The sequence below is a fragment of the Grampus griseus genome, assembly GCF_964374135.1.
Source record: "Grampus griseus genome assembly, chromosome: 2".
Taxonomy (NCBI): Eukaryota; Metazoa; Chordata; class Mammalia; order Artiodactyla; family Delphinidae; genus Grampus; species Grampus griseus.
This window is the reverse complement of record NC_139018.1, coordinates 147,119,984-147,932,915: the sequence shown is the minus strand read 5'-3', so window position 1 is coordinate 147,932,915 and position 812,932 is coordinate 147,119,984. Positions and strand designations below refer to the sequence as shown.

Genomic DNA, 812,932 nt, shown 5'->3' with positions numbered 1-812,932 from the left:
AGGCAGCAGTGGGGCTTGAAGCTGGGTGGCCTGGCCCAGCATCTCTGCTGTCCACCAGCAGCTGCTCTGCTTCTCAAGCATCTCGACTTCTCAATCATCTCGACTTCTCAGATCTTTTTAACAAGTCTTCCCATTCTTAACGTGAAAATGCCTCATAAACCCCCCAAATTCCAACACCAAAAATAATTTTGAGTCACGATTCTCTCATCTGTTATTAACTGTACTACCCGTTTTTGTGTCATGGGTTAGAAAAGCATGCCGCCTGTGTCTCTGTGGCACTTCTGAAGGAAGCCTCTGGGGTAATTAGGATTTGCTAGAATCATTTGCTAAACCGCAGACAGCTCTGCGCACCATTCCTGAGATGCACGGAACCGTGCTCACACCCCTCTGTCTTCCTCAGGTACCTGCATGTCCCTCAACCTCTCCCCCTCCCCTCACTCTTATATGGCCCGTTCATCCTTAAAAAATACAGTATTTAGATAAGTTCAACCAATCCTTTGCTTCGGGCAAGCAACTATCCTTTCTTTAGCTTTTAACTCTAGGCAATAATGAACAATTTCTTACATTTGCGTAGAACTTTAACATTTACAAAGTGCTTTACTTTTTAATATCAATAATATTCTCAACAACTTTGTGGTGCAGCGCTAAACCAAGACCAGAGGCTTGCTTCTCCCCAAGGATGCTCCAAGTGGCAAACAGGACCCCAGGCTCTGCTGAGGACCAGTATCTTTTCAGCTGTCCCGTAAACACAATCATGTATATAGGCAGTGTATGGAGTGGACAGAATTTTTTTAAATGATGGTAATAATATAAGATGTCAAATATGTGATTTTCTTGGTTTTACAAAGAACAGTTGAAGTCTGCTTGTTCAATAGAACAGAAGAGAAACCATTCGTTAACCAAAAAGAGGACCCTTGACAAAGAGGAAGTGCATTAACATTCCTGTCAGAGAATAACGTCAGGACTTTATACGTCCTGTCAATGAAAAACGGACAGGTCTTTGGTATTTTTACTATTCACCCATGAATTTGAAATTGTGTTTGCCTAAAAACACTTAATAAACACTTGCCCTGGTGAAAAGCTCTGCACCTTACAGATTTGTGAGCCATGGCGAGTGACAAGTCCTCATAGCCCTGGTTCCTCTTTCACAAAATGGGGGAAATAAAGCCCCCCTCCAGAGGATTGTTTATGGAGGCTAGTTAAGATGTGTGCAAAAGCATAAGGTGTGTGCAAAAACATAAGGTGTAAAGTAAGAGGTACTAGTATAATGACCACCATGAATCAGTTTTATATGAAAACCTTATCGGGGCAGCAGAAGGTCATGCTCTGAGCATTGCCATGAAATGTATCAAATGTCTAATTTCTCTCCAGGGATTCTCGGTTCCCACATGTGGCAATAAAATCACCCCTTAGAGAGCACGGTCGTGCAGAAACTGAGCTATTTGCCAGCCTTCAAAGGAAAAGAACTAGCACATGAAAAGAAGAGACTAGAAACACCTCCCCTCACTGTGTGTCTGTGTGACAAGTCCACCGGCGGGAGCTCTGTGCTCGGCCACCAGGCCTGTCTGAACGAACACACAAGCGTCATGACTTGTGGCTCCTAGAGCTGCACGCCCGGGGCGAGGAACGGAGCACCACACACCACCTCCTACCTTCTCTGCTCCTCTACCCTCACTCTGCCTGCCTGAGTGCGGCTTCCTGGGGGCAGGTGCGCGTCCCAGACCCCACGTCCTTGGACACACTGCCGGGCTCCTCAGAAGAGCTGGGAAGGCAGATGGCCAGTTCTGGAGCCGATGGTGACAGTGCGGTGGGATGTTCAGTTACCAGGACTTCTCAGACCGTGAGCCTGGTGACGGGGACAGGCAAGCCTCGGCTGTGGTGAAGGACACTCTCGAGGGCGCCCTGCAGTGCTTTCTGGCAACTTCTGTCAGGGCACTTCACAGCCAAAGGGCTTGTTGCTCAGACCTCTATATTTTGTGGAATTGGTCTCCTCCGCTTTACTTTCTTGTTACTATAATTCTGATTGGTGAAAAGTACATCTTGCATCAGAATCCGTCCCAGGAACTGTGACCAAACTTCTTGTCTAAAAGGAGCCTTTGTGTGGGGATTAGTACTTGGCTGTAGGTCACTCAGGGCACGGAATTAGCAGTTGTCAGGACCTGTGCATCCAGTCATTTCCCTGCATCCCCAGAAACTGTGTTCTGGGAACTCATTCAGCATGAATCGTGTGTCCCCCTGGGTCCAGCTTACTTCCCGAGGAGGTGGGCCCTCCAAGGGCAGGACCGTCTTGTCCTCCTGACGTTTCCCTCGTCAGAACTCAGCTGACTGAAAGCCTGTGCAGCTGGACGGTGACATTTGCTCTCTGGCTTCTGTGGTGCTCGGGGTCCCACCTCTTTCACAGCTCCATCTGTGGTACCGGGCCTCCAGCTAACAACAGCTGGGGAGGGGCCTCGGGAGGCGCCCAGACGCCTGTCCCCTGGAGCCGCAAGGGACGCAGCGGGCCTCGGGCTCTGAGGCTGTGCCCCCGATCCTGACAGGCAAACTCTCCCCCGAGAAGCTGCAGCCAGCAAACCATGGGACTGCTGCTCCGGCCCGTCCCACGGTGGAGGGAGACCTGCTGCTGAGGACCCCACGGAGCAGGGTTGAGGAGGGACACCCTGAGCCCAGTCCCGCCCCTCGGCCTCCTGGCCTGAATCAATGGTGCCTCAATGCTGGACTGGGGGACCTAAGCCAGGTCCACACAGCAGAGGTCTGCAAATGTGTGTGTCTTTCAGTTGTTGAAGTGATTGGTTATGAAAAGAACTCACTGAAGGATAAAGACGTGAAAGGTTTACTCATTATGGTTTTCCTTTAATATGACACTGAAAACTCAAGAGAAGAGGAATTTTACTTTAATGACATTACTTGGTGACTTAGCTCAGGCTGCTGTAACAAAATACCACAGACGGGTGGTTTAAACAACAGATGTTTATTTCCCACAGTTCTGGAGGCTGGCATCCCAAGATCAAGGTGCTGTCATGGTCACATTCTGCTGAGTTCGCAGACAGCACCTTCTTGCTGTGTCCTCACTTGGTGGTGCGAGGAAACTTTGGTGTCTTCCTCTTCCTATAAGGACACTAATCCCATAATGGAGGTGCCACCCTCCTGACCTCAACTAATCCTAATCACCTCCCAAAGGCCCCACATCCTAACTCCATGAGATTGGGGATTGCAGCTTCAACATATGAATTCTGGGGGGACACAAACATTTGGTCCATAACACTTAGCAAGTGGATTTTACTAATTTAACAGTGTCTGTCAACCCAACTCTGTCAGTCTTGTGGAATCTTAAATGTAGCTATGGGACAGATGTCATCTTAATTTCACAGAGATATGACTCCAACAAGGATATGCCCTCATTCCATGGAGGGCAGTAGCAGCATTAGAGACATCCTCAAAAGTAGCAACTGGGAGCAACTGGGAGCAACTGGCGCAGTGGTTGAGAGTCCACCTGCCGATGCAGGGGACACGGGTTCGTGCCCCGGTCTGGGAAGATCCCACATGCCGTGGAGCGGCTAGGCCTGTGAGCCACGGCCGCTGAGCCTGCGCGTCCGGAGCCTGTGCTCCGCAACGGGAGAGGCCACGACAGTGAGAGGCCCGCGTACCGCAAAAAAAAAAAAAAAAAAAAAGTAGCAACTGGGCATCTCTTCAGAGCTACATAATAGTGCAAGAGTGGGCTTTTTTTCGAGACCTTTCTCTGCCCCATGTGATCTTGGGAAAATCTCTTTATTTCACTAAGCCTTAGTGTCCTCCTTTGTAAATTGGGGGTAATAATAATGCCCACAGAATAGGGTTAGTGTGAAGACGATAAGTGTAGAATGTTTATCATAGAGCCTGGGACCCAGCAACTATGCGGAAAGATCCTCTATCATTAGTAGTAGTGTTTTTTTGTTTTGTTTTGTTCTGGTTTTTGGCCGCACTGCGAGGCTTACTGGATCTTAGTTCCCCGACCAAGGATTGAATCTGGACCATAGCAGTGAAAGCGCCGAGTCCTAGTAGTAGTGTTCTTTACGTACTTACTAAATGCTTAGTTACGATAATAGCCCCTAAATTTTGGTTCTGTTCATAAGTGCTCACTGGACCTGACGTAATAACTACGGTGCAGGGAACCTCTGCTACATGCCAGGTGACTGTTTATTTCTCACAGTAGCTCAATTAGGTGGCCACGACTGTCTCTGTTTGACAGATGAGAACACTGCTTTTGGAGAAGTGAAGGAGTTTGCTCCTTGTCACACAGCTGCCGGATGGCACAGTTGGAAGTGGAGCCCAGGGCAGTTGAACTCCAAAGCCACTTTTCCTATTGCATTACCTTCTAAGGGTAACTTTGCTCTTCACTTCCTCAGAGTTCTTACTTTTTTGGGTTTCAACTGGAGGTGCATGATGGAATGTGCTGGAAATAATCCCCCAGAAGCACTAATCGTGCGTGTACATGGGTAGGGTTTCTTCTGCAAAATTGTGCTGCTCCTGTCACTTGAACACAACAGACAGGCAGGACATTTGCTGCTGTGCTGATGAGCTGACACCCTTGCTCACGCTAGCAGCCGTTGATAAGGGACAGTTCCATGCATTAATTACAGCACCAGTATATGAATCATCCTATTGCATGAACACACTGCTGAAAACACTTTTTCCATTTTACAGGTCCCAAAAGGACCTTTAGGTTTGATGAAAATCTTGCAACCTGTTTTCTAAGAGCAAATAAAGGGTGATAATAAAAGGTTTGTAATCTGTGTACTTATGTTTCTATGATGAGTTTGCCAATGATTCTAAATATCTACAGGCAGAATCTCTTAAGATGAACATAGTGTGCGACACCCAAAAAGACTCACAAGGCTCATGTTGCAACAGGCACCTGACTTCTTGGTGTTCAGGAAAGCTGGCTGAGCAGCTGGCTGTGCTGGCCACCCCTCAGGGTAAAAGCAGCAAGAATATAGATTCTGACAATGTTATGGTCCTGTCAGCAGTTTAATTATTGACTATGAAGTTCTGCATGAGGAAAGCATGATGTTCTAACAATCTCAGTTTTCCAGAGAGAGGAAGTTTAAAGTGCCCATGCTGGCCCTGTGACTAACTTTTGTAGTGATAGCAAGCTACCTGCCTTCACCACTATTTGAGTTAAAAGCATAATATTAACTTATCAGTCTGTATAGTCTAGGTGATGCTGTGGTAACAAACAGCCCCGAATCTCAGCATCACATTGTTTTTCTCTTGTGAACCATGCCCACCCTAAGTCACAGGGGACTGTGTCCTGGATGGTCACTGTGGGAGCCAGCCTTCCCCAGCAAATAGTGCCAGCTGCTACGCTGGGGAAAAGAGAGAGTATGACAACGACATGTTTCAGCCTCAATTCATCGACTGGAAAGAGTCACATGGGACAGGATGTACAAGAAAGTGGGAAGAAACAGAGTTATTTGCAAACGGTACTGATGTCCACCCCGTGAGCCTCTGAAGCAGTTTCCCCGTAAGTGTATGTTCAATCAGTAATTCAGACATTGCACATAAGATAATTTCAAAATACTATATGAACAAGAAAACTTGAACTTCTAACCAAACATTTAAGGAACCAGCAACAAGCCCTTTTCTGATCATCCGTCTTAGGCAGTGATGCCCAAACCTCAGGCTGGAGGGCAGGTGAGGGAAAAAGGTACAAGGGCAGCCTCTCCTGCTCACGGCTGCTGGGCCCTCCCTTTGACCTTTGACCTAGCCCAGTGGCCAGAGTGCAGCAGAGCCGAGGTGACCAGCCTGTAGGGTCACTTCCTGGACACCGTGTGGGGCAGAGAAAGAACATGGGGGGATCTGGGGCAGATGGGAGTACATGACACAGAGGCCAAGAGATATGAAGGAGGTGGACTGAGGAGACCAGGATGGCTGTCTAACAGGAGCTCCAGGAGGACCTGTGAAGGAGCAAGGGGAGGAGGCATGACAACCAGGACTGCCCCAGAGCTGACAGAAGGTAGCAGCCCACAGATTCCAGAGAACCAACAAGCACCAGGAGATTAAACAATAAGAAATGTACTCTGACTATGTACACATAGTCAGAGTGTACATAGCAGAGACAAGAACAATCTATTAAAAGCAACCCAAAGGAAAAACCTGGTAACCTTGAAAAACCAACAGCTGGTGAGATAGTAACGTTGAAAGACAGGAGACAGTGAAATAATATCTTCAATATGATGAGGGAAAAAAACAGTATCAGCAAACTGGAATATGGTGACCAAAGAAAATTTCCTTTAAGGACCAGAAGAAGAAAAACTAGGAAATCCGACCCTAAGTAGATGACCCTCTCTAAGGGCAAGTCCACAAAACATACTTGAGGCAGGAGCAGTGACCAGAATGAAGAGCAAGAAAATGTATAAACAACAACAACGATATTATTTTACTGAATTTTAACACATAATAAAGTATATGAATTTAAAAAGTGATAGATTTCTAGGTCCTATTTTCAGAATTAGGGTAAAAAAGTACCGATGAGCGCCAGACTTTGATGAACTAAGTTTTCATGTTATAATTTTTTAGGGTAATGATTTAAACTCCAGAAATAGAATGTATAACTTCCAAATTATTAGGAAAAAAGCAGAATGCTTAATAAAAGCTAATAAAATGAGGGCAAGGAGGGAAAAGAAAAAGGAAAAGCACAACAAATGGAAAATCACAAATAATATAGTAGATTTAAATCCAAATATATCAGTAATTACAATGGTTCAATTCACAAAAAATGTAATTTCAGAATATGAACCTAGTAACATTACCTTGAAATACAGAACCCAAAATTGATGGAACTACAAAGAGAAGTTCATGTCTCTCAGTAACTGATAAATAACGCACACATGAGAAGATTAAGGATATAGAAGATGTGAACAAAACAATAAAATTAACTTAGTGGAGATATATATGTTACTGCATCCAAGATTGGGAGAATATGCCCTCTTTTCAAGCACACTCTGAAATATTTATGAAATTGAGCACATGTAAATCATGTCAACAAATTTCTATGGATCTATATCATAAATTGGATTATTTGAACACAGAAAAATTAACTAGAAATTATGACGAAATCCTAGAAATATACAAAGGCTTGGAAATTATAAGAATACATCTCCAAATATAGTATAGACCAAAGAAGAAATTACAATGAAAATTAGGAAATACTTTTAACTGAATGATAAAAATTCTACATGAGGGACTTCCCTGGTGGCGCAGTGGATAAGACTCTGAGCTCCCAATGCAGAGGGCCCAGGTTCAATCCCTGGTCAGAGAACTAGATCCCACATGCATGCTGCAACTAAGAGTTCACATGCCACAACTAAGGAGCCCGTATACCGTGACTAAGGAGCCAGCGAGCCACAACTAAGGAGCCCTGGAGCTACAACTAGGGAGCCTGCCTGCACAACTAAGACCTGGTGCAAACAAATAAATATTTTTTTAAAAAATTCTACATGAAAGACTGAAAATTGATGACCTAAGCATCCATTGTAACAAACTAAAAAACAACAGCAAAAAGTAAAAGAACAAATAAGGTGGAGAAATTAGTGATGTATAAAACAAAAATTGGTAATGAAAAGACTATAAAATGTCAAACCTGGGGCAAGGCTATCAAGAAAAGCAAGAAAAGGTACACATAAAACAGTGTTAGGATTAAAGACCTAGTATCATTTACTTTAGCACCAAAAAAACTGACATATTGGGGGATAAATCTAACAAAATTTGTACAAGATGTACATGTTGTTCAGGCATAAAGCTCGAGAGGGAGGTCCAGGGCTTGTGAGGCATAGCTGAGAGTCAAGAGCGTCCTGGTGGTAGAGAGGGGATGAGAGGAGTGGGCTGAACAGAGAACCCTGGAAACACGGAGGGAAGAAGGGTGGCCGAGGAGGAGGACCCCATCAGCGGCGAAGAGGGAGGCCAGGGAGCAGACGGTGGTGCACCTGCTGCGGCCTCGGGGGAAGCAAGGACTCAAAGTGGCCCGATCATCTCGGTATTTTTTCGGCGTGTTTTACCTTTTCTCTCTCTCTTTTTTTTTTTTTTCTTTTTTTTTTTTTTTGGTTTTGCTTGTTTGTTTTTGGCTGCGCCGTGGGGCATGCTGGATCTTAGTTCCCCGAGCAGGGAACCCGCGCCCCAGCGATGGAAGCGCGGAGTCTTCACCACTGGACCGCCAGGGAAGTCCCCATCTTGGTGTTGGAACTCTGCTCCGTGAAGTGGTGTCGGCCGTGCGCCCACGCCCCCCAGGGCTGCGCCCCCGCTCTGGGGGGCATGCGGCCGTCTGTTTGGGGGCCAAGACATCGAACCACTGGGGGCCGCCCTTCCTACCAATGGGTCTGGGGGCACCCCGAGGAGAGCAGAGCGCGGCCTGAGGGTGGTGAGCGGTGAGAGGCCGAGATCAATCCCAACCCCCCCATCTGGGAGCGTGATCCTGCCGACGCGGACGCTGACCGTCCCCTCTGCGTCAGGACGCAGGGAGGGAGGGACCGTGACAGCGTGCCCACTCGACCCCTTTCTGGGGGTGGGTCCTCACCTCCTGCGATTGCAGACGAGGTCCTCCTCGGTGTGACCTGATCTCCGTCACCAAATCCGCGCGGACGCCTATCGGGTGTGTGTGCTCCTAGCAGCCCGCGCAGAGCGAGCCCGGAGGCTCGACGTCTCGGTGCCAGCGGCCCACCCGGCAGACTCGTCAGTGGGGCCGCTTGCGCCAGACGCGATCTGCAAACATAAGCGGAGAGATCCAGCTGAGAGTCAGGCCCAGGTCCACATCTCTAGAGAGCGGTTCTGAGCACACCCAGCGACCAGCGATGCTGCTGCTGGTTCCCAGATTCTCGGCCCTGAGTGCTGCCCAGGCGCAGGGTGGGGGTCGGGGTCGTAGGGTTTGCATTCTGGCTGTGTGGCCTGGGGTAAGTTACTTAGCCTCTCTGAGCATCAGTTTCCGCCTCTCATCACAACCATGAGCTAAAACAGCGTGTGCATGGTTCCTGGCACACGGAAGATGCTCCGTACGCGCAGGCGTACCGTTCAGTCCCGGCTCGGTTCTGATTCCTCCCTCTCACCTTCCAGGTGCCGGCGCTGCGCTCTCCTGCACCCGGCTCGCGGCGTGGAGGAAGCGCTGTTCACTGGGCACCTGAGGTGCCGTCGACATGAGGCAAGTCCTAGAGAGGCTTTTCTTCCCCGGTGCGTACAGCAGACACCCGCCGTCAACTCCCCACTACGAAGGGCGCCTTGTGTATCTTACCTATCTTTCTCTAACCCAGCGGTCAGGCCCCCACCGGGCACATGCTAGCACGCCACAGCGCCCCGCAGGGTCCGATACAGCCGCACCCCACAAGAGACACCATTTGGTTTTGCCCTTGTCAGGCCCAGCCCCATCTCCCAAGCTGGGCGTGGACTCAGAATCAGGCTGCGTAAGTGGAAGTGGACACGAGCCCTCAGGACCTCTAGCCCCTGAAGCCACGGCCTTCCCCGCTGCTGTGTCATCGTGCTGACACTAACAGCGCATTGTGGAGTCGTTCTCCAGGCTGCTGCCAGGGAGACACAATAATTCCTATTGTCCAGGAAGCAGTACATTTGGAAACTCTAGTAACTGAAATGATGATTTAGTTTAGAGGGTGAGGGAAAAGTGGTGGTATAAACAGAAAATGACACAATTGCTAACAAGACAATATGGTAAAAGTTAGATTGATTAAAGGGAGTTTCGATATCAAGGTGTACGTATTTACATTGTTATTTAAGGAAACTGCACTGCCTGCGGAGCACCTTGGTGGGTGTGGTGTGCCAGCTCCTGGGCACTCATGGTCACATGACCCTGAGGGGAATTAGGTGGAAGATGGGAGGGAGGGAGGAAGGGAGGGAGGGAGGCGGCCCTACCAACCACGGAATACACAGATCCGTCTTGTTGTAGCCAGTGGCCTTCCCTCTGCCTCTTGTCCCACCTCCCCAGCCAACCAGAGCTCAGGACTGTTGGGGAATACACCGTCTGGAGATGCTGGCGAGTCCACTACACAGAGCAGGAGGGCTGCTCTCCAGCGAGTCAGCCCTAACCTGCACCTGGAGGGCCTACTTAGTGCAGGACATGCCCCCAAGACCCTCCAAACCCCTTGTCCTGCAGGCACCTCGAATCCCTGACTCCACCCAGGGCTTGCGGCTGCGGAGTCAGACTTGGAACCCGCTGGGCTCTTTAGCGGCTCTCAGAACAAGGCTGAGTCTGAGTGAGCTTGGGGGCTTCCCCTTCTGAGGGTCCCTCGCCCACCCCTCCAAGCTAGCACGGGCCTGTGGGCAGGACAGGGATGGCAAAGGGCAGTTCCCCTGCCCTGTGGATCGTCCTACACGTTCCTGGGACCTGCTCTCCTTGCCAACAGAAGTGCAGTTAGAGGGGACACCCCTGGTGACTACAAAGAAGGAAAACAGTGCCAGCATCCGGGCAGGGGCTCCAGGAGGGGAAGGAACTGGGCCTTTTCATGATGTAAGGGGTGGAGGCCAGAGCAGAAGACGGAGGCTCAGGCCTTGGCCAAAGCATACCTGACCGTTCCTGTTGGTTCACTTACGGCAAAGCCATAAGGGGAGATGGGAAGCAAAGTGTGTTTGTTGGGGGAGTGGGGGGAGACAGAGGTCCCAGCACCTCCGTCAGGGGTTAGGGCAGCACTGAGGGTCCACAGGAGAATCTGCGTCTTCGGGACAGGTGCAGGAGGTCTCCCCCTGGCCCCAGACACCACCATGAGCACATTCTGTTAAAGAAGCAACATGGGGACTTCCCTGGTGGTGCAGTGGTTAAGAATCCACCTGCCAATGCAGGGGACACCGGTTCGATCCCTCGGTCCAGGAAGATCCCACATGCCATGGAGCAGCTAAGCCCGTACGCCACAACTACTGAGCCTGTGCTCTAGAGTCTGCGAGCCACAACTACTGAGCCAACATGCCACAACTACTGAAGCCGGCACGCCTAGAGCCTTGTGCTCCGCGACAAGAGAAGCCACCACAGTGAGAAGACCGCTCACCGCAACGAAGAGTAGCCCCCGCTCACAGCAACTAGAGAAAGCCCGCGCCCAGCAAGGAAGACCAGACGCAGCCAAAAAAAAAAAAAAAAAAAAATCAACGTGGCCTCACAGGCCGCTGCTGCCAGAAGCAGGGGGAGTGGGGGGGGGGCGGGGGTAGGGCAGAGAGGAGACTGGAGACTCGCGCATCCCCAGCCCCTGCCCCAGCCCCCAGCAACTGTTTAACTTCTGACTCACGTTTCCACCCAGAAATCACTCAGTGCAGGTGCGACTTGGGGGCTGCTCTCCGTTTGGTGTGCTCATCTCTCCGCTGGCGGGCTGATCCCAGCCAAAGGGCTGGATTCAGACCCTGCTCCCCACTCAGTGGCTGCCGAGCCTCGGGTGAGCTGTTTGCTTCTCTGTACCTCAACTTCCTCTTGATAGTAACAACACCTACTGTGGTAGGAAGAATGGTGGCACCTGAAGATTTCCACATCCTAATCCTGGGAACCACTGTGGAAAGGGCTTTGCAGGTGTGACTGTGGTTACAGGACCTTGGGATGGGATGATTATTCTCAATTGTCTGGGCCCAATCTAATCACACAAGTCCTCAAAAGCAGGGAATCTTTCACCACTGTGTTCAGAGAGAGATGTCCCCATGGGAGGCAGGCCAACAAATGAGGTCGCCACTGAGAAAGGTGTGGCAGGTGTGGTGACCAAAGCCATCTCCAGACATTGCCAGACGTTCCCTGGGGGGACCCCCACGGCTGAGAACCACTGACGTGTACGTCAGCTGTTGTCTGCAATGCCAGCAACACAAGACACCGTGCTGGGTGATTAATTTGATTTCTCTTGCGAGCAGCCGTGACTTAGGTAAGAATGTGTGGGGGAGAGTTTACAATTAGAAATGCCCAGAATTCAGTCATGTTAACCACCGTCTGATTGCAGCCTGGGTTGTGATCACCAAGTAAGTCAGATTATAAACCCAGGGGCTATGTCCATGCTTTGTGATTTGTCGAACCCTCAGTGCCTAGAGCATGTTGGGTCCACAAAATAAGAGAATTCTAGAGCTGGAAAGGGTCTTTCTGGTGGGTTTGTTCTACCATAATAAACAATCACCAGACACTTGATGGAAGGGTGGGTAGGTGGCTATTTAAGGAACTCGAAGGACCTATGACATCATGGAGTTTACGTATAACTGACCACTTAGATGTTCTAGTCTCATACAACACAAAGTTCTCAAACTCAGTATTTAACTCAGGCAGGACCTTTGTTATTTTTAGAATTACAGCCAACTTTTTGATTATCTATGGCTTGTACAAAGACAGGGAAAGAGAAATGGAAGAGAGAGATTGAACTCTAGTGAAAGGACTGAAATTATAGATTAAAAAAATCACACAAATATCACTAAACCTCATTTTAGGCTATCTATTCTGTCCATGCATGCATCCATCCATCCATCTATCCATCCGGCCTGGGAATGCACAGGTCCATCCAGACCCTCAAAGGGGAGGGTGGGGAATTCCACAGGTTCACCTGTAACTCATCTGTCAAACCAAATGATGGTGACAATGGGGTGGAGGGATTGAGAACCCTTGGGTGGTTCAAGACTAATTCACAGGGTTGACATACTAGAAGAAACGACAGTCGAAAATATTGCCGCCAAAATACAAAATGGCAAGGATTCTGAAAAGAGTGGCAATGGAATCATTCATACTGAAGACAACCAAACTATCCTGATTTCTGTTACTGCTGTGTTGTTACCACACCTCTGCGCCACCCTGCCTGTTCCTAAAGTGGGTCGCCAGGAACCCCAGTCATGGCTGTGACTCTCTTGAGCATCTCGGTAAGCGGCGCCCTCTTCAGAAAGGGCTCTGAACACGCCGCGCCCACGGGACAGGAACCCCTCCGCGGTCACGGTCTCCTAGCAGCCCTGCCACGGGCTCGCCTCTTCCGTGAGCGCAGCCGCCTCCCAACGAGTGTTGTTCAGTTAACTCACCTTGTGGGGAGAGGAGCTCAACTACAGCTACTCCAGAAGTGAAGGTGGAGAAAAAAAAGGGGGCTCAAACGCCAGCGATTAGCAGACATTTCCATGGAGCATGTATATTACATGTGAGGCCGTAAGGTAGATGTTTGTCAGAAAAGCAAAAGTCCTGGAGGCTTTGTTCTGTCAGTGCTAAGAGAAATCACGGCGCTGGACACGCTGGCGTGGCCCCAGCAGGATGTGATCTCTCCCTAAGGGCCGACTGGCATCTAACCATGAGCACATTGGCTATACAGTGCCACTTAAACGCGGCCTCCTTTCTCAGTCGAGGAAATACGATACAGACGTTCACAGCCCTCTACTCGTGAATGCCGGGAAGCATCTACCCACAGCCCACACTCCCTCACTGCTGTGCAGAAGGGTTGTCATCGTGTCTGGAGTGACAGCAGGGATTTCCCATGCGTTTGCTCCTCGCTGGCGGAGCGCATTGGAGGGAGGAGGCCAGCAATGAAGATGATGATGACCAATGAGCATTTCTGTATATCTTTACGGCCTGCCTCCTGGAACCGGGAACTGGCTTGCTGGCCCTGGCAGGCTCCTGCTTTCTGCATTTCTGGGGCACTTTCTGCCTTTCCGGGCCGTGGTGGGAGAGGCAGCATGGCTGACCTCCGAGGCTCCTGACAGCTCTGCTGTTCCACTCTGTAGAATCCTCCTCCTTCACTCTGTCTGTCTCTGGTGCCTCTGGTTCCAGCTGGCAGAGTTGCTGCTGGTTCAGTCCTGTCTCTGTCCCTGTCTTTGTTGGGGATGGCAGAGACCTTTTCAAATCTTCAAGTTCTGGTTCCTTTTTGCTGAACAATTCCTTCTGCAAGTCCTCTCTCTCCTCTCGCATCTTACTCTAGCAGCCAGGAGAAACCAGCCTGTTCCCTCAACACTTTGCTCAGAAATCAACTCTTCTGTAGACCTCGAGGGCAGTAAGTCAGACAGCGAAAGACAAATACCGTACGATCTCACTTACATGTGGAATCTAAAAAACAAAACAAAACGGAACAAAACACCAAGCTCATAGTTACAGAGAACAGATTGGTGGTTGCCAGATGTGGGTGAAATGGGTGAAGGGGGTCAAAAAGGACAAACTTCCAGTTATAAAATAAATGTCATGGGGAAGTGGTGTACAGCGTGCTGACTATAGTTAATTATACTATATATGCATATTTGAAAATATGCATTCCAAGGTATGACATATTTGAAAGTTGCTAAGAGAGTAAGTCTTAAAAATTCTCATCACGTGAAAAAAAAGGAACTATGTGTGGTGATGGATGTTAACTAGACGTGCTGAGGTGATGATTTCACAATATATACAAATATTGAATTATTATGTTGTACACCTGAAACTATTATAATGTTGTATGTCAATTATACCTCAATTAAAAAAAATGAAATCTCCTCTGCTAAGTATACAAGTTTGTTACTCACAAGTTCATGGCTCACAAAACACCAGAGCACAACCAGCCGAGTGCTTTGCCGCTTTATAACAAGGTTGCTTTCCAATAACCTGTTCCTCTTTCGTGTCTGAGTTCTCACCAGAAGTCCCTTTAACGCCCACATTCCCACAACAGTCTCTTCACGGTCCTCCGGGCTTTTTCTAACAGGCTCCTCAAGACGTTTCAGCCCCAGCCCTCACCCAGTGCCAAGGACACTTCCGCCTTTTGGGGTGTTTGTTCCAGCAGAACCCGTGCTCCTTGGTACCAAATCTGTAGTCAGAGTTTTTCAGAGAAACAGAAGCCGTGGGATGTGCATACACTGAGGGAGAGACTTAGGGAACCGGCTCACGGGATCATGGAGGCTGGCGAGTCCAGTCTGCAGGTGGAGCCCACAGCACCTGCTGGCAGAGCTCCCTCTTGCGCAGGGGAGGCTGGTTTTTCTGTTCTATCCATGCCTTCAACTGGTTGGATGAGGCCCACCCACACCCACACCTTGACGGTCACCTGCTTCACTCAAAGTCCACCGACCTCAATGTTAATCTCCTGCAAAAACTGCCTCACAGAAACATCCAGGATATTGTCTGAACACATATCTGGGCACCGTGGCCTAGCCAAGGGGACACATAAAATTAGCCATCACATCCACCAAGCCTCCCTTTCATTTCTTTTTCTTCTTTTTTTTTTTTTTAGAAATAAATTTATTTACTTTTTCTTTATTTACTTTTGGCTTCATTGGGTCTTTGTTGCTGTGCAAGGGCTTTTTCTAGTTGCGGCGAGCTGGGGCTACTCTTCATTGTGGTGCGCGGGCTTCTCATTGCGGTGGCTTCGCTTGTTGCAGAGCACGGGCTCTAGGCGCGCGGACTTCTGTGGTTGCGGCATGCAGGCTCAGTAGTTGTGTCTCGCGGGCCTAGTTGCTCCGCGGCGTGTGGGATCTTCCCTGACTAGAGTCGAACCTGTGTCCCCTGCATTGGCAGGCGGATTCTTAACCACTGCGCCACCAGGGAAGTCCCACCTCCCTTTCATTTCTTTGTTTTCTTTTTCACCATTATCATAGCCATTTTCTTGTTAGCACAAAAGAGAAGTAGAAAGCCAGCCGGGGGACTGGCAGTGCCGGCCCCCAAATGAGGCAGCTCAGCTGCCGGGACAGACAGGAGCATGGTGGCGTGATGCAGCTGGGGTGCCTGCTCCTCGGGGCTGCACACGTCTCTTCCCAGAGATCAAAGGAGACTTTGGGGGTCCGGAGAGAATACTTCCGCCACCACCAAGGCTTTATGACATGGCAATGACTACTGCGTGTAAAACCTGTGGAATTCATTCAGCTTCCCTTAGGTGAAATCTGAGAGTGGCGTCAACAGCTGATCAAACGACTTTATCAGGCAAACAAGCCAACACCCGTGGTGCTGGGGGCAAGGTTCTGCCTGCCCTGCAGAGTCCAAGAGCTCCAGGAAGTCCGGAGACCTGGCGCCTGTGGTGTGTGGACTGCAGCTCCACACTCCAGAGTGTGCTCCGTCCACTGTGTCGTCAGTCACCTACATGCCCAGTGAGTGTGGCACGTTTGCGAGCATACTACCAAGTCACTTCTCAGCCACTGAAGAGTGAATCAGGGGTGAGCTAACTAGTTAACTGGTTTACTCCAGGCAAAGATAAACATAAAGCAATTTTTAAATGTTATTAATATGGCTTTGCTGAATGAAGATTAATATTGAAACTGTCTAATCTGTCTTAACCTTAAAAAACGAAATACTCAGGGTTGAGACATTAGCAGGAAGGTAACTGGTTGCGTCGGTCCTGACCCCAGTCTCCTGGCCTGCGACCACTGGGCTTGCATCAGGAGACTCCTAGTTGCAGACGACCTTGACTGGAGTCTGCTAACAGGGGCACCCTCCTGCCGGCACACTCGGAGCCACCTAGAAGGCCTTTGTCCCAAGGGATTAGCCTAGGCGCTGCTGCACCGGGCAGTCAGTGCGACCACTGACCTGGTTAAGCCACTAGACTGTTACGTTGTCAGCCTCTAGCACTTCGCTTGCCCATAATCCAGGCTCAATGAGTACTGGTCGAATGAATAAATGTATTCAACTACGTTTAGACAGCAATGTCTGTGCACCGGGCACTGTTTTAACTGCTTTACAAATTGTTAATAGTTTGATTCTCATAACAACTCTATGTACAGGTACCATTACTAACTCCTTTTTACGAAAGGGAAAATTGAGGCACAGAGCACTTGAGTCAGCTGCCTACAGTCACACAGCTCGTCAGACTCAGAGGTGGAGTTCAGACCTGACTGTCCAACTCCAAAGTCCAGCCCTTAATCACTATGGATGAATGAACAGGGAATGAATGGTCTTTCCAGAGCCAGGCTGAGCCTCCCAGGTGATCTGCAGCCCTGTTACTGGGCAGAAGCTTCCCTGCCCCAGAAGATATCCTTGGTTGTGGAGTGGACCGGGGTCTTGGGCAAGCAGCCCCCAGATGACTGGCTGCCGGCAGGTGCAGGCTCACGGCTGCACCACAGTGTGGGGGAGCAAGGAGGACTAGGGGAGCGGCACCCAGCTTTCTGGCTGAAATACACAGGCCACCCCCCAACGGCGCTGTCCCTCGGACCCAGTGTCCGCTTGCAGCTTGTTAAAATCAACACTTCACGGAGACCAGCACTGACAGCTCCCCAAGCAGACAAAACCAGTGAAGTCACACAGGCAAAGCTTAATTCTGTTTTTGCGAGAGTAACTTCACTCCTTGTTTCTGCCTCTGGAATCATGAGCGAAACTTAAACTGCTTCCTGAGGTTGCTAGGAGGTCACCTCTGGCCAATAACCTATTATTTAGGAAAATTCTAACCAGTCACTATGAAGAATACAGTCACCACTTTCTCACTAGATAAGCTGCGTTATAAAAACACACCCCTGAGCCTCACCCCATTTGGTTGGAGAGCTCCCAGTTTTTTTCTTTTTTTTTTAAACATCTTTATTGGAGTATAATTGCTTTACAATGGTGTGTTAGTTTCTGCTTTATAACAAAGTGAATCAGCTGTACATATACATATGTTCCCATATCTCTTCCCTCTTGTGTCTCCCTCCCTCCCACCCTCCCTAACCCACCCCTCTAGGTTTGCCAACCATTTGGTGTGAGCACAACAAACGTTCACTGATCACTACTTCCCTGATCACGGAACACCGCTCCCCACTGCACCCTCTGCTTCAACTGCCCCCCATCCCCGACCCCACCAAAGTCAGCAGGTGGCAGGATGAAGCAGGACACCCCTCAGGGGACGTGCACCACAGACGGTTCTGCCAGAGTGGCCTCAGGAGCAGGTCGGGGAGACACGCGCAAAGGGCAGATTAGAGCTTCCAGGACATCACAAGTGACGTTAGAAACCCAAGAAGCAGCCAGGAGCTACTCGCTCATTAGTGGGCGAGCCTCCTCTCTAGAGCCCTCCGGTTTGAAAGCTCTGATAGTTTTAGATGTTACCTTTCCTCTTCCCGAGCCCAAATCTGGCCCAGTCTTCAAGGAAAGGTACTCAGTGACTGTGGAAGCAGGACTCTCGGCAAGAACGTGCCAGTGGGCTTCCTAATGCGTGTCCACTCCTAGCTAAAGCCCTCACCACTGTGGCTCTTTTCAAAATAGAATCAGAACTAAAATACAGTCACTTAAAAATAGCAATTTTGATAGATACTTTTAAGTAGTTGAAAGATATTTTGATATGTTTGACAGATAAATACTTTTAAAAGATATGGATCTTAAATAATTATCTCCAAATCCTAGTGTTAACTACATCCTGATGCTCCAAACTTTCTTCCAGAAATTTATGAAAATGTGTTTTTCCTTTGAGAGTAAATAGTTCTTTTAAAGGACTTTGTGGAGAAGCCCTTTATCTTATTCTTAACACTCATCAAGCTATTAGTTACCTGTCCTTACAATACCACCAAACAGGAAGTAAGAAGAATTTAACCCAGAGAATGGGACAAGCCTCTTTTATGGTCTCAAACAAGGAATCAGGCAGTGGAGGGAGAGGTGGACACATCAGAGCCCGCTGAGCCCCATTGGTGATGCACTCACTCAATCAGCTAGACGGTGGCCTTAGAGGATAAGGCACCTGCCAGCTGAGAACTGCACAGCGGGTCCGGAGGGCTGCTCAGAGGAGGGACGCGGCTCAGCCCGGGAGGGGAGCCGGGGAGGGAGCCAGGGAGAACCCCGCTGGAGCCCTGCCAGCCCGGCTGCGGGTGACAGTGGAGGAAGTGCAGTGAGAGCAGCGAGAGGTGAGAGGTGCGGAGTCGGGGGAGTCCGAGGTGAACAGAAAGTTTTGCTAGGTCTGGACTGGGGTGTCTGAAAAAAAGAGGAGTGGAGGTGACCCTGGGCCTGAGCCACTGATTCACTGAGAGCATCAGGTGGACCCGGCACAAAGACAAGATCGGGAGCTCGGCCTGGACGCGGTAAGTTTGAGAGCAGATCAGACGCCCGCCCCAGCGAGGCATGAAGGAGGCCGCTGAACAGGAAAGTCTGGGACTCGGTGCAAAGGCCCGGGCCAAAGGTGGACATGTGGGAATCAAGGATGCAGATGACATTAAAGCTCTGAGACTGGATGAGACAACCACAGAAATGAGCAAGGAGAGTGGGAGGAGGAGGAGAGAAGGGAGGCCCGTGCGGGGGTGGGGAGGGGATGTCAGGGAGAGCGAGGATGGAGCGAGGTTCGCCCTGTACCCCACACTCCGGTCTGGGACCCCCGCCCTGCTGCCCTGGCCTGGTCTCAGGAAGTGCGAGCCCTAATCTGGTTTTCCTGCCCCACGCTCTGACTCCTGCCCAGGGTTGACGTTTGGTCTTAACCCCCAGCCTGTTGGGCTGGAGTCCTGAGATCTGCCTTGGTCCAGCCTTGCCCCCAGAGGCCTGGAATCTAGCTGGTTCTGAGAAGAGGAAATGGACTCTCCAGGACGTTGAGGAGACCCACTGTGAACACACCTGGCTGCCCGGGAGTCTTCCCTGCGCTGATGTTCTGAGGTGCATCCTTCCCGCCTCTCACTCTGCATGAGGATAACCTCTGGATCTTTGGGCCCAGGACCCATTTACAAAGCTGACGTGATGACAGCTCTGTGGCCCAAAGTCCCCTGGTGTCTGTAAGAGGGAGACTTGTGGCTGAGGTGCTGGGGTCTAAGTGTGAACCCCGGTAATGCTGTGGTGGAAGGAAGGAAGAAGATCCTAGGACTGAGCACTTGGTACACCCAGCACTTTGCTAAATGTTTTTCTGATCTTCTCTAACTTAATGCCCACAAAATCCTATGACATAAGTTGTATTCCTATTTAACAGATGAAACCTGGCTTCACAGAGGCTGAGCAGCTCACACAGTCCCCTGCCAGCGAGTGAAGAGCTCAGGCTTAAACCCACCCCCACGGCCTCAGGAGGCCTGGTTTACACTGACAATGACAGCCATACTGCAACCTGCCCTCATGACACCTTCCACCCTGCCCGATGGTGTACATGCACTTGAACTCTAGTCTCTCCTTTAATCCTCGTGTCAATCCTATGATTATTCCCTTTCATAAATCAGGGAACTGAGGCACAAAGCGATTATATAACTTGCCTAGGGTCCCCCAGTGAGCAGGTGCTGGAATCCCACTCCAGAAGAATACCAGTGACACCATCAGCCTTATTTAATTTTCTTACGTATCGATGTCTAGATGTATAGCCTGTCCTGTTCTTAAGAAACATAAGGAAAGTTATGGAAAATATGCTCTACCATAAAATGAGAAATATATGAAATATGAAAAATCCAGGACAAAGGTAAAGTAAGAAGAGAACAGGAGACCAGAGAAAAGTTATGGCCGAAGGTGTGCTGTGAGGTCTCAGTGACCAACCTGGGCTGGGGGGGAGGGGAGGGATCCTGCAGGACAAGAGCCGTGTCAGGTAAGCACGAGCAGCTCCAGCACATAAGGGCTCCAATCCAGCTCCCAGTGCCACTGTGCTAAGTACTCAGTAAACCGCCTCCGGCTGCTGAGCCTCCAGGACAAAGGCCAGAGGACGCTGAAGGAAGAAACTCTGCTTCTCTAGTTGCCACACCCCCCAGAGTCCAGACAAGGCGAGAAGTGGCAACCTTCTCCCCTGGAGTCAAACCACTTCCTTAAGTCTGGGAAATAACAATGGCTTCCAAGGAGCATCCCATGAACCATCCTTCTTCCAGCAGCAAGTGGGAACAGAATGGCTTCTTGTGCTACTACCTGGATTTGGCCAAATTTCCAATGTTTCAACAGTGAATCGGTGGGCTCAGCGGCTGGCAATGGGACCAACTCTATGGTGGAGGAGACAAGACATTTACTGAGAGCACAGGTGGCCTTCTGGTCTCTGGAAGGCTGGATATTTGAGTTTGAGTGAACCATGCGGAAGGTCCCACACCTTGAGTGCGGCCTAGATGAACTAGACACACGTGCCCCCAGGACCACCACCTCATAACAGCCCCTCTACCCCGATACCAACTCCTGTCTCACGTTCTGAGCCCAAAGTGTCTCATGGGGCATGCCCAGGTCAGGGGGGCTGCTCCAGCTGCAATAGAGGCTGAGGAGGGATGTACCTGGACCTTGGGTCTAAAGCAGGAAGAAGGCTCCACCCCCATGGACACCTGTGTCACTGTTTCCATACTGACACTTTGAATCTAGACAACACTTCCTGTGACATGGAGCACAGTCAGCTCTGAACTGAGCAGGGGCTCCCTCATTTGTCCGTTTTCCCCTCCCTCTCATATTCATCTCTGTTAGGAAAGTGGTTCTCAGCTGATAGCTGAGGCAATGACTTTCTAAATTTAATCTAAACCCTGTCTGTAAAAGGCAGACTTAATTTTCAAAGGTGCTGGTGTATAGACTTGGGATGTAGATGATCCAGTGAGTCTCTAAGTAGATGTTATGTGACACAGATACATCCTCCCATCATACTCCCTTCCAGTCGCCTCTTATAATAGGAATATTGAGTGTTTCCATCATCAAAGGGCACTGAATTTTGTCAAATGTTTTTCTGCATCAATTGAGATGATCATGTGTGTTTTTTCCTTCATCATATGAATGTGTGATACTATGTAACTAATTTTTGTATGTTGAACCATTTTTGCATTCTAGGAATAAATGCTACTTGGTAATGGTGTATGATCTTTCTAATATGTTGCTGAATACAGTTTGCTAGTATTTTCATATTTATAACAGTTGTTTTAAAGTCTTCATCTGCTAATTCCAACATCCGGGCCATCTGTTGATCTGCTTCTATTAACTGATTCTCTTCTTGATTATGGTTCACGTGTTTTGGCATATCTAGTAGTTTTTCACTGTATACTTGACATTGTGAATGATACCTTGTACAGACTCTGGAACACATTATCCTCCTCTACAAAGAACTGACATTTACTTGTTGTTTTTCTCAAAGGCAGTTAAACTACTGGCAGATTACCTTGATCTTGTGAGGTTAGCTTTAAACTCTGTGAGGACAGGTCTGCTTTGGTTTTCTTCTTTGCTCTAGAGTATACCCTTTTCTATTGTTTCTATTTTTAATTTTTTGTATATTATGATGTTTTGACACCTTTAAAACCTTTCTGGCTGGGCAGAGACTGCCCCTCCCAGGGCTAGCCAATTCTTTTTTTTTTTTTAATTTTCAGTAGGCAGGCCTCTCACTGTTGTGGCCTCTCCCGTTGTGGAGCACAGGCTCCGGCCGCGCAGGCTCAGCGGCCATGGCTCACGGGCCCAGCTGCTCCGCGGCATGTGGGATCTTCCCGGACCGGGGCACGAACCCGTGTCCCCTGCATCGGCAGGCGGACTCTCAACCACCGCACCACCAGGGAAGCCCTAGCCAATTCTTAAAGATACTAAAAGGCTCAGCTGGAAGCATGCCTCTGATCTGCAAACTAACCAATCTAGAGCCAGACCTCCTCTATCTGGGTCATGTACCCCAGGAGGCAATATTCCTCTGCCTTCATCAGATCAGAGCCAGGAACCACCACGACAGCTTAGAGCCTGCTGGAATTATTCAAACCAGCCAATCCTTAACTGTTTACCCCGTTGTCTTGCCTTTCTCTCCCACAGAAAACCCAGTAAAGGTGCTAGCCTTGGCTGTCCCCTCACTCCTGACCTCCCTGGTGTCTTCCCCATGTGGCGCCGCATGGAATGACATGCCTCTCATTTCTAGGACCATAATAATAAATTTTGTTCTTTCCCAAGCTTCTCCTGCATCTTCTCTTGTGACTGCACCTGACTATTACATAAAAGAACACAGAACACCCTCAGTCCTAGAATGTGACCAATATCCCAAAAGGTGTCCCTTCTGGGAAAGCCATGGTGTCCACTGAGCCCTTCCAATGTGATGACACTGGACTCCACACTGTGTCTCTTGCACTGGGCAGCCCAGTGCCCCTCAGCCCTTTAATTTTCCCGCTGCTGATTTCTTGGTTGGGGGGAGGTTCCTTGGAGTCTCACCCACACGTGTAGTTAGGAGCCAGTCAAGATTGCAACACATGTTCTTACACAAATTCAGGAGATGCCCAAAATATTTTCCCAATGTGCAAGTGTGTTCAGATCATTGAATAATGTGAAATCAAGATCAGACATTGTTACAAATTGAGAAAAAATTATTTTCCCAACTGTTGTTACAAAATAATTTTGGTCATCTGTACATCCAATTTTTTGTATTATGTAATTTAGGGACACATTCTATACTTAAAGAGCAATAAAATAGAGTAATTTCTTCCTCATTTACATCTTCTCTTTTCCTGTGTTTAATATCTGTGACATTACATAGAACTTGCTAAGAGTTCACTCAGAGGGCTTCCCCGGGCTTCCCCGGGCTTCCCCGGTGGCGCAGTGGTTGAGAATCCGCCTGCCAATGCAGGGGACACAGGTTCGATCCCTGGTCCGGGAAGATCCCACATGCCATGGAGCAACTAAGCTCGTGTGCCACAACTACTGAGCCTGTGCCCTAGAGCCTGTAAGCCACAACTACTGAACCCGCATGCCGCAACTACTGAAGCCCACGCGCCTAGAACCCGTGCTCCACAATGAGAGAAGCCACCGCGATGAGAAGCCCACGCACTGCAACAAAGAGTAGCCCCCGCTAGCCGCAACTAGAGAAAGCCCGCGTGCAGCAACGAAGACCCAACACAGCCAAAAATAAATAAATTAATTTAAAATAAATTAATAAAAAAAGAGTTCATTCAGAGTGGCAAAAATAATTTTTATAAGCCTGTTAAAAATAGAAAGGAAAAGTTATTTTTCTACAGTTTGAACCAATATTTGAACTGATAGAATTCTTGAAGTTTTCAATAAAATAAAAAATAATTAAAATGAAAGACAAATTTCTGTTTCCAAAGCTTGCTCAAATAACTCTTTTCTAAATGATAGTTTGGGCTTGAATACCTGCCAAGGAACTGGGCATGAACACTGTGTGGGCAGCTTAGCACATGCGTGTGTGTGCGTGTGCACTAATGCCACTTTAATTGGTTTTGCAAACACTGACAACTTCGTCTGACACACAGCACAGCGATCACCGGAGGACAGTCGAGCCAAGCCCAACATTTGGAGCGCTAAGACAGCCTGTAATAAAACTTCTAGCCTGGATTGGAAATGACACTTGCAACATTTCCGTTCTTTCTTCTCAATCGCTATCTTTCATTTCCTTCGCCCCTAATTTTTCCTGTTGAGCTTCCAGTTTTTACTTCAAATTTCTTCTCTCTTGATGCTCAGTGTAGTCTTATAGTTACCATTAAAATAAAGAAAGGAAAACACATTCCTTAGACATCATGGAAGAGAAAGATACACCCCAACCTTGAGGAGAAAAGCTGACACAGCTGTCTTTTCCCTCTATGCCTGTTCTAGGAGCCAGAGTAAAATTAGCACTTGAGCTGTTCTTCAGTGCAAGTGTTCTGACGCAGAAGTCCCAATCACTGCTTTCAAAGGACTCCCGTGTAAATATTTACCAGCTACTTAGAATCTCAATCCTGCTCCCACATTTGAGCCAAGGATTCCAATGACTCATAGAACCACAGAACTCCAGATGTGGAAGGCATGGCAGAGATCACAATCCAATTTACACCACCCATCATGACATTTTTCTTTAAAACACCCCTGAAGGATAGACATCAAATTAAGTTTCCACTTATGAGCAGAGCTCGTGGTTTCTCAAATAAGTCCATCCTACTGCCAGGCAGTGTCAATGGTTATAAATGTCTTTCCTGAATTAACTAAAATCCTCTTTCCAGAACCTTCGATTCATTGGTCCTTGCTTTGCCATGGAGCTATACAAATGTAGAGTTATCTAGTCCATAAATACAAACATGCCAGACACTGTAATTCCTTTCTTTAAGTCAACTTACATCCACACCCGAGCCTCCTTCTGGCAGTGTTGGTGGTAGTAGAGTAGACAGTATTTAATCACAGTGAGTATAGAGTTCACAGCCACTACCCAATAAACCCGGCCAATGAAAAGGTCCGAGGGGACGATGCACAGGCATATGTTCAGGACTTTCCTGTTTTGACCAGCCCATGCTCATCACCACTGGGATGCTCATGGTCCCTTAACTTCCATGTCCCATTTGGGGCTGTTGTTGGGGAGTGTAGCCCCTGGCACGCCATTCAGCGTCCCTGAGGTCCTCCCACCTCCCTGGAAAGGGAGTCAGGTGCCTCTAACTGAATCTCTCTTTTTCTCCTAACTCTTAGAAGCATCACTCCTTTCTCTATCCTACCACTTGAAACTGTGTGTTTGATTTCTTCCACACTTTTATCATAGTCGAGAAGAGTCCTTGTCATCAAGTTTCCCCACAAATACCCCCGCCAACAAAACTCAGCCAGAACACTTACCTGAAATGTGTGGTGTGGCAGAGAAGACAAACAAGGAAGGTAAATGCACATTGTAACGGCCACACTTGGTAAAAATGAATCATTTTCTTAACCTCCTTCCAAATATTTGAAAATATCTGTCATCTTTGCCTAAAACCCCATTCAATTCAGAAACTACTCTTGTTTCCTCCAATTATTCCCCATAAAACAGAGTTTCTGGGTTTTTTAGCCTCATCTTAACCTGCTGTTATTTGCCCAAGTCTTTCCTAAAATACGGTGCTGAGACCTAGTGCCGAGACCTAATGCCCAGACGCGGTCTGCGCTAGGCAGAGAAGCAGAGTCAGGAGACCCTTGCTCTGGGCATTAAGATAATGTCAGTCTCCTCCCCAGACACACCACCCTGTTGGCCTGCCCTGAACATGCAGCCAAGACAGGACTGCATGGTCTCTTCCTAGCACTATCTCCAGAATGTGTACCCTGACTTGGAAACAGCCCACAGGTCAAGGAGCTCACTTCCATTGCTTTCTCCACAATTTCTCCAAACGTTTCCACCATTTTCAGTTCATCAGCCAGGCTCTTCTTTGTGGTTCAAAGGGATTTCCGCTTTCTGAGAGATCATCGGCAAAGCAAGTGAAACTGTGAGATACTGGGCTTTTAGGAGAATCAGATTTACAACTAGCTAGGAATCAAAGTCTCCATCCTCGGTGACTTGCCTTTATAAAGTGTGTTTGATAAGAGGAGCCTCATTAAAATCTCCTATCTGCATCTATAGTTCAGATGCCCACATGGATCACAACCCTATCAACTTAGGCTAATTGGAGGAAAGGCCAATGGACTTAGTGAAAAGTCAAGTACATTTAGTAACCAAAAATACGGTAATAAAGGGCTGCTAAGTAGAAAAAAGTCCTTTGGAAACTATCTCTAAGAATCCCTTTAATTAGCATACAAATTGTATGGTACATCTATAATGTTTGACCTCAATTTGCTCTCAAGTAACATTACTTGCTTTAAAGAGCCTTTTATGAGCTCAAAGGTAAACCACAGTTTGAGTCCAGTGAGATTATTACAAATTACCAGGTTCCAATTTAATGAGGTTTTTATGCTGTAAGGCTTATAGGGTCTGGGAGATAGAACCTCAGCGGGATATTGAATCTAAATTTCTATTCATTGCTAAAAGCCCCTGCTTGAATATTTTTCCTGAACAAGGACTGTGTGATAGAATATGTTACATAATATATGGGGAGAGGGAGAGCAGAGAGGGAGAAGGAAGACGGGAAAAAAATGCATTAGTTTTAGCGGAGCCAAAACCTTTGCAGGTTAATTTCCACCCCCGTCCCCCCACCCCCGCCTCTTGTGATTTGCTTTCTGAAACAATGTGCTAGAAGGCTGCAACACTCCCCTCTGATGATTTTTTTTTCACCACAGGCTAGATAACATTAGTCGCCTGGACCAGGGGTGGGGTCCCAGACCTGCCCAGCCCTCTCACTCCTTATGCATCCTCCCCACGGTGGCACCCCACCCATGCAGCACACCGTGGCACGATGCGTATCTTCTGAGTTGGGCGACTAGAGCTTTGATCACCTGACCTTGAACCAGCCTCTCAGCAACCTGATCCTTACTTTTCTTATCTGTGTGCAAAGTACCTAATACCGTGCTTGGCACATAAAGGTGATCAGTAACTACTGATTATCCCTTCCCCTTCCTTTCCCAGTCAACAGAAAGGACAGTGGGATGCCTACACCCAAGAGCCAGACATTCTGCCTCTCCTAGAAGGAGCTTAAGAGGGAAGTTCAGTGCAGCGCTGAGCTGGTAGCCCAGATTGACTGCAGCCTCGTGGGCCCACCGGCAATCTCTCTTCAGGGGTTCTGAATTTGAGCTGCACATCGAATCACCTGAGAGCTTTAGAAACCATGATTTGCAGGCCACACCCAGACCAATAAATCCAACTCACCGGATTTATCTTGGAAAAAATGGTCCATAATGCTACCTCTTGCTCCTTTTGTTTTAGTCATTATCCATTGACTTTCATCTTGTGTGCTGGGGTTTCAGCTACTCACTGCAGGATGCTGCTCACCACCAAATACACACGTGCACATGCACACACACATCCCACACGTGCACACACACATCCCACACACACACACGCACCCACACACTCCAGACACCATATTCTCAACATGCTCTATCATAAATATTTGGTTATTTGACTTGTATGCAAGTAAACATTATTCACATGGAAAACTATGATTCTGTTTCCTTTCTTCCACACTCTTCCCCGCTAAAGTGAATAAATTGCCTGGGTCTTTCTTCCAATTGTTTAACTTTCTATGTGCCTGCTATGAATTCAGCCCCAAACTCTCCCATGAACATAAATCTCCTCTCAACACCAACAGCACATCCGGCATCCCGTCTGTCTCTTCTGGGTGTCGACCTCCTGGAGGCCTCGGTCTTCCTCTCCAGTCTGCACTGGTTTTGCTCGGGATCCATACAAGGGATCCTGAGGATTTTTCCCTTTTTCCTCTGCTGGGTTTTCTTTCCTAGATCCTGTGTGTGTGTTTCTTGTTTACTCCCTTATTGAAGAGGACACATCCTCCACTGGCTTCCCGAGGAAGAGTGCATGAGAGCTAAATGCTTTCAGACCCTACAGGCATGAAAATCTTCACTCTCCTTGGGACCTTGTTAGATAATTGGGTAGGTGGAGAACTCTGGAGGGAAATGATACGCCCTAAGAGTGCTTGAACTCCACCAGCTCCTCAAGTCCGGCACTGCTTTCAAGTCCGGTGGAATTCGTTCCCAACTCTGACTCAAAAGTGGGAGGAGGATTGAGATTCTAAGTAGCTGGTAATTAGTTACACGGGAGTCCTTTGAAAGCAATGATTGGGACTTCTGCGTCAGAACACTTGCACTGAAGAACAACTCAAGTGCTAATTTTACTCTGGCTCCTTAGAATGGGCACTGAACTCCTTTTACAGAGGAAAAGACACCTATGTCAGCTTTGATTCTTCTCAAGGTTGGGGTATATCTTTTTCTTCCTTGATGTGTAAGGAGTGTGTTTTCCCTTTCTTCTTCATTTTTTTTTTTTTTTTTTTTTTTTGCAGTACGCGGGCCTCTCACTGTTGTGGCCTCTCCCTCTGCGGAGCACAGGCTCCGGACACACAGGATCAGTGGCCATGGCTCACGGGCCTAGCTGCTCCGCGGCATGTGGGATCTTCCTGGACTGGGGCACGAACCCACGCCCCTGCATCGGCAGGCGGACTCTCAACCACTGCGCCACCAGGGAAACCCTTTTTTTTTTCTTTTACTGATAACTATAAGACTGTACTGAGCATCAGATACCAGAGGATTTATTAAATATTCATGCATCCAAGAATCACCTGGTGAACCTGTAGAATACGTAAAAACCCCGGCTCCTGTGCAGGTAATTCTGATTCTGTACGTCTGAGGCAGGGCCTAGCGATGGCCATTTTACCAAGATGGGTGGTCCTCAGAGCACACACTGAGAAATAAAAACCTGGGGAATAAAGAAGGAATATGAGGCAAGTAAGAAATCCAGGGTCATCTCTGAATTCACGGTCTGGAAATCAAGTTTCATGGACTTGACCTGCCCCACTTAGAACATTCATGTGCATTTCACTTTACAAGATTGAAATGGCACCTATGGGGTCCTCTCGGTCTGCAGAGCTCAGATGTGTCTTGCTGGAGAGGAAAAACTCTTCCTCTGCCCCCTTAGCTCCAGTAACTGTGAATTAAATGACAAGAGACAGAGTTTATCTACTCATGCACAGTGCATACACACAGAGATTCAGGGATGAATAACTCAAAGCGGTGGTTAGAACTTGGGGCTTACGTACCCACCTTAGTAGGGGAAGGGAGAGTGGAGAAAAGGTTCCTATGGGAAGAATAAGCACATTTCTTTAGGAAAGACAAATGGGTTTTTAGGAAAACAAATGGGAGATAAGAAAGTTTTGATAATGTTTGTTTCTGCAGGTGCAAGTGGTCTTGCTGTCTTCTTCATGGCCATTGGGCTCCCCCAGAGAGGGGGCTTATGGTAGGTTTACTCTTAGTATTTCTGCTGGGAGTAGAAGCTGCCCCAATGAGGGAGCTTATGGCGATTCTCATTGCCCTGAGGTAGCTGCCTTTAGTTAGGTAAGGGGAGCTTTGAGAAGGCTTCTTTCTATACCTGTTGAATGAAATGTTGTGAGTCTAAAGTAATCTGCATACCAACTCTGGGGTTCTGAGTGGATTCCCAACAGTCTTAAACTCTTTCTTGGTTTAAAAATAAAGGCAAAAATTTGAAGCCTGTCAAGAGTACAGTTATTTTCCAATGACAGCTCAGTGGCTGCTCCCTAGAAAAAGATACTTATTTATTTCAAGTCATGTGACTGAGAAAGCTCTAAAGCAACATGGAGCACTGCTATCTCACTGCAGATAAATGGATGGCAAAAGCTATCATACAACAATTGAAAGTATGTGAGAAAATGAGCTCACCGTGTGAGCAAGGGCATTCATTTCTTGATAGGAAAATTGTTATCATCCTACAAGATGAGAATTAGGTATTTAAAATGCCAGTTTTCTGCCTTAGAAGGGGAAGTTTCCTTATGATTGCCTGGGTGGGGTCAGTTTCCCCATCTACCTTATCTTCAGCATCTTCCTAGCACCATCCATGCAGAAATACACACAAGGCTTTCAGACAAATGTACATCAAACAGTCCAGAAACCCCTCTGTTGGGCAGGTACAACTTATCTCCCTATGGGGGGGCCTGGAAATGGAAGATAAACTTCTCTTTATCGTTAATGAACAGAAGGCCCCAATCCTGTTTGAACTCTGACTCTACCTGTGGTTCTCAAAGTTCTGCTATGTTAGGGCTACATCTTTGATCAGCATCAACCAAGGTGATCACGTGACTATTGCTGGCTTTGTTGGGTCTGCTGTAAACAAAGTATTTTAATACAGAAATGAGAGATCTTGCAAAGCCACAGGGTGCCAAGGAGAGAACAGCAGTTAAAGTCAGAAAGGAAAGAGGCAAAGCTTGTGCACTGCTGAAGATAAAAGGAGCAAATCCACTCCATCATGAGACAAACCTGAAATGACGTCAGGGACAGAAGACGTGGCTTCAGAAGGAAAGCCACCCTGTTGGCATGAGGACGCCTGTGTGAAGGGGCACAGCACTGTCTGCTCTCAAGTCTTCGCCTTTTTTCCCCATCAGCAACCGGAATGCTCAGTACTGGACCTCAAAACCTATCCGACCACTTCTCTGACAGCTGGTTACTTGGCAGGTAATCCAAGCATACAGCTAAAGCATACCTTTCCTTTAGTGAAGGAGAGGAAAGGAAATAAGATGGAGAGAGGGTAGCCCTTCTCTTTCCCCTCGGCCTCCAGGAGCAGGTGAAGCATATGTGTCCAGAAGGAGCAAGAAACGAAGCACGAATACATTCCCCATTGTGGAGCATTAAGAAAATCTAAGGAAGAAGCAAATTAGGAGAAAACAAATGGTATCACAGCCGTGGAAATGCCATGCTAACACATGCAGAAGTCGAGAAAGTGAAAAATACATTTTGAAAGAGGGTAAGTTAGCTCATGGAAAGTATTGTTTATGCCCCACAAATAAAGAAATTAACTGCAGATGAGAAGCAAATGTTTTCCTAATCCTCTTAAGCATCAAAGTTCTAACTCCTTGTAACTTGGGGTTTTTTTTTTAACACCTTGATCTTATTATGTTTTTGATCCTTTGATTCCTTTATCTCTTCTCAACTTATAATCAGACCTGTACAAAAACTGTCCTCACTGAACACTCCCTTTTTACTATTTTTTAAAATTTTGAAGTACAACATACATATGAACAATGAATAATTAGGAACATCCATGTAACAAGCCCTCAAGGCAAGAAATAGAACATTAGCAACAATTCCTGGGTGCCCTCCTTTTATATATTCCATCTTTTATCTTCACTTTTCACTTTACTTTTGGGTGCTTTGTTGTTGAATCTACACCGTGTTTGGAAACTTCACCTCTCACCAGAGGGGCAGTAGCAGTTAAGAGCTGGTCTTTGAAATTGGATTGACCAGATATCAAACTGAGACTCAATGACTTACCAACTTGTAACTCTCGGCAATTTACTTTCCTCTGAGCCTCAGTTTCCTCACACATAAAATGGAAGAAAGAATGCCTATCTCCTGAGCTTGTTTGCTGATTACGTAAATTGGAACCCAGCTTCTGAGCCTGAGCAGTAGGCCTGAGATACAGAGTAGAATTCATGATTTTTAAACACTCTAAGTAATGCTTTTGTTGAAATGTCTTACCTTCTCCATCCCCTTACTTACTATCAAAACTGAAACTAAATTATTATAGAAAGATAGTCCAAAGATTTTTGATAAGGAAGTGTTTTGTAAAAAGGTGGAAGGGTTTTGGTTGTCATAATAACCGGAAGCAGTACTGACTTTAATAGAAAGGGAACAGGGTTGCAAAACATCATGCAACATGCAGCACAGCTCCGCATGGAGGAAAAGTGTCGCATCCAAAATGCCACTAGTATTCCCTTTGTGAAACAAAGCTGTGTCTTAGAATCCAGAAGGAAAGAAGGAAGGATTGAACAAGTTTCTGAAACAAGTCTATCCATGTTTATACTCTTTATAGGTAGTTTCCCCAATGTCTAAATTATACCACTTTTGTTACACTTTAAGACCATCTTTTTTTAATCCTATTTGCAGAAGGAAAAAGAACAGCTGATCCTCAGTTTTTGTGTTTGTAGAAAAACAAAAGTATATATAAAATAAGTTTGCTTAGTGAAAAATTAGAGTGGGAGAGGTCCAAAAATAGAGTATTGGTTTAATAAATTGGGGTACTCATTCTTAAAGAGCCTATTAAAATCTATATACAGCCATAAAAATAATATCATAGGATAATCTTTTATTGACATGGGAAAATATTAATGTTATGTTGCTAAATGAAAAAATAAAGCAGAATAAAAACCAGACATTGCAGCTACAAGACATGCAAAGGAAAGTATAACCCAGACACCAGAATAAAAGAAAACACAAGCAACAAAAAGTGCCAGTGAGAGTGACCTGATGTTAACTATGACTTCAAAACAGCCATTATAAATAATGTTCAAAGAACTAAAGAAAACCATAAAGAAGTAAAAAAAAAAAAGCTATGATGACAATGTCACATCAAATATATTATACCAAAAAAGAGACAGAAATGATAAAAAAAAAGAACCAAATCAAAATTCTGAAGTTGAAATATAAATAACTAAAATGAAAAATTCACTAGAAGGGCTTAATAGTAAATTAGAACTGGCATTAGAAAGAATTAGCAAACTCGAAGCTAGAACAATAGAGATTATAAAATCTAAAGAACAATAAAGAAAAATTAATTAAGAAAAATTAAAAGAACCTTGGAAAATTTGTGGGCCACCATTGAGGGCACCAACACACTTGTAATGGAAATAGCAGCAGGAGAAGATAGAAAGGAGCAGGGAAAAGTACTCAAAAAAACTAATGGCTGGGACTTCCCTGGTAGCACAGTGGTTAAGAATCCACCTGCTAATGCAGGGGACATGGGTTCGATCCCTGGTCTGGGAAGATCCCACATGCCATGGAGCAACTAAGCCTGTGTACCACAACTACTGAGCCTGCGCTCTAGAGCCCGAGAGCCACAACTACTGAGCCCACATGCCACAATTACTGAAGCCCGTGCACCTAGAGCCCAGGCTCTGCAACAAGAGAAGCCACGGCAATGAGCAGCCTGTACACTGCAATGAAGAGTAGCCCCTGCTCACCACAACTAGAGAAAGCCCATGCGCAGCAGCAAAGACCCAATGCAGCCAAAAACAGAAAAACAAAACAAGCAAACAAAAAACTAATGGCTGAAAACTTCCCAAAGTAATTGAAAAACATTAATCTCTACATCCAGGAAGCTCAATTACCTTCAAGTAGGATAAATACAAAGAGTTCCACAACAAATACAACATAATAAAAATGCTGAAAGCCAAAGACAAGGAGAAAATCTTGAAAGCAGAAAACAACTCATCATGTACAAGGGAACTCCAACAAGACCGACAGCTAACTTCTCATCAGAAGAAGGGTGAGGGACTTCCCAGTGGCACAGTGAGTTAAGACTCAGCACTCCCAATGCAGGGGGCCTGGGTTTGATCCTTGGTCAGGGAACTAGATCCCACATGCATGCTGCAACTAAGAGTTTGCATGCCACAACAAAGAAGCCCACCTGCTGCAACTAAGGAGCCCACGTGCCTCAACTAAGGAGCGGGTGAGCCACAACTAAGGAGCCTGCCTGCCACAACTAAGACCCAGTGCAACCAAATAAATAAATAAATAAATATTTTTTAAAAAGAGAAGAAGCTATGGAGACCAGAAGAAGATTTTCAAAGTGCTCAAAGAAAAAAATGTCAACCAAGTTTCCTCTATCCAGTAAAGCTATCTTTCATAAATGAAGGTGAAATAAAGACCTGCCAAAATAAACAAAGCTGAGAATATATTGTCAGTGGACCACCTTACAAGAAATACTAAGGGAAGTCCTTTAGGTTCAAAGCAAGTGACCCCAGATGGTAATTTAAATCCACACACATACACACAAACAAATAGTACTAATAAAGATAATTATGTAATTGTAATAGGCAGTATAAATGCATATTTCCCCCTTTCTTTTCTTGATTTAAAAAGCAATTGTATAAAACAGTATGTATGTAATGTATTGTTGCGCCTATACCATATTAGAAATGTTATATATATGCCAACAAAAGAGATGGGTTGCAGCAAAGCTGTATTGTACTAAGGAAATGATTCCATATGGTAACCGGAATTCATAGAAACAAATAGAGATAATCAGAAATGATAAGTAAGAAGCTAATATAACAAAAGCTATAAATATATATTCATTCTCTTATTTAAGCTTTTTAATAAGACATAAAATTATATAAAGAAATAATTTTAGGGACTTCCCTGGTGGCGCAGTTGTTAAGAATCCGCCTGCCAATGCAGGGGACACAGGTTCGAGCCCTGGTCCAGGAAGACCCCTCATGCCACGGAGCAGCTAAGCCCATGCGCCACAACTACTGAGTCTGCACTCTAGAGCCCGCGAGCCACAACTAATGAGCCCGTGTGCCAAAACTACTGAAGCCCGTGCACCTAGAGCCCGTGCTCCACGACAAGAGAAGCCACTGCAATGAGAAGCCCGCACACCACAACTAGAGAAAGCGCACGCGCAGCAACAAAGACCCAATGCGGCCAAAAATAAATAAATAAATTTATTTTTTAAAAAAGAAAGAGTTATAACAATGTCTTGTTGGGTTTGCAGGATTTATAGAAGTAACATGTATATCAATAATACCACAAAAGGGACTTCTGTGGTGGTCCAGTGGTTAAGACTCCACGCTCCCAATGCAGGGGGCCGGAGTTCAATCCCTGGTCAGGGAACTAGATCCCGCATACCACAACTAAGACACAGTGCAGCCAAATAAATAAACAAATATTAAAAAATAATAATACTACAAAAAGGAGGAAAAGAAAATATAACTATATATGAGGAAAATTTCTGTTTGTCACTGGAATTAAGTATAAATCTAAAGCTAACTCTGATAAGATGTATATGGTAAGTCCCTTTTCACCAGAAAAGAAGTGCAAACTAGTCTAAGGCAGGCATAAAGAAGGAAATAATAAAGATAAGAGTGAAAATGAATGAAATAGAAACTAGAAAAACATCAATAAAATCAATGAAAACAAAAACTGGTTCTTTGAAAAGATCAACAAAATTGACAAGCCTTTGTCTAGATTTAACAACAACACATGAAATACTCAAATTAGGGAGGCTATTATGACTGACTTTACAGAAATAAAGAAGATTGTAAATGAGTACTCTGAGTGATTGTATGCCAATAAATTAGATAACTTAACTAAAATAGACAAATTTCTAAAAGATACAAACTACCAAAACTGACTCAAGAAGAAACAGACAATCTGAATATACCTATAACAAGAGATTGAATCAGTATTCAAAAACTACCCCCAAAGAAAAACCCAGGCCCAAATGGCTTCACTAGTGAATTTTACTAAATACCTGAGGAAGGATTAATACCAGTTCTTCAAAAATTCTTCCAAAAAATAGAAAAGGAAGGAACACTTCTCAACTCAATCTGTGAGGGGAATTCTACCCTGGTACCAAAATCAGACTAAGACAGCATGAGAAAAGAAAACTACAAATCAATATCTCTTATGAATATGTCAAAAATTCTCAACAAAGCACTACTTTTTAGTAAATGGAATACAAAAACACATACAAAGAATTACGCACCACGATCAAGTGGGATTTATTCCAGAAATGTAAGGTTGATTTAACGTCTGAAAATCTATTAATAAAGATTTTTTTAATTAATTAATTAATTTATTTATTTTTGAGCCGCACCTCGCCGCAGGCAGGATCCTAGTTCCCCAACCAGGGACTGAACTCGTGCCCCCTGCAGTGGAAGCTTGGAGTCTTAACCACTGGACCACCAGGGAAGTCCCGAGGATGTCCACTTTTGCCACTGTTATTCAACACTATACTACAGGTCCTAGCCTAAGGGCAATTAGAAAAGAAAAAAAAAAAGCCATCCGGTTTGGAAAAGAAGAAGTAAAACTATCTCTATTCACAGATTACATGATATGGTATACAGAAAATCTTAAGGAACCCATTAGAAATAATAAGCGAATTCAAGGTGCAGGATGTAAGGTCAATATACAAAAATGAATCATATTTCTATATACTTGCATGGAACAATAAAAAAGTGAAGTTAAGAAAATTCTATTTACAATAGCATCAGAAAGAATAAAATAGTTAGGAATAACATAAGAAGTTCGAAACTTATACTCTGAAAATTATAAAACCTTGTTGACAGAAATTGAATAAGATCTAAATGGAAAACTATCCTAAGTCCATGAATGGGAAGACTTAATATTGCTAAGACAGCAATACTCCCCAAATTGATCAATAGGCTCAATGCAATCTTTATCAGCATCTCAGCTGGCTTTTCTTTTTTCTTAAAAAAACCCCTCATTTTTAAAAAAATCTTACATTACTCCATAAATCAATTAACAAGAATCTCCTGGCTGCTAAACCCAGAGGACGTTTCTGCCTCTATCTTCGTTGCTTACTTACATTGAACACTGCTGACCATTCCCTCCTTCTTGAACCTCACCAGGCACAGTGTTTGGCACATTGTAGATGCTCAGAAGGTACTTACTGAATAACTGAAGTTTGAGTGCTTACTGGATTGAGGATTTAAGACTAAGGCATATGGAAAAAGTAAGAGAACAAAGAATATAATTTAGTGCTGTATTTTCTGGTTTGTAGCACCAAGTGCTGTTTCATAAGTGAGAAAGATTAAGGGGAGAAAAGCAGTCAGTATCACTTATGCCAAATACACTTCACGGATGGAGAGATGCAGGGGAGGAAGGTTCAAGAGGAAAGAGGATTTCGCTTGCCAGACATTTTTCACTCCTTCCTGGAAAGAGTCTGTGTTCTAGCCAGAGTGGTCCAGCAGGTTCCCCAGAGTGGTCTCTGCTTTCTTTCACTCATGCCAACCCTCCTCTTTACATCACTGCTGACGAGTGAAATATCCTTTTTTCTGATGTCCACCTGTCAAGACCTGATTCTTAGCACTGATGGCGTCATCCCATCTGTCCCGTGTTGTGGTCCTTTTTCTCCTCTAAGCAGACTTCTCCCTTCCCTGAAGCCCTCAGCTCTACCCTGACTCTGTTCTTTCCTCTCCACCCCACCCACTGCTGGGCTCATGCCTGGAAGGCCTCTGATTAGCCCTTGTTGGCTCCAGTTTGTGTGCTCCAGGTGGAAAACCACATCATTGGTGAAGAAACAGCGTTTGTGAGAGTCTGAAGTTGAGCTATGGTGTGCCCGCTCGAGAAAAGGAGAAGTGTGACATTCAGGAGAAAAATGGGTAGTAGTGAGTGTGAAAAGGGAAACGGAGTCAGACCAGGAGGGGCTTTGGGTGCCCTGGGAAGGAGTCTGGATGCCTCAGACGGGCAGCAGTAAGCACATTTGTGTAACATTTCCCCTCACTGCTGAGTGACAGAGCATTGGGATGTGACAAGAAGGGGTGTTGGTAGATTACATAGGAGATGAGTGTAGTGACCAGGTGAGGGGTAAATGGACTAGCAACAACCAGTACAGTGTCCAGTGGAGAGAACTGGTGGGACTGAGCATAGGGGCAGAATTGGTTGCTAGTGCCTCTCACATAGGCAGGTCAAAAAAAAGGAGCAGGGACTTCCCTGGTGGTGCAGTGGTTAAGAATCTGCCTGCCAATGCAGGGGACATGGGTTCAATCCCTGGCCCGGGAAGATTCCACATGCCACGGAGCAACTAAGCTCGTGTGCCACAATTACTGAACTGGCATGCCACATCTACTGAAGCCCGTGTGCCTAGAGCCTGTGCTCTGCAACAAGAGAAGTCACCACAATGAGAAACACGTGCACCACAACGAAGAGTAGCCCCTGCTCACCACAAATTGAGAAAGCCCGCGCGCAGCAACGAAAACCCAACACAGCCAAAAATAAATAAAATTAATTAATTTTTTTTAAAAAAAGGAGTAACCTGAATGTTAACCTGAGCGAGAGTTTTTCTTCAGCCTTCTGGGAAGTGTTGTGTAGGTAGCTGGGTTCACAGAAGTTAAGTTCGGGATATATACAAAGGCTGGAAATTTGGTTTGGGTGTAATTGGCACAGAGAAGATGATGGAAGGCCCCAGATGAGGTGGGGAGAGTGAGGATTCACAGCAGAAACCTAGGACATACCACAAGTTAGGGAAGAAAGGAAGAGGACCCTAAAAAGGAAACAAAAAAGGATCTGCGGAGAGAGAGGAGACCAGAAGTCAAGGGAAGACACTGCTCAGAAAGGAGGGTGTGGCCGACAGGGATGCCATGGCTTGAGCACTGAAAGCTGTCTAACAGCTTTGTCCTTTGGGAGGCTGTCAGTGACCCAGCAGGAGCAGTCTGCACAGGTAGAGGGCAGCTTAGGCCAACTGGCAATGGGCTAAGAGGATGACGAGAAAGAAAGGAACCGGGGGTGCTAAGTACAGAAAACTCAGCCTTTACCCAGGAAGACCTCGCCTATTCCTACGAAACAAGAGGCTCAAATGCAGGTGAATGTGTAGATTCTGTGCCAGGGATCAGAGGGAGTTCTTGTGTGGTAGCTTTTATTTTCTCTGTAATTGAAGGCAAGGTTGTCTGCCAAGGGACTTCCCTGGTGGTCTAGCGGTTAATACTCTGTGCTCCCAATGCAGGGGGCCCGGGTTCAATCCCTGGTCAGGGAACTAGATCTCACATGCATGCCACAACTAAGAGTTTGTATGCTGCAACTAAGGACCCAGTAAGTTGCAACTAAGGAGCCTGCGTGCCTCAACTAAGGAGCTTGCCTGCCACAACTAAGACCCGGCGCAACCAAATAAATAAATAATTTAAAAAAAAAAAAAAGATTGTCTGCCAAGAGTGATGAAGGGGAGGAAGCTCAGTGGTTTGAGGAGGATGGAGAAGACCTGAACCAGCATCATGGAGAACGGGGGAGAGCGGCAGGCTGTGGAGCACAGCTGAATGGACCCTAGAGTCTGTGCTTCTGGTCTCTGAGTTCACCAGCTCCCACTAGCAACATATTCAGCAGCCCTGGAGGAGGGGGCAGGGAAGCAGTGGGTTTAGTCCTGGGCTGAGATCTTTCCAAACAGTGGTGACACAAGAATGCAAGGGCAGGGGAGCAGAAGGTCCTGTAAGAAGAGCTGAGACAATGTAGCTTTAACATGGCTTTGGTAGAGAGGAAGTTCTTCATTTTCTACTGCTGCACAGCAATTCACCACACACTTCGTGTTGAAAACAAATCCATGAATTATCTCAGCTTTGAGCGTGGCTTAGCTTGGTCCTCTTCTCAGGGTCTCACGAGGCTTCAGCCAAGTTGTCAGCAAAGCCTACAGCCTCACCCGAGTTCACTCAAGTTGCTGGTAGAATTCGGTTCCTTGAGGTTGTATGAGTGAGGTGCCAGGGTTTTGCTGGCTGTTGGCCAGTGGACACTCTAAGCTCCTAGAAGCCACCCCTCTCAACAGACAGGTACCTCCTGACACAGGTTTTTGCTGTCTTCCTCTGAGGCCAGCCAGGAATAAAACCTCTGCTTTAAAAGAGCTCACCTGACTAGGTCAGGCTCACCCAAGACAATCTTTCTTTTGAGGAACTGATTTGGAACCTTGATCACATCTATAAAATCCCTTTTACCATATGAGGTGGTCCATAGCATAAGAGTTACATCACATCATAGGTACAGATCCTCCCACACTTAATGGGAAGGGATTATACAGGGGGCGGGGGTCATTGGGTAAAGTCATCTATGTGCAAAAGAAACCTAGATTTGCATCTCAAACCCTGACCACTCCACTCTTTTATGGGCTGAACTGTGTCTCCCCAAATTCATACGTATAAGCCCCCACCCCAGTATAACTGTATTTGGAAATGGGACTCTAAGGAGGTAATTAAGGTTAAATGAGGTCATAAGGGTGGAGTCCTAATCTGATAGTGCTGGTGTCCTTATAGAAAGAGGAAGGGACACCAGACACCTCCCTTCTCTCTCCACATGCACAGAGGAAGCACCGCGTGAAGATATAGTGAGAAGGTGTCCTCTATAAGCCCTCTATAAGGGAGGTCTCTCCAGAAACAAACCCTGGAAACTTGATCATGGACTTTCAACCTCCAGACATTTGGGGAAATAAATACGTGTTATTTATTTATTAACCAACCCAAGAGTATTGGTTTGTAGCTGAGAGAGGAGAAGGGATATTTTCAGATCCACTAAAACAACCAGTGTTTACTCTCCCATTGTCAAAAATGTTTACAAACAGTCTGGGGGGTTGTTAGACTTGGGACTTTAGGTTTAGTTGTATTTTGATTTGGAGTTTATTCCATTCACAGAATGACAGACTCTAAAGGAATAAAACATGGATTACAGCTCAAGCTACAGATGAGGCCAGAAATGTAAATACCAGGATCTTGAAAATGTTAAGCTCTTCTTTCAGTATTTTTCTACATAATAGGTCCATTCTAACACTTTCCGTGATAAAGAATTTGTAGAATTTCCATTTCTCTCAGTGCCTAGCTCCAGGCCACACTCCCCAGGCCTAGGTGCAACTTTCCTGTTGGCTACAAGGGGCTGGGGTTCTACCAAAAGCTCTGGGAGGCAGCATGCTTACCTGCTGCCCACAGCCCACCACCAATAGGGAAGTAGTCCAGTTGGAACCTGCTTAGTTTTTGTCATTTTAGGCTGAACAAAATAATAAGTTAAAGATTTTCTGCCTTAGACTATGCACCTTAGTGTCTCTTAGATGTAGGGGTAGTCTTGGGCATGTAGACAGGAGCCCGATAAGTACTCTGGTAACATAACTACATAGTTGTGGTGCAAATCAAACTCCAAGCTGCTATTACATTTCGCTGTAGGGGTTGGTGCATGTATAATTTGCTTGAATCTCTCAGGGTTCATGGGGTCAGCAGTTTAAGAGCACAAAGTTGGTCTGAGTCAGCTCCCAGGACAGCCGTAAAAAGAAGCCTCTGGTTTGATGGGTACACCAGAAACCTAGCCTGGAGCCTCTTTTCCTGCAGAGTGGTGTGTGTGACGCCCCTTCTATGTAGGGCTGCTGGGCAGGCACAGTGTGTACATGAAGTGGGAGAAGCATAATGTGGGGACCAGAGTGGGGAGGGAGTGATTTCTCAGCCAGCCAGGAACCGTCTGCATCAGACAGGATTAAGAAGGAGAAATTAAGACCCAAGGTTCTAAACACCCTCACACATTTCCTTCTTGCCAGGGTTTCCAAAGTATTTTATATATATATATATAAATTTATTATATATATAATTATATATAAAATTATATATATATATATATAAATAAAATTACCAGTGCAGTTTCAAGTTATTCCAGCTAAGAGAACAGTGTTTACTTTGCTTATTTCCTGCTACAACTTAAAGCAGAAGAGTATTAATCTCTTCAGATTTTGCAGTATGTCTTGCAGGATGGAAAGGCTCTTTTAAATTCATGGAGTAGGGAACATAAGCTACACATTCTAGGCAACAGGTAAAGATATATGTTGCCTAGACAACAAAATATTTCATTGAAAAGACAATGACCTGAGTAGAACCTTAAAGGTTTATCAGTCATCAGTATTGTTTAGTCAGCATCAAAACCACAGAAAAAGGAGTCAGCTCAGGGAACACAGAAGTGCTTGAAACACATTTCTTATCTCATGAGGGGTTGGAGCTCAGAGAAGAAAAACCTGGCAGTGTATTTAGGTACCTGCCTAACCTTCCATCACACAGCACACCTGGCGCCTGTGGTGTGGGACTCCCCCACTGGCTACAGTACTAGCGGGTTGATGTAAGAGTAGGGATGCAGGTGATGTCAGCAAGATGGTGGGCTAGGAGGGTCTCAGCCCTTGTCCCTCCACAAAAACAACAATTTAACAACTATCCACAGATGATAATATCCTTGGAAGAGCTCTGGAGTACAATTAAGAAATTGTAGCAACCCAGTGGAGCAGAAAAACTGAGGATGGCCACATAGGAAAGGCACAGAAACGTTTTACCTTTGTCACCCTATTCCCCAGACTGGCACATCTCAGTGCCAAAAGGAGTTCCCTGTGAGTTCCCTCACAGGGAAAAAAAAAGAGCAGGAGGACCTCAGCAGCCTTCTTCATTGAGGATCCTGCAGCCCTTGCTAGAGACAACCAGAGCCCACACCATTGTGCCCCTTTGGAGATGGACCACTGCTCATCCCCCAGAGATGGCACTGTATCAAACCAAATTCAACAGCACATGAAAAGGGCTATACACCATGACCAAGTGGGATTTATCCCTGGGATGCAAGGATGGTTTAACATATACAAATTAATCAGTGTGATACACCACACTAACAGAATGAAAGATAAAAACCATACGATCATCTCAATAGATGCAGAAAAGGCATTTGACAAAATCCAACTTCCATTCATGGTAAAACATCTCCAAATAGGTATTGAAGGAACTTACCTCAACATAATGAAAATCATAAATACAAAATCCACAGTTAACATCATAATTAATGTGGAAATACTGAAAGCTTTTCCTCTAAGATCTGGTACAAGGCAACTTCTATTCAACATAGAACTGAAAGTCTGAGCCAGAGCAATTAGACAAGAAAAAGAAATAAAAGGCATCCAAATTGGAAAGGAATAGGTAAACATTTCTCTGTTTGTAAATGACATGATCATATAGGAGATAACTCTAAGACTCCACAAAATATTATTAAAACTGATAAATTCAGTAAAGTTGCAGGATGTAAAACTAACGTACACCCCTGTGGTTGCCCTGCTGGCCGAAAAGTTTCTCTAGGTGTGGAATTCTGGACTTCGCCACAACCAGCACAGAGTGTGCAGTGTGCACACCAGTCGGGAGCCAGCCCGCCCAATGGCCCGGGGCAACAGATATGTCAGAAACTGAAGCAAGAAAGTACTCAGCAGAGGGCAGAGTCAAGATGGCAGAGTAGGAGGATGCAGAAAATGTGTCTTCACACAACTAGGACACCTACCAGGCACCGGTAGGGGACCACTGACAATTAAGGGGATGGGAGGAACACCCAGTGACCAGCTTGCAGGATCTTGGCTCCCAGGCCAGAGGTCAGGGCCAAGCTCCTGTGGTGGGAGCTCTGAGTCCAAACTGCTGGACTAACAGAGAACCTCAGACTCCAGGGAATATTAATCAGAGTGAGGCCTCCTGGAGGTCCTAATCTCAGCACAAGGACCTGGCTCTATCCAACTGCCTGCAAACTCCAGTGCTGGATGCCTCAGGCCAAACAACCAGTAAGACAGGAATACAGCCCCACCCAACAACAACAACAAAAACAAATGAAACGACAAAAAAATATGTTACAGTTGAAGGAGCAAGGTAAAAACCTACAACACCAAATGAATGAAGACGAAATAGACAACCTACCTGAAAAAGAATTCAGAGTAATGATGGTAAAGATGATCCAAAATCTCAGAAACAGAATGAAGAAAATACAAGAAACATTTAACAAGGATCTAGAAGAACTAAAGAGCAAACAAACAGTGATGAACAACACAATAACTGAAATTTAAAATACTCTAGAAGGAATCGATAGCAGAATAACTGAGGCAGAAGAATGGATAAGTGACCTGGAAGATAAAGTGGTGGGAATAACTGCCAGGGAGCAGAATAAAGTAAAAAGAATGAAAAGAATTGAGGACAGTCTCAGAGACCTCTGTCCTGCGGCCCCAGAGAGGACAGGGATCCAGCGTGAGGGCTGCAGAGGTTCTGGGCCACCCGACGCCACACAGCCGGGATGCGGTCTCTGCAGTGCTGACTTGCTCCCAGCCTTGGGGTTCAGCTCCGAGACAGTCCACAGATGGCTACACCCAGGCAGTCCTGGGCCCCTTGCTCCCGGGTCAAAGCCAGCTCCACCTTCTCAGCCCCCTCTTCCCCATCGCAAGCACGGAAGAGCTGAAGCAAATTCCCATCTTTCCCCGGATTTTGGTTAGTCCTTATATGTTTTCCAGAAGATCTTTAATATGCTGCCTCTTCAGGTGTTTTCAGGGAGGTCTGGGCAGATTTACCCATTCCACCATTAATGGAAGCAGAAATCCTCTCATCCTGTCTCTGTGTTTTTACTGCATGTTCTAGATTTCCTCAAACACACCCTGTACCTGTCGTTTATATACTTGAGTCCATTTTGTTATTAGGTTGGCCCTTTGTATTTTGTAACTTCTTCTAAAAATTACATTTTATCCCCACTCCCCATGTTGAATATAAAGTATATAATAGAGGATTTTTGTTGTGTTTTTCAAACCAAGAGTTGATTAGCTAATTTTGAAGGCTGCAAAAATAACCCATAAAACCTATTTGTTTAAAAAATAAACAAAATTTATAATAAAAAAATTAACAAAATGAACACACACAAAATAAAAATTATATTTAAAATTCCCTACAACTCTTTCTTGTACTGGTGTTCCTCCTGGCAATCTATTCTTGTTTCACATATACAATACTGTCCTGAAAGTCTCTGAAAGTTCTATTAGTTTAATATTTTTTAAGTTCTTTTCTATTTCTGACTTTAGCACCACTGCATCTGGGGCTGATTATTCCAGTTCTACCTGTGGTCCTTCTGTCCTTACATGTCTTAGGAGCCTTGGAGGCCCCTGGAGGTCTGTCCAAGTTTTTAAGTGAAGAGCAAGGTTTATGAGTATTTGTTGCTGACATGGATTCTTCTGCAGTCGTGTGGCTCTGTTGTACCTGCTATCTTCGTTCTCCTTCATTCTGGTCTAAAGGGTAGTGTTATCTTCAGTTTTGAGGGTCACTTTCCGTTGGTCCTACAAATCAACTACAGGCAAAGGTGAAAATATAAATAGATGAAAAAACCCGAAGATAAAGCTAGAGGTCAGGGTATTAATGAGGTAAGTGTTTCTGGATCATGAACGAGTCAGTGTTTATGTTTCAATTCCATATTCTTTCTCACTGGGCTAACTCTTCCTCTCTTTAGGTGGAATTCTAGAAAAAAACCAGTCATAGCTAGCAGGCATAAAGATGAAGGGGAGGCTCTTCCTTTCCATCACCATCCACACAGCCTGCTGCAGCACACAGTTCTCTGCAGATACAATCGTGTTCTGGGTAGAGGGATGTGCACTGGCAGAAAATCGCCCCAGAGGAGCTAAACAGCAGTGCTGTGTATCTGTAGCTGCAAGAACACGGTAAGCAAATACCACATATTTTCTTCAAGGAGCTCCCACTGACAACAAAAATATAAATGCGTCTGCTCAGTGCAGTTTACTATTATGCTATAATTAAATGAAAAGCTGCAGTTTACTATTATGCTATAATTAAATGAAACGGCCCTGCAGGAAGGCACAAAAATCCAGTCGCAATATTTTCGGCAGCTGGTGAGTCACTATTCTCCAGGAATAAACATGGCCCAAGGCAGAAGATTGTGCACGACCACTTCACGCAGAACTCTTTGCAGCGGTGCTGAATGCAGTCTCTTACGAATAGGAGGGAGCTAGGTTACTCTTTGAGGCTTTCTATCTCTGAAGGTGGCATTTCCTGACACACTGCTCCGGGGGTCCTCAAGTTACAGGTAAGTCATAGTCCCAAAGCTAATCCACATATGATGTTTGGAATAATGTCACCAATGGTAGTTCGATTCTCAGCTGACTCACCAAACACAACTGAGGGCAAATCCAGTATCTTTTCAAAATACCTCTGTGTGCATAAGTTATACCAAGTATCTAACATACGGTGATGCTGAATTAGATAATAACAGTGTCGGTTTGGGGTGAATAAACAAGAGCTACTATTTACTGAGTGACTGCATAGGTCAGCTGTCTAACTCTGAACAGCCCTGTGAGGCAGATGGTATGATCCCCATTTTACAGATGAGTAAATTGAGGTCTGCAAAGGGCGAGAACTCAAGAGTTCACATTCGAGGTCAGTAGCTGAGGCAGGGCAGTGTAACCTGCCACACCAGGCCCTCCCATGGGGCCTGGTTGCTCATCCGTTTGTAAAGCTCTCTGATGCCCCAGCCCAACGTTGGGTCCCGTGGGTGGGGCTTTGCAGCTCAGGGAAGTGGTGGCCGAGGGAGAGTTCCTCTGCCCCCTTTATGCAGAGCTGGGCTTGAGCACAGTATTGTGACCCAACCTTCTTTCGTGCACATCTTGCATGGGTGCCGTGCCGAGGCCCCTCCCACAGTGGCCATGCTTGTCCCCACCCCAAAGCGCTCCGTTTTCCTTCTCCCCAGCTGTCTCCTACCCCCGCAGCTGCCAGCTCGCCAGGCTCGACTGGACCTTCCTAGAAGCGTGGCCACGTGGTAACAGTGTCTGAACCTCTACAGTCGCTGGCCGCGCACCTGGTGAAGTGGCACAGGGGCCGGGGTGAGCAGTGGAAGAGTCGCTTCGAAGTATTTTGCATGTGTTTTTCTCTGAAACCACCGGCTCTCCTAACATTCCACATTTGTCCAAGACTGTGGCAGCTCTGAGGCAGCCCCAGCACCGCGTCCTCCGCTGGCTCCCGGGCCGGGGGCTCACTGTCTATCATCACAGCAGAAACTGGAGTCCTGGTGGTCCACGAGCCGGAGCAGCGGGGCCAGCCCGGAGGAGACACTGATTCCCCACAAGTCTACTGAGATGTTTTGTAACTAGAGACCCTGGAGTCTCTAAACCAGGTTGTGGTGTGTGTTCCCTGTGGAATTCTAAGCAGAAATGCTTCCACTCCCCACACAGGGGCCCTCTCTGCCCTTTTCTAGAGCAGGGCAGGGTCCTCGGTTCCATTTTGTGGTGGTTCTTTATGATAATGTTTGGGTTTTAGTAGGTAGATCATTCTGTAATGGAGTTACTTGCTTTTACTACCTTGAAAGCCTGTACTTTTTAGGCAAATGTAAGAGTCTGAGGTTTTCATAACCAGAATCTTCAGATCAACAAGGTAAAGCTACATGTTCACATAGGATATTTACGTATACAGCTATTCAGAATGGACGTTAAACACGCCACGCACCAGATTTCTGCTGAGCGCTGGTGTGTCCAGCATCACGGACCCACAGCAGGAGCAGAAGCCTTTTGTGACTCCAGTTGGCTGAGGCCACAGCCTAGACTCCAACCCCGCCGTGTTGACTCAGAAACCTGCCGCCCACCCCGGCCTGGTCCACATTCCACCCAGGCCATGTATCCTACAGGCTGTTGGAGTGGGAATCCCCCGATTAGTCTAACAAAAATGTCAGTATTTCCGATGTTAGAAATGGGGTGAAGAGGATCAAAATGCGGCTTTTAAAAAGAATAATATTTTAAAATCAAAATAAAGATTAGATTGTAATGCAGTAAATACCAACTTCTGTGAACTTCGAGGATTTCAGTTTCAAGAGATTTTCTGGTTATTATCAATTCAAAAAGGAACTTCTAGTGACTATTAATGAGCCTACTACAATAGGAGTACTTCAGGCCTTCATCCTGTGTCTTTTTGGTTTTCTTCTTCTAAGCTCCCTAAGCAACTGCATCAGTCTCGATGGTTCCAAAACCACGTATATACTGAAGACGCCAACATTTTTATTTTTTAATTAATTTTTATTGGAGTATAGTTTCTTTACAATGTTGTTTCTACTGTACAGCAAAGTGAATCTGCTATACGTACACATATATCCCCTCTTTTTTGGATTTCCTTCCCATTTGGGTTCCCACAGAGCACTGAGTAGAGTTCCCCATGCTATACAGTAGGTTCCCATTAGTTATTTATTTTATACATAGAAGACTCGAACTCAGTCCTGACATTTCCTTTGAGCTTCAGACAGCTGACCTGACATCTGCACGTAGGTGTCTCATGCTTTTCTTGAACCAAACGCATCCAGACATAAATCTCGACTTGCCCATCCCAAACAGTTTCCCAGTTTTCTCCACCTGGATAAGTAACACCACTGTCAACATGGTGACTCAGAAACCTGGGACTCCTGCTCGATTTCTGCCTCCATTCCAGACATGCATGATCCCATCAGCAAGTCCTGCTCTCTACGCTCCTGATGTATTTGGAAGATGTCCACCCTCCTCTGGCTCCAGCTGCCAGCTCCGTCCACATCCCCCCAGACAGCTGTGGTAGGTCCCTGCCGCACCCACTCTGTTCCCGCAGCAGCACAGCTGGCATTTGGGCCGGATGATTCTCTGTCACTGAGCAGAGCTATCCTGTGCACTGTAAGGTGTGAGCAACATTCCCGGCCTCCACCCGCTCCAGACCCACAGCTCCCTCCCCACCCTCCCCTTACCAGTTGTGATAACCAAAAACATCTCCAGACACTGCCAAATATTTACTGGGATAAAAATCTTCATGGATTGAGAACCACTGCTCTATTCCAATCCATTTTCTGCCCAGAAGAAATATGAAGTAATGATGTTCTTCAATCCTAAACAGATACTTTTACGCTTTTGATTTAAAACACTCAGTGATTCCTTACTGGATGCAGAATCAACTCCAAATTCTCCACCATGAAATGTTTCAGGCCTTGTATAATCCAACAAGGGTGGGTAAAGGTGACCCACCATCCCCAACCTGTCCCCCTCACTCACACCTTCAGCTAGTGCTATGGGCCAAATATTTGTGTCCCCCCCGACCAACTTTATATGTTGAGTCCTAATCCCCAAGGTAATGGTATTATGTGGGGGCTTTGGGAGGTGATTGGGTCATGAGGGTGGAGCCCCCAAGAATGGGATTAGTGACCTTATAAAAGAGACCCCACAGAGCCCCCTCCCCTCTTACTCCACGTGAGGACATGGAAGACGTAGTCTATGAACCAGGAGGGGGGTTCTCACCAGACACAGAATCTGCCAGCACATAAAACCCCTGACCCCTTGAACTAAGATCAAAATACGACAAATAAATGGGAAGAAAAGGAAAATGTTTCTGGGATTTTGAATGTCAACTGGACAAGGACGATGAATAAAGCACCTCATTTTGCTCTGTTATTGCTGAGTGGGTGTCAGTGTTGACTTTGTCAAGGGCTTTTTTGGGGTGTGGGTAAGAGAGGCCACAGTCCAAGCTCTAAGTGGGGATTCACACCGTGGTTCCGCCGAAGGGCCTTCAGGTCTGTGTTGTGCAAAATAACAAAAAATCATGGGTATTTTTCTAGGGAGAGTGTCCATCACTTCCCTCAGATTTTGAAAGAGGGCTGAGTCCTCAACCATTTGCTGAGACCCCCCCTAAAGTGGGCACAACCCAGAGAATGAAACACGCTTTGCCTCACCCTAAATGTCGCCAATGTAGTCAGAAGGCTGCAGTCCATCTGTGTTAAAGTGTGTTCTTCAGACTCACACTCATTAGAACTGTAGGTAGAACCCAAAGGCCCTCCAAAGTGCCAGACCCGGAGGCCATGGTGCCTGGAGACCAGGCTGCTAGTGTCAGCAGGGCCCTGGGATAATCTCACAGTCCAGACCCTGCAGTTTCTGAGGTCGTGGTGCTTGGAGACCAGGCCTCTCATGTCAGCAGGTCTCTGGGATAATCACTCAGTTCACACCCTGCAGTTTCTGATGTTCTATGTGTTGACCTCCCAGAAGGACTGAATCTGAGTATTTTACTTGAAGGTTAGAAAAGAAAAAGGAGAATATGTAATTGAAGAATAGTCCAGACATTGGGCAACAGTAGAGGCAGAGAGGTGTTTTCAAGCCAAGAAATAGAAAGGGTTTTATTGTTTTTAAAGAAAGGAGCGATAGGAAGTAAGAATGCTTATCTTACAAATAAGATAAATAAGCAAACAGGAGCAGGCTTTCTCTGGGCACCTGCGCAAAGTACACAAGGGCAAAACCCTGCAAGTTATGTAGGCCATGTACTTGCTGTCAGCTTTCCCAGTGATTTTCTAAGTAACAACATTCTTGAACTTTCCTAAATGTGGAAAGAATGGTGGCATCAGCCAATTGACATATCTTGCTGGAACTATTTGATTTCCAAGAAGGAATATCAAAATAAACAATGGTCTTACTTTAAGACTTTTCTCATCGGATGTTCCATTTTTATTTCTCTCTTGATTACTTTTAGGAAATGTTTGTGAAAATATTTACCACACACCACATTTTCTTACTTAAAAAGCTGGCTTCTCTCTGCAAAAATTAAAAGTTGAAGTTTCCCATCATCCAGGCCAATGTGAGGAGAGGATGTCCCCTTTGCCCAGAGGGAACCAAAAGATAAGATTTGGGGCAAAGGGGAAAGAGCCAAAGATGAGATGTTATTATTTGTCAGTCTCCTTGCCTATCAAACATCCTGTGTACTGCTAACAAGAAAAACTGTCATCGTACTATGCTTGTCCAGAACCCTTCCTGAAAGGCCCCTCACTCCGCCTCTGCATGCACGTCATCCATCCAACACAGCCTCTCACCTTCCCCAACTGACCCTCGCCTCACCAGCCTCATCTCCGGTCCCCACCAAACACAGCGGCATTCACACGCACGCAGACGTGTCTATTCCTCTGTTGGCAGGAAGCTTCTCTCTCCTTCTCCTTTTGCTCTCAGAGCCTTCTACCTTCCTTCTCAATATGACCATCCCCCTCTTTAAATTCAGATCACCACAACACCTTCAACTCTTTCTAAGTTCACTCCACCACAATTATTCTTTCCTTTAGTCAGTAAATTCATTCAATAAATTCAGGAAATACATGACCACTTTTTCAAATGCAGGACATTATGAGGGGTATAAAACACATAAGACATTGTCTATGCCACTTACAGATTAAAATCTGGTAAGGAAAAATAAGATGTTTTTGATAACTGCAATTCAAAGAGACAGAGCTAGGGCCATATTAACGATGTTTCCAGCAACTTAAAGGAATGAGATGACTTTTACACTAGCAAAACCCGTGTTGGCTCAGTTTCTACACACGTTGGGACCGTGGAGTCACTGGCCTTGGGGAAGTGAGGAAGAGGAGGAAACAAGGATCTAGGAGGAGGTTTTGACCCAGAGGACAGTCCAATATGCAGTATTCAGACTTGATCTAGACAGAAACTCACTTCCTGGAAGAGTGTGACAAGAATATGGGCCATACAGCAAAAATAAATAGTGGGTGATACTCAAAACTGCAGGGAGGCAACAGCATAGTTCCAGGAAAAGAAGGAAAGGGGAAGAAGGACCCAGAAGGGGGAGGAAAACTGGCACAGGTGTCAAGGTTTTGGCCAAACAGGCCAGGTTTCTGGGCAAGACTGATTTCAGCAGGAAGCTAAGATAGAAGCCAGCCTAAAGTGAGGCAGCAAACATTAGGCAGAAGAAGGCTGCAGCCCAAGAGGAAGGCCCTTCGCTTAGCCACCCAAAGGTCCCAGGCTTGGACCTGGACTCCGGACCAAATGACTTTTTATACAAATACTTTAATTTGTGCTAATTTATTAATGGAAAAAAGAACTGTGCATATAAGCTAAAGTAAATACAAGCTATTCAAAATAGTATATAATAAAATATTAACAGTTGAACGTGGGTGGTGGCTATATGGATGTCGCAGAGACCATTCCTTCAATATTTCAATATATTTGCAAATGTTCATATCAAGTGATGGGGAAGGAATAAATCAAACCCCCTCAAAGCCCCACTGCCAACTCATCTCCTACCCTCTTTCCTGCCAGGGACGATCATTGTTTAGGCACAGCTGATGCTTGCTCCCCTCATTAGAATGACTCAAGGACAAAGTTGGTAGAAGGGAAGAGGACTTTCTAGGCAGAGGTGAGAGCCAGGTTCTGAACGGTTGCGAGAAGCACGAGGCACGCACAGGGCACAGCAAGGAGACCGCTTGGCCTAATCCTGGCCTGTGCATTTCCTGCAACTGACACACAGAGTTGGGAAGTGAATAAACTTGTAAAGGATGGGATCCCAGAACCCAAGAGTTTACTGTCTACTCAGAGTCAAAATGTGTGCAGCAGCACAAAGCAGTGCTAATGATACTGTTCAGAGGCAGGAGGTATGTCGTGTGTAGGGGGCTTCCGGAGGAGAGAAGATTTGAGCAGTATTTGCAGGATGGGTAAGCGTCAAATAATCTGAAAAAAGCAAGTAGAGCCTTCTGAGTGTGTATGTGTGTGTGTGTGTGTGTGTGTGTGTGTGTGTGTGTGTGTGTGTAGTGGAGGGTAAGATGCTGTCAGGTAGTATTTCCTGGCTTTCCCTCTCATTTTGTGGAGCATAAATAGCACTACTGACTACTTGCTAATCTTCCTCATTATCTATATCTCTGGGCAGTGGCAAGGAAGGCAGATATTGGGGTGAGGAGAGGCTGTATGTGGAGGGAATAAATGGAAAACCTGAAGCTCTCTTCTCCTACTTCCTGCCCACCTCCAAGGACCCTCTCTACTTATTAGACATAGTAGGATGCCATGGTTACAGGTGGAGTAAAAACCATCCAGATCTCCTTTCACAATATATTTTTTAAAACCTGCCTGTTGAAGCATTAAGTGCCTTAAGAACCTCACACCTTTTGGAATGGCCATCGTCAAAAAGACAAGAAGTGGACTTCCCTGGTGGCGCAGTGGTTGAGAGTCTGCCTGTCGATGCAGGGGACACAGGTTCGTGCCCCAGTCCGGGAGGATCCCACATGCCGCGGAGTGGCTGGGCCTGTGAGCCATGGCCGCTGAGCCTGCGCGTCCGGAGCCTGTGCTCCGCAACGGGAGAGGCCACAACAGTGAGAGGCCTGTGTACTGCAAAAAAAAAAAAAAAAAAAAAAAAAGACAAGAAGTAGTAAGTGTCAGTGAGGGTGTGGCAAAAAGGGAAGCCTCATACACTGTTGGTGAGAATGTAAATTGGTGCAATCACTATGGGAAACAGTATGGAGGTTCCTCACAAAACTAAAATAGCACTACCATATGATCCAGCAATTCCACGCCTGGGTATTTATCTGAAGAAAACTAAAACACTAATTTGAAAAGATATCTGCACCCCAATGTTCTTAGCAGCATTATTCACAGTAGTCAAGATACGGAAGCAACCTAAGTGTCCATCAACAGGTAAATGGATAAAGAAGATGTGGTATATACATATACACACACACACGCATGCACACACACACATACATAAATACATACATACATACAATAGAATACTACTCAGCCACAAACAAGAATGAAATTTTGCCATTTACATGGATGGACCTAGAGGGTATTACACTTGGTGAAATAAGACAGAGAAAGACAAATAACTGTATGTTATCACACATATGGAATCTAAAAAATAAATGAACAAATATAACACACAGACTCACAGATATAGAGACAAACAGGTGGTTGCTGGTGGGGCGGGCAAAATAGGTGAAGGGGATTAAGAGGTACAAACTACTAGGTATAACGTAAATAAGTTACAAGGATGTAATGTACAGCCCAGGGAATATAGTCAATATTTTATAATAACTTTGTATTCAGTATAATCTATAAAAATATTGAATTACTATGTTGTATACCTGAAACTAATATAATAGTGTGAGTCAACTATACTTCAGTTTTTAAAGTGCCTTGAGAATTTGCTTCTATAAAGTAACAACTAGGAAAATTGGCTTTCACAATCATACTTTTTTATGTTCATTTGCCTTTTCTCGGATAGCTTAGTTTATTTTTTAAAATTCTAATCTAATATAATCTCACATTTCCCATCATGAAAAAATCTGAGCACCAAGCTTTTCTTTGCTCTTTCTTAGCTTATTAAGTATACTTGGATGAGTCATTCAAATTTTGAGCCTGTTTCTTTAACTGAAATAAAATAAAAAGGTGAGAGTAATCCTGCCCCATTGAATTCACAGCATTGATATGATGATCTAATGGAACACGCATACATAAACAATAACTCACTGTATAAACTGTTAAGAATTATTAAGTTAATACGTGTCAACTTTATATGATTCATTTTTTATGAGTGTTTTTCACTGACGTATCATCAAATCATACACAGAAAGCAAGTACTTTGTCCAAAGTACTAAAATCTCCAGACCCAGATAATTTCACTGCAGCATTCTACCAAACATTTAAAGAATTGACGCCAATTCTACATAATCTCTTCCTGGAAACAGAATAGGAGATGACACTTGTCAATTCACTTCATGAAGCTGATACCAAAACAAAAGATGGTACGAAAAAAGAAACCTACAGACCAACATCCTCATAAATATAGATACAGAAATTTGTAACAAAATAGCAAAAAGAATTCAGCATATATGAAAAGAATTCTACACCATGACCTAGTTTATTATAGAGATAAATAGAGCTGGCTCAACATTCAATTGTCAATCAATGTAATCTACCACATTAACATGTTAAAGAAGAAAAGTCACATGATCTTATCAATGGATGCAGAAAAGGCATTTGACAAAATTAACATCTATTCATGATTAAAAAAAGGAACTTTCAGAAAAAAAAATAAAAGGGATCTTCCTCAACTTAATAAAACACATCTACAAAAAACCCTACAGCTAATAATATATCTACTAGTAAAAGATAATGTTTTCCCCCTAAGATCAGGAACAAGGCAAAGGGGTCTGTTCTCCCCATTGTTATTCAACATGGTGCTGGAAGTCCTAGCCATTGCAACAAGGAAAGAAAAGGTAATAAAAGGCATAACTATAAGAAAGAAAGAAAACTGTCCCTATTTGCAGATGAAATGATTGTCTACAGAGAAAATCCCAAAGAATTTACCAAAAAACCCCTAAAACTAATAAATGGATTCAGCAGGATCACAGGATACACAGTAAACATACAAAAGTTAATAGTATTTATATATACTAGCAATGAATACACTTCAAGTTAAAAATACAATGCAATTTACAATCACTCAAAAAGAAAAAAAAAAGAAATACGTAAATGTAAATCTAACAGAACATGTACAGGATTTGTATGCTGAAAACTACAAAATGTCAATGGAAGAACTCAAAGAGGATCTAAATAAATGGAGAAATATAGGGTGTTCATGGATTGGAAGACTCAACTCAGTAAAGATACCAATTGTCCCCACACTGATATAATACAGATATACAGATTTAATGCAATTCTTGTCAAAATGCCAGCAAGATATTTAGTATAGAGAATTTTAGAATTTATATGGAAAGACAAAGCAACTAGAATAGCTAAACCATTTTGAAAAAGAAGAATAAAGCAATGGACTCGCTCTACTCTATTTCAAGATGGATTACAGACTTAAATATAAAACACAAAACCACAAAACTTTTAGGAAAAAAAAAGGAAATCTTTGGGATCTATGGCTACGCAAACATTTCTTAGACTTCAGACCATCAATATGACACATGAAAGGAAAAAATGATAAATTGGATTTCATCAAAAATAAAACCTTTTGGATAGTTTTGCAAAAAAACATGTTAAGAAGATAAAAAGACAAATGACAGACTGGGAGAAAATGTTCACAAACTACATATCCAACAAAGGACTAGTATCTCAACTACATAAAGAACATTCAAAACTCAACTCAACAGTAAAAAACAAATAATCCAATTATAAAATGGGAGAAAGATATGAAAAGACATTTCACCAAAGAGGATATACAGATGGCAAATAAGCACAGGAAAAGATGTTCAACAAAATGATATTCAGCATAATGAACTATTAGGGAAATACAAGTTAAAACCACAATGAGTTATCACTGTATACCTACCAGAATGGCTAAAATAAAAAATAGTGGCAACGTCCAATGCTGGTAAGGATGGGGAGAAACCTGGCCACTCATATCCTGCTGGTGGGGATGTAAAATGGTGCAAACACTCTGGAAAACAGTCTAACAGTTTCTTAACAACTAATCATACAACTAACCGTGCAACCCAGTAATTGTACTCCTGGGCATTTATCCAACAGAAATGATGTCTTATGTTCACACAAAAACCTGTACACAAATGTTCACAGCAGCTTTATCTGTAATGGCCCAAACTGGAAACAACTCAGATGTCTTCCATGAGTGAATGGTTAAACTGTGGTCCATCCATACCACTCTGCAAATGTCCAGAGTGGAGGCCTGCCAGTTGAAACAGTAAACATACTGTCACAGACCCTGTCCTCAAGATGTCTTTCTGTCCTTCTCCAGTCACCATAACACTGCCAGCCGTCTGACCATGCCAAGATTGAAGACATTTTTGTTTGATTTATTAGCTTTTAAAAATTGTATAATTAAGTTCATGATTTGGGAGCTTTGCGGTATGCGGGCCTCTCACTGCTGTGGCCTCTCCCGTTGTGGAGCACAGGCTCCGGACCCGCAGACTCAGCGGCCATGGCTCACAGGCGCAGCTACTCCGCGGCATGTGGGATCTTCCTGGACCAGGGCATGAACCCGCATCCCCTGCATCGGCAGTCGGACTCTCAACCACTGCGCTACCAGGCAAGCCCTCATGATCTGGGAGCTTTTTACATTTAAAGAAGAAACCACTATTCCTCAGTCAATCAAGAAAATCTGAGACTTCTTAACCTCTCCAAGCCCACAGCCTACTTCCTTCTTGGGTCTACCGAGTCACAGACTTCCTCCCCAGCTCCTGGTATCTCAGTGTGCACCACCACTAACCATGGCCGAGGTCTAACACCCTCTGATTGGAACGTGTGGGTCACTCACAGACCATCTGCTACGCAGAGAACCACAGAGCCTCTGCCTCTTGTACTGCGGATAGAACTGAGTCATATTTTTTCCATGCCTGAAAGAAGCAGAACAAAACGTTTTTTTGTTTGCTTGTTGGCAAAAATTGGCAAGATACACTGGTTTTGATGATGAAATGCTGGTTCTTGCTTCCTTTTCACCCCAAAGTATGTTTACTTCTGGAGCTCAGCAGATAAAAGTATATCAGAGTCAAAATTATGGCAGTTTTCATTTCCAGTTAGCTTTGACTGAAGTCATTACCCCTAATTTTTTTTTATGAAGAGTATTTTTTGAGTGCCTTCTTTTAATCTAATGTAGCTGCTTTGTTTAGTTATAGTATAGCTTCTCGTTCAATCCTTTGATTAAGCAAATGGGGGAAATGAACCCCAAAGGGCTGAAATAACTTGTTGGATGTTACTTAGAACTGGGGTCCACAGTCCTGCACTCCCTACACTCACACCACCTTCCCTTATGCCACCACATGTCATTAGAAGACAAACCTTACAGGAAATGTTTATTTCCCTGGCTTTTTAAGATTCTTTTAATAACTGGAGGAACGTATGCTAATTGCCCTAAAAGTTATCAGAAAAGCAATTGGGACAAATGTGTATTTATTTATAAAAATAACAAATATTCCCTAATTTAACTAATTAAAAATCTTTATAAATCTTTATATTTTCATTTAAAAACCAGTCTATGTAATTAAGAGCTGATATAAAACACACAATCAGTGAGGAGGGTAAGGGATGTAAAGACCTTTTGAGAAATATTCATACAGAATGTAGAAATTAAAAGTTTATTTTTAGTAGTTGATTTTCAGTATTCTATAATGTGATGTTAACTGAGAACAGATAAATTGGGAAAAGTACCAGGAAGCAAGTAATATTTATGGAGAGACTTTTCCCCTAGGGATCAATTCTTTCATAATTGCATTATTCCTGGCCTTAAGTACCATAGACTGGGTGGATTCAACAGTAGAAATTAGTTTACTCACAGTTCTGGAGGCTAGCAGTCCAAGATCAAGGTTCTAGCCAATTCAGTTTCCAGTGAAGCCCTCTTCCTGGCCGCCTTCTTGCCCTGTCTTTACTTGGCCTTTCCTCAGTCATACCTGAGGAGAGAGGGTGCCCCAGAACTCTCTGGTGTCTCTTCTTACAAGGACACTAATCCTAGTAGATCAGGGCCCCACCCTTATGGCTGCTTTGAACCTTAATCATTTCCTTAGACACCTCATTTCCAAATACAGCCATACTGGGGGTTAGGGCTTCAACATATAAATTTTGGGTAAACATTCAATCCATAATAGATAGTAATGCTAAAATGTCTTCACGTTCAAGAATATAATCAATAAAATATGAATTATAACCATAGTTAATATACACTTACTTTTATTTTTATAATACACGAAAAATTGGAAACATTTAAGAATCTAGAAACATAAGAATCAACAATACTTAGTGAATTTCAAATTCTGTCACATATTATCAACAATTTACTATCCACTAACTATGCATACAACTTGGACTATGATGTAACCTCCTGCAGCTTAAAGCGTCAGAAAAGCAACCTTCAGATACTAACTTTTAGGAAACTGATTATGGGTTGATTTCAATTAGACATCAAGGAAGAGCACCAGAAACAGAATCTAGAACAGAACAAAGCACTTCAAAATCAGACACAGGACTCAGAGTCAGAACGTATGCAGCCGTGGCCAGCAGGGCAAACTGAGTGGAAAGCAGTACAGGGGCAGGGCAGGGTCAACACACACAGGAAGGGCCAAGAATAAACGTCCAAAGCACAAGTGTTACCAGGAAGGGAAATTCATTTTTTCCCTGAAACTGACTGAATGACACTCGTCCATTGAACTGTTATGGGATTAAGGCTTTTGGGGCAGGGACCAGCGTGGAAGTTGAGATTCAAATCCAAATCCATTCATTCCAAGACCCATGCCCCCTCCCCAGTTTTCTAAGAGATGTAACCTCAGGCCAATGATGCCGAACAAGATTTCCACGTTCACCCTGTAGTGAAAAGAAATTGGCCAAGCTCTGATATAATTGTATTAATATGAAAATTTTGATTTCCCTTCTTATGATGAGGCAACCTGTCCAATCACTATTCATGCCACTCTTCACAAATTGGTAACAAATCAATTTTGAAGTTTAGTCTTTAGTGACATAATGATAAGTGTGTAAACAATGAGTTCTTCCAATGTTCAGAACTTTATTGAGAATTCTAAGGAGATGCAACCATGCAACCATGTTGGTGGAAAAGGTGGACTTCAGAATTTAATGTCCTTCTGGCTCATCTTCTCCTAACTCACATCTGTCCTATACCAGTAGGACTGACTTTGGGGTCATGTACCGTCCTCACCACCAGCCCTCCCTTCCTTTCTCCTCTGTTTGCCCTACTTCCCAACTCTAGATGCTCTCCTCCTCCACCAGGAACGTCAAGTGACTAACTTTTACTAGTGCCTTAAACTAACAGTGCCTCTTCAAATAAAGAAAATCCTCTTGCCATTTCCTGCATCGTGAATCTCTTCAGTCCTTCAGTTACTTCTTCTTCCTCTTGTCACTCCACTGTCTCAATTATTTTCACTTTTTGTTTCCATCATTATCACTTGGCGCTTCCTAGCAGAACCAGCTATATCACCGCTGCTTTTACACTTGCTTCTGGACATGCTGGGCTTGAAATAAAGGCACTGTACTACTATACTCTATACAGTACTGTACAGTAAAGTACACAAAAGCACAACCACTTGTAGAGGATGCATGCACGTGACAATGTACACCAGACACGTGAACTAACTTACGTGATTGTATGTGCGAACACACGTTTGCGTCTTTGAAAGTTTGTAACTTGAAGGTTCATGTGTAAGGGACTTACTGTATCAACTCGTTTTAGATTCTTTTCCCATATAGGTCATTACAGAGTATCGGGTAGAGTTCCCTGTGCTATACAGTAGGACCTAAAAATATGGAATGCTTCATGAATTTGTGTGTCATCCTTGAGCAAATCTTTTCTGTATCGTTCCAATTTTAGTATATGTACTGCCGAAGCGAGCACAAGTCTGATTAATTCTTTATATAGAAAGTTATTTGTCTTCCACTTTGCCATGTTAAGCAAGGTGTAACAAAAAAAAATTCCACCTAGTGAAATGTGAGATTTCCATGATGGGACCTCCATTCTGCTGACAGAGAACACAGTACACGTTATGGGATAGTGGAAATTGCACAGAATCTGGAGTTCTAGTCTGGCTTTCTACTCACTAGCAGATTATTTTACATCTCTGAGTTCACTTTCCTTATCTTTAAAGTGGAAATGGTGATAATTTACATTCCAGTGTCATTTTAGGGATATGAGATTGTGCATGTGAAAAACATCTTATAAATTCAAAGTGGTAAAGAAATGAGAGTCATAATTATTAATATTATATAAAAGCACTTTGGAGTGCTGGATAAAATTCTATAATACGATAAGAACTACAAATAACATCTTCATCAATATTAATATTATAGATCCAAAAGCAGGATCGCAGCAGTTCTGTATACTGCTGTGATGTTTTCCATGCTCTCATTCTGTACATTCAAGTCTTTCCCATCTTAAAAATCTCTCCTGTCACTCCATGGTTCCTTCTTGAACCTACTATTTCTTTTTCCTTTGTGGCCTTTATGGTCAAACTACCTGAAACAACTGTCTGTAACCAAGATCTCAAACACAGGCTCCGGATCACTCCTTTGTGGACACAGCAGTTTGAGTGTTTGTTTTTAACAGAATGTGAGTGCCTCCAGGTTGGGCAAACTCCCTTTTATCACTCCAGCCAGTTCACACATTTATGTGAAATGTCTGGTCCCTAAAGTCATTTGCATTTATAACCTCTAGCACTAAAGATAAAAATAATAATCAACAGAATCACATACCTACAATGTCAAACTAAGGAAGGGAAGATTTGCAAATTAAGATATAATTTACAGTTATACAATTAAGTCATATTTTCTAAATATGGTCCCAAGCTCGGCCTTCAAAAATAGTGACTTATACACACATATTTAGGGAATTATTAGCTTGCTTTTACTCGTTCTTTTTTTTTGCGGTACACGGGCCTCTCACTGTTGTGGCCTCTCCCGTTGCGGAGCACAGGTGCCGGACGCACAGGGTCCACGGCCATGGCTCACCGGCCCAGCTGCTCCGTGGCATGTGGGATCTTCCCGGACCGGGGCACGAACCCGTGTCCCCTGCATCGACAGGCGGACTCTCAACCACTGCACCACCAAGGAAGCTCTACTTGTTCTTTTTAATTATGCTGTTTCAAATGCTTTGGAAAAGCAAAGTGCCCAGTAAACTGTGAAAATGGAGTGAATAAGTTTCAGCTTCCTGGCCCTCAAGTCAGCATTTCAGCAGGCAGGTTGTGACCACAGTGAGTCATAAATCAATTAAAAGGGTTACAACTAGAATTAACAAAAATAAAACAGAAGAGATCAGAGAAAATCTCACAAAGTAAGGGTAAATATTATCTCATGAAACTTTAAAAAACTGTGGTAAAATATACATAACAAAATTTACCATTTTAATCATTTTTAAGCACAGATCTGTGACATTAAGCACATTCACAAAGTTGTACCACCATCAACAACATTTCATGAAACTTTTGCTTTGTGTGTGTATGTGTGTGTGTGTGTGTGTGTACTGAGCTGTAATATAAAATGTATTTCTTACTATGGGTCTTGGCTTTTTCAAAAAAGCATGAAAACCCTGCATTAACTCACTTTTCCCATATGTAAGACAATGGATATTCCACTAACTGTGACTTTGATGGAACTTGGGTGTGAGAGAAATACTCTAACCCTGCATGTGAGGAGATACTTCCAAAGAAAAAGATAAATTCAAACATTTGACAAAATGAAAAATTTGAAATGCGTATTTTTTATGTGTGTGTTACATATTTGCTCACATGACAAATGTGTGCAGATGGTATGTTCAAACAGGGTAACACCCCCAGAGTTAGGGGATAAAGTCAGAAGATGTAACCCTTTGAAGGTAAAAAAGAATGGACATGCACTGGTTTAGATTCACTTTCTCGGTGGTGACTCCACCCGTGGTGACTGCTGTGTTTCTGATGAGACTTAAGTGTTGCGCTAACTGGATGAAGGAAACAGTGTCTCCTAAGTCTAATCAAAGTGACTAAAATATATCCAGAGCAAACATGATTGTAAAAATGCTGATGTATGGAAAATTATCACTCACTCAACTTCGGTATATGGTATCTAAGGTTATAATGTCAAAAAAAATAAACAAGGAAACAAAAATAGCTATCACCATGAAATCTAGGAAAAAAAACAAAACACCAAGTGCAAATGATAAGAATTCCAAGTCTACTAGATTCACTATAGTGAATGGTGTCAAAAATGAAAGCAGCTCACTAAGAATTGACAGAAACCTCTCAGAAGCTGGTGGGTGAGCTAGCAAAGTTGGGATGATTTCAGTTCAGCAAACATCTACTAATGACCAGTCACTGTGAAAAATGATGAGGATAAATAAAGTTTCTGCCTTTGCAAAGTTCATAATGAGCAGGAGATAAACAACAACACAAACTGGCACTCCTACTCAACTCAGTAAGAACTGTGATAAAGGTACACCCTGGATGGGCCCTGATCCCGCCGGGGATGGGTAAGGGGGCAGGTATTCAGAGAAGGCTTCCTGGAGGAGGTCAAAGTGTCTGAGTTAGGCTGTGGAAACTGTGGAAGACAACTGGCCAGAAAGAAGAGGGGAGAGACAGAGGGGGAGAAACACAGAGGTGGAGTGGCTTAGTGTGCTCAGGAAACTCCAGTCAGTTCCAGGATCAGGGAGGGAAATTTCAAGCCCCTTCAGGCGGTTGTAGTTAGGGTTCAAAAACAGAGCATGTTGTTGTTCAGGGGCTCCTTTCCTTGACCTTGACAGCTCATCACCGGTAGGGAGCAACAGGAGCTGCCCATCTTGGATTACTGGGTGGGTGTGCCCGTTTCTTAAAGTAATGAGGTGGAGAGTCCTCATCAGAGGAGCCTGGGGGAGAGAAGCACACTTCTCAGGAGACGCCTGTGAGCCTACCAAAGGGCACCTGGCACTAGCGCTCCATCCTAGAGCGTCTGGGACCAACTCCAGCTTGGAGAAGAGGGGCCAGGAAAGCAAGGAGTGACTGCATGGAAGAAAACAGGAGAGTGTCTGGCAGTTGCCATGCATAGTCTAGAACTTTGAAGAAAGGCAATGATGTCTAGCCATCGACCTTCCCTCCCATTAGAGGAATGTACATGGATGTTGGACTAAAAAGAATGTCCACTTTGCCAGATCTCCAGGAAGTTAATTTTTCTCAATCTAATAAAAACAACATGCTTATTAAGTCTGGTTCTCTGCCTGAAACATCCAAACTGGGAAGTCTCTCCAAAATGTCTCTTATGACTCATCAACTCATCCTTCTTTCTATGAGAGCTACAGGGAGGCAGCAATCATGGTGAAAATGCAATCTTTTTTGAGGCCTAGAGTAATACATTTGCCTCATTGCAGAGGTACTATGTAGGTCAACTACCCCAGAAGATATCTGCCAGCAATAGTACAAATTTAAGCTGCCATCCCAGGCAGCACCCGCCGCCAAGAAAGGAGCTACTTTCAAAGGAAACACGATCCAACTACAGAAGCCTTGAAGGACTGGCCAGGGTCTTTACTAGGAACTAGCCCTGGGGTATTACAAAGCACACTACACAAAAAAGTTTCTCAGAAACTCTCTCTAGATATGGTTCCTGTTTCCAACATTCATGCAAACCCTGCATCTCCCCTACAGGCCCTCAGGCCTCCTCCGCCTGGGCTGGCACCTGCCAACACAAATTTGCCCCCCTGTCCTGGTCTCTCAGCTTTGAGACCCAGAGGTTTTGCCCCTTTGTTTCTCCAGCAGGAAGGCTGTGGAGTATCCTGGGAAATGTAGTCCTCCTCTGTGACTGCTTTTTGAGCAATACATGTTCATGGAATATCTTTAATGAATTAAAACCCTCCACTTCATCACTGTATTTCTATTATCATGAGGAATTTAAGACATATAGAAAAGCAGGGAGAAGAGTTTCTTGAACCCCCATGTATCCATCATCCAGCTTCAACAATTTTCAACACACCAGCTTGTCCCATTATTTCTTCTGTATTCCAACTGACCACCTTCCTTTAGATTGTTTTGAATCAAATGTAAAACATACATAATATCATGTCATTCATAAACACTTCAGTATGTATCTCTAAAAGATAATTCTCCATTTGAAGAGCTTCGTATTTACAGGCAAGTTGCAAACACTTAACATATCCCACACCTATATTCACCGATTAATGTTCTGTTACATTCTCTTTCTGTATAAGTATGTGTGTGTGTATTTCACTAAACTATTTGAAAGAAACTTGCAGATATCTTGATTCCCTCACCTCTAAATACTTCAGTTTATATCTTCTAAGATCAAAGACATTTTCTTACAGAGCCATAAAACAATTTATAAATAAATCCAATTTGGGAAATTTAACCTTGATTATAAGACTGGAATAGAGTCCATATTGAAATTCTAATTATGACCCATATAGCAAATTTTACTCCAATCAAGAATCTAGTCTAGGATTACATATTGCATTTAGTTGTCATGTTTCCTTAGTCTCCTTAAATCTGGAAAAGTTCCTTAACCTTTCACTGTCTTTTATGGCCATGCCGTGCGGCTTGTGAGATCTTAGTTCCTCAACCAGGGATTGAACCCAGGCCCTCAGCAATGAAAGCACCGAGTCCTAACCACTGGACTACCAGGGAATTCCCAAGCCTTGATATTTTTGAAGAGTACGGGTTTTTGAAGAGTCAGAGTTTTTGTAGAACGTCCTCAGTTTGTGATTATTCCTCATGGTTAGTTTGTGGCTTGACAGGAACCCGACATAACTGACATCACGTGATGTCAGCAGGCCACCATTATTGGGGATGCCAACTTTCACCTCTCAGTTAAGATGGGGTCCACCATATTTATCCACTGTAAAAATACCTTTCCCCTCTTTGAAATTAATAAGGAATAAGCAATTAATAAGCTGTGAAATGGCATTCACAACTTTTTACTCAACAACTTTTATCCAATGATTTTTAGCATACATTGATGACTCTTGCCAGAATAAATGCTATGATAGTTGCAACATGGTAATTTAAAAAACAATTCTTTCTCATTCATTAGTCAGCCTTCTACTGTAAAGAATAGCTTTCCCTTTTCCTTCCTCATCTCTATTATTTTTTTTTACTCACACATTTGTTTATATTTAGTAAGAACTCATGGATTCTTTTATTTTCCAATGTATTCTCATGTATTACTGTCATTTTCATTTTGATACTTCCACCTAATTTGACTAAGTTAGTTCTTTATTGCATTTCTATTTGGATGGCTTTTGGGGGCCAGAGATTCTCTATCAGCTTAATACCTTTTATGAGCCCTCTCTTACCTTCTAATACAAATCTTGACTCACTATCGAATTCAAACATCATAAGCGCTCGGAAGACCTTTGGGATTCTTGCCTTGCTTACCCCTCCAGGCTCTCATGCCCTCCACTCACCTTACCACATTGGTTTTACGATCTGTCATGTTCAAATATTTCCTTCTCTGACCAGGACTGGCCTCTCCCTCCCTGCTGGAAGGTGTGTTGGCAGCCCCTCCACTCTGGTGTCTTTGGCCTTGGCTCGGTCATCTCTTTCTTTGATTCCTTCCCAAGCTGGCTTCAGACCCTCCCATGTGCTTGCTACCTGGGCAATCTGCACACACTCCATAGCAAACCTTACTCCTCTTTATCCCCCACTACCTGTTCACCTGTCTTTTGGTCGGTACTGCTCTGTGCCATCTCCCCAGCACTTAGCACCGCCCCTAAAGCGGAGCAGGGACTTGGTGAGTGCTACGAGTACCCAGAAGGGAAACCGATTGTCTGAAAGGAAAAGATGTAAATGGCTGACACTTGAGCTGTAACTGGAAAAATAAGCCAGATTTTGCCAGAAGTGGAAGCAGAGGACGACCCTTCTGGCAGAAGGAAGAGCACAGATGAAGGACACTAGAGGACCAAAGTGTTCAGAAACGAAGACACTCCACACACAACTTCATGCGCAGCAAACATTTGGGAACCAATGCTTCTCTCTTTGTTTTGTTCTCTAACAGGAATTATAACACTGTGGTGACTGCCAGTTGATTGGCCTTTCAGTAAACAGTAGGGTCATAGAGTGTAAAGCCTGCGTGTCATTCACATCCACACCCAGAGACTACCCCAAGGTCTTCAAAAATGCATGTTAAGAGAATGTGATTGGAAGGTTAGGTTGTCTAACCCTGGGGCAGGAAAGGAGATGTGAGAGGCCCATGAGCCAGTTTGTGAAGGGCCTGCTAGTCCATGAAAAACAACTTGGACTTCAACAAGTCTTGACTCAGAGTGGAATGGTGAGGAGGCTTTTAAAGGAAATGTAAGCTGGCATGGTGAAAGGTGGGGAGGCAGAGACCAGCTGTGATGCTACTGAAACAAACTGGGAGAGAAGTAACAGCAGGCAAATCCATCATAAGCAGAAGGAAAGCTTTTAGATAGAATAGGTAGGACTTGTAACTGCTTGAGATGAGAAGTGGTTTTTAAAAACTGATCTTATTTTTCTAAGTAGAAATGCCATAAAAATTCATTTTGTTATAATCTCACATCCCAAGGTGAAAATGGGTGCTTCTTTTGAAGCACAGGTTAAAAAAAAAGCACAGACGAATAAAAAGCCAGTTTTGATTGTTTAGGAAGGATCACCCAACACAAATAGAAAGTGAGAGATGTCATTTCAATATAAACTATTCTCATATCATTTAGTCTCTTTTGTAATATGGGAACTTATCTGTATATCAAAAAGTCTGCCAGAATGTAAACACCAGCAAAAAAGATGGAAATCTAACCTAATAACTTTGGAGAATTCCTGACCTTTCAGAGGTGGACCACATCACTGGGCCCGGCCTAGGGATGACTTCCTGGGCCTCAGTCTAAAACGTTCCAAGCGGAGGTACCTGAGAAGGGCTCTGCAACATATCCAACAGGTTCTCTTGGAAAGTGAACTCTAAACGCGACTTTTTTTCCAGAAATATGTACTTGCTTTGAATATTACAGGAAATCTCAGTCTTACGTGATTATGTTTAAAGACATTGCTATGAATAGCATTATTGAACTTCCAAGTTTTTTAGAGCGAGGATGTTACAACGTATGCCAAAGCAGAAGGCGCCCAGCACCGATGTGATCTTCCCAGTCAATACACGGAAGTCCAGAGCGCATCCTGTCGGCGTTCGGACCCGCAGAAGGAACAGGTAAGAAGCACCGGTGCACGGATAAGGCTGGACAGAGTGACCCAGAGAAGCCTTTCCAGGTCACATGTATGTCTACATAATCAACAGCCGAGCGGAGCAGGCACACAGGAAATCAGGCAGCAAGATTAAAGCCGGTGAACATACTTTACTTTTGTTTTTCCTCCCCATAGAATGGGTCGGGTGGGTGGCACATGCTCGGGTTTGGGAAGACATCCCGAGTCTTCAGCATTTCCCCTGAAACCGCGGAGAACGGAGTTGGCCGACGAGCGGCCCAGGGCACCCGCTCCACGGACAGGCGACGCCGCCTTCTCCCTTTTCCCGGGCGCGCTCAGGGGGCTCTCCTGACCCGACCACCCGGATGGCCAGACGGCCTCGGGGAGGGTCCGGTCCCGGGATGAGGGGAGGGAGGGGTCGGGGTCTTGGGCCGAGGGAGACGGGGGTCGCGATCCCGGGGTGACGGGGTCAGGGTCCCGGGATGAGGCCGGGGGCGGGAGTCTCGGTCCCCGGCTAAAGTGGGCAGTGGTCGCGGTCCCAGCCGACAGCACCTCCTCCTCAGGTCGCGGCGGGGGCGGTACGGAGAGCGTGCGCGGGGTGGGGCTGCGTGCGCGCCCCCACCAATCACAGGCGTCGCCGGGAGGGGCACGAGCACCGAGAGGCCAGGAGGAGGGGGCGGGCCCGGCGCTGCGCGAGGCCAATCAGGGCGCCGTGCCGTCATGACGTAAGGGCGCCGAGCGCCAGTCGGCGGACCAGGCGGTGAGTACGCGGGCGCGCGGGCGCGGGAGCGCGCTGGGCGGGACTTCCGGCGGGGCCCGGAAGCGGGAGCTGTGTGTTCTCATGCGAACGGGAAGGAGCGTTGGGGTGCTGGAGTCGCGAGGTTGAGATATTTTTCGGCCCGAAACGGGAAAGAGTTGCCGCCGCCCCGCCGCCAGTCCGCGCCGCGCCGACCCCCGCCGCTCGTCCGGGCCGGCCGCGCCCCTGCTTCCGCCCCTCCCTCACGGCCCGTCCGCGTGTGGCGCGGTTGCCGGGCACCGGGGCTGCGGCGGTCGGCGGCCGGGCGGCGGCGGTGCTGACAGGTGAGCGCGGCGGCGGGCGGGCTGCTCTGCTCCGCTCCCGACGCGTCGCGCCCGGCCTCCGCCTCGGACCCGCGCCGCGCCCGCCTGTCATGGGCCGCCATCTTCCCGGAGGACGCGGCCGGGCAGGGCCCAGCGAGTGTAGCCGGGCCGGGGCGCGGGCAGAGGGGTCTGGGTGCGGACCGGGGCGGCGGGCAGGGCTGGGGCCGGCCAGGGCCGGGCCGAGGTCTCGGGGGCCGGGGCAGGGGTAGGGTACGGGCAGCACCGCCGTCCGGCCCGCACTGCGGCGGCCTCGCCCTGCCCTCCGCCCGGGCCCGGGACCGCGGCCGGCCGGGCGGGGAGGGCCCGGGTCACTCGGACCAGGAAGTAGGATCCTGTTGCTCCGGGTATGCTTGGGACGGTCCCGCTCTCCTCAGAGAGGTTTGAGCAGAGGCAGATTCTGGAAGAATTAAGAAAAAATTCTAAAGACGCCTTGTGTTCGAGAAAGGGGCAGGTCAGGAATCTCTTACCACCTGCTTCTCAGTCGTGTCCAATCAGAACGTAAAACTTAAGACTTGTTCAGACTTCACTGTAATTTTGTATTGCAACTTTCCGTGCAGGTCATCTTGTCTTCCCCCTCATTTCTACATAAAACGGTCTTTAATTTAGGCTGAGGTGAAACTTGAGAAGATTATCTGTAGGGTAGCTATCCTGTGCGTTTGAGACCCTCTCTTTGGCTGCTCAGTAACTTGCCCTAAATGTTAAGTGGAAGTTTGACGTTTTGGATAACTGAAGGAATGGGAAGAGTTCCCTGGACTCTTCAGGGAAATCAGGTTGTGTGAGGGTTTTTAGAAAAAGATAATATCAACTTGAATATTGTAAGCATACAAGTTATTTTCTTGTTTTTAAAGTTTTTCTCATGACATTTAGCTGGTCTCTTATTTTGTATTAAGTATCTAAAATGCTTTTGAAATAGGTTCTGAGTTGTAGTTTGCAAAGACCACAGTGGGGAAGAGTGACGTTCATTTCTTTGGAGGTCAGATAATATGTGCAGTGTGCAATTTCCATACTTCCCCACCTGCCTGGCTCCCTCTAATTTACAGTCAGGGTAATTTACAGAAGTTGAAATGGTTGTGGCTTGTCAACTTTTCTCTGTATTTAATATTCTGAAGGGCAGTTTTATAATCAGGCTCTACGAAATCGCTTGATGTAAGTTTGCTTGAGTTGCTAAGGTGGAATACTTTATGAAAGGCATCAGGTTAGCAAGTTTATTATTCAACCATAAGTTTGATTTGTGTACTTCGTTTTGAAACTTGTGTTTAGTTAGAAATAAATTTCATCCTGTATTTTGAAAAGTTGATGTGTGTTGCCTTTGTAAGATGAAGAAGTGGGTGTGTGAAGAGAGACATGGCTTCTTATTGATTAGAAATTACCCTCTGGGGCTTCACTTTTTTATCTCTAAAAGGAGGATTATAATAACATCAGCCTCATTGGACTGTTTGTAACATATTGATGTTGGCTGTTTTTGCTCTTTTTTTTTATTACTCAGATTCTTATTCAGAATTTTGAAAATGGTGTTTACCTTATTACTGTTTTCAATATTCTTTTAGTGAGTGCCAGTTTAAATTTATTAACAGATTTTTTTTTTCTTTATCACATGTATCTGGGCAGAGAAAGCAGGTCTGAGGACAGAATGTGTAGTTGGAGAAAGGATTTATACTATATTTGAGTAGGAGCCAGAGAGAAAATGGATGATAATATGAGAACAGAAGTTTCTTGGCATTTATTTTAACGTGTTTTGTTGAAGAGTAGCCAAAATTAAATGGCAACATGTTCAGGGAAGATTTTGATTTTATTTAAGTTTCCTAGGAATTGCACTTTAAAAAAAATTGAGATTTGGAGAACTTATTGATATTAATATGGTTTTCACAGATAAGCACATGTTTAGACAAATACGTATTTAAAATCTGTGGAAACAAATATTTTACTTAATCACTTGTTTTTAATGAAGCAGTTTTCATATATCTATCATAAAACAGTTCCAAAATACTTAAGTGCAAGGTGGGAACATCATGTTTTTAATGTTAATAACAATAAACAGTGCTTTAAAGTAGCCCCACTACTTAACATAGATTTGCAACAATATTACAAGTTTTTGCAATGATAGAGCTGTAGTTGATGTTACCAACCAAGTGGCTGACAAACTCCTTTCACTGTTAATTTCAGTGTCCTGCTGCTGGAATTCATACTTTCTGTAGTGATAACTAGGATTATAACCTAGGTCTTCTAATTTTAGTAACTTGTGTTTTCTTTATGATTGTCCCTTGAGATTGCAAAAAGCTCTGTAGCTATATTACTTTAAATTCCATTTGTTTTCGTCTTAATATTTAAGGCACAAGTTTCAAATAGGCTTTCATAACACATGCTGTACTCTTGCAGGGTTCTCTCATATTTAAGGATTTTTTTTTCCCGATTGGTAAATGCAAGAAAATCATGTATATTCTTGTAATTCCTCCTATAAGACCATTGACTCAACCTTTTAATAATGGAGAGAAGAAAACAAGCACTGAAGTTGTGTTTATGGAAAGTGCATTGTTAAAAGAAACAGACACTGCTACAGGGTTTGGTCGCTTATGCTCCTTTGTAAAACTTTATTCCTGTAAAGAGTTCTCCTTTTTCTGTAAGAGCTAATTTTAGAGTACCTAGTAAAGGAGGCACTGCCTTCTGAGAGGGCTAAACTCACCAGACCTGATTTTAATTTAGTTCAGTTTGAACTTTTTGCTCCTAATTGTTGCACTTGTTGGTATCTTTGGAGCTACTCTACTTCTGGAGTTATCTTGATTAGAAAATGAATTTCTTTATTAGAATGTGGAATTGTAAGGTAGATAACCATTAGGTTCTCTTACTGAAAGGAGGAGGATATTTCCAACATGGAAATTTTTTTCCCTAATGTTCTAGCGCTTTATTTTTCCCACATGTAAATGTCTTCCTTATGATCAGGCAAAATGATTAAGTCAGCTTATGTTTCCTTCCTTCTCACCTCCCCCACCCCAAACCTTTTGTTCCTTCAGTGCTTTATAAACTTTTTCATCATTTTTTTGGAGAAGCAGTCATGGTTCCTGTGTAATCATGAAGGGCTGCAGGTGAGTGATGCCACCCCTTTTGTGCCTTCTGTCATGGTCTGGTTTCCTCTTTAGTGTCAGACCTACTTCCCTACTATAGTGAGACCTGGGCCACAGAGTGCATTCTGTAACATGGTGGACATTTCCTATTTAACTTAAATTTTATAATCCTTGAGGTGAGACTTAGTCTTCACTGAAAATGTTATTTATGAAATCTGATATGCAAAAGTTTTGGCTTAAAAATTGATAAATTAGGGTGATATTTATTTGTGTGATAAAAATAAAATGCTCTTTTATTTATACACACCATTTTTGTTACACTGTAGTGAGAGGTTGCTTTAAAGGCATATCCTGATTGTTAGGCCCTTTGTAAAAACTCCTCAGTGACTGTCCCCTGCCTAACTAAGAAGTGCCCAGGGGCCTTGCCACTTCTGCCTTCTCCTTGCCGGCTGGGCCACCTTTGGTTGGCCTGCTCTGGCCACAGTCCTCTCCCCAAAACCATGGCCTTGTCTTTGCTCTTTCTTTCCTTTGCCTGGAATTGAAGGTCTTTTCTTCTTTTTTTTTGACTTAGCTCCTTAACCCATCCTTAAAAAGGTATTTCAGGAATGCTTGCCTTAATTTTTAATGTCATGCTGAGTGCTTCTCTGTTTCCATAGCACCCCAAGGCATTGCACTAATTAATTAATGTAAGCTTCTTGTGGGCAAGATCCTTTTATGTCCCTAATCTCTTTGCCCAGCCCGGGGCCAAGTGTTGCACTACAGATGTTGAGGAAACTTTGTTTCACTAGAGGGATAAGGTACCTCCCACCTCAGTTTTAGAGGAATTATTTGCATGCTTTCATAAACAAACATGCAAATTTTTACTTGAAAAGAATGCAATAGAAAATGCATAAAAATTCTACTTACAAAATGTTAACTGACTTGATAGCTACATCTAGCACGTACACTATTTTAGGTGGAGTGATTTAACTACGTGACCTCTAGATGATATTCTTTCTCAGTCTTTAAAAATGTGCCCCTTTTGATAACAATATTTCTTACCTTCTTTATTTTGCTTTGAAATGAAAACAAATTATATTAGCCAAAAACAAAGCAATTACAATAGTGAAAATGTATTTTTAAACTTCAGTGGATTTTTCAATTTTTTATTCCCTTTTGAGAATCATTGCTCCATGACCTGGTGCAGAGCAGGGCCACTGAGAGGAAAGAGGAGAGTTCATTCATTCCTTTTTTGAGCGGGTATTTTTGATCAACCACACATTAGCAGTACAAAGATGAATGATACCAGAACTTTTCTCTAAGGCTTGTGGTCTAGAAGGAATTAAGACAGTGAATTGTTTTATTTAAAGTAAAGTAGACCAGCATTTTTGGAATCTTGAACCCTCTGTACGTGAAACTTCTTTAGGACTCTCCACTCCACGCTTCCTTGAGCAGTCCCGTTAGGACAGTCGAGTTTATTGTAGTGTGGTGTGTGGTGGACATCCCTCATCTCCCTTCCCTGCTTTATTTTTGTTTGTAGCACTTACTACTACGTTATAACATGCCATGTAATTCCTGTATTTTACGTACCTTGTGTCTTCTTGTACTTGAATGTAAACCCTATGAAGTTGAGGGTTTCTGTCTCTTCTGTTCATTGGTATGAACCCAGACCTTAGAAGACAGTATGCACTAAATAATTGAGTAAATCCCAGGGTTGTAATGGTGAACAAAAGAGAAAATTGCCCTCCTCTCTGGAACTTTCTGTCCACTGAGGCAGGGAGACAAACAGATAATGTTGTGCTGGGAGGTTGTCATGTAGACCTTGAGGGATTGGGCAAGGGGAGGGAGCCTTCTAGGCAGAGGATAATGGTGCAAAAACTCTGAGCTAGGAACTGATTCGGAGAGGCTGGCGACAGGGATGGGGTGGGCAAGGCAGCAGCGGGGTCCTGCAGGGTCTGGAGCTCCTGGCATGGGTGAGAATTGTGCTTTCTATCCTAAGAACAGTGAGAAGCAGTCAGAGGGTTTGAAACAGGAGTATTCCAAGACCAGAATTGCCTTTTTAAGCAATCCTTCTGCTTTACAGAGACTTGTGTCGAAGGGGAGGAATGGATGCATACAGACTGGTTTTACTTGGCCCCAGGGTGGCAAGCTCTCTTGCTTACACTTGTGTTTGTCACAGTGGAACAGTCCAAGCCCTGGTCTAAATGAAGAATAGGTTGCTTAGAACCCCTTTCATTTGTCTTACACATAATCATGTGTGTTTAAAAAATACTTTAAAAATAGGCCTCAAACCTGCTAGCATTTGTCACTTGTTTAAAGTATACTTGTTTAAAGTATAAAGTATATTTGTTATTTCAGCTTTTATTAAGGCAGACTAATTAACAGATTCCTTTTTTAGAAACATCTCTGAAAAATGAGAACATTTTGTTTTCAGATTTCAAAAAGCTTTGTTTTATTGTCAAAGCTTGAAAATATAGGGATTAAAAACATAGTGACCAGTTGGATATAGATTTACAAGTTGCCTCGATTATTATCTCTTTCTGAATATATTAAACATTCCCTTTTCAAATATTTTTTTCTGGAAATAAGTCCTTTAAAACCTCTTCTTTAAATACTTAATACTTTCTGAACATTTTTATTTCTGTTTGTTGATTACATATGTCTCTGTATTTCATTGTTGAGATTCTACCATCTGTATAATTTCTGCCTTGCCATGTACAGGTGACCCTTGAACAACGGAGGGGTTGGGGAGCCAGTCCTCTGCACAGTTGAAAATAAGAATAGAACTTTCCAGTTGGCTCTCTGTATCTGTGGTCCCACACCCGTGGACTCAACCAACCTTGGGTCGTGTAGTACTGTAGTACATATTTATTGAAAAAAATCTGTGTATAAGTGGACCCACACAGTTCTGTGTTGTTGAGTCAACTGTGTGTGTCTGTGTGTGTGTGTCAGTCAGTCATAAGCACACTGCATATAGTATGTACTGTAATCCATTGCTGCCTGGCTTCTCACAACTCCCATGGTCAGGGAATAACAGCAGCCTTTAAAAGCAGACTTGAAGTCCCCATGGAGAGAGTTGCCTTTTAAAAATCTGGGTATTTAGAAGGCAAAAGCATTTGATCTTTGCTTGTACTTTTATGGTATGCTGGTTGTCATTTAGTGCAGAAGCTCAGTGTGGAAACCTTTTGGGATAAACCTTTCTCTGGCATTATTGTAAGGTCCATGTTCCTTTTGGATTCATATCTGTATCTCCAGTGATGTTTGGTGTCAGACTAGAATGCTATTTCTAGTTTCCCTTCGTACAGACCATTTCCCTTGGAGTACAGACCATTGTACAAGTGAGTAACTATGAGTCAGCAGTGTTTGCTTCTTCACACCTTAAATATCTAGGCAGGGGAAGGGCAGCTGGTGAGGACAGAAGGATGCAGTGATTAAAGCAGCTCATACGTAGTACTTGCTGTCTGTGTGTGTGGCCCTTAGTTTTTCACAGCTCTTCCTATTTCTTTGTATACATTGACAAATTTTCCTTTATTCTGCTGAAATCATTATCTTTCAGGGCTCAGTGCAGGAGAGCTAATCCTAAACATGAAAGGACCGGAAGTAGAAAATAGGATCACCAAATAAAATTGCAGAAGCATTCAGGCACACAGATAGAATTTGAAAGTCTCTGTGACCTGGCGAAACTTTCAGTTTAGAGTGAAATGTTTTCCTACAAAAGAGTGGCTTGGGATCCTAAAATGACCATAAATTTTAGTATTTTCAGTCATGGACACTCTTAGCATACTGTTCTTTGAAGTTTAGAATGTTGAGAGTGTGTTTGATTGTCATTGTGGAGGTTTTTAATCTGTTAATGTAGTTATAAGTTTTTCGTGAAATCGCAAGATTACAGCTCAAGATAAAAAACCATAGATCAGGTGTTTTCCCAAATTCACTGTATGGCCACAAGTCATATTACAGCGGTCCTCTCTTGTCTGTGGGGGATACATTCCCACAGTGGATGCCTGAAGCTGCGGATAGTGCCATAACTCCTATATAATTTTTTCCTATACATACATACCTAGGATAAAGTTTATACATTAGGCACAGTAAGACATTAACAATAATAATAAGATATGACAATTATAACCATATACCATAATAGGAGTTATGTGAATGTGGTCTCAAAGTACCTTATTGTACAAATTTAATGCCTTTTCCATCTTAACTAATCGTTTATCAAACACTGTGGCTATAACTTTTGCACTTTGAGGTGCGACAGAAAAACTAGCACGAATTTCTTTTTCCTTCACAATTTTCAGTGTTCGTACTATAGATCTTAACCTTAGCACACAATTTTTATCCTTATTAAGTCAGGAATTTTTACCTTTTCACTTAAAGGAAGCACTTCACAGCTTCTCTTTGGCATATCTAAATTGCCAGCATCACTACTCTTGTACTTTGGGGCAATTATTAAATAAAATAAGGGTCCCTTGAACTCCAGCACTGCCAGACTGTGATAGCTGATCTGATAGCCAGCTGGCTGCTGAGTGACTAATGGGCGGGATACGAGCTGCACAAAGGGTTGAGTCATGTCCCGGGTGGGACAGTGCAAGATTGGGCTGTGCTACTCAGATGGCGCGCAATTGAAAACCTATGAATTGTTTATTTCTGGGATTTTCCACTTGATATTTTTGGACCATGGTTGACCCTGGGTAACCAAAAGCATGGAAAGCAAACCACGGATAGGGAGGGACTACTATGTTAGGTAATATTCTGAGTGGGGCAAATGAAAGCTAGATCATTAACTTCCAATTTACAGTTTGGTGCGTGGGGGTGAGGTTAGGTAGGTTTATTGATAATTGGTGAAGAGTAAGTGTACTAAGTGTTTAATAATTAACAATACACGTAATCAGCCTTAATCCAGTTACATGGAGTAGTTTGGTTTTTTGGTTTTTGTTTTTGCCGTACGCGGGCCTCTCACTGCTGCGGCCTCTCCCGTTGCGGAGCACAGGCTCTGGACGCGCAGGCTCTGCGGCCATGGCTCACGGGCCCAGCCGCTCTGCGGCATGCGGGATCCTCCCGGACCGGGACACGAACCCGTGTCCCCTGCATCGGCAGGCGGACCCTCAACCACTGCGCCACCAGGGAAGCCCGAGTAGTTTGTTTTTATCAGTGCCGTTGTTACCTGCCTGGAATTATAAGACTGAGAGGGAAACCTTTTATCCTTTTTGACTATTCATGTAATGTTTGGTGTGAATGAAATAACACTTTGAAGTAAGTCATTTTCTGAGACTTTGAGTTTTGGTCTACATTATTTTATTAACTGAGATTTGATAATAGTTTCTGAAAATAACTGCCAGAAAAATTGTGTAGTATTACAGTTGTAGTGTGAGGGTTTTAGAGCTCTAAAGATTCAGAGACTGAAACCCACAGTAGTAAAATTAATTAGAAATACAGCTAGTTGGCTGGTGGCAGAGTGAGGACTATAACTTCGGTCCACTATTAATAGAACTCAGTAGGATACTTTTCAAGTTATACCCTTAACAGTGGAATTTCAAAAGAAAAATTGAAATTGGTGAAAGTGTTAGTTTTATGTATCCTATAGAATTTTAAGTCAGCATTTTATTGTTATGTTTTTAAAGCAGATTTGTAAAGCAGCCATTAAACTGTGCTTTTTAAAACATTGAATTAATGTTTTTACTCCAGGAAAATTAAGGGTTTTGTTTGCCATTTTAGATAATTTAACCTATTAGCTTTAATCCATTTAAAATCCTTCCTGTTAGGAAGGCGCTAACAGGTCTTTTGTCTGTATCATATATTCAGACTCGTCTTTGAGAAATAGTCTAAGGAAAATTCATTTAAATTCAGTGGTTTCCTTCCTAAAGCATTTAGACCTTAACATCCGCACCCCGGTGCAGGGCTCTGCCTTCAGGCTTTGGAAGCAGCAGCCCCTGTATTCACACCCACCACCTTTCTGTGAAGAGGAGGGCGGGCTCCAGAGCTCTGAGCACCTCTCCAGGCCTTCAGTTCGACCTTGTCTATTTGTGTTCCTTCCTGCCGTGTGCCCAGTGATTTCACACCTCCATAGCCTGCAGCTTTCCTAAACGGAGACCTGAGCGCAGGTCATCCTCCGCAGTGTATTGGACTTGTAATTCAGGTGACCCAAAGCCCTTGCTGCTTTTTTCCCCATTTGTTCTTTGGAACATCTGTTTTACTGTTTAGGAACATCTGTTTTACTGTTTAGGAAACTGAGGCCTGGAGACAGGTACCTTATATCACACAGGAGAGAAGAGCAGAAAATGGGATTTGCCTAACTTCTTGTTTCCAAGTCCACTGCAAATAGTGCCCAATTCTCAGAAAGCATAGGTGTCTTGCATAAAGGTGTCTTAGGTCCAGTAACCTGATAGATTTGAGAGCAATAAACACAGCATAGCTAATCATCAGAAATGCTGGCTTTAATTAAAAAGTTTTAATAGTTGTTTTATAGTGATGATTGTTTAGGTCAGGGGTAGCCCACAACAGAAGTCTGAGAGAAGGTCATTTACCTTGCTGAGCAGTAATTCAAAATTATTGGAGCTGATTCTGATCCTCATAGTTGGCTTGGAACTTTTATGGTGATGTTATTAGTTTCATCGTCTGTTGAACTGTAATCCTAAGTGGGCTAGGACTTGTGATCCAGTTACTTACAAAATGGAGATGGTATTATGTTGGAATATCAAATTGAAAGATTATCCAAAGTAGTACATGCTTTTGAATTATAACTGTGGAACATAAATTCTTTTTTCAAACATGGTATCATTTTTGTAAGGAATGCTTCATGTTAGGGGGTATTTGATGTATTTTAATATTAACTGATTTGCACAGTCATTTTGGAAAACATGAAAGCGTGTTCAATTGTCAAACCTAATCTTTGAGGATCGTGATTAGGTTCTGTGCTTGGACTCAGTGGCTGTTACTTTCTGAGTACAATGTGGTATGGGTGTCCCTGCTGTCCTATTCGGAAGTGGAGCACTCCTCTGGAACCTTCCATAAGCCAAAATGGTATAAAGCAAAGAAGCAGTTACCTTAGGACACATCTTGTTAAGGGAGGCAGAGAATAGATGGAGGTAAAGCCCAGATGCTCACAGACGCAGCTCGCAGCCAGGTGGCTGGGTGCTGAGATGCTGAGTGTGGCGGGGGAAGAAGCTCAGCGAGGCTGCTCTCACTGCTCTAGTGAGCGATGCCTCTGTAACTGCTGCAAAACGAACGCAGAAAGCTGCCAAGCCGCCATTTTTGATTTTCGCAAAAGCAAAAGTTCTCTTCAGGTCTCTTGGTTAGCAAAAACGGGTACTAACATAGGCCTTTCGTACAAGCAAACTTTGGCAAAGTGGGAGATCTCTGTGTTTCATAGCTCCCTGGAGCCGGTGCCTGGTTGTTTGCTGGCACTTGTTTGAGCACATGCTCTGTGCTGACAGGCCCTAAATATGCTCACCACCTGCTGGGTGGGGGTCACTGCTCTTACTGTCCTCATCCCACGCCCAGCCTGATGTCATAGGTGGACTTGGGGTGAGGAGGGAATCCTTGAGCTCCTGGGTTTGTGTTTAACATTTCTAGTGTATGTCCATTTTTCCAGTGAAAGGAGTCATAACTTTCAGCATACTTTCAGAAGGATCTTTGACCTCTACTTTCTTTTTTTTTTTTTTTTTTAAATTTATTTATTTTTGGCTGTGTTGGGTCTTCATTGCTGCATGCAGGCTTTCTTTAGTTGCAGCGAACGGGGGCTACTCTTCTTGGAGGTGCACAGGCTTCTCATTGAGGTGGCTTCTTTTGTTGCAGAGCACAGGCTCTAGGCACGTGGGCTTCAGTAGTTGTGGCGTGCGGGCTCAGTAGTTGTGGCTCACAGGCTCTAGAGCGCAGGTTTAGTAGTTGTGGCACATGGGCTTAGTTGTTCCGTGGCATGTGGGATCTTCCTGGACCAGGGATCGAACCTGTGTCCCCTGCATTGACAGGCGGATTCTTAACTACTGAGCCACCAGGGAAGTCCTGACCTCTACTTTCAATACAAATAATAGGTTTTGTGTGTTTGCCGCTTAGGAGTTTCTTCTGTGAGTTGTCATTTTGATAATTAAATGTAATTTTTTATTGCCAACATCACTTTGTATTTAACTCTTCTGTATGTTCAGATCCCAAGTGTACACTTACATGTATGTACACACATGTACACACATATACAAAACCTAGAGAGTATCTAAAATAAAATGAAAGTGAACTCAAAGTAATTTTACTGTGATCTAAGAATGTTGCCTTTTCCCACATTAACACATCATTTGGAATATTCAGCAACAGAAGCTTTCACTTGGAGTCATCTCATTTTCTGAGCTTTATATTTTAAATACTAGGAATTTCCTCCCACATGTTTAGTGCATGAAAGATGAGATGATTAAACACATTTCCTGAGATTATGCTCTGTTGGGTACTGTATCAGGATACAGCGGTCAAGAAAGTAGATACTTTCCCACCCTCCCAGTACTGGAGAGATGGCTGCCTCGCTGCGTGTAAAGGGTTTGCAACTCAGGCTTTGTGGAGAGCATGGGGAGTGACATTTCCAGCTGGGCTGTCTGGTTGGTGTCCCAGTGTCCTGAGTGCCTGCGTGGTGGGTGTATGCTGAGGGTGGGATGCAGGTCTCCTGTTTCAGGAGTGTCATTCTGCGGAAGGATTGGTGGGACGGGGAAGACCTAGGAGGTTGAGGTAGTCATTCTGTGCAAAGATCATGGTTACTGGAACAGTTTAGTGACAGTAGAGGTGAGGAGGTATAAGCTTATGTGAGAGAAGGGGTTAGAAATTTATTTGCAGGTTTCTGGTTAGAGCAGCAGGGTAGATGATGTACTGTCTTTCCTTGAGATTGAGGAATTGTCAGTTTTTGTTTGTTTGTTTTATATGAGAATGGATTTTTTTAAATGGTTGATTTTGAGGAATCCATAGGTCAAAAAATGTTTGCCAGATATTTGCTTAGATGCACTGAAATTTAACACATGGTGTTAACTGAAATCAGGAAAAGCTGAGAGCAGAAGGCCCAGTGAGGTAGAAGCTCCAGGTGATGACCTCCTGGTGAAACCAGCTACATGTGGGCAGCAAAGTGCTGGGGCTGGTGGGCTGCTCTTTGTTTTCTCTCTGTTCCTCTTCCTACCAGTTGAGTTGTTTGCTTACACGAGCCAATTAAGTTTGTCCCCGAGTTTGTTCAGGGCAGTTGTACTCATTAGTAGATGATTTAACTAATATAAACTGATAAAAATAGTACAAAACAGTTATCATAGGAAAACTAATTTGAAAACTTTGGAGTGTCTCAATAAAAACAAATCACCAAAACTGCTATTAAATTAGGTAGATGGATATGACAACTATAAAAAATTGGGGAATAATTATTCTAGAAGCATTGCACCATTCAGATTATTTTTTAAGTATCTAAGTTGTACTTTAAGGAAACAAGTGAAAGTCTTAGGTGATTCATTAGGATGTGGTTTAGGTGAGAAAGAAATAAAAGAACGTCCAATAGACTAACTCAGTCTAAGAAAAAGGCCCAAGTGATGAGTATATACAAGTTCAGGTGGCTCAGGATTCATGTATCAGGTTTCAGAATCGCCTCCCTTACTATACAGTTACTTCCTGTCACATAGGATTAGAGAGCATCCAGGGAGGGTCAGAGAGGAGGAGCAGAAAAGCAGGCACATGAGGAAGAGAGCGCTTGCAGAGGCTGCCTTCTGGTCCATCTAGTGTCAGGCAGGCGAGTGGCCGTCTTGGAAGGAACAGTGTCCTTGGAGAGGCTGCATCTGGTCCAGGACCCCCCCAGTCACTTGGTTTTGTTCTGCTTCTCTTGTCTCCACTCTCCCTCCCTTGTGCTCTGCCTTTGGAGACAGCACGGGCTGGGCATGTTTAGACAGGGACAGGAGGAGGAGGTTGAAGATATAGGAAAAGAGAAGGGAATGGGATCCAGACCACGGATAAATGACCAGCGCTCTTACAATTAACAGGTAGTTTTTTCTCTAAACCTTCTCTGATATAGAAACTGCAGAGAAAAACTCATTCATTTTCATGAAGTTTTTAAAAGTTGTCTTAGGTGCAGGTTGTATGTATTTGGGTTCCTTGCCTTGACTTTCGAGGTCTAGTTTTCAAGAGCTATATAAGATTATAGTTGTTATGGAATATTTCCCTTTCACCAAAGTGCTAAGAAATATAGGTCTATTAGAAATACTAAATTCAGGAAAGGAAAGATGCACATTAACGTAGATCTTGAAATAAGTCATATTTTATCACTACTTATAAAGCTGTTAAGTGGCTTTTAATTTTTAAGGAAGATGATTTGCATGTCAGGTAACAAGATTTTAGGGAAGACCCATAGGGCTGTACATGGGGCTTGAGGAAGATAGGTTGCGCTATTTATTATGGCCATCTGTTGCATCAAATACAGCTATTTACTGCTTTGGAGCTCTGCAGACCCTGTGGGAATTTCATTGTCCTTCCTTTGGAGAAACATTACATATTCAAGATGTTCTTGCTTTGTTTTGGTTTATTGCTTAGTTGATTAATGTAGATCAGAAGTACCTTTTCCCCACAGCAAAGCTTTTCTTTTTTTTGGGGGGGTACGCGGGCCTCTCACTGTTGTGGCATCTCCCGTTGCGGAGCACAGGCTCCGGACGCGCAGGCTCAGCGGCCATGGCTCACGGGCCCAGCCGCTTTGCGGCATGTGGGATCTTCCCGGACCAGAGCACGAACCCGTGTCCCCTGCATCGGCAGGCGAACTCTCAACCACTGCACCACCAGGGAAGCCCCAAAGCTTTTCTTTTAATTTAACATACTTGAAAATTACATGTTGATAGTACTTTAAGAAATTGGTCTGTTACAGGATGAAGAAGTGAAAATATTCTGTCAGTATCAGGTGTACAGTTTTTTTAAATCACTGAATTTGTATATGGTTCCAGAACTTCGAACAATCGTGCCACCTCTAGTTCTGGTTTTGTGGCGCCCTCCTAGGAATAATAAACATGTCCCAGTTTGAGCAGCACAGGGTTAAAGCAGCTCTAAGATGTTCCCAGCTCTGACGTTCTGTCATTCTTTAAAATGTTGAGTTCTAAGTTTGCTCACCACCCCCCACCCGTCTTCCTCTTCAGGTTAAAGAGTATTGTGCTCTTTCAACTGAAAAACTGTAGTTATGTGATTATAAATTGGAAAGCACAATAGAACGTGATAGGCAGTCCTTGAAAAAATGCAAGATTCATTAAAAGGGTGAGGTGAATAGAGACTTTTTCCCATAAAAAGAGTTGAAGAAATGTACTGTCTAGAGTTTATTTTTGAAGAGGGCTTCTGGGTCTCTTGAAAGACACTTTTGTGGTATTGGTTCAGACTTTAGGTACAGGTGTATACTATTGGTATATTTGGCTATCAGCATTTTTTGTTTTCAAATGTAAATGAGAGAAAGTGATTTTTGTGGAGAGTTTCAATAATCTCAAGAAAGTGATCACATGTTCAAAATGAAAGTAACAAAGCTGTATAGTTTAGGGGAAAAAAACCTATATATGCTCAGTCCCCTAAGGTAAAAATAAATTATGAAAGATACTGAATGAAGCAGTTCTGCTCTTTGTCCAAAGGGTGATATTATGCATGAAAGGTCAGCAGTGATTGTTTTTTCCTGCTCTGGACTATAGACACGTTCAGCTTTCTATCAGCAAGGTTAGTGTGTGTCTGAGAACAGAGACACGTGAATAAGAGGCGCAGGCGCTCATGCTGGAAGGGCCTTTGCAGCAGGTGAGCAGACTGATGTGCTGCTGATGTGAGAAGGACTTGGGGGTGGAAGTGAGGGGGCCTGAGTGAGGCAGGAGAGGTATAGGGGGGCTCTCAGCCCGGCAGACTGCTGGCCAGACCCTGTGCACCTGGCACGTGGGGGGGGGGCCCTCACTTTCAACCTGGGAAGTAGTTCTTACTGAAAAAATGCTGATAAACAGATGAATGGAGGTCAGAATACATTCTAAACAGGCTGGACTCAGGACCATTAGCTCAGGACCATTAGCATCCAACTATGAAGTTGAATATCTTTGTTAAAATAAAAGTATTTCTTGGCATATGTACTCCTTCCACATTAGGCTGAGTGGTGTGGACGTGCTGCCTTGTGTCCTGTGCAGGCTGCCAGTTTGGCCCTGGCACTTCCTGGTCGTGTCCAGAAAGATGTGTCAATTAGCAAAGCTTGCACTGGTGAAAAAATACGTGGCTGTTTCAGGAGATGCTCTTCTGTTGGAAAAGGAGCAACTCATGATAAGAGCAAGAGGTTATACTTTGAGGGCAGAAAGGCTATATCTCTAAGGATGTGATTCTCTGCTTCACCTTTGCACTCACATTTACCAAAATTTTACAAAACAGCCATTACGACCACTTGCAAAGTAAGAGAAGGATTTTAAAATCTTTTTCATATTGCTTTACTTGTTTCAAATAATAGTTTATTTAGGGTTCCTTATAACCTAGTAAAATAATCTTCTCAAATATTTGTCTTCTCCAGGGCAAGATAATATGTCATAAACCAATTATAAGTCTTAAAGCTGCAAGGGACCTTTTTCACTTTTTTGTGTGGAATTATCTAGTAAAGATCTAAATTGGAAGCAGTAGAAAAAAATTATAATGTAATTTTTATGGTATATGTGTCATGTAGATACTTTCCCATTCCTGTTTGGCTAAGAAATAAGTTTTTGCATGTTGTGTTTGATTTTATGCCCTCCCTAGGAGCAGAACCAGATCAAACTATGAAAAAGAGTTACCTTTTCCTCCTACTGTCTTTTTCAGTAGAAGCACAGGTATGCATGTATAAAAGGAAATTTAAAAAATTAATATCAGTTTATTGGCAGCATCTGCTTAGGAATACGTATTTCCATACTGGGTGCCAGTTTGAAAGCGTAATTAAACAACTACTCCACTGAGATTGGATTGCTCTTTTCATTCATCATCACTGTAGGAAGACTCAGTGGAAAGAATGGACTGTCATAGAGATATTGAATCTTAAAAAGCAAAAGAGCTAGAGTAACAGCTTTCCTGGAGACAGCCGTCTATTGCTCTGTAAATGTTCCCACTATTCAGGCCTACAGATTCAGTTGAGGATATAATCTGTGGAAGGTGCTGTGGAAGGTGCATAAGCTGATCTGCCCCAATATGAATTATTCTGCTGTGAGACAGGAATATGCACTTCAGATACTGTAGGGTGATGCAGACAGCTGTGAGGTAAACAGTACAGCCCAGCCGGCAGTAGGAGACAAGTATTTGATAACTGTCATTCCCATTGTGGTGTTTGATTTTCTTACACCTCTTTATCTAGAGTTGGGCATATTGAGTTCATAAAATATTTAAGGTACAATTCTTAACACACATCCTTACAGTCCCAAAATTTTAGAATTGTGCTTTGATGATTTGATATAGCTTCTTTGACCATTTTTGTCTTTTTCTAATGAGATTATTTAGTTTCACATGTCTGGGAGGTAAACTGTCTTTCTAAAAAGTATGGTTAGACATTGAAAGTAACAGATTTTAACTTTTCTAATTGATTGTCAAAGGGGTCACACACTACTTAATTAAGACAACCTCTGAAGTTACTAATAATCCATTTTTCATATATAGATAAAATTGTGTTTACTTTTCTAGTTGAATATTTACTGTTTTTTTGTAAAATGATTCCAGTTGTTAGGCTGGAGTTCTTAGAACATATGTCTGTGTGATAGCATCGTGGATCGTCCATCTCCTCTGCTTGTGCTGTGTTCCTTAACTCATTGCTCTTGATCACACACAGTTATTAGGCGTTAGAAGAGACCTTAGCATATGTGGCTGCAAATGCAGAAAGAGTATTTAGGCAACGGGATAGTAAAACCATATGTATTTGAGTGTTACTGACAAAACGAAGCTCTTTGGGGTAAATTGTAATATATCACTGGTGGGATATATTTTCCTGTTGTGTCCTATACATACTAAGAAGAAGCACATGGATACCTTTGAGAAACTAAGGATGGTAAGGGAGAGGTACACGTATGGTCACTGCTGTAAAGAGCAGAGAGGCTGTGGTGTGTGAGGAAGGGAATGAGAAGGGGAATCTAAGGTTGCCTTCAGGAAGGAGGGAGGAGCGTTCCAGGCCAGGAGAACAGAATGCAAAGAAAGGTCTGGAAGTATTCAAGGGTTCAGTGAATACGGAGCGTGGGGGGAAGTCTGTCCAGACTTCCTGACTTCAGAATGTTTTTAGATTCAGAAAAGAGGCTTTGTATTTGGCACCCATATAGTGGAGAGTTGTCTTATGTGAAATGTGTACCTTTTAAGGTCAACTCATAAAGCAAAAATTGTCTCTACCCTTGAAAATTCCCCAGGAAGGTGCAGTGTATCATCTCTCCACACTCTACTTTTTATTCTGACATTGAATCAGATCACTTTTTGTTGTAAAGAAAGATGAAGTATTTGGCTTATATTTAGGCACCATGTTTTTTCTTTTTTTTAAACTGCTTATTTTAAGTGCCAAAATCATAATCTGCACATTGGTAGAAAATGAATATTACCATAAAAGGGAAGAAGGAACGAAGAGCAGCTAAGGAAACTATAGGTACGTCTGAGGCCCCGTCACAGTGGGACGTGTGCCCGTTAGTGTGGACTGACAGGGTGAGCTACCTGCACAGGTGCCTGTGACCCAGCTCACTGGACCTACTAGCCTTGTGGCCTTGACTGCGTGTCCTCTGAACTCAGTTTCCCAGTCTGCTAGGTGGCCGTGAGACCTAACAGAATTAAGGTTAATTTAGTACTATGTAAAGTACTTAGAATAATCGTTGCACAACAGAGATCCAGATGCTGATTCTAATCTAGAGACAAATCATCCATGTTTCCACGTTACCTTTTTGTACTAAGAAAAAGAATTTCATGCTGTTTTAGGAGAATGATATCTTTTTTTTTTTTTTTGGCTGTGTTGGGTCTTTGTTGCTCTGCATGGGCTTTCTTTAGTTGAGGCTAGCCGGGACTACTCTTCGTTGTGACACACGGGCTTCTGATTACAGTGGCTTGTCTTGTTGCTGAGCGCAGGCTCTAGGCACACGGGCTTCAGCAGTTGCAGCACGCGGGCTCAGTAGTTGTGGCTCGTGGGCTCTAGAGCGCAGGGTCAGTAATTGTGGTGCACGGGCTTAGTTGCTCCGGGACATGTGGAATCTTCCCAGACAAGGGATCGAACCCGTGTCCCCTGCATTGGCAGGCGGATTCTTAACCACTGCGCCACCAGGGAAGTCCCGAGAATGATATCTTTATTTTGACTGTTTTAGAAATTATCAAATTCTCTGTCCTTATTATTTGAAAACCCATTGAAGTGCGCCAGGCATGTGTTTGAAAATAAGGCTCTTAACCTCTAATTGTTTACTATTTGGGTTGTTTCCACTTTTTGGCTATTATAAATAATGTTGCTATGAATATTTATGTACAAGTTGTGGTGGGGAAATATGTTTTCAATTCTCTTGGGTGTATACCTAGGGATGCAATTGCTGAGTCATAATGGTAACTCTTTGTTTAACATTTTGAAGCTGCTTACCAAAGCGGCTGTACCCTTTTAAATTCCCACCAGCAATGTATGAAGATTCTCATTTCTACACATCCTTGTCAGCGCTTTTTTTTTTTGTCATTTTGATTGTAGCCACCCCAGTGAGTGTAGAGTGGTATCTCATGTTTCAATTTGCATTTCCCTAATGATTAATGATGTTAAGCATCTTTTCACCTGCTTATTGGCCATTTGTATATCTTCTTTGGGGAAATGTCAATTCAGACTCTGCCCATTTTTAACTTACTTGTGTCTCAGTTTTGGGAATTCTTTATTCTAGATATGTGTCCCTTATGAGATATATAACTTGCAAATATTTTCTCCCGTTCTCCATATTATCTTTTCACTTTCTTGATGGTGTGCTTTGAAGCACAGAAGTTTTAAATTTTGATGAAGACCAGTTTATTTTTTCTTTTGTTGTTTCTGCTTTTGGTGTCCCAGCTAAGAAGCCATTGCCTAGCCCATGCTCATGAAGCTTCACTCTATTTTCTTCTGAGTTTTATAGTTTTAACTCTTATAGGCAGGTGTTTGCTTCATTTTGAGTTAATTTTTATAGAGAGAGTAAGTTTAGAGGTCCAGCTCCATCCTTTTGCATGTGGACAGTCAGTTGTCCCAGAGTCATTTGTTGAAAGGAGTATTTTTTCCCCATTGAATGGTCCTGGCACTCTTTCGAAACTCAGTTGCCCATAAATATAAGGGTTTATTTCTGGATTCTTAATTCTGTTCCATTGATTTGTATGTCTGTCTTTTGGCCAGCACCATACTGTTTTGATTTTTATAGCTTTGTAGTAACTTTTGAAATCAGGAAGTATCAGTCTTCCAACTTTGTTCTTTTTTTTTTTTTTTTTTAAATTTATGTGGTTGCACCGGGTCTTAGTTGCAGCAGGTCAGGCTCCTCAGTTGCAGCTCGTGGGCTTTTTAGCTCCAGCTCGCTGGCTCCTTAGTTGCAGCATGGGAACTCTCAGGATTGGTATCAGTATGCATGTGGGATCTAGTTCCCTGACCAGGGATCGAACCCAGACCCCTACATCGGGAGCACGGAGTCTCAACCGCTGTGCCACCAGGGAAGTCCCTCCAACTATGTTCTTTCCAAGATTGTTTTGGCTATCGTGCATCCCTTGCATTTCCATAGGAATTTTAGGATCAGTTCATCAGTCTCTGCAAAAAAGGCAGGTGGGATTTTGATAGGGATTGCATTGATTCTGTGGATTGATTTGGGGAGTGTTGGCCATAAGAGTAGCACGTCATCCCATCCATGAACACCAGGCACTTGTCCGTGAGAACTAGTTATGTCTTTTATCAGTGGTTCTCAAACCTTGTGGGCTCAGGACCTCATTACACTTTTAAACATTGAAGGTCCCTAAGAGCTTTTCTTTACATGACTTATTTCTATCTATATTTATATTAAAAATTAAGACTTCAAAATTTTAAAAATGTATTTTTCTTTAAAAATAACAAACTCCTTGCATGTAATATAAATAACATTGCCTGTGAAAAAACAGCAGTCTTTTCCAAAAACAAAAAGTAATTTAATGAGGAAAGTGGCATCATTTTCTGTTTTTGTGAATCTCTTTAATGTCTGATTTAATAGAATCTCGGCTGTAATCTCATCTGCTTCTGCATTTCCTCTGTTAGTGATGGGTTATTTTGGTTGAAGTGTAAGAGGGAAAACCTGGCCTTACACAAATATGTGGTTGGGAAGGTGAGTTTTTTTTTTTTTTTTTTTTTTTTTTTACATCTTTATTGGAGTATAATTGCTTTACAGTGGTGTGTTAGTTTCTGCTTTATAACAAAGTGAATCTGTTTGTTTCTGCTTTATAACAAAGTGAATCATATACATATGTCCCATATCTCTTCCCTCTTGCGTCTCCCTCCCTCTCACCCTCCCTATCCCACCCCTCCAGGCGGTCACAAAGCACCAAGCTGATCTCCCTGTGCTATGCGGCTGCTTCCCACTAGCTATCTACCTTACGTTTGGTAGTGTATATATGTCCATGTCTCTCTCTTGCTTTGTCACAGCTTACCCTTCCCACTCCCCATATCCTCAAGTCCATTCTCTAGTAGGTCTGTGTCTTTATTCCTGTCTTACCCCTAGGTTCTTCATGACTTTTTTTTTCCTTAAATTCCATATATATGTGTTAGAATACGGTATTTGTCTTTCTCTTTCTGACTTACTTCACTCTGTATGATAGACTCTAGGTCCATCCACCTCACTACAAATAGCTCAATTTCGTTTCTTTTTATGGCTGAGTAATATTCCATTGTATATATGTGCCACATCTTCTTTATAAATTCATCTGATGATGGACACTTAGGTTGTTTCCATCTCTGGGCTATTGTAAATAGAGCTGCAATGAACATTTTGGTACATGACTCTTTTTGAATTATGGTTTTCTCAGGGTATATGCCCAGTAGTGGGATTGCTGGGTCATATGGTAGTTCTATTTGTAGTTTTTTAAGGAACCTCCTTAACGTTCTCCATAGTGGCTGTACCAATTCACATTCCCACCAGCAGTGCAAGAGGGTTCCCTTTCCTCCACACCCTCTCCAGCATTTATTGTTTCTAGATTTTTTGATGATAGCCATTCTGACTGGTGTGAGATGATATATCATTGTAGTTTTGATTTGCATTTCTCTAATGATTAATGATGTTGAGCATTCTTTCATGTGTTTGTTGGCAGTCTGTATATCTTCTTTGGAGAAATGTCTATTTAGGTCTTCGGCCCATTTTTGGATTGGGTTGTTTGTTTTTTTGTTACTGAGCTGCATGAGCTGCTTATAAATTTTGGAGATTAATCCTTTGTCAGTTGCTTCATTTGCAAATATTTTCTCCCATTCTGAGGGTTTTCTTTTCGTCTTGTTTATGGTTTCCTTTGCTGTGCAAAAGCTTTGAAGTTTCATTTGGTCCCATTTGTTTATTTTTGTTTTTTATTTCCATTTCTCTAGGAAGTGGGTCAAAAAGGATCTTGCTGTGATTTATGTCATAGAGTATTCTGCCTATGTTTTCCTCTAAGAGTTTGATAGTTTCTGGCCTTACATTTAGGTCTTTAATCCATTTTGAGCTTATTTTTGTGTATGCTGTTAGGGAGTGATCTAATCTCATACTTTTACATGTAGCTGTCCAGTTTTCCCAGCACCACTTATTGAAGAGGCTGTCCTTTCTCCACTGTACATCCTGCCTCCTTTATCAAAGATAAGGTGACCATATGTGCGTGGGTTTATCTCTGGGCTTTCTATCTTGTTCCATTGATCTATCTTTCTGTTTTTGTGCCAGTACCATACTGTCTTGATTACTGTAGCTTTGTAGTATAGTCTGAAGTCAGGGAGCCTGATTCCTCCAGCTCCGTTTTTTGTTCTCAAGATTGCTTTGGCTGTTCGGGGTCTTTTGTGTTTCCATACGAATTGTGAAATTTTTTGTTCTAGTTCTGTGAAAAATGCCAGTGGTAGTTTGATAGGGATTGCATTGAATCTGTAGATTGCTTTGGGTAGTAGAGTCATTTTCACAATATTGATTCTTCCAATCCAAGAACATGGTATATCTCTCCACTATTTGTATCATCTTTAATTTCTTTCATCAGTGTCTTATAATCTTCTGCATACAAGTCTTTTGTCTCCTTAGGTAAGTTTATTCCTAGATATTTTATTCTTTTTGTTGCAGTGGTAAATGGGAGTGTTTTCTTGATTTCACTTTCAGATTTTTCATCATTAGTGTATGGGAATGCCAGAGATTTCTGTGCATTAATTTTGTATCCTGCTACTTTACCAAATTCATTGATTAGCTCTAGTAGTTTTCTGGTAGCATCTTTAGGATTCCCTATGTATAGTATCATGTCATCTGCAAACAGTGACAGCTTTACTTCTTCTTTTCCAATTTGGATTCCTTTTATTTCCTTTTCTTCTCTGAATGCTATGGCTAAAACTTCCAAAACTATGTTGAATAAGAGTAGTGAGTGTGGGCAACCTTGTCTTGTTCCTGATCTTAGTGGAAATGCTTTCAGTTTGGGAAGGTGAGTTTTTAATAGTCTTTTCATGTAACCTTGAACTTTGATCTTACACCAGAACTCCACTGAGCTTCTGTGAGGAGAGAATGAGGGTGGAAAAGACATGTCAGCATTCGTTTCAACCTCGTTGCCCCAGAAAGGGCCTTTGGGACCCCTGATGGAGCCCAGACCACACTTTGAGACCCCCTGTCTCAGAGAACAAGACTGATAGTATAACTTCATGAGAAAATGTCGTGATAACTGAATGACAGTTTTATTACCCATATTGACAGACAGCTGGGTCAGTACCTGCCCTTTCTGCAGGAGAGACTTTTCTCAACCCTAAAGGATTAGGTGGGTGGTTTGTGAACGTGGAATCAGCCAGCCGGTGAGTTTTATTAAGTATGTGTGATATATAAATCATAAGTTATTCCAAAAAATTGAGCCTACAGGAATGAAACAAAGTGGAACATGATCCTTGAGTTTTAATCTTAATCACACATTGTTACTCATCTGGTGTCCTTTCCTTCTAGTTTCATTTGTTTCATTTTTAAATATTCACAAAGCTCTGTGAATTGTAAAAACATAGTTGTAATTATACTGTCCACAGTTTTATATCTTGCTTTTTTACTTTATGTAATCTTTGTGAATATTTTTTAATACTTGTAATATATTGCTTTTTTTTTTGCTTTTCTGTAGTTTTTATTTCCCCTTTTTTGACTAAAGCTTCCATGAACATTTTTTATAAAATGGTTTACATATTTTTGAATTGTTTCATTAGTACGGATTTTAAATAGAAGTAAGTATGGGAAGTTTTGGATGTGTATTTATACTATATCCTAGTTAGAGTTTTATTTTTGGTTTTTATTATGGAAATTTTAACTACACAAGTAGGGAGGACATTATAGCAGTCCTCCACGTACTGTACCCATCATCTAGTTTCAGCTACCATTAACTTGCTGCATTCTTGTATTTCTGTTTCTTCTCTTTCCTTAAACTTACAAAAAAGTTATTAGCATATTTCAAAGCAAATTCCAGATGTGTAATTTCATCTGTGGTCTTTTAGTTTATGTCTCTTAAAAATAAGACATTTAGGAGTAAACAGCCACAGCACCTTCATTGCACTCAACAAAATTAATAATCACCTTTTATCAGCTAGGCAGCGTTCAATTATTCCTGTGAAAAATGTCATTTTAACTTAATTTATTCAAATCTGGATCCAGATACAGTTCTCACATTACATAAGGTTATTTTGGTTAAAGCTTTTGTATTTTGTAGCAATAAAAGTCTCCCTTTTTTTTTTTTCATGTCGTAGATTTGCTGTAGAAATGAGGGCATCTGTTTGTAGTATGCCCCACGTTTTGGGTTTAGCTAGTGGCTTTGTGTTGGTGTTATTTAACACATAGTGTTCCCAGAATTTCCTTGAAATTCGGAGTTGGATATAGAGGTTTGATTGAATACAGGTTCTTTTTTTTTTTTTGGCAAGAATACTTCATAGATCTGATACTCTTCGTCCCATTAAGAGTGTGATACCTACTTGTTGCACGTTAGTGATAAGATTGAAAAGTAGCTTCAGTCCCTCTGAGCCAATCATTATAAGTTCCCCATCAGCTCTTCCCCTAGTTTTAGCAGACATCAACCATCATTTCATTAGATGTTGCAACATTTTGATTTTCTAATGCTGTTATTCACTATGAGTTTTTAATTGTGGTTCCTGTATAGTGAACTGTGTGCCCTGATCTTTGGTTTTGCTGAAATAGTCATCCAGGAAAGGCAGGCTGATGCTTGTTTCCTAGAGTAATCTTCAGAAAAAGAAGTTGGTATCATAACAGCATCCAGAAGTGACTAGTATAGTGGTGGCGTTTGAACTGTTGTGGATTTTTATATGTTTGTTTCCATTCTTTCTTTGTGCCCCTCACATTCTCTGTCTTTGGCCATCTGGAGCCCCTCCCTTCCTTTCCTGTTGCTGCTGTGATGTGACCACAGGAGTCTTGGAGCACTTCCTTGCTGTCATGATAAGGTGTGCCAGGTTCATCTCAAATTGAGCAACGTTCTGCAAAAGTGTGGCTGAATGAGGAGGCAAGACTGAGGGGCTGTCACAGGTTGGAGGAGACTGGAGAGAAGTGACAGCTCAGTGCCGTGTGGGATCCTAGAGTGGGTTCTGGTGTAGAAGGAGGATACTAGTAGAAAAACTAGTGAAAGCCAAAGAAAATCTATACAGTTGACCCTTGAACAACGTAGGAGTTAGGGGCGCTGACTCCCATGCAGTCGAAAACCAGCATGTAACTTGGCATGCAGCCCTCCATATCCACAGTTTTGTACCCTGGTATCCTTGGTTCTGCATTTTGGATTCAACCAACCACAGATCCAGATCGTGTAGTCCTCTGGTATTTTTTATTGAAAAAAGTCTGCATATAAGTGAACCCACACACCTCAACCCCCGTGGTTCAAGGGCCAACTGTAGTTTAAAAAGTTACATTTACAATAAATAAAAAAAGATTATGTAGATCTTACCTAGCTTATTTGATTTTATGTTTGTATTTCCTTTTATGCTAAAAATGAATACTTAATATTAATGTAATTCTTACTTACCTTATCATATTACAGTGTGTGTATGTGTGTATATAATATGTAAAATAGTTTCAAAATAATACCAACATTTACCCCAAAGAACAAGCCTACTGGGTGCATTTTAAGATTTCTTGGTGAGTTTTTAGGATTTTGTGTGCAAATACTATCTTTTAATATCACTTAGAATAATTCTTCTCTGGATATTTATGCCACCTTGATATACAGTTATGTTTATTTGAAACTGATTTATATTTTTTTAAGGATTTCTTTGTCCCAAAAGACCTAAATAAATATTTAATTATGAAACAAACATTTCAGGTATATGTGAAAAGAATTGTTTAGAAACAGAACTAAGAGAACTATACTCTCCCAAGTAGTTAATAAGATTAATAAAAGTTTTTGAGGTGGAGCTTTGACAGATGGAATTAACCAGGTCTGCTAGCAGAAAGACCACTAAGTAGGCAGGTGGGCCCTCTGATTTCATCTCTTTGTTTTTTCATGTAAAGAGAAAATGAAATCAAATCAGGAAAATGACTCCTTTTGTTCAGCTCGTTAAAGCTTTGTGAAAGCTGCCTCTGACCACTATCAGGTTGTCACATTACTAGGTCTTATGCCAGGAAATATTTTGCTTTGACAGTAGATCTATTCCCCCCTTGCCTATTTGTCTTCACACCTAGAGACCTACTTTTATGCCAAGAAACAATAGTTTGTATAGTGGTAAGTCTTAAAGTAGTTTTGGTTTCTTGAACAAGTAATGAAAAAGTTATTTTGTTATTTATTGGAACTGTTGTCAATCATACTCATATTCATCATCATACTCATCATACTCTTAGTCTTATTTCAGATTCAGATATTTGATAATAAGGTTAATTTTAATGCAAATTTTAATGCTGTGTATCTCTGTACAGCTTGCTTAATGAGGTGCATATCAGTAACCCCTTCTGTTGGCAACTTTTCCAGTTGTTGGACTTTTTTTTTCTTATTAGTTATCTGTTTTATACATATTAATGTATATATGTCAATCCTGATCTCCCAATTCATCCCACCTCCACCCCACCACCACTCCCTGCTTCCCCCCTTGGTGTCCATACGTTTGTTCTCTACATCTTTGTCTCTACTTCTGCCTTGCACACTGGTTCATCTGTACCATTTTTCTAGATTCCATATATATATGTTAATATACGATATTTGTTTTTCTCTTTCTGACTTAGTTCACTCTGTATGACCGTCTCTAGGTCCATCCACATCTCTACAAATGACCCAGTTTCGTTCCTTTTTATGGCTGAGTAATATTCCATTGTATATGTATACCACATCTTCTTTATTCATTCGTCTGTCGATGGGCATTTAGGTTGCTTCCATGACCTGGTTATTGTAAATAGTGCTGCAGTTAGCATTAGGGTGCATGTGTCTTTTTGAATTATGGTTTTTTTCTGGCAACTTTTCCAGTTGTTGGACTTTTAAAAAAAAAAAAAACGTGTGTCAGGTCAGTAATAAAGAGATATAGTCGTGTGATGTAAAGATTACTTGTTTATAGATAGGATGCATGGGTCAGATCAGGACCACTGTTCTGTTATACAAGCTACTGCCATGGCTACCTTTTTAACCTTTTATTATACAACATTTCAAACATACAAAAGTAGATGGGGTCGAATCATGAACCCTCATTCACCTCTTCTGGGAAGAACAGTTGTGAACCCCCATGTCTCTGCCCCACATCATGGTGTTTCCCCTGTAAGTACTTAAATATGCAGCTCTGAAAGGTAGGCTCACTTTTATTATTAAACATAACCACAATATCATGACATCTAAGAAAATACAGGAATTCTTTAATACTGTCAAATATCCCATCACTATTGCTTCCCTGATTGTCTTTGGTTTCAGTTTATTTGCATCAGATAAAGCCATATAAACAAAATAAAACCATAGTTTGGCCAGTATGTGTATCTTGTCTCCTTTTGTGTTGAAGAAGCCAAGGGTACTCATCCAGGAATTGCGAGCTTCGCTGAACCCCTTGGCATTCCTCTGTGCTTGTGCTTGCTGCAAGTTTGTAATAAGATCACGTCCTGGATTTGTTGTTTGTTTTGCAAGACTACTTCCTATCTGGTAGTGATGCTGTTTCTATTATAAGGTACATAATTTCTGACTGTCTGAAAAAATATAGGTAGTATATATAATAAAGGACTATTGATTTTTTTTCTCTTTTGGGTATCATATCTTGTTTTCAACCAAACTTTTTTTCCTTTGGTAATCTTAAAAATCAAGTTAATAGTGGTAAAATGCATCTACACCCCATTCTGTGACTGTCAGTCTGGGTACCAATCTATATTTTCAGGATTTTACAATTTAACACATTGCAAATAATTACAGTTTAACATATTTGTCATTCATCCTACATTGTGGAAAACATTGATCTCTGTGAAACTGATTTAATTTGTTTCAAGCATTTCTCCTCTGTTAGTAGTTTACATTTCCAAACGTGTCTTATAGCATTTCAGTGATTTTGTGCTTTTGTGGTTGATGATATTATACATTTGACAAAGGATGAGATCACCTTTGACCATCAGACTATTATCAAGGGTTTTGAGAATTTATCACAAGCAGGTTATTGAGAATAAGGAGTGCCATAATAGAAACTAAAAACCTACATGGTGGGCTTCCCTGGTGGTGCAGTGGTTGAGAGTCCTCCTGCCGATGCAGGGGACACGGGTTCGTGCCCCGGTCCGGGAAGATCCCACATGCTGCGGAGCGGCTGGGCCCGTGTGCGAGCCATGGCCGCTGAGCCTGCGAGTCCAGAGCCTGTGCTCCGCAGCGGGAGAGGCCACAGCAGTGAGAGGCCCGCGTACCGCAAAAAAAAACCCTACATGGTTACCTGGTGAGACAAGAACAGTTAGCTTTTAAATTTCTTTATCTGCCACTTGGATACTATGTGTTTTCAGAAGCAGCCTGAAAAATCTGGGTTAAATCAACTTCTTTATCTTGTGAAGCAGTGTAGTTTACAGTGAAGAGAGGGAGTGCCTGAAGCCACACCTGGATGTCTGAGAATCTTGGTTCCGATACTCATAATATGAAATTATGCAAACTATTATCCCTTCTGAGCCAGAGTTACTTCATAAGCCATTTGGGAAAATCAAATGAGATACTGTATGTGAAGTTCAGTGTCCAGCTTCTGAGCTGAGTGAATGCTTTGCAGAGGCTGCTTTGCATACTCGTGCCCTGTTTAGACTGTTTTTGGTTTCTTTGGTTCAGAAATTGTGAAGGGATTCCTTTTAAATGAATTATTGTTTATTTCTCCTGACAGCTGTTTTCCTGGAACAGAATGAAATTAATGGGGCTGGTCAAAAACCGTGTGTGTGTGTGTGTGTGTGTGTGTGTGTGTGTGTGTGTGTGTGTGTGTGTGTGTGTGTGTGTGTGTGTGTGTGTGTGTATTTGGGATTCATCAATCCCAAATTGGAGTTCTATTAATTTTGTAATTTTCTGTTTTTAAAAAATAACTTTCTGAACATGAGTGGGCTTGGATATGTTAGCATTTAGTTTCTAAGTCTTAGGATATTATCATGGTTACCAAATCAGTGTGAAGAAGAAACTTATTAAAAAACAAGTATTATTTCTTGGGTGCATAAGGTGGAAATTATGGGCAAATTTCTTTAAACTACTTAGACTCCAGAGGGATAAACATATGTCCTGGAAAACTTGAAGATTTTAAAACTGCTTAGTAATATCATTTTAGAATTAATTACACTCTGCACCTCAAGTTACCAATTTACTGTCTCTTGTTTTACAGCATCCTACGGCTAGCATTAAACTTCTCCCAGTGGAGCCACAAAGTAAACAGCTCATGACTTCTGATCAGGACGCTAAGGTCGTGGCTGAACCTCAGGGCCAGCGAGTCCAGGAAGGCAAAGACAGCGCTCATCTGGTGAGTGGGCATCCAAGGCCAACACTGGCCTGGTGTACCTCTCTTCTCTTCTGATGACAGATCCTACAGTACACTTGGAACACTAGCATATCTCATGCTGAAATATAGGTGTTATATTCTGAGTAAATTTAGGGGTTGCTTAGTAGAGGAAATTAGCAGTTTCAAAGTGATAGAGAAAACAGATGTCATTTATAGCTCTGAATACTTAAAGCTTTGGATTTAAAATCACCAAGAAAAATGCAGTGATTTGTAAATAGTTTAATAACATTATAGTCATTGTAGTGGTATTTATTTAAAGAGTTAATTAGAATTATGTAAGTTTTTAATTTTGAGTCCATTTGTTTATTGTAAGATTTTATCATGTCAAGCAATAATATTTAAAGTTTCTAAATGACATTGGGAAAAGTAGGTTTTCTTAATTTTCCCTGTGGAAACTACAAGGAATTTTACTTAATGGTGTTCAGTCAAAATTTCAAAATATTTTAAATTTCAAGACTCCTACATCATTTTGAATATCTCATTGAATTTCTTTGTCATGTAAAAATTTGCTTTTCTCAGTGGGTTTTGTTTTGCTAAATTACTATGGTTTGAAAATATGTTTCTTTACACTGTTGTGATGGTGTGTTTGGTGTTTTCAATTTTACAGATGAATGGTCCCATATCTCAAACCACTTCTCAGACAAGCTCCATCCCAGCTTTGAGTCAGGTAATTCAGTTCAGAGATTAATCACAGCTGAGGCTCACAGATATTGCCTAACAACAAATATTAATTATAAAAAAAATTAGAAAATGTCAGTGTTCCCCAAAAAGAGAGTGGGGGGAACCACCACCTGGGTACACTATATGTCAGTACTGTATATCCTTTTCTGGCTTGTGTGTGTGTGTATGTGTATAGTTCTACAGACAGCAGTGTGCCATGTGTATTAATTTAATTTCATGTATTCCTCACAGTGTTTTTAATGGTTCACTGATCATCTATTGTATGTATATGATTAACTTTACGTTTTAGTAGCCTGTGTTCCTTAAAGCACAAAAGTGATAGTAAGCTTTTAGTAAGAAAATTGATTTCACATTTTAGCTGTGATTAATGAAAGAATAAGGAAATAGAGATCCTCTGGTTTTTAAATCCTGCTTTACACCGTTTGCATTTGCGTATGTCAGGTGCATTTGGAGTCAGGCGCATTTAGCTTGGCAGTCCTCTAAGTGATCTCATAAATCCTACAAAATTTTAAAAGTAAGTCTTTTTTTTAAAGTAAAAGTAAATTTTTAAGAGTAATCTTACTAAATTTATAGTCAACCTCATCTACACCCCGAAAATATAAGCAGCTCATGTAGAAACTAAAGGCGGGGATTGGATTGTTGATCTTTTAAAAAAAATAATAAATTTATTTATTTATTTATTTTTGGCTGCATTGGGTCTTCATTGCTGCACGCAGGCTTTCTCTAGTTGTGGCGAGCGGGGGCTACTCTTTGTTGCGGTGAGCGGGCTTCTCACTGCGGTGGCTTCTCTTGTTGTGGAGCACAGGCTCCAGGCACGTGGGCTTCAGTAGTTGTGGCACGTGGGCTCAGTAGTTGTGGCTCACGGGCTCTAGAGCACAGGCTCAGTAGTTGTGGTGCGGACTTAGTTGCTCCGCAGCATGTGAAATCTTCCCAGACCAGGGCTCAAACCCGTGTCCCCTGCATTGGCAGGCAGATTCTTAACCACTGCACCACCAGGGAAGTCCCTGTTGATCTATTTTTAGTAAGGCAGAATTTTAAAAAATGAGGGATCCGCTCCAAACTACTTTGTTTCATTGTTGTTATTCTATTATGTATGTAGGGTTTTTTGCATATTGTACTTTACATTGATTTTTTAAGTGAATTTTATAATATCTTAAGTACTTCAAAATCCAAATATAAGACTTATACAGAAATCATTGATGGATTAAAATAATTGTTTTCAGATCAAATCTCCCTCTTCCTCTTGGTTGATTTGCGGTCCAATATAATATTCAAACATCTTTAAAACATATTTCAGGGCATAAAACTAGATATTTGGATTCTGTGGGTGGGTTTTGGTTTGGTGTTTCTTTGCTTGCTTTTTAAAATTACTTCGTGGAAAATAACTGAGAGAGACCTATGTGGAAAAGAAGTGTAACACTTTAGCCAGAATTCAATCTTTCATTTCTGTGGCGAAATAATTTGCAACTAGTACTGCCTACACATGCTTTGTCATTTTAAAGGGTCAAGGTACTACAATAGAATATTATATGACTAGTTCTTGGTCCAGTCCTGCAACCCAGTACCCCTGGAGTCTCTTGGGTAGAGCACATCTCTGACACCTGATATTGTAACGTGCATATACTATTTATCAGTTTTTCAACGTATTGCACACTTGAGGTTTTCATAGGATCATTAAATACTAGAGCTGGAAGGGACCATAAGAGACCGTCTGGGCTCACAACATGTATGTTCTTTAAAACTTTAAAACAAACTTGCATTTTATAGAAAATAAAAGAAATCCATTACAACTTTTATGAAGTTGTAATCAATATATATATATTTCACCTCATGTTTTCCCCCATAGCAGATTTCATCTGTATATCGCCTTGTACTTGCCCTGTAGTATTTTCTTTATGTTGATTTGCCGTCACTTCTTTAGCTGTTGGGTTTTTGGGTACGTTTACTTAACTTGTTTCTCTTTTTCCTGCTATTATAAATGGCATTGCTTTGAACATTCTTCTAACCAGCGTTATCATGGTGCACCTAAGTGTGTGGATAGCATAGTTGGTGTGGTGGCTCTGAGTGCTGATCCTCAGTGGTCTGCAGTTGTATGACTGGAAGGTGAATGTGCTTAGCAGTCTAATTTAGGAACCATTTTCTTTAAGGTTTAGTGTTCCCCCCAAAGTTGGATGCAGTGTTAAGTAGGAGGAGAATGGCCATAGTGATCCCGAAATAAATGTCTGGATAATTAAGGAGCAGGTTTGCATTTATCCATTGGTAATACCAATTGTTTATTATACAGCTCCCTGCTCCCTCCCCCTATAAAATACTACCCTTATTGAGTAGTAACTATTTACAAGTTTAGCCAATCAGCCAAAAAGTGATCTTAGCTAGGGGAAACTGAGACCCAGAGAGGCTTAAGTAATTTCCCCAAGATTGCTCAGCTGTCCAGGATTTGAACCTAGGCAACCTGGCTTCAGAGCCAACTCGAGAAGAGAACTTCCTCTTTGGCATCTGTTATTTCCTTTAGAAAGAGAAACAACAAGTAGAAAGTAATACGAGAGACAAAACCTCGCTCTTGTCAACCATTTGGGAACTATTTGCATTGGCTCTAAGTGGTTGAAATTAATTTGGGATAGAGCTAGAGGATTTTAGGTGGGGAATAGCATGACTTATATTTTAAGAAGATTATTTTGACCATTATTTTGACCTTATTATATTAATAGAATGTATTGTAGTGAGCCAAGTATAGAAGTATGGAAACCAAATTAAAAAGCTGTTAAGTAAGGTGAGAAATGATGGTGGCTTAGACTAAGAATGAATGGATTTCAGATTTACTCTGGAGGTGGATTCAATGGCACCATTTATGGATTGGATTTAGGGGTTAGGGTGAGGGAAAAGTAAATCAAGGATGGTTGAGCAACTTAGTGGATGGTGGTTTCATTTATTTTGAGATGGAAGAAACTGGAGAAGGAAAGGTTTGTGGAGGGAAAATCCACCTGGTATAAATTTAAGTGAGCAGTGAATTGGGTCATCAGTGCCAGTTGGACCTGATTAGAGAGGTTAGGCCCTGAGATGTAAATCTGGAATAAACAAATAGATTTTTTTTATTGTTTTTATTACAGAGAAAAGAATATTAAAGCTACTATTGTTTATGTGGATTAGGTAACTGAGTTACCTAAAATTAAAAATTACAATTTTTTTTTTTGCACTTTTATTTTAAAAATTTATTTAGTTATTTATTTTAAATTTATTTATTTATGGCTGCGTTGGGTCTTCGTTGCTGTGCGCAGGCTTTCTCTAGTTGCGGCGAGCGGGGTCTACTCTTTGTTGCAGTGCACAGGCTTCTCATTGCAGTGGCTTCTCTTGTTGTGGAGCATGGGCTCTAGGCACACGGGCTTCAGTAGTTGTGGCACGTGGGCTCAGTAGTTGTGGTTCGTGTGCTCTAGAGCTCAGGCTCAGTAGTTGTGGTGCACGGGCTTAGTTGCTCCGCGGCATGTGGGATCTTCCCAGACCAGGGCTCAAACCCGCGTCCCCTGCATTGATCTTTGCTATTGTTTCCTTCATTTCTTTTTCATTTATTTCTGATCTGATTTTTGTGATTTCTTTCCTTCTGCTAGCTTTGGGGTTTTTTTGTTCTTCTTTCTCTAATTGCTTGAGGTGCAAGGTTAGGTTGTTTATTCGACATGTTTCCTGCTTCTTAAGGTGGGCTTGTATTGCTATAAACTTCCCCTTCAGAACTGCTTTTGCTGCATCCCACAGGTTTTGGGTTGTTGTGTCTCCATTGTCATTTGTTTCTAGGTATTTTTTGATTTCCTCTTTGATTTCTTCAGTGATCACTTCATTATTAAGTAGTGTATTGTTTAGCCTCCATGTGTTTGTATTTTTTACAGATCTTTTCCTGTAATTGATATCTAGTCTCATGGCGTTGTGGTCAGAAAAGATACTTGATACAATTTCAATTTTCTTAAATTTACCAAGGCTTGATTTGTGACCCAAGATATGATCTATCCTGGAGAATGTTCCATGAGCACTTGAGAAAAATGTGTATTCTGTTGTTTTTGGATGGAATGTCCTATAAATATCAATTAAGTCCATCTCGTTTAATGTATCATTTAAAGCTTGTGTTTCCTTATTTATTTTCATTTTGGATGATCTGTCCATTGGTGAAAGTGGGGTGTTAAAGTCCCCTACTATGAATGTGTTACTGTCGATTTCCCCTTTTATGGTTGTCAGTATTTGCCTTATGTATTGAGGTGCACCTATGTTGGGTGCATAAATATTTACAATTGTTATATCTTCCTCTTGGATCGATCCCTTGATCATTATGTAGTGTCCTTCTTTGTCTCTTCTAATAGTCTTTGTTTTAAAGTCTATTTTGTCTGATATGAGAATTGCTACTCCAGCTTTCTTTTGGTTTCCATTTGCATGAAACACCTTTTTCCATCCCCTTACTTTCAGTCTGTATGTGTCCCTAGGTCTGAAGTGGGTCTCTTGTAGACAGCAAATATATGGGTCTTGTTTTTGTATCCATTCAGCCAATCTGTGTCTTTTGGTGGGAGCATTTAGTCCATTTACATTTAAGGTAATTATCGATATGTGTGTTCCTATTCCCATTTTCTTAATTGTTTTGGGTTCGTTATTGTAGGTCCTTTCCTTCTTTTGTGTTTCTTGCCTAGAGAAGTTCCTTTAGCAGTTGTTGTAGAGCTGGTTTGGTGGTGCTGAACTCTCTCAGCTTTTGCTTGTCTGTAAAGGTTTTAATTTCTCCATCAAATCTGAATGAGATCCTTGCTGGGTAGAGTAATCTTGGTTGTAGGTTTTTCTCCTTCAACACTTTCAATATGTCCTGCCACTCCCTTCTGGCTTGCAGAGTTTCTGCTGAAAGATCAGCTGTTAACCTTATGGGGATTCCCTTGTGTGTTATTTGTTGTTTTTCCCTTGCTGCTTTTAATATGTTTTCTTTGTATTTAATTTTTGACAGTTTGATTAATATGTGTCTTGGCGTATTTCTCCTTGGATTTATCCTGTATGGGACTCTCTGTGCTTCCTGGACTTGATTAACTATTTCCTTTCACATATTAGGGAAGTTTTCAACTATAATCTCTTCAAATATTTTCTCAGTCCCTTTCTTTTTCTCTTCTTCTTCTGGAACCCCTATAATTCGAATGTTGGTGCGTTTAATGTTGTCCCAGAGGTCTCTGAGACTGTCCTCAGTTCTTTTCATTCTTTTTTCTTTATTCTGCTCTGCAGTAGTTATTTCCACTATTTTATCTTCCAGGTCACTTATCCGTTCTTCTGCCTCAGTTATTCTGCTATTGATCCCATCTAGAGTACTTTTAATTTCATTTATTGTGTTGTTCATCGTTGCTTGTTTCATCTTTAGTTCTTCTAGGTCCTTGTTAACTGATTCTTGCAATTTGTCCATTCTATCTCCAAGATTTCGGATCAACCTTACTATCATTATTCTGAATTCTCTTTCAGGTAGACTGCCTATTTCCTCTTCATTTGTTAGGTCTGGTGGGTTTTTATCTTGCTCCTTCATCTGCTGTGTGTTTTTCTGTCTTTTCATTTTGCTTATCTTACTGTGTTTGGGGTCTCCTTTTTTGCAGGCTGAAAGTTCGTAGTTCCTGTTGTTTTTTGTGTCTGTCCCCAGTGGCTAAGGTTGGTTCAGTGGGTTGTGTAGGCTTCCTGGTGGAGGGTACTAGTGCCTGTGTTCTGGTGGATGAGGCTGGATCTTGTCTTTCTGGTGGGCAGGTCCACGTCTGGTGGTGTGTTTTGGGGTGTCTGTAGACTTATTATGATTTTGGGCAGCCTCTCTGCTAATGGGTGGGGTTGTGTTCCTTTCTTGCTAGTTGTTTGGCATAGGATGTCCAGCACTGTAGCTTGCTGGTCGTTGAGTGAAGCTGGGTGCTGGCGTTGAGATGGAGATCTCTCGGAGATTTTTGTTGTTTGATATTATGTGCAGCTGGGAGGCCTCTTGTGGACCAGTGTCCTGAAGTCGGCTCTCCCACCTCAGAGGCACAGCACTGACTCCTGGCTGCAGCACCAAGAGCCTTTCATCCACACCGCTCCTTAATTTGGGATGATTCGTTGTCTATTCAGGTATTCCACAGATGCAGGGTATATCAAGTTGATTGTGGAGCTTTAATCCGCTGCTTCTGAGGCTGCTGGGAGAGATTTCCCTTTCTCTTCTTTGTTCTCACAGTTCCCAGGGGCTCAGCTTTGGATTTGGCCCCGCCTGTGCGTGTAGGTCGCCGGAGGGCGTCTGTTCTTTGCTCAGACAGGACGGGGTTAAAGGAGCCGCTGATTCGGAGGCTCTGGCTCACCCAGGCCGGGGGGTAGGGAGGGTCACGGAGTGCGGGGCGGGCCTGCAGCGGCAGAGGCCGGCGTGACGTTGCAGCCTGAGGCGCACCGTGCGTTCTCCCGGGGAAGTTGTCCCTGGATCCCGGGACCCTGGCAGTGGCGGGCTGCACAGGCTCCCCGGAAGGGCGTGTGGCTAGTGACCTGTGTTCGCACACAGGCCTCCCGGCGGCGGCAGCAGCGGCCTTAGCGTCCCATGTCCGTCTCTGGGCTCCGCACTCCCAGCCGCGGCTCGCGCCCGTCCCCGGAGCTCTCTCAAGCAGCGTTCTTAATCCCCTCTCCTCGTGCACCAGGAAACAAAGAGGGACGTAAAAGTCTCTTGCCTCTTTGGCAGGTCCAGACCCCTCCCCGGACTCTCTCCCGGGCAGCCGCGGCGCACCAACGCCCTGCAGGCTGTGTTTACGCCGCCAACCTCAGTCCTCTCCCTGCGCTCGACAAAAGCCGGAGCCTCAGCTCCCAGTCCCGCCCGCCCCAGCGGGCGAGCAGACAAGCCTCTCGGCTGGTGAGTGCCGGTCGGCCCGATCCTCTGCGCTGGAATCTGTCCGCTTTGCCCTCCGCACCCCTGTTGCTGTGCTCTCCTCCGCGGCTCCCAAGCTCCCCCACTCCGCCTCCCGAAGTCTCCACCCGCGAAGGGGCTTCCTAGTGTGTGGACACTTTTCCTCCTTCACAGCTCTCTCCCGCTGGTGCAGGACCCGTCCCTATCCTTTTGTCTCTGTTTAGTTTTTTCTTTTGCCCTAACCAGGTACATGGGGGGTTCCTTGCCTTTTGGGAGGTCTGAGGTCTTCTGCCAGCGTTCAGTAGGTGCTCCGTAGGAGTTGTTCCACGCGTAGATGTATTTCTGGTGTATCTGTGGAGAGGAAGGTGATCTCCGCGTCTTACTCTTCCGCCATCTTCCCGGAAGCCCCAAAAATTACAATTAAGAAGTAACTGAGCTGCCATTTAGAATAAAATCAACTCTAATACTTTTTTTTCCTTCTGTAATATTTTTGCCCATCTTAGAAGTTTTATGTCCTTCAAGGGCATTCTCAGTTATAACTGTTAGCTTCACTGATTCATCTTTTTCATAGTCACCTGTATTACTTCCTTATATGTATATTTGATTAAAATTTATTTAATAAATTATGTTCTGTGTTATTTTTTAAATGTTTCAAATGTGTTTGCTTTGTCATGGGAGTTTTAAGACCCATTCGGGCAGGAACTATGTAATGTAGCTCGTTGATAGTTCTCTGCAAGTCATACTTTATTTAAATTGAAAAGAAATTTTGTTAACATCAACATGGCATAATTGATAATTTAGTCATTCATCCTAAAAACTTATCTTTGTGTATATCATATATATATCTTTGTGGTACCATGGGGATTACATATAACATCCAGAAGTTATAACTATCAAATTTTAAGTTGCCTACTTAATAACCTCAGTAGCATGCAGAAACTCTTCTCTTATAAAGTTCTAACTCCCCACCCCCATTTCTGGTGTCACAAATTATATCTTATGTGCCCAATACCATAGATTTATGCTTGTTTTTATGCATTTGCCTTTTAAATTCTTTGGCTTTTGTTTATCTGCTAATGTCCTTTACCAGGGAATGTCCCTCCTTTAACATTCCAGGGAATGTCCAAAATGAAGTGAATGCTCTTCATTTTTTTTTTTTTTTTTTTTGCGGTACGCGGGCCTCTCACTGTTGTGGCTTCTCCCATTGCGGAGCACAGGCTCGGGACGCACAGGCTCAGCGGCCACGGCTAACGGGCCCAGTCGCTCCGCGGCATGTGGGATCCTCCCAGACCGGGGCACGAACCCATGTCCCCTGCATCAGCAGGCGGACTCTCAACCACTGTGCCACCAGGGAAGCCCCTGTCCTTCATTTTTGAAGGACAGTTTTGGTGGATAAAGAATTCTCAGTTTTTTTCTTTCAGCACTTTTCCTTCATCTCGCTGCCTTCTAGCCTGCAAGGTTTCTAATGATAAATTGGTTGATAATCTTATTGAGGATCTCTTGTACTTGATGAGTCACTTTTCTCTTGCTGCTTTTAAGCTTCTTTCTTTGTCTTTTGACAGTTTAATCGTAATGTGTCTTGGTATAGGTCTCTGGGTTTATCCTACCTGAAGTTTGTGGAGATTTGTAAATTCATGGATTTCATTAAATTTGGGAAATTTTTGGCCATTATTTCTTCAAATATTCTCTCTTACCCTTCCTCTCTTCTCATCCTGGGACTCCCACAATGTGTATGTTAATTGTCCTGTCTTCAAATTTGCTGATTCTTTCTTCTGCCTGTCCAAGTCTGCTATTGAGCCCCTCTAGTGAAATTTTCAATTCAGTTATTGTACTTCTCAGCTCTGAAATATTTGTTTGGTTCTTTTTTACAGTTCCTATCTCTTTGTTGATATTCTCATTTCGTTCACATTTTGTTTTCCTGATTAACTTATTTCCTTGTTCATGTCTTTTCCTTAGCTCTTTGAGCATAGTTAGGATGATTGTTTAAAGTCTTCATCTAGTAAGTTCCACGTCTGATTTTCTCAGGGACAGTTGATTTTGTTCCTTTGAATGAGCTGTGTTTTCCTGTTTCTTTGTGTGCCTTGTGATTTTGTTGTTGTTGAAAACTGGGCATTTGATTACATTTGTAATGTGTTAACTTTGGACGTCAGATTCGCTTCTTACCCAGGGTTTGCTGTTTGTTGTCACTGTTGTTGAAGGCTATAGTAGTCTCATGGTTTTGAGACTTTTCCAAACTATTTTTGTAAAGACCATTCCTTGTCATGTGTATTCAGTGATGTCTCTGTTCCTTTTGCTTGTGTTCAACTGATATTTTCACAGAGATTCCTTGAATGTCGTGAGTTGAAGCAGACAGTCAGTCCAGCACTGCCCTGCCTGGTGGCCCCCTCCTGCCCCACCCCCCCCAACCCTCCCCCCAGTGAGAGGGAGTAGAGCTGCCTCTCCCAGTCTTTGTAGACTGGCTTTGTGCTGGGACAGTCCCTCACTGAGTAGCTCAACTTCCTTGGAGACTAGGGATCAGCCTGAAGTGAAAGCTGAAGGTCTTCTCAGGATGTTTTTGAGCACACATCTTGCCTGGTTGTAGCTTTCTGAATTCCCCATATACATGGCTGCTTTTGAGTGTCCTAATTTCCTGGAGTTACACTCCAGCCTCTTCTAGGGGCTTTAGGTGGTTCTTGCATGTCTCTGCGTGTCATCTTCTGCCCTGGCATGTGTGGGTTTGTAGTCACCTTATAGCTTTTATGAGCAGTGCCTGACACTTTGCCCCCGCCTTTTTTTTTTTTGACTGCACTGTGCAGTTTGCAGGATCATAGTTCCCTGACCAGGGATCGAAGCTGGACCCCAGCAGTGAAAGCATTGAGTCCTAACCACTGGTCTGTCAGGGAATTCCCCACTTTTCCCATTTGTGTTCTGAGTTATGTGAGATAGGAGGGGCAAGTCAGTCCTTTAGGTAGCCTCCAGCTAAGACAGAACAGATGGACACACTAATTTGCAAGTAAGGTTTACCCTGCTCCCTCTGGCTCCTGGAGGGGATCTGGGACCTGGGCTGCTGCCACCCCAGACCAAGGTCACACCACACCACAAAACGTTCCTGCCATGTCGAGCACAGCCTTTTCGTGATTGTTTTTTTGCTTAGTTGCTGTAAACTGTGATTGTTTTTCAGAGCTCCTACCAAGTGTGTTCAGAAACTTCTGTTTTTTTCATGATATTTCTGTGAAGGAATGAGAGCCTGGAGCTTCCTAGTTCACCAGTTTGCTTGACCTCTCATAACCTTTTTTTTTGCTTTTCTCAATCCTACACTTGCGTAATTCATTTTTTATGTTTATTTATTTTATTGAAGTACAGTTGATTTACAATATTGTGTTTGTTTCAGATGTATAGCAAAGTGATTCAGTTATACATATGTATGTATATATCTATATTCTTCTTTCTATCCTTTTCCATTATAGTTTATTACGAGATATTGAATATAGTTCCCTATGCTATACAGTAAAACCTGTTGTTTATCTATTTGATATATGGCAATGTGCATCTGTTAATCGCATACTCCCAATTTATCCCTCCCCACCTTTCCCCTTTGGTAACCATAAGTTTGTTTTCTATGTCTGTGAGTCTATTTCTGTTTTGTAAAATAAGTTCATTTGTATCATATTTTGGATCCCACATATAAATGATATATTTGTCTCTCTCTGACCTCTTCACTTCGTATGGTAATCTCTAGGTCCATCCATGTTGCTGCACATGGCATTATTCCATTCTTTTTTGTGGCTGGGTAGTATTCCATTATATATATATATATATATATATGTACCACATCTTCTTATTAGTCATCTGTCAGTAGATATTTAGGTTGATTCCATATCTTGGCTGTTGTAAATAGTGCCGCTTGGGGTGTGTGTGTCTTTTCGAATTAGAGCTTTTATCTTTTCCAGTTATATGCCCAGGAGTGAGATTACTGGATCATATGGTAACTCTATTTTTAGTTTTTTGAGAAACCTCCATACTGTTTTCCACAGTGGTTGCTCCAATTTACATTCCCACCAACAATGTAGGAGCATTCCCTTTTTTCCACCCCCTCTCCAGCATTTATTATTTGTAGGCTTTTTGATGGTGGCCATTTTGACCGGTGTGAGGTGATACCTCATTGTAGTTTTGCATGTTCCTGTTGGCCATCTGTATGTCTTCTTTGGAGAAATGTCTATTTAGATCTTCTGCCCATTTTTTGATTGGCCTGTTTGTTTTTTTGTTACTGAGGTGTAGGAGCTGTTTCTGTATTTTGGAAATTAAGCCCTTGTCAGTTGCATCATTTGCAAATATTTTCTCCCAGTCTGTAGGTTGTGTTTTTGTTTTGTTTATGGTTTCCTTTGCTGTGCAAAAACTTTTAAGTTTGATTAGGTCCCATTTGTTTGTTTTTGCTTTTATTTCTTTTGCCTTGGGAGACCAACCTAAGAAAACTGTTATGATTGATGTCAGAGAATATTTTGCTTATGCTCTCTTCTGGGAGTTTTATGTTGTCATGTTTTACATTTAAGTCTTTAAGCCGTTTTGAGTTTTTTTGTGTGTATGGTGTGAGGGAGTGTTCTACCTTCATTAATTTAGGTGTGGCTGTCCAGCTTTCCCAACACTACTTGCTGAAGAGACTGTCTTTTCTCCACTGTATATTCTGACTCCTTTGTTGAACATTAATTGTCCATAGGTGTGTGGGTTTATTTCTGGGTTCTCTGTTCTGTTACATTGATCTGTACGTCTGTTTTTGTGCCAATAGTATGCTGTTTTGATTACTGTAGCTTTGTAGTATTGTGTGAAGTCTGGAAGGGTTATGCCTACAGCTTTGTACTTTGTTCCTTTTTCCTCTGTACTTTCCAGAATTGCTTTGGCAATTCTGGGTTATTCATAGTTCCACATAGATTTTAGGATTATTTGTTCTAGTTCTGTGAAAAATGTCATGAGTAATCCAATAGGGATCACATTAAATCTGTAGATTGCTTTGGTTAGTATGGCCATTTTAACTGTATTAATTCTTCCAATCCAAGAGCATGGCATATCTTTCCATTTCCTCGAATCATTTTTGATTTCCTTTATCAGTGTTTTATAGGTCTCAGTGCATAAATCTTTCACCTCCTTGTTTAGGTTTATTCCTAGGTTTTTTTCTTTTTCTTTTTTCTTTATTTTTTGTATGCAGTTTTAAACGAGATTGCTTTTTTACTTTCTGTTTCTGATATTTCATTGTTAGTGTAAAGAAGTGCAACAGATTTCTGCATATTAATCTTGTATCCTGTTACCTTGCTCAGTTCATTGATCACTTCTAATAGTTTTTGTGTGGAGTCTTTAGGGTTTTCTATATAGAGTATCATGTCATCTGCATATAATGATAACTTTACCTCTTCCCTTCTGGTCTGGATACTTTTTATTTTTCTTGTCTAATTGCTATGGTGAGGAATTCCAATACTATGTTGAATAGAAGTGGTGATAGTGGGCATCCTCGGCTTGTTTGAGAATTTAATGGGAAGACTTTCAGCTTTTCTTTCTTTTTTAAAAAAAATTATTTATTTTTGGCTGTGCTGGGTCTTCATTGCTACGTGGGCTTTCTCTAGTTGTGAGCTGGGGTCACTCTTCGTTGCGGTTCACGGGCTTCTCATTGCCATGGCTTCTCTTGTTGTGGAGCATGGGCTCTAGGCACATGGGCTCAGTAGTTGTGCCTCGTGGGCTCTGTAGAGTGCAGGCTCAGTAGTTGTGGCGCACAGGCTTAGTTGCTCTGCAGCATGTGGGATCTTCCCAGACCAGGGCTCAAACCCATGTCCCCTGCATTGGCAGGTGGATTCCTAACCGCTGTGCCACAAGGGAAGTCCCGCTTTCAGCTTTTCATTGTTTAGTGTTATGTTGGCTATGGGTTTGTCATGTGACTTTTATTATGTTGAGATATGTTCCTTCTGTACCCACTTTGGGAAGAGTTTTTATCCCGAGTGGATGTTGAATTTTATCAAATGCTTTTCCTGTACCTATTGAGATGATCATGTGTTTTTTGTCTTTTGTTGATGTGGTGTATCACATTGATTGATTTGTATGTGTTGGACCATCCATGTGACCTTGGAATGAATTCAACTTGATCATGGTGTGTAATCCTTTTTATGTGCTGTTTTATTTGGTTTGCTAATATTTTGTTGAGGATTTTTGCATCTTTATTTATGAAAGATGTTGGCCTGTAATTTTCTTTTTTTGGTATGGTTCTATTATCAGCGTGATGGTGGCTTCATAAAATGACTTTGGGAGTGTTCCCTTCTTTTCAGTCTTTTGGAAGAGTTTGAGAAGTTAGGTATAAGTTCTTCTTTGTACGTTTGGTAGAATTCTCCAGAGAAGCCATCCAGTCCTGGACTTTTGTTTGCAGGGAATTTTTTTTTTATTACAGATTCTGTTTCACATCTAGTGATTGGTCTGTTCAAATTATGTTTCTTCTTGATTCAGTTTTGGTGGGCTGTATGTTTCTAGAAACTTGTCCATTTCTTCTGAGTTGTCCATTTTGTTGGCGTATAACTGTTAATAGTATTTTTTATGGTATTTTGTTAAAATACCATAAAAATCTGTGGTGTTGGTTGTTGTTTCTCCTCTTTCAGTTCTTATTTTGTTTATTTGGATCCCTTCTCTTTTCTTCTTGGTGAGCTTGGCCAGAGGTTTGTTGCTTTTGTTTAACCTATCAAAAAACCAGCTCTGGGCTTCCCTGGTGGCGCAGTGGTTGAGAGTCAGCCTGCTGATGCAGGGGACACGGGTTCGTGCCCTGGTCCAGGAGGATCCCACATGCCGCGGAGCGGCTGGGCCCGGGGGCCGTGGCCACTGGGCCTGCACGTCCGGAGCCTGTGCTCCACAGCAGGAGAGGCCGTAGCAGTGAGGGGCCCACGTACCACAAAAAAACCCCCAACAAACCAGCTCTTGGTTTTATTGATTTTTTTTCTGTTTTTTTTCTTCTTACTCTCTATTTATTTCCTTTCTGATCTTTATTATTTCCTCCCTCCTGCCAGCACTAGGTTCCACCTGTTCTTTTTCTGATTCTTTAGGTGGTAGGTTAGGTTGTTTATTTGAGATTTTTCTTGTTTTTTTTTTGAGGAAGTCCTGTATCGCTATGAACTTCCCTCTTAGAACTGCTTTTTCTGCATCCCATAGATTTTGTACGGTTGTGTTTTCATTGTCATTTGTCTCGAGGTATGTTTTAAATTTTCTCTTTGATTTCATTGTTGACCCATTGGTTTCTTAGTAGCATGTTGTTTAGTCTCCCTGTAATCGTTTTTTTTCTTGTTTCTCTTTCTGTGGTGAATTTCTAGTTTCATGCCGTTGTGATCAGCAAAGATGCTTGAAGTAATTTTTATACTGTTAAATTTGTTGAGGTTTGTTTTGTACCCTAGAGAATGTTCTATGCATACTTAAAAAGAATGTGTATTCTGGGGTTTTTTTGGATGCAGTGTCCTGGAAATATCAACTAAATCTAACTATTCTGATGTGTCATTCAGAATCTTCATTGCCTTATTTATCTTCTATCTAGAAGATCTATCCATTGATGTCAGTGGAGTGTCAAAGTCTACTTTTATTATATTCCCATCGAATTTTCCCTTTATGTCTGTTGTATTTGTTTTATGTATTTAGGTGCTCCTATGTTGGGTGCATATATCCACTCCTTCTGTTGATGGTTTTATCATTATATAGTGTCCAGCTTTGTCCTTCTTTATGGCTTTTGTTTTAAAGTCTATTTTGTGTGATATGAGTATTGCTACCCCCACTTTCTTGTCATTTCCATTTGCATGAAATGACTTTTTCTGTCTCCTCACTTCCAGTCCATATGTGACTTTTGCCCTAAAGTGATCTGTAGGCAGCATATTGTAGGTCCTTATTTTATTATTCAATCTGCCACTCTGTCTTTATTTATTTTTTTTGTGGTACGCGGGCCTCTCACTGTTGTGGCCTCTCCTGTTGCAGAGCACAGGCTCCAGACGCGCAGGCTCAGCGGCCATGGCTCACGGGCCCAGCCATTCCGCGGCACGTGGGATCTTCCCGGACCGGGGCACGAACCCGCGTCCCCTGCATCGGCAGGCAGACTCTCAACCACTGTGCCACCAGGGAAGCCCTGCCACTCTGTCTTTTGATTGGAACATTTAGTCCATTGACATTTAAAGTAATCATTGATTAGTATGTATTTATTGCCACTTTAAATCTTGTTTTCCAGTTAATTTTGTATTTCTTCTTTTTCCTTTTGTCGTTTGTTGGTTTTCTTTTGTATTATGCTCGAGTTCCTTTCTTTTTGGTTTTTGTGAATCTGTTTTATGTTTCTGATTTGTGGTTACCCTGGTTTTCAAGTATGTTAACGCATAACTGTATCTACTTGCTTTAGACTGGTCGTCATATAAGCTCAAACACATTCTAAAAGATCTGTATTTTCTTACTCCCCTTTCCCACATTTTCTCATAACCTTTTATGTGAGAACTTTTTCCAGGTTGTCATTGATTTAAATTGTCTTTTTAATAACATAGAACTACTGATAAATTCTTATTGCATGTAATAAGAATTCTTATACAAATATAAAACTTGATTGTTCAAACCTATAAAATGCAAATTAATGACATTCATTTCGTCTGGCAGGTGATGTTTTGCTGAAACTAAAAGCTGTTTCACCAAGTACTTGTGGTACTAGTTTACCCAGAATTTCTTTGAGTTTACCACAACCTAAACTGCAGAATTTCGAGTGAATAACTTCTTACTGCTTTTGTTGATTCGTTTCTTTGGTGCACCTTGGTGTCACCTGGCCTTCACTGGGCTTGAATGAATTTATAACGTTTTAGATCCAGTTCTTTTCTCAGTAAATTAGGTTAATTTAGGTGTTGTCACATAGCACCACTGCACTCTTAAACCTACATGCAAACATGGACATATCTTTAAAATTTTGTATTTGCATCTTTTTTTTTTTTTTTTTTTTTTGGTGGTACGCGGGCCTCTCACTGCTGTGGCCTCTCCCGTTGCGGAACACAGGCTCCGGACGCGCAGGCTCAGCGGCCATGGCTCACGGGCCCAGCCGCTCCACGGCATGTGGGATCTTCCCGGACCGGGGCACGAACCTGCGTCCCCTGCATCGGCAGGCGGACTCTCAACCACTGCGCCACCGGGGAAGCCCTGCATCCTTTAATTCTTTTAGAGAGCCTGTAGATTCCCCCACTTTGAGTCGATGGTGCAGACACTGACTTGCTATTAGGATGCTTTCCCAGGGGCTTGAAGAATGGGGCAGTGTGTGGGGATAGGAGAGAGTCGTTTTGCAAAATTGAGAGGGGTGGCCTTATAAAGGACGGTGCGATCTGGAAATTGGGGGGAGGAGACCTGATAAACGGTTTGAGCAAAGATAGGATATGCCAGGGTTATTCAGTTGGGGTTTTTTAATTTATTTATTTATATTTTATTTTATTTTTTGGCTGTGCTGCGAGGCTTGCCAAACTAACATATCTTAGTTCCCCAACCAGGGATTGAACCCAGGCCCTCAGCAGTGAAAGCACCGAGTCCTAACCATTGGACCACCAGGGAGTTCCCAGTTGGGTTTTTTTTAGATGAAATAGAGGAGCTGAGGGGGATGGCATCTTAGAATGAGAGGCAATTATAGAGGTGGGCTGGGGTCAGATTATGAGGAGTTTGAAGTGATGTTGGGGTTTGATTCTAAGTATTTTACTTAATAGCATCACGACAACTCATTTTACAAGTGAGAAGACTGAGAAAAAGAGACTAAATAATTTGCCAAAGCTTATACACATGGTAAAAGCTAACCGGCACATACCTAGGCAGATAAGCTTATGAATTTGCCCCTGTAACTCCTGCTCCATTTAACTCCATGTCACAGATATGAAGGGTTTGTGTCTTCCTGGGTGAAGAATCCATTTTTTGTAGGGATATTTAACTCTATAGTGATAGAGACAGACCTCTTTATCGGTAGAATGGGGTTAATACATCTACCCCAGGTTGTTGGGAGTGTGAATTCAAATAAATGTGTGACAAAATGAAAATATTTGTGTGCTTAGATTCTTATAGCACATAAGTGCTACCATTATCATCATCATCATCATCACCATCATCTGCTGTGGTTTCAGTCCTTGAGTTTATGTACATTTAGAAGTGTCCCTGTTATCTTCATGTTTAAGTAGAACTCCTAAACTTTTTTCGTCAAAGATATCAGCATTGGGACTTCCCTGGTGGCGCGGTGGTTGGGAATCTGCCTGCCAATGCAGGGGACACGGGTCGAGCCCTGGTCCAGGAGGATCCCACGTGCCACGGAGCAACTAAGCCCGTGCGCCACAACTACTGAGCTTGCGCTCTTAAGAGCCCATGAGCCACAGCTGCTGAGGCCCCTGCACCTAGAGCCCATGCTCCGCAATAAAAAAAAAGCCACCACAGTGAGAAACCTGCACACCGCAATGAAGAGTGGCCCCCGCTCGGCGCAACTAGAGAAAGCCCACACACAGCAACGAAGACCCCAACATAGCCAAAAATAAATAAATAAAATAAATAAATTTATTTTAAAAAATAAAAGATATCAGCGTTTTGTAAAATGTTAGTAGTACACCAGCCATAACTTGTAGATTAAAGTAGAAAAATCTCCTTGCAGAGGAGTTAACAGAATTATTTTGTTTTCAGAGTAGCATATCTGAATCATAATAAGAAAAAGAATCTCTTATACTGAGAACAAAGCTTACAGATGTTGAAGAAGGTTCGGACCCATTGTATGTGTCAGCGGTCCTGGACCACAGGGTGCAGGGTGGCGGTGCTCCTACTGCTCGAAGAAGGGCTTCGTTTGGGAGCTTTCAAGGGGATTCCTGTATTGGATTGGCAGGTGCAGATTTTCTTTCTTTCTCTTTTTCTCTTGCTCTTTCTGTTTTCTTAACTAGAACTTTCAGACATCTGTAGAAGTAGAGTAATAAAATGAACCTCAGTGTGCCCATTCTGACTTGAACAGTTCCCACCCTCACATTTTGCTTTTATTTTGTTTTTTCCTCCCCTCTGCACACACAGTTTTAAAAAGTGTTATGTCTGTATGTATTTACTTATTTATTTTCAGGCCAGGTGTGATTTAACAGCGTGCCATTTGCCGTAAACATTTCAACATGCATCTGTAACAGACACCATTCCAGTTTCTTGCCTAGCACGATCATTCCCAAACACTCACAGACTTTATTTCTTTAAGGCAGAAAATTAGATTCAACTATAAGTACCTAAGAATTTTAAAAAACAAATTTTTACACTTGTTTCCCTTTGGGGAATATACATGTTAACTCCTTTGGTTGCCACCATTCCATGAAATATAATTCAGAGAATGCTGAAACACTGTAGAAAAAGCAAAAGTCTGAAATTCCTTGTTCTGTCTGGGATAATAATTTTAGTTATTTTTTTATTGAGTTTATGAGAATAAGAAAAATAATACGAAAATCTTTTTGCTGTGTTCTCAGTCTTTGGATTCCGTGTGCCATTTGGGTTTTAATGTGTGGAATAGAATGGCTGTTGGACAGGGTCTGTTGTGATTAGGATTTTGGACTTGAGTGGCAGGGACATGTGACTGCTGTGCGAGGGTTATTTTTGGGATCTGGGTGTCGGCTTCTCATCAGAAACTATAGAAAGTTAGTGGGAGATGCACTTGCGGAGGCTCAGAAAGCGACAAGCATTTTTATGTGAGCTTTTGAACTTTCGAACATGGGTTGTTGCTTCAGCAAAGAATTAAGTAGTGATAATGACAGTGAAAAAACTGGCCTGTTAGAAAAATCTGTGGAGGAGAAGGAACCAGAGAACAAGATAAGTAAAACTTTATCTTCATTATTCGGTACCTTTGGAGGTGAGGAACTTCATGGAGTGGGACGCAGGGCCGGTGTGTGGGCCGGGGTTTTTGTGAGGCCGGTGCACAGACAGGGTACAATGCCAGGGCAGCCACTTAACTCGGTCTCCTCTCCCACATCTGGGTTCTTAACTGGGTCTGAAAGTGTGGGTGAGGCTGACAAGAACCCCGACGTCTCTGCTGTCGGGTGGGGTGGTGAAGGTGCCTGCGCCCCTCTGAGCGGGGGCCTCCCTGAGGGCGAGGGACCCCGCTCACGTGCCCGGGTGCCCTCCCACCGGGGCCTTGGCAGTCACCCTCCCTGCTGTCACCCAACCACCTGGGAAAGCTCTGCAGTAGAGAATGAGGTAGCGGTAACTGTTCAGATTGGCAGCGCTGCTAACTCTGCAGGTTTGAATCGTGGGGAGAGGGAGGGTGGAGATCCTATTTGTGGTGACCACAAACGATGTAGGAATTCACGAGAGAGCGGGTTTTACAGTATTTGTGTTATTGACCCTGACGGCCCGGACGTTGGAGATGAGCTGTGTGCTCATGTGCATGGAACAGCTGCGGCTCCAGAGAGTCGTCCAGCTGTCACCTCCAAGGGGGTCTGCGGAGGGGCCTGGCCACCAGACAATGCTGCCCAAGGGCCAGGGGAGTCAGAGGCACCGCGGGCAGAGCCATCCCTGCAGGGCAGGCCACTCCCAGGGGAAAGGAAGGAAGCTTTTAACGAGAAAACTGAACCTAGTTCTGAACTTTTGAGTGATGGTGACCCACCCTGTAAAGTAAACATCGGTGACCTGCAGGCAAAGACTTCCACCAGGTTTCCTGAAGATTACACAGAAAGGAGTGTATTATGTAATGTTGGCACACTCCCCACATTAAATATCAGCACAGACATTGACTCGCTACTGTGTGTGTGCACTGTTCCAGAAGGGAGAGAGCACTGCAGTTCAGGACCGGGAGGTCAGGTGGCTGATTCACATGTTAATTTAATTAATGGCACTTCAAACGTTGAAAGAAACGGTGATTCTGGTGCTATAACAGCTACTGTACATCAGAGTTTAAACTCTGAAAAGGAAGGAGAAAATAACTCTATAAAACCACTAAAAGACAATGATTGTTCCAGTTTAGACGTTAGCAGATCAGACAGTCTCCTTTCCATAAGTCTAGATAGAATCAATTTAAGTTCAGAAAGATGTATCACTTCACTGAGCTTTGGAAATGAGTGTCTTCCTATTCATGCAATCCAAGAATCAGCCCCTAACAGATGTGATGATCCAGGCCCTGAGTTCCTCCTGGGGCCAGTGATGCTTGAGGAGCAGCACCAGGGTGACTACAGCTTGGAAGTGGGAAGCAGCCAGCTTGCAAACAAAGCAGAATTGTCTTTGCAGTCTCAAAATAGTTCATCTTATCAACATGAGGATGAAATTAGCATTTTTGAAGATGAGGGTTGTGCTTCGAGGGCTTTTGAATGGAGAGCTGCCTGTCAGGTACATCTGAGTGCAGACATTAGGGCCAGCAAGGCCCAGATCAGTGATGTAACGTGTGCAGTGCAGGCAGCAGACGTGGAGGGAGTGTTCCGAAACTCACAGGAAGTGCCCCGAAACGGCGAGTCTCTCTGTGGCTCCAGGTGGCTCAAGAGTTACTTCATTTCCTCTGCATGTATTTCCACCTGCGCTGAAGAGGAATGTGAAACAGAGGATGAAACGTGTGTGAAGAGCTCAGGGAGTCACCCTCACAGACTAGAAAGTGCTGAACAAGAATCATTGAGAGCCAATCACAGAGAAACCAGTAAAATTGACATAGGAAGTGTCCAGTCAGACCCTAAAACAGCCTTTGACTGGGAAACAAATGCACAAAAATGCAAGGTGGTGCACAGTCAGGATGTGCTGGCTTGTGTTAGTTCTAGTGTAGCAAAAAACCCTGACTTTGAAACAAATGAAGTAGAAAAAAATGATGAAACTTGTAGAGTGAATGACGATAGATATGAAGATCTTAGCCTTGTGCCAGCTTTAAACCAGAGTTCGAGTCCAGGTGCGCGGGAGTCAGAAGTAGTGCAGATGAACTCTGTGGACAATGGTGGGAGCCCGCAACTGCAGCAGGTTTTCTCCGAGTCAGCTGAAGAAGTTTTTTATGCCTCCGGTGGACGTGCATTGGGGGTGGGAAAACCAGAGCTGCTCGGTGGAGAAGAGGAGGAGATGCTTTGTCTGAAGGAAGGCGGCAGTGGTCCCGGCATCATCAGCTGTGTGGGTCTGCGCGGGACAAGTAGACATGCACGCCGTTTCAGACAAAGGGGTGCCAGGCCCACTGTGCAGGGACCTGGGTTACATAGGGAAGTGGGTTTGGTGGGAAGTTCAAAGGTGATCTTTGGAAGAATGGAGTTAGGGGGCGCTCGTGCGGGGTGCTCCTGCTTGGCTGGTGTTGACCCTGCCGAAGTGGACGGATACTCAGCTGCTCCTCTCGATGGTCCGCAGGTGATTCCCGTCATCCCAGGTGACAGCAAGGAAATAACAGTACCAGGTTGCAAGGACACTGTTCTACCACTCATATCTGAAAAGCCCTCAAAGGGGGATTTGCAGAGCTTCCCAGAGGAACTGTACTCCCAGTTTTTGAATGAACTTTCCTGTTACCCGATGGCAGAGTTGGCAAGACAGATGTTTTCTGAAGGGCTGGCAGACGGTTGTGGATATCAAGTGGGCTGCCCGTGGACTAATACAGCTGCGAAAGACACATTAAAAGAGCAGATATTTAGTGAGGACCTGCACAATAAGCCACAGGACCTAGAGATCTCTTTGTTTTGGATGGAAAAGCCCCCTTATCAGCTACCAGTGGCAGAAGATGGTGTTATTTGGGGATGGCAAGAGAGAGGTGGACAGTTAGTAAGTATGCTGTACCAGTTCTTATTATTGTGCAGTGATGTGTTAATCTTTCATTTTGATTGCTTTTAACTCAGATTAACAAAGATTTATTCTAAATAATTGGCAGTCGTTTGAATGTTATTGTAAAGCTATAAGTTAGTATAACATCAATTTAACCATTTCCAAAGTGAAGAACGTGAATTTGGTTCACTGGTTAGTATATTTAAGCCAGAATCTACGTGTCAACTCTCGTTAGCACTAACCCCTGCATGCTGGTCATCAGATGCATGTGCCCCCAGAGGCTGCTCCCCTCAGTCTTCATCCATCCTGTCCTCACCACCAGCCCCTCGTTGGAGCGGAACAAACTTTTGGCCCATTGGGTGTTTAAAGTCACTTCTAAGAAGTTTACACTTGCAGAATGTAGAGGCATTAAAATCTGTGCTTTCCACTGTTTTTGTATGGTAACCATCTAAGGGAGGTAGAACTTGATGCTTTTAACTGGCTCCAAAATCTTGGTTCTGTCTTCTTTTAGTCAGAAGCACCTGCAGAGCTTTTTGGACCTCAGTGCTCAGGCCCCACTGGTTTGGGAGAACCTTCACAAATGATCCTGCAACGGGCAGCTAGTTTGAGCATCTTCCTAGAATTTCTGTAATAAGTGAAACATTCAACAAACAGGAAGTTAGTCTTGCTCTTAAAGCTGTCCTTTGGACCTGCATACTTGTAATAGCAAAATCTCATTCAGTCAGTAGTTTATTTTTAGTGATTATTGCATTAGGCAAGAAAAATGGTAATAGTAAGGAGATAGATGTGGCTCCAGTGTTATGCCTATTATATGGAAATAAACAAGTAGAAATTAAATCCTATAATTTATCCATTAACCTCCTTTCTTTCCTTTCCATGCCCACATTTGGGATTTTTACCAGAAACAGTTCCATTCAAGTTAATCAGTTTTGTTCCTTAAGTAGTTATGGAGGCAAAACACTACCTAATCATTTCCATCAGTGGATGTGGTTGACACCTGGCTGCGAGAGTCCGTGCCTGTACCTCAAGTAGAGTGCCCATGGGTCTTGCTCTTACACACGTGGGTGAGGTACGTGTGCACTGTTCTGAATTAGCTTTTCAATTGTGAGATGTGCCCAACAGTATTCTAATTTGACAGACTACATTTAATGAGAGTGCTCTTTGTTCAGAACTCCAGTTCTCAAAGTGCTTGTACAGACATCTTTTTAAACTAGTCTTAAGTAGCCACTGTTATTCCATTTTACAAATAAAAAGCCAGAGTTACAGATGTCATGACTGTAAAACCTTACTAAACTTAGTGGCAAATCCAGGAGTAGTCCATGCTAACTTAAAATAGAAAACGAGTGCTTCTTTTCCTCCATTATCTCACCTATTTTATGTTCTCCATGTGCCTTTCCCTTCCTCTGGTGTTAGTTACTCTAGTTCCTACTCAGTTACTTGTCAGTGGGACCATTCTGTTTCCTGGCCAGAAAATGTAAGTTTCTGAGTTGGTAGGTTATTTATTTTTGTTAATGGAGCGTAGCATTTAGAGGCTTAGAAAGTTTCTTTGGAGTGTCAAGAATTTGGGGATACTGTACTCTTCAAAGAGTAACATTGGTCATTTGTATAGGATGGCTTCAGCATGTAGCCTTTAAGGTCAGCTCACCGCTGGTTCTAATAACCATTGCTTAGCCATGATTTTTCAGTGGAAAAATAAGACTTAGGAAGCTGTGCAGATGAAACTTGAGTTGTTGATAATCAGTTGGAGGTCCCTGTGACTGCAAGAGAGTAGCTACATTTTTAAAGAAATATTTTTAGTACAAGTTGTTTCTCATGTGAGTTACATGAAGTTAATGAACTCTTGATAAATGTTTTGTTTTTCCTGATATTAGAATACAGTTTTCTAATTACCATAATTTTTGTTGGCAAGTTACTTAACCTTTCTCTGCCTTGGTTTTCTTCCTTGTGGAATGGGGTGTGATGACCACTGCCTCCTAGGGTGTTAGGATTAAACGCAGGTATGTGCGTGGTGTGCGCCTGTCACCCAGCAGGCCCTCGTGCTAGCTGTCATGTTGTTCCCCCTTAATCATGTCTCTGTTCTTGCATCCCATGTCACACCTCAGAGTACCTCTTGAATACTTGTTAACTGCTCAAAACTGGTAAATCCCTAATACTTGATTTACTGCTTTAGAAGTAGTAAATTGTGTACAGATATGGTTCCATTCAGCTGTGGCATAAAACCTGCACAAGTTGTCAAATAGTGGAAAGTAGAATTTTCTGTTATTACGTTATTAAACATTCATTCCTTCTGCATGTTTCTCAGGCAGCTCCATGCTGAGCTCAGGACTGCCAGGTGTCAGCCGTGAAGTGTGCCCAGGGTGGACGTCCGGGAACCCTCGGGCCGCAGAGAGGACAGGACATGTCCTTGCGGTGCGAGCAGAGGGGGAGGAGCACGCGGCCCTGGGATGCTGCTTGCAGGCAGGGTGCTCCTAGGACCGTGTGTGTGTGTGTGTGTGTGTGTGTGTGTGTGTTAGTGAGCTAAAAAATGTGTGTCGGTGATGCAGTGTAGCCAACTGAAGATGGTGCTAAAAATGGAAAAGACCAGTGTGGGTTGGTGTTGGGAATTTAGAGAATGTATAGCATGTCCATGAGGTCAGGGGAGTATGTTCCGTGGGTGGGAAACTTGATGTGTGTTGTGTGGTAGAACGAGACTGGGTCTAACCAGAAAAGGTGATTTACGCTAGTATTAGAATAGGAAAGAAAATAAAGATTTGAGTTAAAAAAAAGAGAGAACAGATTGAAAAAGTGTAACTGCTGAGAAGGGCAGTGGTGTCTGTGAGGTGCGGAGCATCTTCTGCGTTGCTGTGCTCAAGGCAGCAGTTGTTTCTGCCTGTTCCCCATGATACTCTGATCGCCTCGTGCTGTACCGGGCACTTAGTGAGAATTTCAGAATTTGTTGGAGAGATGAATGGATGTGCAGAAGCAGAGACCAGAAATGAGCTGGAAGTTTAGATGTCATTTAAGAAGGGAGCTTGAAGAGTAAGTGCTTCTTGAGAATGATATTCTTGAAGGAGAAGGGGGACCCTATTCTTTGCCCTATCCAGTACTTTACTTAAAAGGACTCCAGATAGGCCCTCACTTAGGTCCCTGGTTTTGTGGGCATGAAGTTTATTGCCCATGCCTCCTAGGTATGAACAGAATATATTCTGTAGTTTTAATCCACATCAGTCTCTATGCTCAATTTCAGAAAAACTTTCACTACAAACTTTAATCGCCCCAGCTAGGGTGAATTTATTTTTTAGGATTGTTAACCCACATGTTCTTTCCTTCTTGGCTCATCATGGTGCCCCTGACCTTGGAGACGGCATCTCTGGGGTCATGCAGTGAGGCTGCTCCCAGTTTGGAGCTCCTGTCTGGCACTACCTGGGGGCTTCTGGGACCTGGAACCTTGTCTCCCTCCCTTTGGAAGCTCTGGCCCCTGCACAGAGGTGTTAAGGCTTATGGTGTCTGGGAAAAGGCAGATCGTTTGGCTAGGTTTTGCTCAGGAATCATGGCAGTAGAACTGGAGTTAGTTTGGGGGGCAGCTGTCCCCGGGACATCAACTTTCTTTTAGATTTTGGGAGCCACTCAAGGTTTGTAAGCAGGAGAGGAAAAATCCAGGGTGGTTGTGGGTTTAGTAGGGTGTGCCAGGGAAGACCTCAGCAATCCCCAAGGGGTGTGAAGGCGTGAGCCAGCCGTGCGGACGTCTGGGAGTGTTCTGGTCAAATGGAGCCGGGCAAGCAGAAGGGCCCGGTGTGTCCAGAACAGCGAGGAGGCCGAGTAACTGGAAATGAGCACAAAGAGTGGCCGCACCAGGCACCTCTCCGACAGACTTTCATTTTCTGCAGCCTTTACTTCTGTGAGTGTTCGAGCTTTATTTTAACATTTTATCCATTGATATTCAGATTTCTAAATCTGTGAATTGTGTTGGGAATCTGGAACAGAAATGATAATTGGATCACCAGTTATTTATCAGTTACACAGTTGATCAGATATCTCCATGAAGGCAGGGACTCTTTCATTCCTGTTTCTAGAGAGCCTTCTACTTAGTAAGAACTTAAAATCTATTGGTGAGTTGAGTTCTGAGTACATCAACTTTTATTACTTTTTCACTTGATTTCATCCTAAACGTACGTGTAAATAGGTTCAGCCTTTTTCCCATAAATTCTCTAAGATGGATGTGTTTTAACTCTGAATTAGTAAGTAAAATTGCATTTGATTGAAATTTGGATACAAATGAATATATCACATTTTTTCTTAGGTACCAACGGCCAAGGTTTCAGAGCTAAACCCTAATGCAAAAGTATGGGGGACTCCTGTGTTACACTTGGAAGCAAGTAGTGCAGCGGATGGCAGTGTGAGCGGAGCCTGGGAGGCGACGCCCGGCCGCGGCCAGGAGGGTGAGTGGGTGGGGGCGAGGGGCATCTTTCCTCTTGGCTTTGGCTTTGTTTCCTTGTAGTTCATCTTTGGGAAAGTGTTTGTTAAGATCTGTGTCATGGTTAGTGACAGTATTTAAGAGCAATGAGGTTTCTCACAGTCAAGTTAAAAAGGTCAGGTAACTGCAGGTATAAGTCTTTTGTTTTGTTTTGTTTTAAGAGAAGGCTGTTCTTCTAACCCTGCCTTTTGGGGTGAAATTCTTAATTACAGGATTGGACACCAATGGTGATGGTGACAAAAGTCATGAGAATGCTGCACTGTCAGATTTACAGGAGTCAGACCAGACAGCCATGAGCACTTTGGGTCTGGACCACTCAGAGTATGAATCACCGCCTGAAAATAGCGAGACGGGTAACGCTGTTTTATGAATTCATTTTCATATAGAGTATGGGCTTCTTTATGTTACATTTTTAATTCTTTGTTCATTTCTTTTTTGTTTCTTCCCTTGTGGTTTGATGATTTCTTTAGTGTCATGCTTGTGTTCTTTTCTCTGTAGCTTTTGTGTATCTATTGTAGGTTTTTGATTTGTGGTTACCATGGGGTTCCTTGTAGATGTTAACCTATAACTATATCTACTTGTTTTAGACTGATAGTCATTTAAGTTCAAACACATTCTAAAAGATCCTTCTTTTTTTACTCCCCTCCCCCACATTTTGTTTTTGATGTCATTTTGTATATTCTTGTTTCTCCCTTAACTGTGTATTGTAGTTATAGTTGCTTTTACAGTTTGTATCCTTATCTACATACTGACTTACTTAAGTAATCTTCATTCCTTGCTATATGTCTGCCTTTCCTAGTGGAATTTTCCCTTTCCAATAGATTCTTAGTTCTTTTCCACTTCGAGAAGACCCTTCAACATTTCTTTTAGTGTAGGTTTAAGTATTGAATTATTTTAGTTTTTTGCTTGTCTGAGACGTTCTTTAATCTCTTCTTCAATTCCGAAGGAGGATAATCTTGCTATATAGAGTATCCTAGGTTGCAGGTTTTTCCCTTTCAGCACTTTAAGTATATCATGTCACTCCCTTCTGGCCTGCAGAGTTTAAGCAGGAAAATCAGCTGATAGCCTTATGGGGGTTCTCTTGTATGTGACTCTTTGTTTTTCTCTTGTTGTCTTTAAAATTCTCTCTGTAACCTTTACCATTTTAATTATAATATGTTGTGGTGTGGGTCCCTGGATTCATCTTGTTTGGGACCCTCTGTGCTTCCTGTACCTGGATATCTGTTTACTTCTTCAGCTTTGGGAAGTTTCCAGCCATAATTTCATCAGATACATTTTCTACCCCCTTCTCTCTCTCTCCTCCTTCTGGAACCCCTATAATGTGATTGTTAGTATGCTTGATGTTGTCCCAGAGGTCCCTTAAACTATCCTCATTTCATTTTACTTATTTATTTTTTTGGCTGTGTTGGGTCTTTGTTGGTGCACGCGGGCTTTCTCTAGCTGCGGCGAGCGGGGGCTACTCGTTGTTGTGGTGCTCGGGCTTCTCATTGTGGTGGCTTCTCTTGTTGCAGAGCACAAGCTCTAGGCACGCGGGCTTCAGTAGTTGTGGTGCACAGGCTTAGTTGCTCCACAGCATGTGGGATCTTCCTGGACCAGGGCTCGAACCCGTGTCCCCAGCATTGGCAGGTGGATTCTTAACCACTGTGCCACCAAGGAAGTCCCAAACTATCCTCATTTTAAAAAATTTTTCTCTTTGCTGTTCTTATTGGGTGATTTCCATTATTCTATCTTCTAGATCACTTATGTGTTCTTCTGTGTCGCCTAGTCTGCTTTCATTCCCTGTACTGTCTTTCTCATTTCAGGTATTGTATTCTTCAGTTCCGACTGGTTCTTTTTTATATTTCCTAGTTTCTCGTTAAAATTCTCACTGTGTTCATCTGTTCCTTTCCCTAGTTCAGTTAGCATTCTTATTACTAATGCTTTGAATTTTTTATCTGATAAGTTATCTGTTTCATTAGGGATTTTTACAGGGTTTTTTCCTTTTCTTTCATTTGAAACATATTCCTCTGTCTTCTCATTTTGTTTAACTTTCTCTGTCTCTATGAAATTAGATAAAACAGGTAACTATCATGGCTGGGGGGGGTTGGGGGGCCCATGGTGCTGGAACAGAAGCCTTGAGGGTTGGGTTTGAGCTGGTTCCATTCCCTCTAAATGTGTGCAGACCCCCCCGACCCCGCAGTGGTTCCTCCACCCTAGTGGAGAGCGGGCCAGAGCCAGAGGGGCTGGAGTGAGCTGGGGTGCACACTAGGTGGTCTCAACACGCTGTCAGAGCCCCAGGCCATTTCTAGTCCAATATCTCTGTGCACACATGTACCGACAATGGCCACCCTTGCCCTGTTCAGAGGTTTGTGTGCTTTTAAAAATTCAGCTTGTTAAATCTTTCCCTAAACAATGTGCCTTTCACTGCTTCCTTTGCTTCTCCTTTAAACTGACTCTTCTGTTGATGCAGAGGTGAGAGGTTCTGGTCCAGAGGCCTCACAGGGAATGTAAGACCTGAATAGTTCCTGAACGGCAAATCAGATTTAAATAGGAGAAGCGGAAAACTGACTGTAGGGCAAAACGTCGATAAAAGTACAGAGAGGGAACGTTAATGTTGAAATTGAGAGTCAAACCCAAAAGGAGTTGGCTTTCTATAAAAGGGATATTTAAAGCTTTTCAGAAGAAGGAAAAGAGGAAGAGAGCAGTTCTCTTTTGGGGTCCAGGGTGTGGACCAGCATAGAAATGGCTGTAGGTAATGGGACACCAATTGCTCACCTCCGATTTTGTTTCTGCCTTGATCTAAAAGAACCAAACAGTTTTTAAAACCCCAACAGACCTTAGGGGTAGACTACACTCTCATTATTGCCAGTTGGATGGGAAAGCTTGAGTGGAAAGAAATAACTCCCTGAAACTGGCTGCCAGCAGTTGAGCAGAGCAGCTGCCTGTGCAGCATGTTCAGGACCCTGTGTGACTGTCTAGAGACATGCTTGGGTTAGAGAAGGTTACATGACTGAGAAAGCCTGTCCTCCCTTTCTCACCACCAGCTGTGATGTTATGTACGAGAGGTATGTAATAAGCACCGTGTAAGTGTTTGGCATTAAATATTTGTTTATTTTCCCCTTGAAGGGGCCCCACGAAGACCTCATCCACACGGTTTCTGCTTCGGTTGGCACTGACTGACCTTTGTGGTCACATGCCTGCCTGGACCCTCGCTTCCCTCCTCACTCTGCCTGGATTACACAGACCATCATTTCAGTTACTTCCTTGCATCTAACTTCTTCACAGTTGCTTAGCAAATGCCTCCATCTTGTTTAAATATAATTCTCTACCTACTCTGTGTCTGTTCCTGAGCAGATAGACAGATGTGGGTGAAGAAAAGGATTATAGCAGTGTGGAATGGTCTCATTTTCCATTCACGGTCTCGGACTAGAGGGGCTGCGTGGCCCCGTGCAGCCCAGCTTCTGGATGGCTATTTCACATCTACCAACCTTGGGGTATAGAGCATTAATGAAGCATAATTGATGTACCATAAACATCACATGTTTGGAATACCCTAACCTTTCTATAAGTTTTATTTTCCGTAGTTTAAAGTACAGTATTCAGTGCATTCTAGAATTGACTTGCTGACTCTTCCCTTCCTCACTGATTTCTCTACTGAATTTGATGAGGTGTGTGTACACATGAAAAACCGTGACCCAGTCAAGATAACGAAGCTACCTGTGCCCTTCCTCCTGCCCGCTCCCTGTCCCTGCCAACTGCTCATCTGCTTCCTGTCACTGTAGATTAGTTTGGGGTTTTCTAGAATTTTATGTAAACGGAGTTTTGTAGTATGTGCTTTTTTTTAGGCTTTTTTTACTTACTAATTTTGAGATTCATTCATGTAATAACATTTATGGGCCTTTCCTTTTTATTGCCAAATAGTATTCCAGTTCATCATATACCACTGTTTGTTTTTCTGTTCACCTGCTGATGAATATTTGGATTGTTTCCAGTTTGAGGCTCTTACAAATAAGGCTGCTATGGACATTTATAAACAAGGGTTTGTATGTACATATGTTTTCATTTCTCTTGGGTAAATACATAGGAGTGGAGTAGATGCATCATCTATTAGGCATAGGTTTATCTTCACCCTTTGCACTCCCACCTGCAGTGGATCAGAGCTCCAGCAGCTCCACGTCCTCACCGGCACTTGATACGGTCAATCTTTTAATGTTAGCCATTCTAAAAGGTAGGCAGTGGAATCTTATTGTGGTTTTACTTTGTATTTTCCTAATGACTAACGGTGCAAAACATCTTTTCATCTGTGTATGTTTTCTTTGGTGAAGGGTCTGTCCAAGTCTTTTGCCCATGTTTTTACTGGGTTGATTTATTATTGAGTTGAGAGTTCTTTGGACACAAGTCTTTACCAGATATATAACTTGCAAATACATCCTTCCAGTCTGTGGCTTGTCTTTTTGTTCTCCTAACAATATCTTTTGAAAAGCAAAAGTTTAAAATCTTTTATATCGTCCAATTATGGATCTTGCTTTTGGTGTTTTTCCTGCGAAATCCTTATTTAATCCAAGGTTGCAAAGCTTTTCTACTATAAGTTGTATGGTTTTAAATTTTACATTTTTTAGGTCTGTGGCCCATTTTAAGTTAATTTTTGTATGTGGTCTGAGGTGTGAAGCAAAGTTCTTTTTTGTTTTTTTCTCACATGTAGATATGCCACTGTTCCAGTACCATTCGTCAGAAAGACTCTCCTTTCCCCACTGCACTGCCTTTGTGCCTCTGTCAGAATCATTTGTCCCTGAGTATGTCGGTTTGTCTCTGGACTGTCTCTTCTCCATCCATCTCTTGGGACAACAAAACCACGCTGTTTTGCTTACTGTAAATAATTCTTAAAAACAGGTAGTATTAGTCTTCCAGATTTTTTCTTTTTCAGAGTTATTTTGGCTATTCTAGGTCCTTTTCATTTCCATGCAAATTAGAATGAGCCAGTCAATTTCTGTAGAATGCTGAGATTTTTATTGGGATTTCATTGACTCTGTAGATCAGCTGGAGAAGATTGACATCTTGGCTAGATGTTTGTGACATGGTGTATGTCTCCACTTGTTCAGATCTTCTTTAATCTCTCTTGACTGTATTTTTCAGTTTTCAGCCTACTGGCTTTTCACATCTTTTGTCCAATTTATCCTTAAGTATCTCATATTTTTTGGTGCTATTGTAAGTCATTTTTAAAAATTCAATCTGCAACTGTTTGTTACTAGTAGATAGAAATATAATTAATTTTTATAAATTGATATCATACCCTGAAAACTTGTTAAGCTCACTTATTAAATGAAAATAGTTTTAGAAACTATTAGATAGTATTTAGAAACTATTTTGTAGATTCTGTTGCATGTTCTATATAGGCTATCGTGTTATCTATGAATAAATTCAGTTTTATTTCCTATCCAATTTGGTGCCTTTTATTCCTTTATCTTGCCTGGTTGCGCTGATTAGATCCTTCCTTACAAAGGTGAACAGATGTGGTGAGAGCAAATATCTGACTGATCTTAGGGGGGAAAACATTGTCTTTCACCATTATGTATAATGTTAGTTGTAGTTCTGCGTATATGACCTTTATCGGTTGACAGGTACCCTTCTGTTAGGATTTGCTGAGAGTTTTAAAGAGAAATGGTTGAAGAGGAGTTTGTGATACTTTTTTCTTCATCTATGGCAATGACCAAATATTTTTTTTCTTTTTTAGTGTGTTAAGATGAATTACATTGATTTTTTTTTTTTTTTTTTTTTTTTTTAATGTTTAACCAACCTTAAATTCCTGGGGTAAGCCTCACTGGGTCAGGATGTAATACACTTCTGATATATATTTGGATTAGACTGGCCATAATTTTGCTTAGAATTTGTACACTTGTGTTCATGAGGAATATTGCTCTGTAGCTGTATTTTTGATGTTTTCCCTCCTATTAAATTTTTGGGAAGAGTTTATTTCTTCCTTAAATGAAGAATGAAGCCATCTGAGCCTAGAGTATTGATTGTGGGAAAGTTGTCAGCTACAGTTTGTTTTTTTATATAGGGCTACTCAGGTTTATTTCTTCTTGAGAAAGCTTTGGTTACTTATGTACTTTGTCCATTTCATCTAAATTTTCAGTTATTGCATAGAATTGCTCATAATACTCTGTTTATACTTCTAATATCTGTAGAATCTGTAGTCATGTCACATCACTCATTCCTGTTATTGGTAATTTATGTCTTTTCTCCCCTCCTCCCCCTAGTCAATCTGGGTAGAGGTTTGTCGATTATATTCATATCAGAGAACCAGTATTTGGATCATAAGTCAGATCCTATGGTCTCTACCTTTAATTTAAATGTTTAGAACATAAATGTTTACTGTGGTAATTGATATGTTTAGGTTTGAGTCTCTCACCTTGCTATTTGTTTTAGAATAGCTTTAGACTTACAGAAAAATTGAGAAGATTGAGTACAGAGAGTTCCCATAGACGCAGCATTCATTTTCTCCTGTTAACATTTTACATTCGTATGATATATTTGCCACAGTTACTGAACCAATGTTGGTACATTTTACCTAATGTCCTTTTTCTGTCCCAGGACACCGTGTTACATTTAGTTGATATGTGTTCTTAAGGCTCCTCTTGGCTGTAACAGTTTCTCAGATTTTACTTGTTTTTGATAACCTTGATAGTTTTGAGCAGTACTGGTCATTTATTTTGTATGGTACTGGAATTCATTTGATGTTTTTCTCATCATGATGGATTTGAGGGAAGGAATACCACAGAGGTCAAGAGCAGTTTTCATCCCATCATTTTAAGGGTACATACTATCAGCATGATTTATTACGGTTGATGTTGACCTTGACCAGTTGGCTGAAGTAGGTTTGTTATTAGCTTTCTCAACTGTGAAGTTACTCTCTTTTTCCTACCTCTTTCCATGTGGTGCTCTTTGGAAGGAAGTCACTGACTGTACCCAACCTACACTTAAGGAATGTCCCCTTCATGAGGGCAGAGAATCTCCATAAATAACTTGGAACTCTTATGCATAGGGATTTGTCTCTTCCCTCTCATTTATTTATTTGTTCAGCCATTGACTTGCATCAGTGTGGACTCATGGGTGTTATTGTATCCATGTGTAAAAATCATCACTTCTTTATTTGATTGCTCCGATGCTCTACCTTTGGCCATTGGAAGCTCTTCTAGTTGGCTCCTCCATCTGACCTATCCCATCAGTGAAGGGTTTGTTGTTTTGTTCTCATTCTGGCTGCTCTGGTCCTAGAATCAGCCATTTCTCCAAGGAACCTTGGTTCCTTGTACTGGAAAATGGTATTTTATAAGAAAGCAAGCTTCCATACTTAGCCATGCAGTTAGCATTTCTGGTATTCTTTATTCCTACGTGTAAATCCTGATCTCCCTCTCTTGGCCTTAAAGATACTGTGGTGCTCTCTTTTTACCTGCATTATTTCTGATAACTGTATCATCCTTAACTTTGTTCCACTGTTTAAAAGCTTGCTGCTTTTAGGGCTTCCCTGGTGGTGCAGTGGTTGAGAGTCCGCCTGCCAATGCAGGGGACACAGGTTTGTGCCCCGGTCCAGGAAGATCCCACATGCCGCGGAGCGGCTGGGCCCGTGAGCCATGGTCGCTGAGCCGGCGTGTCTGGAGCCTGTGCTCCGCAACGGGAGAGGCCACAACAGTGAGAGGCCCGCGTACTGGAAAAAAAAAATTCTTGCTGCTTTTAAGATTTTTCTCATTATAGTAGTTTTGAGTATTTTGATTATGATGTATCTTAGTCTTAAAGGTAATCTTGTTTCTTGTGGTTGGGCTTTGTTGAGCTTCTTGATCTGTGATTTATAAATGTTTTCATCAAACTTGGAATATCTTGGCTGTAATATCTTCAAATGCTCCTCCCCCACCTTGCCATTTCTTCTCCTACATGATCTCTAGTTATACCTATATTAAGTCCCTCGAAGTGATCCTCTGTCCTTTTTAAAAAAAATCTTATTTCTCTGTTTCATTTTGGAAAGTTTCTCATATCTTCAAGTTCACTAGTCTTCTATACTATCTGATCAGTTGTTAATTTCACAAACTATATTTTTGATATCAGACATTGTAGTTTTCATCTGTACAAATTCTATTTGGGTCTTTTTTTATATTTTTCATGTTTCTACCTAACCTTTGGAGCATGTGGGGTACAGGTAGGATAACCATTACAATGTCTTTGTCAGTTAATGTTAACATCTGTGTGGGATAGGTTTCTTTACACTCACTGTAATTTTTTGTTGGACTGGATTTGACTTTGTTAGGTACTTAATATTTTTATATTTCTATAGATATTTTGGTTCTTGTTCCAGGATGCCACAAAGTTACTTGGAAACAAATAGATCCTTTCATATCTTGTTTTATGATTTGTTAGGCATGAGTGGAGCAGTGCTCAGTCTGGGGCTCATTATTTCCCACTTCTGAGGCCAGACCCTTCTCTCCTCTTGCCAGTGTGTTTGGGGCTCTGTGAGCGTGAGGTCTTCCAGGCCAGCTGGTGGAGCAGGCACTGTGCAGCAGGATATGTGAGCTCCCTTCTTCCTTTCAAGTGGTTCTTTCCTGGCCTCAGGGAGTCCATCATACCTGTGATGTGCATAGAACACGCACCTGCCTCCGGGGGTTCCCCGCGCCTCTGGGCGCCCTCCCAGTGCACTCTGTCCCACGCCCTGAACTCATTGAGCCTGCTGGCTTCCATCTGCTTCCCGCTTCCTGAGCCCAGGCCCACGACCGTTGTGTGTCTTTATCGCTCAGGAGCCGATGCTCTACATCTGGAAAACTTGCTTCACTTATTGTTTTGTTTCGTTTTTTTAAATAAAAAAAATACTCATTCGGGCTTCCCTGGTGGCGCAGTGGTTGGGAGTCTGCCTGCCGATGCAGGGGATGCGGGTTTGTGCCCCGGTCTGGGAGGATCCCATGTGCCGCGGAGCGGCTGGGCCCGTGGGCCATGGCCGCTGGGCCTGCGCGTCTGGAGCCTGTGGCGGTGAGAGGCCCGCGTACCGCAAAAAAAAAAAAAAAAAAAAAAAAAACAAACTCATTCAAAACCCACCACATGCCAGATTTACTTAGGACACATCAGTGAATATGATCAATGAAAGCCTTTGCCCTACTGTGCTTACATCTTATCGGGCAGAGACAGACTATTCATAATACACATAATAAATAAGTTCATGTTATATAATGTAAGGGTGATAAAACACAGTGGAAAAGACAAAGCATGGTAGGGTAGGTTACAGTTTTTTCTAGCTTTATTTAGGTGTAATTGACACGTAAAAATTAATTATACTTAAGGTATACAGCAACATGATGGTTTGATATCCACCACTTCACATACTTACCTTTTTTTTTTTTGGTATGCTGAGAACACAAGATCTACTCTCTTAGCATATTTCAAGTATACAATACAGTATTATTAATTATAATCACCACGGTGTACATTAGGTCCCCAGAACTTATTCATCTTATAACTGAAAGTTTGTATCCTTGGATCAACATCTTTCCATTTTCCCACCTCCAGCCCCTGGCAGCCATGGTTCTACCCTCTGGTTCCATGTGTTCAGTTTTTTTAGATTCCACATATAAGTGACATTGTGTAGTTTTTTTGGGTTCTGTCTGACTTATTTCACTTAGCATAATATTCTCCAGATTCATTCATGTTGTTGCAAATGGCAGGATTTCCTTCTTTCTTGTGGAATAATATTCCATTTGTGTGTGTGTGTGTGTGTATGTATGTGTGTGTATACCACATTTTTTTTACCCATTCATCAGTAGACACGTAGGTTATTTCCACGTCTTGGCTATTGTAAATAATAATCGAGTGAACATGGAGGTGCAGACATATCTTTGAGATCCTGACTTCCTTTCCTTTGTATATATGCCCAGTAGTGGGATTGCTGGATCATGTGGTAGTGGGTGCTATTTTTAATTTTATGAGGAACCTCCACACTTTTGCATAGTGTTCCATTGGCTGCACCAATTTACATTCCTACCAATAATACAAAGGGGGTCCCTTTTCTTCACATCCTTGCCAACACTTGTTATTAGTTACCTGTTTTTGATAATAACAATTCTAACAGGTGTGAGGTGATCCTCATTGTGGTTTTTGACTTGCACATCCCTAGTGATGAGAGATATTGAACATCTTCTCACGTGCCACTTGGCCATCTGTATGTCTTCTTTGGAAAAATGTCTATTTAGGTCTTTTACCCATTTTTTAATCAGAGTTTTTTTTGCTACTGAGTTGTGTGAGTTCCTTATGTTTTGGATATTAACCCTTTATCGGGTACATGATTTGTAAATATTTTCTCCTGTTCAGTAGGTTGCTTTTTCATTTTGTTGATGCTTTCCTTGGCTGTGCAAAAGCTTTTAAATAGAATGTAGTGTCCCACTTGTTTATTTTTGATTTTCTTGCCTGTGCTTTTAGTGTCATATCCAAAAAAATTGTTGCCAAGACCGATGTTTAGGACATTTTTTCCTACATGTTTTTCGGTGGTTTTACGGTTTCAGGTCTTACGTTTAAGTCTTTAATTCATTTTGAGTTGGTTTTTGTATATGATGTAAGATAAGGGTTCCATTTAATTCTTTTGCATGTGGCCATCAGCTTTCCCCACACTTTTTATTAAAGAGACTGTCCTTTTCCCCCTTAAGTATCCTTGGCAGCATTGTTGAAAATCAGTTGATCATAAATATACGGGTTTATTTCTGGGCTCTCAATTCTGTTCCATTGGTCTATATGTCTGTTTTTATGCCAGTACCATACTTTTTTGATTACTATAGCTTTTTTTAAAGTAGTTTGAAATCAGGAAGTATGATGCTTCCACCTTTGTTCTTCGTTCTCAAGATTGCTTTTGCTATTCAGTGTCTTTGTGTTTCCATACAAATTTTAGGATTGTTTGATGTATTTATGTGAAAAATGCCATTGGAATTTTGATAGGAATTGATTGCATTGAATCTGTAGATTGCTTTGGAAATTTTTACATGGAGATTTTCACAGTATTAATTATTCCAATCCAGGAACATGGGGTAGCTTTTCATTTGTCTTTAATTTCTTTCATCAATATCTTAAAGTTTTCAGCTTACAGATCTTTCTCCTCCTTGGTTGGATTTATTCCTAGGTATTTAATTCTTTTGGATTCAATGGTGAATGGGATTGTTTTCTTAATTTCTTTTTCGGGTAGTTTGTTGTTAGTGTATAGAAGTACAGTTGGTGGTATGTCACAAGTCATGTAGGCTTTCTTCCTTGTCCTGCATCCTTTTTTCTCTTTGTTCCTGTAACTGGCTAATTTCACGTGACCTGTCTTCGAGCTTGCTGATTCTTCCTTCTGCACAATTAGGTCTGCCCGCGCCCTGTGGTTTTCTCCATTGTGTCACATTCTACCTGTTTACTGTTGACTTGTTTGACTATTGATTGCCTCCCAATAAGAGCAGAGACTGCCTCATTGAGGCTGAGTAAGCAGTTCCACAGCAGTGCCCGGCATGCAGGAGATAGCTAAAGGAGAGACAGGACATAGCTGTTCAATGTGAATTTAAATGGTGCTCAGGAGAGGCCTTTCTGGATGAAGGAATGAAATGAGATTGTGGTTTCAACGGCCGTTTCTGATTTTGTCTCATTTGCTCCATTGGTTTTGTTTGTTTTGTTTTGTTTTTTGCTGGTGGGGGATGGATTTTGTTAAAGCTCTTTACATAAAACACACACAAGCTCTCTGTCCTTATTTGTCATCAGTGTTCCCACTTTGTCTTTGCTTTTTTGATGGTCTTTAACTTTGACTTTTAAAATACAAGTGTCTCTTGTTAGAAAGTTCTTCATGTATTATTATGCCATGCAAATCTATATAGTAGTGTGCAAAAAAACTTTTAGTTATTTTGATTATTTCCTGTATATTTTATTATATGTTTAGTATCTCGTGTGCTTCTAGGTTACTTGAAAATCCTTTTTGAATTGAGACAAAGCATTAAATAAGCTTATACTTATTTTGTAATAAAAAGCACCTGCTAAACTTTGCTAATAAATCTTACTCCTCAGGGTTTTTTTGCATTGGGTCTTCGCTGTTGCATGTGAGCTTTCTCTGGTTGCGGCGCATGGGGGCTACTCTACCTTGCAGTGCACAGGCTTCTCATCGTGGTGGCTTCTCTTGTTGTGGAGCACGGGCCCTAGGTGCTTGGACTTCAGTAGTTGTGGCTCGCAGGCTCAGTAGTTGTGGCTCACGGGCTCTAGAGTTGTGGTGCATGGGCTTAGTTGCTCCGCGGCATGTGGGATCTTCCCGGACCAGGGATCGAACCCATGTCCCCTGCATTGGCAGGTGGATTCCTAACCACTGCACCACCAAGGAAGCCCTCAGGTTATTTTTTGAAACTGTGTTTTTGTTTGGGGGAGAGTGTTTTTTTTGTTTTGTTTTTTTGCCTCTGATTGCCTTGTAAAATATCATTTTTCTTATATTCTCTATACATTATGTAGATAAATTACTATGTATATTGAAAACATTAGAATTGCTATACTGAATCATGTGCTTGGTAAATTTAAGCCGTTTTTCCATTGCTTCTCTGTAGGAGGAAATGAATCTCAACCAGAAAGCCAGGAAGACCCCCGGGAAGTACTTAAAAAAACATTGGAATTCTGCTTGTCTAGGTGAGGATGGTAGTGTTTTTCTAGTATCTGATATCTAAGGTGTTGTGCACTGCTACTATGTACAGATGTCATGCTTTACGCAGAAGGAGTATCTGTTAACATCTGTGTCTGTACGTCCATCTGTAGGAAGTCGAGATCCCCCCTACCCCCATCCCCTGCCCACGGACTTGGACTCTGATGGTGGAGCCATAGGTGGTCAGCCTCACAGGTTTTAGTCCTGGGTCGTGCTGTTGGTCACTCACTTTACTGCTTTTCCGTCCTCTGCTGCAGAGGGCTGTTGAGGCCAGAGTTGGAGTCACAGCCCCTCTGACAAGTGTTCAGCCTGAACTGCAAGCACTCTGGGCACCAGCCTTTCTTGGCCTTATCACATTTTTCTTACTTTTTCATTCTCTTAGCTGTGTTTCCTTACTTTAAGAAGTTGTGTTTCGGGGCTTCCCTGGTGGCGCAGTGGTTCAGAGTCCACCTGCTGATGCAGGCAACACGGGTTCGTGCCCTGGTCCGGGAAGATCCCACATGCCGCAGAGCGACTGGGCCTGTGATCCATGGCCGCTGGGCTTGCGCGTCCGGAGCCTGTGCTCTGCAACGGGAGAGGCCACAACAGTGAGAGGCCCGCGTACCGCAATAAATGAATGAATGAATGAATGAATGAATAAATAAATATCAATGTAAAAAAAAAGAAGTTGTGTTTCTATTTTTTTGTTTGTTTTTGTTATGTTTTTTTTGTTTTGCGGTACTCGGGCCTCTCACTGTTGTGGCCTCTCCCGTTGCGGAGCATAGGCTCCGGACACGCAGGCTCAGCGGCCATGGCTCACGGGCCCAGCCGCTCTGCGGCAGGTGGGATCCTCCTGGACCGGGGCACGAACCCGTGTACCCTACATCGGCAGGCGGACTCTCAACCACTGTGCCACCAGGGAAGCCCTGTGTTTCTATTTTTAAAAAGCTACTCAAAACACTTTTTAGAACAAAGATGAGCTATAAATACATTTTTTTAAAGATTTACCTGCTCATTAATTTTGATCATATAAAGTGCAGTACACTTTTACTTTTGCTCTCTCTGCCTCCCCAGATGTCTTTGACAAAATCGACGTAAGGTCAGAGAGATGGCAAATCGCGGCGGCGGGGTGGGGGTTGAACTCAGCTCTCACTCCAGGGCAGTACCGTACCACACTCGTGCCTCTTGTGAAGGTTCCTTTTAAAGAAGTTGTGAATTAAGACAGATTGTCTTCTTTCTCCAGGGAGAACCTTGCTAGTGACATGTACCTTATATCGCAGATGGACAGTGATCAGTACGTGCCAATCACCACGGTAGCTAACCTGGACCACATCAAGAAGCTCAGCACCGACATAGACCTGATTGTCGAAGTGCTGAGATGTAAGTAGACTGCAGCCCAGGCTGCATCGTACGTGGTCTTGACAGCATTTTTCTTGCCAGTGTGATGCTTAGATTCACAGCCATTCGTGCTAAGGTACCCAGGCCTGGCGTCACAGATGGGCCACTGTAGGTTTTCTAGCAGGTGGGCGGTGGTATCTCATTGTAGTTTTAATTTCTGTTTCTTTAGTGCCTGATGACACTGGGCAGTCTTTTCATGTGCTGCCTTTCTGAGCTGTCTGTGCAGATGCCCCACCCCCACCACTTTTTTTTAAATTAGTTTTATTACAGGTGAGATTTAAGGAGTGTGTATTTGTGTGCAATTTGAGATGCACATATCTGTATTTGTCCTTATTGGAGATGTGATTTGCAAATACATTCTCCCAGTCTGTGGCTTCTCTTTTTGTTCTAATGTCTTTTGAAAAGCAGAGTTTTCAGTTTTTTTATATAGTCCAATTTGTTAATTTTTTTCTTTTATGGATCTTGCTTTTGGTATTGTGCCTAAGAAATCTTTGCTTAATTCAGGGTCACAAGGATTTTCTCCTAGAAGTTTTAGTTTTAGGGTTTACATTTTTAGGTCTGTGATCTGTTGTCAGCTGATTTTTGTATGTGGTATGAGCTCTCTACCCCCTTGCATGTGAATGTGCTGCTCTTCCAGCCCGTTTGTTGAAAACACTCTACTTCTCCACTGTACTGCCTTTGTGCCATCGTGAGAATCATGTATCCCTGTATGTGTGGGTTTCTCTCTGGGCCGTATGTCTGTCCTCAATCTATTTTGTCTGTTTTGATGCCATTGCTGCAGTGTCTGGATGGTACTGGCTCTTATAGTACATCTTAGAGTAGTTGCAAAATCTCCAGCTTTGTTTTGGCTCTTCCAAATGCTTGGCATTTCCTTGTGAATTTTAGAATCGACATTTTGTTCTTTCAGAAGGTCCTATTGGTATTTTTACTGGGATTACATTAAATCTATAAATCAGTTTGGGGACTATTGACATTTTAACAGTATTGGGTTTTCTAATTCATGAACATAGGATATCTCTCCATTCATTTAGAAAAATCTTAAAAATTTTTCTCTTGGCAATGTTTTGCAGTTTTCATAGTGCAGGTATTTCATATCTTACCAGATTTATAACTAAGTATTTCATATTTGGGCATAAATATTTTTATTTCAATTTCTAGGTGTTCGGTGCTAGTATGTAGGAATAAAATTTATTTTTGAATATTAATCTTGTATACTTAAACCTTTTGAAACTCACAATCCTAGTTTTTTATGGAAATTGTATCAGATTTTCTACATAGAGCTCAACTTGAATGAAAGTGAATGAAAAGGTTACCTTCTTACACCCAGTCTGGGTGTATGTAATTTCTATTTCTTGTGTTATTGCCCTGGCTTAAGCCTCCAGTGCTGTGTTGAATAGAAGTGGGGAGAGTCAGCATCCTTGCCTTGGCCCATCTTCTAGTAAGAAAGATGCTAGACGTTGGTTTTTTTTGTAGGTGAGGAGGTTTCCCTTCTATTCCTAGTTATCTGAGAATTTTTATCAGGAATGAATGTTGGATTTTGTCAAATGCTTCTGCATCTATGAGATAGTTGTGTGGGGTTTTTTTTTGTTTTTTAGTCCATTAATATGGTGAATTATATTGCTTATTTCTTTTGGTAAACCAACCTTGCATTACTGAGAAAAATCCACTTGTCATTCATTTTGTATTCCCATCTTTATATATTGTTAGATTCAATTTGGCAATATTTGGTAAGAATTTTTATTGTTCATGGGAGATATTGGTCTATAGTTTTTTTGTTTTGTAATGCCTTTGTTTAGTTTGGGTATCAAAGAACTGCTGGCTTCATAGGTTGAATTGGAAAGTACTTTCTTAAGTTCAGAAGAGTTTGTACTACAGAATTGTTATTTTTTTTCTTGACATTTGGTAGGATTCTCCAGAAACCACATGGGCCTTGAGTTTTCTTTTCTCTCATGGATCCTACTTCCCAAAAGTTAGCTTTGGTACTAAGGGATGTTTCCATTTCTGATGTTGGTAATATATGTCTTCGTGGTGGTACACAGCTCTGAGCCCTGATTTTGATCCTGGTGTGCTATGACCTGAGTCTGCATGTGATAGAATTTCATAGAGTGACACCAAAAAACAAAACCTAACAAAAGGAGATAAGGCAAAAGCTGGTGAAACCTGAATTGGGCCTGTCCCCGTGCTGGCAGCATTGACCCTTGTTTCAATGGTGGATTGTGGTCATGTAAGATCCATCGTTAGGGAAGGCTGAGTGAAGGGTGCTTGACAACTTCTGTGAGTTCAAAATTAAGTCGTAAGGAGACAGGAAGGTGTCTTGTTTTGGGGACTTGTAGAAAGAGAAAGTCTCTAGCCCTGCATTGTGACCGACTTGGAGTTGTTTGAGCTATGGAGAACCTGTGTCATAGCGTTACCTCTGTTACAGCTCCCACAGGGCTCCCCAGAGCCCCTAATTGTAATGTGCAAGATTGGTCTAAAACCTTTTGATAGCTTGTGTTAAGCTATCAAGACTTTTGATAGTTTTCCCGTTGTATACGGCTTTCTTTAACGCGTCTGGCGATGTAGTCTAACATGTCCCGCTAGAGTATCTACGTTAGGTCCCGATGTAGTGCAAATGGTTGCTTTGTTTTAATATTTGTGTATCATCCATTTCTCTTCTCTTTACAGCTTTACCTTTAGTCCAAGTGGATGAGAAGGGAGAAAAAGTAAGGCCAAATCAGAATCGTTGCATAGTAATATTACGTGAAATACCTGAATCCACCCCTGTAGAAGTAAGTCATTTCTCCTCTGAAGGAAACTTGGACTTTTTTGGGTGGGTTTTTTGTTTGTTTCTGTGGTTTTTGGAAGATGTATTTTAAAGCAGAAATATGTACAGTAACACTTTTTTCCCAAGATTTTACACACTCTGATAGTTACAGTGTGATTCATTTGTAAGAGTGGTTCTCAAACTTTTTGGTCTCAGGACTCCATTACACATTTCACGCTGAAAAAAGTAGTGAGAGTTTATGGTAACTTCAGTATTTCGAAGTTAGAAAGAGAAAAGGTTTAAATATTTATTCATTTAAAAATAAGAATAGTAAACCAACAAGTTGAGACAGAGAACATATTTTTATGTTAAATCACTTTCCAAAACAAATTTTCACGATGAGAAGGATGCAATGAACACCAGTGTGGCCTGTGCTTGATTTGAGCCGACGTGCCAGTATCGGTGCATTTCTGGGTTTAATTTGACTGGTTGATTTTTTCATTATAAGTCATATTTTTCTATTTCTTTGTGTGCCTTGCAAATTTTGAATGGATGCCAGCCAGGCATTTTGGATTTTATTTCATTGGGTACAGAGTGTTTTTGTACTCCTTTCTGTACATGTTCTTGAGCTCTGTTACGAGGCTCAGTTAAGTGACTTGGAACTGGTGGAAGCAGACTGGCCTCCCCCTGGGGCAGTGCTTCCTGAGAGCTCCACCTGATGTCCTGAGTTAGGATTGTTTTCCACTCAGGCTGGTGGAGATACTCCTCGATCCCAGAGAGCTCTAGGGGAAACCTCTCATCACTTCAGGTTGCTATTTCTGCAGCTTTGGGCTGGGCCTGTGCCCACCCTCCTGGCACCACGGCCTGGAAGCCCCATATGTGAGTCAGGCACTCGAGGACCTGTCTGTACCTGTCCCTCTCAGGGATTGCTGTCCTGCATGGCCCGAGGTCCACTGTCTGAAAAATGCTATTTCATATATTTTGTCTTTTGTTTGTAATTATTTCATATGGGAGGGTAAATGTAGTCCATCTTGGCTGGAAGCAAAAGGCCAGCTAATTTTTAGATTTCTTAAATTACCTTTCTCTGGCTCCAAATTGTGTAGTTATTGGCTACTGGTAAAATAAAATATTTTCCTATTAATTTAGTTTCGGGTCTCTTAGGGATCAGGAAAGCTGTCAGTGGGTTGTGAATTTTATTTCCTGTGACAATGGGATCCTAATTCTGGAAGCCACACTGAACTCCTCAGCCACCTTGAGAGAGGGCCCTGGACTTCGGTGTGCTGGGGTTGTCTTCTAGGCATCTGTCCTTAAGAGTGGGCACCGTGTTTCTTTGGTGAGGACAAACAGTGGCGTAGTTGAGAATTAATTCCTAACCTCTCTGTTTCCTGTAGGAAGTAGAAGCACTATTTAAAGGAGATAACTTACCGAGATTTATAAACTGTGAATTTGCCTATAATGATAATTGGTTTATTACATTTGAAACAGAAGCAGATGCACAACAGGTAAGTTCTTCCTCCCCTTACCCCCCACCCTGTTCTGCCACAAAGGACAGAGTTTACCAGTACTTAGCAGTCAGTACATTGTGGGACTAAACGTGGGCACGGAGATTACGATCACATGTGGTGTTGAGTGTGAACATAAGGTGCAGGGAAATCAGGTTGAAGAAACCTAAAAAGGTGTATGTGTAGACAGTTTTGTAGCGATGTGAAAAGCATAGACGTTATTTTCTAAGGACATGTAAGACAGGCAGCCTAGGAAAACTAGTTCTTTTCTTATCTCTGTACAGATAAAGGTTTTAATATTTGGAAAAGTGTTTGGGAAGTTTGAACCTAATTCTAACTTTCCCTGGGCAGCCTTGTATTACAAGGTGCTTGAAAAGGCATTGAGAAGCTCTGTGAGAGGCATGGAGCTCAGACGTCTCCCTGCCCTTGAAGGAAGCATCATATTCAGGGGAAACTCTAGCCTGCGTAAAGGAATGGCAGTAGAGTGTGAGGCGTTAACACATTTGAGGCTGCTGTGGGTTCAGAAGAGAGAAACAAGAATCTGAAAGATGGGTCTTAACTGGATGGAAGGGAAAGAAGGACTAGGAGGAGCAAGGTGATGGGAGGTGAGAAAAGGCAGGTCTGTGGGGCAGGTGCAAGCCCCCCTTACCTGCGTGGGGAATATGGCCTGAGGCTGAGTCACATGGGTCAGAGCCTTCGGAGTTATGTAGGAGAATTTGGAGCAGAATCAGGAGCTTCACAAATAATGACTTTTGAATATTGCGATCGTAATCCTTTCATTTCCTAAACTGTAATTCCAAGTTCATATTGGGGTTATTACTAGGACCTTGGTATCCATTGTTTTCCCAGGTAAGGATTCTTAGCCTATGATCTGTGAGATGCTTTTATGGTTTCTATTAACACTTACAAAATTGTATACAAATACTGTTCATAAGAACTTTTTTCCTTTTTTTCTTTTTTATTGACGTATAGTCAATTTACAGTATTACATTAATGAGAATTTTGGATAGGGGCTCCATAGCTCTTATCAGGATCTTTTAAGGAATCTGTGACCCAAAAAGGTTAAGAATCACTGTGCTAGGTCCTATCCACCATATTTTAACTATATAATTGCTTATTTGAGGTGCTGAATTAATTATAGGTTCATCTTATTTATAAAATTAACACAATGGTGTTATGAATGATTTTGTCTTCAGGCTTACAAATATCTGCGAGAAGAAGTCAAAACTTTTCAAGGAAAACCAATTAAGGTAAGCAAGATCATTGGTTATACTTTATCTGCAAACCAGTGTCCTTAAGTGTTCTAAGAGAAACTTACATGTTTTCAAACAGGCACGGATAAAAGCGAAGGCAATAGCTATAAACACATTTTTGCCAAAGAATGGCTTTAGACCTCTGGACATGAGCCTCTACACACAGCAGCGCTACACCGCATCGTTTTACTTACCTCCAGTCTACAGCCCCCAGCAGCAGTTTCCTCTCTACAGCCTGATCGCCCCCCAGACATGGTCAGCGACACATAGCTATCTTGATCCGCCCTTGGTGAGTCCTGGCTTCACTGGAGCTTCTATGGCAGACAACCCTGTGGCAGACACTGGGTGCTTTAGAGAATAAGATCTTCCTCTAACCGGGGAAACCAGTACGGATGCCGTTTGCCATAGTAAAACAGGCCTTCAGGTTCTCTGGTGGATTTTCAGTTTAATTGAGAGATAAATATGGAACTGTGTAAATTTTTAAAAACCTTTCCAATAATGAGATCCCGATCCTTTGCCTGGTTTGCCTCCCCTCCTGTCTAGCATTTCCTTTCCTAAGCTGTGTAATCCCTAGAAAAACACAAAATGTGATTACGAGTTGTAGGCTAGCCGGGGTCCTTCTGAGCACAGAGGGGAACCCAACGGGACATGGTTTGAAGGAGAAAAGGGTGTTTAATAGGCTTCTAACAATCCAGGACAAGTGGAAGACATATAGACAGGCCTCGTTTTATTGCGCTTTGCAGGTACTCCGTTTTTTTGGTTTTCTTTTTTTTTTACAAATTGCAGGTTTTGGCAACCCTGCATTGAGCAAGTCTTTTGGTGCCATTTTTCCAACAGTGCGCACTTTGTGCCTCTGTGTCACATTTGGTAATTCTCACAGTATTTCAAACTTTTTCATTATAATTATATTTGTCATGGTAATCTGTCATCAGTGATCTTAGACTCACTGAAGGCTCAGAGGATGATTAGCAGTTTTTAGCAATAAAGTATTTTTTCATTAAGGTGTGTACATTGTTTTTGTAAGGTATAATACTTTTGTACACTTAGACAATAGGATAGTGTAAACATAATTTTCATGCTCACTGGGAAACCAAAAAATTTGTGTGACTTGCTTTATTGTGACATTTGCTTTATTGCTGGAACTGAACCCATGGTATCTCTGAGGTCTGCCTGTACTGTCTTATAAGCTTTATTTCTCACACCAGCCCTACAGCTGGCTGGAGTGATTAATTTTTACAGATTTTGGCCTGTTTAAGGCCTGTGGTTAGACTCGATAGATGTGTAATGGATCCATCACTTTTCTCCAGCTGTGCTGCTCTAGATGTTAGCGTGATTGGCGGGCCATGTCTGGCGATTGCAGGAGTCTGATGGAGCGGGATGTGAGAATCAGGGCTGCTCTGCGGAGGGTGGGCCATGGGGAGAGTTGTGGTCAAAGAGCAGGAACTGAGTAACCCTGAAGGTATGGCTGTGGCCAAGTCTGGGGATAGTCGGGACCACTGATGGTGAGAGGGCAGGCGTGGGGGAGGGAGCATTGGTGCACCTGGGTACCTGGTGCCTGTTTTGCACAGAATGTCAAGATGCGTGTCCAGGAAAGGCACATGTCGGACAGGCGACAGTTGTGTGAATCTCTGAGTATTTCTGAGCTAAAGCAGAGGCTGAAGCAGTGACTGGGAGGGGAGGTTGGTAAGGTCTGTCAGGGCCAGACTGTCCAGGCCTTGAGTGTGTCCTGAGGCATGAGGGCCGGGAGGATGGATGGGGATGAGGGACAGCCCTCAGGAGCCCAGGGCCAGCGTGGGACGAGAGCAGTGAGCACACAAGGTAGCGCTCCGTCTCTGTTGAGTGAATCCTTATGGTAAGAAAACACACTGCTGTTTTGAAATCCTCACCGCGTTCCATGGAAGTGTACCGAGAGCCATGCAGTTAATGTATCGTGAGCAAGGAAATCTTCAAGGGGAATAGCATCCGTCAATTCTTGGTTGAATGATTCCTCCAAAGGAGTCTCACTGCTGTGCTTGTTTTTCTAATCTCTCTTAATCGTATTTGTCCCTGTCCCAAGTGGGGGCCCTCGCTTCCTGGGTGGTAGTCTGGCCGTGCAGCTGGTTCCTTTGATCTGGCTGGGCCACGTGAGGCCCGTTGTAAAACAGACTGCGTCATTTTGAGCAGAAGTGACAAGATGAGGCCTGTTAATTCTCAGCAAGTTGTGTTAAATTACTGCGTTAGCAACCAATTTATTTTTAAACTCTTGAGAAAAATTACTTAAATACCAGGGTTTTATATGTAAAATTACAGGTATGAAATGATTCGTCTCAATTGTTCTTATCATGATTTACAATCTTCAAACTCTGGTTCTGGTGTGATAGATGTATTTCTGAATATATGGTAGTTCCTCAGAAGAGCTTTGGAGATCTTAACACAGTTTTTTGGAGGTTTTTTCTTGTTGCTTTTTAATTTATTTTTGGCTGCGTTGGGTCTTCATTGCTGCACACGGGCTTTCCCTAGTTGTGGCGAGCAGGGGCTACTCTTCATTGCTGTGTGCAGGCTTCTCATTCTGGTGGCTTCTCTTGTTACTGAGCACAGGCTCTAGGTGCATGGGCTTCAGTAGTTGCGGCTCACGGGCTTAGTTACTCCGCGGCATGTGGGATCTTCCCGGACCAGGGATCAAACCCGTGTCCCCTGCATTGGCAGGCAGATTCTTAAGCACTGTGCCACCAGGGAAATCCCTAACACGGTTTTTTTAAAAATAAATTTATTTATTTACGTATTTATTTATTAATTTTTGGCTGCATTGGGTCTTCGTTGCTGTGCTTGGGCTTTCTCTAGTTGCAGCGAGCGGGAGCTACTCTTCGTTGCAGTGCTCAGGCTTCTCATTGTGGTGGCTTCTCTTGTTGCGGAGCACAGGCTCTAGGCGTGCAAGCTTCAGTAATTGTGCCACGCAGGCTCAGTGGTTGTGGCTTGTGGGCTCTGGAGCACAGACTCAGTAGTTGTGGTACGCAGGCTTAGTTGCTCTGTGGCATGTGAGATCTTCCTGGACCAGGGCTCAAACCTTTGTCCCCTGCATTGGCAGGTGGATTCTTAACGACTGCACCACCAGGGAAGTCCCCTAACACAGTTTTAACTGCATCTTTCTCCCTCAGCATTTCCCTTTTATTGCTTTCATTTTCTTTTTCAAAATTTGGAATGATTTGTTTTGGTCTTAAGCTGTTTTTAATCATCCTATTACAGCTTTTGGTTAGCTCTAGTTAAGAGGAATTGCCGGCTTTTTGTCTTTTCCTTTTCCCCAAACAAGGAGTGGCCTATTTGTATCTCTCAATTTAGTGAAAACGTGAGGTCAGAACTGGATGGCACCAAGGAGTTAAATGCCTTTCAATCCATCAGGGAATGTTGTTTATACAGAAATTGTGTGAAACCACATGTTCAGAATCCAGAAAACAGGAGTGATCGCTCTTTTCATGATTTTTAAAAACTATTTCAACACTAAGTTCGATCTTATTTTTGTTGTGACTAGATTTTTTAGTAGTTGGCTGATATTTAAAATTCTGTACTTAATTTTTTTAATGTTTTAAGATTATGTTTAGGATTGTATCTTTTAAGGGCACTGTGACCCTGTTTAATTTTCTTCTGACATATATGTCAGTATATGTTTATGAAGTATATCGCCATAAATTGTGACTTGGGGCATAATTGTTAATGACCTGAAAATATCGTGATACTCAGCAAGACTTGCATGCAGGTGAGGCTAAAAGGGCATTCTCAAAGGCAGTGATTGTGAAATAGATCCCTAAATGCCCCCAAGATTGAGAGCTTTGATGGATTTTATTAAAGTCATCAGGAATGAAGAGTTGTTGACTTGATGTCGGCACATCGTGGGTGTCAGTCCGGGCACTGGGCTGAGAGTGTGGGATCACGTGCTCAGCCTGTGCTCAGCACCGGGCGAGGCGGGGTGGGGGCAGACGCTTCCCTCCACACGTGTGAGGCGGCTTCCTCGTGGGGCTGTTGTGAGGTCTCGGCCCCAGCCTGGATCAAGAAGTCTTGGCCATTAGCAGTAGTCCTACCCAGTGCTCTTCTCCACGGTGAGCACTCCAAGTATGACATGGAACGTCAGCGACCAGTGTTAACCAGCCTGAAGTCTGTTTGTTTTTAATGAATCTAGGTAACGCCATTTCCAAATACTGGATTTATAAATGGGTTCACGTCTCCAACCTTCAAACCTGCAGCATCTCCTCTGACTTCACTCAGACAATACCCTCCAAGGAGCAGGCAAGTCCCGTGAGGGGTTGAAAGGCTGCTATTTCCCCAGGGTTTGTAACAAGAGGTCACTGCCACATTGTATATTTTCAAAGCAAAGCAAAAGCAAATGTGTTAAACCTCCGTCATTCTCACCATTTGGGTGAGTCACACTAAGTGAAGAGGCTGTTCTGTGCTGGCTAATGGTAGATTTGACCACCAGTAATGTCCACCAGGAGTAAAACGACTCAAGGCGTGGAATTCCATTCTGTGAGCATTAAACCCTGAAATGCGTGTTGCAACGCCTACGTAGAGGGTAGACTCGTGAGACAAAGGCTTCTGGGACAGCTTGCATCTGCATGCGCCTGCTTTTAATTTAGACCTGGGCTACAGCCCAGCAGAACGTCCATACTGCATTTAGATTTGCATTATCAGACATATTATGAACTAACTAAGTAACATTTTTAATATTTTTCCTAAAAAGAAAGCACATTTTAGCTTAGCCATTTCTGCATTAGCACGCTTTTTTCATAATGCCATGATCATTTTAGAACTGAGCGTATACAAACATTTTATTTACAGGAATCCTAGTAAATCTCATCTGCGCCATGCCATTCCCAGTGCAGAGAGAGGGCCCGGGCTGTTAGAAAGTCCTTCGATATTTAACTTCACTGCGGACCGGTTGATGAACGGTGTGCGGAGCCCACAAACGAGGCAGACGGGTCAGCCTCGAGCTCGGCTACAGAACCCTCCAGTCTACGCCAAGAGAGACGCGGGGCCCGGGCGGCTGGAACAGAGCAGCCTCGAGTCCTCTCCGGGCTTAGGTAGAGGGAGGTGAGTGTTCACAATTTCATTTGGACAGGTACTGTGTACTTAGAAACTATTCGTAGTGTCAGATTCCATTAATTCAGATGTGTTTTATAATCATTATTTTCAAGTCCATCACAGAAAATCAAATGGAAGGCTGTAACCATCCAAGGTTTTATATAATTACTCAGGGGTGTTACTTTTAGAGCAGAGACTTGACCAGTTCCATCTTTGTGGTAACAGGACACTGTTCAGTGGGAACTGAGGGTGGGCCAGGCTGCCTTGGGTCACAGTCATTATGTGTGGAGAACTGAACGGACAGACCGCCCCCGCCCCCCCCGCCCCCCCCCGCCCCCCGCGGCATGTCAGGAAGGACATGCGCTCCAGCACACATCTAGCGTATCTAGCGTGGGCTCAGCCTCCATAAGCTTTTCCTGTTGTAAACCCACTTTGAAACCTGTAAGTAAAGACTACTTTTCTGAGTATTATGTACGGAGGACGTGGTCTGCCTCCAGGAGCTCCTTCTGGCGGGGGGTGTGTGCTCCCGGTGCTGTGGGAGCGGGAGGGACCCCAGGCGGCTCCGTCTTCGCAGTCAGGCCTTGCTGGGCCCATCAGGGGTGGAATTGGTCAAGATTATTTCTAAATTCCTTTTCAACTTACATAATACGGGCCCTTAGGGAGTCTTTGCGTTCAGCTGAAATGACAAAGGGTAAATAAATAAAAATGAAATTATAAATGGGAATTAATGTGTGAACTGTTAGGCCACGGAAGCCCGTCCGGGCAGTGAAGTGTCTTGGTGCCTTTGGGCCTGCCGTGACATCCACTCAGTAGGTGGGGTTGTTGCTGCGGTTTAAGCTGCTGTGCAGGGAACGGCGCCAATGCTGGCGGGTCAGACTCTGGATGTTGGAAATGTGCCTCAGGAACTGTGGAGTGGAAGGCTGGCAGATGGGGAGAGGAAGTGCTTGGAGCTCAGAAACCCCATGTGGTTCACTGGAGTGAGGGCCAGGGGTGCAGGAGTGGACTAGGCTACTTGGGAGCTTTTCCTTTTGATGATAAATTGGATAGATTGTCATTACCATTTTTTAACAATTCACCTTTATAGCTCAGTGTCACACTTTACATATCTTGCCACTCCAACTGAATGGATATTCAGATGTTCATATCATAACAAAAATTCTAAATGGGAAAATTCCTTCAATAAATATTTTCTTTTATTTACCTATCTAGACCTCAATTTTACTTCTTTACTATAAATTTTTTTTTGTTTTGCTTACACTTCTTAAGGTTGGGATTTTAAAATCAAAAGTCATCTATAAAAGATTACAAAGTCATGAAGACTGAATGTGTCTGCACATACTGTGCTCAGTGAAATTGTTTCAAATGGGAAAAGTTAACAGTCTTCTGCTTTCCTCTCCTCTAGGAAAAATTCCTTTGGTTACCGGAAGAAACGGGAGGAGAAGTTCACAGTGAGTACATCAGGCCTGTGCCACTTTCACAAGATGCTTAAACCTAGCTTACACTAAACAAACCTGAGATTTAATTAAGATGTGAGAAAGAGCTTTTCAAAAGAGATTTTCTCGTAATGTGGTGTCCGCTAGGTGATAATAGACCTTTTTTTGATGCTCTAAAGAGGAGGTGGTGGTGGCTGGTTTCCTGAGGAACTGCTGGCACCTGCGTGTCCTATGCGGCACATAGGTGCACCCAGGAGTGCATCATGCACATATGTGGTCTGTTTACACTTGTCCAGATGAGTGCTTTCTGTGTGGGTGACCAGGTAGTGTACTTTGAAATCACCGGAATCACGAGTTTGGGCAAGCAGAATAAACTTCTCTCACGTAGGAATTAGCTCATCAGTATTTTTCATTCAAAATATTTTACTCTGTATCCACTGTGTAGAAAGCATTGTTGATTTTTGCTGCATGTAACTTAGGGTCAGGACAAACCCAAAATAAGTGATGGGTTTATGTGAGTGGTAAGTACAGGAGACGTGGTTGTGTCTGCTTAGGGTGATTGACCAGCTCCCCCTCTGGGTGGTGCTCTGCAGGGGAGAGCGTGGGCGGTGTGCATGTAGACGTGGGCTCTCGTAGAGCTCCACATTCAGGGCCTGGAAAAGGCCTTGAGACAGTTCTTGGTCTGGACCCCAAGCCATTGAGTGTGTACATTCTCATTACTGTATTTGCCTAGAACTTAGAAAGTGCAAATTCGTAGTAAATGAACACCCTAATTTTACCATGTTGGTCAGTTCAGTCTAGTTTTTGGTGACCCTGTGGTAAGGCAGTTTATATCGGTTGGTTCCAGTTGGAATGCATGAATTCCTGTTACATTTGGACTAACAAGACAGGCATCTGACTATCTCTTCAGGTACTAGTTACCCTGCAGGAATCATTGCCCCTGGTCACTGCATTACCTGCAAAGGTGAAATGTTTTTCTATTGCCATTTCCATTTCATTCTGTTTTGTGTTCCTGATCTGCGTGTTCATACCTGGAACCACTCAGATGCCCACACATGTGGCTCAGGTGTGTGTACTCGACAGTGAGCCCATTGCTGCACTGGGTGTTCTGAACACCTGAGAAGCTTGGGGGCAGGTTGCAGATGTGTGAGCAGGTGGCCTGGCCACGCCCTCGGGACCAGGGGTTGACATTCATGCCTTGCCTTAAGCCATTCAGACCCTAAAAACGTTAAACATTGCCTCTTTTCTTCCTGAAAGTTGATACTTAGTCAATTTTTTCTCAGGTCTTTCTTCCTAGAAACGCTCATCTTCTGAAAAGCTGGGTTCACCTCAGAAACATGCAGATGTTTAAAATAAAGCCTCTAAAAATTGCTTTGAGATGAGCATAACCTAGAGCATGCTGAACTACAGGGCACGCTGTAGCCACACGGTTACCCGTGCAGCCTGGTTCAGAGGGCACACACGCGAGCAAGGTAGGCAGCCCTCAGACACCTACGCCAAGGAGGAGACATGCAGCAGGAGGCCCAAAGGAGAGGTGGGCTGTGCTCAGCGTGGATCCGATTTCATCCTTAACCTGCTCTCACTTGAGCTGTAACAGATCTTCTGTAGATTTTACTTCTGTAGGGATAATCTTCCAGTTGGTATAAGTTTCTGGGAAATCTTGGCCTTTCAAGTTAAGTGAGCCCCACGAGAGCATTGCTTCCAGTCCAAGTAGCCCACCATTCAACTAAAAATGCCTGTGTTCTACCTAATACAAACTCATTTCCCCGTTCTGTTCCTTGTCTGTTTCAGCCAAGGAACTGGATGTTACAGAATGACTCCTACCTAGCAGGTTGACTAAGAGTGTTTCAATAAAAGTATATCACTGCCTTTCTTCTGAGACTCCTGCCTTTCTCTTTGGCTTATAAGTTTTACTTGGGTATTATTTTGCTGAGTTCACTTACTTTCTTGAAGTCAGGGAATGTGATAACAGTCTCATATTAAATACCATGCTTTTACATACTGATCTAAAAATATAAGGTGTTTTAGTAAGTTAATTTTCAGGTAACTGAAGCCCCCTCCCTTTTAAAAATATAAGGAGTTTCAGTAAGTTAATTTTCAGATAACTGAAGCTCCCTCCCTTTTTTGTTAAACTTTTTTTAATGGAAATCTTTGTGAAATTTTTTACATAAGTTGTACAGAGTTGAGAGAGTGGCTTTTGTTTTCTTTTACTTTCTCTTTTATGACTTAGATCACAGACTCTGCTGCGATAACACAAAACTTGTCTGGAGGTGAATAAGTTTAATGTCGAGACTTAGGCTCTTGTGCCTCTGTCACTTTGCTGTGCCCCACTGGTCTCTGTCGGCTGCCGGGGGTCTGGGTGTCGTACACACACAGCTCTTACCGGCGTGTTTGACCGTGGCCGGGAGCAGCCCTGAGGTTTCGTCTTTTCAGCTCTGCTCTCATGGTCGAAGTTGCCTGACAGATGACCTTTGATAGGTGACCAAGTCGGCGGGGTTGGATTGGCCATCCGTTTCTCCAGACAGGTGTGGACCTTCGAAGACTAGGGAGCGAGTGTTTGCATCGCTCACCTGCGGTATTTCTGAGCCCCTCCTACCCAGCCGCCCCAGGGCGACTCCACGGTGTTCTTCTCTTTCAGAGGAGTCAGACTCAGTCTCCAACACCGCCCAGGCCGCCCTCCCCGAGCTTTGAATTAGGCCTCTCCAGCTTCCCCCCACTGCCTGGGGCGGCGGGGCATTTGAAGACGGAGGACTTGTTTGAGAACAGGCTGTCTGGCTTGCTCACAGGATCGTCCAAAGAAAGGGTAAGCTATCCCAAGCCTGATGCTCACTCACCGCTGGCGTCCCGCTCTTTACATGTGTGCTTTTTTCACATGCGGAAGAGGTTTATGAGGATAAGTGATTGCAGAGGCCACATAGGTTTTGAGCGGTAGGGTCAGAGGTGGAGCCCTGCACTGGTGTACTGTACAGACACTCACTCACCCAGAAACTCAGGTTGCATTTTTATTCTTGCTATTCACGATTTGCTTTTATTTTACAAGTCAGCAGAATAAAAAAGAAAAATCTGAATTATACCAGAAGTAACACGTTTTTAATAATCTACATGAATAACCAGAAGCCCAGGGCAACTTTACTGTAATACGGGTGGCTGTCGGCGAGCTCTGTGGTATTCATGCCTCTGCAGCGATTACATCCCGGGAATCAGCAAGTGCTGCAAGAGCCCGGGGGCTCCCCGTGGCCCTGCTGCAGTCGACAAGCAGACCAGGGCAGAGGTGGCCAGAATGCCTCATCCAGCGCCTGCTGAGTTCTCAGCCTGGCGCTCCACCACAGCCACCCACCATGTCTTTCTCCAGTGGGAACCCACCCACCAGCACCCTGTACTGTCCGAAGACCTAAGGAGTCAGAACCCCTGGCCTCTGGGTTGGGGAAGGCACTGCCCTGCAGACCGTGTCCAGACCGTCTACACCTGCAGAGCCCCCACAGGGGTGGGGTCGCCTCTCAGTACCAGGCGGGGTCATGGTGGGATTTATAAAGCCAGGTCTTTAGTTGTCTTCATACTAGTGTGTGGTTACTGCTCCCATTTTTAGCCTTCAAGGTTGAGAGGATTCCAAGACCCTGTATTTTGGAGAGAGAAGCACTTATTAAATGTGACATGTCTTGTGCGTTATTGTCAGTCTTAAATTCTGAGTTATCAGTGCCCCATGGAATGATGTTAGAGACCCTGAGTCCTGGCTTCACCCTGACCTTACTCCCCTTGGGGATGGGCAGGGGAAGAGAACAAGCAGGCCTCCACCCCATTTCAAAAACAGTATTTTGTTGTTGGTTTTTTTTTTAATTTTTACTGTTTTTACATTGTGAGTTTGTGTAAAATTTATTTTGAAGAGAGAATTGCTCCTCTTTTTTTTTTTTTTTTTTTTTTTGCGGTATGCGGGCCTCTCACCGTTGTGGCCTCTCCCGTTGAGGAGCACAGGCTCCGGACGCGCAGGCTCAGCGGCCGTGGCTCACACGGGCCCAGGCGCTCCGCGGCATGTGGGAGCTTCCCGGACTGGGGCACGAACCCGTGTCCCCTGCATCGGCAGCCGGACTCTCAACCACTGCGCCACCAGGGAAGCCCGAGAATTGCTACTTTTAAGAAGCCTGAGCCCAATTCTAGGTGGAAGAGACTGTGTCCCTGCTTCTTGGTGAAGTGCTCGGCGGCTCTGCGGGGCCCTGGGAGGCCTCCGACGGGAGGGGGGAGGTCTCGGGCGTGCTCTGGACTTGAGGGAGCTTTTACAAGAAGGAGGCGTTTTCCATGCCTGTGTTTCCACCAGCCTTGAGCACAAAATCGTGAGAGGTGGTGGTTCTCAGGGGCCCCATGTCTCCATCACCACCACCCTCGCCCCATGGTGGGGGGCAGTGCTATTCCCTCCATCTCACTCCCTCCAGAACCTCTCACTTCTGAACTTTTTATCTGCTTTGAAAAGTGAGATTTTGAGAAAACGCTTGTTTGCAGTTAGTCTCCCTTCCAGTTCTTTATTTGCTCTGCTGCCTTTTTTTTTTGTTAATTAACAGAAGGCTACATGTGTGAGTGGTTACTGCTCATGGGGCTGGCATTCTCCAGGTGTTTGCCTTAAACAGACTAAGCCTCAGTTTCGTTCCCTGTTAAATCAGGAGAGTTAACACACTGCTTTCAGGTGGGAACTGATGTCAGCACCTGCACCCCTCAAGGCACTCAGGTTTATTGGGATGGAGCTGTAACCTTGTTGGTTTTCCCTGTAAAAACGGGTGAGCCGTACTGGATTGTGCTGGGGACTCTACATTCACAGATCACGTGCCAGGCGGTGCTGGGCACTGGGGTGTCAGATGGGTGGAGGTTTCAGTACCTGTTCAGGTAGGAAAGCAGGCTTGCAGGCAATCGTGCTCATGCACAGAGGGAGGCCTCAGATCGGTGAGACGTCTGCCAAGAGGAAGGGGAGACCGGGGGCTGCTTCCTGGCCACAGTGTGTCCAGTTGTACTCCGGGCTGGCCCACCCGTGCTCCCGGGAGGACGGCGAAGCCGGTACCATTGTTGTGTGTTTAAGATCATTGAGAAAGATCTGACGGACGTGCTTCTGTGCAGTGATAAACTGTTTTTGATGGTTTCAGAGCCTGAACGCAGACGCAAGCACGAACACTCTCCCCGCGGTGCCCCCCCGAGAGCCCTCAGTGCCCTGTGCCGTGTCCACAGCCTGCGAGCGTGCCCCCTCCCCTGCCCACCCGCCCGAGTAAGTCCACCTGCACCTGATGCCCGTGCCCCGTGCTGTGCTCACTGTGGGGCTGCCCGTGGGGCCCGGATGTTCACGTGTCTGCCTGGTGGCGTCTTTCCAGGGATCCCAAGGTGGTGGAGAAGCAGAAGGAAACCCCAAGTGTGGACAGACCTCCTCCCACCCTGAGCACGACTGCAAGTAAATCGGTGCAGGTGGACGGCGCCGTCTCGGTATGTCGGGGGCAAGGATGTGGAGGGGCTCCCTGGAGCGGTGGCCGCCTGTGTGCACACTGAGCTCGCTTTCTGTGCAGGGTACCCTGGGCATTTGCTAATGATTGTAACTAACCGATCTGGCTGTTCGTTGTCCCTGCAGCCGTGGGTCATCTTGTTCAGGGTCAGTAGAGTGAGGCTGTCGCCCGAGGAGCCACAGCTTCCAGTTCCTATGCCCCTAGGACTTAGGGTGGTCCAAGGGCGGATCAGAGGGACGCCCACCTCCCACCCCGCCCGGGTCCACACAGGCCTAGCGCCAGCTCCTCTTCCTCTCTCCTCCCCTGGGTGCTCAGTCCAGCTTTTTAAATTCTGATTTGTGTTGTCCCTAGTTTGATCTTGGGTGGGCCTTTATCGTTTAGATTTGGGAGTTAAACCCTTTATTGTCTGCTAGGTTGAATCTTTAAAGAAAACTTTTTTATAGGTTAAAATTATTTTTTTTTAATTATTTTTAAGTTACAAATGGTTGATGGAGGTGACAGACTTCTAAATGTTCTCATCTGTCATTTAGCCTTCATGCTTCCACTTACCTGAAAACCCTACTTTTTTGTTGTTGTTACCTCTGACTTTCCTGCAACCACACCTCCAGCCCTCTGTAGTTTGCAGTGTGTACAAATGCTTTGCAGAGACAGCTGTTGAAGGTCACCCATAAGTGACAGCCGGACCTCTTCCTGGGTCCAGGAGACCTGCTCTGTGCCGAGGCAGATTGTCTGGCAGGGAGAGCAGATGCTGCTTCTGTGTTTTTCTAGGGTGTCTGCTGTCTGCCGCCTTTCAGGCTCGTATGTGGCTCAGAAGTGATTACAGGCCAGAGGCTGGAAAGAGTTCAGTCGGCACTTTTCATCTCCATGCCTTTTCTAGTTTTAACCATTTTTACAATATATTTCTAGAGTATCTTGGAGGGAAAGTTGTGCTGCAGGGGAACCTCAGTTGTTAAAATGTAGGAATTCTTTATTTAAAATAATTTTGAATGTGGTTACAGTTGAAACCTTTTTTTACGTCTACCTCAAGTGAACCTTATTTTCGCATGTTGTCATATAATCCCAGAGCTGTGTCTGTTTCCCAGGAATTGCGAAAACCCAGCTACGCAGAGATTTGTCAGAGGACGAATAGAGAGCCACCATCTTCCCCGTTGCAGCCCCAGAAAGAACAAAAGCCAAACACTGTTGGTTGTGGGAAGGAAGAAAAGAAGCTCGCCGAGAGAGAGCCCTCTGCCCCCAAGTCCAGCCCAGGACCACCCAAAGACCAGAGGAGACCGCCAGGCCGCCGGCCCTCTCCCCCAGCCTCGGGGCGGCGTCTGCACAGAGAACAGAGCCCCCCACCCAGGTCCCCTCAGTGAGCGCCGAGGTCTGGGAGGGCTTCAAGGAGCTGAGGTCGCCACAACTAAGCACTGTCCTGCTCGGGATGTGAGTGAGCCGCTGGTTAGGAGCTTGCAGTGTAGATGAGGCCTACAAGGTGCCTGCAAGTTATTTTTCTTCTATGAGTCGGATTTCCCCCCTCTTGAAAAAAATCTATTTTTCAGGATTTAATTAATATAAACCTTATTTTAGGTTGGTGCTTAACTGGAGGTGATGCATAAGTCTGATTTTTTTCAGGATAGAAAATGCATTTATCCTAACAAATTGATATTTTTTATTAAGCCTCCATGTGGCTATGAATGCAAGCTATATATATATATAGTGAGTTTTTCTAAATTAAGCGGAACTATGCTACTTCATTTTTTAAAATAACTGGTTAGCAAGTGTGTATCTCTGAGATGTCCAGACTGCCGGGTGAGGCTGAGGACCGTGGAATTGAGGGCATGAGGCGATGCTGTGAGTGTATCCTGGGGAAGGGACGGGGTCCAATGGCGCCACACGCTGGCCTGGGAGTTGTCCTTTCATTCAGAAGCCTAACAAGTGGTTCTAGCATTTTTTAAGTAGAGCCCATTTTTGGTCCACTGGGCAGAGTAACCCTGCAGAGCACCGAGAGTCCTGATGTCCTGCCAGCAAGTAACCAGCTCCTCACTCCAGTCTCAAGTGGCTGTTATGTAAGATAAACTCAAAGCACATTGTGAATAGAACTTAAATGGAACATAAACTTTGTTGCCCACTGTCATGTTACCACGAAATTGTACCCTGATGTTTTGCTCCCGAGAGCAGGTGGGGAGGACATGGAGCCCGGCTCCCTCGTCTGCCCCAGTCTGCCCCACCTTACCCCTCCTGGGGTGCCTTTCCGAACCTCTGCACATGGCACACAGATCGTGGGAGAAGGTGTTTGTGGTGCCCTCTAGTGTTGGAGGATCCAAGTTCCTCTCTCTTTACCTCCAAGACAGGGTCTGTGATCCCTTCTCTAAGTGCTGCTCTCCAAGAACACGCATGCACTAAAGCTAGCAGTTGATAATAAACATAAATTATTTTGTTTTAAAATGCCTAAATTTTTTCTTTAAGTATTCTAAGCAGCAGACATTAAAATAAGAATATTTCCTGCTAAATGTAACCATACAGTTTATTCCACAAAATGTTATTTAACAAGACTAAGGTTTTTTCTTTTTAAAAAAGAGATTATTTCCATCCAATATTTAAAGACTTGAATTTTATTTAAACTTGAAAATGACTTTGCCTTAACTTTTGTATATGACAGCTTAGAGTTCCTGAGACCGGCCTGTGTTGGCGTGAGTGGGGTCTGCTGTCACGGTGTTACTGGGTAAGCACTGTAGGAAGAGCGAGCAGTCATGTTTGTAATTTACCTGGAAGATCTTACACAGTTGATCTTTTTTCAGACTGTTGAAAAATCCTGTAAATGCAAATAGTCGATACTGTATTAAATATGTGCACTTGGGCGTGTGTGCTTTGCTTGTACAGTTGTAAATAATCAGAACATATTAAAAAGGTACCCTAAAGAGAAAAAGCTGATAAAAATTGATATATTATAAATGTTGCTATTGACCTGGATGTAGATAAACTCAGTGTTGTGGTTTGAATATTATTTTAATTTGTTGAGGTTTTTTCTTTTTCTCTTATACTGGTGTGCTGAACTGATTCTGCCTCTTTGCTGCTGTGAAAGGGAGATGGAAAGTTTTACTAAAATGTTCGAATATTTTCATGCTCTTCTTAAACATATGTAAGTATGTACTAATCACAGCTAATGTTGAAAGGGTTTTTGAGGTATAATCTGGAAAGTGGAAACTGGCAGGGTCTTCAAGTGAAAGTAAAAAATAATCTACTTAAAATTACAAATAGCTAATAGGCATGATCTGCCTGCCAGAGGAAAACAAGCCCATCTCCTTCAGAGCAGCGTCTTTATTCAAATACCTAGACACCCACACAGCGCTCCTATTTGCAAATGCCTGTTAAAAGGAACAGGGGAATTAATTTCTTTGTAGTTTTGAAATTGCTGACTGAAAAAATCAGAAATAATTGACCTCTTACACCCAAACTAATGAGTACTGTAGAAAGAGCTGGAAAGGCCAGCTCTGAGCCCCCGGGATCCCATGACATGGCGGTCTCTGCTGGAGGAGGGAGCGATGCTGTCAGCACCATCCCCGAATCCTAAACCCTGTGCAGCCCAGACACTGGTTTTTAATAGTGGCAGATCCTTTCCCTGGAGGCAGGTGTGGGGGGCCAGCTGTGCTGTCCGCCCTTTGTGTGACCAGGGTGGAGCTGTGCGTGCAGCTGGGATGAAGGTGACCGTGACAGCAGCCGGGCCCAGCCAGGTGGCATGGCCGGCCGGGCACATGAGGGCTATGCTCCCTCAGCCGAGTTAAGACTTCACTCTGATGTGATTTTTATAGCATTTTTTTTAATTAAGCAAGGGCGATATGCCAAAGAGCTATATAATGTCCCCCAACCTCCACCTTTCTGATATTCCTGAGGTTTTCCACTCACAGAAAAGCACAGGGGGTGCACAGTGGGAAGCTGTGGCGCCAGCCCACGGGCAGCCCCGCCATGCACAGCTGGTGTCTGGCTTCGTCCGTGTAAAATATAACTCTTTCCTTTCCCCTGGCAGTACCTCAAGGTACAGAGTCAGAGACACAGCATCACAAATGGCATTTTAACTTGGACAATTGTGTGATGATACTTGTCATTTGGAGAGATAAGAATGAGAACCCAGCCCCGTTTCACCAGACATGAATTCAAGAAGAGTCGTTGATTTTTAAGAGTCCGTGTCATCATGTTTCTGATCAGGCCCTCTTGTAACTGCATCACTGGTTGTCACTAGTGGTGGCAAGAAACCTGTCAAGTTGCCACGTGGTCAGGGCCACCACGGTGCCGTGTGGAGGCCAGTCTGGGGCCTCGCGGGCCTCGGGGGCAGGTACAACCCGTGTCTGCATCTGCGTCCGCGGGGAGCGGCGGACAATCGGCCTGAAGGAGCGGCCACGGCACCAGCTCGCAGGAGGGCAGTGACGCGGACGCCTCGCCAGGGCTTTTGTTTCTGTTCTATTTCTTTTCATTAAGACTGGAATCAAGCTTATGTGTAAACTATTGGTAATTTAAGTTTCCTTTGTGTCATTCAGTGTAAAACTGTCTAATTTGAAAAAATGTAGGTTATGAAAAATAAAGATTTAGGCACTGTTTGGGTTTTCTTTTCATTTTTTTTTAATTAAAATTTTCTTCAAGAATGCACCTTTTTAAAAAATAGTATTTTGTTTGAACCCATCTGTGTCGTGAGAATGAAATGCGGGTTCCGTCCACCCATGTTCGGATCGTAGCCCGAGTCGTCGCAGCAGGGGCACCATGCCCAGCAGCTCAGTTGTGGGCCTCCAGGGTTGGCCCTCAAGCCAGTGTTCGTGAGGGCACATTTTGTTAAATTTGAGGTTTACCACAGAAATAAGTATCCCTGTGTCGGGCTCTTGTTTCTCGTGTTAAATGGCAACGTCTCAGGAGACATCCCCATAAAGTCACCTGGGGTGGAGGTGGGGCCATCGTGTTCAGATCCTAAGTGAGCCTCAGAAACGGTGATGGACTTCACCCTAAATCAGGGTGACGCCAGCAGCGGTGGTTGGGCCTCCAGCATGTGTTACGTGTGATGGCTGGTCTGCCAGCTGGTGACTGACCTGCGCACCCCCTCCCCCGTGTTTCTACTTGGTTATCCTTCCCTTGTTGATGTGGGCTTCTTTGTCTCTGGCTGTTCATTCTTTGTTACGTGTTGCAGATATTTCCTCTCAATCCCTACCAGCTGTCTAAACTCTATTTAGAGTAGCTTTTATCTTACAGTTTTTAATTATGTAGTAAAATTGACCCATCTTCTCCTTTATGGTTGAGTGTCTTGGTCTTGTTTATGAAGTCTCCCTACTCCAGAGCCATGAAGACAATCTCCCTTGATGAATACACGTGTCTTCAGCCCATGTGGAATTGATTGATGTGTGTGTGTGTGTGTGTGTTGTGTGTGTAGTCTGAGGTGAGAACCCAGTTTTACTTTTTGCCATGTGGAAACTTGCCTATTGAGTAGCTCATTACTCCTCCACTGATCCGTGTGCCACTCTTGTTACTTGGTGTTCCCTCCCACCTGCACAGGCAGCTTTTTCTAGCCTCTCTAGTCTGTGCCTCTGGGCTCATTTCTCTGCGGACACCGTGGAATTCCACTCACCCACCATTCTGCCTTCCTAGGAATTTCCTTCGTAGGACTCATCGCAAAAATAATTCGATGTGCTCCCTGAAGGTGGGAATCAAGCCCGTCTCTGTCACCCTTGTATCCCCTTGGTCTCAGTACACTGTCTGCAACATAGTAGAAGCTCAATAAATACCTGTAAAGTTGATGAAGTATCTGCTGACTATGTTCTTCATGCACAGCCCTGGCATAGGAAATTGGGGGAGAAATGGGGTGATGTGTTGATTTGCCTTTTCCAGATAACTCTTCGCAAACTCAGTGGCTTGAAATGACAAGTCATACATCGGGACTGGCAGATGTACGCCCAGCTTGGCAGCTCTGCCAGCCCTCGACCCCTCTTGCTCCCAGGTGCGCGTCAGCCGCTCTGGGCCTGGCCAGGGACACACAGCTCGTGGCCATGTGTGTCGTCCGCGGGCCAGCCGAGGCGTGTTCTGTTGTGGCCGTGGAGTGGCACAGAGCTGAACCCCGAAGGACCCCAGATGTTTGCACCTCCCCCTCCACCAAGAAGTTGCAGTCGTTGCATTCCGTTCCTTGGCATGTGCATGTTTTTTTTTACTAACGTTAAAGCCCTCTGTTTATCTAAATCACTGGGTAAAACCAGCAGTCAGAGGAGCACCCCCAGCACCGAGGCAGCTGGGCCTGGCGGGCCACTAGCGCTTCCTGATCCGGATGAAGTGCTGGGCCATCTAGATTGAGGTGTGGGGGGCTCTTCCCCTTTACATACTGTGTTCCCAGTTCACCATGGGTGGTGGGTGGGGGAGATATGAGAAAGACGGTACTGCAGGAAGGTTTGGGGGTCTTAACAAGACTTCCCACAGTTCTCAGAGCTCGAGCGCCATGGAGCGTGGCCAGCGTGGGTGCCCAGCTCAGTGGGCCTGGTCCGTGTCTTCCATGTCGGGGCTATGCCATCTGTGGGTCCCACTGAAGCTGAGGGAAAGGATGGTCAGCAGGACCCACTAGGTTCAGGATGGTGTTACGGAGGAGGCCGTCTGGTACCGACCAGGGGAAGGGCTGTCATGGCAGGGGAGCCATGGGGCAGGGACGCAGCCATGGGCTGGATCCCCTGCGAGACCAGGGTCCACTGTGGTCAGACAACACGCGCTGTGTGATCAGTCCACTTACGTGTTAGGGCTTGTCTGTGACCCTGGATGTGGTCACCCTGGTGACTGTTCCACGGGTGCTTGAAAAGAACATGCACCAGATGCAGAGCTTGCTTGAGTGTGTAACGTGGGCCCAATCCTGGGGGGTGAGGTGCCGTCAAGTCCATACCCCGGCTGACATTCTGCCTGGTTCTCTCAGTCACATCCCTAACGAAAGTGACAGATTTGTCTTCCTGTGTTTCACTGTTTCTCATTCCCCTCAGGTTTTGCTTCATGTATTTTGAAGCTGTGTTGGGTGCCTGCACTCTTAGGATGGCTGTGTCTTCTTGGGGGTGTATCCTTTAATGTCAGTAATCTCCCTCTTGGTCCCCAGTAACTGTCTTTGCCCTCAAGTTCTCCTGTATCTGACATTAATATACCCATTCCTGCTTTTCTTTTCCTTTATGTTTGGAGATGCACCTTTTCGCATCTTTACTTTCAACCTGCCTCTGCCGTCATATTTAGAGCGAGTCCCTTGTAAGCAGCATATAGTTGGGTCTTGTTCTTCAATCCACTCGGCCAATCTCTCTCTGCTCACTAGTGTGTGCAGACCATTTACACGTAAAGTAACTATTGACTGGCCTACGCCGGCCAGTTTGTTTATTTTCCACTTGCTCCCTCTGTTTCTTTCTTTCTTGCGTTCCTGGGAGTTATAATTTGCTGATTCTTAACTCCCAGATCAGGAATTATTTTAAAAAAGACATTCTATGCCTGAAGATGTGTTTGCCAGAGTGGGCTCTGCAGGAGGTCAGTCTCTCCTCCAGGGAATCCTCTCCTTACAGATAACTTGAGCGAGTTATGTAGTGTTGCTAAGCCTGGACCTTTATTTTTTAGTGGGACTCGCACAGTGCCTACCTCCTCTGGTTGTTATGAAGACACAGCGAACATTGAAAGTGCCACCCCCTGCACCTGAACGCATGCCCTGCGCAGCCAGGGCCCAGGAGTTTGAGAAACTGTCCCTCCTCCGTTCTCAGAGGCTTGGGTGGTATGATTCCCAAGTCTGGGTACTGGCATGTCCCCCTGTTGGCTAAACGAGAGAGGGCATACCACACCCCTGGCCATGGAGATTGGCTTAGGGTGGACGTGTGACCAAGTGCAGGTGAGTGAGACCCTAGGAACTCCTGTGATAACCTGAAATTCCTCCTCTGCCTCTGGGTGCTCTGGGCTGAGGACGTGATGAGGGAGCTGACGGGAGGACGATGCACGAGGGGTAGCGGAGCCTGGAGGACCCGTATCCTTGACATCACCCTCTTCTGCCACATCGGGGTCAGTGTCTTCCTTGGACAGAGAGCAAGAATGCTGTGGGCAGACCCATTAGCATCTGGGGGGATGTGTGGCCTTTAGGAATAATGTCAAAGCTGCCAGTAAATTTCACGTCTCAGCCAGAGCTGGGACCCATTACTATTCTTGACCCAGTGACTATCAAGGGAAATGGGCTTCCAGACCAGTTAGGTCACCCTTGGGGCTCTGGGGTGGGGCCCTGGACACACCCAAACTCTGTTAGGAAAGACGGAGTGGCAGCCAGCTGCACCCACTGTTGACCCTGGAATGTACCCCAACCCCACTGCCCCTCAGACTCCAGGCTTGTGGCGGGGAGTCAATATCCGAATTCAGTCAACATCTCAGACTTGATATGCCCAAAGTAGGTCCAAAATAGGGCCCTTGTTACCTCCACAAAACACCATCTCAACTGGTACCACCATCCACCCAGTTACTCCAGTCAGAAAGGTGAGCCACGCTCCGTCCCCCATTTTCTCTCTCCCAGATCTAACCCATCAACGATGCTGCCAGCCCTGCCTCCACGTGCTCCCCAGCCCTCGCGCGCCCTGTCCAGCCACAGTTCTCTCTTACCAGGGCCTTGTAGGGGGCCTCCTCTGGTCCCCCATGCCCAGCTCTGGAGCCTTTCGTGGTTCCCTGGCTCAGAACCCCGTGATTGTTCCTCGGGAGGCCGAATAAAGCCCGAGCACCAGTGTGGCCTCCAGGCCCCTCTCCAGGCGCTGTCCACCCCACCTGAGCACACCAGACACTCCGCACACCCGGCTCGCACTCAGCATCTCCTGCGCTGGGAATCTCTTCCTCGTTTTTCCCGAGCTTCAGTTCAGATCTTGACCCCTCGCAGGGCATATGCTGAGCACCCTCTCCGATACCCCCACCCGGGGCCCCCTCTTATCTGGTCCCTCTTATTTTATTCCTATTCCCGTCTTTGGCGCCAATTCTTCAGACCTTGTCCGCGTCTACACCTCTGTCTCCCCAGGGCCGGGAGCACCGCCGGGCCCTGGAGGGATGGATCACAAACCCACTCACGTGTTGACTCAGCAGCCACGTAAGAAGACCTGCTTTGTCCCAATCACTGTCACCCACGGGGCCCCCCAGACCTCTCCCTCTAACTGCCCGCTCGCCGGCACAGCTGCGGTTCGCATTTCTGTGAAACCCTCAATGCTTACATTTCAGATTTTTACTCTTTTTTTGCTTTTTGGTCCTGTACTGCGGAGCCCGCAGACCTGGGACGGGGTCGGAGTTTCGGAGATTGCAGGGGTGACCGCGGTGGGAACGCGCCCCGCGGGGACCCCCAGACACACCCCCGCCAAGTCTCCCGTAAGGAATCTTGTGGGCGCTTCAGTCGCGCGTCCAGAGCATCCTGGGCAGAGGGAGGAGGGGGAGCCCCGCCGCGGCCACGAGCTTTGGGGGCGCTCTTGGCCTCTGCGCACAGGAGCCGAGGTCACAGTCCTGGGACCCGGAGACCTGACCTCTTGGGACCTCCTTGGGCCGGACACCAGCCTGCGGGGTCGCCCCTGGAAGGTGGACCAGCCGGGGCGCTAGCCTCTGCGGACCCAGCCCGCGCCGCGCGTGTCGGCGGGGGCCTCTCGGCGGGTCCGGATAGTGCTGCGGCGCAGGTGCGGAGGCGTGGGGGAGAGACTGGGGCGGGGCCCGCAGGTGCCCTCGCCTCCCGGAGGCGGTGTCGGCGTCTGGAGGAGTCATGCGGTGTGTGGGGGGCGGAGGCGTGGGGGGGAGGGGCGAGTCCTCCCCGAGAGGAGCGGGGATCCCGGTGCCGTGAGTGTCGCGCACGGGTCGCCTCCTTCCTCCCCCTGGGCCCCTTGTCTGCGGCGGCACCCGAGGTCCTGAAACAAAATGGGCTCCGCCCGGCTGGCTGGGCGCTCGCGGCTCGACACAAAGGGCACCTTTGAAGCCCCTTTCGGGTCAGAGCCCCTAGACCGGAGTCAGGGTCGGGGTGGGGGCACTTGTGCAGACGGGGCACCTGAGCAGGATCTGGGCGCCTCTGTCCGCGCCCCCCAGGATGGACACCTCGGAGCAGTGCTCGCGCCTCCGCGGCTGCGCCCCGGGAGTATGTGGGTATGTGTTGGTGAGAGTGTGTGTGAAGGAGGCAGGGGGAGGCGGCTTCTCTCGGCCTTTTCTACAGACCCTGACCAGGCTTTTCGCCAGCTCCATAGGCCCAGCTCAGAGCCCCAGTGGAAGTGCCACGTGAGCCCCCCCGTGTTGTTTTTTGTGTGTTTGTGTGTGGAGTGGATGTGAACATTTATTTCTTCCGGTTCTGGAGGCTGGACGTCCAAGATCAAGGTGCCGGCGGATTCAGTGTCTGGTGAGGACCCTCTTCCTGGTTCACAGACGGGGTCTTCCTGCTGTGTCGTCACCTGGAGGAAGGGCTGGGAGCAGCCCCTGTAGGCCTTGACACCAGAGGCCCCCACCAGATGGGGGTGGGAGAGGCGTTGACAACCGCAAGCCCCAGGCCTGAGCTGCAGCCTTCGCTCCTGTGGACCCTGAGTCTGTCTGTGTTCTGGGTTCCGACCCTCTGCTGGATGGACCCACTGCGAATACTTCTCCGGCTGTCATCTGCCTTTTGAATCCTGGGTCTCTAAGAGTAGAACTTTGCCAAACCCAAGATCACAAAGATTTCCTCCATGTTTTTCCTGAAAGTTCTACAGTGTTAGGTCTGTGACCCACTGTTTTTACTTTTTGCATAAGGTGTGAGTATGCAGTGGGTACTCCTGTGGACCCAGCATCAGTTCTTAAAAACATCTTTTTTGGGGTTTCTTTGGCACCTTTGTTGAAAGTCTGCTGTTGGGGTCTGTTTGGATCTGTTATGGACCGTTTGCGTCCCGTGGGTCCATATTTCCATCTTCACGCCCTCTCGTTTACCATAGCTTTGAAACACATCTTGGAATCAGGTAGTGTTCGTCCTCCAACGGCATCCTTCATTTCCAAGGTTATTTCGGCTATTTGAGGCTCTTTGTATCTCCATGTAAATTTTAGGACCAGCTTGTCACTTTCTACAGAAAGCCCTGCTGGGATTTTGATTGGGATTCTGTTGGAGCTGTCAATCTCAACCATGTCAGGTCTCCTGACCCTTTACTGAATTCTTCTTGACTTCCCTCCGCGATGCTTTGTAACTATGATGCACAGGTCCTGTACGTCTCTCGTTAAGTTTCTGTCTCTATATTTCCTATTTCGATGCTATTGTAAATGGTATTTTTCCAGTTTCTTATTGTTCGTCAATAGCACACAAAACTACAACTACTACATATTTTCCTTCGACTGTTAGAGCTGATTCAAAGCCTAGCCCCACTACTTCCTGTCGCCCATTTTGACACTTGGGACAAATGTAATCTCGCTGAGCCCTTATGAATCTGTCTTTGAACTGAACATAAGTGGCCACCCCTGCCCATTTTACAGAATCAAATAAGCCCCCTGAAGAATGGACATGTCCCCAGAGACTGATGGATTAAACTGTGCACACACACAGCTGCGGACACCGCCCTGCCGTGAGCAGCCTGCCCGCAGCCCTCTCCTGTATCCCTCAGGAGCCTCCCCCTCAGCCCAGCTCAGGGATTTGAATATTAAAAATATTCAACAACACTGTTTAAGGTCTGAATAATGTGGCTTTCCCCAGTTTTCCCTCAGACTCATCCACTTTGAGGGAATGAAAGTGGAGCCAAATGAGAGCCAGTGAGGCCAAGCAGAAACACCAAAGAGAAACCAGTTTTAGCTCAGTTTCTGAACATCTGGGTCCCACCATCTCCTCCCATCCCAGCCCCATCGCATCCCATTTGTGTGTTTCTCTGGAGTGTGTTGACGCACCAGAAATCCGTGAAAACACAGGCTGCCACTGTGCAGAGACCCCGCTCAACAGAGCGGCCTGGAGGCCAGGCTTTGGTGCGGCTCCCTCAACAGTCACCATGAAAAGAAACAGAGAGGTTTTTAGACTTTTAAAATGGAGTTTCAAATATGGAAAACATACTTTTACTTTTTCATACATATTCCGGGTGTGGATGGGCCACACCTGCCTTCCAAGGGCCGCCCACAGGTTCCTGCCCAGCCAGCTTGAGGACCACTCATGTTTCCTCCCCCTGGGTAGGGCTGCAGAGGCCAGGCTCAGGCCAGCCCACAGCCAGCCAGCCTTGTGGAGTCAGCCAGCACCTGCTGGAGCACAGGCTCCTGGGCCTCACCCCGGAGGTCTGGCGCCACCAAACACAGGAATCCAGGTTTGTTGTTGTTTAGCGTGGTAGGTGTTGCCCACGGTAGGTGTGTCCCCACCGAATTTGCCTGAGACGGCTGTGGAGCCTGCACACACACACGTGTGCACATGGGATGAACACAAATGCACACCTGCAGAATTCCAACGCCCTCCTCAGCAGCATCACCTGATTTCAAGCAGCTCAACATTCTCAGAAGCACCTGGGACTACTTTGAAGCTCCGCCCCACCCTGCGGAGTCTGATTTAATTGGTTCAGTGGGGCCAGATGGGTGAGGCTGTCTCCACACCTTCTCTTTGGTCTGTGCCTGTCTACTGACCAGGTGAGCTCAGGGCTCTGGTCAGGATGGACGTGCCTGCCTCTAGCCCTTCATCTTTCTCTTCCTACCGTGAAATGCTCACGTCCTTCTCAAAGTGAGGTCCCCAGGCTGGCTCCCCTGGAACCTGTAGAAATGCAAGTTCCCTGACCTGCTGGGTAGGACCTGTGGGCAGGCCCAGCAACCTGCAGGGTTGCCAGACCCACGGGCCAAAGGGCGACTGCTCAGGGCATAACGCCTGAGCCTAGAGAGAAGGGCATCCAGGAACACAGCTCCCAGCACCCACCAAGCGACGATGCTGGCAGGTAAGGAGCTATTTTTGGGCAAATGGTTCTTGTGGGGACTTCTCAGATGGCCCCCAGGGCAGCTGTGCACTCTGCCCCTGCGGTGGGCAGGCCTCGGGGACAGGATGCCCTAGGTCGTGGGCAGCTGGAGGAGACCCAGCCCAGGTTCCCGAAATCACACCTCCCCAAAAGTGGGTGGAGGGTCCCGAGAGCCAGAACAGAGAATACCAACGATGGGGAGTAAAGAGGGCTGGCGTCGTGTTTGTGCCGCGTGAGAAGGGGACAGGCTTCGTGCCTCTCGGGGAGAAGCGTGAGGCCTCTGGTCTCCAGCCTCTTTGCTGACTCATATCGATGCCACGGCCAACGTCGGGTGTTTCCCCGGAGGTTTACATTTCCTAAGAGGTGGTACTAAATGATTTTTAAATTATTGAGATGTAATTGACAGTTAACATTATATTAGTGTCAGGCTTACGACATAGTGATTAGATACATGTGTGTATTGTGAAATGCTCACAGTGTCTCGTCAACATCCATCACCTCAAATTGGTTCAACTTTTATATCTTTGTGATTAGAATATCTAATACTTACTCTCTTAGTAGCTTTCAAATACACAATACAGTATTGTTAACTATTGTCACCATGCTGTACGTTACATCCCCAGGACTTAATTATTTTATTTTAACCTCCTTCACCCATTTCACCCACCCCTCACCCCCGCCTCTTACAACCACCAATCTGTTCATTGTATCTATGAGCTTGCTTGTTTTGTTTTGTTTTGTTTTGAGATTCCACATATAAGTGAGATCATATGGTATTTGTCTTTCTCTGACTGACTTATTTCACTTAGTACAATGCCCTCAAGTTCCATCCATGTTGTCTCAATTGGCAAGATTTCATTCTTTTTTATGGCTGAATAATATTATCTTTATCCATTCACCCAATTTCTTTATCCATTTATCCATCAATGGCCACTTATGTTGCTTCCATAACTTGGCTATTATAATTAATGCTGCAGTGAACATGGGGGTGCAGATATCTTTTCGAGTTAGTGTTTTCATTTTCCTCAGATAAATACCCAGAAGTGGGATTGCTGGATCATATGGTAGTTCTGTTTTAACTTTTTGTTTCCCATAGTAATTGCACCAGTTTACATTCCCACAAACAGTGTATGAGGCTTCCCTTTCCTCCACATCCTCACTAGCCCTTGTTATTTGTTATCTTTTTGATGATGGCCATCCCAGCAGGCGTGGGGTGATGTCTCACTGTGGTTTTGATTTGCATTTACCCAATGCTAAGTGATGTTGAGCATCTTTTCTTAGACGTGTTGGCCATCTATGTGTCTTCTTTGGAAAAATGTCTATTCAGATTCTTTGCTCAATTTTAAATTGGATTATTTGGGGTTTTTTGCTATTGAGTTGGATGAGTTACTTTATATTTTGGACATTAACCTCTTATCAGATATATGATTTGCAAATATTTTCCCCCATTCGGTAGGTTGCTGTTTCATTTTATTGATGGCTTACTTTTCTGTGCAGAAGCTTTTTAGTTTGATTTTGTCTTACTTTCGATGTCAGACCCATAAAATCATCATCAAGACTGATGTGAAGGCGCCTACTACTTATGTTTTCTTCTAGGAGTTTTATTGTTTCAGATCCTATGTTCAAGTCTTTAATCCATTTTTTTTTTCTTTGCGGTACGTGGGCCTCTCACCGCTGGGGCCCCTCCCGCTGCGGAGCATGGGCTCCGGACGCGCAGGCTCAGCGGCCATGGCTCACCGGCCCAGCCGCTCCGCGGCATGTGGGATCCTCCCAGACTGGGGCACGAACCCGCATCCCCTGCATCGGCAGGCGGACTCCCAACCACTGCGCCACCAGGGAAGCCCCTTTCATACATTTTGAGTTGATTTTTGTCTATGGTAAAAGAAAGTGGTCAAGTTTCATTCTTTTGCATGTAGCTGTCCAGTTTTCCCAACACCATTTACTGAAGAGACTGTCTGTTCCCCATTGTATTTTCTTGGCTCCTTTGTCATAGATTAATTGGCCATGTATGCGTGGTTTACCTCTGGGCTATTCTGTTTCATTGATCTGTATGTCTGTTTTTATGCCAATACTATACTGTTTTGATTACTGTAGCTTTGTAATATCAGGGAGCATGATGTCTCCAGCTTTGTTCTTTTTTCTCAAGATGGCCTTGGATATCTGGGGTCTGGTGGTTCCGTACAAATTTTAGGATTGTTTGTTCTACTTTAGTAAAAAATGCTATTGGTATTTTAATAGGGATTGCACTGAATCTGTAGATTGCTTTGGATAGTACGGACATTTTAACAATATTAATTCTTCCATCCATGAACACGGAATATCTTTGCATTTATTTGTGTCATCTTCAATTTTTTTCATCCGTGTTTTATAGTTTTCAGTGTACGGGTCTTTCACCTTGATTAAATTTATTCCTAGGTAATTTAGTCTTTTTGATGCAATTGTAAGTGAATTGTTTTCTTAATTTCTAATTCTGATAGTTTTTTTTAATTAGTGTATATAGTATACTCCTGATTTTGTATGTTGATTTTGTATAAACTTTACTGAATTTGGTTATTAATTCTAACAGTTTTTCTGGTGGAGTCTTTAAGGTTTTCTAAATATAAAATCATGTCATCTGCAAATAGAGACAGTCTTACTTCTTTTCTGATTTAGATGCCTTTCATGTCTTTTTCTTGTCTAATCATTCTGCCTGGGACTTTCAATACTATCTTGAATAGGAGTGATAAGAGTGGGCACCCTTGTCTGTTCCTGATCTTAGAGGAAGGGCTTTCATCTTTTCACCATTGAGTATGTTAGCTGTGGGCTTGTCATATATGGTCTTTATTATGTTGAGGTATGTTTCCTCTGTACCCACTCTGTTGGAAGTTTTTATCATAAATGGATATTGAACTTTGTCAAATGCTTTCTGCATCTATTGAAATGATGATGATTGATTTTTATCCTTCATTTTCACATTCATTGTGTATCACTGATTGATTTGTTGATGTTGAGCCATCCTTGCATCCCAGGAATAAATCCCACTTGATCATGGTATATGATCCTTTTAAAGTATTGTTGAATTTGGTTTGCTAGTGTGTGTGTATATATATATATATATATAGAGAGAGAGAGAGAGAGAGAGAGAGAGGCTGCTTTGGGTCTTTGTTACTGTGTGCGGGCTTTCTCTAGTTGCGGCAATTGGGGGCTACTCTTTGTTGCATTGCACGGGCTTCTCATTGTGGTGGCTTCTCTTGTTGCAGAGCACGGGCTCTAGGCGCGCGGGCTTCAGTAGTTGTGGCACGCGGGCTCAGTAGTTGTGGCGCATGGGCTTAGTTGCTCCACAGCATGTGGGATCTTCCTGGACCAGGGCTTGAACCCACGTCCCCTGCATTAGCAGGTGGATTCTTAACCACTGTGCCACCAGGGAAGTCTGGTTTGCTAATATTTTATTGAGGATTTTTGCATCTATGTTCATCTGGGATATTGGCCTGTAATTTTCTTTTCTTGTTATGTTGTTGTTTGGTTTTGGTATCAGGGTAATGCCGGCCTTGTAAAATAAGCTTGGAAATGTTCCTTCCTCTTCCATCCTGCCCCCCCGCCAAATTCAGGTCCTTTTCAAATGCAAAATATGTTCACCCCATCCCAACATCCCCCAAATCTTAACTGGTTCCAGCACCAACTCTAAAGTCCACAGTCTCATAGAAACACCATCCATGTCGGGTCTGAGTGAGACTCCAGGTACCCTACATCCAGACGCAAGATTCCTCTCCAGCTGTGAATATATTTAACCCAGTGAACTGTGTGCTTTTGAATTAGGATGATGGGCCAGACGTAGAATAGATGTTCCCATCAAGAAGGGAGAGATCAGAGGAAGGAAGGAAGGGAGACAGGTACCAAGCAAGTCCCACGCGAAGCAAAGAAATTCCATCAGATCTCAGAAATGGAGAATGCTCTGCCCTCCAGGCTGCTGGGGTACACCAGCCCCCTCAGCCCTGGGCAGTGGCATCCTGGCCTGTGAAACCAAGGATGAGGCAGCCTCGCCCCGTGCAACACTCTGGGCCTGTGGTACCTGTCCCTGAACCGCCAGGGGTCACTCTCTTCTGGAAGGATGGAGCGTGTTTGTGGCTGTCTGGTCCTGGAGAATCTGAGAGCCTGCCTTGATCTTGTCCTGTCTTTGTCCCCTGGAGCTAAATCTGTCAGGGTCTCTGCTGGGCGGGGGCGGGTGGGGGGCACGCTCAGCTCCTATCCTGGCTCCCTCTGGGGCATGGTTCACACTCAAAATCTCTGACGGTCCAGCCACACCCTGGCTTCCCTCCACAACACACACTCTCATTTTTCGCAATGCAGACAGGTTGAGAATTTTCCAAATCTCCGAGTTCTGATTCCTTTTTGCTGAGCACTCCCTTCAGTTCAGCCTCCTCACGTTTTACCACCACCAGGAGAAGAGTCTGCCCCTCCCCGACCCGGGGAAACGCCCAGTCTCATCTCTGCGGGTCCACCTCCCACGAAGCTCTGGGGGGCCCAGCGGAGCTCTCTGCTGCTTCCTGACGAGGACTGCCGTCCCTGGCTCCATGCGGCCTCCCCACTGCACCCGCCAGCATTCCCTCGTCCCCGTCCCCCTCGTGGTGACACGTGCTCCCTAAGTGACAGACGCTACCTCTCCCCCTCCTCTGCTCTCCTGAGCTCCCACCTGAGTCACCATTATTTCCACCAACAGTCTATTCTTGCCATCTGGGCTTCTCCTCACGAGCTCCCCAAGCTTCCAGCCTCCACACTCACCCAGGCCACAGCCACTTCCTTGTGTTGAGGTGTTTGTTACACAGCATCCACTTCACGGCTCCAGAGTGTCTCAGGCAGCTCAGCTGCTGCAACAAAACACCACAGACACTGGCCTAAACAACAGATGTTTATTTCTCACAGTTCTGGAGGCTGGACTCTGAGACCTCGGTGCTGGCTGGGCTGCTTCCTGTTCCACTGTCTCCCCAGCCTAAAGACGGTGCCTTTGTGCCGTGTCCCCCACTGCAGACAGCACGCAGCCCGTGGGACCTCAGAGTGCACGTGGCGGGGGGGTGTCACCATCCAGCAGGTCATGTGGGGAGCCACCCCAGTCCTGGTCCCGGTGCAGTCGCTCAGGGAGATGGAAGCTGGCCAAAGACCAGCCCAGGCAGGTGCAGGCGGAGGGCCTGCGTGGACAAGAACATTCTGCACCCAGCAAGGTCTTGTGCTCGCTGGGAGAAAAGGAAGCCTCTCCTTCCTTCCACACCACGGGAGATGGAGCAGGACAGCAGAAACTGGCCCTGTGGTGGCTTTTGGGGAGGGGGCTGGAGGGCAGGGAGGGAGGGGTCCCCCCTCTACCTGGGGTCCTTGGCACCTGCACGCTTTTTCGTCTGTGAAAAGTAATTATGTTCTGTCTCAGTTTGTACAGGGAAGAGCCTGAGGACTGAGTTTTCACATTGAATCATTCTAATCTGTGCTTTGAATTGAAAGCTCTTAAGTGCCACCCTCTGTGTTCCTCCGACCTCTGACCTCAACCACACCACACGATGCCCCGAGGCCCTGGATGGAGCTGGGAGCTCTGTCCCCCCATCTCTGGCTCCATGGGTGTCTCTGAACTGGGCATTAGCTCTCTGCCCTGGTCAGGATCCACTGCCCGTTTGCTATAAAGGCGCCCACAGTGTCCCCGATTACTCAAAGCCTATCCCGATGTTCTGCATGTCCTCTGTGGGGAAAACCCTGACTTCTGTCTCCTCTCTATCCTCCTTCTACGCTGTCCCCAGGCCTGGACCCGCGGCATCCCTGCTCCGCAAAGTGCGCGTGGCAGGCTGGTGGCTGCCGCTCGCCCTCCTTCCAGGTCAGCCCCGGGAGAACCCCCGCCCCGGCGCCCTTTGACCAGCATGAGGGAGCTGGGCGACGTTTCCCCAAGGGGGGTGTCTAAGAGCTGTATCCTGATTCTCAGGCTCCTCCTTGGCCCATGTGTGCACGTGCAGCCTCGGAGGTAAGACAGGTGAGCTCAGCTGCCCTGGAGTGCCACCCGTGGGAGCCAGCGGGAGAGCGGCCCAGTCCGGGGTGCTTGTGACGCAGCATAGCCGGCCGTCCTGGCAGCACACGCTGGCTCCCCCCTTCTCCCCACTCCCCCAGCGGCTCTGTCACACCGGGACCCTCCTGCCTCCTTCTGGAGAGACTCAGAAATGATGCTTGTGCAGGCGGAGGGCGGGCGGGGACCAGTGACGACACGGCCCTCCTCTGGACGGGAAGCCGTGTGCTGGGCGTGGGGCTGGGCTGGGAGCTACCCGTGCACTTGGGAATGCCGCTCTCGGGAGCCTCGGCTGACCACGCTGACAGCAGAAAGGACGCCCGGGAGCAGGTGCCGCAGCGGCAGGTCCTCGCGGAGCTGGAAGGGGTTCTGGTTTCTATAATTGGGAGAAAGCAGGAGCTGACGGGAAACAATCGGTTGTCAGGATGAGGAGCCTGCACATTCCATCCGGTTTCAACCGGGTCGTGCGCTCAGAAGCGTCAGGTGCATTTCCTGGACGAGCGCCACCTGAACGCAACCGCTTCCAAGCATAGACAGCGTCATTCCCCCATTTATGGGTGACGAATTCCTCTAATGTTTTGCCAGTTACTTTCTGGTGCTCATTAGAGCTAATCAGCTGAGTACATAATATAGAAGGAGAAAGGAGATCAGCAATGAAATACTAAAAAATAACTGCTTTGGTGCAGTGTTATAATTGCTTTATCTGCTTTTTGAACACCCGCATTAGCTCTGGGGGAAGAAAACAGCCTGGTTCCATAAGTCAAACGATTTACTGCCAACCTGAAATGATTCAGGATTGGCTTCCAAAAGGTGGAAAGCAGCACAGCTGTGTACACAGCGTTGCAAGGTGAGTGGAGCTACAAGAGCGGCGAGGATGCGAAGGCAGGTGATTTCAGCCCCTGATCCTGCAGCAGAAGCTGACAAATGAAAATGCAGGAGCAGTGTCTCTGGAAGCGCAGAGGAACGCTACTCGGAGGCGCAGCGCTCCGGAGAGGAGGGGAGCCGAGCCGAGCCGCGGTGTAGAGGTCACGTGGGGCGGGCAGGAGGGGCTGGACCCTCGCTCGCTGCAGGAGGCTGCTCCCGGCGCCCCGGGGCCGCAGCCCTTCTCTCTGCAGCGCCGGCGCCTTGGGAGTCGTGGGGGTGGGGGGGCGCTGGGTGACTCCGTGACTCAGCGCCTTCCGCGCACCTCTGGCTGAGGGCGGCTTCCCTCTGGAGGCATCTGCGTTCGGCGCCTGGCGACCGAGGAGGGCCGTGGGCTGGCTTTCGGGGGCCATGAGGGCAGCAGCGGCCGCCTCCCACTTTCTAAACGAGAGAGGGTCGGCCCACCGCCCAGCCCCTGCATCTCGGCGCTGCTGAGGTTCTTTTCAGCCTCAACGATCGGCTCTGATTCTCGTCTGAGAAGCAGGGACAGGCTGACCGAGCGTGACGCCCACTGTGGATCTGGGCAGGGGGCGGGCAGGGAGGGCAGAGGGCGCCACGCCGCCCCATCCTGGGGCCCCGCTTCCTGCACAGACGCACCCGAAGTGGCTGCAGCAAGTCCTCCCGCCAATCCCACGTCGGAGAGCTATTTCTGGAGCCTGGGCCCGCGCCCCCCGCGTAGAAATGTAGTGCGAGGCATTGGTGTGGCTATAACTTGCCTCGAAGCCAGGCTACGCTGATTTTAATGAATTTTATTTACTCAGTACGCCCCAAACACCATCACTTCAACAGGTAGTGAGTATCAGACACTATCCACGGGGGCTCACACTTACCTTGGGGAGCAGCTGTGTTGCACAACCGCCGGCCCCACCTTTTCTCAAGAGCCAGCAGCCCAGGGCCAGTGGCCACCCCTGGGCAGCGCTGGTCTTGCTGGCCCTGAGATTGTCTAAAACCACAGGTCAGGCAGCTCACGGAGGTGCCCCTCCCCGCCACAGCCAGGCGTGGCTCCACCCAGAGCGGGGCTGCGGTAGTGGGGCAGGGAGAGGCCAGTGCGGCCACCTGGGCTTTCAACGGAGCAGGGCCAGCCCACGAAGAAATACCCGAGGAGGAAGTAAAAAGCAAGCCTGAGCAGGCAACAGGCAAGTTATGGGCACAAATGGTTTTCTTTGTAGGTAAAGCTGTGTGTGTGCATGAGTGTGTATGTGTGTGTGTGCGTGTGTGCCTGTGTGCCTGGGTGCGTGAGACAGAACAGGAGGTGAAGTGTGAGGGACTCGTGTTTGTTGCACTGTCTAATGATTTCTTCAAGGAGCTGCTTTGGGAGAAGGTGCTGCACTGGGTGGAGCTGCTTTGGGAGGGGGCACTGGAATGACAACTCCCCGGGGAGCCTGTCCCCCTCCCTGGAGGATCTCTGGGGCTTGTCTGCACAGCGAGACCACTTTGTCTCTGTGGGTTCAGGCCAAATGCCCCATTGTGCTGCGGGCCCTCTGCGAGACCCCTACCTGGGCTCCCTCCATCCAGACAGCCCGAGGTGCAGAGGGCTCGCAGCCACAGGCTGAGTCGCTCCCCTGAGCCGCGTTTCTCTGCTGAGGCAGGGACAGCGCAGCTTTGGATGCATCAGCCGCCCTCCCACAAGAGAGAGGCCCTGGACAGTGCCGGTGCTGGGGCACAGGTGCCCTGCCAGCTCCCGAGCAGCCCGAGGAGGCCAAGGGGATGCATCCGGGGTCCAAGTTCTCCATCATTTAATAGCTGTGTGACCTTTGGCATGTCACCTAACCTCTCTGAGCCCCAGTTTACACACCTGACGAATGGGGGAAATAGAACCGACCTTCAGGGTCTTTGGAGAGGATTGAAGGAGATCACATGAAAATGCTGAGACCAGGACCGAGGAGGACTCCAGTTCACCCCCTCCCTGCATGTGGGGCAGCAAGCCCCCTCCCTCAACTCAGCACAGGGAGCTGCACCCACGAGGACCACCTGTTCCCCCAGGACCACCCAGCCCCAGGCCCAGCCACCCTTCCTGCGCCGTGTCCCATCAGCCTCAACCCACCTCCCACACAGACCAATTATCTGAGAGAGACAGAGAGAGAGACGAGAGACTCTGGGAACGTGCTGGGCGGGGAGTCTGGCCTGGGTCCAGCCCCCGCGTGAGGCCCGGTGGCACCTCCTACCTAGCATTCATGAGATGCTCCTGCCTGAGTAGGTGTAGATGGCCCACGGTCCTCTGCAAGCCCTGAGACTGCACAAGCATGGGTGAGACAGGGTGACAGCCCAAGGTGCTGTCCCACCATGGAGGGGGACCCAATGGGGCCCCTATGCTGTGCTGGCCGTGGTGCCCGGGCCTGGCCCGGGGACCCACAGCTGTCCCTGCAGCCTGGGGTACATGGGGCTCCCTCCCTGGGGCCACAGTCTTGCTCCTGGTATGGTGGGGAGCCCACCTCCCACCTCCACCCAGCACTCTGGGTCCTCCTGCCCATCCCACAGGGACCCCAGGTGGTACCACCCACATGCCCTGCTCCACTTGACTCTGGCCATCCCATCCTCCCGTCCAGGCTCAGCACACTTGTCTGTCTGCGGTGGGAAGGCTGTGGCTGGCCCTCCTCAATCTGGGGGCTTCCCTGCCAGCAGGATGCTGGCCGAGCATCTGAGTGGGGAAGTGAGGCCCCTCAGCATCGTGAGGAGCCTGTGCTGGTGCCGGGGAATGTAGTTCTGCTGCTGTGTTCTGTGCTGTGGCCCTGCTCCGGGCATGGGCTGGACCCAGCACAACTCTTCCATATCCTGAGGAGAAAGTCAATGTGCGAAATGAGCTGGAATGTCACTTCCAAGATCAGGTCACAGAGGGATGGTGTCCCTCAACCTCGCAGCCCTGGCTGATGCCCAGCTAAGCCACCCCAGGACTCCAGAGCCAGACACTGAGATTACAACCGTCAGTGCCTTTGAGCTGCTGAGCAAGGCCCATTTGTTACACAGCCGTGGATAGCCATTACAACCATTACTGTGTTTGTTCTTGTCTGAGTGTAACTTCCAAGTGCAGCCTGTTCTACTGGACTCTCACCCTGGGCTTGACCCTTGGCGTTACTCCCAGGATGGTGATAAATACTCTCCCTGCCCAGCCATGGCCACAGCCCCGCAAAGCAACAGAGAACAGAGCAGGCGGCGTACCTGCCCTTAGCAGGAGGGGCGGAGCCGGGGCAGGGGGTGCTGTCCGTCCACTGGGGTGGTCAGGGCTGGCGCACAGGGCAGTGGCTGCCTGTGGCCAGCCCGCTCCACCCACCACAGTCTGGCAGGCCTAGCACGTGGCTTCCCTCAGGCGCCACAAAAGCCCATGGCCTATGCGCGGCAGTGCTTTGTCCTGGCGGTGTGGACGGGAGGGCTCTGCACTTCTCTGAGCTCTCCTGGGCCAAAGACGGGGTCATCCAGGGGTACGAGCCCCTTCAAGGCGTGTGTGTCTCCAGTGCCCACAGGGCCCCACTCTGATTTATGACCCCAGGGGCAGCCTTGACCGTCCCCTGCGTGATGGGACATTTCCCTGGGAGGCCGAGTGCTTCAGGATGACAGAGGGAGCCCCAGCCTTTGTCCAGAGATTGCCCTGAGTCACCAGGCCACCACGACCAACCTCGGACACCCGGCCAGTCCTTAGTGTGTCCTGGAGGGGACTCCCACTGAGACCCTGTCAAAGTTCAGTAACACTTCTCTTGGGAACTCAAGCCTCACGCTGTGGAGAGCACCCCTCTAAGTCCAGGTGTCACTTGGAGCCGTGTGAGTGCAGTGTGAGCTGCAGACGTGCCATGTCCCCTCCAGCCCGCTGACCAGGGCAGCAGGGCCTGGCTCCAAGTTCTCACCTGGCCTCACCCAGAAGACTTTGGTTGTTGGGGTCAATAGTCACCCACCAGTGTGCACACAGACACAGCTCAGACCGGGCTCTGCAGACCTGAGTCCCATCCCCATGTGCACCCTCTGTGGAGACCTGGGTCCCGTCCCCATGTGGACCCTCCTTCCACATGCCGGATCTAGTTGCAGGGCCGCAGGGCCTGACCCCCTTGGAAGAGACTGGGTCCCAGGACCTGTGTGGGAGTCTTCATTCATTGCGTGGGCTCCTTCCCTTCCTGCTCTGCCTGCTGGGAAATAGCACTTCTGCAAATTCTATTTCAATAGTGGAAATTCTGATTCACTGGCACTGAGCCCTCAGTGAGGCTCTAAAAACGGCATTTCCGAGCACTGACTCAGTGGTTAGGAGGCATTTGCCGTGAAGGAAGGAATGACTCATCCTCCCTGCATGGGGATTGGGAGGGTCTTTTGACCCAACTCAGGAGTCTGATGCCAAGTCTGGGCTGGTTCCCACCAGGTGAGGGCAGAGGAAACCCCACCACAGATCCGAGTGTGCAACAGGGCGTCCCTGCCCCCAGGAGGGTTGGGATCCCTTCACTTCTCCCAGGTAGAAGGCAACCTTCCCCCAGAGGGGGTGACAGCGGGCCAGCATCTGCAGGAGGTGCTCCTGGCCTCGGGGGCTGTGATGTGTCAGGATGGATGCAGAGAGAGGGCAAATCCTGGGCCCAAAACAAAACATGCTTAGGTTCTGGTGTCCAGCTTGACTCTCATTTGCTCTCTTGTCTTTTCTCCCCACGGCATTCGGACAACAGAGTCACAACTTCCCGAAAAAGTCTACTTAAGGTGAAGACCCTCCCATCCCCCAGGCCTCAGCCCACGTGGATCCCTGATTAACCCCGTTCCCCCACTGCTGGCCCTCCCTGCTGCCCAGGCCTGGGGTGGGGCGGGGAGCCAGGGGGACTTGAAATAACCCACTTCTGTTGGGAGCCCATGTGCACGTGACTCGGGCTGCGACTTCCCCGAAGAAGAGCCGAGGCTGGTGTTTGGGGGCCCGTAGTTTATTTGGGAGGTGGTCACAGAAGAGCCAGTCGGGGAGACGGGGAGGGGGACAGCAGAGCCCGGGAGCCTTGTCCAGCCTCTGGACAGTCATGGGCAGGCCTGGGGTCCCTGGAAGAGGAATCTAGGATATTACCTCCACCTCCACACAGGAGCCCCTCCTACAGCCCAGGAAAGCCGGGCTGGGTCTCGGGTGATCAGAGGGGGATGCTGGCCAGCAGGTGCGACCCAGGTGGCCACAAAGCATTCAGCCTGTGCCTTCCAGCCGTCTCAAGAGCCTCACGTCAGACGGTCCTCCTTTTCCCATCGAGGCAACGAGAGGGTGAGCAGACAAGTCTTCTCAACACACTTGGCAAATGTCAAGGGCCCATCACTGCAGGATAAATAGGACAAACATCAGCGGGACGGTGAAGGGGGGGAAGCACGTCTCTGAAACCCTCCGGCCGCAGGTCTGCCCGAGGATGCTGGGGAGGCGGGCTCCATGGGTCACCCGCCTTCCACGAGGACAAAGTGCTCCCAGCTTCCAGCCTCCCAGGAAACGGTGGCCATGGCCTGAGTGTTTCCCTGGCCGCCTGCCAGGCGCTGGAGAGGAGCTGCTGAGGGCTTAGCCTGGGGTCTGCACCTGACATCAATAACCCAGGAGAGCGAGCCGTCTCCGCAGGGCTGCCAGCAGCCTGGCCCAGGGCGGAGCTCTGCGGACTCTGGGCTTTGTCCTCAGAGAACAGGGCAAGCCTTCCCAGCTTCAGGGAAGGCGTCCTCGGCCAGGTGTGGATTTACAGCAGCTGCCTTGGAATTAGGTTGAAGGCAGAAAGCTGGTTTCAGACCAGGGCTTCTCACTGATGACGCATTAGAATCTCCTGGAAGCTCTCTGCTCTGCGGCTCCTGGGCCTGGCCCTACAGGCCGAATGGAGCCCAGGGCACCTGGACCTGGGGCCATGGGCTGCCCTCCCAGAAGCTGTGGAGCGGCCAAGCTGTCAGGGAGGAGGCAGGGCTCATGTGCAGGAAGTAGGGCCCTGGGGCCCCGGCCCGGCTCGTGGGGTGGCCTCCCCAGGTGAGCGCTGGGTCTCCCATGAGCCTCCAGGTCAGGGTCAGGGTCAGGGAGGCTTGGGGAACGTCCTGCAGCATCGCCCCCTCTAGCACATCCTGTGAGGGGCTGTGAGCTGCTCGCCTCCCTCGAAGCCCCTGGACACCCCCACCCCACCCGCCGGCCACCCAGGGGCCTCGCCGTGGCCCGGCTGCCCCTCCTGAGGCCCGAGCCAGGTGGGCCTCATCAGGCTCCCCCGGGTTCTCTCCCGGAAGCCTCACCAGGCCCGGGTTGCAGGTGGGCGGGAGCAGACACAGGTGGGAGGGAAATTAAAGCCTCGCCCGCTGCCCTTCTAAGCCCGCCTCCAACGCCAGCCCTCACAGGCCTGACCGGCTCCAGGGGGGTCGGAGGAGACGCCACTGCTCTGGAGACTGTCCTGTGGTCGCACCGCAGGTAGGGAGCTGTCACGGCATTGGGTGGGGCGGGGGGTTGCTGACACGACAGCCTCTGCGGTGCGGGGGTCCCGGCGTGTAGGGGTGGCGCTGGCGGGGCAATGGAGAGGGGAGTGTCCCACGAGCCACCCTCCTTTACACCGACCAACCGACCGACTGACCGACTGACCGCAGGCCCAGGGGACGTGTCTTGCCCCAGGGAATTGGAGAGGGGGCTTATGGGCCCAGGCGCTGCTGTGTGTGGGTTTCATTTCAGCAGCTCTTGTCCCAAGAGGCCCCACCAGCTGCTAAGATCTGAGGCCCCCCCACTCCCACCAAACCTGATGCTGTCACCTCCCTGTTTAGCGCCCTGAGGGCCTCCCAGTGCACCACCCCCCTCTCGGCTCCACCTCAGACAACAGCCCCCTCTCCCTGCCCTCTGCGTCTGGGCTTATGGAGCTCTCTGACCTCAGAGCCTTTCCACCTGCTGTTTCCTCCGCTTTCAACCCTCTTCGCTGGTTTTGGATTTCATCTCAAATGCTGCTTCTTTCAGGAAGCCTTCCCTGACCTCTCTGACTGGGGAAATCTCTATTTCCTGTGCTGAGAGAGCCGTCTTCTGCTCTTTCACAGGATTAGTGCCACCACCTTTTACATGTGCTTGTGTGACTAGTTACTGTTTATTCATCACCCTCAGACTTGCTTCGGTCACCAGTCACGGCAACACATTCACCTTCAAAACTCGTTTTAATCCGCCCGTGATTCTGTGGGTCAGGAATGCAGGCAGAGCAGAGGTGTCTTAGCGGGGGTAGCTTGGTCCTTGGGGCCAGCTGTCTGCCGGGTCCCTCCATCTTCTCCGTGTCACCTGTGCCGGGGCCCCCCTGTGTCCACACTGCCTCCACGCAGCCAGCCTGGGTTTCCTCCCTGCCTGGGGCAGGCAGACTCGGGGTGGTGTCTGCCTTCCCCGGAGCAGGATGGCAGCTGCAGGGCTTCCAACCCAACTGGAAGTTTCCATTGTCTTCTGCTGGCCTCAGGGGGCTGGCCCAGTGTCAAGGGGAGGGACCACTTGGGGCACGTCCATCGGGGACATCTTTGCAGTCCAGCTGCCAAAAAGCTCCGCGTGAGCACTGAGCTTCTCACTGTTAACTTTGCTTTTGTGGGAGTCCTTCCTGCCTGTGGATTAGGGTCGGTGACTTGGGAAAACCACACAGGGATGAGACGCGAGTCCTCCCGAAAGTGCTCGGCCGTCACTGGCCCACTGCTGCCATCCTCCCAAGCAGCGCATGGATTCAGATTTGGGCCCCAGGCAAACATCTAGAAAGGCCACTCAAACCTCCTGTCAGAGCCAGAATTTTTGAGGGCGCCCTGGGGCTGCACAAAGTATCCCGAGGAGAAGAATACTACTACTCTGAAAAGATTGCACAATGTTCAGCCTCCTCGCTCTTCACAGGCGCTCTCTAGGCCTCCCCTCCAGCTGCTGGACGACACAGAGTCCAGGTCACGTTGTTCTGCTCAGTTTGACCCACTCTGCAGCACAGGCATTGCCTGGGGCAGGGGGTGGTGGCGGGTGTCAGAAATGCAGACTCTCAGGCCCCACGACCAGCTGGTCCACTACCACCTGGGCCAGGTCTCGTAGGGATGGGCCAGCACAGTGAAGTTTGAGGCAGGCTGGCCGGGTCTGGGCTGGTTCCCCTCCCTCCTCCTCCCCTCCCCTTCTCCTCCTCTCCCCCCACCTCCCCCCCACCTCCCCTCTCCTCCCCTCCTCCTCCCCTCCCTCCTCCTCCCCTCCCTCCTCCTCCCCTCCCCTCCTCCCCTCCCTCCTCCTCCCCTCCACTCCTCCTCCCCTCCACTCCTCCTCCCCTCCCTCCTCCTCCCCTCCCTCCTCCTCCCCTCCTCTTCCCCTCTCCTCCCCTCTCCTCCCCTCCTCCTCCCCTCCCTCCTCCTCCCCTCCCCTCCTCCTCCCCTCCCCTCCCCTCCTCCTCCTCCTCCCCTCTCTCCTCCTCCCCTCCCTCCTCCTCCCCTCTTCTCCTCTGGGGCAGGGACCAGCACTCTGAGGTCAGAGGGACTGAAGTGCAACGTGCCAGCTGTTCATGGGGATGCAGGCCCCTCGGTGCCGCCTGGAGAACTTGCCCGGCCCTGCTCTTAGCCTCCATCCACCTCCCTCTTCTCAGAAACACTGACTCTTGGGGTCAGGAGGGTTGCTCTGAGCCAAGCTGACGTCCACCTGCTCAGCCCACCGCCCAGCAGCTCCTTCACTGAAGAGCAAGGGTGTCCCCTCCCCGGGAGCTCCCTTCCAGTCTGCCTCCTGCCCTTGAAGACAGTTCCATGTCCCTAGTTCTGCAGAGAAGGCCCCAGTGTGATGCTCTGACTGGTGGCTGGCCTCCTCCTGCAGCTTTGCCCAAATCCAGCCCCTTCTCAACACTCCACTTCAAGGCTCGTGTCCCCAGGGCCACCGGAAAGTGTGAATCCACCACCTCACCCATAGCACTTTGATCAAACCCAAAGTTCCCAGCGCCTTCTAGAAGGTTCCTGACACCTAGCACCCAGCCCCTGCCCCCTCAGCCCCAGCACACCCCAGGCCGCGTCTGGTCCCACTTCAGAAGCCACCCCCCAACTCCTCATCCCTCTCCGTCCCCTCCAGCTCCACTCTCCTGGCCTCTCCCATGGGCTGTGTCCTTGCCTGTGTGCTAGGCCAGCCCATCACTCCTGACCCCTGGGCGTAGGCGGGGGTCCAGCACCTGGTGGTCGAATGAGGGAACGAACAGCAAATATACTTCAGCTACTGCCAAGGTGATTGGACTCTGGTCAAAACGACCCTCCCCTCCCTGCACAATAAGACCCCCAGCTTCTTGTCCATCGCCAGGAGCTGCGTCTCCTCCATCACCCACACCCGTGCTGTCTGGGGTTGGCTCAGTGCTGAGACTTGCCTGTGTCTCTTGAAATTAAATCTCTCCAGATTCAGGATCTTTTCAGAGATTGTGTCACCCGAGCAGGCTGACCCCGCCTCCGTTTCTGCCCTGACAGGTCCCAGGGGGTGTTCTCGTGTCACCTGGCTCCGACACAGTCACCTGAACTCTTGGCACGGGGCCCAGGTGACAGCAGCCTTTAATCAACGGGTAGCCGGCCGGGAAGCCTGGCGTGTGCAATGGTGACAGGACGCTTGCCCTCCGGACATTTAATGTTCCCTACTGGTCACATTTAAGAAGTAAAAAACAGGTAAAATTAATAAAATATTTTAGTTAAACATCATATCCATTATATTGTTTCAACATGAAATCAATATAAAAATTATTGTTGAGACAGTTCATGTTGTCTTTCTTGCGTGTCTGTGTGAGCCTGTCTCACCTGTCTTTTGCGGTGCTTTCTTCAGCCCTGGGTCCCAGTCTGTCACACCCAACCTCTCCTCTCCCACAACGTGGCTGCAGTCCTGGGGCTCTGTCTCTGCTCCACCCCGCCCAGCCCTCCAGCACATCCTCCCCCACCCACATGCCTGGTGGGAACCGCCAGCACCTGAGGCCAGAGCCTCACGCAGCTTCGCCTGACCCGAGGGGTGGCGTCTGGGGGGCCCCGGCCCTGTAGGCGGCGGGTACCAGAGTGACAGTCGGTCCTCCTGTCCGCAGCAGAGCCACAGGGCTACCGGTCCCTGGCACCTGGGCAGAGCACGCCCCGAGTGGCCGAGGGCCTGTGCGCTGCCGGGGGACTTGTGTCCTGTGGGGACGGGCGGCCGAGGTCCTGGGACAGCCCCGCCCCCATTTCTCCACCTTTTCTCCTTCCACAGCTGCCCTCCCACCATTGCTGCCAGCCTCCAGGAACTGTTTAAAATGCACCCGCACATAGTAGAGGGGGCCTTCCACGTTGAGGGAGTTTGATTGGTTTCCAGATCCATTCAGATGATAAGAAATGCCAACCATTTGCATTGCCAGCCCCAGTGTCCAGGGCTCCAATCCCCCACAGGCTGTACCACACGTGTAACAGCCTGGGGTTGGCACCTAAAATCTAAGAGGACAGATCTTGTGTTAAGTGCTCTTACTACAGTAACATTTTTTTCAATAAAATTTTAAAAGATGCCCATGTTACAGGGAAAGGAAGGGAGGTACCAAAATCTTAGATGAAATTCCAACTTTTGACTTTTAGGTGGTTACAAAATTGTCTCGAAATTCTCCTTGTGCTTCTCACTGCAAGCGGGTGTCAAGACTTGGAAGAGTGCGTCGTTAGAAGGTCTCGGTAAGGACTTCCGTGTGGCCGTTTCGAGGCTAAATCCTGCTGTGAGGAGGTTATGTTTTTCTAAATCAAGTTTTACAAGGTTTTTTTTTTTTTTTTTTTTTTTTTTTTTGCGGTACATGGGCCTCTCACTGTTGTGGCCTCTCCCGTTGCGGAGCACAGGCTCCGGACGCGCAGGGTCAGTGGCCATGGCTCACGGGCCCAGCCGCTCCGCGGCATGTGGGATCTTCCCGGATTGGGGCACGAACCCGCGTCCCCTGCATCGGCAGGCGGACTCTCAACCACTGCGCCACCAGGGAAGCCCCTACAAGGTTTTTTGAAACGATTTCATTTGGAAGTTTTATGCAAAGTCAATATTTTTTCTTGTCACGTCTACATAATTACAAAGAAAATGCAGTGTATTTTTTTTTTGCCAAGCTTCATATCATGACGCCAAAGTCCCCGATTCACCCCAGTTTGCCCCAAGTCACCTTGCCAACAATGCCATTGTCCACATCTGAAAATCGCTGGGCAGTGTTGTGCCAGGCCCAGGTTGGTACCTGTCCCTCAGGATCTTGAATCTGCCTTTTCACCCCTTCTGTCATGAATGCGCTGTTTGAACAAGTGCACTTTCCTCTCTGTCTGCCACGCAGCCAGGGGGCTTTAGAAACCACCCAGCCAACATTCCTCTACCCTCTCCTGTTTGTTTCCCAAAACAGCCAGTACAGGGGAGACCCCGGGAAAGCCTGGCAGGGCTGTGATTTGCTCTGCCTCTTAAGGGGAAGAGCCCAGGAAGTGTGAAATGGCCCTTCAGAGAGCCCACCAAGTGGGGCTACAGCAAGGCAGGGAAGAGAACTTTCCATTTATTTGGGGGTGCTGTGAGCTTTGCAGTTGGGTGGTTACCGAGAGCACATGGCCCTCTGAATCTCCTGGGAAGCACTGGGAGGGGCTGACACGCCGAGATTGCTCAGGTCAGAGTTTCAAAGTTTGTCCGGTATCTCATTGCGCATACAGACAAACGCTGCTACAGTGTGAAATTTAAAATACGTAAAGATGAAAAGAGGGAATCAAAGCCAAAATGAATTTCTGGGTGTAAAAATAGGAAAAGTGTTGGATGTGGGATGTCCTCTCTGAGCCACCAGGTTGATTTCACCAGAGTCTACCGTACTGTTAGCTGCGGTTTTTAAAGCTAATGATGAAATCAGAGATTTTACCAGTATCCACATTGTACAGAAAGTAATTTCCTTTTTGCAGGAAATTCAAGAGAGAATACCAGTTAAACTTCTAGTGGAAAGATGCTTCTGGGGGTGGTTCCAGATACCCAGGGCAAGCAGCTGCCTCAAGTCCTTTTTTGGAAAGAGGCAGAGGAGAAATGCGTGAAGCACAGGACACATACGGGGCTCAACCAGGGAAGGGAAGGGAACTTGGACGGCACCCGGGCCAGAGCTGTAACTGATAGAAGCTCTCGCTCAGCACCTGCACCTTCCTGTAGATAACGATGAAGGCTTCCTTTAGTCTAACACTGGGCAGAGGAGGGGGCTGATGGTGGGTGTCCTGGTGCCCTGCATGCTCTGTCCACTGGGGCTGCTCCCTGAGTTCTCATCTTGACCCCACCTGGCCAAGCTGACCGGCCCCTGGGGACTCCAAAGGGGTCCTGGGAGGACCCTGGGAGAGAGAGGCCCGGGTGTTAGCTGGAGGGTCAAGGGCGTGACCCCTGCTGCTGGGCAGAGGCCCCAGGTGAGCTGTTCATCCCTTGGGAGGAGCCGTCTGTGCGAGGGCTGGATGGCTGATGGACACTGGCTGCCTGGGCCAGGGACTGTGTCTCCAGCTTCTCAATGACCCTGTCTTCTGACCTGTGCTTGTGTGTGCGGGGCCTGGAGCCACCTGCCCCTCTGCCCCCTTCCTGCATCCTCCCCGCCCACCCTGCTGGCGCCTCCGCCTGGCTGGAGCTGGGTCACACTGACCCCTGGTGTTGCTGTCTGCCGTGTGCAGGGGCCCTTTTCTCCTTCCAGCCCTGCCCCATCTGGCCTGTTTTGTCTCTGCTGGTGGATGGAGACATCGTCCAGGGTCGAGCCAACAAACAGAATTGGTGTCATTTCAGTGATTCTGCATACAAGTTAAACGCTCTGATGTTTGCATTTAAAACTGTATTGCACAACATAAAGAATAGTAAAATTCATGCTAATAATTTAAATTCTTAGATTTTCTTAGAACAATGATGAATAGCAAATAAAAAATATAATAAGTCAAGAGAACAACCTTGGAAGAAAGAAAAGCCTTTAAATGTAGCTCTCACAGCACTTTCCCCCTCTGTTTTGGATGAGAGGCCTGTGTTTTCACCCTGGCCGAGGACGTTGTAACACAGAGACCTGGCCTGTGTGTCTGTGATGGAGACACACACACAGCACACACTCACGCACGTGTGAAAGAGAGTGAAGACCCTTTTCCAGAGCTGCACGTTAGTAAGAGCAGACACACAGAGAGAAAGCTCTCCAGGTGTCATCTCAAGCTTCCCAGCACCGAAGGCAAGAATCGGAAGCATTTCAGAGCTCAGCGCTTGACGCCATCAGAGCTAAAGGAATTTCTGAGAGATGAGATTAATGTTGTTTTCAACACTTAATGTTTTTTTGATTCAAGAAGAAACGTATCCCAAGTATCCACTGACGGATGAAGGAGTAGACAGAATGTGGCCCATCCATACAGGGAATATTATTCAGCCTTAAAAGGCCGCAACATGGATGAATCTTGAGGCTTTATTCTAAGTGAAATAAGCCAGTCACAAAAGATAAATACTGTATAATTCCACTTCTATGAGATATCTAGGGCAAATCCATAAGGATAGAAAGTAGGATGGTGGGTGACAGGGGCCAAGGGAAGGGGGAATGGTGAGTTAGTGTTTAATGGGGACAGAGTTTGTCTGGGAAGATGAGAAAGGTCTGTAGATGGATGGCAGTGATGTACTTAATGCCATTGAACTGTGCACTTAAAATGATTAATATGGGACTTCCCTGGTGGTCCAGTGGGTATGACTCCAGCAGGGGGCCCAGGTTCGACCCCTGGTCAGGGAACTAGATCCCACATGCTGCAGCTGAGAGTTCACGTGCTGCAACTAAGACGTCCACATGCCACAACTAGGAAGTCTGCATGCCGCAACTACAGATCCCGCATGCTGCAACAAAGATCTCGTGTGCCACAACTAAGATCCGGTGCAGCCAAAATAAATAAATAAATATTAAAAAAACAACAAAAAAAAAGGTTAAGATGGCAAATTTTATGGTATGTGTATTTTACCACTATAGAAAACAGTACCACATACTCATTGGAAGAATCAAAAGCAGACACCATAGGAGAAGCTGCAAGTGGAGGGCACAGGTGGGAAGGATGGACAGGAAGGACCCACCCAAACACATCCCATGTCTGGCTCACCAGGTCCCACCTGGACAAGCCAAGGCCCTGGACTCCATAGAACACAGATCTGTCAGCCTTCATGGCTCGGGTCACTGCTCAGGAATAATGTACACAAGTCCATGAGCAAAGAAAAGTCCTGCTTCCAGCTTTGAGATTTCTTGAAAGGTGATTTCCTCACAGCCACTCTCTTTGGAAGGCAGCTTCCAGAAGACTTGGAAATTGGAGAAATGAGGGTCTTCAGAGAACAAGAGGAGAGCACGGCTAAGGTAATGTGCTGTGATATCCCAACCCCTCCTCTGGTCTCACAGTTTAACTTTATAGGAAACTGACAAATTGATTTCTAAAGTGTCTGCACCATTTTATTTCCCCACCAGCAACATACAAATTGTTCTGCATTCTAATTGTTCTGCATTCTCATCAACACTTGATGTTGTCAGCTTTTAAATTTTAGACAATTAGTGGACATGTAGTAGCATCTCATTGTGGGTTTGACTTGCATGTGTTTAATTTGCACAGTGTTAAGCATATTTTCTGGTACTTATTGGCAATTTGCATACTTTATTTTATGGACTGTCTGTCCAAACATTTTTCCCCATTTAAAAAATTGAGTTGGGGCTTCCCTGGTGGCGCAGTGGTTGAGAGTCCACCTGCCGATGCAGGGGACACGGGTTCGTGCCCCGGTCCGGGAAGATCCCACATGCTGCAGAGCGGCTGGGCCCGTGAGCCATGGCCACTGACCCTGCGCGTCCAGAGCCTGTGCTCTGCAACGGGAGAGGACACAACAGTGAGAGGACCGCGTACCGCAAAAAAAAAAAAAAAAAAAAAAAATAATTGAGTTGTCTTATGAAACTGTAAGAGTTGTTTACATATTTAGGTGCAATTCCTTTGAAAGGTATATGTATTAAATATTTTCTCCCAGTCTGAGGCTTGCTTTTTCATTTTCTTTTTAAATATATTTATTTATTTATATTTTTGGCCGCGTTGGGTGTTTGTTGCTGCGCGCAGGCTTTTCTCTAGTTGTGGCGAGCAGGGGCTACTCTTCATTGCGGTGCGCGGGCTTCTCATTGGGTGGCTTCTCATTGCAGAGCATGGGCTCTAGACACGCGGGCTTCACTAGTTGTGGCATTTGGGCTCAGTAGCCGTGGCTCACGGACTCTAGAGTGCAGGCTCAGTAGTTGTGGCACACGGGCTTAGTTGCTCTGCAGCACGTGGGATCTTCCTGGACCAGGGTTCGAACCTGTATCCCCTGCATTGGCAGGCGGATTCTTAACCACTGTGCCACCAGGAGTCTTTCAAAGTACAGAGGTTTTCATTTTGAAGACCTTTTTTTTTTTGCGGTACGTGGGTCTCTCACTGTTGTGGCCTCTCCCGTTGTGGAGCACAGTCTCTGGACGCGCAGGCTCAGCGGCCATGGCTCACGGGCCCAGCCGCTCCGCGGCATGTGGGATCCTCCCGGACCAGGGCACAAACCCATGTCCCCTGCATCGGCAGGCAGACTCTCAACCACTGCACCACCAGGGAAGCCCCCTGAAGACCTTTTTTAAAAATTGCCTTTCTGTATCTATTTTCTTTGGTTACTTTTAAGATTTATTGGTTTTAAGTATTTTCATTGTGATATGTCTCATGGTTTTCTTTGTGTTTATCCTTCTTGGGGATTCATTGAGTTTCTTGGATCTATAGGTTTATATATTTTATCAGATTTGGAAAGTTGCATCATTGAATAATTTCTATGTCCCCCACCTTTTCACTGGGCTTCCAGCTGCACACGTTAGACCACTGGATGTTGCCCTTGGTGCACTAGGCTTATGCTCACGGTTTTTCAGTGTTTTTCTCTGTACTTTGTTTTGGGTAGTTTTATTTGCTACATATTCAAGCTCACTGACTTTTTTTCTTCAGTGTCTAATCAGGTGTTAATGTCACTTAATAAAATTTTTATTTTAGCTTTTGTATTTTTCATCTCTAGAATTTCCATTTGGTTCTTTTTCTATCTTTTATATCTTCCATTTCCCTCCTCACTAGGTTCATGTGTTCCATTACATTCTTGATCATATTGAATGTATTTATATTAACTTTTATGCTTCTGTGTGAAAATTCCATCACCTCTGTCATTTCTAGGTCTGTTTCTATTGACTAATTTTTCTTCTGATAATGTTTCACATTTTCTTGCATTAGTGCATGTCTAGTAATTTTTTTATTGCATGCCAGTCATTGTGAATTTTAGATTGTAGATACCACATTTTGCTGTATTCTTTAAAAAAGTATTGAAACTATTTTCAGTCCTGCTTTATTCTTTTAAGGCTTTTTTTTTTTTTGAGGCTATTTTAAGATGGGTATAGGTGGGTCTTTTCTATAGGGCTAGTTTAGCCTCACTACTAAGGCACTTACTGAATGCCCATGCACTCAACAAGGTCTGGCTGTAGGGGATATGAACAATTCCTTGCCCTGTATGAGCTCTGGAAATTGCTCTGCTTGTAGCTCCCCAACACCTCTTCTTTCCCTGGGATTTGCTCTTCGTAAACCAAGGAGTTTTACCTTGATCGTGGGCAGATGATTTCCAACTGAAGACTCAGAGAACCCCCGTGCAGATTTCTGAGCTCTTTGCCTACAACCCTTCCTCCTCTTTAGTATTCTGCCTCACATATTTTAGCTACTTCTTCCTCATCTGGCTCCCAGCTCTGCCTCCTCAACTCAGTGAAACCGCCTGGCCCTATTTTCCCTACCAGTGCCAAGATCACAAATTGCCTTCAGGCAGAAATCTAGGTTGCTTGAGGGGCTCATCCCCATTGGTTTCCCTCTCTTAGGGATCCCAGTCCTGCACTGTCTGTTGTTTAACATCTAAAAACAATTTTACGAACCCCGGCGATTTTGCAGATTGTTTGTTTAGCATATCATGTCTGTGTTTCAACAGAAAGACAAGTCTGGACACTGTTACTCCCTTATAGCCAGAAGTAAAAAAGTTGGTTTTATATTTTTTAATATTTTTTTCTTAATTATAAAAATAACACATGCTCATTTGAGAAAATTTGAAGTTACAAGTAGACACAAAAATGAAAATAGAAATCACACACACCACAAAAAATAACCACTAATGTTGTGGTATATATCTTTCTGATAGGGTCCCTGTGAGTGTATGTGTGAGTGTGTATATGTACGTAATATTTTTTTTACAAAAATAGGATGATATTGCACATACTATTTTATAATCTGATTTTTTTCATTTAATATTATGTCATAGATATTTCCACTTTATTACAGTCCTGAGACTCTCATCTCCTTACTTATGAATACCCCTCTTCATCTACCTTCCTTCCCTACTTCTGTCCTTTCCTCCAACTCTAATTCTTCCTCAAAATTCTATAGAGTCTATTCCAGTTAATACCATCCTAAACATTGCAGTGTACCCAAAAAATAGACATCATGGTCTCTGTGCTTAAGGAATTTAATATCGCACTGGTAAGAGAGATAAATGCTGTGTCTATTTGGAAAGCAGTAGCAAATCAATGTATAGACAAGTACCTTATAGACTGGGGTTAGCTGTGTAAATGTAGAATGAACAGAAATGGAAAAGATTTTTTTTTAAAAGAATCACAGACAAAAAAGAAATTAACTCTGAGCTCTCACAGAATTTACCTCTAGAAATTTTACAGTACTGGAGTGATGTACTGAGTCATCAGTTTTGTGGGGACTGGTTTGCAGGATAGTTTGTAAAAAAGAGTGTTTTGTAAAAACAAAAAATCTTTGTAAAAAAGATTGTTTTGCCAAGCCTGAGTATCAAAATCTGCCATGATCCTGTTGATAAAACTAGCCGAAACAAGTTCAAAATCCTACTAATAATTCATTCACTTAAAACAGAAGGCAGAAGACAGCCTATCCTGCTGCTGTAGTATTTTGATAACACAGTTATTAGGACTCCTAGAAGTGTGAATGTGAGAATTTTATTTATGGGTTGGTAATAACAAAGGGTAAATTAATTATAAAAAGCAACCACCGAATTATGTGGGAGGTAAGGTAAGGTGAAAGGCTAATATGTGGATGTCTTCTTTCCTTGGGGTATATTCTTTAATGTGCCAATTAAATTAAATTTCTGTTTTTTATGAGCCAGATAATTTTATATTTTTATCCTATTCAGCAATAGGTATTTGTATTTACAAATTATAAAAATTCAAATTTGCAAATATGCACATGTCTATTTCTGAACCATTGGTCCATCCATGAACCAGTATCACCGCACTGGGTTGATTACTAAAACTACATAAGTCTTGGTATTGGGCAAATCCCCCACTGTATTCCCTTCAGGAACATCTTAGTTATACTTGGCTCTTTGCCCCTCCATAGAAATTTTATAATTAGCTCATCAAGTTCCACAAAATCCCTCTAGGGCTTTCTATTAAAATCACATTGGATCTATATATCAATTGGGGGAAAAATAAAATCTTTATGATCTTGGGCCTTTCTATTCATAAATATATTTCTTTATTTTAAGGTCTTCTTTAATGGTTTTCAGATAAATTTCAACATTTTCTCCATAATAGCCTTGCAAATAATTTTTTTACATATATTCAGAGTTGCTAGAGGCGCATCAAATACATTTTTGCCAAATAGCCAAATGCCAAAGCAGATATTTGGCCAAAGCCATGGCAAAAACTGATTTCAGAAAACTAAATAAATGTCTGAATACATCCATAAATACAAAATTTTATCAGGAAATTTATGTTATGAAAAATATTGCAATTTTTAAGTAAAATTTTTGTTTGAAAAGTTTGATATTGTGATGCAGAAGCAATCAGTTCTCAGAACCAACAGCGGTTAGATTGCTCCCACAGCTACTAAATGGCACGTCAACAGCACTCTTGCCCTCAAATGAGGTGAAGGGAAAAGCAAGATGTTTTTGAGGAATATCTTTTTCTTCTCTAAAAGTTTTATCTTCATATTTTTTGTGTGTTTTATTGGCTAGATCTTTTCTTCCTAGGAAAATTTGAAGTGGCAAACATAACAATATACTTTTAATTTATCTTCATGAGATGTGAGAGATTGCCAAACAATAATTTTTCTCAAAGATCTCATGGTTTAAATGAAATTAAGTAACTGAAAATGAAATGCAGGTTTTAAAGATTATTTTATTTAATATAATGAGTGCCAGTATGCCAAACAATTCTATGATGACTAGAACAATTACATAATCTAATTCTTAGTACTGTGCTTGTATAATTACATAAAGTTTTAGGAACACTTCTTAGTTCAAAAATGATATAATGTTCACTCTAAATTTATCTAGCTAATACATTCTCTTAATATTCATATTAATCTGCAGTCTTTCCCCTTATTTATTTAGCTATTTGGAAGCTCTTGATTGTTGTTTTTCCACATAAAATTAACTGCTTTTACAACCATCATTAATTACTGTGGAATTTTACTCCTGCAATAATAAATACACAGTTATACTACAACCAGCATTTCAACATGGAAAGAACCTACGATTTCCCCTCTAAGTTAGTTACATGTAGAATGTTTACCTATATTTATAAAGATTTAGATATTAGCAAAAAAATCTAATAGCAGGCTTTGTATTACTAATACAGAGTCTATGATCACACACAGATTCAGGGATACAAGAAATGACATTAAAGTAGACATTTGACCTTCTTGCATCCAAACCTTACACCAAATACCAGATTTGGGCCAAAAACAGAGGTTGAAGACCAACTTCATTGATAGTAGTTCTAGATAACTTCTTCTTAATTGCTATTATAAATGGCATTTTAAATATGTTTCCTATATATTATTAGTATATAGAAATGCAGTTGAGATTTGCATATTGATTTTAAAATTTTTATTTATTTTATTTATTTTTGACTGTGTGGGGTCTTCGTTGCTGCGTCGGGCTTTCTCTTTTTGTGAGAAGCGGGGGCTACTCTGTTGCGGAGTGCGGGCTTCCCATTGCAGTGGCTTTTGTTGTGGAGCACGGGCTCTAGGCGTGTGGGCTTTAGTAGTTGCTGCACACGGGCTCAGTAGTTGTGGCACACAGGCTTAGCTGCTCGGTGGCATGTGGGATCTTCCTGGACCAGGGCTCGAACCCGTGTCCCCTGCATTGGCAGATGGATTCTTACCCACTGCACCACCAGGGAAGTCCCTGCATATTGATTTTATATCCAGCAACTTTGTCCAAATTTCCCATTAATTTTAATACTTTGTGTATTTTGGGGGTCATTTTTAAAACCACCTTAACAGCTGTGAATAGTGACAATTGGTCTTTTACAATGGTAAAGCGTTCTTCATAATGCTTTTTCTTTAGTGTAAGAGCCTCAACAATGTTGAATAGAAGCAGAACTAGCAGGTATCTACTTGTTTCTGATTTTTAAAGAGAACTCTTTTCAACACTACTTCATTCATAATGAAGGTTGCTGAGTTTTTTCAGAGATACTATGGAAACAAAATTTTAAACCCTGTATTCTTTGATTCAAATCACATATTCAGCAAGTTCCATAAACTGAGATTCAGCCTGGCTTAAAAAAATCAAGCCTATGCCAGAGATTAGGAGCCTCTTATTAGCATTTATTAGCAAGAACCTTGGGAAGATGAGGACTATTGACTCAGAGAGGAGAAGAAATCAAAGATAAAGTTTTCAAATACTTGCAAGACATTTAAAGATGCCAAGAATGTAAAACTTTGTTTTTTAAAAAATTGTGGTGAAATATACATAAGGTAAAATTTACCATCTTAACTATTTTAAACTGCACAGTTCATTCACATTAAATGCGTTCACATAGTCATACAACCATCACTACCATCCACATCTCGAACTCTTTTCATCTGAAGCTGTCCTCATTAAACAGTAACTCCTCATTCTCCCCTGGCCTCAGGCCCTGGCAATTACCATTCTACGGTCTCCAAGAATTTGACCACCCTAGGTACCTCATATAAGTGGAAACTTACAACATCTGCCCTTTTGTGACTGACTTATTTCACTTTGCATAACATCATCAAGGTTCATCCATGTCATAGCATGTATCATAATTTCATTCCTTTTTAAGACTGAGTAATATTCCAGTTTATATATAATACCACATTTTGTTTATCCATTCATCCATTGAAGGACACTTGGGTTGCTTTCAACTTCTGGCTATAGTGAATAATGTTGTTATAAACTTGAGTGCACAAATATCTGTTTGAATCCCTGCTTTCAATTCTTTTGGGTGCATATCCAAAACTGGAATCTCTGGATCATATGCTAATTCTAAATGTTTTATTTTTTGAGGAACCATCATACTGTTTTCCACAGCAGCTGTGTCATTTTACATTCCCATCAAGAGTGCACAAGGATTCCAATTTCTCTGCATCCTTTTCAACATTAGTTATTTTGTTTTTGTGATGGTAGTCATCCTAATGGGTGTAAGGTGGTATTTTATTGTGGTTTTGATTTGCATTCACCTAATAATTAGTAACACTGAGCATCTTTTAATGTGCTTTTTGGCCATTTATATATCTTCTTTGGGGAAGTGCCTTTTCAAGTCTTTGCGCATTTTTTAATTGGGTTGTTTTTTGTTGTTGTTACTGAGTTGTAGGAGTTCTTTATGCATCCTGGATATTAACCCCTTATCCGATATGTAATCTCCAAATATTTTCTTCCATTCCAGGTATTACCTTTTTCACCCTGTTGATTGTGTCTTTTGATGTACAGAAGTTTTAAATTGTGATGTAGTCCAGTTTATCTATTTTTCCTTTTGTTGCCTTTTGGTGTCATATCCAGAAATCATTGCCAAATTAAAAATTGAAAATTTCCTCTATTTTTTCTTCTAAGAGTTTTATAGTTTTAACTCCTCCATTTGGGTCTTTCTTTGATTCATTTTGAGTTAATTTTGTATGTAATATATGTTAGGGTCCAATATCATTCTTTCATTTGTGGACATCCAGTTTTCCCAACACCATTTGTTGAAAATATTGTTCTTTCCCTTATTTAATGGTCTTGGCATCCTTGTTGAAAATCATTTGACTCTATATGCAAGGGTTTATTTCTGGGCTGTCTATTCTATTCCACTGTTTTATTCGTCTTTCTGCCAGTACCACATTGTTTTGATTACTGTAGCTTTGCAGTAAGTTTTGAAATCAGGAAGTTTGAGACCATCAGCTTTGTTCTTTTTCAAGATTGTTTTGACTATCAGGGGTCCCTTGACATTCCATATAAATTTTAGGTTGGATTTCTCTACTTCTGCAAAAAGATGTCATGGAGATTTTGACAGAAATTGCATTGAATCTGTAAGAAAATAAATCTTAACTCAAGTTGTGTCAAGGTCTTTTTTTTTTAACATCTTTATTGGGGTATAATTGCTTTACAATGGTGTGTTCGTTTCTGCTTTATAACAAAGTGAATCAGTTATACATATACATATGTTCCCATATCTCTTCCCTCTTGCGTCTCCCTCCCTCCCCCCCTCCCTATCCCACCCCTCCAGGTGGTCACAAAGCACCGAGCTGATCTCCTTGTGCTATGCGGCTGCTTCCCACTAGCTATCTACCTTACGTTTGTTAGTGTATATATGTCCATGCCTCTCTCTCGCTTTGTCACAGCTCACCCTTCCCCCTCCCCATATCTTCAAGTCCATGCTCCAGTAGGTCTGTGTCTTTATTCCTGTCTTACCCCTAGGTTCTTCATGACATTTTTTTTTCTTAAACTCCATATATATGTGTTAGCATACAGTATTTCTCTTTCTGACTTACTTCACTCTGTATGACAGACGCTAGGTCTATCCACCTCATTACAAATAGCTCAATTTCGTTTCTTTTTATGGCTGAGTAATATTCCATTGTATATATGTGCCACATCTTCTTTATCCATTCATCCAATGATGGGCACTTAGGTTGTTTCCATCTCCGGGCTATTGTAAATAGAGCTGCAATGAACATTTTGGTACATGACTCTTTTTGAATTTTGGTTTTCTCAGGGTATATGTCCAGTAGTGGGATTGCTGGGTCATATGGTATTTCTATTTGCAGTTTTTTAAGGAACCTCCATACTGTTCTCCACAGTGGCTGAACCAATTCACATTCCCACCAGCAGTGCAAGAGTGTTCCCTTTTCGCCACACCCTCTCCAGAATTTATTGTTTCTAGATTTTTTGATGATGGCCATTCTGACTGGTGTAAGATGATATCTCATTGTAGTTTTGATTTCCATTTCTCTAATGATTAATGATGTTGAGCATTCTTTCATGTGCTTGCTGGCAGTCTATATATCTTCTTTGGAGAAATGTCTATTTAGGTCTTCTGCCCATTTTTGGATTGGGTTGTTTGTTTTTTTGTTATTGAGCTGCATGAGCTGCTTGTAAAATTTAGAGATGAATCCTTTGTCAGTTGCTTCATTAGCAAATATTTTCTCCCATTCTGAGGGTTGTCTTTTGGTCTTGTTTATGGTTTCCTTTGCTGTGCAAAAGCTTTGAAGTTTCATTAGGTCCCATTTGTTTATTTTTGTTTTTATTTCCATTTCTCTAGGAGCTGGGTCAAAAAGGATCTTGCTGTGATTTATGTCATAAAGTGTTCTGCCTATGTTTTCCTCTAAGAGTTTGATAGTTTCTGGCCTTATATTTAGGTCTTTAATCCATTTTGAGCTTATTTTTGTGTATGGTGTTAGGGAGTGATCTAATCTCATACTTTTATGTGTACCTGTCCAGTTTTCCCAGCACCACTTATTGAAGAGGCTGTCCTTTCTCCACTGTACATTCCTGCCTCCTTTATCAAAGATAAGGTGACCATATGTGCGTGGGTTTATCTCTGGGTTTTCTATCCTGTTCCATTGATGTATCTGTCTGTTTTTGTGCCAGTACCATACTGTCTTGATTACTGTAGCTTTGTAGTATAGTCTGAAGTCAGGGAGCCTGATTCCTCCAGCTCCGTTTTTCGTTCTCAAGATTGCTTTGGCTATTTGGGGTCTTTTGTGTTTCCATACAAATTGTGAAATTTTTTGTTCTAGTTCTGTGAAAAATGCCAGTGGTAGTTTGATAGGGATTGCATTGAATTTCTAGATTGCTTAGTGTAGTGGAGTCATTTTCACAATGTTGATTCTTCCAATCCAAGAACATGGTGTATCTCTCCATCTATTTGTATCATCTTTAATTTCTTTCATCAGTGTCTTATAATTTTCTGCATACAGGTCTTTTGTCCCCTTAGGTAGATTTATTCCTAGATATTTTATTCTTTCTGTTGCAATGGTAAATGGGAGTGTTTTCTTTGTGAGGATTTCACTTTCAGATTTTTCATCATTAGTGTATAGGAGTGCCAGAGGTTTCTGTGCATTAATTTTGTATCCTGCTACTTTACCAAATTCATTGATTAGCTCTAGTAGTTTTCTGGTAGCATCTTTAGGGTTCTCTATGTATAGTATCATGTCATCTGCAAACAGTGACAGCTTTACTTCTTCTTTTCTGATATGGATTCCTTTTATTTCCTTTTCTTCTCTGATTGCTGTGGCTAAAACTTCCAAAACTATGTTGAATAAGAATGGTGAGAGTGGGCAACCTTGTCTTGTTCCTGATCTTAGTGGAAATGCTTTCAGTTTTCACCACTGAGGACGATGTTGGCTATGGGTTTGTCATATATGACCTTTATTATGTTGAGGAAAGTTCCCTCTATGCCTACTTTCTGCAGGGTTTTTATCATAAATGAGTGTTGAATTTTGTCAAAAGCTTTCTCTGCATCTATTGAGATGATCATATGGTTTTTCTCCTTCAATTTTTTAATATGGTTTATCACATTGATTGATTTGCATATATTGAAGAATCCTTGCATTCCTGAGATAAACCCCACTTGATCATGGTGTATGATCCTTTTAATGTGCAGTTAGATTCTGTTTGCTAGTATTTTGTTGAGGATTTTTGCATCTATGTTCATCAGTGATATTGGCCTGTAGTTTTTTTTCTTTGTGACATCCTTGTCTGGTTTTGGTATCAAGGTGATGGTGGCCTTGTAGAATGAGTTTGGGAGTGTTCCTCCCTCTGCTATATTTTGGAAGAGTTTGAGAAGGATAGGTGTTAGCTCTTCTCTGAATGTTTGATAGAATTCGCCTGTGAAGCCATCTGGTCCTGGGCTTTTGTTTGTTGGAAGATTTTTAATCACAGTTTCAATTTCAGTGCTTGTGACTGATCTGTTCATATTTTCTATTTCTTCCTGATTCAGTCTTAGCAGGTTGTGCATTTCTAAGAATTTGTCCATTTCTTCCAGGTTGTCCATTTTATTGGCATAGGGTTGCTTGTAGTAATCTCTCATGATCTTTTGTTTTTCTGCAGTGTCAGTTGTTACTTCTCCTTTTTCATTTCTAATTGTATTGATTTGAGCCTTCTCCCTTTTTTTCTTGATGAGTCTGGCTAGTGGTTTATCAATTTTGTTTATCTTCTCAAAGAACCAGCTTTTAGTTTTATTTATCTTTGCTATCGTTTCCTTCATTTCTTTTTCATTTATTTCTGATCTGACTTTTATGATTTCTTTCCTGCTGCTAACTTTGGGGTTTTTGTGTTCTTGTTTCTCTAATTGCTTTAGGTGCAAGGTTAGGTTGTTTATTCGAGATGTTTCCTGTTTCTTGAGGTAGGATTGTATTGCTATAAACTTCCCTCTTAGAACTGCTTTTGCTGCATCCCATAGGTTTTGGGTCGTCGTGTCTCCACTGTCATTTGTTTCTAGGTATTTTTTGATTTCCTCTTTGATTTCTTCAGTGAGCACTTCGTTATTAAGTAGTGTATTGTTTAGCCCCCATGTGTTTGTATGTTTTACAGATCTTTTCCTGTAATTAATATCTAGTCTCATAGCATTGTTGTCACAAAAGGTACTTGATATAATTTCAATTTTCTTAAATTTACCAAGGCTTGATGTGTGACCCAGGATATGATCTATGCTGGAGAATGTTCCATGAGCACTTGAGAAAAATGTGTATTCTGTTGTTTTTGGATGGAATGTCCTATAAAGATCAATTAAGTCCATCTTGTTTAATGTATCATTTAAAGCTTGTGTTTCCTTATTTATTTTCATTTTGGATCATCTGTCCATTGGTGAAAGTGGGGTGTTAAAGTCCCCTACTATGAATGTGTTACTGTCAATTTCTCCTTTTATGGCTGTTAGTATTTGCCTTATGTGTTGAGGTGCTCCTGTGTTGGGTGCATAAATATTTACAATTGTTATATCTTCTTCTTGGATCGATCCCTTGATCATTATGTAGTGTCCTTCTTTGTCTCTTCTAATAGTCTTTATTTTAAAGTCTATTTTGTCTGATATGAGAATTGCTACTCCAGCTTTCTTTTGGTTTCCATTTGCATGGTATATCTTTTTCCATCCCCTTACTTTCAGTCTGTATGTGTCTCTAGGTCTGAAGTGGCTCTCTTGTAGACAGCATATATATGGGTCTTGTTTTTGTATCCATTCAGCCAATCTGTGTATTTTGGTGGGAGCATTTAGTCCATTTACATTTAAGGTAATTATTGATATGTATGTTCCTAATCCCATTTTCTTAATTGTTTTGGGTTCGTTATTGTAGTTCTTTTCCTGCTCTTGTGTTTCTTGCCTAGAGAATTTCTTTTAGCGTTTGTTGTAAAGCTGGTTTGGTGGTGCTGAACTCTATCAGCTTTTGCTTGTCTGTAAAGGTTTTAATTTCTCCATCAAATCTGAATGAGATCCTTGCTGGGTAGAGTAATCTTGGTTGCAGGTTTTTCTCCTTCATCACTTTAAATATGACCTGCCAGTCCCTTCTGGCTTGCAGAGTTTCTGCTGAAAGATCAGCGGTTAACCTTATGGGGATTCCCTTGTGTGTTATTTGTTGTTTTTCCCTTGCTGCTTTTAATATGTTTTCTTTGTATTTAAATTTTGATAGTTTGATTAGTATGTGTCTTGGCATGTTTCTCCTTGGATTTATCCTGTATGGGACTCTCTGTGCTTCCTGGACTTGATTAACTGTTTCCTTTCCCATATTAGGGAAGTTTTCAACTATAATCTCTTCAAATATTTTCTCAGTCCCTTTCTTTTTCTCTTCTTCTTTGGAACACCTATAATTTGAATTTTGGTGTGTTTAATGTTGTCCCATAGGTCTCTGAGACTGTCCTCATTTCTTTTCATTCTTTTTTCTTTATTCTGCTCTGCAGTAGTTATTTCCACTATTTTATCTTCCAGGTCAGTTATCCATTCTTCTGCCTCAGTTATTCCACTATTGATCCCATCTAGAGTGTTTTTAATTTCATTTATTGTGTTGTTCATCATTGTTTGTTTCATCTTTAGTTCTTCTAGGTCCTTGTTAAATGTTTCTTGCATTTTGTCTATTCTATTTCCAAGATTTTGGATCATCTTTACTATCATTATTCTGAATTATTTTTCAGGTAGACTGCCTATTTCCTCCTCATTTGTTAGGTCTGGTGGGTTTTTATCTTGCTCCTTCATCTGCTGTGTGTTTTTCTGTCTTTTCATTTTGCTTATCTTACTGTGTTTGGGGTCTCCTCTTTGCAGGCTGCAGGTTCATAGTTCCCGCTGTTCTTGGTGTCTGTCCCCAGTGGCTAAGTTTGGTTCAGTGGGTTGTGTAGACTTCCTGGTGGAGGGGTCTAGTGCCTGTTGACTAACCAGGGCCCAGGCTGATAGAAGAGCATCTCCCATGCTCACACTCAAAGAAGTCAAAGAAAAGGCAACAATAGACTTCTGCAGCAGTCTGGTCTCGTGCACTGGAGAGATATCTGTTTGACCAGGTGATCACCCCACTGCTAGTGTTGGAGGGTCTCCTGCAGAGGTGGGGGTGGTTGTGCCTTACCATGAGGACAAGGAACCTGGCAACAGAAGTTCTTGGAAGTACTCCTTGGTGTGAGCCCTCCCAGAGTCCACCATAAGCTCCACCAAAGAGAGTATGTTCAGTTTTTTAAGAAACTGCCACATTGTCTTCCAAAGTGCCTATATGAGTTTTGTCAACTATGAATAAAGCTGCTATAAATCCATGTGCAGGTTTTTGTGAGGACATAAGTTTTCGACTCATTTGGGTAAATACCAAGGAGCACAGTTGCTGGATTGTATGGTAAGAGTACGTTTAGTTTTGTAAGAAACCGCCAAATTGTCTTCCAAAGAGGCTGCACCATTTTGCATTCTCACCAGCAGTGAGTGAGGGCTTGTGTTGCTCCACATACTAGTCAGCATTTGGTGTTGTCAGTGTTCTGGATTTTGGCCATTCTAATAGGTATATAGTGTTATATCATTGTTGTTTTAATTTGCATTTCTCTGATGACATATGATGTGGAGCATATTTTCATGTGCTTATTTGCCATCTGTGTATCTTCTTTGGTGAGGTGTCCAGGTCTTTGCCCCATTTTTTAATCAGGTTGTTTGCTTTCTTACTGTTAAGTTTTAAGTGTTCTTGTATGTTTTGGATAACACTCTTTTATTAGATGCATCTTTCACAAATATTTTCTCCCAGTCTGTGGCTTGTCTTCTAATTTTCTTGACATTGTCTTTCACAAAGCAGAAGTTTTTAATTTCAGTGAAGTCCAGCTTATCAATTCTTTCTTTGATGGATCATGTTTTGGTGGTGTTGTATCAAAAAAGGCATCACCATGCTTCCCAGGTGGCGCTGTGGTTAAGAATCTGCCTGCCAGTGCAGGGGACGCGGGTTTGAGCCCTGGTCCGGAAAGATCCCACATGCCGCAGAGTAACTAAGTCTGTGCGCCACAACTACTGAGCCTGCACTCTAGAGCCCAGGCACCACAACTACTGAGCCCACGTGCCACAACTACTGAAGCCTACGTGCCTAGGGCCCATGCTCCTCAACAAGAGAAGCCACGGCAATGAGAAGCCTGCACACCACAACGAAGAGTAGCCCCCACTTGCCACAACTAGGGAAAGCCCACGCACAGCAACGAAGACCCAGTGCAGCCAAAAATAAATAAATAAAATAAATAAATTTATTTTTTTAAAAAATTCATCACCATACCCAAGGTCTTCTAGGTTTTCTCATATGTTACCTTCTAGGAATTTTATAGTTTTACCATTTGCATTTAAGTCTATGATCCTGAGTTTTTTTTTATGAAAGGTGTAAGATCTGTGTCTGGATTAAATTTCTTTGCATGTGTATGTCCAGTTGTTTTAGCACCATTTGTTGAAGATGCTGTGTTCACTGCATTGCATTGCCTTGCTCCTTTGTCAAACATCAGTTGACTATATTTATGTGGGTCTACTTCTGGACTCTCTGTTCTGTTCCACTGATCAATTTGTCCGTTCCTTCACCAATACACACTGTTTTGTAGTCTTGAGGTCTGGTAACATCAGCCCTATAACCTTTTTCTTCTTCTTCAATATTGTGTTGGCCTTTCTGGGTCTTTTTGCCACTTCAGGTACAATTTAGAATCAGTTTGTTGATATCCACAAAATAACTTGCTGGTATTTTGATTGGGATTGATTGAATCTGTAGATCAAGTTGGGAAGGACAGACATCTTGACAATATTGAATCTTCCTGTCCATGAATATGGAATATCTATTTAGTTCTTCTTTGATTTAGTTCATCAGAGTTTTATAGTTTTCTTCATGCAAAATTCTTGTTATATTTATACCGAAGTATTTCAGTTTTGGTGGTACTAATGTAAATGATATTATTGTTTAAATTTCAATTTCCACTTTTTCATTGTTGGTACATAGGTAAGCAACTGACTTTTGTATATTAACCTTGTATCCTACAACCTTGCTATAATCACTTATTAGTTCCAGGAGATTTTTGTTGATTATTTTGGATTTTCTACATAGACAATCATGCCATCTGCAAACAAAGACAGTTTTGTTTCTTCCTTCTTAATCTGTATACCTTTTATTTTCTCTTTTTGATTTATTACATTTGCTTTCTATGAGGTGGCAAAGGAGTGGTGGTGACAGGGGGGAGGTCCTGTTTTGTACCTGATCTTAGTGGGAAAGCTTCAAGTTTCTCACCATTAAGTATGATGTTAGCTATAGGTCTTTGGTAGATAGTCTTTATCAAGTTAAGAAAGTTTCCCTCTATTTCTAGTTTACTGAGAGTTTTTATCATGAATGGGTGTTGGATTGTGTCAAATTCTTTTTCTGTACCTATTGATCTGATCAATGATTTTTCTTTTTTAAACTATTCATGTGATGGATTACATTAATTGATTTTTGAATGCTGAACCAGCCTTGCATACCTGAGATAAATCCCACTTGGTTATGGTGTAAATAGTTTAAATAGATTTTTTGATTCAACTTGCTAAAATTTTATTGAGGATTTTTACATCACACATACACATACACACACACACACATACACACACACACACTAATGAGACTATCAAAGGCATTCTTCATTTCTGTTACAGTGTTTTTGATCTCTAGCATTTCTTCTTGGTTCTTTCTTAGGATTTACATCTCTCTGCTTATATTGCCCATCTGTTCTTGCATGCTGTCTACTTTATCCATTAGAGCACTTAGCATACTAATCATAGTTGTTTTAAATTCCCAGTCTGATAGTTACAGCATTCTGCCATGTCTGGTTCTGATGCTTCCTCTATCTCTTCAAATTGTGTGTGTGTGTGTGTGCGCGCGCGCGCGCCTTTTGGTATGCCTTGTGGTTTTTTTCTTGGTATTTGGACGTAATGTCCTGAGCAAGAGGAACTACTATAAATAGGTCACTAGTGATGTGATGGTGAGGTGTGGAGGGAGAGGAAGTGTTTGATAGTCCTATCATTGGGTCTAGGTCCTTTAGTGAAGCCTGTTCCTCTGGACAAGTGCGTCTAAGTTTTGTCCTCCCTTAGGAGGCACAGGATGGGTAGTGTAGACTGGAGTGGGTTTTCCTGCCCCCTGGGCCAGTTAGGCTCTGATAACGCCAGCAGGTTAGGCTCAGGTTAGCTAGTCTCCCTTGAGGCAGGCCTTGTTAAGAGGAACAGAGTGCTATAGAGTGTTTTTATTTAAAAAAATTTTTTAAAAGCTTGCAGATCACTTTTATTTCTTATTTTATTTTATTGAGGTATAATTGACATGTAACATTATATTAGTTTCAGGTGTACAATATAATGATTTTTTTTGTTAGTTTGTATTTTGACTGCACTGCACAACATGCGGGATCTTGGTTCCAAAACCAGGGATCGAACTTGCACCCCCTCAATTGGAAGCGAGGCATCTTAACCATTGGACCACCAGGGAATTCCCTCTAGAGTTTTTAAAAATGGTTCTTTTCCTCTTTCTCTGCTGGAGACCTGAGGGGACTTTCCTCTGCTCCCTATTCACTGTGGGAACCTGGTAGTGCTCTTGGAGGTAGATTTCATGAATTATGGAGCCCCTATGATTGGATCCCCTGGAGTTTTTAGCTCTCAGAGTTGTCCCGACAGAGCCTCCAGCAATCCATCAATTACATTTAGGCTTTCCTACCCAGCAGTGGTCCCTACATGGTGTCTGCCCCTGGGTTCCTGCTCCAGTAAGTTGCAATCTTTTGTATTCAGTGTCTGTCAGTCTCTCCCATCTTGGGGGCAGCGGTTTGCCCTGTGTTATTCCCTCTCTTATGGATCCAAGAAGAGTTGTTGATTTTTTATTCTGTTCAGTTTTATACTTTTTGTTAAGACAGTATGGCAAATTTGAAGCAGAATTGGAAATCAGAAGTTCCCAGCTGCCTTTTTGCAAAAACAAACTTAACTTTGCCTTGATTTTTGAAGGTTATTTTCACTGGAGAATTCTGGGTCAACAGCTTCCTTTTCTCCAGCCTCATTCATATCTGATGAAACATCATCCAATAATTGAATTATCATCCCCATATTTAACACATTGCGTTTCTCCTTAGTTTCACTATTTAGTCTCCACATTTAGCTTCAGTAATTTGACTGTGATGTGCCTCTTCATATTTGTCCAGCTTGGTTTTTATTGAATGTCTTAAATCTACAAAGCTATGTCTTTTATAAGATGGAAACGTTCAGCCATTATTTCTTCAAACACTTTTTCTGTCCCATTCTTTCTCCTCTCCTTCTAGGTCTTCAGTTATTCATACGTTAAGATTGTTTGATCTTCCCTAATAGGTCCCTCAAGATTCCATCTTCTTTATCAACCCGTATGCTCTTGGTTCTTCACACTGTGTCATTTCTATTTATTGACTAGGTTTAGTTATTGTTCTGTCATCTCCATTTGGCTTTTAAGTCCATCCAGTGAATTTTTTGAGATATTAAGTTTTTTCAGTTCTAGAAATTTTCTTTTGGTTCTTTTTTGCTCATTTCTATTTCTCTGTGAACATATTTTATCTCACTGAGGTTAGATATAACATCCACTTTAAAATCTTTCCTGTTATTTCCGAATCCAAATCATCTCAGTCTTTATGTCAATTTATTTTCTTTTCTCTGGAGGGTGAGTTCCATTTCCCTGGGTTTTTCGTTTGTCTATATGGTAATTTTGGAAATCCTGGACATTCAAAACATTAAGCTGGGAAGACTCAGGATTCTGTTCATTTCTTCTGGGGAGTGTTGTTTCTTGGTTTTAGAAGACAATTATCTTGTTGGGCTTCAGAACCAGCCTCAGCTCAGATCTTCTCTCTTGAGCAGGTATTCTCAGAGTCTGTGCAACACATGTGTAGTTCAGAGACAGAGAGATAGGATTTGGGGATCCCCCCTCTGGATTTCCCTTCTTGGATTCTCTCTCTCTCTCTCCCTCAGGAGGTCACAGTCTCCCTGGATTCTGCTGTCTAGTTCTCCAAGACTAAAGAGTGGGGTTTTCCCACCAGCACCCTCAGGGCCCTGGGCACAGTGCTCATTGTGTCTGGCCCTGCCAAAGAGCTACAGAGACAGGCACTGACTCATACAAATGTATGTGGACTCCGGCAGAACCTACATGCTTCTCTGGTCCTTCAGGCAGCTGATATCTGAATGTTATAGTTGTTTCCTGCGAGCATGTGGTCCAGTAGTTATTATCACTATTAGTATTATTATTAGTCGTTATTAAAAACAGGAGTCTTTTCTTTTTTTTTTTTTGTGGCTGAACCGCATGGCTTGTGGGAACTTAGTTCCCCAACCAGGGATTGAACCTGGGCCCTCAGCAGTGAGAGCGTGGAGTCCTAACTACTGGACCACCAGAGAATTCCCAGAAGGCCTTCCTTATCTCATAAAAATACTGTGTAGTTTCTGTCACATATGCTCTTCACCTTTTTCTTTAAACTTTTAAAATATATTTATATTTTTAGATCCTGTCAAGAATGGTAGCATGTGCGTGCATTCTCTCTTTCTAATTAGTCATTGCTGTTAGTGTATATAGGTGTGCTATTGAAATTTAAAAATTAAATTTACATGCAGCCACTTTTCCAAAAATTTAATTTAAATTTTATTTCCTTTTTATTTCCATAGGGAAAATTTTAGCTCCTGTAAATAAGAATTGTATCTTTATTATTTTTATTTCTCTTCTTATTGGAATAATCTGTCTTTTTGCTTTTTACCCTTGACTGGCATCCCACTGCCACCATCCCCCACTCCTGACCTCTCCCAGGGTCATGCCTGACCCCCCAGGAGATGAGATAATGGTTTGGAGGAGGTGGAACACAGCTGAATTTAGACCCATCTTTTCTTCCACAACTTGACTCACTAGTTCAACCAAAATGGCCCAAAAGAATATGCCCAATTCAAAGCTTTAGAAGATTTTAGGTAAAAACAGTAAGAAAGGCTTTGTTAAAAACACCTACTGGGGCTTCCCTGGTGGCGCAGTGGTTGAGAGTCCGCCTGCCGATGCAGGGGACACGGGTTCGTGCCCCGGTCCGGGAAGATCCCACATGCCGCGGAGCGGCTGGGCCCGTGAGCCATGGCCGCTGAGCCTGCGCGTCCGGAGCCTGTGCTCCGCAGCGGGAGAGGCCACAACAGTGAGAGGCCCAAGTACCGCAAAAAAAAAAAAAAAAAAAAACACCTACTGAAAATAGAAAGGTGGAATTGATTTCTAGTGTTAGATTGTTGTTTTGTTAAGGACAAAGTGGAGCCATATTTCATTTTTAAATTCTTCAAAGTACAGTGGAAAGAATCTAATTTTTCCTGGTTAAACTGCAAAGTAAAGCAGAGAACTCAAGAAATTATAGAGATAATTCACATCAAAATTTGCCCTTGGAATATCCAGATAATTGAGCGCAAAGTACAGATTTTATTTGGTTAAATTACCTGCAAAGTTGTTTTATCCTCCATTTCACCTTTATGAATAAAAGAGCAGTCTAGGGAAGGAAAATTGAGACCTTGCTTGTTTGAAAAAATATTTAAACATTATCTTAAAAAGAAACCAAGAGAGAAATAGAAAAACTATAAGAAGAGGCAATTCACAGAAGAAATACAAATAGCCAGTATACACATGGAAATAAGATACACCTCACTAGCAGTGCAGGAAATAAAAATGAAAGCCATGATTAATATAATTTTTTTGCCTACCAGATAGCATAAAGTTTCAAAATTGATAATATCCAGTGTTAGTAAGCCTTTGGTAAAACAAAGGTTCTTATCTGATATAGGTGTAACAAAAGTTCTTATCTGATATTGGAAGGACTGTGGACGAACACCCTACTTGGAGGCGCAATAGCTCAGGTGTCCTCAGTTCTACACCCTCCGTAAACTGACGCCCCTTTCCTCCTGGCTTCATGGTACTCGCCCATTTGGGTCCAGGCTCAGCTGTGAGACTTGCAGCAGCCCACGGGGTGATCGCAGAATGCAGGGACTGAAAAGGCGTGTGACTGGAGTTGGCCTCTCTCTTTGCACCTCTCTCTTTGCACCAGGAGAACGTGCCCTGGCTACCCTGTTGGAGGGCAAGATACGTGTGAGCAGAGCAGAGTGTGTGGCATCCCAGCCAGGGCCACCCAACCTGTCCGCAGTCACGCAGGCGAGCCAGCCAAGACCAGTGAAGCAAGAGGTGATCACACGAGCAGGAGGTGCTTATTATTAGATCTTTAAATGTAAGGTTTGTGGTTATTTGTTATGTAGCATTATTGGGGAATGAGATAACTGAATCAGGAAATAGTAGGCTTAATATATCAAGATTTTAAAGTGCATAATCCTCAACCCAGCAATTATATTTCTGGGAAAAAAACAGATGAACTGAAAGCCTTGCAAGAGGATGTCCATGAAGGTATTATTTATTATACAAAAATTGTTTAAATATTCTAAATTCTATCAGTAGGGAATGGTTAAATAAAGTAGGACATGTCTTATTAAGAGAATATTATGTAGCTATTCAAAAGAATAAAGTAGATTTATATAAATTGGTGTGGAAAATGTTTATAATATCTTAAGCCAAAAAAAGTTACCAAGCAATAAGTATAATAACATATGGAAAATTATAAATGTAAAAGCATAGAAAGAGAAATGGACAGGAAAAAATTTATAATTTCTGAGAAGTTGCATTTAGGGGAGTGACTTTATCTGTATGTACAATTAGCATTTTTATAATGACCATGTATTACTATTATATTTCCAAACAAGTGGGAAAGATATCTATTAGATTTTTTTCAGTTTATTTTTAATTTTAGTTTTTTTCAATCTTACTGAAATATAATAGACATACAGCACTGTCTAAGTTTAAGGTGTACAGCATAATGACTTGACGTACATATATTGCAAAATGATTATCACAGTTAATTTAGTTAACATCCATTATCTCGTATAATTACACAATTTTTTTCTTTGTGATGAGAACTTTTAGAATCTACTCTCAACGAGTTCCATGATAACATACTGCAGCGTTAATTATATTAATCATGTTGTACCTTACATCCCTAGTATTTATTTATCTTATAGCTGGAAGTTTGTACCTTTTGACAACCTTCTTCCAAATCCCCCTCCCCTCCCCTCCACCTCTGGTAACCACAGATCTGATCTCTTTTTCTGTGAGTTTGGGATTTTTATTTAATTACACATATAAGTGAGATCATACAGTATTTGTCTTTCTCTATCTAACTTATTTCACTTACCATAATATCTTCAATGTCCATCTGTGTTGTTGCAAATGGCAAGATTTCATTCCACTCCTTCTTATGACCGAACCGTATTCCCCTTTATATATATACCACATCTTCTCGTTTCCATATCTTGGCTATTGTGAATAATATGAACATGGGGGTGCAGGTATCTCTTCAACATTGTGGTTTAGTTTCCTTTGGATAAATACCCAGAAGTAGAATTACTGGATTATATGGTAGTTCTATTTTTAAATTTTTGAGGAACCTGCATACTGTTTTCCATAGTGGCAGCACCAATTTACATTCCCACAAACAGTCACAAGGGTTCCCTTTTCTCTACATCCTCACAAGCACTTTTTATCTCTTGTCTTTAATGATGGCCATTCTGACAGGTGTGAGGTGATAGCTTATTGATTTTGATTTGCATTTCCCTGATGATTAGCGATGTTGAGCATCTTTTCATGTGCCTGTTAGTCATCCGTATGTCTTCTTTGGAAAAATGTCTATTCAGGTCCTTTGCACATTTAAAATTGGATTATTTGTTTTTTTTTTTTGCTTTTGAGTTGTATGAGTTTTTATATATTTTGGATATTAACCCCTTATTAGATATATGATTTGCAAATATTTTCTCCCATTCCCTAGGTTGCCTTTTCATTTTGGTGATGGTTTCCTTTAATGTGCAAAAGCTTTTAGTGTGTTGTACTCCCACTTTATGTTTTGTTTTTGTTGCTTGTGCTTTAGGTATCACATCTAAAAAAACATTGCCAAGACCCAGGTCAAGGAGCTTTTTCCTGTTTTCTTCTAGCAGTTTTATGGTTTGAGGTCTTATTTTTAAGTCTTTAATCCCTTTTGAGTTAATTTTTGTGAATGGTGTAAGATAGGGGTCTAGTTTCATTCTTTTGCATGTGAATATTCATTTTCCTCAGCAGTATTACTGAAGAGCCTGTCTTTTCTCCATTGAGTATTGTTTGTTTCCTTTTTAAGTATTAGTTGAGCATATATGTGTGGGTTTATTTCTGGGCTATTCTGTTCCCTTAATCTATGTATCTGTTTTTATGCCAGTATCATACTGTTTTGATTACTATAGTTTGCATACAGGAAGAGTGATGCCTCTTGCTTTGTTCTTCTTTCTCTGGATGGCTTTGGTTATTCAAGGTCTTTTGTGATTCCATATAAGTTTTAGGATTATACTTTATACTTCTGTAAAAAATGCCATTGGGACCAGAGGGCAAACAGCAGAAGCAAGAAGAACTACAATCCTGCAGCCTGTGGAACAAAAACCACATTCACAGAAAGATAGACAAGATGAAAAGGCAGAGGGCTATGTACCAGATGAAGGAACAAGCTAAAACCCCAGAAAACAACTAAATGAAGTGGAGATAGGAAACCTTCCAGAAAAAGAATTCAGAATAATGATAGTGAAGATGATCCAGGACCTCAGAAAGAAAATGGAGGCAAAGATCAAAAAGATGCAAGAAATGTTTTAAAAAGACCTAGAAGAATTAAAGAACAAACAAACAGAGATGAACAATACAATAGCTGAAATGAAAAATACACTAAAAGGAATCAGTAGCAGAATAACTGAGGCAGAAGAATGGATAAGTAACCTGGAAGACAGAATGGTGGAATTCACTGCCGTGGAACAGAATAAAGAAAAAAGAAAGAAAAGAAATGAAGGCAGTCTAAGAGACCTCTGGGACAACATTAAACACAACAACATTCACATTATAGGGGTCCCAGAAGGAGAAGAGAGAGAGAAAGGATCCGAGAAAATTTGAAGAGATTATAGTCGAAAACTTCCATAACATGGGAAAGGAAATAGCCACCCAAGTCCAGGAAGCACAGAGAGTCCCAGGCAGGATAAACCCAAGGAGAAACACACCCAGACGCATAGTAATCAAATTGACAAAAATTAAAGACAAAGAAAAATTACTGAAAGCAACAAGGGAAAAACAACAAGTAACATACAACAGAACTCCCATAAAGTTAACAGCTGATTTCTCAGCAGAAAGTCTACAAGCCAGAAGGGAGTGGCATGATATATTTAAAGTGATGAAAGGGAACAACTTACAACCAAGATTACTCTACCCAGCAAGGATTGCATTCAGATTCGATGGAGAAATCAAAAGCTTTAGAGACAAGCAAAAGCTAAGAGAATTCAGCACCACCAAACCAGCTCTACAACAAATGCTAAAGGAACTTCTCTAAGTGGGAAACACAAGACAAGAAAAGGACCTACAAAAGCAAACCCATCGGGCTTCCCTGGTAGCGCAGTGGTTGAGGGTCTGCCCGCCGATGCAGGGGACACGGGTTCGTGCCCCGGTCTGGGAGGATCCCACATGCCGCGGAGCAACTAGGCCCATGAGCCATGGCTGCTGGGCCTGCGCATCCGGAGCCAGTGCTCCACAGCAGGAGAGGCCACAACAGTGAGAGAGCCGCGTACCACAAAAAAACAAATGAACAAACAAAAAAAATAATAATTAAGAAAATGGTAATAGGAACATACATATTGATAATTACCTTAATGTGAGTGGATTAAATGCTCCAACCAAAAGACACAGGCTTGCTGAATGGATACAAAAACAAGACCCATATATATGCTGTCTACAAGAGAACCACTTCAGACCTAGGGACACATACAGACTGAAAGTGAGGGGATGAAAGAAGATATTCCATGCAAATGGAAATCAAAAGAAAGCTGGAGTAGCAATACTCATATCAGATAAATAGAGTTTAAGATAAAGAATGTTACAAGAGGGCTTCCCTGGTGGTGCAGTGGTTGAGAGTCTGCCTGCCGATGCAGAGGACACAGGTTCTTGCCCTGGTTGGGGAAGATCCCACATGCCATGGAGCAGCTAGGCCCGTGAGCCATGGCCACTGAGCCTGCATGTCCGGAGCCTGTGCTCTGCAACGGGAGAGGCCACAACAGTGAGAGGCCCGCGTACCACAAAACAAAACAAAACAAAAAAATCTTCCAACAAACAAAAGTCCAGAACCAGATGGCTTCACAGGTGAATTCTATCAAACATTTAGAGAAGCGCTAACAGCCATCCTTCTCAAACTCTTCCAAAAAATTGCAGAGGAAGGAACACTCTCAAACTCATTCTATGAGGCCACCATCGCCTGATACCAAAACCAGACAAAGATACTACAAAAAAAGAAAATTACAGACCAATATCACTGATGAATATAGATGCAAAAATCCTCAACAAAATACTAGCAAACAGAATCCAACAACACATTAAAAGGATCATACACTATGATCAAGTGGGATTTATCCCAGGGATGCAAGGATTCTTCAATATATGCAAATCAATCAATGTGATACACCATATTAACAAACTGAAGAATAAAAACCATATGATCATCTCAATAGATGCAGGAAAAGCTTTTGACAAAATTCAACACCCATTTATGATAAAAACTCTCCAGAAAGTGGGCATAGAGGGAACCTACCTCAGCATAATGAAGGCCATATATGACAAATGCACAGCAAACATCATTCTCAATGGTGAAAAACTGAAAGCATTTCCTCTAAGATCAGGAACAAGACAAGGATATCCAATCTCACCACTGTTATTCAACATAGTTTTGGAAGTCCTAGCCACAGCAATCAGAGAAGAAAAAGAAATAAAAGGAATACAAATTGGAAAAGAAGAAGTAAAACTGTCATTGTTTGCAGGTGACATGATACTATACATAGAGAATCCTAAAGATGCTACCAGAAAACTACTAGAGCTAATCAATGAATTTGGTAAAGTTGCAGGATACAAAATTAATGCACAGAAATCTCTTTCATTGCTATACACTAATGATGAAAAATCTGAAAGAGAAATTAAGGAAACACTCCCATTTACCATTGCAACAAAAAGAATAAAATACCTAGGAAAAAACCTACCTATGGAGACAAAAGACCTGTATGCATAAAGCTATAAGACACTGATGAAAGAAATTAAAGTTTATAGAAACAGATGGAGAGATATACCATGTTCTTGTATTAGAAGAATCAATATTGTGAAAATGACTATACTACTCAAAGCAATCTACAGATTCAATGCAATCTCTATCAAATTATCAATGGCATTTTTTACAGGACTAGATCAAAAAATCTTAAAATTTGTTTGGAGACACAAAAGACCCCGAATAGCCAAAGCAGTCTTGAGGGAAAAAAACGGAGCTGGAGAATCAGACTCCCTGACTTCAGACTATACTACAAAGCTACAGTAATCAAGGCAATATGGTACTGGCACAAAAACAGAAATATAGATCAATGGAACAGGATAGAAAGCCCAGAGATAAACCCACGCACCTATGGTCAACTAATCTATGACAAAGGAGGCAAGGATATACAATGGAGAAAAGACAGTCTCTTCAATAAGTGGTGCTGGCAAAACTGGGCAGCTACATGTAAAAGAATGAAATTAGAACAATCCCTAACACCATACACAAAAATAAACTCAAAATGGATTAGAGACCTAAATGTAAGACGAGATACTATAAAACTCTTAAAGGAAAACATAGGAAGAACACTCTTTGATATAAATTGCAGCAAGATCTTTTTTGACCCACCTCCTAGAGTAATGGAAATAAAAACAAAAATAAACAAATGGGACCTAATGAAACTTAAAAGCTTTTGCATGCAAAGGAAACTACAAACAAGATGAAAAGACAACCCTCAGAGTGGGAGAAAATATTTGCAAATGAATCAACGGACAAAGGATTAATTTCCAAAATATATAAACAGCTCATGCAGCTCAATATTAAAAAACAAACAACCCAATCCAAAAATGGGCAGAAGAACTAAATAGACATTTCTCCAAAGAAGACATATAGATGGCCAAGAAGCACAAGAAAAGATACTCAACATCACTAATTATTAGAGAAATGCAAATCAAAACTACAATGAGGTATCACCTCACACCAGTCAGAATGAGCATCATCAAAAAATCTAGAAACAACTAATGCTGGAGAGGGTGTGGAGAAAAGGGAACCCTCTAGCACTGTTGGTGGGAATTGATACAGCTACTATGTAGAACAGTATGGAGGTTCCTTAAAAAACTAAAAATAGAATTACCATATGACCCAGCAATCCCACTACTGGGTATATACCCAGAGAAAACCATAATTCAAAAAGACACATGCACTCCAATGTTCATTGCAGCACTCTTTACAATAGCCAGGTCATGGAAGCACCTAAATGCCCATTGACAGATGAATGGATAAAGAAGATGTGGTACATATAGACAATGGAATATTACTCAGCCATAAAAAGGAATGAAATTGGGTCATTTGTAGAGACATGGATGGATCTAGAGACTGTCATACAGAATGAAGTAAGTCAGAAAGAAAAACAAATATCGTATATTAATGCATATATGTGGAACCTAGAAAATTGGTACAGATGAACTGGTTTGAAGGGCAGAAATAGTGACACAGATGTAGAGGACAAATGTATGGACACCAAGGGGGGGAAAGTGGTAGGGGTGGTGGTGGTGTGATGAATTGGGAGATTGGGATTGACATATATATACTAATATGTATAAAATGGATAACTAATAAGAACCTGCTGTATAAAAAAATAAATAAAATTCAAAAGTTAAAAAAACCTCATAGGTTATCAATTATTTAGTTAAATTGTCTATTAAGTAGACAAAGTAATATAGAAAGAAAATGCCATCAGAATTTTGATCAGCATTGCATCAAATCTATGGATGGCTTTGGTTAATACAAGTATTTTAACAATATTAATACTTCCAATCTGTGAACATGAAATATCTTTCCATTTATTTGTGCATTTTTTAATTTCTTTCATCAGTGTCTTGTCGTTTCCAGTGTAGAGATATTTCACCTTCTTGGTTAAATTTATTCATAAGTGTTTTATTGTTTTTGATACTATTCTAAATGGGATTGTTTTATTTCTTTTTCAGATAATTTGTTATTGGTATATAGAAATGCTACTAATTTTTGTATGTTAATTTTATATCTTGCAGTCTTACTGAATTCATTAATTATATCTAACAGTTTTTTTGGTGGAATCTTTAGGATTTTCTCTATATAAAATCATGTCATTTGCAAACTGAGACCATTTAACTTCTTCCTTTCCAGTTTAGATGCCTTTTATTTCTTTTTCTTGCCTTGTTGTTCTGGCTAGGACTTTCATTACTATGTTGAATAAGGGTGGTGAGAGTGGGTACCCTTTTCTTAGTGGAAAAGGTTTCAGTTTTTCCTCTTTGAGTATAATATTAGCTGTGGGCCTGGCATATATGGACTTTATTATGATGGGGTACTTTCCTTTTGTAAGTAATTTGTTGAGAGTTTTTATCATGAATGGATATTGAATTTTGTCAAGTGCTTTTCCTGCATCAACTGAGATGATCATGTGATGTTTGTATTTCATTCTATTAATTGGTGTATCACATTTATTGATTTGCATATATTGAACCACCTTGCATCTCAGGGATAAATCCCATTTGATCATGGTGAATGATCCTTTTAGTGTGCTGCTGAATTTCAGTTGCTAGTATTTTGTTGAGAATTTTTGTATCTATATTCATCATGGATATTAGTCTGTGGTGTCCTTTTCTGGCTTGGGTATTGGGGTAATGCTGGCCTAGTAAAATGAGTTTGGGAATGTTCTTGCTCTTCAATTTTTGGGAAGAATTTGAGAAGTATTGACATTAACTCTCTTCTAAATGTTTGATAAGCTTCATCAGTGAAGCCATCTTGTCCTGAGCTTTGCTTTGTTGGGAGATTTTTTATTACTGATTCAGTGTTCTTAGTCCTTATTGATCTGTTCAGATTTTCTGTTTCTTTCTGATTCAGTCTTGCTAAGTTTTATGTTTCTAAGAATTTATCCATTTCTTCTAGGTTGTCCAATCTGTTGGCATGCAGTTGTTCATAGTAGCCTCTTATGATCCTTTGTATTTCTGTGTTATCAGTTGTAATCTCTCCTCTTTCATTTATAATTTTGTTGATTTGGGTCCTCTCTCTTTTTCCTTGGTAGTGTAGCTAAAAGTTTGTAAACTTTGTTTATCTTTTCAAAGATCCACCTTTTAGTTTTGTTGACCTTTTCTATTGTTTCCTGTTCTCTACTTTATTTATTTTTGCTCTAATCTTTATAATTTCTTTCTTTCTGCTAACATTGGGCTCAATTTGTTCTTCTTTTTCGAGTTCCTTGAGGTATAGACTTTTTAGAGCATAAGAAACTTACAAATTATAAAAGTAGTAGATACCATACACCCAAGTAGATGGCTACTATTTAAACACACACACACACACACACACACACACACACACACTGTTTGTTTTACAAAAATGAAGTTACATTAGCTATTATTTTACCAATTTGTTTTTACATAAAATACCATAACTATTTTCTGTCTTAGGCTAGCTCTCATTTAAAATTGTTTCCTTAACAGGTATCTAGTAGGGCCTAATCCCCAAATGCATCTCCTCAGAGCCTAGCACGGTGCCTGGCACACAATAGGTGGTGGGGAAGCTGGATGAATGAGTGAATGTCAATTATAACAAAGGCGTCAAAGTGACTTTGTGTTAATTACTGTTTATAAATCACACAGTCCAACCACAGTGCTAGAGTATCCTTAGTGGAATAATTGAAACCCTGGTGTATTTCAGGTACTTTTAAATTTTTTTCTAAAAAGCTTAATTTAAAAGTATTCACTTAAAACCTATGGTTCATGCACGTGGCGTTTAGACTCTGAATGTACAATTCAATCTTATTTGGAAGGACTCACTGTGGTCTCCCCTTCCCGTCAGAACCCCAGAGCCCTCCTTTTGTTGGTCTGTGGATATTAAGAGAGAAAGTGACAACAGTGACCTAAAATCTGGGATCCTCGTTCTGTTCTGGGTCTGACTGCCGACAAGGTTTTCAACTTTGGGGAAGTTGCCATGGCCCTGTTTGTCTCCTCTTTTTCCATTTAATGGTGGATGATGTGGATTCTCTCTGAAGAGCTCTGAGGTCCTGGGATTGAAGGGGAAGCCACCTCTGGTCTGGGGCACGTCCCAGCTCCTTGGAGACTTGGAGCCCTAGGTACCGCATCCCCTGGGCTCTGCCCTCTGCTCCCCCTCCCTCTCCTGGGCTCCTCCTCTCTCCAGCTCCCTCTTTTCCTCCCTCCACCTGTGTCCCTTACTTTCTCCCTCTCTGTCTCTCTTTCCAGACAGTGGACACAATGTCCCTAGCAGGGTCCTGGGAGTCTCATACTCCCAGGAGCTCATGCTCCATCTTGGACTTCTGGAGTTCAGACATATGGGAAGAAGCCCAGGCTGGCCTTCTAGAGACACGTGGTCCCCCCGACAGCCAGAGCCAACTTCCAGCCAGGAACAAAGACCATGCAGCCACATCTCTGCCTGATGTCCAAATTACTGGTCATGAAATCGGGGCAAAGAAAGAGGCTGCTCAGCTCTGGGGTGATGGGGTAGTTTCTGTGCAACAGCAGACAGGGACTCAGGTATATTCCTCTAATTTGCATGTAGGTACTAATCGGGCTATACTTTAACATTCTCTGTATTTCCATCTCTGTCTCTCTTTTCTTTTAAATTTATTTATTTATTTTATTTTTGGTTGCGTTGAGTGTTCGTTGCTGCATGTGGGTTTTCTCTAGTCGCGGCAAGTGTGGGCTACTCTTTGTTGTGGTGCGGGCTTCTCGTTGCAGTGCCTTCTCTTGTTGCAGAGCATGGGCTCTAGGCGCGTGGGCTTCAGTAGTTGTGGCACGCAGGCTCTAGAGCGCAGGCTCAGTAGTTGTGGCACATGGGCGCAGTTGCTCAGCGGCCTGTGGGATCTTCCTGGACCAGGGCTCGAACCCGTGTCCCCTGCATTGGCAGGCGGATTCTCAACCACTGCGCCACCAGGGAAGCCCCTCTGTCTCTTTTTATTTACACAAAATGCCATTTCATCACTTAAGTGGTACCGAGAATGAAATATTTAAAAGAATGTACTTCTGATCACACTAGAAAGGCTTTTTCCTTTTTTTTTTTTAGTATAAAAATGATTATGATCTTTGAGTAGAAATTTATAGAATTAGTTCAAGACTCCCTAAGTTTATCAGTAAAGATCATCTCTTTCAGTGGCTGTGGATACTGGTGCAGTGGGCAGAGAGACAGTCGAGCCCATGTCTTCTTGAGTCACCAGACATCATCCTCTGAGCAACTTCATAGCTTCTCCACGTAGACCTGCATGTCTGCTCATCACTGACAAAAGAAAAGGTAAATTCCAAATTTCATTCCTACTCATTGGTCCATTTGTCCTTTGCTCCCCAAGTATCTACCAGAAAACCAGGGCATGTGAACTGATCTTTGCAACAGCTTCTGGAAGTGGAATTAACAGTTACGGTGAATGTCAAAGCTGTCAGATGCTCTGGAATCTAGCCCGTTGACTTACTGGGAAGTTTAGAAACTGAAACTCATCTTCTAGGCAGGACCACCGGCTAGTGGACGACAGGGCCCCTGGGCGTGGGTGCCTCCTGTTGGACCTGCTGCGCTCTAACCCTCCTCCTTGCGGCTGCCCCTTCGATCGTGTAACTCAGCCCATCACTCACAGCGAGCCGCCCTTGCTGGTGCTGGGGGAACAGGGCACTCTCCTGCCCAGGTGAGTGTAGCCAACATGCTCCGACGGTCACCGGCCTCTTCCCTGTAGACCTGAGGATAGCAAAACAGCAATTCACCTTCTGAAAGGTTCTTTTCCATGATACCAAGTCCTTAATGTTTACAAGCTGCCTTTTTCCTGGACACTCTTTCCTTAAGCTCATTTACAATAAGCACCCACCAAATGGGGCAATGTTCTCTGCAAACATCACCTGCTGTGAGGTAATCCCCGTAGGAGAATGTCTGTGTGAGCAGTTTACACACCCAGACAACCTGCCTGTCCACCTACTCTGCACCCACACTTAACAGGAGTAGGATTTTGATTTACAAAATCCACTGCATATACTTTAGAGAATCTCTTTCCTCTCTCTCTCTCTCCTTTTTAAAAAGTAATAATGACTTTGGATCTAGACTGAGGAAAGTCTGTATTCCTTTGTAGTGGTAAAAAAAAATGATACCTACTCTTGTTGATCTATGCAGTGTTCCCACAGCAAAAAGCAACAGGATTCAGAAACATCATCAGATTGTCTTTCTTTATTCAAAGAACATTGAAAATTGTGTATATTTACAGACACCAAACCCTAGAAATTGGAAAGAGATAAAATTTACTGGCATATTGTTGAAAGCCAAGCATAGCTGGAATTTTCCTTTCTTCTTGCAAGCATGTAAGCATACATACAATCATAGATTTTGTTGATGCTTCTGATTTATTCAACAGTGTTCCTGATTCCTATTCTATTACTCTTAGATGTGCATCTTGAAGACATTCATTATAAGACTTTCCTCAGATCAGAGATGAAAAACTGTTTCCATTTTTAGTCATTTAAAAAGGACACCAAGACGTGTGCTCACTCAAAAAATGTTTAAGTCTGAGCTTGTGTTAGTTTCGCAGCTGGGGCCCATCTGACTGGAATTTGTGATTGATTGCGAAGCCGCACCTCCCTCTAAGGCACTGCTGATGCTTTTCTGTAGAAAAGGAAGAAAGTTCCCGCCCACCTCCGTCGCGTCAGTGGTGAAAGCAGATGGCTTGGCTTTGCGGACGTGTCATCTGACGTGGCCAACAAGAGTGTCTGACGTGCTGGTGTCTGTGATGTCAGTAGGCTAGACCATCCTGCCGAAGTGCAGTGACACGAGAAAACTGCACTTAGGGAAAGAAAATGCCACGAAAGCACTAAAGATCTGAAGCAGGGGGGCCTCTGGGGGTCAGTGACAGGGTGGAGACAGAGAGGCACAAGGAAGCCAGCACGACACAGCTGTCCTGTCCCCAAGCAGCGAGTGCAGCGTCCCCCGTGGTGGGAAGGCTTGTGAGGGCCACACCGTGTGAAGACAGGCCCTTCGCCTGCTGAAGCCCTGGGGACGCCCAGAGAGGTGCCCTGGCACTGCATGGAGCAGAGAGGAACCGGAAGACGGGTCCTCCCTGAGAGCCGGCCTCAGGACATGCTCGGTGGAGTGCCGGCAGGTGGTGATCCTGGTGAGGTCTCAGAGGCCTTTCAAGAGTAACACTGGTCTTACATAAGTGATTTCAGAAAACAGGAAAGAAAGAAACACATCCCAACTTGTTGTATGAGACTGGCAGAACCTTGATACGAAAACCAGATAAGGACATCACCAGAAAGGAAAATCACACGATGAACATGGATGCAGAAATCCTAGACAAAATATTAGCAAACTGAAATCAGTAAAAGGAGAAGGAAAAATACCTCATTGTCAAGGTGGATGTGTTTTAGAAATAGATTATCATTAGAAAGTCAATCAGTAAAATTCAATGTATTGACATGTTAAATGAGAAAAATAATATGCTTACCTAAGTAGACTTATAAAATGCATTGGATGGAGTTCAGTATGCATTCATAATTTAAAACAAAGCACACCTCGGGCTCCCCTGGTGGCGCAGTGGTTGAGAGTCCGCCTGCCGATGCAGGAGACACGGGTTCGTGCCCCAGTCCAGGAAGATCCTACATGCCTTGGAGTGGCTGGGCCCGTGAGCCGTGGCCACTGAGCCTGCGCATCCGGAGCCTGTGCTCCGCAACGGGAGAGGCCACAGCAGTGAGAAGCCCGCGTACCGCAAAAAAAAAAAAAAAAGCACACCTCTTACTTAGCAAACTAAAAATAGACAGAGACTCCCTTAATCTGATAAAGGATAGACCTGCAGCAAACACCGTACTCAATGGTGAAATGCAGAGAATTTGCAGAGGACAGAGCTGTCAGCTAACACCACTTCTATCCAACTCTGTGTTGGATGGCTCCTCCAGAGTAATAAGGACTAAAATAGTTAAAGTTATAAAGACTGTGAAGGAATAAATAAAATTGTCATTACTCACAGATGAATGTGCACATAGAAAAACCAAAGTAAATCTATAGATAAGTTACTAGAATTAATAAGTGAGCTTTGCACTGTTCAATATACTAAAAATTGCATATTATATTGCATTGTATTTCTTTTTCTCCCCTTTTTATTTTTGAAAATTTTTTCTGAGTTTTTTAAAAATAAATTTATTTATTTTATTTATTTATTATTTTTGGCTGCGTTGGGTCTTTGCTTCTGTGCATGGGTTTTCTCTAGTCGCACGAGCAGGGGCTACTCTTCGTTGCAGTGTGCAGGCTTCTCATTGTGGTGGATTCTATTGTTGCAGAGCACAGGCTCTAGCGCGCAGACTCAGTAGTTGTGGCACATGGGCTTAGTTGCTTTGCGGCATCTTCCCAGACCAGGGCTTGAACCCGTGTCCCCTGCATTGGCAGGCGGATTCTAACCACTGTGCCACCAGGGAAGCCCTTTTTCAGTTTTTTACATTAATTTGTTTTATTGGAGTATAATTGCTTTACAATGTTGTGTTAGTTTCTACTGTACAGTGAAGTGAATCAGCTATATGTATACATATGTCCCCTCCCTTTTGGACCTACCTCCATCCCACCCATCTAGGTCATCACCGAGCACCAAGGTGAGCTTCCTGTGCTTTATAGCATGTTCTCCCTAACTACCTGTTTTACACATGGTAGTGTATATATGTCAATCCTGATCTCCCAATTCGTCCCACCCTCCCCTTCCCCTCCCTGTGTCCACATGTCCATTCTCTATATCTACATCTCTATTCCTGCCCTGCAAATAAGTTCATCTGTACCATTTTTCTAGATTCCCCATATATGTGTTTTTTTTTTTTTTTTTTTTTTTTTTTAATTTTTTTTTTTTTGCAGTACGCGGGCCTCTCACTGTTGTGGCCTCTCCCGCTGCAGAGCACAGGCTCCGGACGCGCAGGCCCAGCGGCCATGGCTCACGGGCCCAGCTGCTCCGCGGCATGTGGGATCTTCCCAGACCGGGGCACGAATCCGTGTCTCCTGCATCGGCAGGCAGACTCTCAACCACTGCACCACCAGGGAAGCCCCCCATATATGTGTTTATATATGATATTTGTTTTTCTCTTTTTGGCTTACTTCACTCTGTATGACAGACTCTAGGTCCATCCACATCTCTACAAATGACCCAATTTCATTCCTTTTTATGGCTGAGTAATATTCCATTATATATATGTACCACATCTTCTTTATCCGTTCATCTGTTGTTGGACATTTAGGTTGTTTCCATGTCCTGGCAACTGTAAATAGTGCTGCAGTGAACATTGGGGTACATGTGTCCTTTTGAATTATGGTTTTCTCAGGGTATATACCCAGTAGTGGGATTGCTGGGTCATATGGTAGTTCTATTTTTAGTTTTTTAAGGAACCTCCATACTGTTTTACATAGTGGCTGTATCAATTTACATTCCCACCAACAGTGCTAGAGGGTTCTCTTTTCTCCACACCCTCTCCAGCATTTATTGTTTGTAGATTTTTTGATGATGGTCATTCTGACTGGTGTGAGGTGATACCTCATTGTCATTTTGATTTGCATTTCTTTAATAATTAGTGATGTTGAGTATCTTTTCATGTGCCTCTTGGCCATCTGTATGTCTTCTTTGGTGAAATGTCTATGCATTGTATTCCTACAGTCAAGAAAGAAACAAAAAATAAACATTTGTAAAATATACCATTAAAGTAGCATCAAAAAGTGTCAAACTCTCAGAAATCTAACAAAAGACCTCTTCAGGCAAAATTATAAAACTTCATTGTGAGACACTGAAAGAACCTAAACCAATGGCAAGCTAGGGAGGCCCATGAATTGGTAGATGCAACACTGTGATATAAAGTCTTCCTGGGCTTCCCTGGTGGCACAGTGGTTAAGAATCTGCCTGCCAATGCAGGGGGCACGGGTTTGAGCCCTGATCTGGGAAGATCCCACATGCCGCGGAGCAACTAAGCCCACGCGCCACAACTACTGAGCCTGCGCTCTAGAGCCCGCGAGCCACAACTACTGAAGCCTGTGCGCCTAGAGCCCGTGCTCCGTAACAAGGGAAGCCACTGCAATGAGAAGCCCGTGCACCGCAATGAAGAGTAGCCCCCACTCGCAACAACAAGAGAAAAGCCCGCACAGCAACGAAGACCCAACGCAGCCAAAAATAAATAAATAAAATAAATAAAGTTATAAAAAAAAAAGTCTTCCCAAATTGCTGAGTGTTTCCAAGTAGACTCAATAACACTTCCAACAGGTTTTCGTTCATTGTATTCTTTTAGTGTAACTGGATACGTTGCCTCTAGAATGTAGGTGGAGTTGCAGAATGAGGTGGGAAGGTTGCTGTGTCAGTGGTGCTGGGGGACAGGTGAGCCCACCAAGCAGAAGGCTGGAATGTAAATTCCAACATCTGGAACCAAACTTGGAGTCAGACTCGATGGATTTCTTGTCACTTGAGAATGTGTCCTATTGTCCTGGTTCTTCATGGGCTGGGTGGTTTGGGATTGTATCCTGGTCGTGTGGAAAGGAAGCTGCGCAGGTCAAAATTCTGCCATTTTTCTCCATGGGATTGTTTCCTTTGCTTGGTAGGTGTTTTCTTGGCTGGGCTGGAGCTGCAAACAGTTTCTTGGGTGGTGGATTCAGTCCATTCAGATCTCTTGTCTTCAGCGGACTTTGAGCTGTCGCACGTATGTGAGGTTTCTCTGCAGAGAAACGATATTGTATAAGTTTTCTCCACAAACTTGATGAATGATCTGTTACATGCAGCTGTTAGGAGACAATGGCCTGGATGGAGAGGACCAGGCTCTCTTGAAGCTTTACAGTTTACCATTGCAGCCACGGGACTTCCCTGGTGGTCCAGTAGTTAAGACTTCGCCTTCCAATGCAGGGGGTGCGGGTTCGATCCCTGGTCGGGGAGCTAAGATCCCACATGCCTTGCGGCCAAAACACCAAAATATAAAACAGAAGCAGTATTGTAATAAATTCAGTAAAGACTTAAAAAAAAAATGGTCCTCATCAAAAATACTAAAAGAAAAAAGAAAAACCCTAAGGGTCCTTCCAGCTGGAGTCTCTGATTGCACAGAGGTTCACATTTCCACGTTCAACGTGAAGATGCTGTGCGGCAGCTGAAGAGGTTTAGTGAAATCCAACTTAGTGACTGTTCCGTCTAAACTTGTATTATCCTCATTCCATGAACTATTTAAAAATAGAGTAGTAAAAAATGCCAACTAGGATCTGGAGGCCTATTAAACAATACTTTTCACTTTTCTAACAGCGTTTATTCAAAGAGAAGAATATATTTTAATAGCTGTTGAACTGGGTTCTTGCAGACCTCAACCTTTTCTCCTGGAATAAGTTAGGCATTTTAAGAACCTGCATTAACTCCCACAGTCCATAATCCAGAGCAAACAGAAGTGGTAATGCAGACCTTCTGCGGTGTCGAACATGGGGTTTTCTTTCCTCTTCTTCTCACCACACATTGAGTGTTGGCCTCCAGGTTCATTCCTGGATCATTGATCTCACTCTACCTGATTTAGCAGACCAACCTCATCCTTTCCCAAGGTCTCAATTAGGTGCTAATTACTCTTAAGTCTTTATCTCTAGTTCTACGTACCCTTCTAGTGCTGGACTTAGGTATCCAAGAACCTACTGAAAATTTCAGTTTCTCAAACTCTACGTGCTTCATATTTAACTTATCATCTTCTCTCACAAACTGCTTCTCCTCCTTTCTCTGGATCTTGGCGATTAGCACCACTGGTTGTCACAGGAGGGGCCATAGTGATGCAGTATGGTTGGCATCAGGGCTTTAAATTTAGTTTGAAAACCAACTAAGGGAATCAGGACCAGAAAGAGCCAGAGGGTGAGTGAAAATCATGAGAGGTTCAGGATTGGTGCAGGAAAATGACTTCTCCCATCAAATCTGATGAGCAGGGGCAGGGCTGAAACTGGGAAATAAAGTCAAGAGTCAGGTCAGTCAGAGGTAAGGAGGAAGTGACTTTAATAGGATGAAGGAGAGAGTGAGGTTGGAAGGTCACCAGTGCTGCGGTGTGGGCATCTTGCCCTCTGGGCTGTTGGCTGCATGGTGACAGCCACACTGTGACACTTCCCTGAACACGCCGTGCTCTCTCACTCCTCTTGCTCTTGTACTTGCTGCTTACATTTCCCGATGTGCCCACATTTTTGTCTTTGTCCGAACTTTTCTTCTAATTGTTCAAGACTCAGCTGAAGTCTCTTCTGTGTGAAACCTTACCTCAAACTCTAGACTGAGTCACTCTCTGCTCTGTGTCCATCTCGTACGTAGCTGTTTTTCTGCAGTCCCCACATTTTTGATGTCTGTTTATGTTTTTCTTTTACTTTACTTTTATTTTAATAAAAGTAATATGTAAAAATATTTTGAAGTTAGTGGTTTCTGATTTCCAGAAACAGCAGACTGGATTAGTCAGATTAACTCTCCGTCTAAAGACAATGAAAAGTATTATATAACATAGCTTTATATAATAAAAAATAACTTTAAAAGTATCAGAAATCTGAAAAGACAGTAGGAACTCCAAATTATTGTATGAGAGTCTGCAAAGAGGGTTATAAGCAGACAAATATACTGTACATGAAAGTATACATGCTCATCAAACATGTTCATGCCCTGAGGGCATTTCCTATAGGACCGGAGAGTTTTGGCTCTACATCCACAAAAGAGAAGAGGAACAGGGGCTTCCCTGGTGGCACAGTGGTTAGGAATCCACCTGCCAATGCAGGGGACATGGGTTCAAGCCCTGGTCCAAGAAGGTCCCACATGTTGCGAAGCAACTAAGCTCATGCACCACAACTACTGAGCCCGCATGCCACAGCTACTGAAGCCCATGCACCTAGAGCCTATGCTCCACAACGAGAAGCCACTGCAATGAGAAGCCCGTGGCAATGAAGACTAGCCCCTGCTTGCCGCAAGTGGAGAAAGCCCACGTGCAGCAACAAAGACCCAACGCAGCTAAAAATAAGTAAATTAATTAAATTAAATTAAAAAATAAAAAGAGAAGAGGAACAGAAGTCAATCCCAGTATCCGAGGTCTTAAAGGAGGCAGTCCTGACATTAAGCTGGTTCCTGGAAAGGGAATCACACTCAGAGTAAGGGTGAATCATACCTAAATCCACCCTCTACCCCAACCATGGGAGATTTTAAAGAAAGCTGCCTTGGAAAAAAAAAAAACAGAACAGGAGAAAAAAAAGAAAGAAAAAATTCCAGAGATTTTGGGACCACAGATCAACTCTTACAAAGATTTGCACCTGGGTACACACAATCTAGAACTCAGAGGCCAAGGAAGATCAAGCTATGGAATTGGTTTGAGATGTTTGCACCTGTTAGTATGCCCTAACATTTTTAGAAAGGAATACAAATGCTCTCTGAAGGAGGGCATATCCATCCTAGACTTTGGTTAACCAACAAGTTCAAGTAATTTTCAAGGACAGTGACAAGCAGGAAGTCAGAGATAACAAGGCACCAAAGTGAAAGTGGTGGAGGTTGGTAGGGAGACAACATGAATGAGAATTAGGAGAACACAAAAATAACAGAAACATAACTGTACAGATGTCAAAGAATGAAATTATCAAACACACATTTTGAAACAACTAAATATATCATGTTTAAAGAAATAAAATGAAAACTGGAAATATATCCAGGAACCATGAAACTATGAAAATAGAACTTCCAGAAATAAATACAATAACCAAAATTTAAAACTCAATGGGTATCTTATAAGACAAAGAGAAAATTTTCAAATCAGCTAAAGAAAATGGACAGATCACCTTCAAATGATTGACAGTTACTCACATCTGGATTCTCAATTGCAACCTTGAAAGCAGAAAACAGTTTACTGATATCTGCAACTGCCAACCTAGAATTCTATATTTAGTGAATCTGTATTTCATGAATGAGAGTGGAGTAAAGGCATTATCAGAAGTAAAAGCTGAAATAATCACCAGTGAATTCCTCACTATAGGGAATTCTAAAGGAGATACTCAGGCAGAAGATAAGTGATCCCAAACGCAAGTTCTGAGATACAAAAATAGAATAACAGAGAAATGAACAAACAGGTAAATGTAAATGAACATTGACTGAATGCAATGTTAATAATAATATTTAGTGGGGCCTAAAAAGGAGAGATAAATTATGGGGTATAAATGGAGTTAAAGTGTTCTAAAATCCTTGTATTATCCAAGAAAATAATGAAGATTTTATTTTATTTTTTTGATAATCTAATCGTTGGTGCTATAATTTCTAGAGTAAGATAATTAGAATGCATAACTTCCAAACTAATAGAGGGAAAAATTGAATAAGAAGGAATTCTTAGCCAATCAAAACACTACAGAAAAGGAGAGGAAAAAAATAGAAGACGTGGAACAAGTAGAAATCACAAAATAAGATGGCAGATTTTAAAATATTATCTTAATAATTACATTAAACATAATTCAATTCTATGGTTTAAAAAAAGACAAATAGTGCTATACTGGATTTTTAAAAATTGAACTCTGTATATCATGAGAATAAAGGGAGAATAATAGTAAAAGGATGGGAAAATATATCATTTGTATTTGCAAAGATATTTGGTATAAATAGATTAATACCAGACAAAACAGATTGTATCAGGCAAAAAGCATTGTGAGAGATAAAGAAGGATACTTCATGATGATAAAAAGTTAGATAGGATTATCTAAATTTGTAGGTACCTCATAAAAATATATAAAGCAAAAATTTAATAGAGCTATAAGGAGAAATAGACAAATTCACAATTATAGAGGGAAAATTTATTCTTCTCAGGGATTGATAGATATAATGAGACCAAATAAATAAATAAATAACCTGTTGGTTAAGATACAAAAGACTGAACAATGTAATTAACAAACTAGATTTATGGCATCTATTAAACATTATAACCAACCACAAACCCCCTCATATTATTTAAAAACACACACAAATAATTTACAAATAATGAAAAAAGGCAAGAATTAAAACATTGCAAAGGATTGAAAGAATCTTCAAATATTTTCTGGTCATAACATTAGGGAGAAATCAACAACAAAGAGCAGGTAGAAATTCGCATGTCGTTGGGAATGAGGAACAACATTCTGAAGTCATATGTCAAGTAAGAAATTACAATGAAAATTAAATTTTGAACTGAATAATGAAAATGCTACATATTACAACTACAGATGAAGTCAAATAGAGAAAAATTTATAGGTTTGTATCCACATGTTAGAAAGGAAGACAGGTTGAAAATTAATGAGGTTAGTATGCATCAAAAAAATTTTTAAAGCAACTACAAAATTAACACCAAAAAAGGAAGAATAAAGTAAATAATAAAGATAGAAGCAGTAATTAAATGAAACTAAAACAAACATACAATAGGAAGGCTCTAGATGGCTAAAAGTTAGTTCTTTCATAAAACCAATAAAGTTCATAAAACCTCTTGTGAAATTGATCAAAAATAGAGAAGGTACAAATAAACAATACTGGAGTAAGAAAGAGAATATAACTACAGATGCCAGACATCTTAGAAAGGAGATATTATTATCAACTTTATACCAATACATTTGAAAATATAGATGAAGAAGATGAATTTTAGGGGAAGGATACCAAGACTGCTGGAGAAGAAACAGAAAACTGCAACAGTCCCAAATCTTTAAAGAATTAAATCAGTAGTACGTGTGTAACCTGAAAGGAAAGCCCCAGGCCAGCTGGCTTCACTAGGCAGTTTTTCCAGACATTCAAGGAAGAAACAGTTTCATTCTTACAACACACCTCCAGACAACAAAAGAAGAAGAAACACTTATTTTATGATAGAGCAAAACTTGAGACCAAGGACAAATAGGTCAGAAATATTTCCAGGCTAATTTCACTCATGGACATAGATGTAAAATTTTTCAAAATGTAGTAAAGCCCCATCATAATACGATAATGAGATTCAAATAAAATCAGTTGTGTAAACACAGGTCCCATGATTGTGAAGTTCATGAGTGGCCACATCAGACTTGCACACAAGCCTCAGCCCCTGATGTTGTTTTATATGTGTGTGCTGTGTGTGTGTGTGGGGGGTCATATTTTTCCTTTATTTTTTAAAATATTTTTTTGATGTAGACCATTTTTAAAGTCTTTATTGAATTTGTTACAATATTGCTTCTTATTTTTATGTTTTGGTTTTTCGGCCGTGAGGCATGTGGGATCCTAGCTCCCCAACCAGGTATCGAACCCTCACCCCCTGCATTGGAAGGTCAAGTCCCAGCCACTGGACCACCGGGGAAGTGCCCCCCCCCCACTTTTGTCTTTTATCTTTCCCCCTTCACCTTTGTTTCTGGTCTTTGTTTGTCAAACTTTGGCTTCAATATCAGTGGAGAAAATTTTGATTTTTGTGGTGACTGGGCTGTCAAAGACACTGACATAAATCTCAGAAACCCACTGATAGGCTGGAAGAATACTGGGGTTGCAGGGACCTGCCCTCTACTCCTCCATCTCCCAGGAAATAAATGATTACCTGCAGCTGCCCTAGCCCCCTACACAACCCCTGAGGAGGTTAAGAACTTTAATCAGCCTCTGTTTGAGAAAAGGAAGGAAAATTGCCAATGTATTACTCTCAATTTCAGATTATTTGGGGGAAAATATTGATGAGTTTTACATAAAACTAATTCAGCAGTAAAAAGGATAATACATTTTGACTAAGTCAGATTCATTCAAGGAATGCAAGGTTGGTTTAACATTTTTAAAAAATCAGTTAATTATTTTCCATATTAGCTAGCTAATACAGGAAAAATTATATGATCATCCCAGTAGGTGCAAGAAAAACACTTGATAAAATTCAGTATCAGATTAAAAACTGAGTAAACTAGGGCTTTCTTAATCAGATAAAGAGAAGGTGCAAAAATCTACAATAAACACCATATTTAACAAATACGTTTTTAAAAAGTGTGAAAAATTTCCGTCTGAGATGATGAACAAGAAAAGGACACCTCCTATCACCACTATCGTCACCGTTGCTCAATACTGAACAGGAGGTCCTGGATGTACAATATGACAAGAAAAAAAATCAAGACTAGTAACTTTAGAAAAGCAGAAACCAAGCTATAATTGTTTTCAGATAAAATGATTCTATATGTATTAAATAAAACATTTTTACATATAAAATATTAGAACTAATAAGAAAGTTTATGGCAAGGTCACCAAAAAATGAAATCAATATAAAAATTCCATTATATTTCTATATAAGAGCAACAAATAGAAAATGTTAATTTTAAAATATGCTACTTACAGAGCATCCAAAAATAGCAACTAGGATAAATATAAAAGAATGATGTGAAAGACTTTTATGAGGAAAATTATACAACTTTACGGAAAGACATTATGTGTAAATGGAGAAATAGGCCATGTTTACAGAATGGAAGATTCAAAATGCAGAGGTTATTCATCTCTGAATTGACCTCTGTATTCAGTGCACTCCCACTCCAAATCCCAATAGGTATTTTGCGAAAATGACACGTGACAACATAATTCAAAATGTGAAACAATTCCAGGGAGAAAAATAGCTGAGGCAGTGAAGAAGAAGGAGGAGAAGGAAGGATGGGAGGGAAGAGGTCAAAGAGGGAATGAAAAACCTTAGTTTGTCAAGTGTTCAGATATTGTAAAGCTATGTTAATCAATACCATGCTGTATTGGTGTAGAAATAGACAAACAGACGAGTGAAACATACAGCCTGTATGTGCGTAGTCATATTTGGCATAGGGAGCAATTCAGAGCAGTGGGGGGGAAAGTTTCACTTATGTTCACCAAGATATCATATATGAGAATGTATCAGATATATATGAGATATAATCATATAATACTAAATTATAATATTGTATTTTCCCCATAATAACCCAAGTCTGGAAATAACTCAAATGTCCGTCAACAGTGGAATGGTAGAATGGATCAATAAACTTTTGGATATAGTCATTCAGAAAATATTTACTTAGAACCAAAAGAGAAGTAGGTTACATGAAACAATATGAATGAATCTATAAACCTAAAGCTGAATGAATCAAAAATAAAACAAAAATTATACTTACAGTATAATGCTAATTATATAAAGTTCAAAAGTAAGCAAAATTAAAATACATTTTAGAAGGATGCATTCAAGGATGCTTAAGAAAAGCAAGGCTAGAATTACCATAAGAGACAGGAGGATGGTCTGCCTTGGTGGGAATGAGTGTATTGTAGTCAGAAAGGACCTTTGGGCTATAAATAATGTTCAGTTCCTTGACTTGGTTCATAGTTACTTGGCCTTATAACTGTTTGTTATGCACCTTTTGTATATCATAGTTTGCAATAGACATGTTTAAAATTAGAAAAATTAGACTTCCAATGAAAATTAATTTTCTGACATAGTTGAGAGTTAGTTGGCTTTCTACATATTTGTCAAATGCTGAAACATTTATGCACATTCCTGTACGTGTTATCTTTCACAATAAAAGTATATCCTTGTATAATTAGGCTTCTAATGAAAAATAACAGTGGTCAGACCTAGCCCATCTTACTACCTAGAGGCAAGCACGGTCAGGTTTTCTGGTGTTTCTTTTGGTGTTTACCTCTATATTTCTAAATATAAGCTTACAGTTCTGTATCTTTAATTTTCATCTTTAGATACTATTTATTGGCTGTCTACATGATAAGATGTGGACATGGATTTCTTATCTACCGTTTTCTCTCTAGGCTCACACACACGTTTCTTATTTTCTTCCTCCCCAACTATATTGTTTTTCATTTATGTCAATATCCAGAATTTACCTTATTATGACTATGTAAATATCATTCATCACCAAAATAATTCAACTCCAAACTCCTCTCAGTGTGTTCATTCTATTAGTTTCATTTTTTTTCTTGGAGACATCCCCCAGAAGTCCTCATTTTTCTCCAATTTGGGCTACTCTTTACATTATCATGCTTGTGAAATAGCTTTCAGAGACTTCTACCACCAGCCATGAGAGAGTAAATGCTCTCCATTGCCAACAACTACAGTACTGGACAGTACATGGTATGATTCTTTTCAGGCTTTGAAAAATGAGCATCACAGGAGAAGAGACACCCCTGAGGAGAGCACAGTGTTGCCCCATGACTGTTGTACCCATCAACCTGGAGGTGGTCTCTCTGAACTGAGCAGGAAGATGCTGAAGTTCAGATCTTTGAAGTGGTTGGAATCTGTCTGGCAGGGTTTCTGAGGAATGAATGCTTCACAGAGAAGTGCTCCAAGAAGTCTGCATGGGGATTCTTTGTGAGTCCTTAGCTTAGGACTGGGGTGCACAGGCAAAAGGCGAAAATCCATGAGGCTTAATAGAGATCAGCTGCAGGCTGAGAGCAAGACAGTGACAGCAGACAGCACGCGGTTCTGGGAGACATTCACACACCAGCCGAGGCAGTGGAGAGACGTCATTGAAAAGTTTGGAGCAGAACTGAGATTCCGGAAAGGCCAAAATGTAAGAGTAAGCTTCACACTCTACAGTATGGGATACTTCCTAAACATGAGTTCTAAACCAAAGTAGGCCCACTCCAAGAAAGAATAAAACCAAGGCTGACAAGACCATAAGTAGGTACCAATGATTTCACTGTCTGCCTGAATAAACTGAACACCTATAAAGGAAGAAGACATGACTTTCACTCTCTCCAACACATCATACACAATGTCCAGCATACAATAAAAAAAAATTACTGCATATGCAAAGAAATGGGAAAATAGGACCCATAGCTAAGAGAATATGCAGTTTTTGGAAACTCATTCTTGGTTTCCCAGATGTTGGAATTAGCAAGCTAGAACTTTCAAGCAGCGAACACAAATGTACACGTTTCTAACAGCTGTTTGAATAAATGGCAATGATTAGTGAACAAATGGGGACTCTCAACAGAGAAATGTAAATTATAAAAAAAAAAGAATCAGAGGGAAATTAGAAAAGTGCAATATATGAAATGAAAAAGTAATAAGATGAGCTTAACAGTGGACTGCAGGAGTTACAAGGAAGTGTCAATGAGCAGCTCAATCTGAAAAACAGAAAGAAAAAATATTGGGGGAAAAAAAAGAAACATGGACAGAGTCACACTGACCTGCAGGACCATATCAATCCATACAGCATAAGTGCAGAGGAACCCAGGAGAAGAGGACAGCAAGAAGGAGCAGGAACAATATGTTGGAAGAATAGCTGAGGATCACCCAAATTGTGTGAAATGTATAAACTTAGCGGTCAAAAAACTCAGCAAACTCTATGCAGGATGAGTACAAGGAAAACAAGGCACATTATGGTCAAAATGTTGAAACCAAAGATAAAGATCTTGAAAGCAGACAGAGGAAAATGACAATTATATACAAGTGAGTGATGATAGGAACTATGGCTGATTTCTCATCGGAAGCAGTGGAGGCCAGAAGACGATAGAATAAGATTGTGAAATGCCAAAAGAAAAAAGCTGTCAACCCAAGATTCTAACTCCAGCAGGTTTTCGAACATCATTCAAAATGGAAGATGCAGTGAAGATAATTTGTTGCCAGCATTATCACACTATAGGAATTCTAAAGGAAGTTCTTCACGACCCTAGATAGAAATTCAGATCTGCAAGAATAAATAAAGAGCATCAAAACTGGTAAATAGAAAAGACTACACACCTTTTAATTTTCTTCTCTTAAGAAGACATATAGGGGCTTCCCTGGTGGCGCAGTGGTTGAGAGTCCGCCTGCCGATGCAGGGGACACGGGTTCGTGCCCCGGTCCAGGAAGATTCCACATGCCGTGGAGCGGCTGGGCCCGTGAGCCATGGCCGCTGAGCCTGTGCGTCCGGAGCCTGTGCTCCGCAACGGGAGAGGCCACAACAGTGAGAGGCCCGCATACCGAAAAAAAAAAGAAAAAAGACATATAACTGGCAAAGCAAATATTGTCCCACTGCTTTGTGGCATTTGTAGTATATGTATATGTAATGTGTGTATATGGCAACAATACACAAAACAATGAAAAGATGTACAGGAAAGTGTGAAGGAGTTCAAACGGAATACTAAGAAAATATTTGGTTAATCCAAAATAAATCAGGAAAGGAGGAACAAAGGAATGAAAGACAGAAAACTAATTGCAAAATGATCGATCAAGTCCAACCGCCCTAACATTCTATTATAAGCAGATATTGCCCACAATTCATCCTTATGGGGTACTGTGAACCTGGATCCTTTCTTTTTGTTTTTCCTAAAAATAACTGCCTTATTTCTTCTATCAGATTAGCTTTTTGGAGTAATCACTGGTAATTTTCCCCATCCCTTACAATAGTCTCTCACTAAAATTTTTTTGTACGCGGGCCTCTCACTGTTGTGGCCTCTCCCGTGGCGGAGCACAGGCTCCGGATGCACAGGCTCAGCGGCCATGGCTCACGGGTCCAGCGGCTCCGCGGCATGTGAGATCTTCCCCGACCGGGTCACGAACCCGCGTCCCCTGCATTGGCAGGCGGACTCTCAACCACTGCGCCACCAGGGAAGCCCTCTCTCACTAAAATTTTATGCAAGATCAATCACAGCAATTAATCTATCAATTCCATTTTTAACTTTTTTGCAGGGAAGACCTCTCCACAAATCTTGTGTTTCCTCCATGTGGTGTGGCTCTGTTCGTGTAACATTCCTAGGCTTCCTGTATTTATAAACAGAAACACACACAGGTGGACACCCATGTGCACACATGCATGCACACTCTGCGCCAGAGAGCGAAGTATCTTACCTGACTGGTGAGAAAGAAGAAGACACAGCACAGCCCGGATGCTGGCTTCTGTTCCTCTTGTGGGTGAGCTCTGTGTGGAGGACACACATTGCATGCTGGTCAGCAAGGGCGGACTCTGCCTGCAGGAGGAGGCTGCCAGCCCCAGGCGGCTATAGGAGGACATTTCCAGGGCCCAGTACTGGGGAGCCCGTTTGCCGGCAGGTGTAAGACACATTCACCAGCAACAGTATTATTATAATAAAAGTGAATATTTGGTCTCCTAAAAGATTATAGAATCAGAGGCCCTATCAGAACAGGTGTTCATCTACTAATGTGATTTGAAACATGCTGATATTAAAATGAAACTATTTTAGGTGACAAAGAAAAGTAGCTTATCAGTCAACTGAGTCAATTACTGAGCGCTACCCATTTCTCTTGTGCGAGACATAAAGCTAATCTCTTTCGTAATCATCTTTTATTGCTTTTGTTTTAGTTTAGTATTTTTTGTTATCCAAAAAATATTTGAAGTTGTATATATATCCGTGCAGCTAATGATTTATTCTGCTGCTTCAATCCCAGTTCATGATTCTGATCTGTTCGTTTCATAATTTTCTCTTTAGTACTTAGTCCTTTGTAATTTCTTGGTGTTCGATTTCTTGGTAAGTTTTTATCTAGATTGTTTTTATTCCCATATCAACAGCTATTATGTTCAGTTGAGTTGTGTCCCTCAAAAGAAGGTATGTTGACGTCCTGGCCCCCAGTTCCTCAGAATGTGGCTTCATTTGGAAATAAGTTCTTTGCAGAGTCAACCAAGTGAAGGTGAGGTCACGACGGTGGCCCTGATCTAGTGGCTGGTGTCCTTATTAAGTGGGAAATTTGGAGACAGACACAGACGGAAGATGATGTACAGAGGCCAGTGTGACAACGGAATCAGAGCCTGCAGTGATGCAGGACAAGCCAAGAACCGCCAGGCACCAGGAAGAGGCAAGGACGGGTGCGTCCCCAGCCGACACCCTGATTTCAGACTTACAGCCTCCAAATGTTGAGACAGCATGTTTCTCTGGCTTAAAGCCTCCCAGTTTGTGCCATGTTGTTACAGCAGCCCTAGGAATCCAAGGTCTAATTTCCACAACAACATTTCAAAGTACCATTTTGCTTCCCTATTTTTAAAATTTATATCTGGTTTATTATATCTTAAAAATTTCTAGTTTTCATTTGCCTGTATTTGTGTTTTGTTGCATGAGGCCTCTTTCCTGTTTTAACACAGTTCTTCTTCCTTGAATGTATGTTCCTTGAAACATTAACTTGTCTGTGTGTGCACCTTCCTCCTTCCTTGCTTGCAGCCTCCGTCTCTTTCTCGTACTCTTCCTCTGCTCATTATCTTTCTCTTTCCATCTTCAATCTTTCTTGTGCTTAAGAGGATTTTCCTCTAGTTTTGTGGGGAATCGGAGTCAGAGAGAAAAGACCACGTTGCATCTGAACGAGAGCAGAGCAGCTCTTGTTAGACACAGCTTCCACAGTTAGAGATCAAAGCCTCACCTGAAGATTTAGTGAATTTTTCTAAATTAACTTCCTCATTCTTTACCTTCTTCAGAAACACACTGCCCGTGTGGCACTCATTAAATTCTTCTTTGTTCTACTGTGATTTGCACCCACATCCTCTTCTTCCCAAGGTCTGAAACCACTGTGAGAATTTGTGGAGCCCTTGGGGAGGATGCCTGCTTGCATAGAGAGGATGCTACGAGGGACCACAGGTTTGGGAAGTCAGGTGGGTGAGAGAGCCACTCCAGCCCCTGTCCCTGCCCCTGCCAGCCTGGGTGTTTGGAGGTGGCTGGGGGCAAACATTTGGTCTAGAAGTTAGATTCTCAAGAGGGCTGAGGCCTCCATGCTGCTATTGTGTGAGGGCTGAGCGGTGAGGCTTTCCCTGTTCATGCGTCGGGAACTGGGGTCTCTGAGGGGATCCCAGCTGGGGCCAGGGTGGCGGGCCGAGAGAGACTCGAAGAAGACAGATCTCAGGAACCTGTCCAGAGTGCGTGACACCCCAGGGTCCCGTTCCCCTCCACCTGGGGTCTTCCCACGCCGACGCCCGAGGTCAACGAGGTGGGGAAATGCCAGCTGCACAACATCTGGGGAGGGAATTGGGGCAGCTGGACGTGCAGCTGCCGGAGAGAGGCCTGCCTGTGCTTTGAAGGCTGAGGGAACTCGAGGTACAGCTGGGCAAGGTGCTTGGGAATCAGATCTTTGGAAGATATGGGATACTTCGTAAACTCTGTCAGGTGCTCCAGACCAGGACGGCCTGTGGAGACAGCTCCCGCCTGCTCCGTTCACACCTGTGTCTCACTTGGCCCCGAGCCAGCCGGACAGTAAGTTCCTGGAAGTACGAGCAGCATCGTACATGGTGCCCGGCAGGGGTTTCATGCCCGTCGCTTTGTAAAACTTTCCATGAATGACGGGCATCGTCTGAAATCCTTCATGACCCCATGCAAAGCAAATACAGTCATTTTGAATGATTCTTTGTCTTATTAAAAAAAAAAAAACCCAAAGAATATTAACATACAGAATAAACCCAATCGCCCAAGTCCAATTTTCCCCCCGAGATTCTCCGGGTTCTTGACTTTCTATCATCTGTCCTCCCAGACCAGCTTCAGGGTGGATGTAGCCACTATGGCTGAATCAGTGGTAACCCAAATGTCTGCCCCACAGATGTGCAGGAGGGGACATGGTGCCGACCTGGAGCCCTTTACAGGCTGGGTGCGCCAGCCCTTCGGGGCCGTAAGTGTTTGTGCTAATGGATCACAGCTACTCACTTTCCTGATGGGATAAACTGTTGGTGGGTCCCCAGTGGGGACCAGCGACTGAGTGACACAGCTGTACAAAGGCTGGCCACCAGTTCTGTGGTGCTCCTGCCCCATCCATCTGTGGACCGGGCCACTGAGGCCTGCTCTTTCCCTCCTGCCCCGATGTGCTCACTTCCAAAAGGCTCCATTTTTAAGAGGATGCCCTCAATAAAGCATGTGCCCTGAACTCTCGTCTCAGGCTCTGCTTCTTAGGAACCCACCCCGCATCACCCGGTCCATTTACACAACTGTGAGCATTGCAAGGAGCTGAAGCCCCAGTCCCGGCTAAGGTAAAACCTCCCGGCAACGGGGATCTGGCTGTGCTGTGCTGGTCCATCCTCTCCTGTTCTGCCCTGTCCCACAGTCAAAGCACGAGGTTTATCTTCTGATTCGGGGGAGGGTGCTGGCTGGGATGCCGAGGCCCTGGAGTGGTTGGGACCTTCTCAGCCCAGCTTGTGGTCAGTGGTGGGCAGTGTCAACGGCTCAATCTTTATTTTTATTTACTTTCATTGAGTGTGTGCGTGAGCTCATACAGACTGACTGCAAAGCACTGCTTTTAATTAACTTCACAACAAGATTCTGCGTTTTACACAATTAAATTTTTTAGACTCCACTTATGAACCTTGTGGTGGAGTTTTTCTTGGCAGAACAGATGCCCTTCAGGAATGTGCCTGACTCTCTCTCTCTATGTATTGATATATGTTTCCATTTTGAAGGGATGAGGTCCATTTTATAACTTTCTTTTATGATGCTATTCCACTTTGTGGACTTTTGATGGCAAAATTTTAGTCCTCAACCACTCCCTTCTTTTCTACTTCAGAAGCGTATGTTTTAACATCCAATAAAGTCTTATATCTTAGAATATTTGGTAAAATGTTTTTTAAAAACCTATGTGTCACTTGTCTCAGCCATTAATTGATATGAGTTCTGGGAATGACAATTAATTTTAACATTACCTTAATTAAGCCAGAGTGTAGTCAATCATACTTGGCAAAGGAAATATACTGTAAAAATATGATGCAATCTAAGACCAAACAGGAGTAATTTTTGGCTAATTGGTTGTTTTGTGCTATTCACATCACCATTAGCATGAGTGATTAGAATTCACTAAAATGATCAGAAGTAATTACATTATTGATAATTGTGTATTGATTTGTAATTACATATACAAGGAGACACTCAGACTATTTGTCCAAGATAAATTTCACACACTTGTTTTTCCATCAAGACACCTTTGACTCACAGTTGAATTCTCAGCACTTCCAGTTATGGTCTGGAAAATTAGACTAATTTTGCCGTGGGAATTCTGTCTTTATATATATATAAATTTATTTGTTTTATTTTTGGCTGCATTGGGTCTTTGTTGCTGCATGTGGGCTTCCTCTAGTTGCGGCGAGTAGGGGCTACTCTTTGTTGCGGTGTGCAGGCTTCTCACTGTGGTGGCTTCTCTTGTTGCAGAGCACAGGCTCTAGGAGCGTAGGCTTCAGTAGTTGTGGCTCACGGGCTCTAGAGCGCGGGCTCAGTGGTTGTGGTGCATGGGCTTAGTTGCTCCTCGGCATGTGGGATCTTCCCGGACCAGGTCTCGAACCCATGTTCCCTGCATTGGCAGGCAGATTCTTAAGCACTGCACCACTAGGGTCGCCCTCTGTGGGATTACTTCTTACTCCTCTTTTGTGGGTACACTTGTTCTTAGGTGAATAGGTTGGATAGCTCTTACTTCTAGAGGAAGACAGTAGCCATAACAGAAATGCAAACACATGTGTGGTTCAGTGAATTCAGTCACATACACATTGTTTAGTTAATTCTATAGTGATGTGAAAAAATGTCACAAAAATGTTAACGATCTCTTTCATGCATAGAGTAGTTTCATTCAAGGGTTCACGCTGCTTTCTAAGTACTAATTCATTAAACCCAAACTTTCTGTGTCACATTGCTCACTTTTGCTCTTTCTTTAAACCTAACACTCTACCCAAGCTGAATTCCTGATAATATGGTAAGACCGAAATGAAACAGAACTAAAACATGAATGGCCAGGCATAGTTCTGTAGGGAAATTCCAGTTTAAGAAGGTTCTGTTGTAACAGGGGCGTGAGCCCCCACTCCCTGGATTTATGATGTGCTCGGAGAATCCGAACAGAGTATTTGACAACCAGCTCTTCCTGCTCACTTCGGAAAAGGTAAAAATTTCTCGGAACTGGGATCCGTAGGAGAGAGCACGGCATGAACAAATTCTGCAGGAATCTGACTAGGAGTGAGAGGATCAACTCTCATCAGCAACAAGGCTTCGGGACAACACCGGCGAGTTACCTGATTAATCAGCACCCCTTTACTACCCTCTTCCACCCCAACCAGGTTTTCTCAAGTCTAGAGCCCCAATACATGTGAGTAATGAAGTTTTCATTCAGAATTCGCTTGGAATTCGGTGAGACAGAACAAAATAGAGGTGAGGTACTGCAGGTTGGCAGAGGGGTAACAAATCCCCCACAGCAGACAGTCAAGACAGCGACAGAGGCCCCCCAGTGCTGGCTGTCATGGGGTTAATTACTCAATTACTGTTCTGTCCCTGCCCCTCTGTGGAACTCAAAACCGTGGAGGAGCAGAGGTAGCTCACGTGTCCCGTGTCAGCGTCCCTCCAGTCCTGAGGCCTTGGGCTGGCTACCTCTCCAGCTTTTCTCTCCTAGACACCTACAGGTTTTGTACATGTCTCAGACCCTCTGGGATTTGTTATGTAAAAGCTGGCTTATTTCGCAAATTAAACCATGCTAGTGTGTTGATAAGTGCTAATGATGCCTAGCTCTTCCCAAGTAGCAGTCATGAGATGTCACAGTGGCTTTCTGAAGATAAGTGACCATAGTTCACAGGTGTAGCTCTGAGGATGGAATTTCAGGGCTTTCGGAGAGCTTTGGAAGCAAATAGCCCTTAGCAGGTATTCAATTCATTCTAATAAACCTCTGTTGGGTATTGTTATGCCCACCTTGACCTCCACTTGAACCAGGTTTTTATACATGGAAACACACAAAGCATAACTGGGTTTTCACTAAGCGCCACTTTCATTGAGACTGGCCAGGACTGGAGCAGAAGGAGATGAAGGGAAATAGTCTTTCCCCTTTTCCAAGGCTGGATTGTACTTTGAGAAACAGTGTGCTGTTTATACGTCATTCAACACAGCGGGGGAATCACAGGTGGACTAGCTGCCCAGTAAGATGCACATGTTAAATACAAGCACCAGGAAGACCAGGTGGGAAGAGAGGTGTGTAGTTCCAGGTGGGAGATTAGGAAGGAAGGCTTCATGGAAGAGGTGGCATTTGACCCTGGACTTGGATGGGTGAAATCCGACGTGTGGCCATGACTTGGGTGGGGGAATAGGAAGAGGAGAGGCACACGTCAGCAAAAGAGATACAAGAAGGGGAGATGCCCCACAGGCAAGTGAGAACTCCTCAGGTGACCACAGGTGCATGCAGGGAGCGCAGGATAGAAAGTAGGGAAGGAAACTTTGTGTCTGTGAAGCCTTCAGCGTCAGATCAAGGAGTTCTTTGGTTTGTAGGCAGAGAACCATTGTAGATGGTAGAGCAAGGGGACTGTAACCCATGGCAGCCACAGTAGGAAGATCAGAAGGGGAAAAACAGGGTAGGGACTCTGAGTGCCTGAACTAGGCAGTGGCAGTGGGCCTGTGGGGTGGATGTTACTGAAGCTTGACAACGGGCATGACTCAAAGCACGGAAACCAGGAGAAATGGGGGCTGCTCTCGAGTAAGAACACAGTAAGGGTGGGAGGCAAGTGGAGTTTGATTTCAGACATAACGTGTTTTGAAGACGTGGAAGGACTTCCAGATAAAGATGTGTCTCAGGACATTGGAAATGCCACGAACACTCTCCCAAGTGTACTTAGTAGTCATACAGAGACCTGCCCCAATGAAGACGCATCTGCTTGGAATCCAAGTTGACATTTGATGTGTTTAGTGTAACATAGTGGTTTTCTTTGGAACTAACCTCAGTTACAGCATCAGACATGGATGACCAAGACCCACCCACGAATTAAAGCAGAATACATAATTTTATTCTGATACCATCTGGACCTAGACTGACTTGACACACTCGATGTGTGGAATGCACAGGCCCACTTTGCTGTGAAGAAATGAGCGCAGAGATTTGCTCTGGAGACTGGGGTTTGAATCCTGGTTCTGCTGCATTTTATTTCTCTAAGGCCTTCACCTGTAGCCCCAAAGCCTCTCGAGGGCTCTCTGCCTCAGTGGTCTGTTTATCCTGAAAGGGGGAGAGACTGTGGTGGAGCATACCTGTGTGGCCCCCCACGTCCACTGGCTTTACGTCCAAGACCATAAAGCAGAGGTGTTTGGGGTTCTCCCGTTTTAAGCTCATCATTGATCTGTATTAGATCAGTGAGACCTATGTAAGAAATGCCCACAGCTCTCTAGTGGTCACTGAGGAAGAAGGCTTGGTCGTTGTCCCCAGAGCTGTCACTCAGACTAATGAGAAAGATAAAGGCCAAGGATATAAGGGCAGAAACAAGTAGATAAGATAGTGGGAGCACAGTAAGGGGGAGGAGAGATTTTTCTGGAGTTGATGTCAGGGACGCTGTGGGAGCGTGTGGGCAGAGAAGGGGGGCACCCAGGGTGAAGGCCACTAGGTCTTCAGGAACCAGCTTGTGGGGGGCGCATGGTGTGACTGCAGATAGGGGCCAAGTGGTGGAGGGTCTGGAGTCTCCCATTAAGAGGGTGGACTTGTATTCAGTAGACAATGCAGGAAGTATTAAATTGCCTATTTTTGAAAGGGGAATAAATGCCACTGTGTTTCCGGAGCCACCTTCGGCCCCTCCTGCCACAGGGTCAAGCAGATGGTGGTGGTGGGGCCACCAGGAGGTCTGCGATAGGGGCTGAACTGGGAGGAGTGGGTCCGGAATGAAAATGACACGCGAGAGCCTTGAGGGGACAGGGAAGCAGAGGGTGTGTGAAGACTGAGGAAGACAGACAAACACTCCCGGGACTCTCCCCAGCCTGGATCATTAAGAAAATGGTGGAAGTTATTAGAAGCCAGGAGGAGGGGCTGGTTTGTGCAGTTCGGGGTTTGGGGGCATCTGGGTGACGTTATTCAGTTGGACAGTCGGAGGGGTGAGCTAGCCTCCCCAAACGGTCAGGACTGGAGGCCCAGGTTTGGTGATGCCCCCAGAGATGACACCGGTGCGGTGGGGGCGGAAGAGAGAAGCGCGGAGGACGAGCCGTAGGGCCCTCGGGCGAGGGCGCGGGAAGACCTGCTGAGGACACGGAGCCCCGGGCTGAGGACGGGCCGGGGTATCAGGGCGAGCGTGCTCGGGCTGACCGGGAACGTGGAGATTCGGTGACCCATCTCTTCTCTAGCCGCCTTCATGGTGGGGAGACGGAGCCGAGGGAGAGGCACTGATTGTAGCCTCCGGGCCAGGCTGGCAGGTCCTAAATCAACGCGAATTAGGAACTTCCAGCCTACTCCTCTTTCCACAGCCCACGCTGTCTTTTACACCTCCCGCCCCCAACACACAACGTATTTATTAAAAAAAAAAAAAAAATTCAGCCCGCAAAGACCCGGAACGCCGAGGCCGGGGGCTCCAGCAGGTATTTTTCTGCCTTAGGCCTGGGTAGGCGAGGGCCGTGCCGGGGTGGGGGAGGCCCCGCTGTGCCGGTGTGCGAGCCCCGCGCCCCCGGGAGCGCGCGCTGCGCCGGCCCGCCCTCCGTCCCCGGTGCGCGTCCCCGCCCGGCCCAGCCCCGGAGCGCGTGCCCCCGCCGCCCCCGCCCCGTGCGCGCTCTTCGCCGTCACGCGCGCGCCGCGGAGCCGCCCGGTGGAGCGGCGGTGGGCGCGCTCCGGGCGGGACGGGGGCGCGGGCGCGGGCGCGAGGCCTTCGTGCCGGGGCCGCGCGGAGGAGGCACCGGGGAGGAGCGCGCTGCGCCGCCGCCCGGCCTGCCGCCGCTCGGTGCGGGTCCGCGGGGCGCGAGGAGCGGCGAGACCGCGGCCTGGAACAAAGGGAGGCCGGCTGGGGCGGGGGCGTCGCGAGCATGGCGGACCGCAGCCTGGAAGGCATGGCGCTGCCCCTGGAGGTGCGGGCCCGGCTGGCCGAGCTGGAGCTGGAGCTGTCGGAAGGTAACAGGCCCCGCGCTCAGCCGGCCGCGCTGTCACGGGGGCCGGGGCGCGGGCGGGCGGGCGGGGGTCTCGGGGCGGTGCGAGCGCGGCCCCCGCCCTGCGGCTCCGCGTCGTCGGCCGCGGCCCCGGCGCCGGGGCCCTGGGGAGCCGGACGGGGCCGCGGGGCCGGGGGCGCAGGACGGGGCCGCGGGGCTCGGGGCGCAGCCGGGGCGCAGGACGGGGCCGCGGGGCCCGGGGCGCAGCCGGGACGCAGGACGGGCCGCGGGGCCGAGGCGGCCTCGCGCGCGGCCTGGCGGACGGGGCCGTGTCCTTGGTGCGCGTCCGAGCGCTGCCCACCGCGGCCGGGCCGGGGGCGGTTCCGCGTTGCGCGGCCTGAGGCTCCGCGGGCCTCGTTCTAATGCGAAACTTGTCTTTGGACTTGAGGTTTGACCGCCGGTGTCCGAGGCATCCTGGCTGAACCGGGATAGTACTACTATTGTTCCCGTCCGCTGGGATGCGAAGGTTGGGTGAAATTGGAAAGCCTCCTCCCTCAGGCCAGGGTCTGTGGCGCGTTCCCATCGTCCCATACTTAGAATTTGTGACAGATTTGCCACAGTGATTTCATGGAGTGTTATATACGGTTTCTTATTTGCTCTTAATGGTGGGATCATGTGCTCAGCTGTCATAAGTTTCAGATCGGATTTTGCTATGTCTTAAAAAAAAACAACCCACTGAAGTTCCGAAATGTTGAATGTTTAATATAGATTTAGAATTCACCCACCTCACCCTGGGAAGGCCACTAATACACTGAGGGGTGGGGATAGGCCGGCTTGTCTCGAATTTATATTTGGAGCAGTTTAGTGGTGAACTTGTATGTGTGTGTGTGTAACGGTTTTGTGGGGCTGGCAGCCAGAAAGTAAATTCATTCGTGCCAGTTTTCATCAGCAGGGAGAAGCTGGTGTTGACCGTATGGTTTCCTTTTTAACACTTTCAGGGCGAAGAAGGGGGTACAGGTGGGGGCCTGGGGTGAAGTGTCTTTTCAGATGTCACAGACTGGAGATGTTTCTGTTTCACATTTGGGGTTCTGCAGGGTTCTGTAATGCTCAACTGTCCCATAGGAGGAGACCGTTTCCTGGACTCTGTGCTCAACAGACACTGTTCTGAAGGGTTGTAGATGATGAGGGTGTTGCTGGTACCTCAGTGCAGTGCCCAGCTGGGCGAACAGTACTTAGGTTTACACTGGTGGATAAGGTGTGCAGTGTGGACAGATTGCTTGGAGGGATGAAGTGCCCATTGGAAAATATTTGCCCAAGTTCTTTGATTTTGTCAATGTTCACATGGGTTTTTCTCCCTCACTTTACAGGCCCCCGTAGCTGTGCACCACAGTTGTGTTATTTACAACACCGTATCATTCATGCATTCTCTCCAGACAAGCACCTCTGCTATGTCTGTATTATACTGGTGTTAAGTGTCAGTACCCTACCTGTGTTGGCAAAGCGGGAAGCTGTCTGAACTCACCAGGAGCCCTCCACCTCCCCCATCGGTCTGGGATGGGCTCACATTTGCTTCTGCACATCTGGGACAGTGCGTGGTCCCTGGTGGGAGTGCCTGCTTGTGGACGTGGACACTCACCTGCTAGATTGCACTCACCTGTCACCATCAGTCACTCCTAGAATGTGTCCCTGTTGTCCAGGGGATGGCAAACCACTTTAGACCAAGGTGTGCTTAGCCTAGTTCTCTGTGAATTTCTTGTGTCCCTACAGATTTTTAAAAAGGGTTTAATGAGTTTCTTATTGAGTGTCTGGGCAGAGAAAGGGGTGTGTGTTTGCATATGGGAATCACATTATTGTTTTTCTCTCTCTCTAAACTCTGCTAGGCCTGGCTGCCTCACCCAAGAGTAAGAGTCAGAGGGTTGTTGCTTTGGCCACCCAGCCTCAGCCCACATCTCCCCGCTTTAGCTGTGTCATCTTTGACTTGCTTTGTCCATGCTGAGTCGATTGGGTCTCTCTTTCAGGTCATTTGGAATTTTGTGTCTTGTGACTACGTAGAGTCGTTTTACTGTCTTAAATTAGATGAATCAACTTGTTTTCCAGTATTGCTTAATAGCAACCAAAGAATGGAGGGATCAGAAATCTGTGCCTCTTTACATTTTAGAACTTAAAATCCCCCAACATAGCCACTTTCAAAGTGAAAAGTTAAAACAGCTTTTAATGCCCAGTTATTTAAGCATATTGCTTTCATATTTTATCTTCAATCAGGATTCATGTGGAGAGAATTCTTTAAATTAGTCTTCATCGTTTTATTAAAATATCAGAACATACTGTGGAAACGTGTGGACGTTCCAGTGCTCACTTCCTACAAAGGAGCATGGGAAAACAATTCCATTTTAAGCACATAATGTAGGTTGAAAAAAGAGTAGACTCCTCTTTCAAAGTTCCTGTATGGCCTGCCAGCTGTTAATGGTTGTATATCTTATCTAGATTAGTAGATGCCGGTCCAGTTTTGGTTTGCACTGTCTGCTCGTGCTGCTACAGACACTTAGGTTATTTTATTTTATGGGTCACTGTTTGGTAGAGGGTTGCAGATTGACTTCTTGGCTGCAGAAGTCAGATTTTCACTTTCCTGCCCTGCTGGTTGCCTCCTCTTTTCTTTCCACTGTCTGTTGCTACCCAATGCTTCCCTCTTGGGGGAAAACTGGGCTGCTCTCCCTGCAGATCTGGTGCCAGCAAAGAACAGGAGATTTCTGTGGGGAGATGTGGTGGCTGCCCCTCCTGTGGGCAGTAATGGCCTCCAATCCACGGGTCCGGGTAAAGTCTTTGGTGTGGAGCCAGGGGTTGTCGGTCTGGTGAATTCTTGGGACTCAACGTGAAATGGAGAGGAAGCCAGTGAGCTGGCTGGTTGCTGGGTGCCAGGTGGGGTAGCGGTGGCTCTTTTCTTCACACACTTTTCCCTGAATCATTTTTTTCTTCCCTTCCCTTCCCTTCATTCTTGCCTTTTGGAATCATGCATTTTTCTATTTGGCTTTCAGAGGGCCCCCAAGTAGTTTCATTAATATGTAAATAGACATTATTTGGCTTAAGGAAAAACTTTAAATGGAAACACTGGCAAAGCAGAGAGGAAACAAAATTTCTCAATAAAGACAGACTCATGTCTTATTTAAAAAAAAATCAGTTGTTGATTGAACTTCAGCAATAAGTTTCTGTGTTAACTGACAGCTTGTGTCCTGGGCTGTACACACCCTGGACTTGCACCTGTAGACGATAGCATCCCACTGTTTCAGGAGTGGTTGAATTCTTATTTTGGTAGGACTTTGGGAAATTGCCTCGTGATGTAGGTAGCCTGTGAAAACTGTTTGGTGTTTGCAGAAGAGAAGCCCGTTAGCTTTCTACTTTGTGGCTTTTGAATTGTGAGTGTGTTTACTAACTTCCTAACTCTTGCTTATGGGAGTTACTCAGTTTGTAAGGTACAGAATTACTGCAACTATTAGTTATGTTCTGTACTCGAGTCCAACTTAACATTTTCTAGTAAGTGTGAAACTACTCAAGGAAGGAGGTGCATGCTGTCGTTCTTTGTGTTGATCAAGGAACCAGTGATTTTTTAAATTGCAGGTGAGCAATTCACATGCAGCTGGCATAATCCTGTCACCAGAGTAAAATCTTAAAGAGATGGCCAGTTGGAAGGTTTGTAGATTTGGGTGTGTGTGGCATTTTCAGGGCTTCCAGCACAATATAGCAGATACGCTTAGCTCTAGAACGTCAGTTCTGTCCCCATCAGCCCCTGTGGCTTTTCTTGGAGGTCCCTGTGGCTGCAGAGGTGGCCGCCCAAACTGAAGCCTGGGACCACCTTCCAGGGTCCGGGAGAGGAGACCTGCTGTCTCTAATGCAACCCAAATGTTCTCATTGAAAGGAAATAGTGGACTCTGGAAAGCAAATGTGTGAAAAAATACTTTCTTCTAGAGTCTTGTTGATAATTTGTTGTCATTGGGAGGGGAGGAGGGAAGGGGTCAGCAGATTCAGGGAATAGCTGAACCACTCCACCGGGGATCAGACCTCACCGTTGTTAAGAAAACCTGTTCGCTCTGTCACATCGTCTCAACGCTGCCCCCAGTAGCTGTACATCCTGTTCACTCTGTCACATCGTCTCAAAGCTGCCCCCAGTAGCTGTACGTATTGTGGTGAATGAAATGGACTACTTGGCTTGATAAATCTAAAAGATTGTTATCTGAATTAAAAATATGTACAAAATGGCAGCATTGATATGTGTGGGATGTGAAATGTGTGGACTTGAATTTTAAGAGTTATTCAGAGTTATGAAAATAGTTAAATTTGAATGTTCTTTTCTTGATGAATAAATATAGATGTCAAATTTAGCCAGGAAATTAAAGGCACACATTAGAGGCACTGATGTGTAAGGTTGCTCCCAATGCTCAAAAGATCTTTGTGGTGCTGTAGTCATGCTCAGAGCTGAATGCTGTGAGGTCACAGCTGTAACAACGACTCTATTTTGTTTCATTCTGGGCCCACTGGCTTTATATTCTTGTTATGGTTTGGAGGCTACAAGCTGTTGGATGATATGAGTCACTTTTTGCCTTCCTCCTCCCAGCCTTTTTCACATGGGTTGTCTCTTTTTTTAGAGCTGATTTTTTTCTTTTAAAGCAGTGATTTATGGGATGAGTTGTAGCGTTCTTCTGAATTGCAAAGAGAATGTATTGGATAATCTTCATTTTGATGTCATGTATATAGACTGACTCACCAGTTCAAATCCTAGTCATATTAAGATTCTCATAATTACTCAGGTACCTGACTAAAAGCAGATGCTCACCTGCAGTTATTGGCTTGGTTTCGCACATCATTGTTTATCCTGGTACACGGAAGGCACCTCAGGGGATGCGATGGGCTCTGGCCACTGTTTACTGTTCCTGTTCTCCGGTCTCTCCGTTTGTATGCCTCTACTTTCAAGGTTGCCCGTGTTCATTTTCCTTCTTTCACGAGCTTTTCGTGTGCCCTACGAAAGTTACCTACTATCATTGCCAGTGCTGTGTTCTGCTGAGGGGGTCAAAACCTTGTCACGTCTCAAAAGAAGCAGTTGCATCCGTTTGTTCTTGATAATAAATAATGCTCTCAAAGGGGAGGATCTAATTGAGAACCCCAGCTGGGGGGGGAAGAACATAGGCGTCAGGTTTGTACGTATATGGCACTTTCTTCAGGACCCAGCAGGGTGTTAATGTTCATAAGCCCTTAAGACAAATAAAGTGGGAAAGGCTAAGATATTGAGCTGTAAAAGTCAACATGACAAGCAGCCTTCTTTTGTGGGGTGGGGGGCTGGGGAGGTTGCTCTTTAGTTCTGTTGCTGTTGAATGTCCTGGAGAATGAAATGTGCTCTCTGTGCTGAGAATCACAAATTGAGGTGGTTCTTTACCAAATGCTTCGTGCAGTAGGTTTAAAAAATCCGGGAAAAAACGACCAAAGATAGCGAGGACTGAGAGATTCTGTGATTGATAGTGGGTTAAATAGATCTTTTTCTTCTGGGCTGCTGGTTTTAAATATTTTTTTTTTTTTTGCTTATTAAGTTGGAAACTCTTTCTGTGTCCTCATGAAAAGATTGAAGACTGCGGGTCAGATCCAAACTAGTTCTGTCGGCACCAGCGAGAGCAATTCCTTAGATATTTGTCTGCAATTATGCACAATTAATTTTTTTTTTTTACTGAATTATCTGGTTAGTCAAGTCACATATTCTATTTTTTTAATTAGAGGAATACTCTAACATTTTAAAATTATGAAGTTAAAAAACTCATATGTAAATATGTCCCCTCTTTGTTGTGGGCGGCTTCACACCCACCAGCCTCAGGTCTGAGCCTCTGGCCAAGGAGGAAGGCAGTTCCCTGCTGGACACTCGGTCCTGAGTGTCTAATTAAAACCAGAAAAGTGAGTCTCTCATGTTCTGACCATGTGTCTTACCAGTGCAGCTTGCCATGTGTCAGGAGTTTATAAAACATGTTAAGCTTTAGTGGGGAGAGGCCCACACATCTCAGTTTCCACGCGGCAGGTCTTAATCCGCCGTCGTGGCTTTGTTCCTGCCACTCCCTCGAGTTGGCAGAGCCACATGTCCAGACCGCTTCACTCTCGGGAAGAACACAGACCTCCACATCGAGCCCTGTCCCCTTCCTGGCCAAGCCCAGAGTCATGTCCCTGTGAAGATGCAGGTGGCGTGGGTCTAGCTGACTAGCTCTCTAAGGAAGCGCTTCCTGGCCAGTTTACCTGAAATGAAAACAGAAATGTAAACTGTGTTGTTACTAATTAACCTTATCAGGAGATTCTGGGTCTTTATGAATAAAGTAGATAAATGGAGATTACATGCTTTATTGCAAATAGAGCACATCCAGTTATGTCAGTGTCACAATACCTGACAAAATATAGCTTATAAACCTTCACAGAAGGATAAGAGCAGTCGCAGAGCCTGATGCTGTCAGGGGACAGGAAGGGGTGAAATCTGGAGTTGGCCAGTTGCTTTAGGAAGGACAGGTTCACTCTGGAGCCATCGGTCTGAGGGGCTGGATTTGGTGCAGTGGGCACTGAAAGCACAAAAATCCGTGTTTAACTTGTGCGTGACCTTCTTCTGTGCTTCTTGAACCTCTTTGGGTCTTTTTCTAAATCCTGTTTGGAGATTTGTGTGAAGATCTTGAGATTCTCATGTGAGTGTCCACTGAGAAGTCTTTCTATGGATTTTCCTACGTTGGGAGGGCCTGTCCGGGGCTCTGCAGTCGTGGCATCACCCCGGATAAGGCTCTCCCAGTTTTGGTGTCCTCGGCTGTCAGATAGGGTTAAGAACTCTGCCTTTGGGATGGTAGTGGGGGTCAGCGAGGCAGAGTCACAGTATCTGCTCCGTAAACATCCAGCCCTGCAGTTTCCCTCTGAGGTGCTGTCACTGGGACAGAGTTCCCTGCCCTCCCGCCGCCTCCCCAGTTTATCCAGGTGATTTGAGTTACAGTGGCCTTCGGAGAAAAGCAGTGGAGAGGCGGCATAGGCCCGGGTGCGGGAAAGCACTTTCACTTTCCTGTGCTTGGAGGGTGCATCTCTTAATAGATGCTATCTGGGCACTTACCCTGTGCTAGGATAGCTTCAGAGCTGCAATGCCTCTTTTTTTTTTTTTTTTTAAAGATAAAACTTCCTTTCTGGTGGACTCTTTGTGTCAGTATTCCTGGAATCCCTTTTTCAGCCCCTTTACTTTTCAAGAGAATAGTTGGGGAAAGGTGTCCTAGGTCAGATTCAAGTCCAGGTGTGTCCGGAAGGACGTCCTTTTAGGCTGTAATCATCGAATCTCAGGACCATGTGTGGACCTCCAATCAGAGTTGTTCCAGAGCTTCATGGAGGAAGGGCCTGACCATCTCCTGCAGTCCCCTCACCACAGTGCCCCCAGGATGAAACACAGAGCTCCACCGCTGTGACTGTGGGAATTGTCCTCCTGGAGGTGTGTGTCCCCCTGCCCTCAGTGTGTGTGGAGAGGGACTGAGCTGGCTCCCCTCTCGTCATGCCCCCGTGTCCTGTCCTGAGACAAGTGCACGTAGATGCTACCCAACAGGCCACATAGGTGGGATTGCGTGAGGCTGGGCAGCTCTGAGAGGCCAGGTCAGAGCCAGGGCTCACCGTGGCAGTGGGCCCGGGACTCTGTGCCCCCCCGCCCAACACCTGTAACAGATCCTGGGCTTTTATCGTTTACGATCACCCTGGCAGTTATGTCAGTTGAGTGCCGTGTGGGTTTGTGAGTGAGTGGGATCTTTTTCTTATCGACTTTCATAAGCTGCTTCTTTTAAAATAAAAACCAGAGATAGTTTGAAGCCCCCCCTGCCCCCGCTGTGAATTTAATGGTATCACAGAAGTTATGGCTTCAGTTACGTGTAAAAACAACTTAAGAGTAACACCAAGTACTAAGGTGGAGCTGTACTTCAGGATAGCTTAAGTGAGCATCATTGGGCTTCGAAACATCTTTTGTTTTTTCTTGTTTTGATGAACGTGATGGATGCTTGAAGGCTGTTGAGATTTAGTAATATAAAGCAGTCTTTAAGGAGCTCTTTAAGCAAGGGTGCAATTCCATTAAGCTTAAGTCATTAAAATACACCTATTTAGGGACTTCTCTGGCGGTGCAGTGGTTAAGACTTAGCCTTCCAGTGCAGGGGGTGCGGGTTCAATCCCTGGTCAGGGAGCTAAGATCCCACATGCCTCCCGGCCAAAAACCAAAACATAAACAGAAACAATGTTGTAACAAGTTCAATAAAGACTTTAAAAATGGTCCACATCAAAAAATATCTTAAAAAAAACCCCCAAAACCCAACCACCTACTTAAACCCAAGGAAATAGTGTATCAACTTGCCAGGGTGGAAACTTTGTTACTAATGTTACTAAGGTACATTAGAATGTACCTCATGCTTACAAGTTACTGTTGCAGTGCCTGTCCTGTAGGGAAATTCTGTCAACCTGAGACTTGGTGTCTGGGTGGGTTTTGTTGTTTCATTTTGCTTTTAGCTCAAGTGAATATAGTCTTATTGCAAATGGTGGGGCTAGGCTTCCCCCACCAAGCACAACATTGACCTGGGCCAAATGAGAAATAGCGCTTGGGGTTATTTTGCTGTTGATATCAGAGTTCAGACTTCGAGAATTTCTGTTACTTGTACATAAATTAATACGAAAAGGAAGTAGAATTCTGCCTCCCTGTTTTAGATGTTGGCGAATTATTATTTAGCTACCATACCAGTAAAGGATTTTCTAATGGCTGTTGGTATTTTAGAATTTCTTTCCTGTTATTAGGAAGATCTGGCCTGGGACACGGGGAAGAACGTAGCCTTGATTTTGCTGTTTCCTTCATGACATGTTGAATTTGACACAAATAGGATTCTGGATGAAATCTGCCCTTTATGGAAAGTGTCTAAGTAAAACAGGCTCTCTGAAAGTGTTGTACAATATTCTGTCTCCCGTGGATACAGAGGAGCAGAGCCATGGGGAAGGAACGTGGGCAGAGGTTCCTTGGATGGGCTGCCATTCCTCGGGTGATGGGCATCTGCTGTGGGGGTGCCTACCACAGATGGAAAGCTCACAGGCTGACTGTGTCATTGGGGTCATAGGGCAGGTTTGATCACTATCACTAATTCTTGAAAGATGATGTGGGGTGGGGAGCAGTATTTAGAACACTAGCATTCCTTGAAACAAAGATATGAAATAAAGCTTATACATCTCATGGTGCCTTATAGCTTTTAGCTGCTTTCATATTGACCTTTTTTTAGTCCTTTGAAAATATTTTCTAAGGAAATGACATTAGCTTCTCTGTATAGATGAGGAGACTTCAAATGATCAGAAACTCATCACGAGCCTAGAATCTTGGCTTCCCGACACATTTTCACCATCACGAGTGAACTGAACCACCGAGCTGCTTTCTTTTGAAGCATGATGGGGATCCTGTCTTCTCCTGTGAGATCAGCAGCAGGAGTTCTGTGGAGTCTTGGGTGCTCTCGGGAGTGTGGGCCGTGGGCAGCGCCCTCCCCAGCAGCCTGTTCCAAGTCAGTGAGGAAATCAGACGAATTTCCCTTGCATGTGGTTGTAACGGGTGGAGGCTTATGCTGCACGTTTTCTTAGCTGGCTGCCCCTAAACTTTGCATTTAAGATCGAATCTGTCATCTAGGGGATGAATATATGGGTGTTCTCTGTACAACTCTGTTTTCTGTATGTTTGAAATTTTTTTGTTTCTCATGGAAGATGAACATCCTTTATTTATGAAAAAAATTTTTTTTTTTGGCTGAGTTGTGTCTTCGTTGCTGCGCGCGGGCTTTCTCTAGTTGTGGCGAGTGAGGGCTACTCTTCGTTGCGGTGCGCGGGCTTCTCATTGCAGTGGCTTCTCTTGTTGGGGAGCACGGGCTCGAGGTGTGAGAGCTCAGTAGTTGTGGCTCGCGGGCTCTAGAGTTGTGGCGCATGGGCTTAGTTGCCCCGCGGCATGTGGGATCTTCCTGGACCAAGGCTCAAAGCCGTGTCCCCTGCATTGGCAGGCGGATTCTTAACCACTGCGCCACCAGGGAAGCCCCGGAACAGCATCCTTTAGAATCAGGAGGCTGGATATGATATGGCTTATCTGAAATCTTAATCGTTTTGGTCAAGAGACGATGCTGTTAGTTCTTGTGTTGTTTCTGGGAAAAATATTCTACATGAGGTTCCAGGAATAACCTCTTCAGTGTCTCTGCAAGAGTGACCTCTCTCAAAGCTCCCTGTTACTAACCAGGATGATGGCGATCATGGTTAAGCCGCCACCAATCACTTACAAGACAATCAATCTTAGGTCTTTTATGTAGAGTGCTTTTATTCCAAGTGGAGTGCCTGTCTGACCTTCTCCAGGCCTTGCAGGGATGCAGACCACGTCTAATGGATGTGATCCACCCTCATCTCTGGTCCCCAGAGAACCGGAGTCGTGTCAGTAGGAGCGGACAGTGCATAACTCAGATTTTTAAATCAGATGTTGCAAATTGATGTCTTTTTTGGCGTGAACAAAGTCTGTTATCTCTGTTTATGGGGGAGGACGCTTACATGTCTCAGGCCACCACTCACTGATTGTTCACGTGTGCTAAGCACTGCATTAGGTGTCTTACATAGATTACCTTTTTTTTTTTTTTTTTCTGCGGTACGCGGGCCTCTCACTGTTGTGGCCTCTCCCGTTGCTGAGCACAGGCTCCAGACATGCAGGCTCAGCGGCCGTGGCTCACGGGCCCAGCTGCTCCGCAGCATGTGGGATCTTCCCGGACCGGGGCACGAACCCGTGTCCCCTGCATCGGCAGGTGGACTCTCAACCACTGCGCCACCAGGGAAGCCCTGTTATTTTATTTTTTGTTCCTTGAGTGGAAGCTATTTAGTGATTACTCATAATTGTGAAAATAATCTAGTGATTAGAGGATCTTTTTAGGACAAATCTATGTCTCCTTTCTTTTATGTAAATAAAAAAATCTTGATTCAGGTAAGTGTTGGCAGGAATGACCATGTATAAAGTGGATAAGATTTTTGTGTGACGTGGTCACCCTGGGATATTGTCTCAGGAATTTTCTAGAGCATCCATCTTTATTCTCACTAGTTTACACCCTCCCCGTTCCCTGATTATTTCCATTTGCACCAGAAATTTGAATACAAGTGTGTCCAAGATGGTACTTGTATGTGTGTGCATGTATCATGCCTTTTTGCTATAAGATGGACTGTTTAAATAGTGCTTTTGGACACTGACAACTTGGTCAGAAGACCGGTAGCTCCTCATTAATAAAGGTAGATGTTCTAGTATCAGGAAGCCCTGAATACATTCTGTGTTATATTAAATAAATAAATCCCAGAACAAAGATGGTTTTGTGTACTATGTATTTGCCATGATTTTCTTGTAAGAAGTGTGAATGTTTCACCCACTTATCGGAAATCCTATGACTAGCTTAAACAGAGAACATGGATTATTCTGTCTCCAGATCATTTTCATGTATTTATGATCACACCTGTTCTATTAGCTGTGAAAGCCATCAGTCTTGGCCTAGCTGGGCCTATGCTGATAGAATTAAGGGAAACAAGATCATTTCCAGCTTGTTTTAAACCTAAAGCTGCCCGTTATCTGCATAATAGCCCAATCTTTTTTTTTTTTTTTGTGGTACGTGGGCCTCTCACTGTTGTGGCCTCTCCCGTTGCAGAGCACAGGCTCCAGATGCGCAGGCTCAGCAGCCATGGCTCACGGGCCCAGCCGCTCCACGGCATGTGGGATCTTCCCGGACCGGGGCACGAACCCGTGTCCCCTGCATCGGCAGGCGGACTCTCAACCACTGCGCCACCAGGGAAGCCCTAGCCCAATCTTTAAAAATGATACAATTTGACTTTTAGTGGATTATAATTAATTTGGTTATCTATGGCTGAATCATTTCACTGCATTGTGAATTAACTATTTTTTGATTTTTTCATAATATGGATCCGATCCAGAAGATGGGCTGTAGGCTCGGAGTGATAACGTTGTAACTTACACCTCTAAATGAACTTTCTATTGCCTAAATATCACCCGTTTTGTGGACTGTCTGTGGAAATTTTAATTGTTTTTTGTGGGGTTGGGCTGACCTTTCTCTGCCCCACCAATTACTCCACCCAGCCCATGTGTACTCGAACTCTGCAGGCCTGGTTCAACACTGCTTATATGCAAAATAATTAACAGAGCTCTATAAATAAGAAATCACATGTTGCCACATAAATAGTTTCCCTGTCATTTGAGTGTGGATTGATTTTGCTCCTGTGGTGGCCCTGAGAATTCTGGCCTTTGTTTGGAAGTACCTCACATTGAGGTGGGTATGAAATGTAAAACTGATTACAGTATTATTATCACTCACAAGCGGACAACAAAGATGCTTTCATCTGAACAGCAGCTGAAAATTAGGGTGTGTTCGGTTTGGATGTTTGATGACCTTTTTGAAAAAAGCATCTGGTTTTTGTCATACTTTGAAAGCTGTGCTTATACTGTTTTCTGTGTTTTACTTAGAGTGTCTACAGTTCCTAAAGGAGATACTTGCTTATTTTAAGAGGATAAATTACTTTACAATAAAAATACTCTCTGGGGATTTAGATGGAATAGCTTTTCCATATTATTTGTTGTTCACTATTTAACACCAAATATAGTGGACTTTTAAGTGGCTGACATGCCCCACCCCCTTGCTGGTGTGTATTTAGGTGGAAGAGTGTGTGTGCGTGTGTGTGTGTGTGTAGGTGCAAACATACACACATATATCTAACTGATTCAGTCACATTTGATTCCAAAGTTAGGGAATGTTTTTGCCACATGAGAGCTTTTGAATTGTTCTGTTCCTTAAGCATTTATTTAATTTGCAATTTATTGAGCGAGGGTCTCTTGGGAACTATGGGAGTGGCGACAGCTGTTTTTATAATCCAGGAGATAGGATGGAAGCCAGTGGGAAGCTCAGTATCGATAGACAAATAATTGAGAAGGATTTACTTCGAGGCCGTGTGCACTCAGACACCCAGTGAGTGGTCTCAGCAAGGAGGGTTCTGAGTGCCGAAGAGGGAGCGGCTGGATGCTGGGGGGCGGCCCTTCCCTCGTTGTGCCTGGAGCACCTGTGTTTGGGGTGGGCCATTCCGACCCTGCTCGCAGCCTGGCTACTCCCGGCCTGACTGCTCTGGCTGAGCTGTGGGGCTGGGGCCAGGGGCTCGGGCACTGAGCCTAGTGGAATGATGGCACCGGGACCTTTCCTGCTTCTCAAAGGCACATGTGAGTGATTGTTTTTATTTCTGCGTGTGTCCTGTCCCCCTCCCCATTTTTCCTTTGGGACCGTAGCCCGCGGCCTGGGAGCGAGCCCCCTGGCTGTTTCCAATGTGGGGAGCACAGTGCTTCTCAGGCAGACATGACTGCAGGGGTGGTTCCTGGCTGGGGGCTTCCCCTTGTCTTGTGGGCCTGGGGGAGCATGATGGGTCTGACCACGTGCCTTAGCCTAGGCACCTTCCCCCAGCCCCCCTGCCCAGACCGCAGCCAGACGGTGTCCTGGCACCCGAGGCCATGGCCCTCGCACAGCCCGGCAGCCACCCGAGGAAAGCCAGTTCAGCTTGCGACTGTCACTGCCCTTGATACTTGCACAGGTGTGGCCAGCACGCGGATGGCCAGGCTCTGTTTTACCATCTGTTGGTTCTTTCCTGCGGAAAACAGGCAGTTTACTGCAGTCACCTGGGAGGCTGACTCCCTGCCCCAGCTCCCACCTTTTGCATGACTGACGGTCTTGGGCGGGGCAGGGGTGTGGGTCTCCAGGCAAGTCCAGGGCAGCTGGCCAACCTGTGGGACCCTGGGGCCTCTCCACCCACTTGAAGGTTATCGTACATTTCTTGGTACAAGGGTATCAGAGTGGAAGGAAAAGAAGTAGATGGTAGGAAATTCTGGTTTAGTCTTGACTCTGGGAGCATTTGGGGGTAGGAAATTGTGTCCTAGGCTTTATTTTCAACTTTCCCAGTAGGTACAAAAAGAATAATTGCGCACAGGTGGCCGGTTTGAAGAAAAATGAAATCCAGAATTGTGTTATGTGAACTTTTATTTTAAATGCATATTACCCGCCCCCCCCCCGCCCCATTAATGCAGAGGAGGAAGGATGCTAAGAGCTAGGCTTACCTCCCGCATCCCGCCTGGAGTTGGGGTGCACAGCAGCGATGGGGGCGGTGATGCCAGATGTCTGCCAGCCTCAGGTGGTAACTGCGGGTCCTTAAAAGTTCAAGCCCTGCGTCAAAGCTGAGGTGGAGCCCGAGCCTCTGCGGAGGGAGGAAAGCGGCTTCTGTGAGGGATTTGCATCCCACTGCTGACCTGTACCAGCAGATTGTGTTCAGGGACCAGGGATGCTGAGTCCAGGGTCAGCTTTATGGACTCTTCCTGGCATTAGATCCTGTAAGAGAGAAGCTCAGCTCTTGTTTTTATTTGACTCTCACACATTTTACCCGGTTCCCGTGGTTGACGGTTTTCCAGGGAAGTGGTGTGAGGCCTGCTCAGGGCTTCCTTGAGGGAGAGGCAGAGTTTCATGGGTGGTGGGCCATCATCCCACGCCTTATCACACAGGGGTCAAGATGTAGATTCTACAGATTTTTTAGGGAAAACTCAGAATCTTTTGAACAGCTGTGTTATGTTTTTCTTCTCAAAAGCTTACTCATATACTGTAAAGTTTTCTGGAAGTTTAGAAAATATTTTCTGTACTAGATGGTATCATTAGTGGACTTGTACAATTCAAAATCTTGTTCTAGGTTACATAGTTACCATTTATCCCCTTCCCACTTTTTTTTCCCATGAAAAAAGTACCATTTAGCTTTGGAATTAATAATGAAATAAAGGTCACAGATATGTAACATTATGTATTAAAATATGTTAAAATATATATGTATACTTTATATAAGTCATCAAAAGAAAAAAGCAAAAATAAAGATTGAGAGGACCCACTGGTACAGAAACGTTACAATGATTTTCTGTTGTATCCAGGAAACGTAACTCTTCAAAGCTCTGTGTTTACTTTTTCAACGTCAACTTCCCAGGCAGATCTGTCTTCACCAGCCCCAGAGTAAAGAGTGAAAGATGGAAAGATGATTTTGGCATTTGCCAGTCATAATTCAACAGACATTTTCTTATTAGTTGATAATTTAAAGCGTTTCACAGTTATAAAAGTTTGCTAACATACTTTTTTGGAGTTTATTACTATATGTTTCTTCAGGAGTCTGTGAGAACTGTGTAACTTTTCTGCTATTCTGAATTATAATATGTTGAATTAGGAGTTGTAATTCCTCTGCCATAATGTTTATTAAAAAGTTCCCTATGTGTTTTTAGATGTATATTTGGAACAGTTTAAAATGCTTGATACACTACAGTTTTAACACATCACAAATATTATTTTAGAATATAAATTGATATTTTAAAAAATCTGTAAGTAACACTATAAAAATTGGGACAAAGATTTTAAAAAATCTGTAATTTTACAATTCAACGTAACAACAATACATTTTATGTCTCCATGTCATTTTAATTAGTCCAGAAGTATAACAGTGGTGAAACGATGTTGGTGCTGTCTAGTTTATAACAGTGTTTCACATGTATTGTTGTATTACTTTATGGGGGGGGGAATCCATTAACCACATGAAACAGGTTTTTGTTCTTTCTCAGTAAAAACAAGGTTCGAGGTTAAACATCTTGTCCGGGGCTCACAGTGGGTGAAGGTGGGCTAGGACCCACACTCAGGATTGCCGACTGGATAATTTCTAGTCAAGAAGTCACAGAAGTTCAGTGGACTTTCCCAAGGCGGTCCTCCCTTTCTCCCTCCTGGAGCAAAATAAACTTGCTAGGTCCTTATGTTGCGTCATATAAAGGTTTGTCTATTACAAGGCACCATACTTTGTTAAAGAAAAAAAAGGTAGAAGAAAGTTTACATGTTAAGATGCCTCAGAATTGAACTATGTTGAAAACACAAAACTTAATCCTTTCTATTTTGGATATTAACCCCTTATCAGATAAAAGGATTGCAAATATTTTCTCTCACTCTGTAGGTTGCCTTTTTAATTCACTCATGGTTTTCCCTTGCTGTGCAGAAGCTCTTTAGATTGATGTATTCCCACTTGATTTTTGCTTATGTTGCCTGTGCTTTTGGTGTCTTATGCAAGAAATCATTGCCAAGACCTATGTCAAGGATCTTTTTTCCTCTGTCTCTTTTAGGAGTTTTATACTTTCAGGTCTTTAATCCATTTCAGGTTAATTTTTGTGAGTCGTGTAAAATGAGGTCCAGTCCATTCTTCTGCTTCAGTAAGTGGTGTTGGGAAAACTGATGGTTTTCCAGTTTTCCCAACACACTTATTGCAGAAACTGTTTTTTTTCCCCTATTGTCCTCATATAACTCAATAGCAAAACAGCAAATAATCCAATTAAAAAATGGACAAAGGACCTGAATAGACATTTTTTCAAAGAAAACATACAAAGGGCCAATGGGTACATGAAAAGGTACTCAACATGACTAATCATCAGGGAAATGCAAATCAAACCACAATGAGATATCACCTCACACCTGCCAGAATGGCCATCATCAAAAAGACAACAAATAACAAGTGTTGGTGAGGATGTGGAGAAAAGGGAACCCTCCTACACTGTTGGTGGGAATGTAAATTGGTGCAGCCACGATGGAAAACAGTATGAAGGTTCCACAAAACGTTAAAAATAGAACTAGCATACCATCCAGCAGTTCCACTTCTGGGTATTTATCTGAAGAAAATGAAAACACTAACTTGAAAATGTATATACCGCCATGTTCATAGCAGCGTTATTTACAATAGTCAAGATATGGAAGCAACGTAAGTGTCCAATGACGGATACATGGATAAAGAAGATGTGGTGTGTATGTGTATACACACACACACACACACACACACACACACACACACACAATGGACTATTACTCAGCTATAAAAAGAATAGAATCCTGCTCTCTGTGACAACATGGATGGGCATTACACTAAGTGAAATTAGCCAAAAACAAATGTTGCATGGTATCATTGATAATGTGGGATCTTACCAAAAAAAGCTGATTTTATAGAAACAAAGTGGAATGGGTGGTTGCTGGGGGTGGGGAAATGGGGAGGTGCTGGTCAAAGGATACAAACTTCCAGTTTTAAGATGAGTAAGGATCTGATGTACAGTGTGGCAACTGTACTTAACAATTAGGTATCATGTACTTGAAAGTTCCTGAGAGGAGATCTTAAACTTTCTCACCACAGACACACACACACCCAGAGTTAACAACGTGAGGTGAGGGATGTGTTAATTATCTTGATCTCGGTAGTTATTCCTCAATGTATATGTATAACAAATCATCGCATGTACACTTTAAATATAGATAATTATATTTGTCAGTTACACCTCGTGAAGTTGGGGCAAGGAACTTGATTCTTCGGGTCGGGCTTCTCAGCCTCGGTACAGTTGAGTTCTTTGTGTGCATCTTAAGACACTTAGTATCATCACTGCCTTCTACCCGTCTGATGCCACTAGCACCCTCACGCCCAGCAACGTTGCCCCCTGTGGAGAATCGCTGCTTTTGATGGCAGAGTGAGACATGCACTTTGCATTACTTGATTAGTAGCTGTTTCTAGTTTTTGAAAATCTAGTTGTGTGACAGACCTGGTTGAATATCGGTGTTTGGTTAGACACACATATACACCTCACTGTCCAGACCTCAGTTGGGGCACGGGTTTGTTTCACAGGAATGTGGCCCGTCTGATGCCTGGATCCTGAGGTGTTTGTGTGGCAGTGGACGTGTGTGCTTCTGTGCTTTTGCCTCATGTGTGTTGGAGCACATCTGACATTCCTGTTGCCCAGGATGCAGGATGCAGGGCTCTGGGGATTTCTGCTGTGTTCCGTGGGGGGAGTTCTGGGCTCGGAGATTCCAATCCCTCTGTAAAGACTCTTCTCACCTTTCGGTTATGGTAGAGGGTGACACCCCCCACCCCCCACCGTGTTCCTGGTCCCGTTGGCCTTTGCTGTCCCAAACCAGGTCCAGTCTGTGGATGGTGACCCTTCAGGCCTTTCTATTCGTTTATCAGTTCAGTTGCCTTCCTTTACCATACCTGAGTTTCCCACAATTTATTTAAGCTGGATGTGGAATTACAGCAGAAACACGGCCCATGCCAGGGCAGTGAGGGGGTCACCCCCAAGTTCCCCCCCGCCCCGCCGGAGGGCAGTGCTGCCTAGTCGTGGTCATCGTCCATCCTGATAGGGCCCAAGGTGTTTAAAAATCTTCCCTAGCCAGGAGAAACCCATTTTTCTGATGGGATCACAGTCTCCATTCAGTTCACTGAGGAACTCTGAACCGGGACTCCTGGTGACAGTGTGTGGAGACGCGGACGCTCCCATCTCTGGACGTTGGGCGGGTCCTCGGAGTTGGTTCCCTGGTTTCGGGCGACTGTCTTGCCCAAACCACAGCCGTGACATGGTGCCTCTCACTGCCGAGTTTCGATTTCTCAGAAAGAGAGCAAGCCGACATTTGAGAGACAATCTCAGTTTAGAGTCTCAGATTTAAAACATTTATTATTTCCTATAATATTTTTATCGTTGCTTCACCCACACCTAATTTGAAGGCAACATTTTGGTTTTCTATATCAAGTCTTTGTAAAACATTCCACTTAGTTTTCATGGAACCAGTTCTTCTCAGAGTCCCATTTTATTTTTGGGGTGGAGTAACCTGTAACGGGTACACCGGCAGGGACAGATGGAGGGACAGATGCACCTGTTTTGTGATCTGCGGCCGCTCGGCTGGCGAACAGGAGCAGGGTGGCTTCGGCGGCCGTGGCCTCGTGAGCCTGTGGCGGGGACGGTGGGACGTAGCTCGTGGGGGGACAATGCCGGTCACGGTGGACCTTCACGCTCGTGGGCCTGAGCTCTTGTTTGGCAGCCGTGCATTGTGTCTTGCAATGTCACCAAATTATCAGGAAAGGTTTTTTTAAGAGCACATGTTCACTTAAAATGTGAAAGTTTTAGGTATTCTACACAGAGTTTGTAGGAGGAGCTGGGGCCTAAGATGAACGTAGGTCTGATGCTTACAGCTTCATGGGAGATAAAACGTGTGTGAGCACCACTGGGGCCAGAATGTGCAGTCCTCACCTGTCGGGTTACTGCCGAGCCAGGAAGGGTTCTGGGGGCATCATGGCTGATCCCAGCGGTGCGTCTGACGGGGCAGCACGTGCAGGAGGGGGGCACGGCCTGGGTGGTGACGCTCCGGCTGGCGGAGTGCATGCCAACAAGTGAACCGACAGCCTGACAACTGAGTTGGGGGAGGAAGGAGGAGAGGGAGGGGGAGCGGGGTTTGAAGCTGGGGTTGGTGGTACTTGTGGGAAACAGGAGCAGGTCTGGGAGGAGGGTGACAAGTTCATTTCAGACTGGACTTTGAGATGTTCTGGACACCACGTGAGCTGAGAGTTTGGAAATGGGGAGCGAGGCCTGGGGAGGCACTTGGCCGGAGGCAGGGTCGGTGGTCCCCCAGTGGGGGTGCAGTCAGTAGTGAGTGGAGGAGGGTGCAGGTGGGAAGCAGGGAGGCTGAGGAGGGTGCACGGCTGGTCGTTTAGAAGGAGAGTCGGGAGCAATAGGGGCCATGGCCCCGGGGTGAGCCAGTCACAGCCCCGGGGAGACGGTGCCCCAGTGCTGCTGGAGCAGGAGGCCAGGCCTTGGGCCATCGGTACCGAGAAGAGCGGTCAGGATGGGAGGTGGGTCTGAGGGTGACAGCACTTCCCTGGGGAGGACATGCCTGCAGACTAGGGGGGCTGTGGAGGGAGAGGCCGAGACCACCAGGAAGGCGCCCAGTGGAGCCGGGTGTCCATGGAGGGCGCGGCCCCGGCCTTGTGGATGTTGTCTGTACCCGGTTCCCGGGGTGACCGCCTTACACAGAACATGGTCGGTTCCAGGGCCTCTGGCGGCATCTCATGCTCTGGGACCCTGTGTGCTGAGGTCTGGCGCCCTTGGGATGCCTGAGCCCTCAGTCTCCGTTGGGAGCATGGTCCCCAAGTTGTACAGTTCCATTTCCGAGGCAACCACATCCAGTGGGGGGCAGGTGCATGGCTCCCCTGGCCCTCCTTCAGTCCTGTGTGTCCCTTCCTCTCTGGTGACAAGTGACGAGTGGGAGTTAGTCGTGGAATCTGCAGAGCCTGCCCAGTCACACACGGCACCTGGATGAGAACTGGAGTCAGAGGTCGGGGGAGGGATGATGGGAGAAACATGGAATTTTCACAGTGTGGACAGTGGGTCTTCATGGGAGAGAAGATCGTGGGATCTTTGCCAAATTATTTAAATATTCTGACTCGGATCATTTTCGTCATCATTATATGGGAGCTGGGGGTGAATATAGCTGAAGGAAGAAAAAAGGTTTAGGAGAAATTCAAGATAGAACTTGCATTCTTCTGATTCTGGGGTTTTGTCTGAAAATGCCACTTTTATTTTTGGTTGGATGCTTTTTAGCACTTGTGTTGCAGCATTTGGAACACTGTATTTTTGTGATATGTTCGCTGGGAGGTGTTTAAAATTAGATTCCTAGAAATTGGCTGTGGAACTCATGGCCACACCTCGCGGGTCGTGTTCCGAGCACCTGGTGGTGAACCTGGCCGTGCGACTGTTTCTAGTGTTTTCAGGACACCTGGCGCATGGGGTCTTCTCCCCGGGTCTAAGGACTTTGTAGCATCCTTACAGCTCCTCTCTGTCAAGCGTGAGCCTCACTGTCCTCATGGCCCTGTAAGGCAGACGTGCATTTTAAATGTCATCCTGCTTCCTCTCTCTGTCCGTTGAGCCTTCCCTGTAGCTGCGTCAATAGGAAGGTAGGAAGGTGGGATCTTCATGTAGACGCCAGGCTCCGAGCTGAATGTTCCCGGTCACATCTGTGCGTTTCTGGCGTGAGAGGGACCCAGGCCTTGGGTTCGGTTTTGTGCATTTTCCCCTCTGGTTCACTTTGCTGTGGTGTTATTTCTGAAGGCTGTTTCTTTGCCTTCAGTTTTGACAACTGTGATTTAATGCCTGAGATGATGAAGGGTAGTGAACAGGGCGTGGAAAGAAGGAGCAGGAAGGGCAGGAATTCTCTCATGATTTTGGTCAGAAGGAAATCAGTCCGACAGAGAAAACATCGTAAGTGGGTCAGGTCCCAGGAAGTCCTGGGAGTAAGTGGCCCCACCTTCCACTGCTCCTTCCTACAGGCCTTGTCACCAGGGGCCCAAGAATGAGCACACTCAGTCTGAGGCCGAAGTCACATCTCTGCTGCCTCTGATCATAACCTGCAGCTTAGCTCAGTTCAGGTTTGAGGTCACGGCAGGGCACGGGGCACGGTGAGGCTGTGTCATTCCAGGTGAGAGACATGCAGTAAAGGGGACTCATTAGCTTCAAGAAGGTGCATTTGGGGGATGGGAGTGAATGATCGGGCCCCCTGAGTGTGTGCATGTGTGTATGATTGTGTGCACATGTGTGTTTCTGTGTGTATGTGTCTGTAGGCGTGAACGTGTGCTGATGCATGTGTATGTGTTTCTGCGTATAGCGTGTGTGGTGTGTGTGCTTGTGTGTGAGCGTGCGTGTGCGTGTGCTCATTCTGTGCGTGTCGCGGGACTGGGATTCCCTCTCTGGGGGCCGCATCACTGGACAGCCTCTCCCCTGATGCTGCAGCCCTCTCTCCGGTCGTCGGGCAGAAGCGCCTGAAGGTATAGAGACTTTGTCTACGCCCTTCGTGGGAGTAAACTCTTTAAATGGGGGCAGCGGTTGAAATACAAATACCATCAGGACCTGCTGGTTGTAACCTTTGTGGAGAATTTCCTGGACACGACAGAAGACAAACATGGGCCTGTTGATAGTGGTGTTTGGTTAATGGGGGGGGGGGGATTGGTTAGCATTTCTGTAACAGAGGCCGTGTGGACTTTTGTAGGATGTGGGAGAGGCGCCCGCCCCCTGCCGGTTTAGTGACACCAGGGCTCGGTTTCTCCTGGTGACTTTGGCCAGAGCTGGGACAGCTGCTCTCAGACCCGCTTTACTTTCTCCATGAACTTGAATGTGTCACTTAAAGACCAGTGGAGGTGGAGTCCCCTCCACGTGACCACGTGGGAGCCTGACTCCTCCCTCTTTAAAGCCACGGCTGTCAGGAGTGCAACTGTGTCAGCAAGGCTCCAGGTTCCTTAGGATGGGTCAGCTCTGTGCCCTTCTGCCTGAGGTGCCAGGCATCCCCCCGCCTCAGTTCTGCCATCCTGGAGTCTGCTGTGTGCTTCATGCCCGCTGTCCCCTGATGGGAGTCCGGGGAGCCTCCTGCTATGCCCGTGACGTGAGGCCGGCAGGTGTGCTGGATGATGATTCTGTGTCGATGTCGGTGTCCCAGGATCCTGCTGTGGACCTCGCTTTTGTCTTCATAGGAAACCAGAGACTCCAAAAGAAAAAGCCCAGAGAGGCCTGGCTGTAAGATATGGTTAATTACGTAGAAGAGGTAATAGCACTGGTTATAGTGAAATGTGCGTTCACATACAGATACACATTATTACTTTAAAACGCGATGTTTATAAAATCACATTGGAGTATTGCACTCGAGAAGAGCTTGGAGAAGAGCTGCCGTGAAGTGTAACCGGCTTCTCTCTGGGGCGGTGTCTGGTGGGACAGCGCGTTTAGCAGGCCGGGCGGAGCACCCACCGCGGGCCCTTGATGGTTCTTCTTTGCGTTACGACGAGAATCAGGACTGAGCCCCATGAGAGGGTGGAAAGGCGGTTTTCTCTTACTTCTCGGGCCCTTTATCCTCAGGACTGTTTGATGGCCTCTATTTGCTTTGTAGTATCTGTGGTGCTCTGTGCATTCTGTGTAGTAGGAAATGGATGTTTTGTGTAAACAGGTGCATCATGCCTGGCCCATGTCAGCTGCTCGGTGGCTTTTAGCTGTTGTTAATATTCCAGTTATGTCTCTAAAGTACTTTCCCTCATTCGAAAAGAGACACATATGTGTAATACATACCAAACAATGTGGAAAAATCAGAGCCTTTTCATGAAGCGAGGTTTCATTTTAACAAAAGCAGAAATGCCTTGGGAAAACCCCCCTAGGACTCAGGATGCAGGGCCCTCTGGACGTTTCGTACTGTGGATGGTTTTACGTGTCCAGCTGCTGTGGAAAGGACTTCTGATTGTTATGCCTTTTCTCCCTTCTTCCATCTGCGGTCTTTTCAGAGAAACCCATTAGTTGTCAGAGAGCACCAATGAGTTTGTGATGAAAGGCAGCTGTGATGAGGCAGCATCGGGGAGGTGCTGTGCTCTGCCAGCCCTGGGGCTGCTTTGGGCACCACGCGGGGGCTGTGCTCATCCCTGGCCTGTCCCTCGGCTGTGGGCCTCCTTCGTGGGACCCTGGCCGGACCCCTCCTTGCGGAAGAGTGAGTGGCACAGCCAGTGCTGGGTCTTCCCGAGGAGCGTGTGACGTGTGGCTGGCAGCTGTACCCGGTCCAGAGAGACATGTCTGCAGGCGTCTGCGAGCCCAGACACACCAGCAGGAGCCCTTCCAGGAGGAGCCAGGACCTTCTCTGCTGAGCTGTTCTGGTCTCATCCTTTCGGAAGTCCTTCACAAAGAGAACTTGGGTTTCTCAAGCTTAAGAATTAGTCACAGGACAGTTAATGTCCTTTTGGAGTTGCTGGCCTTGCTGGGAACCCCATCCAGCTGTTGACCATTAGAGACCTGTGGTCTCCATCCCAGTGGAGGACTCTTAGCATTTCTGAGAGAATGCTGACTCTCATTTTAATTCATAACAGATGATCACTCTAGCAAGCTCCAGAGTCAGAGCTGTGACACGACGGGTATAAACCCCGAGCGTAAGCAGAGGACCGGGAGTGTATATACTTTGCCTTAAATTCCACTTGCCCCTCAAAGGCCCACCTCCCTTGCCAAGTCCTCTCTGACTGAGATGCTCCAGGTCACAGGATGTCCTGGAGTTTTCGATGACTTTTGTCCTCACACAGTTTAGATGGTGGTGCAGGAGCTGGACCCACTAGAGGTGGAAATCCCATCTCCTCTGTCGGGGGCCCAGGGCGACTGTCCACCCCGGGGGCATGTTTGCTGATTTGGGGATTTCTTTAGGATTTCGTGCAGCTGTCTTTGTGGGAAGCCCTGTTGCTTCTGCCCGGCCTGGAATGAAGAGGGACCAGGAGAGGGAGTGGCTGGGGCTCCGTGGAATTTCTCAGAGGCCTTTGGCTAAAAGGATGTACTTCAGTCAGAAGCTCGACTCGACACCCCAGTCTTAGTGTCCCCCCAGTAAAACAGTGGTTTAATGTAGCTTCTCTCCTGTCTCCTCGATTACGGCGTCCCTCGTGTTTTACACGCTACCTTGCTCTTCTGTTAACTAACTAGTCGGTAGGGAGATTCCTGCTCACAGTGGTCTGGTGACTGATCTCTCGAACTGTTCCTGGAAAGATTGTGGATTCAACCGCAGCAGCGCCCTGGAGAGAGTGTCGTCCCAGGAGCAGTTCTCAGGCCGTGGAGAGGCGGTGTTTGTGCACAGGGTGGCCAGGCCGGGGAGGATGCTGTCCAAGGACCCCGAGGCTTATCAGTGAGCCTTTAAGGGGATTGTTGATTTGCTAAGTGCACTGAGGATTTCTCAGCCATCAGGGTGTTTTAGGGGATTTCGGTGGGGATGCTGGTGGAGGCCCCCAGGCCGGCCAGCATGTATGTGTTTGTGGCTGAGAGCAGTGGGCCAGTCACATGCACTCAGGTGTGTCTCTTTCTCCACAAACACTGTCCAGCCTGAGTCCCTGTCCTTCCAAGTCCTCTGCAGGACATTCCTTCTCTCAGGAAATGTACCCCTTTCCAGCGGTACCCTGGGAGGGTGTGGGCATGGCCAGAGGGGACTCAGGGCTGCCTCGTGGCTGAGGGAGGGTGTCTCCTGACCTCCAGCCCCGACAGCTGGGCGGGCAGTGGGAAGCGGGATGGGGTCACGGAGGGCAGCCTCTGCCTCTTTTCCTTCTTTATATGCTGCAGGCCCAGGGAGGTGGTGTCACGCCTGTCGGAGGTGGAGGGGAACCAGCGTCTCTGATGTGCATGCGCACGGGGACCCCGCCCCAGGGCAGCACTCTGCCCTCATCCCTGCCCCCACCCCCACTGGTAACCAGCCCCACCAGTGGCCGCACAGCCTGGCCAAGCTGGTGGCATAAAACTGAGGAACCGTGGTACATCAGCCGTGTTCCCTACAGGGCTGCCCCACAAAACCATGGGATCGGGCGCGGTCCTCAGCCTCCAGCGTGACTGTTGGCATTTTGGGTCTTAGCAACATTTTTCTTGGAAAATTTCAGTCTCTAGACATCCAGATGTTGTCTTCTAACCAGAAATGAGTGGTTTTCAGTAGGAGGAAACATGAACGATGGTTCTCAGTGACGTGCTTACACCCCGAATCTGGAAACACTTAGTATTGAACGGAGATGCCAGGGCCATCCTCCCACACGCCGGGAGACATCCCGCCGCAGTGTACTGAGTCTCGTGGCCCTGGGTTTTGGGTATTCCGCTCACACCCTGTGCAGGAGAGTAGGATGAACCGTTTGTGCTAGCAGACAAATGCATGGCTCCAGAGTGTGAGTGACTGACTGTGACCACAGCTGGAAGACCCCCCTCCCACGTGTGATTGTCCATTTTACCACCTGAGGTTAAGGCGGGGTGGCTGGTAGATCTCCTCCTGCCCCACGTCAACCGCCCCCTCGGGCTCCACGCCGCCTGCCACTCACGGATGCACAGTGACAGATGAAGGCACCCTGTGGGCGAGGAAGTGGTGACCGTAACGTCAAATGTGTGCCTTTTTGTTCCTCACTGTCCAGGCTGTGCCGGGCTCTGGGGGACCTCCAGGTTGCCCCTGCTTGGCCGAGAGAGGTCTGGCTGTCCCGGCTTGTGGCGGGGGCCCCCCGGAGTCATGACCTCCTGTTACATGGCAAGGGTTTGAGGCGTCTAGGGAAATACCCACAGTTTAGCAGGATGGAAATTACAGTGCAGCCTGCACCGCACTGTAGCTGCTAAGAAAGAAGGAGCAGGATCTGTGTTTGCTGGCTGGGAAAAGTGCCCAAGAAAGCAGAGAAACGGGACAAAAAGGGTCATCTCCCATGATCCCATTTCTGTTAAAAAAAAAAAAAAAGATGCAATCTTTATGAGTTCATGTGAGTAGGGAAAATGTGCATAAAGATGCTTGGAAGTGGGGAGGGGCTTGGGAGTGGGTGCGAAGGAGTGCCTACCTGTTACTTTTATGTGATTTTATTTTTCAAAGCAAGTGATTGAAGTGGGATTTGAGTGGTGGGTCGGCCTGGCTGCGGTGACGAGTGGATGTGAGCGTGGAGCAGCTTCAACCGATGACAGTTTCTTGGTCACGAGAGGTTGGGGTCCCAGGTCTTGGGCAGAGGTGGCCGGGGCTCCTGGTGTGCCTCCTGCACAGCAGATGTGGCTTCCCGAGGGGAGGCGCTGCTCTGGGCTGAGGGGCCACAGCTCCCGGGGCCCCACCAGGGCTCACCCTGCGTGAGGAGGCAGATGAGCAGTCCAGGGCGGCGGTGGAAGTGGGGTGGTTGGCTGCGGCCTTTCCCTGGGGGGGTCCCCCGGGGATGTGCAGCAGTCATTGAGATGCACCCCATTCCAGTTCTGGGGTCTTGTTCATGTTATTATGGTGCCAGCTCTTGGAAAGTAGGGTTCATTGTGTATTTCAGGACTGTTAATATGGTGTTCCTCAGGAATGTCCTAATGTTTCCTTTTATTTTGTACCCTTGAGTTCTAGAGATTCCTTCCTTTCTGTAGTTTCCTTCATAAGTTACTTTTCACTCGTCCCTTCACCGTGGTGACAGATCTCGGGTGGGGATTGCTGTACTGCTTGTCTAGCAGCTACACGCCCCACGATGCTTAAATGGAGAGATTTTTTCTGTGCCAAGGATGGTATTTGGAAACCCCCCAGAATTTTGGATAAGGAAAAACTTTGAGGATGTGAATTCATTTAAATAAATGTTCCACGTTGCTTTCAGGGGCATATATTCTTATAGTATAAAAGATGTACCTTTTTGGGGAAATATTTTTTAAAAATATATTTTATTGGAAAGGCATAGAAACACAGTTAAAGAAAAATGTAACTCTTTTCCATACTACCTTTCATGTGGATCCTTATTGTATAATTGTAATGTTCACATACATTCTACCATGTCTTCTGTTTTTTACCGACCATTTTTATTTATTCAGTCCATCATTCCGTCATTCCAGAGTTTTGTGGTGCAGTTCCTTGAGCTGAGTGCTGGGCCAGAGATAGAAATGAGAGACAGATGTGGCCCCTGATATAGTAGGGGATGGCGTGCCTGGGATGAAAGGGGCTGGTGGTGCTTGGGGGGCTGGGGCCTAGAGCCGGGCGGGGCAGAGGCGAAGGCTTCCAGTGTCTGGTGCCGAGCGGTAGGGCCTCTGGGTGGACCTGGAGGCGGCACGCCCCCTCCCACATGGAGGGTGAGGGCTCTGCCCGTGAGGAAACCGTGTGCCCTGCTAGACGGCTGGGGTGGACCCGTGCTCGGGACCACAGGTGCCATCTCCACCCCCTCCCATGTGGCTGTGTTACTGGGGTGTGACAGGGCAGTGACACACTGGAATGTTGGTGGCAAATGGTCACCTACGGGGGCCGTGAGCGTGTTCGGTGTAAGCAGGGCATTCTCTTACCTCACATAAAAAGTTTAATGATTTTCTGCCAGAAAAAACCTGTTTTTTATTTAAAATAGAGGATCATTTGGCAAGTGATTTGGGATTTTGGTTTAAACTAAAAGTAAATTAATTTCATCTTATGGCCCTCTGAACATGATCTTTGACTTAATTATTCATGGAGAATTCAAATAACACTCACATGCTGTGTTCTCTGACTTCTGATTTCCCTCTAATTCATGGCATTTGCTCTAACATGACAAAACTCTAAATCTGAGAATTATTGGATAATGTGAGAAAAGAAAAAGTTGGTTCTCTGGTGTTTTGCTTTAAGTGAGTTGCATTATATTACATTTATTTAATTTTCTCCTTTTCCAGTAGGAAGAATTATTTCCTTATCAGATATAAACTTATCTGAAAATTAATAAAAATAAAGGTAACACACTTGGAAGTGCAGTATTTAAATTTTTTTTTTTTTTTTTTTTGCGGTACGTGGGCCTCTCACTGTTGTGGCCTCTCCCGTTGTGGAGCACAGGCTCCGGATGCGCAGGCTCCGCGGCCATGGCTCACGGGCCCAGCCGCTCTGTGGCATGTGGGATCTTCCTGGACCGGGGCACGAACCTGTGTCCCCTGCAATGGCAGGCGGACTCTCAACCACTGCGCCACCAGGGAAGCCCCAGTATTTTAATTTAAAAGTATTTTTACTCACCTTTTTCCTGTCCTTCCCCACCTCTGGCCTCATCGCTTATGTTCAAGCTTGCTTATGAAAAACAAATATTATTATTCATAAGCATTAATAAAGTGGTTTTTCAACCCAAGGAGTCGGATGTAATTCCAGCAATGGAAGTTCTCAACCAAGAGGGTCTGTGGGAAGTTCGGAAGTAAAAAAAAAGATACCTTAAACTTCTCCCTTGTGTTTGCGCCCACCTCGAGAATCAGACAAGAATCAGATTTAATGAGCTGAATTTCCAATTTAAAATAATTGGATAGTCTAACGTACACTATTACAAACATATAAAATTCTACTTGTGCGTTTTGGTTTTTTCAGTTGCTTGGCTTACTATGGCAAATGCATCATGAATCATTTTAGTAATTACTATAAAAATTAATGTGCGTTATAATCAAGCATTATAAAATTAGACAGCAAAGATAAAATTGCACTTATTTCTTTTGTAACGAGGTTGTCTTTTCTTAGAATGTCTTTGTGTGCTTAGAGAGTGGACAGACCACCCTTCCCTCGGGGCTCCGGTGCCTTCTGGTGCTGGGGGTCCTCATCCCTCCCGGGTGTAGAGGTGGGTGTGGGTGATTTGGGTTCCTCGCGATTATCAGCGGTCGAGTGGCTCCCAGGTGTCTGTAGGTGGCTGGCGTTCTGCTCTGTTCCGGGGTCCCCGTCAGGGCTGGGGAGGGTGCAGACGGGGGCTCCTCTCCCTCATGGGCATCCAGCCCACACAGGGCCAGTGTCTCCTGGAGAACAAAACGAGTGTCACCCCAGCTTTTACACATCCCCTTTCCAGAATGTATTTGAGTGAGCATGAATGTTAATTCACTTTAATTTAAAAAATAATTATACTATGTGCTACTTTCTAGGAAAAAAGTCCAGTTGATTTAAAACGTGAAATCAGAGTGACAGGTGGGATAGCATTTTGAAGGAGGAGGGCTTACGTGCTGATTGACAGTGTTTCCTAAACTGGAGTTTGTTTTACTTTGCATTTCAAAAGTAGCACACTTGTTAATATAAGAAAATAGAGGGGAAAACAGCCCCCCGCCCTCCCTCCATTGAGAGAGAAACATCATCAGTATGTTGATGTCCTGGTGTTTGCTGTTTATTTTTTATTGTACGGTGATCATACTGCATATATGTTGCTGTCCATGATGACTTAAAAAACACTTTTACTGTTAAAAGTAGTATATGTTTTATCGTAGAAAATTGAGATGTTTTTGTTTAAAAATTACTCGTAATCCCACCAAGTCATTCATGCCCTATAATTTTTTTGGTTTTCTTATATACTTAAATATAAATTTTTGTAAAGAGTAAATAATTTCCTAAACACTTCTTGGATGTGGGGGTGGGGCAGACAGGAGGCACGCCAGGGAGCGACCTGGGGTCAGAGTCTGTCTGAGCTAATTCCTGAGTTTGGGGTCCCCCCGGGGAAAGGAGACCCCACAGTCATTTCTGAGCTTTGATTTCCATTTTGATGAGAGCGTGTCCTTGGGTCAGTGTGGCAGGAAGGGAGCTCGGGTGACACGGGGCCGCTTTGCCAGCCCTCGCCCGTCAGAGCCTGTGTCTGCCACTTCTCTGGGGACTCAGTGTCGTGGAGGCGAAATATGAGGCGGCTCGACTCTTGTATCGTGTTTTCCTCCTGACTGTTTTCAGTCTTTTCTCCCTTTGTCTTCATGATGACAGTGACATTCGGCTCCGTCTTTCTGGATTGTGTTTCTCACCAGTCCTGAAGCCCTTCCATCTCCATCCCTGCCGTCAATCCGTCCCTACCATCACTTCACTGTCGCTCACGTTTCCAGGTGCATTTGGCCCTTGTCCCACGGACGCTGGGTCTTGCGATGCCGGGTTTCGCAGCTTAACTGTGTCTGAGGCGTCGGTGGCCGCGTTAGTTTACTTCCCTGTCTCCATCAGGACTTTTGAGAAGCAGCGGAGCTTATAGCGAAGCTGCCGCCTGGATGCCGTTTCTACCGAGCCGCCCGACTCCCAGAAGCGAGGGGTCCTGCGTGCGGTGCCCCTGCGGGGGTGGGGTGGCTGATGCCCGGGCAGGAGCCGGTTCCGGTCCACCCTCTGGAGGTGAGTCTGCAGATCGTGTTCTTCACTAACACGTCTGGAACGCTGTCTGGAGGAGTAGGGTTTCACCAGTGAGTCTCACTCTTTTTAGAGCCCAGGACACAGGTAACTTAATTAAGACGGAATCGCTGTCAGTGTCTGGTTGTTAGGAACGTCGGGGAAAAGCTGCTGGATGCCTGCCTTCCCAGCACCCCTGCTGCTGCTCCTCTCCCTGGACCAAGTTTCCCCATCCTGTCCCTGCGGGTGGCACGTCCTTTGTCCTCTGGGGTGTGCTGAGGACTTCTTACTACAGTGTCTTTTCTCATTTTAAATAACAAGTCAGGGCTTCCCTGGTGGCGCAGTGGTCGAGAGTCCGCCTGCCGATGCAGGGGACACGTGCCCTTGTCTGGGAAGATCCCACATGCCGCGGAGCGGCTGGGCCCGTGAGCCATGGCCGCTGAGCCTGCGCATCCGGAGCCTGTGCTCTGTAGCGGGAGGGGCCGTGGCAGTGAGAGGCCCGCGTACTGCAAAAAAACAAAAACAAAAAACAAAAAAATCAAAAACAAAAACAAAACAAAAAAATAAATAACAAGTCAGCTTACATAGTCACAGTCTTTTAAATTGTTTTATCGTTTAAGACAGCGTCCTGCGCTGTCTTGTGCCTCCGCGCTGTGTGAATTGCTTGTCCTTCTCCACTGTGAGTGGAGTTGGAGTCGTTGGATCCAGGTGGAGAGAGCGGTACAGCTGTTTCCCTGTTGCACGTCCTCCTTGTGTTTCTCTCAAGTAACACATGTGCTTCGGCACGTATCTCTCCAGTTCTGTGACCTTGCTCCACCCTCAAGTGAGCCTTCTACTTCTTATATTTCCCCCTGACTTAAAAGCATGAAGTAAGATTTAATAAAGCAAGTGCATCAAATGAGAGTTCTTTTGAAAACTGGGGGGATAAATGGTAAAAAGTATTGATACGTGTAACATCACAGAGCGGCCAGAATTCAGTACGGAATGGGTAGCATTGGGTGGCCAGAAGGGATTCCCTGTGCATCATCGGTGCCTAATGGGTATTTATTGATGAAAATGGACTTGGTGGAAGCGTCACGATGAAGACACATCCCTTCCAGTTCGAATGGTCTGTGATCAGAATGATGAGTCTGGTGAATTAGGTCTGAGACCGTGACCTCGGCGCTCTGCTGTGACATGTCGTGTGGGATGGCAGGCGGTTTATTCCATGGGCTCCCGTGTTGGGTGGTTAGATCTGTTTTTACTTTCCTCCGTGGAGTCCGTGCAGAGTGTGGGGAAAGTGGAGTTCACACGTGTCTGTATTATGTTCCTTTCCTAAATTAGCCTCTGGGGAACACCAGCTGTGGTTTAAAGTAAAGGCAGAAGCGACTGTCCTGTCTCATGGAGACTTGGGAGGCCCTGCAGACCCCACCCTGCGACGGTGCCGGGCCTGAGGCTGTTACTTTGGACAAAGAGAGAAGCTGTTCTAGAAGGAGCTGGTTCCGACATGTCGTTAGGGACACAACCTGTTCAGGGAAACCTGCTTCTTACTTTGGTGTAAATTGGCACCCGGTGGACGTGGTCTGTGGACATTTGCCCTGTAAACGTGCCCACCTGCCGTGGTTCCAGGGCTCTTGTTAGAAATGCAAACTCTCTGGTCCCTCCCAGACCTTCAGAATCAGAGATTCGGGGGAGGGAGCCCCCTCCCGCCTTTGATACGCCCTTTGCCCTCTGGGCAATTCCAGTGAAGCTCAGGGTTCAGAAGCTCTGGTTTACTGGCTGCGGAGAACCAGGCTTCTGCTGAATTTCCAACATAAAGAGGCCAGGTTCTGAAACAGCTAGTTACAGTATTGTGCGGCAGAAAAATAGAAACGTTTTCTTAAAACGGGTATGGTAAGAAAAATGATTTCTTTCATCGTGTTTAGAAAAGATTTCAAATTGGTAGGCACTGTTTAGAATTATAGTGAGCTCTGTACTTCCTGTCTTTGCATATTGGAGCAGGATATGAAACCATTCACCCTGGTCAGTTAGAATACAAGCGGTCTAGCAGGACTACACCCGTAGCCCGCCGAGTGTCGACCAACTGACATTTTCTCGGGAGCCCAGCAGGAGAGAAGGGTGTTTCTGTGAGCTGGCAGGAGGGTCCTGGGGTCTGGATTACTGAACAAAAGCCACAAGTACGGTGACGCAGTGAGCAGGACAGACTGAGTTGCCCGGCTGTGCTTTGGTTAGAGTTACTGTGTGGTTGGCCTGCCCGTAGGTCCCAACGCCCCAGCTCCGGTGACCTCAGAGCACAAATGGGCCTCAGGGGTTTGCCCTGTAAACCATCCTCAGGAGCGAATCCTCTGAGATCACACAGGCCGTGGGGTAGGTGAAGGCATGTCTCAGGTCTGACCTAGAGGAATGTGGTGTGACCTTGAGATCCTTTTAGATTAGAACAGATTTTTCACTTCAACTATCAATAATTTGTCGGGAATGACCTTGGACCTATTCCCCACACCCCCTTTTTTGATAGGAAGCGTGGAAGAATCTGTATCTTAAGAAAGTCTCAGTATGCCAACTGGGATGTAACAAAGTCACAGAAGAGAAACGCGGCCATGTGATCCTGTGATAGTGCGTGTTCACACACGTGCTATGCATGTGCACGCACCCGGCCCCTTTTGGTCACGTGCTCTCCGTTGCCTTGACACAGGCCCTTCAGGGTCAGGGCATCTCTGTCTCCATGGCCTGTGGCTGGCGGGGCTGCTGTCTGAGGCAGGCCTTGCCGTTTCTCTGTCCTCTTCCCACCAGCCCCTCCTGGCAGCATGGAATTTGAGGTCCACCTGCTATGCTGGTTTCAGGGCAGCCTGGCTCTCAGTGCCGCGTGCCAGGGTTGTTTTTACCGCGAGCTGATTTCCCGAGGTGAGGCTCCCAGGCCAGAGCTGCAGCTGTGGCTGTCCTGTCACCAGTGCTCGGGACCCTGCCGTCTGGGAGTGTTGTGTCTGTGGACGTTACTTTTAAAGGCTGCTTTTTGCTACTGTGTGGATGCACTTCTCCGTCTATGGAGACCAGGAAGCAAATTGGGGACCAGGCAAGGCCTCTGGCAGCCTGGGCAGGAGGCGGCAGCCTGTCTGGGCACGGTCACCCATGTCACCTGGGTGCCCTCTGCACGTGGCCTGGGCCCTCCGTCTGGGGAACAGTCAGGCAGGGTCGGGCCCTGTGGGGGAGGGCAGACCTCTGGCTGCGGAGCCTGTGGGTTTGTGGCAGGTGGGATGGGGGGCTCAGGCATGGAGGGGGTGGCGGCCCGGCAGCCAAGCTTCCTGCCTACGTCAGGATGAGATCTAGTGAGTCTACTCCTGTGTGTGGCCTGGACAAGGATTCCAGCTTATCAGGCCTCAGCCTCGTCGACAGTGGGCACACTGCCTGCTCCAAAGGGCAGAGGACCAGGAAGCATGCTGTCCGGGGCGCCAGGACCCCGGCTGCTGTTAGCAGAGCGTCCAGATGTGGGCAAGAGGCTGCCTGGCTCTGGAACGTTTATCACCACGATGGGAGGTAGCCTCTGCCTGGAACTCGCAATACAGCCCTGTCACCTCCCAGGAGAAGCCTATGTTTTCTTGTATTGCTAAAGGTGATGTATTTATTCATGTTAATGTCTTGTTTTGCAAGAACTGTGCTTTGGGAATTTAAATATTTGGGCTAAATTATCATGCACGATTGGATTGCACCATGATATTACTCTTTGTAAAGACTTCTGGTTTCTCATTAGAAGTATTTACCTTTTCTTCAGTTAACTGAAGCAAAACCTGCTCTCAGTATGAAGGAGCAGCTGTATAGTTAGGATGTCAAATTATATAGCATTTTCCTAAATAGCATGTACTCTTCTCAACATTTTTGAAATTCATTTATTCATCAATCATGGATTGGATGCTTCTGTCCTAGTTCCCTAGTCACTGTTCATATATATTTTTAAACAGTTACTTCTCTCTGTCTCTGGAATAAGAATGCACTTAGAATTTGGTTTAGAGATAATTAAGCAAGATGCTTTGGCACAGTAGTTGTGTTTTATTTTTACTAGAAAATGTTTTCTCAGACTCGGCACACAGGTGATGGCAGGCCCTTCTTGCCCGATGCTCACACATGTTCTGCGTGAGTCGGGGCCATGTGCCCGCAGTTTCTCAGAATGAAGGAAGGGTCAGGAGATATTCACATTCTGTTTTGGAGGTAGTCCTTGGGCAAGAGATTTGGATATTTCCTACCAGATTAGTTATCTCTTTTAGTTAAATCTCCCTTGTTAAACTTTGGAAAAGAGAGAAAATGAATTTAATGGTGATTTTGGCCTTCTGAGCAGTGAAAACACGGGAGATCTTGGAATTTACAATCACCTACCAGAACAAGGAACACTGGGCAGTCTTGGATGGAAGTGGTGGGTATGGGTCGTTGGCCCTTTGGGAAGATGCTTGCGTTCACGTGTCTGAAGCCTCTTTCTTTCCACGTCATCCTGAGCTGTCTCAGAAGCACAAGCACTGTCTTCTGCGAATTGGTGGCCTTTTTCGTCAGGTGATGCCTTTGCTCTCACGTCTTGTTGTCTCAAACATCCAGGAGGACTATGCCACTTCCTTCCCTGTTTGGGAACCGTCTAGAATCTGACGTAACAGTATGATCTGACCTGGTTCTTGCCCCGTCTTTGAAACTTGACACTTATTCCGATGGGCATCGTGTAATTTGTCATGGAGGAAAATTAAGGTAATATTGTATGAGGAATATAGAAGTATTTGGAGAAAAAAACATGTGGATGAAATCTGTGATCTTAGCCATTGAAGAATACTGAGAAGGTTGGAAGGAAATCTCGCAAATATCTGTGGGGGGAAAAAACCTTGTGGAGAATGAAGACCCACACTGCTTGTGTCTCTTCCATGTCAGCATCTGTGGTTGAGTGTCCTACAGACGCAGGTGAGGGGCCCTGCAACCTTGGCTGTGCTCTCTTTTCAGGAGAGTTTTATAGCACGAGGGGAACGTTTACCAAATACTCAGATAAATGCCTTCCCCACGGACCTTGGCGTGTTAGTGGTGTAGGAAATGGGTCTGGAAAAAACAGCCCTAAGTCCTGGAGAAATGCAGATTAGGATCACTTGAATCATCTTGTGATACATAAAGCCTTGTAAGTATGCCTTGTAAAAATAATGTGAATATCACCTTATTACGTGTTATGTTTTCACAGCAATACTTACACAAGAGCAGAAGTTAATGCCAAATTTTGTGTGTCAAAACAGTGATTATTACTCACCACATGGCACTGAGGAAATAAAAGTTCACAAGTTAGAAAAAAACAAATAAAAGTCCACGTGTAAAGCAAAAGGGAAGGGGTGAGCTGGGAAAGGATCTCTTGTTTACTGAGGCTGGTCCAGGAGGAAGTGATGGAAGTGGTCAGTCAGCATCTTTAAGCCCAGCATGGTGGCTGATTCTGGTGAGGGTCTTCCCTGGATGCTGGAAGTGTGTGTGTGTGTGTGGGGGGGGGGTGGATAGGGGTGGTAGCTGGGAACTAACTGAAAAGAGGGAAATGCTCTTCTCGGTGAAGAGGCTGCTGACTACTGAGCAGGCAGCCCTGGTGCCCTGACAGGGCAGCGCCCGTCTCCGGTGGGATGCAGCGTGAAGCGCGCCTGAGCTTTTCAGACTTTGTGGGCAAGACACCCACCCAGCATCCCTCGAAAGCTATTTGTGATTTATCAGGGTGGGGTGGCCGTGATTGTGCACTGTGGTAGGCAGTACGTGACCCTAGTCAGCCAGGTTGCTCTGAAGAGTTTACCTGGATTCTTGTGAGCGGGAGGTGTGGGTGGGGAGAGGAACAGCGTGGTGACTGCTGAGGAAGAGACCGTCTAGAGGAGTGACCTTCTTCGAGACAGCTGCCTGGGACTCGTGAAAAAGTGAGGACCATGGGAAATAGAGAGTGTGGGGTGGGGTACGGGGAGGGGCGGGGACTGTTACCAGTGAAAAGAGAATAACCAAATGCAGCTGTGACCTGGGTTGGATTGGTTTGGAGAAGAAACAGCTGTAAGAGACATTTTTGGGTTAATTGAGCTAATTTGATTATAAACTGGACAATGATAATATGAAATTATTGTTAATTGTCTTATGTGTGATGCTGGTTTGTGGTTGTGTAGTATCCTACTTCTTAGGAAATGTCTGGCTGAGGAGTTAGGGGTGAGCCGTTAGAAGTCTCCCACTTACCCTTCAGTGGGCCTGGGGGAAGGGGGATGCTGCTTGGATGGCGGGTGGGTGGGTGGGTCAGTAGGTGACAAAGTAAACATAACTAAATATTAACAGTTGTTGGATCCATGTGGAGAAAGGTTGGGTACTTTCATTGTAGCCTCGTTTCAATTTTTTAGTGTTTAAAAGTAGGAGAAAATAAGAAATCTGGCAATTAAGAGAAAATACCAAGCTGCACTTTTGGATTGAGATACAGGGTATGTCTGTGTAAGTATTTGTGATGTGATTCTCATGATTCATTGTAGGATTTCTTCCCTTTGGGTTTCCCACGTAGTTTTCCTTTCTCATAAAGTTATTTTGTGCATAGTTAAAAGTGTAAATGATACTAAACATATCTATTTAGTGTGGATTGTCTTAAAAATTGGAGAATTGGTTAGAGAAACGATTTATAAAAATTTAAGCACTGCCTGTTTTAATGTCTATATTAACAGTTTCCCTCAGATACAGACATCTTGTTTGAGTTGGTCTGTGTCGACGGTCATCTTTACACCCTGGGCGAGAAACGACTGTGCTCGACCCCTGAGGGTGGCGCTCTGTGTGCCCTTCCTGTGCCCTTCACGGCGCGGGTGTCTGTGCCTCGCTCCCCACTGGACTGTGCTTTCCTCAGGGTCAGCCAGAGCTGGGGTCACCCAGCTAGAGCACTGGCTGCAGTGGGTGCCCTGTAACCGTGTCCTGGACGGGTGACCGAAGGAACTGTCTGTCTCCTCCCCCAGGAGGCTCAGGACCCCCTCTCCCTGGGGGCTCGGAACCCCTCCTGGGCATGACTCTCAGGACCCACTGGTTTGTGGAGCCCCCAAGGTGGCCTTGGCTCCAGACTCCAGGGAGGCAGAGGGTGATCCTGCTTGGTCTGTCTCTGTGCCTTTCCTGACAGCGGCAGGCCTGTGTCCTGCGGTCATTTCCTCCCTGTTTGGAAGAACAGGAGATGCACGGGGCAGACATCTCCGTTCCAGCTCAGCTCACTCAGTGCTACAAGTGCTCCTTGCCTATTCACCGTGACCCTGCCACTCCGCTGCTGCTTGTTTTTGTCTGAGATGAACCACCGGCCCCTCTCCTCTGCCTGAGCCCTGGGTCTTCGTTCAGTGTCCGACTTGGACATCGGTCCAACCGTCCTAGACATGCTGCCCCGACGCTGGTGATGTTTTCTGTCTGTCAGGAAGAACAGAGTCCATTTAGCCACCTAAGTGGGCCTTTGGGACAGGGTTTGTACCTGTAGAAAATCAGTCCCATAGCTGTAGTTCCTTTACATCAACAGCCTGTTTATAGACAGACAGGAAATTGTCAGACCTACTCCTGGTGTGTGTATATGGTTTTTTTTTGGGGGGGGGGTGAAGAGTAACCTCTGTTTATTACGTTAAATCAGGAACACTCAGCAATTTATATTGTGAGTTTCTTCAGCATTAGTGATGATAAAAATCTGTGACATTCTCCCCGTCTCCCTGTTTCTCTCAGGTTGGAAAGGGGGATGTCTGCTACCACCGTTTGTAAACTCCTCTTCGTGTGTTTTGTGCGTCAAGGGGACCACTCTTCTCAAGGTGAATGCCTGAGCTAGATTCAGTGAAACTGGAAAGTTTGCTTAAATCTTACGTGTTTATGATTGCTCCTAGACACCATCATCGCAGGCTGTTTGAATCTTGAAGAGTTTGGGGCCAGTTTGAAATAAAGATTTACGTAGGTGGATTGTTGAGGACGGACTTTTGATCAAACTTGCTTTACATTTTACGCAATACTTCTGTGCTACTTTCAGAAGAGTTTAGGATGTTGACAGTTTCATGAGCATCTTTTCCTAAGGAACTTTAGTTTTTTGGTGGTTCATCATTTCTACATGAATATTAAGCAGTGGCCTGGGCTAGATCGAAGGTTAGTTCAGTGCCAACACCCTCAACCACTGAAGAGGCTCACTTGGCATCCCTGGAAGAAAGGGAGGGGGGACATTTCCAACTAGGACCTTCCTACTCTCTGGTGTCACTTTGAATTTTCATGAGCTGCTACCATTGTGAGTAGAGGCTGGTTAGTGCAGCTGGTTCATACAGGCAGGTGGAAAATGACACATTGTGAAGCTCAGAGATACGATGTCAGGAGAGGTTAGAAGTGAAGGGGACAAGGCAATTCCCCCGGCTGTGCTGTGAGTGTGAGGTCTGAGTGTCTAGAAGGAGGCATTATGTAGACGCTGATATTTTTGTTGGTGTTTCTGCCAATGAAATGCTGCTAATTTGGTTACTAAAAAAAGACTGCCCAGATGGGAAGGCTTCATGTTCTTTGATTACTAGGGTTTATAAATGTAAGCCTCATCACCAGTGGAACTCAGGCCAGGCTAACCCGAGACAGTTTGAGATAGTGGAGACTATCTGGGGGGACCTTCTGGGAGGAGGTTGGGCTGCTGGGACCGTAGAATCGTCCTTACAAGGGGCGAAGCCAGGAGAGAGACAAGGGTTTAAGGAGAAGAGCTGTGTACGTGCCTCTCTTTGGGGATTTGAACACGTTTCTTCACATTGATTCACAGGTACCCTTTGTGGCTCCCTCCCCGTGTGCCAGCCACCTGCTTTGGGTAGGGTTTCCCAATGAGTAAGTCACAGTAAAATGTCCTGGTGGTGATGGAGGCATGGTTGTCAGTCAGAACATCAACTCTTTTCATTTTACCAAGTGTCGAGAGAGACGCTGTCCCCCGGTGTCCCTCCTCCTGCCCAGTGTCTGCATCCCAGAGCACACATGGACCCAGGTCTCCCTTGAAAAGGCACCCAGGACTGGGATGTGACGTGTGCCCAAACATTGAAGTAACGCGAAGGAATGTAGAGTCATTTTAGGATAAAGTATTTTATTAAAAGTGTCTTAAAAACAGAGCCATCACCAGCTACATCTCCACCGAAATGGAAGGACTGGGTGCTTGTCCCCTTGAAGGCACTTCTGCAAAAACAGTTTTGAGTTCAGTGTGATGATGGGTGACTAGGTTGAGCGGCTCCCAGGCAGAAGCCACCCAGCTGAGCTCTGGTCCTGCCCTGGGTGGTCCTGCCCCGGGTGGTCCTGCCCCCGGTGGTGCCGAAGTTAGTGGACTGGTCCTCACTACCTTTCTGAGATAAGAGTTATAACATTCTATATAACATTCTTCATCTTAATAGTTTATCTCATCTCAGACCTCAATAGAAAAGGGACTCTCTGTGTTTTTATGACCTCAGTCTGCCTTTTCTGAAACCTGCTTCAATGTTGCTTTATAGAATTACACCATCTCTTTTATTAATTCCATTATTTTAATTTACTCATGTGCTCTCTATTCTCCCCAACCCCAAAATTAAAAATAACATTTGATCCTACTTACTTAGTTTCTAAAGGTTTCAGAAGTCCTTTGGAATGTTGGTTATGGAATATTGGTGGTTTACTTATTGGAAAATTACATTTTAAGTAGAGTATTCGAGTGGAAGTGATGCTTTGTTTTCTATCCTGGACCTGTATAAAAATATTAAAATGCCTTCACCGAACTTCATACTTAATGATGTGGAGGTGAAAAGCCCTCTGCCTCGGAATACATCACTGAAGTATATATTGAAAAGGTTACTCCTTTCCTGAATTTTAGATGCCTCTTAAGGGGTGGCTGGAGAAGGGGGTGTTTAGCATTGAGTGAACGAACGTTTGATAAAGATTTGTCTCAATGTAAAATTAGTTTGAAAAACTCCTTAGTGTTCCCTCTAAAGGTCCACTCGTTAAGGAAGGACCTGCTGTGGACTGTTCTGCTCCTGGTGTGGCTGCTGCTTGTCACAAAGTGACACATTAAAACAGTATTAACATTGATAGTTAACTGTGTTTCAAATGTGATCATGGGTGTCACTGTTCTTGAATCAAAATGGAGTCCCTGCTGATGATATATTCTTATGCAGATTAAATTAAAATGGAGATTGCTACAAAGCTATAAATCCCCAAGGGACAGACAAAAGCCTGGGAAAATAAGATTCCAGAATACTCACTATGCTTCCCCTAGAAGATGTGAAATGCAACAAATAGAAAGTTCCAAAGAAAATGGTACTTTAAAAAATTGACTTATTTTACTACATTAATTAAATAATTGAAACAATTTGCATTAATTTTAATTACTTAAAATTAAATTAAATTCATAATTGAAATAATTTTAATAATGTGAATTGTTTGAATTAATTTGTTACTTTAATTATATTAATAATATATGAAATAATTTTAATTATTGATTTGAGTTACGTGAATTAATTATTTTACCCACTAAGAAGTCTTAATGTTCTTTGAGGGCAAGGTCCCTCCTTGCTGCTACTTTCGTGTTTACCACATTGTCTATTTCCTGAAGGTTTTCATGTCATGTGACGAGCCTATAACACAGTCTAGCAGGATGTAGAAGGGAATCCTAGAACATCTGCCACAAATATATTGTCTTTGTTCTGTACCACAAGGTACGTTAGTCACCATGCCTCACTGTTGGGATATCTGTTTAAGTATGAAACAAATCAGAACTTCTTACCTTTATTTTTAAGGCAAGGTTAAATGCTTATTATGAACTCCTGCTTTTGGTACCAGATACTTGATTTATGTAGTGAGATTGTCCCCATACCAAAGAGACAGACGGAGCCTGTTAGCTCTGCAACCCTGGTCTGAACCAGATCAAAGAGGTCTTATTAATTATTCATTATGACATTTTATATGTTATTTTACTTTTCATAATTACCACAGTCTGTATAATTAACCTCTCATTTAGTTGAAGTGCTTCACATGAAATAGAGCTATAATTACAACTATTAAAGAAAGTATATGGGAGAATTTAAAAATCTTTAATTAGAAAGAAAATTGTTTTTTTTTTTTGTTCAGCTCCATAGTGCAGTTTTTCCTTGTGTACAAGTATCTTTGATTATTTAAACAAAGAGAAACACCAGAAAAGCAAAGCAGTCAGTTCCGTTCTGATTGGTGCTGATTGTGTGGTTTCATTAACCTCATGTTGTGTTTCTTGGGATAGAGATGTGGGCCGAGTCTGTGAGCACCTTTGATTTTACAGCACAGATTTTTACAGTGACAGGACAGCTGGGTCCAGCTTTGCTGTTTTATGGACGAGAAAGCGAACGCTCTTCAGCAGCCCCTTGGGGAGCAGGTGCCACCCCTGGAGAAGGACGTGCCAGGGTCCACTTCCCAGCGTGGAACCTGTCTCTTGCCCTCAGCTCGGAGTACCAAAACTTGGGAAGAATTTAGTGCAGATCTAGTTAGAACGAACTTAACACAGAACTGGTGGTTAGCTTTCCATAAAGCGCTCTAGTCTCAGCCTCTCCTTGAGGACACCTCCTGTGACTCACGTTTGGTGACCCCGCAGGTGGCAGCCCAGCAACGACATTGAGTCTGATGCACAGGAACAGTGGACCTATTTTCCACATAGTCAGGCCTTAGCGTCGTCCTTCAAGCCCAGATCCATCTATGAAGTGTCTGATTGGCGGTGTCTGTGTGGGTGGCCACCCTCGACCTGGCCTCTGGCAGGTGGAGGGGGGTTGGATCTTGGGCTCCCCACCTCCATTCTTGCAGCGCCAGGGGCGGGTCTGTGTCCAGGGTGGCCCTGATGCCCAGGAGGGACCCAGGCTTTGAGATGAACCCGTATCCTTGTGTTGATTTTGGACCAATTTCTTCCTCTAGAGAAAGGGACAGTCACAGCCACCTCTCAGGGTCACTGTAAGAATCCCCATACCAGGTGACCGAGGGCCCCTGGCATGCGCAGACCTGAGGGTCAGGCATGGTGGCTCCCCACTGCCACCATGTGTCGAGCCTCTGCCTCCTTCTCCGTGGATCCAGGCGATGAGGATCCAGATGGGTCGTCTCTTCTGTAATGTCTTCCACCTGCTGTCCTAAGGAGAGCGGTGATCATGCCAGTCCTGGGAGCAAAACCCACAGAAACAAAAAACACATTTCCTCTTAAGCTGCTCAGAGCCCTCCAAGCCCACGCTCCACGAATCCGCCTTGTCCACCTGCTGGGCCCAGTGGTTCCTGGCCTCAGCGCCCAGGGCAGGGGACATGGGATGTTTCTGGAGGTATCTTTTTAAAAAATTTATTTATTTAATTAATTTATTTTTGGCTGCATTGGGTCTTCGTTGCCACGTGCAGGCTTTCTTTAGTTGCAGGGAGCGGGGGCTACTCTTCGTTGTGGTGCGCGGGCTTCTAGTTGTGGTGGCTTCACTTGTTGTGGAGCATGGGCTCTAGGTGCTCAGGCTTCAGTAGTTGTGGCACGTGGGCTCAGTAGTTGTGGCTTGCGGGCTCTACAGCATGCTCAGTAGTTATGGCACACGGGCTTAGCTGCTTCTTTGCATGTGGGATCTTCCCGGACCAGGGCTTGAACCCATGCCCCCTGCATCGGCAGGCGTATTCTTAACCACTGCGCCACCAGGGAAGCCCTGGAGGTATTTTTGATTGTTGGGGCTGCGGTTGGGGTGACGCTGGCACCTGTGGGGAGAGAGAGGGAAGCTGCTACACACCCTGCGGAGGACGTCCCCATGGCAGGTGACCAGGTGTCTGTAGCCCTGAGGCTGAGGAACCCTGCAGGTTTGGCTGAAGGAAACTGTTGGTGGTTCTTGGAGACTCAGGATGCTCCCTTCCCCTCTCTTTAATCAGGCCCTTCCTTTTCTCTGACAGGGTCCCTGCTGCGCCCATTTTTGCTGGGTAACATTTTTCGACCCTGCAGGGCTCCTGCAGGGTGGCTGTGTGCCGTGGCCTATCTGACCCTCCGGTTTGGACCTGCCCTGGACGAAGGGTGTGGTCCCCGTCTGCACCTCCCTCCCGTCCCCACCTGGCACAGAGCCCATTGCTGGGCAGAGCGGCAGGCTCTCAGTGGCTAGGATATGCTTGTTTGGGCTATTTAAACATTATCGGATGTGTGAAAAGTTTGAGTTTGGTGCCGGCAGACTTTTGAGCTAATGGGTCTCAGCCTGCAGTAAAGAAATAAGCCACCCAGGGCTGTACTTAGAGGCCACCTTTGCTTTGTTTACGTAGTGATATTTTATCTTGTAAATTCTGGATGTTATTTCAGCGTAGAGGACGAGGTCGGCATGTGGTTAACATTGTCTTGAACCCCAGTTCTGCTACTTAGCAGTAGTGTAATTTCCTGCAGTTACCAAACCTTTTTGTGCCTTGGTTTCCTTGTTGATTAAGTAGCAATAAGTTATTACACGTGAGGCACTCAGAGCTATGCCTGGAATGTGGTTGAGGACGATGTTAACAACCTTTCAGATTCTGCATGTTAGTATCTGAGTAAACCCCTAAGTCATGGGAAAAAACTGTGTGTGCAACAAAGCTCCAGTCAGGTGGGGATGAAGCAGTGAGGTGGACCTGGTGGGCTCGGCCTGCGGTGCATCTGTGCACACAAGCGTTGCCCAGGAGGTGCTTCTGTGCCAGGTGCAAACGGTTGTGGCCGAGAGATGCTGTCTTGTTTGTGCCCGGCAGGGGTGGACCAGGCTGGCGTTGCAGGCATCTTTGTTGGTGACCTTACTCTCTGTTCACCTGGCCTTAACGGAGGCTAAGGATTTCCCATAGACCATGGCTGATAGGTGAGGCAAACCCACCTTCCTCGGGGGCTGTGGAAGAGGAGGCAGCCGGTGACCTCGGTTGGGGGGAAGATGAGATTCCTCGCAGGGGCTTCTCGGCTGCTGGCCGCCAAGAAGATGCCCATTTTCCCTTCTTCCTATGAACAAATCCCTGGTTTTGTTCGGGAAAGCTGTGGGCTCAGCTTAAAACTCATTTTTGCAACGAGCAGTGGCTGGGAGACAGGTTCTAGGGAATGAGGAGTTGGCAAGGTTCCTGGGGAGGGTGTCCCTTTTGGGATAAAAAACCAAACAACCCCCAGGCCTCTCACCCTCTCTTCTTGCCCGGGACACGCCCGTGATGCTCAGTGGCAAAGCAGCTTCTTGGGGTGTAGGAGGAAAGCCACGTGAAGGCAGGTGGGTGACAGCATGGCCCGTGAGGGTGTTGTGTGCGCTGCTCCCCGAGGCCCGCTCCCTCGTACCACAAGGCGAGGGCCCTTGTTACGTGAGCCACTGCCGGGTTTCCTCTTGAGCCAGAAGAACTCCCGCCTCAGCGAGTGACGTGATGAGATCTGCCTTCGTGACAGGAGGACAGAGAGATGAGTTTTGTATGATATAGAAGGCTTTTGGAATAAAAAGGCTTTTGATCTTATCAGTAACTCATAGGAGAATGCTGTCTGTAGCCAAAGAATAAATGCTAACGGTTATTGGGGGAAAATTAACAGATTGGCTCATGAATGATCTAAAATGGGAGTTCTAGCGAAAAAGCAAAAACAGGTTTTAGTTCGACTCACGGTCTGTGGCCTTGGCTGTTCTCCGCTGAGTTGGGCTCAGTAGGCGGTCTCAGGCTCTTGTTCTGTGCCGGGACTCCCCCCTCTCTCCTGTCCTGTCCCAAATAGGCCAGAGCATCTTTGGGGGCAGCGCTGAGACTCTTGAAAGCGGTGGAGCCACTTCAGGGGCTCTGGGTACAAAGGAGCAGAAAAGTGAAGTGTGCGGGGAGGAGAAAGAGACCAGAAGCGGAGGTGAGGTGGAGAGAGGAGGTGGCCCTGTGACTGTTCCTCCAGGGGCTGCTGGTCAGGTGGCGTCCCCCGCACCCACTCCAGCCCCCTGTGTGGATGCACTTGATGGCAAGTGGACACAACTGAGTTCCGTCGGGGGCGGCGGGTGGTTGGTTTAAAGGGATGCATGGGCCCAGGTCCTGGCAGCCGTTGTGGCTGCTCTTTACCAGCTGTGTGGCTGTGGCAGGTTCCGTGACCTGTCCTTACCTCTGTTTTCCCATCTGTGAAATGGGGTCATAGTTCTACCTCAGTGATATGGTGGCTGTGAAGATCACAGGTACGCACGTCACAGGTTCTCAACTAGTGTGGCCGTTATTTTTGTTTTTTGGCCACACCGTGCGGCTCTTAGGATCTCAGTTCCCCAATCAGGGATTGACCCCAGGCCCCAGCAGCGAAAACCCGGAATCCTAACCACTAGGCCACCAGGGGACTCCCCATGGCCGTTTTTAATGAATGTTTATGGTGACAGGATTGAGGGTTAATTGAAATTTGGAAGCAGCATCCCATCAAAATCCTGGTTCCTTATTTGTTTTCATTTATTCACAGTGTATCAACTTGCTTTACTTTTGAGTACAATTTGAGTAGTTTGTTAGTTTGGGATGAACCCAGCAGCTCATCATGTGTTTCATTAGATGCAGCTCTTCTCGAGTCCAGTTTGTGGAAATCTTGGCATGTTGCTTAGAGGCCCTTTTCTGGGGGCTTCTATGGTAATTCATCTTCACTGTTTTATTCTATTGCTGTCTAATGCAGTATACTTCAGTATTTAATTCTTTTAAGCTGAAGGGTTGTCATTTTAAAATAAATTTTATTATATACAATTTCAGGTTAACTTTAATTCTGGGGGGAGGATTTTAGGCAACTGTTTGCCATTTGTAAGTAATAAAAAATTCGGTGCAATTTGGAAAGGTGGTCTCTGTATTTATTTGGACACATTAGGAGCTACTGATGTCCCTGACCCGATGGAGACAGCAGGGTGTCTGGCAGGTGTGTGTGAGGCCGTGCGCGGCTTCACATCTTCTGTCAATTCAGGAGCGCTTTTTCCTATTTCCCCCCCGAACCACCTCTTCCTGTTCATAGCTCCCATGTCCTTCGCCAGCCCTCGGAAGCTGTGGAAAGCTTTGTCTTGTCGGCTGCTGGTGGCTCAGCCTACAGGTCCAGGTGGAGCCCAGCTACGTTTCCTTCCCCACGGAGCCACGCCGGCCAGGGAAGCGCTCTGAGCCACATTTTTTTTTTTAATTTTATTTTTATTTATTTTATTTTTGGCTGCGTTGGGTCTTCGTTGCTGCGCACAGGCTTTCTCTAGTTGCGGCGAGCGGGGGCTGCTCTTCGTTGCAGTGCGCGGGCTTCTCACTGCGGTGGCTTCTCTTGTTGCGGAGCATGGGATCTAGGCACCTGGGCTTCAGTAGTTGTGGCTCGCAGACTCTAGGGTGCAGGCTCAGTAGTTGTGGCGCACGGGCTTAGTAGCTCCGTGGCATGTGGGATCTTCCCAGACCAGGGCTCGAACCCATGTCCCCTGCATTGGCAGGCAGATTCTTAACCACTGCACCACCAGGGAAGCCCCTGAGCCACATTTAATCCAGGAATTGGCTGCAGCCAGCTGCCTTTTTTAAAGATGTATTTAACTGTTTACATGGTGTTTCCTCTGGGCTGAAGCTGGTGTGTGACTGTCTGTTAGTCATCGTCATGGGACTTCATGTCAGTCTGACCAGCACGGGCAGATGGAGGGATGCCGGGCAGGTCCACCAGGCTGCTGAGCCAGTGGATCATAGAAGGCTTGTTGTCCACCAGCTGCAGTGGAGTTCAGGTTGTTTTGTAATTATTAGTATAAATAATGGCCAGCTGAAAAAACGCCTGTAAATTAGGTTGACGTATCTTTGTTTTCAGAGTTGCCATCTGGAGCCTGGATCTAAAATGCAGGAGATTATCTAGCAAAAGTACAGTTTGAGGTGATCTTTCCTGGGTGTCTGCTTTAAGATAGACAGTGAGTCCTCGTGGTGTTGGTTGTGCGGTTAGAAACCTCAGTGGGTGAAGGTGGGGGCTGCTGACCAGGCCTGCGGGGGGGGTGGGTGCAGCCTAGTGCACCCAGAGAACATCGGAGGCTGGAGGGTCTTAGGGTTCTCTGGGCTCCTTGGGACCCAACTCTCTGGCTCAAGTACAGTTGTTTCCCTCTCTGTGTTGTCATGGTGACGCATGTGCATCTCCATCTTAGCACTGTTAACGTTATTTTGTCATTTTCTTTGTGCCCACTGGGGCGAACGCTTGCTTAGGGTTTGCTCAGTAAATCCTTCCTGAATTAGTAAGTTACTTAGTTATGTATCTTGGATATTTAGTGTTTATAAATGGGCTTTGTCAAGGCTTACGGCTGACTTTGGAAGGCAGTCCTGCACTAGGCTGGGTGCAGAGCTGCGTTGCTTTGCTCTTTGCTAGCAGGCAGGAACCGCATGCCTGCCTGGTGTTGGTTGGAGTGGATTCCAAATCACTCAAGGGTGTACTCCTTTTGCATTCATATACTGTGGAAATGCAACTATATTAAAATTTAATACAGCATTTTCTGTGCCTTTTGGGTGAGGTACACATTAAGTGGGGAAGCTTCCGAGCTTCCAAGAGGAGCTGAGGAGCCAAATCTGTCTCTGTCTTTATGTCACGTTAGTGCTTTGAGGCCTCGGGAAGCTCCTCATGTGTGGTTTCATATGGTCTTCATGGCCCATTGGAGTAGAAAGGGGAGATGCTATCTCCATTTTACAGATGTGAAGCCAGGACTAGGTTTTTGGACTCAAAAGATACACTTTCCCACTGTGTCACACTGACTCTGGGATAAATGAGAACGAGCATAATCAATAAAAAATATCTGATCAAGAAGCGTTAGGAAAGCATACATTTCCTAAAACATTTTCAAACAAACCAAAAACAACTGATTTTTTCCTGTTACTAAGTAGTATTAATTGAAAATTATTTGACAAAAAACACAAATAATCTCACCGCCAGGAATAACCTCTTTTAATATTGTATCTCCTTCCAGGGATTTCTCAGGATCCACCTATCTACCCATCCACCCACCACCCACCCATCCATCCATCCATCCACTCACTCACCCAACTACCCATCTACCCTCTCACCCACCCACCCTCCCACCCACCCATCCATCCATCCATCCATCCATCCATCCATCCATCCATCCATCCATCCATCCATCCATCCATCCATCCACTCACCCACCCACCCATCCAACTACCCATCCTTCCATCCCCTCACCCATCCAACTATCCATCCATCCACCCACTCACCCACCCACCCATCCACCCACTCACCCACCCACCCAACTATCCATCCATCCACCCACTCACCCACCCACCCAACTACGCATCCATCCATCCACTCACCCATCCAGCTACCCGTCCAACTACCTATCCATCCAGCCACCCATTTATCCATCCAACTACCCATCCATCCACCTATCTATATTTAAACCAATACTTCTGTATTCTGAAATAATAATTTAAATAATAAACTTTATTACTTGCTGTTTTTTCTACTAGTATCATATCATGAAAAATTTCCATGTTAACAAACATTCTTAACAAATGTCACTTTTAATGGCTGCATGCTATGTAGCAAACCCGAATCATGAGAGTATCTATGTTAGATCAGGTAGGTGGGACTTCGTTGTTGGAAAGTGTGAGGGAGCCTCATCACACAGTTGGTACTACCTGTGCAAACTCAGGAGGGCATGAGAAAGAGCAGGAAGTAGCCGAACTAAAGCTGCAGTTTCATTCCTTGATGTCCTGCCAAGGGAGGGAATACCCCAGGAAGGTGGTTTGGAGACCAGCAGCGTCACTGTCACCTGGGAACTTGTCAGAAATCCTGATGCTGGACCCCACCGTAACCCTGTTGAATCAGAAACTCTGGGGTGGGAGGAACCCTCTCTATCTGTGCTTCATTGAGCCTTCTTGGGGGTTCTGTGCAGGATGAAGTTTGAGAACCACTGCTGTAGGATTAGGCCAGTCAGGTTCAGACCTACCTGAGAATACCAGCTTGAGGTAGAAGGTTCCTGGACATCTTGCCATATCTGTAAAGCCTGCTGTAAGGAGCTCTGGCAGCCACAGTGGCCCCCAACTGTTTCAGAGAGCTAGCTGCATGGTTGGGAAAGTGGGGAACATAGGACGTGAACCCAGAAAGGTAGATGTCGGTAAATGGAACCATGCACGAGCTTGAACAGGGCCAGATGTCCACTGAGAGGGCTTATGGGCTTTGGGTCCAGATCTACCAGCCAAATGAACCAAGATTCAATTACTGCCTGCTATGTTGTGGGTACTATGCTAGAAATTTAGACTAAAATAATTTGAATGGATTTTAAGGCTTTAATAATTAAAGAAGAATGTGTCAACTTCGATCTATTTCCTCGGGAGGTATTTCACCAATACCTTTATGTTTTGGGATAAATACTGTGATGTCAACCAGGATTATGAGAGATTTGCCCTTCTATGGAGTGATTGCATCCTTTCACTCACTGACGCAGGCAGGCAAATGCAAACCATGGGGTTTCAGACCTAGAGTCAGTCCTGGGTTTTATCTCATCAGCATGGGATTTTATAAGAAACTCATACAACTAAAGAGGAAAAAAATGAAAGAAAAAAGAAAACACAAACAATCCATTTTAAAAAACGAGCAGAGGATCTGAATAAACATTTTTCCAAAGAAGACATACAAATGGCCATCAGGTACATGAAAATATGCTCAACATTTCTAATCGTCAGGGAAATGCAAATCAAACCACAGTGGGATATCACCTCACACCTGCAGGAATGGCCATCATCAAAAAGAAAAGCTAACAAGGTTGCTGAGGATGTGGAGAAAAGGGAACCCTTGTGCCCTGTTGCTGGGAATGTAAACTGGTGCAGCCACGATGGAAAACAGTATGGAGGTTCCTCAAAAAAGTAAAAATAGGGCTACCATATGACCTAGCAATTTCGCTTCTGGGTATTTTTCCAAAGGAAATGAAATAAAAATCTCAAAGATATCTGCGCCCTCGTGTACATTGCTGCGTTATTTGCAATAGTCAAGACATGGAAGCAAGCTAAGTGTGAAATCAATGGATGAATGGATAAAGAAACTGTGAGGTATATATTATTATTTAACCATAAAAAGAAGGAAATCCTGCCATTTGCAACATGGATGAACCTGAAGGACATATTGCTAAATGGAATAGGTCAGAGAACGGTAAATACTGCATGGTACGAACTGTTATATATAGGATGGATAAACAACAGGGACCTACTTTATAGCACCTGGAACTATATTCAATATTCTGTGATAAACCATAATGGAAAAGAACATGAAAAAATATATATATGCATAACCGAGTCACTTTGCTGTACAGCAGAAATTAACACTGTAAATCAACTATACTTGAAGAAAATAAATTTTAAAAAGACAAATACTGCATAATCCCTCTTATATGTGGAATTTAAAAATGCCAAACTCATAGAAGCAGAGAGTAGAATGGTGGTGCCAGAGGCTGAGGGAGGAGAAACGGGAGATGCTGGTCAAAGGGCACAGGCTTCCATCGTAAGATGAGTAAGTTCTGGGGATGGAATGCAGTGACCATAGTTAACAACTTTCAAGTACTGTATTATGTACTTGAGAGTTGCTGAGAGAGTAGATCTTAAATGCTCTCATGGCAAAAAAAGACAAAGTGAGACTGTGCGGTGGTAGAGGTCTTCAGCTGCCCAACTGCGGTGTCAACGCGTTATGCTGTTTAAATGTATCAGATTGTGAGGTCACCCTAAACTGACACGGCCTCACACCTCAGTTACATCTCAATAAAGGAGGGAAAAGAACTTTTGTATTTGTGTCCTAAGAAGGGCACCCAAATTCCAGTTTCCCATTTACCCACCTGCTGCTCCTGAAGGCATCGATTTGATGCCTTGTTCAGGCCCCTGGACGCCTGTTCCCGAGACCTGTCCCCATGGTGAACTGCTACGTCACAGGAGGGACATCCCACTGGCTGTGTATCCACTCTGGCCGGCTCAGCACTGCATCCTTCATGTGCGTGGTCACGTCAATCCCCTGAGGGGCACCGCACGGGTGGGGAACCTCGGAGAGGTTGTTTCTGTGCCTCAGGCTTGATTCCAGGCCTGTCCCTTGGTCCCGTGTGTGGTTTTCTGTGCTGCGTCACTCTGGTGGGTGGGCTCGCCAGTGGGAGGCTTAGGAGAGTCTCACTGTGCCGCCTTCTGAGAAAGAAGGACACAGACCTAGGCAGGAGGAATGCAGATTTATGGCATTTCCTCCTATGACCATAGGTTTAAAAATCCATACTGGCAAAGAAAAAGATCTTTTATAAGGGAAGCAAATTAATTTGCATTTGACTGAAGGCACTCTCTTTGCTTGAATAGCTGGTTTGTTTATGAAATTGGTCCCACAAACAATATATACAGATTAGTTGAAGTGTTCATCTGTGTTCATCTGTAATGTAAATAGGAGCTGTTATTGCAGCCCAAATTACTTGTGAATTTTGCATCAGCTTGTGGTCCAGATTACAAACTGCTGCTTGACAATTTAATTGATAGAATTGTTAGAAATTATGTACTTGTTTTGGAGCCCAAAGTAAAAAGAACTGATTTTTTTCCCCACAAAAGCCTATAATCGAGGGGTAGACAGAGTCGGGGTGGGGGGGACGTAAGCCTGAGTTGTTATACTGAAGAGGGGGAAGGGCCCTATGCCATTTCTCAGCGGTCTTCAGGATGGCTCTGGAAGAAAAGGGCACTCGGTGTGCAAGAGTTCCACCAGGAGTTTCTTCCCTCAGATCCTGAACCTCTCATGTGCTCATAAAATCTGACTCAGTTGGTCAGTGCAGCCTACTGGCAGACAAAAAGCAATTAGTTTGGAAGTAGGATATGTGGTGGCATTTGGTAGGGTTTCATTCCAAGAGCCCTTTTGGATCATCTGATGTGAGCCACAGTTCCTACTGTTTGAGTGCTGTTGTAATCCAATGTGAGATTTTCAACACCATAGCCCAGGAACTCTTCCAAGTGGATGTTTGCTCCATTGGTAAAATCTGTCAGTGACATTGTTTCAGGTGAGTCAAGAGTTCCAGCGAAGAAAGAGCTCAGGACAACTGCCATTAGCCGTCTCTTCCAGAATCCCAAGAAAGTGGACATTTTATAAACATTTATACGTTGGATAGGGGGTGTGTCTTAGAGAACTGAAGTTTGGTAATGCAGTGTCCTTACTTCCCTTCTGTAGTTGCAGGTAAATGACTATAAATGACCTTGAGGTCTCAGTGGTGAAATCTCGATGAGCTGAATGTATCCGAGGAGACAAAACCCTGTTAACAGGCACAGTAACCTGTTCCCTGTTATATACACCCGGCCCCAATGAGAATATCTGCAAGTTTCTGGGCCCTGCAGAAGGGACCGTGTGGTCCGTGGGGTTAGATCGAACACATACACCATTTGATATCGTCTTAACGGCTGTGCAAATGACTTCTCCTGAAAGACAAAGCAAGTGGCGTACACACAATTTCTATTTTTGTCACTTGAACGTTGGCAGAAGTGGCTGCTCAGACCTGACACCCTCCACGGTAGGATTTCCACTCACGTCCCCTCGAGGAGCATGAGATGTGTTGTAGGAAGTGTCTCCTCATTACTCCTTTGTGGGAGGGCCCTCTTTCCAAAGGGTGACACCTGGCTGGCTGGGCCATCCCGTCTTCCCTGTCTTGCTACCTGTGCAGGTGGGTGTGATCACCACTTTCAGAAGAGGAGACAGATGCTGGGGGGCAAAGCCAGGTCTCTCTGACTCCAGAGACCGAGTTCTTCTCATGGCCTCTGTTGTCCAGGTCACTGAGGAGATTTTCTTTATGATCACCTCTTGAATTACTTTGAAGAACCGTAAGAGCTTGTGGGCACGCTGACTCCCTCAAGCTGTGACGTACACTCTGGTAGCCAGTAGCCACAGCTATTAGTCACATGAATTAAAGAAATACATTTGGAAAAGAAGTTTATGAATTGAAAGTTCTGTCCTTGAGTCACACTTGCAGCCTCTCAGGTGTTCAGCAGCCCCACATGAGCGTTGGCTTCTGTTTGGACTGAGCGGATCTGGGACGTTTCCATTTCCATGGAAGTTCTGCTGGCCAGGGCCGTCCCAGCGGGAGCACCTGGACAGGAGGGCCACGTGGGGTCCTGAGGTCTCTTTTGTCCATGGACCTCAAGGTTCGTGCAGGCCAGGGCAGCTGCCTGCTGCCTGGGCCGCTTTCTTAGTTGGTACAGGGATCTGGTGGGGGCCACGGGCCGTGCCTGTGCTTCCCTGGCCAGGCCCCGTCTCAGTGAGTCCTTGGGAATACTGTGGCAGGTCCCACCATACACGCAGAGGGCAAACAGCGGAGTTCCCGGTCGTGTGATCTCGAATTGTGGGCACAGGTGGGGCTGAGCATGGATTTCTGGCCAGGTACAGAAGCTACATCGTCGTTTGTGTTATTCGTGTGGCAAAAAGATGTGGTTGCTAATGTGAATACAGACATACGTGCATCCTGAAACGAGAGAGCCTGGGAACGGCTGCTGAGTTAGCTTTCCTGGTCCTCAGCAGCTGTCAGAGTGCTGTGGGCTGGTTTGAATGCAGTGGCTGGTTTGGATAACCCAGGCTCCCTGGCCATCTATGCAGAAGAAAAATCCCTGAGTCTCTTAGGCTGGAGGAAGGTGGGGGGCAGGGGACTGGTTTGGATGGGCGAAGGTCAGACATCAACGCATCACAGAGTGGTGGTCCGGGCCTCTCCCCTCCAGGGGCTGCAACCCGGGAGCCACAGGGAAGAGCCTCTTGGCCCCCATTTCCAGGCCACAGTTCCTGGTATAAAGTCCACTTTTATTAGAAATGTGTGGCATGGTAATTCAGGAGCAGATGGTACAGTGGCTTTAATTACCTGCTGTTAAATTCCCCTTTCAATTATCATGAATTAGAAACAATAGTAGTTATTAAAAGGAGTTGGAATCAGAGCCATCCAGGGTGGATGCTGACATGGTGTTTGCCTGGCCCGGCCTTGCCAAGAATGTAAACCCGTGGAACCCTTTGGTGCCTTAATTCTCCTCCTAGTCGGTTCCTGGGCCGCTGGTGCCGGCCCCTCCAGGTCTGGCAGGCACATAACTCAAGTGCCAGGACAAGCGATTATTTATGGAAGTAACACCACATTATCTTATCAGTCGGGCTGGCATTTTATAGGTGTGGACACTGAGGCCGAGGGGAATTACATCTTCGGTTGTTTTTAATCTCTTCTGAGTGAGTGGTAAACACCTCCCACGGGAGCAGAGTGCACAGACCTCGAACAAGTCACGGGGGGTCCCTTCTTGAACCCTCTCCCACGCAAGATAAGCTGGCAGCCTCTGTGCTCACTGATGTGTGGGCCTCGCCAGGAGAAGAGTCCAGGAGGCTGTGGGTTCCCACGGATGCTCTTTCCTGACACTCTAAAGTGTGGAGATGTTGGCACTGGGCAGTCGCGGGCCATCTGGGGGATGGATGGCGGCCTTTACCGGAGGCCTTCCAGAGCTGTGCTTGGCAGGGGAGCTAAGGTTTCTTGCTGGTTTTCCAGTAGGTCCCACGCTGGGATGCGCCCTGTCCGGGGAGAGGGTTTCTGGAACTGAGTGTCCACTCTGGGCTCAGCTGGAGCAGAACGGTGGCGAGAGGTGTTAAAAGGCGTCGTTTTCTCGTTATTGGCTTCTGGGGATCCATTGGCCCTGATGCTTGTCGGTCTTACACTTGAATGAGTTTGAGGATCGCCCCGGGCCCAGCTCCAAAGGTTCTGCGTCCCTGGATTTGGGTGGGGCTCAAGCGTGTGCCAGTTTCCAGCTCGGAGACGCTGGTGCCCTGCCTGCCTTTCCTGGCTCTGGCCCCCACCCCCACCCCACCCTCTCAGGGACTTGCCAAGAGCAGGGGTACTTCATTTCCTGCACACCTGCTCTGTAAAGTTCTTATGGAACGGAATTAGAAATCTCCTGTGAACTCTTAACTCATTTGTTATACATTTTTGCAGCCATTTCCTTAGAAACAGGAGCAATGTTCTTGCACATCTGAGACAGTCGGCACACAATTCTGCTGTCGACCCTATGAAGCCACAGGCGCTCCTGTCCTTTGACCCCCATTTCACATGTGTGGGATGTTTCGTTTTAGGCAAGATGAGGGAAGCATGTGGCTGAACCTTATCCCTACGGCAACCAACGCCAAGTGCATGCCTGCTGAGAAGGGCCGTCCTTTAAACTTCTGAGTTTATTTAAGTATGAAACCAGAACGTAAGCATGTCTTTCGGTAACTAAAACGGCCCTTTTTGACTTGGAAGAGTGGACACTGGCTCCGTGGAGCACCAGGATCCGTTTCGTTTCTGGAAGCTGCGCCTGTGCTAAAGCAGTGAGCAGACGTGTAAATCACGGTTCTTTCAATGGAGGACGTGCGTGGTCCCTCCGTAGGGCTGTTGGTGTGAAGGAGTCAGGCTGAGAAGGGTGCTGCCTGAGCTCACATTTTAGGTGTCTCTGCCCTTTTGAAATCAAATTCAAAGCAAAAATGTTACCTAGAGGTCTTTCCTCATCCTTCTTCATTCTTTCTCCTTGAGGTTTTTAGATTATCTAATAACTGAAGTTTCCCCATCCTAGGAGAACTTTCCATCTTCATATCCTCATTTAAAGATATGGCTAAACACGCTGTATTGGATTTATTAATTTATTTTTTTAATTAATTAATTTATTTATTTTTGGCTGCATTTGGGTCTTTGTTGCGCGTGGGCTTTCTCTAGTTGCAGTGAGCAGCGGCAACTCTGTTGTGGCACACGGGCTTCTCATTGCGGTGGCTTCTCTTGTTGCAGAACACAGGCTCTAGGCATGAGGACTTCAGTAGTTGTGGCATGTGGGCTCAAAAGTTGTGGCACACAGGCTCAGTAGTTGTGGCTCACGGGCTTAGTTGCTCCGCGGCATGTGGGATCTTCCCAGACCAGGGATCGAACCTGTGTCCCCTGCAATGGCAGGCGGATTCTTAACCCTGCACCACCAGGGAAGCCCCATGGATTAAATCATAACTTTCCTATGATTTTTCATCTTCTTTTAACATATATTTGACATTCTATTTGCAAAAGTTAATTGGGTGAATTAGTTTATTCTTAGTTGTAACTGATGTAATAGATCCCCTAAAAAATAATAAAATACAGAAAAGGCAGCTGTGTCTGAAAAGTGCTGAAAATAAATGAATCACTTGGACAGGGATTTGGATGCCAGTTTCAAGTGGTTCCAGTACAAATGCCAGTTGAGTGGGCCACCTGGAGGATCCAGCGGGGTTGAAGTCATAGAGATGCTTCTATTTCAACCTCTCAACGTAATGCCAGTCATATTAATTCAACTACTGTGTGTTGAGTGAGGAGGGACCAGGCCCTGTTCTAGGAGATGGGGATTTAGTCATGAATAAGAAACGGTCCCTGCCCTCAGGGGCCTTGCTTTTTTCTTTCTTTCTTTCTTTTCATTGACTAGAAAGCATAAAATCTTTTCTCATCCAGAATAAGTGAAGTCAAAGGACATGCTTAGTTAGCTTTTCTAGTGCTAAATCCAAAAAGACTTTGTGGAGGGAAATATTAGAAATTGTTGGTGAGAGGGACGGCATTCCAGGCCCTGGGGCCTCTGGGAAAAGCTGTAGTGGACGAATAAGTTGGACAGACTGCCTGAGGTGGGACAGTAGGAAGACTGGGGGGTGGACTCAGGAATTCTGGCCGAGGGCTTAAAAACTAGGCAAAACGTATTGAGCTGACATTCGTTGGATGGTCCTGGGCCTTTGTGCCACCTCCTCCTGCACGGCGGCCTGTCTGGTTAGTTTTAGGCTCTCCACAGGAGCTCAGAGCGCCATGCACACGAGTTCCATGGGAAGTGAGGTGGTGGGGGGGAGCTGCAGGACACGCACTTTGGTTTCTGTCTTTCACTTGGGTGCCGGCTGGATCTGACCTGGGGGCAGATGAGGCGGAAACTGCACAGACAGAGCTACATGTCAGCCCCAAATACGCAGGTAGATTTTTGCTCCCTTTAAAGTGTCTTCAGACCTGGCTAAACTGTGGGATTATCTGTTAAGGTTTTGGTCGTGGAGATATTTTATTTTCTAAGAAGTCAAGGAACTTGAGAGTATCCTGGTAAATACTCTCAATCTTAGATTAAACTAAATCATTTGAAAGAAAGGGAAACTATTTTGGGGAAAAATCATCCTCTTATTTCAAAGATGAAAAGGTGACTTATGTTGTTTCTGAATTGAGTTAATTATTTGGTCGTATGAAATAGTTTTGAAAAGACCTATGGTGCTTCATTCCTTAAAGAAACTGCTTTGATACAATATGCTGCTGGTATTTACACTCAGCATTGCTTGCTGGACTGGAAGTGAACATAAAGAGCGCGGGATGCTTCTCCCTCTGTGGTAGTTTGCAAAAGAAAAGTTCCTGACAGCTGACAGAACAGCCTTCCAATTTCTTCCTGACTCCACCACCAGAAAAAGTTGTCATCTTGTTAATTCTGGAGTTTACTTTTGGAAAGTTCGTATAACGAGAGAAAAGGTCAAGTGCTTGAACAGAGACCTGAAGTTAGGGAGAGGTTGTTAAATATGTTCTAATCGTTATTTGTCTCTTGATATTTTTAGCTGTTGTACATTAAATTCAGAGCAGTGAGTCAGAACAGCTGGATGTGTCCTTACCTTTTCCCTTTGTGATACAGTATTCCTTTGTTTATGTGACTCTAACGGCAGAAAAATGATGATGGAGGAGTTACGCTCGTGACATAGGAGTTGGCTTTCTGCTGCGAATGTGTTAGGATTTTTAGGGGCACAAGTCAGTCATACTTTCAATGTTGTGCTGTGCATTGGGGAAACCAGTGCATTAATTGTTCCCGTAATGAAACGATTCTGTTTTGATCCAAAATCTTCTGTATGTTGAACCCTTTGTGTTGTGTCACATGAGAATATGCAGCAGTTGGAGGAGAGGTTTATCTCCAGAAAGTCTGTCCTGAATGGGCAGAGTTGAAGGCAGTGTTAATAGCGTTTTGAGATGATCTGTGTTTGTATGTAACGGGTTCTTTTTCAGGCCGTGGTAGGGAGATCTGGGAGGCCTCTGTCAGATCTGCTGATGAGCATTCGTGTGTGTTCCAGTGAGACTCTGAGGATTTGGGTTTGCGCCCTGCAGGGGTGTCTGCGAGCCCAGCCTTTTCCTTTGGACCACTCACCCCACGGGATTGCATGAGAGTCACTGTCATCACCATAGATTCCTGTGTCTTAATGAGAATGGCACCAGTGGCTGACTAAACCTAGTTTGGTTTTGGTTTGGTTTTGTCTGACCCTGTAGAATGCTAAGAATCTTATCCCTTTTGAGGATTGTAGATTGCGATTCTTGTCTGAGAAGAGGTTACCCGAGTCTCTGTTGAAGACAGCAGCCATACTATTATTGTAAAATGGTACCACAGGGTGTGTGACCTGAAAAGTCACCTTCAAGCTGAGCTGAACCAGAAGGGGATTGATGTGGCCGGCGGCTCTTGAACGTGTCCTTGGAGTAATCGCATCTACGTTTTTATCTTAGCTCAGTGAATTATTAACTGCTTGCAAGGGGCAAAATGGTCACACAGGTTAGAGGTGAAGTCTTGCTGTGTCTGCGAGTCATGCTTGACTGTCTACAAGAGGCGGGTTGGCCCTGACACTGGTATCTTTAAGGCCTCCTGGTGCAGAGCCAAGTTCCAGAACTTTAAGTCTTAGGCTTGAGGCCCTCTTCCCTGGGGCGGAAGAGCCCATGTAGAGTAAAGAGGCCATTGTAGGGCCTGCTCCGTGCTTGGCTCCACACTGGGTCGGTCATCTCTCCATGCACAGCGCGCGCGCGCGCGTGTGTGCGTGTGTGCGTGTGTGTGTGTGTGTGTGTGTGTGTGTGTGTGTGTGTGTTAGTGGCCCTGGCATGTCCCTGAATATGGAAGGTGGTGGTTTGGGCTTTTTTTGGTGCGTTCTGGCTGCCTGTCCAATAATTGCTAGAAACACCTCTTCAAACTCCAGTCTGACTCCCTGTGATAAAGCCCTTTCAGCTTTACGCCCCCAAACGGAGCAGACTGTGAGGATTTGACATGATTGACAGGTCAGGGATCCTACAAATGTGCCTCATGCGTCTCCCAGGCTTCAGGGTGGGTCTGGTTTCTGAGATGGCAGAAACATTGTTCTTTAAGAGGGGTTTTGGGTGGAGTCCTTAGGCAGTGGGACCCTCGTCCTAATTAAGGAGAACTCCAGATCCCAGAAGAGAAGTGTGGAGGGTGGTGGCTGCTGGGAGGTCCCCTCCGCTCCCCCCAGACAGGGGTGGAGCCCGAGGATGCTGGGCGTGAGGTTCATTGGCCGAGTCCTTAATGCTGAGGCTGCGATAGAGTGGGTCTGACTTCCTTACTTAAATGGAATTTATTCTGAAGAGACGCTTAGGAGTCGGAGTGAAGCAGAGGGAAGGAAGGGGTTGTTGTTCGTGTACTTTCACCCCACATTCATCCGTGCCTCCCAGACCCTGCGGCAGCTCGGGGCCTGACAACCCTGTCCCGGGATGCAGCCTCAGAGCGTGCCCTGGGGACCAGAAGTGGGGAGTTGATTTTTCGTGGTGGGGGGAGTTTCACAAATGGAGACCCTCTAGAAAGACCCGTAGATGGTGCGTTCTTGGGGAGGGGGGTGGCGCGAGGGACTGTGTGTGGGCTCCGCGCCTTCCAGCGACTCACCTGTTTTCTTGGGTTTTGATTGGTGTGATGGAGGACCTTTCCCCTTTGCTAGCCTCATAGAGCGTCCTCAGCTTCCTCGTTTAGTTACCATTGTGTCAGCATGAGAGTAGTTCCCGAGAAGGCATTTTTAGTGCATAGCTGTTGTTATTTTGTGGCTGGAGAAATGACCTGCTAGTATCAGTGACCTGTTGTTCGTAGTTTTGAGGGGGATCAGTACCCCCAAACAGGTGGACGGGGAAGTGAAACACGTTCTACTTTAGAAACGTGAGGCCTGGTTCAGTGCAACCTGCACGTTCATTCCAAAATGGGGGTAATGAAGCTTCATGGTTTCTAGTTTCTGCTGAGAAGAGCAGTCTTGTATAAATTCACTTTCTGTATTTAGACCAGTGTATCAGTTGATCTTGTTCTCTGTGGCGTTTATGTTTTTTGGTAGGAAATTTAGACCTTATCAGATCCCTGAGTACAAATTGAAAGAATGTTTCAGGAAATGCTGGAATCTATTGTGATTTTAATAGATTGGGATTCTCATGATTTCCTAAGATCCCCCAAAAGCCAGTAGTTGAGATAGTTGTAGAAATCCAGTTGTGCTGCCCCAAATCCAATTCCCCATCTTAAGAGGAAACACGGCTTGAATCTAAAATGTTCCACGTTGAAGCCCTGATGACTGATGCACCAGTGGCGGAGGTTGTGATTCCCAGGGAACATCACGAGGAGGGTCCTGGCCAGAAGGAGAGAGCGAAGACCCCGCCCCATGCCAGGTGTAGGCAGTCCTCGCTGTTTTTTGTAAGCCTCAGGTGTGCAGCTTAAACCTTCCGAGTTATCTTAAACAATCTCATTGTTCATGGTCTTTGATTCACCTTGTAGTTTGTAGATTTTTCAGATGTTGATGGCCTTTTCTGCTTCCTTGAACTCTAGTTTTTGTAAGAGGCTAGCATTGAGAATGTGTAGGAGAAGCAGCAAGCCAACATTTTGAGGAGAAAACCTGGAATATATGGCCTGATCCCAAGTGAAGATTCACATTTTTCTCTCCCCCCAAATTTTAGTGCTGCTGTTCCCTAAATGGCCAGGAGTAAATCATGCTTGGCCAAGGCATAGGCAGCTCCCCTAATGAGCTAAATAGTTCTTGTCTTTTTTCTTTAGTGCACCTTTTTGTGGAGGAAATTCATTTCTGTAATTATGGAGATATCTTTTTATCGGGGGGGGGATAGTTACTTTGAAAAGAAACATGGAACCCCACACTATAAAAATTTATGTAGTCAAGAGGCTGTTTTATTGTAATAAGATTTAGTTAGAATACCAAAGTTGAAAGCTCCTTATATTTGACTTTAAACTTTTGTGGGTGTGCACATGGGTCTGTGGGTTTCTGTGTGTGTGTGTGTCTGTGTGCATGTATGTGTGTGTCTGGGTGCATGTCTTTTTGTGTGCATGTGTGTGTGTCTGTGTGTGTGTTCCTGTGTGTGTGGGTCTGTGTGTGTGAACATGCACATATTCTCCATCACACCATGCAGCTCTGGAAATACGTTGGCCCCTCAGTACTTGTTGGTCGGCTGATTTTTTTTGAAGTCATGTTGGTTGACATCCCATGACTGTGTGGTTAGTGATTAATATGATTGTTGTGTGATGTAATACTTGGGTCCTAAATTTAAGAGTTAAATAGAAAATTAACCACAGACATTCTCTAAGTAATTTTTTTTTTTTTTTTTTTGCGGTACGCGGGCCTCTCACTGTTGTGGCCTCTCCCGTTGTGGAGCACAGGCTCCGAACGCGCAGGCCCAGCGGCCATGGCCCACGGGCCCAGTCGCTCCGCGACACGTGGGATCCTGGACCAGGGCACGAACCCACGTCCCCTGCATCGGCAGGCGGACTCTCAACCACTGCGCCACCAGGGAAGCCCTCTCTAAGTAATTTTTACTTGTCAGCATTTGTGGTTGGCAGAATAATGGCCCCCCAAAGATGTCCACATCCTGATCCCTAGTGAGAATGTGTCACCTTCCATGGCAGAGGGGACCTTACAGATGTGACTAAATTAAGGATCTCAAAATGGCGAGATGATCCGGGTTATTGGGGTGGACCAGTGTCATCACAAGGGTCCTTATGGGAGGGAGGAGGGTCAGAGTCAGAAAAGGCGATATGATGGGGTCAGAGGTTGGGGTGGTGATGCGGTGCCTCCAGAAGCTGGAAGAGGATGAGGGACGGACTCTCCCCGGAGCCTCAGGAGGAGCCAGACCTGCCCACACCTCAAGGTTCGCCCGGTAAGACTTCTGACCTCCAGAACCTTAGGAGATGAATTTGTGGTGTCAGAAGCCACTAAATTTGTGATAATTTGTTACAGCAGGAGTAGGAAATTAAAACAGTGCTTCTGTTCATTGCCTCTGAATGTTTTAGAAATGACCAGGTTGAATCAGCCTTTCAATGTGCCTTAAATTATAGTGAGAGGTGGTTTCTAGGAGATAATAGGTATTTAAAGTACAGTAGAAAAGAAAATTGGACAGAAATAGTTATCTTCTCTGAATCTATTATTTGGGCCTTTAAAAATGACATTAGGATCACATAGTTTGGTCTTGTTAATAACATTGTGTTGGAAACACTTGTTCAGATCTCACTGGGGAATTACTATGCATTGCTTGTGAGAATAAGGAAGGAAAGTAATATGAGAGGTAGAAAAACGTTGTGGATCAGCATTAACCCGTGTTTGAGGACTGGGACACAGTGAAACTGCATACTTCGCTGAACATTCTCACTCTGCTATTTTGTGTACTTTGTAATAAATAATGTTCACATAGATTTCATGTACTGATTGACACGTTGGAACTTCAGTGTGAACATGGGACGTTTTCCCAAGCACAGTGGTGTGGTAGGGCATTCCTGGGGCAGGTTTGTTTGTTTTGTTTTGTGGGGTGTGGGGCAAGTTCTTGGCCATTTGCCCCTGAGCAAACCATCCTTAGTGTGAGCACAGTGAGCTCTCCTGCAGCCCGTCTGGTGGGTTGTATCGCCACTGCTGTCACTGGGGGCTTAGGAAGGCGGGCAGTGCCCCCACTTAGGAAGTGAGGGAATGCCTGGTTTGGGTGGGGGTCATCTTTGCTTACCCGTCCCACCCACCAAGGAGCTCTGCGAGCCTCTCTGTGGGGTTTCCGCTGGGGCCCATGGAGAGGCAGCGATTAGTGGTGTGCTGACCCGGGCTGCAGCGTCAGGGCTGCTGTGGTCGTGTGTCTGTGCAGAACCGAGCCCTTTGCCTTGCGTGTGCTGTGAGGACTCGTGTGGGCCGCGGGTTAGTGCAGAAACCCTCTGGGAGCTTCGGTGGAAGGAGTGGAGCCAGGACTGTTGGGCTGTCCTCCAGGCCGTGGAGACCTCGGCTGACACCTGAGTACTCCTGAGCCTTGCGTCTTGCCAGGCAGGGTGGCTGAGAGGTCCCCCTGCCCCTTCACTTACCGCAAAGAACGCCCTTCCGATGAGACCTGGATGAGACTCCGATGCCCCCCCCGCCCCCACCACCGTGAGCCTGGAACAAGCCCTTGCATACCGTCCCAGATCCCACCTTTGTCTGCTAAACCACAAGCTGGGCTGCTCCCACCACTGATCAGTGAGAGCAAAGTGTTAGCTCTCTCCGTCCCCAGGTCCTCGAACCCGAGCCCCTCCTCAGGGTCCCCCAGCGCAGCTGGCCTCAGTGAAACCCTCTCTGACCTGAGTCTGACCAGGCCCTCTCCATCCCATTCCCCACACTCATCCTTCCTGGCCTTGCTAACTCCTCCCTATAAAGGAAACACCCTTCCTGCCTCACCCTTTAGGTGCTGGCCGATCTCTCGGGGTCGCAGTGTTCTGCCCCCTGTTGTAGGAGCCTCCTCTTCCCACTGCAATAATCCCTTTGAATAAAGTCTCTCCTCCCCAAGTTCAGATTTGTTTTTCACCTGCCATGCGGCTTCAGCAGAGAATGGCTAGAGTGGGCGGGAAGGAATCCTCTGCCGTCTGCATTCCAGGCGTGTTTGAGCACATGGGGAACCCTTGTGTCTGGAAAACCTATTTTTAGTTTTCCAGCTTCAGATGGAATTGAAATTGAGTAAGCCAATCCTCAGCATCTGTCTGGAACCATGAATTATTGTAGTTATAAAAGGAGTTGTTTCTTAAAAGAAAAAAAATTTTAAATAATAAAAGTGGTCATTTCTATGTAAGATTTTAAAAATATTGAGGGTGTTTCTATCTCTCTCGTAAGCATTTTGGCATCTAAAATAGGAATGGTGATTTTCGAAGCACAGGTGTGTCTTTAAACTATTGTTGAGTGTTATAAGCCTTAATATGGTTTTATTTTTGATTTTTGCCTCATTATCTGTGAAGCAGTCAAAGTGTTATAACTTAAAGTAGGTGACTGCCTGAAAGAAGCCATCTTTTTGGTTTTCTTTCCTTTGTAACCACGCGAGGAAATACAGCGAGTGTAGACGGAGTGGTGACTTTATTTCAAGGCATGTGAGCAGACTGGAAGGGTGCAGAGGCTTCCAGGAGTGCACTGTTTCACATGTTAATCTGAAACACACCCTGCATTTTGGCAAAGCTGGTTACTGAGATGCTGTTTGTCGTCACACGTTGGAGAGAGATTTTAATGAGCCTTAGAAAACCTTGGTTCATTCCCCACCTTTGCTGTAGGAAGGGCTACGAGGAGGAGCTCAAAGCCTGGATCCTGTTGTGTCTTGACTCAGTTAGGGAACCACTTTCCTGTGTGCTGTCAGAGTCTGTACTAGTTTTTATTCTTCAGACTTCACTGAGTAGTTGCAGGAACAGAGGGACACCAGGTCTGTGCTCCCCGGACACACGGCTTACTCCACGTGATCAAATGGTTCCCCATTCAGTTCCAGGAACCTCCTCTAGTCCTGCACCTGCACCGAGGCTGACTGTGTCCTCAGACAATCTTCTGGTGGTGATGGCGCCATGGCCCCCGTGCGGCCTGCAGTGGAGCATAGACTGCATCTTGCCCCTTCACTGGAACACCTTAGTTTTTATTTCAACTAAGGTGGTGGGGGTTATTCAATAATAACTTTTATTCATTATAATAAAAAGTTAAATTAAAAAAAGAAAATTCTGGAAAGGTTTAGAGAACTCATTCATAATAATTAAAGGCGTTTTTTTCTATCAGAGCCCACACTTGGATTCTAAAAATACTCAAACCATTTCTAAGTTTATAAACTCTTCAGCCTAATTTCAGTGGAATCAAAGGCTGAATGTGTTGAAATGATCTTGCAGGCTTCATTGGTCAACGGCAGTAAGAGGGAAGCAGTTAAAAATAACTGCTCATCTGAGGGACACTTTTCTTTGTTTTTGGTGGACATGGCGGGGCATTTACTTGGCTTTTTCGCAGGATGAAGACAAAGAATCTTTAGGTGATCCACACCACTGTATCTTTTCCTCTTGCTGTTACAATGTGTTCTGCGGGTTCTAAGAGCTCAGACCAAGTGTTTCATGATGTCCTCGTGTCTGTTCGCATAAATGCTGTTTAACAAAAACCGTATTGTACACGCCTAAAGCTGAATACCCCTTTTATTATAAAACAGAGAGAGATGAACAATCAGCGTTTTATGGGACGGACTTTAAGAATGATTTTAGCCTTTTCCCTGAAATGAAATAACTTTTTCTTGGATTATTCATGTATTAAAAGGGAAGAAGGAACTAGATCACTCCAGATTCTCAGTGAAATTTAAAAAGTACTTAAATTCATCTGATCTCCTTTTGGAAGATGTTTTGAGTTTGTATATTCAGTAAACTGTATTGAGGTTAATTTCCAAAGTTTCCTACCATTCACCTTTATGTTTTTAGCTCGCATTTTTTGCTCAGAATCTAAATGTTTTATTTGGAAACTCGTGACTTTCATATTTCTTCAGTAAACACCATGAGATATGAAAGGACAGATGGGAGGGGGTGGTGAGCAGTTGGGACACATGAGTTACAGGGCTCGGTTTGCCCCAGTTCACACTGAGCTCTGAGCTTTACGGGTCTGCAGTGTCAGCTGTGGCGGCTGGATGAGATGAGCTGGGAGGTTCCTTCAGCCCTTTTTAGGTGAGTACCTCGAGGTGGCCCTGGGTGACCCAAGGATGAGCAGCGCGCTGGTGGACGGCAGCTGCACTGCCCTCCCTTCAGCCGGAAAGCGGGTGGTCAGACTGTGCCTTGCTGTGATTTTGTCTGTTCCTGACCTGTTGAGCCTTCCCTTTTCTCTCTGGTCTTTATCATTCTGCAGTTTGGGAAGTGCCTTGTGATTCCAGGAGCTGCCTCACCAGATATGTTGCTAAATATCACACAGATAGTAGGAGTGGAATCACACTCAGATTAAGTTGACACTTCTGTGAATTCCTTTAACTTTTGTTTTTGCTGGGTATTATGTTCAAATGGACGTCTTGGTTAAGTCTTTACCTGTTCCGTGTGCGTGGTTGACTACTTCTAACCCTTTCAGGGAAGTCTCACTTCTGCTGGAATCTGAGGAAGGGAGAGGCTGCCGTCTCCCCAGAACGAGGGAACATGACCTTCATCTGTCCTCCTACGGAGCGGAGTCCAGATTCTGCTCTCCGAACCCGGTTCACAGCCAGGAGAGCTCGTGGTCTGTGGAGCCCAATTAGGGCTGACTTGTCCTTTCTTCGCTTACTTTGTTTCCGAGGTCCCGGTTTCACAGAGCCTTTGTTAGTTCAGTTTGTGAAGCAGGATGAGGGTCCACATTTGTCTCTGAGGCAGAAACTTTCAGGGTATGGGAAGGTGCCCGTGGGGGTGGCCTGTGGTGAAGTTTTCCCTGCTTTTGACAGAAAGACAAACATCCATGGGCTTTTCTTTTGCCAGTGACAGTTTAAAATAAAACAAACCGCAAATTCACCAATGGTGCCGGGGTGCCTGCAGCCACTCCCTGCCTGGCTTCAGGTAGTTCACTCTGCTTCACATGCTGTCATGTTCGGGCAGCAGTGAAGGTTCTCACTTTGTTATTCTTACGCTTAAGAAAATAAACCCTCACGCCCTTCATGCTTTGGATTTGAGGAGCAAGTGCTTGGGACAGGTGGAGTCTTTGGCACACCAGGGGGCAGGAGGGGATGAGGAGTCCAGGGCCAGCATTCCGGTGACTGTGTCCCCATGGTGCCCGAGTGGGGTTTGGACTGTTTCCCATGGGAAATGCATGTCCTAATTGTATGTGTGCTTTGTGAGGGTGACCTTTTGGATCAAGGGAGAGGAAATCCATATTGTGATTCTTTGTTGATTTAAATCCTGAATTTATGATTTTTTATGTATAGTATCATGTCATCTGCAAACAGTGACAGTTTTACTTCTTCTTTTCCAATTTGGATTCCCTTTATTTCTTTTTCTTCACTGATTGCTATGGCTAGGACTTCCAAAACTATGTTGAATAAAAGTGGCGAGAGTCGACATCCATGTCTTGTTCCTGATTTTAGAGGAAATGCTTTCAGCTTTTCACTGTTGAGTATGATCATGTATGGCCTTTATTATGTTGAGGTATGTTCCCTCTCTGCCCACTTTTTGGAGAGTTTTTAATCATAAATGAGTGTTGAATTTTGTCAAAAGCTTTTTTTGCATCTACTGAGGTGATGATATGGTTTTTATTCTTCAATTTCTTGATGTGGTGTATCACACTGATTTACGGATATTGAAAACCCTGCATCTCTGGGATAAATCCCACTTGATCATGGTGTATGATTCTTTTAATGTATTGTTGGATTCAGTTTGCTAGTATTTTGTTGAGGATATTTGCATCTACGTTCATCAATGATATTGGCCTCTAATTTTCACTCTTTGTGGTATCTTTGTCTGGTTTTGGTATCAGGGTGATGGTGGCCTCATAGAATTGAGTTTGGGAGTGTTCCTTACTCTGCCATTTTTTGGAATAATTTCAGAAGATATGTGTTAACTCTTCTTTAAATGTTTGATAGAATCCACCTGTGAAGCATCTGGTCCTGGACTTTTGTTTGTTGGGAGTTTCTAAATCACAGTTGCAATTTCAGTACTCGTGATTGGTCTGTTCATATTTTCTATTTCTTCTTGGTTCAGTCTTGGGAGATTGTACCTTTCTAAGAATTTGTCCATTTATTCTAGGTTGTTCATTTTGCTGGTGTATAGTTGCTTATAGCAGTCTCTTACAATCCTTTGTATTTCTGTGGTGTCCTTTGTAACTTCTCCTTTTTCATTTCTAATGTTATTGATTGGGGCCCTCTTTGTCTTGATGAGTCTGGCTAAAGGTTTAGCAATTTTGTTTATCTTTTCAAGGATCCAGCTCTTTGAGTTTCATTGATCTTCTCTATTATTTTCTTTGTCTCTATTTCATTTATTTCTGCTCTGATCTTTATGATTTCTGTCCTTCTACTAACCTTGGGTTTTGATTGTTCTTTCTGTAGTTGCTTTAAGCCTAAGGTTAGGTTGTTTATTTGAGATTTTTCTTGTTTCCTGAGGTAATATTTTATTGCTATAAACTTCCCTCTTAGAACTGCTTTTGCTGTATCCCATAGGTTTTGGATCATTGTGCTTTCGTTTTCATTTGTGTCTAGGTATTTTTTTATATCCTCTTTGATTTCTTCAGTGATCAATTGGTTGTTTAGTAGCATATTGTTTAGTCTCCTTAGTTCTCTAAGTCTCTAAGCCTCACAGACTTAGAGAATGAACTTATGGCTACGGGGGGGGGGGGGGAAGGGTGGGGGGGGGAGGATAGATTGGGAGTTTGGGATTGACATGTATCACTGCTATATTTAAAATAGATAACTGGCAAGAATTTACTATATAACACAGGGAACTCTGCTCAATACTGTGTGATAACCTCAATGGGGAAAGAATTTGAAAAAGAATAGATACATGTATATGTATAACTGAATCACTCTACTGTACACTTGAAACTAACACACATTGTTAATCAACTATACTGCAATATAAAATAAAAATTAAAAAAAAGAATAGGCTGAATTCTTCTACTTCAAGAAAACTATTTGCCCATAAAACTCAACTATGAAAATTTATAATTGGCAGTCCCTCAGATAGTATCCTATTTACCGTTAAAAATTATAACAATATAGTGTCCCAAATATTATATATTTCAAACTATTTACTAATGTAGACTAAGCTTTCTTCAAATTAGTTAGAATTAATGACCTTTGCTTATGAAGTCAAGAATATCTTTTATTTGAAGAAATAAGTTGAAATCTTGTGATTCAGGGAAATTAAAAATTTCGTGCTTAGCTAAACACATAGAAGTTAATTTTTAAAATTGTAAAGTTTAGCAGTAGAAAAGGTTGAGTCCTTTTTTTAAAAAAAAAAAAATAAAGCCTGAATTTCTGCTCGATTTAGGAACCTTGCAAAGCAGGGATGAGACGGGAGGCCGCCCACGAGTGTCCTCAAGTAAATGCTGCTCTAATAACATTTTCTTTTTTGTGTAAGGACTTCACCCCTGTGGCGATTCACTGGGCACCCTTGGTGTCTTGTCTGGAAAGACACGTGGAGTTTTCCTTGGGGATGACTGGTTATCCATCAGCTTCTTCCAGTGTTGACTTGACTGCGGCACTGATGGGGTCCAGGGCGGCTGCCTGCTGGGGCCCTAGGTGGTGACGTCCAGCCCCCCGCTGCTGCGGGGTGAGGGCCGAAAGGAGGTCACACCTGCCCTGTAGGGCGTGTGCAGGGGAGGCAGCAGTGATGCCTGGGGACGTGGGGCGGGGGCAAGCCCAGTCCTGACTGATAGTTTCTTCTGTATGTTTATAAACAGAAAGGAGAGAAATTGGGGTCAGTCAGTACCTGTGGGTGTAAGTTCTGCCCTTGTGACGTCCCAGCTGTTGTCAGTAATATTATTTATACTCCTCTAACCTTAGGCTTCTTTGGTATAAAAATATGAGGGGACAGAAGTAGTTCACGGGCATATAAAGACTTACATAATCATCAATAGGCCTCATTTTATCACGAATCATGTATTATGAGCAAATCATGAAACAAATTCATTTAAATTTAAAAATATATTTATATTTTTAAATTTAAAAATATATATTTACTGTTCTCATTTTGTGGCAAACATTGATTATTGGTTGATACTCGGTAAAATGTTTCACATTTTTGTAACTAGGGCCCTTCTGTCTCTGTGTGTCCTGGTCACTAGGTGTGTATGCTCAAATTCTGCCTGTGGACCAGGAAGGGTAGAGGGTGTTGGGTCTCAGGGCTGGGAGGAAACCTACAGGTCACTTCAAGGAAATAACCTGCGGTTATGGAATAGCTTCCAAGTGTTGTTTGCTGTCCTTTCCCTCTGCATGTTTGTTCACCTGCTTCACTCTCATCTCTTCTCTTAGGTTGTGAACTTGTCTGAGTGGTTGCTTTGTGTCTTTATCAAGTGCTGGTAATGGTGGCTCATGAGCAGGAGCTGGCAGGGCTGTAGGTGGAGGCTGTCACCAAGGAGCTCAGACAGGGTAGCTGTCACCCCGCTGACAACTCTGCCGGGATCCCTTATGCTAGTTCAGTTCCCGGTGTGTCCTTTCCGCCTGGACTCCCGTCTTTCTTCAAGGTGAAATGGCTTACTTGTCTTTGTCTCCTGAAGTATAATTTTTAAAAATAGTTGAATAAATATATACAGAATAAATGGGTGAATAAATGATATGTCTCATGAGGAGGAAACTTAATATCAAGTATTACATGACTATCATGGACTAATTAAATATTTACATTAATATAATGAATTTCATTTTTAAAAAATGAGGGTATTTTGTTTATGAGATCTTTCTGTTTTCCATCATGCTTATTGCTTGTGTCTCCCCCGTGCTCTTTGGAGTAGGGAAGGTATTATCGTGCCTTTGACAGGTAGGGAAACTGAGGAATAGACCGTAACTGCACATCCAAGCAATTCGGCAGCCAGTGTAGGGCCTGTGACCCTCGGTTCTTGGAGTTTGTATTTGTGCCCCTTTTAACACAACAGGTCCAAATGTGTCAGGGTCCCCTTCTGATCAGGGGAGGATAGTCAGTTAATTTGTTTAGGTGTCAAAAATGATTGCTTTCAGACTTAATGATGTTCATAATGCAAACAGTAAATAGTTATATGAGAGTTAATATCCTGCTTGCAGGATGGTCCCAAATAGTAGTTTCCTAAAATAAACTAGGCGAGAGATGATGAAACCACTAGTTTGGAGGGCAGGGGATGAGCTGAGAGATACTTAGGAGGTGAAATTAATGGCAGTCAGTGGTGACTTGAGGGTCTTAGAAATGAACGGTGGAGAATCAATTTTCCGATTTGGGACAGTTGGTTAGATGATAGGTATCATTTTCCAACAAGGAAGATAGGAGGAAATGGGGATGGGTTAGGTAGTGAAGGAGGCAGTGAGTTTTGTTTGGGGGAAGCTGTGTTTGCAGTTGGGGGGCATCCTCAGTAGGAATGTCCAGTGGGATGTGGGCAGAGTGACCAGAGTGGAAGAGGGTGCCATTGAAATCATCTGGGGACACAACATAAATCAGGACACTGGGCAGACACGTTCTTACTGTCACCCTAGGTGTGGGCATCTTGGGGTCTGAAGATGGACATTTATGAATCCTTAGGGTGGCGTTGGGCCAAGACAAGGGTAAGACACCGAAGTGGAGTTGTCTACTGAGGGAGGGCAAGGGATAGAAACCTGGATGAACATTATGGGCAAAGAAGGAAAATCGGCAGAGGAGACAGAACCCCTTAAAGACCCCAGTAACTATGGGATTCAAAGGCTAAACAGCATAATTCAAAGTTGCTCTTAGATGTTTACAGGATTTATAGATACACACAGAGGCAAGAAGAGCTAGTCGGTTTATCACAACTTGGAAACTATAAGTTTTAAATCACAGGGTTAGCAATACTCTTTGTAAGCAAACATTTATGATAGATGCATTCCATCTAGTAATTTCCCTTAATGAACTTAAAACATGTTTTTCTTTATTCCAGTTAATATGATAGCTCTAGTTTGTTTGGCTTTCACTGCTGTAGAAAATTCCATTGTTTGAACGTAATTCATCCATTTTCCTGTTGATGGGCATTTGGACTATTTGGTGTGTGTGGGTCTCTTCAGAACTTCAGGATTTCCTTGTAGACGCTAAGAATGTTATAATGTGATAACATTATGTGCCTTTTAACCAGCGTGAACTCTGATTGCAGCCATACAGAAAGACAGTTCTAGTTTATTGATAATACGTAGAACCATTTTATATTCAAGTACACACAAATGTGGAGTCTAACGTCATCCAAATGGCTCCTCAGATCTTAAGTTTGTTTATTTTGTTATTAAAAATTTCTGCTAATTCAGCAAATGTATTAATTATACAAAAATCTGAGAATGTGAAGTTATATATTTAGAACTGAAATAAACTGCATTTTGATTAATAATCCCAAATATATGGCCATGATGTTTTTTCTTTTTACATGACCAGTGTTCTTCAATTGAAAAGTGAAATTATATTTTAATGTATGTTTTCTATCTCCACACTTAGAATGGCACATAGTTGTTTAATGAAATGTAAAAATTGTTTGCACAAGAATATTCCCATTTGTGGAACATAAATTCCCAATAACCAACTTGCTATATAGATCTACCTTAGATGCTTCAACTGTCATTGGATGACTTACCATTCACCTCACCTTTAACACGTCGGGATTATTAAACAGAGTGGGTTTCTGACAAAGGTCCCTGTTTCATTGTCTTGAAGTCTTTGTGTGTTTGTGGGGAGGGGGTATGTAGGATATTGTAGCGTCTTTATGTTTACATCTGAAGTTTTTATTTGAAAGTTTTTTTTGCCTGATATTTCCCTTATTTCTATTTCATGGACTTCATGCTTTCGTCTAACTCATAAAGTAAATAAATGAAAAGGAAAATTTCATTTGGTCACCAGCATGACTTTATTTGCAAGGCTCAAAGCAACTGGGTATTTGGAAGCTTCTGTGCAGATTGATAGTATTTTTTTGTTTTAAAAAATAAGTGTGGTTATTTGTCCTCCAAATGAGCAACTGTCTGGTGGTTCTGCTGAGAAAAACGCAGCCATGAAACTGGTTTTAAAAGATGCGGGAGTGGGTGTGAGAGGTCAGCTTACAAATTATACCAGGAATGGAAAAGCTCCTGCATCATCTGTGGTAAATGGAGACAATTATTTCACTTCTAGTGGTGATGTGCACGGAATCCCTGTTGCAGCATTGATCTTGACAAGTGAAAGGTAAGAACGGACACTTTGTTCAGCTTGAGCCTTACTGCTTGTAGATGGTTTTCATGGGTCCCTTTGAGGACAGAGTAGGGATTCCGTGACTGAGGCGTAATTAGCGGGCAGTGAAGAGGGGACAACGGCTGCAGGTCCTGGTGGATCCAGCTGATCGAGAGCCGTTTCCCTCGGGCTCCTCAGGTCCTGTGTATGCGCTGACCCTCCTCACATGCCTGCAGATGACCTCGAGAGTGGGGGTGACTTGAGGGGAGAGAGCAGGGGGCTCATTCTGGTCACTTGAGACCCCAGAATAGGACAGACAAGGTCTGGGGCCCTGAAAGCAACCCCTTTGCTGCCGAGAATAGGGGAGTTTCCAGAAGAGTGCACTGTCCAAATGAGGCTGAGCAAGAGGAGGGGTGGGTTGGCATTGGTTTCCCAGCACCTCCCATCTTCCACGGTCCAGAGGGGTGACGAGGAGCCCCTCCCTGCAAAGATTGTCCCTCGGGCATCGGGTTTGCACTCCCAGCCCTCAGGAGGATGGGCACTGCTGGCCGAGCTCAGCCCCTTCCATGACACCCAACGTTTGCTCCATTTTTTTTTTTTTTTTTTTCGGTATGTGGGCCTCTCACTGCTGTGGCCTCTCCCTTTGCGGAGCACAGGCTCCAGACGTGCAGGCTCAACGGCCATGGCTCACGGGCCCAGCCGCTCTGCGGCATGTGGGATCTTCCCGGACCGGGGCACGAACCCGTGTCCCTTGCATCAGCAGGCGGACTCTCAACCACTGCGCCACCAGGGAAGCCCTTTGCTCCATTTTTAAGTCCAGTTTCCCAAAGGCGTCAGATTCTTGTGTCACAGGACTCAATTTCTTCCTGTCTGTCATCCCTTTCATTCAGTTTATCCACCATATGTGAAGAGCCAAACACATTAATTTGTATTCATACCTGGTGTTTAATTCACCAGAAATAGTTATCTCTCACTCTGGACTATTTACAAAAATTTAATCCTTCATAGAATGAGGATTGCCATTACTAGACACAAGATACAACACGTCATAAGACAACTGGTTTGGGAATCATTTACTTTACCTCATACCTGAGCAGAGTATTTATGGTTAAATAAGGAGATCTCTGAAGTCCTTGCCAGCTCAAAGAATTTTATGAATTTTGTTAGACCACTTCAGACAGAAGGAAATGTTGCATGAAGAACAGTCCAGAACTGTTTGGTGCCGTGCCATTAATTCATTGGAATCAATGTATAATTTTCTGTGGAGCCCTTTTGAAAGGGACAACACTTTGAATATGTACCTTCCGGTATGTTTGTTACCGAAACGTGACCATCCCGTGGGGTTTTGCACTGTATGGTCGGCATACATTCTGCACTATTTTGTGATGGTGGGGTGAGGAGGGTTTAGCAGACTACAGTTAGTTGGTGTGGGTTGATGTGTGTGTATATTTCTGTCTTAAGGTGGGAATATTTCCCACCATCTGCCAGACATCTGATTCTTATTTCGTAGAGTTTCTAGGTTCCTTCTCCTTCTATTTTTAATTTGATTTCTAGTACTCTGAAGGCAAAGAAATGGAAGATAAGAACCGTCTAACTCACAGGGACCGAACCCTATTTAGGAATAGACAGTAGCTTCTTTCTGGCTCTGTGTCTGTTTAAAGACTGCAGTAAACTCTTCTGTTCACCACTCAGGGCATGAGTTGTCTTGTTTAACCTAGATGTGAATGAATCAAAGCTGTCATGTGCCTTGTTTATGATGTCCCAGTTAAAGGAGCGTGTGCTGCCAAAGGGGTCAGCATCCAAGTTCTTCACTGAACCTCTTGGGTTAAAAGGAGCTGTGGGGCCTTGAGTCACGCGAGGGTCATCACCAAGAGAAGATGATCAGTGTGGGAGTTAATAATTCCAGCCTTTCCAGGGCTGAATAACAGAGCTTACGTGGGTAAGGACCTTGTGTCACGGTGTATTCCACTTGAGGCACTGTACTATTTTAACTCCTTATTTTGCACCATGCACAAACTATGCTTTCTTCCAATAATTACTTACCCTTTGCTCTTGTCCCAACATCGGGCCCTCTTGTTAATGGACCCGAGAGGCCATCTGGTCCGAGGCCTCCACGGGGCAGGCCCTGGGCTGCCAGTCTGGTCCCCAGTTTAGTGCATCTCAGTATGGTTGTGGCCTTGTTCTCAGGACCTGCCATTCAGAGAGAGTGTGTCTGTCTTTCCTGCAGGTTAGATAGCTGTGTAGGGCCACTCTACTGGAAACCACCTACAGTTTTTCACCTGTTTGTGCAGCACCTTGAAGGTACTTATTATCTAGTCAATGTTGATCCAACCATCTTAATGTGAGGATGTATTCATATTATACTTTTAATTAAAATATTTTCAGTAGTGTTTTATGAATGTCATTCTGTTGTTAAATTGTTGGAGTTTTTATGGAGAAATTGGTGCCATGTTGATAGCCTTTGGAAACTGTTTTGAAATGAATTGCTTTCTCCCTAAATGTATTCAAGTTTTACATGTATATTTGCCTGGAAGCTGTTAAAGCATTGATCTGTTTACAGCTGTGCTGCCTCATACCTTCCTTACAAGAAGAATAACATCATATAGAGCATTATTAGTTTGTTTTGCTTCCAGACAAATTTCTTTTTCCGCAAAGAAACATTTACTAAAGTAAGTAGTAAATTATAATATGCTCAGGATACAACATGGATCAATAGACAGAACAGAGGGTCTACAACTAGAACCACACAAATATGGCCATTGATTTTTGACAAGGTGTGCAAAACCAATTCAATGGAAAATGGATAATAGTCTTTTCAACAGATGGTGCTGGAAGCACTGAGCATCCATATGCAAAATAAATGAAAAACACCTTATACAAAAGGTAACTTTAAGTGGATTCAAGCTCTAAATGTAAAACTCTGAAACTTCTAGAACTAAACATAGGAGAAACTCTTCTTGACCTGAAGTTAGACAAAGAGTTCTTAGACGTAATACTATGATTCCTAAAAGAAAAACGTAAGTGGAATTCATCAAAATGAAAAACTTCTGCTTTGTGAAAGATACTGTTAAGGAAAATGCAGAGACATTACACATTGGGAGAAAATATTTACAAATCACGTATTCTACAAAGGACTTGTATCCAGAATATATAAAGGACTCCTCAAATTCAGTACTAAGAAATCAAACAATTTAAGTGGACAGAAGACCTGAACAGATATTTCATTGCAAAGGATATAAGGAAGGCAAATAAGCACATGAAATGGTCAGTGTGACTAATCCTATTGAAAGGCAAATTATTATACAACCATGATGAGGTGCCCTAATAGAATGGCTAACATAAAAAACATTGACAACACCAAGTGCTGGTGAGGATGGGAGACTGCAGCTCTCGTGCATTGCTGGTAGGTGTGGAATGCTCCACTCTGGAAAACAGCTTGGCGGTTTCTTACAAAAATAAACATACACTTAACACTTGACCCAGCAGTCCCACTCTGGATAGTTACCCGAGAAAATCAAAAGCTGAAGATCAACAAAAACTTGACCTTGAATGTTTATAGCAGCTCTATTCATAGTTCCCCCAAACAGATGAATAGTTAAACTGTGGTATATCCATAGCGTGGAATGCTACTCAGCAGTAAAAATAAGCAAATTGTTGATCCACACGGCAACTTGGATGATCCTCCAGGGCCTTTTGCTGAGTAAAAGCAGCCAGTCTCAGGATATTACATTCTGTAAAATGCCATCTACATGATGTTCTGGAAAAGAGAAAACCATAGGAATGGAGAGCAGATCAGTGGTTGCCTCTGGCAATCATCATTCTACTCTATTTCTATGTGTTTTGCTTTTTTAGACTCCATATATAAGTGAGAATATACAGTATTTGCCTTCCTCTGTTGGCTTGTTTCACTTGGCATAATGCTCTCAAGGTCCATCCATGTTGTTGCAAAAGACAGGATTTCCTTCTTTGCTATAACTAAAATTCCATTGTGTGTATATACCACATCTTCAGCTGTCAGTGAACATTTAGGTTATTTCCATGTCTTGGCTATTTTAAATAATGCAGTAATGAACATGGGGTTGCAGATATTTCTTTGAGAAAGTGATTTCATTTTCTTTAGCTAAATACCAGCAGTGAAATTGCTGGATCATATGGTAGCTCTATTTTTAATTTTTTGAGGAGCCTCCATACTGTTTCCATAGTGGCTGCACCAACTTACATTCCCACCAACAGTGCATAAGAGTTCTTTTTTGTCCACATCCTCACCAACATTTGTTTTACATAGATCTATAGATATATATTTTTTGAGGATAGGCATTCTAACAGGTGTGAGGTGATAGCTCATTGTGGCTTTAATTGGCGTTTTCCTCATGATTAGTGATGTGGAACACCTTTTCATGTACCTGTTGGCTATTTGTTCTCTTTGAAAAATGTCTCTTCAGGTCCTTTGTCCATTTAATTGGCTTATTTGCTAGTTTGCTATTGAGTTGTATGAGTTCCTTACGTATTTTGGATATTAGTTCTTTATCAGATAGATGGTTTGCAAATATTTTCTCCCATTCCATAGGTTACCTTTTCATTTTGCTGATTGTGTCTTTTGCTGTGCAGAAGACTTTTAGTTTGATATACTCCTACTTGTTTATTTTTGCTTTTGTTGCTTGTGTTTTTGGTGTCTTATCCAAAAATTTGTTGCCAAGAACAACATCAAGAAACTTTTCCCCTGTGTTTTCTTCTAAGAGTTTTACAGTTTCCAGCCTTACATTTAAGTCTTTAATCCGTTGGAGTTGATTTTTATGAGTGGTGTAAGATAGGGGGCCAATTTCATTACTCTGTGTGTGGTTATCCAGCTTTCCCAGCACCATTTGTTCCCAGCATACATTTCCCAGCACCATCTGTCTTTTCCCCATTTAGTGTTCTTGGCTCCCTTGTCAAATATTAGTTGACCATATATGCATTCATTACCCTTCTCGGTTTTGAGGGCGTTATCTCTTTGGGGCCTTCTGGGTCTCTTAAAGAGCTATGTTTCCTGGTTGAGCAAATTGCTTTTCCCTTTTATATGGCAGTTAGGAATGTTTAATGCAAACAAGAACTCCCTCCCCCAACGTTTTTGTGTGGTGATTAGTGTATTCAGGTGTAGATCAAGTTCATTCTTTAAGGGCCACAAGTTTTGCAGTTAGTGTTATTTTAATTATCCTTCACTTTTGAATGGGATTCTTCCAGGTGTGCCTTGAAAGGCATTGCAAGCCCAGAGGGAAGTTAGGGTATTGCTGGTTTAGAAGCATCTAGTTCAGCCAGTTTTCCTGTATCCCTGTGAACTACACCAGATTTTCGCTGGCTCCACTTTAGCAAACAGTTTTAGGATGTGCATCATCTCAGCTGAAGCCCTGGTTTGTGGTTCTTGGTTTTATACAATTATTCACTCAAGTATTATTAAAAATAACAGTGCCTGAGAGACATTTGAATGCTATTTGCTGAACACAATCTATGTTCATTTCTTCAGGAACATTTCTAAGGTGATGTATTAACCTGCCATTTTCTGCATATGTGCTATTTAGTTCCCTCTACATTTAGATTGGAAATTTCTAAGATGGTCTTGTCAGCCTTCTCCCAAGTTCTTTTATTGTCTGAAGCCAGAAGAAGATTTATTTTCATCCTCCCACTTCTCAGGCTCTCTATTTTCTCAGTCTGTTTGGGCTGCTGTAACAGAACACCATAGACTGGGGGCTTAAACAACAGACATTGATTTCTCAGGGTTCTAGAGGCTGGAAGTCCAAGATCGAGGCACTGGTAGATTCCGTCTGACGAGGACCCACTTCTGGTTCGTAGGCGGCGTCTTCTGTGCCCTCATAAGTGGAGGGAGGTCTGTGGGGTCTGTTCTATAAGGGCACTAGTCCCATCATGGGGCTCCACCCTCATTACCTCATCATCTCCAAAGGTCCCGCCTCCTAATACCTTAAGAATTAGGGGTCAACCTATGCGTTTGAGGGACGCACATTCAGTCCACAACAACTATAATGCATGAGGCCTTTCCTTATCTGCGCTGGACCCCATACACCTGAAAGCCTGCAGAATTTCCTATCCAACCACCCACTTCTCAGGTGCTCCCTCCACTCTCCGGGGCATGCCCTCTGTTTCTCACGTGCGCCTTGTATTACCCCAAGCATGCGCTCTGGGGCTCTCCCGGCATGCCCTCCGCCACTCAGGTGCGCCTTGTATTCTCTGAGCATGCGCACTGGGGCTCACGTGCCCACCTATTCTCAGTCTGCGTTGTGCGTCCCTGCTGTGTGAACTGGCGGGATTGCTTGCTCCGCCATCGCAGCGCGGTACTCTGAGAGAAAGTAGGTTCTTAACCCCCTGTGAGGACGTGTGGTGAGCCTTCTGGCCTCCCTGGAGGTGAAAGAACAAGGCCCACGCCTAAACCTTTCCTCAGAGTGGTCGGTGTCCGCGGGCCTCAGCCGTCTGCTGGGACCACCGTCCGTCAGCAGTCTTCTGGCGCCCAGCTCCTCTCCCCCCCCGGGACATGGCCGGCTGAGGTCCGCAGACCCAGTGAGCCATGAGGAGACCCACCGTCAGGTCCCTGCGTAGGGACCTCCTTGGACGTGGGCTTAGGTGTCTGCCCTCCGGCGTGAGGGAGCCCAGTGGAGAGTCGGCGTCGTCGCCAGGTGAGCACCTGCCCTGCGTCCCACCTTCCGCTTCTGCTTTCCTGGGGGGCACGGTGTGTGTGTGGGTGCGGGCCGTGGGGGGCGCGTGAGAGGGCCCGGCGCGCGGGCAGCGCCAGGTGTGTGTGTGGGGCGCCGGCGCTGGCGTCTGGGCGGCCCACACGAGGTGCTCTCGCATCTCCTGCTGATTCCAAGCCGAGAAAGGAGCCGGCAGCTTTGGGGGAAGGAATTTTGAGCGTTATTTGACCTGGGTAATCAGAGGATAGCCTTTTGTGCTGCACCTGCCTCTGCCACCGGAGGCTGCATGCCTTTTTCAGGTTTGGGAACGCAACTTCATTCGTCTTAAAGTGTGTTATTAAATTTTAATGTCTAAATTGCGGGGTGTGTTTTATGGCCTTTGTTTGATCTCTCTCTCAGTTGATTTTTCTTTTCGCAGTAAGACAGGAGGCGTTTTGAGGGAGATAGCTAGATGTAGTCCCCATTCTGAAGATTTAAAGTAAATTCTGAAAGTACTTTGTATAGGTCGTTAAAATAATTAGCCGTGCCTGTGAACATAAGGTGTATGTGACTCCTGAGCAGAAAAAGAGCCCAGCCCTGGAGGGAAAGTAGATGTTTAGTGCCGTTTCTGCTTCCTCTTAGCCAAGAAGCTGGGCAGGAGGGAGTTACAGGTCAGTAAGCTTTTCATAATCCTGCACGCCTCTTCCTCTGCATTTAATGCCCGGTGGTTCTGTCCTCTGGTTCTAAGTGGCCAGGATGGTTGTCACTGACCTCGTGTTCCCAGACCGAAGACTCGGGGTGTTGAGGCGGGAAGTATCTAGCAGGCCCTCAAGACCTGGTCCGTTATGAGCTGATTCAGCGGAAATAAGCCAGGGAACCTTTCTTGTCTTGCCTCTGATGGGCCTGGAGACTAGATCCTGATACACGCATGCGTGTACACACTGCCTTCAATGGAATTTAAACAATAGCATTAAGTATAGAAAACATTAAATGGGTCAAACTTTGTTCTCACTTTGCACTAAGTGTTGTGGGTGTTTTGCTTTCTCCCTAGAAAATCATCATCAGGGGCACCAGGTCCCCCTGCCGTGGTAGACAGGGGTGGTCTTGGTGGAGGAGAGAGAAGGGTTTGCATAGAGCTGAGAACTGCAAACAAATCTCCTTCTCTCAAATCTTTGAGGTGTGCTCCTGTCTTTAACAGTACATTAAAACTGTGAAGTTGTAGAGGAGGAATTATCACCACTGTTGAATGTTTGAGGTCTCGCCCCCAGGTTGAAGGGGCAATGAATGGTTTGCAAGTCTTCTTGTCAGCTCTGGCACAACCCGTCACATGCAGCGTCGTTGGGTTCTTAGATACGTGTGGCTCAAGTTTTGGTTTAGATGGCAATGTCTCTGACACATTTTAAAGTGCTCAAAAACAAAACAAAACAAACAAAAAGTGCTCAGAGCATTCCAACAGATAATCCTTTGCCTATGGAGACACCTGTTTATGCCAGACAGGAAATAAAGAACATTGTTCTATAGCTTTATTACTTCCAGGAGATGGTAACCCTCTCCTTCATTTTTGTGCTTTTTAACTAGGCTGTAGTGGAGCAAGACACTGGCAGGAAGACTTTTCAGTTTAAAAAGTTCCCCTGTGTGACTCTTGAAAGTCAGGGCAAAACAAATCCTCGCTCCTGTTCTGTTAATTCTGTTGATGTTTGGAATTGGTTAGGGTCTCTTGGAGAGGGAAAGAAAGCAGTGTCATATGCCCCTTCCTGAATTGGGCCAGAACTAGAAGTCAGTTGATAAATATAACAGTAAGATTTTTAGCTATTTTTTCACCCTGTAATAGAACATAATGAAAAGGCAGAACGGAGCACCCTTTAAGATGTAATCTGTTGCTCAGAATTGGTGGGGATGAAATAGGAGCATAGGGTCCAGAGACCTATTCTGCCCATATGTGGAGGGAACTCAGGCAAGGGAGTTTCTCTTCTGAGCCTCAGTTTACTCATATGTAAATGAGGATGATGATGATGCTCACCTGTTGTGAGGAGTAAATGAGATAACACAGGTGAAGTTCTTAGCCCAGTTTAGTCAGATAATAAACACTCAACACTTAAGTTTCTGCACAGCCATGACCCTCGTCATCATCCTAGTAGATGCAGCATTTTGTGACTTAGGACCAGAAAAATCACATTTCCCCCAAATGAAAAATATTTGTTTTAAGGGCTCTGGTGTCTACCAGTATGGAAACCAAAAATAAAGGTGCCAAGAAATAACATTTTTCTAAATTCGTGTACATTGGTTTGAAATAGCCATTATAGATATTAAGTTCCAGGAGGACTAGGGGAAAAAACTGTCGTCTGTCTTCAAATCAGTGTTTTAACAGAAAATATTTCTCTGTGTTTTCTCTCTTATCAGAAGGAGATGGATGATGAATCCAGCAAGTTTCTTTTATTCACAGGGAAAAAAACAGTTTGTTTTTCTCAGATGGTTTGTGTATGTGTGTGCTTTTTCAGCCTGAAATGTAACTCATTAAACAGGCACGTTTCTGAGAAATGACTATTTGTTTAAATTACAGGTAGGAACTTGCAGTTAAATTTTGTACAGTTTGTGCGGGTGTCCAGACTTCCTTCTTTGGTTGTATTGGCGCCTACATGACTTGTGGGTATTCCTGAATTAAGGAAATGGGACGTTCCCAGAGAGTGGGTTTTAGGATCGTGAAGCAGAGTTCAGGGTGGTGACTGTTTCGGAAGAGCATTTGTCATTGTGTCTCTGGTGCAGACAGCCGCCTGGGTTGATTTCATTGTGATGTCCATAGAGACCAGAGAGAAGGAGAAGGAAAGGACGCTAACCAGTGCTTGTCCTGCGGCAGCAGGTGGGCAGGAGCATGCCTCCAACCCCCATCGCCATGTGACTGCTGACTCTGCTGGCAGCCACTGAGGACAGTGGGCCTTGGGAGTTGGGGCAGTTAAGGGTTGAGGAGGAGAAGGAAGTGGTACTTTTTCTGTTTTGGAGAGGCTGGCTGGTTAATTCACATGGGTCAGTTCAGGGAGCCCTGACTGTGGGAGTGAGGGGTCCCTGTTTGCTGGTCTGCAGTGAGTACCTGACCCCTAGTCCTCGAGGCAGATCCCATTGTTCTCCACTGGAAAATGGGTTGAAGTAGTTTTATAGAAATGCATTTACCACCGTTTGGCTGCACTGTCTCTTTCCTGACAGAGCCTGGTGTGCTTATACTCACCACCAATGGGAGAGACTATGACAGAGGCTCTTCCTTGCAGAGTGAAATCAGTTTCTGCAGGTTTCAAAGCAGGTGATTTTAAAAATATGAAGGGTGCTGGTGCTTAGGATGCTTCCTCCTAAATTGTAGCACAGCAACAGGTGCTCGCACCACATGGCTAGCACTGCCTCAGTTTATGGGAAGCCAGGCTGCCCCAGCTCTCGGAGTCCCTTCATTTAAACGTATCTGTTAGCATCTAGTCTGATCAGCTTTGTACTTTGCTTATTCTCTGTTTTCTTTCCTACTGGTGCCTTTACATAGAACACTAGAATGAACTCCACTTCACATTCTTTGTGGAGATGGAGCAGTCTTTCTGGAAGCTCTTTATTACACAATGAAAAATAAACTTAGGTGAAATACTTCTTTATAAAACCCTCTGTGCATACCGGTTTCCCGCCCTCACCGCAGGCTTGTTTCCACAGTGATAATTCGTTGGGTCTCTACCAGAAAACTGCAAAAGAGCAGTTGGTGTGACTATTTTATTTTTAAAAACTAGAGTAAACATAATGAAGGAACCATAACCTGTTGGACCCCTTTGTGAGATCTGATTTGAGCTATATCAGCTTTTTTTCTGTGCTGTGGTAATAACCTTGCTTTTTTCATCTGAAGTGGTGCAGAGCTAGTGGGACAAATTTATTCTTATTTGAACTCCTAGGAAGTACTTAAATAAAATAGTTAACTAATTGTTACCATTTTCTTATCACATCAACATACTGCCTCATCAAGTTTATCCTTATAAATTATTCCCTCTACTTTTCTGAGTACTGGCATATTAGAGAATTCAGAAGAAAAATCTCCAGAAATATGTATGCTGTCATTTTATCTATTTCTTTTTTAATAATTTAAATAAACTGTAACTGACAGAAGACTCTTTTGTTGCATTGTATCCTTCCTTTTGAATATTTGCAGTGTTCTATTCATGATCTTCTCCTACTGTCATTTCCTTGTTGCAGAGCAGCAGTAGCTTGTACTCAGGTTGGTAATGTTTTTCTGTGCATTGCACCTTGCAAAACATGCTCCAGTAAACTTCTAGCCAGAATCGTGCAGTGTTGTAAGTCCCAATTAAAATCATCTCCAGAGATGCCTTTGTTTCTTCCTACTGTAGCAGGAGAACTCTCAAGTTGGTGTTTCAGCTGTAGGACGTAGCTACCAGCATCCACTTCATTGGGCTGTTGTGGAAATCAGGCGGCTATGTGCCCATGCTAGCTGTCTCTGGCCACCAATGTTAGGTTTCTTTTATTTCATTCGGAAGGTAAGATTTCAAGTGCTTTGCCTTCTGATGGCAAGATGTTTTGCCTCCCAGAAATTTCCAGCTGCTGCTTTCTACCTCATGATAGGTGGCATTATGGAAATAAGAGAAACGCACATTCCACGTGTCCTGAGCAGCCCTCCTGTTTTCTTCTGCAGCTTTGAGACCTGTTAGTTTTACTGGATTGCGAAACTTTGTCAGTGTAGACTGATGCACCTTGAGGCAAAGACTGGCATTTAGGAGATTGTGAGGAACATCTAAATGAAACCAACTTGGGACTGCAGTTCTGCTTAAGAGATGGAGGCTTCCCTGGGTGTCAGACATTACCACGTTAGATGTCTCTCAGTGTTGATGTAACACGACAAGAGAAGTGACGTGAGAAAAACGCAAAGCTTGTGGTTGAAGGTTGACAATTTCTAGGCTGGTGTGTGTCTAGGTTATGCGTGTGTGCATGTACTTGAAGGTGTGCAAGTGATGTGTGTCTGGGGTGAGTGAGGGAATGTGCACATGTGGGGTTAGCACACACATGCATGCAGGAACCCCTCTGATGGTTTTCTGAGACACACATGTGCTGCCCGTGGCGGCTATCTGACTGGCACCCTGGTGCCTCGGTGTCTGTGTGGCCAGTTGGCAGCTTTCTTCCTCAGCTCAGCCTCTACCTCATATTTGCCCCACTTCTGTTGTACTGGCTTCTTGACAGCTTGATGTATTCTTGACTCTGAAAAAATCCTGAATCGGGGCCCTGAAGCAGTTATTATGGAACCTTGCAGACCTGGAACAAGACTTGTTTGTGTCCTTTGGAGAAATGGGCTCCAGGGAGGTGGCATATGTTAGGGGAACAGTCGGCGGTGTTCAGCCACCCCCACGGATGGTCACTTGGATGGGTTCTCCTGAGACGGCTCCTCACTGCCCAAGAGCAGCACACGTCCAGTGGCCTGGTCAGTGGATGCTGAGCTCCGGGAGGGTCATCTTGCCTCCCCAGCTCCTTTCTTGACCTTCCTCCCATTTTTCACGTTTGGGACCCCTCCGAGAAGCAGAGCACAGGACAAGACCTTCCCCCCAGCTTCCTACTGGTGAACCACCAAGTGTGGTGGACAGGCTGGAGGAGTCCAGCGCTTGTCATTGGCTTATGACGGGCAGCCACCTCCAGCTGAAGTTCCTTCATTCCTCTGAAGTTTTGTTTTTTGTTTTGTTTGGTTTGTTTTTTGATTACATAGTGCTTCGTCCTAGAGTCATAGACATGGTTTCTCGGCACAGTCCTCTCCCCACTATGAAAGTATATCCATGGGCTCTTCTTCCACTTCTCTGCTGTTAAAAAAGTAACAGTACTTCTCAATACTACAGTGAGTTTTTTGCTTATATTAACCTGTAATCAAATATGCTTTTTTCCTATATTGCAGATGATTTCTTTGATAAAAATGATAGTATAATTACTGGTATGGAAAGTATGCAGATTTTCGGGGCTCTTGGTACAGATATTTAATTCCTCCCCAGAGGAAGATATTTACTTCCTCACCTTCCACGGGTTCCTAATGAATCCTTTGTTGCTCCTTGTATCATGGGGGAAGCTGGATGTGTAAAACAGCCTCTAAAAAAGTCTGAAAGGGTCTAGAGGAAGTGTGTTTTGCCCATACCTGGCTTTTCAGAAGCAAATAAGTAGTAGGTTTGTGATACACTTTTTTTTAATAACCATTTTTAAAAATTGAAGTAAAGATAATTTGCAATGTTGTGTTTGTTTCAGATTACAGTAACGTGATTCATGTATGTGTGTGTGTGTGTGTGTATGTATGTATACACACACATACGTGTATTCTTTTTCAGGTTCTTTTCCATTATAGGTTATTACAAGATATTGAATATAGTTCCCTGTGCTATACAGTAGTGCCTTGTTGTTTATTTTATATACAGCAGTGTGTATATGTTAGTCCCAAACTCCTAATTTATCTCCCCCCGCCCACCGCTATCCCCTTTGGTAACTATAAATTTGTTTTCTATGTCTGTGAGTCTATTTCTGTTTTGTAAATAAGTTCATTTGTATCATTTTTTTTTAAGATTCCACATATAAGTGATGTTATGTTATATTTGTCTTTCTCTGTCTGACTAAATATAATCTCTAGGTCCATCCATGTTGCTACAAATGGCATTATTTCATTCTTTTTTATGGCTGAGAAATATTCCATTGTGTGTGTGTGTGTGTGTGTGTGTGTGTGTGTGTGTGTGTGTGTGTGTGTGTGTGTGTTTATCCTCTTTACCCATTCATCTGTCAGTGGACATTTAGGTTGCTTCCATGTCTTGGCTATTGTAAATAGTGCTGCAGTGAACTTTGGGGTATGTGTATCTTTTTAAATTAGAGTTTTCATCTTTTCCAGATATGTGCCCGGGAGTGAGATTGCAGGATCATATGGTAACTCTATTTTTAGTTTTTTAAGGAACCTTCGTACTGTTTTCCATAGTGGCTGCACCAATTTACATTCCCACCAACAGTGTAGGAAGGTTCCTTTTTCTCCACACCCTCTCCAGCATTTATTATTGTAGACTTTTTCATGATGGCCATTCTGACTGTGAGGTGTGAGGTGATTCCTCACTGTAGTTTTGGTTTGCATTTCTCTAATAATTAGCAATGTTGAGCATCTTTTCATGTGTCTGTTGGCCATCTGTATGTCTTCTTTGGAGAAATGTCTATTTAGGTCTTCTGCCCATTTTTTGATTGGGTTTTTTTTTTGATATTAAGCTGTATGAGCTGTGTGTATATTTTGGAAATTAATCCCTTGTCAGTTGCATCATTTGCAAATATTTTCTCCCAGTCATTAAGTTGTCTCTTTGTTTTGTTTATGGTTTCTTTTGCTCTGCAAAAGCTTAATGTTTAATTAAGTCCCATTTGTTTATTTTTGTATTTATTTCCATTATTCTAGGAGACAGATCCAAAAAGATATTGCTGTGATTTATGTCAAAGGGTGTTCGGCCCACGTTTTCCTGTAGGAGTTTTATGGTATCCAATCTTACATTTAGGTCTTTAATCCATATTGAGTGTATTTTTGTATGTGGTGTTAAGAGAATGTTCTAATTTCATTCTTTTACACATAGCTATCTAGTTTTCCCAGTACCGCTTATTGAAGAGACTGTCTTTTCTCCATTGTATATTCTTGCCTCCTTTTTCATAGATAATTGACTATAAGTGTGTGGATTTATTTCTGGACTTTCTATCCTGTTCCATTGATCTGTATATCTGTTTTTGTGCCAGTACCATACTGGTTTTTTTTTTTGTGGTACGCGGGCCTCTCACTGTTGTGGCCTCTCCCGTTGCGGAGCACAGGCTCCGGACGCGGAGGCTCAGCGGCCATGGCTCACGGGCCCAGCCGCTCCGCGGCATGTGGGATCTTCCCGGACCAGGGCACAAACCTGTGTCCCCTGCATCGGCAGGCGGACTCTCAACCACTGCACCACCAGGGAAGCCCTACCATACTGTTTTGGCTATTTATGGTCTTTTGTGTTTCCATTCAAATTAAAAAACAAATTTTGTTCTAGTTCTGTGAAAAATGCCATTGGCAGTTTGATGGGGATTGCATTGAATCTATAGATTGCCTTGGTTAGTATGGTCATTTTAACAGTATTAATTCTTCCAATCAAGAACACAGTATATCTTTCCATCTGTTTGCATCATCGATTTCTTTCATCAGTGTCTTATAGTTTTCAGAGTAGAGGTTTTTTACCTCCTTAGATAGGTTTATTCCTAGATCTTTTATTCTTTTTGATGAAATAGTAAATGGAATTTTCCCTTAATTTCTTTTTCTGATATTTTGTTGTTAGTGTATAGAAATGCAACAGATTTCTGTATATTGTATCCAGCAACTTTACCGAATTCATTGATGATCTCTAGTAGTTTTCTGGTAGTGTTTTTAGGATTTTCTATGTATAGCATCATGTCATCTGTAAACAGTGACAGTTTTATGTCTTCTTTTCCAATTTGCATTCCTTACATTTCTTTTTCTTCGATTGCTGTGGCTAGGACTTCCAAAACTATGCTGAATGAAAGTGGTGAGAGTGGGCATCCTTGTCTTTTTCCTGATTTTAGAGGAAATGCTTTCAGCTTTTCACCGTGAATTATGTTAGCTGTGAGTTTGTCATGTATGGCCTTTATTATGTTGAGGTATGTTCCTTCTATGCCCACTTTCCGAAGAGTTTTTTTTAAATCATAAATGGATGTTGAATTTTATCAAAACTTTTTCTGTATCTGTTGAGATGATCATAAGGTTTTTATTCTTCAATTTTTTAATGTGATGTATCACATTGATTGATTTGCAGACATTGAAAAATCCTTGCATCCCTGGGATAAATCCCACTTGATCATGGTGTATGATTCTTGTAATGTATTGTTGGAGTCAGTTTGCTAGTATTTTATTGAGGATTTTTGTATCTATGTTCATCAGTGATATTGGCCTATCATTTTCTTTTTTTGGTGATAGCTTTGTCTGGTTTTGGTGTCAGGGTGATGGTGGCCTCATAGAATGGGTTCATAATGTTACTTCCTATGCGGTGTTTTTGGAATAGTTTCGGATGGATAGGTGTTAACTCTTCTTTAAATGTTTGGTAGAATTCACCTGTGAAGCCATCTGGTCTTGGACTTTTGTTTGTTGGGAGTTTTTAAAATTACTGATTCAATTTCAGTACTAGTAATTGGGCTGTTCATATTTTCTGTTTTTTTCTGGTTCAGTCTTGGGAGATTGTACCTTTCTAAGAATTTGTTCACTTCTTCTAGGTTGTTCATTTTGCTGGTGTATAGTTCCTTGTAGTACTCTCTTATGATCCTTTGTATTTCTGTGGTGTCCGTTGTAACTTCTCCTATTTTTATTTCTGATTTTATCGATTGATTTGGGCCTTTCCAGCCCTATTTTTTTGATGAGTCTGGCTAAAGGTTTATCATTTTCGTTTATGTTTTCAAAGAACCAGACTTTAGTTTCACTGATCTTTTCTATTATTATTATTTTTTTAGTCTCTATTTCATTTATTTCTGCTCTGATCTTTATGACTTCTTTCCTTCTACTAACTTTGGGTTTTGTTTGTTCTTTCTCTAGTTGCTTCAGGTGTAAGTTTGGGTTGTTTGTTTGAGATTTTTCTTGTTTCCTGAGGTAAGCTTGTATCACTGTAAACTTCCCTCTTAGAAATGCTTTTACTGCATCCCATAGGTTTTGGATTGTTGTGTTTCGTTTTCATTTGTCACTAGGTATTTTTTGATTTCCTCTTTGATTTCTTCAGTGATCAATTGGTTGTTTAGTAGCATGTTTAGCCTCTGCATGTTTGTATTTTTTGCAGTTTTTTTCTTATGTTGATTTCTAGTATCATAGTATTGTGGTTGGAAAAGATGCTTGATATGACTTCAGTTTTCTTAAATTTATGGAGGCTGGCTTTGTGGCCCAGCATGTGATCTATCCTGGAGAATGTTCCATGTGCACTTGAAAAGAATGTGTATTCTGCTGCCTTCAGATGGAATGCTCTATAAGTATCCATTAAGTCCATCTGATCTAATGTGTCATTTAAGGCCTGTGTTTCCATATTGATTTTTCTCTCTGGATGATCTGTGCATTGATATAAGTAGGGTGTTGAAGTCTCCTACTGTTACTGTGTTACTGTCACATGTTAACAGACATAAAAGGAGAAATTGACAGTAACACAATAACAGTACCTGGAAGGCAGGAGTTTGTTTTATACTTTTTGTAGCTACAGGGCTAATGGCTGTAAACCCTTTCAGTGGCCATTTATTCCTTGACAGACTTTCACAGAGTTTTGTCCCAAGCACAGTGTTAACAAAGATGAATCCAAGCTTCTTTAATTTGTGAAACTCTCACCACATTTGGAGAACACATTGGCAACTGGTGTGACAAAGTGTAAAAAACAGGTGTACAGACTGTTAAGGGCACATAGAAAATGGAATTGACGTGATAAATTTTTCAAATTTACTTTTGCGTTTATTAATTTCTACTTATAATCCTGATTTTTTTTTTACCTTAAAAATATCATTGCTAATCCTGATGAATTGGTGAGAAACTCTGTATGTGTTCTAAATCTAGTGATGTATTCGTTTAACTGGAGACCATTCTCCTTGATAGGTACCAGTAATATGTCAAAAGATGGTTCAGTTTCACATCATCAAAGGATTCTTAAATACTACTGGGTGCATCCTTACTGAAATTTGCTTATCTATGAAATGTAAGTATTTCGTCTTTTGCTGATAGGTGCACCCAGGGCACAGGAGTGATTTGTTCAACTTTAAAATTTTGAGCAGTTTCAGAAGCATATACAATATCACAATCAATGAAAAAATATATAGATTATATATAGATCAAGTACCATTTAACAGTTTTTAAAATCTTACATAAATGGAACATAGGCTTTAACTGGAAGTGGATCTCTATTTGTGATACTCTGTTCCATCATATTTGTTATTATTTAGTCTCAATAATAGCATCTGGTTTTACTAAACTGGAAAGAAAGTAAAATGAAACAAACACTTATCTGGTACATTCTGTTGGGTAATTTACATGCTAGCTCATTTAATTCTCATGGCGGCCTTATGAGGTAGAAGCATTATTATTGAAGAAACTAGAGATGAGAAAACTGGGGTTAAAGAGAGTAGAAATTTGTGGACAGTCCCAGCCACTTCTTAACATTGCCTTTCAGCACATGAATAAACAGTCTTCAAAGTCATTTATGATTAAATACAGTTAGTACTGAAACACGATTTAATCTGTGGTGAATCAGCATCTGCTTTACAACCCTGTCATGGTTAATGATGGTAATTATGAATAAATGCCTTCATAGTGTAGTGTATGGAGTCCATTTCACAAACTTATTGGATAAAACAAATGTTGAACACTGTTAGGTGCTAGCATATTTGGAATAGAATAACATAGTTAGACTGGACCAACAAATGTATATGGCAATTAAATTTTAAAAATCTCCATTACTTTTGTATTAGACAAATGTGCATTCTGAAGTTGTCACAGCTGGGCACATGGCTTGTGAGCCGTGTTGGGAATGAGCACATCTGCTTCCAGAAATAACATCCGTGTTAGGGGAGGGGAATGCTTGAAAGGACAAAAATGCAAAATCGTTCAGAGTCTGATAAAGTGTGCCTGATAAAAATGCTAACTCAGCTTTTACTGCAGTAGAGACGAGGAATGGGTAGGAGAAGACTGTATTGTACTGTCGTGTATTTCTGAAAATGGCACTGGAAGTTGGTGCGTTTGTGCCCCAATTGAGTTCTCCCAGTACCAAGAACCTGCTGGGTGTACATTCTGAGTCTGTCATCAGGTTGGAGGGAAATGTGCCCTGCAGTGCCTTTGCCCCTGAGCCTCCCCTCAGCCTGGAGAGGGCGTGGCCTCCACGTGGCAGTGCTTATGGGTAGAAAAGGATAAGTGTGCCCTTCATTCCATGTTCTGACAGCTGGTCTTTCCCACCCTCATGGATTGCCCCTCGTGCATCATCCCTCTGGGACCGTCCTCCTCCTCTCAGATTTCAGGGCTCTAAGGCATATGCTCTTCTCTCCTTTCTGAAGATGCACACCTGTGTCATTGCAAGGTTCACATGTGCCCATGGGAAAGAGCATTGACCTTCTGAGACCCCTGCTGCTGTCTGTTAAAGAGAGGTTACTGTTTAAATCACCATAGTCCTCTCTCTGTTTTGCAAACAGATTGACCTGGAGTCCTAGAAGAGTCTTAAGCACAAGTAGTTGCTGGTCCCAGTTCCCTTCCTTATGGCCACCTTCCTTTTTTTGTGGTAAAGAACACATATCATAAAATTCACCATTCCCTTCCTTTTTTAAAAAAAGTCTGTCTTGATCAGGCCAAGAAGTTTGTACAGTTTGAGTTAGTGCTAATTATTGCTGGTATCTGGAAACAGCAGTTAATATATGTGACCCTCAAATGAGAATTTTATTTACTTTTTATAGAAGCAATCACAGACTTGCTAATCGCTTTATATATAATATGAATTGTACTCACTCAAACCTTGATGCCATCTAAGTAATTCTGAGTTTCAAATTAGCATTTGCAACATTATGCTCTGGTGTTTTTTACAAGATAAAGTTGAGAACATGACAGTGTTAGATGGAGTGAGTCCCTTTAGTTCCATTCTCATGTCTATTTTCTCTAAGCCAGGCCTGGCAAACAGATAATGTCGGGTTCTGAGCACCAGCAACAGACCAACTCTCCTGAATCTTCCCTCCCTGTTCCGTATATGGGTGCCATTCCCACCATGATGGTGAAAGCAAGGAATTGGCATATTGAATTAAATGAATCTTTTCTGTGACAAATGGAATCATATCAAACAAATAAGATTTAGTAGCAGACTTTGCATGTATAAAGCATCAAATACTGAGAGAGGTCACTGAGCAGTGACGCTTCCACTTTGTCTGCATGAAACGAAACCTCAGTATCGGAGCAACTTCAAGATACCTGGCTTTTGAGTGTTTCAAGAATTGTACATAGAACACACTCCATGATTTTTGAGAGCCTGCATAAAAACCTCGGTGGTTATGCCAGATTTGTGTGTGTGTTTGTTAATAGGAGCCTAATAACGTTCATATTCGGGCAGATTTTGTGTTTTTTAATTAGCATTCCTTGAAAAGAATATATTGCTTATCCCATCAAGAAGATGAAACAAATGTCAGCTGTACTTTCCTGATGACAACTTAAGATGGCCGGTGCTTTTTTCCTATTTTTCAGTTAACGAGCTTGGCTTTGAGACAGAGAAATTTAGATTGTCAGATGCTGTGTGAAGCTGTCACCTAAGGAATTATTTTCTATTTCACTGTTATTATTTGAAATATTGTTTTCCAGAGCATCGTCTACTAAATTTTTTCATTTGATTTTATGTGTACATAAAACAACAGAATAGTTATTTTTAATAAACAGTATGCACTTCCCAACTTATTCTTGGCTGTTTAGTTGTAGGAAGATAATAGTTGGTACCTTTTATTTATGGGTTGATTGTACCATTTTCTGAAAACATTTCTGTCTACTTTTTCAATATTTGGACAGAATGGCCTATTTGTAGAAAATCCAGGGAGATAGGACATCTGGACTCCAGTGCTTTTTCTGCTCTTAGAGACCTCAGTCTCTTGGTTACTTATTTAGTCTTAATGTGATCGGCTGTTATTTAGTCTAACATTGGGGAGAGTAATTTCCTGACTACACTGGTCTTTGAGAGGGTAGCTCTCCAGATGTTTACCTGTGGAGCCTGAGGGAGCCGTTTTTTTTTGTTTGTTTGTTTTTTTAATCTGAATTCACACATTTAACTCTCACCTACAGCCCTTTTGGAGTTTTATGGAAGAAAAAGTATATCTGTACCTATTAGATGAGTAGAAGTTATACTAAAAAGAGTGCTCATCTATGATCTATCTTGGGGATTATTGGGAAGTTTTGTCCCTGGTAAGCTGTGAATCACTATGGTAAAATTTGATTTACAAAGTGTTCACTGTGTCAAAGTGTGATACTGTATACATTTAAACTCATATTCTTCACTGTTGTGATACTCGAAAAAGTGGCAAATAATGGAAAAACAGCTTTTCCTTCATTGAATTCTCAGTAAGAATCTGGCAGTACTCACTTTGGGCAGGAGAGTGTGGAAGAAATACTATAAAAGTGTTCCCAATTTGACTTGCCAAACTGTCATGAAAATGATGCCACCTTTCTTGTCTAATCATTTGACTATCTAAGAAAAAGCCATTGTTTGTTCTTGCCAGTCTGAGCTAGTGTGGTATGGGCTATTATGGTCATCACTGGAAGGCATGCCTTCCAGAAAGAGCTGATCCCAGACAGTGTAAAAGCAGGGCAGATCCACTACTCTGAAACAGTCATTCCTGAGTGCCCTTGCCATGCAGAGCCCCAAGCTGGCTGGAATGGGAACCCTTGCCCTGATGGAGTTTGGGAATTTTAGTGGAGGAAAGGATGCATAGTTAGCTGTGGTGTAGAGGCAGGGCGTGATATGCTGTGAAGTGTATTATAATGTTGCTGATAACACTGTGAACATGGAACCAAATGTGTATCCCGTAATGCTTGTAGCTCCTCTGTAACTATATATCCAAAGGAAATTACAAGTTAGTAACAAAATTATGTAATCTGTGAATTTAAATGACATGTTGTGGAAAAAATGTGCTGCCTACACCTTGAATATCCCCTATGCCTCGCTCCCCACCCGCCTTGGCAGGTGAAGCTGCTTGTGCAATTGTGCACACCTGATGTGGAAATCACAGGGCAGGAGATGGTTACAAGGCGGCCATCCAGGTGGACTGGAACATAGTTATATTAATGTTAGAAATAATCATTGCAATGAAAACACAGAAGGAAAAAATTCCTCAGTGAACCTAATGGGCCCTGAAGATAAGTTGGCTAACTTGGACTGAGAAACCCCATCCCAGGACAGAAGATGAGAGAGAATGGTGAGGGACAGGGGAGCAGAGAGAGGAGGACAGGAAAAGAGGAAGGGGGAGAACAACTGGGAGAGGAGGGAGGGAGACTAAAGAGTTACTTCTATTGGGCAGTGATAAGCGCTGATTATAGCAGGTCTGTGGGAGCCCCCCTTCCAGCAGAGGCCAGCTTGAAATGACAGGCTGCCAGGGGAGGTGAAGGGAGGCATGCGACGATCATCTCCCCTTTGTCAGTGGGTCACTGATACAGATATTCAATGAGTATAAATCTTCACCAAAGAGATTATTGTCGCAGTTGTTATTTATTAGGTCCAACTGGAAAGAAAAGCACTCCTCTCTTTGGATTCTTTTTATTTTATGATATTTATCATGGTTCAGTTGAGGGGTTTCTCCCTGGAAATGTTAGAGAATAATAACGTCTATTACTCTTCAGAGCAATTGGCTAGCTTCAGATTCTTGAGTTGGTGGAGAAAATCTTGTCTGTGTTTTGTTGGCTAATGCAGTTCTACTGTGGCAAAACTGAGGTGATAGATGATGCCTTTGTTGTATAGGGGTTTTGATTAAAAGTTTTGTACTGAAAAATAATAGCCTCTTATTAAATAAAGCTAAATAAGGAATACTTTTAAAAAAAATAAATTTATTTATTTATTTTTGGCTGCGTCGGGTCTTTGTTGCTGCAGGCGGGCTACTCTTCGTTGCGGTGCACAGGCTTCTTATTGCGGTGGCTTCTCTTGTTGCAGAGCACGGGCTCTAGGCGCGCGGGCTTCAGTAGTTGTGGCGCACAGGCTTAGTTGCTCTGTGGCATGTGAGATCTTCCCGGACTGGAGCTTGAACCCATGTCCCCTGCATTGGCAGGCAGATTCTTAGCCACTGCACCACCAGGGAAGCCCTGTACATTTTTTATTATGATGCATAAACAATTTTGAATGACTAATGAAATGTAATTTTTCGTTATTACTGAACCGCTTTTGATCTTTTTTCTTTGAATGGAAATATCTTGCTGATAGTAATTCAGCAATTAATTGCTTGGCTTATGCAAGGCAGTGTTCTGGGTGGGGATGAATTTATGGAGTCAGGTCCCACTCTCAACAGACTGTAGTCAGTTGGATGGTGCCTCACGGGAATATCTGAGAACCCATGAAATGAAGGAAGCAGAAAAGTGCAGGCTCGTGCTGCATACAGTTAGAGGGGAAAGGCGTCACTTCTAGGTTTTAGAGAACCTTCTGGATGAAGTGGTGCTTGATCCTGTGTTGAAAGATGGTGAACTTTGGATCTGTGGGCTGTGGGGAGAGGAAGAAGGGAAATGGGAGATGCAGGTTGTGCTTTGGGAAAGGTGGTGATCCAGCTGGGCAGGAGGATGGGCTCATACTGGACAGCAATGGATGTAAAGACTGAGGAGTGGCTCAGGGCAAAGGTCACCGCCCAGCCTTGGAATCAGAAGGGCCTTTGCTGGCCTTACCCATGTGTCACTCTGGACTGTGTACTTAGCCTCTTTAAAACTCAGTTTCCTTTATCTACAAAACGAGCAAAATAAAACACACCTTAGGAGGTTGTGAAGATTAAGCGAGATGATGAATGTGGATTTTTTTTCCCTCTTTCCTGGCACATAAACTCAGTAAATGACAGCAGCTATAAGTGACATCAGTAGGCTGAAACAGTGGTGGAGCTGGTCAGAACCAGAGGAAACAGCGCGGAGTCATCTGGTAACCTGGTCTGCTCATCCAAGGCACAGCCCGACTGTGGCATCTGGTACACTCTGGCCTGTGGTGTGCACGGTCATTTGGAGCTAAGAGGCTATTGAAATAATTCAGGGATGAGCTGATCGGATTTGAAAACATAGGTTAAGGTAGAAGAAACACAGAGAAGGTCTGATGCCAGAAACAGTAGGACCTCTGGCTGTCAAGACTTACTGACTTACAGGTAAAGGAAAATGAAGAAGCGAAAGAAGCCCAGATTGCTCCAAAATGTCCAGCAGTCTAGAAGAATGGAACTGTGGTAAATTTGTAAAATAAGGGACCTTGTCTGCTTCCGGATATTCTGTCTCCTCCCAAGTCCTGCCTTCTAGGGCAAGGCCTCTGGGCTCATCTCGTGCAGGTTCTGGAGGACTCCTTTCAGGAGGCCCTGAGGGTATCAGAGACACAGTTTCACATTGATGATGGCTTAGTCTCTTAGAGCCTCTAGTCATGTCTCTTCACTTCATTTTGCAGTGATCTCCAAATAAAGTTGAGCAGTGATTATAAAGTGCTCATACTGTTAGTTATCATGAGCTGATTAACTGATTGCTTGGAAAGACCAGACTACGCTTTAGCTGGTAGTGTTCTGAATTTGACTTTGGAGTTTATTTTCACACAGGAACTCAGGTAGCTCTTCTACCATCATAATCATTGTGTTTCTCTAGTTGTATTACTTCCTAGCTGAATTGCCTCCCTTGTTTCAGCTTTTACAAAAATCAGATCTGTTTCAAGCACATGATGTCCACTCCAGCCCTGAATGTCCCACGCTTAGTTTTAAAGAATTGGTGACTATTTTACAGAAGAGCTCTGCAGCTGGAGCTAGGCTGGCCAACCTTCTGCTTTATCTTTGCCAGCCACATGAGTCTCTGTTGCAAATTCTTCTTTGTTTTTTAAATCCTTTAAAAATGTAGCAATCACTTTTAGCTCACTGGGTCTCCATCTGGGACCATTGTCTGCAGATTCCTGACTGAATTTTACTTATAAGTTTGATCTTTAATTTCACCACAAGCGGGAGTCCCGTTTAATTACTTCATCACTTCAGCTAAGAATGCTCAACTTGATGCTAAAACTTACTTCACAATTTTTTAAAGATCTCTTCCCTTTCTGCAAGGCTGGTATCTCTTGGGAGTGGATGCTGTTGCTACACCGTCACCATCACAGGCCCAAGAAAATACAGAATGCACCTGGGTGTTTTCGTTCTGTCACTTCGCTAGAGAACAGCTCTGTGAGACATTTACTGCAGAAACGTTCTAGTAGATCCACAACTGTCGTCTAGATCAGAAAGAAACTTTATTTGTTCCTAAACACATGTCACTGGGACATAATTTCTAATCTAATCCTGTGCAATTGGTTTATCTTCTGCTTTCACTTGAATCTATGAGACTTGTAGAAAAATTACTTTTCCTCCTAATTTAGAGCTTTACTTCTGATTTCACAAGTGGATTATAATTCTCGCTTTTGTTTCGGGTTCTAGGGAAAAAAACCTCAAAAAGAAACCAGTTTCAACATGTCTTCTGTTGTTTTCCTTCCTCTCCCTGCCTTCCCCCTTGCCCAAACGTGCAAAGGTTCCTGACCCTCGGCTTTGTTGACTGTTCCACCCCAGGTGGTCTTCCCCTCCTGGGTAGCAAGAGAGCTGTTTTGCTTGTGAGACACATGCTTCCTCTTCCCTCACCTCAGAGGCTGCCTGGTGGCTCTGGGGTGTGACCATTCACACAGTCATTCCACTTGTTTACAGGGTGCTGTCACTACTATGTCGTCCTCAGTAAACTTGGAAGTTCAGGTGGTGACTGATTACCATGGCACCCTTCAGTGCTGCCCCAGAACCTGCTCTGAGCCTTGATCAGAAATGCTCTTCTCTGTATCATGCTGATGCTCAAGGGGTAGCCAAGCTGAACATAATTTTCCCAGAAACATTCAGATGTATAGGAAGCACATTTGACAAAGGAAAACAGCAACCCGGGTAATATCTACCGTCTCTCTATTTTGGTGAGCATTATTGGGAGGATCACAGTTGCCCGGAGGGCTGGTTAAAACCCTGGTTACTGTCCTTGGGCCAGTGTTTGAGTTTCTGATTTGGTGGGTCTGGGATAGGCGAATATGTGCATGTTCCCAGGCCGTGCTAAGAACCTCAGGTTCAGGCTTTGTGCAGCCCAGTGTATGTTAAATTCTATTTACCTAGAGTTACTTTGCCTGAATAGGTCAGTTATCAAAAGAGATTTCAACCACTGGAACATCAGTTCTAAGCTTGCTTGGTGGTCATTTCATGGTTTATGGAATAGGATTTTTCTAACCTGAGTCTTGATTCAGAGACAGCATTGATGGAGAAGGGGCACAGGGGTGTAGAGACAGCCGTGTTCTCATCAAGGACTTGGGCAGCACTAGCTGTTGTGTCACGGGTGTTCCTTCAGATGCAGGATTAAAAGTTATAGGCCACTGCTACGCTCCTGTTTGAGTCACCCTCAGGAGTTGACTTTGTGGTGAGATCCTCACTGAATCCGAGTTGCCACAAAGGCTCACGTTCTCTGCCTTCTGCTGGCCTGGGAGCCTTCATATGGATGCCTGCAGCTGGGCATGGGCTGTCTCATCCCCTCCACACCAGCTTTCCTCTTGCTTTCTGAACACGTAAGCTTCAAAATCCAAGTGAACTCTGAAAACAGCAACAGTGCCAGAGTGTTAGGACCTTTTATTTTGGAATGGAATTTAACAGGAGGGAAAGGCAACCATAGAAGTGAAGGGTTTGGTTGTGTCTCCTTTTGGCTAATAATAGTTGTGTATAATGAACAGGTAAGTAATAGTGAGCCTTCTAAAGAAAAATGCACACATTTGCACTGTAAATACATTAAATGGAAAAGTGTATTTGGAAGATTCCTGACAGAGTAGGCTTTTAATAAATGGCAGTCATTACTATAGTTTTTAAATTGGCAAAAATTACGTTAAAGTTCTTTAGATTAAGCTAAAATGTAAACTACTGCATTTTTTTTAGACTGAGGATTTTAATACAAAAACACCCTAAAAGGACGTATTGAAAAACTTTTTGTCCCTTAAAATGTGGTCCAGTTGTGAAACAGACTTTATTTCTGCTCCTCTGCTCCATCAAGAAGTTCCAAATGCATCAGGACGTAGGTCTTCACGGACAGTAGTGAGAGCCCCTCCGCCCCCCAGGAGAATGCAGGAACACGTAAATATTTAAAACGATGACAAGAAGTCAGAGACACGGTTCTTGTAAATGATTCTTCTGATGGATGGTTTCTTTCTTCTTTCTGATTCAGCAGTACGGTTACTGTTCCTAAACTATTCAACATCAGTGTGCCCAGTTGCAGTGTATATAACTCATGTGTTTAACTTCTCTTTGCTCTTGTCAGTTTATATAAGTACGGGTGTAACTGTGCTCCTGTCTTTTAGATTTGGAATGACTCCAGGAGTTTGAAATTTAAGTGCGTTTGATGATATGCTGTTAGAAACATAACTTGCGTGTAGCAAGTGGTAAAAGCACAATTTTACATCTTATTGCTTTAACACGTGTGAATTCCAAGGTTCTAAATTCTAGGTGTTATCAGGGTAGTAGTCTGTGGAAAATGCCTTCTTTTAAACTTGGAAAAATTGATTAATCTTCATGCATTGTTTAAAAAGCTAGAACTAAGATAGAAAAGAAATCTTCTGGGCTGATTCTAGTTGAAGACAATTTCACTTCACAGTGAAGTGTAGACTATTTGAAAGTCCAAATAGTGACTTGTTGCGTGTTATTGGTACTGTTTTATATTTTAGAAGTGACACATTGTTTCCTTGAGTGGGTAAAACTTTTGGAAGGGCAGCACTCTTTTCATACTTGGAGATGTGCATACACTCGAATGTGCTGCTCTGCACAGAGGATGGGATCATGACTGTTTATGCCTGGTCTGTTGACAGAGGACACGTTACTCCACCTGCTGTGGGCACTTGGGGCCCTGACGCTGACTAGAGACAAGTGCAGGCTTGAGCTGGCTCAGCTGCCCATGGTGAGGGTGTCCTTGGGCTCCCTGTCTCTGATGCTTCCCCCGGGAGTGATGATACAGTCCTACACCTGTAGGTACATCAGCTTCGTGCCTTCTTTCAATAGAAGAAGGGAAATTTGTGGCAGGTAAGGGGACCAAAAAAGTTATTTATTCTGTTCATCCTTAAAAAGGCTTTGCTTTTCAAGGTTTTGCAGTAGAATATTGAGCTTGCTGGGCTGTGATGTGGTTTTGCTTGAGTATGATAAAGCAGAAGGTCAGAAAGGGAAGAGAATGACTGTATTGTCTGGTTGTTTGAGTCTTCCAGCAAGTCAGGCTGGAAAATATCTGTTGTTTTCTAGTTTTTACCCATATGCTTGTGAAATGCTGAAGAAAACGGGTGGATGTCACCAGTGTTTGGTCCAAATACTGTTATGTCAGGCACTGTTCTGAGTACTTAGATGTATTGACCCGCTGCATCCTCACAAAAACCCCAAGAGGGGGCTTCCCTGGTGGCGCAGTGGTTGAGAGTCCGCCTGCTGATGCAGGGGACACGGGTTCGTGCCCCGGTCCGGGAAGATCCCACATGCTGCGGAGAGGCTGGGCCCGTGAGCCATGGCCGCTGGGCCTGCGTGTCCGGAACCTGTGCTCCGCAACGGGAGAGGCCGCAGCAGTGAGAGGCCCGTGTAGCGCAAAAAAAAAAAAAAAAAAAAAAAAAAACCCCAAGAGGCAAATACTATTATTGCCCCCATTTTACAGATGAGAAAACTGAGGCTGAAAGGGCACTTGCAAAAGATGACAAAGCAAAGTGACAGGTTTTAACACAACTGTCTGCCTTCTGAGCTGATACCCTTGGCTCTAGGCTATGCTGTAGCTTAATGTGTTACCTGGACTTCAGCTTCCAACCAAGGTGGAGTTACAGGGACGAGGTTCACCTTGGCACCTCAAAGAAAACACTAGACCAAATGTATGGACAATCAGCATTCAAAGAAGGACTGTGACCTGAGAGGGGAAACGAGTGAGGTAGCCCTGTGATGGTGCCTTTACTGCCTGTGGGGCTTCCCAGGCCGTGGTGCAGGGAAGGGGAGCAGGTGGAGCCCAGCAAGATCCATGATCGAGGAGATAGAGCTGATGGTGGAGACCAAAGCATGGTCCCCCGTCTTCTTCAGGGAGTTGGAATCCCCCCTGGCCAGAGGCTGATCATCAGTCCTGTTTGGGGAGACTTTTGTCGAGCAGGATAATTACCTCCTTCTGTCAACTGTGAGCCCTCCTGCCTCCAAGAAAATGGACACACACATATGAAAAAATACCAGAAAGTGATTGGTGGTGGTTGTTGATGGTAACCAGTGTGGTAATTAATATTTTCTTCAATTAGCTGATCATTTTGGCAGTCATTGGGTGTTCAAGTATGTCAGTTATCGAGTTTATCAGCAAAGGGAAAGTTTACTGTGAAACCAGCCTGAGAACCAGTAGCGTTTCAAGAAAACAGTGGCACCTCTTCAGTAAGAGTGATTCGAGGGCTTATTGCCAGGGAGTGGGACATTCGAGAAGCCTGCATGCTGGGATGTCAAGTGGTTCAAGAACTTAAATCTTGATTGACTCTTAATTAACAGTGAGGTAGGTATTCTCCTTGAAAAGATCACATGTCACCGAGGCTTTTTATTTCTGTTTGTATCCAGTTCCAGTCACTGAACCCTTCTTAACTTTGTCCTCCAGCTGTCACTCCCTTCCCTGAGTTCCTGCTCTGTCCCCTGGCATTCCCTCCGAGAGAATACCCTTCCTTTGTGCATGTGTGTTGTTTCCCCACAGACGTTAGTCTCAAAGAAGCCCTGCCTGTGCCATGCATGCTGTAGGTGTGTGTAACCACTTGCTTCGCGTGCCTCTTTTTGTTTATAACTCTCAGCTTCTAAAAATCATAACTGTCTGGATTCCAGAAGCCGTAGGCACAGCAGAGACAGGGGCACTGAGTGAACTGGGACTGAGAACAGGGAGGGGAACTTAGTCAAGGGCAGAGATAAGAGTCTCAGGTTTTCTGTGTCTCTGGTTAACAGACTAATGTCAGATGAGTAGCTGTTTCCTCTGGTGTGGCCAGGCTTCCATGTGGCACACCCAGGTCCCAACTCCTGCAGGGATTGTAGCCACACCTGCTCCTCTGCTGCCTTCCTTCTGCGGGTTGTGAGGGGATCCCATAAGGTTGGGCTTAACATACCAGAGGGTGTGGGGACAGAAGGATGCGGGGACTAGAAGGTGCAGGTACCGAGGCAGGAGGGCCACCATGAGTCTCTTCGTGGGCAGAGTCGTGAGCTCATCTTGGTTAGAGGCTTTCCCATGCCGGAACTTTCCCCAAAGGACAAAGAGGAATCTTGGCTTTTGGGCTGCTGCTGGAACTGTCCTACTGTAGGATTTGCTGTTGTTACTGTGAAGGGTGCCAGTTAACCTGGCCGTGTCAGAGGCTCTGGGGATGTGGGGCTGTGGGATAGTGACGCTTGTTTTGGGCTAATATGTTCCTTCCTGAATTAAAAAAAAAGTCTGTGGCTGATGCTATAGGGGAGAAAAAGTAATTTTCCCTCTACCCTTCTGAGTTCTTAACTGAGGCTCCCATAATAAAAGACAGATTAACAAGAGAAAAACCTAAGTTTATTAACACACATATCTCATGTGCACATGGGAGATGCCCAGGGGAAATAAGTAATTCCTGAGGTGGCTTAGAATTCAGACATGAAAACAATCCTAAGAGGTGAAGGAGAAGTGGAAGGTAGCTCTTAGGAGAGGGGAAGGATTTTTAGGGAAGATGAGTGGCCCTTAGAGGGCGGATGGGAGGATGGCCGTTGGTGACAGGGTCTGTCTGGGGGTGGGGTCCACTTCTAGGCTCCTCTCCTGTGACAAGAGTCAGTCTTCCTGTTGGTGAAGCTCCTGGGGAGGGGACCTGTGACCCCTGAGTTCCTGTGGAGGCTCTGTGTTCAGGCAGATGGGGGGGTTCAGAGGAAGCTCTCCGTGCATCTGCTGCCATTCAGGTGCCTTCAGCTTGAGATAGTCAGTACACCAAAGTGGCACATTTTGGGGTGGCATGTCCTGAACTCCTGCAGTCTTGTTTTGGGGTGGCGTGTTCTGCTGCCCTTCAAGGCTGATTATCTTTATGTAAGAAGCACAGTACTTGAACTGGGTTTACTGTGGCCCTTTTCTGGCTCTTCCCTCTGAAGTTCCCCCGTAAAGACGAGACATTCTAGGCCAGGCTGTTTTCCCAGTTACACATCGTTTCCAGCGTCTGGTGGTCCAGGACCAAGTGCCCAGGCTCTTCCTTCATTATTAAAATCATTCCTCTAAGATACATCATTGCCTCAGAACTTCTGATCAGCATAAAATACGGCCAGTGCTCTCACACCCGGTTGATTATAATTCTAGAGAAGAGGAAAAATTTCACTCTTAATTAGTTTGTGTGATCTCGTAGATGCAAATATATAATTCCTATTAAACTTTCAAAATCTTGAAAGTCTCTTTCAGACTCTGTTGGAAATCTCAGGTCTTTTGCCACTACTTCACTCTCCTTCTTACCAGGGAAGAAATTGAAGAAAGACGTAAGTGACTTCTTCAGGGTCACAGTGAAGGCTCCTGGCAGAGCTGGGGTTCTGCTCCTTCCTCTGGATTCTTCCCTTTACATCATTAATGAGACAGCCTTGGCGGGGGAGCGTCGTTACCGGGCCTAAACGGTTAAACTGGCCAAGTGGACTCACTGACATTTGTCATTATCTTGTTCCATTGTTGCCTCAGTTAACTTAGAAAAATAATATTTACCAGAAACAGGTAAAGTTAGGGCCCCACCTTCGCATTCCAGTGGAATTCTTTGCGCTGAAATGCTTTCTGTAGAGTGACCATTTGTTGGTAGAGGAATAATCCCAGAGCTTCAAAGCTGGGAAAGACTTAACAGTCTTCATGCCGTACAGATAACTATCTGACAAATTGTGGATTCCTGAAATGTTAACTTATGCTTACCCATATCAGGGACACACCTTAAGGTATCAGATTCACATTGAGGAAGAGCGACTTTTCCTTAACCATGACAGTCTGACAGACGATGGCCATACCCTGGCCCCTTGGCCCAACCAGGCTTGTTCCTGCCTCTGCCCCTTATCTGAATCTCTGGGCGTTTGTCTTTAAATTTCACTAACTCAAGAGTTGTCTTGAGGACTTAATCTGAAGTAGTAACTCCAGGGCACCACCCCCTTAACCCTAGCAGTAATCAGTATTGCTCTTTTATTGTTTTTTACTACTTCCTCCTCCTTCCTGGCTCCTTTCTTCCACCAGAACAGTGACTCCCTGAGAGCTGGCCTCTATCCTATAAACAGTGCTGGACTTGTGGGGTCATCTGATAAATATTTACAAGCAAATGAATGACACAGACATTTTTAAGTAAAGAAAAAATTGTTGTTTTCCAGAAGTCTTTGTGTGAGCTCAGGCTTTATTTGTATTTAGGCTGCCCTATTTCTGCTGGCTTGTAGGTAACCAAATTATGGATTGAGGACTTTTAAATGCACATGTGTGTCTGTGTGTGTGTGTGTTACGTGTTTGAGTGTATCTAAAAGGAAGAATACTCACTTTTGGAATGATGTAAATGATGGAAGGTGGACAAAACTGTTTCATAGGGGAAAAAAACTGCCTTATAAACCCTCTGCAAAGGATGTCTAGAGTAAACACTCAAAACAAATGTTTTCCTAAAAAGCCATACCAAACACTGAGAACTTGTTGGAATTAAGTGTAAATAAAAAGCAGTACCAAGCAGAATCTTTGCATGAAGGGTCATTTCACAAAACACTAATAGTTTACCCTAATTTTATAAATAGCTGGAGAATGAGATTCCTGTGAAAACCACATTGAAGAACTAATTTATTTCATTAAAGTAGCATTTGTCACTTCCCATTGTCATTCATCGAGCAGTGACAAATGGTTTAATTTACATGCTGACATTCATTATAATTTTTAATCTTACTTTAAGCTGGTTAGAACATGCCAGCAGTCCCAACTTTCAGGCATGTTCAGGTCAGTGTTTTGTACCTGACCGAGTCTCTTTCTGGTTGGGGTGGGAAATGCCCTTGGTCGGGCCACATGAGTCGGTGCAGACAGAGGTGCTCTTTGCATTCAGAATAGAGAAGGTTCTGGCTGTGCTGAGGTCAGTAACGAAGGTGTGTAGCTTCAAGAGACAACAGAGAAGATTCTTTTGTCTGTTTTGCAGCTCCCCTGTGTTACCACTTGATGAAGCTCTTCCACCTAAGTGTTGACAGATTGTAGTGGGCTTACCGTTATCCATCTCATCGTCACCCATGTCCTACTGACACGTTTGCTTCAGGGGCCAAATCTGGACTCCAGTTGCCCCGTCTCCCACCCTCCTCCACAGCCTGCCCACGGCCATATGGCCCTGTATAGAGGGGCCTAAAGCCTCCCTGGATTTTCTATTGCTAGGAAGACTGTGGTGGTTCAGCTCTTTGAAATTAAAGATAGATAGACCAAGTGTAATACAAAGTCATGCAAATCAGTACTGTAATATGGTAGTTTACGAACACATAATTATATCTTCCTTTACATATTTCTGAATGATACAGACTTTGAGATTTGGGGGTGAATTTTTAGAATTCTGCGAAGTATAACTGGTTAAATTACTTATGCAAATGACTCAGGTCTTCTCATTTCAGGTAAGAATAAGGAAGTTGCAGGGTTTTGTGTTGGCTGTGTACGCTGGGAATTTTCTTTGAACCTGTTTTTTGATTGAGAAAATGAGGGAAGATTTTCCTACCTGGAAGGGCTGTTGTTAGGGAGCCACAGCATCTGGCACCAAGTTCTCAAGTGATCTAGTTTTTATTATATTTAATATTTTGGTAACTGTGTGTCTCACAACAACGTGCATTATCTTTACAATTTATAGAAAATTGTATTTAGGACAGGAGCAAACCAGGAACTACCTTAATCTAAAAAAAATACTAGGCTGAAGTGCTCCTCTCTTTAAGCGCTTTTATTACTTCAGTCCTGGCATATAATCCAGCTGTGCTGGCGACGATGCCGGCTCTGCATTACCACAGTGGAGTGGAGACATCTCAGTGTCACTAGGCAACACTTGCACTCCCCCGCCTCAGGCTTCTGCCTCTCTCCCCTGTCTCTCTTTCTCTCTCCCTCTGTCTCTTCATTTTCATGCCTCCCCCCCCCCCCCGACTCTCTCCCTCGCTGTCTCTCTTCATCTCACTTTCTCTTTCTCTCCCCCGTCTGTCTCTCCCTCTCCATCTCTCCCTTTCCATCACTCTGTCTCTTAGTCTCTCTCAGTCTCCTTCCCACTACTCTGGCCCTCTTAACACTTGGCTGGGAAACCAGAGGGAAAGAGCCCAGTTACTACAGAAATACAGGGAATTTTACGTGGACTACTTTTGCATCTTGTTTTTCATTTTAATCTAAGTACAAAAGGCAAGTGTCAAAACAAAATCGCTGTTAATTACTCTCTGCATAGTCTGAGTCTGGAGCTTTCCGTCAGAGCTCCAGTAGTTGCAAGTGTCTTGGCCTGAGCCCATTGGTATTCTTGGCGACACTCCTACGAAACGTTTAGAAGTACCACAGGATGTACACAGGAAACGATAGTATGATCTCTGGTAAAAACTGCAGAATCCTGTTTAACAACAATTCTTCAGATTTGTCCATGGGCAAGTCTTTGGTTTAATAAATATTTATTGCCAGTCTCTGCTGGTTGCTGGAAATGTGGAGAGAAGGCACAGCCTCTGCTCTGGGAGCAGCCAGTGTGCCAAGAGGCAGGTGGAGGGCTGGCATGTGTGCGGCGTGCAGGGGGGACCCAACCCAGTCTTGGTAGAGTGGGCACCCAAATATAATAGTTAGAGTTTGGAGAATTCGCGCACACACGTGCGTGTGCTCCTGTGAGTACCTACCCATGTTGGATCATATGATGTACTTTGCACACTTTTTTTCACATAACATTATGTTGTGAACATTTTCTCATGCTTTAAAATGTTCTGTAAAAAAAAACCCCTGGCAACCTTTGAGGTAGTGAGAGGAGTACAGTGTTGCTAGTTTGTAGGAAGCCCAAAGGGTGACTCTGGATAAGACCAGGAAGGTGGGTAGAGGCCCATCACACAGGGCCTGGTACCTGTGTATATCAGTTACTTGTGGCTGTGTTTCAGATTGTCCCCAAGCAACCAACATTCATTATTATACAGTTTCTGTGGGTCATGGGCTCAGGTCAGCTTTGCGGGGCGGTTCTGTCTATGGTCCTCTCGTTGTGGTCAAGATTATGGCCAGGCTGCACTCATTTGAAGGCTTGACTGGGCCTGGAGATTCTGCTTCCAGGATGGTGCCCTCACATGGCTGTTGTGAGAGGCCTCAGGGCCTCGTACCTGGCCCTTCCCCAACCGCATGGCAGCCAGCTTCTCCAGAGCTGAGATGTGAGAGAACTGGTCACACCAAGCAGCCCTGGCACAGTGTGGGAGGGACTGTGCAAGAGCGTCAGCACCAGGGGGTGGGGTCATGAGGCTTTCTTGGAGCTGGCTCCCATGCCATGTAGGATTTTGGACATTATCTTAAAATGGAGCCTCGGGCTTCCCTGGTGGCGCAGTGGTTGAGAGTCCGCCTGCCGATGCAGGGGACACAGGTTCGTGCCCCGGTCCGGGAAGATCCCACATGCCGCGGAGCGGCTGGGCCCGTGAGCCATGGCCGCTGGGCCTGCGCGTCCGGAGCCTGTGCTCCTCCGCAACGGGAGAGGCCACAACAGTGAGGCCTGCGTACCGCAAAAAAAAAAAAAAAAAAAAAAAAAATGGAGCCTCGAAAGGATTTTTAAATAGGCAATTGATACAATCTGGCTGCAATATGGAGAGTGACAGAGGAAAAGTGGACATGCGTTTGGGTGCTAATTGTAAAAATCAGATCAGGATACTTGTGGGGAAGGGGTGGTGCTGTCCTTCCCAGGGAAGGACTGGGACGGGCCGTGGGCGAGCTTCTGGGGTGGGTCACAGAGTTTTGTTTCTTGACTTGGTGGTGGTTAAAAGGTTCACCTTAAAGTAATTCATTAAGGCATACATTTGTTTTAGGTGGTCTTCTTTATTTTGTCTGATGTTACAGTAAAAAGATGGGTTTTATTTTTTTAATTTTTTTTAGAGATTTTTTTGATGTGGACCATTTTTTTTTTTTTTTTTCTTGGTACGCGGGCCCCTCACCGCTGTGGCCTCTCCTGTTGCAGAGCACAGGTTCCGCTCGCGCAGGCTCAGCGGCCATGGCTCATGGGCCCAGCCGCTCCGCAGCACGTGGGATCCTCCTGGACCGGGGCACAAACCCGCGTCGCCTGCATCGGCAGGCAGACTCCCAACCACCGCGCCACCAGGGAAGCCCCCTGATGTGGACCATTTTTAAAGTCTTTATTGAATTTGTTACAATGTTGCTTCTGTTTTATGTTTTGTTTTTTTGGCCTTGAGGCATGTGGGATCTTAGCTGCCTGACCAGGGATCGAACCTGCAACCCCTGCGTTGGAAGGTGAAGTCTTAACCACTGGACCGCCAGGGAAGCCCCCCAAAAGATGGTTTTTAATAAAGTGGGAGTGGGGGATTGTTTAGCAGCTGTCCCAGTGACATGGCAAGAGCCAGGATGTCTTGAAGGGGAGTTGCAGCCATGGGATTGCTCATGGAGCGGGCAGGTCAGAGAGAGAGGAGGGCCGTGGGTTGGGCAGATTTGTCCACTTACCTGATAGAGGGACAGCAGGGAGTTGGGGAGACTCCCAGGTGTGCTTTGGGCACCAGCTGGACGGTGGTGTCATTTCTGAGCTGGTTTTGTGGAGCACGAGGTTGACATCAGCTTGGGCAGGCTGAGTGTGCGAGTTCCTGGAGATTTCCCATGGAGATGTGCAGTGGCTGGTTGGTTATAGGGACCTTCTTCTCAGGGAGGGTCTGGGCTGGGGTGAGGACATGGATGGGGCTCGAGCTGGGGGAGAGAAGCGGAAGGGACGGGGACAGAGCCTGAGACTTAGTCACGAGTACAGAGTGGGTCGGGCTGGGCATGGGGGTGCTGACTGGAAAGTTGAAGTGCTGTTTCCTTCCGGAGTCTCCCGTTTTCCTTGGCGCCCTGCTCCTGAGTGTGTTCCAGTCGTGTGAGGGTGGCAAGGAGAGTTGACAATTGACGGTTTCTAGGAGGAGGGGTGGGGAGCGTGAAAGTGACCGCAACTTGTCGGCATCTTACCTTTATGTTTCTTTAATTACTTTGCATCTCTGATAAAAATGGTTGGTTATTAAAACAAGTGAAACAGAAAAAATAAGAATGAGAAAGAATGTGGAACAGGCTCATAAAAAGAATGAAAAAATCCGTTTTTAGAAGGGAAGTTAAAGATGGTAAATGGGTTTGCTAGAAGTAGGCATGAGGCAGAGGCGTCTGACACCAGCCTTAAGAAGAAACAAGCACTTGGGTTCAATGGCGAATGTGCTCAGTGGTGAGTTCTTTCTGAAGCCGCCCACCAGGCTGTGGTGCAGGGATATCCCCGGGCCCCGGGTGCCCCTCATGTGGATTGATTTCCAGGAGCAGGTTAGAGGGAGAGGGGCCTCCCGAGGGGCCTGTTACACCCCAAAGACGCTAAGGTACGTTTGGTTATTGATTCCAGTGCTAGAGGTACTCTCAGCGTTGCCCTCCCTCCAAGCTTGTTAGGGGGGCATCAGCTGTAAGCAGTAGCTTAATTTACTACTTTTAGGCACAAAACATTCCAGAATCTTAATGAAAAACATTATTAGGACGGTAAGTATGTTTGTTGTACCCAATTGAGAAAAATGCTTTGAAATGAGCTCTGGGGAAGGCATGGTGACTGAAATGGTGAAAATAACGAGAATGTTGAATTTGAAGAGAATTGTTCTCAGGTCAGACCTATGACAGTATCCTGAGGAGGATTTGGGAGATAAAAGGATAGAAAATGGAGGGAACAGAGTGGAGAGCAGCTTGTCCGCCGCTGTCCTGTTTCCTGGCATCTCTCTGGGTGGACTTGCCTAGTTTTATTCTGTGCAGGAAACTGGGAGGCTCTTACCTTGCCAACCTTGGGTGGCAGCTGACCCTCTGCTCTCGGCAGCTGGAGTCTGGAGTCGGGTGAGCACCTCATTCTCTTTGCTGGGTTTCTGAGGAAGCTCCCCGAGGGCTGATGACGTTCACAGTTCGAGGACCCTCACGCGTGCCTGTGTGTCCCTGTCATTCTGCCTCAGGCCACGCCCTGGACAGGTGGGGGCAGTGACAGTGGCCAGGGCCCGTGGGGCAGGAGGGCTGAGTGGTGTCCTTGGCCGAATTGGTCTCAGTTGTGGAGTACGTCATCCACACGGCCCCGTGGTGCCCACGGCTTGGGGTGGGGAGGCCAGGCTGCACCCCCCACTCCCTCACAGCGTCGTGGAGGACTTGTTCTGGAGGAGAAGCCTCTGCTCCGAGTCATTCTGCTCCGCTGGACAGTGAAACCGTGTGGAAGTGCCCGAGTGGTAGGAAGTGTCAGCCATTCAGTCGTTGTTTGCCTGGATCATTTCCTAAGACGTGATTCTCGGCAGCGGCTGGGGTGCGGGCGGGAGCCGGTACCAGTTCCTTTCCCTGGGCTGTGACCTGGGCACACAGGCACATAGCCTGGTCTGGATTTCTTGTGTGTAAAAATGAGAGTTTTGACCTCAACAGTGATTCACAGGTGTCCAGAACATGACCTGTTTTATTAAAGAGCCTCTTCAAACAATTATAGTAACAGCAGTGTGCTTTTTTTTTCTTTCTGACACATGTTTTTACTGTGGACCTAATATTGTGTCAGATACTCTGCTGATCCTGGGGCTACAGAGATGAATAAGGTACCGCCTCCAGGCCCCTGGGTGTTGCCATTCTTGGCCTCCCTCTGAGTTGAATGTTAGAATCTAGGGGTTGGAAGAGACAGCAAGCCTTCAGCCGAGCAGGGATATGCTGGGTGACAGTGTTCCTCCCACTTCTTGTGAGACTCGCGTTCTCACAGAGCTCTGCAGTGGGCACCGCCTCACCCTGACTCCCTGGAGCCTCTCTGCCTTCTCCACCAGCTCAGAGCAGTTCTGTGCTTTCTTCCCTCGACGCTCTTCATCATCAGAGCCAGTCATCACATCTCTCCGACCTTCCTTCTGCCAGACAAATGGAGACTCTCTTCACCATTTAGCACGTGACACAGATTCCCCACACTTTACTGTCTTAGTCCTTCTTTAGGCAAAGTTCCTGCAAGGCAAGTTAACTAAAAATTAACATATAAAATACCTCATGCTCAAAATCCATTTTCTTTTTTGTTAGAAAGCCATGTCATTGCGCTGATTGGAGAGCAGTGAGGAGTGCCTGGATGCAGACCTCAGCTCTGCCCCCTGCATGCTGTGTGCCGTCTGGCCGGTCGTTTACCTTTCTGGGCCTCAGTGTCCTGTCGTGCAACGGATCACTAATGGTACCTACCTCACAGGGCTTTATGAGGAGGAGTGAGGCACTTGTCACATGGGAGTCCACTGCGAGACTGTTGAAATCCGGAGTCCTTCCGGTTAGTCGCTGTTGAGCACAAAATAAGATTGCTCCTCACTCTGTCTTCGTTCTCATCCCTCTGAGCTTCTTCTATTTGCCAGTGTAAGTACGGAGAGAGTCTCTCCCAGCTGGGCTGCGGCTGAGAGGGCAGAGATTCCTGGACTGTTTTTAAGGTCAGAGCACAAGGAGCACAGGGGGAAATCCTAGGATAGAACAGAGGTCTAAGGCAGAAACGAAAGCACAATTGTAGGAGACTATCTCACTATTTAAAAGCTGGGTGTCTTCAGATAAGCCAAGTTCCTTAACATTTATCTTAGCGTACCTGAAAGTTCTGCTCGTAGCCCTCTGTGGACGCTGTTTTACTGAGAATTCAGAGGACGGTTTTTTGAAAAATGGGCAAACACAATGGCCATCCTTAAAACAGGAGAAGGGATCGATTGCAGTAAATTACAGTACAGCCGCGTTATCTTTGAGGCCTGGGAAAGCACTGTAAAGTCTCACAATCTATTTGTACTCACCAATTAGGGCACATGAAAGTGAGTTGTGAACACTCAGTTTTGGAAAAGGAAATCAGGCCCGATCCATTTACTTTCGTCCTGTGATCAAGTGACTGTCCTTCTGTACAAGGAGAAAGCACAGGGAGAAAATCCCCCCAAACTTCAAGCATTTTGATGGTGTGCCGGCAGGGCAGGCCCTTTGGTGGGGGAGCAGGCATCACAGGTGGACCTTCCAGAATTGAGATCTGTGGGCCGGTGGGTGCCGAGCTGCCCAGTCCCAGGGTCAGTGTAGGTACCGCCCATCTGCAGACCCCACAAGTCTAGATGCCTGTCCTGTTTCTAAAAGTGCCTTTTTAGTTATTTAAAGAAATTCGTTCATGATATTCCTCTTACAGGTTACGCAGCTGTGAATTCTGCTTCGTAACTCTTGCTTGGGGTGGGATTAAGTTTTTGTTAACTGAAGGCTGACTTAAATCAGTTATTCGTTGTTGAAACACCTTCTTTTTCCTGGGTGGGATCAGTGCTGCCTGCCGACATCGTTTCTCCAGCACTGGGGTTGTAGAGCTACCTACTGTGGGCATGTCCAGAGAGGATCTGGTGGCTGACGAGCTCTCTGTCCAGCATTTCCTCCTCCTCCTCACTTCTAACAGTATTCATTCTGTTATTTGATTTTTGACACACACATGTCCTTACCCAGGGAAACAAACATAACTGGGGAAATAACGATACTGTTTACACCTGAGAGACCACAGAAAAGGAGCTTTGAGGAGCAGATGGATGCATCACAGGGGAGGGAAGAGAGAGCAGCCCGTCACATGGCTAATGAGAGCGGCAGGAGCAGCAGTGAAATATTGATGGAAACTAAACTGAAATTTGGGTATCATGTGGGGAAAGAGGCCATGGTTTGCTTCTAGTAGGCATGCATTTGTACATTTATTTATCCTTATTTTCTTTGTTGGATTTGCATTAGTTGACTGCAGTTCACATTATTTTTGAAAAATATGCAAAAAAAATCTCCCGGGATAAATATATTAAATATGATCCTGGAGGTATTTGTCTACAGTCTCTTTGTGACATTCCTATACCTTGATCTCCACCTTTAAGTGGGAAGCCCAGAACAAGTGTCTTTCATGCATAAGAAGGGCCGCCAGGCCTGTGTGACAGCAAGAGAATGTCTGTGTGTGGATGTCATTCCCAGTCACCGTCATCGGGTGAGGTGTCCAGGTACAACGTCAGCGCTTTCCTAACACAACCCTGCCAGTACGTTGTGTCCTGGTTTTAAGGCCTGAAGTAGTTGTCCAGTTAGGAAGGGACGGAGTTGCTACCTCCCGTGGGTGCTCCAGCCCTCCAGGGTGGCCTCTCTTCTGGGGCTTTCATGTCATCCCACTGTGCCCAGTTTTCAGGAATCACCAGATGATTTGCTCTCGGTTCCTGCTTTGTCCTGCCTTCTGGAGGCACACGCTCTTCCGGGAAAGACTGTCTACCCACTGCCAGTCCACGGTGGTCTTTCCTCAAAGCTTTTGTTCCCTTCATGGGGTGGAAAGAGTCCGGCCTGTGCCCTGGGAACCCTGGCTCTGGTACCATTTCTAACGACACATCCTCTCTTCCCTTGCCTGGCTGTGGGGAGCAGGAAGGGGAAGGATGCACAGGGGCTCATGCCCTCCTGTTTCTCAAGAGCGCAGGGCAATGGTGAGGGAAACGCACGTCCCTGCTCCCCTGAGCCCCTGGCATGTCACGTTGAGGTGGCACGAAGTATGTACATTATTTAGTGATAACTTACAGTCTTCCCTAACAATGATGCATTTTATATAGATGACATTAGAATGAGGGAATTCAATATCTGATCAGACCAAAATTTAAACAGCAAAAAGCAGGCCTCACTGTAGATGTTACTTCCTCCAAGAAACAGTGCTCATCTGCTATGGATGGAAATGACCGCTTCCTCTTCTTCCTGGAGCTCTTCGTAAGCGACCCTTTTAAGGTTCTCTTTGGTTCTGCATTGTATTATAGTTACAAGTGTGTGTGTATATATAATTTTGTGTGCATGCTATCTATTTCTTGAAGGTATGGACTAAATCTTACTCCAATTCCACAGCATTCAGTGCACATACTCGAGACACCTGTTCAGTGAATGAACGGACGTATGAAAAATACACGTAGTGACTTGAAATTTTATGTGAATTCTGAATGCATCATGCCATACTTGAAACTTTGAACTCAAACTTCTGCAGTCCTCTGGGTAAACTTGGCTTTCACACAGGGTGGGTAAAGAATTGAACAACTACAGTGAGTGGTTTGTAGTTTGGGTTCACTAAATAAACAGAGCACCTGCATTGTTAAGTGTCTGCAGATCCATGCACATCAGGCCCCTGTCATGAACACGTAGCGCGTTGCTTTGTGGACTCTTCTGCGTGGGGGAGGGGGGCCACATGTGAACTGACTGTGTGTCCAGCTGGCACCACTCGGCTCCCGCAAGGAACCAGGAGCAGGATGGAAGGGAGAAGAAAGGCACTGCTGCCCCTCAGAGGGCCTTTCATAGCCTGGGCATCATGTGGAGGGAGACCCCTGGCCAGGCCCGTGTACCCCTGGATCCAGGGATTGGGAACAAGGAACTTGGTGGAAAGGACTTTCAATAGCACCAAGCCCTCTCTTGCAAATGGTTCCTAGCTCTGGATTGGAGGCAAAATGTAATGTCCTCTGAACCTCACCCATAAAATAGCAAATTTGGGCTTCCTTGCTCTGTGACAGCAACACATATGGCAGCTGTAGAACAAAGGCCAGATCTGTGGAGGCTTCTGCACAACAGCCCCTGTTACCTTTATCACCTCACAGAGCAGCTGGAGCCAGGCTGATTCAGGACATTGGGTCACCTCTCTCAAAGTTGGATTTAAGGAATGAAGTAGAACAAATGTAATTACTTACTTTTGAATACAGAATATGTACATACTTAATATATCAGAATAATAAGGAAAGGCTTCCAAACTGTTTCCAAAGCAAAAGCATAAACCATCCTTTTACTTGGCAGGGACTTTACTATGTTTCCAAAAAGCCAGCAAGCACTGTTCCTAAAATAGTCCCATCTGTTCCTCTGCATAGACCCTATTAAATTCCAGCTAAATTTTATCTCGATGTGACAGATTGTAGAATTTTTTTTTTTTACTAGAACTTTATGATACTTTATTTCTAAATACTGAATAGAAAGTCTGGAGAGGAGATCTCAGAAATTATAGAACTGCCATTGACAGCCTCCATCAGCCACAACAGAGAATGTGTGTCATCATAGCAACTGTCATTAGATTGCACACCTGAACCCGGGTCACTGAGACTAGTGCACCTTCCCAAAGCTGCAGAAGAAGCAGTCGTTCGTTCTCTGAAGAGATGAAGGGACCTTCCCCCTAATTCCCATGTGTGGCTGTTCTCGGATAGAAGCAGCTGTGGCACATCTGTGAGGGATCTGGAGGGTCCTCCCTTCCTGGAGGCACAAGTAGGGTGGGTCTTCCCATGTGTCGTCGTTATGTCTGGATGAAGGGGCACTTCAGTCAGGTGGTCTCGTGTGGTGAATCTCAAACCTGGGACTGAAGAAGACTGCTCATTGAGAGAACTTTGGGGTTAATTCTGCTTCTGACAGTTAAACAGTGGTTGTACATTTATACTTGACCCTTTCATAGGACGGAGGAGTGGACAAATGTCTGGACAGTCACCAGGATCTTGCGTCTGTTCATATATTTTTGCTGAGTATTGTGCTAGGTAAGGAATATAAACACTAACTTTTCTCTGCAGCCCATAGAAAACAGACATGCATGAATTTTCCCAGAAGATGCTCCTTATCAGTTGAGACTGAACTTTAACACCAGGAATGTTTTAGAAAAATTTGAAAGTGGTGCAGCAGGTGCTCAGCAGCAGTTCTGATTCCCTTCATAGGTGCTACTGTGTGGATGTTGAGCTCATACTTTCTGTTGGTCCACACTGTTCTTGTGAGAGTTTTTGCCCCGGGAGATGAGGGGCTTTCCTTGAAGTGAACGTCCATCAGTACTTGACCTGATTCAATCCACCAGGATGCAGGGGCTCTGGGTGTGGGACCATGAACCAAGGCTTTCCCTTTAAGAGAAGTTGATATGGGAACTTGGGATCTGCTCACCAAGAGCCACTCTTGCTCGAGAAAGGAGGCCAGACCCTGGCTGCAGAATGTTGTGATGTTGCAGCCGGAGGCACGAGCCACTGCTTGTGGACAGTGTTCCTGGGCAGTATTTGGGAACCGTGGGTCTGGGGCAGGGAAGGGCAGTGAGCCCCACGATGTGCTGGCGGGGGTGGTCTCGATGTCAAGAAAAGGCAGGGAAGCTCTTTGAGAAGGTGAAAGGAGGGAGGGGGGGCGGAGGAAAGAGCCGGCACCTGAGCCAGGAGTGTCGCTGAGGGGGCTGGAAGCCATGGGTGGGTTTGAGTCAAGGACCTGAGTCGTCTTCCTTCCCTGTTGCCAAATGACCTGTGGATGTTTGTTGACTGCAACTGTGGTGATTATCCTGAATGTAAAAGGGATTTAAAAAAAAAAATTATAGGAGAAGGGGCCTAGGGATCTGATTTCCTTCTGATTTTCCAGAAGTTCAGGTTTCTGCCAACGCTAAGCGTGGGAGTGGAATGGGGATGCCCTGTAGATACTTGTGTTACAGAGAAGACATCAGTACAGACCCGATGTTGTAATAGCCCTGATTATTTCACACCTACAGCAAATGGAATATCATTAGCCACAATATACAGATCTGGAGAGGGTCCAGAACAACGCTGTTCATAGAACTTTCTACAGTGATGGAAATGTGTTTCTGAGCTGTCCCCACATGGTACCGAGCACCTGAAATGCAGTTAGCGCAGGTGAGGAACCGAACTTTTAATTTCCATGAACTTTTAGCTGCTTGTCACCAGTGATTTCCACATGGGACAGCACGGTTCTGGAAGATAAACCTTGTGCGTGGATAAGGTCACAGTATTAAGTTTGGTATGTGAGTTCTTCTCTTGAATGGCATGCGCTCCTGTTGTGTCTGCCCACCTGTGGCTTGTGTTAGTGATCTGTCTCACTCACAGATGCTTAGTTTTGTGGTAAAGATCTGCACCTGCAGAGCGGGAGGGAGGAACAGTGAGAAGTGAAGAGCCCCAGCGCTGGGTCAGGCCCCTCAGTGTCTTCCGGGAGAGTTGGGGTGTTTGGTAGCAGGCTACCTGCCCTGCCTCTTCCTTGGTGGTGCTGGGTGATGTCTGAGCGTCTTAGTTTCCCTTTCGTGTTCCACATCTCCCCATCTGCTAGCATAGACGATTCATTTGTAATAGTGGGGTCTTTATCCGTACATGTCGTGCTTTCCAACAGGGTGACTTGCTCTTGGGGAGAATCTGAATCTAACAACAGTTGGTGCCCCTCTCAGCATGTGAATGGATAAAGTTTATCTAGTGTTCAGATTTCCTGGGGGTGGGAGTGATAAGGACAAAGTCTAAGAAGGCTCATAGGGGATTGAGGGGCAATGATGAAAAACCTTCGTACACACACACACACCCCTAAATGATTGACTTAACCTCACAAAGATGGAGTTTTTAATTGGAGGATTGCTGAAGCCATTGCTTGTGGTATTTCCTGATGGGTTTCTTGTTTTCCATCAAGTAGAAAGTAAAATTTTCGTTTCTAACTCTAAGTAGAATTTACATTCCTTTTTTCCATTCCCATGTGGGTGGGGACTGGCCGGATGAACTGTAAGGATTCTTTGTTTCTAATCCTAAATCACTTTTTGGATTGCGTTTTGGGGTGAGTTGAGCTGCCCTGTATTTCTTCCTGCCAGTGTCCTCTTCTCTGGTCTTAGAAGTGTGCTGTATTTGTATCATGCTTTAAGTGTACACAGTGGCCTAAATTGCTACTTTTCTTTAAAGTCCGGTACAACATTTCAATTAAAATTTCATGCACAACTCAGCTCACAGCCCTGAGCTGTGCAGGTGTGGCGGGTCCAGGGTCTGAGGATTTTGGAGGACACCCCACCTTTTCCCTCCCTGAGAACCCCCCTCAAACATCTACCAACTGCCCGTTCTCTCTCTTCCAGAGTGTGTTCTGGAAGCTCAGCATCCTGAGGTGTGCTCACGAATGGGTCTCAGAGCCTGGGTGTTTCAGGGCATGGCCTCTTTGGAAGCAGAGCACAACTTTCTCCTTCCCTCTCGCCCTGCTCCCTGTGGAGGGCACAGACTGGCACACATGGATCAGAGAGGAGAGATGCCGGAGGTGTTGACAGCATGTGTGGGAATGCGAGTGGGGAGAAGTGGGCCCTGGGTGTCATGACAGGAGGCAGCGTGTGTGAGAGCACTTTGTAAACCACAGTTACGCTCTGACACAGAGGAGGCTTCTCACAGAGAGCGCATTTGAAGGGAGAGCGAGTGTTCCAGGCCGAGGGAGCAACAGAAGCAAAGCAGGGAGGTATGAGGTGTTGGGTTCATCACGGAATGGAGGTGAGCTTGAAAGTAGGGGAAAGAGAGGGGTGTGTAAAATATGTGACTTTATTTATGTCATATATATGGTATTTAATATGTCATGTACATATATATATACACACATGTGGTTGATATATATATATATATATATATATATATATATATATATATATATATATATCTTTGAAAAATATTTCTGGGAGCCTGTTGGAAGAGCATCTGATCATCAGTTCTCTGGATCTCAGTTTTCATATTTATAAAATGGTAAAAACAATAATGCCTTTTTATCTCATGAGTTGTTATCAGATTAAACAGTGTGTGTGGAAGTGCTAGGGGGCTATTGGTGTCAACTTGTGGGCTGAGACGACTCACTGCCCCCAACACCCACTCCACCTCTCCTCCTGAAGAGCAAGAACCCTGAGTGTTTGTGGGGCACCTGCTGTCCAGCCACAAAGCAGTGTCATTTTCCTGTCCCGCTGTACTGTGGCCAGTGACAAAGAGTTGGCTATTGAGAAGGAAGTGTGGTTTGCTAGTTCTAAGAGGCTTTTAAGTTGGGGACCTGCTTTCCCTCGTTGACTGGAGCTATAGTAGCTGTCTGAGACCACAAGACTAAGGGTCATATCTGGGTATGGTGAGCTGGGGGGAACTTGGGCCCCACAGCTTGGTGGAGATACCCTATTATCTGTGTGAGCAAGAAATATATTTGAGTATTGTTTAAGCCACTGGAAATTCGAGGTTTTCTATTCTGATCATTTGAACCTAGTCTTAACAGACCCAGGTTATATGACATAGTAACATGAATTTGAAGTCATTACTGGTCTGATTTAATGAAAGCTTGTTAATAAAGTTAAAAATAATTTTGAGAATGAAATTTTCAAGTTAAGCTAATGAGTGTTGGTGACAGAGGGACATCTTCAGCAACATGCTTTAACAAGGAACCAGGAATGAATAGGTTTTATGTATTTGTGACTAGTTCAGTGTACATGGTGTTTAAGTCCAAAACCAGCCTGCTCTACAGGTAGGTAATTCTCTCTGAGCTCTTGATTATAGTTAATTTATTTATAGATTAAATTATTTCTTATTGATAAGTCGTTCTCAGTTCTTATCTCAGTGGCCATAGTTGGAGGACACTGCTCTGAGCCTTTTCTCTGGTTTAATTCTGAGTTCTTGGTGGTTTATAATTTTGAGTAAGTCTGAATACAAAAGTAAAAAAAAAAAAAGTTCACAATTTTGTAAACACTTTCTCATGCACCACACATCATTGATCAGAGAGGTACGATGCTGAATACAGTCTCTGAGAAATTCAGAAATTGTAGTTGTGCTATTTCTGCTTTCCTGGCCCCATGTCATTATGGCCTAGCTGCTTCCTTGGGTTTAGACAGCACTTCTCAGAATGTGGTTTGTGGGCATGCCCAGACCCTCTCAGAAAATCCATGAGGTCAGAAAAAATTATAACAATTCTAAGATGCTATTTGTCTTCCTCACTGTATGGATGTTTACAGTGATGACACGTAAGCAATGGTGGCAGAACTGCTGCCATCTTGGCCTGAATCACCAGCCTGTTCTGTTTGACTACATTCTTTGCTGTCACAAACTCATGGGGAGGTGGGGGGGCGGGGAAGGCCAGTTTCACTTGGGAATACACTTGATGAAACAGTAAATGTTTTCGTTTTATTAAATCTTAACCCTTGGTAGACTTTCCTTTAACATTCTGAGTTGATGAAATGGGAAGTGTGTGTAAGGTACTTCTGCCACATACTGCAGTGTGATGGTTTTCTCAAGGAAAAGCACTCATGATGAGCTAAACCAGCCACTTTTTCCTGGGAACTTTTTTTTATTTTAAAGAATGACTTGCAAACTATGAGTATTCAGACTTAGGTATTTGGAGATGTTTTCTCAAAAATGAACAAATTTACTCTTTCACTTCATGGAAAATACATTTGTTCCCAATGATAAAATTTGAGCTTTCAAGTAGATATGAAACTTTTGGAAATGTTGTATTCACCACTGTTCCTGATGTGACCAATTGTGATTTTAATAGAAGTGATATTTTGATGTTATGTGAAGGACTGTGTCAGCCTTTGGAAAGCTGTGCGTTTTCTAAGTGACCAGTGCGTGATTACGAAATCACACGTGAGTAAAAGCTGTTCACAGTGCAAGAGGGCAACGAACATACAAGGAATTGAATATGAAAGTTCATCAATAAGATTTCAGATTCCACATTCCAAACAGCCTGTAAAGAAGTGCCAGTTATTAAATTTGGTGCTGCATCAAAGAAGACCAAAAGTTACATGAAAAAACTGATTAAATGCTTCTTTTCCAGCTATCACTGTGAGGCCATATTTAGAGCTACATCTTGCAACAGACTGATACAGAAGCAGACATGAGAGTCTGCTGTCTTGTGTTAAGCCAGACATTAGAAATTGCAACGAAGTAGCTCATTGCCACCCTTTTTTTTTGGGGGGGGGGATAATGTTCTTTTTCTTTATGAATGTGTTTATTAACATATACTGAGTTTATTTTAAAATGAATTAATACAAAATATGTAAAATTTTCTCTTACAGTTTTTCATTTGGTAAATATTAATAGAAATAACCCACATAAAAGCTGTTTGTGATCTTGAGCAACTTTTAAGAGTGCAAAGAGTTCATGAGTCCCAGAAGTTTGGAAAACCACTGGTGTAGACTGATAACAAGTTGTCCACTATTCTTTATATCTTCCAGTCTGTTGCTGGAGAAATGGTTGAAGGGATTGCTTTTTTCCTTTCACAATTCAGAACATTTCATATTCCGGACACATTTTGAAAAATAGTGTTAATCTCGTAAAGGTCCTTTGTGGACGAAGTATTCTGTGGAATGTGGTTTGGAAAATACTGGCTGACAGCCAAACCCTTTCCAGGTTCGCCTGCATCTAGAATACACTGTAAAACAGTTAGGAGGACCCAGCAATTAGCCAGAAGGGGGCTTTTTTAGGTGCAAAAAATAGAACTTTTGAATAAAAGTTCATCAATACCTGGAAAACTTTTCTTTGCTTTTCAATTTGTGTGAGTTGGGTGTCCCACAGACCGCCCTCAGGTTCAATAATTTGCTAGAGGACCTCAGAAAAGATGCTGCATTCACATATGATTTATTACAGTGAAAGGAAACAGATTAAAATCATCAGAGCAGAGCACACAGGACAGGGTCCGGGAGAGGTCCAGGCGTGGAGCCTCCAGTCCCCCCCCGGGGTGTCTGCGGATAGCACTCACCTCTTCTGGCAGCATGCATGGAGCGTGGCCAACCAGAGGAGCTCTCTGGACCTTGGTGTCCGGAGTGTTTACTCTGCCGGAGGTTGACCAAGTAGACGTGGCTGATGGCCCGCATGCCCGACCTCTGTCTCCAGCCCCTTCAGGGATCAAGAGGAACCAAGGCCTCCACCATGACCCACACCTGGTGTGACACACGTCCAGGTAAACCAGGACACTTCTATCAGGTAGGACTTTACAAGAAGCTGGAAGTTACCTCCCAGGAGCCTAGGTAAGGGCCAACCTTCCATTGGGCAAGATTAATCCTTTACTGCCATCTTTTAAATTCCCCATGGGATAAAAATGAAGTAAAAAGCCAACCAGTCTTGAAAAAGAAGAACAAAACTGAAGGATTCACACTTTCCAGTTTCAGAACTTACTACAAAGCTGTGGTAGTCTAGACAGTACGGTGCTGGCATAAGGACAGACATATACCAATACAATAGAACTGAGACTCCAGAAATAAACCCATGCATCTGTGGTCAGCAGGCTTTTGACAAGGGTGCCAAGACCATTCAGTGGGGATAGAATGTTTTTTTAAGAAATGGTGCTGGCAGAGCTGGATATCCACATGCACAGAATGAAGTTGGACCCTATCTCTCACACTGTACACAAAAAATGACAAAAAATGGATCAAGTGTAAGAGCAGAAACTCTAAAAACCCTTTGTATTAGTTTGCTCAGGCCGCCATAACAAAGTACCACAGACATGAGCTTTAAACAGTAGTCATTCATTTTCTCACAGTCTGGAGGCTGGATGTCCAAGATCAAGACACCTGCAGGGCTGGTTTCTCTTGAGGCCTCTCTCCTTGGATTGTAGATGGCTGTCTTCTCCCTGTTTCCTCACATGGTCCCCAGTGTCTTTGTGTGTCCAAATGTTCTTTTTATAAGGACACCAGTTAGATTGGATTAGGATCCACCCACATGACATCATTTAATCTTACTTTTTTAAAGACCCCATCTCCAAATACAGTCACATTTTGAGGTACTAGGGGTTAGAATTTCCACATATGAATTTTGGGGGGACACATATCAGCCCATTAACACCCTTAGAATGGAACATAGGTGAAAATCTTTGACCTTAAGTTAGGCAATGGTTTCTCAGATATGACACCTAAAACACAAGAGACCAAAGAAAAGATAAATTGGACTTTATCAGAATTTAAAATGTCTGTGTTTCAAATGACACCATCAAGAAAGTGAAAAGACAACCCACAAAATGAAATTGTTTGCAAATGATATATCTGATAAGGGTCTGATATTCAGAATATGTACAGAGCTCTTACAACTGAACAATAAAAAGAAAACTAACCCAATTTAGAAATAGGCAAAGGATTTGAATAGACATTCTCCAGAGAAGGTACACAGTTGGTTTAAAAAGCACATGAATCTTTGATAAAGGAGGCAAGAATATACAATGGAGAAAAAACAGCCTCTTCAATAAGTGGTGCTGGGAAAACTGGACAGCTACATGTAAAAGAATGAAATTAGTGGGCTTCCCTGGTGGCGCAGTGGTTAAGAATCCGCCTGCCAAGCCAGGGGACACAGGTTCGAGCCCTGGGCCGGAAGATCCCACATGCTGCGGAGCAACTAAGCCCGTGCGCCACAACTACTGAGCCTGTACTCTAGAGCCCGTGAGCCACAACTACTGAAGCCCGTGCACCACAACTACTGAAGCGCGTGTGCCACAACTACTGAAGCCCGTGCACCTAGAGCCCATGCTTCACAACAAGAGAAGCCACTGCAATGAGAAGCCCACGCACCGCAACGAAGGGTAGCCCCCACTCGCCGCAACCAGAGGAAAGCCCGCGCGCAGCAACAAAGACCCAACACAGCCAAAAATAAAAAAAAAAAAAAAAAAAAAAAGAATGAAATTAGAACACTCCCTAACACCATCCACAAAAATAAACTCAATATGGATTAAAGACCTAAATGTAAGGCCAGACACTATAAAACTCTTAGAGGAAAACATAGGCAGAACACTCTATGACATAAATCACAGCAAGATCCTTTTTGACCCAACTCCTAGAGAAATGGAAATAAAAACAAAAATAAACAAATGGGACCTAATGAAACTTAAAAGCTTTTGCACAGCAAAGGAAACCATAAACAAGACCAAAAGACAACCCTCAGAATGGGAGAAAATATTTGCAAATGAAGCAACGGACAAAGGATTCATCTCCAAAACATACAAGCAAGTCATGCAGCTTAATATCAAAAAACAACCCAATCCAAAAATGGGAGGAAGAACTAAATAGACATTTCTCCAAAGAAGATACACAGATGGCCAACGAACACATGAAAGGATGCTCAACATTACTAATCATTAGAGAAATCCAAATCAAAACTACAATGAGATATCACCTCACACTGGTCAGAATGGCCATCATCAAAGAAACCACTAACAATAAATGCTGGAGAGGGTGTAGAGAAAAGGGAACCCTCTTGCACTGTTGGTGGGAATGTAAGTTGATATAGCCACTATGGAGAACAGTATGGAGGCTCCTTAAGAAACTAAAAATAGAACTACCATATGACCCAGAAATCCCACTACTGGGCATATACCCTGAGAAAACCATAATTCAAAAAGAGTCATGTACCCCACTGTTCATTGCAGCACTATTTACAATAGCCAGGGCATGGAAGCAACCTAAGTGTCCATCGACAGATGAATGGATAAAGAAGGTGTGGCACATATATACAATGGAATATTACTCAGCCATAAAAAGAAATGAAATTGAGTTATTTGTAGTGAGGTGGACAGACCTAGAGTCTGTCATACAGAGTGAAGTAAGTCGGAAAGAAAAACAAATACCGTATGCTAACACATATATATGGAAACTAGAAGAAAAAAAAAAAGGTTCTGAAGAACCTAGGGGCAGGACAGGAATAAAGACACAGACGTAGAGAATGGACTTGAGGACACGGGGAGGGGGAAGGGTAAGCTGGGACGAAATGAGAGAGTGGCATGGACATATATACACTACTAAACGTAAAATAGATAGCTAGTGGGAAGCAGCCGCATAGCACAGGGAGATCAGCTCGGTGCTTTGTGACCACCTAGAGGGCTGGGATAGGGAGAGTGGGAGGAGGAGACAAGAGAGAGGGGATATGGGGATATATGTATACGTATAGCTGATTCACTTTTTTTTTTTTTTTTTTTTTGCGGTACGTGGGCCTCTCACTGTTGTGGCTTCTCCTGCTGCGGAGCACAGGCTCCGGACGCGCAGGCTCAGCGGCCATGGCTCACGGGCCCAGCTGCTCCGCGGCATGTGGGATCCTCCCGGACCGGGGCACGAACCCCCGTCCCCTGCATCGGCAGGCGGACTTCCAACCACTGCGCCACCAGGGAAGCCTGATTCACTTTTTTATACAGCAGAAACTAACACAACATTGTAAAGCAATTATACTCTAATAAAGACGTTAGAAAAGCACATGAAAAGTCTAGCATAACTTGTCATTATAGAAATGAAATTCAAAACTACTATGAGATACTACTTCATACCCACTAGGATGGCTATAATCAGAGTACTGGACAGTGACAAATGTCGGAAGGGCTGTCGAGAAATTGGAGTCCTCATACATTGCTGTGGGATGTAAAATGGTGCGGCAGCCTTGGAAACGTTTGGCAGTTTCTCAGAAAGTTAAACAGAGAATTACCATATGACCCAGCAATTCTACTCCGAGGCATATAAGCCCAAGAAAATTAAAAACATATGTCCACAGAAAAACTTTTGCAAGAAGTTTCATAGCACCATTATTCATAGTAGTGGAAAAGTGTAGAAACAACCCAGATGTCTACCAGCTGACGGATGAACTAAATGTGCTATATCCATACAATGAAATAGTATTCAGCCTGGAAAAGGAACGAAGGAATACATGCTACAACATCGATGAACCATGGAAGAATGCTAGGTGAAAGAAGCCAGATAGGAAAGGTCACATACTGTGTGATCCCATTTAAGTGAAATATCCACAATTGGTAAATCTTTGGAAACAGAAAGCAGATGAGTGTTGCCAGGGGCTGGGGGAGGGAGGAATGAGAAGTGATGGTTAGGGGTTATGGGGTTTCTTTTTGGGGTGGTGAAAACATTCTGGAATGAATACGGTGATGGTTGTAGCACCTTGAACTCGAGTATACTAAGAACCGCTGTACCGTACACTGAAGAGATTTTGTGGTTTGTAGATTGTACTTCAATTTAAAAAGAAACTAAGTACTTCTTTGCTGGTATTGATACCTGGTATGGCTATCTTAGAATGTGGAGGGTACTGCAGCTAGTGTGTGTTACTGTGTAACTTTCATCCTAAGAGTTATCTGCCTTGCTTCATCTTCATAGGATCTTAAATTGCATATCCGAGTGTAATAGACACACTGCTGTGTCATAACCTGTATTCTTAATTCCTATATTACATAGCAACCTAACTGCTCTTCTTCATACAGAGAAGGAGTGGACATGTAGGTGTGTGTGAGCTGAGTGCTATGCAAAAGAAAATTTCTTTTGCCCGAAAGGCCTTTGGTAGAGCGGCAAGAAATGCAATCATAGTACATTAGTTTCATCTCCATGGCAACAAAAATTTGGCACATTTAATCATTTAGGTCTTTGCTGCAAAGTTACTGTCAGGGCTACCCATCTCCGTGTGTTGTGTGTACCCTCCCCACGGAAATAGGTAGCAGGACCTGCACAGTTGCTCACCTAGAAAGGTGCATTGATCTGGCGAAGGCTGACAGGACAGGCATGTGGGAGTCGTGACTCCAGAGAGACTCCTCGAGGAGATTTTTTTTTTCCCATAAGTGGATATTCAGTCGTCTTTTTTTTTTTTTTTAATTTTTATTGGAGTATAGTTGATTTACAATGTTGTGTTAGTTCCTGCTGTACAGCAGAGTGAATCAGTTATATATATTCATATATCCACTCTTTTTTAAGATTCTTTTCCCATATAGGTCATTACAGAGTATTGAGTAGCGTTCCCTGTGCTATACAGTAGGTCCTTATTAGTTATCTGTTTTATGTACAGTAGTGTGTATATGTCGATCCCAGTCTCCCATTTATCCCTCCACCCTTCCCCCCCATAACCATAAGATTGTTTTCTACATCTTTAACTCTATTTCTGTTTTGTAAATAAGTTCATTTGTACCACTTTTTAAGATTCCACGTATAAGCGATATCATGTGATATTTGTCCTTCTCTGTCTGATTTACTTCCCTCAGTATGACAAACTCTGGGTCCATCCATATTGCCGCAAATGGAATTATTTCATTCTTTTTTGTCTGTAACAGCTTGAGCTGTGGGCAGAATGGTCACAATCCTCCACAGGTGTTCCTCGTATCTGAGCGTTTAGCCACCATCCTCCTTGAGGATGCCCGTGAATGTCCCTGCCAGGATTGGCACCTGGCACGTTCTGAGCTCAGGTCCCTGCCCTGTGCTTGACCGGGGCCCCTGCTGACTGAGCTGGCAGGGCAGCAGCATCTGATTTTCAGGGGTGAGGAGATTTCTCATGCCTGGTTCCTCCGGCCTTTTGCACACTGGCCAGGGCAGGCCTTCTGAGCACTCCACTGGAGCAGAGCTCGGCTTGTGCAGGGCACACTACTCCTGGTAGGAATGCACACCTGAACACCCCCTGAGACCTGTCCACCCACTTGAGCCTGGGGGTGATATGGAGGAAGGGGGGCGTGTTGTCGTCATGGAGCTGGAGCCCCTTCTAGAGGTTTCCAAACCTGGCTGCAATCAGAACCAGCTGAGGGGCTGTCAAGAAGCCATATTTATGGCACTCCCCAGGATCTTAATTTCTAGGACACCTGTGCATTTCACAGAATGCCCTCCAGTTCTTCCTGCTGTAACCCGAGAGGGCCAACGCACTCACTGATCTATCTTCTAAAGCAAACACCATGTTGGGCAGGTTGTTGGGAAAACCCAGATTAGGTGGACCCAGCAGCTGGAGGAAGATGATTTTTCAGGAGACGGGTGTTCCCTGAGTTTCCTTCCTGTCATCTGGAAATATCTGTTCTGCAGGTGAGGACATGAGGTTGCTTTTGAAAGTGCACAAATTGGTATGAGCTTATTTCTTGACTTACTCCTCCTACAGGCACATCCCTTTAATCTGTCACCTGCAGCGTTCACGTAAATTAGCATGTTAGTGAATGATATCGTTTGCTGTAGTTTCATTAGGCAGATTCTTGGTGAAGCATTGCTTAAAGAATAGCCTCTTCCTGTAAACCCTTTCAATATTGGCATAGGTTTTCTTTCTGAGGATCTTGTGGCACTGAAGAATTATTTTTTCCTTTTTGGAAATAAGGGCACAGCCTAATGATTGCAGTATATTTAACCGTGAGACTCACAACATTTTAAAACTGGCTTGCAGAAAAATGCTGATTTTTAAAATGCATTTTATTTTTCAAAGTATTTTATTATCTGTGCTATTGAGAGGGACAGAATTAGAACACCCACCCCTAGTCAGATTGTTTAAAAATGTCATTTACTTGACTTTGGAGCATTTTTACTACTTTTTAATTACTTTTAATTAAAATATTAAAATTACTTTGCGTTTCCTGAGCCTGGGTTGTCAGCAGTGGGTAGTTTGGGGATGTTGGGTGTATGATTTCTGAAATGCTAAGGTGATTGGACATGCTGTTCATTCTGAAGTTTGTTTTTCCCAGTTTTAGAAGTAGGAACCCTGAGGAATCAGCCTTCTTTCTACACTGTTCCTTTAGGAGAAGGGGAGAGGAGATGTTTGTTGAGGAGTGCAGCGCTCTAGGCACTGCATTGTGTGATACAATTCTGAAAATACGCCTCAATGTCGAAATCATTGTAATCTGGTAAAAGTTGGGAGTTACGTAATTTGCCTGTTGTCACATAGATAAGAAGTGGAATTTGAATCCAGTGCTAATTGTGGCTCCAGAACTTATAAGCAAGGTTGGACTGGAAATGTGGACTTGACAGAGTGGAGATGGCATGGAGTGAGGAGGAAGAGGGTATAGGCAAAACCTGCAATGTGTTTTCACAGGAATTTCAGAGGACGAGGAGGTCCTCAGGGAGCGGAGGGACCAGGGGAGACCGGGCCTGGCAGGTGTGGTAAGGGCTGCAGGTGCCCACGGGGGATTTGCCTAAGACATTCCTCTTCTTTAGGGCCGTTTCGCTGGAGCAGTAGGGCCGGCACCAGCTCACACAGATGTAGAAGGCATGCGTCTTGTGGGAAGTTAGCGCACTGCACTGGAGGTCTCTAAGCAGTCTTCCAGGCCAGCTGCCCCTGAGGTCATGGAGCCAGAAGGCTCGCAGACTGGACTCTTGCTCCCATCACACAGTTTATTAAATCTATTTAGGACGCACATCGAGAAAGCAAGGGAAAGAGGTGGGATAATTCGTACACCTACTAGGTTAGGCCATAACCAGGCAGCGGGGCCGCTCTGCTTGGATCCCAGGTTGTGTTGTTTTTAGGACTGTCTCTGAGCAGCTGAGGTTCCAGCAGGGCCCACATGCCTGGCCACAGCTGTGTTTGCCAATTAGCCTAATGAACAGCCATGGGTTTATTGGTGCTTCTCAGGCAGAGAGCACATGGGGCCAGGATGGCTGTCAGTGGTGGCAGCTGAGTGAGTCATCATGAATATTCAGTGATGGTGTTAGGAATTCATCCTTAATATTTCATATACAAGTGCCTTGGGGCATTAGCATCTCCTGGTCCTTGCTGTCCGCGTATAGCTGTCGTCATCGTCTTAACACGGATTTGTCCTGTGACTTCTAACACACGTCTTCCAGCTGTATTTTGAACTTAAAAGATTCTACCTGTTTTACAAACCACAGCATATTCATTTCCATAATAGAGATGAATATTTTCAAAAGCAAATTGGACGTTACAGGATGCAAGAAGTTGGAGACAGTAGTTATAGGTTACTTTTTATTCTTAAAAATTTTTTTTATTGTGGTAAAATTTACATTACTTAAAATTTACCATTTTCACCATTTTAAAATGTACAGTTTATTGGCATTACCTGAATTCACAGTATTGGGCTGCCACCAACAACATCATTTACAGAACTTTCTCATCTTCCCAATCTGGAGCTCTGTCTTTGTTAAACCCTAACTCCACATGCCCACCCCAGACCCTGGCCCCCATCATAGATTACTCATCAATAAGCTTTTCAGTAAGAGAGGGGCAGCAGGGAGAGGATGCAGGAAAGACTGTCTTTAGGGTTTAAGATGTATTTTTAGGTCATCGTCTCCTGTTTCCATGGGAGATGGAGGAAAGCAGTGGTCATGTGATGGTAAATCCCTGGGGCTGCAAGGTTTGTTTTCGTGCTGTGAACCAGGCATATGTCCTCAAACCCAGGTCCAAGATAATCATGGAGGGATGACGCCGTCATCGTAAGAATTCTGAACTTGCTCTCTGTGCATGAGGTTTGATGACTAACATCTAATGTTTCAGGGAGACTTGAGAGTCTGAACGTTCATTGTTGATTCTAAGGCACACGCATCACTTTTATAACTCTCTACCTGTCCTCATAAGTATGCCGTGTGTTGTGGCCTCCTCAGTTTGTGTTGTTAACGTTCTTGTGGGGCTACCTGTGTTTGATCCATGGTTTATTGCTGAGACCGTGAGGAGTCAAGGGACGTAGTGACAGGCAAGGGCTCTCTCCAGCCTGCGGTTGTTTTTGGGGCGTCTGTGGGTCACATATTTCAGTATTCATGTTTTTTTAATGTGTTTTACATTGTGGTTAGCTTTGAAATTACGTATGTTTGCATATTAAGGGTCTGCCTTATCCTGTGAAGTATAATATTGCTGCTTTTCAAAAATCTTGGTTACTTTACTTTAAAAACCAAAACATCTCTCTTAAAATATGAATGTGATTTCTGTAAGAATTTAGAAATTTAAAAATGGATGCGTATTCAGTAAATTGACTGGGATGATTAGTTCAGTAATTGGACAAAATTAAATTTTCTATGTTATTTTTTTTTAAAAAAACACAGAACATATATCAAGTGTCTGGACCAGGAAGGACTTCAAAATAGTATAAGTGACTTCTTAACACAAGATTAGCAAGATTTGTTACATAGAAAGTTTTAAAAACCTCTGTATTTCCAAATCTGTACAAATTAAATTAAAAAAAACAGGGATTAAAGGGCTAATATGATTACTATATGAAAGGCTTATTCCAGTTGGTAAGAAATGCCTTAAAACTAAAAGGTAGATGTGCAAAGATGAATGAGCAAACACTTCACAACTGAGGTAATATAGAAGATTAACAAACACTTGGAAAGAAGTTTTGTCTTATTAGTTTCACACAGGTACAAATTAACGACATGCTACTTTTTCCATTTCTAATTAGCAGTTTTTCAAAATCACATTACCCAGTGCTTGCATTGATACAGTTGTTGGTAGAAGTATGAATAGGTACAGGGGTTTTTTCTGTTAAAAAAAAAAAATTTATAAATCAGAACCATACAATGTTTATATCCTTTCCTGGATATTCTGAGGTTCTTAGATTTTTACTTGAGGTCCTTAAGTTAGACTCGAGAACCAGAATAAAACAGGCTGACTGATGGCAGCTTAGATCTGAGCGCACTGGATAGCCATCCTCATCGTCCCCACTCTGAGGTTTCTTAGCTTCGACCTCCCAGCAATCATCCCCTTCTACTCACTGGAAGGGACCCTGTGATTGTGGCCTCATCTGAACCCCAGAGGACCCTCAGAAGCGGGACAGAGAGAGCTTAGAACTTGAAACTACTTCGCGGACGGGAGCCCTGCCTGCTCGTTAAGGGGGACTGGGATGGGGGGAACGGGCTCTGCTGGGCCTGTCATGTTTCTTACTCTGTGTCTTGGAGAGTCATATTTGAGGGTGAAACAAGGAGCTTGGTTGGGTGGGGATAACGCCTGTGCTGGTGGGCTTCAGGAGCACCGTGCAAGCTTTAACAGGCTGCCCACCACCCCTGAGCCAGGCCCGCAGACCTGTCATTCCTCTGGCTTCCTGGGCGTTAGGAGGGAACGTGCTAGGCCTGAAAGGACCAGCAGTCTATGCCAGGGCCATAATTCCTGTTTGTTAACAATGGGAGTTTTTAGAGAGGTTTTACAGGTTGTTCTCAGTGGAGCGTGTATACCTGTAAGAATCTGACATAAATTTTCCAGAGCAGCCACAGGGGTCTCTGACTTCCTCTTACGTCCTACGTGTGGCCTTATGTTTAGTGTGATTTTGATTATCAGCTCACTCTGTAGGCTTCCCCCACCCCATGGGGTAAATCAAACTTCAACAAAGGAGCCCCTCAGCAGGGCAAATTCCTCCAGGCCACGTGGTGAGCATTTAATGAAGACTGACTGCGCCCGTTATGCTCCATGCTGAGGATGAAAGGCTGAATAGGACACAGTGCTGATACCTAGATACTGAAAAATTTTAGTTTATCTCCTGTTATTACAAAACAAGTGGTATCATAGTGGCATGTGTAATGCATTCTGAGGGGAAAAAAGAATGAAAAGCTAGTATGTGTTAGCTAATGATTTTTAAATGGGGCTTTGAAATACTTCAGAATTGAAAATGGGACCATGGTAACTCAAGAAAAAGAACGTGGTTTCAGATCTTAACCTTCTCCCTTCGAATTTCACACTCTTTCTTTTCTGTCCACGTAGAAACTACATGCTGGCAGGAAGGTTTAATCAGTAAAAACTGATGAGACTTTTAAAGGTAACTCAAAGCTGCTCTGTCTTCGCGCCCTCCCACAGTGGCTTCTGCCTCCACAGCTCGCTGGGATTAGGATTGCAAAATTTGTAATTCCTTTGGCTGTTTCAGCATCTGTCCTGTGTTAAACTGTGTCTTCCCAAAAGATAGGTTCAAGTTCCAGTACCTGTGAATGTTACCTTATTGGGAAACAGATAAGGATCCCAAATGAGATTATCCTGGTCTTAGAGTGGGCCCTCCATGTGATGAGTGGTATCCTTGTACAAAAGGAGAGGGAGGTCTGAGACACAGAAACACAGACAAAAAGGCCACGTGAAGACAAGGCAGAGACTGGAGTGATGCAGCCACAATCCCAGGAATGCCAGGGGACCCAGAAACCTGGAGAGTCAAGAAGGCTCCTCTGACAGAGCTTCCCGAGGGAGGAGCCCTGCCCACAGGGCCTCCAGAGTTTGGACTGCGGGCCTCCAGAACTGGGGGAATAAACGTCTGTCGTTTAAGCCATGCAGTTTGTGGTAATTGTCATGGCAAACCTAGGAAACTAAGGTAGCATCCATCTGACTGTTATTTGCACACCATCAGTGCCCAGGACGAAAGTTTACACGGGAATGGGAGATAGATGTTGAAAATACGGCACAACTATGTATGTACGTGTACATATGCATGTGCACAGACATATGCGGTGTCACACCTCCCGGATTAATGCAGTAACTGCTTGAGTGAATCCACATGCTCTCGGCGGCCGTTTAGGTGGAAGGTTTGAGTTGAGGGTTTGTGACTTGGGGACCGCAGTCCATGTAAGCACCAGTGTTTGTGTTATCAGACTTAACCATTTTATCTTGAGCAGTAAAATAAGTAAGATAATTAAGATTGGGGTCTGCTGTGAGTTCTGTGGTCGGGTCACGCCGACTCTCAGCACACATCACAGAACATTAGCATGGTGGCCATTTGTAGCTCAGGGTGAAATATGTAAGGGAAAACCCATGGAGACCTGCAGGGACACACGTGCCACCAAGTGCTGGCCTTTTTGTGAAGAGTGTGCGCTACAGAGAATCCTGGGTGTTGATGACTTAGTGTTTAACTTAAATACCCTCGAGGAGTTTAGGTCAAATGACCAGTTAGAAATTTGGGTTTGGCAGGCACATTGGAGTAGATAATGGTTCGTGTCAGGATCAGTGATTTTCTCAGCTCCTTTCTCTTAACCGGCTTATATTTCCCTTCTCTCTAGGACGGTCTCTTATCTGGGGGGACGGTTCTGGGGGCAGAAAGCTTTACTGCGGGGCCAGGTGGCTTGTGACAAGGGCTGCCTTCAGGCAGAAGGTCTGTTTGAGCCATGCTGCCTTTTCCTCGTGAACATGCACAGTTGAAGGGTGGACTGCCTGTGCTGAGGCTTGAAAGGTGCTCTGTGGACCTGCTCTGTGGACCCCTGCATTCTGAGACGGCTTCAGATTGTCTGGGGAAATGGGCATGGAATAGAATAGCGGGCATGGCTCTCTTCTCCCCACAACCAGAAACTAGTTTCTTACTTGTTCTTAGATTTGGCTTTTGAGAACAATTGTAATTTAAAGTCACTGATCATCCAGCAGGTAAGAAATACTGTGAGATGAAATAACTAAGTGTCTGAGGCCATGTGGCCCATTAGTGGTACATCGGGCTAGAATTTGGTCTCCTAAAACAGGGTTCTGTTGTTTTCTGTTATGGCTTTGTTTGATCCAAACCCCTAAATAATTAAGATGCTGTCATTCAGCAAAACACCCATTTCTTGTTTCTGAGTTTTTCAAAAGGAATGGAAGCAAACATGTTTTGTAATAGAGACCCTAGGTCGGGGTCTTCCTCTGTAAGGTAAAGGTCAACAGGTGTGGGGTGGGTTGGTGGTCGCTGTCTGGGGTCTGCCAGGGACCAGGCTCCCCTCTCTCATTCCAGCCAGCAGGAAGGAGAGGAAGGAAGGGGGTGGACTGTGCCTTCCCCGTTCGAGTTGTGCCTGACCAGTTCACACCCCATGGTTAATTCCTGATCACGAGGTCTCACTCGATTGGAGGAGAGGCTGGTGAACATCATCTTTGTGTGGGAGGCATGTGCCCAGCTGAAGTTTGAGGTTTGTTACTCCAGGAAGAAGAGAATGGACACTGGGGAGGGGTAGCCAGCAGTCTTCTCTGCAGTCTGTCAATATTGTATTATTGATCACTGAAGACGTGAGTTTGGGCATCATGGTGGAGTACCTATTAGAAAGGACTTTAAAAATGTTTTTAGTATGTTGAACCCTCCATTTCTTTGGATGTCATTAAAATGCCATTTTGTAATTCCATGTGGTACCATCTCTGTTCCCGAGTAGAAGGAAACATTTGATAAACACATTGGCACCATAAAAAGTGTTTTAGGAGGCTGTCTAACCTTGAAAAGAAGAGACTGTTTTGAAGGAATGGAGCACTTCTTTGGTTTATTTTAAGTTGTGTTGTGTGTATCCAATTGTGGTATCTACTCATCCTGATGCCTTTAGAAATCTGTGTCCCTCTGAGAATCTCCTCAAGGGGAAGAGGCGTGACCTTGTGGAATCTGGTAATGCTTGCAGTTAATGTGCAAGCTAGATGCTTAGGAAAGTAAGGTGCCTCTTAAAAATACTGATTATGATTTGAGCATCAGAATTTCATTACATTTTTAATTTCACTACCCTTTAAACCTGTCTCTCCTCAACCTTCATGGGATTTTACTGTGTTTACCATTAGAATTTACTAGAGGAGGGGTGGTCAATTCTGACCCATTTTTAGATATTGAACTTCAACAGACAGAATGAAAAACCAGAAAAATCTCTATAACCCCTAAGACTGGGCTACAGTCTACACAGTGAAGTTCATATGATCCAGTTCAATCATTTTAGTTTAAGAAATATCAGTTCTAAATGGACAAAGACAGCAAGATCTTTTAAGTAATAAAAAACTGTTTTGGTTGCCTGACGTAAGATGACAGTTTTGACTTGTTTGCTGCTGAGAAATGCCGTGCAGTTTCCCCTAGTTGGATGGAGATTCTGGATTAAACAGTTTTTCTGCTTGGGCCTTCCATGGAGGAAGGTTGTCCTGGGTTTCCCACTTTGAGAGGGGCTTTGTGTTGCGGAGGAGCGGTGAAGGACACAGGGCTCAGGGGAGGGGCAAGGGGAGGGGGGTGCCGGCTCCAGGACACAGTGCTACCACTTTCTTGGATTTGCATTTGTCCCACATCCAAGTCAGCGCTCTTGATACTAGAGCTTCCTGCCAGAGTAGGTGGACTGGCCCTTGGACGAGAATGTTTCAGAAGGTGCAACAGGAAGGCTCACGTTTCCTTCTGCTTTAAAAAGTGCATTTACTTATTTAGGTCGAGAATTACTTACAGTGCTGAGAGTGCCTAGCAATGCTCAGAGCAGCCGTCTGCATTTTAGACTGAGGTCCTGGGCTGATCCTTTTGGTGTCCAGGGGAACCCTGTGTTCACCCAGTTTGTCTATAAAATAAGTTACAGAATTATCACCAGTTACAGCCTGATCTTCAGATTCCGTCACGGAGTTTGGCACTTGTGCTTGAGTGTAGTGGGGAGCCCATACCCTTAGGCTGCTGTCAGCATCGTCCTGTGACTGGCTGCTTCCTACCAAAAGTCCGTTTTCCTGACCGGAGCACAGCAGGCTTTGCCCTTGGGACCTTTGCAACCATTTGTCTCACGAGCCTTCTGTGCCTCTAAAGTTTTCCAGACGTGTCCTCGCAGACGATGCAGTGATTTCCCCAGAGCCACTTGTCAGACCCAGAATTCCTCGGACACACTGGCAGGTTTCCTTTGGTCCAGACCCGCCCGGCCTCTCTGCGTTGGCTGGTGTTCCCAGGCTCCCCCGACCTCAGTTCAACAAGATCAGCAACCTTTGGACTGGTTGCTCTGCAAGCAGCTGTTACCTGGCTTCCAGCATGTGCAGCGCTCTGCCTCTGTGCACTCGTAAAAGCATCCATTTTATTATTAACTAATCTACTTATTTATTAACATTTTAGTCCTGGCATGACTTTTAACTCACGGGGAGGGACGCCCTGCCTCTCCACCTGCTCAAGCAGCTGGTCAACCTCCTACAAATTCGGAGTCACTCCCTGCCCCCTGCTACTTTCCCCTTTTCTTTGCCCTCAAGTTCTGATGAGAACAGCAGTTGTGAAATGGGCATTTGGTGACTCTTCTGTAAAGAAAGCAGAACCTTACCAGTTGGAGGTGCTTGTCCCTTGGGTTCAGAAAGCTATTTTTTTAAACATCTTTATTGGAGTATAATTGCTTTACAATGTTGTGTTAGTTTCTGCTGTATAAAAAAGTGAATCAGCTATAAGTATACATATATCCCCATATCCCCTCCCTCTTGCATCTCCCTCCCACCCTCCCTCTAGGTGGTCACAAAGCACTGAGATGATCTCCCTGTCCTATGCAGCTACTTCCCACTGGCTGTCTAGTTTACATTTAGTATATATGTCAATGCCACTCTCTCATTTCGTCCCAGCTTACACTTTGTCTCCCTTCCCCATGTCCTCAAGTCCATTTGCTGCATCTGCATCTTTATTCCTGTCCTGACCCTAGGTTCGTGAGAAGCATTTTTTTTTTTTTTTTTTAGATTCCATATATGTGTTAGCATACGGTATTTGTTTTTCTCTTTCTGACTTACTTCACTCTGTATGATAGACTCTAGGTCCATCCACCTCACAACAAATAACTCAATTTCGTTTCTTTTTATGGCTGAGTAATATTCCATTGTATATATGTGCCACATCTTCTTTATCCATTCATCTGTCGATGGGCACTTAGGTTGCTTCCATGCCCTGGCTATTGTAATAGTGCTGCAATGAACATTGGGGTACATGACTCTTTTTGAATTATGGTTTTCTCAGGGTATGTGCCCAGTAGTGGGATTTCTGGGTCATATGGTAGTTCTATTTTTAGTTTTTGAAGGAGCCTCCATACTGTTCTCCATAGTGGCTGTATCAATTCACATTCCCACCAGCAGAGCAAGAGGGTTCCCTTTTCTCTACACCCTCTCCAGCATTTATTGTTAGTGGTTTCTTTGATGATGGCCATTCTGACCAGTGTGAGGTGATATCTCATTGTAGTTTTGATTTGGATTTCTCTAATGATTAGTGATGTTGAGCATCCTTTCATGTGTTTGTTGGCCATCTGTGTATCTTCTTTGGAGAAATGTCTATTTAGTTCTTCCTCCCATTTTTGGATTGGGTTGTTTTTTATTTTGATATTGAGCTGCATGAGTTGCTTGTATGTTTTGGAGATGAATCCTTTGTCCGTTGCTTCATTTGCAAATATTTCTCCTATTCTGAGGGTTGTCTTTTTGTCTTGTTTATGATTTCCTTTGCTGTGCAAAAGCTTTTAAGTTTCTTTAGGTCCCATTTGTTTATTTTTGTTTTTATTTCCATTTCTCTAGGAGGTGGATCAAAAAGGATCTTGCTGTGATTTACGTCATAGAGTGTTCTGCCTATATTTTCCTCTAAGAGTTTTATAGTGTCTGGCCTTACATTTAGGTCTTTAATCCATTTGGAGATTATTTTTGTGGATGGTGTTAGGGAGTGTTCTAATTTCATTCTTTTACATGTAGCTGTCCAGTTTTCCCAGCACCACTTATTGAAGAGGCTGTCTTTTCTCCATTGTATATTCTTGCCTCCTTTATCAAGATAAGGTGACCATATCTGCATGGGTTTATCTCTCGGCTTTCTGTTTTGTTACATTGGTCTGTATTTCTGTTTTTGTGCCAGTACCATACTGTCCTGATTGCTGTAACTTTTTAGTATAGTCTGAAGTCAGGGAGCCAGATTCCTCCAGGCTCTTTTCTTTCTCAAGCTCTTTTCTTTCTCAGGCTGTTTTCTTTCTCAAGATTGCTTTGGCTATATGGGGTCTTTTGTGTTTCTATACAAATTGTGAAATTTTTTTGTTCTAGTTCTGTGAAAAATGCCATGGGTAGTTTGATAGGGATTGCATTGAATCTGTAGATTGCTTTATAGTATAGTATACTATAGTATAGTCATTTTCACAGTGTTGATTCTTCCAATTCAAGAACATGGTATATCTCTCCATCTGTTTGTATCATCTTTAATTTCTTTCATCAGTGTCTTATAGTTTTCTGCATATGGATCTTTTGTCTCCTCAGGTAGTTTTTTTCCTAGGTATTTTATTCTTTTTGTTGCAATGGTAAATGGGAGTGTTTCCTTAATTTCTCTTTCAGATTTCTAATCATTAGTGTATAGCAGTGCAAGAGATTTCTGTGCATTAATTTTGTATCCTGCTACTTTACCAAATTCATTGATTAGCTCTAGTAGTTTTCTGGTAGCATCTTTAGGATTCTCTATGTACAGTATCATGTTATCTGCAAACAGTGACAGCTTTACTTCTCTTTTTCTGATTTGGATTCCTTTTATTTATTTTTCTCCTCTGAATGCTGTGGCTAAATCTTCCAAAACTATGTTGAATAATAGCAGTGAGAGTGGGCAGCCTTTTCTTGTTCCTGATCTTAGAGGAAATGGTTTCAATTTTTCACCACTGAGAATGATGGTGGCTGTGGGTTTTCATATATGGCCTTCATTATGTTGAAGTAGGTTCTCTCTATGCCTACTTTCTGGAGAGTTTTCATCATAAATGGATGTTGAATTTTGTCAAAAGCTTTTTCTGCATCTATTGCGATTTATCCTTCAGTTTGTTAATGTGGTGTATCACATTGATTGATTTGCATATATTGAAGAATCCTTGCATTCCTGGGATAAACCCCACTTGATCATGGTGTATGATCCTTTTAATGTGCTGTTGGATTCTGTTTGCTAGTATTCGTTGAGGATTTTTGCATCTATGTTCATCAGTGACATTGGCCTGTAGTTTTCTTTCTTTGTGACATCTTTGTCTGGGTTTGGTATCAGGGTGAGGGTGGCTTCGTAGAATGAGTTTGGGAGTGTTTCTTCCTCTGCTGCATTTTAGAAGAGTTTGAGAAGGATAGGTGTTAGCTCTTTAAATGTTTGATAGAATTCACCTTTGAAGCCATCTGGTCCTGGGCTTTTGTTTGTTGGAAGATTTTTAATCACAGTTTCAATTTCAGTGCTTGTGACTGGTCTGTTTATATTTTCTATTTCTTCCAGGTTCAGTCTCAGAAGTTTGTACTTTTCTAAGAATTTGTCCATTTCTTCTAGGTTGTCCATTTTATTGGCATATAGTTGCTTGTAGTGATCTCTCATGATCCTTTGTATTTCTGCAGTGTCAGTTGTTACTTCTCTTTTTCCATTTCTATTTCTGTTGATTTGAGTCTTCTCCCTTTTTTTCTTGATGAGTCTGGCTAATGGTTTATCAATTTTGTTTATCTTCTCAAAGAGCCAGCTTTTAGTTTTATTGATCTTTGCTATTGTTTACTTCATTTCTTTTTCATTTATTTCTGATCTATCTTTATGATTTCTTTCCTTCTGCTAACTTTGGGGTTTTTTTGTTCTCCTTTCTCTAATTGCTTTAGTTGTAAGGTTAGGTTGTTTATTTGAGATGTTTCTTGTTTCTTGAGGTAGGATTGTATTGCTATAAAACTTCCCTCTTAGAACTGCTTTTGCTGCATCCCATAGGTTTTGGGTCGTCGTATTTTCATTGTCATTTGCTTCTAGGTATTTTTTGATTTCCTCTTTGATTTCTTCAGTGATCTCTTGGTTATTTAGTAGTGTATTGTTTAGCCTCCATGTGTTTGTATTTTTTTACAGTTTTTTTCCTGTAATTGATACCTAGTCTCATAGTGTTGTGGTCGGAAAAGATACTTGATACAATTTCAGTTTTCTTAAATTTACCAAGGCTTGATTTGTGACCGAAGATGTGATCTGTCCTGGGGAATGTTCCATGAGCACTTGAGTAGAAAGTTTATTCTGTTGATTTTGGATGGAATGTCCTATAAATCTCAATTAAGTCCATCTTGTTTAATATGTCATTTAAAGCTTGTGTTTCCTTATTTATTCTCATTTTGGATGATCTCTCCATGTGTGAAAATGGGGTGTTAAATCCCCTACTCTGATTGTGGTACTGTCGATTTCCCCTTTTATGACTGTTAGCATTTATTTGCCTTATGTATTGCGGTGCTCCTACTTTGGGTGCATAATATTTACAATTGTTATATCTTCTTCTTGGATTGATCCCTTGATCATTATGTAGTGTCCCTCTTTGTCTCTTGTGATAGTCCTTATTTTAAAGTCTATTTTGTCTGATATGAGAATTGCTACTCCAGCTTTCTTTTGATTTCCATTTGCATGGAATATCTTTTTCCATCCCCTCACCTTCAGTCTGTATGTGCCCCTAGGTCTGAAGTGTGTCTCTTGTAGACAGCATATATATGGGTCTTGTTTTTGTATCCATTCAGCCAGTCTATGTCTTTTGGTTGGAGCATTTAATCCATTTACATTTTAGGTAATTATCGATATGTATGTTCCTATTACCTTTTTTTAAATTGTTTTGGGTTTGTTTTTGTAGGTCTTTTCCTTCTCTTGTGTTTCCTGCCTAGAGAAGTTCCTGTAGCATTTGTTGTAAAGCTGGTTTGGTGGTGCTGAATTCTCCTAACTTTTGCTTGTCTGTAAAGGTTTTAATTTCTGTGTCAAATCTGAATGAGATCCTTGCTGGGTAGAGTAATCTTGGTTGTAGGTTTTTCCCTTTCATCACTATTTCCTTTACCATGTTAGGGAAGTTTTCAACTGTAATCTCTTCAAATATTTTCTCAGTCCCTTTCTCTTCTTCTTCTGGGACTCCTATAATTTGATTGTTGGTGTGTTTAATGTTGTCACAGAGGTCTCTGAACTTGTCTTCAATTCTTTTCATTCTTTATTCTGCTCTGCTGTAGTTATTTCCACTATTTTATCTTCCAGGTCACTTATCCGTTCTTCTGCCTCAGTTATTCTGCTATTGATTCCTTCTAGAGAATTTTTAATTTCATTTGTGGTGGTGTTCATCACTGTTTCTGTGCTCTTTAGTTCTTCTAGTTCTTTGTTAAACATTTCTTGTATTTTCTCCATTTTATTTCCAAGATTTTGGATCATCTTTATGGTCATTACTTTGATTCCGTTTTCAGGTAGACTGCCTATTTCCTCTTCATTTGTTTGGTCTGGTGGGTTTTACCTTCCTTCTTCGTCTGCTTCATATTTCTCTGTCTTTTCATTTTGTTTAACTTACTATGTTTGGGGCATCCTTTTTGTAGGCTGCACGTTCATAGTTCCGTTGTTTTTGGTGTCTGCCCCCAGTGGGTGAGGTTGGTTCGGTGGCTTGTGTAGGCTTCCTGGTGGAGGGGACTGGTGCCTGTGTTCTCGTGGGTGGGGCTGGATCTTGTCTTTCTGGTGGGCAGGGCCGTGTCCGGTGGTTTGTTTTGGGGTATCTGTGAACTTAGTATGATTTTAGGCAGCCTCTCCGCTAATGGATGGGGTTGTGTTCCTGTCTGGCTAGTTGTTTGGCATGGGATGTCCAGCATTGGAGCTTGCTGGCCGTTGGGTGGAGCTAGGTCTTAGCGTTGAGATGGAGATCTCTGGGAGAGCTCTCACCAATTGATATTATGTGGGGCCGGGAGGTCTCTGGTGGTCCAGTGTCCTGAACTCGGCTCTCCCACCTCAGAGGCTCAGCCCTGGCACCAGGCCAGAGCACCAAGACCCTGTCAGCCACAGAGCTCAGAAGAAAAAGGAGGAGAAAAAGAAAGAAAATAATAAATTAAAAACTTTTTTTTAATTATTAAAATAAAAAATAATAATAAAGAGAACAACCAAACCAATAAACAAATCCATGAATGATAACAGGCGCTAAAAACTCATCTAAGGTAAACATAAAAATCAGAAACAAATCAGTTGCAGACAGCAAACCCCAAGTCTACAGTTGCTCCCAAAGTCCACCACCTCAATTTTGGGGTGATTCGTTGTCTCTTCAGGTATTCCACAGATGCAGGTACATCAAGTTGATTGTGGGAGTTTAATCCGCTGCTCCTGAGGCTGCTGCGAGAGATTTCCATTTCTCTTCTTTATTCGCACAGCTCCTGGGGTTCAGCTTTGGTTTTGACCCCACCTCTGTGTGCAGGTCGACCTCAGGCATCTGTTCCCACCCAGGCAGGAGGGGGTTAAAGCAGCGGCTGACTGGGGGCTCTGGCTTACTCAGGCCAGGGGGAGGGAAGGGTATGTTAGTTATAATTGGAATGCGGGGGGAGCCTGCGGCGGCAGAGGCCAGCATGGCATTGCAACAGCCTGAGGCGCGCCGTGTGTTCTCCTGGGGTAGTCATCCCTGGATCACGGGACCCTGGCAGTGGTGGGCTGCACAGGCTCCTCAGGGGGAGTGTGGATAGTGACCTTTGTTTGCACTTCAGATTCTTGGTGGCTGCAGCAGCAGCGTTAGCATTTCATTCCCGTCTCTGATGTCCGAGCTGATAGCCTTGGCTTGCGCCCGTCTCTGAAGCTCGTTTAGGTGGTGCTCTGCTTTCTGTGGGCAGATGAGGAAGGAATCTCCTCTCCTCGCACACCCCGAAACAATGGTGTCTTGCCTCTTAGACAGGTCCAGACTTTTTCCTGGACTCCTTCCCTGCTAGCTGTGGTGCACTAGTCCCTTCAGGCTGTGTTCATGCAGCCAACCCCAGTCCTCTCCCTGGGGTCTGACCTCCGAAGCCGGAGCCTCAGCTCCCAGCCCCCACCCGCCCTGGCGGCTGAGCAGACAAGCCTCTCGGGCTGGTGAGTGCTGGTTGGCACTGCTCCTCTGTGCGGGCATCTCTCCGCTTTGCCCTCTGCACCCCTATGGCTGCGCTCTCCTCCGTGTCTCAGAAGCTCCCCACCTCCGCCACCCACAGTCTCCGCCCATGAAGGGGCTTCCTAGTATGTGGAAACCTTTCCTGCTTCATAGCTCCCTCCCACTGTTGCAGGTCCTGTCCCTATTCTTTTGTCTCTGTTTTTTCTTTTGCTCTACCCAGGTACGTGGGGAGTTTCTTGCCTTTTGGGAGGTCTGAGGTCTTCTGCCAGCGTTCAGTAGGTGTTCTGTAGGAGTTGTTCCACATGTAGATGTATTTTTTATGTATTTGTGGGGAGGAAGGTGATCTCGACGTCATACTTCTCCGCCATCTTGAAGGTCCCCCAGAAAGCTGTTTTGAATTGAGCAACAAATAACTGAGGAATGTAATCAGTCCTCCTCACGCTACACTTGATATCTAACACCTTTTAGGCCTCTGTGACACTTCCTTTCTAATTGCGGGAGCAGTTTCACCGTGGCATAAAATGCCATCCACGTTAGCACGTCAGGCATTGCTTGGCCTGGCCTTGGCCACAGGGGCTCCTCAAGGTGAGAACCTGTCAAGTGGCAGTGTTTGTAGAGTGTGGCACTTCTAAAGTGTAACTCTTGTCTTGGAAGACTAACTGGTTAGTGCAGCCCAACCTGCCGGCCTTGCACTGGTAATGAAGACGTTTTTGGTTAGCACAAAACTGTAGCTGATTTTTCGCTCCCTAGCAAGGAGAACTTATCCACTTAAAATAATAGCCATAAAACCCCTGAAGGATATAACTTAAGAGGTAAAGTGCCCTGCCTGAGGCTTCATGACTAGTTAATGAAGAAATAACTGAAGCATCCAGTTGTGGCCTCTGGTGCTCCTCCCACCGTCCACATGTCCCCTTTTCATCAGTGCTTGTCTTCCTCCTGTCTCTTTTCCTGGAATCTCCCTTCTGGAGTAGGTAGTTGGCTACTTTATACCTAAGCATGAGTGTAAAATACAATAAAATAGGCCTTTGGTGTTGAGAAACAGCTTTTGTGTCTTTTAAAGACAAACAACAAAAATAAAGCAGGAGCCACACGAAGGACAAGGATGCTGATCTCTTCGCAGTGACTCGACTTGTGGAGATACTAGGTTCTAGCGGGGCTTCATCTTCTCCCCTAATGACTCCCCCATCTCCTAGGATAAAAACTTTCTCAGGTGCTGTAATTGGAACCAAAAGTAAACAGATGAGGAGTTTTAATGAAGCAGCATTACGTGTAGACACCTGCTCCGTGAATGCTCAGCAGATCCGGGGTGTGCCGTTGAGAGCGGGGAGTCAGGCCACCTGTGAACAGGCAGCGGCATGAGTGGAGAAGAGCTCCTGGCCTGTAGAAATACACATTTGTGGGTTGAATTGGTGGGTCTGGCTCCCATGGAGCTTAGGACCCAGTCTGACTGGCAGATTTGAGGACCATGCATCTCATTCCCTCCCAGTCTTTGCGAAGGTGTGTGTGACGCGTATGGAAGTTTGCACCCCGGGAGCTGTCGCGGTGTTTTCACTCCTGTTTCCAGAGTTTTAAGTAGGTTTTCTGTTCATTTGAACAGGAGGGTGTGCAGCCAGCTGAGCACAGCCTGTGTGTGAGGGGATCCAAACCAGCAGTGAAGTCGTTTCCCAGCTGCCCTGAGTGGGACAGTGTCAGTATAGTGGGGCTTACCAAGCTCCTGAGGTGTCCACGTCACCTTACCTCTCTGGGTCTGTGAGCTGGGAGCGGGGTCGATGCATGTGCTCATGGACAGGAGGGGACTCTACGGGGCTGAGGCTGGGTGTAAGCTGGGTACGTGGAACGGGGACTGGCAGAGAGCTAGCCTGCACCCCGCAGGGGGCCCCGTGACGCGTTACCAGTATCCACCTCCCAGCTCAGATGGTGTGCAGTAAATGCACAGTGTGTATCCCCAGCAAAAAGCCGAGTGTCACCTGAACCCCCAATATAATCCACAGTGGATTGTGTGTGAAAGAAAATTAATGTGAACAATGGATTCCCCCCCCCTTTTGTGGTGAAACATATATAACCTAAAATTTACTGTCTTAACGATTTTTAAGTGTCGAGTTCACTGGTATTAGAAACATTCACATTGTTGTGCAACTAACACTACTATCCATCCCCTTAACTCATTTCATCTTGTAAAACTGAAACTCTGTCCATTAAACACTGACTCCCCATTCCTCCTTCCCTCTGACCCCTGGAAACCAGGATTTCTACTCTGTCCTTATGCCATAACTACAGATATTTTCATCTCTAAAAGTGTTGTAAACCTAATTTTATTAAAATTGATTTTGAATTAAACCCCATGGCTTTTTAATTTTTTAGGGGGTAGGGTGGGACTATGATGGACGAGTACGGATATTAGACTCCAGCTGTCACGTGTTGGTCCTGGGCATTGCACGGAGGCACAGTTGAAGGAAGGAAACACAGTCACTTCACGGCGGTGTGAGTATAAACACCAGGATTACGTATGTAGCATAAAAACAGTTGCACGGTGCCTGCATCCCTGCAACCTGCTTTCCAAGTAGAAACGAGACTGCTTAGGGTTGATGCGACGGCTCGGGGCTGCTGGTTCACCTCCTTTCCTAAAAGAAGACTGGTGCACAGTGTGTTCTCCTGTGTTTTCTCTGTACTCGATGACTCAAACCCCATTTGATTCTAGTTCAGGTGAAGTCTTTCTCTTGCAGACTTTTATACGCTCTGCAGTCCGCTCTCTGTCCTTCTCCTTTCCTTCTGTTTGTAAGTTCAGTGAAGACAGTTGGTGGTGGCAGGTGAGGAGAATCAGAGCCCAGGCCTCAGAAACGAGGGTGTGGAGCAGGGGTGTTCTCCCCCTGGCCACAGCAGGTGACGTGAGTGCAGCTGTGCCCTGACAGCAGCTCACCCGCAGCTTCTTGGAAATGCACATTCCTGGACCCAGCCCTGACGGGTCAGGGTGTGGGTTTATCCAGACAAGTCATGTCAACCTTGAGCCTGGATCCCTCATCTAAATGCCTGACATCAGGTAGTTGTGCGGATTAAATATGTAAACAGCTCAGCTTGTAGTAGGTGCTAAACGTTCCTTTTTTTTTTTTTTTTACTTACAAAGCATTATCACTGTCTATCCTGCTGTTATTTACCGCTTGTAGGTAGGCAGGATAGGTGTCCATTCTCATTTACAGGTGAAGACGATTCTGAAGGCTCATAAGCAGCCATGGTCCCCTTCACAATGGTCAGTCTCCTTCTGTCAGCTCAGCTCATCTTCTTTTTTTTTTTTTTTTTTTTTTTTTTGCGGTATGCGGGCCTCTCACTGTTGTGGCCTCTCCCGTTGCGGAGCACAGGCTCCGGACGCGCAGGCTCAGTGGCCATGGCTCACGGGCCTAGCCGCTCTGGGGCATGTGGGATCTTCCCGGACCGGGACACGAACCCGCGTCCCCTGCATCGGCAGGCGGACTCTCAACCACTGCGCCACCAGGGAAGCCCTCATCTTCTTTTATTTGGAAAGACTTCTCCCTGTTTGTATTCCTCTTCCTGTTTGTTCAGTGATTAGTAGCTCAACCATAGTCCACCAGAACGCGCTTGTCTTCATTCTGTTGTAGGTTGAATCAGCCTTTGTATTCCTCAAGGTATTTTGTCTCCTTTTGTAAAGGTTTCCATCAAAAAGTGCATTCTCAATCGCTTTTGATACATGTTTGTGATGTGGAGATTGTCGAAGTCAGACTCTACTTCAATCTGAGACTTTAGGAGCTTTAGAAATTCTGAAATGTAATAGGAAAATATGACAAAACTCGTTCAAATGGGTGTTTTAAATTTGATATGAAATAATTTGTCACTGAAATATTACTCTGGTTTTAAGGACCGTGGCTCATTAAAAATGCTTTTCTGTAGTTTAGACTTGGTTGTCTTTCATGAGGATATTCCATCCAAATTACAGATATATGAAATATTTTCAATATACATTAGTGCAGAGTGACCTTATTCACAATATCCTGGATTCACCCTTGACTTTCTGACTTTGGAAGTGCGACTCTGTCTTAAGCTCTATGTGTACACCATCCAGATTGCTTTGAACACATCTGTACACAACCTCCTTACTCCTGAGTAGAGGGAGAGAGACAATACTATGCTTTAAAACGTTGACGGTCCCTAAAGCAGTTTTTTCCTAATCAGCGTTTCCATTAAAATAAATAAACTCACTAGTGCTTGAATTAATTAGCTTCTAGTAATGTTGGATGTCAGGTTAGCAAGTTGTACAGTTTCTAAGTAAAAGTGATCATTTAAAATAGAAATTCAGAGTGACAGTGTGTCCTTTATTTTAAAAATAAATGCTGACAGTTCAGAGAACCTTGATTGCCAGGACTTAATAATTTTAATATCCATATAGAATTGGAGGATAATTAATAATCTGCTTCAGAAACCTCTTTTGTCAGTGAGATTAGTGTGACTGTCAGATTTGAAAGCTTACTTGTTTATGGTTTATTTCCTATGTTATGGATTTTTAAAAATTTATACTTCTGATTAGAGATATGTCTATTACAGTGATTTTAGTTATGACCATGAGGGTAATTAAAAGAGTTTCCTATCTCCTCATACTTGACTTTTCAACTATGCTTTAAAATTTGAGCAGGGACTGTCTTGAATTATCTCCTTCCACATTCTTGGTTTTACACAGCACATTTCAGTTTTTGGAAACTGAAGTTTGTCTACAGCCACTTCTGGAAACACTTGGTTGCTCAGTATAGCACCAAATGGGTCCCAGGAGGATCTGTGCTCCAGCCTCCCTGGGGTAGTAAAGGCTCCTCCTTCAGGAGTCTCAGCATGGAAATTGAGTCCTGGGGCTGGGGGTGGGGGTGTTGGACTGCTGGCTGAGACCCAGGAGAGCAGAGGAGAGGAGACGTGGCCAGCCCCAGGCCACACCCTAGCTGACTGACACTGACCACATGGTCAGCGCTTGTCCTCAGCTCCTGCAGGATCCCGTTGGCCCTACTCCTCAGATTCCTGAAATTGTTAGGCTCTCTTGAGCTGGAATTTTTAGGTCCAGACTCAGAAGTCGTGGTGTGTGCTCTCAGGTTCCTTACATAAGGTACAAAAAAACACTGCAGCCATGCAAACAGTCTGAAGCAATTACTGTTTTCTCATTCAAGGCATTGCCCTTTAGTTTCTTTTTTTTAAAGCGTATTTTGTTTGTTTGTTTGTTTGTTTATTTATTTATTTATTTATTTATTTATGGCCGCATTGGGTCTTTGTTGCTGGGCGCGGGCTTTCTCTAGTTGTGGTGAACGGGGGCTACTCTTCGTTGCGGTGCGTGGGCTTCTCACTGTGGTGGCTTCTCTTGTTGCAGAGCACGGGCTCTAGGCACATGGGCTTCAGGAGTTGTGGCTCGCGGGATCTGGAGCGCAGGCTCAGTAGTTGAGGCTCATGGGCTTAGTTGCTCCGCGGCGTGTGGGATCTTCCCGGACCAGGGCTCGAACCCATGTCCCCTGCATTGGCAGGCGGATTCTCAACCACTGCGCAACCAGGGAAGCCCGACCTTTAGTTTATTCATTAAAAGCCTTTGGCAGTGAAAGGTTTTGCCCCATTTGGTGGGGTTTTGAGTTTCAGGTTACTTGCTTGGCTGATACAGCAGGGAGCTCCCAGCCTGGGACATGGGCTCCTGCTCCTTGCTTAGGCTTTGGGAGGTACTTTGCTTGGCGTGTGATTTGAGGGGTTTCCCATTGTGATGTGTGCCTCCTGCCCTGAGGCTGCAAGCCCTTCTGCCTTTTGTTCCCTTCAGTAGAACGTTGTTGCATGTTGAAAATCAAGAAAACTAAAGAAGCAAGGTCAGAAGAGGCCTGGGGAGGGAGTGAGGTCAACAACAGTAGGAAGTGGTGAAAACTGAGATGAACTGGGAAGTCCATATTCTGTGTAATTAAATACATAGCATCAAGGGAAGGAGACGGCAAACTACAGATGGGAGAGAATATTTGCAAAAGACGTCTGATAAAGGACTGTTACCCACAATACACGATGAACTCTTTAAACTCAATAAGAAAACAAACAATCCAAATAAAAAATGGACAGGAGATCTGAAAAGACACCTCACCAAAGAAGATACAGATGGCAAATATGCTTATGAAAAGATGCTCCACATCGTGTGTCAACAGGAAAATGCAAATTAAATCAATGAGATATCACTACACACCTATTAGCATGGCCAAAATCTGGAACACTGACAACACCAAATGCTGGTAAGGGTGTGGAGCAACCAGAACTCTCAGTCACCGCTGGTAGGAATGCAACATGGTACAGCCAGTTTGGAAGACAGTTTGGTGGTTTCTTACAAAACTAAACGTACTCTTACCATGTGATCCAGCAATCACTTTCCTTGGTATTTACCCAAAGGAGTTGAAAACTTAAGTCCACAAAAGAACCTTACACACGGATGCTCACAGCAGCTTTATTCATAACTTTCAAAACTCGGAAGTTTTGTCCTTCAGTAGGTGAATAAACTGTGGTCCATCCAGACAGTAGAATATTATTCAGCCAAAAAAAGAGCTATCAAGCCATGAAGAGACATGGAGGAACCCTAGATGCACAGAATGTCCAAGACCAAGAGTGAACCCTAATGTCAGCTGTGGACTCTGGGTGATGATGATGTGTCCCTGTAAGTTCACCAGTTCTAACAAATGTCCCATCTGGTGGGGGATCTTGATAGTGGAGGATGTTGATGGTGGGGCAGGCTGTGCATGTATGGGGGCAGGGGATACATGGGGAATCTCTGTCCCTTCCTCTCAATTTTCCTGTGAACCTAAAACTCTCTAAAAATAAAACTAATTTAAAAGAAAAAAGATAATAGTAAAGGCTGTGTGAGGGAAGTGGCCTGTGGTGGTGTGTGTCCAGGATTTCCCTGTTAATATACATATAGCCAAATTACTCAAAACGTAACTGTGACATTAGCTAATTCACTGAGAAGTTAATCACAGAATCAGTGATTAACTCCAGAACTGGCAGGATGCAGAGATCACCTTGCTCTGACTTCTCATCTTACGGGTAGTGACTCCAGCATTGTGACCAGGAATGCAGTCAGAGTGGCACAGATGGAATTAGACCTGGGATGGTTTTGCTCAGGGTTTGCAGGGTTATGTTTTTAACCTGTTTTTCTTTAGTTTAATGAGCTGATCCATTCTTTGGCACCAGAAGCAGCACAGCTGCTTCATAGAGCTGTCTTTGACATAGAGAGTCAGAAACCAAAGGCTGTTATGTAGTCTTCCCCAGAAAGCAGAATCACGATAAAGAATCCTCATGTTCAGCGTCTTTGCTTAAATGTGAGATTGTGGGACTCATGAGTGCAGTGTCACCACTGGTACACTAATTAGGTTTGTCTGTAGGTAAGTAAACCTCATTTTGCGCTGCCTGGAGTCAGACTCAGTGGCTTTAAAGAGCCAGTGCTTGAACTTTACACTTACGTAGATGTTTATTCACCTGTAGTTGTGAAAATCAAGGAATTTGGGCTCAAAAATTGGTGAAAATGCTAAAGTTCGAATGTTTATGTATTAGTATATCACAGTGCATGTGTGGATATATTTAGAGCTCCACGATTTAAACACTTTTCTTGATTTTGTAATATTCAGGTGTAGCATTCTCAGTTAACAAGTGTCAGAAGGATTAAATTTTGAGGGATATCTAAATTCACTGAATTTAAAGCTTTTCACTTAAAACGTTATCACAGCTAAATGTAGCCAACAGTTTATGCCCTATGGATATTTATTGATTAAATGACATATATCAGACAACACACTTTGTTTTTAGTTTTATTTATTTATTTTATCGATGTATAGTTGATTTACAATGCTGTGCCAATCTCTGCTGTACAGCAAAGTGACTCAGTTATACACATTCTTTTTTTTTTTTTTTTTTTTAAAGAAGCGGTTTATTCAGTGCAGAAGTGAAAGTTACACACTCAAGAGTTCGGGCATCCTCACAGTGAGGGGCCCGCCACAGGGTGTTTTTTTGTTTTTTTGGTTTTTTTTTGCGGTACGCGGGCCTCTCACTGTTGTGGCCTCTCACGTTGTGGAGCACAGGCTCCGGACGCGCAGGCTCAGCGGCCATGGCTCACGGGCCCAGCCACTCCGCGGCATGTGGGATCCTCCTGGACCGGGGCACGAACCCGCGTCCCCCGCACCGGCAGGCAGACTCCCACCCACTGCGCCACCAGGGAAGCCCCACATTCTTTTTTTATATTCTTTTCCATTGTGGGTTATCACAGGATGCTGAAGATAGTTTCCTGTGCTATACAGTAGGACCTTGTTGTTTATTCATTCTAGATGTAATAGTTTGCATCTACCAACCTCAAACTCCCAGTCCATCCCTCTCCCCCTCACCCTTAGCAACCACAAGTCTGTTCTCTATGTCTGTGAGTCTGTTTCTATTTTGTACATAGGTTCATTTGTGCCATATTTAGATTCCACATGTAAGTGACATTATATGGTGTTTGTCTTTAAAAATATGGAACGCTTCACGAATTTGAGTGTCATCCTTGAGAGGCCATGCTAATCTTCTCTGTATCGTTCCAATTTTAGTATATACGCTGCTGAAGTGAGCACTCACTTTAATACACAGATGTAGGCAGTATGTTAACAGACCTTGGAAGTACAGTCAGTGCTTAAGATCTGTTATGTTTTCAGATCATCTGTATTATCTGAAAAGGCAAAATATTAAAAAGCTAAAAGGTTTTGTAATTTTCCAGTTTTCTACTTATTTGCGCAGAAGTGAAAGTTCTGTGGCTAATAGTTGATGGCAGCAGAACAGAAAGATAACAGAGTTTTGGGGTGTTGATAGCCCCAGGCTTTGAGCATAGAGGGAGGGCGCCAGGAAATGTGCAGGGCCAAGTGGTGGAGAGCAGAGAAAATGATGTGATGGACGTCAGGAAGACCCATTGGCCTCAGAGTCCAGTCAGGTTGAAAGAATTCATGTATTTCCCGGAGAGAGACACTGTCTCTTCCCATAGATAACCAAATTGTTTATAGTTGGGATATGCATCTTTATGTAAGCGTTCTTACTCAGAAAGCCGCTGCGGATATGGAAATACATTTTTTGTGTAATGCCGAAGTCATTTAAATTCATTTCTGACTTTCTTTTTTCTTCCCCATCCTAAATTAATCTCTAATAAGTCTCTGCATATACATACACGTCTTTAAAGTATATAATGCACAGTGTGGCTGGTTTAAGCTCTGTATTACCATTACTTAAAAATTACATTGGATGTTTCACTTTTACTTCTGATCATTTTTTCAGTATGTCCATGTTTTAAATTTCACAGTGGAATTTCCAGCATCACCCCAGTTAGTGATGCTCCCTGATCTATATAAAAACTGTCCACTATCTTAGCTTATTAATTAGCAGTCTTGGTTCAAAATCTTTGGATCTACTGAAATTTGACACAGCCTTCTAAATTTTGTTGCATGACTTTTTTGTTTTAGTACTATTCATTAATTCAGATATTTTTCAGGGTGTAAGTAAAGTGAACTGTACCAGGAAGCAGTGAGCATGTCCTTGGTTATTCATGAGCTTGTATTGTGGGGAAAAGCATCGTTTTTCTCTGAGTTAAGCTTCATGTTTTCTCTGTTATCGCCAAGACTAGATCAAGGTTTTTGTGGAAGAAGCAGCTGTTTAAAGTACCTTGTCACCCTCAGCATTTGCACATCTGTATGTCGGTTTCCCTGGTGTCAGCATCGACCCCTTCCCTCTGCAGCGTCAGAAGCAGGAGCGTGACTTCTAACCACATGGTGCGTTTGTAACTGGAAGCACGCGGGGAAGGAGTATTACAGACAGCAAGAGACCGTGTCTGTCCTCCCTGTACTCAGCTCAGAGTCATGTTGGTGGGAGGGTTAGATTTCAGCCCAGTTTTGATGATGAAGGTGACGGATTGGGCCCTGAGAGAAGCTGTGCCACCGTCCTGCCCAAATGGCACCTCCTCTGGGACCTGTGGTGGGAATGGAGGCCCCGCTGGACGAATCGGTGACTGAGTGAGTGGGTTTGTGAGCCTGGAAAGTTCAGAAGTGGGACAGGCTTATGCTTTGCCTGTTTACTGGCTTCGATCCAGCCTGGGCTCTTGCTCCAGTTGGCCTCCCACGCACGGCCTTATCCACAGTGTGCTCCCTGTGGCCACCGCATAATAGCAGTCCTGGAACATCATCCTCTGTGGGTCCCCTCAGAACCCAGGGGCAGCGGTGGGGAGGCTGAGTGCCAGCCTGAGGACCGGCCCAGACCCTATGGCCAGGAGAACGTCAGGCGCTGGTTAGCTCAGGCCTGGGCTACCTGAGCCAACCACCATGGCAGGGGCTGCAGGGGGAGGATGGATATCAAAGAAAAATCGGCCTGTTGTCAGCAAACAGATGGAAGTGGGTACTGGATGGGCAGCTTGAAAAGTTCATGCTAGTTCCATATGCAGAACCCAGGCTTGCAGATCTGACGTAGGAATTCCCATACTGTTGAAGTGGGTTAAATAGTGAAGTGGTCTTTAGACATGGTTGGAGTGGGTTAATGTAAAACAATCCTTCTCACTTCCTCCTTAACAGTAAAACTGTTTATTTAGAGAGTCAGAGGAGATGAGGAATGGGCTGCTGGGATTGTTGTCCGAGGGGAAGAGACCTGTTATTGCACCGTGCAGGAACTTTCGTCACACCAGCTCTGGGGGCCTCTCCTGCCTCCCCTGTCCCATGAGTCAGTGACAGTTGCCCCATTGCTACAGTCCCAACTTACTGGACGTTTAGGTTTAGTTTTCCACCAAACTCAGTTCTCGAGGGGACAGAGCCTCTTGTGGACAGAGGAAGTGCCGTGAAATCAGTGCTGCAGACCCGCACGCTCGTCTAGGAGCAGAGAGCCGTGCTGCTACGAGTCTGCACTGGCTTTAGTGTCGAAGGGGAAGTGCTGCCTGGATAGAACAGTGTTAGTTCCTTAGTCACTTCTCCACGACTCAGCTGGGCAGCGTTCTTGGGTACTCGGAGCTGGAGCTGATGGGAGAACCATCGTTTCCTGCTCAGTTAGGGCCCTGAGCCTGTCCCAGTGCTGCAGCCCATTGTAAGACCACACATGGTTCTGAGGGGGAGCCTGATTCTGGAGTCGGTGCTTCTCCTAAGTTAGAGGGGAAGGTGGATATTAATGTTTCCTTTATCGGTAAAATTCCCTCAAACCCCACCCACCTGGCCAGCCATGCTCAGTGAAGCTCTGGCAGTCTCTCTGTGTTGTTTGAAGTGTGAACTTCACGTGGAAGTGGAAGAATAGGTGTAGGATTTCACTGACATAATATATTTCTTTCCAGTAGAATTGCACTGAAGCGGCTCCCACGTTTCCTCTGACTCTTAGATGGCACCTAAGTGTTGCCTGACCCTCTGGCTTGCTGCTGATATCAACAAGTGACATTTTATAGCAGCACAAATAGGGGTGCCTTGAGGTAAATTCAGTGTAACATAGGCGTGTTTGTAAAAGAAAGGGGCCATCTCTCTGCTACTGACACGTTTGCTTGGAGTATTGATTTTATTCCAACTCTGATGGAAAATGATGAACGGCGTCCAGTCTAATCTTTCAAAAATTCATTAGAAGTCGTTCACAGTTTGTCTGCTTGTTTTTTTCCTCTCATGATCTGAGGATAATGAGGAATTCCTTTTGTCATCATCACCAGCAAGAAACTTGTATTGTGCAAGTCCTTGGGCGCTGTGGTGAGAACAGGTGCCAGTGCCCTGTCCTCAGGGAGCTCTCAGACCAGGTGTGACAAGTGTGGGCAGGTTCGTGTGGTGGGAGGAAGCTTCAGGGGAGAAAAAATCCACAGATCCTGTGACTCCTCTCAACCCCTCTTCTTTTTGTTTGTTTTTCATTTACCGTCTCTGAAATGGGGATGCACTTTACAATCAAGGGAGCAGCCTAGTTTAATTAGCGTATTTTTACCTTGGTGGTAGGTAATGTAATTTGCCTTGGATTAGATTTGATGAACACAGTAAGTACTCAGAGAGGGATGGGGAGGTGTTTCAGGGAAAGAGAATGGGCTTGGCAAGGTAGGGACTTGTGCGTGGAATAAAGAGCCGTAGGGATGGGGGTGGGAAGGGGCTTTAGTGCCAAGCTGCAGCGTGGAGGCCGCGTGGACTGGGTGGGGCGGCGGAGTGCAGCATTAGAATGTTTCCATGGAGTCAGGCATCCACAGGTGTTCATCCCACCAGACCTGAATTTCTAAATTCCTTTCTTAAAACCCACAAGGTAAGGAAAAAGCTCTGGCGCGAGTGAGTTGTTACATCCAACAGCCATCTCTGGAAAGAGTCTAGACAGCTCTTTCAGGTTGGTGATGGCCTTGGACCTGGGAGTTGGGTCCCTGTTGAGCCTTGTGTCCCTGCGTGGGCACCAGGCAGAGCGGAATGGATGAAGGATTCTGGGCTCAGTGCAGATCACCTGCAAAGCAAGCTTGTCAGGAAAGGCTTGATGACACATCACCCTGCAGTACCCTCAGGGGGTCTTGTGTGAGTCTAGGCTGACTCCATGTCATCCTCAGACTTCTGAAATGTGGGGGTTAAGTGTGGTTCTGTATTATGCATAGGGTGATGACACGTACCCCTGCTTACTCAGGGACCCATGGTGCTCGCTGCTGGGGGTCATTCCAGGAAAGGTTGTTTCCATGCACCAGTGGATGTCCTTCCCATCGACAGCAAGTAGTCAGTGGCCCAGGGTACCTTTTTTTGTATAAGTTGCCAAGAAAACCCCTAAAGCCATAGTTGCCGCCTCTTGGAGGAACTGCCCTTCTCTGGTGTGTCTCTCGCTTCTGCTGCTTCTGTTTCTCTTATCTTGAGATACTGAGTTAGTATAGTATCATTCATATTAACTTCAAATCTGAATTCGCCTCTGATTTTTAAAGAACAGGTACATCGATAAGCTTGGGTTGCTGTTTAACTGGAAAGCCAGGGTGTGCTGATGTATCTGGCAGGATGTGACAAGCAGAGTGACCAAGAATTCCTATTTCTTGGGTTGGCTTTTCCCAATCTACAGATGTGGGGTGAGGGTGACAGCCTGCTCGCCACCTGATACTCTGTGCTCCTTGAAGAGGGAGGACTTTGAGCCGAAGCATGGCTAGTAATGTGCGCCGATTCTAAGTAGGGACAAGGGACAGCCACTGAGTGATTCAGCTGGCACTTTCACACACAGGAAATAGTCCGATGTTCAGAAATTCCTCCTTGTGTGGTTGTCACTAAAATGGGCAAAATAATGTGTATTCACTGATTTCCAAAGAAAGAGGGTCTGTAGGAAGGTTATTAAACTTGGAAGACTTTCTCTAACCCCTCCTATGTTTGTGGTCGAATCCTGACATCACCAGTGGGGCTGGGGAACGCCCCCCTCACCGTCACCCTCACGTACCTTCTCACACTGTTGTTCCGTAACAGTGGGGAGTAGGGCGTGGGGTGGGTGGGAAGCTCCACCAGCATTTAGGATAAACACCCAGTTTCCTGTGGACCTTATGAGTACAAGCTATTCCACTGGGTGAGGGATTCCCTACAATGTATCCCCCCAACCCAAATCAAAGGAACTAGTTTTGAGCATAAACACGTTCTTAATGTCGTAGCTTTTACAGCTGAACCCTACTGTGGGGCCATTAGTTTTGTCTTAGTCCACCATTAGCAGATCCAGGAGCGTCTTGTGTTGATGGTGAATGTTTACCATCGTGTGTAAAGAAGGGAGTGAACCTTTATGTATATACTGAAATCAGATGAGACACTATTGCTGTGCGATCCCTGCAGGGGTGCTTACAGCTTTTTTTGAGGGCTAAATTCTTATTTTTAGATATCTTGACATCTTTTAAAGCTGCCTTCACTTACTAAAAATCAGCATAAGTATGAAAATCAGTCTTGGAGTAGAAAGGGATATACTTCAACTGAGTAATAACTATGCATATGTTAAAAATATCAGCTAAAAATTACTCGAAGTGTTAACCATGAATGGATACAAAATGCAAGCTGGAAGAGTTATTCTTTCAGTATCAAAATTTTAAAAGGTTTTTGTGACACTTTTAACTATGGACAAATTACTATTAAAACTCAGCTACATTTATAACATTTTAAATAACTAATTGTTTTACATTATTTGTTAACTTTTCCTGAGGCATTTTGCATAGTTACGTAATTAATGTTTATCTCTTTGCCAGAATTCTGTTCATTTTTTTTTAGATCAGAAACCTAAAATGAAATGTTTCCTTTCCATTAAACTGTTATTGAGCTATGTAACTATCAATCTGTGAATGTGAGAACAAGATTATCTTGTCTCTTTTGGGATAATTCTTGCTTAATAGTGATAATGCTAAATGTTAAAATTATAGAACAGCTTATTTCTTTGGAAATTAGTATTTGCATGCTTGCCAGGTGAGAAATGTTGAAAATGCGGACATGAAGAAATTAAATTGCATTCATTTTGTATAGAAAGAAGACATTAAAAACCCCTTTTGTCTTTTGCCACCACTGTGTTTGTTTAGGTACAGAAATGAGGTCGTTGTAGGCACTTAGAATCTTTTATCTTTCACTTCCACAATACTAAGCAAACATAGTCTCCTAATTCCAATACTCAGACTCCTCATTATCAGATCCAGGGGAATAGATGATAATATACGTGAGCGTTGGCATTTGATATGTGGGAGTCCTAACCACACACAGGCTGCTGGAGTGGGAGCCACTGGGCCACCAGGGCCTGGAATGTGCGTGGCTGGGAGCAATGAAGACAAGGAAAGAAAATGCTGGCGAGAAAGCAGCAGCAGTGCCCATGAGGGTTGGAGTCTGGGACTCTTAAGAATGAGGGGGAAGCAGACACCTCTGGGCTAATCCCTGGGGCCTATCCCTGGAAGAAGCCATGGTCTGGAAGGACCAGGATAGCTGCTCTGGGTGGTCTGAGCTCAGCCCTCCCAGCTTGAGAACTCTCTTGGCAACAGCTGCCCCGGAGGCAGGCTGTGAAGATTCAGTGAACAGAGATGGAAAGATGCTGAGAACAGGGCTGATGCTCTCACGACCGTTGGGTGCCAGCAAGTGGGAAACACTTGACCAGCTCGGCTTCCTGAACTGAGCTGCAGGTCTGCTGCTTAAACACTCCGAGCACATCAGTGGAAACTCAGATTTCGTGCGCAGCAGTGGTGAAGGGGACACTCCCTCCTGGTCGGAATGTCTGAGTAGAATAAAGCGTAAGGAAACGGTGTAGTTCGTCAGTGTGAGCAGGTGTCCATGGTGGGATCGAATACATCCCTCAGAGCCAGTGAGATAAGCGGGACCTTTTCTCACTCTGAGGTGGCTGACATTCATGCTGTTCCTGCCCATATGCAGACAAGAGGAAGTGTCACTGGGAGCTGGTTCATTTTCCTGTTTTCTGATTGGAAATTCATGGTTTAAGTTCAGCTGGCATCAGAGTCTTTACATCGTTGAGTTTGGAAGCTTTTCAGACACTCAACTGTGTGAGCAGGGATCGTCTGCATCCTGTAGCCTCCACAATGGGTAGCCGGGGTGTGAAGTCCTGTCTTCACCATTAGTGTTTGCAAATGCCTGTCTCTTTGCATAAAAGTTTGTTTTTCTTGAAGGTTCCAGTTAGTTCCTTTTACTTAATGAAATACTTAAAACTGTCATGAAAATGAATCTGCCAGCCACCATGAGTGAACGTGGGTGGGTTTTGTTTGTTTTCCTGTGGTGAATATTTTACTAGTGTAAATACTTGCATGAATGCTGAACACTGGGGATGGTGTCATCTTTCTGCTCATTCCCTCTTGGTTATAGTTAATGACTTCCACTTGGAAGGTGTGTCAGGCACAGTGAAGGGTGAGGATTACGGGCCACACTGAAGAGTAACCTTTGGTTCAAACCCTGCACAGGTGTCTGTTGCTTTTGAGTAAAATTAAGTGGCGATTTCCATTCTCAAGGGAAACATACACAAACACACAACAGAAATAACTTTAAAAAACAAACCTTTTAGTTTATGTGAGGTCCAGCAAATTTAGCTTGCAAAGTTTAACCATTTTCTCCTAGAAGGCATTATTAATTCGGTGGCTTTTTTTCTAGAAGTCATTAATTCAGTAGTATAAGTTAAATATATTTCTTTTGCCTGAAACTAATCACGGATTCTAAAACCAGTGACTAAAAATGGAATGTTAGGGCTTCCCTGGTGGCGCAGTGGTTGAGAGTCCGCCTGCTGATGCGGGGGACACGGGTTCGTGTCCCGGTCCGGGAAGATCCCACATGCTGCGGAGCGGCTGAGCCCATGAGCCATGGCCACTGAGCCTGCACGTCCGGAGCCTGTGCTCCACAATGGGAGAGGCCACAACAGTAAGAGGCCCACGTACCGCAAAAAAAAAAAAAAGGAATGTTAAATTAGGTATAGTGCCCCTGAAGGAAAATACCCAATATTGGATACATGTATTTAGAAAGTGTAGGACTCTTAAAAGTCACGTGCTTTTGACATACACTTTGTTTACTAGTTTTGACCTACATTTGTAAGAACACATATCTTAAGTTGTTTGGATACAACTGCAGATATGTGTGCTCATGTATGTATAAATATTCAGTGGTTTTCTCCCTTTCTATAAACAAAGAAGACATCAACACTCTTCTATATCAGTATTAATAGTAGAGAGCCATTTTTTCCCTCAAAATTAGGAGTCAGTTTTCAGGAAACCCTTATAATCTTTGTGAATTTGGTTTACCTTAATAATATGCCTCTAGGACAAAAACAAAAACAGAAACAAACCAAAACCACATATATTTGTGGGCTGCATTTAAAAATTTTCAATACCACACGCCTTAGGAAGGTAAACATTTACGAACAGAAAATGTAAAAGGACCCATTAAGAGCAGTTGGTGAGAAAGCACTGGGGTAAAAAAGCAGTCACTGGGTTACCCTGATGTGTCCAGCACTTCAGTGGATGTGTTAAGTGGCTGACTGTACCCTGACTGCAGGGCCTATGGGAAGCCCAGGAATAATGGTCAGGAATGTCCCTGCTCCTTACCAGGTAGGCAGGACAGACAACAGTCTCAAAGTGGGTGGAAATTTGAGTTTAAGTGCCAAGGACTCCAAACAGTGTAGGCATGGAAGAGTTACTGCAGATGAGTGAACAGTGTTGTACATCCTTAACCACTGGGCTTGCACACTGAGTTAAGTGTCATTTCATTTTCACCTGTGCTTTTCTACCCTGGTCCTTGGCTTGTCTGAATTGCTTTGCTATCCAAGTTAGTTTGCAACATGAGCACATTTTCACATTGTCTTTGCATATTGATTTAAGCTTTGATTACTCATTATTTTTTCTTATTTCAAATGGAAGAGGGTTTTTTTTCTTATCCTGTGATTGTATGGAGCATATTTTGGAATATGCATACTTTGTAAAGATTACCTGTAAATACACACGTACTCGAAAATCTAGCAGAGATTGTGGGTTCCAAAACTAAAGCACAGATCTTTGTTTACAGAGCCTTCCACTTCTAATGATACATCAGTGGGTAGAGGATTGTATACATTATGCTTCATTATTTACCTTTTGAATAGATGTATTATTAATAATTGCCACGTGATCAAAGTTGGGCAAAATGTTTAGAAAGCATAATGTTTCCCTAAGTTAGGAGTTTGTACTGTCATGGTTATTCTTATTTAATATTAGGTAGTGGACTCATCAAAACTTTATCACACACATTATATGCCAAGATTGTCCAGATGTTTTATTCCCAGTAGTTCAGGGTAATTTTGACCTTGAAAGTGATTTTGTGCACAGGAAGCCTCAGTGTTTGCTGGGAGAATTCCTGTAGCTCATTGGTCTCACAAAAAGAAGTAACCATTATACAAACTTACTCAAAATAACTAGCCTACTACACGTCTTCTAGTATGTTTTTTGCCCTCCTGCCCCCCACCGCCCAAATCCTTCAACTGCAGGCCTTTTCAGGACAGAGCCATTATTTTAGAAAGCAGGATTTTTAAGTTTATGTGTATAAATATTTAAATATATATATTTATACATATAATTATATAATATTTATATATGTTATATATATTTATATATGTATAATTTGAAGATAAAATGATATAAAAATCCTAGAATATTCTGCATCTTGCAAAACTATAAGAGGGAGATAATATTCAGTCATTTTTATCTTTCTAATAAAATCTTTGTCTCCATTTTATTCCCATTACTTGCCCAGATTGGGCAGTTTGTTTAAGAAAGTCACTGGACTCATTAATTTAGGCACCACTTTATGTACATTGTTAAACATGGTTTAAAAGTGAGAATGTAACTGTTATTTAATCTTTCATTCAGCAATTGTTTAGTGATAGGGGTTGTGTCTGTTTCTGGCACATAGTAGGATCTCTTGGATGAATGAATGGGAAAATAAAAGTCAGGGTCACTTCCATGGTGTTTGGGAATTTTGAGTAGGAATGAGTATGAAGCTTATTTAATAAGGGCCAAGTGAAAGCTGTATTTTGTACCATTTCAGAGGTGATTCAGTCTTGGACAGTAGCAGTGTGCTCTTCAGATCCTGGATTTCCAGAAGGTCAGAGTGCCCCTTTGATACTGTGTTCTATCCCGTCTGAGAGAAGAAACAGAGGGCTGTGGTGGCCCCTCATTTCAAAGAGGTAAACGAGGCTTACATCACCGTGCCTGTGACAGGCGGTCTCCTGGCCAGCATCTTGGGCTTCCTGAAGCTGCTCGGGGCCCTGCTGGTGGGAAAGGCAGGACAGCTGCAGGGAGCAGCATGTGAGCCTACCTCTGACCCTGACCGCTGGCTGACCTGGGGCAGGGGTGGTTTTTGAGGGAAGTGAGTACGTCTACCAGGGTGCTCCTAGTGTATGGATTTGCGCAGAGGACCTGACCTGGCCCAAATCCCTGTAAACATTTATAGGTGGTCTGGGCTTGCTGAGGGGGTCGCCAGTTTTATTTTCTGGGTCTAAACTTACTCTCTGAGCTGGCCCAGGAACCTTTCTGAGCAGGAGCTGACCAGCTTAGAGTTGGGGTCCATCCACCCCCCTCCAACCATGGTGGTCTTGGGTCCCTAAGCTAGCACTTGGGTCATTATGAAGTTCCAGGGATTAGCGTGTCGATTCTGTAGGGTAACATGAACAGTTTGATGAATGACGACTAGAAGTCCCAGGTGTCCTTTGGAAAAGCCCAACAGTTCAAAAAGGGACACAGATGATAGATGTGACTGCCTTGGTTCCTGGGGCCAGTGCTGGCAACCAGTCTGCAGGTGCACATCCACCAGTCTTGGCATCGAGGGGATCAGGTGGTGTCGTTTCCACTGAACAAGCTATTCTCAGTCCGTTCAAAGCAATCAAGAATGTTGAGGAGGGTCTGCCTGCTTAGGGGAGAAAATTATCTAGACTAAGTTTTTCAGAATTGGTTCCTTCCACAAAAACAGGAAGTCATTCTTCATACGGTCAACAGTTCTTTGTAAACTAGAGTAACGTTGGTAAGAAATGTCAGTTTGCAACTAAATCATACAGTACAGAGAAACTTATACGTAAGCATTTACAGAGTTTTGAAATTTTTTATTAATTATTAGCCAGTAGGATTCAACATATTCTCATAGGTTCCTTAACTCAGTGGCACAGTGGAAGTTTTTTTGGGCCTCGGCTGTCCCTGGGGTAGAGTGTGAGTTGGCACTGAGGTGCTGTGTATGCTGATGGAAGATTAAATAGTCAAGGGAAGAAACGGGAAGGTGAGCAGATTTCCTCCTTGAAGAGTTTTATTTAGCTGAGAAGAAATGGGTAGAAATTGAATTTCAGGTAAATGAAATGTAAGTCAAACAGTCACTGATGGACAGAAAGTGCATTCCTAACAAGCCCACTAAAGAAAGCTGCCTGGGGACCAGCAGAAGCAAGGATGACAGTGTCTGGACTGCTCATGTGCGGCAGATGCTGAGCCTGGCCCCATCCTGAGTCCTGGTGGACTGGGAGAGAGAAGCACACGAGGCTTGTGTAGCCCAGGTGGCTGGCTGTCAAGAGACATCATGTTCCCCCAGAGTCGCCTGTGCACAGCCAGCAAGGTTCAGGGGAAATGCTCCAAGCACTTTCCTTCAGTTGGTTATCTTATGTTCAGACCAAGAATGCTTTCTTGGACTCAACACTTTGTAGATCTCTTATTCCTTTCTTTGCCCTTAGTGAAGCAAGAAGTGATCACAGGCCAGAAGAGAAATGGGGACAAGATTGTTGTTGCCACAGAGAAGATTGCTAGGAAATAGGTCAACTGCATAGCGGAATGTTGCAAAAACTGAAATGTTTTTAAAACTCTTCACAGATATCTTCCCTATCCCAGCCTATTCCAAAATAACTAATTTTGTGGCACTTATGTTTTGAGATTCCACCTACCAATGTATGATAGTCGCCTCAAGAAATTTCACTTCTGCCTCCCTCCATGTTCCCTGTATTCTGTGGCCCGTGTCCTGGGGGACTGTCACAGTGAAGCGTCTGTCTTACCATTGTGCTCTTTAGACAGTTGAGCATCCGGCTTCCACAAATCAGGTTTGTCTAGATCTATGTACCTGACGTGCATCGTGGGATTGATCTTTACTGGATCACATGTAAGTTTGTAGAGGATAAGCTTTTGGCAGAAGACAGAGTAGTCAGCTAATTGCAGCACGAAACGGGTGTTACAAGTTGAGGTGAAGGTTCTTCCCTTCCTCCTTACCATCGGTGAGGATTCATTCTGAAGTTGGTAAAAAGAAAAGTAGCTGCTACGGTGGAACAACCAGAAACTGCTGGAGGAGATAAAGTGTGTGTACTTTCTCCTTGCCCGGTAATTTTTTTTAAATCTACAAGATACACTTTAGCATCTTTTATATTTTTCTTCAGTGATTCTTTTACTTGAAAAAACAGAAGTCTTCCCACACAGACCAATATTCAAAATCTATTAACAGTTTGTGGGGATGGGGAAGGAATCACAGGGTTGGGCTTTTCTGGTTTTTTTTTCATTTACTTCCACTTAAGCACTTAAGCTCATTGTGCCAGAAATGGTTTTTTAAATTTAACTGTGGAGAAAATATGAGTGTGTGTGTACTTAAATATTTCTTCACAAGAGAAGGGGCTCATTGGGGTTCATCCAGCTGATGCGATGGGTTGATGTTTTCCTGCGTTTGGTCCATGCATGTTCCTGTGACATGTAATTTACATAAATGCTCTGTAAATCTTGTGTTAAAAGGGCCTTGTTCCTGCTCAAAAAAAGCAGTTTTTGCCTTGGTTCTGCCTCTAAACAAAAGAGCTGTCCGATTTTTGAAAGGGGCCCTTCCTCTGCCCCCTACACATGGAATCTCCAGCGGGGTGGTCCTCACGGCTTGAGGCTCCAAGTGGTGGATGTATTCGCTTTGTGCCCTATCCAGTGATGATGGGATGGAGGATGTTCTTACTGATGAGGAGTTTACAGTGTGAAAGGGGAACGTGGTTGCCTGAAGCCAGGAAGCTAGTGCACAGAACCTAGGCCTTGTTTACCTGTGATGCGCTCACCTGGTGTGACGTGGCATCCTGGGACTGCGGGGCTCCCAGTGGGGGCAGTGAGACCCCACGGGTGGGCACAAGGAGGAGAGTGGGCTTCTGAGTAAGTGGAGGACTTGGTGCTCTGGGTTGAGGGTCTGCCTGGGATGCTGGGTGAGAACAGCAGCCCCTCCCCAAATGTCGGGAGAACACGAGCACCCTTCAGCGTGGACTGGATGCCCTAGTTACCAACCTACCGCTTCACATTCAAAGAGAAATTTTAAACCATGCTTCGCTCCTAAACTGTGTTTTTAGGCTTAATTAAAATTATCTGATTCTCATAAGCCCTGTTTTCTTGTCTTAGGATCCTGTGGTGAATCCCCTGCTGTATTTCACGTTGAACTTCTGGGTTCTTGCACGTTTTCTCGCACGCACGCTGCAGCTGCTTGTCATGTTGCGCTTTGCCCAGTCTCCACAGAACCAAACCCCTGCTCCCTTCTGTCCCTTCTCGCGTGCGCATTCCTGTCCTCCCTTACATCTCTCTGCCTCTACCTCTAAGAGGGGAGCCCTCTGGGTCTGCTCTGCACCCCTGCTTTCACTGCAGGGCTCTTGAGGCTTTGTAGATCCGAGTCTGGCTCCTCATTGTACAGATGGGAAAACTGAGGGCTGGGGAGGTTGTGCTCCTAGCCGACTTACAGCTGGGTAAGTGACCCTCTGGGAGCCAGTCCCCACTTCCCGAATCCAGGTCTGTGCCTTCTCCACATACAGGGTTATGGCTGCTTGTGCTGTGGTTTTTCTTACTGTCAGGTCACGTGTGGTCAGGGCTGGGCCCTCCCTTCTTCGTTCATCCCGGCTGATGACTCAGAGGATGTCGTCCGAAATGGTCAAAAGGGGATGAGCCAGGCACATACACTCTAGAATTGACCTGGAGTTGGACTGTTTTCTTTGGGAACCTAAGGATAGAGGTTCCATATGGAAATGTGCGTTATCAAAGGATCAGGATGATGAAAATAACAAAATGCTGGTGAAAGAAATCAGAGTTAAATACCTTGTTCATGGATCAGATGATGCAATGTGTAAAGATGTCAATTCTTCCTAAATTGATCTGTAGATTTAAGAGAACGCCTATCAAGTTCTCAGCTTTGTGGTAGACATAACAAACTTTTCCTAAAATTTATGTGGAAAGGGAAAGGCCCTCGAATAGCCAAAACAGCTTTGATAAGAATAAAGTAGGAGAAATCATTCTTCCCCATGCTAAGGCTTCCTGTGTAGCCACAGTTGTCAAGAGTGTGGGTTAGACCCACAGAGCAGTGGAATGGGGTGGGGAACTCAGACCTACACAAAATGCCCAATTAATTTTTGACCAAGGAGCAAAACCAATTCAATGGCGGAGGGATGACCTGTTCCATAAATCATATTGGAGGAATTGGACATCCATAGGCCAAAAAAAAAAATCTAGACCTGAATCCCACACCTTATACAAAAATTAAGGATCATAGATCTCAGTGTAAAATGTAAAACTACAAAACATCTAGCAAAATAGAGAAGTCTTCAAATCTGAGGATGAGGCAAAGAGTTCTTAGATTGAAACTAAAAGCACAGTCCCTAAGATGAAAAATGGATAAATTGGACTTCATCAAGATGAAAACTTCTGTTCTGTGGAAGACTGTAAGAGGATGAAAAGATGCTGGAACTGGGAGTGCCCCTGTGTCTGTAGACCTGCACTCACCCTTCCTGACTCTGACAAGTGTCAAAGTTAAGTGGTAACATCCGGACCTTACTGGCTAGAGTTAAGATTTCAACATAGTCCATATTTAAAATATATATTTTTCTTTCTGGTCATGCCATTAACTAAATGTTTTGAGGAACTTTATGGTTATTCCCATAAACGTACAAATCCCAATCATGTTGAGAGTTTTTTTCCATCATCCTGAGCATTTGAATAAGCGTTGGTGATTTTATAATCCTAGAGGAGGGTTTATATTTATCCTGATTACCTTACTTAAAATATCCTTATAGAACTCAAATTTCTAAATTTTACATTGGAAATATGGCATAAACCTGAGAAAAATGAAAGAGCGATAAATCCAGTCGTAAGATAGTAACAAAGGAAAACACAGTAATTGGGAAGTGATGTGACATCTCGAGATGTGGGCCCAGGCTCTGGAAGGACGTGAAGGTGCTGCTGATGGGTTTGCGCGCAGTCCCGGAGCAGCCTTCGCCAGGCTCCGAGGACGAGGCCCCATGGTCTCACCACCCTCCTAGTGGTAGGTCAGTGGGTGGGGAGTGGGCGGGCGCTGGGGACTGAGATCCAGAGCTGCGAGCTGCTGTGTGGTCGACACAGGGAGAGCTGATGGCACCCCAGGTCCAGTTACTGTGGCGGGGATAAAAGAGAAGCGCGTGGATGCCTAAGAGGTTGGGATTTCAAGTTTCCTCGGGGTTTCTGATACTCTGTCATCTGCTGCCTTCGGCCTCCGTCCCCTGGAGCCATCCTGCTCTTCGCATGTACTGCTGGCTGGCTCGCCCAGCATGGAATTCTTCCCGCCCAACTCGGAGCAGGTGCCGCGCCTGGGAGCCTGGTAGTGTCCTTCACAAGTTTGCACGTGTAGTAGGTACCACATGAGTACTTGCTGGGTTTTTAAACTATGTTTTCTTCCCTATTTCATGCTTTCTGAGACGTTTCACGTTCTGTGTATTTGATCTTTTCAACTACGGTGGAAGGTGATAGGTGTTATTACCAATATTTTATCACTGAGAAAGATGAGACCAGAGAAGTTAGCTGACGTATGGTTTGTGTTCAGGGCGAGGAGAGGTTCCCGGTCTGCCTGCTTCTACTCCCCTGGACAGGTGGGTTCTTGCCAGGACAGCACAGTCTCTCTGCAGAAAAGAAAAGCTTCCCACAGAGATGACAAATGTGCCTCCAGCAGCTGGGTGGGAGGGAGAAGGCCGTCAAGGGTGCTCCCTAAGCCTTATAAAGCCAGCGGCTTAGGAGAGAGGCGTTCTGAAGGTTCCTGACAGCCATAAAATTCCAAACATGGAAATGATTGCTTTGTTATATAAAGCATTCGTTCCAGCATTAAATAATAAACTCCTGACACCAAGAATGGAAACCATCCCTGTTAGGCTGGTCTGTTTACTCGGCGCTTACCCAGCTGTGGAGGTGGCTCTGGGGCACACACTCCCCTCTTGGGGGTATTCCTGGCTCTACGGGTTGTCCTATTCTGACCCAACACCCACAGGGCTCTGCAAATTCCTGTGGGGTCCAAGTTTGCCAGAATGAGGCCAGGATGGAAAAAGAGAGGAGCTGCAGTATCACCTCCCTTCTTGCATTTCCTAGGCTGTTTTTTCCTTCGCTTTTCTAAGACTCAGGGTTTGCCTGGAAACTCTGGACTACAATATAAGTAAGAAAAAGAATTCTTCCCAGGGTGGGGGCGGGGCGGGGGGGAGAATGGTCTCTGTCTTAGTGAGATTCAACTGTACATTGGGGGCTTTACTTGACTTGCATTTTCAGTTCAAATTTATGACTTGGCTGTAAATCTCTCTTTCCTTTGTTACAGAACACATGAGAACTTTAATTTCTACTGTTGTAATTCTTGGTCTTATGGAGCTTCTTTGTCCAAGAATAATAATATAAATAACGTTTTTGATAAAGTAGAAAGTGTCTCAAAAAATCACTTTTATTTTCTCTTCACTGAAGTTACAAACGATTTATGTGTTTACTTTTCTGTCATACATTCTTATTCCTAAAATGAAAGGAGAATTAGATGGGTGTCTTGAGTATCAAAGCATGGAAAATACACTCTTTGGAATTTTGTATGGGAAATTCTCAAGCAAGGGATCCTGTGGTCCATGTCCTTTAACATCAGCAACTGTTTGCGCCTTTTCAAGGAGCAAAATGTAGACGCAGCATGGGCGAAGTGATCTACGTGTTTCCTTGATAGTGTTCTTTTAGCTTACAGGTTGAAAGAATACTAATTAACCTGCTGTAAACCATGGAATAGTCTTTATAGATTGATAGGTTTTAATAAAGTCTTGCTTAGAAATGTGATGTGGAGTAGGGTTCCTCTCTCTCATAGCCTTTCTGCATTGAGTTTACAGAGTTTCATCCTGAAGACTGTGTGCTCATTACAGATCCAAAGTGAGGAGCAGAGGGGAGGAGCAGCCAAAGTTGGATGCTAAAGCAATCCAGCTTTAGCCTGAATGGATGTAAAGTGAAGAGAAACACTGTGTGTTTCCATGGCGATACCATGGCACTGATTGTAGGTCAACCTCAGGCAGAAACGAAGGAGGGGCTCTGGGTGGATGGAGTTGTGTGTAAAGCTAGCCAGCTTCTGTCTTTCCTACCCATCTTTCATCTATCTTCCTTCCTTCTATCAGTCGTCTATCTATCCTTTCAATTTATTCTTTCTATCTCCATTCATCTACCTCTCTTATCTGTCTTACTATATTATCCTCATTGGTTGCTTCAGAACACAAGATCGCCCTACTTATATAAATTTGCCGTGAGTTTGACATAGATAGTCTTTTGGACCTCAGTCTACCAGATGCTAAAGTAGCTCCAGAGTTAAAAATAACTGGACTTTCTGCGTGGAAAAGGAAACGCAGCGAGGACATTTTAGCCCTGATGCTTGGGACGCCTGAGGAACCTGCTCCTGCCGCAGACGCTGGATCCTTTACGTAACACATGAGCCAGGCTGGTGTTTCACACACTTTAATAATGGAATAATCATCGATTTCCCTCTGTCCTTTCCCCACATGGCCACCAAACAGTTAAATAATCACCAGGCACTTTCCCTGATTATGAATGCAGCATCTGTCCAGTCACTTATTTGAAGTCGTTCTGTATGTTGGTGTCTGCTGCTCATTTGTGATTAACTCCATCAATACATAGTCCTGGTCTGTAAAACAGAGGGGTCATACTCGGTTCTGTAGGACACTGACCCGTGAAGGTGTCACAGCCCGGCTTTGAAGATAAGCCACTCGTATATGTTACAAAAACAGACTGTAAGCAGCCATCTGAGGCCTCATGAGACTTGTGCAGGAATCTGTGTGGCCAGAGCTCAAGGCTGGGATGTCACTGAGACAGGGCAGGGGCTGGGGGCATGGAAGCAGGCAGTGGGGTGAGAGGTTGTCCCTGAGGAGGGCGTCCGGATCAGGCGGAGAGCTGGACAGGACATTCGGTGGCAAGAATGCTGACCAGTGGTCACAGAGTGGAGGCTCGAGTGGAGACTCTAGGTGTGGCTTTCATGGGAGAAGTTTTGGACTTGGACAGAGGTGGTTTTCTTCATAGATCTGGGGGCCTGGGCAAGAAACATAACCATTATTTGCACCTCGATTTCTTACCTGTAACATCAGTTGTTATAAGGATTAAAAGAGATTATTTAGGACGCATAGGACAGGGCCGTGTAGTTAATACTTCTGGCTATGCAGGCTGCACGCTGTGTGTTGTGGTGCTTACCAGGGAGTATGGCTGTGTGCTGGTAAAACTTTATTTCCAGAAACAGCCCACAGGCTGGATTTGTAGTTTTCCAACCTGTGATTTAGATAAAATTCGTGGGGTGTGGAAGTTATTCAATAAATAGTGTCTCCCTTTCCCTCTTCTAGGTTTCGAAAGATGATAGCAGCCTGGGATTTCTGAGTCATATCCGGAGGTTCTCCGAGCTGACTGCTTAGTGGCATGATTTAGTAGTGGAGCTGAAATAGAACACCTGCGTGGAGGTACTGACTCCGCCTCCCACCCAGCCTTTCTGAGTCTGTGGGGTCAGGAACCTGAGTGGACACCCCTGTGAGGCCAACATTAGCATCTCCCCTTTAAAGAGGAGCTGTGGCTTCACGCGGAAAGCGCCTGTGTTCCTTTAGGCCAGGATCTTAACAGCTGGAGCTTTCCAAAGTAAGACCACATTTAAAATGAGAGTGAATAGTGAGTGTCCTTTGAGGTTGGCTTCAAGGGAGGGACCCCCCCCAATACTTAAATGTTCATCTGAGAAATTTTTAAAACTTGAGCTGAACTTTGTCTTTTAATATTTCTACTAGCTTAAATGGTTGATCCTCAGCCTTTACTGTATGTCTGCCTTTACTAGTGGGGTTTTTCTTTTCCTATAGATTCTTCTTGTTGTAGCCTTTTCTTTTCCACTTAGAGAAGATCCTGTAACATTCCTTTTAGGGTAGCTTCAGTATTGATGAAGTCTTCTAGTTTTTGCTTGTCTGAGAAGTTCTTTCTCTCTTCTTCAATTCTGAATGGTAACCTTGCTGGGTAGAGTATCCTAGGTTGCAGGTTTTTACCTTTCAGCACTTTAAATGTATCATGCCACTCCCTTCTAGCCTGCAATATTTCTGCTGAAAAATCAGCTGATAGCCTTATGGGGGTTCCCTTGAATGAGACTCTTTGTTTCTCTCTTGCTGCCATTAGAATCCTCTATCTGTAACTTTTGCCATTTTAATTATGATATGCCTTGATGTGGGTCTCTTTGAGTTCATCTTGTTTGGGATGGGACTCTCTGTGCTTCCTGTACCTGGATATCTGTTTCCTTCTTTAGGTTTGTAAAGTTTTCAGCCATAACTTCATCAAATACATTTTTACCCTCTTCTCTATCTGTCCTTCTGGAACCTCATAATGTGGTTGTTAGTGTGCTTGATGTTGTCCCAGAGATTGTTTAAACTGTTCTCATTTTTAAATTTGCTTTTCTTTTTACTGTTCTTCTTGTGTGATTTCCATTATTCTATCTTCCAGATGACTTATGTGTTCTTCACTATCACCTAATCTGCTTTTCTTTCCTTCTAGTGTGTTTTTCATTTCACTTATTGTATTCTTCAATTCTGACTGGTTCTTTTTTAAAAAAATATTTTCTAGTTTCTTACTAAAATTCTCACCATGTTCATCTATTCCTTTCCCAAGTTTAGTTAGCATCCTTATTACTAATGCTTTGAATTCTTTATCTGGTAACTTGTTTATTTTTGCTTCATTATCTGTTGTGAGCACAAGTCATGTCTTACCCCCAGGGTGTGCTGGCAGCTCTCAACTTTTAGGAGGAGGGGCTGAAGATGGAGGGGTGAGGGCTGCAGCCAGGTGTGAGCTGGGCTTCCCCTCTGCTCGATGGCATCAACATCCTGTTGGGGCCGGGCCAGGTCCCAAGTTGCTGGAGCAGAAGCCCTGAGGGTCAGTTCCAAGCCGGCTCCATTCCCTTTAAGTGTATGTTTTCCACGCTCCCCGCACCAGTCGCGTCGCCCCAGCAGTGCTGAAGCAAGAGGTGCCTGTGTGGGCTCTCAGCGGGGTTGGGGGGTTTGGCCACTGACAGAGGTCAGGGCTGCTTCTGACTCGCCACCTGTGTAAGCGCTGCTAGTGGTTGCCGCCACCCCACTCAGTCGCTGCTTTGGGTCTGAGCTGCTCTGAGTCTTACAGCTGGACCCTCTCCCCATCATGAAGCAAGCGGGACTGGAGCGGTCGCTTGGCTGAGGCTATGGGAAACCAGCAGCTGCTGGAGCAGCCCTCGCTCCACCCTGCATGGGAGCAAGCCGGCGTGCACACTCCTCACCGTGGAGCCCAGGCTTCCCACAGCCCTCCCGTTAGTCCATGGGCCCTCCAACCAGCCAAGGGCACTCATCTTCACTGTGTCAGACCCCAGGACCAGGGAGCCTGATCTGTGGCCAAACCGCTTACTCCCCAGGGCAGATCTCTGCTCCTGTGATCTCCCTCTTCCTCTGAGTCCCCTCCGTGGGGCACAGCTCCTGACCAGATCACTTCTCTTCCTACCCTATTCCATGTGGCTCTTTCTTATAGCCCCAGTTGTACAGGAGTCTTTCTGCCAGTCTCCAGTTAGTTTTCAGTGAGAATTGTTCCACATGTAGATGTAGTTTAGATTTGTTCATGGGGGGAGGTGAGCTCCACATCTTCCTGCTCTGCCATCTTGATCTCCTCCTCAAAACTTAAGCTGAACTTTGGGTGAAGAACAAGCTGGACGGGGCTCGTTCATCAGGCTAGGATTTGATGGCAGGACTGTGCAGAGCAGCTGTGGGGTTGGCTGGGAAAGGGAGAACACTGGAGGGAAACACCCGGTAAACAGTAGGTGTCTACCCTGTGCTCAGGTGGCCTCCCAACAGGCCAGTATGTGCTTTTCCCACCAACACACCCCCACACACGTGCTCCTTTCCCTGTCTCGTGCTTCTGTTTTCCTCTAGGCAACCCCTCAGGGAGCAAACTAGTTTTGAGTTTATAAAATGCTGAGCAGCAGCACAATTAGCACAAAAAATAGCTTTCTCGTAGTTTTATTGTCTTCAAAGAGCGGTCAGTGTGTTTTAGCACCAAAAATGCTCAATAGTCAATAGCGGGCTGTGTTTTCATTTATTTATGTTGTTTACAGCTCCATGTGCATAAACTAGTCATGTGTTTCGTGGGCTGGACAAGACTGCAGTGAGCTGTGAGCTGGTTGGGTCAGGGTGCCCTCTGGTTTGATCAAATGTAGCGAGCACCACCACCAGGAAAAGCGGACTTAGCAACTTGTGTGTGACTCATTATAACTTTTCATTTGTTTGCTGTATTTTTATTGAAACTTTAGTGTTTAGCTCTTTTAGGAATGATGGCTTGGTCAGAATATTAGGAAAAAAATTAACAGTTTCAGAAAAATTCAAGGGCACAAATCAGCATTTTGGGTACATTCGAGCTTGTAATTGGGAAAGGCTGTTGCACGTCATAAAGGTTATTTGTCCCAGGTACTTGGCACTTGGGGAAAATGCCAGCCTAGCAATGGCTCTTGAATCTCTGGCATCAGCAATTTAATTCCTGTTTTATTGATAAGCTTCTTTCTCATATATTTTGGATTCCATAGGTCCTATGTTCTCTTGCTTTGTTTTATCTACTGTTTCATTTCATCTTAGACACTTATTTTCAAAAATACGCTAGCAGTAAGTATAGTCCTTGGGACCGACACGCCTGATAAGAAAAAAAGTCTCATTAATGGAGGAAGATGCTAATCAGTGGTGGTTTTGGCCAGCTCTCACTGGGGTAGACACCTGCAGAATCCATTGTTGATTGAGTTAATGAGAGCCGTGTAGATCGGGGAGGTTTCCTGCCCCACAGATGTGAATAAGATTGCAAGAATCTAATTCTGGACCCCATCAGACCCAAAACCTTGTGAGAAGGGGCCAGGGACAAGCATGTGTGCGCGTAGTGAAGGATTTTATATAACTTAAATGAGTATTTATTTGTGAGCAGAGGAAATGTCAAGGTGAATGATATGAAGTGCTTTCTTCTTAAATTATAATTATAAGGAAATAGAAGACACACACAGATGTGACTGTGTCTTCACAGTTGAGTGTTCAGCTCTACCTGTGAAAGCATTCTGAACTTCCCTTTCCTTCTCTTACAGGTGACATCACACAAAAAGGATATGAAAAGAAGAGATCGAAATTGATTGGAGCCTACCTGCCCCAGCCTCCGAGTACGTAAACCTTGATGAGTAGCATAAAGCATCCCATTTTAAGAGTTAACTGTAACACGCGAGAGAACAGCTGAGCACAAGTCCTCCCTCAGTCCCCAGTCTGCATGCAGATCACGCCATTGAGGTGGCACTAGGCACATCCTACTCCTTTGTGTGATTGCAGGATATTTTGTGAATTTAGAAGATACATACGACTTTTCTATAAATGTGCCTAATAAATTTAATAGGTATTTTATTCATAGAGCTGCAGTAATATGTTTGATTACTTTAAAATGGCTACAGTCATAAAAAATATGAGAGCATTTATGGTTTAAACATGACTTTTGTCTTAGTAAGTTAAATTTATTGATAATGGTTTAAATTAATCCAAGGTTTTCGTTGACGTCATTGGTGCGGGGTGGAGGGCCAATCTAGAAATCTAGAAAAATGGTGTAACATCCTGCCTGGTATTATAAAATTGTAAAGGTTGGTTGTTTCTTGAAACGTGATTGTCAACGTAATGGATTCTTCCCCAAGTACAAATCCTGTTTAATTCCAGCGTTTGCACGTGTGCAAGTGTGTAGAATTTCTGTCCTCAAGCTGGGTTCTGTACATTTCAGGGAAAGGAAGATGATACTGGGCTGCAGTTGTAACACTCCGTTCTGATGTAAGCTCAGTTCAGCCCAAGGGCAACCTTGAGAATTTTCTGGGCATTAGGAATGGCTTAAAGCTAACACAAGTCCTCCAGGAGGAAGGACAGCAACAGAAATAGACTCTCCAGTGTTCAGTGTTGGAACAAATGTGAAGCTCTGCTGAGCCGCTTCTGCTAGAAGAGGTTCAAGTCTGCATGTGCAGGCCCAGCGCAGGCCCACCGGCTCTCCGGGCTGTGACACAGCCTCCAGTGCTGTGGGCGCAGAAGGAGTGTCCCCACCTGTGGCTCACATTCCAGGACACTTAACTTGTGTGTTGAGTTTCTGCTGCTTTTTTAGCTTTGTTTGGTTGTGTGTGATTTCTTTCTTTTCTCGGTACTTAAGAGAGTTAACATAAAGATGGACCGGCTGCGTGGGCCTGCCTTAGCTGACGGCCTGGGTTTTCCTGCTGTCTAGTCTGTAAAAGGAAGAAGCTCTGCGCTGTCTGAGTGGATGGAACATAAGTGTGTTGTCTAGCTGACCCCATGTGTGAGAGACGTCAGAGCACACGTGGGCAGACGACTAGATGTGGTCTCCCCGCTTTCCTCCTCTCGTGCTCCAGCAGAGCTGTTGTGATGAATTCCTGTCTGCACTTGGCCCCTCCTGGTCTTGGAGGAAGGCTGGCGGGGAGACTGTAGGCCCTTTGGGTTGCTAGATTTTATTGTCCGTGCCTTACCAAACAAAAGTGAAACAGCAGTTCTGCACCTTCCCAGAAGATGGCTCTGGAGCTGTGACAGTGCCAGGAACGTGGCTGACCCGTGTTGCTGAGCGCTGAGGGTGGCCCTGTGTGGCGTGGTCCCTTTGATGTTCTTTATGCTGTTCTGCATGGGGTCGGCCGCTCTGCTCGGTGCTGTAACAAATTTAAAAAAAACTAAAGTTTGAATTAATTAGTTTTTTTTCAACTTGTTACAGCAGCGAATGGAGCTGCCGTGGTCCGGTGTAGACTGCAGCACAGTGAAGGAGCCCCGAGAAGAATGCTGCAGGCTGGCAACATCGGGGTGTGTGACATCCGAGACGCCGCGGTCAGAGAGCGGGCGGCCAGCACCGCAGGAAACCGGCCACTGTTTTACTTTCGTTTCGGTGAGCGCACTTAACTGAGAGAGAGAGAGAGAGAGAGACACACACACACACACACACACCCCACGGCAGGGCACGTTTGCAATGGACTGTCCACCTGATGCCTTTCTAAACAGAAGTGAGGGCTCAGCCTTGGGGGAACATAGGAGGTCCTGTTTCTGAGCCCCTGTTCTCCATTTGAACTTGTGCGACTTATCAAGGCCACAGTGCTCCTTGGGCAAAGAGCTTGTCACAGACCCCGGACCATGATCATCCTGCTGACCCAGGGCCCAGTTTTTGAGTGTTTTCTATTAAAATATAATACTCGGTTTTTACAACCATAGTTTTGCATTTGGAGCACCACTTACAAAACACTTAAGAAAGAAGAATGCATGACAGATCATACAGTTCTTCCTAAAATTGTTGATATTCCGCTAAACTTTGTCTCATAGCCAGAGACCTGGGTGAAGGATGAACTCTAATGAATCCTGGCCTCTGAGATCTGCTTCAGGGAGTAAGGTCTGTAGCTCCGTGGTATTCCTATCTCCAGAGGGCAGTTATGGAGTTTTGAAATTGAAAAATTGAACTAGTTAATCATAGAGTGTATTCTTAGAGGTCGTGATCCTATTCAGAGGTCAAAATTATTTTAGTGAGCAATATTTTGAATATAAGAAGCCCAAAAAGATGAGTTCATTGCGCCTTTTAGTACAATAAGGAATAAGCATTTATAAGCTTCAGGGTTTTACCTCAAATAAAAGGCATTGTTTGAGAATCAGGTACAGACACTAAGCTGTTATGTCACAGTTGACCCCCAGGATCTTAGAGGAGGGAACCCAGCCGGGTCTCTCCGCTGTGGCTCTGCCCTCCTCTCCATGCCAGCCTGCTGACGGGCGTGATGCCTGTCTGTGTGGGGAAGAGCGGAGCGGTGGTAGGCGGGCGGTGGAGTTGGGCATTAGCTGCAGGGGCCCCGTCGCAATTTCTGTATGCTTCACTGCTGCACCTGCGGATGTGTGAGGCTGTGAGAGCTGCTTGGGAACACTGCTCCCTGGCCCTTGTGGCCACGCCATTCCCACTGGGAAGGAGAAGGCAGGTTCACCCATGATGCTGGGATTGGGCAACCAGATGCCCAGGTAGTTTTGCAGTTCTTATTGCTGATCTGTATTTCTGAGAAGTTGCCCTGGATGAATGGTCACATGTATAAGACTGTCTCTGGGAAGCAGTAAGGAGAGCACGTGGATCTAAATCAGAGAATTCTTTCTTGACTAGGTCAGTCTTAGACATGATTCTTTTGGTGTAGGATCTTTTTTTTTTTTTTTTGCGGTACGCAGGCCTCTCACTGTTGTGGCCTCTCCTGTTGCGGAGCACAGGCTCCGGATGCGCAGGCTCAGCGGCCATGGCTCACGGGCCTAGCCGCTCCGCGGCATGTGGGATCTTCCCGGACCGGGGCACGAACCCATGTCCCTTGCATCGGCAGGCAGACTCTCAACCACTGCGCCACCAGGGAAGCCCTGGTGTAGGATCTTTATGAGAAATATCTTGTTTTCCTTTTTAGTTACCCTTATCCTGCCATACACTTTTCTAAAAGTAGTTTGTGTTTTGATGAACTTTACTTCTTTTTTTTTTAACATTATTTTTATTTATCAGAGAAAAAGTTAAGACTTCTCTAGAGGGACTTCCATGGTGGCGCAGTGGTTAAGAATCCACCTGCCAATGCAGGAGACATGGGTTCGAGCTCTGGCCCAGGAAGATCCCACATGCCACAGAGCAACTAAGCCCGTGCAGCACAACTACTGAGCCTGTGCTCTAGAGCCCACGCTCCACAACAAGAGAAGCCACGGCAATGAGAAGCCTGCGCATCGCAACGAAGAGTAACCCCCATTCAACACAGCTAGAGAAAGCCTGCGCACAGCAACGAAGACCCAATGCAGCCATAAATAAATAAATAAATTTATATATTAAAAAAAATTGTTTAAAGACTTCTCTAGAAAGTATTCTAAAGATATTTCAAATATACTTTGGAGATTTGTTTGGGACACACGATTATGAATTAGGATGGCTTCCACAGCCTTCAGCAACAGCTGAGCACCCTAGTCTGAGCTCCCAAGCATTACCCCATCCGAGGCAAAGTGCTGGGGAAGCAGGCTTTTTCCTGATTTTCTTCTCTGCACAGAAGTGAGTGACTGGGGAACCCAGTCAAAGATACGCTGTTTTCAGGGAGCACAGTGTTGAATGCTCACCTAAAGCTGGATGAGGGAAAGTGTGCCAGAGCTAGAAAGAAAAAAGAAAATTATGTATTTAATGAAGTAAGGGGTCAGAATATATTGAAAATCATTATCAAAGAGAAAATATTATTCAGGAGAACTTACTTGGTTCTAGTTGTCTTGCAGTTTTTCATTAGTCTTTGAAACTATATATTTTTCATTAGCCTCTGAACCTGATAAAATTTATGAAAATAGAAGATAAAGTCCACTCTCTACCACTCTCTCCAGGGGTATCTTAATCACGTGGTGTTAGCTTCTATATGAGTCTTCACTGCTTTCATGACAAGGCCATGGTGATGTGAGGTAGTAACATTCCAACATTACCATAAATAGTGAAACTTTCCTTGACCAAATAGTCCCTCTATTCTCATGATGCATGTATTGGCTAAATATTACTTTCCACGTGATTGGCATCAAATGTTTCTGAGTGGTGAGTGATTTATATAGATCCAGTCTTCTCCAGGCCCATCTCGCCTCTCCTCCAACAGCAAGCGTCTTGTGCTCAGTTACAAGGACTTACTGTGACTGTGTAGTTGTGAAAATCTTGGTGAATTCGGCTACCGTGACCAGAGGGCAAGTCTGTCTGTTTCCTTCCTGCTCGCTGGGGATCGGCTGTGGGATCCACGTGAACAGCCTACTCAGACAGGAGCCTCTCTTGGTTAGGGCGAGTTTATTGTCCACTTTTGCTCTTTTGGAGAAGGCAGACGGCCCCACCCGGAGTGCAGACTCGTCTGCATCAGAAGGGCTTCACGGATAGCAGCCTGACCTCTCTTCACCTCCTCCAGCCTACATCCGATGTCACACTGCATGTGAGGCATTCTGTACGTGCTTGTGCCCTCTGCCTGTACCTGTGCATCTTTTAAAGCTCAGTGCAGTGTCACTTCGACAAGGATTTCTTGCCTGATCCCTGGGGTTAGGACAGGCCGTTGTGTTTTATATTCTCCAGAAAATGAAGCTTACTGGCACTGCTGTGGTTGATCGGTTCTGCTTCTTCACATTAACAACTGCTCTGCTTCTCTGGTGCCAGGTGCACAGTTTGGTCTATATTTTCATCCTGCCACAGAGTTTGTCTCCCAAAATGCAGCCCTCACTTCCCTGGGCACAGCAGTGTGTTGCCTGTCTGACCTGGGTTGTAGGGACACAGAGCTGGTCCTAGGGGACTTCTTCGGCCATGCCATCTGTTCATGATGGATGGGGTGTAGCCTGCAAAGTTAAATGCCAGAAAAAGAGAAATATGAGTAGTTAAATCAGGGTGGCCTGCGACTTAGCATGAATTCTTTCCAGACTGAGTTGCTACAGGAAATGAACTTTCATCACCTAAAGGTAAATGACCTGTATCCTAGGTAAGCCCTGGTCATGATTTGATACACAGCTTGCTACTCTCAGTTGTCTAAGTAGTATTCTTATTTTATCACACACAGCTGGTGATTATTGATGGGTTTCTTCTTCTTTTTGGTGGCATGAACCAATCAGGTTCCTCCCCCAGACACCAGTAGTTAACAGGGAACAGCTGAGACTCTACGGAAGGTGGAGCTGGGCATGGAGCAGGGAGAGTGGTGTCTACTTTGGGTCTGGCTCATATGGGTTTTTGTGGACAATCTATAAGGAAAACGCAGAAATCCGAAGCCCTGATCCTGACCATATACTCTCATTGCCTCCGAACTTCCCTGCTGAGCAAAGCCAAGTGCTGGGATGTGGGGATGAGACACAGATGCATGATGGTAGGGGCTCTTGTGAAACCCTGAACTCCAGGTCATCTGTACTTTTCCAGGCATGAGTCCCTACGAAAATTCAAACATGAATAGGAAAATGGTTAGCAAATTTATACTGATTTATTGCAAGGCTTCATGCGAATGGAGGGTAAGGTAGACACAAGAGGGACAGTAATGTAAGAATCAGGCCAGCATGGTCAGCATGGTCAGGGAGATGTTACAGTGCTGATGGTGAGATTTCTGTCTCTTTTGTGCTGTTCTCATTTGCGTCAGTATGAAGTGAATGTAGTAAATTTCTCACCTGTACTACAGTTGTCCTGTTTATTTTCTGGCAAACTCCTTGATGGTACTTACGTTAGAAATAAGTGCTGTTGTGTGAAGGAAAGTATAATTAGGTGCTAGAAGAGAATGGGACAATTCAAAAATTGTTTTTGTACAAACTTGAAATATGGAAAAATCCTTGTCAGTTTTACCAACTGCCTAAAGCATGTTTTCACTTAAGTGAGAGCCCTTTGGGTGCCCGGTGAGGTCGAGGGACCCTGAGATCCACGAATGCTGTGTGCAGGGAGCAGAGAGCCTTGGGTCACGGTGAGGGTCCTGGGAGTAGCAGTCACTCCTGTATTAATGTGTCCATGGCTGCACCCCAACACATGTGGGAACCGAGGTTCAGAGGCTGCGCGATTTGTCCCATTACGCAATTAGTAAAAATAAGACCAGAATTTGAATCAAGATGTTTGTTTTAAATCTTATATACTTTTTTATGCAGGTTATCTCGTACACATCCTTCATGATTTCTTTTAAAAATATGTTGAAAACCAAGGTTTTTCAGTGTATTTCCCTTACTGTCTGAATTTAGAAATACTTTTTCTGGCAGGTGTCTATACTGCAGGTCTTCTGGCCTGTAGTGCACCATTGTGTCTGGGTGAATGGACCAGCCCCTGTGGGCCTTATTCTTAGGTTAATAGGAGGATTATTGTGATTTCTATTATCTAGTTTACCATAGCGTTAATGAAATATCTGCATTTATTTAATAATCTGAAATTGGTGGGTTGTTTAGGTGCCAGAACTATATTGTTAGGATTTTCTTTGGGGAACCTTTCTTTTTTTATTGAAGTAAAGTTGATTTACAATATTATGTTAGTTTGGGGGAACCTTTCTTAAACATGTGTTAGAAGTAATTGAAGTTCTAATAAAAATGGCTTATTTCTCTGCTTTCTCTCCCTTGGGCTTAAACAAAGTTTTTACATATGGATGGGAAAAAAAGCATTTGGAGGAGTGAATAGCGATAGGACAGGGCAAAAACTTGGGAAGAGTGTTTCTGTGTGACAGGAACCTGGAGGCACGAGTGGGAGGTGGCTGGCGAGGAGGGTGTGGTGGAGGGAGGTTGGCAGTCAGGGAAGGAGCTTAGGGCTCGGTTCTGTGGTCCACAGGGTGTAGAGACATGAACCAGTCAGAGCCCTGCTTGGATTGAAGAGAGAGACTGACATTCCGGGCTCTAGTGGCCCTGGTGGCAGAGAGGGTGCTGGGAGCTGCAGGTGGCGTGTGACTGTGAAGGCGCCCGGGCAGGGCTGGGCGCTAAGCCTGGTGACCTTTCTAACCTTGAGGATAAAGTGTAGGGTGGGGAAGAGAGGAGTCCCAGGGGATGGAGGTGTTTGAGGGAGTGGAGAGGTGGGGTGCCATGTGCAGAAGTGTGAGGGCCCAGGAAGGCGCACGCTCAGCAGCGGGACGAGGTGTGTTTTGCTCTCTCCTGTGCTGTCCTTTTGTTTCCTCTTTTCCTCTTATGCACCTCTGGTCTTCTTCCTCTGATGAGGAGTTTTATTTACAGTCCCGTGGCAATTCTAGAGGAAACAAAAGCTCTCTGAGATTGTAGTATATGAATTGATGAGTTGCAGCACTCTGCACGAGCCTTGAAAATTTCACTTACTGGTTCAGCAGTGCTTCCTGAGACCCTCCTGTGAGCCAGGGGCAGCACTTGGCCAGAGGCAGACAGCGAGTCAGTCATTGCCTTCTCTGGGCTCTTAACCTGCCCCTGTCCCAAGCAAGGATCGATGTGTGCACACCTTCATGTCACACAACCTCAGCAGTTTTCACCTGCTCTGAGTTTGTTCCTGGGCAGCAGTCTGGAATTGTAGCAGTTTCCATCTCTCTTTATAAGAATGCTCTTGAACAGTAGTTTTGTGGTGAGATCACAAAAATACCTCTCCATGGATTCAAAGTACCAGCTGGACTTGGTCCATGTAACCAGTGATCATTGCACCTGGAGTGCAGCACTGAACAGCACGTAGCCTCCGCTTCAAGGGCCTGGCCTCTGCTTGGGCTCTGAGTGACAGCAGGTGCCCAGGAGCACCAGGAAAGGATGCCCATCACAAATGGAAGGGCAGTAGTGAGAGTGGCACAGACTGCTTGAGTTCAAGACCCAGTTCTGGGCCTGCATTTTCTCTCAGTGAAATGGCAGAAACTTATGTCATATGCCTATGTTAATAAATTAGTAAATATAAAGTGCTTGCACTGCTGTAAAGCGTTGGCTGTTCCTATCAGTCCTGCCTAAAGATGGGAAACTGAGGCTCAGGGTCAGATCGTGATGGCAGCAGATGGGGCTCCAGCTCCAGAGCATGGCGGTGTCCCCAGTGCATTTCCTCTCAATTTGTGTGGGATCTGAAGCTAGTGGTGCTTAATAGATGTTTGTCAGAGAAGAGATCCAGTCTTGATCTCTGTCTCATTTTTGCCTGAGGAGAATTTTTTATCCCCCTTGCGTTGCGTGTTTCTGGACAGTTACCCCACCCACCTTCCTTGGGATGCCTCACCTTGTGTCGTAGACACACTGGTCATCTTGTGGCTTTCCTTTGAGCTAGTTTTCAATCGTGCCTGAATGTGAGACCTCAGCAGTGCTGAGTACTGTGTTGTAATTATGTGTTTTACTAATTATTCGTGATTAGCCTTACCAGGAGGGAGCCCATCCCAGCAGCAGCATGTGGTCAGCTCCTCTTACTGTGGGTCATGGGCCATGGGTTATACTACCCCGGCTTCTCTTGTGGTACCAGGTCATTCTAATTTGGAGTTGCATATGTGACTGAGGTACCTTTAAGCTACCTCAAATTTCATTTACAGTGAGGTCAGATAAAAACTAATGATTGAAATATGCACACTTATATTTTAGTCTCTTTTAATGTCCTGTTGCTGGTGACCTGTTGAAGCTATTCTCCTTTTGTCTAATTTATTCATTTCTTTTTAAAACTTGGGTTGTAAGCTCTATTTTTCAGCCTATGAGAGTAAATGTTCACAGTGCTTGTATGCAGACTTAGCTTTCTGAAGACAGATGTGTAGGGACTGCAACAGGTGAGAACTAACCTACAACTCTGTATAGCTGGTCTGTAAGTGCTATGACTACACTTCCCAGAGGAAGTATATGACAACCTAGGGACCTGGAAGGGGTCAAGGTTGAAATTAATTCCAAAAAGCGTATTTGAAAGAACTAGATGGGTAACTACTGAGATTGAAAGCTAGATGTGTGTGTGTGTGTATCAGGCACTGTTTAACCTCAGCAGCTCAAAGGTGTACATTTAGCTCTGCTTCTTCCCAGAGCTGCACTACGATGTCAGTAAATGGATAAAGTATAAATCCCCAGGACAAGAGAATGGGAGAAATAGTGATGTGTTTTTAAGCTATATAAGGTAGATAATTAGAGGCTCCTTATTTAGCCAAGGGGAGGAAGGCAGCAGATGAAGGTGCTGATGAAACTACGGCGGGGGGTGGGGGTAGGCATGGCATCTAGGGAACAGGCGATCCACATCCTCCCCATTCCCCCAGAGATGTTTGCTCTCTGGAGAAAGGGAACTAAGAGCCTCTGGAGTTGGGGACACCTGGCAGTACTGCACCCAGAGGCCCTGAATCAGAGCGCATGTGCTGGAGAGTGAGAATAGCTCCAGCTAAACACTGTGAACACTGTGTTTAGTCACAGTACAGGAGACTGGACGTCTCTTCTTTGGGTAAACGGAACAGCCCAGGTAAAAGACCTACTGGAAGTAGATCTGGTGACGCCCCTGCCATAGGAAGAAACGCTTGCTTGCATCTCCTTCAGTGGGATTAAAGGAAAAGTTATAAAAGTTGACACAGGAGAAAAGAAAAAAATAAACAGATTTTACATAAAGATTATAGTATCAGAATGACATTTAATAATTTAACTTCTTGACAATAATTGACAGGAAAGGCAATGAATATAATTTTCAAATAAATATATTTATACAAATAAATTTAAAATTTTTAAATTTACAAATAATTTTGTTTAGAATTCTAAGGTTCAATATGAACGTAAATACCAGGTAACTACTGTTTTCATTATGAGACTTAATAGTAGTCTTTGATTTCATAAATTCTGTGCATCTGTTTGACAAAAATACAAAGTAATTTTTTAAAAGATTTGAGACAATAGCTGGAGGAGACTTGGAGCTGTGAACAGTTCAGTGACAAGGACTGTTAATTAGCAGTGTTAATACGCTTGCTAGATGAAAAACCATGGAACCTAACCCAGGCCTGCAGTGCAGGTGTCTTTTGTGCAGTTCTAACATAGCAAACGTAATATGTAGGGCCCACAAACATTCCATTAAAAAGTGAGGTTCAGAAATCACCAGCATAGGAGGGATATTAAATCTCAGGGACGAATAGCTAACTCTCATGGAGCCATCACAGAAAACCAGGGACCAGACAGTTTTTTGCTAAAATTGCTCTTTCTGGTTTACTTTCTCCTGAGCATTACTAACCCTTTTCTGAAGAAGCAACCATTAATCTTTAATACTCAGGGATCAGAATTACTTTATTTCTGAACTGTAGTGATTACATCTTTCCCGTAGTACCTAGTTTTATCTAAATTGTGCCTCTGACTACTCTAGTTCTGAATAGGTATCAAGATTGTTAGAGTTAGGTCAGCTTTTGGCCAGTATCATTGAATCATTTTTATCTGACCATGTAAACAGTTTTGGTAATTCTTCAAAGCCATATTGAAATACAACTTGTTCAGTTGTTTAGCATCAAATGGAGTCAGATTGCAGAGAGTTTGAAATTTTGAATGAACAAAGATGAAAGTTTATGCTCCATCCTGGTTACCTGGATTATATTATTAAAATATCCTTTAAGACTTATTTGCAGTTGCTTTTAATTTAATGATAAATGTAATTTAAAGAATTATTGCTTGTAGCTTACTCTGCATCACGGCACATGACATAACAGGCATTTGTGACGTGAAGGAGCCTGGACCGGTGTTTCTGAAGGCTGTAGTGTCGGGGCCCTGAGTCGTGCCCTACCCCGGATACTTCTTCCTTTCCTGTTCATTGTCCAGGATGTCCCAGCCCTCCATGCCCACTCCCCTGTGTGCTTCAGCTTGGCTGTGGGAAAGCAGAGAGTCAGAGATTTATTCTACCAAATGATTTGTTTTGCAAAATAAGTTAACTCCAGCTGCCAGTAAACCTCTCCTTACTTTGCTGTTTTCCTCATTAACCCAGGAGTGGATCAAGCGTTGCCTCCAGAGCGCCGGGCTCCAGTTACTCCTTCCTCCGCCTCTCGCTATCACCGCCGAAGGTCCTCAGGGTCACGAGATGAGCGCTATCGGTCGGGTAAGGCACCAGGTGTGGGGTCTGTAATGTGGGTGGTGGTGAAATGAACGAGTGGGCACATGTCTGCAGAAGCTGTGTGAGTATGAGGCAGTGAGTTTGGATGTCCCTGTGGTTGGTCATGTGGCCCACAGATGCCATCTTATCTCAGACACAAATATACCCTCTAGGGTACACATTAAAATTCAGTAAATAATAACTCTTTTTATATTTTTAAGATAGTTTCCATTATTTAGAATTTCACAAGAACTTAAAAAGTAACCTCTCATAAGCCAAATTTTGCTTATTTCTTTTAGGTGTTACTGTTGAAAAGTTTGGTTTTACTTTTCATAATCTTGGTTGCTAGTATTTTTTCCTTCTCTTTTAACCTCAGTGATTTCTGTTTTCAAGTACAATTTTCAAAAAAGTAATAAGATTCTTAATAAGTTATATGTTCTCCATTTATTATTTCCTTTGTGTTTTATGATGTTGTGTATAAGAATGCTATCTTCATAGTTCCGTTTTATTGCAGTCATCACCTGGGCTTGACTGGCTTAAATTTCTTTCATTAATTGAGCATCAGGAAACTTGTATTGTGATTAATGTTTTACTTTTTGAAAAAAGTTTTTTCCCCCCAACATCTGGATTAAAGTTGCTTTTACCTGCTTCCCTAATTTTTTAAAAGAAAATTATCAGTAAGGGTTGTTGCTGGGACACCAGTTCAGGGTACATGTGGATTGCTCATGATGACAACCCAAATTATAACATTTATATATCACTTTATATTTTGCAAAGTACTTGCAAAGGCATTATCTCACTTGGTTTTTATAACAGAAAGGTGAAGTACTTATGACTGTTTCATGTTGCAGAAGAGGAAGCTGAGACTGCAAGAGGAGAAGTAGCTCAGCCAGTTCATACCAAGGTGGGTGGGTCAACCCTGTGAGCCTCTCAGCGTTGTGAATTTTTCCATTAATGGGGGCTTGCAAGATAAACCACCACCCTTCCCGCTAAGGAGCTGTGTGCCTGCCTGCCTGGCCCTGCTCTCCTTTCTGGAAGGGAAGAAGGGGTAAGACAGATTTTATGGCATCAGAAATCTTCATCTGCGGAAGCAAGAAGAATGGTCTTGAGAAACTAGGAAGAAGCCCAGTGCAGCTTCACTGCTGCTCCTGCCTTCTTGGCCCCCTCAGGCCTGGTGCCTGGGACAGTATGTGGGGGTGGAGTGAGGGCAGGAGTTTGTTCCCAAATACACCTTCTTTTTTTTCACAGGTATTTTAACTCCTAGCACATACCAAGAGCACACTGTACTCATTCGGGCATCTCAAAGGCCCCTTTCAAATAATTAGGAGGGTAGCACACACATATGTGCTGTCGACTTGCTGTGGAATGTTTCCATTTTTTCCTTTGTCTTGAGTGTGTTGTTCATTTTATATATCACACATAGACACACACAGGTAGATACACATACATAGTAACACATACAGGAGACATACAGGTAGATAGCCACATGTAGACATACACATAGATATATAGGTAGACATGCACTTAGACACACAGGTAGACACATGTTTACTATCATCCATATCTTTAGTTCTCAGAGAAACTGGTCAAGTTCTTATTTCCATTTTATAGATGAGAAAATTGAAGTTCAGTGATTGTTAATGATAACTAACTCACCAAATTAGGATGCAAATCTAGCTTTGTCTGACCCTGTAATCTGACTTCTTACCAGATAGATTATATCTCCTGTCCATTTCTAACCTGTATTTTTTGTGTTAATTTTTTAAGTTTAGATGGAAATTAAATCATAGTACGATCTATGTCCTACATTATATGTCTTTCCTAACGATGAGGGTGGAGGATGATATACCGTAAAAACTTTATATGGCCTTTGATAAGGTATATTGTCTTGTTCAAATCCTCCTAGTTATTTTGGGAAATCAGTAGGACAGGTGGCGGTGGTGTCACTGTTTTTCTTTTCAAGTAAAAGTCTGAGAGAGGTGAACACAGTACAATAGGAGGTGGTGATCTCTGGGCCTCAGGTGCGTCTCCGCTCACCTGTGCACACTACCACCCCTCTTTGTGGGCAGAGGGGAAGACTCGATGGAGGGGTGGTGCTGAGGAGAAGAACGGAGGGCGACGTCAGGGGATTGATTGTCACCAGTCCATAGGGACATGGCCAGCACAGCCCTCTGCAGAGGAAACCAGACCCCATCCTGTCCAGCCCCTACCTCAGGCCCTACTTTAAATCACTTAGTTCTCGTGAGCATCATCGTGAGGCAGGGGAAGCTCCGGTTTGCGTTAGTCCTTCCCAATTAGAACTCCAGACTCGGAACTCTCCCCACTTTGGAGGAAGCTGCAGAGAATTCCAGCAGCTCCTGTCCCTGCAACTTCGTTTCCTGTGGGCGTCTCTCCAGGCACCCTCGTCCCACTTCGTCTGCTTCTTTCTGGTTCCCTTCACTTGGTTGCCCTCAGAGGCTGTCCTCAACATAACGGCGCCCTGAATTCTAAACGCACGTTAGCTGGCGACACTCCTCTGCTCAAGAATTCCAGCAGCTCCTGTTGCTCTCAGAGTAAGAGTCGTGTGGCAACAGTGACCCACCATGTGCATGGTCTGGCCTCCTGTCACTCCACACTCTCGTCTTGCACGTCGCCCGCCTCTGCAGCCACACTGGTTCCCTGAGTGTTCCCTGTTTTTGTGAGGGATTCTCTGACCACCCAATTAAAATGGTAAAGCACCATGCCATCTCATACACAGTCCCTTCCCTTTCCAGCCTGATTTGTTTGCGTCCACTGCATCTGTTACCCCTGGCATGCTCTCAGTCATCTGTCTGTCCATCTACCCATCTGTCAATCATCTCACTATCTATCTGTATCAGTAATCTATCATCTGCCTACCTACCAGCCAATATCAATCATCTGTCTATCTAGTTAGCTGTCTGTTGATCATCTGTCTACCAAGTTGTCTATCAGTCAACCATCTATTAGCTATCTATCATCTACCAATAATCTATCTATATACACCATCTATTTATCTACCTACAATCTGTCATCCGTCTACCCACATCTCTCTCCATCTGTCAGTCAGCTCTCTACCTACCATAAGAATGTAAGGTCCACCAGGGCAAGGATCTTTGCTTTGTTCATTTGTGTATGCCAGGCACCTAAAATAGTGCCTAGTTAATGGTTTTTGAAGAAAAGGGTGATGAAGGGAGCAGAGCACATTTGGGAAAAGCAAGAAATTAGGTAGGAGGGGCCAGATTTTAAGGTATTTTGTATATGTGCTCAAGCATTTGGACTTTATCCTGAAGGTGCTAGGGTACCATTTGAAGATTTTAGGCAAAGTCACGTTTGGAGTAGTTGTGGGGTTTGAAGAGTACTTTGGTGGCATTGTGGAGATATGGATTAGAAGTGGAGTATTTGGAAAGACCCTGAATACCTGAGATATTTGTTTAGATCAGTCAGTGCCAGTGAGACTTGAGATGTCTTTAGAAGATAGTAGCTTGAGGACGTGAAGGCTGAGTTAAGGCAGGAGTGTGTGAGAGAGGGGATTGGGGGTGACCCCAAGATGTCTGGGTTGTACAGTTGTATAGATGATGGTCTCTGGGTCTGCCTTTAGAGAATTAAGTTTTTCATTCGTAGGTTAAAGATGGTGGAATTCGCCTCAGCTATTCACTTACTAAGTAGAGAATACATGAAAAATTGTGTAGACATTCCTTGAAGTGTCATGTAAGATGTGAAAAATAGGCCGTATATACTGTTTTATTTTTTTTTAGTTTACACTCCTTTCAATTTTGAATAAATAACGACTGCTTAATTTACATAAGGAGCAAACATACCCAGAGGATCTTTCCATATGCTTTTGAAAGCTCAGTTGGGTTCTCGTTTTCTATAACTGACATGGAGCACCACCCCTTGTATAGGATGTCATCCGCCCTAGAGGAAAGCTAAGGAGGGCCTTTGGGTCATTCCCAGGGCTCATTTGGTAGTCTCATTCACTACGTTGTTATCTGCTATTTCCTGTTTTTAAATACTCTAGTCAGTTTTCTTAATTTAGACATTTCACTGATGTACTTCTTGGAGTTTATGCTCATATATTTTTTAAACTGTGGTTATGAAATCTTAAAAGCTTGTTTTGGTCTGTTACCAGTGTCCATGTTTCAGGATTTTCTGGTTTATTTTCTCCTGAGCCAGCACAGAAGATTTAAGACATTTAAGAGAAAAAGTTTTGTGACTTTAAGGAGATTTTGCTTTCTAAAATTCTTTGACCACTTAATTTGCAGTGGAGTTACTTTGGTTGCTTCAGTGACCAAATATATCAGCCAAGAAGTAATTCTATTATCTTTTAGACAATTGACCTAATTAACAGTCGATCTAGTCAACCATATAGTCACAGATTTAATCTCTCTTGGCTATACCTTTTCATTTCATTTCTAAACCCATGGCCTTACATGGTAATGAACTCCTACTAGAATTCTTTAGAATAGTGTGCACCTCTCTTCTTTTTAAATAATTTTCTTTGGGAACTAAAATTTGATTTGGAAAGTGAATGAATAGGCATTTACTGAATACCTAGAAAATGTCAAACTCTATATTGGGCACTTTATTACTTTCGCTTGATAAAGTCTAACTTGAGCTTTAAAAGATTCTAGCTGTTTTTTTAAACACCTTTTTCCCTCAACCAAAAACCGTGGAAAAGAAAACCTTGAGACTTGAGTTGTTTGTATTCCAACCAAGACTGATTATGACAAGGAAGAATATATTAAAACTAAAATATAACATATGATTTCCTAATATGTTTTAAATGATTGTTTTGTCTATTTATGGGCTTAGGAACAGTTTGAAAAAAACTACATCTCATAATTTGTGTGCAGACATGGACAAGAGCAGCTGCCTTCTCAGTGCTGAGGTGTCCTGATCCACCCTGTGCTCATTCCTGGTAGAATGTCACGGAGCCCTGTCTTCCTCTAGGACGAGGAGCTAAAACAGAATCCAGGGACCCGTGGGGGATTCAAGACCCTTTCAGGGATGTCTGTGAGGTCAAACCCTTTTCAGAATAACACTAACACATTACTTGCCTTTTTCATTCTCACTTTTTTCATGAATGTACAATGGGTTTTTCCAGAGGCTGCCTGACATGTGGTGATATCATCATTCTGACCGCCAGTGGAATCTGTGATTGTGAAGTCTTGTGTTTTAAAAAGTTTTTCCGTTTCCTTTCTAATACAGTACATATCAAAGTATTAATCCCATAAATAAAACTTTTAAAGGTTTTCAGCAGTTTTTGAGTTTAAAGTGTTCTTTGGGTCAAAGAGTTTGAGAACCATTGCTATGAGACTTATAAAAATGGAATTTTTTTAATAGAAAATTGAGAGATAGTGTGAACTAGAAACTTCTACTTCTGAACCCATCCTTGAGACTGATTTTGTGCTGATGATGAAGTCTGATTCATAGCAATGATCAGTTTCCGGGACTAAGGACTTTATCCTAGTATTCATTCATTCACAAACATGCAAATAGGTTTGTGTACTGAGCATTCTGCTCTGGACTACACGTGAGGCAAAAATACAGAAAACATGTTTGCTTCCAGAGTTTATTTACCCTATAGTGAGTTCTTCCTTGACGCTGAAGTTTAATTTTCTAGATTGAGAAGTTTTCTCTTTCTCTAGTAAACTTGACAAGATTTACTCATTTTAATGTGGTTCCTAGTTCTGTGATGACCTGTGTTCTCTCTGAACAACTAAATGTTTCATTAGTTAATTTATTTTAGTAAAGATCAGGAAATAACATTTTCTTACTTAGAGTAAAAGAGAAGACTTAAATCAGACTGCATACTAAACTAAATATTCCCAGTGAAGGACAGGCTCCATCTGTGCAGAGCTATACCACCCAGCATGGTGGTCAGTATCCACAAGGGACCTTTTAAATTTAAATTAATAAAATTAAATAAAATTTAAAATTCTGTTTTTGTGCTTTACCAGCCACATTTTAAGGCATGTGGCTACTATACTGCGCAGTGCAGATATGGAAAATCATCACCACAGCAGAAGGTTCTCTTTCGTAATGCTGTACTAGGCCCAAGGTTGTGTAAGAATGGAGAAGGCAGAAGATGCAGCGGAAGAGAGTTCTTTTTTTTGTTCTTTTTTTTTTTTAACATCTTTATTGGAAAATAATTGCTTTACAATGGTGTGTTGGTTTCTGCTTTATAACAAAGTGAATTAGCTATCATATACATATATCCCCATATCTCCTCCCTCCTGCGTCTCCCTCCCACCCTCCCTATCCCACCCCTCTAGGTGGTCACAAAGCACTGAGCTGATCTCCCTGTGCTATGCGGCTGCTTCCCACTAGCTATCTGTTTTACATTTGGTTGTGTATATATGTCCATGCCACTCTCTCGCTTTGTCCCAGCTTACCCTTCCCCCCTGCCCCGTGTCCTCAAGTCCATTCTCTCCATCTGTGTCTTTATTCCTGTCCTGCCCCTAGGTTCTTCAGAACCATTTTTATTTTTTTTTAGATTCCATATATATGTGTTAGCGTACGGTATTTGTTTTTCTCTTTCTGTCTGACTTCACTCTGTATGACAGACTCTAGGTCCATCCCCCTCACTACAACTAACTCAATTTCATTTCTTTTTATGGCTGAGTAATATTCCATTGTATATATGTGCCACACCTTCTTTATCCATTCATCTGTCGATGGACACTTAGGTTGCTTCCGTGTCCTGGCTGTTGTAAATAGAGCTGCAGTGAACATTGGGGTACATGACTCTTTTTGAATTTTGGTTTTCTCAGGGTATGTGCCCAGTAGTGGGATTGCTGGGTCATATGGTAGTTCTATTTTTAGTTTTTTAAGGAACCTCCATACTGTTCTCCATAGTGGCTGTATCAATTTACATTCCCACCAACAGTGCCAGAGGGTTCCCTTTTCTCCACACCCTCTCCAGCATTTGTTGTTTGTAGATTTTTTGATGATGGCCATTTTGACCAGTATGAGGTGATACCTAATTGTAGTTTTGATTTGCATTTCTCTAATGATTAGTGATGTTGAGCATCCTTTCATGTGTTTGTTGGCAATCTGTATATCTTCTTTGGAGAAATGTCTATTTAGGTCTTCTGCCAATTTTTAGTTTGGGTTGTTTGTTTTTTGATATTGAGCTGCATGAGCTGCTTGTAAATTTTGGAGATTAATCCTTTGTCAGTTGCTTCGTTTGCAAATATTTTCTCCCATTCTGAAGCCTGTCTTTTTGTCTGATTTATGGTTTCCTTTGCTGTGCCAAAGGTTTTAAGTTTCATTAAACTTAAAATTTGTTTATTTTTGTTTTTATTTCCATTTCTCTAGGAGTTGGGTCAAAAAGGATCTTGTTGTGATATATGTCAGAGAATGTTTGTTCTGCCTATGTTTTCCTCTAAGAGTTTTATAGTGTCTGGCCTTACATTTAGGTCTTTAATCCATTTTGAGTTTATTTTTGTGTATGGTGTTAGGGAATGTTCTAATTTCATTCTTTTACATGTAGCTGTCCAGTTTTCCCAGCACCACTTATTGAAGAGGCTGTCTTTTCTCCATTGTATATTCTTGCCTCCTTTACCAAAGATAAGGTGACCATAGGTGCATGGTTTTATCTCTGGGCTTTCTATCCTGTTGCATTGATCTATATTTCTGTTTTTGTGCCAGTACCATACTGTCTTGATTACTGTAGCTTTGTAGTATAGCAGCTGAAGACAGTTCTTAAAGGCCTGTTTGTCCAAAACTAATCAAACTTGATAGCTGTGCCTAGTAATTTAAACAGAAAATGACACAGTCAGATTTGCATTTTAGAAATATCAGTGTAGCAGGAATGTATAGTTAGTTGGGTTGGGATGGGTTCCTGGTTGAAGAGGGACATGTTAAGAGGATGTTGTATTTCAGGTAAAAAATGTGAATCAATTTGTGGCATGTACCAAAATAGTACTTAGAAAGAAGTTGATAGAATAATTACAAAATTAAAACTGCTTACATTAGGTAAGAAGAGATCCTAGAAATTGAAGAAATAGGATTTAACTTTAGAAGTTAGAAAAGGAAAATTGAATGAGTTCCCAAAAAGAAGAAATGAGAAAACAATGAAGAGAATAAAGTGGAATAGAGGATATAGACTTGGTTTCCACCCTGGCCTGTAGTAGAAGCACAGAAGTCATCATACACATCCTCACCAGAAAAAGCTTTACAAATGGAAAATCAGCAACCCTTCTTTGAACCATCAAAGAACTGAGGTCGGGCTTCCCTGGTGGTGCAGTGGTTGAGAGTCCGCCTGCTGATGCAAGGGACATGGGTTCGTGCCCCGGTCCAGGAGGATCCCACATGCCGCGGAGCAGCTGGGCCCGTGAGCCATGGCCACTGATCCTGCACGTCCGGAGCCTGTGCTCTGCAACGGGAGAGGCCACAACAGTGAGAGGCCCGCTTACCGGAAAAAAAAAAAAAAAAGGAAAGAACTGAGGTCACTGGGCAAACTGCTGCCCCAGAATTGGGGATGGATAATGGAAACTCTGAGAGAAAGGCTAAAGACAGTGCTAGAAATCAAAAACACTGTAGCTGAAATGAAGAATGAACTGATTGATAGACTGAAGGTAGATAGGTAAGAAACTCAGATCTACATAAAGAAAGGAAGAATGTTGGAGAAGGAATAGGTGATAAAATAAAATCTTTTGGTTTTCATATTCTTAATTGATCTTACAGATAAACATTTGTTCAAAGTAATAATAGAAACAATGTATTGGGTGTTTATAGCCTGTGGATTAGTGAATGAATGACAGCAGTGTTACAGGAGGGAGGAATTTGGAATACTCTGTTATACGGTATTCATACTACCCTTGAGGTGGTATAGTGTTATTTGGAAGTGGACTTGGATTAATTGTGAATGTATATTGTGAACTTAAGGACAACCACTAAGAACAGTTTAAAAATCAAGTATAATTGATATGCCAAGAGAGAAGAAAAAATAGGATTGTATAAAATGCTCAATTAAAACTAGAAAAGACAGAAAAAGAGTGGAAGACAAAGAAACAAAGAACAAATGCAACAAACAGAAAACAGTAACAAACATGGGTAAATAGTAATCCAAATATATCAGTAATCACTTTGAATGTAAGTGGTCTAAGTGCACCAATGAAAAGATGGAGGCTGTCAGTGGGTCGAAAGCATAGCCCACTATATGTTGTCTACAGGAAACCCCCTTTAAATATAAAGACATGGATGGAGACAGATACACAGTACTAACACTAATCTGAAACCATGAGTAGCTATATTAATTTCATGTGGTGCCAACTTCAGAACAAGGAAAGTTATCAGAGATAAAGAGAAACATTATGTAATGAAAAAGGGGTCAGTTCTTTAAGAAGATACAACAACCCTTAATGTGTACATGTCCTGCCCAACAACAAAACATCGAAACACGTGGGACAAGAGCCAGTAAAACAGCAAGAATAAATGCACAAATCCACTGTTACAGTGGGAGACTTTAACATCTCTGTCAGTAATTGACAAATCCAGCAAGGACATCAGTCAACTGTATTTAACTGACAGTTATAGATTACTGCATCCAACAACAGCAGAATACACACTCTCAAGCTAAATACACCAAGATAGAACACATTCGGGGCCATAAAACACCTTGTAACAGTGAAAGCAGTAGGAATCAAACAAAGTATGCTCTCAGACCACAGTGGAATTAAACTAGAAATCAGTAACAGAAAAGTAGCTGGAAAACCCGCACATACTTGGAGATTAAATAGCACACTTCTAAAAAACACATGGGTCAAAGAAGAAATCTAAGCAAAATTTAAAAAATATTTTGAACTGAAAAAATGAAAATACAGGGATCACAATTTGTGGGATGTAGCAAAAGCAGTGCTTAGAGGCATATGTATAGCCTTGAATGTGTATAGTAGAAAAGAAGGATCTAAAAACAGTAATCTAAGCTTCAACCTTAGGAAACTAAGAAAAGGAGCAAAGTTAATCCAAAGAAGAAGGAAATAAATAAAAGGAGAAATAATGAAATTGAAAATGAGAAATCAATAGAAAAAATCAAGCCTAAATCTGGTTCTTTGCAAAGATCAATAAAATTGATAATCTTCTAGCCAGTTTAAGAAAAAAATAGAGAACACACAAATTACTAGTATCAGAAATGAAAAAGTGACCATCACTATTTATCCCATAGACAATAAAAGGATAATAAGGGAGTATTACAAACAACTCTGTGCCTACAGATTTGAAAACCTAGATGAAAATGACCCATTCCTTGAAAGACACAATCGGCCAAAACTTACCCAAGAAGAAATAGGTGATCTGAATAGGCCTGTGTCTATTAAAAACACTGAAACAATTCTAACCTTCCAAAACACCAGGCCAGGTGGTTTCACTGGTGAACCTACCAAACATATATGGAAGAAATTATACCTATTTTCTATATCCTCTTTCTGCAGATAAAAGTAGAGGGAATACTTCCTAATTTGTTCTATGTGGCAAGCATTAATCTAATACCAAAACTAAACAAAGACATTACAAGAAAGAAAATCTACAGACTAGTACCTCTCATGAACATAGATGTAAAATCCTCAACAAAATATTAGCAAGTCAAATACAGTAATGGATGGAAATAATTATGCAACACATCCAAGTGGGATTTATTCCAGGTATGCAAGGCTGGTTTAACATTTGAAAATCAGTTAATGTAATCTATCGTATCAACAGGCTAAAGAAAAAAAAACCACATGACCCTGTCAATAGATGCAGAAAAAGCATTTCACAAACTCCAATACCCATTTTTGACAAAAATTCTCAGCGAACTAGGAGTAGGGGAGAATATCCTCAATTTGATAAAGAACATCTATGAAAAAAACCTACAGTTAACATAATATTTAGTGGTGAGATTTCCCACTAAGATCAAGAACATGGCAAAGATGTCCCCTCTCATCATTACTTTTCAACATTATACTGAAAGTCTTGGCTAATGCAATAGGACAAGTAAAGGAAATTAAAAGTATACATACTGGGGGTGATGTGATTGTCTATGTAGAAAATCCCAAAGAATCAAGAAAAAATCTGGAACTAATAAGTGATTATAGCAAGGTTGCGGAATATAAGGTTAATATTAAAAAAGCCACTTTCTAGGGACTTCTTTGGTGGCGCAGTGGTTAAGAAACCGCCTGCCAATGCAGGAGACACGGGTTTGATCCCTGGTCCAGGAAGATCCCACATGCCACGGAGCAAATAAACCCGTGTGCCACAACTACTGAGCCTGCGCTCTAGAGCCTGCGAGCCATAACTACTGAAGCCTGCGCACCTAGATGCTGTGCTCTGCAACAAGAGAAGCCATGCAATGAGAAGCCCATGCACAACGAAGGGTAGCCCCTGCTCACCGCAACTAGAGAAAGCCGGCACGCAGCAACGAAGACCCAGTGCTGCCAAAAATAAATAAATTTATTTTTTTAAAAGCCACTTCCTTATATATCAGCAATAAACAATTGAAATTTGAAATTAAAAACACAAGGTCATTAAACTATAATTCAAAAGAATACATGCACCACCCCTATGTTCATAGCAGCACTATTTACAATAGCCAAGACATGGAAACAACCTAAATGTCCGTCAGCAGATGAATGGATAAAGAAGATGTGGTGTATATATACAATGGAATACTACTCAGCCATAAAAAAAGAAATAATGTCATTTGCAGCTACATGGATGGACCTAGAGATGATCATACTAAGCAGAGTCATAAAGAGAAAGACAAATACCATATGGTATCACTTATATGTGGAATCTAAAATAGGACACAAATGAACTTACCTATGAAATAGACATAGAGAGCAGATTTGTGGTTGCCCAGGGGGAGGTGGGGTGGGGGGGATGGATTGGGAATTTGAGATTAGCAGATGCAAAGTATTATATAGAGAATGGATAAACAACAAGGTCCTACTGTATAGCACAAGGAACTATATTCAATATTCTGTAATAAACCATAATGGAAAAGAATGTGAAAAAGAATACACACATACATATATCTGAATCACTTTGCTGTATACTGGAAACTAATGCAATATTATAAATCAGCTATGCTTCAATAAAAAACCAAACAAAAAACCAAAACAATGTTGTTTACATTAGCACCAAAAACATGAAATACTTAGGTAGAGCTCTAAAAAATGTGCAAAGCCTATATGAAGGAAACTATAAAAGTGATTAAATAAATCATAAGATCTAAATAAATGGATAGGAAGACTCAATATTGTCAAGATGTCAGGTCTTCCCAATTTTATCTATAAATTCAGGACAATCCCCGCCAAAATCCCAGCAAATTATATTGTGAATATCAACAAACTGATTTTAAAGTTGATATGAAAAGGTAAAAGACCCAAAATAGCCAACATGTTATAGAAGAACAAAGTCAGAGGACTGATACCACTTGACTTCAAGACCTGCTATAAACTAGTAATAGTCAAGACTGTGAGGTATTGGTGAAAGAAAAGACATGTAGGTCAATGGATCATATTTTAGACAGCCCAGAAATAGACCAACATAAATACAGTTAACCAATATGTGACAATCTTTTCAACACATAGCACTGGAACAACTGGACTTTGACATGTTAAAAATGAACCTAGATACAGATCTTACAGCTTTCACAAAAATTAACTCAAAATGGATTATAGACATAAATGTAAAACAAAAAGCTATAAAATTCCTGGAAGATAATATAGGTTACCTTGGGTTTGGTGATGACTTTCTGATACAACATCAAAAGTGCAGTCCATGGAAGAAATATTGGTAAGTTGAATGTCATTAAAATTAGAAACTTCTGCTCTAAAAAAGACATAGTTAAGAGAATGAGAAACAAACCACAGATTAGGAGAAAAAGCTTTGCAAAACACATATCTGATAAAGGACTGGTATCCAAAATATACAAAGAACTCTTAAAGTCAAGAGTAAGAAAACAAGCAACCCAGTTAAGAAGTGGGCAAAAGGTCTAAGTAGATACCACACCAAAGAAGGTACACAGATGAAAAGTAAGCATAGGAAAATATACTCAACATACATCATCAGGAAATCACAAATTAAAACAATAAGATACTACTGTTAGAGTGGCCAAAATCCAGAGTGCTGGCAAAACCAAATGCTGCCAAGGATGTGGAGCAACAGGAACTCTTATTCATTGTTAGCAAGAATGCAAAATGGTGCAGCCACTCAGGAAGACAGCTTGGTGGTTTCTTAAAGCTAAACATACTCTTACAATATGATCCAGCAGTTACACTCTTTGGTATTTACCCAAATAAGTTGAAAATATATCCGTACAAAAACCTGCATGCAAATGTTTATAGCAGCTTTGTTCATAACTGCGAAAAATAAAGTCTGTTAGGGCTTCCTTGGTGGCGCAGTGGTTGAGAGTCCGCCTGCCGATGCAGGGGACGCGGGTTCGTGCCCCGGTCCAGGAAGATCCCACATGCCGCGGAGCAGCTAGGCCCGTGAGCCATGGCCGCTGAGTCTGCGCGTCCTTAGCCTGTGCTCCGCAACGGGAGAGGCCACAACAGTGAGAGGCCCACGTACCGCAAAAAAAATAAATAAATAAAGTCTGTTAATTAAAAAAAGAAATAAAGGACAATGATAAAATTTAGAAGTTCAACAAAGATGATCCTTAGAATATACAAATAACATTGAAAAACCTCCAGTGAGAATGATAAAGCAGAGAGAAGACAGAAATAAATGATATAAGGAATTTAAAATGGGACATTACTACAGATACACAAGAAGAAAAAAGATAATTGGAATACTGTGAATAACCATGTGACGATAAATTTGAAAACTTAATTAAATGGATAAATTCCTAGTTTAAAAACTTAAGAAAAAATGGAAACCTTAAGTAATCCTATGACCAATAAATAAATGGAAACAGTAGCTAAAAATCTTCTCACAAAAAATATACCAGGCTCCGAAGGTTTTTATATTACGTTACACCCAGTGTTCAAGAAATGAACCAGTTTGATTCTAAACAAACAATTTCAGAGAATGGAAAGAGAAAAAAGCCTTCTGTGTTCATGTTCATTCTAGGACAGAGGCCTGTGTCAGTAACGGAAAAGGACAGTGATGAGAAAGGAAAACTACAGGACTTTATCTACAGAGAAACCCCCAACTAATCTATAGATTAATTGCTAGAAATAATAAGGATTTAGCATAATGTCTGGATATAATATGAACAGACAAAAATTAATAATATTTCTATACACTGGCAACATGTAAATATGTAATTTAAGTTTTTATGTACAGTAGCAATAAACTTTATGAGGAACCTGATGAAAAATCAAACAAAATATGGGCCAGACTTCCATGGTAAAAATTGTGAAACTTTATATGGAAGACATTAATGCCAAAATGAATAGATACCCTGTGATAATGGATCCTGCAGAGATATCAGCTCTCTTAATTTATGTTTAATTCTAATAAAAGTCCCCACAGGGTCCTCTGTGGGACTTAAACTGATTGTAGAATTTATGTGGAAGAGCAAGAGCTAAGAACAGGCAAGATGCAATAAAGAACTGCAGAGGTGCCATGGGTGAATCTCAAAGCATCGTACCGATAGAAGGAAGCCTGGCATAAGAGACTGATGTTACAATACATTTGTATGAAGTTCTAGAAAATGCATAATAGTAGCAATAGCTAGCACGCTGGTACTTAACTGTGGCCTCCTCCAAGACGCATAGTGAAACCTCAACAGCCGTGATCCTAGCAGCAGTCAGCATTTATCCAGCACTTCCTTTGAACCAGACACTGCTCTAAACGCTTTTTGTTTAACTCATGTAATTTCTCTATCACATGTTTCAAGAGTGTCTCACTAGCTTGTTTCATGGTGAAGAGTCATTGCCTTTGTTTTTCTAATTAAATTTTGGTGTGCTTCCTGTATACTTAGTTTGTAGCTGTTATAAAATTTTATCCCCCTTATTGTCCATTAAGGACAAAAGCATTAGTTAAAGGTGGTGGTTAAAAATAGGCTGAGTTTATGATGAAAAAAAAATGAAGATAATTTATACCTAGAGCAGAGCCTGGCACAGCAAAGGCACCAATCCGCATTCACTCAGTTGTCGAAGAGCGACATTCTTCATTCTTCATTGGAAACAGTTCTGAAGGCCAAAGACCCAGCAGGTGGAGTGGAGTGCAAGAGGTGGAGTGTCTGTATAGCCTCAATGTAAAGAGAGAGAGAGGAAGAGCACTGGTTGAGGAAGTGCATGGGACCTGTGTACGTGTCCTGAGAGAGCCTCTGCATCTGACGTGACTCAGGAGGGCCAGGAACCAGTGAAAGGGTTTAAGGAACAAGCAAGGTCAGTTGCTGTGCAGATGAATCTCTGTCACACGTCCTTGTTGATTGGACAGGCTTGAGTACTTACTGTTCTTCTAGGTCCTCTCTGCATGTCACTTCCTGCCCAGGCCTCTCCTGGCAGCCTGGGCCAGATGCCCATCTTCTGCATTCTTAGGTCCCACACTCTTCACATGTCGTATCCATCCCATCCTCCTGTCTGGTTGGTGTACTGGTCTCCATCCCCAAACAGCCTTCTTTGAGAGCAGAGACTAGGTACACAGTAGGTGCTCAATGAATAATTGAACGCATGAGTGCAGTGGTCAGTACATGCCCCTCTGTACAGTCATGTACCTACATGTTTTTCCTGAGGACTGAGAAATGGAGGGAATGGAACTGAAGCAGCAAGTAGGTGGAACCAAATGGTGGCCCTGGCTCCACTTCTGACCAAAGACAGTGCTCGCTGGAAACACGCTTTCTTAACTACCATTCCTTTTCTTGTCGCCTCCGCTCTTCTCACCATTTTTACACACTCCCTGCCCCTGTCCTTTTTTTTTTAATCAGTAGTTGCACTTTTGTTATAAACAGTAACAAATTATTACTGAAAATAGTGTTTTCCCAAAAGACTGCATCAGTTAATCCTTTACCTATTTTATATAGGTTCTCTTTAACTTTTTTGTTCTCAGAATCTTGGCTTTTATTGTCAAGTACATGATAGTCAATTATTTTTTCTTATTATCTGTTTTATACATATTAGTGTATACATGTCAATCCCAATCTCCCAATTCATCCCACCACCACCACCCCCCCACCGCTTTCCACCCTTGGTGTCCATACGTTTGTTCTCTACATCTGTGTCTCTATTGCTGCCTTGCAAACCGGTTCACCTGTACCATTTTTCTAGAGTCCACATATATGCATTAATATACGATATTTGTTTTTCTCTTTCTGACTTACTTTACTCTGTATGACAGTCTCTAGGTCCATCCAAGTCTCTACAAAGGACCCAGTTTTGTTCCTTTTTATGGCTGAGTAATATTCCATTGTATATATGTACCACATCTTGTTTATCCATTCGTCTGTCGATGGGCATTTAGGTTGCTTCCATGCCCCGGCTATTGTAAATAGTGCTGCAGTGAACAATGGACTTGTGTCTTTTTGAATTATGGTTTACTCTGGGTATATTCCCAGTGGTAGGATTGCTGGGTTATATGGTAATTCTATTTTTAGTTTTTTTAAGGAACTACCATACTGTCCTCCATAGTGGCTCTATCAATTTACATTCCCACCAACAGTGCAAGAGGGTTCCCTTTCCTCCACACCCTCTTCAGCATTTGTTTGTAGATTTTCTGATGATACCCATTCTAACCAGTTTGAGGTGATACCTCATTGTAGTTTTGATTTCTCTCATAATTAGTGATGTTGAGCAGCTTTTCATGTGCCTCTTGGCCATCTGTATGTCTTCTTTGGAGAAATGTCTATTTAGGTCTTCTGCCCATTTTTGGATTGGGTTGTTTGTTTTTTTTAATACTGAGCTGCATGAGCTGTTTATATATTTTGGAGATTAATCCTTTGTCCACAGATTTGTTTGCAAATATTTTCTCCCAGTCTGAGGGTTGTCTTTTCGTCTTGTTTATAGTTTCTTTTGCTGTGCAAAAGCCTTTAAGTTTCATTAGGTCCCGCTTGTTTATTTTTGTTTTTATTTCCAGTACTTTAGGAGGTGGGTCAAAAAAGATCTTGCTGCGATTTACATCAAAGAGTGTTCTTCCTATGTTTTCCTTTAAGAGTTTTATAGTGTCCAGTCTTACATGTAGGTCTTTTATCCATTTTGAGTTTATTTTTGTGTATGGTGTTAGGGAGTGTTTTAATTTCATTCTTTTACATGTATCTGTCCAGTTTTCCCAGCACCACTTATTGAAGAGACTGTCTTTTCTCCATAGTATATCCTTGCCTCCTTTGTCATAGATTAGTTGGCCATAGGTGCGTGGGTTTATCTCTGGGCTTTCTATCCTGTTCCATTGATCTGTATTTCTGTTTTTGTGCCAGTACCATATTGTCTTGATTACTGTAGATTTGTATTATAGTCTGAAGTCAGGAAGTCTGATTCCTCCAGCTCTTTTTTTCCCTCAAGATTGCTTTGGCTATTCGGGGTCTTTTTTGTCTCCATACAGATTTTAAGATTTTTTTGTTCTAGTTCTGTAAACAATGCCATTGGTAATTTGATAGCACAACTGTACTTCTATGTGCATATTTTACTCAAAGCACAAAAACAGTACGACCACAGAAGAAACTCTGGTGGAATTGAGCCTGGACAGGCCCTGGTTGGTGGTGGGGCTGGGGAGTGGCAGTAGTCAGAATCCAAGAAGCTCAGTTTCTCCCACACTTGTTTCTTCCCTGTCTTCTCTCTCCAGCTTAGAGTCTGGAGACATTAATACTGGACACATCATGTTACGATCTGACTACAGTATAGTGTTCTCAGTACCACGAGCCAGACTCTGCCCTGAGTCTTGTAATGAACTGACTCACATAGTCCTTGTAGCCACCCCAGTGGGCAGGCACTCTTCTTGCTTCATTTTTTTGCACATGAGGAAATTGAGGCACATATAGGTTAAGTAATGTGTCAGAAGTCTTGCAGAGGGACTGGGATGTGAACCCAAGCAGTCTGGCTTGCATCTCGGTCTCAGTTGTTACACTATTGGAAACAAATAAGCTTCCTTACAGAAAACATTCTCTTCTGTTGATTCGCTGTTGCCTTCCTTCGGGGTGGGAGGGGCATCCCCCTCTCTGTCTACATACCTACTGTTAATTGTATCGATATAATGTGGGCTCTGAGAGCAGCACGAGCAAAATGGGTCATGGCTTTTGACTTCAGGAGGGAGAAGTGAGGCAGGCAAGCATCAGTTTTTCTTAAGATTTAAACCCATATGGAGAAAAGACAGCCTCTTCAATAAGTGGTGCTGGGAGAACTGGACAGCTACATGTAAAAGAATGAAATAAAAAAAAAAAAAGAATGAAATCAGAACACTCCCTAACATCATACACAAAAATAAACTCAAAATGGATTGAAGACCTAAATGTAAGGCCAGACACTATAAAACTCTTAGAGGAAAACATAGGCAGAACAAACACTCTCTGACATACATCACAACAAGATCCTTTTTGACCCACCTCCTAGAGAAATGGAAATAAAAACAAAAATAAACAAATGGGACCTAATGAAACTTAAAACCTTTGGCACAGCAAAGGAAACCATAAACAAGACGAAAAGACAACCCTTAGAAATGAGAGAAAATATTTGCAAATGAAGCAACTGACAAAGGATTAATCTCCAAAACATACAAGTAACTCATGCAGCTCAATATCAAAAAAACAACCCAATCCCAAAATGGACAGAAGACCTAAATAGACTTTTCTCCAAAGAAGATATACAGATTGCCAACAAACACATGAAAGGATGCTCAACATCACTAATCATTAGAGAAATGCAAGTCAAAACTACAATTAGTTATCACCTCACACCAGTCAGCATGGCCATCATCAAAAAATCTACAAACAATAAATGCTGGAGAGGGTGTGGAGAAAAGGGAACCCTCTGGCACTGTTGGTGGGAATGTAAATTGGTACAGCCACTATGGAGAACAGTATGGAGGTTCCTTAAAAAACTAAAAATAGAACTACCATACGACCCAGCAGTCCCACTACTGGGCATATACCCTGAGAAAACCATAATTCAAAAAGAGTCATGTACCACAATGTTCACTGCAGCTCTATTTACAATAGCCAGGACATGGAAGCAACCTAAGTGTCCATCGACAGATGAATGGATAAAGAAGGTGTGGCACATATATACAATGGAATATTACTCAGCCATAAAAAGAAACGAAATTGAGTTATTTGTAGTGAGGGGAATGGACCTAGAGTCTGTCATACAGAGTGAAGTAAGTCAGAAAGAGAAAAATACCATATGCTAACACATATATATGGAATCTAAAAAAAGAAAAAAGAATGGTTCTGAAGAACCTAGGGGCAGGACAGGAATAAAGACGCAGGTGTAAAGAATGGACTTAAGGACACGGGGAGGGGGAAGGGTAAGCTGGGACAAAGTGAGAGAGTGGCATGCACATATATATACTACCAAATGTGAAATATATAGCTAGTGGGAAGCCGCCGCATAGCACAGGGAGATCAGCTCGGTGCTTTGTGACCACCTAGAGGGGTGGGATAGGGAGGGAGGGAGGGAGACGCAAGAGGGAGGAGATATGGAGATATATGTATATGTATAGCTAATTCACTTTGTTATAAAGCAGAAACTAACACACCACTGTAAAGCAATTATACTCCAATAAAGATGTTAAATAAATAAATAAATAAGATTTAAACCCATAGATACACAGAGATACGCCCTTCCTCTGAGGGGGGTAAAGGTGTCTAGTTATTTATAATTTATTCTTCAAATATCCCACTGGTTACTGTGTTGCAGGATAGTAGTTTCTTACTGAGCAAATGAAAGTACAGTCTGTTTTGAAGAAACCAAAAGGAAAATAGAGCTTCTGTTCAGGATATTAAGAAACTTGTATCTGTTCGAAGACCTTGTTGAGACTGTTGATGCAGGGGTCAAAAATATGGAAGTCTTGTGAAGAGTAAGAACCTTCGACCGAGTGCGTGCCCTCTGGGGTTGACCTCTGAGCTGCAGACCAGAGGCTGCAGCAATGGGAACCCATGCTCAGAGGCATCAGCATTTAGTGCCTGTCTTCCTTCCTTTTGTGCTGAGTATAATTCGTAGGTTTACCCCATGGTCTGTGATGTGTGCCTGGCAAGAACACCATCGTTGTGGTGGTGTCACTCCAAGACAGACTATCAGTGCTGATTCCTTGGGCCTTTTCAGTTGATCAAACCCACTGTACCAAACCATTGCTTCAAAATATTAATAAAAAGAGCTGTCATTAATGAGTGCTGCTAGGTGACAGGTACCTAGTGGCTTGCTTTGTATATTTTAACTTACGTAATTCTCACAGCAACTCTGTTATTTTTGTTTCCATTTTACAGATGATCAAAGTGAGGCCTAGAAGGATTTAAAATTTTATTCAGTATTTTACAGTTAGTAAGTGGCAGAACCAGCATTCTGATTCCAAAGCCTGGACTCTCACTTCAGTATTCTTGCGTTTGCCTAGAACTATGGGCGCATTTTATATTACCATTTTCACTATTTTTGAAACTCTGCTGAAGAAGTACATCTTATTAGCATGTCAATTTGTCTAACACTATAAATGTAAGTACCCAAAAAATTCTTTACTAGCCAGAGTGATCTGTTTATTCCATGCCACGTGAAGCTGACCTTAAATATCTCCTTTCTCTGAATAGATGGATACTTTGAGAATGTTTGAATGAAAGACCTAGGCTGAATAAGCTGTGAATGCTGCCACAGAGGAAGGAAGGGCGGATGAGAGGATTTTACTTAGTTTTGCTTCCTATTTTCAAATGTGGCATAATCAATTTATCGCCTCTCAGACCTGCATCCACCTTCATTGCCTTCTCAGGAAAGAATGGATCTAGGCCCTTGCATTGTCTTTGTCAGCTGACTTGATGTGCAGCTGTTAGCAGAGGAGGTGGAGGCCTTTCAGCAGGAGTGGTTCTTGGTTCTTGCGTGTTGCTGGCTTCTGCGGCCCCTGCACTGTGCACCAGCCAGCAGTTCACCCAGCGTGCCCTGTACAGCTCTGTAGGGATAGCTCTGTGAGACACCCCTGCCCTGGAGGGCGGAGGTCACGTTTGGTTTCCGGGTAGCACGGTGCCTTTCATTATGCTATGAAAGCTTTCAAATCTCTGCCCTTTTTCCTACACCCTTGCCATGTTTGCCCTGCCTAATTCAGTGCTTCTTGATCAGACTGGCTTCTTTCCTCTGTGCTTTGGTAACATCAATGCCACTGTGGAATCCCAAACTAAAATCATGTTCTGTGTCCATGGACTTGCAGTCTGCCACTTCCCAGCCCCTTCGTGGGAAGTGTGGGATGTCTTTGACCGCTTTTTGGTACTTGTCTCCATTGACGTTAGAAATACTAGAAAATAGCAGTTCCCTTTCCTGTAAAACTAAATGTACAGCTCTTGAGCCATATTGTTTCCTCCTGGTATTTAGTTTAATCTTTTTCGGTCCATTTGTGCTTCAGACCTTCCCTGGAACTCAGGGCTCATAATGATCAGCAGCTCTTGTTGACGCGTTGTGTGGCCGGGAGCTCGACTGTTCTGTCTCCCTGCCCAGCACCTCAAATGAGTGGGAGACTCCACTTCTTATTATTTCCCTTCCTCAGCTTTCATCTAGTTCCTAATTCACATGGCTGTGTAAGAATTGCATCCAAGACGCTTGTAATTAAGGTTCTGTGACACTTAATCAAATGCCTTCGTGGTTCCTGCATCAGAGCTACTGATGTCACTCATGGATGCGTCCCGTGCAATGATGCTGAGCTTTCAAGGGAAGATTTGCTGTGTAGCAACCTGCTTATCCACGTTTTCCTAAAAGTTTTTAGTTTCGTGAGGTCTTGTAGGATTGATCTGGGTTTTAGGCTAAGAGCTATGAACGTATTCTCAGCTAATACCCCTTTTCCAGTCTTCTTAACTGTTGATCCAGACGCCCCTTCCTGGAATCCAGGGCGCTTGGAACTGCCAAGGGGCCTCCCCATGGCACCCGATGACACATGTTGGTTCTCACAGAAGATAGACTTCATTGTGTCCCCTTTGCCGTGTGGTCCAGTCTTACTCTCTCCTCTCGTCCTGCAGCTGTTAGACACGTACAACTGGCAACAGGGGGAACTAGGAGAGCTCCCAGCCTTGTTGAGGATGGAAGGGAGAAGCCAAGTTAGAACAACCAGGAGAGTCGCACGGTGACATGGGTTGGTTTTCTCCCCCGACTAATCATCATATTTCGAAACATCTTTCCAAAAAGGTCTCTCCATCTAGTCACTCTCCTGAGATGTTAGTGGTCCTTTTTTGGTTTGGATATTTGGGTTGGGAGTGGGGAGTATTAAGCCCTGAAAAGCTTACCATGTGGAGGTAATTCTGATCCTAACATTTCATTCAACATTGCCGTGAATGCTTTTTGCCCTAATTACACTGTGCACCCCAGAGGCAGCTCTTCAACTTCAGGGCCGCACACCTCTTTCCGTATCTTTGCCTTGTTTTGACTGGGTGAGCATGGTCTCTAGGGGTCTTCAGTGATCACGCCAGCACTGCCGTTTGGGGAGGGTCATCCTGGTATTCCACCTACCATCATTATTCATCATGTTGTGTTATGGACCCTTCAGGGTGCTATTTATAGATGTTTTAAATGTTTCTTATGCCATTGTTTTGCAGTTAAGACACAGAGTTGGCTTTTGAAAAGAATTAGTTACTTCATCAGTTTATGTATTGTTCAATTTTGCTGTACAGTAAGCTATCCAACATCTTAGTGACTTAACAGCAACAAGCACTTATTTCTGACTCATGGCCAACTGTGGGTAAACTCTTTACCTTCTGGGGCATAGGCCAGGAGTGGCTCCTAGTTTGGGCATGTGAGTGTCTTTGTGATTGAAAATATTCTTGTTTTACTATTTTCTTTCAATTTTGTGAAAAAAATTTAGCACACTTGTGTTTGGTTTTAGCAATTTTTTTAAATGTGGGAAAAAATCCACACTTCTTTAAAATGTACCTTTCTAATCTATTCATATTTTCTAAAATGATTGTTTTATGTCAAAAATATAACTTTTATCTGATTGCAAAAGTAATTTATGCTCAAGGCAAAAAACCTTGCATATATCTAAAAGAATGGACAAAAAACAATACATTGTAATTTTGTCACCCTTACATGACTACTCAATATTTTTGTGTAGTTCACTGAACTGAAAAGGAAGGGGTAAAACTATATTTACAGACACCATGATGGTTTATTTTGAACATTTTAAGAAATTTACAAAACTAGTAGAAATAATGTGAATTTTGCAAGGGCGGAAGGGAGAAATTCAGTATCTAAAAACTAATTGTATTTGTATACACTAGCAACAAAAATTGTAAGTGAAATAAAAAAACAGTGCTTTTTATAATAACATCAGTAACATCCAGCATTTAGGAAGACTTCCTCAGTGAAAGTTACAGAACATTGTTGGTAGAAATTAAAGGAGGAAAAAAATGGAGAGATCCACCGTGTGTTCATGGATTGGAAGACTCAATATTAAGATAGTCTCTCTACATTGATTTATAGATTTAACATGAATCTAATCAAAATCCCAACAGAGTTTTTGTAGAAATTGACAGAGTGTTTCTAAAATTTCCATGAAAATGAGATCAAATCTGGATAGCCAGAACAAACTTGAAAAGAACAAAGTCGGAGGACTTGCACTACCTAATATCAAAATTTATGATAAAACTACAATAATCTTCCTTATCAATACCCCAATGACATTTTTTGCAGAAATGAAAAAATTCTAAAATTCATATGGAATCTCAAAGGACCTCAGATAAGCAAAACGATCTTGAGAAAGAACCACAAAATGGAGGCCTCACAATTCCTGATTTCAATATAAATTACAAAGGTACAGTAATCAAAACCCTGTGGTACAGGCATAAAGGCAGGCATGTAGAATAATGGAAAAGAATAGAAAGCCCAGAAATACACTCTGTGTATATGGTCAGATGATCTTGGACAAGGCTGCCAGAGCTGCACAGTGGGGAAAGGATAGTCTCTTCAACTAACAGTGTTGGGAAAATTGGCTTTTGTTTTGCAAAAGAAAGAGGTTGGACCATTATCTTACACCATATACAAAAATTAACTCAAAATAGATTATAGACCTAAATGTAAGACCTGACACTGTAGAATTCTTAGAAGAAAACAAAGGGGGAAAGCTTCATGACATTGGATTTGGCAGTGATTTATTGAATATGACACCAAAAGCACAGGCAGCAAAAGCAAAATTAGACAAGTGAGACTACATCATACTTAAAACTTCTTTGCAGTAAAGAAACAATAGAGGGAAAAGGCAACCTATGAAATTGAAGAACATATCCTCTTGTATACATCTGATCATGGCTTAATATCCAGAATATATAAATAACTCCTACAACTCAGTAACATTAAATAACCGAATTTAATAATCGGCAAAAAACTTTAATAGACATTTCTCCAAGGAAGATGCACAAATGGCCTATAAGTCCATTAAAAGATGTTCAACATTACTAATTATCAGGAAAATGCAACTCAGAACCACAGTGGGATACCACTCACACCCATTAGGATGGCTATTATAAAAATTTTTCTTAAACAGAAAACAAATGTTGGTGAGTATGTAGATAGATTGGAACCCTTGTGCACTGTTGGTAGGAATGTAAAATGGTGCAGCAGCTATGGAAAACAGTATGGAGCTTCCTCAAAAAATAAAAAATAGAACCACCATATGATTTATGAATTCTATTTGGATATATATCCAAAATATTAAAGCAGGGATGCGAGTAGATATTGCCACACCAATAGTCATAGCAGCATTATTCACATTAGCCAGGAGGTCAGAGCAACTTAAATCCATCGGTGGATGAATGGATAAAGAAAATATGGTGTGTATATATAGTGGAATACTGCTGAGCCTTAAAAGGAAAGGAAATTACGACATATTCTACAGCATATTCTTGAGGACATTTTGCTGTGAGAAATAAGCCAGTCACAGAAAGACAAATGCTGTGTGATTCCACTTATATGAGGGATCTAAAATAGTAAACTCATAGAAACAGAAAGTAGAATGGTGGTTGCTCAGGATTGGGGGCAGGGAGGTGGTGAGCTGCTGTTAGGTGGGTGGAGAGCTTCAGTCATGCAGGACGGATGGGGACTTCTGGGGTCTGTGGCACAATAACGTACATGTGGTTGACAGTATTGTGCTGACCACCTGAAAATTGCTGGGAGGGTGAATCTTATATGTTTTGTAAATACTCTAACTGAAAAAAATATATAATTAATCAACATAGTATAGAACTAGCAGAAGGATAGACAAATGGATTTACTGTACCAGATGGAGAGTTCAAAATTAAACCCGTACACACATGGTCAGGTGACACTTGACAAAGGAGCTAGGGCAATTTAATAAGGAAAGGAAAATCTTTACAACAAATGGTACTTGAAAAATCAGGTAAGCATGTGGGAAAATGTGAACACCAACCTCCACTTCCACTACTTAGAAAAATTAACTTGAGATGTTACCTAGACCTAAAAGTAAAAGGTAAAAGTATAAAGCTTCCCAAAGAAAACAAAGGAGTGTATTTTTTGAACCTTGGGGTAGGTAGAAATTTATAGGCAGGATTCAAAAAGCACTAGCTAGAGAGGAAAAGATAACAAAATGAATCTCATGAAAATAAAAAATTTCTCCTCATCAAGCACACTATTAAGGGTTTGAAAGTTGAGCCATAGACTTGGGATGAGTATTTTCAAAACATATATCTTAAAAAAAAAAAGCTTGTATCCATAATATATAAAGAACTAGTATAAATCAGTAATAAAAAGGCAGCTCAAAAACTTGGACATATACTTCACAAGAGATGATATGCAAATGTCCAAGAAGTCCAGGATTGTGGGTGTAGTAGTATCCTGACTGCAGACTTCTAACTGGTTTCCTGGCTCCTACTCTGATTCTCCTGCAGTCTCCTTCACAACATCCAGAATGAGCCCTCCAAAATGGAATCAGATCATGTCATCCATGCTCACCCTTCTTCCCCCATGCTTCCCTGTCAAAGTTAGAATGGTAGCCAAGCTCTGTACCACTCCTGTAAAGCCCTTCATCCTGGTGAGTCCCTCTGCTGGTGTTGTGTGCATTGTGCCAGCACCATCCTCATTCACAGTGCAGGGCCTTTGAGCTGGCTTTTCCCTCTGTCTTGGAGATTCTCATCTTACTATTCAGATTTCACAGTAAGAGAGCTCTTCCCTGGCTTCACAGTTAAGTAGGTACTCAATCTTTTTATCTTATTTTCATTCTTACCCCCTTTGATTGTCTGTTGTCTGTCTTTAACCCTTTAGAAAGTGAGCTGCATGAGACACAGTACCTTGTCCACCTGATTCTCCACGCCAAGCCCTGAGGACACCACCTTACAAAATCGGCAGTAAAATATCATTTGTGGAGTTAACATAATGGGTTCATACACACAAAATACCTAACATAGTGACTGCCCCATAACTGATATTTGGAAAGTGTTAGCTAAGATCATTACCGTACAGCCTGTAAGGTGTACATACTTACCTTAACAGAACATTGAAATGAATTAAGAAGCTTGAAAATGTGACCTGTGAAGAAATATCTGAAGATCCATGTCCTTTCACTCTAAGAAAAGAAAAATCACAGCGATTTACATCCCGTATCTGATTATTTATACAGATCTAGGGTAATAAAATGAACAGTTAAAAGTCTGTGAATGAATTTGAATGCCTTTTTCCTGGAGCTTTCAAACTAGCAGGTTTACACTTATTTTCCTTCCTTCCCCACTCATCCATTTGTGACAGTTTCTGTAGGATGATAAACTCTTCCACAGGACCAGAAAGAAAGCAGAAAATCTTGGGGCCTTCGGGCTGTCCCTGAACAATGGAGTGATTTAGCTCTCGCTTTGTTTCAGACGTCCATACAGAAGCTGTCCAGGCTGCGCTCGCTAAACACAAAGAAAGGAAGATGGCAGTGCCTATGCCTTCCAAACGCAGGTCCTTGGTTGTGCAGACCTCGATGGACGCCTACACACCCCCAGGTGAGCAGCAGGTCCCGTCTGCTTCATGAAGTCAGTGCCAGCAACTGCGATCTTTCTAACTTTCAAAATCATGGTGCTGTCATTCAGATTTTGAGAACCAGAAGTCCAGAAATAGTAAATACGCTCTAAATAAAACTTGGAAGGAAAATTGGCATGATTATATATATGTCTATATAAATAAATGTTTTTAAACTTTTCATTTAGACTCAAATGATACAGACTTTTTTTTTAAATCCTATAAAATTTTATTTAATTCTTTACAAAGCAAGAGAAGAGTTTGTACATCCATCCTTCTAACCGAAGCTGGATTTCTCTTCTGCTTAGACTGGTGTATGCATATTCTCAAGTCTTTAAAATGTCAGTAGGTTGTAATGTTCTGTTAAGAAATTGAATGAATTGAAAAATTTAGGCAGTTACTTAAATCTGGTGTCATCAATTTTTCCTGTGAAGTGCAAGTAGTATTTTGGGGTATCACAGCTGCTTGCTCTGCTATTGTGGTGCTGAAGCAGCCATGGGCAACATGTCAGTGAAAGGCATGGCTATGTGTCAATAAAACTTTAGTCACAAAAACAGGCAGAGGGTTTGGTCCACAGTCCTGCCAACCCCTGATCTAAATGGTTGAAGGTAATATCCCATTGTATTTCTGCTTTTGTTTAATCTTGAATTTTATATAACTACCTAAGATCTCTACTCTACCCAAATAATTATAATCTGTATCTTGTGATCTTCAAAACTGAAGTGAAACATGAAGTTAAACGTCCAGGTATCTATTAGAAACATGAATGATTGAACCTAATTTACTTGATTTGTGTGTGTGTGTGTTTCTGGTTCCAACATTATTCATGTCGTTGTTGCCACTCTGTCTTTTCTGCAGATCTAAGTTACCTGGCACACCCCTTTGTTCATAAGAGAAATTTAGGGTGCAGTAAGAATAGTTGAACATACATAGCATTTTTTGGAGTCTTTTGAAGTTAGTCATGAGTGTTTGCAAACAGTGAGGGTAATAGAAGCACACACTTCAACTCACAGATGTGGTCAAGTATATCCAATACTGCTTCAAACAACTCTTAAGTCTTCAGCTTTACATGCCTCTAAAAGTGAACGTCCTGAGCTTTGTAAGACAAAACTTAAATAATATAAAACTTAGTTGTTTTGTTTTGTCTTAACAGATAATACCACAAGTGTTCTTTATCTCAAGAATATAATATTCTAATAGGAAAGGGTGTCCTTTTCGCCAATTTCCTTCCTTTTTGTTGAGCCACAGCATGTATTTTGGACTCTTTTTAAATCAGCATAATTAATATACTTAATCCTATTTAGTTTATGGTTATAATTTGACAAAATTTATAAGTGGTGAAAAATTATTTTGTATGTGTTTATACAACAAACAGAATGGACTTATAAGAATAACAAACCCCACTTAAAATATATTTTAGCCAACTCTTTGGAACTAGACAGTATTCAGGGAGATGGACATTTTTCTGAGCCACTTTTTATGGGAAATGTTGAGTCTAAAGTACAAGGTGCAATGTGATTATTTGTGTATGTGCTTTTTCACATGTTGAATCCATCCTCATGAGTGTTGTTGTGTCATGCATGATGAAAGACAAAACTTTCAGGAGAACGAACCTTGTACAAAGGTCTTTGCAAAATATAAAAGAATGTTATTGGAAATGAGTGTCATTTTTGGTGCAACATTTGCATTTAATTGTTTGGTTAGCATTTTCACGTACACCATATAATACATTTTGTAAACTGTCATTCAGGAGTCCTAGTAACAGTATCACATGGGATAGTTTTGTACAATCATAAATGCCAACACCATCATCATAAAAATTTTCATTCATAACCTATTTTGTGCTTATCAGGAGTCTACATATTTGTAACTGTACTTGCTTGAAGAAAATCGTGGCTCAGCTTCATTTTCTCTCACTCTGTTTTCCTTGGTTGCTGATAGCATTTGTTAGAACTAATTTTGTGTCCAGTTTTCTTCAGAGAATATTCCTGAAGTTTATATTCTCTGCATAAAGTGACTGGTTGCTGACTAGTATCATAGTTTCTAGAAAAGATATGATTAGGATCGTTGCAATGCCAGTCTTCTATAGATGAAACTTTGCTTTATTTTTCACGTACAAAAATATAAGAAGAATTTGTCAGTACTTTTGCTTCCAGCCATAATGAAATAACTTACCAGACTAACCCATACACCATAAACAACTATAAAGCTGCACAAAACAAATAAGATGACTGCTTTTAGGCAGTGGACCTCATTCAGGGAATCAAATGAAAATATGTCAAAGAACTAAATGAAAATATTATCTTAATACTTGAGCTGATCAGGGAAAGGAAAAAATATTTTAAAAATTAATAGAAACTCTAGAAATGAAAAATATAATACAGAAATGATATTTTACTAGATCAGCTTAGCATCAGATTGGAGAAGTAGGATAAAAGAGTCTGTGAACTTAGATAAAGAGAAATTAACCAAACTGAAGAATGAGAAGTCAAAAGATAAAAGAAAAATTAACAGAACCTCAAGCATCTGTGATACAATGTTAACATACTTATAATTGGAATCCAAGAAGGAAAAGAGAGTGAGAAAAGGGAAGAAAAACTACTTAAGGAAATAAGGGTCACAAACTTCTCAGATTGATGTAAAACACCACCTCACAGATCCCAGAAGTTCAGTGAATGCCATGCAGATTAAGTATGAAAAGAATCATCCCTAAATTAATAATAGTCCAAGTGCTGAAATCCAAAGATTAAGAGGAAATCTTGAAAGTCATCAAAGGAAAACAGATATATTGCATACAGAAGAACGGTCATATGAATTATGAATACTTATGTGAAGATGCAGTAAAGGCCAGAAGACAATGAGAAGACATTTTTATAAAGTACCAAAAGGAAAAGACTGAAACTGTCAATTCATACTCAGTGAAAATATACTTCATAAACGAGGGTGAAAAAAAGGCATAATGAGACACATGAAAGCTCAGAGAATATGGTGCCAGCAGAACTGCAAACACACTAACAGATGTCATTTAGCTGATGGGAGATGATCCCAGATAAAAATTTACATCTATGAAAAGGAAAGAAGAACACTGGAAACAGTAAATAGCTGGGTAAATGTAAAATTCTATGCTTTTTCTTGTAATTTTCTTTAAAACAACAATTGCACAAAAGACAAGGCCAGGTGAATGGAATTATACTGTTGTATGGTTATGAAGTAGGAAGCAGAAAATGGAAAGAATGAAATGAATAGTGTCAGGTGTGATGTGAGATGGGAGAGAAAGTTTGTAGTGTCAGATTTGAAGAGCAAACAGTTACAGTATTGACCCTGTATGGACCCATTGAGGATTCATATTCTTAGCCCTAAAGTAACCACTAAAAAAAATGAGAAGAGGTATAAGTAAGAATTTAATAGAGAACATAAAATGAAACTCTTAAAAAATATTTGGGGGGCTTCCCTGGTGGCGCAGTGGTTGAGAGTCCGCCTGCCAATGCAGGAGACGTGGGTTTGTGCCCTGGTCCAGGAAGATCCCACATGCCTCAGAGCGGCTAAGCCCGTGAGCCATGGCCGCTGAGCCTGCGCATCCGGAGTCTGTGCTCCGCAACGGGAGAGGCCACAACAGTGAGAGGCCCGCGTACTGCAAAAAAAAAAAAAAAAAAATTTGGTTAATAGAAACAAAGGTGGGAAAAATCAGCAACAGAGATTAAAATAGGAGGAATGAATGGAAAACAAATAGCAAAATGTTAGATGTAAACTCACTCATATAAATTATTACAATAAATGTAAATGGACCAAACGCCCACTTAAAAGATAGAGATTGTCAGACTGAATAAAAAAGGAAGATACATCTATATGTTGTCTATAAGAGACACATTTGAATATAAAAACAAGGATAGTTAAAAATAAAATGATGAAAAAATATACAATGCAAACATAAAGCATAGGAAGGTGAAAGTCTATATTAATATCAGACAAAGTAGACAGCAGGACAAAGTAGTACCAGATATAAAGATGAACATTGCATATTGGAAAATGAGCAATTCACCAGAAAGTTATAACAATGAATATTTATATACCTAAAAACAGAGCATTGTAATTTATAAGGCAGAAACTGGCATAATGAAGGGAAAAATAGAAAAAACAAAAATAATAATTGGAGATTCTTAAAATATTCTTCTTAAATAATCATAAGAAAGTTGTCAAAACAACACTATCAACCAACTTGATGTAGTTGATACTTACAGAATATTATGCCCAACTATTGCGGAAAACACATTCCTTTTTAATACCATTCTTGGGGTATAATTTACATCCCATAAAATTAGCACATTGTAAGTGTATAATTTAATGACTTGTAGTAAATATATAGATTGTGAAGCTATTGGTGCAGTCCAGTTTTAAAGCATTTCCTTCTCCCCGGAAAGTTTCCTTGTGCCCATTTGCAGTTAATTCCCATTCTCACACCCAGGCCTAGGGAGCATTTGATCTGATTTATATACCTCTAAGAATATTCTAGACATTTTGTAAATGAATAAATAAAATATATCCTTCTGTATCTTCTTTAGCATGTTTTTGAGCATCCATTTTGTAGCATCAGTAGTTCATTCATTCTTATTGCAGAATTGTATTCTATTAGATAGATATGCCACATTTTGTTTATCCAGTCACTAGTTGATGGATATTTAGCTTGTGTCCACTTTTCAGCTATTATGAATAATGCTGCTATCAACATTTATGTGCATATATTTGTGTATATATATATATATAATTTCATTTATCTTGGGTAGATTCCTAGGAGTGGAATTAATGAGTCTTATGGTAAGTTTATGTTTGACTTTTAAGAAACTGTCACATTGTTTCCATAATGGCTATACCATGTTATATTCCGACCAGCAACATATAAAGATTCCAGTTTCTCAGCATCCTCACCAACACTTGGTATTGTCCTTATTTTTTTAATAGTCATTCTAGTGGATATGAAATAGTATTTCATTATGGTTTTAATTTTCATTTCCCTAATGACTAATGATGCTAAGGATCTTTTTGTGTGCTTGTTAGCCATTTGTATATATTCACTGGTGAAATGTCCCGATTTTTTGCCCATTTTTATTTATTTTTTATTTATTATTTTTTAAATTTTATTTATTTATTTTTGGCTGCGTTGGGTCTTCGTTGCTGCACGTGAGCTTTCTCTAGTTGCGGCGAGCAGGGGCTACTCTTCGTTGCGGAGCGCGGGCTTCTCATTGCAGTGGCTTCCCTCATTGTGGAGCACGGGCTCTAGGCATGCGGGCTTCAGTAGTTGCAGCACGCGGGCTCAGTAGTTGTGGCTCACGGGCTCTAGAGCACAGGCTCAGTAGTTGTGGCACATGAGCTTAGTTGCTCTGCGGCATGTGGGATCTCCCAGGCCAGGGATCGAACCCGTGTCCCCTGCATTGGCAGGCGGATTCTCAACCACTGTGCCACCGGGGAAGCCCTTTTGCCCATTTTTAAAATGAGTTGTCTGTCTTCTCACTGGTTAAGAGTTCTCTATGTAATCTGAATACAAGTTCTTTATCAGGTATACAATTTGCAAACTGTAGTTTGTCTTTTCTTAATGTTGTCTGTGGTGGAGAGAATTATGGCCCCCTCCAAAGATATCCATGTCCTAATTTCTAGAACTTGTGAATATATCACCTTACATTGTAAAAAAAGACTTTGCAGTCATGATTAAGTTAAGCACCTTGAGATAGGGCAGTTATCCTGGATTAACCAGGTGGGCCCACTGTAATCAAAGAAGTCTCTATTCAGGCAGAGAATGAGAAATACAATACTGTGTAATCTCAGTCACATGTGGAATCTTAAAAAAAAAAAACTCACAGAAAAAGAGATCAGATTTGTGGTTACCAGAGGCAGGGAGTGGTGGGAGAGGGAATTGGAGGAAGGTGGTCAAAAGGCAAAAACTTCTTGTTATAAGTACTAGGGATGTGATGTACAATATAACTATAGTTAACGCTGCTGTATTATCTATGTGAAAGTTGTTAAGAGAGTAAAATTTAAGAGTTCTCATCACAAGGAAGAAAGTTTTTTTCTCTATTTTATATGAGATGATGGATGCTAACTAAAGTTACTATGGTAATTATTTCCTAATATATGTAAGTCAAACGATTACGCTGTACACTTTAAACTTATACAGTGATATATATCAATTATATTTCAATAAAACTGGAGGAAAAAAGGTCCTTAGGGAAAAGTATCAAAGTAAAAAAAAAAAAAAAGATAATGAACCAGAGGTTGGAGGGATACACTTTAAAGATCGATGAAGGGGCCATGAGCTGGTGACACAGGTGGGCTCTAAGAAGGTAGAAAAGGTAAAGGAGTGGATTCTCCCTTGAAGCCTCCAGAAGGAATAAAACCCTGCCAACACTTTGATCTTAGACTTCTGACCTCCAGAACTGTTAAGATAATAAGTATGTGCAGTGTTGTAAGCCACTGAATTAGTGGTGACTTGTTATGTTACCCATAGCTTAAGAGTTTTCCATTTTGATGAAGTTCAGTTCATCAGTTATTTTATGGATCGTGCTTTGGGAAGTTTCAGAAATTTTATAGTTTTAGTTCTTTCATTCAGGCCTGTGATCCATTTTGAATTAATTTTTATTTATGGTATGAGGTAAGGATCTATGTTTTTTTATTTTGGTTTGGTTTTTTGATACGTGAATATTCAGTTGCCCAGCCCATTTGTTGAAAAGATGATCTTTTCCTCATTGAATTATCTTGGGAATCTTCGTCAAAAATAAATTGACCATGATCATAAATGTAAGACTATATTTCTGGGTTCAGTTCTGTTCCATTGAAATATATGCCTATTCTTGTGCTAATATCACTATCTTGATTACTTTAACTTCATAGTAAGTTTTAGTATCAGGTAATGAAGTCCTCCATCTTCCTCAAAATTATTTTGGCTATTCTCAGGCCTTTGCATTTCCAAATAAATTTTAAAATAAGCTTTCAATTTCTTAAAAAAAGCCTTCTGGGATTTTACTAGGTATTGTCTTAATTTTTTGTTAGATATATTGCTAAGTGTTTTATCCTTTTTGATGCTGTCATGATGGAATTTTTTTCTTAATTTCATTCTCTTATTGTTCAGTGCTAGTATCTTATAAAGATATTTCATATCTTTTTTTGGTGGTCCTGTGAATTTAAGAAGTCAGATGTATAACTATGCAACTCTTTTCACCTGCCACAGTGACAACGCATGCTAACTGATTGGATGGCTGGATTTTGACTTCTGACTACTAGATCAACGTGTGCTTGTTCCCTGGGAGGTGGGAATAATTTGCAGTCTGTCCAGCCAGAAAAGGGTGTGGGGGAGCATTGATGCCTATCTGCTTTGATAAGAGATATCTTGGTTCTCTCACTCTGTATGTGCTTGTCCCACTGCAGAAATTCATCTTGTCCCATTGTCTTTTAGTCCTCTCAACAGAGGCATTCCCCATTAAAGAACTTTCTTGGAGGCTCCACTCAACAAATTTTGATTAAGTCCCCCCCCCAACCCCCACTTCAAGGATAACTGGAAAATTAGCTGGGCACATTGATGACTTTGTCAATGCAGAGGTAGTTCTGGATGCTGAGAATATCCGGGTGCTGGTAGATTCATTGTCTGGTGAGAGCCTTCTTCCTCATAGTCGTCCATGTTCTCACTGTGTCCTTACATGGCAGAAGGGGCTAACTCATTTATTAATTCAAGAATTTTTCCATGTGTTCCTTAGAATTTTCTACATATAAGATCATGTCATCTGTGAATAAAGACCGTTTTACAACTTCCTTTCTAATCTGGATGGATGTCTTTAATTTTTACTTTTCCCTGTAGTTCACTGGCCAGAACCTGCTGGATAATGTTGAATAGAAGTAGCAAGAGGGGACATTCTTGCCTTGTTCTTATCTTAGGGGAAATGTATTCAGTCTTTTACCAGTATATACAGTGTTAGCTATGGGTTTTCATGAATGCCTTTCATCAGGTTGAGGAAGTTTCCTTCCATTCCTGCATTGTTGAGAGGCTTTATCATGAGTGGGTGTTAGGTTTTGTAAAATACTTTTTCTGACTTTTAAGGTTAACATACTTTTTTTTTCTATTCTACTAATATGATATATAACATTAATTCATTTTTGAATGTCAAATTAACCTTAATTCATGTTCATATGTGTAATCCTGGTTACCACTTGGTCATTTTATATGTTGCTTGATAATGTTTGCTAATATTTTTGAGGATTTTAGTGTCTATATCATGAATGATATTGTTCTGTAGTTTTCTTATGAAAAGATGGGGTGGGAAATGAAAGATTGATTTGTAAAGGGGCATGAGAAAACTTTTGGGGAGGTGGTAATGTTCTGTGTGGATATAGGGGTGTATACATTCTCAGAAGGCTTAAGTCTGAAGACTTGAATAGATATTTTTCCAAAGAAGATATACAAATGGCCAATAATTACATTTAAAGATACTCAACATCACTGATCATTAGGGAAATGCAAATCAAAATTACAAAGAGATACAACTTCACACCCATGAGGATGGTTACTATCAAAAAAAAAAAAGGAACAGAAAATAACAAGTGTTGGTAAGGATATGAAGAAATTGGAACCCTTGTGCACTCTTGGTGGAAATGAGGTGCATAGAGGTGCAGCCTCTATGGAGAACAGAATGGCAGTTCCTCAAAAAATTAAAAATAGAATTTACTATATGATCCAGTAATTCCACTTCAGAGTACATACCCAAAAGAATTTAAAGGAGACTCTCAAAGAGATATTTATATACCTATGTTCACAGCAGCATTATTCACAACAGCAAAAACATGGAAGCAACCCAAGTGTCCACAGCAGATGAACGGATAACAACATGTGGTCTGTACATATCATGGAATGTTATTCAGCCTTAAGAAGGAAAGAAGTTCTGACACATGCTGCAAAGTGGATGAACCTTGAAGACATTATGCCAAGTGAAATAAGCCAGTCACAGAAAGACAAAAGTACGATTCCACTTAACATGAGGTACTTAGAGTAGTCAGAATTACACAGAGAGAAAGTAGAGTGGTGGTTGTCAGGGGATGTGGGGGGAAGGGGCAATGGAGAGTTACTGTTTAATGGGGACAGAGTTTCAGTTTTACAAGGTGAAATGAGTTATGTGGATGGATGGTGGTGAAATGAGTTATGGGGAGGGTTGTCCAACATTATGAATGTATTTAATATCACTGAACTGTACACGTAAAAATGGTTAAAATGGTAAAATTTATGTTATGTGTATTTTACCACAATTTCAAAAAAATTGAAAAAATTCTTAGGTCTGAATTCCAAAAATATAAATTTTATTTTTATGTAAATTATAATTCTAAGTTATTTTAAAAGGAAGGACAAGGGAAGAGAATCTGTTGGCCTTCTAATATTATTGTTGCTTCTGTAACAAATTTCTAATAGATAAACTTTTAAAAAATTTCTAGACAGCCTAGGTCACGTCACAATGATAATAAAATGCAATGTAAATATCCTTCACAAATATTGCTGTGTTAAAGAAAAAGTCCTTGTAAATCAACCATACTCCAATAAAAATTAATTTAAAAAAAAGAACAGTAACTAATACATTAGTAAGTGCTTAATAAGTATTGATGAATGAATGAGTGAATAAACAGCAAAGTTAACATTAAAAAAAGAAAAAGTCCTATTTCTTGATTTAAGACAAATTACCCTTTCACTTATTCTCAGTAAATGTTCTAGAGCTACTCTCATCCTTTTTCCCTCCTGGCATCTCACATAACTCACCTATATGTTTGATCCTAAATGTCATTCTTATATTGAAGTTTAAATAACAAGTATACAACGATTCGTGCTTGAAAACCTTGCTTCTAGGTGAAAAGTTATTAAATGAATACTATTTCCATTAATTTTAATGCAAAAAGTGACACGTTTTTGCTCAATCCAAGATACACAGTTTTCATAGATAGCAAAATAAATCAAGTAAATAATGAAAAACTTTTATAAGGAACAAATGTAAAAGTAAATGCATTTAGTTTGATCACAGAATGTAGTATGGTGATTTATTGTCCTCCTGAAAGGAGGAGGCAGAGTCCTTAGATGTAGGTTGGTAGAGAAGTCCAGATTGGGAGAGGCAGGAGGATGAGACCTGCCACACTCACGTGGAACTTAAAATAGCACATGACTCAGAGAAACACCTCGCTATAAAGAAGGGCTACAGAGCATCACACTTCAAAACACGTGCAAGTTCAGTGTCTTTTAGAAAATGCCACCTTGACCTTCTCCCTTTGTGTCTGAGTACACAGAAAACATTTGGTTTCTCCCTCAAACTCTTGAGTGGAGGAAATTGGTGAGTATGTCTTTGTCTGAGATTGTAATGTCACAACTTTCTGTAGCATATATATGTAAGGTGTTTTGGATGAAGACTTCACTGCAGTGAAAAATAATTTGTCATCTGAAAAGTGTGTAATTTTTCAAGAGTGTTCAAAGGTCGTCGATCAGTTAGTGTGGGAGGTAGGTCTGTGTTCGCAGTGTTTGGAGAGGGACTAATCCTGGGGGGTGCTTCTTTGCTGTGATATACACGGCTGATCACCTGCCTCCCACAGATACCTCCTCTGGCTCAGAAGACGAAGGCTCGGTGCAGGGCGACTCCCAGGGGACCCCCACCTCCAGCCAGGGCAGCATCAACATGGAGCACTGGATCAGCCAGGCCATCCACGGCTCCACCACCTCCACCACCTCCTCCTCTTCCACCCAGAGTGGGGGGAGTGGCGCCGCCCACAGACTGGCTGACGTCATGGCTCAGACGCACCTAGGTGAGTGCCCTGCTGGGCAGTCGTCTGTCTTATTCTCATTGTCCTTACGTCTGAGTGGCTGCTGAGTAACCCTGCCCTTTTTATTTTGAAATTTCTCTATTTGCGCATCTCGGCCATGGAATCCATCCGAGGGACAGAACAGAGCCCCACTCCCGCTTCTGGGCTGCTTTGTTGCGTTGGTTTTACTGTTTTGTGAAACCCTTGGTTTTACTATTCTTTACATCCCAGACGTCTCCTCTGCTTGTAGAAGAATGCTTTCTTGTTCATTAGAGAAACTTGCAGCCGTATCTGGTTACGTGCTTTCTTCTCCTCATGCTAAAGTATGCTCCTAAATGAAATTTTAATTATGCTAATAAACAAGGCTGGGGACTTCAGAGTGAGTTTGCCCTTACTTTGGAAGTTACTTAGGAAGGGGAGGCTTTCATCACTACTGCTTATATGGTTTTCTGCCATAGGCATTCAGCTTTCTGGGGTGGTTCACGTTACTTTGTGTGTAGGTTCCATGATACATGGGATCCTCTGTATTTAAAAAAGCACAGAGTTAGGAAGCATTGGTAAGATGTTTGGAAATAGTGTAAAACAGGAGATGAAGTGAGAATTATTAGAGGAAAGGAGCATATTGGATGAGCAGGGGGCTGCGTGGAGGGGATGAGTAAGGGTCCTGTTTCTCTGCCTGCACCCTAGCCCCCCATTCACTGCGCCACATTCATCTGGTGTGGAAGGCACAGCATGAGGTCCAGATCTGTCTGATCCATTTTCAGCTGTGGATTGAGATTTTTAAACATTTCAATAAAAAATTATTCACAAAGTAAATTACTTGCTTTGAATGTGGTGCCAAGATGGTTCAGTATGTTCTCCATTCAAATGGGGTGGACCAGGGTCAGCCGCATCCAGGGACGTGGAAGCTGCACCTCCCTGTGCAGTGGTTGATCATCGAGCACAAGGCAGGTGCACCGCGTCCTCCCACATCTATCCTCTTATCCGAAAACTCCATGTTTAGAAAGTAGGTAAGTGAAATGAATGAATGAAATACTCTGCCAGCTTCTCAGACTCAAAAAGTATTTCTAGATTATTGGCTACTTGACAAGAGTCAGAGGAATTCCAAACTGACTTCTCAGGACTTGGCCCCAGTGGCACTTGCTCAGCATGAAGTTGAGGTTAAAAGCAACAGCCTTTTCGGAATCAGCAGTGAGACTGGTTGTCTACCAGCAGGACACAGGCAGCCGGTTGGGAGGGCTGGGTCTGGTCCCAGTTCTCACGTTAACAGCTGCTGGCTTCTTCAGAAGTCAGTATTCCCTGCTCTAGTTTTTTAGTGGGAAGAAGAGGAATGATAATGTCTTTTCTTTGTACCCATTGCGAGTAAAAAGGAGAAAATAGGAAAATTCTCCAGTTTTTAAAGTAACACTCACATGCAAAGTAGTAGTATTAAATTTCAGTTTAAAATGTTTTCGGGAACATACACTGGTTAATGTGTACTGAGAACCTCTATTTGAAATCATAGATAAAAATTAAGCAGAAATGTATATGACCGTTAAAGAGTTTCAGATGCTAAAATTTCTTCCTCTGTGTTTGGAACCTGAGATAGCCCTGAGGCTCAGTCCGTGTGCTTTGTCTGGTAGCCACCTGGGCAGGGTAGACGTGGAACTCCCTCCACCTCTGCCCCTCGCTCGTACCTTAGGAATGTGTGTTTTCTGACTGAGTACACTTCTAAGGAAATATCAGGAATCTTACCAAGAGAAACCCATAATTTTGAACAGATTACTCCCTGCATTTGTTTCTCCCTTTATGTAGTTACATGTGGAATATTGGAGGAAATTATAGCATGGAGAATTAAATTTATCCGAACTATAAAAGGTTGCGTTACTCAGGTACGTTAAGACTCAGTGTAACCTAAATATAGCTTCTCAGTGTGTGACATTTCAGTAATTTCTAATTTGGCACATAGATAAGTTCCTAGAGTATCCAGGAATTTTCTGTAAATATGAAAAAAATTTTTTGAAAGAAAGCAGTGGCAAAATAATAAAATAAGAAAAAGAGAATTAAGATATTTTACTCCAGGGCTTCCCTGGTGGCGCAGTGGTTGAGAGACCGCCTGCCGATGCAGGGGACACGGGTTCGTGCCCCGGTCCGGGAAGATCCCACATGTCGCGGAGCGGCTGGGCCCGTGAGCCGTGGCTGCTGAGCCTGCGTGTCCGGAGCCTGTGCTCCACAACGGGAGAGGCCACAACGGTGAGAGGCCTGCGTACCGCCAAAAAAAAAAAAAAAAAAAATTTTTTTTACTCCTGTGGCAAAAGCAAAAGAAGTAAAAAGTCAGAATTGGCAGTGTTCAACCTTTTGTTGAGGCCATCAGAAGCCTACAAATAAGAAAGTATTCTGTGTATGTCTGTGTTTTAAGGAATTTAGGGTCAAATAAACCACCAACTTGTAGTACCTCTGGTCCCTCAAGGTGAAGTACTTGGATAGAGTCTGTAGAAACCTCTTTTGCCCAAACGGTAGAGGAAAGACAAGCGTTTAAAGACCATGAAGAGGCTGTAACAAGTGGATGGTACTTCTGCTTTGTGGTTGTTGGAATGAAATCCTGTGTCCTTGTGGGTCCATCCTGACAACATGACAGGGACACTGCACGTGCATCTCCCATCAGGCTGGCTTAGCATACCATGCGGTCCCTGTCCAGGTGATTTTTCCTCCTATGGCTCTGCTTGTTGTTATTCACACTTAAAACACTGACAACGAGGGCTCAAGACGTTCCCCATCCTGAGATGCTAAGGCCTGAGATGTGCACATTTGTGACACAAGAAGATGGACGTGCCATGCGACGGCTCCCTGCAGCTCAGACAGAACAGGGCCTGCACATCATTAAGGGCCCTCTCTCCACAATGATAGAGAACCAGAAGGTGTTTATTCAGAACCTCTGTGCATGTCATGTTCTTAAGACAGTTGGAAAGGAAAGGATCAACACCTCTAAAATATTTTATCATTATCAAAAGTCAAGGAGCATAATTTAGAGTAACCAGGAGAATTAAAGCAACACTTTGAAACTTCAAGAGGCATATTTGTAAAAGGTACTAGAGTAACATAGGAATTAGTAAGCTACATAGAAATGGAGAAACTGAAGAGGAACTGTTAATACATTTCTAGATTAAGAAATAAGAACAAAGCATAATAGATAACATGGTTGTATATTCAGAATCAAAATTTGTATATTCAGGAAATTAAAGAGACTTCTACATGAGCTGTTCTCTTATTTTGTAGCTCCAGATGTATAGGTAAGGTCTGTGTCACCCTTTGTAACTGACACATCTGAGATGATGTCACATTCGGGTTTCATCTACATGTGTTGGGGGTGTGTTGTCATTAGCCAGATATTCATAGAAGTTATTGCCATTTCCGGACTGTCTTAGAATTTGTCAGCACGAATGCTGCTTTTGGTGTGTGCGGTTTGTATCAGCAAGGAAATTCTCATCAGGTTTCTTGCCTCTGATCCTGGTAAGCAGATAGATGTGCCCCCATGTGCTTGATACATAGTTAGCCTGGAGCCTGGCAGCTGTTGTCTGGACCTAGATTCTGGTGTTCTAGGGAATTTGCTCAGAGGGCTGCATAGCCACCGTTGTGATAAGTTACCCTAATTTATTTATGTATAATCATCCACAGTATCAAAGAATTCTTTTATAATCTCTTTATCCATACTTTTCAGACATTTACAGTCTTAAAATATTAACTACACACCGAGGATGGTGATATTAGCAAAGCCTGCACACTTGGGGCTGGGGTCTCCCTGCTATACCCTTACCTCCCCTCCTGGGTGGGGCATCCCTGCATCTAGAGCTTCATGATTCAAAGGCAGGGTCAGTGAATTTTTCCAGGAAAGGACCAGAGAGTGGATATTAAGCTTTGTGGGCCATGCAGTCCCTGTGGCCACTGCTGAATTCCGCTGGCTCAAGAGCAGAAGACAGTGCGTGAACCATAGGCATGGCTATGCCCCCACAAAACTTCCATTTATAAACGCAGCTGACAGACCACCCTGTGAGCCATAGTTTGCCAACTCCTGTTTTAGAGAGTTTTAAGCCACGCTATTGAAAAAGTAAGCAAGAAAAGAAAATTTGCATTAGGTAACACAAGGCCGATGAGACTCTTCCATCAATTACTGCGTGTTTCTCGTGGCTCTTTGGGTGATACAGTACTAAAAGAGAGAGGGATCTCTCACTGGCCGACGTGACTGTGGGAGTTTTTAGTTAGGTCCTAGGTCTGGCTTCTAATCCTGTATTGTCTTGCTCAATTCATAATAAAGCTGAGATCTTCACAGATACTGAAATTGAGTGAATGTCACCATGGATCTTTTTCTGTCCCCTTGTCGAACATCTTTAACCACTGATCCTTTTCCAGCTGAGATGTTTCCATGTCTTTCTCCGTTCATTTTTTGCTATGTTTCCTTTTCTGGGGAAGAAAGCTCCTTTCCAAGTCTCATCTTTTCATCCTTATTCTGGATTCTGGCTCCTCCCAAATCTGCTGGCTCAGCTCTTTTCTCTTTTGTATCTTAGCTTCCCCCATTGGTGAACCGGAGCTTTGGCTGTGATGATCACTCATTCCCTCCTCTCCCGGCCTGCACCACACCCTGGTTCTCCTTCCTGCTCTGTCCTTTCCTCTCCTCTGGTGGCTCCTCTCCCCACCCTGTCTCTCTGTGTTCTTGCCCATTTCATCCACTCCCACAGTTTTCGAGGCCATCTGCTCTTTCACGACCTTCAGATCTGTACCTCCTTCACCCGTCCACATTTCAGAGTGCCTCTTGACCCTGCACCTCAGCCCTACGCTGTGTCCCCAGGTCGCCTCGTCTGACAAGGTCCTGCACTCCCAGGAGCAGGCTCCAGACCTCGCCGTCCTTGGCTCCTCCTTCCACAGACCAGCACAGTCCCTGTTGGGTAGCGTTTGGCTACCCTGTGTCTTGCAGGCCTCCTTCCTCTCCGTTACTGCTCCCAGGACCCTGCATCCAGACACCTCACCTCCCATCTCAGTGCTGCAGCCCCTTCCAGCCTCATATCTGTCCTGTTCATATTGTCCTTGTTGCCCTGTTGATGCTGTTAGGGCACAGATCTGCTCCAGTTTCTTGTCTCCAAAAACACTTTGGGATTTTTGCCACTCGAAACTGATTTTGTTTATTTGGATTTTATACTTAGAATCAAAGTAATGATTTTTGACCCACAAGTATCCTAACCCTTCATCCAGTGCCTACTCCACGCTGCAGGAGTACCTCGGAGCCTGCCGCTCACACGTTGGTGCACACAGCCAACCAAATAGAAAGATGTCTATTCAGTTCTTCTCTTTCTCCCAGTGTTCAAATGCAGTCATCTACACTTAATGCCATGAGTTTCACAGATTCTTTCTTGCAACTCGTGAGAGGAAAGGATTCCCATGCAAGAGGAGAAATGGCAGAGCGGGAGCCTTTGGGCCTGAGAGCGAGGATGGCAGTGTCACCGTCACTGCAGAATGTCACGGTGTAGTGTCGCTTGTGCCCTCAGACTTGGTGAGGAGCGAGTAGCAGCACTCTTGTTCCCCAGGTGAGAAGACCCAGGCTCAGGAAGGTGGATGTGATGCCAAGGGCGCCCAGCTAGTGAGTGGTCAGCAGGAACCAGACTCCTATCTGTCAGGTGTAGGAGCACCTGCTCGTGACACTCCAGTCCCGCTTCCTCCTCAGTGTCTGTGTTCCAGCTTGGCCCTGCTTGTTAAAAGCAGAACAAGAGCTCTTTGCAGACAGAAATGCAATTAAACTTTGCATAAACAGTAAAAGTTCCAGCATCCCCATCACAATCCTGCTGGGTCTGTGGTCTGTACAGGCTTGTGATGATTGGAGCCCTTCAGCATGAATTTGAATTTGCAGATATAAAAGTCAAGAAGCTCTTGTCTGAAGTTAAAGATTTCTGTTCTGATATTAGAACATCCCGAGATTTGTCTAACAGTAACTATCCCATCTTTATGGATTTTTGTGGCATAAATGTGGGAGGGAGGCTGTTCCAGTTCTGAGAACCTGTGTAATGCTTCTAAAGTCAACCTCTGGGAGCCTTGGCTGAGAGAAATGTTTGAATATAGAACCACTGAGCCCTTTCTAACTATCTCCAGGTTTAGTCTGCACATTTGAAAAGCAGCTGTGACTCGCCATTAGCAGTATCACACACACTCTCACAGGTAACCAGAGTATACTGTTCTGTCCCTGAGTGATTATTAAAGGATTAAGGAGATAAATCCTCACTTACATTGTCATGCGTCAATATGACACATGGGTGAGACACCAGTAGAGCTCTCCTGTTGGGGGCTTCTGTCAGAGCCAGGGAGGTTGGACATTGCTGGGGAAACCAAGGAGGAAGTCCTGCTCTTCTCATGAGCTGTGCTTGGAAGATGGGTCGGTGCAGTGGACAGCTGAGCATCGTCTCCAGCTCATTGTCTCTGCTGCAATGTGGAGGGCACAGCCATGTCATCTTAGGGAGCCAGGGCAGCTGGGTGGACGGGTGGTCTGAGGGCCTGTATCGCTTTCTGCTCAGTGACTGTGGAGGTTGGATGGACCGTAGGAGACACGGGAGGGGCCTTGTTGATAGATGGAAGGCTGGGTCCCTCTGAACTCGTCTCTCCTTATCTGTCATCAGTTAGTGGACCACGAGCACGTTGCTTTCTACATGTGAAAACCAGATTTCCTCTTTTTCTTCTCTTAATTTAGAAGTTATTTGGGGACTGAAAAATAACAGGCTGGGAGGTAGGATCTCTGACCACTGATCCCTGAGGTTCCCAGTCATATAGTTAGAATAAAGAAAGCTGTTTTTCAGCGGTGTGAGAACCAGAAGCATGTTATCTCTAGTCGTCAAGTGCTCCAGTGTATTCATTCTTATGTTCATTCATTCTTTGAACTTTCACTCCAGCATTTGCTGAGTGCAAACGACATTGAGCTGGGTGTTGTACAACTTCAGCATCTGAGTAGGACACAGATGCTGTGTGTGGACTGGACTGAGCTGGATGCCTGCAAGAGCAGGAGATGAGAAACGAGTTAGTTCAAGGAAGCAGGGAATTTCCAACGCAGAGCTGAGCAGGAAGACCAGCTAGTAACCTGAAACGGTCATGGCCAAAACAGCTGTCCAAAACGGGTGGATAGTTGGCAAGAGTAACAGACTAAAATCCGAAGTGGGAGGGGGATGCAGTGAGATGGGACCCCTGGTGCTGATGGCTCCAAAACAGCAGATACTATCATGGAAGACGGGTGAATTACACTTCCCTCCCACCTGCCCCTTGTGCCTTGATTCCAGATTCTTAAGGAGCCCATGTCGGCTGCTGGGAGCAAAAGCCATAGAGGGGTGAATGAGACAGGACCCACCTGTCAGGGAGCAGATGCAAAGGTGTCACAGTAGCTCTGGGGCAGTCACAGTGGAGGTGACACCTGATAGGTGGCTGGAAGGTTGGCCGCCATTTTTCTGTTGATTTTGAAAGTATTGGGAAATTGATCTAAGGAACAGTGGGTCATCTGGCTCAGAAGATACGAACCCGCTCTGATGAGAGTTCTTAATCTTTGAAATGCTCCTGTTGCATATGGACCTGTTTGGCATCATGCCTGGGGCTGATAAGCACTTTTAGACCTTTGACCCTGCACCTTCAACCAGACCCTACTTTTTCTGACCCGTCAGCAAGTGTTTCTTGAGCATCTGTTACATACAAAGGTCTTTTCAGTACTCACAAAAGATAGGTAAGAGTTAAATACTTGGAGTCCTGATGTTTATTAAAATAAAATAGGGCACCATGTATCACTGCAATGGAAGAATGTTCTCTGGCTTCCTAACAGAAGCCCGCTGCTGGGCTTATAATCCTACAGTGACAGCATATGTGGGGAGTTTGAAAGGGAGGGGGAGAGGAGCTAACATAAATTTGGAAAGCACTTTGAAGTCATGCAGCTGTCACTGTTCCTATTTTTTAATCACCAGATGTATTGGAATCGTTATTTTTCCCAACTTCAAAGTGGAAGTGAGTACGTCTGCTGCCCAACACAAAGATTCAGTGGCTGCCACCAATGATGCAGCTACAGCATAACGTAAACACAAGTAAACCTGAGTAAAATGGAATGCAGTGAACTTACATTTTAGCTGCTTTTGTCTTACGTGGCTAATTAGAAATGTTGCTCATCATACATTGGCATCTGTTATATTTTTGTTTGAAATATGGGGTCCCAGGGAGTTAATGGCTCAGCCATGGAGAATTAGATCATTTTGAAACATGAAATAAAGTCTATTTGGCAAGAGCACAGGTAGAGGAGATGAGAAGAATGAATGCAGTGTTTGAAATATTAAAGAGGTCATTTGAATGGTCCTCTTCTCTCCCTCTTGCTCTTCCCCTCAGGGATCTGATAAAGCATCCCTGCCGCACCCTCCTCCCTCTCACAGGTACTCTTTTTCTGGGCTAAGATCTAAGAAATTGCCCTTAAGGGTATGTGTCAGTTGGCTCAGGCGGCCATAACAAAGCACCTTAAACACGGCTTAAACAAGAGACATTCAGTGGCTCACAATCCTGGAGGCTGTAAGTCTGCGCTCACGGTGTTGGCACTTTCTCCTAATGCCTCTCTTCCGGGCGTGTAGACAGCCGTCTTCTCTGGGCATCTCTGTCCTCATCTCTTCTTATAAGGCACCAGTCAGATTGAATTAGGGCCCATCCTAGTGGCTTTGTTTTGCCTTAATCATCTCTTTAAAGAGCTCCATCTCCAAACACAGTCACCTTCTGAGGTCCTGGAGATTAGGACTCCAACATGTGAATTTTGAGGAGACATAGTTCAGTCCAGAACAGGCTGGACACTCCTGGAACAGGGAGATGAGAAATGGGGAGCTGGACTCTCTGCTGATGGCCTGTGTTTAGGGGCTGATGCCGATTGTTATCTTCACAGAGATCTCCAGGCTCAGACCCTGGAAGAGTAGTTGTCGGTGCAGAGAGCTGCCCATGTGTTCCTCTCCTGGCATGTCTTTCTGTGTGCCTGGTGACGCCAGTGCTTGTATCTGTTTATCTACGTTAATCGCCACTGTAACTCAGAGGTAGGCATTGTCATTGTCACCCCCTTTTACAGGATGGGGAACCGAGGCATAGGAAGGTCAGTAACCGGTCGCAGGTGATCAGCTCTGAGACGCGGACCTGAGGACCAGTTGGGCAACTGCTGGCGGCCCAGCCCTCAGCCCCCGTGCACATTTCCACACACTTATTGGTCAGTGTGCCTAGGACTGAGGGTCTCCCGAGTCCAAGCACCGGCATTGGTCACGCTGGTTGCTGTGTTTGAAGCTTGCTTAGGAATTCAGATTAATATTCCTTGGCCTCAAGTCTCACTCAGTGTAATGTCCCTTAACATACACAGGCTCACTGACACAGAAGTCAGTCTTCACTTCTGGCGGATTGGGTACTTGCCAATCTGCCTACTTGTTAAAATTACCTGCACCCTCAAATGAGTACCCGTGGGCTTCTCGAGGTCTAGACATTTGCAGAACGGCTAAAATTTGAGTCCCCGATGTGTATGTTCCCAGCGGAGTCGACAGGCCACGCCTCGGCTTCTAGTTCAGCGCAGTCTGTAAATGGCGTCCTTTATGTGATCTCTTCGGTGCTCTGTTTTTTCTCATTCTTGTGCTTTATGTTAGTGATTTCACAGTTTAAACTGGCCCTCACGTGTAGTGACAAGGTGGGCAGTGTACAGCGGAGAAAGGACTTCCAGTACCTGCTCCCCTTTTAACAGCATAAAATGTTGTGCTTTTGTCACGTGGAACTATAGAATCTCGACAGGTTTTTATCTAGTAAGGATTAACAAATCAAAATTAATAGTATAATACTCATTATTAGAACTTAGTACGTATAAAATGACATGGACGTTCTCACTTGACATGCTCTCCTTAATGTCTTATGTAATAAATACAAAATCATGCTTTCCCCATTTAAGTACTTAACTTTATCATCAAATAATGTTATGGGGAAGGCCTGCCGTACGTTTCATTGTGCAGAACACGGCACACCATTCACATTAGATGTAAACAGGTATTTTTTGAATGACTGGACTGTTCAGTATTATTCATGCTAAAACAAATAATAAAATAGCTACTATTTCCTAAATGTTCACCTTCTATCAAGAAAAATGTTCTAAGTACTTTACATATGTTAACTCATTTAATCTACCCAACAAGGAGGTAGTTGCCATTATTCCCATTTGATGGATGAAGAAACCAAGGTATAGAGATCAGGATGCTTCCAAGGTCTCAAGAATTTGCAGAACTGGGATTCAAACCCCAGGCTCTCTGTATCTAAAGCTTGAGCTCTTAACTGCCTCTACTATGACTGACAAGAAAATTACTCCTTTATGAACACATAACTTACAGTGTCTTTTTCCTTTGGCCAGTTGAAGACATTATTTTAATTAAAGTGCAACAGTGATTCATTGATGTGGCACCTGTCGTGATGTTATTATTGTAAAGATCATCTTTATGCTGAGATTTTTGTAGTAGTTTTTGATTCAGAATCTTTTTCTCTTCTTAGGATGTGGCATTTTTGAAACCTTATTGCTTACGTAGCCTTCAGAATAACTGTATCATGATAACCAGAAAACTTACAATTTGCTTCTTTACAGAAAATCACTCTGCACCTCCCGACGTAACCACTTACACCTCAGAACACTCAATACAAGTAGAAAGGCCGCAGGGCTCTACGACGTCAAGAACAGCCCCAAAGTATGGCAATGCCGAGCTCATGGAGACTGGCGATGGTATGTCTTCCAGCAAGTTTTTCCTCCTTTGTAAATTCTAAGTTCTGCTGACGTGCTTTCTGTGCCCTGACTGGATGTGTTTCTTCTAGTGACACAGTCGGCTCTTTGACTCATCAGGTTCTTTATGAGCCTTCCTAGAAGGTGGCATAGTTACAGGAAGTGCAAGCTATCTCCAAGGGGGCCAAGAGTTATTCCTTGTAGGAAAAATGTCAACGTTGTAGGAATTTTGTCATGAGAATAAAAAGATTTGATAAAATTCTTATGTTTTTGCTAATGAATAATGTTGATTCCACAATTAGAAAATTAGTGCAGGTGTTAAGACTGTGAATGGTTACTTGGAAGGGCAAGATGGAGCTAAACACAACCAAAATAATGCACAGAGATGGGCAGAATGGTGCTTTAGACTTTGGAAGAAAGATGGTCCTTTCTCCTCCATGTTGGAAAAAGTATTGGTGATTTGATAAATACAGCCATTCGGGTTTTCTCTTATTCCTTGAATCTTTCATCTTGGTATGCTCTGACATATTCCTGTTACCCATCCTAAAGTACAGACTCGAACATGAATTTCATGCTTTATTCTGCTTTCCTTGACCTTCCAGAGTCATGAAAGTTAGACTGGACCCCGATGATGATATAAAGTGTTATTTTCTTGGAAGATGGCCAAAATAGCCTCTGTGTGCCATCCATCCCACTATGCTTGTGTCCGTGACACTGTGACTCGGGGGTGATGAGGAGGCCTGGACCCAGCCTCTAACAGGCAGATGCCTCTTCACTGTGGTCAGAGCCCAAGGTCGCTAGGTTCTGAGTTCTCTGTTAGTATGTTTGAAGTCACTGCAGTTTCCAGTATGATTGGTTTCCCTGGAATGCTTCTCAGTATCAAGGTTTGCTTTAGTCCTCTACTAAGTTCATTGTTTATTGAATTGGTCATTACTGTTATTCTTTTCATCACCATTTTAGTAACTTTGTTGTCTTTGAAGTTCATCATCTTCACCTGCTCCCCCAGGTAAATTCATCTATTGTCCAGTTCAGTGCTGTGATGGTGACTCGTACCAGAACCACATGGGGCACTTGTTGGAAAACAGATTCTGGGCCACATCCCAGACCTAACACATCAGAAGCTCTGGGCTGGGTCCTAGGATGATTTGTGTGTGTTCTAAATTAAGCTGGAGCACCAGTGGCCTTGTGAAATGATCTCTGATTCATCCAAACCAGATTAACTGGGACTCTTTAATGGGGAAATTTTGTGTTTAGATTTTGAGAATTCTGGGTTGTATATTTTTATGTATTTTCAAGATTGTAAAATATTTAATGTCTCAATTCTGAAAGTGCCCATAGAGTATTTTGAGACTATCTGTTAAAATGGTTTTTATTGGATAGAAAAATTTCCTTGAATTCTGTCATACTCGTTCCAAAAGCTGAGTTCTGTTCTTGTGACACTGTGACGTGGAGGAAGGGCTTTGCCTCGGTCAGTATGGGAAAGACCCTCTCTGGTCGTGGTTCTTCTGTCTGAGAACCGTGACGGTTCCAGGCCTTCATATTTACCAGGTTCAGGTTTCCAAGCACTGTTCAGCAGGAATGAAATCTGCCTGCAGAGAGTACATGTGATCCAGTTACGGATTCAGCCTCTTGGTGCTCCATTTTTTTCATTTATTTGGGTTATGTAAAATTTTTTAAATTTCATGCCTTTTTCGTTGATCATTTCACTTATTCAGTTTTGAAAACGATGTCACATTTATTGTCATGAGAAATGTATTATACGGTTGGGTCTGTTTTTCTCAGTACACATGGATAAATATATGTAAGTTCTGTATTATATCAGAAACTGAATTTAGAGACTTTTAATTGCTGTGCTTCTAGAATGCATTGCCTAAATGTTCACTCAGGAGAGTGGGTCTGAAAGACATATAGGAGGGACCTGGCCATTACCTGCAAGAGGACAAGGCCTGCCAGCAGCACTTGTAGAACCTGAGTCCCCTTACTTTCAGGGGCGGCAGCTGGAGGCTGAGCACAGGTGGTCTCAGGGGAGATTGGGACTTGGGGAGGGTCTCACTGCTTAATCAGCTCTCTGACCCCCAAGGACACAGGGGACCCTGTGACGGTATTAATTAGGAGATGACAGACCCTGTTTTAGGAATAGAGGCGGGACCGAGCCCAGTCTATTGTCTGGAGTTTTTCCCAAGGTCACCAGAGCAGGACAGTTCACAGTGTAAAAGGGAATCATTTCTGCTACATCTTTATGCTCTCTTGAGGCTTTCTAGCAAGGTCACATGCTAAGACCGTCCACCTTGGAATGTTCTCGTTGAGCAGCAGTCATCTTAGGTGACACTGAGGGGCTCCCAGCCCTGAGATGGGGCAGGGTGTGCTGTCATGGCTGTTTTTACTGTAGCTGCTTGTTTACGCTGTTCCATGCTCACAGTCAGTCCATCTGCCCCATGGTTCTGTTTTTCAGGAGTGCCTGTAAGTAGCCGGGTATCAGCAAAAATCCAGCAGCTTGTCAACACCCTCAAACGACCCAAACGACCACCATTGCGGGAATTCTTCGTCGATGACTTTGAAGAACTGCTGGAAGGTGAAAGAGCCCATTCCTACTTGCTCGTCCAGTGTTTCTGTGACCCTATAGAGTATAGTGTTTTTCTACCAAGGCTGTTAGACTTTTTAAGAACAGTAATCTTGGTGTTCCTGGGAAGACAGGGATCCTGCCTAGAAACTGTAGGTACTATTTTCCAAGGTCCCTTTAAAGATACGCCAGTCCCAGGACAGTTGGGTTGATACCATTTGTGTGTCACTCTCAGCAAAATGCGATTTTGTCCCGTGAGCCAGGCCTCTTTCTGAGGACTCCTTGAGGCTACAGGAATGCTGGTGTTGATAAATCATAGGCAACCTGAGCTTGCAGCAGCGCGTTCTCTCTGAATAGGCTTTAGAGGAATGCAGAATGAGCCGTGGCAGATCTCACCTTCCTGCCTCTCGTGACAGCTTCAGGAGCTGGTGTTCTTAACCCCTGAACAGTCCTGAGCCTTTTAATACAAACAACTTAAAATTGAAACAAAGTACTGCTTGTTGTGTCAAACCCAAACTGCCTATTTTCTTGCTCTTTATACCACAAGTAAGACATAGCTGATTTTCTAGCCAGCAGGTGGAAATTGTGAATCATCAACTATAAGAGAAACCTTTCCCAGAAGTGAGAATAATCTCTCAGATTCTTACCTATCTAAAGAGTTGGGCAAATTGTTTTTATTATGGGGCGTTTATTTTTGTTATACGTAAGAAAATATGTGCTGTGCTAGTTATTCATAGTAGCTGTAGCAAATTCAAATTTACATCTCAGTATTTAAGGGAAAAATATAATTCAGCAAGATTTGAGCTCTTTGGAGTCTATAATTACTAGTGTATGTCGATAACCGATGTTTTAAACATGGCAGTCCTAGACTCTAGGCATGTTAAAATGCATAGTTTTACTTGTCAGTTTATAAATGCATTCAGGTCTCCCTAAGTTCCACACCCTGACTTTGCCTTGGAAATTGTAAGAATTAAGTGCTTTTGTTACATCCATGAGGCTCATGTGTCGGTCATAGCTCTAATTCTAGAAAAACACCTGTGCATGTTTCCTGTCCTCTAATAAATGTCTAACTCCAGTGTAAATCTTCTAGCTTCCTTAAAAGGAATAAAAAAGTGATTGTGCTAATATGGATGTGTTTTTCTTGAAAACCTTTTGTGTTCAAATGTATTTAGTTCAACAACCAGATCCAAACCAGCCAAAGCCAGAGGGAGCCCAAATGTTGGCGATGCGTGGGGAACAGCTGGGTGTGGTTACAAATTGGCCCCCATCTTTAGAAGCAGCGTTACAGCGATGGGGGACCATCTCACCAAAGGCCCCATGCTTGACCACGATGGACACGAATGGGAAACCTCTGTACATCCTCACTTACGGTAATCCTGTGAGACTTATCCACCTTTTGTTTGTTTGTGCCTGCACACAACTGTCACTTTCAGGGTGGCCGATTCATATTTGTGTTGCCTTATGTTTCTAATACAGAAATAAATGGAACCTGAAAGGAATATTATAGGAAAATTATTTGGTTTGAATATGAAAAGTTACTATTTGTTAAATGTTTTTGAGTAAAAACCAGAAAGTGATATAAAAAATTAGTGATTATAACTCTAATAAGATGTTAGATTTTACCTCTTGGAATGTATATTAATTAAATTAATGCTTTCAAGAAGGATTGGTAGTTAAAGAATGTATATCAGAACTCTTTGACATGCGTCACTCACTTACAAGAAACAGAATCTGTTTCCAAAGTGCTTTTTCAGAAAGCAAGAGAAAACAAACTTTTCTTTAATTCTTTATTCAGTACCATTAATGCAGTCCATAAACTTGGAAATAGTTAACTGTACCAGAGAGATTCCTTTCTCTTTGCACCACGGATAAGAGGCAGAGAAAGCAAATTTTCAGGTCATTTTCACACTCTCTGTTACAGTTTTGCAAAGAAACAAGCTTCATAACAAAAACACCAAAATGGCTTATGTTATGTCTGCATGTGTGAGGTTAGATTACCTTTTTTTAACTTTCAGTTTTGTTTTTATGATGATAATGCTCTTCTAATTGCAGGTAGGAGAGGAAGTGTTTTCTCCATTAGCAATGGAGGTCAAGAGCCAGGTGTTAAGTATTATAGCCCAGCCTTTTAGTGGGTGTGGGGCCTGTGAGGCACCCACTGTGCCTCAGTCATTATCCTGTGCATCTCATGGAGGGAAATGGGATTTAGGAGCATATGTTTTCACAGTCTCATTTTTTTTTTTCTCGTTTTGTTGGGAAATTCTGAGTGGAGTGGAGAGAGGGTATTTCACCCATCATGAGGCATAAGATTCATGTTTTTAAAAGTTATACTCTTGGAAATAGATTTTAGTCAGTCAAAAAGACAGAGGACTTTCCTGTCTGACCTTCATCTCTTGCCAGATTCAGCCATGGAGCTGATTGTGTACTGTTTTCCAAGCATCATTTATTGAAAGACTGTTCTTTCCCCTTTCTTGGCTCCTTTGTCATAAATTAGTTGACATACATGCGTGGGTTTATTTTTGGGCTATTCTGTTTCATTGATCTATGTGTCTGTTTTTGTGCCAGTACACTTTTTCATTACTGGTAGTTTTGTAATGTCAAGGAGTATGATGCTTCTAGCTTTGTTTTTCTTTCTCGAGATGGCTTTGGCTATTTGGGGTCCTTCATGGTTTCATACAAATTTTAGAATTGTTTGTTCTATTTCTGTGAAAAATGCCATTGGAATTTTGATAAGGATTGCGTTGAATCTATAGATTGCTTTGAGTAGTACAGACATTGTAACAATATTCATTCTTCTGATCCATGAGCAGAGAATATCTTTCTATTTATTTGTGTCATCTTTAATTTCTTTCATTAAAGTCATAATTTTTAACATACAGGTCTTTTACCGCCTTGATTAAATTCATTCCTAGGTATTTTATTCCTTTTGATGCAGTTGTAAATGGGATTGTTTTCTTGATTTCTCTTTCTGATAGATTTTTATTAGTGTATAGACAGAACAGTTTTCTGTGTATTGATTTTGTATCTGCTACTTTACTGAATTCATTTATTACTCTGTTTTTCTGTATAGTCTTTAAGTTTGTCTATATATAATGTCATGTTATCTGCAAGTAATGACAGTTTTTCTTCTTCCTTTCCAGTTTGGATGCTTTTTATTTCTTTTTCTTGCCTTATTATTCTGACTAGGACTTACAATACTATGTTGAATAAGCACGGCAAAAGTGTCTTGTTCCTGAATCTTAGAGGAAAAGCTTCCAGCTTTTTACTGTTGAGTATGCTGTTAGCTCTGAGCTTGTAAACATATGACTTTTATTTTGTTTGTAAACATATGACTTTTATTTTGTTGAGAATTTTTATCATAAATGGATGTTGAATTTTGTCAAATGTTTTTTCTGCATCTGCTGAGATGATCATATGATTTTTATCCTTTATTATGTTATTAATGTGCTGTGTCACATTCATTGATTTGCGGATGTTGAACCATCCTTGCATCTCTGGAATAAATCCCACTTGATCATGGTGTATGAGCATTTTAACATATTATTAAATTTGGTTTGCTAATGTTTTGTTGAAGATTTGTGCATCTGTGTTCTTCAGGCCTGTAATTTTCTTTTCTCATGGGGTCCTTGTCTTGTTTTGATATCAGGGTAATGCAGGCCTTGTAAAATGAGTTTGGAAGTGTTTTCTCAACTTCTGTTTTTTGGAAGAACTTGAGAAGGATTGGTATTAATTCTTCTTTGAATGTTTGGTAGAATACACCAGTGAAGCTATTTAGTCCTGGACTTTTGTTTGTGGAGAGGGTTTTGGTTACTGATTCAATCTCCTTACTAGTAAACGGTCTGTTTAGATTTTCTGTTTTTCATCGTTCAGTCTTGGAAGGTTGTATGTTTCTAGGAATTTATTTCTTTGAGGTTGTCCAGTTTGTTGGTATGTAATTGTTCATAGTAATCTCTTATGATCATTTGTATTTCTTTAATACCAATTGTAATGTCTCTCATTTCTGATTTTATTTATGCGTCCTCTTTTTTCCCTGGGTGAGTCTAGCCAAAGGTTCGTTAATTTTGTTTATCTTTTTAAAGAACCAGCTCTTGATTTCATTGATCTTTTCTATTGTCTTTTTAATCTCTATTTCATTTATTTCCGCTCTGATCTTTGTCATGTTCTTCCTTCTACTAACTTTGGGCCTCATTTGTTCTTCTCTTTCTGGTTACTTGAGATGTAAAGTTAGGTTGAGATTTTTCTTGTTTCTCGAGATAGACGTTTATCTGTGAACTTCCCTCTTAGAATTGCTTTTGCTGTATCCCATAAGTTTTAGTATGTTATATTTTCATTTGTCTCAAGGTGTTTTTTACTTTCTCTTTTGATTTCTTTGTTTCGTTGGTTGTTGGATAGCATGTTTTTTAATCTCCACATACATGTAAATTTATCAGTTCTCATAATCGATTATGTTAGATAATCGTTAGATAATGTTAGATAACATTGTGGTCAGAAAAGATGCTCAATATGATTTCAGTCTTCTTAAATTTAAGACTCGTTTTGTGGCCTAAGATATGATCTATCCTGGAGAATGTTCCGTGTGAGCTTGAGAAGAATGTTTATTCTGCTGCTTTTCGATAGAGTGTTCTTTATATAGCTATTAAATTTATCTGGTGTAATGTGTAATTTAAGGCTGATGTTTCCTTATTGATTTTCTGTCTGGCTGGTCTGTTCATTGATGTAAATGGGGTATTAAAATCCCCTACTCTTATTATATTGCTGTTGTTTCCCTCTTTATGCCTGTTAATGTTTGCTTTATATATTTAAGTGCTTCTATATTGGGTACGTAAATATATCCAAATGTTATATTTGCTTGTTGGATTTACCCTTTATCATTACATAATGTCCTTTGTCTCGTTACATTCTTTGTTTTAAAGTTGATTTTATCTGTTATAAGTATAGCTACCCCAGCTTTCTTTTAGTTTCCATTTACATGGAATATCTTTTTCCATCTGTTCACTTTCATTTTGTGTGTGTCTTTATACTTGAAGTGGGTCTATCGTAGAAGTATGTAGATGAGTCTTGTGTTGTTGGGTTTTTTTTAATTCATTCACCCGCTGTGTCTTTGGATTGGAGAATTTAGTCTGTTTACATTTAAAGTAGTTATTGATAGGTATGACCTTATTGCCATTTTTTAAATTTCTTTCTGGCTCTTTTGTAGTTCCTCTGTTCCTTTAGTCTTCTCTTACTCTCTTCCTTTGTGGTTTGATGACTTTCTTTAGTGGTGTGCTTAGATTCCTTTCACATTATTTTTTGTGTATCTACTATAGGTTTTTGCTAGATGGTTACCATGAGGCTTACATATAACATTTATAATAGTCTGTTTTAAGTTGATTAAAAACTTAAGTTTGAGTACATTCTCAAGCCCTGCATTTTTAGTCTTCCCCTGTTTTATGTTTTTGATGTCACATTTTACATCTTTTTATCTTGTGTATTCCTGAACTAACTGTTGTAGTTATTTTTACTACTTTTGTCTTTCAACCTAATACTAGGTTTATAAGTGATTAATCTACTACCTTTACTAAATATTTACCTTTACCAGTGAGACACATATTTTCTTGTTACAAATTAGTGCCCTTTCTTTTCAGCTTAAATAAGTTCCTTTAACACTTTTTTTGTAAGGCTGCTTTCGTGGTGATGAACTCCTTTAGCTTTTTGCTTGTCTGGAGAACTTTATCTGTCCTTCAATTCTTCTCTCTTTTTTTTTTTTTGTGGTACGCGGGCCTCTCACTGTTGTGGCCTCTCCCGTTGCGGAGCACAGGCTCCGGACACGCAGGCTCAGGGGCCATGGCTCACGGACCCAGCCTCTCCGGGGCATGTGGGATCTTCCCGGACCGGGGCACGAACCCATGTCCCCTGCATCGGCAGGCAGACTCTCAACCACTGCGCCACCAGGGAAACCCTGTCCTTCAATTCTGAATGATAATTTTGGCCAGGAGAGTATTCTTGGTTGGAATTTTTTTTTTCTTTCTCCTTTCTAAATCAGTCAAGAACTGTTTTATCTTCTTTAATTTAAATCATCAATTTACTCTTTATTTTTTTCTATTTGAAAATATTTCTAGAACTTGCCAAAAGTTTGTTGTTTCCTTTTTCAAACTCTCTGTTGTAAATTGGCTTTTGTATGAATTTATGATGATCTCGACTTTAATATTCCAAACTGAGAATGAAGTTGAAACTTTAACAAAATATAATGGTGCTAATTGTTTGATTGTAATTGATTTGTTTGTTTACAATCATTGATTTTTTTCACTTACAACAGGTTGATTGTAATTGTTTATTTAACTATAATAATTTCCTAACATTGTTCACATTAAATAAATCTGAAGGCACAAAATATTTGTGATTTCTTTAGGAAAAAAAATAACTCCTTGCATTATTTCTAATGGCTAGTGACTATTTGGGGCAAAAATATAATCATCAAATAATTGTAAAGTAGCCAGTCTTGAGGAGGTGGAGTTAAGGAAGGTGGAAGAGGGGCATGAATAAAACATCACACCTAGTAGCTACTCTCAATGATCAAGAAGTAGGCTAAAATGTAGACTGCAATTTTGTTTTTTATAGCTTGCTTTATTATGATGTTAATAAAACAAAGAAACATTTGTTGAGCACATACTATGAGCGAGGAATGTCCTAGGAATTAGAGGAATCAGAGATAATGGAAAAATCCTCCTTGTCCCCCTAATCACTAAGGAAGAGACAAATTGATAAATCCATTGATAGGAAAACAGTAAGAACCCTAGTTTGGATTGCTGCAAAATCCAATATGAAAAAAATCAAATTCAGATTTTTTTCATTTCATAATTTCATAATTTAATTTCATAATTAAAGTGTATATTAATTTAGCTTTTACATTTAAAATAGGAAAAAGATTAGAGCAGTGATTGCATTTATAGGAAACAGTTCAAATTATTGTTATCTTTATTATACTATTATTGCATTAATATAATTTCTAACACCTTGACTGCTTCTGAAAGCTTATAGAAGCTAAAGTTGTAAAAGGCCTTTATGTGTCCAAGAATTCATGTTAGATTTTAAAGTCATTTTGGTTTGATCTCAGACTGTTTGCTATCACCTGGGTATGCTGAGGAAATGTCTGGCACTGGAATGAAGGCAGGGATTTGAATCTGCAAGTTCTTCAAAACTGCTTATTTTTCTCATTTTTTTTAATCTTTTTAATCCTGCTTTGTGGTGATTTTTTCTAGAGTTCAAAACTTTAAAATAATTCAAAAATTTTACCATAATTTTTATCTAAATTCAGGGATTAGGATTCCTAAATCCTAAAAGTTAGGAAAAGTTGAAGTTGAGAAACTTAGGATGTGGGGAAGGAGAGGGATCAGGCCGTACAAAGCCTGTCTTAAGTGCCCTTTACATTCATTGCAATCACACAAGACAGGACTCATTAATAGAGGAAATAGGTGTCATTTTGCACAACATAAATTAGCATTAACTCACTAATGCCTTGGCCCCTGCCCTATTTTACTCCCTAGAAATCCTCCCCACTTCTGTGATGGTAATTAAATTCTGTGTGGCTTTCCTCTGGGTTCTTAGCATCCTAGGTGTATTTGTATTTAATACCTTATTCCAGTGTTCAGGCTTCTCAGATTTTTAAGTCAGATTTGCTGGCTTTTGTTTCCCATCTTGATTCCAGGGGCTCGGAATAACTTGAAAGGCTTAAAGTGAAAAAGTAATACTCTCTATATAGGTTAATGTGCACACATGTACACAACAGAAAATGCATGTGTACAATTAATTGTGTCTTTATAATTTGTATTGATAGGCAAACTGTGGACAAGAAGTATGAAGGTTGCTTACAACATTCTGCATAAATTAGGTACAAAACAAGAACCTATGGTGCGACCTGGAGATAGGGTAAGTGCAATTTAAATTATCACATCTGCAAGACACGTGGTCTGAGGTGGAGAAGACACCCACTGTTTTAAAGTTGCAAAGTTCAGTGCCTCCATACTGCTAAATCAGGCTTTCTTAACATTTACTGTGAACCAGAAGCAGTTATTCAGCAGGATTAATCTTCACAGTAACTCAGCGAGTTTAACTATAGTAGTTCTCACATTTTATCCATGAGGATATTAGGACTTGAGAGGGTAAGAATCATATCAGCTGAAGGCACATAGCTAGAAAGTGGTATAGCCAGTGCGCGTATCCATTTCTGTCCAACCACAAAACCTGTGTTCCTAACCCCTGACATATGTGGTCTCCTAGTTTGGAATGTACTTGCACTGTCTCCCTGAGTAGGCAGGACAATTGTGTTTAGAACTTTTTTATATTAGTCAGTGATATCGAAAATCCTGGCAGCAAACTGCTGGTATGTTCCTTTCCTAGTGTTAAATTTCTTGATATAAGCTACTGTCTTTCATTGAAAAGCACAATTTTATTCTTACTACAATCTGCTAAGTTACTGAAAACAGATATTAGTATTTCCTTTTTAATGTTACACCCAGAGCAGTTAATAATCTTGCCCAAGCTTTACACCCCAATTAAGATGTGGGGCTGAGAGTAGAACCTAGTTTTCTTGCCTTAAATGGAGTGATTTTTTTCCCATATGGTGCTATTTACCTCAGAATGCCCCAAGACTGGGTTACCCACCTGCACCCAAAGGACTCCAAATTAATTTTATAAAAATATCATTTTAGAGCACCATAAACCAACAAGAATATAAGCTATGATTTACATAAGAGACATTATAAAAACATGGGCCCATTATGGGGAATTTTTAATAAGACTGCTGCAGCCCCAGGATTCTGTGGTAGGCTATGATTCTTTGCAGTTTAATGAACAAGTTTGATATTTAGCTTTTAAAAGTCAATTATAGGTCTCACACTTCCTCATTATAAAACTTACCGTAAAGCTACAGCAATCAAAGCTGTGTGGTATTAACACAAAGACAGATATAGACCAAAGGAATAGAATAGAAAACCCAGAAATAAATCCTTACATGTAGGGTCAAGGGACTTTCAAGAAGGATGCTAAGACATTAAATGGGGGAAAGGATAGTCTACTCAACAAATGGTGCTTGGAAAATTGGATATCCATAAGCAAAAACCCAAAATTGAACCTTTATACCATATATTAAAAACTTAACTCAGAATGGATTAAAGACCTAAACTCTTAGAATAAAACATAGGGGAAATGTTTCATGAGTTTGGATTTGGCAATGATTTCTTGGATATGGCACCAAAAGCACAGGGAACAAAAAAGTTGATAAATTGCACTTCATCAAAATTAAAAAATTCTGGGCTTCCCTGGTGGCGCAGTGGTTAAGAATCCGCCTGCCAATGCAGGAGACCACGGGTTCAAGCCCTGGTCTGGGAAGATCTCACATGCCACAGAGCAACTAAGCCCGTGTGCCACAACTACTGAAGCCCGTGAGCCTAGAGCCCGTGCTCTGCAACAAGAGAAGCCACCGCAATGAGAAGCTCACGCACCACAACAGAGTAGCCCCCGCTTGCTGCAACTAAAACCCACGCACAGCAACGAAGACCCAACGCAGCCAAAAATAAATAAAATAAATGTATAAAATTAAAAACTTCTGTGTACCAAAGGACACTTTTGAGAGTGAAAAAGAAACATACAGAATGGGAGAAAATGTTTACAAATCATATATCTGATAAAAGATTAGTATCCAGAATATATAAAGAAGTTCTACAACTCAACAACAACAACCAAAAAAAAAAGTTTAAAAATCAGGCAAAGGACTTGAATAGACCTTTTTCCAGGGAAGATTTACAAATAGCCAAATAAGCCCATGAATCACTAATCATTAGGGAAATATACGTCAAAACCACATGAGCTACCACTTCACACTCATTAGGATGGCTGCTATCAAAACAGAAAATAGTAGGTGATGACAAGAATGTGAAGAAATTGGAACCCTTGTGCATTGCTGGTAGGAATATACAGTGGTGTAGCCACTGTGGAAAACAGTACTGTGGTGGTTCCTTAAAAAATTAAACATCTGATCTGATAATTCCAGTTCAGTTTCAAAAGAATTGAAAGCAAGGACTTGAACAGATACATCTACACCAATGTTCATAGCAGCACTATTGACGAAAACCAAAAGGAGGAAGCAACTCAAGCATCCATGGTCGGTGAATGAATAAACAGAAGGTGGTATGTTCGTATGGTGTAATACTATTCAGCCTTAAAAAGGAGGGAAATTCTGACACATTCTACAACATGGATGTACCTTGAGGACATTATGCTCAGTAAAATAAGCCAGTCACAAACGATAAATACTGTATGGTTCCATTTATATGAGGTACTTAGAGTACTTAAATTCCTAGAGACAGAAGAACGATCGTTACCAGGGGCTGTGGGAAGCGGCTTCAGTTATTGTTTAATAGGGACAGAGTTACAGTTTAGGAAAATGAAAATGTTCTGGAAATGGATGGTTGATGATGGTTTTACAACAGTGTAAATGTACTTAATGCCACTGAACTGTATACTTGAAAATGGTCAAGATGGTGAACTTTGTTACATTTATTTTATCACGATAAAAAAATGTCAGTTGTAATATATCTCCCTTATCTATAATTTGGTTAATAGTCTTAGTAGTTTTTTTAAAAAAGTCTTTGGCCTTCAGACTCTTGAAGTTCCTTTACAATAGCAATTACAAAATAAACCATCTCTGTTCTGCTAAGAAGTCAGTAGGAATGTGGGGGGCAAGTTTTGATAGAACAAAATATGTGAAAAGATTTTCTTTAGCAGGGAGTGGTTTGAATTGTATGAGGTGGGACTACTTTTCTAAATTATTCCTTTAAAAAGTTTTCATATGGCTGGCACCTGGCATGTGCGTATAAATACTTATTAAATAAGCATATGGAACTGTAGTATTCAATTGATAATAGCCTTCTGTCACAATAAACAGGATTCTTTACCTCTTCGAAAATCATTTTTAATTAAATATAATTTTCCGAGGATAATGAACATTCTGTCCTTAGCATAAAAATTATAGACGCTTTTCATGTGGGTGACCCTATTAATGCACTTTGGGGAGTCCTGCTTGGGCTTTGAAAAGGCATTTATGTGCCTAAGCTGAATAGGTTTTCAGGATATTATAGTGGGAGCTGTGGAACAAACAAAGATGCATCATATGTGAAGCCTGCCTTCAGGGAGCTTGCAGAGTTAAAAAAAAAATAAAGACATTGATAATTGGCTATCTGTAAATTGGAAAATGATACAGGTCCCCAAAATAGCTGGTGAGAGATACAGCTGAACTCTTTGGGAAGGACAGAGAATATTCTCATTTTGGGAGCTTCTGGCATCTGAGAAGACTTCTTGGGAGAAAAAGCAAGCCCGTGGCTCTTGGTCAGGTTGTAGGACAGAGTGTGGAAAGGAGCTGAGGGGGGATTGTGTGGTATGTGGACAGAACAAGCCGGGCACTGGGACAGCAAGGCTGTTACAGGAAGACCAGCGGAGGAGAGTGGAGGAAGGAGGTGGTCTGTTGACGCTCTGTGCATAGTTAAGTGTGATGAAATATCAGAGAATACATAGGGAATTGAATGAAAAGAAACGATGTGGGTTTATGAAAATGAAGCATCTGTATATTTGTACAGTATTGCACTGGAATCACTGTGTAGTCACCAAAAAGCAGGACTTGTGACTGATTGAGATACAGAAGGAAAGTTTGGTGAGAATGATACAAATACAGTCTTCCCTTCCTTAAAACAAATTTTTTAAAAATTCAGTTTTGATTCTAAATGAGCCTTTAGCTATTTGACCATTTTCTATTTGTTACTTTTATATTTTTGAGAGCATGTAATGCACAATTTTATATTCTGCTTTTATCCACTTTACATTAATATAACATTTCATCCTGTTTTAACCCAACTCTGCAAGGTTATATAATATGGCATTATCAGCATGAACTTTAGTGATCGAGCAGTGGGAATTTTAAATCCTGGATCAGGTTGCCCTCCCTTGAAACAGAGCTGGGATAGGAGCCAGACCAGAAGCTCCTCTTTGGAAATATGTTGATCCACAGTCTGGCTCTGGAAGCAGCACCTTCTTTCTCTCGGTTCTATGCTCTTGAAGACTCCTGCGTGTGGAATAGTTTAGTCCTAGGAGGACTAACAAGTCCAAATTTAACTAGTCCTCTATGAGTGGGTGCAGCCATTAGTTTTGGGTGGAACTTCAACATCTTCTGCATTTTATTAACATCCTCTGTTTTGGTTCAAGGAGAGCAGTCTTGCAGCAGTGGTGCCTTGGAAGCTTTGCAAACATTTGATTGAATGGTGTTGCTTTGCCAGATCCAGAACTAAAAATAGATGCTGTCAACTCTCTGACCACCAGTTGAAGGCAGACACCTGAGGCCAGTGCAAACCTCAGATCATTTTTAAAATAATTGTTTGTGGTTCATATACAGAGACATGCAAATAAATCCTTTTATTCCTCCTTTGAAATCCTACTGATAGTAGTCTGGCATCTGTCTGGGTGCTTTTGGGACAAAATAAGGATTAATATCTAATCAACAGTTATTTCACAGGGTTTCTTAAAATTCTTCAGTAGTGCAGAATGGCTTTTATTGGCCTTAACGGTTTCATTTGTCTCTGTTTGGCTGATTTTAGTAAACTGCAGGAATACCATATAGAAAGGCAATCTTCACATAATTCCAAACTTAATTTTATTTCCATCAACTATCCTGTGTTGCTAACAGAGCCAAATTTAAGATGCAGCGTGCTCCATCCTCAGCTGTCATCTGAGTCCTTTATGCCAACCTGCTTACTTAGATATTGAGGTAATTAGGATGTCTTATCCAACTGTTCATGACAAAGTTAATAACTTCTAGTTAGGGCATTTTTAAAGAAAAAAATGTGTTAAATTCCTGAATGAGGTAATACAAAAATCATATACATCTGCTGAATCATGGGATTTATGTGCTTAATCATCAACAAGGAAGAGCAGTGCCGATGCTGGAGCAACACTTGGGAGAAGCTTGTGTTAAAGTGGAAGCAGAGTCCTGCAGAGCTCAGTGGGGATCCAGAAATAGGACTGCCTGTTGTATCCTGAAGGCAGCTTCTAGAGCTAGAGTAGGAAGGGCCACTCCAGAAGGAGCATCGGGCAACAGGAGAGCAAGCGGATCGACATTGCGGTAGCTCCACAGCAACATGCTAACCTGAGCGCCAGGTGGATGTAAATGGGATGAAGCTGACAACATAAAGGAGAAACTTGACAAGTTTGCATGCAACATTAAATACACTAATAAAAATAAAACAGAATATTGTATCGAGAAGTCTGCATCAAATGTAAGAGTTAATACTATGAAGTATATTTAAAGATTTTATGGGAAATGTCAAAACACCAGCAGATAAATAAACAAAGGAAATGAAACACAGTTCATACAAGGACGAATAATTATAAGCCATCTGATGGAAAATTGTTCTTCATTAAGATTCCCTTCAGGACTATCAGAAAACATTTGAAAAATCATACTGTCCATTATTGGATTATTAGGGTAGTAATTTAAATTTACCTTTTAGAACTCCATGATTATTGTACTCCTGGTTCTTCAAAGGCTGAGCTGGAGAGGCAATGGGCGGCTGGAGATGTGTGGCCAGGTGTTCACGGAAACCTTCCCTGGGAGGGCAGAAAGCCAGATGCCGCAGGTGCGGGCTGACCGAGTGCCGGCTCCCAGGGCCGGGGCCTCGTGGGCAGTTGTGGTTCATGGCTACCTGCTGTGTGTCAGGCACGGTGTGAGCTCTTGCATACATTTTCTCATTTGACCTTTACTACAACGCTAGGACACTAATATTCTCAATTTTCAGGTAAGTCAAGGCTTGGGGAGCTAAATCTGAGCTGGGATCAGAGTAGAGTCAGCTGTGAGCCCAGCACCTTAGGGAGGAAGTGCACAGCGTTCAGTTACGATGGTGAAGACTCTGTGGACGTACGAGGACGCACTTCAGAGCCCAGTGAGAATAGTGAGAGACAGATAGTGTATGCACTGTGGTTTCACCTGTGTAAAAATATGTGCCGATGGGGGAGTGTAAACAGCAAGGGTAGTTGCATTCTGGTGCGGTGTCAGAGATGACCCGGATAATCTGTTTGCCTTCCATGTGAGATCAAGGAAAAGCATCTGATAACTTATTAAGATGCATCTTACTAATATACATTTTTCAAGCAGGGCATCTAAATTTTTTCCAGTGGCATCGTGTTAGTGGTTAATCCCTCTCTCTCTGTGTTGGTCCAGGTGGCACTGGTGTTCCCCAACAATGACCCTGCTGCCTCCATGGTGGCTTTCTACGGCTGCCTGCTGGCCGAAGTTGTGCCTGTGCCCATCGAGGTGCCCCTCACGAGAAAGGTAAATAACGTATCTTTCTGTTCAAACCTGTTGGCCGGGAAGGTTGACTCTGCTGCCCTGGAAGGTTCTGTCATGGGGTCAGAATGTGCAGACGGCCATCTTCAAGAGCTTTCATCTCAGCAGGATGTGGATCAGGAAGCACAGGGCTGTTTGCCTTCTCTCTGAGGCTCTGCGCAGGTTGTCGTTGGTTGTCCCAGACAAGGGAGCAGCACTGACGCTGCAGCTCCACTCAGTGGCCGGATTGAGCTGCTGCCCTGAGGTGGCACCTTCTGTGCGTTGAGCAGGGTGATCTACCAGCAAAACAGGTGTTCCAGTATCTCATTCCTCAGTGTCACTGCACTAGAAATCTGGATAAATGATAGATTTTTCACTTATTTTTATTTCAGGGGTGGCCGTTGTTGCATTTGTGCAGGTGTTTGGACATTAACAAGTTCCAGGTTCACCTACGATTTGTTGGATCTTATTCTATGATTAGAATAAATAACTATCTTGCTGTTACAGTTGTAGTGTAGTCCAGTGTCGGAACCCTGCACAGCAGTGTGTGTGTCTTTGTCCGCGTAAATGATTGGCTTCTTGCACCACAGACCTGTGGTAACTTTGGAAGGGAAGGCAGAGGGAGGAGGCTGTGCTGGGGTTGACCCTGATGGTCCCCCGAGAGGTGCTCTGATGCTGTCGAAGGAGACGGGGCCGACGGCTGTGGGGTAGGTGCCCTGCCACTGGTTGTGTTGTGTGTCGTGCCCTTGGGCTCCACCCTGGATTCACCGGGCCGTCACTTAGCACATCATCATGAGCAGAGTGTGTGGGGTGACTCTTCCAGCTCCAAAATGCTAAGGTTTTCATGTGCCCAGGCTCAGAGTTTCCAGAGAATCTTCCAGCTGTCTTTGTGGCTACTCATTATGAAAATGGGGAAGTGCCTCAAGGTCTGTTCACGGTGTGTGGGTACCTTTGAAACGCTGCTCCTTGGGTCGGAAGGAGAGAACGTGGGCATCCTTTAGAAAAAGGTTGGGGAATGGTTACTGTTTCCGTTTTCCTGGGTACAAAATCTGCAAGTTCCCTCCTGGGCCTCCTAGGCACCTGCAAGTGTCAGGCGGGGTGGCAGGTGGCCCTGGAAGGGGGGTGAGCCCTGCAGCCACTGACATCAGAGCCCCCACCAGTGGCCTGAGGAGAAGGCTGATTTCTGCGAGGGTTTGCCTCTAGCATTCCTGGTGTACAATACACACCCCATAAAGTGCTTCCTCATCTTCCTGAGCCCTGTGACCTTCACAACTGACGAGAAATGCAGAAGGGTTTGGGGATTTACTGAGCAGGTAGCCACGTTCTCCTATGTGATTCTTTGGTGCTGTGACTAACATGGAAAGCCTCTCAAGGGATGTGTGATGCTCCTCTTTAATTGATATCTAATTCAGTGGGTTGAGGTCCTCTGGAAATAGAAAAGAAAACCCTCTGGATTCTCTAGTCAATGGCATCAGGATGCTAATTTGGAGAAATTCATAGCCTAATGAGTGAAGAGACTGATTCTCTGTCAGCACTGCACCAAGCAGACTCCAGAACATTTGGTATTGTTGTTGTGAGTAGCAGTTATTGTTTACTCATCACATATCGAATTTAGATTTGTCTACTCTACATCTATAGCCTGGTGTCTTCCAGACCAGGTCTGCTTTGCAGAGGAAAATCATTTGAATGAAGAGGCACCTGTCTCTGCCACTTCCTGACCAGGCATTGTCGAGCGGGGCCAGGGTGTCTCACCTGCAACTCCTCTGGGTCTCCTGACACGTGCTTGCCAGCCGTCTCAGGCGTTGCAGGCTGTGACTTGCCAGGTGGCTCTGTCTCACTCACCTCTCAGACCCATTCAGACTCTCATATTGTACCATGTACCTCAGGACCAGGAACCCTCTCTCAGAAGAAAAAGCTGAGGTTTCTTCTTGGCCCTCTCTCCCTCGGAACATTTCTGAGGGGAACAGAACCAGCAGATGACTCACAGGTTATTGTTAAACCAGAAGCTGTGCGTTGGGCCTCAGTCTGTGGTTTCAGAATGTAATGTTCATTCTTAGAAAACTTTACTTTTTTTTTCTTTTTGCGGTACGCGGGCCTCTCATTGTTGTGGTCTCTCCCATTGCGGAGCACAGGCTCCGAACACACAGACTTAGCGGCCATGGCTCACGGGCCCAACCGCTCCGAGGCATGTGGGATCTTCCCAGACCAGGGCACGAACCCATGTCCCCTGCATCGGCAGGCGGACTCTCAACCAAGTCCAACTTTACTTAATTTTAAATAAAAGAATCCACTGGCTCGGTTGCCATTCAGCACAGGGTAAGATGTGCACAGGGGTGTAGGGGATGAAGTTTGTGAATCCTCTATCCACCAGTCCTATGCACGCTAGTCTTGTCTTAAAATAAAGGGCCTAATGAGAACCAAATTTTCAGGATCATCAATGTTGATTAGCCTTACTGAATGATTTAGGCCCATGTGTATTTGTTTATTCTCTGTTCTAGTTCTTGGGGGAAGGGGAGAAGGCTCATTTTTCACTTGAAGAGTTCATAGTGGGAGAAATGGGTGTCCCTCCAATGGTTTGGCCACGGTGTAGGCAGGGGCAAGAGAGGAGCCTCCAGAAGTCTGTGCCGCGATGGGCAGGTCTGGACAGTGGCTGTCCTCCTCGCCCTCTTGAGGTGGCTGAGCTGGTCTGTGAAGGCCAGATGCCAGCAAAGTGGGCCTGTGGACTGGCGGAGACCACTAAGCTGCATTTCCCTTCTGCCAGCGTGGGAAGTAGCAAGGCTGTAGCGGGGGTGGAATTCTGCATATCCTAAGTGCCATAGGGCCAGAGACCAAGTGGGCCCCGGAGGCCACAGGAGTCCAGCCAGGCAGGGCCTGGCCCATCAGCACTTGCCTCTGGGCTCAGGGGGGGCTCACTGTCCTGCATGATGCAAACTGTTCTTTCCTTAGAATCTAGCACATGCCCCACTTGTTTCCTTTAACCAAGGTTTCAGATGTCCTGTTAAAATGAAACATCTCTGGAAGGAAAAACATAGACGTCTTGTCACATACTTACAATCTCACGTGAACCATCACATGATCCTTCCCTTGGGAGTGCATTTTGCTGGAAGAAATCAGAGGGAGTTGGGGTGGGGAGGGAGGGAAATGGGGCAGCCTGAGGGTGACACCCACCCAACAGAAGTGTTTGTGGGTAGAAGGTTATGCCCCACGTCTGGGATGTAGAAGGTTATGCCCCACGTCTGGGATGTGTTTTAAAATAACAAATCTGCACGTGTGCATGTGTTTGAGGTAAGAGATGAGAACACATTTGCCAACGTTGATACTCGTTGGTGCTGGATGACAGGAACGTAGGATTTCTTTCTCCTTTTCTTTGTATCTTTGTGTCTGCTTGGAAATTTCCAGTATAAATAAAAAGTTAAAAATTAATTGGCAAAACAACAATACATTAATGACATGTTTCTCTTAGTATTGATAAGGAAAATTTCTTGGTCAGGTTTCTTGGATCCCCTGGTTGTATGACCATAATAAAACTAATGGGTCTGTAAACTAATGGGTCTGCAGCCTGTCTTGTGTTGACTCTGCAGAGTAACGCACCGAGAGCCCCTCACTCAGTTTCACCTGCATTGTTGTCTCTCCTCCTGAGGCAGCTGAGAAGCCAGCGGTTTGGGTAGGCAAGCATCAAAATTGGAAAAGCACCAGCTGGTCGTTGCAGGTCCACAAATCCAGAACGAGTTCACGAGAGACGCTTTCTGTGAACTCACCTCACACTTACTGGAGAGAGAGTCCTTCTCATGGGTACGGCTGATGCTTTCTGACCTGGAGACTGAGACGGGACGGGGTGGGGCTGGTCGAGGGCGCATTTACTGCTTGAGAAGTGACTTGTCAGAGACCGTGGGTGTGGAGAGACTGCCGGGGAAGGGACATGCTTCGTCAGCTCTCTATGTTGGAGAAAAATTGAAAGTGAGGGAAAGGTTTGAACTCAAGTGTGGGTCAGCTTTTCTTGCACAGCAAAAGAGAGTCATTTGTGAGATTTTGTGGTCCTGGACAGCTCAACCCTACAGAGGAAGGGCCCCTGAGCCCAGCCGCAGGCCAGAAACAGCCATTCCAGGGAAAAGCGCTCAGGAAACACGGGAGGCGGTGTCAGGGCCTGAGTGCTCTGGCCGTCAGGGCAGTGGTTCACGTGCCTCCTCAGTAGCTTCCTGTGGAGCCTTTCTGGACAGTGGTGTGGGGTGTCGGGGGGCTCCCAAGTATCGGGGCTCAGGGCCCTGTCCCCAGGTCCAGGAGAGATGGCCCATGGAGGCCACGGATGGCTCTGTGGGCTCTGCCAGAGGCTCTGGGGTCAAGCTGGGCTTAATTTCAGGGATCCCGGTGCATGAAGGAGACAGAGCGCTCTTGAGAGTAGGTGGAGGGGTCTCATCTCAGCCCAATGGGGTTCTTGGGTGGGGCTGTTTCTGCAAAGCTGGCTTTTGGCTGGACCTCTGAGTAGGAATTTCCAGACCAAGAAGATGGAGGAGGAGCAGGCATGGAAACTGAATTTCATGGTAACCATGGATTCTGTTTATGGTTACTCTCAACCCTTCCTCTGTATTTTAGGGTCTTTAGGAGCAGATACTAGGAAGACAGGGCCCAGGGGACAGCAGACCTCCACAGTGGACCCTGACAGGTCTTGCAGTTGGCCCTGGTGCTCCCTCTCCTGAGCCATTCTGAGCCTGTCTGTAGGCGGTCCCAGCAAGTTCACGCTCCTAAAGAAACGCCCTTCTGCTCCTAAACCTGGCTTCAGAACCCATCTCCCCACCCCTTTACCCGGTCACAGCTTTTGGCCATGTGATACCCAAATTCACATTGAAGTGACTGATTATAATTCTCCTTGAAAAAGCACTGCTTGAAGGAACAATCCCACAGGGTCCCCGAAATGGGAAGGTCTCCATCCGCGGAGCACCAGGCCTCCTCCCCCTTGTCGGGGCTGCAAGGGTGTTGGGAGACTGGCTGTGCGTGATGCTGTGTAAAGAGATGCGGCTTTTAAATCTGCAGTGAGGAGTAGGAACTGGGCACTTGGAAGACGTAGTTTTGAGATGTCGATGTTGCCGATTTTACTGGGGTGAGAATGTTGTCTCACGTGGGAAGGAAGGAGGTGACAGCCTCACCACAGTCCTGACGTTTCCCTTCTAGGAATGCCGGCTGCTTCACGGCTTTATTTTCTGAATCATAGCTGGTGGGAGTAAGGAAAGCGAATTGAACTGACTGGCAGGGTGGCTGGACGCTCAGGGTGGTGGCGCCCGGGGCTGCCCCTCCCGCAGCATCTGCTCCCAAGTCCTGGCAGTCAGTCTGTGGGGCGGCGCCCCGCCACGCACACGCCCTTACTCTGTGGTCGGCATGGGTGTCCAGTCCATCACGCCGGATGTGATCAAAGACCGCTTGGGGTTAGTGTCCTGAGTGCAGAGATGTGTTCTTGGACCCGCTCTGTGTCCTGAGGTCACAGTCCTGTACAACCAGAGGGGAACAGAACGAGACCCCCTGAGCGCAGCACACTCTGTGCTCCCCGTGTGCATCCCTTACAGCCAGCCAAGGACACGGTGCAGATGACGCGACTGAGGCCAAGCTAGTGGCCTGTTCAAGGTCAGGCAGCTGGCAAGCGGCAGCCTGAGATCTGACCCCAGCTGTGCAGACACCAGCCCGTGCCCTGGCACTCTGGTTGAACCTCTCCTCAGGGAGGTTGGTGCCATCCCAGGGCCCAAGGGCGAGACCGTGTTTTTTTAGGAGAGTGGCCATCACCTCTGCTCGTGACCCTTCTCTCCTTGCTGCCGTCTCCCAGGACGCAGGAAGCCAGCAGATCGGGTTCTTGCTAGGAAGCTGTGGAGTGACTGTAGCCTTGACGAGTGACGCTTGCCACAAAGGGCTGCCGAAGAGCCCGACGGGGGAGATCCCACAGTTCAAAGGTGAGCCTCAGTGCCGGGCGGGGAGGATGTGCTCTGAGGCATCTGTGCCAACACACCGTGCACACACGAGGTTTCAGATCACACCCCACGTGCTCTCAGCCTGCACGTGATATGCTGTAACTGCAGGAGGCTTACAGCACCTTAGCCGTGGCCTTAGACTTGGTGGAAACACCAGAGGTTTGGTCTGGCTTGTGCTGTTGTGAAGCATGCCACCAACGGGAAGGTGGTGTCACACCTGTCTTCTGGGGGATGCTTGCCTGAAAGGAATTTGTCCTTTATTTCCAAGGTTGGCCAAAGCTATTATGGTTTGTCACAGAGTCAAAACATCTCTCTAAACCTCCTCGAGATTGGTTCCCGCACATTAAGGACGCAAATAATGACACTGCGTATATCGAGGTGAGTTGCTGGGTCTGGACGAGGTTGGGGAACTGAGTGACACGCACTGCAACCCTTACACAGCTCAGGGTCAGAGGTGGATGTGGGCCTGGAGCTCTACCCTCTCAGCACCTTCTCATTGCAGTACAAGACGTGCAAGGATGGGAGCGTGCTCGGGGTGACCGTGACGAGGATCGCGCTTCTGACCCACTGCCAGGCCCTCACACAGGCGTGTGGCTACACAGAAGGTATGGGCAGACCATTCCTGGGGGACCCTGACCCCAGACCCCAGCCCTGTGGAGATGAGTGTTGTTCCCACTAGTCACTCAGAGAGTCGTGCGGCTCCACCGAAGGTCTGTGTGTTGGATTGTTTAGTTGGCGTCTCAGTCTGCTCTGGCAGCCAAAACAGACGCCACAGACTGGGGCTTAAACAACAGATGTTGACGTCTCACAGTCTGGAGGCTGGAGTCTGAAATCCAGTGCCAGAGGGTTGGTTCCTGGGAGACCCCCTTCCAGGCCTGCAGACGGCACCTTCTGGCTGTGTCTTCATACGACCTCACCTCTGTGTGCAGAGGGAGCTCTGGTGTGTCTTCCTCTTCTTATAAGGACACCATTCTTATTGGATCAGGCCCCACCCTATGACTTTACCTAACTTTAATTATCTCCTTAGAGCCCCATCTCCAGGCACATTTATACTTGGCGTTAGGGCTTCAGCATAGGAATTTGGGAGAAAACAGTCTAGGCCATAACAGATAGTTGACACCATTGATGTATATTCGTTCCTGGCTGCACAGTGGAACCTCTCTGGGAGCTTTAAAAAAGTGCGCATGCTACAGTGCACCCCCCTCCCCGCAACTGGCTTGGATTCTGGGGCTGCATTTCACAGTCAAAGGGTTGGTTTCCATGATGTGCTTTCTTTGCCCTGTTTGGGGTTGTCCTGGAGGCACGGAGTTAGGGTCACTGGAGGTAACCATGTTGACAGTGCTGACGGGCTCATGGTAGGAAGGATCAGACCCCACATACCCACAGCTCCCTCCGCTGGAGTGTCTGCCATCAGGTCCCCGCACTAGCCACGTCGCAGGCACCCGCCACACTGGAGTCTCTTCCCAGTACCCAAGCATCTGTCACGAGCCATGGATGAGACACTTTTCTCTTTTTGCTGTTCTCATTTGCTTTCTCTCTCTCCCCATCCTTCTGGCAGTCTCCCTTTTTAAGACCAGTTCACTTGTCTCGTGGAGATGTTCCACTGATGTTTGGTCCCTGGACAAGTTTCCCAGACATTGTCACACGTGGAGACACACTGCCTCTAATGATCACCACCCTGTTTGTCACTGTTTTCAGTTTTCTAGTTTTTCTCACAACCTCATGACCTGTATTCCTTGCCCTAATTTCCTAAAGGTCCAGGGCCATCACTCTTGCAGGGATTGGGGAAGATAGATACATACTTGCTTCCTGATTCTCCACTTTTAAAAATCTTGCATAAGATAGAATACAGGCTGTGTATTTTGAATGTCCCTTTTTGAAAGGGGGTGAGGCACTCGGTACTGAAGCTTTGGCAAGCATTCTAGTGGCAGGTTTGCTGAAAATTGCCTCCTCCCGCAAGTACACAGCATTTCCCTCTCTTGGGAGAACATGTGATGGAAATGAAAAGAATCTTTTAAGAAAGAAAAGGCAGGGAGAGGGAAAACAAATATTGGGTTGGCCAAATAGTTCATTAAAACCCAAACGAACTTTTTGGCCAACCCAATATATAAAAGGAGAAGGAATAAGGCGTTTTAAGTGATGCTGTGAAGAGCTATTGCTGTTAAGTTGTGTATCAGAATACTCATCTAGAAACACTTCCCAGGCAGGCCAGCATTTTAAATGGGTCTGATTGGAGGCTGCAGCATTTCTGTAAAGACAGTGAAATGATGTTTTTCTAAGACCCATTACTTCCCACTGATGTGGTATTGGATTTTTTTTGTCCTTTGGTCTGTGACCGTCTTTTGTTAAAATCTTTGACTCTTTATTTTATAGCTGAAACAATTGTGAATGTGTTGGATTTCAAGAAAGACGTTGGGCTTTGGCACGGAATCCTAACAGTAAGTGAGACGCCCCTTGCTCTGCAGTGTCCTGTTTAACTTTGAATGTGCTCAGTGTTGGGATTAGAATGATGATCTGTGTACACAGCGGCTTGGGTAAGCCCCTTCCTCCCACATTATAAAGAAAAGTTACCATTTTTAGAAGTCTTAAGTTAATGTAACTTCCAGGAGCTCAGCAGACCAGCGGGTCAGTGGCTGCTTGCCTGCATCGTGGGCCCACGCTCTGAGGCTGCGGCTGTGAGAGAGAGCGGCCTTTTTAGGCTCAGGGAAGTTCAGGATCTTTCTTCCCACGGTTGGCATTTCAGATTGTGCAGAAACGTTGATGTCTTGCATTTGGGTCACTTTGCCCATACATATGATTTGGCTACAAAATTCTTTTTATCTTTCTGTGAATCATCGTTTAATGACTGTTTCGGGAATTATGCTGCAGGGGGAAAAGTACTTTGAGATTTCCCCTTGGCCAAAAATTCAACACGAATTGCAGAGAATGTATGTCTCATTTTTGTTAGTGCCACTTGAGAAGTGATGGCCATTCAAAGCTGTAGGCACTTTTAATAGAGGGATAACCTTATTATTAAGATATGCTTAGCACTTAAGAAATATATGTAGCATCACTGCTTCGAATCTCCCTGTGTCTGTTTCATATGTGATGATTTCCACTCACCTGTTTTTCTTTTTAAGTTTCTTATGCTGAAACCGTATATCTTTTTAGAAGCAAAAAACTCTAGTAGTTTTACATGAGTGATAGGAACATAACTATAAAAAGAGGGATTTGTTGTTTCTTGATAAACCAGAATTTATGCAGACATCATATAGACAAAGGTTTAGGGCCCCGGCCCAGCCAGCTTCCTTCTTTTACCGCCTGGACACTAGTCGGTGAGACAGAAACACAGCCCCACACATGCATTACCCGTGGGCTGCTGGTGTCATGGGAAGAGCACAGCCTCAGAGAACCCAGGTTGGATGTTGGTCCTTCCTTCTGTAGCTTGTGACTCTGGGCACGTCCCCTGCTCCTGTGCCCAAGAATCGTCTGTTGCCTGAGTCACTCTGCACCTGTTTTCCTTATGTGTCCAATGGGAATGTTGACCGTGTGAGAACCACGTGGTTTAACGTTCAGTGAGTGCCTGGCCCATCTACTTGCTTGATGACCGTTGCCATCAGAGTTCTCTCGTGACAGTCTTGCTTTCAAGAGCTGTGTGATAGATCTTGTTGACGTGGTCACCCACCTGCTCCCTGATGCTGTGGATTACTGCCTCCGGAATTGGTGGTTTCTGAGTCTGTCTCTGGCTGCCACCTTCTAGAGCAAGACAGGTCTCTGGCTAGGCAGCACGCATTCTTCCAAAGCATCTTATCTTCTTTATGGTGGAAGATGCTCCCACCCCCAGTATGGAATGGGGAGCAAGCGCGAGGTGAGGGAGGTGAATGCTAGTGGTGAGCAGGCTCACCCGTGTGGGGGAGGGTGCACGTGGTCATCTTCCTGCAGAGCTTCTGAGCTAGACCAGCGCTCTGCAGAGTGTCCGTGCCCTCTCTCTCCCCCTCCACCCACAGGGGGGGCAGAGCCGACCAGGGGGAATCTTGTCCAGTGCTCCCGTGTTGTGGTCCCTTCCTGCCAGGTCTGTGCGTGCAGCCACTCAGATGTGTGAGTCCCAGCTGCAATGTGTGAGGACTGACCATTTACTTAAAAAGTTAGTTTTTGTCATCCATTTTAAAGAAAGAAACCTTTTACGGGTCCTGGTCTACATGAGCCAGGCTAGATGGAAGAGTGAGGGTGTTAAGACAACTTTCCACCGCTCCTTGGATTTCAGTGTAACATTTAATAAAGGAAGTTAATTTTGTGAATAAAAATGAGTAGAATACACCAGAGAGAATTAAGCTTCAAGACTGAAAGGCCAATAAAAAAGTGATCATTCAACTTAAGTTTTTGTAAGAAAAGGATTTGGATTTAGATTTTTTTTTATATATCTTTATTGGAGTATAATTGCTTTACAATGGTGTGTTAGTTTCTGCTGTGTAACAGAGTGAATCAGCTGTACATATACATACATCCCCATATCTCCTCCCTCTTGCATCTCCCTCCCACCCTCCCTATCCCACTCCTCTGGGTGGTCACAAAGCACCGAGCTGATCTCCCTGTGCTATGCGGCTGCTTCCCACTAGCTGGCTATTTTACATTTGGTTGTGTATATATGTCCATGCCACTCTCTTACTTCATCCCAGCTCACCCTTCCCCCTCCCCGTGTCCTCAAGTCCATTCTCTAGTAGGTCTGCATCTTTATTCCTGTCCTGCCCCTAGGTTCTTCAGAACCTTTTTTTTTTTTTTTTTTTTTAAGATTCTATGTATATGTGTTAGCATACGGTATTTGTTTTTCTCTTTCTGACTTACTTCACTCTGTATGACAGTGTCTAGGTCCATCTACCTCACTACAAATAACTCAATTTCGTTTCTTTTTATGGATGAGTAATATTCCATTGTATATATGTGCCACATCTTCTTTATCCATTCATCTGTCGATGGACACTTAGGTTGCTTCCATTGGACTTAGATTCTTGAGTTGTATCAGTAGAAGCAGGAGTCGGGAGGACTAGACAAGCTTTGAGAAGTCGCCTCCACTCCCACAGCCTCTTAAAGGATCATCCCCAGTGAGATGCCCGTGTGGTCCCCACCCTCCCACCAGGGAGCCCCTGGCAGCAGGGTGAGTCCCACATGGAGCCCTCCCCCACTCACTGCCCAGTGTCCTGCTTTCAGAGCGTCATGAACATGATGCACGTGATCAGCATCCCGTACTCGCTGATGAAGGTGAACCCGCTGTCCTGGATTCAGAAGGTCTGCCAGTACAAAGGTGCGTTGCGGAGGCTGCCCCTTTAATGTCACGCCATCCTGCGGCACAGGCGGTGACTCACTTCCCCCCTGCTTCTCCTTCAGCAAAAGTGGCCTGTGTCAAATCCAGGGACATGCACTGGGCATTGGTGGCACACAGGGATCAGAGAGACATCAACCTCTCCTCTCTCCGGATGCTGATAGTGGCCGACGGCGCAAATCCCTGTAAGTGACGGCACCAGGCAGTCAGGAGGGGGCCTCATTCTCCAGGTTTCATTCTCTGGGGTTTGATTTTTCCCTTTTCTAGTCTTTACCTTAGTGAAGAAGTGGCCTTAAGATAATAGCCAAACAGTATTACTCAGCGTAGCCTACGGGCACCAGGGCCTGAAGGTCCAGACACAGCCCTAGGGTTGAAGTCCTAGCCCTTCCACTTCCTGATTCTGAAGAGAACATATCTTACTTGTTAAAATTCTTCTCCTTTTGTTAGCTGCAAGATGGTACCCAGTCATCAGATTTTATGAGGATTAAATGAAGCAATCCCTGTGTACAGTTCCTTGGGATATAATAAGTGCTCAAGAAATATTAACTATTATTATTTTATGGTCCATAGTAGTTTTATTGATCAGGAAATTTGATTTGTCATTTTTAATGGAATTTTATTATCAAATCCTGTAGCAGAAATTACCTAGGTAAAATAAATTAGCAGTTCCACAGAATACTGTTAATATACCTTGAAAAATATTTCAGTCAGTTGAAACAAAAACCCAGCTAGCTTGTTTTTTATGAGAAGAGTATATAAGCGAGAAGCAAAGTGAATGAAGTGAATTGAATGAACAATGTATGTTTCTGACCACATTTGTAAACTCTGCAGCATATATATTTGTAAATTAAAGCAGTATATACTTTCTTAAAGAACATCTGATATGCAAAAGTGGACTTGCAAACAGGTGATTTTGTATTAGTTTTATAAATGATGCTTCCATTTACAAAATAACTCCATAAATTGTGGGCTGTTTAGTACACAATTGATTTTGCCCATAACTCTTCAGAGTAATATGTCTTACAGGAAGCAAGATAAACCTGTATTAGGAGCTAGTTTAGCTGATAGGTTCCTAGTAATTATACCTTGATCTCATCACTCATATTAATATAGAGAAATGTTTTCTTCATTTAGTTGGGTTTAGATTTACTTATTTCTTGGAACATGCATGTTGAAAATGGTAGAACATGTCTCAGAAAAGTTATTAAAGTTAAGTGCTTCAGTCAGCAGAAAGATTTTAAGTATAGAAGTTGCATTTTTTAAATTCTTGAGTTCTGTGTTTGAGAATAATATTATCTTTCATTGTAACACGAGTGATAAGTTATATATTAAATAAAGTATTTTTCCATGCTGCCTAACTCCCCATGTGCCTAGATCCTAACTTCAAAAGCATTTTATATTATGGGATACTTTTAATTGTCCATATTGCTTCGCCTGTCTGATTATCATCCCCCCTTTCCCTCTAGGGTCTATTTCTTCCTGTGACGCGTTTCTCAACGTCTTCCAAAGTAAAGGTCTACGCCAGGAGGTCATCTGTCCATGCGCCAGCTCACCAGAGGCTCTCACCGTGGCCATCAGGAGGTACTGCTGTGTTAACTCAAGTGGGCAGCCTGGGGAGGGGTCTCATTCAGCAGCTAACAGAGACCCGGAGCCATCGCAGTTCATCTTAGTGTGAGAATAAAAACAGGACCCAGATTTTCCAGACGAGTTTTTATTCTAGTGTATTCTAGAATGGATTCTCTTAAATAGTCTAGATTCGTTAGTTAGAAACTCACTTTTCACTCTGGAGGTTCGCTGTAATTCCCGAGTGAGTGGAAGTCTGTCCACAGGCACGCTGAGCAGTGAACCTTGTCCTGGCAGATTATGCACATTTTCATTTGCTTGTATTAGGCTCAGGTTTAACTTGAGGATAGAACAGAGTAAATGTTGGATGAAACGAAATTTTTGTGGCCACCCCTGTGCCCTTGGACATGCGGGTTTTATGTCATCTTCATTTTCTGCAATACTGCACATACTGCACTTTAAAAACTGGTTTTCTGAGCTTTTGAGCAGCTCAGCAGCACATCAGAGGGTTCTGGGGCCTGGAATCTCCCGCTGTGTGGGGCTGGGCTTCTGGGGCTCTTGCTAAGGCCAGCAAGCACAGTGAGTGCCCTTGGTCCTAGGTCACTCCTGCATCACTGCCTGCTTCAGAGCCACTGGGGCCTGTCAGGGACAGGCCGTGGTACGGCTCATAAGAGCTCACCCTGCCCAGGGTGAGAAGGGCTAGAGCGGCCTGTCTGACCGTCAGCAGCTCCCAGTAATCCACACTAACCTGAGAAAGGAGGGTTTGCATCACCCAGACGTTTGCAGCCTATACATGACTAATTCGCCAGCGTCTTTGGGTTCTGTCTCTAAGTATGTTTTATTTCGTGTCACACCAATGTGCTCTGTTGTAGCAGTGGATGACAGAGCTTTCGGTGGACAAAGTGCATGAGTTCTGCTCTTTTTACTGAAAGGTTGGGATTCGCAAAAATATTCATGTAAAGGTTGCCCTTAAAGAGACACCTTCTGATGCTTTTAGGAGTTTGTTAATGTGAAATTAACCAGGCCGCCTAACAGGTTGAGAAACTGAAAACCTTTAAAGTATCAGAAGCAACTTTTTTAAAATAAATAAATTTATTTATTTATTTATTTATTTATTTTTGGCTGTGTTGGGTCTTCGTTGTTGTGCGCAGACTTTCTCTAGTTGCGGCGAGCTGGGGCTACTCTTCGGTGCAGTGCGCAGGCTTCTCATTGCGGTGGCTTCTTTTGTTGCGAAGCATGGGCTCTAGGCGCGAGGGCTTCGGTAGTTGTGGCACGTGGGCTTGGTAGTTGTGGCACGCAGGCTCAGTAATTGTGGCTCGCGGGCTCTAGAGCACAGGCTCAGTAGTTGTGGTGCACAGACTTAGCTGCTCCACGGCATGTGGATCTTCCTGGACTGGGGCCCAAACCTGTGTCCTCTGCGTTGGCAGGTGGATTCTTAACCACTGTGCCACCAGGGAAGTCCCCAGAAGCCACTTTTAATTTTGAGTGAACCAGAAATTAAAAGTCTATAACGTAATTTAAATTGATGAGGAAATATGGCACCATTAACCAGAATCCAGTCTTCATTTTTTAAAGGATGGCATTGTCGTCCCCAAAAGAGAAGGTTTGCAACAAATAATCTTCTGAGATTTATGTCCGACCTTGGAGTACAAAACACATCAGGATTGCAATAGCAGATTTGCCATCACGTTGTCCTGCAGAAATCAGTATTCAAGTATGTGTCTAATTTGACTCTAAGGGGACTCAGCCTCCGGAAGCATGTTGGGGCCAGGAGTCCCAGTTTGAGCCCCGCCCGCTGGTGGCTGGCCCCACGATCCTGGGCACATTCCTTCTCTCCAGGGCCTCGGTTTCCTTCACCAAGAAACAAGGGGCTTGGACTCAGTAATCTCTCAATTTCCTTCTACCTGTAAATTTTTAAGATTCCACAGTTCTGTGAAGTAGTACCATTGCCAGAGATGATTCACAGAATGAATGATTCATTCATGTAGACTTGTTATGATCAAATGATTTGCTCATTTGCTTTTCCTAAAAGTGTTTTCTCTGTGCCTTTAAGGTATGTTGTATAGATTATGCCAGAGTTGATTGGCAGAGGGGGAAGGGATGAGCAAAGGAGGTTTTTTTTGAAGATGACATGAAAAATAATGATATTTAATTTGTTCAAATTCAGATTTTTGTTGTTTGATTTACATTCTTATAAGGTACATAAGAACATACTCAATAGAGCTGACCATAACCTGCTACTCCATAGAGCTGTAGTTCCCAGCCAAGGCAATTTAGAAATGCTGGCAAGACCTCATTTTAACACAGCCTCCTGACTGACGTCTGAGAATGTCATATGAATGAAATGCCGCTTATTTAAGTTAAAAAGTAGGACTTGAGAATTGGCATTTCTTACAGCTTTAGACAAAAAAAGAAAAAATGATGTTTATAGGTGCTGCCTCATATCTGACTCATATCTAGCTGATATAAGTGCAATCCACGCTGTTAACAGTCTGTGCAAAAAGCTTTCAAACTTGTAAAAACTATCTTCATATGGGAGTAACCATTTATAACATTGTATCAGTTATATTTTCCTAATAAGTTTTTTAACCTTTAAAAAACTTCAAGTTATTTTTTAGGGACAAGGATAGTCATAGGGAGGACAAGTGAAGAAAAAGTAGGCTTCTTAGTTTCAAACGGTGGACAAGTGAATTATTGTTCTTACAGGAAAAAAAAGATCTTCTAAACCTTCTTCATGATCTTCCAGTTGTGGCTGCTGTTATTCAGTCTGTCAGGTTACGTGCCATTATCAAGAAGCCAATACTGTCAGCTCATTAGCATCAAATAAGCTAATAAATAGTGTGAGATCTCCATTAGTTTATGGAATGTTATCCCTGCCCTTCAGTAATAAATGATGTGCATGAATTGAGTGAGACCCAACATCAGGTCTTATTTTCTTCAAATAAATTTTCTTCTTTAAGAGGACTTCATCTGTGGGCCAAAGTAATGAATGGAATTTTTATTGTCTGGTGGTAAAGCTCTTGTTTTCAGAGAAAAAGTAAGACGCATATACTGCACTTACATGTAGTCAGCCTAGAGCTTTAGTGCTAGAAGGATGTTCATCTGGTTTCATTTTATACATGAAGAAAAAGAGGTGCTTTTCTAGTCTAATAAATAGTTCCAAACAGACAAAATATAGACAATAGAAGATTCAGGGCTTTGGCAATCTGTGGTTTATATAAGCAGGGTATTGACAGGTTTCAGTAGAAAGCACTCCAGAAAGCAAGGTAAACCTGAGGGCTTCAGCCTGTTCTCAGACCAGCACGTGCGCCTCTGCTATGTGGATCAGCAGGCAGGAAGAAGCAAAGGATTTTTAATTGTTTCTCTAAACATGTTTTAAAATCTTCTATAAAATCTTTCTTTAAAAAGATTAAAAGTTTATTAACAAAACTAGGCAAATTAGCCAGGAAGTAAACCCATGCATGCACCTTTGGTCAGTTAATCTATGACAAAGGAGGCAAGAATATACAGTGGAGAAAAGACGGTCTCTTCAATAAGTGGTGCTGGGAAAACTGGACAGCTACATGTAAAAGAATGAAATTAGAACATTCTCTAACACCATATACAAAAATAAACTCAAAATGGATTAGAGACCTAAATGTAAGACCAGATACTATAAAACTCCTAGAGGAAAACATGGGCAGAACAGTCTTTGATATAAATCGCAGCAATATCTTTTTGGATCCATCTCCTAGAGTAGTGGAAATAGAAACAAAAATAAGCAAATGGGACCTAATGAAACTTAAGGCTTTGGCACAGCAAAGGAAGCCATAAACAAGACAAAAAGACAACCTACTGACTGGGAGAAAATATTTGCAAATGATGCAACCGACAAGGGATTAATTTCCAAAATAAACAGCTCATACAGCTCAATATCAAAAAAATGAACAACCCGATCAAAAACTGGGCAGAAGACCTAAATAGACACTTCTCCAAAGAAGGCATACAGATGGCCAACAGGCATGTGAAAAGATGCTCAACATCGCTAATTATCAGAGAAATGCAAACCAAAACTACAATGAAGTATCACCTCATACTGGTCAGAATGGCCATCATCAAAAAGTCTACAAATAATAAATGCTGGAGAGGGTGTGGAGAAAAGGGAACCCTCCTACACTGTTGGTGGGAATGTAAATTGGTGTAGCCACTCTGGAGAACAGTATGGAGGTTCCTTAAGAAACTAAAAATAGAATTAATCCCACTCCTGGACATATATCTGGAAAAGACAAAAACTCTAACTTGAAAAGATTCATGCACTCCAATGTTCATTGCAGCACTATTTATAATAACCAAGACATGAAAGCAACCTAAGTGTCCATTGACAGACAAATGGATAAAGAAGATGTGGTACATATACACAGTGAAATACTACTCGGCCATAAAAAAAGAACGAAGTAGTGCCATTTTCAGCAACACGGATGGACCTAGAGATTATCATACTAAGTGAAGTAAGTCAGAGAAAGACAAATATCATATGATATCACTTATATGTGGAATCTTAAAAAATGATGAAAATGAACTTATTTACAAAACAGAAACAGACTCACAGACATAGAAAACAAACTTACTGTTACCAAAGGGGAAGGGGGTGGGGGAGGGATAAATCAGGATTTGGGGATTAACAGATACACACTACTATACGTAAAATAAACAGCAAAACCTACTGTATAGCACGGGGAACTATATTCAGTATCTTGTAATAACAAGATACTTCAGTATCTTGTAGCACAGGGGTATCTGTGTGTGTGTGTGTGTGTATTTATATCTCTGAATCACTTTGCTGTACACCGGAAACTAACACAATATTGTAAATCAACTATATTTCAATAAAAACAAAAAAATCCAGATTTCTAAAGCAGAGACATTGAGTTGTGATCACTCACTTCATAAAAAGGATTATTCCTTTTGGGGAGACATACCGGCATGCTTTCCAACTTTGTTTCTTTTTAATTTGAAGGTCCAGTTGGCTTTATTAAGCAATTCATGAATTGGGCTGCATCCCATCTAGCAAGTAGAAAGACGCTCCTAGGGGTTGTACAAAATGGAAGGTTTTTGTAGGCAGGAGGTGGGTAGGGTAAGAAGGTATTAGCAAAAGAAAAAGAATTGTTTCAGTGTGGTATGTTTCATTCCTTTCTCCTTATTCTCCTGTCTGTGACAGGTTTTTGGTTTGTGGTTGCCATGAGGTTCATATATTTCAACCTGTGTATATATGCGTCTGTTTTAAGTTGATGGTCACTTAAGTTTGAGCACATTTTAAAACCACTCCATTTTTATTCCCCCCCATTTTGTTTTTGATGTCATATTTTACATTTTTTTAATTTTCTGTGGCTTAACTATTTATTGTGGATATAGATGATTTTACTACTTTTGTCTTTGAATCTTCCTACTGGCTTCACAGGTGGTTGATCCATTACCTTTACTATATGTTTGCCTTTACCAATGAGATTTTTCCTTTCATAATTTTTTGTTTCTAGTTATGGCCTAGAAACCATAAACCATTTCTTGTAAGAATAGTTTAGTGGTGATGAACTCCTGTAACTTTGCTTGTCTGTAAAGTTCTTCTCTCTCCAAGTCTGAATAAGAGCTTTGTGGGTACAGTCTTCTTGGTTCTGAGTGTTTCCTTTTAGCACTCCGAATATATCTTGCCAGACCCCTGGGCTGCAGAGTTTCTGCTGACAAGTCAGCTGATAGTCTCTATCGGTTCTCTGCATGTAAATAGTTGCTTTTCTCTTTCTGATTTTAAGATTCTCTCCTTATCTTTAACCTTTACCATTTTAATTATAACGTGTCTTGGTGTGGGTCTCTTTGAATTCATCTTGACACCCTCTGTGCTTCCTGGACTAGGATGTCTGTTTCCTTTCCCAGATTAGGGACGTTCTCATCCATTATTTCTTCAGCTATAGGTTTTCTGTCTCTTCTCCTTCTGGGACCCCATAGTGTGAATGTTCACGCACTTGATGTTGTCCCAGAGGCCCCTTAAACCATCTTCATGTTTTTTCTTTCTTTTTTCTTTTGCTGTTCCTATCGGATGATTTCTACTACCCAGTTTTCCAGATGACTGATCCATTCCGCATCCTCTGATCTGCTTTTGGGTCCCTCTAGTGTTGTTTTGATTTCTGTTATTTTTCAGTTCTGTTTGGTTCTTTTTATATTTTATGTGTCCTTATCAAAATTCCCACTGAGTTCCTCCATTCTTCTCCTGAGTTCAGTGCGCATCTTCATGACCACTAGTTTGAGCCCTGTCTGGTAAATTGCTTATCTCTGCTTCATGTAGTTCTTTTTCTGAGGTTTTGTCTTGTTCTTTTGTGGCTTTGGCCAGGTGATGTCGTGTCCTAGAGGTGCCCTGTGGTTCTGGAGACCCGGCGCCTGCAGGCGGCACACATCTGCCTGGAGTGCCTCAGGAAGTGGTACTTCACTTCGTTGCAGTAAAATGAACAGAGCATCACTGATGACTGGCCCAAAGCAGCCGGCGAATTCCCACATGCAGAGAGAGATTCTCACGGTGGTTAATACTCCATTGTGCTACCCACCAACCCATTTTGGTTTTTGATGTGACTTGAAATGACAGACTTCATGCTCACCATATCCAATAGGAGAGAGGTCCTAGGAGCAGAGTTCAGGGTACAGTTCAAGACCGACAAGTGCTTGCCAAGTGTTCGCCGTGGTGTTGTTTACCTTGAGTTTGTCCAGAACTGTGTACATTTGAAAGAGTGCTTTTCAGTCTTCTCATCTTGATTTTCACAACCACCTTATCTGATAGAAAAGGCAGATTGTAGACTTACTTTCTAATGGACCAGTTAGCCTCTGAGACACTCAGTTTCTTTGCATGTAAACGAGGCCGTGGATATCTGTGCCTCCTACCTGTGTCTGACACACCAGGCCCTGGTGCCCACACCCATGTCTGCTCCAGGCTGTGTGTAACCACTGTCCCTCTTGCTGCTCCCACCACCCACCCCCCCAAGGCGTCACATCTGTTCACTGTCCATGAGAAGTTCAGGTTAGACCCAGGGGCATGCAGAGACCGAGGGCTGGTCTTCATCTCTTAGATCTTGGCCACTGTTTGTGGACTCAGTTCTCCTTTCACGTGGGAAGGAGAGTGGGGGACAGAGTGGTCACGATTTTTAGTTTAAGCCTCCACCCCCGTGATCATCCTCTCTTACTTACTATTCAGTGAAGCCATGTGTAAACATACCCCACACCTCCCGCCAGCCTCCAACCTTCTTTTTCTCACCTCCCATCCGATTCACCAGGGAACATCCAAGCCCAGCTGTTTCTCCTGCCTCCTCACCGGGGTTCCCAGCCTTCTGCCTGCTCTCCTTCCTGACCAGAGCCTGCAGGACCCACAAGGCCATGCAGTCTGGCCACACCCCCTCTTGGCCCCTTCTCCCACTGCCCCATCCTCCCTCCCCGCAACCAGACCTCCTGGTCTCTGCTGCCCGCTCTACCTGGTGTGCCCCCAGGGTGGCACGGCCAGAGCTCTGTCTTTGCTCACTTCGGCGAGGCCTGCCCTGACCACCCCCCACAGAGTGAACTCGCCCCTCCCACGCTTGTGTGACTCATTGTGATGCCCTCTCAGCATTTGCCACTTTCTCATGCGCTGTGTGATTTACTGGTGTATTATTGTTTATTCTCTGTCTCTGTCTGGTTAATAGTTGGTGCTTAGTATATATTTTGTTAATAGATGAATGAAAGAAAAATTAAAAATATGTAAAGTGAGAAGTAAAAGTTCCTTGCCAGACACGTACGATGACCCTTCGTAATGTACCAGCAGCAAGTGCTGTGAAGAGTTGAGCCTTTTCCCGCGTGTCTGTGTCAGGATGTGCACGCCCACCTAAGCAGGAAGATGCTCCCTTGCAGTTTTACCTGAGAGTAGTCATGCGGGGTTTTGTTTGCTTTCATTTTACTTGATGATCTAGGTGCAGCTAACAGCCTAGAGTTCTGGTATCATAATCTGGTCTCCTGAGAAAACAGCACCAGCAGAAAGCTGTGTCCTTACCCTCCACGGCCCCCATGAGGCTGGTCATGAGAAAGGCTGAGATGAGGGAGGAAGCGGGGGAGGGGGGAAAAGGAGTGGGAGAAAGAAGGAGGAAGTGGAGGGGAGAGGAGGAGGGAGAGAGATGGGGAGAAGGCGTGGACGCAGGTGGGGTCTGGGGCAGCAGTCTGAGGCTGTCAGGGTGATGTTATAATGGCAGGGAGAGAGGGGGCTTCATCCATTCCACAGGAGCAAGCTCTGGACCCCAGAGTTTGTGCAGGAAACTTGCTTCTGCCCGGGCTCCCCGGAGCCATGTGTGGGCTCTATGTGCTGCATGCACAGCCGTGGAGGGTCAGGAGCTGAGTAGAACACAGGCATGAAAAAACATAGGAGGACATGGGTCCTGCCACCTCACTGTCTGCACTGAGCACATACGGTAAAATCGCCCCCGGCCCGCGTGCACAGCTCTCAGGCTCCAGTCATCTGGCTTCCACAGCCCCTCCCCAGAGCCACCCGCCCTGGTTGGCTGGGGTGTCTTCTCAGACCACCAGTTTTGTGATTGGCGTCTCTCAGGTTCCTGAGTAAACCGAGGGACAGGGATGAAAAGATGAAAAAAGGTACAATTTTAGTCTTCTAGGTAGAAATAGGAATAATGGTGTGATCAAAATTTAAATAGCCCCCTGGTCGCTTCTTATTTCATGTTCCGTTCCCTCGCCTTGATCATATTTCTCAGTCTCACCGAGATGGTTGTCATCTTTTTATCTCGTTATTATGCACGTGCTGCGTGTTGGAGCTACTGAGTGCTGGTTGTGCAGAGCATGGCCTCTGCACCCGGCTGTCGCTCTCAGGCTCTGCGTGGAGGTGAAGCCAGCGACAGGGGCTCTGTTTCAGGGGTAAATATCTTTAGGAGAGAAACACATGCTAGACTCCTGTTTAGAACCTGTTTCTTTCATTGTCCTTGTTTCTTACGTGCTTACATCATTTTCAAGCAAACTTGATGAAAACACTCACACTTACATTTTTGTGAATGTCCTCCTCTGCAGGCTGTTCTCTGTGACCTGTGAATAGAGGACAAATTCCCCATTCCTGGTGTTCATATACACGACTGTGTCCACAGAAAGGTTGGAAAAAGTCTTGCTTTTGGAAAATGAGCCTGTGTGTTTACACCTATTTTGTAATACTTTGTGCTTATTTTCTTCCTAAAACTTGAAGTGAACTTTCCACACATAAGAAGTCAGAGGCCCGGTTATTAAGTAAAAATAGCTTTGATCCATTCTATTCAAGCCATTTTGACTGGGGGTCCAGGAGGCCTAGTCATTGCTCCCGTGGATTTTGATGTGAGGACAAAATGGATGCTTTCTTAAATGTTATAAAGTCATCATGGGAAGCATTGCAATCCTCACTTTGTCTGCTACTCAAAGGATGATCTTTAAAGGAAAAAGGAAAGAAAACAAAAAATGAGTGGTTGGCTGCCACGTCACCCTATTTTGTGGCTCATCCCTTCACTCAAATGGGATTGGGGGCTGATGCTTTCCTTTGCACTGTCGTCTGAGTGTTTGTGTCCTGTGCTTGAATAACCTTCCCAGGACAGCTTGTTCTGCCCTGCGTTGAAGAGGAGATTGAACTTGCGGTAAGGAGCTGGGAGCAGATGATTGCCTGCTTGGCTTTTATCCACTTAAGTAGAAAATGACACTCAGTTGTTGCCTGTGGTCCTCAGTGAAGAAAAACTGCAGATGCATCTCCACTGCTCAGATTTACAGGGCCTTGGCCCTTCTGAACACGTATCACACGTATCACTCTGTGATTCTCTTCTGTTATAATGTTTGTAAATCTGCAAGCTGAGTTGTTACAAGAGAGCTGCATAGGCAGTCGGTGGGTTTGGGTGGAAGCCCGCAGTGCCGTGTGCAGGGCCAGCCTTCTCGAGCTGGTCTGAGCTGGTCCTGCCAGAGTGGACGCCGGTCCTGGTGGGTTGGTGCCCGTGGCCATGGCCATTGAGTATCTTGATGTCACTCTTCTTGAAGACGACGGAACACCTCTCACCTACATGAAAGGGAATGTGGAAGGCTCTGGGGTGCACAGAGAATCATGGTCATCTTAGGCCTCCTGCTTGAAAATGGGCAGGATGTGCAGGCGCCCTAGAGAGCTGACAACAGGAGCCTGGCCGAGGTTTGGGCCCCCAGGTGTGCTGCCCAGGCTGTGTCTGACTCCAAGACTTGCCCCATCAGCATTCCCCTCAGGAGGGATGCTCCCCAGGAGGAAACAAAGGTCAGCCCAGGAAATGAGTGGGGTTTATGCAGGATGTTTGAGTCAGAGAACTTGATGGAACAAGGACAGGAGACGTGCCTGTCTTCACATGTGTCCGTCTTGGTGAGTGTCCGTTGCCACGCATGTCTGAGTGCACATGTATCTGTCTTCATGCATATGTCTTCTTGTGTGCCTGAATTTACGTGTGTTTGTCTTCCTGTGTGCCCTTGTTCACATGTATCTAAAGTGTCCACCTACACACGTGTCCACCGGGTGATGACAAGAAGCCATGCTGCTCTCTGAAGTCTGTTCTGGCTTCCTGTGGGAGGCTTATTTTTACCCAGGTATTTAACCTGCTTCCATCTTTTTAAAATTGTCATCGTCCAGGTAAATGTTTTGTATTTTCTTTTTCTCTGAAGATTAGTTGTAGAATAAAAACTATTGGAGAAATATGGATTCGTGATGCCTAAACTCATCAGTAGAATTACAAAACTGGGGGGTTTCTCCTTGGTCACTGTCTGATTATGTCTCTGTCTCCTAGAATATAGATGATAGAGTCCATTTTTTTAAATCTACATTGTGATAATACTGATTGAACTAAAAAAAAACTTTATGTAGCCCTTTCAACTGCAAGGTATTATTTCAGTACCTTGACACTTTGGTGATAAAAAGGTAATAATTATATAACACAGTAATTAAAACAGTAATTCCAAAGAATGGTGAAGATACCCCCTTGCCACCATAAATATCTTCCACTTTGAAAACAGCTAACCCAGAAGTTAGAAAGCTGGGCAAAAACCACGGGCAAAGACACCAAACATGGCACTGTACTCAGCATATAGCACCCATCTGACACTGAAATTTGACGGTTTCTGACAGGGGCAAACCAACCAGTGATCCAGAGTGACAAAACAGTTAACACAGCCTATGAATTGAAGTGGGGTTTTCAAGAATGTTTTTGACTGCCCAAAAAAGTCAGAGTTAGAGATCCATAATCTTATTTTTAAAACACAAGAAGATAAAAATATGTTGTTTGTCATTTTATCTAAAAATTTAGATAAAATTTTAAAACTTCTCTAACACAAAATAGTTTGGAGATGATAACCATCTAAATTAAAATGACTTAATGAAGTAGCAGTAAAGAGCAGAGTAACAGTGTTATCTTGTCCTGACCGCGTGTGTTTGAGTCTGTTCTGCTGTGTTTGGTGTTGGACTAAATTGCGCACAGAAGTTTGCTTTGGTGGAGACTGAGATGCACAGAGAGTGGACTCTGGGAAGCAGCCTCCCGGACTTGCAGGCTTGCTGGTTCTGACTGATTGCCCTCTGATGTGGAAAAGTAGCCAGGACAAATGGAAAACACAGCTTGTAAACAATTTGTATGGTGTGATACCTTTTCTGGCTGGGAGAAAATTAACCCTCTCTAAATAATATATTTAGCAGGAAGAAAATCTGATAACTGCATACTTACTGGGTAGGTGAGGATGTGATATAGGGAAAACGGTCCTTTCTGTGTTATATAGCTCTTAAAATGGGTTGATTTTTTTTTTAATGCTTTCATCAGAGAAAAGGGAGAACATTACATTAAAATAACTTATAACTTGGGGAGTACTGTGTTTCAACCTTGTATCTTTGTTGTCCTGCCTGTCCGAGGGCCTGGAGGATGGCGGTGGCACTAAAGAGGTGTAGTTACCCTGTTGAATCCTGGCAGCGGAAATACTCGTAACCCTTGTTGCTGACTTGGCATCGATGCACATTTGAGTCTGGCCAGCTGTTTGCAAACTGCTGATGTGTTCATTGCGTGTATAGGAGCTCTTTCTTCAGGCATTGGCAGAAGCATGATCAACTCAAGTCGCATTGAGCGTGTTACAGAGGCTGGAAATGGCATGACAAGTGGACAATGGGTGTAAACTGCCTGATTGAAGGCCATCCCCGGCAGCTCGTTCTTGGTGGGGCCGAGCACTGAGCTGACTCCCCTCTTCCTTGGCTGCAGCTCGGTCTTTTCCCCTTTCGCCGCCACGGCAGTGTCGGCCGTTCCTAGCTGTGTGCTTTCTCAGAGTGTGAAGACCAGTTCTGCGTAGTCCTGAGATTGCCGGGACGATTCCTCCTGTAATTGGTGTTCTCTGTGAGATACAAGCACACCGTTCACCTTGGAATTGAACCTGAAAGTTGACACATGGGTCTGTGGCTCTCTTTGCCATTATTTAATCTACTGTTTTTGATCATGAAAGTGGATGTTCTGAAATTCCTAGGAATTTTGCTTGTTGGGATTGGTTTTTCCTCCCTCACCTAGTTTATCTCCTCGGACTTTTTATTTCCTAGGAAGGTGTTAATGGAGAAAAAGATCATCTGACTTGGTTAATAATCCTGGAAATACAAATTGAAACAACAATGAGGAATGCATTTTACTCACCATATTGGGAACAGTTATAAGGTTGGTGATCAGTGTCGGCACGAGTGTGTGGAAACGGGTAAGGCTGAGGGCAGCTTAGCACCAAGGTGGAAGGCACGGGTGTTCTGAAGCCATTCTGAGCATGCTGCCTGGCCAGCCCCACCGCTGTTGCCTTGGCGATGCCCTTCCTGCCTGTGAGTGGGGGACAGTTGTGTCTGTCCCACAGGGTCGCTGTAAAGAGATTAGTTAACACTCGTAACACTCGTAAACGTCCACGGTGCAATAGACATGTCTAGTGAGTGAAAAAGTAATGATACTCATCCACTCTTAGTGGAATTGCAAAATGACCTAGTCTTTTGGGAAGGTACTTAGACTTTATTAAAATTTTAAATGTATATGCTCTTTAATTCCTCCATCCCCTTTCTAGATATGTATCTTACAGAAATATTTCTAAATGCATACAGATTAAATGAAATAAAATAAACATATATTCATATTACTGAACACCATCTAATAATTAAAACAAGTCAATTCATTGATGTGTCCAGTACGCATACTATATATGTTCACATGCACACACTCCTGTGGGAAGATCTGCAAGGTATTCGGTGACAAAAGCAAGTTGCAGAAGAATGTGCATGTTGCGGTTCTGCTTCTCTGCGGATGTAAATACATTTGTGTATGCACGTATTTTATAGGTAAATGGGTATTAAAGAGGCAGGAACTTCGTATTTAGTGTGGGTAGTGGCTGCCTAGGGGAGGGAGTGGGTCTGAAGGGGCTGGAGGATAAGCAGGGTCTTTCGCCTTTTGCTGTATGTTCTTGTGCAGTGCTTGCTTTGTCCATCCGAAGGGTGTGCTCACATGTTACTCATATCACTGTTTTAAAAGTTCACGAAAAGAAAACTTCCAGTGAACTAAAAAGTGCTTGGTCTCCTAGGCCAGAGGCAGGGTAAGTGTTGGGAAAGGAGACAGGATGGTTGGGCAGGGGCTCTGCTGTGGGTCTGAATCCCCCCAAGCCCCACCACTCACACAGGCAACTAAGTTAGCATTTCTGTGCCTTGGTTTTCTAATCTGTGAAATGGGAGAATAGTAGTGCCTGTGCAGGTTCGTGATAGTGAGTAAGTCGGTGTGTAAAGGGCTCAGGACTGTTCCGGCACATGAAACACCAACTGAGCACAGCTCCCCCATCAGGAGGGAGGGGCTGTCGGCAAGCAGGTCCTGAAGAGAGGTTGGGGGACAGAACCGGGAATGCAGTTGTCTGAGTGAGCGGGGGCAGCGAGGCCGAGTACTGTGCCTAGGAATTCAGGTGCTTCTGTTCTGCCTTCTCGCATGTGTTTTGCAAATCTGCCAAGGGAGAACCTAGGTGTCTGAGTGTCTCTGACTAGCAGGGGACTCTAATAAATATAAATACACAGCATAGGTTACGGTAGTGCCAGATTAGTGCCATCGGTTTACATTTTAGGTGAGTAAACTCAGTCTTCCATAACTACCATTTTACAGATGCAATTGAAAATTTCCGGTAGCAAATGGAGTTCATGATTTTAAGGTATTTAAATATTGATTCTTACTGTTATTAAACGTAGGAAAGTGGATCTCGTAACTCAGACAAACTGTACACTCTTGGGTCGTAAAGGAACTTCTTCCTCCAGCTTCTCGTGTGCGGTACTTGCTGGTCACCACAGATCAGTTCTTCAGTCTTCCCATACTTGGGATATGTCTGGGCTGATCCAGCATTTTGCTTTCATGTGGCTTTTTAAAATGAAAACAGGCACACTTTTTTTTTTTAACATCTTTATTGGAGTATAATTGCTTTACAATGGTGTGATAGTTTCTGCTGTATAGCAAACTGAATCAGCTATACATATACATATATCCCCATACCTCCTCCCTCTTGCGTCTCCCAACCACCCTCCCTATCAGACCCCTCTAGGTGGTCACAAAGCACCGAGCTGATCTCCCTGTGCTATGCTGCTGCTTCCCAAAAGCTATTTTACATTTGGTAGTGTATATATGTCCACACCGCTCTCTCACTTCGTCCCAGCTTACCCTTCCCCCTCCCCATGTCCTCAAGTCCATTCTCTACGTCTGCACCTTTATTCCTGTCCTTCTCCTAGGTTCTTCAGAACATTTTTTTTTTTTTTTAGATTCCATGTATATGTGGTAGCATACAGTATTTGTTTTTCTCTTTCTGACTTGCTTCACTCTGTATGACAGACTCTAGGTCCACCCACCTCACTACAAATAACTCAGTTTCGTTTCTTTTTAAGGCTGAGTAATATTCCATTGTATATATGTGCCACATCTTCTTTATCCATTCAGCTGTGGATGGACCCTTAGGTTGCTTCCATGTCCTGGCTATTGTAAATAGAGCTGCAGTGAACATTGTGGTACATGACTCTTTTTGAATTATGGTTTTCTCAGGGTATATGCCCAGTAGTGGGATTGCTGGGTCGTATGGTAGTTTTACTTCTAGTTTTTTAAGGAACCTCCATACTGTTCTCCAAAGTGGCTGTATCAATTTACATTCCCACCAGCAGTGTATGAGGGTTCTCTTTTCTCCACACCCTTTCCAGCATTTATTGTTTGTAGATTTTTTGATGTTGGCCATTCTGACTGGTGTAAGATGATATCTCATTGTAGTTTTGATTTGCATTTCTCTAATGATTAATGAAGTTGAGCATTCTTTCATGTGTTTGTTGGCAATCTGTATATCTTCTTTGGAGAACTGTCTATTTAGGTCTTCTGCCCATTTTTGGATTGGGTTGTTTGTTATTTTGATATTGAGCTGCATGAGCTGCTTGTAAATTTTGGAGATGAATCCTTTGTCAGTTGCTTCATTTGCAAATATTTTCTCCCATTCTGAGGGTTGTCTTTTCATCTTGTTTATGTTTCCTTTGTTGTGCAAAAGCTTTTAAGTTTCATTAGGTCCCATTTGTTTATTTTTGGTTTTATTCCATTTCTCTAGGAGGTGGGTCAGAAAGGATCTTGCTGTGATTTATGTCATAGAGTGTTCTGCCTGTGTTTTCTTCTAAGAGTTTTACAGTGTCTGGCCTTACATTTAGATCTTTAATCCATATTGAGTTTACTTTTGTGTATGGTGTTAGGGAGTGTTCTAATTTCATTCTTTTACATGTAGCTGTCCAGTTTTCCCAGCACCACTTATTGAAGAGGCTGTCTTTTCTCCATTGTATATTCTTGCCTCCTTTATCAAAGATAAGGTGACCCTATGTGCATGGGTTTATCTCTGGGCTTTCTATTCTGTTCCATTAATCTATATTTCTGTTTCTGTGCCAGTACCATACTGTCTTGATTACTGTAGCTTTGTAGTATAGTCTGAAGTCAAGGAGCCTGATTCCTCCAGCTCCGTTTTTCTTTCTCACGATTGCTTTGGCTATTCAGAGTCTTTTGTGTTTCCATACAAATTTTGAAATTTTTTGTTCTAGTTCTGTGAAAAATGCCATTGGTAGTTTGATAGGGATTGCATTAAATCTGTAGATTGCTTTGGGTAGTATAGTCATTTTCACAATGTTGATTCTTCCAATCCAAGAACATGGTGTCTCTGTCCATCTGTTTGTGTCATCTTTAATTTCTTTCATCAGTGTCTTGTAGTTTTCTGCATACAGGTCTTTTGTCTCCTTAGGTAGGTTTATTCCTAGGTATTTTATTCTCTTTGTTGCAGTGGTAAATGGGAGTGTTTCCTTAATTTCTCTTTCAGATTTTTCATCATTAGTGTATAAGAATGCAAGAGATTTCTGTGCATTAATTTTGTATCCTGCTACTTTACCAAATTCATTGATTAGCTCTAGTAGTTTTCTGGTAGCATCTTGGGATTCTCTATGTATAGTATCATGTCATCTGCAAACAGTGACAGCTTTACTTCTTCTTTTCCAATTTGGCTTCCTTTTATTTCCTTTTCTTCTCTGATGGCTGTGGCTAAAACTTCCAAAATTAAGTAATAGTGGTGAGAGTAGACAACCTTGTTTTGTTCCTGATCTCAGAGGAAATGGTTTCAGTTTTTCACCATTGAGAACGATGTTGGCTGTGGGTTTGTCATATATGGCCTTTATTATGTTGAGGTAAGTTCCCTCTATGCCTACTTTCTGGAAGGTTTTTATCATAAACAGGTGTTGAATTTTGTTGAAAACTTCTTCTGCATCTATTGAGATGATCATATGGTTTTCCTCCTTCAGTTTGTTAATATGGTTTGTGACATTGATTGATTTGCTTATATTGAAGAATCCTTGCATTCCTGGGATAAACCCCACTTGATCATGGTGTATGATCCTTTTAATGTGCTGTTGGATTCTGTTTGCTAGTATTTTGTTGCAGATTTTTGCATCTATGTTCAGTGATACTGGCCTGTAGTTTTCTTTTTTTGTGACATCTTTGGTTTTTGTATCAGGGTGAGGGTGGCCTCGTAGAATGAGTTTGGGAGTGTTCCTCCCTCTGCTATATTTTGGAAGAGTTTGAGAAGGATAGGTGTTAGCTCTTCTCTAAATGTTTGATAGAATTTGCCTGTGAAGCCATCTGGTCCTGGGCTTTTGTTTGTTGGAAGATTTTTAATCATAGTCTCTATTTCAGTGCTTGTGATTGGTCTGTTTATATTTTCTATTTCTTCCTGGTTCAGTCTCGTAAGGTTGTACTTTTCTAAGAATTTGTCCATTTCTTCCAGGTTGTCCATTTTATTGGCATATAGTTGCTTATAGTAATCTTTCATGATCCTTTGCATTTCTGCAGTGTCAGTTGTTACTTCTGCTTTTTCATTTCTAATTCTATTGATTTGAGTCTTCTCCCTTTTTTTCTTGATGAGTCTGGCTAATGGTTTATCAATTTTGTTTATCTTCTCAAAAAACCAGCTTTTAGTTTTATTGATCTTTGCTATCGTTTCCTTCATTTCTTTTTCATTTATTTCTGATCTGATCTTTATGATTTCTTTCCTTCTGCTAACTTTGGGGGTTTTTTTGTTCTTCTTTCTCTAATTGTTTTAGGTGTAAGGTTACGTTGTTTATTTGAGATGTAGCAGGTGCACTTTTAAATTTATTTATTTATTTTTTTGGCTGTGTTGGATCTTCGTTGCTGCACACGGGCTTTCTCTAGTTGTGGCGAGCACGGGCTACTCTTCATTGTGGTGTGTGGGCTTCTAATTGCGGTGGCTTCTCTTGTTGCAGAGCATGGGCTCTAGGCGCACGGGCTTCGGTAGTTGTGACTCATGGACTCTAGAGCACAGGCTCAGTCATTGTGGCTCACAGGCTTAGTTGCTCCGTGGCATGTGGGATCTTCCCGGACCAGGGCTCGAACCCATGTCGCCTGCATTGGCTGGTGGATTCTTAACCACTGCACCACCAGGGAAGTCCTAAAACAGGTGCACTTTTAAATTATGTTACTTAGCTGGAGAATTCATTTGCTAGGGCTGTTATAACAAAGTACCTCAAACTGGGTGGCTGTAAACAATAGAAATTTATTCTCACAGTTGTGGAGTTTGGAAGTCTGAAATTAGGGTGTCAGGAGGGTTGGTTCCTTCTGGGGGCTCTGATGGGAAATCTGTCCCGGGCCTCCCTCCGGCTTCTGGTGGTACCAGCAACCCTTGGCTTGCAGACCCATAATCTCTTCCTAACTGACTACTTCTGCAAAGACGCTGTTTCCCAGTAAGGTCACATTCAAGGTTCAGAGAGTTAAGACGGGGACGTGTCTTTTGTGGGGACACAGTTCAGCCTACAGCAGTCACTTAGGCTTATGATTTCTGACTCTCATGTGGGGTCTTGACCGAGGACGAGGGTGAGGGAGCCCTGGCCGCAGAGGGTTCCTGCAGGACTCCTGTCTTTCATTTCAAAGGGTTGATTTGTTGGGATCTTTGGAAAAGAAAAAAGCCAGGAGATCAATATCAGTTCCAGTGTTTGGGGCTCATTTCCAGGTGGTTTCATGTGGGTCTTATTATTTGGGCGACTTTCATTTTACATCCTTTTAGCACTACTCTTTTTGATTGTTACAGATGGAATAGTTCGATTTTCAGACTCTTATACTTCTTTACTTTTTAAAATTGAGATATAATTGACATATAACATATGCTTCTTTTTTAAATACACCAGTTACTTCACTCAAATTAGATCTCTTTTTGCAAATTTTAACTTCTGTGTTTTCCCATTTATGGTTTTAGTTTCATTATAAACTTTGATGATACTTTAAAGCCATATAGCAAACTTCTATTTTTTTTATTTTAATTTATTTTATTTTGCGGTTCGCGGGCCTCTCACTGTTGTGGCCTCTCCCGTTGTGGAGCACAGGCTCCGGACGCGCAGGCTCAGTGGCCATGGCTCATGGACCTAGCCGCTCCGCGGCATGTGGGATCTTCCCGGATCGGGGCACAAACCCGTGTCCCCTGCATCGACAGGCAGACTCTCAACCACTGCGCCACCAGGGAAGCCCGAAACTTCTATTTATAGTCCATATTTTAGATCCTAAAACTACCTTAAGCATTTGTATATGGAAAATTAGAGAAACAAATGTGATGTTTACCTAAACTGCACTCTCTCACTTTGCTTACATTGAAGAATCTTTAGCTTGCAGGGATAAAATCCATGATCTTAGAAATGTTTTAATTTATTTGTTCCCTGATCTAGTCAGCAGACATTTATTGCTGTACACTACTCCAGGGGTGGGGGCTCTGCAGTGACCAAAAGAAAACCCTCCTGCCCTCCTGGAGGAGACGTGGACAGATAGTTAGATGGTTCCTGCTATGGAGACGGGACCACCCTGGAGGACAGTGAGGGAGAGGGCCACGAGGCCGTCTGCCAGAGGCAAGAAGGAGGCCAGGGCCCCGGAGGGGGTGGGCTGGGGTTTGGAGGGAGAGCAGGGCTGGATGCTGCGTGGAAGCAGGGAGAACAAGAGCAGAGGTGAGGCCGGGGCAGCCTCAGAGCCCATGGACGGTGGCGAAGGCAGACCATGGATGTGGTGAAGCTGTACTTTCCCCCAGCCATCAAGCACTTTATATGTGGTCTCTCATCCAAATAATTGCCGATTTTTACAAATACTGAGCCTGTGCCCACACAGTGCACGTCTGGCCTGGAGGCCACACAGGCAGTCTAGCATTTCTGCTCACTCCTGTCATCGTCCTTCTTGGAGACGTGACTCTCCCTTCTTAGCCGTTTTCAAACCTGGGAAATCCAACCTTGCAGAGAAAGGAGTGGGTGCGAAAAGGAGTTGGTCGTTCTCTGGTGGACACATGTAAGGGGAGGGCAGGGGGACAAGGGAGTCCCTCGGCGTCTCTACACTTCTCAGGAGCCCAGAAGTAGAAGGAGCAGACATTGGTGTCTCTTGAACAGAGAAAACAGGTGCTGAGAAGAGCACAGGGACGTGTGGCAGCCACACCTGCCTTCAGAGGCCTTCAGGGCCCAAAGGTGCAACCTTGGTGTGCATGCAGCATATTTACATGCATATCTGTGTTCAGACAGCTGACGTGCTTCTAACCAGACGCAAACTGCCGTTACAGGCCCACCGATGACAGCAACCAGCCCCCAGGCCGCGGCGTCCTCTCCATGCACGGGCTGACCTATGGGGTCATCCGGGTGGACTCGGAGGAAAAGCTGTCTGTCCTCACCGTGCAGGACGTCGGCCTCGTGATGCCTGGAGGTGAGCGCGGGTACAGGCGCAGAGTCAGAGCCCAGCCGGGGACCAGCTGCCAGTGCTGCCCTGGCTGGCATCCCTGTCCCCGGCTGTGAGCGTGCCCACCTCGGCCTGACCTCCAGTCTGGTCCCATGTTCGCCAAGCTTCAGCCCAGGAGGTGCGGTAACACGGCCCCTCCTGATAAAAGAAAACCCAAAATGTTCATGAGGCTGAGGAAAGGCCTCTATGTCACATGCACCCTGGGACCCCAGGAGGCACCCGGGGCCACTCTCCACCCCCAGAGTCACCTGGGCAACTTCTCCCCATGCAAAGGTCAGCTTCTTGCTGGTCGTCCTGGTGCGCTGGGGGCCAAACCCTTATGGAAGCTTGCCTGCAGCACAAGAGCCCTTGTTTAAGTCACAGAAATCATTTCCGCGTTGCATACAGACAAGCTCCCGGCAGAAGGACCTGCCTTGATGAAGCCCTCTTGCCTCTCCACCCCTGCCCTGTGCTGGGACACCTCCTGAGGCCTCGCGGGGGCCCCAGGGAGTGCAGCTGGAACAGCTCTGCTGGCAGGAAGGAGCCCCGGTCTGATTTGTAGGGCTCCCTCCCTGGCCCTGCCTCTCCTCACTCTTCACATGGCGTCCCCGGGGAGTGGGCCCCCTCTCCTGGGGCAGTTCCTCCAGAGTCTGGACCTTCTCCTGATGAGCCTCCACGCACATGGGTGTTGTCTCGCCTCATCAGGGGGCAGTCGCATCCACATACAACCTAACCCCAAAGCCAGGCACATGCTCAGCTCAGCTGCAGCTTCAGCCAGGCCTCCTGGCTCCATTCCTTTCTTGCTTTTTCAAATAAAGAAATTCCCCGTGGTTCCAACCTCAAAAGATGAGAAAACTGTACAGTGAAAAGCCTCCTTTCCAGCCACTGGAGGCAACCACAGTGGAGACATGCAGGCAACATGTACACAGATACAGACACACACAGACACACAGACACACACACACACAGACACACACACACACACAGACACAGACACACACACACACACACACACACTGGCATATTCTTTTTCCTGTTTCTTTAAAATTTCACGTAACAATAGAGCCCTTCGTGCCTGCTCATATCTTGAATCTTGAAGCTCGTTTGTTAGCAGCACGTGAAGAGCTCACACATTCCCTTCCAGGCTGAGGAGCATTATGGTGTTTGAACACATAATAGTTTATCCAAACCCTTTCCATTGGGCGATTTTCCACTTTTTGCCCCTGCAGTGTGGTTGATGCAGTAACTCATCTGTGCTCCAGCCTGCAGAGGTGTGAGGAAGAGCTAACAGGGAGAGTTCTAGAAACGTGCAGTGTGAAGGGCACACACCCAAGTGACTCTGATGAGGCTGTCCTTCAGAAGGATCATAAGGATTGATATTCCTGCTGCTAGCGGGTGACGCCCCTCTTTCTCCACTCCCTCATGCCCAGTGTATTTTCAGACTTTCTGATTTTTACCAGTTTGAGGGGTAAAGAATACTTTGGTGTCATTTTAATTTGAACTTTTCTTACCATGAGTGAGCTGAAATCTTCCCATGTTTTGAGCGGGTCTCTTTTTAGACACAGCACTTCCTGTCACCTAACACCAACCTGGGGATGAGGGGCAGCCTTATGACTCTTTCTGCCCAGCTCAGCTGTCACTCGGTGCACCCACAACCTCCCTGAAACACCAGCTTCAGCCCTGATCGCTGGCGCTCTGCAAACAGGAAAATTAGCATCCGCCAGCCTTCCCTGAAGGGCACACCTTGACGGGGAATCTGAGGTCAAAGACTGAGATTCCCGTGGGATGGGGGAGGCGTTCTGTTTGGAAAAGCCTGAGAGGCTGTTGAGCAAGTGTCTCCTGCTCGTTGGTTTCAGGGCTCAGGCTGCATCTTGGAGGCTGTGTGGGCTGGCTAATGACGCTCAGCGTGCGGCAGTGACGCTCAGGCGTGTTCTAAGTGTCGTCCTCATGTCTGGATGGCAGAAACGGTTACTCCCTTTACATGCCATTTACACACTAAAATTAAAGCAATTGGAATTATTTACTGATGTCACAACTATAAAATATGAGGTTTTGCTGCAACATGGAAACTCACTTGCCTCAGGGACTGTGAGGACCTGCTCGCTTTCACCTGTGGTTTTGCTGCAGACACTGCTTCTGCTCGTTTGGGTTCTTTTTCATATTCATTCATTTCTTCTCTCTGACTCCCTCCCTCCCTCCCTCTCTAACATCACTGTGCTTCGTTTTGCGTTCAGCCATCATGTGTTCGGTGAAGCCGGACGGGGTTCCCCAGCTGTGCAGGACGGACGAAGTCGGGGAGCTCTGCATGTGCGCAGTTGCCACGGGCACGTCCTACTACGGCCTCTCGGGTATGACCAAGAACACCTTCGAGGTAGGTGGGAGGTGAGCCCTGTCAGACAGCCCTTGCCAGGTGCGTGGAATAGACGTGAAAGAGAAGATGGTAATTTCTCAATAAAACGTATTCATAGTGATTAAAATGGCTGCACTTTCTCCTGCCGTTATTTTTATAGTTTTCAATACATTTGACTCAGCAGCGTTGTTTGCACCTCATAACCAGAGTTGAGAAAGAGCAAGTACAGTTTTTTTAAAAGGGGCCTTTTTGTTCATTGCCATTCTCACCTGTTTAGGAAGAGCAGCAGCTGACAGGTGGGGGCTGGAGAGTGTGCACGGCCGTGCTAGGGGAGGGAGCAGTGGCCCCCTTGGGGCCTGTCAGCCTCGGCCAGACATGTACACTGCACATCTACCTCTACCACACGAGTGTGTGTCTGTGCCGTGTGCACATGGGTGTGGCATGCAGTTAGCACACACATGCACACACTGCCCAGTAAACCCAGCATTCTCAGAATTCGTATCATTTCACCAAGTGTGCCTGACCTTAGAAGGAGCACACTTTGACTAAGTTGTATGTCAGCAAACATGAGTTGTTTGGGGATACATTTATTAACATGTAGAACTTCAGATGTGAACACATGTGGTGTGGTGCCTTGTACAGGCAGCTTTGTTGAATGTAGATTCAGGTTTCTAAGTGCCCCTGAAACAGCCAAACACAGTCTAAAGAAAACTTATCTCCTTTTCTTTGCGACTTACCTGTCGGGTGGGTTGAGGAAACTAGGGATCGAGTTTGAACTCGTGGTGGGGCCTGCTTCCTCTGTATTTTTCTTTTGAGTGTATTTCCAGTAAGGAAAAATAGCATTTTAATGAACAGGAATTACTTTACAACTGACAGATGTTATTTAAAATGCACCTTGCTTCTCCACTTAACCATTTTTATGCTGTGGTTTTATAAGCAGAAGAATGAATTAGTGTCTGTTAGACAGTGGCAGGCCTCTTCAGAGGCCCCTGCGCATGGGCCGGTGGGACGAGCTGTGAGAGCTGGGGAGGGAGGGGAGGTGCCCGCAGGCTGGCGCTCACAGCAGCTATGCGGACCTGGGCTTCTCCAGCCAGGGTCAGGTGAGGAGACCCAGCTCGGGGGAAGCAGGACCAGTGGGCTCCAAGGAGGAGGGTGGAGGCCGGGCCCTGCTGGGCACTCAGAGCTCTTTGTCCCCAGGTGTTCCCGGTGACGAGCTCGGGGGCCCCGGTCAGCGAGTACCCCTTCGTGAGGACGGGCCTGCTGGGCTTCGTCGGCCCTGGGGGCCTTGTGTTCGTGGTGGGCAAGATGGACGGGCTCATGGTGGTCAGTGGGCGCAGACACAATGCCGATGACATCGTGGCCACAGCACTGGCCGTGGAGCCCATGAAGTTCGTGTACAGGGGAAGGTGAGCGCCCTCTGTGGTTGGCACAGTTCTCCGCAGACTACACTTTCTGTGTAAAACTGCAAAAAATTGCTTAAACTAACGGGACTTGGTGTCCTCCTCTGTCAAATGAAGCCACTGGACTCTGTTACTTCTGAGATTCCATGCAGTTCTGAATGTCCAATTTTATGAAACTGTTCTGAGCCCCGTAAATATACTTTCACTAAATTCTCTTCCACGTTAAATAAGAACGTCCATTTGAAAATCTTATTTTTAGTAAGTAACTACACAGAGAAAAGAGCCAAGCATTTCTCTTGCTGCAGCTCATTCACCCAGAGGTAACAGTTGAGCCACAAACTGCCTGGAAATTGGCTCCCATGGGTTTCTTCCCGGCGGTGCCCCCAACCCCAGCTTGGCACACAACCGACACTGGATCGCTGACCATGGCTCCTGAGGTTTTGCCGATTTGGAGGAAGTCAGCTGCTTTGGATCTCACCCTGAGTTGCCGAGCTAGTGGGAGCAGGAGGAAGCAGAGCTTGGGGTTGGGGGTAGCCGAGCCACCTTCGTGCACAGGGCACCCTGGAGGGCCATTCGCCACATTTTGTGCTTCCCATGAGAGGCAGACGCAGCTAGCAGAAAACCATTAGCTCCCAAATGGCAGATTTCTGCTGATTGGGAGACTATCGCTTCGCAGGTGCAAACTCAAGATGCAAGTCGCACGGCTCAGTAAATTTCAGCCGTTCTGATACCTGCACTTGACTCCTCTGTCCCGAGGCATGAGGCCCGTCACCCAAAGCCACGGGCTACCTCCACAGGAAGTGTGGTGGTTCTGCCCTCCGGCTTTGCCAGGCTTCTCCCCCAAAGCCACACTTCCTTGGGTGAGCACCTGGGAGTTGGAAGCTGCAATTTCCCGTCAAGGTGGTAGTTGGCACTGGGAACCCTTGAGCTCTGCAGTCGTAACAGCTGCGAAGCGCTTTATGGCAGGGCCAATCCCTTCGTGAGCCTCTCCAGCATGTGATCACCGCGATTTTCTGTCTGTCCCCACAGAATAGCCGTGTTTTCGGTGACCGTCCTGCACGACGAGAGGATCGTGATCGTGGCTGAGCAGAGGCCGGACTCCACGGAGGAGGACAGCTTCCAGTGGATGAGCAGGGTGCTGCAGGTAGCTCGCTCCTGCCCCGAGCCCCTCTCCTGGGCTCACGTGAGCTTCCCTGCACCATTGTGCTCTTTGATCATCCCTCCTTTTGACCAGAGATTGCATCAGCCATGAAACTTACAGTTGCCTTCTAGGGAAGGTGCTAAACAGACCAGGCTTAGGGTTCAGAGGTTTGCAGAACTGGCCTCCCGCTCGCTCGTGGAGGTCACAGCAGGACCTTTTGGTTATGACCTTGAGAGCGTGCTTTCTTTTCTCCCAGTGTGCGAACTCTTGTGTGTGTGGTGTCCCACAAGTGCTATGAAAACTGTATTCTGCTCAGTTTGGCGAGCCTGCCCTCCTCTGACCTCAGCGTCTCCATGCCAGGAGCATCACGGGTGCTGCACCTGCTTCTGTGTGTTGTGATTTTCACAGTCTGAGTATTTGCTCCATGCCTGTTCATGATACCTATTTTAACACGGTTCCCTCTCTCACGACCTTCCAGGCAATCGACAGTATACATCAGGTTGGGGTTTATTGTCTGGCATTGGTTCCAGCAAACACCCTCCCCAAAACCCCACTCGGTGGCATCCATTTGTCAGAAACGAAGCAGCTTTTCCTGGAGGGCTCACTTCACCCCTGCAATGTCCTGATGTGCCCCCACACGTGCGTCACAAACCTGCCCAAGCCTCGGCAGAAGCAACCAGGTACATCTGGAGGGCCGTGCAGGCCCGGGATGGCCCTGGAGCTGGGTGGGGGCCACGCTGACCACAGTTCTCAGCCTCCCTCCCCTCCCGTCTCCCATCACACACTCCCAGGCAAGTCAGCCTCCCACTAAGCGATGTCTTTCTACCAAGCATGGGATAGAATGCAGCAGAGTCCAGACAGCAGGGGCTGTAGACCACTTGGTTGGAGAGGTGTTGGCGGTGCCTGAGCCTAGCCTTCTTGGCAGTTGTCAGACCTCCTGGGTGGCCTTTGGCAGAGAACCTCTCAGGGTCACGGCTTCCTGTTGAACAAATTAGAATAAGGCTTCCATACCTGTTTCATGAGTCACAGCAGCTGGAAGCCTGTGAGGAATCGTACAGATCTACTCGTGATGTTGTCATGGTGGTAAACATTTGTGTGCTGCTTTGCAATTTGGGGAACACGTAATTATCTACCATCTGACTTGATCCTCCTAGCAGCTAATTGATCATAGTCTTTAAGGCTGCACACAGTTATCAGTGAAAACGAATTCATTGCAAGAATATGGTGGTGAGGAATCAACTCTTCCGCCAGTGTAGTGATGGAGGGTCCCCAGGCCTCCAGGCTTGATGTGCAGACAGACCTCGGAGGCAGCCAGGATGAGCTTGGGCTGGGGTATTAGGACGACAACCAACAGTGCCTGGCACAGGCAGGCTGCTTGTCCACACGTTACATGTATTAACTCATTTCATCCTCATGGATTTCGTCCTCTTATCTCCATTTTGCAAGGAAATTAGGAAATCGTACCACAGAGGGGTTCAGGAACTGCCTAAGGCTGTGGGTCCAGAGTGTAGGAGAGACAGGCCCAGCCCTGACAACTCTTCACTCCACCGATGAAGAGTGACAGCACGGGCAGAGTTCCTGGCGAGTCAGCTAGAGGTGGCTGGTGGGTACTGGGCACAGCACAGTTGGTGGTAGATATAGGAACCAGCCCATCCCCAGGGCACCCCCAGAAGTGAGCTTGATGAGATGGGGGTGAGCGGTCTCTCCAGATTCAGGTGAGGACGCTGATACTGCAGGAGGAAAGCAGGTACCAGGCTCGCCGACTTTGCCCCTCTGTGCAAGCAGCAGCACCGGGATTGCCACAGCGTGGCTCTCGCCGTGTTCTTACGGAATCGACAGGAGTGTCTCGGCTCCCCGGGGTGTCCTCACTCACTGTCCCAACCTCCTTCTCCCACCTTTAACCTTGGTCCATCATCAGATGCCTCGACCCGGTGGCCAGTGGGCCCAGGTGTTGGAGACGCAGTTTGTGACAGCAGAATTCAGGACAGACATTTATGCTGAGGGATCGTTGGCAGATGCATGACCGTTGCAGGGCTGCAGGGCTCAGACACCTGTCAGACATCTAGGAACCCATGACAGGGATGCGTGGCCCAGTGAACAGGCTCTGAGAGCCAGGTTGGGCGCCTTCCTCCTCAGGGCACCCATGGCAGGTACCAGGATCCACACCGCTCTTACAGGCAGCACAGAAATGCAGCTTCGTGTGATTGGCAGTTGTAAGGAAAGGATTCTCTAATGGTACCTGGTTATCTCATCTATTCTTGTTAAATATTGGAGGTTATATAACTTTGTCTTCAAAAAACTGTTTGTTGTTTGTTTGTTTTTTAACAAATACTAAATGAATAGATGTCAGCATCTCCCTAACTGGAGAACAAAGGCAGCGGCCTGGAAGAACACTTATAGGAATTTGGTGAAAGCGTTATTTCTGTGTACCCTTACTTGAGGCTTGTTCATATTTGCTGTCATTTTCATGGTAGTGACTTACTTGAAATCCTGTTCTAATTAGATTTTTCAAAGCTACGTCTTTGAAAGGATTTCCCCAGAGTAGGCTTCTTCCCAAAGTGAGAAGTTATGTTCTCAGGAACTTCACTCGTGTTTTCCTCACGTGTGTGCCGCTGCTTCTTTGCAGAGATCGGCCCTGCCTCTGTGATGGTGGGAAACCTGGTGTCTGGGAAGAGGATCGCACAGGCCAGCGGCAGAGACCTGGGCCAGATAGAAGACAATGACCAGGCCCGGAAGGTGAGAGCTGAGGGTCAGACGTCCGCCTGGGCTCTTCTCCACTCCTGCCCAGATGCTGTATCACAGGCGTCACCAACTCCCACTTGCCCTGTCTGGCAGCCCAGTATCTACCATTGATGACCTTTCTTCCTACCTGCCCTCTTGGTCCTGCAAGAGATGTCTGTGTAATTTTATAAGGAAAACGTGTTTGCTGAGGGTGCAGTGTTGTAGGACTGCATGGGTAGGTGATGCAGTCCCATGACTAGCAGGCCTGAGGCCAGTGTCTGCAATCCCTGTCGTGTCCTAGCATCCCCTAAGCACTTGTTCCTGATTCTCCCTCCAGCCCTGATTTGACACTCACACTGCCTCACAGCCACCTTACAGTGAGGCTTCAGTCCTTTGATGGTTGGAATTCAAGAAAACGTCAATGCAAAACCCAGGTTTGGGAGCCAGACATTCTTAAAGCAGCCTTGGGAGCTGTAGGAGGAATCCTTGGGCCCCACTCCACTTAAACATCAGACACACAGTTTGTCACACATAGCTACAAGTCCCCATTAGAACATTCAGCCTTGAGAACGCTCATGATTCACCAAAAGGTGGTCCCACTCTAAATGGGCTCCCAGGAAATGTGACAAAATCAACCATTTAAGATGTTGCCAATTTGGTAACATGTAGTAACACGTTCACTGAAAGCACTTGATCACCATGTTCCCCACCTCACAGTACATTTCCATCATAAAATGGATTAAGGTGAAGATGTGGGTGTTTCCTGTATCCTGACACTAGTGCTGTGTCCTGACATTAAACAGGGCCATCCTTGTTACTAGAGACTGAGTCAGTGGGTGTGTGTCACCTGTGTGACCTGCAGAGCTATTGAATGACTTCAGGGATGGCCATTGTAAACACAACAAATTTAAGAGAGCCCATTTTTGAAACAGGGTAGCTCTGATTCTGTCATTCCAACCCCCAGAAATCACTGCTGCATCTTCTGGAAGCCCCAGGAGAGGATTTTTCTGTGTCGGCTACTCTGTCTATAAGGGGAATAGAGTCTTCCCATCCTTGGGCAGGTTTCAGAAAACTTCCCTCATGGTGGCATGGCACCAGCCCTCTGACTCCTGGGTCTGAATCAAGCACAGTGAGTTCCAAATCACTGTCAGGAAAGCACTGTGAGCACCTGCTTATTCTGTCAATTATATTTATATGGGATTATCCTCTCGCTGTCTTAATCCACCTTAAAAGCACCCAGACAGACTAAACTTTTAGATGTTGAGGCCAGCCCAACCCCCCCAGGACAGTCTAGACCTAATGGCTGTGCTCTGTTCCAGTTCCTGTTCCTCTCGGAGGTCCTGCAGTGGAGGGCGCAGACCACCCCTGATCACGTGCTGTACACGCTGCTCAACTGTAGGGTGAGGCCCCGCCCGTGTGCCCTGGTCGTTCCCTGTGTGGTCCACAATTTCATGCTTCTGTATCATATTCTCCACTCAAACCTTTCTCCTCAGTCTTACCTGAATCCTTTTGTTTGTTTGTTTGTTGCTATTTTGACTGAGACCTTTTCACCTAAGAAAGGTTGCTTTGAAATATAAGGGTTTGAGCATGTGTATGTGTGTGTGTGTGTGTGCGTGTGTGTACACATATTTTTGTGTGTATGTTAGCAATACTGTTTTGCAATATTTCCCTTCCCCTCAAAATGAGTGATGAATGTCTACAACAGAACAATTGCAGATCTATGAGGTATTTATGTCTTTATTTTTATTACTCAACTCCTTTTTTTTATAAGAAGTCATGTTTTAGTTATAGGCTTTCATTCTTAGGAATGAAAATAATTTCTATTTTATAATTAAAGTTCATATTTACATCTCGTATTAGAAAAGCAAACTCCTCAGATAGTGTTCCCTAATAGTACTTAAGAGTAAGGCAAGAAATAGTACTAACAATAAACGTTAAATGCAGAAGTCTTTAATACGTTTGTTAACTTTGTGTTTGCTTTGGAAATAAGGCCTGAAAAATAAATTTAACGTAGGTCGTCTTGACAAGCATGGGTACTTGCAACTTTAAGAAGTTCTTCACAGTTGCAAAATGGCAAAATCTTAGTGCGCGAAGGCACCTCTTGTCATTTAAAGCAGTAGATTAAGGACAAGTGAAAGGAAATGCCAACAATATAAGTTACTCCCTGAACCTATAATTTGGATATCCAGCTACAGACAAGTTTTGCGGTGATTTAGTTGGTAGAAGTAACCTCTGGTCCTCCTCTGACACAGCTTGTCCTGAATTGCCTTGCGTGCTGAGTTGACCTCAGCAGTTTCTTGTTCACTGTGTCTGTTCAAGACCAACCCCAGGAAGAATCTTAGAAAAAACTCCCGCACCCCAGCCTCTGTGAGGAACGCTTGCTACCCTTGCCTTTTGGTGCCTACGCTTGGGCCTAGTGGACCCTCTTCCCAGGATAAATGCTCTTGTGCACAGGTGCGTGGTGGTGAGACGCAGGGCAAGCCCGACGGTCGTGTGGTGACCAGGAGGCCCTGCGTCGCATCTGAAACGTGCCTGCCCTGCTGCTCTCATCCGTCTCTTTCCTCTGGCTCCTCCTCAGCCTGTAAACACAGATAAGACTCTCTTTTCCTGGCACCGTCGCCGGTTGGTGCTGTCCTGTCTCTCCAATTGCTTCTTCTGACTTTCTTCGTCCTGTGCACGTGGCGTGTCTCCTGGAGACTGTTGGGGACTTCCCCTTCTTTCTCCAGAGTCTCTCGTGGCCTCTAGAGGTTTCCAACAGCACCTTCAGAGGGGCAGCTGGAGCTGGAGCCACACTGCAGCCTGTCCCCCAGCCCCTGGGAAGGACTCCTACTCAGAGCCCCTTCACTCAGCTCCCTGAGTGGGGCCGTGGTGCTGACGTGACGAGGTAGGACAGGACGTCCCCAGGATAGGCCTGCCATCCCCCGTGAACTGTGGGCAGCAAGGGGGCGAGAGTTGGGTCGGCATCCCTTTTCCCTACCCTGCAGCTTGACCCCTCCAGAGCTCTGGGTAAGAGGAAATTTCTTAGCTGTCCCAAACACAAAGATTCAAAAATGATTCAGGCATGTTCATAGACTATAGTCCTGTCAGTGGGAGGAAAACAGCCATGCTAACTGCATCTCGCTTGGGGACTGGCAATGTGCAGGGCAGATCAACCCCATTTCCAGACCCTGAGTTCACCGTCCTTTTCTGTGGCTAGACATTGGATCATTAGGAGAAATGTGTTCACCAGAAATGACTCGTATTCTAGAAGGACTTCGTCAGCAGCAACAGAAGGTCTGATGGGGTGAGCTGTGGAGGTCAAGGCCATGAGAAAGTTTACTTCAGGTCAGCGCAGGGACAGCGTGGTCTACAGCAGCCTCCCTTCAGACATGACCTTATCTCCTGAGGCTCTGCTGACGTGAAGGCAGCTACATCCAAACAGCTGGAAGGGTCATATCGGAGCCAGGCATCTGTGTTCATTCCCAGCCTCTCCAACCCCATGTGCACACTTATGACAAGTGTTCAACCTGAACCGAAGGTCAAGAGCATCATTTCCATGGTGGTTACAGTGTCATTTCCACTCACTCAACCTTCTAGTTCAGCACTGTCCAATAGAAATACAGCGCAAGCCACACACACAGTTTAATGTTTTCTAAAAGCAATATTGAAAAAAAGTATAAAGAAACAGGTGAAATTCATTCTAATAATGTGTTTTACTCAAAATACCCAAACACTGTCCTTCCAGCATAGGTCCCCAATGCGCTTCCAGGCTTCCTCTGTCCTGGACAGCCCCTTCCGTTGGTTGTGAATTCCCCAACTTGGTCGTGGCTCCCTTAAAACGGTTACCCGTTGGCATCCTGTCTTTTCACAGTATTCACTCGTATGCCCTCCTCCACGGCAATGCAGTCGATAGGATCAGAGTTGTTATGAGAGGTTTATAGTAGGAAGTGAGGATGTGATTCACTGCAAATCGTGGAAGACTTACATTCTTAGAACTTACTTACATACAGAAGAGCATCTGTTATTTTTTATTTTTTTTCCGGTACACGGGCCTCTCACCGTTGCGGCCTCTCCCGTTGCAGAGCACAGGCTCTGGACGCGCAGGTTCAGCGGCCATGGCTCACGGGCCCAGCCACTCCACGGCATGTGGGATCTTCCCGGACCAGGGCACGAACCCGTGTCCCCTGCATCGGCAGGCGGACTCTCAACCACTGCGCCACCAGGGAAGCCCTGTTATTTTTTTTAAGAGAAACACCAGCCAACTCTTTCAACATTTTTTTTTTTTTTTTTTTTTTTACTTTCTGAGAATTTAAAAATGTGAATCCTGTTTGGCTTGTTCTTCATTCCTCAGTATGCTTTTTACTTGTCATTATTTAATTTAATGTAAAACTTTAAATTGGTGCTACATTTGCAGTCATTGATACTGAAATCTGTGGTCTTTAGAATAGGGATTGGATGGTGGGTTACCCTGCATTGCCATTCTGTCATGATACCAGCCGAGGCTTCTTTTAGGAAAAGTTAGCCTTAATTTCCTGTGAGGTGCTTTTTCCTAGAACATTCTTCTTAGGCAGTGGGTTTCTGTACTGAAAACCCAACTTTTCCCATGAATGTTGATGAGGATGCCAGGTAACCATTGACCTGAGGATAAACAGCATTTCATGTTTTTATGACAGCAAGCACTTTGGAAAATGAAATGTGTGATTGAAAATCAGTGGTGTTTCTCCCGAGGTGAAAGGCTGTATTGAGACTCCCCATAACCAGTGGTGATGCACAGTCCGGGGCTGGATGAGGCCTGTATCCCATTTGGCTCCCTCAACGTGGAGCCTGCCGGGAGCCACAGTGGAGCCTGCAGGCTGGGGTGGAGGAGAGAGGCTGGGCTGGGCTCGTTGGCAACCGACTGCCCAGAGGGGCCCTCCTCCCGTCTGGGGTGAAGCCCGTAGGGTGGCAAAGGGTATTGTGAAACATTCGCAGAGATTCCTAAAGGACAGAATGCCAATTAAATGTCACCATTTTAAAGTACCTGTAGGTGGAAATTTCATAAACAGAGTCAAAACATATGGCTGCTGGTTGTGAGTCACTGGTGCCTCTCAAATCTCATAGGCTTTGTTGTGTGACAGAAAAGCTGGTTATGATAGGGGATCAGTGTCTGCTCTCTGGATAATGGGGAGAAGATCAGTCCCAGAAGTTGAACAACTCAGTCAGAGAATGCTTGCTGCTTAAGACTGGCTAACGACCAGCGGACAGCAGGGTGGTGGTGGGACTCCCCTGTGGCACACTGCTACCCCACCAGCAGCACAGCTGGTCCCCAGCAACAACCAGGAGCACAGTGCTGGCTTCCCTCCAAGACAGCTGGTGTGCGCGTGTCAGGAGCCCTGGCATGGGCCTCGCCTTAGCTGTGCTGGGGGCTGGTGCCCCATCTTCACTTAGAAGAGCTCACAGGACTTTTGGGTCCTTTTGAGTGTGTGTTTTGGTTCATGCGACAGGTGTGTTCCCCAGGAGTAACTGCTCAGAGGAACAGTCCAGTGGAGAAGGCACCAAGTTCTCAGGTTTGGGCTGGGTTTCTAGATGCCAGTCTCGTGGATCTTTCTGTGTTTACCCAGCTTTGCCACATTCTGCTCTCTGGCTCTTCCATTTCATATATCTTTTTCTATTATTTTTTAACCTTTCTTAGAAGGAAGGTTAATTAAGGAAAATATATACGATGAGAAAGTTCAAATCAGAGAAATGTAAGCTAATCCTGTCCACTGTGGGAGAGGCCAGTGCCAGCTCAGCAGGAAGGGGCCAGAACCTGGCTGGCAGCTGCCTGGGCAGCCTCCCTTTGCCGGGCTTCTGTGGCCCTGGGCCCCGGTTATGGAGAGAGCCTGCTGCTTCTCAGGGTAGATACGGCCGTCAGTGATCTCGTGAGTGTTTTAGGCAAACACCGGCTGCTGGTATATACCTCCTGATGCCTTTTAAGTGGTTTTCACTCCCATCGGTTCCCGCCCACCTTGTGCACGTGTTCCAGTTGAGTGGGAATTCTAATGTCTCTTCCCACACCTCAAGTCACCAGGTCACCAGTGTCCTTTAACGGCCCCAAAGGTTCTGGTCTCTCCTGTCCACGTTTCTCCTCCCACACAGCCAACTGCTCACACCACCTTCCTGTTGACTTCTTTCTGCTCAGGCGACAGTCTTTTCCGTGTCACCCACCAGCTCATTTACCCTCCTTGGAAGCTCCCCACCTAAATAAAAGCATCTGGCCCAATTGTCCACCATCGTTTCTTCAGCTGCAGGGTCTTCCTCACCTGACACTCCTGGCCAGTTTGCCTGTTGCTTAAGGAAAGGTCCTTCACCCTGTTCATCCCTTTAAAGTAGGAATTGATAATAAAGAAGCAGTTTTTAAATAGCTGTAGACAGTGATCTCTTCTCACCTGGGAATATGTGCAAATGAAAAGTGCATTCTCAAGAGAAACTTTTTTTGGATAGTTGTATGTTTATAATTTGCAGTTCATGCTTTTCTTTAAAGAGTAAACATCATGTATTTTGATATCTCTTAGTACCTACTTTGCTACTGATTTTCGCCTACAAAGCTTTTTTAAGGTACTTTTCAATCCAAGTGTGTTTTACATTTGCTCCTGCATATTTAAAAATCTACATTAAATGAATTTGACAATTCCCTTTTTTTCTTTTGTGTTTTTTGGGGGTTTTTTGACTTTTTTTTTTTGACTGTTGCTTTTCTGGGGGTTTGTTTGTTTTCTGACCTCCCTGACTTGCGATGTGGTCTTTCTTAAAAGCAGTTTCAATTAGTCTTACTTTTCATAGTGTGAGTCCTGCAGATTTACGACTAATTCTTATTGCCCATGACAATTACACTTAAGTCCCAGAATTACTAGATTGATTTTTTTTGTGATTTTAGCTGTTTTTTCAAGTCAAGTCATTGTTTTTTAAATATTTGTTTTTAATACAAACGTATCTAGATGCCTCTTTGGTGGTGTACTTCTTAGCCAGTGGGGAGGAAAGGAGAGTGAATGCTAACAGTGGAGGGGGGGGGGTCTTCTGAGGAGGTGACAGAAACATTCTGAAGCTGACTGTGGTGGTGGTTGCCCAACTCTGCAGATACATCCATTTAACTGCACATTTTAAATAAGTGAGTTGTATGGTATATGAACTGCACCTCAAAGCTGTCATATTAAAAAAAAATCTTACCTGCTTGTTCCTGTGCTACTCAGGGCACAATAGCGAACTCGCTGACGTGTGTCCAGCTGCACAAGCGGGCTGAGAAGATAGCCGTGATGCTGATGGAGAGAGGGCACCTGCAGGATGGGGACCACGTCGCTCTGGTCTACCCACCAGGTAAGAAGCAGGGCCATGCAAGACCAGCCCTTGCCCGAGTGACCCTTCACTGCACATGTTGGTGCTCGATGACCTTGTGTGTTACCACCAAAAATGGACACTGTCTCTCCTGCCTCACTTGTGCGGACTGTGCTACGTGCTATACCACTAATAGTAGGGACGCAGATAAAGCGGTAGTTCACAACGACTTTTGTATCTAAATTTGTTTTATTAGCTATCTGAGGTAGTTCATTTAATCAATAGTAGTTAAATCCTTGACTACTGAATTGATAATCAGAAAGTTGAGTAATTCCTTAGAGAAATGAGAGCAATCAAGCTTCTGGGCTGCTTTGGCTTCCTGTGCCTAAAAGAACAGGCCAGGTGGGAGTTACCCCTGAAGTTTAACAGACCCACAGGGAGGAGGACAGGTCTATTCAAGGTCTCAGTTACTGCTGTACCCGTCTGACTGTTTCCAGCTGGTGATTCTGCTGACAGGGATGATGGCCATTAAACAGCTTGTTTTGTTTCAAGTGAGAACTTTTGCTTTTCTCCCCACATAGGAATAGACCTTATCGCAGCATTTTATGGTTGCCTGTATGCAGGCTGTGTGCCAATAACCGTCCGTCCTCCACACCCACAGAACATCGCAACCACGCTGCCAACCGTGAAGATGATCGTGGAGGTAACGCTGCCTGCGGGTGTCTGCGCCTGAGTGTTGGGCTTGCAGATCACAGAGCCTGGGCTCCCGGGGAAGGGCTGGGTGCAGGCATGGGATTGCATGGGAGTCGGCGGTCCCAGCGGTGGAGTGGGACTCAGCCTCTTCCCTCTAGGAGTTGGCCATCTCGTTCTGGAAGGAAGATAGCAGCTTGTGCGTAGAATTAGGGGCTAGAGAGCAGCTTTGCCACAATGCGTGGGAATTGATGCCCAGAGAGGGCATCCCTCTGGACACTGGGAGCTTCCCTACCAAGCCCAAGGAGCAGACCAAAACAAGTGGGAAAGTCATACATTTTTAAAGGTTCTTTTCTCAAGATTGAGAAGCATCCTGTTCCTTTTTGAAAGTATAGATTTGATTTAATTTTTTTTTGCCTGGGGAAGTTTAAAAGGATTAGGATATGTTTTTCCCTTGGAGGAGGAACCATGAGGGACATCACAAATGAATACTTCTTTGTAGTTGTGTTGGAGGACCCTCAAGGTTGTCACTCTGGTAGATGGTACTGTGTGTGTAAATGTGTGCATTTCTGGGGGACGGAGCTAACAGTGAGAGCAGGTAGTTTGGATGCTGCTTTCTGAGTGTGACCATCACACTGGGGATACTGCCAGGGACCTCAGTCCCCACAAGGTCTGCTTGTGTGCTCCGTGGTCAGATTCCTGGTCATGTGGAACTCCATTGGCCAGCACAGCCCCTTGTGAGGCAGCTGTGCTCCTGGTGCCCAGCCTGTGCTGCGAGCTTCATGGCCTCCACGTGGTGCACAGCTGGCACATGAGCATGCGTCCATCCCCGTCCTTTACCTTCCTCCTCTCCATTCCTTGTTCTCTGACCCTCAGGTGAGCCGCTCCGCCTGTTTGATGACAACACAACTGATCTGTAAATTGTTACGGTCCAGGGAGGCAGCTGCAGCTGTAGACGTCAGGGCCTGGCCCCCGATACTGGACACAGGTTCGTCCTCCAACTCGCTGATATGTTTGTTTGCTTATCTGCTTTTCCATTAAGTCAGAGATGCTAACAGCTTTGTTTTGCTCTCTAGATGATTTGCCAAAGAAGCGGCCTGCCCAGATCTACAAACCTTCCAACCCAGACACACTAGCCTATCTTGATTTTAGTGTGTCCACGACTGGGATGCTAGCTGGAGTGAAGGTGAGAAACACAGTCTGCGTAATAGTAGTTAGCAAGCCACAAAGCAATGGTCAGTTTTCATTCTTATGGGTATAGGGCTCTAGTGGGGCCTAGCAGCAAAACACGGAGAGAGAGAGCGATATATGTGCATTTTGTTCAAGCTCTAAAATGTGTGACCATTTCAATAGTTAGCTAGGCTGACTGATTATTTCCAGATGTTCCAGCTATTTTTTTATGTAAACAGAGCTTCCCTAACCTCTAATTTAAAAACTGCCTATGTTTTTCTTGCTGGTTCTCAAATCCCAGTATCCTATTATAAAACTCTGTGCACTGGAGTTTCTCACTTGTTTAACATGGGTCTCATTATAACTTGCCAGCACGCTGCTCATTGCCTCTGAAATGATGCTTTTTCCTATCAAAGAATGATGGAACTACTATGTGTGTCACCAGAATTAGGACCCTCACAGCTCAGGCAATGTCCTTGTCAAGATACCGTTAAGCCTGAGAAAACCATAATTCAAAAAGAGTCATGTACCACAATGTTCATTGAAACTCTGTTTGCAATAGCCAGGACATGGAAGCAACCTAAGTGTCCATCGACAGATGAATGGATAAATAAGATGTGGTTCACATATACAATGGAATATTACTCAGCCATGAAAAGAAATGAAATTGAGTTATTTGTAGTGAGGTGGGTGGACCTAGAGTCTGTCATACAGAGTGAAGTAAGTCAGAAAGAAAAAAACAAATACCATACGCTAACACATATATATGGAAACTAAAAAAAAAAGGCTCTGAAGAACCCAGGGGCAGGACAGGAATAAAGACACAGATGTAAAGAATGGACTTGAGGACACGGGGAGGGGGAAGGGTAAGCTGGGACGAGTGGCATGGACATATATACACTACCAGTGTAAAATAGATGGCTAGTGAGAAGCAACTGCATAGCACCGGGAGATAAGCTCGGTGCTTTGTGACCACCTAGAGGGGATAGAGAGGGTGGAAGGGAGATGCAAAAGGCAGGAGATATGGGGATATATGTGTATGTATAGCTGATGCACTTTGTTATAAAGCAGACAGTAATACACCATTGTAAAGCAATTATACTCCAATAAAGATGTTAAAAAAAAAAAAAAGACACGGTTAAGTTCTCTGGCCTCAGGAAGCCCTTCACCTATTATCCACCTGACTGCTGGGTTTGCATAATTTTCATTTAGTTCTCTTACTCCATTTACTTTTTTTTTTCCAATTTTTAATTGTGGTAAAATACATATACCACAAATTTACCATTTACCCAGTTCAAGTGTACAACTCAGTGGTGTTAAACATGTTCAGAATTCTGTGCTGCTCTCACCACCACTCATCTTTGTAAGTCATTTCATCTCACAAAACTGAAACCACCCCTGCCTGCAGCAACTCCCACTCTACTTTCTGTCTTTATGATTTTGACTATTCTAGGTACCATGTTTATGTGGAATCATACAGTATATGTCTTCTTGTGTTTGGCTTATTTTCACTTAGCATAGTGTCTTCAGGGTTCATCCATGTTGAAGTATATATCAGAATTCCTTTTTAAGGCTAGTTAATATTTCATTGTATGTATTTACCACATTTTGCTTATCCATTCGTTTATCAATGGACACTTGAGTTGCTTTCACATTTTAGCTATTGTGACTAATGCTGCAGTGAACATGGGTGTATTAATATCTCTTCGAGACATTGCCTTCAGCAATTTTAAGTGTATATCCAGAAGTTGAATTGTTGGGTCATATGGTAATTATATTTTTAATTTTCTGGGGAATTGCTGTACTGTTTTCCACAGTAGCTGTTCCATTTTACCTTCTCACCAACAGTGCACAGTTTCCAATATCTCCACATCCTTACCAGCACTTGTATTTTGTTTTCCATTGGTTTTTTTTTTTTTTTCTTTTGAATGTCCTCTTTTTTTGGTGGGGGAAGAGCCGCGCCGCACGGCTTGTGGGCTCTTGGTTCCCTGACCAGGGATTGAACCCAGGCCACTGCAGTGAAAGCCTGGAATCCTAACCATTAGGCCACCAGGGAACTCCCTGTTGGTTGGTTTGTTTGTTTTTAATAGTAGCCTTCCTAATGGATGTGAGGTGATATCACATTGTAATTTTGATTTGCATTTCCCTAAAGATTAATGATGTTGAGCATCTTTTCATGGAATTATTGGCCATTTGTATATATTCTTTGAAGAAATGTTTATTCAAGTCCTTTGCTGTTTTTGAATTGATTGTTTTCTTGTTGAGTTCTAGATGTTCTCTGTATATTATGAATATTAATCCCTTATCAAATATATGATTTGCAAATATTTTCTTCCTTTCTTTGGGTTGCCTTTTTACTCTATGGATAGTGTCTTTTGATGTACAAAATTTTAAGATTTCTGTGAAGTCTAATTTTTTTTGCCTTTGCCTTCAGTGTCATATCCAAGAAAACATTTCCAAATCCAATGTTGTGAACTTTTGTCCCATATTTTCATCTAAAAGTTTTATTTTTTAGATCTTATATTTAGATCTTTGCTCCATTTTGTGTTAATTTTGTTTATGGTATTAGGTAAGAGTCCAACATAATTCTTTTGCATGTGGATATCCAGTTTTCCAAGCACCATTTGTTGAAAAGACTCTCCTTTCCCCGTTGAATGGTCTTGGCACCCATATCAAAAATCATTTGATCACCCACAGTTAACATCATACTCAACAGTGAAAAGCTGAAGCTTTTCTCTAAGATCAGGAACAAGGTAAGGATGCTCACTTGTACCACTCTTATTTAATATAGTACTGGAAGTCCTAACCAGAGAAATTAGGCAAGAAAAAGAAATAAAAGGCATCCAAACTGGAAAGGAAGAAGTAAAATTGTCACTATTTGCAAATGACATGATGCTATGTATAGAAAACACTAAAAACTCCACCAAAAACTGTTAGAATAAATGATTCAGTAAAGTGCAGGATAACAAAATTAATACAGAGAAATCTGCTGTGTTTCTATATACTAATAATGAAATATCAGAAAGAGAAATTAAGGAAACAGTCTTATTTACAACTGCATCAAAAGAATAAAATACCTAGGAATAAATTTAACCAAGGAGGTGAAAGACCTGTACACTGAAAACTATAAAATATTGATGACATAAATTGAAGAAGACAGAAATAAATGGATATTCCATACTCTTGGTTAGAATAATTAATATTGTTAAAATAGCCATACTACGCAAAGCAACCTACAGATTCATGGCAATCCTTATCAAAATTCTAATGGCATTTTTCACAGAAATAGAACAAACAATTCTAAAATACGTATGGAACCACAAAAGACCCCCAATAGCCAAAGCCATCTTGAAAAAGATGAAAGCTGGAGACATCATGCTCCCTGACATTACAAAGCTACAGTAATGCAAGCAGTATTATTATACTGGCACAAAAGCAGACACATAGATCAATGAAACAGAATAGCCCCAAAATTAACCCATGCATATATGTCAACTAATTTATGACAGAGGAGCCAAGAATATATGGTGGGGCAAGGACAGTCTTTAAATAAATGGTGCTTGGAACACTGGACAGCCACATGCAAAAGAATGAAACTGGACCAATTTTCTACACCACACATAAAAATGAACTCAAAGTGAACTAAAGACTTGAATGTAAGACCTGAAACCAAAGAAGTCCTAGAAGAAAACATAGGGGTAAACTCCTAGACATTGGTCTTGTCAATTTTTTGAGTTTGACATCAAAAGCAAAGGCAACAAAAGTTAAGCAAGTGGGATTACATCAAACCGAAAAGCTTCTGCACAGCAAAGGAAACCGTTAACAAATGAAAAGGCAACCTACTGAATGGGAGAAAATATTTACAAATCATATATCTGATAATGGGTTAATATCCAAAATATGTGAAGAACTCATACAACTTAATAGCAGAAAAACAAACAATTGTTTCTTAAAAATGGGCAGAGGATCTGAATAGACATTTTTCTGAAAGGGACATACAGATGGACAGCAGATACATGAAAATATGCTCAACATCACTAATCACCAGAGAAATGCAAATCAAAACCACAGTAAGCTATCACTTCACACCTGTCAGGATGACCATCATCAAAAAGACAAGAGATAACATGTGTCCGTGAGAGGGTGGAGAAAAGGGAATCCTTGTGCACTGCTGGTGGGAATGTAAAGTGGTGCAGCCACTATGGAAAACAGTATGGGGGTTCCTTAAAAAATTAAAAATAAAACTACCATATTATCCAGCAATTCCACTTCTTGGTATTGATCTGAAGAAAATAAAAATACTAACTCGAAAAGATGTCTGCACCCCCGTGTTCATAGCAGCATTGTTTACAATAGCCAAGATATGGAAACAACATCAATGTCCATTGGCAGATGGATGGATAAGTAAAATGTGATATGCCCACCCACCTACCCACACCCTCCCCCATACACACACAATGGAATATAATTCAGCCATAAAGTAGAAGGAAATCCTGCCATTTCAGACAACGTGAATGAACCTGAAGGACATTATGCTAAGTGAAATAAGGCAGAGAAAGACAAATACTGTATGATTTTACTTATATGTGGAATCTTAAAAAAAAAAAAAAGAAAACCAAGCTCATAGATACAGAGAACAGATTGGTGATGGGCAAAATGGGTGAAGGGAATGAAAAGGTACAGACTTCCAATTATAAATAAGGCCTGCGTATGTAATGTACAGCATGGAAACTATAGATAATGATATACTGTACTGCATATTTGGAAGTTGCTAAAAGAGTAAATCTTAGTAGCTGTCTTCACTAGACTTATTGTGGTAGTCATTTTGCAATACATACACATATGTATGTTATATTGTATACCTGAAACTAATATAATGTATGTCAATTATACCTCAATGAGTCAATCAATCAAATCAATTGCATGTGAAGTCTAGGTAAAAATAAATAAATTAGTGAAAATTTTTTTTAAAAAATCATTTGACCATATATGTGAGGGTTTATTTCTAGGCTCTATATTCTGTTCTGTTTTTCTCTATGTCTGTCTTTATGCCAGTACTACACTGTTTTGATTACTGTAGCTTTGTACTAAGTTTTTAAATCAGGAAGTGTGAGTCCTCTGACTTTGTTGTTCTTTTTCCAAGACTGTTTTGGCTGCTCAGGTTTCTTTGAGATTTCGTATGAATGTTACAATAGGCTTTTCTATTTCTGCAAAAAGTATCATTGAGATTTTGATATAGATTGCATTGAATCAGTATAGTCTTGGGTAGTATTGACATCTGTGAATAAGGGATGTGTTTCCATTTATTTCTTCTTTAATTTCTTTCAGCAGTGTTTTATAGTTTTCATTGTACAAGTTTCTTACATCCTTAGTTAATTCCTAAGTTTTTTATTCTTTTTGATGCTATTGTAAATGGAATTGCTTTAATTTCCTTTTCAGATTTTTCTTTTAGTGTATAGAAATGCAACTTACTTTTTGCATGTTGACTTTTTATCCTGCTACTTTGCTGAATTCATTTATGATTTATTAACAGTTTTTTGTGGAATTGTTAGGGTTTTCTACATATACAATCACATCATCTGTGAACAGAGATAATTTTACTTCTTCCTTTCCAATTTGGATGCCTTTTATATCTTTTTCATGCCTAATTGCTCTGGCTAGAACTTCCAGCACTGTGTTGAATAGAAGTAGTGAAAGTAGGCATCCTTGTCTTGTTCCTGATCTTAGAGAAAAAGCTTTTAGTCTATCACAGTTGTGTATGATGTTCACTGTGGGTTTTTTTTTTTTTAACATCTTTATTGGGGTATAATTACTTTACAATGGTGTGTTAGTTTCTGCTTTATAACAAAGTGAATCAATTTTACATATACATATGTTCCCGTATCTCTTCCCTCTTGCGTCTCCCTCCCTCCCACCCTCCCTATCCCACCCCTCCAGGCGGTCACAAAGCACCGAGCTGATCACCCTGTGCTATGTGGCTACTTCCCCACTGTGGGTTTTTGTATATTGCTTTTACTGTGTTGAGAACTTTTCTTCTATTTCTAGTCTGTTGATTGTTTGTATCATGAAAGGATGTTGAATTTTGTCAGATGCTTTTTCTGCATCGACCAAGATGATCATCTGGGGTTTTTCTCTTCGTTCTCTTAATGTGATGTTTTATATTGCTTGATTTTCATATGTAGAGCCATCCTTGCATTCCAGGAATAAATCCAACTTGGTCATGATGCATAAGCCTTTCAATATGCTACTGAATTTGGTTTGCTAGTATTTTGTTGAGTATTTTTGCACCAGTGTTCAAAAGAGATATTGGTCTGTAGTTTTTTGTTCTTACAGTATCCTTGTCTGGCTTTGGTATCAGGGTTTTGGTGACCTCCAAGAATGAATTAGAAAGTGTTCCCTCCTCTTCAGTTTTTGGAGAAGTTTGAGAAAGATTGGTATTATTTCGTCTTTAAACGTTTGATAGAATTCAGCAGTGAAGCCATCAGTTCCAGGGCCTTTTTTGGTTGGGATTTTTTTTTTTTAACATCTTCTTGATTTTTTTTTTAACTGATTTGTCTTTCTTGCCAGTTACAGGTTTATTCAGATTTTCTATTTTTTGTGATTTAGTCTTCATAGAGTTCATGTTCCTTCTTGATAGCTTGTGTTTCAAATTCCATGAAATAGAATTTTTCCATTTCTTGTCGGTTGTGCAGTTTGTTGTTGTATAGTTGTTCATAGTACTCTCTTATAATTTTTTTTTTTAATTTCCGTAGAATCAGTAGTAAATGTCCCCACTTCCATTTCTGATTTTAGTAATCTGATACTTCCCTCTTTTTTCTTAGGCCATCTAGCCAGAGGTTTGTCAATTTTGTTGGTCTTTTCAAAGAATCAACTTCTTGTTTCATTGTTTATCTCTGCTATTTTTCTATTCTCTACTTATTTATCTCTGCTCTAATCTTTAATATTTCCTTCTGCTACCTTTGGGTTTAGTCTGTCCTTTGTCTTCTCATTCCTTAAGTTGTCAAGTTAGGTTGTTGGCATGAGACCTTTCTTGTTTTTTAATATAACAATTTATAGCTATAAATTTCTGCCTTAACACTGCTTCGGCAGTATCCGCTTAGGTTTGGTTATATTGTCTTCATTTTCATTTGTGTCTAAATATTCTCTGATTTTCCTTGTAGTTTCTTCTTTGATCTGTTGGTTAAGAGGGCACTGTTTAAATTCCACAGATTTGTAGGTTTTCCAGTTTTTCTTCTATTCATTCTGTTGTGCTTGGAGAAGATACTTTGTATGTTATCTATCTTTTTAAATCTATTGAGACTTAATTTGTGGCCTAAAATATGGTCTGCCCTGGAACATGACCCAAGTGCTCTTGAGAAGAGTGTGTATTCTGTTGTGGTTGTATATTCCTCTGTATGTTTCTTAGAGCTCTTTGGTTTATTGTGTTAAGTCCTCTCTTTCCGTAGTTGTCTTCTGTCTGGTTGTTTTGCCCATTATTGAAAAGGTAATATCAAAGTCTCCTCTTATTGTTGTAGAGCTGTCTGTTTTTGTTTCATATATCTTGATGGTTTGCTTTTAGGTTTGTAGATGTTTATAATTGTTATATCTCTTGCCGTAATGAACCTTTTATTAATATATAATGCCCTTCTTTGTTTCTTGTATCCATTTTGATTTAAATTTTATGTGTCTGATATTAATATAGCCACCTCTGCTCTCTTTTGGTGACTGTTCGTGTGGAATATCTTTATCCATCTTTTCATGTTCAAACTATTTGTGTCTTTTGATCTAAAATGAATCTCCTGTGGACAGCAGTAGTTGGATCATTTCTTTCATCCATTCTGCCTATTTCTGTCATTGATTGGAGAGTTAATCCATTTGTATTTGAAGTAATTACTGATAAGAAGGAACGTTTCTCATCTCTCTTATTCTCCATATGTCTGATAGCTTTTTTGTTACTCATTTCCTGCTTTACTGTCTTATTTTGTGCTCAGTTGATTTTTTGTAGTGATACTTTAAAATTCCTATCTCATTTCCTTTTGTATATATTCTATAGCTATTTTCTTTGTGGTTACCATGGGATTCCATTTGATATCTTAAAGTTATTATGCTCTAGTTTGTATGCCAGCCTAATTTCAGTAATATACAAAACTGCTTCTGTGCAGCTCTGTCCCACCATTTTTTCAGTTGTTGATGTCCAAAATTATATCTTTATACATTGTATGACCCAAAACATATAATAATAAACATTTTTTAATACATTTATTTATTTTTGGCTGCATTGGGTCTTTGTTGCTGTGCATGGGCTTTTTCTAATTGCAGCAAGCGGGGGCTATTCTTCGTTGTGGTGCACGGGCTTCTTACTATGGTGGCTTCTTTTGTTGTGGAGCATGGGCTCTAAGCACACGGGCTTCAATAGTTGTGGCTCCTGGGCTCTAGAGTGCAGGCTAAGTAGTTGTGGCGCATGGGCTTAGTTGCTCCGCGACATATGGGACCTTCCCGGACCAGGGCTCGAACCCGTGTCCCCTATATTGGCAGGCAGATTCTTAATCACTGTGCCACCAGGGAAGTCCCAGTAATAAATGTTTAAATGCATTGGTCTCTTAATTTATGTAGGAAAAGTGTGGAATTGAAATCCAAAGTTACAGTAACACTAGTTTTTAGGCCAATAACCGTTTTGTTTTAGTATGTTAGTCTCTTAAATCATGTAGAAAACAAAAAGTAGAGTTTTTAAGCAATTGTTCAGTTATACTGGCTTTTATAATTGTCTTGTGTTTGCCTTTACTGAGACCTTTACTTCTTCAAATGACATCGAGTTACAATGTTTTTCTATTGCAGCCTGCAGAATTCCCTTGAGCATTTCCTTTACAGCAGGTCTAAATGTAATGAACTCCCTTAACTTTTTTTTAAACCTGGGAATGTCTTAATTTCTCCAAAATTAATTGCGGTTCACTGTCCAAGCTTTCCCCTGCCCCCCAGGAAGTTGCAAGCCATCAACTGACTCCAGAGCTCCACTGTAGTTACATCAGATTCTGCCTGTGCGGATACTGTCCAAGTAGGACAGGGATTCCTGTTCTGCCATCGTCCCTGAACCCTCTCCTCTGCTTTTTATAGAATTTGAGGTGGTACACCAATAAAGTACATTATAAAATAAAATAATTTTTGAAAAGCTTTTAAAAATAAAGATATATTTTCAGACCAAGATGAATTATTTACTAAGTATGAAAATTGGGTTGGCCTCCTACTGTCACAGCCACAAGAGAAGCACACACTTTTGATCGTACCATTTTCATGATCTACAGAAGTGGGAGCTGTAATATTAAATCTTGATTCTATAAAGATTTTACTATTTGAAACAGAGCCAAAGTGATCTATGTTCTTACTTCCTAATGATTCCTCTTAATGTAAGTATAGACTCTGGAAATCCCAGAGAGATGAATAACTAGACTTTCTCTCAAATTCATGTTTTTCTTAAACCTTTGACTGTTTAATTTGTTTGATGAGTACCTGAAATGAAGTGTATTGTGATGTTGTTTAGTGAAAAACCCACATGCTTCAAATACTGAGAGGCATAAATAGAGTTGAAATTATCTGCCTTACCAGTCTGCTCCAAATGGAAACTCCCACCTCTGTGGTTGCTCAGGTCACCATTTTTCTCAGAAATAAATTTTGATTCAGGTTTTGAACAAAAATATCATTGAGCGTCCAATACACACCAAAAGTTGACAGAGAAAAGCCTTTCCAGTAAAGTGTTTTCCCTATAAAGGGCATTACAGAATGTCCGATTTAGTATAAAATGTACAAGTTCAGGTGTTCAATTTAAGTTGTTCATGCTCCCTGTTTAGAAGTGTGATTTGAACTCTGAAGGTTCCTAATAGATAGATCCTAGGTCTGCATTCGCCCCACTCCACAGCCGTCCTGTGGAGCGCCTGCCCAGCACCTGCATGTGCTTTAGGTGGGCTTCCCTGCAGGGTGTTTTAGCGCTGACACCAGTTTGCTTCTGGAGCACTCTCCTGCTCACTGCAGTTGATGCGTGAGCTGATGTGTGCCCCAGGAATGGACACTTACTCTAACGTGAGCCAAAGCAAAACTTCACTGGAAGGTAAACTTGCTGAAGATGTCATAAGATACAGCCTTAAAATAAATACCCTTGGCCTTATCCCCAGTTCCTCCACGTTGAAGTATCTGCTCTCGATGTCCCTTTTAGAGTAGAGCATTAGAGTTTGATGTTGGGGCTTTGAGAAAACTAATTCTTTATTCAAGTACAAGTTTGCAGGAGTTTTTCTTACTAAAAGGTTCTGGTAAAGCATTCGAGCATGGGCTCTGGGTTTGTGATGTTGGCAGGGTCCAAGATTGGAATGAGCTTAGGGATAGACAGTCCCCATTCCTAGTTATGTTTTCTTAACCTGTTAGCTTCCTGGTCGCTGTGTTGAACTCTGTTAACTCACCCTCTGAGCCCACAGAGGGGTGTGAGAATCATCATCTGCTTTCTCCAAGCTCTATGCACACTTTGTCAAAGTGCTTGCAGCCCCTGCAGTTACCAAGTTTCTGAACTTCCCACTACGTGGCCAGCTCCTGAGGGCAGAGGCTGTGTGTTCTTTTTTATATCCCAAGCACAAGTCCTCTGTTAACAAATTAGCATCTGCCGAGCTGAGCTGAGAGCTCGGTTCTCAAGCTGTATACGACACCTGCACAGAGCGGGGTTTCTGTGAAGGTCTGTTTTAGTTGCTAATCTGAGAATGTGGATGATTTTGGTAGCTGTGGTCTTACTAACTCCTGACGCAGCAGGCAGGGGGTTGAAGGCATGTTTCATAAATACAGCTTCATTTCCTCTTTAAACAAATGTTGTGGTTTTAAAAACAAACTGCGAAGAACTGCTTGTGTGTTAGATTCTAGAGTGATTCTACATTGCTTTGTATGAATTCAGTAACACATCCACAATGAAATCTTCTGTGCAGAACTTCTGACAGGGATCCTCTGTGGTAGGATGGAAACCCCCTCTCCTGGTTTCTCTCCTCTTTTCCCTGGAGTGGCTAATGAATGCTTTTCCCAGGCATTTGACTGGACTTCGCTGAACATTACGATGCTCTGCACTGGTCCCTTTTACAGTTCAACTCTGGGTGACGTGCACTCCACGGTAACTTGAGACATGTTTAAGACCACGAACTTGGTAAAGTTTTCTGGGCTGCTTTTACTTTCCTTTTCCTCTTAGATTTCTTTGGCTAGAAAGCTTCTGTGAGAAAATTTATGTCACTAGATATAATTTCCAGTACTTTAAAAGAATTCACATTCCATACTGACTGTCGTGGGACTGGTTGCTGACTTTGGAGAAGCTCTTTACTTTAGCTGCACTGAGATTGGATTTGGGCTGCCGTCAAATGACGAGCATGTCTTACTGCACAAATGTGTGTGGCCTTTCTGAGCCACATTTCCTGATCATTGAGACAGGAGTCGTGCGTCCAGTGTGCTCTGCTGGTCCCCCTGTTGCACGACAGGTGTGGTGTTGGGCCTGGAGATGAATCACAAGTCAGGTGTCGTCCCTGCCTGGAGAGGGGAAGTGAGGAGTCACAAGTCCCCACCTACTGTACAGGGCTGCAGTGGGGATCGCAGTCAAACCCGCCATTCAGATGCAAGACGTCCTGACTTCATGGGCCAGGGTTACTAAGTCCTGGGGGACCAGGAAGTTTTGCTTGTGGTTTACTCTTGAAAATGGGAAGACTAATGAGAACATCAGCAGGCTGCTCTCTCCTAACAAAACCAAAGCTTGGGTACAGTTGTTCTCTGTTATAAAACCACCCTTAGGCATCGGATGTCAGGTCCCGTGCATTTCATGCGGCCTTGTTCTGTTACAGGAGTCCTTAGGATGGGCTCAGGCTCCATGCACTTAACGCGACCTTGCTGTCTTGCAGATGTCTCACGCAGCCACCAGTGCCTTCTGCCGTTCTATTAAGCTGCAGTGTGAGCTCTACCCCTCTAGAGAAGTGGCCATCTGCCTGGACCCTTACTGTGGACTTGGGTTTGTCCTGTGGTGCCTCTGTAGGTGAGTTTCGTCTTTGCACCTTTACGATATAAGTAAGTAAATCACACACGTGTTTTCAGACCACTTGTGAGAACTGCTAACGGGAGGGGGCCGCCTGCAGGGTGCGGCTCCTCCTCAGCCCAGCTCCGGGTGCCACAGGGACACCTGCCCTGGTAGCCACTCTCTCCAGCATCTGAAAAATTAGTCTCCGTAAAGTTTGCTGAAACCAACAGAGACAGAATCTGGGGCCATTCTCAGAAGCTGTCTGTTGGGAATCTGTTTTCCAAGCAACTCCCAGGCCGTGGGCTTGCTTCTCATGCCTCTAAATCTTCTCAGATGTCCCAGGCCTGGAATTGTGTTCACCGGGGGCATCCAGGCTCTTTCCTCCTCAGGCTTCTCCCTGACTTCAGCTGCGGGAGGCCGGAAGGAAGCTCCACAGGCTCCCCTACCCCCACTCCCCTGCGTGGCCCCCACTCCACAGCTGGCAGCCCCCAGGCCCAGCTCCTGGTAGCTGCCAACAAGTATTAATGGAGAGGATGAATGTTTATTGTCATTTTTCTCTAATTGTACATAGATATTCATTGTAGAAACTTTAGAAAATACAAAATAATATAAAGAAGAAAATTAAGCCATCCATAAGTATACTACCCAGAGATAACAGTAAATTCTCACTAGTAGCATTTTGGCATATAGTCTTACAGAGTTTATTTTCTAATGTAGTACTATTTTTTATTATTGACATTTTCAAACATATACAAGTGTATATGTTTAAGTGTATAAAGAACACTGTAACAAACACCAGGGCCCAACAACCAGCTTCACGTGGATCTTATTTTGCCAGTTTGGTTTCATCCAGCCTTCTGATTATTTCTGTCCCTTTTCCATATGGGCATTTTAAAGCAAACACCAAAAAACATACGGTTTCACCCATAAACCTTTAAGTACACATACAGTTTTGTAAATGTACATTAATATATTTATAAAACTGAGATGCTACAGTGAAATTGCTTATAATTGCCTTTTTTCATAATAGTAGACATTTTCTCATCTTTAAACATTCTCCTAAAACAATTATTTTAATGCATTTATAATATTCAATTGGGTTAAATTGGACTAAATCCAATTACATATTTTTTAAAAACACTATCATTCTAATCACCACAAGTAAACTTTTTGAGAAAGCAAATATAATTGAACAGTTGAAATATTTTAATGATTTTTGCCTCAGTTCAGAATGCAATAGCATTGTGGGTAATTTTTTCTTGGAAAATAGTTCAGAATATACCATTCCAACAGTAGGGCCAAAGTGACTTTAGACATATCTGGCCAGCTGAGAAGGAAACCTATTCTGAACTACAGCTTTATAGGCAACTGTCTCTTGTTACTTGGCAAAAGTGCCTTCTGGTTCTGCAGGCTCACCCAGCCAAGCCCCGTGAAATCCACAGAGAAGGTGCTGGTTGGAGTGAGTCCTGCTGCATGTCACCAGCAGCAATGGGACTCTCTAGAGGAATTGTACAGAGAGGGTGGCAGTGACCCTTTGCTTAATGTCTTACCTGCAAATTCATTCAGAAGTCACAAAATCAGCTATGACCCCTGCAGCACTAAAAATAAATACATAACAGCTGTAAACTTCTTCGTTCTGAAATCCATTATAGTAACAGATCACAATGGACTTGCTTAAAAAACTGGACCTGTTTTAAAAAGCACGTCAGACAGTTGGTATTCATGGATTAGGAAATTCATTATTGTTAAGATGAAAATTCTCCCCAGACTGGATAAACTTCAAAAACATATGCCAAGTCTGAAAGAAGCCAGACTCAAAAGACCACTTATTATATGATTGTATCATGTGATACCATTTGTTGGAAATGTTCAGAAAGGGCAAATCTATAGAGACAGAAAGTAGAATAATGATTAACTGGGGCTAGAGCTGAAAACAGGATTGACTACAAATGAATACAAGGCATGCCTTTAGGGTGATGGAAGTGTTCTAGGGTGATGGAAGTGCATTGTGGTGATAATTATACACTCTGCAAAACTGTCAAGGTTCTTTTAATTCTGTACTGCAAATGGATAGATTTATGATATGCAAATTATACCTAAGTAAAAGTTTTAAAAAGGAAAACAACTTTCCTTGGAGTAACTGAAGTGCGTGGTACAGACCCTACCCTCCCAGTTCAGTAGGCTCACCCACGTGACACCACAGGGTGACATGTGTTGTCGTGAGTTGTGTGGCTGCCTTGCTCAGGGTGCCCAAATTGTGAGAGTTATCAATTCTTTGTATGTTTTATCAAGTTAATAATCTGAAATCATTGAATTATAAATGTACAAATTTATATTAGTTACCAAAATGTCTTTTTTTCTCTCTCTCTCTCCTGTTCAGACATTTTTTATTTTTGTTTTTTTATCTAGATTTTATTTTTCAGAGTATTGTTAGGTTCACAGCAAAATTGAGTGGAAGGTACAAAGATTTCCCATGCACACCCCACCCCCACACGCACAGCTTCCCCTGTTATCAGCATCTCCCACCAGAGTAGTACATTTTTTACAAACTAAGAACCTACCTTTGACACATTATCATCCCAGAGTCTATAATTTACATCAGGGTTCACTCTTGGTATTGTAGAGAGCCCAGAAATAGACCCACATAAGTATAGTCTGTCGATCTTTGACAAAAGTGCAAAGGCAATACAATGATACAGTGGAACAGAGGTGGTCTTTTCAACTAATGGTGCTGGAATAACTGGACATCCACAGGCCAAAAAAAAAAAAAAAGAATCTAGACACAGGTGTTAACAGCCTTCACAAAAGTTAGCTCAAAACAGATCATAGACCTAAATGTGAAACGTAAAACTATAAACCTCCTAGAAGAAAACTTAGGAGAATATCTAGATGATCTTGGGTTTGTTGATGACTTTTAGATACACCACCAAAGGCATGATGCATGAAAGAAATAATTGATAGGCTGACTTTATTAAAATTAATCATCTCTGCTCTGCAAAAGATACTGTCGCGAGAATGGGAGCAGGCCAGAGGCTGAGAGAAAATATTCCCAAAATGTTTTTTAAGTTGTTTTGTTCTTCTTGAAGTTAAGATCTAAACTAGAATAGTTCAGGTTCCAGAAATTCACAGGAAATAATCTTCTTCCCTATAAGCAACTGCTATTAAGTAGGGAAGTATTTATAGCCAGTGCCAAGAAATCAGTGTTGGTTAATAAATGAAGCAACAAATCGACTTTCGTTGGATTGAGCAAAAAAAAGGGCAGGTAGAAAATTGGTGAATCAGGTTTTCTGTTCGTCCTCTACTAGGATTTAATAACCTTTTCTTAATGTTGTCTTCTGTTTATAGGAATGAGGACAGAGGTGAAACTATGTTTAGTTTTCACAAGTATGCTTATATTCTCTAGCCTTGAACTCCACACTGGACCCTACCCTTTCATGTGCTAACAGTCTGATCAAGCAAGTCATTTATCCTGGTGTATATTCTTGAGAAAGCTAGCAGTGGGTGATTTGTATTTCCTTTTCGTCATTTCTGGTCTCCTTATGATAGCATGTAAAAGGAAAATGCTGGGAACAATATGGGTAGATTGTCATAATTAAGCAGATCATCATAAGGTTTTTACCTGCATTTTGATTCCCTAAGACATGGGGCTCCAATGTCATTAACTGTGTTCGGTACCTGCCAGAAAATGTAAAAGTCCTCAGTGTCAGAGAAATGGTGTAAATTTGAGCTGGAATAAAAGTCATGCAGGGGAATCTAATTAAGGTGGTCTCGTTAACCCCGATTCACGAATGGGTTGAATAACATTTGGTGCTAACGGAAAACTGTGCACCATCACTTTTCAAAGAGGGAAAAGGCATGTTTCCTAGTGGATAATTAACGATTTACATGGTGCGTGATGTGCGAGGGTGTTAGATCTTGGGCTGTTACCTGGTGTATGATCCCATTTTTGGCCAAGATTGTCCTTTTAATATCCATTCAGCAGAGGTAAATTTTCCGTTATTTTTATTTCTTCCTGCTTAATGTTGCCTTGAGGCTTCTCATTGGAGTTGGTTCATGAGCTACAAAGAAAGCTCTAATTCAAGGTCACGCCAGACGTGGTGTGGGGGCTGATCCTTGAGTGCTGCGTTGCAAAGGGCAGAGGGTGCAACGGTGCCTGTGGCACAAAACACCGGTGTCCAACAAGTCGCCCTCGCAGGTGGCCGCCTCTTGTGTCGGTGGCCTCAGGGGAAGGGGTCTCCCTTAGCTCTCATGGCCCCTGGAAAGAAGACAAGGGCTCAGGAACAGCCCGCAGGACCTCCGGGTGTGAGGGGAGCAGCCCTGATGCGCTGCGGGAGCCGAGGAGGTGTTTGGCTCGACTTCAGACCCCCAGTGCGTATTCTTGGTGGTGGTTGGTTCAGAAGTGAGAAAACAAAACATGCCGGATTCTCAACCAGATGGAAACTCTGATTTTTAAAGCACCACAGTGTTGGCTACAAGGACTTCCAGATGAAAGCGTGTTTTCACAAACTGCAAGGGCTCAGCTAAATTTGTACAGAAGTGTTACTGGATAGATGCTACTTGCAGTAAGTAGTTGTTTGACCAAGGTGTCAGTATTGTAATGCAGATATATTGTCGTGCTGTTTGAGCTCTTAAATAGCCGCACTGTAAAGTGGTCTTTAAAGGCCTAAATCAATTTCCCAAGGACAAATCTTAAAGAAAAATTGACAGAATGTTGAGAGTTATAATTATTGGAATGGTATCTTACTGATTTTTGTATACTGACTATAGAAATAATTTTTATACTTTTCCACAGGGCTCCACTGGAATGTGTAGTTTTGCATGTTTTGTGTGTAACAAAACTTTCACATCAGCAGGAATTCAAAGGAAATATTTGAAAATTTTCAAAGGAAAGTTTTGGGCATAATAATCCTTTCTCCTGGTTACTGAGAGCAGTCAGCACATCCTCAGAGCTCATTAAAGTTCATCTAAACTCAACTTGGAACAAGTTCTTATTCTATTCTGAGTTTCATTTAATTCTTTAAATACAGAGGGCTCTGTTCATTATCAGATTTCCTTGCTCAGAAGGATTAAGTAAAATTCAAAAAATCCAAAAGCCACCACCGGAAAAATTCCCACCTGATTATCAAATATCCTTCCTAGAATAACACCTACATCTTATCCCCACACATTGGTTGTTGGTTGTCTGATGTTTTGATGCATTAAGCTCCAATAGGAGAATCTAAAGCAATCACCAACTTGTAGCATTTTGTTATCCTGATAAGAAATGTGTGATAGAGGTATTCCAGGATAGAAATGTGTGTGTTTTTGAATGTGTTTATGGGTCATATTCTATGGAAATGAATGAGTGCCCTGAGAACTGACAAATGGGCAGAGAAATGCCCGGGGTCCCTCTGCCCTACCCTAGCCCCCATTAGTATCCTGCTCTGTTTGTTCCTGTGCTCTTGCCCTTCTTCACAGCTATAATCGTAGTTTGTATGTGGTTCCATATCCCACTTTCTCCTTTTAATATTAAAAATGGGAAGTTTTTAACCGTGTGTCTTGGATTTAAGTTTTGTGGAATCCATCTTTAGAAGCCAAGTTAGAACACATCTGCCAACAAATCACTTTCATTCCTTAAAAAGACCGTTCTTCCTAGTGGTCCACATTGGGAGTGTGTGATCCCTGGGAGCCAGTGTTTCCACTACAAACAGGAAAGTTCCTCTGAAAGCCGTCATGAGCTGGAGTTGGGAGTAGGAGAGCTTTTTGTGGGGGTCATACCTGTCCAAGTAAAAAGGCGGCCAGAGAACTGGACAGGGCTACCGGCACCACCGGGAGCTTCCTGAGCTCCACCCCCCCTGCCCCGCAGCATATCACAGGATTGGTCCTTTCTGAAGGGACATCCGAGGGGCACACCCAGCCCACCTCATCAGGCTAAGGCTTTTGTATGAAGCAAAAACAGGTTCTTTAAATGGTGCTTATTCTAATACGTCCAAAGAGCATGTCAGTTATTTGTACATGACAGACTTAGTCTAAGAACCTTCTTTTTAAAGTTCTTGCTTATGATTTTCACTTGCTCAGCTGGGATCCCCAGGGTGGTCTAGGGAAGGTGGGTGGAACCTCAGAGGGCCTTCAGCTCACGGGGGTGTTTCCTCTGAGCCCTAACTCTCGGCTCATTATTTACTCCTCCCTTGAAGAAGCAGTGTCCTTTAAAAGGAGACATTGGTTTCAATGAAACTTCTGTTGTTCTGCAATAACTGTGGCATTTGAGTGTGCTCTGAGATGCTTGGGTAGATTTAATACAACCTGTGCAATGAATCCTAACTGGCATAGAATTGTTGAAATAAAGTGGCGGTGTCTTCTTTCACTTATTCTGATATTCCTTCAGAGGAGATCAGATTAATTAACATTCCTGGCTTACACATTAACTTCAAGTAATAACACAAAAGAAAAACCAGTGCAGCATTACAATGCTGTATCGTAAAACATTGTGTGTGTGTGTGTGTGTGTGAATACAGCTCTAATGATGAACTACTCACTATTGGGTAACTTTCACACTTTTGAATCTTTGTTTTCAACAGACAGAGGGGCTTAAGATTCCTCAATCAGTGATATAATAAAAGCCAATTACATTTTTTAAATGGGCAAAGGACTTGATTAGACATTCCTCCGAAGAAAACATACAAATGGCCAATAAGCACATGAAAAGGTGCTCAATCATGAGTCATTAGGGAAAGGCAAGTCAAAACCACCATGAGGTACCACTTCACACCCACTGGGATGGCTGTACTAAAAAAAATGGAAAATAACAAGTCCCGGGGAAAATTTGGAGAAACTGGGATCTTCGTACCTTGCTGGTAGGAATGTAAAATTGTGCAGCCTTTGGGAAACAGTTTGGCAGTTCCTCGGCAAATTAAACATAGAGTTACCATGTGGTCTAGCAATTCCACTTTGGGGTACATACCCAAAAGAATTGAAAACAGGGACTTAAACAGATACTTGTACGTGCTATTCATAGCAGCATTATTCACAATAGCCAAAAGGTAGAAACCACCCAAGCATCCATTGATGGATGAATGAACAAATAAAATGTGGTCTATCCATACAGTGGGATGTTATTCAGCCTTGGAGACACATGCTACAACATGGAAGAATGTTGAAGGCAATATGCTAAGTGAAATAATCCAGGCAGAAGAGGACAAATGTTGTGTGATTTCACTTAAATGAAATATCTGGAATAGGCAATTCAGAAACAGAAAGTAGGTTAGAGGTTACCAGGCCCTGGGAGGTGGAAGTGGTGATGGGTTAGGTACAGAGCTTCTGTTTGGGATGGTGAAAAATTTTGGACATACATAGCCAGTAATGGTTGCACAACATTGTAAACGTAATTAATGCCACTGGAGTGTCATTTTAAAATGGCTGAATGGTAAATCTTATACATATTTTACCACAATAAGACTTTTAAAACTAAGACCAAAAAAAACCATTTGGTAGCATCTTTAGGAATTTTTCTGTATAGTATCATGTCATCTGCAAACAGTGACAGTTTTACTTCTTCTCCAATTTAGATTCCTTTTATTTCTTTTTCTTTTCTGATTGCTGTGACTAGGATTTCCAAAACTGTGTTGAATAAAAGTGGTGAGAGTGGGCATCCTTGCCTTATTCCTGATCTTAGAGGAAATGCTTTCAGCTCTTCACTGTTGAGTATGTTAGCTGTGGGTTTGTCATATATGGCCTTTATTATATTGAGGTATGTTTCCTCCATGCCCACTTTCTGGAGAGTTTTTCTCATAAATAGATGTTGAATTTTATAAAAAGCTTTTTTGGAATCTATTGAGATGATCATATGGTTTCTATTCTTCAATTTGTTAATGTGGTATACCACACTGATTTGCAAATATTGAAAAATCCTTGCATCCCTGGGATAAATTTCACTTGATCGTGGTGTATGATCCTTTTAATGTGTTGTTGGATTCGGTTTGCTACTACTAGAGCGCGTCAATTAATTCAGTAAATTGACAGGATACAAAATTAATAGAGAAATTTGTTGCATTTCTATACATTAACAACAGAAGAGCAGAAAGAGAAATTAAGGAAACAACCCCATTTACCACCACATCAAAAAGAATAAGATACTTAGGAATAAACCTACCTAAGGAGGCAGAAGACCTGTACTCTGAAAACTGTAAGATGCTGATGAAAGAAATTGAAGAGGACACAAATAGATGGAAAGATATATATAAATATATATATATATATAAAAATATATACCATGTTCTTGGATTGGAAGAATCAATATTGTTAAAATGACTGTACTACCCAAGACAATCTACAGATTCAGTGCAATGCCTATCAAATTACCAATGGCATTTTTCACAGAACTAGAACAAAAAATTTTTTAATTTGTATGGAAACACAAAAGACCCCGAATAGCCAAAGCAATCTTGAGAAAGTAGAATGGAGCCAGAGGAATCAGGCCTCCTGACCTCAGACTATACTACAAAGCTACAGTCATCAAAAGTGTATGGTTCTGGCACAGAAACAGAAATACAGATCAGTGGAACAGGATAGAAAGTCCAGCGATAAACCCATGCACCTATGGTTAATTAATCTACGACAAAGGAGGCAAGAATAATACAATGCAGAAAAGACAGTCTCTTCAATAAGTGGTGCTGGGGGTCTTCTGGGCTTCCCTGGTGGTGCAGTGGTTAAGAATCTGCCTGCCAATGCAGGGGACATGGGTTCGAGCCCTGGTCCGGGAAGATCCCACATGGTGCGGAGCAACTAAGCCCTTGCACCCCAACTACTGAGCCTGCACTGTAGATCCCACAAGCCACAACTACTGAAGCTGCACACCACAACTACCGAAGCCCGTGTGCCTAGAGCCCATGCTCTGCAACAAGAGAAGCCACCACAATGAGAAGCCCGCGCACCACAACAAAGAGTAGCCCCCACTCACCACAACTAGAGAAAGCCTGCGCACAGCAACAAAGTCCCAACGCAGCCAAAAATAAAATAAATAAATTTTAAACATAATAAGTGGTGCTGGGAAAACTGGACAGCTACATGTAAAAGAATGAAATTAGAACATTCTTTAACACCATACACAAAAATAAACTCAAAGTGGATTAAAGACCTAAATGTAAGACTGGTTACTATAAAACTCCTAGAGGAAAACATAGGCAGAACACTGACATAAATCTCAGCAATATCTTTTTGGATCCATCTCCTAGAGTAATGGAAGTAAAAACAAAAATAAATGAATGGGACTTAATTAAACTTAAGCTTTGGCACAGCAAAGGAAATCATAAACAAAACAAAAAGACAACCTACGGACTGGGAGAAAATATTTGCAAATGATGCAGCCAACAAAGGATTAATCTCCAAAATACACAAACAGTGCATGCAGCTCAATATCAAAAAAACAAACAACCCAATCAAAAAATGGGCAGAAGATCTAGGAAGACATTTCTCCAGAGAAAACATACAGATGGCCAACAAGCACATGCAAAAATGCTCAACTTTGCTAATTATTAGAGAAATACAAACCAAAATTGCAATGAGGTATCGCTTCATACCAGTCAAAATGGCCATCATCAAAAAGTCTACAAATAATAAATGCTGGAGAGGGTGTGGAGAAAAAGGAACCCTCCTACACTGTTGATGGGAATGTAAATTGGTGCAGCCATCATGGAAAACAGTGTGGAGGTTCCTTAAAAAATTAAAAATAGAATTACCGCATGATCCTGCAGTCCCACTCCTGGACATCTATCTGGCGAAAAGTCTTAATTTGAAAAGATGCATGTACCCCAATGTTCATTGCAGCACTATTTACAGTAGCCTGGAAATTTACAAAGACATGGAAGCAACCTAAATGTCCATCAACAGATGAATGGATAAAGAAGATGTGGTATATATATACAATGGAATATTACTCAGCTATAAAAAAGAATGAAATGATGCCATTTGCAGCAACATAGATGGACCTAGAGATTATCATACTAAGTGAAGTAAGCCAGGGAGAAACAAATACCATATGGTATCACTTATATGTGGAATCTAAAAAAAAAGAAAAAAAATACAAATGAACTTATTTACAAAACAGAAATAGACCCACAGACATAGAAAACAAACTTATGGTTACCAAAGGGGAAAGTGGTGGGGAGAGGGATTAACATATACACACTACTATGTATAAAATAGATAACCAACAAGGAAGGACCTACTGTGTAGCACAGGGAGCTATACTCAATATTTTGTAATAACCTATGAGGGAAAATAATCTGAAAAAGAATATATTTTATATATATATATATATAAAACTGAATCACTGTGCTGTACACCTGAAGCTAACACAACATTGTAAATCAACTATACTTCAATTTTAAAAATCTCTTTTACTTAAATCTTAGAAGGTAGTTTATCTAGGATGTTCTGTTATAGCATATATCTATTAATGTTGATTTGTAGCCATAAACCAAACAAAATTAATACCATTGAAAATGTAGTTTGGCAAATACTTCATTATTTTAAAATCACAGTTGCCCCATTAATTAATGGTGAAACAAAATAGCCTCTTGTTTCTCTCCCCGTGCTCTCTAATGTAAAGGTAAAATTAGAGAATGATTGTATTTTCCTTAGTTCTGTTTGGTAATCCAATTGGATCATTCTGAAGTAAAATTATAATCCTAATTCTTCTAATTGTCCTAGTTTCCTTTTATTTACTCTGGATGTCAGTTTTCTGAACCAGGGTTGGGCACGCTTTTCCTCAAGTGGCTGTTTAGTAAATATTCAGTCTCCATGGTCTCTGTCGCAACCCTCAGCTCTGCCCGTTGGTGTGAAAGCCACTGCAGATGGTACTGCAAGGACTGAGGGCCGTGTCCCAATAAAACTTTATTTACAAAACCAGGCAGCATCTAGTTTGCTAACTCCTGTTCTGAACTTCCAGACCTTTTACCAAAATTCAGTCCTGTGTTTCCCACTGTGAGAGTCCATTCTGTGAATATAGCAGCTTTGAGAGAAACCTAACAGCATCAGAGCTTTGAGATCTTTCAATGAGTGCTCAAAATGGCAGTAACTGCGGATCATAATCCCATAGTTCTTTTGTATTTTTCAGAATGTTTTTGTAAACACGCTTTTGTTTTATATTTACAAATACCGGAGAGTAGAGTTGGTGTGACTGTCCCCTCTTGCAAATGGACAGTAGGTGTTTCTCAGAGGCTGGCTGGTCCCCCATTCTCCATCCTTACTGAGCCCTCCCATCTCTCTGTGCAGCGTGTATTCCGGGCACCAGTCCATCCTCATCCCACCTGCAGAGCTGGAGACCAACCCTGCCTTGTGGCTGCTTGCCGTGAGTCAGTACAAAGTCCGGGATACATTTTGCTCCTACTCAGTGATGGAACTGTGTACCAAGGGGCTGGGCTCGCAGACAGAATCCCTCAAGGTAAGCAGCCCTCAGAGTGCCTGGGGGACACTTGCCAGCATCCTGGGAAAGCACCAGTGTCAGAGGGTGTGGAGTAGATGTGGTGAGGCTAAATGATCCTTCAGAAAAGCCGACATAAGGTCCCCTGTCACCTGAGGTTGACGAAGTTGTTTTCACGTGAAAACCTTGTTTTATAACATGGATGTTTTCCCACTGCCAGAGTTAGAGGTCAGAGTGTATGTTATTGATGTCTTTAATTCTGTTAGGGCTACTTGGAGAGTCCTGAATTGCCTTTTGATTTGTTGGTGAATTCAGTTCTTGAGTGCAGTTAGTTTTATCCCAACGCTGGGGTTCGAGTCATACGTCTAAATTTAGCCACTCATTTCGTTTTCCTTGAGGACCCTGATTGGTAGATCTGGGTCCTAACCAAAATTCATTTTTACAATCCAGTGAACAGTGGCTTGGTTTTATTTTTTAATATTCAATTACCATTATGTGACAATAACAACATTTCCCTTCATTTAAGCCAAGGACTTTTTTTTTTTTTTTTTTTTTTTTTGCGGTACGCAGGCCTCTCACTGCTGTGGCCTCTCCCGCTGCGGAGCACAGGCTCCAGACGCGCAGGCTCAGCGGCCATGGCTCACGGGCCCAGCCACTCCGCGGCACGTGGGATCCTCCCGGACTGGGGCACGAACCCGTGTCCCCTGCATCGGCAGGCCGACTCCCAACCACTGCACCACCAGGGAAGCCCCAAGGACTTTCTGATAGACATATTTTCATAGTAAATTATGTAGTCCTTATTCAAGTAACTAGGAGAGAATAATTATATGACCTATTTTGGTTAATATTCCAACTATTCACTGTTTATATGCTCAGATATGTGTGGGTGTGTATGTATAGATATATACACAGATTATATTTGTGTGTATATATGCACACATACAAATTATCTATACACTTGCCATTAGTAAAGCAATATATTTCTCTCTTCTGAATTTTGTTTTCCTCTTCAGACCTAGTGCATTAAGCTTGAACAAGAAAGCAAAATGCAAGATAACTTTGACATTAAGCTACATAAATAAATATTACTTGAAGTTATATGTTTATACAGCAAAGGAAATTTATAAAATATTATTATTCATGTCCACCTATATTATGCTATAAAATGATTGAGTACGTTTCATGAACTTTACCTATAGGTGCATTTATAAATAACCAAATGAAATAATAAGTGATTTCTAAGCACTTTACATAATTGATTAATTTAACCTTTACAATAGTTCTCTGAAATAGGTCCATTATTGTTTCCATTTTAAAGATAAGGAAACTTAGGTTACAGAGAAATTAAGCACCTTCTCCAAGTTCTTACATTTAGTAAAGTTTGAAGCCAAATTTTGAATCTGTGGCTCCAGGGGCACCATCTCAAAGCCCAGGGTGCATTGCCTCCCAAAACACGCATGTGTCGAGGGTCATTCGTGTTACCTGGACTTAATTTTCCCTGTGTAACTGCACGTATGGAAGATTGTCGTTATCTTGACTCATGTCCCTCCTCAGCTCAGGTGCCCTTGTCAGCTCTCCAGGACGCTGATGGCTCCTGGTGACTGTCCTGTGTAGGGATGGAGACCCTGTCGCTCCCTCGCCTCCTGTTTCATTGCCACTCCCGTTGCGCGTTTTGCTCTTCCTCAGCTCCACTTGGGAGTGTTGTGCTTTTAAGGCACTTCATTGCCTGTCCCGGGTGTTGCCATTTCGTTCACTAGATGGAATTTGGGCAGAACTGAGCTGTGCTTCCTTGTGACAGTTTATCTGGGACCTTTTACGTCTCAGGACATGAAAGGAGAGCTGTGTTTAAGAAGCTGCCCAGATGTTTTCATTTTCCATTCTTACATTAAAAGCAGGTTTCTCATTTCTCTCCGACGGATGTTCCTGTGTATCCATGCTGGCAGGAGTGTATACAAGTGCTTCTGTTCTTCCCCAAACCCTGTCCTTTAATTATTTTATCCACACCTTGTTTTTCTTCAACTTTTCTCCTCATTATGCTTCTTGAATTATTTAAGATATGTTTGTAATGGCATCCTTGATTACCGATATGGGCGTTTTTTTATTTACACATGTTCTACAGCATTTTGGTTAATGGTGCAGACACAGAGAGCCCTGGGAATGAATATCTGTGTGGAGTTTCTGTTGTTGTACAGATCTGGGTAAGGAGCCTGCAGGTCACACCCCTAACACTGGCAAGGCTGACCTCCTACTGCTGTCATTATTTCTAGGCACGAGGACTGGACTTGTCCCGCGTACGGACCTGTGTAGTGGTGGCAGAAGAACGGCCCCGAATAGCACTCACCCAGTCATTCTCAAAACTGTTTAAAGACCTGGGCCTCCATCCACGGGCCGTTAGCACCTCGTTTGGCTGTAGAGTGAACCTGGCGATTTGCTTACAGGTGAGTTTCCTTGATGCCCGTAAGTGCGTGAGTCAGAGTGACTTTTAAAGACAGGCATACAGCGCCACACTGCTCAACATAGTTTCCCCTGCTGATGCTTACCCACATTTAGAAGGTATCTTTCAGTAAATGCATGTGGTTGGTATACACCTTTTGTTTGTTTGTTTTGTTTTGTTTTTAATTATACTCTGCATTTGTCAGTAACCATTATTCATAACTAGCATTCACAGGCTTATTCTGTCCTGGGGCATTTTAAGTTTTGTAACACGAGTAGCAGTTTGTCAAGACCTGTGAAGGCAGGCTCTTTAAAGATGAGATACTAAACAAATGTTTCATTGTGGCAAGAAATCCTGTCTCTTGAAGTACTTAGTCTCTTGTATGCAGACAGTAACTTCTGTAGGAAGAATTCCAGGACATTAAGCAGATTCATGAATTTGCGGCTGGGGTGACGTTGAGGTATATACTTTTTGCTGCATTTCTAAGGCAGAGCTGTAAGTGAGGCTGCCCTCGTAAGATAGCCTTGCATTATATGTGGCAAAAAAAAAAAAAAATGCTTATTTTCTTTCTTTCTCTTCATTAGCCCACTTCAGACCATCTTCACTATTCCTTTCCGTCTCTGAACTCTTAACATGAGATCTAGTCCATGAAGGAAGGGAAAGTCCTATGGGGATCTGTTCCCAGTGCCCTTTGGGCAGCCTCATCCAAAACAAGCCAGCCCAGGGCTCAGCTGCAGGCTTTGTTCCTGGAACATATTAAGAGGACAAGAACTTTGCTCACAGCAGGTGCTGGAGTGCAGGACAGTGGACACAAGCTGGCTCCTGATCTCGCCTCCCTGCCCACCCACTGTCTCTCCCATTTACGACCCAGAGATGCTGCTTACAGTTCCCCTTGGGAGACCTCGGGAAGCTCCTGGTCAGCTCTCTCCCGGCCAGTGCTCTCAGTATCTGGACTCAGCGTGGACTTTGGAGAGGAAGGACTCTCCCCATGTGACCAGTCTGCTGAGCTCGCTTCAGAAAAATTAGCTACAGGAAGGTGTTCTGATTTTCATTGGTGTTCCTTTGCTTCTGTCTTCCTTCTCTTTGAATTAGCTCCATTTCTAAAAATTTATAACTACCAGGGTCCTCTCAAGAGTCAGTTGAACCTTGTTCTATGATTGAAATTAATTCCCTTTTCTAAGAGGTAATCTGAAGAATTGGATTTATCTTGCCAAACTAGTTCTTTAAATATTGAAGTTTTCTTTTCCTATTCACCTTGATCTGTTCTGCTTAAATGTTTCTAGCCATCTGTTCCATGAGGAGAAATGAGAAATACAGAAATCCACTTCTTAAATAAATTTAGCCATAGGATAATGTAATGCTTCCCTTCTCCTGCAAGTAGTGGGGAAAAAAGATCAGGGATCCATGAGAGACAGGCTCTTGGCCACAATATTTCTTCTTCTTTCTCTCTCTCTCAGAATGTTGGCAGATGAAGGGGAGAAGGGCATAGAATAGATCCCATATTAACATAATATCACTTAGCACTTGTCCACTTCATACAGGCAACAAAGCAAGTTCTACTACACTTTATTATACAGAATTAAAACTTTGTAGATACTAGAAATAGAGCACTTATGGTTATTTACCTTTCTATTTTTCATTTATTTCCGTCTACTTATCCAAAATGTTTTAAGAAGTTTTATAGGGAAGCAGTAGGTTAAGTAGGGAAAGTAAAATACACTAAAAATAATTGAAAAGATAGAGGTGACAGAAAATAAGGGTAAGAAGCCGAGAATGAAGTTGGCACACAGGTGTTCGCCACCTCTGTGGCCTAAAACATGAGCTCCATCATTCCTGTGTCCTTAGCACCTAGAACCGTACCTGGTGCTTTGTAAATATTTAATAAATATGTGTTGTAAGAATGTTGGATAAATTAAGTTCTGTACTCCTAATAAAAAGAATAAATATTCTTTTTCTAGAAAACAGTTCCGTCAGTATGACCCCCACATCAGAGCTGACATCCCCAGTCACGGGTCAGGGTGCTGTTCTGGAATGTTGACAGCACCTTTAAGTGTTTTTGTCCATTTTAAGTTTTTCTACTTGGGTGCTTTACTCTCAACTAATTTTCAGCCAGTTTTTCTTTTTCTGAATGGTCAGTATTAGAAAATAGCTGAAAATATCAGTCTGATAGTAGAGATAAATCAAATAAATTAAGTGTATCATACTAAGGAATGCAGACTCTCTGTCCTTGCCAACCCCGGGGCCAGGTGTGCGTCGGGATTACGGAGTTCTCTGGCATTGGGGAGGCAGGAGCCAGCAGGCTGCGAGCAGAACCCCGTAACCGCACACATGGTGTCTCTCGGTGACGCTCCATCCTGTGAGTAGCTCGTGTCAGCCTAAGTCAGAGTTTACTCAGATAAGTGCAAGACACGGTTCTGGCCCTCATGGAACCAGATGGACAGTAAACACAGATGATTTTTTCAGTAAGTGAGTAAAATATTCTTAGTAAAGATAAAATAAGAAGGAAAAGGAGACACACGAGGCAATTTTAGGAAGGGTAGCCAAGAAAGGCCTCTCTATGAGGTGACATTTCAGCCAAGTGCCCTCTGAGGTGAACATACAAAAATTTGGGCAAAGGCAGCATCAAGTGCAGAAGCCTTGAGGCAGGGCTGGTCAGTGGAAATGTTTGTTTTCTATTAATTTTTGCAGAAATTAAAAAATATGTGATTATGGTCCCAAGCAAACAGAGCAGGCATAGCTTGAGGTCTGAGGGCAGAAATCCCATGTCTCTTGTTCCCATTGTGTTTCTCCAGGGCCTGACACATAATAAATGCCTGATAAAGATGTTAAATATACTAAAACTGAATTTTTAAGAATGTTTAGACAAAGAAATGAGGAAAACAACATGAAAAGTTATGAATTTTTTTATAGATTAAGTATTTTTACAAAAGAATATTTATTTTAGGAAACAAAATCAGAAAATACAGACTAGCCAATAAATAAATAACATTCATAAGTCATACCCAGAGATAATCACCATTACTCCCTTGATGTAAAAAAAATTAAAAAAATGCTAAGATAGTTCCTAAATTCCAAACCCGTCCTAAATGTTTAAAGACATTGAGAAGTTTACACCATTTTCCTTGTGGAACACCAGGATTACCAATATATGTGAAATCAGTTAGTGGGCATATTTGTTTTCAGTGGATTTGTTGTTGTTTGAGGACATGTTTTCTCACCTGGATCGCCTGTCGTCCTTCCTCAGGGCCCTTGACTGGACCCTGAGTGCTCAGGTAGAGGGCAGCCCTGCAGGAGGAGGGCAGGTCTCCATCTCCACGAGGTACGTGGGTAGGGACGCGAAGGACGCTGTCCAGACGAGGAATGGAGCCTCATCCGAGCCATGTGGGGTTTACAAGCTGCTCTCGCTGGGGACCACAATATTAGTGTCTGTGGGTCCCCTTCCAGAAGTGCCCCCTGGCCTTGGGGAGGCTGGGCTGTGCAGTGGGCAGGGTGCTGTGACTGCAGAATGAGACGCATCTCATGCCTGAGGTTCTGAACTTACGTGAGATAAATCAGGGCTTGTGTTTACTTCATCAGTGGCACGCCGACCAATCCAGCCTGAGCATCTCTCTCCCCTTTGTACAATTTTACGCTAAATGGCATTCTCTACCGTAGAGTCTTTCATACTTTTACTTCCTGATGCCACAACTCAGGCTGTTCTCTGCCTGAAATGGGCTTCCACCTTCTTCATGTGGCAAAAGGCTGCTTCTCTTTCCAGGTGTCATGTTTTGATTCCTCCAGCTAGAAGTACTTTCCTTCCTCTGAATTCCCATGGCAGGTCATCCCTCCCACTTAATGTTGTCTGCCATAGTTCACAATTATGTACATAAACAACTTCTATCCCCCTGCTCTGTGAAAAACTGTCTTAGAGAACCCAGTACACAACTCACATAGCCACACAGTCACTTCCTGAGACTGAATTTTGTGGAAGTACTGGGTGTCGACTCCTCTGACTGCAAATATGCTTCACATTTGAGAAATTCAGCGTGTTTTTTATTAGCCTCAAGCCTCCTGAGGGAAGTAAGTACATAGCAGTCCTGAGATTTCTCTGAAATGAACTCATGTGAATCTTCATCAGGTAAAAACTCACAGCATCATTTGTAAGTTATCATGAAATGAAATGAAGTGAAATGAAATGAAATGAAACTCAAACGTTTGCTGCTCTTCAGGCTTCTAGCAGCATTTTCATCTCAAACAGTAGCTCCAGGGCCTGCACCTTCAGAAAAAAGACTTCATGCCCAAAAAAGAAAACAAAAAATTCTCTCACAAATGTGTCACACCACTCAATTCCAGGCAGCATCTGGCTAGAGCTGCCTACAACTCACAGAGAGCAAGCTCGGTCGTTTTGTTTTAAGAGGAGAGAAACTGAGGCTCAGAGAAGTTAAGTGAGCTTTCCTGACAAAGCAGAGAAATAAAAACAGCTGCCGGAAACAGAACTGGCATTGCTACTGACAGTGTCATCTAAACAGAGCAACATGTTAAAGAAATCTCACATTTTGCAGTTTTGTCAGGTGCCAATTCCATGTTGTGGTTTATTATGCAAGTGAAATAACAGCCTTGTAAACTGTTTACAAAACTGAACTGTATACAGGCAGGATATCCTGCCTTCGGTTTTTGACTGTTTTCCTGGAACATTTTAAATCAGACCCCCTATTTCCGTGTGACCTAAATCAAACAGCTCAGAAGACGTGCATCTGTGTGCTAGTTGCTGTTCTTCAGTCTGTTGTCACCAGGGGGTGGGGAGGCGGGGGGTGGCGTGTACTAGGAACAGAGTCAGGGCCACCACAAAGGGACTCCTCAATGCCTGCTTTCATGGGCTGTGACATGAAACCCTAGTTTCTTGTAATAGAGAGAATCATGAAAATTGACAAATACATCATTGTCAAGTATGCAAATGAGCAATTAAAAAATTTTACGTATGAGGCAATTGCAAAAGTAGAATAACAGAAAACTGAGACAGTCATAATTTCTGTGATGCTGTTGTTTCGGCTTCTGTATCTTAGAAACCGAGTGACTTGTTTACCCATGTATCATTTTAAGGCAGGAATTGACACATTAATTATTTTGAAATTGTCCTTTTGACATAGTTCAATGGCAAAAGAATGGACTCATAAAATTCAGTGTGGATGACTCTGGTTTTACATGACTCTGATTTCTGCAGAGTATTTTAGACTCTGCAGAAGAAAGAAATTTAGAAGTATGAACCATTTGTTATACTTTGGAATGACATTTCCTAGAATCTTTAGCTGTAAAAATGACTTTAAAGCACTTTTGATTTATTGAACTTATGACAAAAGTAGGCATTAGAAAGATCAAATTATGACTTGTGAGATTGGCTTTAACATAAATTTCCTTAGTTCTGTTAGGAAGTGCCACTGGCTTATTAACCTGCATCAAAAGAGATGTTGTGCTTCATTCACAATTACTCTTTTCAAAAGTATAAGCTGAAAGGTTTTTGGATGTATTAGATTTAGAAATTTAGTTCTTGGTAACAAAAATTAGCATCCTCCTCACCAGCTGAAGAAGGGAGGGGAAATGAGGTCTTCTGCTTTCCAAAAGAAATCTCAATTTTTGTTTTATTAGGAAAAAACTTTTAAGCCACTTTAAACAGAAACTTTGATCTTTATTATATAGAAAAATAACGATTAATTTATCTGAGGAAAGCTTTATTATAAATAGCTGTGTGGAATTAACTCAGTATTTACAGTTATGGTCTTAAATCTTGAAACCTTAAGGTCTTAAACCTTAAATCTTGAAACTCACACAATGAAAGGGAAATACAGCCACCCTGATGATGAGAAGTAGAGTCATTGATTGTTAAAAGAAAAAAAAAGTGGAAGGCTCAGGGTGACATAGATCTTAAGTAATTCTCAAGATAAAATTAATAGTTATAATAAGACTCATTCATTTGAGCCCCCAATTCATTTTCTCCCAACACAGCTTTTAGACGAGGGAAGTGAACATAAGTGAGGTGCCTCTGGGGTTTTCCCATGCTCCAGGGAATTTGTCACATCCACAGAACTTCCACATCCTCTCCTGCTGATGTATGTTGTCCCAGACAATGAAAATTAACATTTGAGTTCATGGGACCTGTATTCTCAATTACCCGTATATCAGTCAGGGTTCTAATTTGTGGGCAGCAGAAACCTTTGGTAACTTAAAAGGAACTTATTAAAATGTCGCTGGGTGGTGTCGCAGACGTGTCCGCCGCCAAGGGCAAGAACATTTGTGCTTCCTCTTGCTGTGAATAGGTGCAGCTACCTGGCAGGCTGGCTTCCAGGAAAGCTGAGCAGGAGAGTGGCAGATGTTTTTAGTTACTACAGAGGGACAGAGGCTTTGTATCCAACCAGGTTGCAAAAGTGGAGGACTTGCCCAAATACAGAAAGAGTTCTGATGCCTGATGACCAAAAATGGAGCAACCAAAGGCTACGTTCATCCCGTTCTTACCCATCACCCCTCCCCCACAAAACCCCACCACAATGCAGTTTTCACTCTTGCAACCAATACCATACCCTTCCTCTGTCCCGAAGAGACAACTGTGGCCAGGTCCAGGGTTTCCAGCTGGTGGCCCTTCCGTCACTGATTCTCTGTAAGCCATAGACTCGATTGTCAAGTTCACCACCACCATCAGATGTCTGATGTGTGCTGGGCACGGGGGCACCGCATGGAACAGAGAATCAGTGCTGGAACTGCCGTAGCCAAGCACGTCTCTCCATCTGAACATTCAGGGGCTTCAGAAATAACCACATGAGGAGTTCGGGGTCCTAGTAGACTGTGATGTTGAACCCACAAGCTTCTCAATCAGATGTTCCCTCTGGTTTGGGTTGTCTCACTATGTTTTCACGTTGGTCTGTGGATCAACGGTCCCCAAGACAAGCCTTTGGGGCACTTTTTCTTGCCAGAGAGTGAAGAGCTGGGCCTGCAGTCTGTGGTCTCTTCTCAGGGACCTTCAGCTCTGTAGCTCAAGGCAGAAACAGATACTGTTTAAATGAATGGGTGAGGCTGTGTTCCTGGAAGACTTTGCAAAAACAGGGGTTTGCTGACCCCTGTGAAAGAGGTTTAATTACCATTTTGCCAAGGTATGGCACGGACATCTGCAGAGTCCAGCCTGGCAGATGAGCTGGATTTTCTCTGCCCTTTGGCTTTTACCAAACCAACTAATCAGTTTCAGATCCCTGTTTCCCTGACAACCACTCCTGATACCAGTTTATAAATCAATCAATGTGCTTAATACTAACCACAATTTTAGCAAAAAATACATTCATTAAAAAGGATTCTGGACTTCCCTTTTTTTCCCTTAGATACTGACTATATCTGTAGTTCCCTGCTGGACTTCCATTTTTGATTAGGATGTATAAGTCACAAGAGACTGTTGTTCTAGCCCTTACTATTGAAACCATCTGGTTAATACACAAAATCATAGCTTTTAAAATTCAGCAGAGAGCCAAGATTCAGAGAAATCTAAATGAACTAAATCTTTCAGAGAGAAGAGACCTACAATTGTTTTCACCCCTTACAGGGGAGCAGGAACCAGCCAAACTTTTTTGAGAATGTTAACAGCAGTAAATAGCTTGGCAAGAGGATGAGAATCCCAGGGACCCCCAGCCCAGTCATTCTACATACCCCCCACCAACTCCCCACAGACCTCACCTACTCCAGAGGGCAGTATGCAAAAGCCAAGAACAGAGCAGGAGCTGAGAGAATCCAGCTGCAGTTCTGTGGGCCTCTGGTGAGTTAAAGCAACAGGTCTCTGAAGTCTGAGGAGGGGCCCTGGAAGTGAAAAAATTTCCTCAGTGAGTGGAAAGCAGAGGTCCTGAGGGCTGGAAGGAGAGCAGAAAAGCTGAGAGCCCCTCTCTGGAGAGCCTCAGATCATCTGGTGTACCACCCTTGCACTCCAAAGACGGAGGTGGGATAGGGAGGCCAAGCACATCTCTCTCAGGCCCCCAGGGCCTTCCCCAAGTGCAGATCTTGCCTTCCAAAGGCTAGGGGTTGGGCAGCAGAATGGAGAGGAAAGAGAAGCAGCCAGTCGTGCAAAAAGCTGGCAGCCAAGCTATGAAGCAGAAAGAGATCTCCCACAGTTTGGAAAGCAAGTCTCTAAGCTATAAAGCATAAAGAGGTATCCAGAATCTTACTAGTGCTCAGATCCAAAGTCCTGATTATGCTCACAGGTATGGGAAGCCAGCATGAATGAAATCTAACGTTGCCACAAATCCCAGACCAAGCTCACTCAGACACACAAACTAGTGGGCTGACAGGAGAGAGTGTGCCCTTTTCTGGGGGTAAATGTTTTTACTTCAGTCTCCACTGTGCTTTTAAACACAATGTTTGCTTTACAATCAAAATCAAAAAGACGTGCAACGAAGAAAGAAAATAGGATACATGGCCATGAAAGGACACGGTCAATAGAGTCAGTAGAATAGACATGTTGGATTTATCAGAGACTTTAAAATAGCTATGGTAAATATGTTAAAGAATCTAGTTGGAAAGGTATACACCTTGCATGGAGAGATGAGGAATATCACAGAAAGATAGAGACCACAAAACAGAGCCAAATGGAAATGCTAGAAATGAAAACTGCAGTCTTAAAAATTCCTCATGGTTTAATAGCAGACTGAATGCAGCAGGGAAAGGGTCAGTGAGTGATCTTGAAATCCAGTCAATAGAAATTATCCAGACTGAAACGCAAGAGGAACAGGAATGAAAATAAAATGGGATAGCCTCTGAGATCTGTGGAATAGCAGGTTGTCTAACATGCATGTAATAGGAGTCCCAGAAGGAGGGGGTGAGAGAAAATGGGACAGAAGAACAATTTAAAGACCCAGCGGCCAAAACTGATGAGAGAGATCAACACACAGATTCAAGAATCTCAGTGAACACCAAACACAGTAGCTTAAAAAAACACACCTACACACATCATCACCAAAGTGCTGAAAGCCAACAGCAGAGACATTCTTAAAGCAGCTGCAAAATGAAGATGTATTATGTAAGGGGGACAATAATAAAAATGATGCTGAACTCTCATCAGATACAGGGGAAGCCAGAACACAGTGGGATGAGTGACTGGCAAGGTCAAATTTACAGTGTTTGACATCCTATAAAAAATTATCAGGCAGGGACTTCCCTGGCAGTCCACTGGTTAAGACTCTGCACTTCCACAGCAGGGGGCATGGGTTCGATCCCTGGTCGGTGAACTAATATCCCATATGCCACACAGTGCAACCAAAAAATATATATATTACCAGGCATACCAAGAAGCAGGTACAGATCCACAATGAGGAGAAATATTAGTCAATCAAAACTGAACCATACTGACACAGATGTTGAATTTATAGACAAGGACACTAAGTTATTTTAACTGTATTCCACATATTCAGAAAGTTAAGAAAAGACATGGAAAATTTAAAAAAAAATAAGTTGAACTTCTAGAAATGTAAACTATAATATGTGAGATGAAAAATACACTGGATGGAATCAATGGCAGAAGAAAAGATTAGTGAACTTGAACAGATAGAAACTTTCCAAAATGAAACGTGAAAAAAGTATTTTTTTAATGGAAAGTACATCAGTGAAATCGGGGGAAACTTCAAGGGACTTAGTATACATATAATAGGAGTTCCCATGAAAGAGGAAAAAGAAGAGTACGGTCTAGAAAAAAATACATGAAGAAATATATCAAATTTGATGGAACTATAAACCCACAAATCCCACTGCTCTAATGTAACGTGAAGGAAACTGCTTAACTAAATTGCCCAAAACCAATGATACAGGGAAAAGCAGATGAAAAAAATCAAGTTACAGAGGAACAGTGATGAGAATGACATCAGACTTCTCATCAGAAATGTAAGCAAAGAGACAGTGGAAAACAGCTTTTAAATACTAAAAGAAAAATACTGTCAACCTAGAATTTCATAGTAGTCAATGGAAATATCTTTCAAGAGCAAACTTGAAATAAAAACTTTTTAGCCATACAAAAGCTGAGAATCAACTACTAGCAGGCCCACAGAGCAAGAAATATTAAAGGAAATCCTTTAGGCAGAAGGGAAATGATACCAGTTTGAAATCTGGGTCTGTACAAAAGAATGAATGATGCTGGAAATGGCAAGTGCATAGGTAAACATATAAGATGTTTTTCTTATTGAGTCTCTTTAGAAGGTAATTGACTGCCTTTACAAAACTTGTAATATACTGTAGGGTTTATATCATCTATAAAAGTCAACTGGTGACAGCAACTGCCCAGAGTTTGGGAGGGAAAAATGGAAGTATACTATCATAAGGTTCTTCCAACATGTGAATTGGTGTAATACCGCTTGAAGGTAGACTGGAAAATTAAAGATGTATGCTATAAGCCATAAAGTAACCACTAGAATTAGAAAAACAAAGAGTTGTAGCTAATAAGCCAACAGAGGAGAGAGAGTGGATCTATAAAAGAAGGCAGAGAAAAGGTGGGGGGATAGATGGGATGAATTATAAACAACAAAAAATAGATTTAAGCATAATCACATCAATAATAAATATAAATCCTCTATCACTTCATTTAAGATGCAGAGATCATGAGGTTGGAGTTTTAAAAAGCAAGACCCAGTTATATATAGCCTAAAACAAACACGGTTTAAAAATAAAGACACAAATAGATTAAAGGTATAAGCATGGAAAAGTTGCACCATACTAGTGCTTATCAAAAGAAAGCTGAAATCTCAGTTAAAATAGTGAAAACATCATTATTAATACACAGATCTGCTAGGAGGACCAAAGAATGTGCCTTGGGGTCATGCAGGCAGAAACACTGCTTAAAGGTCGGGGGGAAGAGCCCACTGATGAGCCACTTTGCTGTGCCCATACCCTGCTGGAATCCAGTCCTGCAGAGCTGCCTCCTGTGCCCCCAGTTATGGGAAACTCCCTCAACTCCTCAAACACCAGCACAGTAGATATGCCCAGTATCAGTACTCTGGAACTGTGTCTTTATATCACGTTTCTGCTTAGAATTTGCTACTTAAGCTTAAGGAGTTATGTGCTAATACTAGATTGTACTGATGCTATAGTATGTGAGTTGCTGAATAGAAAAGTACCACTCAGCCGAGGTGTTCAGATAAGTACTGGGTTGAATTGGCTGTGCTGTGTTTGGGATGTGAGTCTGTATATCTACAGCTGAGATTTAAATGTAACTCATTTGTTCAATAAGTGCTTGATACCTAACTGATACACTTTTATGACAATAAGAAAAAATGATTTTTACTGTATGTCCATGTGTCACTTTTTATTATACAACTGAACATTAAAGTTAATCCTCTTTTCTGATTAATATAACTTGCAATTTCAAACACGTTTCGACTTCATTTCTGATAAACTTTGGTTGGAATCGATAGCTTTGCTTTCTTGCTGGTCCCTTCTGGAAGTATTCCGTTATCTTTAAATACTTAGGAGCGTACGCCTTAGTTAAAGGAACTCCAGCTTGCATTCTTTGGCAAAGTAAAGATTTTGTTAAATATGCACTCCCTACTATTTATCTTGAAATCTCAGAGTTTTCTACCTTAGGGTTTTTGAAACTTGGAAACACCTGTACATTAACTCTTCGTTCACGTCTCCCTCATTAGTCAGTAGACCGATTTTGCTCCAGATGTTATCTCCTCCACGCATTTACAAGATAGGAAACGTGTTCCCAGTCATGTGTATTTTTCTTCTGAGATACTACTTTGAGTCATTATTTTTAAAAATTGTGAATTAGAATAATTTAGAGAGAGAACATGGACTTAGTTTTGTTCCAATTAATGTTTGGGATTCAAAGAATCATGAGAGAAATTATTTAAATTATTGCATTTAGCTTGAAGAGACCCAATGAAAGTCGTGTGTGCCTTCCAGGTGCACACACCTTTCCTGGCCCTCTTCTCTTTCCTGGAGTCCTGCCTCAGTTTTCTAAAAATAGAGATGCTGAGAGAAAGCAGTAGCCATGGTTACCACAGTGAAGGAAGTCTCAGAGAGAAGGATGGAATCGTAATTTTTAAATCTGGAACCATTGCTTTTTTTTTTTTTTTTAAATAGACTTGCCTCCAAGTTGCGTGATGATAGTTTTTCAGTCTGGCCTTGTTTATTCACAAATTGCTGCCTCAGGAAACCTAGTGAAGAGCTCCTTCTTTGTTGCTGCTGCTGTTGTCTCTGGAGCCCACCTAGTGACTGTGATGACGGGGTCAGGACCGCCAAGGGAGAACTTGGCCCTGTTCTAGTTTTCTAGGAGTGTTTGGGAAAGACACCGGGTCAGCCAGGGAATACACAACATCAGAGAAGTTTGCCCACGTTGCTTTCTGGAGTCTTTCCCCCGTGGGAATAGATGCTTTAACAGGGGTAGAGGTGGGCACCAAAACCGTGGAAGACAAGAGAGAAATGAAGGCAGTGTCTCTGAGGACAGAGCTGAGGGTGAAGCAGGGTGCTCACTGGGGGGTCCCTCCCCGCACCGCTGAGCTAGACCACCTAGGAGCCCAAGGTTTGATTCACGCTTCACTCGTACTCTGACCTCTTTTCTTGTCCTAATCTTGTAGGTGAGTAGGGCTGATTTTAGATCCACAAACTTCCAGGCTCCCCTTCATTGTTGTAGTAAGAAACTTGAAACTATTTCAGTGAGGAACACTTGACAGATTTGGCCAATAAAATTCATACTCCCCACTTTCTCAGAAAAGAAAAGAAACTAGAGAAAGGTACCATAAAATCAAAACCCACTGACCATATGTATTAAAAGCAATTACTCAGGTCCACCTTCCCGTGGCTAGTCATCTGTTACTCTCCTCTGTTGCTCTGTGGATATGTGGACATCTTTTTAGATTTTTTTTAACCTTTAATGGTACAGTGATTGATTTTAACGACTTCCATATTTGACATTGTTTTTGATCTTCTTTTTACTTTGTTCCCTGCTTTTTGCATTTTCCTCCCCACCCCTCTCTCTTCTTCATCCCACTTTTATTGTTGGGTTGTTTGTTTATGTGTCTGTGTGTGTCCTGGATTTTCGGTGTCTGTTGGTCTGGTGTCCTCACCTCTCCTCTGCTCCCACCTCCTGCTGCTGTAGCCCCACCGGCTGTGGAAGCTGGCTGAGAAGGTAGGGATTTCCCGCTCATCCACACCAGTGCCTGCTAACCACCACCGTCTCGTCAGCTCCCAGCAGTGGGCAGACTAGGAGTTGAGTGCAGAGATGGGCTGGGCTTCTAGACCCGTGGTCAGGAGGGCTGACGGCCAGCGCGGTGTCACTTCTCAGATCTTGTCAGACGTCTCGCGTTTGTGACAAATGCTGTGCCTCCATTTATACCATCAGTTTGGGGTCATCTCCGTTTTATTTCATTTTCCACTTCTAGTGACCTGTTTTCTGATTTGTTTGTTTTTAATTGGCCTCTTATGGTTATGTGCTTTGCATTACTCAGACCACAAACCGCTTCTCCACTCAGCGCTGGTCTGTAACACAGCTCCCCCAAGCAGTCACAGATCAGCGAGGGCACCGTGGCCACACGGCAGTGCAGCTCCTCCTCCAGGCTGATTGCATGTGCTTTCTCTGTGGGGAGGATTATCGGGGGGGCCAGTATGGTACAACAAAGGTGTCTTTATTTTTATCTTTTTCTTATATTTAAACGTGCCTTTGGTATAAGATTAAGATTCTCTCGTGAGGAATTTTAGTGTAGTTCTTCAAATAAATTCTGAGAGGCTCCCTTATTTTTTGGCAGATTTTTCTTAGGTTCTGTCTTTTTCTACCCAAGGTATTGCATTACTTTCCCAAGAAATGTATGTAGAATTTTGGTTTGTAATGCAGCTTTAATGCCATTGCTCTTACATGAGCAGAGATCACTGTTCAGAAGTCAACTCAGCATATATTTTGAAGAGATTTATGATGCCAAGATAAGGTTTCTGGACCCTGTGGTAAATGAATAGTTCAGAACACAGGGTGCTGCCCAGATGACCAGTGGTAAACACACAACCTCCCTGACTTATGTCTTGGGCAGAAATGGCCTCCCGCATTGGAGGAAAACCAAGGCACAATTAGAACTAGAAGGAACAAGGTCATTATCTTTTATCTCTTCTTCCTTAATCTGTCAGCTCACGTCACGTGTTCTGCTTCAATATCTTGAGCCCTAAAAATACACCTTTTGGGATGCATGTGGTGAAAATCTCTCAGCAAATGATGCTTCACATCCTCAGCGACCTGCTTTTGCCAAAATGCTGCCTCTGTAGTTTCAGCCTTCTTTTATTTGGCAAGATGCCCCTTTTCTTTCTAATTTTCATAAATGTGGTTGACAGTCAAGCCGTGTGAAAGTCCAGTATTATCTTTATAAGATGTTCCTTTCGGAGTTGGGTTATCAGTTGAGAGGTGTGGCTTTAGTGCTTTTGGGTTTTGTTCAGGCTTTACCATAGAAATGCTCCCTAGCCAGTAGGAAACACAGACCCAGCTCCTCCAAAGCAAACTCGTGTTAACCTCACTGTGTCCTTGCTTGCAGGGGACCTCGGGGCCCGATCCGACCACCGTCTACGTGGACATGAGAGCTCTGAGACACGACAGGTATTGTGATTTTTGTCTTCTTGGTGCCTGGCGTGCAGGGTTCCTTCTAGAAGGAGTACAGAATCATCTGCTCCAAACAAGGTGGTTCATTGAGCGAGCTTTCACAACTCTCCACATTTACTGCGTGAGGTACCCAGTGAGCAACCAAATTCTTGTTTTCAGACACAAATGACAACGGTTGGCCCAGAGCCGTTGCAACCAGAGTTGCTTTTTCTCACAGTCTGCCCAGAAGACTTGGTCCTTTACTTGAACGCTCTAGTCAGGCACCATTGTGCACCTGATAAAATATCAACACTGCCCACATTTCTTTACATGAATTGAAAATTTGTGTCAAGGCTTTTCCATGAAAAACTAAAATATAAGCCAGGTGACCTTTCTGTGCAGCTTCCTAAGCAGCCTTGAGCAAGAACGAAAGGGGGTGTTGCTAGTGAGTGCTTGTGAGTTCACCTTGAGGGAGGGAAGGTGGAGACAAGATGAGGAATCTTTAGCAGAACTTCTGCTCCCAAAGGGGTCCCTCCTGACATGCGTGAGGGGGAAGAGAGAATGCTATCATTTTCCTATAGACTTCCCCACTGATTAGGTCATTTCTTTGGGGGTAGTTGTGGAGATGCCCATTCACTGATGCTTCTATGACATGTTAATAGTAAGCGTGAACTCTAGTAGAAGGTGTCCTTTTGTAAATTACTAGAGGTGCTTGTGGACGCGTTGTGAGGGCCGGATACTGTGCTGCTGTCTGCGTGTCCTCACGTGGTGCCTACTGACGTGTGCACTGTGCTCACAACACCTGGGAGAGCAGAGGGAAAGCTGTGGGTGGGAAACCAGGAGCCCCCAGCCTGGCCTGGCTGAGCGTGTTCTTCCAGGATACTGAGTCCTGTGTGTGAGTGAGTGTGTCAGGGGCAGAGCTGCAGGGGCTGAGAAGGGGCCAGGTGTGCCATGCAGGCTCAGGTATCCTGGGGAATGCCAGCCCCCACTCACACCAGGGGTTCCCAGCCGGGTGCTTGTACCCCCAGTGGACGAGTTACCATGTTGCCATGTCTTATTAGCATAATCTGGGGAGTGTTACTGCTGGTATGTTGGGGGGGCAGAGGCCAGGGATGCAGCCATACATCCTACAGTATGCAAGACAGACTCCTGCCGCACAGCAAATGACCAGCATGGCAGCAGTGCCGAGACCAAGAAACGCTGCATCCACCTAAACACATCACACTTAAAGGTGCTTCCCGGCCCTTGTAGCCCTCATTTTAGACCCTGCTATTCACAGGGAATCACAGGATACAGCCCATCTGGTGGCAGAGAGAACCACTGGCCCACCAGAGCATACCGGCCCACTAGAGCAGAGCTCCATCCAGAACATTTTCAAAATGCAGACACTTAGCTCTGAAGAGATTAAATAACAGTGTTTCAGGGGCATAAATTCCAAATACAACTTCTGGGCTTTAAAAAGAAATCTACTTTACTCCCTATAAAAATCATTTGAAAAAAACTTTATAACTTCAGAAGCTGAAAAACAGCTCATCAAAGAATCGCCGTTTGAGTAATATTTATGCAGTTCTGTCTGTGACCTGGCCCTCAAAACACATGAAGATCAAATTTGTAAGACCATTTAGATAAAAACTGCTGATCTTTGGGGCCTGAGAGGGTAGGTTACAGTCTCAGACGGACTTACAAGAATAGTAATCAGGAAAGGACAGTTGGTCCCATTGTGTGTTACAAATCTCCTGGAGTACCAGGGATGGTTGGGAGTGGGGTTCAAGGGGTTTTCTTTCCTGGAAAAGGAAAGAAATCTAGAAACTCCTTTCTGACGGCTTTGTGACCTACCTTCTTAACTATCTTCAGTGTGGCAGATCTTCCTATTGAGAAAAGTTGTGATTTAGGAAAAGTGAAATTGGAACCCGTACGATGTATCATGGTAAAGTAATAAAAGTCCAGTATCAGATTGATTTCACTGTTCTAGAAAGAGCCAGGAGACCTGAGTCATAGTAGGAGTTTCTTTTCCTAATCTTTTGACTGTGGGAAGTCTGTATCCTTTTAAGTGACACTTCTGTTCTAATCTGTAAAATAATCTCTTATAATACATTTCCTGACTTGGTCATTCAAAACAGAAGTAAAAGTGCTTTGTGAACTGGAAATTGCAGTGCAGTCCTACGTTAGTGACGCTGTCAGGAATGTCATCGACCTTTACAATTAAGGGTAGCATCGCCCAGTGTCAGAGGGATCCCACCCCCGCCCTGTCCAGGCCTCGTGAGAAAGCCTCAGAGTCGTCCCCGCCTCTGTCCCTGGAGCACTCTCCAGCCTCGCGTTTCACATTCTCAGCTCTGTCCTGCGTCAGAGGACAGGCATGGCTGGGAGCTGAGGGGCCGTCAGACACCAGAAACGCGTGCACTGGACTTGTCCCTTCCTCGTCTTCGTCAGGGTTTGACTTAAGAAACCAAAGCAAAGTCCTGCCCTTGCACGTGGTGTTCTGCTGGTTTCTGTCCCTGGAGGCACCCTCGCGCAGTCACAGCAGGGAGCCTTCTCCCTGGGCTGGCTTGGTGCTGCCACTCGCAGCTCCTCCAGGCTGAGGTCCTGCTGCACGCCCGGGCTCATCGCCGCTCTCTCCTGATGGGCCCCTTCTTCTGAAGGGGGCAGAAACCCAAATAGGTGTCTTACGTTAAGGAGTAATTACCGTGTCCCTTCCTGGAAGGCACTGTCCTCCCCCTGCTGCCCAGGGACATGGGAGACTCGGCCCAGGGCCACCCCGGACGCAGGAACGCCGTGCACGCTTCGTCCTGGCCGCCCAGTGCACGCCGCTGGGCCCTGTCAGCTCCTCTTCCTGTGTGTCTGGGCTGGCCGCTGGGCAGTCCAGCACCCCCGTCCTCTTGACCTGCTCCGTCAGGATGTGCCCACGCTGGGCTTTTGTCCGTGGTTCTGAAGTGACCGGCTCCTGACAGCAGCTGTGGCGCTGCCAAGCCCTCCTGTGGGGAAGGTGCTGTGGTTTCCTGATTGTGGCGCATCTCCAGAGCCACTGGGTTACGGTGTGTGGGCAGGCGCGGTCCCCGGAGGAGAGAGCCTCCCCTCCCTGTGGTGCAAGCCTGGGAAGGGCTCCTACTGAGTTTCCTGTATTTCTGTGAGTCACTCGCCCTCCCGTGTGTGCTGCCTGTGTGTGTAGCTCCCAGCTCTTTCAAAAGATACATCTCTGTCTCCTCCTGTAAGGGGTGGTTTTCTCTTTGCTCTGTGGATATTTTCAAGCGAAGGAACGGCCACCCGTGTGGCATTTGCTGGCAGGACAGGACCACCCCTGAGTGATTCCAGCGCCCCCTTCCTGCTTGCCTGTGAATTGCTGACAGAGAGCACCGTTTCATACTGACCAGGGAAGAAATTCTTTGTTCTGTCCTTACGTTTGCCCTCCGTGCTGGCCCAGGTCCCTGCCACCACTCAGCAGCCCAGCCAGGAGGCCGCAAGGAAGTTCTTAGCGGTAGGGTTTCCCACATTTCAGGTGACATCCTCAGGTGACATCCCATTTGCCTGCCTTCCTCAGAGGCTTCAGCTCAGCAGGGAGGGTCAGGAGACAAGATAAACTCCTAAACTCCGAGAGCAGGGGAGGCCTGCTGGCCAGAGAGGCAGAGGCCGGCCAGTGTGTGTGGCCAGCAGTCCCACTACTGAAGGAGGACCGGGCCATGGACTCCACTCCCCATGTTGGCGGGAACCTTGGGGTCTGAGAGGAGGAGAAGCACAATGTCTGGGCTCGAGTCGCAGGCCAGGGCACTTGCTCCCACTCTTGGCTCAAGTGGCCTGGTTCCATTCATGACACCAGGTGCCCCGCTCAGAAGTCATCCCTGTCATGGTGCCACGGCCAGAGCTACCTGAGTGGTGGCTGTGAGTGGACAAAGAGCAGAGCGTAGCTTATCCAGAACAGCCCTCATTTTTGGCAAAGGTTTTGCTCCCTTCCCTTGCCTGACGGTCTGGCCTTTGTAGGACACCCAGCCTACTCGCTGGCCAGCTGCCCTGCCCATAGCAGCAGCCAGACTAGGTGGGCTGAGCCAGCCGCTACCTCGGCCCCTTTCTCTTTCATTCTTTCCCTCTTTCCTCACCCCTGCTTCTGCCCACTCATAATCTTCCCAGCCAATTGGGCCTCTTTCTTTATTGCTTTCTCCATCCGTAGCCAGTTGCCAATACCCACACTCCACAGTCGGCCAGCCAGCACTTGGACACAGGCTTCTTCACTTAACCTAACTACTTAAATTGGCCTAATTTAGTCAGTGTAACGGGCTGCAGCCTCCTGACCCAGCAGGCTATAAAAAGTTATCATTCCCAGCATTGATATTTCCTGCAAGCATCACATCTGTCTGAAAGCTGCTACAGGTGAAGTTCCATGGATTCTTCGTGCTCTAATGGTAATTTTTAATTATAACCCACCCTAAATTAGCATAATGCTACCTGGGTCCTAGAAGAGTTTTAGTCCCTTTTAATTGTCTTAATGCAGCCCGTAGTTTATGTTTGAAGGATGGCATCGTTAAGCCTGTTGGCGTACAGGCAGACCTCAGAGATTCTGTGGATTTGATTCCAGACCCCCTCAGTAAAGGGAATATCACAATAAAGCAAGTCGCACGAATTTTTTGGTTTCCCAATGCATATAAAAGTTATGTTTACACTATACTGTAGTCGATTAAGCGTGCAATAGCATTATGTCTGAAAAAAACAAAGTATACATACCTTAATTTTAAAATATTTTGTTGCTAAAAAACGCTCACCGTCATCTGAGCCTTCAGTGGGTTATAATCTTTTTGCTGGTGGAGGGTCTCCCCTCAGTGTGGCCGGCTGCTGACTGAACAGGGTGGTCCTTACTGAAGGTTGGGGCGGCTGTGGCAGTTTCTTAAAATAGAACAGCCAGGAAGTTCGCCACTGACTCTTCAGGAAGGATTTCTCTGTAACACGCAATGCTGATGACAGCATTTTACCCACAGCGGAACTTCTTTCAAAACTTGGATCAGTCTTCTCCAACCCTGCCCCTGTTTTATCTACTAAGTTTATGCCATATTCTAAATCCTTTGTTGTCATTCCAACAATCTTCACAGAACCTTCACCAGGATAGATTCCATCTCAAGAAACCACTTTCTTTGCTCATCCATAAAGTAACTCTTCATCTGTCCAAGTTTTCTCATGAGATTGCAGAAATTCAGTCACATCTCAGGCTCCACTTCTAATTCTAGTTCTTTTGCTGTTTCTACCACATCTGCAGTTACTTCTTCCGCTGAAGTCTTGAACCCCTCAAAGTCGTCCAGGAGGGTTGAAATCAACTTCTTCTGAACTCCTGTTAATGTTGATATTTTGACCTCTTCCCGTGAATCATGAATATTCTTAATGGCATCTAGAATAGTAAATCCTTTCCAGAAGGTTTTCAATTACCTTTGCCCAGATCCATCAGGGAAATCACTATCTATGGCAGCCATATAGCCTTATAAAATGTATTTCTTAAATTATAAGAATTAAAAGTCAAAATTAGTACTTGATCCAGGGACTGTAGAATGGATATCGTGTTAGCAGACATGAAAGCATCCTGTATCTCATTGTCCATTTCCATCAGAGCCCTTGGGTGACCAGAAGCATTGTCAATGAGCAGTAGTGTTTTGAAAGGAGTTTTTTTTCCTGAGCACACCTCGACAGTGGGCTTAAAATATTCAGTAAACCATGTTGTAACCAGATGTGCTGTCATCCAGGCTTTGTTTTTCCATTTACAGAGCACAGACACAGGCAGAGTAGATTTAGCATCATTCTTACAGGCCTTAGGATCTTCAGAATGGTAGATGACCACTGGCTCAACTTCAAGTCACCAGGTGTTGTAGCCCCTAACAAGAGTCATCCTGTCCTTTGAAGCTTTGAAGCCAGGCATTGTCCTCTCCTCTCTTGCTGTGAAAGTCCCAGATGGCATCTTCTTCCAATAGAAGGCTGTTCAATCTACATTGAAAACCGTTTTTTCGGTGGAGTCTCCTTCATGAATGATCTCAGCTACAGATCTTCTGGATAACCTGCTGCAGCTTCTTCATCAGCACTTGCTGCTTCACCCTTTACTTTTCTGTAATGGAAAAGGCTGCTTTCCATAAACCTCATGAACCAACCTCTGCTAGCTTCTAACTTTCCTCTGCAGCTTCCTCACCTCTCTTAGCCTTCATAGAGTTCGAGAGGGTTAGGGCCTTGCTTTGGGTTAGGCTCTGGCTTAAGGAAATGTTGTGGCTATTTTGATCTTCTATCCAGACCACTAAAACTTCCTCCATATCAGCAATAAGGCTGCTTCATATGTTCACTTTTAATTTCCTTCAAGAACTTTGCCTTGGCATGTACAACTTGGCTAACTATCTGGTGGTGCAAGAGGCCTCGCTTCCAGCCCATCTTAGCTTTAGACCTGCCTTCCTCACCAAGCTTAATCACTTCTACCGTTTCATTTAAAGTGAGAAATGCGTGACGTTTCCTTGAGAAGAATGTCACTTGAACACTGAGGCCATTGTAGGGTTATTAATTGGCCTAATCTCAGTATCATTGTGTCTCAGGGAATGAGGAGGGGGAGAAAGACGGGGAATGGCCAGTCAGTGGAGCAATCAGAACACACAGCATTTATTAAGTTCACCATCTTATAAGGGCAAATTCGTGGCACCCCAAAACAATTACAATAGTAACATCAAAGATCACAGATCACCATAATAAATGCAATAGTAATAATGAAAAAGTTTGAAATATTACAAGAATTACTACCATAATGTGACAGAGACATGAAGTGAGCAAACGCTGTTGGAAAAATGGCACCGATAGACTTGCTTGATGCAGGGTTGCCACAAACCTTCAATTTGTTAAAAAAAAAAAAAAAAAAAAACACAGTATCTGCGAGGTGCAGTAAAGCAAACAAAGTGCAATAAAAGGAGGTGTGCCCACATTCTGGAAGGCTTAAGTAGTATAAGATCTAGGTGGTTTTTCTTTGATAGCCTGCATCTCTTGCTGTCAGCATCAGGGTCTTCCTAGAGACAAATGCCGAAGCATGTGGTGGGTATCAAGTGATCCAGAATTGCTGCAGTGACTTCTTCCACTCATTACATCGTTGCTGCAGCTACTCAGGTACCTCCAGCCCTCCCAGGGTCTCTTCTGCTCCTTTTGTCTGCAGCCACACGAGACACCACACCAAAGGCTGGCTGGAAGGCAGGGCATCCTTTGCCTGAAAGTAAGAGCTTTTCAGCTGCTTTTCAGAGGCCTGCAGCCCCAGGATGCCTGCCGGCACGGGAGCCCTACCCACACCCCTCTCTGTCGGGACCTTGTCTGTCTGTCCTCCTCCTGCTCATGTTGTCATCCGCGCCCTGGACCCTCACTCTGGGTGACCGGAGCAGAGCCTGCAAAGGAGCCCCACCAAGCTGTGCCTCGCAGGGTCCTTCCTTCATTGCCCATCCCCCTTCAGCCACACTTATCAGTTATGGGGGCAGATCTGTGTTGGTACAAAGAATGGGTCGTGCTGGTGAATTTGACAATCCCGCGTTCCCTGGCCCCATCCTCCTGCTGACGCCCCCTTGTTCTGCAGTCGGGCATCCCAGCAGGTTCCCCTTCACTCCGTTTTCCTTAAATAAAAGTTGCCTGTAGGTGGATGGTCAGCGTCACAGTCTCAAAGTAACATGGAGAGATGTAAACCCAGTCACAGAATAGTTAAAATAACACAGCGGGGAAGGACTTAGCGAGCTCAGGTTGTGACTGGCACCAAGGTCCTCCACAGTTTTAAGATTAAATCACCAGTGAATAGTTTTTAAACAGAAAAGAGCTTCTTTTCTAAAAGGAGCTTTTGCTGTCTGAACTGGCCGGTCCTCTCTTGTGTGCCTGTTTGAGGAGGTGGGTTCTGTGCAGCTGTGTCTGAGGCCCTGCCTGTGGTCTGCAGGGGCAGGGCCGTGAGTGTTTCAGGACCAGGCATCGCTGTCACGGGGGTGGCAGCTCATTGAGGAATGCAGTTTAATCCTTATACTTTCCCTTTTCTGCAAGTGCTACGTCGACCCCCGGTTACTTTAAATGCAGAATTGTTCCCAGTCATTTTTCGGGTTGGTAGGTGGGACTGCATCTCCATTCTCCGTGGCCTGTGTGGTGGCCCTCGCCATTTCCTCTCTACTATCGACTGCTTTTTCTTTGACTTCTAGACTATCTTTGCGTTGGGTAGTGCTCATCAGCAGAGTTAATGTTCCCTATCAAACTGCCAGGCATTGACCAAGTGCTGGATGTGGGGGAAGGGAACCGCTGGTACAGAAAACACAGTAACACCTTCTGTTTCTCTTTGTAGAGTCCGTTTAGTAGAAAGAGGATCTCCTCATAGTTTGCCCCTAATGGAATCAGGAAAAGTAAGTATTGAAGGAAGGCGTATGCATGTCCATATAAACACGAGTCTCAGTTTATGGGCTTTGAAAATTCAAGAAATAGATGGTAGATTTTTTTTTTTCAAAAAAGTTTTCTTGAATGTAGTATATCAGGACTGGTTTTGGCCATGAGCACAGAAACTCAAAATGACAGTGTTTTAAATGAGTTAGGTTTTTTTCTCATGTAGAAGAAACCACCAGGGACCGTGGCATCTTATGTCTTGGCCTCCCCTCCCAAGGGTGCCTCAGGGTCTAGAGTGGTTTTTCCAGCTCCAGCCTTCCTTTGCACATTCCAGCCAGAGGAGGAGAAGCAGAAAAAGGAGGAGGCCAAAGGTGCAGACTGTAAGGACAGCTCCTCAGCTGCCTCACTCACACTTCAGTATCCCTGGGCATTGTCACCCACAGCTGAAAGGCAGGTTGGCAGCACTACATTGGTTTTGAATGTCTACGGGCCTGGCTGACAATCGGGGCTTGTTTACTGCGGAGCTGGACAAAGAATGGTTATCAGGGGACAGCGAGTCGTTCCTGCAACGGTGGTTATCTTGTTTATAGAACTAAATGCAAGAAACGTATTTAGACGTAATTGAAGATTTTTTTTTCTTTTTTGGCTCCAGTCGTCAGATCTCTTCTCCATTTAGCATAATTCTAAAAGCATATTGTTTTTGGACCTTTTACAGTCTGTGTCTACATGACTGCCCATTAGAATTCTTGGTACTAAGTTGGCTCTAAGGTGGGACACGGCGCTACCCACCCACCCAAGTCGGTCTGGCGGGCCGTTCGTCAGACGTGTTCCAGGAGCGTTCACCACAGATGTGTTGCCTTATCTCAACCGCACAGTGTTAATTAGCTGAACTGAGACGGGTTCTGTTCTAAATTTCCAGAATCAGGTTTTGCTTCATTACGTGGTTTCAGTGGAATGTGGAGCATTTCTGAGCTAAACGTCCATTAAGAAGGAGGTGCTTCCTATTGACATTGTACTAGAAGATGTTTACCAGCAGGAAAAGTGGGCGGTGTGGTGGAGGAGAGGGGCAGAGCCGCAGGCGCGGTGTCCTCGTGGCTCGGCAGACGCGTGGGTGGTGACGGCCGTCTCTTCTGGACACCACAGAGCAGCTCTACTAAATCCTATTTTGCAAGCGTTGAGCCTGTTAAATTATATCATGTATCATGTTTTTGTTCAAATTCTTGATTTTAGGATCACTTTAACACAGGCTCTGTCACTGTAATAATTACAATGAAATGTAATTGTTTTGCTGTAATTATATGATGCTGTGGTATATAATTTTGATTTAAAGCCATTCACTTTCTAAACCATTTTAATCAGGAAAATAGGCACATGGCATGAAAGCAAGGTCAAGGTTGATTGTGCAGTATCTACCTGTCTGTCCGCTGATGAGACTCTTCTTTCCAACATAGATACTTCCAGGGGTTCGGATCATAATTGCCAATCCAGAAACAAAAGGACCGTTGGGAGACTCACACCTGGGTGAGGTGAGTTCTGGGGACTCACACCTGGGTGAGGTGAGGTACAGGGTGTCCATGAAAGTTCAGGATTACAAAGTAGGATTTCCTTAAGGGAGTATCATAGATTCTCTTCAAAAGTTTAGAAAAGAGGAAACTTCATGTGAGTGGACTGAGTTTCCTTGTTTCCCAGCCCTTGGTTTGTCTTCCACGTGCCTGCTGCTTTCACAGCAGGGAAGTCCCTCATCAGGAACACGGTGGAGAACGTGCAGAGGGACTCTTGCGAACCCCAGAATCGTAACAGCACCAACAACCGTGGCAGGCAGGCTGGGGACACGACAGGTGTTTATCTGGGTCAGAAAGTCACTTCCGCTCCCTTGTGTTGACCATGAACCTGGCCAGTGACTCCCCGCCTGCCCCCTCATCCTGCGCGCTGTTGGCTGCGTGTGGCTGCAGGAGACCCTTCCTGGGCCGTCATCCCCGCAGCTTGCCCTGCTCGGCCGGCCAGGTGTGCCCGCCTCTGCCTTACACTGTCCTTCTCTCTCCCTGATGGACTTGTTTCTTCTGACATGTCTGCCTCCCCTCCCCACCCCACCCCCGTTTTCCTCTCCAAGGCCAAGCCCACAGTGACCCTGTCCTGCCCTCTAGGACCCTCTTGCAGGTGCCGCCCACTGTTCGGTCAGCTTCCCCCCCTTCCTCTGACCCGTTCTGGCCACACACAAAAGGCTGCCACAGCTGGCACCCAACCAGCACACCAGCCCCGCCACTCTCCTGGAGTGGTGCCCTGGGCACATGTGTGTACCTCGTAAAGGGGTGAATAGTGATGAGGCGTGAGTCCTAACCACTGCTCACTCCCCAAACCCTTTTTCTTCTTGGACGGTTTTTTGGCCCCTCACTCGTCTCTCTCTATGTGAAGATCAGAACTAGTCTGTGAGCTTCACTATATTTTAGGGATTTCCTTTAAATACATGTCTAGGAATGAAATTGGGATGTAGCACCCGCCATCTCGGGCACCTGGAGATGCTCCCGGCGGGTGCTGTCCTCACAGCGGGCGGCCTTGCTTGGAGCTGAGCGGGTGCGCTGGGCGGAGGGGCAGGAACCACTGCACCCTGATGTTCTACTGGGAACGTGTCTTAACAGAGATGGTTTTCCTTCCCCTCGCTCGACGGGGTGCTCTCCGTCTCTGGTCTGCTTCCTCGTTGCTTAGCAGGCACGACTGAGGGCCGCTGGCTAGACCTCGGCTCCTCCGGGCCTTATCTGTGCGGACTTGATGGGCTCCTCTGCCTTGTCCCTGGCTCTGCTCAGCCCACGTGGTCGGCACCGTGTAAGCAGGTTCCCATTTCCACACTCAGGCACTTTTGTCCCCCATTTTTTGATGTTACAATGCCTTTCCCTGCTAGAGTTTGTTTTGTGTTGTGTTGTTTTATTACAATGTAATATTCCCAAAAGTATGCAAACCAAGTGAAAGGGAAAATAAATCACAAAGCTTTTTAACATTTTTCCAGCTTGCCTTTTAGAAACAGTCGGTACATTTGAATAAATACAAGGAAACTCATACAACCTCGTTCATTTGATGTTTATTTCAAAAGCCCTCAATCCATCTGCTTTAATAGAATTCTCAACAGATGATGGCTTGGTTGTTTGCTCAGCCATGAGCTTGCTGTCATGCCTTCATTTCAATAAACTTTGTGGCATCTGTGTCTCCCCAGAAACTGGAATCGTCTTGTTTTTGGAGGGCAAGGACAGTTTCAATAGCACGGAATATAATCTATTGAGTTGTAAAAGCAGCTTCTGCCCTGGAGATCATCTCAAGTTAACTTATCCAGTTATATTCTGCTTCCTTAACAGATCTGGGTTCACAGTGCCCACAATGCCAGTGGTTATTTCACTATTTACGGAGATGAATCCCTCCAGTCAGATCACTTCAACTCAAGATTAAGTTTTGGAGACACACAGACCATCTGGGCACGAACAGGCTATTTGGGGTTCCTGCGGAGAACTGAACTCACTGATGCAAACGGAGGTGAGAGTCCCAACAGGCGGCACGAAGGTCCTCAGACCCCGGAAACCCATCTGGGGTTTGGGATCCCAATCCCGGGAGAACGTGCATGCGTGCATGCTTGCTGCAAGCCAGCCTGAAAACAGCCGAGGGTGAGAGAGCGCCAGCTCAGGGCACGTGCATCCAGCCGTGGAAGCTGCATGTCGCGTGCTCTGTGCTCCCATGTGAGCCAGGAACACATTTAAAACCAGAGGCAAGAGCCAGGTGCCATGTTGTCCACAACAAGTGCCTGTAAGTGCAGCTCACAGACTTGTCGCCAGTCCTGGGGCCACCAGCCCAGGCCCTCCTGAAGCCCTGCTACTCTCTTCCAGGGCAGGAGGCGCTGGCCTCGGGCGCTCTGCATTTCTGCACCTGTCCAGCAGGCCTGGTGCCGCAAGGTGCCTGAGGGGAGCAGCAGCTCTGAGGGGCTGGCGCTGGGCGTGGGTGTTATGCAGAACTAACACATTAAGAGCCTGCCTGCTCTTCAGGTCTTTGCTGATCCTGGAATCCTTTCTCCGCTCTTTATTTCACTAAAAACAGAGACAGGACTTGGGTATTACATAGAGATGGGGCCTGAGCCTTCCTGACCCACCTGTCTGATGGGGGCTGTGCCAACCTGGCTGAACCAGCATGAATTTAGGGGAAAAGTGCAGGATACTTTGGTGTTGCATTTTCAATTTGGGAAAATCATAGACTGTTTTACTTGAGGATGCTATCTGGGGTTCCTTGAAGAACTAAGCTTAGCAACACCCAGACCTCCCAGGAGGCAGGGCAGGTCCCGTCCTGCGGAGCCCGGGGGCTGGAACAGTGGGATACCCCACGGCAGCTGTGGTTAGAAGCCAGCAAGTAACTGCCTCCACCTCATCTGACTTAAACTGGAAAAGCTTTATTTTCTAGTGTTTTATGTCAGTCACTTCTCTCAAGCTCACCGTGATAGATTTACTAGTCTAAAGATTAAAGATGTCTCCTTGTTTTTAAGGAAAGATGGACAGACTGCATGTTGTCATTATCCCAAGGTTTGCACAGCTGATGAGAATAAATTGAACAATTACACGAGCTAAGGAAATTTTTGTTCATGAACATTCTCATAAACTATGCTTCCTCTTCCCGCCCAGACGTGCAGTAATAAGAGAGTTAAGAGCTCATGTGCTGGCACCAGAGGGAACTGGGCATAACTTGGGCTGTGCTGGGTCCTCACCATGTGACTCCAGGAGCAGGTCTGCTGGCCCGTGTCCCGGCGGTGCTGATGCTGCTGAGGGCTGTGTGATAACGCACTTGACGGCGTGTGGAGGCTACTCCTGTGGGATGAGGGGAGGGACGTGCAGGCGTGCGGCCAGCGCTGAGCCAGGCAGCACTTCCGCCTGCACCTTCTCCCTGAAAGCCTCGGGCTGCAGAGTTTCCCTGGTAAAAGGGAGACAGCATCCATTGCTCAGTGATCTTTTCTTTGCATCTCTTTCGCATTCAGGGGTAATCTTTTTTTATTTTTTAAGCGGTTTGAGCGGCATTGCGGTGAAGCTCACACGGTTTCCATTCCCCGTACAGAGCGCCACGACGCCCTCTACGTGGTGGGGGCCCTAGATGAGGCCATGGAGCTGCGCGGCATGAGGTATCACCCGATAGACATCGAGACCTCCGTCATCAGAGCCCACAAAAGCGTCACGGAATGGTGAGGAGGGGGCAGCAGCCCGAGGGCACGGGGTCCTGGGCGGAGTCAGCTTTCCAGGGTGAATCTGAACCTCCGAAGAGCACTCCTAGTGCAGAGTTGTTGCTTTTCCCGAGAGTGACATACAGACGGCTGGGCAGTGTTTCCAGGGAGCCGTTTATTTGGTTTTTTGTTAAGGAAGGCGTGATGTAGGGGAAATAGACTGTCCGCGGGAGCCTAAACGCAGCCTGCCTGTGGGAAGACCTTAGGCTCCAGGAGGGGCCGCGTTTGCCAGCATCACTGGGTTGTCAGTGACAAGTCACCCACCCCAGCCGTCCTTGGGGGTGAGGAGCCTTGCAGGCCACGCTTCTCCCTGGCTGTTTGGTTGGCTGTGATGTGTGAGTGTGCCCAGATCACCGCCTGGCCTGGGGGCTGCAGCGCTGACGACCTCCTCGGGGCCTTTACGTGGCATTTGAGAGTGAAAAGTGGCTTCAGCACCATTGGCTGCAGGTGTGCTCATTCCCTTAGTCCCTGAACTGGCAGAGGCCTGATGGAGCCGGTCTGGAAGCTCAGGGCAGGAGCCCCAGGGGAGGCTTGTTCCAAAACCCCTCGGGAGCAGTTTTCTCGGCAGGTGGGTTGGTCTGAGATTGTCGGCTGCCTCTTGTTAGCTGACGCAGGCTGGTGTTCTTGGCCACGCACTGCACTGCACAGAGGACTTGGCAGACAGAAGAGTCGGGTGGACGGGAGCGCCTTGTCCCCACTTGGTGCCGCGTTTCAGGGCGAGCAGTGACGGAGCCCGTCTGGAGCACAAGTCCTCCGCCTGCCAAAGCTGCCTGTCCACTCGTGTGTCGAGGAGGGCAGGGCAGAAACCCCAGAAAGGTATCAGCCCAGACATTGGCAGGGGCCCACCTCAGTTTCCATCTGAATAGCTATAAATACCAATCACAGCCTTCAATTTTTGTATTTTTAAGAAAATAATTTTGACTGGCTTGTATTGCCTCCCTCGAGTATTTTCTGTGTAGTTGAAAAGGTGCCGTTTCCACTTAAAAGTGTGTGGCAGGAGTGCCCCTCGTAGGTTTCTCCTTTCTGTTCTGAGCTTTGCTTAGATGCCGTGACGTGGAATAAAGCTGCATTTTATTCCGAAGGGTTTCTCTCTGTTGGAGTCTGTGCAGCACAACTGTTCTGTTATTTCCCTCCCCCTTGCCTGTGGCCCCCCCACAGGGTGCCCCCATCCGTCACTTTCATGCAGAGAAAGAAGGATGTGATGCCAGGTCACATCTGTGACTGCCTCACTGAGTACAGTCCAGCCCCCCGGCCCTCTCAGCCACCGCGGCCCCCAGGAGAGCTCCGGCGGAAGGAGAGTAGCCGGCAGCAGCCCGCGGCCTCCTGGCAAACCCCCTCCCCAGTTAACTGTGGAGTCTGAGCTGGTCCTGATGCTGCGCCATCGATTTCAAATGCCAGAATAAGATTGTCCCCAGCGCACATCAGAGTAGCCACATGTGATTCATGGGCTCAAGGCGCGGCCCTTGTGGAGCGGTGCCCGGTGCCTGGGAGTTGTGCCCTGGGACTCGGCGCTGGCCCTTCTTCTCGGGAACAGCTCCCCACAAGGTTGTTCCCTTAGGTGTACACGTTCGTCACAAAGCAAACTCCAGAAGGAGGGGTCTGCTGAACACATTCTCCAGTGTTTCCCTTTCATTTTCATGTATTCATTGGCCGTACTGAACAAAATATTCATTTTTTCCTAATAGGCATACTCTGTGCTTTCCGGAAGCAATAGTGAATGTTCCCAGATACTTCCTGCCTCACAACTGAGATAGAACCTTCTCTGTGTCTGGCAAGAGAAAGATCCCCGCAGCCCACTGCAGGGCGCCAGAGCCTGGCCTGGCCTCCACGCGGCTCTGGTGGCCAAGGGCAGTGTGTGTTAAGGTTCTTAAACAACCACGTTTTAAAAGCCCAACTATGTGATGTTAAAGTGGCTTAACGTGTAAAACACTGTTCTTAGGCGTCTACAAATTGGGCAGACAGAATACTCTGGGTGGCACTCCTGTTGAAAGATCCAAAATAAGACACTTCTGGGTACATCTCTGGAGTTCTCCAGGAATTACCCCACATGAGTCAGGTCTCACTGCATTGCCCTCATCCTAAACTCAGTACTTCAAACAGGAATCAGTTAATGTGCCCTGGGTCTGCAGTCGACCGCTGAGGAATCGGACCCCAGTGTGGCTGGAGCCCACGGGTCAGGCGGGCCAGGGGCTGGCAACTCTTCTGCACATGTTTTTCATCCCCCTGGTGGCAGAGGCAAGTCAGGACCAGCCCCAGTGCCCCCGCTGTCCTAGCCTCAGCAACAAGCCCACAGACCATGTTGCAGGCTGACCCAATCACCCGGCGGGACAGACTCCACCCTTAGGGGTGTGTGGATCCAGGGAGGGCAGGGGCGGGGCTGCCACCGCGAGAGCAGGTCGGTAGGAGGTGCGCGTGACGGGAGTGTGAGAGCCGGTCAGGGACCAACAGGCCTGAGGAGGCTTAGCGCCCGGGCAGGTCCACAAAGAACCCAATGGAACGTCTGGAAAAGAAAACAGGATCGTTAAGTTCAAGCCCCGCTGTACAGTGATGCTTCTCTCTCTTCCAGTGCTGTGTTCACCTGGACAAACTTGCTGGTGGTTGTGGTTGAGCTCGACGGGTCCGAGCAGGAAGCCCTGGACCTGGTCCCCCTGGTGACCAACGTGGTCCTGGAGGAGCACTACCTGGTGGTGGGGGTGGTGGTGGTGGTGGACATCGGCGTCATCCCCATCAACTCCCGGGGGGAGAAGCAGCGCATGCACCTCCGCGACGGCTTCCTGGCCGACCAGCTGGACCCCATTTACGTGGCCTACAACATGTAGACACTCCCAGAGGCGGGCCATCTGCTCAGTGTCGCGAGTGTGCAGACGCCAGGGCGAGTTCCCGAGCGGAGCTTTTGCCAAGTGGTGGGGAGGAGACTTTCCACTCGTCCTGATCGGCACGGGGATGAGACGAGAAATGTGACGTTTGCTCAGAAGGACTTTGCGTTACTGCCTTCAGTTATTGGAAAAGCCCATTTCAAAAACTTTTTCTTTTTTTTTAATTATTGGATAATAAGTGCTTTCTTCGTAAATGTGGTATTTTGTTAAGCCAAACTAGCAATTAAAAAAAATATTCTGCCCTCCAGATGGGTTCTTTTAAACAATTTATGTAGTGTGACAAAGAATTGTTTTCTCTGTTTTAATGTGTCATGAAATCTTAATGCCATGGACCTGCTACTAACTTAAGCCATTGCTGGAGCTCATCCTTTTAGGACAGTTTGTTGAGGTACGAGAAAACCTTCCAAATAGCACCTTCCAATTAGATTTTAGCAGCTTTCTTTGTCAGAAATGTGCTGAAGAAACAGGCTAATAATCGGCCTTTGAATTTTAGCATGGAATGAGAAGAAATTATAAATAAGGTGTATTTCGGCAATTACCTTGCAGATATCTTTGTACTAAACTAAAATGATAAAATAAGTTAACTTCTTATGTAATTATGTACAAAACGTTTAATTTATTTTGATCTCTTTAGAAGTATAACAGAGAAAACATTCAAGAATATTAAAGTCTTGTAATGTTTGCTAATATAAAAAGTGTTGTATTATCTTGCGTGGATAGCATCACAACAAATATATATATATGAAATATAAATTCACTAAGAACAAAGGAGATTTTAAAGTTTAAAACGCAGAACCTGTCACTTGCATGGCGTCCCCTCCACTGCACTGTAGATAGACTCTCGCCCGTTGCTGGTGTGCGCGGCCAGACAGCCAGCAGCACAGTCGGAACCTTTCCTCTGGAACCAGAGACCAGCAAGTGGCGCTGTCGCCTCAAAGGTGGCGGATCGGAGCTGGACGTGCACTTTTCCCTCTGCTGCGGGGTCTCAACGGATTGTCAGTGCCGCGTGCCCACCGCACTGCACGGCCTGGGGAGCAGCTGGCCCGCAGCACGCGCTCTCTCGGCCACAAGAAGTCATTGCACAATGTTCCCATCATTTTTGTTTGTGTCACCTTTTTTTGGTCCTCGGTATGAAAGGAATGTCATTCTGTGGTCATTTGCAGCAGGTTGTGCTGACTCCCTCAGCGGCTTTAAGGGAAGAGACTCACCAGGAGGGGGTCGTGCCTGGGGAGCCGCCCCCGCTGCCAGGACAACAGAGCCACTGGCTGGGGCAGGAGGCCCCCAACCCCCACCCCTACCCCCCACCCCCATCACCGCACCTCCTGCGAGGACACACTTCTGATTTCCATCTCTTGCTGCTGCTGCTGCTGCCGCCTCACACGCCTTGGAACTTTCAGAGCTCCTCGCACACTCCCGGACTGAATCAGCCCGTCTGCCTCCAGCCAGGAAGAAGTATCAGCTGTCCGAGCAAGATTCACTTTGTAATTGCCCCAGTGCGCCCCACGGGGGCTGTGTCAGGTCTGCATGACTAAGATTGCTGCTGGCGAGACTGAGACCCTTTCTGTGAGGTTGTCTTATCTGCCTTTGCTCTGTGTGCTGGCAGTGAGCCCTTTGCTACAAGAGAGTTTTGTTTGACTTCTGAGATCCAAGGCTAATTGCTGTTAAAATTTTAAGTGGCATTTAAAAAAAAATTGTCTGCATGTGGGGTGCGTTGTTCCATCTCCACAAGTTATTTGATTTTTAAAATATTGTTTGACTTCATTGCTGTGTATGAATATTTCTCTACATGCTTCAGATACACATTCCCACAGTCTTTCGCTTCCTAAGGCGGAAAAAACCCCACCACACACAGAAAAGACACACATGCCCACCTTGTGTAGGGGGAGGGGTTTAAGGTTTCGGGTCCGACACTGATGAGGAAGCAGGACTGCAGGTGGCTCGCGAGACCCAGCGAGGTGGGGTGAGGTCGGTCCTGCTGTCCTGTGTCAGCGTCGAGGTCCAGAGGGCTCAGGGCTGGGATCCAAGTTCTGTTGTGCAAGAAAAAGGAAAGGAGACACTAAGTACCACCCGTTTAGCAATAAAGGAAGATCGTTCTGTACTAGGAATTGTGCTGTGGATGAGTCATTCATGAGAACGTAACCAGTGTTTGTCTCGTGACCTTGTGCTTTTGAAGTCAGACAAAACCGTGTGATCACCTTGCACACAGGAGGGTACACAGTGATCACTGAGACTCAGACCAACCCGACAGGGCGGCTTCCTCATGGTGCTTGTTTATTATATCTATTTAATCCTGCTTGACACTTTACCCAAGGGAAACGGTCCCTTTTACCAGTTGGATGCTAGCAGCGTTATTTCATAGTGTGGTGACTGGTTAGAGAAATTCATGTACTCAACCAATCACGGTTTCAAACAAAATTTTTATGTGCAAAGGACGGCAACCTTCTCGTATGTTAAACCACCAGTAAGCTTTGTACATCTGTGATAACGCCTGTTTTATATTCAAATGAACAAATAAAAGCTTTTATTTTTGTTGCTCTGAAAATAGCAGTTTCTTAATTGGTCCCCTGGAAAACTGGGCCAGCTTCCATCCTAGGAAGGAAGTGACTCCTACCAGGAATGTATCTGACTCTGTTTACATAATTTGTTGCATTACTTATCAGTATAGATAATCATACTTTGAACAATGTTTAAATTTTGATGTGGGCATTTATTGCTAAAAATCTTCCTATGGCAACAAATGTTTTGTGAAATGTTTTTTTTAATTCTTTTAAATATATCTAAATATATTTGTTCATATTTTGCTCCAAGTGTACAGATTATTGGTAACTTTTAGGAACAAGGAGTGTGCGTCTGTGAGCACATACTCTCTGCTGCTCCTCGGCAGGAAGCTTTGCCAGGACATAGGTCTCGCTGACGATTCCAACCCAGATTATCTTTGTTTTGATCTTGGCTTCATCTCTTGGAAAGAGCGGGATACTCCAATAAAGATGTTTAAAAAAAAAAAGTAGTAGCGGGTTAACTGACCACCAGCCTAATGGTTACAAAAGCTTAAGTCTAATACACGTGAAAATCAGTAGAACTGATTCTGCACACAGATCGACAGGCTTCACCCGACTGCCTTTGTGTTAGAATTCCACTTGTACCAGGACCGTCCCGCGCTAATGGGGGGTATAAAAGTGGGTGGCTGGTGCAGACCACCTGCATTGGGTGACTCAGAACATTGCTGACACAGAACCGCCCTGTGTGGCCGTGCTTTGTGCAGAGTGTGTGTTCCTGTGCGTGCGTAGAGTTTCTTCTGGTGCTGCGTTCTGCGTCCTCCAGCACGATGCTGAGGTCTGGGGACACAGTCAGGAGTTTGATCAGCTGGTCAATCATCATTCTGGGTCTTACCGTCCTCGTTGTCTCGGTGTCCCACGTCGGGTGATGTGTCCACCTCAAGGAACGTGGTGTCACTGCTTCCGAGGAGAGAGGTTCCGTTTCCTTGACACCCACGTGACTTGTGACTTGTAGTCTCGACTTACGACATCTTCGCAGCAGAACCCACAGCCCCCGTCCCCACCGGTGGGCCAGCCCTTTCTCTTCTGCCGGCCCGCAGGCGGGCACTGTGTCCCGAGAGGGCATCTTTCCCGTCACGGCCGCTCTGGCTCCAGTACAGTGGGCTCCTCAGTTCACCTCTTATTGTCTTTCGGTTTTTAAGGTTAATCCATGAACAAAATAGCTGGGCAAGACCAAGTCAGTACGATACCTTAGCGAGAGACTTGGGTCGGCCGTGCTGCCTCGGGCGGTGGTTGGCGGTGGTGACCCCTCGAGGTGGTCCACGCATCAGCTCCTCTGGCTGGGGTGGATCCCCCGTGTCTCGGTGACCCCTCGGCTCCCCCTTCCATCCTGCACATCACTGTCACCCCCAACTCGGTCGTTCATGGGGGGAGAGTTGGAGGCCCACCCAGGGCTGGCACAGAGGCCTCTAGCAGATGGACGGCATCTGCGGCCGGGCCGGTCGTGCTGGTCGTCGGGGCAGGAGGCCAGCAGGTGGCTCGACTCCGCGGCTCCTCACTCGTCACCTGTGAAGAGAGCGCGGGGCCCCACGTGGGGCTGTCGGGCTCGGGGGACAGACCGACCAGGGGAAAAGCAAAGGAACAGAAATGGAAAGTGAGAAGGAGGAAGGGAAGCCCGGCAGTGCGGGCGCAGAGGATCCAGGCTTGGCCTCAGCTCCCCTCGTGTTGCTTCGTTTCCCTACCTCGTGTTGGTGTTGACACGTGTTGACAGATATCTCTGGGCCTGTCCAGTTTCCCTGGGGGGACCAGGGCATGTGTTCTCTGCGGGCCAAACCAGCCCGAGCAGACGTTCAGGAGATGCGGGGGAGCCGCTGAGGGGCAGAGGTCTGCTAACTTGATGCGTCCCCGCTCTGCTGACCGTCAGGAGGACGAGGACCGCGTTGGGACCCGCACTTCGGCAGAGCCCGGGACGGAGCAGTGAGGTGAGGGCCATGTGCGGCCAGAGCTGCCCCCTCCCTGCATTCCCGTGGGACTTTTTCCGAGGGACTGGATGCACCCACGCATCTTGTCAAGTCACCCTTGGCGGTCCCTGAGCCCTGTCCATGCTCCCTGAACCTGGGGGGCAAGGGGCAGCATTGCTGTGCATCCCATTCCTCAGCCTCCCATGAGAGGGCAGAGGCCACCTGTCCTGACCACTGTCCAATGGGCTTTCCCACAGGTCAGGCAGCATCAAAAGCATCCGAAGCTGAGAGCCAGGGGGTGAATCCTCAAAGACAGACGCTCTCCTCGCGGAGCAAAGCTCCTAGCCACCAAGGGGGCAGCACGGCTTTCAGGTCAGCGTCACCTGGACAATGGCTGCAGGGTGTCACCGGCTGGGGTTCCTGGAGGTAGGAGTGGGCTGTGAGGTGAGTTGGCCGGTCTTGACGGGTCTTAGGGATGCTTTTGGTTAAGGTTAAACCGTTGGTCGTTAGCGGGCAGTTACACCTGGACGGGCAGTGGCACACTGATTATGCTGCATCTTGGCAACAGCTCCAGTGAGGGTTGAACCGGATCCTCACCAGCTTGCTAAGGCTGGGGTGGCGGACATGTTTGTAAAGGGCCAGGTGGCTTCTGTCTGAACCATTCAAGTCCTGATGTTGTGACCCAGGTGCAGCCCTCAGATCTGTGGGAAAGGATCTGGTCCAACAGAACTGTATTTAAGAACACAGAAACGTAAACTTCATATCATTCTCCCATCATGAAATATTATTCTGTGGATTTTTTCCAAGTATAGATGCTACTTTTAGCTTGTGGGCCCTACAAAAATAGATAGTAGCTGGATTTGGCCAGCTTTGGGGTTGTAGTTTGCTGATTCCTGTTGTAAGACACACAAGTAATAAGGCAAACTTTTGAGAATTAACGTCTGATTCTGGTTTTTCTTTCAAAAGCAATAAGTTTCTGAGTCTGATAGTTTGGGCTTTAAATGTTTTAATTTTCCAACTTCTGTCTCTTTCACTTATTCAGTCAATAAACATTTGAGCACCAACCATGGGTTGTTGCTGGGTTGAAGTCGGGGAGGAGCCCACCCTCCTCCGAGTCTGTGTCCAGCAGGGACAGCAAGGCCTGAGCCAGAGACTGAGGGTCAGTCTTGGCTCTGCCAACACAGGGGATCACATAAGCTTTCCCGTCTTTACAAAGAAGGGTGAGACTAGACGGTCTTCCTGTTTCCCTTACACACGCTGTTCTTCAGACTAATCCTCTAACCAAAATACGGTGATGAGGCCAGTGCCTTGTCTCACCATCAAGCAGCTGGTGCTCCTCGGAACTAACCTGCTTCAGCCGGGGCTGCACAGGGAGGAAGGGACTCGTGTGTTTCTCACAGTAGAGCCAGGGTGACCTGGCCACACGCCTCAGGGTGTCTGGGGGCGTTGTCCGTGCCGATACGCCCTGTCGGCAAGTAATAGCAGAGCGGCCCCTCCCGCCTCCCTTCGTGGTATAGGAGTTAGGGCGCCTGGTATCCTGCACTGAACAACAGGGAAGTCCCCAAAATGTCAGGATTCTTCTTAAACAGCCAAGTTCAGAATTTTATATCTCAGTGCCTGATTGATAATCTGTCAGCAGAGGCTAACACTTTGCTCTTAGTTTCTAACTCTATCAAATGTTTCAGGATATAAGGAGAAACATTTGAGAAGCTATTTACAGAGACCCCATGGTCCTTTGTAATGTGAACGGTTAAAGCCTCCATTTGGTCTGCTTAAAATTCAAGTCAAATATTCAAGTTTTCACATGTTAAATATTTTGTTTAGTCATGTGAGAGGGTGGTCTGTGGAGGATAATTTGCTGCAGGAAGGTCCTTCTCCCCATGGGCACCTCTGCTTTTCCAGCCTGTCCTTCATCCAGACATCTCTGCTACATAATCCTCGATTCCCTCAGCCGTGGGCTCCCGTGGCTCCTTGAGGTTCAGGGAACAAGGACAATAAGTCAGTTTAATGGCTGTAAGGAGCTCCTACTATGTTTAAAGCACTTAATGAGGATAAGGGAGGAGGTTCCAGGAGGCATGAGATCATCAGGGACAACAGTCTAGTTATGGAAAATGAAGCTAGAAAGCACGAGTGGGCAGGCGCAGTGTGTGTGAAGGTGTCCAGACCTCTCCAGTTAGACACAATGCAGTTAGACAAGAGGAAAAAGAGAAAAATATCACTGTTACCTGCCATCACCACCTCACCATTTACAGCCTGGGCTGTTAGGAAAACCCAAATCGTCATTTTGAAAAAAAGGTAACATTTTGAATAGGTAATCCAGTCACATGGTCCAAATATGGAAACTACAGGAAGAGGTTCAGTCTTGTCCTGGCACCCCCCCCTCCACACAGTCCATGACAGGTGGCCATGTATACTCGTTTCTGGTGTATCATTTCTGTGTTTCTTTATGTGAATACATGTCAGTTATGAATACATATCCTATCATCCCTTGGTTCTAACCCAAAGGTAGTCTGCCATACACTCTGCTCTGTAATGTTGGCGCCAAGAGCTGCTGTTTTCTAAAAAGTGTCACAGCGTTCCATCTTCCCTAATTCCATTCCTGTCAGTGGACACTTAGCCTTTTCCAATCAACTTTTGTTATGACAAAAACAGTTGATTTTACGTGTAGGCAAGCGTATCTGATGGGTAGATTTCTGGACATAGGATTGATGAGTCATCGGGTAAATGCATCTGTAACTTTGACGGATGTTGCCAGAGAGCCCCATAGTGGTTTCACTTTGATTTTTCACTTTCACCAGCAACTCTTCAAGACAGAAATTATCGATTTAATTAGCATTTATTTCATTATAAGTAAGTTTGAATGTTTTAAAAATATCTTAAAGGCTACTTGTATTTCTCTTTCTGTGGACTGTTTGTTCATGTCCCTTGAACTACTAACTTGTCAGGAAATATTGTGAAAGTTTTTAAAAGGAAAAAAAAAAATTATTGGAAGTCCTGTCTAACTCACCTGTCCAGGTTCTCTGCCTTTTACTGTCCTTGAGCTACTTTACAATCTGTAAATTGTGGAAGACTGATAATAATACTGATTATTCTTGTCCATAGAAACGCAGATTGTGTCCCTGTAGACAGACCTGTTTCACATCTATTTGTAAATTCACTTCAGAATTCCTTGTTTTCTGTATCTGTGGCGCTCCTGGAATCCTCCTGTGAACCCGTTGTAAAATCTTTGATACGTGTTTATATCGGGAGTCACGGGAGTCGTGACTGCTCCTCTTTGCCATTGTCCTGGACACACTTTTTCCTCTGATTGCTGTGAGTTCTGTTAGTTGGGGAGATTGGCCCTTTGTGATGAGCTGAGATTTTTTTTTCCCTCTTTGTGTCACTTTTTTTTTAATTCACTTTTTTTGCCACGCTGAACTTTCTTATGTTTATGTGGTTGAATGTATCCACCTTGTGTGGCTTTGTAGTTTGTTGTGCTTGAGCACATGACGCTTTCAGTCCATGTTACTTCTCCTGCTTAGTTGGTTTTTTCCACGAGGCTCACTCGTCTTAGGCTCCAGACTTTCTGGAGCCTAAGATGAGTGAGGGCCTGGAGATAGTCATTCTGATAAGTGTATGTTGCTACCGATCAGGCACTTTCCTTGTACTTCTTAATATTACAAGACCAGAAAAGATTCCGCTTTGCATTCCAATTGTGCATAAACTTATTTACTTTAAAAAAAAAATCTCATCTCTTATTGTATGCTCTCAAATAGAATTCCGGAGGAACCAGCCGCTTTCTGGGAGACCAGAGGAATGTGTATAGCATCAAGATACTATGCCATTTCTGCGGATAAAAGGAACCAGTCCTAATTATTACATCAGACCTGAGGGAAAGGACTGATTAGCAGAGAAAAGTTCGGTATGGGACGTGAGCTGGATGCTTAAAAAAAGAAAAAAAAAATGCATGTGGACAGGTAGGCGCTTGGAGCCATCTGTTACTCCCAGAGCTGCAGGAAGGGTTTTAGAGACAGAGGTAAAGGATGCAAAGACAGACTTGGGGGGAAAGGTAGCTTCCACACGGATAAGGGACCTGAAACGGCAGGTCTCACCGACAGCTCCTCTCCCAAGGGGCACAGTTAGCACAAAAGGCGGTGAGACGTAACTTGTACGTGGACCTTCTGCCAGGTAAACTTCCCCTCCCGGCTTTCCACTCTTCCCTCATCCTTTTTTCTGAGCCCTTCTTAATTATGTATTTTCTCTGCTCAGACCCAGGCTCAGGGCAGCCAGGATAAGGACCAAGAGCAGAGCAGATGCAGCTCTCGGCCCAAAGGCCGGGTGAGGAGCACCCCACGCAGGCCCAGGTGAGGAGTCCCCCGCCAGTGTGGGGAACATGTCACAGCCACTCTCCAAGAAGGTGCCCGGGTCTGGGGAGGCCCTCTGGGATTCTCGGGCAGTGCCTAAGACCATTCCTTATGCTTCTGAAAAACTTACTGCAAACTCTTGTAAAATCCAGAATAAAATGCTTGGAAGTGATTTATTTACAAGAAGAGCTCCCACTCGCTGGCCTAAAGGTCAACAGCGGAAAGAAACTGAACACAAATCGCAGGATTTAAACTGGAGACACACAAATGGAGAAGATGTGCTCCATGGCATGTCTTCACTCTCCAGCAGCAGGTACTCGGTGGCTGGAATTACTAAAAGGTTATAAGAATTATAGCTTGATCTTTCTTAATCTTTATGATCCTCTTTAAAATGAATTAGAAAAGAGTAGATTGTCATTCCTTTTTTTTTTTTTAAACAAAGAATGTGTAATAATTTGTTGAAACCTAATCTTGCCTACTACCTGAGACCTCACTCACTGAACAGACCTGGTTCAAAGGAAAGCTTGGTCTAAACTGATTATAGAATTGGTCCTCTCAGGTCATGTGCAGTCTCTCATGGACAAGAACACTGGGTCTTTGAGCTAACTTCCTGTCTCCTGCTCTTCCCCTCAAGAGTTTTTAGAGTAGGGGGAGAAGTGTGTCTTCTGCAGGTAGATAAAGGTGAGGGGTCTTTGGATCCATGCAGTGACCTTTGTCTTCTGATCTCTCAATGACATGCCTTGCTGCCTGGTTTCTGGATGTCCCCTTGGCCTTCAGAGTTGAAATTTTGAGCTTCAGGAACTCAGGGTCTGTTACTGGGGCATTGCTCCCTATCTGCCATGACTGACACTACTCGGATGTCTCTGACGTCTGACTGCCTTTTGTTACTCATTCGGTTATTGATGGACATTTGTGTTGCTTACATGTTTTAGCTATTGTTGAATAATGCTGCTATGAACATAGGTGTACAAATATCTCTTCAAGACACTGCTTTCAGTTCTTTTGGGTTTATACCCAGAGAGGAATTGCTGGGTCATATGAAAATTCTGTTTTTAATTTTTAGGGGGAACCACCATACTGTTTTCCACAGTGGCTGCACCATTTTACATTCCCACCAACAGTGCACAAGAGTTCTGATTTCTTCACATCCTTACCAACACTTATTTTCTGTTTTGTTTTGTTTTGTTAGTAGCCATTCTAATAGATGTAAGGTTGTATCTCATAGGTTTGATTTGCATTTCCCCAGTAACTAGTGATGTTGAACATCTTTTCATGGGATTATTGACAGTCTGTAGCTCTTCATTGGAGATATGTCTGTTCAAGTCCTTTGCCCACTTTTGAATTGTTGGTTTGTTTTGAGTTTTAGGAGTTCTCTGTGTACTCTGGATATAAATCCCTTATCAGATACATGGTTTGCAGATATATTCTCCCATTCTGTGGGTTGCCTTCTGTAGATAGTGTCTTTCGATGCACAAAATTTTAAAATTTTCATGAAGCCAAGTTTTTCTACTTGTTTTTTTGGTTGCCTGTGCCTTTGGTGTCGTATTTAAGAAGTCATTGTCAAATCTAATATGGGAATTTTTGGCCCTATGTTTTCTTCTAAGAGTTTTATAGAGTTAGGGCTTATGTTGAGGTCTTTGATCCATTTTGAGGTATTTTTTGTATATGGTGTTGGCAAGGCTCCAACTTCATTCTTTTGCATGTGGATATCATTTTCTAGCACCATTTGTTGAAAAACCTGTCCTATGTGCATTGAATGCTCTTGACACCATTGTCAAAAACTATTTGAAACTATATGCTAAGGTTTATTACTGGGCTCTCTATGTGATTCCTATGTCAGTATTATGTCAGTAACATGTCATTTTGATTACTGTAGCTTTGTAGTAGGTTTTAAAATCAGGAAGTGCAAATCCTTCCACTTTAATTTTCTTTTTCAAGGTTGTTTTGGATATTTGAAGTCCTTTAAGATTTCATATGAATTTTAGGATGGGGTTTTCTTTTTGTGCAAAAACATCTTTGGAATTTGGATAGGTATTACTTTGGATCTGTAGATCACTTTGGGTATAATGAAAACTATAAAGCATTGCTGAAAGAAATTAAAGAAGATATAAGTAAAAGAAAATGCATCCTATGTTCATAGATTTGAAGACAATATTGCTACTTTGTTGATGCTCTTGTTGTTAGTAAACTAGGAACAGAGGATAATTTCTTCAACTTGATAAAGAACATCTACAAAAAACCTACAGCTGAAATCATACTTCATGGTGAGAAACTCAAAGCTTCCCCACTAAGATTAGGCACAATGCAGAGACATTCCCCTCTCACCACTCCTTTTCAACATTGTACTGGAAGTACTTGCTAATGCAACAATGCAAGAAAAGGTAATAAAAGATACGTAGATTAGGAAGGAATACATAAAACTGCTTTGTCTGTAGATGACATGATTGTCTATGGAGAAAATCCAAAAGAATCAATGAAACAACTCCTGGGCCTAATAAGTGACTACAGCAAGGTTGCAGGATACAAGGTTGACATACAAAAGCCAATCATTTGGGCTTCCCTGGTGGCACAGTGGTTGAGAGTCCACCTGCCAATGCAGGGGACGCGGGTTCGTGCCCCGGTCCAGGAAGATCCCACGTGCCACGGAGCGGCTGGACCCGTGAGCCATGGACGCTGAGCCTGCGTGTCCGGAGCCTGTGCTCCGCAACGGGAGAGGCCACAACAGTGAGAGGCCCGCATACTGCAAAAAAAAAAAAGCCAATCATTTTCCTATATACCAGTAATGAGCAAGTGGAATTTGAAATTAAAAGCACAATGCCCTTTACTTTAGCACTCCCAAAATGAAATACTTAGGTATAAATCTAAAATACATATAAAAACTACATGAGAACTACACAACTCCAATGAACAAAATCAAAGAATAAATGGAGAGCTATTCCTTATTCATGGGTAGGAAGACTTAATATTATCAAGATGTCAATTCCTCCTACCTTGACTCAATGCAATCCCAATAAGATCCCAGCAAATTATTTTGTAGATATTGACAAACTGATTCATTCTAAAATTTATATGGAGAGTCATAAGACCCAGAATAGCCAACACAATATTGAAGGAGAAGAGCAAATTTGGAGGACTTATGCACCTTGACTTTAAGACTTACTATAAAGCCTTGGTAATCAAGACAGTGTGGTATTGGAGAAAGGATAGATAATAGATCAGTGGGACAGAGTAGAGAGGCAAGAAATAGGTCCTCATAAATATAGCCAACTGATCTTTTACAAAGGAACAAAAGCAATACAATGGAGCAAAGATAGTATCTTCAACAAATGGTGCTGAAATGACTAGACATCCACATGCAAAAATATGAATCTAGACACAGACCTTAACACCCTTCACTAAAATTAACTCAAAATGATCTTACACCAAAGTGTAAAACACAAAACTGTAAAACTCCTAAAAGGTAACATAGGGGAAGACATAGATGATCTTCAGTATGGTGATACCTTTTTAGATATAATATTAAAGGCATGGTCCATGAAAAAAATTGATAAACTGGACTTCATTAAAATTAAAAACTCCTCTGTGAAAGACGGTGTTAAGAGAATGAAATGACAAGCCACAGACTGGGAGAAAATATTTGCAAAAGACACATCTGATAAAGGACTCTCATCTAAAATATACAAAGAATTATTAAAAATCAACAATAAGAAAATGGACAACCCAAATAAAAAGAGGGCCAGTGGCCTGATTAGATATGCCACCAAAGTAGATATACAGATGGCAATTAAGCATATGAAAAGATGTTCCACATCATATTTCATCAGGAAGATGAAAATTAAAACAGCAATGGGATAACACTACACAACTTACTTAGAATGATCAAAAACCAAAGCACTGATAACACCAAATGCCAGCGAGGATGGGAAGCAACAAAAACTCTCTACGTTGCTGGTGGGAATGCAAAATGATGCAACCTTTGGAAGACAATTTGGTAGTTTCTTACGAAGTGAAACGTACTCTTACCATACAATCCAACAATCACATTCCTTGGTGTTTACCCAAAGGAAAACTTATGTCCATACAAACACCTCCACACAGATGTTTATAGCAGCTTGCTTCATAGTTGCCTTCAGTAGGTGAGCGGATAAACTGAAGTATATCCAGACAGTGGAATATTATTCAGTGCTAAAGAAATAAGCTCTCAGATAACGAGAAGACATGGAAGAACCTTAAATGATAAATTATGAAGTAAAGAAGCCAATCAGAAAAAGCTAAATACTGTATGATTCCACCAATATGACATTCAGGAAAAGACAAATCTATAGAGACAATTTAAAGATTAGTGGTTACCAGAGATGGTGGTGGGGAGAGATGACTAGACAGAGCACAGAGGATTTTTAGGATAATGAAAACATTCTATATGATACTATGATGGATATATGTCATTACACATTTGTGCAAACCCTTAGAATGTACAACACTAAGAGTGAACTCTGATGTCAACTACGAACTTTAGGTGATTAATGTGTTCACATAGGCTCATCCTTGGTAAAAAATTTTAAAAACTTCTGGTGAGTGATGTCTATAATGGGTGAGGCTGTGTATGTGTGGTGGAAGGGGACATATGGGAAATCTTGGTCCCTGCTTCTCAATTTTGTTGTAAAACTAAAACTGTTCTAAAAATATTTTTAAATGCAAAAAAAACATTTTTTAAGATAGTTGGTTCAGTGGAATAAAAGTTCTTTGGCTAAAAGAATAAAGAAAAAAAGAGCTATGTGGTGAATATACAGAAACTCTTATGAAGTTATATTCCATAAATAATAGAATTCGGACTACAGTCTATAGTCAGATGTTGTACTATTATCATAATTGCTATTTAATAATTATTTTTGAACCACCAAAAAGAGCTAAACAAAAGATAATTTTAAAAAATTCTACATTGTAGAGGACTCGCACCTTTGCTCTCTCTCAGTCAGCTCTCCTTGTTAAATTATAAATGTATTCTTCTTTTTTAAAATTTATTTTTATTGAGATATAATTGGCATATAACATGGTATAAGTTTAAGGTGTGCAACATGTTGATTTAGTACATCTATATATTGCAATATGAGTACCATTGTAGTGTTAGCTAACACCTCCATCATATCACTTAATTGTGGTGGAAATTAAGACCTAGTCTCTTAGCAAAAGTTTATAATATAGTATTGTTGTCTGTAATCACTATGTTGCATACTAGTTTTCCAAAACTTATTTGCCTATTGGTTGCAAGTTTCTTCCCAATTCCCCCACCCCTCAGTCGAATGGTGACCACCATTCTACTGCCTGTTTTTATGAGTTTGGCTCTTTTAGATTCCACATTTAAATGAGATCATGCAGTATTTGTCTTTCTCTGTCTGACTTATCTCACTTAGCATAGTGACCGCAAGGTCCATCCATGTTGTCACAAATGTCAGCATTTCCTTCTTTCTCATGGCTAAATAATATTGCATTGTATATAAGTACCACAACTTCTTTATCCATCCATCCATCCACTGACAGACACCTAGGTAGTTTCCATATCTTGGCTGTTGTGAATACTGCAGTAAACATGGGAATGCATATATCTCTTTGATATCCTGTTTTCACTTCCTTTGGCTATATACCAGGAGTGGAATTGCTGGATCAGATGGTAGTTCTATTTTTAATTTTGGGGGAACCTCCCTACTGTTTTCCATAGTAGCTAAACCAATTTACATTTCCAACAACAGTACATAAGTGTTCCCTTTCTCCACATCCTGGTCAACACTTATTTTCTGTGTCTTTTTGATGATGGCCATTCTAACGGTGTGAGGTGACATTTCATTGTGGTTTTGATTTGCATTTCCTGGTGACTGATGATGTTGAGCATGTTTTCATGTACCTGTTAGCCAGCCACCTGCATGTCTTTGAAAAAAAATTTTATTTGGTTCCTCTGCTCATTTTTAAATCAGATTGTTTGCTTTTATGTTATTGAGTTGTATGAGTTGTTTATATTTTGGATATTAAATCCTTATCCAATATGTGTTTTGCAAATATTTTTCCCTATTTCATAGTTTGCCTTTTCATTTTTTATTGGCTCTTTTGCTGTGCAGAAGCTTTTTAGTTTGATGTAGTCCCACTTGTTGAATTTTGCTTTTGTTGCTTGTGCATTTGGTGTCTTATCTAGAAAATCATTGCCAAGATTAATGTTAAGGAGTTTCTTTCCTATGTTTTCTTCTAGGAGTTTTATCATCAGGTCTCATGCTTACGTCTTTAATCCACTTCAAGTTAATTTATGTAAGTGGTGTAAGATAGGGGTCCAATTTCATTACTCTTTGGGTGGTTATTCAAGCTTTCCCAGCTCCATTTGTGGAAGAGACTGTCCTTTTCCCATTGAGTGTTCTTGGCTCTCTAGTCAAATATTGGTTGACCATAAATTGGTTGACCATAAATTACAAATTTACTCTAACTTTGTAATATAGATTGAAATCAGGAAGTGTGATACCTCTGTCTTTGTTATTCTTTCTTACGATTGATTTGGCTATTAAGGGTCTTTGTGGTTCCAGACAAATTTTAGAATTGTTTTTTTCTTTTTCTTTTTTCTTGTTGAATGAAAGATTCTTTAAATTCTATAATGCTTTACAGTTTTCAAAAGTTTTATACACAGGATTTCATGTATCCCATAATAACCCTTTTTTCCCCCTTCGCTCTCCCTACTGGTAACCACCAGTTTGTTCTCTATATCTGTGAGTCTGCTTCAGTGTTGGCTATTGATTCAATCTCCTTACTTGTTACTAGTCTGTTCAGATTCTCTATTTATTCATGATTCAGTCTTGACAGGTTGTATGTTTCTAGGAATTTATCCACTTCTTCTGAGTTATCTGATTTACTGGTGTATAATTGTTTATGATAGTTTCATGATCCTTTGTATTTCTGTAGTACCAGTAACCTCTTCACTTTCATTTTTGATTTTATTCATTCTGTTTTTCTTGTTAGTCTCAATAAAGAGTTGTAGATTTTATCTTTTCAAAAAAACAGCTCTTAGTTTCATTGATTTTTTTCTATTGTTTTTCTTGTCTCTATTTCATTTATTACAGCTCTTATCTTTATTTCCTTTCACTAAATTTGGGGTTCATTTTTCCTTCTTTTTCTAGTTCCTTGAGGTGTAAAGTTATGTTGTTTATTTGAGATCTTCCCATTTTCTTAATATATGCATTTATTGGTATAAAATTCCCTCTCAGAACTGCATTTGCAGCATCCCATAGGTTTTGGTATGTTTTGTTTCCATTTTCATTTGTTTTGCTGTATTTTCTCATTTCTCTTTTGATTTCTTCTCTGACCCATTGGTGATTCTGGAGTGTGTTAATTTCCACATATTTGTAGATTTTTCATCATTCCTCTGTTATTGATATCTAGTTTCATATTATTGTGGTTAGAAAAGATACTTGCTATGATTTCAATCTTTTAAATTTGCTGAGACATTTTTTGTCTCATATCATATGACCTATCCTGGAGAATGTTCTGTATGCACTTGAGAAGAATGTGTATTCTCCTTCTGTTGGATGGAATGTCTATAAATGCCCATTAGTTCAGTTCAGTCTAATGTATGGTTCAAACTCAACATTTCCTGGTATTTTCTGTCCAGATAATCTAACAATTGCTGAATGTGGGGTATTGGATCCCCCAACTATTGTATTTTTTTCCATTTTTCCCTTCAGCTCCGTTACTATTGCTTAATATATTTAGGTGCTGTGATGTTGGATGCATATATATTTTATACTTTATAGTTGTTTTTATCTTCCTGATGAATTGACCCCTTTATCATTAAATATTGACTTTCTTATTACTGTTTTTGGCTTAAAGTCTATTTTGTCTGATATAAGTATAGCTATCCCTGCTCTTTTTTTTTTTGCTTTCCACTTGCATGCAGTATCTTTTTCTATCCCTTCACTTTGAGCTTATGTGTCTTTAAACCTGAAGTGGGTCTTTTATGGGCAGCATATTGTTGGGTCTTGTGTGGCTTCTTTTTTTTTTTTTCAATCCATCTAGCCACTCTAGCTTTTGATTGGTGAATTCAACCCATTTACATTTAGCATCAAGGACTTACTAATGTCATCCTACTAATTATTTTCTGGTTGTTTTGCATTTCCAATGTTTCCTTTCCCTCTGTTTCTGCCCACCTTCATAAATTCGTGGGTTTTTTGTGGTGGTTCTCTCTGTTTCCCCCTTTTTAATCTACTATAGGTTTTTGCTTTGTGATTCCCGTGAGGTTTACATAAGAACTCTCATAGATAAAACAGTCCATTTTAAGTTGATAGCAACTTAACTTTGATCAGCTATAAAATCTTCACTTATTGACTCCCCCTTTTAAAATTTTGTATGTCATTATTTAACTCTTTTATATTGTGTATGCAGTAACAAATTGTAGTATCTATAATTATTTTAATACCTTTCCTTTGATCTTTACACTACAGTTAAACGATTAACATACCATCCTGTTACAGAATTAGAGTTTTCTAAGTCTGACTATATATTTGCCTTAACCAGTATGTTGTATATTTTCTTACGTTTTCATGTCACTGATTAGCATCTTTTCATTTCAGCTGGAGGAACTCCTTTCAGCATTTCTTGAAATGCATATCTAGGATGATGAACTCCCTCTGCTTTTGTTTGTCTACAAAGATCTTTATTTTCCTTCATATCTGAGGGGTAACTTGGCCTGAGAGAGCATTTTTTGGCTGGCAGCGTTGTTTTTTTTTTCCAAAACTCTGAATATGTTATTCCACTCTCTCCTGACCAATAAGGTTTCTGCTGAGAAATCCGCTGATAGCCTAATGAGGATTCCTTTGTAGATTACAGTCTTTTTTTCCTTTGGCTGCTTTTAGAATTCTTTATCTTTGATTTTTGATAGTTTTGTTATAATGTGTCTTGAAGAAGGTCTTTTTTGCGCTGAGAAAATAGGGTGATCTATTAACTTTGAATTTAGACTTCCAGTTCATTCCCTCCCCAGGTTTGGGAAGTTCTCAACTATTATTTCTTTAAATAAACTTTCTGCCCCCTTCTCCCTCTCCTCCTTCTGAAACTCCAATTATTCTATTTGTTCTTTTGATGGAATCCTATAGGTCATGTAGGTTTTCTTCACTCTTTTTCATTCTTTCTCTTTTTCTTTGTTCTCCTCTAACTGAATTATTTCAAATTCCCGTCACCTAACGCACTTATTCTGTCTCCCCTTTGCTGGACTCCACTGCAGATGCTCTCTGCTGCATTTTTCATTTCATTCATTGAGTTATTCAGCTCCAGAATTTCTCCTCGGTTCTTTTTTATAATTTCTATTTCTTTGGTAAATATCATTTTGAACCAGTATTTTTCTTTTCATGATTTCATTGAATTGTCGTTCTGAGCTTTCTTATAGCTTGTTGAGTTTCTTCAAAACAGCTATTTTGAATTCTTTATCAACTAGATCACAAAATTCCATGACATTAAGCTTGGTTATTGGAGAATTATTATCTTTCAACGATGACATGGTTCCTTGTTTTTTCATGTTCCTTGTAGTTTTGTGTTGTTGCTGTTGCATTTGAAGTAGCAGACACCTCCTCAAATCTTTGCTAGTTGTCTTCAAATGGGGCATTCTGTTTGTTGGTATTGTCATTAATTCTGCCTTTTTCTGGGTACCCTTGTTTCACTCTGCTTGTTCCCTTTTGTGGCAAACTTTTAAAGCTTTTGTATCTTTTTTCGTTCTTACAACTCACCAGACTGGCCACTGGCTTCTTTGTTTTCAAGAAGGTGATGCTACAGCCCAAGTTTCTGGCTTCTCCTTTGCCCACAGACCCTGGCCAGTTCTCTGATCACACGCTCTGTCTACCGGAGCTTGCTTTTGCTGCTGCACTCAGGAGCCATGCACAAGATGCTGGCTGCAGAGTGGGGGAGAGTGTGAGCTTAGCTTTTAGGGCACTGGGGATGCCCATGGACCTGGTAAGGGGATCCCCAGGAGTGGCACTCCCAGAGGCTCATGGATGAACTTCTTGCTGAGTTCAGTTAGCAGGAACTGCATCCCTTTAAAGACCTTCGATATTTTTATCTGCTGCTTTCCTGATCTCCTCCCTCTTGGCAGTCATGGAAGTCCTGCGTCAGTACTCTGGGTGCTGCTGGAGAGAAACAGGTTCTCCAGCTGCTTCCCACACCACTGGCTAGCTAGGTACTCACTCATTGCTCTCCTTGTATCTTGTGAAAGAGGTCACCACTGTCAGATAGATCCTCTGTATGCAGTGATTCCTTGGGGGGTGGGGTGGGGGTGGGGTGCAGTGCTGAGAAAGTTCTTCTAGATCCACTGCATCCAAACTTTCTCCCTCTCCAATGACATGCTGGAATCTCCCCTAGGAAAGGCTGGATTTCTGCAACTTCTCTATCTTCTGTGGGTGTCTGCCCAGGTCAACACTCCAGGTTTTTTCCCAACTGCAGCAGGGTCAGGCAAGTTTATTGCCCTATGGGCTCCACAGCCCATATCAAGGTCTAACCCTAACCCTATTACCAGATGCAGAGGTGGGCAAGACCCCTTACAGGTCCCCTGGCATATGGTGCTGGTTCCCACAGCAACCACAGAGGTCCTTGTGTTCATGAAAGATGCCCTAATTCTTTGTTGAAAAAGGACAAAAGGAGGAACACCCTGCACCACCGTGATGCTGATATCACTTGTTTATAGCCTCTTCTTGTCCTAAACATAATTTCCCTCCCATTCACGAGCAGTTTTCAAGAGTAGGCTTCTCTCATCTTCACTTTATCATCTGTCGTTTTGCACCATCTCATCTTCCGCAGTCACTGTGAGGTTACCCTCTAGTTATTCTCTCGTGGCATCACCCTCATTCCTGCTTCCTGTCTGATGGCTTCCTTAACCATGTCAAATCTCTCTCATTGCTTGAAAAGAATTACTCTCCTGTAACCTTTAACCCTGCAGACCGCTCTAGCCAAGAATTTTGTTTCTTCTGTAACTTTTTTTCCTGGTTTTAAAAGTTATGTTCATAGTAGAAATATGAAGGAAAAAAATGAATCATCCGAAATCCATGTGGGATGCTCTGGAATGCCTTTCTTCTCCAGCTAGCTCCTGCTCACCTTTCAAGTTCGAGCTTCCGTACAGGTTTTTTTAAGCCTTCCCTAATTCTTTCCCCTCCTGTTGTGCTTTCTCCGTATCCTATAGTCCCATATTTTTTCTTCATTGCACCCAACTCTGGGTTATAATTAAAGTTGTACTTATTTGATTGATGCCCTCACTAGAATATAAGCTACATAGAGACAGGAAATGTGTCTGTTCTGCTCATTATCATACACTTAGCATCTAACACAAATGCTGTAGGGGCTCAAGTATTTACTAAATGAATAATATTTACACTGTCTTCTAAATTTCCTTAGCAGTCTCTACCCCCAGTTATACTCTTTCCTGTTCCTGGAGGTAGGGATTATTCATCACTGCATGACTTTATTAAGCCACAGACTGTCTTCATGGGGCTGTAGAACAGGAGGTATGATGTCAGGAACCTGGTTCCTGACTTTGAGCAGCTCTGGGTCTCGGCTTTCTCTCCAGTATGAGGTTAAGGAGTTGGAGTAGATAAAGGTTTTCAAACTGCCCTGTAGAGCCATAGGGATCCTTAGGTAACTTTCCAGGGCTGCCTACTTGCAATGTCAGTTTAGAGGTTGTTGGAAGATCTTTAAGCTCTCAAATCTCAGACTCTGAAAGACTAAGCCTACCCTCAGAGAGGTCAAATTCTGTTGAAAACTGATTAATTTTTTTCTTGTCAGCTCCTAGGTTTCAAGGAGGACCTCTACTAAACATTTGCTAAATGCATGTTGACTACAGGTCGGGTGCTGATGGGGGCCCTTATTTGGTAAGACAAAGCTCTTGCTTTTAGGTTGCTCTGTCCAACATGGGTAGTCATCAGCCACACGAGAATAAACTGTGGCTAGTCCGAATGGAGATGTGCTGAAAGCATGCAACACACACTGGGTTTTGAAGACTTAGTATAAAACAAGAATATAAAATGTCTCATTGTTATATTAATTAAATATTGAAATATTTTGGATATATTAGGTTAAGTAGGATATATTATTAAAATTAACCTGTTCCTTCTTAATACGGTTAAATATTTAATATGGTTATTTAATGGTTTAATATTTAGTATGGTTACTAGAAAATTTTAAATTTCTTAGGTACCTCACGTTACATAATTTCACTTGACAGCATTGTTTTATAGTTTATAATTTAGTGTGGTAGTAGTAGTTACACTTCTGAGCACTTACATATCCTTTAAGACCTAGCCTCTCAGGTGTAATCCCTGGCCAGTACAAGCAGTTATCACTTGGAAGCTTATGAGAAAGGGCAGAGTCACCAGCTCCACCCACCCCAGACCATCTAAGTCAGAGTCTGCATTTTAACTAGAGCCTCAGGCGATTTGTGTGCACAGGAACATTTGAGAGGCTCTGATCTAGATCACAGTAACAGGACTCTTGCTACCTCTCCTATTTTTGCTTCTCTAATCTCACTGGATCCGGGATTCTTAACATGAGGGACCTGGATCCTTATGGGGGTGGGAAGTCTACAGATGGGCCCTAGGACTCTGTAAAATACTGAAACTTTATGTATATTGTTCATGAAAGGGTCTGTTTTTATTTTCATCATCAGTAAAGCAGTGATTATGAAAGGATGCCCTCGTCAGCAACACTTGGGAACTTGTCGGCAATGAAAATGCTGGGGGTGGGGACCAGCAGTGTTTGAACAAGTCCTCTTGTGATCCTGATGTCAAAAGTTTGAGAACCACTGAATTAGAGAGGAAGGCAAAGAAGAGGGTCGAGCCACTTACTACATTACAGTCTGGTCAGGAGGGTGACGCTGGCTTGAATTGAGATTGGCATCATGTGAATTGGTTGGAGGAGTGCAGTGATGCAAGGTGAGATGATGGATGTGATTCTAGATGCGTTGAAATTGATGATATTGACTAATTTCAAATGTTCACTGAATAATTTTCTATCTATCTTTATGTTCAGCCTAGCATAAGTTTACCCAGAAAGGGGGCTTTGTAGTCAAACAAACCTGAACTTGACAACTGGTAAAAGTAAGTTCAACTTAAACAAATGTTTAAGTAAATTATTTTTAACACACTGATTTTATATAAAGTTAAACAGTCACCAATGGATAGCCCACAGTATATGATTACCATGTGATACAGTTGTGTTTGTTTTGGTTTAGGGGAATGGACTAAATCAACAATTTATTAAAGGCAGTTTTTTTAAATACATTTATTAACCAATGTTAACACATTAAATGAACCTATATATTGCTAGTCAGAGCAGCTTACAAAATGCCAGAATGCATCATAGAACTGGACAGCCACGATGAATAATTACAATGTGCATAGTGGCTAAGCTCAACACCTTGATATAGCTTTATGATTGCAGAAAATTTTTAATAATGATTCCTAAAACAATCAATTGTAATTTTACCTAAAACTTTTACAAAACCAGGCCACAATCTCTTTTTTTAATTTTGTTTTTTTTTTTTTTAACACACAGTTTTCACGCTGTAGTAACTTGGAAATGTGCAACCGTGTCAACGGAGACAAAAAAGCCAAAGTAACACGAATCTTACTTTCATGCAGCTATCGGTAAATAGTACACACTCTGGAATGATTTTACACCAAAAATAGTTCCACAATAACTTGCTCTCATAGGGGTGGATCGAAGTTTTAAAACTTGAAATCAAAACAATCAATCAGAGAAGGTTAAGTGTTCATGGTTACGTCGTCTCGCTCAGACCACGGCACCGTGGCAACACGGACAAATCACACAGCAACGAGGAGGGACCGAGAGTGCCGAGTCCCTGCGTAATCCAGGTACGGTGCTGAAATGGGGCTACTGGGCAGGTCCTACAAGCCATTGGGCGCCACTGGGCAGTAGCTTGTCGATTAACTTGTGTCACCACCGTCTGTAACAGCATCAGGACTGGATGGATGATTAGTTCACAGAAGGCTCTTTAGAGTGACCCTGACAAACCTGGAGAAAACTTTTAAAAAGGTTTTTCTCCTGATTCTCTCACTTACATGGTGTGTAATTGCTTTAATAAATATCAAAGGTCTAAATAAATATTTACAAATTATTTCTCTAACCTTAAAAATAAATGATAAATGGGAATTTATTTTGACTTGGTCTAAGATCAGTCTTTGAAAAAACATAAATTGTGAGGTTTTTTTTTTTTGTAAAAAGTAATTTAAGTTTTCCTGGCTGTATTTTATATGTCTATGTATAAAAAAAATCATTATTCAACTATCGATCCATTCCTATTGGTAATGCTTCTTAATCCAGACATTCCGCAAAATACAGACTTTTTACAAATCACGGCATCTTTAATACAAGAAAATTAACATGCATTATTCTTCATTCTGTGTACAGTGGTGGAGTTCATTAGTAGGCAATGACCCACTACTACAAACATAACGGCTTCTGTGAAACTTAAGTGCTTTCTTTCCTTTCAGTATTAACTTACAATGTAAGAGGTGACACCAGATAATAGGCAATCAATCAATCAGATGATATTTGGGGAGGGAAGGGAAGCATTAGAGAAATTTGTATGCCTCATCTATAATTTCGTGTATGGATAAAGGTAGTTTTTGGCTTTTTATTTTTGTTTATTTTGTTACAAGCACTCATGTTAGGACAAAGATGAAATGTGCAAACTTTAAAATTTAAATATTCATTTTCTCTAAGATCCAGCTCAGTAAAAGATTACCCCAGTTCCCTGCAATTTTAAACTACAAGATCAAAGCTAATAATTTGTTATAAAAGTTATATATTGAAAAGAAATAATGAAAAACACAATTGGGAAATATTTAAGAAAAAATATGCAGGACTAGCACCTGCTGTGTCAACCCTGTTCCCTAAATTCAATCAATCAATCATATACCCACTGGCATAACCAATAGATAATGCCTTTAAACAGTAAATTAAGCTGAACAAAACCAGCTCAACAAGGTTAAGAAATAAATTTCACATCAAGGTAGTATGCTTTATTTCTGAAACAGTTCTGTAGTTCTTACATTCAGATCTATTTTAAATGTTTCTTTGTTAAACTCACTTGTATTCACCTGCTGTTTTTTTAAAGATCTGTTGTTTAAAGGTTAAAATCTCTGTAAAACCTAAAAATGTTTTAAAATTTGCTGAAAATGCAACAAACTCTCAATTAAAATTTATTTAAAATAATACCCTCCACTGATGTTACTTTTACCCCCTGAAAAACTCCAGAGGAGCATTAACAAAAGATTTAACTACTGTGCAAAATTTCTTCACGAAAAGTGTTTAAAGGCTGGTGCAAAATGGGAAGCAAATTCTAAACAATTTTGGCTTCTTGGAAACAAAAACCGCTGTGTCTGAGAAGAATAATCGTCAGTGATTCTCCAGAAAGAACCAGCCTTCATCTTTTCCGGCGACAGGTGCGCTTGTGTTCCGCATGCCAGTGCTCCTGCTGACACTTGATTGAGCAGTAGGATGTGTTCCAGCAGCAGTGGTACATGGCCTCCTCCTCACAGTTGTAGCACTGCAGGCAAGAAACCATAACCAGCAGTTAAACGTGGGATGAAATGCATAGGAAGCTGGGTACAGTGATTGACAGACTTTTGAAACTGTGCTTTTAAAGCTCTTTCTGGCTCAAGCTTAAACTAGTATCACCAAGAACATGTTTTCTGTCCTGAGCAGGATGGCAGGAAACAATGGGATGGACGACCGAGGCTCAGCACGCAGTCCTTTATCAGCAAACTCAAGCTTACTCGGGCACAGCATCAACTTTTCCATCTCCACTAGGTAATTCCCGTCAGCACACAAGCGTAAGTAATTTCTATTTTCTTAAAGGGCCTGAGATTCTGGAAAGATGACAGAGCAGAAGCACCAGGATCTACCTTCCCACCTGGACAACAGCTGTACTGTAGAATCTGTCTGAAGTAACTATTTTGGAACTCTGAAGTCTACTGAAGGCTTGAACAGTAAGTTATGGTTAATTTTGGTCAATTTCGGCTCTTAGCACGGTAATAGCTACATCATCCCTATTCTCCACCCAAGCAGCTGTGAATGGAGCACCTTGTGGGAGCCAGGGTGGGCAAAAAAGATGCGCTTCTGGTCACAGAAATGGGCAGCCATTGCTGTTCCACCCCCTGCCCCCGCTGTCACAACTCCTCCAGCTGAAGTGACTTTCAGAAGAGTTAAAGGGCCACTGCCCTTTTATTCCCCCTTTTGCAAGCCAGACATTTTTGCAAGCCAGACATTCAAAATCAACTGCATATACAGCAGAAATTAGAAAGTGAATGTGCATACCCAAGGAGAGGCTCAGAAAAGACCTAAGAAGGCATTTAGTTTACACCTCAATCTGATCTTTGGCACAGAAATAGACAGCCTACAACCATCAAAGAAACAAAAACAGCAACCTATGAGAAGGAGGAGAAACTGAGTTCCAGTTACCATATTACTAGATTCAAATGTCTAGTGTTCAACAAAAAACCACAAGGCATACAAAGAAGCAGGAAAAGTATGACTATTTCAAAGGAAAAAAAAGCCAAGTCAACAGAAACTGGCCATGAAAAAGACCTACTGGCAGATATATTAGACAAAGACTTTAACACAACTATTAAAGAAGGTCAAAGAACTAAAGGAAAATATGGAGAAAGTCAAGAAAATGATGTATGAACTGGAAACATCAATAAAAAGATAGAAACCAAAAAGAAAACGTGGAGCTAAGAAGTCATTAACTGAAGTGAAAAACTGACTTCAGGGATTCAAAGGCAGATTTGAGCAGAGCAGAGAGAAGAAGACAGGACAATGGAAATTAACAAGAGAGGTGAAAAGACTGGAGAGCAAGCAAACAGAGCCTAAAAAGACCTGTGGTACATCAGCCAATGGACCAAGATATGCATCATGGGAGTCCCAGAAGGAGGGGAGAGAGAAATGAGCAGAGAGAATACTGGGGAAGTTTTTAGTCAGTATTCCTTCAATCTGATGAAAGATATGAATATAAATATTCAGTAACTCCAAGTCAGATGAACTCAGAGAGCCACACTGAAACATGTTGTAACCAAACTTTTGAAACTCCTGAGAGCAGCGAGAAAGAGGGGAGCTGTCGCGCACAAAGGATCATCAATATGTTATCAGCAGATTTCCCATCAGAAATTCTGGAGGCCAGAAGACCTGATATAGTCAAAGCACTAAAAGAAGGAAAAAAACCTGTCAGTGGAGAATCCTGTATGCAGCAAAACTCTCCTTTGTACCTGCAAGAAGTACTCAGGGGGTCCTGCAGTTGAAATGAAAGGACACTAGACAGTGACCTGGAGCCATGTGGAGAAACAGAAGATCTCAACTGTGGTAAACACATGGGCAATTATAAGAGCCAGTACTATGGCTTACAATGGCTTGTAACTGTACTTTTTCTCTTCTACGATTTAAGAAACCAAGATTTAAAGAAAAAAGTTATCAGTATAAAAGCTAGTATTACTGTAAATTACTTTGTAACCCCAAATCTTTTTTCTACATAATTTAGGAGACTAATACATTTTAAAGAATTTTTAATTTATGTTTTTGGGCACACAATGTATGACAATGTGATCTTATAACATCAGCAATCAAAGGGTTGAGATGCAGCTGTAAAGGAACAGATTTTATATATGTTATTAAACTAAAACTGCTATAAATTCACATTAGAGTCTCATAACTTTAGGCTGTTAAATGTAATTCCCGTGGTAACCACAAAGAAAACTGCTATAGCATATAAACAAAAGGAAAGGAACTTAAACATTTCCCTACAAAAAATCAACTAAACACAAAAACAAGAATGCAGGAAATGAGGGTCAGAAAAGTTATGGAGCTTTAAATTTACACAGATTAAACTCTCCAATCAAAAGACACAGATTGGCAGAATGGATAAAAACACGTCTATAATATAATGTCTATAAGAGACTCACTTAAGACCTAAAGACACAAATGGGCTGAAAGTGAAAGGATGGAAAAAGATATTCCATGCAAATTGGAACCAAAAGAGAGCAAGGTAGCTATACTAATTTCACACAAAGTAGACTTTAAATCAAAAAAAGGTTACAACAGACAAAGAAGGACACTATATATTAATAAAAGGTTCAATACAGCAAGAAGACATAATAATTATAAATATTTACACATGTAATGACCACTAAAACATAAGAAGCAAAAACAGACAGTTCTACAATAGAGACTTCAACATCCCACTCACACTAAGGGATAGAACCACCAGACATAGGTAAGGAAAGGCGAGGGCGTAACACAATAAACCAACTAGATCTAACAGATATACACAGAGCACTCTACCCAACAACAAGAGCACACATTCTTCAAGTGCATGTGGGACACTTTACAAATTAAGTCTCAACATATTTTAAAAGGTAGATATCATACTAAGTATCTTTTTTGACCACAATGGGATAAAATAAGAAAGCAAAAACAAAAGTAAAACTGGAAAATTCAAAGTTGTGGAAACTTAAAAAAACACTTTTAAACAACCAATGGATCAAAGAAAAATTTAGGTTATGCAGTGAGGCAGTGCTCAGAGGGAAATTTATAGCTGTAATATCTACCTGAAGAAACAGATCAGTAGCCAAAAAGTCCACCTTAAGGAATTGGTAAAAAAAAAGCAAGCTAAAGCAAAAGTTAGCAGGAGGAAGAAAAAAAAAAAATTAGCACAGAGGTCAACAAAATACAGAAGAGTAAAATAATAAAGAAAAATCAACGAAACCAAAAGTTGGTTCTTCGAAAAGATAAACAAAATTGATAAACCTTTAGCTAGATGGACCAAGAAGAAAAGAGAGGACTCAAGTTACTAAATGAAAAATAAAAGTGGGGACCTTACTACTGATTCTACAAAAATAAAAAGGATTGTAACAATGCACTATTAACAATTATACACAACAAACTGGATAACCTAGATGAGATGGACAAATTCCTACAAACCCCAAACCTACCAAGACTAATCTTGAAAATATCTGAATAGACCCATAACTAATAAGCAGATTGACCTATTAATCAAAAATCTCCCAATAAATAAAGCCCTGGACCTGATGGCTTCTCTAGTAAATTCTACCAAACATTTAAAGAGCTGTCAAACCATCTCATACTCTTCCCAAAGATGGAAGAGGAGGGAATATTTCCTAACTCACTCTGTGAGTCCAGAATAACCCTGATACCAAGCCAAAGACACTACAAGAAAAGAAAACTACAGATCCACATGCCTTACAACCACTGAGATAAAATCCTCAACAAAATACTAGCAAATGGAATTCGGCAGCATATTAGAAGAATTATACACCAATGATGTGATGCGACATATAAGAATCAATCAGTGTAATATGCCACATCAACATAATGAAGGAAAAACCACATGGTCATCGCAGTAAGTGAAGAAAAAACATCTGACAAAATTCAGCACGCATTCATGATAAAAACACTCAACAAACAGGAACAGAAGGAAACTACCTACCTCCACATAATAAAAGCCACATATGAAAAACACACAGCAAACATCACACTCAAAGATCAGGAACAACGCAAAGATGCCCACTTTCACCACTTCTATTCAATATAGTACTAGAAGTCCTAGCCAGAGCACTTAGGCAAACAAGAAATCAAAGGCATGCTAATTGTAAAGGAAGAAGTAAAATTATCTTTGCATATGATATGATCTTATACGTAGAAACCCTGAAGACTCCAGAACGAAGTTGCTAGAACTAAAAGAGGAATTTGGCAAAGGAGCAGGATACAAAGTCAATACACTAAAATCAACTGCATTTCTATACACAAACAATGAACAATCTCAAGAGCAAATTACGAAAACAATTCTATTTAAAACAGCCTAAAAAAACCAAAATACTTATGAATTAACTTAACCAAGGAGATGAAAGACTTATACAATGAGAATTAAAAGAAATTAAAGACAACATAAATAAATGGAAACACATGCCACGTTCATGGATTAGAAGACTTAATATTGTTAAAATGTCAATACTACTGAAAGTGATCTGAAGATTCAATGCAATCCCTATCAAAATCCCAGTGACATTTTTAGTAGAAATTGAAAAACCTACCCACATTTTCATATGGAACCTCAAGGGACCCCAAATAGCCAAAACAATCTTGAAAAAATAAAACAAATCTGGAGGAATTATACATCCTGATTTCAATACTTACTACAAATCTACATTAATCCAACCTGTGAAGTACTGGCGTAAAGACAGACATACTGACCAATGGAACAGAATAGAGAGCACAGAAATAAACATATATATGGTCAATTGTTTTTTGATGAGGGTGCCAAGATCGTTTAATGGGGAACAGATAGTCTTTTCAACGAAGGATGCTGGAAAATCTGGATATCCACATACAAAAGAATGAAGTTGGACCCTTACCTAACACCACATACAAAAATTAACTCAAAATGGGTCAAGGACATAATTCTAAGATCTTATTGTAAGATCTAAGACAATAAATCTCTTAGAAGAAAACAAAGGACAAAAACTTCATGACGCTGGATTTGGCAATGAATTTTTGGATATGACACCAAAGGCACAGTTAACAAAGAAAAAAATAGACAAATGGCACTTTATGAAAATTATTCATGGAATAAAAAAGCAACCCACAGAATGGGAGAAAATATTTGCAAATCATGTATCTGAAAAGGGATTAATATCCAGAATATATGGAGAACTCCTAAGACTCAACTCAAAAAATGGGCAAAGGACTTGAATAGACATTTATCAAGGATACAGGAATGCCAATAATCACATGAAAAGATGCTCAACATCACCAGTCATTAGGGAAATGCAAATCAAAACTACAGTGAAACACCACCTCACACCTATTTGTATGAGTACTATCAAAATAAAACAAGAGTTGGTGGGGATGTAGAGAAATTGGAACCCTGGTGCACTGTCATGTGGGAATGTAAAATGGTACAACTGCTGTGGAAAACAGCATGTGGTTCCTCAAAAAATTTAAAACGTAATTACCATATAACCATGCAATTCCACTCTGGGTATATGCCCAGAAGAACTGAAAGCAGGATCTCAAAGAGATATTTGTACACTCATGTTTATAGAAGCATTATTCACAATAGCTAAACCATGAAAGTAACCCAAGTGACCATCAGTGGGTAAATGGATAAGCAAAAACGTGGTATATACATGCACTGGAGTACTATTCAGCCTTAAAAGGGGAGAAACTTCTGCAGTATACTGCAACATGGATGAAACTCGGTGCCATTATGCTAAGTTAAATCAGCCAGTCCTAAAAAGACTGTGTGATCCACTTATAAGAGGTGCCAGCAGTAGTCACAGTCACAGATACAATGTAGAATGGTAGTTACCAGGGGCTGGGGGAGGGGAGAACAGGGAGTGACTGTTTAATAGGTAAAGAGTTTCCATTTTACAGGGTGCAAGAAGTTATGGGAATAAGATGGCAGTGATGTTGCACAACATGAATGTATTTAATAGCACTGAACTGTAAACTTAAAAATGATTAAGATAATAAATTTATTTTACCACAGTTTTTTAAAAAGGCTCTTCACCTCATATTTCTTTCCATCTACCACCCCCATTTTTCTGCTCCCCTTCCCAAACATCTTGGAAGAATTACCTACACTTGTTATTTCAGAGTATTCTCTTCCCCTCTTTTTTAAGCCCACTGCAGTCTTTCACCCGTGCCGTGCCACTGAATGCGCTATTATCAAGGTCACTTATGGTCTAAAACCAGTGGTTAATTCTCAGCCTTCATCTTATGGGGCAACGTCTGGAGAAGTTTTGATTGTCATCACTCGGGGTGGGGATAGAGGCTTAGCTGCTGCTAAACATCCTACGGTGCACAGGAGTGTCCCCAATTTTTTGGTCCAAATGTCAGTAGTACTCTGGTATATTTCCTGTGATTTTACTATGTCAGCAATTGTGACTTCAGTGAGGTTACTATTTAAAAAGTGTGGATAGCATGTTTTAATTTTGGAAGTAGCTGTAATAATCAGATTTGGGTTTGAATCTTAGATCTGTGCTAATTAATCAAGTGAGTTCAGACCACGTTTATTTAACTTCTTAGTTTCCTCATCCTCAGATAATACTTCAGGCAGCACCATCCCTTCTATTACTTAATGCATTCATTTTGTATTTCTGCCTTTCTTTGTGAATATATTTAAAGGATGTATCATTCTTACTATGTTTCTCTTGATTGTATGCCATCTTAACATCCACTTTTTGGGTATCTGATTTACCTACATACTCTCTTGTCCTACAGTACTGTACTGCTTCTTACAATAATGTAAGATTTAACTATAATACAAGAATAACTATAATACAAGAATAATTCTAAACCTTTTACCAGTCTACTAGAATCGATATACGAGCAGAAGTAGCTTAGGAGGGTGAGTCCCAGCTCACCGACCAGGTTTCTAGTCACTCTGTTTAATCTCATAAGCCTCAAATTCCTTATCTAAAAAAATGGGTATAAATAAAAGCACTATGGTTTGCCATAAAAACAGACACACAGGTTCAGTTTTAGGCAGAAACTTGCTGAGGTAGAATCCAGGGCCTAAGCATTTTAAAGCCTAGTTATTCAGAAGAGGGGCGCTTCCGGGAAGATGGCGGCAGGGTAAGACGCGGAGATCAGCTTCCTCCCCACAGATACACCAGAAATACAGCTACACGTGGAACAACTCCTACAGAACACCTACTGAACGCTGGCGGAAGACCTCAGACCTCCCAAAAGGCAAGAAACCCCCCACGTACCTGGGTAGGGTAAAAGAAAAAAGATTAAACAGAGACAAAAGGATAGGGACGGGTCCTGCACCAGTGGGAGGGAGCCGAGAAGAAGGAAAGGTTTCCACACACTAGGAAGCCCCCTCGCGGGCGGAGACTGCGGGTGGCGCAGGGGTGAAGCTTCGAAGCCGCGGAGGAGAGCGCAGCAACAGGGGTGCGGAGGGCAAAGCAGAGAGATTCCCGCACAGAGGATCAGGGCCGACCGGCACTCACCAGCTCGAGAGGCTTGTCTGCTCACCCACCGGGGCGGGTGGGGCTGGGAGCTGAGGCTCCAGCTTCGGTTGGAGCGCCGGGAGAGGACTGGGGTTGGCGGCGTGAACACAGCCTGCAGGGGGCTTGTGCGCCACGGCTAGCCGGGAGGGAGTTCAGGGAAAAGTCTGGACCTGCCGAAGAGGCAAGAGACTTTTTCTTCCCTCTTTGTTTCCTGGTGCGCGAGGAGAGGGGATTAAGAGTGCTGCTTAAAGGAGCTCCAGAGACGGGCGTGAGCCGCGGCTAAAAGCGCGGACCCCAGAGACGGGCATAAGACGCTAAGGCTGCTGCTGCCGCCACCAAGAAGCCTGTGTGTGAGCACAGGTCACTAACCACACCCCGCTTCCGGGGAGGCTGTGCAGCCTGCCACTGCAAGGGTCCCGGGATCCAGGGACAAGTCCCCCGGGAGAACGCACGGCGCGCCTCAGGCTGGTGCAACATCACGCCAGCCTCTGCCGACGGCGCAGGCTCGCCCCGCACTCCGCGCCCCTCCCTCGCCCCCGGCCTGAGTGAGCCAGAGTCCCCGAAGCAGCGGCTCCTTTAACCCCGTCCTGTCTGAGCGAAGAACAGACGCCCTCCGGCGACCTACACGCAGAGGCGGGGCCAAATCCAAAGCTGAGCCCCTGGGACCTGTGAGAACAAAGAAGAGAAAGGGAAATCTCTCCCAGCAGCCTCAGAAGCAGCGGATTGAAGCTCCACAATCAACTTGATGTACGCTGCATCTGTGGAATACATGAATAGACAGCGAATCATCCCAAACTGAGGAGGTGGACTTTGAGAGCAAGATTTATGATTTTTTCCCCTTTTCCTCTTTTTGTGTGTATGTGTATGTTTCTGTGTGAGATTTTGTCTGTATAGCTTTGCTCCCACCATTTGTCCTAGGGTTCTATCCGTCCGTTTTTTTTCTTATTTTTTTATTTTAATGACTTTATTATATTTTATCTTACTTTACTTTATCTTTTTCTTTTTTTCCTTACTTCCCTCCTTCCTTCCTTCCTCCTTGCTTTCTTTCTACTTCTACTAATTCTTTCTTCCTACTTTTTCTCCCTTTTATTCTGAGCCATGTGGATGAAAGGCTCTTGGTGCTGGAGCCAGGAGTCAGTGCTGTGCCTCTGAGGTGGGAGAGCCAACTTCAGGACACTGGTCCACAAGAGACCTCCCAGCTCCACATAATTTCAAACGGCAAAAATCTCCCAGAGATCTCCATCTCAACACCAGCACCCAGCTTCACTCAATGACCAAAGCTACAGTGCTGGACATCCTATGCCAAACAACTACAAGACAGGAACACACCCCCACCCATTAGCAGAGAGGCTGCCTAAAATCATAATAAGGCCACAGACGCCCCAAAACACACCACCAGATGTGGACCTGCCCACCAGAAAGACAAGATCCAGCCTCATCCACCAGAACACAGGCACTAGTCCCCTCCACCAGGAAGCCTACACAACCCACTGAACCAACCTTAACCACTGGGGACAGACACCAAAAACAACGGGAACTACAAACCTGCAGCCTGCAAAAAGGAGACCCCAAACACAGTAAGATAAGCAAAATGAGAAGACAGAAAAACACACAGCAGATGAAGGAGCAAGATAAAAACCCACCAGACCTAACAAATGAAGAGGAAATAGGCAGTCTACCTGAAAAAGAATTCAGAATAATGATAGTAAAGATGATCCAAAAGCTTGGAAATAGAGAAAATGCAAGAAACATTTAACAAGGACCTAGAAGAACTAAAGAGGAAACAAGCAACGATGAACACCACAATAAATGAAACTAAAAATAGTCTAGATGGGATCAATAGCAGAATAACTGAGGCAGAAGAACGGATAAGTGACCTGGAAGATAAAATAGTGGAAATAACTACTGCAGAGCAGAATAAAGAAAAAAGAATGAAAAGAACTGAGGACAGTCTCAGAGACCTATGGGACAACATTAAATGCACCAACATTCGAATTATAGGGGTTCCAGAAGCAGAAGAGAAAAAGAAAGGGATTCAGAAAATATTTGAAGAGATTATAGTTGAAAACTTCCCTAATATGGGAAAAGAAATAGTTAATCAAGTCCAGGAAGCACAGAGAGTCCCATACAGGATAAATCCAAGGAGAAATACGCCAAGACACATGTTAATCAAACAGTCAAAAATTAAATACAAAGAAAACATTAAAAGCAGCAAGGGAAAAACAACAAATAACACACAAGGGAATCCCCATAAGGTTAACCGCTGATCTTTCAGCAGAAACTCTGCAAGCCAGAAGGGACTGGCAGGACATATTTAAAGTGATGAAGGAGAAAAACCTGCAACCAAGATTACTCTACCCAGCAACGATCTCATTCAGATTCGATGGAGAAATTAAAACCTTTACAGACAAGCAGAAGCTGAGAGAGTTCAGCACCACCAAACCAGCTTTACAACAACTGCTAAAGGAACTTCTCTAGGCAAGAAACACAAGGAAAAGACCTATAATAACGAACCCAAAACAATTAAGAAACTGGGAATAGGAACATACATATCAATAATTACCTTAAATGTAAATGGACTAAATGCTCCCACCAAAAGACACAGATTGGCTGAATGGATACAAAAACAAGACCCATATATGTGCTGTCTACATGAGACCCACTTCAGACCTAGAGACACATACAGACTGAAAGTAAGGGGATGGAAAAAGATATTCCATGCAAATGGAAACCAAAAGAAAGCTGGAGTAGCAATTCTCATACCAGACAAAATAGACTTTAAAATAAAGACTATTAGAAGAGACAAAGAAGGACACTACATAATGATCAAGGGATCGATCCAAGAAGAAGATATAACAATTGTAAATATTTATGCACCCTACATAGGAGCACCTCAATACATAAGGCAAATACTAACAGCCATAAAAGGGGAAATCGACAGTAACACATTCATAGTAAGGGACTTTAACACCCCACTTTCACCAATGGACAGATCATCCAAAATGAAAATAAATAAGGAAACACGAGCTTTAAATGATACATTAAACGAGATGGACTTAATTGATATTTATAGGACATTCCATCCAAAAACAACAGAATACACATTTTTCTCAAGTGCTCATGGAACATTCTCCAGGATAGATCATATCTTGGATCACAAGTCAAGCCTTGGTAAATTTAAGAAAATTGAAATTGTTTCAAGTATCTTTTCCGACCACAACGCTATGAGACTACATATCAATTACAGGAAAAGATCTGTAAAAAATACAAACACATGGAGGCTAAATAGTACACTACTTAATAACGAAGTGATCACTGAAGAAATCAAAGAGGAAATCAAAAAATACCTAGAAACAAATGACAATGGAGACACGACAACCCAAAACCTATGGAATGCAGCAAAAGCAGTTCTGAGAGGGAAGTTTATAGCAATACAATCCTACCTTAAGAAACAGGAAACATCTCAAATAAACAACCTAACCTTGCACCTAAAGCAATTAGAGAAAGAAGAAGAAAAAAATCCCAAAGTTAGCAGAAAGAAAGAAATCATAAAAATCAGATCAGAAATAAATGAAAAAGAAATGAAGGAAACGATAGCAAAGATCAATAAAACTAAAAGCTGGTTCTTTGAGAAGATAAACAAAATTGATAAACCATTAGCCAGACTCATCAAGAAAAAAAAGGAGAAGACTCAAATCAATAGAATTAGAAATGAAAAAGGAGAAGTAACAACTGACACTGCAGAAATACAAAAGATCATGAGAGATTACTACAAGCAACTCTATGCCAATAAAATGGACAACCTGGAAGAAATGGACAAATTCTTAGAAATGCACAACCTGCCAAGACTGAATCAGGAAGAAATAGAAAATATGAAGAGACCAATCACAAGCACTGAAATTGAAACTGTGATTAAAAATCTTCCAACAAACAAAAGTCCAGGACCAGATGGCTTCACAGGCGAATTCTATCAAACATTTAGAGAAGAGCTAACACCTATCCTTCTCAAACGCTTCCAAAATATATCAGAGGGAGGAACATTCCCAAACTCATTCTACGAGGCCACCATCACCTTGATACCAAAACCAGACAAGGATGTCACAAAGAATGAAAACTACAGGCCAATATCACTGATGAACACAGATGCAAAAATCCTCAACAAAACACTAGCAAACAGAATCCAACAACACATTAAAAGGATCATACACCATGATAAGTGGGGTTTATTCCAGGAATGCAAGGATTCTTCAATATATGCAAATCAGTCAACATGATACACCATATTAACAAATTGAAGGAGAAAAACCATATGATCATCTCAATAGATGCAGAAAAAGCTTTCAACAAAATTCAACACCCGTTTTAAGATTAAAAACCCTGCAGGAAGTAGGCATAGAGGGAACTTTCCTCAACATAATAAAGGCCATATATGACAAACCCACAGCCAACATCGTCCTCAATGGTGAAAAACTGAAAGCATTTCCACTAAGATCAGGAACAAGACAAGGTTGCCCACTCTCACCACTCTTATTCAACATAGTTTAAGAAGTTTTAGCCACAGCAATCAGAGAAGAAAAGGAAATAAAAGGAATCCAAATCGGAAAAGAATAAGTAAAGCTGTCACTGTTTGCAGATGGCATGATACTATACATAGAGAATCCTAAAGATGCCACCAGAAAACTACTAGAGCTAATCAATGAATTTGGTAAAGTAGCAAGATACAAAATTAATGCACAGAAATCTCTTGCATTGCTATACACTAATGATGAAAAATCTGAAAGTGAAATTAAGGAAACACTCCCATTTACCATTGCAACAAAAAGAATAAAATATCTAGGCATAAACCTACCTAAGGAGACAAAAGACCTATATGCAGAAAATTATAAGACACTGATGAAAGAAATTAAAGATGATACAAATAGATGGAGAGATATACCATGTTCTTGGATTGGAAGAATCAACATTGTGAAAATGACTCTACTACCCAAAGCAATCTACAGATTCAATGCAATCCCTATCAAACTACCACTGGCATTTTTCACAGAACTAGAACAAACAACTTCACAATTTGTATGGAAACACAGAAGATCCCAAATAGCCAAAGCAATCTTGAGAACGAAAAACGGAGCTGGAGGAATTAGGCTCTCTGACTTCCGACTATACTACAAAGCTACAGTAACCAAGACAGTATGGTACTGGCACAAAAACAGAAATATAGATCAATGGAACAGGATAGAAAGCCCAGAGGTAAACCCACGCACATATGGTCACCTTATCTTTGATAAAGGAGGCAGGAGTGTACAGTGGAGAAAGGACAGCCTCTTCAATAATTGGTGCTGGGAAAACTGGACAGGTACATGTAAAAGTATGAGATTAGATCACTCCCTAACACCATACACAAAAATAAGCTCAAAATGGATTAAAGACCTAAATGTAAGGCCAGAAACAATCAAACTCTTAGAGGAAAACATAGGCAGAACACTCTATGACATAAATCACAGCAAGATCCTTTCTGACCCACCTCCTAGAGAAATGGAAATAAAAACAAAAATAAACAAATGGGACCTAATGAAACTTCAAAGCTTTTGCACAGCAAAGGAAACCATAAACAAGACCAAAAGACAACCCTCAGAATGGGAGGAAATATTTGCAAATGAAGCAACTGACAAAGGATTCATCTCCAAAATTTATAAGTAGCTCATGCAGCTCAATAACAAAAAACAAACAACCCAATCCCAAAATGGGCAGAAGACCTAAATAGACATTTCTCCAAAGAAGATATACAGACTGCCAAGAAACACATGAAAGAATGCTCAACATCATTAATCATTAGAGAAATGCAAATCGAAACTATAATGAGATATCATCTCCCACCAGTCAGAATGGCCATCATCAAAACATCTAGAAACAATAAATGCTGAAGAGGGTGTGGAGAAAAGGGAACCCTCTTGCACTGTTGGTGGGAATGTAAATTGATACAGCCACTGTGGAGAACAATATGGAAGTTCCTTAAAAAACTACAAATAGAACTACCATATGACCCAGCAATCCCACTACTGGGCATATACCCTGAGAAAACCATAATTCAAAAACAGTCATGTACCAAAATGTTCATTGCAGCTCTATTTACAATAGCCCGGAGATGGAAACAACCGAAATGTCCATCATTGGATGAATGGATAAAGAAGATGTGGCATATATATACAATGGAATATTACTCAGCCATAAAAAGAAACGAAATTGAGCTATTTATAATGAGGTGGATAGACCTAGAGTCTGTCATATACAGTGAAGTAAGTCAGAAAGAGAAAGACAAATACCGTATGCTAACATATATATGGTATTTAAGGAAAAAAATGTCATGAAGAACCTAGGGGTAAGACAGGAATAAACACACAGACCTACTAGAGAATAGACTGGAGGATATGGGGAGGGGGAAGGGTAAGCTGTGACAAAGCGAGAGAGAGGCATGGGCATATATACACTACCGAACGTAAGGTAGATAGCTAGTGGGAAGCAGCCGCATGGCACAGGGAGATCAGCTCGGTGCTTCGTGACTGCCTGGAGGGGTGGTATAGGGAGGGTGGGAGGGAGGGAGACGCAAGAGGGAAGAGATATGGGAACATATGTATATGTATAACTGATTCACTTTGTTATAAAGCAGAAACTAACACACCATTGTAAAGCAATTATACTCCAATAAAGATGTAAAAAACAAACCAAAAAAAACAGACACATAGATTAATGGAATAGAGAGCCCAGAAATAAACCTATGCAAACATGGTCTATTAATTTATGACAAAGAAGCCAAGAGTATACAATGGGGAAAGGATAGTCTCTTCAGTGAGTGGTATTGAGAAAACTTGGGCAATGACGTGCAAAAGAATGAAACTGGACCGCTATCTTACACCATACACAAAAATCAACTCAAAATAGATTAAAGACTTTAACTCAAGACCTGAAACCATAAAACTCCTAGAAGAAAACATAGGGGGTAAGCTCCTGGACATTGGTCTCGGCAATGATTTTTTTGTTTGACACCAAAAGCAAAGGCCACAGAAGTAAAAACAAAAAGTGGGGCTACATCAAACTAAAAAGATTCCGCACATCAAAGAGAACCATCAACAAAATAAAACGGCAACCTTGGAATAGGAAAAAATATTTGCAAACCACATATCCCATAAGAGATTAATATCCAAAATACATAAAGAACTCATACAACTCAGTGGAAAAAAAAAACTCCCAATAACCCAATCAAAAAATAGGCAGAGAGGTGGCGCAGTGGTTGAGGGTCCGCCTGCCGATGCAGGGGACACGGGTTCGTGCCCCGGTCCGGGAAGATCCCACATGCCACGGAGCGGCTGGGCCAGCGAGCCATGGCCGCTGAGCCTGCGCGTCCGGAGCCTGTGCTCTGCAACAGGAGAGGCTGTAACAGTGAGAGGCCCGCGTACCACAAAAAAAAAAAAAAAAAGGCAGAGGACCTGAATTGATATTTTTCCAAGGAAGATATACAAATGGCCAATAGATACATAAAAACAGCTCAACATCACCAATCACCAGGGAAATGCTAATCAGTATCAGTGATATATCACCTCACACCTGTTAGAATGGCCATCATAAAAAAAGACAAGTGTTGGTGAGGATTTGGAGAAAAGGGAACTCTTGTGCACTGTTGGTGGGAATGTAAACTGGTGCAGCCATGATGGAAAATAGTATGGAGGTTCCTCAAAAAGTTAAAAATAAAACTACCATACTATCCAGCAATACCATTTCTGGGTATTTACCCAAAGGAAATGAAAACAGGGTATCGAAAAGATATCTGTGCTCCAACGTTCACTGAAGCATATTCACAATAGCCAAGATATCTATATACAACCTACATGTCCATCAGTGGATGAACAGATTAAGGAAAACGTAGTGTGATGTATGTATATATACTACTACACTCACACACACACATACACACACTGGAAGGTTATTCAGCCACACGTTAGGAAGGAAATGCTGCCCTTTGGGACAACATGGATGGGCTTCAAGGGTATTATGCTAAGTAAAGTAAGTCAAATATCGCATGGTATCATTTATATGTGGAATCAAATAGGTATAATAATTCAGCTATTTCATCAATGGTAAAATGTTATAAAAAGCAGTATTATAATTCTTTTCTTTAGCCACCTCTTCCCATTTCCTTGATTCATGAGTAAACTTATGGGAACTTCCCCTTATAAGTCTAGTGTCTACTTTCTAGCTTTCTCTCATCTTTGCATGAAGACAGAATTACAGACATGGTGTTGGGGCATTCTGCTTGATAAGATCTTGAGCACACCTTAATAATTCGATCTAGTGATATTTATATTTCATCATTCATCTGTTTTTCCTTCTAAGTTATCTTCATATATTCTTCTAAGTTATATCTGTTTCTCTTTTCCTTCTTGTCAAATCTTCATCAAAAATTTTAAAATGTTTATTTTCCCTCATGAAACATTTACATATATTTAAAGACTCTTTTCAGAATGTAGTCTGGATCAAATGAAGAATCACAAAACTTCATACAGTAATTCATCAAAATTAAAAGCAAGCTATGAGCTTTTGGGAACAAAACTTTGTTCACATAGCTCAGTCATTTGGCAGAGAAACATCTGTATGCTCAGAAGCTGCTGATCTGAGCGGAAGATAGGAGTCACAAACAGGACATAAAAAATGAACATTTGTCAGTTTTTCAGTTAAGTTAGAGACCCGTGAGATGTTACTATCATAAAGTAAATGTAATCGATTTCTTTACTAGAATCTAATGTATAAATGTTAAGTGCAGTAAAATCTGAAAATCCTTAGTTTGCTATTACGATACTTACATTTACAATTTTACAAGTTAGATATTACCTGTCAGGAGTTACCAGCAAAAGTCAGGGCCAGCCCACTTATCAAAATAAAATACTTGCATAGATGGAAAAGTTATATAAATCAGTTATACTAAATATGTTATGTCCCAAAGTATCATAATCTCAATTTAACAAAATAATCCTGAGCAATACTCAGTAATGTGGGATCTGGAGTTTTAAAAAAATTTTTTTAGTTAATTAAAGTTGACAATTTCACATCAGAACTTATTTCAGGAGTAATTTTTGCATATGCCATATATATCTTTCTGAATTAATTTTCATCATACCTATGGTATATTTTTTAGAAATCAGATTCTAAGAAAATAGTGGTATTTACCCACTGCTTCTTCTTGGTCTGAGAAATTAGTTGTTTGTGCTGGGTTGCTAGCTTCTTGATTTCTTCTACAAATTCTTCTTTACACTTTTCCTTTACTTGCTTACATTTTCTGTCTATCTCACCCTGCATATTTGCTACAGCTTTATTTACAGCTTGTCTTTTTTCTTCTTCCATTTCAGAACGCAGCTGAAATGAAAAAAAAAGTTAACCCACAATATGTCAGCTCATAATTTACACAGACCATTAAGCAAAACCTTAATACATAGTTTCTACTTAACTGATGTACCTCTTCCCTTTATTTCATTAAGGGCTATAAAATATTTTAGATGAGAAAAGTGCTACTGTTAATTAAAATATTATAAAAAGATATTTTATTATAGTCCTAGTTTTAAAAAGCAGCTACCTGGTTGATGCCTCAGTGACAGAAGCTAAACCACAATAGGAAGACTATTCACTTATCCTGCCCAGACGTCTGAAGGCAACACTGGCAGTGGAGGCTGCGTTACCTTTTCTAGAGCTTCTCGTACAACTCTTTCAGTTTCTCGCTTGTGATCAGACTTCATTCGGTCTTTAAAGTCATTGAAAATTTTGGTGTATTTGTCGTGGCACATGCTTTGACACACTCCGTCACTGGTGGTCTGGGTGCTTCGATGCAGCATTCTTGGTGAAGAGGCACTTAACTTCTTGGTCTGAGTTGATACAGAAACTTTTTCGATTGGCTGAGGCATCGTGGGGATTTCCTGGCTGGAACTTACTGCTTCTGTTTCAGGCTCTGGTTCCTAAAGGATAAGGAAAGTGCTATAGAATTCACTAGTTCAAGAGCAAGCTCTATTAGGAGAAAAGCAGAGTGATATACATAAATAGCCATATAAAAAACTGCAGTTCAAACACAATGTAAGAAAATGGAAAATTGTTTTGTGTATTTTACAATTAAAAATAAACTAATTTTTAAAAATTTAAAACACATGCAATTAGTAGGTACAATAATTCTAAACAGGAACGTCATTTACAATTACATATCAATATTGTTTTTTCTTTTCAAAACAGACTAAACAAAAAAATTTGTCGTACAAAATCATTATCAATTTATAGTCACTTCATTGGTTTAGATTCTTTAACAAATACCCTAAACCACTTCTCACTGAATATCTGGTAGGATTTTGCCCATATTTACACCTGATTTTAAAATATGCATGGATTATATAATTTTAAAAGGCTGAGCTCAGCCATAGTTTCCTCCAGTTTTTAAATGTTGGCCTCATTGATTTGTTGGATAAACACTTTGTTTTTTATTAGTACTATGAGAAGATATCAGAGTTCTAGAAAATACAGCAAAGTGCCCTCCCACTTAGCCAGCCGTGGTCACTGCTGTTTAACTGGTAAGGAGACTTGCAGCTCCCGTGTGTTACTCTATGACGGGAACAGTGGGAAGACTGGGTCCATCTTGGTTGCTACAGGTTGACTGACGGCAATGCTTTTCGCAAGGACCTGTGAGGAGCACTGCCTTGATCACAACTGTGAAAATATTTCCTGTTTCAATTGCCACCTGGACACTGCAAGGCAGGCAACTTACTTCTTTTTTGGGTTCCACACTTTGATTACGTCGTCCTTTCTTTGTTCTCGGTTCTTGAGTGACCTTTAGCTGTGGGCATCATAAAAGTAACAGCACATTATTCCCGACACTATGAAACACTTCTCTGCTGCTAAGACTAGCCAGGGAACCACAGGTCAGGGGTGAGCACTTGTTCCCTTTCGCATTAGCTCTTTCAGGACCACGTGGTTGGCACTCACAGAATGATTCCTCTGGGCCGAGGGCTTGAAAGAGCTAATATGCTGGTAGAGTCAGGATCAGGGTTGGTGGTGGCTTCCCTGTATTGGAACTGTTTCTGGTTTCTTTCGCAGAGCACTTTACAAATGTTACACGAAAGGAAGAAGAAAGTCAGAATCTGCTCATTCCAGTGAGGAGTGTGCGCTGACACCTGCACATTCAGAACAAGAACCGACAGGCTCTCACTGGCGCCTCTCACCTGCTCATTACTGGTAGAGGAGATGCTGGATTCTGCCTCCTCCTCCCCTCGGTCCTCATTCTTAGACTTCCAAAACCTCCCTTCACGAAGGAAGCGCTGATGCAGCTCCAGCTCATCACAGGCCTTCTTCCAGCCCATACTGCGCTTAACATGCAGCCGGTGAACGTTGACTGTGATGTCCTGTATGTTTTCAGAAGGAATCCAGGCCCTGTGAACAACATTGAAAGGGATGCTTAGAAATTTCCAAAATGGGAGGGACTTCCCTGGCCGTCCAGTGGTTGAGACTTGGCCTTCCAACACACGGGGAGCTAAGATTCCACATGCCTCGTGGCCAAAAACCCAAAACATAAAACAGAAGCAATATTTTAACAAATTCGATAAAGACTTTAAAAATGGTCCACATCAAAAAAAAAGAAGAAGAAATTTCCAAAATGGTAGAAACTCTATCAATTGTAAAATACAATTTGTGGCTTGAATAAAAACTCTTACCAAGTAGAAAATAGGTGAAGTAACATTTGTTTTTCACAGTCATCAAGGCAAAGTTCTCAGAATGGGAGTGACTCACAGCTCTTTTTAAAATGTACAATATCTCATTGTTTTGAATACTGTAAATTATTCAAAATCTAGCTATTTGCATGTTAGAACTATAGAATCATTTGTAAATGCCCAGAAATTTTCATGAGACACTTACATACAAACAACTATTATCTAGTAAGTCATCACATCCCTATTCATCAGATGAACCATGACCAACAAATGGAAAACCGTTTGTATCATTCAGCAACCAAGTACTCAACTGCGAACACATAAGTTGATCTAAAACTACATTTGGTTCTATTGGGAAGAATGCTAGAAATTTAAGAAAATTTTCCTGGGTGCTAATTGCTTGACTGGACTTAAATTAGTATCCAACTCAACCAGGGCTTACCATGTGCCAGTGGAAGGCACCACAAAGCATACAGTGCATGGGACCTATGACTGACTGTTCCCACCTCATTTGACAGCTGGCAGAGGTGCTGCCAAAATGGGGTTAAGGAAAGCTATTATTAGCAGCTGGAACCCAGTGAGGGTCCTCACTGCGCCTAATTTATTAGGTTGGCACTTCTATATACATTGCCACTGCCTTTAACTGAGAAACAATGATAAAACAGTGCAGCACAGAGTTGAGGTGACTCTGGGGTACTCTGGAGAGGAAGAGGGTTTCATTTGGCTGTAAGTGGTCACAGGTTTCATTTGGGCTCCATCTTGAAGGAGGAGTAAGATTTAAACAGGGGACCATATGAGGGGAGGACTTCTAGGCAGAAGGGATGTCACAAATGAAATAAGAAAATATAAGGACATGTGAGCCACAGTTAGTATGACATTTTCTAGAGCACAGGGTACAAGCTGGGATCCAGCACTATGAATATAAAGATTTGCTCTTTTCAGTCTTATTAGGAGTTTCAGAAATACTAGACCTATGACTGTTCTGAAGGGATCTTACTGAATCCCGGCACATATGCCTAAAGCCAAAAATGTAGACTTCTAATTTGCTTGTACAAACTAAGCTGTTTGCTTTAGAATTTAAAAGCACATTTTAAATATATAATAATCCATAGTTATATGGTAATGGTAACTGAAATTGTTAAATTTGAACTTATTTATAAATATTACATTAACAGTATCATCTGACAGTGCTTTATTAGAAACCAAAGTAAACTACACTTTGAAAAAGAGTGCAAATAAAATTTTGCTTGTGGAAGAGTTCCTTACCATTAGATCTTGTATTTATATTATATTTACTCTTTCAGTCAACAAACATTTATTGAGCACCTATTACATACCAGTCAATCAATAAAAGTTAAAACACTTTTTAAAACCAGTATGTTTTTTGAGAGAGATTTCTGTTATAAGCAGTGCTGACTACCTGGAATCAACTTGTGACCTAGGAGAGAATCTTATCCCCTTGGATATATTTAGTCTATTGAATCTATTTAATCTATTGAATTTATTGAATTTATTCATTTATCTACTACCAGCTGGAACCCAGTGCGGGTCCTCACTGTGCCTAATTATTAGGTTGGCACTTCTACATACATGGCCACTGCCTTTAATCTACTGAATTTAATCTACTGATTTAATCAACTGAATCTATTCTTAACATGAGACTTACATCTCAATGCAATTCATAAAAACATTCCTATTCTCTCTTAATCATCTCCATTATTGTAGATAATCAGATTTCAGTTTTAAAGAGTATCACTGAGCATGCAATCTGACCTACACTAAAAATAAAAGGCAAACTGCACCCCACAATTTTACAGTAAGTTTAATAAAAAGAGGTAAAATCGAATCTGGCTATACCTACACATCTGTCAATCCGGAATTCTCTGAATATATGCACAATAAAATGGCTCAGTGATATGATGGCAAATGAACCCAAAATGTCCCCTTTCTTTCTTCCCTGTGCCATTGCTCCCTCCAACTACAGGCAGCAGAAGATTTAGCCCTGCTGACAGTCAGACCCTATCAGCTACTTTTTTTCCTCTGACAGGAAGAACCCTGCATACCCTATGAAAACCCTGCCTGTACTTACCAGGACCACAGGCATCTGCTCCCTGAACATTACAACCTGCTCAGGGTTCAGGGTCTAGGGAGGGAGCAGCATGTTCTGGTGTGAGCATACAGAGGGACTAGTCCAAAATCATTTATTTGCTTAAATTTTTTTTCTCCCACCTAAGTGTAGAGACATGATAAAATGGCTAAAGAATATTTATTGTATTTATTCATAGTGATCTCTGCATAACAATGTGGTATTTAATGCCACTGAATGGCACACTAAAAAATGTTTACAATAGTTTTAAAAAAGTATTTACTAATGAAAACTTGTAGCTGGGGGCCCTTATAGGCCATCTCTTCTTGGTATATAACATGTTGCTTAAGTAATTAAAACTATTATTTTTATAGAGTTCATTTTTTAATATATCAATTATTCTAACATGATAGAGTATCATTTTTAAGGTATGTCCCCATCATTCACTTGAAATATCTTGCTGCTATATTGTAACCAGGAAAAGCAAATGAAAAAGATTCATAATAAAACTGTATTTATAGTAAAATTGTAGATCTTTTATTTTCTAAAATAAAGTCCTTAGAGTCCCATCTGTCCATAATTTTTTTAGATAAAATCTTCCAAGAAATTAGAAGTCTGGGGGAAGAAGACTCTGGAAATGTAATTTTCTGTTTTAATTCCCTCTTCAGATGACAAACTTACTCTAAGGACCCAAGTAAATCAGCTCAATTATTCTTTTAAAATATTTTCTGCACAGTATATACTGAATGATATAAAACAAACTCATATTATTAATAAAATACCACTCACGGTTGAAGATACTATAAAGTTGTTTTAAAATTAGTGAAAAAAGAAAATATAGGAAAATTCTGATTATCAGATTGTTCTCATCTAGTAGTATGTTTTTTAAAAATAACTGAATTCTTCATTTTTCTAAATTAACTGTTTATTTAATGAAATTCAAAAAACTAAGTCAAATTTTTCCCTCATGTACATTCTTAGATCATAACATCGACACTCTCCTGTACTCCTGAGTTGATTATTTTTGTCTATGGCTTTGACAGAACCTTGAAAGTACGGTTGAAACTACCGTAATGATATTACAATTCTATGAAATGAACACATCCTGAGAAACCTTCCACTTAACTCCTAATATGGATTCAATCCCACCATTAACACGCTTCTGAACTCAACAGTCAGCTATTGAAACTGTCCTGTTTAGTAACCATTATCTGAAATACACCTAGAAATACCATGTATAGAAAGCACTGTTAGGTGCCCAGTCAAGTTATGTGCTGATTTGTTTTTTAATTTAAAATACACTTCAGGGCTTCCCTGGTGGCACAGTGGTTAAGAATCCACCTGCCAACGCAGGGGACACGGGCTCAAGCCCTGGTCCGGGAAGGTCCCACATGCCGCGGAGCAACTGAGCCCGTGCACCATAACTACTGAGCCCACATGCCATAACTACTGAGCCCACATGCCACAACTACTGAGCCCACATGCCACAACTACTGAAGCCCGCACGCCTAGAGCCTGTGCTCTGCAACAAGAGAAGCCACCGCAATGAGAAGCCCATGCACCGAAACAAAGAGTAGCCCCTGCTCGCTGCAACTAGAGAAAGCCTGCGCACAGCAACAAAGACCCAACGCAGCCAAAAATAAATAAATACAATAAATAAATTCATAAAAAAATAAAATGAAATACAGTTCACACAGTTTCTAATGGCAAAGCCCACAGAGCACTGGTAAAGCAGGACTGGGCGCCCCCCACGACTCCTGGAGGCCCAGGGGTGATGCTGCACATGATTTACCTCTGGTGGTGGTGACCGAAGAAGCGGACGTCAACCTGATTGTCCTCTTTCTGCATGACTTTGGCCGGCCAGAATCCAAAACCTTTCATTTTAGCCCAAACCAGTTCATGATTAGGTATCTGGAAATAAAATGTTTTACCTTGTCATACTACTTTTAAAGTATTAAATACAAGAATATCATTAATACTGAACTACTCAGTCAAGCATAATCCATAATTTTGAAAATATTTTTTTTCTAACTCCTAAGCACACAGAATTTACCCCCACCCCAGGATTGACTGATTTTGCCTCCAAGAAAAACACCAAAAAAATTAAAATTTGCATAAGCAATGTGGACCTTCATTTCGCAGAAAAGACAGTGAAAAGAATCTCTTCATAGCCTGTGGCATCTGGAATGAAGCCAGCAGTGTAACAGTGGCAAACAGAACACCCTAACTTTGCTTCATGAAATACAGTCCAACCCTGGGAGCCTATAAGAAATGGGAGAATTTTAGGCCTTCCTCCCGATCTATCAAGTCGGAGATGCAAACTTTAATGAGACCCTCAAGTGACTGAGGAGCACACCAATATCTCGGAGAATAGGGGCTCTCAGGCAGGCTCTTACACCATGGCCAGCGGTGGGCGACTGCCCCTGGAACACTCCTTGAAATCATGCCATTTTAGGGGAAATCACACAGCTATAAGTATATATAAAGACTTAGATTTCTTGTGAGAGAATGAGAGGAAAAGCAAATTTTTACTTTATGTATTAAGGGATTCAATGTTTATTCCTACTCTTGAGGGTCCTCATTTTAAAGTCAGAAATGGATACTGATCCCAAGTTGTTTCCTCCATGTTTCAGTTTTTATACTCATTAAAACCATACATACTATGACACAAAGAAAAATATTTAGAAGGATTATAATCTTCAAGCAAATTGGAAATAAGACATCAGACACTTAAGAGGTTAAAAAAAAAATCTCAAAATTTTACATACACAAGGATAGCAGAACCAATTGTCAGGACGAGCATTTGATAAATAGAAGCAATTCTTGCAAAGTTGTAATTCATCCAGCTGAAGAAGAAAATCAACTATTTAGCCTACATAAAATACACACATGCATAAAACTATATAAAATAGATCCATGCAAATTAACATTCTCTTTCATGTATACAGTCTCCAGGTTTGTTCCTTAAGCTTAAAATTCTAATTTTCCAATGAATAATACCAGAAGAGCCTGCCACTTTCTTCTTGGAACCTCCCGAAGGTCCCAGATTGCACTTGGAATAGAGGACAGATTCCTTAGGGGACCACTGCATCTGACCTCTGCTTCCCCAGCCTCACTGATACCTTTCCAGTTCAGCACTCAGATTAAAGGCTATTTCCTCAGAAATGTCTCTTGATCTACCCATATAAAATATCCGCTACCAATAAAAGCAGTCCCTACTTTGCCTCATTCTCTTAGTGTTATTTTCTTTCATAACATTTTTTTTATAACTTGTAAAGAAACCTATTTTGTCTGTCCTTTTCTTGAGTCTCCCTCTTCAGAATACAACTGTATGAGCAGGAAGCCAGCATCCTGATCCCCATTTTATTCCTCCTAACACAGCACATAGTAGACACTCAATAAACATGTTTAACGAATTTTTAAAAAGTCATATGTGAAATGGAATCAAGAAACAAAACTTTTTATATAAATTGAGATGCTTTTGCAAAGATAGTATGGTTATAGATGAGTGTTTCAAATAAGAAAGACCACCCAAAAAATCCTTCCCTAAATATATATTTCATTTATTGTATAAATATGCATGCTGTTGTTTGGATGCTTTTTTGCCTGTGTAGTGTAGTAAGAACTCAAATTTGAACCTTTCATTCGCAGAGGGTAATGTTTATTGAGTGCCTGCCCAGTGCAGCACATTTACATGTAGTTATATAACTAATACTCTTTAGGGTAATTAAAGAGGAGAGAACAAAGTTTCCTTTTCTTCTAACTAGTAGAAGTTACTTAGTAACTAAATCTAACTCCCAGGATTTCTCTGAAAATAGTTCTGCCAGAATTCTTCCCCTTCTGTTTGCGTTATTTCCCATGTATGTCATACATGGACATAAAATTATATTTAAAGAAAATGGCAAAATTAAAATGTACATATCAGAGTGGAATTCTGAAATAGATTAATGTGGAATATAGCAAGAGTTTAGTTATTAGGCATGGATAGTACCTCATGACATGTGTCTTTATAGAGCATCCTTGCTATGTCAGCTTGCTCACTGTCTGCTGTAATTAAAGACAGGTATCTATTACCAGTGATCTAGAAACACAAGACTATCAAAATTAATACAGCCATTTAAATTTTCTTTCATTTTTAACAAAAGTGGACACATACCATTTAAAACAAAAAATGTATATTTAAAATAAAATTAAGGCAGTAAAAGAAAACGCTATCAGCAGCTTTAATTTTATATCCAATGTAACATAATACTCTAGGTACAGAGGGACCTCTTTCATTACTTTTGAATGAGGGGATATTAATGCAGAAAATCAAAAGCAATCAAAGTGCTTATAAAAAGCCTTTCAACTAAGTTTATATATAAAACTATGAATATTACTTAGTGTAACTAGAGTTCTGCTTTTGGCCAGTCAATTCTATAAGCTATAACTCCATTACCAAATATTTTTAAGTTTAAACCCTAACATTATTACTTACAGATCATTCAGGTATTGTTTTAATGTAATATTTTATATAAGATATTTTTCAACATGGAATGTAAATGGTATGAATTTTAAAAAACTATACAAAAGAAAAAAACAAAAAATATTCAACCTCCATAGAAAATCACTGTGTTGTGGAGAAGCAATTGAGCATCAGCTTTGAACTCTTCGTAACTTCGGTACTTCCCTTCGTTCACTTTCTGCAGAGGGAAAACAACAAAATGGCAAAGGGTTAATGGTGAAAACACCTGTCAGCATTACAGCGTTAGAGTGTAGGAAACAGGCAAATTTTCCAGAATGACATTACGACTACTCCTGTGTCCCATGGTACTGACAGAATGTGCGTAAAAGAAACCCACAACTCCGTCTGCAGTTAGACTATTACAGGATGGTGAAGTATGCAGAGCCAACATCCTGCAGCCACGTTGTCCCCGATATTTATTTACTAGTATGAACTCTGCAGCGTGAACACCTCATTCTGTAATTAAAAAAGCTGCTGCTAAGCACTGTAAATAACGAAAGCTTTGGTCAGTGGGGTTGATGAGACCCTAACTACATATCTACTATTTTTATAACTCAAGAGAATAAAAATTGAAAGAAGAAAGAGCTGTTAGCCTCTGTGACAGTTTACCGTTATCACAAAGAAGATACGGTTGTAATTCTGAATTGGGATTAGGTGCTGATGTATAAACAATTTTAAAGTCCTAGGAGGTCCTATATGCACCAAGGCAAATGATGGTTCTGTCTGGCATCAAGGGTCACAGGGCACTTTTATGAATATTGATATCTGAACTCCACCCTGAACTTCTCATGGCCTTGGGCTCGCAGGTGCTCAGGCCTTGGCATTGTGCAGCGCTCCCAGGCTACCTGCCTATACCCAGGTGGGGACAACCGCACCCCACAGTCCCCAAGCACCATCATAGCTCGTATTTTGGTCTGGACTGTAAGCTCCTGAAAGCATGAAAATCATGTCTTCCTCTTCATTTTCTTTATGGTGCTTCCGCTCATGGTCAGCACTTGCTAACAAGGCACCATCAGCCCAGCCAGTGTGCTCCATGGACCCAACAGGATCAGATTGCAGAACGTGGGGAGGGGCCACACAGGGAGAGGGCAGGAAGGGCAGCTGAGTTCTTCATTGTTCTCAGAGGCTCAGAGTTAGGAAAAGAGGCTATGCCTGAAGCCACACAATCTAGGGGTAGGAGGTAAAATTTAAATTGCTCGTTTTTATGAACAACCTTCATTTATCCCTTTCTTCCACTGAAATAATACACCTTCATTCTTCCTCAGCTATTAAGCAGATTAAGAAAGGAGTAAGATGATTTTAAATTATTCCTATGGTCTCCCTATTATGGCCAACCATAAGATTTTAAAACTTCAAAACGATACATAGGTACAGAATTAATAAATCTGCAAAGCTAATTGGAAACAGGTCAAAGTGTTCACTGCATTTTACTGCAATTTGTAATTAAATATTAACAAACCCATTAACAATCCTCAGCTAGAGTAGGTAAAAATAAGAACTTCATTAAAGAAGGATAAAGTTTTCTAGTTAAAACTGTTTTGTTCGAGTGCATGTCATTGTGTTTCCCAAGATCCTAGATCAGTTCTATGTTCTAATCTTTCCTTGAGAGAAACTCCTAAGTACTGCTTCTGAAACTAGGAAACCACATCCACATGTTAATTACATCTGGAACATTACACTGACCAGGCTACAATACATTTTCTTTAAGCAGCAAGTGTCAAGAATCAACAGGCTGCTGAAAACCAAGCCTCTTAAAAGATGACCCCTAAAGAGCACTAGAGGGAGTGCATGCCATTCACAAGGGCAGCTGCTCAGGCAGGAGGGCGGCAGGTGCACGACCAGGGCTGTGCTGTCAGGGAGCTTTACCTCCTGAATGGCAGGGACGTCGACCGCCGAGTGCACCAGCCGCCGGTACATGGGGTGTTTGTTGTCCTTCCCCTTTTTATTAAGGTCAATAGCCTGAAAGGTCATGAGACACATCAGTTTAAACGTGGCTAGAGAGAGGGGTAAAACATCAATTTCTAAACAACAAGTACTTTAGAACTTAATGAAAAATGTACATGCACTATAGTTTAATGTGGCATTCCTTAAGGTTTGAATAGAAAGAACAGTTATTTTGGAAAATTCAATTTCATTTTAAACACTAATTATCAATGAATATGTTCATTCTGATAAATGGAATTTTAAAATATAAATGTTTCTAATCTAATACAGCTAAAGAAATGCCTGAGTTGAAAACAAAGACAAAACAAATTTAAAAGCCTTTTATAGAACTATTTACTGCACAAAAGAAACGGGACAGCAGTGGTTTCCACCCCTCATACTGCTCTATTCCTTGTCAGTCACTAACTTTTAAGGAGTAAGCCAGAGTGAAATATATTCTGGGCGATTCTGAGAGCCCCCCTTACAGGACTCACCCTCTCTTTCATGCGGGAGACGATGAACCTCAGGTACGTACTCATCTCCTGCTTGTTCGTATTTTTCTTCTTGATGCTCTGTTGAAGATAGAAAAGGCCAAGATAAAATCTGGTCATTTATAAGTCTATATTCTTGTAAAAGATGTCTCTTATATAAAAGATTATAGTGTGCAAAGATTTTCTTAAAAGATGTACTATTTCCAACATTATCTGATGCCGAGAAATCTTCAAAATTTGCATACCAAAAACAGCATTTAACAAGGTAAGAATCGGAAAATATTATACTGTCCCTGACATAATAACTTAGAGAACTATGCATTTTTTTCTTTTCTTGATGTTTAAAACTTCAACCAATTTTCAGATGAAAAGAAATAATAACAATAATGATATAATAATGATATAATGTAGAATCACTTATTTTATTAAAAAAATTAATGGCTGAAATCCTTTAGGGAATATTTTAAAATAGCAATATTGAATGGTGAATTTCAACATAACATTATTCTCTGTTAAAAAGATTATTAAATGTCTGTGTCACAAAGGAATTACATACACTGCAGCACACACATCTACATAACTATTCTAAAGTGTCACAGATCTCTTCAGTAATAACTCCAATTCCTGTTAGTCTTGCCTAAAAGCTAATTAGGTTCCTTAATTTATCTCTCAGAAAATTAACTTTACATGAAGAAAAAAAGACAGGATTTTTTAACTTTTATGTCATTTCTAGACAGCTAGGAAACAAGGACCAATGTTCCCGTTTCCCTAGTCAAGGTTAATATACCATGACAGACACTGGACCATAAGTAGACTGCACTGCAGAGGACTGAGTAGGTTTGGGCCACTATTTAATAGACGCTTTTTCAGGCCGCTACATTATGAGTCTCTACCCAGTGGTATTATTACTTACTCCCAAAAGAATTTTATACACAGGAAGTCATCTCAATATCCTAAGTACAATGGAAGAAGGAGCAAAACTTTCTCATGTAAATGAGAAACCTTAGCTATGGCTTAAGCAAACTGATTATACATACACAACATTAAAATATCTGCATAACAAGTGGAAAACTGTTTTCTGAGCTGGAGACTTACTTTCATACACTTCATGTTTGACATGATCCCCTCCCTTCCTCCTCACCTGGATTCTTTGGAAATGCAGTCAGTGCTCTCCTTACTCAGCTTTATTCTATGACCTGTGCAGTTTTATTATGGAGCAGTTTTTCTCAACCCCGGCCATACCTCAGATACACTGGTGGACTCCCATAAAATGCAGCTGGGCTCCACCCCTGAGCATCTGAATTGGAATTTCTAAGGGAAAGTTCATTCATTCACTGTTAGTTCCTCAGGTGGTTGTGACATCTGGCCAAGACCAAGTACCAATGGTGTAGATGTGGAGTTTAAAATGCAATGACATTTCCTGAACCCCAGGTTTTATAATCTCTGGGGAAAGGGACTTTGATGTAGCTTGTAAATTCTCATTTTAAACAAAATCCCCAGTGAGTCCCAGGCACACAAACACATGAGAACTAATATTAACGGCTCCCTCCTGTAAGCCAGAGTAAAACAGTGGATCTGAAACACAATCAGCTATTAATGCTTTTGTGTAAACATTCTTGCTAGCACGGCCATCCCTCCAAGCACTGCTTTCTATACTAAACAGCTTGATGAGCTATTGGATATAGGGAAGAAAGGGTAAGAAGGCCAAGAAGGCTTTTTCCTCACCTCCTGGGAAACCTATATTCCCTTAAAAAGAGAGGAGAATAAAAACAAATGCTTCCAGGGAGTTTCCTGGTGGCCTAATGGTTAGGATTCCGGGCTTTCACTGCCGTGGCCCGGGTTCAATCCGTGGTTGGGGAACTGAGATCCTGCAAGCCGCATGGCATGGCCAAAAACAAACAGACAAAAAAGCCAAATGCTTCCAACTACATGCTCTATCATGCCAACTTGGAAATATTTTGGGAGGACTACCAACACTGCAGATCCCAAATATCATTCTGGTCATTAAATCATACAACTGTGTATAAATTCAGGTATAACAGCAACCTACATCAGATTAGAAGTCTTGTAATACTATCTGTGGGGTCATGGTTCTTTTAACAGGTAACATATTATTCAGGTGAAATATACAACCAGCACTGTATGTAGTGCTGAAATATTACTTTAATGCTCACTAAAAATTGTGCCAAACTAAGCAGGGTGGGAACACTCTCCTCTCTGGGTCTCCCATTGAACACCTCGAGCTCAACCAGGCAATGAGTGCTCTTGAAGCCGATGTCCACTAGTGCTGGGACGTCTGCAGTCACTTGAGAGGCGACGGTGGGGATGGGTGCTCACTGCATCCCCTGCAACATGGCTGCCCTGTCTCCAGGGCTGCTGTGTATTCTACACATGCACAGTAATATTTTTTCTCATTTCTGCACTCTCAACATCAACCTATGAAGTACTTCACTGTTAGTTAGAATCCAACTCCTTTTGGTTTTAGAGCCTTAGAAAATAAAGCAATTCAATGTTTCTCTGTGGGTGAAATTTATGCAGTGCTAGAATCAGAATATCTCTACAGGCATACCTCGTTTTATTGCACTTCGCAGATACTGTGATTTTTACAAATTGAAGGTTTGTGGCAACCCTGCATTGAGCAAGTCTATTGGCGCCCTTTTTCCGACAGCATTCGCTCACTTAGTGTCACTAGGTCACATGTAGTAATTCTCATAGTATTTCAGACTTTTTCAATATTACTATATTATTATATTTGTTACAGTGATCTTTGATCAATGATCTTTGATGTTACTATTGTGAAACGATTATGACTCGCTGAAGGCTCAGACGATGGTTAGCATTTTTTAGCGATGAAGTACTTTTTAATTAAGGTATGTACCTTTTTTGACATAATGCTATTGCATACTTACTAGTTTAAACATAACTTCTATGTACATCCAGAAACCAACTAGTTTGTGCAACTAACTTGATTGTGATATTTGCTTTACCGTTGTGGTCTGGAACCAAATCTGCAATACCTCCGAGGTATGCCTGTATAGCTAAAATATCCTAACCAACTGGTTCGTTCTTTGAAATAAAAAAATATTGAAACTTTTTGAAACAGTAGGGAAAACCCTATTTTACTTTGCTTAAGTTTAGGTAACTGTGCATTACATTGTTCATGTAATTCCCCTGTTTAAATGAAGGTCTATTTTCAGTTCGTATTTCCTTTCCATAGAGAATCTACAAAATACATGGGTATTACGTGCTCTCAGAATGCTTTTACTTTGGTTTCACCTGTTTAAAAATTTCTAGATTAACTGCTAATTTAGCATAACCATGTGCAGCAACATTTCTTTCTGGGAAGACTCCAAATGTACAGAGTTCAGGCCGAGGGCCTTAATTTTACAAAACTATATAATAAATGATAAATTAGAGGATAAAAATCTGATTTTGTATCATGTTTAAATTTGCTTAGAGTAAGGTGCTAGAGTATCTCTCCTCTTCAGTGTGCAACTGAAAGTGGTGATATACGCTTAGGAAAGTGACTACATTTCAGCAAAATGTAAAAGGAAACAAGGGGGATGGATGACTTTCTGCGGCTAAATGGATGTGACCCACCCCTACCCTTCACAGCGCCAACTCTGGCAAAATATTACTACCTAGAAAGTCCCCTACACATTTTATAAAGTGCCACCCAGATTTAGGCAGCCCACTTCAGTGCTGATCACCTCTGGTTGTGCATTAGAACCGCCTGGGAAAGCCTTTAAAAAAACACCAATGTCCATTTATACAAAGTTCTGGAACAGGAACAACTTATCTGACGGACACTAATGACAGTGACGCCCATCTGGTATGGGGTGGGATTCAATGGTCATGTCGGTGGGACTTGGGTACACAGCTATGTGTGCATTGGTCTATTTCTCAAGTGGCATATTCAAGACTTGTGCAAATCACTGCAATGTAAATTTTACCTCCGAGGAAAAAGCCACCACTGTCTAGGTGCCACCCAGAGATGGTGCTGACACTGGTTTACAGAGGAGCCTGGGCACTGGCAGTCCTAACACCCCAGGTATTTCTCCCAGGCAGTCCCGACTGAGAACCACTGCACAGCAACATAAGAGAGGCTGTTTCCTTACACAAACACATGCAGTGGCCCAACTCACCTCTGCTGCTGTCCCAAGAAGAGTCAAGAGGCAGAGCTGCGAAGCTGGCTTCTAAAGTGACACCAGGTCTAGAAGCCGCTCTGTCTACTTGCTCACACTAACAGAAAGGCACCTCTCTTACGTTCCAACTATTTGTTGGTTCTCTTCAGTTAAGGTATTAGAAACTTCAATCATTCTGGCTGTATAGGAGTCACCAAAAGAAGTTTCCTATCCAAGGAGGATTATTTTTTTGAAAGCCTCTATGTTACTTGTTTATTTTTTTACTTGCTACCCAATACATCTTTTCTGGTGACAGATACGGGATTCTACTGAAGATGTAGGGCAAGAACTGAAGTGCGTGTGAACACTCCAGTTGGTAGGTGTATCCAGGAGGCTGGGGGAGCCCACTTCCCACACGTGCAGGCTGAGGCACTTGCTCAGAGAAGGGAAGCAAACAAAAGAGAAGACCCTGAACAGATGCAAAATCTCTTTCAACAATTTGTAGGGACGAAGCACTTGTTATAAGACGCTTTCACATTTGCTAAACTTGTGGGCTTTCTTTTTAACACTTTCTGGTTATGATTTAGAGAGTTGGCATTTCACAAAGGAAATCAACAGAGCACACAGCTCCATCCAGGGCTGCACCCTAAGACTTCTAAGGACATCTTAGTTAGCATGTTGTGAGCTGCCTTATGTGACAGTCACAGCAGAGTTGGTGCCTGTCGGCCAAACCAGGACATTGGCGTGGCTTGGAAAAAGCCACTGTAAGAGAAATGAAAGAGGTAGCTTCTAAGGTAAACACCATTCTGCTTGTAACATAACTAAGCAGATAGCTCTTGACAACAAGGTAAGAAAAAGAGAAAAATAGTGCTGTATAAAATCTGCAGATTATTTCAGATCCAATTCTTTCTCAGACTTTGAAGAACTGCTTTGCAGACCTCAGAACTCCTCAGTAAAGGCCTTTTCGTAAGAGTGACAGCTCAGCATCCACCAGAGTGAAGCCCAGTAAGTGTTGGTAACTGCCCATATCACCTGGCAGCATACAGGAGTGACTTTGGTCAATATCTACAAATAATAAAGAGCGAAACTTCCTATTACATGCCCAAAGTTGCTGCAACCATTGTTAGACAACAGAAATCACATGGCCAAAGCTGTGTTACAGAGGTGGATAAGACATCCACTAACCTAAGATGCACTTAGGTATATTACAGATAACCGAGGGGCTGCTTCCCTTTAAGGGAAAAATAACAGAAAATCTTGAATATCTTCTTGAGTAAGGAATTCTTAAGCCAGTTACAATAATTGCTGGATTATAGCAAATCAAATGAGTCTAGGTAGATACCACAAGACAAAACATGAATAAAGTAATTCAGCCATGCTCAGTGCCTTACAGTGTTTTTTGGCTGGAAGCAGGTAGGAACAAGTTTTGATCCTGTCAAGGTTTATCCACAGCTGATTATTGATAATGATGCCCAAGCACCATTATTTGAAGGAACATTCAGGACTGAATAGTCTGGAATTTTCAATGTGCCCTAGAAACATAGGGCACTTCAGTCGTAGAAACATATTTCAGCAGAGAATTAACTTCTGGAAATACCACTTCTGTACACCAAGTATCCAAAAGAAAAAAAGAAGTGTAAAATCAGAAATCCAGGGGTCTTTTCCTCAGATAATATATCTGTGCTGCTCACCTCGCCAAATCCAAGCTCCCAAGTCTGTTATTAACAAGGGCTTCCCACTTTCTTGGGGATTCCCAACACCCAAAATGTTCTTCCCACAGCAGGCTGGACCAGAGGCAGGCAAACTTCTGTGAAGGGCCAGATGGTAACTATTTTAGGCTTTGAGGACATTCAGTTAGTGGCTGTCTCGACTACTCAGCCCTGCCATTGTGGTGAGAAGACAGCTATAAATAATGCATGCGTTCCATGAACAGGGCTGTGTTCCAATAAAACGTGTAGATACTGAAATTTTAATTTCTTATAATCTTCACATGTCACAAAATATTATTTCTGTTTTTCTTCAACCATTTGAAAGTAGAAAACCCGCCCTCAGCTCATGAGCAGTACAAAAACAGGTGGTGGGCTTGATTTGGCCCATGGGTCGTAGTTTGCCAACCCCTGGACTATAAGTTCTATGACAGCAGGGTCCATGATGGTTTAGTTCAGTGTTCTTTTGCCAGGGCCTCGTACAGTATCAAATAGTAAATACTCAATAAATACTAGTTGAATTGAACTAATGGCAGTCATTACTAACCAACTTCACTGCCTACTAGAAAAAAACATTCCATGTAGTTGAACTCAACAATACAAGATCCTTCCAAAATGTGAAACACTTATTCACACCCAAGCTGTGTTAGCACATTCAAGCCACTATAAACCATTTTGTTAATGTACCATTTCAGTGTCAGATGACACCTAAACATGGCTGATGTCCTCTGACAATCAGAGGCTCACTGGATGTCAGTGAGCGTGCAGGACTCCTGAGCCCCAACCCCAGGGATGTGTTCTAGAGGTACATCCAGTAATTCTGCTACAGATGGTCTCTGGGGCTTACTGGAGAAACACTAGTCTGCATATAAATTACCTATATTGTCAGAGGAACCAGGAAGCTCCAAGCTCTCCTCCATAACTATCTGTAATCACAGAATAGAAATGAATCCCAATGAATTTTAGCTGCACATAAATTGCCTATGTTAAGGAAATCAGGGGCTCTGCAATATTCTCTATAACCACTTGTAATGCTGGAATACAAAGGAATCAAAGAATTTATAAGAAACCCAATATCTGAGATTTTAACAGTAGAGCTGGTCTGGTGGGAGTGGCCCCAAGCCCTACTATTTCTCCTCTGTACCACTGGGACCCCAGCAGCCCCTCAATGACAATCACTTTCTAGCACAGTCTTCTAAAAATATACCAATGTTCAGTCTTGTTCACCCCCAGTACTGACACACTGAAATTAAGTCTCCTCTACAAGAGCAGAAGAACAGAACACCACACCTGCTGCCAGCACCAGCGTAGGAACTTGGTTAAACACTTCTGCATTCGGAGTGCATGACTCGCTATAGCTCCATCCTACATCTCCCATGGTCAGTCCAGCAACAATCATTTGCACTTGAGTTTCTGGCACTAGTTTTTTGGGTTTTTTTTTTTTTAAACTTAAGTTAAAGAAACTTAAGTTTAAAAATCTCCCCTAGGCTGTCACAAATATGCCTTCTTACTCATAGGTAAAAGTTGAACTTGGAGGATAATTCAAACCACAAAGAACATGTTGAGGTGGATTCTTGGAGTGTGTTGGCAAACATGACTCTACTCCCAAGCACTCTCTACTTGAGAAGTTGCTCCTACTGAATCACTAACGCACAGGGTTTCCAGACTTCTTCATGGAGATTTACAAAACAGCACTGAATGCTACTTCAGCTGTATCTATATTTATTAATTTTAACAGAGTCAACTCTTTGCTCTCTGATTGAGGTTGGGAGGTTTTGACTAAGTTCAGATGATATAATCAGCTTCGTATCTGCCAGTCCAGGGTGATTTACCAACTATTAAAGTATAGTCTCAAATTAATTCCACAAGTCACACAACTGACTGGTATTGTGAAAACATGGAGTATTTCTATATCCACTACATCCACATAGAAATTGCTATAATACTAGCTATAGAGAGAAGGGTGTTATGTTATTCTTGTTATGTCAGGAATTTTATCATTCAAAATTAAATTTACTTTTGGACATAACTTTAAGTTGTTTTGCAGCAGATTACAGGGATTTAAGAATAGGAAAGGGACATTCGAAAAAGTTCATAGAACACAGGTTGTGTCTCCTTGTTCCTTCCATCTTCTACCAACACTAGTCTTTAAAGAAAGAACAAGATTCAAAAGGCAGAGGGAGGACGGATTCTTCAATGGAGTAAACCTTTCCATTCTCTCTTCTGAAAATAACTTACATGTCTCTGTTTTGGGGTCGCGGAATGAGTATCATATGTTCTCTGCTTAATGAGGCTGACAACCAGCCAACATTACACTACCTACCTCCCCACTCCTTCCCCTACCTCCCCACTCCTACCTCTCCACCCCTTCCTCTCCGGCCTCATCACTGCAGAGACAATAAAAGGAAATTGTGCGCACTTTGTACATATTTTCAGTACATCAATACTGGGAACACTTATCTAGATTAAGTTGTAACCATCTTGATGTAGGAACCAGTCCAACTATTATCTCTTTAATCCCTTATAGCTAAAAATAAAAGATAAAGCTCAATTAACATTTTTTAAAAGCCACTAAAAAGATACATCTCAAGGACAAAATACACCCCAAACATTTCACACTCACATCCAACACCTTCTGACTGTAACTTGTTAAATTCATCATGGGGAGGCAATGTAGAAAGTATGGATTTTTTCTTTCTTGCTTGGCTCCAGGTAGTTTTATAAAGAGCTTATATAACAATACATGAGATTTTACAATTTTATATCCTAGATCCAATTTTAAAAATCCTTTATCAGGGCTTCTCTGGTGGCGCAGTGGTTGAGAGTCCGCCTGCCGATGCAGGGGACATGGGTTCGTGCCCTGGTCCGGGAAGATCCCACATGCTGCGGAGCGGCTGGGCCCGTGAGCCATGGCCGCTGAGCCTGCACGTCCGGAGCCTGTGCTCCGCAACGGGAGAGACCACAACAGTGAGAGGCCCACGTACCGCAAAAAAAAAATCCTTTATCAATGTTCCCATTACTTTTTCCTCTAGTAAAGCCAGGAATGAATACCAAAACTGCCTTACAAAGTAATTGGTTCAGACAAAGATCTTCTTAAAAATTAATTTTCTACTTTTGTGAGTATAAAAATAAGACCCCATTGTCTTTAAAAATTGTAAAAAAAATTTGATTAATGTTCATTCGTAGCTTTTAATACTATGATTGTCTACATTTTTAAAAAAAGCTTCTTCTATTTTATTTAAAAATCAAATCTCTACTCCAGAATTGATAATATGTATCTTGAAGGTAAAAGTACTTACTTTCAGGGTGAAAATATTAATAAACTTCCCACATTAAAAAAGGAAGACTAATCAGAAAGCAAGAATACAGTTTCACAGTAGATACATAGAGTAAAGAATATACGTTCAAAATATTTTCGTTTCACATTTTGTCCTGTTTCACTCTGAACATTAAATGAGAATTCTCCTTAATTTTGAGATTTAAAAAAACTATACTGCCTACATACCCAAAAGAATGAAAAATGAATTCAGAAGTAAATTTCTATCTCCAGTTTCAAGAAATAGCTTTCATCAGGAGTCACAGTACAAATGACTCAAATATAACTTACCCAGAACTAAGTTAACAGTGACAAGTCAGTATGTACCCATGGTGACCTCCTAAATAGCAATTCAGTCTTGGTTTAGTTTTAGTAAACAGTTAAATTCCCTTGTTTTCAGTAGCTGTCTACCGAGTATACTCTACCCCATGTGAAAAAAATATATAGTACCTGGGGATTAACATCCAATCTAAAAGTTAATTTTAAATGCTTTCTATAGACTTCTTTCTGTATATATCTATTAAGTTGCCTGTAAAATAGACATCTTCATTCTAAATATTTTAAGGAGAAGCTGCAGTAGTAGGGAGATTTTAGGAATAATTCTTACTAGTGTAGCTCCCTTCCTCGGATCTCCTTAGATGGCCTACTAGTCAAGCATCAGAGACTCAGGCACTGCAAATTTGGGAGAGCTTTGCGGATTAGATGTAGAACCAAAGTATTCTTAAATAAGTAAAATTCTCCCATATAAATTCTTCTTCATTTTCGTATCTACATTTTCTTGTGTTTCTGTATTTTATTAGTAGGCTAAGTTGATTCACCATACATTTGTACATTAACACAAATTTTAAAGTTTGTGACCCTTAAACAGAGAAAAATACCATATGAAACATTTGTGGGCAGATGAGTATTTTATAGTTTTAAAGACATACTGGAATAATATATCCCCTATCCAATACTTTGGTATTTTTTCTTTTGTGACTTAAGTTGATCCCTTCATATGTAAGTCACGACAAGTGCATCATAAATGGGATGTAAAGTGAATCAAAGATGTTAAGGATATAAATAGTAATACAACATTTTTATATTATAAGACAATTATAAAAGCCTAAGATATGGGTAAGGGAATAAGAGGTACAAACTACAATGCATAAAATAAATAAGCTACAAGGATATTTAGTACAACACAGGAAATATAGCCAATATTTATAATAACTAAATGGAATATAACTTCTAAAAATTGTGAATCACTACGTTGTACACCTGAAACACATAATATGTATGTCAACTATACCTCAATAAAAAAAAAAAAAAATCTTTGGATGGATTTCACTGGAGCAGCACAGTGGACCAAATATGGAAAAGGAGGCAAGGAGGTCACTGCAGACTTCCCATTCTAGTACTTTCCATGGGAGCACAGTTCAGAGCCCTCCATTCTGCTCCCTAATGACAGATTTTAGTCCTAACATAAAATTTTCATTTATCTGAATTTGAAAGCAGTAACATGAATCTACAACTCCTTAAAGTTATAAAAACAAAATTCATTTATGTAAGGAACATGAACGTATTAAAAGAGGATGGAGGAAATAGGGACCTTTCAAAATACTATTGTCTCAGAATTGTTAGCCTGGAAAGTGCCAACTATTTTGTTTTGCTATACAGTTTCCCCTGCAGTTGATCTGATTTTTGGGAAGTACCAGCTTAATAGCAAACACAGCACTATCAAATATTGTAGCCATTGATCTGTGCACTATACATTACATTACACCACACTGTAACTTACACAGCCACAATGCAGTGCTTGCTGTACGATCTGCTGCGCAGAGGAGGGGCGGCAGGGCGCAAGCTGGTTTATAACCTTCCTTTAGAATTCTTCCAAGTCGTAACTATGGCTTGATGGGGAGAATAAATGCCAGGCCACTCATGAGGCTGACATTTTATACCAAAATGTTTCTTTTGGAGTACTACAGGCATTTAGATATGCAGTTATAACACTGCACTAATACAGTAAGTAGCCATAAGCCACATGTGCCAAACTGAAATCCAGTTCCTGGGTCTCCAAGCCACATTCAAGTACTCAACAGACACATGCCCAGTGGCTCCTACCGGACAGCACAGAGAGAACACTTCCATGCCCATAGAAAGATCTACCAGATAGCTATGATCTAAAAGGCAACATGGCACCAACCTGGGGGGTGGTCTTAGGGTTTCCTGTAAGATGTCACCTTGCCCATGTATTAAAAAACCCGAGTAGATATCATTCAAACAGTACCATGATGTTTACCAGCAGGGTTGGAGGCCAGCAAGTGTGCAGTGCATGCATGCACGCACACACCCATACATGTACATGCATAGCTGCACACACATGACACACAAATGCATACACACAACTCTGACATGCATACACACATACACATTCACACACAGACATACATTGCATACACGTATGCTCACAGGCACACACGCACACACACACAGTCTTGTGCGCACACACACAGGCCTGCCTTCTGCAATTACGGCATCAAGGAAAAAATGACTGTAACCTGCAAACCATATAAATGAAAATGAAGGAATATTAAAATGAGATATCCATTTGGAGCCTATCAAACTGGTAACAAAAAGTTGGAGAATACTTTCAATGTTGGTATAAATGGGTATAATCTTCTGAAGGACAACTTGGTGATTCTTTTAATCACAAACTGAAATGTGCCTATCCTTTAAGAATTCCACTTCAATGAATTTATCCTGTGAAGGCAATCAAACACAATTAGGTAGACATATGTAAATTAATTCTTTTTTAAAAATATAATTGACTACATTTTGTTTAGAAGATATATCCTTTAGGCAAATAAAATCTCTAAAGCAATTTTCACTTAAAAGTTATGGTTTTCTCTTTTTTCTGGAAAATTCATGGCTATTTCAGGAATATAAAATTCAAATATATCTAAATATAACAAAATATAAACTTCAGTTTCATACAGAAATAAATTATTATGAGCAGACTGCTCTTCCAGGTGTAAGGGGGGCACGATCCCAAACACGGTGGTACTGGTGTCCCATCCCCCGCCCACCCTGACAGGTGAGTTTCAGTGCAGTGTTGCTTGTCAGACAGCACACGGAAACAACATAAATGTGCATCAGGGAAGCCCTTTCACACTGTAGAAAAAAGATGTCTGGGACATTGTTGAGGAAGCAAACTGGCTATGATCCAGCAGTGTATGTAAGCCATCAATCCATCCAGTTACACAGATGGATACAAATGGATGTGCATGTGCGCACAGAGAGGTCTGTGAGCACATTCACCTATGATGCAGTTGCATTTCTGGGAATTTTATTTTTTTGCTTTATCCTCCTCTAAATTATTTGAATTTTTTTTTACAGTAAACTTTTAAAAAAGTAATTTAAAATTCTTTTTTATTTTCAATTAATAAGAGTTCTCAGTAACAGGAGTGTGAAACAGGACATTACTTGAACTTTTTTCAAAGCAAAATGCTAATCTGGTATTCATAGGCTCTATTTCAATAACAATCTACTGTACTTGTAAAACAATAGTTTAATTATTGTTTAGAAAGGCATACATTCCAAAGAAATATCTTCAGGGTTCTGAGATTCTTGAGATTTATTATGAAAACTGAAAAAACTATTCTAAATTGAGAAAAATTCCCATCATTGCCTTCTTAAGATATTTTGGAATTCATCAGATATATGATATAAAGTTACTTGAGCTGAAGTGAATCTGGTAACAGCTCACAGCTGGGTGAGAGGTAACCTATTCAATGCTGTAAGGGACAGAGGTTATATAAAAACAAGTCTTCTGACCACTATTAAGTATTAAAAATGTTTTCATCTTCAATTTTATATAGCAGTGATTGGCTTCTATCCTGTACTGAAATTTGGCCCTCGGATCTTATCTTCAAAATTCCTCATTAGTAAATCTAATTAATATATATTCTTTCCAAACATTAATTTCAAAGAAAAGTAGAGAAGTCATTATGCTGACTTGGAACCATAATTTTTAAGACTTAGTTCTCTTAGTCCAAGAATATTTAAATCTGGTCAGTCACTCTCACGTTAGATTATTAAAAACAGCTTTACTGGAAGTCTTGACACATCGTTTAAAAAAATAAATTAACCCAAAACCAACCAAAAAAGATATTTAAAATTCTCTTAGAATCTCAAGGTTATTATTATCCCTTTTCTCAGGAAAGAAGCTGTTAGCACTTATCCTTTTCTTGAACATAACAATTTAAAAAATAGAACAGATCTAACATAGAAATAACTATCTCTTTGGAATTTTTAAAGCTCAAGCTAAAACTCACCATCCCCAACCCAGACACAGGCTTTTTGAGTCTAACGAAAGAGTAGCTCACAGTCTATGAAAGGAATATGTGAATCACAATTTTTTATTGACTCACAGCATCATTTCAGTAAGCATAATTATATCACAATGTGAAAATATCTAGCCTGACAAAGACAAAAAGAAAACCAAAGGAAAGAAGAGAAAGGCAGGATGGGATTGGCTAAGTTCTACTTTGGCTATCACTTTTCTGTGTGAGCCAGCAACTCACTGAAATTTAAAATTTTTCATCTTATCAGTAAAGAGTAGAGCAAACACATTTAGAAAATGGAATCTGACTACTTGATAGAGAATTCTGATGGAGAAAGTATTACACATTTTCTTCAAAGGTATAAATGTTCAGCTTTCATTCTTCATGTAAGGAATATAAAACATCTACCATCACGTTTAACCCAACCTCAAAAATCCCAGTGTTTTTGTTTAAATTCTTTACTATGAGAATATGAACTAAATATTAGATATTAAAAAGCTATGGCTATAAAGACACAGGTGTGTCCAGAATCGTATTTCCTAAGTCCCTGAGTCCCTATTATTTGATCAGTGACCACACCTCTTTTATATTTTCACTACATTAATGCTTTTGTTCTTCAGATCTCATTAATTCTTTACTTCCTCTAGTGTAAATTGTTACCAAAAACCAGGATATATTTACTGGTAAAACACAAATCCATGAGAGTAAATTATGAGTATTAATGCAGTTCCCACACGACCAATAACACTGATTTCTTGTAGCCATTATAATTCTTGCAGACCTCAAAGAGGAGGTCTATACCTTGAGGCCTGACACTGATTTATTCAGACCTAGGGATTTATCACGACTTACCTAGCATTTAGGCATTTGATTACAAGTCATCATTACACATTTTTTAAAATGCAATCCCTATGGTCTTTTTTTTTTTTCTGCCTACTGAATATGTACAGCAGTGCTGTTAAGAAACATACCAAGGTAATACAAAGCCACAGACACTAAGGGAAGACTAGAATGAACACTGTACTTTGCTCGTCGTGCTGGCAAATGAGCCAGGAAATTTTTAGCTGATACCAAAGAGGAGATAAAGACAAAACTTTCTTTGGACGAATAAATGAGTATTATAAAACATATTCACCAACAGGACTCATGAGTAATCTGGGCAATTTGCATGGTTCCAAGTAAGTATCTTAACAATTGTAAGTACAAAACAATAGAAGTTCCAATCAAATAATTCTTTACTGATCACCATCAATGCCATACATAATGTAGTGTTTAGGCATCTCACATCACTCATATACACACATACCACATCTGCAACCAACAAGCACAGCCATGTATACTTTTCAATGGGGAAATAATATGAATGAAAATAATTGTGGGAAGTACCTATTTTACCTACCAGACTATTTCATTTTGTAGAATTCTTTATATACAACTGTTCCATCCCTCCACCCTCCAAATAAAAGAAATAAACTAACCCATGATATGACAAAAAATAAAGGCCACATTACATGGATATAAAATGGGAAGTAGATACAGAACGTTTCCAACAATGTGCCTTTTGCTACCTGTGTTTTCTGAGAAGCAGAGAGGACTGACTGAACAGACCTTGGGATGGGAGAGTGGTTCTTGATTCCTAAAGGCTATCCATTAAAGAGTCACACAATCCAGAGGGAATTGTAAAGTAAGAGAAAAGAGTATATTTTTACATGATTGAAACTTTCTAAAATCCATACCCTGAATATGTGTCCTGTGATATTCATTTATGATTGTTCTATGTTCATTAACCAACATTGCAGTAGATAACCCCCACCCTCCAGTACTTTATCCATTAACCTGGCAAGACCACCTGGGATATCTTGGTGCAGCTATTATTAATGAATTCCACCCCTCTGACCAGCACATTAAAGCTCATAGGTACTCACCCTGCAAACTGGGCACTGCCAGTGACTACTGCTGTCTCTAAGCCTGTACTCATCAGACAAACACTTGGAATGATACACACGAAAACACAGGTCACATATCAACACCTCTCCAGGCAAATGGCATTCAAAACAATACCAGTCATGATTTTCTGTTTCCCAGTCCTACAAAAAATACAAAATAGTTTCGTATGACATTTTGTCAATATCTGCAATGACTAAGAACAAAATTGAAACTAAAGTCCATCAGAAGTTAGGCATTATAAACAATTTTAGACATTTACTGTGTTAAAACAAGAGGGAAAAAATACCTAGAAATTCGCTTCTTTAAATTTTTAATTCTCTCCTAAACATATTAATATTCAGAAATATCTTAAGGTGATCTGATAACAAAACCAGTCCAAAATGAAATAAGTCCAAAGCCAATCCCAGTTCTAACATTATCTTTCGTTTTTATATAGTCTATGGGATAATTTCTTCAGTAAATGGAATACCCCAAAGCAAGATCTATAACTTAGTATTTCAAATAAACAAACCTCTGTTTTGTTCTGATTTTTTAAAAATATACTAAGTACTTAGCACACTTTGGGAACAGAGAGAATAGTAATAAATGGTGATGCTCACTATTCTTATCTTCTCATCCATGGTATTGGATGCTTTATTGAAAATAACCATTAATCAGAATGTCCATGTTCTGATAGGTTGTCAAATTTTCAGGGTCTGTTGAATTTGGAAAAATAAATTGAAAATGTGAAACTAAAGGTTTAATCACATTCTCCAAAGGACATTACCACAAAAAAAAAACAAAAAAGGAAGCAGGCTTATTTTCTTATTGGGACTATTCCTGGAAATAAAAGACCATAACTGCAGGTATACAGGTTTCTTCAACATTTTCTTTTTTGTTACACTCTTTTTTTTTTGTACAGCCAGTACCATTTAAACACAAACAGGAGAATAGTGTAAGCTCCCTTAATTTGGAATTCATTCTTCATAAATATCACTCTTAGCTTTTATCAAAAAATACCCCTGTTAAGAGTGATGGATTAATTCTCAACCTTCTTTTGTAGATGTGGTAGTTACATGAATAAGGGTTAAACCCACATTTAGTGTTATCAAGGCCACTTCCCAATGGGGATCTTGAAATTTCAAACTTGGATTCTGCCATCATTTTTCTTTTTATAAATCACTGTCTACTCTGCTTCTGGGAGAGAGCAGCTTTTTCATTCCCTCTTACATCAATAACTCCCCCAATAAATTGGCTTCGATAGAGCACTTGTCTAGTAAGCACTGACTCACTGGCACCTAAGGTTCAAATGTATTACTGCTTGACCATATGAGAAGGCTACGTCTCTCTCCTTCAAAAGTGAAGGGAGTTGCTACTGTTCTGAAATTCACACCTTCCAATCTACGTTCAGAGTCATGGCTAAAGTACATTAGTAAGTTCTACAAAAATGTAAACTTTTTGGTTTGCTTTTTAGTAAGAAATTGGCGGTCTTTATCAACCAAAGTAATAAAGAAAAAAGCATGACCATTTTTAGTTATTTGCTGCAGATGTATAAACTCTGGAGATTTACTATGGAGGAATAATTTCAGTCAGACTGCTTAAAAAATCGTAAGATACTGATTTGACAGAAAACCCTAATCTGTGCATGGTAGGAAAAAATCTCCCCCAAAAAGTTTGACACAGTGATGCCACAGAGACACAGTAAGTTGTGGTGCCTGGCTGTACTAAAATAACAATCATTGGTGTACCCCTTTCACAGAGCTCATAAGTAAGCTGCATTTTAGCTCTTTCAATGTCTGTATCAAAAAATCATTGATGATCTAGGTTTCAATGGAGATAAGATTTTTTTTTAATTAACTCTTCCCAAGTTTAAAACAAAGGATTTCAGAATATTTTCCTCGTATCTGTTCAGAAACATCTTAAAGGATTTTCGTGGCTTATATATACTCATTATTAACAAAAGAAACTGCCATTCTTCATCATTTGAATTTTTTTACATTAATTCATCTTCCTGTGATTCTCAAAATGATAGTTACTAGGTTAACTAAGAAAAGGAAGCAAGAGAACACAAGTTTGGTCCATAGCTCCAGCCTCCCCATATCACCTCCTACCTTCGTCTATCCCTACCTTCTCCCATCCACCTATGAAACGAGGATGAAAACGGATCTTTCTTCAATGGGGTGTTTAATTCTAGACCTAGTTTTTCATAAAAATTATAGAAATGAAAGTGTAATTCAAATGAAGTAAAAGTAGAGAAACATTTGGATATATGTTTATATAATGGCATACAACTAACTCTTATCTGATATAAAAGAAAGTATGAGCTGGGAATGTATGTGCTGTTCATTCTTCTAATCACTGCAATAGCTGTTTAGAATATACAAAACATGCAAAAGTCAAGTTCAAAAGTTACTACATTCTGAATCCAGGAAACATTTTTCTGAGGTATAAACGATATAAGCATGTTTATTATAGGTAGAGTTGCCTACGCTTTGTCTTTTAGTAAACAGAATTCATTTATACAGTGCTTTTGACTAATACTCAATAATGTATGCCAAAAAGCTAAGCTTGCATTTTCACTGGATTTCACCAGAAATCAGCAACTACTCTACATTCAGTCTGATCAACATCATAATATGTGAAATGCCACTTCAATACAAGAAACTTTTTAAAAAGCAAACCTATGAGCACAAAATCCAAAACTAGAAGCAATGTAAAGATAGTATGGTTTTAATGAACAATTCTAGCAAGAGTTAACTAAGCTAGCCTAAAGAAAGAGAAATTTAATTTTTAAAAAAGCAGAATTAAAGTAAAATAACATAGTGCAAAATTAGTTCACCTTGTTTGGGGTTGCTGTCCTGGAGAAAGGCTGCATACTGTAGGCCTTTCAAAATAAAAACAAAATAATCTTGGTCTCTCTACTATAACTTTGCTCAATATCAGGCAATACACAGAGCTAAAGGGATTTTGTACATGGTCAAACTGTTTATTATTTGCTTTACGACATATTATTTTGCAGATGATATCAATTGATAATCTATCAATGTGCTAATCATTAATGAAAAGACAGTAGCATGCAAACTCAAGAATCATCACTAGTTTAAGAGGAAACTTTTACACTACCACAAAAGCTACAAAATGGACATAGAGAAAATCTATAGGAATTCATGTGCCATGAAACCTATAAAGATGTTAGAAAAACATTTTACTAACAAATTCAGCGTCGTCATAAATTTGCACAAGATCATGAATGTATGTCTTATTGATCCGAAACTGGTTCAAGCTGGACTTTTTTTAAAAAATCAGGAGTGATGAATGTAAATGTGGTAAACTTGATAATTCACCACAGTGTGAAGTTTATACAGGCTGTCTTCAGAACCTAGTAGAAAACATTCCACCACCAAGAGGCAGCCTGCTGATCTACGTCTCTGTCACCATTTATAGCATTCAGTTAAGACTCTGGAGCCAGACCGGCTCAAATCCCAGCTTATAGGGTTTTTGTAAGAATCAAACGAGTTACAATGCTCGTTAAACTGTTAGCTGGTGTTATTAAGATGATCTATTTGCTATAGAGCACAAAACAGGAATTGACAAGTCACAAAATGATGTGACACTTTCAATTATACACGTGGATTTCTTCTTCAGGACCTTAAGTTCATTAAGACAGCTGACTGTAAGCAAGATGGAGCAAAAACACTGTTAACTTGGCGTTAGAGAAGACGCTGAAGCAGAGGGCTCAGTGGGAGAACTGTGTCTGGACAGGGTCTCCCAAACTAGCTACCCTCATATTCAAAAGAGAGTTCAGCTTTTAAATTAATTCCCTATTCCTACATAATGAGCAGATAAATCTTACATCATCAAATATGTGTTTCAGGTGGTATTTTAACAAAGATACAATGTAAAATTAATTAATTCTATACAATTCTAGGTTTAGTTTAATTCTGTTAATAAATTCAGTTCATCATTGAGAGGTAAGAATTTTATGGTTAAATATCTGCAGTAATTTTAAATATTATTTTTTAATTAAAATATTAAAACATTGCTTAGTGAAATAAAATTTAGAAAGAGGGCAAAAAAAGACAGAACTCTCATACACACACACACAAGGTGAAAAGAGTATAACAGGATAGCGTGACCCAAAATATTCTATTGAATAAAATGGAAATTCTTCACCAAAGCAAGAATAACGTCTAAGTACATTACAGTTTTGCACATAGAACCATAGTATAACTGTTTTCTAATTAATAATCACCAATACTTCACTTACTACTTAATACTTTACTTAGTAAATAAACAATTGTTTATATTTTTGTATCTGATGCAGGTAACGACCTTTGGAAGAAATGTGTAGTTCTGCACATAATTAACATAAATATAATAAAATATATTTCACATTAAAAAAATTAACAGAATCCAAGGGATATGAAGTTTTGGACTTAGGGTATTTAAAACATATGACTGATTCATTTATGACAACTATAATTATAACAAGAAAAATGCAAAGATATAAACTTTTAAAAAAAATCTTACTTCACTGAGCTATATTTATGAAGTGGGCTAGGAAAGTCAAGCTGTTTGCAGGCCTCTCAATATTTTTCCAAGAACAAAGCAAGAGAACGCTTCTGGACAGGGCTGTTTAATGGTGTGATTTCTGAAGAATAAGACATAAATCCAATCCTACCTCTTATACAAAAGATGTGAGCTTTTAGCCAAGTTTTAAGAGGTATATAAACCTTAGTTTCTTTTAGACTGGTCCTTTTGAATCAGGAGAAGCAGATGAAGATGGAAAGAAGTGCCTATCTTGTCCCTCTGTAAACTAAAACTAAATCCACTTATCCCCAACATAACATGTTAATCTCTTCAAGAAACCATAAAATTTGTATTCTCATTAATGATGCTTCTTAAAAGGTATCAAACCTTAACTAAAGACCTACATAAAAACTAGCATGAGGTCCTGCTTATCAGCAGAACAAACTGGATTATGTAAAAAGTACTGAAGCTGAAGCAGGGCTGACCAGCCAAGACCTGAGCTCATGTCTGCAGTTGCTCTCGAACCTGGTGGAAGGACTTTAACTGAAAATGTAAGCTGTGGTTCCTAAGCTGATACTTTATTTTTGGACTGGCATTAACCACGCAAGAAGAAATGAGACCCTGAGTCCAGATCTGGCAGGTAAGTAAAGAGAGACGTAGTCTCATAGCAAACATCACCTTTTTACACTTCTAAGTTATCCTCTACACTGGTGACCAAATTATTTAATGTCAGATAAAAAGTATCTGTCAACTTATAGGGAGAGTCATAGCTTTGTGCCAGGGACCATGAATCAAGTTGGGAGTCACCAAATAAATAATATCAACTGCCTCAATATTAAAACACACGTTTGATATGTTTTATCTGCAAATGATCCATAAATCAAGGTCACCGGCCCTACTGTACTTATACAGGCACACCTCGGAGATACTGCGGGTTCAGTTCCAGACCACCGCAATAAAGCTATTATTGCAAGAAGGTGAGTCACACGAATTTTTTTGGTTTCTCAGTGACATAAAAGTTGTGTTTACACTATACTGCAGTCTATTAAGTGTGCAATAACATTATGTCTAAAAAAATGTACAGACATTAATTTAAAAATACTTTATTGCTAAAAATGCTAACCATCACCTGACAACGCAGGGTTGCCACAAACCTTCAATTTGTAAAAAAAGCACAATAAACCAAATCACAATAAAACGAGGTATGCCTGTATTACATTAAATATTTTTATAAGACCTTTCTATCTTTAGTGGGTTAAGAGTTTAACTCATAAGAAATTAACTTGTATTTATTACAAAGGGAGCTAAATACCAAACTCAACTCAGCTGAGCAATGGTAAAATTCTGCCCAAGAAATATATTTCTCAAGTTGTTAGAATAGAGGATGTGAAATATCTTGATCGAATATGGATTGAATGTAACCATCCATGTACATTAGTTTAGAGCAAGCAGATGATGAAGCAATCTATTGAAACATGTAGTCTTTCTTTAAAAATTGAAAAATCAAAAGAAACAAGCCTTGATATAACACAACAGTTTCACACTGTGCCCAGGTCTAGTGGCCTTTTACCAATATAATTTCAAAAGCTTTAAAAACGATCTCTAAAAGAATTATTCAGATCATGAGTGAATCTTAATGACAGAAATCTGGAAATTAAGGACTACCATAGAAAACTTACAAGTGTTGCCCAGGTTCAGCAAGCTTGTCGTTTTAAAAATTGGTTGGTACATATACTTTTACTTGTTTAATTCTGCTAATATTTAAGCTAACCATTTAAAATTGAGAGAGGCCTCATTTTTAATAATTATGTTTTTCATTCTACTATCTCAAATGGACATATTTAAAATATCACCGTGAAGATGCTTGTCTATTGCTGAATTTTATCATAGTTTCTCCAAATAAATTATCACTTCAATAGAGATACAAATGGTGGTTAATATCAGCATCTCAAAATGTCTAAAAATCATTCCATTCCTAGCAGAAAGAGTCTCAGTACAATGGAGGCTACTCTTTGACTTACACAGGCTTCCTCTTAAACGGTTATATATAATTATATCCTGAAATAGTCTTAGAGTTAGGCTTTTATTACATGAGAGCTGGGTTTAATAAAAATATTGTTCGAGATATGCATATTTTTCAATTGCATCAAGTTTTTAAAAATAAGCATTCAAAAAAAGGTAGCAAGGCGGAATAAAAACATGACACAACAGACTCTTTGCTCAATGATAGTTGAGTGGCCTAAAGAAATGACACTCTTGCCTACCTTCTCTTTCTCAACATAATCATGGCCGTGAATACAAGAGGATTCCAGCCTCTTTGCTAATACAAGGTATCTCGAGAGATATAACTTGTGGGACTTATCAAGAGGCATCAACTTTTCCCCCACCTCTGAGCTATAGCTATTATTTTTAGAGGCTATAGAAGGAAAAGAAGAAGAGCTTTACTACCATTTTTCAAATGACTTGCTGAGTAAAGAATCTTTGTAACTTTGAATAAAGGTTTAAAAATGAATAGCCAAAAATTCCTATCCCTTTCCTTCCCAAGGCCATATATACCTACTTGACTTTTTCTTCTCTTGATAATGAGTAGGAAGTCAACAAAAATAATAACGTACACCTTTCAATCTAAAAACTCAAGCTTTTAGAGGAATCATATCATATACAAAGTGGAGAAACTATAAAGGAGAGTCCCAGACTGAAATGCCAGCATGCAGGGCTGTCACTAGCCCACAAAGTACCTTTGTGCCAATTAGAAAGTTGACCCTTCCCTAAGACTGATTTTGTTAGAACAGGACGCTTTACTGCCATCTGCTAGAGATCTGCTGAATAAACATGCAAGTACCTGATGTCTGAGAAGTAGATGGCACTTCCTAAGCTGTGCGGTTCAAAACCGGCCCCGATACACAGCAGCCTGCATGCGCAGGCCACACAGTCCCTACAAACACACAGAGCTGGCCATTGTAAGATGACTGTGCTGTGCCAAGTGTGACCCATGTCAGTCACGTGTCCTTCTAGAGTATTCTTAGGGCATGAAAACTATAGCACACAGACAGCCCCAGGGTCGGCAGGTGGTCCACCAGCCATAGCCATGAGATACACATATAATTAGTTTCATCATTTTATATCTGCGCCTTAAATATAGATCCATCATCTTATGGGAAAATCTCTTAACAAATCTTGTGTTTGAGGTTACAGGTTAAAAGTAAAAAAAAACGTGATGGGAATTTTTGCTTGCTGTTCAGTAAGAAATTTGTGTGCTTTTGCTACTCTATATATAGGCACTTCTTGTTTTAAACATACTTATTCACTAGTCAAAAACTTGCTTTGAGTACATAGTTATATGCTTTCTACAAATAATCTCATTTAATCCTCAAAACAATCAAATGAAAGCTATATTAATGTGTCCCTGTTACAGCTGAGGAATGAGGATCAGAGGTTAAGAAATTTCCTCAAGGTCATACAACTAAAAAAATACTTGAGATGGGATTGAAACTCTCATCAATTGTAACATAGGTGACCTTAGCTCTTTCAACTACACTACATTGCCTATGTATTTTTAATAGTTGCATATTTCATAAACTAGGTATAATTTTAATATACTTGTAGTTAAATCATATACACATACTTGGTATAAAAATGCTTGTGAATAAGAACCAACCAGAATTAATAAAATCTGTATACACTGTTTGATTTACATGTAAGATTTCATCTAGAAAAAAGAAAAAGGATGCTATAAAAATATATGCAGTAAGAACATGCAAAAATAAAAGTAGAATACAGAACCTAATGTAGTCGTGAACATACAACTCATTAACTGCTTGTTGAATTAAACTGAACAAAAAAGCCTCAACTTGAAGGGGAAAAAAAGCAGATGGAAAAGGACAAAACTAAAAAGGAGAAATAAAATCACTTTTATGAATAAATGTACACATGATCCACAAACCAAAGTCCTGTGGATTAAGTTGCATTTACTATTGGTTAGTTACTATATACATCTCAGAAATTATTGGGTTGGCCAAAAAGTTCGTTCGCTTTTTTCTGTAACATGTTATAGAAACATCTAAATAAACTTTTTGGCCAACCCAGTATCAATATACCCTTCCGTACTAAATCTGTACATGGCTAAGTGTTTTGGGACTAGAAATTTTATATTATCTAGATTATTTTGAGTGTATAATAAGGTATCAGCTAATCATGGCCCTCCTTTAAATGTCTGCTGTAGACAGATTTATGTCACTTGACATTATTATTATTATTATGGCCTGGCACCCAAAGTTTCTTTATTGGCAAAAAGCTTTACTTTTCTGTAAGCTAAAGAAGAATTAGCTTACAGAAGAATTATATTCCTATAAACATTTTCACCTAAGTTTTCAAGAATACTCCTAGTGCACAAATCAAATGATACCAATGAAATTAAACATTTTTTTCTTCCATGTTTTCTGTTTGTGGAAAACGTGAATTTTTTTTCCAGAAACTTTCAAGGCACATATTAAATTAACAAAAACAGTGTAAAAAACTAACAGCTTCTCTAAGTATATAACTGATAGCTGCCTCTGTGGACCAGCTCCCCACAGAAAACAGTGTTCTTAGTTTATTGCTCTCAGACCTAACAGGTGGGTGTTTGTGTGTTGGCTCAATTGCCTAGAGCCAGAAAGGGAAAGACAATGTTTGGGGGAAATGTTTCCACAAATAACCAATTTTAAGATTTTGTGTCATTTTTATAATTTTAGGTTTTAGAAAATTCATGATAAAACACTCTCAATATATCTAATTACTAAATCTATTCCTTTCAGAACTAAAAAATTAATGTTTATTATATTTGAAAGCTTTCCAAAAATAGACTTTTCATGAAGGTATTAGAAAAATCAAAAGCAAATAAGGTAGGAAGACAGAAACAGCACACATGAAACCAAGCTTTACATTAAAAAAATATACTTCTATATGTGCCCCTAAGCAAAAAAGTATATAACCCTTTCAAATCTGTCTAGATGGCATCAACATTATCCTCATCGAAACATTTTTTACTAATATTTACTGAAGAAAACGCTTAGGAGTACCATTAAATTGTGTGTACATTAAAAGGGCTTTCCTTTGTTTTATTTTTCAGATTCAAGGTAATCTAGACAGAAAAAGCAGGCTCCAAGTTTTCTCCTAAAGAATCAGGAAGGAAAGTATCCATCCTACCAATGTAGTCCTTAATGTTAATAAAAACTGTGGAAGTGAATATTACTAAACTTCTGAAAATAAATTTCTATGGGTTATATTTAAATAACGTTCCAGATTTATAAAATAAAAAAAACTTACAATCTCATCGCCTGGCAACCAATATCCTTCCTGTTCGATACCAGCTTTTGAACCTTTGCAGCCCACTGTTAGCGTTTCCACAATAAGACCATCTTTCACAGCCAAGCTCAGCTGACGAGTGGTCTCTTTTGGATGCATACCGTGGACTCGAGACATGTACCTGAATACAGAGGAAAAACAAATTTAAAATCCCTTAGTACTAAAAAATAAAAATGAATAAAAATAAGAAAATAGAGGTGATTTCTCTTTTATTGTGACATACTTATCAGAGCCCTGCAGAAAGAGAGAAAAGCCAGTCCTCAATACTTAACTCTTTCAATTATCACGATATTTTAAACCTTAAGTCTACTTTGTATATTTAGAGGAATATTTCTTCAAAATAATCCCAAACTAGCATATATAAATCATTTAACAGATTTTAGTCAAACATCCCATTTAGTTCTAGCCTCTGTAGCAATTGCCACTAACCTCCACTCTACAGATCCTAAGTCTAGAATTTTATAATCTTCAAGATGTTAGAATATAAAGTACTTTTACGCAAAACTTAGGGAATGACACTAAAGGAAATACAGGAATTACACAAGTGGTTGTCAACATATAAAGAAAACAAGAATGAATGCTGTGATCAATAAGGCAAATATGTGATTTTTCGATTAAATATATTTTGAACTCGATCACTAAAGAATACAAGCTCTTCCTGATTTATAGTTACCTGGCATATTTTTTAATTAAAAAATTTTATTTCAAACACACCCTGTACCACAGAGAATAATATTGCAGAATCTCCTGTACTCAGCAATCATACTGAACTCATGGCATATTTGCTTCATATCATTTTGTTTTTTAAGGAAATAAAATGTTACAGCTACAGTTGAATTTGTGCCATTTTCCATTCCCCTCCAATCAAACCCCAACACCCTCTACCAGTAAACTAGGATATCCCGACACAAACACGTACTATGAGACAAACCAGGCTGGCCTCAGTCTCTCCAGAGAGACATTCTGTGCTGGAAGACAGAGCAGAAGTGCCCAAGTGTCTGCAAGAAAATTAAGTACGACACGAGGATTCTGTATCCAGTTAATCTGTCATTTAAGTATCAAAGCAGTCAAAACAAATCATTTTCAAAATGCAAGGGCTTCCCTGGTGGCGCAGTGGTTAAGAATCCTCCTGCCAACACAGGAGACATGGGTTCGAGCCCTGGTCCGGGAAGATCCCACATACCGTGGAGCAACTAAGCCCGTGCGCCACAACTACTGAGCCTGCACTCTAGAGCCCGCGAGTCACAACTACTGAGCCCGTGTGCCACAACTACTGAAGCCCATAGGCCCTAGAGCCCGTGCTCTGTAACAAGAGAAGCCACCGCAATTAGAAGCCTGCGCACCACAACAAAGAGTAGCCCCCGCTCAACCGCAACTAGAGAAAGTTCATGCACAGCAACAAAGACCCAATGCAGCCAAAAATTAACATAATTAATTAATTAATTTTAAAAAAAACAAAATGCAAGAACTTGGGACATCCCTGGCAGTCCAGTGGTTAAGACTCCACACTTCCAGTGCAGGGGTTGCGGGTTCGATCCCTGGTCGGGGAAATAAGATCCCATATGCTGCTCGGCGCGGCCCAAAAATTAAAAAAAAAAAAAAAAAGCAAGAACTCATCCCTGAAGAAACTTCTAAACTCAGGGGATGAATTTCAAGCAAGACAAGGAGTAAACTGCGGCAGAGGGACTGCAGAGCCTTCTGTGTCTTCAGTTCATGGAAGAGAACTGTTTTCTGTTTAGGAGATAACCGCATTGGCAGAGAAAACAGCACTATTTAAAGTTAACTGGAGGGTAAGAAGGAAGTGACGTGGGGAGTCGCAGCCCCACTGTAGTAGGAGAAGGGGCAGGAGAAGACAAGGTGGAGTCAGTCCACACAGACCGATTTGTCAACTTTACTGACTGTCAGTCAAGGGAGACAAATCATGCAGTAGAGGTATAAATATATTTTGATATATAAAGGTCAACACCAATGGAAATAATCAACTGAAGTTTGGAAAATGGGGAAGGGAAATGGGCAAAAGTGAAAACGTACTAATTTCCTCACTGTTCACAATAGGGAGCCAACAGAAATTCTCTTAGGAATTAAGCACACCACTGCATTTAAGTTTATAAAGGTACTCTTTGAACAAAAACACAAAATTTCTAAGTTATCTGAAGAAACTCATAAAAAACACATTATGTAGCAAGATAAAAACCAACAAAAGAAAGGCTATTAAACATGAGAGGACCAAAACCAAACAAGTTTGTCTTTCTAATATATCCAAATTGGCTAAACTCAACAATTAAAAGAAAAACACATATTGGATCACAAAACAAAAAATATACTATCTACAAGAGACACTTAAAGTGACTTAGACTGAAAAAGAATGGGCAAAGGCATATCATAAAAATGCAATCCAAATGAAACAGGGATCAATACTGCAATGGATAGGATTTGGAAATCAGGGCAAAAATCATTTTTAAAAAAGACAAATAGGGCATAGGTAGTTATAAAACAAAAACTATAAGAAAGAAAGGAAATATGGACAGGAATACAGAATTATGAGACTTTAATTCACTTTTCTCAGTCCACAAAAACATCTACTGAACAAAATTAAGTATGGATACAGAAGACCTAATTCGTAAGACAGATCTAATTGATTTCATTCTGAAATCCAAAACAAACTTGTCAATAGGTCCAAGAAAGATTCATTAAAATTGAGCATGAAGTCAGCCATAAAAATGACCTTGGGACCTCCCTGGTGGCACAGTGGTTAAGAATCCGCCTGCCAATGCAGGGGACACCGGTTCGATCCCTGGTCCAGGAAGATCCCACATGCCGTGGAGCAACTAAACCTATGTGCCACAACTACTGAGCCCGCGAGCCACAACTACTGAGCCCACGCACCTAGAGCCCGTGCTCCACAACAAGAGAAGCCACCACAATGAGAAGCCTGCGCACTGCAACGAAGAGTAGCCCCTGCTCGCTGCAACTAGAGAAAGTCTGCACGCAGCAGCAAAGACCCAACACAGCCAAAAAAAATGACCTTAATAGATTCTGAAAGTGATATAGACATTTCCTAGTTGCAGTGAACTTAAACCAGACATTAATAATGAAACTAGAAAACTCTCATAAACTACTGATTCAGAAGGTTATCTGAAAACTGCAAAAAATCTAAAAAAATCATTAAAAAGCTAAAGCAGTGCTAGTGGAAAAAAAACAAAAATTGTAGAATATTAATCCAAGAGCTCCTTCTCAGTGAAAAATAAAATGAAGACATCATTAGCTAATCTAATCAAGAATGAAGACACAAAGCACAAAAACATACAAACTAAGAAATGTCTACAGAGACAAAGCCATATATAAAAGGGAAATTAAAACAGTCATAAGCAACTACTTTGTTCATTTCTGTACGAAGATATAATCACTACAATATTCTAGGAAAATATAAATGATCAAAAGTTGACCACAGAAAAAAAAAGAATACTTAAAAAGGCCAATGTTTCCAAAGAAATAAACAGAGGAAGTTGGCAAATAACCTGTCCAGAAAAACACCAGGTAGGGACATATTCACAAGGTAATTCTATCAGACTTTTAGTGACCAGGTAACTCCAATGCAATTTAGAGTCTTCCAGAACATAATAAAGAAGGAAAGCAAGCAATCTAACATAATAATGGTAACAAAACCCCATAAAAATTGCATAGAAAAAGAAAACTAGTGTCCCATAGGAATACTGGTATTAAAAAATCCTAAATAAAATATTTGAATATACAGTCTAATAATAAATATTAACATAAATTAATGTTAATATATTAATACATTCAAATATCAAAAGAATGTACCATAACTGGGTATTTAATTCCAGGATTTCTAGGAAGATTTATTATTAAGAAATCTAGAAATATAATTCATCCCATTAATAGATCGAAAGTGAAAAAGCACAGAATTTCTAAACATGTTGAAAATCAGTAAAATTCAACATCTAGCCCCTAACAAAATGGGAATGAATAAGCACTTCCTTAACCTGATCAGGCATATTCAAAAATGTCTTTGGGGCTTCCCTGCTGGCACAGTGGTTGAGAGTCCGCCTGCCGATGCAGCGACACGGGTTCGTGCCCCAGTTCAGGAAGATCCCACGTGCCGCGTAGCGGCAGGGCCCGTGAGCCATGGCTGCTGAGCCTGCGCGTCTGGAGCCTGTGCTCCGCAACGGGAGACACCACAACAGTGAGAGGCCCGCGCACCGCAAAAAGAAAACAAAAACAAAACAAACAAACAAAAAAGTCTTTGACACTCTGCCAAAGGTAATAACCAACATAGCTGAAATAGAGAAAGAAATGGGGTATAAAGTTGGTAAGGAGTTAAAATGATCATTATTTGCATAATACATACCTATAAAAACCCAAGAAAATCAGCTAGTGTGCTATTTTAAATCAAAGAATTTAATCAATTATTTGTTTGGGTACAAACTAATATACTAAAATTAATAGCATTCATATACACATACATAACAAAAAAATTTAGGAGATTTAAAAAAAGACAAGACCCCAATTATTTACTACAGCAATAAGAAAAATAAAATACTTAGTAATAGAAGAAAGGACAAGAACTATACGAAGAAATTTTTGAAAAGCTACTGATATAAAAAAAGAGCAAATGGAAAGACATGCTCGATATTTAGATGAAAGACAACAAAATCCAAATTGCCTCTAAGATAATTTAACTGAACACCACCACAAACTAGGCAAGTTGATTCTAAAGTTCTGTAGAGGATTAAACAAGAATTTCTCAGCAATTCTGCTTCTAGATATTCATCCTATAGACATAGTCAGACACGTGTGAAATAATACCCAAGGGAGGAAATTCATTTTAGCATTTTTGACAGCAAGAAGAGATGAGAAACATCTAAACATACATCTTAGGGGCCTGGCTAATTTATAATATAACATGCCAAGGATTATTATATAATCATTAAAAGAAATGAAGCAGTATTACAGACATTAAGATGACATAAGTTCTAAGATATATTGTGTTTAAAAAATCATGGTATAAAGGATAATATCCAAAATATATAAAGAATTCATACATGGGGCTTCCCTGGTGGCGCAGTGGTTGGGAGTCCGCCTGCCGATGTGGGGGACACAGGTTTGTGCCCCGGTCTGGAAGGATCCCACATGCCGCGGAGCGACTGGGCCCGTGAGCTATGGCCGCTGGGCCTGCACGTCCGGAGCCTGTGCTCCGCAGCGGGAGAGGCCACAACAGTGAGAGGCCCGCGTACCGCAAAAAAAAAAAAAAGAATTCATACAATTCAATAGCAAAAAACAACCCAACTAAAAGCCAGGCAGAGGACCTGAATAGACACTCCAAAGAAGACATACAGATGGCCAACAGGTATATGAAAAGATGCTCAACATCACTAATCATCAGGGAAATGCAAATCAAAAATCACAATGAGATATCACTTCACACCTGTTAGAATGGCCATCATCAAAAAGACAAGAGATAACAAGTGTTGGTGAGGATGTAGAGAAAAGGGAACCTTTGTACAGTGTCAGTGGGAATGTAAATTGCTTTAGCCACTATGGCAAAGAAATAGAGGAGGTTCCTCAAAAATTTTAAATAGAACTACCATATGATCCAGCAATTCTATTTCTGGGTATTTATCTGAAGATAATGAAAACACATCTGCACCCCCATGTTCTCTGAAGCATTATTTACAATAGCCAAGATATTTACAAGAGACAAGACATGGAAACAACCTAAGTGTCCATGGACAGACGAATGAATAAAGAAAATGTGAGATACAGATATATAATGGAATACTAGCCACAAAAAAGGAAATAAATCTTGCCTTTCGTGACAACATAGATGGATCTTGAAGGCATCATGCTAAGTGAAATAAGTCAGACATGTAAAGACAAATACCATATGATCTCACTTATATGTGAAACAAACCAAAAAAAAAAAAAAGCTCATTTGATACAGAGAACAGACTGGTGGTTGCCAGAGGTGGGGAGTGGGGAGGGGAGTGGGCAAAACAGGTGACCATGGTCAAAATGTACAAACTTCCAGTTATTAGACAAATAACTCATGGAGATATAGTGTACATCATGGTGACTATAATTAATACTACTGTACTGCATATTTGAAAGTTGCTAAGAGAATAGATCTTAAAATTCCTCATCACAAGAAAAAAGTTTTTTGTAACTGTGTGGTGATGGATGTTAACTAGACTTATGGTGATCATTTTGCAATACATACAAATATTGAATCATTATCTTGTATACCTAAAACTAATACAATGTTATTTGTCACTTATACCTCAATTTAAAAAAAAGTCAGTGAAAAAAAATCATGGTATAAAATGGTACAATTTCTCAAAAACATTATATAATTATCTCTCTATAAGAGTTCTAGAGGTATATTCCAGGAACTGTAAAAGACATTACTTCCGGGGCTTCCCTGGTGGCGTAGTGGTTGAGAGTCCGCCTGCCGATGCAGGGGACACGGGTTCGTGCCCTGGTCCGGGAGGATCCCACATGCCGCGGAGCGGCTGGGCCCGTGAGCCATGGCCGCTGAGCCTGCGCGTCCGGAGCCTGTGCTCCGCAGCCTGTGCTCCGCAACGGGAGAAGCCACAACAGTGAGAGGCCCGCATACCGCAAAAAAAAAAAAAAAAAAAAAAAAAAGACATTACTTCCAAGAACATTGGTTCAGCAGGCAGGGGTAGGAGGAAGACTTTTCTTTTTTTAAACAGTACTCCCTTTTGATTTTTGTTCATGTACCTATTGGCTAAAGACTATTTTTACGAAAAAGTAGCCACCATCTACCATCCATCCAAATGTACGAAAGCTCCCTGGTCCCACACAAGCTTGCCAATCTTAGGCAGGTCCCCTCCTTCCTTTCTAAACTCATCTTAGCTCTCTGTCCTTTATTCATCCATAGTAATTTTAAAGTCAATCGGCAAGATCCATGAAAAACACTGCTGTGATTTAGATTAGAGGAGAATAAATACCATTACAATATTAAGTAATGTTAACTTTCACTGATGAACTTTGCATAATTGTTAATTTATTTATAACTTTTTCTATGTCCTTAATAAGGTCTTATAATTTTTCCCCATAAAACTCTTGCACATCTTTTGGGTTTTTCCTAGGTACTGCATGTTTTTTGTTTCTTTTGAAAAGAGGGTTTTATTTAATATTTTCTGGTCGGTGGTTGCTGGTACACCAAGGTTGGGAAACCCTGCTAAACCCGTATTAGTTTTAGGTTTGTCTAAGTACGTCTACTAAACTTGTCTTTTCTTATTGTGCTAATTAGGACTTCCAGTACAATGTACCCTTAGGTAGTATTAATATGGATATTCTTGTTTCAGATCTTACAAAGGATTCATATAACAGTTCATCATTAAACACACTTGCTGAAGGTTACTATTAGATATATTTTATCAATATAAAGTGACAAATATAAATATGATGCTTGCTAAAGGATACTGGTAGCTTTTATTAAGAAAATTCCTTTCCAGTCCCAGTTTGCTGTTTTGTTTTAACAAGAAACGCATTATACTTTATTATTCCTTGATACATTTTAATCCACTGAATTTCACCACACAAATGGGTCTTCTTAGCCACTGTGCACTCAAACAGTAGAGCATGGATGAAGGCACAATAGAAGAGAACTTTCCTTTCTCTTAGTGACAGCATGTTGGGCTCGACTTCCTTAGTTCAGAGCAATGCCTAAACTTGAGGAATTCCTTACTTTTTTCTCACCTGTTTTTCTCAAAAAGTAGAACAGAACCAGAGTGCTGCAGATGTTACACAAATGAGGAGTAACGTCATCTTACTCAGTATTATAGGCTAAGCATACTGGATAAGCCTTAAGACTATCCAAGGTAATTATAAACATATTCTGAAGGACTGAGTGACTCAAACAATACCTTAAATATAACAAAGGGTCCCAACCCATTCTTCCTTTTCTTAGATCATCAAGTACTCAGGAAGGTTTAGTTCCTGTGAAAATACTTATGCTAATAATTCAGGTTAAGGCCACTCCAGGTCTCTCATTTTCTTACATGCTACATATCCATCACAAGGGCTGATCTTCAAATAAAGAGACAAAAATAGCAGTTTGGGTTTGAGATGCATTTACAAAGGCCATCTAGTCTCCTATTTTAATTTCACTTAGTATAAATCATGAAATAGTATGTAAATGTCCACAATTTAAATATTATAGTCAATTTCTCTGAACTTTTTCAACAGCTTTTTAATTTTCTCCCATCCTATCCATTTTCTTTCCAATAACTTCCCTCCCAACGTCTCTCCTAGGATGCTACTTTCCAACAGGTGTTGAGCACTGGTGTGTCCAAGCAAAAGGCTGCAGAACCCAGGGTTATTTCATCTCCCCTGAGATAATTCTGCATGTTCCAAGACAAAAAAATATGGTTGACGGTAACAGCCATTGCTAATTTAACATTTTTACAAAAGTAAGAAGTCTTATGAATCATAATTTCCTAAAATTAATTATCTATCTTTAACCCTTCTAATGATTCAATCTCAGAAACATGTCATGCAGTTTGAAATGAGTATATTGAGAGATGGGCACACTAATGAAAACAATATAACTATGATCATATCCTGCAGAAGAAGGAACCACCAAAAAATGCACTGGTATATTTTCTGTTAATTAAAAAATACAAGGAACGCCTTGTATTGTCCTCCTGCCCCTTACCTCAGGGGTCCCCAACCCCCAGGCCAAGGCCTGTTAGGGACCGGGCCGCACAGCAGGAGGTGAGCTGCAGGCAAGTGAGCGAAGAAGCTTCATCTGCCGCTCTCCATCGCTCCCCATCGCTTCCCACCACTCCCCATCGCTCCCCATCCCTCCCCACCACTCCCCATCGCTCCCATTACTGCCTGAACCACCTCCCCACAACCCCCGCTCCGTGGAAAAATTGTCTTTCACAAAACCAGTCCCTGGTGCCAAAAAGTTTGGGGACCACTGCCTTACTTACACCTTCACACTATCATGAAGGCTAGAGGCCTTCGTTTTGATGGCAATATAGCAAATTTATTTTAAGTGTACTCTGGATGATCTGGATAAAATCAGTACTGCCCCATACTTTCAGTACCTAACGGCTCCCAACTGGCCTCACTGAACTGGCTCAGGGGCTGAAAAAAGACTCAACTGAAAACATCACATTTGAGATAAAATTTTAAGTGAAGATTGATCTAATCTCATGATGTTAACGGACATTCTGAGTATAAAAGCTATGGACATAACAGAGGAGAAGATCCAAAATATCTGACTAGATAAGAAATGTGAAATTTCTCCATGACATAAACATCACAAATCCTTTTTTTTTCCCCTAGCCTCTGGAGCAACCACCACTGACTTCCATTCTGCAAATGAAAAGCAAACAGGGGCTTCCCTGGTGGCGCAGTGGTTGGGAGTCCGCCTGCCAATGCAGGGGACACGGGTTCGAGCCGTGGTCCAGGAAGATCCCACATGCCACGGAGCAACTAAGCCCGTGCGCCGCAGCTGCTGAGCTGCACTCTAGAGCCCACGAACTACAACTACTGAAGCCCATGCACCTAGAGCCTAAGCTCCACAGCAGGAGAGGCCACCACAATGAGAAGCCCGCGCACTGCAACGAGGAGTGGCCCCCGCTCACCACAACTAGAGAAAAGCCCGCGCACAGCAACGAGGACCCAACTCAGCCATAAATAAATAAATATTTAAAAAAAGAAAAGCAAACAATAAAATGGAATATTTTATTACAAATAAGACAAAGAGCCTGTATTCTTAAAATGCAAAACTATAACGGTAAGAAAACTATTTCACCTGTCAAGTGAGCAAGATACTTAAAATTATTCTCAGAGCTGGTAAAGATGCATTAAGACAGCCAACTCTCAACACAGCTTTGCTAAAAACACCGTCTGGAAAGCACTTTCTCACAACACCTTATAGATGGCCCTATCATCGGACTCAGTAATTCTACTTCTATAGAAACAATCTGTATGAGATATGGGATTTATGTAAAAAAATGTTCCTCACACCTGAAATTTTATAGGGAAAAAAAGGATCCAAGTGTCCATAACAGTAAAATAAATTATGGATATAAAATAAGTTACATATTCACCCAATAGAGCAAAATGCACCTAATAAAGTTATTGTTTTAAAAAACACAACAGTGTGAGAAAATGTTCATGGTATAATATTAAAGATATAAATGGACAAGATTTTAAAATATATACATGTATATACATATAGGAGAGAGAGTTATACTACTGCAATGGTTGATTAGGTTACTCAGATCAATGCTCATTTCTCTTTTCTTCACCCTTCCCGTCCCCTTCTGATACATACTACGTTACTCTATTTACGCTACTTAATTCTTTCTCTAATTGTCCCCAAAATATTTTTGGAACAAATGAAGTTCTAGCTGTTTATATTTATTTGATACACATATGAATATAATATATATACACAAATTAAAAACCATCCACCATCCATCCTTTTTTATGGCCCCAGTTACAGGTATTCTACTCTTAGGTATTTATCCAAACATACATCATCTACACCAGTACACAAAAACACGTTGTAGCTTTTATCATAATCCCGAATGCCCCTCAGCATGTGACTGGATTTTAAAAACTGTAGCATAGGTACTTCCCTGGCAGTCCAGACGCCACGCTTCCACTGCAGGGGGCGTGGGTTCAAACCCTGGTCAGGGAACTAAGGTCCCACATGCCATGTGGTGTGACCAAAAAGTAAAACAAATGAACAAAAAAACCCTGTGGTATATCCATATAATGGACTACTACTTAGCAATAAAAAAGGAATAAACTATCAATATACGTAGCACATGAATCTCAAAACATGCTGACCAGGAGAAGTTAATCATGAAAAAGAAGATACTATATGATTCCATTTATATAAAATTCTAGAACAAGCAAAGATAATCAGTCACTGTGACAGAAAAGCCAATCACTACTGCCTGGGGCTGAGGAACAGGTGAACTGACTACAAAGGACTACAAGGGAACTTCTGGGGGTGATGACAACTTTCTATATCTTTTTTTTTTTTTTTTTGGCGGTACACGGGGCTCTCACTGTTGTGGCCTCTCCCGTTGCGGAGCACAGGCTCTGGACGCGCAGGCTCAGCAGCCATGGCTCACGGGCCTAGCTGCTCCGCGGCATGTAGGATCTTCCCGGACCAGGGCACGAACCCGTGTCCCCTGCATCGGCAGGCAGACTCTCAACCACTGCGCCACTAGGGAAGCCCAACTTTCTATACCTTGATTAAGACGGTGGTTACACAGGGGCATTAATTTGCAGATGAAGAAAGGAAACTGACTTCCCTGAGAAAACACAGCTAGTTAATAGGAGAGCTGATAACAGAAACAGTCTAGTTCTAGTAGAGATTTCAAGCTTTCTGTAGCAAGGACAACTGGCTACAGGAAAAGAGCGGACATGCACCCAACATTCACAAGTAAGGTGAAGGCTGCTGAGTGAATGTCATGTGCCAGTCACTATCTTTTGGTGCTTGGCATATACCAATACACAAAACAGAAAAAGATCCGTACCTATAAAGCTTACTTATTGGTGGGAGGAGGTTGCAGGGGCCGAGGGCAAACAAAAAATGGCACGACTAAATATTTAAGAGTAAACTATATGTTGTGCTAAGGGCCCCTAAAACATCTCCAAGAGTTACTGACTCTAAAGTTCGAATTCTAAAGAAGCAGGCAGACTCACTATAGAGAGAAAAATAAAATTGGATCCTTTTCTACCACCGCATAAAAAGAGAACTACAGATAAAGACCTAATTCTTGTGGTCTAATTAAGAAGGATTCCTTAAATAAAATTTCAAAAGCACAAAACATTAGGCAAAAAATATTGAATTTGATCATATTAAAATCTAAAATTTCTGTTCAACAAAGAACACTTTGGGAAAGGTTAGTAAACAGATTAACAGAATAAGAAAAAATATTTACAAAGCATAAAGTGTATAGGAGAATTAACAGAAAGAGCTTCTACAAACCAACAGAAAAAGACAACCCCAGTGGGAAAATGGGCAAAGTATAAAAACAGACATCCACAGAAAAGAAAGGCCAAAACCTTCTAAGAACACCAAGAACTGGTGCTCTCATTAATAAAGACAGAAATGTAAATTAAAATATCTGAGTGACAAAATTTATGCTGGACGTCAAGTATATGCAGACGCTTGCAGAAACTGTGTCCTTGTGCACTAATGAACATGTAGATGGGCATCCTCTCGAGAGCTTGGTCAAATTAAGTGGATGCATTTCCTATAGTCAAAATGTTCCCAGATACACACATCAACAAATTACTCATGCGGGTCAAAATTAAACTGTTACTTGTAGCTGTGAAGAGTTGGAGCAATGCATGGTTATTTGCAAGGTGGAGGGAAAATGGAGACAACCTGAGCATCCATCATAAGGAAATAATTCAAAGCATGAGGAGACTAGTGAAAAAACTGAAAACACCCAAGTTATCCAACCAATGGCAGCATGATGATAATATGTACCCACAGGGTCGTAATAAAAGCTGAACAAGGTAATGAATGTAAAGCGATCAGTCCAGTGCCCAGCACTAACCCACTCTACACCAATGGTTCCTGTACCAACCACTGTTATCCTCTAAGCTTTCACCTTCATTACTTATATTACTGAATATTAAAACATGAGTTGTTATAAGAATTTAATAAATGACATATGGAGGCAATACAAAAGTAAAGGGGAAAAAGCATGGCCTCTTAAGTCACCAGGTCTCAGTTCCAATACCAGCTTTACCACTTACTAGCTACATAACCCTGAACAAGTGATTTAACCTCTCTGCATCCCAGTGGGCATATCCTTAAGTAAAATTAATAGTGTCAACCCATGCAGTTGATTTGAAGGTAAGATAATGTAATGTAACCTTACAATAAATGTTTATCTTACTATTCATCCCTCCTCCCTCCCAAAACAGCACGGAACAGTCTCACCAGATGGAATATTGTACAACCATTACTAATAATAATTTATGGTAACCATATAACAAGGAAAAAGGCTAAATAATGTTGAGAAAATAATAAGCATGTGAAAAATGACCAGAAAGAAATACATCAAAATGGGATTGGAGTAGAGAAATTACAGGTGATTATTTTTCTGCTTTTTATTTTTCTGCAAGTATCCTACAATATGGTTATGTTACTTTTAGAAGTTTAAAAAAAATTTAACAGTAATGCTCTGCCACTAGGTGCTTTATAGACACAAGGATGGATCAAACTATGTAAATCAACAAACGTTAACAAAGCACGTTAACAGAATGAAAGATAAAAAATCCTATGATGACCTCAATAGATGCAGATAAGGCATTTGACAACACTCAACACCTCTTCATGATAAAAAACACTCAACAAATGGGGTACAGAAGGAAACTACTACACCATAATAAAAGCCATATATGAAAAAACCCCAGCAACCATCATACTCAATGGTGAAAGACTGAAAGCTTTTCCTCTAAGATCAGGAACAAGACAAGGATGCCCGCTTTCACCACTTCTAGTCAACGTAGTACTGGAAGTTCTAGCCAGAGAAATTTGACAAGAAAAAGATATAAAAGGAATCTAAATTGGAAAAGAAAAAGTAAAATGAGCACAGTATTTGACATTATCTGAAAAGGAAATTATTACAATAATTCCATTTACAACAGCATCAAAAAGAATAAAATACTTAGGAATTAAATTAACCAATGAGGTGAAAGACTTATAATACAGTGAAAACTAAAAAACACTGCTGAAAGAAATTAAAGACATAAATACAGCTGACCCTTGAACATCATGGGGGTTGGGTGCACCTACATCCATACAGTCAAAAATCCATGTATATCCTTACAGTCAGCCCTCCATATCGATGGTTCCACATCCATGGAGTCAACCAACTACAGATCATGTAGTACTGTAGTACATATTTACTTTTTAAATGTCTGTGTATAAGTGGACCCGCACAGTTCAAACCTTTGTTGTTCAAGGGTCAACTGTAAATGGAAACACATCCCATGTTTGTGGATTGGAAGAACTAATATTATTAAAATGTCAATATTACCGAAAGCAATCTATAGATTCAATGCAATTCCTATCAAAATCCCAATGACTTTTTTTCAGATATACAAAAACCAATCAGAAAATTCATATGGAATCTCAATGGACCCCAAATAGCCAAAACAATCTTGAAAGAAGAAGAAAAAATTGAAGGACTCATACTTCCTGATTTCAAAATCTACTTCAAAGCTACAGTAATCCAAACAGTGTGGTACTGGCATAAAGACAGACATACAGACAATGGAATAAGATAGCCCAGAAATAAAATCCTTGCATATACCGCCAAAGGATTTTTGACAAGGGTGCCAAGACTACTCAGTGGGGAACACTCTTTTCAACAAATGGTGCTGTAAAAACTGGACATCAAAATGCAAAAGAATGATGTCAGACTTTCACCTAACAGAATATACAGAAATAAACTCAAAATGGATAAAAGACCTAAATGTAAGATCAAAAACAATAAAACTCTTGGAAGAAAACTTAGGACAAAAGCTTCACAACACTGGATTTGGTGATGATCTCTTGGATATGACATCGAAGGCACAGGCAACAAAAGAAAATATAGTCAAATTGGACTTCATGAGAATTTTAAAATTTTGTACCTCAAGAGACACTACCCACAGAGTTAAAAGGCAACCCACAAAAAGAAGAAAATATTCAAAAATCATATATCTGATGAGAAATTATTATCCAGAACATACAGAGAACTCCTAAAACTCAACAACATATAAACCTGATTCAAAAACAGGCAAAGGACCTGAACAGACATTTCTCCAAAGAAGATGTTTAAAGGACCAATAAACACATGAAAAAATGCTCAACATCACTCATCATTAGGGCAATGTAAATCAAAACACAACAAGACTACTTAATGCACTGTGGTAAATGGGAAGGAAATCCAAAAAAGAGGGATATATGTATGTGTATGTATGTGTATAGATGATTCATTTTGCTACACAGTAGAAACACAACATTGTAAAGCAACTATACTCCAATTAAAAACAAAACAAAACAAAACAGGAGATACCATTCACACCCATCAGGATGGCTACTATCAAAACAGAAAATTATAAGTGTTGACTAGGTCACAGAAAATTTGGAACTCTTGTGCACTGTTGGTGGGAATGTAAAATGGTACAGCTGCTGTGTAAAACAGTATGGTAGCTCCTCACAAAATTAAAAATAGAATCATCATATGATCCAGCAATTCTACTTCTGGGTACATACCCAAAAGAACTGAAAGCAGAGTCTCAAAGAGGTATATGTACACCATGTTCATAGCAGCACTGTTCACAACAGCTAAAACGTGGAAGTAACCCAAGTGTTCAATGATGGGTGAATGGATAAACATAAGGTGGTCTATATATACAATGGAATATTATTCATCCTTAAAAAAGAAAATTCTGCAATATGCTACAACATGGATGAACATGAGGACATTATATTAAATGAAATAAGCCAGTCAGAAGAAGACTAATACTGTGTGATTCCACTTATATAAGGTACTTCGAGTAGTCATAGTCATAGGAACAGAAAGTAGAATAGTGGCTGCCAGGGTCTGGGGGGAAGGAGGAGTTACTGTTTAATAGGTAATGAGTTTCAGTTTTGCAAGATGAAAAGAGCTGTGGAGATGGGTGGTGGTGACAGCAGCACAACCATGTGAGAGTATTTCATACCACTGAACTGCATACTTAAAAATGGTTAAGATGGTATGCTTTATGTTCTGTATACTTTACCACAATAAAAAAAATTAGAAGTAATAATAATGATCTGCCACTAGGTGCTTTATAGATGGATAGGTATATAACAAATATTTTAAGATTGCATTGAACAAAAAAGTAATAAACTTCAAACCTAAACAGCATCATCAATGAATTTATTTTTAAAATTAGATTATACTCTGAAGAACTAGGTTCTCCCTAATTCTAACATTTAACCTGTGACAAATAATTTACTCATACAGCCTCATATTCTTTACCCATAAAGTGGGGCTAAAATGAACCAGAGTTGCTGTTAGGCTGAAATGAGATAATATGGAAACACCGAGTAGACGACAATGTTTTTAAAACTTCAAAGTTTGCAAGGATACAAATATAAATTCATTAAATATCAAAAGGAAACATTTAATGGTTAGGAGCTTGGACTATGACATTAGATCTATATTCAAATTTCAGTTCTACCGCCAGAAACCTGTGTGGCTGTAGGCATTTTATTTCACCTGCCTAAACATCATCTTCATCAACAAAATGAGGGTAATGACAATAGACCTCACGGAGTTCCAGTGTGAAAATTAAATGAGAAATCATATAGGGCATTGTGCTTGTCACAAAATAATGACTCGATGTTCTCAATTATTATAATCTTCTTTGAAACTACTTCTTCAGTTAATGCAACCGAATATTTATTATAATTAAGAAACCTTTTCTCAGCATCTTGCCCCAGCTACTATGCTTCATACTAAGATCCAAAGGTAGGAAAGATGCATGCCCTACCCTCAAGATGCTCACAAACAGCAAAGGAAGCAGAAATATTTTTTAAAGATCATAAAAGGCTATAACACATAATAAAAATTCAGCTTTATACATGTTACTATGTGAGCAAAGAGTAAGAGTAAAGGGATTTGTTATAGTGAGGAATAAATCAATATCTCAAAGGAAATCATGTTTGAGTTGGATCTTAAAAGAAAGGGGATGTTCTGTCCATTAATGAAGGAAAAATACAAAATAAAGAATCAAAATAATAGGGTTCTGAGGCAACTGAGAACAGTCTCATCAGATGGACTCTGAGTTGAGGGAGGCAGGTCATGGAAGGAAGGAAAGTTAGGGTCCGACTGTGAAAGGCTCAGCACAAACAGCTTGTTCAAGTATTTGCACTTTACACACAATGGGGAAATCAAGAACATAATCAGACCTAAAATCTAGAAAACTGATAAAATGTGAGGCTTAGGTCAACTTAAAGGTGTCAGAAATGACTTCCTAGGAGATATGTCTTGAAAAAGGAGTCTGTCTAGTGGACAAGTCCAGGAGGACTGGCATCCCAGCCAAGTGTGGAACACAGCAGAGCTGAGGCCCTCAAGAGCCCAGTGTCTGCAGTACAGGCCATTCTGAGCAGGAAACAGCAAGAGGTGATGCAAATGAGGAAGGCCGAGGTATTGACACCCTGAACAAGGGATTGGGAAAGCATCGGCAACAGAAGAAGGCTTTCAGTTGTGGAACATCTGATAAGATAGTGTTTTTGAAAAACATCTCTGACACCAGTGACGGGAAGAGGAAACAGACTAGCAAGACCAGGAGACCAGAGGCCCCAATTAGGAACCTGCTGCCACTGCAAAGGCAGGAAATTACTCAAGGCTAAAACCCAGGCCAGGTAGGGAAGAGCAGACATTTAAGAGGACCATTCAATCTATCCAGTCTAGGATACTCCAAACACATTTACATTCCCCTCTAGCCACAGGATTAAAATCTCAATGCTGGCATTAGAGGCCCTCCTAGTCTGGGCCTCTCTGCCTTTTCATTCCCTTTCCCCCAAAACTCTACAGTCCCTCTGTTTTGACTCCCCTCTCTGCCTCACCAAATCCCATCCAACTTCCAAGGCCTGACCACTTCCATACCCTCCATAAGGCCTCCCTGACTCTCCCTCAGTGACTGCCCCTTCAAATAAGGTCTATCATGTTATTAATTAAACATTCCACTCACATGGGGCTGAGCTGTCTTCTGTCTGTGATACCTCTCCTATTATTTGGTACTATTGTTTTATTCTTTAATGGTTATTGACACTTTTCTGTGCCTTGTCTGTATGTTTCCATCACAGAACTGCAGAGAAATGTGAAACATGAAAACAGCTAGACAACAATCCAAGCCAAGGCGAGTGCCACTAGAAAAAACTCACTGTAGAATTGTGGATTATGGTTCTTCAGAATCAGTTACTTCTTCTGTAAGGCTGTTATTATGTAAAATAAAATAACAATGGTAACAGTGGTAAACTGTACCTGCCAATCTGCTACCATAAGAAGATATATAAGAAAGAATAAATCAATGTAGATTGAAATGAGAATGTAGTTATGAGAATGAAGAATTCTTGGAAGTACATATACAGCATAACATTAACTGCTAATTTTTTAAAACTAACTTTATTTTCAAAGAAGTAACTTAGGCAATGGCCATTTTCCTATTCTACAATAAATCTTATGAGGGAATAGAAATTGACAAAGACAAAATTATAACTTAACAAATAGTTCCTAGAAATCATGGGTTTCATAAAACTGAACTGTAATAAATAAATAAACAAATAAATAATGTGTACCTAGTTGCAACTTCAAAGGCAACCTACACATGAAGAAGACTTACAGTTTGGGCTTATGTCTGTCTGTAGTGACAGGAAGAACTCCAGGAGAACTCAAATTTCAATGCCAAACATGTCACAAGAGGTCAGAGGTCACATTTTCTAACTGGGGTTTGACCCTAAAGTAAGCAATACATGTAATTAATTGATGCCCTAATCTGAAACATTAACTTGAATGGGACTAAGTCAACCAATCCAATGTTAGTCTAATCATGCTAGTCACAAACATGGTTACCTCTAGAAACACAAAATCAAAGTTGTTCAAGACAGGAAAGAAAGTTTCAACTGCTTTTTCCAACAGTAAACAAAAAAATTAATTTGACCTCTCCCAATGACACCAATAATGTTAGCCAATAATGCTGGCAGAGACTAATATAAAATCCATACTTATTTCAAAAATATGTCTTTAAATTATAACTATTACTTAGAATACTTATGAAACTCTAATGTTATATTATAATTATCCAAATTAGATATGAATTATTTGTTTGGATTAAAGAGGAAAAAATGACATGTAACTTATTTTTATTGGATATTAAAATATAGGTGACGTTTTAAAACATAACCTGACAATGAGTTATGAATCATATTGGGAATCTTAGGGATTCAAAGTTTAAATTTCATTTCTGTTACTGATTTCATTGTCATATGAATCTTCACCTCTTTGCTCCTTGATTTAAAAACTGTAAAACACGGGCTAACATCACGATTTTAAACATAAAAATATTTTATAAATATTTGTTTTATATAAGTGCTAAGCAATCAACTATTTCTAAGTTTTAATTTCATTACACCTATCCAAATGTCAAAAAATTGATGAATTCATATGTGCTACTTATAATTTAGCATTTATAGACCTTTAAAAGAGAAGCTACTCTTGCCTATGCTTATGTTCATCTAACCTGACTAACGTATATTCTTTTTTATGATAAAATGAATCATTTGTTTCCATCTTATGATGACTAGAACATCATAAAACATCTTTCAGTTTCTAAAAATATAAAATGTTTTTTTATATTTTATAAAATTTTGGAGAGGCCAAAATTTATTTGTGCTTATTTAGTTTCCAAGTGCAGACATGTATGGAATTTTATATCATCATTAAATCAAATTTATAAACATGAGCTTTTAAATCAGAGGCATAGGTTACCCATTAATTTTAAACAATCAAACTTCATCCCATACATGTATTTTGATTTCAGATTGACTCTTTTTATAAAAACACATCCCCAAATAACAGAACTTGTCAAAGAAGTTTCTCTTAGTGATGTTTTTTAAATACTTGAAATATTCAATAAATCTCAACAGTGATTCTCTAATTTACAGCACCTTTTCTACTCCTTTTTGAACAGAAAACTAGCAGGTTAAAAAAAAAAAAAAAAAAAGAAAAGTAAAAAAAAGTGGTAAAAAAGACTCAGGACTCTTTTTCCAAGGGAGGTGTACTGACAACTAACAGGAGGCTACTGCTATGAACCCTGAAAGTTAGACATCATCATATTAGGTGGAAGAAACATTTGCAACACAGAAAAATTATCCTATTTTGTTAAAGAAATTGTTATTAGTCCCTAATTGTTCGATTAACTTGGAGGACCTGAAGCTTCTATTCATGAAATTTCTTTTTAAATTTCAACACAAATTTAATATTTTAATGATCCTTTGAGGATGATACTGCTGTAGATTCTGATGTGTCTAGTGTTATATACAAAAATGAAAAATGTTCCTTGAATTTGCCTCTGCTAGAAGGAATTTTTACCACTTTTAGCTCTGCTTTAGGACTTCAGAAAATACACAGTACCTTTAACAACTTTTTTTTTTTTTGAGAAAAACGGCAAGACTGCTGTTAGCTGGGAAGATGGTAGAAGTAACATGGTTTTTAATGTCTCCCAAACCCTCTACATAAAGTTACTAGAAGAGTTAGCCAAAGCAAACAAACAACCCAACCCCTGCACAACATAAACAACAAAATTAAGTGATGAGAATCCCCATGAATCCCAAAGTCTTAGTAGGTGAGGACAAATCTCCAAGAGCTGCAATCGCAATTGGTATTGACACCAGTGCAGGAGAAAGCAAGGGACACAACAGACCACCTAATGGAAGTGAGTATAGGAGGATAAAACAACCAACAGGCAGTCACTGAAAAGCAAAGTGGGCCAATTTGAGAACAGCAGTTGAAACTGGGTAGGGTTTTACACACTTCCATTTGCAGGTAATTGATGGTAATTTGTGAATTCATGGTAAAGCCTTAAGGGGCTAGAACATAGTGAGACCTATGAACGCTCAAAATTAATAATCCAAAGCTCCCTTTCAGTACAGAGCTCCACAGTGTAGAGGAATTGCTAGTAATAAAAGTACCAAACACTACTGAAGTCTGGTCATAAAGATCTCCAATGTAAGGACAATGGGTACAAAAGAAATTACGATTCTGGAAGAAGGTACAGAAGAAGCAGGAAATCATGGTAAATATGAGGCCATATTGTTAAGCTCTTCATAAAAGTGACATAAGAAGATGCTTTAGAGCCATATCTAGAAAAACTATTCTCAACCACCTTTCCCTGACACAAGTTCTGGAAGCTTGATTTCACATGAAAGGACTGTGGTTGAAGAAGCAGGACATCCTTAAAATGAAAGCACGTCTGAGCGATGTGCCTATAACACAGATGAAAACTGTAACTACTATTTTAAAACACGTGAAAAGACGTTAAGAAGATGATGCTAAGATATAGGAAAGATATAAATCAGAATTAGAAAAACTCAGAAATGACTTAAACATGCGAAGTAAATGAAAAAATTCACTTCAGAAGTAAAAAGTCCAAAGTAAAAGGCACACAAGAGTGAGTACATAGCAGAAAACGTCATAAGTAGAAGTTGTAAAGAAAGAAAATATTAAAAACCAAAAATATATAGTAGCTTTATTTATAACTGCCCAAACTGAAAATTACAAATATAGAAGATAGGAAAAGAAACCAACACAGTATAAGAGAAGGTCCCAATAAATGACAACTAAACAAGATAATAAAAGTCCATGGATGATATATATACAATTGACCCTTGAACAGCACGGGGGTTAGAGTCCGCCTCACCCCCAACGCAGTCAAAAATCTCTGTCTCCCTTTACAGTCAGCCCTCTGTATGTGCGGTTCCACATCTGGATTCAGCCAACCATGAATCACGTAGTACTGTGGTGTGTATTTATTGAAAGAAATACGCATATAAGTGGACCTGTACGGTTCAACCCATGTTGCTCAAGGGTCAAACTGTTATCATTTTTAAAGTAAAATTTTCAAAATTTCAAAAAAACATATTAAAGGGACACTGTATACCCAACAAAACAACCTAGAATGACCAACACTGAGACACGGTCAAGTTCCTAGACTTCAAAGAAAAAAAAATCTTTGTGAACCTAGGCAAAAGGACAAAGTCACAACAGAAAGAAAATCAACTTGTCAACAGATTTTTTGATGGCAACGCTTTAAGCCAGAATAGATAAGATATATAAGAACCTCAGAGAAAGAAAATAAAAGCTAAGGAGTTTATATCGAACCAAATTCCCTTTTAAGTAAAAAGGCTGCAGACCAACTGTTATTATAACCTGCAAGAACTCAAATATTTGTCCCCAGGAAGTCTTGCTTATGAATCTACTAGATGGAGCTGCCACTATGTAAAACTATGAAGCTTCCTCAGAAAATTAAAAATAGAACTACCATATGATCCAGCAATTCCACTCCTGAGTACTTATCCAAAGAAAATGAAATCACTATCTTAAAAAGATATCTGCGGGGCTTCCCTGGTGGCGCAGTGGTTGAGAGTCTGCCTGCCGATGCAGGGGACGCAGGTTCGTGCCCCGGTCCAGGAAGATCCCACAAGCCGCGGAGCGGCTGGGCTCGTGAGCCATGGCCGCTGGGCCTGCGCGTCCGGAGTCTGTGCTCCACAACAGAAGAGGCCACAACAGTGAGAGGCCCGCGTACCGCAAAAAAAAAAAAAAAAAAAAAAAAAAAAAAAAGATATCTGCACCCTCATGTTCATAGCAGCACTATTTACAACAGTCAAGACATGGAAACAACCAAAGTGTCCATCCACAGACAAATGGATAGAGAAAATATGGTATACATGCACAGTGGAATATTATTCAGCCATAAAAAGAAGGAAATCCCATCATTTTGTGACAACATGGATCAATCTTAAAGGCATTATGCTATGTGAAATAAGTCAGACAGAGAAAGATAAATACTATATGATCTCACGTATATGTGGATTCTTAAAAAACTAAACTCATGGATACAGAGAACAGACTGTTGGTTGCCAGAGGCAGGGGCTGGGGGTGGGCAAAATGAGTGAAGGTGGACAAAAGGCACAAACTTCCAGTTATAAGATAAATAAGTTCTGGGTGTGTAATGTACAGCATGGTTAACAATACAAAATTGTTAAGAGAGTATAAAAAGTTCTCTTCACAAGAAAAAAAATTTCATAACTAGGAGAGGTGATGGATGTTAACTATATTTACTGTGGTAATCATTTCACAATATAAACATATATCAAATCATTACGTTGTACACCTTGAACTAATATAATGTTATATGTCAACTGTATCTCAATAAAACTGCAGGGGTGGGGAAGTGAAAAACTTTTTTTAAAGAATGTACTAGAGAATGAACTTTAGATATCAGTGGTGAGCATGAAATACACACTTACTTGGAGAAGTAAGACTAAATGGCAGTTGTAAGGAAGAAAGTATAATACATAATTGCTATTTTCTGTGACAGTTTAGAATTTGCACAACTGTTTAAAGATGGGCAAGACAACTTATATGGTTTCCATGAAATGTATTATTAGTTAAGTGTTGATGCTATTATTCTCAGACAGCCTGGGATGAAACAATTGAGTAACTACATGATATTCTAAAATGTTATTATCCATGATGTCCTGAAGAATCATGACTCTTACTGTGTAAGAAAGGAGTTAAAGATTTTAGATAGCTCAGTAAAAACCCGTAGCCATAAATTCAAGGGGAAAATATCATTATGAATTCATAATGTAGTTTTTTTCTTTTACAATTATATGTATTTCCTAACTCGTCCACTAAAAGACCTAGAAAGAGAGACCAACCTGGCAGCAATGAGCACACTGAAGGCCAAAAAATGCTCTTGAAACATAATTTCTAACTGCGAGAAACCAGAGACCCTTGGAGAAATCAGTGGTTCCAGGACTGGAGCAGGGTGTATCCTAGATGAGCCTGAAAAAATTCTGTCATGTCAGAAAACAGAGAGGAACTTCAGGGGCCAACGTGAAGAGGCTCCAAATTGTCAAAGAAGGGAAAAGTTAAGCATCAATAGGGATTATATCAGAAACAGACTGATATATATCAAATGGATTGAAACGCATGAATTCCAAATGACAAAAAAAAAAACCTAATTGGTTGCCATTAGAGGATGCTATTGTGAAAACTGGTAAATAAAAGAATCAGTTATTCTACCTTTCTGATATGAACGATAACACATGATAACCATATACTACATGATGGGAAGTTTATGTCCTTATAGAATTATTCCAGTTAAAAAAGAAAAGATAAAACTAGATTATCACTATTTTGCAATCCTTAATGAATTATTGGATCTAGCCACTGCATACCAGGCTTAGTACTAACCTCACCAGATGAAATACATTATGGCCTCCTGAGGGCAGAACACATCACCACCTATGAAGAAGTCTCACCCCCACCCCCAAGCCTTAGAATCAACTATTAATTTCCATGAGATGCAAAGGAATGAGCAGCAGGTTAAAGTACACCCACAGGGATGAAACCAGTGAAGGCAGGCTATAGGAAACAACAGAGCAAATGAACCAGGTCCTTAGATAAATAAATTGCAAAGGAAAACAACAAAAAAAGATGAATGAGAAACCTATAGATTAAAAGTGACTTAAAAGACATTTTAAATAAAAACAAGCAGAACTAAAACATTATACAGAGGTAAAGTATGGTATTTAGGATGTGCCAGGCTTCAAAATATAAAGAGCCATGACCCCAAAGCCCAAAACTTAATGCGTGACTGAAGCTGTACAGTTTGTATTTTTATGGAGTCACTCACCAGTCAAATATAGAATGAAACTTAATGACTACATATACATTCTTCACATCAACTCTACTAAAGCCTTCAGTAACTTAAGATATTTGGATAAAGATTAAAGATACCTCTATGTTCAGACTTAGTTGTAACTAAGCAGAGTACCTTGATTTAAAATTAATCTAAAGCTTGAAAAGTATTTACCTATTTAGAATACAGAATAAGATTATTAGACTTTAAAGCAAAAGATCTGACTTCCTGTCATGGTCCAATTCTTCTTCCTAACTTACCTTGGCAAGGGTTACGAGCAAGGAAATTAACACTGCTGAGAAGCCAAGGCACTGGGCTAGGCAATTATCTAGACAGCTCCTTCCCAGGGCTGACAGTCTGGCAGGGAAATAATTACACATGTGACTAGTGTTATGAAAGAAGTACAAGATGCTCTAAATGCACCCCCGTAATAAAAAGGAATATGACATACTCTCAGATGAGATGAGGCAGAAGAAACACTGGGAACCACTCAAACACTTACCCTCTGATTTTCTCAGTATTTTTTTCATCTTTAGATAAGACTGATGAAACAATGACTATTTGGCAGGTAAATGAATTTATTCATATCTATCTTAAGATCTATGGATGGACCTTAGGACAGAAAGGTAAATAAGCCTTGGCACCCTTAAGGTTGTACTGATGAGGAAAGGAGGAGAGAGAATGTTTATGGACAATCCATTGTGCACAACGAGAAGAGGTGTGCAGTGCTGTCAACAGCCTCTGCATCGCTCACAATTTAACATGTATACACATGTACACACGTTACAGTCATCCAAAGACTACTCTGACACCCATATCAGCAACCTTGTCAGCCAAACTCTATACATGTCACCTGGAGATTCCCACAGCTTCCTAGAGAATGTCCCTAGAGCTTTCAGAGAAAGATGCCATGCATTAATAAGAAGTAATAGCCTGTAAAGTTGAAATAGCTCAGTCAAGATTAAATGACTTTAATTTAAAAAATTAAATCCAAAGATTTCTACATTCTTCTGTAAGTAATTTTTGATATACATAAACTATGGGTTTTTTAAAAATCCCAACCACAGGAAAATCCTTAAGGCTTTTTTTCCTTTGAGGTTGTTAAAAAAAACTTTTATTCCAATATCACCAATATTAAAAGTAATTTAATTATTATGTACTATTTATTTTATTCTTATTTTCCACATAGCTGTTACCTATTTTTTTTCCCTTCTATTCACCTATAGGAGCTAGGAGTTGTACATGGACAACTTTAAAATATTCAAAGGGTTAAATATAGAGTTAAAGCAATATACAGCATCATCTTTCTTTCTCATGTCCCTTCCCTCTCAAGTAACCTTTATAATCTTCTTCACTAGAATATGGCTAAGTGACAAAAATCTGATACTTAACTTTGTTACTTATTAATAACGACAAAAATAAGCACTTAATTAAATGGGCTTTCGTAAATCATCTGTTTTCCATTTTTATAGGTAGCATCTAAAGAATGTGTTGGAGAATAAGTATAAAGAAATTCTATTTAAATTACGAAAAAATATCAAACATTTTAAAAGATTAACTTTATTCCTTTAAAAACACCAAACACAACAAAATCAAGTTCTATTTGAAGACTCCCTTATAATTAGTACATAACATGTAAATAGAGTATTCATACAGTAGTCTAATTTTTTTCTATTCTGAATCTTGGACTGCCAAGATAAACAGCATTGGAAAATTAAGAACTTTCTTCTGTCAACTGAAGATATATTTACTCTAACTTCTAAAATATAAAATGAAATTGTTAAAAATTCTTGGTTAGTGTGCTACAAACTAGTAAGATGTTACTATACCTACACCAAGCTATATGGTAGCATATATTATTCATACATTAAAATGAATAATGAACAGTAGACTTTTAGATAGCTTACATAAAAGCAAGTGATTAACTAAAAGCCTTTTTAACAAAATACTTAAATAAGGACTTGTTTTCAAGAGCTAAAAAATTTTTGAGAAGTATAAATCTATTAGTGTACTATTGGAAATAGTACACATTGATACTTTACTTATCTAATATTCATTTATACAACCTCTAAACACAAGTTGCTTGTGTATGTTTCAGTATTTATTTCCCTAACAACTTTATACTCCTGTAAGGCAAAGTATCTAGTACTTTGTAATATATGTTAATTAGCATAATAAATAAATAAATAATCTTTGGACCTTTTCTCCCAAAGTCTTATATAAAATTTTACATAGACTTTTTTTGTTTAAAATTACTTACTTTGTAATACGGTCAATGTTGGCAATTTGCTTCTGATTCCGTATAATCTCAATGGCTGCCCAAAGATGCTGGATAGCTTTTGTGTCCGCCTGCCGTCTTTTTGTTAAGCGTGCCATGACCTGTTTACTCCTTCAGCTGTAGCAATATACAAAAACATAAGGGAAAAGCACGGGTTACAAAATGAATTATCATCAATATAAGTAACACTCTCAGCACCTCAATATATAGTATGGCCAACTTTTTATTTTATTTTCTACCATCCACATCACCAATTACTCCATAAAACTTTTCATTTCATTACTTCACAAAGAATGACACTACAAGACCAACAGTAAAAAAGGTCTTCCCAAGAAGAATGAGTGGCCATCTTATACCAATATGTCAAAGAAATATACATTTAAAATTTATTATAAAGCAAAAGTGTTACTATATAAAATTTCATTTTTGATATTACATTGTGTGTAATTTGACAGATCAATGCAAAATGGAAATTAAATGTCCGAATTAGAAGTACTTTAGTTTATTATACTCATGGTTTAAATATTTTAATTCAATATAGACATACTGATAATGAAAACAACATTCCTTTTTTTAAAAAATAAAACCATAAACAGAAAATATAGAATAGTTGTTTCTGGCTGAGGTGTGAAAGGCTGGAGGTTGGTATACCAGAGGATGACATGGATGGACCCACATTATTAGAAATGTTCAGATGCTTGGATGAGGTGTTGGTCATTCATTATGTTATTAGGAAACAACATTGCTAATTTATTCAAATTTCAATATTCTGAATAGACTGAGGAAAATGGCCACCAGCTGTGTCCTTGCAAGACTGGGGGAATACACGGAGTCGCAGCCTGAATGTCTGATGAGAGATGGTACTGTAAGAAGAGGCCACACGCCTGGACTCTCCACTGGGCACAGAGGGACCTGTTAGGCACCGAGACACCTGACCCCTAAATCATACAGGTTATGATGTTGAGGCCCTTAGGCATAGGTAAACATCAAAGTTTTGGGGATGGCTGAAATCTCCTTGACCTGACCTTTCCTATCTTTTAAGAGGAGAGAATAAAAAGGAAAATTCATTCTTAGCACTTCATTGTATTCCATGACTGGCCAGGAGAGCCTCATGAATCTTTTTCTCCACCTCTACATTTCTTTTCACAGCTAAGTCAATTCTCCCTCTTTCTCCAAAAAACCCAAATAAAACCAGCAGTTGCCATTAAAGCTTAACTAGAGACTCTCTTCTGGTGAGTCTAGGATCAGTTAGGCTCCTGAAATAAGAAAGTGCTTTTCAGAATTACAAAACAATTAAGAATCAAAAACAACAGCAGCATTCAAGTTTTAAAGAAAACTTAAGGAAAATTAGTTGGTTCAGTATAGACTTCAATATAAAATTAAGAGATTTTTTAAATTATAATTATTATTTATGAATGTCTCTGTTCTAGAAAGTAACCACTTTAAAATGTACAGAAACTTCTCAGTTTAAGTGCACTTGTATAGGAGTGTCAACTTTCCAAATCTGATAAGCAATATGGTATGGAATTTATTGGTAAGAATATAAAATGTTAGAAAGTGACATCTAATGGTGAACTGTAAAAATACAACTTGTCAGATTATACAAATACTCGGATAAAAGAACAAAATTTCAGTCATTCTTGCACACTTAAAAAAATGTTGCCTATTTTGTGTAAGGCAATAGCTAAACACAATGAAGTATTTTAAAATGTATGAACTCTAGTCCTTGACAGAAAAAAACATAAAACTCGCAAAGGCAATCTGACATATACATGGAACTACTAACTGTAATGTTATATATGACATAAATGGTACAAAATATATGTTGTGAGAATTCAGACAAAACAGATACTACTTCTAGCTTAACTAACACTACAAGATGGTAAATATGTGGGAAAATACAAAATTTCTTAATTTCTTGAAAAGATAATTGGCTGTTTAAAGCAAACAAAAATAATTGTTAGGTATCATTAGGTTTATAACATATGTAGAAGTAAAATATAGATGACAACCCAATAGCACAAAGGAGGGGAAGGGGTAGTAAGTAATTATATCATTGTAAATTCTTACGTTTTATGTGAAATGGTATTTATTATACTAATTCAAGAGAAACTATGTTAAATCAAGGATGCGTATTACAATCCTTGGAACAAACACTAGAATACAAACAGGTACAGTTGACATATATATAACTCAACTGATGTTTTCAAAATACATATAAAGTTAAGAATAGTTTATTCAGAAATACAAAGATATATAATGGCAAAGCTAACATTTACAAATACTAAAATAAATAGCAAATATAACTATTTACATAACAACCAGAAGAATATAGTAGACTAGTAGCAGAAATTCTAAAAGTGATGTCACTTAATTCCTAGAAATGATTAAACTCAAGATTAAAGAATTAAGCAATGCTACACTTCAGGAAAACAGATGTAAAGTTAAAGCCAAAGATTTTTGACATCTACCTACACCGAGTCACACAGGTAGATATGCCTGGTAATGAAGGTACACCATAAAGAACATGCTCATAGTTATAGAACACTGCAAAGATGCAAACCCAAGTCAGGTGAATACAGTGAAGCTTGGATGCATGTTATAAAAGTACCAAAAACAACCTGACTTATTAGGACAAGATCTCTTTAAAGTACAATCACTGAAATTCTCCTTTCTTATGAAATCTAAAATCATTCATTTCAGGCATGCTTGTTACATGTTAGGCATTCTATGCTCTGGGAATATAATAATAAGGTAAACAAAAATCCTTCCATTAGCTAGTAAATATGATTAATAATGTGGCTAGATATAAGGAGAGTAATTTAGGTGTTTGTCAATAAAAAGAAAATCTTAGAAAATTAGTTTCTTATATTCTAGGCACCTACAGCTTATCATATAAGGCCTTTAATTTATTTTGGCCAAACCAAACTTTAGTCTATTGTACCTGAATGTATATTATATTTCTACTAAACTGAACTACTCAAAATTTCTAAATGTGTCCCCAAACTTCATAACTCTATCCCTTTGTTTAAGCAGTTCTCTCTGTCTAGAATGTTCTCCCTGCCCCTTTACTAATTACTAAAAATTCCCTGTTCTTTCTAGGACTTACTACGATGCAAATGTTGCTGACCAATGCTTTCACAAGAATCATACTCAATTCTCTTGTGTCTTCTAACTGTAATTTGTTTATTCATCTCTTACAAATGTATTGCCTTGTACAAATAATTTTAAATTCCTAAAAAGAATTTATTAATTCAAGTAAGGAAAAGACGTGTCTTATTTTTCATCTGTCTTCCAAGGTGCACAGCATAGTTATGAACATGATAAACTTTTGATATAGACTTATAAAATTAAACTTTTCCAGTTATATTATATAAACAATAAAGTCCCAGAGTAAGCCTTCGTTTATGTTATATCAAAGATTAAGACATCAAAAAGAAAGATCAGAAAACTTGTAGAGATACACAATATAGTCCTCAATCTTTTTTTTTTTAGCTCCAACACATCTGAGGAATATGACAGACTCGCAGTGATTCTCAAGAGTTCTATAGTTTAATAAAAAAAAAAAACCCAAAAACTTCCCAGTAAAATTACCAATTTCGTTTATTGTGGTAAAATACACATGAAATGTACCATCTTAACCATTCTTAAGTGTACAGTTCGGTGGTATCAATACATTCACATTGCTGTGCAGCCATCACCACCATCCATCCCCACAACTCATTTAACCTTGTAAACTGAAATCCTATACCCATTAAACACTAACTGCCCATTACCCACCCCAGTCCCTGGCACCCATGATTCTACTTTCTGTTTTTATGACTGTGATGACTCTAAGTACCTCAAAGAAGAGGAATCAAGGATTTGTCCATCTGTGGCTGGCTTATTTCACTGAGCATAGTGTCCATGAGATCCACCCATACTGTAGCGTACTGCAGAATTTTCTTCCTTTTTAAGGATGAATAATATTCCATTGCATGTATATACCACATTTTCCTTATCCATTAATCTGTGGATGGACACGTTTTAGCTATTGTGAATAATGCTGCTATGAACATGCGTATACAAAATATTTCAAGACCCTGCTTTCAATTCTCTTGGGCAAATACCCAGAAGTGGAATTGCTGTATCATATGGCAATTCTATTTTTAATTTTTTGAGGAACTACCATACTGTTTTCCATAGCAGCTGCATCATTTCATATACCCACCAATAGTGCACAAGGGTTCCAATTTCTCCACATTCTCATCAACACTTATAATTTTGTAGTTTTTTGACACTAGTTATTCTGATGGGTGTAAGCTGGTCCAAGTAACTTTGGCAAGCCTCCAGGCAATACCAGTAATTCTCTATCCTTACAAATCCAATTTAATGCAATCCCTTCCATCTATGTAAGTACCTTGTTTCCTATCATACAAATGCTACAAATGGGGGAAAAAAAGATAAAAGAGAAAGCAAATCAGGAAAAACTTATAAATAAGTAAAATCAAACAAGGAGTTTTTGGTGACACATACATATATGGGGAAACTTTTTATTGCAAGGAAATGATAAACATGATAGGACAAGAGAATAGTTGAGGGGGGCAGGAAAAACAGGCTGCATTGAGGAGGAACACACTGGGAGAATACACAGCATCAAATGTGTTCTGATTTCTACCCCTCTGGTGGAGGGGTGCAAGTTTTTGTTTTATTTTTATGTCATCTAACAAATATATAAATATTTTAAAGTATTTACATCAAATAATGCATAAAATTTAAAAATTAATCTCATTGTATAATGTGCATTTCTTTGTGACTTAGTTCAGGTTAAAATTTTCCCAAACTCTACTAGCAATTTGAAGTTACTTCTTATTGATAGTCTATTCATGCTATTTTCCCATTTACATATTAATTTCTTCACATATTAAAGTTATTCACAAAATACTTTTGTCTGTCTTTTAGTAAACATCAAATGAAATTATAATGTTGAAATCTAGCTATGTATTCCCCTTATGGTCACCTTTAATGATGAGAAGTCCTTCCACACTCAAGTCTGAAAAATATTCAATTGTATTTTCCTCTTTTATACAATTTTTTTTAAATACTGACTTCTTAATCCATCTGGGAATAACTTTTTTTATATCTTTATTGGAGTATAATTGCTTTACAATGTTCTGTTAGTTTCTGCTGTACAACAAAGTGAATCAGCTTTATGTACACATATATCCCTATATCCCCTCCCTCTTGAGCCTCCCCTCCCACCCTCCCTTTCTCACCCCTGTAGGTGGTCACAACGCACCGAGCTGATCTCCCTGTGCTATGCAGCTGCTTCCCACCGGCTATCTACTTTACATTTGGTAGTGTATATATGTCCATGCCACTCTCTCACTTCGTCCCAGCTTCCCCTTTCCTCCCTGTGTCCTCAAGTCCGTTCTCTACATCTGCATCTTTATTCCTGCCCTGCCACTAGGTTCATCAGTACTGTTATCTGGGAATAACTTTTCTAAGGTATTAATATTAATAAGCTTTATTTTTTTAGAGCAGTTTTAGGTTTACAGCAAAATTCAGCAGGAAATACAAAGAATCCCATACCCCCACACTCCCACAGCCTCCCTGATTATCAACATCCCAAACAAGAGGGCACATGTCTTAAAATCAACAAACCTACAGTGACACACCGTTATTACCCAAAGTCCATAGTTAACTGCTGGTGGTGTACATTCTATAGGTTTTCACATACGCATAAAGACATTAAAATGCTATACAGAATAGTTCCTCTGTCCTAAAAGTTCTCTGTGCTCCATCTAGTCATCCTTCCCTCTCCCCACAATCCCTAGCAACCATTAATCTTACTTCTCTGCTGTTTTACCTTTTCCAGAATGTCATATAGTTGGAACCATACAGGATATATAGCCTTTTCAAACTGGCTTCTTTAACCTAGTAAAATGGGTTTAAGGTTCCTCCATGCCTTTTCATAGCTTGATAGCTCATTTCTTTTTAGTCCCAAATAATGTTCCATTGTCTAGATGCCCCTCAGTTTATTTATCCAGTCAACTTGAAGGACATCTTGGTGGCTTCTGTATTTTGACAATTATGCATAAAGCTGCTATAAACACCCTTGTATAGGTTTCTGTGTGTAAGTAAGTTTTCAGCTCTTTTGGGTAAATACCAAGGAGTATGACTGCTGAATTGTACACTAAGAGTATATTTCGTTTTGAAAGAAACTGACAAACTGTCTTCCAAAGTGGCTGCACCATTTTACATTCCCACCAGCCATGAATAAGCGTTCCTACTGCTCCACATCCTCATCAGCGATCGGTGTTGTGTTTTCGATTTTAGCCATTTTAATAGATATAGTGGTAAATCAATGTTGTTTTAATTTCCAATTCTCTAATGACATATGATGTTGAACATCTTTTCATGTGCTTACCTTCCATCTGTATATCATCTTGGTGAGGTATCACTTCAATTCTTTTGCTCATTTTTTAATCAGCTTGTTCATTTTCTTAATGTTGAGTTTTAAGACTTCTTTATATATTTCTACCAGTCTATGGCTTGTCTTCTCATTCTCCTGACACTGTCTTTCACAGAGCAAAGGTTTTTAATTTTAATGAAGTCCACCTTATCAATTATTTCTTTCATGGGTCATGTCTTGGTGTTTTATCTAAAAAGTCATCACCATATCCGAGGTCATCTAGGTTTTCTCCTGTTATCTTCTAGGAGTTTTATAGTTTTGCATTTTACATTTAGATCTATGACCCAGTTTGAGCTAATTTTAGTGAAGGACATAAGGTTTGTGCTTAGGTTCATTTTTGTATGTGTGTGGTTGTCCAGTTGCTCCAGCAGCATTTGATGAAAAGACTTTGCTTTGTTGCATTGCCTTTGCTCCTTTGTCAAAAATCAGCTGACTATATTAACGTAGGTCTATTTCTGGGCTCTCTATTCTGTTCCATTGATCTATTTGGCTATTACTTCACCAATACCACACTTTTAATTACTATAGCTTTATAACAAGTCTTGAAGTTGGGTAGTATCAGGCCCTGATTTTGTTCCTCTCTTTCAATACTGAGCTGGCTATCTGGGTCTTTTGCCTCTCCATACAAACTTTAGAATCAGTTCATCGATATCCACAAAATTATTTCCTGAGATTTTGACTGGGATAGCACTGAATCTATAGATCAAGCTGGGAAGAACTGACACCTGGACAATATTAGTCTTCCTATTCATGCACAAGAGTTACCTTTCCACTTATTTAGTTCTTTGATTTTGTTCATCAGAATCTTGTTTTCCTCAAATAAATCTTTTAATAATATTTTTGTTAGATTTATACCTAAGTATTTCATTTGGGGGATTCTAATGTAAATGGTAACATGTTTTTAGTTTCAAATTCAACTTGTTCATTGCTGGTATATAGGAAAGTGATGAGACTTTTGTATATTAACTTTGTATCCTACAATCTTGCTATAATTATTTCCAAGAGTTTTTTGTCACTTATTTTGTATTTTATTCATAGACAATCATGTCATCTGCAAACAGAGACAGCTTTATTTCTTCACTCCAAATCTGTATACTTTTATTTCCTTGTCTTCTCTCATTGCATTAGCTAGGAATTCCGAACAATGTTAAAAATGAATGGCGACAGGGGACATTGTTCTTGATCTTAGTGGGATACCTGTGAGTTTCTTACTGTTAAGTATGGTGTTAATGTAGGGATTTTGTAGATAGTCTTTATCAAGTTAAGGAAATTCCTCTCTATTCCTAGTTTGCTATAAGTTTTAATTATGAATGGGTGTTGAATTTTGTCAAATGCTTTTCTGCATCTATTGAAATAATCACATGGTTTTTCTTCTTTAGCCTGTTGATGTGATAGATTACGGTGACTTTCAAATGCTGAAGCAGCCTTTCACACCTGGGATAAATCCCACTTAGTCGTGGTATATAACGTTTTTTATACAATATTGGATTCAATTTGCTAATAGTTTGTTGAAGATTTTTACATTTATGTTCATGAGATTGGCCAATGGTAGTTTTGTTGGGATTTTTTTTCCTTCTTGTACTGTCTTTGTCTGATTTGTATATTAGGGTAATACTGTCCTCAAAGAATGAGTTAGAAAGTATTGTCTCTGCTTCTACCTTCTAGAAGAGATTGCAGAGAACAGGTATAATTTCATCCATAAATGTTTGGTAGAATTCGCCAGTGAACACATCTGGGCATGGCTCTTTCTGTGTTTGAAGGTTATTAATTACTGATTCAATCTCTTTAAAAGATATAGGCCTACTCAGATTGTCTACTTTTTTTTTTTTTTTTTTTTTTGCGGTATGCGGGCCTCTCACTGCTGTGGCCTCTCCCGTTGCGGAGCACAGGCTCCGGACGCGCAGGCTCAGCGGCCATGGCTCACAGGCCCAGCCGCTCCGCAGCATGTGGGATCTTCCCGGACCGGGGCACGAACCCGTGTCCCCTGCATCGGCAGGCGGACTCTCAACAACTGCGCCACCAGGGAAGCCCTGTCTACTTCTTTTTGTGTGATTTTTGGCAGATCTGGCCTTTCAAAGAATTGGTCTATTTTACCTAGGTTATCAAATTATCAACTTTTTCACCAGTTATTCATAATATCCCTTTATTATCTTTTCATGGTCCAGAAGCAGTAGTGATTGCCCCTCTTTTATTTCTGATATTAGTAATTTGTGTCTTCTCTTTTTTTTTTAGTTAACCTATCTAGTAACTTCTGATTTTATTGATCTTTTCAAGAAACTAGCTTTTGGGGGCTTCCCTGGTGGTGCAGTGGTTGAGAGTCGCCTGCCGATGCAGGTGACACGGGTTCGTGCCCCGGTCCGGGAGGATCCCACATGCCGCGGAGCGGCTGGGCCCGTGAACCATGGTCGCTGAGCCTGCGCGTCTGGAGCCTGTGCTCCGCAACGGGAGAGGCCACAACAGTGAGAGGCCCGCGTACCGCAAAAAAAACAAAAAACCTAGCTTTTGTTTTGATTTTTTCTATTGATTTCCTACCTAAAATTTCATTGATTTCTGTTCTAATTCTTATTTCTTTTCTTCTGCTTACTTTGAATTAATTTCCTCTTCTTTTTCTTGCTTTCCAAGGTAGAAGCTTAGATTGCGGATTTTAGATCTTTCCTCTTTTCTATTATAGACACTTCTCTCAAAGCACTATTTTCACTGCATCCCACATTGTGATAAGATGTATTTTCATTCTAATTTAGTTCAAAACTTTAAAAACTTTCTCTTGAGATGTCTTCTCTGACCTGTGTGTTGTTTAATTTCCAAGTATTTTAGGGTTTTGAGCTATCTTTCTGTTTTTGATTTCCGGTTTAATTCCATTGTGGGCTAACAGCAGACATTGCAATGATTTCCATTCTTTTAAATTAATTAAGATAGACCAGAATGTCGTCTATCTTTGTGAATGTTCCATGTGAACTTGAAAAGAATGTGTATTCTGCTGTCATAGAATGAAACAGTTTATAGGTATCAATTATATCCAATTCACTGATATTGTTGTGAAGAATTCAACTATGTCCTTACTGATCTTCTGCCTGCTGGATTTGTCCATTTCTGACGGGGGGGGTGAAAAGTCTCCAACTATAATACTGCATTCATCTATTTCTCCCCACAGTTCTATCAGTTTTTCCTCATATATCTTGACACTCTGTTGTTAGGCACAGAGACATTAAGGAATGTTATATCTTAAGAGTATTGACCCCTTTATTATTATGTAATGGCCCTTTTTATACCTGATGACATTCCTTGCTTTGAAGTCTGCTCTGTCTGAAATTAGTACAGCTACTCCTACTTTCTTTTGGTTAGTGTTAGTATGGTATATCTTTCTGTATCCCATTTCTTTCAATCTATGTGTGTCTTCATATTTAAAATGGGTTTCTTGTAGACAACACAGAGTTAGGTCTTGTTTTTTGATCCACTCTGACAATCTCATCTTTTTATTGCTATAGACTACTGACATTTAAGGTAATTGATATAGATGGATTACTAGTATCTCTCAGATTTGTTACTGTTTTCTATTTGTTACCTTTGTTCATTGTGCGTATTTGTCTTCCACACATTCTGTCTTTTGTCATTTTAACTGAGAACTTTATATGTAACAATTCTCTCTTTCTTACCATATTACACTGTTTTTTTTTTACTTTTTTTTAGTGGTTGCAATATACATTTACAACTAACCCCATGTTTATTTTTCTGACTCACATGTAGTACAAATACCTCATATCCCATGTAGAACAAATACCTCATAATATAAAATATTCCAATCTCTCTCTTCCAAACCCGATATTGTTTCCTGTCATTCCTTTCACTTATGCATAAACATACAAAAGCATGTACAGTTGACCCTTGAACAACATGGGTTTGAACTGTGCAGGTCCACTTATACGTGGATTTTTTTTCCCCCAATAAATACTACTGCAGTACTACATGATCTGCAGTTGGTTGAATCCACAGACGTGGAAACGCAGATGTGGAGGACCAACTGTAAAGTTATATGCAGATCTTCCACTGTGTTGGGGGGCTGGTGACCCTAACTCCCACATTGTTCAAGAATCACTGTACATGCACATAAGCACACATAATCAAAAACACTGTTGCTATTATTTTGAACAGATCTTTTAAATCAATTAAGAATCAGAAAAATAAGTTTATTTTACCCTCATTTACTCATTCCTCAATACTCTTCTTTTCTTTACGAAGACCTGAGTTTCGGACCTGTATTGTTTTCCTTTAACATTTGTTGTAAGGCAGTTGCAAACCTTTAACATTTGTTCTGGCAAAAAACTCCATCAATGTTTGTCTAAGAAAGTATTTCCCCTTTACTATTGAAGGATAACTTCACTGAGTACACAAAATTCTAGGCTGGTGGGTTTTTTCCCTCAACAACTTAAATATTTCATTCCACTCTTTTGGCTTGCATGGTTTCTAAGAAGTCAGATGTAATTATTACATTTGCTTCTCTATAGGTAAAAGGGTTCTCTTCTGCTGGCTTCTTCAGGATTGCTTCTTTTTCCGTAATTTTCTTAAGTTTGAAAATGATATACCTAGGTGTAGTTTGGAGGGCATCTATCTTGCCTTTGGAGGGCATCTATCTTGCCTGGTATTCTCTGAGCTTCTTTTATTTTTTAATATCTTTATTGGAGTATAATTGCTTTACAATGTTGTGTTAGTTTCTGCTATATAACAAAGTGAATGAGCTATATGTATACATTCTCTCCCTTGAATGTAGTTTGGTGTCTGACATTAATTTGGGGAAATTCATAGTCATTACTGCTTCAAATATTGTTTCTGTTCCTTTCTCTTTCTTTTCCTTCTGGCATTCCTATTATGTTCTTCATGTTCTGTTTTACTTTTTTTCAGTCTTTTTCCTTTTTACTTTTCAGTTTTGGAAGTTTCTGTTGTCATATCTTCAAGCTCAGATGTTCTTTCCTAAGCTGTGTCCAATCTACTAATGATCCCACCAAAGGCATTCTCCATTTCTGCTATGGTGTGCTTGCACTCTAGCATTTCTTTTTGATCTTTCTTGGAATTTCCATCTCTTTCAGTATACATGTAATCTTAAATATTGTCCACTTTTTCCATTAAAGCTCTCAGCATATTAATCAACTTTTTAAAAAATTCCTGTTCTGATAATTCCAACATCCCTGCCATATTGACCCACGTTCCAATGCTTGTTCAGTCTCTTCAAACTGTTTTCTGCCTTCGAGTATGCCTAGTATTTTTCTGAAAGGCAGACATAATGTATTGGGTAGAAGGAACTTCAGTTAAAGGCCTTCAGTAATGGGAGGGAGCTGAGTATTTCACTTCCCCAGGTCAGTTAGGCTCTAACCAAACACCAGATGGTTAGGCTCTGGTAAAACAGTTTCTCATGAGGGCACACCTTGTTAAGAAGAACAGAATGCTCTGGCATATTTAAAGCTGGTTCCTTGTGCCTACCCATGATGGAATCATGAGAGGATTGTTCTCCAACAGTCTCTGTGAGAGTCTGGTAGAACTAGAGGAAAACCCCACAGAAGTGTGAGGAGCCCCTAAGACTGGGTCCCACTGGGTTTTTCACTCAGACTTTTCTGCCCTGAGCCTCCAGCAATTTGCCAGTTACATCCAGGTCTCATTACCCCAGCACTGGTTCCTGCAGAGGTTTCTGTTGGTGGGTTGTTGTAAGTTGTGATTCTATCCGCCCTTCTGTCTTTCCAGCTTCCGTGGCAGCAATTCATCCTGTGGCCTCACTTTTCTCATGGATCTCAGTAGATTTGTTGATTTTACAGTTCTTCAGTTCATTACCTGCTATTAAGATAGAGTGACAACTTCTAATCATCTTACATGTCCAACCAGAAACTGTGGAATTACTTTTTGAATATGACTTAAGATGAAAATATATGTCTTCATAGAGGTCATCAATTGTAGTAGAACAATTTATTGAAAGATTTCTTCCTTCTCTAATGGAATGTGATACATTCCTAAATTATATATTAAATTCTTATCTATACTAGCATTAGTTTCTTTGATGTGTTTGGTCTTTTGTTAGTATCCCATAATTTTATTTAACTTGTTTTATTATTATTATTAAGTTAAAGTTATAATTATCAAGTTGTATTCAGTTATTATTTATTATAGCTTATTTATTATAAGTTACATATATAAAAGTTATAATTTGAATCAATTCCATGTTGTCTTTCATTGCTACATAATTATTTCATATGTGAGTATTATCTGCCCAACATTATCAGTTTTTTGAAAGAAGGCCGTATTTTAAAACTTCCTTATGTCCCTAACAAATTCTACCACAAACTGTACACTAAAACACTTACTCATTGAATACATTCCCCAATAAGTCTTGAGGGAAAATAATAATAATAATACAGGGAAGAGGAATAAAGCTAGCCTTTAATAATGATAAATGGTTGACTAGGTCTTAAGTAGACTCAAGAACCTCCAAAACAATCAGTTGCTGCCCAAATTCCATATGTGACAAGCAGAGAAACAAACTTACAGGAGGAGTTCTAGATGATGCAGTTATTAGACACAGACTTTAATTTTATACTTGATATGTTCAAGAAATTAAAAGATAATTCCAGCAGAGAACAAGAAGCAATAAAAAGAAACTAAATGGAAAGGACAGAACTGAAGAACTACAATACCTAAATCACTAAACTGATGGGTTTCGCATCAGATTAGATACAGATGAACAGAAAATTGGTGAACCTAAGAACTATTTCAAAAGAAAATATCCAGAAGAAAGCATAGAGAAAACAAGAGCATAAGAGACATATGAATATGATAATAAGGCTTAACTTATATTTCACTGCAATCCCAAGAACAGAGAAAAGAAGGGAGCAAAATTAACTTTCAAAGAGATTGTGGCTGATAATTTTCCATTACTGACAAAAGATGTCAAGCAACAGATTCAACAGTCATTACCAGAACGCAAAATCAGATTAATGCAAAGACAACTACACCTCGGCACATCACAGTAAAACTGCTGAAAACAAAAAGACAAAAAGAAAAAATATTTTAAGCAACCAGAGGAAAAGTCATAATGCCTTCAAAGGAGCAATAATACAACTGCAAGTTGACTTCTCAACCAAAACAACAAAAGTCAGAAGATAATGAAATAATATCGTCAAAGTGCTCAAAGGCTGTAACTGCCAACCAAAAACTCTATGCCTGCAAAAAAGAAAGGTAAATAAGATATAGTTTATATAAACCAACACTTCATCACCCGCAGTTCAACAATACAGAAATTAAAGATGTTCCTCGCGCAGAAGGAAAAGAATCCCAAATAAAAAGTCAAACTGCAAAAAGGAACTGACGACCTTTATACACTGAGAACACAGTTACTACCTCTAGAGTAATCAATAAAAGGACAGTAAAATAATGAATACCTACCAAGCTTTTGATGGGGAAAAAAATAATACAAAATGCTTTATCAACACTACCGCCAATAAAGAAGAAAGATAAAGGAGTAAGATATATAAAAGCCATATATTATGATGATAGATTTAAACCCAAATATATCAGCAATTACATTAAATCTAAACAGAGAAGCTTCAATAAAAGATGGCAATTTTGAGCCTGAATTAAAAACTATGATAAAACAGAAATCTAGCTACATGCTGCTTGCAAAAGATACATCTTAAATACAAGGACATAAAAAGTTTGTAAAGAAAAGAGTAAAAGAAAACAAAAGTACCATCAAAAATATCAAAAAGAAAGTTGGCAAGAGTGTAATAATGTAAAGTATTGTTAAGAAAAAAGAGGGTCACTTCATAATAATAAAAAGATCCAGCTTATTAGGAAATGTTCTAAATTTTATGTATTTAACATAATCTTATAACACATAAAGCAAAAACTGACAAAACTGAAAGAAAAAAATAGGCAAATCACAACAGGAGATTTTTACGTACCTCTCACAACCACTCATAAAACAAAGAAAAAATTACTAGGTATATAAAAGATTTACAAAAACATTTAACAAATTTGACCTGATATATACAAACCTCTGCAGCCAATACCTGCAGAATACACATTCTTTTCAAATGCACATGGAATTTTTACAAAATTGATCATGTGTCGGGTATAGCAAGTCTCAACAAATTTCAAAGGATTGAAATTATACAGTCTGCTCTCTGCCCACAATAGAACTGAAAAAGTCAGTAACAAAAGATAGCCAAAAAAAAAAAAAAGGAAATTCCTATGTTTCTGAAAGCTAAAAAACATCTCTCTAAATAGTTAACTTTAAAACTTCACAATAAAAATCAGGAAATATAATGAAAGGAAGAAAAATGAAAACACTAATTGTCAAAAGTTCTGAGATGTACTTAAGTTTATTGCCTTAAATGTGTTAATAAGAAAAGGAGGGGCTAAAAGCAGCTACCTCAAGAAATTACAAAATAAAAACTCAAATCAAAAATGTAGAAAAAAATTACACACACACACACACACACACACACTAAACAGAAATCAATGAACTAGAAAACAAACATACAAGACTTCCCTGGTGGTCCAGTGGCTAAGACTCCATGCTCCTGATGCAGGGGGCCCAGGTTCGATCCCTCGTCAGGGAACTAGATCCCACATGCTGCAACTAAAAGTCTCCATGCCACAACGAAGATCCCGCCAAATAAATAAATAAATATTTTTTTAAAAAAAGAAAACAAATATACAAAAGAGAGATTCACTAAACGGAAAAGTTGATTCTTCAAAAGGGCAAAATTGACAAGCTCCTGGTGAAACCACTAAACAACTACCAAAAGAGTTGTTTTTATTTTCATAACTTTAGGAGGTGGATCCCAAAAGATCTTGATGCAATTTATGTCAAAGAGTGTTTTGCCTATGTTTTCCTCTAAGAGTTTTATAGTATCCGGTCTTACATTTAGGTCTTTAATCCATTTTGAGTTTATTTTTGTATATGGTGTTAGAGAATGTTCTAATTTCATTCTTTTACATGTAGCTGTCCAGTTTTCCAAGCACCACTTATTGAAGAGACTGTCTTTTCTGCCTTGTATATTCTTGCCTCCTTTGTCATAGATTGACCATAAGAAACAGAAAATCTGAATAAGCCTACATAACTATTAAAGAGGTTGAATAATAATTTAAACCCCCTCCCCCACAAAAAAAAACACTCCAGAACCAGATTGCTTCACCTTAGACTCCACCAAACATTTCAAAAAGAAAAAAACACCAATCTTATAGAAACTCTTTCTGAGGAAAGAAACATGTACAAATTTGTGATATGAGATCAATGTAACCTTGATATCAAAACATGACAAAGAACACTAGGAGAAAGTAAAGTTAGAGACCTATCTCATTCATGAACATGAATGCAAAAATCCTAAATGAAGTACTAGCAAATCAAGCTCAGCAATACACAAAGAACAATACAGTGTGACCGTGTTTGTTACAGTCATAGCAATTCATACATTAATAGACTTAAAGAAAATAACCATATAATCAGCTCAATAAATGCAGGAAAAAACTGAATAAAACTCTTCATTATAACCAAAACTAAAAGCAAAATAGGAATAGAGGGGAAACGCCTTAATCTGAAAAAGGGTACCCCTATAAAACCAACAGCAGAAAAACCATACTCAATGAAATGTTGAAAACTTTCTCTCTGCAAATGGGAATGTGTGATGATATCATACTCACCACCTCTATTCAACATTGTACTGGGCTCTTTCCTTAATTTCTCTCTGCTCTTCCATTGTTAGTGTACAGAAATGCAACAGATTTCTGTGTATTAATTTTGTATCTTGTAACTTTACCAAATTCATTGATGAGCTCTAGTAGTTTTCTGGTAGCATTTTTAGGATTTTCTATGTATAGCATCATATCATCTGCAAACAGTTTTACTACTTTTTTTCCAATTTGGATTCCTTTTATTTCTTTTCCTTCTCTGATTGCCATGGCTAGGACTTCCAAAACTATGTTGAATAAAAGTGGCCAGAGTGGACATCCTTGTCCTGTTCCTGATCTTAGAGGAAATATTTTCTGCTTTTCACCACTGAGTATGATACTGGCTATAAATTTTTCATATACAGCCTTCATAATGTTGAGGTATGTTCCCTCTATGCCCACTTTCTGGAGAGTTTTTAATCATAAATGGGTGAACTTCCAGAAAGAGAAATTAAAACAACAATCCCATTTACCATCACACCAAAAAGAATAAAATACCTAGGAATAAACCTACCTAAGGAGTCAAAAGCCCTGTGCTCCAAAAACTGTAGGACACTGATGAAAGAAATCAAAGATGACACAAACAGATGGAAAGATCACGTTCTTGGACTGGAAGAATCAATATTGTCAAAACGACTATACTACCCAAGGCTACAGATTCAATGCCACCCCTCTCAAACTACCAATGGCATTTTTCACAGAACTAGGACAAAAAAATTTTTAATTTGTATGGAAACACAAATGACCCCAAATAGCCAAAGCAATCTTGAGGAAGAAAAATGGAGCTGGAGGAATAAGGCTCCCTGATTTCAGACTATACTACAAAGCTACAGTAATCAAAACAGTATGGTTCTGGCATAAAAACAGAAATAGAGATCACTGGAATAGGATAGAAAGCCCAAAAATAAAACCAATGCACCTATGGTCAATTAATCTACAACAAAGGCAACAAGAATATGGAGGAAAGACAGCCTCTTCAATAACTGGGGCTTGGAAAACTGGACAGCTTCAGATAAAAGAATAAAATTAGAACATTCTGTAACACCATACACAAAAATAAACTCAAAACGGATTAAAGACCTAAATGTAAGACCAGACACTATAAAACTCTTAGAGGAAAACATAGGCAAAACACTGACATAAATTGCATCAAGATCTTTTTGGATCCATCTCCTAGAGTAATAAAAATAAAAACAAAAATAAACAAATGGGACCTAATTAAACTTAAAAAGCTTTTGCACAGCAAAGGAAACCATAAACAAAAAAAACCCCCACAGAACGGGAGAAAATATTTGCAAATAATGCGACAAGGAATTAATCTCCAAAACATACAAGCAGCTCATACAGCTCAATATTTTAAAAAAAACAACACAATCAAAAAATGGGCAGAAGACCTAAACAGACATTTCTCCAATGAAGACATACAGATGGCCAGTAAGCACATGAAAAGATGATCAATGTAGCTAAACATTAGAGAAATGCAAACCAAAACTATGAGGTATCACCTCACACCAGTCAGAATGACCATCATCAGAGTCTACAAACAACAAATGCTGGAGAAGGTGTGGAGAAAAGGGAACCCTCCTACACTGTTGGTAGGAATGAAAATTGGTGCAGTCACTATGGAGAACAGTATGGAGGTTCCTCAAAAAACTAAAAACAGAGCTAACACACGATCCAGCAACTGCACTCCTGGGCATATATCTGGAGAAAATTCTAATTTAAAAATATACATGCACCCCAATGTTCACTGCAGCACCTGCTTACAATAACCAAAACATGGAAGCAACCAAAATGTCCATCGACAGATCAATGGATAAAGATGTGGTACATATATACAATGGAATATTACCCAGTCATAAAAAAAGAATGAAATAATGCCATTTGCAGCAACATGAATGGACCTACAGATTATCACACTACGTGAAATAAGTCAGATAAAGACAAGTATATGATATCACTTATACAGAGAATCTTAAAAGAAAATGATACAAATGAACTTATTTACAAAACAGAAACAGACTCACAGACTTAGAAAATAAGCTTATGGCTACCAATGGGGAAGTTGGGGGAGGGATAAATTAGTAGGAGTTTGGGATTAACATATACACACTACTATTAAAAAGATAATCAACAAGGACCTACTGTATAGCACAGGGAATTCTACTCAATATTCTGTAATAATCTATGTGGGAAAAGAATATATGTACATGTATAACTGAATCACTGTGCTGTACATCTGAAACTAACAAAACTTTGTAAATCAACTATACTCCAATATAAAGTAAAAAAAAATTTTTTTAATTGTACTGGAGGGACTTCTCTGGTGGTGCAGTGGTTAAGAATCCACCTGCCAAAGCAGGGGACACAGGTTGGAGCCGTGGTCCGGGAAGATGCCACATGCCACGGAGAGCGGAGCAACTAAGCCCCTGCGCCACAACTACAGAGCCTGCGCTCTAGAGCCCACCTGCTGCAAACTACAGAGCCCACACACTTACAGCCCCGTGCTCCGCAACGAGAGAAGCCACTGCAATGAGAAGCCTACGCACCGCAACAAAGAGCAGCCCCCACTCAACGCAACTAGAGAAAGCCCACGCAGCAACGAAGACCTAACACAGCCAAAATATAAATAAATTAATTAAAATTGTACTGGAGGACCTAGTCAGTGCAATAAGAAAAAGAAATGATACATATGGACTGGAAAAGCAGAATTAAAACTACCATAATTCAGAGATGACATATTTCTATCTATAGAAAAATCCCCCAAAAATCTACAGATGAATTATTAAAACTAATAAGTGACTTCAATAATATAAGTGGATATAAGGTATATACAAAGAATTATTTGGTTCTGTATACTAGTAATGAACAATGAGTAAATGAAAAAAATTAAAATTTTATTTACAATGTTACCTTAAAAAGTCAGATCTAGTAATAAATCTAAAGATATACAAGATCTCTATTCAGAAGGCCTTAAAACATTATTGAAAAAAGTAAAAATAACCTAAATAATAGAAAAATACAACATATTCATAGATTAGAAAACTAATATGGTAAAAAAATGTTAATTCTTCCCCAAACTAATTCACAAATTCAGTTCAATTCCAATCAATAGGCTAGTGGAATTTTTGCTGTGTAAATTAACAAACTGATTCAGAAGTTGATACGGAAATGTAAACAGCCAAGAACGACCAGGAACAAAAAAAGATATGAATAACAAATAAGTAACAAATAAGATATAATTGGAAGATCTGATATCATATATCAAGATTTATTGTAAAGCTACAGTAATTAATAAAACAGTGTCCAATAGGAATAAGGACACTCATATAAATTCATGGGAAGGGACAGAGAATCTGGAAATAGACTCATACATATATGGACACCTGATTTACGTGACAAAGACGGCACAGCAGAGCAACAGATTTAAGACAACTCTTTCTATAAACACTACTGGGTTGGGCTTCCCTGGTGGCGCAGTGGTTGAGAGTCCGCCTGCCGATGCAGGGGACACGGGTTCACGCCCCGGTCTGGGAAGATCCCGCATGCCACGGAGCGGCTGGGCCCGTGAGCCATGGCCGCTGAGCCTGTGTGTCCGGAGCCTGTGCTCTGCAACGGGAGAGGCCACAACAGTGAGAGGGCCGCGTACCGCAAAAAAAAAAAAAACACTGCTGGGTCAATGAGATTATCACTATGGCGGGAAAAAATCAATCAAACCTTACCACAACAGTTCGGAGGGCAATTATGGAATGGTGATGAAAATCAATGTGTTTGTCCTCCACCTGTCTGTGTATTTTATACTACTTCAACTAGAATGCAGACTCTGTTTTCAAGAAATTTCCAAATTAACATAATAGTACATCTATTCTTTAAGTGATGCTTCCCTTCCTCTAGTCACTAAAACTGAAATAAACCACAAAGAAAGGAGATGTGGGCTCAAACCACGGTGGGAAGTGAGGATGTCAGGAGCCTCCAGAAACTATGATCTGCCCACCAAACAGCTCTTACTTGGAAAACCTCAAACTAAGGTGCTTTGGGTTCATTTAATCTTTTGGTCTTATGTTCTAAGGCCTGATATTCCATGCCTAAATGGAAAAATGAAGCCTCTGAAATGTATACTTTGTACTTAATCCCTGGCATTTGATTGTTAGATCTGTAAATAGATCAGATAATTTAAAAGACTCTCACTTTAAAAATGTAATCGATTGGGCTTCCCTGGTGGCGCAGTGGTTGAGAGTCTGCCTGCCAATGCAGGGGACACGGGTTCGAGCCCTGGTCTGGGAGGATCCCACATGCCGCGGAGCAACTAAGCCCCGTGAGCCATAATTACTGAGTGTGCGCGTCTGGAGCCTGTGCTCTGCAACAAGAGAGCCCGCGATAGTGAGAGGCACACGCACCGCGATGGTGGCCCCCGCTTGCCACAACTAGAGAAAGCCCTCGCACAGAAACGAAGACCCAACACAGCCATAAATAAATAAATAAATAAATAAATAATTTTTTAAAATGTAATGATTTATTAGAATAATCAAAACTACAACGAGATACCACCTCACACCCATTAGGATGTTTTACTATCAAAAAAACAGAAAACAACAAGAATTGGCAAGGATGTGAAGAAACTGCAACCTTTGTACAGTTGGTGGGAACGTAAAATGGTGCAGCCACTGTGGAAACTATGGTGATTTCTCAAAAAATTTTAAATAGAATTATCATATGATCCAGCAATTCTACTTCTGGGTATATACCCAAAAGGACTGAAAGCAGGTTCTCAAAGAGATATTTGTACACCGATGTTTACAGCAGCATTATTCGTAACAGCTAAAACATGGAAGCAACCCTAGTGTCCATCAATGGATGCACAGATAACAAAATGTGGTCTACACACACAACAGAATATTACTAATCCTTAAAAATGAAGGAAACTCTGCAATATGCTACATGTATGAACCTTGAGGACACTATACTCAGTGAAATAAGCTAGTCGAAGGAAGACAAATACTGTATGAATCCACGTACATGAGGTATTTACGGTAAAAATCACAGAAACAAAGTTTAATCGTAGTTGTCAGGGGTTGGGGAGAGAGCGGAGAGTTATTATTTAATAGGTATAGGATTTCAGTTTTACAAGTTTAAATGAGTTATAGGGATGGATGGCTGCACAAGAATGTGAAATATACATTTTTAAATGGTTAAGATGGTAAATTTTACATTATGTGTAGTTTACAAGAAAAAAGATTTTTAATGTAACAAATTGTATGCCTCTGTGTTTACTGTTGGTTTTCATGAAATCAACGGCCACGTTCAGAACAAAACCTGAAAACAGTCCTCTCGTTCTTATCTATCACAAATCCTCACCCCCACCATTTTCATAGAAAATCTTCCCCAGTTGCTATTACCCAGGAAAGGAAATAAAATATTCCATTTGTGAATTTGAGCTATGGCCATCTACAACCAGGAAGAGCAAACCTGACTTCACAAAAGGTTAAAAAGGAAGAAAGAATCTGGTTCATTTACAGATCTAACAATCAAATGCCAGGGAATAAGTGCAAAGTATACATTTCAAAGTGGAGGGGAAGGAAAGAGGGAAGGGGAAGGATGGAGGGAGAGGAAGGCGGGGAAGAGAACAAAATTGATAAAAAGAAGCAAAAGAAAAGGAAGACCAACAGGAGCTGTGGAAAATAATGGGCTTTTTAAGTTGCCCTGGTTACAGTATGCAGAATGTATCAGAGAGGAGAAAAGATCACCAGCACTTAATTTTGGACTAGGAATGAGGGAGAGGTAAGTGTCAAGGTTTCTGGCTTACATGGCATGCTGTATTGGGGTGTTTTCAATTGAGATAAGGAATTTAGGATGAAGACCAAGTTTGCAGAAGGTAGTGGTGTGTGCATTGGTTTGGGGGCTTACAAAGTTCTGGTTATCTTTTAGACATACCAGGGGAGATATCAGATAGGCATATGGAAAGAGGGCACAGAGAAGTTGAGAACATGTGTTGAAGATACAACTGTGTGAGTTACCTACATAAGTGCACTAACTGAAACCATCACTGTCGATTAGACTACCCAAGAGAATTTCGTAGAGAGAACATGGATCAAGTCTCGATGAACCCAACATCTAAATATTAGATAAAGGACATTTAACCTGGGGAGAGGATGCATGACCAAACAAGTAGGAGCAAATCTAGAAGAGCCCTCTTAAATCAGTGAAGACAGAATTTCAAGAAGTGAAGACTGCTGCTGCTAAGTCAAAAAGCAAAAAGAATTTAAAATGTCCACTAGCTTTAGCAAAATGTTGGTCACTGGTGACTATAACAAGAGCTGTTCTGGTGAAGTAATAGAGCCCAATCCAGACTGGAGAGGGGTAAGGAATAAGTAGGAGGTAGAGAAATAGAGAACAGAACTCTCTCCAGAAGACTGACCAAAAAAAAAAGGGAAGGAGGCAGATGGAGAAGTAGCTAGAAAGAGATGAGAGGCCACCTGAAGGTCTGTGGTTTATTCAAATTTTATTCTCATTTAAACTAAAATAATACACGTACATGATTTTGTTTTAAATTAAACAGTCCCACCCCTTGCTACCCCAACTCTGCTACCCTGAGGCAATCACTTTTAGTTGTTTTTGGTACTTACCTCAGTATTTACAAATAACACAATTATCCTACCCTTATTTATTGATTTCCTGCTCTATGTCATTTAATCTCTTTCACATACATACCCCCCCCCACACACACACACCCTTCCTTTTAACTTTTTGAGAAAGTTAGACCCCTACCTCTGATTAAATCAGTATCAGTGATTGAACTATTAGGAGAACCCAAACATGTCCACAGCTAAGACGAGCAGTTTCCTCCTCTCTATGCACTGACCAACACATTCAACTGCTCCAAACCTTAACCTGCCTCCTCAGCTCCCAGGAACCTCAGCCTCTGCTTGGCTCCATCAGGACAGTTTTCACAAAGAGCAGGGTGATTGTGGAACTCACCCCCTAAGCTTCTTCACCTCAGGGATCACAGTCATACATTGCCTACTATCCAGTGCCTAGGAACTCATATATCCCATATATCTCATTCAGCTTCACAACTGTTATGATGGGAATGCAAGGCTGGTACCAGTTCCTCCATCATGGCTGGAAGTGGAAGTCTAAGCTTCCTCCTAATACCCCTGTTTTTAATGGGGTATCACCCATTTTCAGGTGGGACTACTTCACAATTGCTCTGGGTGCCCTTTACAGAAAATACACTTCAAGACTTCTCAGTACAGGACAGGGTAGTGACGTGGATGAAGGTGCTGGAGGAGGGAGCTGGGCATAGAACTGTACACACTAGGATGAATCACCCTACTCTTACTGCCCCACCACACACACCACTTTCCCTGCCACCAGAGGAACAAAGTACTTCTAATTCTTGAGATTTCCAGGATTTTGAGACTGAAATTGGCATGTTTCTTGGTCCTTCCCTCTGCAGGCACTTAGCTATCCAGACTGCTAAATCAGAAACACTTCATCCACCTTCTTTCCAGTTTCTAAAATGTTGATGACATCTCTTCTGTGCTGTAGTCTATCTCTTTCCTTTTGTCCTTATAGGATTAGGTATTTTTACTCATTTCAATAGGGTTTCAGGTAAGAATACATGTTCACTTCATCGTGTTCTGACAAAGCCAGGTTTGAACTTTTATTTCAAATATAGAAGACTTGAAAATGTTTGAGATCCAGTAAGAGTATTCACTTGAGAGGCAAAGGCTGACTACACATGAGAGAGAAGGAATGTATAAACTTTCTGGAAAGCCAGAAGATGAATACAAGCAAGAGAAGTAATCAGCTTTTACTAGTAACATATCATATGCAAATTAATAGTTCTCATCATATTTAAAAGATTTCTTAACATTTTTAAATCTACAGAATCCTAAGGAAAGCACTCGTTTTTTGGTAATCCCATAAAATTATTGAGATCAATACAAATTCAGTAATGCCAGAACCTAACTGGGGAGGTAAATAAGTCTATTTGAATACAAATTTAGGGTGCAGATTGGGTAATTAAAAATTTCTCCATTTTGAAGAACAAAGCTGGAGACATCACACTTCCAGATTTCAAATTGTATTACTATAGCTAACCACTGGTGAATATTTGAAAGTCGTTAAGAGAGTAGATCCTATGAGTTCGCAACACAAGGAAAACAATTTTTTTCCTTTCTATATGAAATGATGGATGTTAACTTACCTTGTAATTATTCCACAATATATGTAAGTCAAATCACTATGCTATGCTTACACCTTAAGCTCATACAGTGCTGTATGTCAACTATTTCTTAATAAAACTTGAAGAAAAAATCTTAACTAGAGACAAAATCTGTATTACAAAGCTATGGTAACAAAAAAGTAGAGTACTAGCATAAAAACAGATGCAAGAGATCAATGGAACAGAAGAGCCCAGAAGTAAACCCATGCACATATGGTCAATTAATATATGACAAAGGAGCCAAGAATATACAATGGGGAAAGGACAGTCTCAAAAACTGAACAGCCACATGCAAAAGAATGAAACTAGATCACTATCTTATACCATGCACAAAAATTAATTCAAAATGGATTAAAGACTCAAACATAAGACCTGAAACCATAAACTCCTAGAAAAATATAGGGGGTAAGCTCCTAGACATCTGTCTTGGCAATGATTTTGACACCAAAAGCAAAGGCAACAAAAGCAAAAATAAGTGAAGCTACATCAAACTAAAAAGCCTCTGCACAGCAAACAAAACCATCAACAAAATGAAAAAGTAACTTGCAGAATGAGAGAATATCTGCAAATCATATACAATAAGGCGCTAATATCAAAAATATGCAAAAACTTGGACTTTCCTGATGGCCCAGTGGTTAAAGACTCTGCGCTTCCAATACAGGGAGCGCGGGTTTGATCCCTGGTGGGGGAACTAGGATCCCACATGCCACGTGGCATGGCCAAAAAAAGAAAAAAATATATATATATATATACAAAAACTCATAAAACTCAATACAAAAAAGAAGTCCAATTTAAAAATAGTCAGATGATCTCAACAGACATTTTTCTAAAGACCACATATAGGTGGCCGACAAGTACATGAAAAGTTACTAGACACCACTAACCATCAGGGGAATGCAAATCAAAATCACAATGAGATTATCACCACACACCTATGAGAATAACTATTATTGAAAAGACAAGAAGTAACAACTATTGGCAAGGATGTGGAGAAAAGGGAACAATCAGGCACTGTTGTGGGAATGTAAATTGGTGCAATCACTATGGAAAATAGTGTGGAAGTTTCTCAAAAAATTAAAAATAAGGCTGCAAGCAAGGTGGCAGAATAGAAGGACTTGGAGCTCACCTCCTCCCACAAATACATCAAAAATATGTCTACATGTGGAAAAATTCTCACAGAACACCTGCTGAACGCTGAAAAAAAAATCTCATAAAACCAAAACTGCAAGAAAGGTCACCACGTAACCAGGTGGGACAAAAGGAAAAAAAAAAAAAGAACTGGGATGGGACCTGCACCCCTGGGAGGAAACTGTAAAAGAAGAAAGGTTCCCTCACCCTGGGAAGCCCCTTCACCAGCAGGGAGATCAGTCAGGACAAAAAGGGAGCTTCGGAGACTCAGAGAAGAGCACAGCAATGGGTTTGTAGCAGGCAGAACAGAGAGAGACCAGCATAGATGGTCCATGCCCCTTGGTGCATTCCCCAGCCGGAGATGCATGTCTGCTGGTGTGCGAGGCGGCTGGGTGCTGAAACTAGGGCTTCAGAGGACAGACCCGGGGAGAGGACTGGGGTTGGCTGCATGGAGACAGCCTGAAGGGGCTGGAGTGTGGTACAGGCTGCAACCAGGGTGTGTACACGGACAACACCTGGGCCCACCATAGAGGTGAAGCGCCATTATTAAAGGGCATGCAAAAGGGAGGCGCGCCTGCCATAGCAGCCTCTTTGCATGCTCACAGCAGGCAGGGCACCACCTCTACAAGCTCTAGGAGTTCACAAGCGCCAGCAGGTTGCCCACACGTGGAGGCAGGACTGAATTCAGAGCCCATCCCCAGGGGCCACATGACTTAGAAGCAGGGCTGAAATCAGAGCCCTCTCCCCACAGCTATGCACTCCACAGTTTACGCTACCGTGGCCAGCTTTGTAAACTCAGCACCTGTGGGACAGTCGAGTGGACTATGGGTGCACTGGTGCCTGGAGCAAGTCCGGCATTAGCAGCTGTAGGCTTTGTGGGTGTGCATGCACAGGGACGGGGTTGGGGTCTGGGCTGCTTGCATAGGTCCCACAGTGGGTCCAGGTACAAGACTACTGCGGTCTTGGTACCTGACTTCAGTGGATCTGCGCCTACAGATCTGCACACAGAAGTCCAGGACCTGATGGCTTCACTGGAAAATTCTACCAAACACACAAAGAAGAACTTATACTGATCCTTCTCAAACTCTTCCAAAAGACTGAAGAGCAGGGAACACTCCCAAAGACATTCTACGAAGCCACCATCGCCCTGATACCAAAACCAGACAGAGATACTACCAAAAAAGAAAACTACAGGCCAATATCTTTGATGAAGATGGACACAAAAATTCTCAACAAAATATTGGCAAACCAGGGCTTCCCTGGTGGCGCAGTGGTTGAGGGTCCGCCTGCCGATGCAGGGGACACGGGTTTGTGCCCCGGTCTGGGAGGATCCCACGTGCCGCAGAGCGGCTGGGCCCGTGAGCCATGGCCGCTGAGCCTGCGCGTCCGGAGCCTGTTGCTCCACAACGCGGGAGGCCACAGCGGTGAGAGGCCCGTGTACCGCAAGAAAAAATAAATAAATAAATATTGGCAAACCAAATCTAACAACACATAAAAGAGATCATACACCACGACTAAGTTGGATTCATCCCAGGGTCACAAGGATGGTTCAACACATGCAAATCAATCAATGTGATATACCACATCAACAACAAGAAGAAACCACATGATCATCTCAATAGAGGCAGAAAAAGCATTTGATAAAATTCAACATCCATTCATAATAAAAACTCTTTATCAATGTGGGCACAGAGGGAACATATCTCAACATTATAAAAGCTGTTTATGACAAACCTACAACATAATAGTCAACCGTGAAAAGCTGAAAGCCTTCCCGCTAAATTCTGGAAGAAGACAAGGATGCCCACTCTCACCCCTTCTATTCAACGTGGTTTTGGAAGTCCTCGTCACAGCAATCAGACAAGAAAAAGAAGTAAAAAAAATATCCAAATTGGAAAGGAAGAGGTAAAATTGTCATGATATGTAGACGACACAATACTCTATACAGAAAACCCTAAAGACTCCACACAAAAACTACCAGAACTGGTAAAGGAATTCAGCAAGGAAACAGGATACAATGTTAACATACAGAAATCTGTTAAATTTCTTTACACTAACAATGAAATATCAGAAATGGAAATTTTTTTAATCCCTTTTAAAAGCACATCAAAAAAAAAAAAAAAAAAATTTAGGAATAAACCTGACCAAGGAGGTGAAAGACTTACATGCCGAAAACTATAAAACACTGATAAAGGAAATTGAAGATGATTCAAAGAAATGAAAAGATATCCCATGCTCTTGGACTGGAAGAATTAACATTGTTAAAATGGCTATACTACCCAAAGTAATCTACAGATTTAATGCAATCCCCATCAAATTATCCATGACATTTTTCACAGAACTAGAACAAATAATCCCAAAATCTATATGGAACTACAAAATACCGAGAACTGCCAAAGCAATCCTGAGAAAAAAGAACAAAGCTAGAGGAATAACCCTCCCTGTCTTCAGACACTACTACAAAGCTACATTAATCAAAATAGTGTGGCACTAGCACAAAAACAGACATAAAGATCAATAGAGAGCCCAGAAATAAACCACACACCTACTGTCAATTAATCTTTGACAAAGGAAGCAAGAATATACAATGCAGAAAAGACAGTCTCTTCAGCAAGTGGTGTTGGGAAAGGTGGACAGCCACATGTAAATCAATGAGGTTAGAACACTCCCTCATGCCACACACAAAAATAAACTCAAAATGGTTTAAAGACTTAAATATAAGACATGACACCATAAAGTTCCTAGAAGAGAACATAGGCAAAACATTCTGACACAAATCGTATCAATATTTTTTTATGTCAGTCTCCCAAGGCAAAAGAAATAAAAGCAAAAATAAACAAATAGAACCTAATCAAACTTAAAAGCTTTTGCAGAGCAAAGGAAACCATAAACAAAATGAAAAGACAACCTACGGACTGGAGAAAATATTTGCAAATGACGTGACTGACAAGGACTTAATTTCCAAAATATACAAACAGTTCATACAACTCAATAACAACAATAAAACCACCCAATCAAAAAATGGGCAGACCTTAATAGACACTGAAGAAGACACACAGATGGCCCATAAGCACATGAAAAGATGCCCAACTTTACTAATTATCAGAGAAATGTAAATCAAAACTACAATGAGGTATCACCTCACACCAGTCAGAATGGTCAACATTAAAAAATCTACAAACAATAAACACTGGAGAGGGTATGTAGAGAAGGGAACCCTCCTACACTGTTGGTGGGAATGTAAATTGGTGCAGCCGCTATGGAAAACAGTATGGAGGTTCCTCAGAAAACCAAAAACAGAATTACCATATGATCCAGCAATCACACTCCTGGGCATATTATCTGGAGAAAACTCTAATCCAGAAAGATACATGCACCCCTATGTTCACAGCAGCACTATTTACAGTAGCCAAGCATGGAAGCAACCTAAATGTCCATCAACAGATGAATGGACAAAGATGTGGTGTATATATACAATGGAATACTATTCAGCCATAAAAAAAATGAAATAATGTCATTTGCAGCTACATGGATGGACCTAGAGATTATCACACTAAGCAAGTCAGAAAGAGAAAGACAAATACCATATGATACCACTTATATGTGGATTCTAAAATATGACACAAATGAACTTATCTATGAAACAGACATAGAGAGCAGATTTGTGGTTGCCCAGGGAGAGGTGGGGTGGGGGAGGATGGATTGGGAGTTTGGGATTAGCTGATGCAAACTATTATATATAGAATGGATAAACAACAAGGTCCTACTGTAAAGTACAGGGAACTACATTCAATATCCTGTAATAAACCATAATGGAAAAGAAAATATTAAAAATAGAACTCCCATATGATCCAGTAATTACACTTCCAGGTATTTATCTGAAGGAAATGAAAACTCTCTCTCAAAGAGATATCTGTACCCCCACGTTCACTGCAACATTATTCACAATAGTCAAAAGATGGAAACAACGTACGTGTTCATGAATGGATGAATGAATAAGGAGAATGTGGTATATATATACAATGGAATATTATTCAGACATAGCAAAGAAAGAAATCCTGTCTTTTGCAACACCACAGACGGACCCTGAGAGCATTAAGCTAAATAAGTCAGAGAAAGACAAATACTGCATGATCTCACTTATATGTGAAATCTAAAAAACCCAAACTCATAAATAGAGAACACACTGGTGGTTGCCAGAGGCAGGCGAAGGTGGGAGAAAAATGGGTAAAATGGTCAAAGGGTACAAGTTTCCAGTTAAGTATTTCCAGATAAATAAGTCCTGGGGATATAATAACGTACAGCACAGTGACTACAGTTAACAATAGTGTATTATATATTTGGAAGTGGCTAATAGGGTAAATCTTAAAAGTTCTCACAACAAGGAAAAAATATACATAACTACGTGAGGTGATGGAAGTTAACTAAACTTACTATGGTAATCACTTTACAATACATAGGTATATCAAGTCATGTTGTATACTTAAAACTAATATATTAACATGTCGTCTACGTTTCAAATGAAAAAATTTTTTTTGCATTTTGAACACATCAAAAACACATGAACACATACAAAAAATGACCTAATGCACAGCTTTGCCATCTACAGCACATTTCTCCATAAAAACGGAAATCTGCAATGAATCAAATTATAGAAGAGATTTGGGTGTAACTGATCTTATAAACAATTTACTAAACAAACAAAATTTTAGAACTATATTATGAAATCTGTTAGTTTTTCTGCTTTCCCTAAGTAATTTAATTTTAACCAAAGTGGATAATGCATGCAAACCTAATCAATACCAATTTGCAAAAACTCTTCTATTAAAATTTTACACTTCTAACAAAAAGCAGCTTGTTACTATATAAAGCTTAAACCTTCCAAAATGTGACAACTTTTCTATTCACAGAAAAAACAAATTTTTCTTTCATAAGCAAGAATGTCATCTGAAAACAAAGGGAGTAAAGCTAGTAACTATTCATTTCCACAGAGACAAAAAGATGTAGGTTAAAAGGTTTTTATTTTTAAAGACTTGTAATGAAAATTATGATTAACACAAATGTCTCTCTCCTTATAGAAAACAAACAAGTATGTCATAAAAACATTACATAGCTAAGAGGTGAAAGTTTTGTGTTGGCCAGAGTTCGTTTGGGAAACCCAATTTTGAATATTGGCCAACCCAATGTTTGCTTTTATTTTTTTTTTTTTAATTAATTTTTTGGCCACGCCACACGGCATGTGGGATCTTAGTTCCCGACCAGGGATTGAACCCATGCCCCCTGCATTGGAAGCATGGAGTCTTAACCACTGGACCGCCAGGGAACTCCCTGAAAGTATTTGCTTTTAGACAACATTCCTAATTTTGTTTTTCCATATTGTTGGGTCAAGGAAGTTTTTTTTTTTTTATCAGTGACCTAAATAAATCAATGTTACAATTAGAGAAGTTCATAAAATTACAAGCATAATACCTTTTTTATCATAACTTTGTTTTATACTGATTGGTGATTTCTTAACGACTTTTTCTAAAATGTTTCAAATACCTAAAAATTATTAAATTAAAAGAAACTCCTCTCAGTTGTCTATAGCAATTCATAGTAAAAGCATACTTTATTTTGTTCAATGGATATTAAAGAAACAAGAAGATGGCAGTAGTTTTATGAAAGTATAAAGTCCCTTTAGTGGAAAATGCTGTCATTATTGTACTTATTTTAAAAAAAAAGAATCAATCTAGTCAACATGTATCCACTGTTTATGAGTACCTACTATTTGCTAAGCGCTGCTCTAGGTAACTGGGATATAGCAGTGGACAACTCAGAAAGGTTCCTGCACTTACATAGAGGGACAAAACATAAACATAAAAACAAGTAAGATGAAATCAGATAGTGAGTGATAAATCGTATGAAGAAAATAAAAGAAGGAAAATAATAAAATAACAGGCAATCGGGAAAGCTACTGTGATGGTTAACTGTACATGTCAATTTCACTGGCCACAGGGTGCCCAGATAGCTGATTAGATAGTGTTTCTGGATGAGATTCACATTTGAATCAGTAGACTCAGAAGAGTAGATTTCCCTCCTCACTGTGCGTGGGCCTCATCCAAACCACTGAGGGCCTGAATAGAACGAAAGGTGGAGGAAGAAGCAATTTGCCCTTTTTTCCCTGCCTTACTGCTTGTGCTGGGTCACCTCATCTCATATTCTCCTGCGTGAGATGTATACCATCAGCTCCTCTGGCTTTCAACCCTTCAGGCTCTGACAGAAACTACACCATCAGCTTTCCTATGTCTCCAAGCTTCATATCATGGGACCTCTCAGCCTCCATAAACACATAGCAAACTCTTCACAATAAATCTCCACGTACATATGTGTGTTGAAGGGAGAGGGGGTCCACCACTGGTTCTGTTTCTCTGGAGAACCCTAGCACTGTTCCTTTACACTGGTTGGTCAAAGTTGCTATGGTAGTCATTAGTATTGTTCATCATCAAATATTTCTAATTCTTGTCCTAGGCACTGGTAGGACTGCACTTCCCCACTGCCCTGAAATTAGGTTTGGCCATGTGACTAGATTTGGCAAATGGAATCGGAGTAAATGGGATTTACACCACTTCCACTTGGGAAGATTTAGAATCTATGATTTGCTATGCTTTCTTTTTCTTTATGCCATGGGCAATGGTGATGGCTCCAGATGGTGGCTGCTCTGTCATCCTAAATCCCAGAATGAGAACAACACACAGCAGAGCTCCCAGTCAATCAGTGAGGAACATGTCAGATGAGCAAGGGAATGCTGTTCATTCAAGAAGCCACTGAGATGTGGAGGCTGCCTGTTATCACAGCATGACCTAACCAATCCTATCATAGGAAGTTAAAGAGACTCTATTTGAGGTAAGACTTGAATGATGAAAAAGAGCAAGCCACACAAAGGGAAAAACACATGCAAAGGCCACAGTGAGAAAGAACCTGGTATATTTGAGGGGCAGAAAAGACTGGTCAGAATGTAGTAAATAAGGAGAGTTGTAGTGTGAAAAGAGGCAGGGAGGCAGAGGCTAAGAGGCAGAAGTTAAGATTAGACCACAGGGGACCCAAAATCCAGAATAACCAGCGTGGATTTCCACATAATTTCAATGGGCAGCAATTTAGAGGATTTTGAACTTCAGGGAAGTAGGAAAGATAACATAATCTGATTTGTTTCAAGAAGGTTATCCTTTGATTACAGATTTTAAGATGGCAGAGTAAAAGACCATTCTACCCCTTCTCTGAAAGTAACAAACAAAAACAAACATCTTTGATGAACATATACTCCACAAAAAGTGAAGAAAGACAATGAATATAGGAATTGTAAGTTTCTGGCCAGAGGAAGATTAAATTTACATAGGGAAATAGTGATGAAAAGCAAGCCCCTTGCCTAGAACTCCAGAAAGATTTGGGAATAGAATGCAGCAGGTACAGGGATAATTTGGGATGTTGAATAAACATCAGGTTGTCAAACAGCTACCCATCCTCATCCCTGAGGAAACAGGAATACAGGCTATGAATAAGCTAAACCAGAGAGACTGAACCTAGCATGACAGAATAGTAGTGGCAAGATACAGACTAAAAACAAAGAGTTAAGTAAAAAGCTACATAATGAATTGTGAATAGCTGGCAAGCCCTTTCAACTGCCAAACTCCAGACTCAGGCCAAGTGAGACCTTTCTGGAAAAATAAAATTATCCCAGAGCAAGGGCCTTTAAACATTAACATCTGAGGGAACCTAAAGAAACAGCTAACTAGCCACCTGACATCCCTACAGTAAAGCCCATACACAGAATTTTCAACTAGCTTTCTAGCATCTCACCCTTAAATATAAACCTACAGCCAAGGATCACCAGACATTGGAGAATCACTTCTTAATAAAAGAGAGAAAAGAGGTATATCAAGCAAAGAGAAGAGCTTGGGGCCTGGTGGGGAAGAGGGGAACAACTCAAAATAGAAAATGAAGGAACAGTAAAGAGTTTCCAAATATACATAATTAATGTCATTGAAGAGCAGGAAAAGGAACTGTATTTATGAAACCATAAATAGGGTAATATAAACAGGAATATTCACGAAATTTTTAAATAGGATGCATAACAAATTCAGTTAAAGGAGTAGAAAATAAAGTTGAGGCGATATCCAATAAAGTAGAACCAAAAGACGAGAAACGCACGATCGAGACTAGAGGAAAAAACTTCATGTGATACAATATCTGAATAACAAGAGTTTCAGGAAAAGAAGTTGGAGGGGAGAAAATTATCCAAGAAATAACTCAAGTACTTAGCACTGAAAATAGGCATTTACAGATGGAAAGAGTCCATCAAGTGCCCAACACATGAATGGCAGGAGGCCCAAAGCACATCAACTTAGAATGTCAAATACAAGAAAGAAAAAGAAGAGCTCCAGGCTTCCACTACAATGGGGAGTGGTCACAAACCAAGATGTATCAAATTGCTCAACAGCAATGTGGAAGCTGGGCAGTAATGGGCAAGTGCCTTGTAGATTTGAAGGAAAAATTATTTTCAACCTAAATTCCTATTCAAATGTTCAACTAGTGAAGGTTGAATAGAGATTTTCAAACATGCAGGTAACCCCAAAATCTACGTCCTATGCACTCTTTCTCAGGAAGTTACTAATATCAATAGATTAATCGTAAGAAAAGGAGATCCCACATTGTCCAGGAAACAGGACTGAGCACAGAGAGGAAGCAAAGGGAACTCCTGGACCAAAAGCTCTACAGCAGACCCAGAGAGAATCCAGTCCCATATTAGGGAGAGCATGAGAGGCATCAAGATGTCATCTCAGGGAGTAAGACTGAAACGGAGCAATTATCTTACAGTCAATAAACACACAAGTTTATGCTATAAACAACAAATAATACATGTAAGTTTATAGATATCCTTGCAGAAATCTTAAATAAAACTTTGGCAAACAATCAAACAGCACATTAAAATAAATGCATTATTCTAGAAATGCAATGATGGTTCAATATTAGGAAATACACTAACACAATTAAAAATATTAGAAGAGCTAAGTAGAATATGATCACCTCTGTAAGTACTAAAAAAGTACCTTACAAGATTTAACATCCACTCATGTTTAAAATAAAAAGCAGCTCAAGAACTTAAGAACTGAGGGATACTTCTTTAATAAACACATACTGGCCACAAAGCCAGCGTTTTACTTAATGGAGAAATATTAGATAATTTTCTGCTGAAGTAAAGAACAAGTTAAGGCTCTTCACTATATGCATTCTTATTTATTTACTTTATTAATTTTTAAATTTATTTATTTTATTTATTTTTGGCTGCATTGGGTCTTTGTTGCTGCATGCGGGCTTTCTCCAGTTGCAGTGAGCATGGGCTACTCTTCATTGCTGTGCACAGGTTTTTCAAGTGCAGTGGCTTCTCTTGTTGCGGAGCACGGGCTCTAGGCGCACAGGCTTCAGTAGTCGTGGCACACGGGCTCAGTAGTTGTGGCACACAGACTTAGTAGTTGTGCCTCGCAGGCTCTAGAGCACAGGCTCAGTAGTTGTGGCACACAGGCTTAGTTGCTCCGTGGCATGCGGGATCTCCCCGGACCAGGGCTCGAACCCATGTCCCCAGCATTGGCAGGCGGATTCTCAATCACTGTGCCACCAGGGGAGCCCTTCATTCTTATTTACTATTGCATTTGAGGTACCTACCAATGCAATTACACAACAGAAAGAAATCAGAGTAACAGAAATTGGAATAAAGAGGAATAACTACCTCTACTTGCAGATAATATGATTATGCATCCAGAAAAATATGAAGAATGAATGCAAAAATACAAATAAGGAAATTTAGTAAAACAGGATAGAAAATTAACATGCAGAAATCAATGCCTTTATATAATGTACAATAAAGAGTTAGAAGAAATAATATAAGAATATATCCTATTTACAATAATAAAATATAAAAGAAAATGAAATATCTACTCATAAACTTAAGATATATGAAAACCAGTATGGTAAAAATTATAAAGTCCTCCAGAAAAACACAGATATATAACTGAATGAATGGAAAGATATACCATTTCTTGGACAGAAAGACTCATATCATAAAGATGCTGATTCTTCCTATGTTAATTTGTAAGTTAATGCAATTTCACTTAAAACACTCTAAAACTCCATTTCCTTTGGAGCTAGAAAAGTGTTCTGTAAAACTTCATTTGGAAGAATATGCAAGAATTTCTGAAAAAGAAAAACAATGAGGAAGAGCTAGCCCTACCAGGGATTAATACATAACCAATTATATACAATTAACATAGTCAGGTACTGGGCACATAAGAAGACAGAAACTACTGGAACAAAATAGAAAGTTCACATTTAGCCCCAAATGTTTACAGAAATATATGATAAAGGAAACAGCTCAAATCAGTGGTGAAAAGAAGGATTTTTAATAAATAACATTAGGACAGCTGGATTTTTCCACCTATACACTAGAATTCCTAATGTTTCAAAAGTCTACACATAAAAATAATGAAACCAGCCAAGTACTAGAAGAAAGCATAGATAAATTTCTTTAAAACCGAGAGTTGAAAAAAAAACATTCCTGTGTTTCAAAATCCAGAAGCAAAACAACAGGAGAATGGGATAGGGAGGGGGAGTGGGACAAATTAGGAGTATGGGATTGACACATACCAACTACTATACATAAAATAGATAAGCAACAAGGATTTACTGTATAGCACAGGGGAGTATATTCAGTATCTATAATGGAAAATAACCTGAAAGTATATATATATATATATATATATATATATATATATATATATATATATATAAAACTGAATCACTTTGCTCTACACCTGAAACTAATACAATATTGTAAATCAACTACAGTTCAATTAAAAAAATAAGGGAAAGGATGATAAATTCAACTACCATGACCAATAACAACAAAAAACAAAAATCTAAAAACAAGTAAGCAAATGAACACAATTATGGCCCTTTGCATGGCCAAAATACTGCAAAACCAATGTAAAAATATACATGACAAACTGAATAGGTAAAGGTATAAAAAATATTTGCACTTATGTCATAAATTACATATCACTAATATGTAAATAACCTCAACTTTCAGAAAAAGCTCAAAAACCCAACAGAAAAAAATGGACAAAAGATGTCGACAGGCAGAAAACAGAAAAATACAAAAGGCCCATAAACTTATGGAAAGATGCTTAATTTGCCTCATAATTAGAGAAGAGTAATTTAACACTACATTTTAACATACCATTTCTCACCTCTCAGACTAAAGACAAACAATCCAGTTTAAACATGGGAAAAGGATTTAAACAGACATTTCTCCAAAGAAGATATATAAATGGCCAATAAGCACATGAAAAGATGCCCAGATCATTAGTCATTAGGGAAATGCAAGTCAAAACCATGAGATACTAGTTCACACTCATTGGATGGCTATACTGAGAAACTAGACAAGTGCTGACAAAGATATAGAGGAATTGGTATCCTCATACATCACTAGTGGGAATGTAAAATGGTACAGGTACTTTAGAAAATTGTTTGGCAGCTCCTCAAAAGAAGGGAGAAAAATTGTTGCCATATGACCCAGCAATTCTACTAGGCATATGGCCCAAGAAAATTAGGGACATGTTCGTCAAAGGACAGAAACTTGCAGTTAGAAGATAAATTCTGGGGATCTAATGCACAGCATTGTGATTATAGTTAACAATACTGTATTATACACTTGAAAGTTGTAAGAAACTAGATCTTAAATGTTCTCACCACAAAAAAGAAATGATACTTACGTTATGTGATGGAAGTGTTAACTAACTCTACGGCAGTAATCATAGGGCAATATATATGTATCAAATCAACACATACACCTTAAATTTACATGTTATATGTCAATTATACCTCAATTTAAAAAACCTACGTCCAACAAAACTTTGTGCATGTATATTCATAGCAGCATCATTCATAAATGCCAAAAAGTGAAAACAACCCACATATCCATTAATTGATGAATGGATAAACAAAATGTGGTATATCCAATGGAATATTATTCCTGCAATGGAGTACTGCTGAGCCATAAAAAGGAATGAAGCACTGACACATGCTACAACATGGATGAACCTTGAAAACATCATTTTAAGTGAGGAAGCTAGACACAAAAGACTACATGTTGTATGACTCCACTGATATGAAATACTCAGAACAGGCCAATCCATGGAGTCAGTAAGCAGATGAGTGGCTGCCTGGGTCGAGGGAGGGGAAATGGGAAGTGTACTAATGGATTCGAAGTTTCTTTTTGGGGTGTGAAAACTGTCTGGAATTACATAGTGGTAGTGGCTCCACATCCTTGAGAATGTGCTAGAAACAACAGAATTGTGCACTTCAAAACAGTCACCAAAGCCAACAGACATGTCATTTTGTTGATGTGAGGAGTCATGAGAGGATTATTTTCTAGCTTCTATTAAAAGTTTTCAACTTAAAAGGAAATTTCAAACCATGATCATTTATTTTTAAATGTGTCTCCCCTTCCCTCCCTGAGACCAGCTCCCTTCCCACTAGGGAGTAGCTCCTGTCTGCTTTCACTGTTACTAGATGTTTAAAAGAACTATTATGGAAAATTTCAAGTACACACAAAAGTAGAATTATATGAAACTCTTATGCTTCAACAATTAACATCTTGCCATATATTTTAAATCTAAATTATTTTCCTCAAATTCCCAAGACAAAGGTATCAAATGTTCATTACTGTCCATAGTAATTTATCCTTAATAACAAAAACAATGATTAAGTGTAAGTTATAAAATTCAGTTAAAAAAACAAACTTGAGCCTTTATATCCTCCTCCCCCTACCAGCAAAAAATATCAAAGAAATGATAGATTACATACCACTGACTCCCCAGTACCAATGAAAAGATCTGTGCCTACATAACCTAAAATAGTGAGTAATATAAAGGTATTTTTTGAATTTTTAATTTGACTCAAATTATTTTGTGCTTTTACTAAATAAGTATTCTGAACCATATCCTGGAAAATTATGAAAACTCAGACCAAACAATGAGAAATTCGCCATTTCACAAATATGCTACCTCCCAAATGAATATAATCCACCAGTATACTTCCAAATACATGGTTTTCACATTATCTAAAGGTTAGAGAACTATTTTAACTTTAAGGGCCTTTAAGCTAAAGCATGTATCATATTTGTGATTAGCATATTTATGTTGAGAAAGTAATCACGTGAAGGGGACTTGCCTGGTGATCCAGTGGTTAAGACTCTGTGCTCCCAATGCAAGGGGCCTGGGTTTGATCCCTGGTCAGGTAACTAGATCCCACATGCCTCAACTAAAGATCCTACATGCCGCAACAAAGATCCACGTGCCACAACACAGAGCCAGCGCAGCCTAATTAATTAATTTTTACAAAGAAAGCAATCACATGAAAAGATAAAAAGATTTTCCAGTAAGTAACAGTGATGTAACTCATGTAGTTAAAACACTAAATACAGTAATGCCTAGTTTATCCTTAAAAATAAGATATAAAGATCTTCCAAGTAAGTGATTTTTTTATGCATTAAAAATTTCTTTAAACAATGTGATTGGAAATCTAACATACACGTATTAGAAATGTCCACACCTGTTTAACCGGCGTGCTGTATATAACAAACACACATTTTCTTAACAACCCAGGGTCAGCATCACCTGCAGCAGTACATCAACACGCCCCTGAGGTACACAGGACCTGCCTGCCCCTACACCAGGCTTCTCCACCTCAGGGCTACTGTGGGCCAGATGACCGTTGTGGAGCTGTCCTGTACATCGTAAGGTGTTAGCAGCATTCCTGGCCTCTACCCATCAAATGCCAAGAGTATCCCCCAAGGCTTGACTTCCAAAAATGTCTCCAGACATTGCCAAATATCCCCTAGGGGGCAAACTGACTGCTGCAAACCAAACAGGCGTGCTTTTTGCATTCACGTGCTTGATTTTTGTAATTTTCTACCTTCTCCCTCAGTGTTCACACTCAGTGGCACAGTAACCTCTTCTTAGTATGCATTTCTCAAAGGATTCCTTGTTCCTTTTTTAACTGTTTTAAATGTGTTGTCCACCAAAATATCAGATAAACACCCTCATGACAGATGGTCTCCCAGGGAGGACCTCGGTCATGGTGGAAGACGGTAGATGCTCTCCTCTGACTAAAGTGTGTGTTTTTAGGTCATAATTATTATGGATTATTAGTTAGCCTTTTTAGATTTTTTGATCTCATTTTAATTTTCACCAAAACCAAAAGTGCAAAAATTGTATCCTATTTTGTTTTTCTTAAAATTGCCATTGAGGCCAAACATCTTTCAAGTTTTTTGTTTTGTTTTTTAACATTTGTAGCTCTTCTTTAGAAAAGTACTGTGTTCTCTATCTCCTATTATATGGTTTGGCATTTTATTAATGATTCTTCAAAATTCTTTATGAACACCTGATGAATACTATGCTTTGGGTTATCATTTATGTTGCCGATATTGTCCCAGTTTCCTTCTTTGTTTATAATGAGTTTTTTTCAGTTTTAAGTTTTTATGTAATCAAACTTGCCAATCTTTCCCTTTACAGTTTTCGCCCCTGGTATCAACCACTTTACTCAATATTTAAAAAATACATACCAAAACAATGTACATTTTTCCCCCATAAAATCTCAATTTCTCTGAAGTACATTTAATTTGTTTAATCATATAAAATGTTTTCTGGAAAAAAAAATCCTAATCCTTCTTTCAAAGCCAAATTTACCAAGGGCCTAGTATATACTAAGCCCTACCTAGCTTGTAAAAAGAGATAAAATTACAGGGAAAAAGAAGTCCAATTAATAGAATTCAAAACTAAGAGGAATTTTCTTATATTTCATTTGTAGCCGTGAAATTTCAGCACAATATTTATTGTTTTATAAAATGAAATAAAACATACAAAAATGAAAATCATCATAAAAACCCTGACACAGAACTTTAGTAGTGCATCTATAGTCAGTTGTCATTATTCGTGGATTCCACATTGTGAATTCACCTACTTGCTAAATCTGTGACCCCGAGTCAACACTCGTGGCCTTCTGGTAGTTACTGGCAGACAGGCACACACGCCAGCCGAGGTGGGACAGGGCAATGCTTTGCCCTCATGTTCCAGCTCCGTCAAGCAGTGTCCTTTTCCAACTCTATGTAGGCCATGTGCCTGGAGTTGTTGTGCTTTTTAAGTTGGTGTTTTTGCTGTTTAAAATGGCCCCCACAGTGCTGAGGTGTGTCCTGTCTCCTGAGCCTCAAAGGCTGGGATGCACCTGGTGTGTCTGGTGAGCGCAGCTCAGGCCCAGGTAAGGTGCTTAAGACTCAACCATCCTAACGTCCAGAACTAGGAACCTGTCTACAGAGAAGACAGGAAAGCTGCCAAGTTCCTGGATCCATAAAAAGTGCAGCGGGCAGCGCTGTCCTGAGGCTGAAAGCCACAGAAATTCACAATCACGTCAGGGTTCAGGAAAATGCTAAACCCTCCTCAGCTAGAGCTGGCCTGCAGGTTTCAAAAGGTGATATTATGTGAAAAATGAAATTTGCAGGCAAATCCTCTACAGGAAAAGTGCTCTGTAGGAGAACATGTTTGGACACTAAGTTGTTTTTTTTGTTTTTTTAACCAGGATGTTGGCAAATGAACCTATTCATTGGAAATTTTGGTTTAGAAAACTTTGTGGCCAGAGGCTTGCAGGTACTGAACCCTGCATTTCCCCTGGGGTAAAGGGTCAGTATTGGCTGATTCAGTGTTTGTGGTGACCTTACAGAACATAACTACAGTGAATAACAAAAATTGACTGAAATTATAACAAAATGTGATCTTTACTTTTTAAATGTTTTGAGAATACCATTTTTATAACATTATAAACATCCTGAAAACCATTTTAAGTAGGGAGATGAAGAAAACTGAAGGTTTTTATGATGGTTCCAGTTAGAGATAGCCAACTCTGGATAAATACCAGCATGGTAGAACAGGGATTACTGTGCCCCTATAATCAGCTCATAACGTTTCCTAATAAGGCTTTTAAACTGACCCAATCACTGTCTTATAGGAACTTAGATATCTATGAAATAGGGCGTATAATGTTTGTATTAAAAATTATTTTAAATTAGCCATTCATTTATTACCAGCCCATGCTAAGTTAACCAGAATGCTTCATCCCTCAAAAAATGTTTTTCAAGAGGAGTCTCTCATAATTTGGAGACTGTATAATGGTAAATGTGAAATCTGAAGAAAGTGACAAATAGCAATTCTGTACTTCAGAACTGATGGAATATGAATTAGAGCACATATTAGCACCATGCTGAACATATTCAAGGTCAAAGAGAGACAACATAAAATGAGTCAATTTTATCCAATGCGAACAGTTTATACTAAAAGAAACATGTCTTGCTCAATAAACATCTGAATGAATTTAAAAGGTAGACAACTCAAATAACGGCTTATATTTCACGCACATTAATAATCACAACACACTTATACAGACAAGGTCTAGGTGCTTTCTCAGTCTGTACTGACCTCTCTTTTTTCCTAATACATTTACCTTTACAATTACCATCTCTTTAATTAATGAAATGAGACCGAAGTTTGCAACTGAACTTTTCCATTATTTGGATTCTGAATGCATGAGAATCATCGATAACTGTTTAAACCCTCAATTATTTGGCAGTCCATACAAGGATATTTTACTGCAACAAAGGAGCATATCCCACTTAACTACATCTACTTTACCATAATGAAAGAGCAAAAGAATAAAGAACTTAGAAATTACATAACCACTTTCTAGATTAAAGTAAATACACAGGACGGGTGAGAACATGTGGCACTCCTCCTGCACTAATGTCAAACATCCAGAACAGCGGGCATTTAGGCTGCAATGGCCTCTGGGTAGGACTGGGGAACACACATTCCTGTCTTGTTGTTCATACTGTCTTATTGAACTGTTATAATAAACATCACAAAGCTTATAATATCTTTGACAGTGTATAAAGTATTATTTATGCAAGAAAATCTGAAATCTTATAATTATCTTACACACTGAAATGTGTACAGCAGACACAAGCAATAGCAGACATTGATGTCTGCAAATAAATCCAGCACTTCCTATAGCTAAGTTGCCAAATACTTATTTTAATACAATGTCTGTTTCTAAAGTACTTTGAGTTTTAATTAGGGTAAAACATGTTTCCCATCATCTTGACAAGTACTGTCAAAAAAGTCTTCCCTGGTGGCACAGTGGTTGAGAGTCTGTCTGCCGATGCAGGGGACACGGGTTCGTGCCCCGGCCCGGGAAGATCCCACATGCCGCAGAGCGGCTGGGCCCGTAAGCCATGGCCGCTGAGCCTGCGCGTCCGGAGCCTGTGCTCCGCAACGGGAGAGGCCACGACAGTGAGAGCCCCGTGTACCAAAAAAAAAAAAAAAAAGTCTGGTCTCATTTCACATTTCTAATAGATAGTAATGACAGCCTAGGACAGACATTGTGTTAAGAATTTTGAGGCCAAGGAGCAAACAGTGGGAAGGAGCGGGAGGAGAGTGAGTCTCCAGGAAACTTTAAAAAAGAAAATAATTATTAGTTGTGGTTTATGAAGGCATATTGTTTTCTGAAATAATCCCATCTCATAAGCATTAAAAATGGCCACGGCCATAACCACAGGCGGCACAGTACACAGGGACCGGATTACATGGAGTTTCATAAGCCTACCCTTTCATAAAGGATTTGAAACTTTAACCTAAGGGCAATGGAAGCCACTGAAGAATTCTCAGCAGAAGACAGTGATTAGACTCCCAGCAGCTATTTAGCCTGCACCAATCATGGTAATTCCATCTTCCTTATCAGCTGACATCAAGTCCAGCAAGTGCTATGTGACTCAATGAGGGAGAAGTGTGCTAGGGCTACTTTTAGGACCAATTCCTAGCCCTAAAAAAAGGCCTCTTCTCCCTCTAAATATCATTAGGTCTTAATATGATGCCCAAAACTGATGCAGCCTTCTTGCCGCCCTGAGGGGAACTAGCCTGAGAATAAAGCTGATGCTGAGGGCTGGACAAAGGAAAGATGGTCCTTTGAGCCGTTGCTTGTGTCACCTGGAGTCTTTCCTCTCTCTGGACTTCCAGTTAGATGAGAGAATAAGTTTGCATTAGCCAGTTTGAGTCAAGTTCTTCTGTAAGTTCCAGCTAAAAGCACCTTAGCTGATATAATAATTATTCCCATGTTGGTGGTAAGTGAAACCATGAGTCGGGATGAGACTCTGGAGGGAGGCAGGTAGTGAAGAAAGAAAGGGGTCCTAGGGCAGAGTGGGGGGCACCTCATGTTTCATTCTAGGCGGTAGAAGAGCAGCTGGTAAACAAGCAGCAGCCAAAGGTTCTAAAGAAAAGCAAAAGAGTGTGGCGTTACCAAAAAAAAAAGTGTTTCAAGAAGGGAATGGTCAACTGTGCCTCTCGGCTGCTGAAAGTCAAGTAGAATGGAGGGCTGAAAGGCTCAGGTGGACTCAGCAACTTGGCAGTCACAGCACCTCCCTGGAACAGCTTCAGTCGTCTGATAATGTAGAAGCTGGACTGGGAAGAAGTACAGAAACAAAAAGAAAGATGATTCTTTGGATGAGTGTTCAGAAAGGAGAAAGATTATATAGGGGAGAAAAGAAAACCAGAGCAGTGGATGTGGAGTTCTGAAAAGATTTTTGTTGTTTTTGTTTTGTTTGTTTTGTAATGGTGAGATGATGTCAGAGTATATCTAAATGAAAATCGAAGAGAGCAAGTATAGAAGGGAATGCAAATGAGATAGGTAAGAGGTTTCAGAAGGGATGATCTACAGAGACACAGGTGAAGAGAATGACAGAAGGAGATGTGAGGGCAGGCATGTCTGCAGATCTGGAGTAAAGCAAGTTACTTACTTCCCACAGGAAGCCTTCCTTCTCTGAAAAGAGGCTAAACTCCTCTACAAGAGTAATGGGGGGTAGAGAGGTGTGAGGAAAGTGAAGAAAGTTTAGTAAGTCATTACTGAAAAGTGGACGGTGAACTGACCAGAGAAAGTCTGAGAGCCCAGATGACCATGTATGTTGGTTTCCAAGAACCTACATACAGTGTCATGAGCTCCGTAGTTTCCCTCTACCAGCATGCAGGTTTTAGGGTAAATTCATCCAGAATTCAGGTTTTGTCTATACATTGTAGGCACTGAAAAGATAAAGGGGCATTCTTTTGTCTACCTACATGCACTATGTGACCTACTATATGTACAGCACTGTACTAGGTATTATAAAGAAATTTTAAGCTAGTGTTCTCAGGTCAAGGAACTGGGAAAATAAGATAATTATAGGAAGGTAAGATAAATATAAGATGATTATAAAAGGCAATAGAATAAGAACTAGTTGAGGCAAACTTTAAATGCTGTAAGGGGACAGATCACTGTGGGATAGCAATAAGATGGAGAAGATGAAACTTGAGAGAGATCTCAAATGCCAACAAATTTTAAATTAAATTTTAAGCTAACTTCAGCACTGGGGGCAGAATGCAGAGGGGAAAGGAGGATACCTGAGCAAAAGTTATAAAGTATTATTAATATAAAAGTACTACTTGTGCATTAAAGAAAACACTTATTGAAAGAATAAACATAATTGGCTTAAGTAAAAGTTTTACTTAGGGGAACAGGAGATAAGACTAGAAAATCAGACTAAGAACAGACTCCAAAATATCCTGATGACAGGATCATAAGCTCTGGGAGAAGGAAAATGAATGAGGAGAGGTTTACAATTGTCTCTGAATACTGCCTGTTAGCAGATTTCAGGCCACAGTGCAGGGAAAGAAAACAGGAACAGAGCCTGTGGTCTCCCTGAGTTGAGGAGACAGAGCAGACTGCAGTGACCAGTTTTCAGCTCAGCATTTCATTTGGTAGAATTCAAATTTTTTAGTCAATTACTTTCCCTATGAATCAGATGTCAGATCCTCTTCCCTCCCTATTATTATAATATTTAGAATCATTCTATGAAATAGTACCTCTACTTAGGAACAAAGAGTATATAAAATAATTTGTAATAGTATACCCATCTAACATTTTCCACTCTATTCTGCAAGGTCCAATTTTATAGGAATATTCTATTTTAAAATGCAGTTCTGACAAGAGCAACCAATTCTTGAACATATCTGGTAATCTAAAACTGAGAAATTTATGTTTATTTAAGACAATCTGACTTAACACACTTTAAAATAGACAAAAGCGAGAGGACTGATGCCAATGGGACACGGCCTGCAGAGGAGGCTATGGCATCCGGCTGGAAGAGTGAACGACCTGCTCAGAACTTGAAGACCAACAGTCAGCACCAGGTCAAATGAGGCTTCTCCAGGCCACTCCTCCTCTAAAGCCCTGACTTCCGAAGACTGATGGATTCTGCACTAGAGAGGAAGGAAGAGAAACCCGTGCAAATTCTCAGGCTCTCCACAGGTCCTCAGGAAGACCACTGGGAAGCCTCAGCATGCTGAGGGAGAAGTGCAAGAACAGGAGAGAACACAGATACTGGCCATCAGTGACTGGAGGGACAGTGAATCTCATAGCTCACAGGCTTCTTCCCTCAGAATCTTCTGGTACTCAGCTTAGACAATGAATCTGCTCCTGCTCTGGCCCTATCTCTGGGGAACAACCTGTAAGTGGAAATGACACCCACAATCTGTAGGAATATCAAGGATCACCTAAAATCCAGACAAAAGCCAAGGATACCCAGGTTGCTAAACAGCAGTGCCAGGAAAACCTCCTCAGATGGCCCCACTATCACCTGCAGGCACAACTTCACCATGGCTGGCATAATCGCCCAGGGAAAGACATCCAAGTGCTTCTGATGCCTGTCAGGGTCACAAGCTTACTCCACAACCTGCAGGAACACTTGGCCGCTGCTCAAACTACAGGAAATCTCAGAGACACTGAACTGGGTGGCAGCCTACCCCCGGACATCATTTGCCTCAGACACAATGCAGGACCATTAGGAAACACCAACCAACCCCACCTTTGCTATCCACCTTCCCTGACCATCAGCAGAGTAATAATACCAGAGCATTTCTGAGGAACCTGAAAAGACTTGAGGTTTTCTCCTGGGATATATTTATTTTTCAGGCTATTTTGATTATCCTGTGTAGGAAACTTCAAGAATAAGATTCCTGAAAAATAATTTCTGAGACAGAGAGCTGAAGGTTGTAGAGTACATCATTTTCTATAAACCATTACATAAAGAACTTTCTAGAAGTCGTCACATATACTTGGCCTACTTAAAAAAATAAAAATTTGTAACTTTAAAAGTTAAAAAAAAATCCCAACTGGGCTTCCCAGGTGGCGCAGTGGTTGAGAGTCCGCCTGCCGATGCAGGGGACACGGGCTCGTGCCCCGGTCTGGGAAGATCCCACATGCCGCGGCGCGGCTGGGCCCATGAGCCATGGCCGCTGAGCCTGCGCATCCGGAGCCTGTGCTCCACAACGGGAGAGGCCACAACAGTGAGAGGCCTGCGTACCGCAAAAAAAAAAAAAAAAAAAGTAATTCAGATGCTCAGTCATGACTGAGAACCAGTGTACCATCAAGAGCTTCCCATGTGTCATCCAAAATCCCAAAGAATTTATTTAAAAGAATAAGATGCAAGTACTATTTCAAGGCTTACAACAGTATCTTTTTGGTTAGCATTTGTTTAAAATACGCAAATAAATCAAGAGAAAGTCTAACTTTAAACTGGATTGGTGGTTGTTCAACTTTTAATTCACTCGGAAATAACTGAGACTAAAGCTAGGTTTATTTTAATAATCATAAGAAAATAAAATTTAACTTTCAAATTACTCAAGTGTAAGTTTCTTAACTAAAACAATCTAACACGAACACTCATCACAATCGAGAGGCTTCTTCAGAACTGTATGTGTAGAAAATATATGTGCAGAATAAGAAAATATGTTATTTCAAAATAAATGATCAGGTGTTTTGACATTACACTAAGTGTGGCATTTTTAAACATAAAAGAAATGTTAAATTATAAGTGCAGTAGAAAAATAAACCACTTTAAACTTTATATCCTCTACAATTTAAAAAGATAACATCTCTAATAGTAAATAAAATGCTCCAAAACCTTGTAAATATGGTATCAATGGCAAGCCCAAATAAATCAATCTCACTTGTTCCTACCACAAGTACTGGCCAGCTTAAGTATTTATATTCAATACTAATTTGAGATGGCCTCCATGTCAAAACTCAGCTGAAAATTAAGAACTTGATCTCCCTAACAGCATTTTTCAGATACAGTTTTGAGACAGAAAAGCAATCAACAAGCAGATAAATCAAGAATCTACAAAAAAATAAAGCGTTCATAATAGCTTTCAAGCTGAGATACTTTAGCCTTTATTAAAAGACTTTTTTAAAAAAATCTTTCTATAACTATTAAATATGAGAAAACCTTATGTAATATCCCCGCTGATGAGCATCAACACAATCTGAACCTGGGCATGCTACAACTCAGTTGATCTATGTCTCACTTCACCATATGCTTCACACTATTTTATTTTAGACAATAAACACCTACTGACTCCTGAAGCCTCAGCACTTAGAGTAACTTTCAAGAAATTAGCTATTTCAATCCAAAGTGAACTTATCCAACAGAGGGAATACTAAAAGATTCCTCAAGACAATGACTGCCCCTTCTCATGCAGCACAAAAACTTTAGTGGTAAAGTTAATTTCAAATACTTTCAAACATTTCTCTCCTATACATAAGTATTAAAATAATGATTGTAAGTTTCCCCCCACACACCCTGTGGCAAGTTATCTTCATAATGTGAGTTGCTAATAGTTACAGCAGGAAAATGAGCCAATTATTTATGCTTGTTCTTAGGTTACAAGCTGTCCTTACCAGTGAAACTGGAATTAACCAGAATTTTATGTATGGGATGTTCTGATTACCAGGAGGTTTCTAATATTTTCTTTCCATCTCCTACTTTTGAAAGAAGAGTGAGCATAGTTTCATGTTCCTTTACTATTCCATACTTTTGCAGACATAAATGTATACTTGTAAGGTGACAGTGTATGAGTACAAAGATCCAAGAAGTTGGTGAGTTTTAGGGAGACAAGAGCAGCCAAGTGCAGTATAGGGGTACTTCCCTGGTGGCACAGTGCTTAAGAATCCGCCTGCCAATGCAGGGGACACAGGTTCGAAACCTGGTCCCGGAAGATCCCACATGCCATGGAGCAACTAAGCCCACGCGCCACAACTACTGAACCTGCGCTCTAGAACCTGCAAGCCACAACTAATGAGCCCGCGTGCCACAACTACTGAAGTCCTCACACGTAGAGCCCGTGCTCTGCAACAAAGAGAAGCCACCGCAATGAGAAGCCCGCACACTACAACAAAGAGCAGCCCACGCTCGCCGCAATGAGAGAAAGCCCAGCGCAGCAACGAAGACCCAAGGAAGGAAAGAAGGGAAGGAGGAAGTAAATAAATAAATAAGTAAATAATTTTTTTTTAATGGAGTATAGGTTTGCTAATCATAGACGTGAATTCAAATACCCCTTTGATCATGTGTTCTGTGTGACCCCAGGCACTAGGGTCTATTATAAGTTATGTAATACTTATAACTGTGCTGTATAATATTGTAATTTATCATATAATCATACTATAATAAATACTTCCCTCATTATGCTACTGTGAGAACTAAAAGGAGTATGTAAAATGCCTAGGATAGTAGGTGCTCAATGACACCTTCCTTTACAAACAATGGTGCTGCCACAAGCAATACCTTTACAATGAAAAACAGCTTTCTAAAAACTGCTTACAAAGACTTCTAAAGGGACATAATGTGTGTACATAATCAAAGTACAATGTATTTATGACAGATTATCTCGTAATACACCACAGTATCTTCCTCATTTTTAAAATATAGCATTTTAAATCCCAATTGTGAAAGTTGGTATTAAGTAACAAGCTCTCAAAACAAATCCATTTCTAACTATTTGTATATATCTTTCTTTTGTTTACACGATAAATGCTTGGATAGGAAGGAAGAGTCTTCCTTCTTTAAATTCTATTTTAAGTTTACTTAGCACACAAGCAGGTCAAATTAGGAAAAAATATTAAAGATTTTAAGTGGGACTATCTTTCATTTAAATGCTTAGATAGTATCAGGAGAACAAAAAAAAAGAATTACTAATCATAACAAAGTTGTTTTTAAAAATCCTCAAGTGGAGGCTTCCCTGGTGGTGCAGTGGTTGAGAATCCGCCTGCCAATGCAGGGGACACAGGTTCGTGCCCCGGTCCAGGAAGATCCCACATGCCGCAGAGCGGCTGGGCCCGTGAGCCATGGCCGCTGAGCCTGCACGTCCGGAGCCTGTGCTCCGCAATGGGAGAGGCCACAACAGTGAGAGGCCCGCACACCGCAAAAAAAAAAAAAAAAAAAAAAAAAAGCTGATATGACAGTATTCCATTACCTTTGTCATTTCTATTAATCTCTTTGTCTATTTCTTTAATTTCACATGAAGTTAGGCAAATGATTAGCCATTATGTATTGATGAATAGAAAACAAACCCCCAAAATACAATGAAAAATGTCTAAATATTTACTAGTTGAACATAAATTAGATTTGTAAAATTGAGTTGAATACCTAAGCCTAACAATTTGCTAAATTTCCCTACTAAATACATAATGGTCTCTACAAATATTTTCTTAATTTCCAAATATTTTTTAAATTTTGCATACTGTTTATTTGCATTTGTAAGTAATTTGATATCAAATATTGTACAGCATTTTCACAATACACACTACAGGCATACCTCATTTTATTGCACTTCACCTTACAGGCCTTCACAAATACTGTTTTCACAAACTGAAGGTTTGTGGCAACCCTGCATTGAGCAAGTCTACTGGTGCCATTTTTCCAACAGCATTGGCTCACTTTGTGTTTCTGTGTCACATTTTGGTAATTCTTGCAACATTTTAAGTTTTTTCATTATTACTGTATTTGTTATGGTGATCTGTAATCAGTGATCTTTGATGTGACTACTAAACCTCACTAAAGGCTCAGATGTTGGTTAGCATTTTTTAGCAATAAAGTATTTTTTAATTAAGGTATGTACACTGGTTTTTGGACATAATGCTACTGCACACTTAACAGACTACAGTATAGTGTATATATAACTTGTATATGCATTGGGAAACCAAAAAACTCACATGACTTGCTTTATTGTGATATCTCCTTTACTGCGGTGGTCTGGAGCAGAACCCATGGTATCTCTGAGGTATGCCTGTAAATAGCTTTCCAAGAATTTTCTAAGCGGAAAATCAGTATTAGGCACACACACACACACACACACAAAGATCTTTCCTTAAGGCAGCACATATGTTTAAGATACTACATGTGAGATATTACATCATACTGCTGGGTATTTAGATTTCAATTTGTATCTCCCTTCCATTATGTTCATTTCTATCATTTCACCTCTTATCACAGAGATTCTCAAGCCTGTATGTTATATGGATCATATTCTCTCAAAAAACTACTACTGATAGTTCACTCACTTCTTATTATAGAGAGTATGTATGTGTGTTGAGGGGTGTGGGTGTGCTACAAGGAGGTGGGACCTTACACAATTAAAAGGAAGACTGCTATGCTTTTAAGATGATCATGTGTATGATTTTTAGAAGTGGGATAGTGTATGTAAAGAACTTTGCACAATGACTGACACTTGGTAAACATACAATATATGATGCCTATTTTCATCATGGTACTTACTCATTTATGTTATAAACTTGTGCATACAAAAACATTTCAAAAATCAAGACCAAAGGAAGACAGACCACTGATGATACGGAGGACCTTCAGACCACTATTGATCTTCACAGAATCACTGTACGAAAGCAGATTTACTATTGTTTTGAAATGTTGACAATGCCACTGAAACAAAGTAACTGAAAGTCTTCAGGTAAGAGATACAGATAGCAATTAAACTCCTTGTTTTTCAGATGGGTAAATTGAGACCAGGCATGGCAAGTTTAAATAATTTGCCCAAGATCACTCTGCTAGTAATGACAGAGGTGAGATTCAGACCCAAGTCACCTGGCCTCAAACTCATGTTGCTATACTACCTCCAATCAAATTACAAAAATCTAATCAACCTGTAAAAAATTCAACGTTAAGTCCAAGTTAAGGTTTTCAAACAGTGAAACTTTTTTTTTTTTCTTTAAGTCAGACTCTTCTCCTTAACATTTTCTCCTTTTTTCCAGATACAGCCTCTTGGCTTAAATTTTTTCTATGGAGAATTCAATTGAAGGATGGTAGGGGTAGGTACACAAAATCTGATACCAGAGGTTTAGGGCTTTAAGCAACAGTAGGACAGTATTTGATACTTTATTACAAATGTTACAATTCTTAATTAGCTTCAATCAGTGTCTCAATTTAGGTATGCCAAAGGGTATGAATGTCTCTGTTATACACTACCTGAACAACCCTTAAAGGAAAAGTGGATACTGTTACAAAAAGGTGAGAGTTCAAAAAAACACAGGTCAATTCACGGAAACATGCAAGATGCCATACACTCAAAGTATCAATGTAATGATATCCTAAGAACAATGCATACGAACTAAGGAGATAATTTTAACATTTTAATTGATCTTTCTTTGTAAAGCTGGGAGCACTTACATATGTTTATTTAACCACCTTGCAACAGGTAACTGAAAAAATAAACTGCCCAATTACAAAATGTAAAAGGGAGATTCCATTTTCATATGAACAACATCTAAGGGGAAACATATGAACAACATCTACAGGGAAAAAGTACCACAATAGAGATCCTCTGTCAATCATGCATGGAGTTAAGCAAGAAAAATATTTTATTGATTATGTCATAATCACAGACCATATTTTCTGACCTCTGATTCTCTAACTTGGCCATCTTATAAAGAAGAGTCCACCAAAATAATGACTAATCAACGCTAAAGACAAAGAAAATAACATGCCTGTACAAAATTCATATTTTATCTCCTGCTTGTTCAAGTTAGAATTCAGAAAAGTCACAAAGGTGACCCTGCTTACCAGAAAGCACTCAAACTTTTAAAGGACAACGAAGACTATCTCTCTGCTAACTTCAAACCATTAATTAGAATCAATGACCCAAAAGCCTGAAAAGGTTATGCATCCCATAATTACTAAGGTACAACCACTACATTTCTCGGTTTAAAAGAAAAACGTTTTACTTTATGCTCTTAAACAGACTAAATTATTTTTAAGCAGTCTCGTTTCCACAGGACACCGCTTACTGTAGGATGCAGAACACCTGGGTGAGGCAGACCAGAGGACCCAGGACCTAAACCTCAGCAAGCCCTGTGGGCCTCTAAAAATCTGACCCAAGCGGGCCCCCTCCAACCTTCAGGCACCCATCCCTCAACAGGGTACCTGCTTTGAGTTCACAGGACCCCGGATACTATGTACACACCCCACAAGCGCACACGAAGCACCATGAACACACAGTATGTAACACCGGGTATGACATGCCCACACCGGGAACCATGTGGACCCGTATATAACACCAGGCACCATAGACAAACTAGGTACCATGCACACACCATATGTGACACCAGGAACCATGCCCACACCAGGTGTGATATCCCCACCATGTATAACACCAAGTGCCAGGTGCACACCGAGCACCAGAAACACAACGGGTATCATGCATGCTCCCACAGTATACAACACCAGGCACACATTCGGGACCACGGACACACCAGGCAGCATGGACACACTAGGAATCATGCCCCACCACATACCAGGTGCACACTGGGCAACACCGACACACAGCATGTAACACCAGGCGCCACGGACACACCGGGCACCATGACCACACGGTATGTAACACCGACCACCACGGACACACTGGGTATCACACCCCCACCGTACATAACACCGGGCACCACGGACACACCGTGAGCGCCTCCAGCGCTGGGCCAGAAAAGCGTAAGGGGACAGTCCACGCGGAAGTTGGGGGTCCCAGGCCGGCTGCTGCGCCCCAGCTTAGCTCCCCTCCGGACGCCCGGCGGGATGGGTGGCGGACACTTAGGCGGTCCTGGGGGCCCGGGACGATCTGCAGAGGAGGCGGAGGCCTCGCTGCCGCCCGTTACCAGCCCCGGGGACCAGGCCTCGCCTGGGCCCTTGGGGACCACCCTGCCCAGCCGCGGCCTTCGCTCCCAACAACTAGCCGTCAAGGCAGACGCCCGCCCCCCACCCGCCCCCAAACTCACAGGGCCGCGTCCCGGCGGACCCCGAGCCGAACCGCTGGCCCCGAGGCCTGGGCGCGCGGGGAGGACCGGCCCGGCGGGCGGCGCTCACGCGACTCCCCGGCTTCGCGGCCCGTGAAGGCCCCGCGCCGTCCTGCTCCTGCGGGGCCTCCTCCTCCTGCAGGGCCGCCCTTCCCCGGCCGGCCGAAGGCGGGGTGCGCAGCCGAACCCCCGCAGACCAACAGGCCCCTGCCCGACGCAAACAAAGCTCCGCCGTTCACTCGGCGCTGTTTGCAGGGGGCGAGCAGCGGTCACGCCCGCGGCCCGAGAAGCTGCAGCCGGGCCCGAGCTCCACAAACACCCCGCCTCGGACACCCCGCCCGCGCCCCCGCCCCCGCCCCGCCACCGAGGCCGAGCGTCTCCCACCATTATGCTCCGGACGGTCCTCGCCGCCGCCGCCGCCGCGCCCGGCCCTCCCCCTCCGCGCCCGGCCCGCCGCCCGCGCCGCCTCCTTCCCGCCGCCGCCGCCTCCTCCGGGCCAGGGCCGGCGAAGAGCGGGGGGGCTGCGGTCTCCCGGCCTCCCAGCCACCGCGGGCCCGGCATCCCTGCCGCCCGCGCCGGCTCCCCGGCCTCCCCGCCTCCGGTTACGCGGACCCGGCCTCCCTGCCGCCCGCCCCGGCTCCCCGACCTCCCCACCTCCGGCTCCACGGGCCCGGCCTCCTCCCTGGCTCCCCGGCTCCGCGGACCCGGCCTGCCCGCTCCGGCTCCGCGCCTCAGGGGCGCCATGTTTACAAGCCTCCACCACAGAAACTCGCAAGCACCCGGCGAGGGAAGCGCTGAGGCCCCGCCGCCGCACTTACGGTGTCTCCTCGCCGAGCGGCGGGCCGTGGCCGGGCGCGGAGTTGAGGCGCCGCCGCCGCCGGGAAAGTTTGCGTCCTGCGAGGCCGCGGCGCCGCTCACATGGCGGGCTGAGCGGGGCGGCCGCTCGCCGGCCCGGCCTCCTCACCGCCGCCCGCCCGCCGCCCCCGGGCTTTATTGTGTGGCCCGCCGGCCGGCCGCGCTGCGGACTCGGGCTCGGGCTCGGCGCGGGCTCCCTCCCGGCCCGGCCCGCCGTGCACGCCCACACCCACCTTCCCGCCGTCCTGTGCTCCGCGCCTCTCCCCAAATTTGAGCATATTCTTACATATCCACACATGCACTTCATATCAACACACACGTGAAAGCTACGTACGTGCGGGCACGCGGGAGCCGGGAGCGGAGCGCACAAAGATCCGGCACCCGCAGCATCGTCAGCTCGGACCCGCGGCTGCGGGCACTGCCCGGCCGACGCCTGCTTTCGTGTGCCTCGTACCTGCCTAGAGTCACCGTCGGAACGGCAAAGTCTTGGAGGAGCATTAATTTTTTAATTGGCAAGATCGGTAAAATGGTGTTAATACCTTTTAAAATCTGTCAGCGAAACAAATTGCGGGAATATGCTGAATTCCTCATTCCATACGTGCACAAACAGGACTTCAGAAAGAACGGGACCACCCATTACCTTTTTGGCAAAAACACTACCAATTTGTGTAAGGAGAAGGTTATCTTTCTTAGTTTGTAATTCTAGATCTAAGGAGAAGATCCTCATATGTGGATTAAGAAAGTCTCAGAGATAAGCATACTTAATAGATTCACATATTTTCTCTAATGACCTTTGTCCATAGAAGTTTAGAAGGAAGACCTATCAGCCAAAACTTCCTACTCTGATTCTCTTTGGACATATATACCTGAAAATCACCGGAAGACACTTGTCCAAGAAATTTGGGGATTCTAATCCAATTCAACAATCTTTCACAGCTGGTCTCTAAGTTAGAATTTAGAAATGGGTGGTACTTGAATAGGAGTTCTATGATGTACACCTGTGGAAGAAACATAGCATTTCATAGCCCTGGTTCTAATACATCCCAGAGAGATTTTGGTTATCTCAAGAGACATCACAAAATAATTTAAACTCATTTTAATTGTATGGATAAATATATTCCATTAAAATCGAGCAGAGGGATTAAAAGATGTCAGAAAAAAATCAAGACATGCCTGGTTTGAATGCGGGACCAGGAATTCTAACAATGAATAGCTTTAAGTAAATCATCTTTTTTTTTAAGTCATCTGTAAAATAGAGGACTGCATGATTCTATATACTTCACAGAGGCCACTCAAGGAAAACATCGTATATGTATAAAAGGAAACTTACATTTTAGGAAAGAAGTCACTAACCCTAACTGCACATTTTTCTACAATCAAAGTTTTTAGCCATCATTTTTATTTTCGTACACAGATATTCTCTCTCATTCTACGTTGGTTTTGCCTAGAATTTAACCCTTGGCCCTATACTCCCTTCAGAACAGTTTTATTTACCTTATTTTCCCCCCAGCTGAATAACTAATAGGCAGGGGAGATGGTCTGGGGGCCAGTGGTTTGGGGTTGGGAGTTGGAGGGACGCCCAGAAGACCCAAATAGTTATTTCCATACAACTTAGGTTATACCATGAATTTATCTGCCAAACTGCAAAGAGAAGGCAAGGAACTGAGGTGTCAAGGAAAAGAGGGAAAAGGAAGAGTAGTGGGCTGTGAGGAATGGTTTACATCAACTTGGCCATGTTTCAGAGATTTACCACCACCCAAAGAAAGACCCCACGCAGCACCCCTAATTCTTCCCCAACCCCAACTGACACTAGACAAGTAATGTCTGACTTGATCAGCATATCACTTTTTCCAGATTCTGCTTTAAGAAATATTATGTAAATACAGAAGGCATGGATTATTCAACAGGTTGGTGTGGAATTTTTGTCTCTTTAAAAAATAAATCAAATCATATCCTTACCTTACACTCCACACTTTAAAATAATCCAAATGACTTAAATAATACATATATATAAACTGAAAATCATTATTCTAAAGGTAGAAGAAAATATAGGTGAATGTTTGTAATATTAGTGTGGAGAAAAATATCCTAAGCTCTAAAGCAATAATTTTTATCAGAAAAGAGTGATAAATTTGACTATATAAAAATTTATGTATCCTATATGTCAAAAACAAATATAGACCTATTTTAAAATACGCCCATTAGGGTTACAACTTTTATACTTTATAAGGAGTTTCTTCTAATACCCTTTTCCCCACTTTCTTCACATAAAGAGGACCAATTCAGTTTTTTTTAGGACCAGTTTAGAGAGGGTGACTTCACAGTTATATAGAGTTGGGGTATCCTGCTAAACTCCCACCTCAGAGTGTTCCTGGTTTGCTAGTATGTAGCAATAACAAGTTCATGCACGTGCTCCTGAAAGTCTTGCTTTTATTTGTTTAAAGTTTGGTTTTATGTTTCTATTTTGCATTAAAGGTTGAATTACATAAACTTTGAATACTGTATGTATGCTTTGTTTGAGAATATAGTCTTAAGTGTGATGTACAGAATAACTATAAAAACCTTCAGGAATGCAGGTGAACAGCACATTATACAGAAATTAGTGAATAGAAATTTATGTTGTGTTATCACATGTACTGTAAACTAGTGAAGTAAAATAGGTCTATTTCAATGAGACTTGGTGTTTTTCATTTATGGGTGTATTTCATATATATATGGTGTATTTCATATATATATACAAATATATATATATTCATATATATATGAATATATATATATTCATATATATATTCATATATATATATAAATATATAAAATCACCTTTTCTAATTTAAAATAATAGTAGCTCCATTTTCAACTTACAATAATGTTTTTTTGATAACAAATTACTCTTATAAGGTGAGGAAGGCTGTACAAGTAAAATTAAAAGGCAAACAAACTGGGAGAATATATATATATGCAAGAAATAAGAACTAGGGTAATAATCTTTAAATATAAAAAGCTATGTCACATCAGTAAGATAAATACCACACACACCACCAAAAAAAAGAAACAAGGCCATGGATAATTTAGGAAAAAAGAAATATAAATTATTAATAAATATTAACAAATGTTCAGATTCCCTAGTAATATAATGACAAAATAACACAACACTGCTTTTCTTCAATGGCAGAATTCTTCTTCAATGATAATGCTATTGAGGGTTAGCAAGATGGACACTCTTTCATACACTATTGATAGGAAATTGAATTGGTATGAATACTGGTTGAAATACCAGAGCCTTAAAAATAGTTATATCTTTAAGCCCAGGCGTCCGCATTTAGAAATCTATCCTAAATATATCTTCTGAAAGACAAGCAAGAATGTATGCACAAATTGTTCTTCCCAGCTTAAAAAACGTCAATGATTTTCTGCAGCATCTTGAATAAATCAAACCCTGTTCTTTGGCTCACAAGGCCCAGCTTTGCCTGGCCCCTACCTACTTCCTAATTTTAACCTCATTCTACGTTTCATTCCTGCCTCACTAACCTTTGTCCCATATCAGAACAGTACAAAGTTTGTCCCCTCCTTCTGGAACATCCTTCCCCTGTCTCCTTGGGGATAATCCTACTCATTCTTCAGGTGTCTATTCAATTGTCACTTTTTCCAAAAACTGAGCCCCCAGTCTAAGTTGGCGCTCTCTATTTTTCTCCATAAGACAAGATTATTGAAATGATATATTTACCTTAGAGTTTATGGACTAACGAGCTGATTTGCTCTCCATAGCATACCCAGACAACGAATGATTATGGTAAATGCAAAAGTGGCACGGAAAAATTGGTGGTCTCGTTGCACTTGAGAGGGTACTATCAAGGTACTAGCGTTTTGCTTTTAAATAACATAATACCAGTGGCTCTGTCACTCAAGTATTGTAGTCCTTCTTAATGCATGTTAATCAACATTACATGTTAATTAAATCATGTTATACTTAGGTTAATAGCTCAGGGCTGTGGGATAAAGGATATTGTAAATGCAGGTCTCCCAAGCCCTGAGAGGAGCCAAGTAATGTTCTCTCTGGCCATGCAAGCATGAGTGAGAGTGTGTGTGTGTGTGTGTGTGTGTGTGTGTGTGTGTGTGAGAGAGAGAGAGAGAGAGAGAGAGAGAGAGAGAGAGAGAGAGAGAAACAGGCAGGTATATATGCCTGGGGTGATATTTTTGAAGCATATTAACACGCTTTTCTCCTTTGCATTTTCATGCATGAGATCCCTAGTTAGCCTGAGGCATCTGCGTACCTTGGAGGACATTAGGATTGGCACAGCAAGAATTTATATAGACAGAAAGTCAATATCAAGTGGCTAACACTCCAAATAAGAAACATTAATCTACAGCAAGATGAATGGATTGCAAGCATGGCTTTGTTCAGAGATAACACAATTTTCCAAATCACTTTTTCTCCTTTTTTAACATTTTTAGAAACAGATCTGGCATAGGAGACCTGAACTTCGCCACCCAGGGTCAGGCCTGGAATGAAACTGGGGGGGAAGAGGAGGCAGGAAGTTGGTAGTGAGGTTTGTAACCACTTAGGGTTAGACACTTTTTCCAAATATTTGTAACTCAAAAATATTTGGCACTCAAAACTATTTGATGAATTAATGAATGAGATTCATTACAATGTTTTTTGTAACACCAATAAAATAAAGTTGAAATAAGATAAAAATCCAGCATTAGAAACTGTTAACTGGAAAGGAATATAAAATCACAGATGCATATGATTTCAATTTTGTGAGATATTAAAAGGAAATACTGTGGAAGGAAATGTTAACAGTGAACATTTCTCTGGGTTACAGATATCTTCATTTTAAAAATCTTTTTTCCATAATTAGGAAAAAATTACTAATAATACTAGCCTAAGAGACTGGTTATTCCCACAACACTAGGTATCCCTTACTTGAAATAATATATGTTTTCAGAAAACTAATAAAATTAAGTTGTTTAGAATCTTATTTTCCATTGATTTCTTTAGTCAGTGTAGATGGAGATTTTGTGCCTGCAATCTACCCATAGCTCACATGCAAAAATTTATATAAAAAGCCAAAAAAGTATAACTGTTGGGCAATTGAAGCTAATAAAAATGAATGTGAATATATGTAGGTAGTGGTCACAGCAACCTCTCCAGGCATCGGTTTTCTCCTTTGTAAATGAGGGAGGTTTACTCACTGCCTTTTCAGGTTCCCATTGGCACCAAAGTTCTACGATCTCCAAAGTGCTACCCTCACACCTGTTCCCAGAGTTCCTTTCGTCTCTACTGTTCTATGGACCCTTGTGAAAGTTTGTTTATCAGATGTTCTTTCTCCTCATGCGCCCTTATTCTCTTTACCCCTGGTTTCCTTACTTTCATTTTCCCCCTTCTGATTGTTTTTGGCAGAGTGTTAAATGATTCCTGGCCTCTGAACAGACACCACCACACCTGTTAACTCCAGGTAGAGGCCTCTCTCCTACTTCTTTATCTAACCATAGAAAATACCAGGAAATGCACATCTGCATTTTTATAATCATCCTCCAACCTTTTGTCAGAGATAATTTTCAACATTGTCACTTTTTTAAGGAGGACAAAATTTAGTCACATTCTACACCATCATCTTATTAAGAATTTCTTATAGTGAGTTTACATTAAAATAAGAGACACCTGCATTACCCATTATTACTAAGGTCTACACTCTCAGTGACGGCAGATGAACAAATCTGATCACATGGAACTGTGAACAGAAGGCCCTTTTCAATGCTACATTTTACATAAATTCTTTTCTCTCATTGCCACCCAACAAATGAGAACCTTTGGGAACTATTCTGAGTTTCTTTAAAATCCAGTACTGTGGTGTATAGTATTTAATGTATTCTTTTTTATTCCCTTCCTTCAGCTTCATGATAGTTGTTATTGGGTATTTATGTCCCTTCCCACACAGATTCATATTTAATAAAATGTCAGATCTATTCAACACAGTACTGGAAGTCCTCGACACAGCAGTTAGACAAGTAAAAGAAATAAAAGGTATCCAAATTGGAAGAGAAGAGGTAAAATTGTCATTGTATGCAGATGACATGATACTATATATACAAAACCCTAAAGACTCCACACAAAAACTACTAGAACTGATAAACAAATTCAGCAAGGTAGCAGGATACAATGTTAACATACAGAAATCTGTTAAATTTCTTTACACTAACAATGAAATATCAGAAAGGGAATTTTTTTTTAAAAATCCCTTTTAAAAGAACATCAAAAAAAGAAAAAAACAACTTAGGAATAAACCTGACCAAGGAGGTGAAAGACTTATATGCTGAAAACTATAAAATATTGGTAAAGGAAATTGAAGGTGATTCAAAGAAATGGAAAGATATATCCCATGCTCTTAGACTGGAAGAATTAACACTGTTAAAATGGCTATACTACCCAAAGCAATCTACAGATTTAATGCTATCCCTATCAAATTACCACTGACAGTTTTCACAGAACTAGAACAAATAATCCTAAAGTCTATATGGAACCACAAAAAACCCAGAACTGCCAAAGTAATCCTGAGGAAAAAGAGCAAAGCTGGAGGCATAACCCTCCCAGTCATCAGACACTACTACAAAGCTACAGTAATCAAAACAGCATGGTATTGGCACAAAAACAGACACATGGATGAATGGAACAGAATGTAGAGCCCAGAAATAAATCCACACACCTATGGTCAATTAATCTTCAACAAAGGAGGCAAGAATATACAATGGAGAAAAGACAGTCTCTTCAGCAAGTGGTGTTGGGAAAGTTGGACAGCCACATGTAAATCAATGAAGTTAGAACACTCCCTCACACCATACCCAAAAATAAACTCAAAATGGCTTAAAGACTTAAATATAAGACATGACACCATAGGGCTTCCCTGGTGGCGCAATGGATAAGAATCTGCCTGCCAACGCAGGGGACACAGGTTCGATCCGTGGTCTGGGAAGATCCCATATGCCACGGAGAAACTAAGCCCGTGCACCACAACTACTGAGCCTGTGTTCTACAGCCCGCGAGCCACAACTATTGACGCCTACGTGCCTAGAGCCCGTTCTCAGCAACAAAAGAAGCCACCGCAATGAGAAGCCCACATACCGCAACAAAGAGTAGCCCCCTCTTGCCGCAACTAGAGAAAGCCTGCGTGCAGTAACGAAGACCCAACACAGCCAAAAGAATAAATAATTTTTAAAAATACTAAAAAAAAAAAAGACATGACACCATAAAGTTCCTAGAAGAGCATATAGGCAAAACATTCTCTGACATAAATCATATCGATGTTATCTTAGGTCAGTCTCCCAAGGCAAAAGAAATAATAGCAAAAATAAACAAATGGGACCTAATCAAACTTAAAACCTTTTGCACAGCAAATGAAACCATAAACAAAACAAAAAGACAACCTATGGACTGGGAGGAAGTATTCTCAAAAGATGAGACCGACAAGGGTTTAATTTCCAAAATACACAAACAGTTCATACAATTCAATAACAAAAAACCCAAACAACTCAAGCAAAAAATGGGCAGAAGACCTAAATAGACATTTCTCCAAAGAACACATACAGATGGCCAATAAGCATGTGAAAAGATGCTCAACTTTGCTAATTATCAGAGAAATGCAAATCAAAACTACAATGAGGTATCACATCACACTGGTCAGAATGGCCATCACTAAAAGGTCTACAAATAATAAATGCTGGAGAGGGTGTGTAGAAAAAGGAACCCTCCCACACTGTTGGTGGGAATGTAAATTGGTTCCCCCATTCCATTGTATGGAGAACAGTATGGAGGTTCCTCAAAAAACTAAAAATAGAGTTATCATATGATCCAGCAATCCCACTCCTAGGGCATCTATCCATAGGAAACCCTAATTCAAAAACATACATGCACCCTAATGTTCATAGCAGCACTATTTACAATAGCCAAGACATGGAAGCAACCTAAACGTGATATATATATCACATCTCAGCCATAAAAAAGCATGAAATAATGCCATTTGCAGCAACATGGATGGACCTAGAGATTATCATATGAAATGATATGTCAGACAAAGACAAATATCATATGATATCACTTTATGGAATCTAAAATATGATTCAAACGAACTTATTTACAAAACAGAAACAGACTCACAGACATAGAAAACAAACTTATGGTTACCAAAGGGGAAAGAGGGGGCTGGGGGGAGGGAAAAATTAAGAGTTTGTGATTGGCAGATGCGAGCTTCTGTGTATAAAATAGATAAACAACGAGGCCCTACTGTATAGTACAGGGAACTGTATTCAATACCTTGTAATGAACTATAACAAAAAATAATATGAAAAATAATATATATGTATTTATGTATAACTGAATCACTTTGTACACCAGAAACTAACACAACATTGTAAATTAATTATACTTCAATTTTTAAATTAATCAATAATAAAAGAAAATGTCAGAGTATTTTTTATCGTAGACTTTGGAATTAATTGTATCTTGTTCTGAAGGATCCTCCATTTTTTGATATTTAGAGGAGCTTTCTTTCAGATGTGGATAATTGACATAAAATTAAAAGTGATGTTATCTTTATGCATGTTTTGGGTTTGTAATACCAATAGAGTTGAGAGAAATTTTTTAAAGCCTTAGGGGACAGGGACACTAGAGGTAATTCTAAATAAATAGTTCATGAGAAAACTGTCTTCTGTTAGCAGTGAAATATAAAATGTCCTTCTCTGTTCTTACCTTCTCTCTAGCATTTGAAGGAAACTATCTCACTGAATTGCCCAGCTTGATAAATCCCTTAAAAAGCAGAAGAAAAATGTATGAGACATTTTAGATCTCCCAGGGGAAATGTGTAGGAATTAAAAATCTAGATGAACAGTAAAATGAAAGTAAATAACTGTAGCACCAAATTATACTTTCTTAAAAATTATTACATTCCGGAAATATTTCCTGAATCATTTGTTCATTGTCTCTACATCTGCAGTTTGATGGTCTCTTTTGCTCATATGCAGTATTTAGGTAAAGTTGGAGAAAAGCTGCAGAGAGCACTACATACTTCCTTTTTTTTTTCCTTTTTATTTAACTGCAGACAGAATTTCAAACACAGGAAGTTCTGCTTCCTCGACAGCTGCACGCAAAAACCAATGCATTTCTTTCTGTTTCTGACGCAAGTCTGTCCAAAAGGCCACCTCTTGCAATCGAGGCTTTTTCTGCCTCCCTCTTCATGGTGAAGGCCTGGGTTAACTTTCACACACATGCCATTCAACGGTGAATTGTCATTTCTTATTTGTACTCATTTCTCTTTTCTTATTGCCATTTTGAAAACTCCTCCAGGATATGGGCAAAGAAAGTCAAAGAAAAAGTGAAACTCAGCACATTTTTGGTTTTTATTAGTAATCGTATTTTTTTAAAGGAAAGTTGCTGAAAGAGAAACTAAGTGAATCTACAGATTAGAATATCAAGGGATAAGTACAGAGTTTCTTACATAGTTGCTAATGTACTGAATGCTAATTATAAAACTGTCTTAGTGTATGCCTCCATTCTAGGTAAGCCTATAACTGAAATAAACAGTTGCCATCTGTTTTAAATGCATATGTATTTATTTCTAGTTAACATTTAACTAAGAGTTTCTGTTAGAGAGGTGCTTAGTTGTTATATGTTAAACACATTTTGGAATCCTTTACGTAAGTGGCGTATTATGTCAGCAAGTTCTCACGCGTGCACGTGCATGTGCACACACACAATAGCAGCGTGGGTAAATAAGTTGTGATTTATTCATAGATATGATTTATGTAATCATTAAAGAAGTTGTTGATAAAGATTATTTTTCCATATTAAGTGAAAAACTATGATATTCATTGGAGAAAATGATCACAACCATATAAAAATATATATTAATTGAAAAAAGACAAGAAGGAAATACGATAAATTGCTAAATATATTAATCTCTGGCAAGTAAAATTATATGTGGTTTACTTTTTCTTTTTTATATTTTTATTTTCTTGATCCTGTATTCATTTTGCAGTTATAAAAAATAGTTGTGAAAATAAAATATTTTTCTAGGTCAAAGGAATTGAGTATTGACACTTTTATATTGTTCAACCTAATAACATTAGTCTTCAGATTCCCTGAGTGGGATTTTTGAAAAATAAAAATAAGGGTTAAGGGACTTCCCTGGTGGCACAGTGGTTAAGACTCTGAGCTCCCAAGGCAGGAGGCCCGGGTTCAATCCCTGGTCAGGGAACTAGATCCCACATGCATGTCTCAACTAAGGAGCCGGCAAGCTGCAACTAAGGAGCTGGCAAGCTGCAACTAAGGACCCTGCCTGCCTCAACTAAGGAGCCCGTCTGCCACAACCAAATAAATAAATAATTTTTAAAAATAAGAGTTAAGCCAGACTTAAGTGTGTTCTTTAGGAAAATGGTAATCCAATAGAATAAGCTGGAATCCAATTAGAAGAAAGTGCTCATGGCATTTCATGTACGTTTTCCCTCCAACTCAGTTTTTAAAAGTCAGTTCAATATTTTACATTGAAAATTATAATGATGTTGAGCTCACACAGATTATAAAAGTAAGAAACTTTCCATGTGATAGTGAGGAGTTACAGTTACAAAGTTTATCTCATCTATAAATGTAACTTCGATTGTGAAATCCCTTATACAATAAACACCTTTATTCAAAAAACTAAAATATTCTGAGCTCTATGTTGTAGGGAGTGAAATGCCCTTTACCACACTGGCTCATTTCATCCTTAACAACTGATAACTTCGTTACTCACATTTTACTCATGAGGAAACTGAGATTGAGAAAAATAAAATATCTTTCCTACGCTCAGAGCTGGCAAGACTGAACTCACACTTGCATCCAGGATTACCTACTGACAGAATCTGAAGTCTGGGCTATTCTTGATATCATTTCAAACGTATTCCTCAGTTAGAAACACATTTTTAAAAAGAACTTACCTATAATATCACACACACACACAAAATCTCTCTGCCTTGCATTAAAATTTCTATTCTGCCATCAGAATAAGAAATTAAATTTTTAATTTTTTTTCTTTTTTGGCCACGCAGCACGCAGGATCTTAGTTCCCTGAACAGGGATCGAACCCGTGCCCCGTGCAGTAGAAGCGCAGAGTCTTAACCACTGGACCACCAGGGAAGTCGCATAAGAAATTAAATTTTTAAAATAGAAGATGCACATTCATTAAACAAAGGATTTCAGATATGTGAAAAACTCTAAAACAAACAAAGGAAAAGAAACCCAAAATACTGTATTCAAATGAGTCACCCAAAGTGAAAAAGAAGAACTTTCCCTTTGATCATCTACTGCTTAGGACCATAGAATTCACAGTTGGGCTCACCTTGGTTATTGCCTTTTTCACTTCCTTTAAGAAGTCTAGAATGCTTAGATTCTGCTCTGGCAAGATTAGGTTGACAATGCCAGCGAAAGAGAAGAACTCGTCAGGTGTGAGAGTTACAATTCTTAGGTTCTTTTATTTATTTTCTTTTTTAGCGATTTCTTTTTCTTTTTTTACTTTAGACATTACTATCTTATTTTCTCTAACTTTTTATTAATTATTTTTTTTTTTTTTGCGGTATGCAGGCCTCTCACCGCTGCGACCTCTCCCGTTGCGGAGCACAGGCTCCGGACACGCAGGCTCAGCAGCCATGGCTCACGGGCCCAGCTGCTCCACAGCATGTGGGATCTTCCCGGACCGGGGCACGAACCCGCGTCCCCTGCATCGTCAGGCGGACTCTCAACCACTGCGCCACCAGGGAAGCCCCTTTTTCTAACTTTTTAATTTTATTTTTTGGTCTTAGTTGTGGCAGGCAGGCTCCTTAGTTGTGGCATGTGACTCTTAGTTGTGGCATGCATGTGGGATCTAGTTCCCTGACCAGGGATCGAACCCAGGGTTCCCTGCAGTGGAAGCGTGGAGTCTTAACCACTGGACTGCCAGGGAAGTCCCTAGGTTCCTTTAATATTAACCTTTTTATCAAAGCATTAAAAATTTAGCCTGGATGGCAGGGTTTTAAATTATAATTTGAATTGAAATATTTTTATTATTGCTACTTTTATAAAATCACATTCATCTTTGTGTGTGATTCTGTAGCATATCTTATTCTCATGCTCAAAACTTTGGTTCAGATTTGAGTCTACATAGTTTGCCAATTGCTTTTTAACTTTTTATTGTGGTTGCCATAAATTTTACAATATACACTTATAACTAATCCAACTCTACTTTCAAATAACACTATACCACTTTACAGGTAATGTGAGTACCTTATAATAACAAAATAATCCTAATTCCTCTCTCCTATCCCTACCTCATTGCTTTCATTCATTTCACTTATATATAAGCATATATAAACATATCTGTATATCTATATGTATATATATAAAATCTACACCTAAGCATACCTAGTCAAATATACGTTACTGTTAATATTTTGAATGAACTGTTATCTGTTTGATCAGTTGAGAAAAGAAAAATAAAACTTTTAATTTTACTTTCTTTTATTCCTTCTCTGATGCGCTTTCTTTTTTTTAATTGGAGTATAATGTGTTAGTTTCTGCTGTAGAATAAAGTGAATCAGCTATATGTATACATATATCCCCTCCCTCTTGAGCTTCCCTCCCACCCCAACTCCATCCCACCCCTCTAGGTCATCACAGAACACTGAGCTGATCTCCCTATGCTATACAGCAGCTTCCCACTAGCTATCTGTTTTACACATGATAGTGTACTACTGTCTCAATTGGTCCCACCCTCCCTTTCCCGCACTGTGTCCACAAGTCCATTCTCTATGTCTGCGTCTCTTTTCCTGCCCTGCAAATAGGTTCATCAGTACCATTTTTCTAGCTTTTTTTCTTTTTTTAAGTCTAACTTCCAGGTTATTGTCTTTTCAGAGAACAGTAGTTCTTCAGTCTCTTAGGAACTAACTCCTTACAGGGGCTTTGGTGGAGGTTGTGGGGCAGCTCCCGCAGGTCTAAATCTGGGTGAAGGTGTTTGGTCCTTCCAGGCTTCCCAAGAAGGAGAACTATTCCTATCTTACTGTGAATGGCACAACTCACACAGTAATGTAGTTTCACATACAGCTTGGGAAGCACACAGGCATGGAAAACACTCGCTTTGGAAATGTCCCTGATGGCTTCACCCTCTACTACGGTCCAGACGTCGAACTGCTTAACGGCCTTGTCCTTGGGCACGCATCAGGCACAGCTGGTGCACGGAATAGGCTGCTCGTGGCCACAGCCCTTTTTGGCACAACCATTGTTCCTTCTTTCCTTGGTCATCTTGGAAGTGAGGAAGCAAGAGAACCTCTTCCTTTCTTGATGTAGATCTAACGACCTTTATCATTTTCTTTCTCTCTAAAGAACTTTCTTTAAACATGTCTTGCAAGGCAGGTCTACTGACAACAAAATCCCTCAATTTTTGTCTGTCTGAGAGAGCTTTTATTTCTCCTTCACTTTTGAATGGTAATTTGAAAGGGTACATAATTCTAGGTTGGTGGGGGTTTTCTCTCAGCCCTTTAAATATTTCACTCCACTCTCTTCTCGCTTGCATGGTTTCTGAGGAGAAACCATGTAATGGTTTAAATTTAAACCATGTAATGGTTTAAATTTAAATGATGTAAATCTTTCCTTTGCTCGTCTATAGATAAGGTGTTTTTTCCCCTCTTTCTTCTTTCTTCTTTTATCGTTGATTTTCTATATTTGAAAACGATATGCCTAGGTGTAATTTTTTTGGCATTTATCCTGCTTGGTGTTCTCTGAGCTTCATGAGTCCGTAGTATTCTGTTTGACATCAATTTGGGGGAATTCTCAGTCATCATTGTTTCAAATATTTCTTCTGTTCCTTTCCCTCTTTCTTTTCCTTCTGGTAACCCCATTATGCATATGTTATGCCTTTTGTAGTTGTCTCACTGTCCTTGGACATCCTGTTCTGTTTTGGGGTGGGTTTTTTTTCAGTCTTTGGTCTCTTTGCTTTTCAGTTTTAGAGGTTTCTATTGATGTATCCTCAAGATTAGAGATTCTTTCCACAGCCAGGTCCAGTCTACCAATAAACTGATCAAAGGCATTCTTCATTTCTGTTACAGTACTTTTGATCTCTAGCATTTCTTTTTAGTTCTTTCTTAGGGCTTTTATCTCTCTGCTTACACTCCCCATCTGTTCTTTCATGCTGTCTACTTTATTCATTAGAGCACTTGGCATATTAGTGATAATTGTTTCAAACTGCTGGTCAGATAATTCCAATATCCCTGCCATGCCAGGTACTGATGCTTGTTCTGTCTCTCCAAATTGTGGGGCTTTTTTTGTTTGGGGGTGCTTTTTTTTTGCCTTTTAGGAGGATTGTAACTTTTTCTTAATAGCCAAACATGATGTACTGAGCAAAAGGAATCGCTATAAATAGGCTTTTAATGTTCTGGTGGGGAGGTGTGTGTTACGTCTACGATTAGGTCTCAGTTTTTTAGTGGGTCTATGCCTCTGGTCTGTGAACTGCACAAGTGTTTTTTAGTTTTTTTCTCTTCTCTTTTAGTTGGAACAGGATAGCTAGAATGGGCTAGAGTTGAGTATCATGCCCTGTGTCCTCCCCTTATAGATCCAAGAAGAGTTGTTGATTTTGCCGTTTGTTCAACATTTACTTGTTGTTAGGTTGGAGTAGTAACTTCCAAGCTCCTTACATGCAGAACCAGAAACTGTATTCATAAGTTTATTAAAAATCTTTAGTGATGGACTTCCCTGGTGGTGCAGTGGATAAGACTGTGCTCCCAATGCAGGAGGCCTAGGTTCGATCCCTGGTCAGGGAACTAGATCTCACACACATGCCGCTACTAAGAGTTCGCATGCTGCAACTAAGGAGCCCACCTGCCGCAACTAAGACCCGGTGCAACCAAAAAAATAAATAGTTTTTAAAAAAATCTTTAGTGGCAAAAACTGGGTTTTAGTCTGTAAAACTCTGAATATTATCAACCACAGAGAAGATGAGAATGCCATTTTGAGCTTAGACAGATTTTGAGAAAACAATATCTGAGTTTCACTTTACTCACTAACCTGGAGAATTGTAATTCAAATTGTAATTCAATACCCAAATGTCATGTTATTGTGTATACTGGGCTAAGGTACATACCCCTTGTATGATATAACTGTGTGGATAACTTGTACATTTAACTTGTCAGTACATACGTACTGACACATACTAGGTACCCAATAAACAGCAGCTTTTAGAATTATTAGGTAAATAGTAAGTGCTTAATAAAGATTTGTTCATTTAAAATATGAAAAATAGACAAAATGGTATTTCATTATTAATACTTATAAATTTTATTTCTCACTGAAATAACTAGGCTCTTTAGCTGGAACCACAGTTAATAAGGGAATTCCTCTCCAATTTTTAGGGTTTACTTTCATTCTGAATTATTCATTTACTTCTTTGCAGTGACATTTCAAATTAGTAATGTGTCATCTTTCAACTGCTGACATCATGGAATTTCCTTGTCTCCGGACATTGCTGCAGATAGGGAAAAAAAAATACAACGTGTTTTTAATTTACTCATTTTAAAAAAAAATTTTAGATACAACTAATTCTTTTTAATAGTTGCACAATTTATTCATTTTAACTTAGTCTTTTACCAGCGGTTGAAGTATACTCACTGTTGTGGCCTCTCCCGTTGCGGAGCACAGGCCCCGGACGCGCGGGATCAGCGGCCATGGCTCACGGGCCCAGCCGCTCCGCGGCATGTGGGATCTTCCCAGACCGGGGCACGAACCCGTGTCCCCTGCATCGGCAGGCGGACTCTCAACCACTGCGCCACCAGGGAAGCCCTGAAGTATACTCTTAAATGAGAAAACTCGCTTGTATTTCTATTTTTTCTATTTGCTGGACTTTTTTTTGAACAGTGTATATCATGGCCTTTGGGATATCAACGGCCACAATTCAGCACAGTTCTGTTATAGAACATCCATGGGAACAACAATGAAATCATTGTTTATTTGTTAATAGAGGGAGCTGGAAAAGTGATTTTTGGTAGACACTAAACAGGACTTAATATAATTTTATGTTAAGCAGATATATTTCATGAATAAAAGTGCTTAATGGAGTACATTGGAAAGAGATTCTGTACAATATTCTTCCTTTTAAATTCTTAACCACTATATTTATTACTTCAACAATTTCTACCACTCCATGTCTCAACCTACAAAGTATGCTATGGTCTTGGTGAGAGATTAATGAGAAAGCAAAAAGGTGTCCTAGAATTTATAGTTACATTTTGAAAGTTTACAAAAGGTATTAAAATTTCTGAAGGATGAATTGTTTAGAATGTTTAGAAAATTAATATATAATTTTGTCAAAACAAGCCTGAAATTTAATAAGTCATTTAAGTCATTGTTTTGATCTCATTCTCTTTGCTAGCTATTTTCATTTAGGACAATATCTGGGATGCCAGGGAGAGGGGGGTTCTGTGAAGGGCTTGTCTAAGCGGGGGTGTGCAGGGGTGTGCAGAGAGGGTGTGTGAATGTCCAAGGAGATTTACTGGGTCAAAGAAGATGTGCACATGATTCCATGCTGTGCCCAGTACACAATGGCAACCAGAGTCCATCTGGACACTGCTTCTAGGAAGGCTTACTCAGACCACCCTACTCATCAGGTTTTCTTGACCTCAATCTTAGGAAGTACACAAAATGCTTATTAAAACCTAAGTAAGAAAATTAATAGAATTTCATGTTTTATCCTTCATGTAAAATGAGAGAGGAGAAAAATATTTTTTCTTTAAACTATCTTCTTATTCATCTTTTCTGTATTGTAGCTAAGACAACTCACATGTATAATTCCACTTTTATAAGACATTGTACCTTATAAATGGCCTCATAATTGTGCTATAGATGTAAACGCTACAGAATTTGTCCAGGAGTGAGACAGTTATCTGGTTCCACATTCGTTACTGTTCCCTCTGCATTTTCCCACCTAAGCCTGGGTTTTATAGAATGATCGCCCTGCTCCGATCCTTCCTTCAGACCTCATTTCCCAGGTGAGTAACACTCATCACAATATTCCCATGGACGAAGGGAGAGTCCACCAAGAACAGACAAGCCAATCCCAGCCCACGGTAGGGAGGGCTTTCTTCATGGTGTCGGCAATCTTGTCCTCATCCAGCTCTGAAGAGATCATACAAAATGAAACACATGTTCAGATAAGAGATTCATGTCTCAATCTTTTTTTTCCTTTGATATGCATGTAAATCTTTTTTTTTTTTAATTGGGGTATAGTTGTTTTACAATGTTGTGTTAGCTTCTACTGTACAGTGAAGTGAGGTAGAGTTCTCTGTGCTACATAGCAGGTTCTCATTAGTTATCTATTTTGTACATATTAGTGTTGTTAATTTTTACCAAGGTAATTTATTTATTGGTAATTTTTTAAAGTATCAAAGTTTCAAATCTATATAATAGTTTCATGGGAAGTATTTTTAAAGTACTTTAAAAACAGTGCAATCCCGATTTTACATGATCATTAAAGTCAGTAAAATATTTTAGTGCTTGTTTCCTTCCCTGAAGAATGCAGAATTTCAATCATTTTCAGTGAAAAAAAGAATAAGGATTTCCCTGGTGGTACAGTGGTTAAGACTCTGTGCTCCCAAGGCAGGGGGCCCAGGTTCTATCCCTTGGAAGGGAACTAGATCCCACATGCATGCCGCAACTAAGGAACTGGTGGTCTGCAACTAAGGAGCCCGCCTGCCTCAACTAAGACGCAGTGCAACCAAATAAATAAATATTTAAAAAAAAAAAATTGGTCTTAGCACTCATTTAAAAAATGGAGTTAGTAGACATCATTACAAAAATTTTTAAATCTGATGTATGAAGATACATAATTCTATATGTTTAAAAAGAAAATAAGATTCTTCTATAAAATAATAATTCTAATAACTGAACTTAGAATACTTAGAAACAAGTTAGAAGAGCATGCCTGATGCAGTATCAAAACTAATATAAGACTTATGTAGTATTTTTTACTAAGTTCAGAAACGTAAAGCGCTTCTCCCATCCAGCACACACGGCCCTATATCAGTCAAAGAATATTTCACTGATGCCATTCCTACAAAGGAAAGCACGAGTGCTAAAAATTCCAGTGCTTATGAAATACATAAATATTTTGTTTTATTCCAGGGAATATTTTCTAAAATTCAGACAATGTAACAACGGGAAATAGAAATAAATTTCCTTATTTGAACTTCCTCTATTCTGATAAAGAAGTTTTTCTTATTTCTTTTTCAGAAGAGATCAAAGAAGTAGCTGCCTTTTAGAGTTAACTCATGACTGGCAGTTACCTACTTCGTTCATCCTCATCAGAAGTTTGCCTTCATTCCTTTTGTACGATTGTGATAGGTTACAATCCTTTTATTGAGCGTATGGCTTAGATCCTCTGTAGGGCCAGTGAGCCCCCTCCCCAGATCTGAACAGGCAGGCAGAGATTCCCTTCAGCTCTGCACTTGGCAGTCATTTCACACAAGGTGCAACGTTTACCAAAGAGAATTAGAAAGCTTTTCTCTACTTAAATATATTCTTGTTAAATAATGTGTTTTGGAAGAAAATAAATGTTTACCTTGCATGTTGATAAAATTGGGTAAAGTTATATTTCAAGTCCTTCATTTGAAAGTAATCACCATTAAAGAATTGTTTAGCAGATCTGCTTAACCCTGGACGTGAACTCAACGATGGATTCACCAAAGACTAGGGAACAAAATCTCTCCAAGTATTGATAGTACATTAGGAATTTTCTCTCTCAGAAGGCACTATCTCGGCATAGTGTAAAGAATTCCCTCTTTTGATTCCCTGTGGGTCTTGGTTACATGGGATCTGATTGTAACCATTAAACAAACCTCCTTGGATACTCAGCCTCTATTTTCATGCCTGGCTGGAGGGAATAATGGCCCCGTAGTCACTGCAGCCTGCTGTGTGGTTGCTGGGAGAGTGGATTAGCTATGCCTGTTTTGGTTTTGAATGAATATACCCCCGGGCAAGCCATGCAGCCAAAATAGTTTGTTAGGTGGCACATTTATAGAACTGGTGGCTCACCCTTACAAACACCCTATATTCCTATGGGACTCAGATTTCTTTATCAAAAATGCACAGACATCAAAAATACTGAGCCACTATGCTCTACACCTGAAACTAATATAATATTATAAATCAGCTCTACTTCAATAAAAAAGATGTGATATATATACAATCAAATATTATCCAGCCATGAGAAAGAAGTAAATTCTGCCATTTGTGACAACATGGATGAACCTGGAGGACATTATGCTAAGTGAAATATTGATAAGGCAGACAGAGAAACACAAATACTGTATGATATCACTTATCTGTGGAATCTAAAAAAGCCAAACTGATAGAAACAGAGTAGAATGGCAGTTAACAGGGGCTGGGGGTGAAGAAAATGGGGAGATGTGGGTCAAACTTTTAGTTATAAGATGAAAAAGTTTGGGGGATCTAATGTACAGCGTGGTGATTATAATAAACAATGCTGTATTATATACTTGAAAGTTGCTAAGAGTAGATCTTAAATGTTCTCACCACAAAAAAGAAATGATAAGTATGTGAGGTGATAGAGATGTTAGCTCACACTATGGTGGTATATATATCATTTCACAATATACGTGTATCAAATCAACACGCTGTACATCTGAAACTTACACAATGTTATATATCAATTATGTCTCAATAAAACTGATAAAAGATTTTAAAAAATGCACAGACATAGGAGCAGCTCTCATAGCATAAGCCTGTCTTTTTTTTTTTTATGGATTTAATTAATTTATTTATTCTTGGCTGTATTGGGTCTTCATTGCTGTGCGCGGGCTTTTCTCAAGTTGTGGCGAGCGGGGGCTACTCTTCGTTGTGGTGCATGGGCTTCTCATTGCGGTGGCGTCTCTTGTTATGGAGCACGGGCACTAGGCACGTGGGCTCAGTAGTTGTGGCTTGTGGGCTCTACAACACTGGCTCAGTAGTTGTGGCGCACGGGCTTAGCTGCTCCGTGGCATGTGGGATCTTCCCGGACCAGGGCTCGGACCCGTGTCCCCTGCATCGGCAGGCGGATTCTCAACCACTGCGCCACCAGGGAACCCCCAAGCCTGTCTTTCTTACTTCATTTCCTCTTTCTATCTTTTGAAAGAAGAGAAGAATGTAAGGACATGTCCACAAGCCTTTATGTCGTTCCATTCCTATAACATCTCCAGGAAAATCAGACCAACTAGTTTATATGAATAATCTACATCAGGAGATTAATAATCAGTGAGGCCAGCTGACTCTGAATTTTGTGTTTCATATATTACTCACAAAAAAGGTATTTGCCTGAAGTCTCTTTGCCCAGCTAGTGGCCTTCCCTGAGCTCTTCAGTAGACATGAGTATATTCTCTGAACAGTCGGGGGCCGATGAGGGATATGGGCAGGGGAAAGGTGTGTGGTTTCTGCGGGGTCCCTGGAGTTCCAGCATCAAAAGTCCTGAGAACTTGGGGGAGGAGTCAGCCCCACTCAAGCCAAGGGTGGAGATAACCTAGGTTGTGGGGAATGAATTTTCAACTTGGTCTGTTATACTTAAAGCAGTTAGGAGGATGGCCTTCTCTTCAAATGGAGGTTTGTATACCTAAAGGTCTGTTAATCATGTCCTGGAAGAAGAAACTAAGTCTGAATTAAATCTCTCTCAAGACAATACACTTCTACAAAATTAGACAGAGGGAGTAGTCAAAAATTATTTTGGAAAATTAGTAGCTGGAATAGTTAAAATTCCGATAGTACCAATTCTAGTAAAGAAGTACTCCAGTAAGTTTCCCCTACTGCCATATGATGATTTTCCCAGAGATACTGGGTGAGTGGAATGAATTTCTTTAGCTAAAGGGAGTATATGTTCAATCCAATACATACCATACTAACTATATCAATATAATAGAGATAATTAATAATATATTTATGTATAAGGAACTCACCAATTTCCAGAGGAAGTTGAAAGGATTACATCTTCTTTTATTTTTCTCTATTAAGGGAGAAAGGATTAGAAGTCTAATTTCATCTTTCCCTTTTTGTTTTTCACCCAGAAAATACAGTTTTTCTTTCTTTCTTTCTGTACGTATTTAGTTATTCTTGACTTCCCTCCAGGTTCAAGTAGCTGATTTCTATTTTTTTACTTTGTTACTTTGTTTTCCCACTTCTTCTTAAGCCAGTCAGCAACTGTGGCTCTGTGATTTTTGCTTTGCTGTTGAAGCTTTTCTAGAGATGAAGTGATGTAGGCTAGAGCATGTATCAACAACTCTGCAGACTTCCATTTAAGTTTGCCTTCTCTCAACACTTTTATTCACATATAAGAATATACCCATACCCATACACAAACACAAGGACTTATGGGAATTTTCTATTTAAGTAAACTGATTTGAGTACTTTTTAATTTATTAATTAATTTATTTTTTGAGTACTTTTTTAATTCAAGGAGTTCTTTTGTAATGAAAACACACATCCCTAGTTTATCTAGCAGCAATTGGAAAAGAAATGCAATCTTCTGGCCCAAGTACAAATTCTTCTTCATAAAATCTTTAAATATTCAATATCAATTCCTTTGCAATAAGTGTTTTTTTCTCTCCGTTCTGGCTGTGTTTTAGTGCAAATACATTTGTCTCCTTTAGGTCCTAAAGTTTTCAACTGAAACATGTTTTGTTTTGTTTTTTCCCTTTTTTTTTCCAAAATTGTTTTGCCTATTTGAACCTGCATGGCAGCAGTTAAAAATGGCCTGCATCTGTAATGAAGAGACCTTTGAAGGCTCATAAAGCTTACTGATGTTTTTTGTTAGAAGAGGTCATAGATATTTAAGAGATTGCGAAAATGTTAAATTAAACTTCTCCCAGTTTGTCAAGAGCATACTTTTCTCTTGTAATCTAGATTCCTTATGCCTTCATTAGTTGTTGTTGTTGTTGTTGTTGTTTAATTTATTTATTTGGTTGCACTGGGTCTTAGCTGTGGCATGAGGGATCTTTAGTTGCGGCATGTGAACTCTTAGTTGCAGCATGCCAAGTCTTAGTTGTGGCATGCAAACTCTTAGTTGCAGCATGTGGGATTAGTTCCCTGACGAGGGTTCAAACCCGGGCCCCCTGCACTGGGTGCACGGAGTCTTAGCCACTGGACCACCTGGGAAGTCCCCAAAATACAACAGTTTCTAATAAAATTGTTATAACAAATATATAAACAATATAAAAATTATGGGACAAAGAAAAGGCAGTCCTAAGAAAGAAGTTTATAGCTATAAATACCTATATTAAGGAAAAAAGAAATATCTCCAACAAGCAACTTTGTTTTACACCTTAAGCAACTAGAAGAAGAAGAACAAAGTTAAGAAGGGAAATAACAAAGATCAGAGCAGAAATAAATGAAATACAGACTAAAAAGAAAGAAAAGAGAAAAGATCGATGAAACTAAGAGCAGTTTTTTGAAAAGACAAAATAGACAAACCTTTAGCTAGACTTACCAAGAAAAGAAGACTCAAATAAAATTAGAAATTAAAGAGAAGACATTACAACTGATACTACACAAATACAAAGGATCCTAAGAAACTACTATGAATAATTATACACCAACAGATTGGACAACCTGGAAGAAATTGAGAAATTACTAGAAATATACAACCAACCAAGACTAAATTATGAAAAAATAGATAATATGAACAGACCAATTGCTAGTAAAGGAGACTGAATCAGTAATAAAAAAAACCTTCCAACAAAGAAAATTCCAAGACCAGACAGCTTCACTGTTGAATTCTGCTAAACATTTAAAGAAGAACTAATACCAGTCCTTCTCAAACTCTCCCAAAAAAGAAGACAAGAAAACACTTCCAACCTGCAGTATAAAAAAATAAAATAAAATTCAAAAAACCAGTTCAAAATTTATTTTACAAGGGTAACATTACCCTGATACCAAAGCCAGACGAGAACACTACAAGAAAAGAATATTACAAGTCATATCATTAATGAACATAGATGCAAAAATTCTCAACAATATATTAGTGAATTCTATTCAATAGTACATGAAAACAATTATTCAACATGATCAAATGGGATTTATTCCAGGGATACAGGATGGTTCAACAACTGCAAATCAATCAATAATACAATACACTACATTAACAAAATGAAGGATAAAAATCACATGATCATCTCAATAGGACAGTCTTTTTAATAAATGGTGTTAGGAAAACTGGATTGTCATATGCAAAGAATGAAATTGCACTCTTATCTTACACCATACAAAAAAATCAACTCAAAATGGATTAAAGACATAAACATAAGACCTGAAACTGTAAAACTTCTAGAAGAAATATAAAGAGTAAGCTCCTTGACATTGGTCTTGGCAATGATTTTCTGTATTTGACACCAAGAGCAAAGGCAACAAAAGCAAAAATAACAAGTGGGATTATATAAAACTAAAAATCTTGTACTGTGCCCCTGTCAGAGAATAAGCCATTCCACATAAGTGAATTTTCCAGGAAACTAAAAGTTGCAGTGTCAAAGACCTATTTTATTAATACATTTGAAATAAATATTTCTAAAATTTATTATATTTTTCTCCTTTTTTGGTAAATAATGAATGCAATTTTTAAATGAGGCAGAGAATCATTTGTTGGTTATGTGTCTCTGAAAAATTATCATCAAGTTTCTAGGAAAACAAAGCTAAGTCTTATACAGAAAACTACTGTAACTTAAGACAAAATATTTCAGTTCCTGGAACTCCCAACTGAATACTGCTAAAAAGTCAGAAGTCGAGACTTCTCTGGTGGTCCAGTGGCTAAGACTCTGTGCTCCCAAAGCAGGGGGCCCAGGTTCAATCCCTGGTCAGGGAACTAGATCCCACATGCCACAACTAAGAGTTCGCATATTGCAACTAAAGATTCCACATGCTGCAACTAAACATCCTGCACACCATGATGAAGATCCCACACACAGCAATGAAGATCCCCTGTGTTGCAACTAAGACCCCACACAGCCAAATAAATAAATAAATAAATATTTTTTAAAAGGTCAGAAGTCATTTATCACAGAAGGTTTTTCTCCCATGGATAATTCTATAATCTGTTTATTCTATATATTCATTTTTTGTTTCATACCTTTCAACTTAGAGTTGTTATAAACTTGACAGTAGTATTTCTGCTACTATTATACCAGTGAACCAAATGTGGGGAAAAAGTTTCTGCTCAGCAAAGGAAACCATCAACAAAATGAAAACGCAACCTATGGAATGGGAGAACATATTTCAAACTACATAACTGTTGCGAGATTAATATCCAAAATATACAAGGAACTCGTACAACTTAATAGCAAAAAACTTACAAACAACGCAATTAAAATATGGGCAAAAGATTGGAATAGAGTTTTTCCAGAGAAGACATACGAATGGCTAACAGGCACATAAAACGGGGCTTAACATCACTAATCATCAGAGAAATGCAAATCAAAACTGCAATATTACCTCACACCACTTAGGAGGACTATTAATGAAAAGGCAACTGATAATAGGTGTTGGCAAGGATGTGGAGAAAAGGGAATCTTCTGTCCTCAACCTGGAAGAACCTGTTATAATAAGCTCTTGTGACCTCCTTGTTGTAAGTGCTGGCCAGATGTCCGTGACCAGGGCCATCAACCGAGCCCAGAAACTCTGGTCAGCAAGAATCACAGCAGAAATCATGTATGACTTGTCACAATCCCAAGAGGAATTACAGGAGTACTGCAGACATGATGAACTCACCTATGTGACCCTTGTCTCAGATAAAGAAGGAAGCCATGTCAAGGTTAAATCTTTTGAGAAGGAATGGCTAACAGAGAAATGAGTGCTGGAGTCCAATCTCGTGGTCCATGTTGGGCAGAAACTGAGAACTAAAGTCAGTGATGAAAGTGTTACTAAACTTAGATTTGGCTGCTTGGTGCTTGAAAGCCAATACTCAAGAGACAAGTATTGGTAGAAAGGAAAGGTTGCTTTATTTAGGAGGCCAGCAATCCTGGGAAGAAGTTGGACTCATGTCCCAAAGAACCAACTCCCAACTGCCAATCAAGGGGCATGAGATTTTAAAGGGAAGTTTCAGGAGTTATAAGTGGAGGGAGTGGGCTACATGCAGAACAGCACAGTCAACTCTGACAATCAACTTGAATTTGGTCATGTGGTGGTCTGATCAGTGTCATCTTGACTGTTTTAAGTACAGTTAACCTTCAGTTCCAGGGTCTGTTTGTTCCCATTTCCTTGAGGCCAGTTCTTGGAATTGTGTAAGATGGAGCAGTTTATGTCATGGCTACAGTCTTGTCATCATTGCAGTTAACTTCTTCCACCTGGTTGGGGTTTCTGTATCTGCAAAACAGCTCAAAGTACATGGCTCAGAATATTAGCTATAGCCCTTGAGGAGGAACTAGAGGTCCTTGACTTTGTTTAATGACTATTATTATTTTGTCTTATTTGACTGCTTTTCTTTGCTTCTGCATTTTTCTCACTTCTCTGATTAAATTAATTCTTTGGCTAAAGTTTTTCTACAGACAAGAGGCAAGTGGAGGACGTGGGGGGCAGGTATCACAGGAAGGCCCCTTGGGTCCTGCTCAATTACAAAAGGACTATCAGAGAAATTTCTGAAAATCTTGCAGTACAAAATCTGAAGGGGTCATTTTCACATGCTTCAAGTTTGTTGAAATCCATGAAGCAACAATTTGTTCATATTGTGAGTGTGATAGTCCCAGGGAAGCTGTCAGCCAACACTAGGGGATGGTATGAAACTCAGATAAAAACACTTCGTACCTGCCTTGCCAACTTACATCAGAAAAGCAGTGAAATTGAAATTTTGGCTGTGGATCTACCCAAAGAAACAATCTTACAGTTTTTATCATTAGAGTGGGATGCTGATGAACAGGCATTTAACACAACTGTGAAGTAGCTGCTGTCATGCTTGTCAAAATAAAGATACCTCAAATTAGTCTGTGATGAAATTTATAACATCAAAGTTGAAAAAAAGGTGTCTGTGCTATTCCTGTATAGCTACAGCAATGAATACTACAGAAACTTATTTTAATTCTCAAGAATGATCATTACACTGTTCAAAAAGACAGGAGCTTATACTATATAGTGTTGTACATTCATTGTAATTTAAAATTAACTTTACATTCTAAGAGGCTGTCCTACAAAGTAAGTTGTAAGTTTTTCATGTGTAATATATTATAAATTTATCTTTCTGAACACAATAAATGCTTTCATATTTAAAAAAGGGAACTCTTATGCACACATGATGGGAATGTAAACTGCTACAGCCACAGTGGAAAACAGTTTTTGAGGTTCCTCAAAAAATTAAAATAGAACTACCATATGATCTAGCAATCCCACGTCTGAGTATATATCCGAAGGAAACAAAACCATTATCTCAAAAAGATAGCTGTACTCCCATGTTCATTGCAGCATTATTCACAATAACCAAGGTATGAAAACAACCTATGTGTCTGTCAGTGGAAGAATAATCAAGAAATTATTAGATACACTTACAGACACACACACACACACACACAGAGGAATATTACTCAGCCTTAAAAAAAAAGGAAATCCTGTCATTTTTGACAATGTGGATAACCTGGAAGGCATTATGCTAAATGAAATAAGCCAGACAAAGACAAACACTGTATGGTATTGAAATGGAGCAGGACCCTGTGGTATATGCCCGCCATGTCCTCAGCCTGCCTTTTGTCTGTGGAAAAACTTTAGCCAAAGAATAAGTTTAATCAGAGAAGTGAGAAAATGCAGAAACAAAGGACAAGAGTCAAAGGAGACCAAATAATAATAGTTTAGTCATTAAGCATAGTCAAGGACCTTTAGTTCCTTCTCAAGAGCTATAGATAATATTCTGAGCCATATCCTGTGAGCTGTCTTATAGATACTGAAACCCACACCAGGTGAAGTTAACTTCGTGATGACCAGACTGTAGCCACGACATAAGCTGCCACAATTCCGAGAACTGGCCTCAAGGAATGGAAACAAACCTACCCTGGAGATAAAGATTAATTGTACTTAAAACAATCAAGATGACGCTGATCAGACCACCGATGACCAATTTCAAGATGACTGTCAGAGCTGACTGTGCTATTTCTGCATGTAGCCCCCTCCCTCTGTCTATAAAAGCTCTTCCCCCTGATTTTCAGTGGGGGTGAATAGGCCTACGGAGAGGCATCCGCCCTCCCCCACACTTGCTGGCATCCAAAATAAAGCAAACTTTCCTTTCCACCAAACTTGCCTCTTTATTGGCTTTTAATATTTATTTATTTTATTTATTTTTGGCTGTGTTGGGTCTTAGTCGCGGCACGCAGGATCTCCACTGCCGTGCACAGGCTTCTCTCTCTCTAGTTGTGGTGCGCGGGCTTAGTTGCCCCGCGGCATGTGGGATCTTAGTTCCCCGACCAGGGACCGAACCTGCATCCCCTGTATTGGAAGGCAGATTCTTTACCACTGGGCCACCAGGGAAGTCCCTTTATTGGCTTTTGAGTGGTCAGCAGCCAGACCCCACTTTCGGTTACAGTATCACTTAGTTGGGGAATCTAAAACAAAAGTTGAACACATAGAAACAGAGTAGAAAAGTGGTTTCCAGGGAATGCAGATGGGGGAAGTAAGAGGTTGGTAAAAAGGAAAAAGTCAGTTATGAGATGAATAAGGACTGAGGATCTAATGTATAACATGGTGACTATGAGTTGATAACACTGTTTTGTATAACTGAAATTTGCTAAGAGAGTAAAACTGAAATGTTCTCACCACAAAAAGAAAAAAGGCAAATATGTTAGGTGATGGATATGTTAATTAACTTGACTGGGGGGAGGGGAATCCTTTCACAACGTAGATGTATATCAACTCATCATGTTGCACACTTTAATTATCTTACAATTTTATTTGTCATTTATACCTCAATAAAGCAGAAAAAATAAGTACCCATGTGCACTCCTAAGTTTTCCCTTAGGTCTCCTTGTGAGAATCACTAAATTATTTAGTTACCTCTTAACTGTGCTTTTCTTCCTTCTAAATTAGGAGTCTTTAAATAAATTTGTCAGAAAGATTGTTTAAATAAATCTTGTTCTATACAAAATTAGCTTTAAGGAGTTGACAGGATTGATTCAGGGGACAGAAAATTCTGATAAGAATTGGATGTTAGATTACAGACAGGGTCCAGGGGTGCTAAGAAATGGTCAGAAACAGGGGAACAAAGTAGCAAACAAAGAAAGCCCTCAGACCAGGGTAGGTAGTATACCAGGGCATTTGTGCTTTTTTCGTTCCAAAGGGAACTTCTGAGAACAAAATATGCAGGCTTGTAATTTTTATTGTTTTCCTAATGATACAAACTATTTATTTTATTTTTCTTTAACAAGTCACCCTCATCATTCAGCTTGAGGTTCTTCACTGAGAAGCTAGTCCATAATGCAGATTCAATTTTCAGACAAAATTTCCTGAGGCAGTGTATATATTTTATTTTAGACCAAACAATGGGTAACATACTAAGGTCCTCCACCCCACTAATACTGTGATTCTACTAACAAAAACTATTAAATATTAGGCCTGTTTTTTCTTCAAAACTTTACTTTTGTTTTTCATTTGATCCTATTTCCAAAAGTTTTTGGCTACACATAATTTTACTAAGGTATTTGTATTGGACTCAATGTAATATCATTTTAACCAAAAACGTCCCTTTTGTCTTTGAATTGGTACCATATTTGTATTTTAGAAACATTTAGTTTCCTAGCACCCAGTGATTTAAAAAAATAAATGGCTTAGTACAAAAACTTTCACAAATCATTTATCTAAAACTACCACTGACCCTTGAACAACGCCAGGGTTAGAGGTGCCCATTCCTAAACAGCCTGAAATCGGCGCTCCGTATTCATGGTTCTGCATCCAAAGATTCAACCAACCTTAGATCATGTAGTAACATAGTACGCATTTATTGAAAAAAAAATCTGCATATAAGTGGACTTGTGCAGTTCAAACCCATGTTGTTCAAGGGTCAATTGTACTTGCTTATATAAGTTACAATTTCCTAAGAATCCCCTCTCCTGTTTGGGGCAATGGACTGTGTGTGTGTGTGTGTGTGTGTGTGTGTGTGTGTGTGTGTGCGCGCGCATGCGTGTGTTTACACCAGCATTCTCATTTATCTTGTTAAAAGCTTAAAACAACAACAAAGAAGAATACCGAACTTATTCATTTCATTAAAAGTCACAACGTTTTCTTGGTTAATTGATGGTCTTTTTCCCCGTTATTAATTCAATATTCTGTATTGTATTATTTTTCCCTAGAAAGCTTATAATTCAATGCATCATGTTTTCATTATTACTTTCCTATATTTTTATTTAGTTGTTTAATAAAGGTCTTCAAAAAACACAAGTTGGATTTTTTCAGATTTATTTTTCTCCTGGTTTTTTTTTTTTTTTTTTTTTTTGTATGGAAAATTTCAAACACAAAGTCAAGGGAATGGAATGATTCACTGCCATGTACTATTATCCAGCTTTAACAATTATAAACACATGGTCAGTCTTGCCACATTTTGTATATTTTTGCTTCAGTCAGCTTGTTTTTTTCTTGCATTTCCTTAAGATACTCAGACTTTATCTACAATTTTATATAATGTTTTACCTTATTTTTGTGTACCGTCTTGACCATGTTTCTCAAATACTGTAAATTTACTTTTAGTAGTACCTAAAGCCTTGTCTTGTCTCCTCAGGCATCATTCACACTAGATGATAAACATATGGATGTGTATTCTGGTACTCACGTGTCAACAATGAGGCATTTTTAATTTGAGCCTACCTGGATTACAAAGAGTGAAAAACTGGCTAAACCAGTTTGACAAACACAGGAAATGTGACCAAAAATAGTACATTTTTCAAGTTTCCTGAAGGTTGAAACTGACAATTTAAAATTTCTGAACATTGACTAAACCATCAACTCTATTTCCTGGTGTTTTTCTTTCTTTGTATATGAGGAAAATTGAAGCAAAGAGTCAAAATATCATGGACTGTGGGAGGGAGATTGGCTTCCTTCATTTTTCTTAGTTCTTACTTTCTTATTCTTTCAATTGTCCAAAGTAACTTGGGGATTTAGTAATTTATTAAGGATCTGCCATATCAGCATCATATGTCACTTAATTCATTTTCTACAATGATTTAATATTATTGATGCCATATTGATTACTTTAAACCATGTAATAGAAAAATTGAGCAAATTTAAAAGAGTAACATATCTAGATATATGTTAAATGCTTTCTTATGCACTTTAATATTGTTAACCTGTGTTTATCTAAATTTTTCTTTCACCTTTATCACATTCCTGAGTCTCTCTTTTTTGAGACGTTTGAAAATAACAGTGCTAGGCACACAGCAAAATTGTGAGGAAGGTACAGAGATTTCCCATATACCCCCTGCCCCTCTCCAAATAGCCACTCCATAAATGTTACCAAACCAAACTTGGGTCCACTCATCTATGGACATTTGCATTTCTTTGATGACATGTTTTGAGGAACATCTTTTCATACGCATATTTCCCATCTGTATATCTTCTCTACTCTAAGTACCTCATATAAGTGGAATGCCAACAAACACATGAAACACTTCTCATATAAGAAGACACAGTATAAGTCTTCTTGTGACTGGCTTATTTCACTTAGCATAATGTTCCCAAGGTTTATCCATGTTATACAATATTGCAGAATTTCCTTCCTTTTTAAGGCTAAATAATATTCCATTACGTATATACCACATTTTTCTTATCTTTTCATCTGTGGATGAATATTTCAGTTGCATCCACATTTTAGCTGTTGCGAATAATGCTGCTGTGATTGTGGGTATATAAATATCTCTTTGAGACCCTGCTTTCAATTCTTTTGGTTATATCCCCAGAAGTGGAATTTGCTGGATCCTATGGTATTTCTATTTTTAAGTTCCTGAGGAACTGTCATACTGTTTTCTACAGTGGCCGTAACATTTTCTATCCCCACCAACAGGGCATAAGGGGTCCAATTTCTCCACATCTGGACCAACACTTATTATTTTGTTTTTTTGATAGTAGTCATCCTGATGGGTGTGAGATGGTATTTCACTGTAGCTTATTTTTTAAACGTCTTTATCGGAGTATAATTGATTTACAATTGTGTGTTAGTTTCTGCTGTATAACAAAGTGAATCAGCTATACATATACATATATGCCCATATCTCCTCCCTCTTGCATCTCCCTCCCACACTTCCTATCCCATCCCTCTACCTGGTCACAAAGCACCGAGCTGATCTCCCTGTGCTATGCGGTTGCTTCCCACTAGCTATCTATTTTACATTTGGCAGTGTATATATGTCCATGCCACTTTCTCACTTTGTCCCAACTTACCCTTCCCCCTCCACATGTCCTCAAGTCCATTCTCTACGTCTGCATCTTTGTTCCTGTCCTGCGCCTAGGTTCTTCAGAACTTTTTTTTTTCTTTAGATTCCATATATATATGTTAGCATACGGTACTCGTTTTTCTGTTTCTGACTTACTTCACTCCGTATGACAGTCTCTGGGTCCATCCACCTCAATACAAATAACTCAATTTCATTTCTTTTTATGGCTAAGTAATATTCCATTGTATATATGTGCCACATCTTCTTTACCCATTCATCTGTCGATGGACACTTAGGTTATTTCCATGTCCTTGATATTGTAAATAGAGCTGCAATGAACATTGTGGTACATGACTCTTTTTGAATTACGGTTTTCTCAGGATATATGCCCAGTAGTGGGATTGCTGGGTCGTATGGTAGTTCTATTTTTAGTTTTTTAAGGAACCTCCATACTGTTCTCCGTAGTGGCTGTATCAATTTACATTCCCACCAAGAGGGTTCCCTTTTTTCCACACCCTCTCCAGCATTTGTTTGTAGATTTTTTGATAATGGCCATTCTGACCAGTGTGAGGTGATACCTCATTGCAGTTTTGATTTGCATTTCTCTAATGATTAGTGATGTTGAGCATCCTTTCTTGTGTTTGTTGGCAATCTGTATATCTTCTTTGGAGAAATATCTATTGAGGTCTTCTGCCCATTTTTGGATTGGGTTTTTGCTTTCTTTGATATTGAGCTGCATGAGCTGCTTGTATATTTTGGAGATTAATCCTTTGTCAGTTGCTTCGTTTGCAAATATTTTCTCCCATTCTGAGGGTTGTCTTTTCATCTTGTTTATGGTTTCCTGTGCAAAAGCTTTTAAGTTTCATTAGGTCCCATTTGTTTATTTTTGTTTTTATTTCCATTTCTCTAGGAGGTGGGTCAAAAAGGATCTTGCTGTGATTTATGTCATAGAACGTTCTGCCTATGTTTTCCTCTAAGAGTTTCATAGTGTTTGGCCCTACATTTAGGTCTTTAATCCATTTTGAGTTTATTTTTGTGTATGGTGTTAGGGAGTGTTCTAACTTCATTCTTTTTTTTTTTTTTTTTTGCGGTACACGGGCCTCTCACTGTTGTGGCCTCTCCCATTGCAGAGCACAGGCTCTGGACACGCAGGCTCAGTGGCCATGGCTCACAGGCCTAGCCACTCCGCAGCATGTGGGATCTTCCCGGACCAGGGCACAAACCTGTGTCCCCTGCATTGGCAGGCAGACTCTCAACCACTGCGCCACCAGGGAAGCCCTAACTTCATTCTTTTACATGTAGTTGTCCAGTTTTCCCAGCACCACTTATTGAAGAGCCTGTCTTTTCTCCGTAGTATATTCTTGTCTCCTTTATCAAGATAAGGTGACCACACGTGCGTGGGTTTATCTCTGGGCTTTCTATCCTGTTCCATTGATCTATATTTCTGTTTTTGTGCCAGTACCATACTGTCTTGATTACTGTAGCTTTGTAGTAAAGACTGAAGTCAGGGAGCCTGATTCCTCCAGCTCCGTTTTTCTTTCTCAAGATTGCTTTGGGGGCTTCCCTGGTGGTGCAGTGGTTGAGAGTCCGCCTGCCGATGCAGGGGACGCGGGTTCGTGCCCTGATCTGGGAAGATCCCACATGCCGCGGAGCGGCTGGGCCCGTGAACCATGGCCGCTGAGACTGTGCGTCCGGAGCCTGTGCTCTGCAACGGGAGAGGCCACAATAGTGAGAGGCCCACGTACCGCAAAAAAAATAAATAAATAAAGTAATTGCTTTGGCTATTTGGGGTCTTTTGTGTTTCCATACAAATTGTGAAGATTTTTTTCTAGTTCTGTGAAAAATGCCAGTGGTAGTTTGATGGGGATTGCATTGAATCTGTAGATTGCTTTGGGTAGAATAGTCATTTTCACAATGTTGATTCTTCCAATCCAATAACATGGTATATCTCTCCATCTGTTTGTATCATCTTTAATTTCTTTCATCAGTATCTTATAGTTTTCTGCATAGAGGTCTTTTGTCTCCTTAGGTAGGTTTATTCCTAGGTATTTTATTCTTTTTGTTGCAATGGTAAATGGGAGTGTTTCCTTAATTTCACTTTCAGGTTTTTCATCATTACTGTATAGGAATACAAGAGATTTCTGTGTATTAATTTTGTATCCTGCTACTTTACCAAATTCATTGATTAGCTCTAGTAGTTTTCTGGTGGCATCTTTAGGATTCTCTATGTATAGTATCATGCCATCTGCAAACAGTGACAGCTTTACTTCTTCTTTTCCAATTTGGATTCTTTTTATTTCTTTATCTTCTCTGATTGCTGTGGCTAAAACTTGCAAAACTATGTTGAATAATAGTGGTGAGGGTGGGCAACCTTACCTTGTTCCTGATCTTAGTGGAAATGCTTTCAGTTTTTCACCATTGAGGGCATGGTGGCTGTGGGTTTGTCATATATGACCTTTATTGTGTTTAGGTAAGTTCCCTCTATGCCTACTTTCTGGAAAGTTTTTATCATAAATGGGTGTTGAATTTTGTCAAAAGCTTTCTCTGCAACTATTGAGATGATCATATGAATTTTCTCCTTCAATTTGTTAATATGGTTTATCATACTGATTGATTTGTGTATATTGAAGAATCCTTGCAGTCCTGGGATAAACCCCACTTGATCATGGTGTATGATCCTTTTAATGTGCTGTTGGATTCTGTTTGCTAGTATTTTGTCGAGGATTTTTGCATCCATGTTCATCAGTGATGTTGGCCTGTAGTTTTCTTTTTTTGTGACATCTTTGTCTAGGTTTGTTATCAGGATGAGCGTGGCCTCGAAGAATGAGTTTTGGTTTGTTCCTCCCTCTGCTATATTTTGGAAGACTTTGAGAAGGATAGGTGTTAGCTCTTCTCTAGATGTTTGATAGAATTCACCTGTGAAGCCATCTGATCCTGGGCTTTTGTTTGTTGGAAGATTTTTAGTCACAGTATCAATTTCAGTGCTTGTGATTGGTCTGTTTTTATTTTCTATTTCTTCCTGGTACAGTCTCGGAAGGTTGTATTTTTCTAAGAATTTGTCCATTTCTTCCAGGTTGTCCATTTTTCGACATAGAGTTGCTTGTAGTAATCTCTCATGATTTTTTGTATTTCTGCAGTGCCAGTTATTACTGCTTTTTCATTTCTAATTCTGTTGATTTGAGTCTTGTCCCTTTTTTTCTTGATGAGTCTGGCTAATGGTTTATCAATTTTGTTTATCTTCTCAAAGAACCAGCTTTTAGTTTTATTGACCTTTGCTATCGTTTCCTTCATTTCTTTTTCATTTATTTCTGATCTGATCTTTATGATTTCTTTCCTTCTGCTAACTTTGGGGTTTTTTGTTCTTTCTCTAATTGCTTTAGTTGTAAGGTTAGGTTCTTTATTTGAAATGTTTCTTGTTTCTTGAGGTTGGATTGTATTACTATAATCTTTCCTCTTAGAACTGCTTTTGTAGCATGCCATAGGTTTTGGGTCATTGTGTTTTCATTGCCATTTGTTTCTAGGTATTTTTTGACTTCTTCAGTGATGTCTTGATTATTAAGTAGTGTATTGTTTAGCTTCCATGTGTTTGTATTTTTTACAGATTTTTTTCCTGTAATTGATATCTAGTCTCATAGCATTGTGGTCAGCAAAGATACTTGCTACAATTTCAGTTTTCTGAAATTTACTGAGGCTTGATTTGTGATCCAAGAGATAATCTATCCTGGAGAATGTTCTATGAGCACTTGAGAAGAACGTGTATTCTGTTGTTTTGGGATGGAATGTCCTATAAATATCAATTAAGTCCATCTTGTTTAATGTATCATTTAAAGCTTGTGTTTCCTTATTTATTTTCATTTTGGATGATCTGTCCACTGGTGAAAGTGGGGTGTTAAAGTCCCCTACTATGATTGCATTACTGTTGACTTCCCCTTTTATGGCTGTTAGTATTTGCCTTATGTATTGAGGTGCTCCTGTGTCGGGTGCATAAATATTTACAATTGTTATATCTTCTTTTTGGATTGATCCCTTGATCATTATGTAGTGTCCTTCTTTGTTTCTTGTAATAGTCTTTATTTTAAAGTCCATTTTGACTGATATGAGAACTGCTACTCCAGCTTTCATTTGATTTCCATTTGCATGGAATATCTTTTTCCATCCCCTCACTTTTAGTCTGTATGTGTCCCTAGGTCTGAAGTGGGTCTCTTGTAGGCAGCATATATACAGGTCTTGTTTTTGTATCTATTCAGCCAGTCTATGTCTTTTGGTTGGAGCATTTGATCCATTTACATTTAAGTTAGTTATCGATATGTATGTTCCTATTACCATTTTCTTAATTGTTTTGGGTTTGTTATTGTAGGTCTTTTCCTTCTCTTGTGTTTCCTGCCTAGAGAAGTTCCTTTAGCATTTGTTGTAAAGCTGGTTTGGTGGTGCTGAATTCTCTTAACTTTTGCTTATCTGTAAAGGTTTTAATTTCTCCATCGAATCTGAATGAGATCCTTGCTGGGTAGAGTAATCTTGCTTGTAGGTTTTTCCCTTTCATCACTGTAAATATGTTCTGCCACTCCCTTCTGTCTTGTAGAATTTCTGCAGAAAGGTCAACTGTTAACCTTATGGGGATTCCCTTGTAAGTTATTTGTTGCTTTTCCCTAGCTGCTTTTAATATTTTTTCTTTGTATTTAATTTTTGATAGTTTGATTAATATGTGTCTTGGCATGTTTCTCCTTGGATTTATCCTGTATGGGACTCTCTGTGATTCCTGGACTTGATTGACTATTTCCTTTCCCATATTAGTGAAGTGTTCAACTATGATCTCCTCAAATATTTTCTCAGTCCCTTTCTTTTTCTCTTCTTCTTCTGGGACCCCTATAATTTGAATGTTGGTATGTTTAGTGTTGTCCCAGAGGTCTCTGAGACTGTCCTGAATTCTTTTCATTCTTTTTTCTTTATTCTGCTCTGTGGTAGTTATTTCCATTATTTTATCTTCCAGGTCACTTATCCGTTCTTCTGCCTCAGTTATTCTGTTATTGATTCCTCCTAGAGAATTTTTAATTTCATTTATGGTGTTGTTCATCACTGTTTGTTTGCTCTTTAGTTCTTCTAGGTCCTTGTTAAACGTTTCTGTATTTTCTCCATTTTATTTCCAAGATTTTGGATCATCTTTACTATTGTGACTCTGAATTCTTTTTCAGGTAGACTGCCTACTTCCTGTTCATTTGTTTGGTCTGGTGGGTTTTTACCTTGCTCCTTCATCTGCTGCATATTTCTCTGTCTTCTCATTTTGTTTAATTTACTGTGTTTGGGGTCTCCTTTTTGCAGACTGCATGTTCGTAGTTCCCGTTGTTTTTGGTGTCTGCCCCCAGTGGGTGAGGTTTGTTCAGTGGCTTGTGTAGGCTTCCTGGTGGAGGGGACTGGTGCCTGTGTTCTGATGGGCGTGGTTGGATCTTGTCTTTCTGGTTATCAGAGCAGCATCTGGCAGTGTGCTTTGGTGTGTCTGTGAACTTACTGTGAACTTAGTATGATTTTAGGCAGCCTCTCTGCTAATGGGTGGGGTTGTGTTCCTGTCTTGCTAGTTGTTTGGCATGGGACGTCCAGCATTGGAGCTTGCTGGTCGTTGAGTGGAGCTGGGTCTTAGCGTTGAGAAGGAGATCTCTGGTAGAGCTCTTGCCAGTTGATATTACATGGGGCCTGGAGGTTTCTGGTTGTCCAATGTCCTGAACTCAGCTCTCCCACCTCAGAGACTCAGGCCTGACACCAGGCCAGAGCACCAAGCCTCTGTTAGCCACATGGCTCAGAAGAAAAGGGCGAAAAAAAGAAAGAAAATAAATAAATTTTAAAATGATTAAAATTTTAAAAAAAAAATAATAATAATAATAAAGAGAACAACCAAACCAATCAACAAATCCACCAATGATGACAAGTGCTAAAAACTAAACTAAGGTAAACATAAAAATCAGAAACAAATCAGTTACAGACCACAAACTCCAAGTCTACAGTTTGCTCCCAAAGTCCACCACCTCAGTTTTGGGATGATTCGTTGTCTATTCAGGTATTCCATAGATGCAGGTTTTATCAAGTTGATTGTGGGAGTTTAATCTGCTGCTCCTGAGGCTGCACGTTGAAATTTCCCTTTCTCTTCTTTGTTTGCACAACTCCTGGGGTTCAGCTTTGGTTTTGGCCCTACCTCTCTGTGTAAGTGGACCTCAGGTATTTGTTCCCCACCCAAACAGGAGGGGGTTAAAGCAGCGGCTGAATAGGGTGCTCTGGCTCATTCAGGCCGGTGGGAGGGAAGGATATGGTAGTTATAATTAGAATGTGGGGCCAGTCTGCAGTGGGAGAGGCTGGTGCGACGTTGCAACAACCTGAGGTGCGCCGTGTGTTCTCCTGGGGAAGTCGTCCCTGGATCACAAGACCCTGGTAGTGGCGGGCTGCACAGTCTCCCCCGGGGGGGGAGTGTGGATAGTGAGCTGTGTTTGCACACAGGATTCTTGGTGGCTGCAGCAGCAGTGTTAGCATTTCATTCCCGTCTCTGGTGTCCGAGCTGATAGCTGTGGCTCGCGCCCGTCTCTGGAGCTCGTTTAGGTGGTGCTCTGCCTTCTGTGGGCAGATGGGGAAGGAATCCCCTCTCCTCGTGCACCCTGAAACAATGGTTTCTTCCTCTTAGGCAGGTCCAGACTTTTTCCCGGACTCCCTCCCTGCTAGCTGTGGCACACTAGTCCCCCTCAGGCTGTGTTCACGCAGCCAACACCAGTCCTCTCCCTAGGGGCTGACCTCCGAAGCCCATGTCTCAGCTCCCAGCCCCCACCCACCCCAGCAGGTGAGCAGACAAGCCTTTCGGGCTAGTGAGTGCTGGTCGGCACCCATCCTCTGTGTGGGAATCTCTCCGCATTGCCCTTTTCACCCCTGTTGCTGTGCTCTCCTCCGTGGCTCCAAAGCTTCCCCCCCACCACCCCCACCCCCATCTCTGCCAGTGAAGGGGCTTCCTAGTGTATGGAAACTTTTCCTCCTTCACAGCTCCCTTCCAGAGATGCATGTCCCCTCCCTATCCTTTTGTCTCTGTTTTTTGTTTTTTCTTTTTCCCTACCCAGATATGTGAGGATTTTCTTGCCTTTTGAGAAGTCTGAGGCCTTCTGCCAGCATTCAGTGGGTGTTCTGTAGGAGTTGTTCCACATGTAGATGTATTTTTGATGTATTTGTGAGGAGGAAGGCGGTCTCCACGTCTTACTCCTCCGCCATCTTGAAGGTCCCCCTCATTGTAGTTTTGATTTGCATTTCCCTAATGATTAGCGACGTTGAGTATCTTTTCTTGTGCTTACTGGCTTTATATATATCGAAGGGATCGAAGTCACATCCCCTGCATTGGGAGGCGAATTCTTAACTACTGCGCCACCTGGGAAGTCCCAGGTTGTTTGATTTTTATTGAGTTTTAGGGGTTCTCTGTATATTCTGGACATTAATCTCTCATCATATACATGACTTGCAAAGTTTTTTTCTCCCATTCTGTGGGTTGCCTCTTTACTCTGAGGGCAGTGTCTTTTGATGAACAAATTCAAAAATTTTCATGAAGTCCAATTTGTTTATTTTTTTATTGTTGTTGCCTGTGCCTTTGGTGTCATACCAAGAAATCATTGCCAAATCCAATGTCTTGAAGCTTTTGTCCTAAGGAAGAAGCTGAATTTATCGAAATTTGGAAAAAGAGCTTGGATAAGGACTTTGAAACATTAATAAGATTCATCCCCAGGTTTCCTAGAAGCTAGACAAATGGGGGTTTAGGGAAGGAAGAAGGAATAAGCTAAACTCAACACACTTGAAAGCTTCTTGTAAAGGCAGAGAACTGAAATCTAATTCCTCCTCTTCTTTAGGTCAAGAAAGACACTGAAATAGATTTAATAAGGTACAGATAAGATGAAGGGAAGAGATTCTATGATGGATCTAGGAAGAAGTGATAGGGAACACCTTCCAAACAGAGGTCTTTATACAAACCTGCTGTTAGATGTCCAACCCTGCAGGTTTGCTCTAAGCAAGTTTGACTCATACATGGAAGTAAAGATGGCCTGGATGCCACGAGGTCAGAGAGCTGCAGTGCTTGTCTAAGGGAAAGTTACAAAGGTCCTTGACTTTCAGAAGTGTGGGTGTTCCTCTTAAAATCCCGACATCTTTTAGGACTGAAGATTATTGGGACGTTTCAGAGAATAAAGGCCAAATCCACTCTCAGGTATAATGGACTGTATTTTAACAAACACCACTACTTTATTACACACCTAATGAATGACATTTTCAGTGAAGCTTTCTCAAATTCATCTGGAACAGACCACTAAGTATCTACAGATGTGCCCTTGTGTTTTCATAAAGGAAAACACTATTGAATTTGGCTAATGAAACTCTGGCTCATGTATTTGAAGAAGATAACCTAAAATGGATGAAGAAATAGGTCTTCTTTCTAGATGAGATCTATTTTAACAAATGTATGACATCAGTTTGAGTAGGGACACTGGCTTAGTCCAAGTGATCCATATTCTCTCATCTTTATTTCTTTGACTGCTGCCTTGTCCCAGAATAACAACAATAATCTACCTCCTACAGAAAAGAGTACAGTCATCCTGATGCTATAACCTAGTCTCTGCAGATGGCATATAAATTTGAATTTCAGACATCTTAGACACAATTCATGGGGTTAAGACAAAAACTAGGTGGTTTTGGTGAGTGATGAATTATTTTTAAAAATCGAAAAATATCTTTTAAAAATTTATTTATGTTTTTGGCTGCCTTTGGTCTTTGTTGCTGCACATGGCTTTCTCTAGTTGCCGCAAGCGGGAGATACTCTTTGTTGCGGTGCGCGGGCTTCTCATTGCGGTGGCTTCTCTTGTTGCAGAGCACGTGCTCTAGGCACGCGGGCTTCAGTAGTTGTGGCATGCGGGCTCAGTAGTTGTGGTTCGTGGGCTCTAGAGCGCAGGCTCAGTAGCTGTGGCACACGGGCTTAGTTGCTCTGCGGCATGTGGGATCTTCCTGGACCAGGGCTTGAACCCGTGTCCCCTGCATTAGCAAGTGGATTCTTAACTACAGAGCCACCAGGGAAGTCCCTCATCTCCTAGTCTTGATGAGCTTCTCTGGTCCCTTTAATCTTTCCTCAGGTGGTTCCTTGGCTGCTCCTCCCTTCATTAGCAACAGTTTGAATCTGCCCTTTGGAATTCAGGGAAGGTCATGGAGGCTGGAGCCTTGCCTATGAGAAATGGGGAGTGTGTGTGTGTGTGTGTGTGTGTGTGTGTGTGTGTGTGTGTGTGTGTGTGTGTGTGTGCGCGCATGCAAAAAATGGCCTCCATGCCTCGAAGTCCCACAGGGCCTTGCTTGGTTTCACTTGCGATAACACCCTGGGCTGCTCTGGACTCTGATCACTGCTTCTTCCATTGCACCATTATGTTAGCACCCTCAGATTGACTCCTAAGGAAATCTCACCCACTGGTGCCCCCTGCACCGACTCGAATACACACAGGGACCAGACGGGAGACGTACCTATTGGGGAGAGAAGACACCAGCTGTCTGGTGTGTAGGACGTGGCCCTCCTGAGGCCTGGGGAAAAGCCATCAGTCAAGAACCCCCTAGTGACCCCTGTTACGCAGGTGGGCCTCTCTCTCTGTACTGCAAAGGCACCCCCTCTTGGGCTAGCCACTTAGGGAGGTGGTTTGATTCCTCAGAAGTGTGCTGGGCATGTGCTTCCCCTGGGTAGCTGTTACTTTTTGGCCCACAGATTAATCCATTGTCTTATCAGGACAACACCAACTCTTCCTTCCTTTCTCTGGGGTGGCTCTACCCCACCCTTGTTTGATAATGCCTAATCTGTGCACAGTGCACATTAGGCCAGCTAAGTTCTCGGGACCTAGGTATAACCATTCATAATATCACCCAGCCCTGAGATCAAAGGGCAATGAGACTCATTCCGGCAGGAGTAGGGATCCCTCTCAGACTGGAGGCCCCTTGGGGAGGTGTCTCGTACTGTGAAATCACTCTACAAAATCTCACCTGGGCCCTTGAGTACTTGTCTAAAAATGTGGGGGATGCCTTACAAGGACTCTGTACTTCTCTGGACTCACTAGCAAATGTTCTTCTCGACAATAGCCTAGCCCTTGACTATCTCTTGAGTGAGCAAGGGAGAGTATGTGCAGTTATGAATGAAACTTGCTGCATGTATGTCAATAACTCTGGTCAGATTGAGGGCAACATAAAAGAGATACATGAGCAAGCTCAGTGGTTACATAGATGTAACACACAAGGTCCAGATCCAAGCTCCATCTGGAATATGGTCAAACAGAGCCTCCCCGGTTTAACCTGGTTTCTTCCATTTCTTGGCCCACTAACTGCTATTATCCTCCTGCTTATCTTCGGGTCTTGACTCCTTAACTACCTTGTCAACTTTGTTTGTAAATGGCTTGAAGCCATCAAACTTCAGATGATACTAACCCTAGGGTACAAGCAACTGGGACTGCAGGCTGGTGACCATCAGATATATTTTAGGCCAGACAGGGAACAGTTCTGCTCCTCTAATCCACAGAAAAACTATGCCCATGTTCAGCAGAAAGCAGTCTCACAAGGCAGAGCTTTGACCTTCAGCATGCCCTCAAGAGTGAGGAACAGTTCTAAACCCAACAACCCCTTCTTGAACAGGAATAAACATATCTTTTTAAGTCACAGGGTCCAGAGACAAAGAAAAGTATACAAAGAGACAAACAAAAACCAGATAGAAACAACTGGAACCAAGGTGGCTATGAATCTGACCTCCAACAGACCCTCAGTCTCATTATATGCTGATTTTACTATATTAGCTACTAGATGACACACCTATTGGCAGTCATGACTGGAAGATGCAGACCAAAGAAAGGATAAAGGGCTTCCCTGGTGGCGCAGTGGTTGGGAGTCCGCCTGCCGATGCGGGGGTCGTGGGTTCATGCCCCGGTCTGGGAGGATCCCGCACGCCGCGGAGTGGCTGGGCCCGTGGGCCATGGCCGCTGGGCCTGCGCGTCCGGAGCCTGTGCTTCGCGGCGGGAGAGGCCACAGTGGAGAGAGGCCCGCGTACCGCAAAACAAAAACAAAAACAAAAAAAAGAAAGGATAAAAAGATGGTGGCCACATCATTCCCTCAGAAAGCCCTGCCCCTTTGTCAGTAGCCAAATGCATGGGACTCCCCATCATTAGCCTCATTTCTTCTCCCTTTGTCTTTACTCTTTAAAATCAAATCCTTCTCTTCACATGGGTGAGAAGTTGAGCTGTGAACTAAGTTCCCACTTTTCCATTCTTTGGCCGTTGAATAAAACTTGTGCGGCATCGATCTCAGTTTTGGTTTTGTTTTCTGGCTGCATGAACCTGAACTAACATCTATACTTTCTTCTAATACTTTTAATTCTTGTTCTTATACCAATAACAAGAATGATTGACAATAACCTCCTAAAAAGAAGGGTCTCTGCGGTATATTTATTACCCTTGTTTTGTAAATCGGAAGAGGAGAACAACATATCTCTCTAAGACTCAAGGAAGAAGCTCCAGCTCCACCTTCAACTCCCAAAGCTGAAATTCTACTGAAATGTTTCTCTGAACGATTTGCCTGTTTTTCTTTAAGTACTATCTTTAAGTACCATGTAAGCATGAAAAAATGACGTAAAAAAACCTGACATTTTGGGACTTCCCTGGCGGTCCAGTGGTTAAGACTCTGCACTTCCACTGCAGGGAGCATGGGCTCGATCTCTGGTTGGGGAACTAAAATCCTGCATGCTGCATGGTGTGGCCAAAAGAACAAAAAAAACAAAACAAAAAATCCCCCCCAAAACCTGACATTACTATGTACTTTGTGTACTACATATCCTTCCACACATATAAATAGTACACATATGCTTTATCATACCTAATACATGATCATATAATCATGTATTAATTATCTACGCCTGTGTACGTGTTTTTAATTTGGGGGGATGCTATGGCCATCAGAGGCCTTAACACAGTCAAACAACTTGTAGCTGAGCTTAAATTGAATATTATTTACCAAGGTAATCAACTATAATGTGTTATTGAGTCAATGGTCACAGTACATAGAACAATTACATACATGTGTACATACACACACATGTTTCAGGTAAATAGCTTCCTTAATCAAACCCTCCTACTTCCCACTAAATCTCATACTTTGTACACCATTATTGCCCTGCCAAACCCCCCAAATAAGGCAAAGAGTAAAACTACATAATTCAACTAACTCATCTAACAAACATATTGCCCTCACCTGACCAACCCAAAGTTAGTATAAGTATAAACTAGCCTCCTCATAATACCAGTTACCTGTAGAAGTCTTATATAGAAAGACATCCCCTAGATCTGCCATTTACCTCAAACAAAATAAAAAATAAAGTACCTTTTAATAGTCTGCATAAGAAAAAATATTAAACATTTCAATACTAATTTTAACAAAACCCAAACTACTAAACCAAATACCAATATATCACTTACATACAGAAACCTTATATGTACAAAGTCCTACTTAAACTGTTGGTGTATCTTAATAATTACAGTGAAGCACTGTAAATGCCTAGATGAAATTTACTAACTCCATAAACACATAGGTGTGGTCCCAGCCTACTAATTTCTGATAAAATTACACATGCAAGTATCTGCATCCCTTTGAGAATGCCCTCTAAATCATAAAAGATTAAAGGGAGCAGGAACCAAGCACACTAAAGTTAATACCTTGCTTAACTTTGTCCTCATGGGAAATGGCAGTGATAAAAATTAAGCCATAAAAGGAAGTTCAAGTGAGTTATATTAACTAATTAGGGTTGGCAAACTTTATATCAGCCACCTTGGTCACAAGACTAACCCATATTAATAGAAATCCAGTGTAAAGTGTGTTAAAGATTATCCCAAAATAAAGTTACGTCCTAGCTAACCTGTAAAAAAAATAGCTAAAATAAAAATAAGCTATGAAGGGCTTCCCTGGTGGCGCAGTGGTTGAGAGTCCGCCTGCCGATGCAGGGGACACGGGTTCATGCCCCGGTCCAGGAAGATCCCACATGCCGCAGAGCGGCTGGGCCTGTGAGCCATGGCCGCTGAGCCTGCGCGTCCGGAGCCTGTGCTCCGCAGCGGGAGAGGCCACAACAGTGAGAGGCCCACGTACCGAAAAAAAAAAAGCTATGAAAATGACTTTAACGTTTCTGATTACATGACAGATGAAATCCAAACTGGGATTAGATATCCCACTATGTTATCCCTAAATTCAAATAATTATAACAATAAAATTATTCCCCAAAATACTACTAGCATGAGCCTAAAAGTCAAAGAAGTTGGTGATGCTTCACACCGTTCTAGAGGAACCTGTTCTATAATCAATAAACTCGGACAAACCTCACCAGCCCTATATACTGCCATCCTCAGAAAACCCTGGTAAAGAACAATAGCAAGCATAATTATCAGACATAAAAATGTTAGGTCAAGGTAACCTATGGGAAGGGAAGAAGTGGGCTACATTTGCTACCTCAAGAACATAAAATAATTCATACAAAAGTTTTTATGAAATAAAAAACCCAAGGAAGACTTAGTAGTAAATTAAGAATAGAGTGTTTAATTGAATCAGGACATGAAGCATGCACATATTGCCCAACACCCTCCTCAGATATAGATAACTTTTCATAACCTATTAACAATTACCAAACATACAGGAGGATATGAGTTGTAAGGAGGTGAGCAGACTGGAAAGTGTGCTTGGATGAACCCAAGTGTAGCTTAAAGAAAAGCATCTAGTTTACACCCTGGAGATTTTGTACTGCATGAACACTTTGTACTAAAACTAGGCCAAACCTTCCACCAATTTCAACTATCATTAAGTAAATTAAATACAACATTCATTCAACATCTAAAGTATAGGAGATAGGAATTTGTCTGGTGCTATAGATAAAGTACCATAAAGGAATGATGAAGGAAACATTAAAAGTACCCAAAACTGACCCCTTTTACCTTTTGCAATAATGATTTAACTAGAAAACTTTAACAAAGAGGACTTAGGTTAAATGCCCTGAAATCAGACGAGCTGCTTATGAACAGTTTACAAGAACAAGCTCCTCTATATGGCAAAACAGTGAAAAAGATTTATGAGTAGAGGTGACACGCCTAACAAGCCTGGTGATGGCTGGTTGTCCAGAAAAGAATTTTAGTTTAACTTTAAATATTAATTTAAAAACATAACTATTAACATAATTTTAAATGTTATTATAAAAAGATACAGCTTTTTAGATATAAGATACAACCTTCCCAAGAGAATATGCATAAATATCACCATAGTTGGCTTAAAAGCAGCCACCAATTAAGAAAGCATTCAAGATCAACAACACATTCATCTTAATACCAATAGTAAATAAACCAACTTCTAATTTACTACTGGACTAATCTATTAATTAATAGAAGCAATATTGTTAATATGAGTAACAAGAAATATTTCTCCATGCAGAATCTTAGAACAGATAGCCCACTGATAGTTAACAGTAAAATAAACCTAAACTAACACTTAATCTAGTCAAATATTGTGAACCCAACACAAGTATGCATTTAAGGAAAGATTTTAAAAAGTAAAAGGAACTTGGCAATCACAAACCCTGCCTGTTGACCAAAAACATTACCTCTAGCACTTCTGGTATTAGAGGCACTGCCTGCCCAGTGATACCTCTTTAACAGTCACAGTATCCCGACTGTGAAAACAGCCTAATCATTTGTTCTTTAAAGAAGGTTGTGTATGACTGGTCATACAAGGGATTTACTGTCTCTTTTAATCAGTGAAATGGACCTTCCTGTGAAAAGGTGGAAATAAGATGAGGAGACCCTATGAAGCTTTAATGAATTAATCCAAAAAATAAACAATAAACAAATTTTAAGGGATAACATAACTTTCAATGGATTAACAATTTTGGTTGGGTGACCTCAAAGAATAAAACAACCTCAGAAGGATTAAAATTTAGACCTACTAGTCAAAATTTTACCACTTATTGATTCAAAACATTGATCAATGGAACAAGTTACCCTAGGGATGATAGCTCAATCCTATTCTAAAGTTCATATCAACAATAGGGTTTTTGACCTCAGTGTTGGTTCAGGACATCCCAATGGTGTGACTGCTATCAATGGTCTGTTTGTTCAATGATTAAAGTCTTATGTGATCTGACTTCAGACTAGAGTAATCCCAGTCGGTTTCTATCTATTATACATTTGTCTCAGTATGAAAAGACAAGAGAAATAAGGCGTACTTTACAAAAGCACCTTCAAACTAAATGATGATATAATCTACATTCAATTAATTTATACACACCTTACTGTAGACAGGGTTTGTTAGGGTTTGCAGAGCCCAGCAATTGCATAAAATTTAAACCTCTATTCCCAGAGGTTCATGTCCTCTTCCTAAGAATATGTTTATAATCAGCATTCTTTCACTAATTACCCAATTTTACTCGCCATAGCATTCCTTACATTAACTGAATGGAAAATCCTAGGCTATATTCAAATCCAGAAAGGCCCAAACATCATCAGCCCTATGGACTATTACAGTCCATTGCTGATGCAGACAAATTATTTATTAAGGGACCACTATGACCATCAACATCACCAATTTATATGCTTATTATTGTGCCAATGCTAGCCTTAACCCTGGCTGTCACAATATGAATTCCTCTTCTCATACCTTATCCACTAATTAATATAAACTAGGCATACTATTTACATTAGCCATATCAAGCCTAGCCATTTATTCCATCCTCTGACCTGGATGAGCTTCAGATTTAAAATACACAGTAATTGGAGTTCTATGGACCTCAGCACAGGAAACCTCATATGAAGTAACAGTAGCAGTTATTCTCTTAATCATCCTACTGATAAATGGATCATTTGCACTTTCAACGGTAATTATTACACATGTCGACTGAAAAAAAATGCACAATGTGAGAGTTATGAGTTAAGTTTTATTTGGGGCAAAATGAGGACTATAGCCCAGGAGACAGCATTTCAGACAACTCAGAGAAACTGCTCCAAAGAGGTAGGGGGGGAAGGTCAGTATATACGTGATTTTGGTGAAGAGGGGTACATACACATTTTTGCAGAAGGTCGCTGCTAGTCTCGTGAAACAGACGTCACCATGAAATATTTTAGTGCTTTGCTAGATATGAGGAGATGGAAGAATTGGGCTCATAAAATCTCCTGAAAATATCTAACTATATGAAGGCCTGTTCTTCCAGTTTTCCCCAGAGCACAGAGTGCCTCATTCCTGATCTCCACCCTGAACTCCTTTCAGGTGGTGTTGAAGGTCAGCAGTCTCAGCAGCTTGTGTTTTAATCCTTGTAGACATAGGTGGAAAGTGCCAAACTTTAGTCAGCACACAAGAACACCTATAACTAATTTTCCTCCTGACCATAAATTGATTATCTCTATTCTAGCAGAAATCCCATTTGATTTAACAGAAGGAGAAACCTGTATTTGGTTTCAATGTAGAAAATATAGCAGGACCATTTGCCCTGTTCTTCCTAGCAGAATATGTCAATATCATTATAAGAAACATTTTCATAAAATCCTATTTTTAGGAGCATTTCACAACTCCTACATACCACAATTATATACAGCTAATGTCATCATTAAAACACTCCTCCTAACAACCTCCTTTCTATAAAATCGAGCATCGTATGCACAATTTTGATATGATCAACTTATACATCTCTTATTTTTTTTAATTTTATTTTATATTGACGTATAGTTGATTTACAATGCTGTGCCAATCTCTGCTGTACAGCAAAGTGACTCAGTTATACACAGAGACATTCTTTTTTTTAATATTCTTTTCCATTATGGTTTATCACAGGATATTGAATATAGTTCCCTGTGCTATACAGTAGGACCATGTTTTTTATCCATTCTATATATAATAGTTCACATCTGCTGATCCCAAACTCCCAGTCCTTCCCTTCCCCATGCCACTCCCCCTTGGCAACCACAAGTCTATTGTTTATGTCTGTGTGTCTGTTTCTGCTTTGTAGATAGGTGCATTTGTGCCATATTCAGATTCCACATATAAGTAATATGATATGGTATTTGTCTTTCTCTTTCTGACTTACATCTCTTATAAAATTTTTTTACCACTAACGTTAGCCCTATGTATTATATATGAGAGGTTTCACTACCTGTCATCATATCAGGCGTCGCACCACAAACATAAGTAATATGTGTGAGGAAAGAGTTACTATGATAGAGTAAATAACAAAGGTTTAAATGCTCTTATTCCTAGAATCATAGGAATTGAACCTACTCTTAGGAATTTTACATTCTCCATGCTACCACATAACACCACATGCAACAGTAAGGTCTGCTAAATAAGCTATTAGGCCCATACCCCCCAAAATGTTGTTGTATATCCTTCCTGTACTAATAAAACCTATTTTTGCTATCATTCTACTGACCATCATCTCAGGAACCATAATTGTAGTAACAAGCTCACACTGGTTACTGTTATCCCCATTCTAATAAAAAAATTTAACTCATGAGCTATAGAAACATACAACAAATATTTTCTAAAACAATCCACCACATCGATACTACTTGTAATGGCTATTATTGTTAATCTAATGTACTCTGGTCAAAGAACACAATGAATTACAAAAATCTTTAATCCAGTAGCATCCACCGTCATTAACAATAGCCCTTGTCACAAAAGTAGGACTTTCCCCATTTCACTTCTGAGTTCATGAAGTAACACAAGGCATTCCATGAACAGCAGGCCTGATGCCATTAACATGACAAAATTACTCCCCTATCAGTTTTATACCACATGTCACCATCCAACAACATAAACATACTATTAATCATAATGATATTATGAATCATAATTGGAAGCTGAGGCAGACTTAGTCATACTCACCTAGAAAAAATTAGAGCCTCCTCATCAGTTGCCCATGTAGGATGAATAACAATTATTACAAACGTATATTCTAATTAAAACAATCTTAAATATACTAATTTATATCATAATAACACTATCTTCTTACTATTTATGCCCAGATCATGTACTACAACAGTATCATTATCACACACATGAGATAAAACACCTCTCATCACAATCCTTATCCTCATCATTATAGTATCATTAGGAGGTCACTCACCACTTCTGGGTTTGTTGTTTTTTTGTTTTTTTGTTTTTGCGGTACGCAGGCCTCTCACTGCCGCGGCCTCTCCCGTTGCGGAGCACAGGCTCCGGACGCGCAGGCTCAGCGGCCATGGTTCCCGGGCCCAGCCGCTCCGCGGCATGTGGGATCCTCCCGGACCGGAGCACGAACCCGTGTCCCCTGCATCGGCAGGCGGACTCTCAACCACTGCGCCACCAGGGAAGCCCCACTTCTGGGTTTTTACCCAAATGAATAATTATCCAAGAGATAACAAAAATGATAACATCATTTTACCAACACTAATACCCATTATAGCAGTACTCAGCATATATTTCCACTTGCAGCTAACATACTCCACATCACTAACTACATTCCCTTCAATAAGCATCACAAAAATAAAACAACTTGAACATACAAAACAAATAACCTTCTTATCATTACTAATCACAATAGCCACACAATTATTACCCTTAACTCCAATTTCTATCAGTGCTGGACTAGGAATTTAGGTTAGTTTAGACCAAGAGCTTTCAAAGCCCTGAGCAAGTATAATTTACTTCATTCCTGAAAATAAGGATTGCAAGACCCTATCCTACATCAATTGAATGCCAATCAAACACTTTAATTAAGCTAAATCCTTACCAGATTGACGTGCTTCCACCCCAGGAAATTTTAGTTAACAGGTACGTACTCAAGTCAACTGGTTTCAATCTATTTCTGCCATCAAGGAAAAAAAAAGGCAGGAAAAGCACTGGCAGAATTGAAGCTGCTTCTTTGAAGTTACAGTTCAACTTGTTAATTCACCACAGGGTTTAGCAAAAAGAGGGCTCAATCTCTGTCTTTAGATTTACAGTCTAATGCCAGCTCTGTCATTTTACCTCTGTTCATAAACTGCTGATTATTTTCAACAAATCACAAAAGTATCAGCATTTTATATTTACTATTCGGTGCTTGAGCAGGAGTAGCAGGTAGCACCTTAAGTCTGTTAATCC

General features: G+C 42.5%; 3 protein-coding genes and 1 pseudogene across 17 annotated transcripts; 2 read left to right on the top strand and 2 right to left on the bottom strand.

Annotated features, from left to right (window-relative positions):
* The first annotated feature begins 67,524 nt into the window (after positions 1-67,524).
* Positions 67,525-159,604, top strand: LARP4B (La ribonucleoprotein 4B). Of its 8 annotated transcripts, none has more exons than XM_082647505.1 (19): positions 67,525-67,566; positions 96,722-96,856; positions 97,503-97,562; positions 118,707-119,111; positions 123,391-123,529; positions 123,777-123,917; positions 136,116-136,194; positions 137,430-137,566; positions 140,249-140,352; positions 141,719-141,829; positions 143,026-143,079; positions 143,162-143,371; positions 147,233-147,339; positions 147,889-148,140; positions 149,534-149,579; positions 152,203-152,367; positions 154,688-154,806; positions 154,910-155,018; positions 156,118-159,604. In XM_082647505.1, exons 2-19 carry the CDS (start codon positions 96,776-96,778, stop codon positions 156,388-156,390), a joined length of 2,592 nt encoding a protein of 863 aa, XP_082503631.1. In that variant the 5' UTR covers positions 67,525-67,566; positions 96,722-96,775; the 3' UTR covers positions 156,391-159,604. The 8 variants fall into 8 exon arrangements, 7 of the variants coding, with proteins under 7 accessions (XP_082503631.1, XP_082503635.1, XP_082503632.1 ...); XM_082647506.1 differs by lacking the exon at positions 67,525-67,566 and adding an exon at positions 67,659-67,765; XM_082647509.1 differs by lacking the exon at positions 118,707-119,111.
* Positions 159,605-245,118: 85,514 nt separating this feature from the next.
* On the top strand, positions 245,119-646,130 carry DIP2C (disco interacting protein 2 homolog C). 7 transcript variants are annotated; one of them, XR_014296333.1, is made up of 40 exons: positions 245,119-245,284; positions 419,547-419,618; positions 421,199-421,366; positions 430,811-430,921; positions 457,821-457,946; positions 468,562-468,771; positions 479,387-479,521; positions 481,971-482,090; positions 483,251-483,448; positions 489,889-489,980; positions 496,315-496,425; positions 502,229-502,352; positions 502,639-502,748; positions 502,873-502,975; positions 504,744-504,808; positions 507,555-507,648; positions 507,732-507,851; positions 509,133-509,247; positions 529,360-529,499; positions 531,746-531,882; positions 533,059-533,267; positions 534,291-534,405; positions 534,881-535,082; positions 537,029-537,138; positions 538,443-538,523; positions 544,308-544,431; positions 544,971-545,092; positions 545,956-546,067; positions 546,156-546,265; positions 558,135-558,265; positions 569,498-569,666; positions 571,913-572,083; positions 585,170-585,199; positions 586,584-586,645; positions 594,924-594,981; positions 596,410-596,484; positions 598,303-598,477; positions 600,035-600,158; positions 627,755-627,885; positions 646,042-646,130. XR_014296333.1 is itself a non-coding variant. In XM_082647854.1 (39 exons), exons 1-39 carry the CDS (start codon positions 245,200-245,202, stop codon positions 607,815-607,817), a joined length of 4,647 nt encoding a protein of 1,548 aa, XP_082503980.1. In that variant the 5' UTR covers positions 245,119-245,199; the 3' UTR covers positions 607,818-607,926. The 7 variants fall into 7 exon arrangements, 6 of the variants coding, with proteins under 6 accessions (XP_082503980.1, XP_082503975.1, XP_082503977.1 ...); XM_082647854.1 differs by lacking the exons at positions 627,755-627,885; positions 646,042-646,130 and adding an exon at positions 607,787-607,926; XM_082647849.1 differs by lacking the exons at positions 627,755-627,885; positions 646,042-646,130 and adding an exon at positions 602,764-604,316.
* ZMYND11 (zinc finger MYND-type containing 11) lies at positions 625,117-762,475 on the bottom strand. Its single transcript, XM_082647856.1, has 16 exons — positions 762,337-762,475; positions 707,691-707,825; positions 680,888-681,047; positions 673,893-673,937; positions 671,053-671,214; positions 655,660-655,737; positions 655,109-655,201; positions 653,333-653,420; positions 652,730-652,785; positions 651,507-651,584; positions 650,531-650,649; positions 646,167-646,374; positions 645,713-645,781; positions 644,646-644,918; positions 644,140-644,325; positions 625,117-627,443 (listed from the first exon to the last, which is right to left on the bottom strand). The coding sequence occupies exons 2-16, from the start codon at positions 707,804-707,806 to the stop codon at positions 627,321-627,323; spliced, it is 1,854 nt and encodes a 617-aa protein (XP_082503982.1). The 5' UTR covers positions 707,807-707,825; positions 762,337-762,475; the 3' UTR covers positions 625,117-627,320.
* Positions 762,476-775,326: 12,851 nt separating this feature from the next.
* On the bottom strand, positions 775,327-775,676 carry LOC309819334 (small ribosomal subunit protein eS26-like; annotated as a pseudogene). Its single transcript has one exon. The product of its transcript is annotated as a small ribosomal subunit protein eS26-like (transcript).
* Between the last annotated feature and the right edge of the window lie 37,256 nt (positions 775,677-812,932).

What these genes read in the sequence shown, in the direction of transcription:
- LARP4B (XM_082647504.1), top strand. Translation starts at nt 117,540, where the DNA reads ATGCTTGAGGAGCAGCACCAGGGTGACTACAGCTTGGAAGTGGGAAGC. An exon ending in TTCAAGGAAAACCAATTAAG is followed by an intron (nt 143,080 to 143,161) that starts GTAAGCAAGATC and finishes GTTTTCAAACAG; the next exon opens with GCACGGATAAAAGCGAAGGC. An exon ending in CAGGATCGTCCAAAGAAAGG is followed by an intron (nt 152,368 to 154,687) that starts GTAAGCTATCCC and finishes TGATGGTTTCAG; the next exon opens with AGCCTGAACGCAGACGCAAG.
- DIP2C (XM_082647849.1), top strand. Translation starts at nt 245,200, where the DNA reads ATGGCGGACCGCAGCCTGGAAGGCATGGCGCTGCCCCTGGAGGTGCGG. An exon ending in GAAGGTCTGCCAGTACAAAG is followed by an intron (nt 507,649 to 507,731) that starts GTGCGTTGCGGA and finishes CTTCTCCTTCAG; the next exon opens with CAAAAGTGGCCTGTGTCAAA. An exon ending in CACAAAAGCGTCACGGAATG is followed by an intron (nt 600,159 to 602,763) that starts GTGAGGAGGGGG and finishes TCTCTCTTCCAG; the next exon opens with TGCTGTGTTCACCTGGACAA.
- ZMYND11 (XM_082647856.1), bottom strand. Translation starts at nt 707,806, where the DNA reads ATGGCACGCTTAACAAAAAGACGGCAGGCGGACACAAAAGCTATCCAG. An exon ending in TCTCCCGCATGAAAGAGAGG is followed by an intron (nt 655,202 to 655,659) that starts GTGAGTCCTGTA and finishes ATGACCTTTCAG; the next exon opens with GCTATTGACCTTAATAAAAA. An exon ending in TTCGGTCACCACCACCAGAG is followed by an intron (nt 646,375 to 650,530) that starts GTAAATCATGTG and finishes TGTTGTTCACAG; the next exon opens with GGCCTGGATTCCTTCTGAAA.